Source organism: Sphaeramia orbicularis, chromosome 19 (assembly GCF_902148855.1).
Source record: "Sphaeramia orbicularis chromosome 19, fSphaOr1.1, whole genome shotgun sequence".
Taxonomy (NCBI): Eukaryota; Metazoa; Chordata; class Actinopteri; order Kurtiformes; family Apogonidae; genus Sphaeramia; species Sphaeramia orbicularis.
The window spans coordinates 5,988,025-6,911,019 of record NC_043975.1 but is presented as its reverse complement, the minus strand read 5'-3'; the positions used below and the strand labels follow the sequence as shown (position 1 = coordinate 6,911,019).

Genomic DNA, 922,995 nt, shown 5'->3' with positions numbered 1-922,995 from the left:
GAAGGAATCAGTTGAGCCTCAGTTATTGGAGCCATCTAGTGGCCATCATGGAATTACACTTGAAAATAAGGGAGTGGTAAAAAAAAAAAAAAAAAGAGTAAATAAAATTATATATACTAGTGCTGTCAAATTATTAAAATTTCTAATCTGATTTATCACAAGGTTGCTGTGGATTAATTTTGATTAATCATGATTAAATATCATTCATTTTTTATCTACAGCAGGGGTCTCAAACATGCGGCCCGGGGACCAAATGCAGCCCACCAAAGGTTCCAATGTGGCCCGTGGGATGAACTGGCTAAGCGCAAAAATTCCACAGTCAAGGCTGTCGAACTCATTTTAGTTCAGGTTCCACATACAGACCAATATGATCTACAGTCAAATAATAGCAGAATAACATACAAAAAATAATGAATATGTATTTTCTTCTTGGTTTGATGTGAAAAAAATATTACATTATGTCTATAAATAATGACAACTTCTAATTTTGTCTTTGTTTTATTACAAAAATAGCATTAAACTGTGAAAATATTTACATTTATAAAATATCCTGTAACAATAAAATGTGAATAATCTGAACAATTATGAATAACCTGAAATGTCTAAAGAAAATTAAGCACAATTTTAACAATTTTCTGCCTGAAACTAAGTATTCAGTGTCGTTGTAGTTCGGTTCCATAACACACATGTAGAAATGATAAGTTGAGGAAGAATATTGTTAAAAACTGCACTTATTTTTCTTAAGAAATTTTTAGTTTTTTCAGGTTATTCACATTTTTTTTGTTTGAATAGTTTATAAAAGTAAGTATTTTCATAATTTAATGGGGTTTTTTGCACTAAAAAAACTTTACTCTTCTTCGTGGTATTTGTCCAGTATGGTTAATTCAGAGTGGTGCCCCCTGGTGGATTAATTGACAAACGCTCATTCCAACACATTAAATGTCAGTAGCAGCACTTTGTTCCAGTCAGACTAATGACAATGACAATAAAGCACATTTACAAAAGGAACTAAGAATGGAATGGGATTATTAAGGACTCGTATCGGCACTCGGTATCGGCAAGTACTCAAATGTAAGTACTCGTACTCATACTCGGTCTGGAAAAAAGTGGTATCGGTGCATCCCTAGTTAATTGCGCTAAAATTTGTAATCAGATTAATCATGATGATGGATTAATCTGCGTTAATTTTGACAGCGCTAATACATATACACACACGAGTGTACATACATGTACGAGAGGTACAATACACAACATTATATAGTATACAATACAATACAACGGAGGCTGGATAGAAAGAAAATCATTTTTATACAAATGCTCTTGTCGTTAAAGTAGATATGTTCACATTAATAGTCAAGGAATAGTTTCCATATTCTTTCAAAGGCATTGGTCTTGTGGTGCATGAGACAGGTCAGTAAGTCCAGGGGTATGAATTCCATTAATATCATATGCCAGCGCAACTGAGGGGGCTTTATCTGAATCCATCTGTAGAATATTTTTCATAGTACAGAATGTCATAACGTTATCCAGTTTTTTCTGATATGCATCAGGTACATGGACACTATAGGAAGGCCCAGAAGCAGAGAAACTGGGTCGCGTTCAAGCTCCAGTTTGAGAACTTTCTGTATTTCGATACAGTACTTTTTAACCCATCAAGATCCATACATCGACCAGCGACCAAAAGCATCTGCTGATCTGTTTAATACCTGATGATCCACTAATCCTATCAATACATGGAAATAACTGGTGTAAAATGCAGTTTATCATCTTTTCATGGTCATCAGATATGACCCGTTTGGACGTTCAGAGGCTCCGTTCAGAGTGCAGCATCCCAGAACGTCAGCCAATGAGAGCGCAGCGTCACAGAACGTCAGCCAATGAGAGCGCAGCGTCACAGAACGTCAGCCAATGAGAGCGCAGCGTCACACAGGACGTCAGCCAATGAGAGGGTAGCGTCACAGAACGTCAGCCAATGAGAGCGCAGCATCACAGGACGTCAGCCAATGACATCGCAGCATCACAGAACGTCAGCCAATGAGAGCGCAGCATCACAGGACGTCAGCCAATGAGAGTGCAGCGTCACAGGACATCAGCCAATGACAGCGCAGCGTCACAGGACATCAGCCAATGAGAGCGCAGCATCACAGGACATCAGCCAATGACATCGCAGCGTCACAGAACGTCAGCCAATGAGAGGGCAGCGTCACAGAACATCAGCCAATGAGAGCGCAGCATCACAGAACGTCAGCCAATGAGGGCAGCGTCACAGAACGTCAGCCAATGAGAGCGCAGCGTCACAGGACATCAGCCAATGAGAGTGCAGCATCACAGAACGTTAGCCAATGAGACGTTATGTGATGCTGCGATGTCATTGGCTGTGACCGTTTTGCAGGTGCTCACAGACGTGTACCCAGACGGAGAACACCACCGGTAACTGTGGAGGTAGAGGATCTGTTCAAAGAGCCACTGTGTGAGTTTGAATAAAACTACTGACATTTAGGACAGCTCCCCAGGGCTGGGCTGGGGGTACGGAGCGGTATGGACCACCGACAGCAGAAGTGAAAACCAAACTTCTTGCTCATTTCTCTTTTCTCTTCCTCCTGAAGCTAAGCTGTTAAACCTTACCAGTGAAAACGCTGCAATATTAGTATCACATTAGTGTTGCCTCTGTCGTCTCCATGTTTGTTATTACTGACTTTCTTCTTCTTCTTCTCAAAAAACTTTACTCTTCTTTGTGGTATTTGTCCAGTATGGTTAATTCAGAGCAGCGCCCTCTGGTGGATTAACTGACAAACGCTCATTCCAACACATTAAATGTCAGTAGCAGCACTTTGTTCCAGTCAGACTAATGACAATGACAATAAAGCACATTTACAAAAGGAACTAAGAACTGGAATGGAATTATTAAGTACTCGTATCGGTACTTGGTATCGGCAAGTACTCAAATGTAAGTACTCGTACTGGAAAAAAGTGGTATCGGTGCATCCCTACAATAAATGGCGATAAATCACATAAGAAAGGTTAAATATAGAGAAAAAATAATTTGGGAATTGCTGCAAAAGTAACACTGGGTCTTTATGGGTTAATATCGATACAGTATCATGAAATGAAATATCGCGATATATCATATATCATGGAACCAATATTTTCTTCCATCCCTAGTCTTGAAACTCCAAATCAGAGCTTCATGGGGGCAGTGTACAGGAAGTTCCCTCCAGATATTTCACATTATGTTTTTAAAAGTGTTCTGAAATGGTTGCGATACTCCCGGTGTTCAGGAACAGACAACCTTCCTAAATGCTTCGGGGGTCTCAAGACATCGTTTCCTCCAGCCCTTTCACAACCCTTTCCCTTTTTTTCCCCCTCTCCCACTCACTCTGGTACACCAAAACAAATCAACAACTGTTCAGCTTTATTAGACCCCAGAGCCTGCTTTCTCGCAGCCGACCGCAACTCGCCCCCTTGAAAGGCAACCGTGAAATAATGCATTCATAACAATCTTTGCTTTTTCTCCACAAATGACATGCTGTACTTTTCATCTACACATTTGATGAGGGCATGCGCGCAGGTCTTTCGCCGAGATGGGATCCAGGCTACACGTCTGTAAAAGAGCACTCCTAATCACAATCACCCCCCTTCCTGATGCCTGGCAGAGAAAAGGCACACAAGGACACAGTCCAGAGTCACTTTGACAGCCGTTCTCTCCAATCATGAAAATATGTCAGCATGAAAATGAAAAACAACGCCTTTGGCAACTCGAAGGAGACTCCTTGACATGAAAAATCCCTTCAAGGATCCAAAACAACAAGTGTGCACGGGGGACACACTCCAGAGGACTCCAGCATTGTTTGATAGGGTGGAGATGGTTTACATCCTTCTCAGACCATTACGAGGAAACGGCTTTAACCCATAAAAACCCAAGCATCCACTAGTGACTACAAGCATCCACTAATCTTATCAATACATGCAAAATAATCGGTGGAAAATACAGTTTGTCATCTTTTCATGGTCATCAGATATGACCCGTTTTGACATTCAGAAGCTCCGGAGTTACCATGGAAATACTGTCATCTTCAACAACACTGACTCACCAGTAAAACCCATGGAGTTGGATCACCGATCACCACCAAATTTAATCATTTCTTCCTTGTGCCAGTATCACATTTCCTGAAAATTTCATGGAAATCCATCCATAACTTTTTGAGTTATCCTGCTAACAAACAAACACGTAAACACGCAAACACGAAAACACACAAAGCAAAGCGATCACAATACCTCCTGGCAGAGGTAACTATAAATAATACATAATGTGGAAGAAATAAGCACAAAATTTAGTTAAAAAAAAAAAGGATAAAAAAAAGCAACAAAATGAACAAAAACCCACAGTGAACAAAAATACCCACAGTGAACAAAAATACCCACAGTGATCAATAAAACAACAAAATGAAAATAAATCAACAAAATAATATTAATGGCCACTAGTGACCAAAATCATCTACTGATCTAAACTGTTTAATAACTTCTAATCCACTAATTCTATCAATATATGTAAAATAATTGGTGTAAAATAGTTTGTCGTCTTTTCATGGTCATCAGATATGACCCGTTTTGACATTCAGAAGCTCCGGAGTTACCATGGAAACACTGTCATCTTCAACAACACTGACTCACCAGTAAAACCCATGGAGTTGGATCAATGACAGTAGATGGAGACGCTTGTTTTTATTATGTATTAATAAATAAAATAAACAAAAACCAACAAAAAACCTCTAAAATAATACATAATGTGGAAGAAATAAGCACACAATTTATGAAAATAAAGGGAAAAAAGGATAACATAAGCAACAAAATGAAAAACACCCAAAGTAATCACTACAAAAGCAAAAATTAAAAGCACTCAGAGAGCGCAGACCTCCGCCAAGACAGATCTGTGCCCCCCCACACCCCCCCAATCACCACCAAAATTTAATCATTTCTTCCTTGTGCCAGTATCAGCATTTCCTGAAAATTTCATGAAAATCCGTCCATAACTTTTTGAGTTATCCTGCTAACAAACAAACACGTAAACATGCAAAAAACACGCAAACACAAAAACACACAAAGCAAAGCGATCACAATACCTCCTGGCGGAGGTAACTATAAAATAATACATAATGTGGAAGAAATAAGCACAAATTTAGTAAGAAAAAAAAAAAAGAAAAAAAAAGGATAACATAAGCAACAAAATGAACTAAATCACCCAAAGTGATCAATAAAACAACAAAAATGAAAAATAAATCAACAAAATAATATAATGGCCACTAGTGACCAAAAGCATCTACTGATCTAAACTGTTTAATAACTTCTGAACCACTGATTTTATCAATATATGTAAAATAATTGGTGTAAATACAGTTTGTTGTCTTTTCATGGTCATCAGATATGACCCATTTGGACATTCAGAAGCTCCGGAGTTACCATGGAAACACTGTCATCTTCTACAACATTGAACTTCCAGTAAAACCCATGAAGTTGGATCAATGACAGTAGATGGAAACACTTGTTTTTATTATGTAATAAATAAATGAAAAAAACAACAAAAACCTATAAAATAATGCATAATGTGGAAGAAATAAGCACACAATTTAGTAAAATAAAGGGAAAAAAAGGATAACATAAGCAACAAATGAACAAAAATACCCACAGTGATCAATAAAACAACAAAAATGAAAAATAAATCTACAAAAGAATGAGTAGTGTGAACAAAATAAGCCACAAACTAAAGTAATTTGAAGAAAAATTTTTTTTTTTTTAAAGGTAACAAAATGAATAGAAATGCACATCTCAGAAATGGTGAAAAATCAGGCCTTAAAAAAAAAAAAAAAGATGCCAGTGACCAAAAGCATCAACTGCTGTGAAATGTTTAATAACTTCTGAGCAACTAATTCTATCAAGCCATGTAAATAATTGGTGTGAAAAAACAGTTTATCATCTTTCATGGTCATCAGATATGACCCATTTGGACATCGAGAAGCTCTGGAGTTACCATGGAAACACCGTCATCTTCAAAAACACTGATTCACCAGCAAAACCCATGAAGTTAGATCAATGACAGTGGATGGAAACATTTGTTTTTTTATATGTATTAATAAATAAAATGAACAAAAACCAACAAAAAACTTATAAAACACTACATAATGTGGAAGAAATAAGCACAAAACTTAGTAAAATAAAGAAAAAAAAGGATAACATAAGCAACAAAATGAACAAAAACACCCAAAGTGATCAATAAAACAAAAATGAAAAATAAATCAACAAAATAATAATAATGGCCACTAGTGACCAAAAGCATCTACTGATCTAAACTGTTTAATAACTTCTGAACCACTAATTCTATCAATATATGTAAAATAACTGGTGTAAAATACAGTTTGGCATCTTTACATAGTCATCAGATATGACGCATTTGGACGTTCAGAGGCTCCGTAGTTACCAATAGTTCAAGGTCTATAATGGTTAAAATTTGTGCAGTTTTTGGTTTCAGTGCAGCAGACTACAATGATTTATTTTAACCAATAAGAACCCAGTGTTAAATCAAGGACAGCAGATGGAAACGCTTGGTTTATGTTCAGTTAATGATAGATTTTGCTGAAAAAGTCACTTTTTCTTCAGTTTTCTCTGTTTTTCACATAATAACCCTCAATTTTAACGTGAGCTTTTATGAACATCTACATGATCAGTCAATTAAAAATAGGAACATACTTGATTTTCACTGAAAAAATGCAAATACAGAGGATATGATAATAAATGATGATAAAGCACTGAAGAAATGTTAAATAGAGTGAAAAATTCATTGGGAACTGACATAAAAGTAACACTGGGTCTTTATGGATTAAGTCGAATAAGGCTCCAATTGAAACGTGGTGCAGATTTTTCTGAAAACTGTAAAAAAAAAAAAAAAAAGAAATAAAGAAATAAAAAGCACATTTGCATCCTCTACTGTTATGCAAAGATTAAAAAATAGTCATTTTATAGCATGACTTTATAACAGAAGCAGAAATGCTGTCATGTAGGAAATGACAGTGGATGGAGACACTTATTTTATGTTCAGTTAATGATAGATTTGACTAAAAAAGTCCATTTTTCTTCAGTTTTCTCAGTTTTTCATACAATAACCCTCAACTTTAATGTGAGCTTTAATGAACATCTATATTATCAGTCAATTAAATATAAGAAATACCTGATTTTCACTGAAAAATGCAAAATACAGAGGATAATATTATAATAAATGGGGATGAATCACTTAAGAAAGGTTAAATACACTTGTGTTTGTGATATATTTTCCTGATAACGTCACCTTTTCTTCATTTTTTGTCTGTTTTTATATAATGAACTTTGACTTTACTCTGAGCTTTTATGAACATTTACATGATCAGTAAATAATACATTGGAAAATAGATGATTTTCACTGGAAAAATGCAAAATACAGAGGATAATATTATAATAAATGGGGATGAATCACTTAAGAAAGGTCAAATAGACAGAAAAATTCACTTGGGAACTGACATAAAAGTAACACTGGGTCTTTATGGATTAAGTCCAATAAGGCTCCCATTGAAATATAGTGCAGATTTTTTCTGAAAACTGTAAAATAAATAATAAAATGAAAAGCACATCTGCATTATCTACTGTCATGCAAAGATTAAAAATAGTCACTTTGTTGTATGATTTAATAAAAGAAAAGAAATGCTGTCATGTAGGAAATGACAGTGGATGTTCAGTTAATGATAGATTTTGCCCAAAAAGTCCGTTTTTCCTCAGTTTTCTCAGTATTTAATATAACCATCAACTTTAATGTGAGTTTTTAATGAATATCTACATGATCAGTCAATTAAATATAGGAAAATACTTGATTTTCACGGAAAAAAATGCAAAATACAGAGGATAATATGAAATAAATGGTGAAAAATCACTTAGGAAAGGTTAAATACAGAGAAAATAAATCATTTGGGAACTGACAAAAGTAACACTGGGTCTTTATGGATGAAGTCAAATAAGGCTCCAATTGAAATGTGGTGCAGATTTTTCTGAAAACTGTAAAAAAAAAAAAAAAAATAATAAAATAAATAAAAAGCACATTTGCATCCTCTACTGTTATGCAAAGATTAAAAAATAGTCACTTTGTAGTAATAATAAAAGAAACAGAAATGCTGTCATGTAGGAAATGACAGTGGATGTTCAGTTAATGATAGATTTTGCCCAAAAAGTCTGTTTTTCCTCAGTTTTCTCAGTATTTAATATAACAACCATCACTTTAATGTGAGTTTTTATGAACATCTACATGATCAGTCAATTAATATAGGAAAATACCTGATTTTCACTGAAAAAAATGCAAAATACAGAGGATAATATGATTAAAAAAATGGTGATAAATCTCTAAGGAAAGGTTAAAGAGAGAGAAAATAGATCATTCGGGAACTGCTGGGTCTTTATGGGTTAAAATAAGAGCATGTGGAATTAATTAGAGCTGATGAGTTGAAGTTGGCCTGTCATGAAGCAACAACAGACACATAAAACGGGAAAAAAACCATTAAAAAACGCAGGCGTTTCCCAGTTCCATATGAAAGTGTGTTTCTGATAAAGCCAGAGATCACAACACGTCATTGTCTTATCTGAAGCAAGTATCCGCAGCTGCTTTTATTGAAAATGGATGTCTTTAATCAGCAAAGTTGGGATTTTTTTTTACATTTTTTCCAAAAGTTTGACATCAACCCTGGGGAGAAAGTCGGTTAATGTTTATGGCTATTGTTCGTTTAATAAAGGCTGATTGACAGGCACATCACGAACTCCATTTCTCCCAATCGGAGTGGGTAAATTATGCTAATTCCACCAGGAATGATGATGGGAATTAGAATGATGGATGATTCCCTCTTTCACCAACTGACCTTGGAGACAAAAGCGTTGAACCTTACGATATTTCACATCTTTTTTCTCCATCATCTTACTACGGCTAATGATTCCATCAATTTATAGACCAAAACTTCTTAACACTTAAAAAAAAAAAAGAAAAATAGTCAATAAAAGCCATGACTTATAGTTCTACTGCTTTATGGATAGTAGTATTCAGAGTAAAAATCCAATAAGTGGTGTAAAAAACACTCTCTATTACAAGTGAAAGTCCAAAATGCGGGATATAAAAAAATTAAAAATAAATAAATCAATAAAAGAAAAAAGAAAATAAATTTAAAAAATAAATTAATTAAAAATCAAATAAAAATGTAAAAACAATTTTAAAAAATTAAAAAAATTAAATTTAAAAAAATAATTTTAAAAAAATTAAAATAAAGAAATAAATGTAAAAAACAATAAAAAATAAAAAAAAGCAGGAGAAAAAGTACTTAACCCATAAAGACCCCGCTAGTGACTAAAAAGCCTCTACTGATCTAAAATGTTTAATACCAGCTGATCGCTAATCCTATCAATACATGTAAATAATTGCTGTAAAATACGTTTGTTCGTGTTTCATTTTAATACGGATATGACCTATTTGGATATTTAGAAGCTCCGTAGTTACCATGGAAACACCGTCATCTTCTACAATATTCCCCACCAAAACCCATTGAGTTTGATAAATAAGAGTGGATGGAATGGAGACACTTGTTTTGTCTATGTATTAATAAATAAAAATGAACGAGAACGAACAAAAAACCTATAAAATAATACATAATGTGGAAGGAATAAGCACCAAATTTAGTAAATAAATTTAAAAAAAAAGATAAACATAAGCAAACAAAATGAACAAAATCATCCAATGTGATCACTAAAACAAACAAAAATGAAAAACAAATCACAAAATACTAAGTAGGGTGAACAAAATAAGCACAAACTGAAGTAATTTTGAAGAAAAATATTAAAAAAGGGGTAACAAAATGAACAGGCAAACTAATTAATTGTAATATTTTTACATCAGTTATTACTACACTGTAAAAAAAAAAAAAATCTCTAATTAACAGAATTTTCACTGTTTATTTACAGATTTTTTCTGCATTTTTAGATACAGGAAAATATCACTGAAATGACAAAAACAGACTGTTGATTTTACATGTCAAATGTAAAATAACATGAAAAAATGTAAACTGAATAACCATAAAAAAATATATATATTTTTTTTTATTTTTCACAAAAAAACACCGTTAAAATACATCTGCAAATGTATCATAATTTCACAAATATTTATTTTCTATTCACGAGATAACTGTTAATTTAAAGTTAAATACTGTAAAATAAATAATAATAATAATAAACCAGATAAACTTACTGACAATTAACCGTTAAAGAAATGTTTTGTTCTGTAAGTTAACAAGACTTGTTGTTAATTAACAAATATCTTGTGTAATTACAACAAAAATGTTGAATAAATGTATTTTTGTGAATGTATAACATGTATAAGCACTGATAAAACTGCCAAATACAGTTTTTATCAGTGGACTTGGACAACTTAGTCTCATTGAAAATTATTTATATATATATATAATATATATATATAATTATATATATATCTATATATTTATAGGTAATTTGATTGTTTTATACATGTTAAATATCTTTGTTAAGCATTAAAAAGTCAAAAATATGCAATACGCAGTAAAGTTAGGGCAAAAACTGTATTTAATCATGAAAATTAATGTATTTTATGAGATGGTTATTTTCCGTTATTTTACAATATTTTTTTCAGCACCCTGCTGCAGGAATAATACGTTTTTTTACGGGGGGGGGGGGGAGTTTACAGTGTATCTTTGTTAAAAAAAAGTCAATTATTCTTCAGTTTTCTCTGTTTTGACATAATAACCCCCAACTTTACTCTGAGCTTTGTATGAACATCTACATGATCAGTGAATTAATGTGGCTGATGTGTCATTATATCTGACATTTACATGATTCACAGTGAAACATGTGCATGTAACTGCTGTTTGTGTTTGAGGTGGAGCTACTTAAATCCACTTTTATAAAACGGAACAACAGATAATTGTGAAGGATTGACGGGAGAAGAAAAAAGAATAAAACAATGATCTTATAACAAATGTGTTTTCAATTTTCTGGGAGTTTTTTCCCTGATCCTTGGATTTTTGGTGCGATAATGGATGATTTCAGCTTTTTACAAATGAAACCCATGTGAGATGTTTGGAGCGCATAAACTTTTGGTGGAGTTGTAACGTGTGAGCCGACTACACCCTGCAGAAAGTGGTGTTATTGTACATTTCTGCACATGTGCAAACCTAAATAGACATAAATGACAATATATGTGTACACTGACTTAGGAGAAACACTGATTCCACCCTAAAAGACCTAAACGGACACCAACGGTAACTCCAGAAGCTCTGGAGTTACCATGGAAACACTGTCATCTTCAACAACAGTGACTCACCAGTAAAAACCATGGAGTTGGATCAATGACAGTAGATGGAGACACTTGTTTTATTATGTATTAATAAATAAAATGAACAAAAACCAACAAAAACTTATAAAATAATACATAATGTGGAAGAAATAAGCACAAAATTTAGTAAAATAAAGAAAAATCGGATAACCATAAGTAGCAAAATGAACAAAATACCCAAGTGATCAATAGAACAACAAAAATGAAAATAAATCAACAAAATAATAATAATGGCCACTATGGCCACAAAGCATCTACTGATCTAAACTGTTTAATAACTTCTAATCCACTAATCCTATCCATACATGTAAATAGTTACAATAAAATACAGTTATTCATCTTTTCATGCTCCTCAGATATGACCCATTTGGTGTTCAGAGGCACTGTAGTTACCATGGAAACACCATCATCTTCTACAACATTAATTCACCATGTAATTTAGCAAATGACAGTAGCTGAAGACACTTTTTGATAAAAAAAAAAAAAAAAAGTGACTTTTTCTGAGCTTTTTACTGTTTCTATATAATAAACTTTGAATTTACTCTGAGCTTTTTTTGGATATCAACATGAAAATGTAAATTAATTGTAGGAAAACACCTGATTTTCGCTGAAAAATCCAAAATGCAGAGGATAACATTATAATAAATGGTGATAAATCATTTAGGAAAGGTTAAATGTTGAGGGAAATTCATTTGGAAGGCATCACAAAAATATTTCTAGGTCATCAAGGGTTAATATTCCACTCTAAATCAATAATTAAGTAAAAAATGCATTATTTGTGTTTGACAGTAGTGGTAAAGTACCAGAATACTCAGTTCAGTTCAGTAGAAACAGTTACAGACTGAATTATCTGAAGGAAAAAAAGATAGTTATCACAGGTTTAATCTTTATATCCATAGTTTCTATGAATGGGAAGAAAAAAAAATTCAGATGCACAAATCTGTTTTCAGTTTGACATATTTTCTGTAGACTTATTGGATTATTTCAACTTTTATTGAAATAAACCCATGGGAAAAAACTATTTGTTGAACTGTTTTAACAATAAATAGACCTAAAGTGTGAGCCAACCTTTTATAAGACATAAGAAAAAGGATCAGATGCACAAATCTGTTTTCAATATTTGTTTTTTTTTTTCCCTGATCTTTGATTTTTGGTGAGATAATAGATGATTTCAACGTTTATATGAAATGAAACCATGTGAGAAGTTTAGAGGGAAAAAAATAATTCTATTAGTTAAGTTTGTTTGTTGTTTCCAGAATCAGCTGGTTTTCATCAGCATTATTTTCTGTTGCAAATGAGGCCTTTACCTCAAAGTATCCAGGATTAAATAAAGGTTATATACTAGTGGAGATGTTAAGAAGAGTGAGCCAACTGCACAGCACAGGAAAAAATACAATGACAGCAAAAAAGATCCATTTTACATTGTGTAAACAGACATATGCACCTAAACATGAATATTGAGCAAAGGCAAAAAAAGAAATGAAACAGAGATAAACACATGAAATGTGCATATTTATTTCCAAAAAAGCTTGGAAACACTAATTTAATCTTTATATTAAGACAAATCTGAAGGTTTATCTCATGATTAATAGAGGAGGAAAGAAAAACAATGATGTGATGCACAAATCTGTTTTCATGTTTGGGTTTTTTCCCTGATCTTTGATTTTTGGTGAAATAATGAATAATTTTAACATTTATATGAAATGAAACCATGTGAGAAGTTTAGAGGAAAAAAATAATTATATAGTTAAGTTTGTTTGTTGTTTCCAGAATCAGCTGTTTTTCATCAGCATTATTTTCTGTTGCAAATATCTCAATTATTATTATATTATTATCATTATTATTATTATAAATTACCTCAAAGTTTCCAGGATTAAATAAAGGTTTTATATTGGTGGAGATGTGAAGAAGAGTGAGCCAACGACAGGAAAAATACAATTACAGCAAAAAAAAAAAAAAAAAAAAAGATTCCAATGTACATTTTCTAAATATACATATGTTCCTAAATATGTTTAAATAAATAAAGTCATGAACCAGGTGAAAACCCAGTGCAGTGTCCTTGTCTAAATAAATAAATAAAATAAAATGATACAATATATGAAATATACATATATTATTTCCAAAGAAGCTTGGAAAACACAAATTAAATTTTTATATTAAGATAAATCTAAAGGTTCATCCCATGATTAACTCTTTCAGTGCCACGGGCCGATCAGATCGGCTTTGGAGAACACGCCATATTTGTGTACAAACAAACCATCCACCCCCATTTCTTTCTCACATTTCGATGACGTTCTTTCAAATCTTCTTGCAAATTACAATCAATAATGAATCGGCTGCGTCCGGTGCATTTTGAATCTAAGTAGCAATCGGTCGGATGTTACCGAGCGGTTTTGACCAAGGAAGAGCTCGCTTTCGTTTTCTGCTTGGGAAATTTTATGAATGAATTTATGAATGAAATCATATGCAAATTAGATGGCCATTTTGTAGTAATATCGTAAACACAGCGATCTGTCAAAACAGTCCAATCTGCTAGAAAATGAGTTCTGATGACGATTCAGACTTCGATTATAAAAACGACGCGAAATACTGAAAAAACGGCCAAATTCTGTGGTACTTTTAAGGCTTATTAGCCCCTTAACTGTTCTGGCACCGAAAGAGTTAATGAAGGAGGAAAGAAAAACAATGATGTGATGCACAAATCTGTTTTCAGTTTGGACTGTTCTCTTGAGCTTTGACTTTTGGTGAAATAATAATGGATGATTTCAACGTTTACTGTAATGAAGCCAAGTGAGAAGATTTACCCATAAGAACACAATGTGACTTTCGTGTCAGTTCCCAAATAAATTTTTCTCTCTATTTAACCTTTCTTAAGAGATTTATCACCATTTATTGTAATATCATAGTCTGAATTTTGCTTTTTTTTCCAGTGAAAATCATCTGTTTTCCTATGTATTATTTACCGATCATGGAATGTTCATAAAAGCTCAGAGTAAAGTCAAAGGTCATTATATAAAACAGAAAAAAAAAACTAGAAAAGCACTCGGAGAGCACAGACCTCCACCATGGCAGATCAATGCAGATCCAAAACTTATGGACCAGGTAAAACACAACAATATGGGTGCACAACATATTATTAGCTTCATAGCATAATTGCCTAAGTCCTACACTATATGGACAAAAGTATGTGGACACATTGAATTCAGGTGTTTCTTTTCTAACAAGGGTCTGAGATACAAAACAAAAATGGCAAATGAATTAATTATAATTTTATATTGGAATAAATACACTGAGTTACAAAAAAAATGTTTTTTGCAAGTTGTCTAGGTTTTTTCAACTGAATTCGGACCATTTTGCACGCTAAATCATAAAAGGACATCTGTTTTTTCTCAATCAGGTCAGGTTTTTTTTGCTAATTTGATTTTGAAAAATTTGATCTTCTCACAAAATTGATTACATTTTTGTGACTTCATCAGTTGATTTTTTATATAGTTCTCACCCAAAATAGGTTTTAAGAGAAAAAAAAAAAAAGATTTTCTAACAGGATGTATTTATTAAGTGTTACAAACTGTAGCAGAATACGTCAGGCTTATTTTTGCAAGATCTTCTAGTCGAAGCCATTTTATTCACCTGTAATATTAAAAAAACATTAAGCATAAATTGGCAAAAGTAAATCTTCAGAACTTGTTTATTGCAAGAAATATGAAAGAATTTTGTATCATATGATGTGGAAAATGCCCATAAATGTAAGCAAAAATGTTTAAAAGCCAATATGTAGCATAGTTCAGAAAGTTGACCTGATTGAGCAAAATTAATGTGATTTTTAGATTCAGCACACCAGAATTATCCTAAATCAGCTCAAAAAACTTAAACAATAAATTTTTGTTGTTGACCAGTGATATCATTACATTGGTTTGTTTGGTTTAAATTGATATCATTGCTTCCAAAATGCCTCAGAGATGGTTTTTATTTAATTTCTCTCAACATTGATTTTGGTTTTTTTTTATCCATTACTGTGATTTTAAATGTTCTACAACTAAAATTCTAAAATATTTTTCATCCTCTGATTGTAAATACTAATTTTCTACCACAACTAACCATCTACTTTCTTCACATCTCACTTTAAACCTTAAGGAAATATTGATGTTTATAACCTATATGGACAAAAATATTGGGACACATCATGTCTACAGCTGTAAGATGTCCTGTTCATGATGTTTTGAGATAAAAACATCAATATTAATAACACTGGGTTACAAAAAAAAAAAATGTTTTTTGCAAGTTGTCTAGGTTTTTTCAACTGAATTAGAACCATTTTGCACCGCTAAATCCAAAAATGACATCTGTTTTTCTCAATCAGATCAGGTTTTTTTGCTAATTTGATTTTGAAAAATTTGATCTTCTCACAAAATATAATAATTAATACCAAAAATAAGATTGGTAAGCACATTTTATGAAACTTGTGACTTGATTCCTGTTAGGTACAATGGTGTATTCACTGCAGATGTAGCAGAATACGTCAGGCTTATTTTTGCAACATCTTCTAGTTGAAGCCATTTCATTCACCTTTAATATTAAAAAAACCATTAATCATAAACTGTCTATAGTAAAATCTTCAGAAGTTGTTTATTGCAAGAAATATGAAAGAATTTTTGTATCATATGATGTGAAAATGCCCATAAATGTAAGCAAAAATGTTAAAAAGCCAATATGTAGCATAGTTCAGAACGTTGACCTGACTGAGCAAAATTAATGTGATTTTTGGATTCAGCACACCAAAATTATCCTAAATCAGCTCAAAAAACTTAAACAATAAATTTGTTGTTGACCAGTGTAATGAAAGTGATATTATTATAATATTAAACTATATTATGACATTTGTTATTGTTGTTTTGTATCCTAGACCCCTGTTAGAAAACAAACACCTGAATTCAACATGTCCCAATACTTTTGTCAATATAGTGTATGACTTAGGCAGTTATGCTATATGAGGCTAACGATATGTAGAAATGTTAATATGAAACAGATTTTTTATTGACTTTATGCATATCTGCAGTTTTCAGACACACAGATGTATCAGAAAACACTGATTTACTCTTCTACAGTGTGTTGTCTTTTAAAAGTTGTTGAATCTGTCACACAATTAGCAAAGTAAACATGATGATATTTGGTTTTCAGATGTAATGCAGTGGAATTGAGTTAACTGCAGCCCCGTCCTCACCTATTAATCTTCTAATCCTGGCCTCGTTACTTTACACTCCAGTCGTGCGCAGGGTTCAGACAAATAACAGCACAAAGGTGAAAAGTGCCTGGTAATTTTGGCTGGACTCCACAGTAAACATCTGACCCAGTTGGGGAACACTATGTCAACACCCCGAGGGGTTAATCACACCAGGAAACACAGAAACCTCCAGGTGACGTCATGGTAACGGGAGCCGGAAAGAGGGTCTCCTTGAATTAAACCAAGAGAGGTAGCAGTGTGTCTGAATTCACAGGTATCGGCTGGATTTAAAGGGAAAATGTGTGTTTTTGGGGCATGTGGAGTGAGAATGGAGCTGTTTTAATCCTTTATTGGGCAAGTGACTATTTTTGGTCATTTCCACACATATTACAAGACAGTAGTCGCTTTCCATTGACCCTCAAATTGCGCCAATATAACTTGCACATAAAAATTTACCTAATGGAAAAAACGACAATTTTGCCAAAATTCTCATTTTAAAAGTTTTTACACTGTCAAGAAGAGGTGGTTTTTCGGGCGTAGCGCAATTGGTATATCACGCAAAACTGCAATGGAAAGACCTTTTTCTGGAACTAGAGTCACTTGAATTAAAAAAAACAATGTTGACAGAAGTTGCAACAAGCAAAGAAGAGTTTTTTAACTCTTTCAGTGCCATGGGCCGATTAAATCGGCTTTACGAATACGACCTTTGAAGTGCCGCGGGCCGATCAGATCGGCTTTGGAGAACACGCCGGATGTTACCGAGCGGTTTCCTGCAGGATTCTTCAAATATTATAAAAACGACGCGAAATACTGAAAAATTCTGTGGCACTTTTAAGGCTTTTAAGGCTTATTAGCCCCTTAACTGTCTGGCACCGAAAGAGTTAAAAAACATGGACACACGAGGAAATCGAATCTTTTTTTTGTTTAGTACAGGATAGACAGCTATTATATAATAATAATAATGAATATATCTGTAAATCAACACAATATTTATGTTCGTCGCCCGGTTTATGGAATGACTTCTCGTGTCATCTCGCGATAATAAGTAAACAAATCATCGCATTTGTAATTTAATGGAAAAAAAAACGGCTTAACGCACATCTGTTTTTTCAACATTTAGTAAATATTGGTAAAGTTTTGCACAGATGTCCAATGGAAAAGTGACAGCAGTAGTTCCAGTGAGTCAACAATGGCATGTGGAGTGAGAATGGAGCTGTTTTAAATCTTTATCGGGCAAGTGACTATTTTTGGTCATTTCCACACATATTACAAGACAGTAGTCACTTTCCATTGACCCTCAAATTGCGCCAATATAACTTGCACATAAAAATTTACCTAATTGGAAAAAACGACAATTTTGCCAAAATTCTCATTTTAAAAGTTTTTACGCTGTCAAGAAGAGGTGGTTTTTCAGGCGTAGCGCAAATGGTATATCACGCAAAACTGCAATGGAAAGACCTTTTTCTGGAACTAGAGTCACTTGAATTAAAAAAAACGATGTTGACAGAAGTTGCAACAAGCAAAGAAGAAGAGTTTTTTAAAAAAACATGGACACACGAGGAAATCGAATAATTTTTTAAAAATTTAGTACAGGATAGAGAGCTATTATATAATAATAAGGAATATATCTGTAAATCAACATGATATTTATGTTTGTCGCCATGTTTATGGAATGACTTCTCGTGTCATCTCGCGATAATAAGTAAACAAATTGCATTTGTAATTTAATGAAAAAAAAACAGCTTAACGCACGTCTGTTTTTTCAACATTTAGTAAATATTGGTAAAGTTTTGCGCAGATGTCCAATGGAAAAGTGACAGCAGTAGTTCCAGTGAGTCAACAATGGCATGTGGAGTGAGAATGGAGCTGTTTTAAACCTTTATCGGGTAAGTGACTATTTTTGGTCCTTTCCACACATATTACAAGACAGTAGTCACTTTCCATTGACCCTCAAATTGCGCAAATATAACTTGCACATAAAATTTACCTAATGGAAAAACGACAATTTCGCCAAAATTCTCATTTTAAAAGTTTTTGCGCTGTCAAGAAGAGGTGGTTTTTCAGGCGTAGCGCAATTGGTATATCACGCAAAACTGCAATGGAAAGACCTTTTTCCTGTTACAAACAGGGGGCGGGGCTACAAAACTATTCTCAAATACTTATCAAATTATGACCTGGAATAAAAACCTGAAACACAGAACATGCTATTACATGTTCCTTTCATATTACATGTTTTTCTTGCATTTTTTAGATGTACTTCTTTGATATATATATATATATATAAGTCTCCATACATAGGAGACATCATACATTCCATACATATATGGTTCTAACATGTATTTCTTTATATTTCAGAGAACCCAAAGAATGCATTTGAATAAAGAGCAACAAATTTAAATCATCCTGATGGACGGTTCAGTAAGCAGTCGTATGGTTGCAAGCGCATTTAGCAGAAAACATGGGACGAGTATCACACACGACACTGTGGCAAAACTTATTGTCAAGTTCAAAAAAACAGAAGTGTTGTGGATCAATTTGTTCCCGACAAAATGGCAGTCATATAGAGCATATTATATAAATAAAAATTGGTTTATGTCAAGAAACGTTTATTTTTCCTATGTATGGAGACTTATGGGACACCCTGTATATCTATATCTATATATCTATATATTTATCTATCTATCTATCTATCTCTATCTCTCGCTCTCTCTCTATATATATATATATATTTTTTTTTTTTTTTTTTTTTTTGGGGGGGGGGGGGGGGGGGGGGGGGGGGGGTTAATGGATAAAGAACCAAATATGGTAACTTCATTCACCTTGATTTTCTACATGACAATAATTTTTTTTTTTTTTCATTTCCCAAAAATATCTTACGTTCTGCAATACCACACTCAGGTTGATATTTTGGAGTGTCCTATAAAGGGTTAACCCTGGGCTCCCTCTACTGGTAAATGGTCTCTTTATAGTTTTCTGCTTCTGCGTCTCTACCCCCCAACCTTCAGCTCATTTACTGTCACACCAGCCTGATGTCAGCACATAATTACTCTATGGGAAATGAATGGTCCTGCAGCAAAAAACTCCCCTCTGCTCAGCGGGAGGTTAATGTTGTCCGAGGAGCCGGTGCCGTTACGCCCCCAGCGGGTGACACCGTTACGCCTCCTGCGGCGGGGGCCGAACCGGCAGGCGGCCTGGCACGACGCCCGTCTGCCGCCGCCGCAACAAAGGTCAGAGTCTGCGAGCCTCTGGAGCAGAGCTTTGTGAAAGCTTGTTAATATGGTCCTGGTGATGGATTTCATTCTCAGCGCTCTGGAAGTCTCGCTCTGTCATGGGAAGCACATGTCTGGCAAAAACTCAAAGTCCAAAAAACCGCAAAAACAAAACCTCAAGCCACAAGCTGCAGAGACGGAGACAGAAAAGTGGGGAGACAGCTGCTTTATCACCATGAACCACATGTAACGGTACATTATACGATGGGAAGCATGTCATTCAGGAAAACAAACGCCTTTAAAGGTCACACGGATTACAGGTTATGAGAACGCAGACTGACATCAGCGTCTGACGAACTGAAATGACAATAAAACACTGTATTTATTAACGGAAAAAGACCGATACCTGATGACAAGTTTAAGTCCTTGGCCTAGAAGATTGGGGAATATACTAGTGAGTAGGGATGGGAATCGTTAAGAATTTAATGATTCTGATTCCATTATCGATATTGCTTATTGATCCGATTCCTTATTGATTCTCTATCGATTCTCATTGGGTGAGGGAATAAAAAAGTACAAACAGGTGTGTGTGCATTAACTGTCTTTTATATTTCCATCTTTGCACAGAAAATATAACATATACAGTATGTTCAAATAATAATAACAGATGACACGGGGGGGGGGGGGGGGGGGGGGGGGTGGGGGGGGCATACAGTGAAAGTGAACTACAGACACTTTACTAATTCCTCTATTGACGCATTTCTACTACGTGGTACCAGTTCCAACTCGGCTCATCTCCCATTGTTGTGCACCTCATTTCCTTTCCCCTACCTTCGGAAACTTGAATTTGAGGAGTTACAACGTTTGTTGCCCACATCGGAACCGGCCCGGCATTCACTCGGCCGCTACATTCACAAGACTCCGCTAAGTAGCGAATCAAGTATGTGACACTCCTGTAAATGAATCCCATGCTGTGGACAAATTTTTGAGGATATTAGAGGGATTCCACCCTTTTGAAGACATGGAAGCTTTGACAGTGTTCCAAGTAAGTGGACCTGGTGTCGTCTTTTTAGACCGTTTCTGCCTCAACGCCATGTTGGCTACGTTCTGACCAAAACAATGCAGCGTATGTGTAATGTCATCACGCATGCACAACGAAGGCGGAATCGATAAGCAGAATCGTTAAGCAGGCAGGCAAACGACTCCAAGGAATCGAGCTACTGGGAACCGGTTCTCAAAAAAAAAGAAGCCTCCAGCCATTAAACAGAATAAAGATGACGAAGTCCGTTCTGAGCCACTGCAGAAACATGGGAATGTTTCTGTTCCATTCATTATTTCAGAGCAGATTCAGCTCTTTCCTGCTGAAATGTCATATTTATTTCCTTTCTAATATCAATATTGATACCAGTCAAGTGTTGCATGACTGCGGTACTTAACCCTTTCATGTACGAATTATGAGAACCTTAATCAAAATTTTTCCTGAGTGTTTTTCCTCTTTAGACATGAAAAAAAAAAACAATGCGATTAAAAATTTTCTTCTGAAAAATAAATAATAATAATTTAAAAAAATAACAATAATAATTTTAAAAAAAATTTGAAAATACATAAAAAAAATAATAAAGAAAAAACAAATCTTACGAACCTGTTTTTCATGAAGTTGCAAAAATATCCACTCAGCTGGACACCACACGTTTAATTTTTGACGCACAGAAATATGTATTTACTGATAAATTGTGTGAAAGCTATGGGGAGGCCTTGTGATTCTGGGGCTTTATGCTCAGGAGAGATCTTCATAATATTACCAGTTCATGTCAGAAAAGATATGTAGTGTCTTAAAACTTTAATAAAGGTATGTGTATATCCATGAATATACAAGAGAACAGCTGTAGAATAGCTGTCCACTGTAGTGACCAGTGTGCATGAAAGGGTTAAATAATCAGGTTACAACTCAAAATTGTACTTTGGTATCACTAAATTAATCTGAATCAATCAATTAATACTGACTCTAATCGATATTGAATCGAATCGTGATTAATCGATTCAGAACCTTATGCATCGAAATCGAATTGATTATGGACATTGGCCATGATACCCAGCCCTATTTGCAGATGTAAACATTTTCATTGTTTAATTTTACTTTGTTCACTCTAAAACATTGAGAAAATTTGGAGTTGACATTATTTATATATTATTATGTTATTATTTTAATGGTTCGGCCCACTTCAGATCAAATTTAGCTGAATGTGGCCCGTGAACTACAATGAGTTTGACACCCTGCTCTACGTTCTTGGTATTGAGCTTCACACTAAGTTAATTCATCGGTGGTTTTAGTAGTCCTGTGTGTGTCCATGTACCAGACTGCCCCCTGCTGGTGAAAGTCTGTAATCTAAATACTACACAGAACCCCTTAAACCCTCTGGTTTTTTCTGACAGCCTGCCTCCCTTGGAAACGCATCCCTGCCTGTGGATGATCATTTTGACAGAATCAGACAAAAGAACTGCCATCATTTGGGCCAATTTGTTAGAAACTCACCCAGGTAGGAGGCGACCTGTCTGCATCTTGTTAACGTTTCTGACTGGGTGGATGAAACACGCTGCGTCTCATCCCCTCTTGTTCCAGAATAGGTAGATGAAACCTGTATGCCGGGCTGGAAGATGGATTAGCTGAAGGCTTATTATTGTGGGTTTAAAATCTCAGCGGAAGACCGAGGCGGATTCTTTGTATGTAATCTACTCTAACTGGAACATATTTGTTGCACTGAGCTACAGGACTTGGGTTTTCTCCTGAAACATATGCAGTTTTATGATTAATGTGCATGCAGGGAGGGACCGTAGACTGTAGAGATGCTGCTTTTACATACAAAGACTGAATATGATTAAGTTGAGAATGTGAATTTCTTTCTAAATTCCCAACATCCAAGTCTTAATTTCAGTGCTATTATTATTGCAAAATGTGCGACGCGTGCCACAAACGTGCATGTGATTACATATTTATCGAGCTCATTCCCTGACTTTTTAATTCTTCTCTTTTCACACTGTGTGAAAGACAGCTCCTCTGTGGGGGATAATCACTGTAAAGTTGGCGTCTTACACCTGGGGTGATGTGCAAAAAAAAAAAAAAAAAAAAAGTTTTGCTCCAAATATTGCTACTGAGCACATCCCATAGAGACAAGTCCTCCTTTAGCTCTGTGGAGTTTTGATCCTTATTTTTGGATTCGCTGTGTTCAGACTGTTTCTGCCCTGTCTGCCCCAACCAGCAGACAATATTAACAATCAGATGGAGACACAACAGAAGATCCAACCAAAAAGCAGCTATTAAGGCTACGTTCAGACAGCAGGTTTTAACCCTTAGTGGTCTGAGCCTATTTTGGTCATTTCTGAGTACTTTTGCCTTCAAATACTATATAAAGCAGGGGTCTCAAACATGCGGCTCGGGGGCCAAATGTGGCCCTCCAAAGGTTCCAATGCGGCCCTTGGGATGAATTTTCAAAGTCCAAAGTGCAAGTGCTGTGGAACTCATTTTAGTTTAGGTTCCACATTACAGACCAATATGATCTACAGTATAATCCTCCAAAAAATAATGACTCCATATTTTCTTCTTGTTTTGATGTGAGAAAAATAATCTTACATTATGCCTCTAAATAGTACAAACTTCACTTTTTTTTTTCTTTGTTTTAGTGCAAAAAATAACATTAAATTATGGAAATATTTACATTTACAAACTATCCTGTAACAATAAATGTGAATAACCTGAACAAATATGAACAACCTGAAATGTCTAAAAAAAATTAAGCACAATTTTAACCCTTTTCTGCCTGTTACTAAGTGTTTAGTGTCTTTGTAGATCTGATCCATAATGCACATGTAGAAATGATAAGCTGAGCCATAATATTGTTAAAATTGCTTTCAATTTTCTTAAGTTTTTTTTTATTTCAATTTCAGTTTTGTCAGGTTTTTTTTGTTTGTTTGTTTGTTTTTTGATAGTTTATAAGTTTAAGTCTTTTCATAATTTAATTGGCTTTTTTTTTTACACTAAAACAAAGACAAAAAATTGGAGTTGTCATTATTAATAGGTTATTACGTTATTATTTTACTGGTCTGGCCCACTGGAGATCAAATTGGGCTGAATGTGGCCCCTGAAAGAAAATGAGTTTGAGACCCCTGATATAAAGAAATTTTTACTATACCCATGTTTGGTATCTTTTTTTTCACTTCATCTATTTCATCTGTCTATTATTTTTTCGCTTTAACCTACTATATCAACACAAAAGGACAAAAAAAACAGAAAAATACAAAATCCAACTTGAAAAATTTATATAATTTATTGCAAAAATAACACATAGATGGTTAACGAACCTTTGCAAAGACTTTAAAAGTGAATATTGGTTACAAGTATTAGGTATATAAAATCAAAATTGTAATAAATGAAAACTATACTCAAATATTTGACATAAAGGCATATCTTTTACATCGGCATTTTCTCCATTTTTTTTCATTCGCATTCAATTATGTAAAAGTCAGATATATGTGACCTGGCTGTTCAAACTGAAGTCGCATTGCAAAATATCAGATACATTTCAGATTTAGGATCACATATGAAAGTGGCCTGGGTCAGATTTGAAAAAAATCGGATTTGTGCTGTTCAAACTGTCTTTAACAGATCAGATACAGGTCACATATGGGTAAAAAAATCAGATTTGGGCCACATTTACCTGCAATCGGAACATAGCCTTAGATCAGGGGTGTCCAATCCTGGTCCTCGAGATCTACTATCCTGCATGTTTTAGATGGGTCCCTCTTCCAACACACCTGATGTTCATTATCAGGCTTCTGCAGAGCTTGATGATCGGCTTATCATTTGAATCAGGTGTGTTGGAAGAGGGATACATCTCAAACATGCAAGATAGTAGCTCTTGAGGACCAGGATTGGACACAAAACTGCAATATCAGTATTAAATGCAGCTTGTATTCATCAAAATGTGAATTCTAATGCAAGTTAATTTGGCATAAGTATGTGTTATGTTGCGTTTATGAACCTCCAACTCAAGACAATGTTCTATTATTACGTGCCAGACAAAAAGGTTTCGGAGTCTGAATGAAATGACCTGAAACAAAACCCCGAAGAAACGCTCCAACTGCTCGCTAACATGTTAATTCTATCAAAGTGCCAAAGATAGACCAATTAATTTTTACTTGCATCAATAGGACACTTCCTCTCAACCGGAATCACTGACTTTGAGGGACAATAGTAGCTCTGAAAATATATCTCCAGTTTGATCTTCGGTGTTCCAGACTTGTTTATTTATCTGGGTCTGTGCTTCCCTAAATGGGTCACAAAGATGTTTTTTTGGGTCGCCAATTGTCAGAGTAAAATGTGAATTGATTTTTGGAATTAGGTGCAAGAGGTAAAAAAAAAAATGCAACAGGGTGGAAATGATGAAGAGGCAACAACAAAACTAATGTAAAAAATGTTCAGAGATTGTTGGGTCCTGAGGTCACGAAATTGTTATTTTGAGGTTTGAGTTGGAAAAGTTTCGGAACCATTAATACAAGCTATTTATTACTTTGATTTAAATATTTTAAAGTAAATCATCTACTGGTTTTTTACTGCTATGAACTGTCATTAGTCGCTTTTCCATTGGACATCCGCGCAAAACTTTACAGATATTTACTAAATGTTGAAAAAAATGGAAGTGCATAATGTCGCTTTTTCCATTAAATCACAAATGCGATGATTTGTTTATTTATTAGCACGAAATGACACGAGAAGTCACGTGATAAACATGACAACAAACGTAAATATAGTGTTGATTCACAGATATATTCATTATTATTATATATTACCCCTCTATGCCGTACTAAAATAAAAAATGATTAGTTTCCTGGTGTGTCCACACATACTGCACCAAGTTTCTCTTAAAACTCTTCTTCTTCTCTTGTTGTAACGTCCGTCAACATCCATTTTTTTATTCACGTGACTCTATTTGCAAAAAAAAATGTCTTTCCATTACAGTTTTGCATGATATACCATTTGCACTATGCCCGAAAAACCACCTCTTGCCAGCGCAAAAAACTTTCAATCCATAAACGAGAGTTTTGGCAAAATTGTTGTTTTTCCATTAGGTTAATTTTTATGCGCAAGTTATAGTCACGCAATTTGATGGTCAATGGAAAAGTGACCATTGTTCTACCAGCCTAAAACCAAATGTAGTATTAATATTCCAAACTCTCAACACAGAACCAGCACACACTTAGAACCAAAAGCACCAATGAATCAACACTATGTACAGTATCTACAACTGAACAAGAAAGGCACTCAGAGAGCGCAGACCTCTGCCAAGAAAGATCTACCCCCCCCCCCCCCCCCCCCCCCCCGATCACCACCAAATTTTAATCATTTCTTCCTTGTGCCAGTATCAACATTTCCTAAAAATTTCATGAAAATCCGTCCTTAACTTTTTGAGTTATCCTGCTAACAAACAAACAAACAAACACGCACGCACGGGAGGCAGATCTGTCCTGACGGAGGTCTGCACTCTCCGAGAGCTTTTCTCGTAATCATTTTAATTATTTTTGACTGAACTCTTGTCTTGTCAAATTTGGGTTTTAAAATGGACCACAATCTTAAACTCGACCAACAAATTAGTGGTGTGGTCAAGTCCAGTTTCTTTCACTTAAGACAGCTTGCAAAAGTAAAATCAGTTCTGCCCAGGGATCTGTTTGAAACTGTGATCCATGCTTTTGTAACCACTAGACTTGACTATTGTAATGCACTTTATGCCGGGCTGAGTGAAAATGCACTTTCCCGACTGCAGCTGGTCCAAAATGCTGCAGCTCGGCTTTTAACAGGGACACGGAAACATCAACATATTTCACCTGTTTTAGCTTCACTCCATTGGTTACCAGTGCGTTTTAGAGTTGATTTTAAAATTCTTTTATTTGTTTTTAAATGTTTGAATGGCCTTGCCCCCTCCTGACCTGATCCACCCCAACCCCCCCCCCCCCCCCCCCCCCCCCCCCGTGCTCTCAGGTCAGCAGATCAGCTGCAGCTTGTGGTTCCAAAAACTAAAAAGAAGCTTCATGGGGACCGTGCCTTTTCTGTTGTCGCCCCAAAGTTGTGGAACCAGTTGCCCTTAGTTGTTAGACAGTCTCAGTCTGTACCTGTCTTTAAATCACGTCTAAAAACGCACTTTTTCTCATTAGCTTTTAATCAGTGAGTGACATGTCTGGTTTTTTTTGCTTTTTGTTTTTTTTTATACTGTTTTAAACAGATTTTAATGTGTCTTTGTTTTTATGATGGTTGTATTTTGTTGTTCTTAGCCCGCTTTACACCCTGTGTTATCACTAGTTTTATTTACTTATTTAATCCCTTGTTTTAGGTTTGGTGTATGGCACTTTGGCCAGCTGTAAAGTTCTTAAAGTGCGTTATAAATAAAGTCGGTATGGTATGGTAACTCTTTTAGAGTCTCCACCGTAACTCTACTTTAGTTTTAGTTTTCCTCTCTTGTAGCTTTTATCATTTTGTCACTTTCACTTACTCTAAAAGTTGTTTCTTCATGGTTCTCACCTCATATGGTCCCTCTCTAACTCTTAGGTCCAAGGTGCTGTGGTGACTCACAACTCCCTCTAGTGGTCACATAAATCCCCTGGCCCATCAGTGTAAATAAATTCAGTTCATATCTGTACAATCCAGTACATTGGCATCTATGGCAGAACTTCACAACTCTTTATTCTAAACACTATACTGATCATTTTGGGTCATTCTTCAGATATTTGAAAGTAGAAAAACTACATAAATCCCCTTTAAGGAACGCTTCACTGAATCCTGGATTGATAACATTGGTCAACAACTAATTTATTGTTTAAGTTTTTTGAGCTGATTTCGGATAATTTTGGTGTGCTGAATCCAAAAATCACATTAATTTTGCTCAATCAGGTCAACTTTCTGAACTATGCTACATATTGGCTGTTTAACATTTTTGCTTACATTTATGGGCATTTTCACATCATATGATACAAAATTCTTTCATATTTCTTGCAATAAACGAGTTCTGAAGATTTTACTTTTGCCAATTTATGATTAATGGTTTTTTTAAAATTACAGGTGAATGAAATGGCTTCGACTAGAAGATCTTGCAAAAATAAGCTTGACGTATTCTGCTACATCTGCGCTGAATACACCATTGTACCTAACAGGAATCAAGTCACAAGTTTCATAAAGTGTGCTTACCAATCTTATTTTGGTATTAATTATTATATTTTGTGAGAAGATCAAATTTTTCAAAATCAAATTAGCAAAAAAAACCTGACCTGATTGAGAAAAACCAGATGTCATTTTTGGATTTAGCAGCGCAAAATGGTCCTAATTCAGTTGAAAAAACCTAGACAACTTGCAAAAAAACATTTTTTTTGTAACCCAGTGTAATAGGTGTGAGTCAAAGTAACAAATGATGTGATATGAAACTATCATGATGTAATGCCTGAGATAACAATGGTATCAAGATGGAGGCATTGTGACGACTGAAGGAAACGATGCACGCAACATTATATCCAGTCTAAACTGGTGCCAATAATTACACACTGACTGTAACATGTCCCAGATTTTAATAAAAATGTTGAAATTTGGCATCAGTGCCTGGATAACACATCACAGGAGGATGTAATATGATATATTCTGTACTCTGTAGCGCCCTAGATATTAGATATGCAGCGAAAAGAGATTAGATTTATTCATCATATGGATTGCATATGTTCATACATGTCAGATAATTGGGCTTGAGTGAAACAAGTTATTTCAGGATTTAAATACATACAGACATAGAAAACGCAACATAGACGACAAAGATAACAGAGGTTTTAATGCTGAATCAAAATACAGAAATTGAACATAAACTGAGTCCATATTTAACAGAATGGAACCAAAGTAAAAGGTGTGGATTTGTGGTTTTCAACTGTTCTTTATGGTCAGAACAAACAGCACCACATTTTTCAAATCTATGTATGTAGAACACTCAAAACGATTGCAATGATAAAATCTGAATGAAGGAAATTATGCTAAAAAATAAAATACTGAAACATTTGTGGGTGTTTTAATTCGAGATGTGAACAAAATAAACCCTAAAGAGAAAAAACGTATATTGCAGTAAATTTAATTATCACCATGTACCATGTATATTTCGATAAAAACAAAGATAAATGTTATTTTATTTTCCAGCCCTAATTGGAGTAGATTTGGGTTTAATTAGGTAAAAAAAAAAAACTGAGTTCTAGTTGATTTATTTAGTGCATTTTCTGTGTAAAAATTGCAGTTATTTTAGGTTTAGAAGTGCTAATCAAATTGTCGCTTTTTACAGGAAATGAACATAACCTAAGTTCTTATTTAACAGAATGAAACCAAAGTAAAAGGTGTGGGTGAAAAAGCGAAAAAAAAAAAATTTGTCATCGGTGTCGTGGTAAAACATTACAGGAGGATTTAATATGATGTATGCAGCGAATAGAAGAAGAAGAAGAGACGCTATCATTTCAGCATCAAACTCCATTCTTTTCATTTACAGCCGAGTCCAGTGGAAAAAACAACAGTGATTCCAGCTTTAATCACTTTCACCGACTATAAAAGTTGTTTCTGAGTGGTTTTCATTCCATCTGGTCACTTTCTAACACTTTGGTCAAATGCCTGTAGTGACTCACTACTCCCTCTAGTGGTCACTAAAAAAATTCAGTTCATATCTGTATAGTCCAATACATTAGCATCTATGGCTTTATTCTAAACACTGTAATGATAATTTTAGGTCGTTTTTTAACATTTAAAAGTAGGAATAGAACAGAATAGAACAGAATAGAATAGAACAGAAGGGGACGCGATGGGAATAGAATAGAATAGAATAGAATAGAAGGGGACGCGATGGGAATAGAATAGAATAGAACAGAATAGAAGGGGACGGAATAGAATAGAATAGAATAGAATAGAATAGAATAGAATAGAATAGAATAGAATAGAATAGAATAGAAGGGGACGCGATGGGAATAGAATAGAATAGAATAGAATAGAATAGAATAGAATAGAATAGAATAGAAGGGGATGAGACGGGAATAGAATAGAATAGAATAGAATAGAATAGAGTAGAGTAGAATAGAATAGAATAGAATAGAATAGAATAGAATAGAATAGAATAGAATAGAATAGAATACGAGGGGATGAGACGGGAATAGAATAGAACAGAATAGAACAGAGTAGAATAGAATAGAATAGAATAGAATAGAATAGAATAGAATAGAATGAAAGGGGACAGGATGGGAATAGAATAGAATAGAATAGAATAGAATAGAATAGAATAGAATAGAATAGAATAGAATAGAATAGAAGGGGACGCGATGGGAATAGAATAGAATAGAACAGAATAGAATAGAATAGAATAGAATAGAATAGAATAGAATAGAATAGAAGGGGATGAGACGGGAATAGAATAGAATAGAATACGAGGGGATGAGACGGGAATAGAATAGAACAGAATAGAACAGAGTAGAATAGAATAGAATAGAATAGAATAGAATAGAATAGAATAGAATAGAATAGAATAGAAGGGGACAGGATGGGAATAGAATAGAATAGAATAGAATAGAATAGAATAGAATAGAATAGAATAGAATAGAATAGAATAGAAGGGGACGCGATGGGAATAGAATAGAATAGAATAGAATAGAATAGAATAGAATAGAATAGAATAGAATAGAATAGAAGGGGATGAGACGGGAATAGAATAGAATAGAATAGAATAGAATAGAATAGAAGGGGATGAGACGGGAATAGAATAGAACAGAATAGAACAGAGTAGAATAGAATAGAATAGAATAGAATAGAATGAAAGGGGACAGGATGGGAATAGAATAGAATAGAATAGAATAGAATAGAATAGAATAGAATAGAATAGAATAGAATAGAAGGGGACAGGATGGGAATAGAATAGAACAGAATAGAATAGAATAGAACAGAATAGAATAGAATAGAATAGAATAGAATAGAATAGAATAGAATAGAATAGAATAGAAGGGGACAGGATGGGAATAGAATAGAACAGAATAGAATAGAATAGAACAGAATAGAATAGAATAGAACAGAATAGAATAGAATAGAATAGAAGCTCTGTTCTGTAATGCCACATATATACACTTTAAACATCCGCTATCAGTCGACATCTAAAAAAGGAGAGAACACACACTAAGCTGTTGTGTTTTTTTGTTTTTTTTTAGATATCTGTCCTGTCTGTGCCCTCAGATTCTGTAAAACGGAATCCAACTGAACAGACCGCGCTTCAATCTGGCCAAGTGTTTTGTTCTTGTGCAACACTGATGGGGTGACATGAACTAACCCAGACAGATCCGACACTGACTCCAGATCTGTGGGCCAACCCAACAGAGCAGAGGGAAGACGCACAGGGACATGTGTGCTGAGCTCAACTCTGACCTGTCTGGGTGTGAAAGTCCAATGAGAAAGACCAGAGCCAGTTTCAGGTTTCAGCTTTCACTAGGGAGGTGGGGGAGGGGGAGGGGGTGAGTCAAATGAGTCCAACGCAGCCCTGAAGAGATGAATGCAACACATGTGGGGTCAGGCCATATGTGCACAGTCCTCTTCTATAACCGCTTTATCGATTGGTTTTAGATCTATTTTGGATGTATCTCAACATTGCCCAATATAGTTTTTTCTTTGCTTTTGTTTTTGCTCTTGTAAATCCATTTGTGTAAATCTGTTCTTGTACAGGGTGACACAAAAAAACGGGAACTTTTTAACAATCCAATAAAACCAAGAGTGATGGAAGAAAAATATTGTATTCATAGTACTTGAAACCTTAAAACATGCCATTTAAGAAACAATGATGGAATTTTCATTTTTTAAAAATGACTTCCTGTAGATGGCGTCCTCCTGTACGAATGCATTCTTGAAATCTGCTGTTGAGATTCCTCATTGACCGCTGCAACATCTCAGCTGGGATACTGTGAATTTCATCCTGAATTCTCTGTTTTAACTCATCCAGAGTTCTTGGTCGAGTCGTGTACACTTTACTCTTGAGATAGCCCCACAAGAAAAAAATCGCAAACGGACAAATCTGGCGATCTAGGGGGCCAGGGAACGTTACCGAATCTTGGCGATCTTACCGAGTCTCTTCAAAGTTATTAATCCAATATTTTATTGCGTGGTTTGATGGAACAGCACCATGACGTCCTAAGTTGTAAAAACGTCGGAACTCCCTCTGCGCAGCTGTCAAACTATCACCGTTTTTATAAAACATTTTTATGGCTAACGCACGCTGTTGCCCGTTCCACTGATCCATGTTTACTAAAATGGGGGTGTGTTTACTTGCTCGAGGTCACTGTCTCGCAGTGCTGCCACTTGCTCATGTCTGCCAATACGCACTTCAAAAATTCCCGTTTTTTTGGGTCACCCTGTATTTTTGTCAATAAGAACTGTGCACACATGCTGTGGTGTTTGTCACCACATTCAGATGGACAGTATAATTACATGGACCTGTAGAAATTTGATTAATACCTGTTTATAAATATGAGTGCAAAGCAGTCTGATCACTAAAAATGATTTGTATTTGCAGACATTCGAAGCATTTGATAATACAGGGTGGGGAAGCAAAATTTACAATATTTTGAGGCAGGGATTGAAAGACAGTGTATGACCAATTAGTTTATTGAAAGTCATGAGAATTTATTTGCCACAAGAAAATTTCCATAATAGAAAATGTTTTTATTCTATGTGTCCTCCTTCTTTCTCAATAACTGCCTTCACACGCTTCCTGAAACTTGCGCAAGTGTTCCTCAAATATTCGGGTGACAACTTCTCCCATTCTTCTTTAATAGTATCTTCCAGACTTTCTGGTAATAGTTTTGCTCATAGTCATTCTCTTCTTTCCATTATAAACAGTCTTTATGGACACTCCAACTATTTTTGAAATCTCCTTTGGTGTGACGAGTGCATTCAGCAAATCACACACTCTTTGACGTTTGCTTTCCTGATTACTCATATGGGCAAAAGTTTCTGAAAAGGTATGGATAATAGTGTTAGGTATGATTATGACATCAGTATATGTTTGGTTTCAAAACAATTGACGTAGTGCCTGCTGAGAAAAAACAACTAAATGTTCATTGTAAATTTTGCTTCCCCACCCTGTATATGATTGATTGTATGTATGATAAGGTTTAATAAGTTATTTTCTGCTCTTCTAAGATGACGTATATTGCATATCACATGCTATTGTGGTCGGACACTGCATATAAAACACCTGTGTAATTTGTATTTGTGGACATTTGAAATGTTTGGCTCTTGATCATTTATAATTGATCATATGTTTGAAAAGTTTTAAAAGATTTTTTTCTGTTACTCCAAAATGACGTATATTGCAGGTCACGTGTTGTGGTTAGATGCTGCATATAAAACACCTGTGTAAGTTTGTCTGTCCTCAGTCTGATGAAGGGCCTCGGCCTGAAACGTTAGCTGAATAAATGGTTTGGGAGCTCACAGGTTGTGTGGACCTTCCTTTATTTTTTCATGGTTAATTTTTTGGGATCCTGCACACCTCCTATTTTTGGATGTGCGTGTTGTTTACCTTTTTTTGGATGCATAGTGACACTTGGGTAACTCCTCTAACACGGTTACGACAAGTTTCTACAAGTTAAATTTAAGACTTTTTAACCCTTTAACCCTTAAAGACCCAGTGTGACTTCTGTGGCACGTCCCAAATGAAGTATTCTATTTAACCTTTTATTAAGTCATTTATCACCATCTACTGTAATATGATCCTCTGTATTTTGCATTTTTTCGGTGAGAATCAAATATTTTCTTATATTTAATTCACTGATCATGTAGATGTTCATTAAAGCTCAGATTAAAGTTGAAGGTTTTTATATGAGAAAAAGAGAAAACTGAAGTAAAAAATCTGCCTTTAACTGAACATAAACCCAGTGTGTCCATCCACTGTCACTGATCCAACTGCATGAGTTTGACTGGGGAATCAAGTTTCAAGTTTTTTATTCATTTTCATTAATTAAAAGGAAAAGAAACATCAATTTTGTTCAGTTTGTGGCTAATTTTGTTCATGTTACTTATTATTTTGTTGATTTATTATTAATTTTTGTTCATTTTATTGATCACTTTGGCTGTTTTAAAGGTGGACGTTTGGGTCTTTAAGGGTTAAAGTTCACTCATAGAGATACTCTGAAATCCAAAATTTCAACCTTAGTGTGTTATTGGATGATATAACAAGACTGTATTACTTTTGGGAATTTTTTCTAAATGTTTTATTGTTATATAGAAAATTAAGGTCAATGAAGTTACCATATTTCTGGCAAAAAAAAAAAAAAAAAATCCAAGAATTATACATAAAAATACAAGAACACACTGTAAAAAATGACTGTAGAATTAACACCAAAAAGTTGTAAAATTGCAACATAAAAAAACTGTAAGTGACAATACGACGCAAAGTTGTTTATTTGAAAAGATTTTTGCGTTAACGATTAAATCAAATATAGCTGTAGTTTTTACAGGAAGAGTATGTGAACAAAACCAGATTTGGATGTAGAAATTTTGTATTTCTACTGTTTTTTTAGAAAATAAAACTGTAAATTAAAAAACAATGTGGTGCCGTTTAAATTGCAAGACCATAATGTTGAAATAACGGCATATTTGCTGTTTTATATATATATATATAAAAAAGTAAACATTTTTACTTAAAGTGAACCTCTCTATGGACCCATTATTATTTTACTGGACATATTCCCTGATGGTCTGTCCCACGACCAAGAATTCATACTACATCTTCTTCTGATGACTGCGAGAAAAATGCTAACAATGTTATGACTGAAACCTGAATCACCTACAATTGGACAATGGATACAAAAAGTTAAACCAGTTTGTCTAATGGAACAGTTAACAGCACAGCTACAGCTGAAGACTCCGACCTTTGAAAGAAGATGGAGACCAGTATTCAGTCTTATTGGAATGGATATTTAAGCCTGGATTGTTTTTGGGGGTTTTTTTTCTCTCCTTTTCTTCATTGTAACCAAATATTTTATATTGTAATCTTGGGCCCAATCTCAGGACAAACGTTGTTACTCTGTACATTGTTTTTTTTGTTTTATTTTGTTTTCTTCAATAAAAGTTTAAAAAAAAAAAAAAAGTAAACATTTAACAATGTAACATTTTAAATTTGTAAATTAATGGGTTGGTAGAGTTGGTAGAGCGGCTTGTCCAATAACCAAAGGGTTGTTGGTTCGAATCCTGGCTCTGACTGTCCATATGTCAAACTGTCCATGGAAGACACTGAACCCTGAATTGCTCCCGGTTGGACCTGGTGGTTTTGGAAAGTGCTTTGGAGACCATGAAGGTGCTAAATAAGAGCAGAACATTTACCATTTAAATATACATGTTTAAAAAGTTAAATCTACATGTTTAAAATGTTAAATCTACATGTTTAAAATGTTAAATCTACAGGTTTAAACTGTTAAATCTACATGTTTAAAATGTTAAGTCTACATGTTTAAAATGTTAAATCTACATGTTTAAAATGTTAAATCTACAGGTTTAAACTGTTAAATCTACATGTTTAAAATGTTAAATCTACAGGTTTAAACTGTTAAATCTACATGTTTAAAATGTTAAGTCTACATGTTTAAAATGTTAAATCTACATGTTTAAAATGTTAAATCTACAGGTTTAAAATGTTAAATCTACAGGTTTAAAATGTTAAATCTGCATGTTTAAAATGTTAAGTCTACATGTTTAAAATGTTAAATCTACATGTTTAAAATGTTAAATCTACATGTTTAAAATGTTAAATCTACAGGTTTAAAATGTTAAATCTACAGGTTTAAACTGTTAAATCTACATGTTTAAAATGTTAAATCTACATGTTTAAAATGTTAAATCTACATGTTTAAAATGTTAAATCTACAGGTTTAAACTGTTAAATCTACATGTTTAAAATGTTAAATCTACAGGTTTAAACTGTTAAATCTACATGTTTAAAATGTTAAGTCTACATGTTTAAAATGTTAAATCTACATGTTTAAAATGTTAAATCTACAGGTTTAAAATGTTAAATCTACAGGTTTAAAATGTTAAATCTGCATGTTTAAAATGTTAAGTCTACATGTTTAAAATGTTAAATCTACATGTTTAAAATGTTAAATCTACATGTTTAAAATGTTAAATCTACATGTTTAAAATGTTAAATCTACAGGTTTAAACTGTTAAATCTACATGTTTAAAATGTTAAGTCTCCATGTTTAAAATGTTAAGTCTCCATGTTTAAAATGTTAAGTCTACATGTTTAAAATGTTAAATCTACATGTTTAAAATGTTAAGTCTACATGTTTAAAATATTAAATCTACAGGTTTAAAATGTTAAATCTACATGTTTAAAATGTTAAATCTACATGTTTAAAATGTTAAATCTACATGTTTAAAATGTTAAGTCTACATGTTTAAAATGTTAAGTCTACATGTTTAAAATGTTAAATCTACATGTTTAAACTGTTAAATCTACAGGTTTAAAATGTTAAATCTGCATGTTTAAAATGTTAAATCTGCATGTTTAAAATGTTAAGTCTACATGTTTAAAATGTTAAATCTACAGGTTTAAAATGTTAAATCTACAAATCTACATGTTTAAAATGTTAAATCTACATGTTTAAAATGTTAAATCTACAGGTTTAAACTGTTAAATCTACATGTTTAAAATGTTAAGTCTCCATGTTTAAAATGTTAAGTCTACATGTTTAAAATGTTAAGTCTACATGTTTAAAATGTTAAATCTACAGGTTTAAAATGTTAAGTCTACATGTTTAAAATGTTAAATCTACAGGTTTAACATGTTAAGTCTACATGTATAAAATGTTAAATCTACAGGTTTAAAATGTTAAATCTACAGGTTTAAAATGTTAAGTCTACATGTTTAAAATGTTAAATCTACAGGTTTAAAATGTTAAATCTACATGTTTAAAATGTTAAATCTACATGTTTAAAATGTTAAATCTACATGTTTAAAATGTTAAGTCTCCATGTTTAAAATGTTAAGTCTACATGTTTAAAATGTTAAGTCTACATGTTTAAAATGTTAAATCTACAGGTTTAAAATGTTAAGTCTACATGTTTAAAATGTTAAATCTACAGGTTTAACATGTTAAGTCTACATGTATAAAATGTTAAATCTACATGTTTAAAATGTTAAATCTACAGGTTTAAAATGTTAAATCTACAGGTTTAAAATGTTAAATCTACATGTTACTACGCAAATATGTTTACAGTTGGATGTGTTTTTCACTGTATTGTTCTGGAAACCACAGCTACCAGTTTTTTTCCGTAAAAACAACAGGATTTTTTTTTTACAGTGCAGGGTTTTTTAAGGTATTAAATGTAGATTTGTTAATTCAAGACTTTTTAAGACCCCTGCTCTTTCCAGCCTCCAGAGTTTTAACCCTTTAACAACGGTGATCTCTCCGGCGCTATATTTTCCACTTTACAGAATTCAAATTACTGTAACTCCTGAACTGTTTGTGCTATCTACAAAATTGAAATCACATCAGAAAGCTGAGATGCTGAGCTTTCCCACACTATACAACACTTTACAGCAGCAATGTGGGACTCTATTATAAGTTACTAAAGGACCTGTTTCAGAGACTTCCACAGAGGTTAAAAAAGGCCTGAAAATAACAAAAACTATGAAGGCATAATAAAGATAATGAATGTTCAAGACCAAAAAGCATGTTTAAGCAGATGTAAAATAATTGAATGTTTATTTTTGCAATCTCAGAAAGTTGTTTCTGTTAATAAATATGCTAAAAACTTTAAGTCCATTATTTTATTTTTTTTTTACTAAAACACACCATTTTAACCCATAAAGACCAAGAACTACTTTTGTGGCCCAAGTTATTTTTTTCTCCATATTTAACCTTTCCTAAGTGATTTATCACCATTTATTACAATATTATCTTCTTTATTTTGTGCTTTTTTCAGTGCAAATCAGGTATTTTCCCATATTTAATTCACTGATAATGTAGATGTTCATAAAAGCTCAGATTATAGTTGAGGGTAATTATATAAAAAGCAGATTAAAATTAAGAAAAAGTGACTTTTTAAGCAAATCTATCATTAAATGAACATACAACAAGTGTCTCCATCCACTGTCATTGATTCAACTCCATGGGTTTTACTGGTGAATTCATGTTGTAGAAGATGACGGTGTTTCCACAGTAACTACGGAGCCCCTGAACGTCCAAATGGGTCATATCTGATGACCATGAAAAGACGAATTACTGTATTTTACACCAATTATTTACATGTATTGTTAGAATTAGTGGATGAATAGGTATTAAACAGTTTAGAGTAGATGATTTTGGTTGACGGTAGATGTTTGGGTCTTTATGGGTTAAGCATTTATTGCACTGGTCAACAACAAATTTATTGTTTAAGTTTTTTGAGCTGATTTCAGATCATTTTGGTGTGCTGAATCCAAAAATCACATTAATTTTGCTCAATCAGGTCAACTTTCTGAACTATGCTACATATTGGCTGTTTAACATTTTTGCTTACATTTATGGGCATTTTCACATCATATGATACAAAATTCTTTCATATTTCTTGCAATAAACAAGTTTACTTTTGCCAATTTATGATTAATGTTTTTTTTTAATATTACAGGTGAATAAACAATAAACAAGTTCTGAAGATTTTACTTTTGCCAATTTATGATTGTTTTTTTTAATATTACAGGTGAATGAAATGGCTTCGACTAGAAGATCTTGCAAAAATAAGCCTGACATATTCTGCTACATCTGCGGTGAAGACACCATTGTACCTAACAGGAATCCTGTTAGAAAATGATTTTTTTTCTCTTAAAACCTATTTTGGGTGAGAACTATATAAAAAAAAAAAAAAAAATCAACTGATAAAGTCACAAAAATGAAATTAATTTCGTGAGAAGATCAAATTTTTCAAAATCAAATTAGCAAAAAAACCTGACCTGACTGAGAAAAACAGATGTCATTTTTGGATTTAGCGGTGCAAAATGGTCCGAATTCAGTTGAAAAAACCTAGACAACTTGCAAAAAATATGTTTTTGTAACCCAGTGTTATCGGTGCCGATCATTATTGTGCATCCCTACTTCTTAATAATAATAATCATAATATTTTTTTTTTGTATAGTGCTTTTCATGGTACTCAAATTCACTTTACATACAGCAGATAAAAACATACACCAAACACATTAAAAGCAGATAAAAAAGCAGGTCACAAGTTTCATGTCATTTTTGGATTTAGCGGTGCAAAATGGTCCTAATTCAGTTGAAAAAACCTAGACAACTTGCAAAAAACATTTTTTTGTAACCCAGTGTTATTTGTAAAAATGATAATTAATGGCAAGATATCGAAAGTTGAGTTCTTCCTGAAAATAAATGTGCGAAAGAATTGGCAAAAAAAGGACATTTTCTGACACTTTTATGGCTAAGAAAACATGAAGACATCTAGGCGGCCTGTTATAATGGCAGTTTTATCCTCAACAAGTTCATCGAGATCTAAATCCATTCCTACTGAAAAGACACTAAATGCCTCTGACTTGAGATGGGTCACATCGTGGTGATTATGTCTCTCTGGGGGAGGACACTGTTTGCTAAAGGAATGTTTTACTAGAGTCCAAAAATATATACTCAGCTCAACTTTCATTTGTCTGAGCATGCAACACGCAAGCTGCATCGGGCGCTCCAGGCAGACATAGTCACGCTGGCTCAAGCAATACAAGCGGTGAGTAAATACTGGCTGACACGGAGCGCGTCAACCATCAGAGAAAATCATTTACAAACGATCCCAGGCACGAGACAGACGGGCAGAGGAAAACCGACGGGAAAGCTCAAGCAGCCCAGCTATGAAATATGAATGCAAACATGATGTTGCATGAGCGGCTCCATCTTTTCTTTCCAGCCGTCAGGTTTTGACAGGCGTGAACACAGTCGAGACAATATTAATGGGTTTCAGTTATTGTTGCATTGACGTGTAACATGGCTTGTTTTCCAATTGATAAATTAGTGATAAGGTGTCTGTAAATGCACAATGGAGATGAACACTGATCCCACTTATAAGACCCCAGGAGAAAATACTGTCTTGTAGCTCTTTATTCCAATTGTTCATGACTTTATCGATCACTTTATTCTAGGGATGCAATTTTATCGATTAATCTATTAATCATTAGTTGGTTGACCTTATCGATCAATTAACGATTAACTGATAAGCAGCACTTTTCCTGAGAACATGAATAAAGCTAAATATTGTTATCGGCTAAAATTTGCTTAGAGGTTTTATTTATGTCTTTGTGCATAAGAAATCAATCTAAGTGAATCCCCAACGGAATTTTGTGTTGGTAAATGCAAGTTCTGCAAATTTACAGGATTTCAGGTTTTTTTTTTTTCTTCTTCTTTTTTTTCTTTTTTTATGGGCTCAGCCGGCTGACAGGCAGCTGTCTGTACCGATAAGGCAGCAGCCGACACCAACTGTACTCCCAGTCATCATTGCCCATTTTTCTAACACCTTTGCTTGTGTATCCTCTTTTATTTGGACATTTTACCAGGGAGTATCTCACACTACTTTTTTGTTTGTTTTTTTTTTCCTACTTCTCTTGTCCAGCGTCCTAACAGCAGAATGGTAGTCTGGTTCCTTTTGGTGCTGAACAAATGTGCTTCGCCAAGGGTAACTTCATAAAGTATATGAAGCGCCCTTTGATATTCTACTGTGATTATTATGAGTTTTGTTGAACCATATTTCGATGCCGGACCTGACATGGGGGGTGGGGGTGGGGGGGGGTAGAAGAAGGGGAGAGAACAAGAGAGAAGGATTTCAGTTCTGTTGCAACATGTTGATGGTCATATGAACTATGTTTTCAGGTCAAAAATGTCCAATTTCATCACAATTAATGCTATATTTTCATGTCACAAATGGCCAAGTTATATTTGAACTGAATTTACCTGAAAAACAAATATTCTGCTCTTTTAGATTCCCCAATTTTTCTTACAAGATTCTCTCCTACATATCACGTTTTATTTTTACAGGTTCAATATGGAGTATGGTGCTGATCCATCCTGCTTATGTTACACCAACACATACTATAGAATGTCACACGTCACTTTTGAAATCAACAGTTTTCTAATAATAAGCATTTTTATAAAGAAATAACAATTCTATATTGTTATTTCCTCTTTAGTATGATGATAAACTATACAATGAATAATTCTGATCCTAGTTTTTACACAGGGATCATTTGTGGAAACGGTGACGTGGCTGCAGAGCATCAGTATGATGGGATCTGTAACAACCATGTCACATCCGTCCACTGCCACATTTTGTGTTTTTGTGTCAGCTGTTATTGTTTTAGATCCACAATACTAACATTTCTGAATAAGAGAATAATTAGCAATAGTAAGTATATAAGTTTATGACTAATAAAGTACTGGTACTGACCAGAGCATCATGGGTAATGTCACGTCCGTCCACCAGCAAAAGTTTTCACATACACGTGCTATTCAAAACCCAATATTTCTGAAAATAGAGCTTCCACTGTCAAATAGTATCAGTAGTCTGCATAAATGTATTAGCATTATTTCAACACAGTTCTATGCATTTCGTGCAACTTTTTTTTTTTTTTTTGACAAAAATGGCCACTCATTTGACCCCCTAAGTAAATTTTAGTCGTTATATACTTCATGAAAAAAACCTGTTATACTCCTTAATAATTGATTTATTGTACCATTGGATGCAGTACAGGAAATGACATTTATGGAGTAGCGCTAAATTAATTCTGCATAGAAACTACATGAAATAAATGGATCTGAAGAGGGGCTGTTTAGAAGAAATGGGCATTTCTGACTTTGCATTACTGACATGATGGAGCGAGATTTCAGCAAAGATGCCTGGAAAATTAATAATTTAATCGAGCAAATTTTTATCAACAATTAATTGATAGTCGATTAATTGTTTACATCCCTACTTTGTTCCTATTCACTTCATATCATTATTTTCAGTCTCTGTTGGTTATTCTATAGACCAAAGGTGTCAAACATGCGGCCAGGGGTCCAAATCCGGCCCCCAAAAGGGTCCAGTCTGGCCCCTGGGATGAAGTTGTGAAATGGAAAAATTACACTGAAGATATTAATCATTTTTCTCTCTAGTTAACCTTTCTCAACTGATTTATCAACATTTATTATTATATTATCCTCTGTATTAGGGCTGAACGATATGGACAAAATTTCATATCTCGATATTCATGCCAGATATCTCGATATCGATACGATACAATATGACTACGGGTTCGGTGAAAACCAAGCATTTTTCAGAAAAATACAAACATCATAATACAACAGAATGTGGAAAGTGCAGTTTTATTTATAAGAACTCACTGCCAGTCATCAACATCAACATCAAGTACAAATAAATTAAATTTGTTGCGACTTCCAGAGCTGTACATGCAGGGTGAGCGCAGGGGAATTCTATATCATTTATATCATTGCTTTTCCGATATTAATATCTTGAATGTTCATATCTCGATATCGATACGATAACGATATATCTTTCAGCCCTAGTCTGTATTATGCATTTTTCACTGTAAATCATGTATTTTCCTATATTTAATGTAGATGTTCATAGAAACTCAGAGTTAATTCAAAGCTTATTATATAAAAACAGAGAAAACTCAAGAAAAAGTGACTTCTTCAGAAAAAATATCATTAACCCAGTGTCTCCATCCACTGTCATTGATCCAGCTCCATTGGTTTTACTGGTGAATCAATGTTGTAGAAGATGACGGTGTTGCCACGGTAACTACGGAGCCTCTGAACGTCCAAATGGGTCATATCTGATGACCATGAAAAGATGACAAACCGTATTTTACACCAGTTATTTACATGTATTGATAGGATTAGTCGATCAACACATATTAAACAGTTTAGTTCAGTAGACGGTTTTGGTTGTTGGTGGAGGTTTGGGTCTTTACAGGTTAATGTTCAGACTGAATATCGTGGCAGGAGGAGGTGTGTGCTTTCAATATCTTGCATTTCTGCCTGATGTGTACTTTCTGCAGTTTTAACATTATTTATCAAGTCCATGTTTCTCCTGCTGTGATATGTCAACGTGCCCTGAGCACAGCATGATCCGAGTCGTTTGCTCTAACTCTAACTCCTGTAGCGTGTGCTGTTCGTGGCTCCATGTAAGCACCGTTCATGTTACAGAATGTACAAATTGGAAAATGTAAATTAATGCGAATAAACTGAATTCCATTTAGCCAAATACTATTCATGCTGAGATCAGTCTTGTTTGATACTGGCAGAGAAAATCGTAAGTGAAACTTGGGATATCTGGGTGTTTATTCAGTCATTTTATACTGATGTTACAATTTTCCCAGTTGGTTTTAATATGTAAATATGTGGAAATGATGGAAAAATAAATGAGGCTAGATGAAGTCAGTTCGGTAAATAAGCTTTGAGATGAATTCGGGCAAAGATAAGATGATTTTTTCTGCTAATGTTTGATGTTTTCAGAGGAAATCATTTAACATCTTGGTATAATGAGAGGTGTGTATTGGCAAGAATCTGGCAATACAGTACAAATCACAATACTAGAATCATGATAGTGATGTCCCGATTTGGATTTTTCAGCTTCCGATCCAATCCGATTTTTGGGGGGATTAGTTTTGCCAATAGCGATCCAATACCAACTTTTTACAATGAAATTTTGATTTCAATTTGGAGTCAATATTTATAGGTTACTATGCTATTATTTTATTTGGGCTGAATGTGGAACCTGAACTAAAAAAACTATGACACCTTTTGCCGCGTTTCCACTACGTAGGACCTGCTCAACTTGGCTCGGCTCAACTCGACTCAGGTACCAGATACTATTCCCGGAGACCATTTCCATTCCAGGATACTACCGACTTTACAGTACCTGGTCGTCATAGCAATGCGGCAAGTTACTTCTGTGTCGTCTGCTCAGAGTTGCTGATAAACTCGCTCGTTGCATGTTGTCTCATTAAGCCCACACTGAATTTTTACATCTGAACCTCCTCGACAAACCATGGTGTCGTTTTGAGGGCTGTCATCATGTAGATTAACCTACCGCTATACTTACTGTAAACTTCCGCATCTGTTTTTGTAAAACAGTGGGTCACAGAGACAACTCTCTGACCAATCAGTGGTCTGCAGTGTTTACACATCATGTTTTAGTATCTGGTCCCCAGTCCTGGAACCTCGGCGGAAGTGATACCAAAAAATTAGTACCAGGTACCAAATTCCAGGTCCTTTTTCGTAATGGAAACGCAAAAAGGCAGAGTCGAGTTGAGTTGAGCCGGTACCACGTAGTGGAAACGCGCCATTTGACACTTAATAACTTTAGAAGAATTTTTGCACTTTCCAAATTCATACTGTGGGACAAATTACAACCTTTGGTGGGCTGGTTTTGGCCCGCGGACCATATGTTTGCCACTGCTGTAGTGCGTCTATGGACAGGTCCATCCAGGTATTATATGGGGGTGCGTTCCATGCCATACATTAGTGATGCACAGTACAGCGGGTTACTCATGGGTTGGGTTGGAGAGGGTCAAAAGAATGTCAGTTTATTTGAGGGGCGGGTTGGGTCGGGTCAAATAATTCCACAAAAGCCCCGTCGGTTGGAAAAAAAAAGACTTGCACATCACTACCGTACATACTTGAAGATCTTAAAGTGCAAGTAAAACTTATAGATGCTTTACTAATTCCTGTAAGCCTCCCGTTGTTGTGCAGCTGTTCCTTACCTTCGGAAACTTTAAATTGAGGGGGCAGGACATTAGTTTACCCCCCCAGAACCAGGCCTGGATCTAGGGCTGTGCAATTAATCGAAATTCAATTACGATTTCGATTATTACACGCAACGATTACAAAAATTATGTAATCGAGAAAAAACGATTATTCATTTTGAGTCGTTTTAATTCACGCGCACGCAAGCTACCATGAGCTGCTCTGCCCCGCCCCCCTCTAAGCTACTGCTGCCTGCTAGCCGGCAGGTCCAACCCAAGAGGAAAGTTGTACCTAGCGGTCTGGAAAAACGGCAGGAGAATCACAGCAGAAGTGCTTGGTAAACAAAAAAGGCAAGTCAAATTCAATTGTATGGAATCACTTTGGGTTTGATGAAGAAGACGAAGAGCAAAAACACATCACGTGCAAAAAGTGTTTCGTAGTTGTGTCCGCACTGACCGGTAACAAACCTCTGTAACCATCTAAAGTTTAACCACCGCCACCTTTATCGTAATCTTATGAAAAACTAAAACACATAAAAACAACTCTGTCTACAACTTCGTTCGCAATGCAATCTCCAGTTTCCGAATCTCTTTACGCTGCAACTCCCGTATTAACCTAACCCTAACCCGTATAACCCTAACATACGTATTCTAGATGGTTGATGTATACAGAAGGCCTGAACTGAAACCTCACGGCACGCCACTGAATTTACTATGTTTCATACTACATTGAACATACTTGAATTTATAATTTGCACTTTACGTGAGCTTTTTTTTTTTTTTTTTTTTTTTTAATTGCTACAGTTCTATGGCAAGTCTATAGCAGTTTAATTACAGTGCACTATTTGTTTACAAAAGGAAACATACTTGAATTTACAGTACACTTATTTGCATTCAAAGATTTTTTTGTTTCGTACAAAAGTGAACATACTTTGTTTTAGTGGTTAAAAGCTTTATTTATGTTTAAAGAGTATATTTTACATTGTTTTGCAAGAAAAAAATAAACAACTTTAAGGTTAACAAATAATCGTTTTTAATAATCGTGATTTCAATTATTGCTAAAATAATCGTGATAATTTTTTTTTTCTATAATCGAGCAGCCCTACCTGGATCAGTCCGATATCATAACTAAATCCGATCCGATCCAGTCTTCTAAAAAAAGCCAGATCAGCAGTCAATACCAACTCTCAGATCGGATTGGGACATCCCTTGATCACAATATGATATATGCCAATATATCACAATACTGTTAACAAGACAATTTTTTTTTTTTTTTTTGCTTCTTTTTTTTTAAAAGATTATTTCCTGGAAAACTAACATCTGTCTCTTTCAGATACAAAAAGTGCCTTTAGGATGCTTGAAATAACCATTATTTATCAAAACAGTGTTATCAATTTAAAAAAACTACATGTATGACCTGCAGTATCACAGTAGTACTTCTGTCATATACAAACAACAGAGCAAAATACCCATGTGAATATATGAATAAAAAGAGTAAAATACACATGTGAGTATAAAAATAAAAGAGTTTGCAGGATTCCCAAAAAATATTAACAAAAAAGACAAAGAAAAAAACAAAAATAAACCTCTGCCATGTCTGCATTTGACAAAATACCTAAAAATATCGATACAGAATGGATCGACACCGTACAGGACATTTACATTCAGGAGAAGTTGACATTTTGTTTTAAGGGTCTAAAGGAATCTTTTTTTCACAATTTGGTCAAAATGGACAAACTGTGTTAAATTTGTAATGGATGTGAAATGAATATAACGGTGATGTGAATACTTTTATATGTGAAACATTTCTGTTTAGACTGATGTAAACATGCACACCTTAAATTGTCTTGTCTTATCAATAAAGTAGTTGAGTAAGCCCTCTCCTCCAGCCCACTTTTCTTTTATTTCTTTTATATGTTCTTTACATGACAAAACATCTTGGATAAACATTTTTTCATTTGACGTGTAGAAAGTGAACTGTGCCTGTAACAAAAGATTTGTAGCGTACTTTTCCAAATAAACAAAGAATTTTAAAAATATATAAATAAAAAAATATCGATACAGTATCATGAAATGAAATATCGTGGAACCGTTATTTTCTTCCACCCCTTCGTTATAATAGATGTTTATTCCAGTCTGTGTTCCTTGTATGTCATATATATTGTTAGATGGAGCTTATTTATACTAATAAACCTCAAAGATATTCCACCTACAGTTCAACAAAAACAGAATAACAACCTCAACAGCCAGTTTCTGCTACAAACACATGCTGTCAATCTCCTCTGGCTGATGATATGACTTGTTTACTCCGCTCTCAGCTTCCATTTATCCCAATCAGCCCAAATGACCCCCAGCCTGGTAAACACTTCCCGCAAACCCTTGTCCACTCAGGTTTCCCCGGTGACACAGCTGAACTGGTTCCTTAACGAGAACCCACGGGAATGAGCGCATCAAGGCAGCTTCAGATGATCCACTGATGAATAAATGAAACTCTTCCTCGTGCTTCAGTCACAGTTTAACACATTTGCCCTTGCAAGTAATTAATTCCCAGGATTCCACAGTGAGTGTCGTGACTGGGAGGGGGTTTAGATGTAAGGTTGCGAGCAGACACTAGTGCTGCCGGTGAACTTTTTGCTAGGGATGCACAGTAATTGTTTTTTTTTTTACAACAGATACTGATAACTTCCTGCTTCTCGTAACTGATACCGATGACAAACAACAATAGTTCCCATTCTTCAAATTATTTTGTTATTATTTAGTGCTGCAACAATCAATTAAATCCAAATCGATTCTGAAAGGAGTGATGTTTTGCTTTTTTAAATGGAATTATGCATTTTCAAACATTTCCCTGTGGTCTACATAAACTGCAAATGCTCTACTTGGGTCTCAATTCTTCATTAATTCCACTCCACAGGTCCATCTTCAAGCCTATTTCTGATTAATGACACGAAAAACATTGTTTTGAGCGCTGGCCCTTTAAATGCACATGACCCCACCCCCTTCCAGTTTGTTGACTGTGCGCTCTGTCCCATTCAGAAACTTAAGTTTGTTAACAATTGGTTTGCACATATTTTCAGTTTTTACTACAACCACTGTTGCTGATAAACAATTATGTCGTACTCAGAGAAATGTTCGACAGAAGTCTTGACCTTATATGTGCTAATGTCATGATGCAGCTAGTTGTAAACGTAACAAATTAAGAAAGAATTGAAACAGATTGTAGAAATCCACTCGATTTTTGCCAGAATGAATATTAAGATAGCGTTGCAGCACCTGGAGGGTTCAAATTCAAGCTTCATGAACTATTAGGGTCCAAATACACCAGACCTGGGCATTGTAAGGCCCGGGGGCCACATGCGGCCCGACAGCTGACCCTAACTGGCCCACATGAGATCATTGGCAAATTAAAAGTCAATGCAAATATGTATCATCATAATAGACATAACCAATACAACGCCACTGCTTTTATTTTGACGGATATGCTAATTTACCATTTTTTCTCACATACTATCTGTACTTGTATAAAGCTTATGCACTGATTGGTTTGTTGGTCAGTTTCAGCCCATGAACATGTCAGCTAACGTCAAAAAAAGAAAGATTGATTCCAAATGCAGAGTTTTTAACACCACATGGACTTGTAAGTCTTTCTTTACTGAAGTCGGAGGTAAAGAAAAAGAAATGGAACTGCGATATGCAAACAAACAAAGCTGGATGCATTTATCGTTTTTCATGTGAAGTTAATGTGGAGCTGGTTTTGCACATTTTCAAAAGTCTTTTTGTGAATATTCCTTAAATAGTTGTATTCTGTGCTCCACATTTTCATTTTATTATTGTATTGTTGCATTTACTGTTTTTGTATTATAGTAAAGTATATATATATATATATATATATATATATATATATATATATATATATATATATATATATATATTTATATTAAGGAGAGCTGCAAGTGTATTGATCCGGCCCTTAACAACTGTCAAAATTTCTCATGTGGCCCCATAGGAAACTTAATTGCCCAACCCTGAAACACACAAATAAACTAGAAGCACTCGGAGAGCGCAGACCTCCACCAAGGCTGATCAGTGGGCCCCCCCGTGGGTCCCCCCACCCCCGATCACCACCAAAATTTAATCATTTCTTCCTTATCCCATTTCCAACAAACCCTGAAAATTTCATCAAAATCTGTCCATAACTTTTTGAGTTATGTTGCACACTAATGGACAGACAAACAAACAGACAAACAGACAAACAAACAAACAAACAAACAAACAAACAAACCCTGGCAAAAACATAACCTCCTTGGCAGAGGTAATGAACCAAAGACTAATAACAGTGGGTTTAGCAAAATATGACCCCTATAAACTAGGTTTACATTATATTCCCGGTGCAAACTTTTTGGGCAAACGGGGCTGCCATAGACACTGGGAACATAACGTAAACCTAGCTTAAGACAGCCCACATCTCATGATTAGCTAGCTAGTTAGACACTATCGTCATAATTTTAGCGTTTTCATCCATTTCCATTTGTCAGGCCACCAGACTAACGTTACCTATCGTTGACTGGAACTAATACATACAACACTAGTTTGTTAGCCTATAATCGGAGCTGGTTGAAGACTGTAGCTTGCTAGACTCTAGCCATAACAAGTCTAGGTAGCGGGCAAGTGCTCACTAACTAAACCCCAAGCCATTGTGGGGATGTAATCATTAGTGACTTGTCTGCAGCCTATATTGCTTTGGGTTAAATACCGATCTTTGAGAATTGGGTCTTTTGTGTTTATCCGATGAATCAATTAGTTATTAAAATAATCAACAGATTAACTGATTTTTAAAATTATCGTTAGTTGCAGCCCTATTATTATTTCAAGTCAGTGGTAAAAGTCAGTTAATAGTAAAATAAAGACTTCCACAGAACTAAAAGCCTGTGGCTGCTTGAAATGGACAATAGAACAAGGGTTTTCAGTTAATATTTATGTCCGCATACATAATTTGCTGATGATCGACCGCTGTTTTTGGACATTAACGTTCAGCTTTTTCGCTAAAATGTCCGCCTATGGAGAGGAAAAGTCTTAACGTGGACAACACCCATAAAATTGGGGTTGTCGTTATGATTTTTACAGAGGTGAAAGTGGGATGTGAGAGGTCCACACGAACTTTGGCGATGATTGATCACTGTTCTTGGGTATTAAGCTACGTTAGGCTAATCTTTTTTGACATTAAGCATTTTAGAATGTCCTTCAACTTCTGCTGCTGCCAGACCAAAACAGCCAAAAAAAACGCTTGATCTTCATCTTGCAGCTGCAGCAGAGAGTAAGGCTATGTTCAGACAGCAGGTCTTAATGCACAATTTGGATTTTTCGGTGAAATCCAGTTTTTTTTTGTGTGCTCGTTCATATTACACATTAAATGTGACTTCTATCAGTTTTGAGTATGAACGGAATGCGATCCTGAAGTGACCCGCATGCGCAAAAGAGGTCCTGACGTAATATGTGACCATGCAGGCACGCACTGTGTCTACGGAAGTGATACTCCTGGGGTGCAGAGTTGCGACATTTGTCATGTTTCAATGACGTAAAGGTTGGATAAATGCGACCTGGCCATTCAGACCTAAGTCACATTGCAAAATATCAGATATGTATCGGATTTGGGATCACTTATGAAAGTGGCCTGGGTCGGATTTGAAAAAAATCGGATTTGTGCTGTTCGAACTGTCTTCAACAGATCGGATACAGGTCGCATATGGGCAAAAAAATCGGATTTGGGCCACATTTACCTGCAGTCTGAACGTAGCCTAAGGAACTGAAAACCCTTTTACTTACAAAGAACTGATCCAGACCTCTTCTTCTTCTTCTTGGTTTTTATGCCGGTTGCCAAGGCAACAACGTGCACTGTGTACTGGTGAAAGGCGCGAAATCTAAGCAATATAGATTTATTATTATGTGCTCTATTTATCGGTGAAAACTTTAATGAGCGGAACTATCTGAATAATATCCTAATAATTACACTGGTCAACAACAAATTTATTGTTTAAGTTTTTTGAGCTGATTTAGGATAATTTTGGTGTGCTGAATCCAAAAATCACATTAATTTTACTCAATCAGGTCAACTTTCTGAACTATGCTACATATTGGCTTTTTAACATTTTTGCTTACATTTATGGGCATTTTCACATCATATGATACAAAATTCTTTCATATTTCTTGCAATAAACGAGTTCTGAAGATTTTACTTTTGCCAATTTATGATTAATGTTTTTTTTAATATTACAGGTGAATGAAATGGCTTCGAGTAGAAGATTTTGCAAAAATAAGCCTGACGTATTCTGCTACATCTGCGGTGAATACACCATTGTACCTAACAGGAATCAAGTCACAAGTTTCATAAAGTCTGCTTACCAATCTTATTTTGGTATTAAACTTGGTGACCAAGATAAAGTTTACAAAAATGAAATCAATTTTGTGAGAAGATCAAATTTTTCAAAATCAAATTAGCAAAAAAAAACCTGACCTGATTGAGAAAAACAGATGTCATTTTTGGATTTAGCGGTGCAAAATGGTCCTAATTCAGTTGAAAAAACCTAGACAACTTGCAAAAAATATTTTTTTGTAACCCAGTGTTATCGGTGCCGATCATTATTGTGCATCTCTACTTTTTATTAATAATAATAATAATTTTTTTTTTTTTTTTTGTATAGTGCTTTTCATGGTACTCACATTCACTTTACATACAGCCGATAAAAACATACACCAAACACATTTAAAGCAGATAAAAAAAGCAGGTTCAGAAGGCCAGTATATGATATACTATGCATGAAGTGTCTTGTTTTTTGTGTTTTTTATCTCACCTACTAGGCATGGACCACAGATGAGAGTTGAGATGTCATGAGTTGCAGCCTTTGGGGTTGCGATCTCAGTGTGACACACTTATTTACAGTCCTAAACACGCTCTGACAGCACATTTAAACATCCCCTTGCAGCTAAAAAAGAAAGTTGCAGGGATGTTTTTTAAGCAATGCAAGCACGAAACAATCCAGAGCTGACTTTGTAAGTACAAAAAATCCACTTGTCTTGATGTGCTTGAGCTCCAAACAACAACATTTACTTACAATTTGCCAGTGAAACAAACCATTGGCATTCACGAGTGGCTGAAAAATGAAGGTATGTCTGAAGTGTCTTGCAAAATTAACACAGAAAACCCGTGAAATGCTTCAAGTGCTGCCACAGATTACCAAAGAGACTTTCAGCATCATCAATTATACAGCGACTCCTCTGCTCTGAGGTTCAGTGGGTGGACGATGAGCTAATATTTTAAGTTCCATGATGCATACAAATATATGCATGAGAGAAAATAAGTCAAATGCACTGGATGGGATTCATTCTGTCGTGCAGATGTGTGAGTCTGCTGTAGTGGAAGAGGCTTACATTAAAGATGATGTGCGTAAAACAGCCAACGAGACAAAAGACAGAAGAGGATTTTAACCCATAAAGACCCAAGGTTACTTCTATATCAGTTCACAAATTTATTTTTCTGTCTATTTAACATTTCTTCAGTGATTTATCACCATTTATTATAATATTATCCTCTGTATTTTGCAGTTTTTCATGTATTTTCCTATATTAAATCCAATGATCATGTAGATGTTCATAAAAGCTTAGGTTAAAGTTGAGGGTTATTATATCAAAAACTGAGAAAACTGAAGATAAAGTGACTTTTTCAGTAAAATCTATCATGAACTGAACATAAACCCAGTCATTTCCTACATAACAGCATTTCATTGTGGCTTTAATCCAACATAGTAACTATTTCTGCTTCTCTTATTGAGTCATGCTATCAAGTGACTATTATTTCATCTTTGCATAACAGTAGAGGATGCAAATGTGCAATTTTTACTTTCTTTTTTAACAGTTTTCAGAAAAATCTGCTCTACATTTCAATGGATTCCTTACTTGCCCCAATCCATAAAGACTCCGTGCTACTTTTCCATCACTATTTAACCTTTCTTCAGTGATTTATCACCATTTATCATAATATTATCCTCTGTATTTTGCAGTTTTTCATGTATTTTCCTATATTCAATTCACTAATCATGTAGATATTCATAAAAGCTTAGGTTAAAGTTGAGGGTTATTATATCAAAAACTGAGAAAACTGAAGAAAAAGTGACTTTTTCAGTAAAATCTATCATTAACTGAACATAAGTGTCTCCATCCACTGTCATTTCCTACGTAACAGCATTTCATTGTGGCTTTAATCCAACATAGTAACTATTTTCTACTTCTCTTATTGAGTCATGCTATAAAGTGACTATTATTTCATCTTTGCATAACAGTAAAGGATGCAAATGTGCAATTTTTATTTAATTTTTTTTACAGTTTTCAGAAAATTCCATGAAAATCTGCTCTACATTTTAATGGGAGCCTTACACAACTTAATCCATATGGACCCAGTGGTACTTTTATGTCACTATTTAACCTTTTTTAAGTGATTAATCACCATTGATTATAATATTATCCTATGCATTTTGCATTTTTTCATGCATTTTCCTATATTTAATTCACTGATCATGTAGGTGTTCATCAAAGCTCAGAGTAAAGTTGACGGTTATTATATCAAATTCATAAAAAACTGAAGTAAAACTGACTTTTTCAGTAAAATCTATCATTAACATAAGCCCAGTGTCTGTCATTTCCTACATGACAGTATTTCATTGTGGCTTTAATCCAACATAGTAACTGTTTCTGCTTCTCTTATATGAGTCATGCTATAATGACTATTATTTCATTATTCATTATTGCATAACAGTAGAGGATGTAAATGGGTTTTTTTTAATCATGTAGATCACAGGTGTCAAACATATGGCTTGCGGACCTAAACCTGGCCACCTAATGGTCCAGTTCAGCACGTGGGGTGAAATTATGAAATGCAAAAAGGGGCAAAATTCAGCCTAATATGATCTCAAGTGGGTTGGACCAGTAAAATACTAAAATTACATTTAGACAATGTTTGCATTTATACACTATCCTTTCACAAAACAGTGAATAACCTGAACAAATATGAACAACCTGAAATGTCTTAAGAGAAGTCAGTGCAATGTGAACAATATTCTGTCTGTTCCTAAATGTTTTGTGTCTGTGTTGTTTGTAATGCACATGTACATGTTAAACTGAGGCATAATATTGTTAAAATTGCACTTATATTTCTTAATAAATGTCTTTTTTACATGTTTGTTCATATTATTCACATTTCTTAAAGGATAGTTTCCAGATGTAAACATTTTCATAGTGTAATTTTACTTTTTCACTCTAAAGCATCAAGAAACATTTGGATTTGACATTATTTATAGATTATTATGTTATTATTTTACTGGTCCAGCTTACTTCAGATCATATTAGGAGGATGCGGCCCCTGAACTAAAATGAATCTGACACCCCTGATGTAGATGTTCATAAAAACTCAAATCAAAGTTGAGAGTTTTTATATCAGACGTGGGAAAACTGAAGAAAAAGTGACTGTTTCTGCAAAGATATCATTAACTGAACATAAAGTGTCTAAGTTGCACTTCTTCTCACCTCTTTTCAGGCATGTAAATGAAACTATTGTGTTGTTCTTCTGTCTAAGATTGTTATGACTGTTGATATTTGTGTAAGTATTTATCTTTTGCTTGGTCACATATAAACTGAACATCAAAAGAAACTTATCACATATTCTATGTGATGCCATTTCACACCATTTTATTAAATATGAAAACAAATTCTTTCTTGTTCTTAAAAAACATTTAACCCTTTCATGCACGAATTATGAGAACCTTAATAATTACCAAGGAGGTTATGTTTTTGCCAGGGTTTGTTTGTTTGTCTGTCTGTTTGTCTGTCCGTTAGTGTGCAACATAACTCAAAAAGTTATGGACAGATTTTGATAAAATTTTCAGGGTTTGTTGGAAATGGGATAAGGAAGAAATGATTAAATTTTGGTGGTGATCGGGGTTGGGGGGGCCCACGGGAGGGGCCACTGATCAGCCTTGGCGGAGGTCTGCACTCTCCGAGTGCTTCTAGTTTTTCTTTTTTTTTTCCCCTGAGTGTTTTTATTCCTCTTTAGGCATGAAAAACACAATGCGACAGAAAATTTTCTCATGAAAAAAAGAAAAAAAAAAAGTTAAAAAAAAAATACCTTTTTAAAAAAATAGTAATTTTTTTTTTTTTTTTAATCTTATGAACCTATTTTTCATGAAGTTGCAAGAATGTCACTCAGCTGGACACCTTGCGTTTAATTTTTGAAGCCAAGAAACATGTATTTATTGATAAATTGTGTGAAAACTACAACTATTACACTCAGGGGAGATCTACACAATGTTACCACTTCATGTCAGAAAAGATATGTAATGTCTTAAAACTTTAATAAAGATATGTGTAAAAAAAAAATAAAAAAAAATAAAAAAACATGAATATGCAAGAGAACAGCTGCAGAACTAGAAGCACTCGGAGAGCGCAGACCTCCGCCAAGGCTGATCAGTGCCCCCCCCGTGGGGCCCCCACCCCCAATCACCACCAAAATTTAATCATTTCTTCCTTATCCCATTTCCAACAAACCCTGAAAATGTCATCCAAATCTGTCCTGTAACTTTTGAGTTATGTTGCACACTAACGGACAGACAAACAAACAAACAGACAAACAAACAAACCCTGGCAAAAACATAACCTCCTTGGCGGAGGTAATAACTGTCCACTGTAGTGACCAGTATACATGAAAGGGTTAATTAACAAGCAAAACACAACAAACAACAAAACAGTGGATGAGTATCCAGAGGATAATGTAAAATATGACAAAGGGTAGTTCAACAAAGTTCACATTTAGCAACAAGCAACAATATTAATCCACAGCGAGTCACAGATTGACCATATGGTCCAGATCAGTGTCCTCAGTCCTGGGTCTGTCCTCCCTGAGCCCTAACATAGGCTCTGCACCTTCTGACCATTTGGTCAATATCAACCAACACAGTGGACATTTATGCGTCATCTCATACCATTATTGTAACTTTGCTGTTCTTGATGGGTTCTTGAGTGGAAATCAGTTGTTAATATTTATGTTTTTTTGCACATTATCTCCATGAAGTGAGTAGTAACTAGTATTAGAATATGTTCAAATGTGAGAAAACATCAGATTAAGCTGCATTAAACATGGTTTCATTTCACTGTTTTCATATCACTGTATGATATTGGGTTTTAAATACATGTTTCTTTGCTTCAAGAATTAATATTCATGGTGTAGCTGAGTGGACATTTTTGTAACTCCATGAAAAACACGTTGATTTTTTTTTTTTTTAATTCAATCACATTGTTTTTTGGGGTTTTTTTTATGCCTAAAGAGGAATAAAAACACTCAGGAAAAAAAAATCTTGATTAAGGTTCTCCTAATTCATGCATGAAAGGGTTAAACATTATATATCAGTGGATGGTTTTGTTCATTGGTGCATCTGAGGGTCTTTATGGGTTAAATATTATGAGCTATAATAGAGATAATGTGGTATCAACTTGAGATACAGTCAGATTTAAATAATAAAACAACCAAAAAAGCTATTATTGTAGTATTTTTGCGCATGGAATTAACCCTTTCATGCATAAGTCACTCCAGTGGACAGTTACTCTGCAGCTTTACTCTTGTATATTCACGGGTTTTTGTTGTTTTAGTTCCATATCAACCAACACAGTGGACATTGATGCGTCATCTCATACCATTATTGTAACTTTGCTGTTCTTGATTGGTTCTTGAGTGGAAATCAGCTGTTAATATTTATGTTTTTTTGCACATTATCTCCATGAAGTGAGTAGTAACTAGTATTAGAATATGTTAAAATGTGAGAAAACATCAGATTAGCTGCATTAAACATGGTTTCATTTCACTGTTTTTATATCACTGTATGATATTGGGTTTTAAATACATGTTTCTTTGCTTCAAGAATAAAATTCATGGTGTAGCCGAGTGGACATTTTTGTAACTCCATGAAAAACACGTTGATTTAAAAAAAAAAAAAAAATTCAATCACATTGTTTTTTTGGGGGGGGTTTCATGCCTAAAGAGGAATAAAAACACTAAGGAAAAAAAATCTTGATTAAGGTTCTCCTAATTCATGCATGAAAGGGTTAAACATTATATATCAGTGGATGGTTTTGTTCATTGGCGCATCTGAGGGTCTTTATGGGTTAAATATTATGAGCTATAATAGAGATAATGTGGTATTAACTTGATGCAGTCAGATTTAAATAATAAAACAACCAAAAAAGCTATTATTGTAGTATTTTTGCGCATGGAATTAACCCTTTCATGCATAAGTCACTCCAGTGGACAGTTACTCTGCAGCTTTACTCTTGTATATTCACGGGTTTTTGTTGTTTTAGTTCCATATCAACCAACACAGTGGACATTGATGCGTCATCTCATACCATTATTGTAACTTTGCTGTTCTTGATTGGTTCTTGAGTGGAAATCAGCTGTTAATATTTATGTTTTTTTGCACATTATCTCCATGAAGTGAGTAGTAACTAGTATTAGAATATGTTAAAATGTGAGAAAACATCAGATTAGCTGCATTAAACATGGTTTCATTTCACTGTTTTCATATCACTGTATGATATTGGGTTTTAAATACATGTTTCTTTGCTTCAAGAATTAATATTCATGGTGTAGCTGAGTGGACATTTTTGTAACTCCATGAAAAACACGTTGATTTAAAAAAAAAAAAAAAAAAATTCAATCACATTGTTTTTTTGGGGGGGGTTTCATGCCTAAAGAGGAATAAAAACACTAAGGAAAAAAAATCTTGATTAAGGTTCTCCTAATTCATGCATGAAAGGGTTAAACATTATATATCAGTGGATGGTTTTGTTCATTGGTGCATCTGAGGGTCTTTATGGGTTAAATATTATGAGCTATAATAGAGATAATGTGGTATCAACTTGAGATACAGTCAGATTTAAATAATAAAACAACCAAAAAAGCTATTATTGTAGTATTTTTGCGCATGGAATTAACCCTTTCATGCATAAGTCACTCCAGTGGACAGTTACTCTGCAGCTTTACTCTTGTATATTCACGGGTTTTTGTTGTTTTAGTTCCATATCAACCAACACAGTGGACATTGATGCGTCATCTCATACCATTATTGTAACTTTGCTGTTCTTGATTGGTTCTTGAGTGGAAATCAGCTGTTAATATTTATGTTTTTTTGCACATTATCTCCATGAAGTGAGTAGTAACTAGTATTAGAATATGTTAAAATGTGAGAAAACATCAGATTAGCTGCATTAAACATGGTTTCATTTCACTGTTTTTATATCACTGTATGATATTGGGTTTTAAATACATGTTTCTTTGCTTCAAGAATAAAATTCATGGTGTAGCCGAGTGGACATTTTTGTAACTCCATGAAAAACACGTTGATTTAAAAAAAAAAAAAAATTCAATCACATTGTTTTTTTGGGGGGGGTTTCATGCCTAAAGAGGAATAAAAACACTAAGGAAAAAAAAATCTTGATTAAGGTTCTCCTAATTCATGCATGAAAGGGTTAAACATTATATATCAGTGGATGGTTTTGTTCATTGGCGCATCTGAGGGTCTTTATGGGTTAAATATTATGAGCTATAATAGAGATAATGTGGTATTAACTTGATGCAGTCAGATTTAAATAATAAAACAACCAAAAAAGCTATTATTGTAGTATTTTTGCGCATGGAATTAACCCTTTCATGCATAAGTCACTCCAGTGGACAGTTACTCTGCAGCTTTACTCTTGTATATTCACGGGTTTTTGTTGTTTTAGTTCCATATCAACCAACACAGTGGACATTGATGCGTCATCTCATACCATTATTGTAACTTTGCTGTTCTTGATTGGTTCTTGAGTGGAAATCAGCTGTTAATATTTATGTTTTTTTGCACATTATCTCCATGAAGTGAGTAGTAACTAGTATTAGAATATGTTAAAATGTGAGAAAACATCAGATTAGCTGCATTAAACATGGTTTCATTTCACTGTTTTCATATCACTGTATGATATTGGGTTTTAAATACATGTTTCTTTGCTTCAAGAATTAATATTCATGGTGTAGCTGAGTGGACATTTTTGTAACTCCATGAAAAACACGTTGATTTAAAAAAAAAAAAAAAAAAAAATTCAATCACATTGTTTTTTTGGGGGGGGTTTCATGCCTAAAGAGGAATAAAAACACTAAGGAAAAAAAATCTTGATTAAGGTTCTCCTAATTCATGCATGAAAGGGTTAAACATTATATATCAGTGGATGGTTTTGTTCATTGGTGCATCTGAGGGTCTTTATGGGTTAAATATTATGAGCTATAATAGAGATAATGTGGTATCAACTTGAGATACAGTCAGATTTAAATAATAAAACAACCAAAAAAGCTATTATTGTAGTATTTTTGCGCATGGAATTAACCCTTTCATGCATAAGTCACTCCAGTGGACAGTTACTCTGCAGCTTTACTCTTGTATATTCACGGGTTTTTGTTGTTTTAGTTCCATATCAACCAACACAGTGGACATTGATGCGTCATCTCATACCATTATTGTAACTTTGCTGTTCTTGATTGGTTCTTGAGTGGAAATCAGCTGTTAATATTTATGTTTTTTTGCACATTATCTCCATGAAGTGAGTAGTAACTAGTATTAGAATATGTTAAAATGTGAGAAAACATCAGATTAGCTGCATTAAACATGGTTTCATTTCACTGTTTTATATCACTGTATGATATTGGGTTTTAAATACATGTTTCTTTGCTTCAAGAATAAAATTCATGGTGTAGCCGAGTGGACATTTTTGTAACTCCATGAAAAACACGTTGATTTAAAAAAAAAAAAAAAATTCAATCACATTGTTTTTTTGGGGGGGGTTTCATGCCTAAAGAGGAATAAAAACACTAAGGAAAAAAAATCTTGATTAAGGTTCTCCTAATTCATGCATGAAAGGGTTAAACATTATATATCAGTGGATGGTTTTGTTCATTGGCGCATCTGAGGGTCTTTATGGGTTAAATATTATGAGCTATAATAGAGATAATGTGGTATTAACTTGATGCAGTCAGATTTAAATAATAAAACAACCACAAAAGCCATTATTGTAGTATTTTTGCGCATGGAATTAACCCTTTCATGCATAAGTCACTCCAGTGGACAGTTACTCTGCAGCTTTACTCTTGTATATTCACGGGTTTTTGTTGTTTTAGTTCCATATCAACCAACACAGTGGACATTGATGCGTCATCTCATACCATTATTGTAACTTTGCTGTTCTTGATTGGTTCTTGAGTGGAAATCAGCTGTTAATATTTATGTTTTTTTGCACATTATCTCCATGAAGTGAGTAGTAACTAGTATTAGAATATGTTAAAATGTGAGAAAACATCAGATTAGCTGCATTAAACATGGTTTCATTTCACTGTTTTCATATCACTGTATGATATTGGGTTTTAAATACATGTTTCTTTGCTTCAAGAATTAATATTCATGGTGTAGCTGAGTGGACATTTTTGTAACTCCATGAAAAACACGTTGATTTAAAAAAAAAAAAAAAATTCAATCACATTGTTTTTTTGGGGGGGGTTTCATGCCTAAAGAGGAATAAAAACACTAAGGAAAAAAAATCTTGATTAAGGTTCTCCTAATTCATGCATGAAAGGGTTAAACATTATATATCAGTGGATGGTTTTGTTCATTGGTGCATCTGAGGGTCTTTATGGGTTAAATATTATGAGCTATAATAGAGATAATGTGGTATCAACTTGAGATGCAGTCAGATTTAAATAATAAAACAACCACAAAAGCCATTATTGTAGTATTTTTGCGCGTGGACTTAAAGTGGATCCAAACTCTGTGGTCTTACCTGTGGCAGGTCTGGAGCGCGCACTGTCACACACTGGTCCACAGACACAAAAGGCATGCACAAGTGTCCAAAACACTAAGTTCCCAGTCCAGGGGGGGCTCCAGGGGTTCATGATGCCCGGCTGATGCGTGGACTAATGTTTCAGAGCCGCGCGACCATAGTGGCTCCAACAACAGCTGATGCGCGAGTGCGTAAAAGCCCCTCCAAAAAGGACTTCCTGAAATGTGAGCCCTTCTACGAACAGGAGCTGGAGGAAATCCCGAAGACAGCTGAGCTCATTCAACTCCCCGCACTTTGTTTTTAAGGAGATGTCCGACTCCAATAAAAAAAAAAAAAAAAAAAAAGAAGAAGAAGATCTGGAAGAGAATGGAGCGCGAGCGGTGAAAGCATTGACAAACGCGCGAGGCACACGGTCCGAGGCGCGAGCTGGAATCACATCAATTCCACAGCAATTACAGAGCAGGACTGTTGTGTTCTGAGAGAGGACCATGTGCTTCTATAGGAGGGTCTGCAGGGTCCTAATGCCGACCCACCATGCACAGTCCACGGACACGGACAGTGGAAACACATGGAGCAGCACTTCTGGTGGAGGATTACAAAATAAAACTCAGATAATACTAAAAAAAGAAACTTCCAAATCTGTGTTTTCATATCTGTTTTTAATCTGTCATGGCATTTGGCAACCACAAAAAAACATATCCTTTATTTATTTCCTATGTCATTATAATATTACAATTATTAGAATTTTAACCTACGTTTTTATTGCAGTCATTATATGTTCTATGTTTTCAGCTTCTTTTTCTGTAATTTGTCATTTTTATTTTGTTTTGTTTTATTCATCTTTTTTATATAAATACAGATTAAAAAGACCTTCTATTGTAGAATATAGACATGTTTTCTACTATTAGAACTTCAAGAACAACATGAAAGAAAGAAAGAAAGAAAGAAAGAAAGAAAGAAAGAACGAGGGAGAGACAGACAAATGGAGAGAGGGAGGGAGAAAGAAAGAGGGAAGGAGGGAGGGAAAGAAAGAGAGGGAGGGAGAAAGAGGGAGGACTAAAGAAAGAAAGAAAGGGAGAAAAAGGGAGGACAAAAGAAAGAACAAAAGAACGAGGGAGAGACAGACAGATGGAGAGAGGGAGGGAGGGAGGAAGAAAGAAAGAACGAGGGAGAGACAGACGGATGGAGAGAGGGAGAGGGAGGGACAGAGGAAGAAAGAAAGAGGGAAGGAGGGAAAGAAAGAAAGAGAGGGAGGGAGAAAGAGGGAGAAAGAAAGAAAGAATGAGGGAGAGAGAGGGAGGGAGGGAGAAAGAGGGAGGAAGAAAGAAAGAAAGAATGAGGGAGAGAGAGGGAGGGAGGAAGAAAGAAAGAAAGAATGAGGGAGAGAGAGGGAGGGTGGGGAGAAAGAGGGAGGAAGAAAGAAAGAAAGAATGAGGGAGAGAGAGGGAGGGAGGAAGAAAGAAAGAAAGAATGAGGGAGAGAGAGGGAGGGAGGGAGAAAGAGGGAGGAAGAAAGAAAGAACGAGGGAGAGACAGACGGATGGAGAGAGGGAGAGGGAGGGACAGAGGAAGAAAGAAAAGAGGGGAAGGAGGGAAAGAAAGAAAGAGAGGGAGGGAGAAAGAGTGGAGAAAGAAAGAAAGAATGAGGGAGAGAGGAGGGAGGGAGGGGAGAAAGAGGGAGAGAAAAAGAACGAAAGAACGAGGGGAGAGAGAGGGAGGGAGGGAGAAAGAGGGAGGAGAAAAGAAGAATGAGGGAGAGAGAGGGAGGGAGGGAGAAAGAGGGAGGAAGAAAGAGAAAGAACGAGGGAGAGAGAGGGAGGGAGGGAGAAAGAGGGAGAAAGAAAGAAAGAATGAGGGAGAGAGAGGGAGGGAGGGAGAAAGAGGGAGGAAGAAAGAAAGAAAGAACGAGGGAGAGAGAGGGAGGGAGGGAGAAAGAGGGAGGAAGAAAGAAACAAAGAAACAAACAAACAAACAAAGCCCCTCTTGTATAAAAGTGGAGTCCTTTCCGTTGAAACCCTCCAGTTCAAAGTGAATGTAAACGTTCATTCATGACTGTCACATTAGTCTAAAACAGCTGAAACGTTGCCATGACACTGCACCTCCTCCTTCTGCTGAACTCCTACTTTTATTTTGTCATTCCACTTCCTCTCCTCTCCGGTCCTCCTCTGTCCATACTTGACTCCCTCCCCAGACTCCCTCCAGCAGTCGCTGTTGGCCCGGTCCTGGTGCATGTCATTAAATGGACATGTGTTAGAATTCACTCAGACTCCAGTGAAATGCACAACTGCACAATGCAAATGTGTTTGTGTTTGTTGTGGCTCTGCAGTTTCCCCACACAAAACCACACCGACTGTGGAAAAGCAGATTCAAGTCTCATTTAGAAATACATTTAACCCTTTAACCCCTGACGTGTCTGTGGTGAGCGTTACGTTTGTAGGATTTATTTATAATATTCCTCAAAATTCCACCGTTTACTGAATGGGAAAATGTCTAAACGTGCTGACAGAGTAGACCTTGTTTCTTCCATAGACATCTGAGCATGCTCAGTTCACCCCACCTGTGGAACTGTGGTAAAACACGAAGCAGTGACTGAGATCGACTATAAAAATAAAGGTTTTCTGGGTTGTTGTTGTTTTTTTTTTACACTATTTTCCTTGCAAGGTTATTATCGTTAACAAAAACTAACGAAATGACCAAAACTAGAATTGAAAAAACATGTTCGTTAACTGAAATAAATCAAAACTATAATTAAAAGGAAAAAAACGATGATTAACTGAAACTGTAATTGTGTGTTTACAAAAATAAAACGCATAAAAATTATGGATAAAATTCCCTTCGTTTTTGTCTTTGTCAACGTCGGATTGATACAAAATCGATTTATTTCGCTCGAGCAATTTTAGCTAGCGGCACCCTACGACATGTCACGGTTCGTCACTTCTGGTCACTTGTCATTTATAGTCGTCTTCTCATCCCCACTCTACCTGGAAACATGCAGACTAAAGTTGGTCAAAAGCAGAGTCCTGTCTGGAATTTATTTGAATACGACGGTGAAGAAGAGAAAAGATACGACAAAACTAAAATTAACCCTTTCATGCATAAATTACGAGAACCTTAATCAAGATTTTTTTTTTCCTGTGTGTTTTTATTCCTCTTTAGGCATGAAAAAACAATGTGATTGAATTTTTTTTTTTTTTTTTTTTTTTTTTAAATCAACCTGTTTTTCATGGAGTTACAAAAGTGTCCACTCAGCTACACCATAAATTTTATCCTTGAAGCAAAGAAACATGTATTTAAAACCCAATATCATAAAGTGATATAAAAACAGTGAAATGAAACCATGTTTAATGCAGCTAATCTGATGTTTTCTCACATTTTAACATATTCTAATACTAGTTATTACTCACTTCATGGAGAGAATATGCAAAAAATAAATATTAACAATCGATTTCCACACAAGAACCAATCAAGAACAGCAAAGTTACAATAATGGTATGAGATGATGCATAAATGTCCACTGTGTTGGTTGATATGGAACTAAAACAACAAAAACTCATGAATATACAAGAGAACAGCTGTAGAGTAACTGTCCACTGGAGTGACTTATGCATGAAAGGGTTAATTCCATGCACAAAAATACTACAATAATGGCTTTTGTGGTTGTTTTATTATTTAACTCAAGTTAATACCACATTATTTCTATTATAGCTCATAATATTTAACCCATAAAGACCCAAAGATGCACCAGTGAAGAAAAACATCCACTGATATATAATGTTTAACCCTTTCATGCATGAATTATAAGAATCTTAATCAAGATTTTTTTTTTCCTGAGTGTTTTTATTCTTCTTTAAGCATGAAAAAACAACAACAACAACAATGTGATTGAATTTTTTTTTTTAAATCAACCTGTTTTTCATGGAGTTACAAAAATGTCCACTCAGCTACACCATGAATTTTATCCTTGAAGCAAAGAAACATGTATTTAAAACCCAATATCATACAGTGATATAAAAACAGTGAAATGAAACCATGTTTAATGCAGCTAATCTGATGTTTTCTCACATTTTAACATATTCTAATACTAGTTACTACTCACTTCATGGAGATAATATGCAAAAAATAAATATTAACAATTGATTTCCACTCAAGAACCAATCAAGAACAGCAAAGTTACAATAATGGTATGAGATGACGCATCAATGTCCACTGTGTTGGTTGATATGGAACTAAAACAACAAAACCCATGAATATACAAGAGAACAGCTGTCGAGTAACTGTCCACTGGAGTGACTTATGCATGAAAGGGTTAATACTACAGCTAAACTAAAACTAAGCATTAAAAAAAAAATGAAAACCAATAAAAACTAGCAAACCTGCCCTAAAACTGAATTAAAATTAACTGAATTAGAGAAAGAAAAGTCAAAACTAAATAAAACTAAACTATAATGAACTAGAAGCACTCGGAGAGCGCAGACCTCCGCCAAGGCTGATCAGTGGCCCCCCCCCCGTGGGCCCCCCCACGCCAAGGAGGTTATGTTTTTGCCAGGGTTTGTTTGTCTGTCTGTTTGTTTGTTTGTCTGTTTGTTTGTCTGTCTGTTAGTGTGCAACATAACTCAAAAAGTTATGGACAGATTTGGATGAAATTTTCTGGTCTGCGCCCCCCCCCCCCCCCACACACACTAACGGACAGACAAACAGACAAACAAACCCTGGCAAAAACATAACCTCCTTGGCGGAGGTAAAAATCCAAAACTATTATAATGTTGTTTCCTTGTCGTTTTTTAGTCCAACACCCTGAAGGTTCAATGGACTATTGGTATCAGTTGTCTGGCCACCCGTCCATCGGTAAAACAACTTTTCATGAAACTTCTTCTCCATAACCGTCAGCCAGAATCTATTAAGATTCATAGCAGATGTTCCTTGGGATAAGGTCTACTACGGTTGTTCAAATAACTGAGAAACATTGATTTTTGAATTTTTTTTTTTTTTTTTTTTTTTTATGAATTTTTGACATTTTAAAAATCCCCATCAGTTTATAACACTGGGTTACAAAAGAATGTTTTTTGCAAGTTGTCTAGGTTTTTTCAACTGAATTCGGACCATTTTGCACCGCTAAATGCAAAAATGACATCTGTTCTTCTCAATCAGGTCAGGTTTTTTTGCTAATTTGATTTGGAAAAATTTGATCTTCTCACAAAATTGATTACATTTTTGTGATTTTATCGGTTGATTTTTTATATAGTTCTCACCCAAATAGGTTTTAAGAAAAAAAAAAATCATTTGATCATTTGATTCCTGTTAGGTACAATGGTGTATTCAGAGCAGATGTAGCAGAATACGTCAGGCTTATTTTTGCAAGATCTTCTAGACGAAGCCATTTCATTCACCTGTAATATTAAAAAAAACATTAATCATAAATTGGCAAAAGTCAAATCTTCAGAACTCGTTTATTGCAAGAAATATGAAAGAATTTTGTATCATATGATGTGAAAATGCCCATAAATGTAAGCAAAAATGTTAAAAAGCCAATATGTAGCATAGTTCAGAAAGTTGACCTGATTGAGCAAAATTAATGTGATTTTTGGATTCAGCACACCAAAATTATCCGAAATCAGCTCAAAAAACTTAAACAATAAATTTGCTGTTGACCAGTGTAATGGGACATGTTTGGAAAAAGTGCTATAACTTCAAAACAGTTGAAGATATTGATATAATTACTATTGGCAATAAATAGAAAGTCACATATGGGCTTTCATTTGGTGCCATGACCTTTGACCTTGACTGACCTTGAAAGGTCAAACTGAGGTCATCTAGGTCCAGATTTCTAGAAACTTGTTCTCCAAAACCATCAACCAGAATCAATTTTTTAAAATTTTAAAAATCCCCATTGGTTTATAATGGAAAAAATGTCAAAGTGCTTTAATTTGAAAACAGTTGAAGATATTGATATAATTATTATTGGTAATAAATAGGAAGTCGCGTATGGGCTTTAATTTGATGCCATGACCTTTGACCTTGACTGACCTTGAAAGGTCAAACTGAGGTCATCTAGGTCCAGATTTCTAGAAACTTGTTCTCCAAAACCATCAACCAGAATCAATTGAGATTCATAACAGAGGTTCCTCAGGGTACATTCTACGGAATTTGTTCAAAATAATTGAGAAATATTAATTTTTTTATGAATTTTTAAAATTTTAAAAATCCCCATTGGTTTATAATGGAAAAAATGTCAAAGTGCTTTAACTTGAAAACAGTTAAAGACATTGATATAATTATTATTGGCAATAAATAGGAAGTCATATATGGGCTTTAATTTGATGCCATGACCTTTGACCTTGACTGACCTTGAAAAATCAAACCCGAGGTTATCTTCGTCCAGATTTCGACAAACTCCTTCTCCAAAACCGTCAGCCAGAATCAATTGAAATTCATAGCAGAGGCTCCTCAGGGTAGGGTCTACAGAATTTGTTCAAAGTATTGAGAAATATTGATTTTTGACATTTTTTTAATGAATTTTTAACATTTAAAAAATCCCCATTGGTTTATAATGGAAAAAATGTCCAAGTGCTATAACTTGAAAACAGTTGAAGATATTGATAGAATTACTATTGGTAATGGATAGGAGGTCACATATGGGCTATCATTTGGTGCTATGACCTTTGACCTTGAGTGACTTTGGAAGGTCAAACGGATGTCAATTAACCCTTGGTCCTATTCTTGCTTATACTGTTGTTTGTAGTGTTGTGGTATTGTCCTTTTTTATATATATATATTTTTTTATTGTGTTTTTACTGAGTTTTGACCGTGTAACTGCTTTTTGGAGTTCAACCATGTGGAAAAAAACAGCTGGACTGATTTATATATGTATAAAAAAAAAGAAAAGAAAAAAAAGAGCCCCAAAATATAGACTACTGAGCCAAAATTCAAACACTTGTTGCGTGTTTTATTTTATTTATTTATTTATTTATTTATTTATTTATTTATTTTTACTTCAATGTAGTTAATTTTTTGCATATTTTCCATGTTATTTATTATTTTTGTACATATTTTTTTGTCGTTTTTGTTCATTTAGTTGCTTATTTTGTTTATTTTTCTACATTTTTTAAATCATTCAATTTTTTTCCTCAGTTTTGTTGGACTGATTTAGCTATGTATAACAAATAAGAAAAAAAAAAAAAAAAGTGCCCCAAAATAAAAACTACTGGGCCAAAATTCAAAGACTTGTTGCTTATTTTATTTTATTTTATTTATTTTTACTTCAGTGTAGTTAATTTTTTGCATATTTTTCATTTTATTTATTATTTTTGTACATATTTTTGTCGTTTTTGTTCATTTAGTTGCTTATTTTTCTTTATTTTTCTATATTTTTTTAATCATTTTATTTTTTTCCTCAGTTTTGTTCAGTTTGTGGCTTATTTTGCTCATGTTATTTGTAATTTTCTCGGTAAAACACAGTGGTTTCAACACACACACACACACACACACACACACATATATATACAAAGCTGCAGAAATGGAGTGGACCAGTGTTTTCTTGGCGTTTCAGTGCTAAGGCTGCAGAGGTCGAGCTTGAAAGCCTTTTTCGCCTGCAGGGTGAAATAACAGAACGTACCGTACACCAGCAGCATGAGCTTAATGTAAAGTCACAGTAACGCGTCCTATTGTAGCTTTACATCAAACAGCAGCAGACATCATCTTCTCAAAAGTCTTGAATTAGGATCAAATCTGAGTGAAAACAGAAAAAACTGCAAACATTTATGATAAAGAACAGGCTGTAAAATAGAAATAATCCTCCAGCCTTTTACATCCAAACACAATAAAAACATTTTAACCCAAATATAAAATACACTTACAAATAAAATACACATTCTGCAGCAGCTAGACCTGAATATATGTTTTATAATTACAAATGCAGTACTTTCTATAATAACAGTGCAATTATAAACCAGGAATGATGTTATTTTGACTTTATTTGACTGTATTTCTATATATTCATGTATATAAATATCGAGGTTTTCTATGAATTTATTGTCTAAATTCTTATTCCTTTATCTTTTTTTCCGTTTTGTTTTTTCCTAAGACCTGAGTAATACATTTTTTTCCTCTTATCTACCATATACTTGTGCAGAAATACTGTAAAACATCCTTGAATCCTTATTTTTAGTTGTACTTTTTGTTTCCTCACATCTATATGGTGACAAGTGACCTTTTTATTGAATGTTTTGTATGATAAAATGTCAAATAATAAAAAGAATAATGATAATATTTGTTATGATAAATTAAAAATTAAGATTTTTTTAAAGATTATATTGATAATAAAGTTAAAAAATGGGGGATAAAATAGCATATTATAATTATTTTGCTATAAAAATTGATAAAGGTGAGTGACCTTTGTATATTGAATGTTTTAAATGAAAAAGTGAGAAAATGACAATATAATCTAAAAAAAAATAACTGCCAGGATAAATATCAAAGTAACATTTCTTTTTTACTACTTTTTTTCCTCAGATCTGTATGGTGACAAGTGACCTTTGTATATTGAATATTTTAAAAGACAATTAAAAAAGTGGTAATATATAAAACAAAATGATGATAATAGTAATAATAATAACTGTAATGACATTTTTTTTGTTATGAATTTAGTATCAAAAATGTTTTTGCATCATTTTTTTTGTTGTTGTTGTTTTGTTTTTTAAAGAGATCTGTATGACAGAGACATTTGTATATTGAACATTTTAAAAGAGAAAGTGAGAAAATGGCAATATATATATAAAAAAAGACAAATATCAAATTAGCATTTCTTTTTTTTATTATATCTGTTTTATTTTACTCAACAAAATCATTTCAACCCAAATACAAAATACATTCCTTGTAAACCATGAATGTTATTTTCACTTTATTTGTCTGTATATAAATATATTAATGCATTTATTTATCACATTTTTCTGTGAATTTAGTGCTTAAATTCGTTTTTTGCATTTTTTTTTTCTGTTTACTCTTTATTGACACTTTAATAACCATTTTCTTCCCTCTAATCTGCTATATACTTGTACAGAATACACTTGCACTTATTTGTATTAGTTCTTTTTTTTTCTCCTTACATCTGTATGGTGATAAGTGACCTTTGTATTGTGAATATTTAAATTATATTTATGAAAAAGTGAGAAAATGGCAATATATTTGGGGAAAAAAAGACAAATATCAAATTAACATTTCTTTTTTTTTAACGATATCAGTTTCATTTTCCTCAATAGAATCACTTCAACCCAAATAGAAAATACATTTATTCACAGTTTAATATATAGTACCCATTCTGATCCCATTACACAGTAGTTAGACGCAGAACATTTATGCTTTATAATGGTCTAATTCTACTCTTTCTATAATGACAGTGCAATTATAAACCATGAATGATGTTATTTTTACTTTATTTTACTTATTTTTTTTTTTCTTTTTTAACATTTTTTTATTCAACCTCAGTAACTATTTTTTTCCTCTTATCTACTACATACTTGTACAGAATATACTTGTACTTATTTATAGTACTTTTTTTCCTTACATCCATATGGTGACAAGTGACCTTTGTATATCGAATATTTTAAATGAGAAAGTGAAAAAAATGGCAATATATTCCAAAAAAAAGACAAATATCAAATTAATATTTCGTTTTTTACGATATCAGTTTAATTTTACTCAACAAAATCATTACTAATGACAGTGCAATTATAAACCATGAATGATGTTATTTTTTACTTTATTTTACTGTATATAAATATATTAATGCATTTATTCCATTTTTCTGCAAATTTAGTGTCAATGTTTAGTTTTTGCTTTTTAAAAAATTTTTTATGAGACCTCAGTAACTATTTTTTTCCTCTTATCTACGATATACTTGTACAGAATATACTTATTTATAGTAGTACTTTTTTCCATACATCCATATGATGACAAGTGACCTTTGTATATTGAATATTTTAAATGAGAAATTGCAAAAAACAACAACAAAAACAACAACAAAAAGCCAATATATTTCATTTATGTTTCATTTTACTCAACAAAATCTCTTCAACCCAAATAGAAAATACATTTATTCACAGTTTAATATATAGTACCCATTCTGATCCCATTACACAGTAGTTAGACGCAGAACATTCATGCTTTATAATGGTCTAATTCTACTCTTTCTATAATGACAGTGCAATTATAAACCATGAATGATGTTATTTTTACTTTATTTGACTGTATGTAAATATATAAATGTATTTATTTATCACATTTTTCAGTGAATTTAGTGTCAACTTTTTTTTTTTTTTGCTTTTGTTTTTTTTTTTTTTTTATGACACCTCTGTAACTATTTTTTTCCTCTTATCTACAATAGACTTGTACAAAATATACTTATTTATAGTAGTACTTTTTTTCCTTATATCCATATGATGACAAGTGACCTTAGTATATTGAATATTTTAATTGAGAAAGTGAAAAAAAAAGGCAATATATTCCAAAAAAAAAGACAAATATCAAATTAACATGTCTTTTTTTACTATATCTGTTTAATTTTACTCAACAAAATCACTTCAACCCAAATACAAAATACATTTATTCACAGTTTAATATAAAGTACACGTTCTGATCCCATCACACAGTAGTTAGACGCAGAACATTCATGCTTTATAATGGTCTAATTCTACTCTTTCTATAATGACAGTGCAATTATAAACCATGAATGATGTTATTAACACACTCCCACACATACATGTCTATAAATAGTGCGTCCAATCCTTCATGTGCACGATTATAAATGAACGGGGCTCAAATCTAAAAGGCTACTGAGTATTCTAAAAGTTAAAATAATAATAAAAAAAGACTGTCTGCTATGGAAGCCCAGGAATAAATACAGCACTTCCACTTTGATCAAAATGCACAAATCCAAATGTGTCCAGTCAGACCGGGGGCTCATCAGGAGACAAAGAGCAGAGACAAAGGCTCCATTGAAATCCTCACTGTCCATTAACGGAGCATTTCCAACCAGGAGAGGTCACATTCCTCCATCTTGCCGCTAATAGCCAGCGCTGAATGATGGCAAGGCCTGCTCGGCTCTTTGGTTCTGCTTATTGGTTGTGTAATGAGGACGGCGGTTAAAGGCTGGGGATGAGGACACGGACGGGGACGCATAATGAAGGATTGTGTCTTCTATCTCTGCTTTGCATCATATGAGATCATGTGAAAGTGGTAGAGTCGATGAGATCAGAGTCAGGACACTGCAATCACACCAACACCACTTAAGTTTGGCCGTCGTCTGATAAAAGCATTAGTGTGTTTATCTCAGGGGTGTGAAACGTACGGCCTGCGGACCAAAACTGGCCCGCTAGAGCAGGGGTTTCAAACATGCGGTCCGCCAAAAGTTCCAATCTGGCCTGTGGGATGAATTTACAAAGTGCAAAAATTCCACCGTCGAGGCTGTGGAACTTATTTTAGTTCAGGTTCCACATACAGACCAGTGGCGATTTCTCATAGACTGCAAGGGAAACCCGGCTTCCCCTAAAATTACGAAAATTAAATGGTTAAATATGTTCGGTTGTGTTGACATTTCATTGACTACAAATGTTCAACACATTCATCTTAAAGATGAGTTCGTTCAAATCAGCTTTATCACAAATCAACGGACGCGATGTTGTTCACTTCTCTGTTTTCTCATTCCATCTCTGCTCAGTGCATTTGTCCGTAGACTCTCAGCGTCCATGCACTTCAATGGGACTGAGTGGAACAGTTTTTTTCATTGCCTCAAAACTGGACGGTAATTGGATAAATGCCACCATGTTGTCCCGCCCCCGGACGCCGGGCATCTCTGGGGGTGAATGGAGCTGTGGGTGGAGCTCGGCCGGGCTGGACGCTAGAATCCCACGTGCCGATTGGAGGATCAGTCGAAAGGCTGAATCCTGTTTGATTGACAGGTAGTTTCAGATCTACTCCTTCACTGACACAGTTCAGTTTAATACCGCTGCACATTCTGCTATGAAATGGAGAGAAACCACTACGAAATTACTCGTTCATTTCTTGCACTGTAAATAAAACACACTCATTGGACTTCCTTGTTTCAATTTCACATAATTTCACTGCTTTCTTGTTTCAGTTCCATGATTTAATCATTTCTTGTTCGAGTTTAATATCGTTTTGTAGATAGTTAAATCAGTTAAACTGTCAGCTAGGTCGGAGTGAAAGGAGCATCTGTAGTTTAAAAAGGCTGAAGTCTTCCACCCACAACACACTGGGCCAAAGCAATCTAAGCAGAGAGGACACTGGTCCAGTCCCTGGAAAAGACGCCTACTTGGTACGATAAGGTGACTGAGCATTTTCTTAAAAAGGAACGGAGGGCCGAATGTATGTTTAAATAACTTGACTTTTTTTTGTTTTTTTTTTTGTTTCGATGTAAGTCGACAACGAGCTTCCCCTGTCTGAAAGACGAGCAGCCGCCACTGATACAGACCAATATGATCTACAGTCAAATAATAACAGCAGAAGAACCGACAAAAAAATAAGGACTCCATATTTTCTTCTCGGTTTGATGTGGAAAAAATATGACATTATGCGTATAACTAATGACAACTTCAAATTTTTGCCTTTGTTTTAGTGCGAAAAATAACATCAACCCTTTCATGCATGAATTATGAGAACCTTAATCAAAAATTTTTCCTGAGTGTTTTTATTCCTCTTTAGGCATGAAAAAAAGCAATGCAATTGAAATTTTTCTTCTGAAAAATAAATTTAAAAAAAATAAAAACATTTTAAAAATTAAAAAAAATATGTATACACATGCCTGGCATCTGATATTACTGAACTGGAAGGGGAAGAACCCTCCTGCCTATGTTCATTGGATTAGAGAGGTGATGTTGGGATTAGACTTGGAAAAAATTAGGTATACAGTCTGCGGGTTGGAGGATAAAGATGATAGAACCTGGTCACAGTTTATAATTCATATCAAGAACTTGCCTTTTACCTGATTCCTTGTTTTTACTTAATGCATTTTTCTTTCTTCTTCACTCTTTTACTGCCATCTTAGTCTTCTCAGTGCCCACAGTCTGACTGCTGGGACTTCTTTTTTTTCCTTATGCAAGAGGTCCAGAATGTTGGTGATATGACCAAAATGATCAACATAAATTGGTTTGAGTCTTTTTTTTTTTTTTTTTGGTGTTCTGTTTGTCTGTGTGTTTATATGGATATATTTGTGGGGATGCCACCTGGATGGGGGGGAGGAGGGGCAAGTTTAAGAATTGCATAAAATATGCCTTAAAGATATAATTGTAATGGAAAAATGATAAATAAAGTTGTTCACAGAAATTATGTGTATCAATTAAAAAAATAAAAAATAAAAAAGTAAGAGAAAAAAATAAAATAAAATAATAAATACAAAAAATAATAATGAAAAAAAAAAAACAATTCTTATGAACCTATTTTTCATGAAGTTGCAAAAATGTCTGCTCAGCTGGACACCACATGTTTAATTTTTGACGCACAGAAACATGTATTTACTGATAAATTGTGTGAAAACTATGGAGAGGGCTTGTGATTCTGGGGGTTTATCCTCAGGAGAGATCTACATAATGTTACCAATTCATGTCAGAAAAGATATGTAGTGTCTTCAAACTTTAATAAAGATATGTGTAAAAATAAAAACAAAAAAAAACAATGAAAAGAACAACAAAACCCATCAATATACAACAGAACAGCTGTAGAAGAGCTGTCCACTGGAGTGACCACTGTGCATGAAAGGGTTAAATTATGAAAATATTTACATTTACAAACTATCCTGTAACAATAAAATGTGAATAACCTGAACAAATATGAACAACCTGAAATAATAAGAGCTTTATTTATATAGCACCTTTTAAAACAAAGTTCACAAAGTGCTTTTGACAGACAAAGCAGAGGGCACAACAGCCGGATACAAGATGCAAGTAAAAACGCTAAAACAGAAGCAACACAATAAAAGAGATGTGTGCAACAAATGCAAAAACATGACACTTCGAATAAATTAAATGAATCAGAATAAAGAGGGCTAAGAGAACGTAAAATGATGCAGTCAAATCAATGTAAAAATAAAGGAGTGAGATAAAACAACATGTCTGAGAATGTCAATTAATAATCAAACAGGATAAGATTCAGATGTTAAAAATTAAAAATCAAATGAAATGTCTAAAGAAAATTAAGCACAATTTAACTATTTTCTGCCTGTTACTAAGTGTTTAGTGTCTTTGTGGCAGATACTTCAGGGAAAAAATAGGACTGACAAGGCCGCTCCAGGACCCACAAAAACTGAAGTCAAGGTCGTCATGGAGACTGATGGACAAACAACAGTGTCTTTGTCGATTCGATCCATCATGCACATATAGAAATGATAAGTTCAGGCACAATATTCTTAAAATTGCACTTATTTTTCTTCAGAAATTTCATTTTTTTCAGGTTATTCACATCTTTTTTTGTTTGGATAGTTCACAAAAGTAAGTATTTTCATAATTTAATGGGTTTTGTTTGCACTAAAACAAAGACAAAAATTTGGAGTTGTCATTATTTCTAGGTTATTATGCTTTTATTGTACTGGTCCAGCCCACTGGAGCTCAAATCTGGCCCTGAAAGAAAATGAGTTTGAGACCCCTGCGCTAGAGGGTCCGATCTGGCCCATCGGATGAATTTGTGAAATGCAAAAATCGTTAACCCATAAAGACCCAGAGCTACTTTTGTGGCAGTTTCCAAATATTTAACTTTACTTAAGTGATTGATCATCATTTATCTGTATTATAAAATCATTTATATGTATTATAAAAGCCAAGTGGCCTCTGTGGACGTGCATGTGTGTGTATGTGTCTCAGAAATCACACAAAATCTGTACAGAGCTGACTGCTGCAGTTGGTCATACTTATGCAGTTTTGGTCAAAGAACAGACGAGCAAAAGCAACAAGTTGATAGGACCAATATTTTGGGAGGTTTTAGTAATTTTGGAATACGACTGCCTTACAATCACTTTGCTATGGCCACAATGTTTTGGCGGTGACCGGTGGACAAATGTGGTACAGCATGCACAAATACACAACAGCATAAAAACGACCACATCTAGAACCCGTGGATGGGTCAGCACGCTAGTTGTGACATTATCCTCTGTATTTTGTGTTTATTCAGTGAACATCAGGTATTTTCGTATATTTAATTCACTGATCATGTAGATGTTCATAAAAGCTTGGATTAAAGTTGAGGGTTATTATATCAGAAACAGAGAAAACTAAAAAAAAAAAAAAAAGTGGCTTTTTCAGCAAAGATATCAATGACAGAACATAAAAGTATTATTTTGCACATGTTCTTATTTGTTTTCCTTTATTTTATTTGTTATTTTATTTGTTTTTGTTCCTTTTGTTGCTCATGCTGATTACCAAAAATGTTCAGCTGTTGGTTGAACGGGAAAAAATTCCAGTTTAGGGTTTCAAAATAAAGATTATGTCGAAAAATAAGGTTTTCATTGACTGTGAGTATACAGGGGTTGGACAAAAAAATGGAAACACCTTAAAAAATCAACAAAATATAATTTAATATGGTGTAGGTCCGCCTTTTGCGGCAATTACAGCCTCAATTCTCCGAGGTATTGATTCATACAACTTGTGAATTGTTTCCAAAGGAATTTGAAGCCATTCCTCAGTTAGAATACCCTCCAACTCTTTTAGAGACGATGGCGGTGGAAATCGACGTCTTACTTGAATCTCTAAAACTGACCATAAATGCTCAATAATGTTGAGGTCTGGGGACTGTGCCGGCCATACGAGATGCTCAACTTCATTAGAATGTTCCTCATGCCATTCTTTAACAATTCTAGCTGTATGGATTGATGCCAAAATGTTAGGTGTTTCCATTATTTTGTCCAACCCCTGTAGATGTTCATAAAAGCTTGGATTAAAGTTGAGGGTTATTATATGAGAAACAGAGAAAACTAAAAAAAAAAAAAAAGTGGCTTTTTCAGCAAAGATATCAATGACAGAACATAAAAGTATTATTTTGCACATTTTCTTATTTGTTTTCCTTTATTTTATTTGTTATTTTTTTTGTTTTTGTTCCTTTTGTTGCTCATGCTGATTACCAAAAATGTTCAGCTGTTGGTTGAACGGGAAAAAATTCCAGTTTAGGGTTTCAAAATAAAGATTATGTCGAAAAATAAGGTCTCAAAGTTTTCATTGACTGTGAGTGTATATGTGTTTCACCTTTCCACTGTAATGGTTCAAGAAAACTTTAATAAAAAATGAGTAAAAAAAAAAAAAAGCCAAAACTGTTATTCTCCTGGGTCTCAGGAGGATATGGGGTGTGTTCCATAAAAACCATAACTTGTGTGAACCCGAAAGTCAAATTTAACTTTGGATGTCCGCCTCTCTTTTACTCACAACTTCTAACCTATATCCACTGGGCTCCATTAATTAATTTGTCATGTTTAACACCCCCCTCCCCGCCTTTTACAGCGCCCTATCTTAACAACAAATAACATTTTTTAAGACAGCAGAGAGTAATTTCCGCTTTTGTTGAAAAAAAGTGACGAAATGTACATGTACGAGTTACTTTTTCTATCTTTTTCTAATGATTCTGTGTCAGCGGGCTAATGATTTGGTTAGCTCCACCGCTAATAGACTCCCCAAGTCACCACAGATGAATATTTCCCAGTAGCAGCTGCTTATCTCCACGGTTCAACTGTAGCGGTGATTAACAAGAGACGTGAAGCGGCCTTAAAGGACACTTAAAGTCGAGTATATCATCTCCTATTTGTTTCACTTCATTCCTGTCAAACGCTTAAGTTCACTTGGTCGCTCTGTTAAACCACGCAACAGGCCTCGTCGTTTCATCATCTCCATTTGTTGTGAGTCATTCACTCGTTGCTCCTTTGAAGAATCTGATCCAACAGTTTCTGCAAAAAAAAAAAAAAAAAAAAGAAACAAAGAAGAGCATAAATATTCATATGGCTAAGTCTCCTCTGACAGAATGATGGTTATAAGTCATTACCTCACTGCCCACAGAACGTCTGTAGACATTTTCCCTATAAAAACAGACACATGTACACATTTACTAGGACTCCCAGGCCATGCAGGATTCCACATCTGAGTCCAGGACCTGCTGCTGGAGTAAAAAAAACCATTATAGGCCACAGCTTATGTGTTAAGGTTATGATAGTTTTGGATTTTTTATTATAGTTTTGACTTTTTTTTCTCTAATTCATTTAGTTTTCATTAGTTTTTAGAGCAGGTTTGCTAGTTTTTATTAGTTTTCGTTATTTTCTAAATGCTTAGTTTTAGTTTCTTTCTATCTTTTCTCTTCTTCTTTTTCTTTTCTCGTCGCATTCAAATAAATCCCAGACAGGACTCTGCTGCTTTCTCCCAACTTTAGTCTCCATGTTTCCAGGTAGAGTGGGGACGAAAAGACGACTCTAAACCACAAGTAATGAGAAGTGACGGACTGTTAAATATTATATGGTGCCACCAGCTAAAATTGCTTGAGGGAAAAAAAAATCGATTTTATATCAATCTGACATCGACAAAGATGAAAATGAAGGGAATTTTATCCAGAATTTTTATACATTTTTTAAAATTATTTTTTATTTATAAAGAGCACTTACAAATGACAATGCCACAATCTGTTACATTCTTCCTCATACACATATACAGGGTGGGGAAGCAAAATGTACAATATTTTGAGGCAGGGATTGAAAGACAGTGTATGACCAATTAGTTTATTGAAAGTCATGAGAATTTATTTGCCACAAGAAAATGTACATAATAGAAAATGTTTTTATTCTATGTGTCCTCCTTCTTTCTCAATAACTGCCTTCACACGCTTCCTGAAACTTGCGCAAGTGTTCCTCAAATATTCAGGTGACAACTTCTCCCATTCTTCTTTAATAGTATCTTTAAGAAAGTCGACATTGTTGTGTGATGTTCTATTGGTAGCAGGTTCTAAAACGTCCCAAATAGCAGAATCCAGAGGGTTTAGATCTGGGCTAGAAGGCGGCCATAAACATGATTCCCAAAAATTGCTAAAGTTGGATTTGTTGCTGTTGTCAACAAGTGTTTCGGTGTTCGTGTGTAAGATTTTAACTTCAAATCATATTTTACTGCATTTCTAACGCTCTTGTTGTCTACCTCAAGTTCAATTGCCATTTTTCTCATGGATTTGGTTGGATCCTTTAGGATTTTGGATTTGAGAGCTTTAATAAAAGCTTTGGTACGTTTTTTGTTTCTTCCTCCACTTCCAGACTTTCTCGTAATAGTTTTGCTCATAGTCATTCTCTTCTTTCCATTATAAACAGTCTTTATGGACACTCCAACTATTTTTGAAATCTCCTTTGGTGTGACGAGTGCATTCAGCAAATCACACACTCTTTGACGTTTGCTTTCCTGATTACTCATATAGGCAAAAGTTTCTGAAAAGGTATGGATAATAGTGTTAGGTATGATTATGACATCAGTATATGTTTGGTTTCAAAACAATTGACGTAGTGCCTGCTGAGAAAAAACAACTAAATGTTCATTGTAAATTTTGCTTCCCCACCCTGTATGTATATTTATTCCATAACATTTACATATGAACAGTCACAGATCATCTGAGTATTTCTCAATGTAGCTCTTTCAGATGTTTTTAGACCTTTAGGTAAACATTGGTGAGAACTATTTTCAACAAGAACATTGGAAGCTTTCACATTGGATGGTTTTTCAAAAACAAAATTCCTGTGTAGCAGTATAATGAAATAAAAAAGGGTTCAGGTTAAAGGTCATAGGCGAAAGAGAGAGAGAGAGAAAAAAAAAATGTCTAGAATTTTTATACATTTTAGTTAGTTTTGTAAACACACAATACAGTTTCAGTTGGTTATTGTTTTTTTTGTCTTTTAACTGTAGTTCTTATTTATTTCAGTTACCAAAAATGTTTTTACAACTCTAGTTTTCGTCACTTCGTAAGTTTTTGTTAACGATAATAACCTCGCCTGCAGCCTGGGTGAATGTTCGGTGGCGGTGCAGTGCAGCCCGGCGCTGCTCAAGGGCCTTTTGTTCCACATTGAACACTAGACTCATAGAAGCAGCACAATGACACAGTTCACAGCTCTGCTTCATTATGACACAAAGGCTGAGGGAACGGGACATGTGTCTGTACGTCCACCACAGACACATGAACAGATTTATCCAAGATTTGTAATGATATATAATAAAATAGTAGAAAGAATGGAAAAGATGTGATGAGTCTGTAAAGTTTTAGATGCTTCTTTTGAGATCAACCTAGTCCTGTTATCGAATACGTGTGACACAAAAGCAAATGTTTGACAATGGCGACCTCTAGTGGAACAGCAGGCACATTACTTCACCTGTATGCACTTTCAGAAAAGCCTCAGACAGATTAACCCTTTCATGCATAGTGCTCACTCCAGTGGACAGTTATTCTCCAGCTGTTCTCTTGTATATTCATGGCTTTTGTTGTTTTAGTTCCATATCAGTAAACACAGTGGACGCTTATGCATCATCCCATACCCTGTAATTCATACCATTACTGTAAATTTGCTGTTCTAGATAAACCTGATCTGCACTAACATGTTTGAGGGCAAAAAAAAAAAAAAAAAGCAACTTATTATTAAACTGTAATTAACAGTTTTGGTTTTTTTTGTTTTTGTTTTTGCATATTATCTCCATGCAGGTATTGTTGAAATGTGAGAAAACAAAGTAGCAGCATTAAAAATGTTTTTATCTCATAGTTTTCACACAGTATATCAGTAGATACACGTTTCTTTGCTTCTAAAATTAAATGCATTATTTTGTAACTCCACATAAAATCGGTTCATAAAAAAAAAATTCAATCACATTGGTTTTTTTTCATGCCTAAAGAGGAATAAAAACACTTAGGAAAAAAAAATTATCTTGATTAAGGTTCTCATAATTCATGCATGAAAGGGTTAAAGAAAAAAAATATCATCTTAATCCACTGTTTTTCAACCTTGGGGTCGGGACCCCACATGGAGTCACCTGGAATCCAAATGTGGTCACCTGAAATTTCTAGTAATTGATAAAAAATAAAAATTAAAAAAACATTTACAGCAGTGGAGGGAATTTGATTGGAAACTCAAGACCAGATTTTTTCATACTCCTTTGGTTATATCTTATTTTGTCAAGGATCCATCTACAGCTTTATGCTGGAGAAATTGTGGTAAAACAGGTGACCATACACACATATTTTGGGACTGTCCGAGCTTGTTTATATACTGGAAAAATATCAAAGAAGAAATTGAAAGAATTGTAAAAAGAGAAGTCCCTTCAAATGTTTTGTTCTATTTACTTGGAGTCATACCGATCAATGATTTTAATGCAGAGCAGAGATATATTTGACATATTTTACTACTGATTGCTAAAAAAATAGTAACAGTAAATTGGAAGAGTGTCAAATCACCAACGGTAATAGAATGGAAACAAAGACTGAAACAAGTGTACACTATGGAAAGAATGACCGCGTCATTACAAATGAAAATGGATCGTTTTAAGTGGAGATGGCACATGGTCGAAGACTATTTGTATAATTAAACTTTTTGGGTTGTTAACAAGAATTGCTCTTATAAGCCCTGACATGAGGTGTTTTGTATTTATATAGATGTGTGCATATGTATACAAATATATGAATATTTCAATATTTGGCAATGTATCTATAGATGTAATAGAATATTGGTAATAATAATAATCAACTCCTCTTCATAATTATCCGGGCTGACCAAGAGTCAATACAATACAAATTAGTTAATTATATTATATTATATTATATTATATTATATTATATTATATTATATTATATTATATTATATTATATTATATTATATTATATTATATGAGATGAGATGAGATGAGATGAGATGAGATTAGTTTAGATAGACCTTTAGTGATCCGTTGGGCAGAGCCTTCAGGAAATTGAGGTTCCAATAGCAATACAAACACATGTAAGATATAAAAATATAAGAAAAATGATATGAAAATAGCAATAACTATAAAAATACAAGTGAAAAAACAGACAATTGTACATTAAAAAGTATTAGTAGGAGCAACAAATAACAGGTAGTAATAGTAAAGATAAAGTAGTAGTAGTAGTAGTAGTAGTAGTAGTAATAATAACAATAATAATAATAATAATAATAATAATAATAATGATAATAACAATAATAATAATAACAACAACAACAATCTGATGGGTTTCTGTAAATTGGCTTAGAGTCTGGTTTTGACCAACTCTACATATAAAGTGTCATGAGATAACTTTTTTGTTGCGATCTGGCGCTATATAAATAAAATTTGATTGATTGAGTGATTTAATTGGTTTTCCCCTGTAAGTCGCTTTGGAAAAAAGCGTCTGCCAAATGCATAAACATAAACATAAACAATAATAATACTATGTGGTGTAATTTATTTTTTTATTTTTGTCTCGTCTCAGATGTTTTGTTTGTTTTATATTGTGCAAAAATCTAAATAAAAAGTTCAAAAAAAAAAAAAAAAAAAAAACATTAACAAATAAAAAATACATGCTGAGTTGACAGAGACAATCCCAATCCATAAAAGACATGACCAACTATGAGTCTGAAACTGCAGCACTATGGTTCTGTTTATCTGTCAAATGTTCATTGTGGTCAGTTTCAGATGCTGCAGCTCTTTCATAATTCATAGTTTGAGTTCTTGTCTGTTCAGTATTAATTGTCAGCCTTCTGTGAGGTCTCTAAATGTCCATAGACACCAAGAACATCCATATGAACCTGATTATTGTGAAGTAATTCTTCATTTACTTTGGGTATGTCTTTTATAGGCGTTTTTCCACTGAAAATATGGCCAGGGTTAAACAGGTTAACTCCAACTATAGTATAATATAGTTCTAAAGAAAACATGCATTTTATTAAAAGGTAATAAATTAAAAAGGTAATGTCAGAACATCATGCAAAAAAAAAAAAAAAAAAAAAAAGAAAATCACACAATGTGCTTCAGTCTGTACCATGCACTGTTAGTAAAACTGCAGACAAATACTGCATATCCCACCTGTGAGTGTGTTTTCTGTGTTTCTAAAGTATGTGTGTGATAGTCATGTGTCCAGGCCAGGCCTTATTAGGGGGGTCACAGTCATTATTTCCAGCAGCCACCCTCTGTGAAGGCTGATTATGACCACAGCCCCGTAGTGTTAGCCATTACTGTGAAATGTTTTACCCTTTCACAGGGTTTAATTGAGCTTGTAGGATGAAAGGTGTGTTATTACTTGCCCAATTGCCTGTGGGTCATAAACAATTAATGTTCTGTTCAGTGTCTCATCGTGGGGTACTTGTTAACACCCAGGCAAACTCTTTTGGAGTTTGTTTTTGCTTTTATTCGGGTATTTGTGATCCAGTGTTGAATTTCTGCATGCATATTTCTTTATTACAACTTCAGTGAGACTATAATAAAGTACTTAAGAGACTACCAGCGGAGCATAGGAATCAGCTCGTACGCTTCAAGGTGTACAATGGACTTTTCTTGCGGTCTTACTAGGTTTTTATATGGGTATTAGGCCCAGCTGTCCACTTCTGATCCCTTAAGTAGCTTTAAGGTTATAAAAATCATCATAATGGCAGACCGTGGTGGTGCCTGAAGGTGTTCTTCCAGCATAAAGTGCATCAGTGAGTTTTACATTTTCTATAGGAAGGGAAGATATCTCCACCAAACTTATAGTTTTGGGTAGGTAAGTACTTATGTAGGGCTCAGAAGTTAAAATAATTTATGTTGAAGGAATGAAAGGTTTAACGGTGGAGTAAATTACAGGGAATAAGTTGACTCAGGTATTTGTTAAAGAAATGTGATGACGGTGTTTGCACAAATAACTATTTACATTTGTGTTGCAGAATTATTATTTACACATTTATACATTTAATTGTTTTCATTTGTTGTCTATAAGCAGCTAGAATGGCTTGTTGAATGTGCCTTTCTAAATCACTTGACATTTGCCAATCTAGGTACTGTTGGTTCCTGATTGGCTGGTTTGGTCATGTGAGTGGTTGTTTCAGGAAGTGTTGTAGCTGTCACGAGACATGCACAGTGAAGCACTGTTGTATGAAGAAATCCGTCTCCATCCTGCAGTCTCATTTTATCAAGAATAATAATAATAATAATAATAATAATAAACTTTATTTGTATAGCACCTTTCATACAGAAATTGTAGCCCAACGTGCTTCACATTGATTGAAAAAATACAATATTAAAATACATTAAGATTTGATTATACATCAAGAAATAAAATGAAATTTGAGAGAAATACAATAAAATAAAAATAAAAATTAAAAACAGCGCACATTAAAATATTTGATTATACATAGAATTTTTGAAGTGCAAGAAATAAAATGAAATTGGAAATACAATAAAATAAAAAATAAAAACAGAAATACAATAAAATAAAATAAAATAAAAATAAAAACAGCGCACATTCCTGGTTCCTGAATTGTGACCCCATTTTTATTTCCTTTCAAAGGCTGATGAGAATAAAAATGTTTTTAATTTGGTTTTAAATATATTCAGTGAACTGGCTTCTCTAATGTCTTTTAGAATTGTATTCCATAACTTTGGTGCATAGTTAGTAAAGGCTGCGTCCCCCATTTTCTTTGTAATATTTCTGGGAGTCGCTAGTAACCCTGCGTTTGATGACCTCAGTGTTCTAGTTTGTACATAACTGATCAGTGAGTTTGCAATGTAAGTTGGTCCGGTTCCATTTAGAGCTTTATACGTGAGGAGTAGTATTCATTCATTCATTTTCTGAACCCGCTTTATCCTCACTAGGGTCACGGGGGTCGCTTGGAGCCTATCCCAGCTACATAGGGGCGAAGGCGGGGTACACCCTGGACAAGTCGCCAGTTCATCGCAGGGCTGAACATATAGAGACAAACACTCACTCTCACATTCACACCTATGGGCAATTTAGATTAACCAATTAACCTATTAGTGCATGTGTTTGGATGGTGGGAGGAAGCCGGAGTACCCGGAGAGAACCCACGCAGACACGGGGAGAACATGCAAACTCCACACAGAAAGGTCCCACCCCCCGTCGACTGGTGTTGGAATCGAACCCAGGACCTTCTTGCTGTGAGGCACGAGTGCTAACCACTGCACCACCGTGTCGCCCTAGTAGTATCTTACCCAAGGAGTAGTATCTTAAAATCAGTTCTGTAGGTTACCGGTAGCCAGTGCAGGGAAACCAACACTGGAGTAATGTGCTCTCTCTTCTTGGTTTTGGTTAATAACCTAGCTGCAGAGTTCTGAATCAGCTGAAGTCTGTCTGTGGTGCTTTTTGGGAGACCTGTAAGGAGTGCATTACAGTAGTCCAGTCTGCTGGAGATAAAAGCATGGACCAGTTTTTCAGCATCCTTTCGATTTATAACCGGCATTACTTCAGCTATGTTTCTGAGGTGGAAGAATGACGTTTTAGTGACTTTCTTTATGTGGGACTTAAAGTTTAAGTCTGAGTCTATAATGACTCCCAGAATGAACTCTTAACCACCAACGAACCCTCACACTTATATCAGTAGTTTCCAACCTTTTTTGGCTCAGGACCCCATTTTAACCCTTTCATGCACAGTGGTCACTCCAGTGGACAGTTCTTCTCCAGCTGTTCTCTTGTATATTCATGGATTTTGTTGTTTTAGTTGCATATCAACCAACATGGTGGATACTTACGCACCATCCCATAATACACTGCAATTCATACTGTTGCTGTAACTTTGCAGTTCTTGATGAACCTGATCTGTAGCAACATATTTAACGTGTACATGGACGATCTATCTAAACAGCTGAATGGATGCAAAACTGGTCGTGTGTTTGGTAACAGTATAATCAATCACCTCATGTATGCTGATGATTTGGCCATTTCTACCCCTAGCAGTGCTGGGTTTCAGCAGCTGCTGAAAATATGTTCTGATTATGGGCTTACATATGAAGTGCAATACAGGGTGGGGAAGCAAAATTTACAATATTTTCAGGCAGGGATTGAAAGACAGTGTATGACCAATTAGTTTACTGAAAGTCATGAGAATTTATTTGCCACAAGAAAATTGACATAATAGAAAATGTTTTTATTCTATGTGTCCTCCTTCTTTCTCAATAACTGCCTTCAAACGCTTCCTGAAACTTGCGCAAGTGTTCCTCAAATATTGGGGTGACAACTTCTCCCATTCTTCTTTAATAGTATCTTCCAGACTTTCTCGTAATAGTTTTGCTCATAGTCATTCTCTTCTTTCCATTATAAACAGTCTTTATGGACACTCCAACTATTTTTGAAATCTCCTTTGGTGTGACGAGTGCATTCAGCAAATCACACACTCTTTGACGTTTGCTTTCCTGATTACTCATATGGGCAAAAGTTTCTGAAAAGGTATGGATAATAGTGTTAGGTATGATTATGACATCAATATATGTTTGGTTTCAAAACAATTGACATAGTGCCTGCTGAGAAAAAACAACTAAATGTTCATTGTAAATTTTGCTTCCCCACCCTGTACAATGTTACAAAGAGCACAGTTTTGATATGCAGAACAAAAGGGGACAAGGATCTAAACTTCCCTAATTTTTACCTGTCAGGACAGGTGCTGAGTGTGAGCACCAAAGTAAAGTATTTAGGTCACATTATTACGGATCAAATGACCGATGACGATGATATGTACAGGCAATGTCGGATGTTATATGCCCAGGCTAATATGTTGGCAAGAAAATTCTCAATGTGTACAGAAAATGTCAAGAAGAATCTCTTCAGAGCATATTGTATTCCTTTTTATACTGCCCCCTTGTGGTCCAGGTTTAAAAAGGTTATCTTACTGAAGCTCAAAGTTGCATATAATGATTCCATGAGAATGTTGTTTAAAAAACCTCGATGGACTAGTGCAAGTGAATTATTCTGCAGTGCAAGAGTGAACACTTTTCAGGCTCTTCTGAGAAACTTAATGTACAAATTTATCTGTCGACTGAACGATTGTCAGAATTCCATCATTCAGCTTTTGATTAATCCCAGTCATAGTTCGGTGCGATACCAGTCATCCCTGTGGCGACACTGGTATAGCTGTCTTTTATAATATTGATGATGTTTTGTTTGTTTGTTTGTTTTTAACCTGTATTTCTAAATGTATTCTGTTTGTTGATTGCTTGTTTGTTTGTTTTTAAATGGACTCCCAAGTCTGCAAATAAAGATGATGATGATGATGATATTTGAGTGTAAATCAACTGCTAATCGTTATTAGACTGTCATGTCAACAGTTTTTGTTTTTTGTTTTTTTTTAAACAAGAAGTTGTTGTGTTTTGTGGCTTTTTGCATATTATTTGAGTGCGTAATAACTACTATTAAAGTATGATAAAATGTGAGAAAACATCAGATTAGCAAAATTAAAAAAAAAAAAAATTATTTCATGGTTTTCACACAGTATGACAGTAAATGCATGTGTCTTTGCTTCAAAAATTAAACACATTGTGTCCAGCTGAGTGAACATTTTTGTAACTCCATGCAAAATAGATTCATAAAAAAAAAAAAAAAATTTCAATCACATTGGGTTTTTTTTTCAGGCCTAAAGAGGAATAAAAACACTCCGGAAAAAAAAATCTTGATTAAGGTTCTCTTAATTCATGCATGAAAGGATTAACATCATAAATTTCTGGCGACCCCAGACATTCAAAACAGAGACTCTTTTTTTTGGCTAAAATTAATTTGTTTTTGATCATGTAATAGTTTGCTATACTATGTTGCAAATAAATGTTCATTTTAGTCAACATTTAGTCTATATAATGTATATTATTATGGACGGAGGCAGTAAATCCAGGTGTAGATTACTGCACAAAGTGAGAATTTGATTTTCCTTGGTCAGGATATGTACAGTCAGTCCAGCTGTGATTTACAAGGAGGACAATTAATACTGAACAAACAAGAACTCAAACTATGAATTATGAAAGAGCTGCAGCATCTGAAACTGACCACAATGAACATGTGACAGATAAACAGAACCACAGTGCTGCAGTTTCAGTTTCAGTTTGTCATGTCTTTTATGAATTGGGATTGTCTCTGTCAACTCACCATATATTCCTTAATTCCTTCTACTGTTGGTTTTTACCTTTTTGAAAAGCTCCATCCTCTGCCTGTTGTCCAAACACACCTCCCTCTTCTTCTTCTCTTCCTCTTTTTTCTTCTTCACCTCTGCAAACGTCCTGGAAAATTAAAGAAAAAAGCCACCGAAAGAGTCAAACAACATCCTTATTCCTGCAGAAAATGGCTCTAGTTTCTCGATTTTTGAGTCATTCCGCAGACAAGTCCATATGTACAGGAAATCATGCATTCAATATATGATACTTTCAGATATAATTCAGTGGATTTAACAAAAACATTGCATTAACCAATTAGGATTTACAACAAAAAGTAGTAGAATGATTGACTAACAAGCAGCTTCATATACAAATGTGTTGTGTTCTCTGGTTATTTGATGACAAATGATAAAAAAAAAAAAAACCATCATCTATATACATGCATGTGTTTTTAGTAGTGGTTTTCATACTTTGAGATCCAGGTTGGGTTGGTGTAGGGGTCGGGGGGTTGTATCATAAAATGTGAATTTCTATTTATTTATTTATTTGTTTGTTTGTTTATTTATTTTTGGTATTGTACTTTTTGAGATGCACAATGAAAATAAATACAAAATTTATTAAAAAAATAAAAATAAAAAATAAAAAAAAAACAGTACTGTGGCACGAAATATGGGTTTGTCTATTCCCACACAGCCAATCACATGTCAGCATTTGTACTGGAGCCAATCCCACATACTGTTCCATGAACTCATTAGCCTCTTGTTGCCACAGTACTGTGGTCATATATGGCGTATACTTCAGTGCATTCTACCACGGTACTGTGGCAATTAAAGGAAGAAACAACAAATTAGTGATGGTATATGCCTTTCATGCATACTGGTCACTACAGTAGACAGTTATTCTCCAGTTGTTCTCTTGTATATTTATGGGTTTTGTTGTTTTAGTTGCACATCCGCCAACGCAGTGGACACTTAAGCATCATCTCATACACTGCAAAAAGTGACTGTAACTTTGCTGTTCTTGATAAACCTGATCTGCAGTAACATGTTTGAGTATAAATCAACTGCTAGTTGTTGTTAGACTGTAATTAACAGTTTTCTTTTTCTTTTTTTTTTTGCATATTATCTCAACGAAGTAAGTAATAACTAGTATTGGAGTATGCTAAAATGTGAGAAAACATCAGATTAGCTGCGTGAAAAATGTTTTTTATTTCATAGTTTTCACACAGTATAGCACCTTCTGGTATTGTGTTTTAAATACATGTTTCTTTGCTTCAAAAATTAAACATATGGTGTCCAGTTGAGTGGACATTTTTATAACGGCATAAAAAATAGGTTAATTAAAAAAAATGTCAATCACATTGTTTTTTTTTATGCCTAAAGAGGAATAAATACACGGAGGAAAAACATCTTGACTAAGGTTTTGATAATTCATGCATCAAAGGGATATAGTATAGAGGTGGAGCTACATGTTAGATATGCTGTTTGACTTCTCAGTTCTCAAAATAAATGAAGAATTACTTATAATACTTATAATAATAAGGTTCATATGAATGTTCTTGGTGTCTATGGACATTTAGAGACCTCACAGAATCTATTCCCATTGAATAGATTAGAATTAGAATTAGAATTAGAATTAGAATTAGAATTAGAAGTAGAATTAGAATTAGAATTTTTTATCCTCGCCTGTTTTTTTTCCTGGCTGGATTGACGATGATATGCATGAATTAACTGTTCGTTTCGGAGATTTTTAATAGTGTATTTTTCACCCCACAAAGATTAAAAATCATGTTTGAACATTAAAGTTTGCACTAAAATACACTTTTAATGTACTTTTATTAACATTAGGGTCTAAACTTTGAGCAAAAGTTGAAAAAAACATCCATTGTCCTGATTTATTATATTTTTATAGTAGATGAATATTAATATAATTTTTTCGGTCCGTGGGTGGGCCGTAAGGGCTAAAGGGGTTAATTAATTCTTTCATGCACTGTGGTCACTACAGTGGACAGTTCTTCTCCAGCTGTTCTCTTGTATATTCATAGGTTTTGTTGTTTTAGTTCCATATGAGCCAACACAGTGGACACTTACGTAACATCCCATAATACACTGCAATTCATACCATTACTATAACTTTGCTGTTCTTGATGAACCTGATCTGCACTAACATGTTTAAGTGTAAATCAGTTGTTATTTGTTAGACAAAAACAGTTGTTTTTTGCATATTATATGAGGTAATAACTAGCATTAGAGTATGGTAAAATGTGAGAAAACATCAAATTAGCAGCCTTAAAAATGTTTTATTTCATTGTTTTCATTTTACTTTCTGATATTGGGTTTTAAATACATATTTCTTTACTTAAAAAATTAAATGCATGGACATTTTTGTAACTCCATGAAAAAAAAAAACTCGATCGCAATTTTTTTTTTATGCCTAAGGAGGTATAAAAACACTCCAGAAAAAAAAAATCTTGACTAAAGGTCTCATAATTCATGCATGAAAGGGTTAATGTGGCCCCTGAACTAACATGAGCTGACACCCCTGTAATAGACAAACTGATATTTTATGTCACAGTACTGTGTCAATAGCCACTTCAATATATTAATAATTAAAACAAAGAAAACAAAAAAACAGGCAATAATTTACTAATAACACAAAATAATAACAAGAGTTTGACTAAATTTTTAAGATGCAGCGTAGGTTTAGATGCGACACCTCGACCTAACAGTTACACCTGATAATTAGATGGATCTGGAAAACAAGTCAGGTGAGAAAAAAAAAAAAGAGAGAGACAATTAGAGGCAAAGGTTTGACAGAACATCAGGAGAGGTTGCATGAAGACGTCAGTGGCAGATGTTGAGTTCACATGTGAAACAGATCCAGGAGACAGAGGTAGGAACGCATCTGTCACATGACAAGGAGCGTCAAGATTGAGATGGAACTCACCGCTTAGATCGGAGCTGCATCTCTTTCCCGGTAATGGCTCTATCTCTGGGTCTGAAAAGGTTATCTGGAAACACACACACACACACACACACACACACACACACACACAATACTGATTGAGCCCAGGCCTGAGGAAGCGTGGCAGTAAATCAGAGCAGCTTTTCCTGGTGTTTTTGAACAGACTGAAAGCCTCCTCTTTCTTATTGGGGGAAAAAAAGATGATGTTGCAATCACAGGATCTTTGTGCATCAGAGAAATTACAGGACATGAACTTTACTTTTACTTCTCCTGCCAAGAAAGTTAAAGGGTGTGGGTATCTGCAACGTCGACAGAAACTGAGTGTATTCACATGTAATGTTCCACTTTTAGACTTAAATCTGACTGGTGTTGTGTGAGCAGCATGTTTTTATTTCAGGTAATAATTTAATGAGTATTTCAGAAATCTATTACATTTTATGTCAGTGTTTTTCAACCTTGGGGTCGGGACCCAATGTGGGGTCGCCTGGAATTCAAATGGGGTCGCCTGAAATTTCTAGTAATTGATAAAAACAAACAAACTTACTCATAAAAAATATATGGTGAGTTGACAGAGACAATCCCAATCCATAAAAGACATCATAAACTGTGAGTCTGAAACTGCAGCACTGTGGTTCTGTTTATCTGTCACATGTTCATTGTGGTCAGTTTCAGATGCTGCAGCTCTTTCCTAATTCATAGTTTGAGTTCTTGTTTGTTCAGTATTAATTTACAGCCTTGGCAAAATTGTGAATTAAGCAATTGATAAAAACAAAAAAACTTACTAACTAGAAGCACTCGGAGAGCGCAGACCTCCACCAAGGCTGATCAGTGGCCCCCCCACGCCAAGGAGGTTATGTTTTTGCCAGGGTTTGTTTGTCTGTCTGTTTGTTTGTTTGTCTGTCCGTTAGTGTGCAACATAACTCAAAAAGTTATGGACAGATTTGGATGAAATTTTCTGGTCTGCCCCCCCCCGATCACCACCAAAATTTAATCATTTCTTCCTTATCCCATTTCCAACAAACCCTGAAAATTTCATCCAAATCTGTCCATAACTTTTTGAGTTATGTTGCACACTAACGGACAGACAAACAGACAAACCCTGGCAAAAACATAATGTCCTTGGCGGAGGTAATAAAAAATATATGGTGAGTTGAGAGAGACACACCGCAAACATCAAAATCTTACCAAGTGTATTTTTTTCTTGTTTTTTATGCATTGGGATTGTCTCTGTCAACTCACCTTTTTTTTTTTTTTATTAGTAAGTTTTTATTTTTATTTTTTATCAATTACTAGAAATTTCAGGCGACCCCATTTGAATTCCAGGTGACCTCACATGGGGTCCCGACCCCAAGGTTGAAAAACACTGTTTTACGACCTTGTAATAGTTGTTCTATCGCATGTGTTTACATTTTAGCAAGTGCTGCACTGGAAAAAATCAAATTCTTACCAGGTGTATTTTTTTCATTTCTAGTCCAAATATCTCATCACACTTAAAATAAGACATAATCACCTAAAGAGGAACTTTTCAGTGAGATATTTTTAGACAATAGATCTTGAAAATCTTATTTCAACAAATCTTACCAAGATCATTTACAGTTGTTCTACAGTTGGCATATTTTTGTGTTTAATTCAAGATTATTTTCATAGAGTAATGTTATTTTTTTCACATTAAACCAAGAAGAAAATTTTCAGATGTGATTATTTATAGGTTACTATGTTATTATTTTACTGGAGATCCCATTGGTCTGTATGTGGAACCTAAAGTAAAATGGTTTTGACACCCTTGACTATAAATATCTTCAGTGTAATTTCATCCCACATGTTTGACACCCCTGCTGTAGAATATCTTATTTGAGACTGAGCTGTAAAATAGCCTGTGGTTTCGTGGTGAAATGAAATGTAGTGAACTGTTGAACCACTTCGACTATGTTCTGGTATCTTGTATATATATACCCATGAGAGCGGGCATGAAAAAAACAAAAATAACTTAATTAAACCAATCAGTACAATAAAAGAAGCTTTAAAATACAGTAAAAGTAGAATGAAATCGAACAGATGTGGATGTGTTTGTTTGATACTGCTGTGTGTTCCTGTTCTGACCAGTAGGGGGCAGTGAAAACTATCAAATCTCAAATCCTCCACTTCTTTCTTTTTTTGACTGTTTACTGTGAATCCTCTGGATGTAAACCTATCAGCCTGTAGACCACAGGTGTCAAACATGTGGCCTGGGGACCAAATCTGGCCTGCCAAAGGTTCCATTCCGGCCCACAGGATGAAAGTGTAAAAATGAACTTGAACAGTCACGTGATCTCCAGTAAAAATAACAACACAATAAACTCATAAATAATGACAACGACAAATGTTCTGTGTGAAATATTATGTGGAAAAAAAATTTAAGTGAATAAAATAACATCACACTGTGAAAATATTTACATTTACAAAACTGTTCTTTATCAATAAAATGCAAATAAATACATAAATAAAAACCAAGATGAATAACAGGAAATGTGCAGTTTGAACAATATTCTGTCTGTTACTAAATGTTTGGTGCATTTATGGAACCACTGTGATCTGGAGTTGTGTTCATAATAATAATAATAATAATAATAATAATAATAATAATAATAAGAAGAAGAAGAAGAAGAAGAAGAAGAAGAAGAAGAGATGTAATATTGTAGAAATTGTTCAAATTTTAGTTCCAAACTCCAAATCTACTCTACTCTACTGTAATCTACTCTACTCTACTCTACTGTAATCGAATCGAATCGAATCGAATCGAATCGAATCGAATCGAATCGAATCTACTCTATTCTAATTTATTCTAATCTACGCTACTCTACTCTGCTCTACTCTACTCTAATCTAGTCTAATCTACTCTACTCTAATTTACTCTACTGTACTCCACTCTATTCTACTCTACTCTAATTTACTCTACTCTACTCTAATTTACTCTACTCTACTCTAATCTACTCTACTCTACTCTACTCTAATCTAATCTAATCTAATCTAATCTACTCTACTGTACTCTAATCTAATCTAATCACTCTACTCTACTCTACTCTACTCTAATATACTCTAATCTAATCTAATATAATATAATCTATTACTCTAATCTACTCTAATCTATTACTCTACTCTACTCTACTCTACTCTAATCTAATCTAATCTAATATAATCTATTACTCTACTCTAATCTAATTTACTCTACTCTAATTTACTCTACTCTATGCTACTCTACTCAACTGTAATTTACTCTACTCTACTTTACTCTCCTCTACTCTCCTCTAATCTTTTACTCTGCTCTACTCTACTCTAATCTAATCTATTACTCTACTCTAATCTAATTTACTCTACTCTAATTTACTCTACTCTACTCTACTCTAATTTACTCTACTCTACTCTACTCTACTCTACTCTACTCTACTCTACTCTACTTTACTTTACTCTACTCTACTCAGCTCTAATTTACTCTACTCTACTCTACTTAGCTCTAATTTACTCTACTCTAATCTACTCTACTCTACTCTACTCTAGTCTTGTCTACTCTAATCTAATTTACTCTACTCTACTCTACTCTACTCTACTCTACTCTAGTCTACTCTAATCTAATTTACTCTACTCTACTCTACTCTACTCTACTCTACTCTACTCTACTCTACTCTACTCTACTCTACTCTACTCTACTCTAATTTCAGCTGTAGTGAACTGGTAGTGGCAGTAAAAGTGTGTATTCCATGTCTGTCTGTTCTGTCATGTTTTCCTAAACAGACTGTATTATTGAGGACACAAATGGCAGAGTACCTGTCAGAGTGCTGGATGGGACTCTCCTCTGGCCCACAGCAGAGTGTGAGCAGGACTTTGCTGAATCTGCCAGTTCCCTCCTCTCCTGTGCCCTTCGTTCCAGCTCTTGTAACCTGTGCTGAGAACGACTGATGAAGTCTGGTCTGGACCTCTGCAGCGCTTCCTGCCAAAACCACAAACATCAGCAGCACTGACAAAATATTTAAGCCCAACACCCCCCACCCCATACCCGTACCCCACCCCACCCCGCCCCAACCAGACCTGCTCCTCCATCTCTGACTCATTCCTTTTGTCTGACACTGTATATTTTTTATTTTATGTGCCTGTATGTGCAAACATAAGCAGACACATATAAATATTTGACATGTTTATTATTTTGCTGCTTCTTCCTCCTCCGTGAATTGCAACCCACAACTCCTGTGGGTTTGACAAAAACATGCAAATCACACAATCAAACGTGAACAGATCAGGAAAAGTGTAATCTGACTTTTTCTGGTGAATCGAGAAACAACGGCAATGAAGATCTCCAAAACATCACCATTCATTTCTACTGGAAGTTCCCAACACGACCTCATTTAGAGCCGTATAATTTTAGTGTAGAAACATGGTTGAAACATACGACGGTGTATTAGGGCCACATAACAGAATAAAAACACTTGTTACTACGAAAATAAAGTAGTAAACTAATAAGATAAATCCTGTAATTTGATGAGAATAAAGTCGAATACAAAAACAGTCATAGTTTTACGAGAATGAAGTCGTAATATTATGAGAACAATGTCGTCATATGTCATCATTTAAAAACGAGTCGGAAAAATATCAACATTCATTCATCAATAAAACCCACGGAATGTGATAAATAACAGTGTTTATACAGGGGTTGGACAAAATAATGGAAACACCTTCTATGATGCCACAATGTTAGGTGTTTCCATTATTTTGTCCAACCCCTGTAGATGCTTGTTTTTATGTTCAGTTAATGATATATTTTGGTGAAAAAGTCACTTTTTTCTCAGTTTTCATTGTTTTGTTTATAATAACCGTTGAATTTACTTTGAGCTTTCATGACTATGTACATGAACAGTGAATTAAATATCGGAGAATACATGATTGTAACTGAAAAAAAAAAACATAAAACATACAGGATAATATTATAATAAATAGTGATAAATCACCTAAGAAAAGTTAAAACTGAGAGAAAAATTCATTTGGGAACTGACACAAAAGTAGCACTGGGTCATTATGGGTTAATCTTCTCTAATCTACTCTAATCTACTCTAATCTAATGTAATCTAATGTACTGTAATCTACTGTACTCAAATCTAATCTACTCTAATCTACTGTAATCTACTCTACTCTAATCTACTGTACTCAAATCTAATCTACTGTAATGTACTCTAATATACCCTACTCTCATCTACTGTAATTTAATCTACTCTAATATACTCTACTGTACTCTAATCTACTCTAATTTAATCTACTCTACTCTACTCTAATCTACTGTAATCTACTCTAATATACCCTACTCTCATTTACTCTAATTTAATATAATCTAATCTACTCTACTCTAATATACTCTACTTTACTGTATACTAATCTGTTCTAATTTAATCTACTCTAATATACTCTACTGTATACTAATCTACTCTAATTTAATCTACTCTCCTCTAATCAACTGTAATCTAATCTACTCTAATCTACTGTACTCTAATCTAATCTACTCTAATCTACTGCAATATACTCTAATCTACTCTACTGTACTCTGAACTACTCCAATTTAATCTACTCTAATCTACTGTACTCTAATCCAATCTACTCTAATCTACTGTAATCTACTCTAATCTAACCTACTCTACTCTAATACACTCTAATATACTCTACTTTACTGTACTCTAATCTACTCTAATTAATCTACTCTACTCTAATCTACTGTAATCTACTCTAATCTAACCTACTCAATTTACTCTAATTTAATCTACTCTACTCTACTCTAATATACTCTACTTTACTCTACTCTAATCTAATTAATCTACTCTACTCTACTCTACTCTAAACCTTGAATAAAATCATTCCTAGGACTTTTAAACCTTTTGATTTAGAATTCTTTTATAGGATGATAAAAAAAACAAACCCTCACCTGAAGAGAAACCGTCCCCGTTGACCTTTCAGGATCCTGACTCAGCGGAACGAATCCAGCATGCGGTTGTTGGTGGACGCGGGGTGGGCTCTGATCGGGACATGGCTTCACGCTTTCCCCCTCACATGTCACTATCAGAGCAGAGAAAATCAAACTGTTTGTGTTTCATTTACACCTGGCTTGACTTCACATGCCTCGACGCTCTGCACAGTCGTTCAACACACCCTGCAGGCCTGCCATCACATATTACCCCTACATATGAATCACAACTCAGTGTACGTAAGAGGCAAGGAATTCCTCCGGATCTGTATCGATTCAATTAAAAACACAGCCCAGAAAAGAGCTGAGCCAGCGTTTTTGGGAGTAATCATAAGAAAATCAATGTTTTTATAAGGTTTTTGGAAATCATGATTATACACAAGGGGATGAGGGATGTTATATTACCAGGATTTCCCTGAGGAGACGCATGGGAGTCCTGCTCAGATTTTCCATTTTGAGTTTTCTTCTTACTAAGTTGTCTTTGGAGTTTGATATTTGCGATGATTGCAGCTGCATTGAGGGCAAGGACTTCCTCTGGAGTCTGATGGGAGTTGAGATCTGGAACATAAGAGAACATTGATTTAACTCATAAAGAGTGTAAACTCATAAAGAGTTTACACTGAATTCTTATGAACATCTACATGATCAGTTAATTAAATATAAGAAAATGTATGATTTACGCTGAAAAATGCTGAAAAATACAGAAAAATACAAAGGATAATGTTACCATAAATGTTGATAAATCACTTAAAAATGGTTAAATTGAGAGAAAAATTCATTTGGGAACTGACACAAAAGTCACCCTGGGTCTTTATGGATAAACAAAGAAGTAAAGGTTTGATGTAGAAATATTCAGACTATTTATGTAGGTAAAAGTACTGCTAATAATAATACAATCTGAAGTGTGATTAAACAAACAAACAAAAAAAAGTATTATTAGAGTATTCAGAATAAAGTGTCATGACATTATGTGAAAGATGTCAGTGTATGATATTGTCAAATAAAAGAAGTGATAAAAAATAGAAACTGTTGTTTTCTCCACTGGACTCAGCTGGAAATTTAAAGAATTTAGTTTGATGGTTAAATGTCAGCATTTCTTCTATATGAGTGAGTTTGATTCTGACGTTTAAGAAGGTATAAAGTTATTATGGGATGTGATTATATTTGCTAAGTTGCCGTTTGTTGATCCTCAGTTCAGACTAAACTGTGACAGTTCTGACCTTGTTTGTTGGATTCCAAACAGATTTTTAGTTCAGCTACTGACAACACAATTCGAACAGAAAACAGAGGTGATCAGTGGTTTTACTGTGTTTTCAGACTAAAAACAGAGCTAAGCTAACAGAGCTAAGCTAACAGAGCTAAGCTAACAGAGCTATAATGTAAACTACCAGCTGATGCAGCACATGGAGATTATAAGACACAGGGTTATTTTGGCTGTAAAAATAAGCGTCCATGAATTTTAGTTTGAAGAAAGACAGAAGAAAAGTTGATACTAGAATACAGATGTGTATAAATAATGTGCTTTATACTTTATTTAGTGAGTGAAACAGTCTGTGAACACATATATTTGCTGTTAACAGCAGTAACAGTAGTTATTTTCATGCAGTAAAATAAGGATGAGCTCATTTTGTCCTCTAATTCAGTCTACAGCAGAGGGGATTTCTCACAGACTGCAAGGGAAGCTCAGCTTCCCCTGAAATTCTGAAAATTAAATGACTCCATGTTGCTCACTTCTCCTCCATTCCCGTGTCTCTGTTTTCTCATTCCATCTCTGCTCAGTGCATTTGTCCGTAGACTCTCAGCGTCCATGCACTTCAATGGGACTGAGTGGAACAGTTTTTTTCATTGCCTCAAAACTGGACGGTAATTGGATAAATGCCACGATGTTGTCCCGCCCCCAGACACTCGGCGTCTCTGGGGGTGAATGGAGCTGTGGGCGGAGCTTGGCTGGGCTGGATGCCGGGCTTCCACGTGCTGATTGGAGGATCAGTCGAAAGGCTGAATCCCGTTTGATTGACAGCTATTTTCAGATCTACTCCTTCACTGACACAGTTCAGTTTAATACCGTCGCACATTCTGCAGTGAAATCAAGAGAAACCACTGTGAAATGACTTGTTCATTTCTTGCACTGTAAATAAAACACACTCATTGTTTCAATTTAACATAATTTCACCGTTTTCTTGTTGACTTGGTACGATAAGGTCACTGACCATTTTCTTAAAAAGGAATGGAGGGACGAGTTTATGCTTAAATAACTTGACTTTTTTTTAATGTAAGCAGACAATGAGCTTCCCCTGTCTGAAAGACGAGCAGCCGCCACTGGTCTATAGTAATGCACCTACTTCTACAAGATCATCATTTGTATTGTCATCATTATGTATGAATCATAAATTCTCTAAAAAGTCATCTGTCCTTGAGCTCAAGCTGTCAGACAAATGCTGTAAACAGAGTAAAATGTACAATATTTACCTCTGAGATGTTGCGTAGTAGACATATAAAGTAGCTTTAAATGTTAATATTTGAGTATTTAACAAGACTGACTGAATATCAGGTGTTTGTCTGCTGAAAACCACAGCCCCATCTCATAAAGTCCTTCCACATCTGACAGTATCAACCACTGAACTCAGATTACACTGCCTGAGGCCTCCGTAATTAATTGATGACACTCTTAATGAATGAGATTAAAGAATAATTAATAATTTCACACACAGAAATGGCACCATGAAAGACGAACACACTCTCGCTGCAGGGAAGCTCCCTCCTCGCAGAACTGGTTCGCCTTCAGAATGTCAAATATCAGCACTTTGAGGGATTTTACATTGAAAACTGTGTCTTATTCACATTACTGTTACATTAGACATACTCACTACATAACTACTCATAGCTGTTGGATGCAACAATCAAGTTTTTAAATGTCAGTCTGGAAATACGGTGTGTTCAGGTCATGTGTTTTCAGTTTGTTGGTTCAGTTTCTGTGGTTTTTGTTTTGAATATAGTCTCTGCACATCATGGCCTTGTCGCTGTATCAGTAGATTTAACTCCTGCTCCTCATATTTTATCCTTTTCAAGCTGAAATAGTGCATTAATACATAAAGTCAAACTCTCCTGTCAATGAGGAAATGAGGGATGTATTTTTTGCACATTAGCTAAATGCCCTCCATTTGTGTCGCTTTATTTTGTTTGGATTTTACCGCACCGCCAATGATTACAGCAAAATACATAATAATATGCAATGTGAAGGGTGCTTTTATAAATATATTATGTATATGTGAAAGGCAGAGCAGAGTAAAGAGATGTAACAAGACAAAATAGTAGGAATACGACCACAAAATGAGATAAAAGATGCAATATGGTGAAAATATGAAGCAAAATACACAACAAGATAGGAATGATTTAGCAGTAAAAGGTGAAAAAGATGCAGAAACCACACAAGTTGTGACGAGATTAAAATGACTCCAAGGTAAAGAGGTGTAACAAGATTAAAAAACGAGCTTTAAGTTAAATGCGTAACAACATAACAGCTACAAAATAAAAGGAGCGTGGTGTAATAAGATGTAAAGCAGGGGTGTCAAACTCATTTTCTGTCGGGGGCTACATTCAGCCCGATTTGAGTTCCAGTGGGCCGGACCAGTAAAATAATGGCATAATAGCTTATAAATAATGACAACTCCAAATTTTTTATATGCAAAAAATAACATTAAATTATGAAATCATTGTCATTATGCTCATACTTATGTTGTTATCCGTATTAATGTTATTATTGTGATGATGATGATTTGATTTGATTTTAAATTATTTATTTATTTATTTATTCAATTTTTGGGTTTTTTTTGTTTTTTTTTTAGACTTTTATGTTTTTGGCCTATTACTTTTGAGTGTGTTTAGTTGTTTTATTCCTTCAGGGGTGGGGGGTGGGAAGAGTGCCCCAAAGTCGAGTAAGTAAGACCCAGTATCACTATGTTTGTACTGTATCTGAATGATTTTCTTTTGTGAAATACAAAGATTAAAAAAAAAGGAGAAAAAAAAAGTAATAATAATAATTAAATCATTCACATTTGACAAACTATCCAAACAAAAAAGATGTGAATAACCTGAAAAAAATGAAATTTCTGAAGAAAAATAAGAAGAAATAATACGAAAAATTGGATCAACTGAAGATTTCTACATGTGCATTACAGATCAGATCTACCAAGACACAAAACAGGCAGAATATTGTTAAAATTACAATTATTTTTCTTTAGACTTTCAGGTTGTTCAGATTTGTTCAGGTTATTGACATTTTATTATTAAAGGATTTCAGAGTTTAATATTCGTTGCAGTAAATTAAAGAGAAGAAATTGGAGTTGCTATTATTTATAGGCATTATGTCAGATTAGTTTTTCCACATTAAACCAAGAAAGACATTTGGAGTCTTTATTTCTAGGTTATTATGCTGTTATTTTTGAGTTCGACACCCTTGGCTGTTAATATCTTTTGCACTTTGCAAAGTCATCCCGCGGGCCGGATTGGAACCTTTGGCCGGCCGGTTTTGGCCCCTGGGCCGCATGTTTGACACCTGTGATGTAAAGGAACAAAATGATGCAGGAGATGGAATGAAAATAAAAATGATGTAAAAGTAAATTATGTAACCAGACATGAAAATGGTAAAAGTCATAACAACAAGGAAATGATGTGAAGGTGAAAGATGAAACAAGATGGAGATGAAACAGTGAGAACGTGGAAGATGAAACAATATGTAAAAGGTGGAAATGATGTAAATGTTAAAGATGCAACAGCAAAGATGCAAAAACAAAACTTAAATGCATTAAAATGAAAATGACAAAACATAGAACATGATTTAATAAGGTGTAAAAGAAGATAATGAAGTAGAAATTGTAATAAAAATGGAAAGGATGCAAAAATAAAAGATGCAACATATAATAAAAAATAAAAATAAAAAAATAAAAGTTCTAACAAGATAAAAATGAGGCAAAAGGTAAAAGATGAAACAAGTTTTTTTTTCTGTTTTGATATAATAACCTTTGAATTTACATTACATTTTTATGAACATCTCCATGATGAATTAATTAAATACAGGAAAATATATGGTTCATATGGAAAAATGCAGAAAAATACAGAGGATAGTATGACATACATTGATTCACCAGTAAAACCCATGGAGTTGGATCAATGACAGTGGATGGACACACTGAGTTTATGTTCAGTTAATAAGAGATTTGACTGAAAAAGTCACTTTTTCTTTAGTTTTCTCAGTTTTTCATGTAATAGCCTTCAACTTTAATCTGAGCTTTAATGAACATTTACATGATCAGTAAATCAAATATAGAAAAATACCTGATTTTGACTGAAAAAATGCAAAATACAAAGAATAATATTATAATAAATGGTGATAAATCACTTAAGAAAGGATAAATAAAGAGAATGAGTTAAGTCAGGGGTGTCAAACATGCGGCCCGGGGACCAAAACCGGCCCACCAAAGGTTCCAATTCAGCCTGTGGGATGAATTAGTGAAATACAAAAATTACACTGAAGATATTAACAATCAAGGATGTTAAAATAATTTTAGGTCAATTCCATCTAAAGTGGGTCAGACCAGTAAAATACTATCATAATAAACTATAAATAATGAAAACTGCAAATTTGTCTCTTTGTTTTAGTGTAAAAAAAAAGGGAAAATTACACAAAAATGTTAACATTTACAGACTGGTCTTTTAGAAAAAAAAATGTGAATATCTGAAATGTCTTAAGAGAAGTATGTGGAATTTTGATAATATTCTCTCTGTTATGTAATGTTTGGTGTATTTGTCGATCCATTGTGATCTGTAAGTTGTGATTCTCATTTATAAATGATAAACTATTTTTTTAGTTTTCTCTATTAATAATATAATATTCCTCAACTTTAATCTGAGCTGTAATGAACATGTACATGATCAGTGAATTAAATACAGGAAAACACATGATTTTCACTGAAAAACCACAAAATGCAGAGGATAATATTAGACTAAATGGTGATCTATCAGTTAAGAAAAGTTAAATATAGAGAAAAATCTATTTTCGACCTGCCACAAAAATAGCTCTGGGTCTTTATGAGTTAAGTAAGATTGTTGATGTCGAATTTCTACCTTTACTCGAATATACATTTTGCAGGACACTTGTACTTTCACTTAATTACTAAACTTCAGTACTTCCTCCACCACTGGTAACCATTCTCTATTTTTACTCACTTAACTTCATTTAGAGCAGGGGTGTCAAACTCGTTTTCTTCCGGGGGCCACATTCAGCCCAATTTAATCTGAAGTGGGCCGGACCAGTAAAATAACAGCATAATAGGCAGTAAATAATGACAACTACAAATGGTTTTAATGCAAAAAATAACATCCAATTATCCCAGTATTTACATTTACAAACTATCCAAACAAAGAGGATGTGAATAACCTGAAAAATGAAATTTGATAAGAAATGTAAGTACAATTTTATCAATATTATGCCTCGACTTTTCATTTATAGGCTACATGTGCATTACAGATCAGATCTACGAAGGCACAAAACATTTAGTAACAGGCAAAATATTGTTAAAATTGCACTTCATTTTATTTATTTATTTATTTATTTATTTATTTCAAACATGCAAAAAAATAATAATAAAATAAAATAAAAACAAAATAAAACATTCAAATGGACAAAAATCTATCTCCAAGCACATACAAGTCTCAATTTTGCATGGTCGCAAAGGAGTAGGAAGAAGTATGAACTTATTTAATTTAACCCCTCAGTGCTTTTACACCTTGTTGAGCCGCATTATGTAATAAATTTCCATTATGTAATAAAAGTTCAAAATGTAATAAGAATGTCACGTCATCTTGTAATAAAGCCACATTATGTAATAAACTGACGCATTTTGTAATAAACTACGTCAACGCATTATATAGTAAATTTTTTCACATTATGTAATAAGTTATTACAATTTGAGAAATTTATTACAAAATGCACTTGACACATTTTTATTTTTAAAAAAATGTAATAACATGGTTCATGATGTAATAACAATCCAAATTAATATAATTTCAGAGCAGTTTAGAAGAAATTAGTCACAGGAGCTACAGGTAATGGAATCAGAACTTTAACCACACAGTTTAAAGATTAATTTAGCACATTACATTTTCCTGAAAATAAAAATGTGTCAAGTGCCTTTTGTAATAAATTTCTCAAATTGTAATAACTTACTACATAATGTAAAAAAATTTTACTACATAATCCATTGAGGTAGTTTATTACAAAATGCGTCAGTTTATTACATAATGTGGCTTTATTACAAGATGACGTGACATTCTTATTACATTTTGAACTTTTATTACATAATGGGAATTTATTACATAATGCGGCTCAACACACCTTTATCACTAACTTGATACAAGAGTCAAACAATAATATTTTCCTAATTTTAACATCAAACCACAACAAATATATAATGCAGTAACTGAATTACACCCAACAGTCCAGTCATACAAGCCTTTTCTTTAGACATTTCAGATTGTTCAAATTTGTTCAGGTTATTCACATTTTACTGTTAAGGAATAGTTTGTTAATGTAAATATTTTCATCATTTAATGTTTTTTGCGCTAAATCAAAGAGAACAAATTGGTGTTGTCATTATTTATAGGTTATTATGATGTTATTTTTGAGTTTGATGCCCTAACTTGCACTTTGCCAGTTCATCCCACGATTGGAAACTTTGGCGGGCCAGTTTTGGCCCCCGGGCCACATGTTTGACACCTGTGATTCAGAGTTTTTGCCACTTGATTTGACAGATGGCAGGACAGCAGAGCTTGTCATGCAGCATCCTTTCAACTGAGCTGAACCGGGGACATTTACATTCACGATACGAGCCCCTCACCACTAAACGGCCACACAACCCGTCATCCCAATTTAGACCAAACCCCCACGGTCTCTGAGACAATATCAAGAACACGACCTCCGAGGCCCCGGTGTCAGCCCCGACATTGTACTAAAACAAGATCTTTAATCTTGTCGACATCAGATTTCCATCCCTAGATGTCCAGTACCATGTGACCGTCTGAGTCTTACAACACGACACAGCGCCGAACAACCTAACAGCTTAATTTTCAGGATGTGGATGCCGTAATTGAATCTGAGACATCGTAATGCTTTCTTTTCACACGTCGTGTTTAACAGCTTGAGTCATCTCTTCCTCCTCTGCGCTGAAAGACGAGACCAGATTATACATGCAAAGGGAGGCACGGGAAAATGAAAGAAGGGGAAAATGCTAATGTGTTATTATTCGACAGCGGCGTGTAGTTGATATTTGAGATGCGTGTCAGTCGCAGAGGAACGAGTCTCATCGCAATACAATCTAATAAACCTGATCAATAAAACAACAAGAAGGAAAAGACACGATCAAAGATGAAAGTTCGGCCTCAGAACGGTAAAGTCTGTGCAATAACCTCAAGTGGGAACGCACAAAGAAACCACAAAGGAGGTGTACGTTTATATTTAGACATCGCCATCCTTTGAAAACGAAGATCAGAAACAAAGGGAAGCCTGTGAGCTGACAAGAAGGATGTCCAAGTGGGACAAACAAACCTACCCGGGGCTTTGATAAGCGTCAGACCAGGGGACTCTGGCACTGCCGGTGTGTGTTTCTTTGGCTGAAAGGCGTCCGTCGTTGGCTGACCTGCTTCTGTCAGCGCCGGCCCAGGCCTGGTGGAACTCCTGTCAGGGTTCACGGGACTGATTCCGGCCTCTTGTGGAAGCCCTAAGCTCCATTTCCTGGCAGGCGTCGCCGTCACATTCTCCTGGCTTGGCTCAGAGGGTCCGAGCACAGCGCCATAGCAGCTCAGAGGTCTGGGTGGCCTGCCCGATCTGGGCCTCGGGGGAGCCTCTGAAGGGGCCGGCGCCGCTAAAGCAGGGGGGCTGCTCACAAAAAGACTCAACGTGGACCTGTGTAGAGATCCATTCTTCTCTGGATCCTTGGGGGCGATTGGGTTCTCCTTTGGGAGTTGGGGTGCGCCATCGTTCTGTGGATGGTTTCCCTGAGTCCAGATGCTGTTTTCTTGGTAGAGCCCTTCAGTGTAGCTGTGTCTGTAGTCCTTATTCTTGGCTGGACTGTAGGTCTCTCGATGTTCTGTCACCTTGATGATGGTGGCCTTCCTTCTATGGACCACCGTGTCCAAGGCATTGTCGGTTGATTGGTTTTCTCCCGATTTCGGATTGGTCGTCACCCTCTGCTCTGTTACTTTTACTATAGGTGGCCTTCCTCTCCACGGTGACCTGCCGAGGGATGGGGTCCATGGGCTGGTTTCCGGGTAGACTAGCCGAGCGGGTCACTCTCTTAGATGAGATAGTGATGGAGGAAAAGCCCGCTTTGTTCTGCGGAATGAGCGTTGTTGCGACAGAGCTGGTCTGGATGTGCGACGGTTGTGGTTTTAGAGGCTGGACACTGGACGTCCTCTGTAAAGGGGTCTTGTACGGTTCCGTCCTGTTCTGAGGGTGGTCCCTGCAGGGCTCGGCTGAGGCGGTTCGCTGCAGAGGGAAATGCCTGAAGGGCTCTACGGTGGTTGTTTTCTTCAAAGGGGTCTTCCACTGGTGGTCTGAGCTGGTTCCAGTGGGGACCGTGGGGGACTGGCTGCCTCCTGGGACTGGTGACCCCCTGTTTATTTTCCAGCCTCTCCTCAGGGCTTGCCAGGTTACAGGTTTGTCTCCGTCGTTAGCACTCGGGCTACATGTTTCCACAGCCTGGAATAGAATAGAATAGAATAGAATAGAAGAATAGAACATAGAATAGAATAGAATAGAATAGAATAGAATAGAATAGAATAGAATAGAATAGAATAGAATAGAATAGAATAGAGTGTCTTTATTGTCATTGTACAGGTACAACAAAATTTTAAAAAGTGCAATCGTCCTAGGTGCCATAAAAAGTATAAATAATGTATATAAAAGCGTATAAAAATTAAAATATAAAAGAAAAACCCTGACAGCATGAATATCTAAAGTACAGGTGTCAAACATGCGGCCCGGGGGCCAAATCCGGCCCGCCAAAGGGTCCAGTCTGGCCCCTGGAATGAATTTGTGAAATGCAAAAATTACACTGAAGACATTAATCATTTTAGTTCAGGTTCCACATACAGACCAATTTAATCTCAAGTGGGTCGGATCAGTCAAATACTGTCATAATAACCTAGAAATACTCACAACTCCAAATTTTTGTCTTTGTAAATGTAAACATTTTCATGTCATTTTACTGTATTTACACTAAAACAAACTAACATTTCACAAAAACGCAAAAAAACTGAACAAATATGAACATTTTAAAATGTCTGAAGTGTAATTTTAACAATATTCTGCCTGTTCTTAAATGTTTTGTGAAGTTTTTTGAGCTGATTTAGGATCATTTTGGTGTGCTGAATCCAAAAATCACATTCATTTTGCTCAATCAGGTCGACTTTCTGAACTATGCTACATATTGGCTTTTTAACATTTTTGCTTACATTTATGGGCATTTTCACATCATATGATATAAAATTCTTTCATATTTCTTGCAACAAACGAGTTCTGAAGATTTTACTTTTGCCAATTTATAATTAATGTTTTTTTTTAATATTACAGGTGAATGAAATGGCTTCGACTAGAAGATCTTACAAAAATAAGCCTGACATATTCTGCTACATCTGTGGTGAATACACCATTGTACCTAACAGGAATCCTGTTAGAAAATGATTTTTTTTTCTCTTAAAACCTATTTTGGGTGAGAACTATATAAAAAAATCAACTGATAAAGTCACAAAAATGTCATCAATTTTATGAGAAGATCAAATTTTTCAAAATCAAATTCGCAAAAAAACCTGACCTGATTGAGAAAAACACGTCATTTTTGGATTTTTGTTCAAATAAATCCTTTTTACCACTGACCCCTGAAAGTCTGGTGCATTTGGGTCCACGCCGAGTGTCGTGCCTTAACAGAATTTAAACAGTAATACTAACCGTCTGCAATTTTACCGCGGTTTATCGTTATACTGGTAATCGTTACATCCCTAGTCTTATCTTATCTTTTTTTTTTTTAATTCTCTTTATTGAGTTTTTTCATATAGTAACAAAAACGTGTTCATGTACATTCATTGTGCTCAATGCAACAAAAATGAGAACACACAGTAAAACAAAAAGCACACAAACGGTAAACAATGAACATCAAATCCAAACTGAGGACATCATATATCACCAATCCTAAGTTGTTTACACATTTGCATTATTAAAATAATCGATGAAAGGTTGCCATGTTAAGTGGAATGCGTTTAATTTCTTTTTTAATGAAAATTTAATTTTTTCCAATTGTAAGTGTTTCATTACTTCTCTCATTAAGGTTGAATGGGCGGGGGGAGTTTTTTGTTTCCAATTTAATAGGATTAATCTTTGCGCTAGCAACACCACAAAACATATCACATTGTTTTGGTTGTTGGAAAGTTCTACAGTAGCCGGCTTCACACCAAACAAAGCAAAAACTGGATCTGGTTACCTCCGCCAAGGAGGTTATGTTTTTGCCAGGGTTTGTTTGTCTGTTTGTCTGTCCGTTAGTGTGCAACATAACTCAAAAAGTTACGGACAGATTTTGATGAAATTTTCAGGGTTTGTTGGAAATGGGATAAGGAAGAAATGATTAAATTTTAGTGGTGATCGGGGGTGGGGGGGCCCACGGGGGGGGGGGGGGCACTGATCAGCCTTGGCGGAGGTCTGCGCTCTCTGAGTGCTTCTAGTTTAAGTTGTTTTTTTAAGATTTCGGATAAAGTCTGAAATATCTTGGTCCAGTATATTTTGACACAAGGACAGTTCCAAAACATCTTATCTTATTTTTTAGCCAATATTTGGTGAGTCTTTCATTTCAGTTATTTTTAGATTCAGTTCATTAATGCACAACATGGACTAAAATTCAAGTAGATGTATAAAAAAACCTTATTTTCCTAGTTCCTACTTTTCCCTGGTTCTTCATTTTCATTAACTATAATAAACACTGTATGAGATAAAGTGCTTTAATTATTCATAGAAACCCCATCGCACCCTCCTGTTGCTGATAACGTCTCCTGCTACATGTTTTATCATCAATCCGCATTATAAACCACATGCTGTATATTCATCTTACCAATTTGAGGCAGTGTTTTCAAGTGGGAAGCACAGAAAATAGAGTCTAACCCCACTGAATATGGCATGAGAAAATGACAGTATGACATCTCTCTAATAGTACGTTCCAGCAGCGGGTCAGCTGTCTTGTCTCTCTACAGGGCTTAGCTGTTTGTTCTTTAGTCAGATGACTCTCCCCATGCTTGACACAGTCAATGCCCCAGTAGCAATGGAAGCAGCAGCAGGCAAAGCCAGCACACAGCGTGACTTATCCTTCACAGCAAAACAATGAGACTCTATCCTCAATGGAAACTGAGAGGCACAAAAAAAAAAAAAAAGCAAAGGACTCTGGGCCAGAAGACTCTTATTAGGTTATTTTGAGCTTGAGAAATTGCTGATGTGTCCCTGTTGTGGTCGTTAGCACCTTTATGATCGAGCCTCCCCGAAAAGCTCATAAAACATTTATAGATGAAGCATGAGATTTGGAGTTGGTGCCGGTGTTTAGTCGAACACATTTTATGACAAAAGGAATTTTGCTGTGAAATTAGTGTCACAAAACAGAGGGAATCTCATTAAAACAAAAAAACCTCTCTGACAACTGCAAGAATTATAAATGAAAGTGAGAATTTAGGGCAGTTTTCGCTCAGGAACAAAAACTCAATTCTCCTAACGACTACGATTGACGAAAACAAACATAAGTCTTGAATTGTCTACGTTTTTACTGTTTCTTTCATTGCTGGAAAGTCTTTTTTTTTTCAGTCCTGCTTGCATCTTTTACTTGCATTTTGTTGTGCCTTTTACAGTGTTATCGTTTATAACATTTTCCTCCTGTTGCATATTTTATGTTGCTTTCGTTTTGTTACACTTGTTACTTACCAACGCATTTCACATACACTTACAACTGTAACTGCAAAAATAAATCCACATATCATGTTATTGTCATATAATTTACATATATGTGCATCCTTTTGTGGATCCTGACCCTATGGTTGTGAAAGTCAGATGTAAGGTTTCACCAAAGGCTTAACCCTTTCATGCACAGTGGTCATTCCAGTGGACAGCTGTTCAAAATTAGTTCTCTTGTACAGGGTGTCCCATAAGTCTCCATACATAGGAGACATCATACATTCCATACATATATGGTTCTAACATGTATTTCTTTATATTTCAGAGAACCCAAAGAATGCATTTGAATAAAGAGCAACAAATTGAAATCATCCTGATGGCCGGTTCAGCAAGCAGTCGTATGGTTGCAAGCGCATTTAACAGAAAACATGGGACGAGTATCACACACGACACTGTGGCAAAACTTATTGTCAAGTTCAAAAAAACAGGAAGTATTCTGGATCAATTTGTTCCCGACAAAATGGCAGTCATACAGAGCATATTATATAAATAAAAATGGTTTATGTCAAGAAATGTTTATTTTTCCTATGTATGGAGACTAATGGGACACCCTGTATATTCATGGATTTTGTTGTTTTAGTTCCATATCAGCCAACACAGTGGATGCTTATACATCATCCCATACACTGACATTCATACCATTACTGTAACTTTGCTGTTCTTGATAAATCTGATCTGCAGTAACATGTTTGAGTGTAAAAAAAAAAAAAAAAAAAGCTAAATGTTATTAGACTGTAATAACTGTAATAGATAGTGTTTTTGTTTTTGTTTTTTTAAACAAAAAGGTTTTGTTTTTGTTTTTTTTGCATATTAGCTCCATGCAGGTATGTTCAAATGTGAGAAAACATCAGATTGGCAGCATTTTAACCCTTTCATGCATGAATTATGAGAACCTGAGTCAAGATATTTTTCCTGAGTGTTATTATTTCTCTTTAGGCATGAAAAAAACAATGCAATCGAGTTTTTTTTAAGGAGTTACAAAAATGTCCATTCAGCCAGACACTATGCATTTAATTTTTGAAGCAAAGAAACACTTATTTAAAACCTAATATTAGAAAGTGATATAGAAAACTTTGCAATAAAAACATTATTAATGCAGCTAATCTGACGTTTTCTTACATTTTAACATACTCTAATACTAGTCATTACTCACTTCACGGAGATAATATGCAAAAAAAACCAAAACTTTTTGTTTAAAAAAAAAAAACCCTGTTAATTACAGTCTAACAACAATTAGCAATTGATTTACACTAAAACATGTCAATGCAGATGAGGTTTATCAAGAACAACAAAGTTACAGTAAATGTATGTATGTCAGTGTATGGGATGATCCATAAGTGTCCACTGTGTTGGCTGATATGGAACTAAAACAACAAAACCCATGAATAAACAAGAGAACAGCTGGAGAATAGCTGTCCACTGGAGTGACTACTATGCATGAAAGGGTTAATTTCATAATTTTCACACAGTATATCAGTAAATACATGTTTCTTTGCCTCTAAAATTAAAGACATGGTGACATTTTTGTAACTCCATGAAAAATATGTTCATAAAAAATCAATCAAATTGTTTATTTTTAGGCCTAAAGAGAAATTTAAAAAAATCTTGATTAAGGTTCTCATAATTCACGCATGAAAGGGTTAATTACACGTATATAATCTGCACAAACAAAAGCTCAATTGTTGTGCAGATTATATATGTGTAATGAAGCCTTTGGTGAAACCTTACATCTGACTTTGACAACCACAGGGTCAGGATGCACAACAAATGAGCTTTTGTTTGTTTTAGCCTTAGATTGTATATAAAGTTTACTGCTTTGCACCCTAAGCTAACACTTACCATTAGCTCACCTCTTGCACATCAGGCTGCCTTTTATGTCCAAATATGGCCCCTATTGGCTCAAAAATCTCACACCACAGGCTTCAAAACCACATCACAATTCAACAGGTGACATCGCATTTCTTATTTTCAATAGTTATATATAATCTGGAAGGTTGTTATATCCAAAACAGAGAAATATTTAATATTTAACCTTCCTTAAGTGATTTATCACCATTTATTGTCATATTATCTTCTGTATTTTGTATGTTTCCAGGGAAAATCAGGTATTTTCCTACATTTAATTTACTGTTCATGTACACAACCAGTCAAAAGTTTGGACTCATCTGTTTTTTCTTTATTTTTATGACTATTTACATCGTAGATTCTCCCTGAAGGCATCCAAACTATGAATAAACACATGGAATTCTGTAGTTAAAAAAAGTGTGACATAACTCAAAGCATGTTTTATATTTTAGATTCTTCAGAAAAAGGCACATTTTGCTTTTATTACTGCTTTGCACGTTCTTGGCGTTCTCTTAATGAGCTTCATGAGGTAGTCACCTGAAATGTTTTCCAAAAGTCTTGAAGGAATTCCCGGTGATGTTGAACACTGGTTGGCCATCTGTGGTTCATCTCATGCCATTTAAATTGGAAGGTGAGTCCAAACTTTTGACTGGTAGTGTAGATGTTCATAAGTAAAGAGTAACGTTGAGGATTATTATATAAAAAAGGAGAGAAAACTGAAGAAAAAGCGATTTTTTTTCCAGCAAATATATCAATAACTGAATGTAAAAACAAGCATTGCCATCCACTGTGATTTATCCGACTCCATGGGTTTTACTGGTGAATCAATGCTGTAGAAGATGACGGTGTTTCCACGGTAACTACGGAGCCTCTGAACGTCCAAATGGGTCATATCTGATGACCGTGAAAAGACGACAAACTGTATTTTACACCAATTATTTACATGGATTGATAAGATTAGTGGATCAAAAGGTATTAAACATTTTCCTTTTAGATCAGTAGATGGTTTTTGGGTCTTTATGGTGATTATACATTTGCATTTTCTTTTGCTCTTTTCTAATATAATTTATGATACGTTGCTATGGAAACCTGTCTACTAACTGACATCTATGGCTCTTTTACACTCTGTCCTTGTGATTATTATAGCTACTATTTCTTTAAACTATTTGCTCTGAAAACTAATTAAGTTAGCAGCTTTCCTAGTACACTTCCATGCAGCTTTAAAGTGAAATATTTTATCTTTAATTTGTTTAGAGAAAGTATGTACTTGGCTTCCAGAAACAAGAATTTTCCATCTTTCATCTCTTGGATGGCTCCATAATAGCTAACACTTATTTCATTAGGCTTCTATAAAAGGATGGCTTTTGACATAATTGCATTATTTGTGGGCATTTTAAACGTTAACATATGCTGTTCACAAGAGCGATATATGACTGTGTAGGGTTCTAAGTGCTCATGTATGCTCTAAATCAGGGGTGTCAAACTCATTTCAGTTCAGGGGTCACATACAGGGGTTGAACAAAATAATGGAAACACCTTAAAAAATCAACAAAATATAATTTAATATGGTGTAGGTCCGCCTTTTGTGGCAATTACAGCCTCAATTCTCCGAGGTATTGATTCATACAACTTGTGAATTGTTTCCAAAGGAATTTTAAGCCATTCTTCAGTTAGAATACCCTCCAACTCTTTTAGAGACGATGGCGGTGGAAATCGACGTCTTACTTGAATCTCTAAAACTGACCATAAATGCTCAATAATGTTGAGGTCTGGGGACTGTGCCGGCCATACGAGATGTTCAACTTCATTAGAATGTTCCTCATGCCATTCTTTAACAATTCGAGCTGTATGGATTGGGGCATTATCATCTTGAGGTGAAGGTGTTTCCATTATTTTGTCCAACCCCTGTACATCCTAACATAACCAGTAAAATAATCACATAACAATATATAAATAATGTCAACTCCAAACTATTCTTTATGTTTTAGTGTGAAAAAAGTACAATTACATGATGAAAATATCTACAGGGTGGGGAAGCAAAATTTACAATATTTTGAGGCAGGGATTGAAAGACAGTGTATGACCAATTAGTTTATTGAAAGTCATGACAATTTATTTGCCACAAGAAAAGGGACATAATAGAAAATGTTTTTATTCTATGTGTCCTCCTTCTTTCTCAATAACTGCCTTTACACGCTTCCTGAAACTTGTGCAAGTGTTCCTCAAATATTGGGGTGACAACTTCTCCCATTCTTCTTTAATAGTATCTTCCAGACTTTCTGGTAATAGTTTTGCTCATAGTCATTCTCTTCTTTCCATTATAAACAGTCTTTATGGACGCTCCAACTATTTTTGAAATCTCCTTTGGTGTGACGAGTGCATTCAGCAAATCACACACTCTTTGACGTTTGCTTTCCTAATTACTCATATGGGCAAAAGTTTCTGAAAAGGTATGGATAATAGTGTTAGGTATGATTATGACATCAATATACGTTTGGTTTCAAAACAATTGACGTAGTGCCTGCTGAGAAAAAACAACTAAATGTTCATTGTAAATTTTGCTTCCCCACCCTGTACATCTATAAATTAGATCAAATGTGAATAACATGAGCAAACTGAAGATTTCCTAAGAAAAATAAGTGCAATTTTAACAATTTTATGCCTCAGTTTATCATTTACACATGTGGATTACAACTTACAGATCACAGGAGATCTACAACTACACAAAACATTTAATGACAGGCAGAATATTGTTAAAATTACATCAAATTCTCTTAAGACATTTCAGGTTGTTTATATTTTTGTGGAAGGATAGTTTGTAAATGGGTGCTTCTGTGAAACTGGTCCTAAAAACAGGATATGGGGGCAAAAAATTTAAACCAGACATGGACTAGTGTTATGAAGCAAGTCGGGAAGCACTTTGGGTCTATTTTAAAAAATAATTATTTACTGAAAAAAAACAAACAAACTATTTTTCAGTTAAAACACATTTTTATATTATTTTTATATTATTTTTTATACAAAAATCTGCATGTAACATGGTCAAACGGACATGAAAATTACACGCTACTATTTTTTGGAATATTTCTTTATTCTCTCACAAGTGCATTTTGGGTTTGAACTAATTATGCAAGGTAGAGTGTTTCACAAAAATGACCACTGTTGCAAAATAATTTGTGATTTGTATGTGTTTAAACGGACAGGTTCTGCATGTAACACCAGTGGACACGATGGGTTACACACAAAACCTGGAATGAGACTGAGATTCATGAAAAACCCACATGTCTGGATTAGAAAAACCTCTAGGATCTGCAAATTTAACACAGTGTCTTTATTTATAGTCTATATAAGACCATTTACAGCCATGTTTTCAGATCAAATACACTGACACCTAGGCAGCTTTTCATGTCCCAGTTTTGGTCCTAGTTTTGGCCCCAATATTTTATTCAAAACTCATTAATTATGGGATGGCCCAGAGTAAGAGTATAATTTTTTTGCATTTATCTGAGGTCATCATTAGGTATATCCTGGGGGGAAATACGTCTAAATTTCTTTTTTTTTTGGGGGGGGGGGTTGTCTAAAAAGCTGGCAGAGTGCCAGATACCAAAATGTACCCAGTTTCACAGAAGCACCCAAGTGTAAACATTTTTATGTAATTTCTTTCCTTTTTTTTTTTTTTTTACACGAAAACAAGGACAAACATTTGGAGTTGTCATTATTAATAGGATGTTCTGATAGTATTTTACTGACTGACCCACATGAGACTGAAATGGGCTGAATATGGAACCTGAACTAATTTTTGCATTTCATAAATTTATCCCATGGGCCAGATTGGACCCTTTGGTGGGCCAGTTGTGGCCCCCGGGCCGTATGTTTGACACCTGTGCTCTAAATGAAAAGTGCATTGTACAATATACAGTCGCGGAAAAAGTATTAGTCCATCCAAAGTCATCAAAAACAATGGTTATGCAATCCAGTCCTAACTCCTGTGTGTATCACATGACTAAAACAGACAAAAGAAAACATGGAGTGTCTAAAAGCACTGTTTTCGTCAGTACAGTGCCATAGATATTGATGTAAGAACTGAAGTGATTTTGGTTATTATCAAAAAAACATGGAAAATGGATAGATATCAGCTCTGAAATTAAACGACTATGAGCTAGTTTTGTTGTTATCATTATATTTGTCCAAACAAATGTACCTTTAGTTGGACCAGGCATTAAAATGAACAAGACATTGAAGAAAACAAGGGGTGGTCTAATAATTTTTTCCGCAACTGTAACTTGTCCATAAAATTTTGCCTAATGGGAAAACAACAATTTTTCCAATACTTTTGTTTTTCGATGAAAGAGGTGGTTTTTCGAGCATAACAAAATTGGTATGTCGCACAAAACTGCAATGGGAAAACCTTTTTGCACAACTAGAGTCACGTGAACAAAAAAAATGGACATTGATGGATGTTACAACAAGCAAAGAAGAGTTTTAATCATTTTTTAATCATTTTTTTGAATTTAGTACGGGATAGAAGGGTTATGAGCATTCTAGATTCAAAACAACAAATACTTACATTTGCCACCATGTTTATGGAATGACTTCTGGCAACACCTCATGATAATTAATGTGTGATTTAATGTGTGAATTAATTAATTTGTGATTTAATGGAAAACTGACATTACACACTTCTGCTTTTTCAACATTTAGTAAATATCAGTAAAGTTTTGTGCATATGTCCAATGGAAATGCAACTATTGAAATGTGACAAACATCACAATTCTGCGTCCCAGGAGGAGGAACGGTGGGAAAAACATATTTACTGACTAAAACAGACAGAAAAGAAAACATGGAGTGTCTAAAAGCAGTGTTTTTGTCAGTACAATGACATAGATATTGATGCAAGAACTGAAGTGATTTTGGTTATTATCAAAAAAACATGGAAAATGGATAGATATCAGCTCTGAAATTAAACGACTATGAGCTATTTTTGTTGTTATTATTGTATTTGTCCAAATAAATGTACCTTTAGTTGGACCAGGCATTAAAATGAACAAGAAATTGAAGGAAACAAAGGTGGTCTAATAATTTTTTCTGCGACTGTATATAAACATTTGACTATTGTGCATTTTCAGCGATGATACATGCATCTATGAACGCATAAATCCATCATGTTTACAACGTGGTCTCTGCTGTAGGAGGGGTAGGATTAGTAAACACAAGTCGACACATGCCACCTGTCAACACAAAAAACCTGCAAATATTCATATGCTGGAAAAGTACAAGGTAAAACAAACCTCATCTCCGTATGCTATTATTAGCCGTGCTTCTTCTCAATCCTGGACTTATTTGACAGCATGAATAACAATCATCCCAGAGATGCTTCAGTTACCTGTTTAATAACAGGAGAACCCTGATCAGGCGCCTGCCACGTCCTCACGTTCGACGTACCCAGACTGGTGTGACTTCTCTCCACCTTGTCATCTGTGTATCAAGGTAAAACAAATGATCTTGTGTCACTTTTCTGTCTTTGTCTTAAACACACACACACACACACACACACACACACACAGAAGTCTGGCGTACCTGTGACAATGTTGACACTGTCAATAATTGACTTTGGCACGGTAAAGTGAATATAGCAACACCTGGGAGCTACTTGTCTTCTAGTTCTTTCTCTCAAGAGACGGTGGAACTTGACTGGTCTGCCTTTTGGCCCTGACTGATACTCCACCATGACTGACTGCCTGCCTGGCTGCATTCCCACCTGCTGCTGTTACCATGGCAACCGCCTCTCACTTTGGGATAATCCTTGATTGTTATGTGTATTATGTGTTTATCATTAAAGGGGCTATGTGTTGTAATTCTGCTTTCAAACGTTAAAAAAATGATGATTAGAATGTTTAGGATAAGCACAGCTGTAAACAGTGAATTAAGCAAAAAAAAAAAAAAAAAAAAATCTGTCAATGGAACAAGTGAAAATTATCTTGGTAAGATTACTTAAAATAAGATTTTCAAGATCTATTGGGAAGAAAACTAGGTTCGTCGTCATATTTATGGAATGACTCCTCCTGTCATCTCACGATAATAAATAAACAAGTCATCCCATTTGTGATTTAATGGAAAAAGCAACGTTACGCACTTCTTTTTTTTGACATTTAGTAAATATCGGTAAATTTCTGCGCAGATGTCCAATGGAAAAGTCATTGGTGACACAGTCTGTGTATACATAGAGTTGTATGGTAGCACTAAATGTGTTCTGGTATGTGACTTCCCCCTACTGGTAAAAGGTTGGAATATCAATACTTATTACCTTCACCAAGGAACGGTGGAGGTTGTGTTTACCTCCACCAGGAGGTATTGTGATCACTTTGCTTTGTGTGTTTGCGTACATGCGTGTTTGTTTGTTTGTTAGCAAGATAACTCAAAAAGTTCTAGATGGATTTTCCTGAAATTTTCAGGAAATGCTGATACTGGCACAAGGAAGAAATTATTAAATTTAGGTGGTGATTGGGGGGGGGGGGGGGGGGGGGGCAGATCTGTCTTGGCAGAGGTCTGAGCTCTCTGAGTGCTTTTCTTGTTCCATCTGGGTTTGTTTGTTTGTTTGTTTGTTTGTTTGTTTGTTTGTTTGTTTGTTAGCAAGATAACTCAAAAAGTTATGGAAGGACTTTGATGAAATTTTCAGGAAATGTTGATAGTGGCACAGGGAAGCAATGATTAAATTTTGGTGGTGATTGGGGGGGGTTGTTTGTTTCTGTGTCTGTTAGCAAGACAATTCAAAAACTTATAGAAAGATTTTGATGAAATTTTCTGGAAATGTTGATACTGGCACATAGAACAAACAAGAAAAGCACAGACTTCCACCAAGACAGATCTGCACCCCCCCCCCCCCCGAATCACCAACAAAATGTAATCATTACCAAAATTTAATCACGACCTATAGTATTGTGATCACTTTGCTTTGTGTGTGTGTGTGTGTGTGTGTGTGTTTGTTTGTTTGTTTGTTTGTTAGCAAGATAACTCAAAAAGTTACTGACGGATTTTCATGAAATTTCCAGGAAATGTTGATACTGGCACAAGGAAGAAATTATTACATTTTTGTGGTGATGGGGGGGGGGGGCAGATCTGTCTCGGCAGAGGTCTTAGCTCTCTGAGTGCTTTTCTTGTTTCATCTGGGTTTGTCTGTTTGTTCTTTGTTTATTTATTTATTAGCAAGTTTGTAAGATATCTCAAAAAGTTATGGATGGATTTTCATGAAATTTTCAGGAAATGTTGATACTGGCACAAGGAAGAAATAATTAAATTTTTATGGTGATGGGGGGATTTTTTGTTTGTTTGTCTGCCTCTTAGCAAGATAACTCAAAAAGTTGTGGAAGAATTTTGATTAAATTTTCAGGAAATGTTGATACTGGCACAAGGAACAAATGATTAAATTTTGGTGGTGATGGGGGGGGGGGGGGGGGGGGCACTGATCTGCCTTGGTGGAGGTCTGCGCTCTGTGAGTGCTTTTCTAGTTATACTATGACTCTGCCTAGGAATAATGGTCTTTTAGTTGATAATACCCCCCATATTAACTGTGTCCCCCCTGACAGCTCTTCTCCTGTGACTCCCACATGCACAGGCTTGAGATCAAATAACCGATTTTTTTTTTTTGTTAAATCAACAGCTGATCTAAGCAGGGCCATATGGCAAATAGCATTTAAAGTCCCACCCACCTAATTTATTCCCCATCCTCTTGAGCGTTATCTAAATAGTAAGTGTGAACAGAGTGGAAATTGGCCGGGCCTGTCCAAACACGGAGGGCCTCGGAGCACAAGATCCAATTTTATTATCATTTGCTCATTAACATCGGGCTATTTTAAGTTTGTTAAATGTGACTTTTATGGAGGGAGAGGGCACTAAAGTGTCTGCAACGAGACCTCAAGTCTGATTAAAATTACTTTGGCGAGCGTTGTCAGCACCAACCAGAAGGAGACAGAGAAAGGGGTGGGGGTGGGGGGGGGAGAACAAGGAGGATAATTTGCTAGCTGAAGTGTAACTGAGTCAATTCATGTTGGAATAATTGTGAGGGAATTTCTCATAGTTTCGTCTGGTTTGAGTTGTGGGAAGTGTGGATTTAAATGCGCTGATCCTTTCAAGCAAATGCAACAAGCATCAAAAGCGAACTCATTTAGTTCCAGTATCTGCCTAAAGCTTTGATAGTTGTTTTTTGGTGATTATCTTTGACTCATTTCTGGGATTTCAGTCGTGGCCAATGCGCGTACATGCACCTGCAAAATGTTATTATTCACTGTGAAGTCATTTAAACTATGAATATTTATAGACTGTTTGATTCACTTTTTTTTTTTTTTAAGTTCTATTTATTTCGGATCTGCTGCTCAAGTGGAAATACTTTGCGACAATTGCCAAGTCAAGTGTTTTTGTTTTTGGGAATTCTTTGAAACCTCATTATCATAATACCCTTCTTGCATACGGATCACACGCATAGATTAAGCAGTTTTACCTGTGATAACAAACATACATAGAGAATAAATGATAATTACCAACATCCTAACAAGAATTCAGTCTTTACTCTGTTACCACAACACTCTACACCAGGGATGTCAAACTCATTTTAGTTCAGGGGCCACATTCAGCCCAATGTGATCACAACTGGGCTGGACCGGTAAAATAATAAGCACAATAAACGATAAATATTAATCTGAATTTTTGTCTTTGTTATATTACTTTATGAAAATGCGAATAACCTGAAAAACCATGTGCATCCTGAAATATCTATTAAGAACAGACATAAGTGCAGTTTCACTTATGTCACAGCTAATTATTAACTCAATTTTTCCAAATGCAAAAAACATTTATTAACCCATAAAGACCAAACAGCCATCGATGACCACAACCATCTACTGATCTAAAATGTTTAATAACTTCTGAACTGCTAATTCTATCAATACAAGTAAATAATTGGTGTAAAATGCAGTTTGTCATCTTTTCATGGTCATCAGATATGACCCATTTGGACGTTCAGAGGCTCCGTAGTGAACGTGGACACACCGTCATCTTCTACAACAGTGATTCACCAGTAAAACCCATAGAGCTGGATCAATGCGTAAACAATGACAGTGGATGGAGACACTTGTTTTATGTTCAGTTAATGATATATTTTGCTAAAAAAAAAAAAAAAAGTCACTTTTTCTTCAGCTTTTGTGAACATCCATATGATGAGTAAATTAAATGTAGGAATATACCTGATGTTCACTGAAAAAACATAAAATATGGGGGATAATGTCATAAGAAATTGTGATAAATCACTTAAGAAATGGGAAACATGGGAAAAAAAAAAAAAAATTTAGAAGTGCCACAAAAGTAACACTGGGTCTTTATTTATTTATTTATTTATTTATTTAATAGGGACAGTGTATATTAATGAACATCTACAACAATTGCAGCTGTAAATATGCCAGATTGTAGCAGCAGTGCTAATTTCCATCTGTAGTCCCTAGGCAGGTGACAAGAAAGACAATTGACAAAAAGGCAAAATATTGTAAAAGACATAAAAAAAAAAACAGTACAAAGAAATGCAAAACATCCTAAAAACACACAGGACAACACAGTGAGGATGATCTACTGATGGTCACAGGCTTGGTTTTCCTTCATCCAATGTTTAAGTTGTGATTTGAAGGAGGCATATGATTGTGAGTCTCTTATGTTGAGCGGTAAACTGTTCCAATATTTAGTCCCAGTGACTGAAAGTGCAGTTTGTCCAAAAGTAGTGCGCCTGCGTGGCACCTCACAGTCTCCTCGAGCTGTGGCCCTGGTGACCATCCCACTGACAGAGCGGGATTTGATCAAATCTGTCAAGGGAGGAGGGGCAAGTCTATGCAAGACTTTAAATATCAAGCAAGCATTTTTAAAATTCACAAAATTATTAAAATTAAGAAATTTATATTTATCTAAAACAATCCAATGGTGAAAATTAAGTGTTTTTTTTAAATATTTTTATGGCTTTTTTAAAAAGTGATTCTAAAGGTTTGAGTGATGTGCCGCTCAACTTATGGGTTAATGGGCATTATATTGTTTAAATTGTACATAATTTTCTTAAGAAATTTCAGGTTTCTCATGTTTGTTCAGATTATTTACATTTTGTTGGGACAGGATTTGTAAATGTAAATATTTTCATCATGCATTTTACTTTTTTCACATTAGACCAAGGAGAAAACTCGGAGTTGTCATTATTTATAGATTATCACCCCGCCCACCGAAGGGGAGGTAAAGGGTATTTTTTTTGTTCAGTTTGTTTCTTTGTTTTTTTGTTTCTTTGTTAACACTCTAGCAGCAAAAAATATTGTTTGAATTCATACCCAATTGGGTTTATAGATTGGAAGGGATCCAGAATAGATGTGGTTACATTTTGAGAAAAGCAGGTCAAAGTTCAAAATTCTGTATGAATTTAAATTTTTTTTTTTTTTTAAATCCCCTATTTACTTATAATGGGCAAAATTTCACATGTCTATAAAAACATCAATTTTGTTTCAATTTACTTCAGACTCGGCACATATATAGAGGCAGTTGATATGCTGACATCAGCACACACATTGACATGATGACATCAGCTGAGTCGATGCTAAAACAAGTGGTGCCAGGCGCAACAAACCACACCCCTCACATGTATTGTTGTCTATTTTGGCATTGATCCAGCTGATGCCATCATGTCTATGCATGTGGTGATGTCATCATATCAACTGCCTCTACATTAGTTCCAAGTTTTAATTAAGTTGAAACAAAATTGATGTTTTTATAGAGATATGAAATTTTGCCTGTTATATGTAAATGGGAGAAGAAAAAAATATTTAAAAAATTCATAAAAAACTAACCCTAACCCAATTTTTCCCAATATGTAACCACGTCTATTCTGGGTCACTGGCAATCTATAAACCCAATTTGGTTTGAATTCAACCAATAATTTTGGTGTTATAGACATGTGAAAATTCGCCCATTGCAAGTAAATGGGAGAAAATAAAATTATTTAAAAATTCATTAAAAATTTGAACTTTGACATACTTTTCCCAAAATGTAATCAGATCTATTCTGTGTCACTGGCAATCTGTAAACCCAGTCTGGTATGAATTCAACCAAGAGTTTTGCTGCTATAGTATTAACAAAGAAACAAACTGAACCAAAAATAATACCCCTTGCCTTCCCTTCAGGGGGTGGGGTAATAAGCTTCGATACATGCAAGAGGTGGGGTTTGTTGTACCTGGCACTACTTGTTTTACTTCATACCATATTAATCTGTAAGTGTCCCCTGAACACCCTAGATCATAGGTGTCAAACATGTGGCCCGGGGGCCAAATCCGGCCCGCCAAAGGGTCCAATCCGGCCCGGATGAATTTGTGAAATGCAAAAATTACACTGAAGATATTAACAATCAATCAGTGGTGTCAAAATCATTTTATGTCAGGTTCCATATACAGTCCAGTTAGATTTGAAGTGGGTCAGACCAGTAAAATATTATCATAATCACTTATAAATAATGACAATCCCACATTTTCTCTTTGTTTTTTTGGTGTAAAAAAAGTAAAATTACATGAAAATGTTTACATTACCAAATTATCCTTTTACAAAAAATGTGAATAACTTGAACAAATATGAACAAACGGAAATGTCTTTAGAAAAGTAAATGCAATTTTACCAATATTATACCTGTTACTAAATGTTTTTGCGATTGTAATGCACATGTGTAAATGATAAACTGATAAACTGAGGCAGAATATTGTTAAAATTGCACTTGTTTTTCCTAAGACAATTCAAGTTGTTCGTGTTATTCAGATTTTTAAGGTAACTTTGTGGATGTAAACCTGATCATAATATAAGTTTACTTTTTTCACTGTTATTATTATGATTTTTTTTCTTTTTCTTTATTATGATTATTATATGATTCTGTTGGGTTTCTGTAAATTGGCTTAGAGTCTGGTTTTGACCAACTCTATATTTAAAGTGTCATGAGATAACTTTTTTGTTGCGATCTGGCGCTATATAAATAAAATTTGATTGATTGAGTGATTTGATTGGTTTTCCCCTGTAAGTCGCTTTGGAAAAAAGCATCTGCCAAATGCATAAACATAATCATAAACATTATTCTACTGGTCCGGCCTACTTCAGATCAAATTGGGCTGAATGTGGCCCCTGAACTAAAATGAGTTTGACACCCCTGCCCTAGATTGTCAATATTTTCAGTGTAATTTCTGCACTTCGGAAATTCACCCCACAGGCCAGATTAGACCATCTGGCGGTCCAGTTTTGGTCCGCAGGCCTTATGTTTGACACCCCTGCTCTACCTTCAATCTTCTGACTCTTAACCCTTTCATGCACTGTCCACTCCAGTGGACAGTTCTTCTCCAGCTGTTCTCTTGTATATTAATGGGTTTTGTTGTTTTAGTTCCATATCAGCCTACAGAGTGGACACTTATGCACCATCCCATACACTGTAATTCATACCATTACTGTAACTTTACTGTTCTTGATAAACCTGATCTGCACTAACATGTTTGAGTGTAAATCAATTGTTATTTGTTAGACAAGAAGGTTTTTTTTTTGCATATTGTCTCCATGAAGTGAGTAATTATGAGCATTAGAATATGTTAAAATGTGAGAAGACATCAGATTAGCAGTATTAAAAATGTTTTTATTTCGTTGTTTTCTGATATTGGGTTTTAAACACGTTTCTTTACTTCAAAATTAAATGCATGGACATTTTTTTAACTTCATAGAAAAAAAAAACTCGATCGCATTGTTTTTTTCATGGCTAAACACTGAAGAAAAAAATCTTGACTAAGGTTCTCATAATTTGTGCATGAAAGGGTTAAACACCTTTACTTTCTATCAAAATTCCCCGCTACCATGGATGGATTGCTTTGATTTCTACAAGCAGCCTGCACCTTGCCAGGATAATCTATGTATAAACAAGGACAAGGTTGAAAGATCAAACCTCAGATCAAACCCGGTGAGTGTAAGGCTGCCATGTTCAAAGATTAACAGGGCTCCTTCTCCAATCAGTCTGCATCTCTTCTTATCTTCCTGCCTCTTGCTTCTCTCCTCCCCATCGGATTTTTTTGTCAACTTTTCAAGCCTAATAGTGCCTCTTTCCCTCACCTGTAATCCTGCCAGGCTTGCATACAGTCAGGACTGCTCGAAGCTGGTGTTTTGTTGTTTTGTTGACATCATCCAGTCGGTCAGTGTCGAGCATTGACAAGAGGACGAGGGCAATGCTGCTGCTGCTGCTAGGGACTGATTACAGGCAGGTGTGACAAGTCAGCCCTAAAGTAAGATGTTGTTGTCCCTCTGGCTAACCAGGCCCTTCCAGTTACCCCGTGGCCATACCCGTGCTAGAACTGATCAACCACTAAACAGCGATTGAAATGGAAGCTTTGTGATACTCTGGGAATTCTTGTGTCTCAATGTGTGTTCTGTTGGATTTCATAACTTGGTCTTTGTTCTATTTATTCTGTTGTTTTTATTTGATAGTTGTTTATTGGTCTTATTTACCTATTTATTTATTTATTTTTGTTGTTTTTAATTGTATGGCTTTTAATTCTATTCTTGTATTTTATTCTTTTATTTGAGGTTTTTTTTTTATTCTTCTGTATAGGACTTTTTTCTTTTTTGTACAGTTTCTATGTCTTTAAATCTATTTTTGTATTTTATTCTTCTGTTCTGGTTTTAATTATTCTTCTGTACAGCACTTTGGTCCACTGCGGTTGTTTTAAAGTGCTTTACAAATAAAGTTGGATTGGATTTGCTGCATTTCTGACTTATTGACTAAACTAACCAATTATACATCTTAAGAGTTATTGTAATAGATAGATAGATAGATAGATAGATAGATAGATAGATAGATAGATAGATAGATAGATAGATAGATAGATAGATAGAATGACAGAACAATAGAATGATAGGTAGAACGATAGATAGATAGAACGATAGAACGATAGATAGAACGAAAGATAGATAGAACGACAGATAGAACGATAGATAGAACGATAGAACGATAGAACGATAGATAGAACGATAGATAGAACGAACGAACGAACGAACGAACGAACGAACGAACGAACGAACGATAGATAGATAGATAGATAGATAGATAGATAGATAGATAGAACGATAGAACGATAGATAGATAGATAGATAGATAGATAGATAGATAGATAGATAGATAGATAGATAGATAGATAGATAGATAGATAGATAGATAGATAGATAGATAGAAAGAACAATAGATAGACAGAACGACAGAACGATAGAACGTTAGATAGATAGAACGATAGATAGAACGATAGATAGATAGATAGATAGAACGATAGAACGATAGATAGAACGATAGATAGATAGATAGATAGATAGATAGATAGATAGATAGATAGATAGATAGATAGATAGATAGATAGATAGATAGATAGATAGATAGATAGATAGATAGATAGATAGAACAACAGATAGATAGATAGATAGAACGATAGATAGATAGAACGATAGAACGATAGATCAAACGATAGATAGAATGATAGATAGAACGATAGAACGATAGATAGAACGATAGAACGATAGATAGATAGAACGATAGATGGAACGATAGATAGAACGATAGAATGATAGAACGATAGATAGAACGATAGATAGATAGAACAATAGATAGAACGATAGATAGAACGACAGATAGATAGATAGGTAGATAGATAGATAGATAGATAGATAGATAGATAGATAGATAGATAGATAGATAGATAGATAGATAGATAGATAGATAGATAGATAGATAGATAGATAGATAGATAGATAGATAGATCGAACGATAGATCGAACGATAGATAAAACGATAGATAGAACGATAGAACAATAGATAGATAGAACGATAGATGGAACGATAGATAGAACGATAGAATGATAGAACGATAGATAGAACGATAGATAGATAGAACAATAGATAGAACGATAGATAGATAGAACGATAGATCGAACGATAGATCGAACGATAGAACGATAGATCGAACGATAGATAGATAGATAGATAGATAGATAGATAGATAGATAGATAGATAGATAGATAGATAGATAGATAGATAGATAGATAGATAGATAGATAGATAGATAGATAGATAGATAGATAGAACAGATAGATAGATAGAACAATAGATAGAACGATAGATAGATAGAACGATAGATCGAACGATAGATCGAACGATAGATCGAACGATAGAACGATAGATCGAACGATAGATAGATAGATAGATAGATAGATAGATAGATAGATAGATAGATAGATAGATAGATAGATAGATAGATAGATAGATAGAACGATAGAACGATAGAACGATAGATCGAACGATAGATAGATAGAACGATAGATAGAACGATAGAACGATAGATAGATAGAACGATAGATAGATAGAACGATAGAATGATAGAACGATAGATAGAACGATAGATAGATAGAACGATAGATAGATAGAACGATAGAATGATAGAACGATAGATAGAACGATAGATAGAACGATAGATAGATAGAACGATAGAACGATAGATAGAACGATAGATCGATAGATAGATAGATAGACAGATAGATAGATAGATAGATAGTATGGTTTCATTATTATTATTATTAATAATAATAATAATAATAATAATAACAACAACAATAATAATAATAATAATAATTATTATTATTATTATTATTATTATTTATTATTATTATTAATAATAATAATAATAATAATAATAATAATAATAATAATAATAATAATAATGTATACAGCAGTCAGACGCCAGGGGGAGCTCAAGAAATTAAGAATGTCTGGCTTCACTTTTGAGAAGCCGTCACTGCGTCCAAGTTTTTGTACAGTCTGTGTATTTCTTACTGATTTTAAAATTTTCCTCCTGACTTTCCGGGAGTTGCATGGTCAGGCCCCCCAGTATATTGCCGACTTGTTGTGCCCCCACTCCTCAGGGCGCACCCTTAGGTCTTCAGGCTAGAGCCTCCTGAAGGTCCCAGTGACTCCTTTTAAAACCTGGGCAGACCTGTCCTTTCAGGCTGGGGCCCCCAGACTCTGGTGTGACCTGCCCCTGTCCCTCTGTGTAGTCAACTTCTAAAAAGCAACTCAAGACGTTTTTATTTAGGAAAACTTTTGGTTGACGGATTGATCCTTTTTACTCATTTTATGAAATTATTCTTATGTTGTTTTATTGCACCCATTTTATGTACAGCCCTTTGTTGTTGTTTTTTTATCTGTGAAAAGCGCTTTATAAATAAACTTTACTTACTTACTTACTATGTTTACAGCCCTGGCTACAATTAGTGCAAATGTAGCTAAATGACAACAATTAATGCAGCACAAGATGGACTCCAACAAAGAACATACGTAAATCTTACATATTGAATGTTTCATGGTGTAAACAAGAATAAGACTTTAATAATCAATTAACCCTTTCATGCATAGGTCACTCCAGTGGACAGTTCTTCTCCAGCTGTTCTCTTGTATATTCATGGGTTTTGTTGTTTTAGTTCCATATCAGCCAACACAGTGGACACTGATGCACCATCCCATACACTGACATTCAAACCATAACTGTAACTGTGCTGTTCTTGAGAAACCTGATCTACACGAACATGTTTGAGTGTAAATCAATAGTTATTTGTTAGACAAGAAGGTTTTTTTTTGCATATTATCTCCATGAAGTGAGTGATTACTAGCATTAGAATATGTTAAAATGTGAGAAGACATCAGATTAGCAGCATTAAAAATGTTTTTATTTCATTGTTTTCATATTGCTTTCTGATATTTGGCTTTAAACACTTTTTTCTTTACTTCAAAAATTAAATGCATGGATATTTTTGTAACTTCATAGAAAAAAAAAAACCTCAATCGCATTGTTTTTTTCATGGGTAAGGAGGAATAAAAACACTCAAAAAATAAATTTTGACTCAGGTTCTCACAATTCATGCATGAAAGGGTTAAATAGACAGATGGACAGACGGACGGACAGACAGGACGCTCCAATATACTGACGAAAATACATCAACCCAAAAAGAAAACTAACGTCACGCAATCTATAACTATTTCATTGTGACTCTTTTACAATAATTTATGTCCAAAAAAGAGTACGAAGAAGCCAAGCTTATAATGTCCAACTCCAATTTTACACGACTTGGCTGAGCTAAAGTAAACAGTCCATCCATATAAAGAATGGGTGGGTTATTAAATCACTGAAAAACAGAACAAATGATAACATACCATCAATAACTACTGTCTGAAAAATAAGGTTTTTATATATCTTCTTAAATTTTTGATGATTTCAAACTGTTTGATATTTGTAATATTCAACTTTGTTATGAAAGTGTTATCGTAAAAAGTAAAAAACAAAACAAAAAAACAAAAAAAACTGGTTCTCACCCTGGCGCCAGTTGGCTGTAGGTGGATTCTTTTGAAATGTTGGTGTGATGGGTTGTTTCAGCTTCACCTGAAAAAAAAAATAAATAAAAAAACAGAGAGAAATTAAAGGAATTTATCAAAGGTATGAACTAGATGAAAACAAACACATTTTTGTTTGGTGTTAACTTGGCATCTGACGCTATTGAATTATGTATTTCAGAACTACAAAGGGATCCAAATCACCTCCACCTGCTTTTATGACTACATTAGAGAGTGGAAAATAAAAATCTACCATGACTTAACTTCCTACTTTTTCAATAGCTGAGATAAATAGATGGAAACGATGTACATTTTACTGCAACGCAATGAAATCTCCGGTACAGTGAGACTACATATTGATTTTCAAGTCATATTATCAGTTCACTGCCATTGAATTTGCTGCACACATTGACTTGCATCCTCTCAGGGCACAAAGCTCAATCTCAACTGCTGTGGCTCCAAATGAGTCGTAAACCTTTGGCGAGTGCGTGGAGTTCCTGCAGAGTAAGCTGTTTTCAAAGGACGCTGGTGCTCTGCTCCTCTCCCCGGGTAGCTGAGACTTGACTACAAATGGCTCCCTGTGGCACTGTGTGTGTTTTAGTGTCGCCTGGCACTGTGCACCGTCACCTCCATCACACTGCACTTTATCCCCGGTCTTCCACAGCTTATTTAGTCTGGCTAACATAGAAGAACCTAAATCACACAGCCTGAGAGGAGGTCAATGGCAAATCCAAGGTAATGTCAGTCTGCTGGCTGTGGGATGCTGCACTAAAAAAGAATGGGCACAAAGTTGTTGTTTTGTTTTTTTTTTCAGTTTTCTTTGAGGTTGCAGATAAAATAAATTGAGTTGAAATGAGGAAATGCAATATCTACTAAGATGGAACAGTATAGGATTTCATCTTTGAGCTGAAAGGGCATTCCAAGAGTAAAAACCTGCGCCAAGGTCCACCAAAATAATTCAACTTACTTCTACGATATGGAGAAAGTTCGAGTTTGTACGCCATGAATACTGCCCTGTTACTGCTATTTGTGTCGCAACATGCATCACTATGCTCATGCTTATGTGTTTACCCTTATTACTGTTATTATTGTGTTGATGATGATGATGAGGATTATTATTATTATTATTATTTTTCTTTTTTTTTATATTATTATTATTGTTGTTGTTGTTGTTTTCATTTATTTATTTACAAAATGTATCTACAAAATTCTCACTGGGTCTGCTCCTACCTACTTAGGAGCACTGATAAAAGCTTATGTTGTCCCACGACCACTCTGCTCGTCTGGGGAACGTTGTCTGGTGGTCCCCAGACCTTGTACAAGACAATCCAGGCTCTTTTCATGGGTCGTTCCACGTTGGTGGAGTGTTCTACTGAGCACTACGAGAACAGAGGCGTCTCTGCCTATCTTCAAGAACCTCCTGAAGACCCAGCTCTTCCGAGAGCACCTCCTGTCCTAGCACTGTCAGACATTCCATCTTAAATATTTTAATAAAGTTTTTCCCAGGATTATCACAGATTTTCCCAGGATTATCTCTGGACCTGCTGCGGTTGTCCTGCCTCTCTCCTGCCTTCATCATCATCACTCACTTATCCTCAACTGCTTCCATGTGTCTCCTCCTACTCCCCCCTTCTACCCCTCTCCCCCAGTCTCTATCTCTATCGCTCTCTCTTTTTCTCTTTCTTTACTCTCTCTCTTTAACCTCAACTGGTCTAGGCAGACGGCCATCCTCCAGGAGTCTGGGTCTGCTCCAGGTTTCTGCTCTTAAAGGGAAGTTTTTCCTTCCACTGTCACCAGTCACAAGTGTTTGCTCCTGGAGGATTCTGTTGGGTTTCTGTAAATTGACTTTGAGTCTGGTTTTGACCAACTCTATATATAAAGTGTCATGAGATAACTTTTTGTTGTGATCTGGTGCTATATAAATAAAATTTGATTGATTGAGTAATTTGATTGGTTTTCCCCTTTAAGTCGCTTTGGAAAAAAGCATTTGCCAAATGCATAAACATTTATTTATTTATTTATTTATTTATTTATTTATTATATTTAGACTTTTATGTTTTTGGCCTGTTACTTCTGAGTGTGTTTAGTTGGTTAGTTCTTTTGGGGGTGGGGGGGTCCCAGATAGCAAAATCATTATGGCTTAAACCTGGCCCAAAACTGGCATGCCATTTTGGCAAAGTTCTGGGCGGATGTATGGGCCCTAAATGGCCCAAAATAGGCAAGCCAAAATCAAACCAGAAGGAGGCCAAAATTCACCCAAAACTAATTGCGGACTTCCAAAATGTAGCCATAATTGTCTCAGAAAAGCCCCAAATCCTCATAATCCAGCCAAAAAGTAGCCAAAACTGACCTAAAGAGAGGCCAAAAGGAGGCCAAAATTCACCCAAAGTAATTGTGGACTTCCAAAATATAGCCATAATTGTCCCAGAAAAGCCCCAAATCCTCATAATCCAGCCAAAAAGTAGCCAAAACAGACCCAAAGAGAGGCCAAAAGGAAGCCAAAATTCACCCAAAATTTGTGTTGATCATGCTTTTAAAATGAAGTGGAGTTTTCTTCTGGATAGAAATTCCTGCTCTTTGCGCAGTGTTTTGAGTTTACAGAAATATACCAAAACACAACCAAAACACATCCATATATGGAATAAGATGTTGCTGCTCTTTAGCCAATCTTCTGGCTTGCCATAAACATGCCATACCATCCTTATACTTGATCCTGCTCTTTGCCCAGTCTTTTGGTTAATCACACACATGCCAGAACTCAGCCGTATACTGCTGGTGCCTACATATCTATTACGGATAACCTTAATCATACCACAGTTAAGCCTAAAGGTTTTCATAATGCCAAAAGAAAGCCAAAAATGCCAAATGTATGCCATCATACTGCCAAAATATTTGCTATCTGGGGTGGGAGGAGTGCATAAAGGAGAACTGCTAAAACTAAGACCCAGTGTCACTGTTTGGGCTGTATCTGGATGATTTTCTTTGGTGAAATAAAAAGATACTTAAAAAAAAAAAAAAAAAAAAAAAAAAAACTAAGTTTCCCCTGTTCTCTTTCCTTTTGTATATTTGTCATGGGGCAGTTTCATAATAAGCCCCAGGCCACTTGTTTCCAGTGGGAATCAGTTCAATGCAACACAAAACAATGGATTAGACCAGTGGTTCTCAGCTGGTCACCCTTCAATGACAAGACCCAAATTGATCAAAGTTAAACGCCTCAAATGTATTTAATTAAAAGATGGTTTGTTTTGAACCTGAGATAATACAGAATATCACAGGATGAAAACACAGACGACAAGTTTAATGAGAAAACAAACTGACCAGCAGGTGGTGGTGATAAGTATGGAAATATTCCTTTTAACATTAAGCCGCGTACATTTTAACCAAAACCAAAAATGTGCACCGAATACAATTAACCCTTTCATGCATACTGGTCACTCCAGTGGACAGTTATTCAAATCTGTTCTCTTGTATATTTATGGATTTTGTTGTTTTAGTTCCATATCAGCCAACACAGTGGACGCTTATGCATCATCCCATACACTGACATTCAGACCATTAGTGTAACTTTGCTGTTCTTGATAAACCTGATCTGCAGTAACATGTTTGAGGGTTGAAGGGGTGGGGATTAAATAAATTATACTTCCTCCACTCCTTTTCGAATGTGCTAATGAAGTCATGTGTATGTATAAGTTTTGTTTTTGTTTTTTTGTTTTCTTCCATGACCTCTTACTTCCTGTTTTATTTCTAAGGACTAAGTAAGATTACTTTGTCTTGTTGCATATTCAAACTAAACTAAAAAAAAAAAAAAAAAATTCACTTGCTTGTTATTGTTACTAAACTGCAATTAACTGTTGTTGTTTTTTTAACAAAAAAGTTGTTTTGTTTTTTTTGCATATTATTTCCATGAGATGAGTAATGACTAGTATTAGAGTTTGTTAAAATGTGAAAAAAAAAATGCAGATTACCTGCATTAAAAATGTTTTATTTCCTAGTTTTCACCCAATATATCAGTAAATCCATGTTTCTTTGCTTCAGAAATTAAACGCATGGTGTCAAGCTGACATTTTTGGAACTCCACAAAAAAGAGGTTCATCAGAAAATGTTCAGTTGCGTTGTTTTGTTCATGCCTAAAGAGGAATAAAAACACTCAGGAAATAAATGTTGATTAAGGTTTTCATAATTCATGCATGAAAGGGTTAACAGGATTTTTTTTAAACAAAAAGTTTCTTTTTTTTTTTTTTTTGCATATTATCTTCATAAAGTGAGTAATAACTAGTATTAGAGTATGTTAAAATGTGACAAAACATCAGATTGGTGGCATTAAAAAAATTATTCCATAATTTTCACACAGTATGTCAGTAAATACATGTTTCTTTGCTACAAAAATTAAATGCATGGTGTCCAGCTGAGTGGACATTTTTGCAACTCCATGAAAAATAGGTTCATAAAAAAAAAATTTCAGTGGCACTGTGTTTTTTCATGCCTAAAGAAGAATTAAAACACTCAGGAAAAATTAATTAAGATTTGGTTAAGGTTCTCATAATTCATGTCTGAAAGGGTTAAAAGTGCATTCAGTCACTTACACAAGAATTAACCCTTTCATGCGGGAATTATGAGAACCTTAATCAAATTTTTTTCCTGAGTGTTTTTATTCCTCTTTAGGCATGAAAAATACAATGTGACTGAAAACTTTCTTCTGAAAAATAAATTCAAAAAATAATAATAATATTTTTTTTATTATTATTATTAAAAAATACATTTAAAAAAATAACAATGAAAAAAAAAAATTCTTATGAACCTATTTTTCATGAAGTTGCAAAAATGTCCACTCAACTGGACACCATGCGTTTAATTTTTGACGCACAGAAACATGTATTTACTGATAAATAATGTGAAATGTGAAAACTATGGGTAACGCTTGTGATTCTGGGGGTTTATGCTCAGGAGAGATCTACATAATGTTCCCGATTCATGTCAGAAAAGATATGTAGTGTCTTAAAACTTTGATAAACATATGTGTAAAAAAAAAAAAAAAACAATGAAAAGAACAACAAAATCCATGAATATACAAGAAAACAGCTGTGGAATAGCTGTCCACTGTAGCGACCAGTATGCATGAAAGGGTTAAACACACTGAGGTTTCAGTCCAGTGTAGGTAAAACCACATCTGATGTAGTTGACGTCATACTTGAGTTCTGCCATGATATGAGTTGAAAGCTTTGGTTCTTCTTTTATGCTGTGTAACATCTGGTGTTTATTAGCATTACAGCGCATTACCGCCACCTACTTTTGGGGAGTGTGAATGGGTGGCATCACCTCCATAGATAATAAAGCACAGAACTGGTTTCTTAAGACTATTTTTTACTGAGGCAAAGGCTTGCGATCCACTGAAAACTGGTTTGCGAACCACTTTTGGGTTGCAACCTATCAGTTTAGAATCGCTGGATGAGACGATAGCAGAGGCTTCATTTATTAAAAACAGGTTATGATCAGGAAACAGCTATGTAGAGGCCAATAATGTAATAACAACCGAACGTAATAACGGCTGATAATGTAATAAATGTGCTATTTTAAAAATGTAATTAGCCAATAATGTAATATCTGGTCAATAACGTAATAAAAGTGCTGAACCGATAACGTTATAGCTTTTGGCTAATAATGTTATAACTTACTACGTTATTGGCTCAGTTATTACATTTGCAAAGAATTTTTTTTACTAGGCCAATAACGTAATAACCAGCCAATAAGTTATAACGTTTTTGACCAAAAGTTATTACGTTATCGGTTCAGGACCTTTATTCCGTTACTAGCCAGTTATTACGTTATTGGCTTATTACATTTTAAAAATGGCAAATTTATTGCGTTATCAGCTGTTATTACGTTATCGGCTGTTATTACGTTATCGGCTGTTATTACGTTATCAGCTGTTATTACGTTATCGGCTGTTATTAGGTTATTGGCTTCTACAAGCAAAGGTCAGACAAAATTCATAAACATCGTGTCATAACCTTTGTTTTTGCGCTTCTTTGTCTCGTTCAGTAGTTTTAGTGGTAGAGAAATAATACTTGTACTGTTGGATCGGCTTAGCGTTAGCTTAGCGCTGATAAATTTGTCCGATTAGTCTGATGTTTTACGAAATTATTCATGACATACGTTAATCTCGGGCTGTTTTAGATATTTACCCATTTAAGTGCTTGTTGTTTTTCGTTTTGTTCGTTTTACAATCTTCTGTTTACGTGGATGTATAGAATGTGTACGTCGCGAGAAGAGTTGTGCAGCGTTACCATGGTAACACAGATGGAACTGTGTCTGCCTCGGGTACCGAGGAAAACTGGGCTTAGGAGGCTACACAAAGATGATATAACTAAAGATCGTAAAGTCTGGGTGTAAACATGTCGCAGCCTCGGGCTCTGCGATGGAAGATCAGACGCTGCTCTGTTTGAATGGAGTCCTGTGAGAGAGGTGGCTCAGTTCAATGAATAAACAACGGCTTTGTGAGAACACTTTCATAACAACGAGACAGCATCTGTGGTTTTCGTCAACATCTTGTGTCTAAACTTGGAGAATATGACGCAATCAGATAAGATTCAAAATGAACAAAATGATTGTTCTGTGAGACAAGTGACAGCTGGAGGTCTGTCATGAAGCCAAACATGCACTTACTTTTAAGTCTCTTTTCTTTATTTAAAGTAAAAAAAAAAAAAAAAGTAGCAAGAATCTCAAAGTATACCATGAATGTTAACTGCCATGGTGAAAGATCTGCTCTGCTGAACCATAAAACTACCTGAACTAAACTTCAGGAGAACATCGTGTGAGGTCAGAGAACTGATAACACTGATTTATAGAGATACACCACATATTTTCAACGCTAATGATAAAGCCAAGACTGGGATTTTCCACATTTATATAGATTATTATTGATTTTAGTGACTGTTAACGTGGTAACAGATGTCTTAGTTTTATCTGTCAGTTGGTGCTACTGGTTATGTTCTTACCTCCGCCAAGAAGGTCATGTTTGTGTTGGCGTTGGTCTGTCTGTTTGTCTGTCGGTGTGCAAGATAATTCAAAAAGTTATGGACGGATTTGGATGAAAATTTCAGGAAATGTTGATACTGGCAAAAGGAACAAATGAGTAAATTTTGGTGGTGATCGGGGATGGAGGTGGGGGGGCCACTGATCTGCCTTGGCAGAGGTCTGCGCTTTATGAGTGCTTTTCTAGAAAAGACAGCACAGACCTCTGCCAAGGCAGATCAGTGCCCCCCCCAGCCCCACCCCCGATCACCACCAAAATTTAACCCCTTTAGCCCTATCAGCCCGCGGGCCGAAAAAATTATATTACTATTCATCTACTATAAAAATATAATAAATCAGGACAATGGATGTTTTTTTCAACTTTTGCTCAAAGTTTAGACCCTAATGTTAATAAAAGTACATCAAAAGTGTATTTTCGTGCAAACTTTAATGTTCAAATATGATTTTTAATCTTTGTGGGGTGAAATATACGCTATTAAAAATCTCCGACACGAACAATTAATTTCTGCATATCATCGTCAATCCAGCCGAAAAAAACAGGCGAGGATAAAAAAAATTCTAATTTCTCTTTTAGTTTGTTACAGTTTACTCAGGCAGAGTAATAGATACAATATTTTAGACAATGGGAATAGATTCTGTGAGGTCTGTAAATGTCCACAGACACCAAGAACATCCATATGAACCTTATTATTGGGAAGTAATTCTTCATTTACTTTGGGTATGTCTGTTTAGGCATTTTATACCTGAAAATATGGCCAGGGTTTGCTCCTTGTGCCAGTATCAACATTTCCTGAAATTTTCATCTAAATCCAGGGCACTGATCTGCCTTGGTGGAGGTCTGCGCTCTCCGAGTGCTTCTAGTTTTGTAATTGTACCCCTTTAACCCCTGACGTGTCTGTGGTGAGCGTTCTGAATGTATGATTTATTTTAAATATGTGTAAAAATTCAACCGTTTGCTCAAAAATAAAAATTTGAAAGCATGCTGATAGAATCGACCTTTTTCTTTCCACAGATATCTGAGCATGCTCAGTGCACCCCCCACTGTCTGTGTAATGGAGGTAAAACAAAGAGCAGTGAATGAGACCAACACACTATAAAAATAGACGGTTTGGACTTTTTTTTTTTTTTTTTTTTATACACCATTTTCCTTGTTGTTTTTAGTTTGTACTGTTGTTTGCAGTGTCGTGGCAGTTTTCCTTTATGCGTTTTCTGTGTTTTTACCAAATTTTGACCGTGTGACTGCTTTTTGGAGTTCTCCCAGGTGTTAAAAAACAGCTGGACTGATTTAGAAAAAAAACCAAACCCAAACAAACAAACAAAACTACTGGGCCAAAATTCAAATCCTTGTTGTTGTTCAGTGTGTTCTAGTTCACAGTTCATGTTCAGCATCCTAAATCTGTTATTGATGTGCATTCTGAGTGTCTTATTTAGTAAAAACCTGCAGAACTTCAATTCCTCTCTTTGTCTTTTTCTGTTATTCCACCTGTTTTGACCCTAAAACACAGTAAAACAAAACCACTGAAGAAAAGGAACACAAGCACATACTCACAGCAGCTTTTATGAACCTGAAACAGACGACAGTTCACAGCAGAACATTTACCTGCAATAATGTCTTAGGGTTTTAAGGGTTAACCCTAACCCCTTTAACCTCCTAAGACCCAGGAAATGTTAGCAAAGTACAACCTTTTTTAGTTATTTATTAAATAAGTGCCTATTTTGGAAACATTATGATGCAACAGTTTTTTCAGATGCAGTTTTTACAATTTTCATGGAATGTCCTTTGTGGTGGATAGTTTTCTTTTCTTTTCTTTTTTTCTTTTCTTTTTTTTTTTTTATTGTATAAAGTTATGAAACTCTTGTCCACAAATGTGAACAGAAAACCCATAGCTGAGTCTGAGGAGGTTAAATAAAGAGAACAACAATTCTAGGTTCTGTCCTTTTTCATGGATCTGCTCCAAAGTCCTAAGTGTTCTGTCTTTGGCCCATGTCCTACCCTTCCAGCAAGTTCCACAAAAAATCAGTGCAGCAGTTTTGCATCATCCTGTTGGTGAATAAATCTGAATGGTGAAATAACCTTTTTTGTTGTATTTTACTGCACTTTCAGCAGATTGTAATTCAAGTGGTCTGAGAAAAAAATTTCCTTTCAGGTAATTTTCTGGCTTAGCAAATCTAGTTATGACAGAGATCTTTCAGAGAGGGGGAGATAAAAGTGGTAGATAAAAGTCCAGTCCATCAGACTCATAATAATCTTATTATAAGTGAAACATTCATCAGATGCATCTGTACTTTGCCGACTCTGAGGCTCGTCACAGAAGCATCGTGACTTTCCTACAAAACAGTGTTACATTGTCAAACTTTATATTAATTCTTCAGATAATTTTTGTATATTTTCCCTGATTTGTACTTTCTGGAGTTACAAAATGCTGCTGTAAATGTGTGCAATCCCCAGTGATGGGAGTAATGTGTTACAAAAGCAATGCATTACAGTAACCGATTACTTTTTGTTGTAATAGATAGATAGATAGATAGATAGATAGATAGATAGATAGATAGATAGATAGATAGATAGATAGATAGATAGATAGATAGATAGATAGATAGATAGATAGATAGATAGATAGATACTTTATTGATCCCCGGGGGAAATTCAAGCAGTAGTGTAAGGCATTACTAATCAATTTTCAGTAATATTTTACTTGGTACATGCTCATGGAGTCATGTAACACATTACAATTCTGAGACACTAACATTGTAAGGTAAGGAATTACTTTTAAGTAACAGCAACAGGTAATCTGTAATGGATTACAGTTTGGAAGTAACATGCACAACACTGGCAATCTCTATGAAAGCAAGCAACAACATCAAGAAAACTAGGAGCTATGACGAACATGTTTTAGATTGTGGATGTGTCAGGTGTGTTGGAGTTTACCTGTCCAGCAGAGTGGTCTGGACTCCTGTTTTTATTAAGTGCACCCCCGACCATCACTTTCCTTTGGATGGGCAGCCACCCTATTTTGACTGGAGCCAGATTACTGAGTTGAGTTTGTTCCGTCTTTGGAGTCTGCATGATGTGAACTCTCTCCCAACTCCCTCTTCGCTCTGGAGGAGAAAAAAGCCCGGCTTGGAGGGATTCTTGGCTCCCGAACGAGCTCTCACATAAGCTGGGACTCCCACATGAGGACGACCCCCTGCTGGATGGGAGAATCCTCTGCTGCCTCCAGTTGCGTCCAAGTGCGTCTTTGTGGAGGTTGGGCATAGACGTGGTGTAATCATTAAAAGCTGGAACCTGATCGTGAACGGGGGCTCCGAGGGGCTCGTTCTGAATCCTCTGCAGGTGCTCCAGCCACCTGTCCAGCTGGCCTCCTTCAATGGCGCTCCGAGGCCGGGGTGCACGTGGGGGGCGAGAAACACGGGGCAACACCTCCCCCTGTGATACCAGGGTCTCCCAATAGGACTCATCTCCAGACCTCCTCCAGGTTGGAGGCTTTCTGAGGTGGGCAGCTGGCCCTCTGAGAGTCATCCCCCCTGTGCTCAGGTAACCGCTCACAGCTCTCAGGTTTCAGCCAACGATAAAAGCCCCTTTAGAGGGGGGTATTAATGAGAATCCTTTGGATCAAATGGACCTCTGACCATGAGGCACGCCAGAAATGCACTGAAAGGAATAAGTTAGAAGAAGACTGCGTTACTGATCCAGTCCTGCGATTAGAAATGTACCAAGAAAAAACTCACATAGCACAGTTAGAATGGATTCTAAAACTGATCCAAATGTCCACGTTACTGCAACAGAACTGAAAAATTCAGCAAACCAATCATGCTGTCATTACTTGCCTGCAACTCTCCTCAGTCTTCAGTATTTCCTACAAAGTAAACAGTCACTTTGACTCAGAAGGTGCTAGTGAGTACTGTCTCCACTCAGGCATGTAGCAATGTGAGGGATGCTTTGGCGAACAAAAGAGTTACTGAGCACAAGAGCTGAATATCCAATACAAGGAGGGAGAATGTTAGAGACGGGAGGTGGGCGGGCTGAAGGAAAATAAAAAACAAACACTTACTGTTGAGTGCAATATTATCCTGTTTTAGCAAAGAATATCATCAACATTCAGCCCTTTATTGGGCAAGTGACTATTTTTGGTCATTTCTGTACACATTACAAGCAGCGACAGCAACAGGCACAGTAGTCGCTGTTCCATTGACCCTAAAATTGTGCAAATATAACTTGTGTATAAAAATTTGGAAAAACGACAGTTTTGCCAAAACTCTCATTTTTTGATGAAAAGCTTTTGCACTTGCAAGAGGTGGTTTTTCAGGTATAGCGAAATTGGTATTTCACACAAAACTGCAACGGAAAGACCTTTTTGCACAACTAGAGTCACGTGAATAAAAAAATAGATGTTGATAGATGTTACAACAAGTGAAGAAGAGTTTTAAAACAAACACGGCGTGGAATGTGTGGACACACGAGGAAACCAAATCATTTTTAAACTGAGTAAGGGATTGAGTAATATAGAGTATAGAACAAGGCTATTATAGTTTTGGATTTTTTAATTATGGTTTAGTTTTATGTAGTTTTGACTTTTTTTCCTCTGATTCAGTTAGTTTTGATTCGTTTTTAGGGCAGGTTTGCTAGTTGTTATTAGTTGTCGTTTTTTCTGAATGCTTAGTTTTAGTTTAGTTTAGTTTTAGTATAAGTTTCAGTTTTTTCATATATTTTATCTTCCATCCTATTCACAGAAATACGTGAGGTTACCCAGGACACTTTATTTGGGGGTTGGGTTTAGGGCGGCTCTGACTGAGCACAGACACAAACGTATGTACAGTACCATGGATAAATTCCCTATTGCAGGTTGGGGGGGGGGTAATGTAGTTGGGGGTGCAATCCATACACAACGTCGCTTACATGAAAACGAAACTGAAACTTTCCATACTTTCACCGTTGGCCTCCCGACTTCTATACCTCTGTCATGCCGCTGATCTGAGATGAAATTTTCACACGTTCTGTCCTATATCAACACTGACAAAGACGAAAACAAAGGGAATTTTACACATAATTATTTTATAAGTTTTAGTTAGTTTTGTAAGCACACAAGACAGTTTCAGTTAATTGTTGTTTTTTTTCTTTTATTTCGAGTTTTATTTATTTCAATTAACGAAAATTAACGAAAAAAACAATGCGACTGAAAATTTTCTTCTGAAAAATAAAAAATAAATAAATAAATAAAATAAAAATAATTTCAAAATGTAAAAAATACATTTAAAAAATAATAATTAAAAAAAAAAAAAAATCTTATTAACCTATTTTTCATGAATTTGCAAAAATGTCCATTCAGCTGGACACCACACGTTTAATTTTTGTATTTACTGATAAATTGTGTGAAAACTATGGGGAGGGCTTGTGATTCTGGGGGTTTATGCTCAGGAGAGATATACATAATATTACCAGTTCATGTCAGAAAAGATATGTAGTGTCTTAAAAATTTAATAAAGATATGTGTAAAAAAAACAAAAAAAAAACAAAAAAAAAAACAAAACAAAACACAAAAAAACAAAAAAGAACAACAAAACCCATGAATATACAAGAGAACAGCTCTAGAATAGCTGTCCACTGGAGTGACCACTATGCATGAAAGGGTTAAACTTGGAATTTCTGAGTATTTCTGAGTGAACTATTTAACAATTTAGTTATTAAAGAGTTTTCTTTTGTTTTTTTTTTGGGGGGGGGGCTTATGCATCTAAAAGACAAGCAAATTGAAGTGTTAAGTAATAATACCTTTGTGTTTTTCTTTTATTATTATTATTATTTACATTCATTTACATTGTTGACAGTACAGTGCCTTTGTGTTTTACCTTTTTTTTCTCTGTTAATTATTAGTGATTTTGTCTTGGGGCATGTTTGATTGCAGAAATGTAAGAAATGTAAAAATACAAAATAAATAGTTTAAAAAAACTGAGAGAGACAAGCAATAAGTCTGGAAAAGCCAATGCTGACAGACAACGGAGCGTCACTAATGAGCAGATTATCTGTGTTGTTCCATGACTCGGTTACAGCGTCAGAAATCCTCTTTGTCGACTTGAGTTTCTGCTCTTCCTTGTGATCTCGTGGTTGGAGGGTGATGGTGAGTCTCGGCTATCCTCAAGTCTCAATCCGAACCATGTGACTGGAGCGAGACTGTCTTAAAAATGGGCCAGTGTCCTTTTAAATAACAAACTGTGACCCACATGATGTGAAGGGTATTTACAAGAATGAAGAATCTGCTCCGAGCGAGAGGCGAGACACTGCCGTGGATTTGATTTGGAAACAGTTGAACACAGATCTGTGAAGATCCGACCTCCTCCCAAAAGGAAATGGCACAGCAACTTTGATGTTTAATGAATTTCTGTGTTTCTCTGTGGATTAACAGTCCCCAGATGTCTTTCAAAGCAACTTCAGCGCTACTTTGGTGGAATAACATTTTCCAAACGTCCATCAAAGACAGAGATAAGACACAGATATCTTCAATATCAGTTTCCGTGACCTGCTTTAGGACACCTTATCATGTGGAGAAGCTGCATGCAGAAGGAATATGCAATGATGTAAGGCAATTTGCATCTTTTTGTCTGCTCTGTCTGCGAGATAACATCAAAACAAATCAGGGACGCAACTGAGGGAGGACAGCTTTAAAAGCAAAAAAGGTTCAGAAGAGGTGACGCTTTTCACAGAAGAAGAACGAAACAGACATCGCCCTCTGCTGGAAATACTCCAACAAGACAAGTGGAAACCCAAACAGCAAAGAGGAGGTGAAAGGTCATCAGCTGAAGTCTGAAAAATGTCATGTGCAGGTTTATTTTGGATGGAAATGAAGACCTGGAGCTCTTTAAGTTGTGGAAAACACCAACGCTTGTTATCCTGTAACCTTCAGCAGCACTGCATAGTACTTTAAAGGGGTCATATTTTGTTAAATCCACTTTTATTAGTCTTCGGTTCATTTATTTGTGTATTTGGACCCTAATAGTTCAAAAAGTTTGAATTTGAACCCTCCAGGTGCTGCAAAGCTATCTTTATATTAATTTTGGCAAGAATCGAGTGGATTTCTACAACCTGTTTTAATTCCTGCTTAATTTATTACGTCTCTATGTAGTTACGTCACGACATTTGCGCATATAAGATCAAGATTTCCGACGAACTTTTCTCTGAGTACGACATAATTGTAAATGTACACAATTTCTTGTTTTTTTTTTTTTCATTAGAACTCCGAATTTATAATACACAGTGCTAATACATGGCTGCATTACAAACTTTAGCTAGCAAATTCAATAGGAATGGACAACAAGCTAGCAACGCACATCTGCAAAAAAGCGTGTGATAAAGAGCCTATTAAACTTACAAGAGAAACCAAATCTGATTGAATTAGCCTGTGGACAGTTATTCTATAGCTGCTCTCTTGTATATTCATGGGTTTTGTTGTTTTAGTTCCATATCAACCAACACAGAGGACACTTATACACCATCCCATACACTGCAATTCATACTATTACTGTGACTTTCTTGTTCTTGATAAACCTGATCTGCAGTTACATATTTGAGTGTAAGTCAATTAGACTGTAATGAACAGTTTCTTTTAAAACAAAAACTTTTTGTTGTTGCTTTTTTTGGTTTTTTTGCATTTTATCTGAGTAATAGCTAGTATTATAGTACGTTAAAATGTGAGCAAACATCAGATTAGAAGCATTTATTTATTTATTTATTTTTAGTTTTCACACAGTATGAAAGTAAATATGTTTCTTTGCTTCAAAAATTAAACCAGAGTTTCTCAAACTGTGGGGCGGGCACCCCAGGGGAGGCACAAAGACTTGCCAGGGGGGGCATGGGATCACTCCTGGGTGTTTTTTTTTTCATCAGGTTAGCACATGTAGCAGGTAGAACTAATGTTTTAGCATTAGAGCACCTTGGGCTCATTTTAGGGATGCACAACAAACAAATCTACTGCCATGATGATCTGACTAGACAAAGAGTTTAGGTTTGGAGAATGGACAAGGATTTTACTGCAATGTTTCTGTTTTTGCATAGTTTATACAGTTTGCACTTTAATGTTCTGAGATGTGCAATGTAAATGGGCTCGTTGCAGCCACTGATATTGTTAAAATCGTTGCCAAAATTAGTTTGTTGTTCTAAAAGAAGTTAATTTATTGTCATAGTTGTAAGATAATTGCACATTTCCTATTTTTGTTTGGAAAAATATAGCCTCAGGGAGCAGTCTGGTTGAGTTTATTTGTATTATTCAAGCAAAAATCTAAGTTATTTTTCATTTGCGCAACAAATTATTCAAGGAAAAGCAAAAAGTATTTTTACGATATTGATGTTTCTTTCAATAAAGTTGTAATTGCACCACTGTTGCAATGTCGTTTGGGTTGAGGGGGGCCTGGAGATTTTTCATCCTCCAAAGGGGGCCCCACAGAAAAAGACTGAGAACCACTGAATTAAACCAATGGTGTTCAGCCTAGTGGACATGTTTGTAACTCCATAATCAATAGGTTCATAAAACACATTTCAATCACTTTTTTTTCATGTCCAAAGAGGAATAAAAACGCTCAGGAAAAAAAAAAAAATCTTGATTAAGGCTGTCATAATTCATGCATGAAAGGGTTAAACTCACAGCCAATGCTTTGTGAGGTGTAGGTCAGATGTAAGACACAGGAACAGCTTGGACATGAGTGTGGAGGCTGACAGGAAATAGGTTTTTACCGAAGGAGCTTGTGTTACCCAAGATGCATTTCAGCTACTAACTATACCTTCAAATTTGATAGAGATAAAGCATAACTGACTGTGTAATAACCATTTTTATCTTGCACATGTGTATTTATTTATTTTTAACATGTATTATGGCGGACGAATTAGCAGTTATTTATGACTAAATTATTATGGAACATTTGAAATCTTTTTTTATCCATACAGATGTTCCGTTTTACTGAGGACAGAACGTTTTTGGTCAATAAAAGTATGGAAAATAAAGCTAGAAATATTGACAAATTGTAATAAGAAAATGAAAACATTCTGGCATAAGTTTGAAAAACAAACACTGTGATAGGAACAAAATGTCGGTGGGTGCCATCTACCACCCCTGTGTATGGAGGACATGGGCTGTCAGGCTTCGGATGGACATTGGGTACGGTTACATTATGTTTTTTAAATCCGATTTATTTTTCCAGAAGAAATTAATCCGGAACTAAAGTATTTTCTCTTCTGTTTACATGGAAATGTTCAACCCGAATATAGGTTTACATGAGAAATATTTATTCGGTTCTTGCAGCCCTTCTGTTAGCTTAGCTTAGCATAGTCACTGCATTTCCATGGTCACACGTAGCCAGTTTTTTAAAGGTGATTTGTTGTCTTTTGTAAATGATTTTCTGAAATCTGATTCTCCCGAATTATTTCTTTAGATCTGCGACTTACTGCACTCATACAATCTTGGGACTGTTGTGTCGACGGAAGTTGGAAAATCTTTTTGTTCGAAGGGATGCATGCGCTAAATTAGCTTTGCTTTACCGTTTTAGCTTTGCATTACTTTTTATTTCCCAAGATTTTATTCCTGCAGTAAGTCACATGACCATGATTTGAGCCTCAATTTGTGATCATATTGACCCCACTGGACTAAAGTAATAATTAGGGAGAACTGAGTTTCACAAAATCACTCTTAAAATACTACAAATCACCTCTAAAAGCCTGGCTACGTCTGACCATAGGAATGAAGCCATTATGCTAGGCTAGGCTAAGCTAAGCTAACGGAAGGGCTGCGAGAACAAGTCAATCGGTGCACTGCAGTGCAAACTGTTTAGCCCACTTATCGAACTCATTAGTGCATGACAAATGAATGAATAAAAAACAAGTGGTGAACTCTTCCTTCAGGGTTTTCCAGGCTGGTAGATCCCATCAGAATAGCCCACTGGAACAGTTTGGGTTGACTAGACTGCATTGCATATTCTTCCGCCAGTACAGAATGTGTGCGTCATCGCGACAGGACAAGACAACGAGTATGTGCAGAATGGCAGGAATAAAGTCCAAACGGAATAAAGGGTTTACATGTCCCAGGAAGAATTAAGACCGGATTCAAAAGTGGATTAAACCAGTGACTTTAATCAGATTTAAATTTAATCCCAACTTTTCTTTTTCAACTGGAATAAGGTGTTTACATGGGCATGTGAAATAGGATCTAACCTTCAATCAGATTACGGGTTTATTTTGAGATTTATCTGCAATAACACACTCACTGCTGTCTGTCCCATAGAAGAACATGACAGGCTCAATTCAGGTGCACATGAACCATGTGATCACCGGAGTGGCAACATCAGAGCTTCTGTACTTAACTTTTTAAAATACTTTATAGTGTTACGAAAACAGAAAAATTTAATAGCATTTGGAATCATAATCATTTTACATTTATCATGCAGCAAAAAAAAAAAAAAAAAAAAATTAACCCTTTCATGCATTGTGGTCACTCCAGTGGACAGTTCCTCTCCAGCTGTTCTCTTATATATTTATAGGTTTTGTTGTTTTAGTTCCATATCAGCCAACACAGTGGACACTTATGCAACATCCCATAATACACTGCAATTCATACCATTACTATAACTTTGCTGCTGTTGATAAACCCGATCTGCAGTGACATGTTTAAGTGTAAATCAGTTGTTATTTGTTAGACAAAAAGAGTTGTTTTTTGCATATTATATGAGGTAATAACTAGCATTAGAGTATGTTAAAATGTGAGAAAACATCAAATTAGCAGCCTTAAAAATGGTTTTATTTCATTGTTTGTTTGTTTTTTCCATTTTACTTTCTGATAGTGGGTTTTAAATACATCTTTCTTTACTTAAAAAATTAAATGCATGGACATTTTGGTAACTCCATGAAAAAACAAAACAAACAAAAAAAAACTCGATGGCAATTTTTTTTTTATGCCTAAGGAGGTATAAAAACACTCCAGAAAAAAAATCTTGACTAAAGTTCTCATAATTCTTGCATGAAAGAGTTAATCCAGGTGTGTCTGCTACTTCTTGTTGTGACTGCTGATTAACCCTTTCATGCATTGTGGTCACTCCAGTGGACAGTTCCTCTCCAGCTGTTCTCTTATATATTTATAGGTTTTGTTGTTATAGTTCCATATCAGCCAACACAGTGGACACTTATGCAACATCCCATAATACACTGCAATTCATACCATTACTATAACTTTGCTGCTGTTGATAAACCCGATCTGCAGTGACATGTTTAAGTGTAAATCAGTTGTTATTTGTTAGACAAAAAGAGTTGTTTTTTGCATATTATATGAGGTAATAACTAGCATTAGAGTATGGTAAAATGTGAGAAAACATCAAATCAACAGCCTTAAAAATGGTTTTATTTCATTGTTTGTTTGTTTTTTCCATTTTACTTTCTGATAGTGGGTTTTAAATACATCTTTCTTTACTTAAAAAATTAAATGCATGGACATTTTGGTAACTCCATGAAAAAACAAAACAAACAAAAAAAAAACTCGATGGCAATTTTTTTTTTATGCCTAAGGAGGTATAAAAACACTCCAGAAAAAAAATCTTGACTAAAGTTCTCATAATTCTTGCATGAAAGAGTTAATCCAGGTGTGTCTGCTACTTCTTGTTGTGACTGCTGATTAACCCTTTCATGCATTGTGGTCACTCCAGTGGACAGTTCCTCTCCAGCTGTTCTCTTATATATTTATAGGTTTTGTTGTTATAGTTCCATATCAGCCAACACAGTGGACACTTATGCAACATCCCATAATACACTGCAATTCATACCATTACTATAACTTTGCTGCTGTTGATAAACCCGATCTGCAGTGACATGTTTAAGTGTAAATCAGTTGTTATTTGTTAGACAAAAAGAGTTGTTTTTTGCATATTATATGAGGTAATAACTAGCATTAGAGTATGTTAAAATGTGAGAAAACATCAAATTAGCAGCCTTAAAAATGGTTTTATTTCATTGTTTGTTTGTTTTTTCCATTTTACTTTCTGATAGTGGGTTTTAAATACATCTTTCTTTACTTAAAAAATTAAATGCATGGACATTTTGGTAACTCCATGAAAAAACAAAACAAACAAAAAAAAAACTCGATGGCAATTTTTTTTTTTATGCCTAAGGAGGTATAAAAACACTCCAGAAAAAAAATCTTGACTAAAGTTCTCATAATTCTTGCATGAAAGAGTTAATCCAGGTGTGTCTGCTACTTCTTGTTGTGACTGCTGATTAACCCTTTCATGCATTGTGGTCACTCCAGTGGACAGTTCCTCTCCAGCTGTTCTCTTATATATTTATAGGTTTTGTTGTTTTAGTTCCATATCAGCCAACACAGTGGACACTTATGCAACATCCCATAATACACTGCAATTCATACCATTACTATAACTTTGCTGCTGTTGATAAACCCGATCTGCAGTGACATGTTTAAGTGTAAATCAGTTGTTATTTGTTAGACAAAAAGAGTTGTTTTTTGCATATTATATGAGGTAATAACTAGCATTAGAGTATGGTAAAATGTGAGAAAACATCAAATTAGCAGCCTTAAAAATGGTTTTATTTCATTGTTTGTTTGTTTTTTCCATTTTACTTTCTGATAGTGGGTTTTAAATACATCTTTCTTTACTTAAAAAATTAAATGCATGGACATTTTGGTAACTCCATGAAAAAACAAAACAAAACAAAAAAAAACTCGATGGCAATTTTTTTTATGCCTAAGGAGGTATAAAAACACTCCAGAAAAAAAAAAAAAATCTTGACTAAAGTTCTCATAATTCATGCATGAAAGAGTTAATTAGACACACCTGGATTAATCAGTGTGTCCAATCATTTTGTTACTTTTAATTATATGATAAAATAAAGCTGTGGGCATTTCTCTTTTTTTCATGCAGGTTGTGGGCATGTGTCTGGTGGGCATTAGTGTGCGCCCCCTCTTCTCTGCTGCCCGTCTTGTGTTTCCGCCTGTCTGTAAACACCAGTGGGAGTTGAACCGCCGCCTACATGGACTCCCAGCCTGTGCGTTCCCGTCCTCCCCCTGGCGGAGCGTCCTGTCACTGGCGGAAAATGGCTGCTCGGTGTAGCTCTCCAAAGCTCGGACAAAAGTGAACCAAAGTCCGCTTAAAAGAGCACCGGACGCGTTTTGGACTTTACCCAACGGCCCCCGGGACACCCTCCGGGACGCGCGGACGCACAGACATGTCTCGCTGGGTTCCAACCAAGAAGGAAAAATATGGTGTTGGTACGTAACAAAACTTGCATGCTCCATCGTTAGTTAGCCTGTCCTAGCTCTGTAGTGGCACAAGTTTTGGGAATGGGTTGTGTTTAGAAAGCGGGACTTCTTTTATTTCCCGTGCGTAACAGTGTCCTGGTGCGGAATTTGGATGAATAGTAGGAATGCAAATGGGAATCGGTGGTGTTTTGAGCGGCACTTTGGATGAAATGCAAAACAAGGAATCAGTGTCTATTGTAAAGGAAGAGGACTGTATCTGTGTGTGTGTGTGTGTGTGTGTGTGTGTGTGTGGATTGGGAATTGTTAGAGGCGCGCCTAGTTGTTGCAACGCTGTTTCCTGTGTTCTGTGTTCTGGGGCCTCTGCTCCAAACTCAGCAGCAGTAACAGGCTCCGTTTGACTCACAACACTTGGTTCTACGAGTTCTTTATGGTCACACGAGTGTCTGGAGCTGAGAAAAAGCCTCTGTGTCGGTGGTGGTTTAGTGCAGTGCGTCCACACACACCGGCCTGGGAACAGTGTCCCCTTTAGCTTCCACTCAGTCCTGCAGGAGGATTTACCCTGCAACACTGTACACAGGCCTGGAGCCCAGACAGATGAGGCTGGGACTGGGGCTGGGATGGAAACAGGGGGTTTGACTAGGGTTTTATCACAAAAAGTGTATTTAACTAGGGTTTTATCACAAATAGTGTCATTAACTAGGGTTTGGGATGGAAAAAGTGTCTTTAACTAGAGTTTTATCACAAATAGTGTATTTAACTAGGGTTTGGGATGGAAAAAGTGTATTTAACTAAGGTTTTTATCACAAATGGTGTCATTAACTAGGATTTGGGATGGAAAAAGTGTCTTTAACTAGGGTTTTATCACAAATAGTGTCATTAACTAGGGTTTGGGATGGAAAAAGTGTCTTTAACTAGAGTTTTATCACAAAAAGTGTATTTAACTAGGGTTTGGGATGGAAAAAGTGTATTTAACTAAGGTTTTTATCACAAATGGTGTCATTAACTAGGATTTGGGATGGAAAAAGTGTCTTTAACTAGAGTTTTATCACAAAAAGTGTCATTAACTAGGGTTTGGGATGGAAACACGGGGTTTGACTAGGGTTTTATCACAAAAAGTGTATTTAACTAGGGTTTGGGATGGAAAAAGTGGGTTTAATTAGAGTTTTATCACAAAAAGTGTCATTAACTAGGGTTTGGGATGGAAAAAGTGTCTTTAACTAGAGTTTTATCACAAAAAGTGTATTTAACTAGGGTTTGGGATGGAAACAGGGGGTTTGACTAGGGTTTTATCACAAATAGTGTCATTAACTAGGGTTTGGGATGGAAACAGGGGGTTTGACTAGAGTTTTATCACAAAAAGTGTATTTAACTAGGGTTTGGGATGGAAACAGTGTCTTTAACTAGAGTTTTATCACAAAAAGTGTATTTAACTAGGGTTTTATCACAAATAGTGTCATTAACTAGGGTTTGGGATGGAAAAAGTGTCTTTAACTAGAGTTTTATCACAAAAAGTGTATTTAACTAGGGTTTGGGATGGAAAAAGTGTCTTTAACTAGAGTTTTATCACAAAAAGTGTATTTAACTAGGGTTTGGGATGGAAAAAGTGTATTTAACTAAGGTTTTTATCACAAATGGTGTCATTAACTAGGGTTTGGGATGGAAACAGGGGGTTTGACTAGGGTTTTATCACAAAAAGTGTATTTAACTAGGGTTTTATCACAAATAGTGTCATTAACTAGGGTTTGGGATGGAAACAGGGGGTTTGACTAGGGTTTTATCACAAAAAGTGTATTTAACTAGGGTTTGGGATGGAAAAAGTGGGTTTAATTAGAGTTTTATCACAAAAAGTGTATTTAACTAGGGTTTTATCACAAAAAGTGTCATTAACTAGGGTTTGGGATGGAAAAAGTGTCTTTAACTAGAGTTTTATCACAAAAAGTGTATTTAACTAGGGTTTGGGATGGAAACAGGGGGTTTGACTAGGGTTTTATCACAAAAAGTGTATTTAACTAGGGTTTTATCACAAATAGTGTCATTAACTAGGGTTTGGGATGGAAAAAGTGTCTTTAACTAGAGTTTTATCACAAAAAGTGTATTTAACTAGGGTTTGGGATGGAAACAGGGGGTTTGACTAGGGTTTATCACAAAAAGTGTATTTAACTAGGGTTTTATCACAAATAGTGTCATTAACTAGGGTTTGGGATGGAAACAGGGGGTTTGACTAGGGTTTTATCACAAATAGTGTATTTAACTAGGGTTTGGGATGGAAAAAGTGGGTTTAATTAGAGTTTTATCACAAAAAGTGTATTTAACTAGGGTTTGGGATGGAAAAAGTGTCTTTAACTAGAGTCTTATCACAAAAAGTGTATTTAACTAGGGTTTGGGATGGAAAAAGTGGGTTTAATTAGAGTTTTATCACAAAAAGTGTATTTAACTAGGGTTTTATCACAAATAGTGTCATTAACTAGGGTTTGGGATGGAAAAAGTGTCTTTAACTAGAGTTTTATCACAAAAAGTGTCATTAACTAGGGTTTGGGATGGAAAAAGGGGGTTTAATTAGAGTTTTATCACAAAAAGTGTCATTAACTAGGGTTTGGGATCTAAAAAGGGGGTTTAATTAGAGTTTTATCACAAAAAGTGTCATTAACTAGGGTTTGGGATGTAAAAAGGGGGTTTAATTAGAGTTTTTTCACAAAAAGTGTCAATAACTAGGGTTTGGGATGGAAAAAGGGGGTTTAATTAGAGTTTTATCACAAAAAGTGTCATTAACTAGGGTTTGGGATGGAAAAAAGGGGGTTTAATTAGAGTTTTATCACAAAAAGTGTCAATAACTAGGGTTTGGGATGGAAAAAGTGTCTTTAACTAGAGTTTTATCACAAAAAGTGTCATTAACTAGGGTTTCTGATGCAAAAAGTGGGTTTAATTAGAGTTTTATCACAAAAGTGTCATTAACTAGGGTTTGGGATGGAAAAAGGGGGTTTGACTAGGGTCTGAGGAGAAAAAGTGTATTTAACTAGGGTTTCTGATGCAAAAAGTGGGTTTAATTAGAGTTTTATCACAAAAAGTGTCTTTAACTAGGTTTTCAGATCCAGCAACTGTATTTCATTAGGGTCTTAGCACAAAAAGTGTCAGTAACCAGTGTTTCTCATGTAAAAAGTGTATTTAATTAGGGATTCTGATTTAAATAGTGTCATTAACTAGGGTTTCTGATCCAAAAAGTGTCATTAATTAGGGTTTCTGATCCAACAAGTCTTTTTAATTAGGGTCTTATCACAAAAAGTGTCATTAACCAGGGTTTCTGATGCAAAAAGTGTCTCTAACTAGGGAGTCTGACCCAAAAAGTGTCTTCAGTGAAGGTTTTTGATGCAAAAAAGTGTCTCTTATTAGGGTCTTATCACAAATAGTGTCATTAACCAGGGATTCTGATCGTGAAAGTTTATTTAAACAGGGATTCTCATGCAAAAAGTGTATTCAATCAGGGTTTATGATCCGTAAAATCTCTTTAACCAGGGTTTATAATCCAACAAGTGGCCAAAAACCCAGATTTCGCATGTCAAACCAGAACTGGAGCAGGTGAAATAAAGTACATAGGTATCAAGCTTATTATTTGTATTTCAAAGGAACTCCATCCTCTAAAAGTACAACAGTTGATTAATATTTTCTTAAACTTCTATATGCATCTTTTAACACTGAAACATTCTAATGAAGAAAACAAAAACACATTAGTTCCATGTCTTGATAAATTAAAACCTAAAACTCCTCCCATCTCAAATAAAAATTAGTGAACTCCTGATAAAAGATGCTTTTTTGACTAATCAACTAATTGATTATGTGTGCACAGCTATAGTAAAAAGTACTATAAGTGTTCAGTAAAATAATTAAATTTACCTTTTGAGATGTTGTGGATTAATCAAACTGAAAGCAGAACTTCAACCGGCTGCACATGATTGAAAAAAATAAAGATAAATATGTACTGATCAAATGACAAGTGAGTGTATTTTCCAGCGACGGTTTGTCCCATATGACACTGGTTTTGTGTTGATTATTTTTCATGAATAAAGAAGGAACGAAGAGGTGAAGTCAGTTAGAAAGTAAAGCACAAGTATGTCAAAGTTTCCTCTCGTCCAGTATTACTTCACACCTCTGCAGAAAACTACAACTAATTTACTGAAAGTGACCACAAGGCCCAGATAATCTCTGTTTCCCACTGTAGAACTGACAGCAATAATGCTATTATAGTGAATTATGGTGCATTTCTCCCATAATGTTTATGGGTATTAAGAGTTTAAACTGCAGTTATTACATTGTTTTGGAGATATTTCATTTAGTTCCTTGTCTTCGTGTGGTGCGTACAGCTTTTGCATCATTACGAGCATCAAGTCATGACCCAGAGAATGTAGTTCACATCATTTTATTAGAGCTAAACAGAATTTTAGTGCTTAAAAGAATATTTTTTTTAATAGAATTTTGCTCTGTCTTTGTGGAACGCATCACAGTATTTGCTTTGGAACACTGTGGATATGTTCGGTCGGTATTATAGCGAGGAGTTGTATGTGTTTTCAGTAAGAGTCCAGTGTCATGACAATGGATTGTTATTTTTCATGTGAATGTACCCTCCGTATCCACATTGAGCGTCCATTAGCCAGTGTTTGTAGATGTATCAGGGATGCGGATGCTGACTGATGGATGCACTCCTCACACATTTAGTCTCCTTATGGGATGGGCTGCTATTACAGACGTAGACGCTTTATGATACATAGATGTGGTCTGAAATACTGCGCTGTAGCTGTTAGGGCTGGAAGAAAACATCGGTTCCGCAATATATTGTGATATTTCATTTCACAATACTGTATCAATATTAAAAAGTACTCTATCAATATTTTTAGGTATTTATTCAAATGCAGACATGGTGAGGGTTCATTTTTGTTTTTCTTTTTGTTTATATTTACCTCCGCCAAGGAGGTTATGTTTTTGCCAGGGTTTGTTTGTCTGTCTGTCTGTTTGTCTGTCCGTTAGTGTGCAACATAACTCAAAAAGTTACGGACAGATTTGGATGACATTTTCAGGGTTTGTTGGAAATGGGATAAGGAAGAAATGATTAAATTTTGGTGGTGATCGGGGGTGGGGGGGCCCACGGGGGGGTCCCATTTCCAACAAACCCTGAAAATTTCATCCAAATCTGTCCATAACTTTTTGAGTTATGTTGCACACGAACGGACAGACAGACAGACAGACAGACAAACAAACCCTGGCAAAAACATAACCTCCTTGGCATGGGGGGGCCCACGGGGGGGGGCCACTGATCAGCCTTGGCGGAGGTCTGCGCTCTCCGAGTGCTTCTAGTTTCACACTGTTTTGTTAAATCATGGTTATTTCAAGCATCCTAAAGTACTTTTTAGTGTGTGAAAGAGGCAGACGTTAGTTCTTTTGGTGCACAAAAATAATGGATTATTCAGGGACTGTCCACTAGGCATTCTTTTCAAAACTAATAGAATGTGAACATTTGAGCAGGATCTAAACTGGAATGTCTGTGAAACATAATTTAAGATTTTACTAGGGATGCACCGATTCCAATACCAGTATCGGGTATCGGCTCCGATACTCAGTGTGTGTACTCATATTCGTACTCGTAAAAGTAATCCGATACAAATGCACCGATACCACTTACGGCCGTTTGACATTCACAGTTCAGTGCAGCAGGTACGTGGCGGTGGAATAATGTGTGTGGAGTGTGAAGAGTGTGGAGATTTAACGAAATAAATGACGGTGATAAAAGTAACGCTGACTGACAGTAACGTTACAGACACAGACAGATACGGACGCAGCGTTCTGTCCGTCCTCTGCGTACATTCCATCCGTTTTCCAGGTGCTGGCGGATGAGTACCCAGACAGAGAATACCACCGGGAATACAAAGCGGTGCGGACCCCCGCCAGCGGAAGTGAAAACCAAACTTATCACTCATTTCTCTTTTCTCTTCCTGCTGAAGCTAAGCTGTTAAACCTTACCAGCGACAACGCTGCAATATTAGTATGACATTAGTGTTGCCTCTGTCGTCTCCATGTTTGTTTATTACTGACTTTCTTCTTCTTCTTCTCAGAAAACTTTACTCTTCTTCATGGTATTTGTCCAGTATGGTTAATTCAGAGCGGCGCCCCCTGGTGGATTAATTGACAAACGCTCATTCCAACGCATTAAATGTCAGTAGCAGCACTTTGTTCCAGTCAGACTAATGACAACGACAATAAAGCACATTTACAAAAGGAACTAACAACTGGAATGGGATTATTAATTACTCATATCAGTACTCAGTATCGGCAAGTACTCAAATGTAAGTACTCGTACTCGGTCTGGAAAAAAGTGGTATCGGTACATCCCTAGTTTTTACAGAGGAATGTTTTGTGATATAGCAATAGATCCTGTTCTGATCAAATAAAATTTGTTTAGTATTCATGCATATTTCTGGTGTAATTCCATTTTTACAGGAAATAATCTTTTAAAAAAAGACACAAACAAAAAAAATATAGCCTTGTAAGCAGTATTGTGATATGTATCGCGATATATATCGTATCGTGATCCTAGTATTGTGTTTTGTATCGTATCTCCAGATTCTTGCCAATACCCACCCCTTGTAGCTGTATGTATTTGTATGGGTTGGTATGTACACTATACGGACAAAAGTATGTGGACACGTTGAATTCAGGTGTTTATTTTCTAACAGTGGTCTGGGATACAAAACAATAATGACAAATGTTATAATAGTTTTATATTGGGATAAATATCATTACATTGGTAAGGTTGGTTTAAATTATATTTGCTTCTATACCTCAGAGTTGGTTTTTACTCAATTTCTCTCAACATTGATTTTTTTTTCTTATCCATTACTGTGATTTTAAATGTTCTACCTCTAAATTTCTAAAATATTTTTCATGCTCTGACTGCAAATAATAATTTTCTACCATAACTAACCATCTGGGTTCTTCACATCTCATTAAACTTGAAGGAAATATTGATGTTTATATCTCAAATCAGCATGAACAGGACATCTTACAGCTGTAGCCATGATCTGTCCCAATATTTTTGTCCATGTATTGTTTTATCAGACACTTCACAAACTGAAAACTGTAGTGTCTGATTTCATTATTAGAAGCTTCTTTGGTGGATTTTGTTTTTAAATTTTGATTTAATGCTGTGAAAATGATGGAAGAGATGGTTCCAATTTGTGGTTTTAGACTCCTATTTATATTCAGAGTCATTATTATAATGATCAAATGCTCAACATCAAAACATACAAGCAAATCAAGCAAAATGCAAAAACCTTTTTTCAGCATTTTAACGAAGAATGTAAACATAATAAGCCGTAAAACAAATGTCAAAATTAAACTATAATTGTCGTTTTGTCAGTTCAGTTCTGTGGCTACAGCTGCAGCCATGATGTCCCAATATTTTTGTCCATATAATTTATAATCATCAACATTTTCTTAAAGTTTTATTTGGCAAAATAAATACTTTAGAAATTTAGTGGTAGAACATTTAAAATCACAGTCATGGATAAAAAAAAAAAATATATATTGATGAGTGAAATTAAGTAAAAACCATCTCTCATCAATCATCATCATCTCATCAATGTAATGATATTTATCCCAATATAAAACTATATTTCAACATTTGTCATTATTGTTTTGTATCCCAGACCCCTGTTAGAAAACAAACACCTGAATTCAACGTGTCTACATACTTTTGTCCACATAGCGTCTTAACCCTGGCTCCTTCCTAATGATTCTTATCTCTTCTGAAACTATCCAAGTGCTCTTTAAAGTATTTTTTTTTTTTTAATCTTGAGTAAAGTTCTCCCAGGTTTCACTGAATGTAAAAGTGGATGAGTCATTAGTAGACGGTGAAGCAGCAGCCGTATCACCGCCACACAGGATTGGTAGGCTGCACACACGTTGCACTTTTAATACATCATGTGTTGACCAAGTAGCACTAATGAGCACTCTGTGAGACCTTTTAAGCTGCCAGCACCCACTGTGGACCTATTTCTGTTTCAGCAAAAGTTTTGTCACACCATTTACCGGTATCATAATGGCCCCATGGCTTTATTGGGGAACGGTGGAAAACTAGATACTTGAGTTTCCCAGTGGCTTAAATAATGAATACATCTGTCGTCTTATGTGGAGAATAGTAGTGATAATAAAGGTTTTGTTATCACCCCAGCTGATTCACAATCGCATTATTTGGGTCATTGTATAAGAGGGGTTTGCACAGAACGTACAGCGGCTGTAATCAACATCACAAATGAGACCTTGGAGAGCACATAGATCTGTGGTAAAGCTGTGTTGATTTATTTTGTAGGTGTTTGTTGGTGATTTTTGGCACTGTTAAACCCCTGGAGTATCGTGATCAGGTCGTAAAAGATTCAAGGATTGTTTATTGTTGTTCCATCATGGGCCATGAAGAATGAAATGTAGTAAAACAGTACAAAATGTTATAGATAAGATGGAAATATCCTCATGCGTATTTAATATATACATGGTCAAATCAAACAAACATTGCATTTGTGATCAGTTGGATTTAGGGACGTAACGATATGGAAATTTCATATGATGGTTACTGTGATGAAAATGATCACGGTTATTGTTATTATCACGGTATTATTGAAATTGTTCTCCAAATGTTCAAAAAGTACTTATATGCACACTGAAAGAATTTAACCAAGTTATATTTAAAAAGAAAAAAAAAAACATAAAATAACATGCACAATGTACCTTCTGTTGGCAGAAACATTCAAATATTAATTAATATTAAATATTGATATTATATATTATATTAAATATTAATATTAATTATTATAATTATTAATTATAAATATTATTATATGGTCTGAGTCTATTTTGTCTGGTTTTCAGTACTTTTGTATTTTGCCTTTATATACGATATAAACAAATGTTTACAACACCCATGTTTGGGATCGTTTTTTTCAGCACAACTTCATCTATATCATCTGCCTTTTATTTTTTTCACTTTCACCTACTATATCAACACAAAAGGACAAAAAACACACAAAAAATATATAAAATCGGATTTGAAAATGTATATAATTTATTACATAAATAACACACAGATGCTTAATGAACCTTTTCAAAGACTTTAAAAGTGAATATTGGTTCCAAATATTAGGTATATACAATAAAACTGTAATAAATTAAAACTATACTCAAATATTTGACATAAAAGCATAGCTTTACATATGTTTTTTTCCCCTAAAAGTGCGGTAATCAAACACAGTTATCATGATAATTAGATTTTAAATGGTAATACTAACCGTCTGCAATTTTACCGCGGTTTATCATTATACGGGTAATCGTTACAGTTGGATTAGTTGGATTACATTGAATGCTCTAAAACAGGGGTCTCAAACATGCGGCCCAGGGGCCAAAACTGGCCTGCTTAAGGGTCCAATCCGGCCCCAATGGGATGAATTAGTGAAATACAAAAATTACACTGAAGACATTAACAGTCAAGGATGTTAAAATAATTTTAGGTCAATTCGATGTAAAGTGGGTCAGACCAGTGAAATACTTTCATAATAAACTATAAATAATGAAAACCACACATTTTTGTCTTTGTTTTAGTGTAAAAAAAGTAAAATTACACAACATTTTTTACATTTACAGACTGGCCTTTTAGAAAAAATGTGAACAACCTGAACAAATATAAATAATCTGAAATGTTTTAAGAGAATTAAGAGTAATTGTACCAATATTCTGCCTGTTCTTAAATGTTTTGTGTATTTGTAGATCCACCGTGATCTGTAAGTTGTCATGGCATAAATTGTTAAAATTGCACTTTTTTTCTTAATAAATTTGATTTTGTTCATGTTTTTCACATTTTTTTAAAAAGATAGTGTATAGATGTAAACATTTTGATGATATAATTTAACTTTTTTCACTCTAAAACATAGAAGTTAGACATACAAAATTTGGAATTGATATAATTTATATATTATTATGCTATTATTTTAATGATCCAGCCCACTTCAGGTCATATTGGGCTGTGTGCAGCCCCTGAACTAACATGAGTTTGACACCCCTGCTCTAAAATATAAAAAAAATATCAGTCACAGTTTCCTATAGATCAACTCAGTGCCTACACATTACTTGTTTTGTCCACGTAACAGACTAAAATCAACAGATGCATCATACCTATATGAGCAAAATAGTTCCGTTTTTGTACTTATATTGGAAAACTCAATAACATGTTTTCATTTTTAGTGGAATTAGTGCATTTGGTGCATGCTGCAGCTTAAAATGCACATATTTTTAGAAGTTTCCAGCAATAAAAGCACACCTTCCCTTGTATTCATTCACTTTTCTTTATGAAAAGTTTGGCATTGAGATGGTTACACACTGAAACCCTGTTGACATCCTCTTTCATTATGTCTGAAAGTAGGTGTGTTTCTCCTTCTGATCAGAAATGTGGACCTCCAAAAAGGAAAGGTTGGGCTAAAAATAAACTGATTAAATTCTACTGGTGATTATTGTGTGCTGATAAACACAACGTACAAACTAACAATGTTAGGAGAGGTTAGTGATGCTAATGATTAATAGGAAAATTTTAAAGATTTTAAGGGAAAATATCAGTTGAATAGATTAAAAAATCAGTGCCCCTGAGCCATTTTTTGGGCTAATTTGTTCATTTCCAGATGTATTTATTTATTTAAATGTTTAATAGTCTCACCTGCATTTCCTTTTTGCAGTTAACTGGTTTCTGATCAACTGAAACATATGGTACTTCCTCATATGAAATCTGTGAGTCAGTGACGGATCAGGTCTATGAATAACCAAGGGAACTGGAGTCGACGTAAACAAATAAAAACTGGTTTTCAATCAGAGACCAAAAAAAACAAAGATGAAAAAAAAAAAAAAAGTGCTGCCTGTTGAACACAAAATGTTCACTTCACAAATTTCTGTTAATAACACATTATAATCGAGCTTTTTTCAAGACTTTTACTCACAAATGATGAAGCTAGAGTCATTGCATTAGGGGCGAGTTCCGATAAAGTTTTACCATGTATATGCCCATTTTCAGACATTCTTTGTGTTGTAGTTGATGACTTTTCAGGTGGTCAGCAAATTTGTGCTGCTGCTACCTTCTGTAGTCTGATATGAAAATTTCGTATCATGGTTATTGTGACCAAAATTATCACGGTTATCATTATTATCGTGGTATTATTGAAATTGTGCTCAAAATGTTCAAAAAGTACGGATACACACACTGAAATAATTTAACCAAGTTGTAGTTTGAAAAAAAAAACAACAACAAAAAAATAACAACAAAAAAAGCCAAATAAAATAATTGGTACAATGTACCTTCTGTTGTAGAAACATTCAAATATTAACCCTTAGTGGTCTGAGTCTATTTTGTTCGTTTTTCAGTACTTTTGATTTTGCCTTTCTATACTATATAAACAAATGTTTACTATACCCATGTTTGGGATTTTTTTTTTTAGCACAACTTCATTTATATAATCTGCCTATTATTTTTTCACTTTAACCCACTATAAACACATAAAAATATATAAAATCCAATTTGAAAAAGTATATAATTTATTGCACAAATAACACGAAGATGCTTAACGAACCTTTTCAAAGACTTAAAAGTGAATACTGGTTCTAAATATTAGGTATATAAAATCAAAATTATAATAAATTAAAACTATACTCAAATATTTGATATAAAAGCAGATCTTTGCATAGGTGTTTTGTCCCCTAAAAGTGCAGTGATCAAACACGGTTATCATGATAATTAGAATTTAAATGGTAATACTAACCGTCTGCAATTTTACCGCGGTTTATCGTTATACCGGTAACACTGGGTTACAAAAAATGTTTTTTGCAAGTTGTCCAGGTTTTTTCAACTGAATTAGGACCATTTTGCACCGCTAAATCCAAAAATGACATCTGTTTTTCTCAATCAGATCAGGTTTTTTTGCTAATTTGATTTTGAAAAATTTGATCTTCTCACAAAATATAACTAGAAGCACTCGGAGAGTGCAGACCTCCGCCAAGGCTGATCAGTGGCCCCCCCCGTGGGCCCCCCCACCCCGATCACCACCAAAATTTAATCATTTCTTCCTTATCCCATTTCCAACAAACCCTGAAAATTTCATCCAAATCTGTCCATAACTTTTTGAGTTATGTTGCACAGTAACGGACAAACAAACAAACAAACAAACAAACAAACAAACCCTGGCAAAAACATAACCTCCTTGGCGGAGGTAATAATTAATACCAAAATAAGACTGGTAAGCACACTTTATGAAACTTGTGACTTGATTCCTGTTAGGTACAATGGTGTATTCACCGCAGATGTAGCAGAATACATCAGGCTTATTTTTGCAAGATCTTCTAGTCGAAGCCATTTCATTCACCTGTAATATTAAAAAAACCATTAATCATAAATTGGCAAAAGTAAAATCTTCAGAACTCGTTTATTGCAAGAAATATGAAAGAATTTTGTATCATATGATGTGAAAATGCCCATAAATGTAAGCCAAAATGTTAAAAAGCCAATATGTAGCATAGTTCAGAAAGTTGACCTGATTGAGCAAAATTAATGTGATTTTTGGATTCAGCACACCAAAATTATCCTAAATCAGCTCAAAAAACTTAAACAATAAATTTGTTGTTGACCAGTGTAATGGTTCCATCCCTAACCGCTAACCACGAATGACATAGCAACAGCTCATTTAACAGTTGTTGTTTGGTTCCAAGTTGGTCAAATCTAATATCTGCCAGCGAGTGACGGATTGCGAATAAATCACATCGAGCTGCGACATGTAATCTCTGCCTGAATATACGAGCAAGACTCGGTTATGTAACAGCGAAGGCAGCTAGCTTTCATGACAGCGACATGATTTAATGATTATAAATGCAAAGCTAACTGTAACCGCACCCTAGAAAAGAGTGGCATGTTGTCAGCAACTTTCCATCCCGGACGCTATTATAACCAAATGATTAAAAGCCCACACTGACCCTGCTGGTACTTGTGCTGCGTTCACAGTTCTGTGTGAGAGTGGAAAATGTCAGACTGAAAAATGCGACCAAAGCAATTCAATGACACATGGTAGATTGGTCTTTTTCTATATGTGTTACTTGTTACCTGTGTGCCTTGATAAATAAAGTAGTTAAAGTCAAAGCGCGGTAATGTGCTCGGAGTCAGCCATTTTTCATTGGGTTTTTATTAAAAAAATGGCTCGTAAAAGAGATCAATAATTACAGTAGAAAATGATACGGAGCGTTTTGTCTTGATAAAGTTTGCAGCTTTAGTTGCAGCCTTTGACTCTGATGTGTAATAGAAAATTCAAGGTAACTACACAGCTGATTTACTGCCACTAAGACTTATTGGAACTGGATAAGCTTCAGCATCTGAGCACCTTGACTTGATTTTAGAAACTCATGTTCTTGATGCGTTCCCGAGGCGGCTAACTTTATTGCTCGTACATTGTTTCTGAGGTTAAATGCTACCCTGAGGCACCAGTTCCACTTCCTCCTCCACAAACAATGTCTTCATTCTGGCTGGCATGTGCAGAATGCTGCCTATCAGCCTCAGTTTAACTCCACTGATCTGCTGAATTGATCATAAATGCATTGGCATTCATAAGCCGTCGCGTACAGACAGAATCATTGACCGACTTCAAATGGAAGTTGAGGCTTTTGGGCTCGGGATGACGTCTTTTTTTTCTCTCTCTCTCTTTTTTTTTTTTTTTTTTTTTCTTGACCTGTGTTCGTATCACAAAAGACGAGCCGGGCGATCCATTTGTCAAAGAAATGTTAAAATCAAATCCCTCTTGACCTTGAGCTAATTTCATTACACACTTCTTTTCTTGTCAAATGCCAACCGGCGCGGCATAAATCAAAGGGATCAGAAATGGTGAAGCCTGGTTATTCTTGTGGCATCTCAGAAGTGATTTAACAGGGCCGGAGGGGAAGATTTTTTTTTTTTTAGTGGTCTTGTGATGAATTAAGCTGAAATACTTAATGTTGTCTCATTAATTCGGCTGCTATTCCTGAAGAGATACACTATATGGAAATATTAATGATTATAAACTATATGGACAAAAGTATGTGGACATGTGGAATTCAGGTGTTTGTTTTCTAACAGGAGTCTGGGCTATAAAATAATAATGACAAATGTTATAATATAGTTTTATTTTGTGACAAATGTCATTAAACTTTAATGAAATATTGATGTTTATAAACTATATAGGGTGGGGAAGCAAAATTTACAGTATTTTGAGGCAGGGATTGAAAGACAGTGTATGACCAATTAGTTTATTGAAAGTCATGAGAATTTATTTGCCACAAGAAAATTGACATGATAGAAAATGTTTTTATTCTATGTGTCCTCCTTCTTTCTCAATAACTGCCTTCACACGCTTCCTGAAACTTGCACAAGTGTTCCTCAAATATTCGGGTGACAACTTCTCCCATTCTTCTTTAATAGTATCTTCCAGACTTTCTCGTAATAGTTTTGCTCATAGTCATTCTCTTCTTTCCATTATAAACAGTCTTTATGGACACTCCAACTATTTTTGTAATCTCCTTTGGTGTGACGAGTGCATTCAGCAAATCACACACTCTGACATTCTTTGCTTTCCTGATTACTCATATGGGCAAAAGTTTCTGAAAAGGTATGGATAATAGTGTTAGGTATGATTATGACATCAATATATGTTTGGTTTCAAAACAATTGACGTAGTGCCTGCTGAGAAAAAACAACTAAATGTTCATTGTAAATTTTGTTTCCGCACCCTGTATGGACAAAAATATTGGGACACATCATGTCTATAGCTTGTAAGATGTCCTGTTCATGCTGATTTGAGATAAAAACATCACTATTTCCTTAAAGTTTAATAAACCAATATATATGTGTAATAACACTTTATCATATACCTTGAAAACACCAGCAAACCAGCACTGTCATCATTTGTTTTCTAATTAATCTTATTAAAATACATAACATTTTACACATTTAATATCTGAGGGAGATAATTTCTAAAATATTGTAGACGTGATATGAGGAAAATCTGCTCTAACACTGTTCAGTACTGCAACGAGCCGGTCTTTACTCAACAGGTCATATTCAGATAAAATGTTTGGGCTGAAATTGTTACTCTGATGAATACTGTGATAAATATTAAACTTAAATTAAACTTATCCTCTTTATGGAAATATTGATGTTAATAAACTATATGGAGAAAAATATTGGGACACATCATGTCTACAGCTGTAAGATGTCCTGTTTATGAAGATTTCAGATAAAAACGTCAATATTTCTTTAAAGTTTAGTGGGAGATTTTTCTTCCCAAGTGAGATGTGAAGAAAGTAAATGGTTAGTTGTGGTAGGAAATTATTATCTACAGTCAGAAATTTAAAGATAGAACTTTTAAAATCATATATATATAAAAAAAATCAGTGTTGAGAGAAGTTATGTAAAAACTACCTCTGTTGCATTTTGAAAGCAAAGATAACAATGTCAACAAAACTAACCAATGCAATGATATTTATCAGAATATAAAACTATATTAAGATATTTGTCATTATTGTTTTGTATCCTAGACCCCTGTTTAGAAAAGAAACACCTGAATTCAACGTGTCCATATAGTTTATAATGTTTCATGTCGATGAAATGTCAATACTCTGGGTTTCTGCAGGATTGAAGAAGCTGAATTTTTGATATTTTTCAAGGCGTCTTTGGTCAAATTTAAGACCTTACATTCACATAAATACCAGTACAACAAGCCATAATTTTTTTTTATTATGAAATGGTCAAATAAAGTAAAAACCATCTCTGATGCATTTTGGAAGCAAAGATAACAATTTAAACCAAACTAACCAATGCAATGATATTTATCCCAATATAAAACTATATTATTTCATTTGTCATTATTGTTTTGCTTCCCAGACCCCTGTTAGAAAAGAAACACCTGAATTCAACGTGTCCACATACTTTTGTCCATATACTGTAGTTTATAATGTTTAATGTGAATTAAATGTCAATACTTGGGGTCTCTGCAGCATTGAGGAAGCTGAATTTATGACCTTTTTAAAGGTATTTTTCAAGGCATCTGTGGTCAAATTTAAGACCTTAACCTGTTAAACCCTGACCATATTTTCAGGGGAAAAACGTCTAAAAAGACATACCCAAAGTAAATGAAGAATTACTTCACAATAATAAGGTTCATATGGATGTTCTTGGTGTCTGTGGACATTTACAGACCTCACAGAATCTATTCCCATTGTCTAAAATATTGTATCTATTACTCTGCCTGAGTAAACTGTAACAAACTAAAAGAGAAATTAGAATTTTTTTATCCTTGCCTGTTTTTTTTCGGCTGGATTGACGATGATATGCATAAATTAAATGTTTTTTAATAGTATATTTTTCACCCCACAAAGATTAAAAATCATGTTTGAACATTAAAGTTTGCACTAAAATACACTTTTGATGTACTTTTATTAACATTAGGGGCTAAACTTTGAGCAAAAGTTGAAAAAAACCTCCATTGTCCTGATTTATTATATTTTTATAGTAGATGAATATTAATATAATTTTTTTAGGCCCGTGGACGGGCTGATAGGGCTAAAGGGGTTAAATTCACATAAATACCAGTACAACAGGTCATTAATTTGACTATGAAATGGTCAAATTAATTAAAAACCATCTCTGATGCATTTTGGAAGTAAAAATAACAATTTAAACCAAACTAACCAATGCAATGCTATTTATCCCAAAATAAAACTATATTATTTCATTTGTCATTATTGTTTTGTATCCCAGACCCCTGTTAGAAAAGAAACACCTGAATTCAACGTGTCCACATACTTTTGTCCATACAGGCTACTTCAGAGGGCTGTGGCTCTTAAAAAGCACACCCGTAACATGACTCAATGAAACCTGATGTTGTTGCCATTGAAATGCTTTACATTCCTTCATGCTTTCGGTTTGTAATTTAGCTCAAGGTGATCAACAAGCTCCGAAAACACGGCAGTCATCGCTCAGACTTTCCTTCATCCCAGCTCTTAGTTGGAGAGTAAGGAAATGCAGCTTCCTGTGGGTCAGATCACACACTGGCAGCTTATCTAAGAGAACAAATGGACGCCCAGGCACATGGACTGTACGCCCAGCTCTAAACCGTAGCTCCAGCACTGCTATGATTCATGATTGTAAAAATGTGCGCGGCAGACTGCAGGCCCGACAGGACTGACAACCTCACAACGTTCTCATTTGGAACAGGTTAGCGCTGAGTGACACATTGGGAGCAGAAAATAGAGACACGGTGGCTTCGTCTCTTGACTGAGGCCCCGAGTAATTTGCGAAGCCCCCGCCTTGGGCCCGTGAAGACCATCTCCCACCCACAAGGCTAGTAAGCTAACAAATATGGTAGCAATTAAAACCCAGTCTGGGTTACTACAGAAATCCTACCCATGTGTTTTAGCTTCCCTGCCCCGTGTTTTACCCTTCTCCTATGGGCCTGAAGCTGTTTGGTGTGAAAGTCTATTTATCAGTGTGATTCTACAGGCAGAAAGTATGTATGTCTTCATGAATATGACACTTGGCAAGCTAAGAATCGGCTTTGACGAAAATTGAAGGTGAGATTCTTTCAGTAAAAACAGCTGGTGTTCAGACTGCCATTATAAGAGGCAGCCGAGGTGTCTTTTGCACCTTTGTTTTCAGGGAGAACTTAACTTTCAATATCTGGCCATTAATTATTATTATTATGAATAATAAATGCTTAAAACAGTGTGTTTTAGCCAAAAAGTAAAGAACAGTTTCGAAGTTTTTGACATATTTATTATCAAAAATTAGGGATCTGGTGTTTTTTTTTCTTTTTTTTTTTTTTTTAAAGAAGATTTAGTCACGAGATCAGGCTGATCTGGGCCTGGTTCGGGGTGGGGTGGGGTAAACTAATGTCCTGCCCCCTCAAATGAAAGTTTCCAAAGGTAGGGAAAAGGAAGAAATTGGTATCAGATCGGTATTGGCAAAAATAAGCCGAAAAAAAAATCTGATCGGAAGCAAAGAAATCCAGATTGAAAACAACTGTAAATGTCCAAAACAAAACTTTTGGAGATTGCAGAAATAAACTTTCAACTCTCCTCCATCTGCTCAAACATGCTTGTTGGTCTTCAACATTCAGTTTCCATATTATGTCATATTTTTTGGTATTTCCAGGCAGTTTTTAGCCTGTGTGGAAGTCTCTGAAACAGTTCTATTCTACTTGTAATACGAGTCCCACACTGCAGCTGTAAATTATATATTATATAGTGTTGAAAGCTCAGGATCTCAGCTTTCTGATGCCATTTAAATTTTGTGGATAGCATAAAGAGTTCAGGAGTTACAGTAATTTGAATGTGGCAAAGTGCAAAATGTCGCGCTGGAGAGATTGTCATTGTTAAAGGAGTTAGTAGTTAATAGAGTGTTAATAGGAGGAAGACTAGAGAATGAAAATAGTGTTGAGAGAAAAGGGTACAGAAGAGGATTAGGGCCACTGGGAAAAAAAAATAAATGAAGGTCCAGTAGTTTTTTATTATTATTTTGAGAAAAAAGTCTGAATTCTGACTTTAATCTCGGAATTCTGACTGTTTTAATTTAATTTTTTTTTTTATTATTCTGAGATTAAAGTCAGAATTCAGACTTTTTTTCCCCAGGATTCAGACTTTTTTTCCCCAGAATTCTGACTTTTTCTCAGAATTCCGACTTTAATCCCAGAATTCTGACTTTTTTCCCCCTCAGAATTCTGACTTTTTTCCCCCTCAGAATTCTGACTTTTTTCTCAAAATAATAATAGTAAAAATATATTGGATCTTAATTTATTTTTTGTTCCCAGTGGCCCTAATCCTCTTCTGTAAAAGGGAGATGAGCAAACTAGAGGTAATTTTTTATTTTTCTTGCCATGTGCGTAACAAGCGGTTTCATCTGTGTTTGGATCAGCCTGGCACCTTTGCTCATAAATAAAACTGTACAAACAGAAAACTGCTCGCCTTTAGCATCGAAGCGAGGCGATCCTATTTAAAGATGCACACAGGCCTGGTGTGTACGCTGCTGCTGCAGTTCGGTTTTGGTTAAATTTATTTTAGGTCATGCACTCCTTTCCGTCTGCACGCTAACCAACCTGAGCAGTTATTTTTTTTTCAGTAACAGGTGTTTTTATCTTTTATTTATTCAGCACTGTGAGTGTGAGAAGTGCTCTTGAGTGCTTACTTGTAACCTAAATGCTAAAAGCTAACACTGCTATTACTAAATTTTGGGGTTTCAGCATAGTAATGTTGGGTTATTTGTTTTTGTCTGTGCGGAAACTCTGAATGCACCCTCCAGTTGGGAACTCATCCTGCCTGTATTTTGAATTTTTTATTATTTTTGTCTTATTTGATACACCTGTGATGTGTTTATTGAGCTGTCCAGCAAAACATCTCCATCTTTCTATGAACCATCTCTGCATTTCTATGAGTTAAACCAGATGTAATTAATATCCAGTTTGGCTTGGACTAATTTCTCTCTAATTGGGCCGTTTTAATCTGTTCTGATTAACAGGTATGTACTCTGAAACTGCAGTGTAATAGATGCTAATTCATTGATCATATAGTCCTCGCTGTCTCTGTATTCATTAAACGCTGTTCCTTAATCTCAGACAAACTTAGACCATCATCGTCTTCTCTTCTCTTTGGAGGTCACTACGACTTTGCTATTATTCATTCTGAAAGGGAATTATATATTAACCACGGGTCGCGCTGCTTGGTGAGGCAATTCTAATAGTGCAGCTCTCAGTGGCTTGCTGTGAGATGGCGGCTAAGACAAATGACAGCTAGCCTATTTAATCAGTGCATAGCTAAGTGGTTCCACACTATTCCTTCTTGGCTTGTTGCTGAGACAAAGCCGGAGCACTGCGACGTCTTGTTTTGAGAATTAGAATACTTTATTAATCCCAAGGGGAAATGTTTGTGTTATAGTTGCTCCATTCAAGTATAGCCTAATAAAAAGTAGCTGAGAAATGATCAATACAACAAAAACAGAAAAAAATCTATGTATAAATGTATGTGTGTATGTACAGTATATATATCCACGTATATGTGTGTATGTATATATGTGTTTGTGTGTATATATATATATATATATATATATATATATATATATATATATATATATATATATATATATATCTGTGTGTATGCATATGTATATATGTGTGTATATGTATATATGGGTTTGTATGTATATATGTATGAATATGTATGTATGTATGTATGTATATATGTGTGTGTATGTGTACATATATATACAGTACATATGTGTGTGTATGTATGTGTGTATGTGTATATGAATATGTATGTATATATGTGTGGATGTATGTACGTATACGGTATGTGTATATGTGTATGTATTTATTTATATATGTGTGTGTATGTATATGTGTGTATATTTATGAATATGTATGTTTATATGTGTGTATGTATATGTATGTATGTGTGTGTACGTATATATACGTGATATTAAAATGCTTAAAAAAGCAATTCACACCAATTTTTCAGACAAAATGATTTTTATAATGATAAAAGGATGTATAAAAGGTCATAGAACTATATTAAAAATAGAAATATATGATTGAGATTTCAAATTATAGCAGTGATAGGTTATGTTATTATTCATTCTTAGGGAACTTTCCAAGGGACTGAATTTAGTTCATATAAAAAGTTCCGTAATTTTCTTGAAAATCCTTTTTTGGCAAAAAATTTTAATGGATATAGAAACTTAAGATGTTATACTATTGAACTACAAAAAGTTTTAAATCATTATCTCAATTCTAATTTTTTGATTCAAAGTCAACAGGTGCGTGACTTGACCTATATGTATATATGTATATGTGTCTGTATTTACATACACATTTATCTGAATATATGTTTATATAAATATACCAAATACACATATTAAAACACTCTATTAAAACCCAATTACATCTGCAAATTGTACAATATGTACAAGACAACATATTATTAACACGATAATTAAATAAATGTAGCTAAATAAATAAATGTGTAATTTACTATAAATAAATGTATCGTAAATTAATTGGTTATAATGTGGAATTAAACATTCTGATGGCCACAGGCATGAATGACTTCCTGTGTATCACCATCATCCAAACGTTTGTTGCGTCAGGGGTAAAGAGACAGTAGCCACGTTTACACAGAGATCCTGGAAAAAAGGTGAGATGGTGATCCCACCTTTTTTCCACCATTGGCTGATTTCCACAGACTAAGGAGTAACAGATGTGAGACAGGCTGGACTTTTACACAGCGGATCTGCATTCAGGAATCAAAAGGGCGGTGATGCAGCGAATAGTGTAATATATAACTTGGAAACACTAATATAATATAATTAGCTGTGTTGCTAGCTTCTCCAAAGTCGTTCCATCTTGCACCGTTCCACAAATGTTAGCATGGATAGAGTCCTCCACCTGAAGTGACAACAGCTGGTGGATCTCAGTGTCTCCACAGTTCAACATCTTTCTGGTGGTGTTGGTATCTTTGTTTACTGTACACGGCCCATGCTCATTTTTAAATCCCCACTGCGCGTCATCAAAACGTCACACCTTGGTTGCAGAACAAGAGGTGTTCCTTTCACATAGCGTTCCAGAATCCACCTTTATCCCTGCTCTGTTTCTACCTCCAGAGGTGTGACAGAGTTGGAACCAAATGATCCACCAGCTCATTTACACAGACGTCATTCCGGAATAAAGGCGTAATATTCCCGTAACAGAAGTACTGTAGAAAAGAGGCTAATGAAGCAACCGGGAACAAGTTAACCCTGGATTTATTCTGACAACTAATTTGCAAAGGTCTTTTTTTAAAACTCAAACAAAGCTCCGTCGTTTGGGGAACTGGGACATGTGGCGAGCGCTAAAAATGTGATGTGATTCAGGAATGAGTCAGCAGCCTTTGAACTGTCACTTTTTGTCTTGTTTGGCCTCAGCTGCTTTTGTTTCATCAGGCTGGAAACCTCCAGAACAGACTGTCGGAGGTGAGAAATGAAACGATCGGATCATTTAATAAGGGACATGATTTGCCTTGAATTTGACTTGGATGGCCTGTGAGAGGAGGCCTTTTACCACAGGAGAAAATGGGCTGTGTGACGTCAAAACAGCTGCTTTAAACTCCTTCAGTCCAACCATCGTCCACCGTCCTGCCCCGCCCCTACTGGTAATATCCCATAGGATGAACTTTATTACACAGTGTGGTCACGGAGCCATAAAAAGTCTGATTGTCCTAGATTAAGGCCTTAATTACCCTTAAAATTGATAATTAATTCTTAAATCTGACACTCAAAGGCCTTAAATATAGCAGATACAGTTTGGCTTTATCAAATCTGCAGACACCCTGTGTGTGTATTTGTGTATTTTATAGTACTGGGCAGCAATTAAAATTTTTAATCGCGTGGATTTCTGCGATTAACCACAATTAATCACATAGTTATATGGGGGGGGGGGGGGGGGTGTGTGTGTGTTGTGGCCATCAACCATGTGTATTGCCTTTAAGTGATATTTCAGACTGGAAGTACTCCGGTGATAAAAATAATTCTACATGTCGGTGCTTCCAAACAACTTTGTCCTTCTCAACCCCACCATCTGAAGACATTTAAAATGAAAATGTCCATGGAAAAGACCGGTACTTTTCTCCATGTTTATGTCCCCACCAGTTTATTTCCGCTTGTGAGTGATTGACAGGAGTCTTAAGCCCACTAATAAGTACTAATACTAATAAGCCCAATAATATGTGATGTTCAGTTGTTAAAACCAAGCAAAGGGGGCCCTCTAGTGGTATGTATGTTTTGTCCTTTTGGTGCTACTGTAGTAAGTTCGGACATAAGAAGGAACTAACAGACACGTTTCTTTCACTCTGTTTGTATGGCCCCAAAAACGTTTGCCTGTGAGTATTTTATGTTCAGTTGTTGTAAGAAGGAATAGTATAAAATATCTCTGATGTGAACCTTTGTTGCTGGATAAAAAGACGTTGCAAATCTTAAGTTAATCTGTAAATGCTAATCGTTAGCGTGTCTATGGATTTTCCCATTCAAGTTAGCATCGAGCTAATCACATCATAAATAAGTAAAGGTTAGTTCAAAGGCTGGCATATTATACCTAAACACAACCAATGAATTTAGATAAACTTAACATGAGCCTGCATAAAGAATTAGCAACCCATCTCCGACTGCTAGTATAAACGAATTAGCTTAAACATGTTACTAACACGTTGTAATAAACACATCCAAAATAACGTCATAAACATGTTTCTAACGGCACGTTTGCATGTGAAATTATTTAGAAACAACAGAATGATTGATACATACAGGTGTTGAACTGCAGGAGTTACACAAAGTTTGATTCAACATTATTCGGAAAGTTCGCTTTCTCCTCTCAGCTACGTGCAGTTCACACAGAGCACCGGCGCTTGGTGCGTATGGAGCGCCAAAATAAAAGCATGACTTTCAAAATAAGAGTCCGTATGTATAAATGAACTAAGACTTGCTTGAAAGGCAGAATGGCATTAATGGGAGATTAAACAAGTTGTCGGCATTACTTAATGAATGCGTTAATGCGGTAATAACGTGTTAACTTGCCCAGCCCTTGTATTTTAGTATGTTTTTGCATATCTTTTGCATATTTTAGTGCATGTTTTTTGTGTTTTTCAAGACAGTGGCCTGTTAGACTGTTATTTATGTGAATGTAAGGTCTGAAATTTGACCAAAGACGCCTTGAAAAACATCCTAAAAATTCAGAAATTTGGCTTCATCAAATATGCAGATACCCTGTTTGTATATTTAGCATATTTTTAGTATATTTTAGCATACTTTTTGTGTATTTTACTGTGTTTTAGCATATCTTTTGTATATTTTAGTGCATGTGTTTTGTGTTTTCCAAGACTTTCAAGACAATGGCCTGTTAGACTGTTACATATGTGAATATAAGATGTGAAATTTGACCAAAGACACCCTGAAAAACATCCTAAAAATTCAGAAATTTGGCTTCATCAATACAGGTACCCCGTTTGTATATTTAGCATATTTTTTATGTATTTTAGCATACTTTTTGTGTATTTTTGCATATCTTTTGTATATTTTAGTCCATGTTTTTTGTGTTTTCAAGACAATAGCCTAATTATGGCGTGGTAGACAGTTATTTCTTTGTAAGTAAGGTCTGAAATTTGACCAGACGCCTTGAAAAACATACCCTGTTTATGTATTTAGTGTATTTTTTGGTGTACTTTAGCATACTTTCTGTGTATTTTAGAGCATATTTTTTTGTGTTTTCAAGACTGTAGCCTGTTAGACAGTTATTTATGTGAATGTAAGGTCTGAAATTTGACCAAAGAAGCCTTGAAAAACGTCCGAAAAAGTTGGAAATTTGGCTTCATCAAATATGCAGATACCTCGTTTGTATATTTAGCATATTTTTTGTGTATTTTAGCATACTTTTTGTGTATTTTAGAGCATATTTTTTGTGTTTTCAAGACTGGGGCCTGTTAGAAGGTTATTTATGTGAATGTAAGGTCTGAAATTTAACTACAGATGCCATGAAAAATGTCTTAAAAAGGTAAAATTCATCTTCATCAAACCTGGAGATAAAAATAAGAAGTCACCTCGGATAAGTCCTCATTCATTTTCAGATCACAGTACAATAACTATGAGGCCTGTTGTACTGTTTAGAAGACCCCCATTAGAAAAGAAACCCCTGAATGCAACGTGTCCCAGTACTTTTGTCCTTATTGTGTATGCTGGTGCTGTACATATGAGCTTCTCCTATGGGGTACTTGGGTTGTTTTATGTCTCAGACGGACCCCCTCAGTATTGATTGTAGCCCTGCCAAGCAGCTTGTGCATTGTGTGAGCTGAGACCTGCTGTGCTGCGTTTGTGGACTTGACAGATGGCTAATAGTGTGGAACACATCAATGTGAAACAAAGGTCACCAATGTAGACATGTGTTATTACATAATTTAGATTCAGCCCGATTATATTAATACATCAGAACCTTTCAACTGTCAAATTTTATTAAGCAGTCAGTCAAAACGCTTATTGGCGACTTCAGCTTGATTTAACATGCAGAGTTTTATCTGTAGTGAAGGGATATTTCAATGTACAGTATAGCGTGTTTTCAGGGAATTCAATGAGTAAATAATTAAGATGATCACTTTTAAAGATTCAAGAAAGCTTATTGTCGTTACGTGCACATTACGGATTTTTTCTTAGAGGTAGTTCTCGGCTAGATTCAATAAAAAAAGAGAAAATATAATATAAAAACACTCAAGAATATGTACATCAGTATGAGAGATGTCAAACTTATTTTAGTTCAGGGGTCACATTAAGCCAAATTTGATCTGAAGTAGGCCAGACCAGTGAAATAATAACATAATAATATATAAATAATGTTTACTTCAAACTTTCCTCTATGTTTTAGAGCAAAAAAAGTCAAGTTATGTGAGGAAAATGTTACATCTACCAGCTATCCTTTAAAATAATGTAAATAACATGAACAAACTGAACTTTCTTAAGAAGACTAAGTGCAGTTTTAACAACATAATGCCTCAGTTTATCATTTACACATGTAAATTACAACGTACAGATCACAGTGGATCAAAAAATACACAAAACATTTAATAACAGGCAGAATATTGGTAAACGTGCACTTCAGACATTTCAAAATGTTTGTATTTGTTCAGGTTATTCACGTAATGTCAACTCCGAACTTTCCTCTATGTTTTTAGAGCAAAAAAAGTCAAATTATGTGATGAAAATGTTACATCTACCAACTATCCTTTAAAACAATGTGAATAACATGAACAAACTGAAGTTTCTTAAGAAAACTAAGTGCAATTTTAACAATATAATGTCTCTGTTTGTCATTTTCACATGTAAATTACAACGTACAGATCACAGCGGATCTACAAATACACAAAACATTTAATAACAGGCAGAATATTGGTAAACGTGCACTTCAGACATTTAAAAATGTTCATATTTGTTCAGGTTATTCACGTAATGATGTCAACTCCAAACTTTCCTCTATGTTTTAGAGTGAAAAAAGTCAAATTATGCAATGAAAATGTTTACATCTACCATACCAACTATCCTTTAAAACAATGTGAATAACATGACCAAACTGAAATTTAATAACAAGCAGAATATGGGGAAACTTATATTTCAGACATTTCAAAATGTTCATATTAGTTCAGGTTATTCGCGTTTTTGTGAAAAGATAGTTTGTTTTAGTTTAAATACATGTATTTGAAATCTCTAACGGGACATTTTAGAGACAATCTGACAGATTAGTGTTGCTAAATGACCCATATTTTTTACTTTTAAATTCAGTTTTGTTTTAGTTGGACCGTAAGGGATTATCCAAAACAAGGAGCTACTTTATATCGAAAGAAATGTTGGAATGGGAATCAATTAAAGTTCGCTCTCTGATGGGACATTACTGTGTTTTGACCCATATAAAGAGAAAAAATTTAGAGTTGTGAGTATTTATAGGTTATTATGATAGTATTTTACTGATCTGAGCCACTTGAGTTTAAATTGGTCTGTATGTGGAACCTGAACTAAAAGGATTAATATCACAAATTCATCCAAATGGGTCAGACTGGACCCTTTGGTGGGCCGGATTTCGCCCCTGGGCCACATGTTTGACACCTCTGCGCTAAAGAATTAAGAATTAATGGAAAGGCCTGTTACTTACTGTATATAGTCATGGAAAAAATTATTAGACCACCCTTGTTTTCTTCAATGTCTTGTTCATTTTAATGCCTGGTCCAACTAAAGGTACATTTGTTTGGACAAATATAACGATAACAACAAAACTAGCTCATAGTCGTTTAATTTCAGAGCTGATATCTATCCATTTTCCATGTTTTCTTGATAATAACCAAAATCACTTCAGTTCTTACATTAATATCTGTGGCATTGTACTGACAAAAACAGTACTTTTAGGCATTCCATGTTTTCTTTTCTGTCTGTTTTAGTCACATGACACACACGGGAGTTAGTACTTGATTACATAACCATTGTTTTTGATGAGTTTTGATGGTCTAATACTATTTTTCGTGACTGTATACTCGAGAAAGTCCTCATAGTCATATTCAATTATAATTCTACTTTAACTAAAATTATGTTTGTGCTGATTTTCAGTCAAACATACCAAAATATAACGTGTTTCTGTAATGTTTCTCACTCACAGGCTTTATTTGGGCTGGCTGCCCAGGTATATTAATGCCCGCCAAAGTATATTTAGAGAATAATTTTCAGGGTTTTCCTGAGGTTTTCAGAGGGTTTCACAGCTGTCTGACTTCCATTGTTTTCTTTAACTTTGGGCAAGAATTAAACACACCAAATATGTGTTATTTCATGTAATCACGGATCATAATTACAGCGTCTGTGTACTAGAGCTGGAATAATAACTAAGTAGCATCCAACAAAAAGAAAATGTACGTTTTTTCATGACATAAAAATAATTTAGTCTAGCAATTTTGTTTACTCTGCACACTCATTTAATGTTAATTTGGATTAGGTAGAGTCCTGAATGGCTTGTAATAGCAGGAAAAAAGAGTGCAACTGAAAGTAATTAACAAAATGCATGGGAATAACATAAAGAATGATAAATAATGGTATGAAAGGGAGCGCTGGTTGGTTATACAGGTGTCCTAATGTGAGCTCATGCGGGATAAACTTTTCCTGTTTAACCACTTTCCTCAATCTGTCCTCAAAAATCCCTTCTTATAATGTGCAATAACCCTACAAATGTGAAATTATGTGCAATAAGTCATGCAATAATCTTGTGTTCTGCAAATACACTGCAATATTTATTGAATATTTATTAAAATATAAATTCACTATTTTTATATAGACTTAGGTTCATGGGTACATATACTGTTACATACATATACATACTGATACATGGATATATATATATATAGGCTTTTCATTATCAATATACACTATTTATACTGTAAATGATATACATACTATTTGATAGATACATATACTGTTTTCAAAGGCAATATATACTTTTAATACTGTTCATTGATATACATGCTGTTAATATTATAAATTTGCTTCTATTCATGTTTTGTCTATTTTTTTTTTTTTTTTTTTACATTTTTTATTCTACTTACCTCTATTCTGTGTTATTTTGTAAAATTGTAAGATTTATATTCTATCTTAATTTTATTTAAGTAATTTTATATTAGCTCTATTCTTATTTTTTGTCATACTGGTGACTGACTGGAGAAACACTGTACACTCAATGACAGTCTATTCTATTCTATTCTATTCTATTCTATTCTATTCTATGCTATGCTATGCTATGCTATGCTATGCTAATCTAACTTCTATTGGCGATAAGAGCCATTTCTGACAAGACTTTATATGTTGTTTGCAGCTGTATTCCCTTGTAAATGCACAAAATACTGACTGTTAATGACTGTTCGCAAAATTTGCAAATTTGCAATAATTTTTTGTTTTTTATTTTTAATTCATACACATACAACCACTTTTATATCATGACAATTACTTTCTTTGCAAATATAGCAGTACAGGTGGACGACGTGCTAATGTGTAATTGTTGTGTATTAATGTGTATTGTAGCATATCCAAGTTTTTTACATGTATATCACAGTAAATGTAGATTTTTGGGAGAAAGAATAACATATTGCATGAATCAAAATGCATTTTCACTCACCTTTAGACAAAACACAGTTGGAAATGCGCTGTTGTTATACATTTGGAATAATGTTGTTTTCAGACTCATTCATGTCATTATTCCTCTTTATCCACCTTTGAGCAGGTTCAGTGATTACATACTGAGACCCAGTTACACTTAATCTATCGAGAATAAATCCCTTTGTAGCAGTCATTTCATTAGTAGAGGTAAAAATATTATATTCTAACTCTATGGGCATTAGTGTATATGTTTATTTAATGACCTTAATGATGGTTTTGTGCGGTTCAGGAGTCTTGAGGCACAATTAAATAAAAATCAATTAGTTAATGAAATTTTTTAAACCTGTTTTTTTTCACATTATAATTGCATAAACTTTTTAAAGAAAAGAAGTGGGAATGAATGTGGAGCCATTGTCTGTATGGAGTATTCTTATGATCCAGCGGTTTGCTCCGGTCGAGGCTTTATTCGTGCAGAATGATGAGCTAGCAGCTGAACAGTCCAGTGTCAGCTCAGCCTCCGCCAGCCTGGCACAGTGCAGCTTAGCCGCTCGTTTGTGGGGGTCAGACGAGGGCTAAGAGGGGCTGCATCCTGGGAAAGTCACTTTGGAAGTCCCTCCAAAGACTTGAGATGTTGGCAGGTGCGACTCGGGGTGTATGCGTAGCTTAGAGGCGAGTAAAGGCAAGTTCTTTTTGGAATCCCTTAAGCTTGAGCACACTGCATGAAAAAGGGATTGAACGTGTTTATTTTACCTCAGTAAACTTCCCCAAGAGTCAGGTTTTCCATGCATTAGAATGGGATAGAATAGAATAGAATAGAATAGAATAGAATAGAATAGAATAGAATGGAACAGAACAGAATAGAATAGAATAGAATAGAATAGAATAGACTTTATTGTTAGTGTGTGTACAATGTAATTAGGAGTGCTGCTCCAGTCAGTGCAACAATATTAACAAAACACCAGTAGACCGTGACAGAAAGTAAGAACAGAGCCAATATAAAATTACTGAAAATAACAAATTATATAAGTTTTACAAAGTAATATAAGAATAGAGCCAAGTAGAATAAAAAATAGACAAAATAACAGTATACAACAGTGTGTGTATCTATGAACAATATTAGCAATATTAATAGTATGTATTAGAATAGAATAGAATGGAATAGAATAGGATAGGATAGACTGGAATGGGATAGAATGGAATGGAATAGAATGGAATAGAATGGAATGGGATAGAATGGGATAGAGTGGAATGGAATAGAATGGAATGGAATGGAATGGGATAGGATAGGATAGACTGGAATGGGATAGAATGGGATAGAATGGAATAGAATGGAATGGGCTTTATAGTAATGACAGCGGTTGTGCTACAAAAGCAACAGTGCACTTGCATCTAAATACCACAATAAAATGCAGACATATATTTAAAAAAAAATAAATAAATAAATAAATAAATATATATATATATATATATATATATATATATATATATATATATATATATATATATATATATATATATATATATATATATATATATATATAAAAGTAGTGTGCAACCAAAATATGTGCAAATTTTATATTTTAAAAGGGAAGTGGACGCTGTGTGTGTGTCTCGGGCATCATACAAAATCCGTAAAGAGCTGACTGCTGCAGGTTGGCATACTTATGTATTTTTGGTCAACGAAGAGACTAGCGGAAATGGCAAGTTGATAGGACCAATATTTTGGGAGATATTAATAATTATGGACTACAATAGCCTTACAATCATGTTGCTATGCCCAGAATCATGTTGCCCACACTTAGAACAGTGGGGTAATGTTATGCTTTGGCGGTTACTGCTGGACAAATATTTTACAGTATGCGTGAATACACAACATAAATCCATGCTGGGGGACCAGGATGTTACCCCACAGGGTTGAGATGTGGATTTTAACCCTTTCATGCATGAATTATGAGAACCTGGGTCAAGATATTTTTCCTGAGTGTTTTTATTCCTCTTTAAGCATGAAAAAAACATTGTGATGAAGTTTTTTTTTTTTTTTTTTTTTTTTTTTTTTTTACAGAAATGTCCACTCAGCTGGACACCATGCGTTTAATTTTTGAAGCAAAGAAACATTTATTTAACCCTTTCATGCACGAATTATGAGAACCTTAATCAAGATTTTTTACCAGAGTGTTTTCATTTCTCTTTAAACATGAAAAAAAACACACAATGTAATTGAAAAATGTCTTACAAAAAATAAAAAATAAATAGGTAAAATAAATCAAAATAAAAAAAATAAAAAAAAGTAACACAATAATAATAATAATAATAATAATAATAATAAAAAATAAAATAATAATAGTAATAATAATAATAATAATAATCAGCTGGACACCATACGTTTAATTTTGAAGCGAAGAAACGTGTATTTGCTGATAAATTGTGTGAAAACTATGGGGGGGCTTGTGATTCTGGGGGTTTATGCTCAGGGAAGATCTACACAGGTTTACCAACTCATGTCAGAAAAGATATGTAGTGTCTTAAAACTTTAATAAAGATATGTGTAAAACAAAAAAAAAAAAACAACACAAAAAGCAAAAAAACCCAATAAAATCCATGAATATACATGAGATCAGCTGTAGAATAGCTGTCCACTGTCGTGACTAGTATACATGAAAGGGTTAAAAAGCTAATATCAGAAAGTGATATGGAAAACTATGCGATATTTTTTTTTAATGCTGCTAATCAGATGTTTTCTCACATTTTAACATACTCTAATACTAATTATTATTCATTTCATGGAGATAATATGCAAAAAAACACAACTTTTTGTAAAAAAAAAAAAAAAACCCTGTTAATTACAGTCTAATAACAAGTAGCAATTGATTTACACTAAAACATGTCACTGCAGATCAGGTTTATCAAGAAGAACAAAGTTACAGTAATAGTATGAATTGCAATGTATGAGATGGTGCATGAGCGTCCACTGTGTTGGCTGATATGGAACTAAAACAAAAAAACCCAATGAATATACAAGAGAACAGCTGGAGAAGAACTGTCCACTGTAGTGACCAGTATACATGAAAGAGTTAATAGCCCCTCCCCTTTTCGCGTCCCACCCTATGCACTGACAAGGATGAAGTTTAGGAGGTGGAACGTCTTTTCCCTAAAGTCAGCTCTCCCTAGCATAAAAAAATACCACATCTGGTGCGTGAGTTAAAGATATACTGCATGAAAGTGTCCAAATTTGAGAATATAAAAGTATAGAAACATGCAAATGTAACAGTGTAAACATACATGAGGTTAGGGCTGTGCAATTAATCGAAATTCAAGTACGATTTCAATTATTAGACGCAACGATTACAAAAATTATGTAATCGAGAAAAAACGATTATTAATTTTGAGTTGTTTTAATTCACGCGCACGCAAGCTACCATGAGCTGCTCTGCCCCGCCCCCCTCTAAGCTACTGCTGCCTGCTAGCCGGCAGGTCCACCCCAAGAGGAAAGTTGGACCTAGCGGTCTGGAAAAATGGCAGGAGAATCACAGCAGAAGTGCTTGGTAAACAAAAAAGGCAAGTCCAATTCAATTGTATGGAATCCCTTTGGGTTTGATGAAGAAGACGAAGAGCAAAAACACATCACGTGCAAAAAGTGTTTCGTAGTTGTGTCCGCACCGACCGCTAACACAACAAACCTTTTTAACCATTTAAAGTTTAACCACCGCCACCGTTATCATAATCTTATGAAAAACTAAAACGCATAAAAACAACTTCGTCCGCAATGCAATCTTCAGTTTCCGAATCTCTTTACGCTGCAACTCCTGTATTAACCTAACCCTAACCCGTATAACCCTAACGTCCCTATACTAGATGGCTGATGTATATGTCAGGGTAGAGACTGTGATCTGGTAGGATCGGCGATTCTACCAGTAGAAACTCCGATCAGAGTCTCTACTGGTAGAAACTCCAATCTGAACCCTAACCGTAACCCTAACCCTAACCCTTCTACTGGCAGGATCGGAGTTTCTACCAGTAGAGACTCTGATCGGAGTTTCTACTGGTAGAATCGCCGATCCTACCAGATCGCAGTCTCTACCCTTACATATACAGAAGGCCTTAACTGAAACCTTACGGCACGCCACTGAATTTACTGTTTCATACTACATTGAACATACTTGAATTTATAATTTGCACTTTACGTGAGTTATTATTATTATTTTTTTAAATTGCTACAGTTCTATGGCAAGTCTAGAGCAGTTTAATTCCAGTGCACTATTTATTTACAAAAGGAAACATACTTGAATTTACAGTACACGTATTTGCATTCAAAGATTTTTTTGTTTCGTACAAAAGTGAACATACTTTGTTTTTGTGGTTAAAAGCTTTATTTATGTTTAAAGAGTATATTTTACATTGTTTTGCAAGAAAAAAAATAAACAACTTTAAGGTTAACAAATGATCGTTTTTAATAATAGTGATTTCAATTATTGCTAAAATAATCGTGATTTTTTTTTTTTTTCTATAATCGAGCAGCCCTACATGAGGTTATTGCAGATTACAGTGATTTTTATTAAACTGAGTTATTTAATCCAAAATGCTATATTTGCAGAACAGGAAACGACAGGCCCAGGATCCCAGACTATTCATGAGATAAAACTGCCAACAATAATATCAGCTCGTTTGTATTAATGTTGCATTAGTCACCTTTAAGATGTCCTGTGGGTTGTTTTGGGAGCTTGTAATGGAGTTGTCAGTCATTGATTATGGTTGGAGACAGGCTAGGGACTGGTGTAGCAGCGACAGACCGCCTTTCACAGACGCTGGCATTTGATGAAATGGCCTTTTGTGTGTTTGTATGTGCCTGTGTGTGTCTGACTAAATACTTGATAAAGTCAGAGCCTTGCAGCTGCGTTCTTGGCTGGCCCTGGAGGCGCTTTTTAGATTTCAGTGAGTGGCAGCTCCACTCTGTGATCAACCTTTGGGGATTGAGATGTGACGTCCTCTCGCTGCCGTCCCTGACGCCCTCGTCGCTTTTGTTTTCTGAAAAATAAAAAAGTAGAGGATAATTTTAGAGTTTCGGGGGACAGTTTTACTAGGTCGTCGCTGTTTGTGAACTGTTCAAATGAAACTTTCCTCAGTGTTTGTCTGTGCATTTTGATACGACGGTCAGTTACGGCGGTCGTACAGGTGCTTGAAATCCTTGAAAATGCTTGAATTTTGATGTTGTGTTTCCAAGGCCTCAAAAGTGCTTGAATTTTAGTCTAAGTCACAGGTGTCAAACATGCGGTCAGGGGGTCAAATCCGGCCCGCCAAAGGATCCAATCTGGCCCGAAGGATGGATTTATGAAATACAAAAATTACACTGAAGATATTAACAATGGAGGATGTCAGAATCATTTTAATTCAGATTCCACACACAGACCAATTAGATCTCAAGTGGGTCAGACCAGTAAAATACTACACTGGTCAACAACAAATTTATTGTTTAAGTTTTTTGAGCTGATTTAAGATAATTTTGGTGTGCTGAATCCAAAAATCACATTAATTTTGCTCAATCAGGTCAACTTTCTGAACTATGCTACATATTGGCTTTTGAACATTTTTGCTTACATTTATGGGCATTTTCACATCATATGATACAAAATTCTTTCATATTTCTTGCAATAAACGAGTTCTGAAGATTTTACTTTTGCCAATTTATGATAAATGGTTTTTTTAATATTACAGGTGAATGAAATGGCTTCGACTAGAAGATCTCGCAAAAATAAGCCTGACGTATTCTACTGCATCTGCGGTGAATACACCATTGTACCTAACAGGTACAATGGTGAAATGATTTTTTTTTCTCTTAAAACCTATTTTGGGTGAGAACTATATAAAAAATCAACTGATAAAGTCACAAAAATGTAATCAATTTTGTGAGAAGATCCAATTTTTCCAAATCAAATTAGCAAAAAAACCTGACCTGATTGAGAAAAACAGATGTCATTTTTGGATTTAGCGGTGCAAAATGGTTCTAATTCAGTTGAAAAAACCTAGACAACTTGCAAAAAACATTTTTTGTAACCCAGTGCTATCATATTAAACCTATATATAATGAAAACAGCTAATTTTATCTTTGTTGTAGTGTAAAAAAAGTAAAATTACATGAAAATATTTATATTAAAAAACCACATTTAACCAAAAATGTGAAAAACCTATATGTAAATGCATTTTTACCAATATTCTGCCTGTTATTCAATATTTCGTGCATTTGTAATTGTAATGTAAGTTGTATCGCACATGTGTAAAGGATAAACTGATAATCTGAGGCATAATATTGTTAAAATTGCACTTGTTTTTCTTAAGACATTTCCAGTTGTTCATGTTATTCAGATTTTTGTAGATGTAAACATTATCAGAATTTAATTGTACTTTTTTCACTGTTATTATTTTACTGGTCCGGCCCACTTGAGTTTGTATTGGGCTGAATGTGGACCCTGACCTAAAATGAGTTTGACACCCTGGTTTAAGTGGTTGCAATTCTAACTTTATGATGTGATTTATTTATTTATTTTTAATATTAACTCTGCCAGGTTAGAGGTCAAGCCAAAGCTACAGAGAAGTGATCCATTTACAAAAATAAAGCTTTATGCCAAAAAAAGGAAATTAGTGGGTGTTCTCAGGTCGACTCAGGTACATTTTTATCTTAATCTTTGTCTCGGTGTGAGTGTGTCTGTACAACGCCAAGTGGCATCCCCTTTTTTTTGGCTGAAACTTTGCGTTCTCCTTTAATTTTTAAAGTTTTTGCTATTACGAAACATAATTTTAGTTGTTTATAGCATAATACAATATACGTCATTGTGACAAAAAGTAAAAAAAAAAAATCATCAGTGTATGTATTCCTGTAGATTTGTGTTTTATAGATTTTGTATTTTTATTTATATTTTTTAGTATTTAAAATTTGAAAATGACCCTTAAAAGTGCTTGAATTTGACCTTGAAAAATGTGTATGAACCCTAGTCATCAGTATCTGGTCCATATAGTGTCTATAATATTAGGCTTTAGAGATGTAACGATTTGCAAATTTCATATCACGGTTACTGTGACCAAAATTCTCACGGTTATCATTATTATCGCGGTATTGTTGAAATTGTGCTCAAAATGTTCAAAAAGTACTGATACACACACTGAAATAATTTAACCAAGTTGTATTAAAAAATAAATAAATAAATACATAAAATAATTGGTACAATGTACCTTCTGTTGCAGAAACATTCAAATATTAACCCTTTGTGGTCTGAGCCTATTTTGTCCGTTTTTTCAGTCCTTTTGATTTTGCCTTTATATACTATATAAACAAATGTTTACTATAGCCATATTTGGGATCTGTTTTTTTTCAGCACAACTTTATTTATATCATCTGTCTATTATTTTTTTCACTTTAACCTACTATATCAACACAAAAGGACAGAAAACACACAAAAAAAGTAAAATCAAATTTGAAAAATGTATATACTTTATTGCATAAATAACACACAGATGCTGAATGAACCTTTTCAAAGACTTTAAAAGTGAATATTGGTTCCAAATGTTAGGTTTATCAAATGAAAATTGTTATAAATTAAAACTATACTCAAATATTTGACATAAAAGCAGATCTTTACATCGGTGTTTTCTCCCCTGAAAGTGCGGTAATTAAACACAGTTATCATGATAATTAGAATTTAAATGGTAATACTAACTGTTGGCAATTTTACTGCGCTTTGTTATACTGGTAATCGTCACATCCCTTTTAGGCTTTGAACATTTTGTGGAGAAAGCAACAAGACTGCCAAGTTTAAGCAAATATAACATGATAAGTTTTACAAATTGGATTGATTTTACTCAGAGTACTGAAACTTTTTCTACCTGACCCCCCTTTGGAGGAAGAAAAATCTCCAAGTACCTCCCTCAACCTCTGCATAATACTAGCAGTGGTTCAAGTATAGCTCTTATTGAAAAAATAAGCTAATATTATTACCATTCTTTTTGCTTTTTTTGGTGCAGTGCTGGAAAATTTTGAAAAACGATCCTTAAAAGTGCTTGAAATATGATTATAAATACTAGTTTGTGTGTATCCATATATATATGTATTTATGCATAACTTTCAGTGTCTTATTTCCAAAAAGTGTGTGTACAAACTTGTTAATATCATTATTATTATTATTATCCGTTTTTTACATTCATATATAATTTACTTGTATTTAGGGATGTAACGATTACCGGTATAACAATAAACTGCTGTAAAATTGCCAGCGGTTAGTATGACCGTTTAAATTCTAATTATCATGATAACTGTGTTTAATTACCGCACTTTTAGGGGAAAAAAGCCTATGTAAAGATCTGCTTTTATATCAAATATTTGAGTATAGTTTTAATTTATTACAATTTTCATTCGATAAACCTAATATTTGGAACAAATATTCACTTTTAAAGTCTTTGAAAAGGTTCATTCAGCATCTGTGTGTTATTTATGCAATAAATTATATACATTTTTCAAATCGGAATTTATGTTTTTTGTGTGTTTTTTGTCCTTTCATGTTGATATAGTAGGTTAAAGTGAAAAAAATAATAGACAGATGAGACAGATGAAGTTGTGCTGAAAAAACAGACACCAAACATGGGTATAGTAAACATTTGTTTATGTAGTATATAAAGGCAAAATGAAAAGAACTGAAAAACGGCCAAAATAGACTCAGACCACTAAGGGTTAATATTTGAATGTTTCTGCAACAGAAGGTACATTGTACCAGTTATTTTATTTTTCAAAATACAACTTGGTTTAATTATTTTAATGTGTGTATTAGTACTTTTTGAACATTTTGAGCACAATTTCAATAATACCACCTTAATAATGATAATCGTGATAATTTTGGTCACAATAACCGTGATATGAAATTTTCATATCATTACATTCCTATTTATATTACTTTTTTCTCTCTTTTTCTTCCTTTCAGTGAGCATTATTGATACCCTTTTTTCTTCTCAAAAAACAAAAACAGAACAGTGTACTTTGTATCATTGATGTCCTGAATAATAACTTATGAGACTGTTCTGAATAAAACATTTGAATCTAAAAAAGAGAAAAAGAAAGTGCTTGAAAAGTCCTTGAATTTGACCTTGAAAATGCGTGCGAACCCTGCAGTTAAATCGATGCAGAAACTGAACTTTGACTGATGTTCAACACATAAATCAAAACAGGGAACGACAGAAACATTTCCCTAAAAAATTCAATGTAAATCGCTTGTTAAATCAACACAAACTGCAGTGACGAGCAAAGCAAACACTCCGAAAACTCAGAGTTCTAATGTCGTTCAGATTGCATGGAGAGGCTGGGGCTGAGCAACAGTTGAAACAGTTGAGTGCATTAGAAACTTTTCAGAAGCCGGAGTTAAAAATATGTGTCCGGAACTGACAGAATCGACACCATCAGAAACCACAGACCACAGACCCATGAGAAATGGACTGAGCAGGCATGGCAACAGGACGACATGTGACACAGATACAGCGAGAGATACAGCACATGATGAAAGGAAAGCATCTACCGTGTTCTGCAGTTTCATATATGATTCTAGTCTTCTACGTTATATCTGATACATATGTGTTTATAGAAGGGGGTGTTTGACTGGAGGTTATTTCAGATTGAATCTCTTAGATGGTGACAGTGAAACATAAGGAAAGTGCATTTGAATTCCTTTATTTCATACGTTTCTTTCTTTTCCTTCCTTCCTTTCTTCCTTCCTTCCTTCAGTCCTTCCTTTTTTCCTTTCTTCTTTCATTCGTTCCTTTGTTCCATCCTTCAGTCCTTCCTTCATTCCTTCCTTCTTTCCTTCAGTCCTTCCTTCGTTCCATCCTTCCTTCAGTCCTTCATTCCTTCCTTCTTTCCTTCCTTCAGTCCTTCCTTCATTGGTTCCTTCGTTCCATCCTTCCTTCAGTCCTTCCATCGTTCCTTCCTTCCTTCGTTCTTTCCTTCCTTCAGTCGTTCCTTTGTTCCATCCTTCCCTCAGTCCTTCCTTCATTCCTTCCTTCTTTCCTTCAGTCCTTCCTTCGTTCCATCCTTCCTTTAGTCCTTCTTTCCTTCCTTCTTTCCTTCCTTCAGTCCTTCCTTCATTGGTTCCTTCGTTCCATCCTTCCTTCAGTCCTTCCATCGTTCCTTCCTTCCTTCCTTCCTTCATTCTTTCCTTCCTTCAGTCGTTCCTTTGTTCCATCCTTCCTTCCTTCCTTCCTTCAGTCCTTCCTTCATTCCTTCCTTCTTTCCTTCAGTCCTTCCTTCGTTCCATCCTTCCTTCAGTCCTTCATTCCTTCCTTCCTTCAGTCCTTCCTTGGTTCCATCCTTCCTTCACTCCTTCCTTCATTCCATCCTTCCTTCAGTCCTTCCTTCATTGGTTCCTTCGTTCCATCCTTCCTTCAGTCCTTCCATCGTTCCTTCCTTCCTTCCTTCCTTCCTTCATTCTTTCCTTCCTTCAGTCGTTCCTTTGTTCCATCCTTCCTTCCTTCAGTCCTTCCTTCATTCTTTCCTTCCTTCAGTCGTTCCTTTGTTCCATCCTTCCTTCCTTCCTTCCTTCCTTCAGTCCTTCCTTCATTCCTTCCTTCTTTCCTTCAGTCCTTCCTTCGTTCCATCCTTCCTTCAGTCCTTCATTCCTTCCTTCCTTCAGTCCTTCCTTGGTTCCATCCTTCCTTCACTCCTTCCTTCATTCCATCCTTCCTTCAGTCCTTCCTTCATTGGTTCCTTCGTTCCATCCTTCCTTCAGTCCTTCCATCGTTCCTTCCTTCCTTCCTTCCTTCCTTCCTTCATTCTTTCCTTCCTTCAGTCGTTCCTTTGTTCCATCCTTCCTTCCTTCAGTCCTTCCTTCATTCCTTCCTTCTTTCCTTCAGTCCTTCCTTCGTTCCATCCTTCCTTCAGTCCTTCATTCCTTCCTTCCTTCAGTCCTTCCTTGGTTCCATCCTTCCTTCACTCCTTCCTTCATTCCATCCTTCCTTCAGTCCTTCCTTCATTGGTTCCTTCGTTCCATCCTTCCTTCAGTCCTTCCATCGTTCCTTCCTTCCTTCCTTCCTTCATTCTTTCCTTCCTTCAGTCGTTCCTTTGTTCCATCCTTCCTTCCTTCAGTCCTTCCTTCATTCCTTCCTTCTTTCCTTCAGTCCTTCCTTCGTTCCATCCTTCCTTCAGTCCTTCATTCCTTCCTTCTTTCCTTCCTTCAGTCCTTCCATTGTTCGTTCCTTCCTTCATTCCTTCATTCTTTCCTTCCTTCAGTCGTTCCTTTGTTCCATCCTTCCCTCAGTCCTTCCTTCGTTCCTTCAGTACTTGCTTGGTTCACTCCTTCGTTCCATCCTTCCTTTCTTCCTTCCTTCAGTCGTTCCTTTGTTCCATCCTTCCTTCAGTCCTTCCTTTGTTCACTCCTTCGTTCACTCCTTCCTTCGTTCCTTCCTTTGTTCCATCCTGTCTTCAGTCTGTCCTTCCTTCCTTCCCTCAGTCCTTCCTTTGTTCACTCCTTCATTCCTTCATTCCTTCCTTCCTTCCTTCTTTCAGTCCTTCCTTCATTGGTTCCTTCGTTCCATCCTTCCTTCAGTCCTTCCATCGTTCCTTCCTTCCTTCATTCCTTCATTCTTTCCTTCCTTCAGTCGTTCCTTTGTTCCATCCTTCCCTCAGTCCTTCCTTCATTCCTTCAGTACTTGCTTGGTTCACTCCTTCGTTCCATCCTTCCTTTCTTCCTTCTTTCAGTCGTTCCTTTGTTCCATCCTTCCTTCAGTCCTTCCTTTGTTCACTCCTTCGTTCACTCCTTCGTTCACTCCTTCCTTCCTTCCTTCCTTTGTTCCATCCTGTCTTCAGTCTGTCCTTCCTTCCTTCTTTCCTTCCCTCAGTCCTTCCTTTGTTCACTCCTTCATTCCTTCAGTCCTTCCTTTGTTCCTTCCTTCCTTCAGTCATTCCTTTGTTCCATCCTTCCTTCAGTCTGTCCTTCCTTCCTTCTTTCCTTCCCTCAGTCCTTCCTTTGTTCACTCCTTTATTCCTTCCTTCCTTCCTTCCTCTCTTAAATGGAAAATGAATTTGCACACCCATAATAAAACACTGATTATTCATTTTTTCTTCTAAATTCTACTAGATTACATAACTTTCTTCCACTCTTAGTCAAACAAATCCTGAAGTAGATGTTCCAGGCTAACGGATGGAACTGACTGTAAAAGTAAATTCTAACTGCAAATTCATTACTGGGTATTCGACTTTAGGCAGTTATTTTTAACAGCTCAGGCCTGGCATTTTTTTTCCTTTTTTTTTTTCTTTCTTTCTTTTTTTTTTTTTTTTTTTTTTTTTTTAAATCTCTCTTTCTCTAATGTTTCTCGGTGACTAAACCAGTGCCTTATGTTGTCAGAGTGGTTCAGTGGATTATACTATAACTTTAGCCTCACAGCATAATTGCTATGAGTCATACACTATATGGACAAAAGTATTGGGACAGGTGTTTCTTTTCTAACAGGGGTCTGGGATACAAAACAATAATGACAAATGTCAGAATATTGTTTTATTTTATATTGTGATAAACAGTGCATCGGCTAGTTTTGTTGTAACTGTTATCGTTGTTTCCAAAATGCCTCAGAGATGGTTTTTACTTAATTTCTCTCAATGTTTTTTTTTTTTTAATCCATGACTATGATTTTAAATGTTCTACCTCTAAATTTAAAAAAATATTTTTCATGCTCTGACTGTAAATAATAATTTTCTACCCCAATTAACCATCTACTTTCTTCACATCTCATTTAGGAAGAAAAATCTCCCATTAAACTTTAAAGAAATATTGATGTTTATAAACTGTTGGGACAAAAATACATCCGACACATCATGACTACAGCTGTAAGATGTCCTGTTCATGCTGATTTGAAATAAAAACATCACTATATTAACCCTCCAGTATATGGGTGCGCCTTTTAGGCACACTATGCATTTCGTTTTAAAAAACTTCATATTATTTTTCACAATTTAAATAAGGTTAGAATTGAAAAGTTGTTCATTTTTGCACGGTCTTTAAACTTCTGGCCACCAACTAAAATGTACACATTGTAAACAAAAGAAAATTACAAAACTAGCATCTGTCTCTCAAGTGTGCCTAAAACGCACTATTTCTTCCATTTGATCTGTATGATTAGGGCTGACCTTGATTTACAGAAATAAAATCAAATTAGAGCAGAAAGATAAATCAATATATAATATTTAATAGTTTGATTTATAGGTGTGCATTTTATGCACACTTGGTGACAGATGCTAGTATTTTTGAACATTTGACCTAGCGCCAAAAATAATAATGCAAATTAACCAATGTTGGAGTTAATCACTGACATATGCCAGGCTGCAAAAATCAAATAATATGTGATCCAATTTTTATGTAGTATATTGAAAATTTTTTTTTTGTTTTTGTTTTTTGTGTCCAAAAAAATGGTTTGTTTACATTACAAACACAACATTTAAAGGGTTAAAAAATGTGACAGTTGTTGAGTATTTGGTATTTTTATTTACGGCTCAAGTTGATGAAATAGAAAAAAGTGTAAAAGAATTAAAACAAACTGTATGAACATTTTTTTCACATTATTCCACAAGTGTGCGAAAAAGCCACACTTGGTGCTTAGTAAGGGCCTTACTGGATGGGATACCGGAGGGTTAATAATGATAAATTTGATATTTATAACAATATGAAGCCATATTATGATATTTGTCATTACTGTTTTGCAACTCAGGCCCCTGTTAGAAAAGAAACACCTGAATTCAACGTGTCCACATACTTTTGTCCGTAGGCAATTAAGAATATTTTAATCACCTTCATCGTTTTTCAGCAGTTTATCACAAGTGCATGACTTAAACCGGGGTAGAGTCTTTTCGAGGTCAGCCTTTAGAGTTTCAGTCACTGCTGTATCTGCTCATTCACCGCTTGTCTTGGTCGTGTTCCTTGCAGTGTAAGAGTTCCTGTGTTTGGCTTTTAAGACAGTTTGATGTCGGCAGTTGGAAGCAGCGGGCGACTCCAGGCAACCTTTTCCAACATTATTAGAGATCTAGCCGACCTTCTCCCTTTTTTCTGTAGGACGTTTTAGAGTACTGACGCCCTGCTGTTGCTCTCATCGCTGACAGTGCGACTGCTGCCTCAACAGAGCAGCATCTTAACCGCTTTCATGCCTGCTTCGGACGTGTGAGACTAAATAACAGCGTAAAGAACACGTCTGAGGGATTTCCTGTCGCATATATCTGTTTGCTGTAATACCGCAGAATCAAATGTGGTTGCTAACCACCTGATAAAGGTCAACTAATGTGTCATGAGCTTCAGCGAAGTCACTTTTTTGGCGAAGTGCCACTGAAGACACTTCCTCAAAGTAAACTTGCTGAGTCAATTGCAGTTTCTTCAAATATTTGAGGGTAATTATGCACTCATTAGCATTCATGCCACAAGAGATGTAACACAGGGCAGCAAATAATTAGCTACCCCATGCAGTGCAAAAGGCTAATCTTTGTGGATTCAGTCTAATATTCATGGTTTAATTCCACACCTTACATGTTGGTGCACAGATCAAAGACTGCTGATCCCAGAGCTTGGATAACAATTGATTCAAAGGCCTTGTAAAATTGACAACATGTGGAAAAAAAAAGCAAATGTTCATGTTTCCAGTGCACAGTAGTGGTATAATGTGAGCTGTTGTAAATGTTGAACTGATGAGTCATAGAGAAACTATTTCAGATGCTTTTATTTCCTCATTCTCAAGCCTATGAGATAAACTATGTGGACAAAAGTATTGGGACACGTTGAATTTAGGTGTTTTTTTTTTTAACAGGGGCCTGGGATACAAAACAATACTGATAAATGTCATAAATAATATAGTTTTATATTGGAATGCATTGGTTAGTTTGGTTTAAATTATTATCTTTGCTTCCAAAATGCCTCAGAGATGGTTGTTGCTTAATTTCTCTCAACATTGATTTTGGTTTTTTTTTTTAATCCATGACTGTGATTTTAAATGTTCTACCTCTAAATTTCTAAAATATTTTTCATGCTCTGACTGTAAATAATTATTTTCTACCACAACTAACCATCTACTTTCTTCACATCTCACTTAGGAAGAAAAATCTCCCAGTAAACTTTCAGGAAATATTGATGTTTATAAACTATATGGACATAAATATTGGGACACATCATGTCTACAGCTGTAAGATGTCCTGTTCATGATGATTTGAGATAAAAACATAAATATTTTCTTCAATTTTATTTGAAGATGTGAAGAAAGTTGATGATTAGTTTAGTTTATAATTATTGTTTAGTTTGAGTATGAAAAATGTTTTAGAAATTTAGAGGTAGAACATTTAAAACCAGTCAGAGATTAAAAAAAAAAAAATCAATGTTGAGAGAAATTAAGTAAAAAACATCTGATGCATTTTGGAAGCAAAGTTAACATTTTAAACCAAACTAACCAATGTAATGATATTTATCCCAATGTAAAACTATATTATTTCATTTTTCATTATAGTTTTGTATCCCAGACCCCTGTTAAAAAAGAAACACCTGAATTTAACGTGTCCCATATTGTGTATAATGTTTCATGTCGCTCAAATGTCAAAACTCATGGTCTTTGCAGGATTGAGGGAGCTGAGTTTATGACTTTTTAAGGCATTTTTCAAAGTGTCTTTGGTCAAATTCAAGACTTTACATTCACATAAATACCAGTACAACAGGACTCGTAGTTATTGTCGTGTCCGTTCATTAATTTGACTATGAAATGGTCAAATTAAGTAAAAACCATCTCTAAGGCTTTTTAGAAGCAAAGATAACAATTTAAATCAAACTAACTGATGCAATGATATTTATCCCAATATAAAGCCATATTATGATATTTATCATTATTGTTTTGTATCCTAGACCCCTGTTAGAAAAGAAACACCTGAGTTCAACATGTCCACATACTTTTGTCCACATGTGAGCAGAGTGCAGGCAGTCTTCTTCCATCAACCCAAAGCAACACCAGAGACGACTGTGTACGAAACTGTTTGTGGAAAGCTTTGCTCTGTATCCTGTAATGAGCCTCCCTCTCCCTGTTGTACCAGAAAGATGATTTTCAATTAAAGCAATAACTCGGGCTCTGCAGAGGCGACGCAATCAGAGCGTTACAGCGTACCCTCAGGCCTGTGGCGGAGGCGGTTGCATGGCAGGAAGTTCTGCCAACAGGCATTTGTGCTGCTGGCATGAATGCCTTTCCTCCGCCTGCTCCTCCTTTTACCTATCCTGGCTTCGGTCCTGCCCACTCCTTCAGTTCTCTCTGTTTATCATTGTTATTATCGTTATTGTTACTCTTCCTGTGGCCGTGGAAAACAGTATTTCCTTCTCGGATTCGGGAACGGCCCTCCTCTGTTGTGATACAGTAAAGATCTCAAGTGGCATTTCCTGCTTTTTACAGTTTTGAGGGAGAGGGAAAAAAAAAAATCTGGCTCTGTTGGTGGAAAAGGCCTCTTTGTGTTTTAACCCTTTATCGGGCAAGTGACTATTTTTGGTAGTTTCTGCACACATTACAAGAACGTGATGGCAATAGTTACAGTGAGAATAGTGGGTTAAGAATCTCAGGTCCAATGTGGTCTCCAGGGTCTGTAAGGTCCACCTCTGCATGAACGGTGAGTGGATCTGCTTTGTTCGGTACCATGAAGTAATGGTACTAATGTAAGGAATGATGTTCAAAGGTAGGGCTGCACAATATATGGCAAAAATATTGTTATCGCAATTAGGGGTGTGTATTGGGAAGAATCTGGTGATACGATACAAATTACAATACTAGGATCACGATACGATATATCGCGATATTTCACGATACTGTTAACAAGGTGATATTTTTTGATTTTTTTTTTTTAAAAAAATTTAAAGATAATTTCCTGGAAAAACTTGAAGTGCAGCATTTGGATAAATAAATTTTTAACAGGCGAGTTTTATCAGTACAAAAAACACACACAAATAAATAAATAAATAAATAAATAAATAATGTTTTACAGACATTACAGTTTAAGATCCTGCTGAAATGTTCATGTTCTATTAGTTGTGAAAAGAATGCATAGTGTTCAGTCCCTGAATCATTCAACATCATTACACTATTTTTGTGCAATTCCGATTAAAAAAACAAAACAAAAAAACAACAACTAACATCTGCCTCTTTCAGACAGTAAAAAGTCCTTTTAGGATGCGTGAAGTAACAGTTATCGATGTCAAAAAACTCCATCTAAGACATGCAATATCACAATACTATTTTTGTAGTAAACAAACAATGCAAAATGCCCATGTGAATATAGAAATAAAAGAGCAAAATTCCCATGTGAATATAGAAATAAAAGAGCAAAATACCCATGTGAATATAGAAATAAAACAGTAAAATATCCATGTGAATATAGAAATAAAAGAGCAAAATACCCATGTGAATATAGAAATAAAAGAGTAAAATACCCATGTGAATATGGAAATAAAAGAGCAAAATACCCATGTGAATATAGAAATAAAAGAGCAAAATACCCATGTGAATATAGAAATAAAACAGTAAAATACCCATGTGAATATAGAAATAAAAGAGCAAAATACCCATGTGAATATAGAAATAAAAGGGTAAAATACCCATGTGAATATGGAAATAAAAGAGCAAAATACCCATGTGAATATAGAAATAAAAGAGCAAAATACCCATGTGAATATAGAAATAAAAGAGCATGATAAACAAAAATGAATTTTCACTGTGTCTGCATTTGAATAAACACTTAAAAATATAGATACAGTACTTTTTAATATCGATACAGTATCATGAAGTGAAATATCGCGATATATTGCGGAACCTATATTTTCTTACACCCCTGATCGTGATAAGAGTGTGCAATATTCATATCGCTATAAGATGTGCAATAATTTCTTTTCTTTATTTTTTCATTAACTTTCTGTTTTACATGCCATGGGGTACCAGAGTGGTTTTCTCTGTCACTCTAACATGCTAGTTTTTCTGGAAAAAAAAAAAAAAAAAAAATGCTTCTGCTGCTGGTTGAATGCAATTTCACATGTTAATACACTTATATTTAAAGATTTTATGTTCATATGCAGGATTTACCAAACCAGGCAAGCAATGGAATATTGTTTAGTTAAAGCTCTTACATGGTGCTACTCTGACACTTTTGTTATTATGAAATACTTCCATGTCATGTACACATGTGAATAAAATGACAAAATATTTGACTTTGTTCTTGTATGAAGGTCTATGGTAGCAGCGTCACCAGGTTCTTGGACAAAATTGTGTAATTGATTGTAGTAGTACAGTGTTTTGTCTTCAATTATAAATAATTGAGTCAGCATACAAACAATTGGCTCATTTAAACATTGTAAGGAACATTTTTCTTAGTCGATGAAACTGGTCATTCTTTAGGTGAATGAGAAATATCGCAATATTATCATTATTGCAATGCTGTACATCCATATCACATATCGCAATTTTTGCCAGTATCGTGCAGCCCTGTTCAAAGGGATAATGTGGATGTTGACAAGTGTCTGGATCAGCACTTAGGTTGTTTTAATGCTCGAAAAGTGATGTTCTAATGTTCTAAGATTAGAGGTAGACTGATATATCGGCTGGCCAGTATATAGATTTTTTTCAATATCCACCAATTGCCTTATTTATATATATTTTTTTTTGAAAGCCGATATTTGATCAGTAGTAAAAATGTTTTAAGATATTTGATCAGACACCTGTGTGGGCAGCACTTCAAGTTCAGTAAATGTTAAGAGTACTTTGTGTACGTGTATTAATAATTTCAAAAATATTACGGCATAATAATCTTAATTATCTGAGTGTTTCAGTTGTATTTTACAGTCAATGTGCTTTTAAAAAAAAAAAAAAAAAATTGGCCTTAAATATCGGCCTCAAAAATCAGATATTGGTATCAGATATCGGTAGATATCGGCATCAGCATTGGCCTTACTTCTTGAATTTTTTATTTTTTATTTATTTTTTTATTTTTTTTACAGGCAAGGAGTCAAATATGGTAACTTCATTGACCTTGATTTTCTGCATGACATTGAAAAAAATGTTGAAAAATTTCACAAAAGTTATAAAGTTGTATTATGTCCTCCAGTAACTAAGGTTGAAATGTCCAGATTCAGATTCAGAAAACTTTATTTATCCCATACGGGCATTTCATTTGCAGCTTCACTCAGACATCAGTCAACATTCAAAGTCCAATGTGACAAACGTAAGTCAGTTTACAAATACAAGATCATAGGAAGGCAACTACAATAAATGCTTTAAATAATCTACAGTAAATACCAGTGCAGACTAGTAGACTAAAAAACCCTGTAGGTTCTGCTAACATTAGAAAATCTCATATAAAATGACTGAAATGACTGCTGTCAGACTTTAATGTTGAGTATTTCTATGAGCACCCTATAAAGGGTTAATTTTGGGTTAATTACAACAGCATTATCTCCACTTTCCAACTGCAAATAAAGCTAAAATACTGCTGGATATAATTGGTTTAAGAAGAAAAGAAGATTTTGTTGGTGTTCTACAATCTCTTCCTCTAAATTAGAGCCGTCATGCTTTTGTCTGAACGCCTTAAACCCCTTATTAAACCTCAGCAGAAACTAAATATGAGGTTTTTGTTGACTTGAATGTCTTGTTTCTCCGTCTGGGTATGAGATTGCAATATTCTCCGCAAACCCCACTAGACCTCACTGTTTTAATGCATTCTTTAATTTCTTTTCACCGAGTTTGGAATGATCTTCATTCCACAAATGTGCAAAATAATTAAGTAAAATGGGTATTATTTTTGCAGCTTTGCAGCCCTTGATACAGCCGTAGATCCTCTTAAACAGTTGAGTTTGATGATTTCTGCCAAAAAAGAGCCTGAAACCCTGCTTTAATACTCGCAGAAATGTTGGCGAAAGGCGCTTTCTGTTGCTTTTAGCATTTATCTTGTCATTCATTCTGATACAGTCGGGCCTCGGTGTTATTGTGGGAGCTGGAATTTTCTCAGACACGACTCATTATCTTGTGCTAATGGATTTGGTTCACCCTCACTTTGAGGAGACAAATTTGCTGCAGTGGAAAAAGTGTGTCTGCAGGTATCAATAGATGAGTCCAAATTGGATTATATGACGCATATCATTACTTAAATGAAAGAAATTATCTACAAATGTGTAAAATATAAATGTATTGAAGCAGCAGTTTGTTAGTTTCATTTCTAGATCATAATACATATCTGTTTATGTGAATAATTTGTATGTGAAAGCCTATTGCTAAGTCTTTTTTTTTTTTTTAATTCAGGTTTTATGACAGCTTTACAAACAGTAAACAAACAAACATAAAAAAAAAAACAAAAAACCAGTTGGTAAAAGTAAAATTACAATGATGCTTCAAGACTGGTTGATGTAATATATGATTGTGCTACATCACTAGCACACTGAGGTAATACATAGCTAATGTTTGCACAATAGCTCATATTGTATCGAAGTACATTTTTAGGTGACGTACTCAATAAATAAAGGTAGTTACTCATATATTATTATATCTCGCCGTTTATTGAGAACGGGTGTCAAACTCATCTTCTTTCAGGGGCCACATTCAGCCCAATTTGATCTCAAGTGGGCTGGACTAGTAAAATAATAAAATAACCTAAAATTATTGACAATTCCAAGGTTTTCTCTTTGTTTTGGTGCAAAAAAACAAACAAAAAACATTTACCAAGTATCCCCAAAAAATTGTTGAAATGTCTTAAGAAAAATAAACGCAATGAACAATATTGTGCCTCAGTTTAACATTTACACACGTGCATTACAAATCAGATCTACAAAGGTACAAAACATTTAATAACAGGTAGGATATTGTTAAATTTTAACTTAAGACATTTCAGGTTCATATTTGTTCAGTTCATTCACATTTTATTGTATAGTTTATGCAAATATTTTCAACATTTAATGTTAACTTTTTGCACTAAAAAAAAAAACACCTTTTTTGTTGTCATTATTTACAGTCATAATGTTATATTTTTTCACATGAAACCGAGAAGAAAACTTGGAGTCATTATTCATAGGTTATTACATTATTTTTCTTGATCGCATCGGTCTGTATGTGAAACCTGAACTAAAACGAGTTCAACATCCTTGATTGTTAATATCGTCAATGTAATTTTGGAATTTCACAAATTCTTCCCGCGGGCCAGATTGGAACCTTTGGTGGTCTGGTTTTGGCCCGCGAGCCACATGTTTGACACCCCTAATTTAGAACATTTAGGACTTTTATAACACTGTTCTTGTAGTATTTTAATAGTGTCTCTTTAGTGGTTTTAATTGGTTTTTAATGTACTACGGTTCATTTTTTTTTCTTATTTATTCTTAATTTTAACAGTTTTATTTGAGTTTAATTTGAGTGATGATGATGATGATGGTTATGGTGATGTTAATAGTAATGATGATGTTGGTGATAATAGTAATAATAATCTATTTTATTTGTACAGTGCTTTTCAAGATACTCAAGGACTCTTTATAGAAGTTAAAACAATAGAATGTACAACATTCATAGGATTATAAACCAGATTATAGAATAAAAAGATGAAATGGCATCAGGAAAACATCAAAAACAACATCAGTCTTACAAAAGAAGTTGAAAAACATCACACGTAGCGAAAGAAGAGAGAATAACTTTTAATTTAACACAGAGACCTGAATCCTGCTTTTCATTCACATGTTCTTTCATTTTAACTGTTGAATAAAGTGTCCTTGTATTTCTAGTTAAGCAGGAAACGGCGTATTAAATTAAAATGTAATTAGAAAACAGATTTCCTTGTGACAGCAGACACAGACCTGTTAAAAACTAAATAAATATTGAGCTAAATATGGGACCATAGTAAGAAAAAAATAGAGCCAGACATTTAATATGTGAACGAGCAAAAAACAGAAATGAACACAGGCTTTTTTTTTTTTTTGGATACATGAATTTTAAGACAAAACTTGTTGACTCAAATCTACAAAAATGTTATGTTGTATACCTTTGCATTCACACTTAATATATTACAAGATGGAAATGGGTTGAAACTTCAATTTTTATTGGAAAAATAAAGCTCTCCAGAGACCTTATCTTGATTTGTGCAATCAAAGCTTTATTCACAAGTTTCAGAAAGCAAAACCTTGATTTATTGGAGTAATTTGATATATTTCTAAGCTTTACATGGGATTTATTAGAGCATTACATTCAGATTCAGATTTCTTTGTCATTTAAACATTTCATTTTAGATGCACTGCAAAACAAAATTAAGTTGCATTGACCACAAAACAAATAGACATATTATCATATGTGATGTCTATATAATGTTATAGACTCAACATATAACTTTAAGGAAATATTGATGTTTTATATCTCAAATCATCATGAACAGGATATCTTACAGCTGTAGACATGATGTGTCCCAATACTTATGTCCATATAGTTTAGAAACATCAGTATTTTATTCAAGTTTAATCCGAGATTTTTCTTTCGAAGTGAGATGTGAAGAAAGTAGAGGGTTAGTTATGGTAGAAGATTATTATTTACAGTCAGAGCACGACAAATATTTTAGAAATTTAGAGGTAGAACATTTAAAATCATAGTCGTGGATAAAAAAAAAGCAAGATCAGTGTTGAGAGAGAGTAAGTAAAAACCATTTCTGAGGCATTCTGGAAACAAAGATAATTTAAAACAAACTAACCAATGCAATGATATTTATCTCAATATAAGAATATATTATTATGACATTATTCAGTATTGTTTTGTATTCCAGACCCCATTTAGAAAAAAAAACACTTGAATTCAATGTGTCCCAATACTTTTGTCCACATATTTTATCTTGCAAATAAGGAATGAAAAGCATCTAAAACAGCATCTCTGACTATGAAATATTGATGTTTTTATCTCAAATCAGCATGAACAGGACATCTTACGACTGTAGACATGATGTGTCCCAATACTTTTGTCCATATAATGTATTTCTTGATTGTAAACTTTGAACAGAATTGAAAAGTTTGGGTTTAATCGAGCCGTAGATGCCCAAATCCATGTCAGAAACACTTCTTTTAGTGTGTGTTTTTGTCAGTGGAGTGGAAGTAGAGTTAGTTAGTTGTGAGATGCAGTAGAAGCACCGGGTCCTGCCGCCCCCCTGGGCTGATGTTCCTCCCTTTATCTTAACACCACTTGGCAGATCCCTAAAGAATATGTGTCAGCTCTGCAGCAGAACTTACTGCAGCCAGCTCCGTCTCACCACCGGCGGGGCTCATCAGGAAAACACCGTAAACACCAACTACAGCGGCTCCATCCTCTCACATTTGTCCCATATAAATGAGTACCCCGGGTTCTGCGAGAAGGGTTTGTTTGTGCTGGTTCTGCTCCAGTCCGGTCCAGTCCGGTCCAGTCCTTCAGGGCACCGCGGCCTCCAGTGGCTCATTTGTAAAATCGTTTGCTGCACATAAACGAGACCTCGTTTCGGTGTACTGTGTTTAACATCTGCACTCTTGTCCTGGCCTTAAAAAGGGTCACAAACCTCCACCTGAATCAGGATTTTCTCACTTTCTACAACTAAACCATAACGACTTTTTCAGTTTTCATGGGGCTAAGTTTGTGTGATATGTTGTTTTGTTTTTATCTGAAAAGAAACTAGGGATGCGACCGATCCAACGTAAAGATCGGGATCGGAATTATTCATGAGATGGGGCCAATGTGGGCCTGGTTCTAGGGGGGGCAAGAGGGGTCAATGCCTCCTTAAACTAACGTCCTGCCCCCTCAAATTAAAGTTTTCGAAGCTAGGGAAAAGGAAAATGGGTCATTATATATATAATTTATATATAATTTATATTTATATAATTTCATCAAGTAGTCCCCACCTGACCCTCTCAGATTTTTCTAAATTTTTACATACTTCTAGTACGTTATAGATGATGAAAAAATCCAAAATTTCAAGGCTTAATTGTAAATAGTTCCAAAGTTATGACCATTTGAAGTAGGTAGGGGGTACCCTAAAATTGCGACCAGAATTAAGACTCGAAGTTTTCGGCTATTTTCAGGCTTCCATAACTTCTGAACAACAGGAGGTGGAGGTCTGAAATGAATGAATGAATGAATAAATTTATTTTCGGTTTTACATCAGTCATTGTACTCAGTGCATCAATTGTAATAAACACAAAAACCAAAGAAGGAATAGGCTAGAAGCAAAAGCTTATTTTTTTGCCTATCCTTTTCAACTAATACACTGCTTACGTCAACTTAAATGTGTACAACATGGAGCATTTACACCATAATAATAACAAAAAATAAAATAAAATAAAAAAGTCAACAACCAAAATACATCTACCATCTCAATTCAATATTTTTGAATAATTTAAACTTAAAGTACTCTTTAAGTACTAAAGAAACCACACCTGAACTTTGTAACAATACTATTTTCATCCTTCATGTTCCCTATACCTATTTAGAAACAATTCTTTATACCTCTTTTTAAATACATTTATGTTTATACTTCCCTTTATCTCCTGTTCTAGATTGTTCCCCAAAGTCACTCCACAGCTTGTTCTGCACATACTTTTCATTGTTGTTCTTACTTTATACTTTTTAAAATTTAGCTCCCCCCTTAGATTGTAGCCTCCTTCTCTTTCAGTGAACATTCCCCGAATATTTTTTGGCAGTAAATTATTTCTTACTCTGTACATTATCTGCGCTGTTTTAAATTTAACCAAATCCATGAATTTCAGTGTGTATGATTTTATAAATAGTGGGTTTGTGTGTTCTGTGTATCCTGCTTTTCAGAATCATTTCACAGGAATCTATAGTCCTAAGAAATGTGAAAATATTTACTGAAAATTGATAATTGCATGTTACAGAGAATGACAAAGTTGAGATTTTATCCATCACGAACTTCTAAAATGCTACTTTTGGCCACTCGTTACACAAAAACTAATCATCATATTTATTAGAAATGGTATGTGCTATATCTTGGCTACCTAGGGAATAGATCTGTGTAAAATGAAGGTCCTTTGTTATGTTATGTATGATATATGAACAGCTGAAAATCAAAAATATCTGTCCAACCTTCGGATTCAAAGGTCAATATTTGCATGTTGGACAGGTAGTATCACAAAATAAAAGACACCATGTGAAAGTACAGGAATTGCCCTAAATTTTGACACCAAGCACAACTTGCTTCTATAAATCCTTCTGTGTTCAAATTAAATATGGACGCTACAAACATGGAAATTTTCTTAAAATCTGTTGATTTCATGTGGAATGACCCAAATGAGTTTCACAACAGTGGGAGACTAAAGGCCCCCATAGAGTCGGCAAACTTGACTCCGGATGTCTGCACGTACTCAAAGCGAACCCAACGCGACATGTTTGCACAAAGCTGAATTGTTACGGCAGTGCGTACTCAGTGTCACACAATGTAGGATGATGTAAATGTAGGAAATTGTCACGAGAAATGTAGGAAATTGTTACACTCGACTATGACACATCTGCTTCATTTCAAAACCTGGAAAAACCTTGTTAATGAAATAAAATCTGTTCTTTTCGTGGCGGAGGTGGGAGATGGTCATGTCCCTGGACGCATTGTGAGCATGCTAGGAGGTAGGGCTGGACGATATTGGAAAAAACTAAAATTGCGATTTTTTTTTTTTTTTTTTTTTTAACCCTGTGATATATATTGCAATATGGAAAAAATACTCAAGAGGTTGTAATAGCTGTGTGGTGCCGATGTAAATGGTCAAACAAATAAGTTGTGTTTCCTCTCGTTGTGGCAACAGGTGGAAGGCACTGTCGACCAGAGCCCGACCGATTAATCCCCCCCCCCCGTCTTATGAAGTATTCACCCCCCCCACGCACACCCATGTCCGTGCACTTCCTGTCTACCTCACAGTTTCATTCTGCCAGCAGGCCTGGGTGTTAATAGTGTAGGGGAGACTGGAGACAGTTGTAACGCGGGTCAGTTGTAACTCTTGCAATTGCTCCAGTCAGGAACAACTTAGGACTCACCTAATTCACTCTGCACATGCTCATTTTAGTCCTTAAGGCGGCCTTACACTGTGCGAGTTTAGAGACGATTTCTCACTCGTGCGACTCTTTCTGGGATCGGGCCCGATGTGCCTCTAATCGTGTGTCGTGCTTCGTGCAGTGTACATAGGGTAAAGAGAAGCGATTAGCACCTCACGACCACCTCACGACCAGCAATCGTGTGTTCGCTAGGAAAACAGAGCTGTTTGAAATCCTGCTCGCTCCTCGTGAGTGTATCGTACTGTCAAAGCAGTGCCACGAACCGATGTGCCTCAAATTCTCACACTGTGCATGCGCGAACACAGACGCGTACAGTAGCGTACAAGCTAACAGTAGCTGGCTGTTGTCCTAGTGCAGTTTTAGCTGTTGCAGTTTACCTCTAGTTCCTGGATGACAGCCCATACTGTCCATGTCTGGCCAACCAATTCCTGCACCAAACACATCGTTGTCTTTTCTTCTTTTTTGATTCCTCACAGATAATGGCACATATTACCAAAGCAGCTCGTTGGTTTTTGTTTAGCACTACCATTTCATGACTCACGCCAATACACAATCGTCTATGCACTTTTACGGATTCCTTGGTATTTTAACGTTGTATTTCCGGATACAACACTCAAACGTGTGGTGCGTCCTGTGGTGTATGGTCCTACAGTGTGAGCAGTCAGGTCGCATACGAGCGTCGGTCCGTGCAGTGTGAGAACAGGAATCGTGAGTCTGACTGTACGACTGATTCGCACAGTTTGAGATGGAGCTGCGTGCAACGATCGAAATAATCGCACAGTGTATGGCCGCCTTTAGTCCACATAAGAAGTTGTAGTGCCGTGAGGCAGACACATCAAAATTTGTGACTGAAAACGTAATTGTGTGCTTAGTCATATTTTTTGCTCTAATTATTTTTGTGATTGCATAGTTTGCATTTGAAAGTTGTGTAAATTTGTGAGATAAACACAGATTTATGCAGCTGTTTATCCACCTGTCCACAATTATCTGATAAACGATTATTATATCCTGTGTAGATCAGTGTTCTTATTTCATGTATCGGCCAATATATTGGATATCGGCTTTTTTTAGCCCCCAATATCGGTATCGGCATCAGCCCCAAAAATCCCATATCGATCGGGCTCTACTGTCGACACAGAACACGTGTTTCAGTATCATCCTTCTTCTGAAATAATTCCAGATAACTGCTGTTGCTTTTCATTTTGGCACCAAGTCTTCGTTTTCTGTGATTTTTCTCTTGTTCATTGCTCATTTTTCAACTTTGTTACCAGCAACTCACTCCAAACTGATTAAGAACAATTGTGATTGGTGGATCGCTGTGCACAGTGTGTGTCAGTTCCCCTTGACATTAGCTGAGAACATGTTAAATTCATTTGCCTCCTACATTGCAGGACCTGCAATGTGACTATTGTGCACATGTTCTTTGCGATGACGTTGCTCGAATGATATATTGTGCAGCTCTAGTACATGCACAGTGCACCGGACTGTGTGGGAGCCTTTAGAGGAATTAGTAAAGCTTCACTTTTACTTTGTAAGGTCGTGTTATAAGGTCGTGTACTCATTGTGAGGTACATACGGCATGGAACGCACCCTGTATAATCCCTGGATGGACCTGTCCATTGACCGGCTACAGGGGTGGCAAACATAAGGCCCACAGGCCAAAACCAGCCCAGAAAAGGTTCTAATTTGTCCCACAGAATGAATTTGGAAAGTGCAAAAATTATAGTAAAGTTATTAAGAGTCAAAGGTGTCATACTTGTTTTACTTGACTTACTAAACCAGTTCGGGACCACGCCTTCAAACTGGATTTCCTTCGTCACTTTGAATTGGAACATGCTCTGAAATGGTGTTAGGATTGAAGGACCACATGTCCGTCATCTGTGGGTGGGAGGTGGTAACAACATTTGGAACTCTGTCTGGAGCAATGGTCTGTTTCATACACTTGCGTTGCTTGTCACAATATTGCAACTTGGGCTCTTAAAGGGTTAATAGACACGTTAGCCTTAACGTTAATGCTCATAACAGTTTACAATGACGCTATCTGTGTAAAATACCATAATAATCCTAACTTTTGGACACTTCGGTGCCAAATGATGCCAAAAATCACTATACACAGACTTAATAAGTATGTTAGTCTTGCAATGTTAATGATTATTACAGCTGATAAGGAAGTAATCTGTGTAAAATACCTTAATAATCCTAACTTTTGAAACACTTCGGTGCCAAATGATGCTAAAAATCACTATGCACAGACTTAATAAACATGTTAGCCTGCAATGCTAACGCTCATAACAGCTTATAATGAAGTTGTCTGTGTAAAATACTATAATAATGCTAACACTGAACACTTCAGTGCCAAATGATGCTAAAAATCACTATACACAGACTTAATAAAGATGTTAGCCTTGCAACATTAAAGCTCATACCAGCTTATAGTGAAGTTGTCTGTGTAAAGTACTATAATAATGCTAACATTGAACACTTCAGTGCCAAATGATGCTAAAAATCACTATACACAGACTTAATAAATGTGTTAGCTTTGCAATGTTAATGCTCATTGCAGCTGATAATGAAGTAATCTGTGTAAAATACCTTAATAATCCTAACTTTTGAAACACTTCGGTGCCAAATGATGCTAAAAATCACTATGCACAGACTTAATAAACATGTTAGCCTGCAATGCTAACACTCATAACAGTTTATAATGAAGTTGTCTGTGTAAAATACTATACTAATCCTAACTTTTGAAACACTTCGGTGCCAAATGATGCTAAAAATCACTATACACAGACTTAATAAACATGTTAGCCTGCAATGCTAATGCTCATAACAGCTTATAACGAAGTTGTCTGTGTAAAATACTATAATAATGCTAACACTGAACACTTCAGTGCCAAATGATGCTAAAAATCACTATACACAGACTTAATAAATGTGTTAGCCTTGCAATGTTAATGCTCGTTACAGCTGATAATGAAGTAATCTGTGTAAAAATACCATAATAATCCTAACATTTGGACAGTGTGCAATGAATAGGAAAGTGAGTCGGAAAGTTTGGACAGTACAGTCTGTCTGAAAAGTAAGTTAAATGAAGATTGTCAGAGTATGAGGTGTGCCTTTTTGGAAACACAGCTTTAACAATGAATGAGTGATACATCCTGTGGATAATATAGTGTATCTGGTGTGTGTGTGTGTGTGTATGTGTGTACTACCACCGTCTGCTGAGTCGTCCGTCTTGCCTGGAAGACCCCATACAACTGGAGTGTAATAATCATCCTCTATTCAGCCTCGCTGCCTGGAAAAGGGCGTCTTCAGTCCGCTGTGAGCTTATTGAACTCCTCCTCATTCAACTGAAGCACTGTATTAAATCCATATTCCCATACCCGCTATTTCTGTATGTTACTATTCTACACAGACCTTCTTTTTCATGCTCTCATACGTGATTACACTCTCACTTTCTTTATCTGTCATGTATAGCTGCACAGGCAATCACAGTAAATCACTTGTAAATGATGGGGCTTTTGTGCAGTTTGGATGTGTGAAAGACTGCGACGCACTGTCAGCGTTGAATTTGGGAAGTTTGTCTTATCAGCATGTTGGTTTTACTTCTACGATTGTGCTACAAACCGGGGGATTTACGTCGTCATAGTCGTCGTTTTGACTTTCACTACCGGAAAACAAAGGCCAAGGCGACATATTTTCAGAAACGAGGCGTGGATGTTTGTGTTTGGCTGAATTTCACATCCATGCATCTTCCACACAACAGCAATGAAGGCTGTGATTTGTTTACTTGTTTTATTTCCTGCAGTTTTCAATTGGTTTTTCAAACTTTCCAGGGTTGTTTCTAAGTTTTTAGTAGACTTATGTGCGCAGGTAGGAGTCTTCCCTCAAAAGGCACATAATTAACATAGTTTTGGATCATTATTTTTACACTAAATCTGTACAAAAGTTTGAAACAGCTAGGGGGGGTAAACAAACATCCTGCCTCCTCAAATTAAAGTTTCCGACGGTAGGGAAAAGGAAAATTAGCCGCACAACACTGGGAGGCTTAGAGGAATTAGTAAAGCTTCTATAAGTTTCACTTTCACTTTAAGGTCTGGTAGTGATGTGTGAACTGTTTTTTTTTTCCAACTCGCAGGGCTTTTGTGGAATTATTTCACCCGCCCCAACCCGCCCCGCAAATAAACTGACATTCTTTTGAACCGCTCCAACCTGACCTGCAAGTAACCCACTGATTTGCACATCACTAACGTACGGCACGGAACACACCCTCATATAATACCTGGACGAACCTGTCCTTAGACGCACTACAGCGGTGGTAAACATATGGTCTGTTGGGAGTGAGCCGCTGGTAATAATATTGAAAAATGAGCAACAAACAAGAGAAAATCACCGTAAATGAAGACTTGGTGCCAAAAAGAAAAGCAACGTCGGTTATCTGGAATTATTTCGGCTACAAGAAGGATGATATTGAAACTCGTGTTCTGTGTCGACAGTAGGGATGTAACAATATAAAAATTTCGTATCACAGTAATTGTGACCAAAATTATCACGGTTATCATTATTATCGTGGCATTGTTGAAATTAGAGCCCGAGCGATATGGGATTTTTGGGGCCGATGCCGATACCGGGGGCTAAAAAAAGCCGATATCCAATATATCGGCTGATATCCAATATTGGCCGATATATGAAATAAGAACACTGATCTACACAGGATATAATAATCTTATATTAGATAATTGTGGACAGGTGGATGAACAGTTGCATAAATCTTTGTTTATCCCACAAATATAATTGACACAACTTTCAAATGCAAACTATGCAATCACAAAAATAATTAGAGCAAAAAATATGCCTTACCACAAAATTCTGTTTTCACTCACAAATTTTGATGTGTCTACCTCACGGCACTACAACTTCTTATGTGGACTAAGGACTAAAGTGAGCATGTGCAGAGTGAATTAGGTGAGTCCTAAGTTGTTCCTGATTGGAGCAATTGCAAGAGTTACAACTGACGTGTGTTACAACTGTCCCCGATCTCCCCTACACTATTAACACCCAGGCCTGCTGGCAGAATGAAACTGCGAGGTAGACAGGAAGTGCACGGACATGGGTGTGTGTGGGGGGGTGAATACTTCATAAGACAAGGTGGGGGTGGTTCGTGATTTTCGGAGCCGGCGGGGGTAGCTCTGTGATTGTGTGGGGGGGTGTTAGCGTCATTGTCCAAGCAGGAGTGAAAGTGAAACTAACTCACTTTAAAGTTCCTCTTATTCTTCGAGCAGCACACACACATACACACACACACAGGAGCAGCAAGTGACAGAATCTCTACACAGCAAAAAAAGTTAATATATCGGCTATATATTGGCCGATGTTGATTAATTGGTGATACGCTATAATCAGCCTGATTAATCGGTCAGGCTCTAGTTGAAACTGTGCTCAAAGTGTTAAAAAAGTACTAATACACACACTGAAAGAATTTAACCAAGTTGTATTTAGAAAAAAAAAAAAAATTGGCACAATGTACCTTCTGTTGCAGAAACATTCAACTATTAACACTTAGTGGTCTGAGCCTATTTTAGCCGTTTTTCGGTACTTTTGATTTTGCCTTTATATACTATATAAACAAATGTTTACTATACCCGTGTTTGGTATCTTTTTTCACCGCAACTTCATTTATCTCATCTGTCTATTATTTTTTTCACTTTAACCTACTATATTAACACAAAAGTACAGAAAACACAAAAAATTTAAAATCTGATTTGAAAAATGTATAAATAATACAAAGATGTTTAACGAAGCTTTTCAAAGACTTTAAAAGTGAATATTGGTTCCAAATATTAGATAGATAGATAGATAGATAGATAGATAGATAGATAGATAGATAGATAGATAGATAGATAGATATTTTATTCATCCCATAGGGAAATTTACAGGTTCCAGCAGTATCCACAAACTTCAAAACAACAGTAGTAAAACACAATAGTAAGAACACAATCGTAAAAAGAAAAAACTTTAACTTTCCACAAGGAGTCAGTGCAAAAGGAGACTGTTGTGCTTAGAGTCAGTGCAATGAATGAGTCTGTGCAAAGGATAAGGATAAAGTGCAATGTAAACAGTGCAATGTATAGAAAATTAAAATTGCAATAAATTAAAACTAAACTCAAATATTTGACATAAAAGCAGATCTTTACATAGGCGTTTTCTCCGGAAAAGTGTGGTAATCAAACACGGTTATCATGATAATTAGAATTTAAACAGTAATACTAACCGTTGGCAATTTTACCGTGGTTTATCGTTATACCGGTAGTCATTACATCCCTAGTCGACAGTGTCTTACACTTGTTGCCACAACAAGAGGAAACACAACAAATTAGTTTGACCATTTACGTCGGCACCACACAGCAATTATATCCTCTAGAATATTTTTTCGTATCGCAATAGATATCGCAGGGTTAAAAAAAAAAATCTCAATGTCAGTTTATTCCAACATCGTGCAGCCCTAGTATCGAAGGCCCCCAACAAAAACGGCTAGGTACAAAAGTGCGCTGTTCCACCCCTAGTTTTAACATATGTGTTTAATTTTGACTTCTATCCCCTAGTCTTATTTTTCGTTGAACTTGTTTTATATTCTCTGCCGTTCTTATGTTGTAGCCCATGTTCTGCCCTGACTTTTTTTTTTTTTAAATGTTATTACGACCTTTGTCTGTGAAGCACTTCGGGTTAACGTCTGTTGTTTGTAAATGTGCTTTTTAAATAAACGGACTTGACTTTTGTCCATATATTGTAGCTACTGTAGCTCAGTTTAAAGAAGAATGTTGTAGAGCTGCAACCGATAAATTGATTAGGTGCTTGAAGCGAATGCAAAAATTCAAGATTCGATTAATCAACTCGAATTGATTGACGGGAAATATCCTATTGCAGTTTTCCTGAATTGAAGCTTCTTGGTGCGTCACAATAAGCGTCCGTGTGAAATGCAACAGTGGAACCAATGTTTAACAGCAGAGAAATGACGGAAACAAAGCTCTGATTCAGGAGAATTGTGGTTGGATGATTTTTTTTGGATCACTTTGAGTCGATTAATCGGTTGCAGCTCTAAAATGTTGTCTGTCACTGCATTAGCTCAGGTTAAACTCCTCTTTCTGCTCAGAATGAGTTGCTGCAGAGACGTGATACTGTCGGCGGACAAAGCTCTCGACTACACCTACCCGCTGCTAGACATTTTAGGATTTTCTACTTTCTGGCTCATTGAAGTCCTCCTCTTCCAGCCAGATGGAGAACTGACTCATGCTCCACTCCTTTCCTGCAGGAGAATCCTCTTGTCTGGGATTTACCGGCTGCCTCTCAGCCCACAGAGACTTTTCTACACAACATCAAGAGCTTCGGTCTCTTTCCATTCAGCTTTTCCTGAACACTCCTTCTCTTTCCTCCCCTGTTTCCCCTCCCCTTCTCTCAACACCATATTCTCCTCTAAGTCTAATGATATGTTATATACTCCGTGTGGATTAGTGTATTAGAGAAACCCAAAGAGTAGAATTACAATCAGTCCAGAGTTTAACCCTTTGACAACGGCAATCCCTCCGGCGCTACATTTTGCACCTTACAGCATTCAAATTACTGTAACTCCTGAACCATTTGCGCTATCCACAAAATTCAAACGGCATCGGAAAGCTGAGATCCTGAGTTTTCCGACGCTATATAACACTTTACAACAGCAATGTGGGACTCTATTACGAGTAGAAAGAGATTTCCATACAGGCTAAAAAAAAACGCCTGGAAATAACAAAAAATATGAATCCATAATATGGATACTGAGTATTCAAGACCCAAAAGCATGTCTGAGCAGATGTAAAAGAGTTGAAAGTTTATTTATGCAATCTCAAAAAGATTCGTTACGGACATTTACAGTTGTTTCTGATAATAAATATGCTAAAAACTTCATCTGTTTTTTTTCTTTTTTGCTAAAACACAGTTTCATGCATATTTTATTAATAATAATGATAATTAATGACCAGATATTGAAAGTTAAGTTCTCTCTGAAAACAAAGGTGCAAAAGAATTGGCATAAAATACATTTTCTGACACTTTTATTGCAAATAGATCCTGAAGACACCTAGGCGGCCTGTTATAATGGCAGTCTTAAAAGGGTTAACGGTCTTAAAAGGGTTAATTGTTCTCAGTTATAGAGTCCCAGTATAACGTTAGGGGGATTTGTATGTTCAAGAAATCAAAGGCAAGGACCAACACGAACAGTAAATGCATATCTGTAATTGGAGTAAAATTATGGAATAATAACCTTGATAAAGAATTAAAAACATACACATCAGTCACTACATTTAAAAGGATGTTTCAAACTAAGGTATTCAATAAATATAAGCCAATTATCAGTATATATCTAAGATTTTGCTTTGCTTATAGTATTTGTTTTATTTATATTTTTGTGTAAAACTGTGCCATTTTGTTATCTTGTTTTGTTTCTGCAACTTTCCTTCTTGTAAATAGGGCAGCCATAAATAAGCTGTTGCTTCAGTCTTTTTAATCCTCCAGTATCCGGGTGTGCTTTTTAGGCACACTTTGCACTTCGTGTTAAAAAACTTCATATTATTTTTTACAATTTAAGTAAGGTTAGAATTCAAAAGTTGTTCGTTTTTGCATGATCTTTAAATTCTGGCCACCAACTAAAATGTGCATATTGTAAACAAAAGATAATTACAAGACTAGCATCTGTCTGCCAAGTGTGCCTAAAATGCACTATTTCTTCCATTATAACCACTGTTTATGATCCAAAGCCATTAAGGCATAAATCCTGCTTTTACTGATATCTGGGCTTCATTTGAGAGGTGAGGGTCTGAATTAATTTATTAACGTTGTTAATGTTGCTGTTAATCATTGACATATGCCAGGCTGCAAAAATCAAGTAATATGTGATCCAATTTTTATGTAGGATTTTGAAAGAAAAACCCAAACATATTTTGTGTTTTTTTGCATCAAAAAATGTTGTGACATCATGATGAGAAGAGATTGTTTAAAGGGTTAAAAAAAATCTAAAATGAATGATTATTTGATATGTATGATTAGGGCTGACCTTGATGAACAAAAATAAAATCAAATTAGAGCAGAAAAATAAATCAATATATAATATTTAATAGTTGGATTTATAGGTGTGCATTTCACGCACACTTGGTGACAGATGCTAGTATTTTTGAACATTTGATCTAGTGCCAAAAATAATAATGCAAATTAACCAATGTTGGATGAAAAAATCAAATAATATGTGATCCACTTTTTATGTAGTATATTGGAAAAAAAAATTGTGTTTTTTGCATCAAAAAAATGGTTTATTTACATTACAAACACGGCATTTACAGGGTAAAAAAATGACAATTATTGAGTATTTATTTTTATTTATAGCTCAAGTTGATGAAATAGAAAAAAAGTGTAAAAGAATTAAAAACAAACTATGAAATTTTTTTTTAACATTATTCCACAAGTGTGCCAAAAAGGCACACTTGGTGCTTAGTAAGGGCCTCAGTGGACGGGATACTGGAGGGTTAATATAGAAATCTGAACTGTATGTATATACAGGGTGTCCCATAAGTCTCCATACATTCCTATGTATGGACACTTATGGGACACCCTGTATATACAGGGTAGGGAAGCAAAGTTTACAATATTTTGAGGCAGGGATTGAAAGACAGTGTATGACCAATTAGTTTATTGAAAGTCATGAGAATTTATTTGCCACAAGAAAATGTACTTGATAGAAAATGTTTTTATTCTGTGTCCTCCTTCTTTCTCAATAACTGCCTTCACACGCTTCCTGAAACTTGCGCAAGTGTTCCTCAAATATTCGGGTGACAACTTCTCCCATTCTTCTTTAATAGTATCTTCCAGACTTTCTCGTAATAGTTTTGCTCATAGTCATTCTCTTCTTTCCATTATAAACAGTCTTTATGGACACTCCAACTATTTTTGAAATCTCCTTTGGTGTGACGAGTGCATTCAGCAAATCACACACTCTTTGACGTTTGCTTTCCTGATTACTCATGGGCAAAAGTTTCTGAAAAGGTATGGATAATAGTGTTAGGTATGATTATGACATCAATATATGTTTGGTTTCAAAACAATTGATGTAGTGCCTGCTGAGAAAAAACAACTAAATGTTCATTGTAAATTTTGCTTCCCCACCCTGTACATATCATGTTCTGTTAAATGGACAAATAAATTACTAACTAAAAGGTTGCTTATAATTATGGGAGTTGTGTCGACATATGCTGGTTAAGTAGAAAGGTCTGAAATCTGTTAAGATAAGATACACTTTATTGTCCCCGGAGGGAAATTCGTTGTAGGTAATAGTGCATGGGGGCTGCAATGCCATCCAGAAAACATAGTACAAACAAAAAGACATCTGAGTGCGGACACATAATAATAAATAACACTGCAGACACCTGACAGCAACACTATGACATGGCATACGGAAACATGGGACAGGATACAGCACCAGTAGATAAATAAATAGAAGTATTGCACAGCCCTAAATCCATACCAAATATGTAACAACATCACAAGAATTAAAGCCAGAGTGATTAAAAAAAGTCAAAGTGATTCATCACCCATTTCCATGCACATAAATACTTCAAACATTATCCAGTGTCTGGAGTTATCGGATCATTCAAGTGATCTGATAACTGATATCTGATGAGTGACTTTATGGCCCAGCGTGATGAAACGTCTAAACCAGGGTCTGTGGATTATGGCATATAAACGCGTCAGATCTGATTATTTCTCCCAGTTATCATCATGTAAACAGGCTCAGTGTTCCTCTGAATTCACACAGACTTATGTAAGAGTTTATGTATGCTAATGAGTCTCCAGCAATGCTACTGTTTATCTTGTTTCCAAAAAAAAAAAACCATTTGCATGGCGCACTCTAGGGAGAGTATGGTCCACTTCCTCATCCTCTTCATCATCTTCCTCCTCCTCTGATGGATTTTCTCTCCCTCACTGCTTCCTAATTGACACCAGTTTACTCTTGGGTATGCAAATTCAGGTTTATGAGCCCCAGCGTGACAAGAATCACTGTGGTTAAACTGCACCATCATCCCCTCACATGTCAGAGTTTATGTTTGATGGCTGTCGCCCTCCCCGGGTGGCGTTGGCGTTCATTTTATTCACCCCCCCCTTTTTTTTTTTTTTACTGCTCCCATTAGTTTGATATGAGAACTCCTCTTATTCGAAGTAATCAGTAGGAGTGTGTGTTGGCAAGAATCTGGTGATAAGTTTTTGGGGTTTTTTAGCTTCTTATTTTAAAGGATGACTATCTAGAAAACTAACATGTGCTTCTTTCAGATGTAAAAAGTGCTTTTAGGATGCTTGAAGTAACCAGTATTTAGCAAAACAGTGTTATCAATTTAAAAAAAATACACATATGAACTGCAATATCACAACACTACTGTTGTCGTATACAAACAACAGAGTAAAATACCCATGTGAATACAGAAATACGAGAGCGAAATAAGAGCAAAATAGCGATGTGACTATAGAAGTAAAAGAGCAAAATACCAAGTGAATATAGAAAGAAAAGAGCAAAATACCCATGTGAATATAGAACTAAAAGAGCAAAATACTCATGTGAATATAGAAATAAAAGAGCAAAATACCCATGTGATATATAGAAATAATAGGGCAAAATAAGAGCAAAATACCCATGTGAATATAGAAAGAAAAGAGCAAAATACCGCTGTGATATATAGAAGTAAAAGAGCAAAATACCCATGTGAATATAGAAATAAAAGGGCAAAATACCGATGTGATATATAGAAATAAAAGAGCAAAATACTGATGTGAATATAGAAATAAAAGAGCGAAATAGGAGCAAAATACCGATGTGATATATAGAAATAAAAGAGCAAAATACCCATGTGAATATAGAAAAAAAAGAGCAAAATACCGATGTGAATATAGTAATAACAGAGCAAAATACCCATGTGAATATAGAAAAAAAAGAGCAAAATACCGATGTGAATATAGTAATAACAGAGCAAAATACCCATGTGAATATAGAAATAAAAGAGCAAAATACCCATGTGAATATAGAAATAAGAGCAAAATACCCATGTGAATATAGAAATAAAAGAGTAAAATACCCATGTGAATATAGAAATAAGAGTAAAATACCCATGTGAATATAGAAATAAAAGAGCAAAATACCCATGTGAATATAGAAATAAAAGAGTAAAATACCCATGTGAATATAGAAATAAGAGTAAAATACCCATGTGAATATAGAAATAAAAGAGCAAAATACCCATGTGAATATAGAAATAAAAGAGCAAAATACCCATGTGAATATAGAAATAAAAGAGTAAAATACCCATGTGAATATAGAAATAAGAGTAAAATACCCATGTGAATATAGAAATAAAAGAGCAAAATACCCATGTGAATATAGAAATAAAAGAGTAAAATACCCATGTGAATATAGAAATAAGAGTAAAATACCCATGTGAATATAGAAATAAAAGAGCAAAATACCCATGTGAATATAGAAATAAAAGAGCAAAATACCCATGTGAATGTAGAAATAAGAGCAAAATACCCATGTGAATATAGAAATAAAAACGCAAAATACCCATGTGAATATAGAAATAACAGAGCAAAATACCCTTGTGAATATGGAAATAAAAGAGCAAAATACTGATGTGAATATAGAAATAATTAGCGAAATAGGAGCAAAATACCCATGTGAATATATAAATAAAAGAACAAAATACTGATGTGAATATAGAAATAAATGAACAAAATGCCTATGTGAATATATAAATAAAAAGAGCAAAATACCCTGTGAATATAAATATTTAAATAAGAGCAAAATACCCATGTGAATATGGAAATAAAAAGAGTAAAATACCCATGTGAATATATAAATAAGAGTAAAATACCCATGTGAATATAGAAATAAAGAGTAAAATACCCATGTGAATATAGAAATGAAAAGAGTAAAATACCCATGTGAATATAGAAATAAAAAGAGTAAAATACCCATGTGAATATAAACAAAAAAGAAAACCAAAAATAAACGTCTGCCATGTCTGTATTTGAATAAACACCCAAAAATATCGATACGGTATTGTGAAATGAAATATTGTGATACATCCTGGAGCTGGTATTTTCCTACTTCCCTTGTCATCACACAGGCAGTTTTGGGCTTCCGTATTAAATGTGATGCTTTAACATCCCCGTGGTCGTTGCCCAGTTTGTTGTTTTGTTGCCGTTCTCTCGGCACCTGCCATTCATTTCAAATATGCAGAATCAGCCGGACCGGCCACCCCGCTCCAAACAAACGCACACATGCAGCAGCTCGTGGCTTAACGGGGTTTTCTGGCTACTCTTAATGATAGTTTAATCGAGCGCTCCCCTCTGATGGCTGAGCGCATTAATCCCACCTCTGTTTTGATTGTTTTGTTGTTTTCTCTCCATGTAGGTAGCTTTTTGTTTCTCTGCACGGAACCATTCAATTCATTTCCTGGGGTTTTTGTTCTATTGTCAGGCCACGGCTTGTGTTCTGGTGGATTCTCTGGGCTCGCTGGATTGTTCTGGACTCGCATTCGGACACGTGCATGTGCATATGTGTACATAAAAGGCTATATTATAACTATTATCCTCTGCGTTTAATGCTGAAGTGGTGACTTTGTCCAAACACAGGGCGCTTGTGCAGGTTTTGAAAGTCTTTAAAAGTCTGGAATTTTTGAAATGCTGTTTTCCAGACCTTGAAAAGTCTTGAATTTGTATGGGGGTGCTTCTATGAAACTGGTACCAAGCCAGGTTTATTTATATAGCACATTTCATGTACAAGACGGTTCAAAGTGCTTGACATAAAACATAAAAGCATTACAGCAGGGGGCAGGGGAAGTAAGAAAAAGTATGTCCAAATTTTTCTTTTATTATTGGGTTAAAGTGCCAGGAAGAAGCATAGACGCACCCATGGAAAAGTTTCACTCATAGTTGAATATTTTTTTTAATTTCTAGTGTAGTGGAGTATGTATACATTAACCCTTTCATGCATACTGGTCACTACAGTGGACAGCTATTGTACAGCTGTTCTCTTATATGTTCATGGATTTTATTGTTCTTTTTGTTTTTTTTTTTGTTTTTTTTTACACATATCTTTATTAAAGTTTTAAGACACTACATATCTTTTCTGACATGAATTGGTAACATTATGTAGATCTTTCCTGAGCATGAACCCCCAGAATCACAAGCCCTCCCCATAGTTTTCACACAATTTATCTGTAAATACATGTTTCTGTGCATCTAAAATTAAATGTGTGGTGTCCAGCTGAGTGGACATTTTTGCAACTTCATGAAAAATAGGTTCATAAGATTTTTTTTTTTTCATTATTATTTTTTTATGTATTTTATTTATTTATTTATTTTTAAATTATTTTTATTTTATTTATTTATTTTTTATTTATTTTTCAGAAGAAAATTTTCAATCGCATTGTTTTTGTCATGCCTACAGAGGAATAACAACACTCAGGAAAATTTTTTTATTAGGGTTCTCATAATTCGTGCATGAAAGGGTTAATAAGAGTATTAATGAATTTCCTCTTGGGGATTATTAACCCTTTCATGCATAGTGGTCACTACAGTGGACAGTTCTTCTCCAGCTGTTCTCTTGTATATTCATAGGTTTTGTTGTTTTAGTTCCATATCAGCCAACACAGTGGACACTTATGCAACATCCCATAATACACTGCAATTCATACCATTACTATAACTTTGCTGTTCTTGATAAACCTGATCTGCACTAACATGTTTAAGTGTAAACCAGTTATTTGTTAGACAAAAAGAGTTGTTTTTTGCATATTATATGAGGTAATAACTAGCATTAGAGTATGTTAAAATGTGAGAAAACATCAAATTAGCAGCCTTAAAAATGTTGTTATTTCATTGTTTTCATTTTACTTTCTGATATTGGATTTTAAATACATATTTCTTTACTTAAAAAATTAAATGCATGGACATTTTTGTAACTCCGTGAAAAAAAAAAAAACTCGATGGCAATTTTTTTTATGCCAAAGGAGGTATAAAAACACTCCAGAAAAAAAAAATGTTGATGAAGGTTCTCGTAATTCATGCATGAAAGGGTTAAACTTCTTTTGTGGTGTGTTCAAGTAAACGTCTCACGCCTCTTTGTCCATATGAGGCTCTAAAAGAGTTGGTTTGAGTATTTGTACTAGTTTTAGTTTGTACTAGTTTTAGCACATAAAAATTAATATCCATCTACACGTACGCTATATTTAGCATGTTTAGACCACTTTTTCTCAACATTGTACTGTCTTATCTCACGAGGAACTGAAACCCTGAAGTGCTCGTAAACTTTACCACAACCTCACAAGTTCAGTGACAAAAAAAAAATCACTTCTGCAGCCTGTGATGTTTTAATATTTTGTTTTAGAATGGTATTATTATTATTATTATTATTATTATTATTATGGTTATGTGTTAAATGATAATTAACTCTATGGTAATTGGTTGGTCTAATTGTTATAAATTTAAATAATGGTCTTTGTTTATTTAATAAGGATGCACCAGTGTTTCCTGATATCAGACAGTATCTGTATCGGCATATACAATGTCTTTTTCATTGATTGCAGTGGCTATATTTATATTTTTGTTGGGTGGAAACCTCTTATGTCCAAAATGGTTATTTTTTTTCAGGAAACTGGAAAAACAATGTACATTCTAAACACATGAATGGAGTTAAGAGATGTAATAACAAGCTGTTTTCAACACTTTTCATTGATTAAATCTTTCTAAAACTGTCGATGTGAAGACTGACCAATAGAATCGTTTTATGACAAAAAAAAGACCAAAAATGGACTTATGAGGTTTCCTTTCTTGGGCTATATTGAAGGTTTTTTCATTATTTTGTTATGTTTTAATATGTTCATTCAATTGTAATGTGGTTAATGACTGATAGACTTAGTTTTTATGGAAGATTTCTCCATTCAGGGAATAAGTTATGACAAAAATATAATAAATAAGCAGAAAGTAACGTCATTGTTGTCATTGTTTATCGGCCAAAATGTCAATTTAAATATCAGTGCTCGTATTGGCTAGTAATTTTCTTGCATCAATGCTATTTAAGTTATTTTAGATCTGCTGTATTAACCAAAAGGCAAACCATGAAGTGTATTCTAGGTTTTTTATGCAGAGAGTTTACTAAAACAGACAAGCAGATGGGCGGTTACAAATCCACTGTCGTTGAAGTTTCAGCTTCAGCTTCGTCTTTGGGGTTTTTACGTAAACTTCCCACGCCGCGGTCGCTGTTGTTGTCGAGGTTGTGTCTGACCACTGACCTCTGTTTCTCTTTGGTTCGTGTTCCGATTTTTTAACCATTTCTCCTTTTTGTAATACAGTTTCTTTACAGTGTCAGTTCCTTAAATGACTAAAGTCCCTTTTGCACATTTACATGTTCATAATACATTAGTTGATCCTGTATGCAGACCTTAGGAATTTGACTGTTTTATTTTTATTTTTGTTGTGTCAAATCATAACAAAAATCATCTAAACGTACCTAAGTTTCCTGACAGAGAAAACATCTAAAACCTAAACCTGTTTTAGTGGAAGTGTATTCTTTATCTGATGTAGTTTTGTCCATTTGTCCACCAAAGGTATCGGTGTTGACCTCCTTCTGCTGCACAGACACATGCACAGATAACCAAACTAGAACATGTATAGAACAGTATAATAAACACTATCGTAACAAGTTGAACAAAAAACACTTAAAGTAATGAATAAAATGAATAGAAATGAATAATAAACCAACAAAATAATAAGTAATGTGAACAAAGTAAACTCCAAACTGAACAAAGTTGATTAAAAAAAAAAAAAAAAAAACCCATGGAGTTGGATCAATGATAGTGGATGGACACAGTGGGTTTATATTAAGTAATAAATAAAATGAACAAAAATGAATAAAAACTTTACAAAATCCTAAATAACGAGATGAAATAAGTCAAAAATGAACCAAAATTGAGTAAAAAAAACAAACTAACAAAAAAGATGAACAAAAACAGTCAAAGCATTGAATAAAATAAACAAAAATGAATAAAAACTTTGCAAAATCCTAAATAACGTGACAAAAAAAGTCAAAAATTACCCAAAATTAAGTAAAAAAATATAACTAGAAGCACTCGGAGAGCGCAGACCTCCGCCAAGGCTGATCAGTGCCCCCCCCCCGTGGGCCCCCCCACCCCTGATCACCACCAAAATTTAATCATTTCTTCCTTATCCCATTTCCAACAAACCCAGAAAATTTCATCCAAATCTGTCCATAACTTTTTGAGTTATGTTGCACACTAACGGACAGACAAACAAACAAACTCTGGCAAAAACATAACCTCCTTGGCGGAGGTAATTATATAGATAAGTGAGTGATGACGATAAAGGTGGAGAGAGGCTGGACCACAGCAGCAGGTCTAGAGATGATCTTGGGAAAACCTGTGAAGATCCAAGGAAAAACCGGTGATGATCCTGGGAACCCTGTGAGGTGATAAAGCACAGAGACTCCAGGGAAGAAGTCAAGTCAGTAACATGAATTGACTGGGGCGTAAACAGAAGAGATTTAATGAAATGCTTGTTTATAAAAGTGAGTTTTTAAGAGTCGCTTGAAGGTGTCTATAGAATCTGATGATCTGATGTGATGGGGAAGACTATTCCAGAGGTTTGGGGCCAGAATTGCAAAAGCACGGTCGCCTTTTGTTGAGAAGTTGGAGTGGGGGATGGATAGGAGGTTAATGTTTGATGAATGGAGTGGTCGTGGCGGTGAGTAGGGAACAAGGAGGTCAGAAATGTAACTGAGGCGAGGTTGTGCAGGGCTTTAAAAGTAATTAGTTGGTAGATGTAAATATTTTCATCACATAATTTGACTTTTTTCGCTCTAAAACATAGAGAAAAGTTCAGAGATGACATTATATATATATTATGTTATTATTTTACTGGTTCAGCCCACTGCAGATTAAATTTGGCTGAATGTGGCCCCTGAATGAAAATGACTTTGACACCCCTGCTCTAAATGGATTTAATTTCATATATTTCCCAGCCCTACTTGTGTACCAGTAAGTGTTACCACGTGGTTTCAATGTGATAAATGAAGTGTAGTCGTCGTCGTAGATGGTTGATCCAGTTGAAGTCGTGGTGTCAACACCTCCGCTTCATTTCAACCCGGAAAAACCTTGTTAATGAAATAAAATCAGCTCTTCCCGTGGCGGGCGAACGGTCGGGGGTGGGAGACGGTCATGTCCCTGGATGCGCTGTGAGCATGCGAGGAAGCCTTGATGTCCACGGGGAGGATCTTTGTTAATTAAGCTGTCGTTCACCTCTGGAAACTTCTGAAGCAGCTGTGCAGGTCTTCCCTCAGCAGGACACACACACCTGCCTCGTCCTTTTCCACAGGTGTTAGACAAACAGCCGTCACTCAGTGTGTACTCACATGTGTGAAACAAGTGTCGGTCATGGACGGTTTGACAGCGACATGTTGTTTACCTCTCTCCAGATCAGGCGGTGTCAGCAGTGAGGATTTCATCGTCGTTATAACATGACCTCCATGTCCTGGCAGGTCTCTGACAGCAGGTTTAGGATTCTGGATGTGTCGGCTGTCGAATTAATGGCAACTGAGTTTTGTGGCGCTTAACGGAAAAACACAGCAAATGTGGAAAGACAGTAACACGGCAATATTTTTTTAGGCTCCACCCGCCACTATATAGACCAGTTCTCAACCTTTTTTGAACAAACGCCCCTTTGCGTTATTATGAGCCTCCTGCCGCTCCCTCTCCTATAAAATGTTGTGCCTTGGGGGGGTATAACGCTCCGTTGGTAATGCCCCCCTTACCTCATCATTACCCTCCTTGTCATATCCTTCCCCCCTCTGAATCAAGTTGTCGAGCGGTAGGGGTGTGTATTAATAAGAATCTGGCGATATGATACAAACCACAACACTAGGATCATGATACGATATATCACGATATATCATGATACTGTTAAAAAGGCAATTTTTTGTTTGTTTCTTTTTTTTTCTTTAAAGATGATTTCCTGGAAGAATGGAATTACAGCAGAAATATCTACAAATACTAAACATTTTTATTTGATCAGAACAGGATCTAATGCTATATCACACATTTTTTCTAATTCTCCTAGTTTCCAAAGGAACTAACATAGGATGCTACAAATAATCATGATTTAATACAATACATACATTGTTAAATAATAATAACTAAGATATAAACAATAAAGAAAAAAAAAAAAAGAAAATCTGCCAAATCTGCATTTGAATAAATACCTAAAAATATTGATACAGTACTTTTTATTATCAATACAGTATTGTGAAATGAAATATCGTGATATATTGCAGAACCGATATTTTCTAGCACCCCTATCGAGGGGGGTGGGGTGGGGGGTCTGAGGGAGGTTATGTACGTAGCATAGGTAGCGCCCCCCTTGGGACGTGACAGATGTTACCACCAAAGACAGGGGGGGCGTAGCTCTATAAGTACTGTGACGTAACTTATTGCCGGGGGGGGGATTCGTCATTGTCATAACATGCAGCTTGATAATAATATTTGTATAGACTAACGCCCCCCATTTTGTCTCAGCACCCCCGTCTTAGCTTTCTCATTCCAAACACCCCTCCTAATGCCCCCGCCCCCATTTAGAAACACTGATATGGACAAAAGTATGTGGGCATGTTGAATTCAGGTGTTTCTTTTCTAACAGTGGTCTGGGATACAAAACAATAATGACAAATGTTATCATATAATTTTATATTGGGATAAATATCATTGCATTAGTTAGTTTCGTTTAAATTGTTATCTTTGCTTCCAAAATGCCTCAGATGGTTGTTACTGAATTCCTCTCAACATTGATTTTTTAAAAAAAAATCCATGACTATGATTTTAAAACCTCTACCTCGAAGTTTCTTAAATATTTTTCATGCTTGTGAATTTAGTAACGTTAGAACTTATTATGTTATTGGCTCATTTATTACATTTGCAAAGAATTTTTTTTACCAAGCCAATAACATACTAACCAGCCAATAAATTATAACATTATCGACCAAAAGTTATTACATCATCTGTTCAGGACTTTTATTACGTTATTGGCCGTTATTACGTTCTCGGCTGTGAATACATTATTGGCTTCTACAAACTCCACAATACCTGCATTTGAATAAATACCTAAAAATATCGATACAGTACTTTTTAATATCGATACGGTATTGTGAAATGAAATATCGCGATATGCAGAACCGATATTTTCTTACACCCCTAATATGCACAGAGTGGGTCAGTGTTGACCCGTCAGGTTTTAACCCTTTCATGCACAGTGGTCACTCCAGTGGACAGTTCTTCTCCAGCTGTTCTCTTGTATATTCATGGGTTTTGTTGTTTTAGTTCCATATCAGCCAACACAGTGGACACTTATGCAACATCCCATAATAATACACTGACATTCAGACCATTACTGTAACTGTACTGCTCTAGATAAACCTGATCTGCACTAACATGTTTGAGTGGAAATCAATTGTTATCTGTTAGAAAAAAAAAGGTTTTTTTTTTTTTTTTTTGCATATTATCTCCATGAAAAGAGTAATAACTAGCATTAGAATATGTTAAAATGTGAGAAAACATCCGATTTTATTTAATTTCATTGTTTTCATATCACTTTCTGATATTGGGTTTTAACCCTTTCATGCATGAATTATGAGAACCTTAATCAAGATTTTTTTCCTGAGTGTTTTTATTCCTCTTTAGGCATGAAAAAACATAATGTGATTGAAATTTTTGTTTTTTATGAATCTATTTTTCATGGAGTTACAAAAATGTCCACTCAGCTGTACACCATGTGTTTAATTTTTGAAGCAAAAAAAAACATGCATTTACTGTCATACTGTGTGAAAATGATGAAATAAATGTTTTTTTTTAATGTTGCTAATCTGTTTTCTCACATTTTATCGTACTATAATAGTAGTTATTACTCACTCAAATAATTTGCAAAAAACAACAAAACACAACAACTTAAAAAACCCCAAGACCTCTTAATTACAGTCTGATAACAATTAGCAATTGATTTACACTCAGATATGTTGCTGGAGATCAGGTTTATCAAGAACAGGAATGTTACAGTCACGGTATGAATTGCAGTGTATTATGGGATGGTGCATAAGTATCCACTGTGTTGGTTGATATGCAAGTAAAACAACAAAATCCATGAATATACAAGAGAACAGATGTAGAAGAACTGTCCTCTGGAGTGACCACGGTGCATGAAAGGGTTAAACATGTTTCTTTACTTCAAAAATGAAATGCATGGACATTTTTGTAACTCCATGAAAAAAAAACAAAACAAAAAAAACCAAAACCTTGATCACATTGTTTTATTCATGCCTATGGAGGAATAAAAACACTCAAGAAAAAAATCTTAACTAAGGTTCTCATAATTAATGCATGAAAGGGTTAAAGAGTTAAGAAAGTATGGGTGAGTGTTTATTGTCCTGTGATGATATTAGCTGGACATCCCCAGTTGTACGAGGTCTTGTGTGTGATTTCTTTTTCCGTTGGATAATTGTTGTTTTGGTGTTCTCTGTCCTTACTGGGGTCTTGTGTGAAATCTGTTGATATTCCAGGCCAATCACCAGAGTGTCAGTCTGTGTGGGTGGACGTCCCGTGGATGTCTGATGTCTCTGCTACACATTGCAGTGGCACACAATTAGCGCCACAAGGGAGCCAAACGCTTTATTGCTTTTTTTTTTTTTTTTCCTTCCCCCTCTCCCCTTTCTCCTGTAATATCCCCTCTTCTTATATTGTCCTCTCTCATCTTTCTCCAGCAATCTATAACTACGATGCCCGGGGAGAGGAGGAGCTGTCGCTGCAGATTGGAGACACCGTGCACATACTTGAAACATACGAAGGTTAGAACGGCCTTACTGATAACCTGCCTGATTAGACCTGACACGCTGGTGTTAGCATTATTCTCCTGTCAGCTCAGGTCTCTGTTGGATTATATCGGACTTTTTTTTGGTCCAGCTGCTCAGTGAAATCATATATTAGCGGTAATGACACTATGATGGTGACAATAGCATCCCTGTTTTTTTCACTGTCTACTAGTGTTTACATGTGTAGAACGACTTAATAGTAGGAACAGATGAGTATTAGACAATGTGTTGGTGTTTGTTATAGGGATGTAATGATATGAAAATTTCGTATCATGGTTATTGTGACCAAAATTATCACGGTTATCATTATTATCGTGGTATTATTGAAATTGTGCTCAAAATGTTCGAAAAGTACGGATACACACACTGAAATAATTGTAGTTGTAGTTTGAAACTTGTAGTTTGAAAAAAAACAAAAAACAAAAACAAAAAAACAACAACAAAAAAAAGCCAAATAAAATAATTGGTACAATGTACCTTCTGTTGCAGAAACATTCAAATATTAACCCTTAGTGGTCTGAGCCTATTTTGTCTGTTTTTCAGTACTTTTCATTTCGCCTTTCTATACTATATAAACAAAAGTTTTATTACCCATGTTTGGGATCTGTTTTTTCAGCACAAAATCTATATCATCTGTCTGTTATTTTTTTTCATTTCAACCTACTATATCAACATAAAAGGCCAGAAAACACAAAAAAAAACATAAAATCCGATTTGAAAAATGTACATAATTTATTGCATAAATAACACACAGATGCTTAACGAACCTTTTCAAAGACTTTAAAAGTGAATATTGGTTCCAAATAGTAGGTATATAAAATTAAAATTGTAATAAATTAAAATTATACTCAGATATTTGACATAAAAGCAGATCTTTACAAAGGCCTTTTCTACAGAAAAGTGCGGTAATCAAACACGGTTATCATGATAATTAGAATTTAAACGGTAATACTAACCGTCTGCAATTTTACCGCGGTTTATCATTATACCGGTAATCGTTACATCCCTAGTTTGTTAATAAAGTAATATGTAAAAAAACCAAAAACATTTTCGTGGATCCCTACTTTTTTAAAGACTGAAACATCCACTCTTGACCAAAACCATGTACTATTGTAAATATTTAATACCTGTTGATGATCCACTAATCCTGTCAAACCATGTAAAGAATTGGTTCAGAGGCTCCGTAGGGAACATGGAAACACGGTCATCTTCTACATTATTGATTCACCAGTAAAACCCATGGAATTTGATGAATGACAGTGGATGGAGACACTTTGTTTACTGTCGGTTAATGATAGATTTGACTGAAAAAGTAACTTTTTCTACAGTTTTTTAACGTCCTTTGAGCTTTCATGAGCATTTAAATTAATTGTAGTAGATTAAATATAGGAAAATACATGATTTACAGTGAAAAATAAAAATTACAGAGGATAATGTTATAATAAATCACTTGAAAAATTCATCTGTGACTACACAAAATTGTCTCTGGGTCTTTATGGGTTAAATACCTGGGTCAAGGTTATTATCAATGACAAAAACTAGAATTGAAAAGAAAGAAATTCTAGGTTGTTCATTGGTTATTTTCATTTTTGCTGAAAGGATAGATTGTAAGTGTAAACATCTTCATAGTGTGACTTTACTTTTGCAATTTTTCACATTAACCCTTAAAGACCCAAACAGCCCCTAACGACCAAAACGATCCACTGATATAAACTGTTTAATACCTGCTGATCCATTAATCCTATCAATACATGTCAATAATTGGTGTAAAATACAGTTTGTCATCTTTTCATGGTCATCAGAAATGACCCATTCTTATGTTCAGAGGCTTCATAGTTACCATGGAAACACTGTCATCTTCTACAACATTGATTCACCAGTAAAACCCATGGAGTTGGATCAATGACAGTGGATGGACACACTTGTTTTATGTTCAGTTATTGATATATTTACTGAAAAAGTCACTTTTTCTTCAGTTTTCTATTTTTCTGATATAAAAACTTGCAATTGTTGTCTAAATCTTTTAGGAACATCTACATGATCAGTGAATTAAATGTCGGAAAATACCTGATTTTGAATAAAAAAACACAAAATACAGAAGATAATATTACAATAAATGGCGATAAATCACTTAAGGAAGGTTAAATATGGAGAAAAAGTTCACAGAAGTAACACTGGGTCCTTATGGGTTAAAGCAAAGAGAAAAAATTGGATTTGTTGGTATTTATACATTATTATGCCTATTATTCTACTGGTACGACACACTTGAGATGAATTTGATTTAATGGAATGTAATAAATGACAGTGGATGGAGACACTTTGTTCATGATCAGTTAATGATAGATTTGACTGTAAAAGTAACTTTTTCTGCTGTTTTTAAATTTACTCTGAGCTTTCATGAGCATTTCAATTAATTATAGTAGATTAAATATAGGAAAATACGTGGTTTACAGTAAAAAATGAAAATTACAGAGGATAATGTTATAATAAATGGTAATAAATCACTTGAAAAATTCATCTGCGACCTGTCACAAAATTGGCTTCAGGTCTTTGTGGGTTAAATACCTGGGTCAAGATTATTATCAGTCACGAAACTAGAATAAAAAAAAAACATTTTCATTAACAGAAATAAATAAAAACCCATAAAACCCATGGAGTTGGATCAGTGACAGTGGATGGAGACGCTTAGTTTATGTTCAGTGAATGTTATATTTTGTTGAAAAAGTCACATTTTCTTCATTTTTCTCTATTACTGATATTGTGATAATAAACTTTAATCTGAGTTTTTATGAACATCTACATGATCCGACATGAGCCTAGTGTACCAATAGCTAATTTATAACCTCTGTGATTCCGGGAAACTAATTGGCTGTCTACCAAAAGAACACTAAATACGAAATATAATACAAAAAATTTATAAAGGCGAAACTACCAATAAGGAGGGAGAAATAATCACTAACAAAAAAATTAAGTATTGTAGGAAAAACCCACAAAAACCGAAACATAATCAGTGAATTAAATATTAAAAATAAGCAGATTTTCATTGAAAAATTGCAATATATAGAGGATAATATTGCATTAAATGGTGATAAATAAACAGGGAAATTCATTTGGGAACTGCCACAAAAGTAGCACGGGGTCTTTATGGGTTAATGGTGTTTTTAGCAACAATTTATCAGTGTTTCAGCATCATATAACATTCATATTTTATGTATTTGTGTCTCAGAACAGTCTGTAACCATCATATACTGTAGTTAATATAAAAGAAAAGCAAAGATGTCAATGCAAACCACCCACCCACTTCCCCTAGTCACAGAAATGCATTATTCATTTTCACATTCAAAAGTTACTTTTCCCATCTCATGAATGTCCACTGTAGATGGTTCAGCCTGCAGACATTTACTGCAGTGAATATTTTCAACAGATATCCATCATTTCCTGCTGTTTCCTCTGATCGGTCACTCAGATAAAGTGTTACACATGTCAGGTGTAAATATTCAAGAAATGTTTTGTGAAAGAAAGGGAAGTTATGATTTAAGGGCAAAGTTAAATTTAAAGATTCATAAAGTGCACACTACGCTAAAAAGTTTCTGTATTATGTATGACTTTTTTTTTGTATTGTCATTGTTCTAATTTCAATAAAAAGAGTTAAAAGAAAAACGTGCTGTATTACCATCTGTTGAGTTAAATTGTGGAACAAATAAAATAAACAAACAATAAACATAATTCAGTTTTAAAAAAGATATAAAGAATTGATTCTTGTGTGGTACAGTATTTAATAATGACAATGAGGGCTGTTTGTTTATGGGTAATGTTTTGATAAATATGCTGTAATTATTGAAGAAAATTCTCGAACTGTTGATGTCGGTTTGTATGACTGCACTACCATGATCATATTGTTGTGTATAATTCAGTTAATAAGTATTAGTTGTGGGTTGAATGTTAAAATTAGGAAAAATGTATTGTTTGATTCATATATTAAGTTAGTGATAAAGGTGTAAAAGCACTGGAGGGGTAGGATTAAATAAGTTTATACTTCTTCCTACTCCTTTTCGACCATGCACATACTAGAAGATAGATTTTGTTCATTTAGATGTTATTTTGTTTTTGTCTTATTTTGCATAGATTTGTTTTATTTTGTTTGTTTGCATGTTTGAAATAAATAAAAAATAGAATAAAACAAATAAGTGCATCTGCAACATGAAAAAAAATATTTAATATTTGGACCTGTCTGAAAAGTCCTGTATTATGTGTAAGTTGTTGTAAACGTTCGCATTAATGCTTCCTTGAATTTTCATTTCGATGTTATGTCGTGCAAAGAAGTCAATTAGTAGCAATCAGGAAGCTTGTACCATTTCCATATTCGAAATAAATAATAAATTAAAAAAAATAAAATAAAATACATAAATAAATAAAATGAAATAAAATGAAATATAATAAAAAAAAATAAAATAAATATACTTGTATTCTTTTTCAGACTGGTACAGAGGGCATCGGTTGAGACGTAAATCCAAAAAGGTGAGTTGTTGCTTTTACAGTGTTTCACCTGTTTATCTTCTGTCCTAGTTACGCTAAAACCTCATTTGTATTGTGATCTCTTCCTCCTCCAGGGCATATTTCCTGCTTGTTACATACACCTAAAGGAGGCCACCGTCGAGGGCAGTGGGTTAGTACTTCTACTTTTCCATTTTGGAACTGATACCATATCTGTTTGTATGCTTTTTCTACCGCTAGTAACCAACACTTTTGCATGCCAGGTATCAGGATTTTTTTTTTTTTTTCTTTAACAGTATCGTATGGTGGCCTTGAAGTGTAAAGCACAACAACAAATCACAAAGCACACAAGAAAAAGAAAAGCAGACAAGAAAAACACATACACCCAAGAAAAAGAAAATCAGGCAAACAAGAAAAAAACAAACACAAAAGAAACAGAAAAGCAGATAAGAAAAAACATGAGAAAAAGAAAAGCACACAAACAAGAAAAAAAACACATAAGAAAAAGAAAAGCACATAAGAAAAAACACGAGAAAAAGAAAAGCACGCAAACAAGAAAAAAAAACACATAAGAAAAAGAAAAGCACATAAGAATTAACACGCGAGAAAAAAACACAGAAAAAGAAAAGCACATAAGAAAAAACACACAAGAAAAAGAAAAACACGCATTTTTCTCTGTTTTTGTACAAAAAAGTTAAAGTTTTTTTATGAACATGTTTATAATTACAAACAAGCTGATCTGCAAAGACACACAGTATTCAGTAACAGGTTCATTGTTAAAATTGTACTTATTTTTTGTAAGACATTCTAGGTTGTTCTTAGGTTATTTAGATTTTTGGTAATAATTTTTGGTCATAATGTGACTTTGGCAATTTTTCACATTAACCCATAAAGACCCAAACAGCCTCTGACAACCAAAACCATCTACTGATATAAACTGTTTAAGACCTGTTGATCCAGTAATTCTATCAATCCATGTAAATAATTAGTGTAAAATACAATTTGTCATCTTTTCATGGTCATCAGATATGACCCATTTGGACGTTCAGAGGCTCCGTAGTTACCATGGAAACACCATCATCTTCTACAACACTGATTCGCCAGTAAAACCCATGGAGTTGGATCAATGACAGTGGATGGACACACTTGTTTTATGTTCAGTTATTGATAGATTTACTGAAAAAGTCGCTTTTTCTTCAGTTTTCTATTTTTCTGATATAAAAACTTGCAATTATCTAAATCTTTTAGGAACATCTACATGATCAGTGAATTAAATGTCGGAAAATACCTGATTTTGAATGAAAAAACACAAAATACAGAAGATAATATCACAATAAATGGCGATAAATCACTTACGGAAGGTTAAATATGGAGAAAAAGTTCACAGAAGTAACACTGGGTCCTTATGGGTTAAAGCAAAGAGAAAAAATTGGATTTGTTGGTATTTATAGATTATTATGCCTATTATTCTACTGGTACGACACACTTGGGATGAATTTAATTTGATGGAATTTGATAAATGACAATGGATGGAGACACTTTGTTCATGGTCAGTTAATGATAGATTTGACTGAAGAAGTAACTTTTTCTGCTGTTTTTAAATTTACTGTGAGCTTTCATGAGCATTTCAATTAATTATAGTAGATTAAATATAGAAAAATACATGGTTTACAGTGAAAAATGAAAATTACAGAGGATAATGTTATAATAAATGGTAATAAATCACTTGAAAAATTCATCTGCAACCTTACACAAATTTGGCTTCGGGTCTTTATGAGTTAAATACCTGGGTCAAGATTATTATCAGTCATGAAACTAGAATAAAAAAAAAACATTTTCATTAACTGAAATAAATAAAAACCCATAAAATCCATGGAGTTGGATCAATGACAGTGGATGGAGACGCTTAGTTTATGTTCAGTGAATGTTATATTTTGTTGAAAAAGTCACATTTTCTTCATTTTTCTCTATTACTGATATTGTGATAATAAACTTTACTGAAAAAGTCACTTTTTCTTAATTTTTTTCTGTTTCTGATATAATAGCTTGCAATTGTAATCTGAACTTTGATGAACATCTACGTGATCAGTGAATTACATATAGGAAAATACCTGATATTGACTGAAAAAAAACAAAATACTGAAGATAATAATATTACAGTAAATGGTGATAAATCACTTAAGGAAGGTTAAATATGGAGAAAATGTTTGTGGGTCCTTATGGGTTAAAGCAAAGAGAAAAAATCGGATTTCTTGGTATTTATATATTATTATGCCAATTTTTTTACTGGTCTGACGCACTTAGGATGGATTTAGTCTTTATGTGGTTGGTTTTGACACCTCTGTTACATATTAATGAAAGAACTGAAGGTAAACTTGGTGTTAAATTGATTCGAAATGACACTGATGTGTAATTTAACAGTGACAGAATAGGTACATGAGGCATTGTTTAAATAATTTACACACAATACTGATGTGGTGCATGCACAGTGTCGGCCTACGGACAGGAAGGGGCAGAGACGAAGACACTAAGGTGACTTTATCGTAACTGTCCGAACTCCTGTCACTGCAGGCAAAAGGAGACGATCATTCCCACTGAGCTGCCCTTGGTTCAGGAGGTGACCACCACTCTGAGGGAGTGGGCTTCAATATGGAGGGACCTATATGTGGTGAGACAGCACACAAACGCATCACAGTAGGTTTGTTTTTGGTCAGAGGACACAGCCCCCAGGTCTGCGTTATACACTGGTCTACAAGTCAAATACTTCCACAATAAAAGGAGGGAACTTTTACCACGTGTGAGTCACTGATAAAGAAAAATTAAGCCCTAAATGCTGTTTGGTTGAAGTTTCCAAGATGGAGTTTTGGGTCAAAATGTGAAATTCTGATGGAACAGGGCTCGTGACTGCGACTGAATTACGGTCGCATGGGCTTGAGAATTTCGGTAGTGCGACTGTTTTTGAGATTACGATCGCACGGTGCGCCAATAAAAAAATGAGCGAAAATTAATACGTGCGCCTAGAATAATGGCTGCAGAAGTAACTCGTCAGCTGAAAATAAACAAGCTCCACGCCCCGCTGACTGAAGCGGAAAATCTAGTCCCCGCGCCCTCGCGTGCGCAGGCGGCATAAACAAAGGGATCAAATAACCCCACCGACATTTGAAACAATCTCCTGACTTCAGGCGTGGTGTAGACCACAGTGACTAAGGGTACGTTTACACGGTAACACTCCGCAAAGATTTCTCCTTTGCGTTATAAAATCATTCCGTGTTAAGACGACGCTGCTATGATAACGATCTGCGTTAACATGAGTCCGCGAGGACGGCTGAATACGCTGTAGTGGCCATGCCAGACCAGTAGCTGGCGATGTAGAGCTGTAGTGAAACAGTGGTGGTAAAACAGGCGCCTGCGCACAAACAATGTCCAGTTTAGACAGCCTTTAAATGAGGAGAAGAAGAAGAGGAGGAGGAGGAGGCAGACAACACTATTTACAAACAACAATGGCGAGTGGTCGTACAAAGACGCAGGACTTCTTTGTCTGGACAGACGAGCTGAGCACAGTTAGCAGCACGTATGTTGTTCTGAAACCGGCCATTGTTGTTGTGGTTGTTCCTTCTTTTTCTGCAGCTTTATTGTGTCATAGAGGCTGGCAAACCAGCTTGGAGGCGCATTACCGCCACCAACTGGCCCGGAGTGGGTTAATTGGCGGTTCTTGGCTGCGCGCGCATGCGGTGACGTCATATTTTACCCCGGAACGCTCCGACTCGCGTTAACACGGAGCTGGAATGCGGAGCGTATCGATAACATTCCACCCTGGACCTGGTATCAAAAGTTTCCGGATTCAGGCACTCTAGGCACCGTTTCCATGGTAACAGAAGGCTAATCCGCGATGAAATCTTCCCGGAGTCGACTGAAGCTGACGCCGTGTAAACGGCCCCTAAGGGCCTTTAGGCCATGAAATAAAAAAGTTGGTTGTTGCAAATAATGGTGTGATTAGTCTTTCTTCTCCAAGAACCAACTAAAGTATATACCACACGCTGACAATTGTTTTGCACCTGTGTCAATGTAAGCTTTTTCTTTCATACTCTATTCAAATACTTTATTCTAGGTTGTTAACATTGCTTAAATACATATAGGAATATTACTTGGTATGGCCAAGAATTTTGCTTGTTCTCTAAATTTTTTATATAATAGTGGTGCGCCTAGATTTTAGCCTGTGCTCCTAACTTTTTAGGGTTAGGAGCACAGTGCTCCTAGGTCAAAAAGTTAATTTTGAGCCCTGTGGAAAGATAAACAACCTCCAGCATTTCAATCTTGGTTTCTGGGTCTTTTACATCATTTAATTTTGGAAAACTCACATAAAAGAGGTAGATCCCTCACTTATTTCAGAGCAGTTTTATTAATACCCGTCTATGATTAATATCTGAGTCTCTTATTTTTTATTTGTTTATTACCTCCGCCAAAGAGGTTATGTTTTTGTCGGCATTGGTTTGTCTGTTTGTCTGTCTGTGTGTGCAAGATAACTCAAAAAGTTATGGACGGATTTGGATGAAAGTTTCAGGAAATGTTGATACTGACACAAGGAAGAAATGATTAAATTTTGGTGGGGATCGGGGGTGGGGGTGGGGGCCCACGGGGGCCCACTGATCTGCCTTGGCGGAGGTCTGCGCTGTCTTTTCTAGAAAAGCCCTTGGAGAGCGCAGACCTCCGCCAAGGCAGATCAGTGGGGCCCCGTGCCCCCGCCCCCCACACACACACACACACACACACACAGACACACACAGACACACACATACACACACACACACACACACACACACGATCACCACCAAAATTTAATCATTGGTTCCTTGTGCCAGTATCAACATTTCCTGAAATTTTCATCCAAATCTGCGGCACTCATCTGCCTTGGTGGAGGTCTGCACTCTCCGAGTTTATACATTTATTTATTATTATTTTTAATTCATTATCTTCTTTTTCATGGTGCAACAGGGTGGGAGTGTTCGTGGGTTTAGGTATAAAAAAGTGATGACTGTATTATGCTTTTGTGGATGACTCAATGTGTAATAAAAACTTGTTGAACAAAAAAATGTGAAATCGGAGAATCAACGAGTGAATGGGTTTAACTCCAAAAGAATATTAGTGTCAGAGCTACAGAGTCTACTGCAAAACACTGTCTGCACATGACAATACAGTCACTTTACAGGTTCTATCTAGTGGAACATTTATAAATCTATTGTATAAATGTACATAAACCAGTATATATGTGTAATAACACTTTATCATATACCTTGAAAACATCAGCAAGCCAGCACTTCTGTCATTAGTTTTCCAGTTAATCTGATTAAAGCTGTGTGTGACTTTGGTCACCAGTTTTTCATCAGATCTGTAAAACCTGAGTCACAGCCTAAGTATCAGGAATCCATAAGTCTTTCTGTGATTACGCACCTGACTCTCTTCCCTTGTGGTTAACAATTTGTAAGTGTACTCCACCATAAATAGTCCATTTATTTACAAACAGAGCTGTTTGGTCACTTGGGCATTTTCAGAAACTTGTTGCGACGTGCATTGTGGGAAGCGGAGCTTCACGCAGCTGCATTATGGCTGCAGCGGCAACAAACGCGCAGACAGCTTCGTTGCCTGTTGCTGCTGCAGCTGTGTGGAGCTCCGCTTCCCACAATGCACGTTGCGACAAATTTCCGGAAATGCCCGACTGACCTACCGGCTCTGTCAACAAATGGATTGTTTATGGTGGAGTACATTTTGAAACTGTTTACCGTGAGGAAGAGATTCAGGTGAGTAATCACAGAAAGACTTACAGATTCCTGATACTTAGGCTATGACTGAGGTTTTACAGATCTGATGAAAAACTGATGAAAGTCATACACAGCTTTAAACAAAACTAACTATTGCATTACAGTGATGTTTATCCCAATATAAAACTAGATTATGACATTTGTCATCATTGTTTTGTATCCCAGACCCCTGTTAGAAAAGAACACTTTGTCCATATTGTGTTTAATGGATCATGTTGATCAAATGTCAAAACTCAGAGTCTTTGAAAAAACACCTTTTAAAGGTCATAAACTCAGCTTCCACAATCCTGCAGACTGTCTTTGGTCAAATTTAAGACTTCACATTCACATAAATACCAGTACAACAGGGCGTATAGTTATTGTCTTGTCTCTTCATTAATTTTACTATGAAATGGTCAGATTAAGTAAAAAACATCTCTGAGGCACGTAGAAGCCAATAACGTAATAATGACCTATAATGTAATAAATTGGCCATTTTTAAAATGTAATAGGCCAATAACGTAATAACTGACCAATAGTGTAATAAAAGTCCTGAACTGATAATGTAATAAGTTATTATGTTGGGGGCCAAAAATTATTACGTTATCGGTTCAGGACTTTTATTACATTATTGGCCTATTACATTTTAAAAATGGCAAATTTATTATGTTATGGGTTGTTATATGGCGTTATATGGCGACACGGTGGTGCAGTGGTTAGCACTCGTGCCTCACAGCAAGAAGGTCCTGGGTTCAATTCCAACACCAGTGGACAGGGGTGGGACCTTTCTGTGTGGAGTTTGCATGTTCTCCCCATGTCTGCGTGGGTTCTCTCCGGGTACTCCGGCTTCCTCCCACCATCCAAACACATGCACTAATAAGTTAATTGGTTAATCTAAATTGCCCATAGGTGTGAATGTGAGAGTGATTGTTTGTCTCTATATGTTCAGCCCTGCGATGAACTGGCGACTTGTCCAGGGTGTACCCCGCCTTCGCCCCTATGTAGCTGGGATAGGCTCCAAGCGACCCCCGTGACCCTAGTGAGGATAAAGTGGGTTCAGAAAATGAATGGGTCGTTATTACGTTATTGGCTTCTACAAGGCATTTTGGACGTAGATAACAGCAAATAAAACTACATATATATATATATATATTTATACATATATATATATATATATATATATATATATATATATATATATATATATATATAAAACTATATTATGCCATTTGTCATCATTGTTTTGTATCCCAGAACCCTTTTAGAAAAGAACGTGTCCCAGTACTTACATTACATGGAACATTTTTACTTTATTATCTTATGATTTGCCCAGTTTTTTCCTTATAAATGTACCGCCAAGCTTCATTTATAACTTAATTCTTCACAGGAGACATTTGGATTCATTGTGTGTTTCTTTTGTCAGGGAGACAAGCGTGAAATGTTCAACACCGTCCGTGACATGATCTACGACCTGATCGAATGGCGTTCCCAGATCCTGTCCGGAACGTTACCACAAGACGAACTCACCGAGCTCAAACAGAAAGTCACCTCCAAGATCGACTACGGCAACAAGTGAGGATGTGGTGTTTTGGGGTCTGTTCTGCTCCTGCTTCCCCTCCCATCCCTTCCCATTCCCTTGGTTTTCGATGGTACCTGTTGGAATAGTCCAGCACAGTCAGTCAATAGAAAATGACAGGTCATCACTTAAGCGGAGAACAAACTGGATGGATTCAGCTTCAGCAAACCGTCCTGTGTTCCATCATGAAGTGACAGCTCCTGCTGTGTCTGCAATGGACCCCAGAAAATCAGTTGAAAATGAAAATTGTGGAGCGCCATTCTGCTGTGATGAAACTTGAAACTTTTAGCCAGGTAGAGAAATGGCTTTAGCCTCAGCAGGAGCAGGGAGGGGGACGAGGTGTTGAAATACACCGACTGCAGGTTTGGCAGCGGGCTGTCGTCTGGACCCATTCCCTCCACAGAAGAAAAACTGGCACAAAATAGGGGAAAACGGTGGAGCTGAGGGCAGGCGGCATCAGTAGGAAGCACATGTCTACTTCTGTTCGCACGTTCTACTTCCTAACGTGACTTTTATAGTGTTATTAAATGTTAGCAGTCTTCGTTAGTGATTTCTTCAAACATGTTTTCTGACTGAACTACTGGTCGGATTGCACTTTTATTTATTCTTATGCACTTTTATTGGTTTTTATGCACTTTTATTGATATATACAGGGTGGGGAAGCAAAATTTACAATATTTTGAGGCAGGGATTGAAAGACAGTGTATGACCAATTAGTTTATTGAAAGTCATGAGAATTTATTTGCCACAAGAAAATGGACATAATAGAAAATGTTTTTATTCTATGTGTCCTCCTTCTTTCTCAATAACTGCCTTCACACGCTTCCTGAAACTTGCGCAAGTGTTCCTCAAATATTTGGGTGACAACTTCTCCCATTCTTCTTTAATAGTATCTTCCAGACTTTCTGGTAATAGTTTTGCTCATAGTCATTCTCTTCTTTCCATTATAAACAGTCTTTATGGACACTCCAACTATTTTTGAAATCTCCTTTGGTGTGACGAGTGCATTCAGCAAATCACACACTCTTTGACGTTTGCTTTCCTGATTACTCATATGGGCAAAAGTTTCTGAAAAGGTATGGATAATAATGTTAGGTATGATTATGACATCAATATATGTTTGGTTTCAACACAACTGACGTAGTGCCTGCTGAGAAAAAACAACTAAACGTTCATTGTAAATTTTGCTTCCCCACCCTGTGTATGTGTGTATATATATATATATATATATATATATATATATATATATATATATATATATATATATATATATACATAATATATATTTATTTATTTATTTACATGGATTTTTTTTTTTTTTTTTTTTTTTTTTTTTTTTTTACAGAATCGTGTTTTTTTCTAGTATCCTTTATCGGACTCCCTGAACGACCACAAAAAAGTTCCTATGTGTATATGTATGCACAAATGGCAAATAACATTTTAAAAAAAATATATTTATTTTTAATCTTTTGGATTCATTAAAAAAATGCATCTGTAGCTTCCTTGGGATAATGTCTACAAGGTTTGTTCATAGTTTTGAGAAATTTAGATTTTTTAATTTTTGACAAATTTTTGAAATATAAAAAATTTTGCCTTGGCCATATTTTGATGGTTTATAACATGGAAATGGTTACAGATATCAATGTAGTTACTGTTGATCACTGATAGGAAGTCGTATATGGACGTTAATTTGGGTCCGTGACCTTTGACCTTGAGTGACCTTGAGGGGTCAAACTGGAGGTCACCAATGTCTAGATTTCAGTATCTTCTTCTCTGAAACTACGGGTCGGATTCATTTCAAATTTTATCCGTAGCTTCCTTACAACAATGTCTAGAAAGTTTGTTCACAGTTTTGAGAAATTTTAATTTTTGACAAACTTTTCAAATATTAAAAATTTGCGTTTACTTTTAATGGTCCATATTTTGATGGGTTATAACATGGAAATGGTTACAGATATCTATATAGTTACTATTGATCATTGATAGAAGTCATATATGGACTTTGACTGAATTAGTTGAGTTCTTCTCCAGTGAAAGTACCACCCACTTCTATTGGGAGATTGATCTCCTGCATTAAAACCACAGAACTCTAACATAGAACAGAACCTGACAACCTCACAAATTTAACTGGGTATTGATTCTTGTTGGTGAGATACACGGACATTGGTCTTATTTTCTTTTCGGATTCTTCTTTTCTGTTACAGGTATCTGGATCTGGACCTGGTGGTCAGGGACAAAGACGGGAACATCCTGGACCCGGACCTCACCAGTACCATCAGCCTGTTCAGAGCTCATGAAGCCGCCTCCAAACAAATTGAGGACAGAATCCAAGAGGAGAAGGTAAAGCTGAGAGCCTGCTGACACCTCCATTTGCAGTTAATGTCAGGATGAGTGAGGTGTAAGTGGAATCATATGTAGGCAGATCCGGTCCTGGTTCATCCAGACTGATGGTGTCTGAGACGAGTCAAAGAGGGTCAGAGACTGCATTTGTACTGAGACGAGAAGCAGGAGGAAAATGACTGACATGCAGCCTTTTATTGAGATTAAATAACCCTTCATTTGTCTCTTGGAAATAATTGTTATTCTCGTTAATATCATCAGACCCATTTCTGTAAAAGTACATAAACGTTTGGTATGCAGGATTTACACATACCCATGTACAGTCATGGAAAAAATTGTTAGACCACCCTTGTTTTCTTCAATTTCTTGTTCATTTTAATGCCTGGTACAACTAAAAGTACATTTGTTTGGACAAATATAATGATAACAACAAAAATAGCTCATAGTAGTTTAATTTCAGAGCTGATATCTATCCATTTTCCATGTTTTCTTGATAACCAAAATCACTTCAGTTCTTACATCAATATCTATGGCATTGTACTGACAAAAACAGTGCTTTTAGGCATTCCGTGTTTTCTTTTCTGTCTGTTTTAGTCACATGATACATACAGGAGGTAGTACTGGATTGCATAACCATTGTTTTTGATGACTTTTGATGGTCTAATAATTTTTTCCGGGACTGTACTTGTGTTAAACAACCATATTACACTGATTTCTGCATAAATGATGGGTTTGCTTGGGCGATATTAGCGACCATTAGCATAGAATTACACAGACTCCATCACAAACTTCACACAAGAACACAAATCTCCCAATTTGAACCTTTAAAAAAGTATTTAAAAAAAAAAGTTTTTTCTGGTTATCTTTATTAAATGCAAAATAATGCAGGATAAAAGTTAAGCTAGAGACCTCATTTCTTTTTCTTTTCTTTTCTTTGACCTTTAGGCTGTACACTGAGGTTTCCCTGATTTATTTTTTTAATGTTTAGTACATCCAGTAATTCTTGGCAGCTTTGTGTTGAAAAATATTCTTGTTAAACTTGTCAGGCCTGTCAGCCAGCTGAGCCCATAAAAAAAAAAAAAAAAAAAGACATAAAAACAGCTGTACAATTAAAAACGATCAAAAATAAAAACATAAACCAGTACCAAATAAAACAATAAATGGTGATCTATCGCTTAAAAATGGTTAAATCAACAGACAGTTTCATTTGGAAACTGCCACTAAACTATCACTGGGTCTCTGTGGGTTAAAGGGTGAAAATCAGGCCCTTTTTTGTGAACTTGTAGGATCGGTCTGCTTTTACTGCTCCAGGATCGGAGCCAGGCGTCCTGTCTGTTTTCCTTGGCTCTTCCCAGGCTTCCCTCACCTGAATGTCAGCTGGCTCTGTGTCCGACTGCCAGGTGCTAAGTGGCCTGCAGTTACGCCGTCTCATCTTTTGTGACCTTTCCATCCCGGGGTCTTTATTGCATATGCATGGCCAATATAAAAGTGTCCAGGTCACCGCCATGAATATTAATGCTGCGGCCCACCACATTTCTGAAGGGCTTCCGGAGAATTCCTAAGTCGGTCTAGATTTTTACTGTAGATGCAGTCGACAGATGATGAAGCTGATGTACGGACACACCATGGCGGATACTGACAGCTTTACTGGTGCTGTTAAACCTCACTTCATTACCTGTTAAATTTTTAGAAAGATACCAGAGGCAGTGGGGCTGTTAAGTAGCATTGGTTTACTCAGGATATGGACAGAAGTATTTGGACACTTTGAACGTTTTTAACAGGCGTCTGGGATACAAAACAATAATGATTAATGTTATACTATAGTTTTATATTGGGATAAATATTGAATATCTCCCATTAAATTTATCCTCTTTATGGACATATTGATGAATTATAAACTCTATGGCAGGGATTAAAGTTCTCCGTCACCACGACGGATTTCCGTCAAATGGAAAAATTGAGGGGGAAAAAAGTCATATTGAAGTAACTTCCCCACATGTTTCACGGAGTCCAGTGGGCACCGCGATCCTGTCCTGGGTCTGCTGTCCAGAATCTGCAGGTGTTGAACACAGGCACACCACGCACAGGGGGCTGATAGGTTTAACAGTGATGATAATAAGATGACTTCTTTATTTTTATGTCGGGAGGAGATTGATGACTATTTCTCTTTGGAAGGAAACGCTGCTCATTCTGTGCCTCAGAAACACATGGACAAGTTCAGCTTTACCGAAGTTCAGCCTCCAGACGCTAACTTTAGTTTAGTGCTAACAAGTAGCTTTCATTATGAAAGAACCACAGCGAAAAGGGAAGAAGACAGAACTGATCTACATGGACCTTCATGTTTGGGTTCATAGCTTATCTCCTCTTGCCGGTATATGACTAGTGTGTGTGTTTGTGTTTGTGTGTATGTGCCCTTCCCGTGCGTGCGGCTGTGCGCGCCGCAGCCTTACACGGTTACGCGCCCAACTGCATATGCGCTTTATTTTGACCCGTTTAGCATCTTATTTCTATCTGTGTGATACAGTACGAAGAGAAAATTGAATGAATGAGTAACACCCTTGGTATTTGCAGTTCCAAAAAGCAGAAAAAATAAAAGATTAGTTGGTTAGGGTTACATTTACACAGACATTTTCCCCAAAATTCATGTACTGTTGGAGTTGGAGTTATGTTTTAGGAGTTCCTAAATTGTTAAATAAAAAGTTTTTCACTCATTTTTTGCAGTAAGGTTTTCTTCTAGTTATTATTTTCACTTGCTTCAAAGGTTTTCATACCCTTTAAAATTAACCACAGAGCACCAAAATTGACCTGAAGTTTTAAAAATTTTCTGGGGGAGGACCCCCAGACCCCCCACCAGTACCACTCATGACATTTTTTCTATCCATGTTACTAATCTTCTACACCTGTACACTCTCCCATTCAGTGGGTTTACAGTATTGCCAAATTTGACTATATAAACTTGTACACTATAGTAGTATTGTATTGCATCATTTTTAATAGTGGCCAATGGTTTTGACCAGAAGAAAATTTTCAGTCAGATGAAAAATTTTTGCTTTAATCCCTGGTATATGGACAAAAGTATTAGGACGCATCATGGCTACAGTTGTAAGATGTTTCTGATGATTTGAGATAAAAAACATCAATATTTCCGTAAAGTTTAATGGGAGATTTGTCTTCCTAAGTCAGGGGTGTCAAACTCATTTTAGTTCAGGGGCCACATTCACTTAAATAAGATCTGAAATGGGCCGAACCAGTAAAATATAATAAAAAGTAAAACATAATAATATAGAAATAATGTCAATTCCAAACTTTTCTCTATGCTTTAGAGTGAAAAAAGTTAATTTACATTATGAAAAGGTTTACATCTACAAACTATCCTTTCAAAAGTTGTGAATAACATGAACAAACTGAAAAAATAAGTGTAATTTTAACAATATTCTGCCTCAGTTTATCATTTACACATGTACATTATAACTTACAGGTCACAGTGGATCTACAAACACACAAAACATTTAATAACAGGCGGAATATTGTTAAAATTGTACTTACGTCTCTTAAGACATTTCAGGTTGGTCATATTTGTTCAGGTTATTCACATTTTTTGCAAAATTATACTTCGTTTTAGTATAAATACATGAAAATATTTACATTTACAAAGAGAAAAAATTGGAGTTGTCATTATTTATATGTTATTATGAAAGTATTTTACTGGTCCTGCCCACTTGAGATTGAATTGGTCTGAATGTGGAACCTGAACTAAAAGGATTGTTCATATCTTTGTGTAATTTTTGCATTTCACAAATTCATCCCAAGGACTGGACTGGACCCTTTGGCGGGCCAGATTTGGCCCCCGGGCCGCATGTTTGACGCCTGCGTCCTAAGTAAAATATAGTTTTATATTGTGATAAATATCATTGTATTGCATTAGTGAGTTTTGTTTAAATTTTTCTCTGTGCTTCCAAAATGAAGCACATATAACAATTTTTGGTTCTTACTTAATTTCTCTCAACATTGATTTGTTTTAAATCTATAACTATGCATTTTTTTAGCAGGCTGGTAAACCTCTGCCCATCTTTACCTCTGAGAGACGCCACCTTTCTTAAATGCTCATTTTATACCCAGTCAACTTACTGACCTGTTCTCTGTTAAAGTAATTAGTTGCAAAATGTTCCTCCAGTTGATTTGTTTTAGCATCACTTATGTTTTCAGGCTTTTGTGGCCCCTGTCCTAACTTTTTGGAGACATGTTACATTATTTAATTTTCTTGAAATTATATATTTGCTTGGATTAAACATGTATTTTATGCTCTATTGCAAATAGAATATCAGATTGTTAGATTGTTAGATAGAAATCTTTTTTTTCCTACATTTTACACAACAGGGTTGTATAGCTATCAGGGCTGGCAAAGTCATAAAGTCAGAATGAAAAGCAAAAAAAAAGGCTATAATTATGATTTTTTTTTTTTTTTTTTTTTTTTGTGTAATTTATTTTTTTATTGACATTCAGTATCAGACATTTACATGTTGTATAACACATAAACATATTGCACATTTCTGTTGTCTGCTCTAAATGCCAGAACAATATATTTTTGTATAATTATGATTTTAAATGCTCTACGTCTAAATTTCTCAAATATTTTTTCATGCTCTGACAATAATTAATCATTTTCTACCACAACTAACCATCTACTTTCTTCACATCTCACTTAGGAAGAAAAATCTCCCATTAAACTTTAAGGAAATATTGATTTATCTCAAATCGGCATGAACAGGACATCTTACAGCTGTTGACATGATCTGTCCCAATATTTTTGTCCATATAGTTTATAAACATGCATTATTTTGCTATTAACAACATTTTAGATATTTCAAGCATAATTCAGTGTACATCAATATTTTTCTTCCTAAGTGAGATGTGAAGAATGTAGATGGTTAGTTGTGGTAGAAAATTATTATTTACAGTCAGAGCATGAAAAATACTTTAGAAATTTAGACGTGGAACATTTAAAATAATGGTTACAGATATAAAAAAAAAAATCAGTGTCGGGAGAAATTAAATAAAAACCATTGTTGAGGCATTTTGGAAGCAAATATAACAATTTAAACACAACTAACCAACTTAATGCAATGATATTTATCGCAATATAAAATAATATTATGACATTTATCGTTATTGTTTTGTATCCCAGACCCCTGTTAGAAAACAAACACCTGAATTCAATGTGTCCCAATACTTTTGTCCGTATAGTGTATGTTGATGCTGCTTTCTCTGACCAGCCCAACCAGGTCTACCAGCTTTCTACATGTTTGTAACATCACTCTGTTTCCCTCCAACAGTCTCAGAAGCAGAATATCGACCTGAACCGACAGGCCAAGTTCGCCTCCACGCCGGCGTTCGCCCTCTTTGTGACTTTGAAGAACGTTGTTTGTAAGATCGGCGAGGATGCAGAGGTGCTCATGTCGCTTTACGATCCTGTGGAATCCAAGTTTATCAGGTATGGCTACAATTTTTTATTATCTTTTTGTTTACTTTTCTGTTTTGTTTGTGTCGCTTTGTTTGGTTCAAAAAGGCCCTTATCTCATCCAAAAGCCTTCAAGATGACTGTGTGTTTTACTTTTGCCTCGGTTTTATCAGGGTGTCTGCGGAGCCTGAAAACATCTTCATTTTGATTGTCTTAAATTATGTTTAAAATTCATAAAAAATCCTTTAATCTCACACTTAAGATCTTAAAATATCCACAGATGCAATAAATGATATTGTTACATCAGCGGGAAATGTTTGTACAAAATTAGTCAAAGTTATAATTGGTGTTGTCACTTTTTTTTTTTTTTAGTTTTCTTTGCTCTGATATAATATAATGACTTTTTCATTTGCTTTGAGCCTCCGTGACCTACTGGATTTCACTGAAAAAGGCAAAATTAAAAGGATAATATTATCATAAATGGTAATAAATTACTTAGGACAGATTAATGTAGAGAAAAAATAATTTGGAAGTCGACAAGAAAAATAATTGTAGGTCTTAAACGATTCAAAAAATCTTAAATTTGTCCTAAATTAAGGCCTTAATTACACTGGTCAACAACAAATTTATTGTTGAAGTTTTTTGAGCTGATTTAGGATAATTTTGGTGTGCTGAATCCAAAAATCACATTAATTTTGCTCAATCAGGTCAACTTTCTGAACTATGCTACATATTGACTTTTTAACATTTTTCCTTCCATTTATGGGCATTTTCACATCATATGACAAAAAATTCTTTCATATTTCTTGCAATAAATGAGTTCTGAAGATTTGACTTTTGCCAATTTATGATTGTTTTTTTTAATATTACAGGTGAATGAAATGGCTTTGACTAGAAGATCTTGCAAAAATAAGCCAATTTACAGGAATTAAAGTTTGTAACACTTAATAAATACATCCTGTTAGAAAATGATTTTTTTTCTCTTAAAACCTATTTTGGGGGAGAACTATATAAAAAATCAACTGATAAAGTCACAAAAATGTAATCAATTTTGTGAGAAGATCAAATTTTTCCAAATCAAATTAGCAAAAAAACCTGATCTGATTGAGAAAAACAGATGTCATTTTTGGATTTAGCGGTGCAAAATGGTCCGAATTTTTGTATTTTTTGTAACCCAGTGTTATCCTTAAAATGGATAACTAATCCTTAAATACAGGGTGACCCAAAAAAACGGGAATTTTTGAAGTGCGTATTGGCAGACATGAGCAAGTGGCAGCACTGCGAGACAGTGACCTCGAGCAAGTAAACACACCCCCATTTTAGTAAGCATTGGCGGCTGTGCGAGAATTGTTCGGTAACCGTGTGATCTCAAGATTCGGTAACGTTCCCTGGCCCCCTAGATCGCCAGATTTGTCTGTTTGTGATTTTTTCTTGTGGGGCTATCTCAAGAGTAAAGTGTACACGACTCGACCAAGAACTCTGGATGAGTTAAAACGGAGAATTCAGGATGAAATTCACAGTATCCCAGCTGAGATGTTGCAGCGGTCAATGAGGAATCTCAACAGCAGATTTCAAGAATGCATTCGTACAGGAGGACGCCATCTACAGGAAGTCATTTTAAAAAAATGAAAATTCCATCATTGTTTCTTAAATGGCATGTTTTAAGGTTTCAATTACTATGAATAAAATATTTTTCTTCCATCACTCTTGGTTTTATTGGATTGTTAAAAAGTTTGTTTTTTTATGTCACCCCGTATCTCATCTAGGTCCATCTTTAAAGACGCACCTGTTTACACTGGTTTTTATCGATACAAGTGTATGACTTTATTTCTTTTGTCTTCTGGATGATTTTCATTCTATTACAGGGTGGGGAAGCAAAAGTTACAATATTTTGAGGCAGGGATTGAAAGACAGTGTATGACCAATTAGTTTATTGAAAGTCATGAGAATTTATTTGTCACAAGAAAATGTACATAATAGAAAATGTGTCCTCCTTCTTTCTCAATAACTGCCTTCACACGCTTCCTGAAACTTGCGCAAGTGTTCCTCAGATATTCAGGTGACAACTTCTCCCATTCTTCTTTAATAGTATCTTCCAGACTTTCTCGTAATAGTTTTGCTCATAGTCATTCTCTTCTTTCCATTATAAACAGTCTTTATGGACACTCCAACTATTTTTGAAATCTCCTTTGGTGTGACGAGTGCATTCAGCAAATCACACACTCTTTGACGTTTGCTTTCCTGATTACTCATATGGGCAAAAGTTTCTGAAAAGGTATGGATAATAGTGTTAGGTATGATTATGACATCAGTATATGTTTGGTTTCAAAACAATTGACGTAGTACCTGCTGAGAAAAAACAACTAAATGTTCATTGTAAATTTTGCTTCCCCACCCTGTGTATGTGTGTGTGTATGTATATATATATATATATATATATATATATACTGTACTGTATATGTTTTTTTTTTTTGCAGTTTTTGTATATCTTGTATTTATTCTTATTCCACCAGGTGAATTTGAACGTGACCCTTAAAAGTGCTTGAAATTGACCTCGAAAAATGTGTATGAACCCTGAATATAGGAAAACACATGATTTTCAGTGAAGAAATACAAAGGGTAGTATTATAAAACGTGACGATAAATCACTTAATTTGGGAACTGACACCCAAGCATTACTGGGTCTTTTTGTGTTAAGTCGTGTTTTGTTTGGTGTGTGGTCCTAACAGTGAAAACTATCTGGTGAAATGGTCGAGTTCAGGCCTGGCGAAGGACATCGACCAGCTCCACAACCTGCGCGCCGTCTTTACGGTGAGTGTTTGCTTGTGTATGTGTGTGCGTTTGCCTGTGCTGGTCCAGTGTTTATTCAGCCATGTTATGAGGCATGTGGGAGCCTGTTTGCAGAGCCTGTATTTGTTAAGCTCTCTCAGACAGAGCTCTGCCCGCTGTATGTATTTGCCGAGGCAGTCACCTCTATCTAATGGAAGCCCAAGGGCAGAAGGGTCAGCGTTCACCCGTAGGGAACGCTTGGCTAGTTTTCGATGGGGATTGCCCACAGGAAATGAATTTGTAGACACAATCGCAGATGCTGCTGAGGCAATTTGTAGAGAGAGGCTTCCCCTTAATATACTCATCTTTTTCTAAAAGCTTCCATTATCTGCATCTTCAGAGAGTAATACTTTTATTTGGGAACTCTTTTCTGCAGAAGTATGACCCAAAACAATGTCAGGTGTTCACACAAGTCCTAAAATCAGAAAAATAGACAAAAATATTCAATCTGTGTATGAAGTAAAAGTACCTGAATGTGTACTGCAGGTCACAGGTGAAGTGTGTGAATCTGGAAGGACCTGCTTTATTTTGAACAAAGAAGATTACTGAAGAACTTATGAGAAGATCCGCTGATTAAAAGGGTTACAAAATAATTAATACAGGGTTTTTACAGGTGCTTGAAGTTTTTGAAAATGCTTGAATTTCAATGTGTTTTCCAAGGTCTGAAAAGTGCTTTAATTTAGTTTAAGTGCTTCGAAGTGCTTGTAATTATAACCATGTGATGTGATTTATTCATGTATTTTTAATATTAAATCTGTCAGGTTCGATGCCAGGCCAAAGTTACTTACAGAGAGGTGATACATTTTAAACTATATGGACAAAAGTATTGGGACACATCATGTCTAAAGCTGTAAGGTGTCCTGTTCATGCTGATTTGAGATAAAAACATCAATATTATCTTAAAATTTAATGGGAGATTTTTCTTCCTATGTGAGACATGAAGAAAGTCTATGGTTAGTTGTGGTAGAAAATTATTATTTACAGTCAGTGCATGAAAAAATATTTGAGAAATTTAGAGGTAGAACATTTAAAACTAGAAGCACTTGGAGAGCGCAGACCTCCGCCAAGGCAGATCAGTGCCCCGGATTTGGATGAAAATTTCAGGAAATGTTGATACTGGCACAAGGAACAAATGATTAACCCTTTCATGTATACTGGTCACTACGGTGGACCCTTATTCTACAGGAAAGTGAAAATTTTAGCTTTTTTCCATTAAACAATTGTCTTGATTGGAAACCGCATAATGCCACAGTTGTTGTTTGTTTGTTTGTTTTTTTCAGATACATTTTTTAAAATTATTTATGTATTTTTTTTTTTAATGGAATGTTCTATGCAATGGACAGGAAGTAAAACTGTCAAACTTTTGTCCCCTACATAGGACAAAAATGCATTGCTGAGGCTCAGGAGGGTAAAAATGTTTTTATTTCATAGTTTTCACACAGTATGTCAGTAAATGCATGTTTCTGAGCTTCAAAAATTAAACGCATGGTGTTCAGCTCAGTGGACATTTGTGTAACTCCATGAAAAATAGGTTCATTAAAAAAAAATAAATAAATAAATAATCACATTGTTTTTTTCGTGCCTAAAGAGGAATAAAAACACTCAGGAAAAGAAGTCTTGATTACGGTTCTCATAAATCATGCATGAAAGGGTTAAATCGAAATTTTATAGTAAAAAGTATCAGTATTGGTAAGGGTAAGGGTATTTTTTGTGTCCAGACAGTTTTGTTTTTTCTTTTTCAGTCCTAAAATTTCTCTTTAGATTGCAAAGGTTGCTGACCCATGAGCTAAACTATTGAAATGATGGATCTATGACTTCAGAATTTTACAGGAAAATGTCAAACTATCCATATTTGTTAAGTGAAACTCATCTAAAGCATGATGTTTTGGAAAGTTCAGAGTTTTAATCTTGAAGAAATGCTGTGCAAGAACCTAAAAAAAGGAGAAAACTATTCAACATCCTTTATTATAATCCTCCAAACTGATGTGCAGAGCTGTTAAACAGTTCCTGTCAGTGTTTAAAGTGGATCACACGCTCATACACTCGGAAATATTCAAGAATATATTACATTTGCCACTATAAATAAATGAGTAAGTTTAATCTACGTGTGGTTTTGGCTTAATTGGGTTTCCTTTAGCTCGTTTAAGGAAAATTTAATCATGTCTTAGGGATTTTCATGCAGAAAGACCCACTTTAAATGTGATGTCTTATTTAGATTCTTGAAGCTTGGTTTAGCTGGAGTCGAAGCCACTGTTATTGCCTGACTCTCAGGCAGCAGCGTCAGCAGTTTTTCTCAACTTTAGTTGTCTTTTTTTCCTCCTCAGGACTTAGGCAGTGAAGATCTGAAGAGAGAGAAGATCAGCTTTGTGTGTCAGATTGTCAGAGTCGGGCGCATGGAGCTACGGGACAACAACACAAAGAAGCTGACGACAGGACTTAGAAGACCCTTTGGAGTGGCAGGTAAACGTCATTTTCTCCAAAACCACCGCCTTGACTTGTGACATATTAGTCAGAAGTCACTTTAAAGGGGTTATAAGTAGTGTTAATATTCCAAACTCTCACCAGCAGGGGGCAGTCTAGTACCAGAACACACTTAGGACGAACAAAACGACCAAAGAATCAACCCCATGTGTCCACAGACGGCATCAGTCACTGAATAAAGTAGAAAACTCAAGGTTTACGCACGTCTGAATCCATGTCTCATTTGTTCTTTTCATGTTCAACTGAGAATCCACAATCAGAAAATGAAAAAATGACACGTTATTTCATTATTAGAGGTGAGTATTGGCCAGAATTGGCGATACGATTCAAATCATAATACTAGGATCACGATACGATATATCGTAATATATAATGATACTGTTAAAAAAGCAGTTTTTATTGCTTTTGTTTCTTTTTTCAAATGATTATTTCCCGGAAAAATTGAATTACACCAGAAATATGCACAAATACTAAACACATTTTTGTTTATTTATTTGTTAGAACTTAAATAATGTTTTGCAGACATTACAGTTTAAGATCCTGCTCAGATGTTCATATTCTATTAGTTCATAACTAACATCAGAACATTGTTTTTGTGCAATCCCAACAAAGGAACAAACATTGTTAAATAAAAGAGTGTTAAATGATAATAAATAAAATATAAACAAAAAACAAAAAACCGAAAATGAACCTCCACAATATCTGCATTTGAATAAATACCTAAAATATCGATACAGGACTTTTTAATATTGATACAGCATTGTGAAATGAAATATCACGATATATATGTATATACAGGGTGGGGAAGCAAAATTTACAATGAACATTTAGTTGTTTTTTCTCAGCAGGCACTACGTCAATTGTTTTGAAACCAAACATATATTGATGTCATAATCATACCTAACACTATAATCCATACCTTTTCAGAAACTTTTGCCCATATGAGTAATCAGGAAAGCAAACATCAAAGAGTGTGTGATTTGCTGAATGCACTCGTCACACCAAAGGAGATTTCAAAAATAGTTGGAGTGTCCATAAAGACTGTTTAAAATTTACAATATTTGAGGCAGGGATCGAAAGACAGTGTATGACCAATTGAAAGTCATGAGAATTTAAATCTTCAAATCATATTTTACTGCATTTCTAACACTCTTGTTGTCTACCTCAAGTTCAATTGCCATTTTTCTCATGGATTTGGTTGGATCCTTTAGGATTTTGGATTTGAGAGCTTTAATAAAAGCTTTGGTACGTTTTTTGTTGCTTCCTCCACTTCCAGACTTTCTGGTAATAGTTTTGCTCATAGTCATTCTCTTCTTTCCATTATAAACAGTCTTTATGGACACTCCAGCTATTTTTGAAATCTCCTTCGGTGTGACGAGTGCATTCAGCAAATCACACACTCTTTGACGTTTGCTTTCCTGATTACTCATATGGGCAAAAGTTTCTGAAAAGGTATGGATAATAGTGTTAGGTATGATTATGACATCAATATATGTTTGGTTTCAAAATAACTGACGTAGTGCCTGCTGAGAAAAAACAACTAAATGTTCAGTGTAAATTTTGCTTCCCCACCCTGTATATAATATTTATGTTCAGTGTTCAGTGGAGAAAACAACAGCTTCTACTTTTATCACTTCTTTTCTTTGTGTCTAAAAGTTGTTTCTTTGTGGTTCTCATCCCATCTGGTCACTTTATGACGTTTTGCTCAAAGGTCTCAGTGAGTTTTCTTCAGAGTGACTCACTACTCCACCTAGTGGCCATATAAACCCCCCCGGCTTGTCGCTGTAAATAAATTCAGTTTGTATCTCTAAAATCCAATACATTGGCAGAACTTCACACCTCTTTACTCTAAACCAGTGTTTTTCAACCTTGGGGTCGGGACCACCACAGGGGGTCACCTGGAATTCGTATGTGGTTGCCTGAAGTTTCTGGTAATTGATTAAAAAAAAAAAAGTTACTAATAAAAATATTTTTTAATAATTCAATATATATTTCATTATAATTAAAACACCACACACTTTTCCAAATAAAAATCAAGTTCAAATAAAATACAGGATATAATATCTGTGCGGCAAGGCAAGTTTATTTGTATGGCACATTTCAGCAACAAGGCAATTCAAGGTGCTTCACACAGGACATTGAAATAAAAGAAACAAAAAGAAACACATTTAAAACATAAAGAAAACATGTAAAAGGTGATTAAAAACAGCAAGTAAGAAAACAACACATAAAATAAAAAAAAAAAGAATAAAATAAAATAAAAATAAAAACACACACATATTAAAGTAAGAGTTGCAGTGCAGAGTTTCAAAGAGAATATAAACTTTAAAAAGTCCAAATCCTTTTAGTCAGTGGCAGCAGTGAACAGGTGAGTCTTTAACCTGGACTTAAAAGAACTCAGACTCTCAGCAGACCTGATATTTTCTGGTAGTTTGTTCCAGATATACGGAGCATAGAAACTGAACGCTGATTCTCCATGTTTAGTTCTGACTTTGGGAACACAGAGCAGACCTGCACCAGATGACCTGAGTGGTCTGGATGGTTCATACTGGACTAGAAGGTCTCTGATGTATTTTGGGCCTAAACCATTCAGTGCTTTATATGCTCGTAAGAGAATTTTGAAGTCTATTCTCTGAGAGACAGGGAGCCAGTGAAGAGACCTCAGAACTGGACTGATGTGAGGGCATATCTTGATTGATCTGATCATGTGACTGCGTGCATTACTACGCTTCCACCAGCCCGGACACAGTTGCAGTTATGGGGCCGTGACCGTGGACCCCTAAGGGTTAAAATGGGGTCACGAGCCACAAAAGGTTGGGAAACACCACTCTAAACACTCATTTTAGGTCATTTTTTAATAGCTTATAGTACAAACACTAACTGTAGCCCCTTTAAATACTCTGATGAAACCACAGATATGTGGGAGAAATGAGCGTCTCTCCTTACAGTTTAGAGTAAGTTTGTGCCAAGTTGCTTGTGCGGATGAATAAACATATTTGGCTAAAATTCAGAGATATCTAGCTAAAGTAGAGAGAAGAATTAGAGTTTGATTTATCTCCCGTTGGCAAGCTGCCACGCGTATCGTAAACTAATTAGATTGGCGTTTTGCCCACAGTCCTCCAACAGTGAAAATTATCCCCCTTTTTTCTGTCTCTTTCTCCCAGTGCCACTAGAAGAGCAGGTAAATGACAGGCTGATTTATGACGGCTTATCTTTAGGCATTATCATCACCGCTGCTCTTCACAGCCACGGTAAAGAGCCTAATTTGGGATATTTGCTTGTTTTGAGTCACACTTATCAAAAGGTTGGAGTCTTTGATGTGCAGCCTGTAGGGGATGATGGGAAAGGTGCGCTCCAACCCAAAGGATCATTTCAGGGTATAATTGGGAACATGGAGAAAACACTTCAACGAGGATAGAAAGATCAAGAAACACAAGTTGTAGGTGTTGTTTCGGGTTGGAAAGAAGCCAAAAGTTCATGGAGGTTTTTAATTTCATATGGATTTATCTGTATAAATAACATATCCTTGCACTGTTTGACTAGTCTGTTTTGCAGAAAGCAGAATTAACTGAGTTTTAACCAATAAAAAGCTGCTGAATACTATATAGAATAGAAAGAAAGTTCTTAAATCCACTCTATTTGACTTATTTATACTTTAGTGCCTAGATCTGTTCGTCTGGTTGGTTAAATTAGTGGCTGTTTAAATTTCATTTTGTTTTTTTGATTTGTTTTTTTCAATGTGATGCTGTCTTATACAGTACTATGCAAAAGTCTTTAGTTTTGTCTTTTTTTTTTGGGGGGGTTTTCAGGGTCTCTTTTCTCACTAAATGTGACCACTTTGGTTTATAGAAGCTGTTTTTACCCTGAGTCTTTAGTTTGTCCTGCTGTACCCACTTCACATATATGAGACTGGATCTAAATACAGAGGCAAATGCATATGTGTGGACGTTCGAACTTTAATAAACCAACAAACAGAATGTTGGACCAGGACTTTTGCAAAGCACGAGGCAATATTTTATGCAGCGTTGAATTTTGTAACCCTCACAGTGCAGGTGATTTTTACAGAAATAGAGAAATAATCCATAGAACATCCAGTAATATAGAATACAAACAGAATATACAATACAGAGGACAAAAAAATGAAAGTAGACAGTGGGATATGAAGCGTCTGCAGTGATGCAGTCGCTGTACCGGTCTGTCGTGGCGAAGAAGGAGCTGAGCCGAGAGGCGAAGCTCTCGATTTACCGGTCAATCTACTTTCCTGCCCTCACCTATGGTCATGAGCTTTGGGTCATGACCGAAAGGACAAGATCCCGGATACAAGCGGTCGAAATGAGTTTCCTCCGCAGGGTGGCTGGGCGCACCCTTAGAGATAGGGTGAGGAGCTCAGTCAGCAGGGAGGAGCTCGGAGTAGAGCCGCTGCTCCTCTGCGTCGAGAGGGGCCAGCTGAGGTGGCTCGGGCATCTGTTTCGGATGCCTCCTGGACGCCTCCCTGGGGAGGTGTTCCGGGCATGTCCCGCCGGGAGGAGACCTCGGGGAAGACCCAGGACACGCTGGAGAGACTATGTCTGTGGGCTGGCCTGGGAACGCCTCGGGGTCCCCCCGGAAGAGCTGGAGGAGGAGTCTGAGGAGAGGGAAGTCTGGGCATCCCTGGTTAGACTGTTACCCCCGCGACCCGGCCCCGGATAAAGTGGAAGAAAATGGATGGATGGGTCACAGTGTTGTGTTTTCAGTTTCTGACATGGCTGAAAATATTGGATAAAAGGCAACAGCGTCTTATAAAACTCAATTTTTGAACTAGTTAATACAAATGTGATCCTGTGTGTCTTCTAACTTACATGAGCAGAGGTCTTTCTCTGTTTGCACATTAGTAGAATTAATATATGGGCCACTAGTTGCTTTTCCATTGATCCTCAAATTGCATAGAAACTGCAAGAAACTTGAACTGGACTAACCCTAACCCCCTAACCCTAACCCTCTAGCCCTAACCCTAACCCCACTAAACTTTAACCTACTTTACTCAAAATATAGCCACATCTTTTCTGTTTCATGGACAATCTATAAACCCAATTTGGTATGAATTCAACCAATAGTTTTGCTGCTCGAGTGTTAACAAAGAAACAAACAAACCAAACCAAAAACAGTCCCCCTTGCCTTCCCTTTGGGGAGCGGGCTCATACTAGTAAGATCGTAAAGTAAATGGTAAAGATGATAAAACCAGAACATGGTACAATGAGCAGAACAGTTGAGGTCACTTGAGGTGAAGTCTTGCTGTAGATCAGATGTTCACTCAACCCAATATGAATGTGTTTTATGTCCAACATCATGACTTTACAGCATCAGCAAACACTTCACACCAATTTGTGCAGGTTAAAGTGAGTGAACCCAACACTTCTGGTGCCAACAGGCGCTAATGAATCACTGAAAACAGACTGGAATAAACCTGAAAGCTGAAGCGCTGAAGCTGATCCTGACATCTAAACAGACAGACGCTATATGGACAAAAGTATGTGGACACATGGAATTCAGGTGTTTTTTTTTCTAACGGGTCTGGGATACAAAACAATAAGAACAAATGTCATAATAAAGTTTTTATAGTGTTGGGATAAATGTAAACGTTTAATTTTTAATTCAGATTCTCTATTTATAATAAATACCAAATTTCTTATTTTTTTCCTTTATATTTTCATTTTCACTCATTGAAATTTCTCCACGGTTGGATAGATAATATCTTATCTTATGTTATTTCATCTTATCTTATCTTATCTTATCTTATCTTATCTTATCTTATCTTATCTTATCTTATCTTATCTTATCTTATCTTATCTTATCTTATCTTAACTTATTGTATCTTATCTTATCATATCTTATCTAATTTCATCTTATCTTATCTTATCTTATCTTATCTTATCTTATCTTATCTTATCTTATCTTATCTTATCTTATCTTATCTTATCTTATCTTATCTTATCTTATCTTATCTTATCTTACCTTACCTTACCTTACCTTACCTTACCTTACCTTACCTTACCTTACCTTACCTTACCTTACCTTACCTTATTATTCTTCCTCAGTGAAATGTGAAGAAAATAGATGGTTAATTGTGGTAGAAAGTTATTGTTTACAGTCAGAGCATGAAAAATATTTTAGAAATTTAGAGGTATAACATTTAAAATCATAGTCATGAATAAAAAAAAGGGAGGTGGGAGGACAGAAGGAAAAAGGAAGTAAAAGCTGTCACTATTATGGTATTTTGGATTATTGATTTTTTTTTCTGTTGTCATTTTCCCTTTTCCTTTCCTTTTGTTCTATCCTGTTTTTTCCCTTAAGCATCTTTCTACACCATTATTGAAAGCACTTTACTGATTTCTTGCTTTTGACCCTTTTACATACTAGATTTTCAATTTTGTTTTCATTCCCTTTTATGAACTTTTAATAAACATATATAATAATAATAATAATAATAATAATAATAATAATAATAATAATAAATAAATAACCATTCGCACGACATCAAACCATATTTGCACCCTCCTTTTAAACACTTTTTTTAATTCAAAATTTATATGACTGTTTGTTTTACGTGTATGTGTATGTCTATGTATGTTTTATGCTGCTGACAACACTGTGAATTTCCCCATTGTGGGATCAATAAAGGAATATCTTATCTTAAACAAAAGTTGAGGGGAAAAAAGTTTGATGGGAGATTTTTTCTTTGTCAGTGAGATGTGAAGAAAATAGTTGGTTAGTTGTAGTAGAAAATTATTATTTACAGTCAGAGCATGAAAAATATTTTAGAAATTTAGAGGTAGAACATTTAAAATCACAGTCATGGATAAAAAAAAAAAATCAATGTTAAGAGAAATTCAGAAAAACCAAATCTGAAAAAAAAAAACCAAAAACCCAAAACAAAACATAATTTTGAAAGCAAAGATAACAATTTAAACAAAACTAGGCAATGCAATGATATTTATCCCAATATAAAACTATATTATGGCATTTTTCATTATTGTTTTGTATCCCAGACCCCTGTTAGAAAAGAAACACCTGAATTCAACGTGTCCACATACTTTTGTCCATATATTGTAGCTCTTTATGTACTTTTACACTCACCGCCACCTTTCCAGTGTTTTTATCCTTTGTTAAACTACGCTGAAGCTGTTTTTTTCCCAGACCTTGAGAATGTTTTAACCGTCTCTCTCTTTTTTTTTTTTTTTCCGCAGTAATGGATGTCACCGACATCATAACGGGCAAAATGGACGATGAAGACAAGCAGCACTTTATCCCATTTCAGCCGTAAGTGCATTGTTCGACAGCGCACGCACACAAACTTGGCTCAGACGTAAGAGCGAATACAGCGAAGCGTTCCTTTAAACACCGGCTAATGTCGCATAAAACGGTGAAGTCGATATAGTTGTGCTCTTACACCGCTTTCCATAATTTGTGGGAATGTACTCGACGTGTCAGAGACGCAGCAGTTGTATTTTTTTTATTATTATTATTTTTTTTTTTAGGTGTTGAATCCTTGACACCTGATTAGTGGGGGTTTAAAGACAGTAGCACTTCCCTATTCCCTGCTGACTCAATTAAGGCAATCTCATTAACTGCTGCCATTCTCGTAGGACGGCACACAGAGCCACAGTAACCTTTTCCTTAACGTGATTTCTTGCATAATTGGAAATGCTTCAGATTCAGGCAGTTTAGCTGGCAGATCACCTCACTTAATGGTTTTATCTGTGGGCATAAATCATGGAAATTAGAGCCTTCCAGTGTGTGGAGAAGAATAGGACCTACAAGGGGTTATTTATGCCCGAGTGTGAATATTTGCCAGTGAAATTTAGCCGTTGAAGTTTTGAAGTAGCACTTCCCACAGCCCGATATTGAATATGTTAAAAAAAAAAAAATTCCAACAAAAACAGGAAGTGAAGGAGCCGTTTTTACTGATGCGATGGTGATAAGTTCCTGGCACTGGAGCAAAAATGGAAATTGCTGTTAGATACGGGCTGGATAAAACCAAATCCAGAAAAGATAGTTTATTTTTCTAATTTCAGAGGCTCCTTCAGGGTGGATGTCATACTTGGCGTGTTTTCAAAGCTTATAGCAATGAGATAATGTACTTAGTAGGAAAATATCCATTTTGTACTAAAAAAGGAATCGCTTAGTCAGCTTAGAGTTTATCAGCAACATTTATGGTAAACGATTCATCTTTTAAGTAATTTAGCAGCTAAAATGCAAACTTTGAACTAAATACTATGTTGTTGTTGTTTTTTTTTTTTTTTACTTAGATTTATCAGTACAATACAATGTATACAGGGTGGGGAAGCAAAATTTACAATGAACATTTAGTTGTTTTTTCTCAGCAGGCACTACGTCAGTTGTTTTGAAACCAAACATATATTGATGTCATAATCATACCTAACACTATTATCCATACCTTTTCAGAAACTTTTGCCCATATGAGTAATCAGGAAAGCAAACGTCAAAGAGTGTGTGATTTGCTGAATGCACTCGTCACACCAAAGGAGATTTCAAAAATAGTTGGAGTGTCCATAAAGACTGTTTATAATGGAAAGAAGAGAATGACTATGAGCAAAACTATTACCAGAAAGTCTGGAAGTGGAGGAAGAAACAAAAAACGTACCAAAGCTTTTATTAAAGCTCTCAAATCCAAAATCCTAAAGGATCCAACCAAATCCATGAGAAAAATGGCAATTGAACTTGAGGTAGACAACAAGAGCGTTAGAAATGCAGTAAAATATGATTTGAAGTTAAAATCTTACACAAGAACACCAGAACACTTGTTGACAACAGCAACAAATCCAACTTCAGCAATTTTTGGGAATCATGTTTATGGCCGCCTTCTAGCCCAGATCTAAACCCTCTGGATTCTGCTATTTGGGGCGTTTTAGAACATGCTACCAATAGAACATCACACAGCAATGTCGACTTTCTTAAAGATACTATTAAAGAAGAATGGGAGAAGTTGTCACCCGAATATTTGAGGAACACTTGCGCAAGTTTCAGGAAGCGTGTGAAGGCAGTTATTGAGAAAGAAGGAGGACACATAGAATAAAAACATTTTCTATTATGTCCATTTTCTTGTGGCAAATAAATTCTCATGACTTTCAATAAACTAATTGGTCATACACTGTCTTTCAATCCCTGCCTCAAAATATTGTAAATTTTGCTTCCCCACCCTGTACATTCAGATACAGTTCAAGCAGTTTCTTTTCCTTTTTCTCAGCTGTATGTGTATTCCCACAAACCTCCACACACTGTAAGCCCGGATAAGTAGAGTTTACTCAAAAAATTTGATGCAAATGATTGCACTTAAATGATTTGAGTAATGATCGACTAATCAGTTGGTTTAAGTAGGTTCAACTTTAATGCTAAAAGTATTGAACTTAAACTATTAAGTAGAAAACACTAAAAGACAAGTTATTTGTACTTTAAATCTGTTGTAAAATCAACCCCACTATCCAACCATTCAACTCAGCATTTTAGCTTACACTGACTCATTTTCTCAATTGCAGCCAGATTAATTTATCATTGATTAAACAACTTTTTTTAAGTTAATCAAACTCAAAATCCTATTCCTGACCAAAATAGTTATGAAATTATTCAACTTAATATATTGTGGCATGAATGGAAGTTAGCTCAATGTCGTTTGCCAGTACAGGAAGTGCTTTTAATTTGACAAGACATTAAGATTTTTATTGTTCAATAATAGTCCTAGATGAACAGTAAATCCATTGTTCTTCCTCTGGCTCTGACTCATGGTGCAGCTCTACAAAAATACAAAAACAAACACAAAAAGGCCAATAAACACTGCCATACACACATTAAATCCAAATTAACACTAACACCACAACCCCGCTGAACCCCTGCACAGAAAAAGAACACATTTTCAACAACATGCCCAATACCCACAATGCAATACGAAGATAAAAAGGTGTGGTCATGACTAAAACTTAGTGATTTAATTCCATTCAGCTTCAACTTTTTCGTACTTTCAACTATGTCTACAAATTAGTAGAATATACTGAACATTTTACAGTAACATCATAAAACTTCAATCATTTAAGTGCATTGTAATTAAAGCATTTTCGTAAACACAAATTCCGGGCTTACAGTGCAGGCAACATAGGATGGAAAGTAACAAAAACAGTAACAATCACAGCAAATAAATAATGTCCACTTCCAAAAATAAGGCTGTAGAAATGCAAAAGGTGAAAAAACAAACAAACAAACAAACAAACAAAAAAATGTTTACTTCTGTCTTAAAAATACACAAAAACACAGATTATTTGCCAAAATGTTGAAGAAATCTGGAATGTTGAAGGAAGTGATCAAACCACACAGAGGAAATGAAGAAACTGGGATTGAATTAGACGATTAAAAAAAAGACATTCAGAATAACGGTCTGTTTCCTACATGTTTCCAAACTTGTGTTGCCTGTTGTTTTAATTTGTGAGTCAAAGATGGAGGTGCTGAAGATGATCTGATGCCGTCGCCACCTCTCACCTCTTCTTCATCTTTCTTCTTCCGCCATCCTCATCCACCACATACACGTTCTTCTCACAGCTGCTACACATCTCCTACTTTCTTCTTCTCACCTTGATCGACGTGGTGCTCTCCACGCCGAAGCCCGGAGGAGAACAAAACATTAATGTCATGTTTTTCTTTTCACTGAGTGTGTATCTGGGCCTGGATGTATTCGAAGGCAGGGCTGTCAAACTCATGTTAGTTCAGGGGTCACATTCAGCCCAGTATGAGCTCAAGTGGGCCAGATCAGGAAAATAATTTGTTTTTATTTTATTTAATCTTAATTAACCAGGAAAAAAGCAATTTGAGATTAAAAATGTCATTTTCAAGAGTGTCCTGGCCAAAACAGCAGCAGCAGAAGTTACACAAAATAGGATGATGATGACAAGATGAAATGGTTGTTTAGTTCTAATGTATATAAATTAGCATTATTTGTTTGTAAAGCCTGGAAAAAGCGGCAGATGTGTTTGTTTAAATGGGTCAGTATTTTGTTTTGTTCATATCTTTTGTGCCTATGGTCTGGTGTTTGATTTTTGGTGTGTATTTTTGGTGTCTTATAAGCCCATGTAAGGTCTGGGCATGTTTTTTATGCAAGACACAATAATAAAAACATTCATTAATTTATTCAATAGGAACTGCAGCAGAAGTTACACAAAATAGGAATTACAGCCGTACATCCACACTAAAAATATACATAAAACACAATAAAAGTCTGTTATAAAACTATCAGGATGCTTGTGCAGGTCTTGAAAATCTTTAAATCTGGAATTTGGAAACACCTGAAATTTCCTAAGAAAAGTGCAATTTTAACAACATTATGTCTCCGTTTATCATTTACACATTTGCATTTCAACTTATAGATTGCACTTGATCTAAAAATGTATAAAACATTTTTTTTCCACAGCAAAGTTTGGCTTTTTTTTCTTTAACAAACAAACAAAGAAATAACATTGCCCTAATCCTGGTAGGAAAAAAGAAACATACACACATACAGTAAATACATACCTTTTTTTTTTTTTTTTTATTTATCTTTTTATGAGCAATGTAACAGAGCATACAAAGGATCATAAATACAATGCATTCATTATACATTGCCTTTTTATATCATTTTTGTAAATACATACCTAAAAGTAATTACCATAAAACTGGAGATTTTATAAATAAATCAAAATTGAAAAAAACAAAACAAAAAAACAAACAAAAAACCCCTAAATAAATCACATAAAATAAAATGACAATACAATGAATGAATGAATGAATGAATGTTTTTATTATTGTGTCTTGCATAAAAACATGCCCAGCCCTTACATGGGCTTGTAAGACACCAAAAATACACACCAGAAATCAAACACTAGACAACAGGTACAATAGATATGAACAAAACAAAATACTGACCTATTTAAACAAACACATCTGCTGCTTTTTCCAGGCTTTACAAACAAATAATACTAATTTATATACATTAGAACTAAACAACCATTTCATCTTGTCATCATCAGTGCTCCAGAACAGATCAGGATTCCGGGTACACATATCAAACAAAGGGGCTCTCCGTTCATCATATAGAGGATAATACAAAAGAAAATGTGATTCATTTTCCACTTCCCCCAAATCACACAATCATACAACTATGAAATTATAAAATCAGACTATAGCAGTATACAATTATAGTACAGAATAGGAAATCTATATATGGACCCCATGAACAGGCACATTTCTTGTCCTTTTTAACAATATACAGTATGTTCGCGTTTCGCAAGACTAGCAGCCAGTTCTTTTATCCACAAACCAACAGAAGTTATGTCCATACTTTTCCATAAAAGTGCAATTTCACTGGTCTACAATTTTTTTTTTTTAGAAATGATTTGCTTCAGAGATTAAATGTGCTAAATGTTACGTATTTTCATAAGATTAATTGGAAAATAAATGACAAAAGTACCGGTTTGCTGATGTTTTCAAGGTATATGATTAAGTGTTATTACACATATATATTGGTTTATGTACATTTATATAATAGTTTTATAAATCTTCCACAAAATAGAACCTGTAAAGTGAATGTATTCTAATGTGCAGACAGTGTTTGGAAGTAGATCTTGTAGTTCTGAGACAAATATTCCTTTTGAGTCAAACCCATTCTTTCGTTAATTATTGAATTTCACATTTTGACCCAAGGCTGTATCTTGGAAACTTCAGCCAACCAGCATTTTTGACTTGATTTTTCTTTATCAGTGACTCTCGTAGTAAAATTTCATTACTTTTATTCTGGAAGCATTTTCCTTGTAGACCAGTGTTATCCATCTGTAAAAGTCTAAAGTCATGGAGTAGCGACTGCTGCAAGGTTACAGTAAAATCTTCAGGAGTCATGCCCAGCACACACAGTTTGGCACATGATGGGACTTCCTTCCCAACTACAAAACATTTAGTAAAGGACAGAATATTGTTAAAATTGCATTTACTTCTTTAAGACATTTCAGGTTATTTGCATTTTTAGTGAAAGGATAGTTTGTAAAATTTAAGCTGTTTCATGCAATTTTACTTCTTGACACTAAAACAAACATTTGCAGTTTTCATTATTTATAGGTTATCATAATAGTATTTTACTGGTCTGACCCACTTTAGACCAAAATAATGACGTATGTGACCTCTGAACTAAAATGATTGAGTGTTAATATTTTCAATGTCATTTTTACATCTCACAAATTCCTCCTACGGGCCAGATTGGACCTTACTGGTGGCCTAGTTTGGGTCCGCGGGCCTTATGTTTGACACCCCTGCTCTAAGGTGTAGCGCTGTGAGAGTTTCCTGCTTCAGATTTGAGCTCAGGCAGGTCAGGCTTCCCACAGCTGCTGTTGCTCTGTAAATGCTGACTCGGCATCATTTCCTAAACAATGGTTTCTCTGTGTGTTTCTGTCATTACCCATCCTGCCTCACTGTAAACTGCTAACAAGTGGCTTTGTGTCTGTCATGGTATTGGCATCACTCTCCGATGTGTCTCTCTCTTCTTCCATCCCACTCCCCTCCTCACAACCTCCATCACTCTGTGGCTCCTCCTCCTCCTCCTCTTCCTCTGTGGTGTTTGCCTGTTGTGTGCGTACTGCAGGCTAGCGTTGGATGACGCCATTCGCCACAAGCAGCTGAACATCTCCCGTTTTTCACCCAGGGTGGCGGGGGAGAGCGACTTCCTCCAGACAGTCATCAACAAAGTTATCACCGCCAAAGAGGTCAATCACAAAGGCCAAGGTACAGTACGACGCTCAGACACATGAGCCGGGATGACGAAGAAAACGCATCACTACACTGACATTTATTTATGTATGTGAACCCCCCCCCCCCGAAGATTTTTGTAGATGTTAACATTATCATGATTTAATTTTGGTTTTTTTTACTGTTATTATTTTACCGGTCCGGCCCACTGGAGATCATATTGGGCTGAACGTGGAACTGAAATAAATGAGTTTGACACCCCTGCTCTAAAACATAGAGAAAAGTTTGGAGTTTACATCATTTATATATTATTATGTTATTACACTGAACAAAAATATAAACGCACCACTTTTGTTTTTGCTCCCATTTGTCATGAGCTGAACTCAAAGATCTAAAACTTTTTCTGTGTACACAAGGTTTATTTCTCTCAAATATTGTTCACAAATCTGTCTAAATTTGTGTTCGTGAACACTTCTTCTTTGCTGAGATAATCCATCCACCTCACAGGTGTGGCATATCAAGATGCTGATTAGACAGCAGGATTTTTGCACAGGTGTGCCTTAGGCTGGCCACAATAAAAGGCCACTCCAAAATGTGCAGTTTTATCACACAGCACAATACCACAGATGTCACAAGTTTTGAGGGAATCTCCACCAGAGCTTTTGCCTGTGAATTGAATGTTCATTTCTCTACCATAAGCCATCTCCAAAGCTGTTTCAGAGAATTCATGAAGAAGACTGTGTGAGGAAAATGGTGGTCACACCAAATACTGACTGGTTTTCTGACCCCCCTGGACCACCCAATACAGTAAAAGTGCACATTTTAGAGTGGCCTTTTATTGTGGCCAGCCTAAGTCACACCTGTGCAATAATCCTGCTGTCTAATCAGCATCTTGATCTGCCACACCTGTGAGGCGGATGGATTATCTCAGCAAAGGACAAAGGAGAAGTGCTCACTAACACAGATTTAGACAAATTTATGAACAATATTTGAGAGAAATAGGCCTTTTGTGTACATAGAAAAAGTTTTAGATCTTTGAGTTCAGCTCATGAAAAATGGGATCAAAAACAAAAGTGGTGCGTTTATATTTCTGTTCAGTGTATTTTACTGGTTCGGCCCACCACAGGTCAAATTTAGCTGGATCTGGCCCCTGAAGTAAAATGAGTTTGACACCCCTGATCGAACTGTTCTGAGCGTATGTTCTCTCCTGGTATTTTCATATGAAGTTAGATTTGTGCCAACACACTGGCAGGACATGGAAACTGTTCACCTTTACGAATAAGAACATAAGTCTTTGTCAAGTGTTCACATTATAAATCACTGCACATACTATAAATAGTTGCCCCAATCACCATGACGACAGGATCTAAGTAATGCACTTGTTAATTAAGGAGCAGAGGCTTTTGCAGATTTTATCAATGATTTGACGTTCGTGCTTGGACGGGGAACAGGAGCAGGGGGAACATCTATGACGAGGGGGGGGGGGTATACGGCTCGCGGGCCAAAACCGGGCCGCCAAAGGGTCCAGTCTGGCCCATGGGATGAATATGTGAAATGCAAAATTTAGGGTGTCCAAATCATGTTTTTTTAGTTTTTTTTCTCTAAACTTTATTTGGAGTTTTGCAGAAATTGAGCACTACAAACATCGTATCATATGTAAGAAAACAATTGCACAACTTCCAGTTTTTACAGAACAAAACAAAACAAACCCTAGAACAACTAAACCAACTTTGTCCATTAACACATGTCCAGATCCTTTTAATTACAATCCAGTTTAACTCCATATTTTTCTGTTTTACGATAGCTTAAGTAAAATTACATGAAAATATGTGTATTTACAAACTGTCATTTTACAAATAAAGGGAATAACATGAGCAACGGTGTATAACCTGAAATAAGTTGAAAAATAAGTGCAATTTTAACAATATTCTGTCTGTTACTAAATGTTTTGTGTATTTATAGGTCTGTAAGTTGTAATGCACATGTTTAAATGATAAACTGAGGCAGAATATTGCTAAAATTGCACTTATGGTTGTTCATTTCCATAAGTGCAGCTGAACTGGTTTTGACTTGATTTTGCATTTCCACTCTTTTGTATATATGTACATAGTCTGTATAGTTTTTATTATTATTATTTTTTATTTTATATTGTTTGTTTTCTTGCACTGTCTTTATGCATGCACACTTTTTCTTGCACTTTATTCTGTTGCTGCCTGGACCATTGAATTTCCCCATTGTAGGATCAACAAAGACTAATCTAACCTTATTCCGATTTTTTTATAGGATAGTTTATAGATGTAAACATTTTCATAATATAATTGTAGTTTTTTTGGAGTTGACATTTTTTGTTTGTTTTTGGTTCGGTTTGTTTAGCAGCAAAACTCTTGTTTGAATTCATACCAAATTGCGTTTAGAGATTGCCAGTGACCCAGAATATATGTGATTACATTTTGGGAAAAGTAAGTCAAAGTTCCAATTTTTTTTTTTTTTTCAATAAATTTTTAAAATCTTTTGTTTTCCTCATTCACTTATAATGGTCAAAATTTCAAATGGCTGTAGCAGCAAAACTGTTGTTTGAGTTCATACCAAACTGGGTTTATAGATTGCCAGTGACCCAGAATACATGTCATTACACTTTGGGAACAGTAGGTCGAAGTTCACATTTTTTATGAATTTTTAAAATATATTTTTTTTCTCCCGTTTACTTATAATGGGTGAAATTTCACAACATCACAAACATCAATTTTGTTTCAATTTACTTCAAACTTGCCACATATATAGAAGCAACTGATATGATGATGTCACCACACGCATAGACATGATGACATCAGCTGGATCGATGCCAAAATGAATGACAATATTTGCGAGGGGCGGGGTTTGTTGTGCCTGGAACCACTTGTTATGTTGTTATTTTACTGGTCCGGCCCACTTGAGGTCATACTGGCCTGAATGTGGACCCTCAAATAAAATTAGTTTGACACCTCTGGTCTATGAAGATAAATGTCAGCTCTGTTTTGACCCACAGTGGGACGACTTTTGGTTACTCTTGCATATCATTAGCCTCAGTCACAGCCAATGATGCAAAATGAAGCAGCAGTGTTAGGAATTAAAGTTAGGCTTATATCATAATTTGGAAAAAAAAAGAAAAAAGGCATAGATAGATAGATAGATAGATAGATAGATAGATAGATAGATAGATAGATAGATAGATAGATAGATAGATAGATAGATAGATAGATAGATAGATAGTAGGGCTTCTCAATTATAGAAAAAAAAAATCATGATTATTTTAGCAATAATTGAAATCATGATTATTAAAAACGATTATTTGTTAACCTTAAAGTTGTTTATTTTTTTCTTGCAAAACAATGTAAAATATACTCTTTAAACATAAATAAAGCTTTTAACCACTAAAACAAAGTATGTTCACTTTTGTACGAAACAAAAAAATCTTTGAATGCAAATAAGTGTACTGTAAGTTCAAGTATGTTTCCTTTTGTAAACAAACAGTGCACTGGAATTAAACTGCTATAGACTTGCCATAGAACTGGAGCAATAAAAAAAAAAAAAAAAAAAAAAAAAACTCACGTAAAGTGCAAATTATAAATTCAAGTACCAGACCGCTAGGTCCAACTTTCCTCTTGGGGTGGACCTGCCGGCTAGCTGGCATCTGGAGCTTAGAGGGGGGCGGGGCCCAGCAGCTCATGGTAGCTTGCCTGCGCGTGAATTAAAACGACTCAAAATTAATAATCATTTTTTCTCGATTACATAATTTTTGTAATCGTTGTGTATAATAATTGAAATTGTAATTGAATTTCGATTAATTGCACAGCCCTGATAGATAGATACTTTATTCATCCCATAGGGAAATTTACAGGTTCCAGCAGTGTTCACAAACTTAAAAACAACAGTAGTAAAACACAATAGTAAGAACACAATCGTAAAAAGAAAAAACTTTAACTTTCCACAAGGAGTCAGTGGAAAAGGAGACTGTGGTGCTTAGAGTCAGTGCAAAGGATAAGGATAAAGTGCAATGTAAACAATGCAATGTAAAGTGTGTAGCGATTATGCTTTGATGCTAACGATACCAAAACCTGAATGGAGAACCTGGAGAAAACAGCGCTCGATAGGCTTTTTTCAGCCACATTTGAGCCGTTTTTCTGAGTTTTGTGCCGTGTATATTTGTTGCCTCTGTTTTTTTCCCAAGAGGATATTTAGGGTGAAAGATGGCAGCCCCCTGTAGTGCGGTTACGGGGCTGGAACTGGCACATCACGCCGTGTTCCCAGGAAAGAGAAAAGAGGCTTTTCTTCCTACGAGGAGGAAAGTGGAGCTGCTCTGCTGCTGTTAAATTGTTGGGAAATATGACCCGTGAAAGTCTCCTGAAGGTCTTTGTTTCAGAATTATCCACGTCCTCTCAAGCATTACACCTCAGGTCTCTCCAAGACCAATTATTTAACTCTGGGAACTACTCTACAACTTAAATATTCGACTATAAATGTCAGTGATAAAGAAAGAATAAGTGCCCGAAGAAGGAGACTCTGAATTTGGGTCGTTGTCATTGAACTGAGGATGACTGTTTTTTTTTTTTTTTTTTTGGCTGGTTGTTTTCCATTTAATTTTAGTTTTAATTAGTTTTTAAATCTTCTTTGCTGGTTTAGTGTAGTTTTAATTGAGTGTTTATCACTATCAGAACTGTTTTTTTTTTTTTTTGTAGTAGAGAGGCAAGATTAAAAAACAAAAAGGTCAGAACAACTACCAGTCGGTGTAAAAAACAAGTCATTTTAGTCAGATTTACTTATGCATAACCGATTTTTGTAAAGCCTCAGTTAAATTAAAAAAAGATGTTAATGAAGGTTTTATTTAATAATAATAACCTTGATTTGAGATAATGTTCCCTACACTGATCTAAAATGTTTAATAACTTCTGAACAGCTAATCTTATCAATACATGTAAATAATTGGTGTAAAATACAGTTATTCATCTTTTCATGGTCATCAAATATGACCCATTTGGATGTGCAGAGACTCCGTAGTTACCGTGGAAACACCATCATCTTCTACAACATTGATTCATCAGTCAAACCCATGGAGTTGGATCAGTGACAGTGGATGGACATATTTGGTTTATATGTTTATTGAATAATATATAAAATGAACAAAAAGAAGTAAAATAATTACAAAATTCTAAGTAACGTGTTAAAAACTAAGCAAAGAATTAACGAACATGTAAAAAAAAAAAAAAAATTAAATAAGCCACAAACTGAACAAAACTGATGAAAAAATTATAAAATTTGTAAGAAAATGGACAAAAACCACTAAAAGAACACATGGAATGAACAAAAATGAATGAGAAAATTTACATAATAATAAATAACTTTGAGAAAATCAGCAACAAAATGAACAAAAATGAAGTAAAACTAAATTCAACAAAATAAACAAAAGTAAAACCTATGGAGTTTGATGAATGATAGTTGATGGACATGCTTGGTTTATATATATTGTTAAAAAAAAAAAAAAAGGAGAAGAATGTGAAAAAATAAGAAGAAATCAACTAAGTGATTTTTAAACAAAAGTATAAAATAAACAACAAAATGAAAAACAACCAAACTGCTTAATAAAACGAGCAAAAATGATCAATAAATCGACAAAATAATAAGTAACATGAACAAAATAAGCAACAAATTGAACAGAATTGAAGACAAAATAATAAAATAGGTAACAAACTGAGGAGAAAATAAATAAAATGAGTACAAATGAACAAAATGAATACAAAATGATCAAAATAACTTTAAGATAAGATTATTTTTTTCTTCATTTTTTTCTCTTTTGATATAATAACCTTTGACTTTACTCTGAGCTTTTAGGAACATCTACATGATCAGTGAAATAAATACAGGAAAATACCTAATTTTTGATGAATAAATGCGGAGGATGATAATATAAATACTGACAAATCACTGAGGGAAGATTAAATGTAATGAAAGATGTATTTGGAATTTACCGCTGAAAGTAGTTGTAGGTGTTTTTGGCAGATATTATTTGCTTGTTTATCAAAATTGAGGCGTGAGTTTAAGGTGATTCCTAAATATTTAACATGATCAATCTCATTAATGGTTTAATTTTTGAATTTTACCATCAGTTTTTCATTTTTGTGAGTACAGAAATTGACAAATGCACGTGTGTGTGATCATTAGAACTTTACTAAACCGACAAAAATAATATTGGACTAGGATTTTTGCGCTTTTTGGCTCGTGTAAAACATTATATCTCTTCTTGGGGGAAGTCATAAGTGAATAAAATGCTATGATTCATTTATTATTCTTGGATGTGCTTAACCCTTTCATGCATAGTGGTCACTACAGTGGACAGTTACTCTCCAGCTGTTTTCTTGTATATTCATGGGTTTTGTTGTTTTAGTTCCATATCAGTCAACAGAGTGGACACTTACGCATCATGTAACTTTGCTTTTCTTGATAAACCTGATATGCAGTGAGATGTTTGAGTGTAAACCAACTGCTGATTGTTAATAGACTGTAATTATCATTTTTTCTTTAACAATTTTTTTTTTTTTTGTATATTATCTCCATGAAGTGAGTAATAATTAGTATTAGAGTATGTTTAAATATGAGAAAACATCAGATTAGCATCATTGAAAGTGTTTTTTATTGCATAGTTTTCACACAGTAGATCAGTAAATACACGTTGCTTGGTTTCAAAAATTAAATGTATCATATCCATCTGAGTGGACATTTTTGCAACTCCATGAAAAACAGGTTCATATAAAAATGTTTATCACATTGTTTTGTTTTGTTTTGTTTTTTTTCATGCCTAAAGAGGAATAAAAACAGGGAGGAAAAATTGTGATTAAGGTTCTCATAATTCATGCATGAAAGGGTTAATAATGACAACGCAGTGACTTTACCAGTTGGATATATTCTAGTTTTTCCTTTTGAATAATACAGAGAAGACACTTGTTTTCATCGTTTTTATGTTTCTAATCACATCCCGTGGGTAAAAGCTATTTAGTGTCTGGACCTGGAGCTATAAGACCCCACTCTGACATCTGAGTGTAAAAAACATAAGCAGGAGTCTCTTTTTAGTGTTTTTATATTCAGTCCGTTTGCTCTAACGCTGTTTCCTCTCATGCTATCTTTGTCCCTTCCTCTCTTTCCTCAGGCCTGTGGGTCACTCTGAAGCTACTTCCTGGAGATATCCATCAGATAAGGAAGGACTTCCCTCACTTGGTGGACAGATCCACAGCCGTGGCTCGCAAGATGGGGTTTCCTGAGATCATCATGCCAGGTGGGGCGGAGTCAAAAAAGCTTCACCTTTATCTTGTCTGCACATATTTTACTTAAACAGAAAGTCGTTTCACATGAAATGCAAATTGTGGCAAATTTAATTATGACGGAAACATACTTTATTAGTGTTGGATGAAGAAGTAGATTAGTTATTTAATGGACTGAAGTTAGCCATAAAACGCATTGTGCCAAGTATCCATTAAAGCCTCGTAAAGAGTAAAGAGACCCTTCCTAACGTCTACTTTGAACTTTCCACTATGTAAACGTGGAACGAGATTTTTCTCTCTTCTCATGAAATTATTGTGACAAAGTGATTTATTCTTGATAAATAAGGTGTAACTGGGACACAGTATTTAACCCTTTCATGCATAGTGGTCACTCCAGTGGACAGTTACTCTACAGCTTTACTCTTGTATATTCATTAGTTTTGTTGTTTTAGTTCCATATCAACCAACACAGTGGACACTTACGCATCATCTCACAAACTGCAATTCATACCATTATTGTAACTTTGCTGTTCTTGATTGGTTCTTGAGTGGAAATCAATTGTTAATATTTATTTTTTGCGTATTATCTCCATGAAGTGAGTAATAACTAGTATTAGAATATGTTAAAATGTGAGAAAACATCAGATTAGCTGCATTAAACATGGTTTCATTTCACTGTTTTTATATCACTTTATGATATTGGGTTTTAAATACATGTTTCTTTGCTTCAAGAATAGAATTCATGGTGTAGCTGAGTGGACATTTTTGTAACTCCATGAAAAACAGGTTGATTAATTAAGATTTAAAAAAAAAAAAAAAAAAAAAATTCAATCACATTGGGTTTTTTTTCATGCCTAAAGAGGAATAAAAACACTCAGGAAAAAAATCTTGATTAAGGTTCTCATAATTCATGCATGAAAGGGTTAATCATTACCAAGAATAGAAAAGAGTGAAGGAAAATAATAGCTCAGGAGATGAAAATTGCTCTCATCTAATTTTTTTCTGGTTAGTTTGGATGCTCAGCTGCACATTTGATCAGTTACTTGGTTTAACTGATTCAGATTTATTCATTTTGAGTATGGATATCTTTAATTTAGATGTTAAGTTCAACAGTTATCTGATCATGTCCAACATACACTATGTCACAGGTGTCAAACATGCGGCCCGGGGGCCAAATCTGGCCCGCCAAAGGTTCCATTCCAGCCCGCAAGATGAAAGTGCAAAAATGTATCTGTAAAGTCAAAGTTGTCAAAATCATTTTGGTTCAGGTTCCACACACAGACCAATGTGATCTTAAGGAAAAATAACAACACAATAACCCATAAATAATGACAACTACATTCCTTTGTGCAAAATTACGTGGAAAAAATTTAAAATTTACATTTTCATTTACAAAACTGTTCTTTCACTATAAAATGCAAATAAATGCATAAATAAAAACAAAGATGAACAACCTGAAATGTGCAATTTGAACAGTATTCTGCCTGTTACTAAAGTATTGTGCATTTATGAATTCACTGTGATCTGTAGTTGAGAATAGAATAGAAATCAGCAGAATAGAATAGAATAGAATAGAATAGAATAGAATAGAATAGAATAGAATAGACCTTATTTGCCATTTGCACAGGTACATCGCAGTATAGGTACATTGGAATTATTGTGCATTTCCCTGAGTTACGAAGTTAAAAAAATACATGAATAAAAACAGAAATAAAACATAAACATAGTTAAAACATCTAAAAACAGTTATTGCACAGACAGACTCAAATACACACTTGTAAAATAGAGTACTGCATCAGAAAAATAATAATAGTAATAAAAGTACTGGGAGATAGAACAGGTTGTTGCACATTCAATTCAGAGCACAGTATTAGTACCTGGTTAAAGGTGATTACTGATGTGTATAATTAGGAATAAAAAGAGGAATGTGTCCGAAAAAACAAAATTATTCCAACTTTATGTGATGGCAGGCTTTTATTTTGAAAAACATGCAGTAAATTGAGTGAAAGGTAACAGGATAAGATGACAATGTTGTTAAATATTTATGTAAAATAAGGATAAAAGGAACAGAAACCCCAAAACTGTCTAAAATGAAATGTCATTTACCATCAAGTGTTTGAGAAAAAATGCAATGTTTTGTCCTCTTTACTGATTAGAACAGACAGGCTATTGAGAGTAGAAGCCCTGCCCCTTTTGCTGTGCACCATGGGAAATAACATCAGAAAATATATGAATGACGGTCAATGGCAAGAGACACATGATTTATACAGATACAATGTTTGTCAGTGTAAAAGATAGATTTACAAGTCAAAAGAGATTTACAATAGATGAAAAAAGTCTTGTCATGTTGAAGCACTGAACGTAAACATTGAACAGATCATATAGAGACACATTTGAAAGAGGATTAAGGCCACTGGGAAAAAAAATAAAGTAAGGTCCAATATATATTTTTTTCATTATTATTCTGAGAAAAAAGTCAGAATTCTGAGATTAAAGTCAGAATTCAGACTTTTTCCTTCTCAGAATTCTGACTTTTTTCTCCGAAAAACAACAAAAAATATTTAAAACACAATTATTGAGAAAAAAGTCAGAATTCTGAGATTAAAGTCAGAATTCAGATTTTTTGTTCTCAGAATTCTGACTTTTTTTTCTCAGAATTCTGTTTTAAATACTTTTTTTGTTATTGTTCGGAGAAAAAAGTCAGAATTCTGAGATTAAAGTCAGAATTCAGACTTTAATCTCGGAATTCTGACTTTTTTTTCTCCGAACAATAACAAAAAAATATTTAAAACAGTCAGAATGCTGAGAAAAAAGTCAGAATTCCGAGATTGAAGTCCAAATTCTGAGATTAAAGTCAGAATTCTGAAGGAAAAAAAGTCAGAATTCTGACATTTTTTCTCATCATAATGATAAAAAAATATATATTGGACCTTAATTTTTTTTTTCCGTAGCCCTAATCCTCTTCAGTAGAAACATTTACAGTGACTTATGAGTATATAGTCCTTTATATTTCTGTATTTTCAGTCTGAGAATTAAACCGTTTTACAACAAAATGCAACTTTCTAGACGGGTAAAATTATCCTTTAATTTGACAAACATATTTATGAATTATGGTATGACTTAAAAGGGATCAGGAAATGACTTGAGTGTTATATAGTTTATTTTTTTCTATATAAGGTCCCATGGGACACAACTGGAAGGGGCGGGACCTTGCTTCTCTATATATCTAAGTTGTGACATCACTTCCTGTTTCTGAGTCCACTTCTGTTCATCTGTCTGTATAAAATCTGCTACAGAACGGTGTCCCTGAGTCCATTAAACACATCCAGTTGTCATTCTACCACTTTATATGTGACAATAAAAATCAGAAAAACTCTATGAAGCTGATTTAAAAAAAAAAATACAATAATTAAACAAATGAGAAACAACAATAACGCTGTAAATTACTTCCCACTGCATTTACACAACTGGATTTTTATGGATTCCCCTGAATGTTTTTATGAGGTGTTTCCTGTCTTCACACTTCATGTTTCATTTGTTCTTTATCTGTTCTGTCCAGATCACATGAAGGTAAATAAAGGGATGATTTATAGTCTCATACTGAGGTGAATCAGTGCACTGCAGTAAACACACCAGGAACTTAAACAGTATTTAAGTACTGACGATGGAAAATTGCATATTAACCCTGACTGGTGTACTGCTAAAGAAAGAAGATACAGTAAATGAGCGTAAAGGCGCCGCTGTTGTCGACTGTTTGGGCCTGGAAATGAGTTTTATTGCACCGTGATGTCAGCTGCAACAAGCAGATAATGTTAATTTCATCCATTTTCATGAGAATCAGCAGTTAATTATTAGAATCACGCGGTCATCATGTGAAAAATAAAAGTATAAACATAGCTTCATGATGTAGCCTCTTAAGCCCGGTTGCCTCTGTTACCAAAACAGTTCTGTCTTTGTTGCCATGACAACACTACATGACCCCTGTAGCAATGTACACACACTATACATACATGCACATATGTCGAAGAATGTCAGCTAAAATCCATGCAACAGAGCACAATTCAAAAAAGAACTTAAATGGGCAAATATTGAAAACAACTTAACAGTCTGAGACCAGCGTATGTTACGAATAATTTAATAAAACAACAGACCAGTGCGACAAACTTTAGCTAGCTTAACCCTTTCATGCATGAATTTTGAGAACCTTAGTCAAGATTTTTTTCCTGAGTGTTTTTATTCCTCTTTAGGCATGAAAGAAAAAAACAATGTGATTGAAATTTTTTATGAAGCTATTGTTCACGGAGTTACAAAAATGTCCATTCAGATGGACACCGTGCGTTTAATATTTGAAGCAAAGATTAAAACTGATCATCGAAAAGTGATATACTGTTTGAAAAGTACGAAATAAAAACATTTTTCATGCAGCTCACATTTTATCATACTCTAATACTAATTATTACTCACTTCATGGAGATAATATGCAAAAAAAAAGCCCAACTTTTCGATTCGGAAAGTAGTTAATTACAGTCTAACATCAATTAGCAACTGATTTACCCTAAAACATGTTAGTGCAGATCAGGTTTATCAAGAACAGCAAACTTACAGTAATGGTATAAATTACAGTGTATGGGATGGTGCATAAGCGTCCACTGTGTTGGCTGATATGGAACTAAAACAATAAAACCCACAAATATACAAGAGAACAGCTGGAGAAGAACTGTCCACTGGAGTGACCAGTATGCATGAAAGGGAGGGGCTAAGGTAACAGTAAGCAGATCCGGCAGTACAAGTGTTATTTCTCCATTGATAAAACTCACTGAACGAGACAAATAAAAACAAAAACAAAGGTGGCATAATGATTATGAATGAGGAATTTTGTTGTACATTTGCTTTTTTCTGATCGTAACTTAATTTTATATGAGTGAGACTTTCAGCCACTCCATGGTTTTGTCTTACACATGGGTAGAAAACTGAAACCAGCTGAACATCACTGTTTTTTGTCTCTGTGTCCAATAGGTGACGTAAGAAACGACATCTACGTGACCCTGGTTCAGGGAGACTTTGATAAGGGGAGCAAGACCACACCCAAAAACGTCGAAGTGACCATGTCGGTTTATGACGAGGACGGCAAGAGACTGGAGGTACGACCACGACGAATGTTAATTTACCACTTTGCTGTTTTTTAGGCCCGAGCCATGCAGATACGAGCTGGCGAGGGCCTATTAAAATCACATGGTTCCATTTTTTATTTTTATTTCTATTTTTATTTTTTTATTTTATTTATTTATTTTAAACTTTATTGTTTATTTTATGTACAGTACAAAACAAGACAAACATAGGGGACATATAGGATACACTGTCTACAACAAACCTTGTGACTAACAGTTGTTTTCAGTAGTGTGACGGTGAAGTGAAAATGGTCCATTTCTTCCATTTATCATGACACTGTTCTTCTTGAGTCTTCAGTCTGTGGGTCAGAATCTGCATCTCAAATTTTCCATTCACAGTTTGTATCCAGTTGTTAGTTGTAGGTGGTTCTAATCTGCACCATTTTTTGGTAATAGCCTTTTTAAAGGCTGCTAATAGTATTTTAAACATATCTATCATTTTTTCTTACATTATTACCAATAATAATTTTTTATTTATTTATTTGTTTGTTTATTTGTTTATTTATTTATTTGTTTATTTGTTTGTTTTATTTTTTCTTGGACACTTGAACGCAAATCTCACCCGTTCAACGTTCACAAAAAGTCAATTTTATTTGATAAAAATTCAAGCCTGTTGAATTTTTTTGTTTTTTTTAAATTTGAAGTCGCCAAGAAAAAAATATTGCAAAATGACTTGGCCACGCCCCCTCAAAAATCATAATACATTATGTGGATGGGAGACCTCCCTGAATTTTTTTCCACGTAGAAACATGAAACTTGGTACAGACATAGCCCATGGTAGGACAAGTAAAAACTTACATTATGGCCCTGCCCTAAACCCAACAGGAAGTCGGCCATATTGGATGGAGGTGTGGACCAATAAAATCAAACCCCTCCTACTTTTTACATCTCGTCTTAGGGTTTACATCCAATTTGGACCAAACTTGGTGAAAATCAACTACACACATTTATTATTATTATTATTATTATTATTATTATTATTATTATTATTATTATTATTATCATCACATGCACAGATAGCTGAATTAGAACATCTATGGAACAGTATAATAAAGTAGTAGTCGCAGTAGTAGTGGTATTAAAATACAACTTTTTTTGAAATTACAAACTTAGCTTTAGCCTCAGTTTCGTCACACTTGAAAGTTACCCTGCTTCAGCTCTTTTTAAACATTCAGGACACAAAGGCCTGTGGTGGATCTGTCTGTGACACGTTGTGTGATTTACCAGTCTTTCTTAAATCTTCACACAGCTCAGCACTCTGCTTAACTAACCGGGTCCCCTATAAACCAGCGTTACACTCAGGCCAGACTAGACGCCTTCGCCACTTGTCAGAAATGACAGAATGCAGTATTAATGCTTCGGGCTCTGATTGACTGGCCTAAAATGCAGCTCACCGCCGCAGGAATCAACCTTTTTATCGCCGTCAGTGGGCGGCAGCCTCAGGCGTGTGGGTATATACTAAAGCAGCAGAATCAGCACTTTGTTCCTGCTGTAATTACCTTTGCTAATGAAGTTAGAGGCCTGTTTTCTCCCCTGTCTGTTCATCTGTTTAAAAAGCTTTTCGCAAAAATTTAACAAACAGACCTGGGTAAATTTAGGTGGACAACAAGTGGATTGTGGTGATGAGCTAGAGTAGAGATGTCAGCAGTTAAAACATGTAATTTCAATTAAAGCGCAATTATTTCTCATTTAGGGGTGTATGGGCGTAGACGTTAAAGGCGTCTGGGGTTAATGGCATGCTGAGAATGCAGTCTGAAGAGTTATTTGGGTTTTTTATAGCGGGGTTGTATGAGGTGGTTGTCAGTGTGTTTCTTACAGTGGAAGTTGGTCCAGTGCAAAAGGTAATAAGTGGACGACAAAAACTACTTAACCCTTTCATGTCTACTGCTCACTACAGTGGACACTTATTCTACAGCTGTTCTCTTATATATTCATGGATTTTTTTTTTTTTTACATATATCTTTATTAAAGTTTTAAGACATTACATATCGTTTCTGACATGAATTGGTAACATTGTGTAGATCTCCCCTGAGTGTAATAGTTATAGTTCTCACACAATTATCAGTAAATGCATGTTTCTTCGCTTCAAAAATTAAATGCATGGTGTCCAGCTGAGTGGACATTTTTGCAACTTCATGAGAAATAGGTTCCTAAGAATTTTGTTTTATTATTATTACAGTTTTTTTTTTTAAATGTATTTTTATTTTTAACTTTTTATTTATTTATTTATTTATTTATTTATTTTTCATAGGAAAATTTTCAATCGCATTGTTTTTTTCATGCCTAAAGAGGAATAAAAACACTCAGGAAAAAAATCTTGATTAAGGTTCTCATAATTCGTGCATGAAAGGGTTAAAATGCCTAAAACAGGGTTCGTACGGGTGCTTGAAATCCTTGAAAATGCTCGAATATCAATGTATTTTCAAGGTATGAAAGGTGCTTGAATTTTAGTTTAAGTGCCAGTGATTTTATTTCATTTTTAATATTAACTGTGCGAGGTTAGATGCCAAGACAAAGTTACTAACAGAGAGGTGATACTTTTTTTTTTTTTTTAACTCATATCTTTATTGAATTTTTAACACATTATATATCTTTTCTGACATGAATCAGTACCATTGTGTGAGTCTTCTCGGAGCATAAACCCCCAAAATCACAAAAAACGGGGTGTGGTCTCACTTACTTGGTAAGTTATGATGATGAGAAATCAGGCCTTGATTCTAAAAATTTGAGAAATGAATTCCATACTTTGTGGAAAATATGAGTTGTAGGTTTAATTTTGAGGTGATGCGTTTTTAAAAATAAAACTTTATGTCAAAAATAAAAATTACCTGGCGTTGATTCTTGGTTCAGACTAAACTGTAGCTGCTTTTACATTGACCCTCAAATTGCGCGAATGTAACTTGCGCATAAAAATTTACCTAATGCAAAAACGTCAATTTCACCAAAGTCTCGTTTTTTGATTATACGTTTTTGCGCTTGCAAGAGGTGGTTTTTTGGGTGTAGTGCAAATAGTATCACACAAAACTGCAGTGGAAAGACCTTTTTCTGCAACTAGAGTCTTACGAATTAAAAAAATGGATGTTGACAGATGTTACAACAAGCGAAGAAGAAGAAGAGTTTTAAAAGAAACATGGTGCGGTATGTATGGACACACCAGGAAACTGAATAGTTTTTTAATTTAGTATGCGATAGATGGGTAATATATAATAATAATGAATATATCTGTAAATCAACATGATATTTACATTCGTCGCCGTGTTTATGGAATGACTTCTCATGTTATCTCGCGATAATAAATAAACAAATCATCGCATTTGTGATTTAATGGAAAAACCGACATTACACACTTCTGTTTTTTCGACATTTACTAAATATTGGTAAAGGTTTGTGCAGATGTCCAATGAAAAAGCCACTTGTGACAGTTCTAATCTTGTTGGATTCTAAACAGATTTTTAGTTCAGCTACTGACAACACAAACTGAACAGAAAACAGAGGTGATTAGTGGTTTTACTATGTTTTCAGTCTAAAAACAGAGCTAAGCTAACAGAGCTATAATGTAAACTATCAGCTGATGTAAATATTATAAGACGGTGTTATTTTATGCATCTGTGAGTTTTAATTTGAAGAAGAAAACTTGATGATACCATAATACAGATGTGCGTAAACAATAATCTTTATATCTTTATTCAGTGGATACGTAGCATTGATTTGTTTGTTTTGGTCCTTGGTATATTCCAGTATGTGACCTCCCCCGTCTGGTGAGATTGTTCAACTATAATAGCACATAGAACCACACATGAATGACACATTTTGCTCCTTTTAAGAAGATAAATCTGTTTTGTAAGTAGGTCGTTTTAGTAGAGATGGTGTTTAATCTGTTTGGATGATTAATCAGTGCTGATGGGATGTTTTACAAGCTGTCTAATATTAGGCATCTCAACTGGGAATACTGACTTTGAAGGAAAATAATAGCTCAGGAGATGAAAATTGCTCTCATCTAATTTTTTTCTGGTTAGTTTGGATGCTCAACTGCACATTTGATCAGTTACTTGGTTTAATTGATTCAGATTTATTCATTGGAGTATGGATATCTTTAATTTAGATGTTAAGTTCAACAGTTATCTGATAATATCCAACATACACTATGTCACAGGTGTCAAACATGCGGCCCGGGGGCCAAATGTGGGCCGCCAAAGGTTCCATTCCAGCCCGCAAGATGAAAGTGCAAAAATGTATCTGTAAAGTCAAAGTTGTCAAAATCATTTTGGTTCAGGTTCCACACACAGACCAATGTGATCTTAACCCTTTCATGTATAGGTCACTCCAGTGGACAGTTCTTCTCCAGCTGTTCTCTTGTATATTCATGGGTTTTGATGTTTTAGTTCCATATCAGCCAACACAGTGGACACTTATACACCATCCATTTTGGTGTGCTGAATCCAAAAATCACATTCATTTTGCTCAATCAGGTCAACTTTCTGAACTATGCTACATATTGGCTTTTTAACATTTTTGCTTACATTTATGGGCATTTTCACATCATATGATACAAAGTTCTTTCGTATTTCTTGCAATAAACGAGTTCTGAAGATTTTACTTTTGTCAATTTATGATTAATGTTTTTTTTAATATTACAGGTGAATGAAATGGCTTCGACTAGAAGATCTTGCAAAAATAAGCCTGACGTATTCTGCTACATCTGCGGTGAATACACCATTGTACCTAACAGGAATCAAGTGATCAAATGATTTTTTTTCTCTTAAAACCTATTTTGGGTGAGAACTATATAAAAAAATCAACTGATAAAGTCACAAAAATGTAATCAATTTTGTGAGAAGATCAAATTTTTCAAAATCAAATTAGCCAAAAAACCTGACCTGATTGAGAAAAACAGATGTCATTTTTGGATTTAGCGGTGCAAAATGGTCCGAATTCAGTTGAAAAAACCTAGACAACTTGCAAAAAACATTTATTTGTAACCCAGTGTAATAATGGGTTAGATTTCTATAGCGCTTTTCAAGGCACCCAAAGCACTTTATATTAATGATCCATTATTCATTCACACTCTGGTGGCGGTAACTACCTTTAAAGAGCAAACACCGTGGGTAATTGTTTCATGTTTTGATCAAACGAGACGAACGATCCCACAGCGTTGCCTCGGTCCACCCACCAGGATACTTGTGTCAGAATTCAAGCATCGCGGGTTGCCCATAATGACAGCTGATTGGTTTGTGATGATAAAAGCTCGGTCGTGGCGAGGCCTCCTGCAAACAGCGAATCAGAGGAGAGTGCCGTTAGCTTCAGCGGCTTCAATTATATATATTAGTACAAGATTGAGAGGGTTCGCTAGTGATTTGGCCCAGCAGGATGAGGAAGTGTGGGTCTGCGGTGATTATACTCTGGGTAAATGTAGTTTCAAGCACAAGAAGGTGGTGATGATGTTTGCTTCTATCAGATGTTACACTAAGTAATACCACAAAACCCAGTGTTATTTTTAGTTATCTAATTTTCACATCGTAAAAACATACACATAAATACATGTTGGTTAAAAATTGTGATGGATGGTTCCCAAAAACTCACAAGGGGCTTAACAAGTGGCAGCCTCCAGATTTCAAAGATTATTTACCAAGGTTCTTATCGTTAACGAAAACTAACGAAATGACGAAAACTAGAGTTGTAAAAACATTTTTGTTAACTGAAATAAATAAAAACTATAATTAACCCTTTCATGCATGAATTATGAGAACCTTAGTCAAGATTTTTTTCTTCAGTCTTTTTATTCCTCCTTAGGCATAAAAAAAAACCAATGTGATTGAGTTTTTTTTTCTATAGAGTTACAAAAACATCCATGCATTTCATTTTTGAGGTAAAGAAACATGTGTTTAAAACCCAACATTAGAAAATGATATGAAAACAATGAAATAAAAACATTTTTAATGCTGCTAATCTGATGTCTTCTCACATTTTAACATATTCTAATACTCACTTCATGGATATAATATGCAAAAAAAAAACAAAACCTTTTTGTCAAACAAATAACAATTGATTTACACTAAAACATGTCACTGCAGATCAGGTTTATCAAGAACAGCAAAATTACAGTAATGGTCTGAATGTCAGGGTATGAGATGGTGCGTAAGTGTTCACTGTGTTGGCTGATATGGAACTAAAACGACCAAACCTATTAATATACAAGAGAACAGCTGGAGAAGAACTGTCCACTGGAGTGACCTATGCATGAAAGGGTTAAAACAAAAAAACAATAGCTAACTGAAACTGTATCGTGTGCTTACAAAACTAACTAAAACGTATAAAAATGACGGATAAAATTCCCTTAGTTTTCGTCTTTGTCAATATTGTGTTGATATGAAATCGATTTATTTCCCTCAAGCGATTTTAGCTGCTGGCACCATATGATATTTAATGGTCTGTCACTTCTCATCGCTTTGTCGTTGAGAGTCGTCTTCTCATCCCCACACAAAATTGGGAGAAAGCAGCAGAGTCCTGTCTGGGATTTATTTGAATTCGACAGCAAAGAAGATAAAAGATATGAAAAAACTAAAACTAAGCATTTAGAAAATAACAAAAAGTAATAAAAACTGGCAAACCTGCTCTAAAAACTAATCAAAACTAACTGAATTAGAGGAAAAAAAAGTCAGAATTAAATAAAACTAAACTATTATGAAAAATCCAAAACTATTATAACCTTGTTATTTACAACCGCAGTTAAAAATATAGAAAAAATATTTGCAAGCTGCACAAAAGTACATTTTCAACTAATAAAATTCCACAGTATACCAAGTTTAGTAATGTATCCCGTGTGGAAAATTACAATCACTCAGGAGCAGAGTTTTCACAGGTTTTTTTGTTCCATTTGGAGGCTGCAGAGCGATGCATTAGACTTGTCTTTTTAGTTTATTTTCACTTCTCACACATTACTATTTTAGATGCTCTCTCAGTCTAGAACAGGCGTGTCTTGAAGTGCTTGAATTTGACCTTGAAAAATGTGTACGAACAATGATATACGTTTAGTTTTTTTTTTCTTTTTTTAAACAATTTTTATTTATTTTTCATTTTTATCAGTATAATATAACCCAGTCTCCTCAGGTTGAGGAGCAAGAAAAGAAACAAAAGAACAGAAAACAAACAAATGAAATGAACAGCCTGTGTTTGTGTCAGAATATGTTTAGGTCCATTAATAGACACATTTGTTACTGAACGTCAGCCATTTTCCCCAGTTTTTTAAAAAAGAGATTGTCTTTCAGCGTCAGTTTATATGCATGATGTTTCATGACAAGTATATCATCTATGATTGAAAGCCATTGTTTGTAAGACGGAGCTCTGATACGTGTTTTAAATTATAAAGTGAATTGAAGAGCTCATGCCAACAGATATGCACTGCAAAAATCAAAATCTTACCAAGTGTATTTTTCTCATTTCTAGTCCAGATATCTCATCACACTTAAAATAAGACAATCACCTAAAGAGTAACGTTTCAGTGAGATATAAGAACTTATTTTTAGACAATAGATCTTGAAAATCTTATTTCAAGAAATCTTACCAAGATAATTTTCACTTGTTCTATTGGCAGATTTATTTTTTTTTTGTGCTTAATTCAAGATTTTTTTTTGCTTAATTCAAGTTTTTTTTTTTCAGCTTCATTCAAGATTTTTTTTTACTGCAAGTTTTTTTTTTTTTTTTTGGCTTAATTCAAGATTTTTTATTTTACTTAATTCAAGTTTTTTTGGCCTAATTCAAGATTTTTTTGCTTAACTCAAGACTTTTTTTTTTGCTTAATTCAAGATTTTCTTGCTTAATTCAAGATTATTATTTTTTTTGCTTAATTCAAGATTTTTTTTTTCTTTATACAAGATTTTTTTTTGCTTAGTTCAAGACTTTTTTTGGTTGCTTATTTCAAGATTTTTTTTGCTTAACTCAAGACTTTTTTTTTGCTTAATTCAAGATTTTTTTTTCTTCATTCAAGATTTTTTTGCTTAATATTTATTTATTTTTTTTTGCTTAATTCATGCAAAACATCTGCCAATGGAAGAAGTGAAAATATTCTTGGTAAGGTTTCTTGAAATAAGATTTTCAAGATCTACTGTCTAAAAATAAGTTCTTATATCTCACTGAAAAGTTCCTCTTTAGGTGATTATGTCTGATTTTAAGTGTGAGGAGATATTTTGACTAGAAATTAGAAAAATATACTTGGTAAGATTTAGATTTTTTTAAGATTTAGATCTTTCATTAACTGATTTTTTTCCTTAACTGAGGCTTCAGTGAATGTCCTTCAAGACTTGACTCTGAATGCTGTCGGAGCCTATGGAGCCGTAATGATCGGATGCGGTCAATAATTAAGTGACATCGATCACATCTGTAGGCGCTCTACAGATTTAACCATCTCGGCGTCCTCCCTCTTTCACATGGCGTTCTCCTGGGATCGGCCCTAATTGGTTAAATTTGCCCTCTTCCTTCCTGGATTTTAATTGAACGAGTGGAGATTCTCTTCCTCAGATGAGAGGCGCTGTCATTTCCTGTCCGTCACTTTAATGTCTGATGCCGTTTCACTGAGATCTCTGATAAAAGACGTTTCTTTGAACTTCAGCCTCATCTTAACTTGGAGTCACTTGTTACTGATGCAACTTCAAAAGAAAAGTTTTCGGGTTAGTTTCTGCAGAGTTATTCGTGTATTTATTATTTAGAATGAAGACGAGATAAAATATATATCTATAAATACACAACTAGCCTCTTTTTGTCATACTTTTCCTTTAGTGGCAACACTTAACATTAACTTGTCACTTATTATTATGTATATTGATACCATATTAGCTGTCTTTTAATCATTATAAAGCACTTATTAATACTCTATTTCCCCTCCTCATTTCCCCATTAATGCTTATTTATGTTATGTATGTAAGGTTTGTCCCTCATATATTGCGAATATATTTAAATGTCCTGTCATACCATTACCAACAGTGTTTTTAATACTGACTTTTGATTCTCCAGCGCAGTGTATGCGTAGGTATTGTTTTGGTCTTTTCCTATGATTGATAAGTTACTGATGATGGTTATGGATACCCTAAAATGATGACAGTAGGAAAAAAAATAGCTGTAGCACTTGGAAATTGGAGACATATATCTAAATTTTCCTCTTGTAGAAGTTCAAGGCTTAATATTTTTTTTTTTTTTTTGCTTTTGTTTCCTCTAATGTCATATACCACCACCTTCCTGTTTTTAACAACATCTCAATAGTTAAAATGTGTTTGACAATTACATAGAAACGTAATCAAATTCAACTTTAATACAACTCTTTAAGTGCATTGTTACTTTCCATCAAAAAAAAAAAAACTCCAAAATTGCTGAAATTGTGTAAATTTGCGTACTACACTTTGGAAAAATGTACAAATTACTTAGATTATTAGATATGCAGTCTGTACATACCTGCATATTCATACTACGGTTATCTATTAGTAGCATTTTGTTAATTATTAGCATTTGATATTATATACTTGAAGAGATATGTCTAAATTATCTTCTTGTAGATGTTCAAGGCTACTGTTTTGTTGTTTTTTTTGCATTTGTTTCCTCTAATGTCCTATACCACCACCTTCTGATGACTCTACACAGCTGTATTTAGCCATGGAGTAGCATTTTTTAAACATAAACGTTTCTGTTTTGCAACATTTCAGTATTTAAAATGTGTTTGACAATTACATGAAAACACTGCTATAGAAACTTAATCAAATACAACTTTAATGTAAGTGTTTAAGTCCATTGTTGGCCTCCATTAGTTACTTTCCATAAAAAGAAACACTCCAAACGTGCTGAAATTGAGTAGATTTGCATACAATACTTTTGAAAAATTAACAAATTACTCAGACTATTAGATATGCAGTCTGGACATCAAGATCGAGATTCAAATTTTGTCATTTCAGTATATAAATACACAGAAACGAAACATTGTACTCAGGTCTTGATTTTCAGCAGCATTCAGTAAATAATATAAAATACTGATAGAAATAGTAAAATACTGATTTAAAAAAAACAACCCCCCCCTTAAAGTTACCTATAAATAACTAAAATTTTTATTTCTAAAGTGCACAGCAGTAAAGTGTTAATTAAAAGTGCATTCTGGGGCTCAAGTTCAACGAGAGTTCATTCGTCTAACCACCTCTGGCCTGCATATTCATACTGTGGTTATCTATTAGTAGTATTTTGTCAGTTATTAGCGTTTGATATTATATACTTGGAGAGTTGTATCTAAGTTTTCCTCTCGTAGATGTTTGTGGTGGAAAAATTGAATTGTATACCACTGTTACAGTGGTCACCAGTGACGTGAATTTGGAACACAGAGAGTAAAAGCCCCACACACCCCAAACTGTAACTTTCTCACCGTGTGTGGCGTTGAACTCAGTTCTGATTCCAGTGGTGAGACGGGCGGGGCTCGGGGCCAGTCCCCCGTCTGCGGTGTCGTTTTACCACGGGGCTACAGCCACTTTTTGGCCCGTAGGATGATCAGTCCACCAACCTCCGTCCCCCACCCGACAGCACACATGGAATCCTGCCGACAACGCCGATTTGTTATGGAAATGTTCAACTGATAACCCACACACAAAGAGGAGGAGAGAAAGTTAGAGTTAAAATAAATAAATGCATTTATTGAGAAGTCAATCACAGAGAAACTCTGTAAGTGAAGTCTGATTAAACAAGAGAAAACTAAAGATTATATAGAACCAAATCCAACCCCCTCAAACTATGATGTCATTCCTTACGTACATCGTACCATCCCATACTACTCCTTCCCTGCTCCGTGAAGAGGTCATGATGACCTCTTCACTCTAACCTTGCTTGGATCCTATCTGGAGCGCAGGCGCCATCCTCTATCTACACATTCAGACATTTAGGTGTTTGGGTTTTAACTCAAGGCAAGAACTCCGTTCCTGGGTTGGGGGTGTCACAGAGTGGTAAACATCACACATAATGAATAATGACTCAGCATTAAAAGAAGATGTACTAACAGTATAAAATATAAAGAGTATAAAATATGAAAAGTAAATTTTTCCACCACATGTTGTAGAAGTACGTCTCGCCCTCCCTACCCTCCACCCCCCTGTTGGACAAATTTTTTCAGACATAGGGGTGGCACCAGTAGGCTGATGATGCCGTTAGTGGGGCTTGGTTTAAAAAAGGTTGAGAAACCCTGATCTAATGTAAGAAAAATTAGACTTCACTGTATGTGCCAGTTATAAACCACTATATTTATTCAACCACTCATTGCTGGTCCATTCATAAAAAGTATTTTCCTGGTTGTACACTACCAGTCAAAAGTTTGGACTCAGCTTCTCATTTAAATGGCATGAGATGGACCGCAGATGGCCAACAAGTACTCAGCATCACTGGGAACTCCTTCAAGACTGTTGGAAAACATTTCAGGTGACTAACTCATGAAGCTCATCGAGAGAATGACAAGAACGTGCCAAACAGTAAACAAAGCAAAATGTGGCTATTTTGAAGAATCAAAAATATAAAACATGCTTTGAGTTATGTCACTTTTTTTTTAACTACATAATTCCATGTGTGTTCATTCATAGTTTTGGTGCCTTCAGTGAGAATCTACAATGTAAAAATAAAGAAAAACCAGATGAGTCCAAACTTTTGACTGGTAGTGTACATACTATCAATAAGAAGTAATGATTAGTTTATGGGGGAAAACTGCTGTTGATTAGCTTCGTCGTTGTAGATTGTGGTCATGCAGATTCAGAATAAAGAGTTAAAAAGCCCTTTTCTAATGGCTGATGAAGGGGCCAGTATGGCACTAATATGTATGCTAATAAGAAACTAGTTAATGGTTAATATTCATTCCATCATATGAAGTGAAGTCTTTCCGCCTCAGCCCTATTATCCGCTTGTTCTGGTGGTTTTTCTTTTTTCTTCTTTCCTCCGTCTTTCAATCCTCTGTGCCGCCGTTGGCTGATTCATCCTCCCCGTGTCTCAAAAAGGATTTGCGAAGCTCTATATTGAGAGTCTGGACAGTGACTTCTTTTCCACCTTGACATATTAGCATTCCCCTGCCAACCCTTCTCACCTGCGGCTAAGCCTGGGTCACTCCACCCCTTTTTGTCTTCGGAGCTGTCGCAAATGCCGGCAAAAATATAGGAGGGAGGGGTGGGCAGAGCATAGCACAGCACAGCACCTGCACCCCCCTCCCCTCCCCAGCACCACCACTACCACCACCACCACCACCACCCTAGATCTGCCCGGCATCGCTGGGGGAAACGGTGCCTGTTATTCCTCATAATTGCTGGTTGTCAGAAGCCATTAGTGTTGGAGTATTTCAGCAGCGACGTGTTGGCGGGCCAGGGAGTCAGCTGGCATAGTGGGAGGAAAGCAGTGGGATGGCTGAGCACTGATTGATAGAAAACAAGGCTTGCGTGCCTTCTGCTGTCACTCCATCCCTTGTGCCAAGTCCCCCTGGGGGGAGCGTTTGTATTTTACATATGCACCCTGACCTGTTGGAGAAACTCGCGGGTCCCACTAGGAAGACCAATTTACACGCTTGAATCCATCAACACCAGCTGGTCCTCTCTTCTGTTCCTGGCTTCCTTCCACTTCTCGCTGCAGCCGTTGCCCCACCCTCTTAAATGATTAATTTCTAATTTATTTCTTATTTCCACAGTGCTGTCATGGGATTGGCAGCCAACAGACAGGTGTTCATGCATTTAGTGCATCCAGACTTTAAAAGAACAGTCTGTTAGATTAAGGCTTTTTTTTTTTACCTCCTGGGTCTATATTTCCTGAAATCACTCAATGAGCCAGTTGGTTTCCCACATGCCTAGCTGTTAATATCTCCAAAATCAAGGCTCTGATGCTTTTCACAGCAGACATTTTGAGCTGTTAAGACCGAAAGGTATAATTGATATAATTAACACATAAAGTGGCCATTCCCAAATGAATTTTCCTGTGTATTTAACCTTTCTTTTGTTTTGTTTTTTTAATTGAGTTTTTTATTGACATTCTGCATCAATTTTGACAAAGATATTCATTTTAAATGTCATCAACAGTATACAGGGTGGGGAAGCAAAATTTACAATGAACATTTAGTTGTTTTTTCTCAGCAGGCACTACGTCAATTGTTTTGAAACCAAACATATATTGATGTCATAATCATACCTAACACTATTATCCATACCTTTTCAGAAACTTTTGCCCATATGAGTAATCAGGAAAGCAAACGTCAAAGAGTGTGTGATTTGCTGAATGCACTCGTCTCACCAAAGGAGATTTCAAAAATAGTTGGAGTGTCCATAAAGACTGTTTATAATGGAAAGAAGAGAATGACTATGAGCAAAACTATTACGAGAAAGTCTGGAAGATACTATTAAAGAAGAATGGGAGAAGTTGTCATCCGAATACTTGAGGAACACTTGCGCAAGTTTCAGGAAGCGTGTGAAGGCAGTTATTGAGAAAGAAGGAGGACACATAGAATAAAAACATTTTCTATTATGTACATTTTCTTGTGGCAAATAAATTGTCATGACTTTCAATAAACTAATTGGTCATACACTGTCTTTCAATCCCTGCCTCAAAATATTGTAAATTTTGCTTCCCCACCCTGTATTAGTCTGAATGTCCCATTTTTTTTTTAACAATGAAACAAACAAAAAGAACATTAATAAGTAGGGAGTGAATTGCAGTTTTTGCATTTACTATAGCTAATCTTCTATACAAAAATAAAAGCATCAAAGTCCAGTCTGCGTGGCATGATGTATTCCATCCATTTCTTCCAGCGCGTAACAAACAAGTCCTTTTTATAGTTCACGTCTGCAGTAAGTCTCTCCATCTTATATGTGTCCACTGTAATGTCCATCCACATGCTCAGCGTTGGGCTTTCTGATGAAAGCCATTTTCTTGTGATGGCTTTTTTGCCCGCTATTAGCAGGATATTAAATAAATATTTGTCCCTCTTTGGCCATCCTTCTGGTATAAGTCCAAAAAATAAAGATTTACATTCAAAGGATATGTGGCTCCCGATAATTTCTTGTGTTTCCTTATGTATTTCCTTCCAGTAATTTTCGATAATTGAACAATTCCAGAAGCGATGATAATGATTTGTATTTGTATTACCACATTTTCTCCTATTTAACTTTTCTTAAGTGATTCATCACCATATATTTTGGGGGGTTTTCAGTGAAAATCTGTTCTCCTATATTTACACTACCAGTCAAAAGTTTGGACTCAGCTTCTCATTTAAATGGCATGAGATGGACCGCAGATGGCCAACAAGTGCTCAGCATCACTGGGAACTCCTTCAAGACTGTTGGGAAACATTTCAGGTGACTACCTCATGAAGCTCATCAAGAGAATGGACAGAATGTGCAAAGCAGTAAACAAAGCGAAATGTGGCTATTTTGAGGAATCTAAAATATAAAACATGCTTTGAGTTATGTCACACTTTTCTAAACAACATAATTCCATATGTGTTCAGTTATAGTTTTGATGCCTTCAGTGAGAATCTACAATGTAAAAATAAAGAAAAACCAGATGATTCCAAACTTTTGACTGGTAGTGTTTGTGCCCTGCGATGAACTGGCGATTTGTCCAGGGTGTACCCCGCCTTCGCCCCTATGTAGCTGGGATAGGCTCCAAGCGACCCCCGTGACCCTAGTGAGGATAAAGTGGGTTCAGAAAATGAATGAATGAATGTTTGGGTTTTTTGTTTTGTTGTGTGTTTTTTTGAACCAGCCACCACCACCCCCCTCTTCGGAGGACAACTTTATTTTTAATTCCAGCTTGTGTTTAAGTAACAGTCTCCAACTTTATACACTAGTCAACATTTGCTAGGGATCAGGACTATAACTTTGCTAGATTCGGGGGTGTAATTCTGGAAACTTGACAGTTTATTTTCCCAGTGGAGTACAGCCTGCGGATGCGGATGGTGGCCACACACATTATTGACATCACACTGTATGTGTTTCAGAACATTCTGAGTGGTTTCAGTGAAAACAAAATTGGAAGAGTAATTGTTGTGAACTCTAATTTCTAGGGTTGTATCACCCTTTTGCCTGAAAGTGCAATAAAAATTTATGTTTTTTTACCTTTTGGTCCATTTTTCTTTACATGACTAGCCAAAGTACACACATAATATATGAAGTCACCCAAAATATTATACATCAATTATTGTGCAAATATAAAACTGATCCCTTGCAAATGTTGACTAGTATATTTACATGTTTATTCATTCCTTGCTTGTATACATACATGTGCAGGGAAGGCTCATATAGCACAAAGTGTACAGGGACAGGACGATACAAGACAGCGGGACAAGAAGGCAGCTAAGTGGTTGCTGTTCCAATATTTAATTCACTGATCATGTAAATGTTCATTAAAGCTCAGATAAAAATTGAAGGTCATTATATCAGAAACAGACAAAACTGAAGAAAAAGTGACTTATTCTGTAAAATCTATCGTTAACTGATTAATTGCGTAAAACAAGTCTGCCTATCCATGTCAAACTCCATGGGTTTTACTGGTGAATCAATGTTGTAGAGGATGATGGTGTTTCCACGGTAACTACAGAGCCTCTGAACATCCAAATGGGTCATATCTGATGACCATGAAAAGATGACAAACTGTATTTTACACTAATTATTCAATGTATTGATAGGATTAATGGATCAACAGGTATTAAACATTTTCCATGACTAGATAGTTTTGGTCGACAGCGGCTGTTTGGGTTTTTATGGGTTAAAAATGGGTGCGTCTGTTTCAGGCTATGGGGTTGTGCACGTGGGTTCATTAGAAACAGCCTCAGGAGTTGAAGTTATTTGAATGCTGTAAACTGCAAAATGCAGAGCAGGAGAGATTGCCATTTTTAAAGCGTTACTATATCGATGACACCTGTACTTTGGCTGCTTTTACCGACGTAAACAACTGCAGTGGTAAAGGTTTATTGTACGTACTCAAACAGGTAAATAACAAGGTCACTCACTGCATTGTTTGTGTTTCTTTATTTTCTGTGTCTAGAATGTGATCTTTCCCGGAGCTGGAGACGATGGCATCAATGAGTACAAGTCTGTCATCTACTATCAAGTAAAGCAGCCTCGCTGGTTTGAGACAATAAAGGTCTGTTTCTGCTAATTTACTCATGTTCACTTATGCATTTTTTTGCTGTTTGTAGAAAACTAAGCCTAATCTTAACTCACTTTTCTCACTTTGCGAGTTAATGCACTTCATGGGAAATATACATGCCTTTTCTGACACAGTAAACAATCGACCCTTATAACTGAAAGCGGTTTCTACTTCTTCCACATCTACCGACACAATGCAACATGACCGACACATGACATGAAAGAATGTTTACACTTGCTTTTAAAGTGTCCGGCAACTTTAATGTAACTCCATTAGTGCATAGAGTTGCTTTCGTCAATGAAGATTATAATGCAATATCTTTATCAACGAACCTTTATTGCATGACAACAACAAGACGTAACAAAAATGGTGGTCAGGGGACGATAACTATAATTAAATGTATAATGCAGTATTGTTGACTAATAAAAATGGCACTAAATGTAGTTTACGAAACATAAACTGTGATAAAATGTCTTTTCATTTTCGTTGACGAGATGAATTGACGTTATAATTTTTAGTTGCGTTACTAAGATACAGTTGCACCTGCAGTGAAATTGTGAGGTCCGCGGGTTGCCAGACATTTCGCACACCCAGGCGGTTTGCCAACTCCTGTTCGTACCTGAAGTCCGGACGGTTCGCTTTCTGTCTCATGCTCCTAACATCCAGGGTCTGAAAAGATCTGCTCCTGGTTTGGGTCCGCACGGTACAGTGCTGCAACCCCAACCGAGCCAGACAGGACCCGATGGGATGGTTTTGTCTAGACTATATTGACCAGATTAAAGAGCTGCATGACTAAAATATAATTTTCATTAAGTAAAACAAGACTAAAATGTAACCAGTTTTTGTTGACTAAAACTACACAAAAATAGTCATGTGTTATTCTGACTAAAATACGACTAAAATGCTCAGTTTTAGTCGATAAAAAACTATGAACGTGACTAAAACTAATAAAGACTGAAATGAGAGTTTGGCACAAAGACTAGACTAAAACTAAAATTAAAACAGGCTGATAAAAACAACACGATTAGTGCATTGTTGGTCTTCATTTGTTGCTATCCAGTAAAACAAACAAACAAACAAACAAAAAACACTTTAATTGTGTTGATGTGAATTCTCCACATTGGAAAAAACGTTCAAATTACTTAGATCAGACCTGGACGTTGTATGACCCTGACTGGCCCACACAAGGTCATTAGCAAATTAAAAGTCAATACAAATATATATCGTTGTAATAGATGCAACCAATGCAACAGCACTGCTACTGTTTTGAAGGATTGGCTAAATTAACGTATTTTCGCATCTACTTTCCGTACTTAGCATCAGGCTTATGCACTGACTGGTTTGTCGGTCAGTTAACGCCAAAAAAAGAAATACTGATTCAGGATGCAGAGTTTTTAACAGGAGATGGACTGTAAGTATTTTTTCACTGAAGTCAGAGGTAAAGAAAAAGAAAAGAAACTGAGATATGCAAACAAAGGTGGATGGATTTATTGTTTTTCATGTAAAGTTAATGTGGAGCTGGTTTTGCACATTTTCAAAAATGTTTTTGTGAGTATTCATTAAATAGTTGTATTCTGTGCGCCACATTTTCATTGTATTTTTCATTGACTGTTTTTATAGATACATATAGAGCAGAGCTGCAAGTGTATTGATCCGGCCCTAAACAACTATTAAAGTTTCTCATGTGGCCCCATAAGAAAATTAATTGCCCACCCCTGCCTTAGAGTATTAAATATTCAGTCTGTACATAACTACATTGTCATACTATGGTTATCTATCATTGGTATTTTGTCATTTATTAGTGTTTCTTTGTGCACCGTGATGGTTTACACAATAAATGAACTGATTAACAAGCCGCAGTGAAATGATTAAAACTGGTGTGTGTCTGACTCGGCTAAATCTGCAGCGTTTGTTGCTTTTTACAAACATTCCTTCTCCGTCTTCTCCCAGGTTGCCATTCCTATTGAAGATGTGAATCGGAGCCACTTACGGTTCACCTTTCGCCATCGCTCATCTCAGGACTGTGAGTACAAATGTCAGCTTGTGAATAATCATTTTTACTGATGACCAGCTGCACAATTGGTGGCTAATCTATCCACTGCCCAAAAAAAAAAAAAAAAAAAAAAAAGGATGATATCCAATCCAAGCAGATGTGCTGCATGGTGAAAAATACTTTGAAGCTTTCCATGTGTCGTATTAATCACAGGTATTAGGCTGCTCTGGTATAAAGCAGTGTCGTGGAGTGGCCTGTCAGAGGCTGCAGCTGGGACGTGAAAAATGCCTGAGGGGACTTGTTTGTTTATTGGGACCAGTGTCTAGTGCAGGATGCTGTCGGTGTTGTATGCCCTTCTGTTTTTTAATATCCTTTTTAATTTCGGGGGCTGTAAGGGCAGGGAAGCCTGCTTTGGCAGTCCCTCCGTCCCATCTGCCCACCACATGGCGAGGTCATCCCTCCTGCAGCCGCCATGGAGCAGGAAAAGAGGTTGAGGGGATGTTGGAACCATGACAGGCAGTAACTCACAACATGATATGAAAGAGAGTCTGGGATACGTTGCAGGACATCTGGATTCATGGTCTGTGATTGGGGAAAAATTATTCTTTAATGAAGCCGGTGAATCCTCATTGAGATTAAAATACCTTTTCCAAATGGGACTTGGCAAGAGAGTCGTATAGATGTAGTTACAACAAATCAAAACACAATAAACCCACAACTTCCATACACTGTGAATAAATGAAATATTATATCTAGTTATCAGAAATGCACAAAGAACAGTTTCAGCGCAAAATTTTAGAAGCAATTACATGGACCAAGATGATTATTTTCATTATTGCAGGGTGTTTGCGCAGGCCTTGAAAGTCTTAAAAAGTATGGACTTTTCAAATGCTGTTTTCCAGACCTTGAAAAGTCTGGAATTTTGTGTGAAAGTCTTATTAAAACTCCTTTAGCCCTATCGGCCTGCCGGCAGGCCTAAATAACTTATATTAATATTCATCTACTATAAAAAATATAATAAATCAGGACAATGGATGTTTTTTTCAACTTTTGCTCAAAGTTTAGACCCTAATGTTAATAAAAGTACATCAAAAGTGTATTTTAGTGCAAACTTTAATGTTCAAACATGATTTTTAATCTTTGTGGGGTGAAATATACACTATTAAAAAATCTCTGACATGAACAATTAATTTATGCATATCATCGTCAATCCAGCCGAAAAAAAAAAACAGGTGAGGATAAAAAATTCTAATTTCTCTTTTACTTTGTTACAGTTTACTCAGGCATAGTAATAGACACAATATTTTAGACAATGGGAATAGATTCTGTGAGGTCTGTAAATGTCCATAAACACCAAGAACATCCATATGAACCTGATTATTGTGAAGTAATTCTTCATTTACTTTGGGTATGTCTGTTTAGACGTTTTTCCCCTGAAAATATGGTCAGGGTTTAACAGATTAAAGTATTGAAAAAAATTTCTCTCATAGTGGAATTTTAGATTTATCTTGTAAGATAAGAAACACATGTGGAAAACATATAAAAACCGATAGGATTTCACTAACTGGTCGGTACTGGAATGATTCTAGTGAAACCTGTTTGTGTGATATCCATGCACTTGAAAATGTGTCTGTCAGTAAAACATAATTTACTATGAATTTAAACATATATTAAAAACTTTTCTACTACACACAACAGGTACAATCTCAACCAAAAAAGTAGGCACACAAGTATAAAAGTACATAAAGTCAAAGGTCAAGGGGGAAAAAAATAGCAGTTTTGAAAAAGTCTGGAATTTTTATTTGGATAAAGAGCAAACACCCTGGATGTAGTTACAACAAATCAAAACACAATAAACCCACAACTTTCATTCATTGTAAATAAATGAAATATTCTATCTAGTTACCAGCAATACACAAAGAACAGTTTCAGTGCAGAATTTTAGAAGCAATTACATTGACCAAGATGATTATTTTCATTATTGCAGGGTGTTTGCGCAGACCTTGACAGTCTTAAAAGTATGGACTTTTCAAATGCTGTTTTCCAGACCTTGAAAAGTCTGGAATTTTGTGTGAAAGTCTTAATAAAGTATTGAAAAAGTTTCTCTCATAGTGGAATTTTAGAGTTATCTTGTAAGATAAGAAATACACGTGGAAAACATATAAAAACCGATATGATTTCACTAACCAGTCGGTGTGTGATATCCATGCACTTCTGTGATTTTCACATGTTTTGACAACGTTTCTGTCAGTAAAACATAATTTACTTCGAATTATGCATTCATTTATTCATACATTTATTAAATACTTTCCTACTATACACAACAGGCACAATCTCAACCAAAATAGCAGACATGCAAGTATAAAAGTACATAAAGTGAAAGGTCATGGGGGGAAAAATAACAGTTTTGAAAAAGTCTGTAATTTTTATTTGGATAAAGAGCAAGCACCAGGATGTAGTTTTAACAAATCAAAACACAATAAACCCACAACTTTCATACACTGTAAATAAATGAAATATCATTTCTAGTTATAAACAATAGATAAAGTTGAAGAACAATTTCAGTGCAAAATTGAGAAGCAACTGAATTATACATTAACCAAGAGTATTATTCCTTTTAGATGCTTAGATTCCCGAAAGGCTGAAATTCTGTTTTTCCACTGCATTGTGGAGATAACTGAGATGAAGCAACGGACAAAAAAATCTGCTTCTCCAATTCCAACAATATCCTCAACTCACATTGATTTGACACAACAGTTTCAGTGAATTCATAAGTATTCTATCAGACACTGTTTTTTTGTACATTTACTGAGAACCTTTACTGAGTTCTGTTTGAGCTCAAGTGAAACTGAACATCATGTAAAATCAGGTAGATCACAGATTAGTTGCTGTTGCATCAATATGTGCAGTATGTGTCATCATTTTGCAATGCATGCCATGAAGGCCAGCTGCTGGGAAATCTCCAAAACATCATAGAGGAGAATAGAATAGAATAGAATAGAATAGAATAGATCTTTATTGTCACTGTCACAGGAACAATAAAAATCAATTTATCAGCAAAACAAACAAAAAAAAAGACTATGTAAAAAAAAATACTGAAAATGTAGGTATGTGCACAAAGCTGCAGGATAAAATGTCTATGATGTGTTGCTATCATGACCAGCAACACAAAGGGAAGACGATGACTGCAGTGGAAATGCAGCGCTCTGGCACCAAACCGAGGGCAAGTCCAGTAAAGTCGAGGCAAGTTGAGCTGATACCATCAGTGGAAAAGTGTCAGAAGTCGGAACTGTATCATAGGCAGACTCCAACATGTCCACATTGGCCGCTATTTTAAGAATTAGTGACTGAGGGAAGGGAAATTGTCAGGGTTACAACAGCTGCATGGTTGAAGAAAAAAAATGTTGCTGTTTTGATGCCAATATTGATAAATTCAGATTTCAGGTTTATGTTTATTCAGCCATCATTCATAATACAGAAAATACAAACAATGAGGCTGATTTTAAGTCAACCTAGTGTGAATTATGTTGAGAATGAATAGTTTTAGGCAGAAGCTAAATGCTTATATATGCCTGGCCTACATTCAAATCAAAACATCAAAAATCATTCCTCAAAAAAAAAAAAAAAAGGATAAAAAGGCAAGAAGTGAAGGCACTGGAGATACACACAGGAAAATAAGTGTACAGATAGATTGTTTTGCTCTTTTCTGAAAAGAAATATAGAAAAACAGTATTGTAAAATGTTTTATGTGCATGTGAATGTAAAACATATAAATTCTCCATTACAAAATCAAATAAAAACTTGAATTAAAAAAAAAAAAAAAAATCATTCCTCCTTATGTCCCTCAAAAATATCTTTCCAAACCAATGTTTTGAAAACTGTTAACCCTTAGGAGTCTGTTTTGCCCGTTTTTGAGTATTTCTGATTTTGCCTTTATATACTATGTAAAGAAATGTTTACTACGTCCATGTTTGGTATCTCTTTTTTTTCAACACAGCTTCATCTATCTCATATGCCCATTATTTTTTCACTTTAAACTACTATATCCGCACAAAAGGCCAAAAAACACTTTAAAAGTGAATATTGGTTCCAAATAATATTAGGTATGTAAAATCAAAACTGTAATAAATTAAAACTATACTCAAATATTTGACATAAAAGCATATCTTTACATTTACGGTCTACGGTTTTCTCACCCTTCGGTTCTCCCGGATTCAGTATCTGGTTCAGGTGGGGGTCATTCTCACCCTTGTCTGTAATGCTAATGCAGTCTGTGGATTAGAAAACGCAGATTCAGCCATTTTTTTCTGTTTTGAAAAAGGACAAAAAATTACGAAGATACGGTCAGAAGTATAACACCCCCCCACGTCATTTTCATACTTTTACTCATGTTTGTTTGCTCCGGTTTCAAAACGTGATATCTCCGGTTTTCTTTGCTCTATCAACATCAAATAAAAAGTGGGAGAGTGTTTCAAGTCTGCACTTTCGAATGCGATTATCCTCAGTGGTCTACGTGATTGACTTCTGATGTTATGATGCATTGAAAATTTTACGTGATTCAGTCATGGGGCTGTGACCACGGACCCCTAAAGGTTAATGAATTACACATCTTTCCATTTATATATATGTCATTCCATAATCTAACCCCAATAACAAATACATCTTTTTATACATTTAACTGCTTTTTGCACAGTACATATATAAACACCTCTGAAATTATCTCATCTCAAATCATAAATTACCACATGATGATTACACTGGGTTACAAAAAAATGTTTTTTGCAAGTTGTCTAGGTTTTTTCAACTGAATTAGGACCATTTTGCACTGCTAAATCCAAAAATGACATCTGTTTTTCTCAATCAGGTCAGGTTTTTTTGCTCATTTGATTTGGAAAAATGTGATCTTCTCACAAAATTGATGACATTTTTGTGACTTTATCAGTTGATTTTTTTTATATAGTTCTCATCCAAAATAGGTTTTAAGAGAAAAAAAATCATTTCACCATTGTACCTGTTAGGTACAATGGTGTATTCACCGCAGATGTAGCAGAATACGTCAGGCTTATTTTTGCAAGATCTTCTAATCGAAGCCATTTCATTCACCTGTAATATTAAAAAAAAACATTAATCATAAATTGGCAAAAGCAAAATCTTCAGAACTCGTTTATTGCAAGAAATATGAAAGAATTTTGTATCATATGATGTGAAAATGCCCATAAATGTAAGCAAAAATGTTAAAAAGCCAATATGTAGCATAGTTCAGAAAGTTGACCTGATTGAGCAAAATGAATGTGGTTTTTGGATTCAGCACACCAAAATGATCCTAAATCAGCTCAAAAAACTTAAACAATAAATTTGTTGTTGACCAGTGTAATAAGTTGAGGCTTAATATTGTTAAAATTGCACTAATTTTCCCAATGAAATTTTTGTTTTTTTAGGTTATTCATACCTTTTTTGTAAAATATAAATATTTTCATAATTTAATTGGAGTGTTTTGTACTAAAACAAAAAGAAAAACTTGGATTTGTCATTATTTATATGTTAAAACTTATTTATATGTTAAAACTTCAACAATAAATTTGTTGTTGTCCAGTGTAATAAGTCGAGGCTTAATATTGTTAAAATTGCACTAATTTTCCCAAAGAAATTTTTGTTTTTTTAGGTTATTCATATCTTTTTTGTAAAATGTAAATACTTTCATAATTTAATTGGAGTTTTTTTGTACTAAAACAAAAAGAAAAACTTGGATTTGTCATTATTTATATGTTAAAACTTATTTATATGTTAAAACTTCAACAATAAATTTGTTGTTGACCAGTGTAATAATATATTGATGTACTGATATTTTGTCCATCTTGTAATGACAGTTTGGGCAGATCTGGAAGTGCTTTACTGATGCAAACTGGAACTACTTCTCATTAGCAAACTACCCGTCATGTGGTATCATCCTCCAGCGCTGAAATCCACCGACTCTGTTTGCGTCTCACCTGGAGCGTGCAGGTGGTTTGGCAGAATTGGCCAGGTCTTAGAGCTCAGCGCTGGCTTATAATCCACTTGGAGAGCCTTCTTGTCATGCCTGGCACCTCACTTCTGCAGGGACTAATGCTGTTATGAGGCATGCCTTTGAAACTCAGTGACTTGCTGTTATCTTGCTGTAATGGTTGCTTTAGAAACCGGCTCACCTTAAGTGACTCTGGGACTGCAGAGGCATGCTGATGCTGTTAAAATTGGGGTTGTCACTGACGACTGACTCTAGAGAGACGCGTTGAAAAGGTATAAAGGCCACATTGTTGGATATATGCCTTGTATTTTCCCTGTCTTTATTTAAACGCGACTTTCTTATCCGCAATTACACAAACCAGTGCGGACCTTATGTCTTTATCTGCCATTTACCATTCAGCTTATTTTCATTTTCCATCTGATCGCTAGGAAATGGAAAATGTGACAAGCACCACAGTTATCTGACTTCCACTCAAACACATCATTTATTCATGCAGTAAGATATACTTTTGGTTTGTTTGCCTGTGGCTGACAATAATTATGTGTCACGGTAAGCTGCCATTTTCAACCGTAACTAATATGTTTGTGTTTTTCCCCTAATAACTCCTGGATATAATGCTTGTCTGTCTATATAAGAATCAGAAGAATGAGAAACTGGGTACGGACGCATGTTTACAGCACATCAAACAAACCAGACGAGCAGGAAGTCTACTTAGACATATTCAGTAGAAAGTAGGACATTGAACTGAGGAATGATATAAAAAAAATGCAATAAATAGAGTAAAAAACAAGAGAAAGTCTAACTCTAGCTCATCTTGTAAAGTTCACACAATTGTCACAGTTGCTTAAAGGGGTCATATTTATCTAAACCCACTTTTATTAGTCTGTGGTTCATTTATTTGTGTATTTGGATCCTAATAGTTTATAAAGTTTGAATTTGAACCCTCCAGGTGCTGCAAAGCTATCTTTATATTCATTCTGGCAAAAGATTAAGTGGATTTCTACAACCTGTTTCAATTCCTTTTGAATTTGTTATGTTTTATAACACTGGGTTGCAAAACAATGTTTTTTGCAAGTTGTCTAGGTTTTTTCAACTGAATCAGGACCATTTTGCAGCGCTAAATCCAAAAATGACATCTGTTTTTCTCAATCAGGTCAGGGTTTTTTTGGTATTTTTTTTTTTCTCACAAAATTGATTACATTTTTGTGACTTTATCAGTTGATTTTTTATATAGTTCTCACCCAAAATAGGTTTTAAGAGAAAAAATCATTTTCTAACAGGATGTATTTATTATTTATTATGTATTCACCGCAGATGTAGCAGAATACGTCAGGCTTATTTTTGCAAGATCTTCTAGTCGAAGCCATTTCATTCACCTGTAATATTAAAAATAATTAATCATAAATTGGCAAAAGTAAAATCTTCAGAACTCGTTTATTGCAAGAAATATGAAAGAATTTTGTATCATATGATGTGAAAATGCCCATAAATGTAAGCAAAAATGTTAAAAAGCCAATATGTAGCATAGTTCAGAAAGTTGACCTGATTGAGCAAAATGAATGTGATTTTTGGATTCAGCACACCAAAATGATCCTAAATCAGCTCAAAAAACTTGAACAATAAATTTGTTGTTGACCAGTGTTATTAGTTACGTCACGACATTTGCACATATAAGTTCAAGACTTCCGATGAAGATTTCAGTAAAAACTTTTTAAAAATTTCCAAATTTACCTTAAATGTTCAGTTATTGGTTGAACGGGATAGAGCCCACAGTCAACAACCTGGAGGGGGCGGGGCCTGAAGTGGCTCATGTGCATTTAATCCATAAGGACCCAGTGTGACATTTGTGTCAGTCCCCAAATAATTTTTCTCTATATTTAACCTTTTTTAAGTAATTTATCACTATTTATTGTAATATTATCCTCTTAAGTTTGAGTTTTTTTAGTGTAAATGTCATATTTTCCTATATTTGATTCACTGATCATGTAGATGTTCATAAACGCTCAAAGTAAAGTTGAGGGTTATTATATCAAAAAATTGAGAAAATTGAAGAAAAAGTGACTTTTTTCAGCAAAATCACTCATTAACTGAACATAAAACAAGTGTCATTGATCAAAGTCCTTGGGTTTTACTGGCGAATCAATGTAGTAGAAGATGACGTTGTTTCCACGGTAACTACGGAGCCTCTGAACGTCCAAATGGGTCATATCTGATGACCATGAAAAGATGATAAACTGTATTTTACACCAGTTATTTACATGGATTAGTGGATCAACAGGGATTAAACAGTTTATATAGATGATTTTGGTCAATGTTGGATGTTTAGGTCTTTATGGGTTAAAGGGCCAGCGCTCAAAACGACCCTTCTGGTGTCATTAGTCAGAAATAGGGTTGAAAATGGACCTGTGGAGTTGAATTAATGAAGAATTTAGACCCAAGCAGAGCATTTACAGTTTATGCAGACCAAAGGGAAACATTTTAGAATGCATAATTCCATTTTTAGCTTACCGGCTGAAAGGCTGTAAGCTATTGTCATCATGCGGCATTCGTAGTCATCGTCTGTCGTCCGTCACAAAAATTTCAATCGTCTTCTTCTCCGAAACTACAATTCCGATTGACTTCAAACTTGGTATACAGCTTTTTTATGATGATGTCAACAAAAGTTAGTGAAATTATTTGGATCCAGATCTGATTCTGGATTTGGTGTGACTTTGAAAAATTTCCCCATTATAAGAGATAGGAAGTGGATCGATGCAATAACTCAGTAAATATAAATGATATCCAGTGTAAATTTCTACAGTCCAGCCCTGATGGGGAGATGACCAAAACATAATGTCCACATGCTGATCAGGATCTTCTTCTGGATCCGGGAACTTACGGAAAATTTAACATGGGCTCTTATGGGGAAAACATTTCAATCGTCTTTTTCTCTGAAACTCCAGTTCTGATTGACTTCAAACTTGGTATACAGCTTCTGTATGATGATGTCAACACAAGGTATTGAAAGTATTTCGATCCGGATCTGATTGTGGATTTGGTGCGACTTTGAAAAATGTCCCTATTATAACAGATAGGAAGTGGATTGATTCAATAAATCAATATCAATGATATCAAGGTGGAATTTGAATTTTTTACAGATCTGATTGGAATATGAGCAAAACATGGGCTATTTCTGTAATATAATAAATACACAGAACTGGGGGATAATAAATGGCATCTGGATACATTTCCCAAAGCTTTTAATTTGGCCGGTAAGCCACAGGGACATTGGTCCTATTTTTTTTTTTTTTTTTTTTAAAAGAAGCAAAATATCACTCCTTTAACCCTTTCATGCACAAATTATGAGAACCTTAATCAAATTTTTTTCCTGAGTGTTTTTATTCCTCTTTAGGCATGAAAAAAACAATGTGATTGAAAAATTTCTTCTGAAAAATAAAAAATTAATAAATAAATAAAATAAAAATAATTTAAAAATGTAAAAAATACATTAAAAAATAATAACGAAAATTTTTTTTTTTCCTATGAACCTGTTTTTCATAAAGTTGCAAAAATGTCCACTCGGCTGGACACCATGCATTTAATTTTTGAAGCAAAGAAACATGTATTTACTGATAAACTGGGTGAAAACTATGGGGAGGGCTTGTGTTTCTGGGGGTTTATACTCAGGAGAGATCTACATAATGTTACCAATTCATGTCAGAAAAGATATGTAGTGTCTTAAAACTTCAATAAAGATATGTGTAAAAAAAAACAAAAACGAAAAGAACAACAAAACCCATGAATATACAAGAGAACAGCTCTAGAATAGCTGTCCACTGTAGTGACCAGTATGCATGAAAGGGTTAAAAGACTGATCTTCACATGATTTTGAAAAAAAAAAGAGGTGAAAATGCTTACCCTTGTTACATCTGAAGAGCAGAAGTGCAAAATGATTTTCTCCTCTCTAGTGTGTCTCTGCCGTCGTCTTCTGGTGTCCTTCCTGCCTCTTCGAATGCTTCTAGCTAGGGCTGAACTTTTAGGAGAAACACATAGTGACAGAACCACGTCTGACGCTCGTGCTCTCAGTGTTTCGCCCTCTGGTTTGGAATCAGGCCGACGCAACCGCCGACACTGTGCTTAAACTACGACTCCAGCGTTGTCAGGGCTCATCAGACTGACGGCTGCTATCACGGAGTCCACCGTCGCTGTAAGAGAGAGCCCTGCCTCCTTTACACTTCTGTTTCATCTGTCATTATGCCATATACCTGGCGAGCGGGGCAGAGGCCAGGCTTTAGAATGTGGCACAGTACACTCACCATAAATCTGAACTGACAGCTCACCTTAGAGGTAGAAGTCTGCAGAACTTTCACATAAACTTGACTTTGATTGGCTCTAAAAAGCAGCTATGTCCTGAAAGTGACCTTTTCCTCCTTAAATGCACATTTCTGAGTTGAGAGCTCTCTGCCCTCCTGAGGAAGTTTCCAATACATTTTTCTCAACTGGATGGCATGCGTACAGTGTTTTCCTTCCATTGGTTCCTCTTAAGTCAGTCCAGCAATTATTCACCGGCAGGGCTGCAGGCAGCAAACCAATGAGGGGATTTATGCAGATAGAATGCAAGAGATACGTCTATGAATCACGACTCCCCGCACGTAAATTTGAGCTTGTTGATCCGCAATGATGATATATGCGGCCCAGTCCAAATGCTTGGTTACAGGACAAAGTCATAACTCTCCTGCTTGTTTATGCAGCGGTTCGTCTCGGTCACCCACACACATGTTTACACACAAACAGCAGTGGGCATATTTTCGACACCTTGGCAGAATTATACAAGCTGTTCACAGCCGCAGCCTTGAGTTTAAGTGGAAGTGTTCACAAGAATGCTAACGCTGAATTGATGCACTCCATAGAGTTTCCCTGTGTGGACAATCTAAAGCTTAAAAAAACAATATCATAATTCTAATGTTTGTCATATTTTCTATCAGATGTTTGAGTTTTAAGCTCAAGACTTGTTCAATTTTAACAATTTTAATTTTATTTTCCTCATGTAACCCGTTCAGTATACAGGGTGGGGAAGCAAAATTTATAATATTTTCAGGCAGGGATTGAAAGACAGTGTATGACCAATTAGTTTATTGAAAGTCATGAGAATTTATTTGCCACAAGAAAATGTACATAATAGAAAATGTTTTTATTCTATGTGTCCTCCTTCTTTCTCAATAACTGCCTTCACACGCTTCCTGAAACTTGCGCAAGTGTTCCTCAAATATTGGGGTGACAACTTCTCCCATTCTTCTTTAATAGTATCTTCCAGACTTTCTGGTAATAGTTTTGCTCATAGTCATTCTCTTCTTTCCATTAGAAACAGTCTTTATGGACACTCCAACTATTTTTGAAATCTCCTTTGGTGTGACGAGTGCATTCAGCAAATCACACACTCTTTGACGTTTGCTTTCCTGATTACTCATATGGGCAAAAGTTTCTGAAAAGGTATGGATAATAGTGTTAGGTATGATTATGACATCAGTATATGTTTGGTTTCAAAACAACTGACGTAGTGCCTGCTGAGAAAAAACAACTAAATGTTCATTGTAAATTTGGCTTCCCCACCCTGTATATTATTATATAATTAGGGGTATGTATTGGCAAGAATCTGGTGATATGATACAAATCACAATGCTAGGATCACATTATGATATATCACGATATATCATGATGTGGTAAAAAAAGGCAATTTTTGTGTTTTTCTTTTTTTAAATGTATATTTCCTTGAAAAATTGAATTACATCAGAAATATGCACCAATACTGAACACATTTTTATTTGATCACAACAGGATCTAATGCTATATCGCAAAATGGTCCTGGCTTAAAACTTAAATTGTGTTTTACAGATATCACAGTTTAAGATCCTGTTCAAATGTTCATATTCTAGTAGTTCATAACTAACATCATAATAATAATTTTAAACAATCCCAACAAAGAAACTAACATTATTTAATTAAAGAGTGTTAAATTATAATAAATAAAATATAAACAATAAAGTAAAACAAAAAAACTAAAATTAACCTCCACAATATCTGCATTTGAATAAATACCTAAAAATATCGATACAGTACTTTTTAATATTGATACAGTATTGTGAAATGAAATATTGCGATATATTGCAGAACTGATATTTTCATACACCCCTATATATAATTGCACAAAATTGGGTTAAATTGTCATTTTCCATTCATAGTTTGTACATACCTGATGTCTTTGTTATTGTACAGTCTGTTTGGGGTGTTAGTCCTCCAGCCACACCCACTTCTTCTTCATGTGTCCCCCTGTAGTGTTCATGTATAAATTGCCTGCATGCCCTTAGCTCTCCCCTTTTGCATATTGTCTCTGGCAAGAGATCAGTGTCCACATTGTCACATCTCCTGTATTTGTACATTTATTTGCTAATATTTCTTATTATTTATGACATCCATGTTCATTAAGTTGCATTTATTTTGATATTGAACTTTATTTTTTCTTTTATTGTCATTAAGTGTTGGTTTAGTTGTTCGTCCCACACGGTGTTAACACAATATTTTCATCACAATAGATCTGGGTACAGGGCAAGGTTCTAATAGTTTTGGATTTTTCATTGTAGTTTAGTTTTATTTAGTTTAGACTTTTTTTCCCTCTAATTCAGTTAGTTTTAATTCCTTTTTAGAGTAGGTTTGCTAGTTTTTATTAGTTTTCATTTTCTTCTAAATGCTTAGTTTTAGTTTAGTTTTATTTATTTATTTTTTATATCTTTTCTCTTCTCCGTCGTATTCACATGAATCCCAGACAGGACTCTGCTGATTTCTTTCAACTTTAGTCTCCATGTTTCCAGGTAGAGTGGGGACCAGAAGACGACTGGAAACCACAAGTGACAGACCATGAAGTGTCATATGGTGCCGCTAGCTAAAATTGCTAGAGCGAAATAAATCGATTTCGAATCATTCCGACAATGACAAAAGACGAAAATGAAGGGAATTTTATCCATAATTTTTATACGTTTTAGTTTTGTAAGCACACAATACAGTTTCAGTTAGTTATGTTTACCTCCGCCAAGGAGGTTATGTTTTTGCCAGGGTTTGTTTGTTTGTTTGCCTGTCCGTTAGTGTGCAACATAACTCAAAAAGTTATGGACAGATTTGGATGAAATTTTCAGGGTTTGTTGGAAATGGGATAAGGAAGAAATGATTAAATTTTGGTGGTGATCGGGGGTGGGGGGGCCCATGGGGGGGGGCCACTGATCAGCCTTGGCGGAGGTCTGTGCTCTCCGAGCGCTTCTAGTTTTTTTCTTTTAATTATAGTTTTTATTTATTTCGGTTAACGAAAATGTTTTTTCAATTCTAGTTTTCGTCATTTCGTTAGTTTTCGTTAACAATAATAACCTTGGTACAGGGCACGAATTAGCATCCCTGCTAACTGTTTTATATCCTGTTATCCAGGCTAAATAAATGGAGACTGCCTCTGCATGAATCACTGTGTCTTGGGTTTTTGCACAGCCAACAACAAAACACAACACAGAGGGAACTAGAAGCACTCGGAGAGCGCAGACCTCCGCCAAGGCTGATCAGTGCCCCCCCCCACCCCCGATCACCACCAAAATTTAATCATTTCTTCCTTATCCCATTTCCAACAAACCCTGAAAATTTCATCAAAATCTGTCGATAACTTTTTGAGTTATTTTGCGCACTAACGGACAGACAAACAAACAGACAGACAAACAAACCCTGGCAAAAACATAACCTCCTTGGCGGAGGTAATAAAACTGGTCACACTCAGTTTTTTTTCTTTGTATGATGGACTAGCACCCTTTTTTTTCATTCTGTCCATGTAAAAAGCTCTTAGCCCTCATAAGTTCTGCCAATGGTTAAAAATGAGCAATAGAAATGACACAAATTTCCTTTTGTCTCAGAATGAAAAAGTTTGATCACCTCTGGCCTAAAGCAGGTTTGAGCAGTCTGCAGTCCTTACTAGAGATTGACTGAGCGAAAAATGGGACATTTCAGTCTTTATTGACATCAGCTGGACTTGGCTCCAATAGTGGCTCATGGTTAATTCTAGGCCTCTGCACTGGAATTACTGACTTTGAAGAGAAATAATAACAAAAAACAGCACAATTTGTGGCTCACTGTCAGTTCACTGGGGAACACAATTTTTGTTGAGTTAGGTCTGACAGCTGTTTTTAACTCATTTTTGGGTGCGGAATCCAAAACTGATCTCAGTTTTTCTCTATCACGTCAAGTTTTTGAACTATAGGATCCCAGTTTTCTTAAAAAAATATGAAAAATACTGTACTTAACAGATATGTGCTTGTTTTATAAAAATTTTTAAATATTGACCTACAATGAAATATCAAATCCCCTACGAACTGAATCCTCATGAATTTCAAAATCTGCATCATTGCTGTCACTGCGTTCTTCAACATCACTCAGATCTTCTAGAGGAGGTAGTTGTTCGAAAACTGGCAGTGGAATTTCAGCTGAATGAGGCATTGGTCTTATAGCTGACGGTAGATTAGGATATTCTATTTTACTTTTATTTTTCTTGTTAAATCTTGGTGTTTTCACTAAACAAAAGTAACAGTCTGTGCAATCTTTTTGCTCTCGCCAAACCATGGGGATACCAAATGCCAACTGCATGTACACTTTGTGAGGGGCCCATGGCTTGTCTTGATCAGCGAGTTTTACTTTAAAATATGCAAAATATGCTTGTTTGACAAAGGCGCTGATGTTTGCCCTCTGACTTGGAATGGTGAAACTATCACAAATATAGCAAAAGGAGTCAGGGTTGTTTAGGCATTTACGACGAGAAGTAGCAGGAGCAGACATGATCTGGAACAAAGGAAATATATACCTATGTAAATAAAACACTAAGATGGAATAGTTGCAAGCTTTGAAACCTAAAAAAACAGCATAAAACGAAATAGAACTTACAACGGTATGCCCATGGTTACAAGGTTAAGAGAAAAGCCAGCACAAATCCTCTTAATTCCTACTATGCTAGCTTTCTGTTTGCAGATATTGATAGTATTGACCTATTGGGAGCTGCACACACCTCTCACCACACTGTCTCAATTGTGACTGCACAAACAAGTTGTCACGTAGCTGTAGATGAGTCTAATTGTAATCAGCTGGCAAGTCTTACTACAGCTAATTAGTGGAATTTTGCTTATCTGGAGGGTAAGCTGTGGAGGAAAAACTTGACGTGCTAGTAAAAAACTGACTGCAATTTTGGAATCAGCATGCCAATTTTAGTTTAAATCAGCATAAAAATCTAACTCAACAGAATTTTTTTTTCAAATTGTTCCCCAGTGTTATTTATAATGATGGTGGTCATGGTGGTGAATTTCCAAATGTTGTTTTGTTTGTTTTCACTTTTTCAGGCAGAACCTTTTGTAAAATCATGGCTGACAAATCTGAAATGTTCATTTCTTCTCCCAAACTATGACTATCAAGTCTTCCTCTTGGGCTCTAAAGAGTTTATTTTACACAAAGAAGTTCATTGTAGACCCTGGTACTGTTGGTGGAAACATCTAAACATCTAAAGTTCTACTACGCTTTCCTCGTTCCTGAGTATAAGCTGCTGTTGTTAAATATGTAAGCTATAGATGAACACATTTCGGACAGCCCTGGTTGCATCTTTTCCCATATTCAGTATCTCTTAAACGTATTGACTCTCTTAGTATCACTTCCTCATTTTATGCAAACTTTCTATTGAACAATGTCTTCATTAGCCACAAAAAAACAACCCATTGTTTTTACAGGTTGTGTCGTACTTTCAGTCGCCAGCTAATTGACTGTAAAATAGGTGAAATCCCCCATAATCCCCTGCTGTTTACGCCACCATGCTGGTTTACATTAACAGGTCACCTCTCTGTAAGCTCTCACGCTGGTTTAAATATCCTAACAACGTTCACTTTTTATGTAAACACATTTACCAAAGCTGAAAACTAGCTCGGTCTACACATTTGATGGTACACACAACTAGTAATATTTGTGCTTATGGTGTATAAACGAACAAAGAGTCATTCTAAGATGTAAACAACAGCTGATTAACATCGTCTCCTCTTCTTTCCCTCCCACAGCCAAAGACAAATCAGAGAAGATATTTGCCTTGTCTTTTGTGAAGCTGATGAGATACGACGGCACAACTCTGAGGGACGGCGAACACGATCTGATTGTATACAAGGTAACTGAAATATCCCATAATACATTTGGTCTGTGGCTTCGACCCACGCTGCCCGTAACACATGACGACAAGAGAGACGAGTCCTAGGTGAAGAATTGGACTGTTGTCATAATAACAGCGTCTTTGGTGAATTGTGTATTTAGTGCACATGGACCACCCACAGTGAAGTATCATTAGTTTCCAATTAAAACCCAGTGTATCATTATAGCTTTGTGTTGAGGTGCACATTTATGCTAATTAAAAAGTTATTATGGGAAATTTACTCATGTTTTCCTTAGAATAATTGTTTTGTTGCACTGTAGGTGTCCTTCATGTTTGGGAAATATGCTAATGCTAACTGATGTTGGGTTTCAGTTCTAGCTTTGATGATGTAAATCAGTAGAAAAGGAAGATCAAACATTTTATGGATTTTAACCCTTTCATGCATAGGTCACTACAGTGGACAGTTATTCTACAGCTGTTCTCTTGTATATTCATGGGTTTTGTTGTTTTAGTTCCATATCAGCCAACACAGTGGACCCTTATGCATCATCCCATACACTGACATTCATACTATTACTGTAACTGTGCTGTTCTTGATAAACCTGATCTGCAGTGACATGTTTGAATGTAAATCAATTGTTATTTGTTAGACAAAAAGGTTTTTTTTTTTTTTTTTGCATATTATCTCCATGAAGTGAGTAATTACTAGCATTAGAATATGTTAAAATGTGGGAAGACATCAGATTAGCAACATTGAAAATGTTTTTATTGCATTGTTTTCATATTACTTTCTGATATTAGGTTTTAAACACGTTTCTTTACTTCAAAAATTAAATGCATGGATATTTTTGTAACGCCATAAAAACTCGATCACATTGGTTTTTTTCATGGCTAAGGAGGAATAAAAACACTCAAAAAATAAATCTTGACTCAGGTTTTCACAATTCATGCATGAAAGGGTTAAAGGTATAGCATGTGAAACTTGTGGTTTGTGTTAGAACAGAGCTCGGCCTCCACTCTACAAACAAAAAAAAAAGCCATAAATACAAAAAGTAAAAGCTTACCTCTTGATTCTGTCGTAGTGTTTATATTCTAAGAACACATATAACGTTTGCCTCTCAGACAGAACTTCACACTGAGACATGCAGAAAGAGGAGAGAGCCATGTAACTACACTCTTAATCATTTTTATACTGTTCCCCCTCCTCACTGTGTGAAGTTATTAAAGGTTAGACGGCTTTATTATTCCTGCATTAGGGTTAACCTATAAGTGTCTGGTTTTTTTATTTTTATTTTTATTTTTTAAATTATTTTAATCTTTATTGATATTTTCAACATTTATACACAACAATAACAACAACACTGCTTGGGAGTCACATCATTAAAAGTCTGTCCATTCTTTGCTTTTTCTGTTATTCCTTTTTTTGCTTTGTTTTTCTCGCTGTTTCGGGTTCTGTATAAAGTCCATTTTCCCCATTTTTCTTCAAACCGTTATATGTGCCTGTTTTTGATGCTATTGTTAACTGGCTGGAGGTACAAACTCATTTCCTGAAATGTCCCGAACACAATGAAATGAAGAAAATTGAAAATCCAGGCAGAAGGTAGGGTATATGGTAGTAAAAACACCAGCGCACACTGAAGGAAGTCAGAGGTGATGATTGAGGAATATTAGTATGTTTTCAACATCTGTAGTGTTTTTTCTTTTAAAGGAAAATGTTCCATGCTGTGCATACACAAATTTGCTTTTTAGAACCATAGTCCATAAGAAAAACTAACAAATTATAACAGAATTGAAAAAATTAAACTGCATATCATTATATAAAGCTGCAGAAAAAGTGCAGATAACCCTCATCCATGTCTTAGAAAGTTAGGAAAAAGGGGGAAAAAAATCTTTTTTTTTTTTTTTTTTTGATGTTTTTTTTTTTTTATCCAGTTGTTGAGCTGTCATGTCATTTGTTTCCACCTGTTTCCAGACCCACATCTGTTCATTTGTCTGTATTCAGTCTGCTTCAGTCCTGTGTCCTTGAGTCCATAAAACACATCCATTTGTCATTCTGCCACTTTACATGTGATAATAAAGAGCACAGGAAGGAGATTAGGTTGATAGGTAAAGTTACTCTTCTTAAATAATTGTAACTTTAATCTTATATCTCATGACACTGTAAAATCCATCCAGGGATAGCAAATGAAAAGTAGCCTTTTGGTGAACTCACATGGCACATTTACAGCAGTGTTAATTAATGTGCAAAGTCCCTGTCAAATAAACTGGTAGAATAAAATAAATGCACAAACCCATAAAGACCCAGTGATACTTTTGTGTCAGATCACAAATGAATTTTTCTCTATATTTTTAACCTTTCTTAAGAGATTTATCACCATTTATTATGATATAATCCTCTGTATTTTGCAGTTTGAAGTGGAAAATCAGTTATCTTCCTCTATTTACTTTTCTAATCATGAAGATGTTGATAAAAGCTCAGACTAAAGTTGAGGGTTATTCTATCGAAAACAGAGAAAACAACAGAAAAAGTGGCTCTTTCAGCAAAATCTATCATTAACTGAACATAAACCCAGTGTGTTCATCCACGGTCGTTGATCAAACCCCATGAGTTTTACTGGGGAATCAGTGTTGTAGAAGATGACGGTGTTTCCATGGTAACTACAAGCCTCTGAACGTCCAAATGGGTCATGTCTGGTGACCATGAAATGATGACAAACTACATTTTACACCAATTACTACTTTTTTTTTTAGTAGTAGTAGTTTATTTGGTTGTTAATTACTTTAAACAACAAAAAAAAACAACATATCCTTTGTTATACAGTGCGACTGAAAGGGTTTAGGCTGAAGTAAACACTTATTTTGCCTAACCCTATTTACAATTAACACAATGTTTCCACAAGAAAACAAATAAACATAAAAAAAAATAAAAATCAATGCTAAATATACAACAGTGGAGAATACATATTTAACTTTAATTCAGGTAAATCGTGTCCTTATCTCTACTACCAATACTGATCCTAGTCTTTTAAACAAGTGTTTTATATGGTCAATCCTGAACTCTATATTTTTGAATAATAGTTAATTTGTGTATCTTTTTAAAAGTTTTACTTGTGTTAGACTGTTTTAATCGATCTTACGGGCCATTCCAAAGATTAATCCTTCTAACAGTGCGTGTATTGATAGCATTAATGGATCAGTAGATGGTTATGGTGGTCTGTGGCTGTTTGGATGTTTATGGGTTAATGAGAAAAGACCAAATACTGAAGATAGCTAATATCTGCATGTTCTCTAACTGCATTGGCCAAACATTTATGGATTCATCTGAAATACAGGGTGTCCCATAAGTCTCCATACATAGGAAAAATAAATGTTTCTTGACATAAACCATTTTTATTTATATAATATGCTCTATATGACTGCCATTTTGTCGGGAACAACTTGATCCAAAACACTTCCTGTTTTTTTTAACTTAATAAGTTTTGCCACAGTGTCGTGTGTGATACTCGTCCCATGTTTTCTGTTAAATGCGCTTGCAACCATACGACTGCTTGCTGAATCAGCCATCAGGATGATTTCAATTCGTTGCTCTTTATTCAGATGCATTCTTTGGGTTATCTGAAATGTAAAAAGATACATGTTAGAACCATATATGTATGGAATGTATTATGTCTCCTATGTATGGAGACTTATGGGACACCCTGTAGAATACAGCTTTTATGAGGCGTTTCGCATCTTCACACTTCCTGTTTCTATTTTTCCCACTATCTTTGCTGTCCAGATCAGTGGGAAAGTAAATAAAGTGATGATTTATAACAACACATATGGCATAAAGTGAAACTATAAACAAACCAGGGGATTGAACAGTAGTTAAGACACTAAAGTTGTGATTTACCACAGGTGAAACATTGAAGTATGGAATCTAATCATTGTATTGGAGTTACATAAGTGAGTTTAACCCTTTCTGAACCCTAACTGGTCTCATTAAAGAAAGAAAGAGTGAATAGGCATGCATCTACCACTCTGGATGACTGTTAGCATATGGAAAGATGCTTTGTTGCTTTTGCTATGTTATTTATATGGGGTCAGACTTAACAGCCGGATTGGATCAGCTCCAAGCTTGAGTAGGTTCATCCTTGACCTACAGTATGACCTCCCCATTCAGTGCAGTTATTGCTTTTGCCATAATTCAGTAAATAAACCGTGAATATATGCTTTAGTTTTAATTCATTGTCTTTGTGAATCCATGAAAATCAGGCAGAAGCGAAGAAGCTGGAGGACTCGTCGCTGTCCTTGAACCTTCCTGCCACCAAGTTGGAGTTGGAGGAGAAGGGTTACGCCACCACCGGGAAGAGCACCCAGAGCCTGGGCAACTGCACCATCAGCAAGGACTCCTTCCAGATCTCCACCCTGGTCTGCTCCACCAAGCTCACCCAAAATGGTAACCACACTCTATACTCAGGGGTCACATGGGTGCTTGAAATCCTTGAAAATGCTTGAATTTTAGTTTAAGTGCTTGAAAGTGCTTGCAATTCTAACTCTGTGATGTGATTTTATTTATTTATTTTTAATATTAACTCTGCCAGGTTAGATGGCAAGCCAAAGCTACTTACAGAAAGGTGATACATTTGGAAAAATAAAACTATAAAACTTCCTGACAGAAATGACAATTAGTGGGTGTTCTCAGGTTGACTCCAGGTACATTTTTATCTTAGTCTTTGTCTCGGTGCGATTGTGTCTGAAGAACGCCAAGTGGCTTCCGTTTTTTGGATAAAACGTGTTCTCCTTTAATTTCTGAATATTTTTGCTATTATGAAACATAATTTTAGATGTTTAAAACATAATACAATGTACATCACTGTGATAAAAAAGTATATGTATTCTTGTAGATATGTATTTGACCCCAGTGCTTCTTTTGTGGCAGTTCTCAAATTAAATTTTCTCTCTATTTAACCTCTCTGAGGTGATTTACCACCATTTATTATAATATTGTCCACTGAATTTTGCTTTTTTTTTTTTTTTTAAACTGTAAATCATGTATTTTCTTATATTTAATTTCGAACATTTAATGTAGATGTTCGTTAAAACTCAGAGTAAATTCAACACAGAGAAAACTGAAGAAAAAGTCACATTTTCAGCAAATATAGCAGTAATTGAACTAAAACCCAGTGTGTCCATCCACTGTCATTGATCCAACTCCATGGGTTTTACTGGTGAATCAATGCTGTAGAAGATGACGGTATTTCCACGGTAACCACGGAACCTCTGAACATCCAAATGGGTCATATCTGATGACCATGAAAAGATGACAAACTGTATTTTACACCAGTTATTTACATGTATTGATAGAATAAGTGGATCAACAGGTATTGAACAGTTTAGATCAGTAGGTGGTTTTGGTCACCAGTGAATCTTTGGGTTTTTATGGGTTCATCCACTTTCTGCCACTTCTCCAGGGTTCAGTCCCAGCAGATCCGTAGATCACATTAGTCTTAATGACACCAGAGTGTGTTCTTGTTTTCCTTCTTTACCCTGTCCATTGCCATAAGGTAGTCATATCCACAATTAGGTTTAAAAGAAGTGTGTTTGTCAGTCAGCTTCAGGTGACTGGTGGACTTGTGCAGCACTCTCTGAGTCTGAAAGGCCGATTATCCAGGCAGAGTAACAATTTATCACCAAAAGTGGGACTGGAGGACCTTTACAGTCCTCCTTTCCTTTTACCTGGCCTTTACAGCTTTCTAAATGTTGACTACGAGTCCTCGCTCAAGGGTTTTCCCATCATCCACCTCTGCATCTAACCTACTTTCAGCCTCTGTCAGTGGATTTCACTTCATCTCTGAGTGGACGACATCTCTGCTCTGTTTACCGCTGTCAGTCTGGTACATGTTTTTTTTTTTCAACCAATATTTATTAACCCATAAAGACCCAAACAACCTCCAGTGACTAAAAGCATCTACTGATCTAAACTGTTTAATACATGTTGATCCACTAATCCTATCAATACATGTAAATTTTTGATTTTTAAATCTGCTGTGCTAGTTTAATGTAGTTTTAATTGTTTATTAGTATAAGTGTTTTTTTTTTGTAGTACAGAGAAGAGAACAACTGTGTAGAAACCAGTCGGTGTGAAAACAAGTCATTTTATCTCTAGGTTCTCATTTGCCCAGATTATTGTTCTTCTTGGTCATTTTAGTTCATTTTAGTCAGATTTACATACGCATAACTGATTTTTGTAATGCCTCAGTTAAAATAAAAAAGGTGGTAATGAAAGTTTCATTTATAATCTTGATTTGAGATAATTTTCCCTACACTGATCTACTAATGTAAGCTATTTAATACCTGTTGATCCACTAATTCTGTCAATATATGTAAATAATTGGTGTAAAATACACTTTGCCATCTTTTCATGGCCATCAGATATGACCCATATGGATGTTCAGAGGCTCCGTAGTTACCATGGAAACGCCATCATCATCTACAACATTGATTCACCAGTAAAACCTATGGAGTTGGATGGAGACACTTGTTTTTATGTTCATTTGCTGATATATTTTACTGAAAAAGTCACTTTTTCTTTAGTTTTCTCTTTTTCCGATATAACTTTAATTTGAGCTTTTATTAAAGTTTACATGATCAGTAAATTAAACACAGGAAAATACCGGATTTTCACAGAAATAATTTCAAATACAGAGGATAATATTATAATAAATGGTGATAAATCACTTAAGAAAGGTTAAACTGCACTGGGTCTCGTCCATGCCTTCTGGCTCATGAATTAAGTATGTTAGTCTCTTGTGTTCCCCTGACACTTATACATGTTCATAAATCCCAAAACATGACTCTAAACCCTCTTATATGGGTCTTTAATTCCAGATGTGGAACATTAAATCATTGCTGTCTCCGTGGGGATGGTTTAAGAAACTGTGTGTTGGTTGTAGAGGCTACCCGCTGCAGCTTTAATGTTCACTCGATGTGTTTTATTCCCATTTATTTTGGTATGCAGGACAGAGCCACCATTTTAATTAGAGCCAGAATGAAGCCTACCTCATTTCTTAGTTTAGTTCTTTTTCGGCCACAGTCGGTTGGAGAGCGAGAACGGAGAAGGGACTGTTTTACCGCAGGCTAACGTTGACTGGAATTGAAATTAATTGTTTTACTTGCCTAAAGCAACAACCCCATTTGAATAAGGAGTGCATCATGCTCTAATGTTTTTATTCATAGTAACACAAAGATCATTTTAAACAGTCAGGCGAGGGGCAGAGTTAAAGGGAATGCTGATACCTGAACTGCTGAAGAAAATTAATATCGTTTGTTTCAGTGCTTTGGAGTCTGTTTGTAGTATCAGAGGACTCTCTAAGACTCCATGAAAGGATGTAAAGTGACCCTGATTTTCAACCTTTAGGTGATGAACATAACAATCCACTTAAATCTTTAAACCGAACAAGCCTTTTAGATTTTAGGAACGTCGAGATCAAAATCTTCAGCCACTGTATGGATTAAATATTTATGCTGAAGCTGGAAGAATGCAGCGCTGTTATTGAGGATTAGCTACTTCAAATATGTGCTTATGTTAAGTCGGTGAAGTATTACAACATGGACTTAAACACAAAACCAAGACAGTTCTATTGCAGCGGAAAAATACAGGTTAAGTGCGCAGTTAAAGTGGTTTTATGTCATATTGACGATCCAAACTTTCACCAACGGGGCAGTCTGGTACCTGAACACACTTAGGCCCAATCCCAATTCACCCTTTAGACCTCCCCCTTGGCCCTTCCACTTGGGGTAGGGGTTGAAACATACCCCTATGAAATGAAACAACCCTTCCAGACCTGTTACGTCATCAGCAGTCATCGATGCCGCTATAAACAGATGCGACAACTTTGTTTCCGAAATAATCCACCATGCCGTCAGCAGCTGTAACTGTCTCTGTTTCATGGGCTTTGGGCGTCTTTTTGCGGCTATCAACCGCAAACTGCAGAAATGCAATCTGTAATACATTAAAACGGCATTAAATGGACAATCAAATGATTAAGCTGTTTATGAAGAAAATCCATACATTTGTGTAGGGCTGAAAGATATATCGTTATCGTATCGATATCGAGATGTGAACATTCACGATATTAATATTGAAAAAACAACGACATAAACGATACAGATTTCCCCCGTGCTCGCCCTGCATGTACAGCTCTGGAAGTCACAACAAATTTAATTTATTTGTACTTTATGTTAATGTTGATGACTGGCAGTGAGTTCTTATAAATAAAACTGCACTTTCCACATTCTTTTGTATTATGATGTTTGTATTTTTCTGACAAATGCTTGGTTTTCACCGAATCTGTAGTCATATCGTATCGTATTGATATCGAGATATCTGGCATGAATATCGAGATATGAAATTTTCTCCATATCGTTCAGCCCTACATTTGTGTGTTTCTTTCATCACACTGCAGCACCTTTCGGCTGTGTTTACCTCCATCTTGCCGATGCTTTGAACAGAATTATGGAAGATATCTAATACCCCTCCATTTGTAGTGTGGTCCTGAAAAATCTCTGAATAGCCCTCCCCCTTAGTTAGCTCTTCCCCTGCGACTTATTGAGGGGAGGGGCCAAGGGGTGAATTGGGATTGGGCTATTAAATCAAAACCACCAACAAAATACCACTATGTATCCACAGACTGTTTCAGTCACTGAATAAAGTATAACACTCATTGTTTACACAATGGTATTATCAAGTTTTCTTCTTCAAAGTAAAACTCATAAACGCTTATTTTGACAGTCGCTCAAAATAACACTCTCTTATAATCTTCACATCAGCTGATAGTTTACATTATAGCTCTGTTAGCTTAGCTCTGTTTGGAATAAAACAAACAAGGTCAGAACTGTCACAGTTTAGTCTGAACCCAGGATCAACAAACAGCAACTTAGCAAAAATAAGAACATCCCATAATAACTCTATACCTTCATAAGCCTCAGAATCAAACTCAGTTGTGCTGCCATTTCATTCATAGTTGTAACCAGTGGAGAAAACAACAATGCTTCCATTTTGAAATAAAATGAAGCCGTACTGTTAGAAGAGTGAAAGTTACATAGATATTAGAGATGCAGCAGTACTTGGGTAAACTGTTGGGGCAATCTGCCTTTATTAACCGCGGGTTTTCGGTTTTGTAAATGATTTCTCTCTCTCTCCCTCTTGCTCGCTCGACTTGCATGTGAGCATGCAGTACGTAGAAGCCCCGCCCCTCTGTGAGAGACGGCAGACAGAGAAGCGGCTTTAGACTCAGCACACATCAGAGTCCTGCATGGGTCCACCACTTTTGCAAAACCGGCGCCTGCCAGTACCTGCGTACATTAGACCTGCAACCCGACCCGACCCGTAATTAAACACATTGTCGAGACAGTACTGACCCGGTGCAGGACTCTGACACGCAAACAATACCGTGACACGCTATTACAAGGAAATGCGTACAGTAGATTACCGTGGCGTTTTTATACTGCTGTTTTCTTTTACATCCCTTTGCAAAACAGGAATTTATTTATTTAAAAAAAAAAGAAGCCCCCTTTGGACCCTATGTGTGCATGTGTCTGTTTTATACGACGGTATACAAGTAGTCAAGGAATAAGAAAGGGTTATATTATGATATAATTTGTTCCAACTGTAAAATTCAGTTTTAGCTGACATGCAAAATAAAAATATAATTTTGGGAGAAAAGTTCCCTTTACGCACAAAACACGTACCGAAACTGTGGCCCCAAAACCGAGGTATGGCCCGAACCGTGGGCTACCTGTACCGTTGACCTCCTAATATACACAACAAACAAAAAGTTAAGGATAATTTTAATTTTTGGGCTTTTTTTTTCAGTTGGAATTCTTGCACAGCGCTTTTTACTTTTTTGTGTGTGAATTGAATTGAAGCACATTTTTTTAATGACCAGACAGTTTATTTACAAATGACAAAAATAACAAAAAAATAAATAAAAAATAGGACCAATGGCCCTGTAGCTTACCGGCCAAATGAAAAGCTTTAGGAAATGTATCTAGATGCCATTTATTATCACCCAGTTCTGTGTATTTATTCTATTACAGAAATAGCCCATGTTTTGGTCATATTCCAATCAGATCTATAAAAAATTCAAATTCCAACTTGATATCATTGATACTGATTTATTGAATCAATCCACTTCCTATCTCTTATATGGGAAAATTTTTCAAAGTCACACCAAATCCAGAATCAGATCTGGATCCAAATAATTTCAATACCTTGTGTTGACATCATCATACAGAAGCTGTATACCAAGTTTGAAGTCAATCAGAACTGGAGTTTGGGAGAAAAAGACGATTGAAATGTTTTCCCCATAAGAGCCCATGTTAAATTTTCCGTAAGTTCCCGGATCCAGAAGAAGATCCTGATCAACATGTGGTCATTATGTTTTGGTCATCTCCCCATCAGGGCTGGACTGTAGGAATTTACACTGGATATCATTTATATTTACTGAGTTATTGCATTAATCCACTTCCTATCTCTTATAATGACGAAATTTTTCAAAGTGGCACCAAATCCAGAATCAGATCCGGATCCAAATAATTTCACTAACTTTTGTTGACATCATCATAAAGAAGCTGTATACCAAGTTTGAAGTCAATCGGAATTGTAGTTTTGGAGAAGAAGACGATTGAGATTTTTGTAACGGACGACAGATGACAATGACAGACAACAGACCACGACGATGACGGACACCGCATGACGACAATAGCTTACGGCCAGTAAGCTAATGACAAAAAAAGAAGAAATATCCTCAACTTTTTTTTTTTGTAGTGTTTTTCACAATTTGGCCCAAAATATGACTTAGGCTATTATGCTATGAGGCTAACGCTATAGTCTACTGATCTCCACCCCTAGTAGAATCTTGCCTGTCAACTGAAAAGATGTACATACCCAAGTGTTTTTGTTTGTGTTGTTGCTTTCCTCCTTCCGGCCTGTGTAACACCCAACAACAAATGTCGATAAGACCTTAGTAATGAGGTCACAGCAGACCGACGGGAGGTTTTTGTTATCGTGCCGCTTGGTGTTTTGTCTAGTTGAGAGGTTCGATGCGTGTTGTTCCAGTCACGTCCCCTCTGAGAGTTGTTAAGTTCAGTCGGTGGTGTTTGTTGTCGTGTAAGTACAGTCATGTGTGCCCTCCCACTCCTGTCAGTGGGTGGTGGTGTCAACATCGGAGCCCAGTCAACCCACACCGATCATATCCAACAGAAGCGATGCTAAAAACTCCCATCATTGTGTGAATTGCTTGGCAGATATACTATAAAACTGCAAGAGGAATGAATCAGCAGTATCCTCTTTTTTTCCCCGTCTCCACACTTAACTTGGATTTATACCCTTTCGTGCCTTTCTGTGACAAACATATGTAACCGAGGTGTGAAGATTCAGTGGCGACGAGTGGCTCTGCTGTTGATATTTACCTGGCTCTTTTGTGGTTGTGATTTGCAAGGCACCAACTGGCGCTCTGGGATCGGGCTGCCTCCTCGCTGCACACGCACTTCGATTAAACAGGGAAGGTTTGTGTGCCTACATGTGTGTGTCCCCGGGGATATGTCATCCCACGCCAAAGCTCTGAGAAAAGGTTCCAGTTCTTTTAATAAAGCAACGCACAGCCAGTCTATCTCCAACTGTGCAAGAGCCGGGCCTGTTTTTATTAAAACCCAGAAGCTCTGTAAAACTCCCAACCTCTCCATCAGTCAATCATTCACACTCACCTGTTCACTCACTCATCGCATCTGTGCTTCATGTTGTCCTATTTAAGGCTTTTACAAAGATTTGGCTTTTAATATACTGGCCATTTGATCAATAAAGAGTCAAGATAATTAGTTCATCTTTATTGTATTAGGGTTAAACTTGTAGTAACCCTGAATATAATAACCCATAAATAATGACAACTACAAGTTTTTTTTTGTGAAAAATTATGTGGAAAAAAGATAAGTGATTTAAGTGAAAAAAAAAGAAAAACATTGCACTCTGAAAATATTTACATTTACAAACTATCCTTTCACAATGAAATGCAAAAAAATACATAAATAAAAACAAAAAAAAACAAAACAACGGGAAATGTGCAATTTTAACAATATTCTGCCTGTTACTAAATGTTTTGTGCGTTTGTAGATCCACTGTGATCTGTAAGTTGTGTTAATAATAAGCGAAGACATAATATTATAGAAACTGTTCTTATTGTAGTTTCAAACTCCAACATTTTAACAATATTCTGCCTGTTTCCACATGTTTGTGTAACATTGTGTGTAATGTACATGTATAAATAAAAAGCTAAGGCAAAATAGTGTTAAAATTGCACGCATTTTTGTAATGACGTGCCATTTTTTCAGGTGATTCACATCTTTTTTTGTAAAATGTAAATACTTTCATAATTTAATGGGGGTTTTTGTAGTAAAACAAACAGGAAAAACTAGAGTTGTCATTATTTATAGCTTATTATGTCATTATTTGACTGGTCTGGCCTGCTTGAGATCAAATTGGGCTAAATGTGGCACCTGAACCAAAATGAGTTTGACACCCCTGGTATAATAGATCTGATAAAATGCACAATTAATCAGAATACAATTTTTTTTTTTTTTTTTTTTACATGTATGAAGTGTTCCCCCGTTTTTTGCTTTGGTCAGTGGTTGAATTATTCAGACACTGAGGTGTTTTACCAATCCTAAAGTCTTCAGAGATGGTCATCATCAGCCACATAAGCCACAGACTCTTTTTTTTTTTGTTTTATTTTATCTATTTTTTAGGGTACAGCCATGTTTCTACCCCGGTCACATGACCTAATACTACCCTCATGATTACTACACACTCATATTTGCTTATTTTACAAATTATTATGATTTTACAAGTGTTTTTATCCCAGTTACACAATCATTATTACTATTATTGGTGGAATAGTCCATGCAAGAGCCCGACCGATATGGGATTTTTGGGGCCGATACCGATATTGGGGGCTAAAAAAGCCAATATCCAATATATCGGCCGATATCCGATATTGGCCGCTAACCAATATATTGGCCGATATATGAAATAAGAACACTGATCTACACAGGATATAATATTCTTATATTAGATAATTGTGGACAGGTGGTTTAACAGTTGCATAAATCTTTGTTTATCTCACAAAGATACTTTACACAACTTTAAACCTCTGTATAATAGTCTTATATTAAACTAGTATGTGACCGGTGGGGAACCACGGGTTGTAGATGTGGTAGTTTTTATGCTGGGGAGAGCAGACTTTTGAAAAAGATGTGAATCTGTATTTTATAAGTAGTGACATAAAAATTGTTTGGTAAATCATTCCTTAAAATGTAAGCGACACCTACCTTTAATGAGTCCAACTGCTCTAGTCCATGCAAACATACTACGGGTATTGTAGCTTTGGTGACTGTTTTTGGTCAATTAAAGTGTCACTTTACCTTGGAATCTTAGAAAATGCAAGGTATTTTTGCTTTAGTACATAATATATCCTATAAATATTATTTGATTAATAGTAAACCACTGAATATGTTACAGACAAGTCATGAGCCTCAGTCATAGTCATCTTATTTGAATTATTTCTCATAAAAGTAAATGCAACAGATTGCTTCTTTCGTACACTTGACGCTGTGTCCCCGACCCCTGAATCTGAGATGAAGCATGTTTTTTAGTTTATGCAAGTGGATTTCCCAGTGCTGAAAGTCTGTGTGAAGTGGCTTCTGGCTCCTCTCGGGGTATTTTCAATGAGCTGGACTAAACAGAGAATGAGCAGGGATGGATGGATGGATAAGCTGATCGGGGAAACAGACTCAATGACAACAGAGCAGATAATGTTTTACTTTAAAATAGTACTCAGAAAAAAAAAAAAAAAATAAATAAATAGAAAGTTAAAATAATAATAATAAAAAAGTTAATTCTAATTTACATTTTTCAGTGTGATGGACAATTTATCATTGAACTTGACAAAATATGATACTTAAACTGTACACCATACATGTGCAGTAACAACAATAATGAAAAAGCAGTGCTTGCAAAGGCATCAATGAGCCAAAAATCCAATAACCGGGAGTAATCAGATGTTTGTTTTTCTTTTTTCAAATATCGTTAGCTTCATAGCATAATTGCCTATTTCATATTTTTGGCAAATATTTTTGTTTTGGGCCAAATTGTGACTTAAACTGATTAATTTTCCATCATTGGCTATGACATAAAAAATATGACTTTAGCAATTATGCTGCGAGGCTAACGATATATGTGCTGATGTAACAAAAACTAAATAAATCAGATTAATGGGTATACATGCAGATAGACCGTGGAGTATTGGGGAGGTGCGTTAATCTGATTTCTCATAATCAAATAACCACTATCTGACAAAACATATCACATTATACTGTTTCTATAATCACTTGAAGAATCTGGTAATTTCAAAAATTGGATAATGATCTTTTAGTGCGAACGTAAATAGGTCTATTATTCATTAAAAACTAAACATTATTTAAATAAAATAAAGAAGCACTGGAGAAACATATTCACAATAAATATGTTCCAATGTTCAAACAGGTTAGACTTTCCAATTTTCTTTGTTTGCTCAAAGTCTTTATTGGCATATACGCAGAAAATGTACTAGCTAAATATGTTACAGACATAAATGAGTCAATACAAATAAGAACACTCCCCGTCCATGCTCCAACAAAGCCCCACCCCTATGAAAATATCACCGTACTATTTCGCAGGTTGGCTTTGATTCTGAGACTTGCCATTTTTCTTGAGCAAAAGGTCTCAAAAAATGATTGGTTTTAAAAGAATATATGAATAATCACTATAATTCGCCATCTTGTGCAGCTCTTCGTAAGTATTTTATTAAACTGTGAAATCTAATTGTATCAAAAGGCATCGCCATAAATGAATTTGTCATATACGTTAATGCAGAAACCCTTTACAGATAAAATCATTCACACTGCGCAGGAAGAAGAGTTCCAGAATATCAACTGTATCAGGAGCGCAACTTTATTGGACAAATTCTACGAAGTACTAGAATACAAGTGGATTGTTTTTCCTGTCATGGCCGTTCCGATTGAGAAGCAAACAAGCTACTTAAGACCGCTTAGTGGCTTTGTTGGCTTTGGTAAAAATGAACAAAACAGGCTCTTTTCAGGGAAGATGTACTGTAAACAAACATTCAAATGCTAATGGGAAGTGTTTTACATTTGGCTTTCGCAGCCGCAGTTTAACCTATTCTCTCAGAATTAATCATTCCTCTACTCTCCATCTGAGAGCTGTGTGCTGTCTCTTAAATTCAACTGCCGACAAGGACTTCAGATCTGGAGCAGATGTTATTTGTCTAAGGCACTCAAGTGGGTTTTATGCAAGTCTGAGAAAAGCCAGATTGCCCTCTGTGGACTACAGACGACACAACTTCTATGTGCACTGGGTCAAAACCAGTGTTGTGCAAGTTACTTCCAAACTGTAATCCATTACAGATTACGTGTTACTGTTGTTTAAAAGTAATTCCTTACTAATACTTGCTTAACTCTTTCGGTGCCAGACAGTTAAGGGGCTAATAAGCCTTAAAAGTGCCACAGAATTTGGCCGTTTTTCAGTATTTCGCGTCGTTTTTATAATCGAAGTCTGAATCGTCATCAGAACTCATTTTCTAGCAGATGGGACTGTTTTGACAGATCGCTGTGTTTACGATATTACTACAAAATGGCCATCTAATTTGCATATGATTTCATTCATAAATTCATTCATAAAATTTCCCAAGCAGAAAACGAAACGCGAGCTCTTCCTTGGTCAAAAACCGCTCGGTGACATCCGACCGATTGCTACTTAGAGTCAAAACGCACCGGACGCAGCCGATTCATTATTGATCGTAATTTGCAAGAAGATTTGAAAGAACGTCATCGAAATGTGAGAAAGAAATGGGGGTGGATGGTTTGTTTGTACACAAATATGGCGTGTTCTCCAAAGCCGATCTGATCGGCCCGTGGCACTTTAAAGGTTGTATTCGTAAAGCCGATTTAATCGGCCCATGGCATTGAAAGAGTTAAGAGAGAATGTCCACTGATGACTGTCTTTACCAATACTGTAAAACATCTCCATTTACTAGAACAGATGACCAGCACAATACCATGACAGAAAGAACTGGGGAAGAACTTTGGGAAAAATGGAACATTTACATAACCTGTGAGACAAATTGGTAAACCATTAAGTGTAAAAATTGTGTTGTTGCTCCAAACAATGCGATCTTTGTAACCCCTTGACCTCACAATCTGTTCTGTTTTTTTTTGTTTTTGTATCTATTAAACAAAACTTTCATAAATATAGTTTTTTTTTTTTTTTTTAAAGTAATTCCTTGCCTTGCAGTATTACTTTCTCAGAATTGTAATGCATTACACGACTCCTGTATTACTTTTGAGTTACATAGAGACTCTCGTCATAAATGCCGCATGAGCAGTAGTGCCCCCCCCCCACAATACAAGAAATAGGAGAGCATTGGGATGCAGACATTTGTGCCCCGAAGTACATGTTGACGGATTGCTCAGTAAGGCTACATTAAAACAGGAGGTCTCAATGTACAGTTCTGATTTTTTTTTGGGTGAAATCCCATTGTTATGGAAAAATAATACTCTACTAATTCGTCTTCAATAAAGAAGGTTCAGTTCAAGCGATCAGTGTCAAAGAAATCACTTTATTTGGAGCTCCATAGAAAGAGATATCACTCAGACAGGAGACTGTGACGGTCTGAACCCAAAAATACAAATCACAATGTAGACTTCTGTCTCCCATGAGAAAATTATGATGTGTCGAAAGTGTTTTGGTTAGTGTCAGGAACTTAGAGATAAGACCCCTGTGAGAAATCTTCTCTATACTACTCAGGTGTTGGCCTGGTTAGGTTAGAAGCCTATGTGATATATGAAATACATGAATATATATGGATATAAGTAATTTAGCCATTACACCATTTTTTTTGTGTGCTCGTTCATATTACACATTAAATGCCACTTCTATCAGTTTTGAGTATGAACTGAATGTGACCCTGAAGTGACCTGCATGTGCAAAAGAGGTGACCACGCAGGCACACACTGTGTTTACAGAAGTAAGAATGTTTTTCCCGCCGCTCCTCCTCCTGGGATGCAGAATTGTGACGTTTGTCGCATTTCAGTGATGTAAAGGTCAGATAAATGCAACCTGGCCATTCAGACTGAAGTCGCATTGCAAAATATCAGATATGTACTGGATTTAGGACCACATATGAAAGTGGCCTGGGTCGGATTTGTGCTGTTCAAACTGTCTTTAACAGATCAAATACAGGTCACATATGGGCAAAAAAAAATCAGATTTGGGCCACATTTACCTACAGTCGGAATGTAGCCTTAGTAACGCTACAGTCTACGAATCGAATGTTTGAATCCCAACAGGAACACTTGCATTTTATTCAACATTTTACATGTTCAAACAGGGGGCGCGACGCCTGAGGATGCCGGTACATAAATCCACAATTGATAAAGAATTCTAACTAGTCATAGAAACGTTAGCTAACCTTGTCATTCCAGATCACATGGATCATGCTATCTAGCTTCTGTAAATCCGTGTTGGGGTTAGTAATGAGCATACGTCCATGTGGACAGTGGACTGTCTCCTGCCGTCTTCACCCACTGGCTGAACACCAACAGGAAATAGAACTTTACAGACGCATTTTTGTTTCCTTAAGGTCTCACGGTCTTGCTGTTTTTATTTTTTTTTTCATTTGAACAATTAAATTATGGGCGAAAAAAGTGCTATTGAACATGTACTGAGTAAAACATTACTGAAAATTGATTAGTACTGTTTTTTTAATCATTCTTATTTTTATTACATTTTTTATATGTTCATGTCATCCTCAACACTGGCTATTATTAGAGACACAGATTTTTAAAGACATAATTTAGATTATTCTGTGCTGTTATGATGTTCACTTCCACATTCATTACGTTTGGTGCCTCATTTTTTGACATTTTGGAGAAGTGGTATGGATGATATTGGTCATTAATTACTATTTTCTTTTTCCTACTCCCAAGTATTGTCCTCCAACACTGACTGTCGAGCTATAAATCCACCTTAAGTCATCTACTATTGAAATAACCTTTGACTGGCAAAAATATTCAGGATTTTCTAAAAAATCAGAGGAGAATCTGAAGTCTTACTCGTCTTCAGATCATGTGAACTACGATACGATAAGATCAGCGTTTTGCAAGTTACTCCCAAACCGCAATAAATTACAGATTACTTGTTACTGTTATTTAAAAGTAATTCCTTGCCTTCTCTGTGCATACGTTTGTCTGTATCGTCATGAAGACTGTGTGTTTTTTAAGAGGGGAGTCCCTTAAGGGCAGACATTTAGCCATCTGACTGCACCCCGATAAAGTGTCAGGTTTGCAGACGATAAGCATCCATCATTTTGTCACCATGCTTCACTGGCTCCTCCATAGTCAGTGAAGCATTTGAGTGAACCGAGGCAGAGACCAAGGCTGCCAAGAAGGCCAGGGTTCATGAAGGGACAGTGAGAGCCAGGTGAACCGGCTGACCAACGCTTGCCTTAACTCGGCTCTAATTCTGTGCAGACATGCCTGACTAATCACACATCCGACCTTTGCCCCCAAGGAATGTTTGTGTTTCTGTCTGTCTCTCTTTCTTAGTCCAGCTGAGATGTGAAATTACCTGATGTTATCGTGTGGCTCATCTAAAAACTGAACATGTTTGTCATAGAATGTATCGCCATTGCTGTACCTGGAGTCTGTGTCTAAAATTACTTTACATTTTACATCAATGCATTTTTTGGAAAAGCAAGTTATACAAAACTTCCCTTTTGGGTACAATTCAATATCCACACATCAAATTTGAAAGAAGATGTTAATCCAGGATTTTTAGTCGAATATAGAACAAATAAAATAAAATAAATAAAGAAAAGTGGGCTGGAGGAGAGGGCTTATTCCGCTACTTCATCCAGAAAATAAAACACATTAAAGTGTGTATGTTTACATTAACCTAAACAGAAATGTATATCATATAAAACATCAGTGCATTTTTACACCTCTGTACTGGTGAATGCATTGTATTTTTGAGTTGTTTTTGTCATTCTCTGCAACATCTTGATGGGATTAGACCAGGGGTGTCAAACATGTGGCCCAGGGGCCAGATGCGGCCCGCTAAAGGTTCCAATCCGGCCTGCAGGATGAATTTGCAAAGTGCAAAAATTCCACAGTCAAGGCTGTCAAACTCATTTTAGTTCAGGTTCCACAGACAGACCAATATGGTGTCAAGTAAAATAATAGCAGAATAACCTACAAGAAAAAATGACTCCAGATTTTCTTCTGGGTTTGATGTGAAGAAAACAATATGACATTATGCCTATAAATAATGACAAGTTCAAATTTTTGTCTTTGTTTTAGTGCAAAAAATAACGTTAAATTATGAAAATATTTACATTTACAAACTATCCTGTAACAATAAAATGTGAATAACCCAAACAAATATGAAAAACCTGAAATGTCTAAAGAAAATTAAGCACAAATTTAACTATTTTCTGCCTGTTCCTAAGTGTTTATTGTCTTTGTAGATCGGATCCATAATGCATATGGAGAAATTATAAGTGGAGGCATGATATTGTTAAAATTGCACTTATTTTTCTTAAGAAATTTCAGTTTTTTCAGGTTATTCACATCTTTTTTGTTTGGATAGTTTATAAAAGTAAATATTTTCATAATTTCGTGTTTTTTTGTTTTTTTTTTGACAAAAATTTGGAGTTGTCATTATTTATAGGTTATTCTGTTATTATTTTACTGATCTGGCCCACTGGAGATCAAATTGGGGTGAATGTGGCCCCTGAAAGAAATTAAGTTTGACACCCCTGGATTAGACACAAAAATTCACCTTAACAAACCACGCTAAAATCTAAGTTGCCATTAGAATTTTTTAATTATATAATAGAAATACCCCCAGGGAAAGTTTATGTGAAAAGGATATCAAATTGATAGAAATTCTTTTTTAGTGGCAAGGAAAATGATAACCAAGTCATGGCTCAAAGTTCTATCCCCTACACTTGGCAATGGCAGGAGGGTTTGAAAAACATATACTTAACGGAGACAATTACAGCTCAACTTCATTTGAAATTTGCTTAGTTTAGTGATATTTGGGTCCTGGTAATCAGCCATTTCAGTTGGACAAAATAATATTTTATGTCTGTGAATAATTGTTAGGCTGCTGTATTAAATTGTAAGTCTCAGTGTCTGTTTTTTTTTTTTTTTTTTGGGATGTGTAGATTGAAATTTAAGGATTTCCACTGACTTCTACTGTACTGGCTGCCGGGTTGCCATTTGTTTGTGCAGCACCTGTGTTCTGATGAGCTTGAAAGTTGTGAAATATGATGCACATTTATTTAAATATAATATGTTAAAAAAATTTTACCTTAACTTGAAGATGAACTTGTTAGAAGATCGTGGTCAAAGGTCAATGTCCTTATGATCTGACTGTAGTTTTTGGCTGCATCGCAAAGAATCTCTAAGGTAATGATCGCAATATTTCACACATGCTGTTAAAAACAGGTACATGTAGGTTACTTTTTTCTGGCAGTTTCCTTGATCATGGTGCTGATGAAGTTCTGGAGTTTGTCCATGAACACCTTCAGTGGCAGCTCACTGCTCCTAATGTGTGCTAGCTAGTAATGCTAATGCTAGGTACTGTATACATATGAGGATGACGCAAAAAACAGATTGATTAATTTTTTTATTTTTTTTTTAAATTATCTTTTTATTGGAAAGGCAAATGTCCATCACATACATTAATTACAGCCTTAATCCTTCAAGAAAATAAAGTAGGATGGATATAGACAGTTTCGATGGTTATATCCATATTGCCTTTCTAAAATTTCCTTTTACGGACCATTAATTTCAGCTGAAACAATAATACAACAAAACAGAACAGGGAAGCGCACCACCTCATACAATCACAACCTCATATAAAAGTGGATAGGTTCACACAAAGCTCAAATACAATCAAATGAAATCAGATCTGAGTGGTTTTACATACTCAGTCCATTTGGACCAGATATTATAATTTTTTTTCTTTTTCAGCTCTGAGGGAAAAGGATATCTTCTCCATAACATAAATTTCATAGACATTTCCAATGCATTCATCAATACTTCTGCTACTTTTATCCATTTCCTTGTAACAGATTTCTTACTGGCTGCCAACAGTATAGCCTGTAATTTTTTGTCTTTAATGTTCCGTGACTCAAACAGCAGATTGCCCACATACATGGTTTCACATTCAAACAGAATGTTTACATTAAATACATTTTGTATGTGTTTGTGGATCTCTTCCATGTAAGGTCTTATGGATTGATCGAATTTTAACCTCAACTGTCATCTCTCGCTGTCTCTTCAATTTGCACAAACTTTGGTGTAAATAAAACCGTGTGATAATGTTTTACCTCTGTATTTTTTATCTCAGTGGATCTACTCGGCCTGCTGAAGTGGCGCTCCAACACCAGTCTGCTGCAACAGAACCTGCGGCAACTGATGAAAGTAGAAGGTGGCGAAGTTGTCAAGGTGAGTAAAAGCTGAATGTGGTGCCACTCCAGTTGAAATGATCTGAAATGACCTTCGAATTACAACTACAGTACTTTCCATGGAAGGTGCTATAGCTATAAGGACATATTCAGTAAGGCAAGGCAAGGCAGCTTTATTTCTATAGCACATTTCATGTACAAGACAATTCAAAGTGCTTTACATAAAACATTAAAAGCATTACAGCAGAAGGCATGAGAAAAACAAACAAACAAAAATCAGATAAATAGATAAAACAAACAATAAAAGAGACAAGCAGATAAAACGGATAAAAACTTTTAGCTTAAAAGGAATAGTGCAGATCTGAACTGATGAATCTAAACTCTGTGTAAATGCAGCTGAGAACAGGTGGGTCTTTAACCTGGATTTAAATAAACTGAGTGTTTCAGCTGATCTGAGGTTTTCTGGAAGTTTGTTCCAGACATGTGGAGCATAGAAGCTGAACGCAGCTTCTCCATGTCTGGTTCTGACTCTAGGAACTGACAACAGACCGGATCCAGATGACTTGAGGGGTCTGGTGGGTTCATACTGGGTCAGGAGGTCACTGATGTATTTTGGTCCTAAACCATTCAGAGCTTTATAGACCAGCAACAGAACTTTAAAGTCTATCCTCTGTAGAGAGATAGATCAATAACTTTGGCTGGTTGATTAACTGACAATAATAATAAGCTTTATAACCTATTTCTACCAGCAGACCTGGACTCAGATTGTGGCTAATGGTTAATATTAGGCCTCTCAATTGGTATTTATGACACTGAAGGAAGTAAATGACTCCATATAGAGATAACTTCAGATAGAGCTGATAAATGTTGTTAGCACCCCCCTCCAGACAGTGGCAGACACGTGCCCCTTCAATCCAAACATAATTTCAGCGCATGTTTCTATTCAAAGTGAAGAAGAAAATCTAGTTTAAAGGCGTGGTCCTGAGGTGGTTTAGTAAATAAAGTAAAGTTAATTTAGTTTTAGTTTGGGTAGATAAGGACAGATTTGTCGAAAAAGCTACTAAAACATACTGCATTTTACTTTATACTAATGTTTAAGTTAATTTATTTTAAGGATAAGATGACCAAAAAACAACAACAAATGGCCAACATTGATTCACCAGTAAAACCCATGGAGTTGGATCAATGACAGTGGATGGTGATACTTGGTTAATGTACATTTATTGATATCTTTGCTGAAAACGTCACTTTTTCTTCAATTTTCCCTGTTTCTGAGATAATAACCCTCAACTTTAATCTGAGCTTTTGTGAACATCTACATGATCAGTGGATTAAATATAAGAAAATACAGAATTTTCACTGAAAATGCAAAAAATATAGAGAATAATATAATAATAAATGGTGATAAATCACATAAAAATGGTTAAACAGAGAGAAAAATTCATTTAGGAACTGCCACAAAAGTAACACTGGGCCTTTTATGGTTTTTTTTTTTTTTTTTTAAACTAAAAGGTTCATTTCCTACAATGTTAATATTTATTATTTATAGAGGGTTTTTTTTTTTTTTAATTTATTTTTATTGATTTATTTTTTTAATTGTATCTGTATTTCTCTCTTTGTTTTTTAATGTGGACCATGAGTCTGTAATAAAGCTCATCTATCTATCTATCTATCTATCTATCTATCTATCTATCTATCTATCTATCTATCTATCTATCTATCTATCTATCTATCTATCTATCTATCTATCTATCTATCTATCTATCTATCTATCTATCTATCTATCTATCTATCTATCTATCTATCTATCTATCTATCTATCTATCTATCTATCTATCTATCTATCTATCTATCTATCTATCTATCTATCTATCTATTTATTTATTTAAGGGGTTTGATATCGGCTGATTACTCAACAATCTGCTTTGCGATGCTCTGTTCCTCCACTATCGGCCCACCTGTCCTTGAAATGATCTTAAATCAGTCGTGCCCTTGCAAACGCCTAGATTCTGATCAGAAAAGCAAAGAAAGATCTCAACAGCTGGTGACATAAACAATGCAGTCACAAACAATGCTTTGTGTTTGTGAAAGCTACAGCTCCTTGGCAGCAATTTCACAAATGATTTCACTGGCTGTCAGTGGGAGTCGGTTGGTGGGATGTTGTTTCTGTGTCTGCAGCCAGAAAGAATCACATAGAGCCACACACAGCGTTCAGAGGAGGGGGAGATGACCTGCTGTCAGAAGTAGAGGCGAGCCCTTTAAGCGCTCAGCGTGGGGCAGATGAATAAATCACTCTCTGGATGAAGTTTTGCATGGGCTGGTTGGGGGCCTGGCAGATTGCTCCGCATCTTCCACAGTCCCTCACCCAAACAGTTTTTATCAGACCAGATAGATGTGTCACCCACAGCTGGACCTGTTCATTAAACCACAGGAGTGTGATTATTATTACCTCCACTTCAGCACCGAATCTCTATGAAAGGCTCTGAGACTAGTTAGGTAACACTTGGAGCTCCATTTTTTTAATGGGGTCTTAATTTTTTTATCTACAATATAATAAATGTATTCTAGGAGAGTCTGTTATTTCCTTTTTGTTGCTCCCCACTGTGTTTTTTAAATTGTTACAGCATGTTTGCAGATCCTTATCCCTCAAAGATATAAACATTTGCCGGAACATGTGACATATTTTTCTTCAGTTTTCTCTGTTTTGACATAGTAACCTTTAATTTTACTCTGAGCTTTTGTAAACATCTCTGTGGTCAGTGAATTCAATATGGGAATACACTAGATTATTATCATTGAAAAATGGAGATAATATTAGAGGAAACAGTGATGTAGAGAAAAAAATCTATGTTTATTAACTATTACACCAATAATTCTCTCAATACATGTAAATAATTGGTGTAAAATGCAGTTTATCATCTTTTCATGGTCATCAGATATTATATATACATACTTTTGGACGTTCAGAGGCTTCCTAGTTACCGTGGAACACTGTCAAAACCCATGGAGTTGGATCAAGGACCGATGGACACACTTGTTTTTATGTGCAGTTTATGATACATTTAGCTGAAAAAGAAACTTTTAGCAGTTTTCTATGTTTTGATATAATAACCTGATGAATTTACTCTGAGCTTCTAAGAACATCTACATGATCAGAAAATTAAATATAGGACAATACTGGGTTTTCATGGAAAAATGCAAAATGCAGAGGAGAATGTTATCATAAATGTTGATAAATTACTAAGGAAAGGTGAAATGTAGAGTAAAAATCAAAACAAATATAGTTCCGGGTCTTGAACGGTCACAAAATCTTACATTTATTTATCCTTAAAATTGATAATTAATATTCTTAAAACTGACACTCAAAGGTCTTAAACCCCCCCCCCCCCCACACAATAAAATATTTAGTATATTTTTGTGCATGTTTTTATGTATTTTAGCATATTTTATGTATATTTTTGCATACTTTTTATGTATTTTAGTGTATTTTAGCATGCCTTTTGTATATTTTAGTGCATGTTTTTTGGTGTTTTCAAGACTGTAATAACTATGACCTGTTAGTCTGTTATTTATACAAATTTAAGGTCTGAAATTTGACCAAAGATACCATGAAAAACTTATTTAAAAGCCATAAATCCAGCTTCATCAAACCTGCACACTTAAAACTGACAATCAAAGGCCTTAAAAATGCCACATGCAATGAAATATTTAGTGTATTTTTTTTGTCAATTTTAAGATTTTTTTGTGTGTTGGTGTATTTTAGCGTATTTTTATGTATTTTAACATATTTTATGTATATTTTAACATACTTTTTGTGTATTTTAGTGTATTTTAGCATATCTTTTGTATATTTTACTGTATTTTTTTGTGTTTTTAAGACTGTTTCAAGACATTAAGCCTGGCCTGTTAGACTATTATTTATGCAAATGTAAGGTCTGGAGTTTGACCAAAGATGCCTTGAAAAACATCTTAAAAAGCCACAACTCTGGCTTCATCAAACCTGCAGATAAAAATAACAAGTCACCTCTTTGTGACCTTTGCTTTTAACACCACACATTAGACGTTAATGTTTGTTTCTCATCAATTATGACGAATCTCATTCATCCTGAGTTGATTTTCAGACCCCTTTACATCTGTTTTCACATCACCTCTGAATTTGCTGAGTAAATGGAGTCTGTTTCTCCTGTGGGGGAGGGAGCGTTTGGTTAGTGTTTCTGGAGGCGCTGCTGACATTGTTGACAGGAAAATTACATCGTATATTGGCTCATGTTAACAGCTGTATGGAGTATTTAATGGTAATACAGAACACTAACACTAGCAGAGTGGAAGCTCAGTATCCACTTAGTGACATGTTTCAAGTTCTGCAAGACAGATTCACACTCTACGGCTCAATGAGACTGACGAAAATGACTTGGTGTAATATTTTAGTCACGTTTTTGGAGTTACTTTCTGCATTTTAATCTCGTTGCATATAATACAAGGCTCCAGGAGTTTTCTTGGAGCTTGTGTAGCATAATTTTTTTCCCACAGTCCTGCTGCTCGTCCACTGATATAGCAGGTGGAGAAGGAAATAATGCATGGGTCTATATGTGAAGCCTTCTTATGCATCATCACAACTTAAAAAAAACATACTGGGAATTTATAACGAGGAGCCATCGGTTGTTTTTCATCAAGAGAAATGCTGCGTTACCTGTCAGACCCACCCCTCGTCCTGAAAAAGCTGAACTTGACTGTGGTGGAGTTAGCCACGCCTCCACCTCAGACGCTTAATCCTAACCTGACATCCTCAGTAGAAATGGCCTCATCTGATCCCCAGCCACAGCCTGCCGCATCAAAAAAAAATACAAAGTGTAATCATCATACAGAATGGCTTGTCTGATTTTTGTATCTCAGATATGAATAAACGTTATGGACTGCATTTATATAAATAAAAACTGGACCAAAGCAGGGCTGAGGATAGCACTTTTACTATCGGAAACATTAATAAAAAACACAATATCCCAAAGAAATTAGAAACAGAAACAGTTAAAAGTCACAAATGATATCTCATAAAAGCTATTACATTTTAAAATATTTATAAAGTTTAATACAATTAATGAGACTTTTCATTTCATTCCAATTTTTTTGTAATAAAATTTAAGATACACAACACAAATATGCATATTGGAAGGTTTGCAAAACAGCCGTGTACAGACAGAGACATAAGGATTGGATCCAGGATTCCCACACAAGTATGGAAAAGTGTGGAAGTTGGTTTTATAAATTTCCAGGTCTGGAAAAGTATGGAAAATGGAAACAAATGTATGGAAAAATATTCATATTTCCAAGACTGTTACCACTGTTCTATTCACATAAAATTAGGAATATCTAGAAAAAAAGAAATATATTTATCTGTTTTTTTAAGACACTTGCTTGTGTGAGAGCACATACAGTAGGCCACGCATCCCAGAAAACATTTGAAACATTTGAAAATCAGGTCATTTCCTATATTTGATTTACTGATCATGTAGACGAGTAAAAGATAATTGTGTCAAAACTGAGGAAAAAGTGCCTTTTCAGCATAATATATCATCAACTGAACATAAAAACAAGTCTCCATTCACTGTCATTGATCCAACTCCATGGGTTTTACTGATGAATCAATGTTGTAGAAGATGACGGTGTTTCCATGGTAACTACGGAGCCTCTGAAGGTCCAAATGGGTCATATCTGATGACCATGAAAAGATGACAAACTGTATTTTTCTTGAATTATTTACATGCATTGAGAGAATTAGTGGTTTAATAATTAATAAACATTTTACATCTGTACATCAGCTTCTATTTTAAGTCTTTGAGGGTCAATAAGTTTGGAAAATTACCTCTCACATTATTGAACGTGGTCAATATACAGTTGTGGAAAAAATGATTAGACCACCGTTGCTTTCTTCAATTTCTTCTTCATTTTAATGTCTGGTACAACTAAAAGTCCATTTGTTTGGACAAATATAATGATAACAACAAAAATAACTCATAGTAGTTTAATTTCAGAGCTGATATCTATCCATTTTCCATGTTTTCTTGATAATAACCAAAATCACTTCAGTTCTTACATCAATATCTGTGTCATTTTACTGACAAAAACAGTGCTTTTAGGCATTCCATGTTCTCTTTTCTGTATATAAATGTCATATTTCATGTATGCTGTGTGTCAAGAAATAAGAAAAATATATGTAATTTTCATGCAGAAACAGAAACATTAGTCTGGAGCCTTGAAAAAAATATTCAAGTTAAAGATGTTTAAATGTCACCAGTTGGATATCATGTGTCTTTCCAGTAATCTCAAAAATCTGCAATTATTTAAAATGACATTTAGCGAAGATGACCTGACTCTCTGACTGTTTATTTATCTTTTTTTCTTCTCGTACCTGTGTGTTATCATGCACTATTGTCGCTCTGTAATAACACCTGCTTCCTGTTGTCGTTTTAGTTCCTGCAAGACACTCTGGATGCTCTGTTCAACATCATGATGGAGAACTCCGACAGTGACACTTTTGATACTTTGGTGTTTGACGCCTTGGTAAGAGTTTCCGCAAACGCTGTTATCGATTAGAGCGACCACTTCAACACCCAGATACAGATGTAATGTGTTGTCAGATCTGTGATGGCTGCTCTGTGTGTCGATCCTGTTCATATCTCAGCCGATCCTCACTATCATTTCTAAACATTCATATCCGCTAGAGTTTCCAGGTTGACTATTTGCGTCTTAGCAAGGAAGATGGTTTTATTTTTTTTTTCTACTTTATAGGTTTCAAAATGTCTGACAGACCCATTTTTAGATAAACTGAAGTCATTTCTCCGCTCTGCCAGTGCAAACATGTTCTGTGACAGGATGTGAGTTGTTTATAACTAGGTAGAGTATACACCTTCAGTTTCTCACAAGAATGTAGAGTGAGCGCCAGGGGGACGATTAAGGAGGAAAAGTTCTCAACTGGGACACCTACACATGTTTACGGAGCACCAGAGCACAGCTTTACGCATACTTTACCACAATATCACTTCATGGGTGCCTCATTTTATACACCACCAAGTAAAAATATTGATTATTAACCTGAATAATAAAAATGAACATCCTTTTTCTACATATAAGATATATGCAAAAGTCTAAAGACACCTTCTGCAGGCTTAAAGTAAACATACATATTTATTTATCATTCTGTTTTCTTCAAATACAGCAAGAAAGTACAGGAAATATATGCACAGATGTAAAAGGCACGCAGTAAACCAAACTAAATGTGTTGTCAAGGGTAACATCACTATTTAGTGTGACCTCTGACCCCATGACAAGAAACAGCATAAACAATTGGACTCATCTGACATGTGTTGAATGAAACCTTTTATAAAACAGTAGAAAATTAAGGCAATAAATCTCATATTGTCTGAACAAAAGGGTTAAGAAATGAAGGTCACACTAAATGCGATCACTTTGGTTTATAGAAGTTGTTGAATAAAACCTGATTTTATTCATTTTTGTGCAATTAGTTGATTATTTATTCCAAAGTGTTGACTATCTTTTTCATTTTGTTGATTATTTTTTTGGTCATTTTTACTTATTTTGGGATTAATTTGTACATTTTTGTTCGTTTTGTTTTGGTTTTTTCTTTGGTTATTGGGTTAATTTTATAGATTTGTTTTTTGTTTTTCATTTTTGCTTCATATTGTTTTATTTATTTATTTATTTTTACAATTTGTAGTTCATTTTGATAATTTTTGTTGAAGTTGTTACTGGTATAAAACCTGTGAAAATTAATGCCATGAATTTCATATTGTCTGAAAAAAGGGTTAAAGACATGCAAAGGCAGGTCACACTAAATATGACCACTTCAGTTTATACAAACTGTTGAATAGCCCAATTTTATTCATTTTTGTTCAATTTGTTGATTATTTATTCCATAGTGTTTTTTGATCATTTTTACTTATTTTGTGATTAATGTGTACATTTTTGTTTAGTTTGGTCATTTAGTTTAGTTTTTTAGGTAATTGGGTTCATTTTATTGATTTTTTAAAAATACATTTTTGCTTCATGTTGGTTTATGTTTATTTGTATTTTTTTAATTTTATTTGTATTTTTTTTTTTTTTATTTTTTTTTTTTTACAATTTGTACTTCATTTTACTAATTTTTGTTAAATTTGTTACTGGCATAAAACCTGTGAAAATCTCATATTGTCAGAACAAAAGGGTTAAAGACACGCAAAAGGTGACCACTTTGGTTCATAGAACCTGTTTTTATGCTGAAGTTTTTCCTGCTGTACATACTTCACTATATCCAGATCGGATCTAAATGCAGAGACTGACAAATGTGTATGTGTAGTAATTAGAACTTTACTAAACCAACAAACCTAATGTTGAACTAGTAGACTCGAACAGAAACTCTATCCTAATTATTACACTCAGTATATTTTAGCTGATAAACTGCTCCCTGCTGTTCATAAATAAGAACTAGATTCATCATTTAAATAGAAAATTGCAAACGTGTTGCATCTTGCACAAGCGCTACTACGTTGATCTGCATTAATTTGCAGCACTAGGCTTGTATTTCCATTAATGTTGTTTATCTAATGTTTAATGTCCCATTTTCTTGCAAAATAGAGCACAACAGAACACAAAAAATAAATTGGCCTGCTAGAATTTTGGTTACGTAACTTTATTTTTTATTTTTTTAATGCATTAGAGCAGCCTTTGCAGTCAATGAGATGACAGAGTATGGAGGAGAATCCTATTTTGGAGCCATCACCGGGCACATCTCAAAAGCACAGGTTTCTTTTACACAAAAATGAGGTAGAAATTGTGTTGTCGGGTGTCCTAGATTAGAGAATTGGTAGGAAATGGTTTTCAGCTCAAATGCAGTCTTGTTTAATTTCCCAATCTGTTTCAGCACATTGAATAAGACAGGCAGCTTTTCCTTGCTCTTCCATTATGAGCCATGTGGTTTACATTTTAATGAATGGATCTGTGTTCTCCAACAGGTGTTCATAATTGGCCTGATTGCAGATAGAAAGTTCCAGCACTTTAACCCAGTCCTGGAGACCTACATTCGGAAGCATTTCAGCGCCACACTGGCATATACGTGAGTTAAATCCTCTTCCAACAACACATAACATACTTATAAAACACTTTTTTTCTAATTCCAGGTGGCTCAGGTTGGTTCTTCATGCTTTTTTTTTCAAGCTTTATTCTATCATCTTCTAGTCATATAGCGCTACTTAGCAATAGCAATAAGTTAGCAATAATTAAAAAAATGTGTTCAAAATATAAACATAAAATATATACATGTAATAACTTCATCAGATAAACTACAGCTGCAGCCATACATTATTTCTCCAAACTCTTGAATTTTTTTAAGCTTTTAATAATTTAACCAAGTCTGACAGAGCTAATACTAGCAAAAAGCTGTTAGCTTGCTAGTTGCCGTTAGCTTGTTAGCTAATATAGCTGTTTGGTTGGTTGGTTTTTGGGAATAAAAACATAAATGTGTTTGATTAAAAAATGAATGTTACATACAATAACCACTAAAGGAAGTGTAACACATTCACATTCATTTTGTTTAAGTCCCAAACACAGTAAATTATATAGAAATACAATTCCCCCCCCTATTTTCATTTGACAATAGTTAGCAATAGCAATTAGATAGTAATAATGTTAAAAATAATAACATAAAACCTATACAAGTAATGACTTAAGAAGCAAATAATTTAGGGCAGTAGCCATAACATATTTCTTAAAAGTCTTGAAGTTTTTAGGCTTTTAATAATTTAACTAAGTCTGACTGAACTAGTTTACAAAATGCAGTTAGCTTGCTAGCTGCCGTTAGCTGCTAGTAGCTTGTTAGCTAATATAGCTGATTGATTATTTGGAGCAAGAACATAAATTTGATTGATTAAAAATGTAATCTTACATTTATTAATTCCTAAAATAAGGATAACACATTTATAGTCATTGTTCTTAAATGACTTGGACACAGTAAATTATACAGAAATATGTTTTGTTTTTTTTGTTTTTTTTACTTTTTTCATTCTTGCACACATGTAGCATTAGGACAAATCTGGTTTTCATTATGGATCAGGTAATGACAGGGGAGAAGAGAAGGGAGGAAAACAAACAAAGAAAAAGCAGTTAATCAAGTGGGAATAAATAATCTGCACAGTCAATAAGAAATGACCATAAGTAGGCCTTTAAAACTGTTAAACAGCCGTAAAACATTTACAGGTATAATTTACAGGCACTTAAAAGCAAAGACTGAGATAAATTTATGAGGATTTAGTGTTTTTCTCACAGATTCCAGTCATGCAGCAGTCTGCAGCAGCAAAGAATGAATAGGATTAAGGGCTTTTACTCTGATGTAAAGAGAAGACTGTGTATTGTACTTAGCTGCAGATACTGGCTACAGTCGCTGCTTTAATACAGGGATGAGTGTCCTGAAATAAGGGGAACTGGTGGAAATCATGGTGAGTTTGTAAGAATGGATTATTTGACCTGAAAATAAGATAAGAAAATGGTGTAAATAGTGGAAATATAAGACGTGATATTCTCAGACAGCCAGTCTGTAGATTCTGTTTCCGTGTTTCTGTTTTATACAGTGCTATTGGCAGCAGATGTAAAGTTTGTATGATGATCATATGGTTATGATTTATTTATGTTTGCAGAAAGCTGACCAAGGTTCTGAAGAATTACGTGGACAATGCTGAGAAACTGACAGAACAGCTGCTGAAGGCCATGAAGGCTCTGGAGTACATCTTCAAGTTCATCGTTCGCTCCAGGGTCCTCTTTAACCAGTATGTCCACCCTTGCACTCTAGCTGCGAATAAAACCAATTACATTTTCAATACAGCGGCAAATACATGGAGGTGTTACAATAATAGATAATCTGCAAATGCTTCACTGAAGTATCACAGTTTTCTTCTTGAGATCAGGCCTTTAAAAATAAGTCTAATTAGCTAATCTAAGAAAGTATGTGACATTAATAGGACTATGTAATATGCGCAACATCTTGTTAATTTGCTTTTTAAGTCTTCTGTTTGAATCCCAGGTCTGATGCGTGGCTCTGAGGCAGATTAGTTTGGCAACTGGCTGTTGGCCAACAGACCAACACTTATCACCAGCAGTTCACTGAGCTGTCTTGTTTAATGCTTCACTGGATTAGAAATGGGGCGCTGTCACCAACCTCTCGAAAGTCTTTATCAAGGCTGGCGTGTCAGTCCTTCAGCGGCTTTGCTAAATTTGTTGTGTAGCACCTTTCATTAGCACTGCCCCTGTAGCATCGCTTGCATACGGACTTGCTTGCCTTTCCTTGTACATTTATCTCAAATGCGAAGTATTTCCAAACTGTCTTTTTTATCAACCAAAGCCTGTTGCAAATGCTCCATACTTGGTATCTTTAATGATGTAACAACATAACAGAACAGGCCATATGAGGCTGGAAAAAAGTCAAAGTCAAAAGCATTTATTGTCATCTGCCCATTTACGAACCACAAACCAGTTTACCTTTACTGCCCACTCTGAATGCCATGGATAAAAAATACACAAATATAAAAATAGAGAATATATCTGCAGGCCTGCCTGTCACAAGTTAGCAATGCATGACATTTGTGGAGGGCACTAAAGAAAAACAAATAAAACCACCACCAAAAAACAGGTATTAGGAGCAGAAGATGTAACCCCCCCCCAAAAAAAAAAACACCTATCTAATGAATTCATGCTAATATTACCTTATGTACAGAAGCTAAGTAATGCAAACAGACTTAGTATTGTGGTTAAATTAGAGTAAACTTAATGAAACTTTTGATAGTGTATCTTCCTTACTCACTATAGTAGAGGTATAAAATATTTTGTTTTCAATTATTATTAGCTCTGAAAGATTGACATAGCAGATGAGTGAGCTAAAATCTTATTAGTGGAGCAATAATTCATAAAACACTACACTTAGTAAAGGGTCCAATTAAAGCAAATGAGATCATAACATCATCGGTTTTTGCATAGTCTGAGAGAGAAGTTAAGACATCGTGAACGGAAGTGTATCAGATCCAGGGTTTTTTGACGTGAGTGGCTAAGGTATTACATATTAAGAAACTGTAGCACTGACTTCAGTTTTAAGCCGTGGTTGTTGCCCCTTGGTGTGAACTTATAGTTCGAGAGAAGAAAGAGCAAGAAAGACACCAGTGTATTGATGGTGCAGAAAGTAAAAGGCTTCAGATATCAACAATTGATATGAATGGAGAAATCCAGATTTTGGCAGCAGTAACAAGTCCTGTGTATTAACAGCTGCAAGGAAAAAATATAAATGTAGAGGGGAGATATAGTAAATGTTTCAAAAATGTGAGGTGAGACTTCCACATCTGTACTCTGATGTTAATGTTGATCCAGTTATGATTTAACCTATAAAGACCCCGAGCTACTTCTGTGGCAGTTCCCAAATACATTTTTCTTTCTGTTTAACCTTTCTGAAGTGATTTATCACTATTTGTTATAATATCCTATGTATTTTGCATTTTAAAGTGAAAAACCATGTATTTCCTATATTTAATTCACAGATCATGTTGATGTTCAGAAAAGCTCAGATTAAAGTTGAGGGATATTGTATCAAAAGCAGAGAAAACTGAAGAAAAAGTAACTTTTTAATTAAAATCTATCATTAACTGAACATAAACTAAGCATCTCCATTCACTGCCATTAATCATATTCCATGAGTTTTACTGGTGAATCAATGTTGTGGAAGATGACGGTATTTCCATGTTCACTTCGGAGCCTCTGAATGGCCAAATGGGTCATATCTGATGACCATGAAATGATGACAAACTGCATTTTACACCAAATTTTTACATGGATTGATAGAATTAGTGGATCAACTTTATATTAAACATTTAAGATCAGTAGATGATTTTGGTCACCAGTGGATGTTTGGGTCTTTATGGGTTAATAACAACAACAAATGCAGAGTCTTCATGCTCTTTGCACTTTTTCTGACATGGATAGAAATTAATTTCCTTGGCTCATACACAACCCACTGATTACCTTTTGAAAGATGCTAAAATTGTTAAAAAATCTGTTACACACCACTTTTGTCTGTAAATAGTATAGTACTAATTGGCTGTTTTCCAGTTCGCTTCCATTATGTACGTGTTGCTTAATTAGTACTGTGTTTCTAGTGGTATTTTATCATAAAAATAATAAGTGTTGGCAGCACTAATTGTATTCTCCGTAGTATGCCCCTCCTGTAGGATACACTGAAAACAGGTAAAAGTGAACGGTTATCGGGGAGGTAATTTCTACGTCCGTATTTATAATTGAGCGTGGGTGTTTTAAATAGATGATAATGTTGTGGAGCCACAGGCTGATGTATGATCCTGGTCTAATTGAGTGTGCAAACTTTGATTGGTTTTTGTCCAGAGTGTAGAGGACACACTGTCCTCTACCATAACATACCAGTGAACAGTGGCGTCAGTCTCTGTTCAGAGGCCGAACCAAGTGTTTCGCCTCACAATTACTCACATCAGCCGTAAGTTGGACCTTTTGTCTGGAGTTTGCTGGATCACTCTTTCTTTTATTGCCACTGTCAGCTCTATACATTTTTTCGGCCTCAGAGTCTGAAATACCTCTAAAATGAAAAGTTGTCAGAGCTTTTCAGACGGCTGTGACTAGAAGGTGCCAGGGCTACATCAGCAGGGTTTTCATTGTGGACCACTGGAACATTTCTGTGAAACGGTTAAGGAAGCACTGTAGTCTCACAATACACGGCGGCCGTCCCCACCTCCCTGCAACTATAGCAGCTGTCCTGAGCTCACTCTGCTCCCTGGTGCTGCAGGTGAGAAGGAGCTTTAAGTAATTGTTGTTGTGGGAGCTCTGAGACGGATGCCTCTAATCCCGTGATTTCTGTAAACCCCCAACAGTCACTATCCCAGACCATGTAATACCTGAAGCCATGACAGAGAGAGAGAGGGAAAGAGTGGTGACACAAAGCCCACCTCTGTGGGAGAAAGGAAGTGAAATGTGATGCAGTGGGAGAATGGACATCTAGTTATGCTTTAAAAATGGGTCAGTAAACTTGATGGGGAAAATAAAACACTCAATTCTCAGTTGTCTGGTGATTGGATGTGATAATGGTGACTGTTTTTAATGATTTGTAAGAAGTTATTACTAAGACTATTCTTCATGCAGAAGAACGTATTCTGGCTCGCTTTTAATTTTGAGCCCGATTCTCACAGGTCTAGTATTATCTGGTAATTTGTAGTAATTGTAGAGGTCATCTGTGATTTTAATCCCATGTCAATTTGTCATATCTGTAATTTGTAAAGTAGTAATTCCACTGCAAATTACCTTCCCCATTTCAATGAACACAAAGCTTCTGTGATAATATTAGTCCTCTGCAAATCAATATTTCGATGACTTGGTGGATTATTCAGCATAGTGCCTGGTAGAGGACAACGAAGGTGATGTTAAATAAAAGTCTAAGAGTGTTTTGGGAAATTTAGGGGCGCATGTCATGATATCGTTTGGATATTCATAGAGGAAATTTGATTATACAGTACAGTAGGAGACATTGTTTTATCTTTCAACAGTTATCTATAAACAGTAGCCTATTAATTGTGAGTCTTGACATCAGATCTGGGGAATAATGTCTGGAAATTTGAGTAAAAATAAACTGCTTAATTTGTGCAAATGTGCCATATAAAAAAACCCAAAAAAACAAATACATGTGGTTAATGTATAAATCACCTTTTATTTGTGGGAAGTATTCTGACTTTCTGCTTCATTACTCGGAAGTACTTGGCTTGCTTTCTTATTTTCCATTGATGTGGTTAGTAAGATGTGTTAGTATGTCCAGCAAGACTGTGGGTCCTGGTGATCTCTGGTCATTTGTAATAACAGTAATTGTCTCTGATTTCAACCTTATATGAATAAGAGATTGCAAATACTTACCCTGCTTCAGCAGCCACACACGCACTGTGACAATATTAGCCTTATATGAATTGATGTCTCACATGAAAGGTTTTTTTTGTTAGTTTTTTTTTTTTTTTTTTTTTTTTTTTTTTGGATCAACATCTTTTTTATTTTCAATTTTCAAATGTACAACGAGAAACATACAACTTGAACATGAAACTGTTTTATCCAGTTCCTATCCAACTGCCCACCCACCCCAAGTACTGGACTTTTGTTAAAAATATATACAGCCAGACATAATATACTTACGTACAAAAATATGTAAACCCCCTTCAAACACATGTACAGACACATACATACTCACATATATATGTACATATAAATACACACTTGCATATTTTTAAGTTCACACACACATAAATAGATAAATAAATAAGGGGAAAGAAGATTAGAAGTAAATGAATTAAAAAATAAAGTAAAAAGGTACACAGATATTAGAGTTACACAGATATGTTTTCTGGTGGAACCCCTAATGGTATATCTAATTTTTTGCCGGTTAATATGATGCATAACCTCTCTGATCCATTGTCCATGTGTGCAGGGGAGAGCATCCTTCCATTTAAACAAGATTAGCCGCCTGGCCAACAAACAGCAATTTAGTTTTTTTTGGGTTTGTTTGTTTTTTTAGCAATTAGCAAAAGTCTCAGAAGATGAGACATGTATGGCAGCTATCATGAGGAACATTTTCAATAGGCTCAACAGTTATTTGCAAATAGTAGCCAGGAGGTAATGTCAGTAAATTTGAGTAAAAACAGACTTTGCTTATCCTGTGTGACTATGACACATGAAACACACACTTTGGGGTTAATTTCTAAATCACCAGAGGTCCCCGTGTTATGCTAATGCTTTGCAATTAAAGCTAAACTCTGCTTTGTGAGTCCTAATTGGTGGAGAATGGTGAGTATTCCTCAGGATCCCCATTCCTCAGGGTCCTTACCTTACCTAATCGTTGATAATTGAAGTTATTTTGTAGCTCTATCTGTCTTTTCACACAGGATTACTTTAACCTGGACCTTTCTGTGATTAAGAAATTGCCCCACCAGGTGTGTTTTTCATGTCCATTTGCACAGGATAAGCAAACACTGTGTTTTACTCTAATTACTAACATTATCCCTAAGATAAGGCTCAATATTAATAGTCTACCGCTTACAGATAACTGAGCCGGTTGAACGAAGGGGTCAGATGCTGTGCTGAAATAAAAGCCTCATACATTTTCATCCAAAATGCTTCTGAATGTTTAATTTATAATGATCATCACCTAATTTTTATTTTTGTGTGGGAAATAGACAGAATAAAGGCGCGACACAGACGAAAATAAGCACAAATTTGGTCAACAGTGTCACTGTTTTTGCTGAAACGGTAATTTTTGGTGTAATTTTTACTCTGCAATTGAAAGACATGGTACATTTTTCACAGGATTAAGATGAAAATGACCTCTGCAATTATTACAAAGTGACCACAGTTTCAAAGACAACATGTGGTGCCAGGCACAACAAACCCCACCCCTCGCACATATTTTGCCCATTCTAAGTAAATGAGCAGATTTTAAAAATTCTCAAAAACTTTGAACTTAGACCTACTTCTCTCAAAATGTAATGAGATCCATTCTGGGTCACTGGCAATATATAAACCAAATTTGGCATTAATTCACCCAATAGTTTTGCTGCTAGAGACATTTGAAATTTGCCCATTATAAGTAAATGCAGGGGAAAAAAAAAAAGATTTAAAAAAATTCATTAAAAATTTTTTAACTTTGACCTACTTTTCCCAAAATGTAATGGCATCTATTCTGATCACTGGTGATATATAAACCAATTTTGGTATGAATTCAACCAATTGTTTGCTGCTAGAGTATATATGTGTATATGTATATAGAGTGTACAATACCCCTTGCCTTCCCTTCGGGGGGGCGGGGTAATAAGCAAAGCTATGAATGCATCTTGAACAGTGTGACTGTGATGTCAGTTTCCTGAACTCGCACCTGAAATTATGAAGCAGTGTTTAGAATTGTAGCCATTTCAAGGTACAAATGTAGGTCTTTTTCTCTGGAATTTCTCCACATTACTACAGTAAAAATGCTTGATTTTTACAGTGCATGTAATTAGAGTTTTTTTTTAATTTTATCTTTTATTGCCAGGGATTATAGAGCAGCGCAGGATGTATTTTCTCTAATATTAAGGCGCCTATTCACCTCTATCTGACCTGTGTCCTTCTGCTTCATTATATGTTCATAACAGTGTCAGTTTCTCCCTTGAATCCTCACTTTTATTTTTTAAATGACTGTTTGGGGGAAAAAAAAAAAACACAATTATATGCTGGCTCATTTACAGTTAATACCCAGTTTGTGCTGATTTATGGGCTCTGCAAGTGGGATAAAGAGCATTTGCATTTTAGGGGGATTATGGAGGAAACCCTTTTTTGTGTTTGAACAATTGTTCTGTGATTATTTCCCTTAGTGGTTAGCCATGCAACGTTCACTTCACAGAACCGAATAAATGGTGGACACACTGGTAATACTAAAGCCCAGACAGAAAGTAAAGTCACTGAACCGTTGCATGACATTTGCTTTCCGCTCCCTGTGCTCTGTTCCAGGAGAATCATTAGCATAGATCATTAATTTTTCTGATTCTTTGTTTCGCCATGACAGCAGCCAGGTGCTTTGGGGTCTTGTCATGTTGTTTTAAATGCTAATCTGGCTGGCAGCAAAATAAAAAAAAAAAAGATGTCCGTGGTTCTGATCCAAGAATATTTGCATTGATAACACACACACAGGCTATTCTGCTGGCTGCTTTTAATGATTTAGCAGGGAAGTGTCAAACTCGTGTCATTTTTTTTCCCAGCACGGGCGGGGCTGTTTACACTGGGATGAAACAAACAAACAGACTTGTGATCATCTGCCAATGTAATTCTCTACTTCATCTCTTCCCAGGCTGTATGAGAACAAAGGAGAGGCCGACTTCATGGAGTCCTTAAGGAACCTTTTTACATCTTTTAATGACATGATGAACAGTAATTCGGAGAACACTGGCATGGTGAAGGTAGGCTGACTAACACTCACTATGGCTTAAAGTTTGTGCCAAGATATATCTGCTGCTTCGTGAACAGTAAATAACTGATGGCTGCGTGAATAGTAAATAAATCTGCCGTGATTTGCTTTGGATGATGCATGTGTTTTGCTGGATGTAAACTAATACCGCAGCTTATTAGACATTGTCAGGGTTCCTTATGCCTTCTCTGTTTGGTCTTTTACCTTTGCCAAGTCTGTCTGTGCAGGTTTTCCTTCTCTTCTGCCTCACTTTCTCTTTATGTGACCATGCTGTGCTGCACATAAAATATAACAGCGTCTTCAACAGTTATCAGAGATTCATGTTAAGTCCTGGTCCTGTTCACACCTGGTGTTAACATGTGTCGTGGGTGGGTTTCTGAGGGAGCTTTCACACAGCATACTCGAGTCCGTACCGTACTGGGATACGTTCACACCTTTCCCGCAGATGTTGCGTTCACAAGCATGTAGCCGGCACCACGTAGTGGAAACACGGAATAAGTACCTGGTCTTCACATCCATCCAAAGTGACTTCTTATTGTAGCTCTGCTCCATTTGCACATAAACATGTATATCATTTCCTTTTTGGAAACGTAGAAGAAGACAGCAATGCATTTCACCTGCTTATTGCACCAGAAACTGGGAAAAGAGGAGGAAGAAATCAAAACATTACAGACGATAAAGAGCCAAAGTTGAGCACCTAATGTGTGTGTGCTATGCTAAAGCTAATGCTAGGTGCTTTGCATATTAGGTTACTACAGGGATAATAAACTGAGTTAACCTTAATGTTAGAAGTAGATGTTTTTTTTTTTTTACTATCTTTACCACAAACCGTGACTTTCTTGACTTGTAAAATGACCTTTTAAATTGAAAAACGTTATATGTCTACATGGTGACACAGTTGAGACAGAATTTAGGTGTCATGGGGCACAGCAAAAATATATCTCTGTGACCTTTACAAAATTGTTCATGTAGAAATCATTATGCCCCTTGGGGTTAGATGAAGATGAGTTGAATCATACTTTAATGTAATTTTTTGGCGCACAAAGGAGTATCTACAACCATTTATTCAGAGGATGTCAGTTGGGTAGGTAACCCATCATTGACGCCCAATTAAGGGGTGGTCACATATGAACTTTGTGCCCCCTCCAACGCTTCATAGAAAGCAGTAGATTCCAACTATTCACTTGTAAATGTAGTTGCAGCATGTGATCGGACTGTACAATATTACTTTAGTGGTGTAGAAAGAGGTTTTTAATTAATTTCTTAAATAGTGCCAAGGGGTTTTCCATATTAATCCCTTTTTTTCCTTCAAGCCTTCCTGTTTGTGTAAACTGTATACAGAGAGATAATAAGCGAATGTGTAATCACAGTGACTTTATAATGTATTCGCTGATTTTTCTCACTTGAAAGAACTGTTTGTTTGAAGTAACAGGAAAACAATTACTGCACTGTTTTAACTTTATTAATGTCATTACCATTAATCAGGTAATTGTTACCACTTCTAAAATAAACTGCTGGGAAAAGGTTTGATCCAGCTGAAGGCATGGCACCACTGCTTTTCCACCACTGGTATTGGCTCCACTCACCACAACTTGGCTCGGCTCAGTTTGGCTGCCAGCATGGCACATTTCCATTGCTGGTATAATACTCCACTTGAAGTGTGGTGGTGTCTTGAATGTGGCGGCAAATAATGACAACACAACACTGGAGGAGGATGAAATTGTTAGTATCAGACCAGAATTTTGCAATCAGTGCACCCTTAATAACTTTTAATTTAAGAAATTGTAACTAACACTGTTAACCGTTTAAGATGTAGAACCATGTAGTAATTTTCACATTACTTTTTCTCTACATTTTTACTGGTATATCCTTAAATATTATGATGAGAATATACTTGCTTGGACTTGAAATCTGCGGTCAATTTATCAAGTTAGACGACTTGAAAATGTGCTTTTACGTTTTCACATATTTCCCGCATCACATCATGATGACACACACACATATTGATGCAGCATCACTTCTAGGTTGTCCTGTCTGTATTTTGCATGATTTTAGTCGACATTAAGTATCACTTTGGCTCACTTGGAACCTCTGGAAAAGTTGAGACTATAAATAGTATCTGGTGGTACCTGGAAAACACCAAAAAAGCAGTGCCGAGATGAGGCGAGTCGAACTGATACCAGCAGTGGAACAGCAGCATCTGATACAGGAAAAACTATCTCTTAGGACACATTTGGGAACACATTAGTAGAAGAATAAAACCAAAACGGGAAGGAACACCCAGCATTGTTTTTTATTGACATCTACTGTTATGTCCCTGTAGTTTGACAGGGAAATGGAGATGACAGGGAAGCAGAATAAACAAGAGACTATTTTATGCCTGTTTACATGAAAATCAGTGTCATCATATGAATTAGAGAAATTAGATTAGATTTCACTTTATTAATTCCACAGTGGGGGAAATCAATGGTCGAGGTAGCAACAGAATAAAATGTAAGAATGCATAAAGATATTGCAAAAAACAACATATAATAATAATAATAATAACTATACAGACTATATACATATTTGTGTTTTTTGTATCAGGCAGGTTGCATGCATAGGCTTTTATGTGCAGCTCTCTTGTGTCCACACTCTGTATTTGTGTCTGTGTTGGTTTCCTGTCTGTCTTTACTTGTTTGTATTTGTGTGTTTTTTCTCTCTTCATTTCACCTTGGCTGTCCTGTGGTCTGGGGCTCCTCTGGCCTTCTGCTCTTTAGCTGCTCCTTAAGGTATTTATCTCAGTGCCTCCCTCCTCCTGCCTTTAAACCCTCTTTTTTTTTTTTTTCCATTCCATTGTCCTCGACCGCAAAGTGACCTTCAGATTTTAAGCAAACATGTTCTTCAAAGCACGTATTTTTCTTTTTTCTATAACCTTGTGTTGAGACTCACATACACTTGCACCCACCTGCTCATGTGCACACACCTATGGCTTCAGAGATAACATAATCACAGGGTGCATGCACCTTGGAACACCTAGATCCCTGTGCACGCTGAAGGAGCTCAGGAGTCAATTAGGAGTCAGTTGCTGTGTAATTGGGTGAGATATTAGCTTTACTGTCAGTAAATTAAAAATTGATCTTGAGGAACGGGCTGCGAAGGCGAGGAATCCTGCGTTATTCCTAAAGCTGCCCTTGCGCTGGAAGCTAGAGAGAAGCCCCAGTCACACCTCGTGCCTGAATCTCGATGAACATCTGGACAAACCTACGCACAAGCCAAAAATCTGTTACAACCCCCGCACACACACACACAAGCCTACATGTCCGATCAGTGTGAGGCTCTAACAGGAACAGTAGGAGGGTAACACACATAACACGGAGACATGGAGTGACTCTTAACACAACACGTCTCTTCACAACAGGTGGGAGTTTAGTTGTTATTGACTAAAGACAATCTTTTGCAAACAGCTTGTTCAAGTCCTAAACAGATTCAGTCAGCTTTTTATCAGTATGTTGAGGACAGCTCACACAAGATAGTAGACACTCGACAGCCCAATGGCTCCTTTGAAATTCAGCTTTCAGTTTTTCTGCCTGCAATGACAAGTGAAGGTGTGGAGCTGAGCTTATTAGTGCAGAAAATACCCCTAATAGAACCAGAGTAGACTAATGCCCCATCCACACTAATGAAGATATTTTGCAAAAAAACAACAGGAAAACAGGAGGAGATTTTCATAAACTCTTTCCGAAGTGTAGATTTGATAAAATTTAGAGATTGTTTATCAGTTTTGCTCATGTCTGTTATTGCTTTGTGTTATGAACCTGCACCTGAAAGATCAAATCAAGATGTATAAATCATATCCTCTCATATTTGTCTAGTTTTTAAGGTGTATTATGGTCTTGTAATGAGTGGGCTTAAGTAATGTAGCCAAACACAATTTGACCCATTGGTAGAACTTTTGTGCTTCAAACCTGAACATGTACCCCATCCACACTAATGCACATATTTTGGAAAAAAAAAACCAAAAAAAACAGGCATTTTTATTTACATTTGGGGTGTAAATGATTTAGGTCACAAAAAGAGATTTTCACCAACTCTTTCCAAATTGTAGATTTTATAAAATGTAGAGATTCTTTATCAGTTTTGCTCATGTCTGTTATTGCTTTGTGTTATGAACCTGCACCTGAAACATCAAATCCAGGTGTATAAATCATGCCATCTCATATTTGTCTAGTTTTTAAGGTCTATTATGGTCTTGTAATGTGTAGACTTAAGTAATGTAGCCAAATACAATTTGACCTATTGGTAGAACTTTTATGCTTCATTCAATAAATGATACCCCATCCACACTAATGCAGTTATTTTGTAAAACAGTTTATTTTAGTCTACATTTAGGCCTCCTGTCCACGTGTTAGGTGGAGTGTTAGGTCACAAAATGGAGATAAAAAAACAAAAACAAAAAAAACACCTCTTCTGTTAGATGGATGGCATTACACTCATGTCTATTCCTGATTTGTGTTACGAAGTTGCACCTGAAACCTCAAACTCAGGTGTATAAATCAGTGTATACCCTGCAGTAGATTAAAGTCAGCACACATCGCTTTGGGGAGATGGACTGGACCTGACCAGCGTTTTGGACAAATCCATATCATATAAAGAATACACTACCACAGCTCTTAAAGTATCTTAAGTTTATATAGCCTACAGATCTTCTATGTCCAGTATTGTCCAGAGTTTGCAGTCCAACACAAACTATGGCTTATCTAAGTGTTTGGACCAGTTTGGAGTTGTGTCACTTGGATAAGTTTTTAAGAAATGGAGGAAGAAAATATCTGTTTTTAGAAAATATCTGTGTTAGTGTGGATTGGGCATAAGGATTTACCTGGAGGTCGTGGGTACAGTTTTTTTTTTTTTTTTTTTTAATTTTTTATTTAACCTTTATTCAACTGCGAAAAAGCACACTGACATTAAAGTTCTCCTTTTCAAGAGTGTCCTGGTCAAGACAGAAGTTACACAAAATAGAAATCACAGCCATAAATTAAATCTTACATCATACACAACACTAAAAATTTGCGCAAAACACAAAAAAAGTCAGTTCTAAAACCATACATAAATCACTAAACAAAGAACATACATATAAAACACCATCAGTATATCCTGGTTGCTGTGGATCTAAATTAAACACGGTTCAACAAAAGTGCTGTATTCAACTTGTTACCTTCATGTAACTCAAGAGTTCAACATTTTCCCTCCTACGAGCCTTGGTCAAACATTTGCACTGTAATTAGCTGTCGAACATTTTCAGAGATAAAGCTTGAACCGCTACAAACACTGGAGCAGGTGATGTCCAGTGCTACATCTGTACAGATAATCATCCTCTATGAGGCAGACTGGCACTGGGGCTAATATGCACAGATGCTGTATAAACACCCCAGCCCACCTTGGCCGGCGTTTAGGTGAAGTAATTTCTGGAGAGAAGTGTCAGCTTGGTTAATCATTCCCATTATGAATGGATGGATCTGTAATCTGCTACTGGGTGCGCACACTTGATGGCTTTATTAATATCGATGGGCAAGTGTAGCTGCTGTTAGGATATCTCACCTGCAGGTAGACTGAATGTTAGGGATGTCCCAAACAATGTATTTTTTGCTCCTGATGTAAACCATTTAGTACTGAATTCCTGTCTGTGCCTCGTCCTGACACTTGTATTTTCTTATGTAATGTAGTGAAATTGTATCAGTCACAGTAACACTGAGAGACTGATTGATTGTGGATATTAATGGCTGATATAAAATCACGCACAGCTACAAAAAAAAAAAAAAAAGTCACCACCTGGATTTAATGCTAAGTGTCCGAAAAATGACAAAAATAAATGTGATATCGCGTAAGCTTATTCAAATGATATCATGGTGAATGCTTTTCACAGTCAAAATATAGGGGAAATATAGGAATTATCTGAGTGGGACTTTTTTGTTGCCCAAATAGGGTATTTATATATTTAATCCATTATTTTTATTGCAATTTTTTGTTTTTCATTCTACAGAACAGTGTCTTTTAACCCAAAGTTTGTCCAGATTAGACAATTAATTATTACTATTTTAATATTAATATAGGTTCCATTTGTAAGTTTGTGTAACATAGTATCAGTGCTAATTAATTGGCCAAGGAATCAGAACAATAAAGTGGTTTAAATCAAATTCTCTCCTGGAGAACTGAATTGCTCTGAAGTGCAGTAGAAAATAATTGCATGCAAATTGTTATTTATCCATTTATTTATTGTAAAACAGAAAGAACAAATTAACTCTGATTTTAAATGGCTCTTGTGACAGTTTCACTTTTTACAGTATTGGTTTGCATTTGTTATTTAACAAATAAGACTTAACAAACTAAATATGTCTTGAATTATCTGTGAATTGCTTTTATCAGTTCCACTTGGTGCAGAACTGTAGAAGTAAAAGTGGAACTCTCTGCTTCATGAACACGTTCACAATCATTTATGCATGTAGTTAAATGTGTGTGCGTGTAAGTAAATGTAAATATGTTTGTTTACATATATAATCTTTAGTACTATTCATGTTATTGTTCTGCAAAAGTAGGATGACTATGAAAAGCATTGATTTTCATAAATTACTCCTCTATTATGTATTGCACTGGAAAGTCTATATTTATATGACAATATTCATGCAACAAAGAATCAGAAATTATCTTTTTTTTCTCTTTTTCTTTCTTTCTATGAGCAATATTGACACCCCCCCCAAAAAAAAATAAAAATAAAAAAGAGAACAGTGTACTTTGTATCAGTGTTGTCTTGTGTAATATGTATTGAGACTGTTTTGAATAAAAAGAAAAAAAAAAGTGGAACTCTCAAGATGACTGAAAAAATTTCAAGTGGTGTAATTTCTTAACTTGAACCATCACAGTTAATGCCTTTCACTTATTTCAATGTCACCTGGATGAAATGTGTGGACTGTTTTATGTGCTGCCGCTCTGTTACAAACTCCTTGTGAAATCCCTGCATAACAAGTTTTGACCTGCTTTTGTTTTCCTTTGTGAAGTATTTCTACACTGCAGAGATTTTGGCTGTTCTGCTCATTCATCTCATATAAAACAGCTTCAATTAAAATGCAGATTGATCCCTTAAAAAAAATGCTTCGATTTGCCTTTTTGCTGACGTTTGAGTTGTAAATTGAAACAACCATAAATATAAGAATTCTCAAATAGCAGCTTTACTAATTTAGTTCTTGTTCCTTTTGTTTTCACATGAAGGGCGCTGCACTGAAGTACATTCCCACCATTGTCAATGATGTCAAGCTGGTGTTTGATCCCAAGGAGCTGAGGTAAGTTCAGAAATATTCACTGTTTTTATTACAGCACCTGAGGAAACATGTATAAAGAAAGAGCAGAGACTAAATTATTTCTGTCCTTTTGTTTTCCATAAGACGTGCATGTAATTTGCATTTGAAGGATTCTTTCTCCCACTTTCAGGGGAGCATCACAGCAGCTCGTTAAAACCGACATACAGAAAATGCTCAAATTGGCCTTAAACGATCTTTTTGGACCAAATTAGAAGAGAAATCTTGATTGCTTTTGTTTTCAAGGTATTACTCCAAAGTAAAACTGTCCTAAACAAAGCTGATGGGGATAATGTGTCGCTGTTCAGAGGAATTTACTCCTTCCTCGCTCTCTTCCGAGGCTGTTTTTATTCAACAACTCATCATTCACTACCTGTGCTCACATAGCTTTGGTTAAATATGCTCAGGTTGCCGTGGAAACCCACCGGCTGCTCCTCTCAAGTGCCCACTTCAGTTAACATTGTCTGCCATGACGGTCATCCATAGATTTATCCCTATAATTTTAATACGGTTTTGCTTCTTAATGATCACATACTTACTTCGTATCCCCCAGTATATAATGCGGTGGGATATAGCAGTCAGCATGTTGGTCTGTCCATCACCTGGTGTGAAGAATGTGGACATCGTTAGCCTCGTAGCGTTATTGCCTATGTCATATTTTTTTCAGGTCATTGAAAATTATGCAAAAATGAAGCAACAATGTTAGGAGAATAAAGTTATGTAGATATCACAATTTGGCTAACTGATGAGGCTAACGTCATGTTATCCGGAGAATAAAAAATCATCATTACATCTGGTATTTTCTAATGCATTTTGATTTTTCAGAGAATGTTTCACAGGGTGGGGCCATGGCATGGTGGTTAGCACTTCCACCTCGTCCAGTTTCCACCGCCATTAAAGCTGTACTTACCAATCTGGCATGTGGCACAGATTTTAAAAAAAATTTGAGCATGAACGTCATGAAAGTCCCGCCTGCTTCCCCATGCCTGACATCTGACGCTTATCTATTAGCTGGGGAAGTCTTCTAGTAATGTGCTGAACTAGCTCTGGTTACTGTTCGACCAACACAGTCAAACACAACCCCGGAGTTACATTTGAGAACAGGGTTAATGACAACTTCACAATAAACACTGAGGCTGCCGCAAGCGCTAATGGTAACACCAATAACACCGTCCATAACGCTACAGCTAAAGCTAATGCTACACGCTTGGTTTGTTTACACTAACGGTAAAGTTAAGGCTAACGCTAATCTTCATTGCACAAATAACATAACATTACGGAACTACAGTAACTGATAGCATCTGGATGCTGCGTTATCAGAAATATATAAGAATTAAACATTTTTGAGTTTCAAAACCTGGTGGATTTCTTTTACATTTTAGTTTGCCTCATGCTTATTAGGAGCATTTTAAGATTACAAAAGAAAAGTGTAAAAATCCCAGATCGTACAGTATAGCTTTAAAACGAAGCACATATAAGTTATTTCTCCTGTCAGTGTCCTTCACCGTGGGACTGATGAAGATCTGGATGGAGTTGGTCCTATGTACCTTCAGTGGCAGCTATATGCTAATGCTTATACTAATAGCAAATGCTAATGCTAGGTACTATTTGTATTAGTATGGGTAAAATGCACAGACCAGATTTCCCTATGAGGATAATAAAATGGGTTAACCTTTAACCTTTACTATCCTGCAGAACAAGCCTACAAAAGAGTAATTTAAAGTAGTGGCAAATCTTCATAAGATATTTTTAGTGCATAATCCTGTAATAATAAAAGTCCATTATAACATTAGCATTAGCATGATTACACGCCATTCTAAGTCACTGTCATCATGTAACAGAAAGGTAGCTGCGTTGTCAATCAAATAGTGTGTTTTCTAGCTTCTGAGGTGCAAGCTCCTGCTTTCCTTTTTTTTTTTTTTTTTTTTTTTTTTTTTAAGTTCTCTTTTTATTACGATTTTCCATGGTTCACATATTTATTCACATAAGTCACCATTCTCATCCATTCATCTGAAAATCACCGTAACTCCACAGACGATACAGATAAGGATGATTGGTTGATTGGTCCTCCTTCAGCAATACAAAAGATATAATTTATACAATACAAAATTAAGAACTAAAATCCCTAGAACATGAATGCTGGGGTGCATGTTTGTGATATAAAAAATTAATTAAAAGAAAAAAAAAAATCAATACAGAAGAGTTGAAAAGGAAAATGAGGGTGAAATGGATGCAAGACATGACCTTAGATAAATGATGGTCGAACTGGTGTGACATACTTAATCCATCTTTCCCGTCTTTTCAGAAACAGACCTTGTTGTAGTCTTACTGCAAAAGGAATACTTTCCATCTTAAAAAATGTCATAAATGATGTCAATCCACTCCTCCACTGTAAGTTTTTCTAGTTTTAACCACTTTCTTGTTATGGCTCTCCTACAAGCAGCACTTAAAATCGGAAATAAATATGTGTTATTAGAGGAGACATTTTTTGATGGTAGAACTTCTAAGTATAATGACACAAACTCAAAATAAATGTTTGTCTGGAATACTTTCCGCAAAATTTTATAGACCTCCTGCCAGAAAAGGAACAATACTAAACCAGACTGGAATATGTGAAAGCTCTTGCTTCTCTTAATATAACCTTGAGGCTTATAATAAGGCAGCTTCAGACAGGAAAGGGGTTTAAATATGTGACTGACAGCATTTAATCTTGGAAAAGCAGCTTCAGTTATCCAACACAGAATGACACAACCTCAAGCTGATCTCTATATAGTACTGTTTAGTCTTTTAATTTGGACAGAGAGGAGAGAGCTGCAGAAGGACGTTGTGTATTCAAATATTTAGCTCTGTTTTCTCCCTGATTTCGGCACCTGCAACTTTAAGCATCTGATAGATTGACTGAGTGGCTCTGCAAAGAAAGTACTCACCTCCCCATTATGTATGAATTAATCTCATTTCAGTGTTTCCTGTGGAATTGATCTGTTGGTGTGGCGGTGCGTAATGGTGGTAGTGGGTGTGTGCGTGTGCACGCACTGCGTGCGGTAACTGCGTTCATGCATCAGTTTCCGTCCTACTTATAATACTATGGGGTTACGGGGTGGTGCAGTCCCCCCCCTGCCCTGTCTTTACCCTACCTCCTGAAGCTTTGCAAACTTTCATTTGAGTGGGCAAGACGGTTGTCCTGGACTATTATATATTATACATATGTATAATAACTCTAATGCGATGCTGATGATTTTCCTTGTATGAAATGAATGACATCATCGTTTTAGAAAAGTTGCAGTTTGGTTGTACAGAAGAATATTCAAAATCGGCGTTTTCAAAAGTATCCACTCTGGGACCCGGTTTCAAAAAGTTGCAGTTTCAATGACTGAAAATGCTGGTTTCATGTGGACAAAAGGCCTATCTGAATCAAAACTTTTGATGATACGACTGAAACCTTTTTCGTATTGACAGGGCCTCAGTATGGCCACAGATTATTTTAGACTGACCCAAAGAAATGTGACCCAGTCTACCCCCTGATATTGTTAGGCAGATCCAATCAAAATCCATGCTTTTACATTTTGCTTTGACATGCATTTTTTCCTTGTCTGGTTAGTATTTCACCTCACACACATCACATTTTAATACCAGGTGTAAATGGCTTTCTGTAATTTTTCCACTTACCTCTCTGATTCATCAGTTATTTGGTGAAGTGGTGCCATTTTCTATGTCTGTTGTCCATCAGTCTTGGTGCTTTGCCATCATCTGTCAAGGCAATTAACATGTCTGTATTTTCATAAAAACGCAAAAACCTTCATTTGACTTTCATTTTGTATGTTTACATGCATCTCTTTGCACTGAGTGTCACTAAATATGATGGAAATGGAGGTTATGTATATTTTGAACCATTTCTGCAATTACATCACTCTAAATCCTTCTTATCTGGACCTTTAAATTGCAGCATTTTGCAAATCTACAACTACACAGGCTTATGTTGCAATTATAAGTGTGATTTTGCAGCCCTCAGCAGTAACATGTAGCATTTTTTGATGGTTTTTATCAAGTTAAAAGACTCAGTTTCTGAGCAAAGTAGAATAGAAATCTTGATGAACATCATTAGAATATTATCTTCATGGTAAAAGCTTCTTGAAAGCAACAACTGACCTTTGCAACCTTTAAACCAGTCTTCACATCCACAGATTTCCAAAGTGTTCTTGAGTTCTGTGGGGAAATTGCATTTGTGACACATGCCTCATGGGTGCACCCTTGATTTTCTGTCCCATTTCAGTGTCTTTAATCTGTTATGCTAAAGGGACACATCACGGAAAAACAAAATAGAATGGCCTCATTTACCAAGCATTATACTTACAAATATGTGCAGAAAGCTTTTCTAATATATTCAGTGAAATACTTTTTAGCTGCAAATTAATCGGTAAAAACACACATTTCATTGTCTAAAATCACTGGAAAAGACAGCCGTCACCTTTGTTTGATTGTGAAATACTCATGCTGTACCCTCACATGTACAAATTAGGATATAAAATCAGTTTTCTTCTTTCCAGTGAAGATTAAACCTGTATTTTCTTGATGACCTGACATTTTTTCCAATTAAATTGCAGGAGAGTACAAAACAGAAGAGAGAAGAGAATGTAATTGGAAATGTTAAGATTATAAAGTTATTTGTCCAACTTTGCATCGTCAAATAATCCTAAATAATTAAGAACAGATATAATCAAAGCCTTACATGTATGTTAATGTGTATAATAATGAGATTTTCCTTCAGCTTTTAAGAAGAGAGAACTGCCTCCATGGACCCACCTCTGATAACATCAAACGATACAACACAGTATTAGAAAATTTAATCTTACGAAGATCAAAAGTGCAGATTCACACAGGGAAGGCGTTGAATTTGATGTATGACACGGTTTAGTATACGGTAATATTTTATGAAGTAATCAGAAAATACAAGATGCTGATGCAGCCTCGTCTTCCTCTGCTAAAATTTATCATCAAACATGTGTGACACTTTTGGGACTGGAAGTATGGTACAAGTGGCACTGCCACATGGAGGTATTTTTCCAACCCTGAAATGTGTTTTGCCTGTTCATCTGCAAACACTCAGTGAGAAGCCACTTCCATTCGCACATATCCAGCACTTGGGCCAGAGCCATTTCCAGAACAGATTCTGGGCCACACAAGACCGCCAATCCTTGCCTCTGGCCTGCACTCCACCACTGTCACAGCGACTTTGAAGAGGGTTTGGCTCTGGTCTTTCAGCCTTTTCCTCCCATGAACCAGCTATTTTCCTCTTCAACTCACACTGCTTCTGACACTGTTTTCACTCATGGTCCTTCATAGTTTTATTCTCATTTTATCTAAAACTTTGACTTTATCAGAATTTATGACAATTTCGTTCAATTGAAGCATAACAAAAAACATTAGTAAGTAAGTAAAGTTTATTTATAAAGTGCTTTTCACAGAAAAAAAATCACCAAGTGCTGTACATAAAATGGATGGAATAAAACAACATAAGAATAAGTTCATAAAATAGATTAAAAAAAAAAAGGATAAATCCATCAATCAAAAACATTTTCACTGCCTACACAACCGTGGCTAAAAGAGGCATGACAAGGATATCTATCAACGATATTTTACAAGAAGTTTTTTTTTTTTCTCTTAAATCTGTCCTCTAGACCAGTGGTTCTTAGCTGGTCTGGCTTTAGGACCCACTATCACCCGTCAATGACAGGCCATGACCCAAATTGGTAACATTTAAACTTGCAACTTTATTTAATAAAAAGATGGTGTGCTTTGAACCTGAGATAATACAGAATATCACAGTTTAATGATCAACCAAACTGACCAGCAGGTGTTGATGCTAAATATGGAAATATTCCTTTTAACACTAAATCAGGTACATTTTAACCAAAACTAAAATGTGCACTCAGTTAAAAATGAGAGTGCATTCAGTCACTTATTCAAGAATTAAACACACTGAGGTTTTTGTCCTCATTGTAGGTAAAACCATATCTGATGGAGTCATCATATCAAAGTTTCGTCATGATATGAATAGAAACTTTTGGGTCTTCTTTCATCTTTTATGCTGTGAAATGTATGTTAATTAGCATTACAGCATATTACCACCACCTACTGTTGAGGAGTGTGAATGGGCAGTGCTCAGTTCCATAAAAATAAAGCATAGGATTTGTTTCTTAACATTATTTTTTGCCTAGACATAAATTGAAAATGGGTTTGTGAACCACTTGTAGGTCGTGACCCACCAGTTAAGAATTACTGCTCTACATGTACGAAAAATACATGAGTTGCCAGAACCTCCTGTCATGGTGTAGATTTTCTTCCTGACAAAGGGGTAGAAATCTTTTAACCACTTAAATTCATATTACTGAAAGGTGATGGTGGAATTTCTGCCCAATTATACAAAAAAAACTATCAAGCCATGCTTCGGATGGGCTTATTTTAGACGTTTACTTGTTAAATCAAGCTCAGTATCAGTTGAAATGTCTCATTAAGACAAAGTTATGTACATTTAGATTGCTTTTCTAATGAGGAACTTGATTCACAATATTATTTCGTAGTTTTCTTTTTACACTCATTTCACAGAAAAAGATTCTTTTTGACTCTCTATAGTGTGTATCCATTCTCTCCATTTGTATGGAGGAGGACAGCAAAATGCAAAACCTGACACATTTATATGTTTAAAGAGACGTGTAGAGACTTGTCCTTCTTTGGCAGGTTTTCATGGCAGTTATGTGGCCTGTAGGTGACATTTCACTCCAGTAACGGCACAGCTAAAAAATATAACTTTCCAGAAAGATGCTCTGCCATTATTGCTGTCTAAAGGAAAACAGTCTGTTTCAAACTCCTGAATTTCAGGCTTAATTCTGAAAGCTGCAGCCCTTATGAGTCACTCATGTGGTCATAAATCACAGACCAGACTCGTCTTTCTGCCCAAGCAAAGGTGGCATCAGCTGTTCTTGTTGTTAGCACAAACCGGGCTGAACGACCGAGCAGGAGGCGACTAAATTGAAGCCTTGGGGGTTGGGGCGGGGGTGTTTCATCCCCTGCCAAAACCTGTTCTCTCCTCCTTGAGCCTCAGTCTGGCTGCATAATAAAAATGAGGAGCAAACCATCAGCTTTATGTGTGTGCATGAATGTGGATTTGTCTTTAAGGGACAGAACTGTTGAATGCTCCTAGTTTGATCTTGCTCTAATAAATATGGCTGCAAATATGAACCAAGCAGAAAATGACTGATGTTGGAAAATGACCTCAAATTGGGGTAGTATAATCAGAGTGATCAAACAGAAGCCTTCATCCAGTAAAACAGCCTCAGAGTAGTAATGATGCTAATAAATAGTTTCTCTAGAAGATATTTTAAACCAAAATTGCCAGTAAATTTACATATGTAATGTGAAAAAAATAAGCAAGAGGAAACTAAGACAAGAACTTTACCACTAACAAAGAGGAAAGTTACACATACAAGGGAAAAAAAACAATGAAGGAACCATTTGGAGGTGAAAATATGAAGCAGACAAACCAAATAATGCTCTCAGGTGACTGTCACCTATGAGCAGATGATGGATTTACTGTTGTAATTGCAGAACAACAAGTTGTGCTGGGGGTATATTCAGGTAAACAGCTACAGAGAGCCTCCTGTGTTTGATCATTATTACATGGATTTGTTTAATTATTGATTCTGATTGGGCATTGCATTCTACAGTCTAGTATTTCTGTCTAGCATATTATTGCTGTGGTTTGCACAGTGCCAAGTGTAGAATGGAATGGGCTGCAGCAACATCATTTTTATATAGGAGTATTTTTGGTCAAATTATAGGTTTTATTGGTAGGTAAAAAGCTGTGTAATGGCAGGATAATGTGCAGAAAACAGTATTTTAAACTAGAAGCACTCGGAGAGCGCAGACCTCCGCCAAGGCTGATCAGTGGCCCCCCTGTGGGCCCCCCCCCCCCCCCCCCCCCCGATCACCCCCAAAAGTTAATCATTTCTTCCTTATCCCATTTCCAACAAACCCTGAAAATTTCATCAAAATCTGTCCATAACTTTTTGAGTTATGTTGCACACTAACGGACAGACAAACAAACAAACCCTGGCAAAAACATAACCTCCTTGGCGGAGGTAAATATACTCTTTCAGTGCAAAGGGGTGTAGTCTCTATCACCTTGAATTATCCTTTACATACAGTCGCGGAAAAAATGATTAGACCATCAAAAGTCATCAAAAACAATGGTTATGCAATCAAGTACCAACTCCTGTGTGTACCATGTGACTAAAACAGACAAAAGAAAACATGGAATGCCTAAAAGCACTGTTTTTGTCAGTACAATGCATAAACATAAACATAAACAATGCCATAACTATTGATGTAAGAACTGAAGTGACTTTGGTTATTAACAAGAAAACCATGGAAATGGATAGATATCAGCTCTGAAATTAAATTCTTATGAGATATTTTTGTTGTTATCATTATATTTGTCCAAACAAATGTACCTTTAGTTGTACCAGGCATTAAAATGAACAAGAAATTGAAGAAAACAAGGGTGGTCTAATCATTTTTCATGACACCATCTGGGTATGTAGGCTTTTTATTATGTAGTCTACATATTTTCAGACTGATAATTAAGCAGTTTTACAACGAAACCTTGACTTTCTTGATTTTTAAACTGACAAACATCATACGTGTAAATGAAGCATAAATCCAGCATGATAAAAAAATAAAATAAAAATCATTGTCTATTTTTTAACCTAAGAGACCAGTTTGGTCTTTAGCTAATGTCTCTGATGAAAACTGTACTTAATTTCTATGTTATTCACATATTTAAATAGTGTTAAAGTTTACAATCATGTGTAATCAATGGATGTGGTCACAGTGATTGACAGGTGAGAGAACTGACTAATTGAGCTTTTCTCCATGGACTTTGATTGACAGTTAGCTCACCTGTGGACACTGACGTTAAGAGCTTCTGGTTATTGAATCAAGACAGACAGCCTGGTCGTAGTTGTGATAAGTGTTAAGAAGAGTACAGTATTAAATTACAAAGCGTACCTCTTAACTTAGCCACACTAGCTAACTTGGTCACTAATTTGTATTGGATTACATGGTCTGTCTGTTACCTTGCTAATTAGCTCAGTTAATGGTGATAAGTGTGTTAGTACATTATGCAAATGCCACTGTATGTATTAGCATTTATTAAGAAACTGCAAGTCCTTAGTGGTGTTAAACATGCCACTGTTGACTGATTTAATCTGTGTTTTTATTAAACTGGTGTTAGCTTCACCCTTCACTCTTCACTACTTCCACCATCTTATCCCAATATAACCAGTGATGAACAAAATCCCAAACTCATACAGTCTGTGGGTGGTACGTCTTGGTCTTGACTCTCGTCGTCCTAAAATAAATGCCTTTCTTAGTCGTGGGTGGTCTCTGTCACTGATATTTTTCATTTACAAGGGTTAACCTTTAGAAGGCATTGCGAGCCTTAGTAATTAAACCGTCCTTTGTGTTTACTGGTTCTTCTGCTCTATTCAGTGTCTTAGATTGAATGCTAAACATTCACAAACAAGATTGTGTTCAAGTTGTCCTTTAAGATGGCAGCTCCCTCACAGAGAATTAAGATTAAAGTCTACTTGAGCTATTCATGTTGAAGGCCTTGCACTCCCACACATGTTCTATTTATTTAGGCTGATTAGTGCACTTCACAGGAATGTGTGGGTGTGTGAACCTTCTTTCAGTGACATGATCCTCAGCCCCCTGTCAGTTGACCTCACCTGTAAAGGCAGGAAAAGAAGTGCTTTGTATTTTTTAATTGTGTAAGGAGTTTAATAGCTTGATAAAAAACGGCCTTTAAACGCAGCTTTTTCAGCACGACAAAGGCCTAATAAAGCTGAAATAAGAATGGATGGTACTGATAAAAACCACGTGTTCGATGGTAATCTGACTGAATTTCAGATATTGGATTGGATCAAATATGGAAAGTGGGTTAAGGAAAGGTTCCAATGTCAGATTGCATCATGTAATCCAGTCTTGGTTGTAATTCAGCGTGTATTTTTGGTAGGATTTGGGCGACCTGTGATCTAAAAAATCCTGATGGCAGCATATGAGAACAGAATGGATGTTGGGAATTAAATTTCATAAGACTATCGTATCAGTCAAATGACCCATTTTGTCCCCATAACATAATTCCCCCAAACATCTGTCATTATCAAACAAAAATCATTATTTAGCACTGAATATTAACTACATAGACACAGTAATCCGATATGAATCAATCCAAAGCAATTTCTAACATACAAAAGCCTGTGCAAAAGTCTTAGTACCACTACACGGTGGTGATTTTGCAGGGTTGTAATGAACATGCATTTTTGTTTGTGAGTCTCTTTATTAATACATAAGATAATGCAGGGGATATCTGCACACTATTTAAACACTAAATAAATCAGAACTAAATGACTTCTTCAGAACAAAGTTAGTATTGAATGGGCTTTTTTGGATTTAGTACATCTTAAACTCACAAATTGAGTGTCTGAAATTTTTAAAAAATAATTTGGTAGCGTATTAAACCAAGCTTCTTTATGCTGTCTTTTACAAACTCTACTTGGACAAACTGCCCTAAATGTGTTGCCGGAGACATTCAGAGTCAATCTGTGCTGCAGATGGGTTAATTGCCTTAAAATTTTTACTCAGATTAATCATGATGATGGATTAATCTGTGTTAACACATTAATTTTCACAACCCTAGTTTTAACATTGTACAGTGCTGATGCCCTCTCCTTTTACTGCAGAACAAATCTACCCATGGGTACAAATAAAGTTATCTTGACCTTGAGTGTGGTGAAAAAAACATCTAAAATTTTGTAAAAGTATATAATTTTTTACATAATTTTAGATGAATGTAAATCCCCAAATGCCTTTGCCTTGTATAATCCACAAATTTACAGAAAATAACGCAATGCTTTACAAATATATGAAAATGAATGTATTGTTTTTACTCAAATAACATGACATTTTCCAGATGTCACAATCCCTGCAGCATCTAAACTCACTGGGGGCCAAGGGAAACCCTGCATTCGGATCTGAAGTTACTGAACAAGGCTGTTACAAATAAAACACACATAACCTCACATAAATAAAATCCTGCAATGCTTCAAATAGACAGAATAGCCACCAATACTGAAATACAGGCTTGTCAGAGAAATCTCTATCAAACCTTTGGTGTTGGTGTGCACTGACTTTAATTACAACCTGGATCATTGCTCCTGATTTGAAGCAGTCAACCAAGGCAGGATTACTGATCAGTTTGACCTTTGTCTTTATTGTCATCCCTGTTTCTCTGCAGCAAGCTGTTCACAGAGTTCATCCTGAAGGTCCCACTGGGTCGTCTGGTGAAACAGAAGCTCGACTGTCTGATTGACATCGTCCACAGCGATCTCTTCACTCATCATGGTGAGAACACACACACATACATGGCAGCTCCGCTCACTCTGCTGTAATATAGGCAATCACACAGAGCACCTGCCTCCCCCAGGCCTGCCCTCTGTGAGCCCACGGTAAAAGGTCAGTAGAACGCCACAGTGGAGATACCGCTTGTTACCCAAGAGAGTTAAGCAACGCTGCAGCTAAAACACACCTGTGCCTATCTGTAGCAGAAATAAAAGTCAAAAGAAAGGACTGCAGTATATGTAACTTCCATGGTGTAGAAGCTGCAAATACAGAGGTTACACATTCAACTATAAAAAAGACAATCTAACATAAAGATATTAACAATATAAGGAAGGTTATAAATATTAATGTTACATAACGTATGTAGGTGTGGTTGAATCTGCTGTTTCTCCATGACAACGTCAAGAAACACCTCTGCAACTAAATTATCATATATTCATGTGCTATTTTTTCACCTCAACCCTTTGTGACTCTCACCAGTAAAAAGAACTCAGGCATAAGTTGCAGAAACTGACAAAAGTATTAAAATCAAATGGATTGCTGTAAGATGGTTTTGGTTAACAGACTATGTAAGTGTTAATAACGTCACCATAAACATCCCAAGATTATAATCACTTTGGAACTTTACTAAGGTCTCACTATAATATAAAGGGAAAAATATATATATATGAATGCAAATATATGAATACTACATAGCCATAAACAAACAAGATTATCAGAATCACACATAGTATATTATTAAGTATAATCTCCTCTAGTTTAACCCTATTTCTACTGTCTCACCTACTATGCTTTATTAAACATTTATGAAGCTTATTGTCAATTATTAAGATTCATACATATATCATTATACATTCACAAGCAGTTAATGATGATCACATGGTGTTTTTAAGCCTTGACCATCACTGTATTGCACTACTGCTGCTACTGTAGATTAAAATGTGCACTTTATTTATTCCTATTCTTATTCTATCTTACCTCTTTTTTTCTTTCTTTTTTTTTTTTTTTTTTTAAATGCATGGCATTTAAGAAGGTGAGAAACAAACAGTATCTCAATTCTCTCCATGTCCTGTACAATAAGTGAATTGACAATAAAAAATCTTTGACAGTATCATACAACCAGACCACAGGATAATTTAACCAACAAAACATCTACATCCAAAAATAGAGGAGGAGGCAGCAGCAGCAACAAGTGTCTGAATCCTTTTTTTCAACATATGAAGATGCATCTCCTTGTATTCATCCTGAAAAAATCTGCAAGTGTGACAAAAAAAAAATTCATAGATAAATGACAATGCATTTTTACCCATTACAACTTTAAGCATTCCCCAGAAATCTTCCAGATTCCATCTTCAGACAACAAAACTGATATAAAAACTTGCATGATACATGGTTCTATATCCGGTCAGGTTATGTCGGGGTCAGACATAAATACCAGGATTCAGCATTTCTCTCAGTAAATGTACAGCTGGTTAATGAGAACCTGTACCTCAGGTCTCTATGGCCAGACAGGCCTGCGGCGTCCTGCTGACATGGCCCTACCTCTGCGGCAGCGTGGATCAGGGCCTTTTCGCCGTAGGCAGCAGTCTTATAGGGCAACGCTGGGTTCACTCTTGATTTAGAAACGAGAATTATTTCACAAACACACACACACATACTGTCACAAAGTGTAAAATGAAAGCAACATTACTAACACGATGAAAATGTAGTGACTTAATGTGGCTAGTAGGGATTTTACATCCCTCAGAGCAGCGGCAAATTTAAAGCAAGATGACATGGCTTTTCACTTGCAAGGATGCCTCTTTCCCTCTGATGAACAGTTATAGTAGAGGAAAATAAAAGAATGAAGCATGTGCATTGCAACGAGAAGAATGTCCAATAGCATCTACTGATCTAACATGTTTAATAACTGTTGATCCACTAATCCTATCAATACATGTAAATAATTCAGGTAAAATGCAGTTTGTCATCTTTTCATGGTCATCAGATATGACCCATTTGGATGTTCAGAGGCTCCGTAGTTACTGTGGAAACACCGTCATCTTCTACAACATTGATTCACCAGTAAAATCATGTAGTTAGACAAATGACAGTGGCTGGAGACACTTGTTTTTATGTTCAGTTAGTGATATATTATGCTGAAAAGGCACTTTTTCATCTGTTTTCTCTGTTGTCATACAATTACTTTTTATGCATCTACATGATCAGTAAGTTAAATGTAGGAAAATAACAGATTTTCTCAGCAAAATGCAAAATTCAGAAGATGATATTATAATTAAAGGTGATGAATCATTTAGGGAAGGTTAGATTAGGTTAGGTAGAGAAAAATTCATTTGGAATCATCACTAAAATAGCTCTTGATCTTTAAGGAATGACAAATCGTATGCAAATGGCACCCACAGAAGGAAATAAGTTTTTTTTTTTTTTTTTTTTTTAAAAGTCAGTAATTAGTGGATGTAGATGCTTGTTTTTCTGTCCAGTAAAAGACATACTGTGCAAAAGTCTGAGGCCTATATTAGGTTTTTTGGTTTAGTAAAGTTATAATGACCTTTTGTTTTAACAATATGAGATTTATTGCATTAATTTTCTGATGGTTTATACCAGGTTTCATTCAACACATGCCAGATATTTCTAACTATTTGTGCTGCTTCATGTCATGGAGTCAGGGGCCACACTAAATAGTGACTTTACCCTTTACAACTCATTTTGTTTATATTTTGTCTTTTAAGGCATATTCTCCTGACACCCAGTAAGTCAACATTTTTGCCATTTTACATTAATTAATTGCCTTAATTGGAAACAGCATGATGCAACTTTTTTTCCAGATACATTTTTTTAATATAATGTCCTTTTCAGTGGACATTATGTAATTTTTTATTTTAAAGTAAAGCTGTGAAACTCTTGTCCACTACAGAGGACAAAAATGCATTGCTGGGTCTCAGGAGGATATATTTCCTGTATATTCTTTTTATATCTAAAGAAGAAAGATTGAGAAATACATATTTATGCTCCATTCAACTCTAAAAAAAACAACAAAGATAAAGGTGGAATAAGACTTTTGCATAGTACTGTGTGTTACTGATAAAGCCACTTTTTCTTCAGTTTTCTGTGTTTTGATATCATAACCTTTGAATTTACTCAGAACTTTTATGAATATCTACTTGGTCAGTAAATTAAATGTAGGAAAACACCTGATTTTCACTGAAAAATGCAATGTGCAGAGGATAATATTATAGTAAATGGTGACAAATCGCTTTGGAAAGGTTAAATGTAGAGAAAGATTAATGTGGAAATCAGCACAAAAATAGTTCTAGGTCTTTGAGGGTTTAATATCAGACCAAACAAACATTTTTTGTTGCATCTTCATGCTTCTTAATGTAAAAAAAAAAAAACAGAAAAGGAAAGAGGTAGTTTAGTAGCACCTGTTAAAGGGCATTACTCAGCGGGTTGTCCGTTGTTCATTACTGTTGATATGCAGTGGGTTTTTTTTGCGGAATGGCCTACAGGTCAGCAGGATGACGTTGGTTCAGATGCACGTCCGTTTGGACTCACTTATCGCCACCGCTCCGCAAACATTGCCTTGTTTTCAAACTGTGCAAAATCGGTCACGGAGATTTAAATCAGAGTCAAGCTGAGCGCTAGTTTTTAATGTTTTACTCCAGATAGTGGCCGCTGTGATGAGGAAATGAGTCAGCCAGGCAGGAATAAAGGTGCTCTAATCAGCTGTAGTCGGTGCACACGGGAGTCGATCTCCAGGTGGTCTCCTGTCAGTCACTACAGATGTGAAACATAGTGGAATACCCACAGCAGGTTAACACAAAGGCATTTATCACTATACTCTGTCTTCAGCATGGAGTCTACTCTGAATCATTAATATGCATCGAGTGTGTTTGCTGATGGAAGTGTTTTCTTTCCTGTAGGCTGCACAGTCATTATCATATTAACAGTTTTGTGTAAAAGCATGTCTAAAATTTGTATTTTCTGTCCCCAGTGGGTTCATTTCTGGTAAAAATGGTGACTTTAGACAATAACGTGGCATCCATTTTTCATGCTTTTCATCCCTATGTTGGAAATTGAAATGTTTTGTGTAGAATAGGATTTGTATGCGTGCAGTTCACACCTCCGTGGATGGAAAAAAAAAGCTAATCAACAGAAAAGTGGGGAGTTTGTTACTTCTTCTTCTTCTTTTTTTTTTTTTTTTACATTTATTTTGAGCACCAACAATGTGTCACCTTCAATGTGGTAATAAAAGAGGAGAGAGTGCGACGGGCACATAAATCACTTGCAAATGGGCTCATTGAGAGAGAACAAATATGTCAGCTGCCTCTCTGCTCTGTGTTAAAGGGTGAAACCACTGTAGCATCCAAAATCTGTTTGCGCTGGAAGTTTGAGGAGAGTGCTCATGGTCTGGCTCGATAGTTCCAGTCTGCTTGTCCCACTCCCGCCCCACTACAGCTGTGCATGTGTACCGTCACGTGCATTTCATGTGTGAATGTCCAAGCTTTGTGTGTTTGTGGTGTGACTTTGGAGAAGGCATAAATGGAACAAGGACGGGTGCTCTGTAAAAACAAGGTATTAAACCCTGCACACAATGCTTCACGCCCTCAGATAGGAGATTACCTTTAGTGTCGAAGCCCTGGAGGATTACTAAGAGCACACTTGTATACGATATAAAAACGCACGCCTTTCCTTTAAGCTGTATTCGACGTGCACCTTTTCCACACACCAAAAATATTTAAGTGCAGACACGCTTGTCACTTTGCATCACGGCAAGCCACTAAATGAAAAGAGACTTCCAACATTTTCTCTGTAATATATGATAGTCTTACTTACAAGGCTATTATTTATCCAAAGAGGCAAAATTTTTTCCCTGCATTTTCTGTCCCTTTAATACAGCTCATATGCATTATATACAGTGAGTAATAAGTCACAGTCAATATTGATGTAAGAGCGCAAACTTGACAACCTTTGCATCATGTAGCAACACTTCCTCAGGCCATTTTGTCATATTTGTACCAAAGATAAGTCTGAAAGAATGTATTGACTGTAAAGTTATGCATTTGGACTTAAAGATGACAAATAAAGGAAAAAAGGGCCAGTAAAGCATTCTCTTTTGGCCTAAAGAATCTGACACACTGACCTACATTTACACATTTTTATATCTGTTCTTTGAAGATATATTAAATTAATCCCAATAGAGTATTATTTTTTATTTCTTATCATTTGTCTTAGTTACTGCTCCCAGTGGTGTATTTGTATGTTACAACATTTGTACAATCATATTTCGCCATCATGTGTTGCCGGGTAAGATACACCTACATCGTAGGGTTAAGCGTTGGAATGGGTTGGGGGTAGACCTCAGGTGGTGTCCAAACATTCGAAAAGTCAAAACAATGAACAAAGGAATGGTCATGTCACTGTACATTGCTCAAGGAAGGGTGTGATTGTTACTTGGATTGTCAGGTTGTTATATTGTATTATGTTTGGGAGTATGTATGTATATACATAGATGTGCAAATGTGGGTTGGTGTACAGATGTATACATAATTAAGTATAAATGTATTTATATGTATGCCTGTATGTGGCTGTATGAATATAAGTATGTGGGGCGTGTGTGTGTGTGTGTGTGTGTATAGAGATAATCACAATCTTATTTTGTATATTATGTGATTAGGCACAAACAGTCTGAGGACTGGAAATGCGGGGTAGGACTAGACAAGCAGTGGCTTCTTCCAACTCCCTTTCAAGCACAACAGTTGTTCCAAATGTTTGTTTGAGATTTACTGGTGATCAGACAAGTAGAGTAGAGGAAAGATGTTTTTACCCGCTGACAGTTTCAGCTGTAGCTTCAGCCTTCATCAGAGCTGTCAAACACTTCCTGGTGTGACATATCTGAAAACAGCTGATCAGGCTGGGAAACTTTGCAAGATAAAATTTCCCGACCCATCCGTGTCCGTTCTCCACTCTCTGCTCCCCCACTGCCGGTCCCAGGTATGTCGGACAGTGTATGCCCCCTCTTCCCTGTTTATAACAGTCAGCAGGTATAAACATCTTTCCTTAACTCTACTTGTCTGATCACAAGAAAATCTCTAACGAACATTTAGAATGAAAGTCATGATGAACATAATCTAACAGTTGTTCCATTTTCTGTTTTTTTTTTTTTTTTTCCCCCTATGTTTTGCATTACGTTTGTGTCTGCAATAAAGTGAACTAAACATTGAGGCTTAGAATCAACAGTGCAGCTTCTGGAGCTTCAAATAAATGGAATGAACCTGTTGATTTAACCAATCAGATTCTTTCTTGTTTTAGTAATAGCATTCATTCTTGTGACTTGAAATTTCTGGCTGTGAGGCAAAACTCTGTTATATTGTGTAGTATTAATGGTATAGTATTGATATTAAAAGGTGTATTAAATCAGGTAGAATACTGTCGAGGTCTGGGTGTGAAATACGCAGGCTGACTCTGCATTTCTCTGTGGACTTTGCATGTCCTTCAGGTCCTCTGCTATCAAAAACATTCATGCTAGGTTAATTCTCGTGTCAGTGTCCTTGAATACAGTGCTGGCAAAGATCTGGAAATAGTCTCCGGGTGCCTTCAGTGGCAGCTCATTGCTCCTTGTGTGAGTTCTGTGCAGAGGTTGAAATTCCCACAGGAGCAATAAAAATGGACTTTTTAACTTTTATTTTATTAAGGTCTCAGGCTACCACATGCCACCAGAAATGCTTCAGTGCACTTTGGCGTTGGCCCTACAAGTCTGTGAAATCTCCCATAGGACCGGCTTTCTGTCAGGTCAAGTCAGTTTATTTGTAAAGAGACCAGAACCTGTTTTTGTTTATCATTTTGCACTGGCATAGCACCAGACAGACACCATCATGATTAACTTTTACTTCTCCCTGCACGTGTTGCTTTGCTGCTCTGCTTCATCTCATGGATGTATTACATTTTGTCAGTTTTGTCTTTTTGCTCAGTGAAGTTATCAGTTCTGAAGTGACATTCACCCTGTGAGAAAATGTCAGCTTGGTGTGACAATGGGCACATCTGCGTTATATTGTTACAGTAGTTGCTTTTCCATTGACCCTCAAATTGTGTGAATATAACTTGCGCATAAAAATGTACCAAATGGAAAAACGATAATTCTGCTAAAACTCGTTTTTCGTTTAAAAGTTTTTGCGCCGGCAAGAGGTGGTTTTTCGGGCATAGCGCAAATGGTATTTCATGCAAAACTGCAATGGAAAGATCCTTTTCCACAACTAGAGTCACATGAATACGAAGAAGGGATGTTGACAGACGTTACAACAAGTGAAGAAGAAGAGTTTTCAAAGAATCATGGCGCGGTATGTGTGGACACACCAGGAAACCCAATAATTTTTTAAATTTAGTATGGGTTAGAGGGGTAATATATAATAGTAATGAATATATCTGTAAATCAACACAATATTTACATTCGTTGCCATGTTTATGGAATGACTTCTCATGTCATCTCGCAATAGTAAATAAACAAATCATCGCATTTGTGATTTAATGGAAAAACAGACTTTACGCACTAATGTTTTTTCAACATTTAATAAATATCGGTAAAGTTTTGCGCATATATCCAATGGAAAAGCAACTAGTGAGAAACTGAGTGAAATCAATGTAAGAAATGACTAGTTTCTGTCATTATAAAGCACTCAGTTACTTGTTCAGAGCACCTGTTAGCTTCATTACATCCTTGATGATTGAATATGTATGTTTGTTAATGATTATTAGTATGTGTGTGTTTGTTGTAAACAAACACCAATGTATTTTGACTAATTACATTGGTTGTACACATTATATTTTGCTAAAAAGTCGCTTTTTCTTCAGTTTTGTGTGTTTTGATATAATAATCTTCGAATTTAAAAAGAAGAAAAGAACCCTAACACTAATAAAATACCTGTTTTATGCTGAAAAATGCAGAATGTATACGATAACTTTTTGATAAATGGTCATACATCACTTTGGAAAGGTTAGAGTTGGAAGAAAACTCATTTGGAAGTCATCATAAAAAGTAGTTCTAGGTCTTTAAAGGTTAAGACGATCAAACATGTAAACAGAGTTGGGTGTTTATTAAAAAAAATAATGAAATCCGTTCATCACCTACGACACATGATGCCACATTGAATTCAATTAAAGGTTTAAATGAACATTCATCTGACAGATCATAAAATATGTTTGTACAAAATAACAGATGAGGCAGCTTTTCCACATGTCATTATTATCTGAGTTGGATTTAAATGATTGCTCTGAGTCAAGGATGTCTCATTTCATTAAATGCCTGTTACCTAAGTTCCTCTCTCCTCGGTTCTCCTCCCCGACTCCTCTGCTCATATTTCAGTAGAAGAGAGGAGTCAAGGATGTAGGAATTGGGATGAGAGAGAATGGGCATGTCTAATTCTAGGATTTAGAGTGAATATCATCGTTTACGGTTCCTCAAAGTCTAAATCAATGCATTTCATAGCATGTATTAGAAACTGTATCCTCCGTTACAGCTGTGAGGCATGCTCTATAAATCTTGCCAAATTAAAATGCTCCTCATTACCCCATAAAGACCAAGTGCTACTTTTGAGGCCGTTCCCAGATTAAATTTTCTCTTTATTTTACCTTCCTTTAGTGATTTATCACCATTTATAATAATATCAGCCTCTGTATTCTCCATTTTTCCAGTGATAGTCAGGTATTTTCCTATATTTAATTTACTGATTGTGTAGATGTCCATAAAAGTTCAAATTAAAGTTGAGGGTTTTATACCAGAAACAGAGAAAACTGAAGAAAAAGCAACTTTTCAGTAAAAATATTAATAACTGAGCATACAAATAAGTGTCTCCATCCACTGTCATTGATCAAACTTAATGGGTTTTACTAGGGAATCAATGTTGTAGAAGATGACAGTGTTTTCACGGCAACTACGGAGCCTCTGAACGTTGAAATGGGTCATATCTGATGACAATGAAAAGATGAGAAACTGCATTTTACACCAATTATTTACATGTATCGATAGGATTAGTGGATCTGTAGTTTTTAAACAATTTCGATCAGTAGATGATTTTGGTCAGTGTTGGATGTTTGGGTCTTTACGGGTTAAAGAGTGAACGCAACATATCAGACAATAGAATTCAAAATGAAATCCATCCTCAACAACACTATCATCTCTAAGAACACGTTAGCGTTGCTCTTCTGGAACGCTTCTCTGTAAAGAGACCATTGGCTTCTCTGTAGAGTCACATATGAGCGCTAATAAAGACAGTGAGAGTGAACTAGTGTGATTCTCTGGATGATGTTGCCCTTTGATGCGTGAAGCTACAACAGAAGAACGTTTCCTGACATATGCACCAAGACGCGTAGCCTTTTATGGTGTAATCAGGTTGTTAATTATAGTCATTTACAATTCCATTGAACACGTACCGTAAGCACAGGTGGCGTTCTTCACATACAGTCATGTACACTTTATTCTGTAGATACAAGTGTTTGCTGAAGCCAGTTAACACCCAGACAGACATGATGTGGACTGTGCTGTGGAGCTGGCAGTGTGAAGTCTATTTAAAGGGACCATATGTACTATTGATATACTAAACCCTCACCAGCAGGGGAAATCTGGTACTAGTGTAACAGGGTCAATAATCTAGCAGCAATGTGGGTACATTATATTGTGTATTGTTATAATTACACAAAATCTGTGCATTTTATTTTAATTTCTTTTGGTTTAGTACCTGACATTGTGGGCCTCCGGATCAGTGTGTGTGGAACTTTTTGTTTTGGTCTGTTCCCCATCGAACGGTTTACAGTGTGACGCTGCGCACTATAACTTGAGTTTTCGTGCCTTTGCCTCCTCCCTTTTGTTCCGGTTTTCTGTGGGAGAGGTAAGCAGCCATGTAGTTCGTAGAAATTTTTGGTTTACCCTTTGTTAATTTAATTTTTTTTACATGAACCAGCTAGTTTAGGCTGTATTAGGCACTTATAATGTATTTAAACATATTTCTTTATTATTTGGTTTGTGCAGGAGTGTTTTACATGGGGAATGCTGACCGGAGGTTGTTATGTTTTATAATTTTGTCAGATGAATAAACGGAGACTACCTCCAAAGGCACACACGTGCGGGTCTCATCATTAAAAGAGAAAAAGAACACAATGCAGAGTCCGACACCACCGGTTATACTAGAACATATGTAATGTCACCAAAACCACCAACGAATCAATGCTATGTATCTACAGACTGTGTCACTCTCTGAATAAAATCTAAAGTTGTGTATAATGGTATCATCAAGTTTTCTTCTTCAAGCTAAACTCATAGACGCTTATTTTAACAGTTGTTCAAAATAACATAATGTCTTATAATCTCCATGTGCTACATCAGCTGATAGTTTACATTATAGCTCTGTTAGCTTAGCTCTGTTTTTAGTCTGAAAACACAGTAAAACCACTAATCACCTCTGTTTTCTGTACGGTTTGTGTTGTCAGTAGCTGAACTAAAGATCTGTTTGGAATCCAACAAACAAGGTCAGAACTGTCACGGTTTAGTCTGAACCATGGATCAACAAATAGCACCTTAGCAAAGATAATCACATCCCATAATAACTTTATACCTTCATAAGGCTCAGAATCAAACTCAGCCGTGTAGAAGAAACGCTGACATTTCAGCATCAAACTCCATTCTTTTCATTTACAGCTGTGAACAGTGGAGAAAACAACAGTGTTTCTTGCTTTTATCAGTGAGTCACATTCACTGACTCTAAAAGTTCTTTCTCAATGCTTCTCATCCCACCTGGTCACTTTCTGATGCTTTGGTCAAAGGCCTCATGGTTTTAGTTGTCCTCACTGTGGGAGACGTTGATGGAAATAAACTCAGTTCATATCTCTACAATCCAATACATTGACATCTTTGGCAAAACTATATTCTAAATAGTAACAATTATAGGTCATTTTTTAATATTTTAAAGTAAAAATACTGCATGTAACCCCTTTAATATTCATACATTTTCTGCACAATATCTGGACAATTTCATGGTGGTAATGAGTCTAAATGTAATGGATGTATTGTCATGAAATGCAGATTGAGTAAACAGTTGAATGCTACTAAAGAGGGTGAATCTGTCTAATTTTGCTTTTACTCTGTCACCCTTTCTCACTCACCCCCGGGCCAGAAACAAAATAAGGAACACTGTCTAACAACTCTCAGTACACTGTCATGTTCATTCGAGGATAAAGCCTTTTGATTGAAGCGCTAACGCCTTTCCCATCCCCTGTCTTCACCCTCGGGCCAAATGAGACATTTCTGAGTATCTGAATCCTGTCAAATCCTCGTCAGGTTGTGGTGATTGGTCTCATTTAAAAGATAAACAGTCTTTATCACTTGGCCCCCATATTTAGTTTATGCACTCTCTTTGAGTAGAAGCTACAATTAGTTTTGCATCAGGTTTATTAAAAGACATTCAACACACGTCCAGCAGCGGTGCAGGATTTCCTCGATTGCTAGAAGTGATTCATCATGCAATTGATGCACTAATCAATGCCAGAGTCATTCAAAACGAAATTAAAAATTCTCCAGGAGTCTTTATTTGTTAAATTGCTAATTATTATGTATTGCGTTCATTAGCTTTTATTGCAGAGTCTCCTTGTGGTCTCTGTGTGCAGCTTTGGGGTTTATGGGTAATTCCAGTAATATTGAAAGAGAATGAAAACTGTTTATTAAGATGTTACCCTGCTTGTTTTTTGTTTGTTTCTTGGGATTTCAATTCTCAATTCAAATTTTTTTAGAATTTTCTTTGATGAATGAATATTTTTATTCCGGTTAAGTACAAAACACATACATATAAAGAACATACAGTTGACACAATTACTTTCCGAAAAAGGAAGAAGCTGAAGCCAGAGACTTATTTATGCTTCTCCTACTCCCATCCTTTGAATTTCCTTAAATTTGAGCAAATAAAACACTAACACAAATTAATCTACATTGCACTTCAGCTGTTTGTACAATTGTAGATTTTACAGGGTTCCTGTGGGGTCTTACAAAGTCTTAAAAGTTTTGAATTTACAAATCTGCATTTAATACCTTAAAAAAGTCCTCAAAAGGTATTTAATTTGTTATGGTTGGTCTTATGTTATGTTGCCATAAACATGTTCCCTGTGTCGTGTTTAAATGTGTCTGTTAAATGTCTGAACTGTAAAGAAAGTAAGGTTAGTCTACTAAGTTCCACCTGTTTTAAACCGACAATTTATATTGAAATTAGGAAATTATCTCTAACTTTGCAGCCCCCGATGAGAAGTGGCTCATGATAGTGGGGATCAAGACACTGGAGTAAATAAATACATTTTCCTAAATTCTAGGAGTCATGAATTTTTGCCAGTATGGCTATGAAATGGGCATTAAATTCTGTTCTAAGTAGTCTTAAAAAGATCTTAAAAAGTTAACTTGTAGAAACCTGTGGAACCCTGTTTTACAAAACAGCAAAAATGACGCCACTAACAGTTCTATCCGATTCACAGTTCCACAAAAGATAGAAACACTATAGAAATGCTTTTAGGAATCAGTTTGTCCAAATTAATCACTATCAACATATGGGGATTATAACTAGTTATTAATTTTACGTGGTTCTGTGAGTCTTATACTCTGTTTTACTTGTGATAATCAGGTTCATTTAATTTGAACTGCTCTAGTGGTGGTTCTAGATACTTTGGTTCATTATGTTGCTACATACATGCTGTTGTAAGAAGAAATTCAGGACATCTCCAGGTTTGACTTAAAAGTAAGATGGTCTCTGCTACTTGTATTTATGACCTGATTGTCCAGCTTCCCAGACTCATGAATGCACAGTGTTCTCTTTGTTTGTCAATGGCTGAAAAAGAAGCCAGAGGAGACTGTAAAACTGTCTCCTCTCTTCTGACTTTTCGCCCTACAGAGATGATGCTTAACACAGCATTGATTTACTTCATGAGAGCAGCTGTGACCATGTGTATTCACTTTATCTAATTTTTATCAAGAGAAAATGACTTAAAAGTGCAACAGCACCAGCCTCTGGTCTGGAAAGGCGTCAAATGCCTCATTGTAAGGGGGCTGATCTCTAAAGATTAGTTATTGAAACAAAATTTGTACTTGATTGACTCTGTCCCAGGGTTTTTGATCCATGTACAGTAGCAGTTCTGTAAGTTACCCACATTTAGTCACATGTTTAGGGACATTTCACTGTGCTTAGACACTCATTAATTCACTGATAGTAAGTTAACATTGAGCCTCTTCTGGGTTAAATGTTGTAGTAGTAGTTGTAGTAGTAGCTTCTGCCTCATTAGCAGGAAAAACTTTCATTTTAGCTTAAAAAAAAAAAAAAACAGCTCCTCTTCATAAATTAAGGATTGCAAATCCATGTATCATTCATTCTTGTCAAATTCAATTGAGAATCCACCATTGGAAAACGATAAAATGACTTATTTCATTATTCATGTACAAATCAAAAATTGTTTTTTTCATTCTTTCGATTGTACGCACAAATTAAAAATTGGAAATAAGCAAATGGACCAAAAACAATACCTGGAAGATCCTGCCGGTTTTTTCAGTTGTCATGTCATCCTCCTTGACAGTAATGCGTTTGCTGCCTCTGAATATCACGAAATTCTCCATTACCGCAGAATGCATTAAGCAGAAAAAATAGCAAACCTACGATCGTCCAGCTCAACACACGAAGAAGTTGGTAACTTCCAGATCATTCTAAATCGGATATCAAAAATATCAACATGAAACCCGTCATTTGGTCCATTTGCTTATTTCGAACTTTTAATTTGTGTGTATAATAGAAAGAATGAAAAACAATTCGTGTTTTGATTTTTAATTTTTGATTTGTACACAAATAATGAAATGACGAGTAAGAGTTTTTTCGTTTTCCAATTGTGGATTCTCAGTTGAATATGAAAAGAACGAATGATACACGGATTATTGCATCCAACATACACAGTGATTTCACATTAATACTTTTCTTTGTAATATCATCTAAAATAGCACAGCCCACACTTTTCTGTATCTTGCCCATTCTGCTGTTTGCTTCTTGTCCTTGATTTGAATTTTATGTCACGTGGTGTCAAACAAGATATTGCACATGTAGTTTTTTTAAACTAAAGCCCGCAAATGTAAAATACTGGTTGGACTCCATTCAGTTCAGTGAGCATATTGTTTCTGAAGGGGTCAGTATAGTTCATACTATTCATTACGCTTTACTTCCTGCTGTTTATCTCACGGCCTTGAGCTGTATTGACTATTGGCACAGCCTTGTGTTTGTGTGTGGGTGCTTGGATGAGTAATGAAGTCGCATTGTATTTTTTTTCCCAGCTGATTGGCTTATTAAAGCTGTAACCTCTTACAAGTAGTGAGATTGTATTGATCGTAAACTCAAATCTATAGCTGCCTTTGCTTTTTAGAATCACAGTGTCTGTCCATATATGGCATTTGATAGAAAGATAATTATTATTTAAGGAGTATTATTATAGCCCCTCTGGACTGCATGAGTACTGAACATGATAAACAGATCTTTGCTTCTTTTCTTTGTTATTATGATGAAAATAAAAATACTTTGCTATTTAGTGTGAATGCTGCGAGGTGGTTTCAGGGTCCAAGCAGCAAAACAGCAGGAGCCCTATTGTTTATTTTTGTCTCATCATTGTTAGTCTTACTTTTGTCTGATAAAAGTGTTCATGCAGCATAAAACCTGGAAACACCAAAATGTGCTGCTGGTTTTGCAAATTCTGCGAAAAGCGAAATCCACTGACTTGTAATAATTATCTTTTTGCAAGTATCTTGAAAAACAGCTTTGCTCCATCAGTTTAATCCCTTAAGTCATCTGCTTTTTCGCTCCATTCATGTTCAGCTCTCAATGTCAAATTTTGTTAAATTTTTTTTTCTCCATTTTCTCAGAAACCATCTACAGAATTTTCAGATCTTAATGAAATTAATCATGAAAGCCATTTATCAAAAATCCCAATGGCATATTTTAATACAATTTGTAAAAACTCATGAATTTGTCAACGTGTCAGGATTTGGCTTAGTACTTTTAAAGGGTACCTGTAGTGAATTTTCATTGCTAGCTATTTTAAAAGATCATGCATAATACTAGCGGTATTATATGTGCTAAATTTATGGCTGCACAAAAAAACAAGCGCAAACTCATGCTTTCCACTCAATCTCGCTCAATGACTGCTGCTTGTTTACTTGAACTCGTCACCCAGAATGAACGATGGTATGTCACTTATGGCCGGCAATGGCTGCTCCCATAGGTTCTGTCCTTGTGCGTAATTCAGGTAATAACAAGGTCCAGTGTGGTGCATTTTTGATGATTGTTACTGAATTTGCACCTCATGCTTATAAGTAATACACAAAACACAATTATTGTCTTAAGCATGACTAGTACAGGTCCACTTTAACCTCTATGGAAGCCATGAATTTAAAGCTTATATCTTGGTTTATGTATCGACTGCATAGATCCATATTAAATTTGCATGGCTAATTTAGCATCCTGCTTTAGACGATGTACAACATTTTTGAATCATTTGTTTTTTTTAACGTATATTTTATTGTTTCATTTTTGAGATTTTACAACACAACTTTTAGAACATAGTGTCAGTTGTTGTCCTGCATATTGTCCACTTTTTCCATCGATCTTTGCATGTTGCTTGCTGTTGTATTATGATATAAGTAAGTCTCTCCATGTTGTGAATGTCTTCCACAATGTCTCTCCAGTTATTTAGGGTAGGGGGGTGGGGTGGGGGGGTCCTCTTTACACCATTTTCATGTGATGGCTTTTTTAGATGCTACCAAGAGGATTTTAATCAAATATTTATCCTTACTTGGTATGTCTTTTCCTGTTAAATGACCCAAATATAGCACAGAACATGCCCTTGGTAGTTTGTATCCCAGTAATAATTGATTTAAGAAGGCATGACTTAGAACAAATATTTACAGATTTAACATCTCAAAATGTTTTCTGCACATCCACTGGCCTGCGGTCATTTCACAACTCCATCATATGCAAATTCAATTATCATTGATATCTCCACAAGTCTTCGTTGAAACACCGCTAAAATTAATATTGCATTCTTTGTCAAATTTGAAGGGCATATTGTATATAGAGTATATTGTATATAACAGTAATAGAACACTGACAGCATCCATTTTGTGAGTGAGCCCTTTGGTTTTGCTGTCAAATCAATCATAGGTTCAGTTGAAACCCCACTGAAAATGAAAGCGGGTAATTTTGACCTACCCAAGGAAGCATGTGGTAGTAATAGAAAAACTACAATTTCATAATATTTATAAAAAGGGAAGTGAAAAATTAAAGTGGCATATTGTCAATAACATGTAGATTTAGAGGAATACCATGGAATATGAAAAAGTAACTTTGCAAAGAAATTGCCAGAAAACAACCTCACTGGGTCATTTTTTGCCCAAATATGCATCTAAGGCTACGTTCAGACTGCAGGCAAATGTGGCCCAATTCTGATTTTTTTTTTTGCCCATGTGGGACCTGTATCTGATCTGTTAAAGTCAGTTTGAACAGTGCAAATCTGATTTTTTCAAATCTGACCCAGGCCACTTTCATATGTGGTCCTAAATCCAATCGATATGTATCTGATATTTTGCAATATCAGTCTGAATGGCCAGGTCACATTTATCCAACCTCTACATCACTGAAATGCCTCAAACATCACAATTCTGCGTCCCAGGAGGAGGAGCGGTGGGAAAAACATACTTACTCCCATAAACACAGTTTGTGCCTGCGTGGTCACGTATTACATTGGGACCTCTTTTGCACATACTGGTCACCTCAGGGTCGCATTCAGTTGACACCCAAAACTGATAAAAGTCGCATTTAATGTGTAATATGAACAAGCACACACACACGCACACAAAAAAAAAACTGATTTCACCCAAAAATTAGAATTGTGCATTAAAACCTGCTGTTTGAACGTAGCCTAAGGGTTACGTATCTCCTTTGGTCCAGACTCCAGACGTTATCTGTTTACCATCACAGATGACGAAAGAAACCAGAAAATATTCAGATTTATGAAGCTGAAATCAGAGAATCAAAAGCATCACTCCATCTATTTATCTATTCCCCAAATATCGGTCTAAACAGCTCTAAATTCATATATGCAGTCTGCTTTCAAATGCTCATCGAGGTTGTCATATTTGTTTGTTATGACCTTGTGAAATTATTTAACTCTGCTCAGTCTTTGAGCAGCGGAAACTGTGAAATCCACTGCTCAGGGGATTTCGTCAATGGCTCAGTGTTCAGCTTTTTTTCCTCTCGGTCTAAAGGTGGAGGCTGAAAATGTTCCACTGCCTTCCTGTTCTGGTCTTAATGCTAAATCTTCCAGTTCTTCTCTATTTCATTATTGCAGATTCCACTTGTAATAACCACATTTCATTAACAATTAAATCAGAAATGAGCTTCCAAATGCTCGCAGTCTGCCCGGACCCTTATCGTCGCTGCTTGCGGCTCTCTTTTAATTTCTTTGTTTAGTTTGCTCTTCTCTTGAGGAGTAATCATTTCTATTGTGTGTTGTGTGGTGTAGTAAAGAGAAAACCCCTCAGCTCTTCAGAGATACTGTAATAATTTATCATCCTCTGTTCCTTCCTCTGTTTATCTCAGATCCTATATGTCCAGTCCTGAACTAAACAATCATTCTCTTTCTCGAATTCAACCAAAAAAAAAAATCCAGTTACTTGTCCTACCACCACTCCTGAACAGAAACCCATACATACACAAGTGCCACTAAGATTGAAATCTGAAGGTTTAATAAAAATATGATAATTTTGCTGCCCGGGCTTAGGTTTACCTTCCAATACTCTTGGCTTTGTGGCTTATCAGTGCCGTCCTCCATGTCCAATAACCAAACACATTTTCCTCCCTGGGCATATGTAAATTCAGTATTTGATGTTTGACACAACATCGGCCAAATTCCTCACACGGGTTTTATCTAATTAATAAAAAGTTGTGATGTTGGGAACCTAAGCAGAGATGGCATGGTAATATCCTCTGGGTAAGCGATGTGATATTCTGATATCCATGCACATATGTATGCAGTAAGTTCCTTGAATTTCATAGTTTTGCCCTTGTGCACGACCACAGTGGATCTGAAACGAAATAACCCAGACCTGATTGAAGTGTGGACTTAGAGTCACGGAAAAAATTATTAGACCATCAAAAGTAATCAAAAACAAAGGATATGCAATCAAGTACTAACTCCTGTGTGTATCATGTGACTAAAACAGACAGAAAAGAAAACATGGAATGCCTTAAAGTACTGTTTTTGTCAGTACAGTGCCATAGATAGTGATGTAAGAACTGAAGTGATTTTGGTTATTATCAAGAAAACCATGGAAAATGGATAGATATCAGCTCTGAAATTAAATTCTTATGAGCTATTTTTATTGTTATAATTGTGTTTGTCCAAACAAATGTACCTTTAGTTGTACCATGCATTAAAATGAACAAGAAACTGAAGAAAACAAGGGTGGTCTAATAATTTTTTCCGCGACTGTACATGGGTATGTGTAAATCCTGCATATCAAACATGTATCTAATTTTGCAGAAATGGGTCTGATGATATTAACAAGAATAACAATTACTTCCAAGAGACAAATGAAGGGTTATTTGATCGCAATAAAAGGCTGCATTTCAGTCATTTTCGTCCTGCTTTTCGTTTCAGTACAAATGCAGTCACTGACCCTCTTTGACTCACACAAGGGTGGTCTAATAATTTTTCCCCCGACTGTAAATTCAGCATTAATTCACAGGGGTTTAACTTGTAGAAATACTCAGAAATTCGAAGTTTCAACTTTTGTGTGTTATTTAAGGACGTTACAAGACTTTATTACTTTTGTGAAATTTTCCTTTTTCTTTTTTTTTATTATGCAAAAAAATCAAGGTCAGTGAAGTTACCACATTTGGTTCCTTACCCATAAGTGGCCTAAAAAAAAAAGAAAAGTGCTGTTCCAGACACCTGTCCACATCCACATGATCCCTTTGAACATCATTCCTTACATTAGTACCATTACTTCATGGTACCTAACAAAGCAGGTCCACTCACTGTTCAGGCAGAGGTGGACCTTACAGACCCTGGAGACCACATGGGACCTGAGATTGTTGACTAACTCTAACTGTTGCGGTCACTGTCTTGTCATGTATGTGGAAATGACCAAAACTGTATTAATTACTATATACTTAATTATATAATTCAGTAAAATAATAATAAAGTATTCTGATTAAAATCCACTGTGGTGATGTACGGAGGCGAAATAACTAAATTTGTGCAACTGTCCAAACATATCGCACTGACTCTATTTTCTTTCTTTCATTTATTCTCTTTTATTTAAAGCATAGAAGAAAATCCTATTACAGTCATTCTTCTCCAGGGAGAAAAAAAACAAAATCTGACAGAGAAACAAAACCATAGAAAAGAAAAAAAAAAAAAAAGCTTTTTGCTGTGTAATTTGGGCTCAGAGCAGCTTTTAAGGTTAAGGTTAGATTCTTTGTTTAAGGGCATCAGAAAATGAAGAGAAGATGTTGAAGCGACACCACTTTCAGCAGATTTACCACGCTTGTGTGAAGACGTCATAAGTTGAGACGTCGGGTCGTCAGGTTGTTTGCTAATTAATGTTCCTCCCACTTGACATTTGAGAGGAGGATTCTAATTGCCGGTTATCTAAAAATTACCATGAGACTTTGGTTCTGACAGCCGTACTGTTGCATTGTTATGTGTTTTAGGAGCTCTTGTCACTGTCATTTTAATTAATAAATTAATCGCGTACACTATTGTGATTGAATCCGCAGAGCTGTGTGTGGAAGTCATTAACAAGCTGCATGCATCTGGATGGAGAGTGTGCGTCGAGAGCATATGTTGCACTGCCTTGCGCTGTCTGTCATCTGCTTTACATTCTGAGTACAGTTACAGATGTGTTTGTTTGCTGGTGTTCCCCGCAGATTGCCGCGAGATCCTCCTGCCGCTCATGACGGACCAGCTGAAGTTCCACCTGGAGAAGCGAGAGGAACTGAAGGCTTGCTGCCAGCTGCTCAGTGACATCCTGGAGGTGCTCTACAGGAAAGATGTGGTGAGGAACTAAACTCTTGTGTGTTTTTGTTTCCCTGTGGAGCAAACACTGCAATGGAGCAGGGAGAAAGGAGGGAGGAGGGGATCCGGGCGTCCCTCTTTAACAAAAGCACACATTTTGAGTGTAGGCATTGTAAAGTTTTTAATTAATTTTATTGCTCCATGTATCCTAGGAGTACATCTTTATAGCAGTGTTAATTTACTAATGTGTACAGCTGTCCAGGGCGACTCATCGTGAATATGCTAAAAGAACATATTGACGAGCTCTGCTTCAACCCCGGACTTTTTACAGCCTCAGTATCAGGACATATATATTGGCACTTAAAGGAATTAAGGCTGCAATTCATAATAATTGTTTAATCTCTAAGTATTGCATATATTTGTGTGAGTACACTGTGAAAAGTTACATCATGCTTGAAACTTCTGCTTTCTCTCAAGACTCCTGCAGGGTCATAAAAGTCTCGAATGTACAAATCTGTATTTAATACCTTAAAAAAGTCTTTAAAAGGTATTAAACGAGTGATATTTTACTTTTTAAAATGGAATTATGCATTTTAAAACATTTCCCTGTGGTTTGTTAATACAACCAACATCTGAACATTTTATGTAATTGACAAGAGTAGGCATAGGTAATGTATTGTTGTGCTGTGTAAAATGTGTACCATTCATTAATGAAAACATGAGTGATCAGGCAAAACTTTTTTTAATTTTCAATGGGACTCAAAGTTTAAGGTATGTAAAAAAAAAAACAACCCACAACTATTAAATAAAACAAAAATTGGCAATATTTCACATATTTTGTAGTTGTACGTAAACACAGATGAAGTGGATATACGTACTAAAGCTGCAGCAACTGAATATTTTTTAACTGTTCTTTTTTTTTTTTTTTTTATTAATCTACTGACTAGCTGATTAATAATAATGTCCATATGTTGTTTGTAGTAACTAATGTCCATGACCTCTGTGGATGGAATATCGCAGCAAAGCAGATGTGTTTGGTCACATAGATATAAAGAGCAGAGTGTAAGAGGAACAGATGTTCATGAGAAAAGCTTTACAGTCAATCAAAAATTAGAGCAAAAACTAAAATCCCACACAATATTCTACCGCACCGCAGTCAGCTTTGATGATCGGACCCATTCACTGTGGCGTCATTTATGCCACACAATGCTTATGCAACATCACTATAAATGCCTCAACACTTACTTCCATCCAGACGTGCATTAATTTTTCACCATGATCTTGTACGGATGATGAGACAGTGGGATCGCTGCATAAAGTCGTCTCTAGATTTGCTCAATAACATCGATAAAAATGCATTTCTTAACAAAATAGGTCCGTTATAGAAAAGACATAAAGTTGTACATCCTTGATTTTAGCCCATGAAAAATTTTATAAAAATTAAGTGTTTATAACTTCTTACAGTATAAACTACCCTTACAGTCCCTTGCCATCTACTTTATTATCGTTATTACATGTATTTCTTCTTTCTTTACCAGCATCTCCATATTACTAGATGATTATATATATGACATTAATAGCTCACCCAAGAGGAAACACACATGACATATGACTGTTTCATCCCTGGTATGTGTCACATTACTGTACATTTCCGTCTGGGGCTGAATACGGAGCATCGATTCTTCAGTGGAGTCAACGTCACCTAAGCAGAAGCCTCAGACCTCACGCACACATTTCACATGCAAGCAGCAGCTTTACAAATGTGTTTCATCGCCTTCCATGGCCAGACTCCTGATGTCCTCCCTCAGGCCCACTCAGACTCCCCATGCCATTGATCTCGGCAACCCGGCCTCCCACACGCCACTCTGTGAGGGATTATCCACCTCTACCACCCGCCCTGCCTTCCGTACTGCTGTTTCTCTCTCTCATTTCACTACTTTCTCTTCCTGCTTTGCTATGTTCCTCACAAATTTCCTCTGTTCCTCAGTTCAAACACAAATGCCCACTTGTCCAGACAAATATGTGCACAGATTTGCCGACAGATATCATAGAAAATACCAGCAAATTGACCGACAAACACGTACTTAGTGAGAGTAAAGGTTTCATTTTCATTTAGATGATTCACATGGACATTATGCTTCATTGCACTACTTTACTTTAGTCTGTTTTATCGTTTTGTACAGTGTTCTTAGGTGTCCTGAAAGCCGCTGATAAATAAAATTTATTATTATTATTATTATTATTATTATTATTATTATTTACTTTGCCGCAGTATCTGGATACAGTCCTGTATATAACTATAAACTGAAAAGTGCCCTCTTTCATTGATAAGAAAAATAAATAAATTGCTCAGTAATTAATAAATGAACCTTTCATCAACAACAAATAATTTTTTATCTACTCAAACTAATTTTGAATAATATAAAATAGAAATGTTCTTAAAATGTTACCAAAGCTTAAACAAGATGATTGACAATAAAACTATTATATGAATGTATTTATTGTGTTTTATATTTCAACATTAAGTCTCTATTTATTTTGTATTCAGTACATGATGACTTAATGAACCCATAAAGACCCAAACATCCACTGGCAACCAAATTAATTTACTGATATAAAAATGTATTTAAAATCCTGTCAATCCATTTAAATATTTGGTGTAAAATGCAGTTTATCAGCTTTTTATGGTCATCAGATGTGACCCATTTGGACGTTCAGAGGCTTTGTAGTGAACGTAGAAATGCCACCATCTTCTATAATATTGATTCGCCAGTAAAACCCAAGGAATTTGACAAATGACAGTGGATGGAGATGCTTCTTTTATGTTCAATTAATGATAAATTTTACTGAAAAAGTCACTTTTTCATCCATTTTCTCCATTTTTGATATGATAACCCTCAACTTTAATTTGAACTTTTATGGAAAAATACCTTTTTTTCACTTAAGAATGTAAAATACTGAGCATAATATTAGAATAAATGGTGATAAATCACTTAAGAAAAGTAGAAAAAAATCATGTGGCAGCTGTCACAAAAGTAGCACTGGGACTTTATGGGTTAATTCTCATTATTTTTTTTGTATTCGGTACATGATGATTTATTTAATGTATTTTTCCAAAATAATTTCAAGTATCCCCTGGCCTTCTGCCAAGTACCCCTGGGGGTACGTGTACCCACTTTGGGAACCCCTGGGGTAAAGGTTAACTTTCATTTAGATGATTCATATGGGCATTATGTTTCATTGCACTACTTCACTTTCCTGCAGTATCTGGATACAGTCCTGGATTTTTCTCGCTCTGGGAATCACCAAAGATGTGCGTCACACTTGATGCCTTTGAAGGCAATATCAGAACTCCCCCCTCAGATTATCCTCCCCTGTGTGATTGTGTGAATTTATGTGTGTGTTACGTGTGCGCTCAGTATGTTAGAGCTGCAGCAAGAGCTATGTAAATTATTGAGAGCTCGGTCTGCTCAGAAGATTCCAACCACAGACAAGTACCAACTCACAACTGGGCAGGTCCGAGGAGAATCGTCCTACTTCTGACAACAGCGCAGAGGTGTCATGGGGTGCTTTCCCTTTCTAAAGTCACCCAAACCAAATGCATAAATCATTTTTGCTGCATCAGTCACATTTGACAGGTTTGTTGCTGCAAAATGCCTTCCAAAGTGTCTGAAGGATTGCAATTTTATGGCATCTCTTTGTACAGTGGTGACAAAGTTACCAATGCAAATGCTCAGCAGGATATCTCAGAAACTTTGCCTTTTGTAGGAGGTTCGGGCTAAAGATCAGTCAGTGCTTTTGTGTAGCTCCAGGTACAGGCTTTACTACTTCATTTACTCAGATTTTTTGTCACTGTGTCGCTTGAAATAAAGGAGGAAGACGCAGAAGTAGAAAGAAGTGTGTGCTTCTAGAATATGAACAAACAGGTTTGAGTATGTGCTTTTGAGTAAAATTACTGTGTTTTTTCTATTTCATGGCCTTTTCTTCATAACACAATGAAAGCTTCCTCTTTTCATTTAACCCTCAAAGACTCAGAGCAGAGTTTTGGACCTCTGTCTCTGTTGTTTTTATTCTGTTTTTTTATATTTTTATATTAGTTTGCATCAGGTGTTTTTGATCGAAGCTGAAGTTTCATCAAGTCCACATTTTGCATTTCTTTTTATCTGAGAAAGGATACTTTAATGATATTTAAATTATATTTTTCTGTTAACTCTTGACAGATTGTCATGATGTTCATATTGTTTTAAATTAAAAAGTTGAGGTTTTTAGCCTCCAAATAATTTTTTGTCCAAATCAAACTAAGTTTAATCTCTTTATCATGTTATTATTATGGATTTTCCGGGAATTTATTTAGATTCCATTTACTGACCATCCAAAAAGAATTATATTATCAGCTAAACAAATGCAAATAATGAAAGTCTTTTTTTTTTTTTAATGTAAATTATCTACATTCATTACTCGGCCCCTGAATGCTTAAATAAGACAAAAAGCAGAAAAAGTCCACTTTACCTGAGTTTACAAAGTCAATGGATATGATTAGAGCATTAACAGTTATTTGACAACAGGAGGAATGTTCAGTCTTGGCCATTGGGGGTTAATCTGTAATTCGCTCCATCACTAAACTGATAAAACTGATGCCCTAGAACAGGGGTGTCAAACTCAGTTCAGTTCAGGTGCCACATACAGCCCAATATGATCTAAAATGGGCCAGACCAGTAAAATTGTAACTGTGAAAAAAGTAAAATTACATGATGAACATGTTTCCAAACTAATTAACTACAAACTATCCTTTTAAAAAAATGTGAATAGCATGAAAAACCAGAAATTTCTGTAGAAAAATAAGTGCGATTTCAACAATATTATGCCTCAATTTATCATTTACACAACTTACACATCACAGTGGATCCACAAATACACAAAACAGGCAGAATATTGATAAAACTGTTCTTAAGACATTTCATTTTATTCATATTTGCTCAGGTTATTCTCATGTTCTTGTAATTTTTTATAATTGTCATTATTTATAGGTTATTATGATAGTATTTAACCGGTTCAACCCACTTGAGATTATATTGGTCTGAAACTGAACAAAAATAATTTCGACACTGAGGATTGTTTATGTCTTTGGTGTAAATTTTCATTTCACAAATTCATCCCATGAGCCGATTTGGACCCTCCTGCGGGCCGGTTTTGGCCCACGGGCCGCATGTTTGACACCCCTGCCCTAGACATATGGATTTCAGTCCTATTGTTAGACATTGTGTTGTAAGTTGATGTCTGTATTCTTGTTATGGAGCAGACTATCTACTTCCTCTCCTCTTTGGTCTGATTTTCATGGATGTCTTCATTTATTCCAGGGTCCGACTCAGTGGCATGTGCAGATTATCATGGAGAAACTCCTGAGGACGGTGAACAGGACAGTCATATCCATGGGCCGAGACTCTCCTCACATTGTAAGTCAACTGGTCCTTCCTACTAGAAAACAACCACCTCTGTCTGTTTGGCCAACCACCCATGCTGATATCACTGTTATTTTCTGTTTCTTCTGTGTGTTGATTTTGTTATTTGTTCCTCTTTTGTGCCGGGGAAACGAAGAAACCTTCATTATATCACAGTTTTTCATCATAATGTCTGCGAATGAGCACAAATTCAATCTTTGAAACGAATGAAGCGGTCTTCAAAATAACACATCTGCCTCTGCCAGCAGTAAAATTTCACCTTATTTGCCATTAACTGATATCAATCCACCAGGCTGTAACTGGCAGGTACCGACGCACAGTCGAAATATTTGTGCATCTCTGGTATCAACAGTTGATGAAAGCATTAGAGAAAGACACAGAAGAGAGTTTGAGGGTAATATGCACTGTGCATGAAGATGGTTTATAAATCAGTGCTTCTAATTTTTGCTATTTTTTGTTGTCTTGTGGTGAACCTCCTGTCTCTCCTGTGTTGCATCCGGGAGTAGGCAGGTTAATGTCCAAGCCAATTAATTCCTCATATTCACACATACCATCAGGGAATGGGCGAAATATCTCTGTGGAAATGCAAAACATTTGCACCAAATATTATTTTTCTTAAAACTGTAATTGATATTAGTGTGCATTAAAGGCGTACTAAGCTGTGACAGGGTTTCTGTGGGTCATTAAAAAGCATTAAAAGTCATTAAATAGATTTTGTGAAAATTAAGGCCTTAAATGGCATTAAAAAGCATTAAATTCAATGTCCAGAGGCATTAAAAAATGTAATACACTTAATGGAAAAAAGAACATTGTTGTTCAGGATATTTATTTTTATTAAATAAACATTTAATAATTATGATCGGAAGTATAGTGTGATGATTGACAGGCCTAACCCTTTAATTGAATATTGTTTACAGCCGGTACACGAAGTCACAACACCAGATGCTTGGAATACAATGTGTTGTGAGCGTGCTCAGGCTGTGGCGAAAGAGTGGAGGGAATATTAGCATACATTGGAAAAATGGGAAAAGTTTTAGCAGAAGTGATTGGAGGAGGAACTATTCAGAACCTGGTTAAAGCCTGTCGATGGTAAACTGTTGTGTGTATCTGCAGTTGGACATGGGCATTACATTTCTTTAAAGTGGCATTAAAAAGCATTAAACTAGATTTGCTGATACCTGCAGAAACCCTGATGTATCATATCGTATCGTATCATTTCATATCATATCAGGTGTTTACTCTGTGACCCCCTGTGCAGTATCTGAAGTTGAACTCAACTGTGAAAGTGTCTCCACAAACTCGTACTGAACTTAGACTACCTAAACTCTATTAGGTATGGCTGTTACAACATGAATCATACACACAAAGGCAGGCTCGACCCACGGGAGCATCGATTTTTGTCCCCACCGCAACACAAGTCCCCGTGGAGCCGTGTGCATTCGGGTTGGAGTCCTCACCAGGATAGAAGAAGGATTCCGCACACATACACACTCTAATTTGAGCCCTCTGTACCACAACAATCTAAACTCCCACAGGCACAGTGCAACTCCAATTTCATTCCAAAGCTATCATTAAAGGTAAAGTCTACCTTGGCAGAATGCTTTCACACACCCCCAATCTAAGAGCAGCTTTGATCTGCTCATATCTCCAGCCAGTTGTTTGTCTTCGGCACTCTGCATGTGTGCTTTGCGTTTGCCGTTACGTGTATTTAATTTACATGTGTGATTTGTTTGTGTAATCCGTGCCTTATTAGAACGTTTCTGATGTTTGGTGCTATATTCTAATCACCCGCCCGGGTCCCTCCCTCTGTTTCCATCCCCTTCCAAGTCTCCGAACTTGAGCTCACTGGCAATTAATGCACTTATCAGTCATCATATACAGTAAATATGCCACCAGCCTAAGGTATATGTATGCGTGGTAAAACCTTCATCCATTTTTATGAGTCCAAAGAGTGGAATTAATATCAACTCCCATAGCCTTGACTCATGAATACCAACTTCTGTTTTTTGTTTTTTTGTTTTTTTTTTGTTTTTGGACTCCACTCCGTTCCATTCTGCTGATACCAGTGTTTGCCTGTACTTTGGCTTGTGATGTGACTTTGAAAGTTTAGCTTGGCTAATATACATATGTAGTTTATTTTATGCGCAGTTTTATGATGAAAATGATTTCTCAGAGGGCACTTTACAGTACTTTTACAGCCATCTTTAACTCACAAAGACCCAGTGCTACTTTTGTGGCGGTTCTCAAATGGATTTTTCTCTCTATTTAAAGCTGCGTATGACTTTCCTCACCAGTTTTTCATCAGATCTGTAAAGCCCGAGTCATAGCCTAAGTATCACGAATCCATAAGTCTTTCTGTGATTACGCACCTCAATCTCTTCCCTCACAGTGAACAATTTCAAAGTGTACTCATAGTCATACACAGCTTTAACCTTTCTGAAGTGATCTATCACCATTTATTATAATATTATCTTTTCTGTTTTGAGTTTCTTCAATGAAAATCCGGTATTTTCCTGTATTTAATTTTCTGATCATGTAGATGTTCATAAAAGCTCAGATTATTGTTAATTGTCATAATATTAGAAACAGAGAAAAACGAAGAAAATGAGACTTTTTCAACAAAATTTATCATTAACTGAACATAAACCAAGTGTTTCTATCCACCGTCAATGATCGAACTCCATGGGTTTTACTGCAGAATCAATATTGTAGAACATGACGTGTTTCAACGTTCAGTACAGAGCCTCTGAGCATCCAAATGGGTCATATGTGATGACCATAAAAAGACGGCAAACTGTATTTTACACCAATTATTTACATGTATTGATAGGATGAGTGGATTAGAAATTATTAAACACTTTATATTGGTAGATGATTTTGGTTGCCAGTGGTTGGGTCTCTATGGGTTAACAGAACTAAATAATGAGAGATCTTTTTTTGTTTTTTAACTCATAAATTCGGGAAAGGCTCCCGCTTTTTCCCCGTCTTGGATTATTTATTGCGCACGTCGATATGTGTGCGCACAGCAGCTCATCTGTGAAGCAGCAGGAAACAACATCACCTGTTAAAATGGAAGCATATCTGTTTTTATTACCAGTCACTGAGCTGCACCAGCAGAGTGTGATTTAATAAAGCCAACAGTGTCCCGAGTTATCAGGCGCTAATCGTCCTCTGTGTGTGTTTGTTTTTATGTCACAGTGCTTCAGTACTCCTCCTTCGTCCCCTGTGTCCTGTTTTACTCTATCGCTTTCTTCCTCCCATCTTTGTTTTCCTTCTAAGTTGCAGTAGAGTGCATTTGGATTGCAGATTGTGTAGCCATACCCTCCTTTCCATCTCTACCTCTGTGTTAAGAAATCCTAGCAGTGAACCAAGTTAATCATGTACTTGGGGAGTCGTCCGTTGTGTAACAGATCACCAGTGTGCGTCGAACTGCATAATGTAAAGCTAATGAAGCTGTGAGTTGAGCAGAAGCCTCCCGTGGTGCCCCTTTACTTCTGGAGGGGGTCTAGGACTCCCACTTTGTACGACTCCCCCACTAGCTGTTGCCAAACACAGGGCAGCTCCTGCGCTGACCTGTGTGGCTTGTAGTCAGAGTTTTGAAAGGCTCAGGTTATGCACTGGCTTTGCGCTTCTCTTTTGCTCTGGGTTATTTTTTTCTCTTATTTAAAGATTATTTTTAGGCTTTTCTGCTTTTTCGATGGAGACAGGAGAGAGTAGGATGGAGAGGGGATGATGCATGGTTAAGACCTATGTTGGATTAAAAACTGGGTGTCTAGGACTGTTGAATATGGCGATTTACACCAATCATTCATAACATTATGACTGCTGACAAGCAAAGTGGTACTAAATTGGATCATGTCTTTACAATAGGGAGATAGAACATACTAATGAACATTTAGTCCTCAAATTGATATTAAAGGGTAAACTGGATATATTAGACACCAAGCGAACATATAGACCTCAAGGCTGATGAGGTAGAAACAGTAAAATGGTTGCATCATTGTAAATATTAACAGATCAGCCATAACATTCTGACAGGTAAAGTGATATTAATGTTGATGTACAAAAAAATGAACAAAAACCACAATATTACCCAAAAAAAGAACAAAATGGAAAAATATTAACAACAATAACCACAAACTGACCGAATGAAACAACAAATAAATATGAATATAACAGATTAAGATTAGAAAAGCACTTGGAGAGCGCAGACCTCTGCCAAGGCAGATCAGTGCCCCCCCTCACGATCGCCACCAAAATTTAATCATTTGTTCCTTGTGCCAGTATCAACATTTCCTGAAATTTTTATCCAAATCTGTCCATAACTTTTTGAGTTATCTTGTACACGGAGAGACAGACAGACATAGACAAACAAACCAACGCTGGCAAAAATATAACCTCCTTGGTGGAGGTAAATATAAACTCAACAAAAATAAAGTCAGTAGTCAACACAATGAACAAAATGGACAAAAATGAGCAATAAAATAAGCAAAATATCCAACAAAATGAGTGGTATCAATGTTGATGATCTCATTCCAATGGCGCCTGTCAGTGGGTGGATATAGTAGACACCAAGTGAACATGTAGACCTTGAAGTTGATGTGTTAGAAACAGCTATATGTTCAAGAGTAGGGATCGGAGTAACTTTGACAAGGGAGAAATTGGGGTCAAAGCAGCTCCAGATCTTGTTCATTCCCAGTGTAGAGTGTTTAGTACCTACCAAAAGTGTCTAAAGAACACCTGGATCTCAACCAGTCCAGCATCTATGTGAGCAGAACATTATTACCACCTGTCTAATGTTGGTGTAGGTTCCTCTTTTTCCACAAAAACAACTCTGAACCAAGACCTAGACTCCACCAGACCACTGAAGGTCTGCTGTGGTATCTGGATGAAGACGTTAGCCCCAGATCCTTGAAGTCCTGGAGATTGAGAAGTGGACCTCCATGGATTGGATTTATTTGTCCAACACCTCCAACAGATAATCATTTGTCAACAAAGTGAACAAAAATGGCCAAAAAAACTACCAAAAATGAACCAATACAAACCAAACTAATCAACAAAATTATTAAAAACTGTCAACACAACAAGCAAAATGGCCAAAAATGAACAAAAACTGACCAAAATATACAGTGAAATGAACAAAAAATAATTAAAAAGCCCATGATTGTCTACAAAATGGACAAAAATTAACAAGACTCCACCAGACTTCTGAAGGTGTGCTGTGGTATCTGGACCAAGACGTTGGCAGCAGATCCCTCAAGTCCTGGAAGTAGAGAAATGGAAGGGATTGGACTCGTTTATCCAACACCTCCAACAGATGCTCAAGTGTCCTGAGATTGGTACATCCTTCCTTAGTCCATTTTTGGTCGGTAATAACCACTGCAGACCAGGAACACCCAACAGGACCTGCAGTTATGGAGATGCTCTGTTCCAATCATCATGGTTACAATATGGACCTGGTCAAAGTCCCTCATTTTCTTACATTGCTCATTTTGCTTCTTTAGAACACATCAGTTTCAAGGACTAAATGCTCACTTGCTGCCTCATGTATCCAACCCAGTGAAAGGTGCTTTTATAATGAAATAATCCTGTCAGTGGTCCGTATATTATCACTGAACAGTGTATATTGTGTGGCCAAAAGTTTCATTTCATTACGGTGATATTTTTCATTATTTGGAGAGACCTTTGTATTCTTCTACATGGATCCAAGCAGGAAATTTGCATGAAAGTAATGCAAAAAAAAAAAAAAAACATGGGGGAGAAAGAAAATGATGCTGAATGGGGTGATTCTGAATGGCAGAAGTAAAAAGGAGAAGGCTGTCATGTGTTTGCAACTGCATATTAAAACTGTTTACCTTTTATGTGATATACAGTACTGTGCACCTTTAGCTTAGCTCTTTCTGTCTTTCTCATTTCTTCAGATACAAGACATACAGGAAATAGCCTTAAAAGACATAATAAACTGAACTAATTGGGCTATAGAGGTTATAGTTTCTATTTAATGTGACCTCTGACCCCATAACAAGAAGCAGCAAAAAACAAACATCTGTTGAATGAAACCTGGTATAAAACAGTACAAAGAGAGGTCACTATAAATACGACCACTTTGGTTTGTAGAAGCCGTGTTTTCCCTATCACTTTAGTTTTTACTGCTGTTCATACTTCCCATATATCCAGATTGGATTGGACAATGTTAGCGTGAGACTTTTACATAGGACTGTACCTTAAAGGAGTGATATTCGGTATTTTCAAACATTTCCCTGTGGTCTACATAAACTGTAAATGCTCTGCTTGGGTTGGAATTCTTCATTAATTCAACTCCACAGGTCCATCTTCAACCCTATTTCTGAGTAATGACACCAGAAAGGTCGTTTTGAGCGCTGGCCCTTTAAATGCAAATGAGCCACTTCACGCCCCACCCCCTCCAGGTTGTTGACTGTGCTACTCTATCCCGTTCAACCAATAACTGAACATTTTAGGTAATCGACTCGAGGTTTGGACATATTTTCAGTATGGACTACAACCTCTGCTGCTGATAAACAATTATGCCATACTCAGAAATGTTTGTCGGAAGTCTTGACCTTATATGTGCAAATGTCGTGATGTAACTAGTTATAGATGCAACAAATTAAAGCAGGAATTAAAACCGGTTGTAGAAATCCACTTGATTTTTGCCAAAATGAATATAAAGATAGCACCTGGAGGGTTCAAATTCCAACTTTTGGAACTATTAGGGTCCCCAAATGTACAGATAAAGGTACCAAAGACTAATAAAAGTGGGTTTAGCAAAGTATAACCCCTTTAATACTTCCCATTTTCATATAAAAAATGGTTACAAAACAAGAATAAACACAATCCTGTATGAGTACTTTTTTTCTGAATATATAAATCAAAATATAGACAGCAAACAGGCCTTTCTATGCAGCTGCTGGAGCAAGAATTCAGCCTTAGACCGTTGTATATTCTCTGCCAGGACACTCTGTTTTCCCTTCTTTTTCACTCAGACGGGGTTGTTTGGATCATGTATTGTGGATATGGAATTTGCCTGCTACTTTGTCTAAAAGGCTATCAACACTCATGAGGGCATCGTATGCAGGTGTCCTTTCTGCTCTATTATACTAAGTGCATCCATTTCAGCTCCCCCCCTGTGAAGAAACTAAAATGACGTTTTCTGCCTCCAGCCGCGGTTGCTGAATAATGTGAAAGCAGACCGGCCTCTCGTCTGGTTGATGAAACTGCTCTACCTGCGACCTCCTGCTGTCCTTATCAAAACTATCTACTTTGTATACATGTGCTGCTTTTATTGTCCCCCCTGACCTCTTGCTTTTGGCAGCTAATGCCTCTATAGCTAGCTAGCTACTGTACTTGACTGCCTGGACATTTCCTCTACAGTACTCGCATAATATTTACTGCAGAGTGTCCCTTTACGCAGTGGGAGTTAGAGGTCACATCACAGCCCCGTCTTTGTGAAAACACTGTGGCTATTTAAGTCAGATGCGATATATTACACAGTACTCGAGACCAAAGCTGCGTTTGAAGCTATATTTCCGAATCGTTATTTAATGATCAATAGGTTGGTGTGAATTTTTAACACCTTTGCGACTCCGTCAGTGCTCTTCCAAGTGTTGTATCGGTCTAATCAGAGCCTGGTTGTTGGTGCCTCTGGGTACTGCTGCCTACTCTGCAGGCAGATTGTGCGCCGCTGCTCACACATCACTGCAGCCAACCACCGACCTTGTTCTTCTGAGTGGCAGCCTCTTACATTTAGATTTATGCATTAACGTTCGACTCTGTCTCCCGCCTCTCTCTTCTCTTTCTCCTGGCGATGGTGGACACAGAATGTTGATGAGAATGATCACAGCGATGGCTTGAGGGTGTCAGTTTTGCTGCATGTTGTCACTGCAGTGCTATGCCTGTTAGGGACTAAGACACAGCATCTCCACACATTTGCATTGTTGGACATCCTAGCAGGTTGTATCTTTATATTCATGTCCACCCTCACACAAGTTGAGATGAGTCGCCGGGAATCCATTTACATTAGGATAGTAGCAGAAACATTTTGGCTGTCCCTGCTGAAATTACCAACTTCTACCACTCATGCCCTTGAATAACATTTCCTCTTTTTAAGCTTCTGAATGAGCCCTGCAGATGTACAAGGAGAGAGAACTGTAGCTGCAAAAAAAAAAAAAAAGAAACACCAGCTTTTCTTCTTTGCTCTTTTTAAAGTTTCAACCACACATAATTTTGGAGTTTTACAGAACCAAATCTCTGTGTTTTTGTTAGTCTGTCATGTTAGCTGCACTGACCTTTGCATATTCTGTTGCGTGTTGTCAGCCAAGACCCAAATGTCAGAAACTAATAATGCTGGAGAGGCTAGCTGCATTGTTGTGATGTCAGAAAGTAACTAATTGAACTTTTCATAGCTCTGGTTTTTGGTTTCACCCCTAACAAGTTGTGGTCATCTGGGCTGCAGTGCCTCATGGTTATTCTGTTGATTTTCCCTGCAGTGTGCAGAGGGAACGGAGTGTAGAGCTGCAGGGGGAAGGACTGGGTTTTATTGATTGACAGTATGGGGCTGACCAGCTATAGGGGCTGGAGCTTGTTCTTTGCTGCATGCACTCACTGACCGAATATATTGCAACGCCGCTGTTGCAATGACTTTTATCCATAATGGGATCCTCTCTTCATCTCTGGCTCTTTTACTCCTTTTATCTTCATCTGTCTCTGTCTGTTTCTCTACAAATATTTCTCACAGCATCTCCTTTTGTGTCTGTTTCTCTGCTGCCGACCAGACTGCAGCAGAGCTCTTACGGAAAAGGAGCATAGTGAGATATGGCACTGCATTATAATGCCTCAAACGTGTACTTATCACTCATTCGTCGTACCTCTTGCATCCTCAAACTTTGACTGAGCGTCTCCTTGTGTTTATTGACCCCTCAGCGCTGCATGAAAATGACGGCGACAAGCGTAGCCCTCCGTCGCATTCAAACAATGGTGGTTAAAGGGTGCACAAATGGAAGCTGTGAAGAAACTTTGGATGTCTTGTCTTTACCCACGGCCCTGCACTGCTAACATCCACCTCAGGGAAGCCCTGTGGATGTGACACAGCCGATTGGGCAGCGAGGGGGGGGTTTTACAAGAGGGCCGATGTAGCCCTGGAGCAACAGCAGCTCCCCAGGGCTTCGTGCATCCATGAGAGGATGACTCCACTGCTCTGAGCCGTTGTCCTCTCCAGCGCCGCCACCAGTTTTCCTCACCATCTCCTCCGACACTGGACTTTTCGCTTCTCAACACTATTCGAGTGAAAGAACACGAACAAAATTGCCCACAGTACTGCCTCCACTGCCGCTGCCTGGCTATGAAAAAGGAGGATGAGGGGCGATAACTCTAAGCTTCGGATCAAAACCAGGTTTCAAGAAAAAGACACCAGAACCCCTTTGCTACTCATCCCCTTGTTGTATTCTGGTCTCATCTTGTGCCATCCTACTGCTTCAAAGAGATGTAGGACTCATTTTAGGTTTATTTTCAACCTCACCTCCGGCTTTTCATCTCCTGAGAATGTCGCAGTGGTTATTTTGCATGCAGAAGAATGTAACCTTTGGCCCGAGTAAAATCAGAAAATAACTGAACAGCAGATGACATGCTGCTGTACTAATCCTGCCACCTTTAAAAGATATACCGTTTACTCCAGACTCTGTAGATTTCTCTTTTTATTTTTCATATTTTGCATATTAAATACCTTTTTTTTCTCTTTTCTTTAAAAAAACAGTATAAAATACACAGTATTGCACATAATAAATCAATTGCACTTCTTTAAGGTACAGATAAACATCTAGTTCTTTCTTGATGCTACAGTATAACTATTGAAAGAAACCGATCTGCATGTACAAGAGTGGAGGTGTGAATGTAGCCAACAGAAAGCAGTATGTTATTGGAGCTTGTGAAGGTCAGACCAGTGATATTTAATACTTCTTTAATGTACTATTGTGACAGTAGCTAGTAGAAGATTCTTTTTTTCTTATGCCCTTGTGCATCTCCTGTGTTTTGGGGCAGTGTTTTTGGCTTTGAAAGTGACTTCACTTTTATGCTTCTGCAAGCACTGCACTGTTTTCTCTTGAATATTGGCTGCTCTCCCACTCATTAAAATGGTATTAGCCCTATTTGATGCTATATAACATATCTATATATATAGAGTGAATCCAAATATTATTTTAGCTGTACATTGTCTTGAACCCTGCACGAAGACTTTAGATGGATTATTACTTTACAGTCGATTGATGAAAAGCAATGGGAACGGCTTTACAGTCTAAAATATGTGGGGGGAAAAGGAAAGAAAACAGCAACTTATCCTTTTTCTCCTCTTTAAAAATTGTTGTTGGAAAAGCTAGAAAAAATCCTGGAAAATCCAAGGGTTGTAAAAAGCATGCGAGGCGACACGCCTGCCACCCTGCACTGTAGAAGCCCTGGTCGTGGTCAGAAGTGGCACATTCAGGCTTAGTTTCAGTAGCTAAAGAAGTAGCTGATGCAGGAAACTGCAGAAATACAATCACAGCTACCTTCTGCTTCCCCTCACTTGCTCTGAGAACAGACCACATTTATTTCACTTGGTGTACTGACTGAAACAATAACTTTTTTTTTTTTTTTTAAATGGCCGGTGTGTTCTAGTTTGAGACTAATGAAGCAGGTTTGACTCCATTTTTTTCTTTACGGTATGCAGACAATATGGAGTGTGACGTCAGAACCGGAAAATGAAAAAGGAAGCGAAAATCAGAAATTATTCTCCTATTATTCTAAATACACAGCCCCCTTCACTGCAGCTCATTTTAAACATATTCCACTAAACCTTAAAGTGAATGTATATAGATATATTTATATATATTTAAATAGAAAAAAGTACATTGACGTCTACCTTTGCAAATGTTAATAAGAAAATAATTATTTATTCATTCTTGACTTCAAAGTCAGTTGATTCAAGGAGACATTTTAGTGATGATAGAAAGTTGACCATAGAAGTCCAATAAACATCTTTGACTTGTTTGTCCTTCAAGTCTCGTCCTTAAATATTATGAAAGTCTTCATTCTATCACGGTTAGTTGGTGATCTACACGTGTCAGTCAATAGTCAAAATAGTTCATTTTTTATTATTATTCTGGAGAAAATGTATCCTGAACAGTGTTAATTGTGCTTTGCGGTACGGTGATATGCTGTTGATGTAGACCTCAGAGCATTGTGGGTAAATCTCCAACCTCTCCTGGAGGCTGGCAGGAAAGACAAAGTCCCATCTGGTGAATAGAAATGTGACGGTCATCGAACAATTATCATAGAATAGGACCCCGTAGACGCGAGCTAGAAAAATATATGCAAATAGATTGAGGGAAATCAAATTTGTCTTCTCACCTTGCTGATATCCAAATATGTTGCCCTGGTGTAATTTCACACCCTGTTTGAAGAAATTAATTCAAAATAACTCTGAATCCATTTTTGGTAAGCGTGACATTTCGATTTTCTCATGGAATCCACATTTGTTTCCCATTAAACATCCTGTCATCTCTGAAAAGGAGTTCAGTATCCAGTGGTGCAGCTGTCCATCACAACTGGTCAACCAGGAAAAAAAAAAAAAAAAAAAAAAGAATTAGAAAATAAAAGCCACAGAGATGCGAGAAAAGATGGGTGATGGGTAAACAATCAGATATTTGACAAGGAGACGGATGCATAAATCCTGTGCACTGGTAGCGGCGGGATGCGTGGTCCTGCGGTTTTCAAAGGAACCAAAGTTTCCAGCGGGCGTGCTTCTTGGAGTCGGCTTTGGACTTGCGTTTCGGGGTGGAGGTGAAGGCCTCCTGGGAGTAAGGCAGGGGGGGGAAGTGGGTGTCGTCGGTAGGGCAAAGCCTCTTCATCAGTGGCTGCAGCTTGTCCTCCTGCTGCTTGAAGTCCAGCTCCACACTGCAGCAAAAAGAAAGAAAGACGCAAAATCAGCACCGTCGTGTTCGCTCATAAAGCCTCTTTTTACTGCAGCTGTGTGCTTTTACATCATTCCCCCTGAAGAAATGCCCGTCTATAAACCAGTACTCCCATACTGAAACAGGTTTTTGTTTGCTGGGATCATTCCTCCTTTTCATATTGGACTTTTACCATTCCTTTCTTTTAATAATCTTTTTTTGAGCAATGTAACAGTACACGTATAGAAGTTGACTAACAGTACATACACTATTGGTTACACTGCTTTAAACTACTGCTGCTACTACATTTGCACATTTTATACTACCTTAAATTTTTAAATCTTAGCCTTTCATACAATATATCTTGATTTTGTGCATAATTTTTGACGGCACACTTATATTTTTATACTTTTTAAAGATGTCTGTATCTATTGTATTGCTACTTGATATAAGTGCACTCTCACTGGCAGAGACCACCTGCAATTTCATTGCACAACTGGTGCAATGACAATGAAACCTATTCTATTCTATACATTACACATGTACGGGTATTGTGGCAAAAAATACAACACCAACAACTCTTTTGAATTAACATACCTACAGGAAGTTTGTAGCTTAAGTTGCCATTCCTGCTAAATTTAATGACTAAAGCATCTGCTGAATCAACAGTTTAAAGCCCATCAGAAACAATGATATGAGTTATTTAGGTTACATTCCAACTGCAGGTAAATGTGACCCAAATCTGATTATTTTTACCCATATGTGAACCATATCTATTTTTTTTTTAATTTATTTATTTATTTTTTTTAAGTAAGTACAAAAGTGACAAATATGTGATATACAAAAATGATGACTGAGCCGAAAGAAAATAGGAAAGAGAGAATAAATAAATCAATAAATAAAAAGAATCTATAATAATAATGTAGTATATAAGCTTGTTGACACATGTGCCTACCTTAAAATATGAGACGCTACATGGTTACATAACAGTATCAAAAGGGAAAATAATGGGTAGACAGAATGAGTTGAGACAAAAAAAACAACTGGACTTTTGTCACTCCGACAGCCTTTTTAGTAAAATCAGCCCTTCTGTCTGTTTCCCCGGACAGTGTTTCCGTATTGATCTGCGGTGGTGGTGGCAACAAAAACAGTTACAGTTTGTTCTAAAAGGAGATTTGCAAGCTTTCGATGAGATGCATTTGAATGAGATAAAGCCTCCAGTTGTTGCTAGACTTGTCTCCTTACAACAATGGTGTCAAAGTCATTTTAGTTCAGTGGCCACATCTACCCCAGTTTGATCTCAAGCATGCTGGAGCAGTAAAATAATAACTTAATAACCTAGAAATAATCGTTTTAGTGCAAAAAACCTCATTGAATTCTAAAAATATTTAAATGTACCATGTACCCTCGCTCAAAAAAGATGTGAATAACCTGAAAAAACTAAATAAGTGCAATTTTAACAATATTATGCCTCAAATTATCATTTATACATGTGTATTGCACACAGTGTTACACAAACAGTTGGTAACAGGCATAATATTGTTCGAAGTTTGGAATTTGTAACTAAAATAAGAACAATTTCTACAATATTATGTGTCAGCTTGTTATTAACACAGTGGATCTACAAATAGTCAGAACATTTAGTAACAGGCAGAATATTGTTAAAATCACACTTATTTTTCTTTAGACATTTCAGGTTGTTCATATTTGTTCAGGTTATTCACATTGTGTTGTGAAAGTTTAGTTTGTAAATGTAAATTTTTTTCAGAGTGTAATGTTATTTTTTTCCCCATTAAACCACAAAGTAAATTTGGAGTCGTCATTATTTATACGTTATTATGTTAATATCTTCAGTGTCATATTTGCACTTTGCTAATTCATCCCACAGGCCAGATTGGAACCTTTGGCGGGCTGGTTTTTCCCGAAACTTTACTTTTTCCTGATGTACAAAGTTCACATATATCAGAGTGGATCTAAATATATAGACTCAGAGGCATATATGTGTGGTCAAACCAACAAACCTAATGTTAGACTAGGGCATTTACACAGAACTGTCGATCCATATTGGAAGAAAAACCATGTCGTTATTGTCCCATGTTGCCCGTGTCTGTATGTGTTGTAACGAAACACTTCTGGTTTGGACAGAAATAGAAAAGATTTATTCTCTTTCCCTCCAAATAAGAAAATAAATGTAACATCTTGACTGCAGTGATTACAAAAATATTCCTATAAACTTAAATTCTCAGTCAAAATATGTGGTTTTTCAGCTCTAAACCAAATGACCAAATAACTTCCGGATCATATTTGTTCAGGTAATTAATTATAGTTTTTTTTTTCATTTAATTCCATCAACACACGCAGCTTGTACGTGCAGTACAAGCTGCAAATCATCCGTAGGATTTCTTTGATGTTGAGTACAAATTTCAGCCCAAGTCAATGAAAAATAAGCAATTGGTAAAGCTTTGAATCCAAGTAGTAATGATGAAATTCAGCTCTGAGGACCAAACTTCAAGAATTCATAACTTAAAAAGAAGTATTTCGGAGTCCAGCTTTGGCATTTTACGAAGTCCAGTGAATTCAATTGAAGCTTTTATATGAATTTATTTCCAGAAAATCTGTGATGTGAACTGGTAAATCTGGAACACAAACAAATTTCAGAAACATGACTTGACCATTTCTTCTTTAATTCCGGTGTTTTTTTTTAATTCTTTGTGTTTACTCCATCCTTCTTTTTTTATTTCTGTTAATTCGGGCATGTTTTGACTCTTCCACTATCCTGTAACCAAATAAACTATCTACTGCATGTACAAGCTGCAAATCATCTGTGGGATTTCTTTGATGTTCAGCAAAAATTCAACCCAAGTCAACGAAAAATAAGCAATTGGTGAAGCTTTGAATCCATGCAATAATGATGAAATTTAACTCTGAGGGCCAGACATTCAATAATTAATTTTCCAAGGTGCATTAAATTCACTAGAAGCTTGTACATTAATTTATTTCCAGAAAATTATGAACTGGTAAATCTCTAAATTTCTGTCTGGAATGCAAACAAATTTGAGAAACCTGACTTTAAACCAGCTGTTGCTTGTTTAATTGTGGCCTTTTTTAATAAATAAATAGATAAATAAATAAATAAAATTCTTTTTTATTGACCTTGAAACTCAAATGATGCGTTCTCTCTTTCATTCTTCTTTTTTAATTTCTGTTAATCTTGTGTACAAGCCGCGAAACATCCGTAGGATTTCTTTGATGTTCAGCACACATTTCAACCCAAATCAATGAAAAATAAGCAGTTGGTGAGGCTTTGAATCCATCCATATAATAATGATGAAATTCAGCTCTGAGGACCGAACATTCAAGAATTCATAACTTAAGTCAGGTCTAGCTTTGGCATCTTACAAGGTGCAGTAAATCCAATAGAAGCTTTTACATGAATTTATTTCCAGAAAATCCTTGATGTGAACTGGAAAATCTCTAAATTTATGTCTGGAATGCAAACAAATTTCAGAAACATGCCTTAAAACCAACTGTTACTTGTTTAATTCCGGCCTTTTTAAAAAATTCTTTGACATTGAAACTCAAATGGTGCGTTCTCTCCATCATTCTTCTTTTTATTTCTGTTAATCTTGCCATGTTTTGAGTGCCATGCTATCCTGAAAACCAAACAAAGTATCTCCTCCTTGTACAAGCTGCAAATCATCTGTAGGATTTCTTTGATGTTCAGCACAAATTTCTACCCAAATCAATGAAAAATGAGCAATTGGTGAAGCTTTGAATCCATGTAATAATGATGAAATTTAGCTCTGAGGACCAAACTTCAAGAATTCATAACTTAAAAAGAAGTATTTTGGAGTCGAGCTTTGGCGTTTATGAAGTCCAGTAAATTCCCTAGAAGCTTTTACATGATTTTATTTCCAGAAAATCCTTAATGTGAACTGGTAAATCTCTGAATTTCTGTCTGGAACGCAAACACATTTCGGAAACATGACTTAAAATCAACTGTTTCTTGTTTAATTCTGGCCTTTTTTTTAAAAAAAATTCTTTGACATTGAAACTCTCGCTGTCATTCTTTTTTTTTTTTTTTAATTTCTGTTAATCTTGCAGTGTTTTGACTGCCACACTATCCTGTAACCAAATAAACCTTCCATGTCGTGGCCTGTTCTCATTTGACCCCTGCACAGGCATCTGTCAAAGCGCTGCTCAGTCTGACAAAGTGACCTACATTTCCCTCTCACATGCTTATTCCCGGAAAAATCGCCCAATTTAGACTGTGTTTGCATCTGGATGCTCGCTGCTGTCATTGTTTTTTTTTTTTTTTTTTTTACCTCTTTGATAGTGATTCATGAGAGAGGGATGCCTAGTTGAATTTACTCCACTGAGCAGGATTTTTTATTTATTTATTTTTTGCTTGTTTGCTCAAAAAAACCCGTCGTTACTGATGTGAGTCTTTAAGGATTTTAGTTTATATTTTTCCTCTTTGATCGCAGGACGACGCCTCAACCCCAGGAGAGGTAACAGGGATTCTGGGTGATTAAATTCAGCCATTCCTTTTCTGTGTTGTCGACGTTTCCCCCAGGGTACACGGCGGATTTATCTGGACGAAGCCAGCGTTGTAATCCCACGCCCGCGCACATCTGACTACTAGGTTCGGCTAAGTGAAACTCAGATTACAGCCTCAGCTGTGGTAAATGCAGGGTGACTTTAATCTGCTAAAGCTTCCACCGACCGCTGGCCTTAGTCGGGCTGTTGGGCGGCTCCGACAGACCCACGTAAAGGTTTGTCTGGTTAGACCGCGATGACAGTTTACCCAGTCTCAAGGTAAAAAGCAAGGCATTTAAAACATCCAACACTGACCAAAACCACCTACTGATCTAAACTGTTTAATACCTGCTGATCCACTAATCCTATCAATACATGTAACTAATTGTTTTAAAATACGGTTTTTCATCTTTTCATGATCATCAGATATGACCCATTTGGACGTTCAGAGGCTCCGTAGTGAGCGTATGATTCATTAGTAAAACACAAGCAGTTTGATAAATGGCAGTGAATGGAAACCTCAATGAACAACTAAAGGAATAGAAAAAAATAAATAAATAAAATCAGAAAATTCAAGAAAATGAACTCAATCACTAAATGTATAAAAAAACAAAACACAAAAAAAAAATCAAATCAAGAAATTAGGAGAAACTGAAAAATTCCATCAATAAAATAATCCTAAAAATGAATAAAATAATTTTTAAAAAAAAGATCAGATAATCAACAGAATTAACATAAAAATTGTCCTGACCCAATGATCATTTCAGTCTGACCTAACAGTCACAATCAGAACAAAAGCATCTACTGATCTAAACTGTTTAATACCTGTTGCTCCACTAATCCTATCAATACATGTAAATAACCCTCAATGAACTGCCAGCAATAGAAAAAATAACTAACTGAATAAATAAATAAATACATAAAATCAGAAAATTCCAGAAAATGAAATGAATCACCAAATGCATTAAAAAAAACAATTAAAAAAATAAAATCCAAATCAAGAAATTAGGAGAAAATAAACAATTCCATCAATAAAATAATTGCAAAAAGAAAAAAAATGAGTGAAATGATAAAAAAAGATCAGATAATCAACAAAATTTTATAAAAAAAATGTACAAAAAAAGTGTCCTAACCTTACGATCATTTCAATCTAACCTTTTAAGACCTAAACAGTCATGATCAAACCAAAAGCATCTACTGATCTAAACTGTTTAATACCTGTTGATCCACTAATACTATCAATACATGTAAATAATTGGTGTAAAATGCCATTTGTCATCTTTTCATGGTCATCACATATGACCCATTTGGATGTTCAGAGGCTCCACAGTTACCATGGAAACACCATCATCTTCTACAACATTGATTCACCAGTAAAATACATGGAGTTGAATCAATGACAGTGGATGGAGACGCTGTTTTTATGTTCAGTCAATGATGTATTTCACTGAAAAAGTCCCTTTTTCTCAAGTTTTCTGTTTTTGGTTTTAATAAATACCTCCAATATAATTTCAGCATGATGATTTAATTACATAATCAGTAAAATAAATGTAGGAAGATGCCTGATTTTCACTGAAAAAATACAAAATAGAGGGGGTAATACTATGATAAATGGTGATAAATTAACATTGTAATACACTACCTCAGTGCACTAATCACAAATCATGCACCTTGTATATATCCCATATTACCTGTACATATTCACTATATGTTGTACATAGTTCTTTCAACTATATTATAGTGGTGACTTTTTGTATATTTTAGTATTTCTTGTACTTTTGTATCCCGTCGATATTTTTTGGCACAATTTGTGTGATAATTTAATAAAATCTTATTTTTTTTGTTTTTACTCTGTTTGTTGCTAAAGGGAAATGGCTGCTAAAATGATTCTTATATTCTATTTTATTTTATTTTAACTGCCTCAAAGGTAACACTGGGTTTTTATTGGTTAAAGTGACTATCTGCATATAATTAAACTTATTATTTTTATTATTATTTTTTCTCAGCTTTTTTCTAAGTTTTTCAAGCATATATTTCAGCTACAGGCATTTCTAAGTACAACTAGGCGATACTTTTTTTCCCCCCCTGTCTCTAAAGCTCAGGTAATTTCAGATAATGTACCACAGTGAAACAAGACGGCTTTAATGACGTCCGCTGATGCTTTTGCCATTTATTAGAGCAGAACAGACGTAAACGTAGGCGTCTGACAGCGACTCGTCGAGCCGAGCCGTCGGGGCCTGAGCCAGACACTCAGCACTTTGCATTTGTTTGACTCAGGCCTTTACACAAGGCCGAGAACACTGCAACCATTAGCAATAAATCACACTGCACAGGCTGTTAATTGTAGTGGTAGAACTCCACTTCAATTTAGGTGAAGAGTCTTTGTGTACGTGCAAACCTTTACATGTGTATTGATGCACAGGAACGTCTCTCCTAAAACGCATCTGTTATTTGTGATGAAGTGCAACGTTTCCCCTATATTTTTTCCATTGGAGCAGTGGAGAGAAAGGGTTTTGTCATCGCCTACATGTCTTTTGTTTAGTTTTGTTTTTGTTAATTTGTTTTTTGGAGGGTGTTATGGCCTAATACACCTCAGTATTTGTTGTTCAGGGCCAAATAACCTCTAGATCAGGGGTGTCAAACTCATTTTAGTTCAGGGGCCACATTCAGCCCAATATGACCTGAAGTGGACCGGAAAAATAACAGCGGAAAAAAGTAAAATTACTAATTCATGTGTGAGGGAATGTTTTGTTTTGTGGAAAAATGAAAATATCTAAATAAAAAGTAAAAAAAAAAGTAAAAATACTTTATAATAATGTTTACATCTACAAATGTGAATAACATGAACAACCTGAAATGTCTTATTTATCATTTACACTTGTAAATTAAAACGTACAGATCACAGTGGATCTACACATACACAAAACATTTAATAACAGGCAGAATATTGTTAAAATTGCACTACCTTTCTTAAGACATTTCAGGTTCACATTTTTTGTTAAAGGATAGTTTCTAAATATAAGCATTTTCATGTAATTTAACTTTTTTAGACAAAGACAAAGAGAAACATTTGGGATTGTCATTATTTATAGGTTCTATTGATAGTATTTTACTGGTCTGATTCACTTTAGATCATAATTGTCTGTATGTGGAACCTAAACTAAAATGATTTTGATTCTTGATTGTTAATATCTCCAGTGTTTCTGCATTTTACAAATTCATCCTGCAGGCTGGATTGGATTCTTTGGCGGGCCGGTTTTGGCCCACGGGCCGTATGTTTGACACCTGTGCTCTAGATGATATAGAACTTCAGCATCACATGTAGTACATGATGCAAATTATCCTTAGGAAGTCTTGGCTTTTGAGTACAAATTGCAGTTCAAGCTAGTGAAAAATAAGCAATCAAGGCAAGAAATCCATGTAGCTGTGATGAAATTTATGTCCAAGTACTGAATTTTACGTTTTCACAGCCACATGAAAGTAATTTTAGTATTGTTTTGGCATTTTGTAAGGTCTGACAAATTTAACACAAGTTTTAACATGAATTTATTTCAAGAAAATCCTCGACAGTAACCGAGAAAAGTGTGAATTCACACTTTTTTTAAATGATTACTGAACCTTTTTATATTTTTAAGCACTTAAAAATGATTGATCTCATTTAATTACTTCCATTTTTTTTGGCTCAATTTATTTAAAAAAAAAAAGAAAACACAGTTTCTCTCCCACTCCGCATTCATTTGCTTCAGTAATTACCAAATTGAGTTAGTTGTCTAATGAAACCTTTTGAAACAGTATTTCATATAATTCTGAAGCAGCAGCAGTAATTTAAATAAATAAATAAATAAATAAAAAGGAAACCATAGTGGTGATAGTAATACACTAAAGATGCCTTTATGATATTGGATGGTTCCGTGAATCTGACTGTTCTTTTAGTTTACTTCTATAAACTGCATTTTTACCAACTAATACAGCTCTCTTTAATGAAACTGAAGCTGAAAATATTATATTTACCTTCTATTTTGTTCTCCTCCTCTCACATTCAGGTTGATTTAGTCTTACTAATTATTATTATTATCATCCTGGTTTTTCTTTTTTAAGTGATATAACATACTCCATTGTCACAACAGAAGTAAACAGATGAAGAGATTAAAGCTGAAACAATTAAATGACAAATATTTTGATACCTGCAAAGCTGTTGAGTCATAAAAAGTAGAAATTATCTGATTCCTGCTTATTAAATGTGAGATTTTTTTCATTTGTTTTCCACTTAATGATTATCTTTGGATTTTTAAAGACAACTTTTTCTCTGTTTCTTACTTTTCAGAGGTCAAACAATTAGACATTTAACAGATAAAACAATCAGCAATGAAAATAATGGTCATTTGCTAGAGGGATGTGATGCAGAAAAGTTCAATAATTGTTAAAAAAAAAAGTCTACATATCCCATACCACTGTAGAGGTAACTTCGGCATGATCAATTTCACTAGGATAATGGCAGTGAAGTGTAAAATATACAGAAAAGAGGAGGGTCTGTCCTAATTTTCAGGGTCCATTAGAGCGGGATATTTCACAAATACTAGACGAATATCTGCACTAAGGGTTCTTATGTAACACCATCTCCTCCTCTGTCTGAAACAGTTTCTAAATCTAGTAGAACTTGGAAATTATCAGCGTTTGCTTAGTATTTTTTTTTTTTTTTTTTTACCCTCATATGAGATGTCCTTAGTTGAGGAGTACATTTTATCAATTTTTAAAGGATTGAACAAGAATCTGAATACAAATTCCAGGAAATCGCTCTGGAACTTAACTAACCCATAAAGACCCAGTGCTACTTTTGAGGCAGTTCCCAAAGGAATTTTCCTCTCTGGTCAACTTTTCTTAAATGATTTATCTTCAGATTTTTACAATTTTAACAAAACTTGTATTTTTGTGTATTTAATTCACTTTATTTAATTTAGATGTTCATGAAAACTCAGAATTAATTCAATTGTTATTATATCAAAACAGAGAAAATTGAAGAAAAAGAGGCTGTTTCAACAAAAATATCAATAACTGAATGTAAAAATAAGCATCTACATCCACTGTCATTGATCCAACTCCACAGATTTTACTGGTGAATCAATGTTGTAGAAGGTGACAGTGTTTCCACGGTAACTACAGAGCCTCTGAACGTCCAAATGGGTCTTATCTGATGACCATGAAAAGGTGACAAACTGGATTTTACGCCAATTATTTACACGTATTGATAGGATTAGTGGATTTAAAGGTATTAAATATTTTAGTTCAGTAGACTCCTTTGGTTGCCAGTGGAGGTTTGGGTCTTTATGGGTTAATCAAGGATGAGGGGGGGGAGGGTAAATAGACTATAACATGGAAATGGTTACAGAAATCAATATAGTTACTATTGAGCACTGATAGGAAGTCATATATGGATGTTCATTTGAATCCATGACCTTTGACCTTGAGTGACCTTGAAGGGTCAAACTCAAGGTCACAAATGTCTATATTTCAATAATCTTCTTCTCCACAACTACTGGTCAGATTCATTTCAGATGTTACACGTGGCTTCTTTGGTACATTGTCTGCAAAGTTTATTCATAGTTTTGAGAAATTCAGAATTTTTAAAGATTTTTTAAATAATTTTTTAATTATTGAAAAAATACCTTCACTTATAATGGGCTATATTTTAATGGTTTATAACATGGAAATGGTTAGAGTTATCAATATAGTTACTATTAAGCACTGATTGGAAGTCATATATGGACTTAGATACAATTAGTTGAGTTATCCTCCAGGGAAAATACCACCCACTTCTGTTGGGAGATTGATTTCCTGCATCCAGACCACAGGACTCTAACACAGAGGCAGAACTTGACAACTTTGCAAATTCAACTTGTTAGTAATTCTAGAAAAGTGCTGGTGAGATATCGGAACATTGGTCGTGTTCTTTTTGTCTCTGAGTTAATTATACTTTGTCACATCTTTTGCAAATGAATTAAAATCACAAATTTGGTTTGGTTTCTTAAATTGTCTCTCATTACAGGACAAATGACCTTTAAACCTGAAAGGAATAACCATTTAAGATGTATCATAATAATATTTTTTAGATATTTTGGAGGGATTCTGTCTATTTCCCCATAAAGTTCTGCTTCCATTTAAGTCTAAACTGATAAATTTCCCCATGGTGGGATCAATAAAATCTTATCTTATCTCTTAAAATTGGAGAGATGAGAGTTTTAAGTAAGCGGTGTAAGGTAACATGCATTGAAATGGTCACACAGATGCTTTTATTCAACGTTTTCACTTATTGACTCTCATCTCCTGTCGGTTTGATCTGCCTTGAGGTTTCAATAAAAGCACTCCAAACTTTAGATTTTCTCTGTATTCAGGCCTGAGAGAGGTGAACCACATGTTGAAGTTAATGCTGTATAATACAATCATGATTTGCTCTGACCTCAGAACCACTCAATTGTTATTGACGGCCTTTAAAATTAACTTTTACAGTTGCAGTTTCTGTTATAACACGGCGTCCGAGGGGGCTCGCGATCGATGTATTTTTTTTTCTGCGAGTGCAGTGAGTGTGCGGTGCCACTGAACTGGCATGGGGAGTGCTGTAGCTTCAAGCCTTTTCATTTTGTGTGGGGTATGTTTATACGCGCACACACAGAATAACGCAGTGATAGGATTTTCTCTGCTCTTCAGTGTAAGCCTTTAATACTGCTGAGGCTGTTGTTGCTGTGCATCCATGGTTACAGGTTAGTGCCATGTATGGACACATCAGCTATTTATCCTGGCAAAAACTTGGGATTTCCTATTAAAGCAGATGTTAAAGGCAATGCAGGTAAGAATTAAAAAAACTAAACAAAACAAAAAACAATACACAGGCTCATACAATGATAATCCCTCTAGATGATTATTTCTCTTTTTTTTTTACCTGCACAGACTCTGCCCTCTGTTTGTATTTTCTATTTTCCTCCTTTTTTTTACTGTGACTGGGATGTTTCTCGGATGTGTCGACCTTTGTACCTTCAGCTAATAACAGCATCACACAGCACAGATGGAATAACACAATAACTACACTGCAGAACTGCCTGAGAGACAAAGCTCAGGGCAAAACACAGACATAGAAACCTCTTTCCCTGTCATTCAGAGAAAAAAGGAAAAGGAGAAACCATCTGCTTTGGTGTATTTCCTTCTATAGCACTCTGATAGAGCAGTGGTACCTGTTTTTTTTTCAAGCCTAAAACCCAAAAAGAACTAAACTTGCAAAAATCTATCACAAATTACCACAGATCTTCATTTATATTGACTCTTGTGTTGTCAAAACACTGTGAAAGTCTCTTTTAGTGTGTTATTTTTGTGACTTCTATGTTATTGTTTATCTCTTTATGTCTTTTTTGTCCTCTTGGAGTTACGTTGTTTTTATTTTTGATGCACCTTTTATGTCATTTCTGTCTTATTTCGTCATCTTGTGGTATTGTTTTCATCTTACTACATTGTTTATGTACCATTATTTTTATTGTCATGGATCTTTCTAAGTCTTCTCGTTGCATCTTCTACACAATTTTTGTCTTATTACATCTATTGTAAGTGACGCCCCTGCTCTGTAATCACATCTTTTGTGAGACTGACATTTTTTAATCGCATATCCTATCACACGTGTCACTTAGCAACCCGTTATGAGAAATATAGCAACATAGTTTAACACTAGTAATGGCAGTTTGTTTGTGTTTTATAGCCAAATTACTGTCAAAGCAATCTAGAAATGACCTTTAGCTTTCTATTTAACAGCTTTTCCTTGCGATCAGTGCTCGCTCTCTCCATTTACACTTTTGCTCACTCGACCACTGCTCACTCTCCATGGTTTATTTTGCGGAGAGGCATGGCCAAGTTAAACACCAGCAAGAAATGTGATGTACTTTGCCTTAAAGACCATATGTGTATTGCTGCTTTTAGCTTATGAGTACATATGGAGTTTTTTTTAACCCATTTAATATTATAAAAGTTGATACTGATCAACAAAAATATACGTTTTAGTCCAGAATCGCTGAAGTAGTGGCATTTTTCAGTTTAGCATTGGATATGAATCAAAGTTTTTCTTGTTTTTATTCCTTTATGCATTTCAATCCCTCCCCCTCTGCTTGGTTTCTTGTCAGATCTCATGCTTTTCTCTCCTGTCAAACATAAATGTCATGAAAGTGATTTTCAGCAGATAAAAGTTCACCCTGACGTCTGAGTTCAAGCAGTTCAACCTGACGTCTGTATTTTTCATTTCTACACATAATAATAACCCATTAAACAGGTTTATATTCCTTATTTGACCCACATTTGTCTAATTTCAAGGCCAACAATGTTATGCAGTTGATTCTTTTCAAGGAAATATCATACAACCTGTATCAGTGCAGAGTCACTGTAGTCAAGCTGAAACCCTAACTGCACAAATGGCCAACATACGTATCTGAATAACCCACAGATTTGCGAATTCCCAGAATCCAACTCTAGTTATGGGTATTTTACCTCAGACTGAGTTGTTTTGTGTCGAAGCCGAATGTGCCTATTACTTAAAAGTATGGTACTTATCCAAAACACTGCTTTTATTTTTGCTGGAAAAATTGCACAAAGCGAAGGTAAAGCAGCAGAACAACACTGAAAAATGTGTTTGGCTTCACTTAAGCAAAGAAGAAAACAAAAAAGATAATCATCTCATGTCTGAATTGTACTCAAAAGGCCTTTAAATGAAAAATGTATGAGGTTCTACCCGGCCCAGTTATCAGCGTCGTCACATGAAACTGTCACAGGCCCCACAGTGTCGCTCCACATTTAGATTCCTGCTGAAAGCGAAAAGTGAACGTTGTTGGCATTCCCTCATCCCCTGACTCCAAGTCCTGTGAGTGGTTTGTTGGATCAGAACAAATTGAAGAAGGCACTTTGGACCTTGTCAGTCTTTAACCTCTTTCCTCGTCGTCTTCTGACTCTGCCTTTATCTCTGTCCTCTCACCTCCTGTTAGAGTTTTGCTGTCCAAAAAGTACATACCGAAGAAGTAAAAGAAAAAAAAAACAAAAAAAACAACTCGTCTTTATTCTACCACCCCTAACTTCATGCTTCAGCTCATTCATCTCCTTCTACACCCCTCACCTTCTATTCCGTCATTCGGAACATCTCCAGATCTTTATCTTTGTCCTCGTCACCCTCCCCTGTCTCCCCGTTTCACATTCTCACCCTGCCGTCCTTTTGGTTTCCTTATCTTTTTACGGGTGTGAATGTGTTCTTCCTTTGACTGTCCCCACTGTCCCTTTCACGCTGTCTGTCCTACCAAGGATCACTCCTGTAACTATGGTAACCAGCGTGCCACCATGTTGGAAAACATCATTATGCTTGCACAAAAAGAGATATCCTCTCCCGGCAGAGTCATGCTGCAGGACAGCCTTGCTGCTCAGTAATTTCCATGTGTTATAATGTAATCAGCTCTTCAGCCTTTAGCAACACTTAATTGATTTTCACAGCCGTGCACAATAGATTGGAGATGTTTTTTTTTTTTTCCTCCTCTTAAATACCCATTCCTTTGTTATTTTTTCCCCCCTCCTGCTATTCACTCTCATTGCACAGCGTTATTAAAGAGTGTTTTATCATCAGATAGTTGCTTTAACAATCAGATCAGCCGCTGTTCTACTTTTTGATTAATAACAAGACATGCAACTTAATGATAAAAAAAAAAAAAAAAAAGGGGGCTGGTGGGAAATAACAGTCGCCAGTTCCAAACAATCCTGCTATAGGGGACCTCCCCAGTCGACTTTCTTAATCACAACCACTTAAATCTATCTCCCTGTTTGATCAGCACATTAGCCCGTATAAATGCAATGTGAGGAAAATGAGATTACAGGGTTTCTGCGTCAAGACGACATATCACGACTTAATGCTCGTGGTCTTGAAATAAATGGGATGCATCTCAAATCCCCAGCTTTGCTCTGCACCATCCTGTCTGTCTCATTTTGCTCCTTTCCAGCTCCTCTCTCTCTCTCGCTGCTTGACTCCAAAGATTTTTTTTTTCCCCTTGTTTTTCATCCTCCAATCTTTCCCTCCTCCTCCTTCTTCTTCCTTTTCTCAGTAGCAAATATTACATCACCTGGCACCATGGAATAAATCGCCGCAATCTTTTCATCCCTTTCTCCTCTATTCTCTTTCTGTCATGCATTTTGAGTAAAGCGTTGCGTTGCCGACTTAATTGCGAGCGCATACTAAGATAAACTGGAGGAAGAAATCAAGACTGGGCAAAAGTTACTGAGGGAAGATGAAAGCGAGGCGGACGGAGTTCAGGATAGTTGAGAATGAGGAGAGCGGGCCCAGACAACGGGAAGAGCCTTGAGCATGTTGTGTATTCTGTTTGAAGTCCACGCCATAGACTCCGGCACCATATTGATCCGCCGCTGTTGTTATGCTAAGGATGGGTTGTGAGATGATGCCGTGTACGCTCGGACAAATTGATTATACTGAAGAGTGGCCGGCTGGCTCCTTACCGGGCTGCGTTAAAATGATTTATGGACCCATATGTCCACCTTGGTCATGACTCGAGCTTCATCATAAACGCAAGAGCGAAGGGCTTAACCCTGGCACAAAGTCAAGCCCGTACCCACAAAAAAACAAAAACAAACACATCCTAATAGATTATCATAGACAGCTATTCTTCCCACGTATGCAGTGTGTTCCTTCAAAGCCCTCCTTCCTATCCTGTGTTCTTCCACCTCCGGAGAGGTTGTTTTCATGGAGATCTAAGTAATTAGATTGCCATTTAATCCTCCTGCCTATGTGAATAAAAGTGCTATATTTGATTCTGTGTCCAATCAACACAATTTACCATGCCAAGTGAGCCGCTTTAAGAAGAACTCGGGTCAATTTAACAGATTTCAAACATCTCACTCAGACATTCTTGTCCTTAAAGGGAGTTGAAACTGTGCCAGGAGCATTCAAGGTTTGTCAAAAACGAGACTCTTTCTTTTTCTTTTTTTTAATTTGGAATAACTTTCTTTTTTTCCTGCACTAGCTCCATAGATGATGCGTTTCAGACGATTATGACAGATGTAGAAACCAAATTGAGAGGGTTTTTTTTTTTTTTTTTGCATTTAAAAAGCACTTTGAAGACAGCTGTCATTGTGATGATCAGCAGGGGCCAAGTAAAGGATTTTTCTCTTAGTAGGTTTTTCGGAAAAAAAAAAAAAAAAAAAAAGGCTGATATGTTGGAGTACAATCTGCCACGTACATGTAGGTATAATTGGCTCGTATTCAAATGGGCGGACATAATTATAGCTTTTACCGCAGCCTGTATTTTGCATATTCTAACCCCTTATTTAGAATTCAGGTCATGGCAAGACATAAATGAAACACCTTTGCCAATACAGCAGTGATCAGTATAGGTGCACAGTGAGCTGCTGAGAACATCTTTGCTCAAAGAAGTGCAGAATTTTATAAATATAGACTTAACGCGCTGCACACTGTTTGTGTTTCGGTAGAGTGTGTCTGCAGAGGCTGCCACATCAAGGTAGGCATATTTGGTTTTTACTCAGGCAGACAGAGCCGACATGGAGAATAGGTGGACCAGAAGAGCCGTCCCTTGTCCTCCTCCTCCTCCTCCTCCTCCTCCTCCTCCTCCTCCTCCTCCTCTTCCTCCTCCCCAGGGCCAAATCACACAGAGTTAGCATTAAACATGGTGCTGACTAATTCATAACAGCAGACAAGCTCCTATCTCAGCACTCTGTCCAGTTTTATCCGACGCTTTAACCCTGCACCCGACCCGCCGCCTCTAAATTCCCCCATGTCATGTTGTGCTCTTCCAACGCCCTTCACGTATCATCCCATAATTCACTTCACCTCACTCCATCTTGCTGTCGTGTCAACATACGGCGTCCACCCAAGTCGACCACCCCATGGATACGCAAGCCACCCACACCGACGTAGAACCCACAACTCGCTCGACTCAAAGACCAGAGCGACCAGAGCTGGATCGGCTCAGATAGAGGTTTGGCTACGGGCTTGTCAGTTACTGAGAGCAACAGATAGAAAATGATTTAAATGGCTCTACAGAGGCAAAATGCCAACTGAGTGGAACAGCAGTGTCCACTAAGAAGACTTTTATTGATCGCCTCTCACCCTGCTACTCTTTAAATCTCTTTCTTTTTTTGTCTTTTTAAAAATCTATTCTTTTATGACTTTCTGAGTGAAATTTTCTCTTAAAAATGGCTGAAAGACTTCCAAAAACCAAATGCACATGTACAAATACACCTAGGTGGATAACTGAACAGCTGAATATGAGTTAATCACAGAAGCTTGTTGGACCATTTGGCTATTTTATTTTTCTGCTTTTGATGGAAGTTTGAAGGAAATGGCACATTAAAAAAAGAAAAAAAATGAAAAACACATTTTTAATGATCCCTTATCCTTGTAAAACCTGACCCATTAAAAACTAGCCACAAAATTCAAATTTTTTGGAATTAAAATATTTATTAGCCCTTTAAACGTAATCCAAACAAAAAATGTTGCCATATCATTTTGTTTATGATGTATTTTTTGTATCACATTCAGTACATTGGGTTTTGGCAACTCTTTGCTTACAATGATGTTAACTTTAAATACAAAAATACATTTTACCAGTAACATTTTGAAAATAGAAAATATTTCAGTGTTTTTTTTTTGTTTGTTTGTTTTTACCTAAAACTTTTTACAGCCATTTTATTTCTGGCCTTTTAATTTCACTATTTTTCAGTTTTCAGCCGAATAACAATATAAATATTCTTAACGTAATTTTCAAAAAAAATGCCCAAAAACTTTCCTTTAAAATGTGTGTTGGATGATTTAATGTTAGTGACCATATTGAAAAAGGCCAAAAAAAAAAAAAAAGCCTTTCCACTGCCTGCATTGGGATGATATTCCACAAGGAGGCATAAAACACATATTGGGTCACATGTGACAGGTTTTTGAGGAAAGTATTGATCTTGTTGATAACATAAAGGTCTCCGAACCCGATGTATCAAATATGATACAAGTAGTTTTATAGGGTTGAGGATGACACTGGGTAATATACTGACATATTGTTCTACACCGGAAGTAGGAAACAGATTGTGTAACATTTTTGCTGCCGTTTATTCTATTTATTGAGACGGAATTATGTTTACTTTCCCTAGTAAATGTTTTAACTTCATAAAATAGCAATTAAAGTAATATTTAGTGTTGATAATAAAGTAGTATTACAGTTGTTGGCAAATCTACTCTTTAAACTCTGCTTTACCTACATTCTTCAACTGTTATATGCATACTGATGACTTATGACAGTGTATTTTGTCAATTTCTGAAGTCAACCAAACCCTATCATAACTTAAACTTTAATTACACTTCATATTGTTAAATACTTTATATTCTAGTCACTCCTTACAGTGGAGTAAGATAGAAACTATTAAAAACTCCCAGTCATGCAACTGTTCCAATCATGAAATATTCTATCTTATAGTTTTTTAGGCATACCACCAGACGTTAGGAGAGTTTTTCTGTTAAAAAAGACTTCATGCTCTCAGTAGGAGATGGAAACTAGGAAGCTGTTCCTAGAGAAGAATAGAAAGAATGAAGAAGCTTCTCTCAGGGTTCGTTAAGATATTCTCATAACGTGCCATCATATATAAAACACTACAAGTTTTGTTTGTTGTTTGGTTTTTTGGCAGTCGATAAACACTTGGATTTGTGTCCAGTTTGATACGACTTATTCTACTGTTTATCAGAAGTTCAGTAGCTCCACACCAGTTGATGGAAATGCACCTTGTTCCTATATTTTGTGGGGGTTTTTGCATTTCAGTAGTTCCCTGCATTTGCATATAAACACTCACACTTTATATCCAAGAAAAATATTAAACATAGACGTAGTGGCGGGTATTTTTACTTTGTGCTGACTCACAGTTTTAACATCAGATCTAGTTTTACATATCCAGGTCTTTCTCCACACTGTGCCAGTACTGGAAATAGGCCCGGGACCATCCACTGTATTTCTGGAATTAGGGTAAAAGTTATTTGGCTTGTTTTGTTGGTCGAAAAACAGTGTCAGGAGAAATTTTGTTATGGTGAAACGTGTGCTCGAGGATGCACGTTGTGGTAATGAAAGGACGAATAAAATGCACACATAGAAGGATGTATGCCTTTGCCAAAGCTTCCTATTTTTACGTTGTACTTGAAGCTTAGAGGTTGTTCTTCATTGACTTAGCAAAGAGGACTTTCACAGTGGTAGCACACAGATAGCAGAAGGAAGGAGAATGACAATCCTACCACTGTACGATAAAAATAATCACCCTTATTCTGGTCGAGAACTTGAACGATCCAAATTCCTACTATCAAAAATGTAACCGTTAAAAACCTAAACAGATGGCAGCCACCAAAAGCATCTACTGATCTAAAATCTTCAATAAATTTCACAGCATGAATCCTATCAATACATGTAAATAATTAGTGTAAAATGCAGTTTGTCTTTTCATAGTCATCAGATATGACCCATTTGGACATGCAAAGCTTCCGTAGTGAACATGGAGAGACTGTCATCTTCTGCAAAATTAATTCACGAGCAAAACCCATAGTTTGCCAAATGACAGTGGGTCTAGACACTTGTTTTATGTTCAGTTAATGATATATTTTGCTGAAAAAGTCACATTTTCTTCAGTTTTCTCTGTTCTGACATAATAACCTTTGAATTTCCTCTGAGCTTTTATCAACATCCACGTGATCAGTAAATGAAATATTGGAAAATACCTGATTTTTACTGAAAAATGCAAAAGGCAGAGGATGACAAATCACCTTGGAAAGTCTTCAGGGTCTTTAAGGGTTAAAAAGCCTTGAATGTTTCACAGGTTATACGTCCCAGAGCCGACAGCGCTCCTAAAAACATCATTACCAGTAATATTAAACAAAGAAAATCAAAATTTAATCGCACGAACCATTATTTTTTCATATAAACATAATCACCCACAAAGAAACTTTTACAGCTGCAGTATTTATACGCACAACTGCACACCCCTCGTAAGGGCAACCTAATGAGCTAATGAACTAAAGAGTTGGGACTCACGTCTGTACGAGACGTCAAATAAATCAAACTGAATCTAAAAGTGTGCAGAGGCTCAGTTGGCAAGGCAACAGCACACAGTGATGATATTTCATGATGTTTGGACGGTAATTAATTTCACCTTTCATGGCCTTGCGCTCACTCAGTCTACAGTATGTATCATCCTTACTTTTCAGCGGCGTGCCCTTTCGCCTTTATATCCAGCCAATGCTCCACCCACTAAGCACCTGTCAGCCCAGTAAAGGGTGTGGGGGGAACAACGGTACAGACAGGCAGAGAAGCATAGAAACTGTGTAAATGTCACACGTCCACATATGCTCATTAACAGCATCCACATTAGCCTTGCATCCCCCAACCCCCTCTTGTGTCTCCTACCGTCCCTTCTCTACCTGTTCACATCCCCCCTCAAGGAGAAAGAACAGGGCACATTTGGATCATGGTGTCTTTGAAGAGAAATGGCCACTAACCTGTAAATAATGCATGCGCTGTTCCGGCATGTGTCACAGTTGGCCGTGTCCTGCCCAGTTCGATAGGAGAGTCTGCGGGGAAGATAAGAGTCGTGAATGAGTAATTACAGGACTTGTTAAGCTGCTCCAGCACACCTTCCTTTCTCATCTTGTTTGTCATCCCTCGTTAGTGGGACTGAGGTAAATGAGGGTGATGAGGAGTCATGCTGCTGTCCTGAGTGGCCTGTGTCCGGCGGCCAGGCCAGAGGGAGCGCGGTGTCAGCCATTAGCCGGGATTGACTGATTGGAGGTCAGATGAGGCAAAGTTCCCGGAAGGACAAGCTTCTGGGGGGGTTTTAATCAAGGACTTTTTCTCGTTTCCGTCTTGCAGGTATTCTTACGAAACGGTGCAGTTATTACCTTTTTTATTATATGTATTTATTTCATGTCAGTCATAAGTTTCAGTAGTTCACAGTGACAACTTGCACACTCTATTTGGGTCAGGTAAACACCATGTTCTGCTCGGATTTTTATTACAGTTGCAGCATTTTTGAGCGTTCTTTGGACCTGTGTACAGTACATTGGAATGGATTTTTTGCTGCAGTTTGCACCACACATGCTCTTGCCTGTTTGCAGTCACTTCTCTGCATTGTACACAAACCAACAAAGTACACAAAGCTTCATGCAAACAGATAATACATTCGTTTTTCTTTTTTTTTCTTTTTTGTCCTCTTTTATTGCCTCAAAAGAACACATGCAAAAATGGGTTGCAACATGAACACAAAGATGTTTCAAATAAATAAATAAACGGGACAAAATTGGAAAACTCATGACAAGAAAATTATAATAAATCTGATAATAAAACAAAAGATTTACAGAAACTTTGGTCAGAGAGTAGAGACAAATCTAATCCTTTTCTCCAAATGTGCAATATATTCATTTTACATTAGCAGTGTCAACAACATAGGAATGTTGTGTTTTTTGGAACAAAGGCACAAATTGGATCATTTTGTGCATGTAAGCATAGTTGTTGACTTTCATTTCAGCAATTTCCCGCGAAATCCCGTAACATCAAATTGATGACTAATAAAGAACAAAACAGCAACAAAGCCTTGTTATTTGCTGCATTGAGAGGCAGAATTGATAAGATTATTTGGCTCTATTGCCTCTTATTTCATTCTCAGTGGGTTTTATCAGTGGTCTTTTATATTGTTATTTCAATCAAACCAGTTAGAGATATATTTTTCTGTAGGACTGGGGAATATGTCAAAAATAATTTGACTAATGCAGGCTCATGAACAATTCCTATACCTCATTCCTCTGGACACTTTTGCTGCTTAAGAAAAAGGAAATGATTGATTAAAAAGTAGTGTATTATCAATAATACTGGGGGAAAAAACAATCAGAATGACTCTATATCCATATTGCCCATCTGTATAAAATCTAATGTATATTAACATATAAACATAACGACTCTCAAATGAGCACCTAAGAGTTGATAGTTTGCTTCATTGCAGGTAATTCAGGCCTTTTGTTACAATGTGATATTGATTCACAAACACACACTTAAACCCATCAATTTATTCTATTTTCAATACATCCTGTGCGTCTTTTTCTGCATGGGCTGTATTCTCATTATAGCACCCTCTGAGGAGCAGTTAAAGTCCAGGTGAAAACCACAAATACAAGTACCATGTTATACGCTTCAGGGGCTCAGTGGTTTTCTTATCGGATTAACCTTATTGACTGACGCTAACCGTTTCCTCTGAAAACACAACATATTACCTCTGTGACATACAGTGACACATTATGGGCTCATTCAACCAATCTCAAGGACTAGACGGGAACACGTAGGAGGTGGACGCTCGTAAACTGAATATTCATGCTGTTTACTAACCTTAACCCCAACAGAAGAATTAATATAGCATGTCACTTTGTTTAACAAGGCTAAAAAAATCATTATGTTTTCATTTTTAAGGATATTCTTTCTGTTTATCCCCTCATGTCTACATTCAAAATACCTCTTTACACGTCAGAATCCACCTTTTATTTCCACTACATGGCATAAAAGATAAGTAAACTGATACATAAGTGTGGATGGAGCTGCTGTTAAGTGTCACTTTATAGTACAAGATGATAAAAGCTCAAGAAAACATTGAATGGAAGCCTCTGTTGTACACCACAGCAGATGCATGTAATCTGAAACTTTAAATTTTTGCACGTTTACAAGGATTCTCGTCAGGTTTTGCGACCTGAAATGCTGTTTAAGAGCCCAAAACATAAAGGGAAACACTTGTTGATGTCAACAAGGCTTCAAAACCGCATTTAATACTTATACTAATACACAAGGAAATAGAAATAAAGCTTCTGGAATTGACATAAGCATGTTTAATGATGCGCTCTGTCAACACATGATCATAATTGTCAGTCGGTGTTTCTTAGCACAGTAGTGTTGCGGGCAGCTCTGCTAAACCCACAAGAGTCCTACTTCTCATTGTGGTTAACTTACATTTAGTTTCCCTCTTCTCCCCGTGCAGCAGTAGAGGCATTTTCAGTTCTCTTACTCTGGGACTCTTGTCACACTGCCCATAAGCTGCAGGACCAATAAAAATTAAACCACTATCATAAATTTCCCCTTCTTATCTACACCTCTTTGCGCGGTATGCTTTGACAGGTATATTAGAGGTGTTGATACCAATATTGTTATTTAACAGTGTAGCAGAATGAGGTAATGGGGAGGCTCAGAAGAGGCGACGAGCGCTGTGATATGGGGATCTTTGCAGAAAGTTTTCAGCTCGGCTTACTTGTAATTATGGGAGTTACCATTAGAGTGGAGGTGACAGCGCAGAAGGTCAAGTCCACCTTCAGTTTTCACCCACATGAACCAATCAATAGGCCGCTGATGAGGAACGAGGGCAACTGCTTCAGAACAACTCCCCCCTTATTCCCTCTATCGCTCCTCTCGCCCCCATGCTGTCTAGACCTTTATTCTCCCTCCATCTCTGGCCCCTCCCCAGCTATCTTTCACACTGAGTTGATAAGAGAAAATAAGAGAGTGGAGCTCATTTCAGCAGCCTCCCCGGAGAGAGCGAAGCCAAAAGTGCCATTAACAGTGTATTTATACACCACCACCACCCCCTTTATGCGACTAGGTGAGCTCCCCCAAAGGTCATCGAGTGGGTGGGAGTCCAACGGCATGAAAACATACTCGCGTACACAGTGTTAATAGACAGTCTAGCAACAAGTCCCCATGAGTGTGATTAATTGGGTCTGGCCTGCCAGCACTGGCTGATGATGCAGCAAATTTATTCCAGAGCTTTGTGCTGTTGGATGCAACCGCCGATGCACTCGAGGACTGCATCACATCCTTCACACTGCGCTGTATGCCCTGAGCACAGCTGTACTCGAGGGACAGCGGGATGTTTTAAAGAGACATAAGTCCAGCCAATTTTTATGCCCCCCCCACCCCCCCCACACACGCACACACGCTCTTCTTCCTTCATTCCGTCCGTCCACTTGCACAGATCTGGAGATCGGTGTTGAAGTCAAAGTGAATTTTAAGGATCTCCAAACTGACATTGACAGCTGACATTAGAGTTTGTACTTGGCGGAAATGACTCTTTGATGTAGACTGATCTGAACATTTATCCTACCGTGTCTGAGAAAAGATCAATGGAAAATCGCATTCCCTTTAATTTAAGTGTAACAGGCATATGTATATTATCTAAAAAAACATCTGAAAAGGACTCCAATTGGTGAAATTGTGTAATATCTCATATATTTTCTCTGTATTGCATCTCCGCTCCTTCAAGATCTTACGTGTGTAAGTTGAATTTTTTTTTGTTCTTATGTTATAATGAAGCCTATAATTGGATTTTTTTCTATGACTTTTTGGTGATTGTTAAATTCCTTTAAGGGGAGGTATTTACTGAAGCCGTTTTTGCCTTCTAACTTCTCCTCCACAGTGTTTTAACTCTTTGAATTCAAATCATAGTGTATGTAACATGCAAATAAACTGAACAAAACACTTTACATTAAGATGCACATATTAACCATTCATTTTCCGGTCATTACTGCACATATAAGTAGGATATTGGTGCTTGATTAGTCATTACAAAGCAGGCGTTAATGAGGCACAAGCATTTGGCTGTAGATATTTTCCCTAATTTATTTACATCTTGTCATTTCATACTTGCCTTATATTTCAGACATTTTATAACATTTTGATAAGTCTTTCCTGGTGAAATAAAACAAAAATGATTCATGATTTGTGACCAAACTCTTCAAGTTGTTGGCCATTAGCTATTGTTGTTCCCTAAATAAGTTCTCATTACTCTTACTATTCCCTCCACTAGGGTATTACAGGCAGACCTGTATGAATGCATACATATGTCTGTTATAAACTTATTCTACTCTAATTTTAAGTACGTACCAGATTGATACTGCCCCCCATGGACATTCAGAATAGTGGAAGTGGTTAGACAGTTTATTTGTACGTGCATTTCCAATTAAATCACTAGTGGCAAGACCTCAATTTAGAGTGGGACAGAGGGTGAGAATTTGTAGTTAACTGGAGGCTGTTGGTGCATTTCAACTGGAAAGTCAGAATATCCAAAATACCAGTTTCTGACGCAAGAAGTTAAAACAATTACACTGCTTTTAAACTGAAATTTGTAGTATTATACTGTCAGTAGGACTGTGTTTTTATGTTGTATTACATCAATCATAAATAGTACTGTTCAGCTTTCGTTGGTGGGCATTTCACTACAGTGTTTCTACAAATTATGCGTGATAAATAGTTAACTTTTGTGTATTCTCTGTTGGGAAATTTGGTGTCTGCATCTTACCAACAGCATCTAGCGTTAACATTAGCACTTAGAACAGCGGGAGCAGTGAGCTGCAATGGAAGTTTTAGTTTTGTTACATCAGAATAACACAATTTTTTAAGTCTTACCACTGAAGAATTACTATTGCTAAATCATGCTAAGATTATGATTAACATACAACAGCCTCACAATAATCCATAAGAAATAATCATGAGATTTTGTAGGGAAAAATACTAGCTAGTGGCCAAGTAAATGCAAAAAATGGTCACTGGAATAAAGCATTATATAAGGAGCCCATGTTACTAATGTGTACATGAATAAGACCAAACATTTTTCACATTATGTCCTATTATATTGGTTTGTAGCCACCGCACATTAGCCACAGGATTCAAATTCTTTCACCTGAATTGCTTGTCAGGAGCACATGCGCAGTGATGGATGCACATGGCGACACAATTCATTCCACAAGAAAACCATGTCATGTAACATAAGCAGTTATTTATCAAATGTAATTGCACTCGCAATTCACCTATAGCCTGTGGGCACTCCTGTTTGTTGTGTGAGTGACATTTATGTAAGGTTAGAATGGAGCTAATGTACTGTGACTAAAGAAACATTAGAATTTTTGCTTGGTTGGCTAAAAGCACAAGTTTGGAAATTGGAAAAATGTGCAGTAAGGAGAGGATTGAGCCTATGGAGAAAACGTTGATGGGTTACAGGAGACTTATGACCCTCAGTGCCTCCTCTAACATATCTGTCTTTGTCATAAACGTATTAAACACAGTGCGATTCTTCTTCTTCTTTACGTATAACATGTTACCAGATGTCCTCATTAAACACCAGTCATTAATTTTCCTCTATAAATTAAACCTGTTTCGTCTCCACCTGCTACATCAGACACATCTGATAAGACAGCTGTGCTTTGCATCCCTATGCAGTGACACATGCTCGCTTACTTTTTCTCTCACATTATATTTCTATGATCCAGTGATAAGAAGATTAAAGTCGCTTTGTGCAAGTCTGAAGTAAAATAATTGCCTTTTTAGATGGTGTAAACTCAGACTCTCGCTGTCTTTAATAACGTTTACAGCCCATCCTCCAGTCGAGTTGAAACTGAGACTTGTTTCATACACTTTGTCGGCTACTTCTGGGCTGTAACCTTTGGCTGTGTGTAATTCCCACAGGGTTTCTGTGATGTTGATTATATGGCTTTTGTCACTCCGTGCCTCTCCACAGTCCTGGTTTGGGCAGATAGGGATCTATGTGCCGAGGCCCAGCAATTCACTCAACAAATTGCCCAGTTTGTTTGCTTCATCCCTTTGGATAGACAATCCTCTATTTCAGCTGGTGTGATGCTATCTGCAGCCCCTTTGTATATAGTCACTATCCATTGAACAGTAAATAGCTTTTTCACATGCCATGAATTTTTCCACAGGCCTTGTTTTTACTGGATAAATAAAACAGTGTATGACTGGAAAAGGCCAATGTATAAATGTCAACCAAAACACGTGGAAGTTGCACCATCATTTGTTGTCGTCTAGAATGACGCTTATTTGTTAGCATCAGGATCATGGTACTGTATTAAAACCAGTGGTAATAATTTTTTTAAGCTGCATTTAGGAGTTGTAGAATGGACTGCAAGTACTCTACTTAGTTTGTACAAATTTCAGGTACTTAACATTTTGTTTATTTTATGTGTTATATATTTTAATCAATTAATCAACCTATATTTATACGAAGTCACTGAGGTGTAAAATTCGTTTGAGTCAAATTAAAGTGTAGTGCTGCATTGCAAAGAAAGGTAATAACACAAATTAACATAAAATGTAAAATACATTGAGGTGGATTAAAATAGACAGATGGATAAATAAGTATGCAAATGAATAAATAAATTAGTTAATAAATAAAGCATTCTTTTCATAGCACCTTTCAAAACCAGGGTTACAGTGTGCTTTACAAAGTAAAATACTACACAATATAAATACAACTCTGAATCATGAGCCATGAAAATAAGATAAAATGCACTAAAACAGCAAAGTTAAAACAAATACAAGAAAGAAGTAAAAGAAACATGATAAAAATATTTATGCATATTCCAGCTTTTTAAAATGAGGCACTGAAGAAAACTCTAAATAAAAGTGAAATTACATATGTACTGTACATTTGTAGATTTGTATTTGTTGTTTTACACAGCTTTATCCTTCTACCCTTCTACATGTCAGAAAAGTTATACTTTTTATGTTCCTCCATGTTCTCTGACAGCCTCATTTCCTTATTACTTCATAGGTGTTGATTTTACACAATGAATAATACAATTATCCATAATTTTTTTTTGGCTTCTGATGTTTCACAAACATACAAACAAAGCATAGCATTCCCCAAGTCGTCACTTTTTAGCATAGATATTAAAGACGTCTACAAGTTGATGACAGCTCCAGCAAATTATCATTTTTCAAACTAAATTCTCGCATTCTTAAATGCTAAAATCATCTAACATCACAAAAATCAACAATTATAGAGCCAAAAACTGACAACAGATCGGTGTATGAAAATGTCTTTTCTTCTTTCCGTGCTCATTAATTGTGTTACAAGCCTTCAGATTTGTCTGGTGTTGTTTGTAAAATTGGATTGAATACAGAGACAACAGGAACATGCTGCTCTTCACTGATGTTTTACTGTTAATAATCTAATGTTTTCAAATATAATATATTAATCAGATGGACCAAGCTACTAATTATACTTCAGAATACTTTAACTATGTGTCCTGATAATACTTTTTTTGAATGTTGGTTTGTTTTTTTTTGTCCTGCTAATACTTAAATGGGTTTATGTAGTTTTGATATTTGAAAATCTCACCAGCAGGTGGAAGTCTGGTACCAGAACACACCAAAACCATGAACAATTCAACCCTATGTATCAACAGACTGCATCAGTAACTGAATATAGTAGAAAGCTCATTGTTTCCGCACATCTGTATAATGGTATCATCAAGTTTTCTTCTTCAAACGAAGACTCATAGACATTTTAAAAATAGCTCAAAATAACACTGTGTCGTATAATCTTCACATGCTACATCAGCTGATAGTTTACATTGTAGATCTGTTAGCTATGTTTTTAGACCGAAAACAGCCACAGTAAAAACACAAATCACCTCTGTTTTCTGTTCAGTTTTTGTTGTCAACAGCTGAACTAAAAATCGGTCTAGAATACAACAAACAAGGTCAGAACTGTCACAGTTTAGTCTGAACCGTGGATCAACAAACGGCGACTTAGCAAAGATGTAACATCCCATAATAACTTCATACTTTCAAAACCCTCAGAATCAAACTCTCCCATGTAGAAGAAATGCTGCTATTTCAGCATCAAACTCCATTCTTTTCATTTACAGCTGTGTCCAGTGGAGAAAAACAACAACTGTGCTTCTAGCTTTTATCACCAAGTCACTTTCACTGACTCTAAAAATTGTTTCCTAATGGTTCTCATCCCATCTGGTCGCTCTCTGATACTTTGTTCATAGGCCCCATGGTGTTTGTTTTCCTCACCATGGGAGACCAATAGAATGAACCACTACTCCCTCTAAGGGTCACATATCAGTATAAGTAAAAACTATAAACTACTAAACCCCTTTAACCCTTTCATGCATAGTGGTCGCTACAGTGCACAGCTATTCTACAGCTGTTCTCTTGTATATTCATGGGTTTCGTTGTTTTAGTTGGATATCAGCCAACACAGTGGACGCTTATGCACCATCCCAAACACTGCAATTGAAACCATTTCTATAGCTTTGCTGTTCTTGATAAACCTGATCTGCAGTAACATGTTTTAGTGTAAATCAGTTGGTAATTTTTATTAGACTGTAATTAACAGTTTTCTTAAACAAAAGTTGTTGTTTTTTTTGCATATTATCTCATGAAGTGAGTAATAACTAGTGTCGCAGTATGTTAAAATGTGAGAAAATATCAGATTAGCGGCATGAAAAATGTTTTTATCTCATAGTTTTCACTTTCTGATGATGGGTTTTAAATATATTTTTCTTTGCTTCAAATATTAAACGCATGGTGTCCGGCTGAGTGGACATTTTTGTAACTTCATGAAAAAAAGGTTGATATAAAAAAATTCCAGTTGCATTGTTTTTTTCTTGCCTAAAGGGGAATAAAATCATTCAAGAAAAAAATATTGACTAAGGTTCCCCTAATTCATGCATGAAAGGGTAAAGATGGTTTTCATGCCTGGCTTACTTTTCATGGAACAGTTTCATATTACTGTATTGATGGAGAACTGAAGAAGTGTCTTGGATGAGAGACAAAACGTTTTCAAAAGAGCTAAACCAGTCCAGTTGAACCGAGAAGAATTACCAAGAAAAATGATGACCTGGACAAATGAGAACCTACACAGACATTACTGTATTGATACCAAAAGATGTGACCCCTCTTTTATCGTAGTATCTTAAGCAGGACACTGTTGAGGGCTGTAGTTTATAGTAAGAGTCGACTACTTCATCTGCTGATTGTTTTTACTTTCTTGGGGATGTACTTTTTTTTCTTTTTCCCCACACTACAGATCAGTTCACCACCAAGATATCACATTTAATCACTCTGACCTTTTGCAGGAGGTAATGTTTTCTGTTTCATTTGAATAAGAATGTCTTTACCATTTGCTAACCTTAGTTTTGTGATTAAAGATCACATTCAGAGTGTCTCATACAAAGGGTCATCGAATCACTTGGGCCAAATTGAGTGAGACAATTGGTCTCTGCGTTAGCTCTGCAGCGCTCCACTATGAGATCTGGGGGGAAATCATCACAAAAGGACACTGTGCTGTTAAAGCACAGTTGGCACATTCAGGTGAACACCGTGACAGCCCAGCTACAACCCACTGTGATCTTTTTCAAATACACTCTGCATAGTTTTGTCAAGGCTCTGCAGAGTGGCTGTCACACATGTCCCTACGATCTGGAAATAATATGACACATCAAGAGGAAGCTCCACTGCTCGTGCTGAGTCATAAATCTGTCTGATGTTTCCTTTGCTTAACCTGAGATTAAGGCCGTGTTATAAATGAAGACATGGGGAAGGTGGAGATTTGTGCTCTTTCTTTCAAAGCATGCGGCAATTAATCAAGACCAGCAGTGAAATGTCTTACCCTTCTCTGTGGGCCTCCCCCTTCTCCAGTTCCTGGATGACCCCCAGCAGTACCTTGATGGTTTCTTGGCTGGAGCTGATGAGGTTTTCCATGGCCTGGAGCTGTGCTTTAACATCCCCGTCCTGATTCATAGGCACTATTTGCTTACAGGTCTCCTGCATCGAGTCAGGTGGTGCCCCCCCAGCCTCACCACCCCCGCAGGGTGACAGAGGCTCCTCCATGCCCCGTAGAGGCTGGGCAGATAACTGTCCTGTGTGGCACTGTGCCTGTGTTGTACAGCCTCCACCGGACCGTGGTAGTGTCTCCGACTGCAGCCCGTTGAGCTGCAGGCCTTTCTTCCGTTTGCTCCGCACAGACGGACTGTCCAGACACTCTACCTGTGTAAGCGAGTTCCAGGCGATGGGGCCCGTAACCTTGGAGGCCCTGTCCGGCAGGGTTCGGGACGAGCCCTCCTCCTTACAGAGCAGCTGTCGTTTGGCCAAGTGGTCTGTGTCAGCCTCTCTGTGTTGTAATCCTGTTCTGGCTTTGGACGGGACACTGCAGAGCTGGTACTCTGCCTGTGCTCCGGCTCCGCTTCCTCTCGCTGTGTCTGCAAGGCAGTCTGTGTCTGCAGAGCAACTGAGCAGCAGAGCGTCAGAGCACAGGCCATCAGGTGCAGTGTGCTGCTCCACTGTGGCAATGCACTCATTAGTATGGAGCAGAGCCCTGGTCCTCCGGACTCCACTCCCCCCGCAGGCACCCTCCTCCTCCTCTTCATCTAAACCCTGCTCAGCAGCCTTGGAGTGCTTCACCTCCATGACAAAACCGTTATTCTGACCTTTATAAGTTTCCACAGCGGCCACGTGTTTAAAGGTGTGGCCTTTCTTGCGCTCAAAAGGGAATGTCTGATAGCGTTTCTTCAGGTCAGGTGACGTCTGCACGCCCGTGCTCCTCGTGACGTTGGGGATGGATCTGCGAGCAGGGACGGTCATGTACTTGCGGTACGCCACTTTGTATGAGATGGGCTTGCCAGCCTTCCTTGCCGCCTGCAACTCTGCCTCCCGTTGCTCGTTCTGTGCCTCGCAGATATCCTTGAAACGTACTTGCAGGGCCTTGTTTCTCTTCCTCACCTGTCGACTGGCTTCCAGGGAATACTTCACCTCCAGCGCTAGAGAGGTGGAGGGCAGGGGGGCTGCCTCCGAGTCAGACTCTGAGTTGGTGAGCATGCATTTGCCACCCTCCTTGCTCACCATGTTTCCTGAGAAGCATGAAGAAAGAGGCTGTGTTAATCAGTGGTAATGAATGGCTCAGACAAAGACCCTTAGCTTGACTAATGCATCCCACCCTACAGAACAAGTTTCCTATGCTTAGGCAGATGGGAGGAACCTGGGCAATTATTTAATGAATACATTATTCTAAGAGCTGTTATCAAGCACTTGTCATTATTATGCAAATTTAAACACTAAAGGATAAGATAATTTAACTTATTTTAGGAATCATTGTCTCACTAGATGCAGTAGAATATATTATTTCGAATTCATACAAGAGTTCTGAAGTGTCCATGTTTATATACTTTAAAAATAAGAAAAAAAAGGTTTGCAATTTTGCTATTTTTGTGCTAAAACTCAGGATATTTATTTACTGAAAAACTGCAAGGGTTAGTTTTTCTGTCCCTATTTCATTGAAAGCGTCTCTATAAAACCAGTGGTAACAGGTTTTTTTGCCTCATTGTTATTCATTATTTAGCTCCAATACCTTTGTCTTGTCACATGAAATGTAACCTGTAACACACAAAAAAGGGTATTTGGAACTTAAAAACTTAAAAAGAACTTTAACTGAAAAGAATTTGGATCGTCCCATTCCAGTGAAACCCCCCATTTCTGTGGCTTATTAAGTAGTTGACTCTTGATTTTATTTTTGCTTATTTCTCTCGGTTCTCTTCAGTTTTTACCCTGTGAGTTAGTTGCTCCATTTCATATATTCCTTTCACAATTTTCATTCATTTGTCTTGTTCCATCTCCTTGTAATGACCTTTTTATGATTATCATCTACTTAACGCAGTATCTCCTGTCACATTACCAAGGTCTGGCTAATCAGAGACCAAATTTTTACTAAAAAACTGAAACAAAATGGCCTGAAACCTCTCTGATTTGCCTTCTTTGGCTCACATTGTCTCTCACATAGTTTTAATTCTGGGTGTAATCTCTCAAAACCTAATTCCAACAGTGTGTTCCTCAAATATTTACCTACTCTTCTTCTGAATTATCCACATCTAGTTCTCTCTTGTTTCCCTCTTCTCTCTGTTCAGTGCTACTGTAATGTGGACATTGTTGTAGATTTTTTTTCATCTCAATTTTTCTTTGAAGTTATTTTTTATTTTAATGATTTATTTGCAATTTGGGGTGCAGGTTTTATTGATGCACTCATGCACTAGATAGGAGAATATTCACCAGTTCCCATCAGTGTCTGGACTGAAAATTCTGCAGGTGCAATTTGAAATGAAATCATAATGCATCATTTTTCACAATACTGTAGCAGCAAAACTGTTATTTATGTAAAGTCATCAGCTGAGGCCCTGTGTCTTTATATCGTAAAACTGTGATCATAATTTGTGACTTCGCAGCAGATTGGTCTGTCTTTTTTAAGTGTTTCTGAAGCGCATGTCTCGTGTTCTGGCCAAATCTCGCATGGCTTAGCAAAGCTCCAGGCTGCTACTGAGGCTCAGCTTAGGTGTGTTATAAATGTGTAACTGGATTCATAGAATAGAAAATGTGGCTTACGGTGAGAGATTTGATATTTTGAGATTTGCAAAAAAAAAAAAGGGTAAAAAGGAAACGGACTGAGCTGCAAAGGAGAAAAATGTGAATGAAAAAAAATTTTGAGAGTCAATTTCTGTAATGATGTCTTCTTCATCGTCTGTTGAATTGGGCAGCAGCATATTTTGTTCTGCATCACATTAAATTGCGTCAAATGCACACATATCACATCATATTGCCTTAAAAGTATCTCTTGCCTTCAGGCCAAAAAATGCTTTATGACTAAACTTCTTAGCTATTTTCAGCAATAAAACCAATCACTTCCTGTCAAAATCAGCTAAAATATGTAATATTTTTGTAATGTGACCCATAAAGACCCAATGTTATTTTTATGTCGGTTCCCAAATGAATTTTTTCTATATTTAACCTTTCTAAAGTGATTTATCACCATTTATTATAACCTTATCCTCCATATTTGGCTTTTTTTTTCAGTGAAAATCAGGTATTTTCCTATATTTCATTTACTGATCATGGATCGTGGATGTTCATAGAAGCTCAGATTTAAGTCGAGGGTTATTATATTGGAAACAGAGAAAACTGAAGAAAAAGTGACTTTTTCAGCCAAATCTATTGTTAACTGAACATAAAACAAGCGTCTCCATCCACTGTCATTGATCCAACTCCATGGGTTTTACTGGTGAATCAATGTTGTAGAAGATGACAGTGTTTCCACGGTAACTACAGAGCCTTTGAATGTCCAAATGGGTCATATCTGATGACTTTTAAAAGATGACAAACTGCATTTTACCTGAAATATTTACACGTATTGATAGGATTAAAGGATCAACAGGTATTAAACAGTTTAGATCAGTTGATGCTTTTGGTCGCCAGTGAATGTTTGGGTCTTTATGGGTTAAACATGTATAAATGCGTATAATTCTGGTGCATCCCAATCATGACACCTTTTCCACTTAAGGTATGTGAGGGGTTTATTGTTTTAGTGTGTTCTGTCGGACATTTAGGCAGTGAGTTTTTACCTGTAGCTAACAACAGTGTGTGGGCAGAACTATAAAAAAAAATAAATAAATGAAAAAAAAATCCCTTCTTTCTGTTTTTTGTGCTTATGTCTGCATTGGTCTGAGACACAAAAACACCAAAACAGATGCAAAAATCTCTTGTCCACAGCAGATCGGATGAAACCGATGATTTGCTTGCATGTATTTAGAACATAACCTCTGTGAAACAATCAGAAAATAGCACTTTGTTTCTCTCTTTCACTGATGCTCTCCCTATTCAGTCTATTCTTCACTTGACCAACAGAAGCAAAGTTTCAACAGTCAGTTTTGCAAATAACAAGCAAAAAATGTGACGTAAATGAGGATCACATCAGCTTCATTGACAGAAATGAATATCCTCAACCCGTTTTCATAGTCGAGCGTGTTTTTAACAGTACAACTGATATCTTCCAGAAAAGGTCATTAGTTTACTGCTGTGGTTCATTAGGTTCAGCATCCCTTTTCACTGCCTGACCTTTTCCTCTCACAGTTAATAATTAAGTAAAAATAGAAGCTTCTGCCTCTTGAGTGTGTGACGTGTGTTCATTTCCCTTTTTTGTAAATGCTGAAATGCTGAAAAAATAAGGACGACACGAGCAGCAAGATAAACTTTTGTCACAGAACTGTAAGACAACCCCCTAAGGATAAAAAGAGTGCTAAGCCAAGATAATGAATTATCTTTCCAAACCACAACAGGTAGGGGAGCAGCATCACAACTCTTGAGTTTGCCTCTGAGGCCCTGACAGAAATATAATTCTGCTCCTTCCTGCTGATTTACAATAAACACTCCACAGACTCATATAGATGCTGAATCAGATAGAGCAATTATCCTCCTCAGCTTATCTGCCGTGACTGTTTTCTGTCAACAGCGACTGACTTCCTACTTCAGATCTGTCTGTTTACCGACCTGGGAGCTACAGAATGGGCATTTTGTCTTCTCCGTCACATTATCAGACTCACTTGACATTATTAACCCATAAAAATCCAGTGCTACTTTTGTGACAGTTTCCAGATAAATTTTCCTCTCTATTTAAACCTTTCTTAAAGGAGCGATATTTTGCTTTTTTTTAAAAATGGAATTATGCATTTTCAAATATTTCCCTGTGGTCTACATAAACTGTAAATGCTCTGCTTGGGTCTGAATTCTTCATTAATTCAACTCCACAGGTCCATCTTATACCCTATTTCTGAGTAATGACACCAGAAAGGTGGTTTTGAGCGCTGGCCCTTTAAATGCATATGAACCGCTTCAGGCCCCACCCCCTCCAGGTTGTTGGCTGCGCTGCTCTGTCTCGTTCAACCAATAACTGAACATTTTAGGTAATTGGCTCAAAGTTTGGACTTATTTTCAGTATGGACTACAACCACTGCTGCTGACAATTACGTCGTACTCGGTGAAATATTCATCGGAAGTCTGGACCTTATATGTGCAAATGTCACAACGTAAGTAGTTATAGATATAACAAATTAAGCAGGAATTAAAACAGGTTGTAGAAACCTACTTGATCTTTGCCAAAATGAATATAAAGATAGCTTTGCAGCACCTGGAGGGTTCAAATTCGAACTTTATGAACTATTAGGATCCAAATACACAAATAAATGAACCAAAGACTAATAAAAGTGGGTTTAGCAAAATATGACCCCTAAAAGTGATTTATCCCCATTTATTATAATATCATCCTCTATATGTGGGATGTTTCAGTGAAAATTAGTTATTTTCTGGTAGTTAATTTACTGATCACAGATGTTCATGAAAGCTCATAGTAAAGTTGAGTGTTATATCAGAAGCAGAGAAAACTGAAGAAAACGTGACTTTTTCAGGAAATTATATTATTAACTGAACATAAAACAAGTGTGTCCATCCAGTGTCACTGATCCAACTCCGTGGGTTTTACTGGTGAATCAGTGTTGTAGAAGATGACGGTGTTTCCACATTCACTACAGAGCTTCTGAACGTCCAATTGGGTCATTTCTGATTCAAGATTCAGGATTCCTTTTATTGTCATTGTATTCACATAGCATACACAACAAAATTCTGATGCACTTATAAAAAAAAAAAAAAAAACAAAACGGTGCTTCTTGAGTAAAAAAAAAAAAAAAAAAAAAAGGAAATATACAATGCAAAATAAATACATAAAAAAATAAATAAATACATAGTAAAAGCAGTAAAAATGACACACAGACTCCGCCCCTCTCCCATTCTGTCAAGTCACTTACTCACACATTCATAGTTAGGTAAAGTGCGGAGGATAGTGAGGTAAATACAGTAGTTACAGCACATTTTAGATTTTCATTATTGCACATTGTTGGTTGCTACACATTGCTGATTATTGTTATTGCACATTGGTGCTTTCCATTATTGCACATAATGTCTGATGACCATGAAAAGATGACAAACTGCATTTTACACCAACTATTTTCATGTATGGATAGGATTAGTGGATCAACAGATATTGAATATTTCAAATCAGAACATTTAGCTGCTTCGTGAATATTTGGGTCTTTATGCGTTAAGTTAAAACGTAGGCTCTGTGACTATTATGTTCTATCTCAACAGACTCCTTTATGGACGTGAATAGACTCTTCACACATTGACCGTGTTAATATATCTTAACTCAAGGGCCTGTAATAGCTCCTTTCTCTGTTATACATCAGAAGTAGCACAGGCACACGTAAGATCATCTTCACAGAGTCGTGATCGATACATCATCCACTGCTGCTGTTTCGATGCATCAGATTAGACTTTTGTCGGGTATACAGCCGCGGTAACACTTCCAAAAACAGCTTGAAACTGCTCCCACTCCTGTGCTCCCTTCTCTCCTAAAATGACTTTGAAAGACATCTTAGCAGCTTGTAAAAATTCCTTGTCAAGTGACCCTGCAGTAGCTAATCGCCGCCAAGGCTCTTCACCGGCCTTGTACCGAAACGACGGAATAAACCGGCTGTTGAAGTCGGGATAGACTCACTGGCCAACTGACCTTCAATCGACATCCAGTGCTTATTAATGTCTGAGTGTGCACTGAGCATGCTTCTATCTGAGCGTCCGCATCTACATTTTAGATCCGTCTCCTCCAGGTATGAAGCTCCTGTCTTATTTCAGTATACCTTTTCATACGAGAGACCAGTGTTTAAAAAAACCAAAGGCCATTATGTAACAGGGAGGTGAACCTTGCAGCGTTACAAAATCACAGTCTTCCTCGTCTGAAGCTGTCCAAACAGTGCCTACTGATGTTATTGAAAGCACAGGCTGAGAGCAGCACAGCATGCTCATATAAAGGGGTTAGAGAAGGCGGCTTTCTGCTGTGCGGACAGATGTCTATTTCTCAACAGAAAGCTAATTAGCAAAAATCATGTGACCGAGTGACTAATTTGTAACTTCCATGTGTTTGGGAGGCGAGAAGAACAAGTATCTTTGTGGGGTTTTTTTTTGTTTTTTTTTGTCCTATCTACTGCACAAGAGCGTTGAAATAAATATCTGAGCATGGATGAAATCGATTACGTTCCCGTCCTAACAATATTTACACAGAAGCCAGAAGGGGATTAAAAATGAGCAGTGTAAGCTATCTGTCAAAACACAATGATGCACAGTTGGACCATAAAGATTGCCACCTTGTATCGTCGGCCTATAATCACATAATGACTCCTGACCCGCTCGCCATTAAGGTGATTGAGCTGTTAGAGCAAAAGGGAGGAAGTGTAATGTGAAGAGAGAGTCGGGGCTGTACACAGCACAATTCTATATATTAATTTTCCAATGACTACCCAGACTGTGCAGCATTAGAGATGGCAACGCTAAGACGCTGATCCCTCTCCCACCAAAACCTTCAAATAACTTTCATTTCCAGACTATTCCTTCAGTCCATCGCCACCACCGCTGTCTCCTTGTTTGTTCAGTAGATGACATTTTGAGTGAGAGATTAAACTGTTAGCCTACTTCCTCTCACCAAACGAGGTCAGTGTTGGCCAGTGTCGGGTCATAAGTGAATCTAAAAATGACACGTTATAGTAATGCAGTGTGGCAAATATAATGTCAACCTGCTCTGGTTTAGTCTGTTAATATTTGTCAACTTTAAAGGGGTCATTTTTTTCCTAACCCACTTTTATTAGTCTTTGGTTCATTTATTTGTGTATTTGGACCCTAATAATTCCAAAAGTTTGAATTTGAATCCTCCAGGTGCTGCAAAGCTATCGTTATATTCATTCCAGAAAAAATTGAGTGGATTTCTACAACCTGTTTTAATCCTGATTAATTTGTTACGTGTATAACAAGTTAGGTCACAACATTGCACATACAAGGTCAAGACTTCTGACGAACATTTCTCTGAGTACGACGTAATTGTTTGTCAGCAGCAGTGGTTGTAGTTCATACTGAAAATATGTCCAAACTTCAAGCCGATTACCTAAAATGTTCAGTTGTTGATTGAACGGGGCAGAGCAGCACAGCCAACAACCTGGAGGGGGAGGGCCTGAAGTGGCTCATGTTCATTTAAAGGGCCAGTGCTCAAAACGACCTTTCTGGTGTCATTACTCAGAAATAGGGTTGAAGATGGACCTGTGGAGTTGAATTAATGAAGAATTCAGACCCAAACAGAGCATTTACAGTTTATGTAGACCACAGGGAAATGTTGGAAAATGCATAATTCCATTTAAAAAAAAGCTAAATATCACTCCTTTCAGCCATAAAGACCCACGTACCCACCATAGACTAAAACTATCTACTAATCTAAAATGTTAAATACCTGTTGATCCACTAACCCTATCAATACATGTAAATAATTGGTGTAAAATGCAGTTATTCATCTTTTCATGGTCATCAGATATGACCCATTTGGACGTTCAGAGGCTCTGCAGTGAACATGGAAACATTGTCATCTTCTGCAACACTAGTCGCTTTTCAATTGACCCTCAAATTGGACGAATATAACTTGCGCAAAAAAATTTGCATAATGAAAAATGACAATTTGGCCAAAAAATGTTTTTGCGCTTGCAAGATGTGGTTTTTCGGGCATAGCAAAATTGGTATATCACGCAAAACTGCAATGGAAAGACCTTTTTGCGCAACTACGAAGGGTTTTATAACAAACTTAACCTTTTTATGCATCTGTTCCCACAGAAAAATTCCTCTTTACTTTGCACACTACAGTTTATTGTTGCACCTTACTTGATTGTCCAGATTTAAAAAAAAAAAAAAAAAAAAATACCAGTTCTGTTTTTATACTTCTAATTTATTATATATAGTGTGTTTGCTCTTTTTTTATTCTTGTATTCTATTTTTACTTTGTTATGCTGCTGCTGCACTGCAGTTTCCAAGTTTAGGATCAATAAAGTCTATCTGTTCATCTATCTATCTATAGGCTAGACTAACAGTTAATCAAAGCTAACTTTGCTTATTGTTTTAACTAATCAACTAATCAATTATTCCTGCACAACCTCAAAGAATTAGTGGTATAAAAAGTACATTCACCCTGGGTTAGGGTTAGGGTAGACCTGTAGGTAGACCTGTCAAAACTACCTGTGTTCTGTTTTTCCTTTGCCTTCTCTATACACCAGCTGTAGAATACATACAGTTTCATGATATTGTATCATGTCCACACTAACATTTGATCCCTTTTGACAAGTTAGCACTGTAGGCCAAATGATGTGTCCCTGGCTCCCCATATCTGATTTGTTATCCATTGGGTCCAGGCTTGGGCGCCTTCGCTGTGGCGCTCGTATCTCACCTCAGGCTGAAACACCACCCCTTGGCCTCTTGCATAAGCAGCATGACTCATCACGCAACGCTGTGACAATGGCGCTTGTTTGGGGTGATTCTTCTTCCTCTTTATTAAAAGTAAAGGCGAGTTAGTGAAGTGAACTGACCCACTATTTTCTACCCAGCAGGACCAGCCAAAAACAGACCTCGCAGGGTGTACGCGTGGCAAAACATGTCTGACATGTTTTACATCTGACCTTGTTTTTGCAGCACAGCTCAGTCAGCTGTCACATTTGCACTACAGGTCACAATTTGGGGCATTTCTAGGGACGTGAGTGGACTATTCCTGTAATGTGACAATTTTCCTTTACTAATTCAACCCTCGTTTTAACACAGTGCTGGAAGGACTATCTAGATTAGTACAATTCATTATTCTTTAATGGAAATGCTTGCTCTCAACACATGCTCTTTTAATACAACACACCTTGAATTAAAAAGAAGTCCCCATTACTTCTATTATTTTAAATGGCGTATGAATCAGCGGTTTTGTGAATGGCAGTTGCCTAATTGAACTTTTCGTTGCCGGGGGTAAAAGTTCTGAAAAGTGGGATCTCAGTGTCCTGATGTAACCTGAGGTGTGAGTGTTTACCGTAACTTGGAGCCTGACTAATTCTATTTTATCGGCCCGGCTCCACCGAAGGGAAAATTCATTAAGATAATATGCATCATAAACCCAGAGAATTGATTAAATGCTGGAAATATGGCTTTACATGTCAATTAGCGACAGCATTTCTTATTGGAGGGTGTTACATTGATCTTTTCCACCATCTATCTTCTTTATAAGCAGTGGGGGTTTTATCAAGGGGGTTAAAATAAGCTGATCAGTCACATGCCTTGTTGGATTTCTGTGATGGGGCTTCTTTTAATTTCATGTAAACCGGTGATGACTTCCAACACATCTTGTCTTTATCACGGCGTTAATGCTCTCAGACACTGCCTAAACAAATGGGTATAGTAACATCATCGCAGTCGTCAAAGTACCAAACACCACTCTAATCCAGCTTTATCTACTGGTGTTTTGTTTTCCTTCTTTTCTCTCCTCTGTCAGCTTCTACTCATAATTACACTGGGCTTAGCAGCGATCTGAAAAGTCTTTGATCCGTCTCTTAAGAACTCTCTGATTATACCACAGAAAGATATCCTGGCTGCTGGTTGACTTTAGATTTCGACGACGAGGTCATTTGTCGGTTTTGTGTGTTTGTATGTGTCTGTGTGTTCTTTTTTTTTTTTTTTTTAAAATATGTGTGTCAGTGTGTCTGGGATTCAGTGGTGCTTTCCGGGCATGATTCGAGGGTGTATATATAACCAAATGATTGACTGTACAGGTCAGTGTTGAGGGATAACAGCGGTACAGTGCATTAGGCTGACACCGAAAGCAGCAAATCCTTTGTCAGTTAATGGTAGCTTAATGCCATAAGATGGAAGGGCACTGGAAAGCACAGGATTTTAAAGGATTGTCTTTCTAGTAATTGTTGCTCAGTCATCATGGACCACTGCACTGTTGCCAAGCACCATTTTAAAGATTTTCATTCAGAATCACAATGTTTAACTGCAGCAGTAATGACTAAGTAACATCAGGAATACTGGTTTTGAGAGTGCACCACAGAGACAAGGAGGGGAGTTTTTCACCATTAGACTGTTATAACTCCATTTTAACTGAAAAATAGCGATTAATTTACATCCAGTGGACATGCTCAGATACCAACAAGCAGTATGGACTGATTTACAGAAGATGCAGCATCATGGCAAGACCTAAATGTGACATTATTTTATATACAATTCTGTGCCAAAGTCTTATTCCACGTTTATCTTTGTTGTTTTTTTTAGGGTTGAAATGATCATATATATTAACCCATAAAGACCCAAACAGCCACCAGTGAACAAAATCATCTATGGATGTAAAATGTTTAGTATCTGTTGATCCACTAATTCTATTAGAGCTGCACAATATATCGTTTGAGCATCGTCATTGCAATGCACTGTACGTGTTCACATATGTGTTCTCATCTAATTTCAAGGGTATGTGACACACACTGCACGTAGCAATCCACCAATCACAATCGTTCTTAATCAATTTGGAGTGAGTCACTGGTAACAACATTGAAAAATCAGCATCGTAAACGAAGACTTGGTGCAAAAAAGAAAAGCAACGTTAGTTATCTGGAATTATTTTGGCTACAAGAGGGATGATATTGAAACACGTGTTCTGTGTCGACAGTACCTTGCACCTGTCGCCACAACAAGAGGTAACACAACTAATTAGTTTGACCATTTACATCAGCACCACACAGCTATTACATCTTCCTCAGTATTTTTTCATATCACAATATATATCGCAGGGTTAAAAAAAATAGCAATGTCAGTTTTTTCAATATTGTGCAGCCCCAAATTATATCAATCCATGTAAATAATTGGAGTAAAATACAGTTTGTCTTTTCATGGTCATCAGGTATGACCCATTTGGATGTTCAAAGGCTCCGTAGTTACCATGGAAACACAGTCCTCTTCTACAACATTTATTCACCAGTAAAACCCATGGAGTTTGATCAGTGACAGTGGATGGAGACACTTGTTTTATCTTCAGTTAATGATAGATTTTACTGAAAAAGTCACTTTTTCTGCAGTTTTTTCTGCTTTTGATACAATAACCCTCAGCTTTACTCTGGTGCTTTAATGAACAGCTACATAATCAGTGAATTAAATATAGGAAAATACATGATTTTCATGATGAAAAAAAAACCAAAAACGAAATACAGAGGATAATATTGTAATAAATGGTGATAAATCATTTAAGAAAGGTTAAATCTAGAGAAAAAAATCGTTCTGGAACTGCCACAAAATTACCACTGGGTCTTTATGGGTTCATTTGTCATTCTTTTTTCTCTTCAGATACAGCAAGAAAGTTTAGGAAGTATGTGCACAGCCTTAAAAGACACATAAAAAAAACTGAACTAAATGTGTTGTAAAGGTTAAAGTCAATATTTAATATGACTTCTGACCCCATTACAAGAAGCAGCACAAACCATTAGAAAAATCTGATGTGTTGAATGAAACCAGGTATAAAACATCAGAAGATTACTGTCATAAATCTCATATTTTCTGAGCAAAAGGGCTAAAGACATGTCAAGTGCAAAGGGAGGTCACACTAAACATGACCACTTGGGTTTATAGAAGTTGTTTTTTCCTTATTTTTTCCTGCTGTACATACTTCACATATATTAGATTGGATCTTAATACAGACCTTATGTGTGGTCATTAGAACTTTACTAAAACAGAATGTTGACTTTTGCACAGTTCTGTAGTCAAAGGTGTATTAAAATGTATACTAAGAATGATGATAATTTTGTTTAAAGGCACCTATAAAAACTCTCAAGGTCAACAAATGGATAATTAGAACAAGAACAATGAAACAAAACCACAATAATATGCAAGATTATACAGAAACAAAACAATGAGGCAGAAATATAATAAATACAATGAAAGCAGAAGGTGATTATGTTGGTTAGTTTTGTACAATGAAACAACTGAAAATTAATACATTTAATCACTGTAAAATCACTGAAGCAACATTGCAGCTCCCTTAACTGTGATATTTTAGCGCAAAATTTCCTAAAATGACATCATATTGTGCCGCACAATGAATCGAATGACAGTTGTAGTCACAATAGCAGGTTGTGGAATTGCATAATCACAAAAAGGCTGCAGAGTTAAGAGGATTTACCGTGATCTAATTGTAGAAATGGTAAATATATACATTATCTGGGGGAAAAAATAGCAGCTGGCTTCACCGGGTCATAAAACACAATCTGATATGTAAACTATATAAAGGAATCAAGTGCTCATAAAAGATTAGAGCAAAAAAGACTTAGAATTAACAGCCCGAACCACCTGAACAAGTCACATGACATGCAGTTGTCACATATTTAGCATGATTAATGTCCCATGATGCACTGAGGTTGTAAAACTGAACGCATGACTTTTAGGTAATGCCATTGTTAGTGTTGTATTTTTAATTTTGAGTGCCTCAGACTTGTTTCTGGCTGTTTATTTTACTTTTTAGTGTTTTATCGTGGTGTTTATTATGGTATTTTTACTCACTCTGTTTTAATGCTGGTCTTGGGTTCGTTTCATGTGTTCCAGTAATGAATAATGTGGATCTTGACCTTGTATTTTTTGCTGACTTTTTGAATATTAATGATTGATTCTGATTGATTTTTATTATTTTTTGGAACAGTCTTTTGGCTCCTCATATACGCCATCTATGCTCTTTGGTAATAATTTGGGTTCTTTGTAAAACTTGCAATGAAAGTCACTATTTTGTCATTTTCGTGCTAGTTTGAGATTCATGTTTGATGTGGATATGTGCCTTTTCCTCCATAAACAACTTGCATTATTGCCAGCAGTCATCACAATATGACATTCATGAATCATATACATCTAATATTTGTATTTTATCTACGCTTCACATACAAAGTACTTGTACGTGTCTTCTGAATCCTGCGTGTTCGTATCTAATACCGTGTAAGGACGACACCATATGTCCTGTTAATCCGCAACATTCTGAATATGCTTATATGCTAAGTTACCGCCAAATGCACACCATTTATTTAAAAGCCATATGCAGGCTTGTCACAATTATTACATAATCGCCTTTCCTGAACTATTGAGAAAACCGCTTTATTTTGCATAATCATCATAAGCGATTCCATTCATCTGTGTGAAAACAGCTACTTGAAAGGTCATATTTTCATCAGTGTTTCCATGTTGTTTTTACTGTTTGATGTTTGCCTGGTGCTTTTTAAATGACTCCTTTGCCTCAATATTATGGTATATTGGTATTTGATTGGACAGTTAGTGCCACCAGCTGTTTATCTATGTAAATTAGTGATAAATGGCCATCTTTAATGAGGTGGATGGTAGGTTCATTCTATGAAAGTGGCACAAATTAACATAAAAACATTTCCTTCACAATTGACTATCAGCTAAAATTTCATAATAGCCATAACTGTATGTTGACTTGCCCCATTTTTTGGGTCATATTCCTTAAAAAACATCAAGTAAATTGTCTCAAACTTTTGTAAACTTGTTAAGAAAATCTGAATTACAAGTGTTTCCATGAACTGGTCTAGAATGATAAAACTAAGATCCATAATGTTGTCTCAAGGCGGCAGTATAGGATATGCATGTCTTAAAAGTCTCACATATTGATTGTCCTAAATTAATACTTTAATTATACTTAAAATCCATAATTCATCCTTAAATGTGACACTCTAAAAAAATCCAATATCAATAGATGATATTGCCATATTTGCTTCATAAACAATTACCCAAATGTGTAGTTAGTGACAATTTAGGATTTTAGTAGGGCTGTCAAAATTAACGTTAACGTGAATTAATCCATCATCATGATTAATCTGATCAAAAAATTTGACACAGTTAATCCATCTGTAGCACTCAATGACTTTGAACGTCTCTGCCAACGCATTTGGGGCAGTTTGTCCAAGTAGAGATCGCGTCACGCATGAATAAATGGACAGTTGATCCAGTAGAGACAGGCAGCAGAACTAACAGGTAAAGATGGAAGACGCTAAACAGCACATTGGCCCTCTGGATGGAAATATGAGGACAAAAAAACCAAAATGACAGTCGACCGACATAAAGTATTATACACACTCTGCAGGAAGGAGTTTTCTTTTCACCAAAGCACTTCCAGTTTAAAATACCACATTAAAGCGAAGCATTTGTTAGTCGGGATTCTGCTAGCACTTCGGCTAACACATTGTTCTTTCTTGAGTCTGTCCATGCAAAATGAAACACAGTTAATATAGATTAAAAATTAATCATATTTAATTGTGATTAATCAAAATTAGTACACATCAACCCTGTGATTAATTGAATTAACAATTTTAATCTTTTGACAGCATTGGATTTTAGTTAACCATTTTCTGGCTACATGAACTGAAGACCAAAACACTTTATTTATTAAAACTATACAATATGACAGCGAAACATATTCATGATTGATATATTACAAGAGGCAAACAGATGGCATGTAGAATTTTTTTTGAGCAGGAAATCTAATCTCAATTTTGCAATTCAGGGATTTTCATCACAAAAAATCCTTGATCAATTGAATTCATTCAAATATTTCCTAGCTCTAAATGGTTGTATTGTTTTTTTATTATTATTATTATTATTATTATTATTATTATTATTATTATTATTATTTCAACAAGGATTAATTTGCACCAAGCTAATCAATGGCATGAGTTCAAAGCTTGTTCAGACTTTCTTCATAAAGGGCGTTAACATTTCCCCTTAAACTACAATTATTTATTTTAATCAAACTGCAAATAATGTGTTTGTGGAAATGCACCTTTTCTAATCTTTAAAAGAATTTCAGCTTTACAGAGGCTGAAGTCCTCCTGGAGCTCCCACTGTGCTTTGTACCCATAATGAGCGCGATGCTAGTGATGTAAAGTGTAATACTGCATTCTGCTGCTGAAACCACGAAACACTTCTTCTCCTTGGCGTGCAGCCTACAGAGTTTGTGTCTTGATTATTCTCAACACACTTTGTCCCCGCAGAATTGTACTTGTTTTCTTTATTTCCTCACTGTACTTTCTTGGCTGCACATGCAACACCTTTTATTGGCTTGATGAATTCCCACAAATCCATACGTCAGTGATGGCTGCGTGGAGATCCGACCTCGGGGAAGGATATATGCTGCAGTCTGCCTGCTCTCATCAGAATGCATCAGATCACTCTTACCATTCCTCTGCTCTTCATCTTCCGACTGAACGCTATATGTATTTTTCCTGTCGTTTTTTTGCTCTTCCCCTTAATCTCTTTTTCCTTTCGTCACTTTCTCAAGGCGTCTTTCTGTCTTTACCGTCTCTCTTCACCTTCTAGACACACGGAGGTTTCAAAGCTGATGGGTAACTAGAGAACTCCGCTGCTGCTCTCAGATTCTTCCTAGTCATTCCTGACAGAAAAAGACTCGCACACATACATAGACAACCACACACAATGGTAGAAAAGAAGAGGAAAGGACTAGAATAAACAGGTATGAGCGGGAAGAATGCAGGCTTTTCATTGTGCTTGGATGGAGCAGAAGTGAATGTGAGTGAACCAGACAGAGATGGAGATGAAGCTGGGGAGTGGGATCCATGAATAGGCCGTGACTGGCATTCTGGCTCGTCTGCACTGTGTATTATTCTGTCTTTTCGACTGGATCTTCAAGGATATCATTGCAGAAAAGGTGCTTGTGAACACCAGCCCTCTGACCTCCACCTGCAATGACTGGTAATGAGGCTCTTTAATATTGCATTTCAGCAATTTAATATTAAGAATAATGTGAGATTCCTCTACTTTAAACCATATTAAACTGATTATTCTGGAGGTTTTTGACAACCCTGAACCTCTAAAATGAAGGATGTCACCTGGGTGTGTAAAGAAGTGTGCATTTTTTGACCATTTTCTCCCATTTCATCAACTAAATGAAAGCATTTCATTCGTTTATAATGCAAGTAACTGCTGTTGTCCAGTCGTGCTGCTGTTTTATAGACTAGCAGCTGCTCATTTAACAAGAAAATTATCAACAAATTAAACGACAATGAAGATAATCATTAGTTGCAGCCATAGATTACGTGTTTATTTTAACAGGGTGTTTGCAAATTCTAAATCAAGGCCTTAATTTTACTTAAAATTGATAATTGACCCTTAATCTCACACTCTGTTTCCGTTTATTTTGAATATGCAACAAAACAAAGTAATCCTGCTTTAGTCCATAGGAATAAAACAGAAATACATATACATGTAAACAAGATATGACTTAATTTGCATATTCAAAAAGGGGGTGGGGGGGTATAACTTAAACACTCAAAGGTCTTGAAAATTCCAGACACCATAAATGATACCACTATATTTCCTTTTTAACTCTTTGTACAGAACTAGCCAAATGGGTAATTAGTGTCAAACATTTTATCCTAATGGAGATTGGAATGAGTGGAGCTTCCAACAGTCATTCATGGATGGAGGGATTTTAGATATGAGATTTAGCAGTTTTAACATCAGTAGCAGAAATTTTAGGCGTGGACAGATGGAAATGTAACATTAGCTGGATCGAAATTTGGTTAAAACTGGTTTGATACATTGAATGTAGGGTCTTAAATTTGACCAGACGTCTGAAAAATGTCTTAAAAAGTCATACATTTGGATTCCTCAAACCTGCACATTCCCTGTTTTTACTATATTCTAATGTTATTCCAGTTTTTTTTTCTGCGTTTACTGATTGAGAACTTCATTACCTGTGTGGTTTGGTGTCTAGAAGGAACCTGAGTGGTCATTTTGTTTGCTAATTACCGAACTGATAATGAAAAAAAAAAAAAAAAAAAAAGCAATTTTCCACTGACTCTATAGGCCTGACAGACCCCCTTACATGCTTTACTCACACTCAGACCATCAGCAAACACTGGCCAACAACCTCATCCAGGTGGGATTATGTGCTAAGAGTCTCCTTCTGTATGCAACAGACATCCAAAGACACCCACACGAACGCACCCCCCCCTCCCTCCTTCCAACAGCAGCCGCACGTGAGTCACCTCGACTGCACGATGTTGTTGTGGTGCTCCCAGGAAAAGAAGAAAAAAAATAAATAAATAAGACTCTTAATGAATAATCCTATTAGCACATGAAAGGTAACATCTGGCTTGTTCCAAAAGCAGTCATTCTTTTATAGGAGAACAATTTGTTTTCTGGATGAATGAGTACCCCCTCCCAGCAAGCGGGGCCACAGGAGGCGAATGCACACTTGGTCGCTCGTTTTCGGAAACCCCGCACTCTCCACTGTCCCTTTACCTCATGCTCATGCCATATTTAGCGCGTGGAGGGAAGCAGGTGTAATGGTAATAGAGGGAAAAAAAGTTGGCGAAGGTGCATTTTGTGCATTGTGTTCTCTGTGTATTTGTGTACCCTTCCCTTTGCACACACACTATTTTCATTTTTTCATGCGGAAACTTGTATTTTAACTGCTGCACTTCAAGTTATCGGCACATAATTCCCTAAATTTTGTGAAATGAGACAAAACTTCAACATCCTGTCTCAGCCTTGTTCTTCCTCTCTGTTCCCGTTGCTCTATATATCTGTTTCTTTTCATCTGTTTCCCTCTCAGCTGTCTGCACAAAGTGAAATGGAGCAAAGGGGAGATGGTATCGTGGCGTTGATGCGAGATAGGGTTTAAGGGGAGACAGAGTGAGAGATGGCAAAGAGGGGGTTGAGGCAGGGGGATGAGGGGGTGGCGGACGTTTTGTGTGGCAGCTGAAGGACAGTCGAGATCCCAAGGTTCGAGGCAATTCATTCTCTCGCTCTCCCATCCACGCACACACAGACCCAAGCTCGCACGCCCACACTGATACACACTGATGCTCGAATAATCTGCAAGGAGATGGTGAGTTCGTACAGTACATTAATCTAGATTAGTCTTTAGTTAAGGTCCTTCATCAGAGGCAGCCAACTGTCTGATACCCTGCTCTAATTACCTATTCCTCTGCTCTGTGAAGCTCTCTGCTGCCTTCATCCACGGGACAGCAGCCCTTCTAACAAATGCAACTGTCTGTAATGTCTGTTTTATGTAATGCACACTCGCCTGCAAAATTGAGAGGAAATGCAGCATCATGCAAACCTTGTACGTAGGCAGTCTTTTAGCTCTCTATCACCAGGCAGTCAGGTTCAAATCCTGAAACGGAAACCTGCCCGACCACTGCTGGCGAATTTCATCTCAGAGTTGCAGCGTTTCCTCCTTTAACGTTTGTCATTTCGAAAGTTTCCCGAAAACTGTCACGCATTCCACAGCCTCCACCGCCGCCAGAAATCAGAATCAGCTCAGCAGCAGCAGCAGCAACTGAGCATTAAATCAATCTGAGATTTACCTCCTTTCATCTACCACACGTATTTGATATTTGATCAGCCGACTAAAAGGGAAAATCTTCAGTGAAAACATTATCCCGAGCTCAGTCCCATGGAGCGAGCAGATCCCTCGGATTTCCCACCGCCAGAGGTTATTTGAACAGACTTTCCCTTTGCAGTTGCAGAGCGAGAGGTGAAATAGAGGAGAGGATAAGAGCAGAGAGGAGCCACTCACCTCAGACTGTGAATTACTGATGTAAAGGATGCAATAGCCCAGACTCCAGGTTCTGCCCGTACATGTCTGTTCCTTTAGTGGATGAGATATGCGAGCTGGAAGAAGAGGTTATGCCATGGCAGAAGTTAAAAAGCACGGGCAGGTGGCGAGCATGAGCAGAAGCAGCACTAGTTGGAGTAGTTGTTGCACATCGGCGTCCTCTGATCCAGTGGCGTAAGGTTCCTCTAAGCCCCAGCCCGAGTCAACACTCCCCCCCTCTCTTTACCTCCTCTCCGCCCGCTCTTCCCTGTGTTCGCCTCTGCTTTCAGTGCGCGGCGTGGCGGCAGGGGCTCGCACTCACTCACCCATGCACACACACACTCTCACACACACAGACACACACACACACACACTGTGGCTGAACTCCGGGCGCCTCAGCGACAGAGCCCACGCAGGCAGAATATCCCCATCATGCCGCCGCAGTTCTGCTCTCTGGCTTTCTCCTCTTTTCTCTGAGTGTGTCTGTGTGTATACAGGAGAGGGAGACTGGGCGAGAGAGAGAGAGATTAAGCAAGAGGGGGAGGGAGCTTTAGAGATGAGAGAAAGAGAGAGAAGAGGAGGAGGAGGGGGTGGGGGGTGGGGGTGCTGTGGAAAGTACAGCTCCGGTTTTGGCCACATCTGGCAGGTTAATGCATCATCCCGGTATCTCCTCATCAGCCGAGGCAGTTTTGTCAGCAGCCTCACTTCCACTAAAACCATATGCACATTGCACTCATTAGCTCCTTTTGCTAAATCAGGAGCCGAAGAATTAAATGTAAGCTCTGAGTGGTGCTCATCCCGTCAGAGTGCGCTTTTATCTCCAGCTCTGCAGACCGCAGCCGGCCGTGTCCATGGGCGGCATCCTCTTGGTAATCTGAGCACACACACACCTGTATTTTGGGTTCATTTGTGATTTCCAGCTCCTCAGCAGACTGATGTTCCCCTTCTTATAGTCAGCCTTGACACTTGTGAGTCCATTCGGTTCCTGAGTTGGTTCCTCGCAGCTCTTTATGTCATGTGGGAAGGAGATTCCATCTGCTTGTCCGTTCTCTCAGGAGTTTTGTTTGCCCGGTTTGTTCTCAGCTTTTTGTCCATCTGTCATGGGCTAGTTAGCAGTTAACACTGTTTGTTCAGGAGACATGCTGTTTTTCATCTGGGGGTGTGCATTCTCCTTTCAGACCTAATTGGATTTCTTGTGTGGCGTTGTAGCTTTTAATGAACAAAATGAGGAGTGGGAAAGGAGCACACTTGGAGAAACCTCAGTTATGTTTCTATGTAGAGTATACGCCTCATTGGATGATTTTGGAGCTGGAGCTCACCCTCTTTTCTGTAACAGGGGAACCCCCAGCTCTGCTTTAAGCCTCAGGTACCACAGTAATGAGCTGCAGCTCTCTGGAGAACAGCTGCTACTACTTTATATGTTTTATACATCGAAGTACATTTAAATAGAATTAAGCAGCGGGACTAAATGACACCGGACTAAATGAGATTATTAAACACATTTCAGAAGGCAGTGGATTAATAAAAAAACACAAACAAAACTAGAATTGCAAGAAGTTTGGAAATGGTTCAAGCCTCTTTCACGGAACTCAGAACCAAAACCAAATGCAGCAACCCCCATTCAACTGGTTGAATAAATGTTCAATCCCTCGACTTCCAATTCTTTTATGGTTGTATACTTTCTATTTAATACAGCACAACCATGTGGCCAATTAAATTTGATATGAACCCATAAAGGCCCAGTGGTACTTTTGTGGCAGTTCCCAAATTATTTTTTCTCTCTGTTTAACCTTTCTTAAATGATTTCTTACCATTTATTATAATAATATCTTCTCTATTTTTTTAAGTGAGATTTCAGGTATTTTGCTGTATTTAATTAATTGATCATGTACACGTTCATAAAAGATCAGAGTAAAGTTCAGGCTTTTTATATCAGAAACAGAAAACTGAACAAAAAGTGACTTTTTCAGCTAATTCTATCATTAACAGAACATGAACCAATCATCTACATCGACTGTCATCTGGCAATCTCCGTGGGTTTTACTGGTGAATCAATGTTGTAGAACAGGGGTGTCAAACTCATTTTAGTTCAGGGGCCATATTCGGCTAAATTTTATCTGTAGTGGGCCGAACCAGTAAAATAATAACATAATATATATAAATAATGTCAACTCCAAACTTTTCTCTATGTTTTAGAGTGAAAAAAGTAAATTTAAATGAGGAAAAGGTTTACATCTACAAACTATCCTTTCAAAAGATGTGAATAACATGAACAAACTGAAAAAATAAGTGTAATTTTAACAATACTATGCCTCATTTTATCATTTACACATATATGTTATAACTTACAGATCACAGTGGATCTGCAAACACACAAAACATTTAATAACAGACAGAAAATTGTTAAAATTGTACTTCTCAAGAAATTTCAGGTTGTTTATATTTGTTCAGCTTATTCACATTTTTTGCGAAATTATACTTTGTTTTAGTGTAAATACATGAAAATATTTACATTTACAAAGAGAAAAATTTGGAATTGTCATTATTTATATGTTATTATGAAAGCATTTTACTGGTCCTGCCCACTTGAGATTGAATTGGTCTAAATGTGGAACCGGAACTAAAAGGATTGTAAATATCTTAGTGTAATTTTTGCATTTCACAAATTCATCCCAAGGACCGAACTGGAGTCTTTTGCGAGCCGAATTTGGCCCCTGGGCTGAATGATTGACACCTGTGTTGTAGACAATGATGGTTTTTCCATGTTTACTACAGAGCCTCTGAATTTAGGATCACATATGGAAGTGGCCTGGGTGGGATTAGAAAAAATCAGATTTGTGCTGTTCAAACTGTCTTTAACAGATCAGATACAACTCACATATGGGCAAAAAAAAAGGGATTTGGGCCACATTTGCCTGCAGTCTGAACGTAGTCTCTTAAACTGACAACCTGTCCAAGATGCAACTTCACTTCATCTTGGATAGGCTCCGCCCCCACCATCCTACACAGGACTAGGCAGCAGTTATGGAAAACAATGCCAACAATGACTACATTGTTGATTGCTCTATAGATTTAATTTACCTTTACCTTACCTACACCGACCATTCAAGACAATCGGCATAATTCCATAAATGGCGTTTTCCTCTCCTCCTTCACCACAGCCTCACTCTCTGAGGTTTGTTCAGGTTTCATTTCTGTACAGTATTTTCAGGGTCTTGACGTAAATCTGTGAGGTACCACAGTATTTATGTACTATGATTGATATTATGTAAATAAAACTGAACTGAAATGCAATAATAACTCATGCTTGAAAATTGTATGAACTCATGTCATTGAAAATATTGAAGCCCTGAAAGTCACATAAAGCACAGAATCAAAACTACATATCTTCTAGAGACTCTCAAAGTGAAAACATTCTCTCTGTATTCAGCTTCTGTGAAAAATTACTCGTGTATTGAAATAAATTAAAAATTAAATTAAAAAATATGGACACCTTATAATTGTTGTATGTGTAACATCCTGACAAAGTATTTTAATTCAAATCATTTATTACCATCAACTCTGCGATGGAGGTAATGAATTAATTTGTCATTTTCATTCTATGGAGATGTTTAGTAGCAATATCTTGCCTCCTTTTGACTTATCATCGCACTAATTAGACACGTCCCATCATTAAATCTCATTAAAACTTATATCATTATGAAGTTACTTCCCATGTACATGCTTCATTTTATTTTTTTTAATTAAGGTACTCGAAGTCACTTGGATAAATCCTCATTACTGTCAAGGTTTTAGTTATAGAGATATTTTACTTGATATTATGAGGTGTGTGTGTAATGAGTCAGTGTTTTAATATGATGTGAACTGGGTTAAGTCTTTTTAATTTCATTTCAGCATTTCTCAGATATATTTCCGTTTACTTCACGGTTTTGACGAGAATTTATTTATGAAATTAATTAGATATGACCAAAAATGTTATCATAATAAATATTTTTGTGTCTTTCAATATTGATAATTAGCAGGGTAAAGTTCAAATTAATATTTCTGTCAAGTTTAAAGGCTGATTATATGGTCTTTAGCAAAAATTAAGAAATGTTAGACATATTTGTGGTGGTAAATTATGCTCAAAAGAATGTAAAAGACATATCAAAACAAACACACCAGTAGTTATTCTGATTTTATAGGACTTGGCACTTTTTCAAGTCAAACGTAAAATATAATCCTCTTATTTTGCTCGTATTTGTGGGTTTTAAACTCATCTTTATGGTCAGAACAGACACCTGCCAAACACCAGAACATCGCAGAAATGAAGAAGTAGACCATTCAAAGCAATTATAATGATAAAGTATTGGTTCAGTATTCAATATTCAAGTGAAATTAAGTAATATGACAATAATATTTATTTGCTGAGCACTTTTCAACTAAATTTTTAAAATGTAAAATGATTGAACAACAAAATATGGAGCGATATGGCAATGTTTTCCTTAGGGTTTCAGGGGTATTTGGATGGGGAATATTGAATTTGTCATAATTCTGGACCATAACTTTATTTAAAAAAAAGGTTGATAATAAATTATATTAAATACTTGCTAAATAAGATAGTTGGAGACTAATTTTAACCCTCAGACCAAGAATATCAGTTTTTTAGTACAATGTCTTTGAAGAAGAATGAATGGATTTATGAGAGGGAAAAATAATACACTGACAATGTGGCATTTTTGCATGTGTAACCTGAAGGAAGTTTTTGTTATTTTATTTTGAAGGTTGAATGTAGATGTTTTAGACTTGCAAAGGGCCTTTTATGTCCACAGCTGACCTTTCCTAAGGAAATAACAGCAATTTATTGGCTTAACACATAAAGACCCAGTGCTACTTTTGTGGCTGTTCCCAACTACATTTTTATCTATATTTGACCTTTTTTAAGGGATTTATCACCATTTACTGTAATATTATCATCTATATGTTTGCATTTTTCAGTGTAGATCATGTATTTTTCTGTATTTAATTCAAACATCATATAGATGTTCATTAAAACTCAGAGTAAATTCAGAGGTTATTATATCAGAAACAGATAAAACTGAGGAAAAAGTGACTTTTTCAGTAAAGATATCAATAACAGAACATAAAATACAAGTGTCTCCATGGACTGTCATTGATCCAACTCCATAGGTTTTACTGGTGAAGCACTGTTGTAAAAGATGACGGTGTTTCTACATCCACTATGGAAGCCTGTGAACGTCCAAATGGGTCATATCTGATGACCATGAAATGATGACAAACTGTATTTTACACCAATTATTTACCTGTGTTGATAGGTTTAGTGGTTCAGAAGTTGTTAAACACTTTATATCAGCAGATGATTTGATTACCAATAACTGTTTGGGTCTTTATGGATTAAACACATTTCCTAAAGAACCTCTAAATGGCCATCTAAGACCTATGTAATATTTCTGAGAAGTTTAGAAACTCCACATTTCTTGATGTTGTGTTTTTCAAGTAAATGGATAGAATTAGTGGTTCAAACATTTTTGAGATCTAGCCATTTTTGTGGTGCCAAAACTGATTCGGAGTCGTATAATAGTCTGGAAAAATATATTTGGGAGGGTTTTTAAGGGGGAGGGAATGTAAATAAAGTAAATGTCCTAAATAAAATAAACATATATGCTCCAATAAACATAATTATCTCAGACATAGTAATAATCATTAGTCTTAAATGATCATCAGAACTATATTTGCTTGCATTTCATGTGTCATAGAAACACACCATTTAAAATGTGTACGTGACAAAGCTCTGCGAGTTGTAAATGTACAATTTAGCCATGATCCACAGGACAGTTAATCCAGCTGTGGAGGAAAGTGCCGTAGGAATTTGGAGAAAGAAAAGGGAGATGTGAGTGATTTACAGCTGCACCTTGGGTTCACTTCACACTGACATCCATTAGACCCCCTCTCTTTGTTTATCACTGCTTCACAGCTCCACCAGCCAGGTCGTTTTTGACATGAGCAGCAGAAAGTTTTTCCTTTTTTTTTCCTGTTTTTCATCCCCACGTCTCATCTTCTGTCTTTGCAAAGTGCCATAAACAGTGCACTCTCAGTCAGCAGCACACCGTTTTATGAGATGCGCTTGTTTTGGAGTGACACTAACACATCTGCTATCCAACCTTGTTATTGCTCTGCCAAAGCTGCAGGTTTTCAGACAGGAGAAAGCTGAATAATGTTTGTAAAAATCTGACCTTGGAACTTGCCGGTGCTTGGCGAGTGTTTTTAAGATCCGAACTCAGGGGTTAATGGCATTTGTTTAACCCATAAAGACCCAAACATCCATCACCGACCAAAACCATCTACTGACGTAAACTGTTTTATACCTGTTGATCCACTAATCCTATCAATACATGTAAATAATTGGTGTAAAATGCAGTCTGTCATCTTTTTATGGTCATTAGATATGACCCATTTGGACGTTCAGAGGCTCCATAGTGAACATGGAAACACGTCATCTTCTACAGCATTGATTCACCAGTAAAACCCATGGAGTTGGATCAATGACGGTGGATGGAGATGCTTGGTTTATGTTCAGTTAACCCTATAACGCCAAACGTATCATATTTGATAGAGTTTTGAAGCCCTCTACATGATCAGTGTGATATTTTTTTCTTGAAAAACCAGATGTATCCAATTAGATACATGCAATACACAGATAATCCACCAGGGGGAGGAATTCGTTCACCAGAGGCCTTTCCAGTGACACTACAAGACTGTCATTAATGAGGAAGGAGGCAGAACTTTGCCAATTTTGAAAAGGAATTACCAATTTGTTAGACATGTTTGTGTCATATTATGTTTTTGTTTTTTCAAATATAATAATATTTCAGCATTGAGACCTGATGCATCAAATGTGATACAAAATTGAAACTCATTCAATGGAAATTGATATTTGAAAAAGCATTTTTTGGTTATTCAGAAGGACCAATAAAGGTTCCAGTTTCGAAGAACTGGAATTTTCTGTCAGTGACTTAATGGTTTACGCTTTACAGGGTTAATGATATATTTTACTGAAAAAGTCACTTTTTCTGCAGTTTTCTGTGTTTTTGATATAATAACCCTCAACTTTAATCTGACCCTTTATGAACATCTTCATGATCAGTAAATTAAATACAGGAAAATACCTGATTTATACTGATAAAATGCAAAATACAGAAGACAATCTTACAATAAATGGTGATAAATCACTTAAGAAAGTTTAGACATAGAGAAAATTTCACTTGGGAACTGACACAAAAGTAGTGCTGGGTGTTTATGGGTTAATGGTTCACTCTGATCTGGGAGGTGGACTGTATGGTATATGGGGTCGAAACGGGCTTTGCTGCTTTCTTTTATTGGAATCTGCTCAGTGATCTGCTTGTGTAAGCAAAATGTTTCTCAGATGGATACACCGATGGCAATGGACAAGTCAGTGGAGTGACTCTTCTTTTATTGATTCCATTACCTCAAGCCAAGCCCGAAGGGGAGTCTCGCTTAATGTCCGTGTCCCCATTGTGTATGACATGCTCAGGCCTTTGGTCAACCCCTACTCTGATCTTCTTCAGTGTTTATTGCAGAGCTGTTCAGGACTATAAATGAGTTTAAAGTGTTTGTTTTTATTTCTATTGCCTATAACTATCAGCTTCTCAGGTAATAGAAAACACTTTATTTACTGTGGAACAGAAGAGACTTCATCAAAATCAAACTTGGTTTAATCACTTAAATGCACAGTTTGTCATCTCTGCCCCTGGGAGTCTCTCAATCAAAACAATAGCAAAAAACAGTTTGATAATGTCGTGAAGTGGCATGGGATCATGAGAGTTGTTGTTTTCACCTGATGAAAATATGTCTGATATGATTAAGGTAGAAATCCTGTTTACAAAGTAATACACCATATTTTCTGTCACCTAAATGAAGTACCAGGCCTTTATGTTTTTACATGATTTATATTTATTCATTCATTCTAATTATTACACATCTAAAAATTAGTTATACCTTTATGTGTAATTTCCACTGTTTTGTCTGTTGAAATTGTCATATTTAGAGGGAAAACTTACCTTTGATTGGCTAAAAAGTTACTGCATTTTGCTCTTAAATTCAACACTTTCTTAACAGTCTCAAATTAAAAGCTTCTGACATTTTGCTGTATTGAAACAATGCAATATGTTCCACAACACAGACGGTATCTGCCCCCCCTTGATTCACAGACCTCAATCTGTGAGCAGGGGGAGAATATGTGCCGAGTGATTTATAATGTGATGTACAACAGTAGTCGCTAACACACTTGCACGCATGCACGACAATATCACTTACGACACCCCTCCTCATGTGCTTGCACCCCCCTGGCAGAGTGTCTGCGACCCCCCGGTTGAAAACCACTGTGTTAATGCAATAGAAGTATACGTTGTGCTTCACCGACAGAACATTATATCCGTGTGATACTGTGGTTGTCTGTGTGATACTGCTGGCTGTAGAACAAATTGCCCCTCAGGGATAATAAAGTTTACCTTGACCTTGATGATATGGCAGATAACACGAGTTTGTTATTCAACCAACATTTAAGCTTCAGCCTTTGTTTATTTATTTCAACCACATCCCATGATTATTGGAGACCTGCATTGTAACTGGTTTTTATATAAGAAGATACAATCTGAAAGTTTTACCCTCAGTACCTTTGGTGATGAAATACCTGACGTCAGCTATCTGTGTGACACCATTGACAGATGATTGAATTAACATTATTAGAAGCGTGATGTAAGAACTCAAGTCAATCAAGTATATTACATACGATTTTTAGAAGATTATAGTATCCTATCCTGGCTTTTTCCAACCATTTTACCTTTTGCCATGTATTGAGTTGATGTAAATATTGTTTTAATGATAGTATTTTTCAGAAATGTCAGAACCCCGCTGCATTAAAATGAAATCGTACATTTAAGTTCTGTGAGTTTAGACTTAATTTCACAACTTCAGGCACTTTTATGCCAAACACTTCTGGGGATTCCCTGAGCTCCAACAATAATTGCATACCTTAAGCTGCCTTTATTCTTTTTTTCTTTTATTTTGCATTGCCAATAGGAAAAATAAAGTGATGCTGGAGGTTTGTGTAGAAACACCACTTCTGTGGGATGATGAGATCCATGATCAGAGCGCGGTGTGATGGGTTTGTGATGTGCTGTTTTTTACAAACTGAGCGATTTATACAAGTACAAATTGGCGGTACTGTATGTAATATACAGATATGTCCGGACCAATTACTGTACATTTATGTCACTCAGAATTCCTTTTGTGTTTGGAAAAGATACACTCAACGTGGCACTCTTTAGAGCTACGAACACTTCTTACTACTATTATTAAAAAAAAAAAAAAAAAAAAAAAAAGGTCCCACCATACCAACCCCATCTGCCCGAATGAACACCCAGCCAGGTCTATATACACTGTGAATAAAAGTTGATTACTTTCAGTTAACTTTGTATCCATATCCAATCTGTCCTCTGGAAATCCTGGGTGCGTTCATCCATACAGAGCGCATTACAGTGTTGAGTGTCATATCTAGGCAGAACCGCATTACTTGATGGCGAAGAAAGCTGTCAATTTACTACAGCTTGGATCCCACAGCGGTCCGGAGACTGCGGAGAGTTTTGTGAGTGTGTGCGTGTGTGTTGTATGTGTGAGTGTCAGCTGATAGGCGATAGGATGTCTCAGCCCATCTCCGAGCGAGAGGCAAAGCTGAAAATGGGCCCAGCGGATACGTCAGCGTGAGCATGTCCCCATCTGCTGTGGTCGTTTTATCGAACTTGTGTACAAACCTGACTCAAAGAGCTAAAAAAAAAAAAAAACAGGTTAAAAAATAGCCTTGAGTCTGAGATCACTAGCACAGATGTCTGCAATTAAAGCTATATTTAGGTGGAGGTGATGCCAATAGGGGTGGATAGAAGGTCCTGGGTTTAATCCCAGTGGTGTTGGCTTATCTATGTGGAGTTTGCATGTTTTCTTCAAGACATGCACCTTAACCCATAAAGATCCTAACTGGCAAAAAAACAATTGACTGATAAATACTGTTTCATACCTGTTGATCCACTAATCCTATCGACACATGTAAATAATTGGTGTAAAATACAGTTTTTCTTTTTTTCATGGTCATCAGATATGATCCATTTGGATGTTCAGAGGCTCTGTAGTTACCGTGGAAACACTGTCATCGTCTACAACATTGATTCATCAGTAAAACCCATGGAGTTGGATCAGTGACAGTGGATGGACACACTGGGTTTATGTTCAGTTAATGAGAGATTTGACCGAAAAAGTGACTCTTTCTTTAGTTTTCTCCGTTTTTGATATTATAACCCTCGACTGTTCTCTGAGCTTTTATGAACATCTACATGATCAGTGAATTAAATGTAGGAAAATACCTGATTTTCGCTGAAAAAACACAAAATACAGAAGATAATATTACAATAAATGAAAATTATGTCATCACTATATGTATCATTATATATTCTGATAATATGTCAGTGGTGAATTAAAAAAAAAAAAACTGCCTCCACCTCTAACTAAAGGTTGACCATGTTCATCTCTATAAGCACTAAAAGCTCCAATGAAGTGTTTAAGCACAGAATATTTCCAGTTCCTAAATCTGACGGTGTATTTACACTCAATAGGTCTTGATGAAAGGAAACGTCGTAGCATTGAAAAGGAGGTTTTTTTTTTGTTTGTTTGTTTTTTTTCAAGTTGATTACCAAGAAAATAAAAGCTTTCATATTTCCGTTCTTGTGTTAAACATTTTCTCTCTGGAGTGCGTGGATATAGATTTTTTTTTTCTGTGATTTAAAAAGATATGCAGGCATGTGGGCAAATGATGAAAAGATGAAATGTTTTTAACTTGTTTTATCAGAAAATATTGATCACTTCGTAGCACAGAGAGCCACATATTTACACACAGACTATTTCTGACCAATATGTGGTTGGATTTTTGATGCAAGAACGAGCGAAAACCCATGTGTTTTTTTGCTTGTGTAACTCAATAAGTGTACCTGTCGTTCCAATGTTTTCCTCCATATTTAGCCAGTAGTTTAATCTGTGTTCCTGTCTAACTGTCAAGACTTAAGAAATAAATAAAGAGCCGTGAGTTGCAGCTCAAATCTTATGCTCTGTTCATAAGTAAAAGGGTAAAACTCTGTGGAAAAATAACAGGGTTTTCAAGAAGGTTTTGTATTACTGACTTTAGTGCTTTTTTTCTCCACAAATGTCAAAAGTTGTCTGATTTTCTGGCTCTGCCCCAGGCTTTTTGACCACCGAGCCCTCATTCAAAGTGTGGACTGTCTGCAACCCCAATATTTAAAGCTCGTTTTGACCTTTTGTTGCAAACATCCGGTGCCATCTTGGACAGTGTGCAACAGCTTCTAAACAGGACGATGCATTATTGACCGACTGAGTTACCTTCAGTCCTTTCACACCATCTGCTCAGACAATTGTCACTATCATCTACTGTATTTTCCTTATCAAAGGGATAATGGTGCATGCTAGATATTTGGTAAATAGCCTTTGATAGTGGCCTGGGCTTACTGTTGTTTCCTGTATAAATTAAGGAGTCTGTTGAAGGAAATACAAAGCTTTGATGTATTAGAGTGTGAAAATGCTCCTTCAAGCTTGCCTAAGTTGGACCTGTCTGAATGACTGACATAACTGGTCACTTTCATGGCTGACTGCCCAGGTTTTTTATTTTTTTTTTGCGGTTATTATTTATCGTTATATATCCTGAAGTGTTTTACCCCGACGTCACAATGCATTACACCAAATACTCTTGAAGATGAAAATGAAGTGCGAATGCCTTCCGCTGGCCTCCCAACAGGTGGGATGTTTGTTTTCCGTTGGCTGACCCACCTGCCCGCCACCTTTATTGGCCTGGTGTTGGAGCCAAGTGGGCTTTTTTCTGGGTCCTGCAATAGTGTCCAAGTATCCAGCATGTGTCAGCCCTGCCTCCGTCTGACAGGACTGTGTGGAAAGTGTTCAAGTGTCGCAGCCTTTCCAGCTCCTCTATTCTTTACACCGGTGTATGTGGATGTAGCCAACAGAAGGAAAGAAAGAAGTGTGACAGAGTAATAGATGTTCTCCTCTGATACGGAACTACTGACGCACAGTACAAGTGCATGGGTTTCTGAGAAGCTAGTGGGGAGTCTTTTCTTTGTAAAACAGCACACAACTGTCTAAAAATACTGTTAAAATAAATCATTTTAGAGGAATGAAATGCATATGGATTGCTGCCTATTCTTGCATATTGATCTCACATGAATAAAGATGTTTGTCATAGAAGTAGATTGGAAAGATTGCACATTTTTCTATTTGAATTAAAAAAACAAAAACAAAAAAACAGCATATTTACTAATTTCTCAGAGTGTGAAATTTAATGTTATCGTAGGGTAAAGATTAAGTTTAGACTTCAACAGAATGCATTTGAAAAGCAGCATCTTTAAACTTTTTATAGGGATGCTCCTGTGCTGCAAAAATTCTTAGCAGATTCCAATATTTTTTGGACATTTTGGCCGATAACAAAGTTACTTTATGTGTCTTTGTGTTGTTTTTGTGAATTATCCCCCCATCTTCTATATAAATATAAAAATTGTCACTGTTTTAAAGTGTTTCATCATATTGTCTGTGAATGAACGCAAATTAAAACATGCTAATAGTTTCAGAAATGTAAGGCTAGAATTTCTTAATAATTTTTTATGTTCAGTTTTGGTCTCAGATCCTGACATACCTGGATCTGTGATTAAAAACTGGGAAAATTACATTACTTGGACAGTTCTGTAGCCCATATGTGTTTAGTGCCCTCAAATTATATCCAGATTGATTTTAGAATTGATTAAAAAACAAAACAAAACAATGAAATGAAGCTTTGGCAACTGAATGCAAACAAAATAACATCAGTGTTCGGAACTCAACACCTTCCTTCTGCAGTTTGTTTTTTTCTTCTTAGTTCAAATCAAAAGACTAATATAACTGTAGTTTAGCCTCATGCTGCTGCTGCTGCTGTTGTAAATAGTCTATTTTCTGTGCTTTGGAATCACATCCAAAGAAATGTTATGAAAGACCAATTTCTTACAAATTTCATTGCTCATAAACCAACATATATAACATGTTGGAAAAGATGGGAACACTGAGCAGAATCCACAGTGATACCAGATGGAATCGATAACATGGTGAATTGTCCATGGACGGATAAAATAAATCGTCTTCTGACTTTGGAGGTGAGGTGATCTACCTGGGTTTTTCCCTCATACTTCCATGTTGGAAAGATGCATCACTAGTTTAGGTACGTAATTACTGATGCCCGCGTCATTACCATGGCAACTCATGCACGTATGTTGGTGATGGACATAAATCTCATATGATCTGATCTGCTCACAAATAACAGTGCAGACAGTTTGAAGAAAAAGGGGGAGAACGGACTTTATTCAAAACCTGAAACAGCGACAAAAACAAAGCAAAAAAAGGAATAACAGAAAAAGCCAAGAATGGATGGGCTGTTAATAATGTGACTCCCAAACAGTGTTGTTATTGTTATTTATAAATGTTGAAAATATCAATAAAAATGTAAGTAATTAAAAAAAAAATAACAGTGCAAACATCTTTCTTCAACAACCAAGAAATAAATCAGAATATTCTGCAACCAAGACTTTCTTTATGTGAAGTACACTTTATTTTTATATACAAATTTTACATTGTACAGAATAAACAGAAAAATGACCACAACAGTTAGAGCAGCTAGGTTCAGCCTTTAGACAAATAAAATACAGACAGGTTCAGGACAAATTAGGCAAGAAAGTCAAAATAAGCATATATAAGTATAGGATTATACAGGTTGAAAGATTTCTTTGATTAACATAAACATCGCATTTTTCCCCAGTATTTTTTTACGTTTATCAGTAGTGACTCTTAATGAGAAGGTCAGCCTTTCCATGTCATAAAAAAAAAAAAAAAATCATTCACAACATGTGTCCAGCCCAGAAGTGTTGGGGGGTCTTCATACATCCATTTTTGCCCCTGTTAATAATATTAACAAAAGATATCTGTTAGATTTCCTCATCTCATATCCCAAGGTTACCCAAGTCTTCTTGATGTGAAGTTTCATCTGATGCAGTGTATTATGAATAAGTTTGTTTTTTTCAACAAATAAATAAATAAATATATATATGTGTGTTTTATAAATTGATAGTGAATACTATTCTCGCTTCTCTCTAATATTGTTTTGTGCCTTATCACCACTCCCTAAGGCTCACTTTAACCACCAAACAGTCACTTTTGTCAGCTATTCAAAGTTTTATCTATTATGAGAAACATTATATTTAAAGTCGGCTCGCTAAAAAAGAGATAAATGTTGCTTTATGGATGAGTTTTGGAATTTAATGATTTAACCTCGCTATAACTGTGCAGATTCCTCACTGGGGTCTCTTTGGTCATTTCATCAGTACATTTGGTTTCTGGGTAAAAATATTTCTATACAGTTTTTTTTCTTAACTCTGCTGCAGTGTTGCTTTGTGCTTCCTCTGACTGAGACGGGAAATTGAAGAGAATACAAATTAAGATCTGTGCTGTGGGTAGTCTCTGTATCCCACTCTACTGGGATGGGTTTAATGCTTCTTTCAAGAGGTTTTTGCTTCTGGTTTGAAGCCGGTTTTGGGGAAAAAAAGGGAAGAGGCTATCACTTTGGTCACTTCTCTTGAGGTCAGAATACCGTTTCCACACCTAATTAAAGGCTTAAAGCTGTGTTGTGTTTATGGGGCAATCTGTCCATACTACAGCAAACATCCATTTTCTTTTTTGCTGTCAGGAGCTAAAGTGAGATGAATTATCTGAGACACACGGGCAAGAGAGCGGAATATGATGGATCTGGCCCTACCCTCTAATCACCGCTTTTTCATTTCCGCTAAGATTCTGCCTCATTTGCCTTCAAACGTAAGATGGATAAGGAGGCGCAGGAATTCAGAAATCTGCAGCTGCTGGACACCGATGGATATTAATAGTTGAACTTCAGATTATTGTTGTCGAGTCGGGATAGATGAATGCTTGCGATTAATAATTCCCTCCGTCTTAGTCAGGTGCTGTGTTGTATTTGTCGGACTCTATCTGTCCTGTAATTGGGCGTTAATACGTTGGCCTTTAACGTTTGAGGTCAGAAAAGCCCAAAGTCCCCTGTTTATGTAATGTTTTCATCCTGATAGTGCTCAATAGGTTTATATAAATAATAGGTCAAAAACTCAGACCTCAAAGATTTATCGCCATCACTAAACATCACCTCGACATGATTAATGTAACTGGAAGCCATAAGTCATGTGGTTTTCACCTCAGGAGCAAAGAAAGTGTTGCACTCTGTAATTATTGGCAAAAAGAGCTCAACATGTATGTAATCATACCTTTTATTCTACTGTTGTTGGTCTTATAATATAGCACTCCAACAAAGGTTCACAGCAGATTTGATCAGTAGGGTTTGACAAAAAATGTATAATATAATGTATATAATAAACTGTATGTAAGATGTTGATGCCAGAGCCATGAAATCACCCATTGATTTTTAATTTTTTTGGATTTTTTTTTTTTTTTTGTCCTTTTAAAGCCATTAGTTTGCATTTTGGTTGTTACTGTGTAGACTGATTGGAGCAAAAAGTGACCATATTTGGACAAAGGGGTGGAGCTGCAAATCAGCCATTTTATTTTTTACTTATTTATTTAATTTTACATAGTAAAAAAAAACATACACATAAATACATGTTAGTTCAAAATTGTGATGGATAGTTACCAAAAACCCTCAAGGGGTTTAACAAGTGGCAACCTCCGGATTTCAAAGATTATTAACTGCGATAACTGCAATTAAAAAATCTAGAAAAAATATTTGCAAGCTGCACAAAACTACATTTTCCACCAATAAAATTCCGCAATATACCAAGCTTCGAAATGTATCCCATGTGGAAAAATATAATCACTCAGGAGCAGAGTTTTCACAGCTTTTTTAAACTGAATTTGGGGGAGCTCTGTAAGAAGAGTTGGCAGATTATACCATATTTTGGAATTTAGCAAGGGGTGATGATGTGCGAATAGATTGTTGATTCTTTATTGTCTGTAAACATGGAAAGTCGTTGCTACAGTCAGTCAACATGTCACATGAAACCCATAAATTCACAGGTACACTGCAGAGAGTTAAACCAATGTACATGGACTCATTTAGACGTCATAGTTATGCTTTGCTAACCAAATTACCTTGGAATTTCAAGTGCTGCTATGGCACAGGGTATAAAACATGCCCTTCTACAAGCAGTGTCCTTTATTTGTGACCTGATGCAAGTACAGTGAATAATGGATATCGCTCTAAACGATGCTGTTATATTGATATTACTAAACACTAGCCTAGCAACACAGTAGTAGTCAAGCATATGTCAAGCATTTGTATAAAAAAGTCATTTTAAGTTCTCAGTGTAGGTTGTTAAACAGCAACAGTCGAGCTATTTGTCATAGAAAAAAACTGTTAATTTTTTTCAGTAAACAGAAGGTTTTATTCGGAAATCGGAGACACCTGTCACTCAAAGCCCTACACGGCACATATGAAGTTTTACAGAAACTAATGATGCACCAGAACATACAATAATTAGAGAATAACATGAATCAGATCACGGTGATGCCTGGGAAAAAAATAAATAAATAATTGTCTCAGTGTTTTTCAGATAGTTCAGTGGGAGTGGATGGGAACCAGGGTTTTTTAGATCTGCATGGAGCTGCAGCTCTTGTCCCGTGACCATCTATTTAATTTCAATATCAATTCCCATATCTGCTGATAAAGGCCATAAGAATGCAGTGCAGTGTTGACGTTTGTGTTTAATCAATTGGATATAATGGTATTACTTCTGGATGGTGTGGGTGTTATCATTTTATTATCAGTTTATTAGACACGGAGCCATCACGCTTTGGATTTTTGCTTTATTGGCCATTTGTATTCAAGTATTTATATGAAGCTAATAACTATTTTGCTGAATATTTCTTTTATTGCTGCTGATGAACTGTCTACTGATACTGTTTTATCACGCTTTCATCCTACTAGTCTTAAGGTTTAAAGAAAAGACTGATGTTTTGTGTAGTGCACCAAGGTATCAGTGTTACATGGCTGTTTCTGTGTCTCCAGACCTCAGTTTGCCACTTTAATCTTTCCAAGTCTGTCTATTTGAAGTGTCAGTATGTCATCTCTTCCAAAGAAACTCTTTTTTTGCAGTTACTCAATTCAAGTTGAGTCACGACATGCAGGAGGCATCACATATTCAGACTATTATCTTTGAACATAGAAGAAAATGAGATGAGTTGTAACATTTCAACCATTATTTACTTTTTTTTTTGGTTTGTTTTCTTTGTTGTATTCCGAGGGGCTCACTCACATCAAAATGAAAATTGATAGGCTCTCAAGAGTAGGGGGGAAGACATTTCCCCTTAGCCTGTTTTGTTCGATTCCCCTTCTGAGCATCACGATCCTTTTAAGAAAAAAAAAAAACCAAAATAAAACAAGTAGCCATGGTGACAGCACTGGCTTCACCACAGAGATTCAAGTGGAAAGATGATCCATGGGAGGACGTCCTGGGGTTTGGAGATCTTCTTATTCACCCCAAACCAGGGGTGTCAAACATAAGGAATTTGCAAAAAATTACACTGAGGTTATTAACACAGGGTTCCCCCGGGGTGTTAAAAAGTCTTTAAAGTTTTGAATTTACAAATCTTTATTTAACACCTTAAAAAAGTATTTAAAATATATTAAATTTAATATGGTAGGTCTTAAGTTATGTTGCCATAAACTGCCATAAATGTGTTTAAATGTGTCTAAATGTATCTGTTAAATGTCCAAGCTGCAAAGAAATTAACGTCATTCTACTCAGTTCCACCTGTTTCAATCCGACAATTTATATTGAAATTAGGAACCAGTTATCGCTAAATTTGCAGCCACCAGTGAGAAATGACTCGGACCAATGGGAATCAAGATGTTAGAGTAAATAAATATATTTTCCTGAATTCTAGGAGTCACAAATTTTTTTGCCAGTATGGCTATGAAATGGACATTAAATTCTGTTCTAAGTAGTCTTAAAAAGGTCTTAAAAAGACATAAATTTAACTTGTAGAAACCTGTAGGAACCCTGTTAACAGTCAAGGGTGTCAAACTCATTTTTGTTCCAAACTCCAATCTCCAAAATTAGAACAATATTGTGCCTGTTACTAAATGTTTTGTGCATTTGTAGATCCACTGTGATGTGTAAATGATAAGTTGAGGTATATTAAATACAAGGTGTCCCAAAAAAAAATTGACATCATTTTAGATGTCCATATCGGAGTGACTACATGGTCAGGAGAAATGATACTAAATAGGATTGATTTTGGACATAAAATGTTTTTTTCTACAAATTTCAAATGAAAATTTTTGGGGGATGGTAATTTTTTAATGTTCCAAAGTTATTACAAATGTTCAATGTGTGCGCGGCTTGTGACACGACACACATCAAGTCGATAGTGGAGTTCCTTTGCGACACAAACAGCCTTCCTCTTGAAACTTCTTATGCCACGTCCAGATCTGCTTTCCTGTTGGCGCTTGTTTATGAAATTTTCTTACAAGTTCACATTGCGCATTCACATTGGACTGAGTCTGGGCATACTTCAATACACGTAACGCCTTTTCTGTTGCAGTAAACGGCATGTCTATTTCTGAAAGCAGAACAATAAAAATGATTACACTTTTTTGAGTAAAAAGAGCAAACAAATTTTAAACAAATTATTAGTTGATGAAATTATGTAAAAAAAAAAATGTTGGTACACCCTGTATATTATTATATAGGTTAATATTGTTTATAATAGAAGTTTCAGGTTATTCATGTTTTTCTGTGAAAGGATACTTTAATGTAAACATACTGGCACATAATTTAATTTTACTTTTTTGTACTAAAGCAATGACTTACTTTGCAGTTCTTATTATTTATAGGCTATTACACTGGGTTACAAAAAATGTTTTTTGCAAGTTGTCTAGGTTTTTTTCAACTGAATTAGGACCATTTTGCACCGCTAAATCCAAAAATGACATCTGTTTTTCTCAATCAGGTCAGGTTTTTTTGCTAATTTGATTTTGAAAAATGTGATCTTCTCACAAAATTGATTACATTTTTGTGACTTTATCAGTTGACTTTTTTTATATAGTTCTCACCCAAAATAGGTTTTAAGAGAAAAAAAATAATTTTCTAACAGGATGTATTTATTAAGTGTTACAAACTTTAATTCCTGTAAATTGGCTTATTTTTGCAAGATCTTCTAGTTGAAGCCATTTCTTTCACCTGTAATATTAAAAAAACCATTAATCATAAATTGGCAAAAGTAAAATCTTCAGAAGTCGTTTATTCCAAGAAATATGAAAGAATTTTGTATCATATGATGTGAAAATGCCCATGAATGTAAGCAAAAATGTTAAAAAGCCAATATGTAGCATGGTTCAGAAAGTTGACCGGATTGAGCAAAATTAATGTGATTTTTGGATTCAGCACACCAAAATTATCCTAAATCAGCTCAAAAAACTTACTCAATAAATTTGTTGTTGACCTGTGTTAGGCTATGAATTTGCTATTATTTTATAACCTGCTGAATCAAGATCAAATTGGGCTGTATATGGCTTGATATATGGCAGACTCTCATTGGCTTAAGAGTCTCGTTTCAACCAGCTTGATATGTAACTGTCATGAGATAACTTTTATGATTTGGCACTTTCTAAATAAAATTTGATTGATTGACTGATATGGCCCCTGAACTAAAATGAGTTTGACACTCCTGCCGTAAACGCTGCTGGTCACTGTGATAAACCTTTGAAGTCCAGGTCTTTACATTTCACTTCTTTATGCCCATAAAGTTGGAGCAGAAGTCACTTCCTGAAATTTCCCATCTGCTGTCATTCCCCATATCTCTATTCAAGAATGACACCTTAACAGCTGGCGTAGCATGTGTTCCCGTTCTGCGTTTGGAGCTTAATTGCTACGACCTGAAAGGCCTGAATTCATCTCCAGGAGAAATCCTCTGCCCACATATCCCACTCTGTCTAACTCCTATCAAAATGGGAATATGGAAGACAGATACTTCACCTGTGTTTAATTTACTGTCAGGTGCTTCCATTTGATCCCGATACCTCTTCAAGCAATTATATTTGTTTGGGAGCTTTAGAATCATCACGAGCAACAGATAAAATCAATAGTCGTGTTGGTATTCCTGAGCTGTCGACAAGCTTAAGGGGCTTACGCTACTGTATCCTGCGCTCTTGCTGTTGTGGAACCATACAGAAAGTCCCACTCCGAGGCTTAAAGCATGTAAAGTTTGCACTGAAGGCTCTTTATCTTGGGGATTCATTCACAGCTGAAGACAGGAAAAGAACGAACGAGCAAGGGATTCCCTCCAGCTCATCTCCAGTCTGTTTCAGGAAGAGGGAGTTGTAACAGGCACCAGTGACTTCTAAAGGCTGATGCCTGCTTTGAAGCCTTCGCTGCTTTTATTAATTAAGTGAAGACCCAGTGTGAGGGGAATTGCAAGCACAAGCGTCTGTCCCACAAACCACTCACACTCTTCCACATGGGAAATGAGAACTAAAGTGAAGAAAACTTGCCTTTTTTTCAGTTCGGACAACATATTTTTTGTCGGATTGAGGTCAGGCCTTTGTGATGGCCACTTCACAATGTTTACTTTGTTGGTCTTAGAAAGGATGCTTATGATCATTGTCGTGCTCTCTGCAGTCTATATATTTATTTCTAAGGTCTGATTTCTTTAGATTTTCTCAGAATAACACGTAAAATAACACTAGGTCTGAAGGGGCGCCTTATAATCTCCCTCAACAAAGACTGAAATCTGAACTTTCTAGTCACATCTCGTCCTGTCACAGTTATTACCAAATCGTCTGGTTGCATTATATGAGCTCAGTGAAATTATTTTTATGGTTTATTGTACTTGATTTACATTTATCTGTATAAAAATAACCTGCATGAAATTAGAACACCATATTTCTATTATTATTGACATGATTTCTTGCACTATTTGGGGCTTTTTTTAATGTTGTCAAATCACTGACTATGTTTCCATTCACATCAGCATCGTGCAATTTTTTACATTTGTGTGAAGATCCATTTACTCCCATAATTTTATCTGGGAATTTCACTCCAGTCTGTATTTTTATTTCTAAGGTCTGATTTTTTAAAGATTTTCTCAAAATAACAAGTAAAATAACACTAGGTCTGAAGGGTAGCCTTATAATCTCTATTAACAAAAACTGAAATCTGAACTTTCTTAAGTCACATCTAGTCCTGTTGCTGTTATTACCAAATCAATCGATCAATCAAATTTTAAATGTATATATCACAACAAAGTTATCTCATGACACTTTACATTTAGAACTGCTCAAAACAGACTTAACCTAATTCACAAATCAGCAAATTAAGCAAATCGTCTGATTGCATTATATGGGCTTAGTGAAATTGTTTTTTGTTGCTTATTGTACTTGTTTTACATTTATCTGCATAAAAACAACCTGTATTAAATTAGAATGTCATATTTCTGTTATTATTCACATGATTTCTTGCACTGTTTGAGAACTTTTTTAACGTCGTCAAATCACTTACTGTGTTTACATTCACATTAATATCCCTGTTATTGGGCAACTTTTACTTTTGTGCGGGAATATTCTGAAACTTAAGAAAAGAATCAGTGGGGAGAGACAGTTAATTATTTGATTCTGTTATAATAATTCCCTCATTTACACATTATTTGTCAATTAGATGTCAAGAAAGTCGAAGTGTATTGGAAAACTTGAAGTATCAGACAGTGAAAATACTACCCAGACTGTACACTTGAATGCTGCAGAGGTTGTTGCATTTGCATCGTGTCTCTTTGTGCTTCTATTCTTTAATGGCACCTCAGGACAGAATTTGCACCACTACTTCTTATCTTAAAGTTTTTAATTTAACTAAAATATTCTACCTGTTCCACCTCGATGATCAGTTTTTCTTTACAAAGCCTAAAGGGCAAACAGAAATATAATGTTTTATTAATGTTTACAAGTGTTTAATGCCATTAAATGCTCTTTTTTTCTTCATAATAAAGGAATATCATTAAACTAATATTAGGCTTTTTGTCGGTCAGGCTATAGCAAGGGCATAAAAGAGAACTCATTGATTATAATCATGAGTTCCATGTTCGCTCTAGTTATTCCTTCAGTTTCTGGAAGTTTCTTATGCTGATGAAAGACAACACTATGTAAACTTTTGACACGATGATAATGCTTCCTCGTCAGTGCTGAGAGTAACCTAACATGCCCTAACAGATGAAAGAGTCTCACCCTTTGTGCTGTGGAAAAACAGAAAAGCTTTACATTATTAATATTTCATGAGTCACACAGTTTGTGTGAAACATTAAAGAATGGAAAGTGAAACAGTTACCAGCTTGTTTGTACCATAAGACAACAGAAAAAGTGAGGAGAACATGAATAATAGATGTTCGACTTTACATGCGTGGCATCTTTTTAGCTGTCTTTACTTCATGTGTGTCATTCGCATATACTTCTAATAAGAAACTCTTGAGCAAGCATTGTTAAAAGGTGTTGTACAGAAAGCAAAGCAGCAACTACAAGAACATCAATAAAGCAAGGAGACATAAGGAGATAGGGGGAGGAGAGGACTGAGTGTTGAGCATCATTTATGCTCTGCTGTGTCTGCTGGGTCAGGCCTAATTACAGCTCAAGGAGAGGTTCTCCAGCAAAACTGACCGTCTGCCCTGCAAGGATTAACCACCAAGAAGCAGCTGAGTTCTATCCATTACAGCAGGAATGCACTAACAGAGTCCTCACTTCACCATGGTAGCCCGACCAGATTAATGCCTCGTACATGCTAACACGGATATGTTTTCTTTCTCCAGTTTAGAAATAGTGGCGGCTGGTGAAATGATTATGTGATGGGGCATAGTCAGTTTTCAGATGCGCGATAAGATAAGATGCTTTATTGTCATTATACAAAATGTACAATGAAATGTAGGTGCACTATCAGGATGCAGACTCATAAATAGTAATAAATAGTGATAATAACTATAAAAATATATAATAAAAACAAAATATGCATCACTCACATATCAACATCCATTCATTCATTTCCTCATACATCAACCTCCTTCTTTATCACACTGCAATACATCACACACACACACACACACACACAATAACCGCATATATGCCAAAACACATGCCCCACCATTTTAAAATATTCATTTAAATTAAAAGTATGTGTCTGCAGTCATTAACTTCAGTTATTTTTTATTTGTGAATGTCACCCGTCTATCCATCAAACATGCACATTTTTCTATGACTCTATTGTTAAAGTCAGACATGTCCCTGACAAGTGTCTTTTCCACTGATAAATACAGACAATGCATTTGGACCAGGGGTGAAGGTAGTGCAGGTAGATCGCATGGCATTAAAACATAGAAAATTAACAGTTAAACCATGTTGTCACAAACAGGAAACACATGACTTGACTGTTAAACTCAGTAAACGACCTAAAACTTTTTTAAAGGAGTGATATTTGCTTTTTTTTTTTAAAGGAATTATGCATTTTAAAGCATTTGCCTGTGGTTTACACAAACTGTAAATGCTATACTTGGGTCTGAATTCTTCATTAATTCAACTCCACAGGTCCATCTTCAAACCTATTTCTGAGTAATGACAGGAGACAGGTGGTTATGAGCGCTGGCCTAAATGCTCAGACGAACCATTTAAAACTGGAAACCAGGGATAATACAGGACATCACAGATGTAATTTTTCTTCACATCTTACTTTTCCTATCTGATTTAGTACCATTCTTTGCAATAATATTCCTCTGTATTATCAGTGAAAATCAGGTATGTTCCTACATTGAATTCAGTGACGGTAGAGATGTTCTTCAAAGTATTCAGAGGTCATTATATAAGAAAAAAGTGACTTTCAACAAAAAGTAGTCCTGTCCAGAAGTCTTACACCACCATGAGCTTTGTTGTTTTTACATAATTATGGTATTTCTCAGACTCTTTATTAAAATACAACAAAGAATAGAGGGGAGTGTTGTGCACAGCATTTAAAACTCACAGAAAAATATGAACTACATGGCTTCTACGGGAAATAGTATTTAGTGTGATCTCTGTTTCCATTAAAAAAAAAAAAAAAGACCAAACAATAGTGTTGAATGAAACCTGCTGTAAAACACTTGAAGAATACTTCAGTAAATCTTGTAAAGTCCGTGTACAAAAAGATCAAGGCAAGTTAAATAAAGGATGGTCACACAAAATACTAGATTCAGACTTCAATCTGGGATTTTTTTGTATCGTTTTTAACCCTTTCATGCATAGTGGTCACTACAGTGGACAGCTATTCTACTGATGTTCTCTTGTATATTCATGGATTTTGTTGTTTTAGTTCCGTATCAGCCAACATGTATCATCCCATACACTGCAGTTCTTACCATTACTGTAACTTTGCTGTTCTTGATAAACCTGATCGGCACTAAAATGTTTGAGTGTAAATCAAATGCTTGTTATTGTTATTAGAGTGCAATTTTTTTTAAACAAAATGTGTTTCTTTTTGCATATTATCTCCATGAAGTGAGTAATGACTAGTATTAGAGTATGTTAACATGTGAGAAAACATCAGATTAGCAGCTTTAAAAAAGTCTTTATTTCATAGATTTCACACCGTATATCAGTAAATACACGTTTATTTGCTTCAAAAATTAAACCCATGGTGTGCAGCTGCAACTCCATGAAAAATAGGTTCATAAAAAATTTTCAATCACGTTTTTTTTTTTAATGCCTAAAGAAGAATAAAAACACTGTTGTTTAAGGCTCTCATAATTCATGCATGAAAGGGTTAATCCTGTTTTGTATTTCACTTGTGTCATGTTACAGAGCGTTTGTACATTACAATATATCATGAACTTGTGCTTTAAAACTTTTCCACAGTGAACATAAAAATAAGCATCTACAATCACCGTCGATTACATGGGTGACAATGAGGCCTCTGCGTGTCTAAATGAGTCTTACGTGATTCTCCTGAAAAGCTCATAAACTGCATTTTATCTGATTTATTTGAGCATCATGATATAATTATTCACTCAAAATGTTTTAAACATTTTAGGATGATACATGTTTCAAATTCTGGCAGCTGTTTAGCCATTTATGTGTAGATACGAGGCCCAAACCTAGAAAAAAAAATTACCCGTTTTGCTAAATATCCGCATTAGTGTGGCAATAAAACCCCTTCTGGGAAAACCAGCTTGAAAATTTCACCTTAAACTACACATCTGCGTTGCTAAAATTAATGCTAATGAGATGATTTAGACGCTATGGTCGATATTAAAGCACCCTCCATCTTCACGTATAGACATTTCTCTGTCAAAATCAACATAAATCAGTCAAAACAGCCCATAAAGTGGAATGTAAAATGAAAATATTCCTCTTGGCCTTAAATCTTCAACCAGTTTTAAATGCCACTTTTTTAATAGATCATTGCTTTTTAAAAGATGAATGTCAGTTGTAGAAAAGGTCAGGATTTTTTACTTCAGCAGTTTTGGAGTTGGGGATTAACAGTCACCTGTAAGACTAGAGCCTTATCAGACACGTGACTTATTAATCTGGTTGTGCTTCCGTGCGTCTGCGACAATACATGTTTAATTGCTTTTTCTTATCTTTCACGCGTTCATCCTTCTCATGGAGCTGGTTGAGATGGAAACTGATTTGGGAAAAGCAGTGAAAGAAATTCCAATACTACAATGCTCTTTGTATAGTATAATTAACATTCATGCACATGATGTAAATTGATTTAATTCGAGTTAACAGTATATATTAACTTGTATATATACGATACGAACAGTATATATTTTGTTCGTTACTCCATCCTGTTGAGTACATTATATCCATATCTATACAATTATTTTTTGTTCTTAAGAGCCTCTTATTTTAATCTTTTGCATAACATGTAGAGGAAGCTGACAATGTTGATGACATTTACACAGGAAAAGGTCAAGAAAAGAGCAGCCACAACCTCACCAGAGTTATAAACATCTTGAAAGACACCTAGTATCTCCAACATTACTTCTGCTAGGTGTTTTAGGTCACTTAAAACCTGCACAAACAGACAAATATGAGTTCTATCCACTGGAAATTAGTACTTAAAACCCACACAAGTTCACAGAATGAACAGTCTGATGTGCAATTATATATTTTAAGTAGATTATTGCTGTGATTGTCTTTTTTTCAGTTGATGCAATATTTATTTAATGTCTTAGCCACAAAAGGCATCTTTCTTCCACTTTTATCATATAATTATTCACTTACGTCAGAGTTTTAACTGTAATTTGAAAAATGTACAAGAATTTTTTTAACAATGAATTTTCTACATAGTTTTAAATCTTTTTTTTTTTTTTCTCGTGCCATATAACATCATTCAAAATTGTGTTGTGTTTCTGCAGCACTGTTTCTGTTTCTGTTTTTATTTGTGTTTGTATAGAAACTGATCTGAAGACTGCTCAGTCGTGCTCAGAACAGGCATGTTATTGATATTTTTATGCTTTCACTTCATAGTTCGGCTAATTCTGGTTTATTTTCTACCCTTACAAGTGCAATTTCTGTCTTGTTCCTGCTTCTGACACATCTTAATCATAGATGGGAAGCATTACATGGAAAATTCTGGGCCGATGCAGATCCTGATGTTGTTTTCTGTTATTTATTCATACCTTTGTGCTGGAGAAATCTTCATTACAGATATAAAATCAGATTATGTTTACACTTTTAAAGTCTTTCAGCTCTTCATTGCATTATCTTTTATTGAGAACAAATGCAATCATGCAAATTTATGGAAAAAAAAAAAACAACAACTCTAATATAACACAATGGATGAACATCAGCTTATACAGAAACCAGACATCCCTACCAATGAACAGAGTGAACATTTTTGCACACTTTACGTGGACTCCCCACCTGGCTCTGTAAGTAAATGAACTATAGTCATGAAAACACTCTTAGTTTTCTTGACAGGTTACGTGGAAAGGAATAAAACTTTACCCACCAGTGGTTCCTGTCAGTAAACATTGCCCTGGAACATTTCCTCTCCGGTATGTGTCCAGACACATGAGTGACACACCGCTGACACTTGATTGGCAGGGCTAACCTCTTTCCACCCAACCGACCACACATTTTCCTTCCCTTATCTGCCCTCTGCAGTTCATGTTCCGTGTGTTAACCAGAGCTCGGATGGCGCACTGCGAATCAAAGACGGCACTCTAGGGACCCCACATGCATTATAATCAGCAGAGACAAAGAGCCGAGAGTGGAGGCCAGTAGGTTAATGAGATCAGCCTCTGAGTGGTCACTTACCTTTCCATATCTGGGAGGCCGGGCTCGCTCCGGTCCTCACATCCAATCAGCTCAGCTCGTCAGTGTCCATCAGAATCACAGGCAGTGAATCGCAGCCTTCAATTTGGTCCTGATTGTATATTGAACGCACTTCTGAGAGTTTCTTTTCTCTTGCGCAGGGAAGCTTCGTGGCCTGCATGACAGCGACGCTGAGGCAGATGGACGACTATCATTATGCTCATCTGATCAGCACCTTTGGCAAGATCAGGAGTGATGTGGTGGTAAGTGCACCTTAACAGTGTGCCTATGTCAGCCCGATGTGACACCTGGGACTGTGTAATAGTCGCTGCCATTGTGAATAGCAGCTCACTGTTGTCTTTTCCACAAATCCGCAGTAAGATTAGTTCTGTTAGGAAACTGTTTTTTTCCCCTCACAATATACTATGAAATTGAATTTCAGTTAGTCATTGCTGTGAGGCTGCTACATGTACAGCATGCACTTGATGATAGTAACTCCTAAGGGAAGCAGTTCACTCGCTGCTGCCAACAAGTTGTGGAGGAGGGATAAATCTCATTGATGTTATGGGTTTCAGCTCTGAATAATTCCTCCCTCAAAGCGGTGTTTTTGTAGTATCTGCTGCCAGATTAGCATTATGTTACTCTCCACTGACAAGTGGGTAAATCCCACTGTTTGCTTTTCCCCAACAAACACCTGTTAACCCTTAAGGCACAAATCTGATGTATGTCAGTGTAATACACACCGATCAGCCGTAACATTCTGACCACTGACAGGAAAGTGGTATTAACCCATAAAAACCCAAACGGCCACTGGCGACCACAAGCGTCTGCTGATCTAAACTGTTTAATACCTGTTGATCCACTAATCCTATCAATACATGTAAATAATTGGTGTGAAGTAGAGTTATTCATCTTTTCATGGTCATCAGATATGACCCATTTGGACGTTCAGATGCTCCGTAGTTACCGTGGAAACACTGTCATCTTCTGCAACATTTATTCCCCAGTAAAACCCATGGAGTTGGATCAGTGATAGTGGATGGAGACACTTGTTTTATGTTGAGTTAATGATAGATTTGACCAAAAAAAGTCACTTTTTCTTCAGTTTTCACTGTTTGTAATATTATAACCCTCAACTTTAATCTGAGCCTTTATGAACATCTACATGACCAGTTAATAAAATATAGGAAAAATATGTGATTTACATGATATAATCTAAGAACACTGTACCAAGTGTATTTTTCTCATTTCTAGTCAAAATATCTCATCACACTTAAAATAAGACACAATCACCTGAAGAGTAACTTTTCAGTGAGATATAAGAACTTATTTTTAGACAATAGATCTTGAAAATTTTATTTCAAGAAATCTTACCAGGATAATTTTGACTTGATCCATTGGCAGATTTTTTTTGCTTAATTCATAATTTATTTATTCTTTTGCTTAATTCAATTCCACTGACAAGTCCCATTAGAATGAGATAATCAACATGAAGACTTCTCCTGGTGGTGCTCACAATTTTATGGCTGATCAGTGTAAATCATTAACTGAACGTAAAAATGACAATCTACAACCACCGTCAACTAACGGTGAAGCCTCTGAACATCCAAATCAGACATTAGATGCTCCTGAAAAGCTGAGAAACAGCATTATTACCTTTTTTTTTAGCACCATGAAAGGATTAGTAATTCAAAAGTTACAAAACATATTAGAGCTGTAGATATTTTAAATGCTTGCAGATGTTGAAGACACAAGACACAAATCTGATTTATTCTGCAGTGAAATCTGACATGATTTGGCCTCGCTTGTTAAATATGCTAATATTAGCTGGTGCTAAATGAATGTCACAGTGGGAATTTATGGAATTGAAAAGATAAGCGCTTACTGTTTACATATTGTTTGTGTTAAGCTTTTACATCCTGACAGCCTGTACTGTTTGAAGCTATAAACGATCATTTCTTTCACGTGTTTTTAAAACGAAGTTAACTTGAATCAAACTTTTTCTTTTTTCATGTACACCGTGCTTGTACTCTTGGGCTGCGTTGAGATGTGATAAGCATTTTTTTTTCCACTTGAGCATTGTGTTTGAGGAATGCTAAGTAAAGAAATGTCAAAAGTAATCCAGAATGTTTTTTTGCGAGGATCCTTTTACATAAGGAAGTACATTTTGTTCAGCCACTCTGACAGTGGTGTGAAGCAGAGAAGGTAGAGCTGAGCATTTATTAGTTGCATAAAGCCCATCAAGTTGTCAAGTAATGCCTCAGTGACTGATAATTAACTCTTCTATTTGTGTGATTTAAATATCATATGCATAGCTTCTCAGCTCCACTTAATAATAGAAATGCCCGTAGGAGGGCTTATGAATAGCTGTGGAAATAGGTTTATAAAATGGATAGTTCTGATTCTTGATGAGCAGGTAGCAGTACATCAGTATTACTGCATCATGTACATTGTCCTAAATTTTAATTTACTGTAAGATGAACATGGATGTAGGTGAAAGGAGATGGACAGAGCAGAGTTATAGATGAAAAATGGGAGATACACTGAAGTCACATAAGATCTGAAGATACTTGACACAATCTGTGCTTCTCCTATTGTGCATCTACAACTCACTACTATGTACTAGGGAAGGGGAGCGTTAATGTAACTGAGTACTACTTTTTTTTTTTTTTTCTTCTCCTGAGTATGACTTAACAAGTTTCTATGTTGTACTGATATTCCAAACTCTCACCAGCAGGGGAATTCCCATACCAGAATACACTTAGGACCAAAACCACCAACCAATCAACCCTATGTATCTACAGACTATATTAGTCACTGAATAAAGTATAAAGATCATAGTTTCCACACATCTGTATTATGGTATCATCAAGTTCTCTCCTTCAAACTAAAACTCATAGACACTTATTTTAACACTCACTCAAAATAACACTGTTGTATAATCTTCACATGCGTCAGCTGATAGTTTACATTACAGCTCTGTTAGCTTAGCTCTGTTTTTAGACTGAAAACAGCCACAGTAAAACCACATATCACCTCTGTTTTCTGTAAGGTTTGTGTTGTTAATAGCTGAACTAAAGATCTGTTCGGAACCCAACAAAGGAGGTCAGAACTGTCACAGTTTAGTTTGAACCGTGGAACTTTGTACCTCCATAAGCCTCATAATCAAACTCACTGTTGACGTTTTAGCATCAAACTCATTCATAGCTGTGTCCAGTGGAGAAAACAAGGGCTTCTATTTTTATCACTTCTTTTCTTTGACTCTGAAAGTTATTACAGTTCATATACCAACACTCTGATGGTAATTTTAGCTTAAAGTTGGTAAGAAAGCTGTTTTTTTTTTGTTTTGTTTTAAATCAATTTTAATCCTAGACTAAGCATTAGTGTTAGTTTTCCTCACTATTGGAAACCGGCAGAGTGACTCACTGCTCCCTCTAGTGGTCACATAATTCCCCCGACCCATCGCTGGAAATGAATTCAGTTCATATCTGTACAATCCAATACATGGGCGTCTTTTTTTTTTAAAGTCTTTCTTTATTACAGTTTTTTAACAGATACAAAAACAAGAAACAGAACAAACAAGTTGTGAGGTCAAGGGGTTACAAAGATTGTATTGTTTGGACAAACAACACAATTTTTACACTTAGTGGTTTACAATTTTTTTTTCACAGGTTATGTAAACATGCCATTTTCCCAACGTTCTTCACCCAGTTCTTTCTGCAGTCATATTGTGTAAGTCATCTGTTGTAGTAAATGGAGATGTTTTACAGTATTGATAAAGACAGTGGACAGTGGACATTGACTCTTGAGCCTACGTGGGCATCTTGGGTAGAACTTCACAGCTCTTTATTCCAAATACTGTAAGGATGATTTCAGGTCATTTTTTAATAAAGAAATACCACATACGTATCTCCCCTCTTAGCAGTTTTGGAGGTTAATCTATCTTTAAAACTGCAGGAGTTTAGTGTCAAAAATATCCCACCTTCTCTCTGCAGCTTCTTTCAGTCCAATTCATAAGATTAAATATAAATAAGCTACTGGTGTTTTACTTTTAGTGCTTACTGACAGTTCCACAGGGCATTTTAGTCAGGGTTTTTAGTTTTTACTTAATTTTAGTTTGGGATGCCAGCCAGGTCTCTCTCCTGGCACTTCAGATAGGTGTTCTTTTCTTTGTTGTTGCTATTATTTCATTTCCAGTTGAGTCAGTCAGTTTTGGTTTGTTGGTGATAGTTTTGTTCCCTTACAATACTGCGAACCACATGGACGGCAGCAACACTTCAACATCAGATTCCTACTGCACACACTGACACAAAGAAATGGATGAGTGACGCCACTTTTCTGAGCTTCAGTGTTCAGCCAAAGACTAGAGCAGTAGGTATGCTGTAGCCTTGACAGCAATTGGTACTTTCAACTGTCAGTCATGCAGTTAACCCCCTACACCCACACAAATCTGCAGCCATGGGGTAGATTTTCTCTACTATGTGAGCGAAGACAGGAGTCGAGGCAGATGTCAGACCACTTAAACTGCAGTGTGTTAAAATGTAATTATATGACACCAAAAACCTTTTGTGAATCGAAGCTTTAACCATCCTCTTCACTGCATTAGCATGTTTAAGGTTAACTTACTTCATTATCCCCACAGGGACAATTGGTCTCTGTGTTTGACCCATGCTAATACACACACCACCTAGCATCATCAATTAGCATTAATTAGCATGAAAATTTAGCACACTAGGAGCAAAGAGCTGCCATTGGAGCAGTATGGTGTTAACTGACAGGAGCATTAACCTACATATGCCTGTTTTTGATGCTGTTGGAAAATAAAGAACCTACAAGAAAGAACACACATTGAGAACACACATCGCACCTTGTAGCTCTTAGAAGTTCAATTCAGATAACTTTATTTATCCAAAATAGGCAATGTATTAGCAGCTTACTAACATACAAACTACATTGATCAGTAAAGGAAAGGAAAACATCAAAAGACATATGCATAAAAGCATCAAATCAATAAAAGAAAATCATAAATAAAATTCAAGAAATAGCAAGTGGTGCCAGGCACAACAAACTCCGCCCCTCACACATATATAGCTTATTTTGGCATCGATCCAGCTGATGTCATCATGTCTGGGTGTGGTGATGTTAGCATATCAATTGCCTCTATATATGTGCCAAACAAAATTGATGTTTTTATAGACATTTGACATGTCGCCCATTATAAGTAAATGGGAGAAAGAAAAAAAAATGTTAAAATTCATTAAAAAATTTTTAACTTTGACCTACTTTTCCCAAAATGTAATCAGATCTATTCTTAGTCACTGGCAATCTATTAACCCAGTTTGGTATGAATTGAACCAAAAGTTTTGCTGCTAGAGTGTTAACAAACAAACCAACCGAACCAAAAACAATAGCCCTCACCCAAGTTTAGAAATATTTCCAACATTTTATTTGACACATATATCATGGCAAATGTTTCTCAGTGCTGTACGGGTTTCCTCCATTTTACCAGGAACACAGGTTAATTGAATGATGAACATCTGGAGTTGGTCCTGATGTGCTAATGATAATGCTAATGCCAAGTGCTGTGTGCATTAGAATGGATAAAAATGTAGAGGCTGAATTTCCCAGGGAAAATAAAGTGAGTTTACCTTTAAATCAACTCATACAGTTCATGAACTCCCCATTTTTGCAATTTAGTGTTCAAACTTTATGATATGCTATGATGTTATGAACTGTCACTCGGTAAATTGTAGTGTGTTTTGCACTTCAGTTGGTTATAAATGATAGTAACTCATGAGTAAATGGTGTAATATGCTGACTGATAAAAGGAAAAAGTAAAGTAAACTAAGCAGCTTGCAAGATCTGAGATTAAACAGAATAGATAAATATGGAGTGTACCATTAATTTGATCTTTCTGAGCTGTGAGGCCGAAATGACAAAAACTGTTAAAGCCCATTAAGGAAATATGTGTTTCCAACTTAACCAATAACTTCAATGTGCAGATCGTTAAGAGGGGTGTCTTTTTATAAAGTGGTTTGTTATCCTATTGTACATGTGAGCATTAATGCATTATTTACTGGTTTCAAGTGTTCTGCTGCTAAAATTAAATGCATGAGTCACCTTGACCATAAAACTAATCTAAAAGCCTTTTTCAACTCGAAAGCCACAAACTCCTAGCAATTCATTTCAGCTTGCTCTTATCTCAGGGGTGGAAAGAACACTTTTCATTTCTAAAAAAAAAAAAAAAAACAACTTTCTCTCACTCTGTCTCTTGCAGGATTTCCTAATGGAAACGTTTATCATGTTTAAAGATCTCATTGGGAAGAACGTCTACCCCTCGGACTGGGTCATAATGAACATGATGCAAAATAAGTAAGTATGACACCGCTGGACCGGGTTCCACGTACATGCACACTCGCACTAAAACAATGTTGTTCTGAAGTCCCCGCTCTGTTGTTGCTAAGGAACAGCAGCCAGAAGTGGCGTGCGTATTTTCTAATGTTTTTCTCTTCATGCAAATATCTAAACAAGGCCTCAGCAGTGCAGCAATCAGACGAGCAGTCAGCGCAGCCGCAAACAATCACATGAATTATAGATACACGGGTGTTCGCTGCCTGCTAATCTCCAAACTTAGTCTCTGCATCTCTTTACTTTGTTGCTTGTTGGGCTGCCCTGCTCTTGTGTTTTATTCATGTGAACCTTGCCTGATTCCATTTTTGCTGTAAACTCACAAGAGGAGCTGAAGTGGGCTCTGCCGTTTAGAGATGTACTCCAAAGCTTTCCCCCTCTGCTTTTGTCAAATGAAGTTAGAGCTTGGCTATTATTTAATTTTTATTTTTTTTCCATGATGATTTTTCTTTTTTTTTTTTTTCACTTCCTTTGGTATCCTTTTCAGATCAGAAGAGACGTGCACCAGTTTGTTGTAGTGGGCTATTATGCAATAGCATAGCAACAGCTGTCAGATGAAAAACTGAAAGTTGTTTTTCCGACAGCTAAGAAAGAGAATGCTTACCCCCGTACTTCCATGTATAATTGACAGTGTGCTGGAGGCATTTGCAGTGGTCAGCATGGATTCATGTTGTACATATTTAACTCCTCAAAACGTTTAATGTTTTCGTTTTGAAGAAACACTAATAATAGATTTCCAGAAGCCTGAACACAAAATGTAGTGCATTTCTATTCATATTGCAGGGTGCTTGCGCAGGTCTTGAAAATTTTAAAATATATGGAATTCTGGGTGAAAGTCTTAATAAAGTACAGAAAAATGTTTGTCACAGTTGAATTTCAGAATATGTTCAAAGGCACATAATCTTGTAAGATAAGAAATACATGAGGAAAACATATAGGAGTTGATATGATTTCACTAACCAGTCGGTACAGGAATGATTCCAGTGAAACTTGTTTGTGTGATATCTGTGCACTTTTGTGGTTTTCATATGTTTTTCATACGTTTCTGTCAGTAAAACATAATTTACTGTGAATTATGCATTTATTTATTCATACATTTATTAAAATGAACTTTTCTACAAGGCACAACAGGTACAATCTCAACCAAAAAACTAGGAACACAAGTATATAAGTATATAAAATCAAGGTCTTGGGGGAAAAAAATTGCAGTTTTGAAAAAGTCCATAGTCAGGCACCCTGTATTGGAGTCATTTTGTACCTGTTGCAGATTTTATTGCATAATGGAGTGATATTTTGCTTTTTTTTACCCCCCAACTTATTTTATTGAGTTTTTTTTTCAGTCACAGGTTACATGGATGTGAAAAGATATGAAGTCAGTAACCTAAGTGACAGCAATATATAAAAACAAAATAAAACAACGTCAACAAAGAACAAAACAGATAAACAAACAGTACCTCGACATTAAAGAATACACAATCCTATGTAGGTCAGTCAGTGTAAATATGGTCCATCTCCGTGTTTAAGGTACCTTATTACACACATAATCTTAAACTCTTATTTATGTTCAGGAGTAAATTAGGTTTAGCTCATTCCAGTCTGGCTGGGGAACAACCTCGTATGCGAATACAAAAGACACAACTAATCAGTCAGGGATAGCAGGGAAATTTATATCTCTAGCATATGAAAGAAAAGGGGTCCACAGTGTGTAAAACTTGGTTTTTGAGCCTGGAAGTGCATATCGTATCTTCTCTAGATGTACGCAGTTCAGGATGGATTTGATCCAAAGAACATGGGATAGAGGAATTGGAGATTTTCATTTTAGTAAAATCAGACGTCTTGCCAACAGGCTGGCAAACGCAATTCATATTTTGCTTTTTTAAATGAAATTATGCATTTTCAAACATTTCCCTGTGGTCTACATAAACTGTAAATGCTATGCTTGGGTCTGAATTCTTCATTAATTCAACTCCACAGGTCCATCTTCAACCCTATTTCTGAGTAATGACACCAGAAAGGTGGTTTTGAGCACTGGCCCTTTAAATGCACATGAGCCACTTTACACCCTAGGGTCCAAATACACAAATGAATGAACCAATGACTAATAAAAGTGGGTTCAGCAAAATTTGACCCCTTTAAATGGCTGCATAGTTAATCCATAGCAGTGACAATATGAGCCTGTCAAACTGTATGAACCCAAACAGCTCTGATCCATGGATCCAGTGTGTATTTGATGATGTTCTGGACTCACTGACACTCAGAAGAGGGGTACTGTGTTGCCAAAGGAAGCTAGTTTTATTGTTTTGTGACGTGTGTTTATTTCACCTTGGTTCAAGTTTAAGTTTCAGTTGAAAGGAACAGTAAACTCTTCATTTTTCCTGATATAGTCAAATAAATGGTTTCAAATTGAACCGTGCAGACTAATCCCAATAGGATTTTCTCAATAGATCATGAAACTTTGGAAATATTAGTGTTACTAGTGTTCTGGGTCTAACTCCACCCACCATATGATTCTGAAAACATCTATGAAGTCATAAAGAGGCTGAGATCAAGGTGAGCAGTGTCTGAATGCGAGTCAGGAGTAGTTCAGGGACATCAGTATAACAGAGAATCACAATTGAGGCTATGAAAGGGGTTTGCTGAATTTTTTGTTTTGGTTTTACCACGTAACAAAGGCCCACTTAAAAATCAATATTCATTCATGTGGACACTATATTCGTGATATTTTATTATCTTTTTTCGAGTTGCTGCACATTCTTTTCCCATGGGAACTGAAGTACTGAAGTGCTCTTAAACTTACCAGAGTTCAATAATAAAAAGAGCACTTCTACAGCCTGTGTCGTTGTCACTGTGGTGTTTTAATACGCTATTACAGATGCAAATCAACAAACAAATAAACTGACTGAGGCAGTAGTTTTACTGTTGATGGTTCTGAACAGGGGGCTAAAACAGCTTCAGTTTGACCCGTTGGAAAATGAACAAGTATTAGCAGAATCTGACTGAACATATCTGATTTTAACTATATAGATTTATAGATTATATAGAATGCAACATTAATGACAGGGGCATGTGGGGGCTTTGAAGATTTTCAAACGGGAAGTGACAAGTTGAACTGTTTTTACTTATTAGCTATCATTTAGTCAAGTGTGTAAACTCAACTGTATTAGCGCTATATAAAATTAAGGTTTTTTTGCCATCGCGTTAGCAATCAGTTACTTTTTTTGCATTTTTAACAAGCACTCAGCAACATGAGTATTTATTAAGGTATGTTTTTATGCTTTCATGACCATCTCCATCTAGTCGCAATCAACTTTTGACAAAAACTCAATCTCATATTGTTTGAATAAAAGATTTAATGACATGTTAAGTGCAAAGAGAGGTCACACTGCTGTACATTAGTGCTGCAACTTACGATGATTTTAATAATCGATTGATCTGTAGATTATTTTAATAACTAATCAATTTATTGGATAAACACAAAAGAAAAGAAGGGGGGGTGGGAGATATATATGTTGGGGTGTGTTCCATAAGTGCCACAACTAGTGTAACTGGTGTGAAACGGAAAATGAAACTTAACTTTGGACATTTGACTCCTGGCTTTTATGCGTCACTTTTACTCCGGAACTTAGACGAAATTTTCACAACTTCTAGCCTATATCCTTCGTAAACCGAGATGGATGAAAATGTTATAATTACGAAGATAGTGTCTAGCTAGCTAGCGGGCTAAAGTAATCACAACACATAGGCTATCTTAAGCTAGGTTTCATTTTGTTCCCGGTGGCCATGGCAGCCCCGTTTGCTCGAAACATACAGAATTTTGGCCATTTTTTTCTGCATAATCAAGTTTTGCTACATAAATGGTGCACTACGTTTCTGCCAAATGGAGCTGCCCAGCATCCAAAGCCTCAGCCATGCTCCTCTGTTTTCTTCTGTTCCGTGCTCAAGACCCAACGAATCGACTGGCGAATTTGTTACCAACTCTTTTAAGAATTTATATATATATATATATATATATATATATATATATATATATATATATATATATATATATAATCCGCATATATCCACATTGGATCTTAGAGACTGTGGACATTCAAACTTGACTAAACCAACAAACCTAATAGATGAGTTTCAATGTTTACTAACAACAGTGATGCGCGCACAACTCAGTGGCAAAAACACCAGTACCAGCTACCAGCCGGCTCTCATACACCTCCAGGCTCTCCCCCGGAACTCGTGAACGAGCGAATACGTTAGTTCTAAAACTGTCCATTAACTGTTTCTGTCCAAAAGCCGATCCCATCTTCTCTTTCACGGCCGCATAATTTGACTTAACCGCATCGGGACAGGCTGTCCCATAGCAGAAAAGCAGACTGTCACAGACGGGTGGGGAATAGAGGTTGCGCTGGACATTTTTATTGTCCGTCATTTTGACGGACAGGGTCATAAAAATTCCGTCATAACATATTATTATCCGTCATTTCAAATTTTTTTTTTTTAATGATAATGAGATATATTTAGTAATATTTAATGTCCAAAAACATCTCAATGATGCAGCAGCTGTAGTTGCTGCTGGCTGATAAACCAACGTGATATCACTGCTTGCATAATTATATATGCCACTTTTAATTGGTGTGTTATCTGTAGACATTATAAGCTTTCCTTGTGTTTGTTCACGCAGTGTCAATCCCATGCACTGAGGGTTAGGGTTCAGGTTATGTGAACCTCAGATCTGGGCACAAACTGATGTGCCATAACACATGAAAGGTAGAAAATGCGTACATATAACACACCGAATGCCATCAGAACTGGTGTATAACTTGCTTGTCCGTCATCCTTCACTGCATCAGTCCCTCTTTTTTCACCACGTTTATCAATGCCATCACGTTTACTGGGCTTTTTAAAATAACTAAGGAGACTCGGCTGTCTTCACATTTTGTGCTAGCAAAGTAACATCTAATTTTGGCTAAAGTTAGCTAAACAACAATTACCCTCAGTATTTTAATCTGTCAAAATGACAGACGACCTTCAGAATTTTCCGTCTTTTAAAAAAAAAAAATCTGTCAATGGATGTCAATGAATATTTTCGGTTAACGCAACCTCTGTATGGTAGATCTCTAGTACTTACCAGATCTGAAGTTTGTACTGCGCAGACCAGCATTCTGAATTTCCTCCTCAGACCAGTTCTCGCGTCTTAATGCCTGCAACCATAACTTTCGCCGATTTTTCTGGAAGGGATGTTTGCCAGCAGGAATTCTGTAGAAGTTTAAATCCTTCTGTGTGTTCTTTCTGTTCTGACAACCCACGGCACAGCAAGACGAAGGCATTATTCACACTTGCAGTCTCTGCTTTACTACAAACTTGGCGTGCTTTCTGCCTCTAAGGTCCGCGAGCAGCATATGTCCTACGTCATCATGAAACTGATCTATATCTGTCTAGGACTTTTACGCTTGACTGTACATTTGACTGAGGTTTGCATATAGAACCACCATATAGAACAGGCCTGTAAACCGCAACTGCAGAGTTTTTGAGGTCAGCCGTCTAGTTGACTATAACTCCCTGCCCACCTCCTCAAAACCATTCCAACATTACCATCCGCTTGCATATTTGAGTCGAGATTGCATTGCGCCGCAATTTTGCTTCGATTGCTTTCATCAGTCCATTTGATTGCTACAAGCCCAGTTCCTTTTGACGTGCCCCCCCCCCCCCCCCCCCCCCCAAAAAAAAAAAACCCACACACACACAAAAAAAAAAACCCTCTACCACATGGGTCAAAATGCAGAATGCGTCGGGGTGGCTTTGTGATGGTGCTCTGCAGGTGTGCAAATCATATCTGTTCTGCTTCAGACTGAGCTCCGGTGTCGGGGAATACAAAACCGGAATCCTCGCCCTGTAAGACCACATACATAGAAATACTTTAGCCACTACCAAATGCATCCAACAGACTAACAAGTGTGTTCAGACACTCCGTACCCACTGTGATCCTGCAGTTTGTGGAGCAGCATCACTGGGCTCCCAGCAGTTTATCCTCAGATCATGCTTTGTAGGCTGTGAAATGTTTTATTCTCGACTCGCAGACTGGAGGCCAATGCGTCATCTCTAATGCCTCAGCAGAAACTTCCCCAATTGAACCTTTAGTCTGTTCGCACTTGTTTGTGACAGTGGGGGAGATTAATTCTGCATTCCAGTCAGTGCGTTCAGCCACTTGCTGGAGTTAAATCATTGTTCATCTCAGTGAAAAATAAGCCTGTCAAAGCCTGACTCATCTCACAGTCTTTATACTTGAGCCTGTTTGAGTATTTCAGGTGCTGGCTACTCAGCTAATTAACAAAACCACTGCATTTGTCGCTATCCTTGCGTGTGTGTTTGATCAGTTGTTTGCATCTTCCTGCAGTGACATCTCAAGGTGACACATTCTTCTTCTCAGGGGACGGCGTTACAGCTAAGCGTTTTGTATTAATAATGTAAAGACAAAAGAAGCTGCAGGCGTGTCATGCTCTTTAAGTGGCCTGTGACTGTGAGTAAAAAGACATGGAGACGCTCCCTTTTAAAGATATTTATGGCATTTCATTTCAACCTGAACCGAATATACAGTCGCGGAAAAAATTATTAGACCATCAAACGTCATCAAAAACAATGGTTATGCAATCAAGTACTAACTCCTGTGTGTATCATGTGACTAAAATAGACAGAAAAGAAAACATGGAATGCCTAAAAGCACTGTTTTTGTCAGTACAATGCCATAGCTATTGGTGTAAGAACTGAAGTGAATTTGGTTATTATCAAGAAAACCATAGAAAATGGATAGATATCAGCTCTGAAATTAAACTACTATGAGTTATTTTTGTTGTTATCATTATATTTGTTCAAACAAATGTAGCTTAAGTTGTACCAGGCATTAAAATGAACAAGAAATTGAAGAAAACAAGGATGGTCTAATAATTTTTTCCACGACTGAATGTTTTAACAAGTTACTTTAGTTGAATATTTTGATCAAATGATGCTCAAGAACGTCCCTCACACATGGCTAACAACATTCAAGCTCAGTTTGTCAAGATTATCTTTACTTTGAATGTACAGTTTTGTGCAAAACACTTATTCCACTTTTTTAGGGTTGAAATGAGCATACAGTACATATTTATTTCTCACTCCCTTTTCTTTAGATACAAGAAAATGCAGGAAATATGTGTACTCTCTTAGAAGAGACACAGAAAACTGAATGAATCAAATGGTTTGTAAAGGTTAAAGTTCCTATTTAATTTGACCTCTGACCCCATGACAAAAAACAGCATTAACAATTAGAAACATCTGACATGTGTTGAATGAAACCTAGTATAAAACGCCACAAAAGTCATGCAAATAATAAAGCCAGAAAACAACTGACTACGATTGGAAATATGATTTTATTTATTTTTTTACCCCCCATATCACCCTCTACTCATCATCTAAACTAGTGTTTCTCAACAGGGGTAGTACTGCCCCCCAGGGGGTGTTGGGACACCATCAGGGGGTGTTTGAAATGAGAAAGCTTAGAAGGGGGCGCTGAGACTGAAATGGGGGCATTAGTCTATATAAGTATCAATATCAAGCAATCAATATCAGTGTGATACCGTAGGTGGGGTAGCATTCACTAGGGCTGGGTAAAAAAAATTGATTTCGGATTGATTTTATTTTAATTTTGTGTTATCGAGTAATAGTGGGTGAGATGATATTTCAGAGCGCGACACCGAGTATCTGACCCAGGTACCACTGAGGCGTGGCTGGCTCCGTCTCATGTCCCCTGGGGGAGACGGGGCATCAAGGTCAAAGTCAAGGTTACTTTATTTATACCCGTAGGTAGATTTGTTTTGCAGTCTAGGTGATTGCCTTGGCATTACAACAACACATACATTAAACTTGCAAGACAGGGACTTGATCACTCTTACAGACAGGACAAAAGACAGGACAAAAAGTGCTCAGTGTTTCACCATTCATCGGTATAGCAGCATGGATAAGTAAAAGAATAAAATATACTGAACAAAAATATAAACGCACCACTTTTGTTTTTGCTCCCATTTTTCATGAGCTGAATTCAAAGATCTAAAACTTTTTCTGTGTACACACAAGGTTTATTTCTCTCAAATATTGTTCACAAATCTGTCTAAATTTGTGTTAGTGAACACTTCTTTGCTGAGATAATCCATCCACCTCACAGGTGTGGCATATCAAGATGCTGATTAGACAGCATGATTTTTGCACAGGTGTGCCTTAGGCTGTCCACAATAAAAGGCCACTCCAAAATGTGCAGTTTTATCACACAGCACAATACCACAGATGTCACAAGTTTTGAGGGAATATGCAATTGGCATGCTGACTTCAGGAATCTCCACCAGAGCTTTTGCCTGTGAATTGAATGTTCATTTCTCTACCATAAGCCATTTCCAAAGCTGTTTCAGAGAATTCATGAAGAAGACTGTGCGAGGAAAATGGTAGTCACACCAAATACTGACTGGTTTTCTGACCCCCCTGGACCACCCAATACAGTAAAAGTGCACATTTTAGAGTGGCCTTTTATTGTGGCCAGCCTAAGTCACACCTGTGCAATAATCCTGCTGTCTAATCAGCATCTTGATCTGCCACACCTGTGAGGTGGATGGATTATCTCAGCAAAGGACAAAGGAGAAGTGCTCACTAACACAGATTTAGACAAATTTATGAACAATATTTGAGAGAAATAGGCCTTTTGTGTACATAGAAAAAGTTTTAGATCTTTGAGTTCAGCTCATGAAAAATGGGAGCAAAAACAAAAGTGGTGCGTTTATTTTTTTGTTCAGTGTAGTTAAGATCAAATAAATAAAAACAAGATGCAACAAAACACAATAAAAACCAGAGAAGATAAAAACAATCTGGGATAAAAACCAGGATAAGAACATAAAATTTAAAAATTTGAAGTCACAATAATAATAAATAGAGCAAAGAAATGGAATAAATAACTAAATAAGTTAGTAAAGTGCAATGTCACTATTTCTTATTGAGCTCAGTAACGGCAACAGGAACAAAGCTGTTTTTATAACGCTGTGTCCTGCACCTTGGGACTAAGAACCTCCGTCCAGAGGAAAGGAGTTGAAATTCACCTCGTAAAGGATGGGAGTCATTGTCAATCTCACTCGCGATGGTTCTGGTGTGGAGGAAGAGTAGGGAAAACACCTCTGTGGGATGTCCTTCCGGTCCCAAACTCGAACCCGCAGTGCAGAGGAACTAGCCGCTCAGACCATCTGGTTGGCAGAGGCTCTCCCAGGCGGGTCGCAGAAGCCGGTCGTTTTTAGGAATATTAACTTGGATCCATACCCAGCCATAGATGATAGTAATGTGCCTTAACACTAGAAGCCACCAGCCATAAAACAGAATAAAGATGACGAAGAAGTCCGTTCTGAGCCACTGTAGAAACATGGTCATGTTTCTGTCCCGTTCATTATTTAAGAGCAGATTCATCTCTTTACTGCTGAAATTTCCTACTTATTTCATTTCTAATGTCAATATTGATACCAGTATTGATGTGTTGCATGGCTGCAGTTGTGAAATAATGAGTTTACAGCTCAAAATTGTTCTTTGGTATCACTAAATGAATCTGAATCCATCAATTAATACTGAATCGAATCATTATCGAATCAGATCAAATTGAACCGTGATCAGTCGTTTCAGAACCTTATGAATCGAAATCAACTTGATTAAGGAAGTTGGCCCTGATACCCAGCCCTAGCATTCACCATCAACTTTTGACCAAAATATGTTGCTCTTTGGCAGCTTTCTTCTCCAGTCTTTCTGCTAATGCTGTATGTGTGCTGTTTACAGTTTGTTGTGCAGTGGGTTTATTATAGATTGTTGAAACCACTTCCTGTTGATGCTGGAAACGAGGTTGGTGACAGCAATTTAGAGCACAAGTTCACTTAACCATGTGGAGTCTCCAGACCCGGGCGTTCATTGTTTGTGGTTCTTTGTGATCGCTGTAGTCATTTGATTCTTTTTTTTTTTTTTTTTTTTTTTTTTTAAACTGTTAAAGGATGCTGTTAAAAAGCTGTCGTCCTTGTTTGGAAGCGTCTTTAATCCTCCCATTTTAAGCAATATCAGAGCTCAGCACAACAAATTTTAGAAGAGGATTTTATTTCAACCTTGGGATTCTGATCACGTCACAAATACTCGTGAAGCACAAAGCGAACGCTTCAGTGTTTGCTCACAGCGTCTTGTTTCTGAACAGTTCACACATGCCACATTCAGCTCACAGATTGCCTCCCACAGACACCACCAGACGCTTCTTTCATGTCCACACATTATGATAGCTCCACTAATGAGACGGGCATCGGCGGTAGCAGCAGTCGTTTCCTCCCACTCATCCTTCCCCGCCCATCGCCTCTTACTTCCTCCAGGATGTAAACTGATTTATGGGCTCTAATTGCCCCGGGGACGCCGGCATCAGGCCAGTTAGCCACCGACTGCCATTCGCCCGGTGCAAACTGGACCCGACTTAGTAGTGACAGCTAATTGGCAGAAGAGATGGACTCACACTTGATGAGGAGCAGGTTTGTTAGCTAAGTTTCTGGTTAGATTACAGGATCTCTGACCTAGATATTTCTGAGGGTACATGTGTCCTATTTGGTTCATATCATGCATTAGATTAAGGCAGGGGTGTCAAACTCATTTTGGTTCAGGGGCCACATTCAGCCCAATATGATCTCAAGTGGGCCAGGTCAGTAAAAATAATAACATAATAATCTATAAATAATGACAATTCCAAAATGTTCTCTACATTTCAGAGTGAAGTAAAATTACATTATGAAAATGTTTACATCTACAAACCATGTTCACCCTGAAATTTCTTAAGAAGTGCAATTTTAACAAAATTATGTCTCAATTTATCATTTACACATGTGCATTATGACTTACAGCTCACCGTGGATGAAAAAAAAAATAATACACCAAACTTAGAATGACAAAACATGTTTTAATCCATACAAACCCAAACAGCCACTGGTGACCAAAAGCATCTACTGATATAAAATGTTTAGCAAGTTTTGACCCACTAATCCTATCAATGCATGTACATAACTGGTGGAAAATACAGTTTGTCATCTTTTCATGGTCGTCAGATATGATCCATTTGGACATTCAGTTGCTCCTTAGTTGCCATGGAAACATTGTCATCTTCTACAACATTGATTCAGTAACTAGTAACTGACCAGTAAAACCCGCTGAATTGGATCAATGACAGTGGATGGACACACTGGTTTATATTTAGTTAATGATATGATAGATTTGATGAAAAAAAAATCACTTTTTCTTCAGTTTTCTCTGTTGCTGATACAATAACCTTTGCCTTTCATTCTGAACTTTAATGAACATCTACATGATCAGTGAATTAAATATCAGAAAATACAGAAAAATTTTCACTGGAAAAATGTCAATTCTAATAAATGGTGATAAATCATTTAAGAAAAGGCAAATATAGAGAAAAAAATATAATTTGGAACTGCCAGATAAGTAGCACTGGGTCTTTATGGGTTAATGAAATTGCAGATTTTTTTTTTTTTTTGCATGGTTGTTCAGGTTAGGATAGTTTTTAAATGTAAAAAAAAAATCCATGAAATTTAACTTTTTTACACTTAAAGAGCAAAATTGATAACTATGTTTTCTGGCTGTAAGAAATCTAAGCAATGATTGGATGTTTTGTCCAATCACAGGGGGTTAAATATATGTTTGACCAACCAATTACCAGTCGTTAAGATTCAGTCCGTTGCAACTCTGCTGCTCTTATATGTGACTCGATGCAGGGCTTAAAGGTGAGAACTGCAAAAGAACATTGAAATCCTGGCATTTTCCCCCCTTATTTTAGCTCCTGCATGTATAAATAGTACCATATTATGTTTGTGCAAACTTGTCTCGGCCTTGTAAATCACAGCTCTTCATTCACCTTCCAGTAAAATCCAGCTGAATCAGTTGCCTCTCAGCTGTCGGACAGTAAACTTCCAAAGAACCGAAGGGGACTGAAGCACACACTTTAATAATGCAAGCAGATGCATTTTAGTTTTCATTATTCATTCAGCATTTTTCTCCGAGGCTTCTTGACCTTTAGTGTAGCTCCCACTTCTCAGCTATTTTGGTAGAACCCCAAATTTAGTGTTCTTGAACTGAAGAGAAGAAAGAGCATATATGCATCTTCTAATTTAATTAATGAGCAAGGATTTTAAAGAGCTCCTCAACTGTTGAAGGAGGTAAACTTTGATTTCTGTTAAGGAGACTTCACTGAATTAGCACACTACAACTGTCTCTTTTCTCCAAGTGATGAAAAACCTTGTCACATTTTTCTTTTTTTTTTTTTCAGACAACAGCTGCTGGCTCCCTTTGTATAGTCAGCTAAATTTGCTCTGTCACAGATTAACATAGTAAACTTTTCAGGCTCTCTGCATTCTTTAGCCAGAGTCGAAGATGTGCTGAATCACTGCATATTAAGAGCTCTCATCATCATCATCAAACAACGTTTATTGGCAGTAGGACTTTAATTTTTCATCCAGTCTTAAGGTTGAGTATGTAAACAGTTATTATTTCACTAAAAGTCATTATGTAGAAGCTGTTAGGTGATGATGAGATTGAATATGTTGTACACCAAATTAATAAAGAGCTGATTTTTTTTTTTTTTTTCTTAAATTCAAGGTTGCAAGTATAACACTGACAGCAAACATAAGCACAAAAAATAATGAATAATATTTAAATATTTCTTTATACAACTTTATTTTTACCTGAGATTATGCTTTTCTTCTGAAGTCAAGGGTGTCAAACATGCGACCTGTGGGCCAAAACCGGCCCGGCAAAGGTTCCAATCCAGCCTGCGGGATGAATATGCAAAGTATGCAAATTATACTGAAGATAATAACAGTCAATGGTGTCGAACTCGTTTTAGTTCAGGGGGCACATACAGACCAATTGTGATCTCAAGTAAAGTAATAGCATAATAACCTATAAATAACAAGTCAAAATTTTCTTCTTGGTTTAATATAAAAAAAAAAAAGTGCTATATTTGTAAACTATCCTTTAGTAATAATAATAAGAATAAGAATACATTTTATTTATAGGTGCCTTTCAGGACACTCAAGGTCATTGTACAAAATTGTTAAAACAAAACAATTAAAATTACACACATACTGTACATATATAAAACACAGAGGTACATAAAATGGCAGCAGATAAAAGTGAAACTGTGGAATTGAGTGAGCCTGTCTGAATAAGTAGTTTTTAACCTGGAATTTGAAGGTGGTAACAGTCTGAATTTTTTTATGTGTGTAACAGTAAAATGTGAATAACATGAACAACACTAACAACTTGAAATTTCTTTGGGAAAAAAAGTGCAATTTTAACAATATAATGCCTGTTATTAAATGTTTTCAGCGTTTGTAGATCCAATCTGTGATGCATGTATTAATGATAACCTAAACGATAAGATTAAACATAATATTGTTGAAATTGCACTTTTTCTTCCAAAGAAATTTCAGTTTTTTCAGTTTTCAGATGCAGATATTTTCATATTTAATGGGTTTTTTGCACTAAAACGAAGACAAAAAAATTGGAGTTGTCATTATATATAGGCTGTTATGCTATTATTTTACTCGTCCAGCCCACTTGAGATCAAAGTGGGCTGAATGTGGAACCTGAAAGAAATTCAGTTTGACACCCCTGCCTTACAGCCTCACTTTGACATACAATCAGTATGTATTGCATTTGTAATAACATCAGATGTGCTCCAAACCATCTTATTTTCCCAAATTACACCTGGAGTTTGTAGCGGAGCTGTTAATTATAGGTAAGAATAGTGGATTGAGAGATGAATGGGGAGTTGCGTGAAAGGCAGATGAAAAGATGAAAGCCCAGACGAGCAGGAGAATCATCTCTTTAACTCTGTAACCCATGCCGTCAGTCCCTCACAGACTCATTAAAAGAGGGTTTCTGGAGCTGTACGGCTGCTGTTTGGAGTTTGCTCCATGACTAATCCAGGACCTTCAGGGCAGGTCTGGAAGGCAAGGAGGAAGGTGGACTCACAGAGAGTGAAAAGACTGTCAATGATGTTACGATGAGGGTAGTTCCTGTACACACCACCACCACCCATCAAGTAAAAAAAAAAAAAAGACAGCCTGTAGGCTTATGAATACCTGGTTTGATATGATCATGTTCAGCTGTGTGTTCGTTTACACTATAACCAGGCGTGTCAGTCTCATTTAGTTCAGGGGCCACATTCAATCCAATATGATCTAAAATGGGCCAGACCAGTAACATAATGACAGTAAAAATAGTCAGATTATATTGTGAAAATGTTTACATCTACAAAGTTTCCTTAAAAATATGAATAAGACAAACAATCTGAAATATCTTAAGAAAAATAAGTGCAATTTCATCACCTCAGTTTAGCATTTACACATTAACATTACAACTTACAGATCATAGTGGATTTACGAATACACAAACCATTTAGTAACAGGTGTTAAAATTGTTAAAATTGCACTTTTCAGGTTGTTCATATTTGTTCAGGTTAGTCACATTTGTTGTGAAAGGATAGTTTGTACATGTTAACCTTAACACCAAAAGCATCTACTGATCTAAACTTTTCAATACCTGTTGATCCACTAATTGAATCAATACAAGTAAATAATTGGTGTAAAATACAGTTTGTCATCTTTTCATGGTCATCAGATATGACCCATTTAGACATTCAGAGGTTCTGTAGTTACCGTGGAAACACTGTCATCTTCTACAACATTGATTCACCAATAAAACCCATGGAGTTTGACAAATTACAGTGCTGTGTTAATGATATATTTTGCTGAAAAATCACTTTTTTCTTTAGTTTTCTTTTTTTTTTTAAAAAGATAATAACCTTTGAATTCATTCTGAGCATTTATGAAAATCTGCAGGATCCGTAAATTAAATATAAGAAAATACATGATTTTAACTGAAAAAAAAAACAAACAAACAACAAAACATGAAATACAGAGGATAGTATAATAATAAATGGTGATAAATCACTTAAGAAAGATCAAGAAAAATTCATTCGGGAACTGCCACATAAGTCGCACTGGGTCTTTGTGGGTTCAAGTATGGAAGATCAGTTCCCCAACTTAACAAACTGAAGTTAGTTGCACCTCTTTTGGGTTTTTTTTGCTAATTTTTGGCCTGCATTGGGCTGAACTTGATACTATAAAACCTAGGTGAGTGGCAGCAGCAACGACCAATCTCTGTTTTAACTTCATCAGACATAAACTAGTTTCCAGTTTCAAGTTTCCAGACTCCCAACATAAACATGTCATCGCCTCAGGGTCTTCAAAGGGAGATCAGAGTGTGTTCTGTGTGAATGGAGTCCCATGGGGGAAGCAGCTCAGTTCCCGAATAAACAACTGTCCTGAGTAAACAGTCAGTTTCAAAACAACCACACTGCTTCTGTGATGATATTCAACATCTTATTCATAGATTAGCAAATTATAACACCATCTAATGAGCTCTTAAATCAACAATATGACATGCCACCCTTGTGACAGTGATGCCCCTTCCATATTTTTTTTTTTTAAGTTAACCCATAAAAATTCAAACAGCCACTGGCGACCAAAAGCATCTACTCATCTAAAGTGTTTAATATCTGTTGATCCACTAATCCCATCAATACGTGTAAAGAATTGGTGTAAAATTCAGTTTCTAAGTTTCAAATCATCATCAGATATGACCATTTGGATGTTCAGAGGCTCCGTAGTTACCGTGGAAACACCATCATCTTCTACAACCTTGATTCACTAGTAAAACCCATGGAGTTGGATCAATGACAGTGGATGGACACACTTGTTTTTGCATTCAATTATCGGTATCTTTGCTGTTTCTGTTATAATAACCTTTGAATTTACTTTGAGTTTTCATGAAAATCTACATGATCAGTGAATTAAATATAGGAAAATGCTTGATTTACACTGAAAAAAAGCAAACTACAGAGGGCAATATTATGATAAATAGTATTAAATCATTTTTAAAAAAGGTTAAATTGTCAGAGTGATTGGTGTACAATGTGCAACGAACAACAAACATGTTAGCTCTAATAGATGGAGGGAATTGGGTGGAAAAGCCTGATTAGATTCTTTATTACACAACATTTCACTTCTAAAGTAAAGGGACATCAACAATATTGTCGGAGACAGTGTGGGCATGAATGTGCTAATCACTGTCATATTTTCTGGACATGTACAAAATTGAAGTCTTTCTGGGAAAAGCTTTTTGAAATGATAGAGGGCATTATGACTTTCACAATTCCTATGGACCCCAAGGTTTTTTTTTGCTGAGACTGCTACCTGGAGATGTATTAGAGAAAGAAGACAAATACCTCTTTAAAATTCTTATAATTGCTTCCAAAAAGGCCATAACAAGGAACTGGCTCAGAACTTATGCACCCTGTGAGGATCAGTGGCTATAACAGAGGAAATCTACTCTGTGGAAAGATTGACTTATTACCTCCGGCTCAAGCAACATATCTTCATAAAGCACTGGAGAAAATGGGTGGCCTATAAACAAAACAGTGCATAATTACTACTGTGTGTCATTGAAATATTTTGTGTTCAACCAGTGATCCCTAGTTTCTTTCGTACTGTCTGTGGATAAAATAAATAAAAATAAAGAATTTAAAAGAAAAAAGGTTAAACATAGAGAAAAAAATCTTTTGGGAACTGCCACAGAAGTAGCACTGGGTCTTTATTGGTTAAATTGAACCAGACTCCGAAAGCATATCAGGATCTGTGCATGAACACTCAGACCTTCTCCAGGTGTAGGTTTTTTTTTTTTTTTTTTTTTTGTATATTCAGCCCCAAAGGAAAGCTGTGACCTTTTCTCTCTTCTCTGGATCACTGCTTTGTTAATGTGGTGATAGTTCTTTCTCCTGTGCAGCTCGGATCCCTGACTGGTATTTCTACAGTAATGTGATTAAGACATAGCTTTTCAGTGCTGAGGGACTGTCACCAGCATGATTTGTGATATAGGGGATAGCATACTGTGCACCAGATGCTCTTATGTGTCGGTGTAATTGTTTGCCAGCATGTCATTGTAGGTTAGAAGGCTTTAGTTAGTCTTCCATCTCCACGGACTGCATTGTGAAAGGCTTATAGAGCTGTAAGGCAAACGGCAAAATCACCACCTTGAAATGCATTTGTCATTATGAACCGGTGAAGGTCAGTGTACTTTCGTGGTTGCAGTCTCACCTTGTCTTCTGGCCTTTGAATAGTTCCACTGAAGTGCGATAACGTCAGCGTGTATCCCTCAACGTGGTTTTGTCGTTGTCATTATCGAGTGGTGTCAGCTGGGCTTGAGCATCTGGTCTGTAGGAGTATCATTAACCTCGATACTTAAACCATCTCAACCCCAAGGATACGGTGCAGAAGGTATTCAGGTCACTGACTTAAAGGGTTAGTTCAGAGTTTTTTAAGTGGAGTTTATGAGGTACTTCTTCATAATCAGTGTAATACATGTTGTAGATTTCAGTTTGGAAAAGCAGTAAGGAAGGTTGGCTAAGAAGCTAAGTAACGTACGAGCGTAAGAAAATATTTTTTATCCACCTTAAAAAAGACCTGTGAGGGAAGTAAATTAATATCCATTTAAGTGTAAATAGATATTCTTAAAAGAGTTGGCAATGAATTCAGCAGTCGATTTGTTGGGTCTTGAGCGCGTTAGTATTAAGGCATGCCTGCACGCTTTGTAGTGTAACGGAGGAAAGCACAGAGCAGCATGGATGCCAGGCCAGATTTTTAAAGCTAGGTTTACGTTATGTTCCCGGTGGCCGTGGCAGTCCCATTTGCCTGAAATGTAGTGCAGCGTTTATATAACAAAAGTTGAATATGGAGGGAAAAAAATGGCCAAAATCCTCCACTGCCACAGGGAAAATAATGTAAACCTAGCTTAAGATAGCCTACGTGTTGTGATTACTTTAGCCTGCTAGCTAGTTAGACACTATTGTCGTAAATCCATCTCCATTTATCAGACCACCAGACTAACGTTGCCTATCGTTGACTGGAACTAATGCATTCAACGCTAGTTTGATAGCCTATAACCGGAGCTGGTTGAAAACTGTAGCTTGCTAGTCTCTAGCCATAACAAGTCTTGGTAGCAGGCTAGTGCTTTCTAACTAAACCCGAAGCCATTGTGGGGATGTGATCATTAGTGAGTTGTCGACAGCCTATATTGCTTTGGGTTAAATACCGATCTTTGAGAATTGAGTCTTTTGTGTTTATCCAATGAATCAATTAGTAGTTAAAATAATCTACAAATTAACTGATTGTTAAAATTATCATTAGTTGCAGCCCTAATAGATAGATAGATAGATAGATAGATAGATAGATAGATAGATAGATAGATAGAAAATATCAATTGTATGCTCATTATATTATGAATTTATTGCCATAACTGTATGCTTTTTCTTTTATCATTATGACTTCTCAAAATATCATATTTTTTATAACGTCATATCTTATAACCATTGCCTCAAGTTGTCAAATAATAAATGAATTACTCACCAAATTACGTCATTTAATTAAATTTAATTTGAGTTAATGGAAATAAAGTGAAGCTCTTAACTCATTCTGCTGATAACAACCTTTCTGACTGATACCATTTATCGCCAAATGAGATGAAATTTGGAGGTGATTGATTTTTTTTTTCTGTTATTTTATATTTATGGTCATTACACATATTTGTACATTACAATTTAAACTCATTGAAAGACTAATAAACTTTTCAGTAACTTTTTTAATAGTGGATATTTCTTTGTTGGGGACACACATACACACTCACATCTGTATTGGTGAAACTGTTAGTTGTAATCTCTATCAGCCCAGAATTTCTGTCGTTAAAGACAAACCAATTGAGACAGCTTGACGGCGAGGTTAGATTTTGAAGCAATCATGATATGCATATACATCCTTTCTATTTCTTATTTTAGGTAGCGAAAATTACTGCTACTCATTTTTTTAGAAGCACATTGAGCTAAATAAAAGAAAACCTGGGAAAAATACATATTCCTGTTACTTAAATTTAAAGACAATTCATTTTTAATCAAACTTATTGGTTTTAAAGTAGCAGATGATAATAATAATAATAAAAAAAACAAACAACTGTCATGAACAAATGACACCAGGTGGCCTTATTGATTCGTCTTCAGTATTTTTATGTTATAGCTATTTTCTGAGCCTTCTTTGACAACAAGATAATACGCTTAAAGGGGTTTATCCAGATATAGAATAAATCTAAGACAACAAGATGGACTATTACGGACATTTAAAAGCGCTTCGAGTGTCATATATATTCATGAAAAACTGAAAATAGACTGCAGTAAGCGGGTAAATGTGCTTATCCATCCTGTGTCTATAGATTAGGCCGACCTCTCCCGTCCCTCTTGCTGAAAGACGACTGAAATGACATTTATTTTTCCCATCTGGGAGCAAATAAAGATCCCTCTCTACACTGAAGCAGACGCCTCATTGGAGACTCAGTGAATGTGCCACAGCTTATTTCTGTGTTTCCTCTTTGAATATAACTGACATGTTTGCGGTCGACTCGACGGATGCCGCTTTGGCCTTGATATCCCAATTACTCCTGGATGTAGATTAGCAGAGTATCGACGCAAACGGACGCAAATCATAGCTGCAGATCTGATGCGTGTTTAATTTGGCATTCTGGGCTACATTGAACTTTCAACACGGACTGAAAGGGCAGTCATGACATTGATTTCACCCTGCTAATATGCTAAGACTCGATAATAATGTCCAAAACACAGGAGTTAGCATTTAAATGAATTACTTTATAGGGGTCATATTTAGCTAAACCCACTTTTATTAGTCTTGGGTACATTTATTTGGGTATTTGGGGACTCTAATAGTTCAAAAAGTTTGAATTTGAACCCTCCCGGTGCTGCAAAACTATCTTTGTTTTCATGGATTTCTACACCCGTTTCAATTCCTTCTTAATTTGTTACGTTTTATAACTAATTACGTCATGTCATTTGCACATATTAGGTCAAGACTTCCGACGAACATTTTTCCGAGTATGATATAATTGTTCATCTTCAACAACGGTTGCAGTCCATACTGAAAATATGTCCAAATTTCCCGCCGATTACCTAAAATGTTCAGTTGTTGGTTGAATGGGACAGAGCAGCATGGCCAACAACCTGGTGGGGGCGTGGCCTGAAGTGGTTTATGTGCATTTAAAGGGCCAGCGCTCAAAACGACCGTTCTGGTGTCATTACTCAGAAATAGGGTTGAAGATGGACCTGTGGAGTTGAATTAAAGAAGAATTCAGACCCAAGCAGAGCATTTACAGTTTATGAAGACCACAGGGAAATGTTTTAAAATGCATAATTCCTTTTTTTTTTTTTTTTTTTAAGCAAAATATCACTCCTTTAAATCCCAGGCATCAAATTCATTTTCTTCCAGGTTCCACATTCAGCCCAATTTGATAAATGATAGGGTGCTTTTGCAGGTTTTGAAAGTCTTGAAAAGTCTGGAATTTTGTGTGAAAGTCTTAAAGTTTGGAAAAACGTTTCTCTCATAGTGGAATTTTACAGTATGCACAAAGGCACATAATCTTTTAAGATAAGAAATACATGAAGAAAACATAAATAACCTGACATGATTTCACTAACCAGTTGGTACTGGAATGATTCTAGCTAGCCTTGTTTGTGTGATATTCATGCACTTTTGTGATTTTTATATGTTTTGAAAACGTTTCTGTCAGTAAAACATAATTTACTACTAACTATGCATTCATTAATTCATACATTTCTTAAAATTAACTTTTCTACTAAGCACAACAGGTACAATTTCAACCAAAAAACTAGGAACAAATATATAGAAGTACATAAAGTCAAGGTTTGGGGAAAAAATAGCAGTTTTGAAAAAGGCTGGATTTTTTATTTGGATAAAGAGCAAACACCCTGAATAATGACAACTCCAAACTTTTCTCTCTGTTTTAGTGCAGAAAAGAAAAAAAACCCATTAAATTATGAAAATATTTTGCTTTTAGTGGCTTGCAAAAAAGCTATTACAAGGAGCTGGGGAAAGATAGAACTACCAACAAAGAACCGATGGAACACAATTATTACAGGAATATATACAATGGAAAAAAATAACTCACAAACTGCGACTACAAGATGTACAAATGGACAGAAAATGGAATAAATGGACTGATTACAGAACCCGGAATGGTGGAAAGACTGGATAATGTGAATGTAGTGTCGTGTAGTGTAGTTGTTTTTGGTGACTATGTGTTTATAAAATTTCAATAAGACTTAAGTTGAAAACAAAAAGAAAATATTTACATTTGCAAACTATCCAAACAAAAAAAGACGTGAATAAACCTCAAAGAACTGAAAATCTGTCAGGAAAATTTGTGCTATTTTGACAGTTATGCCTCAACTTACCATTTTTACTTGTGCTTTAAGGATCAGATTTACAAAAGCACAAAACATTTAATAATAGGCAGAATATTGTTAAAATTGCACTTAACTTTACTTTTCAGGTTGTTCATATTTGTTCAGGTTATTTACACTTTATTGTTAAAGGATAGTTTGTTAATGTAAATATTTTCATAATTTTATGGTGGTTTTTGCACTAAAACAAAGAGAAAAATTTGGAGTTGTCATTATTTAGAGGCACAATATAACATTATTTTTCACATTAAACCAAGTAGAAAATTTGGAGTCATTATTTATTGGTATTATGCTATTATTGTACTTTAGATCCTATTGGTCTGTATGTACAACCTGAACTAAAAGGAGTTGGACACACTTGACTGTTAATATCTTCAGTGTAATTTTCTTAAAATTCATCCTGCATGTTTAACACCCCTGCTTTAAATACTTTAGTTGTGGAACATTTTACATAAGCAGTTGTACCATTTTCCCTTTTGCACAGGAATCTGTTTTATCTGAGGAAATTGTTAAAAAAAAAGAAAAGAAAAGACAAAGCGCCAAAGGTTTAGACAGCTGAAATATGTTTTAATTGCAGTGTGATTCATCTGAAATCTGAATATGCCTCATTATTTTACCCATTGCTCAACATGAACTTCGTTAACACCCTGACTCCCGTGCAGAAATGGCTGGTTCTCCTACTCATCAGAGTAAATCAGCCCATGTTGCCTCATTAGTAGTCCGTTCACCTCTCCACAAACTTTTTGGTGTGGATGAAAAACAGTCTTTGCTGTCACGGTTATTTCTCTGATCTCTGTGTTTATGGCTGTTGGGTAGCTCCAGCTCTGATGCCGGTGTCACACTGCCTGGTGTTACAGAGTCAAAAGGACGGCAACCTTTTTCATTTCTTTTTTCCCAGAATTCTCATGACAGACAACCTCAGTGGCCTTCAGGGTCAATCTGAAATCATATCTATTACACAGTGGCAAAGAAATCAAAGTTCTTCCAAGGGTCATCAGCTTTTAACTCTGGGAAAAAATAAAAATCTTACCAAGTGTATTTTTCTCTTTTCTAGTCAAAATATCTCATCACACTTAAAATAAGACATAATCACCTAAAGAGTAACTTTTCAGTGGATATAAGAACTGATTTTTAGACAATAGATCTGGAAAATCTTATTTCAATAAATCTTACCAAGATCATTTTCATTTGTTCCATTGGCAGATTTTTTTTTGTTTTGTTTTTTGCTTAATTCAGGCAAAAATATCTTGTATTTTTTTTTTTTTTTACTTGTTTTTAGAGGGGCCTTTTTTCCAGTGAAGGTATTAACCTTTAACCCTTGGGCATTTTTGTACATTTTTCAATGTTTTTTTTTTTTTTTTTTGGTGATCATTTTGGCTGTATTGCAGCTTTTGGCATGAAATTTCACAAGAACTTTTCTTTTTTAGAAGAAACACACAAAAAAACTGCTGTAAAATGATCATACATCAATTTTTTTTTGCTTTACATATTCCTTTCTTTCTTGCTTTTTGAAGATAAATCTCTTAAACAGCTTCAGCGCTGCACATTACTACCAAACATTCAACAATTTTCAGGATTTTAACCCTTAAAATGCCAGTTTAATTATCGTGATTGAGTGATTTATTACAAAAAAAGCACAAAAAATGTAATGTTTTCCATATAATAAAAAGTAAGGGGGATGGGACTTTGGTTGTGATTAGAATCTTGGATATGTCAAAGATTAGCAAATAAATTGATTTGATTGCATTAGTATTTTTTCTGTAGTGTCTGATACTCCCTTAGGATTCTGTTGAGTTTCTGTAAATTGGCTTGAGAGTCTGGTTACGACCAGCTCAATATGTAAAGTGTCATGAGATAACTTTTGTTATGATTTGGCACTAAATAAATACAATTTGATTTGATTTTGGTTACCCTTGTGGACAAAAAATGCCCCATTGACTTCCATTATAATCACATTTTTAATCTCACAACCATTACTCTATATAACCATACATTCTATTCAATTCAATTCAGTTTTATGTATAGAGTCCAATATCACAACAAAGTCACATTGCAGGAATTTACAGAAATTGTTGAATTGATTTAAAAAAAAAAAAAAAAAAAGTCAACATTTCATTTTGAAGAAAATTAGTGATATTTGACATTTTTACTGTATTCGACCATTAGCTCTAATGTTGGTCAAAATGACTGTGATGTATCCTTTATGTAATAACAAACTTTGGATGATGATCAATACAATTTAGGGCTGATACTGATGTTTAAACAGCAGTTTGATCCATAGTTGATACTGACAAGTATTTTTGTCTTTATTCTTTTAATTTATTTATTTGCTAATGTTGCTTTAATGCTGTTTTGTTACTAAATTTGTAGACCTGACTTACATTAACATCTATTCATTTATTTATTGAATGCGTGACCTTATCATAGCACACAACACAAGCACTGGCAAGTCATGCAAACATACTTGAACAACTACAATATTAAACTTGACTGAGCTTCAGTGAAGCAGAGTTAAATGTGGTGCAGCTGTACTCAGATGTCATGTAATCAGACAGTCCTCACATAACCACAGATAAATGCTGGCCTCTGTCGCTTTATTTGCCGATAAATTAAAATCAAAACACTAAAAAAAAAAGTTGTTAATCACATATCATTAGCCTCATAGCATAATTCATAAGTCATACACTATATGGACAAAAGTATTGGGACATGTTGAATTGAGGTGTTTCTTTTCTAACAGGGGTCGGGGATACAAAACAATAATGACAAATGAAATAATATAGTTTTATATTGTGATAAATACCACATTGATTATTAATATTGATGTTTATATCTCAAATCAGCATAAAAATTATTATTTACAGTCAGAGCACAAAACATATTTTAGAAATTTAGAGGTAATACATTTAAACTCATAGATAAAAAAAAAATCAGTGTTGAGAGAAATTAAGTAAAAGCCATCTCTGAGGCATTTTGGAATAGAATAGAATAGAATGCCCCTTATTGTCATTATATGGAATGTACAACAAGATTGGAGAAGCAAAGATAACGATCAAAACCAAACTAGCCAGTGCAATGATATTTATCCCAATATAAAACTGTATTATGACATTTGTCATTATTGTTTCGTATCCCAGACCCCTGTTAGAAAAGAAGCACCTCAATTCAACATCTCTCAATAGTACTTAGTATTTATTTATTTGCACATCACAAACAGCAAAAAAATAAATTATCATGCAAGTAACACCATTGTGCAGAAGATAGAAGCCAAAAAAAGGCTTATATAAATACCTCCCCAGAAATAAAAGATACACAAAAAATAAATAAAGAATAAAAATGTGATATAAGTGAAATTATAATTAAAAGTAAAAAATAAAAAATCCGAATCTAATGATATAAAGCTTCACATTTTTTCATAAATTAGTCCTTTTCAGATGCTTTTTAAATAATGATAAAGAAGATGTTGATTGAAGTTCAGAACATAGATTATTCCAAAGATGTGGTCCACAATATTTTAGAGAATACTGACTGACAGAAATCTGGCAGTACGGAAGATAAAATTTGCTTGAGTATCGTGTTGGATAATTGTGAATAACAGAAAACAACATAAAAAAAAATACTTTTGTCCATATAGTGTATGATTTAGGCAGTTATGCTATGAGGCTAACAATATGTCGATGTTCAAGCTTGAGATGAGTGCATCACTTAACACAACACCATCCATATCCAAACAGCTGTTTTCTGGGTCAGTGTAAACATGATTTTCCCTCATGACAACACCTCATCTGATTCCAGCAGCCGTTTTTGTTGTGAAAGTGATTTCCGTGTTAAAGTGGATGGAAGAGCTCTTAGTGGAAAGGTCTCACAGATGAGAGCAGACATTTGACTCACCCCAGTGATATTTTTGAGTCATTAGAGCTTTGCTGAGGTTCCCCGGGGGTTTGCTGCTGCTCTGTATAATTTTCTACATCCTAGTTTATGTGAATGGTCAGAATCAACCCCAACAAGAGTCAGAAATGCTTCTTTAACCCATAAAGACCTGGTGTGGAAGTTCCCAAATTATTTTTTCTCTTTATTTAAGCTTTCTTAAGTGATTTATCACCATTTATTACAATATTATCCTCTGTATTTTGTATTTTTTCAGTAAAAATCAGGTATTTTCCTTTATTTAATTTACTGTTCATGTAGATGTTTAAAAAATCTCACATTAAAGTTGATGCTTATTATATCAAAAACAGAAAACTGAAGAAAATGTGACTTTTTTCAGCAAAGATATCAATAACTGAATGTAAAAACAAGCATCTCTATCCACTGTCATTGGTCCAACTCCATGGGTTTTACTGGTGAATCAATGTTGTAGAAGATGACGGTGTTTTCATGGTAATTACGGAGCCTCTGAACGTCCAAGTGGGTCATATCTGATGACCATGAAAAGACGACAAACTGTATTTTATACCAATTATTTACATGTACTGATAGGATTAGTGGAACAGTTATTAAACATTTTAGATCAGTAAATGCAGAGGTGTCAAACTCATTTCCGTTCAGGGGCCAAATAACCTATAAATAATGCCATCTCCCAACTTTTCTCTTTGTTTTAGAGTGAAAAAAGTAGTATGAAAATGTTTACATCTACAAACTGTCCTTCAAATAATATGAATAAGATGAACAACCATAAGTGCAAATTTAACAATATTATGCCTCAGTTTATGATTTATACATGTGCATTAAAACTTACAGATCATAGCAGATGTACAAATACACAAATCATTTAGAAACAGGCAGAATATTGTTATAATTGCACTTATTTTTCAACTTATTTTGGGTTATACATGGTTGTGGATGTTATTCCCTTTTTTTTGTAAACTAATAGGGTGTAAATGTATTTTCGTGTAATTTTATTTTTGTTATATTGAAGCAAACAAACATTTTGAGGTTAACTGGACTGTAATTAGAAAGGTTTTAACACCCTAAAGTTCACCCCCCGGACCAGATTGGAACCTCTGGTGGCTGTTTGGATCTTTATGTGTTAAGATACGGTACAAAAATGTCGGATTGTGAACAGTATGTGCCGGCAGAAGTCCAATTTTAGATGAGCGGTCTGAAATAAAAGTAATCTAATTTAATAAACATTTCTGATAATGAAGGCTTTTGACCTTGACTTATCTCTAAGTGCAGGCAGATACGGCAGCTACTCAGCAATAGTATGCAAATCGATCGCGATCATTATCTGGGATGCTCTCTGAACTCAATTAGCAAGTATGATCTGCTGATAACTTTTCATTAGCGTATGCGCTAGCTGTGCGCGATGCAGATCATCCGACAGAACGCGTTCCTCTGAACCTCAGCTGCAGGAAGTCAGCTGATTAGAAATTGCGACACAGGTATGAAAAGGAGATCTGGCGTCGCCTCTGCTGAAATGTAAATGTTCAGGCTCTCCCATCAGTCAGCGGTAATGGGGTGATTTTTCTGACACTGACAATTTGATGGAGCGTATTTATCATAATGATGCCATATGTATGTACCTCTCAGAATGACACCAATACGTAGGAGGTGCTATGTTGTTCTCGCACATCCTAATTAAAAAGTTTAAGTGTCTCAAAGTTGTGTTTTGTCTCCCTAAGCAGAAAACAGGGAAGCCCATGATTTCCAGAGATCATTAGCGCTACCTTGATTTCCCTGCTGAACTTGATGAAAAATCACAGAGCAGCAAGAGGGCCGGTTGTTTGGAGGAGTTATAGATTTTCAGGGTGTCCCAAGAAATGTGTGTTGTCTTAAACTGCAGTAGTAAAGCAAATACTGAATTTGTTAGATGAGTCTTTTAATTACAGCTTAAATTGACCGGCCATTAACAGTTCACTTGTAGTTTTAATGGAGTTATAAAGAACTGCTTCGGAGCATCTTATTTTCTCTGCGCAGCTTAATGAATGACCATCTCAGCAGCTTCCCTCTGGCATTTGGCGTTGTTTGTCATGAGTGTAAAAGAGCAGTGGCAGCCTACACTTAATCATATACAGTTATTGCTCAATACTTGTATGTAAACTTGTGTGTGTTTGTGTAAAAGCGTTTTCCATTAAATCAATATTATAGACCAAGATGTAAATTCATTTCATTGAATAACAGCTATTGGATGAGTTTAACCCTTTATAGGGCACTCATTCAAATACTCTGAAACTCAGAATTTCAACCTTATCGTCATCCTTCTCGTCATGGTTACTCATGGCAGGGTGGGTTGCCGTGACTACAATCTCCCTCCATAAAATCATCCTAGCAGACACATGGAGTAAATCTCTCTCTGTGACGTCCACGGCTGACAGTAAATATTGTTCATACTTTGCTTTATACATATTTTTTTGGTACTTATTTATTATTACTTTTTTTTATTGAGGGGTACTTTATTTTATATATATATATGTGTGTGTGTGTATATATATATATATATATATATATATATATATATATATATATATATTTTTTTTTTTTTTTTTTTTTTTTTTTTTTTTTTTTTCTCTTACATTAATGTTCACGTTTCATATCCCTTAAGCTGCTTCATCACTGTAAATTTCCCTTTTGTTGGACTGAAACAGGATTATCTTATTAAATCGATGAAAATCACAACTTTATTCCTGAAATATTTTGACTTTTTTCTTCAAACTAACAGCCTGTAAATATCCAAAAAGTATAATGCAACAAAGTCATAAACTAATGATTTTTTTTAAAAAATCTCTCATATTCACTATTTATAACTTCAAAATGTCTATAAATGGGATAATATTTTCTCTGAATCACTGCATAGTGTTATAGAAACGACAGAAAATGCACTAAGTATGGCTTGTTTGATGCATTGGGCAAATGTCCAGAAATGGACATACCAAATTAACTCTAATCTTTAAGTGAACTGGGCATATCCAAAAAGTGAACACATGCAATAAAACTGTTATAAGGTCATAAACTGATAAACATTTCTCATATTCACTATTTATAGCTTCTAAATGTCTATAAATGGGATAAAATTTTCTATAAATGGACTACGTATGGCTTGTTAGGTGTATTGGGCATATGTTCAAAAATGGACATATCAAATTAACTCAAATTTTTAAGTAAACCGGGCATATGACCTGCATTTTTTAAGCCATAATTTCACTCATTTCAGTAAATCCTCCATAAACAACACATATGTCATCGCTCAGTGAAGAGTAATGAGCCATTAATATATTCAATTAATATGTGTGGAAATGGCCAAAAATAGTCACTTGGCCAATAAAGGGTTAAATACAGACATTTGTGTTGGGATATTATATGTATTTAAAGAAAAATATACTTTTCCACATTACTCTTCAAAAAAATTCCAGGAAATGTGTTTGATCTAGTTGGAAATGGCCTTTTTGGAGCGTCAGGGTTAGACACAGCCCACTGCCAGGCAGAGTATATTCTATTTTCATCTGCCTCATTAAGTTTTTCACTTTAATTAATGGCAGGATGTGCTCACAGAGGAACTGTCCTATCTGTTCATTAGAGCCCATTATATGTCAGCGATCAGGCAGAGTACGGGCTTCAAATAGACTCTCAGGTGGTGCAGTTTACATTACGCCCTTAACTACAACATGCGAGGAAGGACTCATAAAGCAAATTTATGGAAAGCATGTAGAGATACAGCAGATCGCTTATGTTCCCTGGATCATCAACCAGGAGAAGTGGAACCATAAATAAGTTCCTATAATAGAACGCAAGATCACCAAGGCAGAGCTGATTATTATTTATCTGTATTTTGCCTGTTGGTTGTAATGACTGAGAAGGTTTAATGAGTTTTGATGTCTTCCTGTTTCTCACTGCGTACTCCAACAGACTTTATAATAGGCGGAGATGTGTCCCAGCTAATACAAGAGCTGCAATTAACAATTATTCTCACTGTAGATTCATGCCTTGATTATTTTTTTTCGAGTTATTCTTTGGTCTATAAGTTAGAGAAAGGGCTTCTTTAAAGGCTGTTTTTGCCTGCAATTCAAAAATATTCACTGTGTACTCACAGAGGAGGAAAGAAACTAGAAACTAATCTGAATTTAAGAAGATCAGAGAATTTGGCTTTTTTTTTTTCTTAAAATATGGCTCTAACTTATTATCAATTAGTATTTATTGTCGATTAGCGGTTCGACTTTGGGCTGTCTTATCAAATTCTAAAGTTTAAGTCGTTTAATTCATCATATCATCCTTCAACTATATTTAAAAAAAAAAAAATGTGAGTGTATTTTCATATAATGTAATAATATAAGATTTATTGATATAATGTTTTGTCAGAGCGTCTCATACTGACTAATAGTTTTACATTGCTGATGTATGTTAACTTTCAGGTGTACACTTACAGTATTTTTAATACATATTTAACCCTTTATTTTACCAGAGAGGGCATTAAGAACAGTTCCTTATTTACAATATCCACCCGACAAATGACAACAAGAACATTTAAGAAGATATAATGAGAGAATTTGCCTTTTTTTTTTCTTAAAATATGGCTGTAATTTATTATCGATTAGTATTTGTTGTCGATTAACACTTCTACTTGGGGCTGTCTTATCCAATTCTAAAGTTTAAGTCGTTTAATTTATCATATCGTGCTTCATTTATGTATATATAAAAAAAAAAAACTATGAGTGTATTTTCATATAATATAATAGTATAAGATTCAATTACAAACAACATCATGACGTCTCATACTGACTGTTATAGTTTTACATTGCAGATGTATGTCGGCTTTCAGGTGTACACATACAGTATTTTCTATGCATATTTAACCCTTTATTTTACCAGAGAGGGCATAAGGAACAGTTCCTTATTTACAATTTCTACCTGACAAATGACAACAAGAACATTTAAAGTGGGAAGGGAGAAGAGGAAGGGGTTAAAAACAAACAAAAACAAATGAAATGCTGATCAGACACCATAAGTGTTCACAAGTTTGATTAGAATTGAACCTTTTTTTTTTTTTTTGGAATTACCATTAGTAGTACCAGGTGGAGAAGACTTCCAGCTCTTATTGCCTCTAACAGAGATGGTGTTTTGTCCTGTTTTAGTTCGTCTGGACAGCAAATTATTGTTTCTTTGTCGAATAAATTGTTCCAGGAGTGGGGTGGGGGGTAGATGTAAACATTTTCATAATGTAATTTTACTTGTTTTACTCTAAAACAGGGGTGTCAAACTCAGGGGCTACATTCAGCCTAATATGATATAAAGTGGGCTGGACCAGTAAAATAATATAGATAATAGGATATGAACTTTTGAGTAAAAGAAATAAATTCCACAATGAAAATGTTTACATCTACAAATTGTACTTGAACATAACATGAACAAATATGAACAACCTGAAAATTCTTAAGCAAAATAAGTGCAATGTTAACAATATTACGCCTTAGTTTATCATTTATAAATGAGAATCACAACTTAGAGATCACAGTGGATCTACAAATACACAAAACATTAAATAATAAGGAGAATATTATTAAAATTCCACATACTTCTCGTAAGACATTTCAGATATTCACATTTTTTGTAAAAGGCTCGTCTGTAAACATCAACATTTTTGTGTAATTTTACTTTTTTTTTTTTTTTTTTTAAAGAGACAAATTTACAGTTTTCATTATTTATTGGTTATCATGATAGTATTTTACAGGTCTGATCCACTTTAGACTGAAAGGACCTAAAATGATTTTAACATCCTTGATTGTTAATATCTTCAGTGTAATTTTTGCATTTCACAAATTCATCCCAGGGGCTACATACAGGGGTTGGACAAAATAATGGAAACACCTTCACCTCAAGATGATAATGCCCCAATCCATACAGCTAGAATTGTTAAAGAATGGCATGAGGAACATTCTAATGAAGTTGAGCATCTTGTATGGCCGGCACAGTCCCCAGACCTCAACATTATTGAGCATTTATGGTCAGTTTTAGAGATTCAAGTAAGACGTCGATTTCCACCGCCATTGTCTCTAAAAGAGTTGGAGGGTATTCTAACTGAAGAATGGCTTAAAATTCCTTTGGAAACAATTCACAAGTTGTATGAATCAATACTTCGGAGAATTGAGGCTGTAATTGCAGCAAAAGGCGGACCTACACCATATTAAATTATATTTTGTTGATTTTTTTAAGGTGTTTCCATTATTTTGTCCAACCCCTGTAGATTGAACCCTTTGGCAGGCCGGATTTGGTCCCCGGGCTGCATTTTTGACACCTGTGCTCTAAAACATAGAGAAAAATTTGGACTTGACATTATTCATAGGTTAGTATGTTATTATTTAACTGGTCTGGCTCACTTTAGATCATATTGGGCTGCATGTGACCCCTGAATTAAAACGAGTTTGACACCCCTGATTTAGAAGAACAGTTCACAGACTTATACTAAGACTCTTCATGGTGGTTTTTCCTTTAATATGCCACCCAGCAAATAAATACCCATCAGTACTAATACGTTGAAGAATTATTTATTTATTAAAAAAAAATTAAAACCCAGACATTAAGAGCCCTACACAGTAATATTTCTGGGCCCACAGGTGCAGTCGTTAGAAAGCCATTTTAGCATTAGTCCAGTGTTAAGCGTATCAACGATATTGGCATGTTCACAGCTGCAGAAAATTGAGTGAGGTGTGCAGTGGGAGAGACTGTGTTCGTGGAGACAGGATGGTGGTAATAGGCTGTCTGAGTGCTTTGGGAACTGCAAAAGGGGGATGGGTGGGGGGCAAGAGAGCCAAGGAAATGGACTTCTAATGGCCTATCCAGTGGTGTTCAATGACAGTTAACCTTTCCAACTAATGACGAACGCAACTCTTAACCTGCACCGCGTACTGGCACCAGTTAGCATTTATTCACAACCGGAGTAAGAGGTGGAACATTAATATTGTATAGGTTTAAAGTCCTACAAATCCCATGATCGTCCTGACAGCGGCTACGGAAGGGAACACCCCACCACCACCACCACCACCCACTCGCAGACAAGGCAGCTGAAACGTGAAGTAACAAGACCCCGAGTTGAAGCGTTCAGATCAGTGTTCTGCAAGTTAGTTCCAAACTGTAATCATTTCAGATGTTTACTTTGTAACCGGGAAGCTGGCTGGTTACTATTTATTTATTTTTATCACATTTTATCCCTATTTATTGATGGTGGTGTCTCATCTTTTATTGCTTATATTTTCAGTTGCATTGGCTTTTAATTCTTGTGATGTCACATATTTTGGTGTGGATTTAGGGTTGTGCAATAGTTTTGTTTATTTATCTACTGGTGCTGTGTACTGTCCCATGCTTCAGTGTGCCATGTCATAGTATGGTTGGTGTTATTTACTGCTGTCATGTGTCTGCAGTATTATTTATTGTTATGTGTCTGCGCTGAGATGTCTTCTTGTTTGTACTGTGTTTTCTGGATGGCGTTGCAGCCCCCTTGCACTATTACCCACAACATATATCCCCCCGGGGACACTGAAGCATATGTTATCTTATTACTTGTTACTGTTATTTAAAAGTAATTCCTTACCTTACAATCACTGTCTCAGAATTTCAATCTGTTACATGACTCCTGTATTACTTTTGAGTCACATACAGACTGTCATCATAAGTGGCCACCATGTCAACTAATAGCCCCCCCCCCCCCCCCCCCCCCCCCCCCCAATACAGGACATAGGAGAGTCTTGCGATGCATAAATTTGCGCCTAACAGTACATATGGACAAATAGCTCAGTAAGTAACATTACGCTCTACAATGTTTGAATCCCAGCAGGAACGCTTGCATTTTTTGCAACGTTTTACATGTTCAAACAGGGGGCGTGGCATCAAGGACGCTGATAAATAAGTCCGCAATTGATAAAGAATTCTAATTAGTCATAGAAATGTTAGCTTGCCTTGTCGTTGCTAATCACAGGGATCATGCTAGCTAGCTTCTGTAAAGCAGGGTTAGGGTTAGTAATGAGCATACATCCTTGTCACCTTCACCCATTGGCCGAACACCAACAGGAAATAGAACTTACCTGATGAATTTTTGATTCCTTAAGGTCTCATGGTCTTGTTGTTTTTAGCTTACAGGCCAACAGGCCGTAAGCTATTGTTGTCATGCGGCGGCATCTGTCGTCGTCTGTCGTCCGTTACAAAACTTTCAATCGTCGTCTTCTCCGAAACTACAATTTCGATTGACTTCAAACTGGGTATACAGCTTCTTTATGATGATGTCAACAAAAGTTAGTGAAATTATTTGGATCTGATTCTGGATTTGGTGCCACTTTGAAAAATTTCCCCATTGTACGAGATAGGAAGTGGATCGATCCAATAACTCAGTAAATATAAATTATATCAAGTATAAATTTCTACAGTACAGCCCTGATGGGGAGATGACCAAAGCATAATGGCCCCATGCTGATCTGGATCTTCTTCTGGATCTGGGAACTTACGGAAAATTTAACATGGGCTCTTATGGGGAAAAAATTTCAGTCGTCTTCTTCTCCGAAACTCCAGTTCTGATTGACTTCAAACTTGGTATACAGCTTCTTTATGATGATGTCAGCACAGGGTATTGAAATTACTTCAATCCGGATCTGATTCTGGATTTGGTGTGACTTTGACAAATTTTCCCATTATAAGAGATAGGAAGTGGATTGATCCAATAAATCAGTATCAATGATATCAAGTTGGAATTTGAATTTTTTACAGATCTGATTGGAATATGACCAAAACATGGGCTATTTCTGTAATATAATAAATACACAGAACTGGGGGATAATAAGTGGCATCTGGATACATTTCCCAAAGCTTTTAATTTGGCCGGTAAGCTACAGGGCCGTTGGTCCTATTTTTTGTCTTGTTTTGTTTTATTTGAGCAATTAAACTGTGGGTGAAAAATGTGTGGCAATGCAAGCACTATTGAAAGTGTATAGAGTAAAATATCACCGAAAATTGATTAGTAATGCCTTACACTACTGCGTTACAGCAAAAAAGTAATCTGTTACTGTAATGCATTACTTTTGTAACGCATTACTCCCAACACTGATTAGGATTGGCTGATTTCTACAATGAGAGCTGTTTCGAGCAGGTTTAAGTTGGACGGCAGCACACGGACGGTCTCGCTAGGAGCTCCCCGCTCGGCAGATGTCTGCACACCTGCCATGGTCAGTTACATAAGCGTTACATCTTAATGCTGCTTTATTGCCTGCTCATGAAACCCTGACGCAATCTACTCAAGTGGCATAACAATTGTCCTTGTTTCACCTTGCCGTTTTTATTGCTCATTCCCATGTATCCTCACATGCTGCCTTGGGCGATCATTTGCTGTAGTTTGTGGTTGCTTAGTGTTTGCGTGGAAGATGATGACACCTACCAAGGCAACTAACGAGATTGAGAACCTTCTCTGGTACATAAAGTAAACCAGGTTACTGAATGTGCTGCGCTGGTCATTTTTTCCCTCCTGTACCCACAATAAAGGATTTTAGAGATTAGTGTACACATTGTTGTATGACTCTATCAGGAAATGAGGCTAAATAGCAGGCGGGCCTCTCACTCTCTAAGTAGCAATCATAATTCCACTTTAAAAGCTTCATGCCACTTAAGTTATTAACATTTCATTCTGCAACTTCAGAGTGGATTAACCCATCAGACAGCTTTCTCATTAAGATCTAGTCGTTGCATCTTTTTTACAGGAGCACCTCTGGCCTTTATATGTCTCAATCTGACATGGAGAAAGATTCATCCTGTGTTTCAACTCTTGTCAGGACCAGGCACTTAAATGGGCTATATTTAATATTCCTTCCTTCAAATGTTAAAAATAATTTAAAATCACCATTGTAGTGTACAGAATAAAGAGCTGTGAAGTTCTGCCAAAGATGACAATGTAAGGGGTTGTAGAGATATTGTTGTGGAATATTCAAGTGAAAAAGACTAAGATGTAGGAGTCTTGCAGTCTGAGGAAACGTCTCTGAGGCCCCTTTAATTCCAGCCTTTTAATACACGTAAGAAACGGAAGTCAATACTAAAAATGGAGCTAAACTCTATGCCATATTATCCTTACATAATCTCTTACTTGAATTCCACAACACTGGCCAAAACATGAGCATAAACAGGAACATCTGGAAGTCCTTAATCAGTGCTGGACAATTCCAGCAATTCTCAGGTCACGACCCGCCAAGCCAAGTATTGCCTGGGTTGAATTTTTTAAAAAATCAGATTTGTGCTGTTCAAACAGTCTTTAACAGATCAGATACAGGTCACATACGGGTTAAAAAAATAAAAAAATAAAAATCTGATTTTGGCCACATTTGCCTGTGGTCTGGACGTTGCCTTAGTTTGAAGTAGAAAACTTGATGATACCATAATACAGATGTGTGGAAACAATGAGCTTTATAGTTTATTCAGTGACTGATACAGTCTGTGGATACATAGCATCAATTCAGTGGTGGTTTTGGTAGCACTGAATGTGTTCTGGTACCAGACTGCCCCCTTCTGGTAAGAGTTTGATATATGAATACTACACCGAAACACTTTAAATACAAGTTTGAGAACAATGTCTTATTCTGGAACAGAAAACTTCTTATATTTCATTTATTTTTAAGCTGAGGGTTGAAACTAAACCTTAATACCACACGTAGTTCACAACTTCTGCAGTCTAATATTGACAGCTTAATCATATTTTTGTCATCTTTTTTTCAATATGTACATGTCATAAACACACTGAACTGAATTTTTAAGCATGAAACTCTGCGTGTGGGTATATGACCTGTCAGATGGAGTCCTGGATACACGGGTCGTGCATTCACGCCATTTGGCCAATCAGACGACTCCCCAGCTAGCCGTCAGCTACCCTCACATTAATTGGTATCAGTTCGATGGCAACCTGAGGTTAGCTAGCAGCACGACGGCTGTGGAAGGAGACACAAACGAGGACAACAGAGATGATCGTGACTGTGTGGTGGAAAATGAACAGCACCTCTGTTATTTGGAATTATTTTAGATTTACTATAGAGTATGTGTTATAAAACATGATGAACCGTGGCATCATCCAAGGAGAATATCCTATAGATAGCAGGTTAAATTGAACCTGAACTTTATCAATGATTATATATTATAAATTAATGTTGTGTTTAATCATCCGAAAGAGGCGGAGATGGAGGTGATCAGTGTCTGAATGTGAGACGGGAGTAGTTCAAGGACATCAGTAAAACAGACAATCACATGGATCGCAGAATCATACGAGGCTCTGAAAGGGTTAGTTTGAGTTTTTGTACCACCCAATAAAAGCCTCCCATAAAATCAGTATCCATGTACATTTTTTTTTAAGAATGTTTCTCCATTTTTTCACCGTCGTACAACCCTTTTCTACCGGGAATTCAACGCTGAAGTGCTTTTGAACCTACCAGATTTACCCAATATGTCACTGTGGTGTCAAACCATCAAACAAATTAACCAGTCGAGACTGTGGATTCATGAGGCAGAACTGTGAGTTCAGTGTGTGATGTAATGACTTCAGTTTGACCTGTTGGGAAATGATTGAGTTTTGTTTTGGGTTTTTTTCCATATAAATTTCATCAATATGTAATGCATATACTGATATTATTATCAAAATTTTATTTTATTCACCATAGATCTTATTGAGGGTGGGAGGAGGGCGGTTAGAAGGGTTTTTTGTTCATTTGGAGTGTTCTATTGTGTAGTGTTAATGATCGTATGTTCAATAAAATGGAAAATCAATAAAATACATTCAAAAAAATATATTTAAATTTCATTACAGAGTCACATTAAGGCAATAGTGAAAGTACAGTCATGAAATGTATTGGAATGCTTACAAAGTGTTTAGTCGGGCTATTTTCATCTACAGAACACACATATTTACTGTGCATAAGTCTTCAGCCACCAACAGGTTTGTTGTTTTAGCAAGATTAAAACCACCATATATATGCATTTTTGAGTCTACAGCTGGGATGTAAAGTAAATATGCAAACCAAATTAAAAACATAAATAGGTTTAAAACAACAACAACAAAAAAAAACCTGTGGGATTATTTGCATGAAGCTTGGTATAATAAACCACAATATTCTTTATAAAAGCGGTCACACTAGATACTGACTTCTACCTATAAAAGCTGTTTAGTTGTGATTTTATTTGTGTATGTGTTTTCTTGATGCATGGTCTTTACAGCCCTGAAAAAACAGCACAGGTCAAGGTGGTCTGCAGTTACTGCTCAGTATTGTATTTGTTCATTTTATTGCCAGCTTCTATGCATTTTATAACTAACGAGTTCAATGTTTACAGGTCAAAAACGTGTCATAGTGTTAAGAATTTCCTGAAGTGGTTGGGTGTTCTTGTGCAATCAAATAATGATCACAATAATTAAATTCTTTATTCTCTTTATTCAGTGTCAGAGCTTTAGAAGACATGTATAGGAAAAATACACAAAATACATAAAATACACACCTAAGTAATATTGTGTTCTTAGCATCATTCCCTGCAGTTTTCCTTCATATTGTATAGACCTGCTGCTTCATGATTGCATGTAAAATAAATAAACATGTAGTACCTTTATTTAGAACACTGATTCATAACAGAAGCACTACTGTATTTCAGGCCATTGATTGCAATCAGTCTTCAACCATAGTTTCTTGCACATATACATAATAAATATCAAACCCTAACTGTTGCTGTTCCTCAACTGACTTCCAGTAATAATCACATTTTTTTCAGTGTCTTTCCGTGTTTATTTTCACTTAAGGTCACTGTGACAGTCAAGAGAATTTATCACTATAAATACCCAGCCCCTGGTAACTGAAAACAGTCAAAGCAGAAACATTTACAAAGGAAAAAAAACTGATGTTGTCTATGTAAAAGTCAGAAACCCGACATTGACAGACTTTTATTCCTCCTTTATCTTGTGTGTTTAACTGTTGGATGACGATATCTGGGTTGATTTCACTGATTTTTGTTTTAAGCCTGATAAATGTCCCTCTTTTCCAATCCTGTGAGACTGTTGTATGTACTGTTGTAATCATTTTATTATTTTATATTTACATATTATTTTATGTTAGTATATTTTATATTTTTGTATTGTTTTTTACTTTGTGATGCTTTTATAAATTGGTCACGCTTGGATTTTGCAGAGGTTTGTCCTTTGTGCACATGGCTCTGCAGCCACATAATTAACAAGCAACGTGTGGAACCTACAGATGTGTCTTAAAGTGACCTTTAAGCCGCTGTAATTATCTATTGAAGATAAATAACATGTCTGTAAAGAGACGATCCACACTTCTGAGAGGAATGAAGCATCTTCTCTTTTCTTTCCAGAGTCTTCCTGCGGGCCATTAATCAGTATGCAGCGGTGTTGAGCAAGAAATTTCTGGATCAAACCAGCTTTGAGCTACAGGTATGAGCTCCTATTTCTGAAGTGCACACTTGATAAAAGCGCCGGCCCTCCTAGTGACGCTGGTTATCGTACACAGAGCTATTCTCAGGGGCTTTTTTTCCAAGAGAAAGATTTAAAGTCATCACTTCCCTAAAGCTGTTTTTCACCCATAAAGACCCAAACAGCCACCATTGAATAAAACCTTTACTGATATAAAGTGTTTAATACCTGTTGATCCACTAATTCTATCAGTACATGTAAATAATTGGTGTAAAATACAGTTATTCGTCTTTTAATGGTCATCAGATGTGACCCATTTGGATGTTCAGAAACTCCATAGAGAACAACATTATGAAGTTTGATCAGTAACAGTGGATGGAGGCACTTTTTTTTTTTTTTTCAGTTGTCTTTTTTTTTGGTATTTTCCATGGTTCACATATTTATTCACATAGCAATTCACCATTCTCATCCATTCATCTGAAAATTACAATTGAATCTCACAGTGATACTTCTGTGATACCACTGACAATACAAATAAGGATGAGATAAGATTAAATTTTTACAATACAAAATTACGAACTAAACTCCCTAGAACAGGAACGCTGGGGTGCACATTTGTGATATTAAAAAAAAAAGAGAAAACATTGATACAAAAGGGTTTAAAAGGGAAAAAAAATGGGTGAAATGGATATAAGGCATGGTCTTAGTTAAACAATGTTCGAACTGGTGTGGCATACTTAATCCATCTTTCCCATCTTTTCAAAAACAAACCTTGTTGTAGTCTTATTGCAAAAGTAATTCTTTCCATCTTAAAAATATGGAGGTACTTGTTTTATGTTCAGTTAATGGTATATTTTACTGAAAAAGTTACTTTTTCTTCAGTTTTCTCTGTTTTTGATATAATGACCCACAACTTTAATCTGAGCTTTTATGAACATCTATATGATCAGTAAATTAAATATTGGAAAATACCTGATTTTTAGTGGAAAAATGCAAAATCCAGTGGGTTATTTCATAATAAATGCTGATAAACCACTTACGAAATGTTAAATATAGAGGGAAAAAATCATTTGGGAACTGCCACTAAAGTACCACCACTGGGTCTTTATGGGTTAATGTTCCACATGCAGCATTGTTATAGTTTGTGAACTTTCTGAAAATCCCTGAAAGCAGCAGTTATAAAAATCATGCAGATGCACCATGAGTTTTTGTGTAACGACCAGCAATTTGATGTGTTTTTTAACCTTCTCTTTGGAACAGAACAACTCGTCTGCTGCTTTTGAAATGTTTGACATATGGGGAAATGTTAATGCTGTCAATAACTACGCTGCTCTGAGCTTTTAAGTCCTTTATGGCTGTATTATTTTAACCACATTTTAGTGCTGTTGGAACTCCCTTTATGGCGCTTAACTACAGCTGTTAGTGTTTTCTTCTTTTAAACCATAATTCAAGGGCGTACAGATGATTTATGTGGATAGAATCACAGTGGTTTTCAGGCAGTGTGTCTTGGCTTAGGGGTATTTTCATATGGAACAGGCTTTTTTTTATGCATGTAACAGTGAAGTAGTTGCTTCAACAGCAGCCCCTCCACCTCCTGTGATTCAGAATGGGTTTTTAATGTCTGTTTTACATGATGTGATCACAAGTGGATGGATTTAAAGCCAGATGTGAGTGCACTCAACACTTATTGAAGATATCGTTAGATGTTCCAGGTATTTACAGCCAGCAGTAATAATCAGTCAACAACTAATACAAACACAAATGACAAATAACATGTTGTCATTTAGGTCGGTAGCAGCAGGGGTAAATGATTACTCTGAACGTGTTCCTTCTTATGTCTGCGTCGTTTTATTTGTGTTTGTAAATGCATCCAGCGCCTCATTGAACAGACGACGAACTCAGCTGACGCCCTCTGTGGAAATAGAAATAGAATAAAGAGTGTGGCAAATAGACCTGACACAATAACATAATCATCTTTGTTCCTCTTCTCTCTCTTCTTCCTCCTTTTTTCTTACTTTTTTTCTTCAACTTTCTTTATCCTTTTCTTTCTCTTCATTGTCTTCCTTCTTTTGTTATTCTTACTACTTCTTCCTCTTCTTCCTCTTCTTCTCATTGTCCTTCTACTTCTTCTCCTTGCTCTTGTTCGTGTTGTCCTTCTCCTTCCTTCTTTTTCTTGTTCTTCCTCTCCTTGTTCTTCTGCATGTTCTTCTTCTCCTTGTTCTTCTTCATGTTCTTCTTCTTGTTCTTCTTTGTGTTCTTCTTCTCTTTCTTCTCCTCCATCTTGTTCTTCATGTTCTTCTCCTTCTTGTTCTCCTCATTCTTTTCTCCTTCTTTTTCTTCTCCTCCTTGTTCTTCTTTGTGTTCTTCTTCTCTTTCTTCTCCTCCATCTTGTTCTTCAAGTTCTTCCCCTTCTTGTTGTTCTTCTCCTTATTCTTATTTTCTCCTTCTTGTTGCTCTTCTCCTCCTTGGTTTTCTTCATTTTCTTCTTCTCCTTCTCCTTCTTCTTCTCTTCCTTCTTGTTCTTATTCTCCTTTTCTCTTCTCCTCCTTCTTCTGCTTGTTCTTCATGTTCTCCTCCTTCTTCTTGTTCTTCTTTTTCATTCTCCTTCTTCTTGTTCTTCTCCTCGGTCTTCTTCATGTTCTTCTCCTCTCCCTCCTCCTCCTTCTTCCTCCTCCTCCAGAAATGGACAAAGAAAATGCAAAAAAGAATAATTCAAACTAACAGTATGTATAATTTTACATAATCATGACAATCATCTGTATTCACTTACAAAAAAAGCCTCCGCACATACACTTTTCTACCATTTGACTGCTGCTCTCATAATGACAGTGTCTCACTGTGTTCTGTTCTTTTTCTTCTTCATAAGTGTTTAATGGAGAACAAGCGTCATGTGAATTTATGTCAGATTTCTACCTTGATCCATTATTGTAGTAATGGGTTTGCACATATACATTATATAAACTCTGACCCATTTACGTTTTAATTATGACCTTTTTTGGCCACAGTATATGGTTTATGTAGATTAATGACATATCTGCCATTAACAAAAACCAAGCACTGACATTATTCATTATGCATCTAAAAAAAAAAGGATCTGTGCCTTATAGTTTATTGTATATAGCTTATAGTAACAGAATAGACAACGGTATCAATAATCACAATTATTTATGTGACAATTAATTGTCATCTCATATTATAATACCATTATAGCAGTAGATTAGACAACAATTTTGGTATTTTAATGATTAATTGTGCACTCAGAGACATGCTAATTCAACATCCAGTAAAACACTTCCTCAAATTTTAATGTCTCCTTCAGAGGAATGATGGACTAACACTAATGGATCACTAGTTGCTTTTCCACTGACCCTTAAAATGCGCAAACATAACTGTACTGCACTTGCAAATTTGCCAAATGGAAAAATGGCTAACCTCTAGTTTTTCAATTAAGAGTTTGTGCGCTGGCAAGAGGTGGTTGTTCGGGTGTAGGGCAATTGGTATATCACACAAAACTGACCTTTTTCCACAACTAGAGTCACATGAATAAAAAACAAAACAAAACAAAAAAAAAAAAGGATGTTGACAGACATTACAACAAGCGAAGAAGAAGAGATTCTTAAAAAAACATGGCGCGGTATGTGTGGACACACCAGGAAACCAAATCATTTTTTAAATTTAGTACGGGATAGGGGGTAATATATAATAATAATGAATATATCTGTAAATCAACACATTCACGTTCATCACCATGTTTATGGAATGTCTTCTCGTGTCATCTCGCGATAATAAATAAACAAATCATGGTATTGGTGATTTAATGAAAAAACCGACATTACGCACTTCTGTTTTGTTTTTGTTTTTTTGACATTTAGGAGATATCGGTAAACTTTTTGCACATATATCCAATGGAAAAGTGACTACTGATTCACTGGCAGACTCGACCAATCAGAGCAGACTATGCTTTCTGTAAAGTCAGAGCAGCTTCTAAAGTAGTGTTTTTACAGCAAACATATACATATTAAAAATAAAATAGCACACCGCTAAACATTTCATGCAGATTTGCTTGCAACTTTTTTTTTTTTTTTTTTTTTTTTTACCTCTAATTCTTGCTAATTTTAACTAATGGGGATAAAAATGCAGCACAGGATGCTTTTATCCATCCTTCATTTATGCATCCATAGCGTCTGCACTGAAATGAAATCTTACTTAGCTGCATTTAAGCTATTAGAAGAGCAGTTTTATTTGCATATAGAGTAGGGTGTGAGTCATCGTCACATCACTTCATATACATTGTAATTCCAGGTGTGAATTGCAGGTCTTAAATCCATCCATTTGTGATCAGACTGACAGGAAACATGCTAATACAGGTTTCAACGAAGCAATTATCTGCTTGTGAGCCCACTCTGCATCCCAGCCGAGTAAATCACTAAGCTCCTCTTGACGTCAAAGTCACATCATCGAATATCAATCTTTTTAATCAATGTAATCAATACGATTCTCTCTGTGTGATGTGCTCTTCTTCCCTCAGCTGTGGAACAACTACTTCCACCTGGCTGTAGCCTTCCTTACCCAAGAGTCACTGCAGCTGGAGAACTTCTCCAGTGATAAAAGAGCCAAGATCTTCCATAAGTGAGTATGAGCGCTTTCTGGATCCTCACCCCACAAAGGCTTTGTATAATTCATCATATGACGCATCGTTGTGAACAAAGCCGGATTGTATCATGGCAACTCCAGGGGTTAGATGGAGCTTGTTTTCTAGTAAAATCCAAGGTTTCAGACGGAGTTAAGGATCCCCTCCTGGAATTGAGATATACGTCTTTCTCCTCAAAGTATATCCATGTTTTTCTTTGTATTCCCTCTACAGCCATAGAGGAGATTTCAGGCTGTGGCTTGTGAAAGGTTAGACAGGGTTCCCGCAGGGTCTTAAAAAATCGTAAAAGTCTTGAATTTACAAATCTCTATTTATTTGTCGCATTCTGTTGCATTTTTTCCAGTGTCTTTCCGTGTTTATATTCACTTAAGGTCACGATGACAGTCAAAAGAAATTATCACCATAAGATATGACTTTATTGTACGTATGACTTTATTATTATAAATACGCAGCCCTCTGGTAACCCAAAACAGTCAAAGTAGGAACATTCTTAATGGAATATGAAACTGACATCTATGTAAAAGTCAGAAAGTACAGTCGTGGAAAAAATTATTAGACCACCCTTGTTTTCTTCAATTTCTTGTTCATTTTAATGCCTGGTACAACTAAAGCTATATTTGTTTGGACAAATATAATGATAACAACAAAAATGGCTCATAGTAGTTTCATTTCAGAGCTGATATCTATCCATTTTTCATGTTTTTTCTTGATAATAACCAAAATCACTTCAGTTCTTATATCAATATCTATGGCATTGTACTGACAAAAACAGTGCTTTTAGGCATTCCATGTCTTCTTTTCTGTCTGTTTTAGTCACATGATACAAACAGGAGGTAGTACTTGATTGCATAACCATTGTTTTTGATGACTTTTGATGGTCTAATAATTTTTTCCGCGACTCTAGACACTGACAGACTTTTATTCCTCAATACAGACCATTATCTTGTATGTTTAACTGTTGGATCGCGATATCTGGGTTGATTTCTCTAATTTTTGTTTTCAGTGTGATAAATTGCACCCTTTTCCAATCTTGTGAGGTTGTTGTGTGTACTGTAGATTTTTCCATAAGTGAGTATGAGGGCTCTCTGGATCCTCACGCCACAAAGGCTTTGTATAATTCATCACATGATGCAGGCCTTCACAGAATGCCTTTTCCAATTCCAGGGTTCTCTTAAAAAGTCTTAAAAGTTTTGAATTTGCAAATCTCTATTTAATACCTTAACAAAGTCTTTAAAAGGTAATAAAGTTGATATGATAGGTCTTGCCATAAACTTGTTTGCTGTATTGTGTTTAACGTTAGTCGACTCAGTTCCACCTGTTCCAACCCGACAATTTATATTGAAATTAAGAACCAGTTATCATTAACTTTGCAGCCCCTGGTGAGAAATAATCACAGAACATTCATGATGGTATTAGAGGACCTAACAAGACTTTATTACTTTAGTGAAATATTTCAAAATGTTATGTTATGTAGAAAATCAAGGAGAATGAAGTTCCCATATTTGGTTCCTTAATAAATCCAAGAAGTAAAAAATAAAAAATGAAAGAAAAACACATGTAAAGTGAAAGGAGCATGTATTTTAGAACATTAGCTCAACGTAAGTACTGATCCAGACCCCTGTCCACATCCACATTATCCCTTTGAACATCATTCCTCACATTAGTACCATTACTTCATAGTACCAAACAAAGCAGGTGCACTCACTGTTAATGTAGAGGTGGACCTTACAGACCCTGGAGACCACATTGGACCTCAGATTGTTGACTCACTGGAACTGCTGCTGTCACTGTCTTTTAATGTATACAGAAATGACCAAAAAATAGTCAGTTTTAAGGGACAGGTCACAAGTGAAAACTAAGCATGAGGAAGTGAGAATTTAATAATAATGCCTGGTTAGAGAAAAGATCATTCTCCACCTGGCTGACACAAGTGGAGGGGAACATGTTTGAAGTTTGCTGCACCTTATGCAAGAAATCAATTAAACTCAGAATGATGGAAATTAAGGTGTTGGAGTATATAAAATATGTATAGCCATGACAGAGACTGTGAAATGGGCCTTCAATTCTATTCCAAGTAATCGTAAAAGTCTTAAAAGTCTTAAATTTAATCTGTGGAAACTAGGGATGCACCGATACCGATACGAGTATCGGCATCGGCTCCGATACTCAGTGTGTGTACTTGTACTTGTACTCGTAAAAGACATCTGATACAAATGCACCGATACCACTTATGGCCGTGTGACATTCCCAGTTCAGTGCAGCAGGTACGCGGCGGTGGAATAATGTGTGGGGAGTGTGAAGAGTGTGGAGATTTAACAAAATAAATGACGGTGATAAAAGTAACGCTGACTGACAGTAACGTTAAAGACACAGACAGATACGGACGCAGCGTTCTGTCCGTCCTCTGCGTACATTCCATCCCTTTACCAGGTGCTCGCGGATGTGTAAACAGAATGAGAATACCAGCGGGTGTACCGTGGTGCGGACCGTGCTGCCAACAGAAGTGAAAACGAAACTTATCGCTCATTTCTCTTTTCTCTTCCTGCTGAAGCTAAGCTTTTAAACCTTACCAGAGAAAACGCTGCAATATTAGTCTCACATTAGTGTTGCCTCTGTCGTCTCCATGTTTGTTATTACTGACTTTCTTCTTCTTCTCAAAAAACTTTACTCTTCTTCGTGGTATTTGTCCAGTATGGTTAATTAAGAGTGGCGCCCTCTGGTGGATTAATTGAAAAACGCTCATTCCAACACATTAAATGTCGGTAGCAGCACTTTGTTCCAGTCAGACTAATGATGACAACAATAAAGCACATTTACAAAAGGAACTAAGAACTGGAATAGGATTATTAAGGACTCGTATCGGTACTCGGTATCGGCAAGTACTCAAATGTAAGTACTCGTACTCGGTCTGGAAAAAAGTGGTATCGGTGCATCCCTAGTGGAAACCCATAGGAACCCTGGTTAGAGATGTATAACTGCTGGAAGTCTGACCCAAGACCTAACCGTCCTTCCAGCGGAGCGATTTCATTTCCTGTTTATCCACCGCCTGAATCTACAAAAGCCCATTCATCTACATTAGTATTTCTCATAGATTGTGGTAATGCAGCCCAGTGTGCAAATGCTGTCTGGGCAGGAGTGGAGTGTATTGGCTCTCATCTTCATTTGGAGGAGTTTTTGCTACTAAACTATACATCACACCGGCCTGCGCTTGACAGTGAAACTCCTCGTTGGTCAGTGTATTATTATCCGTGCTGATAAACTCCCCCACACTCGCAAAGACAGTAAATCGGACAAACCCAGTCATCTCCACTTGTCAGGCTTCTCTGAAATCCGCTATTTGTTTCACACACATTCCCAGTACTGGCTGAACTCTCTTGTGCTATTTCCAGACTGTTTATTTGACATTCCCAAATGTGTCATTCAAATAAACCCAGGTTGCTTCGCGGATGTTGCACCAGGTTTGTCAGAGTCCTTCTCACCCACTTCTTCCTCCAGTACCTGCATCACACTCTCTGCTTCTGTCTCTTACTCTTTTCCCACTTACCACTCACCTCCTCTCTTCCCCCCCCTCCTCTTCTTCTTCTCCACATCCTGTTTTCCTGTGTGCTGGCGCATGAACTGTCAGTCCTGCCTGCAATACCAATTATTGTGCCTCGCTCTGTAGCCGAGAACATAGGTGTGGAATCAGAGATGTGAGAAGCACCACAGCCCCCCCGCGATGGTTTTCTTCTTCTCCCTACTGAGTCTCAAAAGTCTCCCCCTGGTACTGTTTGTTAAGTTGTCCCTCATTACCGGTTTATGTCTGATACACATTTCCCATTCAGTCCAACGTAATGAACTGATAAATACCTTTTTCCGCAGAGGTGGATATCAGAGGAAATGTTGATATAAGCTTTGGAATGAATACCTTATTTTTTGCCATATAACATGTTTTTCATGAGGTACCAAACACATTAGGACCTTTAAATTTAGTTTTTACTGGACATAGTCTGAAAAAACCCTTTTAAGACTGCCATTAAGACTGCCATTATAAGAGACCGCCTAGGTGTCTTTATGTTTTCTTTGCGATAAAAGTGTCAATTTTTTTTTTTTTTCTTTGCCAATTCTTTTGCACCTTTGTTTACAGGAGGAACTTAACTTTCAATATCTGGCCATTAATTATCCTTATTATAAATAATAAATACTTAAAACAGTGTGTTTTAGTAAAAAAAGAAAGAAAAATTAGCATATTTATTATCAGAAACAAGTGTAAATGTCCATAACAAAACTTTTTGGGATGGCAGAAATAAACTATCAACTATTTTACATCTGCTCAAACATGCTTTTTGGTCTTGAACATTCAGTGTCCATATTATGGATTTGGATTTTTTGTTATTTCCAGGTGTTTTTTTAGCCTATGTTGAAGTCTCTGAAACAGTTCCTTTCTACTTGTAATAGAGGCCCACATTGCTGTAAAATGTTATATAGTGTCGGAAAGCTCAGGATTTCAGCTTTTCAATGTTGTTTGAATTTGGTGGATAGCGCAAACGGTTCAGGAGTTACAGTAATCTTTTGCTGTAAAGTGCAAAATGCAGCACTGGAGAGATTGCCGTTGTTCAAGGGTTAATGCTTGTAATGAAGTGAACCTAAATAAATACACAATTCCTTGGTTTGCACATTTCAAAGACAATTCATCAGATGTTTAAAGTTAGAAATGACACATTTTAAAGAAAAAATAAACTATTTTTTAATTTAATGGCAGGAGCACGTCTCGAACAAGTTGGATTGAGGGCAAAAAAAAGGTTTTTAAAATCGTGGCACTAAAAAGAAACAGATGGAGGAACATTTTCCAGCTAATTAGATTAATTTGCAACAGGTCAGTGACAGTTCTTACTTTGGGTATAAAAAGAGAATCTTCTGTTCTCTCCACACTAATACAGACATTTTTCTAAACAGATATTCTCTTCATCTGTTTTTTATTTAAAAAAAAAAAAAAAAAAAAATTCTATCCACACAACTTTTGTTTTACTACATATCTGTTCACACAATGATGCAATACCAACTTCAAACTGGTCCAAACTCTGACAAACCATCAGTAGTGTGGATGATACTGGACGTAGCAGATACAGAGGCTTTAATCTGTCATGGAGGTGAAGCAACAAATTCAGTTGTAAACTTGTGTTTCCTTAAGTATGGGATGTGTTTTAGTGCAGTTAGTTCCTATTTACATCAATCAGCTCCTTGATCAGTAGCTGTGTTATTGTATAAAATACTATATCAGTAAACTGTTGATGAAATACCAACTAATATTTACATACGCCACCAACATGCACAGAAAGAATACAAGATAATTATTAGTTATTAAGTGCTTGTCTCTTCTATTATTAAGTCATCAAAGGTAGTATTTGTCATTTTTAATCTGATTTCTTGCTTGCATTTTAGTTTTTGTTGTTTTTTTTATTATTTAACCTTTATGTAACATTCATTTCATTCATTCATTTATTTGTTTCGAGCAGAAGAAATAAACATTTTATGTGTACAAGGAACTAATAGCAGAGCAAATACATTAACCCTTTCATGCATGATTAATGAGATTTTTTTCTGTCTTTTTATTTCTCTTTAGGCATGAAAAAAAAAATGATGTGACTGAAATTTTTTTATGAACCTATTTTTCATGAAGTTACAAAAATGTCCACTCAGCTAGACACCATCTGTTTCATTTTTGAAGCAACATACTGTGTGAAAACCATGAAATTAAAACATTTTAATGCTGCTAGTCTGATATTTTCTCACATTTTAACATACTCTAATACTAGCTATTACACACTCAGATAATATGCAAAAAACAACATGTTTTTGTTTTTGTTTTTTTAAACAAACTGTTAATTACAGTCTAATAACAATTAGCAATTGAGTTATACTCAAATATGTTAGTGCAGATCAGGTTTATGAAGAACAGGAAAGTTACAGTAATGGGATGAATGTCAGTGTATGCATGAGTGTCCACTGTGTTAACTGATATGGAAGTAAAACAACAAAACCCATGAAAATACAAGAGAACAGCTGAAGAAGAACTGTCCGCTGGAGTGACCAGTATGCATGAAAGGGTTAATAAATAAAGGTGATTAAGACAATATAGCAATTTCTATGTACACTAGTAATAACAAAATAAATTCAATATCTACTGCTCCAAAAGAAGTGGGAAGAAGAAAACTTATTAAACCCCACCCCCATCTCACATTTATACAACATAAGACCGCCAGAATAAAAACTCAAGATTAAAAATCTCTTTTGCATGAGTGTTCTGGCCAGGTCAGAAGCAGCAGAAGTTAAACACAGTGGAGATTTCATCCATGCATCCACACTAAAAATGTACATAAAACATGTCATAAAACTCCTAGAACTGTACGTTAATCACTGAACTAAGAGCATGCATATAAAACACCATCAATAATTTCAAAGCTGCAAAAAGTATAACAACAATATTCCTTAAAGCATCTCAAAGCAGAACCCCATTCAATGAATTACAAAAACATCTACATCTGGGTTTGTTCTTTCCTCATTGATTTATAATGACTTTGAATGTATTTACAGGGACCATCTTCTTCAGTTTGATCTTTTATACGGTTCCTGCGGGGTCTTAAAAGTTGAATTTTGCAAATTTGCATTTAATACCTTAAAAAGCCTTAAAATATATGACATTTAATATGGCAGGTCTTAGGTCATGTCGCCATAAACCTGTTCACTGTATTGTGTTTAAATGTGTCTGTTAAATTTTCAAGCTGCAAGGAAAGTAGCATTATTCTACTCAGTTCCACCTGTTCCAACCCGACAATTTATATTGAAATTAGGAACCAATTATCACTAACTTTGCAGAAATGATCACAGAACATTCAGTCCAACAAACATGCAGCCGTTAGTCACGCAAGCGTCACCCGAGAAAGGTGACGTTGTGTGGTTGTGAAATAGGCTTTAAATTCGGTTCTAAGTTGTCTTAAAAAGATCTTTAAAAGTCTTAAATTTAACTTGTAGAAACCTGTAGGAACCCTGCTTTTGGAGTTGGTGTAAAATCTAACTGTTGACTCTAGGAACACATACACATTCTGCACAGAGGTGGATAAAAGAGCATGCAGTAATGTGTCTGATATGATATGCACGTAACAGTGATGAGCAGTGGGAGTGTCATTGTCATTTCTGCTGAATATCTCTCACTTGCTTTGCTACAGGCTTTGATCACATCTCATGTGTTCACACAGGCTGCTGCAAGTCAATCACGATTTATCTTTTTTTTCTCTCTCTCCTCCCCCCTTCCTCGTGGTCGCGTTATCTTCTACCTCCACAACCGTCTCCCCCTTCACCCCCTGACCCAGTTCCATTACACCGCGCTCCAACCCTCCTGTACTCGCTCACCGCTGCCCCCTCAGAAGGCGCGTTATTCTTAGTTAACCTCTCCCAGAGCGTTCCACTTCACGGCTGACAGGTACGCGTTGTAGGTCCTGACAGTCAACAGTCATAGCTGCCTGTCTAACTGCCTGCAGGATTGTGACAGAACGGCGCCCTGCGTCTGTCTCTGCTCAGATGAGAACATGATGGTTTCTGAGCAGTCATCTGCACACCCGTATGTGTTGCTTTCACTGTCGTAAGTGTGCACGCGTACTCCGCAGCAGGGGTGTCAAACTCCTGTTAGTTCCGGGGCCACATTCAGCCCAATATGATCTCAAGAGGGCCGGGTTCAAATTCAAACTTTTTGAACTGTTAGGGTCCAAATACACAAATACATGTACCAAAGACTGATAAAAGTAGGTTTAGCAAAATATGACCCCTTTAAACAGAGGTAGTTTGGTTAATTCATTCCATCAAATCCACCTTTAAGGAACAAACACCAAATGAAACCCTTTTTTTGCTACTGTACATCTCAAGCCTTTGTGAACCGTAAAATAAATGCTATTCTGAAACAAACTCTGTATTTACAATATGATTATGCGTGTGCAAAACGTTTTCCACTGTTTTGAGATGCCATAATTGTCAGAACAATCAATGTAACCCTGGGAAATGGGGATTAACTCACAAACTGCTTTTGTGAACCAATTCCCAGGATGAACAGGCATCAAATGGAGGGAGAAGGATGTGTGTCTGAGATGTGAGAATGGGTTTATTTGAGAATTGAATAAGATAATCTGACACCACTTTGAGGGGCATTTAAAAATAGATTCTATGTCAGAGTCATCAATAACTTTTTCCTCCCTCCTCCGCTGTAATACCCTACACCAGCTGCCGGTGCTGCAGGCGACGGCACAGTTTGCCACATATTATCACCTCTGCCTCCCCCTAGCTCTCCGCTGGTTTAAAACCTTCGAATGACATTGAAAAGACGGGAAAAAAATTAGTTTAAGGTCCGAAGATGACACGCCTCCTCTGTGACCCCTAATGAATATCCATCCATAGCCCCTTTTTCCCTTTGTGACAGTTCAGAGCACCTCAAACACCTGGTGGAACCCTGAAACCCAAGTGACAGTTTTGCCAATATTTCACAAAGACACCCTAATATATCTTGTCAGGGAAGAGTGGAAAATCCTTAAAAAAAAAAAGAAGCTGCATTGCCCATTTGCAGCCTGCCAAGTGAAAACACCAGCTTTACATATTTAGTTGTCGAACGGAGATCTGTTCCAGAGCCTAAACACTGACCTTTACGTATTAGTATTGGCAAAATGTGAAATTATAAATAAGTTACCACCTTGTTAGATTACATGTATCAAATCTTCTGGGACCACTTTTCCCCCCTCATCAACATTCTGTGCTCGTAATTGAATCACGGCACATTCTGTAGAGCGCAGGTGTCAAACATACAGCCCGCGGGCCAAAACCGGTCTGCCAAAGTGTCCAATCTGGCCTGTGGGATGAATTTGTGAAATGCAAAAATTACACTGACATTTTTTAAAAACATCAGTGCAGTCAAAGTCATTTTAGTTCAGGTTCCACATACAAACCAATTCAATCTCAAATGGGTCAGACCAGTAAAATGCTATTATAATAACCTATAAATAGTAACTCCAAATTTATGTCTTTTTTTTGTGTAAAAAAGTAAAATTACATGAAATTGTTTACATTTACACACTATATTTTCACAAAAATATGGGAATAACCCGAACAAATATGAACAACCTGAAATATCTTACAAAAAATAAGTGCAATTTTAACAATATTCAGCCTTTTACTAAATGTTTTGTGTATTTGTAGATCCACTGTGATCTGTAAGTTGTAATGCACATGTATAAATGATAAACTGAGACATAATATTGTTACCCCGCCACACCCCTTGGGTCTGAATTCTTCATTAATTCAACTCCACAGGTCCATCTTCAACCCTATTTCTGGGTAATGACACCAGAAAGGTGGTTTGGAGCACTGGCCCTTTAAATGCACATGACTCCACTCCCTCCAGGTTGTCGGCTGTGCTGCTCTGTCCCGTTCAACCAATAACTGATCATTTTAGGTAATCAGCTCGAAGTTTGGACATATTTTCAGTCTAGACTAGAACCGCTGCTGCTGACAATTAAATCTGAGAAAGGTCATTTTGAGCGCTGGTCCTTTAAATGCACATGAGCCACTTTAGGCCCCGCCCCCTCCAGGTTGTTGACTGTGCTTTCTGTCCTGTTCACCCACTTTTGTTGGTTGTTAATTCAACCAACACCTGAACATTTTAGGTAAGGGGCTCGAAGTTTGGACATATTTTCAGTTTGGACTACAACCACTGTTGCTGACAAACAATTATGTCATACTCTGAGAAATGTTCATCGGAAGTCTTGACCTTATATGTGCAAATGTCGTGACCTAACTAGTTATGGACGTAACAAATTAAAGAAGGAATTGAAACAGGTTGTAGAAATTCACTTGATTTTTGCCGAAATGAATATAATGATAGCTTTGCAGCACCTGGAGGGTTCAAATTCAAACTTTATGAACTATTAGGGTCCAAATACACAAATAAATGAACCAAAGACGAATAAAAGTGGAATGAGCAAAATATGACCCCTTTAATTATGGTTATAGAGAAAATTCATTTGGGAAGTGACATAAAAGTAGCACTGAGTCCTTTTGGGTTAAAGAGCTGAAGCCGTTCTTCTTCTTGCATGTGATTTCTTTCTTAACTTTCTGCCCCTGCCTCCCTATTTCCACTCATGTTAGCCCTTCAGTCATTCATTGTCTAAGTTTCCACTGTCTTGTCCTGGTTTATTTTTCCACTTCTCTGTTGGTCCTCGGTGTGACCTGGGACAGTGTTTCAGGTCGGAGATGGACTCTGAGCTGACGGTGATTGATCCATGACCTAAACACAACAGAGCTGTTCTGTTTATCAGCCCCAACTCACAACAGCTGGAGAACCAGTCAGGGCGGTGATGATCTGCAGCAGCTTCTGTCGCTTTGTTTAACCCATAAAGACCCAAACAGCCTCTGGTGACCACAATCATCTACTGAACTAAAATGTTTAATAACATCCTATAAACTAATTCTATCAATACATGTAAATAGTTGGTGTAAAATACAGTCTGTCATCTTTTCATGGTCATCAGATATGACCCATTTGGACGTTCAGGGGCTCCTTAGTTCCCGTGGAAACACATCGATACACCAGTAAAAAACTGTAATTTATCACCAGTTTGATAAATGACAGTAGATGGAGACATTTATGTTCAGTTAATGACAACTTTGCTGATAAAGTCCCTTTTTCTTCAGTTTTCTGACATAATAATACTCAACTTTAATCTGAGCTTTAACCCATAAAGACTCAAACAGTGACTGGCGACAAAAAACATCTACTGATCTAAACCGTTTAATATCTGTTGATCCGCTAATCCTATCAATACGTGGTAATAATTGGTGTATAATACAGTTTGTCATCTTTTCATGGTCATTAGATATGATGTTCAGAGGCACCATTGTGAATGTGGAAACACCGTCATCTTGTACAACACTGATTCACCAATGAAATCCATGGAGTTGGATCAATGACAGTGACTGTAGACACAGTTAATGCTATATTTTGGTGAAAACATAATTTTTTTTCTTTAGTTTTCACTATGCTGATATAACAACGTCTACAAAATCAGTAAATTAAATGCAGGAAAATACAGAATTTTCATTGAAAATGCAGAGGATAATATTCTAATAAATGGCAATAAATCACATAGGAATGTTACTGTTTAATACCTGTTGATCCATTAATCCCATTAATCCATATAAATAATTGGTGTGAAGTACAGTTTTTTATCTTTTCATGGTCATCAAATATGACCCATTTGGACGTTCAGAGGCTCTGTAGTTACCGTGGAAACACTGTCATCTTCTACAACACAGGTGTCAAACATGTGGCCCTGGGGCCAAATCTGGCCCGCCAAGGTTCCATTCCGGCCCGTGGGGGTGAAAGTGCAAAAATGAACCTGAACAGTCAAGGTTGTCAAAATCATTTTGGTTCAGGTTCCACATACAGACAAATGTAAAGTAAAAAGTAAAAAATAACACAATAACCCATAAATAATGACGACTACAAATTTTCTTTGTGAAAAATTACTTAGAAAAAATTTAAGTGAAAAAAATAAGATTACACAGTGAAAATGTTTACATTTACAAAACTATTCTTTCACAATAAAATGCAAATAAATACATAAATAAAAACAAAGATGAACAACCTGAAATGTGCAATTTTAACAATATTCTGCCTGTTACTAAATGTTTGGTGCATTTATGGATCCACTGTGATCTGTAGTTGTGTTAATAAGAAGAGATGTAATATTGTAGAAACTGTTAAAATTTTAGTTCCAAACTCCTAAATTTTTACAATATTCTGCCTGTTACCAAATGTTTATGTAAAATTGTGTGTAATGTACAGTACATGTATAAATAATAAGTCGAGACATAATATTGTTAAAATTGCACTAATTTTTCAAATGAAATTTCTGTTTTTTCAGGTTATTCACATCGTTTTTGTAAAATGTAAATATTTTCATGATTTAATTGGGGTTTTTTTGTACTAAAACAAAATGAAAAACTTTGATTTGTCATTATTTATAGGTCATTAAGTCATTATTTTACTGGTCTAGCCTGCTTGAGATCAAATTGGGCTAAATATGGCCCCTGAACCAGAATGAGTTTGACACCGCTGTTCTACAACACTGATTCACTAATAAAACCCATGGAGTTGGAACAATGACAGTGGATGGAGACACGTGGTTTGGGTTCAGTGAATGATAGATTTGATTGAAGAAGTCACTTTTTCTTCAGTTTTCTCTGTATTTGATATAATGACCATCAACTGTTCTCTGAGCTTATATGAACATCTACATGATCAGTAAATTAAATGTAGGAAAATACATGATTTTTGATGGAAAAAACACAAAATACAGAGGATAATATTACAATAAATGGTGATATATCACTTAAGTAAGGTTAAATATAGACAAAAATTCATTTGGGAACTGACACAAAAGTAACCCTGGGTCCTTTTGGTTAATGAACATCTACATGATCAGTAAAGTAAATATAAGAAAATACCAGATTTTCACATAAAAATGCAAAATGCAGAGGATAGTAGTGTAATAAATGGTGATAAAACACTTCAAGGTAAAACAGAGAGAAGACATAATTTTTGTAATTGCCTGAAAAGTATCACTGGGTCTTTATGGGTTAATAGAAGAGCCACGGCAGATGGAGCTGACTTAAAGACGACGACCTGAATGATGCTGTGCTTGTTCTTTGTTAAATGTTTTACTCAAACACAGCATGTAGCCAAAGGGCGTCCTTCTGCTCGCATGCATAAGAGAAAATAAATCATTAAAACATGCAAGTCATCTGCAGATATCCACTATCAGTGCAAGTACAGGATGCAAAGCAGCTTTTTCTACAGCATACACGCTTTTTCTTCCAGTCATTGTATTCATTGATTTGCTTTTCTTTTCTTTTCTTTTCTTTTTTTTTCTCCACTTGGACTCGTTTCCAAATCCACTGCGGCCAGAATCATTAGGTTCATTTCCATCTCGCTTGCATTTACAGTTTCTACATAAAAACCCCAATGTATAAATGTCAAAAATCTCAAAAAGAAACACTCAAAATACAGCCACATAAAATTTGTGTGGAAATGCTGGTGTGTCAGTAAAGGACTCAACTCGAGACAGATTTAGTCAGATATTCATTGTTTTTGTGTGTGTGAACGTTCAGTGAATTAATACAATAAATATAGACTGATCAGCCATAACATTCTGGTTTCTGACAGGAGAAGTGGTGATAATATTTCATTCCAATGGTACGTTTCACCAGGTAAATGTATTAGGCAGCAAGTGAACATTTAGTTGTTGGAAGCAGCAAAAGGACTGACTTTGACCAGGTCCATATTGTAACAGGAATGACTGGGTCAGAGCATCTCCACTCCTGCAGGTGCTGTTGGGTCTGTATTGGTTAGTGAGGACCAAAAAGTCCAATCCATGGAAGTCCACCTCTCTATAAGCAACACTGCTGTATTCATTCCCATTTGTTATATTTATCTGTTGGTTAGTTTGGTCCTTTTTTGCTAATTTATGCTCATTTTGTTGTATATTTTGGTCAGTTTTTGTTCATTTTTGCCCATTTTTGTGCATTTTGTTGTATATGTTGGTCAGTTTTATTCATTTTTGCTCATTTTTGTTCATTTTGTTATATATTTTAGTCAGTTTTTTTTTCATTTTTGTTCATTTTGTTGTATGTTTTGGTCAATTTTTGCTCATTTTTGTTCGTTTTGTTGTATGTTTCGGTCAGTTTTTGTTAATTTTTGCTCATTTTGTTGTATGTTTTGGTCAATTTTTGTTCATTGTTGCTCATTTTTGTTTGTTTTCTTTTATGTTTTGGTCAGTTTTGTTCATTTTTTGCTCATTTTTGTTCATTTTGCTGTACATTTTGATACATTTTTGTTCATTTTTTTGCTCTTTTTTGTTCATTTTGTTATTTGGTAAACTTTTTTTTAACTTTTCCTCATTTTTGTTTATTTTGTTGGATATTTTGGTCAGTTTTATTCATTTTTGCTCATTTTTTCATATATTTTGGTCAGTTTGTTAATTTTTGTTCATTTTGTTGTACATTTGGATCAGTTTTCTTTTTTTTTTTTGCTCTTTTTTTGTTCGTTTTGTTGTATATTTTGGTCATGTTTGTTTTTTGTTTTTTTTTCATTTTTGCTCATTTTAGGTTATTTTGTTGTATATTTTGGTCAATTTATATTAATTGTTTGATAATTTTTGGTTATTTTTCTCATTTTGTTGACCATTGAGCATTTGTGGGAGGTGCTGATCAAATAAATCCGATCCTTTGAGGTCCACCTCTCTACTTCCAGGACTTCATGGAACTGCTGCTAACATTTTGGTCCGAATACCACATACTGGTATACAGTCTATGGTCAAAAGCCTTGGGGCATTACTTACTCTTTACATTTAGCAACTGTTTATCATGATATTTCAAATAAACATGAGTGGGAAGTCCTACAAGCTGTAGGCGTGATGTGTCCAAATATGTTTGTCCATATATTATTAAAAACAAAAAAAAAAAAAAAAAAACAGCTAATTCCATGGTGTATGAAGAGCAGTACCATGTTAGACAAAGGTTATATGATCCAGATGAGCCAGTTACAGGTTCTTACAGCTCCTCAATAACAGCTGAAGTTGTTTTTTAATGAATTAAATACTACTTTTAACTATCCATGATGATGTTGAACCAACTCTTAATAGACTTGTAATCGTAGTGGATGGGAATGCAGATGAATTAGCCTTTTCCTTTGCAGAATGTTCGGAAAATACAGTCCAAATTTGCAGTGCATTTTGGATGGAAACCCATTTAACATTTTGCTGTGTTTGTGTTTCAGGTACCAGGACATGAGAAGACAAATCGGCTTTGAAATCAGGGATATGTGGTACAATCTAGGTAACCCAACGCTTCTTTTGTCTTACTATATTGAGATTCCATCACACAAATTCAGCCTTTCAATTCTCTAGCATCTCAACACTCACAATCGTGACCGGTCAACCCTGAAGACACATCTATTAACTGACTTTATATGTGTGAAATCTCTCAATGGGAAAGCGCTGTAGTATGATAATTGGTATGTTAGATTTGTGCACCTGTGCCTCCTTTAAAATTCCCACGCTGAAACTCACACCATCTGATCCTTTAATTAGAAGCTGCCATCAGATTATACTAATGTGCCGGTATGTTAATGAGGTCACTGCTATTTTTACCTCAAGTGTTGGGTTTTTTGTTATGTATTGTTAACGGAATTTCTGATAAGTGAAACTGTGACAAAACATGCGGAGCTGCGTTTCTTTGTGCACTACTTTAAGATCCCCTTTAGTCATGTTATCCCCTAAATGCACACAAAAATTCCTCTAATCTGTCCTCACTGTTAAATCTGGGATCTCTTAAGTATTATATTCATTGTTTCGGACATTTTAGAAATTATTTACTTCTGTAGAATTGGCTCTGATTTTGAGCTGTGGTTAATATCAGGCTTCACAAGTGGAGTTATTGACTTTAGTTCTTTTTTTACACAGGCCTATTATAATCAGTGGACCTTCCATGATGCGGAAATTAACTTTGATGTCTATATTTGCAAGCAAAGTCTGTTTACTGGCATTATCCCCAGATGTGATGTTGAAAAACATAAAAATGTTCCTATTGTTTCTGTTATCATGTCATCCATCTCATCTACTTTTGAGACATAACTGTTCTGAAGGATCTAAGTTTGGTTTTTCAGTGAACATCCAGCTAAATCGTGGCACTAGCCTACTGAATTTCCATCTAAATCACGTTAAAACTAACACTTGTCCTCACCAGCGCAGCCTCCATCTTCTTAAACCAGGAAATAAGATGAACAAATGTGCGGAAGAAACTAAAAAATTTTGCATATCTCACCAAATCACATGAACATCAATTCGCACAAATTATCACAGCACCTCTGTGTTAGATGAATTTTACTTTCAAATCACAAATGTGGCTGATTCACTCAGTATTAGAATCACAGATGACCTCTGCTATTATATAAATTACAAAGAGGTCCACAGTAGTAGTCCCATGTAAACAGGTCTGTTAATGGAAAATAATAACTGAAAAAATAAAAAAACTGCACAGAGAATCACCTCAGTTTTAGATGGTTAGTTTTGTGTTCATTGTGAGTCAAAAATAGAATAAATAAATAGAATAAACCTGCTATGACGATTTTTTTTCAGGCCAGTGAAAGTATTAGTATGACTTTTTATTTTACTTTTAGTATTACTTGATTAATAAACTGTTGATGTAGTTGTTGAGTTTATTGTCATTATCATTATTATTATTATTATTATTATTATTATTATTATTAATTAAACTTATATAATATACTATTATTTATTCATCCATTACTTTGAATTTAATGTTCAGTGATTCTGATTTATTTGCTAGTTCTTACTTTGACTCAGATATTTACTTCACCACTTATATTAGTCAAAAGATATAAAGTTTCCAAATACATTAACCTTTTTGGGGGTGGTTTGCGATAGTAAACAATTAATCAACTTTTGGCTTTTTCCATTATTCCATTATATTGACCTTTACAAATCCACTATAGTTCGACCTCTACTGAATACTCAAATATTAGTTTTTTTTTAACAAATACATTCAAGTTTCTACATCACACTTGCAGAAATTTCATACTAGATCATAACTCATTTCAAATTTGTTGTAATATCCTGATGTTGCTGATAGGTCCACTCTTAAAATCTGATTTTTGTTGAGCATGACACTAAATAAAAGTTAGAAAAGACCCTCAAAGTGTCAAATTGTGCACAATGAAAGTGAAAGACAACAGTGAACAGTGCACTTGTTGGGACCAATTTATATATTAATGTTATTTATTTAACCTTTGTTTAACCAGGAAAGTTAGTTGAGAACTGATTCTCATTTCCAGTAACAACCTGGTCGAGAGGCTGCACGCAAACAGGATGGACAACAAAGCAGATTACATTTACAACAATCACAATCAAAATCAGCTTTATTGGCCAAGTATGTGAACACATACAAGGAATTCGACTTTGGTTTTTTTTTGCACACGTTTCAGCATGAACCCAGTCACACCTAATATAGACAAACATTAGACTAGAGACAAGGACAGCAATGTGATGAGATTTACAATGGATTTGTAATATGTACAGAGTGCAAATTGGAGTTTTTTACAGTGACTAAATGTGTACAGGGATCCGGTCTATTGAAATATATTTTTATGTATGTATTCTTTACAATGGGTTTTATATTATACAGTCTACTCTCGTTATACCGCCAACTTCCGTTCACGGCCAAATTGGCGGTATAGCGAAAATGGCGTTACAACGGGTTGCGTCCATAATGTGCATGTCTTTACTATATGATGTCTATGCTGCCTCCGTTAACCCGTTCTAATTGTGTTTCTAAATAAATCTTGATTCTGTTATGTTGTAAGGGATCATTTAAAGTGGGGAAACATTTTAAGCATTATTATACCGTGTCGGGAAATGACACCCCATCATCTTGAGGCTTTGGCTTAATCCCACGTCTTCTTCCCGACATCCTGACCTACTGAGTGTTCTGCGATAAATGAACGGTGGCCGTTCCGTAGACCTACTCGTAGCTTGTTGCAATCAGCGTCTGGTGCGTTTGTTTCAGTGCATTGTTAAAATTTATGTGTACTCGATGGCAATCACGCTGGCGGTATAACGGTCGGGAAATCAATGGTATAAGTGTTGTTTGTGCATGGAACTGGGCTGGCGGATGGCGATAGGCGGAAATGGCGGTAGCTAATGGAATAATGCATTGGGGATTTTTGTGCAATGGTTTTGGTCGGCGGTGAGCGAAAATGGCGGTATAACGGTGGGCGGTTTAACGAGAATAGACTGTAGTATGTAACAAATCACACAATGCCATATAACAAATACAAAGGCTAAAAACAGTTGCAGTGATCCTGAAGTATAACTCACTGACCTTGTAAACAAATGTACTGTACATTCGAGCTGCATATATAAGTGTTAACATCTTTCTTTTCTTTCCATTGTTCCATTATACTGGCCTTACAATTCCACTATAGTTAGACCTGTTGTTAATACACAAATGCTTATTATTTGCACGGATACATTCAAGTTTTTACATCACACTTGCAAAAATGTTAATACTAGATCATAACTGATTTCAAATTTGTTATAATATCCCAAAAATCTGATTTTTTTTGTGCACGACACTAAATAAAAGTTAGAAAAGACCCTCAGAGTGTTAAATCGTGCACAATGGAAGTCAAAGACAACAGTGAACAGTGCAGTAAAGAGTACACATGCCTTGTTAGGGCCAATTTACTTTACATTTGAGCTGTGCATATATGTGTTTATAGTGTTTATATCTTTGTTTTCTTTCCATCAGGGCCCCACAAGATCAAATTCATCCCAGAAATGGTGGGTCCCATCCTGGAAATGACACTGGTCCCTGAGATCGAGCTGCGAAAGGCCACCATCCCCATCTTCTTCGACATGATGCAGTGCGAGTCCCACTCCACGTGCACCTTCCAGCGGGTACGTCCCCTTAAACACCAGTCAATGAATACACGATCCACTGGAACTGGTGGAAAACAGAGACTAGAGGGTGGGAAAGTTCCACAGCCACGAGCTCAGTTGTAATTCTGCAAATCTCATTTTGTTGTGCTGCGATTATCAACAGCCACGGTTAGGAGAACTTAATGTTATGCTTCGTTACAGAGCAAAATTAAGCCCCTTTCTGCATGAGGAAATCCGTTTTGCTACAGCTGTTCTGCTCTAAGATGTCTCAGGTTTTCTGTTTTGAGGTTGGAAATGTTTATTTCATCCTCCTCCCAAACTAAGTGATGTTTATTGTACTTATTTCAGAACAGGCCAGCTCCCAATGCCTCTGTCGTTACCTGTAGAGTCTTTATATGTCATCGTTTTCAGGTTTATTGAGTCTCTCTGGTTGGTTTTTGCTTTTAGTGTGGCAAAGGTGCAGTTTTATTGTTATTTTCAGAACTTGACCAGTTATATCTGCAGCCGGAGTCATCCTTCAACACTGGAAAACCCAAGTAAGACCAGAATGTGGGGAAAGAGATATCCAGATGACAGTGACATTTTAGCTTTTATTTCAGAATAAAATGTGCAATGAGAGTTCAGTTAAGTTGTGCTTTTGATATGTTTTATGTATTTAATTTTTACTCTAACTGCATTTTATTTGTTTCATATGTTTACATAAACAACTAGTTTTAGTTGAACTGAGGATTTTTTTTACTTATTTACTTGCTTCCTTATTTACTTAATTACTTCCTTATTTATTTATTTATTTATCCATCAATCAATCATTTATTTATTTTTTATTTTATAATTTTATTTTTTCATTTGGAAAGATACTTTACAACAGAAAACTAAGCACATTTGTACGTTATGTCTGAATAATCAACAATGGTAAAGCATGAAATTTAACACACACGTTGCATGTAAGTTCTCTGTTTAGAAAAAAACAAAGCAAGACAAAAACAAATGTTCTTAAATTAAGTCTGCCTTTTTTTTTTTTTTTTGTTAAACATACCTTACAACAAAAAGATGTCACATTTTTCCCTTTATTGTCATTATTCTTATTCCAAAATCCACACAACTTTCAGCTCCAGTACATTCAACCAGTACAAATATAACTTGTCATTTCCAGTTAAGTTAAATCTTGCCTCAGTGGGGTGATATATACAATCCATTTTGACCACATTTCCATAAATTTATCCTGTTTTACTTTTAATGAAAAGGACAGTTTTCCATTACATAGATTGCTTTTAACCACTCTTCATTCATTCATTCATTTATGTATTCAACTTTCCCTATAAAATGAACTTGTGGCAAGCTTTAAGTGTTAGTTTTACTTTTTTAGAATCTTTTATAGAACCATCGTTCATCAGATGCGTGTAATGAAAAGCATTTTATTTTATTAACAACATGAAAAATAATGGAAAATGAAGCTGTTTCTCCTCCACTTCCACTAGTTTTGGTCCCCAGTGTAGTTTGCCATTCAGGTTTTTGTTTTACAACCATTTTACTTGTATTTCTTCATTTTTCACAGCTGATGTTCATCTTAGTTTTCCGTATTCACACATTTCGTTCAGTTTAACCAATGGCTGCCGTCAGAGTTTGCTGCTGATCACGTCTTTTGTTGTGGCTGGAAGTGGATGCAGCCTTTGTAATTAAGTCAATATGTCTTTCCAGGTCCAGTTCATTGGATGTGAATGCACCTCGTTCATTCTTCCCTTCAGTGAAATGTGATCAATTTCACTTTGGCCTGAGCCCTTTCTGTACTGTACACCAGTAACGCTTTCTTTTCTATGTCTTTCTTTTTCTGTCTGTGTAGTAAACCCTTGGCTTAGCAAGAGGCAGCAGCATTTATATCTTTCCTTACTTGGCTGAACTCCTCTCTTCTGTTCTCTGTTTGTGCTTGGCCAACATGTGAGCGCACCGAGGAGTCAGTGAAATTGGTTTGTTTCGACACAATAAAACTTGCTTTTTTTATACAGCTGCTGTATACAAACATAAGAGGCATAAAGTCCACGCTTCGCTGCCAGAGGCTACGTAGGGCGGGTCGTTGTCTTCTCGCTAAATCTGTACAAGAAAAGGCTGTAATAAATCAGTAATAATGAGCAGAAAATACCAGCAGTCAGCCAGCTGGGCACGAAACAGGGACGATTACAGCTGAATCACAGATCCCCTCATCCAGAGCCTTGATGCCGACACAGAGCTGCTGAGAGTGAGACGGGGCAGGGCTGTTAATGAATTGAAAAATTAGCCACACTGATTATTTACGGCTGCTCTGTCTAATTGCAGTTCGAGAACGAGATCATCACCAAGCTGGATCACGAGGTGGAGGGGGGCCGTGGAGATGAGCAGTACAAAGTTCTCTTTCAGAAAATGTAAGTGCTGATTAATGGGCAGGATTACGCCCGAGCTTCTCACGAGTTAGATAATGCTAATTGCGACATAGCACTCCTCAAAAATAATCACAGTGTGCTGATGATCACAAGACGGCTTGTCACAGCATGCCACGGCTGTCTTTGCTTTCAACACAGCTGGATGCTAACGCTGCTTTAATGGGCAAAAAAAAAAGGCGTATTTCCCAAAATCATAAGTGAAGGAAACTTACTCTCAAGGACTCTAATATCTCAAATGAATTTCCGTCTGCTTTGTTCTGGTTCCATCCAAAAACAGGTTAACACACAACAGACGAGAGCACTAGATGCACACGAAACACTTAGAATTACCTGAAAACAACATCCCATAAATGCATCAATGACTGTGTTTACATGAACACTAATGCTCTACTGTATTTTCCATTATGGTGATGTTCTGGTATCGTATAGGAGTTGGTCAATATGTCCAATTAATTCCAATAATCAAGGGTTTGTTTTGCGAAAATCAGGAAAAACGACTAAGAAACAAAACTGAGATTATACCTCTAGACAGTTTTCAGCAAAAATGCAAAATGCAACCAGTTTGTTGGTTGTAATATATTATGAATGTTTCTCCAATTGGGCGAGGTCAAGGGCGTCACAGATGGACCGCCCTCTACTTTTTGATTCATAACTTTTGAACCAGACAAGTTTAAGATGAATATTACACAGAACTGTAAAGGTCTAAATGCCATCTTAAACATACTCAAAGGGCAGAATTTAGTTTGAAATATTTTTAAATGAAAAATATCCAAAACTACTGCGTCACGGATGGACAAAAAAATTAACGTCTATTTTTTGCAAGAATTACAAAGTTCTTAAAACTGGAGTTCCTATGACATTTTCATCCTAAAATGTATTCAGTGTATACCTTAAACCCTCTATTTACTTGTGTATACACATATACAGTTTAGTGCAAAAGTCCTATTCCACCTTTATTTTTGTTGTTTTTCAGGGTTGAAATGAACATACATATTTATTTTGTACTCTTTTTTCTTCAGATAAACAAGAAAATACAGGAAATATGTGCACAGCCTTAAAAGACCCACAAAACTGAAGTAAATGGATTGAAACGGTTAAAGTCGCTAGTTGCTGTGACCTCTGACCTCATGACAAGAAGCAGCACAAACAGTTATAAAGCAAACACCTGACGTGTTAAATAAAACCTGGTATAAAACATCAGAAAATGAATGCATTAATTTCTGACTAACACATGTGGGATATGCTGATATTATTTTGGTGTTATGAGGCTGCTTTTCATATTTATGTAGTATATTTAAAATAAATATCATATCTGTGGGTTTTAGCTTGGGTTGGAACACATGACCATTGTTTACAGTCACACAAATGCATGACTCAGTATTCTACTTATGTAACGTTGTAATGTTATTATTATTTTTATTATTGTTTTAGCTGTCTATATTTTGCAAACACAACAGAAACTGACTGTGTTTTGATTCCCTAACATGTATTCTATCATGTCAGTGGATCAGCTGGAGCCATGTGGGACATTTGGTTCCTGGAGTCACTTTTTCAGCCTCTTTTAGGGGTGGGCATTCCCTGCCAAAATACTATTCATTAATCACTGGGAATTAGCTGTGATTATTCAGACATTAGGTCATCAGGTCATGGTTTTTACTGCTTTTTTATCCCTGACAGCACAGTCATAAAGTTCAGATTTTTATCATGGTTTAAACAGAGCATTGAAATGGATTTTTATAAATGTAAGGTCTTATAATTCATCAGATCAGGTCTTAATTGCTAATAAAGATAGTTATCTAATTTAATTAATCCATCTTTAATTTAATAAATTGGATTATTTTTGTTAATGTGAGTCAAGCTGCTCCGGGTTAAAGTCCATATTTTAAACTTTTAAAACCCTAATAACATCACCAAATCCCACACATGCTGCATTTGGAATGAGGTTTATTTGACTTATATTAAATTCACTATGTTGCCTCAATGTACAGTCGCGGAAAAAATTATTAGACCACCCTTTTTTTCTTCAATTTCTTGTTCATTTTAACGAATGGTACAAATAAAGGTACATTTGTTCAGACAAATATAATGATAGCAACAAAAATAGCTCATAGTAGTTTAATTTCAGAGCTGATATCTATCCATTTTCCATGTTTTCTTGATAATAACCAAAATCACTTCAGTTCTTACATCAATAGCTATGGCATTATACTGCCAAAAACAGTGCTTTTAGGCATTCCATGTTTTCTTTTCTGTCTGTTTTAGTCACATGACACACAGGAGTTAGTACTTGATTGCATAACCAATGTTTTTGATGACTTTTGGTGGTCTAATCATTTTTTCCACAACTGTAGAGTATTAGAATATTTCACTGCATGTAATGTAGTCATTGTAACGGTGAGAGGATCAAGATTTAGGGCCCCTTCGGTACTTTAGGGTCTAGATATTTTACGATTATTATGAGGAGAACAAAATCTCAAGTTTTTCTAAGTAATTCACAGGTCAATTTCAGGGCGGCTCTGCCATAAATGTAAATCTGAAGCTACTGCTGCCAAAGGCCAGTTATTTAATCATAGACGTGTCTTACTTTTTTCACCTTAGATCAAGATCAGACATTATTCATTACTTTTTATGACAAATTAATGCAGAGAGCCTGTTAATTGTAAAGGTCACGTCCTACTTTGTGTCACTGTGCAGCCTACTAGAGCACTGCAGGAAGCACAAGTACCTGTCCAAGACGGGCGAGAACTTTGTCACCCTGGTGGTACGTCTGCTGGAGAGGCTGCTGGACTACAGGACCATCATGCACGATGAGAACAAGGAAAACCGCATGAGCTGCACCGTCAACGTGCTGGTAAGATGAAAGTTTACTCATGAGCAGAATGCATTTTCCAAACTTCGGGTTGGAACCTAAAACAGGGCTTGGAGCTGTTTTATTTGGTCAGGAAAAGGAAAATATGTAGCGACAACACGATATGTAAATTAATTTCCCTTAGTAGAACAGATGCTAAGTGTTCTGTGGAAGAGTTAATGAATGATAACATCACCAAAGCCATGTGGAATGTGAGGCCAAAACAACAAGTTGGATATGATATAAAATATACAACAAGAAAAAACAACAGAACAAATCGGATATGACATAAAATACACAAGAAAATAAAACGTAAATTGGATGCGACAAAATACATAAGAAAAATTTTTTAAAAACCCCTATGTAACAAGTACGATATGACATAAAATACACAAGAAAAAAAAAAACATAAGTTGGATACGACAAAATACACAAGAAAAAAACAACAACTATGTAACAAGTTGGATATGACATAAAATACACAAGAAAAAACAATATAACAAGTTGGATATGACATAAAATACACACACACAAAAAAAAACAGCATAAGAAGTTGGATATGACAAAATACACAAGAAAAGATTAAAAAAACCTTATGTAACAAGTTAGATTTGACATAGAATGCACAAGAAAAAAAAGAAATGTAGTAAGTTGGATATGACATAAAAGATGCAACAAGCCAAAAAATTATGCTACAAGATGGAGATGACATAAGACAAAAATTATGTTCAAAAATTTAACATGATAAAGATGCAACAAGACAAAAACAGCATCGTATGGTACACATAAAATAAAGATGCAACACAAATATAATGTGATGGAGATGACACAAAAAACAGGAGCCAAAAATCATGTCATGATATAAAAGACACAAGACAAAAGCGAAACAACAAAACAAAAATGACAAGATCAGCGAGACATAAAAGATGCTTGAACACAATTGACGTAACGTAAAAAAGACGCTACAACACAAAATGTTGCAATAAAATAAGCAATGTAGATTCACCTCACAACAAAACTGGTTTAATAAGGTGGACGTGGTATAAAAGACAGAACTTGACGAAACTGACACAACAAAACAAAATTGGTGTAAGAAAATTGGTGTGTATAAGAAAGGCTCAAAAATGAGGACACAATAGAAATATGACATTAAATTGGCTTCAGGACAAAAATGACAAAAGAGAAATATGACATAAAAGACACAAGACAAAATCAACATAAAAGACTAGATGGAAATGACATAAAAGTTGAAAAAAATCAGGAAAAAAAACTGATCTTGACGTTGAAACATGACTTTGTAAGGCGATTCATGTCATATTTTACTAGTGTGGACACCCCACATCCCCCTTTTTACCTCAAATCCACTCAGATCCAACAGAATCAACACAAAATCACCTCAAGTCCCAGATGTAACCAACAGGTGAATATATAAGTGACTCCAGCTTTATCCATCATAGGATAATATCTCACCCGGACACTGTTTACAGCTCATTGTGGGAAGTGGAGGGACCATAATGACATGTGACATGCACACAGACCGGAAAACAATGGCCGCCGCCGCCGCCCGTCACAATGTATTAAGATATTATCGCAGAAGAGCTCACCTGGGAAGCTTCTCTTATGTGAAATGACATTTCATCTGGGAGCAGTGAAATGTCACATTCCCCTCTTGTGACTGCTGCCATTGGAGAAGAATGCAGCCCCGTGGCCTATATTCAGCGCCGAGTCGGACTCATGTTCTCTCACTGCTTTTTCAGCTCGTCTAAAGTGTGAGATTGAAGTTTAAGGCTTTAGAGCAGTCTGCCAGCCTGACATTGTCATTCTAAACTCAGCCAATTTCCCTTCGTTTAGTCTGACGTGAGCCCGCTGAAAGCCAGAGGAATCCACATTTTACAATATCTGTAGTTTAGAAAATTAATTTATGATTCTGATGAAATAATATCAGTTTGTTCTTGCATCAGAACTATGACAAGTGAAGTCTTCTAAGGATTCGACAGGTTTTTTTTAAGTCCAGAATTTAGTTCATGCTGTTTCTATTAGTTTTTTTTTTGTTTTGTTTTTTGAATATTAAGAACATTAATACTACCATGAAGATCAATTATGGGTCCTTGAATGTTTTTTTTGCAATTAATTTGCATGCCATTACTTTTTTGTTGTTGTTTATGTTAGAGGTAGACCAATATATCGGCCGGTCAATATATTGGGCCAATATATTAATGTTTTTCAATATCGCCCATCGGCCTTAATTTTTTTATTTTTTATTTTTTTGAAAGCTGATATTTGATCAGTAGTAGAAATGTTACAAGATATTTGATCAGGCACCTATGTGGGCAGCACTTGAAGTTCAATAAATGTTAAAAGAGTACTATGTCTGTGTGTATTAATAATTTCATTTATATTGCTGCATAAAAATCTTAATTAGCAGAGTGTTTCAATTGTATTTTACGGTCACTGTGCTTTTAAAAAAAAAAAAGGCCTTAAATAGAAGCCTCAATTATTGGATGTAGATATCAGCCATCAGCTGACCAAATTTTTTTTTAATCGGCATCAGCCTTAGAAAAGTCCATATCGGTCAGCCTCTAGTTTATGGTGGATTTTCACGCAGAATGTCAATCTTATGCAGTGGCAAAGTGGAATTTTATTTTTTGAAAAAGTATTTTAATTTTAATTTTATTTTTTTTTTGGCCAAAGTATTTCATACTTTCATGTCATTTATTTCTCAGGCTCCCTACATAAATAAATTAAGGGGGGGGAAAAATAGAAAATAAATACACTGGGCTAGTGGTTAATCTTAATTTGTCATGTGAGCTCCTTATCAGCAGGATCATTCATTAAATAAAATAAGTACCAGGGCTTTCAAAACCTCTCTACACAGCTATCATTCACTTTAAATGACCCATTTATTAGAATAATTTGGGTATTTTACAAATGCTATTGCGCTAGCCTGTGGATTTGTAGCATTAATGTCACCACTGAGTTTATTTCAGTTCATTTATAGCAATACTTTAGTGTCTATCCATACTTGGTTTTAGTCTAAGTTTCATATTATTTTGTTTCTTTTGAAGAAATAGTGATTTATACTGAGTCCATCTGTTGTTGGTCTAGATCCTGAACTCTGACGTGCACCGAGTCTGATTTACACAGTTGTATTAGAGTTGTGCTACTGTGAAAATGTTATTGATTCATTATTAAAGTCAGACGGGGCAAAACAAACAACCACAATCTCTGTAATTAATAAAAACAGTGGAGCTGTATGTACAGGAAAAAGTCAATGTGTTTATTTACTTCATTCAGACTTTATCAAAATTACACAAAAATGCTGAGTTTCTTGTCAGATTCAACAACAAAAAGAATCTCACACGGACTAAACCTCCTGAAATTCAGAGAACGAGAGGAAAACTTCACCTCAAAACATCATCATATTATACATTTACATATTAATTGAAGAAAAACTATTTAAAAGTCTTTTGAGACCTTTTGAATGTTTCAAGTTACCATTTTTAATCATCACAGTAACACAACTCTATTATTTCTAATGTCACCTTCACTGAAAACTTCTCCTTTTATTTCCACCAGAACTTTTACAAAGAGATAGACCGAGAAGAGATGTACATCAGGTAAGACCCCTCATATCCTTCTATCATTTCTCTTTTTTGCCAGATGTTCAGTCCTATCCTACGTTAATATTTTCGGGTACAGTACAAACCTCTGGAGCCTGTGATACTACATTCAGTTGTGTTTAACCCATAAAGACTCAAACAGCGTCTACTGATCTAAAAGGTTTAATAACTTCTGATCCATTAATCCCATCAATACATGTAAATAACTGGTGTAAAATGCAGTTTTTTATCTTTTCATGGTCATCAGATATAACCCATTTGGATGTTCAGAGGCTCCATAGTTACCATGGAAACACAGTCATCTTCTACAACACTGAATCACCAGTAAAAACCATGGAGTTTGACAAATGACTGTGGATGGAAACACTTGTTTTTGTGTTTAGTTAATGGTAGATTTTACTGAAAAAGTCACTTTTTCTTCAGTTTTCTCTATTTCAGATATAATATCTTTGAACTTTAATCTGATTTTTTATGAACATGTACATGATCAGTAAATTAAATACAAGAAAATGCTTCATTTTCACTGAAAACTCGCAAAATATAGAGAATAATATTGCAATAAATGGTGATAAATCAGTTTAGAAAGGTTAAATAGGGAGAAAAAATCATTTTGGAAGTGCCACAAATGTCACACTGGGGCTTTATGGGTTAAGGAAGGTTAAATATAGAGAGAAAATATTTTGCAACTGCCACAAAAGCAGCACTGGGTCTTTATGGGTTAAACATCTCAGTAAAAACATGATGCAGATTTCGCCCCCGGTGGCATCTGAGTCAGAGCAGAATATTCCATTTAGTTAAAGTGCGTTTCCAATCGGAGGTTTCTATGTGTCAGGAAGCATCAGTCTAGTGGAGTTAACTTTCTGTGTTGTTAAAGTGTGAGCGGCCCACCCAGATATGACCCATAAATCATTGCTGTTTCCTGCCAGGTACCTGTACAAGCTGTGCGACCTCCACAAAGAGTGCGACAACTACACTGAGGCGGCCTACACTCTGCTGCTGCACGCCAAACTGCTCAAGGTACGCCAACTCAACACAGGTTACGAGGCGCTCATGAACTTTTAAACAGTCTACAGTGAAGTAACAAATCTCCTGAAAGCCAGTGTTTGACAGGTATCTCTTAACCTTTGGCACCAAACAAGTGTGAATCTGCAGATTTGAATATGTGCAGGATGAGGAGGTGCAGGACTTCCTTCCTCTAATCCCACCGTGGCAGGAGTCGACTCCCAAGAGAGCCAAGTTGCTGAGCAGAATCTTTCTTTTTTTGTTGTTGGTTTTTTTTTTTTTGCCTTGCTCAGCTGATCCAGATCTCAGCCAGTATTTGATCTTTCCTGAAAGAAGCTGAGACATACTTTTAAGCACAGGCCAGAGATGCTTCACCCTGGCTGTACTTCAGAACAACGGTCAACTTCTCAGTCGTCCTCATCAGCTGGGAAAGGAGGATGCTTTACCTCGCATGACACCTCTAGTTTAACATGAGAGAAGTTTACTGCAATGAAATCTCAAATTAGAATCATTAATATTCAAGCATTTTCCTTAAATTCTTCAAATCACATGTGGTGTCATTTTACTTGTGGTTTGACAGGATTTTGTGCATCTTTTGATATTTACAATTTTAGGGGTAGACTTATGACATATCTGTATTCACGAAAATATGAATGAATAAATAAATGAAATATTTATTTTTAACATAAATAGCGATAAATATAAATACATTTTTAGAATTTCTATACTGTGTTCAAACTGAAGGAGGCTGAAACAAGTTTATTCGTTTGTACATCTTAATTAACTCATTACAGTAAAACGCACATATTATATTATATTATATTATATTATAGTATATGCAAAATATTGTTTAGATTAGTACAACATATAGTCTACATACATATATTTATATAAATCAACTTAATTATCATATATATGATTACACATAATAATCCACTATATATTTGATAAGTATCAAACTTATAGAAATACAATATACAATCTGCTATAATTTCTAATTATTTTCAATATTCTTTATAATTTATACTACATATCAATGGCCAGAATACAAAACCTCCTATCTGAAAAAATCACTTTTTTCAGGAAACAAAAAAAAAAAAACGTTTATTTTTATTATAGTATGGTCTTTGTTAAAGATATCCGAGCATATTCTACTGTTCTCAGACTCTCTTTCTATGTTATGTGTTAACAATATCATCCTTGTTCTCACCATTTAATGTGAAAACTCCAGATCTAAAAATTGGCAGATAGGAGGTTTTGTTTTTTGGCCATCAAATTATGCCCAACTCCATTGGGTTCTTATACAACTCACAACCTATATTAGTTTACATAAATATACTATGTAAATATGCCCAAATGTGTATTCTACTGTGTATCAGCTAAGACATCTATACTGCATTCAATCCCACCTTAATGTGCTGTCCCAGTAGAGATCATGTGCAATTAAAAATAAATCCTTCTTTATGATTTATTGCACTTTTTAGCAGTTTATTTAGTCTTAATAATTTTGTAGTAATTGCTTTATAGATGCATAGCGAATTGAAATGCTCCAAAAAATGGCACTACAGCAAAAATATAAAGGTATGCCGTGGCTGATTTGTTCTCTGGCAGGTCATAAAGGGTTAAATGCTAGCTTACTGACTCAGTAAAATGCTAAACTACATCATTTTACATCTTGTTAGTGGACGCTTTTAACTACAACCCTGAAAGCAAAGTTCAGATCTTCTATTTGACCTGAGATCTGATTATCGGAGGAAAAACTTCACAGGTGGACCCCAACAGGACCAGAATAAGTCCTTGGGGAAAAAAATTACACTAGTTTTAAAGACGATAGGGGTAGAGGGGCTTTTTAAAGCAGCATGTAGTGACCATCGACGGTATTACAACTTTAAGATATTTCTGTATTTGCGTTATTTTGTGGCCAAGGTTCTTTGATTTGTCCATGGAAATTAATTGGAATGAATACTTTTGTGCACCTTGGCTCTGTTATTTTTCATGAGTATTTAATACCTGAACCTCAGAGCTTTAATCGCTTTAATTAAATTCCTTCATAGTCTTCATGACGCATGCTTAGTATTAATCTGAACAGACATGGTTGCAGACTGCACCTTTTGTGGCTGGCAGAGGCCACGTCTAGCTTATATTCCGCCCTAAATTTGGAGTTGTTCCTCTCTGCCTTTTATCCAAAATGCATGCACCCAACATCTCCTGTGCATTTGCATAAATAGCTGGCTGCTTCATCCTTTGTACAGGTCCCAACAGGGGAGATCTGGCTGGGACTGAATCGCATTTTTCTCACAGTAGCATTTGCTGCTTGTTTCAGTTATTATTATAACTTTGTTTTTCTGTCTCCGAGCAGCCGTGGTGGTCTGATCGTCGCTTTTTCTCAGAGCGAGAACACAGGATTTACTGTTACCTTCTGAAATTTGGTTAATTGTGTTTCACCGAATCCTTGATAAACCCTCCATTCTCCTCAGTCGTCTTTGAAGGCAGCGTCTTTTCTCTGGCCATATACTGGAGCCTGTAAACGAGCCTCACTGTGAATAATGGATGCATTAATCTGCACACAACTGCATTAATTATTTTACAGAGAAATGTAAGTGAGACCTCGATGGAATAGCTACGCACAATAACAAAAGTTGATAAATTCGCAGCACTTTGTGTATTGTCGGAGATGTATCAGCACTTAAGCTCTGTCGATGGCAGGTCACTGGCCATTCATGAATGAATGGAGATCCTTTTTACCATGTAAATGCTGCAGTCCAGCTGGAAAAAAAAAATCAATAACCTGAGCAAAAAGCCTCCCAGCATCCCTCTTCATGCCCTGGCAACAATGTGCAGAGCAATTACTTTTTCACCCATCTCCAGCGCAGCGTATGCAAATTTCCTGTCTTTGCTATTCAAATGCGGCCCTCAGACAGACTCGGTCCGATTTCCTCAAAGATCTGGCCACCTCAGGTTATTCACAACATTACAGAATGCCAATTAAACCTTGGGCAGTAATGAATCAGCCCTGGCAGCCTGGATGGGATTATGCTTCCTCAACAGAGAGGCCAATCAGATTGTCCATCTCGCTGTTAGCCAAGCTGCTGTAGTCTGTCAGAAACCTTATTATTCTCCCTGCGGGGTTTAGAAAGGCATGATGAAGTCAGCACAAAGGTTCCTCCATAATCTTGTTGGTGTTTTAGAAATTAGGCAGAATTTGTAATGAATGAGATTACACTGTTCCATGTGCCAGTTTTATTTTATTTTTTCACATTCTGTTTATATTACAGGGGACAATGTACTATAATGAATGATTGAATTGAGTAAAAAATTTAAAATAATGCAGAAAATGAACAAAATGAAGATAATGTTCAGGAAAATGAACAAAAGTGAATCAAATAATGAAAAAATTGAAGGAAATAATTGTCAAAATGAGCAAAAATTAAGAAAATATGCAAAATAATGAACAAAAATGAATATATGAATGAAAAATATACAGGAAAACATGGCATGTTTGTTTGTTAGGGAAAAAGTCAGAGGTCCAGTGATTTTCCAGCACATCACTAAACACAACAACAGGAAGTGATGTCATTTTACTTCTAGTTCAAAAGGATTTTATGCATTTTTTTTTTTTTTTTTTTTTTTTTTTTTTTTTTTTTACATTTACAGGGATGTGGCCATGATATTTCTGTTTTTGCAAAAATCTGTGGAAAAAAATATTGCATTATTTAGCAATTTAAGATAAGATAAGATAAAGGTTTATTTGCCGTTTTATGTTAGACCTAATTACTTTCTTAATTTTTATTCATTTTTAGAATAATGACAGAGTTCGGAGCTTGAAATAAATTGCCACATTTGCAGAAAAAGTAGCCCAATATTTCCACTCGTGTCATAGTGGAAGCGATCATACACAGCAAAGGGTTAAAGGCTAATCAGAGCATATTCTGTTGTGTTGAACTCAGGACACAGTTCCACTAAATCCATATTTGAGGACCAATCTAAAGCACCACTCAGCAGGTTCTGCCAGAATGTTCTGGTGTAGTGTTTTTTCCTGCGTTTTTGCTTTTAAGTTATTAATTAATGAATGCAGTCGACTGTGGAGCCTCCCTTGAGTGGATGAGCTAAAGTCTCTATTGTCAGAGTGAACGCTACATCGGATAGACTCATCTGTGGTGAAGGAAAGCCACTCCTGACTCTGTTCTGCAAAGCATCCTGGCTCAGTGCAGCCTCCGAGGGCCTCAAAAAGTAAGATGTTAGCCTCTAAATCGGGGTCGTCACATCATCTGTGTCAGAGTTGGAGCTCCCTCCATCCTAGAAACAGCAATCCTGTCGTGTCATTGGAATTTTTGATGAAGTATGACAATATACTGCACTGAATCCTTTTCTTTTTTCTGGTACAATCAAGAATTTACAGCACTAGACACGGCTAAAAGCTATTTTTTTTCTGTGGTTTTTCAGCAGAAGCCACGTGAGATGTAGAAGTTGAACAGATAAAAGATAGCAATCATGTATATTCTGTCAAAACTAGAGAAAAATTGTGGGCTAATGCTTACTTATTCTGTTTTTGTCTGCTATACTGATAAGTAATTTGGGTAATATCAGAAAAGTATGAAGGGGAAAAACATATAAACACCTGTGACCAAAAGCATCTATTGATCTAAAATATTTAATAACCTCTGAACCATATTATATATGAATATATTGATTCATATGTCCATTTATGTTAAATTTACTGTATTTCGTTTTTTTTCTGTGATTAATAACCATTGATGGGTGCAGATGTATTTGACTTCTTGCTTTTATTGTTTTTTTAGTTCTTTTTTTTTTTTTTTTTTTACTTCAAAGTTTCAGACAAGTAAACAAATTAAACTAATCCTATCAATATAAGTAAATAATTGTAGTAAAATGCAATTTGTCATTCGCCAGTAAAATGTCATGGAGTTTGATAAATGACAGTGGTTGTAGATGCTTGTTGTAAATTCAGTTATTGATATATTTTGCTGAAAATTGACTTTTTCTTAAATTTTCTCTGTTTTAATATAATAACCTTTGAATTTACTTCGAGCTTTTATGAACATCTACATGATCAGTGTATGAAATATAGGAAAATACATGATTTTCACAGAAAAAATGCCAAATATTAAGGATAATATCAATAAATGCTAACAAATGAAAGGTTAAATGTAGAGGAAAAGTTAATTTAAAAGTTATATACACACTACCAGGCAAAAGTTTGGACTCACCTGTTTTTTCTTTATTTTTATGACTATTTCCATTGTAGAGTCTCACTGAAGGCATCAAAACTATGAATAAACACATATGGAATTATGTAGTTTAAAAAGGTGTGACAAAACTCAAAGCATGTTTTATATTTTAGATTCTTCAAAATAGCCACATTTTGCTTTTATTACTGGTTTGTGCACTCTTGGCATTCTCTCGATGAGCTTCATGAGGTAATCACCTGAAATGTTTTCCAAAAGTCTGGAAGGAGTTCCAAATGATGCTGAGCACTTGTTGGCCATCTGTGGTCCATCTCATGTCATTTAAATAAGAAAGTGAGTCCAAACTTTTGCCTGGTAGTGTAGTTCTAGTTGTAAGTGTTAAATGAATAGAATGTAAAAAATTATATTTTATGACAACAGGTTTTAACAACTGATGTGGGGACAATATGCCAGTGTATCCTTAATTGAAATTTCCCCATGGTGGGATAAATAAAGTTTTATCTTGTCTTATCAGACCTTACCTTATATTTTATCTTCTCTTATAGCTTATCTTACCTTACCTTATCTTACCTTACCTTACCCCTTATTTTATTTTATCTTATCTTATCTTACCTTATCTTATACCTTATATCTTATCTTACCTTATACCTTTGTAATGGCAAAATTACTTATATCCATATATATTTCATATATTTCATATACAGGTATTTCAGATATATTCATGTCACTGTGTATTATAGAGCAGTTTGGACCTCTTTTGTGTTGTGTCCAGAGTGGAAGGCCAAACCAACATTTCTCACAGGGGTCTTATCTCTCAGTTCCTGACACTAACCAAAACACTTTCCACACGTCATAATTTTCTCATGGGAGACAGAAGACTACAGGGTGATTTGTATTTTTGGGTTCAGACCATCTCAGTCTATTGTCTGAGTGATATCTCTTTGGAGCTCCATAGGGAGCTCCAAATAAAGGGATTTCTTTGACACTGAACGTTTGAACTTATCCTTCTTTATTATAGACGAATTAGTAGAGTAATATTTTTTTTCCATAACACCTTGTATCTTATCTTATCTTATCTTATAACCAAAAAAAGGACCTTTAATAGACATATCAAACCACCATATAAAAACAAACACCAGTAAAAACAGGGAGCAAACAATCAGAAATCCCAACACGATTAAAAACACACACTTCATCAGCACCAGTGATGGCGTGTCATCAGTCGTCGGCTCGTTTTGTTTATGAACAACAAGTATAAGTGATGCTTCTCTGCTCCCACGGCTCCACTCCACTCCGCTGGACCGGCCTCCAGTGAGCTGTGGCACTAAAGAAAGCTGTGGGGAGTCTCACGCCAAGTCCTGTTACAGCAAATACTGTCTACAGAAGGCTATTGATACACACTCTGAACCATTCAATAGGTATCGACTGGGGTTTCATTGCCCATGTCTCACCCTGCCAGAGTTCAGGGCGGGTTTAAGAAGAATTACACATCACTCTCAACCATTTGCATTGGCTATAACTCAGTGATTGATTTCTTGTCACCTGTTCGCCTTATGCTCCGTATTGAATTGCACAGCGATGACCCTGCTGCTTTTTGTCCTCGGTAGTGGTCGGACGAGCCGTGTGCAGCCCACCTGACCCAGAGGGACGGCTACCAGGCCACCACTCAGGGCCAGCTGAAGGACCAGCTCTACCAGCAGATTATCAATTACTTCGACAAGGGCAAGGTAAAAACACACTCCGATGTAAGCGCACACAGTGGGATGATTGGGCATAATCATGATAAACCCTGGGCTCTGCCGTTGGTGCTATTTTTGGAGGCGGTTATCGCTGTTGAATACCTCTCCGAACAAAAGTTTTAGATTCATTTCTCACAGAATGGGGGATTCTAAATGACTCTCTTCTTTTACCTGATTGTCTGTGCATATTAGGCCACGCAGGTATTAATGTGACTCTTTTGTATTGTCCTCTTTGCTCTTTATGAAATATGCACGAATAATGGCGTCTTTTCATAACGCCGCCCCATGATATGCATTATTTCTACGGACAAATGTAATACAAAAATGTACTTTCTTGGTGTCTAGATATTGTGCTTTTTTTTCTTATTTCTTTTTTCTTGCTAAACCTGACTTCTTACACACCACAGGCTGCACTTGGCGTCTTCTAAAGCTCAGTCTTTGTTGGTGTGTTTGGACCAGAAATGAGTTTTCTTAAGGGGATGAAAAAAGTGTTGAAAACAGAACAGGTAGAAACTAACCCTAGTCTTAACCCTTATGTCCTCCTCAAATTGACTACCCTCTGGTTAGCTTTCAAAAAAGAAAAAAAAAAAAAAACTCTCACAATGCTCAAAACTACCAAACATTCAACAATTTATAGGATTTTAACCATTTAAATAGCTGATTAATTATTTCAATTCTCCATGATTTATTACAACAACAAAAAAACACAAAAAAGGTAGTATTTTTCATATAAGTCAGTGCTCCACACAAGTGGAATGCACTACCTTTAACTCTATGCAGCGGTGAGTCCATTGACTCCATTAAGAAAGAGCTCAGTGATTGGGGACCAAGAATGGGAACAATTGTGTGAAAATGGACGCAAACTGACAAGCAGCCCAACATGGAAAGAGTTTATTTGGAAAGTGAACATTAGATATTTTAAAACCCCATTTATTATTTCTAAGTTTGACAAAACTAAAACAAATTTATGCTGGAGACATTGTGGACAAATTGGAGATCACACACACATTTCTTGGGATTGTCCAAAACTTAAATCTTTCTGGGAGGGAATTAGGGGGGAACTTTCTAAAATACTACACACTTACATTGAATTTGACCCACTGATTTTTATCTTTGGAGTGCTCCCTGTTAATTTCCTAAATAAGGATAAAGAATATCTTTTGAAAATTCTTGTCTTGGTAGCAAAAAAAATGATAACTGTATCCTGGTATAAACCACTTCCTCCAACAATAAATCAGTGGAAGGAAAGAATTGTGAGGGTCTATACAATGGAAAAAATAACAGCAAACCTAAACCTTACCACTGATTTGTTCAAGAAGAGGTGGAATCCTTTGATAATCCATTTGGATTTGATATTGTAGCATTTGAGAGTCTGATGCTGGGGGGATATTATTTGTATTTTTATGTAATTATTAAAATAATTGTAGGCAGGTATATTAGGTATAGAAATAAGACCTTGTAACAGTACACTGATTTGAGGTACCAGTTTGTCGAGAAGTTATGTTTATTTGTTCATTTATTTTGTTCTTTTTATGTTATAAAAGATATGTAGCTTTCTACATTAACAATATGTAAGAATTGTACATATTGTAAAGCTTGAAATATAAATATGAATAAAATTTTGTTCAAAAAAAAAAAAAAAGAAGGAGCTCAGAAGGTATCTTTTCAGGCAGGCGTTTAGCCCGAGTTGATGTTTTGTCTTTTTTGGGCTTATGTTAGTGTCTGTTTCTCTGTAGTATTGTCTTGTTTTTGTCCTGGTGTATATATGACATTTTATTTATCGTATTCTAAGCTTTTATTAACATTTTATTTTAAACTGTAAAGCACTTTGTGATTTTATCTGTGAAAAGTGCTATAAAACTAAAATTTACTTACTTACTATAATAAATTGTAGGGGGATGGGACATTGGTTGTGATTAGATCCTTGGGTATGTCAAAGATTAGAGAGAAAATTGATTTGATTGCGATGTCGATGTATGCTGATTTCATAGCAGTTTTTTTGTGCGTGTACATTTTTGCCACCCAGGTAACTAGAGGGTGCAAAATGCATCATGGGAGTATAAAACACATGTAAGAGTAAAAGACACTGGATTTAAAAAAAAAAAAAAAAAAAAATCTAAAAAGTTCTTGTCAAATTTCATGCCAAAAGCTGCAACACAACCAAAATGATCAAAAAAAAAAAAAATTTTTTTTTTAATTTTTAAAAAAATGTACAGATGAGTGACATGTGGAGATGCTTCCCACTCTTTCCTTAACCCACTGGAGGTCAAAGGTCAAGTGGAGACTTTAAAATACCTGGACATTTGCATCCATTGTGATAACATCCACAAAAAGGCTCAACAGGGCCTCTTCCTGCTGAGAAAATTTGGTTTTAATGGTGAGCAGGAATATTTTAGCAGTCATTTATAAGTCACTCAGTCATGTCAACTCCTAATTCTAGATTGCTAAACTACTAAACTACTACTACTACTACTACTACTACTACTACTATTAAATCCTAGTAGACTGTTCAAAGTTCTGTACAAAGCTGGGTCACAACACAAATAGCAGGCTCCACACACTCCTCAGTTTCAGACCTTCACATTCAGTCAGATGGAAAGCCGGACCCTCCACATCCACATCCACTCCACACCTCATTTCCACTCCTCCCTTCAGATCATCATTTATAGAGCCCCTCCAACAAGGACAAACAGTAAAAAAAAAGAAAAAAAAAATCATTAATGTCGGCTGCCATCTAAGTTATTAACAAGTCTCTGGAAGGTCAAATGTTTTTAATTCATTCAGTAATGCTATTAATCCCTCTGTGTGTTGCTACATACTGTGTTCTATGTTTAACTTGCATTTATATTAAAATCCCCTGCTTTTCCACTGGATTATAAAGCTTCTGATTCTGAATTCTTTAGTGTCTGTCCGCACTAAAGTGTTACGTTTCAGTCGAGGTTGTGTGGCATTTTATTTATTTCATTTAGCCTTAAATTTATCCAGAAGGGTCCCTTTGAGATACAAGACCTCCTGGTCACAATGGCAGCAACTAATGGTTTAACATTAAAAACTCATTCATTTTGATACATTTTAAAATTCTGGTGGAAAAAGTTAGGCTGCCACAGTCTGGCAGGTATGTTTCCTTTCTTCAACGATGTAGATATTGGCAAAATATTGTAATAATTTCAGTCTAAAACTGCGCAAAAATGCAGTCAAAAAAAAAAATAGAGAAAGGGTTTGGTTGTATTTTGCCTATATTTTGCTAGAGGTCATTAAATTGTGATTTAGATCATGGATCAGGATTTTACCTTAAAAGATCCTTGTATTATTATTATTTTTTTTTTTTTTTTTTTTTAAGATAAATTATAGATTAGATTAGATTGGATTGGATGAGATGGGACAGGATTCGACTGAAATTAATTGATCCCTTGGGCAGAACCTTCAGGAAATTGATGTTCCAATAGCAACACAACACTGAATATATAGTATAAGAAATATTATAGACAATAGTAATACAATAACTATAAAAGAAAACTGAAATAAAAAAAAAAAAAACCCAGTAATGAAAAAAACAGGTAGTTGCACACTGGAAAAGTACTAGTAATAACAACGAATAATAATAATAATAATAATAATAATAATAATAATAATAATAATAGCTTTATTTATATAGCACCTTTTAAAAACAAAGTTTACAAAGGGCTTTTGACAGACAAGTAGAGGGCACAACAGCAGGATACAAGATGTAAGTAAAAACACTAAAACAGAAGCAACACAATAGGAGAGATGTGTACAACAATGCAGACACATGACACTTCGAATAAATTAAATGAATCAGAATAAAGAGGGCAGGGATAACGTAACATGATGCTGTCAAATCAATGCAAAAATAAAGGAGTGAGATAAAACATCATGTATGAGAATATAAACCAACAATCAAACAGGATAAGATTCAAATTTTTTAAAAAATTAAAAGGGACAAACATCACATAAAAGCAAGTCTATAAAAATGTGTTTTCAGAAGTGATTTAAAAGATATAACAGAGTAGTAATTATAAATAATAAGTTTAATCTAGACGCAGGAGTCTTATGTGCTGGAATTATCATGTCATTTGTTGTAACCGTTTTATACAAATAATCCAATATGTACAGTGATGTATAACCTGAGAATGGACCAAACAAACTCACAACACATTAGAACAACAGGATTTTGCTTCACTGGGTTCCATATCCAGCTCAAATGATGAACATACTTCACCAGACCACTTCAACTTACAATGAATGTTTATTTGTAAAATATAAAGAGAAACATATCGATTAATCTGCACCAATTGGACACTTTTCATACAGTCAGTATCTGCTGAACGAGGCTCTGATGGCTTTGACAGAAAATAACAGTAAAACTGGTAAAACTTCACCGTATGTTGACCTCTAGTAAAAGTCTTTTCGTGGAGAAGATGAAAACCTGGTGAAATAAGACTGGAGGAATCAAAAACTCAGGCCATGTTCATTAAAATCTACCCTGGACCAATTTCCCTCCAATCAAGTTCCTTAGCCCTGGGTGTTTTAATTCTTCTGAGGCCCCAGCGCTGCCTCCTATCTGGTCCAGCGAATGGAGACGGGAAAGGGGCCATCAACTATTTTTCCCTTCCACCATATACGGCCGTGCAATTAATTGAATCGCAACATCAGCCTGAGCAATTATAGAGTCGCAATAGGATGCAATTTCAGTGTCCAGATTTTGTAGGATTTAGAGTGATTGAATTGCAGAAGTGAAGAAAAGAGGGGAAAAAAGCATACAAAACTTCTAGTTATCTGTAGGTATTTTTGATTTGGTGACACTGAGCAGATGAAGGTACTGTGTAAAATATGCAAAGATTGCAACATGGGTCAGTTATTGCTTTTTTATTCCCCCTCCCGCCCCAGAGGACAGGGGTACATAGATACAGCATGATCCTCGGATATGTCAAGGACTAGAAACAAAATTGATTTGATTGGAATATTGATGTATGCTGATTTTATAGCAGTTTTTTGTGCATGTACATTTTTGCCATGGAGGTAACCAGAAGGTGCAAAATGCACCATGGGAGTATAAAACACATGTACGAGTAAAAGACACTGGATTTAAAAAAAACAAAAAAAAAAACAGCCAGCCTGCGAAACAGCCAAAATGATGCAAAAAAAAAAAAAAAAAAAATGTAATTTTTTTTCCCACAAATTTAAAAAAGCTTTTAAAAAGATTTAAAGTTATGACTCAAAATTAATCCCTGGGTAGGTAGGGCATCAGTGAGCAGGAGGGATGAGGTGTTGTGATCAGGCAGGATATTAGTAATCTCTGCTTACTTTGTCACTTGTTTTAATGCTTTTTTACTTTGTTGTGTATTTTTCCTGATAACCATATAAGTAGACAAGAACATTTGACATCGCAAATTACAGTTTTCAGTGTAATTGCAATCGTAATTGTGTAGCTCTACTGTTGTAATATGAAATAACCCCTGTTAGTATTGTGTTAATGTAGTGTGTAGCTAACCCTAACCAAAAAAGAAGAAATAGTAGGAGCAGCAGCAGCCCTAAGCTGTGAAAATGGATGTGTGTACACTCAGGTAATGATGTGGTACTATAGATTTTTTTTTTTTTTTTTTTTTTTTTTTTTAAAGGCTGGTTTCTTAGAATGTTTTGGACTTGAAACTAGAACTAGCACCAGGTTCACATTGATGAAAATAGGGTGTGACATCTTTTTTTAACCATGAAAGCAGACAAACGTCAAAATCACAATCGAACCACTGGCCATAATAATAATAATAATAATAATAATAATAATAATAAGAGTATAGAACTAGAAGCAGCAGCCAATTAAACTGACTGTAGAGTTTCTGTATAAATACATAAATACACACCTCTCTTGACACTGTTTGGAAACTGAGCTGTTGCATTTATCACTGTGTTCTCTACTGCCATGTTCAGATAGATTGAAATGGTCCCGATACTGTAGTTGTGTTCTATTTTCTAAAAGTTTTCCATGTAGCAGAGTGGAAAAGTAACAGCTCTCATTTACCAATGAATCTGATTCAGTGCATTTGTGTTCTTCCAGGTCAGATGATTGTCGCCAGTCTTTTCTGAGTTTCTCAGCAGGTGCGACTGCTGTGACGCTAGGTCCCATTCGCAATGAATACCATAACAGCATAAAAGCTTTCTCAGCTTTTGTATCTGTGAACACAGGGCCACTTTTTCCACAGGAATACAAATTGTTGTTTTATCGTGTAAGCTAAGCCTGAGTGGGTCAAATGTCATAGAAGAGCCGCTTTTGACTCTCTAGGCAGCTGTCAATCAGCACAATCTGGCCACAAGGAGGTCCAGCTGAGAAGACCTCAAAAGACACAAATATACAACAAATCAGTAGGTGGTAGTGGTTCTCAGAAAATCAGAATCAAAGTATTTATTAACCTCAGGGGGGGAATTTTTGTGTGTTACAGTTGCTCCATTCAAGTATAATCTAAAAAAAAAAAAAACAGGAAAGAAATTATCACTACAATAAAAAAAAAAACATCTATCTATCTATCTATCTATCTATCTATCTATCTATCTATCTATCTATCTGTCTGTATATACACACACACACACACACACACACACACATAGTTGTGGGAAAAAAATTATTAGACCACCCTTGTTTTCTTCAATTTTTGGTTCATTTTAATGCCTGGTACAACTAAAAGTACATTTGTTTGGACAAATATAATGATAACAACAAAAATAGCTCATAATAGTTTAATTTCAGAGCTGATATCTATCCATTTTCCATGGTTTTCTTGATAATAACCAAAATCACTTCCGTTCCTATGTCAATATCTATGGCATTGTACTGACAAAACAGTGCTTTTAGGCATTCCATGTTTTCTTTTCTGTCTGTTTTAGTCACATGATACACACAGGAGTTAGTACTGGATTGCATAACCATTGTTTTTGATGACTTTTGATGGTCTAATAATTTTTTCTGCGACTGTATATATGTGTGTGTATATATGTGTATATTAAAACACAATTAGAACAGCAATTTGTACAATATGTACTAGACAATATATTATCAATATGATGATTAAAGAAATGTTATTAGATTAGAATAGATTAGATTAGATAGAACTTTATTTATCCTTTGGGCACAAGAAATACCACAAAAAAATAGCAAAATAAGTATTAAAAAAAAAAAGTAGTGAAAAATTGCAGTTGTACATTGGGAAGGATTGTAGAAACAAGTAGCAATAATGAAGTTGTAGTAATAATAATAAATAGGTTATTATATTATGATATTATGATATTATAATATAATACACACACTATTTATATGCATTTATATTGTTTAATAATCACAAGATAAAAGTTATAATAAAGTTCTATTACAGTTACATTAATGCATTCACATAAATGGGTGTGCCATCATTGATGTGTAAACACGAAGAGGGCATCAGTTGAGTGTTTAGGATCCAGGAAACCGGTTCAGATCGCATTGCCACCACAGCTCTCAGCGATAGAGGGCTGATCTGAGTATGAGTCTGGACCCGGGCCACTGGTCTGTCAGGAAGCCACTTGGAAGGCTTTCGGTGTGTTCGAGTGCCTCCCATCTATCTGTGACAACCACTTCATTGTGTTGGATATGTAGAGGAAATGCATCACTGTAATAAATTTGCTCACTCTTAAGGGGATTGCATCAGTGTTTTCATCTTTTTTTTTTCTTTCAAAGAGAAGAAATATTGACATAAGAATTTGTGTCTGTTTATTCTGAAAAAGACTCATTCTGAAAGCCATTGGCGTCGAAATCATCTTGAGTATTCATCTTGTAGTGAATAGAGTCCTTTTGTCTCAGCTTGAGTCATAACATTGAATATGTTTGCTGTCTCTGTGTCCAATAGATGTGGGAGGAAGCTATCATTTTAGGAAAGGAACTGGCAGAACAGTACGAAAATGAAATGTTTGACTTTGAGCAGCTCAGCGCATCCTTGGTAAGTGATCTTATTGTGTCGGACCTCATCTGTCAAGCCAGTCAACGACAAATATAAGTGATCAACTGTTAGCATTTATATGTCACCAAAGCACAATTACGCTGAAATGCCACCGTATTATCAGAATGTTAAAAAATATTACACAACATATCAAGTTTATACTTTGTGAGACCTATACAAATATCATACCTACTTACTTTTACTACTTTTTTTACATTAGCACCAACCAAAGCATTTAGAGCATTGAATAATATGTAGTGTCAGTTCCTACCTAGGATTTTTAAGTACATCAAACATAGAACTGTGAAAAAAATTAAAAACGACAATGAGATAACTGATACTACACTTACATATGAACATATATTTTATACAAACCTTAAAGGGGTTCTGTGTTGTACTGATATTCCAAACTCACTTAGTTCTACCAAAACCACCAAAGAATCAACCCTGTGTATCCACAGACTGGATCACTCACTGAATAAAGTATAAAGTTCATTGTTTCCACACATCTGTATTATGGTATCATCAAGTTTTCTCCCTCAAACTAAAACTCATAGATGCTTATTTTAACAGTCACTCAAAATAACATTGTGTCTTATAATCTTCACATGCTGCATTAGCTGAGAGTTTACATTATAGCTCTGTTATCTTAGCTCTGTTTTTAGACTGAACACAGCCACAGTAAAACCACAAATCACCTCTGTTTTCTGTTCGGTTTGAGTTGTCAGTAGCTGAAATAAAGATCTGTTTGGAATCCAACAAATAAGTTCAGAACTGTCACAGTTTAGTCTGAACCGTGGATCAACAAACAGCAACTTAGCAAAGATAAGAACATCCCATAATAACTGTATTTACCTTCATAAGCCTCAGACTCAAACTCACTTGTGTAGAAGAAACACTGACATTTAACCATCAAACTCCAATCTTTACATTTACAACAACAACAGTGCTTTTAAACTTTATCACTTTGTCTATTTATTTGAGTCTAAAAGTTGTTTCTTAATGGTTCTCATCCATTTGGTCACTTTCTGATGCTTTGGTCAAAGGCCTCGGCAAAGTGACTCACTACTCCCTCTAGTGGTCACATAAATACAATTCCGTTCATATCTCTACAATTTAATACGTAGGCATTTTTGGCAGAACTTCAGAGCGCTCTATTCTAAACATTCTGATAAAATATTTTAAAGGAAGAAGTAGAAATACGACATATAACCCCTTTAAACCTTTAACGTAAGCACACAAGATTTCTGATAACAAAATATGGAAACTTATAAGCTTTAGAAGGTTTAATCCTCACTGTACTCATCTTATCTTGTTTTATTTACCATGTCCATATATATACTGTTCATATCTGTTAATTTTTTTTGATCAGTGTATTTTTATTAAGTCTTTCAAACAAACCGAAAAAGTTAGACAAATACTGAGACGTATAACAAAGGTATAAGACGCCACAATACAAAACAAAACAAAAATAAAGGGTTCCACAATGTAATTACCCAATCACTTTGTACATAGCATACATTATCCAGAGTTAAAGTGCATTGTCAGCTGTTCTACACAAGAAATAAATGGATGCCATACTACATTAAACTTCCCCACTGATCCATTCAATGTGTGTATATATATATATATATATATATATATATATATATATGTATATATATATATATATATATATATATATGTATCTGTTAATTTAAGTGTATTGTGTCTCTCCTCAGAGGAAGCAGGCCCAGTTCTATGAGAACATAGTGAAGCTGATCCGGCCCAAACCAGACTACTTCGCTGTGGGCTATTACGGCATGGGTTTCCCCTCCTTCCTCCGTGTAAGTACACACATCAGCGAACACGCATATGGCTGGTAGTTCAGCGTGGGAAAGCCATTTGGCAAAACAGAAGATCGATACGTATACCAGTACTTGTTTAGTTCCCAGCCTCAGCTGTCAATACTTAAGCGTTTCATCTGTCTAGCTCCGACAGCTTTTGGATAATTGTGAACATCAATGTTCCACCTGGTTTTCACATAAAGGATGTTAAAACAGAGTCAACAGGTGCATTAAAGGGGCAATTTGTAAAATTAAGATTTGGAATTCAACTCCAGTTATCCACAGAGACATACGGCAGGTTGTGGCGCTGTTGTTGAAGCTGCAGAAACTCCCAGAACCGGTCAAAATCACACTATTTTCTTCTCATTTTCACATGTGTTGATAGCCTATAGTTTACATTATTGCATACTTAGCTTGTTTTTTAGCAAGACCATAATAACAACAAAATTGCCACAGCATGTACGGCACATTTTCTTCAAACATTGTCACTTGCATAAACATTTCCTAATGCAAAATGTCAAACATGTATAGACTCCTTCCTATAAGGTACAAATTGTTATTAAAAGATGGGACATACCAGGGATAGGTGTTTAGTATGCTAGCATCAGTAGATATCTCAGCAATACGATACATTTGCTTTGTTCTCATCTCATCAGAATGGTTATTTCTTCAAATCCTATTGATATTTTTAGTCAATCTTTAAACTTAAAAATATTACAATTTGCCCCTTTAAAACCAAAAGCTCCTGTTCTTACTAAGATAATTGGTCTGAAGCTAAAATATTACAAATTTCCCCTTTAAAACCCAAAATTCCCATTCTTATTAAGATGACTGGTCTGAACCTGAAATATTACAAATTGCCCCTTTAAAAACTACCCTTCCATTCAGGGTAGGAAACCCTTTGTGGGGCAAAATGTCAAGCTTAGTGTGTTATTGGAGGACCTAACAAGAGTTTATTACTTTTGTGAAAATTTTCAACATTTTTCATCGCTGGGTAGAAAATCAAGGTTAATGAAGTTACTATATTTGGTTCCTTACTCATAAGGACCAAAAAAAAAAAAAAAAAAAAAAAATCCAAGACGTATATGTAAAAAAAAATACAACAAAAACACATGTAAGGTGAAAGGAACGTGTATTTTAGAACTTTCCAACAACATGAATGCCTTGCCCACATCCACATGATCCCTTTGAACATCATTCCTTACATTAGTACCATTACTTCATGGTACCAAACAAAGCAGGTACACTCACTGTTCATGCAGAGGTGGACCTTGCAGACCCTGGAGACCACATTGGACCTGAGATTGTTGACTCACTGTCCTCACTGGAAATGTTGCTGTCACTGTCTTGCAATATATGTGAAAATGACCAAAAATAGTCACTTGCCCGATGAAGGGTTAAGATCATTTGTCTCGTTTTTTTTCTTTGGCTTCTATGTTTCACTGTACCTGTTTTTAGTTTGTATATCACTCTGCCTGCTGGTCAGTTTTCTAGTCTTTAAAAAAAAAAACAGCAAACATCAGTCACTCCAGGACACGGCAATAAAAAACTCTGACAGTAGAGCCGAGATGAATGACCACAAAAACCAACCAAATCTTGTTTGTCCCCTCAAACGGGTGATTGCGCTGCAAACAGTGGCTTTAAATCCCATTACCTGAACCTCAGCCGAACAACCATTTCTCCACACTTAAACCGTGGTCTGCATCACAATACTTCCCATCAGCCTTTTCAGGATGAAAGTCTGAGCCCAATACAAAGTGAAAGGAGGTGAATTGGAGTCGGTGGCTGCATGCTTACAAGTTAAAATCCCAAAACATACACAGCAGAGCCCCTGGTTAGGTAGCTGGATCCCATTTTTCTGATAAATTCTCAAAGTATTAGCTGTGATTCAGACGGAGGGAGCAGGATGTCGCCCAGATTATTTGACCACTTGAACTAAACTAATCTTCTTTCACCTCCTAATGCACCGGCACATTTTGTCCCAATCTGATCGCAGCTTATCACAAATGAAGTGCAGGATTTTGATATCCTCTGTCTTATTCAGTGCCTGAGCCTCTGCTGGGTCAATATTACAACAGACGTCTGTGGCTTTTTGTCCGTTGAAGGCGTCCAATTTTGTCTGCCTGGGTTTTTTTTTTTTTAACACGAGCTGAATGTGAGCGACTGAGGATTTTTCTTCATGTTGCTTTGTCATAGAGGGTTTAATTTTATGTCAGAGCTTCAACCCCCACATCATGGTTTTGGTAAACTTTGAGTAGGTCTACTGCTGCTTAGAGATACTTTGATTCTACACTTCCTTGATATTGATCAGAATCATGTTTATTGCCATGTAAGTAAACAGGGTTCACATTATTAGGGATTTGTGTCAGTGGTTTGGTGCGAACATAGAACATGGAGTAGGTGAGAAGCATGCAGTAAAAAATAAAACAAGTGGTGCCAGGCACAACAAACCCCACCCCTCGCACTTATTTAGCCCATTATAAGTAAATGTGAAGATTTTTTAAAAATCATAAAAAGAAATTTGAACTTGGTAAGATTTCTTGAAATAAGATTTTCAAGATCTACAGGGTGGGGAAGCAAAATTTACAATATTTTGAGGCAGGGATTGAAAGACAGAGTATGATCAATTAGTTTATTGAAAGTCATGAGAATTTATTTGCCACAAGAAAATTTACACAATAGAAAATGTTTTTATTCTATGTGTCCTCCTTCTTTCTCAATAACTGCCTTCACACGCTTCCTGAAACTTGCGCAAGTGTTCCTCAAATATTCGGGTGACAACTTCTCCCATTCTTCTTTAATAGTATCTTCCAGACTTTCTGGTAATAGTTTTGCTCATAGTCATTCTCTTCTTTCCATTATAAACAGTCTTTATGGACACTCCATCTATTTTTGAAATCTCCTTTGGTGTGACGAGTGCATTCAGCAAATCACACACTCTTTGACGTTTGCTTTCCTGATTACTCATATGGGCAAAAGTTTCTGAAAAGGTATGGATAATAGTGTTAGGTATGATTATGACATCAATATATGTTTGGTTTCAAAACAATTGACGTAGTGCCTGCTGAGAAAAAACAACTAAATGTTCATTGTAAATTTTGCTTCCCCACCCTGTATTATCTAAAAATAAGTTCTTATATCTCACTGAAAAGTTACTATTTAGGTGATTATGTATTATTTTAAGTGTGATGAGCTATTTTGACTAGAAATGAGAAAAATACACTTGGTAAGATTTTAATGTTTATATCTTATTATATTATATTGTCTGTCAATTATTATTTTGTTATTTACTTTCACAGCTGTTTAAAAATTCAGAGGCGGTCTTGGTTGGGGTGGGGATTTGTGTTCAGGAGAGACCCACACAATGTTGCCAATTCATGTCGGAAAATAATAAATAAATAATAAATAAAGAAATAAAGGAAATAAACTGTACAGTAAGCAAGGAAAAATAATTAGGTTAAAATAAAATAAAGCAAGTACTCGGTCCAAAAGGGTAGGTGTACCAGGTGCAAAAAGATACAAAATACTGTCACAGTGTTAAGACATTGAGTGCAAATATCATTACTATTATTGCGCAAATATGCAACGATAGGTCAGTCAGTGATTCTAGTGCAACATGAAACGTAAATCTGAAAATAAGTTCAAAAGCATCTCCACTAAACAAACTTTACCTGCTTTGAATTCCATAGTTGAGTTGACATTATTTATAACACTAACTTTACCAATAAATAACCCTCTGTGCCAAACCAACAGCCCAACATGGCGTAAACACAGCATGTTACACTTTTATAGGTGCAATAAACTTGGCTAGTTTCTGAGTTATGAGCTTCTATTTGTTGCCGTCTGGGGTTAGTAAGTTATTTGTGCTTTTTGTCTGTTTCTGTTGTGTCTAACTTTTACTATGGGCTCACCACGGGACTGACGTGCACAAATTGGTGGAGGATTCATGTTGCTATTTTTGCGGACAGTATTGTGATGTCACTGAATCCCAAACATTAGCATCCAACAGAGAACATTTCACTAAAACAAAAAGAAAAACTTGCCGTTGTCACTATTTATAATTTATTAAATAAGTAAAATGAGTTTGACATCCCTGCCCTAGATTGTCCTTTGTATTATAACAAATAATAAATAAAATCTTTATAGCGATGTTAGTGATTCTGATACTGAATATACCCTGTGCACTTTTTTTTTCCTATTCCCGGGGAACTTTCTCACCTGAATCCCACAAATGACCTGCGTAGTCCAAACTGAATAACATAATGTGAAAGTCCAGGTTCAAGAACACTGATCCCCTAATCATACCCTTCTGATTCTGTTATGAACAACAGCGGTTTCACCGGGTCTTTTGCTTGTTTCCGATGTTCACGCGCCCCTCCTAACCTCTTTCATCTGGCAGGGCACAAACTCCATTACAGACAGGGCAGCCTAATCTACCGGCCTGTTTATACAGCCTTGGAGGACCGCCTGGAGTTCTCTTTTATCTTCCTCTTTTATTCTTAGTGGTGCTTACCTGGAATAACAACAGGAAGGTAGGTTTCAGTTTGCTTTTACCAATAAGATTGTCTTAGGGCAATGGTTCTCAACCAGGGGGCGCACCAGGGGGACACACTTGAGCAAATGGCGAGGGGGGGAGTTTAAGCGACATCATCGTACGTGCAGGTGCATTACCGACTACTGTTGTACGTCACAACATTATAAATCACATACTCTCCCCACGTTCAGAGATTGAGGTCCGTAGGCAGGGGAGTGGGGGGTTGCATATCATCCAGCACATCATTCCCCCCACCCCCTACCCCCTGGTCACAAATTTGTGTTTTTTTTGGGGGGGGGGCAGCAGGTAGTCAATGATAAGGTGAGTGGAGCTCACTTTCAGGTTCTCATAGCTTTGTCTGCAAAGCTAAATAACCCACCATATAATATCCTCATATAGGTCCATAGTGTTACTTTTAGAATTACGTACCCCCCCCGTCCCACAAATTTTTTCGGGCATAGGGCAGGTGCCAGTAGGCTCATGATGCCATTAGTGGGCGTGGTTTGAAAAACTTAGAGAATCTCTGTTTTAGGCTGGAAAGTCCTGTGGTCCGCTTATTTGGTTTGGATCGAATGTGAAGGTTTTTTTTTGTTTGTTTGGGTCAGACCGCTTTCTTATTGCACTTTTTGCTAGTGGACCAAAATTTGTAAGCATAAGCACGCATGTGACGAACTGCGCTGGCATTGGAAGAAAAGTCAGGGGCGGGGTGATTCAGAGACGGCGGGTGTTGGTGGAGGTCCTACGTAACCATTGACCAAATGTCAGTGTGACGTTCAGTCTCCTCACTGCTCCACATCTGTCGATGGCTCATGGCTGCTGCTATTAGCTCTGGCTACCCATGAGGCTCGGCTACTTCCAGTTTTGTTAATTACCCATAATGCAACACCACTACGGTGTCTCGTCAAGCACAAACCCTAACCCTACACAATGAACATAATGAATATAATAATTTATAATAAATAAGAACAATATAATAATAAGGAAAATGAACATAGGAACATAATTAGCTTTTTCATTTTTTTGTGACTTTTCAAAAGATTTCCTTGGAGTACTGTCATGGAGGTGGACAGAAACCAGAAGATATTCACATTTAAGAAGGTAGAGTCAGAGAATTTAGCCTTTTTTTTTTTTTTTTTTAAAAACATTGCTTCTATTTATTATAGATCATCAAAATAGTTCTTGACGATTACAACAGTCACATATAATTCCTCTCCACAGTCCAGTTCACAAAAACAATAAAACACTTATTTTACTCATATGATTAATCACTTACTTGTTGCAGCTCTTGTGAACAGTGAGATGATTCACTTTCACAGCGAGTATGTTAAAGGAATCAAGAATCGTCAATAAGTTTCACACCTGAAATAAATGTCACTGTGGCTTTTTATCATGCTACAAAATTGATACCAACAAATATAGCAGAGAAAACACCAGAAATATAGTGATTTTTTTTTTTTTTTTTTTTTGTGGAGAGTGAGACAAGACAAAATGACCAATCTTGACTATGATATATATGTATTATTAGTAAATGTGTGACGAAGTGGTACAAGTCAATAGCAAATTATTTAAGTGTATACAGCAAATTATACTTTTTTTGCCTTTTTTTTCATAAAACATGCAGATGATGCCATAGACATTAGCTGCACATTTTTTCTTCAGACTTCCATTTCTGTTTTACATAGAAAGGGATTAAATGTCCACGCCCCCTGATATATTTCACAATTACAGATGAACGATTCCAGCCTAAGTACACAGGAAAGCATTTATGCATGGCTTACTAATTAAGATAAATATGTTTAGGGGGTTTTAGCTTCACACTCCTATTTGTGTTGCAGCATCAGTGAAACAGTAGGCCTCTGGGAATAGTTAGTTATGTGAGAAAATCAATACTTTGATAAAGGCATTTTGTATCCAACCCCCTTAAGAATTGATTTTATGCAAGAGCGCGTAATTCAGCTGCATATGATTTATTGGTTGTTGGACTCGAGGGTGCTTTGTAATTGTAAAATTAGCTTTATCATGAACCTTAATTTGAATCTGCACGTAAAACTGAGGCTTTTGTTTGTTTTTCTAAGTGGTGGATTAAAAACTTGTGTTCTGTGGCTGCCTTCCAGAAAACGGGTATTTATCTGAAGCCATCGTTTCAGTCACTAAAACCTCCTCAAGAAGCTGCAGAGGAAGCTGTAACACAGCTTTTAAGTTTTTTGACGTGTTCCTCCAGTGTTTCAAAGACGTACTGTTTTCCTCACGTTACATCCAGTCGGTGTATTTCTCTTCCTCCTCTAACTCCTCTTCCTCTCAGCCCTGAACTTCGCTTAATCCCGGTATTGAGTTTCCTGTGAGCACCGGTTTAAGAGGCAGTCGAGGGTGTGTGAAAGTCGAGTTTGAAATATGCATCTGAATGCACCACGCTGTGAGACACATGGATATGAGCTGTCATGTTCTATCACTCAAAATGCTCCTCAGACAGACCCCTGAGCACACTCACCCAGATGAAGGGATGTTCCTCGCTCATGCATTTTTAGGAGTGCGCTCAGCTCACTTCCCCAATAATATAGTTTTTGTTTTGAGTCTCTGTGCGAGTTAAATCTTATCAGAATCTCCAACAGATTGGAAGCATCCATAACTCCGACTCATCACTTGATATCAGATTGATCTACAGCAGGGGTGTCAAACATACGTTCCACAGCCCAAAACTGGCCTGCAAAAGGTTCCAATCTGACAGGGTGCTTGTGCAGGTCTTGAAAGTCTTAAAAAGTGTGGAATTTTGAAATGCGGTTTTCCAGACCTTAAAAAGTCTGGAATTTTATCTCAAAGTCTTAAAGTTTGGAAAAAAGTTTCTCTCATAGTTGAATTTCAGAGTATGCTCAAAGGCACATAAACTTGTAAAATAAGAAATACATGAGGAAAGCATTTAAAAAAAACTGGATGATTTCACTAACTGGTCAGTACTGGAATGATTCTAGTGAAACTTGTTCCTGTGATATTTATGCATTTTTTTGTGTTTGTTGTTTTGAAAATGTTTCTATCAGTAAAACATAATTTATGCATTCATTCATTCATACATTTATTAAACTGAAGTTTTCTCCTACACACAACAGATACAGTCTCAACTAGAAAAGTAGGCATGCAAGTATAGAAGTACATAAAGTCAAGGTCTTGCTGTGGGGGGGGGGGGGTCTGGAATTTACATTTGAAAAAAGAGCAAACACCCTGCAAGATGAATTTGCAAAGTGCAAAAATGACACTGAAGGTATTAACAGTCAAGGGGTCAAACTCATTTTACTTCCAAATTTTAACAGTATTATTCCTGTTACTAAATATTTTATGCATTTGTAAATCAATCCACTGCGATCTATAAGTTGCAATGCACGTGTGTAAATGATAAGCTGAGGCATAAAAAAGTCTTATTTTCCTTAAGAAATTTCAAGTTTTTGTGGTTATTCACATTTTTTATGAAAGGATAGTTTGTACATGTAAATATTTTATTTTCAGAATTTACTTAATTTACTTAATTTTGCTTCTTTTTCGTCACTAAACCATAGAGAAAAGTTTGGAGTTGTCATTATACTTGTCATTAGTTGTCATATATATGTAATTTTATTATTTTATTTTATATGTCTGTATTTTATTGTGTTGTATATTAGTCGTATAATGCAGTGTTCCCAACCTTTTTGAGCCACGGCACATATTTTACATTAGAAAACTCACAAGGCACACCACCAAACAAAAATGTCACAAAAAGTATATTTATTGAAATGTAATGCAAATCTAGTTCGCTCAGTTTACTTCCTCAGTGTGAAACCTGGGCATGTTTAGTCGAACACAAAGCTGATATTCTTACAGGAATTGAAGAAAGACACACACAAATCTTCCTCAACAGCTCTGAGTCTCTCTCTTTTTTCCGGGGGTTGGGGAGGGAGGTCAAGGAGGGAGCGCAACGGGGGTGCACAGGCGACATTGTTGCAGGGCGTTTGGAACAAGAAAGCTGAGAGGGGTGCGTTAGCGACCCCTCGGACGGACCCCCCAGTTTACGGATTGAGTTCCATTGTGTAATAGTATGGGAGGCATATCCCCCCTGCCCCAACCCGATACCTGGGGTTCGTGAGTAAACCACTAATCCGCGCATCACTGGTGAGGGGGGCTTTATCAACAGAATGCACTGCATCAGGGCCGGTTCACTTTCACTTTTATTTTGCAAAGGGAAACCGGATACTGTTGTCGTAGAGTGGATCATTGGTGCATGCAGTCGTGCGAATCTATATCACGCCGCTTGCTTACATTACAAATCAGGTGTAACTGGATAATTTTCCACGGCACATAGTGGTTGGGCAACACTGGTATAGTAAACTGTTGCTGATAGAGACCAACTGCACTTTCATCAGTAATAAAGCCTTATCTGATCTGTTCTATTCTATTCTATTCTATTCTATTCTATTCTATTCTATTCTATTCTATTCTATTGTACTTGAAGGTCTGTGTCCACACTCTGTTGTTGTATTCCACCTCAGTAATATTGCAGAAACATGAATTATTGCTGCATTGTGTCTCTGCTGTGTTCGCTCATCTTTTAGCCACAAATGAACCAACGAACAGAGGATCATTTTGTCATGGATCACTGATTTGACAGTGATTTTATTTGTAAGAACCAGCAGGTTTACATCCGAAGATAATGAGAATGAGTTATGTGACATTGAGACGATACAATCCCATTGCTGAACAACATAATGTCCTTGGATAAAAAGCTCTACAATAGACAGTGATATAAAAAGATTAGACTGGAATGAATTTCTGTAAAACTGACGACTAATCTCGAAGTTCTGTACCAGCTCAGACTTGGAGCAGCGGATCTTCAGGCAGGTTTAGGAGATTTTCCTGCCGTTGGAAGGGATAACTTTGGAAATCTGAAATCTGAAAATGATCCCAGGCATATTTTCATGGCAGCAACACATTTAATTAATTGGGGAATTTGAGATGCGTCCTGTGTTTGAGCGTAAAACCGTATGAGCATCTCTGGGAGATAGAATGAGACTTTTTTCACACCAAGGTTATAAAATAAAACTTATCAAAAGTGCAAAAATAATTTAGTTCTTGGCCCACAATAGATGTAGATCATTTCAGTTTTGTCTTCTGAGTGTTTTTTTCTGAATCTTCTGTTACTGCCCCACTATAAAAAAATATATATAAATATATTTGAGCCTGACAATCTGTATATTTATGTACTTTATTTAACTTTCAAAAGCCAAAACAATCGATTGGCGACCAAAGCATCTACTGATCAAAACTGTTTAATAACTTCTGAGTCACTAATCCTATCAATACATGTAAATAATTGGTGTAATCTTTTCATGCTCATCAGATATGACCCATTTGGACTCCGTAGTTACCATGGAAACACCGTCATCTTCTACAACATTGATTCACCAGTAAAACCCATGGAGTTGGATCAATGACAGTGGATGGAAATATTGGTTTTTATGTTCAGTTCATCATATATTTTGCTGAAAAAGTCACTTTTTCTTCAGTTTTCTGTATTAAAATATAATAACCTTTGAATTAACTCTCATCTTGGATGAACATCTACACAGTCAGTGAATTAAAGACAGGAAAATACATGATTTTCACTGAAAAATATAATGAATGTTGATAAATGAAAGGTTAAATGTAGAGAAAAATTATTTCAGAAGTTCTGTAAGGTTTAAATAAAAAGTTAAGTAAAATTACATATTATGGGGTCATAACTGGTATTGGGACTATTATTGCATCTCTAATCATAACCTGTTTCTATTCAATAAAACATACCCTTAACATACTTATTAAAGCACCATATAAAACAAATACCAGGAAAACAGGTGATACAATAAATGGAGATAAAACACTGAGGAAAGTCTTGAAGGGTTACCATGGTTACAACAGCAGCATAGAGCAAAAAATAAACTAAGAATAAGAAATACAATATCAGAGTATGAGTAAACAATTTTAAAGGCATTCACATCAGGACAGTTATATATGAAGCCTTTACAATAAACATAAATTCTCAGAGTTCTAACTGCAGGAAAAGGAACAGTGTATGGAAACTCTGTAACCCAGAACTACCTTGAATATCCTTTATTCAACCAGGTGAATCCTCTTTGTGATTAAGATGTCTTTTCCATTAGAGCAGCACAAACACTATGGTGCAAATAAATGAAATACAAAGTCTAGTTAGAAACAGTGAAAGACCAATATAATTTCAAGATTGATTTCACTGCAAAATTTAGACGTAATTATATTAACTAGGGATATTATTTTCAGATTATTTAACATAGAATTAGATGCTGTTTGCACGTAGCTGGGGATGTTTGAAAATGGAGATTTTTCTCTGTGTTTGTGCCTATAGTTTACAATGACAACATCAGTTGTCCTACTACAGGGTGGGGAAGCAAAATTTACAATATTTTGAGGCAGGGATTGAAAGACAGTGTATGACTAATTAGTTTATTGAAAGTCATGAGAATTTATTTGCCACAAGAAAATTTCCATCATAGAAAATGTTTTTATTCTATGTGTCCTCCTTCTTTCTCAATAACTGCCTTCACACGCTTCCTGAAACTTGTGCAAGTGTTCCTCAAATATTCGGGTGACAACTTCTCCCATTCTTCTTTAATAGTATCTTCCAGACTTTCTCGTAATAGTTTTGCTCATAGTCATTCTCTTCTTTCCATTATAAACAGTCTTCATGGACACTCCAACTATTTTTGAAATCTCCTTTGGTGTGACGAGTGCATTCAGCAAATCACACACTCTTTGACGTTTGCTTTCCTGATTACTCTTATGGGCAAAAGTTTCTGAAAAGGTATGGATAATAGTGTTAGGTATGATTATGACATGAGTATATGTTTGGTTTCAAAACAATTGACGTAGTGCCTGCTGAGAAAAAACAACTAAATGTTCATTGTAAATTTTGCTTCCCCACCCTGTACACTGCCATCTACAGGCCTGGCATGCTCTTGATGGTATAGATATATAAGGCCGTATAAATGCAGAGTTTTCCAAAAACAATCATGTCTGCATGAGTTTTTTTTTTTTTTAAACAGAGAAGGGGAAATCTCTGTTTTCAAAAATACCTGACTACGTATAAACGTAGCCTTAAATTCCCCCAAAGCACAGTTTTAGGTTCTTCTGTAAATCAATTCATTAAATAAAAAACTTGTTTTCCTCTGTTCTGGCTCTGGGAATAAGTATTAGTAAAAATGTTCTGAGCGATATTAGACCATATTAAATGTGGAATGAGTGTTTGTATAATGTTTTGAGAGTGCACATCGTATTGCTTTTGCCTTTTGCATGTGAAACCATTGAAGACTTAGAGAAAGTTCTGATTAACAGGGTTATGTTTCTCAAAAACACTGCTTTTAGGCATTTGAAGTGTAGATTTCTCATTGCTTTGACGGCAAAAACAAAAGTGAATTAAATTCTGTTCTATTACGGCGGCAAGTGGCATTTCAAATTATTAGCTCTTAATGCCAAAACTATCTGCACGCCTTGATATGATTAAGACTAAGTGGAGGCTTAAGTGTACTGGATCTTAAAAGCTAAATAAAAAAAAGCCAGTAATACAGCATGTGGCGCTTGTCCGCATCCACAGTAGATTAAGCTACTTAGAAAATGTGTGAAGCCCCATCTTCAGCCACCATGATGTGTTGATTTGGAACTGGCGAGGCGTTTTTACACAGCTGTGTCTAAAGGCAGCGTCATCAGTAGCTCCAGTTAGCGGTGGCGTTAAAGGAGCCATTTGCAGTTTGTCACTTAGCTAAAAGCAAAGTCCTCCCCATGTGAGGCCACTGTGAAGTCATCTGAGATTGTATAATGTCTGAATAGTTGCCAGGAACTCTCTGTCACCCTCATTTCCAAGTGTTTAATATGGAGATTATGGTAATGTATTGTAACCCTGCCACAGCACCAGGCCAAGGTATTTTACAAATGAAAGCCGCTCTCACCCAAGTAACTTTCCTCTGACATGACAGTTTTATCACTGTCGCCTCTCGTTCACTGCTCCCATCAGTTAAAATCACTTTAGCTACTCAGTCTAATCCTCTGGTGAGATGTTCCACGTAACGCCGCCGTGCAAATACCTCCATATGCATAAATTAACGGACATTGAGCTGCGGGTCCACATAATGTATGCAAATGAGCACCACTTACGGTCGTTGTGTTCTTCCCTGTGCGTTTATGTTCAAGGTCTTACTGTGTTCTTCGTCCTCCAGAATAAAATGTTCATCTACCGCGGGAAGGAGTACGAGCGCAGGGAGGACTTCGAAGCACGTCTGCTCACACAGTTTCCCAACGCGGAGAAGATGAAGACGACCACACCGCCCAGCGAGGACACCAAGTGTTCACCAGGACAGTGTATCCTTTCCAGCGCTTAGAATAACAGCATGTTTGGCTATTTTTGCATTCTATATTTACCCGTTTTGTTAAATGTCTGGATGTAAGGTGAGGAGGAAGGTGCTTTTCATGAACACAGGGTTTCTGCAGGTCTTTAGAAAAGTCCAAACATGTTAATTAAATCTGAATTTTAGGCCTTGAAACCTCTGAAAATATCTTTAAGTGTACGTTTACCCTCATTCTAAACCTAACTTCACTTTAACAGCTATAGAGAGCTGAAGTTTTACCCTTCCAACTTAAAAAAAGAAAATATACCAGGACAGTCAGTGGTATCTGTTTAAGTGTAAATGTTCCACTCTGCTTCGTCGAGAAACATCGATAATCAATTAAGACTTTACATCAAGTGAAATACCATAGTGATGCTTTGTTACTTTTGCGTTATAGATTTTTCCCTCTCTATTAAATGTCTATTTGTAAAATGGGGAGGAATACGTTTTTCATGAACACAGGGTTTCTGCAGGTCTTAGAAAAGTCCAAACATATGAATTAAATCTGATTTTTAGGCCTTGAAACCTCTGAAAATGTCTGAAAGTGTTCATTTACCCTCTTTCTGAACCGAACTTCCCCTTCACAAATACAGACAGCTGAGGTTTCACCCCTTCTAACCTTTTTTTTTTTTTCTTTATCTATGTTTAATGTAAATATCCCACTCTGCTTCATCAAGAAACATCAATTAAGACTTTACATCAAATGGAATTCCAAAGTGATGCTTTGTTACTTTTGCATTTTAGATTTTTTCCCTTTTTATTAAATGTCTATTTGTAAAATGGCGAGGAATAGGTTTTTCATGAGCACAGGGTTTCTGCAGGTCTTAGAAAAGTCCAAACATATGAATTAAATCTGATTTTTAGGCCTTGAAACCTCTGAAAATGTCTGAAAGTGTTCATTTACCCTCTTTCTGAACCGAACTTCCCCTTCACAAATACAGACAGCTGAGGTTTCACCCCTTCTAACCTTTTTTTTTTTTTCTTTATCTATGTTTAATGTAAATATCCCACTCTGCTTCATCAAGAAACATCAATTAAGACTTTACATCAAATGGAATTCCAAAGTGATGCTTTGTTACTTTTGCATTTTAGATTTTTTCCCTTTTTATTAAATGTCTATTTGTAAAATGGCGAGGAATAGGTTTTTCATGAGCACAGGGTTTCTGCAGGTCTTAGAAAAGTCCAAACATATGAATTAAATCTGATTTTTAGGCCTTGAAACCTCTGAAAATGTCTGAAAGTGTACGTTTAACCTCATTCTGAAACAAACTTCCCCTTAACAAATACAGACAGCTGAGGTTTCACCCTTTCTAACCTATTTTTTTCTTTTTAAAAATATATCTGTGTTTAATGTTAATATCCCACTCTGCTTCATGAAGAAACATCAATTAAGACTTTACATCAAATGGAATACCAAAATGATGCGTTGTTATTTTTGCCTTATAGATTTTTCCCCTTCTGTGAAATGTCTGTATGTAGAATGAGGAGGAAGGTGTTTTTCATGAACACAGGCTTCCTGCAGGTCTTTAGAAAATTCCAAACATATGAATTAAATCTGATTTTTAGGCCTCGAAACCTTTGCAAATTTCTGAAAGTGTAAGTTTACCCTCATTCTGAAGCGAACTTCCCCTTAGCAAGTGTAGGAAGCTGAAATTTTGCCTTTTCCAAACTAAAAAAATCAATAAAAATAAAAATAATAAAAATAAAAATCAATAAAAATAAATAAATGGTATCTGCTATCTGTTAAAGGGTAAATATCCCAATCTGCTTCATCAAGGAACAATCAATCAAGTTATCAATTAAGACTTTACATCAAGTGGAGGCACATTCAGCAGTTTCTAAATGCAGATTTTTATTTATTTGTAGACTTTCATGTGTATCATCACCATTATCAATGTGTTTCGTCAAAATTAAGTCATATTGTTAGCCTCACAGGATAATTCCTATTTTTGGCCAAATTTTGATATCTGCATAAAATTAATCAGCAGTTTTAAAAGAGTGAAGTTCCACAAATATGCCAAAAATATGACTCAGGTAATTATGCAATGAAGCTAACGAATTATATATACTTCACTTACAGCTCAAAAAAATGTTTTGGGATATAGTACCACTTAAAATATTTCAATCCAAAGTATTATTTATTTTGACAGGTCCTCAGAAAAGGTGGGATTGTCGTGCAAATGTTACTCTTATGAAGTTGCATTAAAGCTGCAGGTGCCAAAATGCCAACAGCTCTCTCCTCTACGTCCAAATAAAAATACCTGATATTATTTCACGCTGCAGTGGAAACATGAACCCACTTTTCTGGTCACACCTGATTGAATTTTAACACACACCTGTCTGAAAACACCTGTGAATGGCCAAAAACCTCCCATCATCAGATAAATACAACCTGAAAACAAAGAAGTTGGTGGAATTATTGTTTTTAATATACTTTTTATAAGGCAACTATGGAACATTTGGCGAATGGCACTGAAAAATATCTTGGAAATTTAGCTTCATTCTTATTTTTAACTGTGTTTTTGCCAGTAATCTGTATTAAAATAAACTAAACTAAAAAAAGTAAACTTTTGAACACAAAACCTGCTTTAATTGGAACAAATAAAATAACAGTTTCCAGAGGCATTAAGGTAGAACTGCATTTGTTAACGTTATCGTCACCTAAAATTAAGTGAGCATTTTGCACTCTACTGAGATCTGTTGAAAAGAAAACTATAACCTTATGTGAAAAAGCACTGAAATTATGGGGTGGAGGTCTGAAAGCAGTAGAGTTGCATGGGAAGTCAGAAAAATATCACCTGTCATCACCCACTATTGTTCCACATTCACACTGACAGCATCATCCAAGTCACCTTCTGATTTTCCTTCATTCCTTGACACTTTTTTGCCAAAGTAAATGTGAAATAGCTCTTAAATTGCTTTCATAATGGTCTTAAAATGCTCAAATTGAAACCTGCAGAAACAATACTGCCAGACAGTAATAATATTTCATTCACGCTCACCTTAATTAGTTTGTTTTTCAGCTCGGCTCTTTTTTTTTTCCTTGACACTTCCCGCTAAAGACATCCAATGTTTCACAGTGAAGCCCATCCTCGACCTGCCTGCCAAGTTCCAAAACAAGTCTGTCTCTGAACAAATATTGAGGTAAACAGGATACAATATCCCCTCTGTATAGAAACTCAATTCTTTACAGATGCAGACTTTGTTATCCCAAATCCAACAGCATGTGTTTCAGTCCTGCTGAGACTGATTTATTTCCCCCCTGTCACTCTGAATACTGTTTAGCCATGCAAAAGCACATTAGTGTTTTTAGGGTGCGTGGCATTGTGGGTCGTTTTTTGGAGGTGATTATACTACTTATTGGGATTATTCTACTCAGAACAAACACAAGTTGACCTTCTTGTCATTCTCGCTGTTTCCAATTTCTACTAGTCATCTGCTATTGGTCACCGTGCCAAGTAAAACATGATTCTACTCATTTCACCCTTATTTCGATGTGGTTGGGATGTCCACTTGACTACTGTTTACATCAACACTGGAAAAAATCAAAATCTTACCAAGTGTATTTTTTTCATTTCTAGTCCAAATATCTCATCACACTTAAAATAAGACATAATCACCTAAAGAGTAACTTTTCAGTGAGATATAAAAACTTATTTTTAGACAATAGATCTGGAAAATCCTATTTCAAGAAATCTTACCAAAATAATTTTCACTTGTTCCATTGGCAGATTTTTTTGCTTGAATTTAGCAAAAAAAAATCTTGAACATTGATGTTTTTTCTCAGTAAAATGAAGGGCTAGGTCTAAAACTAGACAGAAAGTAAAAGAAAAGAAATATAGAAAAACAACAATGTAAAATGTTATATGTGCATCTGAATGTAAAACATGTAACTTCTCCGTTACAAAATCAAATAAAAACTCGAATTTAAAAAAAAAAAAAAAAAAAACTAAACAGAAAGTGAACAGAAACTCAGGCTAAAAATGACTAGAAATAACACAAAAAAAGCTATAACATAAAAACAGAATGTTCTTGACAAACATGACAAAATGTTTCAGCACGTGTAAAATTAAAATTCTGTAATCCCATAAAATTTTGTTTTGAACGTTTTTTTTTAGCTATAGCACACTGTTTTTAAGCACCTATTTATATAATGCTAATTAATGGCCAGATATTGAAAGTTTGAAAAAAAAAAAAATATGCAAAAGAATTGACAAATAAGACATTTTCTAACACCTTTATTTTAAAAAAAATGAACAAAAAAAACTCATAAAGGAGTCTATGCAGCCTGTTATAATGCTAGTCCTGCAAAGTGGATGCATGAGGAGAAGCTTAGCACCAACCAGCTAGTTAGCATGGAGCTTTGGCAGACAATGAAGTGTCTGTTTCTGCACTAACACTTTATTTTGCAGATCTTTATTTGATCTCCGCAGCTCTATATCTGTATGTCATACATGAACATTAGCGGACTTTATTGTCGTAAATCTAACTGCATGCATTTACACTATTACTCTCCCATGTCTAATACCATTTAGAGAGCTGCTAAAGCACACTAGTGTTTTTTACAACGCAGTACCGTGCATCGCGGGCTTTAGAGGTTATTATATCTTAATGTAAATGTACGTCTACGCAGAACAAACACAGGTTGACCTTCTTGTCGTTCTCTGTGTTGCTAACTTCCAACAGTCAGCTGCTGTTAGTCACCTTGCCAAGTACAACATTGTTTTTCTGATGTCATTAATACCTTTGTGTGTTGCGCTACAGCAAACAGAGGACCCCTCACTCTCCCGTTTGTTTGCCCAATCTGCTCGACATCCACGCGCTGCATCGCTTCGCTGTGCAAATTCACTTTGATATGCCACCCAATGCATCAGTGGACATGATTAAAAGGAGACATTTACTCCGGAAACCCTGTAGGCAAATATACCTGGGCTCCGATGTTATCACCGGCCTGCCGCATTGACATCACATCACACTCCATCCGCATGGACTCATCCCTGTATCGGCCCATCGGCTTGTTTGCTAACTGTTTGATTGGAGGATGTAACTCTTTTAATAGCCTAGATTAGACGGCAGTGTTTAGACAGCGATCCACACCAACTGTTTGCCTGCCTCTCATTCTCTGCCAACTCTCACCTCTGTCTCTATCTCCACGCTGTCGTCATCGCCCTATTTTCTCTCATTTACCCTTCCAACGTCGGTGCAGAAGACTAACGGTGCATAGCAACGAGACTGAGCCAAATGAGCCAACGGGTCACGACGACAGGCACGAGTACACAATCCTTCTGACCTTGCTTTGTCCAGACCATCCTACTGCATCATCTCTAACCCTCCAGCTAATGGCATGTAAAGGGGAAGGGAGTGCAGCTGATGTAAAGCAGATTTATTAATCTGTTTATTAAATCTGAAGCTCTGAGGATCCGTTTTGATGCTATATGCTTTCAGCTAATTTGACAGTCTGTCTCAAAGTCTTCATTAAAGCCTGTGTTGCTCTTTGCGGCCAAACACAGAAGTGAACGTCTGATTTTGGGTTTTAAAAAAAAAAAAAAAAAGTTTGACCCCAACAGATGGCAAGTAAATTAAATAAAAATAAATTATAGCCATATATGCCCACTGTCTCCTGTCACAATGCAAACATGAAAGGGCAGGGGCTTTGGATCAGCACTGAATTGTTTCATATTTTATTCATAATTGTTTACTAATTAAGTCAGATCTTTGAAGCGTGTGGCATGGTTTGAGGAGAATAGATCTGTGTTCGTTTCCCCCAGAGAGTGTCTGTGTTGATTTGGGGCTGCGAAAACAGACAGAAACACTGAAACTGAGACAAGATTGTGTCTATGGCCTGTTCAGATTAGTATTAATGTCTGACCTGGCAGATTCAGTCACATGTGGACAGCTTTAATGCGGAGGTGGTCGGGTGGTCAGGATGCATTCAACCGTCTGAAACATGGAAGCAAATAATGTTATATTGAACTGTTTAATAGATGTCTGAAATTTTCATGAGTGTATAGTATGAGTTGTGCTGCATGAGCGTACCTGAATTAGGAAATGTAGTGCTCACAGTTTGCATAATTCAGTAGAAATTCATAGCATGTTTTAAGTGCTCTAACACTCAATCATTGCTAAAGACATGCAAGAAAACCATTAAGCACAAATGGATGCCTCAGTCTTATCATAGTAATGTTTAAAGATGCAGATGCTGAAAAAAAGGGGGGGTAAAAAGGCAGAATTTGGAAATAAACACCTTCCCTCTGCAGCTCAAAGAGTAAATGTAAAGATAGATGAACCTGATGCTGTGATGGAAAAATGTTTAATGTTGGGAAACAGATCTGACAGAATCTGATCAGTGATTGGTAAATACAGTCCGAAAAACTTCCATCACAGTAGATTTTTTACAACCTGGAAACATTGCAATGGAGTAGACACAGATATATAACTTGAATTACAATATCCTGAAAAGAAAATATGCCGTATTTGCCCGTTTTGCCAAGAAAGTGATCAAGCACTGTAGCTTTAAAGGCAAATTATGTAACAATTTCCTTAAAAAGTGCAAACACGTCTAATAATAGTCCATCTCAATCTCACTTCTGACAGTCTGCTCCTGTACTCTGCCTGTATCTGGACCTTTCCTATTGTGTTTGCATATGGTAGCATCAGGTGGATGTACGCGGTGAAATTGACGACGCACATGACAACGAAATTATGTCAGTCTGCAAAAGTAAAATGTATTTTTGGTTAAGGAAGAAAGAGACTAGCAAAAATGGCAAGTTGATAGGACCAATATTTTGGGAGACATTAGTAATTTTGGAATACATTAGGATTACAGTTACGTTGCTATGGCCATGATGGTTGACAGGAAGTGCAGTACCAGGCTGCATGACAGGAAATGAAGTTAAAAACAGGAATGACGCCTTTACCAATTTCAGTCCCTGGATATCGGTTTAATATATTAATTGTTGTTTAAATTTTAAAGAATGATTTACCAAACAATTTTTATGTCCGCATTTATAAAATATACACTCACATCTTTTCCCAAGTGTCAGCTTTCCCCAGCATAAAAACAACCACATCTAGAACTTGTGGTTCCCCACAGGTCAATGCTCTAGTTTAAAGGGGTCATATTTCTCTAAACCCACTTTTATTAGTCTTTGGTTCATTTATTTGTGTATTTGGATACTAACAGTTCATAAAGTTTGAATTTGAATCCTCCAGGTGCTGCAAAGCTATCTTTATGTTCATTTTAGCAAAAAAAGTTAGTGGATTTCTACAACCCACTTTAATTCTTTCTTACTTTGTTATATTTTATAACTAGTTACGTCATGACATTTGCACATGTAAAGTCAAGACTTCCAACAAACATTTCTCCGAGTACGACTTAATTGTTTATCTGCAGCAACAATTGTAGTAAAAACTGAAAATATGTCCAAACTTCGAGTCAGTTACTTAAAATGTTCAGTTGTTGGTTGCATTAACGAACACAAGTGGCTAAACGGAACAGAGCAACACAGTCAACAACCTGGAGGGGGCGGGGTGTGAAGTGGCTCATGTGTATTTAAAGGGCCAGTGCTCAAAACCACCTTTTTGGTGTCATTACTCAAACATAAGGTTGAAGATGGACCTGTGGAATTGAATTAATGAAGAATTCAGACCCAAGCAGAGCATTTACGGTTTATGTAGACCACAGGGAAATGTTTGAAAATGCATAATTCCACTTAAATGAGCTAAATATCACTCCTTTAAGGTATACTGATTGATTCACTGGAACAGCTTGTGCTGTAATAAACCACCTTAAAAGTCATTGTCAGTAAACTGTGAGCCGCATAGTGAATCATATCTGCAAAGAAACATTAAAAACCACTCTATTCATCTCAAAATGAGCTGCACATGATGTTTCAGCCCAAGATGAGCCTCTTACTTTGCATATCAAACAAGGGAGTCAGAGCCGATAAGAAGCGATCACACAAAACACATCTGTCAGTGCTTTCTGATAGCAGGTGTGAACAGATGCAGTTACAGCTGGACGCTTGTACTGGGATATCTCTGGATGGATGTTAATGCAGGGTTCTGAGTAGGGCCCATGTAGGAGACCATGCATGTGTCCACACAGCAGCTCCTCCAGTCGCTGTGACATAATCATCTCCCAGTGTGAAAAGTCTATTAACCTGATTTGGGAAAGTTCACGTGTGTGTGTGTGTGTGTGTGTGTGTGTCTGTCATCTCTGCTGCAGCCACAGGGGAAGCCAATGACATGCATGACCTAAACATGTATTTGTCCTCCATGTAGATGAGGCAGGGGCTCAGACAGCTTTTCAGATTCAGAATGCAAATGGCCTCAGATCCTGGCCCAGCTCAATTGGAGCAGACCTGTCCTGTGTTTGACCTGAAGCAAAGCAATCAACCTTTGAATCAAACCTTAGATTGCCCATAACACTTAATTTACTCAGGTGCTGATATTTTCTCTCTGCAGCTTCTACACTGTCAATGAAGTCCGTAAATTCCAGTATTCCAGACCTGTAAGGAAAGGAGAGAACGTGCCGGACAACGAGTTTGCGGTAATTACCCTCTTTTTTTAACATAGTGAACTTCCTTGTTCCTTCATGTTATGATCAGTGGTTTGAGTCAGTTGTCATTTGGCTATCAGAGGATAGTCAGTGATGAACTTCTATGCAAATGTCAAGCAAATGTATGTATTTTCAGGCCTGGTGATTATAAAAACAGGTTTGTGTTTGACAACAGGAGTCACCAACTAAACTAAACTAAGCTAGTGTTCCTTATGAGACTTCAGAAAAATATCAATAGTCGCTTTTCCATTGACCTTCATGTTGCGTGAACAAAACTCATGCATAAAAATTTATCAAATGGAAAAACGACAATTTCGCCGAAACTGTAAAAGTTTTTGCACCAGCAAGAGGTGGTTTTTCCGGCGCAATGCAATTGGTATATCATGTAAAACTGTAATGGAAAGACCTTTTCCCGTAACCTTTTCCTTCTATGTGCTTGGAGATTGATTCTGTCCATTTGAATGTTTTATTTTGTTTTTATTTTGTTTTTGTTTGTTTTTTTTGTTTTTTTTACATGTTCGAAATAGATAAATAAAGACAAAGACATAACTAGAGTCACATGAATTAAAAAAAAAAAAATGATGTTGACAGACATCAGAACAAGCGAAGAAGAAGAGTTTTAAAAGAAACATAGTGCGGTTTGTGTGGACATACCAGGAAACCAAATATTTTTTTTAGTTTAGTACGGGATAGAGGGGTAATATATAATAATGATGAATATATCTGTAAATCAACACGATATTTACATTGGTCACCATGTTTATGGCATGACTTCTTGTGTCATCTTGCGATAATAAATTATTGCATTTGTGATTTAATGGAAAAACCAACATTACGCACTTCAGTTTTTTTTTTCAGTTTTTTTTTTTCGACATTTAGTAAATATAAAGTTTTGCACAGATGTCCAATGGAAAAGCGACTAACAACACCATGTCACCATTTACACATATGACACTTGTTTTATGAGCCAAGGAAGTCATGGTTTGTGGTAAGGAAACTAGTTCTGTGGTGAACAGCTCAATGGACTGCACCTGTTATTGCATGAGGAACAACCACTGTATTGGCATATTTTACCTCAGTTCTCAAGAGTAAAGTGAAAAAGTATTTAAAGAATTGGAAATCACTAAAGTCAGAGTCTGAAAAAGTCATGGAGAGAGAATTTAAATGACAGCACCTCTATAAAATTCAGGTTTGTTGTCTATAGTTATGAATTTTCACAGTGTTTACATCAAAGTACAAATTTCTTGACTTGAACGATCTTTTTAACTTACAAACATCATACGTGTAAATGTTGGAATAATTCAAACAGGATCAAAATTTACTGTAATTTTTTTTTTTTTTTTTTTTTTTCGAAATAACGTCCCTCAGGACACAACTGGAAGGACTTACAGGGTTTGTACTGGTGCTTAAAATCCTTCAAAATGCTTGAATTTCAATGTTGTGTTTTCAAGGGCTGGAAAGTGCATGAATTTTAGTTTAAGTGCTTGCAATTATAACCCTGTGATGTGATTTATTTATTCATTTTTAATATTAACTCTGCCTGGTTAGATGGCAAGCCAAAGCTACTTACAGAGAGGTGATACATTTTGAAAAATAAAACTTTTTGTTAAAAAAGAACATTCCTGGGTGTCCTCAGGTCTTTATCTCAGTTTGTGTGTGTCTGAAGAACACCAAGTGACTTTCTTTTTTTTGGATAAAACTTTGTGTTCCCCTTTAATTTCTAAACTTTTTGCTATTGTGAAACATAATTTTAGATGTTTATAGCATAATACTATGTACATCGCTGTGATAAAAAGTGTAAAGTAAAGTAATCATGAGTCTATGTATTCCTGTATATATACATTTTACCTTAGTGATAAGGTGCTGTGCAGGAAAAATTAGAAAATGGCCCTTAAAAGTGCTTGAAAAGTACTTGAATTTGACCTTGAAAAATGTGTACAAAACCTGGACGTAGTTCATCCATGACCACTTGGACTGTTGCAGTTCTGCCCAGTTTGTCCAAATATGGTCACTTCCAGCTCCAAAAAAACGCAAACATAATCCAAACCATTGGCTTCAAAATGTCGGTTCAGAAACAGTTGGGTGACGCCACAGTTCCCCCATAAAGATTAATAAGGAGGATAATGGACAACCCGCATTTCAACGTTCCCTTCAGTCATGACTAAACAGGCAATAAATAGGGAAACTGTCATTCCCTAGAAGAGTAAAACAAACAATTATCTGCTCAGTTGGGATCGACAGTGATGCTTATGGGCCGGTGGTTCATTGGTCAATCGTTTACCAATGAACTAGCGGTCCATGGATATTGATGTGCCTTCAGGAATCGGGGTTTCCTCACACTTATTGGCTTTATATCTAGTCTCAACTTGAGCGTACAAAGACCGAAGTCGTACAAAAGCCTTGGTCATATATTTTTGTCACATTTACCCATAAAGACCCAATGGTATTCTTGTGGCAGTTCCCAAATCAATTTTTCTCTCTCTCCATAACCTATCTTTAGTGTTTATCACCATTTATTGTAATATTATCCTCTTTATTTTGAGTTTTTCAGTGTAAATCATGCATCTTTCTATATTTAATTCACTGGTCATGTAGATGTTCATAAAGTAAATTCAAAGGTTATTATATCAAAATGGAGAAAACTGAAGAAAAAGTAACTTTTTCAGTAAAATACATCGTTAATTGAACATAAAAATCATTGATCCAGCTCCATGGGTTTTACTGGTGAATCAGTGTAGATGAAGATGACAGTGTCATCCTCTCTATTTTGTATTTTTTCAGTAAAAAACAGGTATTTTCCTGTAATTTACTGATCATGTACTTTAATCATAATGCCGAGATTACATTTGAGGGTTTTTGTACCAAAAACAGTGAAAACTTGAGAAAAAGTGACTTCTTCAATAAAATGTATCATTAATGAACATAAACCAAGTGTGTCCATCCACTGTCATTGATCCAACTCCATGGGTTTACTGGTGAATCAGTGTTGTAGAAGATGACGGTGTTTCCACGGTAACTATGGAGCCTCTGAATGTCCAAATGGGTCATATCTGATGACCATGAAAAGATGAATATCTGTATTTTACACCAATTATTTACATGTATTGATAGGATTAATGGATCAACAGGTATTAAACAATAACATTCCTGAATGATTTATTGCCATTATTAGAATATCATCCTCTGAATTTTGCAATTTTAATGAAAATTTGGTATATTCCTGTATTTAATGTACTGATTTTGTACATGTTATATCAGAATAGTGAAAACTGAAGAAAAAATGATGACACCAATTATTTACATGTTTTGACAGGATTAGAGGTTCAACAGGTATTAAACCTTTTACATCAGTAGATGGTCTTGGTCACCAGTGACTTTTTGGGTCTTTATGGGTTAAACACATTATGTGATTAAGAGACAAAACATTTTATTTTAAGTCCTAGAAGCATGGAGGATCCTTACAGGGTTTTCCTTCCCATTATAAATAAGGCCGAGGTGACATTTTGGGCACCTGAGCCAAATTATGTCTAAAACCAAAGTAAATATATTTCTCCGTCTTTCTTCTATTTAGCATGTTTTATTTGATTTTTTATGTGCTGCAGCTTCTTCATTTCTGGTTGTAGTAAGTAAAAGGATGTGATATTATACACTTTATTGAATAATACAACCATTAAATGGAAATGCAGAGACTCGAGGCATCAGGAGTCACATTAAACAGCGTTTGTATAGACATGTTTCCATACCATCCCACAACCGTTTTCATGCCATTCAACCCGAGTGCGTCTGCATTTCAGTGGGTGTAACTGCAGCATTATGCTCTGTGTAATGGCCAGGATATGCATTTGTATCCAGCTTTAAAAGAGCAGTGGTTGAACATGGATTATTTCTGTTTCTCTCAGGGATTTCTTGTTTTTTTCTCCACTCATAATCCTCAAACACATGGTTTTAAATAAGAACAAAAGACTCCACTCCACCAGGGCAACAGAACTGCACATTTTGAGGGAAGCTACTATTCAGACTTTGGTAAATTATCGTAGGTGGAATAATGATCTCCAGAACTGATCAAATAATGCGTCAGTTGTTTTTGATGTTGAGATTCAGTAAACATAAGTAGAGCTTCTCTCCGTTGTGTTTTGAACAGGTTTCTGCAGCTGCTGCCTCACTTTTTCATCTCGTAATTCATTACTTGGCTGCTGCTGGTTGGTTTTGTTTTAACACCACACATAGTTGTCATTTCCAGCAACAAATGTGCAACAATCACTAACCCAGCAGAACTTTTATTTTCCAGTGGAGGATGTTTCAAATAGAGGGAAGGATATAGAAAATTGAATGTGTTTTGTTTTCGCTTAAAAAACATGGTTGCAAAGATGACAATCAAGCCAGCTGAAATGGTCGATTTTTGCTCGTGAACTGTGTTTTTGTTTTCCCCTAGAAATCATAAGAGTGGTAAATTGAACCCAGTCTTTGTTTATTTATTTATTTTACTTCTTGTGGCATCACTTAAGCAGAATGGGGATACATTTTACTCATCCAAATTAACAGGGCAATATACACGTTCGGACAAAAGTATTGGAAACATTAAATTCAGGTGTTTCTTTTCTAACAGGGGTCTGAGATATAAAACAATAATAACAAATGTCATAATAGAGTTTTGTAAACTACATGGACAAAAGTATTGGGACGCGTCATGGCTACACCTTGTAATATGTGTTGTTCATGCAAATTTGAGATATAAACATCACTATTTTTTTTTAAGTTTAATGGGAGATTTTTCTTCCGAAGTGAGATGTGAAGAAAGTAGATGGTTATTTGTGGTACAACATTATTATTTAGAATGAAAGCATGACAAATATATTAGAAATTTGGAAACAGAACATTTGAAATCCTTGTCATGGATAAAAAAAAAATTTTTTAAAAATCAGTGCCAAGAGAAACTAAGTAAAAAACATCTCTGAGGCATAACAATTTAAACCAAACTAACCAATGTAATGATATTTGTCACAATATACAACTATATTATTTCATTTGTCATTATTGTTTTGTATCCCAGACCTCTGTTAGAAAAGAGACACCTGAATTCAAGGTGTCCCAATACTTTTGTCCATATAGTGTATTTTTATAATCTTTTCTGTAGCATACCCAGCTATAGTATTGCCATTATTTACCTTGTATTTTCTTTATTCTGTTTAAACCCTTTTGCAAAGAAAATCATGGTTTTCCTTTAGCTGTGATTTATGTTTTTCTTTTATAGGGTGTCCTTATTCCAGCTCTGTGATATATTAGAACAGGTTTCATCTGGGGCTCGCTGAGGCTTTAATGAGCTTCTGACCAGTCGGGTCATTTAGTTTATACTCGCTTCAGAGGGTCGACCACCTACACTTCCCACCATGACACGTTTTCCCAGCAGTAGACGTGTTAGCTGTAATACATTTAAACCATACATTTACATTTCTGGGCTACGCTACAGAGTCTGTAGTTAAGGTAAGAGCATGGGTTCTATTTAAAGGGGCGAGAAGCTATTGATTGTGTTTGTCATTTTGTCTACAGAACATGTGGATCGAGAGGACCACTTACACCACCGCGTACAAACTGCCCGGCATCCTGCGCTGGTTTGAAGTCACGTCAGTCTCCACAGTAAGTACGACGGGCCCGAGTGCCAGCCCAGCCTCCTAATCAGATAAGGATCTGCAGCCTTACTCAGAGGCAATCGATATGATTTGTCCGCTTAAGCAGTATAGACAGCAGTGTGGACGAAGGCGTGCCACTCCCCGCCAGAGGGCCCACATTGATTTAGCACACACTGTTTAAAGCCTGTTACCACAGAAAATAGCTACACAGCACAAATACAACTGCAGCTTGTAGAACTCACTTACTGTTGATTCTCCTGTTATAGAATTACCTGGATTTGCAGTGTTGAAAATCCCCCTCATGGAAAAAAAAAAAAAAAAAAACAGTCAGATTGCAGGAAACAGCTTGACAGTGGCAGATAAAATGTGAAATTCCCCTCCATGTCACTGTAAATGCATTAAACTTTTATTATTATTTTTGCTCAGTTGTTTTGACTAATTAAAATGCAGCTCATGCTTCCTCGTTTTAGAGTTTTGAGGACTGAGTGCAGCAATAACAATTAAAGTTACAGTATTTTTAATAGCGCTCATACACTTTTTTTTTTAATCTGCTATTATTTTTGAGACAAAATTATATGCTCTACTTAGTGTAATTAGTCTGGCTACATATTCCACAATCCGTTATTTCTTATTAGTTTCTTTGAATCTTTTCGTTCTCATTTCCAGACATTTTTTTCACATAGATGCATAAAAGTACATATGTGCATGCGCATGATTTGCCTCTTAGAGTAAGTGTTTAAATCTTTATGCTTCACTGTTACAAACATAAAAGGCCACAGCAGGACGTCAGTCAGGAGACTGAACCTGGTAATTTGTGGTTTGTTTGGTTTTTTTTCCTTCTTCCTCTCCATCTGTACCCACCCCCCCACCCCTTCTTTTTTTAAGATTTATTTTTGGGCAGTTTGCCTTTATTTGATGGACGAAATGTTGAGAGACAAGAAATGAAGCAGGAAACAGAGTAGGAGAATGACATACAGCAAATGGACTCAAACCAGGACCACTGTGAAAAACCCTTGGCTTACGTGGGATGTGCTCTATCAGGAGATTTAGAATTAAGTATTATCATAGTAAGGCATTAAAAGGGTTTATATGTCGTATTTTTATTTTTAATTATTAAAAAAAATTACCTAAAATTGTTAATTATGCATGCTGTCTGTATCAGCCACAGAACCAGGAAAAAGTCTTGGAAACCAGAATGTTATTGTCATGTTGTCGCCTCACAGCAACAAAGCCCTGGGTTCAGTTCCAGCTCCAGTTGGCATGGACATTTCAGTGTGCATGGGTTCTCTCCTTCCTCCCACCATTCAAATATATGCCCCTGAATAGATTAGCTGGTCACTCTAAATCACCCTTAAGGCCCATTTATGCTCATTTTACATCCATTGCGTTGTACAGGGTTCCTGCTTGGTCTTAAAAATCTTGAATTTACAAATCTGCATTTAATACCTTAAAAGTGTTTAAAAGGTATTAAATTTTCTATGGTAGGCCTTAAAGCTGCGTATGACTTTCATCACCAATTTTTCATCAAATCTGTAAAACCCAAGTCATAGCCTAAGTATCAGAAATCTATAAGTCTTTCTGTGATTACACACCTGACTCTCTTCCCTCACGGTGAACAATTTCGAAGTGTACTCCACCATAAACAATCCATTTGTTTACAAACGGAGTCGGCAGGTCACTCAGATACGCATGCTTGCAGCTGCAGTAGCACGAGGCAATGAAGCCGTTTATGTGTTTGTTGCTGTTGTGGCCATAATAAGAATTAGTGCAATTTTAACAATATTATGTCTCAACTTATCATTTATACACATCTACATTATGGATCAGATCTACAAAGGCACAAAATATTTCATAACAGGTAGAATATTGTTAAAATTGTACTTGATTTTCTTGAGACATTTCAGGTTGTTCATATTTGTTCAGGTTTTTAACATTTTATTGTTAAAGGATAGTTTCTTAATTATACTATTTTCATAATTTAATGTTATTTTTTGCTCTAAAACAAACAGTTGTCATTATTTATAGGCATAATGTAATTTTTTTCACATTAAACCAAAAAGAAAATTTATATAGGTTATTATGATATCATTTTACTTGAAATCATAGTAATCTGTGTGTGGAATCTGAACTAAAACAAGTTCAACATCCTTGATTGTTAATATCTTCAATTGGAAACTTGAGCGGGCCAGTTTTGGCCCACGGGCCTCCTGTTTGACACCCCTGCTCTAAAATGTCAAAGGCTATAAACGTACTTCTTACCAGCTGTTTCTGTGCACATCGTCCGTGTCAGTATCAGTTTGTGCAGCCTTTGACATCTTGTTAAATAGACGACACCTTTTCTCCACGGACAGGACTCTCTTTCGTCTTGTTACATCTTTCATGTGGCTTCCTCTGTGATGTGATAGACACCGCTCTATTCACCAAGGGGTCGTCTTATCTGCACGTTATCGTCCCATCATCCATCATCCATGTAGGCTGACATCGGTCCTGACGGTGGGGCGGTGCACTATGATGCAAAATAAGATCATGTATGCCCACCCACCTCTCAAATGAATAAAAACCAAAGTAACACGCCTGTTTTAAAGACGTTAGCAGTAGGAAGTGCAGATAAAGATAAATTAAAAAGTCATCAGAAAACAGATACTCATATCCAGTCCAGCTTACAAATAAAACCGTAAACTCTGTTGTCCGTGTTAAGTACAGTAGCATGCTTTATGTGGTGTTATTTTGGGAATCCCAGTTCCCAATGGAGCCTAATATTGGCCACATTTAATATAAAACGTGAGCAGTGAACTGTGAACAAAACAGTCAGATCTGAGCAACAAGTCTCAATTGAATTGGATGATAACTGCAGTGGGCTCATTCCAGCTGATGACTGTGTATGTTATCTTTGGATTCTTATACAAAGAGGACAAAACTCTTCTATATTTCATTATACAAACCTAGGAGAACCCTCTTCTGTGTAGATCAGGGGTGTCAAACTCATTTTAGTTCAAGGGCCACATACAGGGTGAGTCAGAAAAAACGCTCTTTCCATTTAAAGAAATTGTACTGCTAAAACGGAAACACTGATTTTTCTTTTGACCATACAGTCATATTGATGTGGTTATTGAGCATGTCTGGTGATGTAGTCATAGATTTATTGCATTGCATAAGAGAGAGAAGGTCCATTGTTTATTGGGCACTGAAATACCTGCCAACACAATGTATGCCACAGTGAACAAACCTGAAATTGACAACAATTACAGGACTCGGGGCTTTGCTTTCACACTCAGGACATAGGCCTACATGACAGTGCCCAGGGAGTTTTCATCATGGCAAGACCACAGCGACTGCAGGTATTATTTCCTCATCGAGTTGTCTGTTTGGGTCAGGAGAGAGAGTGGCCACCTAGATCCCCGGACTTGACCCCCCTTGATTTTTTTCTTGTGGGGGTATCTTAAAAACCGTGTGTATCAGACTGTTCAACAAACTCTTCAGGAACTCCGAAATCGCATCACGGCTGAAATCCAAGCCCTACGATGAACACGAATGGCGAGAAGAGCTGTGTTAGAGATGCGACAACGAGCACAGATTTGCATCAATCTGAATGGTAGCCAGGTTGAAGGTCGTGCCGGACGACTTCGTTGAGACAAAACATTTTGATGGCGAGTAAACATGCTGTAATGGTTGACAATTTCAATTTCATTCACGGTGGCATAAACTGTGTTGGCAGATATTTCGGTGCACAATAAACAATGGACATTCCCTCTGTTATGCTATGCCATAAATCAATGATTCAATCGCCAGGCATGCTCAATAACCACATCAATATGACTGTATAATCAAAAGAAAAATAAGCATTTCCATTTCAGTGGTACAATTTCTTTAAATGAAAAGAGCGTTTTTTCTGACTCACCCTGTACAACCCAATACAATCCCAAGTGGGCCGGACCAGTAAAATAATGCCATAATAAACTATAAGTTATGCCAATTCCAAAGTTTTCTCTATGTTTCAGAGTGAAGTTAAAGAAAATTAAGTAAAATGACACTATGAAAATGTTTACAGAATGGATGTACTGTCGTTGACTCCGGGTGGTGAGTGTGCACTGCAAAAGAGGAGCGTCTAAAAACAAGAAAAAACACTAAATCTGAGGAAAAAGATACTCAAAACAAGTGAAATTACCTGTTCACGCAGCAAGATAATTTCGCTGGACAAGATTCTTGCATTAAGATTGTTAAATCTAGAAATAAGCATGTCTACAGATGTATGAACACTTAAAATAAGAAATTAAACATCATCTAACACTTCTAAATCTAAGTCGTTGTTTTTTGTTTAGTTTTTTTTTTATCTTGGTAAGAACCAAATCATTTGCAGTGTGAGTAAACAAGCAGCAGTCAGTGAGCAAGGTTGAGTGGAAAGTAATTGTCAGTGCTAAAGCCGTAAGCTTTGCGCTCCGACCGTTGTCCTAAAAATGTGACTCAGCACTGGCCAATAATATGTCATCTTAGACTGGTGTCTGCTGCACGGGGTCAGTGACCAGTCCATCTCAGTCCAGATAACACTGGTCTACATTTTTTTTTTAGAAATGATCTGCTTCAGAGAGTAAAAGTGGAAAATGCTATGTATTTTAATAAGATTAATTGGAAAATAAATGACAAAAGTGCTGGTTTGCTGATGTATGATGTTTTATGTACATTTATACCATAGATTTATAAATCCTCCACTGGATGGAACCTGTAAAGTGGATGTATTGTCATATGCAGGCAGTGTTTTGAAGTAGATCTGGTTGCTCTGAGACAATGAATGAATGAATTTTTATGTCCTGCATAAGAATATGCCCAGCCCTTACATGAGTTTATAAGACACCAAAAATATAAACCAAAGACCAAATGACAGACAATAGGCACAATAGATATAAACAAGATAATATACTGACCTATTTAAACAAACACATCTGCCGGTTTTTCCAGGCTTTATAAACAAATAACGCTAATTTAAATACATTTGAACTAAATAACCATTTCATCTTATCATCATCAGTGCCCCAGAACATATCAGGGTTTTTTGGATAAACATCTCATTAAACAAAGAGGCTCTCGGTTCATCGTATAGATGACAATACAAAAGAAAATGTGATTCATTTTCCACTTCCCCCAAATCACACAGTCCACAAAGTCTGTTTTCTTCTGGGATTTGGGTAAATCTTCCAGTTTCTAAAGCCAAGAGAAGGATTCATGTACGCAACTGAGACAAATATTTCTTTGGAGTAAAACCCATTCTCTCGTCAATTCTCAAATTTCACATTTTGACACGAGACTGTATCTTGGAAACTTCAGCCAACCAGCATTTTTGACTTGATTTTTCTTTATCAATCACTCGCACGTGGTAAAATTTCACTACTTTTATTCTGGAGGCATTTTACTTGTAGACAGGTGTAATCAGACAATAAAGTGAGTCTGCGTCGCCACCGGTGCTCAAACATCCTGTGAATGAGGCAACATGTCGCTGACCATATCTGACTGACGGAGCAATGACTTAGTACTCGCGCATGTACTTGACAGTGAGCTTTAACTGAAGTGCGATTATTATACATGATCTTTTGAAATAGCTAGCGATGAAAATTCCCTACAGGTACCCTTTAAGCCCACACTGATTTTCCATTATACCCTTCCAACATGGCTGTGAAGTTGGCACTGAACAACATTGTAAGTGGTGCTCAAAAAGGTCTTCAAAAACCTCCCTGTTTTATGTATGCACTGGTAAACACCCCCCAGAAAAGGGCACCTCCTCTACCTTTCTATCTTTCTCCCACACTCCAGCAGCGTCGGTATCGCCATTCATCGGGATCCGCAGCCGTTATCTTTAGCCAGGGCGCTTACTACGGCCTGCACAGCCTGTATTCAAAGCTGTCAAATAGCACCACATGCCACCCACGCACCAGGCAGCCCGGGCATTTAACTCGTCACAATGGCCCTTCTGGCTGCTACATGGTCTCTCTACAGTGATAGCAGCACACGGAGCAGATCCCCCAATAAGTCCAGAGTCCATGTGTTGAAGTGTGATTCTCGGCTGCCACACTAATTCGCAGCAGAAGCCTCTTCCTTCAGGCTGGTTTGGAACATATTGTCACGAGCAGCTTGCCCTGCAGATGAGCCAGGGAGAGGCCAGGTCCCCCAGGTCAGCCTCTCTATTTAAAGCTTAATGACTGGGCTGAGATTCACCCGGCTAAAGCCTTTCCATCTGACAATGCTTTTCTTTTTTCTCAAGCTGGCCCGAGACATACCGGCACAGATTGGAGATTTGTCTCCCTGGCACCGCATGTTTATTTTTTTGGCCGGTTCCTAAATCTGACATTTACTCAACAATCCACTCATGTTTCTACTGAATTCTTATTAGCAAGCTGCAAAGAGGTGTCATGTTTTTTCCCCCTCTATTTCCATCCGTTATTAAGATTTGGCTGGAGTTTTTACACTTGTATGGAAATTAATGGTCGCTTTTCCAAATATTTTATTCATCTTTTCTCTGAGTTGCCAATTGTATTTTCTTGAATTAAGATTTCCCTACACGAGGACGCTATCCATCTTCATTTGACAGTTGCAGTTTCACGTATGGCACACATGGAAAAATGATTTATGGCTTCTTCCTCCTCCATGATTTATGTGTGTTGTTAAATTCTCCTAAACCTATTTTCTAATATCCTATCTCTGTCAGTAAATACAAAATATCTCAGCTTTTTTGTCAGGTTTACAAAGACCTCAGTGATGTATGTGAGCGTGAATGCTGAAACTTGTGACTCAATGCTAGGAAGTTGGGTTTTTTTTTTTTATTTATTTTGCTGACGCTTTCTTTCTTGTTGGATTTCACAGGTAGAGATCAGTCCACTTGAGATCGCGATGGAAACAATGCAGTTGACCAATGAGAAGATAAGCAGTATGGTGCAGAGGCATCTCAGCGATCCCAATCTTCCCATCAACCCCCTCTCCATGCTGTTGAACGGGATAGTGGATCCAGCTGTGATGGGAGGTTTTGCCAACTATGAGAAGGTACAGTCAACTTGAAAACTTCTGTTTTGTCTTAACCCTTTGATGCACAAGTGTCTGGACCCTCCACTTTTCCACAAATCAAAAATGAACTACGTTAAAGTCAATGTGTTTTTATGCCACTTTGGTCATTTTATATTATATTTTTTGTCCACAAAAGAACGATTTCATGTTTCAAATATTTGTTTTTTGTTTGTTTGTTTGTTTGTTTTTTTACATTTTTAACCATTAAAAAAAAATAATAATATATATTACTGAAAAGCAAAGTATTAATAGTATGTAATAATATGTATAAAACTATATTCAGGGTTCCCCAGGGTCTTAAAAAGTCTTGAATTTACAAATCTGCATTTACTGCTGCATTTATACGGATGGAAAATAGCTTCCAGTTAAATTTGGCATATTTACACAGTGTAATGTTTTTGTACTGGCTGTTTAAAGGGCATTAAATTTGATACGGTGGGTCTTAAGTTATGTTGCCATAAACTTGTCGGCTGCAAAGAAAGTAACATTAGTTACCTCAGTTTCACCTGTAACCCGACAATTTATATTGACATCAGGAACCAGTTATCGCTGACTTTGCAGCCGCCGGTGAGAAATGACTCAGAACAGTTGGAATCAAGGTGATGGAGTACATAAATACATTTTCCTAAATTCTAGGAGTCACAAATTTTGCTAGTATGGCTGTGAAATGGGCATTAAATTCTGTTCTACGTAGTCTTAAAAAGTCTTAAATTTAACCTGTAGAAACCTGTAGGAACCCTGTATATTAATAACAGTATATATTGTAGTATATAACAGCAAGAGAACAATATCAACACCCATTTTGTGAGTGAGACCACCTTATTTGTCGTTGCTGTATAATGTAGAATGAATGAGTGAATGTAGAATGAATCAAAGGTTCAGATGAAATTCCATTGAAAATGAATGTGGGTCATTTTTCACTCACTTATAGAAGCTTGTGGTAGTAATACAAAAACTACAATCTCATAAAATCACCATCAAAACATTTAAATGGCATGAATATTAGGAATATGAAATAATAAAAACATTTCATTGTAAAGATATTGTAAGAGAGCAACCTCACCGGGTCATTTTTACCCACTCATGTATCTATAAGGGATAATACAGGATTAAAGACATGCTCTGAATAGGACTATGCTACATAAATATATATAATATCCATCATTTTATGTTATGCTCTGATCATGTATTCAGGTATGTTACAAATTGCTCTCTTTACAGCAATATTTGTCATCTGTGCGATTCTATGCATGAAGGCAGGTGGAAAAAAGCATGAAGTCAATATAAACAAACCTGGAGGAGAGTGAATGTGACACAGAATTCAGAAGAACTTGAATTTTATTTATTCATAAAGCACCTTTCAGACAAACTACAGGCCAAAGTGATTCACAGAGCAAAACCAAAACACCACCAACAGGTTTACACACTCATAAAAAGCAGATAATTAAAAAATGACATCAATGCAATAAAAAGTAAAAGGGGAAACAACTTGGAAGAATAAATAAATGGGAGTTGGTATAAGAGCATGGTAATTAAAAACAATGATTAAAACAAGACAGTAAATGACATTGCACCTTATTTGAAAACAAAGCTGTAAAGATAGGTCATGAATGAAGCAGAGAATGCATAAAATAAATCCTGAAGACAACAACGAGACCTGATGTCTGAAAAACAGGCTCTTGTCAGACAATTTATAATATGCATTTCATATTTTACTTATAATGTTACTGTTAAAAAGGTTCATAAGCAAATAATATAGTTGGTTGATATTAGCTGCAACTATGTACACAACATAATTAAAACTTTCTCATCTATTTTATATTAAACTTTACTAATATTTAGTAAACTTATACTTTTATTTAGTTATATTTTTACATCATCAGACCTTGTTTTTTAACATTTCTGGTATCAGTCGTCACTCATCAGTTCGTAGTCTGAATACTCTTTTCACACGTACGCAACCGATTCTCATGTGGGAGCAGAAACTCTTTAACCTCGCATTTGACGATTTAAAGAAAGTCATCGCCTTTTGTTTTTTTGTTTTTTGGCATATATATCACTGCCTGGAAAGGATTCATACCGCTCTGCTGAAAACGATGCAGTATGAGTCAGACGAGTCGACGCAGATTCTTTGCCCTCGGGTCGCTGCTCCGTCTCGGTGGAGCGGTGCAGGTGGTGGAATAGAGGCCGATATCTTGACTGAATTTTTCTCATCTTTACACCCTCTTCCTGCTGCGTCTGCCTTTCCTTTATCTTTTTTCCTTATTTTTTTTTAAACCGCAATCTTTTCCATCTTTTTGATCATCCTTCAAATAGGTTTCCTACTTCCCTTCTCATTCAGCCCGTTTCCCATTTTCTTTCCATCCTCCATATATTATAAAAACACAATATGTCCCTCTTCTCCAGGCCTTCTTCAATGACAAGTACATGCAGGAGCACCCAGAGGACCTTGAGAAGATCGCGAAACTGAAGGACCTCATTGCCTGGCAGGTGAGGCTAAAGCTGAGTGTGGCCAACTGTTTGTATGCATGAAATAACAGTAACATTATGCCTTGTGTGGAAAAAAAAAAACAAAAAATGGCATTCGGGAAAGTAGCCATGACCTCCACGCCTCAGAAACTACAGAATGATTTACTAATATGTTCCTTTGGATGAGGTTCTGTGGTGTTTTCATTTCTGTGGCAGTGGATGTCACAGCCTGCAGGCAGCCAAAATGCTGGGCAAAGATAAGAATGATATGGAAGCAGCATACAAAAAAAAAAAAAAAAACCCTAACTTTGGCCTTGGTATTTTTTAGTTTATTCAAGTAGGTTGTTTTCTCACCTGTTCAGCCAGTCACAACCCTTTAATTTAGTTTCTGTGGCTCATATTTTAAAGTAGATATATGCATATTTCTACTTTAACCCTTTCATGTGTACTGGTCACTACAGTGGACAGCCATTCTACAGCTGTTCTCTTATATATTCATGGATTTTTTTTTGTTTGTTTTTGCACATATCTTTATTAAAGTTTTAAGACACTACATATCTTTTCTGACATGAATTGGTAACATTGTGTAGATCTCCCCTGAGCATACTCTCACCCCCAGAACTACACGCCACTCCCCAGTTTTCACACAATTTATCTGTAAATACATGTTTCTTTATTTCAAAAATTAAATGCAAAGTGTCCAGCTGAATGGACATTTTTGCAACTTCATGTAAAATAGGTTCATAAGATCATTTTTATTAGTAGTAGTAGTAGTAGTATGTCTTATTTTTAGCTTTATTTTTTGTTTTTTATATAGTTTTTGTTTATTTATTTATTTATTTATTTATCATAAGAAAATTTTCAATTGCATTGTTTTTTTCATGCCTAAAGAGGAATAAAAACACTCAGGAAAAAAATCTTGATTAAGGTTCTCATAATTCATGCATGAAAGGGTTAAAGTGTTTAAAAAATGGCCTAAATTTGTCATCAGTGTTTATAATAAAGAGCTGTGAAGTTCTGCCAATGATGCTAATGTGTTGGATTGTAGAGACAGGAGCTGAGTTTATTCACAGTGACGGGCTGGCCACTAGAGGGAGTAGTGAGTCACTACTGGTTTCCCATGGTGAGGAAAACTGACACCACGATGCCTTTGACCAAAGCATCAGAAAGTGACCAGATGGGATGAGAACCATTAAGAAACAACTTTTAGAGTCAAAGAAAAGAAGTGATAAAAATAGAAGAACTGTTGTTTTCTCCACTGGACTCAACTGTAAATGTAAAGAATGGAGTTTGATGCTGAAATGGCAGCGTTACTTCTACACAGGTGACTTTGATTCGAAGGCTTATGAAGGTATAAAGTTATTATGGGATGTTATTATCTTGGCTCAGTTGCCATTTGTTGATCGATGGCTCAGACTAAACTGTCAAAGTTCTGACCTTGTTTGTTGGATTCAAACAGATCTTTAGTTCAGCTACTGACAACACAAACTGAACAGAAAACAGAGGCGATTAGTGGTTTTACTGTGGCTGTTTTCAGTCTAAAAACAGAGCTAAGCTAACAGAGCTATAATGTAAACTATCAGCTGATGCAGCACGTGACAATTATAAGACACAATCACTTTTCCATTGGACATATGCACAAAACTTTACTAATATTTACTAAATGTGGAAAAAACAAGTGTGTAATGTAGGTTTTTCCATTCAATCACAAATGCGATGATTTGTTTATTTATTATCGCGAGATGACATGAGAAGTCATTCCATATACATGGCAACAAACGTAAATATCATGTTGATTTACAGATATATTCATTATTATTATATACTACCCCTCTGTCCCATACGAAATGTAAAAGATTATTCAGTTTCCTGGTGTGTCCACACATACCACGCCATGTTTCTTTCAAAACTCTTCTTCTTCACTTGTTGTAATGTCCGTCAACATCCATTTTTTTTATTCACGTGACGTTTGTTGCGGAAAAAGGCCTTTCCATTGCAGTTTTGCGTGATATACCAATTGCGCTGCACCTGAAAAACCACCTCTTGCCAGAGCAAAAAAATGTAATTGAAAAACGACAGCCTGGGCAATGTTGGCATTTTTCTATTTGGTAAATTTTTATACGCAGGTTATATTCACGCAATTTGAGGGTCAATGGAAAAGCGACTAGCGTTATTTTGAGCAACTGTTACAATAAGCCTCTATGACTTTTAGTTTGAAGAAGAAAACTTGATGATACAATAACACAGATGTGTGGAAACAATGAGATTTATACTTTATTTAGCGACTGATACAGTCTGTGGATACATAGGGTTGATTCATTGGTGGTTTTGGTAGTTTTAAGTGTGTTCTGGTATCAGACTGCCCCCTGCTGGAGAGAGTTTGGAACATCAACACTACATACAACCCTGAGTTGATGTGTTGTGTTTGTGTTGTTTAGCTGACCTTGTTGATGTTATTTGTTTAGTTCTTTCTCACAGTGACCCTTCTGATGCACTGTTGAGCATTATTTCTTGCTGTAATTATCTGCTCTGACTTCCATTATAATGCATATAGGGGATCTTTTAAGATGTTTTTTCATGGGTCTTTACATTCCCACTATATTTCCACACAAAGTCACAGTCTGGGTAGGACGACATACAATGACACAATCCCTACGACTCACCAAAACTGCGGAATTTTGTAAGAAAAAAATCATGATATGAGAAAGTCAGATTCCCACTGTGAAAGCCTTTTACACACACCACAGCGAGTTGAAATGTTATGGGGTCCTTGTTCTATTCTGTCTTTTATAGCATTTGTGTCAAAAATGTTGTCACCTTAGCAAAGTACTCCTGCAGAATCTGCAAATCCCTCTGAAAGGTTACAGCTGAGAATATAATATCATTTGAAGAAGTTTGGAGTGCACCACCAAGAGTATCGACGACAGTAAGTGAAGTGAGCAGGGGAAAAGTGTGTTAAAGACGTCAGTGGATGGTAATAGTGAGGGAGAGTGCTGAAGCAAACATTCTGAACTTGGGGGGGATGCTCTGCTGCATGAAGAGAGTAAGAGATCAGCCCCGGCGGTTTTGCGAGCTCTGCACCCTCACTGAGCCTGGAGGAAATGCAAACACAGCAGACAAGAAATGCACATAGACACATTACTGGAATAGATCACAGCACGCACTGTTTAGCAGCTTATTATGGAGCTCAACAGTTCATAGTGGCTCATCTTTGATTAATAAAGTCCTGACGTTGGTTTCCTTCCCCTAGAGCAGGGATGTCTGACTCATTTTCATTTTAGGGGCCACCTTGAGTCCAATTTGCACTCCAGTGGGCCAGACCAGTAAAATAATAGCATAATAACCTATAAATAATGACAACTCCCAATTTTTTCCGCTTGTTTCAGTGGGAAAAATAACATTAAATTCTGGAAATATTTACATTTACATGCTGTCCAAACAAAAAAGATGTGGATAACCTAATAACACATAAATTTCTTGAGAAAAATAAGTGCAATTTTAACAATATAATGCCTCAACTTATCATTTATACACATGTGCATTATAGATCGGATCTACAAAGGCTCAGCACATTTAGTAACAGGCAGAGTATTGTTAAAATTGTACTTAATTTTCTTGAGACATTTTAGAGGTTATTCACATTTTGTTATTAAAAGATAGTTTCTTAATATAAATAGTTTCCTAATTTATTGCAAAAAAATTATTGAATTATGAAAACATTTGCATTTACAAACTGCTTTCACAAAAAAATATGTGAACAACCTGAAAAAACTGACATTTCTAAGGAAAAATAAGTGCAATTTTAACAATATTATACTTATAACATATAATTTATACATGTGCAATACATATTGCATCTACAAGCACACAAAACATTTAGTAACAGGCAGTTCCAATAATATTATGTCTCAGCTTGTTTTTAACATAACTTAGAGATCACAGTGAGTCTTCAAATGCACAAAACATTTAGTAACAGGCAGAATATTGTTAAAATTTCTCTTATTTCTCTTGAGACATTTCAGATTGTTCATATTTGTTCAGGTTTTTCCCATTTTGTTAAAGGATATTTTGTAAATGTTAATATTTTCATAATAATGTATGGTTTTTTAAATGTTTTATTGCTATTATTAGTTTTTATTTTATGTTGTTGGCTTTTGCACTATCTTGTTTTTTTTTTTTGCACTATCCTTATGCATGGGCATGTTTTTTCTTGCACTTTTTGAATTTCCATGTGGTGGGATCACTAAAGTCGAATCTAATCCAATCTAATCTAACATTATTTGACATTTTCACATTAAATAAAGCACAATATTTGGATTTCTCATTATTTTTAGGTTATTATGGCCTTAATCGCAGTTCAACAAGTTCGGCATCCTTGACTCTTAATGTCTTCTGTGTAATTTTAGCACTTTGCAGATTTGTCCAGCGGGCCAGATTGGCCCCTTTGGTGGGCCGGTTTTGGCCCGCGGGCCGCATGTTTGACACCACTGTTCTAGAGGGATTTAAAGCTGAAGCATTGTTTTTCTTTTTTTTTTACGCCCCCAGCTCTTTAGCTCTGAACTAAGGGTCACTTTAATACTGAGGAAGTCGTGCTTTGCCGCCTTATGTGTCGCCACGGATACCAGACGTTTCTCCTCTTGCTTCCTATCACCGGTTGCAAGGAGGTGTGAAGTTAATTGAATTTGCAGTATTTTTCCCCCCTCTCCGTTGTTGTAAAATAGGTCATCTTTGTGCTCTGCGTCTCTGATGAAGCTCCCCTCGATTCTGAGAAGTTTCCTCTTTTATATTCGGGAAACCTTCGTGCGTTCACCCAGAAATATCCCAGCATCACATTAGCTCTCTGCTTTTGACCTTGAAGTTTTTTACAGCTCGATGCAGGTTGTGACGCTGCTCTTTTGGCTTCGCAGGAAGTTTTTACAGCAACACAACACGCACTGATTGTTATTATTACCACCTCTCATCTTCTGTTACATTCTGATTTTGCCATTTTTAGTCTTTTTGAAGAGATTGTGTTAGCATGGTGAAATATATGAAATCACTTGACAAAGCAGGAGAGGGTAACCTAAAAATAAATGTCAGTGTTTCATCACCCCTGGAAAGCAGCGATTATCACAGGTACATTAAACCTGACAGGGTTAGAGTATCTCAATCCAGATGTTTTTTTCCTTCTAAGACCTAATAGTTATTTTTAAACCCCTCTTGAACAATAGCACTGAAGTCTGTAAGAAGCTTTTGTTCTGAGGCTTCATGTAAGTGGTCACGTAACATTTAACCCATAAAGACCCTGTACTACTTTTGTGGCAGTTCCAAATTAAACTGATCTATTTTTTACTTTTCTTAAGAGATTTATCATCATTTTTTCTATTATTAACCCACAAAGACCCAGTGCTACTTTTATGGCAGTTCCCATATGAATTTTTCCTCGAAATTTAACCTTTCTGAAGAGATTTATCACCATTTATTGTAGTATTATTCTCTGTGTTTTGAATTGTTTCAGTAAAAATCAGGTATTTTCCAATATTTAATTCACTGATCATGTAGATGTTCATAAAAGCTCAGCTCAAAGTTGAGGGTTATTTTATCAAAATCAGAGAAAACTGAAGAAAAAGTGACTTTTTCAGTAAAATATATCATTAACTGAACATAAACCCTGTGTGTCCATCCACCGTCATTGATCCAACTCCATGGGTTTTACTGGTGAATCAATGTTGTAGAAGATGACAGTGTTTCCACGTTCACTATGGAGCCTCTGAACGTCCAAATGGGTCATATGTGATGACCATGAAAAGATGACAAACTGTATTTTACACCAATTATTTACATGTATTGATAGGATTAATGGATCGACATGTGTTAAACATTTTAGATCAGTAGATACTTCTGGTTGCCGGTGGATTTTTAGGTCTTTATGGGTTAAACTCTGTATTTTGCATTTGTAAGTGAAAATTAGGTATTTTCCAATATTTAATGTGCTGATCATGTAGGTAATTATAAAAGCTCAGATTAAAGTTGGGGGTTATACTATGAAAAAGTAACTTTTATCAGTAAAATATATCATTAACTAAACATAAAACAAGTGTCTCTATCCACTGTCACTGATCAAACTCATGGGTTTTACTGGTGAATCAACGTTGTAGAAGATGACTGTGTTTCCACGGTAACTACGGAGCCTCTGAACGTCCAAATGGGTCATATCTGATGACCGTGAAAAGATGACAAACTGCATTTTACACCAATTATTTACATGTATTGATAGGATTAATGGATTAACAGGTGTTCAACATTTTATATCAGTAGATGGTTTTGGTCTTTGGTGGATGTTTGGGTCTTTATGCGTTAAACCTGACAAAGACGAGGCAAAGTTTCGTGTCAGCATTCATGTCATTTTAGAATGACTTTATACAAGAAGCTGCGGCTCTGAAATCATTCTCAGATCACAATCCACTGTCACAATAAGCAGGAACTCTGCCCCTAGGAGATGAGTGTCACGTTTGAAATTATTGAGGTGAAATCTGTGTCTTCCAGTGAAACAAAAAAAGCGCTAAATCTGTTGTTTGGTGCGTTACAAACTTGTGTCATCAAGAAAACAGGGGTGCGTTTGCTGAGCCTACGCTAAACTTTACACACAGGGAACTTTTAAAGAGATGACTAAGGCAGTGATGTACATCTGAAATGTATCAACTGCCTCCTCGCCAGAACCGGCGTGCTCGTGTATCTCGCATCTCGAATCCATCTAAATGAGACAAATGAAGGCAAGGCTGCTCCAGTGAACAAACTAAACAGGGAGACCGAGCCAACGTTCACTGTTATTCTGAAATACCCATTGTCCTCATCTAGTAATTAGATAGGAAATGAGCGACTGGAAATCAGGAAATTAGGTATTGTAATAGCTCCCTGGCAAATACAAAGTAGGTGTTTTCTGTGATGTTTCTGGTTATAATTAGCCAACAATGAAGACGAATGCTGAAATTAGTGAAACTGAGACATCTCACTGCAACATGATCCACTTTTAAAAAACGGTAGCTTAGTGATCACTGAACAACACGGGCATTTAGTTAATCAGCCGCGTATTTTAACTGATATAAACAGAAACCAGCGGCTCAAAATTATAGTTTTTCGTGACAGTTCTTGTGTTTCTAAAGTCTTTTGATCGATGTCTTCCTGTGCTGTGGGTCTCTCCATCTCCTTTACAGCAGAGGCAGCTGCTTATTAGTCTGTCTGACTCACCATGGCTTTGTACATCTCTGAGACCCCTGTAACCCCCATGAAAGGTCTTAATATGTCATCATAGCCTTAATGCCGAGCACTTCAAAGACAGCGTGGCTATCCCAGCACCCCCTGGGTGTGGCTCTGAAGCCTGCTCACTGTGCATCACAGAGTGACAGAGTTCAGCTACAGAACACCAGGCTCCCAGAGACTCTGCAGATATTAAACAGCGCTGCTATTTTTTCAGGCTTTATGTGAGCACATAAAGGTGACATTTGCCTGCTTTTAAAACTGCTGCATTGCTGGTATGAGGACAGGGTTAGCTTGAAAAGGGGAAAACGCCTTATCTTGTTGGAGTCTGCGTGCACATACATAGAAAACAGGACTGTAGGTGGTGTTGTCGACTTCATAAAAACTTCAACACCCCTTTGTTTTGTTGAAATTTTTACTTTGTGTTTTTACATTTTTACAAGGTACAATCAAATATTCCTGAGACAAGATCAATAACAATTAAAAGAGTTAAAAAAAGACAAGAAATACACAAAAGTATTGTTACACAACTTCAATAATGTACATGAATGTACATAATAAAGAAAAAAAAGAAATAACTTGTTTTCAGGATGAACTTAACTTTCAATATCTGGCCATTAATTATCATTATTTTAAATAATAAATGTTTAAAACAGTGTGTTTTAGTAAAAAACAAAAAAGGACTTGAAGTTTTTAGCATATTTATTATCAGAAACAACTGTAAATGTCCATGACGAAACTTTTTGAGATTGTAAAAATAAACGTGCAACTATTTTAAATCTGCTTAAACATGCTTTTTGGTTTTGAACATTCAGTATCCATACTATTGCTTCATATTTTTGTTATTTCCAGGCGTTTTTTTAGCCTCCGTGGAAGTCTCTGAAGTTTGAATTTTGTGGATAGTGCAAACAATTCAGGAGTAACAGTAATCTGAATGCTGTAAAGTGCAAAATGTAGCACTGCAGAGATTCCAGTTGTTAAAGAGTTTAAACCATTCACTGGTTTTTAGATGGCTTAAGGTTGTTGAAGACTTTTGCAAGAAAACATAAAAAAAGACATCAGATTACATATATTTTTTAATCATTGTTATTCCCAAATATCAGTGCAACATTTTGGAAAAACTGGAGCAGCTTTTAAAACAAAAACTGCAGAATTAATCATGAGATCTTAAGTATTTTTGATGCTTTCCTGAGTTTAGAATGACTGGGAATGGCTTGAGTTCCTGGTAGTGTAGGAAATCCCTGTGAGGGTGATCCCTGCTGAGCTGTGATTTTTGTCCACATGACGGATGTGTGGTGGATTCCAGAGTCATGGGGAACCCGTGATGTTAAGTTTAAAGGCAGGAACAGAGAGCAGTCGATCTGAGGAGGAACATAGAGCAAAGGAAGGGGTGTAGGGATGGATTAGGTCTGAAAGATATGGGGGAGCCAGATATGGACTTGAAGGTCAGCAGCAGGAATTTGTCATGGATTGACTGATGAACTGGAAGAGTTTTGGATGATATGAAGTTTATTGGATCTACTTATGAATCCAGTATTCATGAGTGAAATTAAATTAGATTATATTAGATTAGATTAGATTAGATTAGATTAGATTAGATTAGATTAGATAGAACTTTATTGATCCTTTGGGCAGAACCCTCAGGAAATTGAAGTTCCAAAAGCAGCATAACACCGAATGTACACACAAGAATTAAGCAATAAAAAAGCAATGCAATAATAATAATAATAATAATAATAATAATAATAATAAGTAGCTTATTATGTTATATTATAGTATGCAAAATATGTATGTGAATGGAGTATAAAAATCACAGAATAAAAGTTATAATAAAGTAATAATGGTAATAGTCATTTATGCAGAATTATGTGTTGTTTCTTTGAATTCTCTTGTGTTTCTTATTTCTGACTCAGACTCTTTGACATACAAACGCTTTACAAACCAAATATGTAGCTCTCGTACTGCTTTAACATCATATTTATTCCCAGTTACTCACAGAATGCATCAAGTCAAGGAAATATATCAAAGAGAAAGCTGAATCCAATTACCAGCTTTAGATTCCCTTCTAAACGGCTAAATCTGAAAACACCTATTTTTTATCTCTACTTATGTTGCCTGTGACTAAATTGTAGTAGATTTGCTGTACGTAACTTAAGAGTATGTGTTATTAGCATATTAACTACATGGTCGTGTAGTTACATGAGTGACCTTGTTCATGATACTCACCACCATGGTGAGTGTGTAAAGTGTGTATATTCTAGTTCATTGCCCCGGCTTGCATCCATGAAATGATGTTGTATATTGAGTGTAAGACCTCCAAGTTGCTTCAGGGCATTTCCTCTGGTTATTTCTGAGTAGAAATCGACCCGTAGTGGAGTTATAAAAGCTTGTATAACAATGATACTTGATAGTCGGTAGTGTAGTGGTTAGCATTTCCACATCATAGCTGGGTCTGTGTTCCATTCCCAGTAAGACTGGACTTTTCTATGATGGGTTTTCCAGTTCTGTCCAGTTACTCCTGCCATTAAGATCAGATAGATAAATTGGAGAAATCTGCTTCATACTGGGAAAACTGGGTCAACTATGTCACACCCTATAGGCCTGATTTTGTTTTCACCAATCAGTGATTGTGTTGTATGGAAAAGATCACTCCCTTGTACATAGTTTTTTGTTTTGTTTTGTTTCGTTTTTTACTCTCTCTTTATTTGGTTATCTGCCTTTCTTTTCAGTGTCTGGACATAAAACAAAAATATAATTTTGGCTCTTAGAGCAGACAACTTATGTATGATATATGTAAATATGTACCAGATGCGAATGTCAGATAATGAATATCAACAAAATATACATTTGAAAAAAAGTAATAATAATCAGGTATATATAGGTTAATTCTCCTGTTAGTGAACAAATTACTGATGAAGATCTGGAGCTGGTTCAAAGTACTTTCATTGTTAGATTAGTGCTAATGCTAATTGCTAATGCTAATGGTAGGTGCTGGCTGTGTGTATTAAAATGAGTAAAATGCAGAGATAGTAAAGTGAGTTAACCTTTTTCTTTTATCCTTAATAAGTGCCTAATCATCTGATGTAACTCCTGCTTCCACCCCCAAAAATGTGGTGGTCCATCTCTAATACAAAGCCCCTGAACTGTAACTTTTAGCTATTACTTGCCAACTCCTAACCATTGGCCTTTTGAGAGACTAAAGATAATAAATCATCAACAAGCACACCAGCTGAGACTTCGACAGGTCAGAGTCCTCAACATAAACATCCCATCAGACACATTTCAGGCCAGAAACCACTTTCACTTTATTTCCAGTCTTACGTCACCCTCTTAGATCTGGTCTTTTCTGCCAAATCCAGGGAAACCTATCTATCTCTAGCTTCTGGATACTGAAGTGACTCTATTAGTTGTGGGTAGGTAGAAAAAAGAAGCCCCAGGTGTGTTTCTGACTCACTGTTGATGAATTGCAGGGTGCCTTCTGGCATTTAATCACTTATTTACATTTTTATAAATAGCTCAGAGCACTCATATTATTACTGCTGTTGCCACACATGGCTACGACTCTGCTTTTTTTGGTTTGTGATTCCTGCTTCAGAGACGGGGGGGAGTAATAAACAGTGTTATGACTTTATCCTGCTTTCCACACTTGCCTTTTAAAGGATTACTTTGGATTTTGTAGTGGGGGTGTATCAGTCTAATGGTGTTTTACCTGCAGTAGTTGGTGGTCTATGTGTACCCATTACTAAGAGAACAGCAACATACTGCTGTGGAGGAGAGAAGCAACTAAACATATATATTTTAGCCACCTTAAATCTAAAAACAACCATCAATATGTAATATATCCAATAATATTTTCACTGCCTCAATGTTATTGTGAAACTCTTGTGATTTCAAACTATTGCACTGCAGCAAACTCACACAAAAACACACAAAAATAGCCAATCATGGCAGTAGGAAACCAACAACTCTGTTCTGTGAGGTAAAATAGCTATTTTTCTTTAGAGTCCAGTGGCAATGATGCGAGCTTTAATTGCTGGAAAATTAAAACCAGTGAAAATTTCCTAAATTTAACCCATAAGGACCCAGTGTGACTTTTGTGGCAGTTCCTAAATTATTATTTTTTCTCTATTTAATCTTTCCTAAGTGATTTATCACCATTTATTGTAATATTATCCTCTGAATTTTGTATTTTTTCCAGTGAAAATTATCTATTTTCCTTGGTTTAATTGACTGATCATGTAGATGTTCTTAAGAGCTCAGAGTAAATTCAGAGGTTATTATATCAAGGCAGAGAAAACTGAAGAAAAAGTGAGTTTTTCAGCAAAGATATTAATAGCTGAACATAAAAACAAGTATGTCCATCCACTGTCACTGATCCAACTCCATGGGCTTTACTGGTAAATCAGTGTTGTAGAAGATGACGGTGTTTCCACAGTAACTACGGAGCCTCTGAACGTCCAAATGGGTCATATCTGATGACCATGAATAGATGAAAAACTGTATTTTACACCAATTATTTACATGGATTAATAGAATTAGTGGATTAGAGGTTTAGATCAGTAGATGCTTTAGGCTGATTGGTGGATGTTTCGGTCAATATGGGTTAACATACTCTTCAAGCAATAATGAATTAAGTGGCTTTACATAGACAGATAAAACTAGCAAATAGTTGAATATAATAAAATAAAAGTGAAATGCAGTATCAAGAGTGCAAAAACAGTCATATTCGATCTTTTACAAACACTTAATTTTGCTTATTTTTCAGTGTTTTGTGCAAAAAAGACAAGAAAAAAATCATCTGAAGGCACATTAGTCAGGTGAAGACTTGCATTATTATTGAGAAAAAAACCTACAACCCCCCCCCCCTTATCTATTTTTCTTTGTTGTGCGTTTTTATTGACCAGTAAAGTCCACAGTTTTAGCTTTTAAAATGTAACGATTTTAGCACTTAAAAATATATTTACCAAATTTAACACATATTTACCAAATATGCAGCGAGATGTTCCTGGAATAAAATGAAGAAAGGTGTTGTATCTACAGTTTTTACTCTCAGCCGTCGCCACAGGGTAGTGTCATCAGTTCATCATCTGTCTGTCTGTCCGTCCGTCCATCCGTCTGTATGTGCAAAAACTTTGGTGTGGACTGAAGGCCAAGGGGTTTCAAGTGTGGGCACGTTATGTTTCCATGATGCAGTAGATCAATTCACAATACATATATGGTGTGTATTATTTCACTGGTGGTCTATTCTCTTTTGATTGGTTTGGTCTGGTTGCCATGGTGATATGCAGAGAATGGGTCACGTGAGTACCGGGGATGACAGCCGTAGGTTATATAGGGGGCTGAATCACCTGCACGAGGGAGGAGAGAGGCAAGTTGCGTAGCCGTAATTTTTGTTGACCGCCTTTTGTTTAGTTTAATTTCTTTTGTTACACATTCACAAACAGTGCACCTTTTCCATCCTCTGTGCGTGTGTAATCAGAAAGCTGCTGTAGTAGCCGTTAGTTTTTCATTAAGTGACATGAAACTTACCTGGACTCAGCGTGCTTCTTAGAAAGTGCTGTAGCGTGTCACACAAATATACAGGACCTAGTCTCTACCTCTCCAGTGACTTTAAAAGGGCTGGAAAGTCGCAACATTTGGAATCGACACTAAAATATCATGCAACTGTTACTTTTAGGTTCTGATTTTTGCGATTTTATGCTGTTACAGAATTAAACTTCTCTAAATGTCCGCATTCGACTCACTTGATGTAGCGTTTCTTACAAGAGGCAAACTTTCTCAAAAGGCAAATGTAATGAAACCACAGAATGTTCATGTTTTCAACCTTGACACTTGATTTTTTCCACAATGAGCGTATCGCTGTGCAGCCACCAAGCACAATGCTGTTGCCATGCCGCCACTCAGTTGTATTCAATCATCCTCAGGTCTATAAAAAGATGTGGGTATCCTGGGAGACGTGAATCTTGCCTTAGCTTTCACTCTGTTTTTTTTTTTTTTTTTTTTTTTTCATTTCGGCTCACAACACTTCTCGCTGCTCTCCTCCTTTTTCGACCACTTGTCTCCCCCTCCCTGCTCCTCCACCTCCTCCTCCTCCTCTTCCTCCTCCTCTTCCTCCCAGCTTCTCCTCTTCTATCTCGGCCTCGCTCTCTCCTCCGTGAACTCCCAGCGGTGATGATGAAGGTGCTCAATATCAGGGGAAATCCTCGCAGGGTGTCTGTAGCCTGCTTTCATTTATCTTCCAGTGCCAGAGCTTTGGTTTTGTGGAACACAGCTCAGTAACTAACACTCATCCAGGCGACCAGAGCGTGTACTTTCCCTGTCATACACTTTAAGAAACGTCTTTCTATGTTGGAATATTTTTTTTTTCTCTTGTTAATAGGCCCGCCGTGTGTTAAAAACGTACGTAAATAAAACATGCAGTGTTTGAGTTTATTACAAACGGTTGCATCACGTAACTGAATTGGAGTTGCGTGCCAGCTGAGTGAAGTCAGATGCTGCGGTGGAAGGGCAGTCGACCCTCAGAGGAAAGGAAGAAAGGCATGCAGCCCCCGAGGAATCGGAGGTTAACACGCGCACACTGGCTTCCCTTTATAGGCCAGACTGTACTGTATTTCACACACTTCTTTGTATTCTCTGCCCTCTTGTTCCTTTATTTCTGGGCCTTTAAAGTTCCTGTTCTTCAGATGAGGCATGTGATGCTCTCTGCAGTTTTTAAACCTGCAAATGCACCACTCTGACTGGAAACCGATTCATATAAACACTTGAATTAAATCCCCCCTAATGTGGTTTCTTTATTTGTTTTTACTTATTCATGAGCGCGAACCTTCAACAGTATTTCTCACTTATAGCAGTGCAGTAGTCGGCGAACATTTTTTACAGTTGCCATGGGAAAGAAAATGTGCACTATTACCACAGCTGACTCTTACATTTCTCCTGGGTTTCGGGTGAGTTATTGTGCAATTTTTCACCGCCTTACCAAGCCAAAGCTGGCATGTTGTAGTGAAACACCGGCTTCTGAAGTTACCAGTGATTTTAACCAGCAGAGGAAAAGAAAAATCAGTCAAATGCTCCATCCTGGAGGCTTGACGTTGCCTCCTTTTTTTTTTTTTTTTTTTTTTTTTTTTTTGCCAGATATAGTCAGCGGAGCTTGCTGACACTGACTGTGGCTCTGGGGTTTCCTAATTACTAGTTTGCAGCAGTTTCAGGCTCTCTCTCCTCTGCTTCCATCCCTCTACCTGGGCTGCCTCTGTTGTGTTTAGACTTTGTTATTCGCTTGCTGCATGCACTGTGCAGCAGTGATCTCGGAGAGGTGCATTGCGTCTGTGTGTGCGTCATAGGTGGAGAGGTAAACATCCATCACGTACACACATATATGTAGGGTTTCTGCATGCTTTTTCATTGCCGTGTTTGATCTACCTTCGCTAAGATGTGTGGGCGTTGCTGGGAACAGATGTCATAGCAACAGCCTTCCCTGATAATGTTTAGTGTTACCTGGATGAGGTTGCAGTGAAATATACACATTCTGTACTCGCATACAGATTACATAAGGTGTTTTTTTGTTTTTTTTGTTTTTTTTTTCAGATGACACTCAGTTCAACTCATCTTGTGTAAAGTTTAAATAGTGTGAAGCTTCCATGTGCATTGTTCTCTGTCCAACAATACACAGTGAATATCCCACATTGTGTCTGAACATGAATGTAAGACTTATTGCAGAAAACCAGGCTGGTATTTCTAAAGCGGAGCTACCTTGAGAAGACAAGATAGCTAAGCGTGACACTATAGAAACAAAAATGCTAAAATGTGTCAATGCGATCATTTCTTTTATTTCTCTGGCGGCACAGTTTTTCATGGACTTGGTGGAAGAGTCGAAGCCAAGGATGAACCTCTAATGTTATGAAGCAGATGCATAGAAATGAATGGAGCTCCGAAGTCTTTAACCGAAGGTAGCATTATTTTTGTCCATTTGACCTGTCGATGGACGATTCCATCTGCAAGCATTCCGAACAAATTTGAACAAGCACACAGGAGAGGGTGGAAGTCAAATATAATGTAATTATAGTAGGAGAACACAGAGTTACGTACAGAGATGTCGAAGGGATGTGCCTCCCCAAATGGCCAGAGAACATGGCTTTTAAAGCACACCTGTGCACATATTTTGGTCCATATTTGGTATTTCCCTCAATTTATTTTGTTCTCAGGTTCAGGTATTTATGTTACACTCCATAAGCATTTTCCTTACAGTGCACACAATATATTTTACAGCTCCAGAAGCCAGAATAGTCTTTATTGTCATTGTGTGTGCAATGAAATTAGGATTGTTAACCCAGTCAGTGCAACAATATGAGTAAAAAAACCAACAAGTAAAAAAATAAGAATAAAGCGAATATGAAATTACTAGTTAGTTTAAAATGTTCAATCAGATTAATCACAGGGTTGCTGTGGATTCATTTCGATTAATCATGATTAAATATCATTAATTTTTAATCTATATTAATCTTGTTTCATTTTGCATGATTAAACAGACTCAGGAAAGAAGGGAATATAAATGCACTTAATGTGTTTGTCGCAAGCTGGGTGATGCTTTCGCGTGTTAATTGGTGTAAAGTGCTAACAGAATCCTCGACCAGCGTATGCTTTGTGTTAATGTATATTAAGCTTGAAGGGCTTATGTGAAAAGAAAACTCCTTCCTTCAGAGTGTGTATAATATTTTATGTTGGTCGACTGTTCCGTCTTGGTTTTTTCTGTCCTCATATTTCCATCCAGAGGGCCAACGTGCTGTTTAGTGTCTTCCATCCTTACTGGTTGATTCTGCTGCCTGTCACTACCAGATCATCTGTCCATTTGCACATGGGCGACTGTAACTCTTCTTGGTCAAACTGCCCGAAATGCGTTGGCAGACACATTCAGATTCATTCTGTGCTGCAGATGGGTTAATTGCATTAACATTTTTAAATTAGATTAATCATGATGATGGATTAATCCGTATTAACAAGTTAATTTTCGACAAGCCTACAAAGTAAAACAAATTAAAAGGTAAAGTAAGAAAATAGAATATATACACACTTGAAAATCCTCGGCCTGACTTATCAGGCACACTACTGCCATCCAGTAGCCTGACTTATCAGTGCATGGCAGAGTTTTTGGACAGACGGATGAATGGCCAACAAATGACAAAGGGTAAAAACCACACTGTCTCCTTGTCAGACTGTTGGTGAAAACATATAAGCTAACAGTAGCTACTTAGCATGCCACTGTGGTATCAGCTCTTCAGCACCACCTTCTGGTCTCCAAATCCTAGAGCGGATTTCTTAGTCATGGAGGTAGAAGTTAGGTACATGTTTAGTGAATTTTGTTATTTTTAACTTTGCTGTTTTGTATTTCAACTAATAAAAAACAGTGCTTTTGCTAATTTTGCATCTTATCAGGTAATGTTATAATTTTCTGATCTGTGGTTAAATTGTTAAAAAAAAACTTAACTGACTTAATTTAGTAATTGATTGTAATGAATCCAATAGTTTTCTCAAAGAACAAGTTCATCCAGGGAACTTGAGTCTCTCCTCTCATTTGACTCCATTCACAGAAATCGTCCTCTGTTCTTCCTGTGAAGACCCCAAGGATGTGATATCTTTGAAACCTTCTGTATTTAGTTAGATCATCTTTGCTTAAACACTGGAGAGCCTCAGGTGATCTGAATAGTTACGGTTTAATCAAAGAGTATAGGAGCAATGAGGTGAAATTCCTTTTTTTTTTTTTTTTTGCTGCTTTCATTGTAAAATGGCAGAGGTGTAGCCCTGCTGAAACACACTGATGAAACCACTGAATATTACTTTTTATCCATGTAAGTTGTTTGACAGTAGGAAAGAGAATAGACAAAGAGATTAGAGGAAAAAGGTGAAACTGTGGTCGTTTTTGAGAAACACTTTCAGGCCATAATGGTGGGAAAATGGCTGTTTCAATGGAATGATTTATTCAGTTTTACTGCTGACAATCTAAGGTTTTTGGTTGAAGTTGTATGAAACCAACAGTAGTTGAACTCCAGACTGTTTTTTGGTAAATATTTCAGTATGCAAGCATAAATATCCCATAATGCAATGAGGCCATAACAACAGACGACAGCTGGTTACCAACATTTCATTACATTTATTTATACAAAAGTATGTTGAACATTAACATAGAAATTGTGTATGTTGACCATCGCTTTCAGATGGACTCTAAGACTTTTGTTACCATGGTGACAGTCAGTTAAACTCACATGTGGCGCCAGATGTCAAAGGAAGAAAAACATATCTTCTCATTTTTTATGGAACATTCAGTGATAGTTGTGGAACAATATGAATGATAAATGAAGTAGACTGTTACCTTGGATGGAGGTCTCACTCTCTGAATGCACTTTTGTTTTGCTGTTTTTTGTTTTTTATGTGCAATCAACAGCTCATTTGTATGCACACTATGACTCCCACAAACACATTCAGAAAAAATCTACTCCAAGGCAAATTATATCAGTGGAAGAGATAATCTAATGTAAACGCCATTCTGCAGACTGATGCCCCATCCACGCTAATGTAGATATTTGGCTAAACAGATGTTTTATTCCTCTGTTTCTTTCAATTCTGTCCACATAACAACACAAAAATGACTCTAAACTGGTCGAAGTTCTCATGCGGATAGTCCACTGGTTTAAACACCTGGATTTGATGTTTCAGGTGCAGCTTAATTACACAAAACAGTAACAGACATGAACAAAATGGGGTGAGACATCATTGATTAACAATCTCAGAAAACACAGATACACACAAAGCAGAGCTGTCTTTATTTTAAACACTCTTATGACACTTTCAGGTCATTTTTGGCAATTTCAAAGCAGAAATGTCACATATAGCTCCTTTAAAACGGGTCTGAAACTTATATTTTGAAAATGGAAGTAGCATTTTTATAGCTTTTACCTGAAGTTTTACAGTCTTTGACCTTTCCCATGGATATTTTATTAGACAATAATATAAAAATGTTTGGGTTATTCCTTCAAAAGTGCTGGTTTTCTAAAAATGAAGGCATATTTTGGTCATTTTTGGGTATTTTAAAGTAGAAACACTGCATATATCATAGGTCATACATTGATTTATACACCTGGATTTGATGTTTCAGGTGCAGCTTTGTTACACAAAACAGTAACAGATACGAAAAGAATGGGGTGAGACACCAGTGATTAACAACCTCTGAACACACAGATACACACTAGAGTTCTCTAACAACACTCTCAGGTCATTTTTGGTTATTTCAAAGCAGAAATATTGCATATAGCTCCTTTAAAACTGCTCCGAAACTTACATTTTGGAAATGGAAGTAGCATTGGTAGATTTGTTAGCATTTTTATATCTTTTAGCTGAAGTTTTACTGTCTGTAACCTTTCTCCTGGGTATTTTATGGGACAATAATATAAAAATGTTTGGATTATTCCTTTAAAAGTGTTGCCTTTCTAAAAATGAAGCCACATTCTGGTCATTTTTGACTATTTTAAAGTAGAAACACTGCATATATCATGGGTCATACATTGATTTACACATCTGGATTTGTTTCAGGTGCAGCTTTATTACACAAAACAATAACAGACTCAAACAAAATGGGGTGAGACACCACTGATTAACAATCTCTAGGTTTTCCCTGAACACACATATACACACAAACCAGAGTTTTAAGAGTGGCCACTTTGGAATGAATGTCTAAACATTTCAATTTTTATGATCTAAAATGTTGTGCACATATGGTGAAGAGGCTCAGACGTAGACATTTTGCAAAACATCTGCAGGTAGGCATGAAATATGTAACTTTATTTTCTCTCCACAATCATCTGGCGACCCCTGAACTGATCCTTCAGGTTGAGAACCACCAGATTCTTCCTCTAATGAATAAAGATGCAGCATAAGGAGCCTTTCATGCCCTCTTACGCCTTAACCGTGTGGCCTTTCTCCACCAGATCCCACACCTGGCTGAAGGAGTGCGTATCCACGGAGAGAAGGTCACCGAGGCGCTGAGGCCTTTCCATGACCGACTGGAGGCCTGCTTCAAGCAACTCCGCGAGAAAGTGGAGAAACAGTACGGGGTCAAGACTCTGGTGGGTGTTTTCACCTTTATGTGACTTTTCCTTAACCCTGTAAAACCTGACCCATCAAAAAGTAGCCACAGAATTCTAATTATGTGGAATTGAGATGTTTATTAGTCCTCTTAACAATATCCAACCGAAACATTTTGCCATAGTATTTTGTTTGATATATTTTTGTAACACATTTGATACATTGGATGTTTTTATAAAATACCTTATATACCTGCAGTGTCAAATTTGATACACAAATTTTTAACACATTTTAATTGTACTATAAAGAATCAGTTAAGATAAGATACGATAAGATTTTATTGATTCCACCATGGGGAAATTTCACAGTTAACAGCAGCAAGGTAGAACATACAAGTGCAAAGTAAAAGACAGATTTAAAAAAAAAAAAAAAACACACACACACAGGTGAGGAATGAAATATTAAAGAAAATGAGAAATTTAGTATTTATATTAATATTTATATAAACAGACAATTAAAATTAAACATTTTTGAAATTTAAATATCAAGTAACTATGCATTGTTTCAGTATATGAAGTACTTATTAAAAAAAAAAAAAAAAAAAGAATAACAATATAAATGTTCTTCTAAATGTAACTTTTTGAAAATTACCAAAGACTTTTCTGCCAAAAAGTGTGTGGATGATTTAACGATAGCAGCCATATTGAAAAAGGCAACAACAAAAAAAACTTCCATTGGCTGCAGTGGGATGATAATCCACCAGGAGGCAGAAAACATGTATCAGGTCATATACAACAGGTTTTTAAGGCAAGTATTGATCTTGTTGATAAGTTAGAGATCTAAGAACCTGCCGTAGAAAATGTGATACAAATGATTTTATGGAAAAGTGCTTTGGAATTCAACACTTATGTAAATTTTCATCAGAAACGTAATGAAATCTGCTTGAAAGCGATTCTGAGTAATGCAATGTTGAAAATAATAATGTTAAAAATGATACACACATTTTTAACTGTACTATAAAGAATCAGTTATTGCATAACTATGCATTGTTTCAGTATATGAAGTACTTATTTAAAAAAAAAAACAACAACAATATAAATGTTCTTAATTTTTTGAAAATTACCAAAGATTTTCCTGCAAAAAGTGTGTATGATTTAATGATAGGGGCCATATTGAAAAAGGCATAAAAAAAAACAATAACAAAAAAAAAAAAACATTGCAGTGAAATGATAATCCACAAAGGGCCAGAAATCACGTATCGGGTCATATGCAACAGGTTTTTAAGGCAACTATTGATCTTGTTGACAAGATAGAGATCTCAGAACCTTCTGTAGCAAATATGACACAAATGGTTTTATAGGGTTAACATGAAAAGCGCTTTGGAATTCAACACTTATGTAAATTTTCATCAGAAACTAATGAAATCTGCTTGAAAGGGATTCTGAGAATAATGCGAGTTCAGAAGTCTGCGCTGTAGGATTTCAGCCCAGAGGTTTCTTCTGTTTCATACTCTCATTTGTGGTTTAATAATTACACAGAACAGTTTTTGTCCTCCACATCTGAGGTAATCTGTCTGCTTTAAAGTGTCAGAATTGGCTCAGAAGGCGTATATCAGCCTTAAGTAGTGGTTTTAGCTGAAGTCAGCTCATGTGTGGTGAGGTGCTGCCAGGGACTACCTCCCGTCTCCGTCCTCCTTTACAGATTTAATTGTTGCTTGGCCAAGCTTTTCCCTCAATCTTGCCTGAAGTAAAGGGGACCTCGTTCAATTTAGAGGGAGAGGGTGGTGACCTTTCTGAAGAGAGAAAAGCCATCACTTCCCAGGGCCTGATAATAAGGTTATCCCATCTGATGTGTGATAGCTCCTTTCTCCGCTTGAAAGGGCTTTTTAAATACAGAGGGCTTCATTTGTTAGAGTTGCTCTTACCAGATTTTTCTTCCAGCAGGTTCCTTTTACAGAAGTACAGAAATTAATACTAACATTAGGTTTTTTCCCCTCTAAGTTAATGTTTGATTATGTTGCTTAAGATAACGCTGATTACATTCCCTGTCCCTTACAAAGAAGTGTTGAATCTTGTCCAGAACACCTTGTCTTTTGCATAATATACTGGACACAATCACAGCCAACTATTGATGGAACGTTTTCCTATCAGTCAGGACATATAATGCTGTCCATTTACATTTGGACACAGTATTAAGTGCTTTTAAGTGCTGACCTTTCAGGCTCAGTGAATGACTTTGTGTTGACACCTGTTGGCCACCAACACAAAGACCATTTATGTGTAATAAATATCATCTGAATGGATTTGGCAGGACTTGAATGAGTTATGCCACACAATTCATTAAGGAAAATGAAATTCCGATAATGAATACATTTAATATTGACGTGTAAATTAACCCAGAATTGATGTTGTGATAAATCTACGAGGCCGCCATCGTTTCATTTCCTCTGAGGACAAAAGCTGCGGAAGCTGATGCTGAAGTAGACGGGTTTGGGTTTGAGTCATGATGCTGAAGCCGCTTCCACCTCACCTTCATCCAGTTTTCTTTTTCATTCTCTAAAGTCATATACAAACAGACATCCCATCCTTAAGCCTCAAAATATACTAGTCTATTAACTTATGATTTGGGGCTAATCTGTGTCATTGTAAAGTTAAATGTAAACCAAAGGGATGTGATTTATCTTCTGCTAAGTGCAGTTTATCTTGTTGTGTAGAGGATAAATCAATATACTGTCAAGTCCATAAGTACTTGGACAGTGACACATATTGTGTAGCTGAAAGTGCTGTAGTCTGGACTTTTATTTGTCGTTTAAGGGGTTTAACAAAATATTGCATTAACCGTTTAGAAATTACAATCATTATACACAGTCCCTCCATTTTCAGAGGCTCAGAAACTAACAAACAAAGATCAATGGCAGATCCAGAAAAAATGGAAGGGGGAAAGAGCAAAATTAATACTATAAATGTTTCAAATCACTTAGAAGTGTAATTTTGTATTATCATACACTAATAAAATGAATATGAAATAACCTCATTAATATGATCACTTTTGGAACCGAATCAAAGAATTTTTCTTTAATGAGGTTGTCCTCAGTTATGTCATTGAATTTAATTGCATTCCAAATAATTTTAAATTAGAAACAACAGGATACAGTCGAGGTATTACATTACCATGTATAATAACTACACCTATTATGATATAATATGTATTTGTTATCATTGAAAATATTTAATAACACATTACTTTTATTAAAACAAAAATACTAGAAGATTTATGCTTCAAAACTTAAACTATATTAGGGCACCTGTAAGTAAATCCGCCATTACAAAATCATTGTAAAAATGAGGATTGTGTTTAATACTCGTCTGCAGTGGAACTGGGTCACTGCTGATAGAAGGAACAGAATAGATTCTGAAGTGTACAGATCTATCCTCCCTACTCATATTCACATAAATGATGAAAAACTGATAGGTCAGAAATAGATAATGACCCAAAACATACTGTAGAAGTGTTGAGCCGCATTATGCAATAAATTCCCATTATGTCATAAAAATTCAAAATGTAATAAGAATGTCACGTCATCTTGTAATAAAGCCGCATTATGTAATAAACTGACGCATTTTGTAATAAACTACCTCAATGCATTATGTAGTAAATTTTTTTTGCATTATGTAGTAAGTTATTACAATTTGAGAAATTTATTACAAAATGCACTTGACACATTTTTATTTTCATCTTTAAACTGTGTGGTTAAAGTTGTGATTCCATTACCTGTAGCTCCTGTGACTAATTTCTTCTAAATTGCTCTGAAATTATATTAATTTGGATTGTTATTACATAATGAACCATGTTATTACTTTTTTTTTTTTTAATAAAAATGTGTCAAGTGCATTTTGTAATACATTTCTCAAATTGTAATAACTTACTACATAATGTGAAAAAATTTACTATATAATGCCTTGACGTAGTTTATTACAAAATGCGTCAGTTTATTACATAATGCGGCTTTATTACAAGATGACGTGACATTCTTATTACATTTTGAACTTTTATTACATAATGGAAATTTATTACATAATGCGGCTCAACAAGAAGCAACACAAGAGTGTTAGAAGATGAAGAAATGGAATGTTCTCCACCTGATCTAAACCCAATAGAACAAGATTTCAGTTCCTGAAGCCTAAGCTGAGGGAACAAAGACCCACAAAGGCCTAGCAAAACATCTACAGGGGGAAGCTCAGTGTTTGGTGACCTCCATGAGTTCCAGACTTAAACCTTTCTGAAGTGATTTATAGCCATTTATTGTAACAACTCCTGTCTGTGTTTTGCTTTGTTCCAGTAAAAGTCATGTATTTTCCTATATTTAATTCACTGATAATGTAGATTTTCATAAAAGCTCACATTAAAGTTGAAGGTTATTCTATCAGAAATACAGAAAACTGAAGAAAATGTGACTTTTTTCATCAAAATCTATCATTAACTGAACCTAAACCAAGCGTGTCCATCCACTGTCATTGATCCAACTCCATGGGTTTTACTGGTGAATCAATGTTGTAGAAGATAACAGTGTTTCCATGGTAACTACGGAGCCTCTGAATGACCATGAAAAGATGACAAACTGTATTTTACACCAATTATTTACATGTATTGATAGAATAAGTGGATCAACAAGTATTAAACAGTGTAGATCAGTAAATACCTCAGGTCGCCGGTGGATGTTTATGTCTTTATGGGTTAAATTTGGTTAAAAAAAAAGATCTGAAGAAGGTCTTAAAGGTTTGTCTGATACCTGAACATACACCGTTACCTGAACTCTGTGTGAATCTGTGAGTTTTTGCCGACCATCTCTGTCTGCTTCTGAATGTTTGTTTTTCCCTGTGGAATCAGCCGGCAGCAGATGAACGTCGTGGGTCTCGTCCTCACTCCATGGTGCGCTCCTTCACAATGCCCTCCTCCCAGCGGCCGCTATCAGTGGCTTCAGTCACCTCCATCTCCTCTGACAACTCCCCCTCCAGGCCCGGCTCAGATGGGTAACACCTGCTTCTCTGTTCTCCAGGGCATTTAATCCTCCCCTGTGTACTGTCCTCAGTCATCGTGCCCGAGCAGTCACAAATGTGTTTGTGGATTATTGTCTTGTCACAATTCCTATCTTTATGTAGATGCACAAAAGTATTGGAACGTATTGAATTTAGGTGTTTCTTTTCTAACAGGGGTCTGGGATACAAAACATTAATGGTGAATGTTATAATATACTTTTATATTGGGATAAATATCGTGGTATTGGTTAGTTTGGTTTAAATTATCTTTGCTTCCAAAATGCCTCAGAGATGGTTTTTACTTAATTTCTCTCAACATTGACAATGATTTTAAATGTTCTACCTCTAAATGTCTTAAATGTTTTTCATGCTTTGACTCTAAATCATAATTTTCTACCACAACTAACCATCTACTTTCTTCACATCTCCCATTAAACTTTTAAGGAAACACCGATGTTTATAAATTATATGGACAAAAATATTGGGACACATCATGGCTACAGCTATAAGATGTCCTGTTCATGAGGATTTGAGATAAAAACATCAATATTTCCTTAAATTTTAATGGGAAACACCTGAATTCAATGTGTCTGAATACTTTTGTCCATGTAGTTCAAGTTGATTGAATTGATTCTTATTTAACATTTGTACAGATTTTAGTTTGATTTTAATCCTGAGATGGTGTTCTTATGAGACATTTAACTCATATAGTTTTGTGCAAAATCTTAGGCCGCTTTTATCTTTGCTTGTCAAGGTTGAAATGAGCATACATAGTAGAAAAATGTGCGCAGCCTTAAAAGACACATAAAAAACTGAACTAAATGGGTTTAAAGATTAAAGTCACTATTTAATGTGATCTCTAACCCCATGACAAAAAGCAGCACAAACAGAAACATCTGACATGTGTTGAATGAAACCTGGTATGAAAGATCAGAAAAGGAATGCAATAAGTTTCATATTGTGCGAACAAAAGGGTTAGAAACATGTTAAGTGCAAATGGAGGTCTATAAATACAACCACTGTGGTTTATAGAAGCTTTTTTTACCTGAAACTTCAAGTTTTTTTCTGCTGTTCATACTTCACATATATCAGACTGGCTCTACAGTTGCAGAAAAAATTATTAGACCACCACTTGTCTTCAGTTTCTTCTTCATTTTCATGCCTGGTACAACTAAAGGTACATTTGTTTGGACAAATATAATAATAACAACAAAACTAGCTCTTAATAGTTTAAATTCAGAGCTGATATCTATCCATTTTCCATGGTTTTCTTGACAATAACCAAAATCACTTCAGTTCTTACATCAATCTATGGCATTGTACTGACAAAAACAGTGCTTTTAGGCATTCCATGTTTTCTTTTCTGTCTGTTTTAGTCACATGATACACACAGGAGTTAGTACTTGATTGCATAACCATTGTTTTTGATGACTTTTGATGGTTTAATCATTTTTTCTGCAACTATAAATACAGAGACTGAGAGATGCATATGAATGGACAATAGAAGTTTAATGAACCAAGACTTAACTTTGCTTCCCAAATGCCTTAGAGAAGATTTTTATTTAATTTCTCTCAACATTAATTTAGTTTTTTAACCATGACTATGATTTTAAATGTTCTACCTCTAAATTTCAAAAATATTTTTCATGCTTTGTACATAATAATTAATATAACTAGAGGCACTCGGAGAGCGCAGACCTCCGCCAAGGCTGATCAGTGCCCCCCCCCGTGGGCCCCCCCACGCCAAGGAGGTTATGTTTTTGCCAGGGTTTGTTTGTCTGTCTGTCTGTCTGTTTGTCTGTCCATTAGTGTGCAACATAACTCAAAAAGTTATGGACAGATTTTGATGAAATTTTCTGGTCTGCGCCCCCCCCCGTGGGCCCCCCCACCCCCGATCACCACCAAAATTTAATCATTTATTCCTTATCCCATTTCCAACAAACCCTGAAAATTTCATCAAAATCTGTCCATAACTTTTTGAGTTATGTTGCACACTAACGGACAGACAAACAAACAAACAAACCCTGGCAAAAACATAACCTCCTTGGCGGAGGTAATAAACACTTCGGAAGAAAAATCTCCCATTTAACTTTAAGGAAATATTGATGTTTGTAAACTATATGGACAAAACTATTGGGACACATCATAGCTGCAGCTATAAGATGTCCTGTTCATCACATTAGAACTTTAATGAACCGGGACTTCTGCACAGTACTGTAATATTTATGGGACTTCTTGTTAATATCCTGCAGGTTTGCTCTAGAGCCTCTCCTCCCAAAGAAGCTGCACACGAAGTCTCAGGACAAGCTGGACCGAGACGAACCGGAGAGAGAGCGTAAAGAGAAAAAGAAGGAGAAGAGAAACAGCAAGCACCAGGAGATGTTTGACAAAGAGATGAAGACCACGGAGATCCCTCTGCAGCCCACTGAAGCTGTCATACTGTCAGAGACGGTACTGAAAAAGTGTCCTCTACAAGGATTTAATTCTCCACTTGCCCCAGTCCATTTTCCTCTGTTTTCTTTTCTAACCCTCCTCTTCTCTCAGCTTTGTGTTCCCATTTCTCTTCTAACCACCCCTATAATTTATTTTTTTACTTTCCCTCTTCTTTTTTTTTTTTTTCTTTCCCACCCTACACAGCTCTTCTTTGTTCTGTCTTTTCACTTCTTGCCTCAATAACAGCAGAGCCTGTGATGGAGTTTTGTTTTTTTTTTGGTAGTATATCAGCATGTCAACAAAGACAATAAAATTGCACCGCATTTCCAAAAGGCAGGTGGGAAAAAAATAACTGTATCAATAGACGATCTCCCAAACACACATGCATATGTCATCTTTTTCATTTCATGTTTTAGTTGATGAATCCACAGTGGATTGTCAAATAAACGGGTGAAAACGGGGCAAATGAGCTCAAAGATGAACACAGAAACTGGAAAACAGTAGTGGAGGAAGTATTTCGATCAATAAAAATACCAATTCCAGCAAAAGTATTATAGTTGAAGAATAAAAACTGAAACCCAAGTGTAGTAGGTGGTCCCTGTCAGTGTTTTACTTTTAGATAGGTTTCTGGATTCATGTTACTACTGCATTAATGTGTATGTTCCATTTTATTGCTGTACATGTTTGTTTGTTTGTTTTTTGTTTGTTTGTTTTGTTTTTTGTTTTTTGTTTTTCAGTTATTTTTTATTGAATTTTTTACAGCAATTGTGCAAAAAAAATGTCTAAACAGTAGGAGTTGTTGTTTTAATACAGAACAGAACATACAAAAAACACACATACAAAACAAAACAAAAGAAAAATCACAAAACAAGCCACTTATCCTTCTGGACAAATGTAACAGAGTTTGTGAGATGCAAACTTGCACTTAAACATAAGTACAAAATATCACAGAGAAAAGAAAAAAAAAAGGAAGTATAAATATGCATATATACCTATATACATACATATACTGCTGTACATGTTTATAATTGGTTTAAGATTAACTACTTATACAACTACAAAGTTTAATCTACGCCAACACTTCCTATTCTACAGTCTGCAATCATCATACTGGTGCCACAATCCTGTAAAAAACACATATCAAGTCAAATTTCCATAAATAGTGGATTAAAATTTGTAATTTTCTCCTCTAAGCTGTTCTGGAAAAGAGGGTATAAACTTACCTAAAATGGAAATACTCAAGAATAACTCCTTTGAATTTTGTGCTGGAGTACTTAAAGTGAGCATATGTCGTACTGATATTCCAAACTCTACCAGCAGGGGTCAGTCTGGTACCAGAACACACTTCAATCCAAAACCACTAATGAATAATCCCTATGTATCCACAGACTGTATCAGTTACTAAATAAAGTATAAAGCTCATTGTTTACACACATCTGTAGTATGGTATCATCAAGTTTTCTTCTTCAAACTAAAACTCGTAGACACTTATTTTAACAGCTGCTCAAAATAAATCTATCGTATAATTTTCATGTGCTGCATCAGCTGATAGTTTACATTATGGCTCTGTTAGCTTAGCTCTGTTAACTTTGTTCTGTTAGCCTAGCTCTGTTTTTAGACTGAAAACCGCCACAGTAAAACCACAAATCACTTCTGTTTTCTGTTTGGTTTGTGTTGTCAATAACTGAACTAAAGATCTGTTTGGAATCCAACAAACAAGGTCAGAACTGTCACAGTTTAGTCTGAACCATGGATCAACAAACAGCAGCTTAGCAAAGATACAAACATCCCATAATAACTTTATACCTTCATAAGCCTCAGAATCAAACTCGTGTAGAAGAAACGCTGCCATTTCAGCATCAAACTCCATTCTTGACATTTACAGCTGAGTTCCTCTATTTTTATCACTTCTTTTCTTTGACTCTAAAAGTTTTTTTTGTTTGTTTTTGTTTTTTAAACTTGTCTTGTCCAGCATCATAACAGCAGAATGGTGGCCTGGCTGCCTTTTTGTGCTGAACAAATTTGCTTTGCCGAGGGAAACTTCATAAAGTATATGAGACTCCCCTTGATATTCCACTGTCTTTATTTTGAGTTTTGTTGAACCACATTTTGATGCCGGACCTGACATGAAGGAACAGGAGGGAGGAGTAGAAAGGGGGAAGAGAGAAGGGGAGAGAGTGAAGGGGGAAGAAAAAGGAAGAGCAAAGTGGCGAAGACCCTCACAAGAACATATCAACAATATTAACATAACCATGGTGATAATTATAATGGTAACAATAACTAGAACCAGAACTGAGTAAACTAGGCAGGTAAATAAATAAAATTACAATAAAATTAAATAAAATAAATAAAAGTTGTTTCTTAATGGTTCTCATCCCACCTGGTCACTTTCAGATGTTTTGGTCAAAGGCCTTATGTTGTTAATTTTCCTTCACCATGTTAGGCCAGCAGAGTGACTCACTACTCCCTCTAGTGGTCACATAAATCCCCCTGCCCGTCACTGGAAATAATTCAGTTCGTATCTCTACAATCTAGTACATTCACATCTTTGGCAGAACGTCATAGCTCTTAATTCTAAACACTATTGATAATTTGAGGTCATAGTTAGTATTTCAAAGTATAGATACTACATGCAGCCCCTTTGAGTAGCTTCAGTTTCTCCATTAACATCTCCTTGTACTTTTAATGGTCCTCTCGTACTGTCGTCAGGCTTGTATTTTAACATTCTGACAGTCGATCTCTGGAACTGTTTTGCATCCATCTCACTCTATTGTATTTCCTGCACTAGTGTTTCATTCATGCTCAGACCTGTCTCTGCATCTCTTTTCCCTTCACCCTAATTTTCCTTTCATCATGCATCATTTCTGCCATCTGACTCGCTGCTCCATTTCTCACTGCCGTCTCCACATCTTCATATTCCTACCCACCGCTGTGCTGGTGTCTCTCATCACCACTGCTGTGTGTCCATTAAAGCAGAGCGGTATCACAGGCTCTGTGGGATCGCTTGGTGGCTAACGGCATTCAGATAAGCAGAGGAATGGCATCCAATGGAGGCCCCCGGTAGCAGCCGAGCCGTCTGGCTTATGATGTGGGGTCTACGGCCTCAGGGTTCAAGAGTAGAGCACCTAGAGGGAGCTGCTGGTTTCCAAGCACCTGCACTGTCAGACAAGAATTTCAATTCCCTTATTTGTGCATTAACGTGAAAAAAAAAAAAAAAAATAGCCGTCTTGCCTGGAGAACAAATTTCACATTTGTTTTTTTAAAGACTCCAAAAAAAAAAATAACATCCCAGAATGAAATGTGCTGTTATTTTCAGTGTCTCCCTTGTGGCGAGCTGTTTGAGTTTGGCCAATTACGAAGTTGCTTGTTAATGTAGCCTACAGTGAGGAATAGCCCTGAGGACATATCTTTTCATATTCAAATTCCAGCCATAATAAAGCGGCAAGAACGCACTCTTGCATGCAAACAATTACTCGTAACCACAAATAAGACGTTGCAACTCTATGAGCACATTTATCCAAATGGTTTCTCCTTTAGGAATACAAATAGTCTCCTAAATATGTGTGCATGCACTTGCTAACCCCAGAGGAGGCGTCAAAACAACTTTAAGCGATCTTTTATTGTTTTATTATCTTCTGCTAAATTCCATCATAGATACAACTGTTCGCTCTCACAGTACCGTTTTGTTGACTCTGTGCAATTTTGGTTGTTTTACTGTGATGGCTCCCTAATGACCAGTGTTGTGAAAGTTACTTCCAAACTGTAATCCATTACAGATTACTTCTTCCTGTTATTTAAAAGTAATTCCTTACCTTACAATATTACTGTCTCAGAATTGTAATGCGTTACATGACTCCTATATTACTTTTGAGTTACATAGAGACACTCGTCATAAATGGCACATTGTCAGTAAAACCCAACCACCACCACCACACACATCCACCCCCCGAAATACATGTGGATGGATAGCTCAGTGAGTAACGCTACGGTCTATGATGTTCGAATCCCAGCAGAAATGCTTGCATTTTTTTCCCAACATTTTACATGTTCAAACAGGGGGCAGGGCACCGAGGACGCTGGTAGATAAATCTGCAATCGATAAAGAATTCTAACTAGTCATAGAAACGTTAGCTTACCTTGTCATTGCTGATTACATGGCTCATGCTAACTAGCTTCTGTAAAGCAGGGTTAGGGTTAGTAATGAGCATACGTCCATGTGGACAATGGACTGTCTTCTGGCGTCTTCACCCATTGGCTGAACACCAGCAGGAAATAGAACTTTCCTTAAGGTCCGACAGTCTTGTTGTTTTTGTTTTGTTTGTTTTTTTCTCATTTGAGTAATTAAATTATGGGCGACAAGCGCTATTGCACATGTACCGAGTAAAATATTACTGAAAATTGATCAGTAACGCTTTACACTACTGTGCTACAGCAAAAAGTAATCTGATACAGTAATGCATTACTTTTTTTATAGGTATATTTATTTTTTATTCAAGAAAGGAAATACAATATACAGTTGCGGAAAAAAAAATTATTTGACCACCCTTATTTTCTTCAGTCTCTTGTTCATTTTAATGCCTGGTCCAACTAAAGGTACATTTGTTTGGACAAATATAATGATACCAACAAAAATAGCTCATAGTAGTTTAATTTCAGAGCTGATATCTATTCATTTTCCATGTTTTCTTGATAATAACCAAACAAACTTCAGTTCTTATATCAATAGCTATGGCATTGTACTGACAAAAACAGTGGTTTTAGGCATTCCATGTTTTCTTTTCTGTCTGTTTTAGTCACATGATACACACAGGAGTTAGTACTTGATTGCATTACCATTGTTTTTGATGACTTTTGATGGTCTAATAATTTTTTCCGCCACTGTATGTGTCATGTTTGCTTGGATATGATGCATTACTTTTGTTACTCCCAACACTGCTAATGACTGATGCTCTGAGTCCCTGACGGCACCTATGTTTTTGTCTAATCACCACAGATCAGCCCCTTGCGGCCACAGAGGCCGAGGAGTCAAGTTCTCAACCAGCTGGGCGGAGACCGTCGGCTCTCGGTGTCCCCCGGACCCCCGTCTGCATCCTCCAACTCCACCTCCTCACCGGGACCCCCACCCATCACCCCCAGGAACAAACCCTCCTTTAGCCTCCACGCCATGTCCAGTAAGAACAAACTCCCACTGCCTTCAGATCACACTCCAGAGCCTGTGCAATCTTTGTGCTTCAGGAGATTCTGTTCTGCTCTCTGTTCTACTTCTTGCATCACTGTTGCCACATGTGTCGGTCCATGTGATGATGCGCTGTATCTTTAAACCCTCAGGCTGCATGTGTTATTAGCAATATTTCTTTAAATTGCCATATGCATCCCACCTGCCAGAACCACAGATTCAGCTGTAAAATGCTCTGTGTTGGTGCTGATGTGAACACCACATTCACACCTAGTCAACTCCGTGTGTTCGGATACTATTTAAAGTGCCATAATGAACTGCGAAAAGCTGCTTTTGCAACTTCATTTTATTAGAGATGACAACTCTGCATGGTGATGCACAGTCGGAAGATGTGGTCTGGGTTATTATGCGTCTTTCATATAGAAAGTGAAACAGTTGAGCTGATCAGTGATTTCACTCCAGGATCTTTAAAGATTTGTATCTGAAAATCTGGAGTTTGAGTCATTAAAATGCACCGTGGATAGTGTAGTGTTGAAGTGCAGGGCTGTGGTAGTTTACAAAACAAGGCTGAACCTGCTGAACCTGTGAATGTGCAAGTAATAATTTTTAATTCCTTCATCGAATTAGAATAAAATTTGCTACTTTGGGATTACTTTTTTAAAGCTTTTTTTTAAACTCTTTTTATTGAAATTAGAACAATGACAATATAAAATATATATACATATACAGTCATATACAGTATCTAATATTTGTGATGCCAGAACAAGAACACTACACCTGCATTCACATGTGCACACACACACATAAAAAAAAAGGGGGGGGTTCTGCTTACTTACTTAACCCTACTATATAATGCACGTTTCGGCCCCGCCCTGTGTCCCGTTGATGTGTGATCGATGTTGCAGCATGGGAGGACATACGGGTACAAGGCCGCTGTTGCACCACAGGAGGGCGCTATCGTATAATGGCACCATGGGTACAATGCTGCTAGTATTAAAGTAATCTATAAATAAATAACTTTACATTATCTTTTAGTGAAAATTAGATTTCCTCCAAATTTAAGTGTTACATGTCTTCCAACAGAGCCTGATGAGCTGGAGGATTTTTGTTCTTCCAGTTTAACAGAATAAAGCATCGGGTCAGTAATGTCACAAACCTCAAAACAACACTCTGTTTAGTACTAAGGTCCACTCCTTAATAATGTAAGAAAAAATGATGGATATTTATTTAAAATTCTATTAGCAGCCTGTAAAAAGACTATTACCAAAACATGGTGCAGATTCAAACTACCTACAACTAACGACTGGCTACAAATTGTGAATGGAATATTTGAGTCGGAGATTCTGACTCATAGATTGAGGACTCAAGTTGAGCAGTGTTATGATAAATGGAAGAAATGGACAATTTTCATTTCAACGTCACATTACTAAACCCAGTTTTAAGTCACAAAGGTTTATTATGGTCAATGTATTCAAAATGTCCTTTATCTTTGTTTTGTATTGTACAGAAATCAAACAATAAAAATAAAGTGTAAAAAAATAAATAAAAAAGGTCCACTCCTGCTGGTTCCACACAGAGCATTATTGTTATTGGGTCTGGAGGGAGCTGTCTCTTAAAAATCTTAGACAAAGTCTCTTAAGTTTCAGTCCAATAGGTAGTGATGTTGGGGCATGTCCAAAATGTGTGTGACAGTGAAGCTGAGCTCTGACCACAAAGATCGCTTAACCTTTTTTAAGCTTAAATGTCGAATTTCAGCTCTGATATGTTGTTCTTGTCCTTGTCCTCATCCTTGGAGATGAGGTAATGGTAGTTTTAACAAAACTAATACCAACATTAGTGTGTATCCTGCTAAATAAATGGAGTCTGTCTAGACATAGCCATTCTATTGTTACTGGTGTTGCATTCAGATTTGTCACAGTGACACTTACGACCTACATTCTCTGACGATTTTCCAAAAAACAGCACACATACACAGCAAAAATTATACCAACATTCTCATTAGTAGCATTTTTCAGCAACTGTGTCTTTTCAGTTACTACGATTAGAGTTTAATGACATAACAATGCTGTTTGTACGTAAGTGCTCCCTAATGGCGGTTAAAGGCTAAGCTATCATTACATTTTCCAGGTTCAGAGATTATAAAGCACACCTCCTTGTTCCAAACTCTCATTAAACTGATGGCACTTTTTCTTTGTTGTGAAGTCTCCCCTCTTTGTCTGTTCTGTCTTTTTATGCGATATACGTGGTTACCTCTGCTGTGTGTGATCTGCACTAGAGTCATCATTTTTATGCGTTACTGTGTCATCTGTGGAATCTTGATGCTAGGAAGACATGCAGTGATGCAAAGTAAAAGTGAAAATTCCCTTTTGGATGCATTAGAAAACAAAGAGTAGAATGTACGGATGATTTAGTTAAAATGTATGAAGTACAGTGTTGAGTACTTCTGAATTCTTCCCTTTAGCTCTTTTTTCCTTCACTACATTGAAACACTTATTTTAAGGGGGTGTAAGAGGATTTTCCATAAATAGGCCAAATGATCTATTTTCGGTCTCAGCCTACATTTTAAGCAAATCCTGATCCCGCTTGATGAGTTGCATGAGCTGATGAGCATCCTCTCACCCAGGTCTGGAGCTGAACGGGATGGGCGAAACCCCTCCTCCGCTGCCGGTGAAAGGCAGCACGGCTGATTACGGCAACCTGTTCGATAATCAAGACTTGACGAGTCCCTCGACGCCCCCGCCGCCCCCACCACATCAAAGGGTAGGTGTTTTAATTGGGCCAAGACAAGCTTTGTAATGACGCTCAGGCCTTATAATGAAACACGAAGGCGACGCTACGCTGCTCCTGACATGCAGGTCGCCATCATCATTTTTGGGCGTCCCCTACTTTCCCTTCCACCTTCCACCTTTACATCCTGTCTTAATGTTTCTCCATTCATATCTGTGTGGGTGTGTGCATGTTTCACTCTAACATTTGTGGATGTGCTGCGTTCATGCGTCATTTTTTTTGCAGCGTGTGTCACAGAAAAGTGTAGGCATTACTCAGTTAGCGGCGAGGGCCTCCACCCGCCTGTCCACCCCGCTGTTATTTATGCTCGTTCTCTTCAGCCGGCCCGCGGCTCAGACGTGATTGATTGGATGATTGCTTTACCTCTCACATCCATCAGGAGCTCTCCCGCTGTTAATCAGCAGCTCGTCTCTCCACACTCACCAACGTCTTCGCTAGCCGTCCTCTCGCCTCGCCACTCCGTTAACTAATCTTATTTATCCACTGTCACGGCCCGTGGACAGGTAGTAAAACGGAGCCCGGGCTGGCGGTGTGGCAGGAGGCTGACAGTAATGTAGTGAGAGCAGATGTTCACAGATTGAGTGACAGCAGCTCTTCATTTACAGTCCTTGACGGAGGCCGAGGTGAGGTCATCTACTAACATTAGTCCTTGTCTGTTCTCTCTGTTGGACTTGATGTGTTTTAAATGGGACGCGCAGCTTAACAGAAAAGCACCGGGAAAGCAGATACTAAAAAGTGCTGAACAGAACTGAAATGAGACATATCTGAAGAACATTAGCAGTGGAATGGTGCACTGTCCAGACAATTACACCACTCACACTGGAATTAAAAGTTTGACGTTTGGGCTGATAAGCTTCCTCGCTTTTCTGTCAAGAGCTAGTTGTGATTGATCCCACTGTTATTCCTGTTCGGTAAATGTTATTACTACCAGGCTAATTCTGTGTGTAATAGTTAGTCCTGGTGGCTTTGCTGGTTGTCTGGCAACCTCAGAGACTACGGCGACGCAACACCTAGGACTGTCACAATATTGAAATCTGAGTTTATGAATAATTGCCATTTTCTTAGCTTTATTCCACGACTGTAGCATGGTTATAATATTAGCTTAACCCCTAAAGACCCAAACATCCACCAGTGACCAAAGCATCTACTGATCTAAACTGTTTAACATCTGTTTATCTACTAATCTTATTAATACATGTAAATAATTGGTGTAAAATACAGTTTGTCATCTTTTCATGGTCATCAGATATGACCCATTTGGGCGTTCAGAAGCTCCATAGTTACTGTGGAAACACCGTCATCTTCTACAACATTGATTCACCAGTAAAACCCATGGAGTTGGATCAATGACAGTGGATGGAGACATTTGGTTTATGTTCAGTTAACCCTTTCATGCATAGTGGTCATTACAGTGGACAGCTATTCAACAGCTGTTCTCTGGTATTTTCATGGATTTTGTTGTTTTAGTTCCATATCAACCAACACAGTGGACACTTATGCATTATCTCATACACTGTAATTCATACCATTACTGTAACTTTGCTGTTATTGATAAACCTGATCTCCAGTAACATGTTTGAGTATAAATCAAGTGCTGATTGTTATTAGACTGTAATTAAAAGTTTATTTTTTGAGCAAAAAGTTTTGGGGTTTTTTGCATATTATCTCCATGAAATGAGTAATAACTAGTATTAGAGTATGTTAATATATGAGAAAAAATAAGATTAGCAGCATTAAAAATGTTTTTATTTCATAGTTTTCACACAGTATATCAGTAAATTCATGTTTTTTTGCTTCATAAATTAAATGCATGGTGTCCAGCTGAGCGGACATTTTTGTAACTCCATAAAAAATAGGTTCATTAAAAAAATTTCAGTCACATTGGGTTTTTTTTTCATGCCTAAAGATGAATAAAAACACTCAGGAAAAAAAATCGTGACAAAGGTTTTCATAATTCATGCATGAAAGGGTTAATGATAGATTTTACTGAAAAAGTCATTTTTTCTCCATTTTGATATAATAACCTCTAAATTTAATTTGAGCTTTTATGAACATCTACATGATCACTGAATTAAATATAAGAAAATACATGATTTACACTGAAAATACGCAAAATAAAGAGGATAATATTACAATAAATGGTAATAAATATAAATAATGATAAATGACAGTGGGTGGAGACACTTGGTTTATGTTCAATTAAGGATATATTTTACTGAAAAAGTCTAATTTTCTTCAGTTTTCTGTGTTTTTGATATAGTAACCCTCAACTTTAATTTGAGCTTCAATGAAAATCTTCAATATCACGAAATGAAATACACAAAAATATGTGATTTTCACTTAAAAATGCAAAATACAGAGCATTATATTAGACTAAGAGAAGTTAAATATAGAGAAAAACTATTTTGGAATTGCCACAAAAGTAGCACTGGGTCTTTATGGGTTAAATATAGATATGCACTGTATGAAGAGGGAGAATTTTGGAACTTAGACAATTAATTTGTCGCTGCTAAGTGACCATGAAATGAAAAGTAGACCAAGGTAAAAATAAATAAATAAAAACAATTTCCATTGTAGAAGAAGAGTGTGACAATGAGATGACAACATTAAAAGAGCACTAGTCAAACACTGGAAAAACATGTGGAAATAATGATAAAACATGTTGCTTCTGTTAATTTCATCCAACTGTTTTTATAAAGATGAATGAAAACTGTTACCTCAACTATCACAATTACCTCAAATTAATGAATATGATAATTATGTAATAATAGCATCATAGTCTGATCCAAAATCCTCCTGTAAAACTACAAAATGTGATTGTTTTAACATCTTTTGCATCATTTTGTGCTAAGCTTACCATCTGAAGACTGATATTTATGAGCCTAGAAATGTGATGATCCAATATTTGTGACATAAAAATGTAAATGTTGCAATAGAAATATGACTTGAGTTTAGAAGAATAGCCTTTTTGCAGCAAAATATTTCCATACATGCCATTAGCGATATATTTGGCCCATAAAATCAGTCTGAATATTCCAGTTAATTTTGTTTAGGTCTGGTATATTTCCTGAAATGTTGCTTTATTTGTTTTAGGGAATAATTAAGCCTGTTCTGCAGTGATATTAGCTTGAACTCTTGAGGCTTGATTCATCATTTTTTCCTGTTTACACCTGATTTTTGGATGCTAATAATAATAATAATAATTGTAATGTTTTTGCAGCACATGCCCCCTCCGCTGCCTAGCAAGACCCCTCCGCCGCCACCTCCCAAGACCACAAGGAAACAGGCCTCCATCGATTCAGGAATTGTACAGTGAACAAAGACGCTGACAGTCGGACCAAAACGACACTGACAACACAACAAAAACAACATCAGCAGTTACCGCGGTTGCTTTTACCCACACATTCCTCGCTCTCTGTCCCAGTTTGACAAGATGAATACCTCACCGCGGCCCGCCCCCTCTTATCCTTGTCTGTTTTTATTCTTTTCCTTTTTTTTTTTTTTTTTTTTTTTTTTTTTTTTTTTTAACTTTGCTTTCAGTTTGACGACGACGCAGTCTGCAGCAGGGAACATGTCGCACAGATGAGTAGTCACTGAATTTGTAGATGCTGTCAACAAGCGACGCCACGGCAAGACTTTATTGGACATGAGATTGTGTTCAGACAGATAAGCTTGGACCAACAGCTTTGCCAAACTGACCCACTCTCACGTATACGAGAGCACATAGCTCATTAAATACCACATCGCCTTTATTCATATTTCCACTATGTACAGAGGTTTGTATATATGATTTTATTTTATTTCTTTTTTTTGTATGTGGTTGGATCATGATTCTTTTTGTATTAACGTATCTTTAGATTACGTGGCATTTATATCAAACAAAAAGGGCTTGTAGGTTTGGAATTGACAGGGACTATATAGACTTGGTATGTGAGAACCTATCACTGATTTTATTGGCAGAACTGGTGTTTTGGAGTGCACATACGACTAACTCCACCACTTTATCATTGTCTAGACGTCGTCCTTGATTGCTGTAACCTTGGATTTCAATAACATTTGACTGTTTCCAATTCACTACTGACATGACTTCTGAATAAACTTTCCAATGTATGTATTTTTAAAAAATAAATAAATAAATAAAAACATCTCAGCCTCATTATTTTGTCTACACCGAGAGGAGCTGAAAATAGATGTGAGTGTTTCCACAATTCAGAAATCCAAAACAAACTGGCAATCTGTACGTGTTCCCTCACTTCAACTAAACGCCGAAGAGTAATGAAGCTTTCCGCCTCCGTGATTGACAGCCATCACAACACCGCCGCTTCATTACCAACACAACACAAATGGTTACGCCACAGGATGACTTCTGTATAGGCTAATGCAATCTCATTTCCATAATGGAGCTGCTCACAAACCTATCATTTCTCCTTTCAAAGCAGGAAGCCTGGATCTGGATTGTGGCCCATATTTTACAAATACTACACTAGTGCGGTTGAGCCAACAAAATCACAGGATGCACTTTTTCACTTGCTTCATTCTTTTTTATGGAATATGCTGAAGGTCAAACTCAGCATTCTGTCTTTAACACGATGGTTTCTTAACTGTGCTGTGCAGTAATAACCCGTCATGCACATAATTTAATGGGTTTTCATTAAATTCTGTTGTTTGAAAACTTGGATAGTTATAGATTGGGCGTCACAGCACTCCCATCCTCAACCGCTCTGTGCCTGATGAATTTAATGTATTTTGACTCCAAATGATTGGAGTTTGAACCATTAAGTCACTTTATAATTATCTGTTGTGCTGCAGCTTCAGAATTAATTACAGTTTAATTTGTTTCATAATATGTGCATTAGTTTGCGTGTCAGTGGAAAAACTCCTAATGGGAAATGACAGTTAACAGCAGAGCTTATGACATAGTAGAGGTTTTAAAAGAAGTTGAAAGCTAATCCTTTTAGCTGTACTTGGCATCTGTCTACACCTTTTTGATGACAGTATTATCAAAGACTATATTTTTAATTACTTCTTCATAATCAGTTTTAATAAGCAAAGGAACTTTAGATTTTCCCTTTTAAGTGTAGAGGGTTTGCACTGACATCGGTGAGGATGAGACGAAAAACATCCCACAACACGATCTTTATAAGAACACACACTGAAACCAGCAATGAAACATTAATACACAAAAAACATTGACGCTACTATACGCTGTGTACGATTAAAACATGACAAAAACAAAAAAAAACAGCTCTTTTTTTCCAGTTTTGGTAAAAGCATAAAGTTGGTCATTGTAGTTTACACTTTACTTACACACCATTTAATTACCTGCAAACATTACCCTTTCAATTTATTATTAGTTAAATAAAAACAAACAGTAATAGTAAAAAGCTTATTAAAACTACTAAGCTAGCAGCTAATATTACACCATTTACAAAATCAAGTACAGAATTTTACCTAAAAACACTGATAATTACAATCATTTTTAACATTAATTAAATAAAACTTTAGTAGAACGTTAACCAGAAAGTGTCTTACCCTGAACACCTGTTCCCTAACTTACTTACTTACAAGTGGTAAGCTAACAGCTATCATCATGTAAACATTTTATCTACAACAAAGTCAAAAGAAAACGTCAAAGAAAAAATAGCTAAAAAAGTGTCTTACCAAAATTTAGAAAAAAAGAAAAATGTTAGCTAGAAAGTGTCTGACTCTTGACACCTGAGTTAATTACAATTATCTTATCAGTACTCAGCTAAAAGCCATCATTACTGTCATTTTTATTTCTAAGGATGGAATTTCAGCTAAAAAATATCATACAAATGCTGATATTATTTACTGCTAGCATCCCAGTGGTAAGGTAAGGTATTTTTTATTAGTAGCTAATTACTTAGTTAATGTTAGTGATAAGATTTGGGCATTTTCAATGAACTTTTTAGTTATGTTTTTATGTGATAGGTAGAAAACACATTTTGTCTTTTAATTCTACTTTCTTTTTAATCTAACTTATTCTTATCTACTTTACACTGCATTTATTTATTTGTTGATTGTTGATGTGGTATGACTGTTTTTGTAGAGCGGTGACCGCATTCTGTATTCTGAATTTCCCCTCGGGATTAGCTCCCCAATAGTAAACAAACTGCTAATATTCTGCAATCATTTTATCAGTAATTAAGAAAAAACAGTAGTAGCTAGACAGTGTCTCACTTTAGCTACCATACATGTATTTTATTAGCTATTAGTGTACTAAACAAAAGTCATATAAGTAAAAAATCTTTCACTTAAAGCGTCCAAATCTGATCACTGGCATTACCTACTCCATGTATTTAATAGCCGTTAGCTTACTACACTAAAAGCTAACATTACGTCATCATTTCTCTCAGTAGCTAGTTCTGTAAAAACATTCACTGGAAATGTCCAAATCTGATCACTAACATTAGCTACTGTGCATGTGTTTTGCTTGTTAGCAGTTAGCCCACTAGTAGCTATCAGTAAGCTACATAAGTGAATCTTTGAGGCTATTTTACAGCTGCGTCACATACCAAGGAGGAGTATTTCTACATAATTACAAAACTTTCCCATTTGAGACGTTTTTTGTGTTTTCACAGCGAGTTGAATATTGACATTTGACTAAATTCAGTAGGTTTCATCGCAGTGAGTTCCACCGATGTGCTTATCCTCTATATAAGTTTTTGTCAGTATTTCATGTGATGTTGTAATTCAGGACCGCAGGTTGAATATAGACTACATATCATTTTTACTGATTTCCAGCTGGTATCAGTGTACATTGGCTCGCAGCTGCTGTTACTTCTTGATTCTCCGTTCTGTCATTTCATCGTAGCTGGCACATTTTGTAAATGTATTTACAGACCCTGTTGTTCACACCACAAAAACTGGCTTGTGGGACCTTTTTAAAGTGTTTGCCCCAGGTGGCTGATATTCCTGTGCTCTCCTTTTCTGCTGACACTTTGTGAGTAGGTGTGAGCCTGAGGAGAAATGCTCAAACTCTAGCATCTGTTGTTTGCAAATTGTTTTTTTTTCCCCCCACATCTCAAGAAAGTTGGTTTTACAAAGCTCTTTTTGCCCTAATTAGAAACCTTGAAAGACATCTTTTTCCTTGGAGTTTTATTTGAGGGAAAAACAATCACAGGAGACCATGTGTGAGCTCATTTGTGAGTTTTGTTCCTTGTTTTACTTTATTAAACACCTCAGTACCCACTCTAAAAATGTAGGAATCAATGCTGTTTTTTAAATTCTACATAAATAGCCTACCTGAGGGGCACGAATTCATTGGAAAAAGGGTAAAGCAAGGGAAAATCATTCACCCTGCTGTCTAATCCATTTCCTTTTGTGTATATGCTTACCTAAACTCCCTTTTTGCTCATACAGTATGTATGTGTAGCTATTGAAACGCTGAAAATCCATTTAATCCTGCAGGGAACCCATCATTGTGAACATGTTAGCCCTGCAGAGTACGAGGTACAGCATGTGCACTATAGGTGTCTTTTATTTGATCATATAGTATCTGTCTAGGTGATAAATTGCTCTCCAAACACACAAAGAAATGGAGTAGGTAATGTTCAATAAAAATGCAAGTTTTTACCGTGATACAATTTTATTTTTTTCTCCATGATTCTTCCAGTTTTTCTACATATTTCCACCTTCCTCTGCTCCGGTAAAGACCTTTCCACTTGGATCAGTGCAGGTCCATTCACTGCTTTGAAAAACCAAAACACATTAAAGCTTTTTTTCAGCGCTAATGTGCGTTCGACCCGCTGCATGCGAACTGGAAGCTCAAATCGTTGGAATTCATTTCTTTAATTGATTCCATGTTAAACAAACGCAGAGAGCAAAGGTGCCACATGAGGAAACGAGCAACCATTAATGTCCAGTAGTTTTACAACCGTCCCTGAACACCGATCAATGACGCACAACCCACAATTAAGCAGCTAAACGCATCGGGATTCAGATCAGTGATTCTGTATGCTGCTGGGTAGGGTACATCCGAATTTTGCTTTTATTTCTAATGTGAATCGGCAAAATTAACTGCAGAAAATATCCCCAACACTAGTAAAAGTTCTGCATTCATGTTCAAGTATGTAAGTATTGTGCAGTAAAATGGTCCCTGTTGTTGTTTTTTTTTTTACTGTGATATGTTGCTTTTGCATTCAGGTTTTTGCTAAATGAATGTATGTGTTGCATTTTGCTGCTGAACATGGTTAAGATTAGGCTCATTTCAGCCAATTTTAAGATGCTTTAATTGACAGCACTGAACCATATTTGATAAAATCATCATGTTTAGAGTGTCACAGTTCTGTGTGTCGAAAAATGTCATATTTTCAACTTTTATCCCAGTTATCAATATAATCAATGCGTGTATTTCATGGGATATGAAGGGTATGCTAATTGTAAATGAAAATTTGAAAAGGAAGTAGTAACTTAAAGCTATCTAGTGTCAGAAAGTTTCCTTTCTTAATTTTTTTTTTTTTTTTTAATTTATTAGTTTATTTCATTGGGACAGTGCACAATAATGAACATCTGTATTGAACTAAATCAGATGTAAATATACTGAATTATAGCGAAAATGCTAACCTTGTGGCTCAAATATAACCAGAACTACATGAGGTTAAATTTAGCTGAAACAGTTTTTTTTACCCATTTTTTTAACAGGAATATAATTTATGATGGAATGGACCAGTCATGTGACCTCATGACCACCAAACAGGTAGGAAGTCCCATTAGCTTCTATCACTATATTGACGATTCTTCCACTATTTCAATGTTTTTGTGTTCAAGAATACAGTCAAATTAACTTAGCAACTGAATTGTGGAGAATCTAAGTTTTCTAATAAGGAATTTTACTGTTTAACCCTTTATAGCGCAGTCGTAGAAATACTCAGAATTCAAAATGTCAACCATAGTTTGTTACTGAAGGACATAAGACTTTATTACTTTTTTTTTTAATTTATTTGTCTTTTTTGAGCAATGTAACAGTACATACAAAGAAGTGGAATTACAGTGTATATATTATAAATTGCCTTTTATATCTTTTTCCCCCCATGCCCAAACCAACCCCAAGACCCTCCGAGAAGGGGCAACAGCAGGAAAAAGAACTTTATAACAAAGTCTCCGTGCAATACAAGCACAAACAGTAACAAATCTGCGATATACAAAAATAACTGAGCCACCAGAAAATAGAAAAAAAAAGTAGGCATAGCTTGTAGATACATATGCCTACTTTAAAATACTAAGCATCACACAGATGCATCAAGACTTTATTCCTTTTGTAAGTTTTTTCGAATAAATGTTATTGTCATGTAGAAAATCAAGGTCAATGAAATTACAATATTTGGCTCGTTGCCCTTAAGTGGCCAAAAAGAAAATAATCCAAGAAGTAAAGAATAAAAAATACAAGAAAAACAAATGTAAGATGAAAGGAACATGTATTTTAGAACATTAGAACAAAATAAGTGCTGATCCAGACACCTGTCCACATCCACATTATCCCTTTGAATGTCATTCCTTACATTAGTACCATTACTTCATGGTACTGAACAAAGCAGGTACACTCACTCAGGGTGCAATTTGTCAAAAAAACAGAGTGGGGTGGGGGGGTTATTTGTTTTTTGTCGGGGGGGGGGGGGGGGGGGGGGGGGGCGAAGCGGTTACATACGTGAGGGTGCGGTCCATATGCTGGCGTGAAACGAAAGTGAAACTTCACATACTTTCAACTAGGGATGCACCGATACCACTTTTTTCCAGACCGAGCACGAGTACGTACATTTTGAGTACTTGCCGATACCGAGTACCGATACGAGTACTTAATAATCCCATTCCAGTTCTTAGTTCCTTTTGTAAATGTGCTTTATTGTCGTTGTCATTAGTCTGACTGGAACAAAGTGCTGCTACTGACATTTAATGTGTTGGAATGAGCATTTCTCAATTAATCCACCGGGAGGCACCGCTCTGAATTAACCATACTGGACAAATACCACGAAGAAGAGTAAAGTTTTTTGAGAAGAAGAAGAAGTAAGTCAGTAATAACAAACATGGAGACGACAGAGGTAACACTAATGTGAGACTAATATTGCAGCGTTTTCACTGGTAAGGTTTAACAGCTTAGCTTCAGCAGGAAGAGAAAAGAGAAATAAGTTTTGTTTTCACTTCCGCTGGCAGTGGTCCACACCGCTCCGTACTCCCGCTGGTATTCTCATTCTGGGTACGCATCCATCAGCACCTGGAAAACTGATGGAATGTACACAGAGGACGGACAGAACGCTGTGTCTGTATCTGTCTGTGTCTGTAACGTTACTTACAGTCAGCGTTACTTTTTTCACCGTCATTTATTTTGAAAAATCTCCACACTCTTCACACATTATTCCACTGCTGCGTACCTGCTGCACTGAACTGTGAAAGTCAAACGGCTGTAAGTGGTATCGGTGCATTTGTATCGGATATCTTTTACGAGTACGAGTACGAGTATACACACTGAGCGTCGGAGCCGATCCCTACTCCCTGCATCCCTACTTTCAACGTCCAACTCCCAGATTCTATTCCTCTATTTATACAGTTGATCTTACACGAAATTTTCACGACTTCTAACCTGTATCCACTGGACACACAAATGCTGGGCCCCATGAATTTGTCACGTTTATCACCCCCACCACCACCACCTTTACGGCGCCCCAGTGCATAGGAATGTTCGTTAATTCTGAGACTGCCAGCAGTTTGGTTCAGATGAATGTTAGTGCCAGTAATGTAGGATATAGGTGTAAGAAAACTGTCACAACCTGCCTGTTATTTCAATTGGTTGGTTTCCCCCCACCCCCCGCCCCGAGGTTGAAATTCATTGAGCAGAGGTTGGGATGTAAAAACCAGAGGTGGGGTTGATTCCCCACCAACAAATCGCACCCTGCACTCACTGTTCATGCAGAGGTGGACCTTACAGACCCTGTAGACCACACTGGACCTGAGATTGTAGACTCATTGGAACTGTTGCTGTCACTGTCTTGTAATGTATGCAAAAATGACTAAAAATAGTCACTTGCTCGATAAAGGGTCAATACAAAATGGTGGCTGGATTATTGGTGATCTGGTGAGAATAGAAAGGTCTGAGAAGCATTTGTACATTTTCAGCTCTGTTGGTGAACATCTAAATAATAATGTCAGTGCACAGAAACTCTAAACCTGCCTCCAGCTTTATGTGAATACGTAGTAGAACACCGCCGAGGAGCTTAAGGCAACTGTGAAGAAAAAAAACAACAACATGAAACCCATGATGCTGAAAGATGAAAACATCACAGTCACTGAAAGTTTCTGAAGACAGAGAGTAAGAAAACCCTGCAAAATAATTCTCCTGGATGAGTGACAAGACGACACCAGTTAAAAATATGTATGTAGGAAAGAAGCCAAACAGCGTTGGCAAGTCAGAAAGGAGACATGAAGTAAAGCCTGAATTATGTGTCAGACAAATGCACTGTAAAAAAAAAAAAATCAAATAATGACACGAGTAGATGAGAAAGTAGAAAAACAGGAAAGAAATTATAACAAGAAAAAGACAGAGACAGGAGGATATTACTGCTGCCAAAGATATCTTACAAATACAGACTTAAGGGGAGGGAATATTTATACTGTCAGTTTTTTGGTTATGTATTTATCCTTAAAATCCATAAAGACCCAAACAACCACCGGCGACACAAACCATCTACAGATATAAACACTTTAATACATGTTAATCCATTAATCCTATCAATACATGTAAATAATTGGTGTAAAATGCAGTTATTCATCTTTTCATGGTCATCAGATATGACCCATTTGGATGTTCAGAGGCTCCGTAGATACCGTGGAAACACCGTCATCTTCTACAGCATTGATTCACTAGTAAAACCCATGGGGTCGGATCAATGACAGTGGATGGACACGCTTGTTTTTATATTCATCTAGCAATATCTTTGCTGAAAAGTCACGTTTTCTTCATTTTTCTCTGTTTTGACACATGTCTGTGTAGGTTCTCATTTGCCCAGGTCAACATATTTCTCGGTAGTTCTTCTCGGTTCAACTAAACTGGTTTAGCTCTTTGGAAATGTTTTGTCTGTCATCTAAGAGACTTCTTTAGTTTGGTTTTGATATAATTAACTTTGAACTTACCCTGAGTTTTCATGAATATCTACATGATCTGTGAATTAAATATAGGAAAATACATGATTTACATCAGTGGTTCCTCACCTTTTTTGGCTCGTGACCCCATTTTAACATTACAAATTTCTGGCGACCCCAGACATTCAAAACTGACCCTTTTTTTTTTTTTTTTTTTTTTTTTGCCAAAATTAATTTGTTTTTGATCATGTAATAATTTGCTATACTATGTTGCAAATAAAGGTTAATTTTAGATGACGTTTAGTCTATATAATGTATATTATTGTGGACGGAGGCAGTAAAGCCAGGTGTAGATTACTGCACAAAGTCAGAATTTGATTTTCCTTGGTCAGGATATGTACAGTCAGTCCAGCTTGGATTTACAAGGCTGACAATTAATACTGAACAAACAAGAACTCAAACTATGAATTATGAAAGAGCTGCAGCATCTGAAACCGACCACAATGAACATTTGAAAGATAAACAGAACCACAGTGCTTCAGTTTCAGCACTGTGGTAGTGTAGTTTTTTTAGTGAGGTTTTTTTTTACTTTATTTTTTATCAATTACTAGAAATTTCAGGCAACCCCAGTTGAATTTCAGACGACTCCATGTGGGGTCCCGACCCCAGTGTTGAAAAACACTGATTTACACAAAAAAAAATTCAAAGTACTGAGGATAATATTATTTAAAAAAAAAAAACAGATTCATTCATTCATTTTCTGAACCCGCTTTATCCTCACTAGGGTCATGGGGGTCGCTTGGAGCCTATCCCAGCTACATAGGGGCGAAGGCGGGGTACACCCTGGACAAGTCCCCAGTTCATCTCAGGGCTGAACATATAGAGACAAACAATCACTCTCACATTCACACCTGGACAATTTAGATTAACCAATTAACCTATTAGTGCATGTGTTTGGATGGTGGGAGGAAGCCGGAGTACCCGGAGAGAACCCACGCAGACACGGGGAGAACATGCAAACTCCACACAGAAAGGTCCCACCCCCCGTCGACTGGTTTTGGAATCGAACCCAGGACCTTCTTACTGTGAGGCACGAGTGTTAACCACTGCACCACCGAAAACAGATAAATCAGTTAAAGCTGCCTATGACTTTCGTCACCGATTTTTCATCCAATCTGTAAAACCCGAGTCATAGCCTCAGTATCATGGATCTATAAGTCTTTCTATGATTACGCACCTGACTCTCTTCCCTCACAGTGAACAATTTTGAAGTGTATTCCACCAAAAGCAATCCATTTATTTACAGACAGAGCTAATAGGTCAGTCGGGCATTTTTGGAAATTTGTTGCTACGTGCATTGTGGGAAGCGGAGCTCCACGCAGCTGCAATAGTAGCAACAATAAACATGTCAACCAAGCAAAAGCAGGTGTGTGGAATTCCGCCTCCCACAATGCACATTACAACAAATTTCCGACAATGTCAGAGTGACCTACCAGCTCTGTTTATGGTGGAGTACACTTCGAAATTGTTCACCATGTGGGAAGAGATTCAAGTGTGTAATCACAGAAAGATTTGTGATACTTAGGCTATGAGTCAGGTTTTACAGATTTGATGAAAAATTGGTGACCAGCTTTAAGAAAGGTAGAAATAGAGAAAAATCATTCAGGAACTGCCATAAAAGTAGCACTGGGTCTTTATGGGTTAATTCAGAATCATTTATGGGTTGGGAATTAAAAAGTTTTCGGAGTTACGGATGTCATAGAGCTATTCAATCCGCTCTGATTTAAAGTTGGAAAACAATAAAACTCCGAGGGGGGTAGGGAGTTTTTATCTCGGCTGTGAGTTGGCTATTGCATTGCCATGATAAGTTCATTGTCTCCCAGCTGTGAGGTGGGAATAAAAAGTTTCATCAGTGCCATAATTCACTTATCAAGAATACCCAGTGCACACTCAATATCTAGCCTCGCAATTGAAAAGGGATAAAGGGTGAAGCGTTTCAGCAGTGGTAATATTACATAGTTAACTGGCAGCGATTTCAATAGACTCTCAGTGATTTGTGCTCAGGCATTATGCTTCACCCTCTCTCTCCTCAAAGCATAGGGAAATGCATCACTTAATTGAGAGGATTTCCACAGGCTTTGTGGGGGGAAGCAGTGAGTTAGCTCCCCTCTCCTGGAGAAATGTATTTACAACACACTCTATCCTCATCTCATTTGTCATTTCAGCCCGGAATAATGTGTATATTTCCCTTCTCTCTTGACACACTTTCATTGGCTCGCAGGCTGCAGACGAGCACGCGTCTCTTTAAACGTCTCCTTCGCATAATGAAACGGGACAATGCTTCCATAAATCAACAGCCACGCATGCATCCAATCACTGTTAGCTGTTTTTTTTTTGGTTTTTTTTTTCCCAAGTAGAAGACAGCTACAAGTACACACTGTTGCAATAACTGAGCTCAGGGTTGATACCGTGCTTGTTATTACGGGTTCAACATACTGCGAACGTCTTAACAGAATAGTGGGGTTTGATTCGCAGATTATTGTCGTAGCTTTGGGGTTTTTGTTTGTCGCCTGCAGAGATTTGTGCTTTCTCATGATATGTAAGGATCTGACAGGATCAAGCAAACACTGACTGACGGCAAACTTGTAACGTTATCAGTCAGGTCAATGAAAGTACAGCAAATCACTTGTATACTCAGTGCCAATGAAAATGCAACACTTGAATGTGTTTTATTGTTCCTGAGCTGCATCAATATGTTTAAGTTTCACCTGTATAAGATAATCCCAGACAATTTCTTAACAACCTGAGACGGGTTGAGCTATTAATAATAATAATAATAATAATAATAATAATAATAATAATAATAATAATAATAATAATAATAATCTTTATTTATATAGCACTTTTCATACATTAAAACTGTAGCACAAAGTGCTTTACATATCAGTTTAAAAATCAGTACCGCCCCCCACCCACCCACTCACCCACACACACACACACACACACACACACACACACACGCATACACACACACACACATATATGCAAACCCACAAGCTCACACATACTTAAAAAGACTGACTGAGCATGGGTAGACCAGAACAAAAACATAAAAGTAAAAGAGGAGGCGCTATCTCAGGGAGCCATCCGCACCCGGGGGCAGCCACCGACCCCGGCAACCAGGCACCAGCAACACAGCGCCGCATCCCAACCAGTGGGAGAGGGCCAACTGGGACCCCCACCCACCAGAAAGGAGCAGACCCAGTGAGAGAAGGCGCCACAGCCCCCGGAGTCCGCAGCCGCCCCCCAGCATGGAGGGCTTCCTCTGATGAAACACCGGAGAATAAGAAACATTAAAAAGATATAAAAGAATTGATTAAAAGAAGCTAAATTTAAGACATATATGAAAATAATAAAAAAATATTAAACATTAAAATGATAAAACAGAAGCACTGGTTAAAAGAATCTTAAGATATATATATTAAATATAACTATAAAACCTTTGAGTGGATAAAACAGGCATTAGTTAAAAGCCAAATTAAAAAGGTGGGTCTTGAGCCTGGTTTTAAAAATTTCTACATTCTCTATTGTCACACTTGAATGAACTTGTCTGCATTCATAAGACTTGTTTTTCTCACTGCTCAGCAATGAACTGCTCAACTTAAGGGATTGTGGTCAGTTAAGGAGTGGTCATGTTCTGTATATAAAGACAAGCTGAAAAGCACCAAAATCATTTGCAATAACTCAGCGATGCCTAGACTGACACGTGACCACAGATGCCATGCTATGGGGCTCCTGGAGGCCGGAATCTCTGCTCGGCAGGTGGCACGCCGTTTTGGATGCAACGTGTCCACCATAGTCAGGATGCAACAGAGGCATGAAGAAACTGGACAACTGCAGACAGACCTCGCCCTGGACGAGCACATGTGACCACGCCACAGCAGGACCGCTACATTGAGCTGCAGCACCTCCGGGACCGCTTTGTGACTTTTGGTTTTGGGGGTCCTTGAGTTTCTTTCTTTACCCTTATTTTTTGTCAACAAATTTGGATGTGATTTTTTATTTTTACTGTATAGAAATGGCGTATGGTTAATTCCAAAGAGCTTATGGAATCAAAATCCTCATCTATTTAAAAAAAAATAAGAATCTTCAAGTGTTGCGTTTTCGTTGGCACTGAGTATATCTCTGATGTTATCGTAACGGGGCTACATGAGGTATTTCTACTTTAAAATATTGGGAAAATGGCCTAAAATTATGATTAAAATGTTTAGAATAAAGAGCCGTGAAGTTCTGCCAATGTATTAAATTATAGAGATATGAACTGAATGTGTTGACGCCAAAGGGCCGGGTTGGTTATGTGGCCACTAGAGAGAGCAGTGAGTCACTTTGAGGAAAACCAACACCACAGGGCCTTGGACCAAAGCAAATGAAAGTGACCAGATGGGATGAGAACCATTAAGAAGCAACTTTTAGAGTCAAAGAACGCTCCTCTGACCTCCTCTTGTTCTTCCACCTCTACTTCTGCTTATTCTCCTCCTCTTCCTTGTTGTGTTCTTCATCTTCCTCTCCTCCTCCTCCTATAGCTCTTTCTTGATCTTCTGGTTTTCCTCTTCCTTCAGTTCTTTCTTCTTGCTTTTCTTCTTTTTGTTCATATATTCCGTCTGCTCCTTCTCCACCCTCTCGTTCTTCCTCTTCTCCTCCTTTACTTCCATTTCCTACTTCTCCTTGTTGTTATTCTTCCTCTCTTCTTCCTCCTATAGCTCCTCCTCCTACTTGGTCTTCTTATTCTTCTTCTCTTCCTCGTCCTTCAGCTCCTTCTTGCTTTTCTTCTTTTTGTCGGTCCGTTCCATGTGCTCCTTCTCTTCCCTCCTGCTGTTACTGTTTTTCCATCCCTCCTCTTTCTTCTCCTACCCTTCTTCTGCTCCTTCTCCATCTTGTTTCTCCCATTGTTCCTCCTCTTCTTTTTCTCCTCCTTCACTTGTCTGTCCACCTTCTTGAGCATCTCATTGTTACATTCCTTCTCCTAATTATTCTTCTCCTCTTCCTCCTTCTTCAGCTCCTCCTCCTCCTTGTTTTTTTGTTCTATTCCTCCTCCTTCACTTCCCTTTCCTCCTCGATTTTTTTCTTGGTCTTGCTCTCCTCCTCACTCTTATTCTTATGCTCCTTTTCCTCTTCCTCCTCTGTCTTCTTCTTCTGCCTCTTGTTCCTCCTCCTCCTTCTTCTACTTTTTCTTCTTCTCTTTCTCCTCCTCCTCCTCATTTGCTTTCCTTTCCTCCTTGATCTTTTTCTTCGTCTTCCTCTCCTCTCACTCTTATGCTTCTTATGCTCCTTTTCCTTCACCTCTGTCTTCTTCTGCCTCTTGTTCCTCCTCCTTCTTCCTCTACTTCTTCTTCTTTTTCTCCTCTTCCTCCTCCTCCTCCTTTGCTTCCCTTTCCTCCTTGATCTTTTTCTTGGTCTTGCTCTCCTCCTCACCCCTATTCTTCTTATGCTCCTTTTCCTCCTCCTTCTTCTTCTTCTCCATCTTCTTCTCCTCCTCCTTCCCCTTTGCTTTCCTTTCCTCCTTCTTCTTATTCTTCTTCGTCTTCCTCTCCTCCCCATTCTTCTTATGCTCCTCTTCCTCCTCCTCCTCTGTCTTCTTCTTCTGCTTCTTTCCTCCTCCTTCTTCTACTTTTTCTTCTTCTCTTTCTCCTCTTCCTCCTCCTCCTCCTTTGCTTTCCTTTCCTCTTTGATCTTTTTCTTGGTCTTCCTGTCACTCTTATTCTTCTTATGCTCCTTTTCCTCCTCCTTCTACTTCTTCTTCTTCTCTTTCTCCCCTTCCTCTTCCTCCTCCTTTGCTTCCCTTTCCTCCTTGATCTTTTTCTTGGTCTTCCTCTCCTCTCACTCTTATTCTTCTTATGCTCCTTTTCCTCCTCCTTCTACTTCTTCTTCTCTTTCTCCCCTTCCTCTTCCTCCTCCTTTGCTTCCCTTTCCTCCTTGATCTTTTTCTTGGTCTTCCTCTCCTCTCACTCTTATTCTTCTTATGCTCCTTTTCCTCCTCCTTCATCTTCTTCTCCTCCTCCTCCTCCTTCCCCTTTGCTTCCCTTTCCTCCTCCTTCTTATTCTTCTTGGTCTTCCTCTCCTCCTCATTCTTCTTATGCTCCTCTTCCTCCTTCCTCTTCCATCATCTTAATTTTCTTCTATGATATTTCAGGGAAAATAACTTCATACATGTCAAATGTATATGAAATACTTTGAGCCTGTAAACTCTCATCTTATTGTTTCAGTGTCCATATGAATGATTGGAGTCAGACTGAGGAAATATTTTCCATGGCTTTTAAAAGCTTTTTTTTTTTTTTTTTTTAAATTCTCCATTATGTCAGATCTTCACCTTATAGGTTATAGTCGTCAGACGAATGTAGAGCGGTAAAAACAATATTTCCTTCAGAGATGTAGTGACGCAGGAAAGTGACGTACATCAGTATTTTCAGTCTTATGTTTATGTTGATTCACTGACACGGACAGAAAAACCCCTGTAAAAGATAAACCTGAGTGGGTTCTTTCCACGGATTCCAGTTTGGCCTTAAAACCTTCACATCACTGTCTTGTTTTTTCATGCCAGATTCCTTAATTTGATCTAAAAGAAAGAAAACATGAGCGTCTCCGTTATGCGTCATCTGAACATATACATCTGCCTCCACATGAAGCTCCAGCAGACGTTGACATGGCACTGTTGTGTTGTTGTGTTGTATTGTATTACACTGTGTTGCGTTGCGTTGTGCGTAGCTGTCACAGATAGTGTCGTTCAGCATCATGAGTCCTCCCTGCATCTCAGCAGAGTTGTCATTGTGTGGTTTTGTAAACTGACTCACTGATTTGACTCCATTGTGTGAGCATCTTGTTTTCTCTTGGGAAATACCAAAGCAAACACTGCAATTGAGTCGGTTCAGTCTCTCCACTCAATGTTACTGCACCGTTTACTCAGTGTCATTGTTCAGTTTGTTTCAAAGCACAATAGAAGGTCAGTTGTTACAGTGGCACGACAAAAAAAACCCTACAAAAAACACAAAAAAGCTCTGGGAGCACTACAATAGAAGACACAGCAGTATTTGAGAAAACACAGCATCTTAGAGGACATTAAAAAAAAAAAAAAAATTAGAACTGTTCTTTTCAGAAAATAAATCAACTTTAGTTCAGACATACACAACATAAATTCAGAACACGTGACAACATTTTAGAAAACGCAATATTTTACCAATTATAAAAGAAATCAGATTTTTTTTTTTTTTTTTTTTTCAGTTTTGGAAAACACAAAAACATTTCAGAAAATACCCAACGTAATGGAAAATACAACCATTGTAGAAATCACAGCACTTTTGGAAAACATATTCACAACACAATATTTGAGGAATCCAAATGTTTCAAAACACTTTGGGAAACAGAAGTTTACAGAATGCAATATTAGTTCATAAAATAAAGTATGAATTCAGAAGCACAGCCACCCTCTACAAAACATAAACACATTTAACAACAGATCAGAATGTTTTGTTTTGTTCTGTGCAAAGACATTTCAGAAAATACTATATTCCACCAAATATAACAGCATTTGAGAATCCAAAATGTCTGTTTTTCAGAACAGCAGTTTATAAAATGCAGCATTGCTTCAGAAAACACATTTAGAAAACACCTTATTTCATGTAACAAAAAAGAAAACTACTGTAGAACAAAATAAGAAACACTTTAGAAAACAACATGAATCCAGACATGACATTTCCGAAGACAACTTCCACAGAACACATCAAACATTTGACAGAGCACAAAAATCAGAATGTTTTGTCGAAACACTTTCAGAAAAGACAGTGATTCACAAAACACAACAATAGTTAAGAAATCCAAATGTTTCACTTTTTGAAAACGCAAAAACATTTCAGAAAACACAATATAAATTCCATAAAAAACACAGCTTCCACAAAACACTAAACATTTTAAAAAAAAGAATGTTTCATTTTTCATGAAACAAAACAGCTGTCATTTTTAAGAAACTATAAAATTGCAAAAACATGTAAGAAAATAGTTCACAAAAATATATAAATGAACTTATTAAATATTATTTTATTTATGCTCATTATTCTATTATTGTATAAATAAGAAATAAGAATATTTTGTTTCATTTTTCATTAAACACATCATTTGTCATTTTTAAGAAATTATGAAATTGCAAAAAGTTGTGAGGAGATATTTCACAAAAAAGGTATAAACTTATTAAATATCATTATTATTATTTTACTCATTATTATTCTATTATTGTTTAAATAAAAATAAGAATTTTTTTTTAAAGAAAAGAATTTTTAAAAAGAGGAAAAGAAAAAAAAAGGAATAAGAATGTTTTGTTTTGTTAAAGCACTGCAACATTACAGAAAATGACAGTTTTTAAGAAAAAAGAGAAAGTTAGGCAAAAACAGCGTGAAAAGATATTTCACAAAAAAATGTAAATGTTGTGTTTTGACCTTGTGGGCCACCGTAGATCCACTGTAGCTCTAACATAAAACCACAGTTCAGTGGTATGTCTGTTCTGATTCCAAATGAACATCAGTAAATCCTCGTACTACAGACCTCATTATAGTACTTGACAGTGTAAATGCATACATTTTCACCCTGCTCCAGTGTGACGTCGTGTTGATATCGGTCGTCTTTTGAGGATGTTTCTATGGCTTCGGTGGAGTTTAGAGTAAACACCTGCACCGGTAGTAGTGAGCCAGGCTTTTGATGGAACGCTTTAATGCTGTTTTTCTGTACTGCCTCCAACTTTCCACTCCACAGACAGACACTCCATCACTCCTTTATCAAACGCCGCTGTCACAAGCAGCTCTTATGAGCCCGAGAGTCGTCAACAGCAGACTGTAAAGCACAAGAGGACGGCCGGCGCTCCCACATCTCAGCCTGGATGTGGTTTTGTGCAGCATTCAGCACTAAACACAAAATGTTTACTACATGGACAAAAGTATGTGGACACGTTGAATTCAGGTGTGTCTTTTCTAACAGGGTTCTGGGATCCAAAACAATAACAAATGTAATAATATAGTTTTACATTGGGATAAATATCGTTGCATTGGTTAGTTTGGTTTAATCTTTGGTTTAATCTGGTGTTATCTTTGCTCCCAAAATGCTTCAGAGATGTTTTTTTTTTTTTTTTTACCAACATTCTTTCTTGTTTTTTTCACACATAACAAGAAAGGACAATTATATGTGTTGAACAAACAAATCAAAATATTCCCATTTCCAGCCGTATTTGTTTCTTTTCTTTGTTGGGGATCAGGTTAGTAAATTATATTCTATTTTATGTAAGATAAATAAATAAATTAGGGCTGTCAAAATGAATGTGTTAACACAGATTAATCCATCATCATCATTAAAACCCATAAAGACCCAAATATCCACTGGCAACCAAAAGCATCTACTGATCTAAAATGTTTAATACCTGTTGATCCTCTAATCCTGTCAGTCCATGTAAATAATTGGTGTAAAATGCGGTTTGTCATCTTTTCATGGTCATCAGATATGACCCATTTGGACGTTTAGAGGACCATGGAAACACAGTCATCTTCTACAACATTGATTCACCAGTAAAACCCACGGAGTTGGATCAATGGCAGTGAATGGAGGCACTGGGTTTATGTTCAGTTTATTATAGATTTTCCTGAAAAGTCACTTTTTCTTCAATTTTCTATGTTTTTGATATAATAACCCTCAACTTTAATTTGAGCTTCAATGAGCATGTATATTATCAGTGAATTAAATACAGGAAAATACCTGATTTCTACTTTAAAAAAAAAGCAAAACACAGCATAGTTTTAGAGTAAATGGTGATAAAGCACTCTAGAAAAGTAACATATAGAGGAAAAAACTATTTTGGAATTGCCACAAAAGTAGAACTGGGTCTTTATGGGTTAATCTGATTAAAAATTTCAACGCAATTAACCCATCTGCAGCACAGATGGTATATTTTTTGAATCAAAGGTGGTTTTTACTTAATTTCTCGCAACATTTATTTATGTTTATAAACTATATGGTCAAAAATATTGGGACACATCATGGCTATAGCTGTCAGATGTCCTGTTCATGATGATTTGAGATAAAAACATCAGTATTTCCTTAAAGTTTAATGGGAGATTTTTCTAACTAAGTGATATGTGAAGAAAGTAGATGGTTAGTTGTGGTAGAAAATTATAATATACAGTCAGAGCATGAAAAATATTTTAGAAATTAAGAGGTAGAACATTTAAAATCATAGTCATGGGAGAGAGAAATGAAGTAAAAACCATCTCTGAGGTATTTTGGAAGCAAAGATAACAATTTAAACCAAACTAACTAATGCAATGATATTTCTCCCAATATAAAACTATATTATGTCATTTCTCATCATTGTTTTGTATCCCAGACCCATGTTAGAGAAGAAACACCAGAATTCAAAGTGTCCCATTACTTTTGTCCATATAGTGTACACATGGGCTTATTATCTGGGTTTGAAGGAGGGAGCCAAGTGGTGGTGATCTATATTAGCTGAGGCTATTATGAAGCCCAGGGTTTTCCCAGGCAGCCGGTGAAATGTGTTGCTAGGAAACATACCTAGAGATCGGGGGTGGAGAACTGGTTGGATGATGAGGCAGAGTTCCCAGCCAGTTTCAGCCTCGCACAAAAAGAGCTAAAATATGCAATACAGCAATAATGTTAATGGGACTTTTCTTTTTGATCTGGTTCTGAGGATCCACAGAAATGTCTCCAGATAGATTTCCACCAAGATGATGATTCTTAACTTGCACTCCGGTGATTGCTCTTTGACTACAAAATGGCAAAATGTGATTAATTATTCCTCACTGTGATGCTTAGATGAGACGCTCTAATCCAGTGGCATCGCGTTGACCTTTTTACAGCAGAATATATGTATTCTATACCATTACAGTGATGTTACATGTAAGACTTTAACCTCCAGGGTAAACGGTGAACACGTTCAGCGCTGGGAATTTACCGGAGATGCAGGAGAATCAAACTTTTTCATCACATCCACAGTGTACAATCAATATGCTGATCACATTGTGGATTTTGATGTATTTCTGCCTCCCCATTAAACTGCACCATATGTTTGATGGATGTGTAGATTTTGGGGATGCTGAATAATGCTGAAGGTGGGATGTCTAAAGCAATGGTGCCCTCATCTGGATGATGCAGGTACTGTAGACTTTCAGTTGTATTTGCATGGATAACTAACACATGTTAACAATGTGTGTATAAAATATTAAACATTTACTCAGCTCTACATTTCCTCAAGCATGAACTTTACTGGAGTATTTCAGTTGTGGTATTTTATACTTCATATTTCAACTACATCATGTCTCAGACAGGCTAATGTAGATGTTTGGCAAAACAGAAATATTTCTATTTTTGAGCCTTTCAACCAGACGTAAACGCTGTTTCAGGTCACAAAACTGTGATGTTTTTCTGGTTTTTTTGCATCAAAAAAGTGGTAAGAGGCTCAATAAAGACTTAAGAAACAAAACAATGATAAAAAAAAAAAAAATTAAAAAGAGGGAAAATACATACAAAAAGACAGCAATAGATAATATAAAGATGACAGTAACAGTAATATTGTAGTAATTCCAGTAAATAAGAAGTAGAGGAAGAAAGGATGATGGCACAGCAATACTATCATAGTAATGATATAATACAAATGAGTGGTATTATTATTATTATTATTAGTTATTACTATGTTGTTAATAATAGTAATAATAATAATAGTGTAGATTGTTTAACGATGGGTTCATGCCCCATTTTGCTCATGCTTTGTCTATGAAGCTGCTCCTGAAAGGTTGTCGTAGTGTTTTATTCCTATGCCTCATCCACATTAATGCAGGAAATTTGGAAAACTTGTATTTGTCTCTACATTTGGGGTCATTTTCCACATGTAAACAGCGTTTTTGGTCGCAAATATTGAGATTTTTAAAAAGGTCTTCCAAAGTGAAGTCAGTGAATGACCTCCAGTAGATGGAGGTCTGCACCAATAACTTTGGGAGACAAAGTCCATATCATGTAAAGAATACACTTCCACCACAAACACTTAAGGTAATGCAGGTTTACAACTGAACATGCTGCTGCTTCACCTTCATGACTGGTTAAAGCCTCTGTATGTGCTCTGTCCAGTATTATCCACAGTGTCCACAGGTTGGATCCGACTTATCTGCTTCACATTTTGACCTCTTTTGTTTCTGTTGGAGGCCGATTCTTTATATAACTGGATATAAAATCACCAGAAACCACTTACACTTCCCGCAGTAGCAACATTACCATGACACTACAACAATGACACTTATCGCCTATAGTGACGTCTCACAAACAAGCTAGTACTTTTACCTAAAATGTTGTAATTATATTTTGCTGCTGAAACTTCTGTACTCTTTTTGTTTTTTTTTTTTTTTTTTTTTTGTTTTTTTTATACAAAACTTTTAGTTTGCTGTATTTGTTCTGGAAAACATGAAATGAAGCCAATGTTAAAGTATGGTAAAGTTGTAATATCACAGACCACATTTGACCTGAGATTGTTGCGTCAATGTACCTGTTGTCCCTTAAGCACAGCACTTCTGTTCTGGGAATATTTTACCTTTATTCCGGAACAACATCTGTGTAAACAAAGTGGTGGGATCATTTAGTTCCACCTCTGTCACACCTCTGGAGGTAGTAACAGAGCCGGGATAAAGGTGGAATCATGATTCGGGAACACTATGTAAAAGGAACACCTCTCGTTCCGCAACCAGAGTGTGTTGTGTTGATGACATATTTCAAGTGCGACCCCCACGCTGAGGGGTTTTAAAAATGACACAGGCCGTGCACAGTAAACAAACACATCAACACAACCAGAAAGATGTGGAACTGGGGAGACGCCGAGATCCACCAGCTGTTCTCACTTCAGGTAGAGGACTCTATCCATGCTAACATTCGTGAAACGGTGAAAGACGGGCCGAGTCGTGAGAGGTTAGCAACACCGCTATGCTCGGGGTATTTCCGACTCGTAAGTGAGACGTCACACTATTTTCTGCACTGTGTCACTGCCCTTTTGATTCCAAAACGTAGATCCACTGTGTAAAAGTCCAGCCTGTCTCACCTCTGTTACTTCTTTGTCTTGGCTGTGAAAATCCGTCAGTGGTGGAAAAAAGGTGGGATCACCATCTCACCTTTTTTCTGGGATCTCTGTGTAAAAGTGGCTACTGTCTTGTAATATATGCAGAAATTACCAAAAATAGTCACTTACCCGATAAAGGGTTAAGGATGAGGATACGCCACTCCTATTCGCACCATGTAATGATACGAAGTTGCCACATAAAAATGAAACATCTTCGACTGCAGGATCATGGATAGATAAACTTCCTCTATTTTTTAAGCCAAGGACACAGCAGGTAGAGTTAAATTCACCTCTTTGCAGCTGCAGCACAGTGATGTTGCCTGGAGCTGAGAGGTAACATCTGATTTCTCCAAGGATGTAATCAGGAGCAGAGGTGTAAATCTGTCCAGGAAAAGGACAGAATTAAGCTAATGCAGCCGGCAGCAGCGAGGCAGAAGGCCAGACAGGCTGTATTTCTCCCTCAGTCAGCATGGTGTCCGCTGGGATGGCTCTTTAGCTGCTGCAGAAAGACAGCAGTGGGTAAAGAGGAGGACGATGCACTGAACAACGTCTAATTACTAAGAAAGCGATTCTCTGCTTTAGGCCTCACAGGAGAAAGAATACCTGAAGATCTATTCACTCAAGTACTGTTTTAATTCATAAAGACCCCGCGCTACTTTTGTGGGAGTTCCCAAATGATTTTTTTTTTCTCTATATGTAACATTTCCTAAGTGAATTGCCACCATTTATTATAAAATAACCATCCATATTTTGCATTTTTACAGTGAAAATCAGGCCTTCTCCAATATTTAATGTACTGATCATAAAAACTCAGATTAAAGTTGTGGGTTATTATATCAAAAAACAGAGAAAACTGAAGAAAAATGGACTTTTTCAGTCAAATATATCATTAACTGAACATAAACCAAGTGTGTCCATCCACTGTCATTGATCCAACTCCATGGGTTTTACTGGGGAATCAATGTTGTAGAAGATGACGGTGTTTCCACATTCACTATGGAGCCTCTGAACGTCCAAATGGGTCGTATCTGATGACCATGAAACGACGACAAACTGTATTTTACACCAATTATTTACATGTATTGATAGGATTAGTAGATCAACAGGTATTAAACAGTTTACATCAGTAGATGGTTTTGGTCGCTGGTGGATGTTTGGGTTTTTTGGGTTAAATAAGAGCAAGCCCACTCTCCCACTCTTTTATTTCCAACTTCTCTTATCTCTACGTTCCTTTTTGCTGTAACGCAGTAGTGTAAGGCATGACTAATCAAGTTTCAGTAATATTTTACTCGGTACACGTTCAATAACGCTTGCATTACAACCCACTTTTCGCCCATAATTTAATTGTTCAACTGAAATAAAAACAGCAACACCACGAGACCTGAAGGAAAGTTCAGGAAAGTTCTTTTTGGGGTGTTTGGGGCATGTCCATCCAGGGGAGGCCTCGGGGCTGACCCAGGACACACTGGAGGGATTATATGTGGGCTGGGCTGGGAACGCCTCAGGATTCCCCCAGAAGAGCTGGTGGAAGTGGCTGGGGAGAGCAGTGTCTGGGCTTCTTCACTGAGGTTGCTGCCCCCGCGACCCAGACCCGGATAAGCGGATGAAGACGACGATGACAAACCAGTTATCGCTAACTTTGCAGCCCCCAGTGAGAAATGACTCAGAACGATGGGAATTAAGGTGTTGGAGAAAGTAAATACATTTTTCTAAATTCTAGGAGTCACAACTTTTTGTCAGTATGGCTGTGAAGTAGGCTGAGAAATAGGCATTAAATTCTGTTCTAAGTAGTCTTAAAAAGGTCCTAAAAAGTCTTAAATTTAACTTTTGGAAACCTGTAGGAACCCTATAAAGTTTGGCTGTCATCCTTTCTTGCATTACCCACCCTACCTCTCTGAGCTGCTGCAGCTTTATATAACCCCCCCCCCCCCCCCTCCCCCGGCTCTCTCAGGTAGTAGTAGTAGTAGTAGTAGTTTTATTTCAAGCACATAGAATCATCAGATAAGAAAGAATCGTACAACATGGTCAAAACAAATAAATAAAAACTATTTTTTTGCACTCGAAAAGGAGTGGGAAGAAGTATAACTTACTGACTCCCACCCCCTTTTTACAATCTAATAATCAAACTAGATCCGCCTCCTTTGCTTTGTTAACACACATTTTCCTCTGTATATTTTTTACAATAACACAAAACATCCATAAAAAACCATTCATATACACGTTTTTTTTAGTCACCTCATACACAATCAGATTTGCAATAATCAACCGTTTTCAATATAAACTATAATATACATATCCACCTCAAATATTTACTCCAAATACAATGATCAATAAATATGATAGTATCTTCCTATCATGATAACCAATTCACTATATCTCATTTTATGCATACTTCTAATGTTCTAGATTTTGTTATTATAGTGGATTTATACATCCATTTAAATGCACAGATTGAAGAAGACATTTTTAAGTTTTGCTCCAGATTATTCCACAGATGAACCCCTCTAACAGAGATACACTGGCTTTTTATGTTTGTTCTACACTTCATTTTCTTGTAGATTTCAGTTCCCCTTAAATTATAATTCCTTTGCCTGGGCTCAAACATCTTCTGTAGACTGTAGGGGAGCATATGTTCATGGGCTTTATACATTATAATAAGAGTATTGAGGTCAACCAGATCGTGTAGTTTTAGAGCATTTAATTTGATAAATAGGGGATTAGTTGGAGCTAGGTACTGTGCTTGATTGACAAGTGGAATTGCCTTTTTTTGAAGTAAGAATATAGAATTAATATTTGATTTATAGTTGTTACCCCATATCACTGCACAATAGTTCAGATATGGAAGAACATGAGAATTGTACAATATATGGAGAGATTTCTGATTTAGAAGGTTTTTGGTTTTATACATTATAGCAATACTTTTGGCTATTTTTGATCTAAGTAAGTTTACATGCTTTTTCCAATTTAACTGGTCATCAATTATAATGCCTAAAAATTTTCAGCTGACCAACTGCTCCTGAGTGTACCAAAAACTACACACAAGTTCAGGGGGGTGACCGTGCTTTTGCTGTAGCAGCTCCTAAACTATGGAATGATCTGCCTCTCCATATCAGACAGGCCTCCTCTCTGTCTGTTTTTAAATCCCTTCTTAAAACCCATTTTTTCTCCTTGGTTTTTGAAACCATGTGAGATGTTTGAAGGTATTATCTTTATTCTGTATTTTTTGTTTGGTAGTGGTTTGTTGTTCTTATTTATCTCTTCTATTTATTTGTTTATTTTATTTATATTGTTGTTTTTAATTGTATGGCTTTTAATCTATTCTTGTATTTTATTCTCTTTATTTGGGTTTTATTTATTCTTCTGTATAGCACTTTTTTTTTGTTTGTTTGTTCTTTGTACAGTTTCTATGTCTTTAAATCTATTCTGTATTTTATACTTCTGTTTTAGTTTTAATTTTTCTTCTGTACAGCACTTTGGTCCACTGCAGTTGTTTTAAAGTGCTTTACAAATAACGTTGGATTGGATTGGATTACCTTGAGCCTGCGCTTTGCCTGTTCTAAACTCTACTAGTGCAGTGACCTGTGTGGATCCCCAGGTTCTAGATGTGGTAGTTTTTATGCTGTTATGTATTTGTTCATGCTGTACCACATTTGTCCAGCAGTCACTGCCGAAGCGTTATGGCCAGAGCAATGCGATTGTAAGGCTATTGTATTCCAAAATTACTAATATCTCTCAAAATATTGGTCCTATCAACTTGCTGTTTTCGCTAGTCTGTTCCTTGACCAAAAATAATGACAGACTGCAGCAGTCAGCTCTGTACGGATTTTGTGTGAATCCTCAGACACACACAAACACACACAGAGGCCACTTGGCTTTTATAATATAGATTGTTAGTACTTGGATAGAAGACAGTCAGATTATTCTACACCATATCACCCTCTACTTGATGTAAAATGATCTGAAGTAGATTTTGTCATTTTAGAATGCAAAGTTCTACTTCTGTGGTTATTGTGGTGAAAGTAATACAGGAGTCTTGTGACACACTACAATTCTGAGACAGTAATACTGTATGGTAAGGATTTACTTTTAAAAAAAACAGTAAGAAGTAATGTGTAATAGATTACAGTTTGGAAGTAAGTTGCACAACACAACTTTTTTCTGTCGAGTTTTTACATTATATTAAAGTTAAATATAAGCTTAACATGTTCATAACTTTCCTACGTCAAAAAAAATGAGAGGTATTGTTTTTATGAGCTCCTGAAAACACCTATTATTCACCCTGTAATCTTATAGAATTTGATGTGAAAAATGGTTGTGAAAAAGCGCAAAGCTCAGCCGCAGGATTTGTTATAAATGTGCTGATATGCCGCTGCCATCCTGACACATTAAGACCAATGAATGTAGAGATGAAGGATGCTCGGAGGCCGTAAAGATGCTCCGCCTGCCAAGTTTCACATCACAGCCCTTCAAGCGTCTGAAGTTTCTTGCACAGTCAGAGCTTTGGGGAAGTTTTCACCCAGATGAGCTGGAGTTTCCCAATGTTTCTTCTTGTTTTTTCAGTGGACTCTGCTGTGTACATGCTTGGACATGCATTAGCGCTCTACTAGTTTGCATTGTTTTGCCACTAGGGGGAGACTGTGAGCTCTCAGCAGGACCAGCTCCTGGCTGTTGGAAGGGATAATTTTGTTTACACAGTCAAAATTAATGACTTTATCTGGGCCTCTCATGATTTTATTAGCCTTAAGTGCATCTAATCGTCCGGTAATTACTCAAAGCAATAAACAGTTAGCAGATGTCTAATGCAAATGGCCACATGTTTAAAAGCCAAGGCTGTGTGAGGCTGAGCTAAACAAGTGTTATTAACCCTGAGGTTTTCTTTGATACGGGTAGGCGTTCGCTCTAATCCCTGCAGGAAAAAGTGCTGATGCATCCTGAACGGTAGAGCAGCAGTAAATTCTCGCAGCACCTGCAGCGGTGGGTTTTTAACGTCCGGCTTGAAGGGGCCGGCGGCTGCTTTTCACTGCCTTCCTGACCCCGCTGTGATTGACTTGATCTCCAAAAGAAAAGCTCCCATGACCTCCGAAAAGCTGGAGGAAATGGGATGAAGACAGACATGACAGAGTAACAATAGACAGCCTCTCACACACACACACACACACACACACACACAGTGGGTTTGTGTGAATTATTACTTTACAATGACTTGGCAGCTTGAGGTTACCGACTCTGAACAGAAATATATAAAACTATGAAGGATTCATTCAACACAGCAGCACCAACACTTAATAAAACCTTAATATTAACCAACCCTCCTACATTTGAGTCACAAAAATGAAAGATCTGATGAGCATTCCTAAATAATCCCATCATTTTTCCATTTTGTACAGGTCTGATATATTTCAAAATGAACCGATTTGACTCTAGTTTTGCACAAAAATACATTTATTCAAGCCCTTTTCCACTACATCTCATTAGCAAATATTGTGATTAACACCTCCATGAGTATCTTTAGTTACTTATTTCCTTATCTGTTAAATTAAGATGCATTAATACAGATTACTGCATCACTATTAATAATCCAATCACATCAGAGACACCAGACTATAGTATTCTTTCATCAATATTTGTGCATTTTTTACTTGAGTAAGATTTTTCCTGCAGAGCTTTTGCTTATAGTGTAGTATTTTTACTACATTTTACGCTGTACTGATCTTTTTCCTGTGGTGACACAAATTTGCAGTTAATTCTAGACATAAAACTCAAATATCTTAGTTTGCCCGACATCGATATGCCGCATTTTTGTAGTTTCTGGATTATATTGTCAATATTTTAAAAAAGTCATCTGATAAATGATGATTTATTATTATAGATTAAGATACATGTCACTAACATTTCACTGTTAATAACCTAATAATGTCAGAAAGACTAAACTTACCCTTTCTTCAATGCTTGAACTTATTATGCAGGATTTTATTATTTTTTAGGCAGTATTTTTGCCTGTGGTGGGGTATTTTTTACTACATTGTAAACTGTGTTGGTGCTTTTACTGTAGTGACATGAAGTTGCAGTTATTTATAGTCAAAAAATACATATGACTTTTCTGTCTTTTTTTATATAAAATAAAACTCAGATGATAAATGATGTTTTATTATAGTTTAGCCCTTTCGTGTATACTGGTCACTACAGTGGACAGCTATTCTACAGCTGTTCTCTTATATATTCATGGATTTGTTTGTTTGTTTGTTTGTTTGTTTGTTTTTGCACATATCTTTATTAAAGTTTTAAGACACTACATATCTTTTCTGACATGAATTGGAAACATTGTGTAGATCTCCCTTGAGCATACTCTCACCCCCAGAACTACAAGCCCCCCCAGTTTTCACACAGTTTATCTGTAAATACATGTTTCTTCGTTTCAAAAAAATTTTTTTTTTTTAATTATTTTTATTGTTATTATTATTAGTAGTAGTAGTATGTCTTTTTTTTTTTTTTTTTTTTTTTTAATTTATTTATTTTTCATAAGAAATTTTTCAATTGCATTTTTTTTTCATGCCTAAAGAGGAATAAAAACAGTCAGGAAAAAAAATCTTGATTAAGGTTCTCATAATTCATGCATGAAAGGGTTAAATAACTGTTTTATACTGTAATTAAACTGAGCTCCATCATAACCAGCAGTATTATTAAAGAGTAAAGATAATAGTTTAATTAATTAATCATTAGATTAATATTTTTTGTCCAGATTTATTGAGTAATTGGATATTTTGGTGCATAATGTCCTTTTTATACTAATAATTTTGTGCTTTTACTTCAGAAATTGATTTAATGCACTAGTTTTGCTTGTGCCAAAGTATTTTTTTTCCTCCTTTTACTTCTTTTCTGCCAAACATTCTAGTAAATATAGTGCTGCAGACACATTTCCTAAAGCTATAATCTGTATTTCCAGTCACTAAACCTCCCTGTGTGAGCAGTCTGCGGCCCTTTGTTGGATTCCTCCACACTCTGGTGTCCAGTCAGCTGTAATTAGCCAGCCTGGGTGTTAGACACCTAACAGGTTGTGTTGTTTTCATGGGGGGGTTAAATGCCAGCGCCCCCCCTGTGGAGCCCACTGCTGGCCGCCGGTGCACGGCCCGTGGTCGGGACAACACCTTAGAGCCAAACAATTACACCAAGGTCATGGAGAGGAGGAATGTTCGGCCGATTAGTGGGTTCGAGTCCAGAGGAAACCTGCACACCAGACCTGGACACAGCAGAACCTCAGGCCCACGGACACGATCAGATTTACTCAAATGGAAGAAAATGTTACTCTACTCAGATAACATTTGGTCCCTCTGTCTAACAAGAGTAAAAGTTACTATCTGGGTCCAAACTCGTATAGAGAGACATTTATTATTTATGAGGAAAATACCTTTGACTGTGGAAAAAATGCTCATGTCATTTTTCCTGTGACACTAGAAACAGGACCGTGGGAATGAGGACCATATCATAGAAGATCATATGTGACCGAACAGACAGAGTGTGTGTGTTTAACCCTTTCATGCATGAATTATGAGAACCTTAATCAAGATTTTTTTTCCTGAGTGTTTTTATTCCCCTTTAGGCATGAAAAAAACAATGCAAGTGAAAATTTTCTTATGATAGATAAATAAATAAATGAATAAATAAAATTATATAAAAAACAAAAACTAAAGTTAAAAAAAGACATACTACTACTACTACTACTACTACTAATAATAATAATAATAACAATAAAAATGATCTTATGAACCTATTTTACATGAAGTTGCAAAAATGTCCATTCAGCTGGACACCTTGTATTTAATTTTTGAAACGAAGAAACATGTATTTACAGATAAATTGTGTGAAAACTGAGGGGGGCTTGTAGTTCTGGGGGTGAGAGTATGCTCAGGGGAGATCTACACAATGTTACCAATTCATGTCAGAAAAGATATGTAGCGTCTTAAAACTTTAATAAAGATATGTGCAAAAACAAACAAACAAACAAACAAAAATCCATGAATACATAAGAGAACGGCTGTAGAATAGCTGTCCACTGTAGTGACCAGTATACATGAAAGGGTTAATCTGTACACTCACAAAAACAGAGGTACAAGATCAGAACATTTATGTACCTATAAGTACATTTTTTTAAAGAATGTTCTCTCAAAAGTACAATATTGGTCTTTAGGAGGCCAGAATGTCACCTTTAGACTATGAAAAAGGGTCCAAAGTTATGTAAAATATAAATGTGTACTATAAGGTACCCTGCAGCATTAAAAAATGTGGGTAGACCATGAGAATAGGCTATAGGCTAGGAGAACTGACCAGTAGGCCTGATTATAGTTGAAAGATTAGGCTTAGCACATTATTTATTATATATCATACTGTAATTACTCTATATTATATTTAATAATAATTTGTGTTTTAATTTAATAGCCCAGTTAGCTCAATGATAACACTGGTCAACAACAAATTTATTGTTTAAGTTTTTTGAGCTGATTTAGGATAATTTTGGTGTGCCGAATCCAAAAATCACATTAATTTTGCTCAATCAGGTCAACTTTCTGAACTATGCTACATATAGGCTTTTTAACATTTTTGCTTACATTTTATGGGCATTTTCACATCATTTGATACAAAATTCTTTCATATTTCTTGCAATAAACGAGTTCTGAAGATTTTACTTTTGCCAATTTATGATTAATGGTTTTTTTTTAATATTACAGGTGAATGAAATGGCTTCGACTAGAAGATCTTGCAAAAATAAGCCTGAACGTATTCTGCTACATCTGTGGTGAATACACCATTGTACCTAACAGGAATCAAGTCACAAGTTTCATAAAGTGTGCTTGCCAATCTTATTTTGGTATTAATTATTATATTTTGTGAGAAGATCAAATTTTTCTAAATCAAATTAGCAAAACAACCTGACCTGATTGAGAAAAACAGATGTCATTTTTGGATTTAGCGGTGCAAAATGGTCCTAATTCAGTTGAAAAAACCTAGACAACTTGCAAAAAACATTTTTTTGTAACCCAGTGTAATAGCCTAATAATTTATTTAGTTTATTAGAACCTCTGATTATTGCCATAATCTCTGTTTTATCCAGTTTTCATTCACACCTCCATGTCTTGATGTCGTAGCTCACCTATGCCTTTGTTTTTTTGTTTTTTTTCTCAATTAGGCCACCAGTTCAAACTTTAAACATCATGGCATTATCAACAATATGAATGTTTTCTTTCTATGTAAAGTACTTCAGGTACAAAAATGGACCATTTCCAAAGGGTACAGAAATGTCTCTCAAAAACAGGACACCCCCAGCGACAAGCATTTGTACCTTTTAAGTACAAGCTGGTACCTCTGTTTTTGAGAGTGTAGGAGGGTTTTCAGGAGCTGAAGTATCGCAGGTCTGTCCGGTTTCCGACGCCGAAACTCTGAGCACGACACGCATTCGAACCAATCAGGGCTGTTGTTTATTTTCTATTAGTGACTTTTACTTCACATATTTTATTCCTAAAGTGACCACTCTGGCACATTTACTCCCATCCTAAAACAGCTGAAACATCACTTTTTTATTGCTAAAATATATTCTCTAACTTTACTTTCTCTTTTGAACCCATAGTTGTTGTTTTTTTTAAATTATTTAACCCATAAGAGCCAGTGCGACTTTTGTAGCAGTTTTTCTCTCTATTTAACCTTTAAATGATTTATCAGCATATATTATAATATTATCCTCTATACTTGGTGTTTTCTCAGTGAAAATCATGTATTTTCCTATATGTAATTTACTGATCATGTAGATGTTGGTAAAAGCTCAGAGTAAAGTCAACGGTTATTGTATCAGAAACAGAAAACTGAAGAACAGCTGAGTTTTTCAGCAAAATCTATCATTAACTGAACATGAACCCAGTGTGTCCATCCGCTGTTATTAATCCAACTCCATAGGTTTTACTGGTGAATTAATGTTGTAGAAGATGACGGTGTTTCTGTGTTCACTACGGAGCCTCTAAGCGTCCAAATGGGTCATATCTGATGACCAAAAAAAGATGACAAAGTACATTTTACACCAATTATTTACACTTATTTATAGGATTAGTGGATCAGCAGGTATTAAATAGTTTAGGTCAGCAGATGCTTATGGTCACCGGTGGATGTTTGTGTTTTATGGATTAAATCCTCCTAAATCAAACCTGCTGAACTCATTAATTTCCTTCATAATTTGCACATTTTATTGTGATTATTGTGATCAAATTCTGCAATAAAAATCTAGACCCGGTGTTATTTCCACGGGGTGGATTCATCTGGGTCACTCCACGAGTGTCTTGTTGACACTAAACCAGCGGCGCTTGTTAAGTGTTTATTGCAAACGCATTTCTTTTAAGAGAAGGTGGCTCTTCTCTCACGCCAGCTCTGTTTGTTTGGGTTTGACACTGTCTTGCAAATAGTTCAGCGAGTTCAAACACTGTGATGGTTCTGGGTCATTGTATGAACTACAGCCTGTACCTAATGTGTGCCGTTATACCATACCAACTTTATTTATAAAGCACTTTAAGAACTTTACAGCTGGCCAAAGTGCTGTACACCAAACATAAAACAAGGGATTAAATAAGTAAATAAAACTAGTGATAACACAAGGTGTTAAGCGGGCTAAGAACAACAAAATACAACCATCATAACAACAAAGACAAATTAAAATCTGTTATACATGCAATAAAAGCTGTTTAAGGGTTTAATGCATTAATGTCCTGAATCGACACATTAAGAAAATATATTCAGGAAAGAAAAATAAGATATTTGTGGTAATGTGTGAGTGTTGAGTTTAACCCTAACAACCAGTCACAGATCATTTAGTTGTGTCCAAGAAAAGACATTCAGAACGCAAAATAATAATTAAAAAAGTGAAAATACAAGTGGCAGAATTCATTTAAATACTTAAACTGTTCGTTTTCATTTTATTGTATTTAAAACATTCACCAAATCACTTAATGTCATAAAGTTTCAGAAGTTTCCAGAGAATTCACATTTAAGGTTTCGTGCGTAATTACGCGCGGGTGATGTAAGATTAACGTGCGTTAATGGGATGAAAGTAACACAATGCTCAGTATTCGTGGCTCCGGGACAGTATCGATACTCATAGATTGTGGGACAGAGACAATGCGTCCTTGGAGGGGTGTGAACGGCCCAGGAGTTTTCCCCTCAGTAGGGCTACCTGTAGAGGCTCCGGGCGCCGCCTATAAATACTCCTCCCTCCGAGGATGAGTTCAGTCCTGAGGGAGACACACTGAGACCACGTTCGGTTTGGGGAATCCGGTTAGGGCGGATTATGAACACTTTTGGACACCAACCACCGAACCAGCAGAGCAGCCCCATTCAGCACCACAGCGCGCAGGAGCTCCTGGACATGGCCGTGTACTGCGACAACTACGGGGTGTACCAGCAGAACCTGCACCACCACCACCACCATGCGCAGAGGCCGTCCACGCACCCCTCCAGCTACGGCCTCGGAGACTACACGTCCCCGTCCACGAACCCCTACCTGTGGCTGAACGGACCCGGTATCAACTCGTCTCCTTATCTTCCCGGGAACAACAGCTCCTCGTACATTCAGTCTGGATACGGGTCCAACCAGAGGCAGTTCTTACCGCCTCCAACCGGGTTCGGTGGAGCAGATCTGGGCTGGCTGTCCATATCCAGCCAGCAGGAACTCTTCAAGATGGTCAGACCCCCGTACTCGTACTCGGCCCTGATCGCCATGGCCATACAGAACGCAACAGATAAAAAGCTGACCCTGAGTCAGATCTACCAGTACGTGGCTGATAACTTCCCATTCTATAAGAAGAGCAAAGCAGGATGGCAGAACTCCATCCGACACAACCTGTCCCTGAACGACTGCTTCAAGAAGGTGGCACGGGATGAGGATGATCCAGGTGGTTTTTTTTTTTTTTTAATATTCTGAACATGTGTAATCATATATAAATCCATGAAACTTTTATTTATTTATCAATTTTTATCATAAATCATGATTTGAGGATGTGTTGACTTAAAAATGTGCCAAACTGATGCTGCTGTAGAAGCAGTTTTTAAGATAAATTAAGTCTCTATGAGGATTTAAGTCTAACATTCTGGTTTTTATAGGAAAGGGAAACTACTGGACACTGGATCCAAACTGTGAGAAGATGTTCGACAACGGAAACTTCAGGAGGAAAAGAAAAAGAAGAGCTGACATAAGCGCCGCTGACAGCACGACCCTCTCCGTTAAGTCCGAGGACGGGCCGCACAAGCTCTCCGACACCGCCAGCCTCCTAAGCTCCTCCCCGCCCAGCCTGCACGGATCCCCGGCCTCCACGGAGCCCAAGTCGTCCCCGTCCCCCTCCGCGGAACACAGCCCGTGTTTCAGCAGCTTCGTATCCAGCGTCAACTCGCTTCTGGCGGGGAGCGCAGACGTGCCCAGAGGCGGCGGCGGTGGCGGCGGCGGGGAGCGGGACTTCGGCTCCGGGCATCTCGGGGGGTTGTCTCAGACATCCAGGGAGGGCATGTCAGGACTGGGCTCCTACTCGCCCACTTTAATCTCTCCTCTGAACTCTGACAACAACAGAATGAACTACTACACATCCGTACAGAGCCTCTCCAACCATTTCAGCGTCAATAACCTCATCTACAGCCGGGAAGGGACTGAAGTGTAAACTGTCCAAAAATTATTTATCCTACACTTTTCCCAAGTGTCCTAATGTTTCAGTTTTTACTCATTTTCTTTTTTAATTTTAGGCCTTATCTCTTGAACAGCAATAAAACATTCCCCGTTTTTACGCACGAATTACGCACGAACATTCTTGTTATTTCCAGACAAGTGAGGGTAGATTTATGACTTTTACAAATAAACATTTTTCATAGACAAAGTGCCTTTCTCCCTAATAATTCTATTGTAACTGTTCGGTTTGAACATGACCCCGTACTATGTACAGAAATTATTTTTCATAAGAAGAACAAACGTGGCTTGTATTTTGGAATAAAATGTTTTTTGTGTGTGTTTTATTTAAACTCCTGTCGATGTTTGAATAAAAGTCATTTATTTTTAACTCCCTGATTAGACTTGTGTGTGTTCTTTATACGTTTTAAACTACTTTATAACAAATTAAATCAACTTTGAACATCTGTTTCCTTCTGTTTCCTCTTTCTACATGCGAAAACATTTGGCTGAATATTGAAAATTTGCCAAAAAGCGTGTAAATGTGTGCGTAAAATTGCACCCACATGATTCATATTCCTCGTTTTGTTTCTAAATTTGGCCTCCACTCAGACCCAAAGGCCTTAAACGTTCAGATGAAGTCGTTTAGTGATGATTAAACCGGTATAAATGCCTTCTAGAGCCTGTCAGAAAATCTGAAGTCAAGTGGCTGTAAGCGGTAAAGTGTGTAAGACAGAGACATTTTCCGCTTGTCACTTCCAATCGCCCCGTTTCAACAAGCAATCGGACCTTTAACTTACTTCCACAAGGTTCAGGAGTTCAGCTTTTTGTCTGGGCTGGATTTGACTCAGACTGCGCCTGTTTGATGTGAACCTGTTTGCTCAATATTCCACCTGTCTCCATCTATTCCCAAAGTCTTGTCACGCAAAACGCTCGCCTTTTCCTGCGCGCCTGCGTGAATCCCATCAATAGAATTTGTGTTTTTGTGCGGAAAAAGCATCCGGTGAACACAAAAAAAACGACGCTCAGCCAGAGGATCCGACGGAAAAACAAGAAATAGCCTGAAAACCGTGGAAATGTTCAAGTGGTTTAACACCTGGCTCTTGTCTTATGTAGAAACACCCTGGATACGCACGGACTCAAAGCGTGTAAACAAAAGGAAACACCTCTTAATTGGTTGATAATTGAATTCACTCAGGCGATCTGTGGTCTGGAATAAAAGAAAAATTAATTGACAAGACTTTCGTACCCCTTGTTGGAACACAATGGACTCTGGCAATTCAAGAGATCCCCTCCTGGGCTCAAATGAAAATATTGCCATCTGAAGATCTGGGAACAAATTATCTCCCTCAGGCCACATTTTGCTCTATTATCTGTGGAGCAGGGCTACGGATCAGACAAAGAGGATTTTTGTCATACAGGAGCAGGTTCTCACAGCAACAAGTTTTCTGTTGAAATCATCGTCACGTCCAATCAATAGAGTTTAACGTCCACAATTTGCAGCCTTTTACCTCGTGTTACAGTAATTTTCTGCCCCATTAGTAGAGATTTTAATGTTTTTAGATCATGTAGACCACCACAAAAGCAACAAATAAGCAGAATAAAATAGAAGTCGACCGATGGTGGGGTTTTAAAGGCTGTTAAAATGATAATTTAAGCAGAAAAAGCAGAAAGATTCAATGTCAAAGTGTTAAAATATCTCCTGAATGAAAAAATTGACACTTCTAAAAATCATTTAATCAGCCTTTAAAACTCTACAATCAGACAAACTCAGTATAAAATAGTGGTTGATCAGTGACAATTTAATGATATTTTGGGGAAGAAATCATCCTTCCTGAAAAAAATGGTAGATTTGGTGAAAAAAAAAAAAAGTTAAATTAAATTGACCTTTATAAAGCCATGATGGGTTAAATTTAATATGAAAAAAGCTGCAACACTAAGGCCGATATAATGATAATTCCGAGCAAATAAGCCCCAATATGATCCATCATCAGATCCCATGTGTTTAGACTTATCTTTGAATAAGAACTTTCATTAAATTCACTGTTAAAAAGCCAAAATTGGTCAAATTCAGTGGAAATTTGTGATTTTATACCTGATTCAGCTGTACTTTGGAGCAGGAAAGTTTTTTGTTCAGACTCCTCTTAGAAAAAGAAGTTTAGACTTATCTTTAAATAAGAATTTTCATTAAATCCACCTTTAAAAAGCCAAAATTGGTCAAACTGATTTCACAATTTGGCCAAAAATATGACTTGATGTGTTAACCCTGTATCGAGCAAGTGACTATTTTTGGTTATTTCCGTAAACATTAAATATGAGGCCAATCCGGTGCCTCAGTGAGGTCAAGAAACATGTTGGTTTTTCTAGAACTATACAGTGATTAAGTGACATATTGAACCTGTAAATAGTAAATATGAGGGATTTTTGTCAGTGAATGACCTTTTAACAGTTGTTTTATTGCATGTGTTTACTTTTTAGCAAGTGCTGCTCAGATGTTTTACGGCCAGAGGAGGGAGACGAACACACTAAGGTAGAACTTTTGAATTTCCGAGTATTTCAGTGAGTGCCCTATAAAGGGTTAATCCTTCTTTCATGAAAAATAAATGTGTCTGCCAGAATTTAATTATCTCAAAGTAATCAATTAACCCATAATGACCCAAAGACCCACTAGCGACCAAAAGAATCTACTGATCTAAATTGTTCAATACCTGTTGATCCACTAATCCTGTCAATCCATATAAATAATTAGTGTAAAATGTAGTTTGTCATCTTTTCATGGTCATCAGATATGACCCATTTGGACGTTCAGAGGTTCCGTAGTTACTGTGGAAACACCGTCATCTTCTACAGCATTGATTTACCAGTAAAACCCATGGAGTTGGATCTATAACAGTAAATGGAGACACTTGTTTTCTGTTCAATTAATGATATATTTTGTTGAAAAAGTCACTTTTTCTTCAGTTTTCTTTGTTTCTGATATAATAAAATACAACTTTAATCTGAGCTTTTTTGAACATCTACATGATTAGAAAATTACATATAGGAAAACACATGATTTACACTGAAAAAAAACAAAATACAGAGGATAATATTATAATAAACGGTGATAAGTCAGTTAAGACTGATTAAATACATAGAAAAATTCATTTGGGAACTGCCACAGAAGAATCATTGGGTCCTTATGCGTTATAACTCTGGAACTAGATTAACAGTAGTGGGGCTGATTATTTTCCATCAAAGTTCTGCTGAAAATGATCCCATCAGCACCCGTTAATCAGGTCTATCTTAAAAAAAAGTAATTATTATTTGGTTATAACTTACATCTCAGTACTGGTTCTGACTCTGGGAGTAAAATGTGATCCAAGTTCGATTCCTCTCCAAACTGTAACGCTCCAGCGCCCTGTGCCTGAAGCCCACATGGGCCTGGCCCACATGAATATCAGTCAGCCTCTGCTGTAGCTTCTCCAGGGGCCCTGGTGGCTCCAGGGGCCCCCCAGGCCCCAGTTCACCTCCAGGCATCAGCCCAGCAGAGCTCTGCATAAAGGGGGCCTAATACATGCCTGGTGGGCTAAACCCATAATGATGGGTTTCATCCTCAAAGGGTCGTCCCTCCAAAGGCCAGGCGGGCTCATAATTGAAGGAGACAGTGTTTCAGAAGTGGATTATTTTAATCCCCTTTATTTTAGATACACCGGAGAGTCTTTGAGTGCCAGTACAGGGATCGGTATTTCCTGAGAAGTGCATCATCTGCTCCGACTGACAGTACAAGTACATAACAAAGAGAGTAACAGTGATGAGAGAAGTAAAAGTACATGGAAGTATTAACAGCAAGTATGATCGCTGACTATTATACATGATGTTACTGGTTCATTTTACTATTGGCATGTCTCTCTCTCTCTCTCTCTCTCTCTCTCTCTCTCTCTCTCTCTCTCTCTCTCTCTCTCTCTCTCTCTCTCTCTCTCTCTCTCTCTCTCTCTCTCTCTCTCTCTCTCTCTCTCTCTCTCTCTCTCTCTCTCTCTCTCTCTCTCTCTGAGGCCATTGAAGTGTCTATATGTAGTATTTATTTGAACTTTATGAACTGAATTTATTTACACCGACAGCCTGGACGATTTATGTGACCACTAGAGGGAATAGTGAGTCACTCTGTCAGAAAACTAACACTAAGGCTGAGACAAGGATGAAAACTAATAAGAAACAACTTTTTCACCAACTTTGAGTTTAAATTATCATTAGAGTGTTGGGATAAGAACCATAAGAAAAAACTTTTAGAGTCAAAGAAAACAAGTGATAAAAGTAGAAGCTGTTGTTTTCTTCACTGGACACAACTGTAAATGAAAAGAATGGAGTTTGATGCTGAAACGGCAGCATTTTTTCTACACGGGTCAGTTTGATTCTGAGGCTTATGAAGGTATAAAGTTATTATGGGATGTTCTTATCTTTGGTGAGTTGCCGTTTGTTGATCCATGGTCCAGACTAAACTGTGACATTTCTGACCTTGTTTGTTGTATTCCAAACAGATCTTTAGTTCAGCTACTGACAACACCAACCAAACAGAAAACAGATGTGATTAGTGGTTTTACTGTGGCTGTTTTCAGTCTGAAAACAGAGCTAAGCTAACAGAGCTAAGCTAACAGAGCTGTAATGTAAACTATCAGCTGATACAGCACATGAAGATTGTAAGACAGTGTTATTTTGAACGAATGTTAAAATAAACGTCTATGAATTTTAGTTTGAAGAAGGAAACTTGATGATACCATAATACAGATGTGTGGAAACAATGATTTATACTTTATTTAGTGGGTGATACATAGCATTGATTCATTGGTGGTTTTGGTTCAAAGTGTGTTCTGGTTCTGCTGTTTAGAGTTTGGAATATCGATTCTACATAGAACTACTTTAAGTCACATTAACTGCAGTTTTCCTTATACTCAAGTATAAAATGTAACTATGGCTTCAGTCTAAAGTCAAATTTAATGTAAAAAATACATAAAATAAAGACAAATCAGCAGTTGGAGATGAAGTGAATGTCATGTACTTAAAGAGTCTGTGTTCACATGTTCCCAACAACCCAGCGATCCTACACTTTGACGGCTCTTGTTCTGTATAAAATAATCCATATGGCTGCTTGTCCGGAGCGCAGATCCCATGCCGTTATTGGCCCATACATTAGGCTTTTTATGGCCCTCGGATGGGGCATGATGAAACCGAATCAGGTCATGCCAATTGATAGACATTCTCCTCAGCTATCAGGTGCACAGCAGGCCTTTTAAAGTGCAGAGCAGAGACGTTCCCCTCCTTGAAGCCATATAGCGGATTCCCCAGAAGCTGTCATCATATTGTTCTCTTAAATATTTAACTTCCTCAAGAGATTGAGCTGTAATATAAGAAATTATCCCTATAATGCCCACTGACTGTTACAAACAGATGTGAAATTTCAGGGTCGGCCCAGACTGTAATCAGCCCCCGCTTTGGTGGACATATCATGTTCTTCACTGGGGTCAGACGGAGAGTTTCCCCTTTCATATTATCCCTCGGATTTGTCTGTAAGGCCGTGTTATATGGGCTGTGAAGAATTATTAGGCCCTGAACACATCCTTCTATTTGGAATTCTGAATGTTTAACAGACTGACAGAAGCATTTTAGTCTTTACTTTTTCACATCAGAGGAAAAAAAACACAAAAGAATAGTATTTGCAGAGATGATAGGGGGTTAGAGGGTCTTGTCCTGCTTGTTTATTTATCAGCTGAGGAGATCTTCCTGAGCTACTGACAGTTTGTACATGTTCAGAGTGAAACTTTATCCATCAGTGACTCATCATGTCGGTCACCAAACGGACACATTTACCTCCAGACTCAGAGGGAGAACCAGCTCATCCTCATGACTTAACAATTCTGACGCGTAAATGCCAGGAAATTCTAAATCTAAGCAACAAAGCAGCTCTGTTCACATATTCACCATATGCTTATTCTGTAGTGGTTGAATGTAACTCAAGTATGTAGAAAAAGTCTCAGCATGCCCAGTCTGTTTTTTATTTATTTATTTACTTTTTTTGTGACAATAAACATCTTAATTAAAGTTAAATATAGCAATTTAACATGTGTTTTGTCTAAAAATGAACATACATTGCATTCAGTGATGGAAAATAAAATAAGAACCACTAGCCCCTTCTACACAGCACTTCTGTTGTGGAAATATTTCACCTTTATTCCAGAACGACGTCTGTGTAAATGAAATGGTGGATTATTTGTTCCCGGCTCTGTCACGGAGGTAGAAACAGAGCCCTGATAAAGGTGGAATCATGGTTCTGGAACGCTATGTAAAAGGAACACCTCTCGTTCTGCAACCAAGGTGTGATGTTTTGATGACGTATTGCATGTGTGAGGGATTTAAAAATGCATGAACGCCGGCCGTGTACAGTAAACAAACATATCAACGCGACCAGAAAGATGACGAACTGGGAAGACACTGAGATTCGCGAGCTGTTGTCACTTCAGGCAGAGGACTCTATCCATGTTAACATTTGTGGAACGGTGAAAATGACTCTGAAGAGGTTAGCAATCGTGCTGCCACTAACGACTAATCTTTTAACAAATTTTTTGATTAGTCGAATAATCTGAACGACTAATTTTTTTAAAAAAATCAAGTGTTTGTTATATTGTTGTGTCCATTTTATTACCTCCGCCGTTATGTTTTCATCGGGATGGTTTGTCTGTTTGTTTGTCTGTTCGCAAGATAACTCAAAAACTTATGGACGGATTTGGATGAAATTTTCAGGAAATGTTGATGATGGCAATTTGGGGGGGGGCTGATCTGCATTGGCAGAGGTCTGCGCTCTCCGGGTGCTTTTCTAGTTTTGAATTGTGGGGTGTGTGTGAAACTTTAGATGCTTATACACTTATATGTCATTCCTACTGTGTTTCAGACGGGAGGGAGATAAAAAAAATAAATAGGCGGTCAATAATAAAACAACACATCGACTAAAAATCTTGCCGTCGACTAATTTTCGTGCTCGACTAATGGCGGCAGCACTAGCTAGCAACACCGCTGTGCTCGGGGTATTTTCGACACACAAGTTATACGTCACACTACACGCTGCGCTACGTCACCGCTCCTTTGATTCCGGAACGCAGGTCCGCTGTGTAAAAGTCCAGCCTGTCTCACCTCTGTTACTCCTTGGTCTCGGCTATGGAAATCAGTCAATGGTGGAAAAAAGATGGGATCACCATCTCACCTTTTTTCCAGGATGTCTGTGTAAAAGTGGCTACTGTCTCATAATTGCAGGGTCTGTATCAGTTGACTTCAGCCTCCACCTGAATAACTCCAGTGACCTGAGACGACAAAGTACTATTAATACCATCCTCACTAACAAACGTTAATATTTCCCTCTTTCTCAATCCAGTAAAGAAATAAAAGCAGATCTGAAGTTACAGTAAAGTATTAGTACAAATCTATACTGTTTAATTTAAGTAAAGAAAAGATTTTATTGATCCCACCATGGCGAAATTACACAGGTGACAGCATCAAATACAAAAACAAAGTGCAGGGAAAACAGAAAATATACACCTGTGGAAAAAAAATATAAAGAAAATAAAGGAATCTGATGTTTATACAAGTATTTTTATAAATTTATATCAAAAATATAACAAAAAAGTTAAAATAAATAAATTAATTAATTAATTAATTAACTCCTCCTTCAGTTTTACAGTCTTCGCGTTTTAAGGGTAGTTGTGATCAGATCCCTCAGCCTCCGTTGCCTCTGGGGGACCCGGGCTCATGTACAGACCGAGACCAGGACTTACAGAAGCACAGCGGAAGGACCGGGACTTCAGAGCTCGTCAGGATCCCCAGCTGAGGAACCTGCTGAAAGACTCAAAGAGATACAAGGATTAACGGACTAGAACGAGTCCCAGTAAATCCACAGCCAGAGCCTGTCTTCACATCGCTCCGTCTGGAAAACCGATCCCCAAAACAATGTAACTTATCCCCCGCTCGCTCTATCGCTCGAATATATTTTGACAAAGTCTTTGTTCTCACATTAGGGAACTGTAGGCAGATCATTCTTTATCCGTGACCTTTGTCATAACAAACCATGGCGGTGGTTTTACACACTGCTGAGAAGTCGGAGAAGACGTTCACATCATCCAGGCTGACGTTTGGGGTCGTTTAAAGCCAATGCACTGAGAAGGAAAGTGTAGTTTTGAGAAGGAGCTTAACTGGAAAACAAGAGGGATAATTTCTGCATTTCTTTTGATCTGTGGGTTTTAATCCTCTTCAGTCAGTGAATGTACCGTCACATAAAAACTGGGAAAAAACACAACATCTAATCTTCTTCTAGTGTTTTTCTCAACATAAGCACTGGTTTACTGTTTATAGCCACTGTATAATAACTGTAATTCAATGAACATCTTCTGATTAGCTCTTAAATACATCTGTAGACACATTAGAAGCAGAAACCTTGTATGAATTTAGAGAATTGTAAAAAAAAAAAAAAAAAAAAAATGTATTAAAGTCAATGGTGAGACAAGAAATGTATTTATATTATTTTATTTTATCAATTATTCCATTACACTAATCTACAAGTAAAATGCCGTTAAAATACAAGTAAAGTCTGCATTACTAATAAAAACAAATTAAGTCCAAATGCTGTTTGGTTGGAGTTTTCAAGATATTGGCATTTGGGTCAAAATGTGAAATTGTGAGAATAAATGAGGGAATGTGTTTGACTCCAAAGGAATGTTTGTTTCAGAGCTATCAGATCTACTTTAAAACACTGTCTGCACATTAAAATACATTGAATTACAGGTTCTTTATACTGGAACATTTATAAATCTATTGGTTAAATGGACATAAACCAATATATATATATATATGTGTAAAACCACTATATTATGTACATTGAAAACATCAGTTAACCAAGATTTAGCACATTTAGTCCCTGAGACAGATAATTTCAAATAAATAAATGAATAAATAAAAGGTAGACAGGTGGTATTAACATATATTTTGTCAGTTCCATAAATATTTGTACAAGTCAATAAAGTTACAGTTTATTGTAAAACTGTTAAAGCCTCAGACTGTGAAAATACATAAATATAAAGACTATAGAAAAAACCTGAACATGTCTCTGCAGTTTCAACATGACCAGACTGGAGTCATTTTCACCTCTTTTAATACTTTTTCATTTTACTTTCTAAGAATGAGGTGAAATATGCCAACATCACTATCATTTTGTGTATTATGTGTGATTATAGATGCAGTCCACTGAGCAGATTAACACAAAACAAGATGTTTCTTTACCATTTTTACCACAAACTCTGATTTTATTGACTTGTAACATTGTTTTTTAAATAGACAAACATCATGTGTAAATAGTGACACAATTCAAATGGTATAAAAGGGATTATATCTATATTTTTTTCTGAAGTTATATCCTATGAGGCACGGCAGAAGGGGCGGGGCTTCAACTCTATATATTTCTGAATACAATTTTATTTAAAAGTGTAATTTTTTTTTTCAAGAATCAGGCAAAAAGAGAGTGGCTTCTTATATTTAACCTCCTGTAATGATTAAATACATAACCTCTAATAGACCTGCAAAACAGCAGACAATTAATCAATTAATGGAAAAGCTGTCAACAATTGAATTAATCATCAAGTAGTTTGTTAGATGTAAATAGGTTTGATTCTTTTTTGTAGTTATTCCTGCTGCGACTTCCAAATTAAAATTTCTGTATCACTACTTTATATACGTCTTTCTGATAATAGTTTTTAAAAAACTTTTACTTTTGTCTATTTATTAACTTTTCCTACCACTGTTTTCCTCTACAATATGTTAATAATGTCTTTTAAACTCTGCAGGTGAAACAGATGATGCACTTTTTAGGAAATACTCTGCACCCTGCATTTGCATTGAAGGTGCATCTAAAAGTAAAAGATGTGTGTAGTTGTTTTGTCTTGTCGTAGTGACAGGGGTTTAAGAAACTGCTGCATGCTGGGAACAGTAGGAGTTAGAAAAACAAAGCTCTTCAACCCTTAAAGACCTACCACTATGTTTGCAGTGGCTTCTGAATGGATATCCGGAGTGATTTATTACCATTTATGATAATATTATCCTCTGTATTTTGCATTTTTCAGCTGTTTTCCTATATTTAATTAACCGATTATGTAACAATTCATTAAAGCTCCATGTAATTCAAAGGTTATTATATCAAAACTGAAGAAAAAGTATATTTTTCTGTAAAATATGTCATTAACCAAACATAAAACAAGTGTCGACATCCACTGTCGTTTGTCAAACTCCATGGGTTTGACTGGTGAGTCAATGTTGTAGAAGATGACGATGTTTCCACAGTAACTATGAAGCCTCTAAACATCCAAATGGGTCATATCTGAAGACCAGGAAAAGATGATAAACTGTATTTTACACCAAATATTTACATGTATTGATAGAATTAGTGGATGAACAGGTATTAAACATTGTAGATCAGGTCACACGTGAACATCCTTTAGTTTCTTTTCTCCAAATAACCTTGATATCTTTGGGTTCCAGACAAAACCGGACTTATTTTTGGGTTATGGGAAAGACTTTTTCACCAAACAGTCAAAAAATTGTTATACAGCCCTTATAAAAGTATAACTTTCAGTTTCTTTCACAAGACAAGTGCTCATTTGTTTCCTATTAGTTCCTATCCTATTATATTTATTTCCAAATGGGTCATATCTGTTTACCATAAAAAGATGACGAACTGCATTTTACACCAATTATTGACATGTATTGATAGGATTAATATTAAACATTGTAGATCAGGTTAAACATGAATAGTTTTTAGCTTCTTTGCTTTCAATAAACTGAATGAAACCAGACTTTTTTGGTTTTGGGAAACACTTTTTCACCATTTTCTGACATTTTGTAGACCAAATAATTAATTAATCATCATATGCCGCCCTTGTAAAAATATAACTTTCCTTGAGTTTATTTTACAAAACAAATGCTGCTTCATTTTTTATATATATAATATGTTTACCGCTACAAATGCTCCTTATTGAAGTAAGTTTTTAGCTTCTTTGCTGTCAATAAACTGGACGAAACCAGAATTTTTTGGTTTTGGGAAACACTTTTTCACCTTTTTTCATACAACAAATCATTAAATAATCATCATATGCCACCCTTGTGAAAATAAAACTTTCCTTCAGTTTCTTTTACAAAACAAATGCTGCTTTATTTCTTATATATATAATATATTTTACTGCTACAATAGCTCCTTACTGAAGCAAGACCTGCTACTGTATGCTTAACTGACCTTGTTTTGAGGTTCACATCCTGCACATGTTTTGTATTCTATTGTTATTTTAGTTCTTTTTTTTTTTTTTTTTGGAGATACTGTCACAGACGCCCATCTCAATCCAGTGAAAGTCTTCTCATAAACTCTCCAGTAAATCTGCAGCCGTTCATCACCATCATGAAATTCCAAACCGTGACCTTATGAGAACAACATCCAGGGTTCATGGAGCATCAATTTCTATGTGCAATGCAGCAGAACAAATATCTGAGTAACGGCCAATATGTAATCATTTTAGCTCGGCTCAGGGGCCTCTTTAGGTCTCGCACATGATAATAGAGCGTTTGACCTCGACTGCAGCGAACGCCATCCAAATCAAACCCGCCGGTGTTAACGTTTACAGGAAAATAAGCATGTGTTGTACAGCTAAAGCCTCGCAGTGATACCACCCTGAACGCAACACCTGCAAGCTGTCAGTACCTGCTCTTGACGGACAGGAAGTGGTGACAGACGGCAGAGGAAGTCGCTACCCAGAGGGGATCCATTTTCCCCGGCACTATCTCCACTTTTGGTGGCGAGACGGAAGTGAAGATATCACTGGGTACTCTGGGGACCCTGGAAATAGCTACCTCTGTACAACTTGTCAGTCATTGGAAGGTGTCTCTCGGTGTGAATGAGACGTCGTGAGAAGTTCCTGTTGTCAAAAGATGCGGCCCACCTGGTTTTTACCCCGAGAAACAACTCAATGTGACGCATTTGAGAGCAGATGTGGGTGTTTGCAAGGGAAAAAAAGTAGCTTGTTTGTCATTTTTAGCTCAAAAGCTGATAGGCTATGAGATATTGTCTTCATTAGCAATTTCTTCAAACATCTTCTCAGGTGAAACTATTGGTCGGATTAGTTTCAAATTTTATATGTAGCTTCCTTGGGACAATGTTTACAAAGTGTGTTCACGGTTTTGAGAAATTTAGATTTTTTAATTTTTGAGGAATTTTTTAAATCTTTCAAATTTGCCTTTTACTTATAATTGTCCATATTTTGGAGGCTTATAAAATGGAAATTGTTACAAATATCAATATAGTTACTATTGAGCACTGATAGGAAGTCATATATGGACTTTCATTTGGGTCCATGACCTTCGACCTTGGGTGACCTTGCGTCAAGGTCATCAGTGTCTAGATTTCAACCACCTTTTTCTCCAAAACTAATGGTTGAATTCATAGAAAAAAAACAAACAAACAAACAAACAAAAAAACGTAGCTTCCTTGGGACAACGTCTACAAAGTTTGTTCACAGTTTTGAGAAATTTAGATTTTTGAATGTTTCACAATTTTTTTAAATATTACAAATGTGCCTTTACTTTATAGTGGTCCATATTTTGATGATTTATAACATGTAAATGATTGTAGATATCAATATAGTTACTATTGAGCACTAATAGGAAGTCATATATGGACTTTAATTTGGGTCCATGACCTTTGACCTTGGGTGACCTTGTGTCAAGGTCACCAATGTCTAGATTTCAACCACCTTTTTCACCACAACTACTGGTTAAATTCATAAAAGTAAGTAGCTTCCTTGGGACAACATCTACAAGGTTTGTTCACAGTTTTGAGAAATTTAGATTTTTTAATTTTTTACATTTTTTTTTTTAAATATTACAAATGTGCCCTTACTTTTAGTGGTCTATATTTTGATGATTTATAACATGTAAATGGTTGTAGATATCAAAATAGTTACTATTGAGCACTGATAGTAAGTCATATATGGACTTTAATTCGGCTCCATGACCTTTGATCTTGGGTGACATTGAAGGGTCAAACTCAATGTCACTGATGTGTAGAGTTCAACAATTTTCTGCAAAATTACTGGTCGGATTCATTTAAAATTTTATATGTAGCTTCCTTGGGACATCTACAACATTTGTTCACAGTTTTGAGAAATTTTGATTTTTTTTTAATTTTTGGCAAATTTCTGACATATTAAAAATTTGCCTTTACTTATCCGTATTTGGATGTCTGATAGTTTATATTGATCACGGATAGAAGTCACATATGGACTTTGATTGAATTAGTTGAGTTCTCCTCCAGTGAAAGTACCACCCACTTCTGTTGGTAGATTGATCTCCTGCATCCAGCCCACAGGACTCTAACATAGAACAGAACCTGACAGCCTGTAAATTTAAGTTGTTATTGATTCTTGATAGAACGTGGCGCTGACATACAGGGACGTTGGTCCTTTTTTTTTTTTTTTTTTTTTTTGCCTGCTCCCACAGAGCGTCATTCTGTTGGAGTCCTGTGTGACGCTGGTGCATCTGCCCTGAGGAATTCACCCACTCCCCCTCCACCCCCTACCCTGAAAACAACACTCCCCGGCCTCTAATGAGACCCCCTACCTCCTCGCTCTATTATGAGAGATGCATACCAATAGAGAGACGGGAGAGGGGAGACAGGCCGAGCCTAAACCATCAAACGGGAGTCAAATAATGGGCCTGATCAACATTGAACCCAGTTTTCACCATGTAAGCTGCAGATGATCTGTGGCTGAAGGCTCTAAATGATGAGTCTTTCAAAGGGGGCAGGCGAGCCCCCTTCAGGTGTTCCTATTGTGTCGGCCGCTAATCCTAACCTGCACTTCAAGGCTGGGCTTTGGTTCTGAGGCGACCACGCTCCTCTCAAAGAACAGCAGCGCTTTGAAACTACTTTAATCAAGAACTGATTAGATTATCATAGTAGAGGAATGATAAGCAAATCACCAGCACCTTCCCTGTTAGTCTAAATTTACAGCTCACAAATGGCCTGAATGAAAAGGCTGTTTGCTGAACTGTAAGGAGACACTTATGGTGGTGTGTGTGAAATACAGAGGAGAGGTGAGGGATATACTGAGGCAAATATGACCTAAAAGATATTTAAAAAGCATCTTAAGCAAAAACTGTTGCTGCTTTAGGCTTAGTGTAACCCTATAAGTCCTAATGAACCAAAACAAAAAAAGGAAACATAAACAAACAGAGCTACTTCAAAAATACATCTAACCCAAAACCCTGCTGGCTGATATACAAATCATGTAAACTCTTTATATATGTGGATAAAGCCCCATGTCTGACTATTAAAGTATCTGAGAATATTAGAATATGCTGACTACAATAGGACTCATGAAAGGAAATGAAATGGAACATCCTTAGATAGATAGGCAAATATTTTAAAATACATTTGTAGTTATTTAGAACGTTTTAATTTATTAAAGAGTATAATGTAAATTGTGTCTTTTATCACATGTTTAAGGGCCCCCATTTATAAGCTGAGGACTGCCTCTGAGGTGTCCTATTACAAAATGTATCTTGTAAAGAATTGGCGATTTTAACTGTTTTTAATAATTTTGTAATAAGTAAAAAATTGATTGATTGATTACTTCCGCCAAGGAGGTTATGTTTTTGCCAGGGTTTGTTTGTTTGTTTGTTTGTTTGTTTGTCTGTCCGTTAGTGTGCAACATAACTCAAAAAGTTATGGACAGATTTGGATGAAATTTTCAGGGTTTGTTGGAAATGGGATAAGGAAGAAATTATTAAATTTTGGTGGTGATCGGGGGGGGGGGGGCACGGGGGGGGCACTGATCAGCCCCGGCGGAGGTCTGCGCTCTCCGAGTGCTTCTAGTTGATTGATGCAACAAGATGCAAAATGTGTAGAAGTCATGACATGACGAATATAATGTCAAAGCAATAATAACAAGTACAGTGTAAAAGATGTGACAGGACATAGAAAATAGACCTCAGATACACAAAAATGTAGTCATTATGGCAGTTTAAGATGTATTTTTGGAAATTTGGATGCAGAAGAGACAGAATATTGAAAAAAAGTTGACCTTAAATGTGTACCTAACAGCAGTTCTTAAGTACTTATTGTACATATTGAAGTTGTCTTTTCTGTGTCAGTTTGTAAAAATTTGTTATGTTTTTGTTAAACTTTTCTATATTCATCAAATGTAACTGTTAAAAGACACACTTATGGTGGTGTATGTGAAATACAGAGGAGAGGTGAAGGATGTAATGAGGCAAATATGACATAAAAGATGCAAAATATGTAGAATTCATGACATGATGAAAATTATGCTAAAGCAATAGTGACAAAAACAATGTAAAAGATGCGACAGGGTGAAAAAAAATAGACTTCAGAGGCACAAAAATGTAGTCATTATGGCAATTTAAGATGTATTTTCAGAAGTTTGGATGCAGAGGAGACAGAACGTTGAAAAAAGTTTACCTTAAATGCGTACCTAACAGCAGTTCTTAAGTACAAGTACTACTGAAGTTGTTAGTTTGTAAAATTAGTTGCGTTTTTGTTCAACATTTCTACATTCATCAGACGTAACTGTTAAAAGACACACTTATGGCGGCGTATGTGAAATACAGAGGAGAGGTAAATATGACATAAAAGATGCAAAATATGTAGAATTCATCACAAGATGTAAAAGCAATGACAAGAACAGTGTTAAAGATATGACAGGGCATAAAAAATAGACTTCAGATGAACAAAAATGCACTCATTATGGCAAATTAAGATGTATATTTGGAAATTTGGGTGGAGAAGAGACAGAATTTTAAAGTCTCTAATCACCCTACGATGATAGTTTCATTCTCTTTCCACAGAATATGTATGTAAAACTACAGTCTACACAAGTATTTCCATCTTTTTCTTCTCCTACCAGCAGTATTTTAGAACCACAGACGTGCACTGAGACTGAAATCAGCCTCTTGTGCATCAGTAGATCTGGAAACAGAAAGAGGATGCTTATTTGCCCGACAAGTGTTCAAACAAACAGTGGCGTGAAGCGAGTGGCAAGTGTTGACTCTGGAGTTGGAGTCTATCAACCCCAAACAGCTTGTGTGTCGACTATAAACACAAGACGTGCACCCTGTCGAGGAAAAACAGGCTTCCAGGCCCAGAGCTGCCGCTGTTAACACACTGTCGTCGCTCCACCTCATTTAGCCTGTCCCCTGTGTCATGTGACGGCATTCCAGCGCCGTGACATCATCCAGGACGCAAACGCACACGTGTGGAAGTGTGTTCATATGTGTTTGTGTGAATCCGATCCGATGCTGACAGCGATGCCGACGTCGTCCACAGAAGAGCGCTGACATGCCCCCGCTTGACAAAGAGGCCTGTTTTATTCACCGTGAGGGGAAAATAGGTTTTTACAAGCCTCGGATAATCTGAGGCACACAAAGGCACAATTAAAACAAGAGGGAAGCCCTGTACTTACCCTGAGAAACAGAGATGGTGTTCAGATCAGCCTCGGAATTAATGTGCCTTTGTTTACTTACATTACCGGTAATTTAAAGCACAAAGACATGGATCGAGTGAAGAAAAAGAGCAGCGTTAGATTCTACTGAACCAATAGAACATCACAAGAAACTGCAAAAATAAAGAGTTATATGTGCTGTAGTAATGTCATAATTAGTGCTGTCAAACGATAAATATATTTTATCAGAATAATCACAGGGTTGCTGCGGATTAATTTCGATTAATCACGATTAAATATTCATTTTTTTATCAATATTCACTGCGTTTCATTTTGTACGGGCAAACAGAGTCAAGAAAGAAGGGAATATATATACACTTAACGTGTTTGTTGCAAGCTGAGCGACGTGTTAGCCAAAGTGCTAGCAGAATCCCCAACTAACATATGCTTCGAGTTAATGTATTGTTTTTTTTGTATTTTTGTATTTTTTTTTTTTTTGGAGCCTGGCATTTGTCAGTGATTAATAATAATAATAATAATAATAATAATAATACATTTTATTTATAAGTGCCTTTCAAGACACCCAAGGACACTGTACAACAAGATAAAACAAACAATCCATAAAATACAAAGAAATAAACAGATTAAAACAAATAATTACTATATATAGAAATGAAGTAGTAGAATGGAGATTAGAGCTTATGGGGGGTAGGCAATTCTGAACAGGTGAGTTTTGAGTCTGGATTTGAATAATTAACAGCAACATTGGTTAATATGTGTTATTATTTTTGTGCTAGGTCAAATGTTAAATGGTAAAATGTGTCAATGCATATGTTTTACTCACTTGGGAGAAGGGTGTTAGTGTGTAATTTTCCATCAAGTACAATATGTTGATTTTAGTGGCTAGGTCAGAATTTTAAAAATCTCTCTAAAACAAACTGTGAAAAATAATATGATGTTTTATAACATGAAGTGCAAAGTGTGCATAATGTGCTCACCTGGATACTGTAGGGTTAAAATGATTGAAGCTGCAAATCCACACTTTAATTTTGATGAAATTCTAATGATGTTTTGCAGATATCTAACATGTAATTTACCCCCAAAACACCAGCGACCAAAAGCATGTACTGATTTAAAATGTTCAATAACTTCCAAACCATGAATCCCAATAATCCATGTAAATAATTGGTGTAAAATGCAGTTTATCATCTTTTCATGGTCATCAGATATGACCCATTTGGACGTTCAGAGGCTCCATAGTTACTGTGGAAACACCGTCTTCCTCTACAACACTGATTCACCAATAAAATTCATGGAGTTGGATCAATGACAGTGGTTGTAGGTGCTTGTTTTTATGTTCTGTTAATGACATATTTTGCCAGAAAAGTCCACTTTCCTTCAGTTTTCTCTGCTCTGATATAATAACCTTTGAATTTACTCTGAGCTTTTATTAACATCCTTATGATCAGTAACATAAATATAGGAAAACACTTGAAAAATGGAAAATTCAGAGGATATGATTATCATAAATGGTGATAAATCACTTAGGAAGGGTTAAATCTAGAGAAATAACAAACATAGTTGTAGGTCTTTAAGGGTTGAAGAGCTTTGTTTTTCTAACTCCTACTGTTCCCAGCATGCAGCAGCTTCTCAAACCTCTGTCACTACGACAAGACAAAACAAGTACTCAGATCTTTTACTTTTAGATGCACCTTCAATGCAAATGCAGGGATGAGTATTTCCCAAAAAGTGCTTCATCTGTTTCACCTGCAGAGTTTTAAAGACATTATTAATATTTAACAACAAGAAATATTTTTTCCGATTAAAAATCTCCCATTAAACTTTAAGGAAATATTGATGTTTATAAACTATATGGACAAAAATATTAGACAGCTGTAAGATGTCCTGTTCATGATGATTTGAGGTAAAACTATCAGTATTTCCTTAAAGTTTAATGGGAGATTTTTCTTCCTGAGTGAGATGTGAGGAAAGTAGATTATTATTTACAGTCAGAGCATGAAAAATATTTTAGAAATTTAGAGGTAGAACATTTAAAATCATCGTCATGGATTTTAAAAAAAATCAAGGTTGAGAGAAATTAACCCTTTCATGCATGACTTATGAGAACCTTAGTCAAGATTTTTTTTTTCCTGATTGTTTTTATTCCTCTTTAGGCATGAAAAAAACATGCAATTGAATTTTTTTTTTTTTTTTTTTTTTTTTTTTGAGTTCCAAAAACCATGTGTTTAATTTTTGAAGCAAAGAACCATGTTTTTAAAAACCATTAGGGTCAAAACACGGTATTTCAAATCTCTCTGACAGGACATTTTAGAGACAATCTGACAGATTAGTGTTGCTAAATGACCCACATTTTTACTTTTAAGTTCATTTTTGCTTTATTTGGACCATAAGGGATTATCAAAAAAAAAGGAGCTACTTTATATTGAAATAAATGTTGGAATGGCAATCAATTAAAGTTTACTCTCAGTGTTTTGACCCATTATCAGAAAGTGATATACTGTGTGACAACTATAAAATATAAACATTTTGAATGCAGCTAATCTGATGTTTTCTCATATTTTAACATTCTCTAATACTAGTTGCAAAAAAAAGTTAAAAAAAAACCAAAAAAAAAAAAACACAACTTGTTGTTAAAGAAAACTGTTAATTACAATCCAACAATAATTAACAACTGATTTACACTCAAACAGCAGATCAAGTTTATCAAGAACAGCAAAATTATAATAATGGTATGAATTGCAGTGTATGGGATGGTGTTGTGTTGGTTGATATGGAACTAAAACAACAAAACCCATGAATACACAAGAGAACAGCTGTAGAACAGCAGTCTACTGTAGGGACCACTATGCATGAAAGGGTTAAATAAAAACCATCTCTGAGGCATTTTGGAAGCAAAGATAATTTAAACCAAGCTAACCAATATAATGATATGTATCCCAATATAAAACTATTTTCTGATATTAGTCGTTATTGTTTTGTATCCCAGACCCCTGTTAGAAAAGAAACACCTGCATTCAACATATCCACATACTTCTGTCCATATAGTGGAGGTTCAAGTACCTATAATGTGTACCTACTACTCTTTGTGCATACTGAAATCGCCCTTTTTGTAAAAGTCATTGTATTTTTGTTAAAACGTGTCTGTATTTATCAGATGTTTCCCTGTTAGTCTAAATTTACCGCCCACAAATGACCTGAGTGAGAAGACCATTTGCTGAACAGTTCAGAGACACACTTTTCTATTTACCTCCAACTGCCCTCGCTGACATACATGCAGACTGATGGGCCGCTGCCTTAATGAGGAGGGTCAGGCCTGGTCCAGATAGCTTTGTGGAGCTGTCACTGCCCCTCCCTCTGTAAATTGTGTAATTATCCCTTTCATTACAGCGGGCTTTCAGGCTACCTGATAGAATTCAAAGGGAGGTGTCACTAACTCTTATCATTATGCTGATGGGCTTGTGACCAGCAGTTAAATCACAATAGACGGGGGGAGGACAGCAGCTCTGCAGTCAGTCTGCCGGTCTACAGGACGAGGAGGACCTGTCTGTCTGCAGGGTGAGGGGTCTCAACATGTCCACGGGCCCACAGGGGGATTCAGACCAGGAGGGGGGGGGGGGGGGGGGGGGGGGGGGGGCGCAAGACCTGGAGGGCAAGACCTCCATCTGCATAGTCCTGCCCAGACGCCTCCTCAGACCCATTTGAATATGATTGAACACATTAATGACCTTCACGTGACCACGGACCAGACGCTCTGTGTGGGTCTGTCCTGGGTCCCGTCTCCTCTGTGGCCATGTGGGGTTGAATCTCCCCTTTGTACCCACAAGACTTACAGGTTGTTTTTTTTTTTACACGTAAAAACCCAGTGCTACTTTTATGTCAGTTCCTAAATGAACCCTGACCATATTTTCAGGGGAAAAACACCTAAAAAGACAAACCCAAAGTAAATGAAGAATTACTTCACAATAATAAGGTTCATATGGATGTTCTTGGTGTCTGTGGACATTTAGAGACCTCACAGAATCTATTCCCATTGTCTAAAATATGGTATCTATTACTATGCCTGAGTAAACTGTAACAAACTAAAAGAGAAATTAGAATTTTTTATCCTCGCCTGTTTTTTTTTCGGCTGGATTGACGATGATATGCATAAATTAATTGTTTGTGTCGGAGATTTTTAATAGCGTATATTTCACCCCACAAAGATTAAAAATCATGTTTGAACATTAAAGTTTACACGAAAATATACTTTTGATGTACTTTTATTAACATTAGGGTCTAAACTTTGAGCAAAAGTTGAAAAAAACCTCCATTGTCCTGATTTATTATATTTTTATAGAAGATGAATATTAATATAATTTTTTCGGCCTGCGGGCGGGCTGATAGGGCTGAAGGGGTTATTAACCTGTCTTAAGTGATTTATCACCATTTATTATGATATTATCCTCTCTATTTTGCTTTTTTTTCAGTGAAAATTAGGTTTTTTCCTATATTTAATTTACCAATCATGTAGATGTTCATAAAAGCTCAGATTAAAATTTAGGGTTATTGTATCAGAAACAGAGAAAACTGAAGAAAAAGTGACTTTTCAGCAAATATATCAATAACTGAACATAAACCAAACGTGCCTACCCACTGCCATTGATCCAACTCCATGGGTTTTGCAGGTGAATCAATGTTTGCAGGTGTTTTCCTATGTTTAATTAGCTGATTATTTAGCAATTCATAAAAACCCAGTGTAAATTCAAAGGTTATTATATCAAAACTGAAGAAAAAGTACATTTTTCTGTAAAATATGGCATTAACTGAATGCAAAACAAGTGTCTCCATCCGCTGTCATTGATCCAACTCCATGGGTTTTACTGCTGAATCAATGTTGTAGAAGATGACGGTGTTTCCATGGTAACTACAGAGCCTCTGAACGTCCAAATGGGTCATATCTGATGACCATGAAAAGATGACAAACTGTATTTTACACCAATTTACACTAGCGTCTTCTCATAGTCATCAGATATGACCCTTTGGGACGTTCAGAGGCTTCATAGTTACCGTAGAAACACTGTCATCTTCCACAACATTGATTCACCAGTAAAACCCATGGAGTTTGACAAAGGACAGTGATTGTAGATGCTTGTTTTATGTTAATTTATTGATAAATGTTGTTGAAAATGCCACTTTTTCTTCTGTTTTGATAGAATAACCTGCAACCTACAATAACCTTAGCTACAGCTGAAGATGTCCTGTTCATGCTGATTTGAGATATAAACATCAATATTTCCTTAAAGTTTAATGGGAGATTTTTCTTCCTCAGTGGGATGTGAAGAAAGTAAATGGTTGGTTTTGGTAGAAAATTATTATTTAGAGTAGAGCATGAAAAATATATTTGGAAATTTAGAGGTAGAACATTTATAGATGGAAAAAAAAAATCCATCCAGAAATTAAGTAAAAACCATCTCAGGCATTTTGGAAGCAAAGATAACTAGAAGCACTCGGAGAGCGCAGACCTCCGCCAAGGCTGATCAGTGGCCCCCCCCCGTGGGCCCCCCCACCCCCGATCACCACCAAAATTTAATCATTTCTTCCTTATCCCATTTCCAACAAACCCTGAAAATTTCATCCAAATCTGTCCATAACTTTTTGAGTTATGTTGCACACTAACGGACAGACAAACAAACAAACAAACAAACAGACAAACAAACAAACCCTGGCAAAAACATAACCTCCTTGGCGGAGGTAATAATTTAAACCAGGGGTGTCAAACTCATTTTCTTTCAGGGGCCACATTCAGCCCAAATTGATCTCAAGTGGGCCGGACCAGTAAAACAATAGCATAATAACCTGTAAATAATGACCATTCCAAATTTTTCCTCTTTGTTTTAGTGCAATCAAAATTAAATTATAAAAATATGTACATTTGCAAACTATCCAAACAAAAATGATGTGAATAACCTGAAAAAAAAAAAAAAATTCTTGAGAAAAATAAGTGCAATTTTAACAATATTACACCTCAACTTACAATTTATACATGCATATTACAGATTGGATCTACAAAGGCACAAAATACTTAATAACAGGAAGAATAATTTAAAATTTCACTTTCAAAATTTCAGGTTTTTCACATTTTATTGTTAAAGGATCGTTTGTAAATGTTAATATTTTCATCATTTCATTTAGGTTTTTACACTGAAACAAAGAGAAAAATTTGGAGTTGTCATTACTTATTTATAGATGTAATGTAATATTATGTTTTTCACATTAAACTAAGAACATTTGGAGTCATTATTAATAGGTTATTATGCTATTATTTTAGTTGCGATCACATTGGTCTGTATGTGGAACCTGAACTAAAACGACTTCAACATCCTTGATTGTAAATATCTTAAGTGTAATTTTTGCGCTTTGCAAATTCATCTCGCGGGCCGGATTGGACCCTTTGACGGGCCGGTTTTGGCCCCCGGGCCGCATGTTTGACACCTGTGGTTTAAACCAATCTAACCAATGCAATGATATTTATCCCAATATATAACTATATTATGGTATTTCTCATTATTGTTTTGTATCCCAGACCCCTGTAAGCGACTAAATGTTATGAGTGTAGGTATGACAGTAGGGTTATGAACTGGTGACACATGTTGCACTGCAGAGGTTCATTTTACCGGTTCTACTTTTAGATCAGACGTCCAATAAATATAATGAGGATGAATCAGAGAGTGGTGTGTTTTTAATGGTGTGTAATGGTACGAGCGCTGACAACATAATAGCTCCGGCTCTATTGACTTTTCTCATTACGCTGCAGCAGAGGCCTTGTCCAACCACTATATTTAACCAGCGCCCAGGCAATCATCCCAGGCCCATATTACCGGACGGCCTTTAATGAAGAGCACAATCATGAGGCGTTTAGGTTTAATGAAAAGAGCCACCTGCCAAAGAGACAGGCCAGCGTTTAGGATGAATCACGCTACTGATCGTAATAACGCAATAATCAGAGAGTCAGCGTGGTTTTTAATCCTGAATATGAAAACCCACTGTCTACTTTACATCAAATCAGAGCTGTGCGCTATATTGAAGTCTCCAGTGTTGAGTCAGGTCAGAAAGAGCTGGTTTTTGTGAGGTGTCTTCAGATAATGGCGTTATTGTAACAGCGCGAGGCCGTCCTGGCTCAGGTGTGATCAGATCAGGTGTACGCTGTTGTTTCTGATTAAAAGCCAAACTCATGCCAGAGCTGGCGAAGCTGTCAGAGCAGTTAAAAGCACTTTTTGTACCAGAGGAAAAAAGCCCGTTCTCACAGACAATGCATCCTTCATTAGACGACGCTTTCAAAGTCATATCATGTAACACAACATTTTCCAACAGAGCTCCATCTGCCCGTCACGTAGAAAGCTGACAGATATGAGGAAATAAATTCCACATCTAAGTGCAGGATAAATGTAGGAGTCGGTAAAGCTTTTGTTTGCGTACTTTGACAGTATTGTTTGGCATTTTGACACAATACGAGGGTGCATTTCTATTCAGTTGATGTATTTGGGCATACAAATCTGAGTGGAAAAACAAAAAAATACTCAAAATATTGCTTTAGAGAGGCTGAAAAGTTGGTTAAAAACAGATTTAGCCTATAATTACAGTATGTGTCTGTATGTGTGGAGCTATAAGGAAACTGTAACTACTGCGGGAAACAGAAATACTGTATTAAAAATGAAATGGCACAGAATTAACCCATAAAGACCCAAACATCCACCAGCGACCAAAATTGTTCCCTGATATAAAATGTTAATAATGTTATACCTGTTGATCCTCTAATCCACAGGTGTCAAACATGTGGCCCGGGGGCCAAATCCAGCCCGCCAAAGAGTCAAGTCAGGCCCTTGGGATGAATTTGTGAAATGCAAAAATTACACTGAAGATAATAACAATCATTTTAGTTCAGGTTCCACATTCAGATCAATTCAATCTCAAGTGGGTCAGACCAGTCAAATACTATCATAATAACATAGAAATAATGACAACTCCACATTTTTCTCTTGGTAAATGTAAATATTTTCATGTATTTCCACTAAAACAAAGAATAATTTTGCAAAAAATGTGAATAACCTGAACAACTAGAAGCACTCGGAGAGCGCAGACCTCCGCCAAGGCTGATCAGTGGCCCCCCCGTGGGCCCCCCCACCCCCAATCACCACCAAAATTTAATCATTTCTTCCTTATCCCATTTCCAACAAACCCTGAAAATTTCATCCAAATCTGTCCATAACTTTTTGAGTTATGTTGCACACTAACAGACAGACAAACAAACAAACAAACAAACCCTGGCAAAAACATAACCTCCTTGGCGGAGGTAAATATGAACTACCTGAAATGTCTTAAGAGAAGTAAGAACAATTTTAACAATATTCTGCCTGTTACTCAATGTTTTGTATATTTGTAGACCCACTGTGATCTGTAAGTTATAATGTACACGTGTAAATGATAAACTGAGACAGAATATTGTAAAAATTACACTTATTTTTTCAGTTTGTTCATGTTATTCTCATCTTTTGAAAGGATAGTTTGTAGATGTAAACCTTTTCATAATGTAAATTAACTTTTTTCGCTCTAAAACATAGAGAAAAGTTTGGAGTTGACATTATTTATATATTATTATGTTATTTTACTGGTTCGGCCCGCTGCAGATCAGATTTAGCTGAATGTGGCCCTTGAACTAAATGAGTTTGACACACCTGCTCTAATTCTATCAATACATGTAAATAATTGGTGTAAAATACAGTTTGTCATCTTTTCATGGTCATCAGATATGACCCATTTGGACGTTCACAGGCTCCATATTTACTGTGGAAACACCATCAACATTAATTCACTAGTAAAACCCATGGAGTTGGATCAGTGACAGTAGTTGGAGACATTTATTTTATGTTCAGTTAATGATTTATTTTGCAGAAAAAAATAATCTTTTTCTTCAGTTTTCTCTGTTTTGGATATAATAACCTTCAACTTTGGTCTGAGCTTTAATGGACATCTACATGATCAGTGCAATAAATATAGGGAAATACCTGATTTTCACTTAAAAATGCACAATTCAGAGCATAATATTAGAGTAAATGGTGATAAATTACTTAAGAAAGGTTAAAAATAGAGATCTGCCACAAAAGCAGCACTGGGTCTGTATGGGTTAAACACAACATTTTCAGTTCCAGAGGCAACAGCTCAAATCATACATTAATGTATGACATGCTCCTTTTAATGTCAGCGTTATTAAGCATGATCATGATGAACTAATGTATAGAAACATGAATAAATCCTCATTCTCTCTTAATAATGTCTTAAAAATTTTGCACTGTATTTTTGATTTTGGTATTTTCTCAAACAAACACTGAAGATAAGTGTGGCTCCTTCTACTATTATTATTATTATTATTATTATTATTATTATTATTATTATTATTATTATTATTAATGCAAGATCAGTGCATTTTGCAGAGTTGTTTTGGTGCAACATGTGTGCATAAAAAAAGTGCATTTCCTTTAGATTTTCAGTCTAATGCTCTCTTAACTGAGTTTTTTCAGTGTGTATGTACTTGGGAAACACTATTCTTTTATATGGTCATGCAATTGTGATATATCTGTTAAAAAGTATGCGTTAATTTCACTCCTGAGCTCAATATACAGGGTGCCCCATAAGTCTCCATACATAGGAAAAATAAACGTTTCTTGACATAAACCATTTTTATTTATATAATATGCTCTATATGACTGCCATTTTGTCGGGAACACATTTCAATGCGTGTCCTCCACTGCTGAAGAGCTATAAAGAAGAAATATAAAGAAATACATGTTAGAACCATATGTATTATGTCTCCTATGTATGGAGACTTATGGGACACCCTGTACTTTGAATTAGCCAACAAGCTAGCTAGCAAATGCTAATGCTAAGATAAGAGCGTCACCCAGTGCTTCCTTTGCCAAGCTGAAGTAAATACAATAACATAGTGTAAAAAACATGTTACTAAATTGAAAATGTATAGGTAACAAGACAACGCCGATGTGACAAAATAACCAAGCTACAAGCTAGTTGACCAGAAAGTATCAAGACCAAGATAAAATCAAGACTTTGACTGACTGAGACCAAGACCAACAGAGGATTAGACATGGATGGATGGATAGATGGATGGATTTTCGGCTTGAATGTGGTTGTTTTTTCACGTTATGAGTAGATCTTTGAAAACAGTAACACATAGATAGTGGAAAGATGACAATCCTGACACTCAAAGTCAGAAAAAAGTTGCACATATTCCCGGAGTGTACAACTAAACATGCTTTATTTAGCTGGTTGAATTATGCACCAACATATAAAGACACAACAACAGGAACTATTTTGTTTTTTTTTTATTAGACTGAAGTAACTCTGACTTTTATAGGTGGTAGGCTATGTTTATAAAAACGTGTGTTATAGTGAATGAGTCAGTGATTTATGTGTATCCTCATTGTGTTGAACTGGTTTGATCACTCAGTTTATGTCAGTCGTTCGTTGGTTCATTAAATTACCTGAGTTTGCTTCTATTTATGGGACCAGGACTCTATTTTTAGCTCATTGTGTAGATGCTTCTATTTTTGGACACATTTACAGACCTGCTCTTCCTTGTGTCGTCCAGTTCACACAGTTTGGGGTTAAACTGAAATTCACTGTATTTTTGCATGAATCAGTATTTTTTCTGTGTTGTGTAAAGATGAAAATGTGTTGCTCATGTTCTCACTTTTCCTCTGAGAACGTTGGAGGGACTTGCACCTGCAGTTTGTATTTACAGTCAACACTGTGAGAGATCACGGAGGACAGATCAAGAGTTTTAAATAGAAACCACCTTCACTGTTCACAAATATTAGGACTTGAGTCATAGCAGCTTTGGGATGTTAATGAATATTTACCGAAGCTTTATACATCAGTCATCCAACCTTTATTTCATCCAAGAATATGTCGAGATAAGGGTCTGATTCCCAGCACACACAAAGAATACTTGTAGAAACGCTTCAGTGAAAAGTAAAACTCAGAACAACTGAAGTAATGTAGGGAAACAAAGGTAATAAATGTTATAATAGAATTTATGCATCAAATCCATGGATCAATAGCCAGTAAACACAAATTAATCACACATCCAGGTGCACCGATACTTCCATATGCAAGAAATCTTCCTTATAAATAAAAATTGTGACTATTTTAAAGTATTTCAGTCATTTAGTTCTGATTTTCTACAACAAAACATGCTTTATTTAGTTTGTAGATGACACATAAACATGTCAAAACATGAGAACATGAATATGTTTTGGTATTTTCTTAAACTTAAATAACTTTGACTGGTTAAAGAGGATATTGGTTAAGCATAGCTGTGTTTATGAGGAGATTTCACAGTCACAATTCTGATCATGTAGGGAAATAATTTAAATGAGATCTATTATAACAACTAGTAAGTGTCTCAAAGTGAATGAGTTACTGTGCATTTAGTATTTGTGGTCGTAAAAAACATAATAATTATATTTGTTCATAGTAGTGGCACATTCGTTCATTCATTCATTCATTGTCTGGTCCATCAGTATAAATAAATTTAGTTCACATCTCTACATTCCAATACATTGGCATCTTTGGCAGAACTTCACAGCTCTTTATTCTGAACACTAATCATAATTTTTGGCCAATTTTCAGTATTTGAAAGTAGAAATATTACATACAACCCCCCTGAAGAGTGAAAATGCATGTTTGTTTTTTGTTTTTTTATTTTTTGTTTTATGCATACAAACAATTAGGACAAAAGGAATTTAGAAAAGAAAATATATTATAAAGTGATTGTGATCTTATCATTTTTTATTCCATTATTATCAGACTGTTCCTATTCAACTATCCTCGTATCATCAAAATAAGCAAAAAGTTAAAAAAAAATAAAATAAAATAACCAAAGAAGCAGCAAATAAATAAAAATAAATAAAAGACAAAAAAAACAAAAAACAAACTGAAATGTAGTAGCTGTATGTTAAGTGCTTTTCAGTATGTATGTATATGTTTTTTTTATGTAATCTTCGTTAGCAATTTTTCCTTGGGAAGTTCACAAAGTTTGCTCAGTTTTGAGATATTTTGATTTTTTAATTTTTTAAATATTAAAAGTTCGCCTTTACTTCTAATGGTCCATATTTTGATAGTTTATAACATGTAAATAGTTAGAGATATCCATATCATTCCTATTGATCACTAATTGGAAGTCATATATGGACGTTGATTGAATTAACTGAGTTCTCCTTCAGTGAAAGTACCCTCCACTTCTGTTGGGAGATTGGGAGACAGACCACAGGACTCTAACATAAAGACAGAACCTGACAACCTGCAAATTCAACTTGTTATTGATTCTTGATTGAATATAATGGTGAGATACAGGAACACTGGTCCTATTTTTTGTATTTGTATTTGTATTTTGTATTTTTTTCATACATTTATACAACTTTCACTGGAAAAAATCAAAATCTTACCAAGTGTATTTTTCTCATTTCTTGTCAGAATATCTCATCACACTTAAAATAAGACAATCACCTAAAGAGTAACTTTTCTGTGAGATATAAGAACTTATTTTTAGACAATAGATCTGGAAAATCTTATTTCAAGAAATCTTACCAAGATGATTTTCACTTGTACCAGTGGCAGATTTTTTTTTACTTAATTCAAGTTTTTTTGTTTAATTCAAGCAAAAAAATCTGCCACTGGAACAAATGAAAATTGTCTTGGTAAGATTTCTTGAAATAAGATTTTCCAAATCTATTGTCTAAAAATAAGTTCTTATATCTCACAGAAAAGTTACTCTTTAGGTGATTATGTCTTATTTTAAGTGTGATGAGATATTTTGACTAGAAATGAGAAAAATACACTTGGTAAGATTTTGATTTTTGCAGTGTTGTCCTTACGACAATGTAAATTTTTCCCTAAGTGAAGCTCAATACAAACTAATAGTACATAGTCAAACAATATAAAACACTTCATTTACTCTGAAAACAACAAAACTGTACTGTATATGTACCTGTTGATTTATGCAAAGTAAAAAACCCTGTTGAGTAATTCCTAGTACTGAAGCAGACTTTAGTTGAGACTGTGGATTGGGTGCATGCTTTACATTTGCAGTGTGTGTTTTTCCTGCAGTCTCATCGTCTTCCCATAGACCTGTTGTTGTTTTCTTGCGTCCTGGCTGCAGACTCGGGCTTCGTCATCCTCGTTGCCCGGCCCTTTGAGGTCGTGCCAGCTCCTGAACGCTCTGAGCTGATTATTTTGACATCTAATGGCAGCGAGAACTCTCTTCTCAGCGGGTAATGCTTAAGAGGCATTCCTTTGTTAAGTGTTTGTGGCACACTTAAAGGATTAGAAAGCATCTGAAAAGCACAAGGAATAATGTTTGGAATCACCTACTGAATAGTTTTAGCGGTTCAATGTTAAACCACGCACGCATTTATGGAGGGAAATTAGCAACTTTGCTCAAAAATCAAAGAGGAGGTAGTTCCAGAGTCGGGTTTGGGCACGGTTCCAGGTCCTGGCAGGGGTTCCCTCTATGGTGGAGTATGTGTTACCCATATGATATTTTACCCATTTGACAGTATGTACATTTATGCTCCCATATTTCATAGTTTTTGTCAGGGTCATTTTAAATCCTTTCACCTGTATCTCACATTTAAATCTTCACATGTCGGAGTCCAAACTGAGAAAGGCATGCTGGGATAAATCACTGCAGACATTTCTACCTCGATGGTTCCCATACATCTCCGATTTTACTGTGCTTGAGGATCCTCTGTCTGGATACGGCTTTGGTATGTTTGGAGATGGAGGTTTTTGGTTTCTGGTGGCCAGAGGGTGGGGAACGAGGGCCTCTGCTGGGCAGGATGAAGCACTGCTTTTACACAATTCTGTCCAAATCTAAAGGACATTAAATAAGTTAAATAAATATAAATAAGTTAAAGGATAGTTTTCACAATTTAATGTAGCTGGTGATGTTCATACGCAACCTTTCTTTTGCTTTCTTGCACTGCTTTTTGAACGAATGAATGAATTTATTTTGATTTGTACATTAATCATTGCACTTAGTACAATAACTAAAACAAACATAAAAATTAAAAAAGGAATAGGCTAGAGGTAAAAGCTTATTTTTTTTTGCCTATCCTTTTCACCTGATACACTGCTTACACTAAACTAAATGTGCTCAGCATTGAGCATTCACACCATAACCAGAAAAAACAACAAGAAAAACATATCTACCATCTCAATTCAATATTCCTAAATAATTTTAAACCTCATCATCTGGTCTCTTCCACAATGTCACAGCCACTACCCCAGTCCATGTAGACTTCACATTCACATTTCCATTTAATACCAATAATATCTACTTCATATGCACATTTTTTTTTTATTAGTGTGAGTTTAGAGATACCTATAGATCCTACAGAAGTGAATCGAATTTATTATTATTGTTAATAATAATAATAATAATAATAATAATAATAATAATAATAATAATAATAATAATAATAATAAAATCATTACAAGCCCAATTTAAAAAACAAAACAGTTGAACCTTGTGTAAAATGTAAGTAAAGCAGATGCTGAAAACGTGTTTTCTACTGTGAATAAAATATGGATTTATGAGATTTGCAAACCCTTGTATTCTGTTTGAAATCACATTTTACACATTGTTCCAACATTACATGTTACTTTTATTAATGTGTCCAGCATTTAAATGACATCATGATGATACTGATTGTTTCTTGAAGGGGTCCTATGTAGTACTGATATTCTAGACTCTGACCAGCAGGGGTCAGTCTGAAATCCAGAACATTTAGAACCAAAACCACCAACGAATCAACCCTTTGTATCCTCAGACTGTATCAGTCACTGAAAAAGTATAAAGCATGTTGTTTCCACACGTCTGTATAATGGTATCATCAAGTTTTCTCCTTCAAACTAAAACTCATTGATGTTTATTTTAACAGTCGCTCAAAATAACAGTTTTTTATAATCTTCAAGTGCTGCACCAGCTGATAGTTTACATTATAGCTCTGTTAGCTTAGCTCTGTTTTTAGACTGAAAACAGCCACAGTAAAACCACACTGTTTTTTTAATATCTTTTTATTCTCTCACAGGTACATTTTGAGAATTGAACTAATTATGCAAAGCAGAGTGTTTCACATTTAACACGAGTGGACACAATGAGTTACACACGAAACCTGAAATGAGGCTGAGATTCATGAAAAACCCACATGTCTGAATTAGGAAAAACACTAGGATCGACAAATTTAACATAGTGTCTGTTTATAGTGCTATATAAGACCATTTACAACCATGTTTCAGATCAAATGCACTGACACCTAGGTAGCTTTTCCTGTCCCAATTTTGGTCATGTTTTTGGTCCCAATATTTGATTAAAAATTAATTAATTTTGGGATGGCTCAGAGCAAGAGTATAATTTTTTTTTTTACATTTATCTGAGGTCATCATTAAGTACATCCTAGGGGGAAATATGTCTAAATTTCTCTTTTATCCTCCTGAGACCCAGGAAAGTGAAAAATTTTAGCTTTTTTACATTAAACAATTGTCTTGATTGGAAACTGCATAATGCAACAGTTTTTTCAGATAAATTTTTAAAATGATTTTTATTTATTTTATTTTTTGTAATGGAATGTCCTTTGCAATTAACAGCATTTTTCAAGTAAAACTGTCAAACTTTTGTCCCCTACAGAGGACAAAAATGCATTGCTGGGTCTCAGGAGGATATTATTGGGTCTAAAAAGCTGCAAAAGTGCCAGGTGTCAAAATATACCCAGTTTCATAGAAGCACTATGGATGAAGCAGCTTTTTCAACATATTCTAATAAGTGATTTTCTCAAAAGACCCCAAATGAGAGAACCCAAAGTGTCAGTCATGTTCTCCAGTTTCAACTCTGTGACTGAAGAGGAGATGGACATCACTTAGGGATCCCCAGGGGAAGAAATTCCTCCAAGACTTAGTGTTTTTCTCGCTGTTCCTTGTAAATAAGTTCCCAAGCCATTTCCATTAAGAGACTTTCAGGTGAGCTTTCTGTGAGCTGCACGAAATGTCGACGCAGCCAAAGGGCAGGGTTTTGTCAGACAAACCTGTGAAGATGTAATCCATAGTGTTAAAAGCAGAAGGGCTGACCTTTGGTTTCAGCTGTGGGATGTCTTCCTTTCCCGACCATGAACTGTAAGTGTATCTAAAGACATGATGACCTTTGGTTGAGTTATCAGGCAGGTTTTTACACATGGCAGCTGGCAGGCACGCTGTCCAGGCTGGTTATAAATCACAGCGAGACTAGAAATGAGTGACACGTCTCAAATGTTTACATGTGGCCCCTATGCTTCTGCTCAGGATCTGAGGAGGCGCTCGGCAGTGCAGCATTTCCCCCTATGACTCCTCCGAGGTTGTGTTACTGCGTCCATACATCACCCTGACATGGGTGCACTCATCCAAACGGCCCGGCTAGACCCCGGTGGAGGACGTTGACATGTTTGCCATTCCAGTCTGTCAGGTGTGCTCACGTCTTATCACATCTTATCACATAGATCCACCAGAGAGAGGGAGGGGGTCTGTGAGGGTGTTTCACTTTTTACATTTTTTTGTTTTGTTTCAAATACACAAGAAACATACAACTTCAACATAAAACTGTTATATCAAGTTCCAATCCAACTACCCACCCCACCACCACCACCCCAATAGGTGGGATGGTTTATATACAGCCAGATATACATATATACATATCTACATATATGCAAAAATATATAAACCCCTTCAAATATGTACACACATACACATATATGTACACATATACACACACATGCATATTTGTAAGTTCCTATACACAAATAAAAGAAATAAATGGGAGAAGACAGACAGACAGACAGACAGACAGACAGACAGACAGACAGACAGACAGACAGACAGACAGACAGACAGACAGACAGACAGACAGATAGATAGATAGATAGATAGATAGATAGATAGATAGATAGATAGATAGATAGATAGATAGATAGATAGATAGATAGATAGATAGATAGATAGATATTGGAGCCACATAGATAAAATATGTATGATTTATGTATGATAAAATATAAAAATACACAGCAGATAAATGGCTGCCAAGTGGCATAGAACTCTCTGGTGGAACCTCTAACTGTTCATCTCATTTTTTCTGGGTGAATATGATGCATAACCACTCTGACCCGTTGTCCATTTATCCCAGCGCTACTTTTATGTCAGTTCCCAAATGAAGTTTTCTCTATATCTAACCTTTCTTAAGTGATTTATCACCATTTATTCATGATGTATTTTGTCAGTATAAATCAAGTATTTTCCTGTATTTAATTGACTGAGCATGTCGATGTTCATAAAAGCTCAAGTTAAAGTTAAAGGTTATTATATCAAAAACAGAGAAAACTGTAGAAAAGTGACTTTTTTTGCAAATCAATCATTAACTAAACATAAATCAAGTGTGTCCATCCACTGTCAAAATCAAACTCCAGTTTTACCAGTGAATCAATGTTGTAGAAGATGACAGTGTATCCATGGTAACTATGGAGCCTCTGAACATCCAAATGGGTCATATATGATGGCCATGAAAAGGTGATAAACTGTGTTTTACACCAATTATTTACATGGATTGATAGAATTAGTGGATCAACAGGTATTAAACTTTTCATATCAGTAGATGGATGATGGATGGATGCCACTTTTGTGGCAGTTCCCAAATACATTTTTCTCTCTATTTAACCTTTCTTAAGTGATTTATCACCATTTATCATATATTATCCTCTCCATTTTGCTTTTTTTTTTCAATGAAAATTAGGTATTTAAACAGCAAAAGGCATCATATTTAAATATGCCCAACTGATGGAGCATCCACCAAACAGTGAGATCAGTGGGGATGGGTGCACTGTTTTCTCACATATTTCAGAGAATGTCCGAAAAATAGATTGTTTTTGAGGTTTTTATGTGCTTGGCAGTTGATCTAATTAGTGGCCCAGACCCTTACGTTCAGGATCTGACACTGATACTCCTTCCCCTGCTCCTCCTGAGGGTAATGGAGGGAGGAAGAATGCGGAGGGAGGAAGTGAATTTCCTCCAGGCAGATTTGTGGATGGAGAGGCTGAGAGACAGATGACAATGGCGTGGAGGCCGGGGCCTGAGTGTCGCCTCGGGGAGACCTACACCCCGCTACGTGTTGGCTCCGGCTGCGACGCTAAGTGCACCGAGCGGAGGCCTTCACAGCGGATTTGGCAAGTTGATCCCTTCACCCACCCCCATCCATCTCCTGCCAGCCTCCCCTCCTTCCCATCTCACCCTGCCTTCCTCCCTTCGTTGACACCCAACCAGGAGGTGATGAGTTGACGCAGAGGGTGAAGACAGAGCTGGGAGCGTTATCTGCACCGTCCCAACTCAGGCAGCGTTTTTCACTCTAATTTTATCCCCTTTTTCTCAATGAAAATGTGCATCATTTCCACAGGTGGTTTGGATTCCTATTGACCTAGGGTGTTAAACCCATTTTAGTTCAGGGGTCACACAACAAAATACAATACAGTACAATAGATCTCTATTGTTATTGTTACAGGAACAATGAAAATCTATTTTGCAGCTCTGTTTGTGTTTAGCAGCAAACACTTGAAGTGCAAAAAGACTGTGTAAAAATATCACACAAAATACTGAAAAATATTAGCAATATACAAAAACTAAAAAGATAAAATATTAAATATACAAATATAACTAAAATGCAACTTTCTCAATGAAAATATGCATCATTTCCACAGGTGGTTAGGAATCCTATTGACCAGGGGTGTCGAACCCATTTTAGTTCAGGGGTCACAGAATAGAATAGAATAGAATAGAATAGAATGGTATTTGGTTTTCTGGAATATTAAACCTCAAACACCTAAACAGACAAAAGAATCTACTGATCTGAAATGTTTAATAAGTTCTGAACCACTTATCCCATCAATACATGTAAATAATTGGTGTAAAATGCAGTTTATGGTCATCAGATATGACCCATTTGGACGTTCAGAGGCTCGGTAGTTACCGTGGAAACACTGTCATCTTCTACAACATTGATTCACCAGTAAAACCCATGGAGTTGGATCAATGACAGTGGATGTAGATTGTTTTTATGTTCAGTTAATGACATTTTGCTTAAAAAGTTACTTTTTCTTGAAAAAATAACCTCTGGATTTACTCTGAGCTTTTATGAATATCTACATCAACAGTCACATATACACACACACAAAAAAACAAATGTTGACTTTTCACCCCACCATATTCATTCACATTTGTCATATATGTGAAGTATAAACAGCAGTAAAAACAAAAGTTTCAAGTTAAGAACAGCTTCTATAAACCAAAGTTGTTCCCTTCACTTCCCTTTGTATTTAACTTGTCTTTAACCCTTTTGTTCAGACATTATAAGATTTATTTAATTATCTGATGTTTTATACCAGCTTTCATTCAACACATGTCTGATGTTTCTAATTGTTTGCACTGCTTCTTGTCATGGGGTCAGAGGTCACACTAAATAGAGACTTTAACCTTTACAACTCATTTAGTTCAGTTTTTTGTGTGTCTTTTCAGGCTTTGCACATATTTCCTGTATTTTATTGATGTATCTGAAGAAAAGAGATTGAGAAACAGATATGTATGATCATTTGAAACCAACAAAAATGACAAAGCTAAAGGTGGAATAAGACTTCTGCACAGGACTATACGTTACATGAGATCTCTTTTTTTCAAAATCATGGTTTACATCAGCAGATGCTTCTTGCAAATAGAAAACCCAATGCTTTTTATCAGTATTTTTTATGTCATAGTAAATGTAACCGCTTTGAGTGTGTGAAATAGAAAAGCACTGTATAAATCTAATCCATTATTATTATCATTATTCCAGTGATGTGGTGAAGTGGGTATACTCTCAGTTTTTGTCCTCTTTTTTTTTTTTTTTTTTTAAGTAGTCCAGAAAAAGGTCGTTTTAGAAACAGTGAAATATCAGAATACTCTATTTAGTTTACCCAAAAATCCGTCAGTAGTATTTGCTCGCTATTATAAAATTATCGGGACTTGATCAGGAGCAGTTTGTAGATATTACTGGTCACACAGAAGAACATTTATATTGTTATTCAGTTGAAAATTGAAACATTTTGAAAAAGACTGACATTATGGCGTCATTCAAGGGAAATAAAAAGGCTGTAAAAAGTTTTATGTTTAAAAAAAAAAAAAAAAGCTTCCTGAAATGTTCTATATTTTCAAAATATTCATGGTACAATTTACTTTCATATCTAAAGTTGATGTTGTTGTGAACAAAAAATTGCCAAAAATGCCCAATTTATCAAATGTGATAAGAAAAAATATATCATAAACAAAAGGATGTGGCACTTTTTTTTGTTTGGATTATATAAAAAGGGATAATAAACATTTCAATCCCAAAAAATTAAGAGTTTTGTGGCTAGTTTTGAATGGGTCATGTTTTTCAGGGTTAAATCAGTGTTATCTGTTCCCTTTTCTCTTCACTAGTGTGGATATATTTGACATAAATCAGCCTACATTTGTGATCCTCGTAATTTCTCTTTAATCGAAGCTATATTGTTGACCGAGAGGCATCTGACTTTTAGTTAGCGAGGGGTCAGCCGCTTATATCGGCTGACTAATTGTTCCATAGACATGTAAACAGGCCTCCAGCGGTCAGACGGCGAGTCTCCACGGTTCTGCTGAATGACACTGAACGTCAGCTCCTGTAGAGAGCCTGCATTGTTTCTTATGTAGGATTTAGAAAGCCTAGATCAAATTCTGCTCCGTTCAATGGAGCCCTGTTTTATTATTAGCCAGACAGATGTGTGATTGCCTCTTTCAGGCTGAAATGCAGCAGAAGCAGTGGTGGAAATCTCCATGATGAATGGAGCAGAGGCGTCGGAGTATTGAGTTGCAGCAGCATTCTTACAGGTAAACTTCAGGTACTAAGATGCTCTGGTAATTTGCAGTATCTTGTGTCATTGGTGTGTGTTTTTTTAGATTCCCACCACTGAAGGTGTCGACGTAGAGCTGATTGCCCTGACAGATGAAGTTATAGTGTTTATGACAACAGCCTCCAGGTTTTTCCTGTGGTCAGTGCAGTTTATTTGAAGCCGCAGCGATAAAGATTGACAGCCTCATGACAGAGCTTTACAAATCCTTTAATCCGTTCATAAAGCTCAATAGGGGGCACTTGATGCTCTTTATTCTCACACCTTTTCCCATCTGGCTTCTGTAAGAGACACTCAGACGTGCAGAGAGGCTGATGACATGGACCACTAAGAGCTTTTATATGGAAATCCACTCAGTCTGCTCCTGGAAACTGCACAAAGATCCACTATTTCCTTCATTTCACCCCAACGCAATATCTTGAAATGTCAATTCTTGCTTATTACAAATCAAAGTTTTGCTCCAGAAGTGCTTGTTTTATTACCAAACAGGAGTTAAGAGGCTCGGTACAAGGCCGAGTCAGATTTATATGAGCTGTCCATGGCTGCAGACTGCAGACTGATATCTCTGTAGTTTTATGGCCATATGGATTGAAGAACAGCTTGAGGTCTACGACTGAGAGTCTCAGTTACAGTCCACTGTCTGTGATCTATGGGTTTGTGTCCTGCTTCGGTGAGACGCCCAACTCGTCCTTCACACAGGAACATTTTTACCTCATGAAAATAATGATTAACCCTTAAAATGCAAAGAGGAGAAGCAGCAAAAGATGAAAATACAACACTCTGAATGTGCAAAAGTCACGTTTGTTGGAAAAGGTTGTATGAGTTTAACAACATTATTAAAAAATAAAAAGCTGGTGTTCCATTGCATGAAAAAAGTTGTCATGCTGTTTTCACCCTAAACAATTATTTGATGCAAAAAACAACTTAAAACAAGAAACGTTCACTTTCCTGGGTGTTAGGAAGTTAACACAATCTGCATAGTTTAACATAAGACATAATCTGTTAAAATTACACATACTGTGTTAATGTTCATACATTCAGTGTGTTAAAATGAACACAAGTGAACATATATGAAAAAGACAAAAGAAAAAATAAAGTTTGTTTCTATTTTTGCCTCTTTTTTATATCTATTGGACAGTGCAAATGTCTTATTCCACCTTTATCTTTGTTGTTTTTCAGGGTTGAAATGATCATACAGATATATTTGTCATTCTCTTTTCTTCAGATACAAGAAACTACAAGAAATACAGGGGTTGGACAAAATAATGGAAACAACTTCACCTCAAGATGATAATGCCCAAATCCATACAGCTCGAATTGTTAAAGAATGGCATGAGGAACATTCTAATGAAGTTGAGCATCTCGTATGGCCGGCACAGTCCCCAGACCTCAACATTATTGAGCATTTATGGTCAGTTTTAGAGATTCAAGTAAGACGTCGATTTCCACCGCCATCGTCTCTAAAAGAGTTGGAGGGTATTCTAACTGAAGAATGGCTTAAAATTCCTTTGGAAACAATTCACAAGTTGTATGAATCAATACCTCGGAGAATTGAGGCTGTAATTGCCGCAAAAGGCGGACCTACACCATATTAAATTATATTTTGTTGATTTTTTAAGGTGTTTCCATTATTTTGTCCAACCCCTATATGTGCACAACCAAAAAAAATCAGCAGGATTCCCATGATGCGTTGAGGTTTTAATATCAAGCACATCCACCTTTTCTGCTGTGCAACATGGGACCTAACTTTATGAAAGAGAGCCTGCCAGCATTTACACATATGATATTTGTTAATATACTTTTTTTTTTAATTTAACCCATGAAGACCAAATCATCTGCTGATGTAAAATGTTTAATAAATCCTTAACCACTAAAGTTACCAATACATATAAATAATTGGTGTAAAATGCAGTTATTCATCTTTTCTTGGTCATCAGATATGACCCATTTGAACATTCAGAGGCTCCATAGTTACCATGGAAACACCGTGATCTTCTACAACACTGATTTACCAGTAAAACCCATGGAGTTGGATCAGTGACAGTGGATGGATACACTGGGTTTATGTTCAGTTAATGATATCTGTGCTTAAATAGTCACTTTTTCTTTAGTTTTCTCTGTTTTTTAATATAATAACCCTTAACTATAATCTAAACTTTCATGAACGTCTACATGATCAGTAAATTATATACAGGAAAATACATGATTTTCACTAAAAAAAATAAAAAAATAAAAATACACAGCACATTATTAAAATAAACGGCAGTAAATCATTTAAGAAAGCTGAAATCTTGAGGAAAAATGTATTTGGGAAGTACCACAAAAGTAACACTGGGTCTTTATGGGTTAAAAAGATAATTTTACAAGTAAAAGTCACAGTTTGTTGTAGTGATAAAAAAGAAACATTTAGTCTTACACTAATCAGCTGAATGGACTGAATGGTCTACAGCACTAAAATAAAACATTTTCCTCCATCTATCTCCATCTGAAAACCATGAAAAGACATCTCCAGTGGCGTCTATAGACTGACAGTTCTGATGATGCTACCTCCATGACCTTCAGCTGTGTCGTCTTTTATATTTAAATATTTTCAGTCTAATACTTCAGTTTTTCCCTGTCCTTGATGAACTCCTGATTCATTTATACATGTGATATTTTATGATCTTCTCTAGAACTTGATGCCAAATCTCTGAGAATATCGACCTCTATATCCTTGACGAGAAAGCGGTTTCATCCTATAAATACTTGTGGATGATCAGAGGCTTATTCATCATCTAGTAAAGAAACTTAAGGTCAGGTTTGTTTTTTACAGTATTAACCCTTTCATGCATAGTGGTCAGTACAGTGGACAGTTATTCTACAGCTGTTCTCTTGTATATTCATGGGTTTGTTGTTTTAATTGAATATCAGCCAACACAGTGGACGCTTATGCGTGATCCCAAACACTGCAATTCATACCATTACTGTAGTTTTGCTGTTCTTGATAAACCTGATCTGCACTAACATGTTTTAGTGTAAATCAATTAAAAATCAATCAGTTTTGTTTTTGTTTTTTTGCATATTATCTCCATGAAGTGAGTAATAACTATTATTAGAGTATGTTAAAATATGAGAAAACATCAGATTAGCGGCATTAGAAATGTTTTTATATCATAGTTTTCACACAGTATATAACTTTATTATTGTTATTATTGCTATTTTTTTGGTCACTTTAGCCACTTTAACAAACTTGTTTATATTGTTTATATTTTTATCTCTTTTTTTTTTACTATTGTATTGACCCATACTGTCTTGCACTGCTGTAAACACTTGAATATCCCCCTTGGGGGATCAATAAAGTATATATTATCCTGTCTTATCTTACTTTTTGATGATGGGTTTTAAATACGTTCCTTTCCTTCAAAAATGAAACATATGTTGTCCAGCTGAGTGGACATTTTTGTAACTCCATGAAAAAAAGGTTCATAAAAAAAAAAAAAATTCAAAAAAAATTCAATTGCATTGTTTTTTTCATGCCTAAAGAGGAATAAAATCACTCAAGAAAAATATTGACTAAGGTTCTCGTAATTCATGCATGAAAGGGTTAAAATAAAGACTGTTGTGATTTCTCTTGTAATGTATTTTTATTTGTTCTAGATGATGGAGACATGATGTACGTGAATGCTGCCTCGTCTGGATCCTGTACATCACAGTGTTTTCTATTTTCATCCAGTCGCTGTGGATTCTATGATCTGAAAACACATCATTGGTATGTTTTTATTTACAAAGCATTACAGGTAAACTCTGTCCTATTTGTGTCATTTTCTGTTTCCTTTAAATGTCAGCCTCCTTTTATTCTTATCCTAGTTTTTTATTACCTCTTCCTTTTTTTTTTTTTTTACCTGTTTAATATTATTTACATGTTTGTCATGATTGAGTTTATGACTTTTATATGTACAGATCTCCCTTAAAAAATAGGTTTTATTCTCTAGGGATCTACCTAAATTTGTAAAGTGTCAGTACAGTTTCTTATTAGTTTTAACATTTTCTTTCTAAGAGGATTTTAAGTAGGTTATAGGCCAACGTTTGTTTTTATGTTCCATAAATAATGTAGCATGGACAATACATTTAATTTTGATAGCTTCATTTGTTAAGGCATGATATGTACCACAGCATGAATTTATTGTCTAGATATTCAGTGGCATTAACTTTAACTCTTTTTATGCCAAAACTTAAGGCAGAAATGAGTTTAATTGTATAAATGAATGCTGCCCTCTTGTGTAAAGTTTAAGCAATAATCCCCTGAGAGCTTTCAGAGTTGAACAAGTTTAGGCCTGTTCAAAAAAAAAAAAAAAAAAGCTGTTTGAATCTAAGCCAAAAAAAGAGAGAATTATTATCATTATTATTATTATTATTATTATTATTATTATTATTATTAATAAGATGCAGTTAAGAATAGCAATAAATAAACATAGAAACATATAAATAAATATAAATATACAGGGTTATACTTTTGTTTTCAGACACGTTCCTCTTTTTAATCCTATTCATACACATTAGTATCACCTTTGACCTTGTTAATGATTACTTATTGAGTCCCAGTTACACATTAACTATCATAATAAATCACATTATCACAATCATGTCATGAAAAGATGTATAAATATTTTATTCCAACTTTACTGGCAATAGTGTGTAATGTCTTGTCTTTTATTTTAGTAAAAGTAGGAACACTATACAATAAAAATACTTTATTTATACTCAACATTCTGGATTAAACCTTACATATCAGCAAAGTGGGAAAAGTCACAGTGTTCTCTTAGGGTTTTTTACTATTATATGCCTGATGTTTTAATGTGTATCTGGCATTTTGTATTATGTACTGTTAAGAGTTTAATCTGCAGTCGTGGTCAAAGGTTTGGTACTTGCACATATCCTGTTTTTGCCAGGTTAATCACTTCTTTTTTTCCCCCACATATCATATTTAATCGCATTTATGCAGAGTTTATTTGTGTTAAGTTCTTGACCACAATAGTATCACAATGCATTATGTTTTATAAAACCATCTTATATTTGTTGTGCTGCTGTTTTGTCAGAACCACCTGTTACTCAAGAGTCAACTTTGACAAAGACAGGCATGCTTTCAGCTTAGTGATGATGCATTTACAGACTCAGACTCAGTTTTCTTGTCATTCGATCAATGGGGAATGATAGGACAAAATATAGTTACCCAGGTCTCGGTTTGTAGCTTAAGAAAGCTAAAGAATAAAATATAAACTAGAATATGTAAATGGTAAATAGGGCAGGAAAAACTACCATAAAATGCACAAAAAAAAAAAAAAAAGAAATTCTTAATATGGACAAAATTTCAGAGTAAATCCAATATTTTTTATAGATCTTAATTCTAAAAAGATGTCTAAAGTAGATATAAATACAAGTTAAGTAAATTAAAATACAAGTTTATTCTTACATGCAAACTCTAGAATAAATGTACTTAGCTGCATTTTATTACTGATGGTTTCTAATAATGGTAGAAAACTTGACGTGATATACAACCCAAGCATTCATCAGAAACACGTCAGTTCACTCCAGTTCTTATTTGTTTCTGCACCTGTACATTTATTATTATTAATGTTCAGGTCAAATGGCGTCAGTTTAGTTAAACTGTGTCAGTAGGTTAACTGTGTCCCTACGTGTTCAACCTACTGATATCGATCACACCTGCCAATCACATTCACATTAATCAACGATGGTGTCAAACAGCATGGGCCAGAGAAAGTGTTCTACCATCCATCCATCCATCCATGGCTATAACTTCTGCCATCACATCTTTTTTTTAACCACAGACTGGTAAGATTTAGTGCAGATTGATAAGTTCACTCCATCCCCAGGATCAGGCTGGATACCTGCCCTTTTGCTTCTCCTTCTTTTTTTTTTTTCTTTCTCAGGTAAAGTGGAGAATTGGCTCCAGGTGATTTGGAGAAGATCTTATCTTCTGTTAACAGAGGAATGACACCATAATGGAGCAGCAGGGGTGCAATTACCTCTTAGCCCTTCTCCTCCTCCTCCTCTCCGCCTTCACCTCAGCCTGCACTGACAAATTAAGATTAATGACAGAGATAAGTGAGGAACCTGCCTGCCTTCTGATATCACATGGTCAGGTTGACTGTGAGAGCAAAGCACCTCAGCCTGTGGAGTTAGTCACTAATGCATATTAGTGCACGGTCATACCTGCATTTTGCACTGCAGAGATAATTAGCTTTGTCTTTTAATTCAGCATTGACTCTCAGGTGTTGCGTTGCATAGTGGGATGATGAACCAGTGAATGCAAGAAACAAACTGGGTACCAGAACACACCACCAACGAATCAACCCTATGCATCCACAGACTATATCAGTCACAAGTATAAAGCTCATAGTTTACAGGGTGGGGAAGCAAAATTTACAATATTTTGAGGCAGGGATTGAAAGACAGTGTATGACCAATTAGTTTATTGAAAGTCATGAGAATTTATTTGCCACAAGAAAATGTACATAATAGAAAATGTTTTTATTCTATGTGTCCTCCTTCTTTCTCAATAACTGCCTTCACACGCTTCCTGAAACTTGCGCAAATGTTCCTCAAATATTCGGGTGACAGCTTCTCCCATTCTTCTTTAATAGTATCTTCCAGACTTTCTGGTAATAGTTTTGCTCATAGTCATTCTCTTCTTTCCATTATAAACAGTCTTTATGGACACTCCAACTACTTTTGAAATCTCCTTTGGTGTGACGAGTGCATTCAGCAAATCACACACTCTTTGACGTTTGCTTTCCTGATTACTCATATGGGCAAAAGTTTCTGAAAAGGTATGGATAATAGTGTTAGGTATGATTATGACATCAGTATATGTTTGGTTTCAAAACAATTGATGTAGCGCCTGCTGAGAAAAAACAACTAAATGTTCATTGTAAATTTTGCTTCCCCACCCTGTACACACATCTGTATTATGGAATCGTCAGCTTATTTTAACAGTTGCTCAAAATAACACTGTGTTTTATAATGTTCACACCAGCTGATAGTTTACATTATAGCTCTGTTAGCTTAGCTCTGGTTTTAGACTGAAAACAGCCACAGTAAAACCACTAATCACCTCTGTTTTGTTTGTGTTGTCAGTAGCTGAACTAAAAGATCTGTTTGGAATCCAACAAACAAGGTCAGAACTGTCACGGTTTAGTCTGAACGGTGGATCAACAAACAGCAACTTAGCAAAGATAATAACATCCCATAATAACTTATACCTTCATAAGCTTCATAGTCAAACTCACACATGTAGAAGAAACGCTGACATTTCAGCATCAAACTCCATTCTGTGCATTTACAGCCGAGTCCAGCCGGCTTCTATTTTTATCACTTCTTTTCTTTGACTCTAAAAGTTGTTTCTTAATGGTTCTCATCCCATCTGGTCACTTTCTGATGCTTTGGTTTTCCTCACCATTAGAGACTGGCAGAGTGACTCATTACTTCCTCTAGTGGCCCCTACCTGGAATTAAATCCAGTTCATATCTCTACAGTCCAATACATTGGGATCTTTTAGCAGAACATCACAGCTCTTTATTATAAACACTCTAATTATATTTTTATGTCAATATTTGAAAGTATAAATACTACAAATAGCTATTCTAAATAACCTTAGTGTTCCCACTGTGCAAAAATATCCTATTTAATGTCAAGTCCTGCTTTCAAAACCATGTTAAGTAAACATATACAAATTGTAGTCTGATTCAACTCCATGTTATTCAGAAAAAGGTGATAATTTTGCAGGATTAAAGTTACTATATATGAACAAAACCCATCAAAAGGAAGCTTTAAAAACTTTCTTAATGGAATAAAAACACTAGGCTGATGACCTACTTCAGCTGGATGGAGTGAGTGGAAAGAAGAGATTGAGCAACAAATAACACATACACTGGACGACACAGCCTCAAAATACACTAAATAAAAATAAAAGTACACAGTAAGATGTATTACTGAATAATGATAATGCAATCATCATTAATTTTGTTATATCTGTTTTAATGCAGCATATTTTATTCATTGATATTTATTTAATATAAATAACATGAATATGCAGTTAATTAAGTATCTTATAATAAATGTAATGGTGTAAAAAGGCTGATTTGTGACTCTTAGAATAGAAATACTTGAAGAAAAGAAGAAGTACAATCACTGTGGAGGTATGTTTTTTACTTCATCTATCATGTCCACTCAGTGATGCTTGAGTTTAGAGAAAATCAAAGAAGTTTACAAGAATAATTGGACCTACTTTTTGTAAAATGTTAAAATATTTGTTTTATTTTTTCCAGGTTTTAACGGTGACTGTTTTGAGGCGTTTGTCAAAGTGTTAAAACAAGTGTCTCATCCTCCTTCTGGGCACACCCTCCTCCTCCTCCTCCTCCTCCATGAGAATTGAAGCCCCAGAGGTGGAAGGAGTTTGCCCCCCCCCCCCCCCCCGCTGCTTCACCCCACCATAGTGGACTCTACATGGCTGATGCATGCCCCCCCCACCACCCCACCCCACTCCATCTCCATCCACCCCCTGCCCTGCAGCTGGAGGTGTCTGTTTCGTGAGCCTCTGTAATGCGGGACCTGGGAGGATAAGGTTTCACAGGTACAAAAGTTTGGGCTTTAATCCTATCACACAGAGTGAGTGGTCAGGGCTCAGGGCTTCTGCATAATCCCAGGATCATCCATTCTGGCCACAGCGAGACACACACACACACACACACACACACACACACACACAGCAGCGAGAGAGGAAGAGATTACTGCCTATCTCTGATTTTATTCGATCAATGTTTGCACACCAAACGGCTGCAGACACATCTCTCAATTGCAATTCTGCTCTTCCACACGTCAGCGCTCACACACAGGATCTGTAGGTAGAACTAAATATCTCCTCTGGCAGCTGTCGAGCAGGTCGATGGTCACATTTACAGGGGTTTTCACGGAGTTAAAATGCACTTTTTTCCTGCTCACAAAGACTTTTTATTTCTTCTCAATAGAAATGCAGAATAAGTGGACCTACGTATCTGGGACTCCGTCTGCAGTTAAAGCACAACTCCCCTCCTTTTCCTGCTTGTCTTTCTGTTTATTTGTAAGTGACAGCCTGCAGTTTCAGAGGTCGGCCCGGGTCAGTGGTGAATTTCAGAGGGTGAAAAATAATATTAAGTGGGGCTCTAATGCCTGACAGGCCTGTGCTGTGCCGAGGAGAGCTTATCAATTTCACAGCAGGCGTTTTTGCTGTGGAACAGGCTTTGACGTGGCCTCCTCTGGAGAATACAACCTGCCAGGCCTTCACTCTGCTGGAGTGGAATCTGGGCAGATACACTACGTAGACAAAAGTATGTGGACACATTGAATTCAGGTGTTTCTTTTTTAACAGACATTAACAGACATAGGACATTAAACTGAAGGAATTAGTCTCTTTTAATACATTCAAAGTCATTTTAAATCAATGGGAAAAGGACAAATGTGGGTGTAGATGTTTTTCTGTTTGAATTGGGTTCGGCTTTGAGATGCATTTAAGGAACATTGTTATTATACTTTTAGTACCTTTGAAAATAATGGTGATGTTTTATGTGTATGTTCTTATCAGTTTTAAGTTTGTTTTTAGAACTGACTTTCATTGTGTTTATGTATATTTTTAGTGTGGACATATGGCTGTGATTTCTAATTTGTGTAACTTGTGCTGCTGCTGTCTTGGCCAGAACAGTCTTGAAAGAGAGGTTTTTAATCTCAATGAGCTTTTTTTTCCTGGTTAAATAAAGGTTATGATAATAATAATAAACAGGGGTCTGGGATACAAAACAATAATGACAAATGTCAAAATGTAGTTTTATATTGGGATAAATGTCATTACATTGATTAGTTTGGTTTAAATTGTTATCTTTGCTTCCAAAATGCCTCAGAGATGGTTTTTACTTAATTTCTCTCAACTTTAATTTAGTTTTTTGGTTGTTGTTTTTTTCTGTGACTATGATTTTAAATGTTCTACCTCTAAATTTCTAAAATATTTTTCATGCTCTTACTATAAATAATAATTTTTGTGGCAGTTCACTATTGAACCTTTCTTAAGTGACTCATAAGCATTTATTATCCTCTGTATTTAGCATTTTTCAGTGTAATTCATGCATTTTCCTATTTTTGATTCACTGATTATGTAGATGTTCATTAAAGCTCAGAGTAAATTCAAAGGTTATTATATAAGAAACTGAGGAAATTGAAGAAAAAGTGAGTTTTTCAGTAAAATATATGATTTATTGAACATAAACCAAGTGTCTATATCCACTGTCATTTATCAAACTCCATAGGTTTTACTGGTTTTCTCTCACAACTAACAATCTACTTTACATCTCACTTCAGAAGAAAAATCTCCCATTAAACTTTAAGGAAATATTGATGTTTATAAAGTGTATGAACAAAAATATTGGGACTCATCATGGCTATAGGGTGGTGACATGGTTAGTTGTAGTAGAAAATTATTATTTACAGTCAGAGCATGAAAAATATTTTAGAAATTTAGAGGTAGAACATTTAAAATCATTAAAAAAAAAAAATCAGTGTCATTGTCATTATTGTTTTGTATCCCAGACCCCTGTTAGAAAACAAACATCTGAATTCAGCATGTCCCAATACTTTTGTCCATATTGTGTACTTTTACCTTGTGCCTTTATACTCAGATACAGATATTGTACTTTTTTACTCCACTACACTTGTCTGACAGCTCTAGTTACTTTGCAGATTACATGTTTCCATTCCCCGTCCAGTCAAAGTCATGGATCTCTAAATGTTTGTTATAAACTGATGGATTAACTGTTTCCTTTTTGTGTTGAGGAAATTCCCCTCCTTCTTAAGCTGCACAAGCTCTTAAAACCCTCTTGGATTCGCTGGAAAATGCATCTTCACAGGCAAGTTTTCCTGAGCTCATAAAAACTTGATTTGTTTTACAGGTATTTTGTTCTCACAGGACAGCGAAGGCATAAACACATGACAATATTTCATAAAATTATGTATCTCTGGAGATTGAACTAACAGCAAAAATGATCTTAACACATTCTTACAACTTAAAGTAAAATCTTCACAATAACATCATTATCATTTCATTTAACTCAGAACATACTTAACACATACATCATGGATATTTTTGCAGAAAAGGTCATATGAAACCATGGATGTCACACTCATTTCAGTTCACATGCAATTTGATCTCAGTCAGCTTGGACCAGTAAAATAATAGGCATAATAACTTATAAATAATGAGAATTCCAATTTTTTTAAAATCTCTGTTTTAGTGCAAAAAAGTAAAATTACATTATAAAAATGTTTACATCTACACAACAAATCTGAATAACCTGATCATCCATGAACAACCTGAAATTTCACATGAAAATTAAGTGCAATTTTAACAATATTCTGCCTCAGTTTATCATTTTTGCATGTATATTATAACGTACAGATCACAGTGGATCCACAAAGACACAAAACATTTAGAAACAGGCATCTGGAGCTGAAATATATAGTGTTTAACTTTATGATCAAAACAACTTGTTGAGACTTTTGATCGTCAGTGTCTTCTGTGTAATATTCAGACTTTATAAATTAATCCCATGGGCCAGATTGAACCCTTTTGAGGACCAGATTTGGTCTGCGAGCCATATGTTTGACACCTCTGTTTTAAACTCACATTGATTGGTGTTAAATATAGGATTATATAACATCCTGAGACCCAGGAAAGTAAAGTTTTGGCTTTTTCACATTAAATAATTGACATGATTGGAAACAGCCTAAGGCAGCAGTTTTTTCACATACATTTTGTGTTATTTATTTAAGGAATGTCTTTTGCAGTGGATAGCATTTTTGTTTTTTTAACCCATAAAAACCCAAACAGCCACTGGTGATCAAAAGCATCTACCAATCTAAACTGTTTAAAACCTATTTATCCATTAATCCTATGAATACCTGTAAATAACTGGTGTAAAATGCAGTTTGTCGTCCTTTCATGGTCATTAGATATGACCCATTCGGACGTTCAGAGGCTCTGTAGTTACCGTGGAAACACTGTCATCTTCTGCAACATTGATTGATCAGTAAAACCTATGGAGTTGGATCAATGACACTTGGTTTATGTTCAGTTAATCATATATTTTATTGAAAAACTCAGTTTTACTTTAGTTTTCTCCGTTTCTTACATAATAACCTTTGAATTTACTCTGAGCTTTAATGAAAATCTACATGATCAGTGGATAAAATAAAGGACAATGCATGATTTACACTGAAAAATGCTAAATACAGAGGATAATATAATAAATGTTGATGAATCAGATGGGAACACCGTCATCTTCAACAACATTAATTCACCAGTAAAATCCATGGAGTTGGATCAATGACAGTGGATGGAGACCCTTGTTTTTATGTTCAGTTATTGATATCTTTGCTACAAATAAAAAAAAACATCACTTTTTCTTCAGTTTTCTCTGTTTCTGATAAAATAACCTTCAACTTCAATCTGAGCTTTTGTGAACATCTACATGGTCAGTGAATTAGATACAGGAAAATACATGATTTATACTGAAAAAATACAAAATACAGAGGATAATATTATAATAAACGGAGATAAATCAGTTAAGAAAGGTTAAATAGAGAGAAAAATTCATTTGGGAACTGACACAAAAGTAGCTCTGGGTCTTTATGGGTGAAGTAAAGCCGTGAAACTCATGGAGGATAAGGTATAGCTTTAATTTTCTGAACCGAACCTGACTTTGACGAAGCAAACAGTTCTTTTTTTTTTTTTGGGAGGTTGCAGTGGATTTTCTGCAGAACAGAAATCCCTCTGGGTTCCTTTGATGCTTTAAATTCATTGTAAAAAGTGTGTATTCTCAGAAATTTAATACATATTCACGGCGACGAGCACAAAGCAGATTGCTGCATCCTTCCACAGGTCCCTTGAAGTGCGAGACGTGAAGGCAGAGTGCTTCTTTTGAAGGCAGGTAGAAGGCGTTGCGGGGCTGAGAGGTGCTGGGAAGGGCATGTCCAAACAGACCGAGGCCTTGAGTGATGGGACACGGGAAACGGTAACAGGACACCTCACCGTGCACTCGTGTCAACACAGTCATGTGAATCACAGCTGTGGGAGCGTCTGAAGATCTGAGACACAATAGACACCGACTCCCTGCAACAACTACCTCAGCTGCGACTGAATCAGCGCGCTTTGTTTTCAGGTATTTTATTTGTCTACTTTGCTTGTTTCTGCGAAATCCTTTGATAGAATGAGCAGATCTGGCATAAATCTGCATCTCTCATCAGGGCTTTTCCAAGTGGAAGTGGAGACGCAATGCATCACTGCGGTTTAAAGGGCTGGGCTTAAGTGCTGCTTCCATCATGAGCCGTAAATGATGAAGGTAAGTAAAATAATCCATGTGGCCTATGTTCCTTCCAGATACAGGGAGGTGGATTTCCTGTCATGGGAACCTATGGATCTGGGTTTTCTGTCACACATCTCCTTTACTTTATAATTCACTGTAATTCAAAAGAGTACTTTGCTCTAAAATCACTACCTCAGCTTAAATATTTATATTGTTTGTTTCAGGGGTCGATGATCTGCAGCATCAGTGGAAGCAAAGAAAACTGACCATTTACACTCATGCATCCTGTGCAAAACATTCTCTCAAACTTCCACAACAACTCACTATGTGCATCCTTCATTCCTTTTTCACCTCCTTTCCTTGCATTTAATGGACTCTATGCACAGCCCCACTACTTCCTGAACTTAAAGCAGCTCCTTTGTTTCCTGTTTTTCATTATTGGACACACTGATTAATCCAGGTGTGTCTGACCACAGTAGTCCCAACAAGAAGTAGCAGACACACCTGGATTAATCAGTGTGTCCAATAATGAAAAACAGCAAAACAAAGGAGCTGCCTTAATTTCAGGAAGTAGTAGGGCTGTGCATAGAGTCCATTCCCTCTCTCCTTAAATGCAAACAGAGGAGGCACAAAATAATGAAATAACATGAGCTGCATTGTCAGATTTTACTTTTTTTTTTTTTTAATATATATGCAATTACTTCATCTGACCACTAGAGGGCATCAGAGATCCATCAGTTATCTCTTTTAAGACCCAGAGCTACTTTTGAGGCAGTTCACAAATGAATTTTCTCTCTATTGAACCTTTCTTAATCGATTTATCAGCATTTATTATAATACTATCCTCTGTATTTAGCACTTTTCAGTGTAAATTATGCATTTTCCTACATTTGATTCACTGATTATGTAGATTAGGGGTATTCAAATCTGGTCCTCGAGCACCGGTATCTTGTGTGTTTTAGATATTTCCCTCTTCTAGCCCACCTGGTTCAAATAATGATCAGTTCATTATCAAGCTCTGCAGAAGTCTGATAATGATGTAATGGTTTCCAGGAGTGATGGAAGAGGGAAATATCTAAAACACAGGTGTCAAACATGCGGCTCAGGGGCCAATACCTGCCCGCCAAAGGTCCCAATCTGGCCCGCGGGATGAATTTATAGAGTGCAAAATGCAAAAATTACCCTGAAGATGTTAACAGTCAAGGGCATCAAACTCAAAAATAACAGCATAATAACCTAGAAATAATGACTCCAAATTTCCTTCTTGGTTTAATGTGAAAAAAGATAATGACATTATGCCTGTAAATAATGGCAACACCAATTTTTTCTCTTTGATTTATTGCAAAGAACATTAAATTCTGATATCCTGTAACAATAAAATGTCAATAACCTGAACAAATATGAACAACATGGAAATTGTCTAAAGAAAAATAAGTGCAATTTTAACAATATTCTGCCGGTTTTGTGTCTTGGTAGATCTGATCTGTAATGCACATGTATGAATCATAAGATGAGGCATAAAATTGATAAAATTGTACTTGTTTTTCTTCAGAAATTTCAGTTTTTTCCACTTATTCGCATTTTTTTGGTTTTGGATAGAAATACTTTCATTATCTAATGTTATTTTTTGCACTTAAAAAACTTGGAGTTGTCGTTATTTATAGACTATTCTGCTATTATTGTACTGGTCCGGCCCACTGGAGATTAAATTGGGCTGAATATGGCCCCTGAAAGAAAATGAGTTGGACACCCCTGATCTAAAACATGATACCAGCCCTAGAGGACCAGACTGGAATACCCCTGATGTAGATGTTCATTAAAGCTCACAGTAAATTCAAGTTCTATAATCAGTAGTCATCAAGGTTTATCATCAGTAAATAAATAACAGAATTGAACATATGATGGTAATTTACAGCTCCGTGACACATCAAGAAAGATTCACACCATTAAAACCCAAACTGTGACAAAACATACACACCATCTATATTAGAGAATGTAAAAAAAGTAATAAGTATTAAAGTTAGTGTTGAAGTTGTAATTTAAAAGTATAATAAGAATTTTACGTCTCCTCGGGACCCACATTTACAACAAAAATAGATCATTGATTGGCACAATGTATATGTGTACAGTTCTAAACCCACTGATGTTAGTTATGAAGTACAAGTATAATTTCTCATCATGTCTGGTAACGAAGGATTGGACAGCAGCTGTTTTTGGGAGGGGCTTAACAAAGGTTCAATCGGACACCCCCCCCTCAAAAAAAAAAAAAAGGAAAAGAAAAAAAAAACAACTGAAATTTGCCTCTTGAGATCCAGGAAATAAATTTTTGGGACATTTTTACATTAAATATCTGTCTTAATTATAAACAGCTTAATGTGACAGTTTTTTTCAGGTACGTACATACATACATGCATATTTATTTATTTATTTATGGAATAGCCTTTGCAGGGGAGAGCGTTTTTTTTGTTTTCTTTTTTCTTTTCTTTTCTTTTCTTTTCCAAGTAAAACCGTGAAACTCTTGTCCCCCACAGAGGACAAAAATACATTCCTGGGTCTCAAGAGGATAAAAAGGCTTTGGTCCTTTGTTTTTTACTGCCAGAGCTAAGATATAGACAAATAGAAATCATAAAACCTCCCCTCACAATTTTTTTTTTTTTTTTCAATTTCACCTTTATTTAAGTTAACTGATTCTCGTTTTCACTTGAAGATATAGAGACGAACACCCAGTCACTCTCACATTCACACCTATGGACAGTTTAAATTAACCAATGAACCTACTAGTGCATGTCTTTGGATGGACAATGGGATGACAACATGTTATAAACTGTAATATTTGACTAAAAACGTTCCTTCATGTGTTCTATATTGTTATTATTTGTGCATCCATGTAGATGCACATCCATACCTCTGACTTCTTCAATGATAGTCCACAGAGTTTTGGTGAGTATCTTATCATTATCAGTGAAATCTCCTTCCGTCTGCACTAATACATCATTATCTCTTTGGGTGCGTCCTCCGTCGGCCTCTGCTGCTCCTTCCTCTGGGTGTAGGCGGCGTGGTCGTACGCGTAGATCAGGGCGATGGCGACCAGGCTGAGAACCGTGTAGGGGATGACCAGGAAATATCCCATCATCATCTCTGACGATTTTTCCCTCAGGTCCACCTCACCAGGCTTTGCAGACACCATAGTGGCCACCAGGTCCTCGGCCATGCTGGTCACGCTGACGTTGATGGGGAATAAGATGAGGACGAGGACGGACAAACAAGCTGTAAAAAACACACACAGCAACTGGTAATGAGTCAAATAATACAGATAATACAAACAATATGTGAGTTTCTACAGTACAACCTTATGGTCATGTATAAATATGTGCTAAAATATTATAATATCACTGTTTTTCCCAACTTTGGTTTGGACAAACATGAAGTACATCATTACGATAGTTGTCCTTACGGTCACTTTTAACTACGTTCTGTTAAACTAGTGATAAAAACAGTGTTGTAATGTTTCTCATCGATAAAGAGCAGACATTAATTATTAATAAGTCACCAAACATATAAGCGTTTATATCTGTGAGCTTTAGCCTTCACTTGTTTGTAGCACCTGCAGTCCTGTCTGCGTTGCCATGGTAACGCTACACAACTCTTGTACACGTGTTATACATCCACGTAACCAGAAGAACGTCATCTAAAACCTTATCAAAAGCAATATTATAATTAGTAGTTATAAATATAAGGAGACATACTTTACTTGAATGCCATTACGTCGGAACACGTTACACATTCAGTGCAATGAAAATGTAACAATATTAGCCAAAAAAAAAGTGTCTAATTCTGAAAACAGAGACATTAGCCACTATATAAGTATTTTGTGTAATAGCTTACAATCTTTTTTTTTGTTTGTTTATCAGAAAATAAATACTAATTTCCAGATATGATGATAATTTACAGCTAACACAGATCCAACAGTGTAAGTATTATTTCTCTTCATGTACTTATGACATCTACATAATACTAGCTAATATTAATCACAGTGAATAATATTAGCTAAAAAAAAGTGTCTAATTCTGAAAACAGTGACATTAGCCACTATATCAGTATTTGGTCAATTAGCTTACAATCTTTTTTATTATTATTAGTAAATACATAAAAATTTAAAGATATGATGATAATTTACAGTGAACACTAAACAAATCCAGCAGTATAAGTATTATTTCTCATCATGTGTTTATGGCATCTAATGATACTAGCAAATGTTAATATTAGTAATATTAGTTTTTTAAAAAGTGTCTAACTCTGAAAACAGTGACATTAACCACTATATAAGTATTTTCTTTATTAGCTTACAAGCTTTTTTTATTATTAGTAATGAATAAAAATTTGCAGATATGATGATAATTTACAGCGAACACTAAACAGATCCAACAGTACATGTATTATTTTGTATTATGTGTGATTTTGACATCTCTCTTTGGTTGCAAAATTTTTTTGGAGGGGCTTAACTATGGGTCAATCGGAACCCCCCCCTCAAACAAACAACTTTGCAGCACGCTTTGGTCCCAAATTTGGAAAAGGTAATTATCCTCCTGAGATCCAGGATAGATCTGTTTTTTGATCAGTAAATAAATAAAAATGTGAAGATATGATGGGAATAACATACCAAGAAAATGTCGTTCACACCATTAAAACTGTAACAAAACATACACACCATCTATATTAGAGGTTCCCAGACTTATATAAAAAAGGTATATAACTATTAAGATTTGTATTAAGTATTATTTAAAAAATATATATTATAAAAAGTAAACTTAATGTCTCCTTGGGACCCAGATTTACAAAAATATGTTTTTAATTGGCATAATGTAAAAACATTTTATAATCAGTTTATCTACATAACGATTCAACAGAATGTTAAATAAAATGTGTACAATTCTGAACCTAGTGATATTAGTTATTGTGTACACATTAAACACACAAGACAATGAAAATTTTACATAATATTAGTTAATTGTCTCATTCAATCAGTGTCTGATTCTGGAAACAGTGACATTGGCCACTGTGTTTTGTCTGTTAGCTTATAGCCAACATTATGCAATATTTTTTCTTTTTTTTTTCAATAAATAAATAAAAATGTGAAGATATGTTGGTAATTTATAGCTGCTTAACAAACCAAGAAAGTGCGGTTCTGCACAAAAGTGTATGTGAATTTCTAGGTCAGTTTGTAGTTGTTTTGTTGTTGTTGTTGTTGTTGTTGTTGTTGTTGTTGTTGCTGCTGCATACCGCTGATGGAGCTGCAGACGTAGATGCCGATGGGGCCCATGTACGTCTCATAGGGGTTACTGACGCTGTTGTACAGGGCGATGAGGATGCTGCCGGCCGAACACACCATGCACAGGGCCAGGAAGAACACCACCAAGATGTGCAGGATCAGAGGAGCGTTTCCTGTCACTGACAACGTCGAAGTCACTACAACAACAACATCACAGTTAGTAACACACAGGTACAAAGGTTAAATATTAGAATCTGTGACACTTGTTCAGGAACTTTGCTGCTAAAATATTCAGTCAAACCAGGAATACAACTCAATATAAAGTATAATTTCCAGTTGACACCATTTCACTTCCTCATTCCTCAGCTCTACTGCTCTATGTTTACAATAAAATGAACAATTACGAAGTGAAACAGAAAATACACACTTTTCTGACCAAGTTAAAGTGTAAACGTGATAATCCTTTTACTATAAAGCACAACTTTTAACAAAAATTTAATATATGTATTTTTTTTTAAGTTTGCACTTATAATTATTAATATTATACTTAAGTCATATGTATTTGTTTCTTTATGATTAATATCTACAAACTGACTAATCTGAATTGTTACAATTTATTTAAGCTAAATGTAATTAATAAAACAGACTTAAGGCAATTTTATAATCCAATATTAAGTAGATTTACCCATATTTAAACAATGTATTATTATTACTATTATTATTATTATTATTAAAAATAATAATGTTGATGATGATAATGATAATAACAACAGTAATATTAGTTTCATTTTAATTTTGTCTATTTCAGAAGAAAAACTGAAGTAAAAAAATAAAACATTGAAATAATTACTTTTATTGCTCATTTAAAGTCACACATTCACACCTAATTTCCCCATTTTATTTTAACATATATCTAAATTTAACACTTTAACACTTCAATGACAAAATAAGTTTTGTTGTTGTTTATTTCAACAAAAATGAATACAATGATCAAACTTAGCTTAATTTTAATTACATTATTTCAGTGATCACAACTTTCATTGTATATATTTTGTTATAATTTTGTTGTATTTTAGTCATTTTAAGCTCCCTGTTTACTGTGTTCAGTTAAAGTTAATGACTTTAAACATCATTATAGTTCAGGTTAGTTCATTAATACCAACTCTGTGGGAAAAAAAAAAAAGTTAAGTGCATTTTTAATAAAATTACACTGGAAAGAACCGAAATTCAGCATAACAACTGATATTCTAACAGTGGGACTGAAAAAAACTCAATTGTATTATTTGATGCATCTAGAGAAGGTTTTCTGTTTTTTTGGAGGGGGATATTCAGATTTTTTTTTTTTTTTTAACAACTTTATCATTTTTCCATATCAACAAGATTGACACATAATTAAAGCATTTCTTACAAAAGTTGTGAAATCCAGGTGGCTCAGATTTTTCTTTTAATTACCTTCGAAATTATCTACACCTCCAAACAAGGGGCAGGAGATCCTGGTCAGAAATCCATTGAAAAGCTCCAGCCTGATGTGGGCCGTCCCGTTGGTCTCACAGAGCATGCTGGTCTCGGCCCAGCTGGTGGACATACCGAAGCCCAGGATGCCCACAGACACGGCTGTGGCCAGCGCACACGACATAAAATGCAGGGTCTTCTTGGTGGACGGCATTGTCGATTTAGATCCAGATCAGTCCGAAGCCAGATTAAAGCCACCTGATCCTCCAGACGCTGCTCTGTCCTTCCTGGGTGGAGTGAGTGTGGACTGTTGGCCATAAAACCTCCTGATTATGACTGTGACCTTTGGTTGGAGACAGAAGACCAGCCTGGTTGTCATAGGAGAAAACAAACCGCTGACAATCTGAACATGACTGTCCTCTGACGTGAGAAAAAAGAACAAAAAAACACAACTGGCAGATTATGATCTGCATGATCAGAACCAGAATACTTTATTAATCCAAGGGAGAAATGTTTGTGTGGATAGAACGATAGAATGATAGAACGATAGATAGAACGATAGAACGATAGATAGAACGATAGAACGATAGATAGAACGATAGATAGAACGATAGATAGATAGATAGATAGATAGATAGATAGATAGATAGATAGATAGATAGATAGATAGATAGATAGATAGATAGATAGATAGATAGATAGATAGATAGATAGATAGATAGATAGATAGATTGATAGATAGATAGATAGATAGATAGATAGCTAGATAGAACGATAGAACGATAGATAGGACGATAGATAGAACGATAGACAGACAGACAGACAGACAGACAGACAGACAGACAGACAGACAGACAGACAGACAGACAGACAGATAGATAGATAGATAGATAGATAGATAGATAGATAGATAGATAGATAGATAGATAGATAGATAGATAGATTATCAGATGATTCTATGTACTCAAAATAAAACTACTCAATCAATCAATCAATCAATCAAACTTTATTTCTATAGCACTTTTCATACATGGTACATGTAGCACAAAGTGCTTCACAACAAAACCCCCCACTGTCCCGCAGTTGCAAATAAAAATACAAGCAACAGAGTAAAATTTACAGTAAGGGTTTAAGTAAAAGCTAGACTAAAAAGATAAGTTTTAAGTTTACTTTTAAAAATATGAACACTCGCAGCGGACCTCAGGTCCTCAGGTAGGCTGTTCCATAGTTTGGGGCCATAAAAGCTGAATGAGGCCTCACCATGAGTCTTAGTGTGGACTCTCGGAACAGTTAAGAGATTACTACCTGAGGACCTGAGGGTCCGAGAGGGCTCATATGTTAAAAGCAAATCAGATAAATAAATAGGGCTAAGACCATTAACTACTACTACTTCTTTCTATCTATCTATCTATCTATCTATCTATCTATCTATCTATCTATCTATCTATCTATCTATCTATCTATCTATCTATCTATCTATCTATCTATCTATCTAGTATAACTTATTGAATCCCACCCCCTTTTTACAAACTAATAATCAAACTAGATCCGCTTCCTTTGCTTTGCTAACACACATTTTCCTCTGTATATTTTTATATAATGTAGAGGGGTGTTTTCTAATTGTAAATACACAGTAAACTGAATCAAACCAAATATATTCACCACAGGACACGACTAAAAACACTTTCGACACCCACTCGTGATCATTTCAGATGCATTTGTTCTGTTTTATTCATATCTTTTTGCTTCTGAGCCTCATTCACAGCTTTGTATTCAAAGTCCTCTTTCCGACAGCGCAGGGTCATAAAAAAGTAGATTAATTATTTACTTCTGCCTCTAAAAAAAGGGATTGATACTGGAAGAGGATTCATCATCTGTTCCCATAAGCCACGATGCAGGAGGGTGTAGATTCATGTTTCATTTGAGAAGGTGTTTTATGAGCTTTATGAGTTTTACAGACTTCGACTAAAACTTTCTGGAGTATAGGACATAAGTAATGAAACCAAACAGATCAAATGATTTAAACAAAATAAAAAACCCAGACATCACAGTGTCTACTTCACTGCTTCATATGTGAATTGATGGATGTTCAAGGTTTGTTGCTTTATAACAAATTAAACTGATTTGTTTGTGTATTTTTACTGCATGAAACAACAGAGGGCGCTGTTGTTCCAGCAAAAGGAACTCACCACCTCTTTAAATATAGTTTCAAGAAGATTATTTTTTACTTATATTTCTGTTTTATTCCTGTTTTGAACTTTCTCATATAAGGATATGCAGTCTTATTGTTAGTTTTATATTATATATTATTAGTAAGTGAGTAATAAGTATAGTATTATTATAGATTTAATCTTTCTTTTTTAGGGCTTTTGTGCTTCTAATGCTGCGCTTCTACTACGTGGAACTGACTCGGCTTGACCCAACTTGGGTACCAGATACTATTCCTGGAAACTGTTTCCATCACAGGATACTACCAACTTTACAGTACCTGGACGTCATAGTGATGCGGCACATTACTATCAAGTCGTCTGCTCAGAGAGTCGCTGATAAACTCACTCGTTGCATGTTGTCTCATCAAATTCATGCTGAATTTTTACATCGGCCACCAAAGACTGAATCTCCTGACTGATTGGTGTAGTTTTACAGGCTGTCATCATGTGGATTAAGCTACCGCTATATTTACTGTAAACTTCTGCATCTGTTTTTTGTAAAACAGCAGGTCACAGAGACAGCTTTTTGACCAATCAGTGGTCTGCAGTGTTTACACGTCACGTTTTAGCATCTGGTCCGCGGTCCAGGAACTTCGGCGGAGGTGATACCAAAAAAACTAGTACTGGGTACCAGATTCCAGGTCCTTTTTCGTAATGGAAACACAAAAAGGCCGAGTCGAGTCAAGTCGAACCAAGCCGGTACCACGTAGTAGAAATGTGACATAAGACTTTGCCATTTTAAATGCTTTTATTTGTATTATTATATTTATTAAATTGATGCTAATAGACCTTGCAACACACCAGTATTGATTCAGAACTTCCATTATAGTAAAACATGAGTAAAATAAAATAAAATAGTGTTCAAATAATGATATTAGTCAAAATAATAAAGAATGAAACTCCATTGTCCTATAAATATAATAAATATGCAGGTTTATACTGAAAATAAATAGTATGTGTTCCTCTGCAACATAAAATGTAAAACACAAATAAAAAATTAACAGAAAAATGAGTAGTATCTTACATAAAATTAAGAAAGGAAATAAGTACCCTCATAAGGTAAGTATAAATCGGGCAATAAATAATAAAATATGGAGAAAAAAAAAACAAAACAAAAAAGAATAAATATGAAAATAAAGAATACATTATTTTCTGAATTAACCTGAATCTTTATTGGTTAATTGACACTATTTTAAAATTTCTTTCTTTTAGTAATTTAATTTTAATTTTATTTTATGTATGTATTATAATGGCATATTTGTTCTTCCATACATTTACATAAAATGATGATCCATGCAGTTTAATGTTATTTTTTCCCAGTGGCGGCACCAGGATTTTAAAAGTGGGGGGGCAACTGGAGGGCAAAGAAAATGTTGGGGGGGCGGACAAGAAAATTAACACTTTGCGCTTTAGCGGCTGATATATATATATATATATATATATATATATATATATATATATATATATATATATATATATATATACATATATATATAAATATGTAGCCTATCCGTTACACTTCAAATACAGGGCAATTTTTGATAAAATCAGGTAATACTTAATGCTTTCAAGGTATTTGTTAAAAACTACAGCATGAACAACTCAGACTTTCTGTTATGATTATTTAATAGGTACAATCTACTACTACACATATTTCTCTAAACACATCAGAAAAACATGCAGCAATCAAACAGCAATGCCAATGTATACAAGTTAATAAATGTTGAAAACAAACAAAAAAAAAACAATAGCCTAACCAACTAATCAAACAAAACGTATGTATACAATGGCTTCCACTACATGCACATGTATATAATCACTGACAACATCTGTAGACTTAGGTCCACTTTCATACTGACCGGTATAATCTTTGAGCAGAAATTTAAACTGAGTGATAAAACAGACCTGAACAGTTAACAAAACTATTTGTAATTAATAGTTGGGTTCAAAACATAAAAAACAGTCCTTATGCTACTCGTGCTAATTCTTTGCTTTACATTTCTTATGTAGAAGAAAGATGAATGCAATACAAGCAGAGGTATGAATCCATTCCAGAACTGCAGGAACACATAGCATTCTGAACCTAGAACTATATTATTCAGAAGAAACCACCTCTGCAGGTCTGCCTGGGTGGATTATGAGTGGATCAAAATGTGTTATGTACACTTTCAATGATGGATTTTTCATATTTCTTCGTTGCCCGAATTTTCCCAAAGATTTGCCCAAATTTGGGAGGGGGCAAAGGTTGTGACTGGGGGGACATTTGCCCCCCCCCCCCCCCACTTGGTGCCGCCACTGTTTTTTCCTGTTTCTTCTTCTATTTTTCCCTGTGTATATTTGCTTTTTTTTCTCATGTCATGTTCCCTTCTTCTCTGTCCATCTCTGTCATGTTTCTAATCAGACTAATGGAACCCGGACCCGGTTCTCCTCTCCTGGTGGCTGGTCATTGACGCCTGGGGGTCTCCGGGTCACAGTGCAGGTCCTGGCTCCTCTTCCTCCTCTTCCTCCTCTTCCTCCTCCTGCTGCTACTGTAATACTGTGCTCGTCCAGGCCGTGTCTCCCTCTCTTCGTGGAACCCTCTCCGCTCAGGTCTGTTCTGTTCTGTTTCATTTCTGTTCTGTTGGAGTAAACACTAACTCCTCCTTCCCGGTGACAGGCGGCACCGCTGAAGCATCGCCTCGCCTTTTCCAAGACAATCTGCGCAAAGGACTCACCTCCGGAGCCGTCCAGGTGAGTGGAAACCCCACATTTTCTGCTCCTTTGGTGTTTTTCGGCGTGTTGGCGTGGGGAGATGATCCATATGTGGGTCATTTTCCAGTCCGACGCCAACGCCGTGTTACCTGTCCGTTACGCACAGCTGCGGCGCGTGGTGAATTCCCTCCGCTCGTTACCGACGCGTCCATTTCAGGTGCGCGGCTCGTTTCTGCTCACCCACTGAACGCGTTTGTCCTTAAACTGCTTGGGTAAATAAATACCAGGAGGGGAAAAGACAACCTGCAGTGAACCCCGTGCGCCAAAATGTGAGTTTTTTTCCCCCAAATGTTCCAATGCTCGGTTCTCCTCTTATTTTCTAGAACGCACCAAAATTCTGACTCTGTCTCCACATCCACTAGAAGGTTTGGCTGCGTGGACTATATTTGGGCTAGTTTCAACATGTCCTGGGTCTGCATATCAAATGGATCTGCTTAGACTTGCTTATTGCTGGTGTTTTGACTCCTGACGTATGACTGTTAATATGCAGATGATGGATGTAAGGTGGGCGCGTAATTAAAGCCCCCAAGGAGAGGGTTTAGGTCCGGAGACAGGGTCAGGGTCAGCATCAGCTCTGAAGCTGATGAACCTCTGCTGTCAGACCTCTGTAAAGTCCAATTTGGATGAGGAACTTGAAAGAAATGTTTAACGAAGCAGAGCAGACGTGCATGCTCCACTGGTCCACTCCAGCCTTTACTGAAGCCTCCACAAGCTCTGAGGTCCCACTAATTTACACAGATGTTGGAATGGAGTTAAAAGTAAATGTAAGGAAGACGATGAGGTGATGAGGTTTCAGGTCGAAGTCTGGAATTGTCCAGGGGTTTGAAGAAGGAGGAGGAGCAGAGTGTGTTGCATTTAATTCCATGTGCAGTGAGACATTAAGCATGAAACAGATGCATGGACAGAGTTGGTTAAGGCATATGTGGATGCAGAGATGCTGCTTTTATTTCCTGTCATGTTGGAATTTCTGATTATTTGCCTTTTAATAACTATATGGGATGTGTTTACATCCACCTGTTTTTAGTGGAAAAGCATAAAATTTACAAATACTGCAAAAACATGTGGCATACATGGATGCAGAGATGCTGGTTTTATCACGAGTGTGTCCTGTCATGTTGGAATTTTGGATTATTCGTCTTTTAAAAACTTAATGGGATTTGTTTATGTCTAACTATTTTTATTGGAAATGCATAAAATTTACAAATATTGCAAAAGAAAAGTGGCATATATAGATGGAAAGATGCTGGCTTTATCACGAGTGTGTCCTGTCATGTTGGAATTTTGGATTATTTGTCTTTTAAAAACCTCACGGGATATGTTTATGTCCAACTATTTTTAGTGGAAATGCAGAAAATTTACAAATATTGCAAAAAAAGGTGTAAAAGTTGGCATAAATGTGAAAATGTGCAGGTAGTTGTAATGATTAATTGTGTATTTGTGCATTTATAGACTAATGTTCACTAAATCAGAGCAAGAAACTAATACAAACCATACAGTTTGGGCAAATTTAACAGGTTTCTTCTGTTTTTTTATTGAGTTGGCCGTTAAAATGCCCATAAACGAATGAAATATCCACAAAGTCATCATTAAAGCACAGAATAAAGCCTTCATAAGGAGATTTAGCATCATTTTACCAAAAAAAACTCTATTTCAAGCTCTGAGGTCTCACTAATTTCCACAGACGTTGATGGAGTTAAAAGTAAATGTAAGGAAGACAATACAGCAGCACAATGAGGTGATGAGGTTTCAGGTCGAAGTCTGGAATTGTCCAGGGGTTTGAAGAAGGAAGAGGAGCAGAGTGTGTTGCACTTAATTCCATGTGCAGTGAGACATTACACATGAAACAGATGCATGGACAGAGTTGGTTAAGGCATATGTGGATGCAGAGATGCTGCTTTTATCACGAGTATGTCCAGTCATGTTGGAATTTCTGATTATTTGCCTTTTAAAAACCGCAAAGAATACATTTACATCCACCTGTTTTTAGTGAGAAATGCAGAAAATTAACAAATATTACAAAAAAAAGGTGTAAAAGTTGGCATAAATGTGAAAATGTGCAGGTAGTTGTAATGATTAATTGTGTATTTGTGCACTTCTAGACTAATATTCACTAAATCAGAGCAAGAAACTAATACAAACCATACAGTTTGGGCAAATTTAAGAGGTTTTTTCTGTTTATTGTTGAATTGGCCATTAAAATACCCATAAAATAAATGAAATATCTACAAAGTCATCATTAAACCATAGAATTTACAATTTATTTACAAAAAAACTAGGTTTATTTCACTGCTAATGTTATAAGATCCTGTTCAGAAGAATCCAAATGACCTGTGTGTTCATCATCAGGTGTGACTGATAAATGTGAATAAGTGCAGACAGATGTAGCCAATACTTGTGTATTTGTGCATTTATAGACTAATATTCACTGAATCAGAGCAAGAAACTGATACAAATCATACAGTTTTGACAAATTTAAGCGTTTTCTTCCATTTTTTTTTCTTGAATTGGCCATTAAAATACCCATAAAATGAATGAAATGTCTACAAAGTCATCATTAAACCACAGAATAAAGCCTTTAAAAGGAGAATTAACATCATTTTATTTAAAAAAAAAAAAAAGAAAAAAAAAAAGGTCTATTTCAAGCTCTGAGGTCTCACTAATTTCCACAGACGCTGATGGAGTTCAGACTAAATGTAAGGAAGACAATACAGCAGCACAATGAGGTGATGAGGTTTCAGGTCGAAGTCTGGAATTGTCCAGGGGTTTGAAGAAGGAAGAGGAGCAGAGTGTGTTGCATTTAATTCCATGTGCAGTGAGACATTAAGCATGAAACAGATGCATGGACAGAGTTGGTTAAGGCATATGTGGATGCAGAGATGCTGCTTTTATTTCCTGTCATGTTGGAATTTCTGATTATTTGCCTTTTAATAACTGCATGGGATCCGTTTACATCCACCTGTTTTTAGTGAAACTGCAGAAAATTGACAAATATTGCAAAAAAAGGTTGCATATATGGATGCAAAGATGCTGGTTTTATCATGAGTGTGTCCTGTCATGCTGGAATTTCTGGTTATTTGCCTTTTAATAACCACATGGGATGCGTTTACATCCACCTGTTTTTAGTGGAAATGCAGAAAATTGACAAATATTGCTAAAAAACGTGGCATATATGGATGCAAAGATGCTGGTTTTATCATGAGTGTGTCCTGTCATGTTGGAATTTCTGATTGTTTGTCTTTTAAAAACCTCATGGGATATGTTTATGTCCAACTATTTTTAGTGGAAATGCAGAAAATGTACAAATTTTGCAAAAAAAGGTGTAAAAGTTGGCATAAATGTGAAAAAGTGCAGCTAGATGTAGACAATAATTGTGTATTTGTGCATTTATAAACTAATATTCATTAAATCAGAGCAAGAAACTAATACAAACCATATAGTTTTGGCAAAATGATTTGAATATTTAGCAAATTTAAGCGGTTTCTTATGTTTTTTTGTTGAATTGGCCATTAAAATACCCATAAATTAATGAAATATCTACAAAGTCATCATTAAACCACAGAATTTACAATTTATTTACAAAAAAAAAACTAGGTTTATTTCACTGCTAATGTTGTAAGATCCTGTTCAGAAGAATCCAAATGACCTGTGCGATCATCATCAGGTGTGACTGATAAATGTGAAAAAATGCAGACAGATGTAGCCAATACTTGTGTATTTGTGCATTTATAGACTAATATTCACTGAATCAGAGCAAGAAACTGATACAAATCATACAGTTTTGACAAATTTAAGCGTTTTCTTCTGTTTTTTTTCTTGAATTGGCTATTAAAATACCCATAAAATGAATGAAATGTCTACAAAGTCATCATTAAACCACAGAATAAAGCCTTCTTAAGGAGGTTTAGCATAATTTTGCAAAAGAAATTAGGTCTATTTCAAGCTCTGAGGTCTCACTAATTTCCACAGACGCTGATGGAGTTAAAAGTAAATGTGAGGAAGACAATACAGCAGCACAATGAGGTGATGAGGTTTCAGGTCGAAGTCTGGAATTGTCCAGGGGTTTGAAGAAGGAAGAGGAGCAGAGTGTGTTGCATTTAATTCCATGTGCAGTGAGACATTAAGCATGAAACAGATGCATGGACAGAGTTGGTTAAGGCATATGTGGATGCAGAGATGCTGCTTTTATGTCCTGTCATGTTGGAATTTCTGATACTTGGCCTCATAGGATGCATTTATGTTGGCTTGTTTTTAGTGGAACGGCAGAAAATTAACAAATATTGCAAAAAAAAAAAAAAAGGTGGCATATATGGATGCAAAGATGCTGGTTTTATTATGAGAATGTCCGGTCATGTTGGAATTTCTGATTATTTGCCTTTTAAAAACATCATAGCATGTGTTTATATTGACCTGTTTTAGGGGAAATCCAAAAAATTAAGAAATATTGCAAAAAAAGGTGTAAAAGTTGGCATAAATGTGAAAAAATGCAGACAGATGTAGCCAATAATTGTGTATTTGTGCATTTATAGACTAATATTCACTGAATCAGAGCAAGAAACTGATACAAATCATACAGTTTTGGCAAATTTAAGCGTTTTCTTCTGTTTTTTTCTTGAATTGGCCATTAAAATACCCATAAAATGAACGAAATATCTACAAAGTCATCATTAAACCACAGAATTTACAATTAATTTACAAAAAACTAGTTTTATTTCACTGTCAATGTTATAAGATCCTGTTCAGAAGAATCCAAATGACCTGTGTGTTCATCATCAGGTGTGACTGATAAATGTGAAAAAGTGCAGACAGATGTAGCCAATACTTGTGTATTATTGCATTTATAGACTAATATTCACTGAATCAGAGCAAGAAACTGATACAAATCATACAGTTTTGGCAAATTTAAGCCTTTTCTTTTGTTTTTTTCTTGAATTGGCCATTAAAATACCCATAAAATGAACGAAATATCTACAAAGTCATCATTAAACCATAGAATAAAGCCTTCATAAGGACATTTAGCATCATTTCATGAAAAAAAAAACCAACAACTTTATTTCACTGTCAATGTTATAAAATCCTGTTCAGAAGAACCCAAATGACCTGTGTGTTCATCATCAGGTGTGATTGTGGTTAATTACTGCTGATTGTGTTTGGACACAGGTGTGTGATGCATGGTGAATGTACAAGGCCTGTCCTGCTCAGTAATGGATTATATTAAAGCTAAAAGTGGATAAAAACAGTAGGAGGGACTTCATCTGGACGTTTCATGAACATTATGGAATGAAATCATGTTTTTGAGGCAAAAAAGGTTCATATATGTAGATCTGTCAGGTGTTTGGATGGAAATGAAACACTGTCATGTATGAAGAGCAGCAGAAATAGGAGACAGACACGTGAACAGTCCTGGATTTGAGTGACTTTTTGCAGTGGAATTGTTGTTGTTGTTGTTGTTGTTGTTATTGTTATGATCCAGGTTTTGATGGTGTTGGTTCTTTTTCATACTGATGTGTTTTGGATGATCATGAACAGTGGTTTGGATTTTGTCTCTGATGTCTTTGTGTTTTGGATCATGTTGGAAATGAGTGTTATTATTATGTTATGGTTTGGATTTGGTCTGATCCATAAATGGGAATAAATAGGATGTGAGTGTCCACCCACTGGTTCAGTACATGGAAGTGAAGGCAGCGTGTGACAGGTTCAGTTCCCATGGAATGAAGGAGGTTCTGTTCTGTTTTCACATGTTTGAGGTGTGAGTCGTCTTCTTTTCCTTCTTCTTCTTCTCCTCCTCCTACTTCTTCTCCTCCTCCTTCTGCTCCCTTCTTCCTCTTCTACTCCTCCTTCTGCTCCTTCTTCTTCTCCTCCCTTGTACTTCTCCTCCTCCTTCTGCTCCTCCTTCTTCTTCTTTTTCTCCTTCTCTTCCTTCTCCTTCTTCTTCTTGTACTCCTGCTCCTTCTGCTCCTTTTTCTTTTTCTTCTGCTCCTTCTCCCTTCTTCTTTTTCTTCTCTCCTCCTCCTCCTCCCTTCTTCTTCTTCTCCTCCTCCTTCTTCCACTCCTTCTCCTTCCTTCTTCTTCTCCTCCTCCTTCTGCTCCTCCTTCTTCTTCTTTTTCTCCTCCTTCTCTTCCTTCTCCTTCTTCTTCTTGTACTCCTGCTCCTTCTGCTCCTTTTTCTTTTTCTTCTGCTCCTTCTCCCTTCTTCTTTTTCTTCTCTCCTCCTCCTCCTCCCTTCTTCTTCTTCTCCTCCTCCTTCTTCCACTCCTTCTCCTTCCTTCTTCTTCTTCTCCTTCTCCTCCCTTCTTCTTCTCCTCCTTCTGCTGCTCCTTCTTCTTCTCCTCCTTCTCTTCCTTCTCCTTCTCCTCCCTTCTTCTTCTTCTACTCCTCCTTCTGCTCCTTTTTCTTTTTCTTCTGCTCCTTCTCCCCCTCCCCCTTCTTCTCCTCCCTTCTTCTTTTCCTTCTTCTCTCCTCTTCCTCCTTCTCCTTTTTCTCCTCCCTTTTTCTTCTTCTCCTCCTCCTCTTTCCGCTCCTTCTTCTCCTCCCTTCTTCTTCTTCTCCCCTTCTCCTCCCTTCTTCTTCTTCTACTCCTCTTCCTTCTGCTCCTTCTTCTTCTCCTCCCTTCTTCTTCTCCTCCTTCTCCTCTCTTCTTTTTCTTCCACTCCTCCTCCTTCTTCTGTTCCTTCTTCTTTTTCTTCTCCTCATTCTCCAGCTTCTCCTTCTTCTCCTCCCTTCTATGTCTTTTCCTCTCCTCCTTCCTCCTCTTCTTCTCCTTCTTCTTCTTATAACCAAAATAAACTTAAATTTCAATATCAAATAAATACAGTCCCTCAGTGTGAGCCAGCTCGAGGTTTTTGCTAAAATGTTTTATATTTATGAGCTCAATGAACAGTTGAAGTGTCGATTCTATGCAATACTGGCTCTAATTCTCAAAATTCCAAACTATGACCATGATAAAGAACCAACTTGTAATGTTTGCATTGTAATAGTGAATGGAAATAAGTATAAAAGGCGCAGATATTTGTGAACTGGGTTATAATTTGCAGTATATTTCACCGGAAACACATGAGACAGATCTGCCTGAAGGATGTCAATGCAGGAAAATAAAGCAGTTTAAAGTCATTCATTCATCCAAACCTGTTATTTTAGCCTTGAAAATCATTAACGTCTCCTTCGTTTGCAGCGATGGTTTGACATAGATGACACAAAACATGCAGAATTAGAAATATTCCTGTTATAATACTGAGGAGGAGCGAAATTCAAGAAAATAACGAGCAAACGAGGACTCTCCTGCTCACAATGTGGATTTGAACAGAAACTCCGCCTCCTTCCGTCCAACAGGTTGTGGCGTCCAGATGTTTAATCGCAACAATCAGGCCCATAAGCAGCAGTTAAACACATGTGACGGCGTTTTAGTCCAGATTTAGACCAGGAACTGCAGCTCATAATCAACAAAACACACTTCATCACATCAGTCCACGTCTTCCTCGACCTCCTCTGGCTCCGTTTCAACTCGTCTCGCAGTTTCACTTAATGATTCATCGCCTTGATTTCCTCCTCTCTCCCCTCTCTCCGCTTTCATCCGTCTCTGGTATTTCTGTATGAATTCATTTCCAATTACGCCATATAGACTCCACCAAGAATGGCGATTGCCGCGGAACAAGTTAATGAGGACGCCGCTAAATAAACAAACAGCCGCCACTCGACGAGACAAATGAGATTGTGTGAGGATGCAGGAAGAAATAACGTCGGACTGCCACCGGCAAATTGATTCGGCTTTTATCATTTCATTTTTCCTTCTCGAGTAATGCAATTCTGTGGCCTGGGAAGAAGAAAACTGAGCTTATAGATGGATCACATCCTCCCGAGACCCAGAAAACGTCTAAGTTTTGGCCTTTTTTTAAACTTTAAGCTCATTTTCATGCACACAAATACTAAATATTGTAATATGTTTTGTCATATATAGCAGCAGATTTGTCCCCAATGCGCCAATGTTTTCACGTATGCAGGGTTCATACGGGTGCTTGAAATCTTTAAAAATGCTTGAATTTCAATGTTGCGTCTGAAAGGTGCTTGAATTTTAGTTTAAGTGCTTGTAATTCTAACTCTGATTTGATTTATTTATGTATTTTTAATATTAACTGTTAACTATTATTTGATGACAAGCCAGAGCTACTTGCAGAGAGGTGATACATTTTGAAAAATAAAACTTAATGTCAAAAAAAGGAAATTCCCAGATGTTCTCAGGTCGATCCCAGGTACATTTTCATCTTAATCTTTGCGAGTGCATCTGAAGAACGCCAAGTAGTGTTGTTTTTTTTTTTTTTGATAAAACTTTGTGTTTTCCTTTAATTTCTAAACTTTTTGCTGTTATGAAACATAATATTAGATGTTTATAGCATAATACAATGTACAGCATTGTGATACAAATAATCCTACTTGTAGATATGTATTGTATGGTGTACAGTTGTGGAAAAAATTATTAGACCACCCTTGTTTTCTTCAATTTCTTGTTCATTTTAATGCCTGGTACAACTAAAGGTACACTTGTTATCATTATATTTGTCCAAACAACAAAAATAACTCATAGTAGTTTAATTTCAGAGCTGATATCTATCCATTTTCCATGTTTTCTTGATAAAAACCAAAATCACTTCAGTTCTTCCATCAATGTCTATGTCATTGTACTGACAAAAACAGTGCTTTTAGTCATTCCGTGTTTTCTTTTCTGTCTGTTTTAGTCACTTGATACACACAGGAGTTAGTACTTGATTGCAAAACTGTTGTTTTTGATAACTTTTTATGGTCTAATAATTTTTTACGCGACTGTATATGTAAACGGGATCCAAAACAGGAAGTTACCATCACTACATGCGTGCATACTCCAAAAGAAATCCGATAATGGACTGAAACTTCTGAACCAAGGTTTTCGATTATCGCGTTTCTTAAGTGCAAGTAAACACGTCAGATCTGATTATTACAGTTATCTAATTACTCCCAGGTATTGGATTTTTATGGTCATGTAAACGGTGTCTTGATTGGAAACAGCATAGTGCAGCCGTTTTTCAGATATATTTTTATTTTTTTTAATAGATTAGATTAGATTAGATTAAACTTTATTGATCCGACAATGGGGAAATTCAGCGGTTAAGGCAGCAACAGAATAAAGTCCAAGAAAAAGTGTGCGTGGTTAAAGGTAGTGCAAAAAACTAAATATAATGATAATAACAGTAGTAGTAATACGTTCTATACAGACTGTACATTTTCACCAAGTATTGGAACATGGCAGTGGAATTGCAAAAACCAAAAATGTCAGACAGTACAGATGAGACACATACATGGAATGTCCTTTGTAGTAGACAGTGTTTTTAGTTCTTTTTTCTTTGTCTGTGAAAGCTGTGAAACTCTTATCCTCTACAGATGATAAAAATGCATTTCTGGGTCTCAAGAGGATAAAAAAAAAGGCTTTGGTACTTTTTTTTATTGTCAGAGCTCAGATGAGTTAATAAAAACTAAGACACAGAAGTAAAATTGTGCAGGTTTGTTACTTCAGTGGCTGTTTTCGACCTACATTTAATTGCCGTCTGCCACACAAGCCAAGATGTTATTTTCACGTCTTTTTTTTGTTTTTTTTGGCTTGAGTTAAAACTCTAAAATGTCATATTGGAAACACTTGTGCAGCGCGTGTTTTTCAGGCGTGGGTGTGCTCTGCAAAGCGAACAGATGTGGTGATTAATGAAATCCACAGCGAGATGGAGGAGAATGACTCGTACATACCTGGAGTTTCTTGGGTATAAACTCTCAAATCTCACGCCTGGAGTTAAGTCCCTCCGTACACGCCCACCTGCCTACACTTAAAAACCTTCCAAACGCTAACTCTGAGCTTTGAGACTTCACACCACGCTGTGTTTCAGCCACTTTTAAGTTCACTTTTACCCCTAAAAAAAAAAAAAAAAAAAAAAAAGGCGAGGAAGGAACTAATTGGCATCAAGTCGCAACGATTAGCGCTGATCTCAGCCCGACCCAGAACGTGTCAGATATTTGCCGGTAGAAACAGGTTCAGCCTCATGAATTACACATGCGGTCTGTAATAGCACAATCTGCGTTTTGACAGAAACAGCGTTTGTTTTGTTTTTTTCCTCGCCTCAGAGCACATTAAGCTGCTGCATGTTGCAACCGTAGGCTTGTTTGTGCTTGTGGCTAATGCTACAGAATGCAAACCCTGCAGAGTGAATTTCAGCATCACACTTAAATGATTTACTAAAGATAAAACATTACAAGTTGTGCTCTGTGAGGAGATAAAAACGCACACTTAACCAGCCACTTGAAATAAGCGTTGGTAATTTGTAGCGGTGCACGTAGCACAAACCAATTGTGCATTTTATGACTTGACGCATTAAATTTTCACCATATAATCTACATACCCTAAGGTTTCACTTCACACATGGAGGCAGTTTGTACGTTGTTTGTTTATGCCTCATCTGTCTGCACTGTAATCATGCAAATCTTTTCCTTCCAGTGAAGATGCTTAATTTACTTGACAAATCCAAGTGTATGTGTTTATTCCCCAGTGTAAAGGCAGCTATAACTCAGACGCCGCTCTGACAACTTCTGTCTCATGTGTATGTGGAATTATAGTACAGTAAGAGCAAAAAAATACCAGATAATTGATGCATACCGCTGCTGTGCATCCAAAAAAGTCCCAATTTTAAATGTAAAATGCCTCAACAATTGAAAATACACTATATGGACAAAAGTATTCAGTTGTTTCTTTTCTAACAGGGGTCAGGGATACAAAACAATAGTGGCTTTTCCATTGGACATATGCAAAACTTTACCAATATTTACTAAATGTCGAAAAAACAGAAGTGTGTAATGTCAGTTTTTCCATTAAATCACAAATGCCATGATTTATTAATTTATTATCGCGAGATGACACGAGACGTCATTCCATAAACATGGTGACGATGGTGTTGATTTACAGATATATTCATTATTATTATATATTACCCCTCTATCTCATACTAAATTTTAAAAAATATTCAGTTTCCTGGTGTGTCCACACATACCACGCCATGTTTGTTCTAAAGCTCTTCTTCTTTCCTTGTTGTAACATCCGTTTTTTTTCTGTGTTCATGTAACTCTAGTTGTGGAAAAAGGTCTTTCCATTTGCAGTTTTGAAAAACCACCTCTTGCCAGTGCAAAAACTTTTAATCAAAAAACGAGACAATTTTGGCGAAATTGTCGTTTTTCCATTCGGTGAATTTTTATGCAGTTTATGTAAGTTCTATTCGCGCAGTTTGAGGGTTAATGGAAAAGAGAGTAATAATGACAAATTTTGTGCTACATTTCACTATGAAAAAATGTTATATAACTAAAGATTGATTGACTGATTGAAATTTCATAATATGCTTTTATATTGGGATAATTAGCATTACATTGGTTAGTTTGGTTTAAATTGTTATCGTTGCTTCCAAAATGCCTCAGAGATGGTTTTTACTTAATTTCTCTCAACATTGACTATGATTTTAAATGTTCTACCTCTAAATTTCTAAAATATTTTTCATGCTTTGACTCTAAATAATTATTTTCTACCACAACTAACCATCTAATTTCTTCACATCTCACTTAGGAAGAAAAATTTCCCATTAGAATTTAAGGAAATATTGATGTTTATAAACTATATGGAAAAAAAATATTGGGACGCATCATGTCTACAGCTATAAGATGTCCTGTTCATGATAACATCAGTATTTCTGTGAAGTTTAATGGGAACTATAACATTTAAAATCATAGTCATGTATAAAAAAAAAAAAAAATCCATATTTCCTTAAAGTTTAATGGGAGATTTTTCTTCCTAAGTGAGATGTGAAGAAAGTAGATGGTTAGTTATGGTAGAAAATTAGTATTTAGAGTCAGAGCATGAAATATAGTTTAGAAATTTCGAGGTAGAGCATAGAAACAATGAAGAAAGCTTCTGATAATGGATTTTATCGGCTGACATCCTTGTCACCATGACAAAAATGCACTGTCAGAACAATTTTTGACTCTATTTTACACTTGGCAACAGTTGAGCTGATTTACATCAAACTGATAAATACCTAAAATTCACCTAAATTGATCAGTGAGCATAAAACTAAAAGTATGGAACTGAGCATCTAACTGCAAGAAATCCAGGTGATTCTCAGATTTGTTTTGAGCTAATATTGTACCTCGAAGTCAGCATTTCTGCTCGAGAAGCCTAATATTAGACATCAGCCTCTGTCGGAGCCAAATTCTGCTGAAACTGACACAAAAAAGCGCCACAGATTTATCTTTTTCTACTAATCTCTGTGTCTACACTCTCTGCTACTGTCAAACATCATATATTCATAAGAGTATTTTTCCTGTGTAGAGAATTACTCATAATCCATCAAATTTTGTACTATTTCCACATCACAACTAAACACTGAGGGAGTTCTTTATGGAAAACTCTGTTTTATTAGAAGTCCTGCACTGCTGTTGTGACGACACTGTTTTTTACAACAAGAAATATTACTTTTGTGGTTTACAAAGAAGGCTTTTGACAGGTCTTGTTGGTTGTTCAAGGGTTTTACCGCACAATCCCTTTTTTTCTTCCAAACCTCTAGGAATTATCGCTGTTTGTCTAAACTGTAGATAAGAAGAAACAAGAGAATCAGTAAATGAGATTTTTACACATTTTTGACAGATTTTTTTTTCTAATTTCGCTAATTCAGTAAGTATCAATTGGATATTGTTGCATAGTAAAACAAGTTAACATTCTGTTTTTATGTGATTATCATTATTTTGTAGGTTTGTATATATAGCTGGGTCAAACCCCCCCCCCCAGAAATACTTCAGTTTAACTCATGAAAATATTGGTGATTGTAATCAATAGTAGATAAATTGGTGATTTATGTAAATGTTGTTGTTTTTGTCAGATTGCACAAAGTTGGCTGTTACACTACTTGTGATGATTCGTTTGATTCGTGATGATTCGATTCAAATGTTGATTCGTCTGCTCTGATTGTAAAAGAAATAACAAAATCACATTCTATGCAGATGATGCTATTGTCTTTATACAGTAAATGACAAGTCACAAAATCACTGTATTTTGCCTTGAATCTTACCATTAGTGTAAAAACATTCTATTTCTGTGTAAGATTTTTGTTGTGTCCAGAATTGGCAGATGTTGTCACTAATTTCTTGTGCTTTCTCGGTGATATCGCAAAGTGGTGGTTATATAATGATGAGCGGTCGAAGCAGTGGTTTCGAGGACCAAAAAAGCAGAAGCAGAGCATGTGAGCAGAGTTGTACTTCCTGCCTGGAGGATTTTAGAAGCTTCATAACATGCATTCACAGAGAAGTAAGACTGAAAGAGGGTGTGCTGGGATCACAGGTTTTTTTATTCAACTGTACAAAAGCACTGTATCGATATTTTTACGTATTTATTCAAATGCAGATACTTTGGAGGTGAATTTTTTTTGTTTATATTTTATTTCTTATTATTTAACACTCTTTTATTAAATAATGTTCGTTCCTTTGTTGCGATTGCACAAAAATAATGTTCTGATGTTAGTTATGAACTCATGGAATATGAACATTTGAACAGGATCTTAAACTGTAATGTCTGTAAAACATAATTTAAGTTTTAACACAGGAAAACTTTGTGATATAGCATTAGATCCTGTTGTGATCAAATAAAAATGTGTTTAGTATTTGTGCATATTTCTGGCATTATTCAATTCTTCAAGGAAATAATCATTTAAAAAAAGAAACAAACAAAAAATTGCCTTTTTAACAGTATCTTGATGTATCATATCGTGATCCTAGTATTGTGATTTGTATCGTATCACCAGATTCTTGCCAATACACACCCCTACTATTCATACATGTATTAAACATGGCGATAAATTATTTAGTTTAAACACAGAGCTTATTGAACATGAAATGTGTCACCGCTTGATCTGGCCTTCCAGTCTGTCCTATAAGCAGGACCCTGTTGTTGTTGTTGCTGTTTCTGATGAAACTGTGTCCAAGCTGAAGCTGGTTTTAGACTGTGATAGGTCTCTGCAGATCAGAAACATGTGGACAGAGATCAGGGTTCTCCTCTTCGTCCTCCCTCATCCTCTGGTTGCATCAGAACCAGTAAACCATCTGCTCAAAGGAGGCATTGTGAGTTCGTCCTGTGAGATAACACAACGCCCGAGCACATGAGACGCAACAGAACGATAATCTAAAATTAAATCTGTCATCTCCAAACTAGCGCTGCTTCCCCTTGAAACCCTTCGCATCGTCTTTTTTTATCACCATGCTGCTGTGGACTTACCGTACTGACCGTTTGTGTGCTCGGATTTGGAGAATAGACCATTTCCTGTTAGGGTTTTTTATCTACTTTAATGCAGCGTCCATTGGTGGAATGTGTGCTAAGCTTTTGGTCTTGACTAGGCCGTTTCTCGCAGTTTGTTTTTTTTTTTTTCCTGATGAGGCAAAGATCTACAGCTTCATGATCAATCTTTCAATCACCTGCTAAGCTGACGCAGACAGATCCTGACGCATTTAATCCTATAATCAATACCAGATGATAGTTTAAACAGTTTGCTTAATCATTTAATACGTGGCCTTTGGTGTGATTTTACAGCGCTGGCAGTTTCCTGAAGGATCTCTTTAGATGTGGAGATGCATTTTCCTCAGCAGGTTAAAGCAGTTCATGTCAGTATGAGTTTGTCCTTGGAGAATCCTGCTTTTTCTGACTCGTAGTTGCATCATGTTGTGTTTCCCAAATTATTATATAACGAACCCAGGCGTGAGGATGGAGATTGAACCCTTAGACGCATGAGTGTCCAGACTTACGTTAAAATGAATGTGTTTTTATGCCACTTTTGTTAAAAATAATCATTTGTATTATATTTTGGTCCATGAAAGAATTATTTCATGTTAGAAATATTTTCTATTTTTCATATTTTAACATTTTTAACAATTTTTTTTTTGTAATATTTTGAAAATTTGAAAAGCAAAGAATATATAGTAAGTATATAACAGTAATAGAACTATGCCAACATGCATTTTGTAAGTGAGTCCTTTGGTTTTGCTGTTGAATGAATCAAAGGTTCAGATGAAATTCCATTGTAAACTTCCCACCTGTGGAAGCTTGAGGTTGTAATCCAAAAACTACCATTTCATAAAATCTATAAAAGGTAAATAAAAAATTTTAAATGCGTGATGTCAATGACATGTTTCTTGAGGAATACCTGGAATATGTAATAATAGCAACTTTTTGTTACAAAGATATTGCAAGAAAACAACCTCACTGGGTCTTTTTTTTTTGACCCACTCATGCATCTCTGGGTTAATGAGTGAAATCCACCTGGAATCACCAGATTTAGGAAAATGTTGCTATCTGACCATCTCTAATTTGCTTCATATTTTCAGGAAATAATGGTAATAGTCTTTGTAAATATTGCAGAAAATTACAGCCTTACATCTTCAGAAGTTTTTGAGATGTTAGGCCTTGAAAGTGTGGTGTGACGTGGTTTTACAAACAAGTGGTTCTGAAGAAGATGTTAAGTTCAACAAGTCATTACTTTTAATGATAGACACAAAGTTTCAGGTACAAGATGTCTTTATCTTCTGAAAAACATTCACAGTTACACGTTTGGCAAATGAAAACTGTAAAAAAAAAAAAAAAAAAAAAAGTGCTTCAGAGAAACCAGATGATGATTGATGGATTTAGGTTTAGAAAATTGTGTTAAAGACGCAGCGAGATGAAAATAAAATGACACATTACAAGATGAAAACAAGATAAAAACAACAAAATAGATAGATGTACTTTATGTATCCCAAACTGGGAAATTAAAGATGATAACAAGATGAAAAAGAAGGAACAAAATGTTAAAAGATGAAGATAAACAAAAGTAAAATGATGTGACCAGATAAAAATGTTGTAATGAAAATGACATGAGGTGAGAAGTTAAAATATGCAGCAAGAACAAAGAAATATAAAGGATGTAACAGGATAAATGCCTGATCTGTGCACACCTGAAACTCACCTGAGGTCACCTGAAACTGTCTTCTAAATATGAGGACATTGAACAGTTTACTTGAGGTGAATCAGGTCTGTAACTACCTCAGAAAACCCTCAACACAATGTAGAAGCTGTCTTTTGTAATCGGAGTCTTGAACTTGAACCACATAAGTGGCGCTGATATCGGGGTTAGCGCTGTGTTTTGGATGTAACCCAGGCCGTGCAGACAAGCAGCTCAGCCTTTCTGGTTTTAATAAAAGCACAGAACCCTGGGAAGTCCTGAATGATGTCACTGTGCAGCAGCTGCCCACGAGTAATATGTTGCATTTCCCCCTCCAGGCACCACATAGTTTCCCTATTGTATTCCTGTCAGTCGCTATTGGAGCTAAGTACAAAGTCCACCACAAACTCTTAGAAGGCAAGTTTTCAGAGACACAGTCTGTGACCTTGATGTTAAAACTCTGAAAAGGAAACAAACCCAGTCAAAAAAAAAAAAAACAAACTCAAAACAAAACACTTCACATCTGTCAGTGTGAAGCGATGCAGCTAAAACCTGTTTGTAAAAATCCTCCAGTCCTATACTTAACACTTCCAGCTGCCTGTGGAGGAGTGTTGACAGAGGTGATTCGAGGATAAGCACATATTTCATAAACTATAATTTGTCTTTAGGCTGGAGAATATGGAAACCTAATTTGGTGACCTGCTCAGGGAAGCCGTGTGGAACCCAAAAGAGATTAAGTCCCGACACTCTTTGGCCTGATTTTAACTGAAGTGAAAGTAAACATTTCAAGCTCCGGTTTAAAATATGTTTCAGTCTACTTTTTTTTTTTTTTTTTTTATCTGAGTGAATGACTAGAAAAACAAATATTAGGTTTTCCTTGGGAAACAATGGGGAACCTACAGGCGGGGAAGGTGGCTAATAGCGCTTTGACAGGCAGGAAGAAAGAGACGGAGCTGCTGTAGAGTCCTTCAGATGTTGGAGGTAAATGAAAATGAGATGCACTCATTTTATATGCCATGCCCACACATTCTTAGAGAGTGGGATGTTTATGATAATGTGTCTGGAGTTAAAAGATGCTGCAGATAGGAGGAATTTGTGCTTGTGAATTAATGCGTGTTTGTTGCATTTGTGTATCTGCATTAGAGCGAAAGGGGCAAAAATGTTGTTATGATAAACAGTTTTCAGTCCCTCCAGAAAAAGGCGGGCAAAAAGCCTTGATTATGTGGGCAAAAGTCCTTGGTTGTGTGGGCAAAAATCCAACATTATGAGGGCAAAAATCCTTGATTATGTGGGCAAAAACCCTTGATTATGTGGGCAAAAATCCAAGATTATGAGGGCAAAAATCCAACGTTATACAAGGCAAAAATTCTTGATTATGTGGGCAAAAATTTTTGATTGTGCACGCAAAAATCCTTGGTTTTGCGGGCAAAAATCCTTCGTTATGCAGGCAAAAATCTTTGATTATGAGGGCGAAAGTCCATGATTATGCAGGCAAAAATCCTTGATTATGAGGGCAAAAATCCAAGATTATGAGGGCAAAAATCCAAGATTATGAGGGCAAAAATCCAACATTATACAAGGCAAAAATTCTTGAATATGTGGGCAAAAATTTTTGATTGTGCACGCAAAAATCCTTGGTTTTGTGGGCAAAAATCCTTTGTTATGCAGGCAAAAATCTTTGATTATGAGGGCAAAAGTCCATGATTATGCAGGCAAGAATCCTTGATTATGAGGGTGAAAATCCAAGATTATGCAAACAAAAATCCAAGATTATTCGGGCAAATATCCTTAATTATACGATGGAAAATCTGGGGGTTTTATGTGATTTTATGCAGTGAAATTGTGGGAATTTGCAAAAATCTGACACATTGCGAAAATATGAGGGAACTGGAAAAACATGCATTTCAATGAACTAAAACGTTTCTTCTCCCACACCCTGTTCACCCCACCCCCGCTTTTGTGTAGGACATTAGGTTTTCTCTGTCTTTTGCAGATATTTTTGTCGGCAAATGAGCTGCATTTCTCATCATCTTGAAGGACTTTTTCTGAGGCTCGTGATTCGTTTACCTTCTGTGGATGCCCGAGCTGAGGACGTTGCGTGTTGCATATTACATCAATATCCGTGTCAAGTTACAATGCAATATTTTTAAAATTTTATGCATAAAAGTGGGGGGGATTATGAAATCATGTGAACCAACAAGATACGCAAAGATGAAAATGTCGCAAAAAATGCAACAAGATGAAAACAACACAAATGATTTTTAAATTAAATGAAAAACATGCGATAAGATTAATATGTATGTACATATATGTAAGAGGAAATAAGAACCAACAAAATGCACAAAAATGAACATGTTCCAAAAATGCAACTGGATGAAAACGATGTAAAAGGTGCCATGAACTTAAAAGCACAGTCTGAAATCTTATTCAACACATTTTATTTGATAGTGTAAACAACATGACCTTGAAAGGAAACTAAAGATAGAAAAGTGTATATTACGGAATAAAACCATAATTATTATTATTACATTTCCGAGGCCTAATGTGCAGATATTTATCCTTTCCTTTTTAATCTGCGACATTTCTCTAAATCACTATTGAACGTTTTCTAACCTGCTTTGAATTGATTCTGGAGGCAGATGTTTTATCTCATGTGATGCGTATTGGAAACTAGATTATCTCCTGTCATTTCTGCAGCGTCGTAAACTATAAAGCGTCGAAGTTCCACCCAGTCCTGTGATTCGACATCATCAGCCTCTGCACATGTTTAAAGCATGCGATAAATTTCCGCTCCTACATAATAAAACGTGGCACCGATCGGCGGCGGCAGCTCCAGACTTTATTAACGTCGGATCATTTTCTTTAACTGTCTCGCATCAAATACAGTCAGCTCATAAAGTTCTGTGTTTTGTGGCATGTTTTGGAGTTTACAGGCTCTAAAACGCATCATTTCATGAGCCTCATAGCCTAATAACCAAAGTCATTCATTATATAGACAAAAGTATTGGGACACGTTGAATTCAGGTGTTTCTTTTCTAACAGTAATAATAACAAATGTCATAATATAGTTTCATATTGTGATAAATATAATATTGATTATTGATATTGATGTTTTTATCTCAAATCATCATGAACAGGACATCTTACAGCTGTAGACATGATGTGTCCCAGTATTTTTGTCCATGTAGTTTATAAACATCAATATTTCAACGTATAATGAGACATTCAACATTATTTAAATGATTTTAAATGTTCTACCTCTAAATTTCTAAAAAAAATTTCATGCTCCGACTATAAATAATAATTTTCTACCACAACTAACCATGTAACCACCCTGCACACATGATGTGTCCCAATATTTTTGTCCATGTAGTTTATAAACATCAATATTTCAACATATAATGAGACAGTCACCATTATTTAAATGATTTTAAATGTCCTACCTCTAAATTTCTAAAAAAATTTTCACGCTCCAACTATAAATAATAATTTCCTACCACAACTAACCATGTAACCACCCTGTAGACATGATGTGTCCCAATATTTTTGTCCATGCAGTTTATAAACATTAATATTTCAACATTTAATGAGACAGTCAACATTTATTTTTGATAACTTTAAATGTTCTACCTCTAAATTTCTAAAAAAAAATTTCATGCTCCGACTATAAATAATAATTTTCTACCACAACTAACCATGTAACCACCCTGTAGACATGATGTGCCCCAATATTTTTGTCCATATAGTTTATAAACATCAATGTTTCCTTAAAGTTTAATGGGAGATTTATCTTCCTGAAGTGAGATGTGAAGAAAGTAGATGGTTAGTTGTGGTAGAAAATGATTATTTACAGTCAGAGCATGAAAAGTATTTGAGAAATTTAGAGGTAGAACATTTAAAATCATAGTCATAGTTGAGAGAAGTTGAGTCACAGCCATCTCTTAGGCATTTTGGAAGTAAAGATAACAATTTAAACCAAACTAACCAATGTAATGATGTTTATCTCAATATAAAACTATATTGTAACATATTAGTCATTACTGTTTTGTATCCCAGACCCCTCTTAGAAAAGAAACACCTGAATTCAATGTGTCCACATACTTTTGTCTATATAGTGTATGTCTTAGGCATTTATACTATGAGGTTAGCGATTTCATATCAGTCCTTGGGCGCTCAGATGTAAAAAGGAAGTTGAGATATTGAAGTAAAGAGTGAACAGAAGAAGGAGGAAGTCACGGTTTGCCTGTGTCATTACAGAGGTTGTTGACATGGAGGAGTACAGTGCTTAATGAATAATGGAAGCTTACTAAAGCAGCCCGTTTCCTATTCATTCTTTCAAGGCTGCTACACAGAGAGTTGTGTGTGATCATCATGTCAGGCCTTCAATATTTTCATTGTGTGTCCAACTCTGTGATGCAGTTTGACGGCCTGGAATGCCTCCAGTAAATACTATCACACCAAAGAAGCACAATATAGGACAATAGTGGAACTCAGACGAGCTGCACGCTGCTTTTGATGATGACATCAAATACAGAGTAGTAAAACACAGCTATGTATTGAATTTATGCTAAAATCTCGTGTTTCAAATTTTTTTGTGTCGTTTAACTCAAACAACCATCAGTAACCAAAACCATCTACTGATCTAAACTGTTTTACTACCTGCCGATCCACTAATTCTATCAGTAAATAATTGGTGTAAAATACAGTTGTTCACCATCATCTTCTACAACATTGATTCACCAGTAAAACCCATGGAGTTCGATAAATGGCAGGGATGTAGAAGGTTGGTTTTATGTTCAGTTAATGATATATATTTTGCTGAAAACATCAATTTTCCTTCTGTTTTGTTTTAGTAACCTTTACTCTGAGGTTTTATGAACATCCACATCACCAGTGAATTAACTACAGGAAAATACTTGATATTCACTGAAAAATGCAGAATGCAGGGGAAAATATTATTGTATATTATAATAATTTTTTTCAGTTTTCTCTGTTTTGATATAATAACCTTTGAATTTACACTGAGTTTTTAAATTAAATATTTTGGAAAATATATGATTTTCACTGAAAAATGCAGAGCTTAAAATCATAAATAGTGGTAAATCATTTAGGAAAGGTTATATGTACATAAATACTTCCTTTGTAAGTTAGCACAAAAAAATAGTTTTAGGTCTTTAAGGGTTCAAAGCTAATACAGTAACAATAGTTTGGACTAAAACTGGACTACAGAATATGATGCAAAAACTCGACTTTAACCCTCAAAGTCCCAAACAACCACCGTCGACCAAAACCATCTACTGATCTTAAATGTTTAATACCTGTTGAACCTCGAATCCTATCGATACATGTAAATAACTGGTGTAAAACACAGTTTGTCATGTTTTCATGGTCATCAGATATGACCTATTTGGACGTTCAGAGGCTCCGTAGTTACCATGGAAACACCATCATCTTCTATAACATTGATTCAACCAGAGTGTGATAAAGGACAGTGGTTGGAGACACTTGTTTTTATGTTCAGTTAATGACGCATTTAGCTGAAAACATCAATTTTGCTTCTGTTTTGTTTTAATAACCTTCAGTTTACTCTGAGCTTTTATGAACATCTACATAATCAGTGAATTAACTATAGGAAAATCCTCAGTTCTAACTGAAAAATGCAAAATGCAGAGGAAAGTATTGTAATAAATGGAAGTAAATTGCTGTGGAATGGTTTAATGCAGAGAAGCATTCATTTAGAAGCCACCACAAAAATAGCTTTAAGTATTTAAGGCTTAAAGAGCTTTGTTTTTTTAATTCCTACTGTTCCCAGCATGCAGCAGCTTTTAAACCCTTCACTGCGACAACAAAGAACCACTCAGATCTTTAACATTTTTGATGCACCTTCAAGTCCTTCAATGCAAATGCAGGGAATGAGTAATGTAATTATAGGGAAAATACCTGCTCGACACTGAAAAATGCTAATTGCGGGGGATAATATTCTGATAAATGCCGATAAATCACTGAGGAAAGGTTAAATGTTGAGGAAAAGTCTTGAAGGCTTAAACTATAGGTGGCGCTGTGGTCACTTCCTTTCAGAAACTGATCGCTGTAATAATGACCAAAGCGAGGCGGTGGTCGGGGACGATCATTAATTTAATGGATGCATTGTCACTTTTGTGTTGAGCTGAAAGGGAAGTAGCATGGCTCATTAGGTGACATGTCTTTCATTAAAAGAACCTTTTAACTTTTGACTCTTTCTGAAGCTTCTCAGTGTCCAGGCGTGTTTTTTCTGACTGTGATGAATGGGAGTAAATGAGTGCAGTTAGATGCTGCAGCGAGCCACAGTCAGGGGTTATCCGACATGCCCTGAATGCTGATGGGCACCGCCAAGCCTAATGTATGGAGCAGAACCGACGCCGTCCTGTGGGATATAAATGGCCCAGGTTAAAGGCAGTCTGAGTCGTGGAGTCGGGTGCAAGAATTCATCTTATTGAACTCCTGTTGGTGTTTAAAATATCATTTAGGCGGCTGCTGTGTGATTGGATTACAGGGGAATCTGTGTGAAAAATGGCGACATGTTACACAGAGATAAGCAGATCACACATCCTGATGGCTGGAAAACAGTATAGACCAGGGGTGTGAAACAGAAGGCCCGTGGGCCAAAACCGGACCGCCGAAGAGTCCAGTCTGGCCCGTAGGATGAATTTGCATTGAAAATCATAGTCATAGTTGAGAGAAATTAAGTAAAAACCATCTCTGAGGCATTTTGGAAGCAAAAATAACAATTTAAACCAAACTAACCAGTGTAATGCAATATTTATCCCAATATAAAACTATATTTTATGCCATTTGTGATTATTGTTTTGTATCCTAGACCCCTGTTAGAAAAGAAACACCCGAATTCAACATGTCCACATACTTTTGTCCATATAGTGGATGACTTAGGCAATAATGCTATGAGGCTCATGATTTTATTCCAGTCCTTGGGTGACATGTTACACAGAGATAAGCAGATCACAAATTCTGATGGCTAGAAAACAGTATAGACCAGGGGTGTCAAACAGAAGGCCCGTGGGCCAAAACCGGACCGCCGAAGAGTCCGCTCTGGCCCGTAGGATGAATTTGCATTGAAAATCATAGTCATAGTGGAGAGAAATTAAGTAAAAACCATCTCTGAGGCATTTTTAAAGCAAAGATAACAATTTAAGCCAAACTAACCAATGTAATGCAGTATTTATCCCAATAGAAAACTATATTTTATGCCATTTGTGGTTATTGTTTTGTATTCTAGACCCCTGTTAGAAAAGAAAGCACCTGTCCACATACTTTTGTCTATATAGTGTATGACTTAGGCAATGGACTCTATGCACAGCCTCACTACTTCCTGAACTTCAGGTGGGTCCTTTATTTCCTGTCTTTCATTATTGGACACACTGATTAATCCAGGTGTGTCTAATTAATCAGTCACAACAAGAAGTAGCAGACACACCTGGATTAATCAGTGTCCAATAATGAAAGACAGGAAATAAAGGACCCACCTGAAGTTCAGGAAGTAGTGGGGCTGTGCATAGAACCTATCATGCTATGAGCTAACGATTTTGTACCAGTCCTTGGGCGACATGTTACACAGAGTTAAGCAGATCACAAATCCTGATGGCTGGAAAACAGTATAGACCAGGGGTGTCAAACAGAAGGCCCGAGGGCCAAAACCGGGCCACTGAAGGTTCCAGCCTGGCCTGCAGGATGAATTTCAAGTGCAATAATTAGACTGAAGATGAACAGTCAAGGGTGTCATACTCATTTTAGTGTCAAACTCAAATATTTTAACAATATTCTGCCTGTTAGTAAGTGTTTTGTGTATTTGTGAGTTGTAATGTACAGGTAAAAATGATAAGCCGAGGAATAATATTGTTAAAATTGCACTGATTTTTCTTCAGAAATGTCATGTTTTTCAGATTATTCACATTTTTCCGTAAATGTAAACAATTTCATAATTTAATTTGACTGTGTTGCACTAAAACAAAGAGGGGAAATTAAGAGCTCTCATTATTTATAGGCTATGATGTTATTAATCAGCCTGTTTGAGATCAAATTGAGTCTAATGAGGCCCCTGAAGTAAAATGAGTTTCACACCCCTGGTTTAGACCTGGTTTTTTGTTTTGTTTTTTCCACACATTTACATATATTTAACTAGAGGTCAGCTAGCGCGGTGGTGTAGCGGTTAGCTCTTCCACCCCAGTGTGCTGACTGTTCTCTCCACTCCACATGGGTTTCCTCTGGTTTCCCCCGACACCAAAAACGGGGTTAAATACGTAGGTTAATACTCCTGTCAGTGTCTTTGACCCCGATACTGATGAAGATCTGGAATTGGTCCCTGAGTGCCTTCAATAGCAGCGCATTGTTAGTGATGTGCTAACAGCTAATGCTAAATGCCAAAGCTATCGTGTTATGTGTTATTTAAATGTATGCTGGACGCTACAAGTTGATTTACTACTGCGCTGTGTTACTTTCTAATGCAATTTAAGGATTTTTTAGAAGAGTCTCCCCAGTAAAACCCCAAAGTCAAACAAACTGAATTCAGGCTCCAATAAATAGTCGATTTATTTAACTGCTTGTATTAAAGGATGGATCAGTGTCCATGTGCTGTAATAGTGAAAATGGAGGATAAAATACACTGAGATGCTTCAACTATCATAATTGAATAATAATTTAACTGCATTGCAAAGAAGCGCACCATAATACCACTATGTTTATGTGAAGTTTGTGTTTGTGAACTGTATTGTACAGGTTTAACCTTAATTCAACTCCATTTTTTTGCAGTGAGTATATTTTAACCTGAGTTGTCTGCACTGAGCGTCCCTGTTATGCATGTGCACGACCGAGAAAGTCGAGGTGCTCAGTTTTTTTAAAGAACTGATCATATGCGACAAATATGTTTATATTTCTTCACTTTACGTACTTGTATTTTGTCTTTTTTAGTTATTTTTTCATGAATGTTTTCATTAGTAACCCCTAAAAACAAAAATTTACAGCTGTGATTAGAAGGTGCTTCAATAAAAACCAAATCATCTAAAACAAAAGCTACAAAATAGGAACTTAAATCTTAATATCAAGTATCAATAATCTAACGTTACCGCCTAAACAACATGTTTAAGCTAATATGATCCAGTTGTACTCCTCCTGTACTACTGTTTTCCAGTGTAACAGTGCTGCTGAACAGCGAAATGCTCCCGTTTCATTAGATTTCTCTGCACGTTGCTGCTAATTCTGCTGATTCTGTTTGTTTATTCTCTCATGGGGACAGTTTCTATTGCGACTTCCATGACACTGAGTGATTAACAGGGCTTTCCATTTTTATAATACTGATAAAAGACGTTGTTCCAGATGTCAGGCCCCTAATAAAATCCTCATATCTCCCCACTGAAAAGACCTTGGCATTTGATTAACAACATTAGTATGTTCCACAAACAGCGAGATAGCTGCTTCTGGCCTGTTTAGAGCAACCGTATCACCACATGAGATAATATTTCCATCACAGCATTAATGGCCTCTGTCAAAACAGTCATCAATAATTATTTGAGCAGCGTATATGACGAGCTTGGACCCATTCCATTCATTTAAAGAGTACGTTACTCCATCACTGTGTCCCACTGACCTTCATCTCTGGAGCTCTGATCTGTGAAGCATGTGCAGCATTTTTCCTCAGTACGGTTTTGTGTGGCAAAAAAAAACAAAAATAAAAATCTGGTGGTTTCCATGCAAATTAACAAAAGTCTGCTGCATGTGGCTAATCATCATAACATTTGGTCTTGCATTATGTTTTCCCACTGGGGAAGCACATTGTTGACAATCAGGCTTCTCTAAATACTGCCAAAGCCTTTCTGCTCGTAGCCAGAGATAAAACCAGATCCACACTATTCATTTAAATGAGCAGACAATTGTTTATCATAATTAGAGTCTGTTTTGATGCCAGTGGAGATGGAGACCAGAATTTTTACAGTAAGAACTGGTAATTGGATGAGAGTGCCGTAGTCTGTATGCAGGGCTCATTATTTTCAGTAAAAAAAAAAAAAAAAAAAGAGGAATTTATGTTTGTATAATTAGAGCTGGCTGGTAAATCAGACTTTTATCATCACAATGTGAATGTGTACGTGGTGATATGGTCAGAAAATTGAATTTAGATTTGTTTTTTCAGTGTTATGAATGATTCATAATTTTAATAGATTTTTTTCTGTAAACACATGACGAAAGCATGGTTCAGAAATAATTTCCGTTACTGAAGTTATATCCCAGCCTCAAAAAGCTCTTGATCTGAATTTGTGAAGTACCTTGAGTTAGTCATGTATTGTGATCGGTTCTAAAATGGAATTGAATATATATGTAATACCCGTTCACAACAATTCCCAAAAAACAGCCATTACAAGGGTGTCAGTGTGTATTATTTTATAGAAATACTAATTACCAATACTAATTTAAAATAAAACAAAACCTTATATTCATAATAAATGTATTAAAACAGACCAACAGGCTGCATTTGGCATTTCTGTTCAGGAAGGTGAAAGAAAACACCGAATTTCTTTAAATTTATTTTTTGTAACGATACTGTGCATTAAACATGCATTGGATTAGAAGTATGCAATTGGACTGACCTCAGTAAATGGTGTTGTAAGTCACACCAGTTCTTATGGCATTTGGCGTTTCACGTGTTATTCAACACCATTTGGTTGCATCTCAATTTACACCAAGATCTCCGGTTCGCATTCCCCTAACCCCTAACTCTCAGTACGTGGTATTTGACACATCAATTCAGGTTGGACAGTGGGCTAGTAACGGCAGGAACATGCACATGGAAAGCTTATCATGCGTACAGATAACACACCAATTAAAGGAGTGGTATTTTGCTTTTTTAAATGGAATTATGCATTTTCCAACATTTCCCTGTGGTCTACATAAACTGTAAATGCTATGCCTGGGTCTGAATTCTTCATTCAACTCCACAGGTCCATCTTCAGCCCTATTTCTGATAGTTCCAAATACACAAATAAATGAACCAAAGACTAATAAAAGTAGGTTTAGTAAAATATGACCCCTTTAAACTGAGGAAATTAGTCGAAATGCTCGTTTGCAAAGTTCTGGGCTGATACTGCTGCTGATATGAAAAAAAACAACAACAAACATTTCAGTCGATAATTAGACAATTGATGCCAATACAAATATTACTTTTGGTTTCTTCTCTTTGTTGCCATGGTAATGCTTGTAGTAATATACACACTTTATACATCCACGTAACCAGAAGAACATCAGCTAAAAGCTATTACTAGTAAAAGTGGGTTTGGCAAAATATGACCCCTTTAAAAGTGGCGTGTATATTGATGTGAGTCATGATATCACATGGATGCAATTGAGTTAGGAAATGTTGTGAAGTAAATGTGAATGTAAACAGAATAAAAAAAATACTGAGTAAAGTACGAATTCTCCCCAAACATACTTGAGTACAGTAGTGAAGTATTATTACTTTGTTAGTATTCAACACTAGTGTGGACAGGACATAAAAGGAAAGACGGTATTTGGTTGTTAGATGTGCTAAGTGTCTAAATCTGACACCAGACACTGTGGTTTGTTTCCTTTTGGGTGCCGCCCTTTAACAGTGACCGCTATCTGTCCCCCATCGGAGCCAAACCTTAACAATAGAACGCAAATGTCACAAATCGTGGACCTAATTTTTACCTCTTTTTTTTTTGTTGTTTTTCAGTCTGAAAATGGAACCTGCATAGACTCCGTTTGACTTGGCTTTACAACACTGTGAAACAAATCACTTGGGTGTTAAGGCAATCTGTTGAGTTGCTTAACAAAGAGAAGTGAGACAAACACATCCCACTCATCAGTGAAAAAAATCAGCCTCACCCATACCAAAACCGCAAGCGAGCTCTGCAGGCTAACCCCTTGAAAGCAGCACATGTCTGGGAGATGCCGCCTTATCTACATATGCTGTTGGTAATTGAGCAGTATGTGCTAAGAGCTTAGTTCCTCCTATATCCGCCCACTCCTCCGCTGGCTCTGCCTTATCTCACACTCTCATACACTGAGACAGTATGGATAACAAGGTGCAGGGATCACAAGCAGACATCAAAAACCAGAAGGGTTTTCTCTGCTTGGGCTTGAAATCCACATGTTTATGAAGCTAAAGGCGCACTGAGGTGTTAATGGTTGGAATAATGTATCCCTGGGCTAAACATCACTCATGCTCTCTTTGTAGGTCAGGAGATGACCTTTGACCCCAGCCTCAGATCGTTGAAACCCTCTCCCTCCTCCGTTTCATTTATTCTCTGTGCATCCAGGGCTTAAACACAAGACAAATATACTGTACATTATGGGTCGGGGTATGTATTTTTAACTGCGTCCCTTGAGCCTCTTTCTTCCTCCTCCTCCTCCTGTGGTGTGTCTTTGCACAATGATTTGTTATCCTACTAAAAAATTACACGGCGCTTTAGAAAACATCCGCTCTCCCTGGCCTCATTTATGCATTCATGTTGTTTTTATTTATGAAGCATTTCCTGCTCTGGTTGTGTGGTTTGAAAGTTTACTCAGACATGTGACAAATGTTTCATTCACCACAAACTAGGTATGAGATGCAGTGTGATTCAGACGGTGTCATTACTAAAAATGTACACCTAGGAGTGTTAGGACACAGTCTTCTATTACACGTTGTATTTCATGGTAACAGTATACATCATTGCTGAAAAAATTGTTAAAGATATTCATACTTATTCATAACTTCCACGCAAACAAAACCTGCCTCCTGTGAGACGAGACTATAGAGTGAAAACAAGACTGAGCAGAACAAAAGGATGTTTTAAGATCTACACGAGAACGATCATTTCAAGTATTGCAGATCATCATACACATTTGAATTTTGGTACATTAGAATAAAAAATAAATGTCTTTTCCTGCAGGTTTTATTCATCTTTCATTGTAAAAAAAACCTGTTAAACCTTGGGCCGTTTGTTCATATAAAAGCAAGTTACGATCAGAAAACAGCAAAAATAAAACCAAATTCATGATCATCGCTTCATAGTGTGACCTTTGTTTGTTTTGCTACGGGAGTTTTATAAGTAGATAAATAATACTCGTACTGTTGGATCTGCTTAGTGTTAGCTTAGGGCTGTAAAGTTTGTCTCATTGGTCTGTTTTGTTTAATTATTCGTGACATGCTGGTCTCAGACTGTTAGCTTGTTGTTTGAGTTGCGTTCTGTTTTCGGACAGTTGGTTTTGTTTTGGGCTTTTATAGCTGATGTTCTTCTGGTTATGTGGATGTATAAAATGTGTATATGAATACAAGTGTTACCATGGCAACAAAGAGAAGAAACCGAAAGTAATACTGGTTTTGGCATCAGTTATCAAATTATTGACTAAAATGTTTTTTTTTTTCATATCATCATAACATCATATCATAGCATAACAGAGCATTTCAACTAATTTCCACAGTTTAAGTGGAATTGGTTGTATTTGGTGTGAAACCTCGTTTTGATTTGCTGACTTTTGCAATGTTTAAGGGGTCATATTTTGCTAAACCGACTTTTATTAGTCTTTAGTTCATTTATTTGTGTTTGGCTGCAAAGCTATCTTTATGTTCAGTTAAGCCAAAATTGAGTGGATTTCTACAACCCGTTTTAATTCCTGCTTAATTTGTTACGTTTTATAACTAGATTCGTCACAACATTTGCGCATATAAGGTCAAGACTTCCGACAAACGTTTTTCCATGTATGACATAATTGTTTGTCAGCAGCAGTGGTTGTGTAAAAACTGAAAATATGTCCAAACTTGGAGCTGATTACCTAAAATGTTCAGTTGTTGGTTAAACGGGATAGAGCAGCACAGCCAATAACCTGGAGGGGGCGGGGCCTGAAGTGGCTCGTGTGCCTTTAAAGGGCCAGCGCTCCAAACCACCTTTCTGGTGTCATTACTCAGAAACAGGGTTGAAGATGGACCTGTAGAGTTGAATTAATGAAGAATTCAGACCCAAGTATAGCATTTACAGTTTATGTAGACCACAGGGAAATGTTTGAAAATGCATAATTCCATTTTAAAAAAGAAAAATATCACTCCATTAAGTGGAATTGGTTGTATTTAGTAGGAAACCTCATTTTGTTTTGCTCATGTTTGCAATGTTAAAAGTGCTGCATTAAGCTTTTCTACATTATAAAATAAAAGCTCAGTAGCATTTATAGTGGCTATAATGAACTCCTGGTTTTATTAGAGGAAACACTAAGATTTCTTAACCTCATTGAGAAACATTAATAGGTCTGCTGAACAAACCTAAGCTCTGTTAACACACTCTACTCTACCTTCTTAGAACACCATACCTGCCTGTTAAAACACACCTGACATAGAAACCCAGATAACGCCTGTACTCTTTGGTCTCGATACAAATGCAAACCCATTTTGTATAATTCAGTGAGTCTGTGTGTGTTCGATGCAGTGACAATTGTGGCGCTTCCCAGAAATAATGGGTTTGTGAGCACAGTGGTTCTATTGTGATGTTGTATCTGACAGCCCCCGCCAGCGTCGCCTGCACAAATGCCACCAACTGTTGCTAAATTCATGAGATCACACGATAATCCAGTTCTGATTTGCTTCATATTGGGCCTGTAATGTATACCAGACACTGAAGGCGGCTGCAGACTGTGAGATTTCATCAGCCTTTAAGATGCCAGGCATGCCCGGAACGTGGATCTAATAAACTTTAGTGCAATATGTAGACTGTAATTAGAATGAAACGTCTTCAGGATACATCTTTTACATCCAGTTAAGATAATTAATGAGCTGATGGAGGAGAATGTGACTCCTTGGGATGCCAGTTTTGCACAGAAAGCTTGAACTTAGCAATTCTACACACATTAACCAGTGTGTTGCACAGATTGATGCGTCATTTCATGTGTTGGTTGTCAAATAGATGTAGGTCGTATCAGCAGCTTCATTGACATGGTTAACCCTTTAACCCCTGAGACATTATTTCTGCTGTGAATCTGCATCTGTTTCAGGTTCATAAAGGCTACTGTGAGTATGTGCTTGTGTTCCTTTTCTTCAGTGAGTTTGCTTTATTGTGTGTTTTGGGGTCAAAAAAGGGTAAATACCAGAAAAACACAAAGAGAGGAATTGAAGTTAGACAGGTTATGACTAAATAAGGCACTCAGAATTTATATCGATAAGAGCTTTAGGATATTGAACGTGAACTGTGAACTGGAACACACTAAACAACAGAGATTTGAATTTTGGCTCGGTAGTTTTTGTTTTGGGGCTTTTTTTCTGTGTGTCTAAATCAGTCCAGCTGCTTTTTGACACCTGGTTGATCTCCAAAAAGCCAGTACATGGTCAAAACTCAGAAAAAACAATTAAGGAAAATCACAACAACACTGTGAACAACAATAAAAACAAAAAACACAAGGAAAACGGAAAAAAAAAAAAAAGCCCAAACTGTCTATTTTTTTTTGTTTAGCGTTCCACGGGCAATGGGGGTGCACTGAGCATGCTCAGATGTATGGAAAGAACCAAGTCTATTCTATCAGCATGTTTTGAAATTTTTCCTTTTGAGCAAAAGGTAGAATTTTTACAAATATTTAAAATGAATCATTCATTCAAAACGCTCACCACAGACACATCAGGAGTTAGAGGGTTAAACTATATTTCTGTCTCATGTCATCTTTGATTTGAAGTCTGTCACTTCGACATAAGCCAGGACTAAGTAAACTGCTACGTCATGTCGTCTTTTGTCAGGGACAGAACAAAACCACACAGTGTAAACCCGGCTTTAACTCCTGCTGTTGATACAGTCGTGCCAAATCTCAACACATTTCTACTATTGTACAATGTTCCACCATCCAGTCAGCTCCAAATGTCCCTCTTTAACCATGGTATCTGCAGGTTTAATGAAGCCAAATGCATGACTGTTTAAGAAGTCATACACAAAATATAAAATGAAGCATAAAAAAATTCACAAAATATACAAAGATATGCTAAAATACACCAAAATGCACTAAAAATACGCCAATAATACAGTGTATCTGCAGAATTGATGAAGCGAAGTTACTGAATTTTCAAGAAGTCATACATAAAACATACATTAAAATATAAAAAAAAATGCACTAAAATATACAGATATGTGAAAATACACAAAAATACTCTAAGACTAGACTTTGTCACTTTTTCTTCAGTTTTCTCTGTTTCTGTTATAACAACCCTCAACTTTAATCTGAGCTTTTTATGAACATCTACATGATCAGGGAATTAAATATGGGAAATGATGATAAATAACTTAAGAAAGGTTAAATAGAGAGAAATTAGTTTGGAAACTGCCACAAAAGTAGCACTGGGTCTTTATGGGTTAAGGATTAATTAGCCGTTTTAAGGATAATTAAGGCCTCTATTTAGGACAATCACATTTCAGACTTCTAAAGCATCTGTGTTCACCCTGTTGCCTTCATTCTCTCTATGCTTGTCCAGACTTTTTAAAGAAATCTAAGGCTGCAGAGTGCAACACAAGAATAACATAAGAAGCTAATAAAAACACCCTCGGTTTGCTGCAGAGAGGGGCTCAGAAAGCACTAGGAGACAGGAAAGGATGTGATCATCAGATCTGTCTTCCCTGGGGAGGGAAAACGCCTTGCTCTCTGAACACCAGGACACTCCCTCATTCGCTGCCTTTTCTGACTGCATGGTATGAACTTGTGTAAGACGAGGAGCTGGTTAGTTGGTATTGTTCCTGGCACACATGATGGATTTATCTCCAGTTGGGGACCTGCTTTGTATGGTGTATATCTGTTGTATTGTATTTGATTTGTCGTGTCCTCGCTGTATTTTTGAGCCTAATCCGTCACACTGGCGTCGGCGAGGCCTGTCCGACTTGGCCAGACTGCATCAGAGAATAGAAAAGACTCCGCTGTCATCGTTTAATGAAGCCACATTTATAACTGTATAAGAATTCATACACAAAACGTAAAAAATGCAATGAAATATACAAAGGATATGCCAAAATACTCAAGAAATACACTAAAATGCACTAAAAATATGCAAATATACAGTGTATCTGCAGATCTGATGAAGCCAGATTTCTGAGTTTTCAGGAATTCATACACAAAACATGCACTAAAACATAAAAAAATGCACTAAAATATACCAAGATATGCTAAAATACATAATGTTTGCTAAAGTACATAAAAATATTCAGTGTATAGCTGGCTTTAACTTCCGCTGTTGATACAGTCCTGCCAAATCTCAACACATGTCTGATATTGCACAATGTTCCACCATCCAATCGGTTCCAAACGTCCCTCTTTGACCATTGTATCTGCATGTTTAGTGAAGCCAAATGTATGACTGTTTAAGAATTCATACACAAAATATACAATAAATCATAAAAAAAACTGCACTACAATATACAAACAATATGCCAAAATACACAAAAGATGTACTAAAATGCACTAAAAATATGCTTAATGCACAATCAGGGTATCTGTAGATTTAATGAAGCCAAATTTCTGACTTTTTAAGACATTTTTCATGCTGTCTTTTGGTCAAATTTCAGACATTCCATTCACATAAATAACAGTCCTACACACCTCACAGTTGTTGCGTCAAACCAGTTTTAACCATGTTTCAATTCAGCTAACGTTACATTTCCATTTGTCCATGACTAGTGGAGTTATTATACACAAACATGCACAAAAAATGTCAAACACCAAAGAAATGCACTAAATTTAAAAACCAAATGCTAAAATACATTAAAAATATGCTATTATATACAAAAAGGTGTCTGCAGGTTTGATGAACCCAAATTTCCGACTTTTTAAGACATTTTTCATAGCGTCTTTGATCCAATGTCAGTCCAACAGGCCAAATTTATGACTGTTTTAGAAAAATTCATTCACAAAATATACAATGAAACATAAAACATTGCACTAAAATATACAAAACAAATGCTAAAATACACACCAAAAAAATGCTATTATGTACAAACAGGGAATCTGCAGGTTTGATAAATCCAAATTTCTGACGTTTTAAGACATTCTTCATGGCGTCTTTGGTCCAATGTCAGTCCAACAAACCTCAACAGGCTAAATTTATGACTGTTTAAGGAAAATTCACAAAATACACATGGAAACATTAAAAAATGCACTAAAATATACAAAGTATATGCCAAAATACACAAAAGATGCACTAAAATATAAAAAACAAATGCTGAAATACTCAAAAAAAATATGCTAAAACACTAGAAATATGCTATTATACACAAACAGGGAGTTGGAGTTATTATACGCCAACATGCACAAAAAGCGTAAAAACAAACAAACAAATGAACTAAAATATAAAACACAAATGCTAAAATACACTAGAAATATGCTATTATATACAAACAGGGAATCTGCGGGTGTGATGAATCCAAATTTCTGACTTTTTAAGACATTCTTCATGGCGTCTTTGGTCCAATGTCAGTCCAACAGGCCAAATTTATGACTGTTTAAGAAAAATTCATACACAAAATATACAATGAAACATAAAAAAATGCACGAAAATATACAAAGGATAAGCCAAAATACACAAAAGATGCACTAAAATATGCCTGACACACAAATCAGGGTATCTGCAGATTTAATTAAGCCAAATTTCTGACTTTTTAAGCCATTTTTCCTGGCGTCTCAGTGGCGTCGGCGAGGCCTGTCGGACTTGGCCGAACTGCGTCAGAGAACAGAAAAGACTCCAGTGCCATCAGTTCATTACTGTACTATCACTACCCAGCAGCTGGTCCACAGCAGGGGACTAGTTAGCTGCTTAGTTAGCCAGAGAGATGCCTTCAGTCTCATGGCAGAAACTCATTAGTGCAGACTAGTACGAGTCCATTTTCATCACGTTCCGCTGTTTTTCATGCGAGGCTGCAGCAGCGAGCGCTCGGTCCTCCAGCTCCCTGCACCTTGGTCCTAAAAACAGCCCAGGCTCCCGCTGCTCGGCTTGATTGTTTTCATTAGTCTGCTGGTGGTTGCTTGATACCACCGACCAGACTCCACCACGGCGACCAAAATACAGAAGGGCTGAAGCAGAAGGTTGTTTTCATAGCCTCCCCGCCCGTGTTGGTCCTATCATATCAGTGTGGAGTCTGACATAAAACCCTACACGCTCCAGGCCACACATTTCGCACTGCATTCCTGCGCCTATAATTGGTTATTGTGGAAATACATGGAGGGGGGGTTGGGTGTGAGCTGGAGAAAGGAAGCGAAAGGAGAAGGAGAGGTAGAAAATTGGGGGGCGGGTGCACATTTCAGTTCTACTGGAGATGATGACGCTCAGGGATCCACACTCGCTGGTGCCAAAAATGCATGATGAAGAAGAATTTTTTAATACGTCTTTCATTTGCATGTGTCCAATTAGGTTTCTCTTAGATCCTGCTGTGGAGATGGTGGCAGGGGGGCTTCTGCTTTTGCCAGAGATGACATGGTTATGCCTTTGTGGTTAAATCTGCATCTGAGCTTGTTTGTTTAGGTTTATTTTAAGGCGATTGATGAAGGGAAAAAAAACCAGCCTGCTAACTGTGTTTTATAGAAATGCTGAAATGAGGAGCATTTTGAGTCATTTAAGCCATAAATGATGGTACAAATCACTCCTGTGAAGCTCGTTTTGATTTATTTCACACCTTGTATTGAATGCAGTTATTATAAAACCAAGAAAAGGCAGAAAATCCTACCATTCTAGTTTTTGGAAGCATTAACCCTTTATCAGGCAACTGACTATTTTTGGTCATTTCTGCATGCATTACAAGACAGTAGTCGCTTTTCCATTGTCCCTCAAATTGCGCAAATATAACTTGCGTATAAAAATTTACCTAATGGAAAAATGACAATTGCGCCAAAAGTCTCATATTTCGCTTAAAAGTTTTTGCACTGGCAGGAGGTGGTTTTTCGGGTGTAGTTTAAATGGTATATTACTCAAAACTGCAATGGAAAGACCATTTTTTGCAACTAGAGTAGGGTGAATTAAAAAAATGGATGTTGACGTACGTTACAACAAGCGAAGAAGAAACGTGGCGGTATGTGTGGACACACCAGGAAACCCAACCATTTTTTAATTTAGTATGAGATAGAGGGGTCATATATAATAATAATAATAATAATAATAATAAATATATCTGTAAATCAACACCATATTTACATTTGTCGCCATGTTTATGGAATGACCTCTCATGTCATCTCGCAATAATAAATAAACAAATCATCGCACTTGTGATTTAATGGAAAAACTGACATTACGCGCTTCTGTTTTTTCGACATTTTGTAAATATCGGTAAAGTTTTGCACAGATGTCCAATGGAAAAGCGACTATTGACAGCAACAGTTCCAGTGAGTCAACAATCTCAGGTCCAATGTGGTCTCCAGGGTCTGTAAGGTCCACCTCTGTATGAACAGTGAGTGGACCTGCTTTGTTAGGTACCATGAAGTAATGGTACTAATGTAAGGAATGATGTTCAAAAGGGGTCATGTGGATGTAGACAGAGGTCTGGATCAGCACTGATGTTGGTCTAATGTTCTAAGATGTGGTATTCTAGGCCTCTAAAATACAAGTTTCTTTCATATTACATGTGTTTTTCTTGTATTTTTTCATATATACTTGGATTATTTGTTGTTTTTTTGCCACTTATGGGCAAGAAACCAAATATGGTAACTTCATTGACCTTGATTTTTTTTTTTTTTTACATGACAATAAAAAAGGTAAGCATTTTTCTATTCGTGCCCTATAAAGGGTTAATACACTACAAAAAATGGATTAAGGGATTTTTAGAAGTTGTTGACCGACGACTTCTAAAGGCCAGTATCTTTAATTTTATTTTTTTATTTTTTTATTTTACTTTCATGGAACCAAAGGACACGGTACAGCAGAGGATAAAAAAACAAGACATAAAAGACAAATAAACAAAATAAAAGATACTAAGCACATACATATCGTTGGTATCATACCATTATTGCCTAAGTTATATTTTTGGCCAAATTGTGATATCTGCATAAGATAAAGCAGCAGTATTAGGAGAGTAGAGTTATGCAAATATCACATTTATTTTTTTTTTCACTTAAGTTTTTATTGAAATTTTATAAACACACAGTCACCAAAAACAACAAAAAACAAACAACTACAATTTACGACACTACATTCACTTTATTCAGTCCTTCCACCATTCCAGGTTTTATAATCAGTCCATTTATTCCATTTTTTGTCAATTTCTGCTTCTTGTAGTCGCAGTTTGTGAGTTATTTTTTCCATTGTTTATATTCCTTCAATAATTGTGATCCATTGGTCCTTTGTTGGTGCTTCTGTCTTTCCCCAGTTCCGTCTAATAGCTTTTTTGCAAGCCACTAAAAGTACCTGTACCAAGAATATGCTGTTTCCCACTACACAAATACAGTCCATCACAGCACATTGGAATCTCATACCCCATTATTTGTCGTAGCACTCCACATACCATCTCCCAAATCACAGTTATTTTATCATATTTCCAAAAGACGTGTGTGTGTGTGTGTGTGTGTGTGTGTGTGTGTGTGTGTGTGAACTACATCAAATTCTCCACATTCCTTCCAGAATTCCTGCTGCTTAATAAAGAAACGCACCAGATTTTTCCAGGAGAACTCCCTCAAGATCCACGAACGAGTGGATGTTTGGTGTATCTTCTCCATATTAAGCCAGAAAATATCACAATTTGGCCAAAAATATGACTTGGGCAGTTATGCTGTGAGGCTAACGATGTATTAATCTCTCTACCATTAACCTTTAACTCCCTAATAAACCTGGTGTTAATCAGTATTTTAGCAACATATTAATAATCCAGCTCCTGTTAATAGTCTGTCTGTTTCCTACATTATCTGACTGAGAAGAAAGAACGCAATTTGAAGTATGGTAATGCGATATATTGTCCAAATCACACACCCTGACTATCTATTTCTGCTGATATTGATTCCATCTTGTACCGCTCTGTTGCATCTTCTCAGTAATGATGTAAAAATAGATAATTGGCCCGGTCTTCATTTTTATTTATACCATCTCGGTGCATAGATTCATTATGTTTGCCTAATGACACACAGTGATTCCTCTCAGCGAGGGTGTGATGAGGTTGTTGGCTTTGAAATGACTGGAATTGAAATGTGCCCGTAGCGCTGCCGTCTGTAAATGCTTTATGCCTCGTCACCAGAGCTGCACATAATTAAGTTCATTAGAGCCACCAGTATCAGCCGCTGTAATTGCTTTTAGTTTCAGTTTAATATGTCTGGGATTGAATTAGACTAAGGTGTCTGGTGGAGGCTTTTACATGCACGTAACATGCTGTGCACATTTTCTTGCTCAAACCCAACGCGTCAGTCATTATACATGAGGTCACAATAGGAGGGTTTGTAGATTTGGCTGTAAACCAGAGCTGTCAAACTCATTTTAGTTCAGGGGCCACATTCAGCCCAGTTTGACCTCAAGTGGGCCGGACCGGTAAAATAATAGCATAATAAACTATAATGTCAACTCATTCACTAAACTTCTAAAAACATGGTTATTTGACAATCAAACCTGCCTCCATCATCTTATATAATGTAATCTGGCACTCTGAAATTGTGTGTGTATGTATGTACTGGATTGTACTGTTTTATGTCAACTATGTGGTTTTATGTAGGGACTAAAGATGGAAATTAGCCTTGGCTATAATCTTGCATATTAGCACATATAGTGTTTATTAATATGCACTGTCCCTTTGAGAAAATTAACTTCAAAACTCCAAATTTGTAGAGCGGAAAAGTTAAATTGAATTATGACAATCTTCCCATCTACAAACTATCCGTTAAGAAAAGTTAAATAATATACATGCAACAAAGATTCACAATTTATCCCCTTTCTTTCTGTGAGCAATTTTGTCACCACTATTTTTACCAAAAAAAAAAAAAGAACAAAGTGAAATAATAATGAATAATGAAAAATCAGTGCAATTTTAACAGTGTGATGCCTTGGTTTATCATTTACACATGTGCATCACAACTCACAGATCACAGTGGATCTACAAATACATCAAACGTTCAATGACAGGCAGATTATTAGCTTTCTTAAGTTATTTCAGTTTGTACATGATTGTTCATATTATTCCCTTTTTTTGTGAATGGATAGTTTGCAAATGTAAACATTTTCATGTAATTTTCCTTTTTTTGCACTAAAACAAAGAAAAAAATGTGAAGTTGTCATTATTTCTAGGTTGTTATGATAGTATTTTACTGGTCTGACCTGCTTGAAATTGAATTGGTCTGTATGTGGAACCTGAACTAGAATATAATTAACATCCTTGATTGTTAACCCTTTAATCCCTGATGTATCAGTGGTGAGCATTCTAAATGTATGATTTATTTTAAATATTCATAAAAAATAAAGCATTTACTCAATAAGAAAAAATTCCAAATGTGCTGATAGAATAGACTTTCTGCTTTCCATAGAGATCTGAGCATGCTCAGTTCACCCCCCACCCCTTGTGTAATGGGGGAAAGCACAGAGCAGTGAGTGAGACCGACTTACTATAAAAATAGATATTTTGGGCTTTTTTTTTTTTTTTTTTGCTCCGTTTTCTTTGTCGTTTTCTGTTTTTACTGTATTTTTCATTGTTGTGTTGATTTTTCTCTATTTTTTTACTGTATTTTTACCGAGTTTTGACCATGTAACTGCTTTGTAGAGTTCAACCAGGTGCCAAAAAACAGCTGAACTGATTTATTTAAAAAAAGAGTCCAAAACAAAAACTACAGGGCCAAATCAAATCCTTGTTGTTCAGTGTGTTCCAGTTCACAGTTCATGTTCAGCATCCTAAATCTCTTATTGATGTTCATTCTGAGTACCTTGTTTGTTTAGTAAAACCCTGTTAAACTTCAATTCCTCTCTTTGTCTTTTTCTGTTATTCCACCCTGTTTTGACCCAAAAACACACAGTAAAGCAAAACCACTGAAAGCACATACTCACAGCAGCTTTTATGAACCTGAAACAGACAATTCACAGCAGCACATTTAACTGGAATCATGTCTTAGGTGTTAAAGGGTTAATATTGTCAGTGTAATATTTGCATTTCACAAATTCATCCCAGGGGCCGGTTTTGGCCCACGGTCCACATGTTTGACACCCCTGCTGTAAACAGTGGGTGCAGAACGAGCTGGAGTGAATTAGAATGGCTTCGCTCAGTGGTGTCAGCTGATTGGCAGACACTCTGATGTCATTTGTTTTTGTGGGGTGAGGACAGGTCCTGCTCTCTGTTTCTTCTGCCTCCTCCTCCTCCTCCTGTTTCACATTTTCCTGTCTTCGCTTCAAGCCTCTAGTAACTCCCACTCATCTCCTCTGTCTATTCAGTGTCTCCCTGGTCTTTTCTTTGGATTTTTCTCAGTTTCTTCCTTCAGAATCGTACCAACAAATGCATCATTTATAAAGATATGCAAATGAAACCCGATATATTTCAACATCTGTTTCTTTAAACTCAGTAGTGGATGTTAATACCTAAAATATTATCGTGCCCCGCTGTCTAATTTGCGGTTCTTGACCCCCCTGTTGGAAACCCTCAGTCCGGCGCTGTGATCTTCTTCATGCTTACATTTGGTGCAGTTTCAAAGAAAATCTCAGCTGTTTTTTTCTTCTTTTCCGCTTTTCCTCTTGTGGGGTATCAATAAATTATGCATCAAAGACGCTCCCAACAGCTATAAAAGAAAAGCCTGCCATCGCAAGACATCTGACAACGTCTAGACAATCTGGTGCCGTTATTCATAAGAGTGAAGTGTCGCTGACGAGTGTGATGTAACCTACAAAAACCAGTGTTACTCCCAAACTGTAATCCATTACATCTTACTTTTATTTAAAAGTAATTCCTTACTTTACAATATTACTGTCTCAGAATTGTAATGCGTTACATGACTCCTGTATTACTTTTGAGTTACATACAGACTCTTATCATAAATGGTGTGTGCGCAGTAGAACCCAACCCCCCCCCCCAAAAGTCAAATAATAACCTCCCCCCAATACAAGAGATAGGAGTGGATATGTTGGCACCCCAAAGTACATGTGGATGGATAGCACAGTAAGTAATGCTACAGTCTAGGATGTTCAAATCTCAGCAGGAACATTTGCATTTTTTTCAACATTTTACATGTTCAAACAGGGGGCGGGGCACCGAGGACGCTGGTAGATAAATCTGTAATCAATAAAGAATTCTAACTAGTCCTAGAAACGTTAGCTTACCTTGTCATTGCTGATCCCAGTGATCATGCTAACTATCTTCTGTAAAGTAGGGTTAGGGTTAGTAATGAGCATACGTCCATGTGGACAGTGGACTGTCTTCTGCCGTCTTCACTCACCAATAGGAAATAGAACTTTACAGACGCATTTTTTATTTGTTAAGGTCTCACAGGCTTGCAGTATTTTGGGGGGGGTTGTCATTTGAGCTATTAAATTGTGGCCAAAAAGTGTGTTATAATGCAAGTGCTATTGAACATGCACCGAGTAAAATATTACTGAAAATTGATCAGTAATGCCTTACACTACTGTGTTACAGCAAAGAGCAATCCATTACTGTAATGCATTACTTTTGTAACGCGTTACTCCCAACACTGACAAAATCACAGTCATACAAATCTGAAAAAAGTCTCTGAGACAGGGTTCCCGCGGCAGGAGAGCTAAAGATTTTTTTGTGTTTTGGCTGGTTGTACTGACACAAAGTCCATGCAGAATGTGTCATTACCATCACAATACCCATTTTACTTAAAAAATCTTAAAAGTCTTGAATTTGAATAATGGTGTATTTATCTAATTGTTTTTATCGTGGCCAAAATGCATCATAATTTCATTCTGCAATGCATCTCTAATGTAATGTCTGAATGACAATAAAGAAATCTGAATCTGAATTTAATACCTTAAAAAGTCTTTAAAAGGTATTCAATTTGATATAGCAGGTCTTAAGTTATGTTGCTATAAACTTGTTGGCTATATTATGTTTAAATGTGTCCAAGCTGCAAAGAAAGTAACATTAGTCAACTCAGTTCCACCCGTTCCAACCCGACAGTTTATACTGGAATATCGTTAACTTTGCAGCCCCCAGTGAGAAATGACTCGGAACGGTGGGAATCAAGGCGTTGGAGTAAATAAATACATTTTCCTAAATTCTAGGTGCAGGCTGTGAAATGGGCATTAAATTCTGTCCTAGTAGCCTTAAAAAGGTCTTGAAACTTGTAACTTGCAGAAACCTTTCGGAACCCTGTGAGGCGACCCCCGTTCTACAGGAGCGGACTAAACTAATGGGCTAATTGGAGCCAGTGAAGCCCTAATCTGACAAATCCAGTCTGATTCTGGGGGATCTTGTGCCTCTGTTGGAGCTGCCGCTTGTCTAATCACGGCTGACCCTGTTAGAAATGAGTTCCCCTTTTGTTACGGCGCAGCACTGTCAGTTCTCGGGAACAGAAAGTGTCATTGTCTTTGAGTGCCGGAGCTGGAAAAGAAGTAATCTGCAGCTGTAGAGCCGCCTCAGGATTTCCATAATCCAGATTCTGTATTAATGACGGTCTAATCCTCACATTTCTGACCCTCCGGAGAGGCTGACATGGCATCTCTGTTGTTATTCCCTTGTGTAATGTTACTGATCCTAAAAATAAAGGAGGGAGGCTGGGGTGTCCTGTTCAGATCTGCCAAAGCGCTGCACTGGTCTGATACCAGTCCAGACAATGCAGACCCTGTCATGTTGCTGGTTTTGTTTTATGTATCACTTAGATATTCGCTAGCTCTCCCAGTGGCCCGTGAGGATTTTTTTCTTTGTATTTGTTTTCCAAGCGCGCAAAGACATATCCTCGTCTGAAACCAGTGTGGCTCGCAAACACAATAATTGCATGCCTGCGCTGAACGTGCATGACGGGGGTCCAGGGGGGTGTGTTTGCTCAGCCATGCACATCATGCAGTGAAGGCAAATGACATGAATGGGGGAAACTGTGGCGACTGCATGCACTCCAAAGGGACTCTCTTAGCCTTTGTCAGACACAAAGGGATGCACAGATAGACGAGTAGAAGTGTGTGAAATCCATCACACAGCTGCTAGCTTGGCACCATGATCAAAAACCCCTCAACCCCCTCCTCCTTCCACCAGAACGAACCCCCCCCCCCCACATCTTCTTATCTTCTCCCCTCAGAGCTGTGCACGTGGGCCTTTTGTTTACAGCTCTTTCCAACGATCCACAGTGTAATCCCTGTGACAGGTAGCATGATTCTCCGACAAACCTCGGTTTAGTGGGAGATGGTCGTGGCTGATACGAGTCGGACCAGAACGGGCAGCGAGACAAGATCCAGGTCTTTTCATTAAGATCTCTATCATAAAGCAAAAACAATATGGGGGGAAAAAGGAAGTCTATCTCTTCCCGCCTGCTGTGTTTACTAAGTGTAGTCGTATGTTTACCCGTTATATCACTATGGATACATATTTCTGGTCCAGTATGTCGCATTTGTTTCATTTCTTACAGTGTAAAATAGAGTTGTGTTAAAATATTATTCTGTATTTGAACAGCTTATTACTTGACGCAAAAATACACGTTAAAAGTGTCTCAACTCTTAAATCCTTGTCTAAATAACCTGATAAATTCTGTCGACGTAACTTCAGTGACAGTTCAGGAAAGTGGGCGGAGTTAAGCCCTGCGTCATCACGCTTTGGTGACGTTACCAGTCGTGAACTTATCGTTGCTCTTTTGCGCCTTGTTTTGAAGCTGGGAATACATTTTATAACGCACAATACACATGTATTTTTTAAGAAAGGGCCTCAACTGTATGAACTTCTATTGTTTGAAATTATGGAAGCAAAACAATTTGGAACTTTGTATTTTTTTTACTGAAATTGCTGCAGCTGAACTGTTATTCTAATAATAAGAATAATTCGTCTTCTTTTTCTTCCTTCTTCTTCTTTTTCTTTTCTTCTTCTCATTATTACATTTTCAATTATGTGGTGGTTTAGCTAGAGATACAAATTTGTAAAGAAAAAAAAATTGCGCAGTTAGAACTAAAGGTAGAATATTCTGCTTTGCTGTTAGTCCAGATATGGTAGTATAGTGGTAAGTAGAGTTCCTTCATAATAAGAAGATCCCTGATTTGAGTCCAGCATCAGCCTAACAGGTACAATCGACACATTTTAATTCAAATGTTTATTCAAAACAGTTTCACCACATATTACACAGGACATCATTGATGCAAAGTACGCTGTTCTCTTTTTTTTCTTTTTTTTTTTTTTTTTGTTAAGAAAAAAAGCGTGTAAATATTGCTCATGGAACGAAAGGAAAAAAAAAAGGTAAATTGTGAATCGTTGTTGCATGAATACCGTCATATAAATATAGACTTTCCAGTGCAATATGTAACAGAAGTACTTTGTAAAAATCAGTGCTTTTCATGGTCATCCTGCTTTTGCAGAACAATAACATTAATAAAGATTCTATAAGTAAACAAACATATTTACATTTACTTACACACGCTCACATTTATCTACATGTATAAATGATTGAATCTACACATTTTAAAAATTTAATTAAGCTGAATGAGTAATTTTTTGTGTAATCTATTGGACTATGTTAGATGGATTTTACCTCATTTCTTATAGTGTGTTTTAGCTGTTAAATTTGAAAATTTAGTTACATATTTTGTTATTTTGGTCTGGTATTGTAATGATTTTGTATCATTTTGTCAGGTATATATTTACCTATGTTTTGTTTGTTTTGTACTTCCTGGATATGTAGTTTTGCACTTGGTTTTGTATTCATTTTGTATTATATTTAGATGTATTTTGTTTGGTTTGTCTGACTTTATACTATATGACTTTACAGCTAGTTGTGTATAGCTAACCATTATTTAGAAGGGGACAGGAAATATAAGATTTTTTTTATCCTGCACCTTTTCGAGCATGGGTGTGTAAATGTTTATTCACCTGATGATTAGTGAGTGTCTGCTGATGAAATGCACAACCATGAACGAAATAAATGAAATGAAAAACATTTTACTCAAAATATGGGCTAAAATCTACTCAGCCAAAATGAGTGCAAATTGTTATCTCACTTTTGAGTAGATTCTGAAGGTTTGTTTTTACAGTGTAGTTTGACTGAATAAAAACACAGATAAAACCCACCAACACAGTGGATGGATTAGAGGGGTTTTTCTGCTACAGTGCTCTCAACTGTATCTGTGCAGCCATATGCCATCAAAGGTCAAAAACACTCTCCATGCACGACAGTTTTCCCCCAAAAAACCCAGAGTGTGAGTAGTATTTGTGGGATTTATCCACTTTGGATGTGCATGCTGCAGCTGGTTTTGTGCGAACAGATGGCCAGCGTGTCTTAAAGCAGTAAAATGTGGATATTGTGTAAACATCAAGCAGACGTGGAGTCGTGGTAAGGTGACATTTGTGGTATTTACTGGTTCTAGTTTGGGTTTTCTGACGTGTACGAGGAGCGCGGCTGTAGTGGATCAGTGGAAGTTCACAATAAAATCACAAAATGCCTCGGTTTGTGTCTGGACTGTGAGCTGTGATTCAGTAAATAGAGGAAAAATGTCACTGAAATGGCACCGGAATGACAGAGGATGAGCAGATGTTGTGACTGTCGAGCACAGTCTAGTGCAGTAATTCCTCCACAAGTGTTTGTTTAGCAGCACGATAATAGGGTTCAGGCTGTGTTGGGGCTGGATTTGATTGAATTTACTTAGATTTCTATTGAATTTTATATATGACTATTTTAGAAACGAGCTAGAATTATTAAATTATTTACAAGTTTTTGCCCTGATTTACAACAAGTTCGGCAGGATGAGAGGATATTTACAACCAAACTGCAAATGAACATGGTCTCCTATTGCACTGTTTGACTCTTTCTGCTGTCGTGCAGTAAAATTAGCAACGAATTGAACAAAACTTTAATCAACTACCAAGTTTTTGTCTACATTTTTAGAAGGAAAATATTTTAAATGTTTGATCCTCTTTTTTGGTTCCATTATCTTTATCATGTTTGTAAAAGAAAGCTGTTGTATTTAGACCTAATGAATCTACATGTGTCCATTTGATATTTTCAGCCCTTCCTCTTGTTCTTCTTCTTCTCCTCGTTCTCCTCTTCCTTCTCCTCTGCCCTCTTCTTCCTCTCTCCTCCTTCTTCTCCATCGTTTTCTTCTCCTCCTCCTTCTCCTCGTCCTTCTGTTCCTTTTTCTTCTCCTTCTTCTCATCCTTCTCTTCCTTTTCCTTCTCCTTCTTCTTGTCCTTCTTCTTCTCCTCCTTCTTGTACTTTTTCTTCTCCTCTTTCTTGTCGTTCTCTTCCTTTTTCTTCTCCATCTTCTCCTCCTCCCTCTTGTCCTTCTCTTCCTTTTTCTTCTCCTCCTCCTTCTCCTCCATCTTGTCCTTCTCTTCCTTTTTCTTCTCCTCCTCCTGTCGTCTACTCCTCTTTCTTCTCCTTCCTCTCCTTCTCCTCCTCCTACTTCTGCTTTTCCTTCTTCTTCTCCTTCTCGTCCTTCTCTTACTTTTTCTTCTCCTTCTTCTCCTCCTTCTTCTTGTCCTTCTCTTCCTTTTCTTCTCCTCCTTCTCTGTCTTCTCCTCTTTCTTCTCCTTCTTCTTCTCCTCCTACTTCTCCTTTTCCTTCTTCTTCTCCTCCTCCTTTTCCTTCGTCTTCTCCTTCTCTTCCTTCTCTTCCTCCTCCTCCTCTTCCTTCTCCTTATTCATTTCCTTCTCCTCCTCCTCCTCCTCCTCCTCCTCCTCCTCCTCCTCCTCCTCCTCCTCCTTCCCACTTGTGAGACAGGGAGTTAACCACTTCATTACTACATCTTTGTATTTAGAGGGTCTTTCATCCATGTCTCCATAGATTTCCACTTCCTGCATCATTTTTTTTTTCTCAAATTAAAAGTCACCACAGAGTTGTGGAAACCTTGTGAGATAGTATTTCCAACTTCTGAAACTAATGTAAATACAGGACAGTAGTATTTATCAGCTTGCAGTCATCTGTTTGTGAAGCTGTAACGCTGTAATGTCAATGCTGAGGAAATAAATCTGACCCATCAATGTTCCCCGGAGTTATTTATCAATCTTCAGGGGCTGAATTTATCACAGCAGTCTCACAGCAAAGCCTTTAAAAATGTAACATTATCTTGAATCAGCAGTCTCGCTGTGTACGAGGGGGAAAATCAATGGTGTCGCAGTTTGAGTGCGACTCGCCATCCATCAGTCGTGGAAGCAGCTGCTATAGATGATGTGCTGAATGGCCAATTTCCTGTTACCTGTTAAAGACGCAGCGCCTCGGCTGGGCTTTGGTGAGTTCCCTCTGGGTGGAAGCAGGCAAAAGATTAAAACACCAACAATTTGCATCTGTAATCTCTGCAATCTGGGGAAGAAATCCTACTTTTGATATGTTTTGGAGTCCGAATAAGAACAGAACGTACAACCTCCCTGCAGTTAAAAGATGAAATATTTATCGTAAAAAACTCAACAAGATGGAACAAAACAAAACAAGACTGAAAGACTCAAAGATAAAGGTGGAAGGAAACAAATACACTCCAGTTGTCTCTGATATTTTTCTAAATTTGTGCTTGTTGTGTTGATTTTCATTTTTTAAATTTAATGTAAGAAATGTAAGAATTCCTCCTTTAGATGCGTTTTGGAGTCAGAGTGAGAACAAAACGTCCAACCTGCCTGCGGTTAACAGATGAAATTCCATCAGAACGTTTTATTTTTAGACATGTATCCAAATCTTGGTGGAATGGTGGCCACCGGAGCTCCATATCTGAGCTCCATATCTGATCCGTTTGCCCTCGGAGCTGCAGCCGGTGGCCTTCAGCGGAGCTCAGGTTGCATGTTAGCCCAGTATTTACCCAGTATTTACATGAGTGCTTCCTGGAAGGAGGGTGGGGGTGGTGGTGGGGTAGGGGGGGGACAGTTCCTCCATCTGATGACTAGATTACAGTATTTACTCGTGCACAGCCCGGCCTCCAGATCTGTTCAAGTGATGCCTTTGAAGAGAACCATACAAAGAGGTTTGAGAAGTTTTATTTCAGGCGTGGCTCCTGAGTGAAGTGGATGTTAGTCTGTAAATCATCCATATCCTGTTGATTTAAGTTTACAGGGCGTTCTTCCTATGAGCTCTTACCTCCTGTCCTTTACATGTTCACTGTTCAGTCTGGATTTGTGTAGTTGGGACTTATTTCTTGACATCTTTTTCTGTTGGTGACATTTGTGGCAGTTGTATGATAATGGAGTGGAGAAAAATGATGATCATGACAGTCAGTATTGATGATTATTGTGGTAAATGTCAAATCAGAATAGAACAGAATAGGCTTTATTGCCACTGTGTGTATAATGAAATTAGTGTAGTGCTACTCCAGTCAGTGTAACAATATTAACACAACAACAGTACTATATGAATGAGAATAGAGCAAATCTAAAATTACAAAAACTAAAAATTAGATAAGAAAATGCAATCAAATTTTACAATTTTGTAAAGTCACATAAGACTAGAGCTAAGCAGAATAAAAAGATTTAAATAGATGAAATATGAATAGACAAAATTTATAGTATTAACCCTTTAAACCCTAAACCTAAAATGGTCCACCTGGACTTTTTTTTTTCTTATTTTGACTCTGAAAAGGTTAGAAAATATGCTGTGTGTGTCTGTTTGCCCATTTTTCCAGAGCATTTTTCTTTCCAGATCTTTCAAAATCTAGCAATAATTTACAATTTACTCTATGTTATAATACTACTAAAATGGCTTTTTCCCCAACTTTTAGTACAGACATGAGTGAAATTACCATAATGACCCAATGAAACCTATAAAGTGCAATGTTTCAGGTTTCAAAAACCATTAGAATTTTTCCAATTGCACAAACAGTGAAAGAGTCACAGCCATCCAGACTGCATATGCGCAGGGTGTGTCAGCGATGACACGTCAGGTTTTAAAGAGTTAACAGTATGTGACAGTATGGATATCTATGAACTATATTAGCAGTATGTATTACCTATGAAAACACTGTATATCTATGAACCAATCTATATAAAAATAGTGCATTCATATTTTGGTAAATATTGAAAGAATAAATAAATATTGAATAAATAATCAGCATTTATTTCAGGTGTAACAGTTGTTTTCTGAACGTTGAACATGGTTATTTGTGGCTTTAAAGTAATAGGATCAAATTTGTAACAAGATGTAAATGACAAAAAAAAGTGGCAAGATTAAAATAAAGTTACCTATAAAAACAAGGCAAAATCAATGTATGAGATAAAATGAAACAAAAACAACCAAAATATTGTCAAAGGATGAAATTAGACAAAAACAACATGAATGATGGAAACAAAATGAAAATGATGTAAAAATAAGACAAAGTGACAAAAGAAGAAAACAAAAGATGTAATGAGACAAAAATTACATAAAAAATGAAACAAGATGTAAAAGATGAAGCAAGACAAAAACGACAAAATGACGAAACGATGAAAATAATGTTAAAGATTAAACAAGACAAAAATTATGTAAAATATTTCTAAAGATCAAAACATACATCACTAAAATTAAGTAAAACCACCAAATAAACCTTAAAGACAATCATAGACCTACTGTATAATCTGGATTGGTCTTCGTTGGTTTATTAGACACTGAACACATTTCATTTCATTTCATCACCAAATCACAGGTTCTTTTACAGCTCAGTCTGAAATGAGATGTTCTGTCCTCCCTCCAAACTCTGCCAAATAAAACCTGCTACAGGTTTGTCATGTTCGCTTCACCCAGCCAAAAGAAATCACATAAATGGAAGACGTTTAAATGAAAACTGCCTCCTTTTGTCGACTCGATGGAAAAACTATAAGTGAAGCTGGTTTTCATTTGGCTCACTCATAAAACAGTCTGTTCATCCATGGCGGCATTTAACTAATGATGATGTTCCTTTAATTTTTATTAAATTATACTTCACACATGACCCTACACTATATCGACGCTGTGTTTTTCTCTATACTTTTTGCTCCTGAAGTGATCATTAACATAAAATATGGATTTCACTTCATTTCCCGCTGATTATATTATGAAAAATCTCAATTAAATATGATTTTTATGAGTCTGCTCCAAAGGTGAAGCCTCTGACCTTTACATCCAGTGTTTTGGAGGATCTAGTCCATCTCCACTAATGGCCACAAATGGAGAAAATTTATGGAAAACCCCCCCCCTCAACAAAAAGAAAAAAAAAAAAATCATTAGGTCTGTAAATGTCATGTGCTCGTCCAATGTCAAGCCAAGATAATGATTCTGATCACTATAAAATGGATGGTTCTGCTTCTTTATTATGAAACAGAATCACCTGCTGCCATTTTCAAACTGATGTGGCACCAAAAGGGCAAGTTCTGGTGCAAATTCTGGACCTATGAACGGAACCATGGTCAACTACTTGTGTAATTTTAGAGGATGATATAACAGTTTAGAGAAAAATCCACTAGCTGCTCACTCTATCACCCAGTCACATGAGCTGAAAGTTTGGAGAGTAAGCCTAAATGCTCAGTTAAACATCTAAGTCACTGTTTCTCAACCTTTTTTGAACCAAGGCTCACTAACGGTATCATGAGCCTCCTGCCACCCCCCTTATCCCCGAAAAAACTTGGGACTGGGGCGGGGGGGTCATGCATCACAACGGACTTCAGTCCTTTTGCATTTCATCATGGGGGGAATCTGCTGCACCTCCTTTGTACTAATAGCCAATGAAGCCGTGTTTTTTCAGGATTTTTTTTCCCCTCCCATCCTGTCCTCGTGCCCCCCCCCCCCCCCCCGAGATAAGTAAGGCATGCATAACCCTACCCCCCTTTTTTTTTTTTCTTTTACAAATTGCTATGGATCCAAGACACATTGGTCTGTCATTGGTCTAGGTATTTTAATGGCTTATAATATTGAAATGGTTAGAGACATGAATATCATTATTCTGTTTCCTCTAGAAATGTTTGTTGCATGTGTTTGTAGTTTGTGCTGTGTCAGTAACCACGCAACACTAGGGGGGGTCTGGGGCATGCTCCCTCGGTGGAATTTTTGCAAAATAAATGTTAAAATTGTGACTTCTGGTGAGTTTTGTGGAAAGAAATTGACAAATTGCAACTTACCAATCACCAGTTATCCTGAACCAGTTACCTCATTTAAGTTCCACCAAAACCAGTTACCTCAGAATAAAAGTTGACAGCTACAGTTTTTTTTTTTGCTGTTTTCAGACCGGCCAGTTCCCACACCAGTTACACTGGGAACCAAAGTGCTTGGCCATGAACGACCCGCATTCATTGCTACTGTTTTGTCCCTCGACACTTACCGAAGCTGTAGTAGGACTGATGCATGATGGGATAGGTTGTAGGAGAAAAACTGCATTTCTGCAAATGAAAGTATGAGCGGTAATAAAGATGACACAGAACTCTCAAAAGATGTTTTTTATTTAATGCAACACAGAACAGTACAACTCGGTTTCGCTGCCAAATTTTCAGTTCCCAAACACTTTAAATTTCAGTGTGAACATGTTGGCTGGTTCGAGAATAGGTGCAGGAACTGGCACCAGCACGGTTCTGTGTCGTTCTGAAAACACCGCTGCTGTGCTTGATTCTACAATGTTTCTTTTCTATTCTAAATGGATTCCAGATCGTTTGGTTCAGTAGCGTAGGGAGGGAGGAGGTTGTGTTATGACGCCTAATAATAATAATGATAATAAGAATAATAATGGATTGGATTATATATATATCGCTTTTTCTAGACACCCAAAGCGCTTTACATTATTGATCCATTATTCATTCGCTCTCACATTCTCCCTCTGGTGGCAGTAAACTACATCTGTAGCCACAGCTGCCCCGGGGCAGACTGACAGAAGCGTGGCTGCCAATTCACGCCTGCGGCCCCTCTGACCACCACCAAAGGTACACACGCATTCATACACCAGTGTGAGTGGCACTGGAGGCAAGGAGGGTGAAGTGTCTTGCCCAAGGACACAACAGCACATGGACAGAGTGGGATTCAAACCGCCAACCCTTCGGTTATTGGACGACCTGCTCTACCACCTGAGCCATGGCCACCCCCCAAAGCTATTGCCTAAAGCAATAGTTATGTTGTTTAACTAGCGGCTAACAACTTGTAATAAAATTTAGCACATCACGTTACTTCAAAGTCAATGTGTTTTTTTTTTGTTTGTGTTTTTTCAGTGGCACCGAGAATGAATATAGGGGAAACCCTGGTTACTATAGTAACTATAGAGTTGAGCACTGATAGAAGTCATATATGGACTTTGATTTAATTAGTGGAGTTCTCCTCCAGTGAAAGTACCACCCACGTCTGTTGGGAGATTGATTTCCTGCATCCAGACCACAGGACTCTAACATAGAGACAGAACCTGACAACCTCACAAATTCATCTTGGTATTGATTCTTGATAGAACATGCTGGTCAGCTGCAGGGCCACTGGTTCTGTTTTTCTTAATGCACTGTTTTGATTTGCCTCCACTTTCCATTTCCAGCCTCAGTTCATTCATTATTTTTCCTCTACTTGTCACTGTTATTGCTGGTGTGGTTCCTCAGTTTAATTTTCGTCAGTGCTCGACCCATGTAACTCAGCCCCGGTCTGACATTTTTCACTGTTTATTACGGAATGACTCATTTTTGGAAAACTAATACTTGGCTTACGGGCGTGTGATACACCCTCTATAAATGTTCTAGGTCATGCCTGTGAATGATGGCGTTTCAGCCGTTTCCTCCTCTAATCTGGCTTAATACGCCACATAACGGAGCAAACGCTGACGTGTGTGTTCGTCCAGTCCGACTGTCACACTCAACAGGAAAACCCAGGCCTGAGGATTTCCAATTATGGCTCCGGCAGCTCTTTCCCTGTCCTGCATCCTCTGTGTTTTTTCTTCGGCGTTGCAGGAAGGTTGTGTTTTTCCCTCTCGCTCCCACTCTCTTTCTAGTTCTCACAGTCCTGCTAATTTTATACCCCCCGTGTTTGGCCGTAAACCACAGTTCACACACAGGAAATGATCTCAACTGTTGCTCTTCCTGCTTATGGACGACGACACTTCTGAGTCAGCTTGGATTCTATGACAAAGACGTGAAACAGAGGCTGAGATTTCCCCTGAACAGCAGCGTTTTCAGACTGCAGGGTCAAAAGACAGTGTCCAACTCTTGAATAGTCAAACAAAAGTAAACTTACCCAACAAGTAGCAAAACGTCTTCAGGAAAAAACTTTAAATAACAGTAAAATCAGCAAAATGTACTCGACTTTGTTTAGCTTAAAGCTTCAGGAGACAGTATTTTATTCTAATCCTTCCAGCTGATTGTTGATCTGTTGTTATTATTACTATTTTTTTGTCATTTTTAGTCACTGTAACAATTATTTATTTATTTATTTATTTTTGTATTTGACGCATATTGTCTTGGGCTGCTGTATATTTGAATCCCCCCCTTGGGAAATCAATAAATCTTATCTTATTTTATCTTAATTCACATGATTTGAGAATGAGTAAGACTTTAGGTTTTCCTCTGGTTCTATAGAAAATCCTGAATATTTTTGCCAATCAGAGGTTATTTCAGTAGTAGTAGATGACTTAAGGTGGATTTATAGCTCAACAGTCAGCGTTGGAGGACAATAGTTTGGAATAGGAAAAAGAAAGTAGTAATTAATGACTAATATCATCCATATCACTTCTCTAAAATGTCACAAAATGAGGCACCGAACTTGATAAATGCAGAACTGAACATCATAGTAACTGTACATAATGTAGAAGAGAGAGGTTTTTAACATTTGTATCTAAATTACTTCATAAAAATCTCATTCTCTAATAATAGCCAGTGTTGAGAATGGCATGAACATTTAAAATAAAATAAAAAATAAAATAAAATAATGTAAACGTAAAAACTCCAGCTATTTCAACACTATTGTTTTCGATCACTCACCTGAAGTGTTGGTCACTGCCGGTGTGTGTTATTAGAGCAACAGGAAGACAATATTTACACAATTAAAGCTCTGTTTAGCCATGAATAGATTGTATTCACTGAAATGCAGGTGAAAGTGTTGCATTTGTAGAAAAGCACATGACAATAGTTTGAACATCGCAAACATGATCAGATCAAAATGAAGTTTTTTTTGCTAAATACGAACACTCTACAGTAATTTATGTATTAAATAGAGGGAATTGGAAATAAAATAAATAGCTAATTATTTCCCTCAGAGTCAGTTATTCCTGTTTATTTTAGTGTAATATCAGTTATGTTATGACTTGCACCAACTTCTGCTGATCCCAGTAGTTTGTCAAACATCCTGATTGGTTTATCTCTACTTTTGGGGGAGGGGTTTAGCATATACAATGAATGATTGGCAGCTGTGAAGAATCTGTCAGATTTGTCTTTGATTCTCTCAGGATAAAGTGATAATTTTCATGGTTTTTACATCATATTATAGTTATTTGTCATTGGAGATCACACTACAGTTATTGCAATGTAATAGTAGTTTTCAGTGTTTGACCCTAAAGAAGAGTTTTATACCACAAATAACCGTTTTGATGCGTTGTTTTCAGTTTGAATAAGGACTCTTGATTGCACTCACTTTCTTTATTTTGGTTCAGAGACAACAGGTGTGTTTTTGATGCGTCTCAGTATGTCGTTCACGTTATTTATTCTGCTTTTTATCTAGTTATGGCTTTCCTGAAAAATGTCATATCAGAAATAACCTCCTTTTTAAATTAGAAAGATGTATTGTGAAATATTGATATTGATTGACATGGAAATTGTTATTGTCGTAACATTTTGTCAGCATTTTTTGATATTTTGCCTTCACTTTTCCGTAGTAGAATGACACAGCATCAGGTTATCCATCTTCATCAACAGACTTAACTGAGTCCAGAGCTGAGAGATGACAAAATCTGGCATTTCACTCCAACTTTCTGTCTACTTAAGTTGTAGAAAGTAGGTGGATTTTCCCAGTCTGTCCTTAAAAACTTTAAATTCAACATGTTTGAGTGTTCTCTGGATGTAAAACTATACTCTGGAAAGAAAGTAAAGCTGTCAGACAAGTGTAGGGCAGTAAAAAAGTGCAGTATTTGCCTCTGAGACGTAGTGAAATAGATGTCTAAAGTAGTGTAAAATAGAAATACTCACATACAAGTACCTCAGTGTAAGTGTGTATTGGGGATGTAACGATTACCGGTACAACGATAAACCGCGGTAAATTGCAGACGGTTAGTATTACTGTTTAAATTCTAATTATCATGATAACCGTGTTTGATTACAGCACTTTTCTGGAGAAAACGCCTCTGTAAAGATCTGCTTTTATGTCAAATATTTGAGTATAATTTTAATTTATTACAATTTTAATTGTATATACCTAATATTTGGAACCAATATTCACTTTTAAAGTCTTTGAAAAGGTTCGTTAAGGATCTTTGTGTTATTTATGCAATAAAGTATATACATTTTTCAAATCGGATTTTATTTTTTTTTGTGTGTTCTTTGTCCTTGTATGTTTTTATAGTAGGTTAAAGTGAAAAAAAAAAAATAGTAGACAGATGATATAGATGAAGTTGTGCTGAAAAAACAGATACCAAACATGGGTATAGTAAACATTTGTTTATGGTAGTATATAAAGGCAAAATCAAAAGGACTGAAAAACAGCTTAAATAGGCTCAGACCACTAAGGGTTAATATTTGAATGTTTCTGCAACAGAAGGTACATTGTGCATGTTATTTTATTAGTTTGTACATACATACATATATACAGGGTAGGGAAGCAAAATTTACAATTTTTTGAGGCAGGGATTGAAAGACAGTGTATGACCAATTAGTTTATTGAAAGTCATGAGAATTTATTTGCCACAAGAAAATTTACATAATAGAAAATGTTTTTATTCTGTGTGTCCTCCTTCTTTCTCAATAACTGCCTTCACACGCTTCCTGAAACTTGCGCAAGTGTTCCTCAAATATTCGGGTGACAACTTCTCCCATTCTTCTTTAATAGTATCTTCCAGACTTTCTCGTAATAGTTTTGCTTATAGTCATTCTCTTCTTTCCATTATAAACAGTCTTTATGGACACTCCAACTATTTTTGAAATCTCCTTTGGTGTGACGAGTGCATTCAGCAAATCACACACTCTTTGACGTTTGCTTTCCTGATTACTCATATGGGCAAAAGTTTCTGAAAAGGTATGGATAATAGTGTTAGGTATGATTATGACATCAGTATATGTTTGCTTTCAAAACAATTGACGTAGTGCCTGCTGAGAAAAAACAACTAAATGTTCATTGTAAATTTTGCTTCCCCACCCTGTGTGTATATATATATATATATATATATATATATATATATATAAATAACTTGGTTAAATTATTTCAGTGTGTGTATTAGTACTTTTTGACCATTTTGAGCACAATTTCAACAATACCGCGATAATAATGATAACCGTGAGAATTTTGGTCACAATAACCGTGATATGAAGTTTTCCTATCGTTACATCCCTGTGTGTGTACTTGAGTAAAAGTACTTTGTTACACCCCAGTTGCTGCATGAGCCGAGCATTGAAACAAGCCAGCCGCAGTGTGATGCATATGGGTTAATTATCCAACGGACAGCTCGACCCGTCGGGAGCAGTGATCTGAGGGAAATGAACAAACCCGTCCGTTAAAAGAACATTGTTGTGTCAACTAGTTTAGTGTGTTGTGATTTCTCACTATGGTTCCCAGATTTGGCAGTAGTCTGTGAAGAACAAAAAAAAGACAAGTGGAGGCGTTCAGGGCTTTCTCTCCAAAGTGTGAAACATCTCCGTTCCCAGACAAGGTTGTGCAGACAGACAAGACATGTAGCCTTGGGCTGTAGCCAGATTTATACGCAAACATCCACTGAGCTGGTCTTTGTGTGGGCGTCCATGTGTCTTACATGGCCGTTAATGTCAGTTTATAGACGTGCGTTTTCGCCTCTTAGCGTGTAACAACTCGTGTATTTGTTTCCCCAACGCCTGTCCTTAAAAATACTGCCTTTGCCAGCGTTCCGGCTCATGAATATTTACCAGGTGGGTTCATAGGGTTTAAGTGTTGCAGGGAATCCTCAGCCGGGGACGGGTTTAATCCTAACCCCGTTCTGTCTGAGCAGCAGAGGAAGAGGAGGCACCGCCGCCGCCGCCGAGGGGATACAGATCATAGTGTGGGATTGAAGCAGAATAAGCAGAGTGTCTGTTTTTACAGGCTGTGGTCGTAATGAATTTACAGTTTGTTGAGGCCTCTGGGCAGATGAGAGCCACGTCTGGGTCTGGGGACCGAGGACTGGATTTGTGAAAGGGATAAGGATATGACTCAATAAACAGTGAGATATTACAATACTAAAACAATGTTAAGATTTTGGGATCTCTATATAAGCTGGGAAAGTAGAAGGCAGCGGTGTCAGATATGTGGCCCATGGCCCCAAACCAGCCCGCCAAAGGGTTCAGCCTGGCCCATGGGATGAATTATTGAAATATAAATATTACACTGAATATATTAACAGTCAAGAGGGTCAAAATTATTGGATTTCAAATCAAATCAAATCAAATTTTATTTATATAGTGCCAAATCATAAACGTTATCTCATGACACTTTACATGTAGAGTTGGTCAAAACCAGACTCTAAGCCAAGTTACAGAAACCCAACAGAATCAACAGAATATACAGACTAATTAAATCTTAAGTGGCTCAGACCAGTTAAATACTGTCATAATAATCTATAAATAATGACAACTTGAAAATTTTCCCTTTGTTTTACTGTAATAGGTCAAGTTTATTTATATAGTACCTTTTAAAACAATGCAAAGTGCCCAGAGTACTGTACAGAAATATAGGTTAAAAACACAAGATATGATAAAACTACTAAAAATATATAGATATACAATATGTACTAAAACTGATAAAAACAGATAGACAATAATAGGATAAATAGTATATAAAAACACAACCAGAAAATAAAACAAAAGTCAAAATCCAATGTAAAAAGGTGCATAATTAAGTAAAATTGCATGAAACTGTTTACATTTACAAACGATCCTTCCACAAAAGATGTGAATAACCTGAACAAATATGTTCAACCTGAAAATAAGTGAAAATTTGCCAATATTTTTGCTGTTAGTAAATGTTTTGTGCATTGTCTGTAGATCCACTGTGATCTGTAAGTTGTAATGTACATGTGTAAATGAGAAGCTGAGGCATAATATTGATTAAATTACACTTATTTTTATTTATTTATTTTTTTTATTTCAGTTTGTTCATTTTATCCACATTATTTTGAAGGATAGTTTGTAGATATAAACATTTTCCTACTGTAATTTCACTCTAAAACATAGACAACAGTTTGGAGTTGGCATTATTTGTAGATTATGATGATATAATAACAGCACCTATAAACTATTAATTAAAAATCAACACATTCTTTGCAGTCAGTCACCAACATCACAAAATTCATGTCTATTTGTACTTTCATAAACCCATAAATAAACCATAAATATAGAATGAGTTACACACTTTATGACAATAACTACAGTAACTGTGTAAACAACCTGAATTTATTGTTTCCTCTCAGTCTAAATCGCCTATAGAATAATAACTCTGAATCACCCTGTGTGTTTATGAATATTTATCAGCAAACGTAAGGTAGTGAGGATGTATTTTCTGCAAAAACCTAAACAATATTGTCAGTTTATGGTGGCACAGATCATATCTAACAGCTGAACCCTCTGCAAAGTAGATGAAATTGCTGCTGAACGGTGATTTTTTTTTTCTTGTTTCCTTATGAGTGTTTCCTCATCCGTCGTCTTGATGATGGATGTTTTGGGGTTTTTTTTGTTTGTTTTTTTTGGCAGAGGTTTGTTTCTTTTTTTTTTTCCCCTTATTGATTGTAAGTGCAACTGGAGCCACAGGTATTAGACTGAGCTTCACAGTAAATAAATAACATTATTGATGTGCGCTGTCTCGTATACAGTGTGTCTGTAAATTATCTAGTCCAGTTTTGGTGCATCAGGAAACTTCCACAGATTGGATTAAACCATCGATTGCCAAGTTTGGGTGTCCAGCGATATGATATTATCACATTGGCGTCCTATTTGCTTTGGCCCGGAGCCACTCAGTGATAATCTCTAAACCGTGGGTGTCAAACATGTGGCCTGCAGGTCAAAACCGTCCCGCCACAGAATCCAATTCAGCCCATGGGATGAATTTAGGAAATGCAAAAATTGACACTGAAGATATTAATCATTTTAGTTCAGGTTCCACATTCAACCCAATATAATCTCAAGTGGATCAGACCAATAAAATACTATCAAAATAACCTATGAATAATGACACTTTCAAATGTTTCTCTTTTGACATAAATTCCATGAAATTGTTTCCATTTACAAACTATCAAAAGTGAATAACCTGAAAACAAATATGAACAACCTGAATGTCTTAAGAGAAATAAGTGCAGTTTTACCAATATTCTGCCTGTTGTTAAATGTTTTGTGTATTTGTAGATCCATTATTATCTGTAAGTTGTAATATACATGTGGAAATGATAAACTGAGACATGATGTTGTTAACATTGCACTTATCTTTCTTAGGAAATTTCAGGTTGCTCATGTTGTTCACATTTATTTTAAAGCAGGGCTAGTTCCGGGCCCATATCCAGTAGTTATATACAGGGGTTGGACAAAATAATGGAAACACCTAACATTGTGGCATCATAGAAGGTGTTTCCATTATTTTGTCCAACCCCTGTACGTAGGCGTGCGGTCCATAACTAATGTAACTAACCCTGGCGTGAAACCTAACATGCTTTCTTTCAACATCTGACTCAGCTTCTACTCCTCTATTCTACAGTGGATCCTACACGAAATTTTCACAACTTCTAACCTGTATCCACTGGACCCCCTCCACATGAATTTGTCACGTTTACCCCCCCTTTACGGTGCCCCAGCTTGCATATAAAGTTATTTTGACCGACATCAGTCTGGTCAAAACCAAACCATTTCCAGGCTAGTGATGTGGACCCACATCTCGCTATGGAATCCTCGGCTGAGACGGTAGACTCCTGCTGATTTCCTCCATGTGAGACGATGTTGTGTTTAGGTGCCGCCGAGTCACCACAAGACTGAATCCTGTCCGCTGATTGGTTCTGAGGCACACATTCGGCCAGTGAGGACTTTCATGCACCTCTCCTTTACGGATGTAATAATATGAAAATTTCATATCCCGGTTATTGTGACCAAAATTATCACGGTTATCATTATTATCGAGGTGTTATTGAAATTCTGCTCAAAATGTTCAACAAGTACTGATACACACACTGAAATAATTAAACCAAGTTGTATTTTGAAAAAATAAATAAAAAATAATAGGCACAATGTCCCTTCTGTTGCAGAAATATTAACCCTTAGTGGTCTGAGCCTATTTAAGCTGTTTTTCAGTCCTTTTGATTTTGCCTTTATATACTATATAAACAAATGTTTACTATACCCATGTTTGGGATCTGTTTTTTCAGCACAACTTCATTTATATAATCTGCCCATTATTTTTTCACTTTAACCTACTATATCAACATAAAAGGCCAGAAAACACAAGAAAATACATAAAATCCAATTTGAAAATGTATATAATTTATTGCATAAATAACACACAGATGCTTAATGAACCTTTTCAAAGACCTTAAAAGTGAATATTGGTTCCAAATATTAGGTATATAAAATCAAAATTGTATTAGATTAAAACTATACTCAAATATTTGACATAGAAGCAGATCTTTACATAGGGTTTTTTCCCCTAAAAGTGCAGTAATCAAACACGGTTATCATGATAATTAGAATTTAAACGGTAATACTAACCGTCTAAAATTTTACCACGGTTTATCATTATACCGGTAATTGTTACATCTCTACTGTCAATGCACCGTCCATTTGTTTTCTTTTCGAGACAGTATGAATACTCAGTGTAAAATTGCACATCGTCAAATTAACATTTGCGATATTATCATAGGTGATATAGATCGCCCACCTTTATCTGAGACAAATATTCCTTTGGAGTAAAACCCATTCTCTTATTAATTTATGAATTTCACATTTTGACCTAAGACTGTATGTAACTGGTGGTGTCAGACTCTGCGTTGTGTGTTTTTTTTTTTTTTTTTAAATGACGAGACCCGCACATGTGTCCTTGGAGGCAGTCTCCGTTTATTGTTCTGACAAAAGTGACAGAAAACATAAAAACCTCCGGTCAGTATCCACCGTTAAACAACCTACACAAACCAAAATGACACAGAAATGTGTTTAAGCACATCAAAAGCATCTGATACAGTCTGAACTAGCCTGTTCATTTAAAAAAAAAAAAAAAATTAACAGAGACTAAACCAAAAATTTTCACGAACTGTATGGCTGCTTACCTCTCCCACAGAAATCCGGAACAAAAGGGAGGAGGCAAAGGCGCGAAAACTCAGGTTATACATGCAGTGTCACACTGTAAATTGCTCGCTGGGGAACAGACCAAAACCAACAGTTCCACACACTGACCCGGAGGCCCACAATGTCAGGTAACCAACCAAAAGAAATGAAAATAAAATGAACAGATTTTGTGTAATTATAACAATACACAATGTAATACACACACCCACATTGCTGCTAAATAACTGACCCTGTTACATGTATCTTGGAAACTTCTGCCAACTAACATTTTTGACTTGATTTTTCTTTATCAGTGACTCACACGTGGTAAAGTTTCACTACTTTTATTCTGGAATCATTTTACTTGTAGATCAGTGTTATTATGCTGTTATTTTACTGGTCTGATCCACTTCAGATCATTTTGGGAGGATGTGGGCCTTGAACTAAAATAAGTTTGACAGCCCTGGTCTAAACACAAACGCCAGTAGAAGACTCACTAACGGGCTGGAGCAGGAGCAGTATCTGGGCTAAAAGAATCCCTCGGTCGTCTGGCTCTGCAACATTAAACCCAGTGTGTGGACAGCTCATCACCACCACAGCTCTATCGCGTCTCATCACAGAGTTTTCATTCTGTTGCATTCATTTATTATAATCTCTGCCGCCGCTGTTTGCGTCCACATGCCGACCGTGTCCCTTTCAGGATGGGATGTAAACACCATAAATCACAATGAACCCTGCTACTTTTCGCACTTTTCCACCTCTGCAGCACCGACTGGGTGAAGCAGGTGCCAGACTAGAGCTGCTGCTGTTTCTGTGCTAATTAAAGCCCAGACATTAAAATTTAACAGCGCCTTATTTTTCCTTACACAGCATCTGGAGAATTGCCAATATAAAAGATACGAACATGGCTGAGGATAAATATCCAACTACAGCTGTGGGATATCAGCAAAATCTCATATATAGATATTTTATGTCCGGATAATGATGCATGTCAGAGAAATAGATATAAAATCACCCCATTAAAACGTAGAAAAAGCCTATTTCTTACATTTTTAATACTCAAAGACCCAAAGCATCTATTGACCTAAACTGACTAATAACCTCTAAACCACTAATCCTATTGATACAGGTAAATAACTGAGGTAAAGTGCAGTTCATCAGCTTTTCTTTATCATCATTTATGACCCATTTGGACGTTCAGAGGCTCCGTAGTGAACATGGAAACACCGTCATCTTCAACAACATTGATACACCAGTAAAACTCATGTAGTTTAATAAATGACAGTGGATGGAGACAGTTGTTTTATTGTCAGTTAATGGTTTATTTTGCGGGAAATGTCATCTTCTTCCTTAAGTTGACTCTGTTTTGATATAATAACCTTTGAATTTACTCTGCGCTTTTACGAAATTCGACATAATTAGTGAATTAAATATAGGAAGATACCTGATTTTCACTGAAAAATGCAAAATACAGAGGATAATATGAGAATAAATGGTGATAAATCACTGAGGAAAGGTTAAATGTAGAAAAAAAAAAATCATTTTGAAGTTGCCACAAAAATAGTTCCAGGTTTAAGGGTTAAAGGTACCTACTAATTTTATTTTCCTTTTTTATAGAGAGCTTTTATGGACATTTTCAAGCATGGCTGAGGATAAATATCCAACTACAGCTGTGGGATATCAACAAAATCTCATAAATAGATATTTTATGTCCGGATAATGATGCATGTCAGAGAAATAGATATAAAATCACCCCATTAAAACGTAGAAAAAGCCTATTTCTTACATTTTTAATACTCAAAGACCCAAAGCATCTATTGACCTAAACTGACTAATAACCTCTAAACCACTAATCCTATTGATACAGGTAAATAACTGAGGTAAAGTGCAGTTCATCAGCTTTTCTTTATCATCATTTATGACCCATTTGGACGTTCAGAGGCTCCGTAGTGAACATGGAAACACCATTATCTTCAACAACATTGATACACCAGTAAAACTCATGTAGTTTAATAAATGACAGTGGATGGAGACAGTTGTTTTATTGTCAGTTAATGGTTTATTTTGCGGGAAATGTCATCTTCTTCCTTAAGTTGACTCTGTTTTGATATAATAACCTTTGAATTTACTCTGCGCTTTTACGAAATTCGACATAATTAGTGAATTAAATATAGGAAGATACCTGATTTTCACTGAAAAATGCAAAATACAGAGGATAATATGAGAATAAATGGTGATAAATCACTGAGGAAAGGTTAAATGTAGAAAAAAAAAATCATTTTGAAGTTGCCACAAAAATAGTTCCAGGTTTAAGGGTTAAAGGTACCTACTAATTTTATTTTCCTTTTTTATAGAGAGCTTTTATGGACATTTTCAAGCATGGCTGAGGATAAATATCCAACTACAGCTGTGGGATATCAACAAAATCTCATAAATAGATATTTTATGTCCAGATAATGATGCATGTCAGAGAAATAGATATAAAATCACCCCATTAAAACGTAGAAAAAGCCTATTTCTTACATTTTTAATACTCAAAGACCCAAAGCATCTATTGACCTAAACTGACTAATAACTTCTAAACCGCTAATCCTATTGATACAGGTAAATAACTGAGGTAAAGTGCAGTTCATCAGCTTTTCTTTATCATCATTTATGACCCATTTGGACGTTCAGAGGCTCCGTAGTGAACATGGAAACACCATTATCTTCTAAAACATTGATTCACCAGTAAAACTCATGTAGTTTAATAAATGACAGTGAATGGAGACAGTTGTTTTATGGTCAGTTAATGGTTTATTTTGCTGGAAATGTCATCTTCTTCCTTAAGTTGACTCTGTTTTGATATAATAACCTTTGAATTTACTCTGCGCTTTTATGAAAATCGGCAAAATTAGTGAATTAAATATAGGAAGATACCTGATTTTCACTGAAAAATGCAAAATACAGAGGATAATATGAGAATAAATGGTGATAAATCAAGTTAAATGTAGAAAAAAAAAACATTTTTGAGTTGCCACAAAAATAGTTCAAGGTTTAAGGGTTAAAGGTACCTACTACCTACTATGTTTATTTTCCTTTTTTATAGAGAGCTTTTATGGACATTTTCAACTAAGCAAGAACATATAAAATATAAAAGGTTAAATGGAAAACACTCTTCAAGTACGAAATGTGACTCTTTGTGCAGTTTGTTATGATTGTCACGTAGGAGGTAGAAAAGGTTAGTGTTGTTTGTGTATGAAAACTCTGACAGGGATCAGAAAACTCCAGGTGACAGTAGGTTATTCCTCTCTCAGGTCCAAACGCTTCGTTTCATCGTTGGCTTGTGTCGTCTTCGTGCTGATTTTCTGGCTGCATGCGAGCCACCGAGGAGCACGAAACCTTAAAAACCTGTTAAAAATGAAAAACTACTTCAGTTGTTGGCATCCTGAAGCTCAATGCACCATGCCGAGCTGGGACGATGCCATCAGCAGGTGCAAGTTTATTAAAAATGCAGTGTTATAGAGTGCAAACACCAACCATAAGGAGGGTAAAGATGTGACTCAGAAACTGTGATAACTTTCAAAATATGACTCATTTGTTCTGTAAATTGAACTAAGCGATGACCTAATTTTGGAGTAATAAATCAGCTTACTGAATCTTTGCTGCAGTTCAGTTGTAGTTTAAAGTGATCCATCAAATCTAAAATCTGCAGTTTGGAAGAAAGAAACAACTAGCATTAGCCGTTGGCACATTAGGAGCAGTGAGCTGCCATTGAAGGCCCTCTTGGACCAACTCCAGATCTTCAATAGCACTGTGGTCAAGGGTAATGACAGGAGAATTAACTTATATACAGGGTGGGGAAGCAAAATTTACAAGATTTTGAGGCAGGGGTTGAAAGACAGTGTATGACCAATTAGTTTGTTGAAAGTCATGAGAATTTATTTGCCACAAGAAAACTGACATAATAGAAAATGTTTTTATTCTATGTGTCCTCCTTCTTTCTCAATAACTGCCTTCACACGCTTCCTGAAACTTGCGCAAGTGTTCCTCAAATATTCAGGTGACAACTTCTCCCATTCTTCTTTAATAGTATCTTCCAGACTTTCTCGTAATAGTTTTGCTCATAGTCATTCTCTTCTTTCCATTATAAACAGTCTTTATGGACACTCCAACTATTTTTGAAATCTCCTTTGGTGTGACGAGTGCATTCAGCAAATCACACACTCTTTGACGTTTGCTTTCCTGATTACTCATATGGGCAAAAGTTTCTGAAAAGGTATGGATAATAGTGTTAGGTATGATTATGACATCAATATATGTTTGGTTTCAAAACAATTGATGTAGTGCCTGCTGAGAAAAACCAACTAAATGCTCATTGTAAATTTTGCTTCCCCACCCTGTATACTTGTGAGAGTTAAGACAATGACAAAAAATACTAGAGCAGAACATGCATGAGCAGATGCATGCACATAAGAGACAAATGTATAACTTCTAAAGATAGAAATGGATGTTCAGAATACTTGATTAATCTCAGGGGAATGCACAAACGTACTAGACAAATAATTCAAGTGTGCAAAAATTAAAATGAGAGCTTTTGTAGGAAAAACTCCACAATATGAAAAGTCCAAAGTAGATGCTCACAGTGAACATTTACCCAAAGCACAAAATCCACGTCACTGAAAAACACCTGCTGTAGTTGTATTTGTAAAGAACGAATTTGCACAAGAACTGTCGAATGTAGAGCAACTGGTAGCAACAACTGAGCTAATTAAACCTGTCTGGACCCATGTTTTACAGTTAGAATGTGTATATGTATTGGTATATTTGGAAAAATCCAGCCTTTTGTTCCAGTTTTAGTCCTAGTTTTGGTTTTTAGTGTCCGTTCCAATCCCTGATAAATGGAGTCACGAAGGGCATCCGGTGTAAAAGTTCTGCCAAACTAACCATGGAAACCATATAAGTATATCTGAAGGACAGGAATACTACTTTCCTACTTTCCATAGAACTGACTTATGACCCCGCCCCCTGAATGGGGAGGTCAAGGTCAAGATTACTTTATTTGTACCTGTAGGTAGATTAGTTTTGCAGTCTAGGTGATTGCTTTGGTATTACAACAATACATACGTAGAACATGTAAGACAGGTACTTGATCACGCTTACAGACAGGACAAAAAGTGCTCAGTGTTCCACCATTCATCAGTATAGCAGCATGGATAAGTAAAAGAATAAAATAAATAAATAAGATCAAATAAATAAAAACAAGATGCAGTAAAACACAATAAAAACCAGAAAAGATAAGAACAATCCGGGATAAAAACCAGGATAAGAACATAAAATTTAAAAATTTAAAAATATGAGGTCACAATAATAATAAATTGAGCAAAGAAATGGGATAAATAATTAAAATAAGTTAGTAAAGGGGAGGCAAGGGGTATTGTTTTTGGTTCGGTTTATTTGTTTGTTTAACACCGTAGCAGCAAAACTATTGGTTGAATTCACACCAAATTTGGTTTATATATTGCCAGTGACCTTAAATAGATGTCATTACATTTTGGGAACAGTAGGTCAAAGTTCACAATTTTTATACATTTTTTAGCGTTTTTTTTTTCCCAATTTACTTGTAATGGCCGAAATTTCAAATGTCTGTAGCAGTAAAACTATAGGTTGAATTCATACCAAATTGGGTTTATATATTGCCAGTGACCCAGAATAGATGTCATTATATTTTGGGAAAAGTAGGTCAAAGTTCAAATTTTTTTAATGAATTTTTCAAATCTTTTTTCGTCTCCTATTTACTTATAAAGGCCAAAATTTCACGTCTATGAAAACATCAATTTTGTTTCAATTTACATCAAACTTGGCACATACATAGACGCAATTGATATGCTAACATCAACACAAGTATAGACACGATGACATCAGCTGGATCGATGCCAAAATAACCTACAATACGTGCGAGGGGCGGGGTTTGTTGTGCCTGGAACCACTTGTTTTAATTTAAAATGGAAAAACGAGTAAATGGCAGAACTAGAGCAGATTGAGTGGAATTAAACAGAACTAAATCATTCCGTATTAAAACATATTGTACTTGAATCTTCTGGTCTTACACACAATTGCCCATAATACTTATTTATAGTAAAGAGCTTAAATGTGTCTGTCTAAATAATGATGAAACAAGCTGGTTACATAGACAAATCCTACATCTTTACATCATAGTAGAAGATGTTTATGAGTCCGACCCCTCCCATTCCCATGAGCTTTACCCCGTGTGATGTGTTTAAGGACTCCTGTCATTTCTAAAGACCTGGACCACAGCGGCGGGTCACGGAGGTCTCTGAATGATGCTGGGTCTGATATAAACTCCGATGGTTTGTCGTGGCTGAAGTGACATCTGTGTGTGAGGCAGTTGCCCTCAGAGCTTATCTATAAATGGATTTGTGTCGCTGCACTTGGAGATCCCAGTGTGATGCTCTAATCTGATTGACCACAACCCTGGAGAGGACCAGCGTGTGTCTGCGTTCATTTTTCCTTTGCGCTGACATTTGTCACCCTGCTTCAGTGTGTTTTCTGCTGAGCCCAGGGTCTCGTTCGGGGGAATAACCCAGATTTATGAGTGCATCTTCTACCTACACATGTTATCCACATGTTGGAACATTCATCAGACCTTTTGAAGTTGCGTATCCAAATATAGCAGCGCTTCTCCACGGGCTTATTTGCTTCACATGTTGTGTATTCAGACACAGACGTTACATCTGGTCTGCAATAGAGACAGGCTCAGATCCAGCGCCAGAGATGATTTTACACTTTTGGCACCTGGAGACGTTGTGTTGGAGGGAAAAATCCAGCGCTAACGTGAACTTTCATTACACTTTGACTGGATATTAAATGGAGTGGTGTTCTTGCAGTGTATTTATTTTACTTTTTTAGAAAATGTACAGCAGCTGCATTAGGTTAACTCACTTTATTAGATCCGTAGGGAAATTCAGTCTCTTTTTTTACCCTTTTTTTTTTACACAGACAGTACGTAGAATTAGCATTAGCAGTTAGCATTTGCACGTAATAGCACCGACTTTTTGACTCTTGAGTCACGTGCATCACTTTTTACAGTCCCTGGGGTGGAATACAAATGACTGTTTCAACAAAATTAACAATTAAATGAATAGTGGAGGCAAAAAAAAAATGATTGGAGGATTCGTTGTACTCAAATTACTCAAGTACTCATTGTAGCTCTTGTTGCTTTTTGAGTTTTTGATAAATTTTCGAAATATACAATATTTGCCTTTATTTATAAGGGTCCATATTTTGATGGCTTATAACATGGAAATGGTTCCAGATATCGATATAGTTACTAATGATCACTGATACGAAGTCATATGTAGACTTTGATTGAATTAATTGAGGGGCATTGGCCCCATTTTTGTTGTGATGATGTGATTTACAGGGTGGGGAAGCAAAATTTACAATGAACATTTAGTTGTTTTTTCTCAGCAGGCACTACGTCATTTGTTTTGAAACCAAACATATACTGATGTCATAATCATACCTAACACTATTATCCATACCTTTTCAGAAACTTTTGCCCATATGAGTAATCAGGAAAGCAAACGTCAAAGAGTGTGTGATTTGCTGAATGCACTCGTCACACCAAAGGAGATTTCAAAAATAGTTGGAGTGTCCATAAAGACTGTTTATAATGGAAAGAAGAGAATGACTATGAGCAAAACTATTACGAGAAAGTCTGGAAGATACTATTAAAGAAGAATGGGAGAAGTTGTCACCTGAATATTTGAGGAACACTTGCGCAAGTTTCAGGAAGCGTGTGAAGGCAGTTATTGAGAAAGAAGGAGGACACATAGAATAAAAACATTTTCTATTATGTCAGTTTTCTTGTGGCAAATAAATTCTCATGACTTTCAATAAACTAATTGGTCATACACTGTCTTTCAATCCCTGCCTCAAAATATTGTAAATTTTGCTTCCCCACCCTGTATAATTGGTTGATGTCTTTATTCACACTGTGAAAGTTCAGAAAAATCAACCTTGCTCTGTGAAATTATTTGTGATTCAAACAGATGTTGATGTGATGTGTGAATTAACAGAGTCAGAATCATGTTTATTGCCATGTAAGTAAACAGAGTTCACATGATTAGGAGTTTGTTTCAGTGGTTTGGTGCAAACAAAGAACCAAATATAGAGCATGGAATAGGTAAGAAACATGCAGTAAAAAATGAAATGAATAAACAAGATAGTTTTAAAAAATATACAATATACAGTGTGGGCAAAACCAATGTGTTTGAGTGAGGTGTAGTTTAATAGTTCAAGTAATTATCAGTACAATCTTAATCAGCAGGCGGTGTTTTAACTCGTGTAAAGTCCTTTAGTGTAATTTGAAGTAGTACTGAAGAGTTGAAGGACTGTCCATGAAACTGCAGCCACCAGAAAATATATTCACTTCAGTGACTTAATAACTTTAAGGAAATTATTTCTAAGAGGTTGACTTTTTGCCCTCAGCCTCTTCGGAGTCACAGAGTTATTGTTTCATCTTTAGTTCACGTCCTGAAACGGTTGAACTCGAGTGTTCAGCCTGAAGCCAGTCCCTGTTTGTTCTCATCCTCCTACGTCTTTTATTCACTCTGTCCGTAGTCGTACGTCCGCTGGAGGTTGAACACACCTTTGGGCATCTACGCAAGAAGAATAAGTTTTCTTTTTACGTTTAGGTTTATGAGTCACTTTGGTTTTGGAATCAGCCTTATTATATCCCTGAAATCGAGTTTCGGGAATATAATTGTTTTACCCTGACTGCTGCCACCGGATCCACCGCCGGATATCCTTCGTGTGGACGCGATAACTCAGACAGATTTGGTTGGATTTCTTTGGGGATTTCGGGGATATACCCTTGCTGTCGGCCCCCAGCAGCGTAAACCTCGTTTATTTATGCATCTGCAGATAATAATGAAAACTGTTGAATATACTTTCTTTGCTTTGTTGAACCCTGAAATGATCATGAAATGACAGGTTTATTTGTTCGTTTGTGCAGTAAATATCACATAAAATGCATCTGTGATTAAATCTAGGTGAAAGTGTGTGCAGTCGAAGGTGTGTTTGTGTGTGTGGAGGTGGTTTGGTTCGGTTTGGTTCATCTTATCTCCACCTGGCAGAACTCACCCAGCAAATAGCAGCCACTTGTATCTTTAGAAACTCACTTCCCACTCCTCCTAACTTCCAGTAGTCGTTGTGATTTTTTTTTTTTTTCTAAATCATTTTCTGATCGTTTTCTACCCGGTCCTGCCGAGTGGGTGGGTCTGTCGCCATAGCAACCGGTCAATAACATCATCCAGGTCTGGTGATGCTTTTCAACACGAGCAGGTTTCATTCCACAGTTCAACACAGACCTGGAGTTTAGACGATTCTGTCTTTTATTTGTTTTTTGGTTGTTATTTATTCTCCTGTTGTGTTTTTACACATTCATCACATTGTCTTTAAATGAGTACTAATGTTACCTGATACATCCACACTAATACCCAGATTTTTTCCAAGTATGTGCAAGGATAATACTTACTTAACACACTTGTCTCCAAAGAATTCATGGCAGTTTGTTGGATTCAATGACAATAAATAGAAATGTGTTACATTTATTTTAGCATTTACGAAATAAAAGCTCAAAATCCAATATATGTTTCAATCAATTTCAGCAGCTAACAGAAGTGAACTATTTTCAGAGTTTTATTTTCCATTTTTATTTGTATATTTATGATTTATTTCTTTGTTAAGGGGAGATGAATAACTAAAACTAAAGAAAGAAGCAGAATGCAATGGTAGGTAAATGTCACTTTAAGTATCAGAGAATTTTGCATCACTAGTTATTTTACAAACCTAAACCATTTGTAGCTTTTGAGGAATAATTTGTGGCCGTAACCCTGGTTTATTTTTATTATGTAAACCCTACTTGTATATTCATTATTTCTGTACTAACTCTTACATGATTCATATAGTGTGACAGTAAAATTGAATAGAATTAATAAAGAAAATGGCATATTTTAGACACTCTTAACAAAATAACATGCATTTATTTAACCTGAACTCATTTTTATCTTCTATTTGAACACTACAAATCTAGAGCACATTTTATTTTGAAATACGACTGACAGGTAGTAATATTCTCACAAAGGGTTTTGATATGAGTCCGGTAGTAACGGTCACAGATTCAGCCATACAGAAAACTTTATATTAAACCTTTATATTAAATGTCAGATAAACATCGGCCTCTGTCGTTGATGAAATTACATCTTATTTTCTAATAGATATCAGTCAACAAAGCTGATATTGGCTGATAACAAAAATAAATGTGACTTTAATATATAACCGTAGAACTATATAGGCAAGTAAAAATACAAAAAATAAAATAAAATGCATAGAAACCATGTCCTTGAAGATCAATATACTCTTCTTTCTACATGATGAGATTAAAAAAATGGACATCAATTTAAAAAAGAGAGAAAATCTCTAAGTCAGCAGAATATGTTACTAAATGACTTCAACACAGCGAGTAATAAACGGTAATATTAACCCTAAAAATAATGACAGGATGCTGCATCTACATGAAAATACATTAACGCGTCACATTATGGATGTGTAAATATGCACATATTTAAACCTCTTAAAGCAGTAATATGCTAATACGGACATATTTTCCAGATTATAATCACTGTGAAGCAAAATGAGTGATTTATCTGCACGTAATAAACTAAAACTAATAAATCTGAGTCTCTTTTGAGCCTTAAACAAGCAAAAAACTTACACCCATTGCTTGGTGTAAGAAAAATGTAAGACATGTTTCTTTGCTTGTGGATGTTTCTTTCCCATAATGCATCATAATTGTACAGACATTTCTATGTAAATTGATGTATAATGTTTTTACCTGTAGCCGTATTATACTTAAACATGATCTGAATTACTAGTTATCATGAATTATGAGCGATTACTTATTTAAATGAACTAAATCCATGGGCAGAGCAATAATTCTACATATTTACCAAGCAAATATAATAAATAACGTAATTTACAGAACCAAAAGTCGTGACTGTTAGTGTCTCAGATTCAGTCTGGGTTTCAGAACCTGTGATTCTCTGACTGTGATTGCATTACAGGGAGGTTTTTCTATTATTCAGTAGTTTTCTTGATCTGATTCCACACTGTCAGACCTTGTATTATTTATTTATGCTCCCTGAGATGATATTTGAGTTGAAATACTCCCTCGTGGTTCTTTCCAGGAACTTAAAGTAGGTGTGACGGGTGGATAAAAGAAACAAGAGGGGGGCAAAGAAATGATATGATACAGGATTAATGGTATGATTTTTTTTTTTTTTTTTTAAATAGTCTCCCGTCTGCTTTCGTCTTCATCCCGCCTCCTCCTCATGATTCTATATCTGTGGTGGAAAATCCTCCGACCCTCTTTGTTTTCCAGGTGTCCAACGGCGGATGTGACGACCTGTTTGAGACATATGTCTGCTCATTTATTGAAAAAAACAAAACAAAAAACAAAAAAAAAACCACACAAACAGAGAGATAGCCCCTCCTCCTCCTCATCGGCCGCTCGCTCGCTCACTTGGCTAGACAAGAGCGTCGCCATAGCAACAGCTTGGCATGCTCCCACCACTGGCAGCTGAAAAAGCTTGTATCTCCTAAATGTCAAAGTTGCAAGAGCTAAGAAATGGTTTGAGAGGATCTGAGAAATGCAAAGCCTCCCTTTAAAAAAAGGGGTGTCAAACATGTGGCCCGGGGGCCAAAAGTGGCCCACTACAGGGTCCAATCCGGAACGGAAAAATGGAAAAATTACTACGTCTTTAAAATTCTTATAATTGCTTCCAAAGAGGCCATTACAAGGAACTGGATCCAAACTGATGCACCCGTGAGGATCAGTGGCTATAATAGAGGAAATCTACTCTGTGGAAACTTACTGACTTAGTACCTACGGCTCAAGGAACATATTTTCATAAAGCGCTGGAAAAAATGGCTGGACTATAAACAAAACCGTGCATAATTATTACTGTGTCATTTAAATATTTTGCGTTCAACCAGTGACCCCTAGTTTCTGTGTTTATATAATAAAGTATATAAAAAAATTTAAATGGAAAAATAACTCTGGACATATTATCAGTCAAGGATGTTAGAATTATTTTAGCTCAGGTTCTAAATACAGAACAATTGGATCTAAAGTGGATCAGACCAGTAAAATACTATCGTAACAACCTATAAATAATGACAACTCCAATTTTTTTTTATCTTTTAGTGTAAAACAAGTAAAATTACATGAAAATGCTTACATTTACAAACAATCCTTTAACAAAAAATGTGATTAATATCAACCTGAAATGTCTTAAGAGATGTAAATGTCATTTTAATACTATTCTGCCTGTTTTTAAATGTTTTGTGCATTTTAGATCCACTGTGATCTATAATCTATAAATTGTAATGCACGTGTAAATGATAAACTGAGATATAATATTGTTAAAATTGCACTTATTTTTCTTAATAAATTTCAGGTTCATGTTATTCACATTTTTTAAAGGATTCTTTGTAGATCTAAACAATGTCATAATGTAATTTTACTTTTTTCACTGATTATTTTACTGGTTTTTCCCATTTGAGATCATATTGGGCTGAATGTGGCCCCTGAACTAACCCCAGCTTTAACACCCCAGTATCGGCAGAACACAGCGCCAGGAATGTTTGGTTGCTCAGCGTTCCCAGGTAGATAAATTGTGTGCCTTGTCCTTTTTTTATTTTTTCCTTTTTTTCTTATTTGTCCCCCTTCTCTCTCTCCTTTCAAGCCTCCTGAGGGTAAATCAGGGATTATACATTAGATGGCACCAACCTGCAATTCCACTGCAGCTTATGTAGAGTACACACTCGCTTCATCATACAACAGATTCACAGGAAACATGGAGAAAAAAAACACAGGGTTAAATCTGAAACACACTGACACGTCGGGGATTAAAATAAATATGTTAATATCAAGACGGAAAGAGGCTTTATGTAAAACAGGGCTCCAAATCTGGCCTGAAACACTTTTTTTTTTTTGCCATCAGATTGGGAAATTATGGAAACCTTTTTTTTTTTTTTTTTTTTTTACTTATTAACTCTTAACCTGGAATGCATTTTTTTCTGCATTTAATTTTTTTAAGTGTTGTATCATTTCATTATCATTACTTATTATTATAAAATTATCCTCTATTTTTCAGTGAAAATCAGGTGTTTTCCTATATTTCACTAATTTTATCTGGTCTTTTATTATTTTATTCTGTTTTTTATGATTATTTTGTTGATGGAATTTTTAATTTTCTCCTAATTTTGTTCATTTATGGGGGTTTTTTTCTCCCCAAATCATAATACATTTTTTTTATACATTAGGTGATTTGTTTCATTTCTTGAATTTTCTGACTTGTTTTTTGTTTCTATTGCTGGCAGTTGTTCATTGAGGGTTAAATGAGGTTAAAACCTATTAAGCATCGTAAGCATTAACATTTCAGCTGCTGTGTCAAAATATTTCCACACAAACTGTTACTTTTTTGACTCATTTAAATACGTATCGTATCTATCTACATTGCTGGATGCATCAACATGTCGCCCTCAGGCTTTTATCTGCGTGTGCTGCGTGTTTTTGTTGCATTCCTCATGAAGAAAACGTCACCTAAAGCTAAACATTACATGATGCAAGCAGGTAGATCTGTACAAGGTATTTGCATGATTTCATCAGAGTGTGTGTGAGTTTCAACCGAGCCGCTCTTGCGCCAACATAAGACTTTCATCACTCATTATTTCTCCTCCTCTTCTGTCTGTTCTCGTTGTAAAGGTGGTGAACGCCGACAACTCGAGCCGTTGTGTTTTCTCCGTGAGCCGACCAACACCTCGCCGATCGCCTCTGCCGCCGGGCCCTGCAACGATGTGACCGCTGGAGTCGACAGTATCATGGACCTGGGAATCAGCCGACATTGAACCAAACTCATCAGGTAAGAGACGACTATAACGCAATAAAGAAGTCGCGTTCAACCACTTCCTCAAAAAACCCCTCATACTGTCCCTCCTGTTGCTGTATCAGCTGGTTAAAAAGGGCCAAAAACAGGAAGTCTGGACAGTGGTGTGAAACAGAAAACTGCATTTTATTGTTTCGTTTGCATAGAATTGGCAGTATCATAGGGACTCAGAGGAATAATGTGACAATGTGCTGAATTAGCAGCTGCACTTTGGTTCATGCTTCAGTTTGCTTGTTAAAATACTTTCCATTACTCTGCTTTTACTTTCTCTGTTGTGTTTTATCTCCCTTCTCTTAAGCTTATAACATGTGAATAGAACTAAACAGTACATTCAGATGCATAGATGCATGAGCTAATATAACACTGATCGACCTTCAAGGCTTCAAGGTGCTGACTCTTACATATTTTTGATTAGATGAATTACTAAACGGGTGATAAAGGTGCTGGGTTACGAAAGTTTTCAAGATATTTCACAATAAAGATGTTTAGTTATCTACAGACAGGCGAGTATATTTGTCTAATGTAACTTCTCTGTAAAGTGCAGTAGAACAATGAAAATAGCACAAAAGATTAACTAAGTGTAATTTACTGGTCATTGATTAAAGTACATTTGCCTTGGCCAGATCTGTGCATCATACATTTACATCTGGTGGCTGTCAAAGTGTCATTATTAAACATTTCCAAGGAATAATCGCGTGATATTTTCCCTCAGAAGCCAAAATACCTCAAATCTGTGTAAACGATGCACATAATTTCTGCTGCTGCCTATATTTTGGATGCAAAACAGATGATCAGAACAAGAATTGGACTAATTGTTATATTACATATGCATCTTATCTGTATCATTGACTACACAAGAACAAGTCCATGCCTTTCACAGTCCCAGCTGGATGAAGGGAATCCACATGGAACCTCAATATTAAAGTTCTATTCTGATATTATTCACATTCTATTTAGTAATTTTTAAAACTGAATAATTTAGAGGTTGTATCTTAATAGTTTGGGAAGCTACACATCAGTGGGAGCAGCACACCCAGAATTCAGTCAATTGTTTACGACAAAAAACAAAGACAAAACTTACATGAAAAACCAATAAATGAATAGAATGTTATGTTATTAGTATTAGTGTGTTCACTTGGATGGCACATCTGCAGATCTACAAGCACTGGAGAGATGGAAAAGAGGCAGAACGCCAGTGTAGAAAAGAAACGGTGCACCGTCCGCAACAGAAACCGTCCATGAAAGTGTCAGCAGTGCAGTGGAAGGCTTTGTTTACAGCTGGAAAGGAACTGCTTTATGGAGTTCAGTCAGGTGTTAAAAAAACAGCTGGACTGGTTTAGACAAAAAAGAGCTCCGAAACAAAAAGTACTGATTCAAAATTCAAATACTTGTTGAACAACCTCAATCTTTTATTGAGGTATATTCTAATTCCCTTATTTAATAAAGCCCTGTAAAAATTCAATTCCTATTCCAATTCTTTCTTTTTTTTTTCTTTTTTTTTCTTTTTTACAGATTTTTACTAAATGAGGCACTTGTATATGAATATAATATATGAACTATAGAACACTGTAAACAACAAATATGTGAATTTTGGCCCAGTTTTTTTCTCTTTAATTCGCCCTGGGGTTGCTACAGCGTTTGGACTATGAATTCTTCTTTGGGTTCTTCTATGAATTCTTCTTTGGTTTCCTCTATGAATTTCTCTTTGGGTTCATCTATGGGTTCTTCTTCTAGTTCCTCTTTGGGTTCCACCAAGAGTTGCTCTTGGAGTTGCTCTGGTGGTTGCTCCTGAACTTGCTCTGATGGTTGTTCCAGGAGTTGCTCTGATGGTTGCTCCGTGGGTTCTTCTTCAGGGGGATCATCTAATGGTGCATTCTGGGGCTCCTTGTGAAACTCCATAAAGCAGTTCCTCTTAAGCTGTAAACAAAGTGCGACCGTGCACTCCTGACACTTCCAAGGAGTGGTTCTCTTGCAGAGGGTGCACCGTCTCCGTCCTACGCTCGCCTTGTGCCTCTTTTCCAGATCTACAGTGGAAGTGGGGGTAGGAAAGTGTCCTGTGTTAGGGGGCGCTATTCTGCCGTCCAAGCGAACGCCTAGTAGCGTTGCGGTGACCTCCTCCTGGAAGGCCTGGCGAGTCTTAGGTTTCTGCTTTTTGCCGGCGCACAGTTCTTTATGGATGATGTAGCTGTTGGTCACCGCAATGTCCAGAAGATGCTGGAAAACTGTTACGTTCCATCTTGTGGTTTTGCGATGGACTGAATTTGTTCCTAGCATCTGGTCTGACAAGTGAATTCCACCCATGTACTTATTAAACTCTGTCACAGCTGTGGGTCTGGGGACGGGGACCCTGTCAAAATGTCCTTCTGCATCTTTCCTCCAGCGTAACACTGTGTCCCCGCTGTATGCAGAGTGGATGGTGGAACAGAGGGACACTTCACGACAGTCCATCCACTTTATAAACAAAAGGTCACCCTCCCTGATCCATCGAATGGAGCCTCTTGGTGATTTTTTATGCAGAGCGTTTTTCTCAGTGGATGGAGTACCCGCTGTGTTGCGTCTGTACGTTCCACAAGCCCCAAAGCCCTGCTTTTTGAGATGCTGGAAGAGGGAGGGGCTGGTGTAGAAGTTGTCACAGTAGAGAATGTAACCCGATCCCAGATGGTTTTTGTCTACCAATGTTGTAACCACATCAAAAGCTAATCCCTTCCCTGATGTTGTTTTCGATTTCCCAGTGTACAGAGTGAAGTCGACAGTGTAGCCATTGATATCAGCAAGTACAAAAAATTTCAGCCCCCACTTGGTGGGCTTAGTTGACTTATGTTGCTTGATAGCTACCATCCTCTCATTGACAGAAAGATGCTGCTTTGGGTGGTAACTCCTCCTGCAGCTATTCCTTATTAACTCAAGGAGAGGTCTGACCTGCTGAAGGGAGTCATAGTCTTCTGTGCCCCTTTTTTTATCGTTGACTGCATCTTCTGCTGGATCACTGATGTGAAGGTTACGACTTATGGTCATAAACCGGTCTCTGGTCATAGCAGTGGCAGGAAAAGGAACATGAAAAATTGTGTTTTTCCTCCACAAGTCTGTAAGTTTCGGAAAATTGCAGACTGACATGTAAAGTAACATGCCCAGGTAGGTCCGTAGTTCTTTTGGCTCTATTTCTTTCCAGACAAATTTTTTGCCCGCTTCTAAATTCTGTGCAGCATACTTGTTTGTGTTGGTACATAAGAGAGTTAGGACTTCGTAATCAAAAAAGTTGAAGAAAATTTCCCCTGGTGATTGTGCAGCATCGAGAGGAGGTTGAGCACCAGGAGTTCTTCTTGGGGTGAACCTCAGAGGTTCAGGGACAGAAACATCTGGGTCTGCATCTGTGTTCCAAGCCACTGAACGATGTGGTGAACGGCTGCGAGAAGCATCGCCATCAGCTTCACAGCCACGCCTACGTCCGCGACCCCGGCCTCGTTTTTTCGGGGGGCTGGTACGGGCCTCTGGTGACGGTGGTGAGTTTTCATCAGAAGAAATCCTAAGAATGAAAGATCAGATTCATCCCAAGGAAAATTCTCAACAGCAGTAGAACAAAAACAGTAATGAATAAAACAGTATCACTAATCATAATAAAGACTACAACAGTGAAATAACTGAACAGGAAAACATTCATATAAAACAGCCACTAAGGCTACGTTCAGCTGCAGGTCTTAATGCTCAATTCTGATTTTTTGCCAAGATCCTTTTGTTTTTTTCCGGAAGACCTGACGTCACTGGCAGCACACTGTCTTTAAATATGGATCCTTCATGTCAGCGCATAAATGTAACATCTGTTGCATTTCAATGACATAAAAGTCAGATCATAATCAACATCATCGTTCAGACTAAAGTTGAATTGTAAAACATTCCGTATGCATCTGATTTAGGCCCACATTTGAAAGTGGACTGGTTCTGATTTATTATCCATTAATAATTAGATATGGATAAAATATGGACAAAAAACTCAAAGACTTAGGCCACTTTTTGTCGTATGTCTGAGTGTTGAATCATTAAAACGCTGACATGAATAGCATTTATGGCTGGTAACTGAAACGGGGTCCTAAACAGTCCCAGGCCAAATAATTTAAGATCCCAGTATTGATAAGCTCCTACATAAACGGTTTTCATAACTTTACTGGCGACAGAAAACTAGAACACAGATTTCCTCTGTTTACAGCAGCATAACTGTTATCTTGAAAACTTTTCTCACTGTGTCTTTGAATAAGACATTAATGTGTGATGCATTTTTGTGGCTTTTGATCCAGATGAGAGACCTGGGTTGGGGTCGTTCTGTTACTGCAGCTCTAATACACAGACACTAGAACTACAGGGTAAAGCAGACACTAAACTAGTGAACATGGAGCAAGTTGTCCTTTATATCTGGACCCGGTCTGTTGTCAGTTCCCAGAGTCAGAACCAGACATGGAGAAGCTGCGTTCAGCTTCTATGCTCCATATGTCTGGAACAAACTCCCAGAAAACCTCAGATCAGCTGAAACACTGTTTATTTAAATCCAGGTTAAAGACCCACCTGTTCTCAGTTGCATTTAAATAGAGTTTTTATTCTATTAAGCTTAAAGTTTTTATCTGTTTTATCTATTTACATACTTTTTATTGCTTCTGTTGTAATGCTTTTAATGTTTTATGTCAAACACTTTGAATTGTCTTGTACATGAAATGTGCTCTATAAATAAACCTGCCTTGCCTTTTATATTTCGCCAAATGCAGATGAAGAAAGGCACAGTTTGACCATCAAACACATAACGCTGGTTGCTCTGCTCTTTGACTGTCACGTGTGTCGGTCTGTTAGCATACATTTAGCATCAGTATGCTAAATGATGCTCACCCTGGAGAAAAGTGACGGCAGACTGATTTGTTTCGCTATGGGTCCGTCCATAAACTGAATGTAAAATAGTCAGGGCATCGTCTGATGTGTCGTTCATAGTTTGAGTTTGAAAATGCCGCCCCGGTAAGAGTTACAGCGTTGATAAACCTTAACCATTCCCATCTGTTGTAGTGTCCATATTTACTTCCGTAAACAATGTGCAGCGTGTGACGTCACGCGTTGTGCGCATGCGGATTACTTCATGGCCTTACACTGTGTACGCGGGTCTGATAGTAATGCAAACCACGCAAAAAAATACTAGGATTTCGGCAAATTGAGCATTAAGATTTGCCATGTAACCGTAGCTTAAGTGTTGTATTCGAAACTGAAAGTGATTCTGAAAAGTTTATTAGTTTTAGAGAGGAGGCAGAACATGGAAAGTTAAACGGCAGTCTTTACTATTTACTTACTCTGAATCCGAATCGGAATCGGAATTGCCTCCATCTGCGTCCCTGAATCTGATGGGTACTGCTTTCATTCTGGCCGAAGTCCTCAACATGTTTGGAAAGGAAGAAAAAGGAAAAACACGGCAGAGAAACGGGCTAAAATACGGTTCAAACAGGCAGGTCGCGGCGAAAGACAAAGTAAAAAAACAACACCGAATGAAAAAAAAAAATCGGCGAAAACACCAAAATAGGCGATAAAATCCCAACTGTGCAGAGCTCCGTCTCACTGTGTCTCCTCCATGAGTCTGCAGACCTTTGTGTTCCCGGGTCTGCGGTTAGGCCCATCCCCCGATCACCATAAAAACCTCACATTTACTGCACTGCACAGCCTCTGCGTTTAGCAGCTGCACACATGTGTTCTATGGCCCAAACACTGACACAGTTACGGTAACTTCAAGGCCTGAGCACTTCCTGTTCTGTGCATTAAAAATAGTAAATTAAGCTTAGCCAGAACGTGAATGTTCTTATTAACCCTCAAAGAACTAAATACCCACCAGCAATGTAAAGCATGTACTGATAAAGTCCCAGTTTCAGATAAATAAAGTCTATCTATCTATCGTTCTATCGTTCTATCTATCGTTCTATCTATCGTTCTATCTATTTATCGTTCTATCGTTCTATCTATCGTTCTATCTATCCATCAATCTATCATTCTATCTATCGATCTATCGTTCTTTCTATCGTTCTATTTATCTATTGTTCTATCTATCGTTCTATTTATCATTCTATCTATCTATCGTTCTATCATTCTATCTTTCTAATTACCCATTGTCAATCAATATATGTAAATGTTAATATATTTTGCTGAAAAAGTCAGGTTTTCCTTAGTTTTCTCTCTTTTCATATAATAACCTTTGAGCTTTTATGAACATCTTACATGATCAGAAAATTAAATATAGGAAAATACTTCATTTGCATCGACAGTTAGGCTGTTATTATTATGAATAGTAATAAATTATTTGGGAGAGAAAGTATTTTTTCATATAGTTTGATAAATGACTGTGGTTATAGATGCTTTTTTTATGATCATTTAATGAAATACTGTGCTGAAAAAGTAACTTTTTCTTACATAATAACCTTTGAACTTACACTGAGCTTTTATGAAAATCTATATGATTAGTAAATTAAATATAAGAAAATATCAGATTTTCACAGAAAAATGTCACATTCAAGTATAGTACATCATAATGAATGATGATACAATATTTAGGAAAGGTTACGCTTTATTTTAAAGCGTTCACAAAAATAGCTATGGATCTTTAGGTATTATATTAAAAGATTAATGAATCTATAAATGTACATATGTAACAACAAAAATTAACAAATCAGCACTTTTGCTATTTGTTTTCCAATTCATTTTATGGTATTTTAAGTAAGATTTAGGATATTCGATCTCTGAGGAAGTTATTTCCTGTATTGATCGATAATTTAGTTGGAAAATGTACTAAAAGTGTTTCCAAAGTTCAACATGATGTCCACAAAACAACGATATTCAGTTTGTCACAGAAAAAGAAGTAAACCAGGGAATATTTGAGCTTAAGACGCTGGGATCAGAGTATTCAGACCTCAGTGATCAAAATAGTAATAATCGACTAATTGACCTACTGTGGATGTTTAACAGCAGATTTCCTGCTCGGCTCTCAGTGTGAAAAGAAAAATCACTTCATTGATTATTCGAGGCGTTGCAGCTGTAAAAGCCACTGCTTATTTTTAATCAATGACCCCTCGATGTGAAATATTTGACCTCCTGTGAGGCTGATGAATGACTGTGGGGAAGTGGAAAAGTGTTGGAGTAGAAGGAAACTGACAGAAGTCTATTCTATTCTATTCTATTCTGTTCTATTCCATTGTTTTGTTTTGATCTATTCTGTTCTGCTTTATTCTATTCTGTTCTTTTCTGTTCTGTTTTATTGTATTGTCTTCTTTTCTGTTTTATTCTATTCTGTTCTGTTCTTGTCTTTTCTGTTCTATTCTGTTTTTTTCTGTTCTGTTTTATTGTATTCTATTCTGTTCTATTCTGTTCTTTTTTGTTCTGTTCTGATTTATTCTATTCTGTTCTCGTCTATTCTATTCTATTCTATTCTATTCTATTCTATTCTATTCTATTCTATTCTATTCTCGTCTATTCTCGTCTATTCTATTCTATTCTATTCTATTCTATTCTATTCTATTCTGTTTTGTTCTGTTGTATTCTATTCTAATATTTCTTACATGTGGTGTCCAACCTATAATCACTCCCGCTCAGTTTCGGTTCCATCTGTATTTAGTTTAATTTCCCTGCCACACCCAAATACCACACATTTACTTTTATTTTCATTTATTTTCTTTTGTGCTGTTTCTAATAAGTGCTTCGTGTTGCGCTTGTGCTGTGGATCTAGGGCACTCTCATTGTGTGTGTGTGTGTTTCTACGTTTACCTATCTTATCCCTGGTTTTGTCGGTAGTGCGTGGCAGCCCTGCTCCCGTTTCCCCTCTGAAGCTCGCAGTACAGGAAGGCTGGCTGGTTTGTTGGCTGCACAGGAAAGGAAACAGCCTCTATCAACCGGCAGATGGAGGACAGCATGTGCTTACAATGCAGAAACACACACTCCAACACACACACACACACATACACAACGCCGTACATCCACGAGGAAGCCTGTGCAGATACAGTGGCTTTTATTTGGATTTTTGACCCAGATCTCACGTCTCAAATGTCAGCCCCGGAGAATCTGTTTTTATAAAATGATGGACGCGTTGGCTTTTCAACTGAACTTTTCAGATGTTTTCATAATATGAAGGACATTTTCACTCGCTGGAAAGTTGTTTTGCCCACTCGGCTTATCTGTTTTTTGTTTTTTTTAATCCTCCTTTCATTGTATTTGTACTTTACGTAGCAATTCTGTGACTTCTGCAACTGTTTGACCTTCACATATTGAACTCGCAGATAAAGAAAAGACTTTTTTAAGCGGCAGATTCACTTTCAGATGGATAATCTGTTGCCAGGCAGATGGAGTATTGGATAATTTCACATTCAGATTCCTGTTATGATAGAAAATGGCTAACAGAAAATGACCAGATAATTTATAATTGCGCTGTGAATGATCTACTTGAACTCAGGAGGTCTTAACAAACACATTTTAACAGATTAATATCAGACAAATGTGTCCAAATAATGTGTTAAAGATGAAAATACGTCCCAGATCATTCATTGTTCCGGTCGGTATAAATGTAAATGAGCTGCTGATGGCCACGCCCCCTCCAGTCGGCGCCATGGATACCACCATGTAGAGACTTTAGAGAATCATGCCAGGATGGTGGGGTGGTTTTTGGTGACTCTGGAGGTTTTTGTGGTTCCTGGAGGACTGACTGAACTGAGGGACTCTATGGTGGCGATGTGTATTTTGATGGTTAGCATTTCGTTAGCCTCTTAGCATTATTGCCTAAGTCATATTTTTGGCCAAATTGCGATATTTGCATAACTTTACTCTCCTAACATTGCTGCTTTATTTTGTGCAGATATCACAGTTTGGCCAGAAATATGACTTTTATGGCTGAACTGAAGGATGCTATAGTGGTGACGTGTATTTTGATGGTTAGCATTTTGTTAGCATAATGAGCATAATTGCCACAAAAGTCATATTTTTGACCAAATTGCGATATTTGCATAACTTTACTCTCTGAACACCGCTGCTTCATTTTGTGCAGATATCACAATTTGGCCAAAAATATGACTTTTATGGCAATACTAACGAACTTCAGAATTAATCTCCAAACACTCAAACAGGTATCACATGACCAGACTGAATGTAGTCAGTATTTATTATTTAATTGCGCAGAATGTGACAGAATGATGTGTTGAGTCAGTATATGTGTGGAATTAACGAGTGATGGGAAAAGGGGATGTTTTGTTTTATCTTGATTGGAAAAGTGGGGTCGACAAATCAAGGATATTCAGTGACTGATTGACCTGATTGGGCAGAAAATGTAAGTGTCTGTATCGAGTTATGATCAGAAATGTGTTGTGCAGTTGTTTCCACTGGGTCACTAATTACCTACATTCAATAATTAACAATAATATGACATGTGAACCCACTTTCTAAATTATAATATCACCAAAGGGTAGACTTTATTTAAAAAAATTCTATCAGGGTCTCCAGGTGTTTTCTCACCTGCTCCGTGGTGGGGGGGGGTGGGGGTGGGGGGGGTAATTGGGGGGCCTCAGCAGACAGGAGTGGTGGTGATGGGTAAGTGGGTTTATTGTCTGAGAAGGTGTGAAGACTGGTTCTGGATGTGAGGGCCCGGTGCTCAATCTATTCAAACACAAATGTAGCTCATTGGCTCCTTCCAGGTAACCCCCCCCCCACACACACACACACACACACACACACACACACACACACACAAATGATGGTCATTTCTATTGAAGCCTGTGATCTCCTTCATATGCATCCACACATACCTGGTGTCCTGCTGAATGAGTCTTTCCATTGTCTCAGTTTCACCTTCAGGTCCTCTGGTGTCGTCCTCAGTTCCTCTTGTCTCCAGAAACTATGATGCAATTAAATAAAACAGATAAAAATGATAAAATAGACACAAAAAAACATGAAAAGACACAAAAATGCAAAAAATAACATACAGCTATTTATCATGACTAAAACAACCCAAGAAGAACCAACAAGACTAAAATGACAAAAATATAGAATAGAATATATATTGTTAACATTGTTTATAGATATACATACTTTTAACATTGTTAATACTGTCTTTATATTTTAATTCTATTTTAATTCTACACTTATTTTACTTTTGTTACATTTTATATTCTATTATCTTCTTTTTTACTTTTTCTGGAGTAGCACTCCTAATTTCATACACACAATGACAATATATTCTATTCTATTCTATTCTATTCTATTCTATTCGTGCTCAGATCATGACCCCTGGGTGACCTCTGAGGCCTGGAGGTCAAAAGCATGTGTTTGTTTTGATGTGTAGGTGATCAGGATGTCATCACCACCTCCTCCTCTTCTTCCTCCTCCTCCTCTTCTTCCTCCTCTTCCTTTCCCTCTTCCTCCTCCTCCTCTTCTTACTCCTCCTCTTTCTCCTCTTCCTCCACCTCCTCCTCCTCTTACTCCTCTTGTTTCTCCTCTTCCTCCTCTTCCTCCTCCTCCTTTTCCTCCTCCTCTTCTTTCTCCTCTTCATCCTCTTTCTCCTCCTCCTCCTCTTCTTCCTCCTCCTGCTCCTCCTCCTCCTCCTCCTCCTCCTCCTGTTCTGTGTGTCCATATTTTCTCATGTCCTGTCATGTGTCCATACGTCCATCAGGATCTGTTAGCGGCAGCTCCAGGTTTCTCCCAGCAGGCCTTGCTCCCTCACAGAGCTTTTGTCAGCAGCGACTAAAGCCTGGATGTTGCATTTCCTCTTTTCCGTAAAGGGCAGCGAGTTCTCGGCGAGGCCGTGGAGTCGATGGTCTTTACCATCTGTGTAGCGTGTGCGTGTGTGTGTGTCGGCTGTGGTTTGTGTGTCATGTGGGGACAATGGGGCCCAGTATGGAGCCCAAGGCCCCGCTCAGTGAGTCATATTCCTATAGAATTCAGACAAAACAACACGGTTACACAATCTTAATCAACAAAGTGCTGCTCATAATGTGCACTGCAGGGGCCGTGATCCTGCAAAAGAGGATTTGTTCAGAATGTGTTGAACAGAGTCATTACTGCGTTTCTGCTTCCAGTTTCTGCAAAAGGCTGCAGTTTTCTCGGAAAAAGAAACTGATAGTGCACTGGGTTTTTTTTTTTTTTTTGCTGTTTTTTTTTCTGTGTGATGAGAAAAAACACAGACGACTTGAGTTGCTCTAATTGAAAAGAATTAATCCTCCTAGAATGATTACGATGGTGCTTGAGTTAATCTGCACAGAAAATAGAGCTGCATTACTTTCATTGTTGGTTAATCTGATGAGGATTTTCCTGATTAATTGATTAACTGTTTGGTCAATAAAATGTGATCAAGACAATGTCCTTAAATGTCTGGTTTGGACCACGACTCAAATCAGTTAAAGTCACAGAGACGGAAGCAAACTAGAAAATATTCAGATTATTCATGAAAAAAACATAAGTACATTTTGTCTCTTCAGATCTACTTCAGATGTCTTGGTATTTTCTCTTCCTGTGCCTGAAAATAAGAATATAAAGTTCAATGACAACTCGTATTAGACTTATATTGGTCATTTTGATTCAATTTAGTGAATTTCAGCTCACAACATTATATTAAAAACCACTTAATTGAAGAAAAAAGGTCAAGTGAAGAAAAAAATGAGGAAAATTTGAATAATACTGAAGAAAGTAGAGCAAAATGAATAAAATAATCATCAATATAATCAAAAAATTAACACAATACACAAGAAAATGGAACAAATGATCAAAATAGTGAAAAAATGAACATAATGCTATAAAAACAAACAAAAGCAGCAAAAATACTCAACAAATAACCAAATATTTAACAATAATATACAAATATTCAAAAAATGAGTCAAAAATAAAAATCCTTCCATAAAATAATCATCAATAAATGAGAAAAACACTGAAATAAAATAACAGAATTATCCAAAAACAACCAAATAATCATCAAAACTAAACACATGAACCAATAAAAAAATCACCAAAAGCAAATTGTTAATAACAAAATAATTAAAAACTAAATAAATGAACAAAAACAATACATTGAGAGTAAACTGATAAATCTATCAATAAAATATCCCAAAAATCAATAAAAATGATCAACATAATAAAAAAAAATGACCAAACGATCAACAAAATTGAACACAAAATGAACAAAAAAGTCCAAAAAAATTACATAAATCTCTCTATATTAATTTTAATCTCGGATAATATGAAAATATTTCAGTTTTTAGTTGAAAATCTACAAACTTGGATGTTAAAAATGCTAATAACACCTCTGAGCTGAAGAATCTGTTCTTCATTGATAATAATTGGAGATTATTTTTAATAGTTTAATTAGTTTTAATAGTTTAATCGCTGCCGCTCTAGTCGATGAGTAATAACAGTTATGATTATGAAATGATTCTGAACGTGAACCGGTGTTTCCTGAACTTTAATCATCTATAATTGCATTGACTGAAGCTGCCATGATGATGATGATGATGATGATGATGATGATGATGAAGGTGTGAGTCCTGACACCCACTGTGGACTGTGCCGTGGAAGTGCCAGTTGTTTTTGTGTTTGTCAGCGTCTGTGTGATAAGGCGACATAAAGGGCTGCTGTTCAGGAAGATGAAGTGTGATAGTGCGCTTCGCTATGGCAACCGGCGCCGCTCGCCAGTAAAGTGTCGCTTCCCGTGAAGACATTCTGGGGATGTCGTGTCAAAAAAACACCAGGCGCCGTCCTCGCGTCCACGTTTAAAGAGTCGTTGGATAGGTTTTCGGGGGCTTGTAGACAGGTTTGCTGCAGGAAAAGGCTCCTGGCAGTGTGGGCTGTTGGATTACCCCCCCACACACACACCACCACCACCACCACCACCACCTTCCTCCTCCTCAGAATGAAGTGGCTTTTTGTTCTCCCGCCATGGTGCTTATCGCTTGTTTCTCCACCGCTTCCCCCCCCGCCGAACCCCCTCTTCTCCATCCTTCTATTGGAGAATGAAAGGATATTTTGGGGATAGATCTTGTCTGTCCTGTGGTTATCTGAAAACTGGGAGGGGGGGGGGCTAAATGACCCCCCCACACACCCACACCCCTGTCCCTCATCCTCTGGGGGCGGTGTCTTATATTTAGCCCCTGTATCAGTCCTGATGTTGAAACTGTTCTGATCCGTCACGGTTACTTTTTATTCATCTGCAGCAGAAAACAAATGCTCTCAAAACATAGACGCTTAAAATCCTGCAAAGCTCGTCATGTTTTATCTTTTACAGTGTTTATGTTGTGTTTTATCTTTTACAGTGTTTTTCTCTTGTTGCATCTTTTTCATAATTTTCATTTTGCTTTGTCTTTACATCTTTTACAGCACATTTGTCTTATTGTGACTTTTATATCTTCACTTTTGGGTCATTACAGAATATTTGTTGCATTACATCGTTTACATACATGGTTTTTTTTTTTTTTTTTTTGTAGCTTGTTGTGTCTGAAATGTAGTTTTCATCTCGCTGCAACTTTTTCCTACTTCTTCTCTTGTATCTTTTCACATCATTTTTGTGTCAGTGGTCATTTTATGTCATTTTCATCTTGTTTTGTCTCTTACATTGTTTTGTGTCTTGTTGCTTCTTTTCACATCTTTTTGTCTTTTTGCATCATTCTGTAATTTTTTTTTGTTTGGTTGCAACTTTTCGGTCATTTACATCTTTTTCTTGTTGCATTTTCCACATTGTTTTTGTGTTGTGTTTTTTACGTTCTTATTGTGTTCCCAATTTTACACCCTTTTCGTCTTGTGTCTACTTCATTTTTGTATTGTTGCGTCTTAAATGTTGTGTTCATCTCACTGCAACTTTTTACTACTTTTTGCCTTGTTGCATGTTTTCGCATCATTTTTGTGGTGTTGGTCATTTTGCATCATTAGGTTTGATTAAAACCCAGAGTAAGTGGTGGGTCGGGGGGGCCGGATGCCCAGGAATGACCACTAGTGACCGGTCAGAGGACCTGAGTGACCCTGATGGGCTTCAGGGAATTAAAAGGTCAGTTAAGAAAGACGGAGTTCATCCACGATTCACTTTAAACAAATACTGAAGCTTTAAAATCAACTTTATCATAATCATTAAAAGCTAACACAAAGGCCGAGTTGAGGATTAGAACAATGAGAATCAACTTTCAGAGTCAAAGAAAAGAAGTGATTCAAATAGAAGCTGTTGTTTTCTCCACTGGACACGGTGTTAAATTAAAAAAAAATAATAAAAAAATAGACGGGGTTTCTTCTACACGAGGAGTTTGATTCTGAGGCTTATGAAGGTACAAAGTTATTATAGGATGCTATTATCTTTGCTAAGTTGCTGTTTGTTGATCCATGGTTCAGACTAAACTGTGATAGTTCTGACCTTGTTTGTTGGATTCAAACAGATCTTTAGTTCAGTTATATTGACAACACAAACCGAACAGAAAACAGAGGTGATTAGTGGTTTTACTGTGGCTGTTTTCAGTCTAAAAACACAGCTAAGCTAACAGAGCTTAGCCAGCAGAGCTATAATGTAAACTATCAGCTGATGTCAAGATTATAAGACAGTGTTATTTTGAGTGAATGTTAAAATAAGAGTCTGAGATTTTGTTTGAAGAAGAAAAGTTGATTATACCATAATACAGATGTGTGGTGCCCCCTGCTGATGAGAGTTTGGAATATAAATACGACATCAAAAAACTTTAAAAAACAAAATAATTATCAATCAAGTATATACATTTGTTTAGACCATACTTCTACTTCTAGTTGTGATATTTTTACCTGCGTATCTGTGGCCTTATGGGAATTTTAATCTTTTTTTTTTTTTTTTTTTTTTAAATATATTTTATTAAAAAAAATGTGCATCATACTTTACATCTTTCAAACATATTAATCTTTTTTCCATTATAATCCTTTGGAATTACTCGTTAAACTCAAACATTTCAAAATAAGTCTGAAACATAATATGTGAGATGGTGAATGATGAGGTTGAATTTATGGTAAATCACCTCTTTAACTGACCGTAAATTAGTCGGAGGTCCATTTTCAGAACGTTATACGGCCAATAAAAAGATTAAACCGATTTAAATGCGGTTCTATGCGGAATCATAAACAGCTGACTCAGATGCCGCCTGGGAACGAGATTTTAGCGAGCATTACACCGACCAGCCGCTTCCCGTGAGGATGTGCGGCTGGTTTTTATGTCGTGTTATTCAAGCGTAGAAATAACAGGCAGCGGAGGAGTCCTGTGAGATAATGAAACCCACTTCAGTCAAATGGATTTAAATAAGAGCTTGAATTACTGCCTCCGCCAACCAGCCGACGTACAACTACATCCATGTCTGTCCAGACTCCGATGATCTATGTGGAGTGGAGACCTAGAGGGAATAAACTTCACACACACCCTCGACCTGACAGAAAATCTATATTCACCACCGTGGCGAGATGGGGCTCCAAGATTAGTGTCACCGATTGAGTCTGCGACCAAATGTGGCATATGGTCACAGTTACCCCTTCTGTTCCTGACGGATGGTGTCAAATTTAAAAATAAATAAATAAATACATTTTAAAAATGTGTGTTTGGCAAGCGTTGCATCACAACGAAAATGGAGTTTTCGTCCAAATTCCCACATGGTTTGGGTTTGGAGAAAATTCCATTATATAAACAGATGCTCCATGATTGGTTAAAATCCTGTGGACTACATCAGGGGTGTCAAAATCATTTTAGTTCAGGGGCCACATATAACCCAGTTTGACATCAAGTGGGTCAGATCAGTAAAATGTTTGCATCAGCAGACTGTAAATACACACCATACTTCACTGGAATGTGCAAAAACCGATCACAGAACATGTGCTTTATGTCGGACACATGGATGTTTACATTGTTTACCTGTTATATTTACATTCATACTGTTCACTGCCCTGTTACACTGCACCGTTTACACTGTTTAATGCATTGTTACATTTGTACTATTTACACTGTAACATGTATGTGGATACTGTTTACACTGTAACATGTATGTTTACACTGTAACATCTATGTTTACACTGTTACATTTGCACATTTTTATACTTTTAATATTAACTCTACCCTGTCATATGCTATATTTCATATTTGCATATATTTAGATTGAACACTACTTTATATCTTATATTTTTCTAATATTTGTCTTTATCTTATTATGTTATTTAGATGTAAGTGCACTGTCGCTGGTAGAGACCACTGCAATTTCGTTGCACAACAGGTGTAATGACAATAAAGCCTATTCTATTCTATTCTATTCTATAAATAACGAGAACTCTTAAGTTTTTAGTTGCTCACTGGCTGATTGTCGTTGTTATCTTCATTAGCAGTTTCTATAGACATCTTCTCTGATTAAACTACTGGTTGGATTGCCTGGTTGCATTTTAAATATGTATGTATCTTCCTTGGGACAATGTCTACAAAGTTTGTTAACAATTTTGACAAATTTAGATTTTTTAATTATTTGATGAATTTTTTAAAATATTGAACATTTGCCTTTATTACCTCCGCCAAGGAGGTTGTGTTTTTGCCAGGGTTTGTTTGTCTGTCTGTTTGTCTGTCCGTTAGTGTGCAACATAACTCAAAAAGTTACGGACAGATTTTGATGAAATTTTCAGGGTTTGTTGGAAATGGGATAAGGAAGAAATGATTAAATTTTGGTGGTGATCGGGGGTGGGGGGGCCCACGGGGTGGGGGGGCGCAGACCAGAAAATTTCATCAAAATCTGTCCATAACTTTTTGAGTCATGTTGCACACTAACGGACAGACAAACAGACAGACAGACAAACCCTGGCAAAAACATAACCTCCTTGGCGTGGGGGGGCCCACGGGGGGGGGGCCCACTGATCAGCCTTGGCGGAGGTCTGCGCTCTCCAAGTGCTTCTAGTTTATAATGGTCCATATTTGATGCCTTATAACATGGAAATGGTTACAGATATCAATATAGTTCCTATTGAGCACTGGTAGAAGTCATATATGGACTCTGGTTTAATTAGTGGAGTTCTCCTCCAGTGAAAGTACCACCCACTTCTATTGGGAGATTGATTTCCTGCATCCAGACCACAGGACTCTAACAGAGACAGAACCTGACATCCTTATAAATTCAACTGGAGATTGATTCTTGATAGAACATGTTGGTGAGATACAGGGATATTGGCCCTATTTTTCTCTGTTATAGTGCAAAAAGGTAAAATTAAATGGTGAAAATGTACATCTATAAGCTATCCTTTGAGGAAAAAATGTAAATAACCTGAAAAACCTGAAATTTCTGAAGAAAAATAAGTGCAATTTTAACAATATTTTGCCTCAGTTTTTCATTTACGCCTGTGCATTACCTCTTACAGATCACAGTGGATCTACAAAGGCACAAAATATTTAATAACAGGCAGAATGTTATTAAAATTTTAGTTATTTTTCTTCAGGCATTTCAGGTTGTTCATATTTATTCAGGTTATTCACATCTTTTGTGAAAAGATGTTTCACGTAACTTTACTTTATTACAGTAAAACAATGAGAGAAGTTTGGGGTAGTGATTATTTCTAGGTTATGAAAGTATTTATAACTGGTCTGAGCCAATTAAGATTGAATTGGTCTGTATGTGACCCGTGAAATACAATGAGTTTGACACCCTTGACTGTGATTACTTACCCTTAAAATTCATCCCGTGGGCCTGTTTTGACCCACAGTCCTTATGTTTGACACACCAGGACTTGCATGTATATAAGCCATACATTGAAAACTGAAAAATAGTTCTGTTCCAGCCTCCATTGAGATACACATATCACAGCAATACTGCACATAAACTGGCTTTTTATTTATTCATTCTATTTTTATGGTAATTTTCTCTACTTTAGTATTTTTTCTTGGAGAACTGAGTATTTTATTGCGTTATTTTATCATGTTTGTGAACTGTCTGTGTTTGAGTAATGAGCAGTTCTATATACAGTCAGGGAAAAAATTATTAGACCATCAAAAGTCATCAAAAACAATGGTTATGCAATCAAGTCCTAACTCCTGTGTGTATCATGTGACTAAAACAGACAGAAAAGAAAACATGGAATGTCTAAAAACACTGTTTTTGTCAGTACAATGCCATAGATATTGATGTAAGAACTGAAGTGATTTTGGTTATTATCAAGAAAACATGGAAAATGGATAGATATCAGCTCTGAAATTCAACTACTATGAGCTATTTTTGTTGTTATCGTTCTATTTATCTAAATAAATGTACCTTTAATTGTACCAGGCATTAAAATGAACAAGAAATTGAAGAAAACAAGGGGTGGTCTAAATAATTTTTTTCCACAACTGTATGTAATATGCTTTTTAAGAATACATTTGACTGGAAAAATATTCACAATACAACAGCACTAACACAGTGAAACTTTAACAATGTGAATAATTTTTTCCGCAACTGTAGGTATGAATGCTTTGCAGATGATTGGTCACTGGGTTAAGTGAATGCAGCCAAAACTATTGGATGTTTTAACTGGACTTATATGTATTCATATAAACACACCATTATACTCTTTATCTGTGGTCAGAGCCTTGAAGTTATGGAGAAATCAGCAGTTTAAGAAGTCAGTGAAGATGGAAACTGCACAAAAGAAAACCTACAGAAGACGCCTGTTTGATGTGTGTGTATAAAGTGGATCTGCAGGTATAACACAGTATTATTAGAGTAGTAAAAAGCCTGTTCCTGCCTCAGACCGGAGCCTTCAGAGCTCATTAGTTTACCACTTTATGCTGCACTTTTGTCCTCCTCTTAATGGCCCTGCTGGAACATCTCTCATACAAGCTGAATCGTAAAACTCACATATATCACCGGTGACAGGAGCTTTAGCTTTCAACAGAATCCCTTCTTTTCTCTCCGTCCCCTCATGTTTCTAGTCTAATACCTGTTCAACGCAGAGTGCCAGTAATCACAGAGCGCTGGGCGATAATGAGAGGTGTCACAGTGCTGGTTTCGTCATTTTCAGGCCAGCTGCCGCGCATTACGCTCTCTATCGACGCCTCTGATTCCAGCCCGTAATTGCTCTGCCTCTGAATAATTGAAAGAGGGGAGGAGGTAAATCCCAGAGGTGTCGCGGTGGGAAAAAGATGGATGCCTCTGCGTTGGATGCTGTCGGGTCGCGAGGTGTTAGGAAGCTGGAAGACATGATGAGACCCTCGTCGTTAGATTGTCCCTCACACAGGCCGTGATAGACCGCTCCCACAATGACTCGTGGCAGGGTGGTCCACCGGCAGGACCTGGCACGTATTTCCCATGAATCCCTGCTGTAGCATGTGTGGATGTGGGTATGCATGTGTACGCTCCACTGTGACTATTTCTTGCCAAGCAGCCTGATGCTGTAACTCTGCCTGCCAATCGTTCACAGATTTGGTGCAGGAACGTATGCATTTGTGCATGTGTGTAAATCTGCGGATCAGAGGCGATTAAAGGACCTACTGGAAATACACAATATGGACAAAAGTATGTGGACACGCTGAATTCAGGTGGGATATGATACAATAATGTCATAATATAGTTTTATATTGGGATAAATATCATTATATTTGTCAGTTTGGTTTAAATTGTTATCTTTGCTTCCAAAATGCCTCAGATGAGATGGTTTTGACTTAATTTCTGTCGACATTGACTATGATTTTAAATGTTTTACGTCTAAAATTCTAAAATATTTTTCATGCTCTGACTAAATAATTTTCTCCTACAGCTAACCATCTACTTTCTTCACATCTCCCATTAAACTTTAAGGAAATATTGATGTTTATAAACTATATGGATAAAAATATTGGGACACGTCATGGCTACAGCTGTAAGATGTCCTGTTCATGCTGATTTGAGATAAAAACATGAATATTACCTTAAACTTTAGTGGGAGGTCAAAGGTTAAGGTGGCTGTGACATCACAAATCAGGTTTTTGGGCGTACCTCAAGAATGCATATGTCAATTTTGACAAGATTTGACACAATTCATTTGTGTAATAGATAGGATTTTATACAAAATTTTAAGGAAATATTGATGTTTCTTGACAATATGGACAAAAATATTGGGACACATCATGTCTACAGCTGAAAGATGTCCTGTTCATGCTGATATGAGATAAAAACATCAATATTTCCTGAAAGTTTAATGGGAGATTTTTCTTCCTCAGTGAGATGTGAAGAAAGTAGATGGTTAGTTGTGGTAGAAAATTATTATTTACAGTCAGAGCATGAAAAATATTTGAGAAATTTAGAGGTAGAACATTTAAAATTATAGTCATGGATTAAAAAACCAATTAGTGTTGAGTAAAATTATTAAAAAAACATCTCTGAGGCATTTTGGAAGCAAACATTATTTAAACCAAACAAACCAATGCAATAATATTTATTGTAATGTAAAACTATATTATAACATTTGACATAATTGTTTTGTATCCCAGAAAAGAAACACCTGAATTCAACGTGTCCACATACTTTTGGCCACACAGTGTACAGTCACTGTGACTGTGTGTGTGCATCAAACACACACACTCACACACACTACACAACCCTCCAACACGCCGGTCTAGTGTAAGCTCAGATGTGGTGTTTGCAGTAAATATTTACCATCTAATTAGGCGTGTGACAGGAGCTGTGAACGCTAAAGATGTAAAGTCGGACATGAAATAAGACCTGCTCTCAAATGTTACAGTTATGGCTGGAATGTTTTTAAGAGGATTACCAATAATCACCTCTCATCTCGTACTGTGTTATTTTTAACTAATATGCTGCAGTGGAGAGCTCTTACTTTCAGCTCTGCATTAATGGCAGGGCTTCCAGGGTCAGACTGGGCTCAGTCAACAGGATGTTATGGCCCAAAGATGGAAACCACAACCTTTTTTTCTTCTCCTAATGTGGTGTATGTGTTTGTCTGTCCTTTATATTCAGCAGGGGTATTAGAGTTTAGAAATATTCAGTTTTATAGGTTTGTTTTCAGTCTTAGTTCAGCTGTAGTGAATTTTACGACTGTATATGCAGTTCTTTTTAATTTGATTTAGAGGAATTGATGAATATTAGTTTAGTTTTCATCAAAGTTGCAACAATGACTCAATTACTTCTCAACTATTTCACTGATCTGCAGCCATTTTTATACTAGATTCTACAGTCCAACTATTTTGTATAAGAAAAATAAGCTACATTTTCTAATTCCAGCTCATTAAACTTGAGTATTTTCTGGTTTCTTTCCATCTGACGGTAAAGTGTGTATGGGTTACAAACTAAACAGGACATTGCTTTGTTTGCTTCTGGGAGATTCTGTTGGTTTCTGTAAATTGGCTGAAGAGTCTGGTTTCCACCAGCTTTACATATAAAGTGTCAGGAGATAACTTTTCTTTTGATTTGGTGCTATATAAATAAAATGTGATTGATTTCTTACATTAGATTTTGGAGAAACTCAATATTTTGTATATAATCAATCAAAAAATGTTTAACACAATGAATTGACAATGAAAACAACTATTATTTGCAGCCTTATTTATTTGTGTTTTACTTTTTTTTTATCTCTTATTTGGAAAATCATGACATGTAGAAGCTGAAAAAGCAGAAAAGCATGATTGTATAACAAAAAAAATCATTATTTATTAAATGTCCCATATTGTGCAAAGCCTTTAAAGTGATTCGATATAGTATTTATATTCCAAACACCAGCAGGGGACAGTCTGGCACCAGAACCACCAACAAATAAACCCTATGATTCCACAGACTGTATCAGTCACTGAATAAAGTAGAAAATTCATTGTTTCCACACATCTGTATTATGGTATTATCAAGTTTTCTTCTTCAAAATAAAACTCAGACATTTATTTTAACAGTCGCTCAAAATAACGCTGTCTTATAATCTTCACATCAGCTGATAGTTTACACTATAGCTCTGTTGGCTTAGCTCTGTTTTTTGAGTGAAAACAGCCACAGTAAAACCACTAATCACCTGTTTTCTGTACAGTTTGTGTTGTCAGTAGCTGAGCTAAAGATCTGTTTGAATCCAACAAACAAGGTCAGAACTGTCACAGTTTAGTCTGAACTGTGGATCAACAAACGGTAACTTAGCAAAGATAACAACATCCCATAATAACTTTATACCTTCATAAGCCTCAGAATCAAACTCACCCATGTTCATTCTTTACATTTACAGCTGTGAACAGTGGAGAAAACAACAACAATGTTTCTAATTTTTGTCACCGAATCACTTTATTTGACTTTAAAAGTTGTGTCTTAATGGTTCTCATCCTATCTGGACACTTCCTGATGCTTTGGTCAAAGGCCCGTGGTGTTAGTTTTCCTCAGTGTGACTCACTACTCCCTCTAGTGGTCCCATAAATCCACATGCCCTTCACTGTAAATAAATTCAGTTCATATCTGTACAATCAAATACATTGTCATCTTTGAACTTCACAGCTCATTACGATGAGGTTATTTTTCAGTATTTTAAAGTACAAGGACGACGTATACAGGGTGGGGAAGCAAAATTTACAAGATTTTGAGGCAGGGATTGAAAGACAGTGTATGACCAATTAGTTTATTGAAAGTCATGAGAATTTATTTGCCACAAGAAAATGTACATAATAGAAAATGTTTTTATTCTATGTGTCCTCCTTCTTTCTCAATAACTGCCTTCACACGCTTCCTGAAACTTGCGCCAGTGTTCCTCAAATATTCGGGTGACAACTTCTCCCATTCTTCTTTAATAGTATCTTCCAGACTTTCTGGTAATAGTTTTGCTCATAGTCATTCTCTTCTTTCCATTGTAAACAGTCTTTATGGACACTCCAACTATTTTTGAAATCTCCTTTGGTGTGACGAGTGCATTCAGCAAATCACACACTCTTTGACGTTTGCTTTCCTGATTACTCATATGGGCAAAAGTTTGTGAAAAGGTATGGATAATAGTGTTAGGTATGATTATGACATCAATATATGTTTGGTTTCAAAACAACTGATGTAGTGCCTGCTGAGAAAAAACAACTAAATGTTCATTGTAAATTTTGCTTCCCCACCCTGTAGCTCCTTTAACCCACAGCAGAGCTCATTTTCATCGTATGGTTGGTGTTTCTCTCCTCTGTGCTAATGTCCACTGGTCACACACACACAAATCTGCATAAACTGATGTGTATTTTCTCACGCATTCATCGGAGCGCTCTATGGGAGACGCTACATTTGTTTCCATTGAGGAAAAGAGGGCTGACACTGCAGAGCGGAGCCAGCGGGTCTCCAAGGTCATTACCACTGCCACAGCGTCTGGGCGCCCTGGGAAGGAGGCAGGAATTGATTAATGACGGGCTCGGAGCGCAAGAGGGGCGGGGCGGGGGCGGGGGGGGGACCCAGATCGGCCAGAAAACAGTGGTGCAGAGGTAGAGTCGTCACTGTTCAGTAAAGCTAAAGATAGTAGGAGTGTGAGATACTGCAGAGTGTGACACTATTTCCAAGACTAATCTAATCTTTGTTTCAGAGAGGAAGGATATTATAGCGTACGTTGTGTGCAGAAATTGCGTAATCGTTATCAATACGTGTGACGTTTTGAGTTACTTCCATCCAGCTGACATGAAAAACTACATTTGGGAATCTAAGGCTACGTTCAGACAGCAGGTCATAGTGTACAATTCCGATTTTTTTGGTGTGCTCGTTCATATTATACGTTCAGTGCGACTTCTATCAGTTTTGAGTATGAACTGAATACGACTCTGAAGTGACCCACATACGCAAAAGAGGTCCTGACGTAATACGTGACCACGCAGGCACGCACTGTGTTTACAGAAGTGACACACCATTGTGACATTTGTTGCATTTCAGTGACGTAAAGGTCGGATTAATGTGACCTGGTTGTTCAGGCTGAAGTCACATTGCAAAATATCAGATACGTTTCGGATTTAGGACCACATATGAAAGTGGCCTGGGTCAGATTTGTGCTGTTCAAACTGTCTTTAATAGATCGGATACAGGTCACATATGGGCAGAAAAACATTGGATTTGGGCCAAATTTACCTGCAGTCTGAATGTAGCCTTAGACAGTGGTGTGCAAATTACTTCCAAACTGTAATCCATTACAGATTACTTGCTACTGTTATTTAAAATGAATTTCCCCCTGGGGATCAATCAATAAAGTATCTCTATCTATCTATCTATCTATCTATCTATCTATCTATCTATCTATCTATCTATCTATCTATCTATCTATCTATCTATCTATCTATCTATCTATCTATCTATCGTTCTATCGTTCTATCGTTCTATCGTTCTATCTATCGTTCTATCGTTCTATCTATCGTTCTATCTATCGTTCTATCGTTTTATATCGTTCTATCTATCGTTCTATCGTTTTATATCGTTCTATCTATCGTTCGATCTATCTTTCTATCTATCTATTGTTCTATCGTTCTATCATTCTATCTATCGTTCTATCGTTCTATATCATTCTATCGTTCTATCATTCTATCTATCGTTCTACATCGTTCTATCTATCTATCTATCTATCTATCTATCTATCTATCTATCTATCTATCTATCTATCTATCTATCTATCTATCTATCTATCTATCTATCTATCTATCTATCTATCTATCTATCTATCTATCGTTCTATCGTTCTATCATTCTATCTATCGTTCTGTCTATAAGTAATTCCTTACTTTACAATATTACTGTCTCAGAATTGTAATGCGTTACATGACTCCTGTATTACTTTTGAGTTACATACAGACTCTTGTCATAAATGGCATGTGCCCCCCCCCCTTAATACAAGAGATAGATGCATAAATTTGCACCCCTAAGCACATGTGGATGGATAGCTCAGTAAGTAACACTACGGTCTATGATGTTCGAATTCCAGCAGGAACGCTTGCATTTTTTTCAACATTTTAGATCTTCAAACAGGGGGTGTGGCCTTGAGGACACTGGTAGATAAATCCATAATTGATAAAGAATTCTAACTAGTCATAGAAACGTTAGCTTACCTTGTCATTGCTGATCACATGGCTCATGCTAACTAGCTTCTGTAAAGCAGGGTTAGGGTTAGTAATGAGTATACGTCCATGTGGACAATGGACTGTCTTCTGACGTCTTCACCCATTGGCTAAACACCAACAGGAAATAGAACTTTACAGACGCATTTTTGATTCGTTAAGGTCTCACGGCCTTGCTGTTTTGTTTACTTTTTTTCATTTGAGCAATTAAATTATGGGTGAAAAGTATGTTGTAACACAAGTGCTATTGAACATGTACTGAGTAAAATATTACTGAAAACTGATTAGTAATGCCTTACACTAGTGTTATGGCAAAAAGTAATCCATTACTTCAATGCATTACGTTTGTAACGCGTTACTCCCAACGCTGATCTTAGAGGTAGGAACGTTAGAATGTAATACAAGAAGCAAAATCTTATACTATATTAGAAAGGAAAGTGTCAGAGGTCTGTAATAGCTGTGTCAGTTCAGAGTGAAAAGCTGAAGGCAGTGTTCAGATTGTTCAAGTGTTCCAGAAGGTCTGTCAGCTCAGGTAGAGGGTTATTGGATGAAATAGAACATCTGTTTCCAACCATGATGAAAAACTAACTCCTGAAGCAGCAGTCGCAAACACAAAGGGGGAAAAATGCCAGAATGTGACAATACACAGGTTCCTTTTGTAGTTCTGTCGTCTTAGTCCAAATCAAAACGTTTAACCCTTTTAAGACTGCCATTATAACAGGCCGCCCAGGTGTCTTCATGTTTTCTTTGCAATTAAAAGTGCCAGAAAATGTCTTTTTTGCCAATTCTTTTGCAACTTTGTTTTCAGGAAGAGCTTTACTTTCGATATCTGGCCATTAATTTTCAGTATTATAAATAAGAAATGCGTAAAAAAGAAAAAAACGGATAGGAAGTTTTTGACATTTTTTTTTATCAGAAACAACTGTAAATGTGTATATTGAAACTTTCTGAGATTGCAGAAATAAACTTTCAACTCTTTTACATCTGCTCCAACATGCTTTTTGGTCTGGCATAATTTGACATCACAAATCAGGTTTTTGGGCATACCTCAAGAATGCATTTGTCAATTTTGACAAGATTTCACACATTTTATATGTGTAAGAGATAGCATTTTATATTGAACTTTAAGGAAATATAGATGTTTATATCTCATATCAGCATGAATAGGACATCTTACAGCAGTAGACATGATGTGTCCCAGTACTTCTGTCCATATCATTTATATTGGCTGATCATTAGTGTCTTAAACTGACATTTAACCAATAGCAGTGATTAATTATTTCTGCTGTCTGTGTGATTTTTAAGGGAATTTCATGAATTTGTGAAATACTCTAAACTACTTATTTTTCTTTCATTTCGTTCATTTCCTCTGGCACAAAAGTGGGGGACACAGAATAAGAAAAAAAAAAAAAAAAGGTATTTCCACGTTCGTTTATGCCCATATTACGAGTTGTTACTTTTCTCCATGTAGTTTATAAATATCAGTATTTCCTTAAAGTTTAATGTTAGATTTTTCTTCCTAAGTAAGAGGTGAAGAAAATAGATGGTTAGTTGTGGTAGAAAATTATTATTTAGGAAAAATATTTTAGAGATTTAGAGGTAGAACACTTAAAATTATAGTCATGGATAAAAAAAAAAACTAAATTAGTGTTGAGAGAAATTAGGTAAAAACCATACTTGAGGCATTTTGGAAGCAAAGATAACAACTTCAACAAAACTGATTAAAGGCGTACAATGATATTTACCACAATATTCTAACATATGTCGTTATTGTTTTGTATCCCAGACCCCTGTTACAAAAGAAACACCTGAATTCAACGTGTCCATATACTTTTGTCCATATAGCGGATCTAATATGAGACTGGTGGTCGAGGTTGGTTTTTATGTTGGGTGTGATGAGCAGTGGGAGGATAAGGAGCCAAAAAATGTCATTTCCATGTTTGTTTATGCCCATATTACAAGCTGTTGACATGAATTGTCCCAATACTTTTGTCCATGTAGTTTATAAACATCAATATTTCCTTAAAGTTTAATGTTAGATTTTTCTTCCTAAGTAAGAGGTGAAGAAAATAGATGGTTAGTTGTGGTAGAAAATTATTATTTAGAAATTTGGTCGAGGTTGGTTTTTATGTTGGGTGTGATGAGCAGTGGGAGGATAAGGAGCCAAAAAATGTCATTTCCACGTTCATTTCTGCCCATAGTACAAGCTGTTGTTGTGTCCCAATACTTTTGTCCATATAGTGTACCTAATACCGACCCTCCAGTCTGAACGTGGATGTAAACTGTAGCTCGACTGGTAGTTGGAGGCACACTTTTTGTTATTTCAGTCTCCAAAAACACTGATTCCAACAGTTGCAGGACATGTTTGGTTTGACCCCCCCCTCCCTCGGTGACTGACCCCATGCTCCAGTCTTTGTTGACATTGACGTGGACTGATAACCCTCATGACATCCTGCTGAATCGCAACGTCTGCTCTGAAAAGTACGATTTATCAGGAACCATTGTGATGAAGTATTTATGTCCTCGCAAGTTCATAAGGCGAGCTACGTTTCCACACCAGAGCTTCCAGTTTCAGAGTCTTTACCTCCATCTAATCTGCAAACACAATGTTCCCCGCGTTATTAACCTGCGCATAATGAGCCTGGAAGAGCTGTTTGTTCTGACAAATTGCCGGACCGCCGTCGACTTCTGCCGATTTTGCTGTGCGCGCTCATGTTGAGTGCCGGGGATTTTCTTAAATAAACCCGACACACTCGGCGTCTGACAGGTGCTATGTTGGTGGCAGTGCTGCCGGTCACGTTGCCATGGGAACACATTGTGAAGAACAGCGGCGTACATGTACAGTGACAACACATCTACATCTCGCAGTGAGTGTGAGAGATGTGTTTGAACCTTGGAAGAGGGTTTAAGTAAAGAAAGAGGATGAAATTCTGGGCAGAAACGGACGTGGAAATGACTGTTTTTTTGTTTGTTTTATTGTTTGTCCCCCACTTTTGTACCAGAGGAAACAAAAAATGAAAAGACAAATAAATGGTTTAAAATATTTCACAAATTCATGAAATTCCCTTAAAAATCACACAGAGAGCAGAATTTATTAATCACTGCTATTGGTTAAATGTCAGTTTAAGACACTAATGTTCAGCCAACATAAACTATACGGACAAAAGTATTGGGACACATCATGTCTACAGCTGTAAGATGTCCTGTTCATGATGATTTGTGATATAAACATCAATATTTCTTTATAGTTTAATGGGAGATTTTTTTCTTCTGTAGTGTGATGTGAAGAAAGTAGATGGTTAAAATGATTATTTGTAGTCAGAGCATGAAAAATATTTGAGAAATTTAGAGGTAGCACATTTAAAATCATAGCCATGAATAGGAAAAAAAACAATCAATGTTGAGACAAATTAAATAAAAATCATCTCTGAGATATTTTGGAAGCAAAGATAACAATTTAAACCCAACTAACCAATGTAATGTAATGATATTTATCCCGATATAAAACTATATTAAAACTGGAACTAACTAAATCTGGAACTGAACATCAACTACAAACAGTGTAAATGATCAATCAGTTGGACCTGGGCACCAATGATTCTGATTGAACTGGGAAATTAATCTGAATGATTAAACAAACGCAGTGTTTAAAGCAACATGCTAAGATATTGCAGATGCAGAGAGATTGTTTTGCAGTTGTTCTATTAGACCTTTGTTTTGTTTGTTTCAGACAGTTATTTTAACAGTTGCTCAAAATAACAGTGTCTTATAATCTTCATGCTGCATCAGCTGATAGTTTACATTATAGCTGTTAGCTTAGCTCTGTTAGCTTAGCTCTGTTTTTAGACTGAAAACAGCCACAGTGAAACTACAGATCTGTTTTCTGTTGGGTTTGTGTTGTCAGTAGCTGAACTAAAGATCTGTTTGAATCCAACAAACAAGGTCAGAACTGTCACAGTTCACATAATAGATAATAACATCCCATTATAACTTTATACTTTTGTAAACCTCAGAATCGAAGTCACCATTGTAGAGGAAACATTGACTTTTTTTTTTCATTTACAGCTGTGTCCATTTCTTTTCTTTGCCTCTGAAAGTTCATTCTGACTGTTCCAATCCTGAACTCGGCCTTGGTCTTAGTTTTCATTTTATATAATAAAAGCCAACTGGCCTCTGTGTGTGTGTGTGTGTGTGTGTGTGTGTGTGTGTGTGTGCGTGTGTGTGTGTGTGTGTGTGGGGGGGGGGGGGGGGGGGGTTCACACAAAATCTGGAAAGAGCTGACTGCCGCAGTTTGGTATATTTATGTATTTTTGCTCAAGGAAGACAGTAGCAAAAATGGAAAGTTGATAGGACCAATATTTTGGGAGATATTTGTAATTGTGGAATACAGTTGCCTTACAGTCACGTTGCTATGACCAGAACGCTTTGGCGGTGACTGCTGGATAAATGCGGTGCAGCATGCACAAATACACAACAGCATAAAAACTACCACATCTAGAACCAGTGGATCCCCACGGGTCAACGCGCTAGTTACTGTACAGGATTAGACCACCCTTGTTTTCTTCAATGTCTTGTTTATTTTAATGCCTGGTACAACTAAAGCTACATTTGTTTGGACAAATATAATGATAACAAAAAAACTAGCTAATAGTAGTTTAATTTCAGAGCTGATATCTATCCATTTTCCGTGTTTTCTTGATAATAACCAAAATTACTTCAGTTCTTACATCGATAGCTATGGTATTTCACTGACAAAAACAGTGCTTTTAGGCATTCCATGTTTTCTTTTCTGTCTGTTTTCGTCACATGATACACACAGGAGTTAGTACTGGATTGCATAACCATTGTTTTTGAGGACTTTTGATGGTCTAATAATTTTTTTGTGACTGTATAAGACCAGTAAAGTGACTCATTACTCCTCTAGTGTTTACATACACACATAAACATGATGGTCTGAGAGTAAATTCAGTGCTTAGGTCTTTAATACAAACATTCTAATGATAATTCAGGTCATGTTTGAATATTTTAAAGTACAAACATTACATATAGAGTTAATTTAAGTATAAAAACCGACTCCCTGGACTGTTGTTGATTAATGTGTCTCTATGAGGACGTAACAGACTAAATCGTTAGGAATTGACGGAGCGATGAGGGTTCAGAAGAGCAACACGTAACACCTTGTCCAACTAGGTTGCACATCTGTGTGAGCAGATGGACGTCCCGGCTTCATTTCCTCAGTCGAGGCTGTGAATTTAGTGCAGCGTCCTTTAAATAGCCGCCCCGGCCCAGGTTTACACACTGCAGCTCCCAGAAGGCCGAGCACCGCCACGGACGGACCCGGCGATACGAGGACAACTCAAATAGAAACTCTGAACTTGTTAACCTTCATGCTCTGCTCTTGTTAAAAACTTGACGCTGCGATGAATACTGTGTGTTTTATAGGGTTTGTGACCCCTAAAGGTCCTATAGCAACTGCAAAAATACCCACTCCAGCTTCCTGTTCTTTGTTTTAGGACTGGATTGTACTTTTTATCCGTATTGTATTTATATATTTGGCATCTCATGAGGAATATATAATATCTTACCAGATATATGCCTTTGTTTTTTTTCTTATTGTCTTCGTATTATTAGCAATAAAGTCATTAATTCTATTGGGAATCATCAGAATTTGCCTCAAGCAACGTCCAGGTCCAACTTATCAACTGCAATTACAGACAACCAGACAAAATATTACCTCAAACGATAAAAATCACACCTACAAATTGTCTGCTTTGTTAGTCCCAGATGTAGTCATGTGCACATTGGGAAATGGGCCAATACTGATATTTTCTATTGGTTCATTTAATTTTTTTGTCATTAACCCTTTAACAACGGCATTCTCTCTGGCGCTGCATTTTGCACTTTACAGCATTCAAATTACTGTCACTCTCGAACTGTTTGCGCTATCCACAAAATACAAATGGCATCAGAAAGCTGAGATCCTGAGGTTTTCAACACTTTATAACACTTTATGGCAGCAATGTGGGACAAGTACAGAGGAACCGTTGGACACAGTTCCACACAGGCTTTAAAAACGCCTGGAGAAAAAAAGATATAATATGGATACTGAATGTTCAAGACCAAAAAGCATGTTTGAGCAGATGTAAAATAGTTGAAACTTTATTTCTACGATCTCAAAAAGTCTCCATATGGACATTTACAGTCGTTTCTGATAATAAATATGCTTAAAATTTCAAGTCCGTTTTTGTCTTTTTTGATTAAAACATACTGTTTTAAGCATTTATTATTTATAATAATGATAATTAATGGCCAGATATTGAAAGTTAAGTTCTTCCTGCATAAGAATTGGTGAAAAAAGACATTTTCTGACACATTTATTGCAAAGAAAACATGAAGACACCTAGACAGCCTGTTATAATGATCGTCTTAACTCATAAAGATCCAAATATTCATCAGTGACCAAAACCAATCTACTGTTTTAAATGTTTAATAACTTTAGAGCCACTAATCCTGTCAATACATGTAAATAATTGGTGTAAAATGCAGTTCTTCATCTTTTCATGGCCATCAGATATGACCCATTTGGACGTTCAGAGGCTCCGTAGTGAATGTGGAAACACTGTCATCTTCTACAACATTGATTCACCAGTAAAACCATGGAGTTGGATCAATGACAGTGGATGGACACACTGGGTTTATGTTCAGTTAATTATAGGTTTGACTGAAAAAGTCACAATTACTTAAGTTTTCTCTGTTTTTGGTGTAATAATCTTCAAATGTAATCTGAGCATGATGATTAAAGTACATGATCAATAAATTAAATACAGGAAAATACCTGATTTTCACTGAAAAAATGCAAAATTGAGACCATAATATTATGACAAATAGCGATAGATCAGTTAAGAAAGGTTAAACAGAGAGAAAAATTCATTTGGGAACTGCCGTAAAAGTATCACTGGGTCTTTATGGGTTAAAGACTTTAATAAACCTTTAAAATAGTGTTTTCGCTGGCCTCTAACAGCAGCAGGACCTGACAATCTCACAAATTTAACTTGTTATAGATTCTTGATAGAACATAATGGTGAGATACAGGGCTATTTGTCCTGTTTTTAATTTTTTCTGAGTATCTGCTCCTATCAGTCGACCTCTAGTGTGTATTATCTGGTCCCTGTGGAGTAGTGTACTCTGGCTACGTCATACCGCATTATGTTGCAGATGCAGCTGCATGTAGCACTAACGTCCATGCCAGTACAGTAGGTCATATCTGACATATATTCTGCACAAAAACATACTATAAACAGTCACTTTTAACAACACTAAAGTAATTTTCTGCGTTTATAGTGAACAGGAAATAGATGTTCTGTGAAATCATCTGACTTCCTTCATTCTCTTCACCTCCTTCAAACCAGAAACTGCAGACTTGTTACTGTAGTTATGGGAACAAACAATGTATTTTTATCCTTCCACAAAATGAGCTCTCATATGCTTTATAAATATGGGCTTCTGCATTTTTGCACACGAGTCATTCTGTGGTTAACGCTGCAATAAGTGAGCAGCTAACGGCTTTAAAGACACAGCGTAGTATCAGATCAAAGGCTAAACGACAGTAGAAGCAGTTGGATTGGAAATGGAGGCGCGCCCCTGCTGACAGTGATCTTGCATTCTGGTCAGGTTTGCTCATATAATTAACACCCGCAGTTAAAGCTTCGCCCACAGCTGCATTTATGGCCCAAACCTGAGCTGAGCCTGCACACTGAACGCTTCCTGCTCTACGTACTGGCTGTCATCACAACTTTGAATCTTTCGCTGCCAATGAGTTCAGTTTCAGTTTAATTGTGTTTATTCAGACATTTCAAGTATTGTACATTTGTGCAAGATACAATGTTTGAAAGACGAAAGAGTCTGAGAAGGAATGGGCTGAAGCCTGAGTTTATTCTCCTCCATTCGTATCTCAAACTAAATGAAATAAAACAGATAGCAATGCTTTTTGCTTAGTAACAATAGCAACAACAAAAAACAAAGAGTAGTGGGAAAATTAACATTCACGTTCTAAATATATTTTCGTGACATTTCTTTTAAACATAAATAACAGGATTTAACTTGTTCCAAACATTTACTTCAACAACAGTCGTGGAAAAAATTATTAGACCACCCTTGTTTTCTTCAATTTCTTGTTCATTTTAATGCCTGGTCCAACTAAAGGTCCATTTGTTTGAACAAATATAATGATAACCACAAAAATAGCTCATAGTAGTTTAATTTCAGAGCTGATATCGATCCATTTTCCATGGTTTTCTTGATAATAACCAAAATCACTTCAGTTCTTACATCAATATCTATGGCATTGTACTGACAAAAACAGTGCTTTTAGACATTCCATGTTTTCTTTTCTGTCTGTTTTAGTCACATGATACACACAGGAGTTAGTACTGGATTGCATAACCATTGTTTTTGAGGACTTTTGATGGTCTAATAATTTTTTTCCGTGACTGAATTTGTTCTAACAAAGTTTTTTTTTTAAACACATTACTATCTCTGAAATTATAAACACTTTCCCACATTTTAAACAAGCGACTGATTATTTTTTATTTTCAGCATAAATCGTGCTGTTTTAAAGTGGACTGAGTGACTAAACTTTAAAGCTGTTAACTTGATAAAAATCTGATTTGGTTTAGATCCCAGTCATATTAACATGACGGCTATAACTGCAGGTTTTTCTCCACCTTGAAGGTTGAAATTACAAAACCAGCTCCCAGTCTGAAAGGTAAACAGCCTTGCAGATTTCTTTTTCCCTCTGAGGATACAATGTCACCCCGTTGTTCGCCGCCCCTTCACCCGCCGCCCATTTTCCAAATTCCCCAGCTGATTTATCTGAAGAGACAGAGCGACTCTGTGCCCAGAGAAGCCACATTCACTAAAACTGACAGTGCTCTGTCTGCAGGAAGACACAATACCAGGGAACACAGTGTTTCCTGTCAAAGGCAGCGACAGCCCATTTCACTCTTATCTTCTAATTGTTACAAGCTTGTCCTTTCTGATGGGGAGGTTTCCGAGGCTAATTAGTGAGTTTGAAGGAAGACAATGGTGATGAGCGACAGGAGTATCATTATGGCACTTCAGTTTTTTTATTTTTTTTTAGGCTGAAAGAATGATGGAGATGGAGAGCATGCCTCAAGAATAAAAACAAGTCCACAGAGGAAGAAATTATATGGACAGAAGTATGTGGACACGTTGAATTCAGGTGTTTCTTTTCTAACAGGGGTGTGGGATACAAAACAATAATGATAAATGTCATAATATAGTTTTATATTGGGATAATTATCATCACATTGGTTAGTTTGGTTTAGATTGTTGTCTTTGCTTCCAAAATGCCTTAGATGGTTTTTACTTAATTTGTGTAAACATTGATTTTTTTAAAAATTTGTTTATTTTATGACTATGATTTGAAATGTTCTACCTCTAAATGTCTTAAATATTTTTTGTGTTTTGACTGTAAATAATAATTTTCTTCCACAACTAACCATCTACTTTTTTCACATCTCACTTAAGAAGAAAAATCTCCCATTAAACTCTAAGGAAATATTGATGTTTTTGTCTTAAATCATCATGAACAGGACATCATACAGCTGTAGACATGATGTGTCCCAATATTTATGTCCATATAGTTTATATCAGCTGAACTGACATTTTTAAAATGTGTTTATTTATTTATTTATGGATGTGTATGATTTTAAATGTTTTACCTCTAAATTTCAAAAATATTTTCATCCGCTGAATGTAAATAATGTTCTTTTCTACTACTAATCATCTAAACACCTTGTAGCAATGATGTGTCCCGATATTTATGTCCATATAGTTTATAAACATCAATATTTCCTTGAAGTTTAATGGTAGATTTTTCCTCCTCAGTGAGATGTGAAGAAAGTAGATGGTTAGTTATGGTAGAAAATTACTATTTACAGTCAGAGCAAGAAAAATATTTAAGGAATTTAGAGGTAGAACATTTAAAATCATAGTCAATGTTGAGAGTAATAAAGTAAAAACCATCTCTGAGGCATTTTGGAAGCAAAGATAACAATTTAAACCAAACTATTACCCCAATATAAAACTATATTCTGACATTTGTCATTATTGTTTTGTATGCCAGACCCTTGTTTGAAAAAAAGCACTTGAATTCAATACGTCCACATACTTTTGTCCGTCTTCCAAAACAAATCACTGTCAGAGAAGATTACATGTCTGCTTTATTGTTTGTGGAAATGACAAAGAATGGATCATATGCTGGAGTTTCCACAGTATTATCAGTGTTTGAGGTAATTGTAAGTGTCAGAAGATGTTTGTGCAGTAGTGTTGTGTTTGTGCAGTAGTGTTGTGTTGGTGCAGTAGTGTTGTGTTTGTGCAGTACTGTTGTGTTTGTGCAGTACTGTTGTGTTTGTGCAGTACTGTTGTGTTGGTGCAGTACTGTTGTGTTGGTGCAGTACTGTTGTGTTGGTGCAGTAGTGTTGTGTTTGTGCAGTACTGTTGTGTTGGTGCAGTAGTGTTGTGTTTGTGCAGTAGTGTTGTGTTTGTGCAGTAGTGTTGTGTTTGTGCAGTACTGTTGTGTTTGTGCAGTACTGTTGTGTTTGTGCAGTACTGTTGTGTTTGTGCAGTAGTGTTGTGTTGGTGCAGTAGTGTTGTGTTTGTGCAGTACTGTTGTGTTTGTGCAGTAGTGTTGTGTTTGTGCAGTACTGTTGTGTTTGTGCAGTACTGTTGTGTTTGTGCAGTAGTGTTGTGTTTGTGCAGTAGTGTTGTGTTTGTGCAGTACTGTTGTGTTTGTGCAGTAGTGTTGTGTTTGTGCAGTACTGTTGTGTTTGTGCAGTACTGTTGTGTTTGTGCAGTACTGTTGTGTTGGTGCAGTACTGTTGTGTTTGTGCAGTAGTGTTGTGTTTGTGCAGTACTGTTGTGTTGGTGCAGTACTGTTGTGTTGGTGCAGTACTGTTGTGTTTGTGCAGTAGTGTTGTGTTTGTGCAGTACTGTTGTGTTTGTGCAGTACTGTTGTGTTGGTGCAGTAGTGTTGTGTTTGTGCAGTACTGTTGTGTTTGTGCAGTACTGTTGTGTTTGTGCAGTAGTGTTGTGTTGGTGCAGTAGTGTTGTGTTTGTGCAGTACTGTTGTGTTTGTGCAGTAGTGTTGTGTTTGTGCAGTACTGTTGTGTTTGTGCAGTACTGTTGTGTTGGTGCAGTACTGTTGTGTTTGTGCAGTAGTGTTGTGTTTGTGCAGTACTGTTGTGTTGGTGCAGTACTGTTGTGTTGGTGCAGTACTGTTGTGTTGGTGCAGTAGTGTTGTGTTTGTGCAGTAGTGTTGTGTTTGTGCAGTACTGTTGTGTTGGTGCAGTACTGTTGTGTTGGTGCAGTAGTGTTGTGTTTGTGCAGTACTGTTGTGTTGGTGCAGTAGTGTTGTGTTTGTGCAGTAGTGTTGTGTTTGTGCAGTAGTGTTGTGTTGGTGCAGTAGTGTTGTGTTTGTGCAGTACTGTTGTGTTTGTGCAGTACTGTTGTGTTGGTGCAGTAGTGTTGTGTTTGTGCAGTACTGTTGTGTTGGTGCAGTAGTGTTGTGTTTGTGCAGTAGTGTTGTGTTGGTGCAGTACTGTTGTGTTGGTGCAGTACTGTTGTGTTGGTGCAGTACTGTTGTGTTTGTGCAGTACTGTTGTGTTGGTGCAGTAGTGTTGTGTTTGTGCAGTACTGTTGTGTTGGTGCAGTACTGTTGTGTTGGTGCAGTGATGCCCTGTCAGTCAGGTATGCAGGTTTACAGGTGACAGGCTGTAATCAATGCAGACGGAGCTGGGACTCGTACGGTTCAGACCACATCCAGTCCTCGATGAGCTGACATGGACAATATGAAGACAAATGCAGCTTTTATTCTTATATTATGCTGTATATGTTATTGTGTTTCAGTAGTTAATTGTTTTCTTCTGCTTTGTCAGATCTGTTACCACCAAACACTAAACAGAACTCATTTAATGACAGATCTGTTCAGCTACATTCTTAATGCACAATTTGGATTTTTTTGGTGAAATCCGATTTTTGTGTGTGTGCTCATTAATGTTACACATTAAAGCTATACCGTGTGATGTGGCATTTTTACACTTTTCTTTTGTCATCTTAAAATGCTCCATAATAAGTGTGTGTCAAACTAAAATGTAAAAGAAATCCACCAGGTATTGAAACTCAAAAATGTTTAATTCTCATATATTTCTGATAAAAGTCTGACCAATCATTTTATTCGGTCCGAATGAAATAATTGGCCGAACCTGGCTGAGCCTCCTGTCAATCATCCATTACGGCCATCCAGAATCCGATCCATTATCGCCATCCCCACATCCATGGGTACCTCTGAATCTGACGCTTCACTCGCACTGCTTTCCCTGTCACTGACCACAGTCTACTGTCTAAGGATGTGTTTGGATAGAACTGACATGCACATGTGGAAGAAAAAAACGGATTTATTAACAGAAACAACAACTAAGGGGAACAAACAGGAGTCTGATGAATGAAGGATGGAGATAAAAGTCCGGAAGTCAGCTGTACTGGACTGAACAGGTCTGCGTAAAGCTCAGCTTTTATGACTGTGGGACTCATACAGGTACATGTACATGGTGTCACACACTGTAGGATTATGTAGGATGATAAATGTATGGACTATGAAACCTTAAATGTCCACGGAAAATTTGCGGAGGCCACGCGTTCACAGTGCGCACGCCCGTTGCCAGGGCACTTCATCTCCGTGGTGCAGTGAAGACACTGACCCAGTACTGCACAGACCACACCCTTAAATTCAGGGTCTACTGATGGAACAGGAGCCGCAGCAGGTGGATGATGTATCTGATGACTGAGGGAGGGGTCCGCGGACACACCCATGTGGACCGGACCTCCGCCTCTGCTTCCTCCACGCGCATCAGGTGAGAGGAGCCTCAGAGCTCAGGCAGAGGGAAGTGGGCGGGGCTTTGGAGGGAGGCGGGTTGTTCATGTTCAAACTTTTACTAAGTGCTGTGAGAAATGCCACATCGGTAGGTATAGCTTTAAATGCGACTTCTGTCAGTTTTGAGTGTGAACTGAATGCGACCCTGAAGTGACCCGCATGCACAAAAGAAGCCCTGGTACGCACTGTGTTTACGGAAGTGACACTCCTGGGATGCAGAATTGTCACGTTTGTAGCATTTCAATGACGTAAAGGTCAGTTAAATTCAACCTGGCCGTTCAGAGTGAAGTCGCGTTGCAAATTATCAGATACGTATCAGATTTAGGACCACATATGAACGTGGCCTGGGTCGGATTTGTGCGTCTCCACTAAAATCTCACTCCATCATGTGTTGTAGTGTTGGAAAGTCAGAAATGCCCATTTCTTCTAAACTGCCCCTCTTCAGATCCATTTATTTTATTGAATTTATTTAGTCCTGTTCCATAAATGTCATTGCCTGTACTGTATCCAATGGTACAACAAATCAATCATTAAGGAATATGACATGCTTTTTTCATGGAGTACATAAACAATATTTAGCTTTTATATTTATAGACCTGATCGAAAGAGAAATTCAGGGTTCTCAGGAAAATCGCCTCTTATCAATTATTAGTTAATCGATTGATAAGGTCAACCAACTAATAAACAATGGACTGATCGATAATTTGCATCCCTAGATTGGATACTGGTCACATTTGGGCCACATTTGCATGCAGTCTGATCGTAGTCTTCGTGTGTATTATATTATCTGTGTCTTTTACTCATGGTCTTATTGTACTCACTGTGTGTTATTTAGTTTTCTGTGTAGAACATGAGGTGTCTTCTGATAAACTGAGACACAGTTTGAGAGTAATCGCTGTTTTCCACCTCCTTCGCTGTATGTAAGAGTTCAGTTCCTGTCTTTTCCGGATGAGGACTCTCATTCTGCAGAGATGTTGTTTAAGCCCTTGAAAACACTGACTCCCACTAGGAGACAGAGCTCATTCTGTGCCTGGGTAACTCGGGACAAACATACCGCTTAAATGACTGGCTGCCCAGGACAATACCCTTCCCCAAGGCTAAAGCAAATGTCTCCTATCGGAAAATAAGGACGCCTCAGAACTCCCCCCGAGCTGACATCTCCCATGACCTATTTTCATAGCGGCTGATGGTCGGTGACTGGCTGGTGAGTGCTAAATGGAGAAAGGACAATGCACAGATGAGACAAAGTGTGATGATAGGGACTTGGCCAGAGTTTGACCCAGACTAAACCATGACTAACACTAATAATAAACTACATGGACAAAACTATGTGGACACGTTGAATTCAGGTGTTTCTTTTCTAACAGGGGTCTGGGATACAAAACAATAAGTTATAGTATAGTTTTATATTGGGATAAATATCATTAAATTGCATTGGTTAGTTTGGTTTAAATTGTTATTTTTGCTTCCAAAATGCCTCAGAGATGGTTGTTACTTAATTTCTCTCAACATTGATGTGTGTTTTGTTGTTTTTTTTTTTTTATTCATGACTACAAGTTTAAGTGTTCTACCTCTAAATCGCTAAAATATTTTTTCAGAAATAATCATTTTCTACCACAACTAACCATCTCACTTAGGAAGAAAAATCTCCCATTAAACTTTAAGAAAATATTGGTGTTTATAAACTATATGGACATAAATATTGGGACACATCACGTCTACAGCTGTAATGTGTTCTATTCATGATGATTTGAGATAAAAAACATCAATATTTCCTTAAAGTTTAGTGGGAGATTATTCTTAAGTGAGTGTGATTATTTTAAAATTTTTAATGTATTTTTTCTTTTTTTTGTACCTTTTAAATAAATAAATGAATGAATAAATAAATAAATATATCACTGGTTAGTTTGGTTTAAATTGTTATCTTTGCTTCCAAAATGCCTCAGAGATGGTTTTTACTTAATTTGTCTCAACATAGATTTATGTATTTTTTGAGTGCGATTTTTTTAATGTTCTACTTCTAAATTTCTAAAACATTTTTCATGCTCTGACTGAAAATATTTTTTTCTACCACAACTAACCATCTAACCACCCTGTAGCCATGTGTCCCAATATTTTGGTCCATACGGTTTGTAAAAAAAAATCAGTATTTCCTTCAAGTTTAATCTGAGATTGTTCCTCCTAAGTGAGATGTGAAGAAAGTAGATGGTTAGTTGTGGTAGAAAATTTAATTAATTTAACAATTTAGGAAAAATATTTTAGAAATTTAGACATAGAACATTTAAAAATTGTACAAAAAAAAAAAAAAAAAAAATCAGTGTTGAGAGAAATTAAGTAAAGACCATCTCTGAGGCATTTTGGAAGCAAAGATAATTTAAACCAAACTAACCAATGTAATATAAAACTATATTATAACATACTTGTCATTACTGTTTTGTATCTCAAGACCCCTGTTAGAAAAGAAACACCTGAATTCAACGTGTCCACATACTTCTGTCCATATAGAGGATCTAATGTGAGACTGGTGGTGGAGGTCAGTTTATGCTGAGTGTGATGAGCAGAGGGAGGATAAGGAACCAAATGCCCAGAGGGACTAGACGCAGCCTTATTTATAGTCATCTCCATCAGGACCGAGTCGCTCCGAGGGGGAAACGTCCTCAGAGATGCTGCAGAGGTCAGGATGGAGAACCTGTGAGTCCCGGGAGCGGGGTCGGAAACTCTGATGTGACGGGGTCATGTCTCCGAGGGTTACAGAGAGGCAGAAAGGGGCGGGGTTTATGGCAGGAATCAAGCGGTGGTTCACCGGGGCCACATCCGGTCCGCCAGAGTGTTGCATCGGGCCCACAGAGTATTAACAAATTCAGAAAATGTGAGGAGGGAAACAATGCATTCTGGGACTTTTTTCTGCGTCGGCGATAGCTGGAGTTTTCGCGACGCCCGTACAGTAGAAGCTGATAATTTTTCGTTAATGCTGTGGGTCACGGCATTCCTGTGGGATTAATATTTGTCGTGTGAATGGGATGGAACTGGGAGTATCAACTGGAATAACAACACATCCGTTTAACTTTAACCCATAAAGACGCAAACAGCTACTGGTGACCAAAAGCATCTACTGATCTAAACTGTTTAACACCTGCTGATCCACTAATCCTATCAATGAATGTAAATAATTGGTGTAAAATGCAGTTTATGGTCATCAGATATGACCCATTTAGACGCTCAGAGGCTCCGTAATTACCATGGAAACACAGTCATCTTCTACAACATTGATTCACCAGTAAAACCCATGGAGTTGGATCAGTGACAGTGGATGTAGACACAGAGGAGGACCTTACAGACCCTGTAGACCACATTGGACCTGAGATTGTTGACTCACTGTTGATGTCACTAGTCGCTTTTCCATTGACCCTCAGATTGTGCAAATATAACTTGCGCATAAAAATTTACTTAATGGAAAAAGACAATTTTGCCAAAAGTCTCATTTTTCAATAAAAAGTTTTTGCGCTGGCGAGAGGTGGTTTTTCGGGCGTAGCACAAATGCTATATCATGCAAAACTGCAATGGTAATACCTTTTTTTTGCAACTAGAGTCAGGTGAATTTAAAAAAAATGGATGTTGATGTACGTTACAAGTGAAGAAGAAGAAACATGGTGCAGTATGTGTGGACACACCAGGAAACCCAATCATTTTTTACTTTAGTACGAGATGGAGGGGTAATATATAATAATAATAATGATATCTGTAAATCAACACCATATTTATGTTCGTCGCCATGTTTATGGACTGTCCTCTCGTGTCATCTCGCAATAATAAACAAACCATCGCATTTGTGATTTAATGGAAAAACCGACATTACACACTTGTTTTTTCGACATTTAGTAAATATTGGTAAAGTTTTGCGCAGATGTCCAATGGAAAAGCGACTACTGTCTTGCAATTCATTCGGAAATTACCAAAAATAGTCACTTGCTCGATAAAGGGTTAAGAGGTGTGGGTGAATATTTGTCGTTTCTGACCCTGCTGGAGGCCCAGCTCCGAGCGGAAACGAAAAACTCAATAATCCAAAGGCCTGATTGTTCTTCTTTGTGTATTTGCACTTCACACACACCTCTAGTATTACATGGACTGTACTTCCCTGAGGATTTCCAGACTCCACTAACTGAGCCCAGTGTCCACCCCCACATCCAACACTGTGACATTTGCAGAGGGAGCTTTAAACAGGGGGTTTAAAGGAGTGTAGAATAAGGAGGCGGGGGGGGTGTGTTCTTTGCTTCCCTGCTCTCATTAGAATTCTCTCATCAGTCTTCTCCATGGAGCAGAGGCTTGACATGTCAGGGTTTATTAATCGCTCCAGGAAATATTATTGACCTGGACCTTCTGCTCGGCGCTGCAGTCGGTGTCTCTGCTCTGCTGCCTCCACATTCCTGGACACATTACAGGACACTGCGGCACACTGTGGAGCCTCCAACAGTGTCTTCATTGACTCGACGCTTGGCCCGGGCTTGGTTTTCGCCGCAGCTGCAAATCAGCGCCCACGCAAATGCACACACCTGCAGCCTTGAGGAGACAAAACACACACTGCTCTGCTTCATTACCACTCCACAGCGGCTCCCGGACGACGCACTCGGACTGTAACTTCAGTGGGTTTTGTGGAAAATGAAGTGCACGGCGAACACTGCAAACATCTCAAGGCTTATTGGCTTTCACATATTACCCAGAGCTTCTGTAAATCAATGTGAAACCCATTGTGCATGCTCAAACACTGCAATCGATCAGAGATGCTCCCAACGCGACATTCTTCTACCAGGAGGAATTGACGGAGTGATCACAGTCACTCCTTCGTCGCCGTGTGTGTGGACGGTGGTTGCTGTGGGTGATGTTGTGTGCGTATGAGCAAGTGTTTGTGTCGGGGAGAACATCAGGCTCGAATTCTGTCGGTTGTAGAGCCTAAAGTTCGGCTGATAAAACTGTAATTTTGTCAGTAATAGAGACTGATCTCATGAAATCGCGTTGTATACCACGCCAGTTCTTATGGTATTTGGCATCCTATACATACGCATTTTCATCCTTTCGCATGTTATTCATCATTTGATCGTGTGTCAATGTACGCCACGATCTCTGGTTCACATGTCTGTAACTCCTAAACCTAACCCTAACCCCTAATCGCATGGTATTTGACACGGCGTGAACATACATGCAGAAAGCTTGTAATGCGTACAGATAACATCCCAATTAAAAGTGGCGTGTTATCTGTACGCAACTCATAATATCACGTTGTACTTAATAATATGACAAAGTAGCTTAAATTTAGAGCCAAATGAATGGCTGTGAATGTCCCAACACACAATGCAGCAAAAACAGAACATATTTAAAAAACTTAAAAGTCTTGAATTTACAAATCTGCATTTAACACCTTAAAAAAGTCTTTAAAAGTTATTAAATTTGATATGCTAGGTCTTAAGTTATGTTGCCATAAACTTATTTGTTATATTGTGTTTAATTGTGTCTGTTAAATTTCCAAACTGCAAAGAAAGTAACATTAGTTGACTCAGTTCCAACCCGACAATTTATACTGAAATTAGGAACCAATTATTGTTAACTTTGCAGCCCTCGATGAGAAAGTGGGAATTAAAGTGTTGGAGTAAATATATGCATTTTCCTAAATTCTAAGAGTCACAAATTTTTGCAAGTATGAAATAGACATTAAATTCTGTTCTAAGTAGTCAGAGAAAGGTCTTAAAAAGTCTTAAATTTAACTTACGGAAACCTGTAGGAACCCTGAACAGGGTTCAACAGGTTCATAAAGACCCAGACATCCACCATCGACCAAAACCATCTACTGATCTAAACTGTTTAATACCTGTCGATCCAATAATTACATCAATACATGTAAATAATTGTTGTAAAATACAGTTATTCATCTTTTCATGGTCGTCACATATGACCCATTTGGACGTTCAGAGGCTCTGTAGTTACCATGGAAACACTGTCATCTTCTATAACATTGATTCAGTTTGAGAAATGACAGTGGATGGAGATGCTTATTTTATGTTCAGTTATTGATATCTTCGCTCAAAAAGTCACTTTTTCTTCAGTTGTATCTGTTATTAATATAATAACCCTCAACTTCAATCTGAGCTTTCATGAACATCTATATGATCCGTAAATTAAATATAGGAAAATATGTGATTTTCATTGAAAAAATTGCTAAATACAGAGGATAATGTTGTAATAAATGGTGATAAATTACTTAAGAAAGGTTAAATGTAGAGAAAAATTCCTTTGGGAACTGACACAAAAGTAATACTGGGTCTTTATAGGTTGAAAACTTAATTCTCCTTAAAATAGATAATTAATCCTTAAAAATGACAGTTGAAAGTCTTAAAAATCCTGCGGACACAATAAATGATAATGCTGTTTGCTTTGAAAATCTTTTTAAAGCATTTGTCCAATTAGTGTTGATTTCATTTGTGTTGAGTGTTAATTTTATCAGAACAAAGTTGGGAATGAGTGGAACCTCCAACAGTTATTTATAGTTGTATATAAATATAACGTTGGTTTGGTTGAAACATGGTTCAACACAATAACTATGAGGTTTAAAGCTGCAGTATGTAGGATTGTGGCCAAAACTGGTACTGCAATCACATTCAAAATACTGTAGAACGTGGTATCCTCTCCTCCTCCCCCCAGGCTAGGGGTTGCCAGATCCCGCATGAGCATCTACTACTAGCGTTTCCTCTAATCCTAATCCACCACACCATAAATTTCATACAAAAAAATCATCACCAGACTTATTCTACATAAGTCTAATATATAAAAGGCCAGGACAAATGTCCTGCACACTCAAATGAAAGTTTGCGAAGATTCAGGAGATAGAGAAAAGGGAAATGAGCATTAGGTTTCACTTTTACTTCCCGCCGCACGATCGCTCTAACCCCCCCCCACCACAACCGAACCACGGACGCCGAACTACCGACCCGCGCCCCCCCCCGACCGAACCACGGACACTGGACTACCGACCCCCCCACCGAACCACGGACACCGGACTACGGAACCCCCCCCTTCCAGACTACCGATCCCCCCCCACCCGCGAACCACAGACGCCGAACTACCAACCGACCCCCCCCCAACCACAGACATCGGACTACCGACGCTCCCCCCCCGATCGAATCACTGACGCCGAGCTACCAAACCCCCCCCGACCAAACCACGGACCAAACACCCCCCCCCCCCCCCCCCCCCCCGTTCGGATAACGCACCGCTAAATGAACAGGTCATTTCCACAGAAAACACTGAACTACAAGGAGCTACCATGGCAAGAGACAAGTCCTACACCGGTACCCGGTCTGTTCACCAGTCCCGGACCGGCAGTCTTTTCACCGGGGCCAGGAGAAGAGACTGCAGCCCGGCCCCGGGACAAGGGACCAGGTGAAGAGGCCGCGACCCCGGCTCTGAGTGGCTCTTACTGGTGGTCAGACTAAGGCAGGGCCAGCATCAGTCTTCAAATCCTTCTCCTCTTTCAGTCGTCTCCATGTTTCTGAATCATCTCCTATACATCTCCTTGTTTTATTTCTCACTTTGTCACGATGTATTTGGGAATAACAAGAGTCCTTTTAGGTTTAATAACGTCAGACATTTGTGATCAGAAATGTTCCAGCTGCAGCCCACGGGGATCTGGCAACCTGGATGCTGAAAGGCTTCTGACTCTGTGATTAGCAGACAGGTGATGGGCGGAGCCTCAGACCAAAACACACAATGTCAATATAAACATCATTTCAGGGCTGACACTGAGCTTTTCAAATGCAAATATTCTGGCTGGACTACTACTGTCAGTGAGATCAGTATTTGAAATGAACATGATTCCTTCATGTCTGGTGACAGTCAAGGCAATTTTACAATTACTTAGAACATAATTCCTACATACTGCAGCTTTAATGGACTGTTAATGTGAATATACGATCTGAAATTTGACCAAAGACACCTTGAAAAATGTCTGTAAAAGTTACACATTTGGACTTTTAGCCGGACCGGAGCATGTTTTTGTAACTACAGAAGCCTGTGTGAACTTTAGATACCAATACTAGTGCCAGTTTCTCATTTGAACACCAACAACCCTGCAAGAAACAGTATGGTATAAGTCTCTAGTACAGCTCATTTGCATTTTTTTTTTATACACTCAAACATAAAAATAAACCCCCGAAAACAACAAAGAACTCCAAGCTACTCCATGTTAAAACTATTAAAATGTCTTTATTGTAATGTCATGGTCATGTTAGGCCTTAAAAACAATACTGTTGACATGTTTCTGCCTCAAACGTTAATCATATTAGGAATGTTAGTGTGTGTGAAAAGGTACTATAATGAGAATGCCTTGGAATTACTTGTTGTTTTCTGAGTAACTAAGCAAATCCTTCCATCGGATAAAGGTTGCGTTGGATTTATAGCGTGTGTATTTTGCTACAAGCGTTGCTTAGCATTACCATGGCAACACAGACGGTACCAGGGGCCAGCCGTTAAGAGGCTCCACAACCATCAGTTTGAAGAGAACATAAAGACTGGACTGTGTTTCAATGGAAAAAGGTCATGTGGTATGATGAGTCCAGAATGACCCAGTTCCAGTCCAGAGTCAGACTGGAGGTGGATGACATAATTACCCATCATGCTTAGTGCCTACAGTATAAACATGTGGGGGCAGTGTTATGATCTGGGGTTGGTTCAGTCGGTCAGGTCCAGGTTCAGCATCGTTATGTGTCCAAAAAATGATGGAAATGAATGTGATGTTGTATAATACTGGAAATGTGTGGGAATTAGAGCTAAATATGGTCAAATGAAATATTAGCGTGGAGTACTTTTTTCCAGGCCAGGTTGTTTGTCCCAGTCCAAACAAGCCCAACCTAGATTCATGAACACTGAGATCTAGTATTAAATATTCAAGGCTGATCTCATGAAATCGCGTTGCATGTCACACCAGTTCTTATGGTATGTGGTGTGTTATACGTATGCATTTTCAACATTTTCGCGTGTTATTCAATGCCATTTGATCGCGTGTCAATTAATGACACAGTCTCCAATTCACAAAACCCTAACCTGTATATATGTATATTTTGTCTATTGTATTTTTTTGTGATTTCTGTCTATTCTGTTGGTTCTTGTCTGTTGTCATCTATCAGTTTTTTGTTTGTTTGTTTTTTGTTTTTCCTTCATGGCTATTGTCTTTTTTTTGTTTTTGTTTTTGCCAATTGTTTTTTTTTTTTTTTTTTCTGGTGACTTGTAGTTTCTTGTTGTGATTTTGTAAGTAAAACTAAAAATGAAAAAATCAAATACACAACAAGGGGATGTGGTGACAAGTTTTTTCATTAGTGGCATTCATTTTTGGATTGGATTTGGTCCTGATTTGGACATTTGACTTGGTAAGATTGTAGAATATTTTGTTGAATAATGTGTGTGTATGATCGAGTATGGGTGGCGGGGGAGGGGTTTTATTATTATTATTATTATTATTATTTTTACATTTGTTTTTGGGGTTTTTTCCCTCTTTTTTCCTCTGTCTGTGTTTCTTAATGTTCTAAATGTAAAAACTAATAAAGATATCCGGGGAAAAAAAAGTGGCGTGTATATTTAGGCAATGTCATAACATCACGTTCAAATATTGTAGTCTGGGACCCAGCCCTAACCCTGATCCTCCAGACCAGCTTCACTCCCTGTCATAAATCTCCTATAGGTGTTCAGTCGAGTTCACTGCTAAAGGTCATGAAGGCCACAGCGTCTGATTCCCATCATTTTCACCCTCATCAAACCAATCAGGGAACATCCTGGACACCACCCCCACTTGTTTGTTTTTTTTTTCCTTTAATTTGTCACTGGTTTCTATTAGAGGTGGATAAAACATCAATACTGGAATGGATCATATTGCATCCCCTTGTGATATTTTAATCAATACACTGGCGCCAAATATTGATATTTTTATCCAAACGTGCTGGTATTTTCAACAGATTCCACTCTGAGTTTGTTCTTCTGTATTGTTTCATAGGTGTATTTGTGTCTTTTTTTTTATTCTATAAACATCAGGACCTGTCAGAGGAGACTAGCTCCTTCATCCTCCTCATCCTCAGCTTTATCGGTGTATTATAATAGTATTATATGACGACTGACTGTGATCTGTGTCAGTATGTCGAGTCCACTAACACCGCACGCATGACATTTCCTTGAAATCCCATGTGCTTGTAATCAGCTTAAATCATGTTTTATTTGTCCAATGTGGAACACACCCATTAAGGGCATCACACTGAGTAAACATGGCTGCAGTTGTGTAATTAATGACACATTTTACTCTATTTGGACAGAGATTTAATTGCGTATTATAGATTATGTTCCTGCCTGGGCTTGATTTGAGGTTTTTCACATTTTTCTCAATGGGATGTTGACATGTTGCTTGTCTTGTGCTGCCTCCTTGTGGCCAAACAATGCATTACACTCTGATTTTTTTTTTTTTTTTTTTTTTTTTTTTTTATGACGGAGTAATGAATGACCAGAATATGAGTATGTTGTTCCATTGTGTCTCAATGAACTTTGCACTGACGAGCACATTCCTAAAGTAAACGTCACCAATAAAGAAATGCGCCTCAGATGTATCAATGGCTTTTGTGCATCCTGAATACTCTCATTATCCACTTGTCTGAGTTCTCACGAATATTGACTTTGCAAACATGTCTGGGTCTAAATCTAATATCCGTCTTCATTTTGTTTTTCCGCAGCCACAATGGTCCCACTTCTGTTTTTGGTGGCAACCACAACAACATCCAATAACACCAGCAATGGAAACAATACACAAGGTAAGACCCGGGACAGTGTGAGTCGACATGTGAGCATGAGCAACACGCAGCAATTCGTAGCAGCAGAGCGATGGCCGCCGCTTCCCACCGCGGTCATCACTTTTTCCACAGATATGATTATTATGTGTCTCCTGCAGTGCATGCGTCTGCTTAATAAGAGGCTTCTCCTGCAGTCATTATGGGATCACAATGAACCTCTGCAGCTCTGGACAGTAATTTACACCTTATTGTGCATCGTTACAGACAGTTAATGGCTGGTTGTGTGACGGTGACTCTGGGCTGAGTGTTTATTACTGTTGGACTGGAATCAACTGATACTTAACTCAGAGGCAGATGGAACGGAGCTGAGGCTGGTTCTCAGGGCTGGGAAGTTAGTTTTGACGTGTAGATGGTCCATTACAGCTCATTATTTCTGACTAATTTTCTATCAGATGGGCCTGGAAGTCTGAAAAAGCACATTTCAGGTCTATTAGAAGTTCTCCGATAAAACCTGAAATAACATTGAGATTAAAACAGTAACATTTCCATTAGTTACTGTAATTTACACATGTTGGTTATCAGCAAGAGCTACAGATTATTTGTCAAGATACATTATGTGATTTCATTTCCCAAGTTGTAATAGTGTATTTTTTCCTCAATGTGATTTATTGTTAATAGATAAAGTATAACTGGGACTGTATGTGATCATTACACACGGTCAAAGGTGATACTGATGTGTATAAACAGGAATAAAAAGAGGAATGTGTCTGAAAACAAAATTACCTGACTTTATGGGCAACAGTGTATTACAGTTTTTAATTAAAGTTTAGTTTAACATGTGCATAATTAGTTTAAAATCTATTATTTTGAGGAATTGACTAGTTTTAGTTTAGTTTCTGCATCAGTTTTTCTGGTATTATGAGGAAAGACTTGATTTACTGAAGCCTGAAAAGCTGATAATGGAAAAGAAATATGTGGCATCAAATATGACTTTGTTGTAAAACTTCTTTGAAAACACAAACTGACTTGTAAAATCATATTTTAAACTGACGTGTGTAAATGATGCAAAAATCTGTTAGATCTTGTCATTGACTGTAATCCTTTTCTTTCCTGAAATCACTGTAAGGGGCGGGGCTTAAGCCACATGTGTACAGTCCTTTTATTCCTATACATCCATGAAATGTTAACACTGTTGGGCGATTAGATTAGACTTTATTGATCCCACAACAGGGAAGTTCAATCGCCAAGGCAACAACAGAATAAAGTGCAAGAAATAATGTAGATTGTGCAAAAGACAAACAATGTAAAATAATAATAGTAGTAAAACTAACAATTATGCACCTATTTACAATTAGCACCTGTAGCTGCAACAACAAAGCTGATTTTACCTGCAATTGTTTAATTGAATTTATTGTACTGTTAATTATAGGTTTGTTTCTGACAACTTCTGATGTTAAATTTCATTTAATTTGTTTTTGTTTAACCTTTATTTAACCAGATTACAAGGCGACCTGGCCAAGAGGTCAAGCAGCACACACAATACTATAATGAAAAATGGGTTAAAAGATCAGTGATAAGCCACCTGGATAAAGGGGGGCAAGTTCAAAACTTTTGTAAGAAATGCTTTAATGATGTCAGTGTTGTTGATATGGAAAAATGATGAAGTTGTAAAAAAAAAAAAAAAAAAGAAATCAGTGATAACAATAAATGTTAAAAAAAAACAAAAAAAAACAACAAATGCAATAATTTAGTAAGACCACAAAGTAAGAGTTTTAAAATTATAACAAGATTATTTGTGTTAACTGTAATAACCATGATGCACTCTTTAGATTAGATTATATTAGATAGAACTTTAATGATCCTTTGGACAGAGCCCTTTGGAAATTGAGGTTCCAAAAGCAGCACAAGGACAGAATATACACACAAGAACATAGTAAAGCAATAACTCGAAAGAAGAAAAAAAGTATTGACAAAAACAGGCAATTGCACATTGTAAAGTACTAACAGAAACATCAAGTGGCAAAGTAATAATATTAAAGTATAATAATAATAATAATAATAATAATAATAATAATAATAATAATATAGTTAATTATGTTGTATGTATGTATAATGACTTTCAGTGCAGCATTTGTAAACACACATGCAGGCTGGTCCTCTGGTGTCCTGGTCTTGCAGTGCCGGTCTTGCGGTCCTGGTCTGCCATGCAGGCCTCTTCCTGCCTCTCTGTGGACCGTGCCCTCTGACCCCTGCTCTGCCTCTCCTTCTTCCTCAGGACACGTCTCGTCCCCCAGCCCCCACATCCTCCCCACCGTGCTGGTGCTGTCGCTGCTGCTGCTCATCATCGCGCTGCTCGCCTGGTACTTCCTCAGGTAAAACATGGGCCGCTCTCACCTCACCCACACCCCCCTGCCCCATCCTCCTCCTCCTCCTCCTCTTCCTCCTCCTCCTCTTGGCTGCTTGGCCCAGAGCCAGCCTCGGGGGCAGAGCTAAGGGTGACAAACACTTCCTCCTTTAGTCACTGAGGCGGAGCCCGGTCAGGAAGTGCTTGTACCGACTCCCTCCCATGCTGGTCTCAGTGAGAACAGTCTGACTGTGACAGCGGATGAAGTCGGAGTCCACCACTCATTGGATAGGAGAGCTGTGTCTGGGAGGTTTTAGCTAATGAGAAAGAATAGCTTCTCAAGCTTCAGATGGTACAGCCGACAGACTTTTCCACATCATTTAGGACTTTGATTTGAGCAGTTTTGCATGGTTTTAATCCTCGTCTTTTCAACAGGTTAAAAAACCAGAGAAAAGCAGTCGTCACAACAGTTGACAAGAAGATACCAAATGGCATCCTGGAGGAACAAGGTAACGTTGTTTAAGCCGTGACACAAATAGTTGTGTAGAAAAATGATGTGAAACGGAAAGAGATTCAGAAAACGGAGCGGATTCTCTCAGTATGAGGTGTGGAGTGTGTTTAGTTCTGTAGCTGCAGGTTCTGCTGTCACTGCTCTGCGGTTATATTTAACTTCCTGTGGTTATTGTTGGGTTGAAGAATAACATGTTATCTTTACCTCTGCATCTTTTCACACTGTATAAACTTAGAGCCTATTACTGGTGTTGCTGTCTGCACTGTGGGTTCCAACATGATAGGCTGATTTATGTGAAGTACGATGATAGTTAAGTGGTTTTAATGACCTGTAAATGTGCTTTTTCTCATTTCTTATTATGATGATTAGTACAAAATGGGATCTAAATGAAAATAATACGTAATAGTAATTCTATCTGATTGTAAAAATACTCATACCAAATTGAAAATACTCACTTTACTTGACTTAAAATAGAATCATTGTGCTTAAAATAGAAATCAGTGTTCAGTTTCAGATTATATAAAAAGTTTTTGATTGTTTTTGTTAATGTACAAGTTAAAATTTCAGCTATTTAGTGCATTAGTGCTTTATGTTTGTGGCATCGTGTCCTGCGAGAGCAACATATCATTAAAAAATCAACAGTTTTCAGCTTTGTTGATGCATTTTTAAAGTAAATCTGATAGAGTTTAACTGGAGGAGGTGGTGACTTTTACACTTAATCCATTGAGAAACACTTGATCTGTTAGTTTAACCCGTAAAGATCCAAATATTCAATAAACAATAACAATAAAATTAACAAAAATGAATTAAAAAAAATCACAAAATAACAAATAATGTGGCAAAAACACAAAAAATTTGACTAAAATGGAGGAAAAAAACTATATAATTACCAACGAAATGAACAAAAAGCCAAAGTAAACAAAAATGAATAAGTCACCAAAATAGAATAAAAGCTGCAACAACAACAAAAAAGCCACAAACTCAACGAAACTGTAGAAAAAAAAATAAATCCATGTACTTTGATAAATGACAGTGGATGGAGACACTTAGTTGGTGTTTAGTTAATATTAGATTTGACTGAAAAAGTCAGTTTTTGTTCAGTTTTCTCTGTTTCTGAAATATTTTTTTACTTTTTTCTTTAAATTTACTCTGAGCTTCATGATCAGTGAATTAAATATAGGAAAATATACTGAAAAAAGCTAAATAAAGAGGATAATATTATAATAAGTGGTGATAAATCACTTAAGAAAGGTTAAACAGAGAGAAATACTCATGTGGGAACTGACACAAAAGCATCACTGGGTCTTTATGGGTTAATTTTTGGAGAAATGTGGGGATGAAAAACTAATCTGAAAAGGACGTACAACTGTCAAAGTGGAGCAAAAAGTGCAACATGCTTCCACTTTGCTGCAGAAAGTTGCATTAAATCCGAATACTGAAGCAGAAGAACCTTGAATTTGTACAGAAATAAAACCAGACTCATTCATTGCAAAATCTTTTAGGGCTTTAACAGACTGGAACTGAAAACATGACAGCATTTGTAGTATAATTAGTTCCTGTTTTTTCGAGGAAATGGTTCAAAGGAGCGTCAGGTGTACAGTAACAGTGTTTGTTTTCACCATGTGCTGTTTGTGATTTCATGTGTGTTGTGTTTTAGACTTCGGATACAGTACTGAGTCGTTATACACCATTGTACCACCAGGTCAGGTATCCAGGGTGGCGGAACCAGGAGCTCATCTTACTAACACTAATGCTTATGCTGCCTTCAAGTGCTATCGGGAAGATGAAGCTCTCCAAGTGCAAATTCCAAATTAGGAGTGTGCTGTGTTCAAGTGCTTTTGTTGTTGTAGGTAAATGAAAAATGGCTGATGCACAATTTATCAAGATAAGATAGACTTTGATCAAATCATGGCGAAATTTGTCAGTTTACAACAGGAAATACAAGAATAACGTGCAGGAAAGACAGAAAACTGAAAAATATACTTGTGAAACATAAAATATAAAGAGAAAAAAGAAGTATTTATAAAAAAAAAAAAAAAAAAAAAAAAAGATTTAAATTTAAATATTATGTACGTATTTACAATGTTTGGTACTTTTTAAAAAAAATTTTTGCAAACAGCTTATGCTATAAATGTGCAAAATCATAAACAGCAGCAGAACGTTAATATAGTTTTAACTGAAGTTTACACGTGGATAATTGCTTTAAAATCTATTATTTTGAGGAATTGACTAGTTGTAGTTTAGTTTCTGCATGAGTTTTTCAGGTATTATAATTATTGAAGCCTGAAAAGCTAATAATGAAGAAATATGTGTCATCAAATATGACTTGTTTTCAAAGATGTTTCATAACAAACAACAATTTTCTTGACTTATAAAATCATATTTTAAGCTGTAAAATATGTGTAAATGATGCAATAATCACCTAAATCTTGGCACTGACTAATTTATTTTTGTCCTGGAACCATTGGAAGGGGCGGGGCTTAAGCCTCATATACAGTCATTTTATTCTTAACACTGACAATTAGCACCTGAAGCTACAACAACAAAGCTGATTTTACCTGCATATTTTACTGTAAATTGTAGTTTAATATCTGAAAAGTTGTAGAATTGTCAAACCAGACTCGTTCGTTGCATGATCTTTAAAAGCTTTAATAGATTGAGAACCGTTTTAGACGTGTTAATTCATCTGCTACAGCATTTTTTTGGTAATTTTATTTTATTTTTTTTTCAAAATTGTGCATGTTAAAAATGTGCAAAACGTTAATAAAAACATGGTTTATCATTCGCGGTGAATCCCTCGCTGTTTTCTACCATGTTGAAAAGTTCAAAGGTTATTTTCATGTTGTGGATCAACATTTTTTCCCAGTTCTCGAGTGGAAAATACAACATAAGGGGTTTGTAACTAGTATTTTCCATAATTCCCATGGCACCTGAAGGCAGCATTACTCAACCTGTATGTGTCACATGTTTAGCACTAACCCAGTGCATAGTGGGATTTGTATTCTTACTCAGATTTCACGGTTTCTGTGGAAAAACCTTGATGTGGGGGTCTGTGAGTGGGTTTCCTGTGGGGCTCCTGTGGTTCTTTAACCTCTGCTGATGTTTTCGTGATTATTCATTCAATAATTACACGCCTCTGTTTGTTTATTTACGATGGAAACATTGACAAAACTCACCCGCACAAAGGATGAACTGAGTCATTTTTAGGGCTAGTTTTGTTTTAGAACAGTTTGATGATCCATTAAAACCAAAACCCAATCCTGTTTGTGCGCTTTAATCAAACATTTTCACTAAAAGTTCTGTTCGGTTCTGCCCGACAGAACAACAGACGGTGGTCCTTCTGCCCAGATCCCCCTCGGCCTCCAAGACCTACTTCCCCATCCCCGTGGACCACCTGGAGGAGGAGTACCGGCTCCGTTCGGCCGACGACGGAAAACTCTTCAGGGAGGAGTACAATGTAAGCACCCCCCGGTCCGGTCCGGTCCAGTCCAGACTGGTCCCAGAGTTAACAGCTGGTCATTAAAGCGGCTGCATAAGCGCTGTTTACATTATCAGTGTGAGGTTAAAGAGGTCATATTTATCTAAACCCACTTTTATTAGTCTGTGGTTCATTTATTTGTGTATTTGCGGATCCTAATAGTTCATAAAGTTTGATTTGAACCCTACCTCTATATTTATTCTGGCAAATATCAAGTGGATTTCCACAACCTGTTCAAATTCCTGCTTAATTTGTTACATTTTATAACTAGTTACGTCACGACATTTGCACATATAAGGTCAAGACTTCTGACGAACATCTCTCCGAGTACGATATAACTGTTTATCAGCAGCAGCGGTTGTAGTAAAAACTGAAAATATGTCCAAGCTTCGAGCCAATTTCCTAAAATGTTCAGTTGTTGGTTGTATTAACAAACACAAGTGGTTGAACGGGACAGAAAGCACAGCCGAAAACCTGGAAGGGTAAGGGCCTGAAGTGGCTCATTTGCATTTAAAGGGCCAGCGCTCAAAACGACCTTTCTCCTGTCATTACTCAGACATAGTCGCGGAAAAAATTTAGACCATCAAAAGTCATCAAAAACAATGGTTATGCAATCAGGTCCTAACTCCTGTGTGTATCACGTGGAAAAACCTTAAGTGTATTTAATGCACATTTCAACAAAATTTGCAAAACTTTTTTTTTTTTTTTTTTTTTTTTTTTTAATGCTAGCTTAAGATGATTTTTGCCTTTTTATCCCAAAACTGGAAAAACTTTAAACTCACATTCATTGATTCACTGACTGAACAGCTGTTTGCACAAAGTGTAAAAACTTGCAAATTTTGATGAGACCAAATTATTTATGTGATGTAAAACAGCAACACAAAGTTCAGTCTGTGTAATTTCACCTACATAAACTACTGTTTTGCAACTTTACACATTAGTTTATTTACTCTAAACTTGTCTATGGAAACACAAATAATTCACTTTTTTTGTGACAATAAAAAGTTTGCTTCAAATTCACTTGACATTTTACAGACACTTTAGTCGCTGGTATCTTTGATACGTTGCTCAGCTTGTGCAATACAGTCATGTAAAAAATGATTAGACCATCAAAAGTCATCAAAAACAATGGTTATGCAATCAGGTCCTAACTCCTGTGTGTATCATGTGACTAAAACAGACAGTAAAGAAAACATGGAGTGTCAAAAGGCACTGTTTTTGTCAGTACAATGCCATAGATATTGATGTAAGAACTGAAGTGATTTTGATTTTTATCAAGAAAAAAACATGTTAAATGGATAGATATCAGCTCTGAAATTAAACTACTATGAGCTATTTTTGTTGTTATCATTCTATTTGTCCAAACAAAAGTACCTTTAGTTGTAACAGGCATTAAAATGAACAAGACACTGATGAAAACAAGGGTGGTCTAATAATTTTTTTCTGTGACTGTACATGTTGATTTCAGTTAATTAACCCTCAGGCATTTTAGAGTATTTTTCTCAGTTTTTGGGGGGGATTTGGTGATTATTTACTGTGTTACACCTTGTGGTGTGACTTTTTTCAAGAAATTTTCTTCTTAAAATAGCCTTTTGTCATTTTGTGTGCTGTGAAATTAGGAGTACTACTTAAGTCGGTGCAAATAACATCAATAAAAAAAACTAATATGAAAAAAATAAGAATAGAGCAGATACAAAAATACAAAAATGTAAAAGAAAATAGAATATAAAATGCAACTTTTCTACATTTATGAAAGTCTATAAAAATAGTGTTTATGTCTGAATAAATATTGCATTTTTATTGCAAGAACAGAGAATTTTGCACAAACCGCAGAGGATTATTGCATGACTTTAGTTACATTTTATTTTAGAAGTCCAATGTCTTACATGTTCTATACTCTTATGTATTTTACACTCTAGTATCCACTCTAATCACCACCAGTGCCCCATCCTCCTACTATTTATTATAATTTTCTTGATTATTTTATTCATTTTTGGTTGATTTTCTTGATTATTTGGTCCTTTTTGGTTCATTTTCTTGATTATTCTGCTTTTTTTGGTTTGTTACTTGATTATTTGGTTGTTTTTCATTAGTTTTCTTGACGGTTTTGTCCTTTTTTTGTTAGTTTTTATTATTATTTTGTTGAATTAATGTTGGTAGAACAGTGAAAAACTGTCTCTCACAACATTAAATCAACATGAACAGAAAACCTATAAATTCATTCTTCTACATGTTATCTTTTACACTTTAAAACACATGTAAACGGTTTGACATTATTTCAGTTCATAATAGGTTTGTCACGGTTCTGGTCCCTTGAAAACATTTGTAGTTTGGAAATACAAACGTTTCCGTATGATGCTATTTCTGGCTGTTAGTCACAATGATGAGATAAAATCATATTAATCATAAAAGGAGATTTTCCAGTGCACTTTTTGACCAAAATGATGACAAAGACGATCAAAATCATAAATCTAATGACTCATCTCTTGTGACAAATGACAAAAAACATGTATTTTCAATGGATTTGTCCTCGACTGGGCTCAGATTTATGCATTAAAAACTAAAAATCTGCGACGTTAGTGGCATAAATAAGTCACAAAAGTGGCCGTTATTACAGTTACAGTATAAGAATCCCTTAAAATCAAAATGAGAATGTATTCAGCAGGTGATTCCAGACTATATAAAGACTAGGAAAATCTCTAAAAGTGGATTTAAAGGGATTTCCCTCAAGTCAGGTGTTCACACATTAAGTTGAAAACATGAATAAAAAGGAAATTCCTGCACCAGAACATAGTCTGTGTGAGAATAAACTGGTGGAATATAAAGTTAAACAGGCTCATTATATTCGCCACAGACTCATTTATTTATCGTTTTATCGTAATATATTAATAGTTTGAGCCACAGTATAAAATGTTATAAATGTTTACAGTCGTAAGAGGAAGAAAACAAAAAAAGCAGAAGGTATCAGATTATTAGAAGCTGCAACATGAACGCTGTTCTGCTGAAATACAACAATAAATACAGCTTTAGGAAGAATTATTAGACAAAAAAATGAGTCAAATCTGGCAAAACACTGTTTGATTTAAACATTTAATCAAGAACTAATCTGTTAAACTAAGAAAAACAACAGCATTTGTAGCAACAACATATGGAAACAATAAACCAGTACAATAAAAATTGAAAAGTAAAGACATTTCAAGGATTTTTGTTTGTTTTTCTACATTATTTTGTTAATTCTTGGTTTGCTTTTTTAAAATTTGGTTCTTTTTAGTTAATTTTCTTGATTATTTTGTTATTTTTGGTTGGTTTTCTTGGTTATTTAATGCATTTTTTGTTTGTTTTCTTGATTATTATATTTTTGGTTGGTTTTCTTGACTATTTTGTTCATTTTTGGTTTGTTTTTGTTGATTATTTTGTTCATTTTTGGCTTGTTTTCTTGATTATTTGCTCCTTTTTGGTTGATTTTCTTGATTATTTTGCTCTTTTTGGTTTGTTACTTGTTTTTGATTAGTTTTCTTGATGGTTCTGTTTCTGATTATGATTTTTTTTTTTTTTTTATATATAATTATGTTGAATTAATGTTGGTAAAACAGTGTAAACTGTCTTTCACAACATTAAATCGACAAACAGAAAACCTTTCTTCTTTATTCTTATACATATTATATTTAATAGACATGTAAATGCTTTGACGTCTGTAAGAAGACATTATTTTAGTCCACAATGGGTTTGTCAAGGTTTTGATCCATTGAAAGCACCGCATTTCTCTTTATTATTTCGAGCTAAAAGCAGTTTGTCGTACATTAAATTAGTCGTGTCATCCCTTCAGGAGGTGGAGGAGTTACAGGCGACATAAGATACACTGTGTGTCACATCGTCCGTGACAAATACCGAATACACGACACACCTGAAAAATACCCCCCAGTCTATTTCTGACTGTGAATGAGGATCTGAGTCAAATGAAACATGACTCACGGTTCATGCAGCACATTTTAGTATGAATTTATTCAGAGCGTTGGTCATGACTGACAGAGGAAGTGGAAGGTCTTGGCTGCTAATGGACTGTTTAGTGGAGGAAGTGCCCACATCACGGCTGAACAAAGCGCCACACGATCCAGAACAGAACACAATGGACACGCACGGAGTCTTAAAGGACTGGACGTGAACGTATGTTAAAATCAGTACATGTGTGTGTTTGCAGTCGCTGCCAGGCGGTAATGCCCAGGGGACGTATGAAGAGGCCAACAAGGACGACAACAAGGAGAAGAACAGATACCCCAACATCCTCCCCTGTGAGTGTACTTTCTGTTCTGCAGCAGCACCGGGCCCTGAATGCATCACAGTAGGAACCAGGTTTTCTTTCGAGCTCGTCGTTTCCTGTCTGTGTGTACAGTACACGTGTCACTGAGTCTTAATCATTTCTGCAGCTGAGAAGTCCTCCATGTTTTTACGCAGAATCTAGAGTCATCTAACATCGAGTCCTCCTCTTACAGAGGTCCTACAAGTTACATTTAAGACTTTTTAAAAGTACTTAGAACATAATTTAATGCCTTTTTCACAGCCATACTGTTAAAAATATGAGTGTGTGTGGAGTGGGAGGGTGTGCTTCACTAAAACTGCTTGATTGTGGAAGTCAAAGATTCAAAAAGTTTATTTTCCATTTGTGCAGTCGTTCAGGGAGTCAGATAAAAGATACTAGAAAAAACACATAATTCTGTAAAAAAAAAAAAAAAAAAAGTCCACATACATCTATATAAATAAATATATAAAAGTGCATAAAAACCCAAAAAAGTGCATAAAAACTGACCTGAAGTCCATACTGTGTATGGTTTATAGTTTATTACAACATAACTTAAGACCACCATATCAAATTTAATACCTTTATTGGACTTTATTTTAAAGGTGTTAAATGCAAATTTGTAGATTCAAGACTTTTTAAGACCCCGGGGGAACCCTGTTGTACTTTGTGGTTCTTTGTGTCAAGGTAGTGGTTTTTCAGTCTAAACCAGTCTATGCCACAAAAGACGAAAAAAAGCATTGTTTCTAAGTAATTACTGGGGGGGGTTATTGGAAAAAAAACCTACAGTACAGTGCAAACATCATAGGCCTTACTTAGCTTTGTTGTTTTTGCAGAGTTGAGACAAGCAGATGTTTGTCTGTTCTTCAGATTCAACTAGAAAATACAGGAAATATGTACAGTATTAAAATGCAAAAAAAATCAAACCTAAAAGGCTTCTACATGTTACAGTTTATTATAAATATATATATATATATATATATATATATGACAAAAAAAACAGCCTAAAGGGTAAGAAACACCTGACACATGTGAAATGAAAGTTGGTATAAAACAAGATTATTGCAGTAAATCTCATATTGTCTGAAAAAAACAGTTAAGGACATGTTAAGTGCAAAGAGAGGTCACATGAAACGATCAAAACTGTAAATTTTTTGTTTGATCCCCCCCCCCCCAACAGCAGTTTATATTACAGAAGATAACGTGTAATATCAAGAGCAGTTTTAGCCCCACTGCCATGCACATATTTTATAGATTTCAATAACTATACACATATTGGGAAAGAAAACGTGTACAAATTGACAAAAAAAATTAAAAAATCAGGGAGAAGGGATTAGATGAGGCTAAAAACTATAATAAATGCAGAAACAATGAGAATAAGGTAAAGTTACAGTTCAGGCTTCCAATAAATCTGGTTGTAAAGCCTGAATATACTTGACGCATATGGTCCAGAGTTTAAAAAAAAACCCAAAAACTAAAACCTTTGTTTTTAATGCTGCACATACTTCCTGTATATCCCGGTTGTATCTAAATATAGAGAAAATTGCAGATATGTGATCATAACTTTGCAGAAACAACAAACTGAACTGCCTAAAACGTAAACACAGTACTGTAGATTCAGAGGAAATCTAAGAAAAATAATGTCATTTTAGGACAGATGCATGTAACTTCGTGGCTAAAATGCTAATTCTTTTCAGTAATTATGAAGCTATTCAATTTTATTTATATAGTGAAATATTACAAATAAGAGATTCAACATAAAAGGCTTCATGATTTAAACAAGATACATCACACTGAGGAAAAACACTTTTAGGGAAAAAAAAAAGAATACAAACTTTAGATGAATGTTATGAAACTCAACTTATGTGACACTGGTCTTGTGATAAATTACATCACAGACCAAACCAGTGCAACGTTTGCTATATTATATATATTTCGCAGTAGTTTTTCAAGTCTACCTTTGTTGTGAGTAGATATTCCATTCCACAATAGAATAGAATTACAATAAAATTAGAAAAACTAATAAGAAAATACAATAAAAATTTTAATTAAAGTAAAAGAATAGAGCCAAAGTAGAAAAATTAGACATAAAATATGAACAGACAATATTAACAGTATGTATATCTATGAAGTCGAGTCTGTAATAGTGCATTTATGTTTCAATAAATATTGAAAAACATTGCATAACTTATTGCACATAATTCACATTCCATTTAAGCAGCAGCAAATTAAAATAATGGTTTGCATAATGTTCCAGCAAAGGAATAGATTTGTATAAATATTAAGTCTTAAACCATTTTTACCTGGTGTAATCAGCACTACTTGCATTTTCATCAGCCGTTCTTTTCTAGTTTTAAGCATCTGCTGTAAAATTTAGGGGGATTTAGAAGACTCCAGCTGCAGGAATGGAATAAAATATTCACATTTATGGTTCTGTTACTTTATAATAAGCCATTTGCATCTATAAAAGAGGTGAGTCACTGCACACAGTCCACAGTTTTTCCTATTTAACATCAGGTAGCATTCACTGTTACGGTGCATTAGTGTTATCTACTAGTGCAGACGACAGTTAATGTTCGATTTAACCCATAAAGACCCAAAAGAGCCACAGGAGACCAAAACCATCTACTGATCTAAACTGTTTAATACCTGTTCATCCACTAATTCTATCAATACATGGAAATAATTGGTGTAAAATACAGTTTGTCATCTTTTCATGGTCATCAGAAATGACCCATTTGGACATTCAGAGGATCCCTTGTTACCGTGGAAACACAGTCACCTTCTACAACAGTGATTCACCAGTAAAACCATTGGAGTTGGGTCAATGACAGTGGATGGACACACTGTTTTTATGATCAGTTAATGACATATTTTACTGACAAAGTCACTTTTTCTTGAGTTTCCTCTGTTTTTTATAGAATAACCTTTGAATTTACTCTGAACGTAACGAACATCTACATGATCCGTGAAATAAACATAGGAAAAGACCTGATATACACTTAAAAATGCAAAATACAGAGGATAATATTATAACAAATGGTGATAAATCCCTTAAGAAAGGTTAAATAGAGAAACAATGAAACTGGAAACTGCCACTAAAATTGCACTGGGTCTTTATGGGTTAAAATGGGATGTGTTAAAGAATTTGAGAATCATATAAAAAATGGACATCCACCTTTTTCATTAGGGCTGTAGATAATCATTTTTTCCATTGTTGATTAAGCTGTGTAATTGTTTGCAATATAAAATGTAATATAATTTTTAAAAAAAAACACACATTATAGAGGATAATATTATAATAGATGGTGATAAATCACTTCAGAAAAGTCAAATGTAGAGAAAAAAGTCTTTTGGAACTGCCACTAAAGTAGCAGTGGGTCTTTATGGGTTAAATATAAAACCTTGGCTCTAATGCGTCCACCTTCTGCAGCGTCACCACTAGATGTCACTAAATATCACACATTTAAGGGACTTAAACAAAAACTCCAAACTTTAGGCCAGAATAAGTCGGTAAAACCAGTCAAAATTGACATAAAAATACTATGTAGAGGGTTGAACGAAGCAGAATGACAACACTGACACTCAGCAACGATACAGAAGTAACAGCAGTACAGGTCAAGGGTCAAAGGTCAGGAGAGTCTGTGATAAAAAGTGGAATTTATAGCCATATATCAATCAAGTAAAGCCTTAAAATGGAACACATTTGCACTCGGGGTCCTCAAAAAGCTCATCTATATGTTGCCTATTGATTTCACAGTGTGTAAAAAAACCTGTCAATACCTAAAACCTAAACCTGAAACCCTCCTGAGTTTGGAAGAATCACAAGTCTGATGCAAAACATCTGAGTTTAGACGACCTCTGGGACCCACAGCCCCACCCGCTTTAGCCTCAAAACTCTAACGGTTTCAACCTCCAGTTCCAGTTCATCTCTTTTTGACATTCATGCGACTTCATCCGTATTTTTATGGCGTCTCCACCTTGTCTTATGTAACTCTGTTTTCTCTGGAGTGAGGAGGGGGGGTGTTTTCCTTCATGAGGAACCCTGCCTTGAGCTCCGTCTCCTCCTGATATGAGCTAAAGTGACCCTGAACCAACATGACCCAACACCTACATTTTTATTTCACTAGAAAATGTCACAACACAACTTAACCCTTTATCGGGCAAGTGGCTATTTTTGGTAATTTCCACATACATTACAAGACAGTGACAGAAACAGTCCCAGTGAGGACAGTGAGTCAACAATCTCAGGTCCAATGTGGTCTCCAGGGTCTGTAAGGTCCACCTCTGCATGAACAGTGAGTGTACCTGCTCTGTTCGGTACCAATAAGTAATGGTACTAATGTAAGAAATGATGTTCAAAGGGATCATGTGGATGTGTATCGGTACATCTTTTCACCTTACATGTGTTTTTACTTGTATTTTTTATATATGCACTTCTTAGATTTTTTTTTTCTGCTCCTTTTGTGTAAGGAACCAAATGTGGTAACTTCACTGACTTTGATTTTGTACATAATTATTTTTTTTTTAATTTAACAAAAGTAATACATTCTTATGTTCTCCAATAACACACTAAGGTTGAAATTTTGTACAAATGCCCTGTAAGGGGTTAAAAGTAAACATACTGAAGCCATGTTATTCAAGATGCATTCAAGTCTAAACTATACTGTGGAAAACTAGTTGAAACTAAATGCATTTGTGCAGTATTATTTATGATTTAACTAGTGCTGTCAAACGATTCAGATTTTTAATCAGATTAATCAAAGGGTTGCTGTGAATGAATTTCAATTAATCACGATTAAATATCATTCATTTTTAATCTAAATTAATTGCGTTTCATTTTGCATGAGCAAACAGGCTCAAGAAAGAAGGGAATATACAGTATATGCACTTAATGTGTGTCGCAAGCTTGGCGACACATTAGCTGAAGTGCTAGCAGAATCCCCGACTAACGTATGCTTCACGTTAATGTGGTTTTTAAGCTGGAAGTGCTTCAGCAAAAAGAAAACTCCTTCCTGCAAAGTGCGTATAATACTTTAAGTTGGTCGACTGTTCCGTCTGGGGTTTTTATGTACTCATATTTCACATCCAAAGGGCCAACATGCTGTTTAGCGTCTTCCACACTGCAAACATCAAAATCTTATGAAGTGTATTTTTACTTAATTCAAGATTTTTTTTTTTTTTTGCTTAATTCAAGATTTTTTTATTTAATTCAAGCAAAAAAAATCTGCCAATGGAACAAGTGAAAATTATCTTGGTAAGATTTCTTGAAATATGATTTTCAAGATCTATTGTCTAAAAATCAGTTCTTATATCTCACTGAAAAGTTAATCTTTCGGTGATTATGTCTTATTTTAAGTGTGATGTGATATTTTGACTAAAAATGAGAAAACTACACTTGGTAAGATTTGTATTTTTGCAGTGCATCTTTATGGGTTGGTTCTGCTGCCTGTCACTACCGGATCAACTGACCCAAATGCATTGCCAGAGACGTTCAGAGTCATTTGTCGTTGTAGATGGGTTAATTGTGTTAAAATTTTTAATCAGATTAATCATGATGATGGATTAATCCACGTTAACACATTCATTTTGACAGCCCTAGATTTAACACATGATCATCTGCAGATTTCCACACTGAGGCTCGTCATTTTTGCAGAGGCTCGACTATTCTAGTTTTGAAAAAGGCTGCAGATTATTTTAGCGTAAAACAAAACAGTCTGGTTCTATTTAACAGTATTTGGCTTCTTTTTAGTAGCTGTTCTTGCAGTGTGTAAACTTTTCGTGTGTTTTCGTCGACAGATGATCATTCCAGAGTGGTGTTGACTCAGCTGGATGGAAATCCCTGTTCAGACTATGTGAATGCTTCGTACATTGATGTGAGTATGATCACAGCCTCAGTTTGACATTAATTCGCCTCTAAAACTGCAAAGTAAACACTGCTAATTACGATCTCTCCTACTGTTATTTTCTTTTACAAATGAACCTTTTGATCCGACAGGGTTACACAGAAAAGAACAAATTCATAGCGGCACAAGGTAAGAGACGCCACAGTAGAGAACGACATCCAAAATCAGCTTAATTCTGTGAAAAACATGATCATAATCTTTGTCCTTCAGGTCCAAAAGAAGACACCGTCGCAGATTTCTGGAGGATGATATGGGAGCAGAAAGTAGCGACTGTTGTCATGCTGACGAATTTGAAAGAAAGGAAAGAAGTGAGTGATTTATTTATTTATTTCTATTCTGTAAATGCCTCATCTATCAGTGAGTCAGTGCCAGGTTCAGGTGTTCTGAGCCAATTTTCTCCTGAATTAACCGTTTAAGCGCCAAAATTTCAATATTGCTACAAGTGACATAGGTGAATGAAACAGACCATAACTCCAGATAGAGTTCCAAATCTTGTTACCACCTCCCACCAATAGATGGTGAATGTGCCCCTTCAATCCTAACACCATTTCAGGACATGTTTCTGTTCAAAGTGAAGAAGAAAATCAAGTTTAAAGGTGTGGTTCTGAGCTGCTTAAGTAAGTTAAGTTTATTTAGTTTTAGTTTGGATGGATAAGGACAGATTTGGATAAAATGCTACTAAAACTTACTGCATTTTACTTTCTACTAATGTTTAAGTTAATTTATTTTAAGGGTAAGATGACCAAAAAAAAAAAAAAATCACAAAGAAAACTTCCATGTAAATATGTTCAAAGTTCCGTTTTACTACAAGTTATGCAATCCAATATGGCCGCCGCCCTGTGATGTCACAATATGCCAATTTTATATATATAATAAATTTGGAGTCAATACCCAATATTTTTCTCATTCACTGGATGATTTTATCTCTAAACACTCAGAGATGCGTCCGAGGTGGTATTTACTTTTCTCTTTTATTTCTCTCAACACTGTTTTTTTTTAATCCATGACTGATTTTAAATGTTCTACTTCTAAATTTCTAAAATATTTTTAATGCTCTGACTGTAAATAATAATCTTCTAGCACAACAAACCATCTACTTTCTTCACGTCTCACTTCGGAAGAAAAATCTGCTATTAAAATTTAAGGAAATATTAATGTTAATGTTTTAAATCTTATAGCTGTAGACATGATGTGTCCCAATGTTTTTGTCCATATAGTTTATAAACATTAATATTTCCTTAAAGTTTAATGGTAGATTTTTCTTCCTAAGTGAAATGTGAAGAAAGTAGATGGTTAGTTGTGGTAGAAAATTAATATTTAGTCAAAGCATGAAAAATATTTTCGAAATTTAGAGGTAGAACATTTAAAATGATTGTCATGGATTAAAAAAACAAAATAAATATTGAGAGAAATGAGGTAAAAACCATCTCTGGGCATTTTGGAAGCCAAAGTCATACTGTAAATGAGAAAAATATTGGGTATGACACAAAGTTTATGACGGGAGTAAATGTACTCATCCAATTTGCATATTATAACATCGCAGAACAGCGGCCATATTGGATTACGTGACTTAAAACGTAATGTAAAATTTAACTTAGAACATATTTACGTTACGTTCTTTGTGTTTTTGTTTTTTCTTCCATCTTATCCTTAAAATAAACAAACTTAAATATTAGTAGACAGTAAAATGCAGTAAGTTTTAGCAGCTTTTTAGCCAAATCTGCCCATATTTATCAAAACTAAAATTAACCAAACTGTATTTACTATTATTTACAGTCAGAGCACGAAAAATATTTTAGAAATTTAGAGGTAGAACATTTAAAATCATAGTCATAGATACAAAAAACAACAGTATTGGGAGGTATTAAGTAAAAAAAAAAACATCTCTGCCACATTTTAGAAGCAAAGATAACAATTTAAACAGCTACAGCTTTTTAAAATATTGATATCAAAAAATTGAATATTAAAAAAATAAATAAAATTCTGGCACCTAAACGGTTAAAACACAACCTTGTCCTTTGTAGTTAACTGACCACCTCTAAAAGAATCACCCTATTGTTCTTGGTTAAAGGTGATTCCACGCTCTGTATTTAACTCCTCATTTCACTCCTGTGTCATCTGTTTCATCTGCACACGGTTCCCCCATTTGGACCAGAGCTCCTTCACTGAACAAGATCTAAAACGATCAATAGACGCAGAAATGGAGACCATTTAAATCAGCGCGTGTACTGGTTAAAATCAATGGTACATAATGTGTAATAAAGTCCTTTGAGGCGGAGTCATTATCACCCTCCGAGGTTTTCTATTAAGAGGTTTCACCCTCGGTTTTACACTAATCTGGACCGACTGCCTGTGAAATTAAACCATGGGCCCTTTTGTCAAGTTCACCTTTTGCACAGTGAAGGATTCATCTGAGTAAAACGCTGAAGTATGTCTACTAAGAAAAACTCTGTGCAGCTTAAGTGATTAAAAGATGCACACAAGATAAATAATGTTAGGACTTTATGGATATTAATGTTTTATAAGTATGAGGATTTATCTGTTACATCTGTAACTAAACTTCATATTGGATGCTTCAATGTTATGGACAATTTACTGTTGTCATTTATTGTTTTCTCGCCATAATAACTGAAGACAAAACATAGTGGGGGAAAAAAAACTTTATTAAAACTACATGCAATATATAACTGGAGAAACACATTCACAATTAATATATTACAAGAAGTAAACAGGACATATTTTTGGATTTGTGTTTACAGAGGAATAATCTTAATTTTGCAATTTAGTAATTTCTCTATTTTCAGAGAGCAAAATCTTAATTAATTGAATTAGTCTGATCTACAGTCGTGGAAAAAATTATTAGACCACCCATGTTTTCATCAATTTCGTGTTCATTTTAATGCCTGGTACAACTAAAGGTACATTTGTTTGGACAAATATAATAACAACAAAAATAGCTCATAGTAGTTAAATTTCAGAGCTGATATCTGTTAAGTCAGTGGATCAATGATGTGAGTTTAAATTTTTTCCAGTTTTGGGATAAAAAGGCAAAAATCACCTTAAGCCAGCATTAAAAAAAAAAAAAATTGCAAATTTTGTTGAAATGTGCATTAAATACATTTAAGACAACACACCTAAAATTTTTAATAAAATATTCAGTTTAATAATAAAGTGAAAATGGTGAAAAATCCAAATTAATCACACAATTAACATTTTTTAATACTTGTTTCTTACTTTTCTGCTTAGTTTAACATATAATTGTTTACATACCTATCTGTACCCACTTATAAACGGGTATGAATGTAATCCCTTCCTTGTCATTCTCTCCAGGACAAGTGCTACCAGTACTGGCCAGACCAGGGCTGTTGGACGTATGGGAACGTCAGGGTGGCAGTAGAAGACTTCACTGTCCTGGTCGACTACACCATCCGCAAGTTCTGCATACAATATGTGAGTTTCAAAGAGTATTCATATAGTTTTTATTTACTGAAAAGTACAAATTGGATAATGATATGTACAGGGTGTCTGCAGATCCTTAAAGTTTTAAAATAGGGCCTTAATTGCCCTTAAAATTGATCATTAATCCTTAAATCTGACACGCAAAGGTTTTAGAAATCCCACAGACACAAATGTTATCACTATATGTGTTTTTTAACTCTTTGTACAGAATTAGCTAAACATGTACAAATGTAAATGTAATGATAGTGGACTGAAACACAGTTCAGACAATAAGTATGAGACCTGTTGGACTGTTATTAATGTGAAGGGAAGGTCTGAAACTTGACCAAAGATGCCTTGAAATATCTCCTAAAAAGGTCATAAATTTGGCTTCAAACCTGCAGATATGTCTGATTGTTTTGTTCAGACAATGAGATTTATTGCATTTGCTGATGTTTTACACCAGTTATACCATGTTTCTTATGCTTTAGGCTGTTTTTTGACACATAAACAGACATCACACTAAATACTGTCACCTCATTTTTAGCATTTTAATACATCCTTTATTTTTTTGTTGAATCTGAAGAAAAGGTACAAATACAGGCCTAAATATGTCCTAAAAGGTCATAAATTTGCCTTCAAACCTGCAGATACCCTTAACATGTCTTTAACCGTCTTGAGATTTATTGTGTTAATTTTCTGATGTTTTACACCAGTTATACCATGTCTCTTATGCTTCAGGCATTTTTTGTCGTATGAACAGAGGCCACACTAAATACTGTCACATAACTGTTTACATAAAGACAAGATATGACTTTATTTGTCCCACCGTGGGGAAATTTCACAGTTAACAGCAGCAACATACAACAGGCAAGTGCAGAGAAAAATACAAGTAGAATTAAGTGTTATTTACATTTTTACACATTAATGTTGTTGTTGCACATGGTGTGATATGGGGGGTGGGGGTGACTGTGAACTGTTACATATTCTGATGGCTGCAAACCTGCACATGTAATGTATTTACACAACTTCTGTTCCTTTACAACAGCCAAGCAGTTACTAACTTCTCAGTTGTTTTGCGTTCCATTATCTTCTGAACAAAACCTTGCTGTGGGGCAGAGGAACATGAATCTAAAACATCAAATAAAGCCACAGAACCGTTCACATTGGTTTCCCCAGAGGCCAGATTTGAACCAGTTGTGTCTTTAAACCTGCCGTGCACATGTTGTAAATATTTGTTTGTCTTGCCTTTGTGTGTCTGTAGCAGGCTAGCGATGCTGCCAAGACTCCACGGCTGGTGACGCAGCTTCACTTCACCAGCTGGCCTGACTTTGGCGTTCCCTTCTCCCCCATCGGTATGCTCAAGTTCCTCAAGAAAGTCAAGGCGGTCAACCCCCCCTTCTCTGGGCCCATTGTCGTCCACTGCAGGTACAAAAGCACTGTTAATACGAGCGTTTATTCTTGTTTTGTTTACGCGTTTCAGTCATTTCTAGTGCTTTTGACATGTCTTTTAATGTTTTTAATCATGTTCTTAGTCTCTATGGCGATGATTATATATTTTGGGGTAAATATTGTCTTTGTGAGTCTGTGGCCAAACAACATTTAACTGTGGCTGGAAACATTTTCAGCTGCGTGAGTGTGACTACAGCGATGCATCTGTTTACAAGCACACATGTCCCTTTGTTTCGCCAGTACTGTCTATTACCACGGAAGTGTCAGCTAAGGATTGTGGGTCGTCCCGTCTGTGTTTTGTGTCTCCACAGCGCCGGTGTCGGAAGGACGGGAACATTCATCGTAATTGATGCCATGATAGACATGATGCACGCGGAACAGAAGGTTGATGTGTTTGGCTTCGTCTCCAAGATACGGGAACAGCGATCGCAGCTCATTCAGACAGATGTGAGTCGGACATGACACAAGTGGTTGGTGACATTCACTATATGGACAAAAGTATGTGGACATACTGAATTTGTGTGTTTCTTTTCTAACAGGGGTCTGGGATAAAAAAAAAAAACAATAATAACAAATGTCATAATATAGTTTTATATTGGGATAAATATCATTGTATTGGTTAATTTGGTTTAAAATATTAACTTTGCTTCCAAAATGCATCAAAGATGGTTTTGACTTGACTTCTTTCAACATTGTTTTTGCGGTTTTTTTGGCATCCATGACTGATTTTAAATGTTTTACCTCTAAATTTCTAAAATATTTTTCATGCTCTGACTGTAAATGATCATTTTTTACCGCAACTAACCATCTACTTTCTTCACATCTCACTGAGGAAGAAAAATGTCCCATTAAACTATAAGGAAATATTGATGAAAAGTCATGGATTAAAAAAAAAAAACGTTGAGAGAAATTAAGTAAAAATCATCTCAAATTCAGGTGTTTCTTTTCTCAAACGGGTCTGGGCTACAAAACAGTATTGACAAATGTCATAATGTAGTTTTATATTTAAGGAAATATTGACGATATTGATACTGATATCAGTATTTCCTTAAAATTTAAGTGAGATGTGGAGAAAGCAGATGGTTAGTTGTGGGAGAAACTTATTATTTACAGGAAGAGCATGAAAAATATTTTAGAAATTTAGAGGCAGAACATTTAAAATCATAGTCATGGATAAAAAATAAAAAATCAGTGTTGAGAGAAATTAAGTAAAAACCATCTATGAAGCATTTTGGAAGCAAAGATAACAATTTAAACAAAACTAATCAATGCAATATTTATCACAATATAAAACTGTTTTATGACATTTGTTTTGGTTTTGTATCCCAGACCCCTGTTAGAAAACAAACACCTGAATTCAATATGTCCACATACTTTTGTCCATGTAATGTATTAATGCCTCACAGTTAATTCTAAGCTTCCTGACATATTCCCCTTTATATCATCTACGTTATTCCTCTTGAAATCCCTGATAAATAGACCGTCTAGTAGTGTGTGTGTATTCATCTGTACCTGTTCATGTTTTCTTACCCCAGATGCAGTACTCATTCATCTACCAGGCCCTTCTTGAATACTACCTCTATGGAGATACGGAGCTGGATGTGTCGTCTCTGGAAGGACATCTGCACAAACTGCACAATACTTTTGCAAACGGTGATCGGGTCGGCCTGGAAGAAGAGTTTAAAGTAAGAACTCACTGAGCTCGTTCACATGACCATAAAAATCTGATAATGGGGAATAACAACAGCGACAGCAGTAAAAACAATTTAGGTGATTTTTATTGTTTCCATCCATTGTTTGCTTAATGCTAATACAAGGTGCTGTGTGTATTATGATGGGTAAAATGCAGACTAACCCTATGGTGATAATTAAATTCAACAATTATGAGCTGAAGCCTAATAGTAGGTACTGGATCTGAATCAATGGTCTGTATTTGCATTTCCAAAAACAATGGATAACCCTGTATAGTGCAGACACTGCGCCTGTTTACTTAACTATAAAAATCAGATAACTGGGAGTAATCAGACCTATTGTGTTTACATGCACTTCAGAATTGCGATAATCAAAAAACTTTGGTTTAGATGTTTCAGTCCGTTATTGGATTTCTTTCAGAGCATGCACTCACATAGTGACAGTAGACTTAAACTTCATATTCTTGCCTTCTGTTCACCTTTTCTTCATCACTTCCTTTCTCTACAATTTTTATTTTTTAATGCATGCACAGATGTAAAAGAACTAAATCAATCAGATTAACAATTAGGTTTATACATGCACAAAAACATTGGGATACTGGGGAGAAATCCAGGTGTGTTAATCCAATTCCTCCCTAATAAACCAAAATCTTTGTGCAGGCATACCCATTAATCTGATTTTTTTTTAGTTTTTATAGAACAGTTCAATTGTAGAAACTGGCAGAGTCAAACATGACCAGAAGACAAGAACAGGAAGTTTGAGTCTACCATCTCTATGTATGTACACACTCTGAAAGAAATCCAATAATAGACTGAAACATCTAAACCAAGGTGTTTCAATTAACACATTTCTGATGTGCATGTAAACAGGCTCAGTGTCTGCACTACAGAGGGTTTTCGGAGGGTATTTAAGTGCATGGTTGTGGAGTTTGGAGGTGTTTTTCAACAAAACCAAACTATAATTTAAAATAATTCAGAATTATTTTGGGACATTTTCACTATATATGCATGCACAATTTAGGAAAAGCATCCAGAAACATCCTGAACTGCACCAGGAAAAACCCACAATAGCATCACATCTGGAAAAGTCATTAAAGTCAGCTAGTTTCAATTCTCTCTGCACTGTTTTACATGCATTCGGCTCATGTGGGGCTCAAAAGGCTTGGATGCTGCACCTATTTATAATCCTGCTATAAAAGGTGAAATTTTAATCAACACGTCTAACCTCCACTGTTACAATCAGCGTGATTTAGATCAGCAGAAGACATTGTTTGATTAACTATGACCATACGTCACTTTGCATAAACTAATCAGAGCAGCAAAATGTCAAGAGGGAAAAACCCCATGCAGTAAAACGGAGACAAACTGCAGCGTCAGGTTCCGTCAGGGGACTAACAAATCTTATGTGAAGCCTCGAATCAACAAGCTTCACCAAGGATAAATTATACTACACCCTGGCTGGAAACCTCATCCTGTACTGTATACACGGCTTATTGACTGCAAAACTAGCTTGTACTTTACTCCAGAGAATGAAAACAGATTCACAATACCACAAACGTTTACCTCCGGAGTTCATTTTACACTGTTATATTGATTAGAATTCCGATTTCACCTCCTGGCTTTACCTCTGAAAGCACTTTTTAATGCTTGTAGGACCACCTTAAAACATAAACAAACGTATAAATAACCTGTCTACTCAGAAATGAACCATCACTAGAGGCTGTTCATGCATAGAGAGGACTGTAAATAAGAATATCCAAACAGAATATGACCTGTTTGTATGGAATTTAGTCAAAAAACCTCAAGTAAACTTAGTATCATCTCTGAAAAGTCAAACATCAATGCAAAAACACCCACTTCTAATGCTTTTCTAACCAACTTTTCTGTCCAATTCCTCCTCAGAAACTGACAAACATGCGAATCATGAAGGAGAACATGAGAACAGGGAACCTTCCTGCCAATATGAAGAAAAACAGAGTGCTGCAAATTATTCCGTGTAAGAAACAACAGCGTAACATTTGGCCTTCTTTTTGTATACGTTGAACTGTGCATGTGTTGAGCTATCAATGGTTCCTGAGGTATTTCCTGCTCTATTCCCATTTCAGATGACTTCAACAGAGTCATTATGTCCATGCGCAGAGGTCAGGAGTTCACAGATTACATCAATGCGTCGTTTATAGATGTAAGCACTTTTACTACCTCCTGTCCGGAATAGACTTTCCTACGTTTTGCTGCCGACTACTAAAAGCTTTACCATACTCTGTTTCATCTCAGGGCTACAGGCAGAAGGACTACTTCATTGCCACCCAGGGCCCGCTGCCTCACACAGTGGAGGATTTCTGGAGGATGGTGTGGGAGTGGAAATGTCACTCGATTGTCATGCTCACTGAGCTCCAGGAGAGGGAGCAGGTAGGTCATAAAATGGGATGAGCGCATGGAAACAGGGGATAACAACTGATGGTGTAACACATAATAATGATTTCCTAATGGGCTGTATTGTACTTAATTAGCTCATAGTTTATATTTTGCAGGCACTAAAGCTTGTTTTTACACTGTCTTTGCTCACAGGACAAATGCTGCCAATACTGGCCCACAGAGGACACCGTCACCTATGGAGATTACACAGTAGAGCTGAAGGGAGACACTCTATGCGACACCTTCAGTCTACGAGACCTGGTACTCACCTTTGTCCCGGTAAGTAAATGAACCTCTCACTATCAACACACAGCTCTGTTTCATCTGCACACTTAGATAAAGGCATAGAGGTAATTATGCAACACTAAAAATATCCTATCAAGTCTGTTTTATAGTTTATATACATTTACATACATCTGCATGCTTATTGTCTACTGTCAAAAAGTAAAACCACCTGTATTATAAACCTCACCCAATTATCAATCATTATAAGCAAACTGTACTAATAGGAGTAAATTGAGCATTGTTATACCTTTTTATGTGATGTTTTGATTAAATTTACAGCTGTAGACGTGTAAGGTTTAGCTCATTTAACCCATTTTATAAACTGTTAGTTTAATCCACAGTATCCATCATATCCTGCAAGATCTTCATGTTTGTACCTTCGACAAAAAGCCATTTCTTAGAAAAATAGGCTTGATTTTGACTTAGTGACGATGCATTTTCTGAAACTGATCTCATGAAATCGCAAAGTAAGTCATGCCAGTTCTTATGGCATTTGGCATGCTATACGTACGCATTTTTTACCTTTTGCGTATCAATTTATGCCAAGATCTCAGATTCACATAACCCAAACCTTAACCCTCAGTGCATGGTATTTGACGCGGCATGAACATGCACACTGAAAGTTGATAATGCATACAGATAATATTTACGAGTCATAATATCACATTGCATTTTCCAGTAAATACAGCAGGGTTTTTAAAAAGTTAATTTGGTTTAAGAAGGAACCCACAAAGAAATGCATAAACTGTGAGCTGTCAGACAAATGTAGTGTCTTAAAAGCATAAAATCGAAATACTCAAGTAAAGTATAGATCCCATGAGCCCTAAGACACCCTAAAATTTGTTATGGAGATGTACAAGGTAAATGATGTAAAATAACAAGCCCTAATGTCTCAAATGGAACCAACGCAGCTCCTTAAAAGTCCTGTTTCTGCTGTGAGAGGAAGTGTGGTAGGATGTTTAAAGTTATCGAGTGGGAGCTGCCCGTCTCACACTGTGTACTTAATTACATTAGACCCACACACCTCTCTGAGGCTCAATAGTACATTTGTCCATCCCACAGTAGCACCTGTCTCTCCACTACTTATCTACTGTACACTTAACCTGCACTGACTTTGCACCTCCCATTAGGATTTCATAGAGCTCTACTAAATCATATTTGAACGGTATCATGATCCCTCATTTGCTTGTGCATTTCCTCCCACAGGACAAGCAGACGAGGCTGATCAGGCACTTCCACTTCCACGGCTGGCCAGAGATCGGCATCCCGGCCGAGGGGAAAGGCATGATCGACATCATCGCCTCAGTGCAGAAACAGCAGCAGCAGTCTGGGAACCATCCCATCGTTGTACACTGCAGGTACATGTCAGTCTCCATCAGAGCTGAGCATTAAAACCACCGGTGCTGCTGTTGCTAATCTGATGTGGTTCTGTGTTTGATACAGTGCTGGTGCAGGGCGAACAGGTACGTTCATTGCACTGAGCAATATCCTGGAACGAGTCAAGGCAGAGGGTCTCCTGGACGTTTTCCAGACTGTGAAGAGTTTACGCATGCAGAGGCCTCATATGGTCCAAACTGTGGTAAGTACCAGTAAATAATCTGAGAAACTTCAAGTCAAACACGCTTGACACCAACGTCCACAAAACCTCACAACAAACAGACAAAAGTATGTGGACGCGTTGAATTCAGGTGTTTCTTTTCTAACAGAGGTCTGGGATACAAAACAATAATGACTAATGTCAGAATATAGTTTTATAATCAAATAAATATCATTGCACATATTTCCTTAAAGTTTAATGGGAGACTTTTTTTCCTCAGTGAGATGTGAAAAAAGTAGATGGTTAGTTGTGGTAGGAAATTATTATTTACAGTCAGAACATGAAAAATGTTTTAGACATTTAGAGGTAGAACATTTAAAGTCAGTCATGGATTAAAAAACAAAAACTCAATGTTGAGAGAAATTAAGTAAAAACCATCTCTGTGGCATTTTGGAAGCAAAGATAATTTAAATCAAACAAACCAATGCAATGATATTTATCCCAATATAGAACTATATTATGACGTTTGTCTTTATTGTTTTGTATCTCAGACCCCTGTTAAAAAAGAAACACCTGAATTCAACGTGTCCACATACTTTTGTTCATATAAACTATGAGTAGTTCAAGTGTTTCTCATCAATTACCAACATCCTGGGGCCTAAACTATAAAACAAGATGAAGGTGCTGGTGATGCAACTTAGCTTAACTCTGGGTTTTCAGGCAGATCACACACAAGTTAGGGTTGAGCTAAAACACTGCACAGCCATCATAGATGATCCTGTGACCTTAAGTATAACCGTCAAAGACCTAAATAGTCATCAATGACCAAAACCATCTACTGAGCTAGAATGTTTAATAACTTCTGAACCACTAAACCTATCAATACAATGCAGTAATTCAGGTAAAATACAGTTTTTCATCTCATGGTCATCAGATTTGATCCATTTGGACATTCAGAGGCTCCGCAGTGAACATGGAAGCACAGTCGTCTTCTACAACATTGATTCACCAGTAAAAGCCATGGAGTTGGATCAATGACAGTGGATGGACACACTCGTTTTGATATAACTAATCTGTAAATTTACACTTAGCTTTTATGAACATCTTCATGATCAGTAAATTAAATACTGAAATAAGAAAAAAACCTGATATTCACTGAAAAATGCCAAATGCAGAGGATAATATTATGATAAATCATGCAATAAAGGTTAAATTAATTTGCTCCACAAAGAGTTCTAGGTCTTAAACGTTAAATTCTGTTTTTATACCACTTTAGAAATAATTACTGGACACTGAGAAATAAAAAGTCAGTACATCATAAATTTGATCGGGGTTTTCTTATATGTCCAAATGAGCAACAAAAATTTAGCAAAAGACAATCTGATGTTAAAGAAACAATAAATATTCAAAGAGGAGAATATCAAAAAGGTTATGTTGGATGACTGTTATAATGAATTTTTTTTTTTTTTTTTTACAGAAAATCACAGAAGGCTAATTATTTCTATACGTTGCTCCCAAGACAGTTTCAACAGCATCAGGATTACAGCTGAATAAACGATGACAAAACTGACTCCCATAGCGTTATAATAAATCTATACAAAACCAACCATTCAACTGCAGTTAATGATATGAGCTGATTAAAGTATTTGCCATTCTTTTGAGACACAACCGAAGTCTATCCTTGTATGTTGAACTTTCTTAGCAGTATAGACCCAAATTACAGACAGTATAAAATAATCAGCATCTGCACCAGCCAGTTCAGAACTTGTTTCATGTTCTGGTCCTGAAGCGTCTTTCTTATCTGGAGAAAATGAAAACCACTGGCAGTGACTTCAGTCCACTTCAAGCACACAGCACAAACCGAGCCAACTTCATGTTCATTTAAAGATAGCCAGGCTTCAGCAGCGGCGATAAGAGACTGAGTACAAGTGGGATATACAGACGGCTGACAAATTAAAGGAAAAACCAGATAGGAGTGGACTCTATAAAATGGTGTTCAGACTGCTGTATCAATGCCAAGGCTCCCTGAAGCGGTCGTCAGCTTGACAACTTACTCAGACAATTAATTTTAGTTTTCCTTTAATGTGGGGCTTTAAAAAAATATATAGTTTCAGGACGTGCAATGTCACGTACCGAAAACTGAGTACAAAGGTACATTAATACCTGGTCCCTGAGGCTTTTCAGGTGGTTGTCGACGCGGAATAGTACAAAGTAACAAGTTTTACAATGGTTTCTGTGGATGCTTGAGGTGGTTTCATCAACGTTAACAAGTGTTTTTTCAGGTGGCTGCCAACAGAGGTGGTGTATGGTAGTAATGCTATACGACTGCTTCCTTGGGGAGCACTTATTATGTTGTTGGAACCACATAAAACACCCACCCATGACTGTTTTCTCACTGCACAGTATAGACTTACTACTTCACCACTGGAAGCTGTCGGCAACTGCCTAGAAAAGCCCCAGAAACAACCTGAAGCTTTAGCAGTCACTTGACATACTCAATTATTTCTCCATCTTACAAACAGTAGAGGCAATAACCATGTAATAGTGAAAGTTTGTAGCAGAAAAACCAATACTGCCTGAAATTAACCAATCTTTCAACTTAAAACTATATGTCAGTAAATATGGAACTCAACCTCAAACTACCAATAAATACAATAGTCTCAGAAAAAATTATTAGACCATCAAAAGTCATCAAAAACAATGGTTATGCAATCAAGTACTAACTCCTGTGTGTATCATGTGACTAAAACAGACAGAAAAGAAAACACGGAATGCCTAAAAGCACTGTTTTTGTCAGTACAATGCCATAGATATTGATCTAAGAACTGAAGTGATTTTGGTTATCAAGAAAACATGGAAAATGGATAGATATCAGCTCTGAAATTAAACTACTATGAGCTATTTTTGTTGTTATCATTGTATTTGTCCAAACAAATGTACCTTTAGTTGGACCAAGCATTAAAATGAACAAGAAATTAAAGAAAACAAGGGTGGTCTAATCATTTTTTCCATGACTGTATGAAACAAAAATGTGCTAATTCTAAGTGCGTTGTGTATAGATGGGTAAAATGCAGAATAACCCAATGGTGATAATAAAGTGACCTTTAACCTTAAATTCAACAATTATAAGATGAAGCCTAATGTTAGCTGTTGACTATTATCTGAATCAATGAGTTTACATGTACACTAAAAATCCAATCATTATTCAATTTCTGTAGTCATCAGTATATATGTGAACAGAATAATGTGATGTATGGATAAGTATAATTAGTAGTACTATAAAACATACATATACTATACAGATAACAGCAGTTATCAGATTAACACCAACTCCACTGTATTTGTACATGTACAGAAATTAATCTGATTTTATTTTGTTCTTTTATGTCTGCATGTGTTAAAAAAAAAAAATGATGGTGACATAGCCACAGTGTGAGCAGAAGACAATAACAGGAAGTCTGAGTCTACCAGCACTACATACATATGTACTGTAAAAGAATGACAGTGGATTGAAACATGTAAACTTCTTTCGAAGCAGACACAAACACACATAGTGATGGCAGACTCAACCTTTTGACTACGTTACTTCAGTTTAGTACTTTTTTTTAACACATGTACAGATGTAAAAGAATGAACAAGTATGAATGTATGACGACATCAGAGTATAGAGCAGAAATCCAGGTGTTTTCTGATAAAGCATATCACATTATACTGTTTATATGATCACTTGAATAATCTAATAACTAAATTTCCTCATCCATAATTACATCTTAAATAGTATATATTTTGTGGACATTATATTTTCTATGTTAAGCACAGCTTGCACAGGGGTGCTTATTGCAACTTAATTTTGCTGTGAGTCTACCTGTACATCCACTTGTGACATGTACAAATCTTGAATAAAAAAATCTTGAATAACTCCAGAAATCAGTTTCATTGTGCATATAGACAGGCTCTGTTTCAATAAACTTCCAACAGAACGTCACAATTATAACCATCATGTTTTTTGGACACGTTATGAACCTAGACCTGACTGAATCAAACTCGGATCATAACACTGCCCCCACAGGCTTGTACTGTAAGCACTAGGCATGATGGGTAATCACTTCATCCACCTCTCTCGTCTAGAACAGGGTCAATCTGGACCAACCTTTATGTTCTCTACAAACTGATGGTTGTGTAGCCTCTTACACCAGACAACAGCTGCCCTCAGTTCCATCTGTGTTGCTATGGTAACGCAATGTGACACTTGTAGCAATATACACATTCTATACACCCACGCAACCAGAGGAACGTCAGCTAAAAGCTCAATAAAATAACTTAAACAGGCACTTCAATGAGCAAATATGTAAACCAACCCAAGAGTCTGAGACCAGCGTATGTCATGAACAATTTAAAAACAACCAACCAATGAGACAAACTTTGCAGCACTAAGCTAACGCTAAACATACCCAACAGTACCACTATTAATTCTCTACCAATAAAACTCACTAAATGAGACAAAAAAGAGCAGGGCTTATCCATTTTTTTTGGTGTTACACTGAAATGATTCTGACAAGAAACAAATGTCCCAGGAAACATGTAACAGGTTAAAAAATGAGAACACTGAATGAAAGTTAAAGAACTGATACATATTAAGAACTTATACATATTACACTGCGGTAATTATTCAAAGGAAGGATCTGAACTGTTTTTTGGGGGGTTTTTTGACATTGTAAATCCTGTGATATGACTATTTTAAGAAGTTTATCACGCACACCTTGCAGTAAAAATGACTTCCCGGTAGTTCCTGGTACAATTGTTGAGTTAAATTGAATTAAAGAACTGAAACATATTAATCCCTGCAGTAATTATCCAAAGGAAAGATCTGAACTGTTTTTTTTTTTTGTTTTGTTTTTTTGACATTGTAAATCCTGTGAAATGACTATTTTAAGACACTTATTTTGCACAACTTGCAGTAATGATGACGTCCCAGTAGTTCTGGTACAATTAATAGCATGAAGTAGTGACAGGAAAAGACATTCACCAGCCCAACTTGTACTCTGTCCTACTTTTCACCTCTTTGTTCTGACTTTATCTCTGCTGAAAACATATTTTCAGGCTGTTACCTAATTTGTCTTTGCCTCTTGTGTTTCCACAGGAACAGTATGACTTCTGCTACAGGGTGGTACAAGACTTTGTCGACATTTTCTCAGACTATGCCAATTTTAAATGATGAGATTTGCCTTAAACATGATTTTTAATGTTGTTTTCTAAAGCTGGTTTGTCAGTTTTATGTGTTTCATTAACTTGGTCAAATGATCTTCTATTTTGCTATGCACTTGTCCTACCATTTACTAAAAACCCCATCCTTGCTGTACTATAATGTATGTTAGTGGATGAAAATTGTAAATGAAAAAAGTTAGATTAATAATGTATATTTCACATCATGTATGATAATTAGTTTATCATTATTATTTCCATTTTGTTGTATAATACTGTACTTTAAATGTTTATCTAAATGTTCATTTGGATTGACCATGTAATTATTTTAAGAGTTGTAGTTAGTGTAAATGTATTTATGTATTGACGACGACATTCCATTTTTTGCTTTCGGAGAATATGACGGAAATGTTTGGATTGTTTTTTTGGTTTTTTTTGTTTTTTTCCTGTGTAACAAACATTCTCTCATTTACTGATTGCTTTTTACCTGAGATTAGAGGTGACATTGGACATACTTTGCATTGTCCTCAAGCTACATTACCCAATCGAGAATGTGATACTCTTTCCAATGGAGAAGAAGAATGCATCACTTAAGCCATATTGCAGATTTTAAGGAGACACTGGCACTATGTAAAAGTATTCGGGGCGGAGGTTTCACAATTAGACGCGTTAAACTGGTTTAGTTTCCCAAACAGCGGTCTACAGCTGCACTGAACGTGGATGTAACTTTAACAGTCTGCCTTCTGTCTGACGATAGCAAAAACTATTTTTGCTACTGCGACTGCACATTAAGAAGCACACACGGCGACTAAGCCTTTTGCTACGAACCTGTAATATTTAAGAACATTTGACTGCTTTGTTTGTATGTACATGAGACTTTTCATAGATCAGTGCCATACGTTACTCAAGTAAAACAACCCTGAATTGAAGGTTGAACATTGATAATAAAGGCGTAGTTCGATGCAGTATAAACCGCAACGTACATCCTGTCAGAGCCTCACACAGTTTCTCTATTTAAAGCGTAACATACAAATTCTACAATGGAAACCACAACACACTCAAGTGGTGCTTCAGTGCCTGCTTAATGCTAAAAGCAACAAGCACATCATCTATAAAGGCCATCAGTTACTATCTTTAAGAATAGAAGTTTTTTGTTTTGTTTTTTTTGGCTAATTATCAAAGACAAAAACCTGAATGTTTCATATAGAGTATTTAGTGGTAGTTTCATTCGTCAGGATGTATTTGAATGTCAAAAAGCTTTTTCTGTGTTTGACGACTTGTCTGGAAGTGAGTGCAGTAACCCCTTTTCCACCCGGTACTCCCAAAATTAAAACCAAACATCGGTAATAATTAGGTTACAATTTCTTAACGAGATATGTAATTTTTTTGTCGATGCTCTGTGTAAATAATACGTGACAAAGCGCTAACATTGTGAGAGTTGCCGAGCAGCGAAGAACTGTCTGGTGGTTCGTCATTTTGTGTCTGTCTGTGGGAGATGTGAGGTGCAGCACAAGAAGAAACTGAGATCTAACAAAACAACCCCCGGTCTATTTTCCCATGGCTTCTTTTCTGCCCATGCCTTCCTTTTAAGAGTATTGAGGAGGGTCTGTATAGACTGCAGCTCTTTGCCTTCGCTCTCTCTGTGGGTGGTCTATCCCTTTTTGGATTCTAAATATCTTTGAAATGCAAGTTGCAATATTAAATTTATCTGAAAATGCTTTGAGTGTCGGTGGAAGTGCTTTCTTTTATGTCTGTGCCAGAGTTTGGACAACAGGATGCACAGGGGAAGTGGATCAGAAATACCTACAGAAGTCACTTTTACTTGCACATATAGAAAGAATAAGCACAGCAAAGACCTCAGTTAATTATCACATCAAAGTCATTTCAATATCTATTTATGCTTCAGCTCTCTCATCTGGAAATCTACTTCCTCATCAGCTCAACAAACAAAATAAGCACCTTCATAGATTTATGTCCTGTCCACACTAACACATGTTCTTATAAATAGACAAATGTTTTTACAGACCAACTTAATTATATATTCCAACTATAAACCAATCTAGGTTCTGATTCCTGCAACAATCTCAGAAAAAAACATCAGAGCAGAATCAAAATGACACTTTAAAGTTTATAGATTTTACAAATCATTGCATCCCATTAACCCTTACCCTCCTCAAATTTGCTATACTCTGGTTACCTTCGTGGCAAAAATGTACACGCACACGACACCCACTATAAATCATCATACGTCAACATTTTTTCTTGCTTTATTAAAATAAATCTCTTCAACAACTTCAGCTCTGCTCAAAACTACAAAACATTCAACAATTTTTGAAGTTAATGGGGCATTTTTGTTCACCAGAGTAACCAGAGAGAGTATCTGACACTACAGAAAAAATACTGATGCAATCAAATTAATTTTGTTGGTAATGTCTGACATATCCAAGGCTCTGATCACAACCAATGTTTCATATTTATTATATGGAAAATATAAAATTTTTTGTGGGTTTTTTTGTAATAAATCATACATGATTCAACTAACTAAAACTGGAAATTAAAGGATTAAAATCCTGAAAACTGTTGAATGTTTGTTAGTTTTGAGCAGGGTGGAAGTTATTTAAGAGATCTGTGCAAAAATAAAGTTGCTGTATAATGATTTTATAGCAGTTTTTTGTGCGTGCACATTTTTGCAGCGAAGGTACCCAGGGGGTGCAAAATGCATCATGGGATTATAAAACACATGTAAAAGACACTGGATTTCAAAAATGGAACTAAGAAGAAAAGTTCTTGCCAAATTTCATGCCAAAAGCTACAACATGGCCAAAATGATCAACAAATTAAAAAAAAAAAAAAAAAAAAAAAAATGTACAAAAAAAAAAATAGAAAAATGTACAAAAATGCCTGAGGAGCACCTAAGGGTTAAAAACAGGTACATACAGGGTAATTTTCCTGTTGGTGCCTTTGACCATAGTGCTGATGAAGATCTAGAGTTGGTCCCTGAGCTCCTTCAATGGCAGCTCACTGCTCCTAATGTGTGCTAATGCTAAATGCTAGGTACTGTGTCTGTGTAAAACCATGCAGAGGATGAATTTCCCTCCAGGGATAATAAAGAGAGTTAAACTTTAGCCTTTAAAATAACAGTTCTATTACATGCTACAATTATCAGGTAACCGACCATGAAGGGCTCTTTCAGAAGCTCATGCCCTGTTCACACTACAACAGATATTTGATACCTCATTTTATTTTGTCCACACAACAACACAAAAGTGTCTCGAAACACTCAGACAAACCATGTTGTTGTATGTTATGATCTGGTGCAGGAATTTCCTAAGTGATTATTCATGTTCTCATCTTAAATGTGTGAACACCTGACTTTAGGGAAATTCCTTTAAATCCACATTTAGAGATTTTCCTGGTCTGTATATAGTCTGGCATCACCTGCTGAATAAGTTCTCATGTTGCATTTAAGGGATTATACAATAACAGACACTTTTCTAATATTTTAGCTGGTTTAAGCCACTAATGTTGCAGATTTTACAGCTTGGTTTTTAGTGCATAACATATGAGTCAAGTCGAGGACAAATCCATTGAAAATGCATGTTTTTTTGTCAGTTACAAGAGATTAGTCAGATTTATCATTATGATCATCTCATTGTCATCATTTCTGTCTAAAAACAGATTGGAAAATCTCCTTTTATGGTTAATATGAATTCATCTCGTCATTGTCACTAACAGCCACAAACAGCATGACTTAGAAACATCTTTAGTCACAAAACTACAAATGCAAGATGTCAGATTCATGCCCCATCCACACCAATACAGATATTTTTTTACTCCGTTTCTGTCCACATAACCTTAAAATCTCTGTCCACACGTCAACACTAAGTTGACTCAAATGTGTCCAAAGTCTCAGACTGACCATAGTTGTTGTCCAAACTGTGGACACCGTGGATAATACTGGACATAGCAGACACAGAGGCTTTAGTCTGTCATGAAGATGAAGCAGCAACAAGTCCGGTTCTAAACTCAAGCGTTGGTTGTGGAAGTGTATTGTTTACATGATGTGGATTTGTCTGTAACGCCAGTCCAGTCTGTCTCCTAAAGGTATCGGTGCTAACCTCCGTCTACTGCAGGTCATACACTGATTTATACGCCTGGATTTAATGTTTGAGGTGCAGCTTCATAACGTGAGTGAAATGGGGAGTGACGCCATCATGTTCCAATCTCTACATCTTCCCAGAAAACAGATATACACAAACCAGAGTTCATTAAATATACATTTCTGCAACCTAAAACACTGTTTCTATGTGGACGAGAGGCATAGTGATACCTACATTAGTGTGGACAGACCATTTGCTGGCATGGTTTTCGCCAACATTATAAGGTTAAACTGCAACGCCCAAGCCAGATTGTTCCAATTTTTGCACAAAGATGAAATGATGATGGTCCAAGATTATGTCAAACTATGTATTTTTTTTCTTATCAAACCCCCAAAGCCTCCATATGCTTAAATCTTTTGCAAACTTACAGAAAATGTTGGAATCCAACAACACCTGAGGCCTCTGAAAACCCTACTGGCCCACATTGTACTTGACCCGAGTAAAGCTTATTGTTGAGTAGTGTTTACATTTCAGATGCAAAATGTAAAATCACATTAACCAATGCACTAACCGTAAGAATGCATGAAGAGACATAACTATTCTGAAGACACAATAAAACATACTTGAAGACCAAAAGCTGAATCACACCATTCATCAAAACCGTAAATTAAAAAAACCCCCATCAAACTAACTCAACAGACACAATCAAAGGTCCATCATTGTCACCATAGGCAGGAATGAGACAAAGACTGTGGTTGAGTCCAGACAACAGCTAACGGCCATTCCATGGAGAAAAATCCAAAGACCTCAAACTAATCGAAAACATTCACAGGAACAAAGACCCTCATGCATCCATCTGTTGCGAAATCCTCACTCAGACTGAGGGCGAGTAGGGAATGTGTCTCATTCATTACAAACATTTACTATAGTTTAACATAAAAGACGACAGTGAAATTCTTCAAACTGCGATGGAAATAATAAAAAAGGATGTGATGGAAATTTGGATTTAGAGCAGCAGACATTTCACTGATTACTACTGACACCAGTTTTATTTGAAGACATATTTCACTTCCCGTCTCAATTCTTTATTCCTGTTAATTCCCGTCAAACTATGACCTCGTATCTGTCTAATGTACGATATATGTATCGTAGGAACACTATCGCGTCCCACCCAACGTCCGCCTGCAGGACTAAAACTAAGACTGATGCTGTAAGTTTGTTGACTCTAAACACAATTGGATCCTGGATCTTTAAATATACTCGGCATGTGGTTTTTGTCTGGGTCAATACACCCATGGCTGGAAACTGAATCCAGCAGGATCTCCAACATGGAGTTCCTCCGACAGAGAAAACTGGATCATTTAAGTTCCAAGACAAACAGGAACAATACAAACAACACTGGTAGGGTCTTTAACTTACTTACTTACTGCGTTGATAGTATAAATACAAGAAAACCTTCATTGTGTTGAAAGCTATCTCTGGCCTCAAGATCCTGAACCAGGTCAACTTTATATAAAAATCTGTCAATATCTTCGCCACGGATCAATCTAACACTAATTAAATACTCATTAATCTTAGCAGATCCAGACAAAGGTCCTGACGTTATACTAAAATGACATGTAATAGAGCTGTAACAGTTATGGGATTAATCAGTAACACTGGTCTACTATTTTTTTTTTTTTTTTAATATGTAAATTATCCACCTCTGAGATTGAACGTGTTAAATCTTACATATTTTGAAAACAAATGAAAAAGTGCTGGTTAGCTAATGTATATGACAAAGTGTTATTACACATATACATTAGTTTATATACATTCATCATCTATACATTAGATTTATGACTGTTGTATGACTCTGAGACAAACATCCCTTTGGAGTAAAACCTTTTCTATCATTAATTCTCACAATTTCACATTTTGACCCAAGACTGTATCTTGGAAACTACAGCCAACCAGCATTTTTGAGTTAATATTTCTCTACTGGTGACTCAACCTTGGTAAAGTTTCACTGCTTCTATTCTGTAGATCAGTGTTATTATTTCGATAATAAATCAGCTTGTGTGTTTAAACTAAAAAAGGTTCATATTCTGTTTTCAGGTTTTTAAATTTCATTTGTTTACAGTTTTTCCTCTCTTCTGTGATGGTAAACTGAATATATCTGACTTGAACATCTTGACTTTGGGAAACACTTTTACTTCATTTTCAGACATTTTAATCCACCAAGTAATGATCAGCACATTAAAATTATCCTCATTTGTAGCTCTAACATGAATATAAAGGCTGACAGATATTTAAAAAAAAATAAAAAAATAAATAAACCAATACAGCTAATTAAGACTGATTATACATGTACTTTCAGTGATGATGTCTGCTGATAAAACAGTCAAATAAGGCAGGTTTTCTTGAGCCGTGTCAGTTATAATCAAGGCCTACAGGGGGCAGTGTACATCAGTCTACATATGAATGTGACAAGGATATTAATTACCAAATCCAACTCCATTTAGATGTGATAACTCATATTCCTCTATGATGGTTTTGTACAGATTCAGAACTAACAAGGAGATAAAACACATTTACAGCCTAATGCACAATAAAATAATATAATGAATAAAGTTAGGGTGGAATACTTCAGATACATAATTTATGATTGTTCTGTGGTACAGCTCTGTAGTTGTGTAATATAACTCTACCCTAATACACCCCCACACACTAAAGTGATGATCCTGTACAGAATAAAACTGAAACTGCTTCCTGGACAGTAAATGATACAGCAACTCACATGTCAGCATTAAAAACCATGACTCATTAAAAAGCAATACAGCCATAAAATTAAACTACTGACTGGACTTTGATAATTTAGTCATGCACCAAACCATCCCAAAAAATCATTATGTGTGTTTTAACTGCTCATGTGCTACACCTTCTTAAAATAACTGCCTGAGTCATTTTTGAAAAATGGGACTTTTTTGCCTAAATCACCAAATACTCAAAGAAATTTCCCAGAAACTCACATTTGCATTGAGACTAGAACGTGACAAATCTGAGGAATGCTGGAAACCATGGATGGACTTTATGAACCCTAAAAAGGAACAAAATGTGGCACCTACTTTTGTTTACCTACTATATTACTGTTGTTTTTATTTTTTTTATTGCTGTTCTGTTGTTAAAAAAAAAAGGGGGGGGGACATGAAGTGAAGGCACTGGTGATACACAAAGGAAAATAAATGTATAGGTAGATTGTTTTGTTCTTTTCTGAAAAGAAAAGAATTACAGAAAAAAATCTATTGTAAAATGATATATGGGCATGTGAATGTAAAACATGAGTTCTCCTTTACAAAGTCAAATAAAAACTTGAATTTAAAAAAAAAAAAAAAAAAAAATCATCAAATGCTCAATTTCTGGTTAAGTTTTTTGTGTTTCCTGAAAAAAAAAAAAATATATATATATATAAAAAAAATGTGGGGGAGGTGATGATATGTACTATTGACGGGGTACATAGGATTACAATGAAGTACCATTAACACATCAGTCATAACCAACTGTTCCATAGTGATAATCTAAACCAATTGTTGTGCATTAGAAACTGGACACATAACAAAAACCCCTAATGGGAGTCAACTCTTTCAGGATGACACACTTAAAGGAATAAGTCACATTACCTTCAAGATGTGACAATGTTTTAAATGTTCTGAAAGAAATTAAGACAACTGTAAATCGACGATAACCAAACCGGTGTACAACTTGAAACGCACACAGAGGAAGGCAGAGGGAATCTTGGAAAATCTAGATCATCCTCTTCATTTTACTTGAACCAGAGGAGCAGCTGCAGTGGGCCAATAACAACATTAAGATGAAGGACAAAGAAGAATAGAAGATCCTTTATATCCACTGCCCTCAGACTCTACAACACCTCTGATAATTCAGTCTTATTTTACCAAGTTGATTAAAAAAGTGAATTTCCCTCTAGGGATCAATAAAGTTCATCTGTATCTGTATCTGTGCAGTTCTCTGGGACTCACCATCCTGAATCATAGTGACATAAGGTGGCATTGTTACAAACTGGAGCACACTTTACACTGTATCTGGGTTTGACTTTATATAGAAAACATGTAACCCAGAAACAAACCTCAACGACGACTTAGAAAAAAAAAAAAAAATTAGGATCAGGGGGATGCGTTTCCATTGACTATCTGTGTTGTCATTCTCCTTCATTCCACTATGTTCACGTCACAGTTCTGAAAGCCCAACTCACTAGAAAGAACAACGTCTGAGATACAACTACAAGCTAAAAATGTCAGGTTTTGATAAAGATGTTTATGTTTATGTTTATGTTTACGCATTTGGCAGACGCTTTTTTCCAAAGCGACTTACAGGGGAAAACCAATTAAATCACTAAAGATGCGTCTTTTTTATGTGGCAGGGATGTAGTCACCAAAACAACTTCTTTCCCAACACTTTTTTTTTTTTTGCAAAGACACTCACTGCAGAGCAACCAAACGACCGAGATAACTTTTAGCCCAACTCGAGTGACAGTGGACGGTGTCAGACCTATCTACAGAACTGACACAGGCCGAATGAACTGTGGAGATAGATGTGGATATGCATGACTAGCCATAAGACACTAAGGCACAACGGTTTGTTGAGCAGGAGAACTCTGTATAATCACCCCCTGTGGTCTTTTCAGTCACAACATATGAAAACAACTCCATGAAAAGCACATTTTCAGCTGGATCTCCTCACCGGCCACTTTATTAGGTACGTCCGTTGAACTGCTCATTCATGCAAATATCTAACAGACCAATCACAATGCAGCAACTCACTGTATTTACACAAGGTCGAGAGGATCTGCAGAAGATCAAACTGACCATTAAAATAGAAAAGACAAGCGATAAAAAGGGACATAAGCTGGTCTGAGTATTCCAGAAACTACGATCTATTGGGATTTTAATGTACAACCATTGAGCAAGTGGCAGTTCTCTGGGTCAAAGTGCTTTATTGATGCCCGAGGTCAGAGGAGACTGGTTCAGACAGACTCTAGGTCATAAAAAACAACTCAAGTAATCACTGGTTACAACCGTGGTCTACAGGAGAGCATCTCTGAACATGCAACACGTCAATACTTGGCGCAAATGGGATACAACACCAGCCACACTAATGACCACTTTATTAGGTACACCCAATAAGGCACATCGATGAGTCTATATGTAGTTAGAACACAGAAAGGCTTTGAGCTGACAGAGAAAGTGCTAACCACTATGCCACAACACCTCCCAAATGGAGTTTCTCCTGGCACTTAGTCCGAAGACATGCTCCTTAATGGCTTAACTTATCACCCTAAACTACCTGTAGGTGCTAATATAAACAGCTTTCAGAGAAGATGGGAATATATTACACTTATTTCCATATTCTGCTGTTACGCATCTTCATCATAAACATCATTGCTGAAAGATTTGCCTGTTAAAAGTTGTATTTTAATGCAATAAGACACAACCCGAGCTGCTGACTGAAGAGCTGACAGATGTGAGGTTTACTTTAACGTCTGACCACTTTTCATTTAACGTTTCAGACTTATGTTCTTGTATTAAGCGATAATTTAATTTCTTGTATTATTAGCCAAATCTGCTTCAGTTGCACTTACATTCACCTTCTATCAATACAGACTTTTCCATGTTTCCAAGTTTTTTGCAGTATCTTAAGGTTTTTTGCGCAAATTCAGAACGTAAATAAAAACGGCTAAATGGAAACACACCTTGTGAGAGTGAATCGTTGTTCGTCTGTCAGTGCTGTGGTGAACCGGGGTCTTGTCCTGGAGGTATCCCACCTACGTCATGAATGTCATCTGGAACAGGCTCCATCCACACAACAATCCTACAAAAAAAAGAATAAATAAATGAATGAATGAATATTTCCAGTCAACCACTCTGCTCTATCTCCAAGCAGCTTGTATAACACTAAAAACTGTCAAGACTGTACTGTAAATTCAATTAAAAGGTTGTAAATGTCACCAAGACAAATGAGTTCCTCTTTCAGAATGTCTCATGATATCCAACACAACAAGCAAGCAGATATACGCCTTCCAAACATGTGTGCATACTTAAGTAAAGCTTTTATCCACGTGATAGCCAACAGTCCATAACAGCAAAGAGTAAATTGGAGCTATTTTTATCAAACAATCATGTTTCTTATCTTGCAGAAAAACCAAACTGACAAAAAGCCTCTTTGTTGACAATTTCCACTTCCTCAGGGACCTGGTGCCATGGAAACACTCCTCAACAGGAGGAGCTGTGGCCCAAAAAAGGTCACTATGAGTGGAGAGGTCATATGAATTATGGATTAACCCTAAGCCACTCTGGTTTTTTGATTGACCCACAACTAATTCCAATTTTAACTTCACAAGGCTGGCCTTTTTCCGTCCCATATGAGATGGAATATGGACTCATTTACTGACCCCTGTGAACTCTGTTGCATGTGTGGCTTAGGAACATATGAAAGGAAACTAATTCATATATATTTTGAGCCTTTTCGTTTGCCCCGGCGTATCAGCCTGAAAATACTTAACGTTTCTTCTGTCATCTCCTGAAATGAATAGGATTTCCAACACTACAAATAAATAGTAACAGTTAAAAAGTAAAATAAGCACTAATAATATAGTGAGGGTTGGGGCTAGGTGATGAAATACTATCAGTGAGTATCGTTATGCAACTACAGGTCACACTGCAATATCACAAATGTCATCACAAGAGACACTTTCATATCAGTTGATATCAATGATCACTAGAAATCTTAAATCATTATGTCTTACAGTTGATTTTTCTGCTGATTTTACAACCCAGATACTATTTTTGTGGTCTTAAATTATTCATAAACGCAAAACAAGATGCATGATTTTGTGATTTATGTCTTTTTGTGTTCACTTTATTGTATTTTTGGTCAGAATACATTTGTGGCCAAAAGTTCTGGCACTGACATACAGGGGTTGGACAAAATAATGGAAACACCTTAAAAAAATCAACAAAATATAATTTAATATGGTGTAGGTCCGCCTTTTGCGGCAATTACAGCCTCAATTCTCCGAGGTATTGATTCATACAACTTGTGAATTGTTTCCAAAGGAATTTTAAGCCATTCTTCAGTTAGAATACCCTCCAACTCTTTTAGAGACGATGGCGGTGGAAATCGACGTCTTACTTGAATCTCTAAAACTGACCATAAATGCTCAATAATGTTGAGGTCTGGGGACTGTGCCGGCCATACGAGATGCTCAACTTCATTAGAATGTTCCTCATGCCATTCTTTAACAATTCTAGCTGTATGGATTGGGGCATTATCATCTTGAGGTGAAGGTGTTTCCATTATTTTGTCCAACCCCTGTAAATTGCCTCTTTACATAAATGTGATTTATTTTCCCATTAAAAGTCTTCAAATGTATATAAGACTTGTAACTGTTCTTCAGCTACCTCAGAAAGACACAGAAAAAAATCAAAATGCAGTGAATCAGTAAAATTTATGAAAACAGACTTTGTGTCCCTGCCAGAACTTTTGTCCATGGATGTAGAGAGACGGACATAAAATGAGTTCTTCATCAACAAGACTAAAACACTGTAAGGTTTTTGTGTTTTAATCTTTCTGAGCAGAAAATTTCATTATAAAATGTGTGTAAAAGTTTTTTTAAACTGAACCATGCCTATCACAAGACTAATACACACAAGCCACATGGCCTTAAAACTGAAAATGAACTAAAGACACTTATAAGACCGGGATCAATAAATCTAAATATGGGGGGGTAGGTGGGAGATGACTAAAACGGGGGTATAATACATAACAGTGGAGGTAGGGATAGCTGAAAGAGCAGCGGGAAGGACTTCTCAATAAGTACTGCAACATATGTATCTCTCTCCCTCTCTCTCTTTCTCTCTGATGTCTTCACAACTAACTTATGACTAACAGAAAATTTAAGCTTGACAAAAATTGTCATTTGATTTATACCATGATACATATTGTTATCACCTGACATAAAAAAAAAAAATGATCGTGATGTGATTTTTTTTCCATATCCCCTAGCCCCATCGCTGATTAACAAAAAGCAAACAAAGGAGGTTCATGATCATCTATGTTTTAATTGTCTACATAAATTAAACTGTGGGAGTTCTTGTGCCTGTGACGCCCTCAGTTTTGCGTCGTCAGTTTGTTTTGGCTGATGCTGAGAGACAAGCCCAGGGTGTAACATGAAGACTGTAGCATTAACATCCAAAGAATGAACTGGAGATCCTGTCAGTCTGTCTGTCTGGATGTTGTCTCTCACATCTCAATGACTCCACACCAGCTTAATAAAGACTTGTTAAATTTGTTCTCTCTTCCTCCCTGGTGCTTTCTCTCACTTTCCTTCAGCGTCTCACAAGGCTAAAAACATTTTCAACACACACTTTAAGGCTTACCATAATTCAATCAGACAGCTCTTACTGGAGTGATAATTTAACCCTACGCCCCCAAAAATACATTACAAGACTTATCCTATTCCATTCATCCTAATATGTTTTTCGAGCTTCTTTATCACACGATCCAGCGGACACTCCGGTGAACTAACCGCTTTGCTCTTTGGACCACAATGTTATGAAATATAAAAGGCTGATGGAACCAAATTACATAGATGTTTTTGGGATACGCTGATAAGCTACAGAACAGAGCATGGCATGAAAGGAATAGTGCAGAATTTTTAAGAAACGTCATAAAAAAGTTAGCTGAGGTCATGTGATTCTTTAGTGTCAGAAAATAGAGTGTCATCAGCATAACAAGAGACCTGGACATTTTACTTTTCATAATAAATGTGCATACATGGACAAAATTTCCATTAGTCATATTGATATTACGTATTATTAGGGCTGCTCGATTATAGGAAAAAAAAATAATCACGATTATTTTAGCAATAATTGAAATCACGATTATTAAAAACGATTATTTGTTAACCTTAAAGTTGTTTATTTTTTTCTAGCAAAACAATGTAAAATATACTCTTTAAACATAAATAAAGCTTTTAATCACTAAAACAAAGTATGTTCACTTTTGTACGAAACAAAAAAATCTTTGAATGCAAATAAGTGTACTGTAAATTCAAGTATGTTTCCTTTTGTAAATAAATAGTGCACTGTAATTAAACTGCTATAGACCTGCCATAGAACTGGAGCAATAAAAAAAAAAACCTCACGTAAAGTGCAAATTATAAGTTCCAGTATGTTCAATGTAGTATGAAACAGTAAATTCAGTGGCGTGCCGTGAGGTTTCAGTTCAGGCCTTCTGTATACATCAGCCATCTCGAATACGCACGCTAGGGTTATATGGGTTAGGGTTAGGTTAGGTTAATACGGGAGTTGCAGCGTAAAGAGATTCGGAGACTGAAGATTGCATTGCGGGCGAAGTTGTAAACGGAGTTGTTTTTATGTGTTTTAGTTTTTCATAAGATTATGATAAAGGTGGCGGTGGTTAAACTTTAAATGGTTAAAAAGGTTTGTTGTGTTAGCGGTCGGTGCGGACACAACTACGAAACACTTTTTGCACGTGTTGTGTTTTTGCTCTTCGTCTTCATCAAACCCAAAGTGATTCCATACAATTGAATTTGACTTGCCTTTTTTGTTTACCAAGCACTTCTGCTGTGATTCTCTTGCCGTTTTTCCAGGTCGCTAGGTACAACTTTCCTCTTGGGGTGGACCTGCCGGCTAGCAGGCAGCAGTAGCTTAGAGGGGGGCGGGGCTGAGCAGCTCATGGGAGCTTGCGTGCGCGTGAATTAAACAACTCAAAATTAATAATTGTTTTTTCTCGATTACATAATTTTTGTAATCGTTGCGTGTAATAATCGAAATCGTAATTGAATTTCGATTAATTGCACAGCCCTACGTATTATCAGTACAAATTTGCTCTAAATAAAATACACTGGAAAAAATCAAAATCTTACGAAGTGTATTTTTCCCATTTCTAGTGAAAATATTTCATCACACTTAAAATAAGACAATCATCTGAAGAGTAACTTTTCAGTGAGATATAAGAACTTATTTTTAGACAATACATCTTGAAAATCTTACTTCAAGGAATCTTACAAGGTAATTTTCACTTGTTCCATTAGCAGATTTTTTTGCTTAATTCAAGATTTTTTTGCGTAATTCAAACAAAAAAAATCTGCCAGTGGAACAAGCGAAAATTACCTTGTAAGATTTCTTGAAATAAGATTTTCCAGATCTATTGTCTAATAATGAGTTCTTATATCTCACTGAAAAGTTACTCTTTAGGTGATTATGTCTTATTTTAAGTGTGATGAGATATTTTGACTAGAAATGAGAAAAAAACACTTAAGATTTTGATTTTTTTCCAGAGTAGCTAGTGTATTGCAAAAATCAGACTGATCTGGTTTAATCTGTTCACATCGTCCCTTCAGTTATTAGCAGTTACAGCCAAAATGAATTTCGTGAGTTGAAAATGACCTTGACTTTTGATCAGTCAAATCTAATCAGTTAAGTCCAAGTGAACACTTGTGCCAAACTAGAAAAAAAAATTATCCCTGAAGGTGTTCCAGGGATGTTACATTCATAAGAATAAACTGACACAAAGCCAAAGCAACTTTAACCACCTTTTTTTTTTTCAATCCATCCTTGAGTCTTCATGCTAAATTCTGCAACTTT

The 922,995-nt window shown here is 36.2% G+C and overlaps 7 protein-coding genes across 16 annotated transcripts in view; 3 read left to right on the top strand and 4 right to left on the bottom strand.

The window, feature by feature from the left end:
* adam12a (ADAM metallopeptidase domain 12a) overlaps window positions 1-60,898 on the bottom strand; it is a 505,639-nt gene extending 444,741 nt beyond the window's left edge. Inside the window, exon 1 of the mRNA XM_030122462.1 lies at window positions 60,550-60,898. Coding sequence (XP_029978322.1) covers window positions 60,550-60,661 — 112 coding nt within the window. The 5' untranslated portion in view covers window positions 60,662-60,898. The remainder of the gene's footprint in view (window positions 1-60,549) is intronic.
* Window positions 60,899-148,997: 88,099 nt separating this feature from the next.
* dock1 (dedicator of cytokinesis 1) lies at window positions 148,998-655,086 on the top strand. 3 transcript variants are annotated; one of them, XM_030163230.1, is made up of 53 exons: window positions 148,998-149,203; window positions 225,895-225,978; window positions 230,480-230,520; window positions 230,613-230,668; window positions 233,068-233,164; window positions 237,715-237,863; window positions 240,072-240,207; window positions 245,541-245,698; window positions 248,395-248,476; window positions 250,819-250,954; window positions 258,199-258,271; window positions 264,621-264,760; window positions 271,902-272,027; window positions 277,030-277,154; window positions 293,205-293,303; window positions 295,260-295,332; window positions 311,395-311,498; window positions 315,735-315,918; window positions 332,989-333,086; window positions 339,515-339,604; window positions 342,052-342,152; window positions 343,729-343,857; window positions 350,949-351,057; window positions 353,825-353,836; window positions 358,308-358,378; window positions 369,747-369,853; window positions 389,833-389,960; window positions 395,278-395,373; window positions 484,671-484,772; window positions 490,787-490,881; window positions 529,685-529,763; window positions 534,271-534,371; window positions 549,248-549,306; window positions 552,799-552,947; window positions 555,240-555,325; window positions 558,038-558,194; window positions 561,768-561,808; window positions 562,738-562,828; window positions 569,628-569,747; window positions 577,649-577,738; window positions 579,460-579,564; window positions 592,342-592,483; window positions 595,572-595,653; window positions 600,976-601,060; window positions 606,617-606,703; window positions 613,546-613,722; window positions 616,150-616,233; window positions 635,421-635,558; window positions 640,405-640,547; window positions 642,806-643,004; window positions 647,980-648,157; window positions 650,786-650,922; window positions 654,170-655,086. In XM_030163230.1, the coding sequence occupies exons 1-53, from the start codon at window positions 149,161-149,163 to the stop codon at window positions 654,263-654,265; spliced, it is 5,670 nt and encodes a 1,889-aa protein (XP_030019090.1). In that variant the 5' UTR covers window positions 148,998-149,160; the 3' UTR covers window positions 654,266-655,086. The 3 variants fall into 3 exon arrangements, with proteins under 3 accessions (XP_030019090.1, XP_030019092.1, XP_030019091.1); XM_030163232.1 differs by lacking the exon at window positions 353,825-353,836 and having other exon boundaries at window positions 264,681-264,760; XM_030163231.1 differs by lacking the exon at window positions 353,825-353,836.
* Window positions 405,072-457,524, bottom strand: insyn2a (inhibitory synaptic factor 2A). The gene is made up of 4 exons (XM_030163233.1): window positions 457,041-457,524; window positions 437,358-438,594; window positions 427,411-427,482; window positions 405,072-407,322 (listed from the first exon to the last, which is right to left on the bottom strand). The coding sequence occupies exons 2-4, from the start codon at window positions 438,587-438,589 to the stop codon at window positions 407,139-407,141; spliced, it is 1,488 nt and encodes a 495-aa protein (XP_030019093.1). The 5' UTR covers window positions 438,590-438,594; window positions 457,041-457,524; the 3' UTR covers window positions 405,072-407,138.
* Window positions 655,087-687,466: 32,380 nt separating the features above from the next.
* On the top strand, window positions 687,467-689,242 carry foxi1 (forkhead box i1). Its single transcript, XM_030163234.1, has 2 exons — window positions 687,467-688,113; window positions 688,322-689,242. The coding sequence occupies exons 1-2, from the start codon at window positions 687,510-687,512 to the stop codon at window positions 688,867-688,869; spliced, it is 1,152 nt and encodes a 383-aa protein (XP_030019094.1). The 5' UTR covers window positions 687,467-687,509; the 3' UTR covers window positions 688,870-689,242.
* Window positions 689,243-742,701: 53,459 nt separating this feature from the next.
* Window positions 742,702-746,737, bottom strand: clrn3 (clarin 3). Its single transcript, XM_030122389.1, has 3 exons — window positions 746,524-746,737; window positions 745,083-745,268; window positions 742,702-743,069 (listed from the first exon to the last, which is right to left on the bottom strand). Exons 1-3 carry the CDS (start codon window positions 746,735-746,737, stop codon window positions 742,786-742,788), a joined length of 684 nt encoding a protein of 227 aa, XP_029978249.1. The 3' UTR covers window positions 742,702-742,785.
* Window positions 746,738-751,356: 4,619 nt separating this feature from the next.
* Window positions 751,357-909,946, top strand: ptprea (protein tyrosine phosphatase receptor type Ea). 7 transcript variants are annotated; one of them, XM_030163564.1, is made up of 22 exons: window positions 751,357-751,463; window positions 826,742-826,898; window positions 875,619-875,696; window positions 877,951-878,047; window positions 878,455-878,528; window positions 880,188-880,232; window positions 881,851-881,987; window positions 886,207-886,297; window positions 892,102-892,178; window positions 892,301-892,337; window positions 892,419-892,516; window positions 895,539-895,658; window positions 896,914-897,074; window positions 897,410-897,545; window positions 898,634-898,783; window positions 900,692-900,785; window positions 900,895-900,971; window positions 901,064-901,198; window positions 901,358-901,483; window positions 902,696-902,847; window positions 902,933-903,068; window positions 908,167-909,946. In XM_030163564.1, the coding sequence occupies exons 3-22, from the start codon at window positions 875,624-875,626 to the stop codon at window positions 908,239-908,241; spliced, it is 2,091 nt and encodes a 696-aa protein (XP_030019424.1). In that variant the 5' UTR covers window positions 751,357-751,463; window positions 826,742-826,898; window positions 875,619-875,623; the 3' UTR covers window positions 908,242-909,946. The 7 variants fall into 7 exon arrangements, with proteins under 7 accessions (XP_030019424.1, XP_030019422.1, XP_030019426.1 ...); XM_030163562.1 differs by having other exon boundaries at window positions 896,911-897,074; XM_030163563.1 differs by lacking the exon at window positions 751,357-751,463 and adding an exon at window positions 751,648-751,753 and having other exon boundaries at window positions 896,911-897,074.
* On the bottom strand, window positions 827,030-832,698 carry LOC115439681 (piggyBac transposable element-derived protein 4-like). Of its 2 annotated transcripts, XM_030163570.1 has the most exons (3): window positions 832,241-832,698; window positions 828,747-830,445; window positions 827,030-828,710 (listed from the first exon to the last, which is right to left on the bottom strand). In XM_030163570.1, the coding sequence occupies exons 1-3, from the start codon at window positions 832,327-832,329 to the stop codon at window positions 828,552-828,554; spliced, it is 1,947 nt and encodes a 648-aa protein (XP_030019430.1). In that variant the 5' UTR covers window positions 832,330-832,698; the 3' UTR covers window positions 827,030-828,551. The 2 variants fall into 2 exon arrangements, with proteins under 2 accessions (XP_030019430.1, XP_030019429.1); XM_030163569.1 differs by having other exon boundaries at window positions 827,030-830,445; window positions 832,241-832,697.
* Window positions 909,947-922,995: the final 13,049 nt, after the last annotated feature.

What these genes read in the sequence shown, in the direction of transcription:
- dock1 (XM_030163230.1), top strand. Translation starts at nt 149,161, where the DNA reads ATGTCTCGCTGGGTTCCAACCAAGAAGGAAAAATATGGTGTTG. An exon ending in TCCTGAGATCATCATGCCAG is followed by an intron (nt 272,028 to 277,029) that starts GTGGGGCGGAGT and finishes TGTGTCCAATAG; the next exon opens with GTGACGTAAGAAACGACATC. An exon ending in GCTGCACCGTCAACGTGCTG is followed by an intron (nt 558,195 to 561,767) that starts GTAAGATGAAAG and finishes TATTTCCACCAG; the next exon opens with AACTTTTACAAAGAGATAGA.
- insyn2a (XM_030163233.1), bottom strand. Translation starts at nt 438,589, where the DNA reads ATGGTGAGCAAGGAGGGTGGCAAATGCATGCTCACCAACTCAGAGTCT. An exon ending in GGGGAGGCCCACAGAGAAGG is followed by an intron (nt 427,483 to 437,357) that starts GTAAGACATTTC and finishes TCTTCCCCGCAG; the next exon opens with ACTCTCCTATCGAACTGGGC. An exon ending in AGCGCATGCATTATTTACAG is followed by an intron (nt 407,323 to 427,410) that starts GTTAGTGGCCAT and finishes TTTTTGCTGCAG; the next exon opens with TGTGGAGCTGGACTTCAAGC.
- foxi1 (XM_030163234.1), top strand. Translation starts at nt 687,510, where the DNA reads ATGAACACTTTTGGACACCAACCACCGAACCAGCAGAGCAGCCCCATT. An exon ending in ACGGGATGAGGATGATCCAG is followed by an intron (nt 688,114 to 688,321) that starts GTGGTTTTTTTT and finishes TGGTTTTTATAG; the next exon opens with GAAAGGGAAACTACTGGACA.
- clrn3 (XM_030122389.1), bottom strand. Translation starts at nt 746,737, where the DNA reads ATGCCGTCCACCAAGAAGACCCTGCATTTTATGTCGTGTGCGCTGGCC. An exon ending in AGGTGTAGATAATTTCGAAG is followed by an intron (nt 745,269 to 746,523) that starts GTAATTAAAAGA and finishes TTGTTGTTGTAG; the next exon opens with TGACTTCGACGTTGTCAGTG. An exon ending in CGTCTGCAGCTCCATCAGCG is followed by an intron (nt 743,070 to 745,082) that starts GTATGCAGCAGC and finishes TGTTTTTTACAG; the next exon opens with CTTGTTTGTCCGTCCTCGTC.
- LOC115439681 (XM_030163569.1), bottom strand. Translation starts at nt 832,329, where the DNA reads ATGTTGAGGACTTCGGCCAGAATGAAAGCAGTACCCATCAGATTCAGG. An exon ending in GATTCCGATTCGGATTCAGA is followed by an intron (nt 830,446 to 832,240) that starts GTAAGTAAATAG and finishes TTTCATTCTTAG; the next exon opens with GATTTCTTCTGATGAAAACT.
- ptprea (XM_030163562.1), top strand. Translation starts at nt 875,624, where the DNA reads ATGGTCCCACTTCTGTTTTTGGTGGCAACCACAACAACATCCAATAAC. An exon ending in GCCTGGAAGAAGAGTTTAAA is followed by an intron (nt 898,784 to 900,691) that starts GTAAGAACTCAC and finishes ATTCCTCCTCAG; the next exon opens with AAACTGACAAACATGCGAAT. An exon ending in CTCATATGGTCCAAACTGTG is followed by an intron (nt 903,069 to 908,166) that starts GTAAGTACCAGT and finishes GTGTTTCCACAG; the next exon opens with GAACAGTATGACTTCTGCTA.